General features: G+C 41.1%; 435 protein-coding genes across 435 annotated transcripts; 229 read left to right on the top strand and 206 right to left on the bottom strand. All coding sequences in view use genetic code 12, as the record gives it.

Moving 5' to 3' along the window:
- Positions 1-2,933: 2,933 nt before the first annotated feature.
- On the bottom strand, positions 2,934-3,410 carry PICST_32085 (predicted protein; the record flags this gene model as incomplete). The annotated part of the gene is made up of 1 exon (XM_001385093.1): positions 2,934-3,410. One exon carries the CDS (start codon positions 3,408-3,410, stop codon positions 2,934-2,936), a length of 477 nt encoding a protein of 158 aa, XP_001385130.2.
- A 1,776-nt stretch (positions 3,411-5,186) lies between these two features.
- PICST_32086 (predicted protein) lies at positions 5,187-9,252 on the top strand (the record flags this gene model as incomplete). Its single annotated transcript, XM_001384756.1, has 2 exons — positions 5,187-9,150; positions 9,230-9,252. The coding sequence occupies 2 exons, from the start codon at positions 5,187-5,189 to the stop codon at positions 9,250-9,252; spliced, it is 3,987 nt and encodes a 1,328-aa protein (XP_001384793.2).
- Positions 9,253-26,516: 17,264 nt separating this feature from the next.
- Positions 26,517-27,062, bottom strand: PICST_46124 (predicted protein; the record flags this gene model as incomplete). The annotated part of the gene is made up of 1 exon (XM_001385094.1): positions 26,517-27,062. The coding sequence occupies one exon, from the start codon at positions 27,060-27,062 to the stop codon at positions 26,517-26,519; it is 546 nt and encodes a 181-aa protein (XP_001385131.1).
- Positions 27,063-27,189: 127 nt separating this feature from the next.
- PICST_59958 (predicted protein) lies at positions 27,190-28,596 on the bottom strand (the record flags this gene model as incomplete). Its single annotated transcript, XM_001385095.1, has 1 exon — positions 27,190-28,596. A coding segment is annotated over one exon (1,407 nt), but the record flags the coding sequence as incomplete, so codon positions are not given.
- Positions 28,597-29,387: 791 nt separating this feature from the next.
- On the top strand, positions 29,388-31,388 carry PICST_36268 (predicted protein; the record flags this gene model as incomplete). Its single annotated transcript, XM_001384757.1, has 2 exons — positions 29,388-31,059; positions 31,159-31,388. 2 exons carry the CDS (start codon positions 29,388-29,390, stop codon positions 31,386-31,388), a joined length of 1,902 nt encoding a protein of 633 aa, XP_001384794.2.
- A 37-nt stretch (positions 31,389-31,425) lies between these two features.
- Positions 31,426-33,114, bottom strand: PICST_83918 (eIF2 is a heterotrimeric GTP-binding protein SUI2 encodes the alpha subunit SUI3 encodes the beta subunit; the record flags this gene model as incomplete). The annotated part of the gene is made up of 2 exons (XM_001385096.1): positions 31,426-32,978; positions 33,015-33,114. The coding sequence occupies 2 exons, from the start codon at positions 33,112-33,114 to the stop codon at positions 31,510-31,512; spliced, it is 1,569 nt and encodes a 522-aa protein (XP_001385133.1).
- A 701-nt stretch (positions 33,115-33,815) lies between these two features.
- On the bottom strand, positions 33,816-36,236 carry PICST_60934 (predicted protein; the record flags this gene model as incomplete). Its single annotated transcript, XM_001385097.1, has 4 exons — positions 33,816-33,979; positions 34,124-35,615; positions 35,675-35,724; positions 35,855-36,236. Coding segments are annotated over 4 exons (2,088 nt in total), but the record flags the coding sequence as incomplete, so codon positions are not given.
- Positions 36,237-36,482: 246 nt separating this feature from the next.
- PICST_36271 (predicted protein) lies at positions 36,483-38,087 on the bottom strand (the record flags this gene model as incomplete). Its single annotated transcript, XM_001385098.1, has 1 exon — positions 36,483-38,087. The coding sequence occupies one exon, from the start codon at positions 38,085-38,087 to the stop codon at positions 36,483-36,485; it is 1,605 nt and encodes a 534-aa protein (XP_001385135.2).
- A 910-nt stretch (positions 38,088-38,997) lies between these two features.
- On the top strand, positions 38,998-40,766 carry GAP1.5 (general amino acid permease). The gene is made up of 2 exons (XM_001384758.1): positions 38,998-39,133; positions 39,183-40,766. Exons 1-2 carry the CDS (start codon positions 39,094-39,096, stop codon positions 40,721-40,723), a joined length of 1,581 nt encoding a protein of 526 aa, XP_001384795.1. The 5' UTR covers positions 38,998-39,093; the 3' UTR covers positions 40,724-40,766.
- Positions 40,767-41,844: 1,078 nt separating this feature from the next.
- PICST_46289 (predicted protein) lies at positions 41,845-43,164 on the top strand (the record flags this gene model as incomplete). Its single annotated transcript, XM_001384759.1, has 1 exon — positions 41,845-43,164. The coding sequence occupies one exon, from the start codon at positions 41,845-41,847 to the stop codon at positions 43,162-43,164; it is 1,320 nt and encodes a 439-aa protein (XP_001384796.2).
- A 232-nt stretch (positions 43,165-43,396) lies between these two features.
- Positions 43,397-44,014, bottom strand: PICST_67827 (predicted protein; the record flags this gene model as incomplete). The annotated part of the gene is made up of 2 exons (XM_001385099.1): positions 43,397-43,641; positions 43,764-44,014. The coding sequence occupies 2 exons, from the start codon at positions 44,012-44,014 to the stop codon at positions 43,557-43,559; spliced, it is 336 nt and encodes a 111-aa protein (XP_001385136.1).
- Positions 44,015-44,805: 791 nt separating this feature from the next.
- TNA12 (transporter of Nicotinic Acid) lies at positions 44,806-46,329 on the bottom strand (the record flags this gene model as incomplete). The annotated part of the gene is made up of 1 exon (XM_001385100.1): positions 44,806-46,329. One exon carries the CDS (start codon positions 46,327-46,329, stop codon positions 44,806-44,808), a length of 1,524 nt encoding a protein of 507 aa, XP_001385137.1.
- Positions 46,330-48,089: 1,760 nt separating this feature from the next.
- PICST_78426 (40S ribosomal protein S5) lies at positions 48,090-48,932 on the top strand. Its single transcript, XM_001384760.1, has one exon. It carries the CDS (start codon positions 48,124-48,126, stop codon positions 48,808-48,810), a length of 687 nt encoding a protein of 228 aa, XP_001384797.1. The 5' UTR covers positions 48,090-48,123; the 3' UTR covers positions 48,811-48,932.
- A 146-nt stretch (positions 48,933-49,078) lies between these two features.
- MCH2.2 (Monocarboxylate transporter) lies at positions 49,079-50,899 on the bottom strand (the record flags this gene model as incomplete). Its single annotated transcript, XM_001385101.1, has 1 exon — positions 49,079-50,899. One exon carries the CDS (start codon positions 50,897-50,899, stop codon positions 49,079-49,081), a length of 1,821 nt encoding a protein of 606 aa, XP_001385138.2.
- Positions 50,900-52,595: 1,696 nt separating this feature from the next.
- On the top strand, positions 52,596-53,897 carry PICST_60303 (predicted protein; the record flags this gene model as incomplete). The annotated part of the gene is made up of 1 exon (XM_001384761.1): positions 52,596-53,897. The coding sequence occupies one exon, from the start codon at positions 52,596-52,598 to the stop codon at positions 53,895-53,897; it is 1,302 nt and encodes a 433-aa protein (XP_001384798.2).
- Positions 53,898-54,014: 117 nt separating this feature from the next.
- Positions 54,015-54,983, bottom strand: PICST_47120 (predicted protein; the record flags this gene model as incomplete). The annotated part of the gene is made up of 1 exon (XM_001385102.1): positions 54,015-54,983. One exon carries the CDS (start codon positions 54,981-54,983, stop codon positions 54,015-54,017), a length of 969 nt encoding a protein of 322 aa, XP_001385139.2.
- Positions 54,984-55,535: 552 nt separating this feature from the next.
- PICST_46368 (predicted protein) lies at positions 55,536-55,769 on the bottom strand (the record flags this gene model as incomplete). The annotated part of the gene is made up of 1 exon (XM_001385103.1): positions 55,536-55,769. A coding segment is annotated over one exon (234 nt), but the record flags the coding sequence as incomplete, so codon positions are not given.
- A 500-nt stretch (positions 55,770-56,269) lies between these two features.
- On the top strand, positions 56,270-57,559 carry PICST_46480 (predicted protein; the record flags this gene model as incomplete). The annotated part of the gene is made up of 1 exon (XM_001384762.1): positions 56,270-57,559. One exon carries the CDS (start codon positions 56,270-56,272, stop codon positions 57,557-57,559), a length of 1,290 nt encoding a protein of 429 aa, XP_001384799.2.
- A 400-nt stretch (positions 57,560-57,959) lies between these two features.
- UQC2 (Ubiquinol-cytochrome-c reductase complex core protein 2, mitochondrial precursor) lies at positions 57,960-59,368 on the top strand. Its single transcript, XM_001384763.1, has one exon. The coding sequence runs from the start codon at positions 57,981-57,983 to the stop codon at positions 59,094-59,096; it is 1,116 nt and encodes a 371-aa protein (XP_001384800.2). The 5' UTR covers positions 57,960-57,980; the 3' UTR covers positions 59,097-59,368.
- A 166-nt stretch (positions 59,369-59,534) lies between these two features.
- Positions 59,535-60,008, top strand: RPO26 (subunit common to RNA polymerases I, II, and III; the record flags this gene model as incomplete). The annotated part of the gene is made up of 1 exon (XM_001384764.1): positions 59,535-60,008. The coding sequence occupies one exon, from the start codon at positions 59,535-59,537 to the stop codon at positions 60,006-60,008; it is 474 nt and encodes a 157-aa protein (XP_001384801.1).
- A 208-nt stretch (positions 60,009-60,216) lies between these two features.
- Positions 60,217-60,744, bottom strand: MLC2 (Mlc2p; the record flags this gene model as incomplete). Its single annotated transcript, XM_001385104.1, has 1 exon — positions 60,217-60,744. The coding sequence occupies one exon, from the start codon at positions 60,742-60,744 to the stop codon at positions 60,217-60,219; it is 528 nt and encodes a 175-aa protein (XP_001385141.2).
- Positions 60,745-61,011: 267 nt separating this feature from the next.
- ARP1 (centractin- actin-related protein of the dynactin complex) lies at positions 61,012-62,307 on the top strand (the record flags this gene model as incomplete). The annotated part of the gene is made up of 2 exons (XM_001384765.1): positions 61,012-61,191; positions 61,252-62,307. 2 exons carry the CDS (start codon positions 61,012-61,014, stop codon positions 62,305-62,307), a joined length of 1,236 nt encoding a protein of 411 aa, XP_001384802.2.
- Positions 62,308-62,396: 89 nt separating this feature from the next.
- On the bottom strand, positions 62,397-63,053 carry FUR1 (uracil phosphoribosyltransferase; the record flags this gene model as incomplete). The annotated part of the gene is made up of 1 exon (XM_001385105.1): positions 62,397-63,053. The coding sequence occupies one exon, from the start codon at positions 63,051-63,053 to the stop codon at positions 62,397-62,399; it is 657 nt and encodes a 218-aa protein (XP_001385142.1).
- Positions 63,054-63,569: 516 nt separating this feature from the next.
- PICST_46810 (predicted protein) lies at positions 63,570-64,132 on the bottom strand (the record flags this gene model as incomplete). The annotated part of the gene is made up of 2 exons (XM_001385106.1): positions 63,570-63,703; positions 63,937-64,132. Coding segments are annotated over 2 exons (330 nt in total), but the record flags the coding sequence as incomplete, so codon positions are not given.
- Positions 64,133-64,601: 469 nt separating this feature from the next.
- PICST_32112 (predicted protein) lies at positions 64,602-65,135 on the bottom strand (the record flags this gene model as incomplete). The annotated part of the gene is made up of 1 exon (XM_001385107.1): positions 64,602-65,135. One exon carries the CDS (start codon positions 65,133-65,135, stop codon positions 64,602-64,604), a length of 534 nt encoding a protein of 177 aa, XP_001385144.1.
- Positions 65,136-65,978: 843 nt separating this feature from the next.
- Positions 65,979-67,151, bottom strand: PICST_32113 (9 times in the genome; the record flags this gene model as incomplete). The annotated part of the gene is made up of 1 exon (XM_001385108.1): positions 65,979-67,151. The coding sequence occupies one exon, from the start codon at positions 67,149-67,151 to the stop codon at positions 65,979-65,981; it is 1,173 nt and encodes a 390-aa protein (XP_001385145.2).
- Positions 67,152-67,719: 568 nt separating this feature from the next.
- Positions 67,720-68,325, top strand: PICST_32114 (predicted protein; the record flags this gene model as incomplete). Its single annotated transcript, XM_001384766.1, has 1 exon — positions 67,720-68,325. The coding sequence occupies one exon, from the start codon at positions 67,720-67,722 to the stop codon at positions 68,323-68,325; it is 606 nt and encodes a 201-aa protein (XP_001384803.1).
- A 1,855-nt stretch (positions 68,326-70,180) lies between these two features.
- PICST_32115 (predicted protein) lies at positions 70,181-71,827 on the top strand (the record flags this gene model as incomplete). The annotated part of the gene is made up of 1 exon (XM_001384767.1): positions 70,181-71,827. The coding sequence occupies one exon, from the start codon at positions 70,181-70,183 to the stop codon at positions 71,825-71,827; it is 1,647 nt and encodes a 548-aa protein (XP_001384804.2).
- Positions 71,828-73,963: 2,136 nt separating this feature from the next.
- PICST_59991 (predicted protein) lies at positions 73,964-75,208 on the bottom strand (the record flags this gene model as incomplete). Its single annotated transcript, XM_001385109.1, has 2 exons — positions 73,964-74,915; positions 75,105-75,208. 2 exons carry the CDS (start codon positions 75,206-75,208, stop codon positions 73,964-73,966), a joined length of 1,056 nt encoding a protein of 351 aa, XP_001385146.2.
- A 455-nt stretch (positions 75,209-75,663) lies between these two features.
- PICST_89600 (predicted protein) lies at positions 75,664-77,456 on the bottom strand. The gene has a single exon (XM_001385110.1). The coding sequence runs from the start codon at positions 77,422-77,424 to the stop codon at positions 75,814-75,816; it is 1,611 nt and encodes a 536-aa protein (XP_001385147.1). The 5' UTR covers positions 77,425-77,456; the 3' UTR covers positions 75,664-75,813.
- An 837-nt stretch (positions 77,457-78,293) lies between these two features.
- On the bottom strand, positions 78,294-80,263 carry DUR8 (urea transport protein; the record flags this gene model as incomplete). The annotated part of the gene is made up of 2 exons (XM_001385111.1): positions 78,294-79,687; positions 80,095-80,263. The coding sequence occupies 2 exons, from the start codon at positions 80,261-80,263 to the stop codon at positions 78,294-78,296; spliced, it is 1,563 nt and encodes a 520-aa protein (XP_001385148.1).
- A 1,028-nt stretch (positions 80,264-81,291) lies between these two features.
- PICST_60142 (Myo-inositol oxygenase) lies at positions 81,292-82,332 on the top strand (the record flags this gene model as incomplete). Its single annotated transcript, XM_001384768.1, has 1 exon — positions 81,292-82,332. The coding sequence occupies one exon, from the start codon at positions 81,292-81,294 to the stop codon at positions 82,330-82,332; it is 1,041 nt and encodes a 346-aa protein (XP_001384805.2).
- A 240-nt stretch (positions 82,333-82,572) lies between these two features.
- On the bottom strand, positions 82,573-84,108 carry SCW11 (family 17 glucosidase SCW11 precursor (Soluble cell wall protein 11); the record flags this gene model as incomplete). Its single annotated transcript, XM_001385112.1, has 2 exons — positions 82,573-83,520; positions 83,698-84,108. The coding sequence occupies 2 exons, from the start codon at positions 84,106-84,108 to the stop codon at positions 82,573-82,575; spliced, it is 1,359 nt and encodes a 452-aa protein (XP_001385149.2).
- A 1,021-nt stretch (positions 84,109-85,129) lies between these two features.
- Positions 85,130-87,034, bottom strand: PICST_78259 (CDP-diacylglycerol synthase). The gene has a single exon (XM_001385113.1). The coding sequence runs from the start codon at positions 86,742-86,744 to the stop codon at positions 85,431-85,433; it is 1,314 nt and encodes a 437-aa protein (XP_001385150.1). The 5' UTR covers positions 86,745-87,034; the 3' UTR covers positions 85,130-85,430.
- A 976-nt stretch (positions 87,035-88,010) lies between these two features.
- PICST_32122 (predicted protein) lies at positions 88,011-88,628 on the bottom strand (the record flags this gene model as incomplete). Its single annotated transcript, XM_001385114.1, has 1 exon — positions 88,011-88,628. The coding sequence occupies one exon, from the start codon at positions 88,626-88,628 to the stop codon at positions 88,011-88,013; it is 618 nt and encodes a 205-aa protein (XP_001385151.2).
- Positions 88,629-90,157: 1,529 nt separating this feature from the next.
- Positions 90,158-91,084, top strand: PICST_84157 (predicted protein). Its single transcript, XM_001384769.1, has 2 exons — positions 90,158-90,224; positions 90,595-91,084. Exons 1-2 carry the CDS (start codon positions 90,194-90,196, stop codon positions 90,891-90,893), a joined length of 330 nt encoding a protein of 109 aa, XP_001384806.1. The 5' UTR covers positions 90,158-90,193; the 3' UTR covers positions 90,894-91,084.
- On the top strand, positions 91,052-92,325 carry PICST_32124 (predicted protein; the record flags this gene model as incomplete). The annotated part of the gene is made up of 3 exons (XM_001384770.1): positions 91,052-91,055; positions 91,152-91,189; positions 91,429-92,325. 3 exons carry the CDS (start codon positions 91,052-91,054, stop codon positions 92,323-92,325), a joined length of 939 nt encoding a protein of 312 aa, XP_001384807.2.
- A 40-nt stretch (positions 92,326-92,365) lies between these two features.
- SKB1 (methyltransferase family protein) lies at positions 92,366-93,310 on the bottom strand (the record flags this gene model as incomplete). The annotated part of the gene is made up of 1 exon (XM_001385115.1): positions 92,366-93,310. A coding segment is annotated over one exon (945 nt), but the record flags the coding sequence as incomplete, so codon positions are not given.
- Positions 93,311-94,799: 1,489 nt separating this feature from the next.
- Positions 94,800-95,672, top strand: CKS1 (Cyclin-dependent kinases regulatory subunit (Cell division control protein CKS1)). Its single transcript, XM_001384771.1, has one exon. It carries the CDS (start codon positions 95,048-95,050, stop codon positions 95,354-95,356), a length of 309 nt encoding a protein of 102 aa, XP_001384808.1. The 5' UTR covers positions 94,800-95,047; the 3' UTR covers positions 95,357-95,672.
- A 369-nt stretch (positions 95,673-96,041) lies between these two features.
- Positions 96,042-103,136, top strand: MEC1 (cell cycle checkpoint protein; the record flags this gene model as incomplete). Its single annotated transcript, XM_001384772.1, has 2 exons — positions 96,042-96,313; positions 96,353-103,136. The coding sequence occupies 2 exons, from the start codon at positions 96,042-96,044 to the stop codon at positions 103,134-103,136; spliced, it is 7,056 nt and encodes a 2,351-aa protein (XP_001384809.2).
- Positions 103,137-105,996: 2,860 nt separating this feature from the next.
- PICST_83810 (conserved hypothetical protein) lies at positions 105,997-108,105 on the bottom strand (the record flags this gene model as incomplete). The annotated part of the gene is made up of 3 exons (XM_001385116.1): positions 105,997-107,565; positions 107,689-107,959; positions 107,984-108,105. Coding segments are annotated over 3 exons (1,962 nt in total), but the record flags the coding sequence as incomplete, so codon positions are not given.
- Positions 108,106-110,432: 2,327 nt separating this feature from the next.
- Positions 110,433-111,398, bottom strand: PICST_59908 (predicted protein; the record flags this gene model as incomplete). The annotated part of the gene is made up of 6 exons (XM_001385117.1): positions 110,433-110,531; positions 110,601-110,868; positions 110,906-110,922; positions 110,952-111,138; positions 111,169-111,307; positions 111,341-111,398. 6 exons carry the CDS (start codon positions 111,396-111,398, stop codon positions 110,433-110,435), a joined length of 768 nt encoding a protein of 255 aa, XP_001385154.2.
- A 5,668-nt stretch (positions 111,399-117,066) lies between these two features.
- RCF3 (DNA replication factor C) lies at positions 117,067-118,035 on the bottom strand (the record flags this gene model as incomplete). Its single annotated transcript, XM_001385118.1, has 1 exon — positions 117,067-118,035. A coding segment is annotated over one exon (969 nt), but the record flags the coding sequence as incomplete, so codon positions are not given.
- A 261-nt stretch (positions 118,036-118,296) lies between these two features.
- On the bottom strand, positions 118,297-119,934 carry MID1 (integral plasma membrane protein; the record flags this gene model as incomplete). Its single annotated transcript, XM_001385119.1, has 2 exons — positions 118,297-119,714; positions 119,754-119,934. 2 exons carry the CDS (start codon positions 119,932-119,934, stop codon positions 118,297-118,299), a joined length of 1,599 nt encoding a protein of 532 aa, XP_001385156.2.
- Positions 119,935-120,600: 666 nt separating this feature from the next.
- Positions 120,601-123,380, bottom strand: PICST_67835 (hypothetical protein; the record flags this gene model as incomplete). The annotated part of the gene is made up of 1 exon (XM_001385120.1): positions 120,601-123,380. One exon carries the CDS (start codon positions 122,791-122,793, stop codon positions 120,601-120,603), a length of 2,193 nt encoding a protein of 730 aa, XP_001385157.2.
- Positions 123,381-125,695: 2,315 nt separating this feature from the next.
- PICST_26508 (predicted protein) lies at positions 125,696-126,922 on the top strand (the record flags this gene model as incomplete). Its single annotated transcript, XM_001384773.1, has 3 exons — positions 125,696-126,073; positions 126,179-126,353; positions 126,621-126,922. Coding segments are annotated over 3 exons (855 nt in total), but the record flags the coding sequence as incomplete, so codon positions are not given.
- Positions 126,923-127,783: 861 nt separating this feature from the next.
- Positions 127,784-129,511, top strand: PICST_32134 (predicted protein; the record flags this gene model as incomplete). Its single annotated transcript, XM_001384774.1, has 1 exon — positions 127,784-129,511. One exon carries the CDS (start codon positions 127,784-127,786, stop codon positions 129,509-129,511), a length of 1,728 nt encoding a protein of 575 aa, XP_001384811.2.
- A 6,431-nt stretch (positions 129,512-135,942) lies between these two features.
- CST20 (serine/threonine kinase) lies at positions 135,943-137,150 on the top strand (the record flags this gene model as incomplete). The annotated part of the gene is made up of 1 exon (XM_001384775.1): positions 135,943-137,150. The coding sequence occupies one exon, from the start codon at positions 135,943-135,945 to the stop codon at positions 137,002-137,004; it is 1,062 nt and encodes a 353-aa protein (XP_001384812.1). The 3' UTR covers positions 137,005-137,150.
- Positions 137,151-137,182: 32 nt separating this feature from the next.
- ACD1 (hypothetical membrane protein) lies at positions 137,183-138,418 on the bottom strand (the record flags this gene model as incomplete). Its single annotated transcript, XM_001385121.1, has 1 exon — positions 137,183-138,418. The coding sequence occupies one exon, from the start codon at positions 138,416-138,418 to the stop codon at positions 137,183-137,185; it is 1,236 nt and encodes a 411-aa protein (XP_001385158.2).
- Positions 138,419-140,826: 2,408 nt separating this feature from the next.
- On the top strand, positions 140,827-142,971 carry PPS2 (phosphatidyl synthase). Its single transcript, XM_001384776.1, has one exon. It carries the CDS (start codon positions 141,169-141,171, stop codon positions 142,888-142,890), a length of 1,722 nt encoding a protein of 573 aa, XP_001384813.2. The 5' UTR covers positions 140,827-141,168; the 3' UTR covers positions 142,891-142,971.
- Positions 142,972-143,070: 99 nt separating this feature from the next.
- Positions 143,071-145,620, bottom strand: BGL7 (beta-glucosidase; the record flags this gene model as incomplete). The annotated part of the gene is made up of 1 exon (XM_001385122.1): positions 143,071-145,620. One exon carries the CDS (start codon positions 145,618-145,620, stop codon positions 143,101-143,103), a length of 2,520 nt encoding a protein of 839 aa, XP_001385159.1.
- A 1,283-nt stretch (positions 145,621-146,903) lies between these two features.
- Positions 146,904-147,791, bottom strand: PICST_36298 (predicted protein; the record flags this gene model as incomplete). The annotated part of the gene is made up of 1 exon (XM_001385123.1): positions 146,904-147,791. The coding sequence occupies one exon, from the start codon at positions 147,789-147,791 to the stop codon at positions 146,904-146,906; it is 888 nt and encodes a 295-aa protein (XP_001385160.2).
- A 448-nt stretch (positions 147,792-148,239) lies between these two features.
- On the top strand, positions 148,240-149,283 carry BTS1 (geranylgeranyl diphosphate synthase; the record flags this gene model as incomplete). Its single annotated transcript, XM_001384777.1, has 1 exon — positions 148,240-149,283. One exon carries the CDS (start codon positions 148,240-148,242, stop codon positions 149,281-149,283), a length of 1,044 nt encoding a protein of 347 aa, XP_001384814.2.
- Positions 149,284-149,557: 274 nt separating this feature from the next.
- On the bottom strand, positions 149,558-150,307 carry PICST_32142 (predicted protein; the record flags this gene model as incomplete). The annotated part of the gene is made up of 1 exon (XM_001385124.1): positions 149,558-150,307. One exon carries the CDS (start codon positions 150,305-150,307, stop codon positions 149,558-149,560), a length of 750 nt encoding a protein of 249 aa, XP_001385161.1.
- A 231-nt stretch (positions 150,308-150,538) lies between these two features.
- On the top strand, positions 150,539-151,510 carry DPH5 (diphthamide biosynthesis methyltransferase; the record flags this gene model as incomplete). Its single annotated transcript, XM_001384778.1, has 1 exon — positions 150,539-151,510. The coding sequence occupies one exon, from the start codon at positions 150,539-150,541 to the stop codon at positions 151,442-151,444; it is 906 nt and encodes a 301-aa protein (XP_001384815.2). The 3' UTR covers positions 151,445-151,510.
- A 100-nt stretch (positions 151,511-151,610) lies between these two features.
- On the bottom strand, positions 151,611-152,795 carry PICST_46428 (protein processing in the ER; the record flags this gene model as incomplete). The annotated part of the gene is made up of 1 exon (XM_001385125.1): positions 151,611-152,795. One exon carries the CDS (start codon positions 152,793-152,795, stop codon positions 151,611-151,613), a length of 1,185 nt encoding a protein of 394 aa, XP_001385162.2.
- A 714-nt stretch (positions 152,796-153,509) lies between these two features.
- YIN0 (zinc finger transcription factor of the Zn(2)-Cys(6) binuclear cluster domain type) lies at positions 153,510-155,912 on the bottom strand (the record flags this gene model as incomplete). The annotated part of the gene is made up of 1 exon (XM_001385126.1): positions 153,510-155,912. One exon carries the CDS (start codon positions 155,910-155,912, stop codon positions 153,510-153,512), a length of 2,403 nt encoding a protein of 800 aa, XP_001385163.2.
- Positions 155,913-159,521: 3,609 nt separating this feature from the next.
- Positions 159,522-160,418, top strand: ALD1 (aldolase; the record flags this gene model as incomplete). Its single annotated transcript, XM_001384779.1, has 1 exon — positions 159,522-160,418. The coding sequence occupies one exon, from the start codon at positions 159,522-159,524 to the stop codon at positions 160,416-160,418; it is 897 nt and encodes a 298-aa protein (XP_001384816.2).
- A 143-nt stretch (positions 160,419-160,561) lies between these two features.
- PICST_83955 (predicted protein) lies at positions 160,562-161,435 on the bottom strand (the record flags this gene model as incomplete). Its single annotated transcript, XM_001385127.1, has 1 exon — positions 160,562-161,435. One exon carries the CDS (start codon positions 161,396-161,398, stop codon positions 160,562-160,564), a length of 837 nt encoding a protein of 278 aa, XP_001385164.1.
- Positions 161,436-162,490: 1,055 nt separating this feature from the next.
- PICST_47506 (phytanoyl-CoA dioxygenase) lies at positions 162,491-163,372 on the top strand (the record flags this gene model as incomplete). The annotated part of the gene is made up of 1 exon (XM_001384780.1): positions 162,491-163,372. One exon carries the CDS (start codon positions 162,491-162,493, stop codon positions 163,370-163,372), a length of 882 nt encoding a protein of 293 aa, XP_001384817.2.
- Positions 163,373-163,539: 167 nt separating this feature from the next.
- On the bottom strand, positions 163,540-164,265 carry PICST_59902 (member of the syntaxin family of t-snares; the record flags this gene model as incomplete). The annotated part of the gene is made up of 1 exon (XM_001385128.1): positions 163,540-164,265. The coding sequence occupies one exon, from the start codon at positions 164,263-164,265 to the stop codon at positions 163,540-163,542; it is 726 nt and encodes a 241-aa protein (XP_001385165.2).
- Positions 164,266-164,667: 402 nt separating this feature from the next.
- SDC1 (Set1C component SDC1 (Suppressor of CDC25 protein 1)) lies at positions 164,668-165,159 on the top strand (the record flags this gene model as incomplete). The annotated part of the gene is made up of 1 exon (XM_001384781.1): positions 164,668-165,159. The coding sequence occupies one exon, from the start codon at positions 164,668-164,670 to the stop codon at positions 165,157-165,159; it is 492 nt and encodes a 163-aa protein (XP_001384818.1).
- A 487-nt stretch (positions 165,160-165,646) lies between these two features.
- PICST_89789 (predicted protein) lies at positions 165,647-167,320 on the top strand. The gene has a single exon (XM_001384782.1). It carries the CDS (start codon positions 165,669-165,671, stop codon positions 167,259-167,261), a length of 1,593 nt encoding a protein of 530 aa, XP_001384819.2. The 5' UTR covers positions 165,647-165,668; the 3' UTR covers positions 167,262-167,320.
- A 786-nt stretch (positions 167,321-168,106) lies between these two features.
- On the top strand, positions 168,107-169,630 carry PICST_36305 (predicted protein; the record flags this gene model as incomplete). Its single annotated transcript, XM_001384783.1, has 1 exon — positions 168,107-169,630. The coding sequence occupies one exon, from the start codon at positions 168,107-168,109 to the stop codon at positions 169,628-169,630; it is 1,524 nt and encodes a 507-aa protein (XP_001384820.1).
- Positions 169,631-171,432: 1,802 nt separating this feature from the next.
- Positions 171,433-173,502, top strand: PICST_83723 (hydrolase activity). Its single transcript, XM_001384784.1, has one exon. It carries the CDS (start codon positions 171,782-171,784, stop codon positions 173,453-173,455), a length of 1,674 nt encoding a protein of 557 aa, XP_001384821.2. The 5' UTR covers positions 171,433-171,781; the 3' UTR covers positions 173,456-173,502.
- An 843-nt stretch (positions 173,503-174,345) lies between these two features.
- PICST_60429 (predicted protein) lies at positions 174,346-174,915 on the top strand (the record flags this gene model as incomplete). The annotated part of the gene is made up of 1 exon (XM_001384785.1): positions 174,346-174,915. The coding sequence occupies one exon, from the start codon at positions 174,346-174,348 to the stop codon at positions 174,913-174,915; it is 570 nt and encodes a 189-aa protein (XP_001384822.2).
- Positions 174,916-175,071: 156 nt separating this feature from the next.
- PICST_32155 (predicted protein) lies at positions 175,072-175,707 on the top strand (the record flags this gene model as incomplete). Its single annotated transcript, XM_001384786.1, has 1 exon — positions 175,072-175,707. The coding sequence occupies one exon, from the start codon at positions 175,072-175,074 to the stop codon at positions 175,705-175,707; it is 636 nt and encodes a 211-aa protein (XP_001384823.2).
- Positions 175,708-176,283: 576 nt separating this feature from the next.
- Positions 176,284-176,766, top strand: PICST_32156 (predicted protein; the record flags this gene model as incomplete). The annotated part of the gene is made up of 1 exon (XM_001384787.1): positions 176,284-176,766. The coding sequence occupies one exon, from the start codon at positions 176,284-176,286 to the stop codon at positions 176,764-176,766; it is 483 nt and encodes a 160-aa protein (XP_001384824.2).
- A 2,163-nt stretch (positions 176,767-178,929) lies between these two features.
- Positions 178,930-179,562, top strand: PICST_61217 (predicted protein; the record flags this gene model as incomplete). The annotated part of the gene is made up of 1 exon (XM_001384788.1): positions 178,930-179,562. One exon carries the CDS (start codon positions 178,930-178,932, stop codon positions 179,560-179,562), a length of 633 nt encoding a protein of 210 aa, XP_001384825.2.
- A 322-nt stretch (positions 179,563-179,884) lies between these two features.
- On the bottom strand, positions 179,885-180,564 carry HAM1 (inosine triphosphate pyrophosphatase, putative / HAM1 family protein). The gene has a single exon (XM_001385129.1). It carries the CDS (start codon positions 180,550-180,552, stop codon positions 179,968-179,970), a length of 585 nt encoding a protein of 194 aa, XP_001385166.1. The 5' UTR covers positions 180,553-180,564; the 3' UTR covers positions 179,885-179,967.
- Positions 180,565-181,766: 1,202 nt separating this feature from the next.
- Positions 181,767-182,768, bottom strand: THI80 (Thiamine pyrophosphokinase (TPK) (Thiamine kinase); the record flags this gene model as incomplete). The annotated part of the gene is made up of 1 exon (XM_001385130.1): positions 181,767-182,768. One exon carries the CDS (start codon positions 182,766-182,768, stop codon positions 181,767-181,769), a length of 1,002 nt encoding a protein of 333 aa, XP_001385167.2.
- Positions 182,769-183,021: 253 nt separating this feature from the next.
- Positions 183,022-184,209, top strand: PICST_78571 (TFIID and SAGA subunit). Its single transcript, XM_001384789.1, has 2 exons — positions 183,022-183,375; positions 183,441-184,209. The coding sequence occupies exons 1-2, from the start codon at positions 183,192-183,194 to the stop codon at positions 183,776-183,778; spliced, it is 522 nt and encodes a 173-aa protein (XP_001384826.2). The 5' UTR covers positions 183,022-183,191; the 3' UTR covers positions 183,779-184,209.
- Positions 184,210-184,362: 153 nt separating this feature from the next.
- Positions 184,363-186,432, top strand: PICST_46600 (predicted protein; the record flags this gene model as incomplete). The annotated part of the gene is made up of 2 exons (XM_001384790.1): positions 184,363-185,750; positions 185,910-186,432. Coding segments are annotated over 2 exons (1,911 nt in total), but the record flags the coding sequence as incomplete, so codon positions are not given.
- Positions 186,433-186,928: 496 nt separating this feature from the next.
- PICST_32162 (predicted protein) lies at positions 186,929-187,807 on the top strand (the record flags this gene model as incomplete). The annotated part of the gene is made up of 1 exon (XM_001384791.1): positions 186,929-187,807. The coding sequence occupies one exon, from the start codon at positions 186,929-186,931 to the stop codon at positions 187,805-187,807; it is 879 nt and encodes a 292-aa protein (XP_001384828.2).
- A 1,289-nt stretch (positions 187,808-189,096) lies between these two features.
- Positions 189,097-189,492, bottom strand: PICST_36309 (predicted protein; the record flags this gene model as incomplete). The annotated part of the gene is made up of 1 exon (XM_001385131.1): positions 189,097-189,492. One exon carries the CDS (start codon positions 189,490-189,492, stop codon positions 189,097-189,099), a length of 396 nt encoding a protein of 131 aa, XP_001385168.1.
- A 954-nt stretch (positions 189,493-190,446) lies between these two features.
- Positions 190,447-191,309, bottom strand: GUK1 (guanylate kinase (GUK1)). The gene has a single exon (XM_001385132.1). The coding sequence runs from the start codon at positions 191,147-191,149 to the stop codon at positions 190,568-190,570; it is 582 nt and encodes a 193-aa protein (XP_001385169.1). The 5' UTR covers positions 191,150-191,309; the 3' UTR covers positions 190,447-190,567.
- Positions 191,310-192,644: 1,335 nt separating this feature from the next.
- Positions 192,645-195,735, top strand: PICST_65774 (predicted protein). The gene has a single exon (XM_001384792.1). The coding sequence runs from the start codon at positions 192,738-192,740 to the stop codon at positions 195,621-195,623; it is 2,886 nt and encodes a 961-aa protein (XP_001384829.2). The 5' UTR covers positions 192,645-192,737; the 3' UTR covers positions 195,624-195,735.
- Positions 195,736-198,631: 2,896 nt separating this feature from the next.
- PICST_46903 (predicted protein) lies at positions 198,632-198,967 on the bottom strand (the record flags this gene model as incomplete). Its single annotated transcript, XM_001385133.1, has 1 exon — positions 198,632-198,967. A coding segment is annotated over one exon (336 nt), but the record flags the coding sequence as incomplete, so codon positions are not given.
- A 909-nt stretch (positions 198,968-199,876) lies between these two features.
- On the bottom strand, positions 199,877-203,590 carry CCC2.2 (copper-transporting ATPase (Cu(2+)-ATPase); the record flags this gene model as incomplete). The annotated part of the gene is made up of 2 exons (XM_001385134.1): positions 199,877-203,347; positions 203,390-203,590. 2 exons carry the CDS (start codon positions 203,588-203,590, stop codon positions 199,958-199,960), a joined length of 3,591 nt encoding a protein of 1,196 aa, XP_001385171.2.
- An 891-nt stretch (positions 203,591-204,481) lies between these two features.
- On the bottom strand, positions 204,482-206,473 carry PICST_36313 (predicted protein; the record flags this gene model as incomplete). The annotated part of the gene is made up of 2 exons (XM_001385135.1): positions 204,482-206,307; positions 206,374-206,473. The coding sequence occupies 2 exons, from the start codon at positions 206,471-206,473 to the stop codon at positions 204,482-204,484; spliced, it is 1,926 nt and encodes a 641-aa protein (XP_001385172.2).
- A 420-nt stretch (positions 206,474-206,893) lies between these two features.
- PICST_32169 (predicted protein) lies at positions 206,894-210,055 on the top strand (the record flags this gene model as incomplete). The annotated part of the gene is made up of 1 exon (XM_001384793.1): positions 206,894-210,055. The coding sequence occupies one exon, from the start codon at positions 206,894-206,896 to the stop codon at positions 210,053-210,055; it is 3,162 nt and encodes a 1,053-aa protein (XP_001384830.2).
- A 227-nt stretch (positions 210,056-210,282) lies between these two features.
- PICST_47215 (predicted protein) lies at positions 210,283-210,840 on the bottom strand (the record flags this gene model as incomplete). Its single annotated transcript, XM_001385136.1, has 1 exon — positions 210,283-210,840. One exon carries the CDS (start codon positions 210,838-210,840, stop codon positions 210,283-210,285), a length of 558 nt encoding a protein of 185 aa, XP_001385173.1.
- Positions 210,841-213,426: 2,586 nt separating this feature from the next.
- TRR1 (Thioredoxin reductase) lies at positions 213,427-214,386 on the top strand (the record flags this gene model as incomplete). Its single annotated transcript, XM_001384794.1, has 1 exon — positions 213,427-214,386. The coding sequence occupies one exon, from the start codon at positions 213,427-213,429 to the stop codon at positions 214,384-214,386; it is 960 nt and encodes a 319-aa protein (XP_001384831.1).
- Positions 214,387-214,702: 316 nt separating this feature from the next.
- On the top strand, positions 214,703-215,542 carry PICST_36316 (predicted protein; the record flags this gene model as incomplete). The annotated part of the gene is made up of 1 exon (XM_001384795.1): positions 214,703-215,542. One exon carries the CDS (start codon positions 214,703-214,705, stop codon positions 215,540-215,542), a length of 840 nt encoding a protein of 279 aa, XP_001384832.1.
- A 134-nt stretch (positions 215,543-215,676) lies between these two features.
- PICST_60492 (predicted protein) lies at positions 215,677-216,831 on the bottom strand (the record flags this gene model as incomplete). The annotated part of the gene is made up of 3 exons (XM_001385137.1): positions 215,677-215,993; positions 216,027-216,486; positions 216,523-216,831. 3 exons carry the CDS (start codon positions 216,829-216,831, stop codon positions 215,677-215,679), a joined length of 1,086 nt encoding a protein of 361 aa, XP_001385174.2.
- A 652-nt stretch (positions 216,832-217,483) lies between these two features.
- On the top strand, positions 217,484-218,283 carry CYC2 (protein possibly processed from cytochrome c import factor; the record flags this gene model as incomplete). Its single annotated transcript, XM_001384796.1, has 1 exon — positions 217,484-218,283. A coding segment is annotated over exon 1 (798 nt), but the record flags the coding sequence as incomplete, so codon positions are not given.
- A 97-nt stretch (positions 218,284-218,380) lies between these two features.
- On the bottom strand, positions 218,381-222,500 carry HIR2 (Histone transcription regulator HIRA, WD repeat superfamily; the record flags this gene model as incomplete). Its single annotated transcript, XM_001385138.1, has 3 exons — positions 218,381-221,986; positions 222,222-222,231; positions 222,324-222,500. 3 exons carry the CDS (start codon positions 222,498-222,500, stop codon positions 219,192-219,194), a joined length of 2,982 nt encoding a protein of 993 aa, XP_001385175.2.
- Positions 222,501-223,102: 602 nt separating this feature from the next.
- PICST_83851 (predicted protein) lies at positions 223,103-224,157 on the top strand. The gene has a single exon (XM_001384797.1). The coding sequence runs from the start codon at positions 223,344-223,346 to the stop codon at positions 224,103-224,105; it is 762 nt and encodes a 253-aa protein (XP_001384834.2). The 5' UTR covers positions 223,103-223,343; the 3' UTR covers positions 224,106-224,157.
- A 409-nt stretch (positions 224,158-224,566) lies between these two features.
- Positions 224,567-225,706, top strand: MSW1 (mitochondrial tryptophanyl-tRNA synthetase; the record flags this gene model as incomplete). The annotated part of the gene is made up of 1 exon (XM_001384798.1): positions 224,567-225,706. The coding sequence occupies one exon, from the start codon at positions 224,567-224,569 to the stop codon at positions 225,704-225,706; it is 1,140 nt and encodes a 379-aa protein (XP_001384835.2).
- A 5,425-nt stretch (positions 225,707-231,131) lies between these two features.
- On the top strand, positions 231,132-231,990 carry PICST_32179 (predicted protein; the record flags this gene model as incomplete). The annotated part of the gene is made up of 2 exons (XM_001384799.1): positions 231,132-231,719; positions 231,928-231,990. 2 exons carry the CDS (start codon positions 231,132-231,134, stop codon positions 231,988-231,990), a joined length of 651 nt encoding a protein of 216 aa, XP_001384836.2.
- Positions 231,991-232,097: 107 nt separating this feature from the next.
- GAP1.1 (general amino acid permease) lies at positions 232,098-233,762 on the bottom strand (the record flags this gene model as incomplete). The annotated part of the gene is made up of 1 exon (XM_001385139.1): positions 232,098-233,762. One exon carries the CDS (start codon positions 233,760-233,762, stop codon positions 232,098-232,100), a length of 1,665 nt encoding a protein of 554 aa, XP_001385176.1.
- A 514-nt stretch (positions 233,763-234,276) lies between these two features.
- Positions 234,277-235,104, bottom strand: PICST_32181 (predicted protein; the record flags this gene model as incomplete). Its single annotated transcript, XM_001385140.1, has 1 exon — positions 234,277-235,104. One exon carries the CDS (start codon positions 235,102-235,104, stop codon positions 234,277-234,279), a length of 828 nt encoding a protein of 275 aa, XP_001385177.2.
- An 893-nt stretch (positions 235,105-235,997) lies between these two features.
- MTN2 (conserved hypothetical protein) lies at positions 235,998-237,053 on the bottom strand. Its single transcript, XM_001385141.1, has one exon. The coding sequence runs from the start codon at positions 236,856-236,858 to the stop codon at positions 236,061-236,063; it is 798 nt and encodes a 265-aa protein (XP_001385178.2). The 5' UTR covers positions 236,859-237,053; the 3' UTR covers positions 235,998-236,060.
- A 243-nt stretch (positions 237,054-237,296) lies between these two features.
- Positions 237,297-238,207, top strand: FTI1 (Vacuolar protein sorting protein 46 (Charged multivesicular body protein 1) (DOA4-independent degradation protein 2) (Fifty two inhibitor 1)). The gene has a single exon (XM_001384800.1). The coding sequence runs from the start codon at positions 237,331-237,333 to the stop codon at positions 237,931-237,933; it is 603 nt and encodes a 200-aa protein (XP_001384837.2). The 5' UTR covers positions 237,297-237,330; the 3' UTR covers positions 237,934-238,207.
- Positions 238,208-238,235: 28 nt separating this feature from the next.
- Positions 238,236-243,121, bottom strand: PICST_67855 (serine/threonine-protein kinase HSL1). The gene has a single exon (XM_001385142.1). It carries the CDS (start codon positions 242,683-242,685, stop codon positions 238,288-238,290), a length of 4,398 nt encoding a protein of 1,465 aa, XP_001385179.2. The 5' UTR covers positions 242,686-243,121; the 3' UTR covers positions 238,236-238,287.
- Positions 243,122-244,994: 1,873 nt separating this feature from the next.
- PICST_32185 (predicted protein) lies at positions 244,995-245,792 on the top strand (the record flags this gene model as incomplete). Its single annotated transcript, XM_001384801.1, has 1 exon — positions 244,995-245,792. One exon carries the CDS (start codon positions 244,995-244,997, stop codon positions 245,790-245,792), a length of 798 nt encoding a protein of 265 aa, XP_001384838.2.
- Positions 245,793-246,064: 272 nt separating this feature from the next.
- YNK1 (nucleoside diphosphate kinase) lies at positions 246,065-246,644 on the top strand. The gene has a single exon (XM_001384802.1). The coding sequence runs from the start codon at positions 246,076-246,078 to the stop codon at positions 246,532-246,534; it is 459 nt and encodes a 152-aa protein (XP_001384839.1). The 5' UTR covers positions 246,065-246,075; the 3' UTR covers positions 246,535-246,644.
- A 992-nt stretch (positions 246,645-247,636) lies between these two features.
- SPT8 (transcription factor, probable member of histone acetyltransferase SAGA complex) lies at positions 247,637-249,703 on the top strand (the record flags this gene model as incomplete). The annotated part of the gene is made up of 2 exons (XM_001384803.1): positions 247,637-247,967; positions 248,046-249,703. The coding sequence occupies 2 exons, from the start codon at positions 247,637-247,639 to the stop codon at positions 249,701-249,703; spliced, it is 1,989 nt and encodes a 662-aa protein (XP_001384840.2).
- Positions 249,704-249,881: 178 nt separating this feature from the next.
- On the bottom strand, positions 249,882-252,101 carry PICST_46346 (predicted protein; the record flags this gene model as incomplete). The annotated part of the gene is made up of 2 exons (XM_001385143.1): positions 249,882-251,796; positions 251,947-252,101. 2 exons carry the CDS (start codon positions 252,099-252,101, stop codon positions 249,882-249,884), a joined length of 2,070 nt encoding a protein of 689 aa, XP_001385180.2.
- Positions 252,102-253,360: 1,259 nt separating this feature from the next.
- Positions 253,361-254,563, top strand: TML1 (Trimethyllysine dioxygenase (Epsilon-trimethyllysine 2-oxoglutarate dioxygenase) (TML-alpha-ketoglutarate dioxygenase) (TML hydroxylase) (TML dioxygenase) (TMLD); the record flags this gene model as incomplete). The annotated part of the gene is made up of 1 exon (XM_001384804.1): positions 253,361-254,563. One exon carries the CDS (start codon positions 253,361-253,363, stop codon positions 254,561-254,563), a length of 1,203 nt encoding a protein of 400 aa, XP_001384841.1.
- Positions 254,564-255,058: 495 nt separating this feature from the next.
- On the bottom strand, positions 255,059-256,084 carry XYL1 (NAD(P)H-dependent D-xylose reductase (XR)). Its single transcript, XM_001385144.1, has one exon. The coding sequence runs from the start codon at positions 256,067-256,069 to the stop codon at positions 255,113-255,115; it is 957 nt and encodes a 318-aa protein (XP_001385181.1). The 5' UTR covers positions 256,070-256,084; the 3' UTR covers positions 255,059-255,112.
- A 2,045-nt stretch (positions 256,085-258,129) lies between these two features.
- Positions 258,130-260,264, bottom strand: MIG1 (transcription factor involved in glucose repression). The gene has a single exon (XM_001385145.1). The coding sequence runs from the start codon at positions 259,961-259,963 to the stop codon at positions 258,224-258,226; it is 1,740 nt and encodes a 579-aa protein (XP_001385182.2). The 5' UTR covers positions 259,964-260,264; the 3' UTR covers positions 258,130-258,223.
- A 3,881-nt stretch (positions 260,265-264,145) lies between these two features.
- STB4 (STB4; binds Sin3p in two-hybrid assay) lies at positions 264,146-266,431 on the bottom strand (the record flags this gene model as incomplete). The annotated part of the gene is given in 3 exon segments (XM_001385146.1): positions 264,146-264,225; positions 264,244-266,242; positions 266,282-266,431. The coding sequence occupies 3 exon segments, from the start codon at positions 266,429-266,431 to the stop codon at positions 264,146-264,148; spliced, it is 2,229 nt and encodes a 742-aa protein (XP_001385183.2).
- A 904-nt stretch (positions 266,432-267,335) lies between these two features.
- Positions 267,336-268,448, bottom strand: SOR4 (sorbitol dehydrogenase; the record flags this gene model as incomplete). The annotated part of the gene is made up of 1 exon (XM_001385147.1): positions 267,336-268,448. One exon carries the CDS (start codon positions 268,446-268,448, stop codon positions 267,336-267,338), a length of 1,113 nt encoding a protein of 370 aa, XP_001385184.2.
- Positions 268,449-268,802: 354 nt separating this feature from the next.
- On the bottom strand, positions 268,803-270,875 carry PICST_32194 (predicted protein; the record flags this gene model as incomplete). The annotated part of the gene is made up of 2 exons (XM_001385148.1): positions 268,803-270,234; positions 270,286-270,875. 2 exons carry the CDS (start codon positions 270,873-270,875, stop codon positions 268,803-268,805), a joined length of 2,022 nt encoding a protein of 673 aa, XP_001385185.2.
- Positions 270,876-271,170: 295 nt separating this feature from the next.
- PICST_60868 (predicted protein) lies at positions 271,171-272,049 on the bottom strand (the record flags this gene model as incomplete). Its single annotated transcript, XM_001385149.1, has 2 exons — positions 271,171-271,530; positions 271,558-272,049. Coding segments are annotated over 2 exons (852 nt in total), but the record flags the coding sequence as incomplete, so codon positions are not given.
- An 858-nt stretch (positions 272,050-272,907) lies between these two features.
- PICST_72792 (predicted protein) lies at positions 272,908-273,965 on the top strand. Its single transcript, XM_001384805.1, has one exon. It carries the CDS (start codon positions 272,921-272,923, stop codon positions 273,887-273,889), a length of 969 nt encoding a protein of 322 aa, XP_001384842.2. The 5' UTR covers positions 272,908-272,920; the 3' UTR covers positions 273,890-273,965.
- Positions 273,966-275,650: 1,685 nt separating this feature from the next.
- PICST_67862 (hypothetical protein) lies at positions 275,651-278,442 on the top strand (the record flags this gene model as incomplete). The annotated part of the gene is made up of 1 exon (XM_001384806.1): positions 275,651-278,442. One exon carries the CDS (start codon positions 275,651-275,653, stop codon positions 278,363-278,365), a length of 2,715 nt encoding a protein of 904 aa, XP_001384843.2. The 3' UTR covers positions 278,366-278,442.
- A 727-nt stretch (positions 278,443-279,169) lies between these two features.
- On the top strand, positions 279,170-281,065 carry PICST_47023 (predicted protein; the record flags this gene model as incomplete). Its single annotated transcript, XM_001384807.1, has 2 exons — positions 279,170-279,504; positions 279,655-281,065. 2 exons carry the CDS (start codon positions 279,170-279,172, stop codon positions 281,063-281,065), a joined length of 1,746 nt encoding a protein of 581 aa, XP_001384844.2.
- An 832-nt stretch (positions 281,066-281,897) lies between these two features.
- Positions 281,898-285,218, top strand: PICST_32199 (predicted protein; the record flags this gene model as incomplete). The annotated part of the gene is made up of 1 exon (XM_001384808.1): positions 281,898-285,218. One exon carries the CDS (start codon positions 281,898-281,900, stop codon positions 285,216-285,218), a length of 3,321 nt encoding a protein of 1,106 aa, XP_001384845.2.
- Positions 285,217-286,868, bottom strand: PUT1 (proline oxidase; the record flags this gene model as incomplete). Its single annotated transcript, XM_001385150.1, has 2 exons — positions 285,217-286,607; positions 286,746-286,868. The coding sequence occupies 2 exons, from the start codon at positions 286,866-286,868 to the stop codon at positions 285,348-285,350; spliced, it is 1,383 nt and encodes a 460-aa protein (XP_001385187.2).
- A 1,026-nt stretch (positions 286,869-287,894) lies between these two features.
- On the top strand, positions 287,895-290,144 carry PICST_32201 (predicted protein; the record flags this gene model as incomplete). The annotated part of the gene is made up of 1 exon (XM_001384809.1): positions 287,895-290,144. One exon carries the CDS (start codon positions 287,895-287,897, stop codon positions 290,142-290,144), a length of 2,250 nt encoding a protein of 749 aa, XP_001384846.2.
- Positions 290,145-291,591: 1,447 nt separating this feature from the next.
- On the top strand, positions 291,592-293,259 carry PICST_32202 (predicted protein; the record flags this gene model as incomplete). Its single annotated transcript, XM_001384810.1, has 1 exon — positions 291,592-293,259. The coding sequence occupies one exon, from the start codon at positions 291,592-291,594 to the stop codon at positions 293,257-293,259; it is 1,668 nt and encodes a 555-aa protein (XP_001384847.2).
- A 490-nt stretch (positions 293,260-293,749) lies between these two features.
- Positions 293,750-296,142, top strand: PICST_83827 (predicted protein; the record flags this gene model as incomplete). Its single annotated transcript, XM_001384811.1, has 1 exon — positions 293,750-296,142. Exon 1 carries the CDS (start codon positions 293,773-293,775, stop codon positions 296,140-296,142), a length of 2,370 nt encoding a protein of 789 aa, XP_001384848.2. The 5' UTR covers positions 293,750-293,772.
- Positions 296,143-296,394: 252 nt separating this feature from the next.
- PICST_47429 (predicted protein) lies at positions 296,395-297,412 on the top strand (the record flags this gene model as incomplete). The annotated part of the gene is made up of 3 exons (XM_001384812.1): positions 296,395-296,596; positions 296,658-296,871; positions 296,929-297,412. Coding segments are annotated over 3 exons (900 nt in total), but the record flags the coding sequence as incomplete, so codon positions are not given.
- A 372-nt stretch (positions 297,413-297,784) lies between these two features.
- Positions 297,785-298,657, top strand: PICST_32205 (hypothetical protein; the record flags this gene model as incomplete). The annotated part of the gene is made up of 1 exon (XM_001384813.1): positions 297,785-298,657. The coding sequence occupies one exon, from the start codon at positions 297,785-297,787 to the stop codon at positions 298,655-298,657; it is 873 nt and encodes a 290-aa protein (XP_001384850.2).
- A 115-nt stretch (positions 298,658-298,772) lies between these two features.
- Positions 298,773-300,233, bottom strand: UAP1 (UDP-N-acetylglucosamine pyrophosphorylase; the record flags this gene model as incomplete). The annotated part of the gene is made up of 1 exon (XM_001385151.1): positions 298,773-300,233. The coding sequence occupies one exon, from the start codon at positions 300,231-300,233 to the stop codon at positions 298,773-298,775; it is 1,461 nt and encodes a 486-aa protein (XP_001385188.2).
- Positions 300,234-301,526: 1,293 nt separating this feature from the next.
- Positions 301,527-302,831, bottom strand: PST1 (hypothetical protoplast-secreted beta-1,6-N-acetylglucosaminyltransferase, contains WSC domain (ECM33); the record flags this gene model as incomplete). Its single annotated transcript, XM_001385152.1, has 1 exon — positions 301,527-302,831. The coding sequence occupies one exon, from the start codon at positions 302,829-302,831 to the stop codon at positions 301,578-301,580; it is 1,254 nt and encodes a 417-aa protein (XP_001385189.1).
- A 2,663-nt stretch (positions 302,832-305,494) lies between these two features.
- Positions 305,495-306,460, top strand: SFC1 (mitochondrial succinate-fumarate transporter; the record flags this gene model as incomplete). Its single annotated transcript, XM_001384814.1, has 1 exon — positions 305,495-306,460. One exon carries the CDS (start codon positions 305,495-305,497, stop codon positions 306,458-306,460), a length of 966 nt encoding a protein of 321 aa, XP_001384851.1.
- A 581-nt stretch (positions 306,461-307,041) lies between these two features.
- AZF2 (asparagine-rich zinc finger protein) lies at positions 307,042-308,470 on the bottom strand (the record flags this gene model as incomplete). The annotated part of the gene is made up of 1 exon (XM_001385153.1): positions 307,042-308,470. The coding sequence occupies one exon, from the start codon at positions 308,468-308,470 to the stop codon at positions 307,073-307,075; it is 1,398 nt and encodes a 465-aa protein (XP_001385190.1).
- A 592-nt stretch (positions 308,471-309,062) lies between these two features.
- Positions 309,063-310,118, top strand: PLS1 (phospholipid scramblase 1; the record flags this gene model as incomplete). Its single annotated transcript, XM_001384815.1, has 1 exon — positions 309,063-310,118. One exon carries the CDS (start codon positions 309,063-309,065, stop codon positions 310,116-310,118), a length of 1,056 nt encoding a protein of 351 aa, XP_001384852.2.
- A 153-nt stretch (positions 310,119-310,271) lies between these two features.
- Positions 310,272-311,576, bottom strand: PICST_65784 (predicted protein; the record flags this gene model as incomplete). Its single annotated transcript, XM_001385154.1, has 2 exons — positions 310,272-311,192; positions 311,538-311,576. The coding sequence occupies 2 exons, from the start codon at positions 311,574-311,576 to the stop codon at positions 310,272-310,274; spliced, it is 960 nt and encodes a 319-aa protein (XP_001385191.2).
- A 327-nt stretch (positions 311,577-311,903) lies between these two features.
- Positions 311,904-312,623, top strand: PICST_32212 (dienelactone hydrolase; the record flags this gene model as incomplete). The annotated part of the gene is made up of 1 exon (XM_001384816.1): positions 311,904-312,623. The coding sequence occupies one exon, from the start codon at positions 311,904-311,906 to the stop codon at positions 312,621-312,623; it is 720 nt and encodes a 239-aa protein (XP_001384853.1).
- A 1,553-nt stretch (positions 312,624-314,176) lies between these two features.
- PICST_32213 (predicted protein) lies at positions 314,177-315,109 on the top strand (the record flags this gene model as incomplete). The annotated part of the gene is made up of 1 exon (XM_001384817.1): positions 314,177-315,109. One exon carries the CDS (start codon positions 314,177-314,179, stop codon positions 315,107-315,109), a length of 933 nt encoding a protein of 310 aa, XP_001384854.2.
- Positions 315,110-315,293: 184 nt separating this feature from the next.
- Positions 315,294-316,130, bottom strand: FSH3 (dihydrofolate reductase; the record flags this gene model as incomplete). The annotated part of the gene is made up of 1 exon (XM_001385155.1): positions 315,294-316,130. The coding sequence occupies one exon, from the start codon at positions 316,128-316,130 to the stop codon at positions 315,294-315,296; it is 837 nt and encodes a 278-aa protein (XP_001385192.2).
- Positions 316,131-316,504: 374 nt separating this feature from the next.
- Positions 316,505-317,672, bottom strand: SDT1 (suppressor of deletion of TFIIS). The gene has a single exon (XM_001385156.1). The coding sequence runs from the start codon at positions 317,394-317,396 to the stop codon at positions 316,533-316,535; it is 864 nt and encodes a 287-aa protein (XP_001385193.2). The 5' UTR covers positions 317,397-317,672; the 3' UTR covers positions 316,505-316,532.
- A 185-nt stretch (positions 317,673-317,857) lies between these two features.
- Positions 317,858-319,615, bottom strand: PICST_32216 (predicted protein; the record flags this gene model as incomplete). Its single annotated transcript, XM_001385157.1, has 1 exon — positions 317,858-319,615. The coding sequence occupies one exon, from the start codon at positions 319,613-319,615 to the stop codon at positions 317,858-317,860; it is 1,758 nt and encodes a 585-aa protein (XP_001385194.2).
- A 388-nt stretch (positions 319,616-320,003) lies between these two features.
- Positions 320,004-320,894, bottom strand: PICST_60162 (predicted protein; the record flags this gene model as incomplete). The annotated part of the gene is made up of 1 exon (XM_001385158.1): positions 320,004-320,894. One exon carries the CDS (start codon positions 320,892-320,894, stop codon positions 320,004-320,006), a length of 891 nt encoding a protein of 296 aa, XP_001385195.2.
- A 1,707-nt stretch (positions 320,895-322,601) lies between these two features.
- On the bottom strand, positions 322,602-323,090 carry PICST_32218 (predicted protein; the record flags this gene model as incomplete). Its single annotated transcript, XM_001385159.1, has 1 exon — positions 322,602-323,090. One exon carries the CDS (start codon positions 323,088-323,090, stop codon positions 322,602-322,604), a length of 489 nt encoding a protein of 162 aa, XP_001385196.2.
- A 643-nt stretch (positions 323,091-323,733) lies between these two features.
- CAR1 (arginase) lies at positions 323,734-326,013 on the bottom strand. The gene is made up of 2 exons (XM_001385160.1): positions 325,085-326,013; positions 323,734-324,811 (listed from the first exon to the last, which is right to left on the bottom strand). The coding sequence occupies exons 1-2, from the start codon at positions 325,092-325,094 to the stop codon at positions 323,868-323,870; spliced, it is 954 nt and encodes a 317-aa protein (XP_001385197.1). The 5' UTR covers positions 325,095-326,013; the 3' UTR covers positions 323,734-323,867.
- Positions 326,014-327,046: 1,033 nt separating this feature from the next.
- Positions 327,047-331,129, top strand: PICST_84114 (hypothetical protein). The gene is made up of 3 exons (XM_001384818.1): positions 327,047-328,022; positions 328,101-330,310; positions 330,362-331,129. The coding sequence occupies exons 1-3, from the start codon at positions 327,303-327,305 to the stop codon at positions 331,071-331,073; spliced, it is 3,642 nt and encodes a 1,213-aa protein (XP_001384855.2). The 5' UTR covers positions 327,047-327,302; the 3' UTR covers positions 331,074-331,129.
- Positions 331,130-331,502: 373 nt separating this feature from the next.
- PICST_60807 (sporulation deficiency) lies at positions 331,503-332,921 on the top strand (the record flags this gene model as incomplete). The annotated part of the gene is made up of 3 exons (XM_001384819.1): positions 331,503-331,603; positions 331,670-331,789; positions 331,922-332,921. The coding sequence occupies 3 exons, from the start codon at positions 331,503-331,505 to the stop codon at positions 332,919-332,921; spliced, it is 1,221 nt and encodes a 406-aa protein (XP_001384856.2).
- A 279-nt stretch (positions 332,922-333,200) lies between these two features.
- Positions 333,201-333,986, top strand: SOD4.1 (mitochondrial 37S ribosomal protein RSM26; the record flags this gene model as incomplete). Its single annotated transcript, XM_001384820.1, has 1 exon — positions 333,201-333,986. One exon carries the CDS (start codon positions 333,201-333,203, stop codon positions 333,984-333,986), a length of 786 nt encoding a protein of 261 aa, XP_001384857.1.
- Positions 333,987-334,231: 245 nt separating this feature from the next.
- PICST_32223 (predicted protein) lies at positions 334,232-335,236 on the bottom strand (the record flags this gene model as incomplete). Its single annotated transcript, XM_001385161.1, has 1 exon — positions 334,232-335,236. The coding sequence occupies one exon, from the start codon at positions 335,234-335,236 to the stop codon at positions 334,232-334,234; it is 1,005 nt and encodes a 334-aa protein (XP_001385198.2).
- A 274-nt stretch (positions 335,237-335,510) lies between these two features.
- Positions 335,511-336,422, top strand: PICST_32224 (predicted protein; the record flags this gene model as incomplete). The annotated part of the gene is made up of 1 exon (XM_001384821.1): positions 335,511-336,422. The coding sequence occupies one exon, from the start codon at positions 335,511-335,513 to the stop codon at positions 336,420-336,422; it is 912 nt and encodes a 303-aa protein (XP_001384858.2).
- A 2,208-nt stretch (positions 336,423-338,630) lies between these two features.
- On the bottom strand, positions 338,631-340,696 carry URA7 (CTP synthase). Its single transcript, XM_001385162.1, has one exon. It carries the CDS (start codon positions 340,490-340,492, stop codon positions 338,771-338,773), a length of 1,722 nt encoding a protein of 573 aa, XP_001385199.1. The 5' UTR covers positions 340,493-340,696; the 3' UTR covers positions 338,631-338,770.
- A 1,086-nt stretch (positions 340,697-341,782) lies between these two features.
- PICST_60984 (vacuolar protein sorting) lies at positions 341,783-342,373 on the bottom strand (the record flags this gene model as incomplete). Its single annotated transcript, XM_001385163.1, has 1 exon — positions 341,783-342,373. One exon carries the CDS (start codon positions 342,371-342,373, stop codon positions 341,783-341,785), a length of 591 nt encoding a protein of 196 aa, XP_001385200.1.
- Positions 342,374-342,654: 281 nt separating this feature from the next.
- PICST_60156 (60S ribosomal protein L43) lies at positions 342,655-342,930 on the bottom strand (the record flags this gene model as incomplete). Its single annotated transcript, XM_001385164.1, has 1 exon — positions 342,655-342,930. A coding segment is annotated over one exon (276 nt), but the record flags the coding sequence as incomplete, so codon positions are not given.
- A 1,357-nt stretch (positions 342,931-344,287) lies between these two features.
- On the bottom strand, positions 344,288-347,337 carry GRR1 (protein required for glucose repression and for glucose and cation transport). The gene is made up of 2 exons (XM_001385165.1): positions 344,707-347,337; positions 344,288-344,667 (listed from the first exon to the last, which is right to left on the bottom strand). Exons 1-2 carry the CDS (start codon positions 346,726-346,728, stop codon positions 344,512-344,514), a joined length of 2,178 nt encoding a protein of 725 aa, XP_001385202.2. The 5' UTR covers positions 346,729-347,337; the 3' UTR covers positions 344,288-344,511.
- Positions 347,338-348,010: 673 nt separating this feature from the next.
- On the top strand, positions 348,011-349,348 carry PICST_61010 (predicted protein; the record flags this gene model as incomplete). Its single annotated transcript, XM_001384822.1, has 1 exon — positions 348,011-349,348. One exon carries the CDS (start codon positions 348,011-348,013, stop codon positions 349,346-349,348), a length of 1,338 nt encoding a protein of 445 aa, XP_001384859.2.
- Positions 349,349-350,778: 1,430 nt separating this feature from the next.
- On the top strand, positions 350,779-355,068 carry PICST_77995 (RNA-binding protein). Its single transcript, XM_001384823.1, is given in 4 exon segments — positions 350,779-351,367; positions 351,476-351,843; positions 351,859-354,432; positions 354,490-355,068. The coding sequence occupies 4 exon segments, from the start codon at positions 351,145-351,147 to the stop codon at positions 354,706-354,708; spliced, it is 3,384 nt and encodes a 1,127-aa protein (XP_001384860.2). The 5' UTR covers positions 350,779-351,144; the 3' UTR covers positions 354,709-355,068.
- Positions 355,069-355,596: 528 nt separating this feature from the next.
- Positions 355,597-356,953, top strand: PICST_32230 (predicted protein; the record flags this gene model as incomplete). Its single annotated transcript, XM_001384824.1, has 2 exons — positions 355,597-356,763; positions 356,819-356,953. 2 exons carry the CDS (start codon positions 355,597-355,599, stop codon positions 356,951-356,953), a joined length of 1,302 nt encoding a protein of 433 aa, XP_001384861.2.
- Positions 356,954-357,448: 495 nt separating this feature from the next.
- On the top strand, positions 357,449-358,745 carry PICST_72556 (predicted protein). Its single transcript, XM_001384825.1, has one exon. It carries the CDS (start codon positions 357,501-357,503, stop codon positions 358,704-358,706), a length of 1,206 nt encoding a protein of 401 aa, XP_001384862.1. The 5' UTR covers positions 357,449-357,500; the 3' UTR covers positions 358,707-358,745.
- Positions 358,746-358,965: 220 nt separating this feature from the next.
- On the bottom strand, positions 358,966-359,817 carry FIP1 (component of a pre-mRNA polyadenylation factor; the record flags this gene model as incomplete). Its single annotated transcript, XM_001385166.1, has 1 exon — positions 358,966-359,817. One exon carries the CDS (start codon positions 359,815-359,817, stop codon positions 358,966-358,968), a length of 852 nt encoding a protein of 283 aa, XP_001385203.2.
- Positions 359,818-360,036: 219 nt separating this feature from the next.
- On the bottom strand, positions 360,037-364,959 carry INT1 (Integrin alpha chain-like protein (Alpha-INT1); the record flags this gene model as incomplete). Its single annotated transcript, XM_001385167.1, has 1 exon — positions 360,037-364,959. A coding segment is annotated over one exon (4,923 nt), but the record flags the coding sequence as incomplete, so codon positions are not given.
- A 1,963-nt stretch (positions 364,960-366,922) lies between these two features.
- Positions 366,923-368,480, top strand: CPGL (Glutamate carboxypeptidase-like protein). The gene has a single exon (XM_001384826.1). It carries the CDS (start codon positions 366,997-366,999, stop codon positions 368,440-368,442), a length of 1,446 nt encoding a protein of 481 aa, XP_001384863.1. The 5' UTR covers positions 366,923-366,996; the 3' UTR covers positions 368,443-368,480.
- Positions 368,481-368,964: 484 nt separating this feature from the next.
- CDC33 (Translation initiation factor 4F, cap-binding subunit (eIF-4E) and related cap-binding proteins) lies at positions 368,965-370,888 on the top strand. The gene has a single exon (XM_001384827.1). It carries the CDS (start codon positions 369,490-369,492, stop codon positions 370,846-370,848), a length of 1,359 nt encoding a protein of 452 aa, XP_001384864.2. The 5' UTR covers positions 368,965-369,489; the 3' UTR covers positions 370,849-370,888.
- Positions 370,889-372,664: 1,776 nt separating this feature from the next.
- Positions 372,665-374,827, top strand: FAA22 (long-chain-fatty-acid CoA ligase; the record flags this gene model as incomplete). The annotated part of the gene is made up of 1 exon (XM_001384828.1): positions 372,665-374,827. One exon carries the CDS (start codon positions 372,665-372,667, stop codon positions 374,825-374,827), a length of 2,163 nt encoding a protein of 720 aa, XP_001384865.1.
- Positions 374,828-374,968: 141 nt separating this feature from the next.
- Positions 374,969-376,582, bottom strand: DLD2 (mitochondrial D-lactate dehydrogenase; the record flags this gene model as incomplete). The annotated part of the gene is made up of 1 exon (XM_001385168.1): positions 374,969-376,582. One exon carries the CDS (start codon positions 376,580-376,582, stop codon positions 375,011-375,013), a length of 1,572 nt encoding a protein of 523 aa, XP_001385205.2.
- Positions 376,583-378,172: 1,590 nt separating this feature from the next.
- PICST_32238 (predicted protein) lies at positions 378,173-379,681 on the top strand (the record flags this gene model as incomplete). The annotated part of the gene is made up of 1 exon (XM_001384829.1): positions 378,173-379,681. The coding sequence occupies one exon, from the start codon at positions 378,173-378,175 to the stop codon at positions 379,679-379,681; it is 1,509 nt and encodes a 502-aa protein (XP_001384866.2).
- A 422-nt stretch (positions 379,682-380,103) lies between these two features.
- On the top strand, positions 380,104-380,517 carry PICST_60559 (predicted protein; the record flags this gene model as incomplete). The annotated part of the gene is made up of 1 exon (XM_001384830.1): positions 380,104-380,517. One exon carries the CDS (start codon positions 380,104-380,106, stop codon positions 380,515-380,517), a length of 414 nt encoding a protein of 137 aa, XP_001384867.1.
- Positions 380,518-380,693: 176 nt separating this feature from the next.
- On the bottom strand, positions 380,694-382,172 carry PICST_32240 (predicted protein; the record flags this gene model as incomplete). The annotated part of the gene is made up of 1 exon (XM_001385169.1): positions 380,694-382,172. One exon carries the CDS (start codon positions 382,170-382,172, stop codon positions 380,694-380,696), a length of 1,479 nt encoding a protein of 492 aa, XP_001385206.1.
- Positions 382,173-384,422: 2,250 nt separating this feature from the next.
- On the top strand, positions 384,423-385,643 carry PICST_32241 (predicted protein; the record flags this gene model as incomplete). The annotated part of the gene is made up of 1 exon (XM_001384831.1): positions 384,423-385,643. One exon carries the CDS (start codon positions 384,423-384,425, stop codon positions 385,641-385,643), a length of 1,221 nt encoding a protein of 406 aa, XP_001384868.2.
- A 307-nt stretch (positions 385,644-385,950) lies between these two features.
- PICST_32242 (predicted protein) lies at positions 385,951-386,640 on the top strand (the record flags this gene model as incomplete). The annotated part of the gene is made up of 1 exon (XM_001384832.1): positions 385,951-386,640. One exon carries the CDS (start codon positions 385,951-385,953, stop codon positions 386,638-386,640), a length of 690 nt encoding a protein of 229 aa, XP_001384869.2.
- Positions 386,641-387,054: 414 nt separating this feature from the next.
- PICST_47260 (predicted protein) lies at positions 387,055-387,435 on the top strand (the record flags this gene model as incomplete). The annotated part of the gene is made up of 1 exon (XM_001384833.1): positions 387,055-387,435. One exon carries the CDS (start codon positions 387,055-387,057, stop codon positions 387,433-387,435), a length of 381 nt encoding a protein of 126 aa, XP_001384870.2.
- A 1,157-nt stretch (positions 387,436-388,592) lies between these two features.
- NUO21.3 (NADH-ubiquinone oxidoreductase subunit) lies at positions 388,593-389,469 on the bottom strand. The gene has a single exon (XM_001385170.1). The coding sequence runs from the start codon at positions 389,449-389,451 to the stop codon at positions 388,876-388,878; it is 576 nt and encodes a 191-aa protein (XP_001385207.1). The 5' UTR covers positions 389,452-389,469; the 3' UTR covers positions 388,593-388,875.
- A 1,104-nt stretch (positions 389,470-390,573) lies between these two features.
- On the top strand, positions 390,574-391,590 carry PICST_47518 (predicted protein; the record flags this gene model as incomplete). The annotated part of the gene is made up of 1 exon (XM_001384834.1): positions 390,574-391,590. The coding sequence occupies one exon, from the start codon at positions 390,574-390,576 to the stop codon at positions 391,588-391,590; it is 1,017 nt and encodes a 338-aa protein (XP_001384871.2).
- Positions 391,591-391,663: 73 nt separating this feature from the next.
- Positions 391,664-392,977, bottom strand: BAT2 (branched-chain amino acid transaminase). The gene has a single exon (XM_001385171.1). The coding sequence runs from the start codon at positions 392,960-392,962 to the stop codon at positions 391,850-391,852; it is 1,113 nt and encodes a 370-aa protein (XP_001385208.1). The 5' UTR covers positions 392,963-392,977; the 3' UTR covers positions 391,664-391,849.
- A 1,312-nt stretch (positions 392,978-394,289) lies between these two features.
- PICST_72662 (predicted protein) lies at positions 394,290-396,029 on the top strand. The gene is made up of 2 exons (XM_001384835.1): positions 394,290-394,364; positions 394,886-396,029. The coding sequence occupies exons 1-2, from the start codon at positions 394,356-394,358 to the stop codon at positions 395,624-395,626; spliced, it is 750 nt and encodes a 249-aa protein (XP_001384872.2). The 5' UTR covers positions 394,290-394,355; the 3' UTR covers positions 395,627-396,029.
- Positions 396,030-396,044: 15 nt separating this feature from the next.
- Positions 396,045-397,295, bottom strand: PICST_60945 (predicted protein; the record flags this gene model as incomplete). The annotated part of the gene is made up of 2 exons (XM_001385172.1): positions 396,045-396,790; positions 396,842-397,295. 2 exons carry the CDS (start codon positions 397,293-397,295, stop codon positions 396,045-396,047), a joined length of 1,200 nt encoding a protein of 399 aa, XP_001385209.2.
- Positions 397,296-398,867: 1,572 nt separating this feature from the next.
- On the bottom strand, positions 398,868-401,072 carry PICST_47348 (predicted protein; the record flags this gene model as incomplete). Its single annotated transcript, XM_001385173.1, has 2 exons — positions 398,868-400,576; positions 400,862-401,072. Coding segments are annotated over 2 exons (1,920 nt in total), but the record flags the coding sequence as incomplete, so codon positions are not given.
- Positions 401,073-402,311: 1,239 nt separating this feature from the next.
- UGA1.2 (4-aminobutyrate aminotransferase (GABA transaminase)) lies at positions 402,312-403,724 on the top strand (the record flags this gene model as incomplete). The annotated part of the gene is made up of 1 exon (XM_001384836.1): positions 402,312-403,724. One exon carries the CDS (start codon positions 402,312-402,314, stop codon positions 403,722-403,724), a length of 1,413 nt encoding a protein of 470 aa, XP_001384873.1.
- Positions 403,725-403,968: 244 nt separating this feature from the next.
- Positions 403,969-405,357, top strand: PICST_32251 (predicted protein; the record flags this gene model as incomplete). The annotated part of the gene is made up of 1 exon (XM_001384837.1): positions 403,969-405,357. One exon carries the CDS (start codon positions 403,969-403,971, stop codon positions 405,355-405,357), a length of 1,389 nt encoding a protein of 462 aa, XP_001384874.2.
- A 130-nt stretch (positions 405,358-405,487) lies between these two features.
- PICST_46484 (predicted protein) lies at positions 405,488-407,149 on the bottom strand (the record flags this gene model as incomplete). Its single annotated transcript, XM_001385174.1, has 1 exon — positions 405,488-407,149. The coding sequence occupies one exon, from the start codon at positions 407,147-407,149 to the stop codon at positions 405,488-405,490; it is 1,662 nt and encodes a 553-aa protein (XP_001385211.2).
- Positions 407,150-408,206: 1,057 nt separating this feature from the next.
- On the bottom strand, positions 408,207-408,683 carry PICST_46510 (60S ribosomal protein L21; the record flags this gene model as incomplete). The annotated part of the gene is made up of 1 exon (XM_001385175.1): positions 408,207-408,683. A coding segment is annotated over one exon (477 nt), but the record flags the coding sequence as incomplete, so codon positions are not given.
- A 959-nt stretch (positions 408,684-409,642) lies between these two features.
- PICST_32254 (predicted protein) lies at positions 409,643-411,139 on the top strand (the record flags this gene model as incomplete). The annotated part of the gene is made up of 1 exon (XM_001384838.1): positions 409,643-411,139. One exon carries the CDS (start codon positions 409,643-409,645, stop codon positions 411,137-411,139), a length of 1,497 nt encoding a protein of 498 aa, XP_001384875.2.
- Positions 411,140-412,124: 985 nt separating this feature from the next.
- Positions 412,125-413,171, top strand: URH1 (uridine nucleosidase (uridine ribohydrolase); the record flags this gene model as incomplete). The annotated part of the gene is made up of 1 exon (XM_001384839.1): positions 412,125-413,171. The coding sequence occupies one exon, from the start codon at positions 412,125-412,127 to the stop codon at positions 413,169-413,171; it is 1,047 nt and encodes a 348-aa protein (XP_001384876.2).
- A 134-nt stretch (positions 413,172-413,305) lies between these two features.
- On the bottom strand, positions 413,306-414,345 carry GPM2 (phosphoglycerate mutase). Its single transcript, XM_001385176.1, has one exon. The coding sequence runs from the start codon at positions 414,293-414,295 to the stop codon at positions 413,561-413,563; it is 735 nt and encodes a 244-aa protein (XP_001385213.1). The 5' UTR covers positions 414,296-414,345; the 3' UTR covers positions 413,306-413,560.
- Positions 414,346-414,631: 286 nt separating this feature from the next.
- Positions 414,632-414,970, top strand: PICST_32257 (predicted protein; the record flags this gene model as incomplete). Its single annotated transcript, XM_001384840.1, has 1 exon — positions 414,632-414,970. The coding sequence occupies one exon, from the start codon at positions 414,632-414,634 to the stop codon at positions 414,968-414,970; it is 339 nt and encodes a 112-aa protein (XP_001384877.2).
- Positions 414,971-415,897: 927 nt separating this feature from the next.
- PICST_32258 (predicted protein) lies at positions 415,898-417,172 on the top strand (the record flags this gene model as incomplete). The annotated part of the gene is made up of 1 exon (XM_001384841.1): positions 415,898-417,172. One exon carries the CDS (start codon positions 415,898-415,900, stop codon positions 417,170-417,172), a length of 1,275 nt encoding a protein of 424 aa, XP_001384878.2.
- Positions 417,173-417,204: 32 nt separating this feature from the next.
- On the bottom strand, positions 417,205-418,394 carry PICST_84291 (predicted protein; the record flags this gene model as incomplete). The annotated part of the gene is made up of 2 exons (XM_001385177.1): positions 417,205-417,644; positions 417,669-418,394. 2 exons carry the CDS (start codon positions 418,392-418,394, stop codon positions 417,330-417,332), a joined length of 1,041 nt encoding a protein of 346 aa, XP_001385214.2.
- A 1,302-nt stretch (positions 418,395-419,696) lies between these two features.
- Positions 419,697-421,220, top strand: FMO2 (flavin-containing monooxygenase; the record flags this gene model as incomplete). The annotated part of the gene is made up of 1 exon (XM_001384842.1): positions 419,697-421,220. One exon carries the CDS (start codon positions 419,697-419,699, stop codon positions 421,218-421,220), a length of 1,524 nt encoding a protein of 507 aa, XP_001384879.2.
- A 555-nt stretch (positions 421,221-421,775) lies between these two features.
- PICST_60620 (predicted protein) lies at positions 421,776-423,719 on the top strand (the record flags this gene model as incomplete). The annotated part of the gene is made up of 1 exon (XM_001384843.1): positions 421,776-423,719. The coding sequence occupies one exon, from the start codon at positions 421,776-421,778 to the stop codon at positions 423,717-423,719; it is 1,944 nt and encodes a 647-aa protein (XP_001384880.2).
- A 389-nt stretch (positions 423,720-424,108) lies between these two features.
- Positions 424,109-425,542, top strand: PICST_60950 (predicted protein; the record flags this gene model as incomplete). The annotated part of the gene is made up of 2 exons (XM_001384844.1): positions 424,109-424,408; positions 424,445-425,542. 2 exons carry the CDS (start codon positions 424,109-424,111, stop codon positions 425,540-425,542), a joined length of 1,398 nt encoding a protein of 465 aa, XP_001384881.2.
- Positions 425,543-425,869: 327 nt separating this feature from the next.
- Positions 425,870-427,268, top strand: PRS5 (phosphoribosylpyrophosphate synthetase; the record flags this gene model as incomplete). The annotated part of the gene is made up of 1 exon (XM_001384845.1): positions 425,870-427,268. One exon carries the CDS (start codon positions 425,870-425,872, stop codon positions 427,223-427,225), a length of 1,356 nt encoding a protein of 451 aa, XP_001384882.2. The 3' UTR covers positions 427,226-427,268.
- A 1,527-nt stretch (positions 427,269-428,795) lies between these two features.
- On the top strand, positions 428,796-429,662 carry PICST_32264 (predicted protein; the record flags this gene model as incomplete). The annotated part of the gene is made up of 1 exon (XM_001384846.1): positions 428,796-429,662. One exon carries the CDS (start codon positions 428,796-428,798, stop codon positions 429,660-429,662), a length of 867 nt encoding a protein of 288 aa, XP_001384883.2.
- Positions 429,663-430,799: 1,137 nt separating this feature from the next.
- PICST_32265 (predicted protein) lies at positions 430,800-431,899 on the bottom strand (the record flags this gene model as incomplete). Its single annotated transcript, XM_001385178.1, has 4 exons — positions 430,800-430,964; positions 431,009-431,338; positions 431,739-431,746; positions 431,770-431,899. The coding sequence occupies 4 exons, from the start codon at positions 431,897-431,899 to the stop codon at positions 430,800-430,802; spliced, it is 633 nt and encodes a 210-aa protein (XP_001385215.2).
- A 232-nt stretch (positions 431,900-432,131) lies between these two features.
- PICST_32266 (predicted protein) lies at positions 432,132-434,300 on the top strand (the record flags this gene model as incomplete). The annotated part of the gene is made up of 1 exon (XM_001384847.1): positions 432,132-434,300. One exon carries the CDS (start codon positions 432,132-432,134, stop codon positions 434,298-434,300), a length of 2,169 nt encoding a protein of 722 aa, XP_001384884.2.
- Positions 434,301-436,835: 2,535 nt separating this feature from the next.
- GDH2 (NAD-specific glutamate dehydrogenase) lies at positions 436,836-440,385 on the top strand. Its single transcript, XM_001384848.1, has one exon. It carries the CDS (start codon positions 437,067-437,069, stop codon positions 440,232-440,234), a length of 3,168 nt encoding a protein of 1,055 aa, XP_001384885.1. The 5' UTR covers positions 436,836-437,066; the 3' UTR covers positions 440,235-440,385.
- Positions 440,386-440,881: 496 nt separating this feature from the next.
- PICST_60505 (predicted protein) lies at positions 440,882-441,958 on the top strand (the record flags this gene model as incomplete). Its single annotated transcript, XM_001384849.1, has 2 exons — positions 440,882-441,033; positions 441,064-441,958. The coding sequence occupies 2 exons, from the start codon at positions 440,882-440,884 to the stop codon at positions 441,956-441,958; spliced, it is 1,047 nt and encodes a 348-aa protein (XP_001384886.2).
- A 109-nt stretch (positions 441,959-442,067) lies between these two features.
- PICST_67887 (predicted protein) lies at positions 442,068-444,528 on the bottom strand (the record flags this gene model as incomplete). The annotated part of the gene is made up of 1 exon (XM_001385179.1): positions 442,068-444,528. One exon carries the CDS (start codon positions 444,526-444,528, stop codon positions 442,141-442,143), a length of 2,388 nt encoding a protein of 795 aa, XP_001385216.2.
- A 444-nt stretch (positions 444,529-444,972) lies between these two features.
- ALG7 (tunicamycin resistance protein) lies at positions 444,973-446,460 on the bottom strand (the record flags this gene model as incomplete). Its single annotated transcript, XM_001385180.1, has 1 exon — positions 444,973-446,460. One exon carries the CDS (start codon positions 446,458-446,460, stop codon positions 444,973-444,975), a length of 1,488 nt encoding a protein of 495 aa, XP_001385217.2.
- A 919-nt stretch (positions 446,461-447,379) lies between these two features.
- Positions 447,380-448,450, top strand: PICST_60243 (predicted protein; the record flags this gene model as incomplete). The annotated part of the gene is made up of 1 exon (XM_001384850.1): positions 447,380-448,450. One exon carries the CDS (start codon positions 447,380-447,382, stop codon positions 448,448-448,450), a length of 1,071 nt encoding a protein of 356 aa, XP_001384887.2.
- A 112-nt stretch (positions 448,451-448,562) lies between these two features.
- On the bottom strand, positions 448,563-449,855 carry PICST_36366 (predicted protein; the record flags this gene model as incomplete). The annotated part of the gene is made up of 1 exon (XM_001385181.1): positions 448,563-449,855. The coding sequence occupies one exon, from the start codon at positions 449,853-449,855 to the stop codon at positions 448,563-448,565; it is 1,293 nt and encodes a 430-aa protein (XP_001385218.2).
- A 3,260-nt stretch (positions 449,856-453,115) lies between these two features.
- TPC1 (mitochondrial thiamine pyrophosphate transporter) lies at positions 453,116-454,229 on the bottom strand (the record flags this gene model as incomplete). Its single annotated transcript, XM_001385182.1, has 2 exons — positions 453,116-453,935; positions 454,132-454,229. The coding sequence occupies 2 exons, from the start codon at positions 454,227-454,229 to the stop codon at positions 453,116-453,118; spliced, it is 918 nt and encodes a 305-aa protein (XP_001385219.2).
- A 639-nt stretch (positions 454,230-454,868) lies between these two features.
- On the top strand, positions 454,869-455,927 carry PICST_32275 (predicted protein; the record flags this gene model as incomplete). The annotated part of the gene is made up of 1 exon (XM_001384851.1): positions 454,869-455,927. The coding sequence occupies one exon, from the start codon at positions 454,869-454,871 to the stop codon at positions 455,925-455,927; it is 1,059 nt and encodes a 352-aa protein (XP_001384888.2).
- A 146-nt stretch (positions 455,928-456,073) lies between these two features.
- On the bottom strand, positions 456,074-459,715 carry SPF1 (P-type ATPase; the record flags this gene model as incomplete). The annotated part of the gene is given in 2 exon segments (XM_001385183.1): positions 456,074-457,513; positions 457,526-459,715. 2 exon segments carry the CDS (start codon positions 459,713-459,715, stop codon positions 456,074-456,076), a joined length of 3,630 nt encoding a protein of 1,209 aa, XP_001385220.2.
- A 1,057-nt stretch (positions 459,716-460,772) lies between these two features.
- FAB7 (short chain dehydrogenase) lies at positions 460,773-461,543 on the bottom strand (the record flags this gene model as incomplete). The annotated part of the gene is made up of 1 exon (XM_001385184.1): positions 460,773-461,543. The coding sequence occupies one exon, from the start codon at positions 461,541-461,543 to the stop codon at positions 460,773-460,775; it is 771 nt and encodes a 256-aa protein (XP_001385221.2).
- Positions 461,544-465,180: 3,637 nt separating this feature from the next.
- Positions 465,181-465,948, bottom strand: YKH1.1 (putative short chain dehydrogenase; the record flags this gene model as incomplete). Its single annotated transcript, XM_001385185.1, has 1 exon — positions 465,181-465,948. The coding sequence occupies one exon, from the start codon at positions 465,946-465,948 to the stop codon at positions 465,181-465,183; it is 768 nt and encodes a 255-aa protein (XP_001385222.2).
- Positions 465,949-467,204: 1,256 nt separating this feature from the next.
- On the bottom strand, positions 467,205-468,734 carry PICST_47021 (predicted protein; the record flags this gene model as incomplete). Its single annotated transcript, XM_001385186.1, has 1 exon — positions 467,205-468,734. The coding sequence occupies one exon, from the start codon at positions 468,732-468,734 to the stop codon at positions 467,205-467,207; it is 1,530 nt and encodes a 509-aa protein (XP_001385223.2).
- A 2,342-nt stretch (positions 468,735-471,076) lies between these two features.
- Positions 471,077-472,198, top strand: NGD3 (Naringenin 3-dioxygenase; the record flags this gene model as incomplete). The annotated part of the gene is made up of 1 exon (XM_001384852.1): positions 471,077-472,198. The coding sequence occupies one exon, from the start codon at positions 471,077-471,079 to the stop codon at positions 472,196-472,198; it is 1,122 nt and encodes a 373-aa protein (XP_001384889.2).
- Positions 472,199-473,838: 1,640 nt separating this feature from the next.
- On the bottom strand, positions 473,839-477,118 carry VAS1 (valyl-tRNA synthetase). Its single transcript, XM_001385187.1, has one exon. The coding sequence runs from the start codon at positions 477,038-477,040 to the stop codon at positions 473,885-473,887; it is 3,156 nt and encodes a 1,051-aa protein (XP_001385224.1). The 5' UTR covers positions 477,041-477,118; the 3' UTR covers positions 473,839-473,884.
- A 465-nt stretch (positions 477,119-477,583) lies between these two features.
- Positions 477,584-479,281, bottom strand: PRP31 (splicing factor; the record flags this gene model as incomplete). The annotated part of the gene is made up of 2 exons (XM_001385188.1): positions 477,584-479,111; positions 479,175-479,281. The coding sequence occupies 2 exons, from the start codon at positions 479,279-479,281 to the stop codon at positions 477,584-477,586; spliced, it is 1,635 nt and encodes a 544-aa protein (XP_001385225.2).
- Positions 479,282-479,493: 212 nt separating this feature from the next.
- On the top strand, positions 479,494-480,174 carry RRP46 (Exosome complex exonuclease RRP46 (Ribosomal RNA processing protein 46); the record flags this gene model as incomplete). The annotated part of the gene is made up of 1 exon (XM_001384853.1): positions 479,494-480,174. One exon carries the CDS (start codon positions 479,494-479,496, stop codon positions 480,172-480,174), a length of 681 nt encoding a protein of 226 aa, XP_001384890.1.
- Positions 480,175-480,254: 80 nt separating this feature from the next.
- DBF2 (protein kinase) lies at positions 480,255-482,320 on the bottom strand (the record flags this gene model as incomplete). The annotated part of the gene is made up of 1 exon (XM_001385189.1): positions 480,255-482,320. One exon carries the CDS (start codon positions 482,318-482,320, stop codon positions 480,464-480,466), a length of 1,857 nt encoding a protein of 618 aa, XP_001385226.2.
- Positions 482,321-483,782: 1,462 nt separating this feature from the next.
- Positions 483,783-484,922, bottom strand: PICST_32285 (hypothetical protein; the record flags this gene model as incomplete). Its single annotated transcript, XM_001385190.1, has 3 exons — positions 483,783-483,881; positions 484,323-484,446; positions 484,771-484,922. 3 exons carry the CDS (start codon positions 484,920-484,922, stop codon positions 483,783-483,785), a joined length of 375 nt encoding a protein of 124 aa, XP_001385227.2.
- Positions 484,923-485,577: 655 nt separating this feature from the next.
- ADY2 (Accumulation of DYads) lies at positions 485,578-486,700 on the top strand. The gene has a single exon (XM_001384854.1). The coding sequence runs from the start codon at positions 485,705-485,707 to the stop codon at positions 486,527-486,529; it is 825 nt and encodes a 274-aa protein (XP_001384891.1). The 5' UTR covers positions 485,578-485,704; the 3' UTR covers positions 486,530-486,700.
- Positions 486,701-488,180: 1,480 nt separating this feature from the next.
- PICST_32287 (predicted protein) lies at positions 488,181-489,104 on the bottom strand (the record flags this gene model as incomplete). The annotated part of the gene is made up of 2 exons (XM_001385191.1): positions 488,181-488,240; positions 488,559-489,104. The coding sequence occupies 2 exons, from the start codon at positions 489,102-489,104 to the stop codon at positions 488,181-488,183; spliced, it is 606 nt and encodes a 201-aa protein (XP_001385228.2).
- A 2,107-nt stretch (positions 489,105-491,211) lies between these two features.
- Positions 491,212-493,310, top strand: AMO2 (copper-containing amine oxidase). Its single transcript, XM_001384855.1, has one exon. The coding sequence runs from the start codon at positions 491,251-491,253 to the stop codon at positions 493,240-493,242; it is 1,992 nt and encodes a 663-aa protein (XP_001384892.1). The 5' UTR covers positions 491,212-491,250; the 3' UTR covers positions 493,243-493,310.
- Positions 493,311-493,434: 124 nt separating this feature from the next.
- On the bottom strand, positions 493,435-497,669 carry LTE1 (GDP/GTP exchange factor). Its single transcript, XM_001385192.1, has 7 exons — positions 497,191-497,669; positions 497,013-497,118; positions 496,616-496,979; positions 495,858-496,594; positions 494,901-495,782; positions 493,904-494,864; positions 493,435-493,861 (listed from the first exon to the last, which is right to left on the bottom strand). The coding sequence occupies exons 1-7, from the start codon at positions 497,598-497,600 to the stop codon at positions 493,614-493,616; spliced, it is 3,708 nt and encodes a 1,235-aa protein (XP_001385229.2). The 5' UTR covers positions 497,601-497,669; the 3' UTR covers positions 493,435-493,613.
- Positions 497,670-500,002: 2,333 nt separating this feature from the next.
- Positions 500,003-500,647, bottom strand: PICST_32290 (predicted protein; the record flags this gene model as incomplete). The annotated part of the gene is made up of 2 exons (XM_001385193.1): positions 500,003-500,584; positions 500,645-500,647. The coding sequence occupies 2 exons, from the start codon at positions 500,645-500,647 to the stop codon at positions 500,003-500,005; spliced, it is 585 nt and encodes a 194-aa protein (XP_001385230.2).
- Positions 500,648-501,395: 748 nt separating this feature from the next.
- On the top strand, positions 501,396-505,577 carry FHL1 (transcriptional regulator of the forkhead/HNF3 family). The gene has a single exon (XM_001384856.1). It carries the CDS (start codon positions 501,695-501,697, stop codon positions 505,487-505,489), a length of 3,795 nt encoding a protein of 1,264 aa, XP_001384893.2. The 5' UTR covers positions 501,396-501,694; the 3' UTR covers positions 505,490-505,577.
- Positions 505,578-506,146: 569 nt separating this feature from the next.
- Positions 506,147-506,995, top strand: PICST_36375 (predicted protein; the record flags this gene model as incomplete). Its single annotated transcript, XM_001384857.1, has 1 exon — positions 506,147-506,995. The coding sequence occupies one exon, from the start codon at positions 506,147-506,149 to the stop codon at positions 506,993-506,995; it is 849 nt and encodes a 282-aa protein (XP_001384894.1).
- Positions 506,996-507,607: 612 nt separating this feature from the next.
- PICST_72706 (60S ribosomal protein L11) lies at positions 507,608-508,696 on the top strand. Its single transcript, XM_001384858.1, has 2 exons — positions 507,608-507,631; positions 508,124-508,696. Exons 1-2 carry the CDS (start codon positions 507,629-507,631, stop codon positions 508,643-508,645), a joined length of 525 nt encoding a protein of 174 aa, XP_001384895.1. The 5' UTR covers positions 507,608-507,628; the 3' UTR covers positions 508,646-508,696.
- A 2,408-nt stretch (positions 508,697-511,104) lies between these two features.
- PICST_32294 (predicted protein) lies at positions 511,105-511,884 on the top strand (the record flags this gene model as incomplete). The annotated part of the gene is made up of 1 exon (XM_001384859.1): positions 511,105-511,884. One exon carries the CDS (start codon positions 511,105-511,107, stop codon positions 511,882-511,884), a length of 780 nt encoding a protein of 259 aa, XP_001384896.1.
- A 358-nt stretch (positions 511,885-512,242) lies between these two features.
- Positions 512,243-512,605, bottom strand: PICST_32295 (predicted protein; the record flags this gene model as incomplete). Its single annotated transcript, XM_001385194.1, has 1 exon — positions 512,243-512,605. The coding sequence occupies one exon, from the start codon at positions 512,603-512,605 to the stop codon at positions 512,243-512,245; it is 363 nt and encodes a 120-aa protein (XP_001385231.2).
- A 632-nt stretch (positions 512,606-513,237) lies between these two features.
- PICST_60919 (predicted protein) lies at positions 513,238-514,974 on the top strand (the record flags this gene model as incomplete). The annotated part of the gene is made up of 3 exons (XM_001384860.1): positions 513,238-513,558; positions 513,589-514,474; positions 514,517-514,974. The coding sequence occupies 3 exons, from the start codon at positions 513,238-513,240 to the stop codon at positions 514,972-514,974; spliced, it is 1,665 nt and encodes a 554-aa protein (XP_001384897.2).
- Position 514,975: 1 nt separating this feature from the next.
- TWF1 (Twinfilin A) lies at positions 514,976-516,373 on the bottom strand. The gene has a single exon (XM_001385195.1). It carries the CDS (start codon positions 516,197-516,199, stop codon positions 515,084-515,086), a length of 1,116 nt encoding a protein of 371 aa, XP_001385232.2. The 5' UTR covers positions 516,200-516,373; the 3' UTR covers positions 514,976-515,083.
- Positions 516,374-516,731: 358 nt separating this feature from the next.
- PICST_60357 (predicted protein) lies at positions 516,732-518,009 on the top strand (the record flags this gene model as incomplete). The annotated part of the gene is made up of 2 exons (XM_001384861.1): positions 516,732-517,604; positions 517,638-518,009. The coding sequence occupies 2 exons, from the start codon at positions 516,732-516,734 to the stop codon at positions 518,007-518,009; spliced, it is 1,245 nt and encodes a 414-aa protein (XP_001384898.1).
- A 193-nt stretch (positions 518,010-518,202) lies between these two features.
- On the top strand, positions 518,203-519,028 carry PICST_72817 (predicted protein). Its single transcript, XM_001384862.1, has one exon. It carries the CDS (start codon positions 518,223-518,225, stop codon positions 518,877-518,879), a length of 657 nt encoding a protein of 218 aa, XP_001384899.1. The 5' UTR covers positions 518,203-518,222; the 3' UTR covers positions 518,880-519,028.
- A 122-nt stretch (positions 519,029-519,150) lies between these two features.
- Positions 519,151-521,337, bottom strand: PICST_32299 (predicted protein; the record flags this gene model as incomplete). The annotated part of the gene is made up of 1 exon (XM_001385196.1): positions 519,151-521,337. One exon carries the CDS (start codon positions 521,335-521,337, stop codon positions 519,151-519,153), a length of 2,187 nt encoding a protein of 728 aa, XP_001385233.2.
- A 1,732-nt stretch (positions 521,338-523,069) lies between these two features.
- On the bottom strand, positions 523,070-524,378 carry PICST_84089 (predicted protein). The gene has a single exon (XM_001385197.1). It carries the CDS (start codon positions 524,211-524,213, stop codon positions 523,284-523,286), a length of 930 nt encoding a protein of 309 aa, XP_001385234.1. The 5' UTR covers positions 524,214-524,378; the 3' UTR covers positions 523,070-523,283.
- Positions 524,379-526,315: 1,937 nt separating this feature from the next.
- PICST_72814 (predicted protein) lies at positions 526,316-527,228 on the top strand. Its single transcript, XM_001384863.1, has one exon. The coding sequence runs from the start codon at positions 526,368-526,370 to the stop codon at positions 527,100-527,102; it is 735 nt and encodes a 244-aa protein (XP_001384900.1). The 5' UTR covers positions 526,316-526,367; the 3' UTR covers positions 527,103-527,228.
- Positions 527,229-527,492: 264 nt separating this feature from the next.
- Positions 527,493-528,089, top strand: PICST_47064 (predicted protein; the record flags this gene model as incomplete). Its single annotated transcript, XM_001384864.1, has 1 exon — positions 527,493-528,089. One exon carries the CDS (start codon positions 527,493-527,495, stop codon positions 528,087-528,089), a length of 597 nt encoding a protein of 198 aa, XP_001384901.2.
- A 1,277-nt stretch (positions 528,090-529,366) lies between these two features.
- Positions 529,367-532,067, top strand: PICST_84038 (predicted protein). Its single transcript, XM_001384865.1, has one exon. The coding sequence runs from the start codon at positions 529,481-529,483 to the stop codon at positions 531,896-531,898; it is 2,418 nt and encodes an 805-aa protein (XP_001384902.2). The 5' UTR covers positions 529,367-529,480; the 3' UTR covers positions 531,899-532,067.
- Positions 532,068-533,707: 1,640 nt separating this feature from the next.
- PICST_65804 (predicted protein) lies at positions 533,708-535,663 on the top strand. Its single transcript, XM_001384866.1, has 2 exons — positions 533,708-534,227; positions 534,441-535,663. Exons 1-2 carry the CDS (start codon positions 533,768-533,770, stop codon positions 535,553-535,555), a joined length of 1,575 nt encoding a protein of 524 aa, XP_001384903.1. The 5' UTR covers positions 533,708-533,767; the 3' UTR covers positions 535,556-535,663.
- A 272-nt stretch (positions 535,664-535,935) lies between these two features.
- On the top strand, positions 535,936-536,526 carry PICST_61112 (predicted protein; the record flags this gene model as incomplete). The annotated part of the gene is made up of 2 exons (XM_001384867.1): positions 535,936-536,131; positions 536,153-536,526. 2 exons carry the CDS (start codon positions 535,936-535,938, stop codon positions 536,524-536,526), a joined length of 570 nt encoding a protein of 189 aa, XP_001384904.2.
- A 417-nt stretch (positions 536,527-536,943) lies between these two features.
- PICST_6806 (66S preribosome component MAK16) lies at positions 536,944-537,852 on the top strand (the record flags this gene model as incomplete). The annotated part of the gene is made up of 1 exon (XM_001384868.1): positions 536,944-537,852. A coding segment is annotated over one exon (909 nt), but the record flags the coding sequence as incomplete, so codon positions are not given.
- Positions 537,853-540,365: 2,513 nt separating this feature from the next.
- RTA1 (putative transporter or flippase) lies at positions 540,366-542,232 on the top strand. Its single transcript, XM_001384869.1, has one exon. It carries the CDS (start codon positions 540,533-540,535, stop codon positions 542,054-542,056), a length of 1,524 nt encoding a protein of 507 aa, XP_001384906.2. The 5' UTR covers positions 540,366-540,532; the 3' UTR covers positions 542,057-542,232.
- Positions 542,233-543,002: 770 nt separating this feature from the next.
- On the top strand, positions 543,003-544,361 carry RTA3 (putative transporter or flippase transmembrane protein; the record flags this gene model as incomplete). The annotated part of the gene is made up of 1 exon (XM_001384870.1): positions 543,003-544,361. The coding sequence occupies one exon, from the start codon at positions 543,003-543,005 to the stop codon at positions 544,359-544,361; it is 1,359 nt and encodes a 452-aa protein (XP_001384907.2).
- Positions 544,362-544,746: 385 nt separating this feature from the next.
- On the top strand, positions 544,747-546,339 carry HPD1 (4-hydroxyphenylpyruvate dioxygenase (4HPPD) (HPD) (HPPDase); the record flags this gene model as incomplete). The annotated part of the gene is made up of 1 exon (XM_001384871.1): positions 544,747-546,339. A coding segment is annotated over one exon (1,593 nt), but the record flags the coding sequence as incomplete, so codon positions are not given.
- Positions 546,340-546,518: 179 nt separating this feature from the next.
- On the bottom strand, positions 546,519-547,676 carry EFH1 (basic helix-loop-helix transcription factor; the record flags this gene model as incomplete). The annotated part of the gene is made up of 1 exon (XM_001385198.1): positions 546,519-547,676. The coding sequence occupies one exon, from the start codon at positions 547,674-547,676 to the stop codon at positions 546,519-546,521; it is 1,158 nt and encodes a 385-aa protein (XP_001385235.2).
- Positions 547,677-550,258: 2,582 nt separating this feature from the next.
- Positions 550,259-551,893, top strand: PICST_60861 (predicted protein; the record flags this gene model as incomplete). Its single annotated transcript, XM_001384872.1, has 1 exon — positions 550,259-551,893. One exon carries the CDS (start codon positions 550,259-550,261, stop codon positions 551,891-551,893), a length of 1,635 nt encoding a protein of 544 aa, XP_001384909.2.
- A 264-nt stretch (positions 551,894-552,157) lies between these two features.
- PICST_67901 (predicted protein) lies at positions 552,158-556,704 on the bottom strand. Its single transcript, XM_001385199.1, has one exon. It carries the CDS (start codon positions 556,057-556,059, stop codon positions 552,286-552,288), a length of 3,774 nt encoding a protein of 1,257 aa, XP_001385236.2. The 5' UTR covers positions 556,060-556,704; the 3' UTR covers positions 552,158-552,285.
- Positions 556,705-560,794: 4,090 nt separating this feature from the next.
- PICST_84260 (predicted protein) lies at positions 560,795-561,637 on the top strand. The gene has a single exon (XM_001384873.1). The coding sequence runs from the start codon at positions 560,849-560,851 to the stop codon at positions 561,491-561,493; it is 645 nt and encodes a 214-aa protein (XP_001384910.1). The 5' UTR covers positions 560,795-560,848; the 3' UTR covers positions 561,494-561,637.
- A 215-nt stretch (positions 561,638-561,852) lies between these two features.
- Positions 561,853-562,287, bottom strand: PICST_32313 (predicted protein; the record flags this gene model as incomplete). The annotated part of the gene is made up of 1 exon (XM_001385200.1): positions 561,853-562,287. One exon carries the CDS (start codon positions 562,285-562,287, stop codon positions 561,853-561,855), a length of 435 nt encoding a protein of 144 aa, XP_001385237.1.
- Positions 562,288-562,710: 423 nt separating this feature from the next.
- On the top strand, positions 562,711-563,497 carry ATP14 (F1F0-ATPase complex, subunit h; the record flags this gene model as incomplete). Its single annotated transcript, XM_001384874.1, has 2 exons — positions 562,711-562,728; positions 563,192-563,497. 2 exons carry the CDS (start codon positions 562,711-562,713, stop codon positions 563,495-563,497), a joined length of 324 nt encoding a protein of 107 aa, XP_001384911.1.
- Positions 563,498-563,934: 437 nt separating this feature from the next.
- PICST_32315 (predicted protein) lies at positions 563,935-565,182 on the top strand (the record flags this gene model as incomplete). The annotated part of the gene is made up of 1 exon (XM_001384875.1): positions 563,935-565,182. The coding sequence occupies one exon, from the start codon at positions 563,935-563,937 to the stop codon at positions 565,180-565,182; it is 1,248 nt and encodes a 415-aa protein (XP_001384912.2).
- A 104-nt stretch (positions 565,183-565,286) lies between these two features.
- PICST_32316 (predicted protein) lies at positions 565,287-566,450 on the bottom strand (the record flags this gene model as incomplete). Its single annotated transcript, XM_001385201.1, has 1 exon — positions 565,287-566,450. A coding segment is annotated over one exon (1,164 nt), but the record flags the coding sequence as incomplete, so codon positions are not given.
- Positions 566,451-566,757: 307 nt separating this feature from the next.
- PICST_60261 (predicted protein) lies at positions 566,758-567,228 on the bottom strand (the record flags this gene model as incomplete). Its single annotated transcript, XM_001385202.1, has 1 exon — positions 566,758-567,228. A coding segment is annotated over one exon (471 nt), but the record flags the coding sequence as incomplete, so codon positions are not given.
- Positions 567,229-568,082: 854 nt separating this feature from the next.
- Positions 568,083-570,272, top strand: MCM5 (DNA replication licensing factor, MCM5 component; the record flags this gene model as incomplete). The annotated part of the gene is made up of 1 exon (XM_001384876.1): positions 568,083-570,272. One exon carries the CDS (start codon positions 568,083-568,085, stop codon positions 570,270-570,272), a length of 2,190 nt encoding a protein of 729 aa, XP_001384913.2.
- A 205-nt stretch (positions 570,273-570,477) lies between these two features.
- PICST_60825 (predicted protein) lies at positions 570,478-570,816 on the bottom strand (the record flags this gene model as incomplete). The annotated part of the gene is made up of 1 exon (XM_001385203.1): positions 570,478-570,816. A coding segment is annotated over one exon (339 nt), but the record flags the coding sequence as incomplete, so codon positions are not given.
- Positions 570,817-571,168: 352 nt separating this feature from the next.
- On the bottom strand, positions 571,169-573,577 carry PICST_89936 (predicted protein; the record flags this gene model as incomplete). Its single annotated transcript, XM_001385204.1, has 1 exon — positions 571,169-573,577. One exon carries the CDS (start codon positions 573,548-573,550, stop codon positions 571,169-571,171), a length of 2,382 nt encoding a protein of 793 aa, XP_001385241.2.
- Positions 573,578-574,479: 902 nt separating this feature from the next.
- On the top strand, positions 574,480-575,457 carry PICST_32319 (predicted protein; the record flags this gene model as incomplete). Its single annotated transcript, XM_001384877.1, has 1 exon — positions 574,480-575,457. The coding sequence occupies one exon, from the start codon at positions 574,480-574,482 to the stop codon at positions 575,455-575,457; it is 978 nt and encodes a 325-aa protein (XP_001384914.2).
- Positions 575,458-576,163: 706 nt separating this feature from the next.
- SER1 (3-phosphoserine transaminase) lies at positions 576,164-577,342 on the top strand (the record flags this gene model as incomplete). The annotated part of the gene is made up of 1 exon (XM_001384878.1): positions 576,164-577,342. One exon carries the CDS (start codon positions 576,164-576,166, stop codon positions 577,340-577,342), a length of 1,179 nt encoding a protein of 392 aa, XP_001384915.1.
- Positions 577,343-577,681: 339 nt separating this feature from the next.
- PICST_61171 (predicted protein) lies at positions 577,682-579,583 on the top strand (the record flags this gene model as incomplete). Its single annotated transcript, XM_001384879.1, has 1 exon — positions 577,682-579,583. A coding segment is annotated over one exon (1,902 nt), but the record flags the coding sequence as incomplete, so codon positions are not given.
- Positions 579,584-579,604: 21 nt separating this feature from the next.
- ILV1 (threonine deaminase) lies at positions 579,605-581,496 on the bottom strand. The gene is made up of 2 exons (XM_001385205.1): positions 581,451-581,496; positions 579,605-581,247 (listed from the first exon to the last, which is right to left on the bottom strand). Exons 1-2 carry the CDS (start codon positions 581,488-581,490, stop codon positions 579,668-579,670), a joined length of 1,620 nt encoding a protein of 539 aa, XP_001385242.2. The 5' UTR covers positions 581,491-581,496; the 3' UTR covers positions 579,605-579,667.
- A 789-nt stretch (positions 581,497-582,285) lies between these two features.
- Positions 582,286-583,287, top strand: PICST_32323 (predicted protein; the record flags this gene model as incomplete). The annotated part of the gene is made up of 1 exon (XM_001384880.1): positions 582,286-583,287. One exon carries the CDS (start codon positions 582,286-582,288, stop codon positions 583,285-583,287), a length of 1,002 nt encoding a protein of 333 aa, XP_001384917.2.
- A 595-nt stretch (positions 583,288-583,882) lies between these two features.
- On the top strand, positions 583,883-585,438 carry ECM17.2 (Sulfite reductase [NADPH] beta subunit (Extracellular matrix protein 17); the record flags this gene model as incomplete). Its single annotated transcript, XM_001384881.1, has 2 exons — positions 583,883-583,920; positions 584,104-585,438. Coding segments are annotated over exons 1-2 (1,359 nt in total), but the record flags the coding sequence as incomplete, so codon positions are not given.
- A 128-nt stretch (positions 585,439-585,566) lies between these two features.
- On the top strand, positions 585,567-588,466 carry ECM17.1 (Sulfite reductase [NADPH] beta subunit (Extracellular matrix protein 17); the record flags this gene model as incomplete). Its single annotated transcript, XM_001384882.1, has 1 exon — positions 585,567-588,466. One exon carries the CDS (start codon positions 585,567-585,569, stop codon positions 588,369-588,371), a length of 2,805 nt encoding a protein of 934 aa, XP_001384919.1. The 3' UTR covers positions 588,372-588,466.
- Positions 588,467-589,155: 689 nt separating this feature from the next.
- On the top strand, positions 589,156-590,196 carry PICST_78401 (predicted protein). The gene has a single exon (XM_001384883.1). The coding sequence runs from the start codon at positions 589,326-589,328 to the stop codon at positions 590,169-590,171; it is 846 nt and encodes a 281-aa protein (XP_001384920.1). The 5' UTR covers positions 589,156-589,325; the 3' UTR covers positions 590,172-590,196.
- Positions 590,197-590,281: 85 nt separating this feature from the next.
- PICST_32327 (predicted protein) lies at positions 590,282-591,993 on the top strand (the record flags this gene model as incomplete). The annotated part of the gene is made up of 4 exons (XM_001384884.1): positions 590,282-590,285; positions 590,469-590,656; positions 590,708-591,901; positions 591,976-591,993. 4 exons carry the CDS (start codon positions 590,282-590,284, stop codon positions 591,991-591,993), a joined length of 1,404 nt encoding a protein of 467 aa, XP_001384921.2.
- An 83-nt stretch (positions 591,994-592,076) lies between these two features.
- On the bottom strand, positions 592,077-593,135 carry PICST_32328 (predicted protein; the record flags this gene model as incomplete). Its single annotated transcript, XM_001385206.1, has 1 exon — positions 592,077-593,135. One exon carries the CDS (start codon positions 593,133-593,135, stop codon positions 592,077-592,079), a length of 1,059 nt encoding a protein of 352 aa, XP_001385243.2.
- Positions 593,136-594,528: 1,393 nt separating this feature from the next.
- PPX1 (exopolyphosphatase (ExopolyPase) (Metaphosphatase)) lies at positions 594,529-595,807 on the bottom strand (the record flags this gene model as incomplete). Its single annotated transcript, XM_001385207.1, has 1 exon — positions 594,529-595,807. The coding sequence occupies one exon, from the start codon at positions 595,805-595,807 to the stop codon at positions 594,569-594,571; it is 1,239 nt and encodes a 412-aa protein (XP_001385244.1).
- A 284-nt stretch (positions 595,808-596,091) lies between these two features.
- On the bottom strand, positions 596,092-598,679 carry PICST_72313 (predicted protein). The gene has a single exon (XM_001385208.1). The coding sequence runs from the start codon at positions 598,491-598,493 to the stop codon at positions 596,217-596,219; it is 2,277 nt and encodes a 758-aa protein (XP_001385245.2). The 5' UTR covers positions 598,494-598,679; the 3' UTR covers positions 596,092-596,216.
- Positions 598,680-599,155: 476 nt separating this feature from the next.
- Positions 599,156-602,762, bottom strand: PICST_89961 (predicted protein; the record flags this gene model as incomplete). The annotated part of the gene is made up of 2 exons (XM_001385209.1): positions 599,156-599,545; positions 599,597-602,762. The coding sequence occupies 2 exons, from the start codon at positions 602,760-602,762 to the stop codon at positions 599,283-599,285; spliced, it is 3,429 nt and encodes a 1,142-aa protein (XP_001385246.2).
- Positions 602,763-603,388: 626 nt separating this feature from the next.
- On the top strand, positions 603,389-604,339 carry TNR3 (thiamine pyrophosphokinase; the record flags this gene model as incomplete). The annotated part of the gene is made up of 1 exon (XM_001384885.1): positions 603,389-604,339. The coding sequence occupies one exon, from the start codon at positions 603,389-603,391 to the stop codon at positions 604,337-604,339; it is 951 nt and encodes a 316-aa protein (XP_001384922.2).
- A 232-nt stretch (positions 604,340-604,571) lies between these two features.
- PICST_67911 (predicted protein) lies at positions 604,572-606,900 on the top strand (the record flags this gene model as incomplete). Its single annotated transcript, XM_001384886.1, has 2 exons — positions 604,572-604,616; positions 604,680-606,900. 2 exons carry the CDS (start codon positions 604,572-604,574, stop codon positions 606,564-606,566), a joined length of 1,932 nt encoding a protein of 643 aa, XP_001384923.2. The 3' UTR covers positions 606,567-606,900.
- A 750-nt stretch (positions 606,901-607,650) lies between these two features.
- PICST_83712 (predicted protein) lies at positions 607,651-608,666 on the top strand. The gene has a single exon (XM_001384887.1). It carries the CDS (start codon positions 607,654-607,656, stop codon positions 608,641-608,643), a length of 990 nt encoding a protein of 329 aa, XP_001384924.2. The 5' UTR covers positions 607,651-607,653; the 3' UTR covers positions 608,644-608,666.
- Positions 608,667-609,575: 909 nt separating this feature from the next.
- PICST_32335 (predicted protein) lies at positions 609,576-610,025 on the top strand (the record flags this gene model as incomplete). The annotated part of the gene is made up of 1 exon (XM_001384888.1): positions 609,576-610,025. One exon carries the CDS (start codon positions 609,576-609,578, stop codon positions 610,023-610,025), a length of 450 nt encoding a protein of 149 aa, XP_001384925.2.
- A 586-nt stretch (positions 610,026-610,611) lies between these two features.
- Positions 610,612-611,834, top strand: ATP4 (ATP synthase F0 sector subunit 4). The gene is made up of 2 exons (XM_001384889.1): positions 610,612-610,701; positions 611,100-611,834. Exons 1-2 carry the CDS (start codon positions 610,628-610,630, stop codon positions 611,731-611,733), a joined length of 708 nt encoding a protein of 235 aa, XP_001384926.1. The 5' UTR covers positions 610,612-610,627; the 3' UTR covers positions 611,734-611,834.
- Positions 611,835-611,870: 36 nt separating this feature from the next.
- On the bottom strand, positions 611,871-613,160 carry MSI1 (chromatin assembly complex, subunit 3; the record flags this gene model as incomplete). The annotated part of the gene is made up of 1 exon (XM_001385210.1): positions 611,871-613,160. The coding sequence occupies one exon, from the start codon at positions 613,158-613,160 to the stop codon at positions 611,871-611,873; it is 1,290 nt and encodes a 429-aa protein (XP_001385247.2).
- Positions 613,161-613,676: 516 nt separating this feature from the next.
- PICST_32338 (predicted protein) lies at positions 613,677-614,548 on the top strand (the record flags this gene model as incomplete). The annotated part of the gene is made up of 2 exons (XM_001384890.1): positions 613,677-613,732; positions 613,834-614,548. 2 exons carry the CDS (start codon positions 613,677-613,679, stop codon positions 614,546-614,548), a joined length of 771 nt encoding a protein of 256 aa, XP_001384927.1.
- A 171-nt stretch (positions 614,549-614,719) lies between these two features.
- PICST_60985 (predicted protein) lies at positions 614,720-615,319 on the bottom strand (the record flags this gene model as incomplete). The annotated part of the gene is made up of 1 exon (XM_001385211.1): positions 614,720-615,319. A coding segment is annotated over one exon (600 nt), but the record flags the coding sequence as incomplete, so codon positions are not given.
- Positions 615,320-616,418: 1,099 nt separating this feature from the next.
- On the bottom strand, positions 616,419-617,445 carry PICST_32340 (predicted protein; the record flags this gene model as incomplete). The annotated part of the gene is made up of 2 exons (XM_001385212.1): positions 616,419-617,360; positions 617,443-617,445. The coding sequence occupies 2 exons, from the start codon at positions 617,443-617,445 to the stop codon at positions 616,419-616,421; spliced, it is 945 nt and encodes a 314-aa protein (XP_001385249.2).
- Positions 617,446-617,786: 341 nt separating this feature from the next.
- On the top strand, positions 617,787-618,251 carry PICST_59858 (predicted protein; the record flags this gene model as incomplete). Its single annotated transcript, XM_001384891.1, has 1 exon — positions 617,787-618,251. The coding sequence occupies one exon, from the start codon at positions 617,787-617,789 to the stop codon at positions 618,249-618,251; it is 465 nt and encodes a 154-aa protein (XP_001384928.1).
- A 1,485-nt stretch (positions 618,252-619,736) lies between these two features.
- On the top strand, positions 619,737-623,884 carry PICST_67916 (predicted protein). The gene has a single exon (XM_001384892.1). The coding sequence runs from the start codon at positions 619,903-619,905 to the stop codon at positions 623,809-623,811; it is 3,909 nt and encodes a 1,302-aa protein (XP_001384929.2). The 5' UTR covers positions 619,737-619,902; the 3' UTR covers positions 623,812-623,884.
- Positions 623,885-624,722: 838 nt separating this feature from the next.
- On the top strand, positions 624,723-625,784 carry AAD5 (aryl-alcohol dehydrogenase; the record flags this gene model as incomplete). The annotated part of the gene is made up of 1 exon (XM_001384893.1): positions 624,723-625,784. One exon carries the CDS (start codon positions 624,723-624,725, stop codon positions 625,782-625,784), a length of 1,062 nt encoding a protein of 353 aa, XP_001384930.1.
- Positions 625,785-625,896: 112 nt separating this feature from the next.
- On the bottom strand, positions 625,897-626,802 carry GLN2 (Predicted glutamine synthetase glutamine amidotransferase; the record flags this gene model as incomplete). Its single annotated transcript, XM_001385213.1, has 1 exon — positions 625,897-626,802. One exon carries the CDS (start codon positions 626,800-626,802, stop codon positions 625,897-625,899), a length of 906 nt encoding a protein of 301 aa, XP_001385250.1.
- Positions 626,803-628,715: 1,913 nt separating this feature from the next.
- On the top strand, positions 628,716-629,651 carry URE2 (glutathione S- transferase, nitrogen catabolite repression regulator; the record flags this gene model as incomplete). The annotated part of the gene is made up of 1 exon (XM_001384894.1): positions 628,716-629,651. One exon carries the CDS (start codon positions 628,716-628,718, stop codon positions 629,649-629,651), a length of 936 nt encoding a protein of 311 aa, XP_001384931.2.
- Positions 629,652-630,053: 402 nt separating this feature from the next.
- PICST_36402 (predicted protein) lies at positions 630,054-630,917 on the top strand (the record flags this gene model as incomplete). Its single annotated transcript, XM_001384895.1, has 1 exon — positions 630,054-630,917. The coding sequence occupies one exon, from the start codon at positions 630,054-630,056 to the stop codon at positions 630,915-630,917; it is 864 nt and encodes a 287-aa protein (XP_001384932.1).
- Positions 630,918-631,489: 572 nt separating this feature from the next.
- PICST_16647 (predicted protein) lies at positions 631,490-633,205 on the top strand (the record flags this gene model as incomplete). The annotated part of the gene is made up of 2 exons (XM_001384896.1): positions 631,490-633,026; positions 633,132-633,205. Coding segments are annotated over 2 exons (1,611 nt in total), but the record flags the coding sequence as incomplete, so codon positions are not given.
- Positions 633,206-633,762: 557 nt separating this feature from the next.
- On the bottom strand, positions 633,763-634,350 carry PICST_60759 (predicted protein; the record flags this gene model as incomplete). Its single annotated transcript, XM_001385214.1, has 1 exon — positions 633,763-634,350. A coding segment is annotated over one exon (588 nt), but the record flags the coding sequence as incomplete, so codon positions are not given.
- A 513-nt stretch (positions 634,351-634,863) lies between these two features.
- On the top strand, positions 634,864-635,631 carry TIM17 (mitochondrial inner membrane import translocase subunit). The gene has a single exon (XM_001384897.1). The coding sequence runs from the start codon at positions 634,894-634,896 to the stop codon at positions 635,356-635,358; it is 465 nt and encodes a 154-aa protein (XP_001384934.1). The 5' UTR covers positions 634,864-634,893; the 3' UTR covers positions 635,359-635,631.
- A 1,114-nt stretch (positions 635,632-636,745) lies between these two features.
- On the top strand, positions 636,746-639,028 carry YAK2 (serine-threonine protein kinase, PKA suppressor; the record flags this gene model as incomplete). Its single annotated transcript, XM_001384898.1, has 3 exons — positions 636,746-636,863; positions 636,903-637,348; positions 637,415-639,028. Coding segments are annotated over 3 exons (2,178 nt in total), but the record flags the coding sequence as incomplete, so codon positions are not given.
- Positions 639,029-640,122: 1,094 nt separating this feature from the next.
- On the top strand, positions 640,123-640,761 carry OCA1 (protein tyrosine/serine phosphatase; the record flags this gene model as incomplete). Its single annotated transcript, XM_001384899.1, has 1 exon — positions 640,123-640,761. One exon carries the CDS (start codon positions 640,123-640,125, stop codon positions 640,759-640,761), a length of 639 nt encoding a protein of 212 aa, XP_001384936.1.
- A 751-nt stretch (positions 640,762-641,512) lies between these two features.
- On the top strand, positions 641,513-643,204 carry CDH2 (Chromodomain-helicase DNA-binding protein). Its single transcript, XM_001384900.1, has one exon. It carries the CDS (start codon positions 641,783-641,785, stop codon positions 642,545-642,547), a length of 765 nt encoding a protein of 254 aa, XP_001384937.1. The 5' UTR covers positions 641,513-641,782; the 3' UTR covers positions 642,548-643,204.
- Positions 643,205-643,545: 341 nt separating this feature from the next.
- RAP1 (DNA-binding protein) lies at positions 643,546-645,992 on the top strand. Its single transcript, XM_001384901.1, has one exon. It carries the CDS (start codon positions 643,936-643,938, stop codon positions 645,919-645,921), a length of 1,986 nt encoding a protein of 661 aa, XP_001384938.2. The 5' UTR covers positions 643,546-643,935; the 3' UTR covers positions 645,922-645,992.
- Positions 645,993-647,015: 1,023 nt separating this feature from the next.
- Positions 647,016-648,531, bottom strand: SCW4.1 (Soluble Cell Wall protein). The gene has a single exon (XM_001385215.1). The coding sequence runs from the start codon at positions 648,464-648,466 to the stop codon at positions 647,357-647,359; it is 1,110 nt and encodes a 369-aa protein (XP_001385252.1). The 5' UTR covers positions 648,467-648,531; the 3' UTR covers positions 647,016-647,356.
- A 3,314-nt stretch (positions 648,532-651,845) lies between these two features.
- On the top strand, positions 651,846-656,352 carry UBP15 (Ubiquitin carboxyl-terminal hydrolase). Its single transcript, XM_001384902.1, has one exon. The coding sequence runs from the start codon at positions 652,254-652,256 to the stop codon at positions 656,220-656,222; it is 3,969 nt and encodes a 1,322-aa protein (XP_001384939.2). The 5' UTR covers positions 651,846-652,253; the 3' UTR covers positions 656,223-656,352.
- A 15-nt stretch (positions 656,353-656,367) lies between these two features.
- Positions 656,368-656,847, bottom strand: PICST_46142 (predicted protein; the record flags this gene model as incomplete). Its single annotated transcript, XM_001385216.1, has 1 exon — positions 656,368-656,847. A coding segment is annotated over one exon (480 nt), but the record flags the coding sequence as incomplete, so codon positions are not given.
- Positions 656,848-657,172: 325 nt separating this feature from the next.
- Positions 657,173-660,291, bottom strand: PICST_72260 (predicted protein). The gene has a single exon (XM_001385217.1). It carries the CDS (start codon positions 660,205-660,207, stop codon positions 657,475-657,477), a length of 2,733 nt encoding a protein of 910 aa, XP_001385254.2. The 5' UTR covers positions 660,208-660,291; the 3' UTR covers positions 657,173-657,474.
- A 445-nt stretch (positions 660,292-660,736) lies between these two features.
- Positions 660,737-662,644, top strand: PICST_47344 (cell cycle control protein; the record flags this gene model as incomplete). Its single annotated transcript, XM_001384903.1, has 2 exons — positions 660,737-662,406; positions 662,530-662,644. Coding segments are annotated over 2 exons (1,785 nt in total), but the record flags the coding sequence as incomplete, so codon positions are not given.
- A 562-nt stretch (positions 662,645-663,206) lies between these two features.
- CYC1 (cytochrome c) lies at positions 663,207-664,000 on the top strand. Its single transcript, XM_001384904.1, has one exon. The coding sequence runs from the start codon at positions 663,420-663,422 to the stop codon at positions 663,750-663,752; it is 333 nt and encodes a 110-aa protein (XP_001384941.1). The 5' UTR covers positions 663,207-663,419; the 3' UTR covers positions 663,753-664,000.
- Positions 664,001-664,396: 396 nt separating this feature from the next.
- Positions 664,397-666,490, bottom strand: FAO2 (long chain fatty acid oxidase; the record flags this gene model as incomplete). The annotated part of the gene is made up of 1 exon (XM_001385218.1): positions 664,397-666,490. The coding sequence occupies one exon, from the start codon at positions 666,488-666,490 to the stop codon at positions 664,397-664,399; it is 2,094 nt and encodes a 697-aa protein (XP_001385255.2).
- A 1,705-nt stretch (positions 666,491-668,195) lies between these two features.
- Positions 668,196-668,960, top strand: PICST_60430 (predicted protein; the record flags this gene model as incomplete). Its single annotated transcript, XM_001384905.1, has 1 exon — positions 668,196-668,960. The coding sequence occupies one exon, from the start codon at positions 668,196-668,198 to the stop codon at positions 668,958-668,960; it is 765 nt and encodes a 254-aa protein (XP_001384942.1).
- A 718-nt stretch (positions 668,961-669,678) lies between these two features.
- On the top strand, positions 669,679-671,376 carry PICST_32361 (predicted protein; the record flags this gene model as incomplete). The annotated part of the gene is made up of 1 exon (XM_001384906.1): positions 669,679-671,376. One exon carries the CDS (start codon positions 669,679-669,681, stop codon positions 671,374-671,376), a length of 1,698 nt encoding a protein of 565 aa, XP_001384943.2.
- Positions 671,377-672,795: 1,419 nt separating this feature from the next.
- Positions 672,796-673,620, top strand: PICST_59845 (predicted protein; the record flags this gene model as incomplete). The annotated part of the gene is made up of 1 exon (XM_001384907.1): positions 672,796-673,620. A coding segment is annotated over one exon (825 nt), but the record flags the coding sequence as incomplete, so codon positions are not given.
- Positions 673,621-674,336: 716 nt separating this feature from the next.
- On the bottom strand, positions 674,337-678,581 carry PICST_60398 (predicted protein; the record flags this gene model as incomplete). Its single annotated transcript, XM_001385219.1, has 3 exons — positions 674,337-677,029; positions 677,111-677,229; positions 677,290-678,581. Coding segments are annotated over 3 exons (4,104 nt in total), but the record flags the coding sequence as incomplete, so codon positions are not given.
- Positions 678,582-680,850: 2,269 nt separating this feature from the next.
- Positions 680,851-681,813, bottom strand: PICST_32365 (predicted protein; the record flags this gene model as incomplete). Its single annotated transcript, XM_001385220.1, has 1 exon — positions 680,851-681,813. One exon carries the CDS (start codon positions 681,811-681,813, stop codon positions 680,851-680,853), a length of 963 nt encoding a protein of 320 aa, XP_001385257.2.
- A 2,377-nt stretch (positions 681,814-684,190) lies between these two features.
- Positions 684,191-685,204, top strand: SOL1 (Glucose-6-phosphate 1-dehydrogenase; the record flags this gene model as incomplete). The annotated part of the gene is made up of 2 exons (XM_001384908.1): positions 684,191-684,412; positions 684,473-685,204. The coding sequence occupies 2 exons, from the start codon at positions 684,191-684,193 to the stop codon at positions 685,202-685,204; spliced, it is 954 nt and encodes a 317-aa protein (XP_001384945.1).
- A 311-nt stretch (positions 685,205-685,515) lies between these two features.
- On the bottom strand, positions 685,516-686,475 carry THT5 (thiosulfate sulfurtransferase; the record flags this gene model as incomplete). The annotated part of the gene is made up of 2 exons (XM_001385221.1): positions 685,516-685,998; positions 686,026-686,475. 2 exons carry the CDS (start codon positions 686,473-686,475, stop codon positions 685,516-685,518), a joined length of 933 nt encoding a protein of 310 aa, XP_001385258.2.
- A 516-nt stretch (positions 686,476-686,991) lies between these two features.
- PICST_46601 (predicted protein) lies at positions 686,992-689,034 on the bottom strand (the record flags this gene model as incomplete). Its single annotated transcript, XM_001385222.1, has 1 exon — positions 686,992-689,034. The coding sequence occupies one exon, from the start codon at positions 689,032-689,034 to the stop codon at positions 686,992-686,994; it is 2,043 nt and encodes a 680-aa protein (XP_001385259.2).
- Positions 689,035-689,459: 425 nt separating this feature from the next.
- On the bottom strand, positions 689,460-691,394 carry PICST_46342 (predicted protein; the record flags this gene model as incomplete). The annotated part of the gene is made up of 1 exon (XM_001385223.1): positions 689,460-691,394. A coding segment is annotated over one exon (1,935 nt), but the record flags the coding sequence as incomplete, so codon positions are not given.
- An 809-nt stretch (positions 691,395-692,203) lies between these two features.
- Positions 692,204-692,923, bottom strand: PICST_47218 (predicted protein; the record flags this gene model as incomplete). The annotated part of the gene is made up of 1 exon (XM_001385224.1): positions 692,204-692,923. A coding segment is annotated over one exon (720 nt), but the record flags the coding sequence as incomplete, so codon positions are not given.
- Positions 692,924-694,615: 1,692 nt separating this feature from the next.
- PICST_25248 (predicted protein) lies at positions 694,616-696,322 on the top strand (the record flags this gene model as incomplete). Its single annotated transcript, XM_001384909.1, has 3 exons — positions 694,616-694,832; positions 694,932-694,955; positions 695,085-696,322. Coding segments are annotated over 3 exons (1,479 nt in total), but the record flags the coding sequence as incomplete, so codon positions are not given.
- A 143-nt stretch (positions 696,323-696,465) lies between these two features.
- On the bottom strand, positions 696,466-698,237 carry PICST_67925 (nucleolar shuttling protein with an RNA recognition motif; the record flags this gene model as incomplete). The annotated part of the gene is made up of 2 exons (XM_001385225.1): positions 696,466-697,483; positions 698,161-698,237. 2 exons carry the CDS (start codon positions 698,235-698,237, stop codon positions 696,748-696,750), a joined length of 813 nt encoding a protein of 270 aa, XP_001385262.1.
- Positions 698,238-700,073: 1,836 nt separating this feature from the next.
- Positions 700,074-704,686, top strand: SPT23 (SPT3 Dosage dependent suppressor of Ty-induced promoter mutations-like protein). Its single transcript, XM_001384910.1, has 3 exons — positions 700,074-700,923; positions 701,044-701,257; positions 701,393-704,686. The coding sequence occupies exons 1-3, from the start codon at positions 700,746-700,748 to the stop codon at positions 704,496-704,498; spliced, it is 3,498 nt and encodes a 1,165-aa protein (XP_001384947.2). The 5' UTR covers positions 700,074-700,745; the 3' UTR covers positions 704,499-704,686.
- A 377-nt stretch (positions 704,687-705,063) lies between these two features.
- HEM4 (Uroporphyrinogen-III synthase (UROS) (Uroporphyrinogen-III cosynthetase) (Hydroxymethylbilane hydrolyase [cyclizing]) (UROIIIS)) lies at positions 705,064-705,843 on the top strand (the record flags this gene model as incomplete). The annotated part of the gene is made up of 1 exon (XM_001384911.1): positions 705,064-705,843. One exon carries the CDS (start codon positions 705,064-705,066, stop codon positions 705,841-705,843), a length of 780 nt encoding a protein of 259 aa, XP_001384948.2.
- A 137-nt stretch (positions 705,844-705,980) lies between these two features.
- Positions 705,981-708,163, bottom strand: ACS1 (acetate--CoA ligase). The gene has a single exon (XM_001385226.1). The coding sequence runs from the start codon at positions 708,116-708,118 to the stop codon at positions 706,091-706,093; it is 2,028 nt and encodes a 675-aa protein (XP_001385263.1). The 5' UTR covers positions 708,119-708,163; the 3' UTR covers positions 705,981-706,090.
- Positions 708,164-710,534: 2,371 nt separating this feature from the next.
- PICST_47071 (predicted protein) lies at positions 710,535-711,653 on the bottom strand (the record flags this gene model as incomplete). The annotated part of the gene is made up of 1 exon (XM_001385227.1): positions 710,535-711,653. The coding sequence occupies one exon, from the start codon at positions 711,651-711,653 to the stop codon at positions 710,535-710,537; it is 1,119 nt and encodes a 372-aa protein (XP_001385264.2).
- A 1,444-nt stretch (positions 711,654-713,097) lies between these two features.
- PICST_60029 (predicted protein) lies at positions 713,098-714,966 on the bottom strand (the record flags this gene model as incomplete). The annotated part of the gene is made up of 2 exons (XM_001385228.1): positions 713,098-713,272; positions 713,312-714,966. Coding segments are annotated over 2 exons (1,830 nt in total), but the record flags the coding sequence as incomplete, so codon positions are not given.
- A 611-nt stretch (positions 714,967-715,577) lies between these two features.
- On the bottom strand, positions 715,578-717,272 carry PICST_60166 (DNA repair protein; the record flags this gene model as incomplete). Its single annotated transcript, XM_001385229.1, has 1 exon — positions 715,578-717,272. The coding sequence occupies one exon, from the start codon at positions 717,270-717,272 to the stop codon at positions 715,578-715,580; it is 1,695 nt and encodes a 564-aa protein (XP_001385266.2).
- PICST_19389 (predicted protein) lies at positions 717,273-718,436 on the bottom strand (the record flags this gene model as incomplete). The annotated part of the gene is made up of 1 exon (XM_001385230.1): positions 717,273-718,436. A coding segment is annotated over one exon (1,164 nt), but the record flags the coding sequence as incomplete, so codon positions are not given.
- Positions 718,437-719,207: 771 nt separating this feature from the next.
- On the top strand, positions 719,208-719,762 carry PICST_46211 (predicted protein; the record flags this gene model as incomplete). Its single annotated transcript, XM_001384912.1, has 1 exon — positions 719,208-719,762. The coding sequence occupies one exon, from the start codon at positions 719,208-719,210 to the stop codon at positions 719,760-719,762; it is 555 nt and encodes a 184-aa protein (XP_001384949.2).
- A 113-nt stretch (positions 719,763-719,875) lies between these two features.
- PICST_83803 (predicted protein) lies at positions 719,876-721,991 on the bottom strand. The gene is made up of 2 exons (XM_001385231.1): positions 720,995-721,991; positions 719,876-720,964 (listed from the first exon to the last, which is right to left on the bottom strand). Exons 1-2 carry the CDS (start codon positions 721,985-721,987, stop codon positions 720,050-720,052), a joined length of 1,908 nt encoding a protein of 635 aa, XP_001385268.2. The 5' UTR covers positions 721,988-721,991; the 3' UTR covers positions 719,876-720,049.
- A 542-nt stretch (positions 721,992-722,533) lies between these two features.
- On the bottom strand, positions 722,534-723,343 carry PICST_46861 (predicted protein; the record flags this gene model as incomplete). Its single annotated transcript, XM_001385232.1, has 1 exon — positions 722,534-723,343. One exon carries the CDS (start codon positions 723,341-723,343, stop codon positions 722,534-722,536), a length of 810 nt encoding a protein of 269 aa, XP_001385269.2.
- Positions 723,344-725,211: 1,868 nt separating this feature from the next.
- Positions 725,212-726,547, top strand: MDH2 (malate dehydrogenase). The gene has a single exon (XM_001384913.1). The coding sequence runs from the start codon at positions 725,430-725,432 to the stop codon at positions 726,468-726,470; it is 1,041 nt and encodes a 346-aa protein (XP_001384950.2). The 5' UTR covers positions 725,212-725,429; the 3' UTR covers positions 726,471-726,547.
- Positions 726,548-730,860: 4,313 nt separating this feature from the next.
- Positions 730,861-733,593, bottom strand: PICST_32384 (Pichia stiptis repeat protein 2; the record flags this gene model as incomplete). The annotated part of the gene is made up of 1 exon (XM_001385233.1): positions 730,861-733,593. One exon carries the CDS (start codon positions 733,591-733,593, stop codon positions 730,861-730,863), a length of 2,733 nt encoding a protein of 910 aa, XP_001385270.2.
- A 481-nt stretch (positions 733,594-734,074) lies between these two features.
- On the bottom strand, positions 734,075-736,960 carry PICST_46351 (peptidase M28; the record flags this gene model as incomplete). Its single annotated transcript, XM_001385234.1, has 2 exons — positions 734,075-735,161; positions 735,234-736,960. Coding segments are annotated over 2 exons (2,814 nt in total), but the record flags the coding sequence as incomplete, so codon positions are not given.
- Positions 736,961-737,762: 802 nt separating this feature from the next.
- HEM12 (uroporphyrinogen decarboxylase) lies at positions 737,763-739,031 on the top strand (the record flags this gene model as incomplete). Its single annotated transcript, XM_001384914.1, has 2 exons — positions 737,763-737,849; positions 738,030-739,031. 2 exons carry the CDS (start codon positions 737,763-737,765, stop codon positions 739,029-739,031), a joined length of 1,089 nt encoding a protein of 362 aa, XP_001384951.1.
- A 473-nt stretch (positions 739,032-739,504) lies between these two features.
- Positions 739,505-741,319, top strand: PICST_60913 (hypothetical conserved protein; the record flags this gene model as incomplete). Its single annotated transcript, XM_001384915.1, has 1 exon — positions 739,505-741,319. One exon carries the CDS (start codon positions 739,505-739,507, stop codon positions 741,317-741,319), a length of 1,815 nt encoding a protein of 604 aa, XP_001384952.2.
- A 138-nt stretch (positions 741,320-741,457) lies between these two features.
- RDH54 (helicase) lies at positions 741,458-743,884 on the bottom strand (the record flags this gene model as incomplete). The annotated part of the gene is made up of 1 exon (XM_001385235.1): positions 741,458-743,884. A coding segment is annotated over one exon (2,427 nt), but the record flags the coding sequence as incomplete, so codon positions are not given.
- A 2,023-nt stretch (positions 743,885-745,907) lies between these two features.
- PICST_32389 (predicted protein) lies at positions 745,908-750,218 on the top strand (the record flags this gene model as incomplete). Its single annotated transcript, XM_001384916.1, has 1 exon — positions 745,908-750,218. The coding sequence occupies one exon, from the start codon at positions 745,908-745,910 to the stop codon at positions 750,216-750,218; it is 4,311 nt and encodes a 1,436-aa protein (XP_001384953.2).
- Positions 750,219-751,168: 950 nt separating this feature from the next.
- Positions 751,169-752,176, top strand: PICST_46506 (predicted protein; the record flags this gene model as incomplete). The annotated part of the gene is made up of 1 exon (XM_001384917.1): positions 751,169-752,176. A coding segment is annotated over one exon (1,008 nt), but the record flags the coding sequence as incomplete, so codon positions are not given.
- Positions 752,177-752,457: 281 nt separating this feature from the next.
- On the top strand, positions 752,458-753,156 carry PICST_32391 (predicted protein; the record flags this gene model as incomplete). Its single annotated transcript, XM_001384918.1, has 1 exon — positions 752,458-753,156. One exon carries the CDS (start codon positions 752,458-752,460, stop codon positions 753,154-753,156), a length of 699 nt encoding a protein of 232 aa, XP_001384955.2.
- A 222-nt stretch (positions 753,157-753,378) lies between these two features.
- On the top strand, positions 753,379-754,656 carry PICST_17702 (predicted protein; the record flags this gene model as incomplete). Its single annotated transcript, XM_001384919.1, has 2 exons — positions 753,379-754,081; positions 754,127-754,656. Coding segments are annotated over 2 exons (1,233 nt in total), but the record flags the coding sequence as incomplete, so codon positions are not given.
- Positions 754,657-755,645: 989 nt separating this feature from the next.
- On the bottom strand, positions 755,646-755,981 carry RPC11 (RNA polymerase III C11 subunit; the record flags this gene model as incomplete). Its single annotated transcript, XM_001385236.1, has 1 exon — positions 755,646-755,981. One exon carries the CDS (start codon positions 755,979-755,981, stop codon positions 755,646-755,648), a length of 336 nt encoding a protein of 111 aa, XP_001385273.2.
- Positions 755,982-756,638: 657 nt separating this feature from the next.
- Positions 756,639-758,798, top strand: ORC2 (Origin recognition complex subunit 2 (Origin recognition complex protein 71 kDa subunit); the record flags this gene model as incomplete). The annotated part of the gene is made up of 4 exons (XM_001384920.1): positions 756,639-756,843; positions 756,877-757,061; positions 757,089-757,144; positions 757,223-758,798. Coding segments are annotated over 4 exons (2,022 nt in total), but the record flags the coding sequence as incomplete, so codon positions are not given.
- A 392-nt stretch (positions 758,799-759,190) lies between these two features.
- Positions 759,191-762,382, top strand: AKL1 (Ark-family serine/threonine protein kinase; the record flags this gene model as incomplete). Its single annotated transcript, XM_001384921.1, has 4 exons — positions 759,191-760,435; positions 760,547-760,717; positions 761,312-761,704; positions 761,921-762,382. 4 exons carry the CDS (start codon positions 759,191-759,193, stop codon positions 762,380-762,382), a joined length of 2,271 nt encoding a protein of 756 aa, XP_001384958.2.
- A 298-nt stretch (positions 762,383-762,680) lies between these two features.
- On the top strand, positions 762,681-765,509 carry PICST_32396 (conserved hypothetical protein; the record flags this gene model as incomplete). Its single annotated transcript, XM_001384922.1, has 1 exon — positions 762,681-765,509. One exon carries the CDS (start codon positions 762,681-762,683, stop codon positions 765,507-765,509), a length of 2,829 nt encoding a protein of 942 aa, XP_001384959.2.
- Positions 765,510-767,212: 1,703 nt separating this feature from the next.
- Positions 767,213-768,703, top strand: PICST_89939 (conserved hypothetical protein). Its single transcript, XM_001384923.1, has one exon. The coding sequence runs from the start codon at positions 767,461-767,463 to the stop codon at positions 768,565-768,567; it is 1,107 nt and encodes a 368-aa protein (XP_001384960.2). The 5' UTR covers positions 767,213-767,460; the 3' UTR covers positions 768,568-768,703.
- A 233-nt stretch (positions 768,704-768,936) lies between these two features.
- On the bottom strand, positions 768,937-769,374 carry TIF11 (translation initiation factor eIF1A; the record flags this gene model as incomplete). The annotated part of the gene is made up of 1 exon (XM_001385237.2): positions 768,937-769,374. A coding segment is annotated over one exon (438 nt), but the record flags the coding sequence as incomplete, so codon positions are not given.
- Positions 769,375-769,590: 216 nt separating this feature from the next.
- Positions 769,591-770,490, top strand: CTK3 (CTD kinase-I gamma subunit; the record flags this gene model as incomplete). Its single annotated transcript, XM_001384924.1, has 1 exon — positions 769,591-770,490. One exon carries the CDS (start codon positions 769,591-769,593, stop codon positions 770,488-770,490), a length of 900 nt encoding a protein of 299 aa, XP_001384961.2.
- A 226-nt stretch (positions 770,491-770,716) lies between these two features.
- Positions 770,717-774,195, bottom strand: TPS3 (alpha,alpha-trehalose-phosphate synthase, regulatory subunit; the record flags this gene model as incomplete). The annotated part of the gene is made up of 2 exons (XM_001385238.1): positions 770,717-774,020; positions 774,173-774,195. 2 exons carry the CDS (start codon positions 774,193-774,195, stop codon positions 770,717-770,719), a joined length of 3,327 nt encoding a protein of 1,108 aa, XP_001385275.2.
- Positions 774,196-778,097: 3,902 nt separating this feature from the next.
- BPT1 (ATP-dependent transporter) lies at positions 778,098-782,819 on the bottom strand (the record flags this gene model as incomplete). Its single annotated transcript, XM_001385239.1, has 1 exon — positions 778,098-782,819. One exon carries the CDS (start codon positions 782,817-782,819, stop codon positions 778,098-778,100), a length of 4,722 nt encoding a protein of 1,573 aa, XP_001385276.2.
- Positions 782,820-784,251: 1,432 nt separating this feature from the next.
- Positions 784,252-784,455, bottom strand: PICST_59713 (40S ribosomal protein S28; the record flags this gene model as incomplete). Its single annotated transcript, XM_001385240.1, has 1 exon — positions 784,252-784,455. A coding segment is annotated over one exon (204 nt), but the record flags the coding sequence as incomplete, so codon positions are not given.
- A 2,249-nt stretch (positions 784,456-786,704) lies between these two features.
- Positions 786,705-788,108, top strand: PICST_47288 (conserved hypothetical protein; the record flags this gene model as incomplete). Its single annotated transcript, XM_001384925.1, has 1 exon — positions 786,705-788,108. The coding sequence occupies one exon, from the start codon at positions 786,705-786,707 to the stop codon at positions 788,106-788,108; it is 1,404 nt and encodes a 467-aa protein (XP_001384962.1).
- Positions 788,109-788,648: 540 nt separating this feature from the next.
- GLN4 (glutaminyl-tRNA synthetase) lies at positions 788,649-791,119 on the top strand. The gene has a single exon (XM_001384926.1). It carries the CDS (start codon positions 788,658-788,660, stop codon positions 791,055-791,057), a length of 2,400 nt encoding a protein of 799 aa, XP_001384963.2. The 5' UTR covers positions 788,649-788,657; the 3' UTR covers positions 791,058-791,119.
- A 3,445-nt stretch (positions 791,120-794,564) lies between these two features.
- Positions 794,565-796,710, top strand: GAC1 (regulatory subunit for phosphoprotein phosphatase type 1 (PP-1)). Its single transcript, XM_001384927.1, has one exon. It carries the CDS (start codon positions 794,986-794,988, stop codon positions 796,573-796,575), a length of 1,590 nt encoding a protein of 529 aa, XP_001384964.2. The 5' UTR covers positions 794,565-794,985; the 3' UTR covers positions 796,576-796,710.
- A 1,482-nt stretch (positions 796,711-798,192) lies between these two features.
- PICST_60761 (predicted protein) lies at positions 798,193-798,999 on the bottom strand (the record flags this gene model as incomplete). The annotated part of the gene is made up of 1 exon (XM_001385241.1): positions 798,193-798,999. The coding sequence occupies one exon, from the start codon at positions 798,997-798,999 to the stop codon at positions 798,193-798,195; it is 807 nt and encodes a 268-aa protein (XP_001385278.2).
- A 770-nt stretch (positions 799,000-799,769) lies between these two features.
- On the top strand, positions 799,770-803,377 carry RPA135 (DNA-directed RNA polymerase I). The gene has a single exon (XM_001384928.1). The coding sequence runs from the start codon at positions 799,813-799,815 to the stop codon at positions 803,314-803,316; it is 3,504 nt and encodes a 1,167-aa protein (XP_001384965.2). The 5' UTR covers positions 799,770-799,812; the 3' UTR covers positions 803,317-803,377.
- Positions 803,378-803,644: 267 nt separating this feature from the next.
- On the bottom strand, positions 803,645-804,367 carry YFH7.1 (pantothenate kinase-like protein; the record flags this gene model as incomplete). The annotated part of the gene is made up of 1 exon (XM_001385242.1): positions 803,645-804,367. The coding sequence occupies one exon, from the start codon at positions 804,365-804,367 to the stop codon at positions 803,645-803,647; it is 723 nt and encodes a 240-aa protein (XP_001385279.1).
- A 1,350-nt stretch (positions 804,368-805,717) lies between these two features.
- PICST_46820 (predicted protein) lies at positions 805,718-806,401 on the top strand (the record flags this gene model as incomplete). The annotated part of the gene is made up of 1 exon (XM_001384929.1): positions 805,718-806,401. A coding segment is annotated over one exon (684 nt), but the record flags the coding sequence as incomplete, so codon positions are not given.
- A 617-nt stretch (positions 806,402-807,018) lies between these two features.
- PICST_47138 (conserved hypothetical protein) lies at positions 807,019-808,494 on the bottom strand (the record flags this gene model as incomplete). The annotated part of the gene is made up of 2 exons (XM_001385243.1): positions 807,019-807,472; positions 807,545-808,494. The coding sequence occupies 2 exons, from the start codon at positions 808,492-808,494 to the stop codon at positions 807,019-807,021; spliced, it is 1,404 nt and encodes a 467-aa protein (XP_001385280.2).
- A 139-nt stretch (positions 808,495-808,633) lies between these two features.
- On the bottom strand, positions 808,634-810,903 carry RMD8 (nuclear division protein). The gene is made up of 3 exons (XM_001385244.1): positions 810,703-810,903; positions 809,678-810,540; positions 808,634-809,587 (listed from the first exon to the last, which is right to left on the bottom strand). The coding sequence occupies exons 1-3, from the start codon at positions 810,870-810,872 to the stop codon at positions 808,785-808,787; spliced, it is 1,836 nt and encodes a 611-aa protein (XP_001385281.2). The 5' UTR covers positions 810,873-810,903; the 3' UTR covers positions 808,634-808,784.
- A 387-nt stretch (positions 810,904-811,290) lies between these two features.
- Positions 811,291-813,489, top strand: SYE1 (glutamine-tRNA ligase; the record flags this gene model as incomplete). Its single annotated transcript, XM_001384930.1, has 1 exon — positions 811,291-813,489. The coding sequence occupies one exon, from the start codon at positions 811,291-811,293 to the stop codon at positions 813,451-813,453; it is 2,163 nt and encodes a 720-aa protein (XP_001384967.1). The 3' UTR covers positions 813,454-813,489.
- A 1,170-nt stretch (positions 813,490-814,659) lies between these two features.
- PAK3 (ser/thr protein kinase) lies at positions 814,660-815,850 on the top strand (the record flags this gene model as incomplete). The annotated part of the gene is made up of 1 exon (XM_001384931.1): positions 814,660-815,850. One exon carries the CDS (start codon positions 814,660-814,662, stop codon positions 815,848-815,850), a length of 1,191 nt encoding a protein of 396 aa, XP_001384968.2.
- A 429-nt stretch (positions 815,851-816,279) lies between these two features.
- On the bottom strand, positions 816,280-816,705 carry PICST_32413 (predicted protein; the record flags this gene model as incomplete). Its single annotated transcript, XM_001385245.1, has 1 exon — positions 816,280-816,705. The coding sequence occupies one exon, from the start codon at positions 816,703-816,705 to the stop codon at positions 816,280-816,282; it is 426 nt and encodes a 141-aa protein (XP_001385282.2).
- Positions 816,706-817,326: 621 nt separating this feature from the next.
- Positions 817,327-820,856, bottom strand: WHI3 (Protein involved in regulation of cell size putative RNA binding protein). Its single transcript, XM_001385246.1, has one exon. The coding sequence runs from the start codon at positions 820,080-820,082 to the stop codon at positions 817,884-817,886; it is 2,199 nt and encodes a 732-aa protein (XP_001385283.2). The 5' UTR covers positions 820,083-820,856; the 3' UTR covers positions 817,327-817,883.
- Positions 820,857-822,679: 1,823 nt separating this feature from the next.
- TRS33 (Transport protein particle 33 kDa subunit (TRAPP 33 kDa subunit)) lies at positions 822,680-823,693 on the top strand. Its single transcript, XM_001384932.1, has one exon. The coding sequence runs from the start codon at positions 822,682-822,684 to the stop codon at positions 823,333-823,335; it is 654 nt and encodes a 217-aa protein (XP_001384969.2). The 5' UTR covers positions 822,680-822,681; the 3' UTR covers positions 823,336-823,693.
- A 192-nt stretch (positions 823,694-823,885) lies between these two features.
- Positions 823,886-824,989, top strand: PICST_32416 (conserved hypothetical protein; the record flags this gene model as incomplete). The annotated part of the gene is made up of 2 exons (XM_001384933.1): positions 823,886-824,759; positions 824,799-824,989. 2 exons carry the CDS (start codon positions 823,886-823,888, stop codon positions 824,987-824,989), a joined length of 1,065 nt encoding a protein of 354 aa, XP_001384970.2.
- Positions 824,990-825,080: 91 nt separating this feature from the next.
- RPO32 (mitohcondrial RNA polymerase) lies at positions 825,081-828,773 on the bottom strand (the record flags this gene model as incomplete). The annotated part of the gene is given in 4 exon segments (XM_001385247.1): positions 825,081-827,921; positions 827,940-828,199; positions 828,230-828,498; positions 828,535-828,773. Coding segments are annotated over 4 exon segments (3,609 nt in total), but the record flags the coding sequence as incomplete, so codon positions are not given.
- Positions 828,774-829,267: 494 nt separating this feature from the next.
- Positions 829,268-830,593, top strand: ECM40 (ornithine acetyltransferase (ARGJ); the record flags this gene model as incomplete). The annotated part of the gene is made up of 1 exon (XM_001384934.1): positions 829,268-830,593. The coding sequence occupies one exon, from the start codon at positions 829,268-829,270 to the stop codon at positions 830,591-830,593; it is 1,326 nt and encodes a 441-aa protein (XP_001384971.2).
- Positions 830,594-831,095: 502 nt separating this feature from the next.
- PICST_32419 (predicted protein) lies at positions 831,096-832,673 on the top strand (the record flags this gene model as incomplete). Its single annotated transcript, XM_001384935.1, has 1 exon — positions 831,096-832,673. One exon carries the CDS (start codon positions 831,096-831,098, stop codon positions 832,671-832,673), a length of 1,578 nt encoding a protein of 525 aa, XP_001384972.2.
- Positions 832,674-834,300: 1,627 nt separating this feature from the next.
- PICST_32420 (predicted protein) lies at positions 834,301-835,302 on the bottom strand (the record flags this gene model as incomplete). Its single annotated transcript, XM_001385248.1, has 1 exon — positions 834,301-835,302. The coding sequence occupies one exon, from the start codon at positions 835,300-835,302 to the stop codon at positions 834,301-834,303; it is 1,002 nt and encodes a 333-aa protein (XP_001385285.2).
- A 425-nt stretch (positions 835,303-835,727) lies between these two features.
- On the top strand, positions 835,728-836,201 carry PICST_32421 (predicted protein; the record flags this gene model as incomplete). Its single annotated transcript, XM_001384936.1, has 1 exon — positions 835,728-836,201. One exon carries the CDS (start codon positions 835,728-835,730, stop codon positions 836,199-836,201), a length of 474 nt encoding a protein of 157 aa, XP_001384973.2.
- A 223-nt stretch (positions 836,202-836,424) lies between these two features.
- PICST_59773 (conserved hypothetical protein) lies at positions 836,425-838,479 on the bottom strand (the record flags this gene model as incomplete). The annotated part of the gene is made up of 4 exons (XM_001385249.1): positions 836,425-836,557; positions 836,606-836,772; positions 836,800-838,346; positions 838,371-838,479. 4 exons carry the CDS (start codon positions 838,477-838,479, stop codon positions 836,425-836,427), a joined length of 1,956 nt encoding a protein of 651 aa, XP_001385286.2.
- A 612-nt stretch (positions 838,480-839,091) lies between these two features.
- Positions 839,092-840,511, bottom strand: CDB4 (Curved DNA-binding protein (42 kDa protein); the record flags this gene model as incomplete). The annotated part of the gene is made up of 2 exons (XM_001385250.1): positions 839,092-840,348; positions 840,496-840,511. The coding sequence occupies 2 exons, from the start codon at positions 840,509-840,511 to the stop codon at positions 839,213-839,215; spliced, it is 1,152 nt and encodes a 383-aa protein (XP_001385287.1).
- A 367-nt stretch (positions 840,512-840,878) lies between these two features.
- On the top strand, positions 840,879-841,667 carry LST7 (protein required for amino acid permease transport from the Golgi to the cell surface; the record flags this gene model as incomplete). Its single annotated transcript, XM_001384937.1, has 2 exons — positions 840,879-841,055; positions 841,137-841,667. 2 exons carry the CDS (start codon positions 840,879-840,881, stop codon positions 841,665-841,667), a joined length of 708 nt encoding a protein of 235 aa, XP_001384974.1.
- A 120-nt stretch (positions 841,668-841,787) lies between these two features.
- On the bottom strand, positions 841,788-843,656 carry MNN4.1 (regulator of cell wall mannosyl phosphorylation; the record flags this gene model as incomplete). Its single annotated transcript, XM_001385251.1, has 1 exon — positions 841,788-843,656. A coding segment is annotated over one exon (1,869 nt), but the record flags the coding sequence as incomplete, so codon positions are not given.
- Positions 843,657-844,468: 812 nt separating this feature from the next.
- TTR1 (Glutaredoxin) lies at positions 844,469-844,729 on the bottom strand (the record flags this gene model as incomplete). Its single annotated transcript, XM_001385252.1, has 1 exon — positions 844,469-844,729. A coding segment is annotated over one exon (261 nt), but the record flags the coding sequence as incomplete, so codon positions are not given.
- A 418-nt stretch (positions 844,730-845,147) lies between these two features.
- ALT2 (putative allantoate permease) lies at positions 845,148-846,779 on the bottom strand (the record flags this gene model as incomplete). Its single annotated transcript, XM_001385253.1, has 1 exon — positions 845,148-846,779. The coding sequence occupies one exon, from the start codon at positions 846,777-846,779 to the stop codon at positions 845,148-845,150; it is 1,632 nt and encodes a 543-aa protein (XP_001385290.1).
- Positions 846,780-847,257: 478 nt separating this feature from the next.
- Positions 847,258-849,015, bottom strand: ALT1 (putative allantoate permease; the record flags this gene model as incomplete). The annotated part of the gene is made up of 1 exon (XM_001385254.1): positions 847,258-849,015. The coding sequence occupies one exon, from the start codon at positions 849,013-849,015 to the stop codon at positions 847,381-847,383; it is 1,635 nt and encodes a 544-aa protein (XP_001385291.1).
- Positions 849,016-849,609: 594 nt separating this feature from the next.
- PICST_89535 (predicted protein) lies at positions 849,610-852,024 on the bottom strand (the record flags this gene model as incomplete). The annotated part of the gene is made up of 1 exon (XM_001385255.1): positions 849,610-852,024. The coding sequence occupies one exon, from the start codon at positions 852,022-852,024 to the stop codon at positions 849,610-849,612; it is 2,415 nt and encodes an 804-aa protein (XP_001385292.2).
- Positions 852,025-852,721: 697 nt separating this feature from the next.
- On the top strand, positions 852,722-854,563 carry PICST_46701 (predicted protein; the record flags this gene model as incomplete). Its single annotated transcript, XM_001384938.1, has 1 exon — positions 852,722-854,563. The coding sequence occupies one exon, from the start codon at positions 852,722-852,724 to the stop codon at positions 854,561-854,563; it is 1,842 nt and encodes a 613-aa protein (XP_001384975.2).
- Positions 854,564-856,684: 2,121 nt separating this feature from the next.
- PICST_32431 (predicted protein) lies at positions 856,685-857,557 on the top strand (the record flags this gene model as incomplete). The annotated part of the gene is made up of 1 exon (XM_001384939.1): positions 856,685-857,557. One exon carries the CDS (start codon positions 856,685-856,687, stop codon positions 857,555-857,557), a length of 873 nt encoding a protein of 290 aa, XP_001384976.2.
- Positions 857,558-861,225: 3,668 nt separating this feature from the next.
- Positions 861,226-862,494, top strand: PICST_36443 (predicted protein; the record flags this gene model as incomplete). Its single annotated transcript, XM_001384940.1, has 1 exon — positions 861,226-862,494. One exon carries the CDS (start codon positions 861,226-861,228, stop codon positions 862,492-862,494), a length of 1,269 nt encoding a protein of 422 aa, XP_001384977.2.
- A 1,530-nt stretch (positions 862,495-864,024) lies between these two features.
- On the top strand, positions 864,025-865,491 carry PICST_32433 (inorganic phosphate transporter; the record flags this gene model as incomplete). Its single annotated transcript, XM_001384941.1, has 1 exon — positions 864,025-865,491. The coding sequence occupies one exon, from the start codon at positions 864,025-864,027 to the stop codon at positions 865,489-865,491; it is 1,467 nt and encodes a 488-aa protein (XP_001384978.2).
- Positions 865,492-867,378: 1,887 nt separating this feature from the next.
- On the top strand, positions 867,379-868,803 carry PICST_36445 (inorganic phosphate transporter; the record flags this gene model as incomplete). Its single annotated transcript, XM_001384942.1, has 1 exon — positions 867,379-868,803. One exon carries the CDS (start codon positions 867,379-867,381, stop codon positions 868,801-868,803), a length of 1,425 nt encoding a protein of 474 aa, XP_001384979.2.
- Positions 868,804-869,028: 225 nt separating this feature from the next.
- PICST_83711 (predicted protein) lies at positions 869,029-869,826 on the bottom strand. Its single transcript, XM_001385256.1, has one exon. It carries the CDS (start codon positions 869,818-869,820, stop codon positions 869,071-869,073), a length of 750 nt encoding a protein of 249 aa, XP_001385293.1. The 5' UTR covers positions 869,821-869,826; the 3' UTR covers positions 869,029-869,070.
- A 978-nt stretch (positions 869,827-870,804) lies between these two features.
- PICST_67944 (predicted protein) lies at positions 870,805-872,862 on the top strand. The gene has a single exon (XM_001384943.1). It carries the CDS (start codon positions 871,337-871,339, stop codon positions 872,792-872,794), a length of 1,458 nt encoding a protein of 485 aa, XP_001384980.2. The 5' UTR covers positions 870,805-871,336; the 3' UTR covers positions 872,795-872,862.
- Positions 872,863-873,090: 228 nt separating this feature from the next.
- Positions 873,091-877,302, top strand: CTR9 (protein required for normal CLN1 and CLN2 G1 cyclin expression). Its single transcript, XM_001384944.1, has one exon. It carries the CDS (start codon positions 873,107-873,109, stop codon positions 876,467-876,469), a length of 3,363 nt encoding a protein of 1,120 aa, XP_001384981.2. The 5' UTR covers positions 873,091-873,106; the 3' UTR covers positions 876,470-877,302.
- Positions 877,303-878,559: 1,257 nt separating this feature from the next.
- PICST_46427 (predicted protein) lies at positions 878,560-881,010 on the top strand (the record flags this gene model as incomplete). Its single annotated transcript, XM_001384945.1, has 1 exon — positions 878,560-881,010. A coding segment is annotated over one exon (2,451 nt), but the record flags the coding sequence as incomplete, so codon positions are not given.
- A 719-nt stretch (positions 881,011-881,729) lies between these two features.
- PICST_67948 (predicted protein) lies at positions 881,730-882,932 on the top strand. The gene has a single exon (XM_001384946.1). It carries the CDS (start codon positions 881,910-881,912, stop codon positions 882,630-882,632), a length of 723 nt encoding a protein of 240 aa, XP_001384983.1. The 5' UTR covers positions 881,730-881,909; the 3' UTR covers positions 882,633-882,932.
- A 1,753-nt stretch (positions 882,933-884,685) lies between these two features.
- GAH1 (guanine deaminase (Guanase) (Guanine aminase) (Guanine aminohydrolase) (GAH)) lies at positions 884,686-886,311 on the top strand (the record flags this gene model as incomplete). The annotated part of the gene is made up of 2 exons (XM_001384947.1): positions 884,686-884,891; positions 885,012-886,311. 2 exons carry the CDS (start codon positions 884,686-884,688, stop codon positions 886,309-886,311), a joined length of 1,506 nt encoding a protein of 501 aa, XP_001384984.2.
- Positions 886,312-887,172: 861 nt separating this feature from the next.
- On the top strand, positions 887,173-888,063 carry PICST_32442 (2'-hydroxyisoflavone reductase; the record flags this gene model as incomplete). Its single annotated transcript, XM_001384948.1, has 1 exon — positions 887,173-888,063. The coding sequence occupies one exon, from the start codon at positions 887,173-887,175 to the stop codon at positions 888,061-888,063; it is 891 nt and encodes a 296-aa protein (XP_001384985.2).
- Positions 888,064-888,959: 896 nt separating this feature from the next.
- Positions 888,960-889,850, top strand: PICST_32443 (2'-hydroxyisoflavone reductase; the record flags this gene model as incomplete). Its single annotated transcript, XM_001384949.1, has 1 exon — positions 888,960-889,850. One exon carries the CDS (start codon positions 888,960-888,962, stop codon positions 889,848-889,850), a length of 891 nt encoding a protein of 296 aa, XP_001384986.2.
- A 997-nt stretch (positions 889,851-890,847) lies between these two features.
- On the top strand, positions 890,848-891,738 carry PICST_60459 (2'-hydroxyisoflavone reductase; the record flags this gene model as incomplete). Its single annotated transcript, XM_001384950.1, has 1 exon — positions 890,848-891,738. The coding sequence occupies one exon, from the start codon at positions 890,848-890,850 to the stop codon at positions 891,736-891,738; it is 891 nt and encodes a 296-aa protein (XP_001384987.2).
- A 914-nt stretch (positions 891,739-892,652) lies between these two features.
- PICST_32445 (putative 2'-hydroxyisoflavone reductase) lies at positions 892,653-893,543 on the top strand (the record flags this gene model as incomplete). Its single annotated transcript, XM_001384951.1, has 1 exon — positions 892,653-893,543. One exon carries the CDS (start codon positions 892,653-892,655, stop codon positions 893,541-893,543), a length of 891 nt encoding a protein of 296 aa, XP_001384988.2.
- Positions 893,544-894,584: 1,041 nt separating this feature from the next.
- On the top strand, positions 894,585-895,475 carry PICST_60535 (predicted protein; the record flags this gene model as incomplete). Its single annotated transcript, XM_001384952.1, has 1 exon — positions 894,585-895,475. One exon carries the CDS (start codon positions 894,585-894,587, stop codon positions 895,473-895,475), a length of 891 nt encoding a protein of 296 aa, XP_001384989.2.
- Positions 895,476-895,674: 199 nt separating this feature from the next.
- PICST_67949 (putative RNA pol II specific subunit) lies at positions 895,675-898,924 on the bottom strand. Its single transcript, XM_001385257.1, has one exon. The coding sequence runs from the start codon at positions 898,214-898,216 to the stop codon at positions 895,943-895,945; it is 2,274 nt and encodes a 757-aa protein (XP_001385294.2). The 5' UTR covers positions 898,217-898,924; the 3' UTR covers positions 895,675-895,942.
- Positions 898,925-901,358: 2,434 nt separating this feature from the next.
- PICST_32448 (predicted protein) lies at positions 901,359-901,889 on the top strand (the record flags this gene model as incomplete). Its single annotated transcript, XM_001384953.1, has 1 exon — positions 901,359-901,889. The coding sequence occupies one exon, from the start codon at positions 901,359-901,361 to the stop codon at positions 901,887-901,889; it is 531 nt and encodes a 176-aa protein (XP_001384990.2).
- A 183-nt stretch (positions 901,890-902,072) lies between these two features.
- Positions 902,073-903,616, bottom strand: MCM1 (transcription factor of the MADS box family). The gene is made up of 2 exons (XM_001385258.1): positions 903,580-903,616; positions 902,073-903,056 (listed from the first exon to the last, which is right to left on the bottom strand). Exon 2 carries the CDS (start codon positions 903,053-903,055, stop codon positions 902,324-902,326), a length of 732 nt encoding a protein of 243 aa, XP_001385295.1. The 5' UTR covers position 903,056; positions 903,580-903,616; the 3' UTR covers positions 902,073-902,323.
- Positions 903,617-904,325: 709 nt separating this feature from the next.
- Positions 904,326-905,612, bottom strand: IOC4 (Transcription coactivator; the record flags this gene model as incomplete). The annotated part of the gene is made up of 1 exon (XM_001385259.1): positions 904,326-905,612. The coding sequence occupies one exon, from the start codon at positions 905,610-905,612 to the stop codon at positions 904,326-904,328; it is 1,287 nt and encodes a 428-aa protein (XP_001385296.2).
- A 355-nt stretch (positions 905,613-905,967) lies between these two features.
- Positions 905,968-907,032, bottom strand: PICST_60416 (predicted protein; the record flags this gene model as incomplete). Its single annotated transcript, XM_001385260.1, has 3 exons — positions 905,968-906,651; positions 906,712-906,850; positions 906,872-907,032. 3 exons carry the CDS (start codon positions 907,030-907,032, stop codon positions 905,968-905,970), a joined length of 984 nt encoding a protein of 327 aa, XP_001385297.2.
- A 1,816-nt stretch (positions 907,033-908,848) lies between these two features.
- GPH1 (Releases glucose-1-phosphate from glycogen) lies at positions 908,849-911,699 on the top strand. Its single transcript, XM_001384954.1, has one exon. It carries the CDS (start codon positions 908,900-908,902, stop codon positions 911,588-911,590), a length of 2,691 nt encoding a protein of 896 aa, XP_001384991.2. The 5' UTR covers positions 908,849-908,899; the 3' UTR covers positions 911,591-911,699.
- A 756-nt stretch (positions 911,700-912,455) lies between these two features.
- Positions 912,456-914,926, top strand: KEX1 (carboxypeptidase B-like processing protease; the record flags this gene model as incomplete). Its single annotated transcript, XM_001384955.1, has 2 exons — positions 912,456-914,263; positions 914,321-914,926. Coding segments are annotated over exons 1-2 (2,079 nt in total), but the record flags the coding sequence as incomplete, so codon positions are not given.
- A 585-nt stretch (positions 914,927-915,511) lies between these two features.
- PICST_32454 (mitochondrial 54S ribosomal protein YmL6) lies at positions 915,512-916,249 on the top strand (the record flags this gene model as incomplete). Its single annotated transcript, XM_001384956.1, has 1 exon — positions 915,512-916,249. One exon carries the CDS (start codon positions 915,512-915,514, stop codon positions 916,247-916,249), a length of 738 nt encoding a protein of 245 aa, XP_001384993.1.
- Positions 916,250-917,049: 800 nt separating this feature from the next.
- On the top strand, positions 917,050-918,154 carry RPS188 (40S ribosomal protein S18). Its single transcript, XM_001384957.1, has 2 exons — positions 917,050-917,121; positions 917,622-918,154. The coding sequence occupies exons 1-2, from the start codon at positions 917,075-917,077 to the stop codon at positions 918,010-918,012; spliced, it is 438 nt and encodes a 145-aa protein (XP_001384994.1). The 5' UTR covers positions 917,050-917,074; the 3' UTR covers positions 918,013-918,154.
- A 1,138-nt stretch (positions 918,155-919,292) lies between these two features.
- Positions 919,293-920,798, bottom strand: YOX1 (homeobox- domain containing protein; the record flags this gene model as incomplete). Its single annotated transcript, XM_001385261.1, has 3 exons — positions 919,293-919,767; positions 919,825-920,460; positions 920,587-920,798. The coding sequence occupies 3 exons, from the start codon at positions 920,796-920,798 to the stop codon at positions 919,293-919,295; spliced, it is 1,323 nt and encodes a 440-aa protein (XP_001385298.2).
- A 2,940-nt stretch (positions 920,799-923,738) lies between these two features.
- PPN1 (Phosphate metabolism transcription is regulated by PHO system) lies at positions 923,739-925,706 on the top strand (the record flags this gene model as incomplete). The annotated part of the gene is made up of 1 exon (XM_001384958.1): positions 923,739-925,706. The coding sequence occupies one exon, from the start codon at positions 923,739-923,741 to the stop codon at positions 925,704-925,706; it is 1,968 nt and encodes a 655-aa protein (XP_001384995.1).
- A 434-nt stretch (positions 925,707-926,140) lies between these two features.
- Positions 926,141-927,178, top strand: RPP0 (60S acidic ribosomal protein P0). The gene has a single exon (XM_001384959.1). It carries the CDS (start codon positions 926,181-926,183, stop codon positions 927,117-927,119), a length of 939 nt encoding a protein of 312 aa, XP_001384996.1. The 5' UTR covers positions 926,141-926,180; the 3' UTR covers positions 927,120-927,178.
- Positions 927,179-927,507: 329 nt separating this feature from the next.
- On the top strand, positions 927,508-928,764 carry PICST_32459 (hypothetical protein; the record flags this gene model as incomplete). Its single annotated transcript, XM_001384960.1, has 1 exon — positions 927,508-928,764. The coding sequence occupies one exon, from the start codon at positions 927,508-927,510 to the stop codon at positions 928,762-928,764; it is 1,257 nt and encodes a 418-aa protein (XP_001384997.2).
- Positions 928,765-928,970: 206 nt separating this feature from the next.
- On the bottom strand, positions 928,971-929,366 carry PICST_60011 (mitochondrial 37S ribosomal protein MRPS16; the record flags this gene model as incomplete). Its single annotated transcript, XM_001385262.1, has 1 exon — positions 928,971-929,366. The coding sequence occupies one exon, from the start codon at positions 929,364-929,366 to the stop codon at positions 928,971-928,973; it is 396 nt and encodes a 131-aa protein (XP_001385299.1).
- Positions 929,367-929,717: 351 nt separating this feature from the next.
- RRP12 (pre-rRNA processing protein) lies at positions 929,718-933,492 on the bottom strand. Its single transcript, XM_001385263.1, has one exon. It carries the CDS (start codon positions 933,466-933,468, stop codon positions 929,845-929,847), a length of 3,624 nt encoding a protein of 1,207 aa, XP_001385300.1. The 5' UTR covers positions 933,469-933,492; the 3' UTR covers positions 929,718-929,844.
- A 389-nt stretch (positions 933,493-933,881) lies between these two features.
- PICST_78111 (conserved membrane protein with BTB/POZ domain) lies at positions 933,882-935,800 on the bottom strand. Its single transcript, XM_001385264.1, has one exon. It carries the CDS (start codon positions 935,754-935,756, stop codon positions 933,909-933,911), a length of 1,848 nt encoding a protein of 615 aa, XP_001385301.2. The 5' UTR covers positions 935,757-935,800; the 3' UTR covers positions 933,882-933,908.
- Positions 935,801-937,222: 1,422 nt separating this feature from the next.
- Positions 937,223-938,227, top strand: GRP3.1 (protein induced by osmotic stress; the record flags this gene model as incomplete). Its single annotated transcript, XM_001384961.1, has 1 exon — positions 937,223-938,227. One exon carries the CDS (start codon positions 937,223-937,225, stop codon positions 938,225-938,227), a length of 1,005 nt encoding a protein of 334 aa, XP_001384998.1.
- A 246-nt stretch (positions 938,228-938,473) lies between these two features.
- Positions 938,474-942,256, bottom strand: PICST_32464 (hypothetical protein; the record flags this gene model as incomplete). The annotated part of the gene is made up of 2 exons (XM_001385265.1): positions 938,474-942,085; positions 942,254-942,256. The coding sequence occupies 2 exons, from the start codon at positions 942,254-942,256 to the stop codon at positions 938,474-938,476; spliced, it is 3,615 nt and encodes a 1,204-aa protein (XP_001385302.2).
- A 2,158-nt stretch (positions 942,257-944,414) lies between these two features.
- Positions 944,415-945,317, top strand: PICST_46564 (predicted protein; the record flags this gene model as incomplete). The annotated part of the gene is made up of 1 exon (XM_001384962.1): positions 944,415-945,317. The coding sequence occupies one exon, from the start codon at positions 944,415-944,417 to the stop codon at positions 945,315-945,317; it is 903 nt and encodes a 300-aa protein (XP_001384999.1).
- Positions 945,318-945,516: 199 nt separating this feature from the next.
- On the bottom strand, positions 945,517-946,091 carry NUO10 (NADH dehydrogenase (ubiquinone) 1 alpha; the record flags this gene model as incomplete). Its single annotated transcript, XM_001385266.1, has 1 exon — positions 945,517-946,091. One exon carries the CDS (start codon positions 946,089-946,091, stop codon positions 945,813-945,815), a length of 279 nt encoding a protein of 92 aa, XP_001385303.1.
- A 482-nt stretch (positions 946,092-946,573) lies between these two features.
- PICST_32467 (predicted protein) lies at positions 946,574-947,029 on the bottom strand (the record flags this gene model as incomplete). Its single annotated transcript, XM_001385267.1, has 1 exon — positions 946,574-947,029. One exon carries the CDS (start codon positions 947,027-947,029, stop codon positions 946,574-946,576), a length of 456 nt encoding a protein of 151 aa, XP_001385304.1.
- A 1,310-nt stretch (positions 947,030-948,339) lies between these two features.
- On the top strand, positions 948,340-950,244 carry PICST_32468 (predicted protein; the record flags this gene model as incomplete). Its single annotated transcript, XM_001384963.1, has 1 exon — positions 948,340-950,244. The coding sequence occupies one exon, from the start codon at positions 948,340-948,342 to the stop codon at positions 950,242-950,244; it is 1,905 nt and encodes a 634-aa protein (XP_001385000.2).
- A 135-nt stretch (positions 950,245-950,379) lies between these two features.
- PICST_78306 (oxidoreductase) lies at positions 950,380-951,882 on the bottom strand. The gene has a single exon (XM_001385268.1). It carries the CDS (start codon positions 951,706-951,708, stop codon positions 950,536-950,538), a length of 1,173 nt encoding a protein of 390 aa, XP_001385305.2. The 5' UTR covers positions 951,709-951,882; the 3' UTR covers positions 950,380-950,535.
- Positions 951,883-952,881: 999 nt separating this feature from the next.
- Positions 952,882-954,042, top strand: PICST_21178 (mitochondrial morphology and distribution; the record flags this gene model as incomplete). Its single annotated transcript, XM_001384964.1, has 3 exons — positions 952,882-953,236; positions 953,522-953,772; positions 953,866-954,042. Coding segments are annotated over 3 exons (783 nt in total), but the record flags the coding sequence as incomplete, so codon positions are not given.
- A 372-nt stretch (positions 954,043-954,414) lies between these two features.
- On the top strand, positions 954,415-955,338 carry PICST_46357 (trehalase-associated protein; the record flags this gene model as incomplete). Its single annotated transcript, XM_001384965.1, has 1 exon — positions 954,415-955,338. The coding sequence occupies one exon, from the start codon at positions 954,415-954,417 to the stop codon at positions 955,336-955,338; it is 924 nt and encodes a 307-aa protein (XP_001385002.1).
- Positions 955,339-955,398: 60 nt separating this feature from the next.
- On the bottom strand, positions 955,399-957,747 carry DPB7 (ATP-dependent RNA helicase DBP7 (DEAD-box protein 7); the record flags this gene model as incomplete). The annotated part of the gene is made up of 4 exons (XM_001385269.1): positions 955,399-956,189; positions 956,244-956,537; positions 956,574-957,510; positions 957,568-957,747. 4 exons carry the CDS (start codon positions 957,745-957,747, stop codon positions 955,399-955,401), a joined length of 2,202 nt encoding a protein of 733 aa, XP_001385306.2.
- A 280-nt stretch (positions 957,748-958,027) lies between these two features.
- On the bottom strand, positions 958,028-958,858 carry PICST_32473 (RNA polymerase III subunit; the record flags this gene model as incomplete). Its single annotated transcript, XM_001385270.1, has 1 exon — positions 958,028-958,858. One exon carries the CDS (start codon positions 958,856-958,858, stop codon positions 958,028-958,030), a length of 831 nt encoding a protein of 276 aa, XP_001385307.1.
- Positions 958,859-959,164: 306 nt separating this feature from the next.
- GCN3 (translation initiation factor eIF-2B alpha subunit (GCN3)) lies at positions 959,165-960,100 on the top strand (the record flags this gene model as incomplete). Its single annotated transcript, XM_001384966.1, has 1 exon — positions 959,165-960,100. The coding sequence occupies one exon, from the start codon at positions 959,165-959,167 to the stop codon at positions 960,098-960,100; it is 936 nt and encodes a 311-aa protein (XP_001385003.2).
- A 147-nt stretch (positions 960,101-960,247) lies between these two features.
- Positions 960,248-961,714, bottom strand: YNB1 (conserved hypothetical protein; the record flags this gene model as incomplete). Its single annotated transcript, XM_001385271.1, has 1 exon — positions 960,248-961,714. The coding sequence occupies one exon, from the start codon at positions 961,712-961,714 to the stop codon at positions 960,248-960,250; it is 1,467 nt and encodes a 488-aa protein (XP_001385308.2).
- Positions 961,715-962,353: 639 nt separating this feature from the next.
- Positions 962,354-963,511, top strand: ASC1 (WD repeat protein; the record flags this gene model as incomplete). The annotated part of the gene is made up of 2 exons (XM_001384967.1): positions 962,354-962,881; positions 963,086-963,511. The coding sequence occupies 2 exons, from the start codon at positions 962,354-962,356 to the stop codon at positions 963,509-963,511; spliced, it is 954 nt and encodes a 317-aa protein (XP_001385004.1).
- Positions 963,512-963,560: 49 nt separating this feature from the next.
- PRW1 (conerved hypothetical protein with WD repeats) lies at positions 963,561-965,403 on the bottom strand (the record flags this gene model as incomplete). The annotated part of the gene is made up of 3 exons (XM_001385272.1): positions 963,561-963,959; positions 964,053-965,045; positions 965,151-965,403. 3 exons carry the CDS (start codon positions 965,401-965,403, stop codon positions 963,661-963,663), a joined length of 1,545 nt encoding a protein of 514 aa, XP_001385309.2.
- Positions 965,404-965,708: 305 nt separating this feature from the next.
- On the bottom strand, positions 965,709-967,025 carry FOL3 (folylpolyglutamate synthase; the record flags this gene model as incomplete). The annotated part of the gene is made up of 1 exon (XM_001385273.1): positions 965,709-967,025. One exon carries the CDS (start codon positions 967,023-967,025, stop codon positions 965,709-965,711), a length of 1,317 nt encoding a protein of 438 aa, XP_001385310.2.
- Positions 967,026-967,506: 481 nt separating this feature from the next.
- On the top strand, positions 967,507-968,217 carry PICST_32479 (mediator subunit of RNA polymerase II; the record flags this gene model as incomplete). The annotated part of the gene is made up of 1 exon (XM_001384968.1): positions 967,507-968,217. The coding sequence occupies one exon, from the start codon at positions 967,507-967,509 to the stop codon at positions 968,215-968,217; it is 711 nt and encodes a 236-aa protein (XP_001385005.2).
- Positions 968,218-968,391: 174 nt separating this feature from the next.
- Positions 968,392-969,066, bottom strand: PICST_47082 (DNA replication complex GINS protein PSF1; the record flags this gene model as incomplete). The annotated part of the gene is made up of 2 exons (XM_001385274.1): positions 968,392-968,660; positions 968,739-969,066. 2 exons carry the CDS (start codon positions 969,064-969,066, stop codon positions 968,392-968,394), a joined length of 597 nt encoding a protein of 198 aa, XP_001385311.2.
- A 1,310-nt stretch (positions 969,067-970,376) lies between these two features.
- EKI1 (ethanolamine kinase) lies at positions 970,377-972,008 on the top strand (the record flags this gene model as incomplete). Its single annotated transcript, XM_001384969.1, has 2 exons — positions 970,377-970,717; positions 970,772-972,008. Coding segments are annotated over 2 exons (1,578 nt in total), but the record flags the coding sequence as incomplete, so codon positions are not given.
- Positions 972,009-972,344: 336 nt separating this feature from the next.
- PICST_60715 (eIF2-alpha Serine/threonine-protein kinase) lies at positions 972,345-977,513 on the bottom strand (the record flags this gene model as incomplete). Its single annotated transcript, XM_001385275.1, is given in 4 exon segments — positions 972,345-972,936; positions 972,955-975,685; positions 975,746-976,251; positions 976,327-977,513. 4 exon segments carry the CDS (start codon positions 977,511-977,513, stop codon positions 972,345-972,347), a joined length of 5,016 nt encoding a protein of 1,671 aa, XP_001385312.2.
- A 932-nt stretch (positions 977,514-978,445) lies between these two features.
- On the top strand, positions 978,446-980,413 carry PICST_32483 (double-strand break repair protein MRE11; the record flags this gene model as incomplete). Its single annotated transcript, XM_001384970.1, has 1 exon — positions 978,446-980,413. One exon carries the CDS (start codon positions 978,446-978,448, stop codon positions 980,411-980,413), a length of 1,968 nt encoding a protein of 655 aa, XP_001385007.2.
- A 104-nt stretch (positions 980,414-980,517) lies between these two features.
- Positions 980,518-981,318, bottom strand: PICST_47115 (F1F0-ATPase complex assembly protein; the record flags this gene model as incomplete). Its single annotated transcript, XM_001385276.1, has 1 exon — positions 980,518-981,318. A coding segment is annotated over one exon (801 nt), but the record flags the coding sequence as incomplete, so codon positions are not given.
- Positions 981,319-981,773: 455 nt separating this feature from the next.
- PICST_59964 (DNL zinc finger protein) lies at positions 981,774-982,154 on the bottom strand (the record flags this gene model as incomplete). Its single annotated transcript, XM_001385277.1, has 1 exon — positions 981,774-982,154. A coding segment is annotated over one exon (381 nt), but the record flags the coding sequence as incomplete, so codon positions are not given.
- An 807-nt stretch (positions 982,155-982,961) lies between these two features.
- PICST_46059 (predicted protein) lies at positions 982,962-984,284 on the top strand (the record flags this gene model as incomplete). The annotated part of the gene is made up of 1 exon (XM_001384971.1): positions 982,962-984,284. One exon carries the CDS (start codon positions 982,962-982,964, stop codon positions 984,282-984,284), a length of 1,323 nt encoding a protein of 440 aa, XP_001385008.2.
- An 879-nt stretch (positions 984,285-985,163) lies between these two features.
- Positions 985,164-986,975, top strand: PICST_32486 (predicted protein; the record flags this gene model as incomplete). The annotated part of the gene is made up of 1 exon (XM_001384972.1): positions 985,164-986,975. One exon carries the CDS (start codon positions 985,164-985,166, stop codon positions 986,973-986,975), a length of 1,812 nt encoding a protein of 603 aa, XP_001385009.2.
- Positions 986,976-987,160: 185 nt separating this feature from the next.
- PICST_61200 (predicted protein) lies at positions 987,161-988,297 on the bottom strand (the record flags this gene model as incomplete). The annotated part of the gene is made up of 1 exon (XM_001385278.1): positions 987,161-988,297. The coding sequence occupies one exon, from the start codon at positions 988,295-988,297 to the stop codon at positions 987,161-987,163; it is 1,137 nt and encodes a 378-aa protein (XP_001385315.2).
- A 351-nt stretch (positions 988,298-988,648) lies between these two features.
- Positions 988,649-989,077, bottom strand: YKU7 (conserved hypothetical transmembrane protein; the record flags this gene model as incomplete). The annotated part of the gene is made up of 1 exon (XM_001385279.1): positions 988,649-989,077. One exon carries the CDS (start codon positions 989,075-989,077, stop codon positions 988,649-988,651), a length of 429 nt encoding a protein of 142 aa, XP_001385316.2.
- Positions 989,078-990,112: 1,035 nt separating this feature from the next.
- On the top strand, positions 990,113-990,613 carry COX20 (COX: cytochrome oxidase, 20; the record flags this gene model as incomplete). The annotated part of the gene is made up of 1 exon (XM_001384973.1): positions 990,113-990,613. One exon carries the CDS (start codon positions 990,113-990,115, stop codon positions 990,611-990,613), a length of 501 nt encoding a protein of 166 aa, XP_001385010.2.
- A 623-nt stretch (positions 990,614-991,236) lies between these two features.
- Positions 991,237-994,430, top strand: PEX1 (AAA ATPase, peroxisomal biogenesis; the record flags this gene model as incomplete). Its single annotated transcript, XM_001384974.1, has 1 exon — positions 991,237-994,430. The coding sequence occupies exon 1, from the start codon at positions 991,269-991,271 to the stop codon at positions 994,428-994,430; it is 3,162 nt and encodes a 1,053-aa protein (XP_001385011.2). The 5' UTR covers positions 991,237-991,268.
- Positions 994,431-994,538: 108 nt separating this feature from the next.
- Positions 994,539-995,818, bottom strand: DPP1 (diacylglycerol pyrophosphate phosphatase). Its single transcript, XM_001385280.1, has one exon. The coding sequence runs from the start codon at positions 995,531-995,533 to the stop codon at positions 994,586-994,588; it is 948 nt and encodes a 315-aa protein (XP_001385317.1). The 5' UTR covers positions 995,534-995,818; the 3' UTR covers positions 994,539-994,585.
- A 5,683-nt stretch (positions 995,819-1,001,501) lies between these two features.
- On the top strand, positions 1,001,502-1,004,354 carry PPS1 (Protein Phosphatase S phase; the record flags this gene model as incomplete). Its single annotated transcript, XM_001384975.1, has 2 exons — positions 1,001,502-1,002,056; positions 1,002,111-1,004,354. Coding segments are annotated over 2 exons (2,799 nt in total), but the record flags the coding sequence as incomplete, so codon positions are not given.
- Positions 1,004,355-1,006,588: 2,234 nt separating this feature from the next.
- On the bottom strand, positions 1,006,589-1,008,600 carry RCF2 (Replication factor C, subunit RFC4). The gene has a single exon (XM_001385281.1). It carries the CDS (start codon positions 1,008,483-1,008,485, stop codon positions 1,007,376-1,007,378), a length of 1,110 nt encoding a protein of 369 aa, XP_001385318.2. The 5' UTR covers positions 1,008,486-1,008,600; the 3' UTR covers positions 1,006,589-1,007,375.
- A 234-nt stretch (positions 1,008,601-1,008,834) lies between these two features.
- PICST_32495 (predicted protein) lies at positions 1,008,835-1,009,908 on the bottom strand (the record flags this gene model as incomplete). Its single annotated transcript, XM_001385282.1, has 1 exon — positions 1,008,835-1,009,908. One exon carries the CDS (start codon positions 1,009,906-1,009,908, stop codon positions 1,008,835-1,008,837), a length of 1,074 nt encoding a protein of 357 aa, XP_001385319.2.
- Positions 1,009,909-1,010,980: 1,072 nt separating this feature from the next.
- Positions 1,010,981-1,011,412, top strand: PICST_32496 (predicted protein; the record flags this gene model as incomplete). The annotated part of the gene is made up of 1 exon (XM_001384976.1): positions 1,010,981-1,011,412. The coding sequence occupies one exon, from the start codon at positions 1,010,981-1,010,983 to the stop codon at positions 1,011,410-1,011,412; it is 432 nt and encodes a 143-aa protein (XP_001385013.2).
- Positions 1,011,413-1,011,571: 159 nt separating this feature from the next.
- Positions 1,011,572-1,012,318, bottom strand: PICST_60431 (predicted protein; the record flags this gene model as incomplete). Its single annotated transcript, XM_001385283.1, has 1 exon — positions 1,011,572-1,012,318. A coding segment is annotated over one exon (747 nt), but the record flags the coding sequence as incomplete, so codon positions are not given.
- A 3,877-nt stretch (positions 1,012,319-1,016,195) lies between these two features.
- Positions 1,016,196-1,018,367, bottom strand: PICST_45999 (predicted protein; the record flags this gene model as incomplete). The annotated part of the gene is made up of 2 exons (XM_001385284.1): positions 1,016,196-1,016,542; positions 1,016,579-1,018,367. 2 exons carry the CDS (start codon positions 1,018,365-1,018,367, stop codon positions 1,016,196-1,016,198), a joined length of 2,136 nt encoding a protein of 711 aa, XP_001385321.2.
- A 2,644-nt stretch (positions 1,018,368-1,021,011) lies between these two features.
- On the top strand, positions 1,021,012-1,022,184 carry PICST_47316 (predicted protein; the record flags this gene model as incomplete). The annotated part of the gene is made up of 1 exon (XM_001384977.1): positions 1,021,012-1,022,184. A coding segment is annotated over one exon (1,173 nt), but the record flags the coding sequence as incomplete, so codon positions are not given.
- A 634-nt stretch (positions 1,022,185-1,022,818) lies between these two features.
- Positions 1,022,819-1,023,156, bottom strand: PICST_32500 (predicted protein; the record flags this gene model as incomplete). Its single annotated transcript, XM_001385285.1, has 2 exons — positions 1,022,819-1,023,071; positions 1,023,137-1,023,156. 2 exons carry the CDS (start codon positions 1,023,154-1,023,156, stop codon positions 1,022,819-1,022,821), a joined length of 273 nt encoding a protein of 90 aa, XP_001385322.1.
- A 339-nt stretch (positions 1,023,157-1,023,495) lies between these two features.
- On the bottom strand, positions 1,023,496-1,025,232 carry UTP13 (U3 snoRNA associated protein; the record flags this gene model as incomplete). Its single annotated transcript, XM_001385286.1, has 2 exons — positions 1,023,496-1,023,912; positions 1,023,958-1,025,232. The coding sequence occupies 2 exons, from the start codon at positions 1,025,230-1,025,232 to the stop codon at positions 1,023,496-1,023,498; spliced, it is 1,692 nt and encodes a 563-aa protein (XP_001385323.1).
- Positions 1,025,233-1,025,667: 435 nt separating this feature from the next.
- On the bottom strand, positions 1,025,668-1,029,465 carry PICST_89506 (predicted protein; the record flags this gene model as incomplete). Its single annotated transcript, XM_001385287.1, has 1 exon — positions 1,025,668-1,029,465. The coding sequence occupies one exon, from the start codon at positions 1,029,463-1,029,465 to the stop codon at positions 1,026,487-1,026,489; it is 2,979 nt and encodes a 992-aa protein (XP_001385324.2).
- Positions 1,029,466-1,030,596: 1,131 nt separating this feature from the next.
- On the bottom strand, positions 1,030,597-1,031,700 carry CYK1 (cysteine synthase (CYSK1); the record flags this gene model as incomplete). The annotated part of the gene is made up of 1 exon (XM_001385288.1): positions 1,030,597-1,031,700. One exon carries the CDS (start codon positions 1,031,698-1,031,700, stop codon positions 1,030,597-1,030,599), a length of 1,104 nt encoding a protein of 367 aa, XP_001385325.2.
- A 6,459-nt stretch (positions 1,031,701-1,038,159) lies between these two features.
- NRG1 (transcriptional repressor) lies at positions 1,038,160-1,038,936 on the top strand (the record flags this gene model as incomplete). The annotated part of the gene is made up of 1 exon (XM_001384978.1): positions 1,038,160-1,038,936. One exon carries the CDS (start codon positions 1,038,160-1,038,162, stop codon positions 1,038,934-1,038,936), a length of 777 nt encoding a protein of 258 aa, XP_001385015.2.
- A 5,110-nt stretch (positions 1,038,937-1,044,046) lies between these two features.
- Positions 1,044,047-1,045,918, bottom strand: PICST_32505 (predicted protein; the record flags this gene model as incomplete). Its single annotated transcript, XM_001385289.1, has 2 exons — positions 1,044,047-1,045,323; positions 1,045,348-1,045,918. The coding sequence occupies 2 exons, from the start codon at positions 1,045,916-1,045,918 to the stop codon at positions 1,044,047-1,044,049; spliced, it is 1,848 nt and encodes a 615-aa protein (XP_001385326.2).
- A 3,849-nt stretch (positions 1,045,919-1,049,767) lies between these two features.
- On the bottom strand, positions 1,049,768-1,051,663 carry PICST_60976 (predicted protein; the record flags this gene model as incomplete). Its single annotated transcript, XM_001385290.1, is given in 3 exon segments — positions 1,049,768-1,050,038; positions 1,050,086-1,050,125; positions 1,050,139-1,051,663. The coding sequence occupies 3 exon segments, from the start codon at positions 1,051,661-1,051,663 to the stop codon at positions 1,049,768-1,049,770; spliced, it is 1,836 nt and encodes a 611-aa protein (XP_001385327.2).
- Positions 1,051,664-1,051,747: 84 nt separating this feature from the next.
- Positions 1,051,748-1,054,251, bottom strand: THS1 (threonyl-tRNA synthetase). Its single transcript, XM_001385291.1, has one exon. It carries the CDS (start codon positions 1,054,227-1,054,229, stop codon positions 1,052,037-1,052,039), a length of 2,193 nt encoding a protein of 730 aa, XP_001385328.2. The 5' UTR covers positions 1,054,230-1,054,251; the 3' UTR covers positions 1,051,748-1,052,036.
- A 1,046-nt stretch (positions 1,054,252-1,055,297) lies between these two features.
- PICST_89472 (mitochondrial 54S ribosomal protein YmL38/YmL34) lies at positions 1,055,298-1,055,776 on the bottom strand. Its single transcript, XM_001385292.1, has one exon. It carries the CDS (start codon positions 1,055,769-1,055,771, stop codon positions 1,055,373-1,055,375), a length of 399 nt encoding a protein of 132 aa, XP_001385329.1. The 5' UTR covers positions 1,055,772-1,055,776; the 3' UTR covers positions 1,055,298-1,055,372.
- Positions 1,055,777-1,056,300: 524 nt separating this feature from the next.
- PICST_60871 (predicted protein) lies at positions 1,056,301-1,056,789 on the top strand (the record flags this gene model as incomplete). Its single annotated transcript, XM_001384979.1, has 2 exons — positions 1,056,301-1,056,494; positions 1,056,528-1,056,789. Coding segments are annotated over 2 exons (456 nt in total), but the record flags the coding sequence as incomplete, so codon positions are not given.
- An 874-nt stretch (positions 1,056,790-1,057,663) lies between these two features.
- Positions 1,057,664-1,058,419, bottom strand: CHM1 (conserved hypothetical membrane protein; the record flags this gene model as incomplete). Its single annotated transcript, XM_001385293.1, has 1 exon — positions 1,057,664-1,058,419. One exon carries the CDS (start codon positions 1,058,417-1,058,419, stop codon positions 1,057,664-1,057,666), a length of 756 nt encoding a protein of 251 aa, XP_001385330.2.
- Positions 1,058,420-1,059,156: 737 nt separating this feature from the next.
- Positions 1,059,157-1,060,311, bottom strand: PICST_60443 (predicted protein; the record flags this gene model as incomplete). Its single annotated transcript, XM_001385294.1, has 3 exons — positions 1,059,157-1,059,277; positions 1,059,314-1,060,010; positions 1,060,077-1,060,311. Coding segments are annotated over 3 exons (1,053 nt in total), but the record flags the coding sequence as incomplete, so codon positions are not given.
- An 812-nt stretch (positions 1,060,312-1,061,123) lies between these two features.
- On the bottom strand, positions 1,061,124-1,062,701 carry MDR6 (multidrug-resistance transporter; the record flags this gene model as incomplete). Its single annotated transcript, XM_001385295.1, has 1 exon — positions 1,061,124-1,062,701. A coding segment is annotated over one exon (1,578 nt), but the record flags the coding sequence as incomplete, so codon positions are not given.
- Positions 1,062,702-1,063,052: 351 nt separating this feature from the next.
- Positions 1,063,053-1,064,006, bottom strand: PICST_89517 (predicted protein). Its single transcript, XM_001385296.1, has one exon. It carries the CDS (start codon positions 1,063,988-1,063,990, stop codon positions 1,063,199-1,063,201), a length of 792 nt encoding a protein of 263 aa, XP_001385333.2. The 5' UTR covers positions 1,063,991-1,064,006; the 3' UTR covers positions 1,063,053-1,063,198.
- Positions 1,064,007-1,064,195: 189 nt separating this feature from the next.
- On the top strand, positions 1,064,196-1,066,265 carry SRP1 (Importin alpha subunit (Karyopherin alpha subunit) (Serine-rich RNA polymerase I suppressor protein)). Its single transcript, XM_001384980.1, has one exon. It carries the CDS (start codon positions 1,064,296-1,064,298, stop codon positions 1,065,928-1,065,930), a length of 1,635 nt encoding a protein of 544 aa, XP_001385017.2. The 5' UTR covers positions 1,064,196-1,064,295; the 3' UTR covers positions 1,065,931-1,066,265.
- A 1,058-nt stretch (positions 1,066,266-1,067,323) lies between these two features.
- PICST_67975 (predicted protein) lies at positions 1,067,324-1,068,004 on the top strand. The gene has a single exon (XM_001384981.1). It carries the CDS (start codon positions 1,067,346-1,067,348, stop codon positions 1,067,976-1,067,978), a length of 633 nt encoding a protein of 210 aa, XP_001385018.1. The 5' UTR covers positions 1,067,324-1,067,345; the 3' UTR covers positions 1,067,979-1,068,004.
- Positions 1,068,005-1,068,483: 479 nt separating this feature from the next.
- SPB2 (agmatine ureohydrolase (agmatinase)) lies at positions 1,068,484-1,069,806 on the bottom strand (the record flags this gene model as incomplete). The annotated part of the gene is made up of 1 exon (XM_001385297.1): positions 1,068,484-1,069,806. The coding sequence occupies one exon, from the start codon at positions 1,069,804-1,069,806 to the stop codon at positions 1,068,484-1,068,486; it is 1,323 nt and encodes a 440-aa protein (XP_001385334.1).
- A 700-nt stretch (positions 1,069,807-1,070,506) lies between these two features.
- ACF2 (endo-1,3-beta- glucanase) lies at positions 1,070,507-1,072,774 on the top strand (the record flags this gene model as incomplete). The annotated part of the gene is made up of 1 exon (XM_001384982.1): positions 1,070,507-1,072,774. The coding sequence occupies one exon, from the start codon at positions 1,070,507-1,070,509 to the stop codon at positions 1,072,772-1,072,774; it is 2,268 nt and encodes a 755-aa protein (XP_001385019.2).
- A 1,915-nt stretch (positions 1,072,775-1,074,689) lies between these two features.
- Positions 1,074,690-1,076,543, bottom strand: PICST_32517 (predicted protein; the record flags this gene model as incomplete). Its single annotated transcript, XM_001385298.1, has 1 exon — positions 1,074,690-1,076,543. The coding sequence occupies one exon, from the start codon at positions 1,076,541-1,076,543 to the stop codon at positions 1,074,690-1,074,692; it is 1,854 nt and encodes a 617-aa protein (XP_001385335.2).
- Positions 1,076,544-1,076,959: 416 nt separating this feature from the next.
- On the top strand, positions 1,076,960-1,078,537 carry AZR3 (Azole resistance protein 1; the record flags this gene model as incomplete). Its single annotated transcript, XM_001384983.1, has 1 exon — positions 1,076,960-1,078,537. A coding segment is annotated over one exon (1,578 nt), but the record flags the coding sequence as incomplete, so codon positions are not given.
- A 1,690-nt stretch (positions 1,078,538-1,080,227) lies between these two features.
- On the top strand, positions 1,080,228-1,080,686 carry PICST_27661 (predicted protein; the record flags this gene model as incomplete). Its single annotated transcript, XM_001384984.1, has 1 exon — positions 1,080,228-1,080,686. A coding segment is annotated over one exon (459 nt), but the record flags the coding sequence as incomplete, so codon positions are not given.
- Positions 1,080,687-1,082,548: the final 1,862 nt, after the last annotated feature.

Raw genomic sequence — 1,082,548 nt, forward strand, 5'->3', positions numbered from 1 at the left:
GAAATTGGAAATTTGGAGTAATCCAGCAATATTGTACTTTATGAAACGTAGAGTCCGAGGAATAATATCGGAGATAGGATAACGATGTTCAGTAACGCACAAGACAGCTGGGCTGCTGTGTAGGCGGCACCGTAGGTTCCTGTTGGTATCAAAAGAAAATCTGTGGTACTTAAAGTTTGAATAAGTTTACTAGGCACATTTATAATTGGTTATGATTCATTGAAAATACTGTACGATTTTTTGCCCTCTTAAGCATCGCATTGGCTGAACAGTCATATAAAGACTTGAAGAACAACAATCTAACCCAACTCGTATATTAAACCTTGCAACAGTTCCGCATATTTGTCAAGATTATCTATATTCATAGTTAAGATATTGGGTTGAGTATTTAAGGATAGTTTTCTTCCATACAGATATAAATGGAAGTAAGCCAAATCCTACCATAGGTTGATGTAATGTTAAATAGAAGTAAACCGAGCTGAGCTGATTTTCCGACAATTGCTTCTCTCTCGAGGACAATTTCCAATTCTCTAAAATATTTCAAAATCACAAATAAATTACTGCAAATTCTGTGCTTATAAGTGAAGCATTGGAATAACAATAAAATACATTAACAGTTCAACAGTTTGACATTAACATTTCAACAGTTTGGCCTTGCACCATGCCAGAGTTCAAACGGGGAGCGATTTTGGAAAACGGTGACCTGTTTTTTAGGAGAAATGCAGCATGATGGAGAGCATGCCGGAAAAGAGACCAAGGAAGGGAGGATGTAGTTATTATGGTAGACGCTTTATCAAGATTTGAATCAATTGCTCTTTCATAGCGTCCATTTCGGTGTGAGTTACTAGGCACAGTAAGCCGAGCCTGGACACCCTCGGCCGCAAAGACGGAGGTGAGAGTCAGGTTGACGAAAGGGTGAACAATGTCATCATGAGAGATAACAATTTTGTCACCCGTAGTAGTATCAGCCAGGATGGAAAGAAGATTCTGAGTACAGTCAGGAACGTGAAGAACATTGAAGACACGGATCTTCTGGCCATGGAGTACAAACACAAGAGTACCACGACCGGCAATCGAGACAGGCTCGTGACCGGCGTTCATGACAGAACCAGAGTGAGGAACGATGTCATGGAAGAGACTTCTATCTTTACAAATGTGGGTAGAAGCACCCGAATCAAAAATAAAGCTGGCAGAGGAAGACGAAGCGAAAAGAGCATATTGATGGCGAGATGGGCATAGTAGGCGCCTGGATGTTCAAAGTCAGAGAGAGACCAACACCATCAACATCAGCTAGAGCATAATGAGATGCTTGGACGGAAGTGTTGAAATTCGAAGAATTGATTCTATGCTTGTAACCTAATCGGAACATATAATTATATGTAGTGTAGGATTAAAACATACAAATACGTTCCACTAGTCGTACCTTTGATTATGGAAGCATCCCTTACAGCCCGCCTCTATGCTTACCCGTAATGAAATTAGAGGCAGACTGAAGATAAGAATAGGGGAGATATAAGAATAAAAATAAGTTGGAGATAAGGGGCTGATAACAATAACATGCTAGGATTTTCTCTAAAATCAAAAGAATGGTTAGGTCATGAAATTGAATATCATCATCAAGAGTTAACTTTATCTTTTACGAACATATCCTTTTTCAACAAGGAACTATGCTTCTTCCGTTGTCTTCCCAGACGGCCAGGACCAAAGCGATTAGCCACACGATGGAGTTCACTTTCACGATAAAGACCGGGGCACTTCTCAACCATTTGGCCACACCCATAGCAGTTGCAGTATTCAAGCTGCCAAATCGGGCCAGTACTCCTTACCTTGATAATGTTCCTGGTAACTGGACCAGAGGGAGAAGACAAAAGTAAGGGCATCATCCGACAAAGTGGACAAGAAGAGGTCAAAGAAAATGACAGGACAGTCTAACAAAGATTTCTTATCATGAAATCTAAAGAACCGCAGAACAGTGTCAAAAGATCGTCCATCAGCCGATATTCATTAATGAAAAGGTGTCTGAAAGATAGAACAACAATGCCTTACAAGTCAGTGGCTCGGCATAGTACTGATGAAACGAATCAAGCTTCTCGACAGCCATAAGAGCTTTTCATGAGTAGCAGCAGGATTGTTGAACTGTTTGCTTTGGAAGCTCAGTAGATTGAATCGGATTATTCATAATGTAGGACAGTATATTGATTAACTTATTTAAGATAGATAATTTCCATATAGAAGAAGAAAAGTTATAGACAGTTAGAAAGGAGAAGGGGGGGTCTTAAAGACCCCCTTAAATAGATTCCAATCCTACTATAGGCTGACGCCACATTAGGATGAAATGAGGCAAGATTAGCAATTTTAGATTAATTAAACATAATCGTTTCTTATTGGTAGATGATATCTTATCATCTTTATGTGTGGCACAATTATGTCTAAATGGCTGCAAATCCTGCACTTGTAAAGTTCACGCATTGGATTAAAAATAGAATATAGAATATGCTTTTAGATTTGATATCAGCATGTTCAACAAGGATCACGAATACAGGACTGCAAGTATTCGAAGTATTCATCAGCATCTCTGGGACAGGTGATCGCAAATTTTTCTTGAACAGCTTTCCTAGCTACAACACGAGAGTGTGCTCCGTGTGTTGAACTGTTCTCTTTGGATGTTGAACAGTTTGCTTCGGAAGCTCAGCAGTTGCATAGGATTGTCTAAACTCGTAGTTAAGATAACGTATTAGAAACTTATTTAGTATAGTAATTTTCCATATATAAGAAGAAAAGTTGTAGAAGATTAGGAAAGAGAAGGGGAGAAGACCTCCTTAAATAGATCCCAAATACAGTCACAGTCTGACAATGAGCGATATGAGCAATTTCAATTTGATTGATCATAAATGTATCTTATTGGAAGATGTTAATGTGAGGCACAATTATGTCTAAATGGCTGCAAATCCTGCATTCATAAACTTTACGCATTGGATTATAATTAGAATATAGAATATGCCTTTAGTTTTAATAGCAGCACATTCCACATATTCAACAGAATCATCAGCCAGGGCACCATCATCAGCCAGCTTACTAGCAACAGGCAGGACAACGTCATCAATTACCGTACCGTTATCAACAATGGTATCGTCATCAGCCATGGCAGCGTCATTGGCCATGGCCACATCATCAGACAGAAGATCAGAAACAGGCAGCAACATAGAACGAACACGAATAGGTGGGGCAGACACACCCCCAGGAAAGGACACAGAGATAGACAGGATAGGCATAGACACGGTAGACAGGATAGGCATAGACACGGTAGACAGGATAGGCATAGACACGGTAGACAGGATAGGCATAGACACGGTAGACAAGGTAGACACGGTAGACAGGATAGGCATAGACACGGTAGACAGGATAGGCATAGACACGGTAGACAAGGTAGACACGGTAGAGAAGCAAAGGGGAACAACAGTTCGTTGAACGTTACAGCATTAGAACAAACAACTTTGCGAGAGTGCATTTCATAGATGAGATAAGCACGGCGAGATCCATCGTAACCTAACATCACCCCAGTGATGGCCCTTTCAGAAAACTTCAGTGGACGGTGAGATTCAGGGATATGGGCATAAGCAGCACATCCATAAGGACGGAGGTGCGCAATAACGGGGCGGATCTGGAACCAACGCTCATACGGAGACACGAACGGTGCTTGTAGCAGGGGTTGACGATTAATAAGATAGGCAGCACATGTTGAAGTTCAGAAGCATTCATAGTGTCTTACGTGTAATAATTGTTAACAGTAAAGGTAGAACTTGTAAGTTGTTCTTGTTATCGTTATTAAAACATTTAGAAAGTCTATCTAACTCTAAGGGGATACCACCCTTATTTATGTTGTTGTCTCACACTCACATGCTCCATGTGATTCTTGTTCAATATCTCATGGATCCTATTCTCTGCATCACGTTCATCTCATAGCTGTGGGGTTGAGACCTTTCTCCACATCTGTTTCCATATGTCCGTGTGGGGTTCTCCTATCATCTCTGTGTACCTGCCATTGTGTTTTCTATTACCACCATATCCTTATTATGATATATGATTTGCTCTCACAAGAGTTGCAGCCAAATCTATTAGATTATCAATATCCGGTATCTACGATATTTTCTAGATCAGGCATATTCATGCATTATCAAACTTTATCTAATACCGGATTTCAACAGCACAGACGACAGCATACGGCAAGAACACAGCAGGCACCGAACCATGAGTCAGAAGGGTGCGGGCTTTATCAAGAATGGTACGAATAGCACGTTCAGCGGTGCCATTCTGATGAGAATTATAAGGCACCGTTCTCTGATGAGAAATCCCTTCGTCCTGAAGGAATTTGGTCAACGTGGAGTTGACATACTCACCCCCATTATCAGTACGAATACCACCGACACGATATCCACCACGAGTGGAGAAGAAACAATGAAAGAGCTTGATGTGTCGAATCAATTGAGCGGAGACTTCGGACTTCTGTGCAATGGGGATTACCCATTTGAACTTGGTGAAGTCATCAACAATGATAAGAAAGTACTTCTCAGGAGGGTAGGAGGATTTCGGGAAGTGAGGACCTGAAACATCAGAGTGAAGTAACTGTAAGGGAGCGGTGGTGACCGTAGCGATGGAAGACTTAGGAACATGACGAGTGCGCTTTGCGACACTGCAACTTTCACATGCTGCAGGCAGATAAGAAGCTAGATCATATTGAGAGATGATCGTCTTTTCCAATGCGGCATGAGGGTGACCTAGGCGATCATGAAGTACAGATAAAGCATGAACAGGAGCAGGAGGACGAACAAGTGAATGTTGAATATGTTGAATATGCTGATATCAAACCTAAAAGCATATTCTATATTCTATTTTTAATCCAATGCGTAAACTTTATGAATGCAGGATTTGCAGCCATTCAGACATAATTGTGCACAGTAATGTGATAAGATAACATCTACCAATGAGAATCAATTATGTCCGACTAACCTGAAATTCTGGTCATGTCGTTTCATTTCCTCCTGATGAGGGGTCAGCCTGTGATTGTATTTGGCATCTATATAAGGGGGTCTTACTCCCCCTTCTCCTTTCTAACTTTCTATAACTTTTCTTCTTCTATATGGAAATTATCTATCTTAAATAAGTTAATCAATATACTGTCCTACATTATGAATAATCCGATTCAATCTACTGAGCTTCCAAAGCAAACAGTTCAACAGGTTATGAGCCAATTAAATTCTGGCCTCATGGTCATTGATACTCTTCTTCTCAGAGGCCGTGAGAACTTTCTGGAATGGAAAGACTGGATGACTGGTATGTTCAGTAGCTGTGTCTTGGCTACAGAGATTGCTGCTTATCTTTCAGAGAAAGAACTTTCCATCACCTTTACGGACCAGCAGGCGTTGAGCCACAAGCTCCGTGAGCTTATTCTCAAGTGTATGAAGCCTGACGTTCAGTCATTGTTCACGCACTACTCTCTGGGAGTCGAAACTTGGAAAGCTGTCGAAACCAAGTATGCGATCGCCAGCTCTAGGGATGCGGTCGGTTATCTCAAGTACTTATTTGGTGGCCTTGCTGATCCGACCATTACGACTGAAGCTGGGTTCTTGATTGCTGAAAAGTTGACTGCGTTTATGACTAAGTACGATAACGACTCCATGAAAGCGCTCCTCTTCCTTTATGGTACGGGGAACTCCAAGGTTAGAGATCTATTCTTTTCTCAAGTTCGCCTGACTCCCACCGTGACTGCGGACGAAGTTCTCAATTTCTTTGCTTATCATGATGAGCTTACTCCACCTGCCACGTCCTCCGCCTTGCTTGTCCTGTCCTCGTCTCAATCTGCTTATGCCCTTACGTCCTTGTCTTCTCCTTCTGGTCCTGTCACCAGGAACTTGATCAAGGCTAAAGGTACGGATCTGATTTGGCAGCTTGATTGCTACAACTGCTATGGGTGTGGTCACATGGCCAAGAACTGCCCTGCTCCTTATCGTGAGGGTGAAGTTCCTCGTATGGCTTCTCGCTTCGGTCCTGGCGGTCCAGGAAAGCACCGCAGGAGGCACGGCTCTCGTCCAAAGCCTGCTGCTCATTATGCTCTCGCTGATGATGCTCTGACTTTTGGTTTTGACCAGCCCGGTGCTTATTATGCTCATCTCGCTCACTACACCCACTATGCCCTCTTGGCTTCTTCTTCCTCTGCCAGCTTTATTTTTGATTCAGGTGCTTCTACCCACATTTGTAACGATAGAAGTCTCTTCCATGACATCGTTCCTCACTCTGGTTCTGTCATGAACGCCGGTCACGAGCCTCTCTCGATTGCCGGTCGTGGTACTCTTGTGTTTGATCTCCATGGTCAGAAGATTCGGGTGTTCAATGTTCTTTACGTTCCTGACTGTACTCAGAATCTTCTTTCCATCCTGGCTGTTACTACTACGGGCGACAAGCTTGTTATCTCTCATGATGATATTGTTCACCCTAAATATGGCCAACTTGCTACCAGAGACCTGAGAAATCTTTACTTGCTGTGTCTCGAAATTGTCCGCCCCTCGACTGTCTCGCGGGTTAACCACTCTGCCTACTCGGCCCCCGCTCCTGTTACGGTCGCTGCTCCTGCTGCGGACGCTGGTGTGGCACCTATTTCTGCCTCTGCTCTTGTCCATGCTCGCCTTGGCCACCCTTCCCCGACTGTCGTTCGTCTGGCCTTGAAATATCCGAACATGCCTCGCACGGCTGTTCACGACTCGATTTCATGTGAAGCATGTCTTAGCTCCAAGAGCACTCGGGTTATTCCCAAAACGACCACCGGCCCAGTCACATCTGCTCCCTTGCAACTTCTTCACTGTGATTTGTCCGGTCCTCATGCCGGTGGTCCCTCCTCGTTGTTTTATTTTTGTATTCTTCTTGACGACTTTACTCGCTTCAAGGCTGTTGGGCCTCTTCTCAAGAAATCGGATGCTGCGGACTTCATTATCAAAGTTATTAAGGCATGGACAAACCACTTCTCCAGTCGTGGTGGCTACCGTGTCTGTAACTTTCGTTCTGACAATGGAGGTGAGTTTGTTAATCTGACGCTTACTTCATTCTTTGCGGCAGAAGGGATCCAGACCCAGCTCACTGTGCCTGGTAACTCACACCAAAATGGACGTGCTGAAAGAGCGATTCGCTCCGTTCTTGACAAAACGCGTACCATGATCACTGCGAGCTCTCTTCCTTCGCCCCTCTTCCCGCATGCACTCCAACATGCTGCATTTCTCCTAAACAGGCTACCAACACCTGTTCTCCAAAATCGCTCGCCATTTGAACTCTGGCATGGCGCGAGGCCTATCTTATCTCAACTTAAAGTGTTTGGGTGTGCTGCCTTTGTGAATGTTCCACCCAATCACCGTCAACTGAAGTTGGTCGCTCGTGCAATCAAGGGTGTTTATCTTGGATCTGATCCGTTTCGGAAAGCTCATCTTGTTTATGATCTCGCTACCAGACAAGTGATTACCTCTTCTCATGTTCGGTTCCAGGAAAATGTCTTTCCTTTTGCAAGACCTCTGACGTCTACTGTCGTGTCGGCTACCTCCATTGGTGGTGGTGGTAGTGGTGGTGGCAGTTTTCCTTCTATTCTGGCACCTGCTCCAGGCCTCACTCAGGGTCCTCGTGTGTCTCTGGCCCCATCTCCCTCGCCTCCATCCACGCCATCTGGCAGTACTGTTTCTCAATCGCCAGGTTCATCTGCAGCTCTGTCGTCTGCTTCGGCACCGGTCTCTCCTGCTGCATCTACTACTCCTCTGTCGCAGCCTCCGTCGACTCCTACTCCGGCGCCTGCTTCTACTCCGGTACCTTCTTCTGCTCCGGTACCTTCTTCTGCTCCGGTACCTTCTTCTGCTCCGGTACCTTCTGCTACTCTGGTACCTTCTGATACTCTGGTACCTTCTACTTCTGCGGCCCTAACTGCACCATCCCGTGCCGTTGTTCTGGCTCAGAGGTCCGATCTGCCTCCCTCTGACTCCTACGAGCTGTCTGACGACTCCTATACAGCTCCTGCTTCTCGTGAGGTACCAACTCTTACTGCTCCTCGTACGGTACCATCCCTTCCTGCTCCTCGTAAGGTACCCTCCCTTCCTTCAACTCGTAAGGTGCCATCTCTTCCTTCTACTCGTACGGTACCTTCACTTCCAGCACCTCGTACAGTACCCTCCCTTCTTCCTGTTCCTCGCAATAGACCATCTGCTCCTACTGCTCCTCTCGGTCTTCCTCATCCTGCGGTTGAGGCTCCATCCCCTATCCCTGGATCTTCATCAGCCATACCCATGGAAATAGACTCTACGGATACTGAGCCTGAACCTATGTCTGAAGATGGCTATGACATGGAAGTGGTCTCTGATCAGGAATTCTTCGATGCTCCTGAGCAATACGGTACTCATCCCCGTTCGTCACCTTTGATCTCCACGCGCTCCTCTATGGATGTTCTGCTGGATCAGGAAGAATATCCAGATCCGTCCACCTATATGGACATCGTGGTGATGGATTCGGATGACCTTTCTTCTTATCATGACTCGGAAATGGAGGATGCCTCCGACATGGATCCCCTTCCGCTTATTCGTCCTACTTCTAATATGGAAATGGAGGACACCTCCGTCACTTATCCTCTGCCGCTCACTCGTCATACTCCTACTACGCAGACTGTGGTGTCCTCCACTCCTCCACCTCCTCCTCAACCACTGCCTCGGGTCGTTCAATCCGACTCTCCACAATCCTCTCCTATTATTGAGGTTCCTGATTCTCCCCCACTTCAATCTCGTCCTCAGCAATTCCTCCTCCCTCCGGGTCTTTCTCCTACTCGTCTCATTGAGTTGCCTGCTTCAGGGGGGATGGAACTCATCCTATCGCTGACTGACCGTGCCTTGGTCCCTCTGAATTCTGAGGCCAACAACAAACTAACTCATCTTGTTGTATCGCGTCCTCCTCCGGTGAATGGGGTTAAGCATAAACTCACCCCGGTTCCGTCGCGTGATGGAACACATCCACAAACACTCAAGCGGGCACACAGACCAATACTTGTTCCAACACGGTCACAGAGACAACAGGACAATCAAAATTTGATCAACTATCCACAGAGACAACAAATTGAGTACATCACCACCGATAGTGAATCGTTTTCAGAAGCAGACAATCCCAACGATCTCGACTATACTGAAACACATGGCCAACCTCTCATTATGGGTAGCAGTGCATTTATGGTCACCATAATGACTCCACAAGTGCCACGCACCTATGAGGAAGCCACTAACAGTCCTCAACGAGAACGATGGATTGAAGCTATGAACAAGGAATTTGGTGCTCAAATGGAAAACTCCACGTGGACTCTTGCTGAGCTTCCTAAGGGAAAACGAGCCCTAGGAATGAAGTGGGTATATACCATCAAAGATGATGGAACTTACAAAGCCAGACTAGTTGCTCTAGGTTTTAGACAAAAACATGGAATTGACTATGAAGAAACCTTTGCGCCTGTGATCAGGAGTGAAAGTATCAAACTTCTACTAGCCATAGCGGCTGTACATAAGATGAAGATTCATCAGATGGACGTCTCGACGGCCTTCCTAAATGGGAAGATTGACACAGAACTCTACATTAAGCAGCCTAAAGGTTTCATGGATGAACAATATCCACATATGGTTTGTAAGTTGAACAAATCACTCTACGGTCTAAAACAAGCTCCATTGATCTGGAACTCGACTATTAATAAATTCTTGGAGAATAACGGCTTTATTCGATCAAAATCCGAGTTCGGGATCTACAGAAGAAATAATGTGATTCTTGGCCTTTACGTTGATGACCTACTTATTGCGAGTCCTCGAGAAAATGAAATCTACGAGGCCAAGAAACTTCTCCTGAACAAGTTCAAGATGAAGGATCTTGGATTGGCACGCAAATTCCTAGGAATCAACATAGAACAGGGCCCTGAAGGGATCACAGCAAATCTTTCTGACTACATCAAGAAAACGTTGGAGGAACTAAATCTTGAAGAGCTCAACAGCGTGAAAAGTCCTATTATTCAGGGACAGCATCTAAACCAGAAATCCAAACCCTGCGATGCAACAATTTACAGAAGCATAGTAGGAAAGCTTCTTTATGCTAGCAATACCATACGAGGTGATATTGCTTATATTGTTGGAATGTTAAGTCGGTACTTCAACGAACCAACAGAGGTAACTCTAACTGCCGCCAAACATGTTCTCCGCTATCTAAAAGGAACACAGAAACTCGGTCAGCACTACACAAACATAAACGATCTACAAGTGTTTGTTGACTCAGACTGGGGAAGTGATAGCAGTGACAGGAAATCAATCAGTGGGTATGCCATCAAGTATGGGGGAAGCCTAATCTCTTGGAAATCCAAGAAACAAACCACCACAGCATTGTCAACCACTGAAGCTGAGTACATGGCCCTCGCAACCGTTATAAAAGAAGTTATCTGGCTAATAACATTCTTCAGAGAACTTCGAATCCCAATATCACTACCAATAATGATTTGGGAAGATAACACCTCGTGTATCAAACTCAGCGAACATCCTGTACACCACGAACGTACGAAACACATAGATATTCGCTATCACTTTATCCGTGACAAAATCATAGACAATATTGTCAAACTTCGCCAAATCAAATCTGCCGACAACGTTGCAGATATGTTTACAAAAGGACTAACTCCAGGAACCTTCCAACACTTAATCCAACTATCAGGAATGCAACTAACCCAATAAAATGACCATTGGATTAAGGGGGGATGTTGAATATGTTGAATATGCTGATATCAAACCTAAAAGCATATTCTATATTCTATTTTTAATCCAATGCGTAAACTTTATGAATGCAGGATTTGCAGCCATTCAGACATAATTGTGCACAGTAATGTGATAAGATAACATCTACCAATGAGAATCAATTATGTCCGACTAACCTGAAATTCTGGTCATGTCGTTTCATTTCCTCCTGATGAGGGGTCAGCCTGTGATTGTATTTGGCATCTATATAAGGGGGTCTTACTCCCCCTTCTCCTTTCTAACTTTCTATAACTTTTCTTCTTCTATATGGAAATTATCTATCTTAAATAAGTTAATCAATATACTGTCCTACATTATGAATAATCCGATTCAATCTACTGAGCTTCCAAAGCAAACAGTTCAACAGTGAAAGCGTAAACTTGTAAAGGTTGGAGTCAGGAAGAACAGAGCCAACAAGTCCTAACACAGGATGAGAGACGGCAGTTGGCAGAAAGTTGAAATTAGATTTGCTACGAGCAGCAGCAACAGCAAGGGAAACGAGGTTCCTGGCACATCCAGGGACGTAGTAGACATCATGAAGTTCAACAGGAGTTTTACCGGCAAGAAACTTGACAGTACCAGAACCACAAACAGGGAGAGGGGCGCCATTAGCGCCAAAAATAGAACCAGCTTTCGACGAAACAGTGGGCTTGAAGTCCCAAAACAAGGTAGGATCATTACAGATATGATACGAAGCACCAGAATCAATAAGGAAATCAGTGGAGGCCAATAACATAGAAGGGGATACATTGAGGGAATACGCCTGGGTGGATGGGGTGGATGCAAAGGCATCACCAGCGGCAGTAGAAAAAGAATGAACACGAGGAGACAGAGAGGTACGGGACGACAGGAAATGTCCAGTACGAACAGGAGAAGGACAGCTAGTGGCCTTGTGGCCATTACCAAGACAATTGGTACACTTGAGAACAGGGGAAGTACATGTTGAAGTTCAGAAGCATTCATAGTGTCTTACGTGTAATAATTGTTAACAGTAAAGGTAGAACTTGTAAGTTGTTCTCGTTATCGTTATTAAAACATTAAGAAAGTCTATCTAACTCTGAGAGGATACCACCCTTATTTATGTTGAATATGCTGATATCAAACCTAAAAGCATATTCTATATTCTATTTTTAATCCAATGCGTAAACTTTATGAATGCAGGATTTGCAGCCATTCAGACATAATTGTGCACAGTAATGTGATAAGATAACATCTACCAATGAGAATCAATTATGTCCGACTAACCTGAAATTCTGGTCATGTCGTTTCATTTCATCCTGATGAGGGGTCAGCCTGTGATTGTATTTGGCATCTATATAAGGGGGTCTTACTCCCCCTTCTCCTTTCTAACTTTCTATAACTTTTCTTCTTCTATATGGAAATTATCTATCTTAAATAAGTTAATCAATATACTGTCCTACATTATGAACAATCCGATTCAATCTACTGAGCTTCCAAAGCAAACAGTTCAACAGGTTATGAGCCAATTAAATTCCGGCCTCATGGTCATTGATACTCTTCTTCTCAGAGGCCGTGAGAACTTTCTGGAATGGAAAGACTGGATGACTGGTATGTTCAGTAGCTGTGTCTTGGCTACAGAGATTGCTGCTTATCTTTCAGAGAAAGAACTTTCCATCACCTTTACGGACCAGCAGGCGTTGAGCCACAAGCTCCGTGAGCTTATTCTCAAGTGTATGAAGCCTGACGTTCAGTCATTGTTCACGCACTACTCTCTGGGTGTCGAAACTTGGAAAGCTGTCGAAACTGTTGAAATTCAGAGAATTGAAACTATAATTGTAATCTAACAATCAGATAACTATGTGCAGTACTGGCTGCAAATTTACAAATAAGGAAATTCCACTGGTCCTATCTCTGAGAATAGGAGTAACCCCTTATCAGACCCGCCTCAACGGAATAGAACTTATCCGTAATGAAATTGGAGGCGGGCTAGAGATTGTTGATTCTCTTCTTGCCGAGAATCTTTCTGGTCAGGGCTCATAACCTGTTGAAAATTAGACATTGTATATTAATAAAGATATAGTTAACTCTTGATAATGAAGTTCAATTTCAAGTTCTGATTATTCTTCTGATATTGGAGAATATCCTACCATATTTATATTGTTCAGAACCCCTTATCTTCCCCCTTATTCATATTCTTATCTCCCCCTATCGGAGCTTGCTTTAGACCATAGAGTGACTTGTTGAGTTTGCATACTTTCCCAAGTTCATTTGTATGCTTGAATCCATCTGGTTGATTCATGAATATTGGTAAATCGATTTTTCCATTTAGGAATGCTGTCGTTACATCCATCTGATGAACTTTCATCCCATACACAGCAGATACGGAGAGTAGCACCTTTACACTCTCACTTCTGATTACTGGAGCAAAGGTTTCTCCGTAATCAACACCATATCTCTGTTGAAAACCTCTTGCGACTAATCTTGCTTTGTATCGACCATCATCCTTGATGGTATACACCCATCTCACACCTAACACTTTGTTTTATTATTTGGCTTGTCTGCAAGAACCCACGTCTGGTTCATTTCATGTGCAGACATTTCATCATCCGCCTCAGGAGAAATATCCGAGTCATAAGAATAGCACAGACGACAGCATACGGCAAGAACACAGCAGGCACCGAACCATGAGTCAGAAGAGTTCGGGCTTTATCAAGAATGGTACGAATACTACCGACACGGTATCCACCACGAGTGGAGAAGAAAGAATGAAAGAGCTCGGCATTGCACAGAAATTCCTTGGAATAAACATACAGCAATCAGAAAAAGGTATTAGAGCCCATTTGGGAGACTACATTGACAAAATCTTGGAGGAATTCTCAATGCAAGATTGCAACCCAGTTGGAACTGCAGCAATTCCAAATGCTCAGTTAGATAAAGATGAAACCAAGATTCTTGCCAATCCTACAATTTACAGATCCATTGTTGGCAAGTTATGTTGAGATTGGAAATCTAGAGTAATCCAATAGATTGAAGTTTAGTTATATAACAAGAAACTGAGCGTGCAAGAAACTACGAATGCAAGAAATAATATTTCAGATTAGAAGCATTATTCAGAAACGCACAGGTTGCAAATTAAGCCGCACTGATGTGCAGGCAACTCTGAGGTATAAAAGAAAGCTGAAATCCTCAAAGTCTTGAAAAAGTTTATACGTTTATAATTAATCAATTTACGATTCATTTGATGGAGGTTATTCTAGAGATGCAGAGAATAACATATTGAACGACTGTAGGATACGCTGTATCCATATAGACAAGTTGCGCGCCTTGTTTAAACAGTTGTATCAAGATAAAGAAGAAGACAGACAAATTACAACATGGATAGGCAATCAAGAGGTCTACATAAACTAGAGTCCATCATATCAACAATTCACATTTCAAAATGCTCAGCAAAGTAGGTAGAAAGCAGCTTGGCAGCCGATAACTGAACAGTAGTACTGACCGACGTGTCACTAATCTTAGCGACCAAACCAGTAACGTACTCGACCTTCTCAGAGTACGTCATAACCGAATAATTGACGTGGATAGCCTCCCAAAGAGCCTGACCAGAAAGATTCTCGGCAAGAAGAGAATCAACAATCTCTTTAGACACCGTCTTGTCAATAAGCTGTTGAAGTTCAGAAGCATTCATAGTGTCTTACGTGTAATAATTGTTAACAGTAAAGGTAGAACTTGTAAGTTGTTCTCGTTATCGTTATTAAAACATTTAGAAAGTCTATCTAACTCTAAGGGGATACCACCCTTATTTATGTTGTTGTCTCACACTCACATGCTCCATGTGATTCTTGTTCAATATCTCATGGATCCTATTCTCTGCATCACGTTCATCTCATAGCTGTGGGGTTGAGACCTTTCTCCACATCTGTTTCCATATGTCCGTGTGGGGTTCTCCTATCATCTCTGTATACCTGCCATTGTGTTTTCTATTACCACCATATCCTCATTATGATATATGATTGGCTCTCACAAGAGTTGCAGCCAAATCTATTAGATTATCAATATCCGGTATCTACGATATTTTCTAGATCATGCATATTCATGCATTATCAAACTTTATCTAATACCGGATTTCAACAGCCTCCCTTAATCTAATAGTCTCTTCACGAAATCCCTGCTAACGCTCTTAATTTTATGTGTTGCGGTTTTGCTAGCGCCTTTGTGAATATGTCGGCTATATTGAATTCAGATTTGACAGGTATTAATTTTATGGTCTCCTCTTTTATCCTTTCACGGATGAAATGGTATCTTATGTCGATATGCTTAGTCCTCAGATGAACGGTTGGATGTTCACTTAGTTTTATACAGGATACATTATCCTCATGAATTCCTATAGGTAATGTTAGTGGTATCTGTAGTTCACCAAATAGGGTTCTCAACCAAAGCACTTCTTTCACGGCTTCTGCTAGTGCGATATATTCGGCTTCAGTGGTAGAAGTTGCGACTATAGCTTGCTTCTTCGATTTCCAAGAAATCAATCCTCCTCCGAACTTCACTGCATAGCCCGTGATGGATTTCCTATTGTCTGTTGAAGATCCCCAATCTGCGTCTACAAATACTTCAAGTTGTCCAGTCTTTGAGTAACGTTGCCCAAGAGACCTGGTTCCCTTGAGATATCGAAGAACATGCTTCGCTGCTGTAAGATGTGCCTCTCTTGGCTCTTTAAAGTATCTACTGAGAACTCCTGTAATAAAACTTATGTCTCCTCTTACCGTGTTGCTAGCATATAGCAACTTTCCAACTATTGATCGGTATAAGGTAGGATTCTCCAATAACGCAGTCTCGTTATTTTCAAGTTTCAATCCAGGCAAACCTGGTGTTGATACTGGGTTACAGTTCTCCATTCCGAACTCTTCTAGGATCTTATCAATATAATCCCCTAAGTCTGCTTTTATTCCATCACTCCCTTGAGTGATATTAATGCCTAGGAACTTCCTAGCTATTCCAAGATCTTTCATCTTGAACTGGGCACTCAACTGTCCCTTGATTTCTTTTATCTCATTCTGATTGTCTCCAGCAATCAATAAATCATCGACATAAAGTCCAATGATCACACTTCTTCTCGTGTATAGTCCATACTCTGACAAAGACCTTTTAAAACCGATCTTCTCAAGGAAACTATTCATTGTTTCATTCCATATCAATGGAGCCTGTTTCAATCCGTACAAGGACTTATTAAGCTGACACACCTTCTCAAAGGCACTACAATCCTGGTACCCAGATGGTTGCTTCATGTAGATCTTAAGATCAATCTTACCATTCAAAAATGCTGTCGACACATCCATCTGGTGTACCTTCTTTCCATACATGGCCGCAAGTGCAAGTAACAACTTGACACTCTCACTTCTAATTACTGGAGCAAACGTCTCTTTGTAATCAACTCCATATCTTTGTTGGAATCCTCGTACCACAAGCCTAGCTTTGTATTTTCCTCCATCCTTGATGGTGTACACCCATCTTACTCCAAGGACTTTCGTTTTCTTGTCCGGAAGATCTACTAATGTCCATGTGTCATTTTCAGAATGAGCAGCCATTTCGGTATTCATGGCTTCAATCCATTTCTCAGAATCTGGAGAATTAATGGCTTCTTCGTATGTGTTTGGTACTTTCTTGCTCTCTGTAGATTCAACCGACATTTGATAAGCATGACCTTGGATGCAAATATTAGCTTCATCATATGTATCATCATTCGGATCATCGCTATTCGATTCTAAAGTCTCGTTCCAAAACTCATTGTCATCTTCAATGTATTCATATCTCACTTTCTTTGTCATCTTCGTTGATGGCACTTTCTTTCTCTTGTTTCCAGTCCTCTGATTTTGGTCAGGACTTATCACTGGTGTCAATGAGTGTTTGGTGAGAACCTCACCCCCCGTAGAATCGGATGCGAGGAGATTAGATGGCATGCGTGCAAGTTCAGAGTCCGTGGAATCATAGGACAGAAGAGACGCAGCAGGGGACGAATGTAATGGTTGCAAATTGTGCGAAATAGATACAGGGGTAGCAGGAGAATCTTCCCTGTGCATATCAGGTGATTGTGCGCGTGAGGGATCGCTCGAGGAAGTTTCATGTTCATCACTCGAGATGTGTTCAGCTCGTGAAGTGGTGGCAACGTCGGATGAAAAACGAGGGACACCGGACACGCCCATAGGAATAGTCGAAGCAGACGTAGTTGGCGCATGATCAGGTGAGTTTTCAAATGGGTAGATCGATTCATCAAACGAAACTTGATTGGAACTAACTACTTTATGAGAATGTAATTCATATATCAAGTATGATGAGCGGTTGCTATCATAGCCCAACATCACACCTTTAACGGCCCGAGGTGAGAATTTCAGGGGACGAAGAGGTTCAGGAATATAAGCAAATGCAGCACACCCAAACGTGCGGAGATGATCAATCGACGGTGGTTCGAGGTGCAATAGTTCGAACAGCGTCTTGTCAGCAATAGTCCTGGAGGGAAGCCTATTCAATAAATATGCGGCACATTTAACAGCGTAGGGCCAGAATGCTTGAGGAACAGAAGCATGTCCAAGTAGCGTCCTGGCCTTATCGATTACCGAGCGGATCGAACGCTCTGCGGTTCCATTCTGATAAGAATTGTGAGCAACCGTACGCTGATGTGCTATACCTTCCTGTTCAAGGAAGCTCCTGAGACTATGGTTGACAAATTCACCCCCATTATCTGTACGAAGAGCACCAACACGATATCCACCACGAGTAGAGAAAAATGAGTGTAATAGCCGAATATGGATAATAATCTGGTGGGCCACATCCGACTTCCTAACGATTGGGAACACCCACTTAAACTTGCTATAATCATCCACAAGCACACAGAAATAACTTTCAGAAGAGATTCCTGGCGTATTATGAGGGCCGGAGACATCCGAGTGAAGAATTTGTAAAGGAGTTGTTGTATCCGATTTATGGGAAACCTTCGGGATACTACGTGTCTTCTTATATTCCAGACAGCTGGCACAACTCTTCGTTACATCACCAATTTTCTCAATATCAGCAAGCGAGTAATTGTCACGAAGAACTTGCTGTTCAATAGCCTGATGCGGATGACCAAGACGGTTATGAAGAACAGATAAGGCGGAGACTAAAGGTGGTACAGGTGTCATATCAAGGACGGAAAGTCCAAGATCGTCCCTATAGACACCAAAACGACCAATCCGTGGATGATAGATTCCGTCTACTTTGGTGGTAAGGGGCGAACCAGAGACACGAACAGCAGCATGCACGGAGATAAGATTTTTAGTGCATTCTGGAACATAGCATACTTCCTGAAGGACTATAGTCTCATCAGCAGACCTAAACTTGATAGACCCTCTACCTAAGACAGGAAGACGAACTCCGCCAGCACAAGAAACAAAACTACCGGACTCCGGTTTAAAAGTCCAAAACAAGGACCGATCATGACAAATGTGAATCGAAGCACCAGAGTCAAAGATGAACTCCGGTGAATGAGATGTCGTGGAGCCGGTGGTTGTAGTGAGCACGAAGGCACTTTCGTTAACAGCAACATTTGCAGTAGCACCTGACTTGTATTGCTTCTTGCGCTCATTGTCACTAAAGGAGCGCTTCTTGGACGTATTGGTCAGCCATCCAGTATACTTACCAACACGAATAGGCGAGCAACACACATCACGTCTGTGACCACGACCACCACAGTTGTAACACTTAGTGTTCCAAAGCGGATCATTGGCATCAACAGAAGGACGTCTGGTGTCAGTGGAAAAGGTAGCAGCAAGAACTGATGGAGCAGTAGGAGTTTCGGTAGAATTCTCTGCTTTTGCTAGAAATTTGAAAACATCATCATACTTCAACGATTCGTTGCCCAGGTGGAAGTAATTTTGCATGAGATTAGGGGAACTTCGAGTAACTAGAAGGTGAAGACCCTTAATTTCATCAAAGGTATAGGATTCGTTCAAGGAATAAAGAGAGTCAAAAACCGGCTTAACAACGTCAGTTGTCAAAGATGGAGTGTGAATCACTGTCAATAACGACTTGACATATTGGGCAACATCGTGGTGATCCATGGTACCATAAAGATCAAGAACCCGTAACCAACGTGCTCTGCCAGTGACTGGCTCACGACTGAGAGTACTACGAACTTTCTCAGACAAGGTTTTGGAAAGAACAAAGTCAATATAGGAGTTGAATGCGGATCTGTCCTCAGAAGTGTATCCATCGTCAACATTTGTCAGAGGCAAAAGATATGCCACAAATTCTTTTCCAATTGGTTCGAAAAGTTGATCCATTCTGGTTTTCCATAATGAAAAGTCGTTGATGGAAGTCAACATTTGTTCTGAAGGAAACGAGATTGAGTAGTTGAACTTCAGGTGACGGCTCATAACCTGTTGAAGTTCAGAAGCATTCATAGTGTCTTACGTGTAATAATTGTTAACAGTAAAGGTAGAACTTGTAAGTTGTTCTAGTTATCGTTATTAAAACATTTAGAAAGTCTATCTAACTCTAAGGGGATACCACCCTTATTTATGTTGTTGTCTCACACTCACATGCTCCATGTGATTCTTGTTCAATATCTCATGGATCCTATTCTCTGCATCACGTTCATCTCATAGCTGTGGGGTTGAGACCTTTCTCCACATCTGTTTCCATATGTCCGTGTGGGGTTCTCCTATCATCTCTGTATACCTGCCATTGTGTTTTCTATTACCACCATATCCTCATTATGATATATGATTGGCTCTCACAAGAGTTGCAGCCAAATCTATTAGATTATCAATATCCGGTATCTACGATATTTTCTAGATCATGCATATTCATGCATTATCAAACTTTATCTAATACCGGATTTCAACAGTTCTCAATTTCTTTGCTTATCATGATGAACTTTCTCCTCCTGCCACGTCCTCCGCCTTGCTGGTCCTGTCCTCGTCTCAATCTGCTTATGCCCTTACCTCCTTGTCTTCACCTTCGGGTCCTGTCACCAGGAACTTGATCAAGGCTAAAGGTACGGATCTGATTTGGCAGCTTGACTGCTACAACTGCTATGGGTGTGGTCATATGGCCAAGAACTGCCCTGCTCCCTATCGTGAGGGTGAAGTTCCTCGTATGGCTTCTCGTTTCGGTCCTGGCGGTCCAGGAAAGCACCGCAGGAAGCACGGTTCTCGTCCAAAGCCTGCTGCTCATTATGCTCTCGCTGATGATGCTCTGACTTTTGGTTTTGACCAGCCCGGTGCTTATTATGCTCATCTCGCTCACTACACCCACTATGCCCTCTTGGCTTCTTCTTCCTCTGCCAGCTTTATTTTTGATTCAGGTGCTTCTACCCACATTTGTAACGATAGAAGTCTCTTCCATGACATCGTTCCTCACTCTGGTTCTGTCATGAACGCCGGTCACGAGCCTCTCTCGATTGCCGGTCGTGGTACTCTTGTGTTTGATCTCCATGGTCAGAAGATTCGGGTGTTCAATGTTCTTTACGTTCCTGACTGTACTCAGAATCTTCTTTCCATCCTGGCTGTTACTACTACGGGCGACAAACTTGTTATCTCTCATGATGATATTGTTCACCCCAAGTATGGCCAACTTGCTACCAGAGACCTGAGAAATCTTTACTTGCTGTGTCTTGAAATTGTCCGCCCCTCGACTGTCTCGCGGGCTGACCACTCTGCCTACTCGGCCCCCGCTCCTGTTACGGTCGCTGCTCCTGCTGCGGACCCTGGTGTGGCACCTATTTCTGCCTCTGCTCTTGTCCATGCTCGCCTTGGCCACCCTTCTCCGACTGTCGTTCGTCTGGCCTTGAAATATCCGAACATGCCTCGCACGGCTGTTCACGACTCGATTTCATGTGAAGCATGTCTTCGCTCCAAGAGCACTCGGGTTATTCCCAAAACGACCACCGGTCCAGTCACATCTGCTCCCTTGCAACTTCTTCACTGTGACTTATCCGGTCCTCATGCCGGTGGTCCCTCCTCGTTGTTTTATTTTTGTATTCTTCTTGACGACTTTACTCGCTTCAAGGCTGTTGGGCCTATTCTCAAGAAATCGGATGCTGCGGACTTCATTATCAAAGTTATTAAGGCATGGACAAACCACTTCTCCAGTCGTGGTGGCTACCGTGTCTGTAACTTTCGTTCTGACAATGGAGGTGAGTTTGTCAATCTGACGCTTACTTCATTCTTTGCGGCAGAAGGTATCCAGACCCAGCTCACTGTGCCTGGTAACTCACACCAAAATGGACGTGCTGAAAGAGCGATTCGCTCCGTTCTTGACAAAACGCGTACCATGATCACTGCGTGTTCTCTTCCTTCACCGCTCTTCCCGCATGCACTCCAACATGCTGCATTTCTCCTAAACCGGCTACCAACACCTGTTCTCCAAAATCGCTCGCCATTTGAACTCTGGCATGGCGCGAGGCCTATCTTATCTCAACTTAAAGTGTTTGGGTGTGCTGCCTTTGTGAATGTTCCACCCAATCACCGTCAACTGAAGTTGGTCGCTCGTGCAATCAAGGGTGTTTATCTTGGATCTGATCCGTTTCGGAAAGATCATCTTGTTTATGATCTCGCTACCAGACAAGTGATTACCTCTTCTCATGTTCGGTTCCAGGAAAATGTCTTTCCTTTTGCAAGACCTCTGACGTCTACTGTCGTGTCAGCTACCTCCATTGGTGGTGGTGGTAGTGGTGGTGGCAGTTTTCCTTCTATTCTGGCACCTGCTCCAGGCCTCACTCAGGGTCCTCGTGTGTCTCTGCCCCCATCTCCCTCGCCTCCATCCACGCCATTTGGCAGTACTGTTGCTCAATCGCCAGGTTCATCTGCCGCTCTGTCGTCTGCTTCGGCACCGGTCTCTCCTGCTGCATCTACTACTTCTCTGTCGCAGCCTCCGTCGACTCCTACACCGGTGCCTTCTCCTATTCTGGTACCTTCTCCTACTCCGGCGCCTGCTTCTACTCCGGTACCTTCTTCTGCTCTGGTACCTTCTTCTGCTCCGGTACCTTCTGATACTCTGGTACCTTCTACTTCTGCGGCCCTAACTGCACCATCCCGTGCCGTTGTTCTGGCTCAGAGGTCCGATCTGCCTCCCTCTGATTCCTACGAGCTGTCCGACGACTCCTATACAGCTCCTGCTCCTCGTGAGGCCCCAAATCTTACTGCTCCTCGTGAGGTACCATCCCTTCCTGCTCCTCGTAAGGTACCCTCCCTTCCTTCAACTCGTAAGGTGCCATCTCTTCCAGCACCTCGTACAGTACCCTCCCTTCTTCCTGTTCCTCGCAATAGACCATCTGCTCCTACTGCTCCTCTCGGTCTTCCTCATCCTGCGGTTGAGGCTCCACTCACTATCCCTGGATCTTCATCAGCCATACCCATGGAAATAGACTCTACGGATACCGAGCCTGAGCCTATGTTTGAAGATGGCTATGACATGGAAGTGGTCTCTGATCAGGAATTCTTCGATGCTCCTGACCAATACGGTACTTATCCACGTTCGTCACCTCTGATCTCCACACGCTCCTCTATGGATGTTCTGCTGGATCAGGAAGAATATCCAGATCCGTCAACCTATATGGACATCGTGGTGATGGATTCGGATGACCTTTCTTCTTATCACGACTCGGAAATGGAGGATGCCTCCGACATGGATCCCCTTCCGCTTATTCGTCCTACTTCTAATATGGAAATGGAGGACACCTCCGCCACTTATTCTCTGCCGCCTACTCGTCCTACTCCTACTACGCAGACTGTGGTGTCCTCTACACCTCCACCTCCTCCTCAACCACTGCCTCGGGTCGTTCAATCCGACTCTCCTCAATCCTCTCCTATTATTGAGGTTCCTGATTCTCCCCCACTTCAATCTCGTCCTCAGCAATTCCTCCTCCCTCCGGGTCTTTCTCCTACTCGTCTCATTGAGTTGCCTGCTTCAGGGGGGAAGGAACTCATCCTATCGCTGTCCGACCGTGCCTTGGTCCCTCTGAATTCTGAGGCCAACAACAAACTAACTCATCTTGTTGTATCGCGTCCTCCTCCGGTGAATGGGGTTAAGCATAAACTCACCCCGGTTCCGTCGCGTGATGGAACACATCCACAAACACTCAAGAGGGCACACAGACCAATACTTGTTCCAACACGGTCACAGAGACAACAGGACAATCAAAATTTGATCAGCTATCCGCAGAGACAACAAATTGAGTACATCACCACCGATAGTGAATCGTTTTCAGAAGCAGACAATCCCAACGATCCCGACTATACTGAAACACATGGCCAACCTCTCATTATGGGTAGCAGTGCATTTATGGTCACCATAATGACTCCACAAGTGCCACGCACCTATGAGGAAGCCATTTTTGAGCTTCCTAAAGGAAAACGAGCCCTAGGAATGAAGTGGGTATACACCATCAAAGATGATGGAACTTACAAAGCCAGACTAGTCGCTCTTGGGTTTAGACAAAAACATGGAATTGACTATGAAGAAACCTTTGCGCCTGTGATCAGGAATGAAAGTATTTCTACTAGCCATTGCGGCTGTCCATAAGATGAAGATTCATCAGATGGACGTCTCGACGGCCTTCTTAAATGGGAAGATTGACACAGAACTCTACATTAAACAGCCTAAAGGTTTCATAGATGAACAATTCCCTCATATGGCTTGCAAGTTGAGCAAATCACTCTATGGTCTAAAACAGGCTCCGTTAATCTGGAACTCTACTATCAATAAATTCTTGGAGTCTAACGGTTATTCGATCGAAAACCTAATTCGGGATATACAGAAGAAAGGTTGTGATTTCGGTCTTTATGAAAAAATAACACCTCGTATATCAAACTCAGTGAGCATTCTGCACACTACAATGGAACTAAACACATATAGATATTTCTATAATTTCATTCGTGACAAAATCATTGACAATATTCTCAAACTTAGCCAAATTTGCTGATAACGTTGCTGTTATGTTTACAAAAGGACTACAACGGGTAGCCTTCCAAGACTTAATCCAATAATCAAGGAATGGGATTAACATTATAAAATGACCATTGGATTAAGGGGATGTTGAAGATGGTAAAATTGAATATCTTCAAAATATTCCGGTGCTAATCCAGTGCTTAATTTTGCAAGTGCAGGATTTGCAGCCATTTTAACGAGATTTTGGCATAAATTGGGAAAACATTCTCCGATCAGAAGCAATGGTATTTTAGGAAACCGGAAAATCAGAACAGCCCGGTCCATTTCTTTTCATGTTACATGATGGGATTTCTAAGTATTTAAAGGGGTCGTACTCCATTCTAATTTTCTATAACTTTTGTTCTTATATATGGAAAAATAGCTATCCTTAAATATATTATCTTAAATGAGAGTTTGGACAATCTGATTCAATATACGAAGCTTCCAAAGCAAAAAGTATTAATTACTGATAGCCTATCTTGACTGATTCCTTCTGGTCACAAGCAACCACTGATTGACAATCCACTGGCTGATTCTAGTTATCCTGGGTTAATATTTGCCATTTTTAGTACCATATGACTTTGCTATTAGTATTGAAGGACTATTTAATGCAAAATCATAATGGTTACATACTGTCAGTCTGTTATGACTACTTACTATTAGGCCTTTGAAGACTAGCATCAATGACTAGTCGCAGTCTTCTATAACTACATCTGTTATGGGAGACCCAGAGTGTTTTCCTGTTACTTACTGTTCACCCTGCCATGGATTCCTATATGACTACAACTCCTGTTGTCAGAAAAACTAGAGTGTCTCCTTTTTTTGTTCTAAAAGTGACAACATGTCATTCTAATGCACTTCACAATTAGTTACTACAGTCTTCTGTTACTGTATTATCTTTTTACTGAGAGAAACACGAGTGTGTTCTCGAATACCTAGAATGACTAGCAGTCATGCTATGGTTACGGGTTATCTGGAACCTCATGTCGTTCCAAATTGACTTTCAATATGGTGCTCCAAAAGTCCCATACGATTTCGCATCAGTCTGTTAGTCCATACAGCATACATTTATCATCTGAATTACTTTCTACTACAGGTTTACGGAGTGTCAGCTTAAGATAGTAGTCTTATTCTCGAATATAGAATAGTATTGCTATAAAAGCTGCACATGTGGTGCAGTGCCCACCACTTCTGATTTTACAAATATGACCTCCTTTTCTGCCTATATGGCATCGTTTTGGTTCTATTTGTATGGCTAATGGTGTTCCCCTTCTTATTTGTGGTTACTGTACCTTTCCAAATTCGAGGAATACAATTTATAGTTGTAATCTAGCTGTTTACGTGCAGATTACTGCAAATGTATAAAAACTTACCTTAATAAGATTACATTAGTTGAAAATGGTGAAATATAACTTAATATGGAAAGGATATATTCAACTAAACTTCTAAGAAAGACAATATATAAGGTGGATGTACTACAAAGTTTTGTAGAATATTTAGAATATGTAATTGAACTTCATTACCAAGATTTGAGATATATCAAATACATGATGTCTAATTCTCAGCACCGTCATGTTTCATGTTGGTGTATCCTCGTTCAACTTCCCCATGTCCGCTACGTCCATGTATGTTTCAGGACTCTTATATCTGTTGCTCTCTCTATAGAGTGTAGCAACATTGCTTTCACTTCTGCTGCTTTCATCATCTTAAGTTAAGTTTCATTGGATGTATTAAACCTGATCGATACCTTTTAGATTGCAAATCCCCTGATGCCGTGCATGCTTTATCTCTTCTTCCCGATCAATTGCTTTCTATATCAGTCTTCGAAATTGTAGTTGTTCAACAGTTGGATGATTATGAGCAAAAGTGGATACATATATACAATACGGAATCTTCTCCAAGCTTGAGTAATACCGAGACACCTGAAGCTTCTCTCAGTAGGAAGCGCTAGTGGTAAACACTAATCGGACAATATTAAAAAGGGTTGGATATGGCTGATCATTTCAAAGTGCAAAAAGAATGTTTGTAATATGCAATTGAATTGTATAGCGAAGACTGAGTTATATTTAATTTGGCTAAGTTTAACAGTAGATAGTTATCCTCATATAGAATATTCTTGCTTAGGAGGCTATTCGTTTTTTTGTTGATCTGGATATTGGAATCTGTTTATTTATGATATCTATTCCAAAACACAGACTGGGAAATACTATAGTTTATATTCATTGTGATTCAATAAGGATATTCAACGTAAGAGTCTCTTAACTTTCTGTTCGATAATAAGGTGAATCCTCAATTTTCAACACATGTGTCCTCTAACCTTACCAATTCCCAAGAATTATGCGTTCTGCAAAATGTGACTTTCTTGTTCCAGATGGCTTCTAATCAATTATGTAGGGATTACGTCAGGTGTGTAATATATTAACTAAACCAGAGATGTAGAATGTACAAGTTAGATACTAAGTTCTGCTGGACAGTAATAATCTCAGAGTGAAAATTGTAATAGTCCTACACTGAACTCTATGCTTTATTCGTTTCAAGCCTATGCTGATTATTTAGTTTATGTCGAATAGTTTTATCGATTCTCCAGACTTTCCATGCTACCCGTCAAAAACAATTTGGGAGTGTTCTGGCTCATTAAGTTGACAAGATATACCAACTACATCTAAAGGGTCCAATGTGATTCGATAAATCCAATTGGGAGAATCACAAGTCCTTTTGCGAAACCTACTTGCATGACACATGCAGATATTCATTTTGATAACATTAATATTCCACAACATTGTTGTCTGTGTCAGTCACCTTGCAACCATGAATCTGAACAAGTATTAGAGCATTGTCATCATCTTCGATATAGTTTTTTGCTTGCACTTGGTCAATTTTTGAATTATTCAAGTGCAAAGATTTGTAGAATAGGTAGTCATCTTTTTCTGTGTCATGTGTGAGTATTTCAGCACGTCCACTAATGGTTACAGAAACTCGTCCAATTTCATTCTTGTTGAAGTTCGCCAATAATTCATACAAGGAGTTTCTTCTGTTGGAAGCTGGAGAGTCATTTGCTTCGCTGTTTGTCTTTGCTGAAATCCAATCATGAATCAAGATCGAAACATTTGGATTATGAACCATGTTGTCATACTTCGTTGTGCCTTTTGGAGTAGAAATAATAATGTAATCACTCTCATTTTTGTGATAGTAAGTATAATTCATCAACGAAACATGGGGAATATCCTCGTAAGAAGTTGCCAAATGGATGAATCTAGTTGACTTCAACAATGTAGTCACTGATTCAGGAAGTTTTTCGGGCTGTGGCATGTCTACTCTCAAATATCGACAATGAAAAAGGAAGGCAATAGTTAACGATTGTGAGATAAGTGAAGTTTATGAAATGCGGAAAATCAACGCTTACGTAAGCTTTTCATTTACATTACTATAAAATATCCTATAACACTGTTAGTCTTTTGTAAGCACTCTGATCATCAATTAGAGAACCTATCTCATCTAAAGTAATATCTAGTTGAACCATTTTATTTTCTTCAATAATCAAATTTTTGTTCAAGTTGATATTGGTGATTATATGACCTTCATTGTTTGTACTAATACCTGCTGAATCTAAAAGAATTCCTAATTTGTAGAGCGTCTCCCAACTAGTTCTTAATATTTGGGCAGGAAATACCTTTTGTGTGATCTTTATATTTGAAGTAATTTTAGATTCCAAGCCAGACGATACACTAGAGACAGCAAGATTATAAGCCAGCATCATATCCTTATATTCAGCATATGCGAGATTGAAATTAATAGCTTGTAATTCATATTTCTCGATCCATCTAGCTGCCGCGATTGTTAAGAGCATTTCAGTTGAGGATAAGCTCATGAAGATTCCTCTAATCTCATTGGATAGTTGCAATCTCCCATACTTCGAAAAATCTGAGTCGATAGGAAAAGGTGATTTGTAGCTAATTCTAGCTATACCATGAATGCAATTATTGAAGAAGTCACTGTAGTTCCTAATTGTGTAGAAATTATGAATTAGTAACCTTTGGAAGTTTTTGAACTCAGAATTATTCATAGAACATATCACTTCATTCCATCTGTTTCCATATAGGGGGTTGCTCAAAGTATCAATGAAACTTTCTTCAAGAACAAGCCCTAACTTTGCATTGTCCCAAAATTCTTGTATTGTGGTAGGTTTAGACGTTGTGATCACTCTCTGTGAGAACCTACTACTGACTCTTTTCTCTAATAGCTCTCTGCCAGTAATTTTAGTTGAAATTCCAACGACGCAAACAGCAGTCATGCTGTTTTGGGCTAAATCGAAAAGGTTATATAGAAGTGTTTGCTTGTTGGTGTTTGCAAATCTTTCAAATTCCTCTATAATAAATATTATGGACACATTGCTATTACTAACATCTTCATTTGAATTTAAGTTCCTCTCCAATGTTGAGAGGAATGTAGCGAAGGTATCATTAATAGAGCGTTTCTCAAAACTGCCATCATCCAATTCTTGTTCAACATCAATTCCCAATACATTTAAACATTCATCTAACTGTCTTGCAATTTCTCTTAGTGCAGCTCTGTCATCTGAATGAATCAGCGCGTCAATTCTAACAGTTAAGAATTGATCAGGATACAAAGTGTTCAATTTTTCCAACGCGGCTTTTATCAAGCCCGTCTTTCCTGTGGACCTGGGACCTATCAATAACGCAGAATGTCCTTCCTTATCTTTAACTGTATGTTCAAATAACTGATATACCTCAGAAAATTTAGGTTGCAAAGATCCTGAAGTGATGGTGGTGTTTCGATTTTGCAATTGCCTCAATATTTGATTTTTTACTCTTGTGATATCACTTGGAGATATTTCTTCCGATGCTGATTTGCCTTCGCATGAGCTAGTTTGAAGACACTCGCGTTCCGAGGCACCTTTATAATCGATATCAGCCGTACTTGACTTAGAATGATCAAGAGTAGATTTGAATTCCAAGTCATAAAGTTCACTCCTTGACTCTATTACCTTTAAACCTTGAAATTTGGCATACTTGGAAGCTTTTTTCTTTAGAGGTTCATTGCTCAATTTGACAATTTCTTCATTGGATTTGGGCTGTAAAACGTCCGACACTTCCACTACATGAGGATCTTCCTTATTTTGATTGACTTGCTTCGCAAGTTTTAATCTCTTCATCATTGGATCGCTTCCAGCAGCTTGCAGAGGTAAAGTACGAACTGATTTGAATTCACCTGCGAAATCTTCACCAAAAACGTCATATTGATTCGACATTGGTTGTTTTCTTCAATTTAATACGCGTATTGTTTAGGTGTATTCTGGTAGCTCGATGTTGTATTGAATTCAATAAATGATTTGAATCCACTATTTGACTTTATCTAAGAAAATATTCGAAGATCAAGTTCGTTATTGTTGTGAAGTCGGTTTTCTCCTGTAGATAAATATATTTCTTATAAAGGACGCCTTCCTATCTGGGCTACCTGAAACATTTTTGCAGTATTATGTGAATACTATACCAGAAGCTCTGATAACACACAGCGAACCTGAGACAAACTGAAACATCAAACAAAGATATAATAAGGTAAATATTTCCCATCTCACCGCTCTTAAATAACTAAACTTGATATCATCGTTTTTTAATGTCAACACAGATTGTGCCAGAGACCTCCGCAGAGGTCACTAATAAGAGTAATCGTACGCTCCATGAACGAGTTCAAACTGGATTTCTGAGGACTCCTAGCGGAAAAATTTACGAAAGAGACATTAAGGATATCTTTTCTTTATTGATGATATGTTTGAAACTAGATGAGTGTTCGAATTTTTCAAAGGTGAAGTTGAACCCACTACACAAATTGTATCCATTTACTTTCTACCTTGATAAGGCTCTAGAGACAATGCAGAATTTAAAAGTATGCGTAGAGCAGTCTTCAACGACAACATCAATCTCATATTCAATTAATAGAGACTTAAGTTTGGCACTAGTGAAAAAGTTTTATGAAGCAAAATTGATACACTCGGCAGCTCAAAGAACAAGAGCAGAGCCTAAGCATAATGTTCCTTTACAACCAACACCTAAAGGGGTCGCATTGCTTCACTCTTATTGCAAAAGAATTGGTATGAAGAATGCTGATTTTCCTCCTATTCTAAAGAGCAACTTCAATTCCATGAATCTTGTTCAATTTGACAGAGACCCAGTTACGGATAGGATTTTATATTCTGAGCATTTAATCCAATTGCTATTCAAAAAAATGATCGGAATGGAGCCTAACATTTGGGGAGTGAAAAATGAACCCGATCAAATTATAACTATCGACACAATGAACGAAGAAGAAGCATTTGAATTCTTTGATGTGGCTATGGGTTCTGGCACGCTTCATAGTTTTGAAGGGAATAATGACTGGAAAATTGCTGAACACGTCAATTCCAGGACAAGTGAAATAGGAAATAAAACTCCTGGTGCAATCATCAGTCCCTTTTATCATCGATATTTCAGCAATCCAGAATCTGATTCTCATGTTCAATATTACGTTTCGAGTGTAGGGGTCAGACATTTTGCATTTAATGTATTCAAAACAAAAGGAACCGAAGTTGTGTTGAATAACTGTCTATCGGGGAAGGCCATTAGCCAATGGTTAACTGACTGCTCCGATATATTGAATCCATATCATGCAAAAGAACTAGGCAACTTGCTCTTGAGGTATAATCTTATTGAACCAATTCTATTTCCACCCTCAAAATCTTGCGCAGTAAGATTCATCGCCGATAGAGACTGCTTTTACTCAATTAGCCAGCTTGGAGAAAAAGTTGGTGATTGGAGCAAATTTCTTAGAGGTGAAGATATTTCAACGCAGGGAGTAAAAAATATAGTAGAAGTCAACTTATTGGGAAGTTGCTTGCATAAGTTGAATTCAACCGATGAAGATTTTTTTGCAGCCAGCACCAATGCCAACCTTTCCAAAATATTGTTGAAGGAAATAATTAAAGATCCTGGGACCAAATTCCTTTTCAAGAGCCACTTAGAGAAAGAATATTGTTCAGAAAATCTTGATGCTTATCTTCAGTTAAGGCAATTTGAAGTTAAAGTTACTACATTAGGAAAGCTTTTACAATACAATTCTGTTACTTCAGATCCCAATAATGACAATATCCACTTCCAAATAGAAAAACTTTCGAATGCTTGCTTGTCGCAAGCGTATCACATCTACTTCACATATCTTAGTTTGGACTCTCCCTTTGTTTTAAATATTGACTACAAGTTGAGAGCGAAGATTTCTTCAATCATGGTAACCTATGCTTCGACTGTGCAAGAGAGTATTGACAACGGAGAGAAGATAGAAGAAATTCAAGAAGTTGTTTCACCAGAAGCAAATTCTTCACAGGACCCATTCTTTTTGGCTCGAAACAAGTCAGTATCTACTGGCTCATATGAAAAAAGCGAATTATTGGAAACTAGATTGGAGCTGGCACAATCGGACAAGAACAAAGTGGGAAGAGTTTTAATTTGTTTGTCGGAGATCAGGATTGTATTCAGCGAAATCTCAAGAGATATATATCACTTGATGGAAGTCGACTCATATCCAAAATTCTTGAGTAGTTCCACTTATAAAGAAATCCTTTCAACAGTTAAGTTTAGTGAATGAATTAGTTTTAACATGAAATAATATCATAAATAAAGTACAGAAATAAAACATATATGCAACGACTATACGCTTATTATAAATGAGGATATACGTAAATTCTTCATCTTTGTGATCTATGGATTTATGCAATTGGTTCCAAGGTGGTACCCTTCTTGATAGTAGCCCATCCAATTAAACGCCAATGCTTTTCGATACGTCTTGACAAGGCAATCTTCTCGTTAACTTCAGTACAAACTGGGGAAGTTAATTGCAAACGTGCCATATCGGCCTTAACAGCGACAACTCTGGCACCTGTTGCAGTTGAACCAATGTTGACCATTAAAACTTCACCAACTTCTAACTTTCTAACTTTAGCACCTTGCTTTTGCCCTTCAGTCTTAACACCTAACAATCTTCTTAACAAGAAATAGTTAATTTCAATATCAGTGTAGATAGAAGGTAAGTCACCCTTAGCTCCAACAACTTGTCCAACTAGTCTGTCTGCTCTACATAAGGTTGGATCAACTTTGGTACCAACACCAATTAATCCACCTGGAACAGCAAATTTCAAATCGTTGTGTTCGGCAAATAAGGACACAATATTAGAAAAGATAGGTTTACATTGAATCTTACCACTATCGTCCTTCGTCACAATACCAGGTCTTATTTCAATTTCATCGCCAATCTTGAAAACACCGCTCAAGATCGATCCACCGGCAACACCACCTTTCAAGTCATCAATTTCAGCACCCGGTTTATTGACGTCAAAGGATCTAATGACTATCAATCTTGGAGAAGCGGAGAAGTCTCTTGGGGGAACAGGAATGGAATTCACAATAAATTGATTAACAGCATCTATGTTATACTTTAATTGGGCAGAAATTGGAACAATAGGAGCGCCATCTGCAATAGTTCCTCTAATAAATGTCAAGATAGATTTTTGGTGTTCCAAAGCTGATTCTTCTCTCATCAAATCAACCTTGTTTTGCAAAATGATGACATGCTTTAACTTCATTATTTCAATAGCAGCCAAATGCTCCGAAGTTTGAGGTTGAGGACAACTTTCATTGCCTGCAATCAATAATAGAGCAGCATCCATAACAGCTGCTCCTGACAACATAGTACTCATCAAAATATCATGACCTGGGCAATCAACGAATGACACATGTCTAAGCAACTTGTAACGCCCATTACAGCCAGGGCGAGAACATTTCGGTCTAATTTCCTTGTCAGACTTGAAGGATTTGTAGCAGCCTGGTTCGGGACAAGACTCATCGTCACATTTGTAGATCTTAGCATTTGCATAACCTAATTTAATTGTGATATTTCTTTCCAACTCATCCTTGAAACGCACAGTTTGAACACCCGAAATGGCTCTCACAACTGTCGATTTTCCATGAGCGACATGTCCAATAGTACCAATATTGATTGTAGCTTGTCTGTTGATAATTACGTCGGATAATGGGGTCAACTCGTTAAAATCGACATCATCCGGCTGTTCTGGCAATCCACCACCTTCTTCAAACTCTTTCTTGGCAGCTTCTTCATCGAATTCATCATCTAAACCAGCAAATGCAACTGATTTCTTCACTTTTGCGGATTCCTCTTCTTCTTGTTGAACTTGGCCATCCTGTTGTTCGTTGTCACTTTCAATATCGTGCTCATATTGAAGGTCTTCTTCAGGATCTTCAATAGTGCCCCCGATAACAATATCAGGCGTAGCGTTTTCAATATCGTCGTAGGACATATTTCTACTTTAGCCTATGTAGATCAACTTGATTTCGATATATAATTAAGTTTTGATCAAGTAGTAAATTTTTTTCAATTTTTACTCATTTGAAAATTGTTATCACACTACCTAAGAAAAGTATTTCGTGCGCTCACCATTTGCAGCTTTACCAAAGAGACTTACATCTTCATTATACATATTATAATACATACAAATACACTTTATTAATGAGTGTGAAAACCAAAATCGTTCATGACGCTATCAACATCCTTCCACAATAAATCGCTGTTCATGTCAAAATTATCCATTTCAAGATTCTCTAAACCCATTTGAATGGGCGATTCATTGAAAATTGCTTCTAAATGTTGCGTTCCTGCACCTATCAGATTATCAACTCTTTGGATGCTGGTGCTGGGTTGATTCGTCGAGTATTTATCCGAATCAAGACCACTCCTTGACAAAGCCAGAACCTGCTGGGGAAGACTTGAAGCAATACCTCGTTCTGGTGCTCTTTGGTCGGCAATGACTTTATGCGTCCTAGGGGAAGCAGGATTTTTGAAGCCCACAGTGTGCGTCCCTGATCTTTCAATCTCTGTTCCGGCTTTACTGTGGTTAACGGACGAAAGAGAAATAGGGGAACTTTTCTCAGACTTAATGTATGGAGAAGAATCGTTTGATGTGTTCACAACTTTGAAAATTGAGCTGCGCTTACCACTAACTGAAATAGGTTGTGGATCCAATGGAATCGTTCTGATAATCTTCCGTGCTTTTGATTCCGCGTTAACTGTGTTAGACAACGATCTCTGTTTTCTAGTGCGCGAGGACGTACTACTTCCAGGCGTAGACTTTTGGCTGCCACCATTACCTACTTTCTGACTCTCATCTAGTGGTCTAGATTCTTCGTCCGATACCAAAGCTTCTTCATTGCTTCCAGTATAACCGTACTCTTCTTCCTCGTCTTCTTCTTCACTAGCACCATCATCATTTTCGTCAATTCCATCTACCAAACCCTTCAGATCAGTTCTACTACTTAACTTTGTCATTCCAACTTGGTCTCTCAAAAGATACAAACAGTCAAAGAAAACAGATGCAGACATTCTGGTTCTAATGTTAATGCTGAGAGAGCTCATCTTTTTGTCATCCAACTGGCGGAAAACTTGCCACATGTTTCTCATAATTCCGCTGGACCTATGAGCCATGTCATGTTTCAATATCGACGCTTTTGCAGCCAAAGATATAGCAGCTAAGTAGCTTTGCTTTCCCGAACCAGTATCAACAATTTTTTTCAATGGCGAATGGATCAATTTTCCTATTATGCAAGCCGATTGCCAAATGTTTAGCACGTAGACACCTGGTAAGTACTTAACGAATTTTCTATCCTTCTCTTGAAAAAGCTGAGCCAAATTGATCAAAGACATTGCTGCATTATACAAATTGACCAAACCTCTTTGGAGTTCAAAGTCTGCAATACGCGAAGAATCCATAAAATAGTATGTCAAGAGATGAACTCTGGCAGATAAAAGTTGAAACCTGCGAAAGCCGTCATCCAGAGGCAAATCATGGGACATTCGAATTTCAATTTCATCCAATCTACGCTGTAAGAGCTTCAACAAAGGAAGTCTTTCAGTTGGATCAACCAAAGCATATGGATCAAGTGTGTTTGAATTCAAGGTCTTAGCAACTTGATCTCCAAAATGCGCAATCTCCATCATTAGTTGAATAGATCTCGGAATACTGATGTTACTACCAGGTCTAATTGAATTCCAAATAGAAGAATCGAACTGAACAAATGCAGGAAATCCAAACGATGTTGCAATAGTTTGCGAAACTATGTTGCAAATTATCCAAGTTTTAGCCAGTTCATGAGCCATAAAAAGCTGTTGAGGAGTCTTCTGTTGCCCGTCAGATATAGAAGCAGGAGTATGTAAACCAATTCTTATGGCTTGAAAAAGAGCTGTACCAACTGTCGTGTATGAGGAATCAGCACTTAAAGAGGAGGTAACTGGCGGCCAGAAAGAATACAAAAGAAATGCTTGCACTGAAAAAACGGAACTTGCATTCAAAATGGGTTCATCCTCTTCAGTTGGATTATACCGAGTGATAGGCAGAATCATGATTTCAGCCAATATGCCTTTAACAATTGGAGAAAGTTCCAATAGCAACTTGTGATGGGAGTCCTCGCTAAATCTGCGTAATGAAACAAACATAATTACCCAAAACAAAGCAGGACATAATTTATAAAGACGTTCAGGACCTTTCAGTACATCAACAACTGGAAGAATTGGATGAAAATGTTCAACGTATTCGATGTACAATGCGCGAATAGTCTCTGAAGATAATGTGATTACATCAATAGATTTTTGTTCGCAATGCAAAACATACTCTGGTAGGATAGTTTTTTCAGCAGTACTAGCATAATGATAATTCTGACTCAAAGGTTGATCTATTTGCCTATAAATTGACGGTGTATTTGGAATCGAATTGTTTGTTTCAGATGAGTTTAATGAGAATCTATTGTCCTGAGCATATGGAGATGCAGAAACGGGAGGCATCCACGCCTCCAGATTCGGAAGTAGACGGCTCCTTTCATATTGCTGATGTGGAAGTGGCTGGTGAACTCCTGGCAGACTCAGAGATAGTGTGGGATTGGGCAAGTTCTTTCCTTCAAATAGTTGGGTACGTCGTATCGGCTGAGGGAGAGGAGGCTGCGGAATATTAGTAGGAGTTGGTTGTGACGATGACAAGCCCAATAAAGTACGATGTTGAGCCAAGGAAGGAATTTTGCTGATAAGATCAGCCGCTTGCGAAGAGGATAAGCTTTTCTTCAACTCTGTGAATTCTTTTTCTATTTCAGCTATCCTGGCTCGTTTGTAAGTTCTTTTGTAATCAGACTTCAAGTCACATTTGAGACCCTTCTTGATACACCTCGTGCATGGTCCTGGATGTTTTTCATGAGCATCACATCTAGACTTTTGTTGTCGACACTCCACACATGCTATGCGTTTGGGCTTACCAGACTTCAATACCGGAGGCGGAGTACTCGAGGTGGACTGCGGAGCCGTATGTTCTTCCATGCTAGGAGGAGGTGAGACGCTTTGTGTTTTTATTTGTTGGTTGAGTAAATGAAGTTCGTGAGACATATTTGCAATCTGAACTAGGCTATCCAAGGAACTAGGCCCGGAACCATTACTCATCTTTTTCAGCCTTTTTCAGTTGGTGTTCAGTGATCTCTCTCTGCTTGTATATGTAATGAATTTTTTTGGAGCTCATTTCTCCTTATTTTTACAGTTCAGCTTTATATACCTGTATATAAACCAAGTTGCAAACAGAGAAAAATGAGAACAAATCTATTACAAGAACTACTTTTGACAAACTAAAATGTGGTTCTAACCCCAGGACCACATGCCGCTAGCAATCCAATCCAAATCGAATTCAGGTGTTTTCTTGCCAAAGATTTTCAACATTGGCAAAACTCCTAACAGTTGAGATCCACCAGGAACAAGTGATGTTCTTTCTTCTTCCAGAGACTGTTCTTTTCGGGAAGCATCAGATGCTGAACCTAAATAACTATTAAGGTAATCATATAATAATTCCGTGGGTATGTTTGTTGGCAAATCGTTGATAGACACATAAATACCGGTAGGGTCTGCTAATTCTCTTTTTTGCCCAACATAGTTGGCTATGGAGAGCAATATGTCTAAGTCTTGAAAGTTATAGCCACCAAGTTCGTTTAATCCAGTGAAAGAAGACCTCCGACGACGACCTGGAAGAATTCCAGCACTCGAATATGGTTCAAATTTTAATTCACCCACACTTAGAACATACAAGCGTCCAATTGTTAGTGAATTCCATATAATATAATAGGACTTTTGCTGTAATTCATTTGTAAGTATAGCGCCTTGTATATCCGTAAACGCAAGTGCCGTGTCTTGGTTGGTAGCTTTAGAGGCTGCAGCTGTTTCTGATGCAACATTTCTTTGGAGAATTCTATAATCTGGTTTGACAGCAATCTTAGGAGTTGAAAAATGATGTACTGAAGATCGCCTTCTTGTTCCACTTTTCTCTGACACTTTACTGCCTACTTCAGTGATAGAGTGCAACACATTTTCTGAATCTGCTTTTGTCATATGCAAAAGACTCGACATGCTAGTCAACGAAGAAGAAGATTTCTGATTTCCCTGCAATTCCAGATGAAAAATCGACTTGTTGAGCTCAGTTACAATCTCTAACTCCTTGCTTTGAAGAATGAACTTGATCAACTCTTGATCTTGAACATTGCTTCCTCTGAGCCATTTTAAGCTCTTTCCTGATTGATTCATTGGAGAAGAGTCTACCAATTGTTCAATTAGTTCCACTCGAGAAACTGTGAGTGAACTGGATGGAACCTTGTAGAAGTCTAATGGAAATGCCTTAAATCCAAACTTTTCGTAGAAGAGGCCTGCCCCAGAATACAAATACCAAAAGTACTCCTTGCTTAGGTAGTAATTGGCCAATTCCTCATCAATTTCACCGTCAGTAACTACCATATTCTTGAAGCTACCTTTTTCGTCGTTACTTTCATTAATTTTCTCTTTAATGATCTGACTTTCAGTGTGACAAATTGCTTGAGAAACTACACTTTGGGCCAAACCCCTTTTCCTGTAGTCTCTATGGGTGAAAACATACGCTATCAACAATAAACTTATATTCTTCACACCTATTAATGTTGGATCCGGAATAGAAGAGATAGCATTTGATTTATCAACTGCCTTATAAAATCCCTTCATTCTCTTGACAACTGTCGTGGCAACTACATTCCCATTCGAAGAGTCTTCCAAATAGAAACCTTGAATTTCGCCTCCACTATTTAAGAAATCCAAATGTGATTTAGACTCCACTTCACCAAATTCTTCTGGGGTCAACTTGCCGCTCCATTCAGATCCACACATGGAATACATAGCAAGTAATTTGTCATAGTCATTGGTAACATGAAATTCGAAATGGTCCAGCATTTTGCACGAAATTTCCAAAGCTTTTGAGAGACGCCAATGAAGCTTAGTCCAAACTCCTCGGAACCAATTGATACTATTGTTCAGTATCCGTGAAGATGACGAGAAAGCAATGATATTAAATGATAGTTAGTGATACCATTTCATTATCCCTGAATAAATTCTGCTTTCCAATTTTTCTAGATTCTCTCACGTGACCACACACATGATTTGCTATAATTTGGCTCTCTTATCTGTTCATGGATTCTATAACTCTTGTCTCTGTTCTTGTCTCATTCGTATGGATACCTTCAACTTATTGTAGTTTAGATTTGTCACACAGCAATTAGTTCTAGTTTAACTGGTGGAATTGGCAAGAGTAAAGTAATCACAACTCTTTGTGTCATCGAAATGCAGGAACTTTTGGTTTTATTGAAATGCACAGACTGTGTAAGCCACGTCGATTATTCTGTCATAGATTTTTAGGATAATTAAAATTGACATGCCAGTTCAAAATAGACACTTCAATAAGGTAAGTCTTCTGCAAGGTAATATACAGTTTGTCGAGAAAAGTGAAAATGGAACTGCGCTCTGTATCATACATACCAATGAATTCATGAGCCAGCTTTTCTACCTTCACACCTTTCACAAGTTTAACGATTCACCTAGATTTTCCATGTTGCATATATTCGACTTCACAAGAAAAAAAAGTCTGAACACAAAGAAGGATAATGCACCATGCAGTACATCTAGCATATTGCCGCATAGTTCATTGCTGCCAAATTCATTTGCCGCAAAAAAGGGCCTGTAACGGCCATCAGTGGATGTTCCTTCCTTTTTAACGGTCGTACGGAGATGATTGACTCATTAATTAATGGAAGTATTTATGTATGTTGTATTCTTTTCCTTTTCTTTCTACGAACGTAATATAAGCCGATATAACCAATATGAATTACACAGATAGCAAAGCAGACATAAATTCAAAAGCGACTACGATTTCGCCTGAAGTGTCGGTTGTAGAAGTAAGCAAATGGCAAAATTTCAAGGATTCTTTCAAAAGGGCAGAATTTGTTCATAATAAAGTTGAGTCTAGCTCTTTGGAACTGCAAGAGGCTATAGACCCCAGCCATCTCAAAAAGGGATTAAAAAAAAGACAACTTCAAATGATTGCCCTAGGTGGATGCGTGGGAAGTGGCCTACTTGTGGCATCAGGATTGGCATTGAAGAATGGACCAGGTAGTTTGCTAATAGCATGGGCCATAGTTTCTTCATTTTTATATTGTACAATGCAATCATTAGCCGAATTGTCGTCTGTATACCCCGTTTCCGGCTCCTTTGCAACCTATGCAACCCGTTTTATTGACGCATCTTGGGGGTTCGCCATGGGATGGAACTACGCTCTATTTTGGGTTATTGTTTTACCTCTTGAATTAGTGGCATCTTCGATGACTATTAATTTTTGGCATTCATCCATCAACTCAGTTGTGTGGGTGGCAGTGTTCTACGTAGTGATAGTTGTTCTTAACTTATGTGGAAACAGAGGATTCGGTGAGACAGAATTCGTTGCTTCTGTGATAAAACTCTTGGGGATTGTGGGCTTTAATATTCTTGCAGTGGTCTTGATTTGCGGTGGTGGAGATGAAGGATACATTGGAGGAAAGTACTGGCACAGTCCTGGAGCATTCACTACGGGGTTTAAAGGGGTTATTTCAGTATTAATTACGGCAACTTACTCCTTGGCAGGTACTGAATTGATTGGATTGACTTCAGCAGAATCAGAAGGAAATCCAAGAGTTGTACTTCCCAAAGCCATTAAGCAAGTGTTTTGGAGAATTATTATCTTTTACATGTTGACATTAACTTTGATTGGTTTTCTTGTGCCTGCAAATTCAGACCAATTGATTGGATCTTCATCAGGTGCCTCAAATTCCCCATTTGTGATTGCAATTAGAAATGGCGGAATAAAAGTTTTACCTTCTATTTTCAATGTTGTTGTTCTTGTAGCATTGTTATCCATTGGTAATTCTGCAATTTACGGATTTTCTAGAACTGTTCTAGCACTATCAGAACAAGGTTTGGCTCCAAAATTCCTTGGGTATGTTGACAGAAACGGAAGACCGCTTATGGGAATACTTGTAGCTGCAATTATTGGGTTATTAGCATTTGTCTCAGCCTCGCCAGTTCAATCAGAAGTCTTCGCGTGGTTAGTTTCTTTATCTGGTCTTTCAACTTTGTTCACCTGGGGAAGTATAAATGCGTGTCATATAAGATTCAGGGCAGCAATGTCTGCACAAGGAAGAAGTCTTGATGAATTACCATATGTGTCCAATACAGGTCTTTGGGGATCATACTACGGGTTATTCATGAACGTTCTTGTTTTGGGATTTCAATTCTGGCTCTCATTGTTTCCTCTCGGAGGAAGACCAAACGCGAAGGATTTCTTTGAGAGCTATTTGGGTTCAATTTGTGTTCTCGCTTTCTACGTGTGCCACAAGATATATTCTAGAAATTTGAAGTTTTTGGTGAAGGTAGACGATATTGAAATTGATACTGGAAGAAGGAATGTGGATGTGGAAATGTTGAAACAAGAAATCATGGAAGAAAAGGAACAAACTGAAAAACAACCACTATACTATAGAATATACAGCTTTTGGTGTTAATTGAATTTATAGAGTTTTAATGATTAACGGTTCATTCAGAAGCAATTGATGGAATATATGAGACTGCGTGTTTCGAATAATTTGGGAAAAGATATGCTCCAATATTTTATGCAAGTACTATATTGACTAGCACAATTTATTAAAATTCGTTACAGTGTGTAATCAAAATGTCTTGATTAAATACACTTATGCCGAATTTTGAAGGTGAAACCCCTAATTAATTATTATAGCCACATATAAATTAAGGTTGAAGAACGTCATTTTCAAATTAAAGCCTAAATTAACAGCAAAAATTCCTACACAAGGAAGTAGAGAGTATTCAAGGAAATATTCGATATTGGGAAATACATTTATGGACGATTAATAATAGTGTGAGGCACCTCAAATATTTGATGGCAATTTCGCAAGGCAGACACATGTATTCTCACAAAGACATAATTTAACGAAGCGTAAAGTAGCAGAATACCCATTCCTCTAGTGCTGGTTTGTTCATGGGCTGGCACACAGCCAGAGAGGTACATCGTCGAGATAGCGTAGAGAAAGAACATTGTAAATATGCTCCTTGATCTTGTACGCAGAAGAGCGGCCAATCAGAGGAATGAATGTTTTTTTTACGAACTGGCATCTATTACGACTTAAGTCAAAACTATCTACTACAGCGTCCTCTAATCCATACCGAAGGGTGGAAGAATTCCAGGATAAAAACCTCTGGGTGATATTACCTAAAAACTAATTGATATCCTTATAAAACTGTAGAAAACTTAACGGTATAAGCTACCGGACTTGTGAAACGTTTAAATAAGACGTCTAGACTGCAAAATTTTTAACCTGCAAAATAGATACCCAAGTTGGATGAATACTGCATATATGCAAGAGATCCATACCGCAACACGTGATATTGAAACGTAGTTAAAATTCAGTGAATTAATACAAATATTTGATGCCTGCGTAGCGTAATGGTTAACGCGTTTGACTTCTAATCAAAAGATTGCGGGTTCGACTCCCGCCGTGGGTTTTTTTTGCATTGATGTGCTTGTGTTCAAATGAAGTGATGCCTCTTTTTTGGAACGGGTCTATGGTGATCTTCCTGAATTCACAAGAAAGATTGCATTATCGATACAATGCATCCCGTACGGTCCTTCTTTCAAGCAACGAGAGATATAAGAATATTATGGGGTTCAGTCTTTTTTAGAATGGCAGGTTATGGACTTACCAACCAAGTTTTGACATTGCATTTGGAAGCTCTTGGTATATCTGAGTCAAATATTGGTCTATTTATGTCGCTTACATTAGTGGGAGATACCATGATATCATATTTTTTGACCTGGAATGCTGATAGAATAGGAAGGAAGCGTGTTATGATGTTTGGTACGCTTTTGATGTTTACATCTGGATTCACATTTGCATTCAGTTCCAACTTTTTGGTATTGTTAACAGCAGCAATCTTGGGTGTCATTTCTCCTTCTGGTGATGAGACTGGTCCGTTTAAATCTGTCGAAGAGGCTTCAATTGCCCATTTGACTCCAGAGAACCATAGACCCGAAGTGTATGCATTTTATGGAGTATTTGCAACTGCCGGGGCTGCTTTTGGATCCCTAATTTGCGGATTCTTGGTAGATTACATGAATGCTTCTGTGGGGTTCCCGATTGAAAAATGCTACAGAATTATCTTTTTGGTATACACTGGGATTTCAATTATCAAATTCATCTTGGTGTGCTTTCTCTCTCCAAAATGTGAAATACATAACCACGACATGGACAACATAGCAAGTGAAGAAAATTCTTTATTAGAGGCAGTCGAACAAGATACTACAAAGCTGAATTTCGTCAGCTTATCAGACAGAACATTTTACTTACTACCAAGATTGCTCGCCATTTTCATGTTGGATTCTTTGGGGTACGGATTTATGACATCTACGTGGATCGTGTATTACTTGAAGAAGACATTTGAAGCTACTGCTACCGGGCTTGGGTTGTTATTCTTTTTAACTAATACTGTTAATTCCATTTCTTCATTGCCCTCGGCTTATTTAGCCAAATTATTGGGCCCTGTGAGGGCTATCTTGTTCACCCAAGCTCCTTCGGGGGCATTCTTCATTGTTGTTGCGTTCCTTTCTAACTTTTATTCAGCTTCATTCTTTTTGCTCTTATACTACATTACCACTAGTATGGATGTCGTTCCTCGACAGATTTTGCTAACTTCTCTTATGCCAAGGGAAGAGTTAACTAAGGTCATGGGAATTGTGAACATCGGTAAGACATTCGCTAGATGCATTGGGCCAATATTTACAGGTAAGTTCGCTGCACATGGCGTTCTACACTATGGATTTATAATCAACGGTGGTTGTGTACTTTTGGCAGACTTAATATTGGCTACAAACTTTTTGCATGTTGATGCTGAAATATTACATAAACAAAGCATTGATGCTGGGTTTGATTGAGCACACAAAGCCATCGGATTATAGATACATACCAGAAGCGTATTATATTGAAAGTAGCTTATCCTAATTGAATCTGAAAGTTACGGCATGGATGCTCGGCTTGATTCGGCTTGATCCAATTTCATCAGACTCAAAATTTGCCTGGAGTACAGCTGAGAATCAAAACATAAAAGGAACTACATTGGATTGTATCAGCTTCTAATTGTAATCATTTTCACAAAACTAGGAGATTGCCAGATTGTATATATTAAGTCTACTAATAGATATTGATTAGCATTGGTTATGCAGCTTGATAATTTTGATAGGTGCAATCCTGGCTCTCATGTCTGCTCACACCTAATGAAGTGTCAGGATTTTGATCTTCCCGCAGAGCTGAGCATGGCTCTCACCTTCTAAATATTAAAATGCTCGTGAGCAATCGGATCGTCATGGCAAAACAAAACGAAGTAAAGGTCCGAGTGGTAGATGATGAAGAGACTAAAAGCATCGATGTGCTGACACACTAAAAGAGCATATCCAAAGTACAACAGACACACAATGCTGCCAAACAGGCCATTAAGCAACCTTCGTTGTTGCTAGTCTTTTGCTGCTGTACATACATTGGTTGTTGTTGCTGCTGGTAGTAGCCTTGTTGTGGAGGAGGAGCACCATATCCTTGTTGGTAGCCACCGTATCCTTGTTGAGGAGGAGGAGCACCGTATCCTTGTTGTTGGTATCCTTGTTGGTGGTAGCCTCTGTCCTGCTGTTGGTTGTTGTACGAGGGCTGAGCCTGAGGAACATAGCCCTGGTTATTGTTGGACCAATTAGGAGGAGCTCCTGTTGGTGGGGCATAGTCTTCCTTGCCTGACATTGACTGTGTATTTCTATGATGTGGTGGTGACGGCTTCTATAGGATACAAAAGAAAAACTGAACGTTTGCAAAAAAATTCCAGATGAGAGTCTCAAATCAATTGCCAATCTTGTTAGGAACGTTGCCCCTTTTAATACTTTGCTAATTGACAGTGCCTACTTGTGTATGAGGGAGGATACCAAGAAATCCGAAGAATGACTTTTGTGTGGCTGTGTGCAGGCTTCTACGAGCACTTCGGTTGCAACTAAATGTCACATTTGTGACTGAACTAAGGCTGTACGGTCTGGGATGGGGCCATGCTGGAAGTTATGGATGGTACTGTTGAGCGGCTGGGCGACTTGAATGGGGGTTCAGGTTGGAGCTGCTGTGTTGTGCACTACTTGAAATGCAGACTTTGGTCAGCCTTGCATGGGCACTGGCAACACTTTTATTATGCTTACCTTATCGTAGTGAGTAAAGTACATCTTTCCAGAAGCCATTGTTGTCCTTTTTATATGTGATGTTCCTTTTATCTTTTTCGCAATAATTTAGACTCTGGTGATGCCGCGCGACTCGTAGTCTTACTGCCGAATAGTTGTTCGCTGATGTACTGTATCACCTTTCTGTACATCTACAATGACGTACATCAACTGCTACTACTTTTCGAATAAATAAACTTTTATTAATTGTGAGAGTTCGTCGTATCGTAAAATATTAATGTACCAAATCAGAGGGTTGTATCAAACAAACCATCAAATCGTATTTGTTCGTATTTTATATGAACCAGCTTCCAAGCTCCCGGCTAACTATTTTTAATACAAGTAGACAAATCTTGGGTTTCTGTCACCAAGGATGACTTGTTCTCTTTCAGGCAATTGCTCGAACTTAGTTTGGTATGATTCGGTCTGCTTAACATGGTTCAATCTTCTCACAGCGAAGAAGTAAGCAAAGGTACAGAGCATTGAGAAGCAAACAGCTGCAATGCATGTACTCAAACCAGGCTTGTACACTGGAGCGTCCTTGGCCAAAAAGATGAAGGTAGCAATGATACCACCGATGTTACCGAAACCAATTTGCCAAGCAGTGCCTACAGACTTTCTGATATGGGAACCGTTGTTCAAAGCAGCCCAACAGACAACCATTGGCATGGCCGTGTACAAACCAGAGGCTGCTAAGAAACAACCACCATATCTAACTCTGGCGTTCTCGGTAGCGCCTAAAACCATGGCCAATCCGACAATAGCCAAAAGGGAGGCTCCAATAGCAAAAGGTAATCTTCTCTTAAATCTATCGGAGACAAATGCAGTAATATTTATTAATCCAAAAGCACACAACCATGGGTAGACGGAGTGTTGGTTGGCTGACACGGCAGTGTAACCCATCTGATTAATGATAGTTGCAGCAAAGAAAGCGTAACCGTAAGAAGGAATAATCAAGCCGAAGTAAGAAAGAGCTGGCAACCAGATCAAAATGTCCTTGAAACATTTTGCGACATCAGCGAAAGTGTTCTTAATTTCGTAAGCAGATGAAGTACCACTTAATATTTCCAACTTTCTCTTCAAGAACTTTCGTTCATTTTCCTTGAGGAATCTTGATTCTTCTGGGAAATCAGCAATGGTAAAGAATAGGACCAAGGCACAACCACAGGTGGCAATGCCCTCAATAACAAAGATCCATTGCCAAGATGCCAAACCCTTTACACCGTCAATGTCGTGGATTTTGAATGCAATAGCGCCAGATGCTGCACCAGCGAGGGCAGTGCACGAGAAGAAAGCAGAGAAACGTCTCTGAGATTCGTGCTTAGAGTAGTATGTAGAAAGTAAGTAGAAGATCGATGGGAAAGTCGAAGCTTCAGTGATACCAATCAAGAAACGACAGGCAACAAGACCGCCAAAGTTTGTCACAAAACCCATGCCAATAGAGATAGCACCGAAAGACAAAATCAAGACACTCAACCAGATGTGTGGCTTAACGAACTTGATACAGTAGTTGGCGAGAACTTCAAAGACAACGTAAGGAACAAAGAAGACAGTCAAGGCAATGTTGTATTGGTTACCAGTCAAGTTAAGGTCCTCCGCAAGACCGTAAAGCTTAGCATTTGAAATGTTGACTCTATCCAAGAACGAAAGGAAGTATAGAAGACAGAAGGGAGGAACAACACATAGATCAATTTTTCTCATCAATTTGGAATGATTAACACCCAAGCTTTCGGCAAGTTTTTCGACTTCAGATTCTGGATCTTCGAAGCTTTCGGTTGAGTTCTTGAATAATGAGGCGTCAGAGGCATTCTCCGGGTCACTAACAAGGTAGGTGGGAGACCCTTTTTCAATAGACATATTTGTTGAATGCTTAATAAGGAACAAGTAAGTTGAAGCAGCTGAAAGAATATGCAAATTCAGTTGCAAAGATCACTTTCTAAATCAATGTAAGCTGAAATCTTTGATAAAAGCGCAAATATCAAGATTGGCAAATGTTCAAACAATGCAAGAATCTCTGCATGAGATTTGTCCATCTACTTATAGTTTCTACAGAATACCACTTCTAAGTTTCGGTGGTCATGATTGCCAAAAAGGCATATTCATTCATTATGAAATTTTGTTCGATGCAGGATTTAGTGGAGGATTTTACTATAATAAGCGCCGGTATAGGCAGCTGTGAGTCCGAAAACATGGGGGAAGTTCCTATCAGTTCCCCAAAAGCGTAACGCCACGAAAATAGCGGCCCGACAATTGTCACAAAACAACAATAACAATACAGCTGATAGCGCTTTCGGCGCCTGAGCTATACATTTTAAGAGGTTTCCGCCTGCCTAGGTATCACTTGCTTTAGCCTTGTGTAATTAATTGGATGAAATACATTGAGTCATAAACATTCAAGTGATATTCATCTGTATCCTTGCCAGAGATCAGATGGCTTAGCCTCTGCGGAATTCTATTCGGATCTTGTTGGGTGCTTCGTATAAATTCAATTTTGATAGTTTGGCTAGTTGGTTTTCTCTCTACGGTGTCTACATGATGCTATCTAGAAATAAGCACACAATAGAGAAGATCATATCCATATTCAATTTGGTACACGGCTCTTGTACTTTAGGGAGAGTATAGCCGATTGCCGAGTTATTTACTACCTTTTTCAACCATCAACTTGTGGCATCCCCCACAAAATAGTATTGTCCATTATTATTCATGTACTTTTTCCACCCCTCTCAAGTAGAAATATTTTATAAGAAGCGGAATATCTGACACTACGCTTGACAACATCGGTATGATTCATTAGCTGGACACGACTATCATGCTCTTCAGAGGGAGCTCTTAAAAAATATGAAGAAGGTCACGTTACCAAAAACTTGATACTGCGTACATCCGTGCCGCTAGTTTCTTTGTTACACACCCGGTATAGAATTTACATTGCCTAATTGGGTGGATGAAGTAAATCTGTAGATTAAAATTTTCACTTTTAATGTGCAGGAGTGTTGGACAGTATTTTGGGGCCATTGGCCCTGGCCATCAAAAGGTTATCACATCAAGCAAGTCAATTGAATAAAAGCTTCGGATAGTATATGATGACATGAGATTCTTTTATAGCAAATGCTCTACCTCTGTGAGAAAAATTAGAAAAAATAATGCTGAATTATGTCTTGTAGACTTCCTCAAAATACATCAATTCCCAAACGCCATGCTCTGAAGTGAGTAGATGGGCTTCACAACACTAATACAGTTATTTTTAATGATAGATTCAAGTACTGTAGGCTCACAATTGAATTTCCTCTATTATCTATCATTTTCCTATGATTATCTTTTGATTTTGCTACTCTAGGTCATTATTTGGAAAATGCCCCATATAATCTTGAACCTCAATAACTAGTCACCTGATATGGATTAGGGCTGAAGACCTAGATTTTTCGCACCAGATAGGAAGGTGTGCCTAGAAGTCCACTACAAAAATGGATTTTGAGAAATTTCTGTCATGAAAAATCCGGGTAATGTACACGAAAAATTTGATCGCACTTACGATTGCAGCACTGCTGCGCAAGGTGTACCAATAATTTTCAACTTCTTTTCATCGCTTATATTAAACTTCTACTTGAAGGTTTGTTTGAATACTCCATATATCATAGTCGATCACTAGTAAACATGTCTGACGTTGAAGAACAATACGTTGAAGAACAACAAGAAGAACAACCAGTCGTTCAAGAAGAATTCCAGTTAGTTGAATTGGCTACCCCAATCCCAGCTGAGGTCCAAGTTGCTCACAGAGAAGTCAAGTTGTTCAACAAGTGGTCCTTCGACGATGTTGAAGTCAAGGATGTCTCTTTAGTTGACTACATTCAAATCAGATCTCCAGTCTTTGTTTCCCACACTGCTGGTAGATACGCTTCTAAGAGATTCAGAAAGGCTCAATGTCCAATCGTTGAAAGATTGACCAATTCATTGATGATGAACGGTAGAAACAACGGTAAGAAGTTGAAGGCTGTTAGAATCGTCAAGCACTCATTAGAAATCATCAACGTTTTGACTGAACAAAACCCTCTCCAAGTCTTGGTTGACGCTATCGTCAACTCTGGTGCCAGAGAAGACTCTACCAGAATCGGTTCTTCCGGTACCGTCAGAAGACAAGCTGTTGATGTCTCTCCATTGAGAAGAGTTAACCAAGCTATTGCTTTGTTGACCATCGGTGCCAGAGAAGCTTCCTTCAGAAACATCAAGACCATCGCTGAATGTTTGGCCGAAGAATTGATCAACGCCGCCAAGGGTTCTTCTACCTCTTACGCTATCAAGAAGAAGGATGAATTGGAAAGAGTTGCTAAGTCTAACCGTTAAGCAAATCATCTTGTGTATTTTATCTTTTCATATTTGTTTTGCAAATAGGGTCATAATTTCTTGTTAATGTATAAAAGAAGCATATTTAATAAGGATTTAGTTAATTATAAACTTCTATTAGGACTGTTACTGTAGGCAAATGTGCCATACCGTCGGAGGCAACTTGCATCCGTGAGCATTGTACATATTAGATTGTTTTGTATTAAACTGTTTGCAATTACACGTTGTAATACATGCCTTACCGGAATAAATAATGTATAGAATTAAGTTAAACTCTGATAGGATATACTGTCCTTATCAAGAATGCAAAAAGAGATCTGCGTAAAAGATTGTTGTATCTCTCAACTCTCTCTTCCAAAATCTCAAACTGTCCTGGATCCTCCGTCTGATCGTTTTCAAGAATACCTACCTTCAAGTATCCACTTTGCAGCTTCTCCAATTTTCTTATCTTCATTTCTGTGACTACCAATCTTCTCTTTAATGCTCTGCGGATGAACCATTCTCTGAATATTAACAGGATAATGAAGCACGCAAAGAAGCAACACCCAGCGAATATCTGGGTATACAAATATGGTCTTGAACCGCCAGTAACCAATGATAAAGCGATAACTTCTGCAACCAAGCAGAAGAAGGAAACAAAGATATTCATTCCTGTCCAAGCTGCCGGAAGTTTTGCAATATTCTCGTCCATCATATCAGCTACAATTGGTTGTGCCATTGTACTACCGATACCAACAATCAAACCGATGATAACACTGAAAGCAATTAAGGTGGCATATGTAGTTGCGTTGATCCAGAAAGCAAAAAGAAGAATTGAGATGATAAGACAAACTGATGCTGTCAAATTTGCTCTTCCAATTCTATCAGCAGTGTAACCCATTAGAGGACGACCTACTATCTGAGCCGCATTCAAAATGGAAGTCAAATTCGAACCTTGTGTATGAGAGAGTCCTATACTAGTCGCGTACGAAGCAAGAGTGAACAACATCATGGTATAACCCAATAAAGCAATCGCAAACCACAACGAAGATAAAACCACAGCATAGTTTTTGAATACACTGAAGTCTACAATAAGCCTGATGTTTTCCACGATAAACTCCTTCTTCAACGATTGAGACAATGGGATGGGCTTGTAGTTTCTTGGTTTCATAACTACACAAGCGATGGCAGCAGCAGCAAGAGTAACAAACCCAACCATCCTCAAAGCCCATCTTTGGTCTCCTGTTTGTTCAATGACCCTGTTGACACTAAGAGAGAAGATAAGCCCGCCTAAACCAGCACCAGAAATGGTGATACCCATAGCAGTAGCCTTACGCTTGTCAAACCAAGTAGGGATGATTAACGTAGCTGGCATAAATACGAGCACAAATGATACTCCAATTAGAACACCCTGAGTCAAGTACAATTGCCAGGTCTTGGTGGCGAAAGAAGCAAGCATGTAGCCCGCTGTCTGGATGATGATGCCTGCGATACAAACTATTCTGAATCCAAATATCTTATAGAGTACAGCACTGATAGGAGCCAAAAATTGGGCTAAAAACACAACTATGCCTCCAATCAATGCAAAATCGTACTCTGTAGCACCTGGGAAAGTGTTAGAATTCAAATAGAAGTTCAAGAATACACCGTACCCAGCATTAGAACCCCAGGTAGCCAAAGTAGCCAAACATGCACATAGGGCAATCACCCATCCAAAACCGCCATCTGGTGGAGGGTCGTCCTGTATCACAGCACCATTCTCGTCAATATGTTCTTCCTTTTCTGTGAATGCTCCTTCTGCCTCCAAGTTGGAAGTTATGTCTTGTCTGGTTGCGTTTCTCAGTACCAACTCAAGCTGGCTGGCCAAGACTTCTTCTGTCTGGATAACAGCTTTGTACCGCTGCGATTCTTCAAAATCCTGTTGTCTATCATCTCGTATACCACTTAAGATCCTTGATAATTCTGACTGATTTGTTCGGATTCTTCGTAGCGAACTAACGTCTGAAAGAATCGATCGTCTACTAGTTGTATGATCTATGGCATATGGTGTCACGGCTGTAAGCTCGTCGGACGTTGGTGAGTCCAGATCCGTCGTGCCTGTGCGGTACATGGAAGTGTCATGGCCGTGGTTGTCACCCTTGTAGCTGGTTGGGGAATTCAGTTGGACAGACATTGTGGAACTCTCTTTATGGAATTCTTGCCAGATGAAAAATTAATGCAAGGCTGAAATAATTCGAACAAGACTTGGATCATTAAATTATAGATACGGACAAATTTCCCGAAGATCATAAATAACTGACAGCTACCGTGCTTTATATGCGCCAGCCGTTCTTCCACACTGGAACTAAAATCGTTGATGACTAATTGGGAAAGCTTCTGCTTCAGCCTTAACGGAACGGTTGTCTGGTGTATAATAAATTTGGGTGCAGCTCAGGGAAAAAATTAGCTTCTCGTTATCGGAAAAGCGTTTGACATCCCCAGGCAGAAAAAGCCGTGGGGTAAAGCGCAAATTGACATCAGTAGCTTTACCCAAACTCCATTATCATAGTATATGTTTATGTTCTCATGACTGATCCATACCGCTCTTTTACTTCGTAAGTGCCACACTAGCCACACATGAGTGAGTTAGTTTTACTAAAAGGGGTGCAGACGAAACTGATCTCAATTTTTGGCGTTGTTCGGAAGCGCGTACCCGGTTCATGTGGAACTATTTACCGTCCAAGTAGAAAAGAGTCACATTACGATATACTCATCACTGCAATAATAGTGCACCGGATGGCATATATTCAGCATGAAAAACGTCATGATCAGCCCCGAGAAAAGGATTTCGAAGAATGTGACATGTTTGACAGTCTGTTCATCTTAATATCCACGAACAATTACGACTACTATCATCCGAAGTCCCAGGACCGATTCTGGACTTGTGGATGGCTCGAAAGTTAAACGTACGGTGACAGCCTGTGAACTTAGGCAAAGAAAGCTATCTTGTGGTGTAAGTGTGCTGTTTTCTCTTCAGATGTTGTACAATTGGAGTCTATCCATAGATTCTGAACTTATAATGTGCTATGGTAATAGTTCCAGAAGGTATAGTCTTTTTGTCATGCCCTGCGCTAATGTCTCTAATTGCGTCTATTATTTTTGACAGCTGCAAATTGAAGTTACGCATTGCCCTACTATGCTCATTATGCATAAACTTTTCGCAACCATTTTGCAGAAATTGTATGTATAGTGCAGCATAGATATCTCTTTAACTATTGTGGGATAAATTCAAATATAGATACACTTTCTGATGAAAATAGAGCTCAAAAAAATCTTCTTTGCATTTCCAAGGAAACTTGTTTCTGTAATTGTTCAACAAATTCTAGGAAAAAGACATTGCTTTCATACATACTGCACTCTTTAAACAAATCATAAAGTACATCAGATATGTGCACAAAACTGGTCGAAGTCTTTAAATAATTATTCAGAAGCTAGACTCTTCAAAACTTCTATATTTTACTATTTCTTTCATGACTTCTCTATCTACATCTCACACCTTCTTAACCATACCAGATCTATTTGAGTCTACAGCCACACTCCCCACGACTTTCGCACCCTCCTAATCTTGTGCCGAACACGCCTATCCTGCGATATCTGATTAACCATCTTGCTACCACTAGACAAATAGACTGCCCCTAATCCAATCATTATCTTCATTTGGATCCAGACTCTAATAGCACAGCTATCGTATAGATATTGCTAGGTACTGCATTTGCTGGCAACTTCATATCTGGCCAGTTATAGAACATTCTACATATTAGATAGACATGAGTGGCTCTGCCGATTTCTTATCGAAGGGAATAGACTTAGTCCAGAAGGCTATCGATGCCGACACTGCCACCCGCTATGAGGAAGCTTACAAACTCTACTACAACGGCTTGGAGTACTTGATGTTGGCTATCAAATACGAGAAGAATCAGAAGTCCAAGGAACTCGTCAAGTCCAAGTTCACTGAGTACTTGACTAGAGCTGAACAGTTGAAAGATCACTTGGAAAAGCAACTGAACAAGTCAAACTCTGCCGAAAGCTCATCAACGAACGGATCTACAAAGGCAAAGAAGAGTGGCGACGGTGACGATGACGATGCCGATACTAAGAAGTTGAGAGGAGCTTTAGCTGGTGCCATTTTGTCAGAGAAGCCCAATGTCAAATGGGAGGATATTGCTGGATTGGACGCAGCCAAGGAGGCGTTGAAGGAAGCCGTGATTTTACCGGTCAAGTTCCCCCAATTATTCGTCGGGAACAGAAAGCCTACGTCCGGTATCTTGTTGTTTGGGCCTCCAGGTACGGGTAAGTCATATTTGGCCAAGGCTGTGGCCACCGAAGCCAACTCTACTTTCTTCTCAGTTTCATCGTCTGATTTGGTATCCAAATGGATGGGTGAATCCGAAAGATTAGTCAAGCAGTTGTTTACAATGGCCAGAGAAAACAAGCCGGCCATTATCTTCATCGATGAAGTTGATGCTTTGTGTGGTCCCAGGGGAGAAGGAGAAAGTGAAGCGCTGAGGAGAATAAAGACAGAACTATTGGTTCAGATGAACGGGGTTGGAAACGATTCTAGTGGTGTGTTAGTCTTGGGAGCAACCAATATTCCATGGCAATTGGACGCCGCCATCAGAAGAAGATTCGAAAGAAGAATCTATATTGCTTTGCCAGAAGTAGAGGCCAGGACTAGGATGTTTGAAATCAATATCGGTGGTGTTCCTTGTGAATGTACTCCTCAGGACTACAAGGCCTTGGCCGAGATGACTGATGGATACTCTGGACACGATGTGGCCGTTGTAGTAAGAGACGCATTAATGCAGCCTATTAGAAAAATCCAGCAAGCAACCCACTTCAAGCTGGTATTAGATGACGACGGGAATGAAAAGTTGACTCCTTGTTCTCCAGGAGATGATGGCGCAAGAGAAATGAACTGGATGGATATTGGAACAGACGAATTAAAGGAACCTCCATTGACAATTAAAGACTTCATCAAATCCATAAAGAGTAATAGACCTACTGTCAATGAAGCCGATATTCAAAACCACATTAAATTCACCGAAGATTTTGGTCAAGAAGGAAACTGAACTACCGTATGATACAAGCTAACGACAAAAATTTGATATATCTTAATCTTTTTAAATGTTACAATTATAGGCTTTATAACTAGGGCAAGAAATTGCTAATACATAATACATTCACATTTATCGGTCTCTGTAGTTGTACTCTCCATCGTCCATTCTATCAGGCGATCTGGATCTGTCTCTGTTTCTCAATCTGTCGGAAAAGAGATCTTCGTCATCGTCGTTGACAGCATTTCGTGATTTCAATCTATCAGCAAACAAGTCTTCTTCTTCTTCTTCTGGCTGGCTATCGTTTCTAGATCTGGATCTACGTCCTCCACGGCTATGACCGCCTTGCCTTTGGTTATTTCTATGTTTTGTATAGGGACGTCTCTCAGGCTCGCCATGTAGTAAGTAGTAACGCGAATAGATCTTTGCATTCTTAACCTTTCTGTCCAGTTTGAACGATTGTCTAATGTATAGCACTACAGATGATTCGTCTTCATCCATTTCGTTATTTTCGACCATAATTGATTCGCTGTTTTCATCTGGAATCACACTGGAGCCAATATCTAACCTCTTGGACAAATCACGCAGGTTCTTGAATGGAATGGTTGGGTTGTATGGCTTCGTTTCTCTTTCTTGTACAATATCACTCAAGTAGAGAGGATTGTCCAACTGCGGCTGTAAGGCCTCGGAGTTGTCAGCAATAGATGGGTTGGAGCCTATTATGGAGAGTTTTGAGAGTGCAATGAATGCATCCTCATGAGTAGCAAAGGCTATATTGATCGCAGTATCGTTAATCCACTCGATCTTGAAAGTGAGTTGCTCATTTACCGGATGAGGAACAAACTCAGTCTTCTTATCACCGTCTTCCAGTTCGTGTTCTTCAGCAGTGTAATTTAAGTAGTAATCTACAAACGCCTTGATATCGTCAGTAGAAAGACTGTCCACACCACGAACTCTTAAGGCTTCAGGTCTGATGGTTTCCATCTCACCGTTTACTTTTACTTCCACGGATTGTGATTCCAATTTGGCTTCCCTCTCCTTCTCATCCTCCAATGTCTTCGTCATTAAACCCCCATATGGGAGTATTGCCGGTTCTGTCATGCCTGGTTCAAAAACAGTTTAGGAAAATGTGCGATCTTTTCTAAAAAGAATATTATTGAAAACGAAGGAAAGTTCATTGCTGGTTCAGAGTCTACGATCTTAGCGAGCACTCATATTTCACAAGTTTAAAATACGCTACCTTAGTGTGAAGTAAAAGTAGATGCTTTACAATATTAAGACAACCAGAAGAGGTTCATATATTTCCATTGGTGCTGAATTTGATATTTTAAATAGTTACATAAATTACTATATTTGATTTGAAAAATCAATAATTATAACTATGACTATGACTATGACTATAGCCTTTCCTTCTCTGTTTGCCTCGGTTATATACTACATGCACTGGTTGCTGATTCTATTATAGTGTTAGATATATTACAAACGACAACACTCCATACCACAGAGATAACCGATGTCCTTTCTCTTGAATTGTGGATATCTTCACGGTATGGAATGGTCTGGAATTCTAGCTATTATACAATTATGCTGGTGGTGGTAATGCTATTCTGTTTCTTCTTTGACATCCATGTTGGTGTCCTCGGGTCCGGACTTGTCTTCGCGGATAAAGAGCACATTGTTGCATCTGATGAAGATCTCGCCTATCAACTCTTGCTTCTTGCTCTCGCCGTCGTATATCACTTCGTACGTGTTGTCGAGTTGGAAATTCATGTAGTTGTCGATGGAGATCAACGTTCCTTTGTATTCTGTCTTATTCCACTTGAGCCTGACAATGACCTGCTTGTTGATCAACGTCTTCAAGAAAGGCTTGGGATTTATGGGCTGGAACTAGAGGATGTTAGTATGTTTGCTGTTATTTCATGTACATATTGCTTGATGCTAAAGGCGATTCAAGAAGTCTTTACACATAAACATAAGTGAAAAATTGGAAAAGAGCTCTAAACTGGACAATACATTCCACTTTAATAAAAGAAGCAGTACATACAGATGACATATTAAAGCTGTTGAACTTTGTATATATTAAGAATATTGATAACGATCTCTTTCCGTTAACCAGTCTTCTCTTCAATCACAGTGAAGAGCACTCGTTCCATTACATGCAGTGCACACTAACCCAAGTCTCTAGTTTTGTCTCAGTCTTATTTTCTCGGACACGCAATATAAATAACTGCAGAATACTGGTGAAACTAATAAGCATACTGTGTCTCAGATCAAACAGGCATACATATATTGCATTTTTATACATTTATTTCAACATACTACTATACATATATTGTCCAAAAACAAAAACCAAACAAAAACCAAACATATATTTCGTATCCACAGTCATGAGTGGATTGAATCAGGTTCTTGTGCTAGGAGCACTCGTGAGGTTTGTGGTTCCTTCAGTATTGCCCCAAGTCACAGATGTCTTGTCGTCAATCGTGGAGATCTCCACTCCTGTCAATTCGTTCAAGTCGCTTTTAGAGGCATTCTACTATTTGCACCACAACATAAACTTGTATGACGGAGGTGTCAACCACCATCCTCCCTTGCTAGTCGTGTTGTTGTCGTTGTTGGACGAATACATTCCAGCACCATTTTCCGGCATCGTGTTCAACGTGATCTACACCGCTATCGATGTCTACATAGCTATAGTGTTAGTAAAACTCAACAGATGGTATCAGAACTACAACTCAACTAGATTGGGTCGACCTGTGCACGGCTTTTCCGACGACTTGATCGCAATCTTTTACCTTTTCAACCCTCTCATCATCTTGACCAACTTGTCTCATTCAACTTTGGTGTTCACTTTCCTCTTCATAATTGAGTCACTTAACCAATTGTTGATCTCTGACAATGTCCCCAGATCCATGATTGCCTTGTCAATCGCCTCCTATCTCTCGTTGAACTCCTTATTTTTAGTGATCCCTATATTGGCATTGGCCAAGGCTGCATTGAAGAACAAGACTGAGAAGCAAGTCTACTTTGAAGGTGGTGCAATATTCTTGACAACAAGTGGATTACTCTTCTTGTGTTCGTTTGCTGTGACTGCGTCGTTTGATTTCCTAAGCCTGGTCTACGGAACCGTCATAATGTTCGATAAGATCTCACCCAATGTAGGTTTGTGGTGGTACCTTTTCACAGAAATGTTCCAGTTCTTCACACCACTATACGTAGGAATCTTCAACATTTTCTCAGGAGTGTTTATACTTCCGCTTACATTGAGATTATTCGAATTCAAAGATATTGCTCCAGCTGGGGACTCGTTCTTGGCGGTGGTCTTGTCTATAGTGTGGATCTCCTTCACCAAGTCATATCCCACCGTTGGTGATTTAGCATTTGGATTGTCGTTGCTTCCAATATTCAAAAGTACTATCTATCCTTACAGCAAGTACACCTTCGTGTACGGTATGACATTGTTGATCTCGTTGTTGTTGTCGCCTATTTTCTACTACTGTTGGATCGTATTGGGCAACGGTAACTCCAACTTTTTCTACAGTATCAATTTGATCTGGGGTGCTGTTCACATTTTCATCATTCTGGACTTGCTCTGGGGCAAACTTGTAGCCGACTACTTGGAACAGAACAAGGTGCCAGAGGCAGAAAGGTCCAAGATCAGATTGAGTCAGATATAGACTTTCACATATATATATACAGAAGTACAAGAAGTGCAAGAATTACAGGAAAGTACAAAAAAGAGTAGACAAAGAAAATTCTGTATACTAGTATATAGCAACTTAATTATTTCCGATGCTAACTATTTATCCTGTAGTGAAAGTGGTACAATAGAACTTTAAGGAAAAGTGTTTTCTATTTTGCAATCGTTTCATAGAATCTTCTGTACAATATTCGCACCCATAATAAACTCGAAAAACAAAACCATATAACTCGATGAAAAGTACGTTACGTGATGTAAATCACGTGATATATACTTGCGCCAATCAACAGGCGAGAATTTTTAATAAGAGAGAGTGAAAAATGAGAATGAGATTTGCGTACCATTACAGTGGAGTTTCTTTCGATCTCAGCGATATCCCCCTTTATTCTGATAGTACAATGTTGTCCCGCGTTCCAGCTCGTTCGTTAAGCACCGCTACACAAGCAATTAAAATTGCAGCCAGAGATGCCCCAGGCAGCTTGACTTCTCTTTCTGTCGTTGTGAACAACGCTGGTTCCAAGACAGGTAAATCTGGTGTCTCGCACTTATTGTCGAAGTTCAACTTCTTGAACACCGGCTCCAAGTCGGCCTTGAGATTTACCAGAGAATCCGAGTTGTTGGGTGGTGTTTTCTCCACTTCCGTCACCAGAGATGCCATTGTGTTGAACACACAATTTTTGAAGCAGGACTTGCCATACTACGTTGAAGCCTTAGGATCAGTTTTGACTAACACCTCCTTCAGACCCCACGAGTTCGTTGAAGTCGTGTTGCCAGCTGCTAAGGCCGAATACGAAGCTGCTCATGCTTCTAACGCCTTCACTGCTTTGGAAGCCTTGCACGAGTTGTCCTTCAGAAAGGGTTTGGGTAACCCCTTGTACTACGACGGAACCACCAAGGTCACTGTAGAAGACGTCGAGCAGTATGCTGCCGAAGTATACAAGCAGGCCAATGTCGCCATCTACGCCTCGGGCGCAAACTCTGAAGACTTGAATAAGTTTGTGGGCGAATCCTCTTTCGCATACTTGGCATCTGGCTCAACTCCAGCTGCCTCCGTAGAACTCTTTAAGGGTAAGGAATCGAGATTCAGAGCCGCTGGCCATTCAGGTGCCTTCATCGGTGTCCCAGTCAAGGCTGCTGAATTTGGCAAGTACGAGACCTTGTCTGCTGCCGTTGGTTCATCTCTCTTGCCAGGTGCTGCATCTCCATTGGCTAATATTCCAGGAGCAAGCTCCTTCTTATACAAATACCAAGACGCTGGTTTGTTCGTTGTTTCTGTCACGGGTGCTGCTGCCGACGTTGCCCTGGGCATCAAGCAGGCTAAGAAGGCCCTCGACTCTGTCTCTGCTACCGACTTGTCCAACGCTACCAAGGCTGCCGAATTAACCGTTGCATTACAATCGACTTTCGAAGCTCCTTTGGACTTCAAGGTCAGCGCTGCGGATGCCAAGGTAGGTGAATTCAACTACGTTGCTATCGGTGATGTCGACGTCTTACCATACGCAAGTGACTTGTAAGTCTCCGAAGCTCCACACCCAGCTTCAATCTAATGATACTTCTTCATCATGTGCATATCTTTCTTACCTATTCTTCCATATTGATATCATTCTAGAGGAAAAGAACAATCACACTCAAATTAAAAAGAAAGAATCAGATATCGTACACTGGGACGCTTTTAGCCCAAGAGGTACAGTACCAGAATATACTAATTACGTTATAATTTTCTCTTCTTTTTATCTTTATCTTATATATATTTATACATATATCTCTTTGATAAATTTATCTTGTTAATCTAGTTGCAAAATAAGATATAAAATAGGAAGTGAAAAGTCGTGCACTCACCCAATCTGATTTTTTTAGTTGAGTTTTTCAGATGGGACTGTTAAAGGTTTAGATATAGAAAGGTTCTCACAGTCAGTTTTCTTCTACATATACTTGCAAACTACCAATACGCTATGTCCGACTTTGAAGAGAATGCATTCAACGATGGCGCCGAAAACTTTGACGACTTCGACCAGCCGGACCACTTCTCCGAAGATGACTTCCAGGAACCAGAAGGAGAAGCCAATGGTGATGCTACCATGAAGACAGCTGACGGCAAGACGATTATAAATGGGGGCTTCGGCCCTGATGATGCATCAGCAAACCAACCAAGACAAAAGACAGCTAAGGAATTGGCTATTCCAAAAGAAAAGAGAACCACAACCCCATATATGACCAAATATGAGAGAGCTAGAGTGTTAGGTACAAGAGCTTTACAAATCTCACTTAATGCTCCAGTATTGGTGGACATCGAAGGTGAAACTGACCCATTACAAATTGCCATGAAGGAGTTGGCCCAAAGAAAGATACCCTTGGTCATTAGAAGATACTTACCCGACGGTTCATACGAGGACTGGGGCTGTGATGAGTTGATTGTTGACCATTGAACAGAAGACTGCAACAAGTTTGCATGCTGTTGTATTCTGTTGTTTTAATCTATGGACAGTTGCAAACGTAAACTGAGCTCATGGTCCATAAGTATCCCTTGCATATATAAAAAGACGCCTTTTTGGTCATTTCATTTTTCAGCTAGTCTTGATTTCATTTATAAAGTATTAATAAAGTTATGTATATTTAGATTGAAACCTCGATGACTTAGTCAATGTAAGCTTCTATCCATTTGGAAGCCTGGAAGATCTGCCTTCCGTCCATTTGTCCCTTGACAAATCCAGCGACCATCTCGTCGAATTTAGAACGTGACAATCTGTGGTCTCCGGATCCGATCTCGCCTAGTTGCACAGTACAACAGGCGTCTTTAATCTTCTCGAGCTCGATCTCAATATCATCGTAGCGATTGTCTCCCACTGCCTTTTCATTCTCAAATACCTTCAATGCTTTATATATGGTTGTTCTATCTTCCAACTTCAGAAGCTCCTTGGCCATTATGTTCAGAAACTGGGTGAAATTCAACCCAGGCTCTTTTCCTTGTTCTGAATTGTCACTAGCAAGCGATAGCATAGAAGCTAACTCCTCATCTGTGGGAATCTTGAGTCCCAAAGTCGTATACAACTTGACTAGATCCAACTTGGTGATGAGAGAGTCGCGCGATTCGCCGTCTATGAGAGTGAAAGCGTTCCGCAACTGAGCTTTCTGCCCACCAGTAAGAGTGTTCAACGCCAGCATTATGTGAAATGATATAAATGAATATATATAGCTATTAGAAAAGTAGCAAGATATTCTTGTAAACAATATTGCTGAGAAGAGGAAACGAATAATGAATACACGGTAAAGTGCGCTGGTGAATTTTCTACGCGAATCTATACATGAAATGGTAAACAAAAGATTAGATCAAATCTTGATACCGAATTAGCTATGGATACTTTTCTATTTTCCAATTAAACTAATTTCCTCTTTCAAACTTTCTTTTTTATTCTTTTTACTACAGTATCAATGGAGTCAACACTCTATAACCAGCCTGTAGTCATTGACAATGGATCGGGGAACTTAAAGTCAGGCTTTGCTGGAGAAGATAAACCCAAAGCGTATGCCTCAGCAATAGTGGGGAGACCAAAGTACCAGAAGATCATGGCAGGTTCTCTTCTTTCCAATATAGGATCCGAAGATACGAAGGTAGGAACATCTGCAGTGGCCGTAGGAGGTTCATCAAACGTAACTCCCATTCACAATAAGGAAGAAACATATATAGGTAATCTAGCCCAGCAGAACCGTGGCTTGCTTAAGCTATCATATCCTATAGAACATGGAATTGTGAACGACTGGGACGATATGGAAAAGTTATGGTACCACACATATTCTCAGGACTTGAAGACGAATGCTGAAGACCATCCTTTGCTTATCACAGAAGCGCCACTCAATCCGCGCAGAAACAGAGATAGAATGTGCCAGATCCTCTTTGAACTGTTCAATGTGCCGTGTGTTTATGTTTCTATTCAAGCAGTTCTTTCACTATATGCTTCGGGCCGTACTACGGGTGTAGTGATAGATAGTGGCGATGGAGTGAGTCACATAGTGCCGGTGTACGAAGGGTTCTCCTTGCCTACATCTATCAAGAGAATGGATATAGCAGGTAGAGATATCACCGAGCAATTAGTGTTCAACATTCGGAGAATGACTGGTGTTGCCTTACTGAGCAGTTCCGAATTTGAAATCGCACGATTGATCAAAGAAAAAGCCTGTTTTGTATCGAAGAATCCAACTAAAGACGAGAAACTCTACTCTACTAACTACCATTTGAAGTCCAACCCAGAACTATCTTGTACATATAAATTACCGGATGGGCACGAAATCCAATTGGGAGTAGAAAGATTCAGATCGACAGAGATTCTTTTCAACCCACAGCTCATCGGAGACGAATCTCCTGGCATTCACGAGCTTGCATCGTTGGCTATATCCAAAACGGATTTGGATCTCAGACCAACTCTTTACCAAAATATTATCCTCTCTGGCGGAAACACTTTGCTCAAAAATTTTGGCGATAGACTCATATCCGAATTGAAATCTATGCAGCAGTTGTCTGGCGACAAAAACAGTTTATGGAACAAGAATACTACCACTACGAGTTACGATACCAAGATGAAAATCAAGATATATGCTCCACCAGAGAGGAAGTATTCGACCTGGATCGGGGGATCAATTTTGGCTGGTCTTTCTACATTCAGGAAGATGTGGGTGACGTCTGAGGAATACAAGGAGAATCCCGAGATTGTTCACATTAAATGTTTATAAATGCATACAAATGAATGGCAGAATCTTATAGAATATACAGCAGCATTAGTTCATGAAATCATAGACTGATCAAAGAATACAAGATAATTCTAGATACAATAGTATCTGTCTCCAAAGTCACCCAAGCCCGGAACTATGTACTTATTCTCGTCCAACTTTTCGTCGATACCACCCGTGATGATCTTGACATCAGGGTACTTATCTTGGAAAGCCTTGATGCCTTCTGGGGCTGCCAACAAGTTCAAGAAAAAGATTCTATCCATCTTGACCCCTCTGGACAATAACACTTCCACAGCCATCATGGCACTACCACCAGTAGCCAACATAGGGTCCAATAAGAAGACGTAACGTTCGCTGATGTCTTCGGGTAATTTTTCGTAGAATAACTTGGGCAAAGCGGTTTCTTCATCTCTTTGGATCAAAATCTTGCCGATTCTCACAGATCTACAACAGTCTCTCAATCCCATTTCCATAGACTCGCCAGCTCTGACAATGGATACACCACAGATCTTACCCAAGAACTTTGCACCCTTGTACTGGTTACCACCGTGACACTCAATGGTAGCTTCTTCCACTGGCAATTGATTCAAACCCTCTTCCACTAAGAGACGGATGATTCTGTCGGAATAAAAGACGAAATCTCCTCTCTTGGTCTTCTGGTCACGGATTATAGAGTATAACCCAATCAATTGGTTTGTCTGAGGAAGAAGAATGACGTTCTTGTTGATTTCTTGAGAAGTAGCCATAACGAACTAATAGAAGTAATAAGGGACGGTAAACGAAAGAATGTGGACGCTATAGGAAGAAATAAGAAGAAATAAGTATTTAAATAACGCTGTAAAGGGACTTGCAAAGGATCCAGGAAATTTTTCAATGTTCAATTGAGATGTTCCAAATTTTTTTCTTATCTTTTTTGAGAATCTTGTAGCGCATTTAGTTGCTAGTTCTGTGCGGCTACGAACTAACTATATCAATCAAGCTAGCAAGACTATAAGAAATATGATGAAAAGTATGAGATATTCCAGCTTCGAATATACAAGCCAATAATGTCAATTGCAATGATGAGAAGACTAGACAGAGCAAAAGAACATTTCCTCAACTCATTCATGAATATTCCTCAATTAAAAAATGGATTTTGATGAATATTTGGTCCGTAGTAGCATTACCTACGTAAACAGAAAATATATCTAAAATATGACTTTTGCTTGTATATTGTGCATTTACTATATTACAGAACCGCTCAGAACCGCTGGTATCTTTATCTACTCTTCGGCAGTTACAAAAGGGTTGTCGATCTCTTCAGTTCCATCTGCTGGAGAAATGGTCAACAAAGAAGTACATCTCACGACAACAAAACCCAATTGTCTAGTTTCTTTGGTCAAGATGCTGTCGTCATCTGAGTCTAAATGTGATGTTAGTAATAATTCAACAAATGTCAATAAAAGGTCGACGATTATGAATAGTCAATGTGAGCTTATAAAAAATGACATTTCTCCAATTTCCCTTTTATGTCTTATGTGATTTATCATTTTACCTTCCAATTGTCCAATTGTCCAGTTTCGTGATTTTCAATCTTTTCATGTAGCTTCCCTTAAATCTTTTCAGTAGCACTTAGCTCTTTGTACGTACCTCTTAAAGTCTCCGTCACATCGTCCAAGACCAAGTTCATCAACTGGTCGAAGCCCCTCAACACACCAGTGACATGTCTTCCACCAATGAACTTCACACGGATCACCTGATCCTTGTACTTGTTCAAGTCCAAGATAGCATCTCTCTTGGGACCCTCTTGTTTGGTGCTTGTATTATTGTTCTGTCTTCTTCTATGAGAATGTCTCTGTTGTTGTTGCTGTTTTTCTTGTTAGTACACTGTGTAAACGCTATATTATCTGAAAGGTACTACTTACAACTTCAGACATCTTTCGGTATATCTTATTATATGACTAATAGAATCCCCCGATCTCTAACTTTAGTTCAAGTCCAAATTGCTCAAAACTTTTCGATGGTATTTCTGGTCTGCACAAAAGCCTTCAATAGTTAAACTTCTTCAGTTGACTGAATCAAGGAACATACCCCAGACAATAGAATATACACCTGTGAAAGATGAATGGCTGAATACAAATTTCTACTGCTGAATCAAGTATATTTCTACCTTACTTTTAATTCCATGTTTGCCTACTTCTTTTCTATATTTATGCCTTATTCAAATGTGAATTCGCTGTCAAGAAAAGACTCCCACAGACAACAATTATATACAAGGGTAAATGAATTTATATATATACGTCATGACAATGCAACTAGAACTCGTTCCTCAACCACATCTCCACTCTCTTCTTCTTTTCAGTGGCTTTCTTGACCTGTCTTTCGTTCAATCCGTCCAAATTGTTGTTTTTGAGCTTCTTATCCAAAATACCAGTGAGCACATTGACCTTTTGCAAATCGATGTCGAATTCTTTACTCAACTTGGCTACAGTCCACGTCTGTGGGTCTTGTTTTCTCAAATCGTAAATCTTCTTGGCTACTTCGGCTGTAATGCTATAGTCTCTTTCCCCTTGCGCCTTATATGCTGTGATTATGGGATAGTGTTGTAACTGTTCCTTGGTGTACTCTGCTTCATTATTCAATTGTCTTCTTGGGTCGTTGGTCGGCAAGAATGCCCTAGGAGTCTTTATAGATGGCTTGTGAATAGCAGAAGCAGGGTTGTATACCAAACCTTGTGTCTTCTTAGGCTTGAAGTTGAACTGTGACCTGACTTGATTGTATTTGTTAATTGGAACAGGCTCGAAAGGTATCGAACTTGACGAACTTCTACGGATGAAATTTCTAAACATTATTATTAAGAAGTTTCTCTAGAATAAACACACACTTTTAAACTACTACCCGAGGACTTATTGAACAACTTAAGACATTCACTGACACAGTTTCGTATGCTCGATATAGCTGAAAAACTTTTCAATTATACTGGACTGCATATGTTGCTTGATCACGCGACAATCTTTGAAAGTAGCAGGAACCTCCAACCATCGACGAATAGTTGACATAAGATAAACTTAACATTGATCTATCCATTTTGTTGATGCCTTGGTTAAAAAATGCATCCGAAAAGTCGCTATATTCTTGTATCTTTTAATCACAAGAATTTCTTTTGAATACATTTTTACGAGATGGCAAAAAAAAACGACTATAATCTGACCTATTTACTACCTAGTATTTAAATATGCTTCTAATCCATACCGAATGTTGAAGAATCTCAAAAGTTAAAATCTCCTGTTGATATTTTCTACATACGGATATCCTTTGCAAAACTGTGAAAGTCAAAATAACTGAGTAAGGGTAGTGTTTAAAGACTTCTAGACTACATGATAGATCTCCAAAAAGAGAGCAAGGACAAGAAGAATATTGCCCCGTCTTCACTATTCCGCCATGAAGAATAAGTACAAAGCAACGAATGATCGATGTAGACAGAGATATGCAGACGCGGTGAGCTGGAGCTTACCAATGTTGTGGTTGAAATTTAAGTTATACCTTGGGTACTAACAAAGTCCAGAAAGTTGGGCTCACTTCACAATCTAGGTAAGATTGCTGAAAGTAATTCTATCGTTCAAAGTTGTTAAAACACATATCGCATCCTTCAGGATCCTGTGGATTGCTCTGGAAATGCCTTCTACCAAGGTCTATTCAGTTCCTTTGTAACTTTGGTGTGGATAAGGTGATCGATATGAAGAGATGATGTCAATTTGGACGCCCTTTAGGAGACCATTTCTCCGTCTTATAATCCTGTCAGACTCAGTTTCAATTAAATAGAAAACAGACTTAGTAAGGGAGTTGTGTTGTTTACCCCCATAGTATCTTTTTTCGACTAGGTGTTTGGCCAATACTTTGTAATAGATAGGCTCTCCGACTTGACGTTGTGAATACCCGTCTTGAGGTGCTTGAGGAATGTCAAGCTTGTTTGGGTTGAACATTACATGGACTAGAGAGTCCATGTCTGTATGACCATTGGGAGCCGTGACACACACAAGAAAGACATTGGGGGCCCTAGAGATCGGTATAAGTTTTAGTTTAAACCTGTAGTTGCCTTCTACGCCGGCGTAGTAGGGGTCGAATATTTCTTCAAATTTGGTTTGCAGCCACTTCCTTGGACCTTGAGATTTGAAGCGTGGAGCTCTAGAATTACTTTCGGTAATGGAGAAGTCAAAGTCTAAGTACAGATTGTCCCGCATATGTATGTGAAAATACTCCTTTATATCATAAATCCTTTGAGTAATTTGAAGTGTTTTCTCCAATTCTTTAATTCGAAGGTTGGTATTGTTGATGTGCCGATTTAATTCATGCTCCAGAGAGTCTTCTGGGGATATCTGGTCTTGGTAAAGTTGAATTTTTTTTTGGAGACTGGCAATACTCAGCTCGGTGTGTTCTTCTAACTCATCTAGCGTATCAGGAATGGTTTCCTTGAAGTGAGTAAGTATGATCCGAGCTTTATCCTCGATGAACATTTGGGGTTTAGACAGGCTCAGTTTGATTTCAAAGGACTCGATGCGAATTCTAACTGTCCTCGTGTCACAGATGACTCTGCCGATGGCGCTGAGAGTAGATATACGAAGTTCTTCAGGCGTATTCCAGTCGTCGAATCTTTTCCGTTGGCGCTTGTATTTGGCATCAGAAAGCGTATTTAAACAATTTACAACTAGCATACTGGTATCGAGCTGGTCGTATTCTTCATCGCTGAGTTGACCTTCCGTATCCCATTTTGCACGGAGGGCCTCCCCTCTCTGACTGTATGTCTGGCATAACTCGTCAGATTCCTTAACGGGAGATCTCTGTAGAGTTTCTGCCCATTCAGTCATTCAAACTTGGAATAGGTCATGAGATAGCTACCTTGTTTGGGTTATTTTTTTGAAATGTTATGAATTACAATTGATGTCTAACCAATTGCATACGTTTTTGGTTTTTTTTTTTAACGTAGTGGCATGCATTGAACATACTAACCCATATAAACAGCTATAAACTAGAGATAATTTTTGGCAAGGGTTTTTTAAAAAACTCGATCACGTGACTAAAAACGTGATATACGTGCAACACAAAAAATCGAACCTACCAAAACCTCAACAAACATCCGATATAGTGTAACGGCTAGCACGGTTCGCTTTCACCGAGCAGACCCGGGTTCGACTCCCGGTATCGGAATGTATCTTTTTTGTCATTATTGTTGTGTCATGAGTTCAGTAATCAGCTCAGTATTTCCCATAAACTGTAGAAGTGGACAACATGTGCTGCAAACATCCGCATAAAATTTTTGCAGCGAGCGATACACTTTTGTGCCGGCATTAAGATGATATAAAAAGGCTGCTGCAATCAAATCCGGAAATAACGGACAATTGCAACACTTTCTTTCTAAAACTAGTAATCTTAGAGATGTCGTATTACATTGGCCGTTTCCTTGGACAGTTGTTAAAGAACTTCAGAGCTGGCGATGCCAAGCTTCTCATTAACCGGTTAGAATTGAAGGATCAAGAGCAGGAGATCTCTGTGACTAGCTCGTTGTTCGCTGATGATGGTTACATGCCCCTTGAAACAGCAGGGTTAGGTGTAGGCGATAACAAGTCTCCGCCATTGAAGATTGCTTTGTCAACTCATCTTGACGAAATAAAATCGCTTGTCCTTATCTGTCAGGACATCGACGTACCAATTCCTTTCCCAATCACTCATTTCCTTGCCTATGGAATCGCTCCTGGCGAAGTGGTGGAATTCGGTCTTGATGATCTTTCCGAGACAAACAATGGCAGCGAAAAGTGTAGTCTTGGTACGTGCTCTCTTGGGAAAGTGGGATGGATTGGCCCACGACCAGTTCCTGGCCATGGAGACCATCGCTATGTTTTCCAAGTGTTCGGCTTGAACGAAGCAGCTTCTCAAGCGATCAGCGACTCTACCACACGTTTGAATACTGATCAGATCGTTGAAATCATTCAAGGAAATGTAGTGGCTTTTGGCGCACTTACGGGGAAATACCGGAGAGACTAGCGGACTTAACCATTGAGACCACCGGACTTGTTTTTGTGTTTGAAAGACCGCGACTCTTTTGCAACTGTTTTATATTGCCCATAGATACTGTTTAATTGTCCCAAATATAAATTCTTTCAGATGAGCTGAGAACAAAGCTTCATTCGTACAAACTACTAGAGCCGGAATAGAGATTTTCCGAAGTGACACATGGCTCATTAGTAAGATTACAAATAAAGGTCAAGAAAGTTACATTCTCTCTGGTTCACTTGTACTATCATGGTACAGTACATTTAGTCTACGCTACTTTTCGTCGACGAGGAATGTTCAACTTAGCGAGATTATGCAGACGTGGAAGCCTCTGTAATCTGTGTCCTTGTTTGCGTCAAGAATGTATGGCAGTATCAGATACAATAAGAATTCCGTTCCAAGACGAGACTCTTTTCTTAACTGTACCTGAAACATTCTTTGCAAAGGGCTCTTTTTTCGAGCAAGTGTGCCCAACTGTGCGTCAATATCTATGACAGTTTCTTTGATTGAATCGTCCAAATACGATATCTAGAGTGGGGTCTCTATATGGTCGTGTATATGCATTGTTTCCTTTGGTTGTTTCTTCAGATAACAATACACACATTTTAAAGAACGTCTCCAAGTAGTGCCAATTTAATTACCTATTATTATTACCCCTTTTTCGAAATTTCAGATGGGAACCAAATCACTTGGTTGGACTCTTTAGAGGGTTCGGGCTTGTGTTTATCCTTGGATACCATTATCAAGCTTTTTTGAATGCACTAAAATGCACCATAACACCTCAACTTGATGGAAACGCAATTGAGAGCGGTTTCCCGTCAGACATCAATGGCGATTGAGAATGTAGACATTTTGAGAATTTCCATTCTCACTGCTGAACGCTGAACATTAAAATCTTATTTTGTAATATCCATCATAATTATGCTCGAGGGATTACCATGTGATATTTTGCCGGCCGCTCGTAATTGGCTTAGAGCAAGTAGCTGTGGTAGCGAATAGTGAATTTTTAGACATCGTTAGGAAATCGTCTAATTAGACGCGTTTCAAACTGTTGAAAAATTTTCTGAGCCGCAATCTGCCACTGTCAATTAATGTTGATCTTTCCTAAATCAGGAAAACTAGTTTTCGGTGAAGCGTTGCCCAGGAGCTGGTTTGTATAATTAAGGTTGAATTTTTGTAGGCTCTAGGAGAAGTCGACAACGAAGATTATAGTGATCTGCTTCAAAGCTACTCTCCGCCGTACGGCAACATGTTGCCCATAAAGGGACGGCATTCCAAACAATTAGATGGAGTAGGGCAGCAGCGATATATTGTAAAGATACAATGCAACGCTCCGAGCTAAGATTGGTGCAGTCAATTCTATTGTCACTGAGGAAAAATTTTCATTATCAAGTAATTACGCAAGTCAGTCAATATCTAATCTAGCCGATTAGAAAGGAGGAGTAATTCCCACAGAGGAAGCTCGGTGCCGTTCCTGAATCGGCTCCACTGCTAAGACAACTGAGGCTGCTGTTGTCCCATTGTTACCTGCTGCAACACCTTCGTATGTGCCTGACCCACCCATTGAGAATGTACATATTGCTATCTAACACAAATACCCAGTTCAATTAAGGTTATTCTAATTGCAACTCCCACAATACAATGTAAGACTTTGAAATGAACATTCACATCTGTGGGAAGACGCGTACATGTTTCGGTATTGTAGTCCCCGGCAAAAGTATATATATATATGTGGAGGGTCGTTTATTATGGTACATAATATGTGTGGGGATTCTTCTTGGTTCCAAATCAATTCATATTTTCAATCGTATTCGTCAAGTTAGTGAAAATCTAAGATCTGCCTGGGATGTCTGCATTTCTTCTTCTAGCTGCCACTTCCGAGCTGAGGATATTGGACGAACAAAGAAAAAAACACAGGAGAAGAGATCGAAAGGAAGGGACGAACTCGTCTGGACATCATAAGTCAAAGGACCCATCATACGCCAGAAATCGCCGAAGAAGCGATGCCTCCTCAAATACGTCCACTTCCACTTCCACGTCTAGGAAGGTCTTTGACATCAATACCAGTTCGTATGTGGATAGAAAAACTGTGCAGTCACCCTTGGAAGAGAAGAAGAGAGAATGGGTCACTAAATTAGACAACCTCAAGAAGGAGTGTCGTTTTCACAAGGAAAACGAGGCAATGTCATCATATGAAGTGAATGGGTCCAAGCTATTCACTAAGAGGAATTTGCGTATTTTGAGATATACTTATCTTGAAGAATTTACTGCAGACTACGATTTGATTGACTATAGAATGAAATCAAAGAGGAAGAGTATCAAGTTTATGATGAAATTAAGCGCTATAAATAGGAAACACAAACAAGGTTTACCAACGTTCGACGAGGGCCAGAACATTGGACCACAAGGATTTCATGATAATGATAGTGAAGTAGAAAGTGATAACGAGGAAGAATTTTCAAATCAATTCGGGATTAATGAAGAAGAACTTGTGGAATTGGCTAGAAATGTAAGAATCGGTGACGCTCAATCCATGACCTCATTGGACAACTCATTGGACAAGTCTTTGGAAGGTCTCTATCAAGAGTATGCTACTTTCCAGAAATCATATGGCGGAAAGAAATCTACAATAAAAAAGATATTTAAGTCAAATCAATTTTGGAACAACGTCTATCAAGATCTCAAGTTTGAGTCTAGACAAAACTCTTCAGTTGATTTGTTTGAATTGATGCCGTCTGCAGACCAAATTGCCAGTTTCTTTGATGAATTTATCAGCTACTTCCTTTTGAACCTTCAACTACTCACAATAGTTGGTGAAGGGGACGACTACAATTTCTTTTACTTTCATGATTTCAACCATGGGTACTTCAAAATATTGAACGACATACATAACCTGATGTACGTGCAACAATCTACCTGGAGCAATACGTTTCACAATAACGATTTCAGAAACCAAGTTCCACTGATAATGCACCAGGGGAATAATCGAGCCAAGATTCGTCGTCAATTGATTGCAGAATTAATAGATGCCATTATGGAAAACTTGCGAATATCAACCAATGCTATTGACAATAGAATCTCCGAGAAACAGCACGAGAAACTATTCGACTTGTGGCGTAAATTTTTGGACTACCTATTCTTGGCATTCATTAACCAAGATGAGCTGCCACTGCTGATTCAAGAAAGTACACAAAATACGTCCGGCGGCGTGAAGAAACCTCATGATACAGAGGGTTGCAGATCCGAAAATGTTAGCCGCAAGAGTCTGCAAAGTCTGAATGGAGAAGTTTCTCTCATGTCAATGTCTGGAGAAGGGAAGCGGTCAGATTCGGTCGTAACCATGGGAAGCAACGAGCTTCTTACCCCCAAGTCGAACTACAAGCTGTCGGTCAGCTCCTTGGGAGCTCCTTCGTTCCCTTTGCAGAAGGTGCACACGTATATTCCTTCTCCCAAGAAGAGTAGCAAGATACGGCTGTTGTTCACAAAACACTAGACTATGTAATACTATGACAAGGCAAGACGAGCCAGGTAGGTTTTAAATATGGGTTAATAAAGGACTATATAAGAGATTGCAAAAGATGTACAGTAGCAGGACTTAGATAGAATAAGGCTCACGTGACGCAGTTCCACTATTGAAGATTTTTCTTTGAAGGGGTTTTTGTGGAAGAATTAAACATGAAGATTTTCCGGTGTATTGTTCGGTTAGGCTTAGCGGCGTGCAGGACTTTATACTGTGGACCACATCACGACCAGCACTTAATGGTATGTCCATGACATCATCGGGGGCAAGTAATAGAGAGTATGTCTCCAGATCTGGAGATCCGAGCACAGCAGGGAGGACGCAAACGAGGCCGGATAGCGAACAGATACGAGACGTTGTCAACTGGCGGTGGAATTGGGGAAATGAAATGCTTCTGTGTGAGTCTTCTCTTTTGGTCAACGATTTCATTTGGCTTTGTGGGGTTCGGTTAAACTAGTGCGGCGAGATCTGCGAGCGATTAGGTTGCTATTCTGGGAAACATTTGGCAAGAGGTAAACAACAAGTGCAGATGAACATGGAATGTGTGGCACATCGGGAAAGGACAATACCAGACCAGCTGGCTACGGTTATTAATGGATGGTAAAATGTGAAGCCCGTGAGTCGCAATATTATTATTATTATTTCCTGAAGGTTGGCGTATGTAAAATGATACAAGTCTTGATAATATTAATAAAGTGATTACATGTAGTAATAATTAATATAATATTATCTGCAACGGCGGCTGAGCTCATTTCTTGATTTCTGCTTCGTAGCCAATTTGTCTGCGATGACGGGGTCTTCTCTTCTGAGGCACGGGTTCATCGTTTGCAGAGATATTGCTGTATCTGTGCTTAATTGTCGCAGTTGTTGATGCAATCGAGCAGACGTTCTGGTCGTATATTTTTTGTTTGTGCTACATTTTCTCGCTGGAGAGCCAATTTCTATATATAACTCTAAGACATGTGGGCTACTGGATCAGATGCTATTGTTGTTGTTTAGCTCTGGTTGGCAATCAGAGCCTATCCCCTTGGCAGCGTACGTAAAGTGCACTACTGCTCTGTTAGGCACGAATACGGCTACAGTATTAGCTTTGCGTCTGCAGCATTTTCTTTGTAGAATTTCATGTCAGGTCTTACTATATAACTACCTTTATGCCCACCTTCAGCACTTTTAAAAAGTAGCAGAAGAAAACCAGGACAGTCGTCGTAGACCCGACTATTATTTTCACATCTAGTTTTAAGCACAGTTGCGCCTAGCGTCGCTTACCGTTTGGTCCCTACCAAGAGTTTTCATCACCCAAAGAATATCTGCACCTCGCTTCGCCCTACCAATGATCCCATTACCAACGCAAGACAACCAGTTGTTACGCGAACATGCCTTCTATGAAACCGGCAACCTCAAATATGTCTTGCCATTCATGAAGAACTATGGCCTCACCCCCAACAACATGAAGCCAGAACCCGACTTCAAGTTGATGGTCTTCTTCCGCTCTAACAAGCACAAATTTGTCATACTCGCATTAGTGCTAATCTCAGCCTTGCTTTTAAATCTCTTTATCTACTTCACCCACAAAGTCCTCAACTATCGCCAACACAACAGAAACCAGCAGCTTCACGAAAAGCAGATGGTTTAGATCCATTCGTTTGAGATCAGCTACTAAAACCAATCCTGATGATAGATATCGACTATCGTCTATCTCTCTTGCATTATCTGAAACGAGCTATCAGTATTAGCTAGTTTCCACTTATATTCACCCAAACGCATTTCATGATCGCCGTCTAATTGTCATGAATATACATCGCTTGGATGTCGTCATCACCATTTTTGCACTCCATGTGTTCGCTATCAAGCTTATAATTCACAGGTTCTTTTCTCCATCGCTTCCTTTTGGCAGGTATGGCCATACCTTTCTTCGTTTCTTCTCCGTCATCCTAATTCAGCAGGTACATATCTACCCACATTTGCATTCGTCACATCATACAACTAATATTACATGACATCTGGATTATATAATTCTTCTATAGATAAATGTATTGTAACTGTCACGATCTCCTAGAAAGTATTTATATATGCTATTTCTAGAATGTCTCTACATGCACTTTGACACCTCTACAGCAATCTCTGGGCTTTGTCGGTGATCTTCATCATCTCAATATCCCATATGTTCCAGTCATACCAGAAAATAGTTGGCCAGATGGTAAAGAAGTGCCACAAGCAATGGGCATCTACCAAGCGTAGCCAAGGAACCCAGTCGAAGAACTCAAACGAGATCCCCAACAACAACCACAAGTTGAAGAAGATTGGCAACAAAGGCACCCATCTGGCTTGTCCCAAACCAATGTGATTCAACTTGGTCAACAATTTTGTCTCAAATGGTAATAACTGGATCAGATTGTTGAACATTATGTAATTCTGTTTATAGAGCTGTCTTGTCTTCAAAGCAAGAATACACCACATAGTCATTGCAGCCAAACCCAAGACCAAGTTGACGTTCGTGTTGTATTGATAGTCCCATTTGTAGGTCAACTTAGTACAATGGAAGATGTACGCTATCACCATGATGGATTGCCAAGCAAAGACTACAGAATTTGACTTTTTGAAGATCTTGAAAGTTCTCATGGTGATGGCATTGAAGTTAGACATAATAATGGCCAGCGCACCAAAGTAATCCATCGTTTCAGTGATGGAATTATCTCTCAAATGGAAAATGGAACTAAAGATCCATCCGAATAGTGAGACTATAATCAATACTATGTATTGGGCAACCATTACTGAGTAACGCTGCTGTTGTGAGTCCAATTTGCTGTTCTTGTGGTATTGTTGTATCAATCGGGAGAGATTTATATAATTAACATAGAAATTACCCAAGGAAAAGATGGTAGAAAAGAACTCTTGGATACCCCATACTCTTACGAAGGGCCATTTGCCGTAGAATTGCACCACATTCAAGCCAGTCTTTTCTCGCTTGTCGGTGATGATCTGCTGGCATTTATAGTTGCAATCAGCTTCACAATCCCAGAGTGATTTGAATGGTGACAAGGGCAGAATATCGTATAGTCCACTACTGAATTCTTCTTTCAGATGTTCAGGGGTTTCACCTGTACTCACAAGGACAGCTCTTTTTTGTAGTAAGGGTGGCGCCTCTTCCTGTTCTTCATGTGATACTTCTTCTGGAGATTGGTCCTGGAGTATGTCTTTGCTTTCACTTTCAAATTCAATTTGTTCAGCCAAACTAAGCTGAGGACACGACATGAAAGTATAACATTGTTCCAAACAGTTTTGGAATTCGGGAAGCTGATCTCCCACAGATGCCAATACAGCCACGGCCAAATTTAAAAGGACCACCGGCTTCATTATGTTGACCTGTTGCGAAACAAGAATGAATCTCCACTTCCTCAACTAATTTAAAAAAGGAGAATTCCAGATCGTTATTTGGCTCACAATCTGGAAAATCGTGTTTTTCATCTCAATCAATAATAGTGGACGCGTTTTTGTATGCAAGGAAAGATGCGATTCTATGTAAGGGAAGAAACCAGAGCCAGATTCTTGAATATAGCGAATAATGATTTAGAATTTGCAATGGAGAATTTACTTCATAATTCAAATCTGTGATAGCGTTGTATTGACAGTTCCAAAAGTTGCAATTTATGTCAAGAAAGTAGTTGGTTAAGCGAGAGTCGTATTTTGAACTAAAATAGAAGAATATAGTTGCAACATTTAAATAAAAAATTTATTTCGTCAATAACCACCACCTCTCCTCAAATAATCCAAGATTTTTACTTTAACTGCTATTATTATTGAATTGATATATTAATTACTGCTATTTATTGTCGTCTTTTTTTAGAGAAGTTGCCAATCAGGGATCGCATAATTAGACACATTTTAAGTAGCTTTTATGGTCTAAATCATGGTTACCGGAAGTGGTTCTTCGGAAGCTTTATGATATTTATAGTGTTAAATTAAGCACTAGCAGCGGCTGCGGTAGCGATCTTACGCTTCTTCTCGCTGTAGACTCTAGCCTGAATGTCTACGTAGATGATGGTGGCCGCACCAATGACAATGGTACTCGCTATCAAAATAAGGTTGATAGGAAGAGGGTTCATCTTGAAGGTAGTGTGAGTCCACTTGTCCAACAAACTCTGGCCAAAGTTGATGACACCAGAAATACAGATGATGGCACCGTAAACTGTACCAAAGGTTTCGAAGCCAAACACTTTTGCACAGAAGTCAGACACCGTAGTGTAGAACAAGGGACGATAAGCTACAAAGATCAAGACGCCAATTACACCTAAAGTAAAGTTGCCAAACAATTGCAACACACCAATCACTAACGAAATACTCAATAAGCCGGTGAGAACCGTCACAGTGTGGTAATTGTCCAAGAAGATACCGATGAAAGGTACAGAGATGATACCTCCCAAGGGCAAAGCGATATCGAAAATCTTGTTTAACTTGGTAGCAAGTGGAACCGAATGGAAGATATAGGCGTACTGGGTTCCGATTGTAGCGACAAAGTAGTTGATACGTAACATCTGGATAGTAGCAAACAAACACATAAGACTGAACCAAGGAGTCTTGATTTGGTGTTGTGCTGAGTAGCCATGTAAAATACCAAACACACCACCAGAATGTTCAACCAAGAACTCTTCGCCTTCGTCAGCATAAGGCTGCTTCAATGCATCACCGATCGAATCACGCCTTCTGGATGGTGGAACTTCCAATTGACTATCCAACAATGGGGTGTTTTCAGTGTGGGAATGTCCGCTATTGGATGGTGATAAGTGGTGGTCAATTTCGTCGTCTACACATAACTCGGTGTCTGGAGAAGTCTTGTACGAATCAGCAGGCATCACCACGAATTCCACAACAGTTATAAATAAAGGAACAAGCAAGTAGAGCTTGAAGAAGCTTCCCAAGCCAAAAGAACCTCCAGAGCTGTTGTAGGCGATTCTGTAGAACAAGAATACAGCAGAGGAAGCATCAAAGGCTCCAGTGACCAAAGCAAGAATGGTACCGGAATTCTTAGGAAACGAGTTCGACAACTGAAACGACGAGATGTAGGCAAAAGGTCCACCCAATGCCATTGAGGCATAGCCAAACAAGTATGGGTCGATAAAGGTTTCAGACAAGGCCTTAGCGAAGATAAAGACTACACAGGCTAGAAACAAGAAGAAGGCACCAACTAAGCCACAGACTCTGGGGCCGTATAAATCGAGAACTCTACCAATGGCCAATGCCGATACGTTGGTTAAAACTGCACCAACGGTGAACATCATGTTCAACTTCAAATCCTGGGCAGTGCATTTAGCTACAACTTCCTTTTCCTTCAAAGTAGTGAAGACAGAAGACAATACGGTATTTGAAATGGAAGCAGGAGCTTCCATAATCCACATGGACGACGAGGATGAGTTAATTGTGGCGTTACAGACAGACTCGTAGACATGTTCCTTGATCAATACCGGCTTCAAGGCAGCGAAGCCGAAGATGGGACCTCCAGATAAGAGACACCAGAAGATGGCACATGCACATTGGAGCAAACGCTTGTTACGGGGAACGTCAGAAGAGTACATTATGGCAGCATGGGATTATTAGCAGTAACAGACACTTCAATTGCTGGAGTGGAAAAAACGGGAGGTGATTTTGGTGAGGATTCGCTGAAAAAACGTTGTCCCAGCGATAGTGAAAAGTACGATGAGGAAGACGCCGACAGTGTTGCAGAACTAAGTACGGATATCAAAAATAGGCGAGGGAGAAAATGAAGAGGAAAAGAGCAATTGAATTGTATCAATTTCTTGAGAACAGAAAATCACTAAACTGACGAACTCGGTTCTGTCCGTAATGCAGCACTTTCCCGATTGTCTAAGTACGAATAGAATCAGGGAAAACCTTACTTCTTTTCACTGGCTAGTTGTGGTAGGCAGATGAGGAAGAGCCAGCGGATTTTTTATTTTTCGCTGGATATTTCCAGAGTTAATTGTGCGGCTGCTGATAAGAAACAGCACCTCAATTGGGCCCGCGGACTAGAATATTTTACACGGATCCTGAAGTTACTATCACCAGACCATAATGTCAGCGGATAAGGCGGTATGTAATTGAAAGATCAGAAGCTGATGAGAGCTAATGATGAAACGGAGTATACAAAAAAGTACCGTCTACAGCTTTTACCTGGAGCTTAGTCGTTTGGGATGTGCTGCGAAATTCAGCCAATCTCGCTCAGCTCCGAGCCTTCTGATCACAATAACAACACGGCCGTTTCTATTCATTCTAGGAAGTCATAAGACAGATTTCCATTATAAGTTGCCTGTCCATAGGAGTAATTTACTTGAATCTTCAATTGAACTGAATTAGATTACACTGGATGAATGTTATATTAATTATATTATATTACTTAGCACAGTAGTACATTAGATTAGATTTTGATGCATGTAAAGACCGTATCTTAAACGCTATTCTTCTTAGAGTCATCAGTAGACCCGTATTGAGATTCGACTTCCGTAGAAACGACTTCAACAATCTCCGGCTTATCCAAAGCAGAGAATGTGTTCCCGCTAACCTTAGCATAGACATAAGCGGCTCCAATTCTCAAAGCAGCGGCTGCAAAAGTAATAACCAAACCTCCAAATGGAGCAATGACAAAAGCTCCAAAGGCACCCCAGTCTTCTGGATCGTAGATACCATTCCAGATCAACAAAAGTTTAGCACCTTCTCTAGCAGTACCGTAGTAGACGGTTCCAAAAATAAAGACACCAATCAATGCACCCAAACCACCACACATAACGTCAAATCCGCGAATGTACCAGAAACAAGTATCACTTAAACCTAGGAACACAGCTGGAATGATAGCTGCGGAAACCAAGTCAGCAATCAAGTAGATCTGCAAGATATTGTCTGCAACTTTTACAGCCAACACGACAATTGGAACCATTACGAGAACGACTAATCCTCTGGTGTAGTTAATGTGTAACTTGTTTCTGAAAACATCGTTAGAGATTGTAGAAACCATACCCGATTGCAACGAGTCAAAAGTACAAGTAGACAAACAAATACAGAAGATCAACACAAAGGCAACAATCCAACGGGGCATCTTGGCCAACAAGATGAAGAAGGCATTGTAACCGTTGTCATCAGAAACTTCCAAGTCTCCGGACCAAACAGCCAAGAACCCAGTGGTTCCTACTAAGGTACAGATGGCAAAGGTAGCAAATGCTGCTATAGAAGTACCAATCCACAAGTCCTTATCGGTACGAGAGGCAAAAGTTCTCAACCAGAAACCAGACAAGAAACAATCGTTGGTAACAATTGCAACGAATAATATGTACACCAATTGCCAGCCCAACTTGTTAGCCTTCAATAATCCACTTGGGCCAACCTTAGAGGTGTCGATATCGATATAGGAACCCATACCTGCACCACATATAATGATAAGAATAATAACAAGAGCACCTTGGAAGTTGTCTGTGATGAAACTGATTTTGAAACCACCGATAGAGGTATAGATAGTGGTGACAATACATTCTACAATAACTGCTCCAAGAGCATCCAAACCAGTCAAAGTTTCAATCGCACCTCTGATGGCAGACAATTCACCAACCATGAACAAGAACATGGTCAAACAAGTAAAGAAAGATAGGTATAAGGCAGTGACAATTCCAAATCTGGCACGAACCCATTCGGTAAGAATAAACCCATCAGGACACTTCTTTCTGATGAGAGGACCCACTAAGGCAAAGCCTACAATTGGGATAGCACCACAGAGAGTATACACCAAGAGGCCGTGCAACCCCGAGATGTTTGCGATTTGTGAGTAGGTAGTAAGAATACCAACACCCATAGCTGAAATAAAGAACGTTAATATCCCGTCATAGGGCAAACGAACGAGACCTCATTATGGAGTGCTATGTCATAGTTCATGGTTCATCTTCTTTCGTTCAGATAGTCTGAATAAGTAGAAAATTTCAGCACAAACTGACACAGACTCCACAACCTGGGGACGTCCATGGATTTATCTTTCGATTTACTGAACAATAAAACTTCCTCACGCAAGTGTTAGCTTGATCGAGTTCAAACGGTATGTTCTCAGTCCACCTATTTCAAATAAGAAATGGGGGGACACCCGCAAGTTTCAATTGTTAAACTAGAAGAGCGACTAGAACTACAAGTCGCAGTTATTCAATGATATTCCATCGGAAAAGGTTGAATTGTCAAAAAAAGTCAAGATAAACGAGTAAATCATAACATACCAGAAGCAATGAAGTTCAAGGCCAACGGAAGACCACGCTGCGTTCCATTGGAAGAGAGGAAAGACTTAGCTGAGGAGAATTTCCAGGCCAAAGCCAAACCCGTAAAGAGCAAGAAGGCATACGTCAAGTATATGATGGCGTTGTTACCCTGAGAAGATAACTGTGCCATTTTCTATAGTGTATGGTAGCTCTAAAGAAGATCAACTACTATGTCATCAAGTTAAAACGGAGTCTCTTCTGAAAAATTATTATCTCTTGTATTTATACTCAGATTACCACAAGAGAAAGAGCAAGTAATAAATTAAATTTTCAGCCATACATGCGCTTACAAGAAAAATGGAATATGCGGCTACATTTCCCAGAATGTTATCTCATCACTGATGCCCCAAAGCAGAAATGTAGCGTCTGAACACCGAAATAAAAGCTGATATAAGCACCCGCCGACATGGTAGACAAGTCACGACATACATGAAGATGGGACTACACTATCTATACGCAAACAGTAGATTTGGGTAAGTTTCCATGTAAAAATGTCAAAACTCTGGCCCTCTAAAATGGAACCATCATTTTGAAATTTAGTTAGAGTTGCCTCGAAAAGATAACTATGCGTACGGCGTACAGTGGGCCATGAAAACTTTACGCCTGAAGTCACTTGACAGGACTTGCCTAAGCTCATGTTTTTGCATGAGGTGACGAATATGTAACATTACATTCTTCTATGATCCTATGAAGTGCAAAAAAAGGAAATGCTCCACGGCAGGTTCGAACTGTCGACCTTCAGATGACACAACTTGAATGCTATGAGACTGACGCTCTGCCAACTGAGCTAGTGAAGCCACTTCCTGTGCGCCAAATGTGCTCCAGTATGTGCGCAATGCTGAAAATCACGCGACAAAAGTCATGTGAATTCATGATTATTAAGTTTTCTTAAGATATCAACTAGTTTTGGGTAATATGATTAGATAAGTTTTATCTTGGGACTTTCCTTTGTCCCCTTCCGTATGTTTTAGTAAAGAATTTATATCACAGGCACTAAATAGCTCCAGTTTTAGTCGTAATACAAGCCATTTGGTAAAAAATTCACGTGACCCGTCAACATCTTTTTGGTTCAGACACAGGAATTGTGTAATTCTTTTGTAAAACTAAATATTATTATCAGCTTCAATTTATCAGACTCAACATATTTTTCTTATATTCATGCTGATAACAGATACTACGCATAGAGTGTCCAAGCCGGAGCTGGTAGTTTCTAAGCCCGGTGCAACCTCAGCAGATAAAGCTCGAAATGGAAAGATTCTAGAGAAATTGGAAGACGACGTCATGGCTGTGAATCAGCTTAGAGGCAATATAAAGCGTACTTTATCTAGTTGCAGTTTAGAAGATGAACTTGCCAAGGCAAATGAAGGCGATGAAAAAGAGAAGGACTGGTATGAAGAATCCGAGCAATACAAGGATATCGATCCCAAATCATTTCGACAGTATGAATTAGCGTGTGATAGAGTGAAGCAGTTTTATGAAGAACAACACGAGAAACAGACAGTAGCGTATAATATCCAAGCTAGAATTAATTTTAAGACGAAGACAAGGGCACGAATGTCAATTTGGGAGGGTCTAGAAAGATTGAACAAATTACTTGACGACTCTGATCCAGACACCGAGCTTTCTCAGATAGAGCATGCATTACAAACAGCTGAAGCCATACGAAAGGATAAGAAACCAAGATGGTTTCAATTAGTGGGACTTATTCATGATTTGGGAAAATTACTTTATTTCTTTGACTCCAAGGGACAATGGGACGTTGTAGGAGATACGTTCCCGGTGGGCTGTAAATTTCTGAAGAAAATCATTTTTCCGGAGAGCTTTAAGACGAATCCAGACTTTCTAAACCCCTTGTACAACACCAAATACGGTATTTACTCCAAATACTGTGGATTGGACAAGGTGATGTTGAGCTGGGGCCATGACGAGTACATGTACCATATTGCAAAAGGAAGTTCAACGTTACCGCCAGAAGCTTTAGCAATGATCAGATACCATTCCTTTTATCCATGGCACCAGGAATATGCATACAGTTATTTGATGAACGAACACGACAAAGAGATGTTGAAGGCAGTGAAGACTTTCAATACTTACGATTTGTATTCTAAATCGGACCAACATTACAATGTAGAGGAACTTAAGCCCTACTACTTGGAGCTTATAGACGAGTTCTTTCCAGACAAGATCATAGACTTTTGATACCTTTTTTTCATTATGTATTTGGGTTGGGTTTATTTTCCGTGGCTGTCAATATTATCAATTATGTATTATAAGAGGAAGAGTTGCCCGCAGGCTTTTTATTTTAACTGAATTTCTAATGTACAATAGCTATATATAAGGAAGCCATAGCAAGGCTGTATTGTAATGCAGGGTTTTCACTGCGTTTCCATTTTGAACGCAATGAAGTGAAGCTTAAGCTAATAATTTAGAAAGAATATTCTAAGCGAATAAATCGATAGAACCGAAATATTGCTCAATTCCATAAGATCCTGAAGGTTTCCAGAAATCGTCGAATGTAGTCAAGATCGTGCAATCACCACCAGTTTCTTCGATGATGGATTGGACGGCAATCTTCTGATTGTCAGGACTTGGAACATTCAAACCATTGACACTACCCTTAGAAGGGTAACCAGTTTCAGTGATCAAAACTTCCTTAGAGCCACAGGCGGCTTCAACCAATTTCTTTTGAGCCATAATAAAGCTTCCAGCCTGGGAAGCAGTAATAGCGCCATTGAAATAAGAATGAGGGTTGATACCTACCAAGTCAATATCAGAAGCAGTACACAAGCTTGGATTGTTGATGAAAGACACTGGTGGTTCAGATGTGGTGACTCTACCATTGTAACCGGCAGCCTGCAATTGGGACTTAACACTGCTGATCTTTGAGATCAATTCAGAGACTGTAAGGTAATTGTCGTTAATGGCTTCATTTCCAATGGTGATGAAATCAAAAACACCCCAACCGTTTTCACTAGCGTAGTCAATCAAATCACTGACAGATCCGTCAATCGAGTCGGCACCTGCATTAGAGAACCAGAATCCTTGATTGACTTTGAAACCCAATTCAGCTGCTTTTGGTAAAACGGCAGAGAGAGTTGCACAGTCAGTACCGTAAACTCTAATTTTCTTAATTCCCTTGCTGTTGATCAATTCCAAATCAGAGTTGATGGTATCAGCTAGCTTACATCCTCCATCGTTAGTGTAAGGTGAGTAGACAATATATTGTGGAGCAGGAATGTTCGAAATATCAGAACCTGGATTGTAGGGAGTTTCTTCAGAGTTAGAATTGGATTGCAGAGTAGAAGATGTTTGGATAGTTGAACTAGTTTGGGCGGTCAGCTCAAATTCGGAAGTTGCTTCTGGTGAAGATTGATCTTCGGTAGTTTGCTGAGTAGTCTTCTGAGTAGTAGTCTGCTGAGTGGTAGTCTGCTGAGTGGTAGTTTGCTGAGTAGAAGTTTGCTGAGTAGTTTGCTGAGTAGTTTGTTGAGTAGTCTGCTGAGTAGTCTGCTGAGTAGTTGCTACTGGAGAAGATTGCTCTTCAATAGATTGCTGAGTAGTAGGAACCTGAGTTGGAATATCAGTCGTGGAGAGAGTGTTTGGAGTAATAGCAGTAGTTGTTGGGATGGCTAATGGAGTTGACACACTAGCAGGATCGACAGCTTTTACCACTGGTACAGAAGTAGTAGGAACTGGTGCTGGGGCTTCAGTTTCTTGAGTAACAGGATCACTGTAGATAGAAGTAGTAGTTAATGGAGTAGTTTGCCATTGTTCAGCAGTTAAAGTGTTGGTGAAGGTGACACCGTTGGAGATTAAGATTTGAACAGGAGGCAAGTATACGGTGGTGACAGCAGTAGTGTAAGTTTGAGTAGTTGTAACTGCAGGGGCTGTGTGCCATCTTGTAACTAGTAATGGCAAAGGAATGGCAAGAATAACTTGAGATAAGAAAAGGAATGTTAAAAGTTGATGGAAAATCATTGTGAAATTTTATTGAAGGCGCTTGAGTAGTATTGTTGATTGTGTTATAAGGAATGGACTGATTTTGTTCAAAAACGAAAGTAGTGAAGTTGGATTTAAGGTTGATCAAGCAACTGATGTAACGAATGTAGTGGGTTGGATAGTAATAAGGATGGCCTTCCAAAGCTAGACAAAATAATTAAACGTCGAGGGGTCCATGCAACTTATATAGTATAGAGTCGAGATAGTGTTGTCGAATTATTCGGCTGGACAAGAGTCTGTGCTGGCTCCAGAGGGGGCTTCTCTGTCATTGTTTTTTGAGAAGTACCTTCATTTGTCCAGCTTCTACATCACTAAGACAATAGAGAATCATGCAAGATGTCTCTAGAGAATGTCAAAAAGTGCGGTGACAGACAAAAGTCGACACTCCAGCCAGCTTCAGGTTATATTTTTCGCAGCTTGCGTGCGTCGGCTAACGATCTGGCTGGCAGCAGCATCTTCCGCATTCGGACAAATCGCAACCCACTTCGCCCAATTGGGGTGGCCAGCCGGGTCTATATACAGGATTTGAACTTATGAGGATGTAACCAGCTTGATTTAGCATGGTAATTATTGCTATAATTTGAGTTGAGGATTGATTAGGTTTCTTTCGGCATGTACATATTATTACCAACATGACTTGATTAGGTTGAGATTCAGGTACCAAATTTGTGCTATTGTTTTGCTTGCTTAGATGTTTGACAACTCTATGATGGCTGCAACATCTTCTGGATTGGCATTGGCTGAGGTTTCAAGACTAAATTGTTCACCAGTGCTGGTTAACAATGAATTAATGATGTAGTACATTCCACTTCTTCTGATTACGACTACTGGGGACTACTGAAAAACAATAAGATAGCCAGAGACAAGAAATGTTCTACAAGGCTCATTCCAGAGGCGCCAAATCCATAGCTGATTCTTCTAGTTAGAAGTGAGAATCAATTATTAATATCTTTATTAGCTTTATAATTGTTAACAATTTACTGACAAGGTTGAATTTAATGTCAATCTCGGACTTAGTGAGAATATATTATTATAAAAACTATGATCTTGAAAATTTGAAATATGATAACTATGATATATGAAAAATTATGAAGGACACAAATGCTTGTTGTGGAAATTTTGAAGGGTGTTGGTTTGAATTGATCAGAACGACTCTCACCAAAGGAAACCAAATTCAAATATGTACATATAAATACTGTATGACGATTGCAAGCGTTCTTGAGTATAATCATCTATGATTGTTTAAATTTTATGGGAAAAGCGCCGCCCAATGTAGAGCTTATCACTTTCATGGTGCTGTTTTAATCTAACAAATCAAAAATGACTCTCAATTTATCGTCATCCACAGCATTTAGGCTGTTTAAGTATTTGAGCAAACTCTTAACCAACTGGAACAACTGTGGAGTGGACAAGTTGATGATAGCGAGCTGCAAGATCTTACCAATGTTGACATTATGAGGAGAAATGAATGTCTGGTAGTACAAGTAACTGAAGGATCCCATCAAGAACTGACAGTCCATTCTGTCAGTGACACCACCGTGGCCCGGAATAGTGTCACCAAAGTCTTTAATGCCGAAAGCTCTCTTTAAACCACTGGCAAAGAAGCCTCCAAATGGAGCAATGAGTGAGGCGAAAGTGGCCAACACACATGCGTGAAAGTACATTGGCTTGATGGACAAGATTTCGTATCTTCCACCGATCAAGTCAATGATGTTCTGTGGGATCTGGTAGATCTGAGGAATAAACACGGGGTTTGGCTCGCAGTGAGGAAAGTTATACAAGTGAGTTGACAAGTTGACAGCAGGACAAACCAAATAATCGGACTGTGTCAAGATGTAGCTGAAAATTACGGCAGCTATCGTGGTGCAGACCCAGGCGCCTACAAAACCCTCTACTGTCTTTTTGGGTGAGATTTCTATCAACTGGGTCTTGCCGAATGTGATACCACACAAGTAGGCAAAGATGTCATTTACAATAACAACACCACATGGCAAAAAGAACCAAAAGATTCCGTTCAAGATGTTGTCGATGATCAAGTGCGACTGGAATACAACGAGGACAAGCGTCATATGAGTAATACACAACTGAGCAAACTGGAACTTGTAGTACCCCTTCTTCAATGTCCACACAAAGAAAATGAAGCCAGCAATGAACAACGAGTACGAGATGAACCTATGGTTAAGAACCAACACTGTGAGGTACTTGTTGGAATAGACTGAGTCCTGGAAGAAGTTGAAGAAGCTCTGGCTATCTAAGTAGTAGACGGTGCAGAGAAGGAAGTACCAGTTGAGAGATTTGTTGTAAGGAATCTTTTTGTCGCGAGCCGGTTCCGATGTCAAGGCAATGATTTCCTTGAAAGTCAAGATCTGGAAGAGCAACACGAGCGCAATGAGGGCCAAATGGCCAGAGGCAAGCACAAAGAAGAAAAACACAATCATAATCAACGTCCAGATGGTTCTGGTTACAAATGCCTGCTTCTTCTTTTCTCTTTCGTTGTAGACGCCTTTGGGCTTTTCAGCGTTGGAGGACACAACGGAGAGACCCTCCGTGGGCGAAGCGGTGGTGGAAACCGTAGGCGTTTCTGGCTGGAGGAGCTTGGATGTTTTCTCAGCCATTGTGACAGAAATGGAGATGATGTATCACAGGGGGGCTACAGGGTGATGTGTAATGTGGAAGTTTGGCACGTATAGACCGTTGTATTGGTTACTAGCGAGGTCTGAGTTTTTCGAGTAGATTCTGGTGTGAAAAAAACAGTTTTTTGTGTTATCTGATGGCTGATAGTGTATCAGAAGATTTTCAGGTGAGGGGCGAGTGGAGAAAATCAGGTAGAATCCAGATGGGGCAGTGGCAAGCTTGCACTGGACAATTGGCTGAAGGCTGGGAGAGACTACGATGTAGATGGATGTCCGTAGGGGTCCAGGAAAAGAGTCGTGGCGAAAAGTTTGCAAGCTCCGGTTGTTTTGTTTTGCTTATTTAAGCAGAGCAGATAAATTTAATGTATTTTTTACTACTGTGTTGATTTGTATGGTGAATTTTTCGTGAGCCTACGGGTTGATCTGGTGCATAGTTAAGAATTCAACAATTGAAAAAATCACATGCACGTGCAAGACCCAACGCCAGTGGTGCAGTACTGAGCCAGGAGAGTAGAAATAGTAGCAAGATTAAGTAAGAGTTGGTAGAAAGAAAGTGGTAGAAGTAGAGATGGAAATAGTAAAAGGAGCGGGAGCAACAGCAGCTGTATCGCTGACAGTGGCAGCGGCACTAATATGTGGAGATGACAGCAGGTGGTAGTTTTGACCACAGATAATTGCGAAGAAAAAGCACTTTTTACCGGGTCCTGGTTACTGTGTAATTTAGTCTGACACAATGACAGATGGATTCACTAACGGTGAGGTCGACGCCGCGATAACGTTGAGATTGTCCAATACAGAAGGCGCAATCTCTAATTGCATTCTAGCGCATCGAATTCTATGAAAAGCGAGTTGTGCAGCCGGAGTTGCACATTTGCCATACAAGAATACCATAAAAGACAATAGAAGTAATAAAGGCATTGCTAACCAATTCTACTTAGCAGAAGATTAAATAGAAGCGAATGCTTGTTCCTGTAAGTTCTATTAGCATGAAAGAAGCATACTTGAACTGGCCCTATGCCAGCATAATATAAAAATGTCCAAGCAGAGTAATTATGGTTATTCAACAAAGCCGACGGCATCCAACTTTGGTTTCTCGAAGCAACTAGGATAAGGTTTAGGATTCACGTATATTCTAAATTGCTTGATTATTTCACAGTCTAAAAATTATATCTACCGAAACTCTCCCTTTGAATTCTCTTTGTTTGCATGTAGCGTAACATTTGGAGGAATAAGTGCCAGATTCGTTCCTCATCCTATTTCAGAAAGTGGAATCTGAAATACCGATTTATTCAATAATAATACATGCTGCTGTTCGCTTAGAGCTCTCATTATACTACCAGCGAAAAGATAGTCTGCAAAAATCACCCATTGAATAAAGTCTTCAATTGCTTCCTGTCGAGTTGTTGGAGTCCCTGATATCTCTGAAATAGTGGCACTTGATGAAACTGTAACACCATCGGAAATAAGGGTAAGTTTGCCATCATTTAGCGAGAATCTGCCTTGTGACCTGATTCGTATTGGTGAGTTATCTGGTACTGAATTTTTAACTATGTCAGGCGTAATACCGAGATATTTAGCAAACTCTGATGAGAGTTCGGCTACATCACCAATATCTTCTACGTATAGAACTAACGTGTCGTTTCTTGCCTGGATCGACCCTGTTCTTTCATAGAAAATCAAGTCGCCATAATTCATTTCAATACCAGAATTATATTTAACTAGATTAGAGACATAGCTTCGATCAGCATAGAATGGGAATTGGAGTTGTTCTTCAAATGTTGGGGTGAGATACTCATACAATGGAAAGTTTAACCAACCAGAGAATTTCATGGTAAGAATCAGAATGAAGAGGTAAAACTTCACCATTTTGGACACTAATGAATTGATACTACTTTTTGTAAGAATTGAGATTATTCTCTCTATTTATTCTAAAACATGGAATGCGACATGCTTAGTCTATTTCAGCTAACCCGGCAATACAGGAGGTAGAGACCAGCTCCACGTTGTGGCACATGTACTTCTAGCAGCAGAGAAGAAGAGAACACGTATACTTTACTGTTGCACAATACAGTGCAACTTTCAATGAATGCCATACCCTTTATAGCCTAATGCGTCTCAGTATAATTTAATTATGAAATTAGTGACTACTATATGAATATGCACGATGTAAGCGCTAATCAAGCAAACGGTGGCAGCTGTATCGCCACGTATACCTTTACTGTTCAATTTGAACTTCTGGTTTCAGCATTAAAAGCGAATAGCAAACTTAGGAAGACGTTTACTTAGACCCACGCAGCCAGGCAACTCTTGAAACGGTCGCTTAACTTTTAACTACGGAAGAAGTCATAAAAGTAGCCATGTGATGATATTCAAAATCACCCTCACAATTATTTACCATTTGGCATATTATTAATGCGAGTATGCAACTTCAAATCAAAGGTGTAAGGCGCTCATGAGCCACCTTTGATAGCACAAAAAACTTCTGTCAGGTTAACATAAAAAGCTACTCCTCACCACACTGATGTGGGAAACATTCTCCCTTGACTTTCAGTTTCGATGATGTGACACTTCATGACAGCGAAACCTAGAGGACAGGAAGTTGCCAACCTGTTCTATTCTTTGTGCAGTCATGATGTTTTATCTAAACTTTCTTTGCCAAAGACTCCGGTATTTCTAGGAACGTTTCTAGGTAATTTTACTTTCTAGGGATATCAACTTGTAAGGATATCAACCAAGCTTTAGGTTGTATCAATTGGGAGGGAAGTGGTTAACCATCAGGTTTCCTCCAAACTTTCGGCATGGGTTAGAAGAATTTTTACACTGTGGTGCTTGGTTTGATTTTAATACATACCAATTCGAGAAAAGAAGCTGAGTCTAAAGATTACTCAAGAAAGGATGTACAGGATGAAATTCACAGAATCCCGATAATTGCTAACTCTCGTAGTGGGAATTTAGCATACTAGAGACTGTCTGCTAGGTCCTCCGGTATTCGCAGCCACGGCTTCCCAAGATAAGAACCTCGTACACTCGCCGCGTTCTACACTTAACATTTCTTGCTTTCTGCACTTAGCACTTTACAGTCTGCTTTCACAGTCTGATCTCTACAGTATTCTCTCACTTTTCGCTCAACTCTCTACCCTCAACTCTCTACTCTCTACTGTCCGCTCTGTTCTCTGCCAATTCTCTACAATGCTTCTTCTATCCTACAACGACTGCACCTGCTCAAAACCAATACTGAGCTTCCCACTACCTTACTCAACAGCTGTTTTCTAACTACAGTCGTGTGCCCACCGCAAAGGCAGTCCACATCCCTGATCCATCCTACAGCATTTTTTCTATGGCAATGACTATTTTAAGAAGGCAAACTTCCTACTTTCCGTCTAATCCAGTTTCTGTGAACTTAGAAAAGCTTTTGAGATTTCCCATATTATATGTCAACTATCCAAAACTTAAACGCATTTGGTATGTACCAAGATGGGCCATAGTCGTGGCACGAATGGTAATGAACGTCGGCCCTTTAATACTTCTCTGAACACTTCGTTCAAATAGAACGAACCCTTTGCAAATTCCAGACAACACATTTACCTGGAAACAAAACTACGTATATCATCGGATGGTTTCATGGACGTGTAGTACCGTCATTTTTCCATGTTGAATACTCCACAAGTGTTCCAGCTTCAGTATTTGACAAAGATGAGATAATTTTTTTCGCATTATCATCAACGAGACATATCAAGAATCAAGAGAGTTACAATTCTATTGCAAAATTTACACATCACACTCAACATGCCACTCTTACCGTATGCCTAATATTCATGTACTAACATTCTAGATCCTTTCGCCGACACTGGTGATTCAGAAGCTCAGCCAACTAACTACATCCATATCCGTATCCAACAGCGTAACGGTAGAAAGACTTTAACTACTGTTCAAGGTGTTCCAAATGAATATGATTTAAAGAAGATTTTGAAGGTTTTGAAGAAGGACTTTGCCTGTAACGGTAATATTGTCAAGGACGAAGAGTTGGGTGAGGTTATCCAGTTGCAGGGTGACCAGAGAGTCAAGGTTTCAGAATTCTTGACCACCCAATTGCAGTTGCCAAAGAAGAACATCAAGATCCACGGTTTCTAAGCTTATCACTTGGAATTCTTTGGAGTCTTGTCTTCGGCTAGTATTGCTATATATGGCCCACTTGAGCTTGTTGGTTTAACAATCATTTGTTCTTGAAGTGTAAGGGCCCTTGAAGCAAGCTGTAAGTATCGTAGTTCTTGCTCTATTGTTTGCGCAAGATGAGTATGTATCGATAAATAAATGTGTAACAGAATCAGTTGTAGTAGTTATCAGTTGTGTAGTTGTATTTGTAGGTAATCTGTTGTCTACTACGTGTAGTTCTTAATATTGATATGGTTATTCTGTTCCAGTTTTTGGTGTGTGTTATTGTAATTCTTGAACTTTACCTTTGTTTCACTTCATGTAGCTCTTTTTATTGTTGTATCTTTCTTCGCCTGGTATTGCTTCTCTTCATATTCTATCACAATCATTCTTGGCTAGTTGCACCCATTTATTATCGCTTATCGCATCTCCAGAAAAAAATATTATCGTACAGAATTCACTGAAAAATCGTTTTAGTTTCATTTGCATTTCTCTTTTAAATTAATAACTACAGGATATGGCTGGGGATCTCAACTTGAAGAAGTCATGGAACCCGGCGTTGGTTAAGAACCAGAAGAAAGTATGGGAAGAAGAACAAAATAAACTTAAAGAATTGAAACGAATAAAGGAACTCAACCAAGAGTTCCAGAAAGAACAAGAATACAGAAACTTGTTGAAGCTTCAATACGGAGAAGATTTCAACGAAGGGGATTTGAAGAAAAATGAAAAGTTGAAGCTCTCCAAATTAAACTGGATGTATGATGACATGCCCAAGACTGATGAACCTACAGAGAACCTGAGTGGTTTTACCGAGAGCAACGAAGAATTCTTGGAAGGCAAAACGAAGGTGGAAAATCTCCTAAATGGAAATAAGGCCTTCAACAGAAACAAGCCAAGTGACAATATCAACAGAATCATCAATGTTGGAAAAACTGTTTCTTCGGATAACAAAGTTGCACAAGAAGATCCATTGCTTAGTATTAGATCTCAGCAACAGAGAATCATCAGAAACCAACAGGAGAAGATGATTCACAGCCACCGTTCACGTGAAAGCTCCAGAAATGATGGGGATAGAAGAGAAAGAGAGAGATCAGATAAAGAAAGAAAAGAGTATAGATCAGAAAGGTCAAACAGAGAAAGATCAAGCAGAGAAAGATCAGACAGAGAAAGATCAGACAGAGAAAGATCAGACAGAGAAAGATCAGACAGAGAAAGATCAGACAGAGAAAGATCAGACAGAGAAAGATCAAATAGAGATAAAGACAGATCCCATAGATCAAGTCACCATCGCCATCATCATCATAGAAGCAGAGATCGAAGTCCTAGCTCTAGACATGATTCAGATAGAAGAGACCATTCACCTCTAAGAAGTAATAGGTCCATAGATGAAGCCAGGGTTGAGTCTAAATAATGTGCCAACGATAAATATATGTATTTCTATGTAAAATGGATCACAAATCAATGACGTAGGTATTTCCGTTCTTGTTGTATGTTTTATCCTTGAAATTCCATTCGTACCAGAGTTGGTCAGAGTTTGAATATCTAGCTATTTCAAAGTTGAACACTTCATCTCTAGCCAAGTCTGTCTTGCTGACTGGAAAGAAGATAGGGTACCAGCTATTGCAAAAATTGTATCTGCTCTTGCTCTCTATTTGAATCTGGATATGTCCGTACAAAGTGGCTGAAAAATGGCCATAAAAACCGGAAATACATTTGGCAATATTGGTATTTCGGAATTTTAGATTAGTCGACCTTTGTGCTGATGATGAGTCAGACGGATGTTCAAAAGTCCAGACCTCTTGTGGTTCATCAATTGGGTAGAACTTGGTTAAATGAACCAAATAAGGACGCTGTAAACTAGGAGGATCCAAAGAAGTAAAAACAGGTTGTAAATAGCTAGTATAACTTTCCGGAATCATTATTTTTGGACGGTTTTCTGGAATATTAAAAAATGACAATATTTCCGGGCAAGCTTCGTTATCACCAAAGGAGCCCAATAGTTCAGATATCACTAGATCTTGCCTTTCGAGGTTAGACGTTCTGATATCTTCTATTTTGATATCTACAAGGTTATCCCACAAGCTTCTATTCTTGTCCTTCAATATTTGAGTGCATTTGGGATTCTTTTCGTATGCTGTGATCTTTACCTTCAATGACATTATTTTCAAGATATCTATGAGTTTATCTACGATTCCGCCTTCTCCAGGACCCACTATAAGAATATTCAAGATATCAGCAGTCCCGTCTAGATCTGTAAGTGCCAACTCGATAGCCCGTTTGTATTGCTCATATTTGACGAAATCCTTGTGGAATTGTGAGTATACAATGCTATCTAGATTGTCACGTAGAGGCTGTATAGGCTCAATCATGAGATTATACGTTGGATTGGGCTTCAAAAGCTTCAACTCACATCTATTAGAAGTGTCAGACAGAATAATAGAAACGTCATAGTTCAATTTGGAAGCAAATCTTGCCAATTGAGGAGATGTACTGTTCGTATCAATTATCAACTTGACATTTTCAGTAGACCATAGCTGAAGTATAGATTCAGACATGAACTCCAGGTTTAATGACAAGGCAATTGACCCTCGCCAATTTCGAAAAGACATATGCCATGTCTGCCATTGAAGGAGATTATTCGCCAAAGTTACCACTAAAAGTATATCCAGTGGAAAATCATCCAGCACTAATTGACAGTGAGAAGGAATGGAGAACAACAAACGGTTGCAAAGATTTCCGTATTCGGCATAGAGATCTTTGACAATGCTGGGGCTCACTTGTGAATTGTCCAAATGAAACCAAAGTAGAACATTCAGGCGGATCCTGGGGTCCAATTCAAGTAGATATGGTTTCAATAGGATATTCTGAGATTCGGAAGAAATGAGGAAAAATTGATATTCAGCTACAAGGCCCAGGAGAACAGCCAGGGTAGTGCCGATTTCGACAGGAATACCAAAATGCATAGATGGGCTATCGAGTCACGGCATTGAGCAGTAGATTCTGAAACAAATGAGGCAAGTTGGATCAACAATTACGAAATTTAGGTGAGAATTGAATTGCAAAAACCGATTACTACATTTTCAGAGATAATGTGAAGGAAACGAAATTAAGGCAATCTGGGAATGTGGACTTGGACCGAAGGTGAATTTGACGATATAGCATATTTTTCAAACTGCCCGCTCCAACACTGGCGAACAAACAGATATCTGGGATTTGTGGCTGTGGATAGGAGAATCCCAGGCGTCAAAGTGCTTTCGGCATGGCTTGATAAAAATCTTTGCAACTGGCATCCCAGAAAGAGCCTGTGACTAAATGCGTCTAGTCGCACCTAGAGGTACCTTGCAGTTCAGCATGAGATCGTGAGTCAATGCCATATTTCATTATGTAGGTACCAAGGAGCAGAAGACATGGTACGTTCGGAAAAGGCTGAAACAGAATACGAACAGAAACACGTATCTGGAGATGTCTTCAGTTCTCCGATTAATTCAGAATTCTGAATGTGAAGCAAGTTCTCGCTAAGCTTTGCTCGTCTGGTAGATTTCCATATTTCCACCGACTATAAATGCTGTAGTTTGCTAATTGTAATTGCCGTTTCGATTTTGTTTACTTTCTGACTTCCTTTCAGATTCTACGTCTGCTTCTATTTTCTACAGATATCCGTTGCATGCTTCTCTTCACATGAAGTATCGTACGAAACTGAAAAGCGGGCAGTGATTTGCTAATTTAGATTGGTCGTCTGTTTCCGGCTAACGCGTTTTTTCCTCCAATCTGATTATTAGCGGAGGGAACAGTCGCCTTTTTTCAGACGTCAATCGATAATTTCCGTATATATATTTCTTTGTATTTGTATTTGTACTTTTTCGTATTTACGCTTTTTTGTATCGGTACTTGCTTCTGGAAACTTGCCGGTAGACAGATACCAGAGACCATAAGTTTTGTGCTTGTACTTCGCTACCATAGTTGTTTGTTCTAGTTATCAGTTGAGCGACAACTTCAATTTCCACCGTCTAAAGTACGAACTCATATACAAAGCAGATACAGGCTCCTGGTGTTGAATTATCGGTATAGATTCTACTGATATTGAATCTGCATCCTTATATTGACATTGCTTTCATCTTTCATACTATATTGCCATGACTAAACCAAGACACTTGACAGACAGCGAACGAGCCAAAGTGCTCGAGTTCCAGGACATGATCCATTACAGTCCCAGATACAGCGACGACACCCATGAATACAGACACGTGATGTTGCCTAAGAACATGTTGAAGGTTATCCCCCAAGACTACTTTAACCCTGAGACGGGGACGTTGAGGATACTATTGGAAGAAGAATGGAGAGGCTTGGGCATTACCCAGTCGTTGGGTTGGTCCCATTATGAGACACATGCGCCAGAGCCACACATTTTGTTGTTCAAGAGACCCATTAACTACGGCCAGTAGTTAGTCCGAGAAGACAGCAAATTCTTGAATGCTGAACGTCAATTGAGATAATCACTCTTCACCTAATTTTGAACTTGTCATCAAATGAAATTTACAGGGACCTTGATTCAATCGGGTACCATTATCTTCATTTCTGATAGTAGTGCCTTCTCAGAGCCAACCTTCCAGGGAATCTTTGCTAAGTAAAGCTCCCGCCCATTGTCATTGGAAGCTATGCTTCCTGCCCCAGCTGTTGCTCCGGCGATATCTGGTATATGCATATATATTCCATTCTCTTGCTTGATTAAAGATAAGTTTAGTCAATAAGGATACATTGAAATACCCGTCTATTAGTGAAGTGTAGCCAATGTAGCCCACACAGCTTTTATGTTGTGTTTCAGATCCAGTTGAGCGCAAAGATTCAATATGTAATCGTTCATTGGTAAAATTGTAACTAAGATTTCGTCTTCAATCGAGATACTACTGGCATCTTTCTTTCTCTTTCTCGCAAGCAGTACTCAATATTTTCCAATCTCTGTCTCACTCGAAGTACTCATTACCATTTTGCAATTGGGTTAACTTTCGCGATACTGAAAAATTCAAAACGCGCCTATAAACTTGAAGCCTATAAGCAATTCATACAATTCGCCAAATATACATAACTATACAATTTTTTTCATAAACTTCACAATATTCACAGGATGATATGTCGTCTAATCAGCATATAACATCGGCCGAATTACGGTTGTTTCTAGACGACGTCGACCGGAACATCGAATCGGATGAAGGGCCACACTTTCGAAGACTCATCTTATACCTTTTCAGTTTCACCAACGACAAGCTATTTCAGCTCAGCCAATCGGAGTTACGCGACCAAGATGAAGAGAAACTTCTTCAACGTTTGATCTCCACCATCGAGCTTGTTTTAACCAAAAAACTCCATCTTTTGAATCTCGAATTGAACCACAATGATTACAAGTTGATCCATATTCCAGCTTCAGATGGTGACAATCTCAGTAAGTTTCTTGCCAATGAACCTTCACATCTACTCTATGATTGGGCGATTTCCTTTGCCCTACATCATATAGCCAAATACCACAATAAGATCTCTATTCTCAACTATCTCAAGTCGTTTGTTATCCAGATCATCAGCCTCGTCGCTACCAAATTGCATAGTTTCAAATACACCAAACAGATTAGAACATCGTTGATGTCTCTTATGGAAACCAATCTTCAATTCCTTATTCATAACTTGCTGTCGTTGCCAAATACTGAAATTTACCAGTCCAAACTTATCATTACTGTACATTTGTTCTCACTATTGAACGATTACGATGTTGCTAACAGACTACTCTTAAACCTTCTGAGCTACCAGTTGACTTTCGATAGCTATGCCAGGAAAATCTGGTTTGTTCTTTCTGAAGTGAACTCACAGTCAAAACAAGACTCACAATTGGTTGGAAATCTCAAGTCCATAACCATCCTAAACCTCACAGACAATCTCGTGTTGAATGATTGTATAACTTGGAACCAGATCTCTCTTGTTTTGGAGTGGGTAATAGGTTATATTCGTTCAGAACTACTGAAAGGAGATTCTACCACTAAATTCAACAACTTCAACTTGAACAAAACAATTAGCTATAGTTTGTTAAAAGTGCTTCGACTTTGCATTGAAAAAGATATAGCACACAATTTCATGTATTGCTTGAACTTCAACAAGCTCATAATAAAAATCACAACCAGCATCGAAGACCTTCATGTTCCAGCCCTAATAGTGAAGTCTTTTCATATTCTCAACTACTACTGTAATCTCGCTATCAACAATACTTCCATAGTGGCGTCGTATCAAACTTCTGCTAACAACAGACACATAATAACTCCTTTCAACGATAAGGAATTGGAATCACTCCGAGTTCAGCTTGTGGATAGAACGTCTCAAGATACACACAGCATAGTTTCACAATTACTTCTGTACCTTGAAAATGACGAAATGAACGAGGCACAAGAAGCTGAATTTTCTAACAGATACGTTAGTCCAAACTTCAACTACTTGGAATGGATCCAGAAAGTTAGAGCTATTACTGTAAAATCGGGTTCAACGGATGCTTTCAGTGAACTTTACTCTCAGTACATGTTGATTACAGCACTTGGCCATTTTCCCTGTTTGGTTAGTAATGATTTTAACTTTAAAGTAAAAGAATGTACCAAATGTGGCTCCGGTCCCATGAATAAAAATTACTACGATGTGATTGATTTGAATAGAAAACCGATTCCGGATTCCACAGAAATTTCTATTTACTATAAGGAGATCTTATGCAAGTACTATCTAGGAACTAAAGCCCAATTTTTGCATGATAACCCATTATTATGTTGCAATTTCTTACTTTCTGTCTACAAATTATTCGCTAGCTATGGAACTCCAAGAGGTTTAATCTCAAAGGAACCAGTGTTCAAGTTCACAATGCAACTATTGGCTACCAATACTAATCGTGACGTTAGAATCCTCGCTACTAGAATCCTTCCATTATACTTGCTTCAACCAAAGGATAAAGTTACAGTTCAAAATTTCAAGATCATATTTCAAGGTATATCAGCTATTGAGTTTAGTCCGAAAAGTAAAAGGTATCTTGGAGAGTCGACCATCAAGGCATTTGTAGAGCTTGCTATTGTTTCAGAAGGCGAATGGCTCTGTGTTCTATTTATCAAGTTAATAGACTTGCTAGGAGAGAAGAATGAGCAACATGCTAATTATGTATACAACGGATTCATTACTATTGCATCTGCTAAATCGCTAGCCCCATGGAGATTGTTGTATCCATTTTTGCCCAGTATAGCAGAGATAATTATCAAGAAACCTAGATTGTTTAGCAAGATGACAGACTTGCTTGGAATTGCAAGAAAATATTTTCTCAATAGAACCAGGGAATACACCACACCTCGCTTGCTTGAGTACTACAAGGTTGATTTTATACAAGAAATTGCCGACTCTTGTAGCATGTCAAAGTTGGATCTTGTCTACAAGAATTTGCCCCGAATAATTGCTTTGTATCTTGTTAAAGATGCTACCATCAACGAAAGGTACATCATGAGCGTCTTGCGGAATATTTCTCCTACTTTCAAATCAGTAGAACTTAGTAATCTTATTACCAATATCGGTGAAACGACATGGTACATTCTCTTGCAAATACAGGTAGACGACTCCAATGAAAAAATCACCAACGAAGGCAGAATCGTGGACGCCTTGACTTATGTCGCAAAGGTCTCGCTAGACCAAAAGAGAAAGGAACTTCCAAGACAAATGGATTATGTTGAGTATCTTTTGGGAGACAATGTGTTGGAATTGGTCCAGATGTTCAGTGAGAATGTTCATCACATAAAAGGATCCAAGCCATACTTGGAAAAGGTGAGTTCTCTTCGCTCTATTGAATACATAATCAACAAAAACATTCAAGTTGTGACAGCTGCATTGGGACAAATTTCATCGTGTTTGCAAGCTACATTAGAAATTCCCGACTTCCAGTACTACGCCTTACGATGCTGGAATGTGTTAGTTCATAAGCTTCCTCCAAGCCATTTGATTTCGTTGATTGATATTATTATTTCCTTGATTTTTCAGAAATTCCAGAACCTTGATGGCTCTTCGAAGGATTTGTCTATTGAAATATTAAAAAGGATCTACGAGGAAATTAAGGACAAGTACAATTCGTATACGTTATACTATCTTTCTATTCCATTCTTAGATCATATCCAGGAGTACAAGCCTATCAGTGGATTCCGAAATGTCAAGCAAATGTCTCGAATTACTATCTTTCTGGAGTTCACCAGAAGAATTCAAACAAACAACGAATATGTGGTTCAGCAAGCATTGTATGACCTTTTGAATTACTGTGAAAAGTACCAGGCTAATTGTCAGTTAGAGTATTTCAGAGAGCCAACTTTGGAACCCTATATTACTGAACTAGTTAGAACAATTCTTGATACATCATCCCTTTTCAAGAATAAAAATGATCACATCTCGACGAGCTGTGCCAAAGTCCTCTCAGTGATTGGTTCATTGGATTCAAACAAGTTTAATTTCAAGTCTGTCAAGCACCAGATAATTGTAATTCAAGATTTCAAGGATTACAGAGAGAACAGCGAATTCTTGATTGATTTTATTGAAACAAAAGTATTGAAAATCTTTTGGGCTTCGAATGATCCTATGAAACAATTGTTTTCAGCTTATGCAATGCAAAATTTTCTTCAAGTATTGAGATTAGACCCAAAGGTATTGACCCCCTCGAGTCAAGACCACCTATTGGCAGTTTGGAATAAGTTTAGTGATGTTGCACAGTCCACATTAACACCGCTATTAGCTTCTAAGTATTACACGCCACCTTCGAAGTACTCCCCATTGTCTTTTCCGTACTTCAAGATTAGCATGAAATATGAAACTTGGCTCATGGAAATCACTTCAGATCTTTTGAAACGACCTTCAAAGAATATTGATGGTGATGCAAATGAAGCCAAGCAAACGATCTTTCAGACATGCTCTAAATTGATCAGGGATCAGGACCTCTCACTCTGTCAGCATTTATTAAAGTATGTTTCCCTCAGCCATATTGTTAATGGAAATAAGGGAGCTACGACAAACATCAAGGAAGAATTCTTGAATATATTGCATTTTGACGCCACGTCTTCGTCTCCAGATAGAATTGAACAGCTCAAATCTTGTCTCCAATCTGTGCTTGAGGTACTCGATTACTTTAATGAATGGGTGTCAACTGCAACTCAATACTTGAACAATTATTCACTTGATAATTCGGAAGCCAGCAGGATAAAGAAGAATATCCGATATGTTAACGACTTTCTTGGATTCATTCCTATGGATTTGATTGCTATTAAGTCAGCAGAATGTGACTCGTATGAAAGAACCATTTTGTATTTGGAAAGATGTTATCGTGAAGGTAAAGTGGATGATTCATTCATGCTAGCCAATTTGAACATAGGTACAACTCTTCAATCAATGTATTCCAGTATCAATGATTATGATGCATTGAACGGTGTTTTGAAGAAATTTTCAACGAGTAATTTGTCAGAAAAGCTTACAACTTTTCAATACAATGAAAGTTGGTCATTGGCCCAAGAATCGTTTCAAGTTCTTGGTTCAGTGGGAGACGAAGAATCTCGCATTGGAAGTAATACAAAGCTTTTAATGTCATTGAACGATAACGGTCTATACGAAGAGGTTTTGTCAACATTGTCAGCAAAAACTTCTATTAGCGATATTTCATCAATTCCGCTTGATTGGTCTCTTGTAGGGTTACAGTCTTCAATCTATTCAGGGGACATGTACCAAATGAAAAAATGGTTGCATATAGTGAACTCATTGGGGAAGCCACACGACGTTGAAACGTTGGTTAACTATGAATTAGCTAAAGGAATAGTTTTCTTGTCAGAAGGTAATAGATCCGATTTCGAGAAGGCCATTCAGAATCTCTATGGGATAATTGGCACATCATTGGTACCTTCTATTTCATCCAGTTTTTCAAGAAATACCAACCTAATGAACCAATTGCATTCCATATATGATTTGACTATGATATCACAATCCAACAATGAGTTGCTAACCGGAGAAAATGAGAAAATTTTAGAGGCCAGATTGGGAAATGTGGACCAAGGATTTGACGCTCAATGGAAGATTCTTAAGCTCCATGGCGTCACTAACAAAATAGTAAAACGAGAATGGAAGATATCTGAGATTTTGCTTAAGTATTCGGCTTTGGCAAGAAAAAGTAATAGACTCGATATTTCAACACGTTCCATTGTCCAAGCTATGGCATTAAACGATGAAAGAGCAAACATTGAATATGCCAAACTACTTTGGGCACAAGGAAAGCAGACGGAAGCTATCAAGTCATTGGCTGATATCTTGGAAGAGAACCGGTTCGATAACCAGGAGAGGAAGGCAGATGTCCAATTGAAGTATGCACAATGGTTGGATGAATCCAACCATTTGTCCTCGCTGGCAATTATCAAGGAGTACAATAAAAGTGTCGAGTTAAATCCGAGCTGGGAAAAACCATATTATGATTTGGGCAAATATTACAACAAGATTATGGAATCAACTAACGATCAGACAGGTTATTATGAACACCAAACTGTCAGGCATTTCTTGAAAGCATTGGCAGTTGGGCATTCTTTCATCTTTGAAGCTTTGCCAAAGTCTATTACCATTTGGCTAGATTTCGCGCAACGCAAGACAAGGTCGCGAGAAGCAGAACGGAAGCTTAATCAAATCGTTGAAGATATCAAGACTTGTCTCAATACCATTCCCCTCTATGTATGGTACACGGCCATTACGCAGCTTCTTTCAAGAATTGTTCATGAACATCAACCTTCTTTTGAGAAGCTATCGTTAATTATTTTCAACATCATTCGTGAATATCCACGCCACAGTTTATGGTACGTCTTGTCTCATGCCAATTCCAACGATCCGACAAGACGCGAGAGAATCAACAGTGTCTTGAGAAAAGTTACAAATGAAAACAGAGAGTATGGATCGATAGTTGTCAACGCCAAAGAGCTCTTCTCTAGTCTCATCAAAATTGCAAGCTTCAAGATTCCGAAATCTCCCAGAGCAAAAAGATTGTCTCTCCGACAAGATTTCAAGGTCGATAATTTGAACAATCCATATACTTCCTTGGTCATTCCAGTGAGATCAAATCTTGAGATAAGATTGCCTGCGACAAATACTGTAAAGTTCAATGCATTTCCTAAGAGCTCCTCAATTACTTTTGATGGTTTTGACGATTATGTCAACATATTCTTTTCATTGCAAATGCCACGGCAAGTGACTATTCGTGGCTCAGATAACAAGCCTTACAGGTTGATGGTCAAAAGAGACGATACGAGAAAGGATGCAAAAGTAGTTGAATTCACCACTATGATTAACCGATTATTGCTTTCTAGTAATGAGGCACGTAAAAGAGGATTGCAGATTTCAAATTACTCAGTTATTCCACTAGCAGAGAATATGGGTGTTATCGAATTTGTTACTGATGTGCAAACTATGAAGGGGATTGCGGGCGAACAGAGAAAGAGAATGGGAAGACTGTTAAACGAACGTAAGATATTTATGAAGTTGGACGATTTGCAGAAGCAGGTGAAAGGAGCCAAAGCCTCAGATCCGGAGCCATTGAATAAACTAGTTGATGTTTTCAAGAAGATTTTGGAAGACAATCCACCTGTTTTGCATAGTTGGTTTATCGATCAATTCTCTGATCCTACAGCATGGTACTTGGCAAGAAACCAATTTACTCGTTCTTCAGCAGTAATGTCCATGGTTGGTTATATTATTGGATTGGGAGATAGACATTGTGAAAACATTCTTTTCTTTAAGAAAACTGGGTCTGTGTTACATATTGATTTCGACTGTTTGTTTGATAAGGGAGAAACATTGCCAACTCCCGAGATAGTACCTTTCAGATTGACACTGAACATGATTGATGCGATGGGTATCTGTGGAATTGAGGGAAGCTTCAGAATTACTTGCGAGGTTACAGGCTCTTTACTTCGAGAAAATGAAGCACCCTTGATGAATATTTTAGAAACGTTATTGTACGATCCTTTGCTTGATTGGAAGAGTGTTCAGAAGCCAGAGGCTCATTTGTCTAAGGTCAGGAGAAAAATTAGAGGTTTAGTTAACGAAAAGGAAGGATTACCTATGAATATTCATGGGCAGGTGGATGTCTTGATACAAGAGGCATCATCCATAGAAAGGCTTTCGCAGATGTATGGAGGATGGTCTGCTTACATCTAGTCCTTTTTATACATGTATATATTCAACGACATATAATGATAGACAGATTGTAGGCAACCAAAGTTTGTATCATGGTGTGCTGTTGTGCAACCGACACTTGATCGACAATAATGGTTTGATGTAAAAATAGAGTACTGTTTACTATTGTCACCTTTGATACAATAGAAGACTACTACAGTCGTATGGCATCATCAGATAAATACTTCCGCATCCGTTACTCACTTCACTGTGGTTTGCATTGTATCATCAATTTTTGCAGCCAACACCTTCATTTTCAACCTCTCAGGGCCAAATATTTCTCCTTTAAATATGTAATAGAAACATTATGTAGTCGCCAACCAGCATATACATAGATTTTATTGAGACTTCGGCTATAATGGCGCTACCCTGTCACCGAACTTCATGTTTTGTTAGGCAAGGAGATTTGAAAACACCGATTTTGGTTGAGCCGTGCTTCGCCGTAATTCTGGATGGGCAGAAATCAGCAAATAGGCTGACCGTAGGGACCCACCAAATTCACTCTGCCCTGTTAGTAGGATCTCCCTTTTATTCTCCCGCAGTGGAGAGAATTATGGTCCATCCTAATCAGGAGAGAGCCCCAAAAACTGCTATGTACCCTACAATACTATAATCTTCATGGGAACCTACACGGCCACGACACTTTTTGAGTTATCATCTTTCAGACCTAGATGAGAAATAGAAGCAAAAGACCCCTAAAATAGACTCCTCAACTTCCGATACATATAGACCAAATTGCAAAAATCAAGTAGACACCTTAGTACACTAGCGTGAAGTGAATGTTCTAAGAAACAAACTTGAGACAAATCCTAGCCACTACTCATTTCCAACATGGATCCTCATCCAAGGCTAACAATTCCTCATGAACATCCGAAGAATAGGCATGCCTTACCTATTCGAGTACTCCTCCTCTGTGAGTATCCAGCTACCTCCAAGTGTTATTAGTGGCCCAGTTTCATCCGAAGCTTACAGAACTATGAAAGACACAATGTTATCCACACAACCAGTCTAGAATCAGAATAGCAGCAAGTTACTTCTGATTTTACTCTGGAAGATAGATTTACTTCGTGAATTAGTTAATCTGTGGGCACTGCTTCCAAGAGTGACTGTCCACTAGTTATAACCATCAGTGACACCAAACGCTATTTGTGGAACGATTCTTTGTCCACAAAGCCTTAGTTTTCAGATGAATTTAGGAGACTCTGCCGGCAAATGCTGCTGTTTGGGGATAGGCTTGACAATGAATGGATGTACTTGGGGGCTCTGAGGGTATTAATTTAGGATGTCTTCAAGTCTTACCTAGGTCGGTCTCGGGTCTATTCGGCAATTTTTGGAATACTTTCTCTTCTGAAGGAAAAACTACCTTAGGATATTGGAAAATAGTAGAAATGGTGCAAAGTCGTGGTAGTCTGATGCTTCTGTAGACACTAAATATGGAATATGGACACTATGAACGAATGGATATTGGTAATTCTGAATCAATAAGAAAACAATCGAAAAGCTAGCAAATACGATAAGCGCCAATAGCTAGTGCGATGGCTGCGAAAACTGGTCCACAAACAGTTGGATTTGCCGCGCAAAAATTCTATTGAAGCGCAATTTGACTATGCGAGTAGATGCAACTAGATTAGAATTCTAGTTTGAATCTGGCCTTGAGTCTAGACTGCAATTCAGACAGATATATACTAATATAAACTTTTACAACGAGACTTAATATATATTCAAATCTCTATTCATATTGGAACGTATAAAAGATTGTCTCGAACCCTAGTATTACTAACCCACATTGCGATTTGACAACTTCAACCATAAAGTATACAAACGTAACAGATATTTGAATAAAAACGTCCAAAAAAGCTCTCTGCTTTTATTTTATTGAATGTCAAAGAAGCTAAATACGATTCTATTATACAAAAATGAGTATTCCACAACAAGGAAGTTCGCCTAATGCCAAAAAGCTTGCCCAGAATCTTTTCGTTGAAACATTACAATAGGAACGAGACAGTATGATCCAATATGTGTATTAACCTTACTGTCGGCACTAATAATCCTGATCTAATTCCTCAAGTACCAGAAGCTTGAAAGCCACTTTTGCTGAAAATGATTCTCTTTGGGCTCTATCAATATTAAGAATGACCGACTAAAATTGTTTCTTCTTACTCAAGGTACAAACTTTAGAACAAATCTTCGATCTAATAGCAACTACTAATGTATGCAAATATTGGTGCTCCAAATACTTATGCTCTACAAACATATTATAATTTGAATTTTCATTGTTTCTAATAAATACTAAAATACAGTCTATGGATATAAAAATAATGTTTTTAAATTTCTATCAAGTGCTTGTCTCACCTCCATCAGAATAAGAGCGCTGTACATTGGGAGCTTTTATGCTTTCGGGAATGTCTCTTTCAGGCAATTTTGGTGGTGATCCTGTTGGAGCTTTTCTATGGAGCTTGTGATGTGTTTCAGTACTCGGAACACTTGCCAATGTTGTTGCGACAGTGGCGCTACGAGTGGAAGTGGGGATTGGCGAACTTGGAATTGGTGCCGAAAAAGAATGTCCTGATCTAGTAGACCAGGTATCTTCATCTCTTGTAGCAGCACTAGCAGCACTAGCAGGCGTTGAAATATCTAAACGATTGACAGCAGAGTCTTCTACAATAGGAATCGCTATTGGCGAGCGTGGGGCATTGTGAGCTCCGTTCAATGAAGTCAGACTAGGTTTGCTCGATACAGGTTTATTTGGCGCCTCAAATAGAGATAAATTATCATTAGGCTTGCCAAAAGCATAAGACGGTTGAGTATTGGAAAGATTTGGAGATGGTAGCTTTCCTAAATCAGCATTAGAAGTCTTTCGAGGAATTCTCCGATTCAGAATCATTTCCGGAGGGGTATATTTCTCCTCGCTGACCGCCTTATCGTCCTTAAAATACCATTTACCAATTTTCTTGAGCGTATTCATGGCAGCCAGATTCTTATTGGGTGATGAAGGCACTTCTTGAGTATTTGACAGATTGTTGAAATTGCTGGAGTTGGTCGGAGAGATGTGAGACGTCTTCTTCTTGATCCTATAGGACAAATCTGTCAATGTGTTTGTAAGCTTATTCTTGTTCGGGCTCCTATATGTCAATTCCGATTTGGAATCTAAGTCAATATCAACTTCGTTTGAAGAGGCAGCTGAATTAATCGTTTCAACTTCTCCTTCTGTACCGCCACTGGATTCTCTTGCTGATGGATCCCAGATCCCACCACGGTATATTTCGTCCAGAGTATCGTAGAAGACTATATCATCCCAATGAGGAAGTACAAGACTATCTTTGACAGCTTCCTTGAACTTTTTCTCAATGGAGTTGGTAATAATGTTGTATGACATTTGACGAGAACTGATGATGGGTTCGATCTTCAAGTTCATTATCGGTTCCGTTTCAAAAGTATACCAAAGTCTTTCCGACGGAGGAGGCTTGATTTTGATAAGTACGGGCCCTTCCAATTTGCTCAAAGTCACACTCAAAAGCATGTCGACTTCCCGTGGCTTGAAACGTACACCAAAGTTAATGTTTGCCTTTGTCGAGATTTGTAGCGACATGTTTCCATGATAACTAACATACATTGAGACAATTACGGTTCCATCTGGAGAAATCTCCTTAAGACTAGGATAGGTCAAGAAAGGAGCAGAGTCCCCTGCAGAGATGGATTTGATCTGAAACTTATCGAGAAAGCCTGGCTTCTTGATTTTGTTTAGTTTCTTAGATAATTTCGTACGCAAATAATTTTCGAGGACATGCGTATGCTGAAAAGAGAGAAATAGTCTACCAATTAAGGCATTGAACCATTTAGTCTGAAGCTGGCCTTCGGAGCTATAGAGGGTCTGGATCAAGTCGATCATGTGCTTCGTCTGGAAATGTAGGGTCTTTGCGTATATCTGAGGGTCTATTGTGTCGTGAAGCTCGCTGTTTGCGGAGAGCTTCGTTGCCCTAATAAGCGCAAAGTACCAGTCTTCTTTATCGATATTTACATCTGTATAAAGAAAGAACGACCCTTTAGGTGTGGTTTCTTCCTCCGTATACGAGTTCAAAGAAGCTAGCTTGGAAGACTTAATAATGGCAATAGACGAGCTCTTAGTGAAAAGAGTTCCATCTGACAACTGCCGGGGCCAGATGGATATGAAGTAGTTGGATAAAACGATCACATGTCGCACATCCTTCAAGAACTCATCCTTGTAGAGAAATAAGTTGCCGTGTTTAAGAATTGCATAATAGCGGTGCTTCTTCTGAGAGTTACGGAGTTTTTCAGTATTGGTACTATTCGCAGAATTGAGCTGTGGGGGTTGCACATTATTGGCCATTGAAGTCGTAGAAGATAACACGTCAGGCTCTATGTTGAAGTTATCTATCACATTAGTGTTAGCCTCTGTGTTATTGTAGTTAGTAGCTGATGTATAATGAGGATTTCCAATAGTGTTAATGCTATTTCCATTAGCAGAGTTTGTAGATTCTATAGAATCAGATATCGTTTCGGTAATGGACCCGACAGTAGCCGTGGTATCAAAGGAGTCAGACCGGGCTCGAATCGTTTGCTTTTCTCCATTCTTCTCATTATCCTTTTGCACCAACTTGAAAAGAGAGGAGTAGGCTGACTTGTTATCATTGGATTCAGTGATAGCTTGAGTCGTCAGATTGATATCGTCAGGAGAATCTAGATATTCTTGAGTAACGTATATCCAGCCGGCCTTATACGCGTCTAGTCCCGATTGGTTATCCTCTTCTATTTCGCCAGCTTTCAAGTACTCGCTTGAGTCTGCGCTAGTAGCATTGCCTGTTTGCGACGAATCAAAATCAGACACTTCAGATCGGATTACAGGATGAAGATAGACAAAGAGAAAGATAACCAACGGCAAAAACGTGATTCCACCCACGAGATAAGCCGATACTAATGCTACAAGACTCATGCCCCAAGATGTGAAGTGTAATATGAGGGATCCGCAAAGTTGTGGTGAGAATTCAATCTGAGATTAAGACGGGTATATCTGCAACTCTAATGTGGAGCTTTGGTCTGGGGTTGTGGAGCTGTGGGGGTGTAAATGTCGGAGTCTATGCGCTGCTTTATGTGGATTCAGACACTCAATTGCAAATACAGCAGTCTTGAAAAGCTTATAGTAGTTTGTATTTACATATAGATGGCAATGAGTTTCAGTGGAGCAGTTAACGAACTGATTTTGTAGTACCCTTTTTGCCAACACCTGTGTGTAGTACATTCCACCGATCGGTAAAGCTGTAGAGAAGCATGCAGTATGGCACGTGAGCAAAATCCATACTGATGGTTGGATTATATACCGTCCTCGGATTAGATCATATCGCTGATTCTCCAGGGAATTTGTCTATTCTTACTTCAGGAATACTTCAAGTATACAGAGAAGTTGATATGTAATGCTATCGAGAACTATTAACCTCAGTAGAAAACATAGTTGAGCCCCTGTTCTGAAAATTAATATAATGATTCAAAAACGATCAATTCAACATATCTTAATGTAATTGCTTCTACGACTCCTTTCGTCAAAATAGTTCTGCCAATAGCGGAGAGTGTTAATGAATTCAACTCTGTTGCTTCTTCTCTGTCACCTAGTTGATACAGACAAGGACAGGGTGTCTTTCTAAACCATGATGGCTTCCTTCCTTAAATCAATTGAAGGCATGTCGTAATCACACCTTCAACAACTGTTTGACAACTCATATGTATGCAACTGGCCATCCTCATGTTCTTTGCAAATTAATGATTGTTTAAGGCCAAAACATTGCCAATAAGAGCTCCTTAGACTACTCACAAAGCTGTGGCATGACTTATATACTTGACTCTGGTTTTCCCCCAAATTGACTTTTCGTTAGACCTGAGCTTGGAATATCATAATGGGCCAGTATTGCCGACCCTATGGCCCATATCGTTGAAAGTATAAATAAAGCAATTTGTAATTCACCGTCTGTTGACACAGTCGTAGCCATAAAGAATAATGTAGTAGTAGATAGAACGACTGTTCTACCACTTATTGATATTGTCCCAGAGCGATTTCTGACGGACAAACAGTTAATGCCAGAAGCTAACAAAGAACACACATATTTACATTTATTTCTTATTTGTTTAACAATATCGGTTGTTTTAGGCGGCTTCTCTGTACTTGCTATGGGCTAATGGCAGGTTCCATGTCAACGGGTAATAGCACAATTATAGACAAACAGATTTATGAAGCAGAAGGTATATATTTATCTAATCACATGACTTGACACGTGCATTAATTAAATTGACGCCCGCCGCGGTTTTTGCCGCAGCTACCGTTGCCTACCGAAATAATAATTACACCAGATAACCGCATAATGGCAACAATAATGTCTTATTCGGCCCCGAATCGATAGAAGTTTCGGACACTTTGTTTGCCTCAAGCGGCAATTTTTGTCCGTTATGCCTCGAAATTGGTTATTAGCTAAAAGCTGTATCTGCGGTCACTGGCGTCTAATTTCTGAAGTGGCTGTTTAGCTGGCAAATTGTCTGATTTTTGGTATGTCTGCTTTGTTACGTCACTCAAGTTTTGTCACTTTATTATGCTGGGGTTGTAACATCTGTCAGAGGATTGTACGATGTGCCGTTTGGGTGACTGGCCCACCCGATCGGAACAATTTGGTGCGATCTCCATTTTTTATTTCACTTGGTGAATAATCGCCATTACGAGCTACTAATTTTAAAAAATAGAAGAGAACTCTCTAGTAGTATGTTGCCTCCCATGCCAACCGCAGGGAATAATTCTTGTTCCAGACGGTTGGCGCCGTAATAGGCAAGTCCGCGGGGTGTTGCATTAGATTTTTAATTGATTTGCGGCTTAACAAAAAAAATTTCACTCCTCTATACAAGACAAGAAGTTTGTAATAAACAGCTTTCTACTGGTTCCACCGGTTAATTCAGTTCACAAATTAAATTATACATTCGTAAGAAAATATAAACTATATAGGGGAGGCTAGACGACAGAAGTAGCCAGCCTCGATGCAGACAAGTATGCCTCAACATACTTGGAGGAGGATTCAAAACAGCAGCAAACAGCAGAGTCCGAATTAATGCAAAAAAATGTAAAAGTCGATAAAGTAAATTAAATAGACCGAGTCTCGGAACCATCCGAGTTCGGTGGGGAATTAAACAAGTAAAGGCACCAGTTCGCATATGAACAAATGTTTCAAGAATTGTAGAATGAAATTGTAGAAGTCTCTAGGTCTTGCATCGGAATTGCAAAGTAGCTTACAAGAAAAAATCGTTGATCAAAAACTTCCCTGTGCCAACCATCTCGCTGGCCTTGCCAGACAACACAGACCTCTTGTTTAAGTATTTGAAGATGTCCTGGTTGTCAGAGCCACCGTAGTTCAAGTTGGGCAAGTCCACAGTGGATCCGGGCGACAATGGAGAAACGGCACCCGAGTCAAATCCATCAGACAAATTCAAGTTGCTGTGGTTGTGTCTGTAGTGGAAGCTCATCTTGTTATTGAAGGAGTCTGGAAAGTATACCGAAGACGTGGATGTAGCTGGCGACACTTCCTTGACTCCAGGCTTGTCTGTAGGAGACAACGACTCTTCAGTGTCGTTATCTGTGAGTTCGTCGTAAGAAAAGTAGTCATCAATTGTGTAATCGCTTCTGGAAGAGCCTGAGAAATTCACATTCCTGAAGAATGGAACATTGCTAGTAGGTGTTTGCGGAGACAGTGGAGTAGTCAGACTAGCAGTGGCAGCGTTGCTGTTACTTCTAGATGAGAAATTGCTGACATCGGGTTCTTCCTTCTTGTTAAGGAATGCAAACGACGAGTTGTCATTGTAGATTTCAATGGGAGACTTGCGGAAATTAGAATAGTACGATCTGATGTTGTCATGCAAAATCTTAGTGAAGTTGGGAGGCACCAATTCGTTTCTGGTTTCATCTTCATCTTCTTCTTCGTCTTCTTCGTCTTCATCCCTTTCAGACGCTTCTTCGGCAAGATCCAACAAGATGTCATTGTTCAAGTTGGGTAAGCTCAATAACTTCTCGACTGGGTCAATCTTGTCAGAATTATCTTCCTCATCCACTATCCTTCTCCTTTTAATGGGCAGATCCTCGGACCTAGACCTCTTAGATCTAGCACTGTCTATGGCTTGCTTGTTAGTCGAGTCACTAAGACATGTTCTCATCTTGGGAGTGAGAGTACGAACACGAGTAGACTTACGAATAGAAGACATAATAAATATCTTATGACGTTAATGTAAATTTGAAAAGCTAGTTGGTACAAAAAAATTTATACCACTGAATTGAAATATAATGCAAAAATAAACTGGAGACTTATAAAACTGGACTGTGAACTAAAGCGTTGTCAATGGAAGAGGCAAACTATGAAGATAGTCGGTAGTGCTCTTGAATTAACTTGGATGGTAAATGCTTACTATGAAGAGAATTGGGGATTTCTGGTTGAATATATATGATTTGAAAAAGTTTTGAGAGTTGTTTTCTTATATATATGGGCCAAATCCCCCTCCTTCATATAAAAATTTTTTTCAAGCCGCACAGATAGAAAATTTTCTTTTCCCTAAGCAAATGAAAAAATAAGAAATCAAATCGTTTAGGGGGAAGCAGCAGAAAAAATACCCACCATACCGTCATTCTTTTGACGGTGAGTTTTCGAAGATTCATTATGATATAACCTTTCGTACATGTTGGTGGTGTCACTTTGACAGATCTATGTACTGAGTCGAGTAACATCACAGCCTCTTAGGGAGATAGAAAATTGACATCATTGGGGACCGAGACCTCGATCTGCGCATAAATGCCCGTTCCAGATAAGACGATTCCCGGACAGGGAGATATGAATCTGGTCAACACCCCTCTAATTTCATTTGGGTTTATCAGAACTCTGGAACTATGTCGCCGACAAATGTGAATGACAATTTCCAAAGCTTGTCCTCTATCCAAAGTTCTCCTTCGAAATTCCCCCTTAGAAGTAAATAAGTTTTTTATTGTAAATGTAAGTTACACCGAAAATATATTATTTCAGAATGGGAGTATTTTTATACATGCATGCAGCTAGAAACCGTAATTTGAAATAGGTATATCTCTATGCAGGCGACTTTTCCACTAGCATATCTAGAGGCACACTAAAACTATTCTTTGACAGGAATGCTCCTTTGTAGCGAAATCCATTGAGAGCTTGAAATACATCCAAATCTGGTCACAGAAAATTGTGCCAATTGCAAGGCCCTAGAATTATACGAAACTTCCCCACCAGACCTTTAGCAGCTATTGTCTCCACAAACTATTGCACGACGAGAATGTAGTTGCCAAAGCGGGAATTCCATGTATATCCAGAGGCGCATAATCCGCAACCTCAGAAGTCAGACTTTTAGGGCACGTCACCATGATTCAGACGAAGTTGAAATTCCCAGAGTAGATCTGCCAGGTTCAGATTGAGACTATGGGTGGATGGATGGATAAACAAAATCTCGGGTTCATGTTATATGCAATCGCAAGAATTACATCTTGTAGTCGATAATAATTAGATAAAACAATTATTTTTGATCCTCCAAAATTAGACTGTTCCAGTTGGGGGTTGTGGGAGTTCTCTCTACAACAAATTGAGTTCTAGTCACCCTTGGTGGTCATGATCAGCACCAGTCTGTTGATTTCAATAAAATCACCAAATTAGCAATGCTCTTCTAGGCACATGCTTTGATAACGAGTTCTCCTTATCTAGAATTGCCAGCTAGACTATTGTTTATTTGTCGGTGACACACACAGTACATTTCACGTATTGTCAAGTTTGCATTCACTTCCCGAATATGAAATTCTAGTTGTTGATCACATACATATCCGCGCTAGTTGATATCCACTCTTATCGCTTTTCAGAGTTATTCGAACCAAACATGGATACACGTGTAGGGCATACAATTGAGTCTATGCGATTTTAAGTTTTGTTCATATACATTGTTCGATATCGGAAGTAGCTCTGCATATGTTCGATGATCGACAATTATCCCAGAGCCCGTATGGCATTACCATTTCTTGACATTAAAAAAGTGTAATCGAGATACGCCACGGTGTAATTGAGTTAAACAGGAAAGAGTTCCCGTAGTTGGGCCATTGTTCTTCGTAAGCTGTCGTCCATTCGACTCCGTGGAAATGTGACAGCACGCCCATTTCCTGGATGTAGCAGATATATATTCGATATACAGTCTGAACTATGCAAAGTTGAGATAAAATAAGCTATTGCAGGCTCGATTAAGGTTTGGTGCAATATTATTAAATATTCGATCCCTTAAGCGTCTATTATTGTCTTTTGTAATTCCATAAGAAAGAAACCTAGTTTTAACAAGGAAATATATCATGATGTTAGCTAATTATCGTGGGCCCACAAAATATCAATTATCCTTTTGTTCTTAACACTTTTGACTACATGCATTTGGTAATAAGACAAACTAGCTCATGCACATTTCCTGAACAATGCCAAAGCCAAGATTTGGTTCGCTGACTGGGTTCTGGAAAAGTAGTTCTTCTCATGTTCATGGCTGGTCGGTTTCGACATGCTTTGGTCGAAAACCCCACAAATCGGACAAATTTGATTCCTTCACCCTGAGGAGTGGTCTAGTCTTCTTTCTAGAGTTCCATTGTTGTCCGAAAAATACTTCTGATTGGGATTTAACCCACTCGATCAAGATTCTCCTCACATATCATCACTTATGAAATGTTGTTGGTCTCGAGAGCCTAGCTTTCTGATCGTAAAGTTCTCCTCTTGGCTATACCCCTTTCGATGACACCGAGTTTAGTCAAGTAATCACACAAGTAGTAGCGTTGGCGACGGAAGAGAGGACACACAAGATGTGGCAGAGATCGTTCTATGTAGTCTCGTTTTTTCAGCATAAATGATTCAACAAACCATGGAGTCCATTTCAAAGGTGCTGGCTGCTTATGGGGTTTGAGCATTTCAGTTTTAGACCTTGCTTGGGAATTTTCAATACCCTTTGTTTGGCTCCCTATGAGGGGAGACGAGAGTATGCAGCGAAAGATTATGCGCATTGCCGCATATGGAACTGCGAGATCCCTTCTAAATATTTTCAGCATTAAAAGCTGCACATGCACTACGCAGAAAAAGAAATTCTTCGTGCCCGTGATAGCAGGCAGCTGACACTGCAGATATAATCGGCGGAAGTCGATTTCCTACATACGCTATTAGCCCATTAAGGAATCAGATTAACCCACTTGATATTCTCTACCGTAGTAGACAGAAATATACGAAACTCCGCTTTTGAGGAGAAAGATTAGAATTTCGGGGGAAAACCACCATATACGTCTTCCTCGAAGCGTCCATACCTCGACTCGTCGACCCTGAGTCAGCTGGTAACTTTTGCCAACACTCTATCTCTACTATTATTGTTAGAATATCTAGTGGTGACTACCCGAAGTAGTGCAAAATGCAATTCCACTTCGTTTTCGATTGAACCTTCCCTTGATAGCTGCTGTGAGATTTTGTGGACATTTATCCGTGATTCCCCCTTACACTTTTCCAGACTTATGCTGCTTGAAATGAACTTGTGGGCATTTCAGTTTCATGAAGTGTCATCTGCTTGACCAACCCGAAATTGCGATTCATGCTAAGAGCCCGAGCCTATCTGAGCGAACACAAGTCCTTGACTATAATGACAAAGAGAAAGGAGCACTGGAAGACTTCCTCTGTAAGAAAATTGAAATATCACCATAGGAGCATATAGGTTATGCCACAAGCGGCCGTAGTTGAATCTGACTAAGACTTCTTTTTGCAAGGGTTTCGCTCTGCTTGATTTCACATTGGCGAACCTTTGCGGTGCGAGTACAGTCTAACACGCTGTGCCCTTTCGCTACTGCTGGAATTTTCAACAATACAACACTTCTCTCATGCAGCCGCGATCCTTAGATACTGGAAACTTTGATGTATTGAAATCCTGGCCGTAACCGATATCTATTTCATGTCAAATGACAATGCTCTCAAATTAGATGCAGCCGTCTCGTAACGTACATACAGAAACGAAATATCAGCTCGGATTAAAATGTACGTTTCCGAATGTACGATGATGTCTCGAAATTCAGGTTCGATAGACAAGAAATAGTTCAACCATTGCTCAAAGCAATTCCACGCGATCGTCCGGATAACATGGAACAGTAAAGATAACACACCTCTGGCTTATGATCGTGGTCTTCAACTCTCTGGAATTTGAATTCCTACGCAGATGGAAAAGAAATTTGCTGTAGCCACTTAAGCCAGACTGAAGTGAATCTGATATCTTTCGATATCCTTTAAAGTGAAAGAAATAGTCAACTTTGGTGCTATTCGCTATTCTTTAACCATGATTTTGATTTATGATTCATTTGGTATGAAGTAAAATGTTTTTCAAAGTGCAATATGCTTGGAACCCTTCCAGAACAAATTGCTACACAAGAAAGAATACTTTGCCAGGAGAATCAAGGAGATGTCCTAAGTTGCTCCATTATCATAGATTTCATAGCCTTTAGATATGCCGACGAATGTCACAATTAATTAAGATATAGATTGTAGAAAACTTGCCAAATTTGAGAGTATGTCTTTTAATACCAGGGAGTACTAATGATTTTCACTTAATAAAGTATTAAGGCAAACTTGCCATTAGATTAAATAGTTGTAATGGCAGTCTCATTACTTACTGACTTCTAATGGTTGCAAAATCTGGAAACGTAACGATGTTGATCCTGTTACTATGGTACCCGCCAAAGCCTGTTTGTGCTTGGTTGGGACGGTTGGATCCTGCAGCCAGATGCAGTTGCAAAATCGTTTACTCTTGCATTTTTTGATTTTAAATTGATAATTTTTATTCAACGCTGGCTACCATTTAGAGCTTCAAGTACTCTGCACAGAAAGCCTTGGCTATATTCATGGAAAGGATACATGACGACAAGATATCTCAATCGGAATATTTTGGCACGATCTTAAAGTGTGCAGTGTCTGATGCTTTCCTATTGGCAACACCATAGTTTTATACTTTGAAAAGAAGTAAAATAAGCAAATCAAGCAAATTTTACTTTACCACTAATAATTGTTGCATAAATCCTATTGTCCATTGAATGATTATTTGTCTATTGAATGATTTATAATGTGTTTCTTCGTAATTTATTAAGGTTGGATTTAGACTATTTGTATTGTTTTAAACTTCTGATCACCTGAGTTACCATGTATTAATTTCACAAGACGTTTTTGTCGTAAAACAAAAGTGGAAACAATGTGTTCTTTCGCTTGTTATTCAAGCTTTGCAGGACGCACTCGAATAATCTAATTTGAACGCCTGAGGCACAAAGTAATTTTGCCAACCGTCTTCAAGTTACACTGGTAACCGTTTTAACAGTTAAATTGGCTCTGAATATTGTGTGCCTGCACCGAAATTTTTCAGTGAAAAATTTTCCTAATTTTGATATTTTAAGTAGCTGAAAATTGTTAGACTTTCACTCTTTCTTGTTTTCTAGATATTTCAATTTCTCTTGTATCTTCTACATTAGAATTCATATAATTGTATGTACTATTCACAGCCGAAAAGATACAGCTTAACATGATTATAACGAGCCCTGGAGGCTCCATCATATATAAACCCAGCTCTTCGATAATTTTTGTTTCATGAGAAGATTTGTTAAGATAGATGATTTAGCAGTATCTGCTATAGATATTATGACCGAATAGTTTACTAACATTACGTTTAGATGTCTTGATATGATAAAAAGTACTATTGGCATGTGACTGCTACTAGTAAGAATGAATTCATAAGAGAAGTAGAAAGCATATCGTAATAACTGTAGTGAGTAATCACTTGAAGTACAAGATGTAATAATGAGGATTGTAATAGTATTAATTTACACCAGTAACTAAGCTACTGCTTCGTATTCCAACGCATCCTTTATCACTCCGATGATAGCACTGCTCTGGATCTTATCGTTTCCTCCTCTGGATATTCCGTACTCTATCTCGCTTAGACCCTTGAAAATTTCGATTCTTGTCTTGCCCTGCAACTTGTATTGATTCAAGATTTCGATGAAGCCTGAAATCAAGTCTATGAGTGCCAAACCTTTAGTGGTTTTGTACTTGTTAATGGTTATGTAAGCCGTAGTCCAGTCGTCCTTCAAAATGGAGTCTAGAACTACTTCTATATCTTTCGGATGTGGTGCGCCTACGCATTCATAGATCATATCTTCAGTAATCTCTTCATCGGCAGAGTCCACGGCTGACTTGCACGCTTGTAAAACATTCAATGCTCTCCTCATGTCTCCCTTCGAAAGCTTAAGCAATGCGGCCTCAGCCGGAGGATCGATTTTCAAACTTTCTTTGATGATGACGTTCTGGATTCTATCTTTAATGGCATCCTCAGAGATGGGATGGAAGCGGAAACGCGTACATCTAGAAAGCAATGCCGGATTGAGTTTGTGAGCATAATTGGCAAGAATGCAGAAACGGGTGTTTTTGGTATACTTCTCGATGATTCTTCTCAACGAGTTTTGGGCCACAGCTGTCATGGCATCGGCTTCATCCAAGATAATCAACTTGAAACCTCTGGAAAAAATCTGCATGGTGGAGGCAAAGTTCTTGATCTGGTTTCTAACTACGTCAATACCTCTGTCGTCCGATGCATTGAGCTCAAGAACCATGTTCTTGTAGTTGGTGCCGTAGATCTCGCGCGCCAACGCTATGATAGTAGAAGTTTTCCCAGTACCAGGAGGTCCATAGAATAGCAAATGGGGCAATCTGTTTTCATGGGCAAATTTCTTAACTGTCTGGACAATCTCTTCTTGGCCGTACACCTCGTCTAAGGTAGATGGACGGTACTTTTCAACCCTGTAGAAGTTAGTACCAAATACTATACTTGAATGAGAATTATGAAACGAAAGTTTCAAAACAGTTCACAAAAGAATTACAAATAAAACTTACCATGGCAAATTGTCCAGTTCCTTTGTTTCAGCCATCGTGATATGATATGATAATGCAAATGTATAAAGTATCCGTAGAGTAAAGATTCCATTGAATAATTGTACGAATCTCAAAAATCGCACAACGCGTTCAATCTCGATCTTCACAATATTCCTACATACACCAAAAGACCCCTACACCAATACTGTTAAAGCTACCAGGAGAACCAACATAAACCAATTAACCATGGATGCCCTGAAGGCAGCATTAGTCACGACGGTCAACTTGCCGACATAGTTACAAGTAGGCCATTGTCCCCCGTTATCCCAGTAGTACGATTGTCGTATAGTTTCGTTGGTGGTGGGACACATGAATCCAAACTGAGCCGGACAGTCTCTCACTATAGCTTCACAGATATTGACACAGGGCATAACTTCGTAGTAAGACAAGTTGGGCATAACAATGTCATTGATAAAACTATTACGAGATTCACCTGGCTTTCTTTCGGTGTATCCGGTTATGTTTCTGGTTGAACATCGAGGAATGGTGATAGCACAGAGCCAGTCCTTATATGAAGATATACAATCACTGCAGGTTTTAATAGGAGAGAATTGGGCCGTATCCTCAGTATCACACAGAATTTGCTGGATAGCCTTACTGAAGTTGGTGAAGAGGTTTCTTGCTTGATTATCGTAGAGAGATCGAACTTCTTCCTTAGAACCACCTGGTGTAGCCGGTACCGAATAGGCAATCTGGTTGCAAAATTCTAAGTTATAGATTAGTTCACAGGCTTCAGTGTCCAACGTTTCAAACTCAAAGGGACGATACACCGCTCCTCCAAAGTCGCTTCCGTGGAAGTCGGAGATCAAGTACGCTATGTATTTCGTCGATTTGTTAAGTCCCGTGAGATGGAATTGCTGGTGAAGCGAGCCCTGTCTGCTGGTATAGCTACTTTCTATAGTAGCAGGATTCATAAGAGCTGGGCCGTTTCTAACTGCACACCAACTGCTGTTGAGGGTATCGAAATAGTGTCTATAGTCATTTGAATAGACATACAACGAAAACTGCGATCTTGTTGCATTCAACTCCGTGATGTTAAGTCCCTGAACATTGGTCAAATTACCGGTAACTACAAGAGCCGAATCATCGTCTGAATCTATGAATTGTGCCCAGGTCTGATCATCCCACTGGAATACTAAATCGTTCTGGGAAACTCCGATCTGATATGTCCATGTAGCCGTTTTGTTGACGTTTTCAGGCGCCCGCACTACAATATATAGCACCGACTCGTTATTGTTAGAGTTCACAGCCACATCGGCCAATGACTGGACATAGCCATTTTCAAATAACACCATAGTTGAGTATTCTATATTAGTGAATATAGACGAATTAAATGAATAATACACAGCTAAACTGGTCTGGTTGGCTCCTACGTTTGATGGCTGCGTACAAATATTACCCGTGATAAAGATCAACAATTCGTAGAACTCTCCTAACCCAGAGGTGGTGTTCACACTGAAAGAGTAGTACTTTGTATCACTCTGGACAATAGTATCGCTAATAGGTGTAAACTCATGAAGTCCGTGGGAATTGACGTTGGACACCTTAACGGCTCCTATGTCAAATCGTTTACTGACATTGCCATCTATACTTGGCTTTTTGTTGAGGCTGCTTCCGAATTCTATTTGGTTCATTTCATATTCTTGTGCAATTTCTTCGTATGGATTCTCAACAGGGAGTGCAAGTCCAGCGTCGATATCGAATTCGAAGTTTATGGCCACCGCGCCAGTGGCGAGAAAGAACAGCACGAATGCCACCACAAGATTATTCATGGGACTAGTGGGGAAAGTTTGTAATGAAATGAAGACAACAAAGAAGAATAGTTTTGGTTTGATATGCCACTTGATGAAGATCTAGGCTGTGGTAACGAGAGATGCTGCGACTCTCGGTAGAATTGAGAAAATAAAGAAGAAATAGCGAGAGATAGGGAAAAAAGATTTAGATAATAGGGAAACGTATTGCTAGAATTAGCGAGAAATAGCGAGGATGGCCCAAAACGAACTAGTTAGCAATTTGGCACACTATCGGAATATACGGCTATTCTTCAGGAAACTCTCCTATAGTCTTATCCAACTTTATTTCAGTACAGATATATGATCTTAACATTAAGAAGTAGGAAACACCTATACAAATAGAGACAGCAAGTCTCTGCCATCGGTCTGTCCAGCTTGTTCACGCCCGCTATCACCCATGCCAATTCTCTTCTCATTTCTGTTTTACAGAGAGAAACTGCCTACTACACAAACCACGGCAACTTCAAGAACAGAAGATGGAAGGAACCTACGAAGAAGTGCCTGCTCATGTAGAGCTCTTATCAACTTCATATGTTGAAGGCAACTTCTAGAGTTACTTTGTAGTTCTCTTTCTTATTCCCATATATTGCATTCTTTCGCGGGATTTTATGCTATCTAGTAATACATTTATACAATTTGACTGAACTAGAAGAACTTCCAAAACTTCTTCTTGCTCTTCTTTCTCTTACCATCGGGCAATAATTCGTTACTGCCATTTGCTAATGTCTTCAAGTCAGGATGTGACTTTAATGGTTCCAACTTGGGTCGGTTGGAGCTATCGTTTATATCGTGGGATAAGGATTTCTGCAACAACTTATTGCCGATCTTCTTCAGATTAGGCGGCTGCAAGTTAACAAACGTAAGAGCCGATTTCTTAGGCACAATCGTGGAATCTGGCGATTCTTCGTCGTGGTCACCAACTATAATTGCTGGGGTCTCTTGAATCGAAAGTGGAGACGTAGGCTTGCTCTCAGAGCTTCTCTTCTGCAAATTTTTCTTTAATTCACTGTATGACATACTGTGAGTCTTAACTACTGGATCCAATAAAGACTTGGTCTTGTAAGGAACTACACCAAACGAGTTAGAGCCTGTAATTGCACGAGCCAACTTGGACCCGTTGCCTCTGAAATCAGGGTCTACGCCACGGATGTCTTCGCATAACGTTGCAGATTTCTCAGAAACCAAACGCAACTGGTTGGCGAAGTACATTTCATCAATAGGCTGTTTCTTCAACTTCTGAAGTCCGGCTGATAACTCGTTCTTGTAGTTATAGTAGAGATTTGAAATCTCTTGGTAAGAAGAGTAGGAGCCTTCTGAGGAAACACTAGACTCTGACGAAATCGAAGATGCATAACCTTCATCTGAAGTACTGGGATGGAACTCGGAATTGGAGTCTGTGCTATGGTTGCTCAAATTCATCGAATTAGCACCTCCAGATTGCGAAGTCGATTGAGACGACTCAGACGATGTGAATTCCATATTTGAAGTAGAAGTTTTGGCATGGAACTGATTGATCTGGTCCTGGATGTCGTACTCAAATTTGCACATGTTCACGGCCGGAACAACAATAACTGGCAATGGAAAGTTCTTAACTAATCTATCAGTTAACTTGGAAGAAAGCCATGACCTTAAGGGGGCTCCAATCTTGGAGTTGGGCTTCGTTCCCGTGCTGACAAGATTGGGCTCATACAATTTATACATTTCTTTCAAGACGTCCTTAGTCTTTCCTACTGCAATTTCCACTGTGATTTTGGCAATGACATTGGGGTTGATAACCTCCATTATGTATGACATGACGTTGCGTGCAATAAAGTTGATATACTCCGGCTTGTTGCGCATCTTGAATCTGCCTAGAGCCGACTTAGGTGGTGCAAAAGAATGCGGAGAATAGTAAGAATTACGTCTCTTGGGATTCAACAAGTCTGGCGAATTCACAGCAGAAACGACTATAACAGTGTCCCCATGCTCTATAAAGTTACGGAGAATCCAGTCAAGAGCTACCCAGGTATGTTTACGTCCTGAGATATACACCAAGATGGTTCTCAGTGCAAGCACTGGCTTCAAGAATCCATGCTCTTTATTGTTAAGCTTGTTCAAGTATAAGTTCTCATAGTCCTTGTGCAACTTTGAATATGTACAACCACGATGGGTGATAATTGGCCTAGTGGGGTAGATCACGTTGGAAGCAGCAGACAGGAGAGCAAAGATGGACTCATCGAGTCTGGAAGCATCGAGTCTGTTAATATCAATATCAAGAGGAGACAAGTCGTAGTTGCTGAGATCCAATCCTTTCGTTTTGAGACTATTCGAATACGAATAACCTCGAAGAGGTGAGAGTTCGCCAGGACTACCTGCTGGAGATCTTCTAGGAGAAACGGCTCTGTTTCTACCTCGAGAATCCTTTGCCTTCATGTTTCCCGCAATGCTGTCGTACAACTCCCAGCCGAATGTGTCATCCCATAGATCGTTTATGTCGTCGTCGTACAGGATGTCTATGGTGTCAAACGACACACGCTTCTGGTAGTACTGTTTTATGAGAAGCTTTTTCTCTTGTGGGATAGAAAGTTTTATGTTTCTGTATCCATCAGACAGCTTGTTGTTGAAAAGTTGAAGGAGATCGTTGGAGTCATCTTCCTCAGCGGTATTCTCTGTATCCTCAGTCGCTGATCGGTGAAGTTGGCCAGTAAAGGGTCTGATTTGCGGGATGTCTGTGTCGCTGTGGAGTCTGCCGATGATGGAATCAGTTTTAAGGTGTCTCATAACAGGAGCCACAAGTGGTGGAGAGGGCGTGGTAGTTAAGATTTCCGGGACATTGGCCTTCAATGTGGCTTCAGACATGTTGAGTTGATGAAGGATAATAAATAATAAGGTATTCTACCAAGATGAACTTGAAAAATATTAGGTTGAATGAATTTGAAGACGACGATTTATCGCTTGTCAGTTCTATTTTGATATCTGTGAAGACCTGACGATATAGATGATTTCGTCAACACTTCTTTAAAGTTAGGTGATAGATATACTGTAGAACAAGAATGTTTGTGGTGCAGACTTTTACAATAGTCTCTGTGTTATGAAAATAACTTCAAGTCTCGTAATAAATATATGTGTGATGAGCAGAGAAGTGAAGCAGATGATGGTTTAGAAGTCGGACTTGGCAATCTTTGACTTTGCTGTACGTATGATTCAGTAATGCTGTGCTGAAGTTACTTTGTTGCTGGTATAGTCTGCTCTAGAGCTAAAAACTGATGAGATATGCTGGAGACTAAAGAACTCGCTTGTGGTACGCTTATGTTGAGATAAAGCTGGATCAGAGCGAGGCTATCGAAATGTACGGAAATGGTAAAGAATTGGGATCTGACAATGAAACTTCCTGGCGAAGACTCAAAATTGTACTCGACCAGGGCGTGTGCAGGGGAAGATAAGAATGGATTTGTGCGATATGCTGATCTGGCGGCTAGCAGACGAGAACGTTGAGACCAGGGGTGTGTAACTACTAGGAAATATACAAGAATAAATAGGGAAGAGACCGAAGAACAGAAAGAGCAAGTGGTGGGAAACAAGAGCAGATTTCGTGTTAATGATAAACACAAGACATGAGCAAATGGGATGGGCTGAAAAACTAAATTAATTTGTGACGACACCTAGCCAGATATTATTATATGACGCTCGCTGATTAGGCGGTACATAGCGTGTGAAAATATAATAAGGATGGAAATTCGAGAATGCTCGGGATCAGAAGCAAGCTGCTTAAGGTTTGGGAACAAGAGAACGGCAGGGAGTCACTGGCCAGCTTTGTTTGTGTGATCTGGCTAGGGTAGTGTGACTTAACCATGTAGATTCTCTTGGAACTAAGGAAGCTTAATTTTTACGTTTTGCGCCTGGGGTCAGATGCTCCATATTCTACTTATTCAATTTTTGCGAATTGTATCTAAGCAATAGTGACAAAACTCTCGTTTTGGTCACAATGCCGCACATGGCCGCACTGTTGCCGCTGGCATGGTATTCCAATACTGTTTCTTTCTACTCTGTTCACATTGAAAAATCTTCTATGCATAAATCTGGCTAAATATGTATCGAGATTTTAGGTATCGCGATTTCAGTCCAGACTTTCCGAGCCGAGCCAGCAACAAATGACTAATGAATACTCAAACGAAAATTCAAACGAAAATCGGCCAATATTGCCTCCATGCTTTGTGCTATATTGATCGCTTCAGATCCTCTTCCCGTAGCCAGATGTGAAATTTTTTCTGTAGCCTACATTGAAATATTAATTACGTAGAAATGCTTGGCAGGATTCAGCGGTCACCTGGAAAGCATCACGATTAGGACGGCTAACCGCTGAGCCCCTGAACCTATAGAAAGCCTGCAAAATGTAAAGTAGGCAATCGGAGCTTGGAAGACGATGCTGAAATAGTGAAACTGGACTGGATAGAGTTGGGAGATCGACCAGAAGTCGGGAGAAGCTGCGACCAGAACTTGGGATGAGCCCTGGCCACCACAAAGAGTCCCGTGGTGAGACTTCTAGAAGACCTGTTTGTGTCACCATTTCTGGTAGCTCTGCGCTATTAATAGACTTCCCTCCCTGTAGAATCTTGGACTACCTCCGTATAACACTGCAACCGCAACCAAACCCTGCTAAATCGCTGCCGCTAGCCAAAGCTGGCTCTGCGCAACTCTCATTATTACTTTCTTTGTCTTTGGAACACAAAACTTCCTTGCAGCCGCCAAAGGCGGTGCCGACTGTATGAACTGCAGCGAGGCGTTGTTGAGCAGATCGTCCGATTTGGAACAGGCAAAAAAGCCTTTTGAGAAACCACTTTATCCAGCAGAGACGCTCACCCCAGACTTTCCCTCCAGTTAGGAACGACGGCCCAAGAGCCTGTCTAAGAAAACTGTAGCCTTCGTATAGATATTGGCGAGCCTCGTATAGCTTTCGAGACGTCGTACAGTACAGAAGAAGATTGTTGCACATAGAGCATACGCACTATGCGATTACTGAGTCTCTGGTTGTTAAGGGCTTCAGCAGAAGTTGAAATATCTAGATATTCCAGAATTTAGTGCCGTATGCCACTCAATGAAACTCACATTGAACTAATTCTTTCTCTGGCTCTCATTGTCCATACTTGGCTGTCCTACTTCTCTACATTCGCAACGTGTGTCCGCCTGACCTGCTTAATCTTCTTACATACCTCCCTGTACATTGAGCTCTGTTTGCTAATAATCGCAGTAAAAATTACCTCCCAACTGATTGCAATTCAAACGAAAATCATTCTGTTGGCTAGGCTTTCTATTTTTATCATTCTTTCAGCAGTTACGGTTCTGCCAATTTAAGTTCATTGTATATATCTGTATTACTGCTGTTTCACTCTCAGAACTGCTCTTTACCCCAACTCCACTTTCTGAACTTCTCCAAACATCAATCTAACTAAGCTTCAACACCAGAAGTTTGAACATTTAAACAACAAACATTGAAATCTCCGACTATTTCAACTCACTTGTCGGTATCTTTAATCCAGATACCATATCAGTTAATGATTGCAATTGGTCAAAGCAAAACAGAACTTTTAGTATCCATTTCACATCTAGTTTCAACAGAAGATTACCAAATTCTCTCTCCAATAGTAGTTGATGAAAGCACTGCCCCACCATGTCAACAATAGTACCGAGAAACCCGCCAGTTCAGCCAGGAGTACATAAAGCTAGTGCACACCATCTTGAAATCCAGAAGAATGTTGTTACTGATCACATCGACAGCAACAAAGTGATAGTGTCATCGTATTTGTCGAAAAGATCGAGCAAAACCCATCAGTGGAAGAAGAGATGGGTGGTCCTACGCAATTGCCAGCTAAGCTACTACAAGGACTCGTCAGAACACAAGGCCAACAAGGTCATCAACAGAGCCAATCTTCAGTCGTTTTCTCGTATTCCAGACAATCAAAAATACCACTTTGCCATTTACACCAATAACAAGGTCTTGCACTTCAAGACATTAGAAAAGGCTGTATACAAAAACTGGATCTTGGCCCTCGAAGAATTCTTTAAAGAAAATGCAGAGGAAGACGAAATTGAAGACAAAGAAGGCAAATCAAGTGACAAGATAAAGACTAAAGAAAATGAAGTACAAGAAACCAAAACAGAAATTCCAAAGAAGCCAGAATTCAAACGTCAACTAACGAGTCAATCGTATGCAGATAATGAACGAGAAGAAGACGATGAAGATGAGGATGAGGAAGAGGATGGAGACGAAGAAGATGGAGACCAGAACTCCAGCCAAAAGTCTCAAAATCTTGTTTCTCTATCTTCCAATTCACTTTCGCAACTTCATCCAAGCCAAGGAACCCGACAGTCCCTTGTGATGTCAGTAAAGAGAACAAATTCATATGCAGACGAATATTCTGGTCCCGAGGATCCTTATTTGTCTTCTGGAGTTTCTGATTCACAACTTCAGGATTCTCCTACATTTGCTACTGCCCCTTTCACCCTTCAGCATTCAATCAAGGTAGCCGAAGAAGATGAAGAGCAAGAACAGGGCACTGATGTCATGACTAAAGAGTTGCCAAAGCAAATGGAAAACTTGATTGTAGAAAAAGTAGAAATAGACAAAGCAAAAAAATCGGAACCAGAATCACAGAAATTAACCAAAAAGGAATCTCCAGTTTCAGAAGAAGAAGATGAGTACCTCATCGAAATGGGTCATCTCTTGCGTTTGCGAAAGCGATACAATCAATGGAAAAGATTCTACATCGTATTGACAAACAAGAAACTCTACTTCTACAAAAGTGAGTCCATCTCCAAAGTGTACAAGGTCATTGATGTCAGGAACATCATAGACGTGATTGAATTGGATCCAATGTCAAGATCCAAGCAATGGTGTTTACTAATCATCACACCATTGAAGAGGATCCGATTCTGTGCCTCGAGTGAAGAGGAAATGATCAAATGGTTATCGTCCTTAAAGGCAATTATCATGAGAAACAAGAACAGGAAAATAACGAGAAAAGAAAAGACATAGCCTTGAATAAAAAATCAAGCAAAAACCGATAACTGATGATAATATAATGACTGTATACTTCTCTAACTATTAATGTACAAATATCCTTGAAAATTTCGAAATATCAGTGAATGTGGTCTTCTGAAAGGAAACCCAATGTATTCAAAATACTCTCTTGTTCTTGAAATTCTGAGTTTGTAGTTTCTCGTGGTTTTGAAGCTAATACTACAAATATTGTATTGATTGTGTACTTTTCCATGTTCTACTAAGAATTCAGAAGCAAACAAAGAGATCAATTCTGCAATCTGAATATCATTTCTTTCATTGTTTTACAAAAGAATACTCTATTCCTGATAGATACAAAAAGGTAATAGCAGACAATATTCAACTCCTTACTGTACACAAAAATAATAAGTGCATATATTCTCAATGGAAACTCTAGTTGCGAAATGTATAGAATCAATTTATTTAACTGATTGATTAAATAAATTCTTCAAATATCAGCAACTATCTGGTTTTTGATTGAATCATGGTTGATGTGCTCATCGTTCATATTAATTCACCCTGACTTCCTTATTGACCCATATAAAGCCACAAGATCAGAAGTTCATATTCACTTCTTATCTCCTTCTTTTCTGAATACTAGGTTTAAATTTCAGCTGAAGAAAATTACACACGACAATTCATCAGACGTGTCCTAGAAAGAGTCGCAATATCGGGTCTTTCTCTTCATCCATTAACACTGATCAAGTTATAGAGTTTCCTTCAGGATCCCGTTAAGTCTTAGTGTGCTCATATTTATCTGTTTGAACTTTCACTTTTTATCAAAGCTTAAAAATGGCCGCTTTTATGCCAATGGATCTGCTTGCCAGGGCCAGGGACGAAATAGCCAGCGATGAACCTATACATGTTAGTAAAGAAGGTAAAGAAAAACCAGAAAGTTCGTCTTCCAACGCTGAAAATATCAATGACTCAGACTACGCCAAATATGTTTATGATGAGCTTGACGAAGATGCAACTTTCCAGTCTTTGTTCGACATGCTCGTGGAAATGTTCCCTATGATACCACGAAATGAGGTAAAGATGATAATGAGACTTTCTAATAGTTTCGCAGAACTTATCGATATCTTGCTACCTGAAGCGGACCTCTACACTTTCCTAAATCACATTGAAGAAGATGTTGCAAACAAAGCAGAAGCAGTAAAGGAAAATGCAAAGAGAAAGCGAACTAAAAAGATAGGAAATCAAAAGAAAGCTCTCCACGAAACGAAGGAAGAAGTTGAAAGAGAAAAAATAGCATTGAGAGAAAGAATCAAAAAGGAACAGGCAGAATTGAGAGAACAGATCGAGAAGGAACAGGCAGAAAAGAAAAAACAAATTGAAAGGGAACAGGCAGAATTAAGAGAACAACTTGCAAGAGAACAGGCCACCTTGAAAGATGTCAAGCAGTACCATAGAGACGTCTACGAATTGAAGCACATATTCCCAGATCACGACTTTGAAGTTTTGAACCAACAGTTGCAACTTAGCAATGGTGATATTGAAGTGGCTATCCACAAGCTTCTTGAAGGAGTGCCTGAAAAATATGTTCCACCTCCAACAGCTGAAATCCCAAATGCAACTATTAAAAAGAATGGTGACAGAATACAGGCACTTATCGATATACCCCTAGGCGAAATTTTCAATTGCTTACGTGCAAACAATGGCCAGATTGGCCAGACATTGGTTGCATTAATCAAGAAGGGAGTTCAAAGTAGAAAACGAAGTAATTCGCATGATATTCAGGGCGGTAGGGTACAAAGGGGCAAAACTAGGAATGTTTCTGCTGTTAGTGTCAAAATTATTAATAAGAAATCTCCAAATCCAACTATAGAAAAGAAGGTATTAGAGTATCTGAACTCGCCCGAAGCCAAAGAATTATACTTGTTGTATCACAGTAATCCTTCTTTCCACGGTATTAGTGAGCAGTTCTTGTATATGATTTTGAATACTGTTAATGGAGATGTATTCAAGTCCATCGAGATATGCCGTTTGATCATCGAATATCATTGTGAGCACCTTACTATCGGAACTGGGAAGGTAGAAAGGAGGGCAGAAGAACCCGAAGAGATGACTTATGTTGATGCCATTAAAAACAAAAAACCCAAACAACAAACCTACGGTGATGACGCCATGGATATGATGAGTATCAAATTTGAGAGCTTCAAGTCGAGAAGAGAAGAGATCACCCATTCTCACAAGACGGAGTATAACGCGAGAAAGGGAGGTTTCCTAGAAACTATAGATTTGCATAACCTCAGATTGGCTACTGCTATGGAACACACAAAGCGAGCCTTGCGTGCTTGGTGGGATCACGAAATGGAATTAAGGACTGTCGACGGCAGAATGGACAAATTTGGAAGCCGTGCTGCATGTGTAGCACCATTTGTTGTGATCACGGGAAGAGGCATTCATTCAGCTGGAGGAGTTGCTGTGATTAGAAGAGGCGTCAAGAACTTTTTGGATTCAGCCGGTTATCTCTATGATGAGCATACCGGTAGGTTTGAAGTAACCGGCAAAATCTGATTTAGCTACCCGAAACTTTACTTGTTAGTTCAATATACTATTAATGGTCATAGTGGTCATAATATATAAAGCAACCTCTTACAATTCTTAAATGGACAAGAAAATGCGTTTAAGCGAGGCAGGTTACTGCTTGGCAATCAAGTTACCACAGGTTGATTAGGAAAGATTCAAGGGTACTTGTACGATTACTGGATAGCAGCTCCCATAGACTTCACTAAAAGCGATTGGAACACACCAGCGGAATTAGATAAGACAAAGTTTTTTAACTTTTCAGAATGGCAAGAGCACTATTTAGGGTTATTTTATATAGAAGAGATTAGAAGTACAGGGCAATGGACAGCAATTGAGCAATTTCAACAACTGCAAAGGATAGACTAACAGCACCACTTCCTTGTCACTTTAGGTTTAGTGGGAAACGATGACAGGTATAGCAGATAATAAGTCATAATTGACATGAGCAAGTGTGAAAAGTGAAGAATCTAATCAAATTCAAAAAATATTCCAAAAAATATTCCCAATAAACATATTAGGTCAGAAAATTTCTGAAAATATAATGGAAAATATCAAACGCTATCAAAACTACACGTGCAATCGTAATTGGATAACTACAATTACCCAGAAGGGCTTAATGAAGACGGCTGTCACATTTAGATCGTGAAAATGCCATTGCAACGAAACTGAACCGCTGGTTGTGGTCCCAGATTGGCAATTACCAGAATGCGGCGTCAATAGTACATGCTCATATAGCACAAAGTGTACCAAAGAACCAGCACAGCTAGGTGGTAGCCTGAAAGTATTGGAAGAATGGATCGATTGCATGGGCGGTGGGCCAGAATGTAGGTGAAATGGCAGAAACGAAGGCGAGAAAGGATTCTCAAGAGAAACAGGACAAGAATGATTGGACGTGAGGAAAGAGTTCATTACGAGCGATAACGAATGTAGAATCAGCAGATCTGAAAAATAAAGAATATTACCTGAGAATTAATAAATATACAGACGCCAATTAATAGCAATAGCAATAATTCAATTGCTGTAATTTAGAGGTAAAATTTCCGAGAGAAAGCGCAAAAGCGAACAGTACAACCAGCTGCGATCTACCTTCACAAGTGTGTTTACAGTAATCAAACCCGATCGTCGATGGAAGATAAACTGGCACTGGCATTGACAGCCGTGTTTAACGATCCTATGCAAACCTTGTTTGTGATTTCCCAATCTAGCCAGGTTTACTGTATGTACATGTAGAGCAGCTCAAAATGGAGCCGACGCCTGGCGGCTAAATTGGGCGTCCAGGGCTTACAGGGGCTAGATTATTATAGTCTGTTGACTGGAGGCAAACAATATTGCCTCGGATGAAATTCGCCAGTGCCTAACAAAGCAGGGCCAAGTAGAAATTCCATAGGGGTACCAACAATATACAGATTTGAATTGCGACACTATTAGGTAAATAAAGGAGGTCTACATACAACATACTCTAAAAACGCAACAATGACGGAACACAATAGAATCCCCGAGACAGAACCAAACACTCGGTATGGCATAATAGATCAATATTACATCTTATTATGGTCTGAACGAACCACTTCTGTTTACGATCCAACTGGTGATTGTACATTGAATCAAAGTAGGAAGCCGGCGCTGAACAGAAAGAAAACAGTAGACTTCGGCTCCTGCAGTCCCTACATGCCAGCACATCACGAGCAAAAAAATAATGTATTTCATAGTTAATTCCAGTACAAATTAGTAGCGCTTTTCGGGCTAATATTTAATATACGTATATTATGTATGTGAGTATGAATATTATGGAAGTCGTGCATATACCGCAGCGACAGTCTAGTTTACAATGTGCTGGTTTTCCGGGACGTGCACGACTGCTCCAGATTCCATGAAGGAGATTTTGAACTGGGATTGATTTCTTATGTGTTCAGAAGCAGTGAATTTCGGAAACAATTGAGAAATCATATAGTATTGTTTATCCAGATTCAAGACTTGACGGTTGTTTTATCAGCTTAGCTCTGCCACTAGTCTTGTGTTACCAGACTGCTACTACGTGTCACCGTGCTGATTCCCCCTCAAGTGACTGTGATCAAGATCAGAAAATAACAAACAAATCTGTGAGATTATACGACTCACCTTGTCTACGTTGCTTTCGTATCGACCATTGAGACTAGAAATAGAAACATAGTATAAGGCTATATGGATACTATAGCGGCCTCATTCTTATTATCATTTTATTAATTTGACATTGATATTGATTTGTTATTTAATTCCATTTTGATTAATTTTTGATTCGTCATTGATTTACTAGCGATATTTCAACGGAACATCTTCAACTTTAAACTAAGTTCCAAAAAGATAAAAATAAACTAGTTAAAAGAATTAGTCAATAATCACATTCCTTCTAACGTTTTCATACATTATATGCTACAATGAATCCTCCTACACAAGCTCCTCCACCGCAGCCCAAACCATCTAGTTCCAAACGAACTCATCGTCCACCTCCACCGCCTCCTACCTCTGTATCGGCAGAATTGGAGGCTTTACAAATCCAACAGAAGCTTCACAACATGGTCTTGGGCTCTCCTATACTGACTCTGACGAAAATCTCCAAATTCCTACCCAACGATCCCAACAGCGACATCCCCCCACGGCACGACTTGAAACATATCTCTCCTCGCTCGTTTGAGTCGAAAGAATCGTCTACAGCCACTTCGTCACCTTTACAGCGCGACGTATCTGGGTTGCCACGAATGCCAGGCTCTTTTAACGTCAACGGGCTCCATAACGAGAACAGGGAGTACTCGCAGTTGACGGAGTCGTTAAACAAGAACAACGAGACACAGGATTCGTTTATTCCTCCTGCTAGTATCAGAGATGACGATCTGGTGGTTCTGGAAAAGCTGATAAAACTGCTGGAGCTGACGAAACTGTCAGAAATACCCGTTCGAAAAGATTTGGGCGGTGACGGTTCTATCCCGCCTCGAGCTCGAGCAAGTATACAACTTTCGCCTGCGCAGCCGCTGAAAAATGATCTAGAACAGGTTGTTCACCTTTCTCAACCCCTCAGAATAGCACATCCTCACCAAACTAGAGAAGTTCACACCGCGGGTCCTCCCAGACAAGATACAGAGAATCAATCTGAAGAAGGGATATCAGAATCTGGCAATGGGGAGCGGCTAAAGGAAGTGAATCCAGAACAAAATTTACAACCTGTAAGACCAGAAAGAAGAGCCGCTCCGCATCCACCCGCTGTTAGAGAGGAAAGAAGGGCTGCACCAGAACCCCCAGTAGCTAAAGAAGTAAGAAGGGAAGCTCCTCAACCTGTGGCTAGAGAAGAAGAAACAAGAAAAGCTTCTCAACCTGTATCCAGAGAAGATGAAAGAAGAGAAGCACCCCAACCTGTGGCTAGAGAACAAGAAAGAAGTCAAGCTTCGCAACCAGTAGCTATAGAAGAAGAGAGAAGGCAGGAGTCAGAACGTGACACCAGAGAAGAAAGAAGAGCCGCTCCTAAACCTAATGTGGATGAAGAGGAAAGGGACGCTCTTGATTCTCCAATTTTCAGAGAATATGGAGGAGTTGACTTAGAAGATCCAGTGGAAGAAAGAAGAGCTCCACCTCAAGCTCCGCATGTAGAACTTGTAGAAAGAAGGTCAGTACCGCAATCTCCAAAGAAAGTGCCAAAGTCGCCTTTAGCTAGAGAAGAAAGAAAACTTAAAGGAAAACATGTTCCACAATCTCCTCAGCACGAAAGAAGGGAAGCTCCTAAACCTCATACTCCTAAAGACGAACGGAGACAGCCCCCACAACCTCCTGCCGTAGAACATGAAATTGGAGGTCGTCTTTCTCCTTCTCTTAGAGAGGAATTCAAACTGGCACCTATTACACCTTCTGCTTTTGAGGAGAACAAACAGGCTCAATCTCCTACTCTCAGAGAAGTAGTTCCTGCTGTTCCTCAAACCCCTAAAGAAGAGCCCAGGAAAGCTCCTTTAACCCCTTCTCTTAGAGAGGAGCACAGACAAGCTCCTTTAACCCCTTCTCTTAGAGAGGAACACAGACATGCTCCTTTAACTCCATCTCTTAGAGACGAGATTGAACATGCTCCTTTGACTCCTTCTCTTAGAGATGAGATTAGACAAGATCCAGCAACTCTTTCTCGCGGAGACATAATTGGAAGTACGGCTCTATCACCTTCTGCCAACAAGATAATCGAGGGTGTTAAAACTGAAAAACATAACAAGGAAAGTCAATCTTATCAACCGAAGCCTGAAGACGAAGACGAAGACGACAACATTGAGGAAATCGAAGAGTTTGATGACGATGATTTCGAAGAGGAAGTCCAGCATGCACAGAGGGTACCAGCAAGTCCTCAAGTCGGTACTCAGACGACTATATATCAAGAAATGCAGCCTAGGGAACATCTTGGTGCAAGCTTTGTAGACAATGGAGAATTTCCATCGCCAGATTTGGGAGAAGAAACTCCTAAGTTCCTGTCTAATGAAACAGAAACTAGCAACATAAATGTGGATGAACATGAAGTTAGTGGATCGTATGAAAATGAGGATAATGGTGACTATAAGGAGGATAGCCACGAGTTTGAGACTCCTTCTCATAATAATTCTTCTCACAATAACGATTCAGTAGACACTTTGTCCCATGACAGAGAGAACTCAGAAGAAACGATAGACAACCATAATCCTTATGAGCCTCCTACCTCGTTTGACAATGCTTCGTCATTATTGTCTTCCAACAAAAATTCTTTGATTCTGACTTCCGAGTCGTCGCATTTCATTGCTACTCCAGACTTAAACAGCTACACTTCCAAACTTGACCCCGGAAAACCTCAAAGCGAAGTGGATATCGAGAACGTTCTTCAGAACAACTACGAATCGCTCGATGATGATAAGAGTTCTGCGAATATCACACCTAAAATGTTAAGAAGCGATGTGTTGGAGAAAATTCCCACTACTGATGATGAGAATATTGACGAAAGTCCACAAACTTATGGTCGACAGTTACCTTCTGATTACAATGGACCTCAACAGCAGCTTCAGCAGCAATTGGACCAGCTGCGACAGAAAACTAGAGACGTCTCTACATCTTCATCTGTTATCAGGAGTCCGCCACCCCCTCCACCACAAGCGCCTGTTGCTCCTTCTCAACATGCCCATAACCAGACTGCTGCTATAACTCCTGTTTTGCAACAGCCTTTGCAGTTCTCGTCTACTCCCAAATCTGTAACATCAACTCCTAGTAGCGTAGCCTCTCCCAGAGAGCATTTGGGAATGGGAATCAACACCCGTCACTCTCCAAGGACAACACCTAACGGAAAAACGAAGAAGAGTAGAGGTATGAAGGGTGTGATTTCGCTGATGTTTGGCAAGAAAGAGGGCCATGCTGTAGAATCGACTTTGAACATGAAGATCAGTACTCCATTCAATGCTAAACATGTAGCCCATGTAGGAGTTGATGACAATGGTTCGTACACTGGATTGCCTATAGAATGGGAGAGATTGTTGTCTGCTAGTGGTATTTCTAAGAAGGAACAACAACAGCACCCTCAGGCTGTCATGGATATCGTCGCTTTTTATCAAGATTCCAACGAAAATCCCGACGACGCAGCTTTCAGGAAGTTCCATTATGAAAACAGTTCAAATGCTTCCAATTGGTCATTGAATAACCAAAATGGCATTGTAAGTGGAAATGCTCCATCTACTCCACGGATTTCTCATCCTAGCGGAGGAGACATCCTGAGTCCTCAGAGAACAATAACATCTTCTTCCAGCAACAGTGCATCGACGCCACAGCAGCTGTTGGCCAATAGCAACGAGGACAAGATTGACGATCGAACCCTTTCAGGTTCTTCAGCTCCGAAGACACCTACAGCTCATTACGAGAATCAGTATATTCCTTCGAGACCAGCACCAAAACCTCCTTCGAAGCCGCTGACACCTCTGCAGTCGTCGGCTTCACCTGGAAGCAATATCTCTCCTTCAAAGAAGCTGATGATTCCTAGATCGTTTTCGTCGAAGTCTATCAAGAGTAACAAAGAGAGAGTTATTTCAGAAAAACAGCAGAGTCCTTCTGGGGCTCCTCCTTTGCCCAAAACGGCTATTGCAGGTATCCCTAAGTCTAAGTCTCATAGTTACTCCTTGGCCAACCAGGCTCAGCCGCCACAGAAGAATGGTTCCACTACGGCTCCTATTCCACCTTCATCTAAATTTAATGATGTTCGCCATGATATTCCGCTTCACTATCAGAAGCAAAGAAACAAAGAAGATTTCATTACACACAGAGCCCCTCCACCACCTCCTCTGCAGAAGCTGCAGGCTGCTCCTCTTCCGATTTTAAGTGGTCCACAACAGGCATTGGCGGATATCACCTCAGCAGGAAGCAAGGAACAGTACAATAAACAACAGGCTCACAGAGAGCAGAAAATGAAGGAGCAGCAGCAACAGCAACAACAGGCTCCTAAGGCACCCGCAGCTTCTCCAGAAGCGCAGAGAAAGAAGCCTAACCAACAGCCTGTAAGAGACGCTAAGCAAGCAGCTATTCTAGCTCAAAAGAAGCGTGAAGAGAAGAAACGCAAGAACCAGCAGATTATCGCCAAATTGCAGTCCATTTGTAGTGAAGGTGATCCAAATGAAAAGTATAAGGATTTGACGAAGATTGGACAAGGTGCTTCTGGAGGCGTTTTCATTGCTCATGAAATTGGAAGCAATTCCAAGACTGTTGCTATAAAGCAGATGAATTTGGAGCAGCAACCCAAAAAAGAATTGATCATCAACGAAATCTTGGTCATGAAGGGTAGCAAACATCCCAACATTGTGAACTTCATAGACTCATATCTCTTAAAGGGAGACTTATGGGTCGTTATGGAGTACATGGAAGGGGGTTCTTTGACAGAGATTGTCACACATAGTGTCATGACCGAAGGCCAGATTGGTGCTGTATGTCGTGAAACGTTGAAGGGGTTGAAATTTTTACACTCCAAGGGTGTTATTCACCGTGATATTAAGTCTGATAATATTTTGTTAAATATCGATGGTAATATCAAAATGACTGACTTCGGTTTCTGTGCTCAAATCAACGAGCTTAATCTCAAGAGAACTACAATGGTGGGAACTCCCTACTGGATGGCTCCAGAAGTTGTTTCCAGAAAGGAGTACGGACCAAAGGTTGATATTTGGTCTTTGGGTATCATGGTGATTGAGATGATTGAAGGTGAACCTCCATACTTGAACGAGACACCTTTGAGAGCTCTCTATTTAATTGCAACTAACGGTACGCCTAAGTTGAAGGAGCCTGAGGCTTTGAGTTACGATATAAGAAAGTTCTTGTCGTGGTGTTTGCAAGTTGATTTTAACAAGCGTGCCAATGCAGATGAATTATTGAACGACAAGTTCATCCTAGAAAGTGACGACGTCTCATCTTTGAGTCCTTTGGTCAAGATAGCCAGGATGAAAAAAGCCAACGAAAGCGATGATATGAGTGCTTGACTTGTTGTCCAATTGATTGAGTTTATAGTCACGATTGCATTTAAAGAGACTTATATGCTCTATATTTTTGTAAACATATCAACTCTAATTCTATCCTAATTGTATAAATAAAAACTTGGAGCAACAACGTTAAATTATAATAACTTAATATAATAAAATTAGAACATATGTGACTAAACTATAAAGCGTCGTTTAAGAATTCTACAATTCTGGTTATACCGAAGTATCTGTCTCTGTTGATATCCTTAAGCGTCCAGCTTGGGTTCTTTTCAAGCTTACCGAGTAAGTCATTTTCGAAGAAGAAGACAGAATCGTGAACACCCCAAGGTTCAACAAAGACTTGAACTCCAGCACTCTTATCATTCCCTTTTCTGATGTACAGGTGTTTTTTAGCGTCGAACACATTATTAGAGTCTCCATACTTCTGCTTTCCTAATGGTACATCCAACGCTTCGGTGGTCCAGTTCAAGACATCATCTCTGAATACTTCATCCTCACCGACAATAACAAATACATTTGAACTCGAATTCCTTAATGTGGAAATTCCATCCCAGTCCAGAGGCTTGCTGGCAATGCAATTCCCCGGAGAAACTTCAAGAGCGTTCGGGTCGGTTTTTCCTAAGATGGGATTCTCAGGATACTCTCTACTAAAGATGTAGTAATTGATCATATCACGGCCATCGTTGTCATAATATGATTGCCCAGGTTGGTACTGAGAACTGTCGGGAACAATTTTTACCCATGGAGAAATAAGGATAATATTCTTAGGGAAAATGGTTTCTGGATCCTTCAAGCCCTTCAACAATTGCAAGTATATGACTGCCAAGTTTCCACCAGCAGAATCACCAATGAAATTGATGTTCGTATTGTGTTCAGACTTCGTCAATTTCTGATAAGTGGAATGCAATTGGTGTCTTTGGTAAGGGAATTGATAACCAGAACTACAAAGCTTGTAGTCTAAGAGTAAAATGGACAATTTTTCACGCTTCTTAGGGTCAACAAGCTTTTGAATAGCCAAAACTGATTGAACTTGAGAAGGCATTGTTTCCAAGAAGTAGCCACCTCCATGCAAATATACAAGGATTGGATCAGAAGGTTTTCTGTCAGGCTGCTTAACTAACCAGAAGGATTGCTCATCATATCTTTCTCCATATCCTGGAAGCGTCTTGACCGTCTTTTTATGGAGGTAATTAATCAAAACACGAATCAAGAACTTGTTAGAAAAGACGTTAAGATATTTACCATCAGGAATAGGCATAGAGATTCCTCCAATAAAGATAACCAATTTGACCGAATTAATGAAGTCCTTACTGAACTTCCGGCCAATACCTCCGACAAAGGGGTAAAGCACGATTAGCACCAAGGTCTTCAAAGGAATACTTAAGAGGGCTGCTAATCCATGTGCCGAAATCATTGTGAAGCCGAAAAATATGTCAAACCGTGGGGAAAAAATATCGTAATAGTGGAGAAAGAGTCGAGTTGTTTTTACCTGGATTGTATGCTACCAGGTTCTTCTGTAAACACCTTTAGCATTGTCTAACTGTAAAAAGAAGGTGGAAATGTTTCGATATATATTCATCTCGGAAATGCTTGTCGTGGAAATGCAGCAGTAAAAAATCACACCGTTATGTACCTTGCTCTAGTATTTTCCATGTGCAATTCAGAGCACTAATGAGGGGCTATCTAGCGTGGACAAGTAAAAGACCTCCGAGAGTTTCTTTGTGGGGATACTAAAGTGGAGAGCAACTACCTCTAGTTCCTCTTGGGGCCTCAAGAATTACCCCCTCCAATAATGCAGCGATTTTCCGTGGAAGAACAAAGTAGTGTTGATTGTTGAAAAGTCTATTTTCTGTTCATCGGCAACTTGTTCTTGTTCGACAAGCTACAAAATTCATGTTTCAATTTCGACAGTTAATAACATTTAACTGAAAGTTACCCTTTCATTTTGCCTCTTGAATCTGAAACTAAGATTTACTTCACTCAGGTTAATCAATATCTACTTATGTAGTTGAATTTGTGCTATGTATCGAGGTTTACTAATTGCGAAATGATAATTTATTATTTTTCATATGATGGAGAAACCTACCAAACAAACGAGTTTAACGAATTACCCCAGCCAATGTCATCTGTATATCCGAACAGATAATTAATCAATGGGTACGGTTGTACCAGTGGATGACAGTGGGTATTATTGTATTTCCGGAGCTGAGCTTCTTCTACAAGTCTATTTCCAAATGGGGAAACAGAGAAGGTTTAAAACGTTGGCTCTTTCTCCACTAATGGAATTAGTCAGTTTAGGCAAGCCAGTAGTGTATAGTCGATTTTCTAACTGTTGAGACTATGCATTTCCGACCAGGTTTGTATTGATTGAACTACAATTGAACTAAGAAGCTACTACGAATCTCAATACTACATAAGGTTGAATAATACAGAGTTTAAGAGAAGAAGACCGAAGAGAATAAATAGAATATTAAAAGATATACGACTGGGATACAAACGACCTGAAAATAAACACTATTAACAAAATCGCTTAGCACAATTTATACGCAAGGAAGACTACAAACTGAACGAGTGACTCTAAGCATCTTTTTAAAGGGAATATCAAGGTGCCACAATTTCAGTTGTTCTCAGCCGGAGTTTGGACATGTTCCAGTAGCGTTAGCTGACGCGTCTACTTTTGACGAGGTTGGACATGTGATCAGTCGGCTGATTCGCCCGGCGGTTACATCATGCTACATATGTACGCTACTAGAGTTCATTGTCAAAGGTTTATCGCCATTTTTAAATTTCCTTAGGGCTTACGTAGGTTTAAATTATGGCTTAATTTAAGAGAGTTTGCAGATTTTGGTGAAACAAGAATAATACCTCACACTGATTTTTAGCCAAATTTCAGAGATTCTCTGTCTGCTTAGAATGGAATGGAAAATGATACCATAATGATTCTTAAAGGGCTGGAATATAATGCTACGTGGCCTTTAGGAGTTCAGCTTTCATTTTGTCGAGCTTTTTTTGTGTCCAGATGGGTCGGTTGTTCCTTCCAAAAAGAAATCATGTATTATTATTATGGCAATGTGTAATTACACTTGCACTTTAGCTGCTGCATGACGGAATGCACACAGTGGAAAAATCCAAACCTGCCCATACAATTAAACTACTACTATGAGCTTCAAGCAAAAGCATTAATTTGTGTAAAAAGATAAGGGCTCAGAATAGATACGCTGGCCTCCGTTTACTTAGGAACAGTCTCAAACTAACCAGTAAATCGTATCCAGAGGTTCTACGACATCAATCTATTTCATCTGTCCAACTCCTCCGACTGACATGTTAACCCCTGAAACTTGCCTTTTAAGGCTCAGCCGCTCGGAGAAGCGTTTTCCCACTTCTTTTTCCTTGCCAGATCTTGTCCAGTCGTCTCGCCTACATTCCCTATTGATTCAATTCTGGCTTCTGTCCAGACTTCTGATTTCTACGGGTTCCACCGCAGTAGGTTGCATCAGATCCGGGTTGGAAGACTCTGCGTCAGAGAGCGCCGCAACCCACGATTTGTTCCGAAACCTACAATATCTGCCTCCGGAACATGCAAAAGAGTCCGCAACCTGTAATACACCTACTATTTGCACATCGTGCGCTATTTACTGCGAACCTGCAAGACTCACTGAATCGGGGCGCAATCTGCAAATTTCAATGATGTCATACAGTATTGTAACATTTTTGTGCAGGTCGCGATACCCTCTTCTCCATCTACCGATGGCCATATATAAATAGTCATTTTACTTGCCAGGACTTGTGTCGGAGGATTTTAGGAGTCATCAAGATTGGATTATTTGAAAAGAAACAAAACTGATTTGTTAAATAATCAGGCAATCCCATCGAACCTTCAACGCTTCTAACTACTATTCCTTATCGCTAACGCTAGTATCATTATTATATTATCTGCTTATCGCTGCAAGCTGCACAACATCGACGTTGCAAACTCGGCTTTTGAAGTAAAATCATATCGCAAGTCTTGATATAATTGGATAGACCTGTGTTTTGCTACCTTGAAATATAGAATTCAATCGTATAATTGGCTGATTCCAAAGTCCAGCTAACTCTACCGCTCATTAAGAAGTGATTTCTAGTTCAAATCATTTTTCACACATTTCTCAGTTCCACACTTTCTCCATGACAAACCTGACTTCTCCAGCAGTCCAAGCGGTACAATCTCCGCAATTCCAGTCGTACTTGAATAACGACGGTATCGATGAATTGACGCCTATCTCCAGAAAGCACAGGGTTTCGAATCTCTCCTTGTCGGACTTGAACCAGTGGCAGAATGGCTTGACCAAGTTGTCTTCTTCCACTTCTTTGTCCAACAAGAGCTCGCTGAGCAACTTGAAGAAGGTGGATTCGTTAGCAAAGTTGCTGAGAAATTCGTCCATTATCAGGAGAAAGAAGAAAACTGTCATTGACCATCCTAGAGTTGCATCGTATGCCTTTTGTTTCGATATAGATGGTGTCATCTTGAGAGGACCAGATACGATTCCCGAAGCTTCTAAAGCTTTAAAGATGTTGGGTGGCGAAAACAAGTACAACATTACTGTTCCTTCCATTTTCGTCACCAACGGAGGTGGTAAGCCAGAATCGGCCCGTGCCACGGATTTGTCCAAGAGATTGGGTGTCAACATTACTCCAGAGCAAATCATCCAAGGACACACCCCTATGAAGGATTTGGTGAATGTCTATAGTTCGGTGCTTGTTGTGGGAGGTGTAGGAAATGTCTGTAGAAACGTGGCCGAATCTTACGGTTTCAAGAATGTCTACACTCCGTTGGATATCTTGAAATGGAACCCTGCTGTGACTCCGTACCATGACTTGACCGAGGAAGAAAAGGTAGCTGCTAGAGCAGTTGATTTCTCAAAGATTTCCATTGAAGCTATTCTCGTTTTTGCAGACTCCAGAAACTGGGCTGCTGACCAACAAATCATATTAGAATTGCTCTTGAGTAAGAACGGTGTGATGGGCACAGAATGTACCACATACGATGAAGGTCCATCCATTTACTTTGCTCATTCAGATTTTATCTGGGCCACCAACTACAAGTTGTCCAGATACGGTATGGGTGCACTTCAGGTGTCCATTGCTGCGTTGTACAGAGAACACACAGGCCACGAGTTGAAGGTGAACAGATTTGGTAAGCCTCAAAAAGGAACCTTTAAATTCGCCAACAAGGTATTGGCCCACTGGCGTCAGGGTGTATTGGATGACCACTTGAAGAAGTTGTCTATTGATGATCCAAACTCGCACGAAGCTGATATCTTGATCAACGAACAGGGCGAAGAAATTATTAACCAGGCGAAGTTGGAATCGTACAACTACGATTCAGACGAAGATAGTTCCGAAGGCGAATTCAAAGAGCCTTTAGCTGTAGTTGGAAAGGAAGACAAGATCACTTTAGAATTGCCTCCGGCATCAACGGTGTATTTCGTTGGTGACACTCCTGAGTCTGATATCAGATTTGCCAACTCGCACGATTCGTCGTGGCACTCTATCCTTGTTAAGACCGGTGTCTACAAGGATGGAACCGTACCCAAGTATACCCCAAAATATCTCTGTGAGAACGTTTTGGAAGCAGTGAAATATGCTATTGAGAGAGAACACGAGAAGGAGTTATTAGAATGGAATGAAACTGCTGTAGAAGACGATGACGACAAGAGCATCAGAATCAACTTCTCTGATTTAATGATGACTCCTTCTTCTACAGTAGAAAAGGAAAAGACTCCAGTACCAGCAATTGTCAAAAGACCTCACCCTGTCGTTGTTGCTCAAGATCTCGAAGAACTCGAAGTTCCACTGTTGTTAAGTCAAGAAATCGAGAAGGTCAAGGACGTCAAAGTTACCAAGTAGTCTTCTCTTTTCTTCATTAGCGAGTTAACATAATTATTATTCCAAGTGAACAATATATATTCTTTAATTTAAATCTCTCATAATATTACGTAGTTTCTTAAACTGTATACCTAGGGATTAACCCAGCTTATTTCATTTCTCATAGGGCTAAACTAATATAGATTAATCGCACTAACGATTACGATATAAGTTTTTATTCTATCAAAACCTCTAACGGCCAATCCAGAGGAAGTCCCGTTCAATGACAAAGGTGCCAATGGCGTTGGCATTGTCACTACTGTTGCCTACATACACTTGGTATTCACCAGCAAGCACTGACCACTTTTCTTGATATTCGTCAAAGAAAGATACTGACTCCTTCAATGACAAAGTTGAGATAACAGTTTCTTGAGTGCCTGCCTTCAAGAATACTTTTTCGAAACCCTTCAACTCCTTCACAGGTCTGATGACATCAGAATCTTCCTTACCGATGTAGATTTGAACCACCTCAGCACCGTCTACCTTACCAGTGTTGCTTACTGTGACAGAAACCTCCAAGTTGTCGTCCAATTCTTCAACTACTACGTTTACATCTGCAAACTCGAAGTTGGTGTACGACAATCCGAAGCCAAAGGGGAAGGCTACGTCACGGCCCATCTTTTCGTAGAATCTGTAGCCTACAAAGATGTCTTCGTTGTAGAGAACTCTTCCTCTTTCAGTCTTGAAGTTCAAATAGGTAGGATTATCGATGGTTTTGAAGGGGAACGTCAACGACAATTTACCGCTGGGGTTAACGTCACCAAAGAGTACATCTGCGATACCATTGCCGGATTCATTACCTCCATACCAAGCCTGGAGTACAGCCTTAGCCTTGGGCAACCACGGCATTTCTACAGGAGTTCCAGACTGGTTAACAATTACAGTGTTCGGGTTAGCAGCCAAGACAGCGTCGATCAACTTGTTTTGGTAGCCAACCAACTCCATATCTGGTCTGTCAAAACCTTCAGCCTCCCATTCCTGATTTAAGCCAATGTTCAACACAACTTTGTCAGCTTCTTTTGCCAATTTGGCAGCCTTGTGGATCTCAATTTCAGGATCAATCACCTTGGCCATACCCAAGTTAATACCACCACCTCCAGCTACCACTGTAGAACCTTCCTGTCTACACGTGAAGGTTGGACCAGACCCGAACTCGATTCGCACCTTGTAGGTCTTGCCCTTTTCCAAGAGAAGAGTGCCTTTTTCTTCAGCAGAACCAGAGTTGAAGAACGAGTTTCCTCTTCTCTGCTTGGTCTTGTTGTCAACTACTAACTTGTTATCTACGTAAATCAAGGCTGTTCCCTGAACTGAAGCACCGAATTCGTATTCTGCAGTTTCGTCTGGAGTGAACTCACCTTCGAAATCTACAAAGAAGACCGAGTCTGGAGCCAAGTCGTTATAATAGTCCACAAGCAAGATATAGGATATGTCGAGATTGTATTCGTCGATCAAAGTTCTTTCCGGAGAGCCCACGGTTTCACGGTAGAATTTACAGTTGTAACCTGGCTTTCCTGTGATGGGATTCACTAAGTTTGCAGCCAAGCCGGGAAGCAATCTATGACCATAGGCTCCCACAGTGTAATCTATAGGAGTAGATGTCTTAGCCGCAATTGAATCGTAAGGAGTCGTAGTGTAGTAGGCTCTGAGCGAAGCAGAGCCACCTCCACAGTACGCAGCATATTTGGCATTTGGACCAATGACAACGATCTTCTCGTCTTTGCTGAGAGGCAAGAGATTGTCTTCGTTTTTAAGCAATACCACAGAGTCATGTGCAAGTTTACGCAAGAGTTTTCTGGTTTCTGGCGTATTATTTAATGTGTCTTCTGGGGCATTCTCTGGAATACCAGACTGAAGAGCATATTTGATGAGTTTGAGAACTCCTCTGACTCTCTCATCTATGTGCTTAATATGCAATTCCTTGGTAACAACCATAGATCTGATTTCGGTCAACTTTCTGAAGTTGGGAGGTCCAGGCATTTCGAGATCCAACCCGTTTTCAATTGCGTTGTTGGCAGTGTAGACTCCGTACCAATCAGACATGATACAGCCGTCCCATTTCCATTCTTGTCTGAGAACTTCTTCAAGAAGCCTCTTTGACTGTGAAACATGCTCACCATTGACCTTATTGTATGAAGTCATGACACAGATGGGGTTAGCATATTTGATAGCGAGTCTGAAAGGCTCCAAGTAGATTTCGCGCAAAGCTCTTTCTGTTAAGATAGAGTTACTAGAATTTCTTTGATCTTCCAAATCGTTGCATACAAAGTGTTTGACCGTGGCAGCGATTCCTTTATCTTGGATCCCACGGATAATCGACGAAGCAGCTTGACCGGTCAAATGTGGATCTTCACTGAAGGATTCAAACCCTCTACCTCCAAGAGGACCTCTTTGCATATTCATGGTAGGGCCCAATATCACGTGGGCACCTTTGTGTTTGGCTTCTTCTCCCATGAGTTGACCAGCTTCGAAGAGCAATTCCTTGTCGAAAGTAGCAGCCAATCCAGTTCCACAAGGGAAACAGGCTGATGGAACTGAATCGAAAAACTTGGTCCCTCTCAAACCATTGGGTCCATCACTGAAACGAAGACTTGGAATTCCCACTCTTGGAACACTCACAGTATGCCAGAAGTCAAGACCAGCCAATAAACTGATTCTTTCTTCCAAGGTGAGCTCAGCAAGAACTTCCTCTATGTCAAACCTTCTAGACGTCATAGTAGACCTGGAAAGTGAATTATTGCCAGCGAAAAAAATTTGGGTCAAAATTCCAAAAAAAAGCTCGATGGAATTTGATGAAAACAAAAAATATCCAAAGAATACAACCAGTCGGAATCCATTATCATAACAATTGCATAGTTTCGGCTGGACTTGTGGTACTTAAATAGATTTTTCAGTTCCCCCACGCTCAAACGGTGCTAGAGGATGCACTTCCCGATGTGGCAGTGGTTCCTGCGACAGCCCAGTAAAAAAAATCGTGGAGAGACTTCCCAGAAAGGAGAGGTAAAAGTACTTAAGACCTACGAAAGTAGGAGCAGTTAAACTTGGGCAGAGTAGATTTCTAGAGAATAGTCTGGAGAGACATGTAGATGAAATGCCCAGACCGCATAGAAGAGTATTGGAAAAGAGAATGTAGAATTTCTACAACAAGTATTGAGTAGCTAGAACAAGTATAGAGTCTCTACGATGAGTGAGGTTAAAATGAACATATTTCTTCAATTTTTGGAGAAAGACATGTCATGACAGCATGGAGCACCAGACGAAGCAGACCATTGCGAAATAGTCAACCTAAACTTGAATACCTTAATTTTGCCATATATTAGTATAGTGTAACCAAAGGAACAGGAAGAAATGTCGGTACGATATCTGCACCACTGGCTCTAACATGCGCTGGCCGAAAGTTTCGCCAGAGCGCATATTGACGTCTCTACCGGAAGGTCCAACAATAATGCAGATCATAAATGTGGAGATGAAGTTCGCCTGTAGACAAGCGGGGGAAAGTGGGCTTGAGACTCGTGAGAGAATCTGAGTATCTGGAGCAACAGAATGGCTATGTGAAGCTGGGTTGAGAATAGAAAAGCTGAAGCCTAACAATTTGTAGCGGAACAGCAGTGAACTATAGTACTGAATTACATAGAGAATAGTGACATGAATGCTATTATTAGCTACAACGTAGGGTTAATAATGTCGCAGAATTCTTGTAAGTCGAGGATCAAGAGAAGCTCCACCCTGGCAAGTCCGATTCAAGGGAATCAGGGGTCCATACTGGTGGTGCAATATTAGGCATTCGACCATACAGCGACACATTCGATACCAAATGATTTATACATGTGTAGCACTAAACCAGATCAAACACTTAGTGCAACAATGAGATACGTTAAACCATTGAGATAGAACCAGCCGTTTTCTAATATCATAATAGTGTCTATCTTAGTGAAATATTGTCATTTTTTATATTGGAAGCTCCTATTCTATAATTCCTATACTTTTCATAACTTTTACTAGTGCACATTGTTCTTGATCTTAGGAATAATCACCCAATACCAGGGTGGTAAGAAGACCACAATCAACAACTTTTGCACAACATTATATTTCTTGATTCCGTGAGCAGCCAAAGTAGCGTCTCTGGCATTAGTTTTCTTCTCGTCATTTTCGTAATACACTGCGGAAAGCAACGTCTCTCTGGAAAACCAAAAGATGTGGCTAATAGATAACGTCAAAGCTGATTCCCACCAAAATAATGTTTGTATTGGTGACAATTTGCCTTCAAGAATCTCAAATATTCTATCCAAAGGCTTTCCCAAAATCAACCATCCGACCAAAATGTTCACGAAAGGAATGTACACTGAACGAACATTGAAGAAAACAAGGAAGTTCATCTGTGCGTGTGGTCTGCTTCTGCAAGAGTAGTAGAGCAAGATCTCCGAGAGGAGATTGCCCATAAAAGGCGCGGTCTTTAAATCGTACCAGTAGTAGCAAAGAGTAACACCAGCCACTAGAGTAAAACAGATCTGAAGGAAAAAGTACAAGTAGTCAAGCGATTTGTTTCGATCTATAAATGTCTGTAAGGTAGCAGTTTGGCGAGGAGTGAAGCTGCGAACTACGTCTGGCAAAAGCGATCTCTTTGTCTCAAACATTTCCTCAAGTCGTCTGCATTGAAACGAAATCATGATTATTCGCACAAGCAAATTGAGCAGCCATTCGTCAAAGAAGCAGAACCCAGTGACGAGTCTCCACCATTGATTGGTAAACGCTCTCTCAGCATGGAAAAGTAGAACCACCTTCGACACCCATTTGAATGTAGTCAATGTCGCACAGCCCATTATGGCAAAACACCAGCTTCGTGTCACTGGAGGATACCCCCGTACAACATCAATTAAACGTTCCATGAGAAATGGAATACATGAAAAATGCAAATGAATGGAAATAACACAATTTTAAAGTAATGAAATGCAATTGAATGAAGCCGAAAACTGTCAGTAGATCACGGGTATATGAGATGTTGTTCTTGTCGATAAGATAATTGTCGTTTATATCAAAACGTATAATTCAATTAACAAAGAGGATTACAGAGCAAAATCCAGTAGTAACGAAAATGTCGCACTTCTCACTCCACACTATTTTCCAGATGCTTTCGTGTTGCTTCAATGTCGCACCTACTACAACAAGTCGCAGCCAAATGTCGCACGAGTCCAGTCACGTATCGCTTACTTTTCGAATGGCCGCAAACCTGATCTCTTTTCTTATCGGGTGGCCACTCCGACTGAACCATTTCTAAATAAACACATTTCAGGTTCGTTTATTCTTAATTATCGTACATTTCCGGACATGCCTGTTATGGAAGACCCGCAGATCGACATAGATGTGCTCATCAGGCCCGTAAACGGCTACGATCGGCCAGAAAACGAACCCATTCTGGAACCATACCGGTACTTGGCCGAGATTCCAGGCAATAATAGCAACGTTAGAGGCAAGTTCCTCGAGGCCTTCAACCGTCTTTACTTCCATATTGAACAGAAACCACTATTGGATGCCATAGGCGACATTATTCTGATTTTCCACAACGCTTCTCTTCTCATAGACGACATTGAAGACTCATCTGAGTACAGAAGAGGATTTCCAGCAGCCCACACGAAGTACGGAATCCCACTAACTATCAACTGTGGAAACCTAATGTACTTTGTTGCACTCCAGAAAGCACAGATCACCCTTCCACGTCTTTATAGCGATCTTAACTCCGATTTAGAAATCGACATAGACAAACTCAAGTTCGAAACTTCACAGATCTTGATAGACGAAATGTTGAATCTTCATCACGGACAAGGACTAGACATCTACTGGAGAGACTACTTGCCAGAAACACAGGAAAGTTTGCCACTGGTTCAAGACTACTTGCTGATGGTAAAGGACAAAACTGGTGGCTTATTCCGGCTCTCAATAAAGTTGCTTGCTCTCTTCTCTAAACGTGAAACAACTGATCTCATACCTATAGCCAATCTCTTGGGCATAATATACCAGGTCAGAGACGATTATTTGAACTTGACATCGTCCAAATACTCCCATATGAAAGGAGTCGTAGGTGAGGACTTGGTAGAAGGAAAACTTTCATTGCCCATCTTGCACTGTTTGCAACTTTCAGACAATTCGCCAGTTCACGAACTTTTGTATAATACACTGTCCAGCGAGGAGCGAAGAGAAAAACCCCAACTCATAGCACAGTGTATTGACTACATGACAAAAGATTCGGAATCTCTACAATTTACGTACGACTTGCTCCAGAAATACCACGATAAGGTAAAACTGATGATCGAGGATACAGAAGTAGATAATGCTCTGGATTCGATGCTTTTTCAGATAATTGATCAGTTGGGCCAAGTATGACGATATTATTGTAAAGTCTGCAACGACATCTCTTGAAAATTGTGTGATATGGCTTTCAGATTCATATTATGGCATCAAGACTACAATAATAAATTTTGCTATCATTAGCATAAACACATAATAATACTACTACATGTCTAGCTTGGTGACAATATCGTATTATGATATTGTTAATTAGCATGAAGTATAATCGACTATTTATAATCCACTGTATATCACTTAATTTAACGAATCGCTTCTATTTACATCTAACTCTATTAATATGTCTATATATTTACACTAATGGAATTTCTCTCTTAAGCTTGTCACGAATCAACTCACGTTGGCTCTCGAATCCACTCAAAGCTTCAAAGAACGAGTCAATATCACTACTGTTGAAGAAGCTCGTCACATTCAAAGCATTTTTGTGATAGAAATCGCTGTAACAATCAGGTTTCAACTCTAATTTCTCTTTCTCAGCTACCAAATTCTTCGAAATCAACCGGTGGTGCAATGCTATATCGATGGTACTTTTTCTAGGATCCCGATCCAAATTGTCATTTACAAGCTTTATCATGCCAGCATAGCTGTTGTCGAAACTGACTTTATCTTCCAATTTCGCGAATTTTGTTATATTCTCAAGTGGAATTGGAACAGTAAGATTTTTGTTTTTATTCTGAACCTTCTGACTTTCTGCTATGTTTTTCTGATTTTCTTTATTACCTTTCTTATGACTCTTGTTTCCTATGCTCTTAAATAGTGGTCTCGTGATTTGTCGTGGTTCTGTTTCCACTGGTTTCGACACTCTGGGCATTGGCGGATTCTCTGCCATTCTTCGAGTTACTGATCTCGTCTGTCGGAACGCAATTACTGCCTTTGGCTCTGGCTCCTCTCTCTTTATTTCAACTTCAGGCTCATACTCAACTTTGACTCTACACCTTTTGGGAGGTATATCTGTTCCAATATCACGTTTGAGAAGCTCCTTGTACCGTCGTATATCCTCATCTACGTCTTTGTGTGTTCTTTTCGGCTTTCTAACCACCATTGCTTGTTTTGCTATTCTCCCTAGAGAAACTTCTCCATAATTTACGCTATTCTGAAGTTATAATGGCTGCGATGCGATGACAGTACACGTGACTTTATAAGCTATCATCACCACCAAAATATTTTTGAGAGTTCGAGATGCCTCACGTGACTTTCGTGAATTTTTAGGATTTTTCAGAATATCTTTGGAGAAGATAATAGCAGAAGGACTATTCCCCATAATTCGCAGAAAATGTTGTATTTAATTGGATTGGGTCTCTCATACGAGTCGGACATCACAGTTCGTGGTTTGGAGGTCGTAAAAAAATGTAAACGTGTGTATTTAGAAGCTTACACGTCCATTCTCATGGCAGCTGATCAACTGTCTTTGGAGCAATTCTATGGCCGTGAGGTAATTCTTGCTGACAGAGAGTTGGTGGAGACTGGTTCTGACCAGATTTTGGCAGGAGCACAAGAAGACGACATAGCATTTTTGGTTGTTGGTGATCCTTTTGGAGCTACAACTCATACTGATTTGATCATCAGAGCCCGTGAATTGGGTATCAAGGTGGAGGCCATTCACAATGCCTCAGTGATGAATGCTGTGGGAGCTTGTGGATTGCAATTGTATCAATTTGGACAGACGGTTTCGCTTGTGTTTTTCACAGACTCCTGGAGACCAGACTCGTTTTACAACAAGGTTATGGAAAACAGAAAGATTGGTTTACATACTTTGTTGTTGCTTGATATCAAGGTTAAGGAACAAAGTATAGAAAACATGGCCCGTGGAAGACTTATCTATGAGCCACCCAGATACATGGACATTGCTACTGCAGCATCGCAATTGCTTGAAATTGAGGAACTCAGAGGTGAAAAGGCATACACTCCAGACACTCCATGTGTTGCCATCTCTAGATTGGGATCTCCATCGCAGACTTTTAAAGCTGCATCGTTGAAAGAGTTGGCAGAGTTCGACTCAGGTGAACCATTGCATTCGTTGGTGATGTTAGGTCGCCAAGTGCATGATTTGGAGTTGGAGTACTTGTACCAGTATGTGGATAACAAGGATGAGTTCAAGAAGTTGGTAGAGGCTGATCAGGAGTACTTCAAGCCTCCTCCATATGTTGCTCCGGTTGAGAATGATGATGAAGACCTTTAATTAATTAGGCAAGTATTACTTAGGTATTTATATGATTTATTAATGCATAAGCATAAGATCCATTACATAGGCAATTGATATATAAACAGTAGAGTGTAAATATATAGTAGGCATTATGTTTATTATAAATAAGACATCTCTTCTCAAGACATATATATACATGTATCTATTCCTTTTTCTTCTTCTCTACCTCGACGATATGGCCATAGACATTTTCTGTGATATCCCAGATCATCCAGTCGTACCATCCCAACCACGCTGGAAAGATTGTTACCAAGTGCCAGAGACTGTGGGCATCTATCAAATCGTAGAAGAATGGTGGAAAATCAAAAATCTCCAAGCTCATGCCTACAGTGACGATAAATGTAAGCAAGAGAGGATACAATGAGTACAACTTAGCCAGACGAGAGAAGAAGCTGGGCAAGATAAGATGGCGGAATTTGACGTATTGCAAATGGGATAGGTTGATGGTCTTTCCCTTATTATCATCCGGTGAAGTCTCCTCTTCATAGTACTTGGAGTAGAGATTGTAACACACTCCGATAAGGAAGCAGTTCTGAACAAGCCCTACGGTGATGTTGGCTCTCATATTGTAGGTATACGACCAGTCGGTAACGAGACGGTACACATGTGCCGTATAGGCTGCTATACAGACCACAGTGAAGAGTGTTCTCCAGAACCAATACTTGTCTCTGTATAAGTTGAAGAGCCTAGCACCCAAAGTGTGAAACGACGAAAGGACCGTTAAACCCGCAAAGTAGTAGTCCAAATGTTCAGTAACTTGAAAATCTCGAATGTGGAATATTGAGGAGAATATCCACGCAAAAATCGTGATAATCGTCATGGCTATGACGTTGTTGAACTGTGTCTTATGCTTAGGATCTGAAGCCATCTTGCGAGCTTTCCACAACTTCAACAAACCCAAGTAGTTGACATATAGATTGCATAGCGAGAAAACCACGCTGACAAACTCTTGGATTCCGAAAATCCGCAAAAATGGCCATTTTCCATGGAACTGATAAATCTCCTGGTTTCTCTTTTTGCGTTCAAAAGTGATTACTCTTTGACATTGGTAATCGCAATTAGATTGGCAATTCCAGAGCAAAAGGCGGAGATTCCATGCAAGGGGCATTCGAGCAAAATGCCAGTCTCCGTTGTAGTATTTCCACTCGTATCTAGATTCGGGTTTCTGGAACTCTTCCCTGAACTCTTCCTGGATTACATTGTATGGATTTCCGTAACATGTGGTTTGTTCACACTGGTAGATACAATCCTGGAAGGCAATGAGCGAGTCGCCCGGAGAGGCCCCTACAATTGGCAATACCAACAACAAGGGTATCCACAGAAGCATTGGCACAAACATGGCGAAAATGCTTGAGAAGAGGGATATAAAAAATGGTGGATTGATTCTGAATCTGTTATTGTAAAGTGATGAGCTTACCGACGCGTCGTAGTGAGCAGTTAGTGCGAGATTTTGTGAGTTAGTGAGAGCTAGCGAGATTTTGTGGTGAGATTAGGGAGATTAGTGAGAACAGTGAGAACCTCTAGGAATACAGCTCCGAGGTTTAGGGAGAGATGATTACACTACATTCTAGAGGCAATTAGAGAAAATGATATTGTACGAATCTATTCTTGTATGGCAACGTACGAGATCGTGAGATTCAGGCAAGCATGGACTTTCTGGAAGCGAATCAGAAAGGTATCCATGTTTATACTCTCACCCATTTAGCGAGAATGCACGTTGCTTCAAAAACCAGAATAATGAGAATAATGAGAATAACGAGAATAACGAGACGCTAAATTTACTTCGCCAGAGCATATCTAGACGAGTTCTTATCCGAAACATCCACTCAACAAGCTGCCCTCCACTTTTCTCCAAAGCTTATCACCTCTCTAAAAAGCTTGCTATCGATTTGGCACACTAAAAAGCTTACTTTCAATTTAATTATTCACTTTGCTAAGCTCTCTCTCAACAAATATCCATTAAACAATATATATTAAATATATACGAAAAAATCCATCCCAAGTATGCAACCCATATGAGCTACTTTTATTCCAATCTTACCTAATACTTGTCGCCAAAAAAGAGCTCATAGTTACCGTAGTCGTGTGGCATAGTGGTGAAAGTGAAATCGCCATTAACCGAGGTTATACCGGTTGTAGGAGCAGTTTCCTGAGGAACAAATAGCCTCTGGAATTCAATCAATGACTGCAAGTTGTTGTTCGGATCGTCGATGAAGTTGTAGTCATTCAAGATACGGAAATCCATTGTGTCCATGTGCGTTTCTAACATCTTTTCGACCTGTTCCTTGGCTTCTTCAGCCTTTTCCGAAGCTCTGGTGGACTTGGCCAAGTTCAAAGCATCGATCATCTCGCCAACTACCACAGCATATCTGTCGGCACCAGGGTTGGTTGGGCCGAAGTGGTTCAACACACTGATGGCCATCTTGGCATAGTTAAACAAATCGGCCTCCGTATAGTCCTGATCCTGGTAGTCGCCATTGACAATACCAACTCCAATAAGGATGGAAGCGTAGAAAGAACAAGTTATAACTACATAACACTCCTTACGCATGCATTCCTTGTAGGCAGTGTTCATGTAGTAATGCATCAACTTGATTGCCAAGATAGAAGCCTTCATAGCTGCTTGGTAGAAATGACGAGACAACGACTTGTTTTTCATAGGGACTTTTCCTAACTCTGGTGACAACTTACGAACAGCTTCGTACATGAAGAATGGACGACTCAAGAGCATGATGGCATAGAGCTGCAATAAGTGTATCAACAACAAGATATGAGTATTTTCGTGGTGCTCGTTGTTAGGAATCTCCATTGGCTTCATGATATTTTCTATGGCCAATTGCTGATCTAAGTTGATGGACCACAATTTCAAGTCTACAGCCAATTTCTTGGTACGACCGATATCAATAATGCGGTCGCGGTAGAAGTTTCCCACGATCTTACCAATTAAACAGGTAATCCGTGACAATTCGATCTGGGCCTTAGTGTTAAAATCTAAAGCTCCATATCCTGCTTCTACACGCGAGGGATCGTCCCAGTCGTAGTCGTTGATAGTTAACGGCCGTCCAATGAAAATGGATGCGATTCTGTCAGAAATGTAGAGTGATCTGAACAACTTCTTTCTGTACTGTATTTCTTCTGGATTATATGGATACTGCTCGTTAACAAAATTACGGTGCAAGCCTAAAGACTGGGCGTATTTGATGGCCAAGTTGAGGTGGATCCATCCCGTGGATTTCCTTATCGTGGCCTGGTAGTAGAAGAAGATAAGATAATGAACCTGCACTACCCAGAGCTCCGAGTCTTGGACCGTGTCCTTCAACAAGTTCAAGCCAGTCTTCAAGAACGCTTCACTTTCAGGCAGAGCATATGCATCCGCATTGTAATCGTGATATAGCGCACCTAAGGCAAGCACAAAGTACACGATCATGGTGCTAACAATATTGTCCTCGTCTACATTGCCCTCTGCTGCATAAACTGCATCAACAAAGTCGTGGTGGAACGAGTCCATCTCTAGGACGAAGTATGAGTCGTTGATATTACGCTTGAAGATCTCCACGTACATATCGGCTTCGTGACGAGGGGGCAACTTCGAGTTGACGTAATCACGTGGAACGAAATACGGTTTGTCCACAACAGGGCACTTTTGCAAGTTGGTGGTAAATGGGGTACGCCCCACGTATTGGATGAAGACGTTTCTTGTTTCATACAATAGCGAAAGAGGTGAAGTTTCGCCCATGTATCTGAATGTTCCTGTTGCGTCGTTCAAGAGAATTACACACTTCCCGTTTTGGTTGGAGATTCCGTTCCTCGCAGAAGCACCAGATTCATTCTGATCCTTATCGTCATTCAAGGGAAACGACAAGAGGGGCTGAAGTGATTTGGGGATATATGTATTTCCATTGGTCGACAATGGAGAGTTTACGGACATGGGTGAGTGCTCTTCTTTGATAACCGAGGCAGACTCGCCAGAGGGAGGCGAGTCTTCCTTCATGCCCGACGTAAGGGAGCCGTGAGAATGGAGCGAAATCGAACTAGCAGCAGACGATGGAGGTGTAGAGGAAACGGAATCTGGCGAAGAAGTGCTCATAGAATGAACTGAACTACCAACAGACGTCGCTTGACTACGTCCTGTAGAACTAGAAGTTGAAGTTGTGTAGTTAGATTCCGAGTCGGGATTCTCTTGTTGTTTACGAAGCTTGGCCATTCTTTCGGACTTGAGCGACCTTTTATCAATGATCGTATAAGTGCACAGGACACCCTTTTTGACACAGACGGAGCAAGGTTTTTCACCAGTGCACTTGAACTTCCTCTTCTTGCAAGAGTCACAAGCAGTGGACACTTTTTGTCTCTTTTCTGGAGGAAGTTTCCTGATTCTCTTCTTGGCAACAGGCTTGGAAAAGGCGTGTGCAGCTTCATGAACTACGCCGTTCTGTTGAACGGCCATAGCGGGCACTGTGCCCAAGGGCTGGTATTGTTGCTGTTGATCGATGGCATACGGATTGGCGTGAAGATGTGGAACTTGGGCATACTGTTGGTTGTTGACCATCTGCGTCTGTGGTTGGGGTATCTGCTGCTGCTGTTGCTGCTGTTGTTGTTGTGGTTGTTGCTGATCCATCAGCATGGGGAATGGGGCAAACATTATGATATAATTAGGACTTGGTACTAAAAGTGACTTTAGTAGAAGATGTCAGATTTTAAGTATAAGAATTTTCGGGCTCGTACAACACTTGCAATAGGCTTATAGTTGCTATAGCTTCGACGGCTGTTGTGTTTAGACTCCTTAGGCTTTTAGCTTGAATGCTATTTTCTCAGACTGATTCAGCAATTTGAAAAGTTTCTTTCGGGGCTACGAATGGTCTGGATCCTGATCCAATAGACCAACACAGTTGACAGTTTCCACACAAATAAAACTGAGATAATCGGATCTCAAAACTACGATAATATCACCCAGAATTAGCTCTCAATTATAACCAAATTCAAATTATTAGTGCAACCTATAAAGGATATATATATCCATCCCATACAAAGTGTGTGTTCACTGACCTCCCTTTTCTGTTAGAGCCTGCTGTGCGCAGGCCAGACAAAAATAAAAAAGCAATTCCAGACACACAAAGCAACGTACAGAATTTGCTTCAGTCTACTAGTAATATTATCTGGCAATATTATCTGGCAATCGTGCACTCACCGCACTCTAGCTTTTAAGGTTAAGGTTTTACGCATGTCACCAATAATATCGTAGCGCTCAGTCTATAGCAGATCCTTTCTCTGATCTATGAAAAACCAAAGTGATGGTTTCACCATTTCCCCATGCATCTGACTAACGGAGCTTATTATCGACACTTCCATTGTTTGTTATCGATCCTGTCACTCTAAAACATCTAAAACACATCCCCTGAGCGGCTTGTTATCTTCCATAACCCTCGCCAATCTTCGGTAGAAGGTGCTAATCTCTTCCAGACGTTGCCAATCGTCCTTTCTGACCGTAGCCATTCCACGGCTCCAGAATCCAGCCCTTGACGCCGCCGAGTCTGGCACGTACCTAAGAATGCCAGTGTGCCTCGTGAAAAATTGAGGTGCATCATATCTCTACTGCAGACTCGGTCTAATTAGATCCTTTGTTCCCTCTGGACATGCAGAATGACCGTGCAAATTATCTACTTCCTATCAGGTAGCCGTCTTCATTAGTCAGTATCGCCGAACCCACACTTTTGTACCATGGCGTCTAATTTTCTCCGTCTGCCAGACTTTTTGACAACTCGATTGCATTACATAAGGCGTCGAATTTTCGTCCGCTACTTTCTACAAAATCCTTTCCCCCGAGTGGGAACAGACGCTAGACGAAAGTATTTGTAAACAAAATCTCGGTAGACGAGAGCCTATGTGGTTCTACCTCCTGGCCACACCAGCCAGACCTGCCAGTAACACCTCTGATCCTCTAGAGCTCCAGATGTTCCGTACATTTTGGAATTAGCCGCCGTCTCCCCTCTGCCAGTTCATTCTCGGATTCGTTGGAACCCCCTCCCAGATCCTCTAAAATGTCATGGATATATTTTCGCCAAACCCTAACTTTAATTTCCCTCTATCGCTATTGTTATCATAGGGGAATGGTGGTTTCCTGTTTGAAACCTTATGGTCACTTTCTCTTTGTACAAGATATTATTAAGTGCAAATTTCCCCTCTACTCCCACTCTAGTGATAAACATAGGGGCTCCAGATAATTACTCTAATAATTATAATTTCGCCCATAAAATCCATCTCTCTATCTGAAACAGTCAAGTTTAACCGAACACTCAACAGCAATTCAATTGAGCTTTTCATTAATTGTTGCAGCTAACCTACATGGCATAAAGCATGTCGCCCAGTTGTCCACAGCTGTACCTTGCTGCGCAGTAGGTGGATTACCGAACGAATGTGAGACTCGAATTAACGCAAGATGCAACACTCTGGAGTCTATGCACTATCTACATGTATGGCAACTGTCTCCAAATGAATTCTACCTTATTTGGAGAAAATGTATCTCAAGAATCTGAAATTCGCCTTGGTGGTGAATTTCAATCGAAATCCATTTCGTACTGCCTAGGCTTAGATGCGGAACACCTGGGACTTCTGCTTGGCTAATCTACGACGTCGAAAGAATACGTGGCTGCGCTGCGTCGTCAAGTCAAGACGTACTTACATGCAAATAGTCTTTGACGAGATTACGACGCTTACTTTTCAAACATCTGGTTGCCCCGGTGAATTAAATAGGTCCAGCAATGTTCTATTTTGACAGTCTTTCCTTCTATTTCACAGAAGCTGTCTAAAAGAGGGATCTAGAGAACGGCTGATTGCTGTCGAAGTACAACAGTAATAGTCACTTTTGAAATGCTGCAGCGAGCACCGTCTTCTTCATTTGAAGAAGAATACACCCTCCAGTTTATATGGTTTGGTAGCTCCATCAGTACTGGAAAATTTGAAGCTTTTGTTCCTTTTGCATATTACACAAAGACACATTTCCGAAGGCATCGAAGAATTTCATATTTTCGTTTTGAGTTGCAAACAGAAACGAAAGTCTATCTGATACCGATACGGGGGACATTTTACGCAAGGGCCATAACTACTTAGTTCTGGCGAAAAGTGATATTATTAATTAGACTTGTGTGGACTTTTGATTGCAGATTTTAGGTACGAATTATCATTCAGAAATGGAAGATCGATCGAACTAGACGCACATATGGCAACGACACAATCTCACAATCAGCAGCCAGATACAAAGCTTGCAGCGACAAGGGTCTGTCCCGGAAATGTGCCTCCAGCTTGCCTAAAGTATGTACTAGGCGTAGTCTAATTAGCCAAGTTGAACTTCGTCTACGCATGCTTGTATCATGTGACCCTCGTTCCAACTGGTCTAGATACCTGATTTTCAGTGCTTCGGTAAGGGCAAGATGTAAAGAAAAAGCTGACGATGGATATGACCTGGGATCAACTGATAAGCGACAGAGAAGCATCCACATAGCAAGAAAACCGCCGTAATTTAACATCTTAATTCAACCATTTTCTGAACCTGCCCATGTTATGTCATGGGGTATATGTCACATGAGTCTTATCATCTGCTACAAATCACCTGCCTGTTAGGTGATTTTGGCACTATCGCATCGACTCTTTGGGATCGCATATGGAACTCATTACCTATTTCGTTAGCCGCTCGTTTTGTGTATATAAAACGGCCGATGTCAGGTCTGGTATTCCGTGCTTTCTGTAGAATCTATACTGTTGCAAGTCTTGTTCATATTGGTATTGATATCGACTTGCAAAAGAGAGTTTACATATACGTTGAAGTTTCATTTTGCTCTCCATACATTGAATACGTCTGGGAACCTTGCAGTTTTTTGAGTTGATTTTAGCTTTTTAAACGTACAGAAATTTTGCAAACTGAGTTGAATAGACTTTCAAAATATTGTTACAGATTTATTGCATATCAAAGTTATTTTGAATCTCCTGATTATTAACAATCAAAACTGATCACTTTCTAATTATTCACGATCACTCTTTCATTATTTGCCATTCCGCCACAATGATCCCATCTACAGAAACTACTACAGCCTCCTCGACTGCCTCGGCTACTTTGCAAGTCCAATCTGAGACGAACAAGGGATACAAAGTTTCAGAAAGAGGATCACACAACATCGCCAAAGGTGCCGCTCATCCTTACCAGTTGCCCAAGTTCACGGATAAGGTGGCAGAGAGAAAATGGGCACTTCAACATATGGCAGGCGCCTTCAGAGTGTTTGCTAGAAAAGGGTATACCGAAGGCACAGCTGGTCACATCTCCATTAGAGACCCTATTGATCCTGATACATTTTGGATCAACCCATTGGCCAAGCATTTTGGCTTGCTCAAAGCCAGCGATATGGTCCATGTAGATGAAGAGGGCAATATTTTGCCAGATGGTGCCCAGACAGCGATTAATGCTGCTGGATTTGCTATCCATTCAGCTTTACACATTGCTAGACCAGACGTAAATGCTGCATGTCATACTCATTCTGTATACGGAAAGGCATGGTCGGCCTTTGGCAAGCCTTTAGACATGTTGAACCAAGATGTTTGCACTTTCTACAAGACGCATAGTGTATACGAAGACTTTGGTGGAGTTGCTCTTGAAGCTGAAGAAGGAAGACAGATCGCAAAAGCTATTGGAAACGGGAAGGCTGCTATTCTACAGAGCCACGGGTTGTTGACTGTAGGACAGACCGTAGACGAAGCTGCTTATCTTTTCACGCTTATGGAAAGGTCCTGCGAAGTTCAATTGCTTGCAAAAGCAGCCTTACGTCCGGGTGAAGAGTTGAAGATCATCCCTGACGCAGAAGCGGCCTATACCGAGCACCAGGCAGGTGATCTGGAAACGTTGTACACTGAGTTTCAGCCTGATTACGAGATGGAAGTCTACTTAAATGATGACTTTCTTAATTAGGTTCTCCGGCCAATATAAACATAATGTTATTGTCAATGCTAGTATATATGGAATGCGTTTAAAATACACATGCACATAAGAAATGAATACAAGTAAATAAAGATAGCAAAAAACATTGGTCATATTCAACTTCTATAAATTTATTATAAGCTGCTATTAAAAAGCTTATTAAAGACGGCCTTCCCATCTTTATCAATGACATTGCCGTGGCACATAACAATTCTGTCGAAATCAAGGTCACCAATGGTCTTAAGTGCCAACTTGGATTCTTCTGTCTTGATTTGGACAAGATCCTTCATGATATATTTACCAACTCTGCTTTCAGGTTGTAAGTAACGAGTTAAGAAGGACCAACCTGAATGAGGAAAGAACTTGCCGGGAACACCAGCTTCTTCCGAGAATTGCTCCAACTTTACTTCTCCCGTTGTTGTACCTGGGATTCCCAAGTTGAACAAGGTGTCACCCACGAACAAAGTCTTAGAGGTGGTATCGTGTAAGATCAACTCTCTGTTCTTGTGCTTGTCCATGTAAACTAATTGAAAGTTATCTGTAAAAGAAGAGCTAGTGATACCAATCTCGGTTAATTCTTGCTTTCCGAGCAACTTTCCAGCACCCCACTTGTAGGTGACTTTGACATCAACTTCGACACCTTCAGCCAACTTGGTAGCCTGGGATGCGATGATCTTTGCATCGGGGAATACTTTCTTGTATTCGCCAGCAGCCATACAATGCTTAACGTTTACAACTACGATGTTGGTTATGTTGACCTTCTCATCGCCGGCAAGTAATTGAAGGGCTTGCTGGAAAACGGCTTCGCTGTATTTCAAAGGAGACCAGATTGTAATGTCCTTTCCATGTTTGATAAGAGCCATTCTGGCTCCAACGTGAACGGACTCGAAAATTGAAAAAGGGCATGAAGCAATGACAACGTTGTCTGCTATTTTTCTGATGCTGGCCTTCAAAGGAGATGGATAAACCATTGTAATTGAGTTGCAAAATGTGTTTTTGAGTAGAAAGAACTATTCTCAGTCTGGAAAAGAATGGTTTACAAAATAGCCGTGCGAAATTGGGAGAAAGATTATCTCTATATATATACTTTTCGTCGATCTTTAGGTTCGCAAACAATTTGAAGACGCTCTGCTGAGATGTGGTCTTCCGCTATGTGGATTAGTTCAGTAAGCGTAATTGAGACGATCTGGGCCCCGGATAGGAAGTCTATTGTTAGTCAACACCCTGGACTTGGTTTTGTCCGATGACTTAACGAGGCTTTGTCTTCAGAAAAGTTCAGTTCAGAAGAGCGCATTTGCGATGCATTTTGCGGGGGCAGCTTTGGCCATGCGCCCCGTCTGAGTAGTACAATTCAGCCCAAGAACTTTCTCGTCTAAGTTCTGTCACCACAGCGAGCTTGTGGTCAGAAGCACGACGTCATAGAGCCAATATTGCTTTGCTTTGTTCAAAGAAAGAATTGCTTTTTTCGGATTTAGAAAAAAATGTAGAGAATATCAAAACTTTATCGTTATTATTTTGCGGCAACTCTTCTCTTTTGGGAATACTTTAACACCGTGGACCAGATTCAGCCCGAAGCCAACAGCCATATCCTGCTCTTCACGTTCGGACTGTTTTCTACATTCTCTAGATTCTCTAGTTTATCTCCATGCCATACATTTATTTTGTACGAATGTGATCACTCGGATGGAAGTCGTACAGCCGCATTATCTACTCTTTGGCAAAGTCAAAAATACTTCCAGTATTCTAAGCTGAATACTCGCCAAGAGCAATTTGACATGGTTTCTGACACACATTCAGCGGCTGTCGCCAAGTGCTTCATTTCCAGTATTTGTTCAATTCCACTGCCGAAAGGCTGGCTTCTGATTATTCGCCTACCCGTTCGGTTGCCTTTTTGTGGGGATAATCGAAATGGGCGCAAAATTAATGTTGCAGAAAAGAGTTTCCATGTTGCATCAAGCAAAAAGATAAAGACGAATTTTCTGGTTCATATAAAATCACGATTCCACATTATGAGAGCAAAGAAGAATAAAAGAAAGTAGAGCAAATAAAGACTTACCAACACTATGCCTAGCGCTTTGCCCCACAAATACCACGACGAAATCGAAGCCCAAGGCTTCACAGTGATCCGAGAATTCCTTACCCCGGACGAGATTGCCAAATATAGAGCTGCGGCTGAAGTTGTAATCCAATATGCCCGTGAAGGCAACTATCCCTATGTTAGAACAAGAGGCAAACAGTTTCCGCCATGGCCAAAGAATTTCAGTCCCGACATCTGGGGAGTCAGTGGTCTCTTGCACCCAGACTTGGGTGAAAAATCTACTCCCTTTCACGAATGCTATGCCAGTGAAAAGATGTTGGCTGTCGTTGGTGACATTTTGCAAGTTGGCAAAGAGGGTTTGTCTATGGAGTTATTCAACATGTTGATCAACCCCTTAACAGACTTCGGGTTGGACTGGCACAGAGACACGATCAAACCGGAAGCCTCTGAACAGGAAGAAGCTCAGCAGTTGCTAGAGGAACCTTATGCTGGAACGCAGTTCAATTTGGCTCTCACTGACGATAAGTGTCTTATCGTTATTCCAGGATCTCACAAGCGAGTCAGAACTTCGGAAGAAAGAGAAAAGACTCTGAATGATAACAAAAAGGAATTCATAACCAATCAATTGATTGTAGAATTGAACCCGGGTGATCTTGTATTCTACAATAACAATATTCTTCACCGAGCCGAATATTCTTGCAAGAGTACCAGAGTGACTTTGCACGGATCATATGGCCATGTTGACCATGGCAGATCTAGGGCAAAGGGGATCTTGCAACATGGTGTTGCTGAATGGTTGCCTCGCTTCGAACCCAAAGAAGGAAACATGGCGATGTTAAAAGAAAAGTTGGTTAAACTTGCAAAGGAGTTTGAATCTGTTGATCTCGGATATGCTCTTGAAGGGTAGCGATAACATTTATAGTGAAGTATTTATATCTACAGTTTCCATTATTTCGTCACTCATTCTAGATTATTAATAACTTCTAGGGTATTCCTCAGGAATTCTCCCCTTCAGTAGTAAGAGTAGATAATGCTGGTTCTAAGTATCTAATGTATAAATCATGTCCAAAACTTCTAGATCGCTATGACCAAGATCAAGAGAATAAACAATACTACAGCCAAAATCCCTATACACCAATCGCTTCCTCTTTCTCTGTTTTTCTCAATAAACAAATTGACTCTGTTGAGTCCTCGCCTCAACTTGTTATCTACATTGTCTAGGTCGTTGTCTAACTCGTCCAACATAAAACCCTGCTCTTCCAACTCCGAGCCCATTAGCTGTGCTTGCATGTTGAGGTTTTTCATTGTTTCATGAATGCTGTCTAATTGAACATCTTGTTCTTGAATCAACTCCTGCTGCTGGAACTGGTTGAATTGGTCATTAAAGGGATTCTCGGGATTCGAACTACTTTCATCATCTTGGCTGATTCTATTTGACATGGTCGTAACTTCTCGTTGCTTTCTCGATCCAGCTGGAGGCGTACTGGATCCATTCCGGGATATTATCGAATCCCATTGGGACTTAATGTCTGCTATATTGTTCTGTAGATCACCGAGAACAGCCTTTCTAGCCGCTATATCGGCGCTACTCAATTGGTACTTTTCCGGCAGACTCTCACTAATAGCAATGGCCTGTTTCAAGTCGTCGTAGATCTCCTGAAGCTCTTGGTAGTTATTGTTGAAATCGAGAATAGTGTCTGGAGGCGGTGGACCACCGACAGCCGCCGACAGGCGCAACAAGCTCTCAAGTGACGCGACTGTGTTCCAAGCGTCTTCTTTTACTTCGTTGAACGGGTCCATGCTGATATAAATGTGTAGTTGACCTTGGCTCGCCTTGCCTTCGGAAGGAGTTATGGCGTAGACTAGAAGAGAATCACAGAAATCCATAGCAACTTGAGAAAGTCACGCGTGAGACGATCACGTGACGTGAATTCTTCTCCCAGTGATATCTATATGGGGTTTAGAAATTGTTGATCTAGAGGATTGAAGGATGTTTTAAGTCGCCTGTCTAATCATACATACTTGGAATCGTATATACTGAATTGTCTGTCTCATACGAAAATGCTTTCGTATTAAATTGTAAACTCTTCCGCATAGTTTTGATAAATGGAAATTGTACAGGATAAGTGTACGAATAAATAGCAATAGCAATCTCCATTTTTTTCAGATTATTCACTACAATTCTGAAGTAAACAAAACAATATGGGTGACGAGACCCCGGTAACAGCAATAGCTGCCGAGGTGGAACAGACAAACACATTAGGCTCGGTTGCTATTGCCAATGGAGATAGCACAGATAAATTATCCATTCAAGCTCTAACTAGTACCACTGAACCAGAAGTTAAGTCAGAAACAGAACCCGAAGCAATTTCAAATTCCACAATACCAGCCATAGCTTCAATAGCAACAGCTGTACCTGACAACAAGGCCAGCTCACCTACGCCGACAGCCAAAAGACCCAAACTCCAGTCTCGCGAAGCATCAGTAGATCTTGAGGCACTCAGAAACGACGGACCTCCAGTGCATGAAATAGTTGGTGGTTCTTCCGTGAGACGTTATTTGAACGAACATGTGACCCGCCACTTACTTGAGGGGTTGAAGGAGGTGGGAAGCAGTAAACCTGAGGATCCCTTACAATATTTGGGGGAGTTTCTCTTACAGAGAGCAGCAGAAGAGAGAAGTAGAAAGAAGTAGAAGGCTATGAAAATTGACGAGAAGTAGAAAGAGACGAAAAGACAGAGTACAAAAAGAGAAGAAGAACAACATCAGCAAAACGTTTGGACCAATATTGGAATAGGAAGATAGACAATCCATGAAGTCTGGACTTGATTCATGTATATACATATATATCTATTCAGATCTACAATGTAGAACAGCACTCAATATTAGACGAAATGATACGAATTTTTTTCCAGTCTCGACACATACAAATGTAAACATCTGAACATCTTGAGTTGGGACGGACTTCTCACAGTATCTACCAGCCTCACTGTGATTTGTAGCTGCTCGCAAGCTCTTTGCTTCTTAAATATTCACGGTGAAGTGCAATTCTTAACTATTCGCATTCCCAAAATTTATACACACTATCAACTTCTTAACTATGGCATCATCTCTGACCATATCCACTCCATTATTAAACGGCAATGTAGCGCCATCTCTCTTTCCAAACAGAAAACCAGAAACCGTTGCTAGTCTCACACACAATGGCTGCAGACCACACTTTGCGGCCGTACTACGACCATGACACGTTTAACGCTGGCTACTCAGTGATATTCAGACCGGGCCTAGGCCTTTATGACACAGAAACAAATAAACCATTAACCCAGAGCCTTTCCTCCAACGCCATTGAACAGAACATCAACACTGGCACTTCAGGTCTTCGCAAGGCCTTCAGTCCCGGTTCGGGTATAGGCATCAATGGCGACAAGCGCATGGGGATGGCTATTGGTCCCCTGGGTATCAATGCCACGGCAGATAAGAACTATGTCTACGATTTAGAATTCCAAGAGTACTTTGATCTAAACAATTTGCTGGAGCTCTTTAAAAATTTAGTATGGAACTTCGTAAAAAACTACTGCAAGATCGTGGTCAGCCAGCCTTTGGAAATTGTCAGATTGGTCTTGCAAGTAGGAGAGTTTAATTTCGCTTCTAATGTCAAAAAGTCAAAGCCTCTAGAAACATCAAGAAGACTTTTGTCCGATTCCACGGACTTGCTGGAAACAGAAGAGTCGTCTGATTACGAAATCGACTATTTCCAATCAACTGTAGAGTCTTCGCAGTCAACTTTACGAACAAGACCTTCAACAAAGGCGAAAAAACCAAAGAATAGAACCAAGAAGAAAACCAAGATCCAGCCCATTTCCATTCATACAATGGATATTATGTCTGCAATCGCTTCTAAGGATGGTCCTTTTGCGCTTTTCAGAGGGATCAACGCCTCCTTCATCCACCAAACATTGTCACATACGATTGAGGCTTGGATCACCGGTTTTATATCTCCGTTCTTGGGGATCCCAGATCCTTTCTTCTTGGATCTAACTCATTCTAACGATCCGCTCAGATCACTCTGGCTTTCAGTATCTGCATGTGTATTAACTGGCTTGATATTGATGCCTTTAGACCTCATCAAGGTGCGCTTAATGATTACACAATTCAACAGACCAGCACTAGAACCGGTTCCAAGTGACGGGTTGACCTCGACTGAGTCTCTGATCCACAATCTAGAAGGCTCTATTAAACCTATAGTGAATACGAGATCAATCCGTGAATCGCTACGCAATTATCCCGTTCAATACTTGTTAGCTCCTCCTCCTTCTATTGCGTTCTTGACTGTTTTGCACCAGTTTTCCATCAGCATTTTCCGGAAAACGGCACCATACGTGTTGTTCATCAAGTTCAACATTGACTCGTATTCGTCGCCTAATGTCTACACCGTAGTCAACTTGCTTCTGTTGATCTTGGAGTTCTTCATCAAATTACCAGTAGAAAACTTATTGAGAAAAGAGCAAGTACGTTTCTTGTTGAAGCCCAAGAGCCTCCAGGAAGACAAGATGAGAGTAGTGACCATCGACAACCCTGAAGAAAACTTGATTGTAGATTTCAACAGCAGCTGGACTGACTCGAAGGTCGGTGATGACGAAGAGGCGCAAGAAGCAGAATCTGTGACATTCCTACAGAAGTTCCACCGTCTAGGCTTGATGAACGGTTGGAGGGTTGGTGTGCTTAATGTGATTGGATTCTGGGGCTACAATATCCTCAAGAGCAACGGCGCCGAGCTTAGAGAAGAGAGATTGTGAACATGGCAGTGTTTTTAATTTTTAATTTGTACATATCATAGGAATGCAAGACTGTAATTAACCATCCAGCCACATTGGTTTATTAGAACCATATTATAGCAATCGTCAAGAATTATTTGCAATCGAATGCCAATCATTAGACAACTTCCAAGCTAGTAGAATATACGATTCCAAAATAGCGATTTGCCATTGTTCAAAGTTCTGCACTGCAGCAAAGCATTCCTCATACTTCTTGCGTTTAATCTTGCAATCGTGTTAGTTGCTATAGTTGATATTCAACATCCAATTCAATCTTGCAAATCTGCAACCACTTGTGCCTCATTTCTTGCCGCAAAATATGCATGTGAATCATCAGAAGACGCTTCAAATGAGCCATCGTCCCATGTCATCGTACGATTGACCACTGAAGCATTGTCCAGTGTAGACTACGGTGTGGGTCGGCTCGCTCGTAGCAACCTTTGCCAGATAGATAGAATGGAAGCGAGAGTATTGCTGGTCGGTTCGGTTCGGATACCGCAGGCGAGGTTCGGCGTATTATCTTTTTTATGCCCGTGAGCCACAGTTGATGCGTGTAAAAATGTTAGTGTGAAAAAAAATATACCAAAAACTGTGGATCTGTTGCGTCTTACGGTTGTTGGGATACCCCATATTTCAACATGGTCTTGATAGTGGCAGATAGATGGAATAGCACGAACAGGTTAGTTCACGTGCCATTGGCCATTTTGTAATATATTTATATTAAATATTGACAAACCCTCCAACTATATATATGCACTGATTTGTGGGAGTTGCAAGATTTTCTAGGATCTGCAGCTTATCAATTTTCGCAACCAAATCTCACTACCATGACTGCTGCCTCAAAGAGAAAACCTATTATCATCAATGCCTTCGACATGGGCTGTTCGGGCTTACAGGCTCCTGGCTTGTGGAAGCATCCTAAGGATAAATCCAGAAACTACAATACCATCGAGTACTGGACCTATTTAGCCAAATTGTTGGAGAAGGGTAAGTTCAATGCCCTCTTCATTGCTGATGTCTTGGGAGGCTACGACGTTTACAATGGTCCACGTAATATCAGAGCTGCTGCTATTGCCGGAGCTCAATGGCCTGTCAATGAACCAAGTGCTGTTGTTTCTGCCATGGCTGCCGTAACCAAGAAATTGGCTTTTGGCGTCACTTTCAGTACCATCAGTGAAGCTCCATACCACTTCACGAGAAGATTGGCTACCTTGGATCACTTGACAAAGGGTAGAGTTGGCTGGAATGTTGTTTCCTCATACTTGGACAGCGCAGCCAGAAACTTGTTGAACGGAGAAGACTTGCCACCTCACGATGAAAGATACGAACGTGCTGAAGAGTACATCAGGGTTGTTTACGACTTGTTGCTTTCTTCTTGGGCTGATGATGCTGTTGAGCTCAAGGATGGTGTCTTTACCAACCCTGACAAGATTAGAGAAATCAACTTCGAAGGGAACTATTTCAAAGTTCCTGGTCCTAACATCACAGAGCCAAGTCCCCAGAGATTGCCAGTTATCCTACAAGCTGGAACTTCGAAACAGGGTAAAGAGTTTGCTGCAAAGAACGCCGAAGTCGTTTTCATTACTACTTTCAGCCCTGAAGCCTTAGGAAAGCAGATCCAGGACATCAAGAGACTCGCTCTCGAAAACTACGGAAGACCAGAAGGGTCTATCAAGTTCTTGCAATTGATCACTACTGTTATTGCTGATACCGAAGAAGAAGCTGCTGAAAAATACAAGGACTTGAAGAGCTATGGTGATATTCAAGGTGCCCAGGCATTGTTTAGTGGCTGGACTGGTATTGACATTGGTCAATTTGCCGAAGGTGAAGAGTTGAGAGATGTTGGTTCCAACGCCGTCAGAGGCTTTGTAGATCTCTGGACCAAGACGTCTCCTGGTGAACCAGAGGATGTCAAAAAGACTAGAGAATACGTAGCTAGACAAATTACTGTAGGAGGATTAGGTCCGGTATTCTTTGGAACAGCCAAGACGGTAGCAGACGAAATCGAAAGATGGGTGAATGTCAGTGGAGTTGACGGGTTCAACATCACTTACGCTGTTACCCCAGGTTCTTTCGAAGATGTGGTAGAATACTTGATTCCAGAATTGCAAGAGAGAGGCTTGGTATGGGATGACTACCCAGAAACAGAATCCTTGACTTTCAGAGAACAATTGTTTGGTTCTGACCGTAAGGAACCAGAATACTTGCTTGAGTCGCATCCTGCTCACGACTTGAGATGGAGAGCTGGCGTTTCCAAAGAAGAGTTCGAGAAGCAGGTAGCCGAAGTAAAGAAGAGAATTGCCCAAGTAGACAAGGAGAACAAAGCGAAGGCACAGACTGCTCAGAAGTAAGAATAAAATTAAATAGTGAAATAATGAACGAGATTGAGTTAAAAACTTTTATGTAACTGAAAATTGGTGCATTCATTATCTGGGTGTGTCCGAAGGATTAACGGATAGCCGAAAATCAAGTTGGCGCAAGGAGAATTCCGAAAAAACATTCCCCAGTTTTCAGCAATGGTAATGCATCGTATTGTCAGCAAGCGAACAATTAACAATGTGTGAACCGCAAAGGTACAAGAGGTTGTAACAATCACAACGGTCGAACAAAAGGAAAGAGAAACTTTAATGCAGAGCCGAATCAAGAGAGTCAAGAACAGCCAGACCGATGCCATTCTCCAATGTCCAAGAACAGAATTTTGAAATTAGGGGTGATCCCGTTTCAGTATATAGTCGGCTGAAGATGTTAACTTTCTAGGGCGACTTGAGGGATTACAGATAGTGCCATGACAGTAAGGGGAGAGTTCTTTACGAATCCTTTAAATTGGAGGTGGGGTGCCGGGCGCACAATGTGTACAATTGCAAATTAACTTGTTTCAGAATCCGCCTGAAGTAAGCAATTGATTACAGAGACGAACGTCCTTTTGTGAGAATTTGACATACAACTATTGGCCGAGTTGTTTGAATGAGTTGTATGAATTGGAATTGCTGTCGAGGATAGATTTAGCCTACTAATATGCCAGTCGACGCCGTGATTTTGCCCGTTTGGGCAAGGATTTGTTTGAGTTTGAGCCTCAATTCAAGCTTAGAATTTAGCAACTGGTTACATCTTGCAAATCGTAGTTGATCTTAGACTTGTATTATATGAAGTGTGTGTGTTGCTGATTCGGCAGAAAAGAATTGCAATGAAATATAGTGGGGTGGACCACATGAATCTATTTGTTTGAATCGCGGTTTTGGTATCTGAAATAAAGACCCTGACGCCAAACAACGAGCAAGGCGCTTCTCTGCATTCGTAGAAAATGATTGTAGACGAGCTTGTATTCACGAACCGTTCTATTGTTCTAGACGGGCCTCGTAGAGAATGTGGAATTACGTCCCAAAGAGAATTGCACGTCAATGAGTCGTACTTCAAATGGGTAAAAGGGTATGCAAGATTTGGATCTAGCCAAAGTCAAGTTGATGCTGTAGCCCAGCACCTTCTGTCAATTGAGCCGGAAAAGGCGGCTCTCAGTCTACCAGTTACAGTATTAACAGTAAGAAGTCGTACATACAGTAGGATATCATGCCAATTGATTACGTCTAGTACTCGACAATTGTTGCAGCCAACCCTTATCTGTCTTCTTTTAAACTAGGCATGCTACAGAATTTGGTAATTGGTACAGCGAGCATTTGAAGAAGTACATAATGCTGGATTCCTCGACCGCACACTGCAGAATGCATCGTACAAAAGTGAAAACCTTAAACTTACGGTATTTTCTAAGATGTAATTGTCGCGGGTGGAAGGTAATTGAGCACCTGCTGTAACACCTCACCGCTTCCCTGGTGTATGAGAGAATGGTGACAGAGGTGACAGAGGTGGGCTTCTAGTAAGCATTGCTTTGGAGGATGTCACCAAGCCTTCGAAAACAAGCCTGGGATTATACCCAATACAGAATTCCATCAGGCAGGCGTGCGTTTGATGTGGCCACAAAAAAAAAATATTTATTATTATTTTGCAGTGCTATTAATATACCAAATTCTAGATTTATAGACGAAAATGGTGCTTTTAAGAAATGCTTGAGCGGAATACGGAACCTTGTATAAATACTAGCAAGGATCCTGAAGCCGTTCCGTTAGAGAGATCTGCTGTAGTTGGCATTATAATTGGAGCTAGACCCTATAAATTGCCATTGGAAATATTTGTCTAGTCTAATATTTGTATATTTAGGTGATTTCAACCTCTTTAAGCCGCCTTAGTACAGCCTATTTTCACAAATAGTAGCACTGAAGATTTATTAAACTACGAAGTATTCACTTTCTGTTTTCACTACGATTTTCATTCGGCAATACTTAATCCGCATATTCCTACGAAGTTTGCCAATTTAACCAAGCACCTTCATTCTAATTGTGGAGACTACTTCAGTTGCTAGTCTTATCTAAGGAACGACTATAGACTACTGTGAAATTTCTATATATTCAACCCAGGGCAAACCCACTAGACCAAACACGCATAATGAAGTCATGTCGTACATAGTAAAGAAAATATTCATTCCCAAATCGTACCGTAAGGTGCTCGTCACCATATTCCTGGCCCTTACTATGGTATTGATATATAGCTACCTAAGAGCATCGACCGCGGTGTATCCAGATGTCAAGCTATTACAGAACAATTTCGACCAGCCACATACCAAACTAGGAACGGTGATCACCGATATCAAGATCATCAAATGCTACTACCGGAATTGCAAAGCGCCCGTGGGCTATTCCAAGATCCAGCCTCCCATGAATTACTACGAAACAACTGTAGACTCTTCTGCTACCACCAAATTGACATCTCCCTTGTATTATATCGTCATTAAGGAGCAGCCCGTAGACACTGCCACCAACATCCTTTTAGATCTCACGTTTGACAAGCCTAAGGATGACGCTGGGTTCGAACTCATCAAAAGCGACAACTACCAGTTGTACAAGAAGTTTTTCAGCACGAACATCAAGAACCCCATTCCAAGTGATTTGCCTTTGGTGCATTCACTTGATTTGCTCTTTGGTTCAAACGACCTCATCGACTCGCGTGTGAACCATTTCTCTGTTCACTCCTCAATGACGGAAGAAAAGATTCATCCCATCATCTCGATGTTCAAATTGCCTCAATCGAAACAAGACATCTGGACGCAAGATACTTCGCAATTTGTGATGATGCAAGAGACAAGCATTCTTCGTATTGATGAATCCGTGACCAAGTTCAAAGTGATTCAGATGAGTGACTTGCACTTTGGACAAAGTCTTGGTAGAAAATGCGGTAAGGATCAGGAGTTGTGTACTTCAGACTTGAAAACCTTGAAATTCATGGAGGACAGTATACACAAAGAGAACCCAGATTTGGTGGTAATCACAGGTGACTTGATAGACGTAGACCGTAGTGTCGACTATAAGTCGATAATTCTCAAGTCGTTACAGCCTATACTACAGACAAATACCAAGTTCATATTCACTTTTGGTGATGAGTTTGACGGCCAGGAAAACCTCAGAGAGATCAAATTGTCCTTGATTAAGTTTTTGCAAACGTTGCCCAATTGCTACAACACTATAGAAGGAATTGACGATAGTTTGCATGGAGTTACTAACTACAACTTGAAAGTGATAAGAGGCGAAAAGGAAGTAGCTCATGTTACTGTTTTTGACTCCGAAGATAAATATCTTGATGAAACACAGACCAATTTCTTGTACCGTATCCATGCCGAGGACCCTGAGAAATTGTTTAAGTTGTTATTCTTCCATTTTCCCATTCCTCAGTTCCGTCCCACTGGAAAGTTCAAGATAATTGGAAGTTACAATGAGAAGCATCCTCTCAATTCCAAGACGAAGCCGCAGGTGCTTGATGATATCCGCAACTGCGGTTATCAAGTAGTCAGTGTAGGACACGAACATGAGAATGATGCCTGTCTCCTAAACGAAAAATCTAGTGCTTCAGGAGAACAGTCTATCTGGCTCTGCTACAGTAGCGTTGCTGGAGATTCTGGAGTCACTGCTCTTGATGCCAACTACGATCGTAAGCTCAGAGTGTATGAAATCGACTTTGAGAAGAGTATATTGTTGAGTTGGAAGAGAAGTGAAATGAAAAAGAAGGGATTTGACTACCAGCTGGTCTACAAGTTCCCATCCTTACCTGAGGCACCAAAGGAACCCAAACCATAGACATAAGTCGTTGAATCATATAGGCATATGCAATCTAATTATTATTTAATGATAGCTTTATCGTAGGTACTACGAGTCATTTCCAAAAAATGGATTGCAACACGGATAATATCCTTACAGTTCTTACATGTGAAAGTACTTTATTTATTAAAGAATCACTTCACAACTAATTCTGTGTGTCGAAAGTCTTCATTAGCATTGGTATTAGAGATTCATAGAGAGACATTTTGTGACACCACTACCAATAGAAATTTTGGGAGGTGGATGTTCCCGAACTCAGTTTGCTTCAGGTGGTAATGCGGATACAAAACTCTTATGAGTTTCTGCTACTGTGGCATGTTGTATAGAATACGAATACTAGAAGACATTGTGCTATTTGTTAGACTTAGAGACAAAAGCATTCAACAGAAGGTTGAAGGACAGACGAAAAAGAATATATAAAAGTATTAGAATAGGCTAAATGATAATTGACAGTTAGTAATCGTTCCTTCTTGAGTATTTCGTGGGTGTGGAGTATGTATTTGCAACTGGGATAAGTGTAGTAGAATATATAATAATTACTGCGAAAATGGTTGCAACACCATTTGCAGACAGAACAACAAAGAATGACAATTTCACGATGTAAATTGTTTATACAGCATGATAATTTAAGAAAATACAACCATGGTGAAAGATTCCAAAACCCACTATAACAACTATCTTGCCTCTACTTTGTCCATATGGAGATTCCAGTATTCGTATTTCATCAGTATTGTAATTTATTTTGCACCTATTCTTGTGTGCACCTGCAGGAGTTTGATTATCACCAAATTTTTCTGGAGCATCTCATCGCAATACTATTCTTACCTCTTCTGAAACATCTGTACTCCACACTAAATCCACACAACAAGATGGGAAAGGCTAAGAAGACAAGGAAGTTCGCCTTGGTGAAACGGACGTTAAACTCCAAGGATCCACGTATAGTGAAAAACCAAAAAAAGGACACCAAAAAAGTAGAAGACTCTGAGTTGACTAGATCGGTACCTCAAGTCTCATCAGCTTTATTTTTCAAATTCAATCTGGCTATTAGGCCACCTTACCAAGTGCTTATCGATACCAATTTCATTAACTTTTCTATCCAGAAGAAGGTTGATATCGTCAAAGGGTTGATGGACTGTCTTATGGCCAAAGCTATTCCTATAGTGACAGACTGTGTCATGGCAGAATTAGAGAAATTGGGTCCCAAGTATCGTATTGCATTAAAATTGGCCAAAGACCATCGTATACAAAGACTCAGTTGCACTCACGGTGGCACGTATGCCGATGACTGTATTGTCAACCGTGTGATGCAACACAAGTGTTACATTGTGGCCACCAACGATGCTGACTTAAAGAGAAGAGTAAGAAAAGTGCCTGGTGTTCCTTTAATGAGTGTTGGTGGACATGCTTACGTCATAGAGAGATTGCCAGATGTATTCTAGGACAGCTGCCTAGCATAGAATAGTAGTAAAAAGTGCCGATTGGATATCGGTGTGTACCATAGAGAAATAATAAAACGGTTTAAGTTGCGAATTTGTCTCCAGCGGGTAGCTGAGAATTTTGTAGAAACAAAGTAATCTTTATTACAGAGTCGAACAATGAATGCAGAATCCAAGCTCATTCGTCTATTCGAAGATTTAGATTTTGCTGCTGAACCAGATATGTTCGAAAGCAACAAGGAAAATGAAATAGTCCAGGATCATTATGGTTCACCCATCAAGAGAAAGCCTCTCATAGAAAAGTACAAGACTATGGGAGATGTGCCAAAAGTCAAGAAATGGAACCTACGCAGTCTGGATGTGGAGCCGCTGTCCAGCGCAACTACAGAAAAGAAGAATGAAGAGGATGATAAACATACGGACTCTTCTGTTATTGACCATACCATCAGAGAGCTTCATGAAGTGTACCAAGCTACAGAGTCCGCTACTTCTCCCATCGAGACGATAGCACAATTGGAGAAGCTCAGGCAGTATTGCTCCATGACCACAATGGCCATACCCAGTGTCAGACTCGAGTCCACAGATAGGATAGAAGTCAACTACTGTAAACTCTTGTTGGCATACAGCAAGCTAGCCAGAGTTCTCACCAATAAGAACCACGAAGTCATTCTTGCCAACTTCAAGCAGAACTTGCTTATCAACACTCTAATCGGCTCGTTGCAGCTGCTGATTGAAAGCGAAGCTGCTGAAGCTAATCATTTCGAAGATACTACATTTGAGTCAGAGAGTTTTTGAGAGCTTCTGTTGCACCCAACGCGGGAAGTCCAAAGAGGCACCGACCAGTTGAGAAGAGAAAGAGTGTTCACACCGCCCATCAGATGGTTAGGATCAACTTTGAAATGAATACACTTGCTGGCGCCGGCCTGAGTCCAAAGTAGTATCTGCTACAAGATACCGACATCTTAGACTGCGAAAAGCGATCCAAATTATTTTTCGAAATGACACTTTTCTAGGCAGGCTATCAATTCATTTCTCCAAAAGAAGATCCAATTATAAATAGTCCCGATACAAGCTATTTTTGACATATTACCCCTATTCAGTCAGCACAATACAAACTGGCTTTAGTAAGAGGAAGACAATGCATGCCGTATATTTCCAGCACAATGGGCCCCGTGATGATTAGGCAGGTTGTGCATCTAGTACGGGGTTTATAAGAAGTGGAATGTTTCTGCTTGAAAACTGGAGATTCTTTTGCCTTTCTACTCAATTGCTTTTTCGTCTAGTTGATTTATATAGAATTGCATTCGAGATCGATTCTTTGTCTCCCTTTTCTTCAATTGAGTCAAATACAATTTGCTAACTGCTCTTGCAATGCCTACTATTACAGCGGAGATTATCATCAATGGCAAACCTGAGAAAGTGCGGGAGCATTTCCTCAAACTCGAGAACCACAGCAACTGGAACCCGTTTTTCACCAAAGTTTCGATGTATAAGAAGAAGGATGCTACTGCAACTGAGGTACAACCCGGAGATCGGCTCGAAATAGAAATGAAGCCAGAGGGTTGGTCCTCGCTGACTATGATGTACCCCCGTGTTTTAGCCAATACAGTAACGGAGTTTGTATGGAAGGGCGATTTGATCTTTTCCTGGATCTTCAGCGGTACACACAGTTTTGTGTTCATGCCCCAGGCCAACGACGAAGGCAAGATAGCGTACACCAGATTGGTTCAGTCAGAGACTTTTTCCGGAGTGTTGGTGCCACTTTTAACGTGGATGGGACTATTCAGTCTGACTGAGAAGAGCTTTCATGCTCTCAACGAAGCATTGAAGGAGCAGGTGGAACAGCTCGAATAAAGCTAAATGTCACAGGGTCGACTTTATACTACTTACCAGATACGATGACTTAATATGTATGAATACGTCTGCAGACTTCTGAAGATGGAGATGTAGAATAGCTAAAGCACAAATACCGTGCACTGTTGTAGATGTAGATATCGAAGACTTATTTGGTTGATGAAGCCTATAGTACAGCTGAAAAGGACGGAAACTGACTACGCTAACTACGTGATCTAACTACGTGATCTAACTACGACGTCTATGAAGTCTACTAAGTTCAAAATGTGTTCTCTAGTACAGGATAATGAATTGACATTTGTATATATTCAGATAGTCAACTTGCTAGTATCAATTCATTGGTATCTACTTGCCAGCAGTCTAGGAGTATTCAAGTATTTACAACTGGCTACGAAATTTACAATTCAGTCTGTCGACTGGAATAACCATATCTTCACATCTACGTTACCTGTACTATTGTCCATACACCGGCAACTAACCCGTATGCTAAACAGAAGATAATACTAGTAATATCAGCCTCCCAGTCCTTATCCCCTTTTCGGTATGCCTCGTTTTGTCCACTGAAAAAAAATGCACCTCACATTTTGCAGCCTAATTACTTATCTTTTTATCTCCCTACCAACCCAATCATTTCTTTCACCATACCCAAAATTCCTAAACCTTTCTCCAAATGTACTACTTAACTACAAGACTGCAACACTACAAAGACTTCTTGAACAGCAAGCCTTGGTCTTTCAATGTGAAATGGATGAAGAATCGCAAACCCCAAAGTTATAAGTCACTTTTCGGTAAAAGTTTGCAAAAAAGTGATTTTCTTACAAGTCTCGAGGTTCAAGAAGACAACGAGACTGTCCATACTCTCACCGACTTTTCTGATATCTCCTTTGTCTCCTCGCCCTCTTCTCTCCGTTCATCAACGTCAATACCTCCAACACCACCACCCAAGTTGGTTGTGGAAATGGATAAGTCACATCACGTGACGCAACATACCAGAGTCCATCTGAAGCTCCATCACTCCACGTCGCTTGGGTTTGCAGAGTTTCTACAATCCATCTATCCTACAGATAAGACAGTGGCCGAAAATGTTTCCCTTGACAATTGGCACGAGCTCCGGCGTCTAGGACTTGTCGAGGGAGAATTGACGAGAACCGTATCGATGTCTCTGCTAATACTGAAATTGCAAACGACCACAAAACGAGTCCATAGTAGAGTTCAGAAGAAAGTCCACGAGGGGCTAGCCAAGCTCCAGTAGTCTCAACTGGAGATCTAGCCAGACATTTGAAATGCGAACCGCGCTTTATCTACCTACCGACTGATAAGTGGTTTGTGTTCAGTGAAAAATTCTTAGCGTACAATGAATTCATAATTATTACGAAGAAGAATATTATGGTGGGGACCTGAAACGGAACCTTTTTGTGCAGAAAATATCGAGAGGCTGATAAGTTCAAAGCCAACATTGGTATATTTGCAAGACTACAAGACAAAGATAGATATGCCTTTCTTGGTATTGGTATATTGGTGTGAAAAAACAAGGAGCAGAGAGAATTGCTATAGTGAGACAGAGAGAGAAGTGATAATTTGATTTGAGAGAAAAGCAGGCTGTTAATTGAGGATACTTGAGAGCTTGGCAGAGCCTCACAGAAATTATACTTACACAGCAATTGATTAGAGAGACTAGAGGAAAGATAGAGATTAATAGAAAGATCAATTCCATTTCTCGAATCAGAAGCAAGAAGCCAGCAGGCGCAATTTGGCACGAGAAGCATCGCCGAAATATCACTATTACGAAGAGCGATAAGAAAATCAGTTAATATATTACCTGAAGTCTTATCAACTTGTTGTTGGCCCATATAGCGGAACCAGGGCGATTTTCATGTGGTCAGTGTCACGAGATTATATTAGTTTCTCCAAGAAAATTGGTGAGTGATTAATTTCTTTTTGGGTCACTTTGCAGGGGAAAATAGAAATTGTGGAGCTACGGATGGTGAGAATTCAATATAACTAGCAGAATATCTGGTAGCGATTCTATTGAATTGTTTTACTTTGATTTGATTTAGTTTTGGTTCTTTGACGATCTAGACCATTTTCAAATATTGTTAGTGCTTGTGTTTTCCATTTTCATCATCTTTAAGTCATTTCATTTCTATATCTATATCCCTAACTATGGCTTATTCTACTGGAAGAGGAGGTGCTGGTAACATACATACCTCGTCTACCATCACATCCAACAATAACCACGTCTCACCAACTTTGACGGCAACCGTCTCCAACGGTTTGACACCAGCTTCCAGATCTACTCTTCCAGCACTTCAGGTTTCTCCTTCCCGTACGGATGATAGCGGATCGAATACTCCTACTGGCAAAGAACCTAACAAGAAGGTATACTACTCCACTGGAAGAGGCGGTGCAGGTAACATCAAGTCGTCCAACGAGATTCCTTCGCCCAAGTTAGTTCCCATAGGCTCCAACACGCCACAGCTTACTACTCTGAAGGTCTCTACAGGTAGAGGAGGCTACGGTAACATGGTTAGTAATGACAACCCAGAACTTACTCGTAAGTTGCAAGACGTCGATGGACCCACTCACAAACAGGACTTGTACGCCGTGACTTCTAACAAATCATTTTCGGTGGGCAGAGGTGGATTCGGCAATGTAGTTTCCAACAAGTCCCACAGCAGCGGAGGCTCGGAAGAAGTACCCAACTTGTATGCTGTATCCAGCCACGGCGAGAACTTGAAGAGACAACAACAAAAGAAGAAGGGCTTATTTGGCAAGATCAAAGAAATCTTCAACTAACCAAATATTCTCCAGCATCCTGTCATATGATAGAGTTCATTAATATCTTATTAATGTCATTATATTACTATTATAACCGTTTAGATTTGTCTTCGCATCTTGAATTTCCACTTAAAGACCCAACATTAATTGCTGCTTTGACTAGAACAGACTAGTCATACTATCACGATCGGCTTTCGCCGACGCTTACGAAATGAATCTCTTGCTTTTTATTTCTCTATTCTTGTTTTCCAATATTCATTGCATCGTCTATTTATTAGCTACATAAATAAATCATCACACTGAAATCTTTAATTTATTACTTCATTGTTACAGTCATTGATTGATACTGCCACCAGAGGCCTACTGCTATTTTGTATTACTGTATCTTACTTTATCCTTTATAAGTTCTATTTTCTTTATTATCTATTGGCTCACAAGAAAGTCTCTCAACTTATCCAAGGCTCTGAATCTATGCGAGATACTATTCTTGATTTCTTTATCAAGCTCAGCATACGTCTTGTCAAACCCATCAGGCTGAAAGATCGAATCCCAGCCAAAGTTGGTAGGGCCTCTGCTTTCTACAATGGATCCTTTGGTGATTCCTTGGAACAATTGAACTGGCTTTCCTGGCCCTTCACAGTATCCAAATGTACAAATTGCTTTAGCACTCTTGTCTTCAAACTTGTAGAGCATATCAACCAAACCCTGTAAACCAACCGATTTCACAAACCACTTAATGTATGGGCCTGGAAGGTCGTTAAAGGCAGTGAAACCCAAACAGGTATCCTCCACCAACACTGGGCCACCAAGAATTTCAGCAGCACTCTTGGCCTTGTGGATTGTGACTTCTTCTATACTGCCTTGGAGCTCATCAAGGTCCAACGACTTATTAACAATAGTGAAATTTCCAACTTTCGATTCTCCGCCTTCAGACTGAGAGCCTGAAAGAATAGCAATCACTTCCTTGAGCTTGTTGGCATTGCCAGTGACAAAGGTAACGGTACTCATTGTTCTAATTGGTATGATAATTGCAATAGAATGAAAAAGATAAATGTCAGAAATATTCATTTCTCGAACTACGTTTATATACAGTGAGTATACGATGACTCTTATCCGACTGCTATAAGTGAATAAAGCAGGGTAAGCAAGTAGAGACCCTCGAACAGATACGGCTCCATTGGAATGTTATACTATTTCAATTCAATATCCTACAATGTCCATGTACAAATAACAACGAGGAAATATATACGATATGTTGTATTAAGTATGTACAGAATGTATACCAAAATAGCTTAATGGTATGGATGTATATGTGTATACGAGTTTGTGATATAGACTGAATACTTGCAATGTCTCTCTATTAGATAATAACAACAAGCAACTACTGTAATTCAACCATTCAGTCTACAATGAAAATTAAGATAATGAAGTGAAGATGGTCACAATAGAGGTCCTATTTGTGAATATATGGTTTGAAATTCACATGGTATCGTTTGCTCTGATTTGTGTTTTAGCTTTGAACAAGAACTCATTCTCTCGTGATTACAACTTGCCCAATCTCTTCTTCAATGATCTCTGTTCTCTTCTTCTCTTTCTCAACTTGTGCTTCTTCATCTTCAATCTTCTTTTTCTCAACACAGAGTCCATGTACACAGTGTTGTCTTCCAGTTCTGCAGCAGATGGCTCTACAATTTCCATTTGTGCCTTGAAAGGAGATATGCTAGGAAAGGAGTTGTTGAAGATATTTGTGGATGCTAATAATGAATTTCTGGTAGTTGTGAATGCAATAGTATTGGAGAAAGTTGGTCTCGATATCGACGACAATAATCTGGTAGCGCTCATTCTTGGGATTGAGGCGAATCCCCTAAACACCAACGAACTTCTGAACATGGTCAAGCTGGTGAAATGTTCTGGTTTTAATAGAGGAGTCTAGGCTGAAGTTGAGTTTTGTCGATCAAGTTTTTTTCATTCTATAACTGAAAAATCTCAAGACTGAAAAATCTCAAGGCTCTGTGCATTCTAGACAAGTAACGTGAGTGATCACGTGATACAATACATACCAATGCAACTTGACTTAAAAGGTCCTTCTAAGTCCTTTCAAGCCCAAGTTTGTATTGAAGCGATATGAATGAGGCTTATTCTAACACAGAGTCTGCATTATGTTTATTCACCAGACTAATATTTCTATAAATTCCCATATTGTCTCTTTCATTCTCTCTTTTCTATAATTTCAGATCTTCTACACCATGCTCTATTTCGATGTTCATGACAAGTGGGCCAGATACTTCAACAACAACACCATCGACACCGCTGATCCCATTACTGGAGCTGACATTTCCAAGCATTTCGCTTTCCCAGTTGCGGACATCATACTTCAATCCGTGACTGGATATCATGACTTTCGAGTTGCCCAAAGGTAACAAGCCACAGGTAGGAACCTGGGCCAGATGGAATGTCGTTTTACTGGGATATGCTACGTAATTAACGCCTTTCTTAAGAAGGAAAATGAGATCACTGGTTGTGATGAAGAAATGCTGAAGAAATGGGTGGGACTGGTTGAGTATGTAGAGCTGTGATATCGAATGGATGGTCTGGTCAAAACGACCTCCGATTCCGCTTAAGATATAGATTCGGACAGTTTGCTCTTGCTTGCTACCGGCTTCGTATTTTTCGATTATCTCTGCGAGTCCGTTGTTGGTGTCTATAGAATCATTGACCAACACCTGTCTCAGTGCTTCAGAATAGTAGTACAATCTTACTGTAGCTATAGCTTTGGAAAAGTCTGTAGAATATTGGGTATACTGTGGAATTATACGTGCACCTTTTCTCTCGTAGTAGTCACGAACGTCGTCACGTAGCGAGTCTAGGTCTCCTACAATAAACTGTGGAATATACTGCTGACGAATGAGATCGCTAGCTTGTTCACTAGTTTGTTCAGTGGCTAGGTGAGAATGTGATTTTGTATCTGCTTCGAAATAATCGTACAATTGATTGGCGCCTCCATCCGCACAAACATGCAATTCTGTATTGGACCATAGTCGCGGCACATCTATACCTGTTAGCAGTTGGTTTAGAATGACTAATGCGTTGCGGTGGCAATTGTCTCTGGAGTTGACAAGGAACTCGAAGGGTCGTATGAGAGTATGCGCAAGATCCGGAGCTGGAATCTGTATGTCGTCCGGGGATTCCACCACTTCCGACTCGAGCTTCTTAGCCTTCAGCATTGATACGATTGTGTCTACTTGAGGTACCACTTGGCTAAGAAAGAGATTTTTGTATCTGATAACAATTTTGAGTTTATCAATATTTATGTAAGTGAAATTTATGTATGCATTTAGATAGATATGTGCTTATAGGGAAGTGAGATATTAGTGCGAGAACCGGAAACAAAAATGAATAGACATTCAGAAGTCAGTATGTATACTGGTTTGACAAGAAACAGAGGGTACAGCCAGAACCGGGTCTAGTTGAGTATTAATCGTGAAAGAAGCTTATATCTTCTTGTAAAAATCAGTTGCGTAGATTAATATACTAAAACCTTTGAAATACTGCGCAATTTGGACTTATAACTAATAGCAAAACATATAGAATTGCTACAGAACTCCAATCTATCATAATCCGACGACTAATACACACAACACCATCCAATGAGCGCTACAGCCCAGTCCAATGGCACAGCTACCGGGGGTGCCGCAGAGGCTTCCAATTCTGGCCAACTGCTGGCCTCAGTTGTTCCCAGAGACGTCAGATTGTTACATTTGATATTTGCAACTCAGGGAATCCAGAACTACGAAGACCATGTACCTTTACAGCTCATGGACTTTGCTCACAGTAAGTTACCGTGAAAAGATAGAATCTTTCGATGAGAGTCACACATAGGATACTAACATTTTCAGGATACACCAAGTCTGTGTTGAAGGATGCACTCGTATATAACGATCATGCCAAACCAGCCACATCCAACTATAGTTCCACAGCCAACAGCACTGTTAACACTGACGACATACGGTTGGCCATAGCTGCCAGAACCAACTACCAATTCAAGCCCACTCCACCCAAGGAGTTGCTTTTGGAGTTGGCCGAAGAGAGAAACTCCAAGAGTCTTCCTCCAGTGATTCCAAAATGGGGGTTGAACTTACCTCCTGAAAAGTACTGCTTGACGGCCCGAGACTGGGACACCATCGACGACGAACCTACGGAGGACGAACAAGAGAAAAAGAAGCAACGACTGTAGTCCCCATGTATATCATGTAACAATAGAGTATCAACGAATAGAAATAGCACAAACCCATTTCATTAAATAAAAGTACTATCATATATATCAAAAGGAAGAAGCCATCATATACTTTCACATATATACAATTTGCATATCTTGATTTCCTTGTCTTCTTCCTCTATTCTAGGATATACTCTAGTGTATGCATCTTGTATGTATATTCCACAGTAGAGAATCTGCTGTTGCATACATTAACCAACATAGACCAGCCAAAACCCCAGCCAAAATTCACCAGTCCTTATCTAATTTCTTCCATGACGAACACCAAAATTTTTCTTTCAAAATTTTAATAAATTATATATCACTTATCTTACTTATCTTTATATATAACCAACATATACCTATTTATAGCAGAATATCTCTGTGGAATTCATTTATTTGCTATATATATTTATATCATACCTTTTTACACACAGCCCATCACGTGATGCTCCGTCCAAGATCAACACGAGTACATCTAGTCGAACACCGACTCTATCTTCATTGTTTTCCCACATCCCAATTCCCACTAACAAATCAATTCCATCATGCTTCCTCCCACAATGGCTTCCATTCCGGAAGCCAAAGAGGAGTACCTTGGTTCGTCGGTTATTGAGCGAACGGGCCGTTTGCATTCGTTTGTAGATTTAGGTCCAGCCGACTTGTGTAACATTTACAAACATCTGGTCACTTCGAAGAAGGGACTGGAGATCGGGACATTTCTCTACTTCACCGGAATCGACACTTCCAATTCGGCGTCCATAGCCGCGCAATTGCAGGGGTTGGCTACGTTAATGTCGTCGAAGTCTCACTATTGGTTCGGTGAGAAGAAGCACTGGAAAGTTCCCCAGATGACGTATTGCACTTACAATGCCTTTTCTAAACTTGATATGCGTGTTACCGTACACATGCCAGGTAAGTTTGAGTCTTCGGTAGTGAATAACGACGGCAAGTTGATCCATGACAAGATCCTGAACGACGAGTTGGATCGGTTGTGGCTAGAAACTTTCGTAAGTTCTATAGTTAGATCGTTGCTCGATTCCGACGATGATGAAAACAACAAAGTTGGCGGCCTTGTAGAAATTCGAAAGGTCAATCCGTTCAACGACGGTAGCAAGCAAGTGTTGGCAACTTTTTTGGCTGGATTTGAGAAGTTGTTCTACGAAGGCCCCAAGCTAGGCTGTGGCGTAGACATTCCACTGCCGACCTTGATCTCCAATTACTTGGTAGACGGATTCTTGAAATGTGTACAGTTGACACAGTCGTATGATTCTGCTTTGGAGATTCTCCAGAGACTCGAGCAGAATGAACCCAGTGTGATCTCGTTAATTGCCCAAGTGTTATTGCTCAAGGATGAAGAAATCCAGGCAGTCACGACTATGAGCGAAGGTATAGCCAGAGATAGACGTGACGCAGACTTGTTGTTGTTGCAAGCTGAATTCTGTATGAACAAGAAGCGAAACGATTTGGCTTTGGATTTAGCTAAGCAGGCAGTGAAATCAGCTCCTTCTGATTTCAAGTCCTGGTCAATGTTAGTAAAGGTGTATACCAAGTTAGGCGATTTTGAGAATGCGTTGTTGACGTTGAACTCGTGTCCTATGAACTCGCACAAGGAGAAGTACACCTTGAGAAGAGTAGTACCTTTAAGAGGTGGCAACGAAGACTTGCACTTGCCATCTCCTGTGGATGTAACATTGGAAGACGTATCGTATTTGCTGAGCCAAGATGTTGCCAATGAGCAGAGAAACTTGGATCCTCAGCTTGCGAACTTGCCTGCTGCTAACTTGAAGTCGACATTTGCTAAAGCATACGACTTGTTGACTGACATCGTAGTGAAAACAGGCTGGCAGACGTTGTTGAAGTACCGTGCGAAGGTATTTGTCATGGAAGAAGAGTATCGTAAAGATAGAAACAACTCCAGCAATGGCAACGTCAGAAAAAGCTCTACAGTGTCTACACTCAATGGTGAATCGTCGTTGAATCCGGAGGCAGCTTCTCCTGACAACGATGCTTCTTCTACCACAGCTATCAAGTCACCCAAAAAGGAAGAAGAAAGCGATACCATCTTAGGAGAAGAAGAGGAAGAGTCATTAGAAGACGAGTTCAAGAGGAAGAGATTATGTGAAAGATGGTTGGACAACTTATTCATGTTGTTGTATGAGGACTTACGTGCCTATACAATGTGGCAGGCAGAGTCACTTCACTTCCAGGCTCAGCAAATGGAGTATAAAAAGACTACCTTGGAATGGGAGATCTTGGGTTCAATCGCATACAGATTAAAGCATTTCAAAGAAGGATCTGTAGCCTTTGCCAACGCCTTAAGTGGCCGATTCTCAGCCAAATCTCAAAGAGAAATGTTGAAGTACTACCAGATGGAAAGATCGCGAATCATTACCAATTCTGGTAATTCCGATCAAAACAACTCATACCAGCCAAATTACACGAAGAAGCTCAACCAGTTGAACGAAAGAATATTGGAAAGTACAATTAAGTTGCTTGTCTGGAATCACAGATGGTACTCTGATTTCTCGCCTAAGTTAATAAATTCTTTAGGAGACTTGATAGCTAAAGAAGGATTGATCAAGATTCAGTCTTTAGTCCAAGCGTTATATTCGACAAACGTAACTAGTATATCGTCGTCTGCTACCACTGAAACATCTGGTAACCACGGTATTATTGAGTTGTTGGACGACTACTATGCCTTCTTCAAAGAGTACAATATTAACGGTACAGAGAATTGAACACAAAAAAGGTTTACGTTACGATAAAGAAAGGAGCATTACTTAACTCTATTGCCACCATTTTTAATTCGTTTTATACTGTTTATTATCGCAACTTGTTATACTAAATAGAATGTATCCTTAAGTAAGTATCTACTTTTATAACATTATATTCTCAATTAGGTTCAAGAAAATCACGTGCCATGATGAATTATCTAGAAGTAGGATCTCTATTAGAAAGAACTAAAATGCCATCCTTCCACTGCCAACGAGACTGTGGTGGGTCGTGGTTTCCAGTCTAAGAAGTATATATAATCCGGATCAGTTCGAGGTTTTGCAAGGATAATTTAATTTTGGGGTGGATAGATATTTCAGTTTCAGTCCAAAAGTTGCAGCCATACTGTCTATAATGTCTGATTCAGCTCCACTAGCACGATTGGCTATGTTCCATTCACATTTGAAGAATAGAGACGTTTCGCAGTTGAATCCGGAGTTTCCGTATTTACCGAAACACGAAAGGAAACAGTATGAGAAATTCCATCTCTTTACTTGTAGATTGAAGCCAGCGGAGACAAATGTGAACACCATTAGTGTTCCCAAAGAGAAACATGATGAAAGTAGAACAACAAGCAACATAGAAAAGAAGAGATATAAGCTGTTTGTTCCAGGAGGTTTTGAGTCCGTGCAATTAGCCATTCCCCAAGAAGACGCAAAAATTCACAGTAAAGTCGTGACATTGGTGAGACAGCTTATCCATAAAACCGATGAAGGTGGCCAGGAGTTGATAACCACAGAATCTGGTTGGCTAGTATTAAATCAACTATTGCAACTAGATGATTCAGAAGATTCAGAAGAATACAAAAGCATTTTATACGTTAGTGACAAAGAAGAAGAACTTTTTGCGGATGGAATAGAGAATAAGATTCACAAAATAAAAAGTTCTCAGGTGGCAGAACATGATGTGCACGAGAGAAAGTACAGGGCTGTCGTTATAGACGAAGATTTAGACGACGTGGAGCAATTAATATCAAAAATTAAGACACACAACAAAGACTCAATGTTGGTTCTAAAGTGTGATCTCGACAGTGAGAGTTCTATTGAGTTCGACAAATGGCATATTGATTATTTATTTGCATCGTGTGGAGAGGCAAGCATTCTTGTTCTCTCAGAACGATTCACAGACAGTGTTGAGTGGACAGACCCCTTGAACGAGGAACTTCAAGATCAAGAATTGGATATTTCAGATGTATATGACAAGCTAACAGCCGCGAAAGAGGTATTACTTTGAGATTATCATATTGAAGGAAACAGAACGACAAGAATATGTGAAGAATCAACTTTAATATTTAGCTAAGATCGTAAGATCTTTGTTACTAGGGTTTCTGACGAATTCTTCCAAATCTCAATAATGTACCATTCATTTTGCATTTATATGAGGGTCTATAATTCTTAATAAATCTCACGGAGATTGCTTTGAAGCGCTCATTAGGGATCGAATAATTGCTGAAGAAGAAAGTTTTATTTTTGATTATTTGTCTACTTATGTTGAAATCATAACGAGCGCTGGAACTGAGATATATATTACCAGTAAGTCACAGTTAGTAATTCAGTGGTGCCATACGCTTTGACTTGTGAGATTGGGAGATTCTTATAAAGCAGAATGACACAAAAGACACAACTGATATAAACCCAGATAGGAGCTTTCGAACACAACAAGGACACCAGTGAATTTTGCTGGATATTATAAGCAAGAAGGAATAATAGAACAAAAGAATACTATTATACAAGTTGGCTTGTTAAACAAATCTAACCTTATAATAATCATTTTTGCACCCAGAAATATACTTTTAACATATGTCTTTGTAAGTGTAGTAGAATGTAACTTATGAACTATTTGGACTTAATTACACACTCAGGGCATTGATATACAACTGGAAGTTATAATACAGAACACAGATGATAGCGCATTCAGGTCTAGGATAAAATTGTTTCCAATTTTTAAGTGAGATTCGCAGCCATTTTTGGTTGCAACATGAGAAATGAATTTCTAACGAAAATATTATATTCCGTGTAAAGTTCAATATCAAGAAGAGACAGCTTAAGCGTATGAATCTTGGTGGCAAAACTTGACCTCTACCGACTTGAGTAGAAAAGTCCGGTTGACCAGGTATTCTTACATGGTTATTTTATCTTCGGCTGTCAACGGTATTACTTGATTCTAAACTCATGGTTGGTACGACTCCACGGACGGCTCTTTAAATCTTTGACTTTTCTTCAGGAATCCTGAAACTATACACGAGTTCTTTTTGTGAAGCCTGCATTTGTAGACTTCTGTGTCGTCAACTTCTACATGTTAACTTCTTATTACCGCCAAGAAGTCCGACAAATTCAGGAGCCTATACGAACTTTGTAAGTTATCATGACGAGTTACTTCCACGGAGCAGAAGATACAATGAGGTCGAAAGAAATTTGATATGACTGTCAATTAAGATATGCTATACAATGGAGGTGGTAATATCGTTATGGCAATGGTAAAACTATGTACATGATGTGTGAGTGTTTTATTAGTTTCCGGATTCATTTTCCTTTGCTATTGTCGTTTTCTTGCTTGAAACCTTCTTCGGCCATTTTCTTCAATTCAGCTCTAGATTCTTCTAATCTACGTTTTCTTTCCTGAATCAACGCATCTCTTCTTTCCAACTCTTCAATCCACAATTTTTCTCTTTGCTTGGCCTTTTCTCTCAACTTGTCTTCACGGGTCTTTTTCTGTTCCGCGGATTCCTGCTGCATCATTACACCACCAGCAACCAAAGCAACCAACGTGATCAATTGGAAAACAACTCTGTAACGGAAATATACCTGTGTTCTAAGTTTTTCGCCTCTTTTCATTGATCTTGCCGCCAAAATAATGGCACCGGTGGTGGCCAATGCACCTAAGGGCACTACTGGCTGTTCCTTAGACCTGATTACCATCTTCTGGACGATGTTCAATTCACTATTTATGTTAGTAAGAATTATACTTATGAGATACCAGAGTAGATGCAAAGAATTCAATCGATAGAATATTTAATTCGAACAATGATCAAATATGAGAACATTATCGCTGCCATTTTGAGGACTATTCTAATCCGTAGTAAAGGATAAGCACGATTATTAACATTGATGGCATTTGAACAGAAAACTGAATACATCCTTTAGGGATATGCTTCCAACCGTTCATAGGCTCAATCGTTCGCCAATCTTCTCATGTACCATTCACGAAAGGATTCCAGTCTTGATATTCTATTGTCACGAGAATCACTCAATTACGGTCGTACTAGCACAATAAGTCTGAATCACACAAATTGGGAGAGTTCTTGATTCGGACTTTATATGATTTTCAAGAAGTCTGTATGGTCGATTATTCACTCATCGCTTCTCTAACGTCCAATTCATACATACGCTTCGCCCTCGCCATTATCGTCAAAGGAGGATGGAAGTTTACGACTGCTCATTATGAATGTGAAATACTTATTATCCAAATGAAGGAGCCCTAAAGACTTTCTCGTTAAGTGATAGAAGTGTACAATGTCAATTGAATTATAAGGACCACTCGATTCTGGAAGCCGGAGTTTGGTCACGTGCCTGAAATCTGAAAAACAGTATAGCCTTGTTCGACTGAACTTTGAATGGAGTCGGTTGGTTGGAAGGGGGAATAGTCACTTCTTTGCTGGTCTAGAATTACAGTAGAGTTTGAGGGTTGATATGCTATGAACTATTTAATCTGCAAACGGCTGAACAGGAGACAGAAGATATGAATTAATAAAGCAACTAGAATTTAGAAGACACATGATGAGATGCTTAGCTAATATACAATGGTCCGTCAATGTTAGAACTTAAACAGCCAATTAATGTAATAGACGGAATGAAATTTACACAGAAACTCCAAATATATCTAATATTGTGATTATATGATGTAAACGATATCTTAGCAATACCCTAGTGATCAAATGGCAATCACGATGGAATTGCTAAGCAAGAGTAGAAAATTTTAAAGACTTATCTGTAACTACAAATCAGAATCGGCCAAGATGAATTCCTTGAATTCTTGATATGCCTTGTCCAAGTCGTCGTTGACAATGATTTTATCGTGGGCACCAGTTTTGGCGTATTCCAATTCGGCTGAGGCAGCTGAAATTCTCTTTTCGAGCGAGTCGTCGGTTTCGGTACCTCTTCCAACCAATCTTTCTCTCAAGGATTCGATAGAAGGAGGACTGAGGAACAAATAGCGGGCATTCAAGTCGGTTTTCTTGACAGACTTGACACCCTGCATGTCGATGTCCAAAAGACAGATCTTGCCTGTGTCAGCGACGTCCTTAACAGCCTTGATGGAGGTACCGTAGTAGTTACCGGAAAATTGGGCCCATTCAATGAACTTTTCATCGCTGATATCCTTCTTGAAGTTTTCAACAGTGGTGAAATGGTAGTCGACTCCGTCCTTTTCACCTTCTCTAGGGTTTCTGGTGGTGTTGGAAACGGAAAAGCCGAACTTGTCTGGGAACTCAGCAAAGAGCTTCTTCAAAAGAGTGGACTTACCGGTTCCAGAAGGTCCGGAAATCACAATGGGTCTTGTCAACTTAGTGGTGGTCATTATGAGCGATCTGAAAGTGTGGAAGAAAGGAACACTACGAATTGTGAATATGAACTGTGGAATGAGCTGTTTTTCTCAGTAAAAACAGCAACTGTATAGCAAAACAAGGTAAGCTTTGGCTTCAAGAATAGAAGATAAGGATCAACTAAATCAACAAGGTTGAACAATGGAGATGAAAAACAGCTTGTGTATCTCAGAGCACGAGAAAAGTTTCAATCAATAATTATTATATCTGAAGAGAAAACATCTTCACGCTGCGCACCAAAAGAAAAAATATAGATATTTTTGTCGCTGCACCTGCACAAAGACATACCAAACAAAGAAAGTCACGAGAACGGCGTGTTGGGTTATAGACTAGCTCGCACGAAGGGCAATTGCTATAGAGAGAAGTGCTGGTATATGTGGGTGTAAACTGTATAGCCTTTGTAAGGGTTCGAACAGTGGATCTTGTCGCGTCCTTGGAGAAGCACATGGTTTCGGAATGCCTCGTTATCGCCTTGTTCACAGACACGATTATGAACCTTATTTAGACACTGTACGTGTATGTACTGCATATACACAAAATTGTGTGGATGCAGCCTGCGCTCAGGCACAACACCTGCATGTGGGCGAAAGTGGTTTGTACTGGACTTGTCTGGATTTTGCAACTAAAATAGTAGACAATTTTATGGGAGGCTCAAAATCGAATAATGGTTAGACGTGTTCCGACTATTACACGAGTTCAGACCACTCAAGCTCCAAATTGCTGTAGGGGGGTTTCTCAAGATGGCCATCTACTGCCAATATGAAGAAGAACACCAATCAAGAAGTGACTTTACGAATTCTCCGATATTGATACACTTATAGTGGTTGTTCCATAAGAAATGTAATAATCTCCATATGGAAGCAATACAATCGATGCTCGTATTTCATACATGCTATACTCAAGTTTCGGTGAAAGTTGATGATACAGAACCAGCTTAGAAAACGACAACTTGACATCCACGAGTCGATATACCAACATATAAATTATTTAATTACTCAGAAATAATCCAATTGCGCCATCAACTCAGTCGACATTACTTGTCTATTCCTTCTCCATATCACAGATTTCCTTCTAATATCGTAGATTTCCTTCTACTATCGTAGATTTCCCCGTACTGAACCATTAACAAGCAATTGTATCCTGTATATCAACAAATCAATTGGATCTCATCCATAAATTACTGTAGCCCCAATTAAAGAGATAGCCACATGGAACACAGCTACCAACAAAATAAAGTATTACTAAAAATTCATAGGCAAATCACCTCTTAATGTAACTTCCTTCGATCATGACTTCCATCCATTTCCAATTTTTTGCAGTCTCCTTTCCACTCTTCTACTAATACCCCATCGCTAATACTTCAGTCAAAAAGTCGTGTGGTTACCGTTAGACAATTTTTCAATCTTATACAGAGAGAAACAAGATCAACATTTCACAGCCATTAGGTATCCTTCTTTAACCAGGTTTACATTTCTGAGCTAGCAAAGCTTCCAGAAGACACAGACACGTCACTGTCGTACCCCACCAACCATCTCCTAAAAGCTCATAGTCGCAAGCATTGCCATGGTCGCTGGAGATAACTTACAACAGCTAAAGCTGGCATTGGAGACTATGTACTCCAATGCTAACCAAAACGATAAAATCAACGCTACCCATTTTCTCGAGACATTCCAAAAATCCCAAGATGCTTGGGAAATCGTCCATACCATTCTCAACGACGCGCATTTAGATATCCATATTCAGCTCTTTGCCGCCCAGACGTTGCGTTCAAAAGTGACATACGATTTGTCTCAATTGCCAGAGCAGAACTTTGCAACCTTGAAAAATTCCATTATTCAATTACTAACGGTGTTTACCGCCAACAACCAACGTCTTGTGCGTACGCAGCTCTGTGTTGCGTTAGCACAGCTTGCATTGCAATATTTGACGTGGCAGGATGCTGTGTCGGAAATTGTTACTAAGTTATCGCTGACGGCAACGTACTTGCCCTGTTTGTTGGACTTCTTGAAGATCTTGCCCGAAGAGTTGTCTGACGTCAAAAAGACATCTTTGTCCGACGATGAGTTCAACACGAGAACTAGAGAATTGATAGAGAACAACGTAGAACAGGTGTTACTCTTGTTGAAGAACTTGACCGACACTAACTCCAGTAACTCGTCACAAGACTCAATGGTTCTCGACTGTTTGAACTCGTGGATCAAGGAATGTCCCATAGAAAGCATTCTCCGTATTGATTCTTTAACTTCACTTATCTTCCGTAGTTTAGCCAGCGAAGAAACCTTTGATAAGTCTATTGAATGTCTCTGTACGATTATTAGAGAAACAAGAGACATCGACAACCATGAGCTCATCGAAGCCTTATACAAACAGATCATCGAGTTGAACTCGTTTATGCATGCTAACCCTGATAGACTTGAAGATCCCGAAACATTTGACGGTTTGTCACGTTTGTATGTGGAAGCCGGCGAGTCGTGGCATGTTCTTATCGCCAAGAACCCGAAGCACTTCAAGCCGTTGGTGTTAATCCTTTTGGAAATCTGTAAATACCAAGACGACTTGGACATCGTCAAGTACACATTCTATTTCTGGCACTTGTTGAAGCAGTTGCTCACCATTTCCAAGTTCCAGGAATCAAAGGAAGAGTTGGCAGATATCTTTGCCAATTTAATCACCATCATAATAAAGCATTTAACCTACCCCATAACTGGAAATGACCACGACCTTTTCAATGGTGATAGAGAACAGGAAGACAAGTTCAAAGAGTTCCGTTACGAAATGGGGGACGTTCTCAAAGACTGCTGTGCAGTAGTAGGACCCTCGAAGGCTTTGAGCATTCCCTTCCACCAGATCCAGACCATTTTATCCTCAAACATGCCTTCGACCAACTGGCAGCACTTAGAGGCACCTTTGTTTTCCATGAGAGCCATGGCTAAGGAAGTTTCTACCAAAGAGAAAGTCATGTTGCCTACTATCATGTCATTTCTTGTGCAGTTGCCGGAACATCCAAAGGTCAGGTATGCAGCTACATTAGTATTGGGACGGTATACCGAATGGACAGCCAAGAATCCGGGATTTTTGGAACCACAATTGAACTACATTATCAAGGGCTTTGAGATTGTCAGCTCCAACAGCGCAGACGAACAGGGAAAACACGACATTATCATTGCTGCTTCTCGAGCCTTGATGTATTTTTGTCAGGATTGTTCCGAATTGTTGGTCAGTTATTTGGAACAGTTGTACATGTTGTATGGGCAAGTTCGTGACCAACTTGACTTGGAATCAACGTACGAACTAGTTGATGGTTTGGCCCATGTAATTTTGAAGTTACCAACGGAAAACTTGTACACCACTACAGAAATGTTCATTTCGCCAACTTTGCAGACTTTAAATCAATTGCTCGTAGCTGGTGAAAATGAAGCGAACTCCAAGTCTGTTGCTGATCAAATTGAGGTTTTGACAAAGTTCATATATGTCTTGAAGGCTAACAATTTCAGTAAGCCTGATAGCCCTATTGCACGTTTATTCATAGAAAAGATATGGCCAGCTATTTCTCAATTGTTGGCTGCATATGGTAAGTCGGTCATTGCAAGTGAGAGAATTTTGAAGTTAGTCAAGTCAGGAATTCAATCCCAGAGCACATATTTGAACAGTCTTTTGCCCGAAATGGCTACCTTGTTGATTCAGGGCTTCCAGCAGTCACACTATGGGTGCTATCTTTGGGTATCTGGGGTTTTGATCAGAGAATACGGTGATGAGTATACCTCGGAAGATATCAAGGATGCTGTCTACAGATTTGGTATGGAACAATGCTCGTATTTCTTTAACCTATTGTTCAATACCAATGAAGAGGGAGTTCGTGCCATGTCGGACGTTGTAGAGGATTACTTCCGTATGATGAACGACTTGCTTATGTTTTACCCGTTTAAGGTGATAGCCAACCAGGACTTATTAAAGTCTACTCTCAAGGCATCGTTATTGACTTTGAATCTGATCAACGAGTTCAACCCAATCATTTCATGTATACACTTCCTTGTAGACTTGGTATCATGGGGATTGCCTAGCCCTCCAATTTCGTTCTTTGATGAGAGCGACTTGACTATTCCCAGACACGGCATGCAACAGTTTCTCGTTAGCGAGAATAACGGAGGAGAGTTGTTGAGAGTGGTGTTGAATGGCTTGATTTTTAAGTTCAACAACGATATTCAGCAGGACACCAACGACTTGATTCTCAAGATCTTGGTAGCTGTTCCAGATAAAAATATTTCTATAGGCTGGTTGCATGAAGTGGTGAAGGCTTTACCCAACGTCAACCAGAAAGAGATCAGTAAGCTTATGGATACAGTTTCAGTGGCATTGCCAAACAAGGACAATAGAAGAGTGAGGTCTGCGCTTCGTGACTTTGTCAACTGGTACAGCCGTAAGAACGTGACACCCAGAAGTGAATTCTAGGTGGAAATCTACAGACTAAAAGGGAATCATACGTCAAAAGTTATAGTTAATGGATACTAGATAGAGAAGATGTAGAGGAGAGAGAGGTTGTGAATAGAATGAGCCACCACGGAGACAAGGGTCATTATAGATTAGAGGAAGACAGCTAAAGAAGGACTTGGAGATGCAGCTGGTTCGGTGGTATTCAGAGCTCCACTAGCTGCGAATCCAAAAGGTCTTAAAACAGTAATTCCAATTCGAGAGAGAAATGGTAGCAATGACGTTGACGAGCATATTTGCATACAAGATAGCATAGACTACACAGTCGAAGACTCCAGTGATGAACAAAGCGTGTTTGTGGAATGTGGATATTTGCAAGAAAGAGGAAATGACATCCTGGAGAGAACGGTACAGACAGAAAATATAGGGAGAAAGGATGGAGACAGAATAGAGACAGAATAGAGCACAATAGAGACAATATAGACTGGTAGAGACGGAAAATAAACAAAGACAATATAAACAGGTAGAGCAATAGAGACAGATGGGTTTGCGGAATGATAATAAGATCATATTTGCTCGGTTTGTAAGAGTAGAATTCGTAAAGGGAAAATGAAACAGAATACGACAATAGCTTATAGAATGTATTTGTGATACAGTTAAAGTAGAGTAGACAAGATATTATCAAATATTCTACCCCAATTCAGCCTGGCAATTTTCCAATAAGCTACATGCTAAATTGAACACCATACTACTCCAATTGCCACACGACCATAGCAATTTCTACGACTCACTACCAAAATTCACAACAATGGCACAATCAACTGGCTGACCTCGTGCTGGGAGTCCTTCCCGTCAATCGTACCACAATCCCCACCGTGTGTTTGTTATGAAACACGATCTCGCGGTGATGCAATACCCGATAATTACAAGCAGGAACCACAGACAACCAGATAAAGCTTTTGGATAACGTGCCGTGGCAATTAGTTGAGAATTGAATCTAGAAAAGAGAGTCTCTACGGGTTGCGGATCTAATGTTGACGTCTGTCAGAAGCCTGAAGTCCTGGTAAATTATGAGACGAGGTTATGAGCTTATGGACTCTGTAGAAATGTTAGAGTCCACCTGAAGTTGTGTCTTGCAACGGTTGGTTTTGTTACTATTTTGTATGCGATGCGGTTCCATAATCTTTTTTTGCATTTCCATATTCATGCCGCAGCGGTGTCTGCAGGCTCCTCCAGTTCAGACAGAAAACCCAGTAAGTCACAGATCCGCAATTGCATCACACGATGTTTGCTCATTAGACCCTACGGCATCTCACATACCCCTCCAGCGACCTGCCTTGGCCTGTCACTGTCTAAACACCTCTAAACCAGGTTATTCCAGGTTATCCCAACGACCAGTACAGACATGCCTCGTAATCCTTCAGCAGACAGTAGTTAATTTTCTACATATGCAGTGCAGACACTTATCACAACCTGGCAATGACTGCGTCTTTGCTTATCTCATGAAATTCGATGCCACTTCCAAGCGTGCCACCATACATAGCTTAGGTGGTACCATTGTATCAGCCTTCTGCCATTTCCAGTCTCAAGTAAACGGTGCCGCCCCAGAGGTTCCCTTTGTTTGCCCATTCTGCTTCCAGTAGCCGGCATTCCTAATTCAGGTTGACTGTCCGGCATGTCCCTTATATGTAGTCCCGCCTGTCCCAAATAGGCAGGTGGCTGCCTCGAGAAAAGCGTGTCTGTTTTGATTTTGGCTGCGATAATAATCACAATCTGCTGCCACTTTTGCAATCTTGACGAAATGAGAAATTTTTCACAGTATCATTTCTCGTCTCCTCTGCCTGAGATTCAGCTTTCAGTGGTATATATTGGAGCCCGGGTCCCTCGTGAAACTAATAAAAATCTTGTTTTCTTTCTTCAGCACAACTCCAACTACTTGTCTTTCGTTAATAATGCAATTCTCTACTGTCGCCCTCATCGCTGCCATTGCTGCTACCGTCTCCGCTGGTAACTCCACCGAGATCGCTACCGCCACTGTCTACTCCCTGACTGTGGTCACCATCACTGACTGCCCACCAGAAGTCACCTCTTGTCCTGCCAGAGTTGTCACCACTTCTGTTCCAGTCAACTCCACCGCCGCTCCATCCAACGTCACCACCTTCGAAGGTGCTGCCGCTAGACAATACGCTGCTGGTGCCGCTGTCTTGGCTGCCGGTGCTTTGTTGGCTTTGTAAGCTGATTAAATGACCTTATAAAACTTCCATTTAATTCTTGTTTACAGATGTTGATACCCGTTGATATAAACTTTTTAAACTGTTCGCTTTTTTAATTTATGGTGTATTATTTAAATTTCCTAGTTCTGTAGAGCATTTATATTCGCACGGTATAAATAGGTATTTATTGAAACATAATAAAGGAAGAAAGTGAATTTATATTAGAAACCAAGCTTAATGATTGTAATAAGTGGGAGATGTCAACCATGTAGAAATAGTATTAATGGGATCTCACAGCAATGAACGAAAGGTTGTATTTTTTTGAACTTTAATTTGGTTTTAGAGGCATGGATTTTTGTGTTTATGTTCGCCTGTTTAGGACAATCTGTTATCACGAAAACAAATCAACGGATGAAACAGAGTATCATGTCGCTGTCTGTATTTCGAAATTTAGTAAAAGGCTGCAGAAAAGCTGCATGAAATGACAAATTCTGAAATCAATTCTAAGGAAATGGAAAACAAGGACGCAAGATTTCTCTATGATCAGGAAAGAACAAAATCACAAGTCATAAAATCGAAATAGCTTTAGTGGGAAGTAGAGAGAGCAGCAGCAGCGGCATTTTTGGCAACCGAAGACAAGACTTACTTCTAGTAGAAGCAAACGAAATAAACCTAGGAGTAGAATATTCAGAGCCTTATCCATAACTCGCTCTTCACAGCTTGCGGCAATCGTACAAGACCATCCCTTGCCTCCTATTTCTCCATTAACTGATACAGGTATGTTTTGGTATTCGCATCACGCCTGTAGACTTTTGGTGGGGTTGCGATGAGATCCTTAGGGTTGATCGATCCATCAGCAATTAAATGAGGAAGCAATTCCCTGATTAAGGCAACAACGCCTCCTCTGGTCTCTTCATCAGTAAGTGAAAACTTGATAACATCAACAGCAAGACCTGAGTCCTTCAAGGCTACGAAAATGTCTTCAAATGGAATGACATCCCTTTCCAACAAGTCGGCAGCAATGTCGACTACTCCTTCTCTAACTTCATCGTCTGTGAGGGACATCTTGATAATGGAGTTTATCAACCCAGACCTCTTTAAAGAAACGAACACTTTAACCAACAAATCTTCAACGAGGTCTCTTTTGACTAGAGAAGACCCCTTTCCAAACCAGCCTTTGAGTTTATTGACCAAACCCTTCTTCGTTTCTCCTTTTCCTTCTTCGTCGTCGTCTTCCTCTTCATTGTCTTCCTCTTCATTGTCTTCTCCATCGTCGTCACCATTTTCTTCTTCTTTGTCCAAGTCATCTTTAGTCGGTTCTTTTTCCTTCTCATTCTTCTTGTTCTCGCCTTTCTTAATTTCTTCGACTCTTTTAATGTTTGCCAAAACTTCCTTCAATATCTTCACAAAATTGATTGTCTTCGTCTTACCATTCTTTACCCACCCCAACAAACCTGCCATATGCACTTCTGAGTCCAAGTCATTACTAGAGACACCAACTTCTCCGAGGAGCGTAGTAGGAAGTAATTCCAGTGTGCTGTCTGCAATAGAATTATTCATGCCAATTGGCAGAATAGCAGCTGCGTTTGCCAATTCATTAACGGCGAAGGTAGCTAATAAAATGCAGTGCAATCTCATCTTTTTCTCAAATTTTGCTTAATTTGTGCAGACAGTTAAGAATGACTACTGTAAAGAAACAAATTAAGTGGGCCAAAGACAAAAGGAATAAGTAGATGTTATATATGCAATTGGTTCTATAACTATATTCACCAGCCGCAAATGTTTTGTTATCATAGGCAGAATAGAAATTTGTACTTAGCGAAACACATTTGGATGCAAAAAAGAAAGCGCAGCACCTACAGGTAAAATGGGTGCAAAATTTTTGTACGATGACACAAAACTGCAATAGATGATGAAGTACGTCATCGTATCTTTAAAAGAAGTACACTTCAAAAGGATAATGTCTATTACAATAAGTTCCCTAGCGTAGCAAATAACAGAAATTTGCCCAAACTTTCCCCTTATACTTGTGCTGCAAACAGATGCACTACAAGTTTCTCAAAAAAATTCTATATTCAAACATTTCTATATTCATAAGTTCATAACGTAATTAGGGTTTCTCTATTCCAAATTTACAAATTCCTAATGAGATGCATTAGGAACTAATTCGTACGTGGTACTGGAATGAGAATACCTTCCAATATTAAATGTAGTCAAAAATTTGCCAACTCTATACTTGGACTTTCCATTTCTCTTGACAGCATTAAAATCTTCTAATGTTCCTGTTTTCAAGCTGAATTCTTCAGATTTAGCGTCATTTTCGAGGTCGACTTTCCAAGAAACATGTTTGAAGGAAGTATTTGGTGCTTTCCATCTCTTTAAGAGCAACGAACTCAAAACGACACTGACAGAACTTAACATCATGGCACCAGCAGCGGCAATTGGAGGAAGCATGACATTAAATGGGAGGAAACAGCCCATTGCAAACGGTAACATAATCATGTTGTAGACTGCCGCCCAAACAAAGTTGATTTTGATTCTTCTGAATGTAGCATTAGAAATATTCAATGCATTTAACACTCCACTCAAGTCAACGTGACCTTGATTACCACCAATCAAAACGATATCAGCTGACTCAATGGCAATATCAGTGCCTGAGCTTATAGCCATACCAATGTCGGCTTGAGCAAGTGCTGGTGCGTCATTAATACCATCTCCTACAAATGCAATACCTACATTCTTGTCACCACCAAGACGTTCCTTAATATCAACAATGATAGCGTCTTTGTGAACAGGAGAAACCTCGCTGAAAATATTAGACTCTGGAATTCCAACTTCCAAACCAATTCTGCGGGCTGCAGAGTTGCTGTCACCAGTCACCATACCAACTTGATATCCTTCAACTGTTTTCAAATAATGAATCACTTCCTTAGCATTAGGTTTCAAGCTATCTGTAAATTCCAAGTATCCAGCGTATTGACCGTTTATAATGACAAACGACAAGGTATTGACTGAGTTCAGAATGGAATCCGTGCTACTTGAAAAATGCTCATGAATGACTTGCAGCAAATCAGGAAACATTTCATCCACCATTCTATGATTTCCTACGTGGACATCGTACTTTGCAGCATTTGGCAATTGCACATTTGCTTTGATACCCAAACCCATCAACACTTTGAATTCGCTGATAGATGAATCAAAAATATCTTCATCAAAATTAAGACTAAGCTTTCCTTTTGCAGATTTGCAAATAGCTCTGCCAACAGGATGTTCGGAATTGCTTTCTACGGAGCCTACCAAAGTCCACCAGTCATTTTCGCTAAGGTTAGAAGTGGAGATTTGTTTGTACTTTACCAATGTCATGTCACCGGTAGTTAAGGTACCTGTCTTATCAAAGAGAATCACATTGATGGAGTTGGCCCTCTCCAAGATATCAGCTCCTTTGATGAGCACTCCATGAGAGGCGCCAATTCCAGTACCTACCATGACAGCAGTTGGAGCAGCCAATCCAAGAGCACAAGGACAGGCAACTACAATGACCGAGATTGCGATTTTCAAACAAACAAAGAACTTACCGTTCTCATCCTTGGTGAAAGCCATAGGCAACTTGTCCTGGTTGTAGCAAAGAACAACCCAAAACGCAAAGGTGATAGCAGCAAGCAACAAAACTACAGGCACAAATCTAGCCGCTATGTAATCGGAGAATCTCTGAACCGGAGCCTTATTGACTTGCGACTCTTTTACCAAGTTAATAATTTGTTGCAAGCGAGACTTCTTTCCGGCTCTGACGACCTTCATGTGGATCAAACCAGAACCATTAATTGAGCCTCCAATTACCTGCTCATTCTTCAGTTTATATACTGGCAATGATTCTCCAGTGATAATTGACTCGTCGATTTCAGAAGCACCATACACTACAATACCATCGGCAGGCACTTTTGCTCCTGGTAAAACTACAGCAATGTCGTTAGACTGGAGCAAGTCTATGCTGACATTTTTAGTTGGGAAATCCAACATGGAACTGGCTACATCGCTTTTTGTTTCAAACTCTTGCTGTTTGAGGAACGATTCATAACTTGCAGTATCACTTACAATGGTACAGTTGGTTGGTGTCAAAGAAAGTAACTTGGACAAGGCTGTGGAGGTGGCACCCTTAGCCTTATTCTCCAACCATTTACCAAACGATATGAACAAGATAAGCATGCAAGCAGTGTCAAACAACAATTTTGGAGGTCCCATTTCCTGACCTGACCATACACTCAATACGAGCGATATGGCCGAAAAGATGAAGGAAACCAGAGAAGAAATACAAACTAATACGTCCATAGTAGCGTTTTTCCCACCGTTCTTGACAAAATAAAGAAACTTCTTGTTAAATACAGCTCCCAACTTGAATTGCACTGGAACAGCTAGCACAAACTGAAGGAGAGATACAACATACAACCCAGGGAATATCATCATGTGCTTCCAGAAAGGAATCTTCTGCGTATTGGATAGCACGATAACCGGAATCCCCAAGAACAATGCCTGAAAGAAATTGTTTCTCCAGTACTGAATATCTTTAACACGAGATAGTAATCTGAGCTGAGAAACAGACGATTGGTCAACAGAGTTGATGATGATGAAGTGGATGTCTGTCGCTATATCGTTGAGACCGTCAACCAAGAATCTTATTCCAATGAGCAGAGGATCGTACGTTATTTGAAGTTCGTCGATGAGATTCTCTTCGTTTTCAGGAATTTCTTGCGGAGATACCACCGATCTTACAGTGGAGGAATTGACATACGTGGAAGAGGGAATATTAGCTCTTTCCGGCGAATATTTGAATGCTAGGTTGAAGTCTATAATCCCAGGTACACTGTTGAGGTACGCTTCGATATTGAACTGAAGACTTGTGGTGTCAGTCAGCTCAGAGATTCCGTAGATTTGCAAACTGATTTCGTCTGGCTCATTGACATCCTCGTACGAAATCACGTTCTTGTGAACAGTTTTGGTTACTTCAGCACCAAATCCACAGTCCTCTATCAAAGACTTGATTTCATCCGGCAGTATTGCTTCAGAATGACACACCCGGGCTTCTTCGGTTAATAACGAAACCGAAACCAGCGAAATTGCAGGGTTTTGCTCTAAAGCTTCAGACACAGAAGCAGTGCAGGCAGCGCAAGTCATGCCAGAAATAGCAAGAGTAGTTTCGTCTACAGCGCCAGAGACGTCATTATTAGACACAGAAGACGAAGGAGAGGAAGTAGAGGATACCATCTTAGACTTCTCTATGGTGACATCGAAACCACAGTCTTCTATAGCCAGTCGTATGGTTTCCTTGGAAATTTCACTAGTATGTTTGATGAGCCCAGATTCTGTCACAAGCGAAACAGAAACCAGTTCAACTCCCGGAAGCTTCTCTACAGCTTCGGTGATGGAAGCGGAACATGCTCCGCAAGTCATTCCGTCTATGTGAACTGTTGTGTTGTAGGCTATGGAGGCTGAATTAGCTGAGCCTGAAATTTCATATTGAGGCGGAGCGTGAGTTTTCTTCATTGAGCTTTTAATAGGTTTCTTCGAGCTTTTGATGACTTGAGCATCGAAACCGCAGTCTTCGATAGCCAGCTTAATCTGTTCAGGGGAAATCACTTTTTCGTCGTAGACGATTTTTGCTTCGTCAGTGAGAAGCGAGACCGATACTGAGGTTACACCCGAGAGAGCTGAGACGGCATCGGTGATAGAGGCCGAGCACGCTCCACAGGTCATACCCCCTATGGCAAACAGCACCAGCATTAGCAAAGTAGAGTGAGGTGAAGAGACAAATTGACGAAGAAAGAAAAGAGTAGGAAATTTATTCAATGTCAGAAATGTGACTAGACACTAGCGAGAATTAATCATCGGAATGTTTTCTTTGGGGATGTCAAATTTATCTTTTTCATCTCCCCGGCCTCGGCAACAGAGTGCATAGAACGGTGATTGGGTAATAGGGAGCTGTAATATGCCGTACTGCTAAATTTAAATGGAAATTTTACGGCTCCACAATTTATGACGTATGTGAATAATATGGAAATATTGGCTGTCTGGCTCTATTATTATGGGTTGTCTGATGGTGGGTATATGCTAAGTAGTTTCTGAAGTTCAAACTGTTGCTGGATTTTGCAAATGTGTAGAATTTTCTCTTTCGGTGTCTGAAAAGCTGCTAGAGCCGACTAATGCTGAACTTTTTTTTGTGCGAATTTTCACAGGTGGATTTAGTGAGTTACGTCAAGCGTCACAAAGCCTCCGATGGTTTAGATAATTTTGCACAATTACGTTATTGGATTCCATTGGAAAATCCAGCCAATAGCGGCCAAGCAGAGAAATGTCATCTGATTTAAGAGCTTTGTGAGAAATTTACGTATTTGTTTGTACAGAATCACGGAAAGTATGACATAGTTAGTACGACTTTTTGTAAATACATGGTCTGGCATTCATTTGCTTTTCAACATTTCGTTACTTTCCTTCTTCATCTGTTATTTTGTGTAGATATTGTGTCATTTTACCGTCCACAATTTTTAGCTATTCAAAATCCTTTCCCTGTTTGGTTCGGTATTGATTAATTCTCTATCATTGGGTTTTATACTCTATCATTTAGTTCTCTTGGTTATAATCGTTACTTCGTATTGCTCTATAATTCTATTCAATCTACACTATCCGAGCTTCTGTAGTATGTTCTTTCTCCTCCAAATGCTTCTTCTTCCGTTTCTCTTCTTTGCCTATACTTGGACCAACACCATGGAATTGATGCGACAAGTACTTAAACGCTTCCTTTGTGTTGAGTTCGTCTCCGTTATTGTCCCTGTACGAAAGCTTTACCTTTGGATTGTACCCAGCCAACTTGCCCTCATCCTTGCCAATATGGCCTCTGTACTTTCTTCCTCTAGCACCGCCTCTAGTAGCTGGTACATCCTGTACTATGTTCTTCTCCTTCAAACGTTGGTCAAGTGCTCTATCAAAGATTTCACTTCGCTCTGTCTTGGGAAGATTCATATACTCTCTGCTGCTCTCGAGCTCCTCCTTGAGTAGACGCTCTTCGATCGAGATCTTAATCTTGAGCAATTCTGACTCTCGAGCGGCCTCTCTACGCTTCCTTTCCTGATCATGCTCTCCAGCACTGGACTTGTGCAAAATATTTCGTGATTGCAAAAAATTGAGAGTCTCAGCTAAACCACCGTTAAACTTAGGGCCAGAATCCGACTCCGCAACTTCCGCAATCTCGTTGTCATCGTCTTCTTTCTTAACAGTGACGCTAGTTGCTGAGTAACTGACATTTTCTTTTTTAATAGCAAATCCCTTCTCTTCCATTTTCGGGGGCTCTGACAGAATTTCGGGTTCTGCCTGGCTCTCGGGGTCTGGTTTCAAATTGACTCCATTTACATCAATTGAACTCAAGAATTCAGTCGTATCATTGAATACGATCGCTTCCCCTCCCAATGCAGCTCCAGCGATATTTTCTTCTGCTACTGCTTCCAAATCCCATCTCTTGTTTCTAGCTATTTCACTCGCAATTTGATCCGGGGTTAAACTGGAGCGTTCCGTTTTCTGTTTCAAACGCCGACGTGTAGTCAATTTACTCTGCAAATCGTCTTCTTCATCTACAAGATCTTCTGCAAAAGTTTCCAACTCCACAGCTTTAACTGTAGGGATATCGTCATCTCTAACTCTGGAGTTGCTACTAGTCAGTAGTTTACTCTTTTTCATTTTCTTCATTTTAACAGGCTTCTTGGGCTTTGAAAAGTCGTTCGACTCAAAGATCCCTTCATCTTCCGACTCGTCAAAAAGATTACTAATCGTGACTCTGTTATCTTTCTTTACAGATTCCTTTTTCGAAATGTTATCAAGCTTAATTACACTGCCTGTAGTAATCATCACACCTTGGACTTCTTTTTCGTCCTCACTGTCATCCTCATCATATCTTCCCTGGTAGTGCCGTCCATTAAATTTTATATTCTCTTCTTCAGCTTGCTGTTTCAAGTCTTTCTTCAACTTGGAACTGTCTACAAGTTTTTGGTTAGTTAAGACATCGACCTCGTCATCGTTTTCATCGAGAATATCGGCGTCTTCCAAAGTGAGGATATCGTTGTTATGTAAGTTCTTCAACTCCTTTTCAGAATGTGCTATTTTCACTTGTGATGAGTCTTGCTGAGTTGTCTTGGCCACAGAAGTTTTTGCTTTCTTAGTCTTGGGCTTGCCTAAATTGGCTAACCAATTGTCTGTGTCCACTGGTTCTTCGTTGCGCAGTTGTTCACTAACTTGAATTAACCTCTTGTTGTTTCTGTTCTCCTGTCTTTTGTCTGAAATTCTATTCTTTAGTTTTTCATCATTGTGCTGTCGTCTTTTTTGTTCTTGATGATTGTTGAAATTCTGGACTTCAACAGCTTGCTCCAGCCCCTTGCTTATTTCAGAATCCAAAGGCTTCAAGCCCAACAGAAGTCGTAGTTTATTGGTCTCTTCGATGGATAACTCGTAAACTGCAGTAGAGTTGCTAGTTTTCTTGACATTGGTAGATTGTGAAGTTGTAGTAGAAGTAGTTGAACTTGGAGAAGAATCTTCCTGCTGAAGCGATATGGGCTTCAATCCAAGCTGGAGTCGGAGTTTGTTTGTGTCCTCTACTGAAAGCGATATCTCCTCGGTCATAAAGTGTGTTGTGCAATAAGGAATAGTGAATAATAGAGAGATTGTCAAATGAACATACAAAAGACCAGATATGCTAGCCATCTATAGACTGCAGATAGACGCATACTTTACTCTACGAAGCTACTATTTCTTTCGTTGTTTTATTCCTTTTCTAAAAGCTTTGAGAAATAACTCACTCTCAGCTGACGTCAATATTTGCCATTATTGTCTTCTTATCTTTCCGGTAATTATCCTTTTCCCTTCACTTCTTTATGGCCCCGTATATTTCTTCAAATTCGCAACCTCAGCACTTTCTCAGATGAAAAAATCTCCTGCGGATAACGCGTCTTTGTTTACATAAACAGGTTGCTAAATCATTCAATTGAATCTATAGATTCTTAAAGTCTTCTTCTTACCTACAAGTGTATATAGTCAGCAGAAATGCCACCGTCAGGAGATTCCAATAGTAATGGAGTTGTCTCTGGTGGTTTAGCTTTATCGCTGGGTGGACAGAATTCGCTACAATTTCTGATTTCGCACATCCTCGGCACATCGGCTCGAGCACCTCATCATCTCTCAGTGCAAGACAACTATGTAGCCTATGCTGCCAGTGGAGGTGTTGTCGTCCGTCAGTTGGACTTGGAAAATAATAACGCCGTTATCTCGGAGCGGTTCTTTTGCGCCAACTCCAGTTCAGGCAATGAAAACACTGCAAACAGCATCCTGCCATCTGGTCCAGATGCATATCTCAACATGGCACTTGAAATGGAAAGTAGTCACAATTTGCATCAAAATCTCCATCAGAGTTCCAAGGATGTTCAGCCTGTAAGAGATAGATATGGCTATTCTATCGCAACTGAACCTATCGTTGTTGGAGGTAGCAACAATATCGGAAATATTGCAGAATTAACCCAAAGTGTTCACGACATCGACTTATCTTCGCCATCCAAGTTGAAAGACAGAGTCAGGTCCATAAACTGTATGTGCATATCACCTAACAAACGTTTGCTAGCCATCGGTGAAACGGGTTATCAGCCACGGATACTTCTCTTCTCATTGGCACCAGACCTGAGCTCAAATCCTGTTGCACTTATATATGAACACTCTTTTGGTATTAAATCGCTCTGTTTTCTGGCAGATCTGCGCTATCTTTGCTCTCTTGGTCTTGTGAATGATGGCTGTATAAATGTCTGGAGGATTTCTAACTCTGATGTGCAGTTAGCAGCTAACAATAGGTGCTCTTCTGTGGTGAACAGATTGTTCTGGCATGAGGACTACATCATCACCTTGGGATTACGTTTCATAAAAGTTTGGAGGTTTTCGAGTAAAGAAGACAACGACAGAATCCTGGACAAACCTCTAGCACTAAAAGGTAAAAGTGTCCTTTTGGGATCGCTAATAAGCTCGAATTTCACAGACATATCTGCCTTGAACAACGACGAATTGCTCATAATAACAAACAACAACCAATTGCTCTTGCTCAAGTTAAATAGTGAACTCAAACTCATTTCATTAGAAACGCCCCCGTTTGATTTCGATACCTTATTGGTAGATTATGAGCTTGAAAAGATATGGTTTGGATCCAATTCCAAGCTAGAATCGTATTCTATAAACGATTTGAAACCTAGCTCTGTTTCAACTCCTCTGACGCCTTCTTCCAGAGTAAATTCTGTATTTGGAGCACAAACTAACGAAAACGTGCGGACAGTTCCTATTCTTAGACTCTTCAATCTCAGTTCCAACTACATCATATACCTTTCACATCGTGAAGAAATTGTATTGTACAATAAGTTCAAGTGTGACATCGAAAGTAGAGTAGCCAGCTCCTTGATGAGCGAGCTAGCAGGTTTCAAGAACTGCCATCTGGGAGACCTATTGGTGTATTCGCATTCTGGTATGATTAAGAGGGTTACAAAGGACTATGAATTAGAGACCATTTTGAAGTTTAACTTGCCGTCAAACGAACTCATATCAAATTCGCTTATGGCCGTAGACTCCAACAATGATTCACTTTTGTTGGGAGACAAGTATGGAACATTGTATGTTGTCAAGATAACAGAAGAAAAAGCATCTGAAATTGTATATCAAATCAAAGCACATTCATCTTCAATTAACGACATAGTATACTACGAATTTGGAGACTTTCAGTTGATAACAAGCATAGCAAGAGATCGTATGATACAATTCTTCTACAAAAAACCAGGTACCAACTGGGACATCTTGCAAACTATACCTATCCACAATGGCAATTTATTGAAAATTCAGTATCACAACAGCAGGATATATGTCTGCTCATCTGATAGAACTATCTCTATTCACAAACTTGAAGTTGTTGAGAGTGAATTGAGGGTTTTCCAAGAGAAGATATTATCTATGAAATGTAGTCCGATCACTTTGAAAATTGTAGACGACGATTTGATCGTGTCTACAAACGACAAAACTTTGTCAATATATCTGGTATCTCAGGGATTTGAGCTATCACGGACTTTAAAGCTTGTTAACGGTAAAAATAACGAGAGCTTACTTGTGGAGAACATCATTGTATTTAAGAATTTGCTCATAACTTCCTCGACAGACAAGTCTCTCAGAGTATTCAATTATCATACTGGCAGACCAATGAGTGTAGCCTGGGGTCACCTGGATGTGATATTAAGCTTGGAATTAAGTTCCAATGAAGACTTGATTTCCATTGGGAAGGACGGTTGCTTGTTCACTTGGAAGATTAATGAATCGACAGCAACAAAGAATAACACATATAAGGAAGATACAACATATAAGGAGGAAAGTAATGTGATTCCTATGTATGCCAATGTAACCAGAAAGATTCTTCCTATTTCTCCCATAAAGATCAATGCACCCAAGATCGAAACATGCACAAAAGAGGCGCCATCTCCACGTAATTCTATATCTCCCAGACTTACAAACGCAACTTTGAAGAGAATCGAAGCCCGTAGAGCTAGTTCTCAGAGTCCCACTAGAGATTCGGGTAGATCAAAATCGGTTTCTACTGCGAAGCCATCCTTGTCTATCAAACCTTTAGAAAAGGCACACACTATAAGCACACTTTCCTCTACCGCGGGACCAGGACTTACTTCTCCAAGAAGACCATTGTCTCCCATTAGACGCAGTCCATCCAGAAATCTGTTAGATCATTCACCAGTAAGGAGTCTGTTGGATCATTCACCCATGAAGCTTTCAAAGCCACATATCTTATTTAGTCATGATGAAAAAAGAACCGCAGACCAACCTTTCGTGGATACAGCTCTAGCCCAATTGCAGTTTATTGATTCTAAACTTCAAAGAGAAGTTATAAGCAACAACGATAAGGCCAAATTGTTAACCAAACTCGACTCTATTTTTAGACAATTAGGTGGAGATAAGGAGCTGACTAAAAGTAACGTTCGAGACAAAAGGACTGAAATTAGCCAGAATAGAGAAGCAGATGAAAGAGAATTGTTGGAGTCATACAGCGATAAGCTTCTTCAACTTATGGAATCTAAACTTGAGTCGAAGTATTCCAAGCAAGTTCCTCCACTTTTCATTGGAGAAAACCACTCTTCGATTTCAACAACTTCCCAAGACTCGCTGGAGGACATAGATTAAATAAGACGTGGTATTCACAATGTCATTAGATACTATATACAATGAATTAATCTAGGGCTACTTTATGCAAATTGAATGGAGTAATCCTTATGATTGTCAGTATGAGCCTATGGTACAGTTACCTGATCGTTTGTAGGAACTTTTAAAGTTCAAGATTACTGTGATTGTTGGAGTGCATTTGGTGTATGATTTATCTAATCCTTGACCTTTTTGACCGTTTTTCTATATTAGCGCGGCTTTATAGTGGTTGTTTGAATAGGATTTGAATCCTTAGCCTCATCGGCTTGTTTCCATGGATCTTCACTAACTACGGGAGGATCATGGCTAGGTGCTGGTGTTTGGTTCGTTTGTTTAAACTCTTCCGCCTCTTTCTGGGCTCTATTCAATTCTGTATTCAACTTGTACTGGTGTTCATGTTCAAGTCTTAATTTCTCATTTGCCCATTTGGAATCAGCCTGCTGGGCTAAAATCTTCATTTTCTTTTGTCTTACTTGGTCATTGATTAGTTCTTCTAAAGTAGGAGGATGGTTTCTTGTTCTTCTCAACCATTGGAGCCATTGTGGAGGAACACTGCTGAAATAATCTGCTTTAAACAACTGCTGTTGATATGGTTCCATTTTGCGTCGCAAACGTTGCATGTTGCCATCGATAGTGAACTCCCAGTAAGTATTTCCATAGAGATCGTAACCTATGAAGAACCTCTTCCTGAAAGGTATATCTCTGCGAGCCTGGAACTTGTGGACTAGACGCTTCCAAGGCGTATATTTATGCGCTAACGGGTCCATAGTGATTGAATGAAACTTATGCCAAACTTCCAAGAGGATTATATGTGAGAGTTTTAGCAGAAGGGAAAAGTTTGGTTAATCTATGGGTCTATTGGAGTATTCATGATTAGAGTGAAAAATCATGTATATACCCTTCCTGTATACACCACAACATTTATTTAGGATAGGAATAGAAATCCAATACAGAGGTTAAGCTGGATGGCTCTATCCATTGAAACTGGGAGGGAACAACAATAATATATAAGGCTACCGGAGGTCCATCTGTTTCATATATATATTGACTTATATATATTGACTTCTCTTTTATTTAGAACAAAGTCTATACCCAATTAAATTGCTTCATGACATATTCAAATTGGAACTGCATATATCCGTTTTCACCAACTTTGACAAGTCATGTGACCCATCTAGTTGAGCTCATTTGTATGACAGGATTAGGGGATATAGCCGGGTTGGAGACATTCATTCCTCGAGGTGAAATACACCAGAACAACAGATTGCAAGTACAGATTAGTTTCTCGTATACTGTGGGGCAAATATATTGGAATCCGGCTTAAATTCTCTTTCGAAATTCCACATTACCAACATAATAGTCATTCACACTAATATTTAAAGCACAACCAATTTTCATTAATATCAAATATCTACAATGAGCAGACCACATGCAAACTCGGTTTCTCGACTCAACAAGATCCTTCCAGTGCCGATAGAGCTACTTAACGAAGACGACGATATAGAGGAGTCTCAAACTTCCGCTAGTACAACTAATCGTTTATCGCATATCACAAATGTTCTTGTAGGTGAGCATCATGTGGTTGAAGGAGAAGTAGGTAAGTCTTATATTGTGTGGCTGATTAAGATTGTGCTAGACGACTCTGAGTATTCATCCATAGTCATTTATAAGAGGTACAACGAGATAGCTCAGTTTCATCAGGACCTCGTGAGCCGATACCAGAACAACAGCACTGCCATAATTCCATCACTTCCACCCAAAGACAGTTTCAGCATCGACCGGTTATTTCTTCTGAATAACTGGCTCGAGGATCGACGTCGGGGACTCCAATGGTTTATGAGCAATGTACTTTTGAATCCAAAGCTTCAGAACAGTGAGATAGTGAAAGACTTTATCTTGGGAAAGTAGTATAGGCGTACACGAGAGAAGAAGATGCAAAAGAATTCTTGGGGAACATAAGAATCTTGAAGAAAATATGAACGCTATTGACATGATAATAATAGATATAATAGAAACGATATAATTAGTTAGTAATACTAACGTCTGTAATAGTATGGTTAGACTACGTAAAGAATGCTACGTAAAGAATGCTACGTAAAGAATACTACCCCACGACAGAACTTAATCTATATTAGTATTCAGTTGTACAGATCTCTTTGGTAGACCACCTTGGCTGACTACCTTAGTAGTAGCAACTACAGATAGGCGAGATCGGAATACGTCAGAGTACGGTATTGACCAGGAAGCCATAGGGTCGGATTCGAGGTTTTCACGTGACGCTCCAACGTCTATCAAGAGCAAGTAAAGGGAAGAGCAGAGGTCACAGAGTTCGGGGAATGTCAGCATTGAGAGACAGAAACCCAAGCGAGAGTGGTCACAAAAGCAAATATGTCAGTTGCTGATGAAATCGATAATTGTAATTACTGATGTCTAGAACGGCTGGCTTAGTAAGAAATTCTCAAAATCCAGGCACATATGATTAGTGAGAGAAAGTGGTGAGATTTAGTGATATTGTCAGAAAAAAGATTAGTGAGAAGTGGCGGGAGCCAGAGCCTCAGCAAGCAGAAAATAGCGACAAAAAATAGAGAGTAGCGAAACTGAGACTCTAGAAGCTCAAAATGGCAAGGGTTATGAGACGGTCCGACTGTGCCAAATAAGTTTGTCATCGCTGAGATGGCGACCGACTTTCTGTGGAGATTTGTAATGAAATATTCAGTAAAATTCAGACAGAGTTCGTTAATTGCTTTACGAATCGTTAGTAAAGCGGTGGCACGATTTTACCGTTGGAACCGAACTAGGGCCAGTCTCTCACCAATTCACTCTGATTTCTCTCCCGAGACAGTTGGCCGTCGGTTTACTTTCTCCCTAATCAAGTCTCTCGGTATTCATTCTCCCACAGTCCTGCCTGTTTCTGGTGTCTCACTAATCAACGGCTTGGTAGAGCTGGTCGAGTTTCCTGCAATCCGCCTCGCTTCTCTCGCTATTCGAATTTGTCTATCGATCTTTACCGAGGTCGCACCTGTGGCAGATTCAGAACTTCTAGATCGTTTTTATTATTAATGCTGTGTGCCGAAAAAGAAAACTGGCTCGGTGCCAAACGAAAAAAGAAATCCAATCTCGCCATATAAAAGCGATAATCCCCATTCATTTTTTCAACCTCCATTTTGCTTCTGATCCATTGCATGTTCTCAGGCCCCCGCCAAACATTCTTACAAACCCTTAATTGCACGCGTCTGTTTTCCCAAAGCATCGTCCGTCTTAATCTGAAGAATTCCAAATCAGCTTCACTTTCAATCTCAGATTTGCTCAATTTCAATCTGAATTCTGCATCAACTACAACAACGAATAACAAAATGGTCCACCACAGAGTCACTATTATCGGATCCGGTCCAGCTGCCCACACTGCTGCCATCTACTTGGCCAGAGCCGAAATCAAGCCTACCATGTACGAAGGTATGTTAGCTAACGGTATCGCCGCTGGTGGTCAGTTGACTACAACCACTGATATCGAAAACTTCCCAGGTTTCCCTAATGGAATCAACGGTACCACTTTGATGGAACAAATGAAGGAACAATCTGAAAGATTCGGAACTGAAATCATCACCGAAACCATCTCTAAAGTCGATTTCTCTGCCAGACCCTTCAAGTTGTGGACTGAATGGAACGAAGACTCGGAACCAGTCACTACTGACGCTGTCATTATCGCTACCGGCGCTTCTGCTAAGAGAATGCACATCCCTGGTGAAGAAACCTACTGGCAACAGGGTATCTCTGCTTGTGCAGTTTGTGACGGTGCCGTTCCTATCTTCAGAAACAAGCCTTTGGCTGTCATTGGTGGAGGAGACTCTGCATGTGAAGAAGCCTTGTTCTTAACAAAGTACGCCTCCAAGGTATATCTCTTGGTCAGAAGAGATGTTTTGAGAGCCTCTACCATCATGCAAAGAAGAGTGGAAAACAACGAAAAGTTGGAAATCTTATGGAACACCGAAGCCAAGGAAGCTAAGGGTGACGGAAAGTTGTTGCAATCGCTCAGCATCTTCAACAACAAGACCAACGTCACCTCCGATTTACCAGTCAACGGTTTGTTCTACGCTATCGGCCATACCCCAGCTACACAAGTGTTTGCCAACCAACTTAAAACCGACAGTGAAGGCTACATTGTTACCACTCCAGGTACAGCTGAAACTTCTATTGAGGGTGTTTATGCTGCTGGTGATGTCCAGGACAAGAAATACAGACAGGCTATCACTTCTGCCGGTACCGGCTGTATGGCTGCTTTGGACTGTGAGAAGTTCTTGAGCGAACAAGAGTAGATGATTATAGAATTATGAGCCTGTCATTATATTTAAATTATAGAATGTTACAATTGAATTATGATAATATGAAAAATACGTAGCCATCTTTTGTATATAGTATTGTGCAATGGAATCCTCTGCTTTTGAACCATGTACAACTTTTTTGTAGAGTATTTGAATATTTAAATGTATTTGTAGACATAATGTTGATAGAGCTTTCGAGATTTTCACGTGACCAATTTCAAGATTAATTTAGATATGGCATTGCCTCAATATAGGAACCACATTTATCATCCATTCACTAATTCTTTCCATTACCATATCTTCCCCCATCATGTCATTCAACAACGCCTTCGAAGCAGATATCGAGCGAACCGCTTCGAATCGATCCCACCAGTACAAAGATTACCCGGAGTTCGAGTCTCTTTCCACAGCCATAGACAACAGATTGCATCAGATAAATGGTACGCAGTTGCCTTCTATCAAAAAGCTAATTGGCGACTATGAGACCAATGCAGCAGACACTGTAGGAGAAAGTGTTGGTAAAAATTTGAACCAAGTAACTGAGAATTTCAAAAAGTTGAATGAATCTATAAAACAGCTTAACTCTATTATTCAGCAGATTGCATCCAATCACGAAGACATAGAAGTGCTAAATTATCTCAAACAGAAGGAAAGCATCCAAATAAAGTTGGTCAGAGACAGTTTGAACACTTTCAAAAACTACCAGAAGCGATTTGAGGCCGCTCAATATAAACATTTGCCTGAAGGGAGCAGCACAAAGCAAGAAATGTTAAGAGAAGTTGAAGAACAGTCACAACTACAAGGGCAGCAACAAGTACAAATTACTTATGAACCCGTTAATGCTGAAGAATTGGAACAGCAGACGATTTTGGTGGAAGAAAGAGAACGCGAGATACACAGAATCCAACAAGATACCGTAGAAATCAACGAGATTTTCCAAAATTTGTCTTCTATAGTAAATGAGCAACAGTTCCAGATTGATAATATTGAAAGTAACTTGTTTAATTACAGCCAAGATGTTCGTGGAGCTTCTAATGAGCTTAGAACAGCAGAAAGATACCAGAGACGTTCTGGAGGCAGGATGTTGTGTTGTTTGATGGTGTTGATCGCTGTAGCTGGTTTTATATTGGTAGTTGGAGTTTTGTTTTAGGTTAGCTAATGTTGTATATATATGAGAGAAGTAATGCCAATGGTTTTGTAGATTTTATTGTTGTACATTCGTTGCATTTATCTATGCTACTATTCTCTATATTATCTCAATATATACAGCTCTATATTACAAGCCTATGGCTTCCATATGTTCACACAACCATCGTCTCCAGCAGTCACAAGAACCTCCAGTTGATCATCCAACAAAGCCCAGATAATGCTGTTGATTTCATGAACCCCATGAGCAGACTCCTTTACAGAGTCTATGGACCAACTGTTGTCATCACCTTCTATGTATATGACTATCTTCCCATCGGAGCCTACGGTAGCAATCTTGCCGGATTGTGCCGACCAGGCCACAGAATAGATGGGATATTGGTGCACTGGAGGGAGGATTGATTCCTGTTCCCAGACCATCTCTGACTTGTGTTTGATGGAACTGGGGATGTACTCTTCGTTTCTTTCTGGCTCATCTACATCCCCACTGGACCAGATTCGTGCGGTCATGTCGTCACTAACCGACACCAACCGTATCTTCGATCTATTCGATGATTCATTAGATTCTTGATGTCTATGATTATCCTCAAACTGAGAACACCACACTGTTCCTTCGTGGCCGTTGAGTACACCAACGCAAGACCAATCATCGTCGTCCAAATCTTGTTTGTACAATCTAATAGTATCATCATACGAACTCAGTGCAAGCAAATTTTGATGCGGATGCCACACAACATGTTTTATATCGTGCTGGTGGTCATTTAGCACAGAAATACATTCGAACTCTTCCAAAGTCTCGGGGTCGGTTTCCCAAATCCAGACAGTCTTGTCTCTAGAACAAGAAGCAAGAAGACTTCCATTGTGGTTCCAGCCCACAGCCTTGATTTCGTTCTCGTGCCCTTCAATGATGGCCATCAAGTTCCATTCGTTTCTGGGGCTCAGAAGAATCTCAGCTGCATTCTCAAGGATTTCTTCGTCGTCTACTTCTGTTTCGGGTTCATCGATACCCCAAATGGAAATCGTGCTATCAAATGAACCCAGAGCTAAAGCTGGCAAGTCCAAAAAGTTTGACTCAACTCCGGGTAAAGGCGGCTTGAATGAAACCGCTCTCACGGATCGTTTGTGTGTATCTTCCAATTGAGCTACTTGAGGAAAGTTCTGTTTCACTGAGAGCTTGTAGATCTTAGATGTTTTATCAGTGGAAGCAGTTGCCAAAAGTGGAACGGTTTTATGTGCAGAAACCGACCACGCCTTGTCGCTATGAGCTTTGATCGACTTTATAAGCGAAACCATTCTGATGAATACTACGAAACTACGAAAGAAGTAAAATCAATGAATTTCTTGTTGGATGGTTAGAATTGCAGTTGAAGTCGCTGAAAAATCCTATTGAAGTTAACTATGGAGCTGACAAAATGCGACTTTGATCCCGGAATTGAAATTCGTTATTTTCAGGTGACCATTTGAATTCCGACTACAGAGTTAGGAATTTGAAGACTGGTAACTTCAAAGCAAATTGAACATCTAACGAATTGTATGTGTATGTCTGCTTCACCATGATAGCCCACAATATCTTTACTGAACTTCTTCTACAGATATGATAAGAAATTTTAGGATATACCACCTTTTGAGTAATTATTGAAAGGTGACTTAATGTATGTGTCACGTGCTCTATCATAATGAAGATGGCGATTAAGTTAAAGCCAGAAGAGGACTGATTTACAGTTAGGTTTGGGTTCCACAGCTTCTAGACCAATGTAAACTTATATCATTTACGTTAGGCATTCTCTGCCGTTTCTAATACATTGTATTATTTCTTCAATTCGTGAAGCATTCGTGCTGAGAAGCATCACTCAGGAACTTCCTGTGTGTGGGAATATGAAAAATAGTCGTCTTCATAGTTAACAAACCAAATAATCTATACAACTTCAACCACTCTATGAATCACCATGCTTGTATTCAGAGCGACTACTAAAAGAGTTCGGTTGACTTCTGTTCTATCAGGAAATGGTTTGGTGAATTTCCAGAGATTGAAATCTTCTGAATCTGGCAAGGGCGGTGATTTTTCAGATGAGAAAAAGACCCAGAATCAGAATGAAAAAGCCAACGAGAACAACGACTTAATTTCTCAAGACAATAGAGATGTTTCTCAGTTTAAAATCAGATCTGCTTCGTCTCGCTCGGCTCCAGCACCCATAGATGCTCAAGATACCGGTTTGGACCGTCTTGTGAAAAGAAACAACAAACCATATATACCTAAGTTGAAACATGACAGAGTCAGTTTTGAGTATCCTGGCTTACCCAACGAAGACGATTTCGCAAAGGCTCAACAGCCGAAGACAACCACCAGATGGTCTCGTTATGTGCCGAAGATTTTGACCGCTTTGGCTGTCGTCTGGGGTGCATATACCGTGAAGGTGTGGATCTATGCTCCTGAAAATGGTGCTGACAGTAAAGAGTTGCTTGATCCTCTGGAATTCCATAAATTCATAGTCACTCACAAGGAAGAAATCGATGATGATCACTACTTGATTGAGCTTTTACCCAAGCATTCCAAGTGGCAATACAGTTACAATCTTAACTATGAGCTGAAGTCCATCTGGAATGGGGACAGAATATGGTCTGTAGATGTCAAGCAACCAGACATCATGGTTGTCAGAGCATATACACCGTTACCGTTGTACTTTTTAAAGTCTGAATACACCAGATCAGGTGAAAGGAAACCACTTTTGAAGGTTATCAACAACGACGGAGAGGATTACGATAAAGGAGGTGTCATGTGTTTGTATGTCAAAAAGTACAATGATGGTGAAATATCTAGATATATCACAAGCAGGAATATTGGAGAAGAAATCGAATTGAGAGGTCCTAATGTGGAGTACAGATTTCCTTACCATCCCCTTAAAAATTACCATACTAGACCAATATTTCGTGATCTTCCTTCTAAAATTGAACCTGAACACTTGCTTCAAAAGACTATAAAGGCCAACGACTTACCAGCTTTCGATAATTTAAACTTTTTTGCTGCGGGAACTGGTATAGCTCCTATTCTTCAAGTCTTGCTTTCTCGTAATCCGTACAGGGGATTTGTCAACATTCACTACTCAGCCCAAAAACCTGGGGAATTGGAGCCATTAGAGAGATTCCTTTTCTTTTTGGAAAAGTTAGACAGAATTAAATTGATTCGCCATTACGATTCCGAGAATAAGACTATCCTAACAGCTAAGGACGTTTCAAAGCCATCTAAAAGTGCGTATACTAGCCCTCTAAAATTAGAACAGAAGGAAGCTGACCTTACGCCCGAAGAAGCTTTGAAGTTGAGAATGTCGATTTTGGAGGGAGAGGAACCAACAATTCAAAGTAAGGTACAATTGAACGAAGAAAGAGCTCCAAGATATGTAAATGCTATACAACAAGCTATAGCCACCAGTAAGGAACAAAAAACATCGCCAAGTTTATCGTTAGTATGTGGACCAGAAGGGTACGTAAGCTATGTTGCTGGTCCTAAAGACTTGATTAACAATCAACAAGGTCAAGTGGGCGGTTTGCTAGGTGACAAAGAGTGGGATGAATCAAACACCTATAAATTATAGAGTCCAAATTGTATATAATTGGAGTAATAATACATTGTAAATAGTTAAATGTTATCGTACATATTACAAAACGTCATTAACCACGCCGATCTTCTTACCAAAATGAATAAGAATACGTTGCGCATCTCTATGTTTGGCACATAGTAGAATGACTTCCTTAAGTAACTCATGCTTGTCTACTCCACAGATGCTAGAAGACCATCCTGAAGCCGACCTGGAATTGACATCTGTTTCTTGTTGGCTGTCTGGCCCTAAAAGCTCGTCACAAACCTCAAATAGTTTCGTTTTGTAGCCTAATTCACATATTCTTTGAACGTATGTCAAGAAGAATCTTCTGAAATCCTTAAACTCACCTAGCAATTCACAGCATAATATCCTATTTTCCAAGTGGCTAATTGAAATGGTGTTTTCAAGATTTTCAAATCCTTCCTTCATTATCATGTTTTTTGAGATCTTGTTGAAGTACTTGCCTCGTCCAGTTCTCGTTTTTCTAATAATTTCTTCGTTGGTTTTATGTTCCAATAGTTCAATAATGGAAGCTTCTTCACCAAACAAGTTCGATGTTTGAGGCTTTTTGCTGTTCTCGTCATTGCTTTCCCAATAGTGAGAACCAAACGACCACCACGACTCTGTAATTGTCTGCCAAATGCATAAATTTTTGTTGAAGAGATACCCTGAGCAATTCGATAGCGTCACTAATGGAATTCCAGCAGATGTGACAGCGCATAGGGTGATGTTATCTGACTTGGACAAACCATCTTCATGATATTTGCTACTGAGTTCCAATAATGGAGTCAACGAAGTAGACAACTCGATCTTTTTCTTTTCTAAATCCCAAACAAACAATTCGCCCAAAGATGTTACGGCCATAAGGTACTTACTGTGACTTTCAAGGAAAGACACAGGCGATCCAAGAACTAGTGGAGGTAACAATCTTTTACCTGATGTATGGGAATAAGTCAAAATTTGACCATCGGAAGTACTCAATGCCCAAAAATTGGACCCCTCGACAGCCAATTGGATGTATCTCGGAATAAAATCGCACCAAAGCTGCTTGTCTTTTTTGAAGTATGTGATTCTGGAAGGTTTAGTCTCGTTTCCAGTTCCATTCTTGATATCCATTATGAAGACTTCACCATCAAATTTGCTCAGAATCTGAAAGTTTAATCTTACTTTGGGAACTGAAAGTCTCACCTTTGAAAAAGTAGTATTAGGATTTGTGATAACTGATCCAATAAATTTAACTGGTTCGAGTTCACGTTTAATTTTCTTATTGGAGCCAGCTTCTTCTTGTGCTTTCAACCTCTTGTTCTGTTTATAGAAGTCTTCTTCAACTGAATAAGAAGGCTTGTCAAATTCCATTAGAGATTTTGAAGACGACTGGACCGTTGAATTGTTACCCAAACTTGATTCAGATGAAGCTATGGCAGGTTTCGTGGTTCCGTTGTTCGAAATAAGCATAGGCTGAATTCTACGTTTCCCGTTTTTCGTGGTTACTTCCTGCTTCTGGGCGCTTTTCGAATCTGAAGGTGGCACGGTAATTGAAGATGCCGATGCTATGGAGGTAGTCTTTGCTGTCTTGGTCGTTTTACTAGTGGTAGATTTTGATTGCCTGCTGCTCATGGCAGAATGTAAGATATCCGTCGCTGAAGTGTCTGGTTCTGTCATGTTTGGTGGAGGTATGACTGATGGTTCTATGGGTCCATTACTTATAGCCTCAGGCTGACTATTAGTTGGACTGGAGTTTGCTTCTTTCTCACTCAGTTCATCCTTGTTTTGGTCTTTTTCTTCATTCTGTTCGCTATGTATCGTGCTCTTAGCGTCTTTCTGATCCAATAACTCGATCTGGTGTTTTTCACCTCTTCTTGTCGTCAGTTGATCGTGTTCATATTTATGGTTTATAGGCTTTATGTATTCTTGGTCGAATTTCTTTAGCTCTTCCAACATGTCTTGCGATATCTCGTGACCCAATTCGTTGTTTTCGATCGAAGCTATTCCTAAATGTCCATCTAACGTAGCAACAATCAAAGAAGTACCTGTTTTATCCCATACAAGATCAAGTATTGGCTTGTCGACGACGTCTTGTAAGACGACTACGGGTGTATCTTTAGAAGTGTTCCATATGGCCAAGGTCTTGTCTGAGCCTCCGGTAGCAATCACATTATAGAAAGCGGTATCATCAGTCCCTTCTCGCAAGAATTTGGGATGAAATCGTACTACTTCACATGCAAGCCCATGTCCTACCAAGCTGATTCTGTTTTGCCAGTTTTTAGAACGAGAAATCAACGAGATTAACGAAGTCTGATTTTTTGAGGCTGTTGGAACTGAAAGAAGTTCACCTTCTGGAGACCACGAGATCCGCTTGTAGTTTACGTTTATGGGATTTTTGTTGATGAGACGGGAGATCTTGTTGATCAAGCGAAACTGGTAGTTGTCCAAGGCAGTATCATACGTGTACTGGTACAAGTAAACCAATGTATCGTCACCCAAAGTGATCAAATAGTTGTTAGTAGGATCAAAGGCAATGCTTCTTTGAACGGTAAGTTTTTCCAAATGGGTCAATTCCGTCAATTCCTGAAACGTATTCTTTGTAACGTCTATGACATTCACTTTACCTTCAATGGTGCTCCAGGCTACAAGACGAGAATCCATCGACCAGCTTAAGTCAACTACAGAGGCTTTCTGTTCCTCATTGAAAGGATAGAGAAGGGTTTGGCTGTTCTTTTCAAGGTTGTGCAAGTAGATATTTCCCTTCGTGTCTGCCGAGACAAGCTCTTTACTGTTTTTAGGAGAAAACTTGATCGTGGAAACTACAGCTTTGTGGGTTTTCAAGGTGTATACGGGTGAAATGCTATTGACTTTCGAAGTCAATGAATCTTGGGAAGTTTGTATGTTATCAGAAGAAACAGAATGCCGCTGATGATCATTCTCAATTTTAGTAGGCTCGTTATTGAGATTATCGCTCTTGGTGTCAACAGTATTAACTTTTAATTCTTTGATTTCAACTCTGTCACTCAATGTGCCTTCGTCAATTTTGAATCCATCTTTCGATTCATCTTTTTTGTCATCCTCGTCGAGATCAATTATTTCGACAGGTCTGATGCTGGCCTCAGTGATCTGAGGATTTTCAGGAATTCCAATTCTGGCCTCAGCATTGTTCTCATTGATAGCAAAGCCGTTTTCTTTTTGAATTACATTATCTTCGTTCTTTTCTAATGGCAGTATTCTGGCTAAGTTGACGAGATCAGAAAGTTTCCAGATGTTGATGATATGGTCCAAGCCTCCCGTAGCAAGCCATTCGTTGGTGGGGTCGATATCAACGGTGTGGACTTCGCCTCCGTGGAGAAGCGGCGGGAAGCGGAAGTATTTCATAGTATTCACAAATATCCGTCAGGATGGGAATGGCGGATTGCTGGAATGGTTGAATGGTTAAATGGAGTCGAATGAAAAAGCTTGTACGTTAGCTACCGAGGAATAGTTAGCGAGCTGTTTAGTGAGACATATAGCGAGAATAGTACAGAGAGAATACTGGAAAGAAAATGGAATGAAATAGCGAGAAATAGTGAGAAATAACAAGACAGTGGGACGGTGTCGCACTACTGAGTTGTGTTAAGAAAGATGGAGAGAGACCACGAAACAGAATCTACCGAGAGTGCGAAAATCACTTTGTGGATCCAGTAGCGACGGCTCTGCCAATGGCAGAATGTCAGAGTGTCAGACAATTGAGACAATGGTAGTATAATACCTTATGCAAGTAAGAAACGAAGCTTTACATAGTTTCCCTTGACAATTTTTGTAGTCTTCCAAGGAAAATACGAAGTTATTACAGATGCTTTCACTTGTTCTCTCGCTATTTCTCGCCAGCCGTTCTCACTATTTTCTCATTACTAAAATCGAATCTCAAACGGAGCCATCTACGAAAAAAAAGTCGATAAAGCATCAATACCACCCTTTTCTCCACATACTCTGTCCACACACAGTGCTACACTGGAACTTGTAGAAGAAGTGGTGTATTCGCAACTGCCTATATCAATAACGTGGCATCGTTATACTGTTCAATATTGTTTGATTTTGTTGACTTGTTCAGAAACAACTTATATCTACAACTGAAACCTATATTTGAAAATCCTTGCAAGATTATCATAATTGGACTTTATTATCAGAGTTCATTCACCAACTTCCCTAATCTTTCCTAAATATCACAAGAGTCCTTCCATGGCTACCGAAGAATACGTCACCGACTCTAGTTCGGATTTTACTGAGTATTGGATTGACTTGTTTTTGGGAATCAAAGGCAACGAGTACTTCTGCGATGTCGATGACGAATACATAAGAGACCGTTTCAACCTCACAGGGTTGAATCAGGAGGTGAGCAAATTGCCTACATTGATAGACATAATAACTGATCTCGTAGATATCGAGCTGCAGCCGGAAGAACACCGTGATACCTTGGAACATAACGCTAGAATCCTATACGGCTTAATTCATGCCAGATACATCTTGACGTCACGCGGGTTGAATAAGATGTTTGAAAAGTATAGGAATGGAGACTTCGGCTACTGTCCCCGAGTTCACTGTCAGTTGCATCCATTATTACCTATTGGCTTGAACGACCAGCCTAGGTTAAACTCAGTAAAATTGTACTGTGCCAAATGTGAGGATCTTTTCAATCCCAAGTCGGCAAGACACTCAGTTATTGACGGGGCCTATTTCGGCACGTCATTCCCAGCCATGTTCTTCCAAAACTTTCCTCAAGTGATACCTATTCATTCCAAGGAAACCTACGTTCCCAAGGTATTTGGATTCAAGTTGCATGAGTACTCCAAGCTCAACAGATGGAGAGAGTTGCAGAGAATCAAGTTGGAAAAAAGGTTGGTCAAGAACGGCGTCCAGATCTCGAATGTTGTAGGTGGGTTCGTCACCGACCCTGTCGAAGATCATCCCCAAGAGCTCGAGCAATCGGCTTCTCGTCAATAGCATGAACTGTGTAATATAGTATACGTTTATAGAAATAGACCTAGAACGTAAGAGATCAAAATTAGAGTCGGAAATAACGCAGAAGAAGAAGAAGAAGAAGAGGGAGTAGAAGTACCTGTAAGAGTGTTATGCAACTCTAGGGTAGAATATCGTAGACAAGTTGTTGATGTGAAAGACAACTCCTGTTAAATTGGTCCAATGCTTGAGAGGACTCAGAACTACATCCATATATAGATATTAATGTCATGTTAGATGCTTCATTAGTGAACTTCTCATTTATTACAAACTTTGTACTCTTCGTAGAGTCTCATAGAGTCTCATATATTCTGTTCTATCACTTCTGTATGCCACTCTCAACTATTTCTATTCCTCCAAAGTTCTGGATTTTGGTCGCACTTAATTAAATCTTGCCAGAATTTTTCACTTTCCATTACTGTGCATCTTTCACAATATCAGCCATAATGAAGATCCAATCCAAAGTCGTACTACTACATAGGTTTGCCAGATCATATGCAACTACAGGTGGATCAACTGTTCAACATGTGGCAAAGTTCGAAGGGGTTCCTCCGCAATCCACGATTTTCTCGCTCATTCAGCCTACGGGAAATATCCACTTAGGTAACTACTTAGGAGCCATTCGGAGCTGGAAGGAACTTTCTGAGTCAGACTCTCCGGGTTCCAAGTTTATCTTTGGTATTGCTGACTTACACGCCATCACTTTGCCTAAAGATCCCCAGACCCTAAAAAGGTTCAGACATGAAGCCATCGCCAGTTTATTGGCTTCTGGATTGAGTCCTGAGAAATGTACAATTTTTCACCAGTCTGCTGTTCCAGAACACACCGAATTGTCATGGTACTTCACCTGTATCACAAGTATGGGAAATCTAAACAGAATGACACAATGGAAACTGAAAGCTCAACAAGTTCAAAACAGTTCCATATATGACGATAGGGTAATGGAGGCTACTAAGGCAGGAGTGCTCTGCTATCCCATTTTGCAAGCAGCAGATATCTTGATATATCGTGCCACTCATGTTCCAGTAGGTGACGACCAAAGTCAGCACTTAGAATTGACTAGAGGCATAGCCAATACCTTCAACCATACCTATAAAACGAAGTTCTTTCCTATTGTAAAAACGTTGTTAACTCCTTCAAAGAAGATCCTTTCTCTCAGAAATCCTTCAAAGAAAATGTCCAAGTCAGATCCAGATCAAAACTCATGCATCTATGTAACTGATTCACCTGAAATTGTAGCTAAGAAGATCAGAAAGGCTACCACTGACTCTATTCAGGGCCCTATCTACTATGCTCCAGAGGAAAGACCTGGTGTATCCAACTTGATCAATGTAATTTCTGGGTTGACCGGTAAATCCATAGATGAAGTCGTGGCAGACTTGCATTGGGTCAAAGATCACAAGCAGTTCAAGGACCATGTCACAGAGTTGATTGTAGAGGAGTTCCGAGAAAACAGAGAAATGTACCAGAGATTAACGGCTGACATCAGCTATCTTGACGAGGTGTGTGCTAGGGGAAGAGACAATGCTAGAGAAATCGCCCTGGCCAACATCGCTCAAGTGAGAAAATTGATTGGAATGGATTAAACGTATAGAATCTTGTAAATAGTAATGACTTGTATAGAAATGAATATTAGACAAAACTTTTGGGTGCAAAAAAGTGATTAAATGAAATGCGATTTGCACCCGCTGATTAATTTTTATGAAACTCACCTACTTCTACTTTGAGCACTTCCTACTTCACTACATGGTAGACACTTCATAATCCTCCAACAGCATTGCCCTGAGTGATATTCGTCTTGGTGGTGTTCTTCTAGTAAAGTATGCGAGAGAAGAGATTGGGGTTCACCTTTGAAGTAAATGCTTAACCACACTATAATTGAATCACATTATCCATCTCTAATTGATTGAAATATAGCATTAGATCCTCTCCAGCTCCGTATTTGCTTCTCTAATTTCATACTCTATACTAATGATGCTACCATTCTGCTATGCTTATTGGTGCCTACCCCATATAATTTTATGTCTCTACAATTGAACTAATTCAGAGAACATTCTAATTACTTACCGTAGTCAGATCAATCTCGTCAATGCCTATTTCCTTACTTTATTCTCTTTATTGTCGTACCATTCCGTTCTCGTAACTTTGTTCTCGTACCTTAATTCATATCCAAGTCTTGCTATTTTTTCTCGGGTAGACGATAACCAAACCTGTCACGACACAATTTGACAACCCTTGAACACTATCAACACCAATCTCGCTCGTACCAATTTCATCTCAGATACAACCGAACTCAAACACGTCTTTCTGCGCGTATACTACACGTCTCAGAACACGTCTGTTCAATCCCTCTAACAACTCCCCTTACCATTGTTGCCCGAGTAAAACGCACTGAATTAAAGCAGCGCTACCACTTCACCGCACTCAGTTTCGCGTCTCGCGTTGTTTTGATTTCAGGCTGACGCCAAAACGCATCTCCAGCTCAGTTTTGTTTCACCAGATCCACAGTAGCATGGCATGCAGTTTGTAGCGGCATATTATGGATAGGTATTATCGCTAGTTAGCTAAGTGTAGTCCGTATTTTGTGACCACTCAATTCGTCTCACGCTTTTTGTTTTTGGAGGCCTTCTCTTCGCAGCACATTTTGTAGACTTGTTTACTTTTCAAGATCTTTTCCAATACCACTTTTCTCTTCTTCACCACAACCAACAGAGCTGGGAACGTAGCTGCTGGAAGTTGAACATCCTGACTCATCGTTTACTGCCGGTCACGCATTTCCCGTCGTCTCGCCAAAGTCAAAGCTGCGTTATTGTAGTATATATACCATTCTGATATCACATCTACCAGAACATATTCACAGCTGCTATTCATAAGATTACACCGTTATTTGTATATTTCGACAGTCAGTTGTTTCCTATTTGATATTTGTCGTTGCTTGTTATATTTGTTATATTTGTTGTTCCACTTGTAATACTACTTAGTGTTTGCTTTACCTGTCACCGTTATTGACAACTATTATCATTAATTCACATCACAATGAACGAAGAACAGTCATACAAACGAATGCAGATCAAGGTGTTGTACTCGTTCAACAGCAACCCTACTGTGTTCCTTCTGAGATCGAAAAACCAGTACTCAGTGAAAACCGCTCAGATACCGATGACGACTTCAGCCGAAGACGAAATGATCACCTTGGGTGCGTTCGACTTGAAGAGCTGTGTTCAGCAAATCATCAAAAGCTCACCGGAAAACTTCAGACTTCATGCTGAAGATTATGCCGTGTACTATAAAGACATAACGGAACAACCGGAAGAGCCGTTTGTAGCAAATGGTGTTTTGTCGTCGTTAGTCAACTCTTCTAAATCGCATCTTATTCCTGGAAGAGTGTGTCAGAATTTGTCAGCAAGTTTTCTTTTTGGAGATAAATCGAATGTCTCACCTTTGACTCTTGAAATAAGATTGAAATTGCATACCATAGAGGGCCAGCCTCAGCTGGCACCAATTCCGAAAGCTCACCAACAGGCACAGCAGTCTAGAGTTATGGAACAGCCGCAAAAGAGAGTGACAGACTCACCTATGAGCTATCCAAAGAAGAAACCTACACCTCAACCATATCCAATGGCGCCCCCTTCAAACGCAAACTCTTCTGGAGGGGCTGTCAAGGCTACCAGAACCAAATCGCTACCCATTTTCAGTAATATACCTAATCAAACCATGTTCAACATCATGCATGCTGACAAGATGAAAAGCACTTCCCGCTACGACAGCAAAAGCGTACAAGATAGATTCAAGCTGGCTCCTTTCTTACTGGATAAGATCATTGATAAGCCGGTGAGAAAACACAGAAGATACCCTGAAGCACCACAGCGAGCTATGCGCACTAGATCCATGGTTAACCATACCCCAGTCATGGTATCGTCGCCCATTAATGAAGAACCCATGTCTGATAGTACCGATGACACTGAGTATAGGGAAAATAACGACCTTCCAGAAGATGAGGAAGAAGATGAAGCTGATTTCGATGAGCTTTCTCCTTACACACCACAACAGCCTCCATATGGAAATCTGGAGTCGTCTTCCAACAACGTAGTTGCTACCAGTAATCAAAGTAATACTCTTAGCACGAGTGGGAAAAATAATGAGCAGTTCCAATCTTTGCCAGACTTGGAAGATTTGGACAGTAAACGTACGCACACCATTCCTCATACCAAGTTGCCCAAGAACCATGGTTTGGTCTGTGTTAATAGTAACTGTGCCACTGTGTCTTCCATAACCTGGAGATATTTTGAAACAGAATTCAGATCAAACTACTTTGCCATACATCGTGCCAAAGAGTTCGACAAGAAACACTACGATGGAATGTTCGGTCCGTTGTGTAATGCCTGCTACTTGTTTTTGAGAAACAAGGGTTTCATGAGGCCAGAAAATGTAGTAAAGAAGTACTTGCAACAGCAAAGATACAAGAGAGAACTTAAGAACAGAGAAGAGTATACCGAAATGTTCAACAGTTCAGGAGTGGCCAGTAATTCAGGACAAGCTAAGGAAAATGATACTTCAAAGGATAGATCCAATAGTTTAAGTGCCATTGCTATTCGCAAATCTTCGCAGTATGCTTCGTCGCCTATAATACCGCAATCAAACAAGTTCCCAACTCCATCTCATACACCTTCAGCTATTAACCAAGTCATCAAAAGTAATAACCAGAAGAGTCACCAACCTCAAGCTGATGCTGGAACAAACAAACATACTCCTCACTATGGGGACTTTAATGAACTCATGAACCAGCTCAACAGCTTTGGTGGACCCCTCACAGACATAGATCCACTCCCACAAGATCAACAGGGCATTACCCCTCCAATGATAGCTACTAAATCAAATACCAGAGTCATAGACGTCTATGCCGATGGCGACAATAAAGAAAATTGCCCACCATCTGATGGCCACAGCATTTCCATAGATGGAAATATCGACAATTTCGAATCTATGATAGCTAAATCTTTCACTAATGGCTCTGGTAAATCGAGTCCAGCTCAAAATGAATGGATCAATACTCTCTTCACAGAGCCCACTCCCAGAGACCAAGTCACTCCATTGAACTCAAAGACTCCTCTTGACCAGGATAAGGAGGATACTAACTCTATGCATCCCAATATGCCACAGCTTAAAACGTTCTCCACTAATGCTAAATTGAACAATAAAAATGCTACAGTGCTCAACATGCCCTCTTCTCCATTATTGACGTCTCATCAAAATTCGGATGACATGCAAGGTTTCTTTGGCTCGGACATAACGTCAAAGCAGGGCAGATATGGTGACTTAGACAAAGAGCTTGACGACTTGGTCAGTGAAAATCGACATGTCTTTGAACAGACAACGTCATCCCCCAAAAGAGCTACTAGGGCTGACACCACCAATCTGATCATGTCGTGGAATAACAAGAGTGCTACTAGAAGCCACTCCATCTCTGGCTACGCTATTGAACAAGGATCTACACCTACAACGGATTTCTTTTCTAACGATGACGTGGTTGAATCGCAAGTAAAGGGTAATACTAATACCGTCGATTTACCCCCAGTTTTTAACCAAGACCATAACTAACATGCCTGTCTTGTTGTTTATATTTATAGACCATTTGCATATTGTATCTCTTCTGTAATTGCTTATAATGAATTCATACTGTATTATTAAGAATGAAATAGTAACTTTTGGGAAGAAAACGTAAAATAATGAAGATTTTGAAAGTGCTCATGGAAAAATGTTATTGAACACAAAACATTGAATGGATATCATAATGATGTATACCTTATATATTAATTAACACATATCTCCTATCAGCATTACTGTTCTATCTTCCATATACTGGTTTTATATCATTATACTTTTCTGTGATTTACATAAATCTTTTAGCAGCCAATGCAGGCTGCAACCTTTTTTTTACAGAAAATGTCGCGCATGTCTCTTTGTGTCGAAAAGTAAAAACTCTACAAAGCAAGCTCTCTTCAATATATTTTGAGCTTCTAACCATATGTGCTGACTTTCTCATACTTTAGAATACATATTTACAATTACATCCATCAAAACTGAAGAAAAGGGACCGTTTTCGAAGAAAATGTTTTTTTTGACGAAATGATAAAATGTCGTAAAAACGTGATATAGAAACCTCCTAAATCACTGGAAAATGAACATTTCAAGCTGAAGCCTGGTTAGCTCAATCGGTAGAGCGTTTGACTCTTAAGTTAGACATCAAAAGGTTGCGGGTTCGACCCCCGCATCGGGCTTACAGATTTTCTTTTTTTGAACTCTCTCTTCATAATCAGTAGCTCTAGAATCCTTGTAATAACTTCTTGCTTGTGTCTCGAGACCTATACATAGACTTCAGACGATTTCCATATTTTTCTTGTGAGTTGCTGGTAATTTCGCAATCAAATTGGTGGTAGAATTATTCTTCGAACAACAGCAGTTTTCCGCGAAATTTCAGCGTATAAGAGCAAATTGCTGATTCCTCGTGGTCTCGTTCTAATAAGCCCTAATATCATAGTTTCATCAATTCAATAACACTTGCTGACAATTTCTCTTTCTTCTCTCTGCACAATTCTTCAAGAGTCTCGCTAATTTCAATACACGTCTGCTGGCAGTCGCGGTGCACAAAAAGCGAGCCAGCCATTTATAAAAACCACAAAACCAACCGTGTCTTTCCCTGGATCATCTGTTCCTGTAGAAATATCTTGACTATCTACTTGTTCTTAAATTACCAGCATCTCATTGCATGGATCAGATCAGAGGGCAAATCCATCTTATCATACTTTGAATATCATCTCATTCTGGATATTCGTATTTCTCACTTCTTGGTTTTGAGAAAGTCATCAATCCATGCATTGACTGAAAAATTCAATTTATAGATTACAGATCTGGATTCATCAGGAAAACTTCACTACAGCTTCCTATAATTTCATTCAACTTCTATCATAACTATCTAAGTACTGTCTATCATCTTCATACAAGAGTTTCATCATGTCCAACGTTCCCCAGACGCCTCCCCGTTTGGCTCGCAATCAAGCCTCTATACGATCCCCCAATTTGCACACACCTGCCAGAACTCCAGTGAGAGAAGTGAAGGGACTCTTCACACCTTCAACAACCAGTAAACAAAAATCAAATCTACTCGCCCCACCAACTTCAAACCTCTTCAAGACTCCTTCTTCTATCAAGAAGAAACCAACCACGAACGCTAAGAATGTGTCCCTGCTATTGCCTATCACTCCAGAATTCACTCCTCAGAGGTCGCCCAGCAGAGGGCCGAGAAAGAGAAAGTTTGCCTCCAACGAACTTTTCAAACATACATCAGATACACAGAGTGGTCACAAAGATTTGGAACCACTCTCCTTTGGCTTGTTGTTGCCAGCTCCTTCTACCGTGGGCTCGGGCAGAGCATCTAGCAGTCAGACTCCAGGAAGCAGAGCTAAACCAGATGGGTTGAAGCTCGACACTTTGGCACGTCTCAACAGCAATTTACAATTCGAGGAGGATGACGAGGACATCGCTGAGCTGGATTCAAAGATGCCTCTCACTCCTAAGAAACAAATGATAGACGAACAGATGGTAGATCAATGGCATGGCAAATCGTACCATAACATGAATTACTCTTCAGAGGACGAGTTGTCGGATTCGGATTTGAGTGACACTAAACTTAAGATGGCCAATCCGTTCTTGGAGTCAAACTCTCCTATAAGGAGACCTAGACCCACTTCTATTGACTCTATCAATAGCTCCAATCCTTTCACAGAGCATCCACAGAATAAAAACGTAGACTACAACACTCACATGGAATTGGTCAATCACAGAACAGGCCAAAGACGAGTTGTCAAGTTGACAAATAAACAGATGCAAGTCAAACCAAAGAAGTTGGACTTTTCCAACGTATAGCTACACAGTTTAAATTTAATTAATTATATGTATTGTTATATATATGATATTCATTCAACACCAGAACTTATACCACCGCACGTAGAAAGGTTTTTCAGAAAGCTGTGATTTTTCTTCAGCGATAGTCTGTTGCAAGACATCCAAGTCTATGTTGGCTCTGCCAGTATCTACATCGATATCTTTGGCACGGATAAAGAGGGTCCAATCCTTCTTCCATACCTTGTAGAAGAGCCAGGAAGCCAAAAGAACTGGAAATCCTAAGTAGGACAAGAAGAAGTCACTAGCATTGGGCTTTCCTCCAAGTGGAAAAATAGCTATCCAAAATTGAGCAACTAAAACTAGTGAATTCAATATGGCACCGTAGTAAGAACCCCAGACTCCACATTGAGAAACGTAGGCAAGTTCTCCCAAAGATCTGTTTTTAGCTCTCATGGCAGCTCTAAATCTGATATGACTGACATTAATGGCTAACCAAGTGAAGATAGAACTGAGTCCAGATAAAGCAAGCAACCAGTTGAACACATCTACTTGTTTGTTGCTAGCTGCAATCAAAGCAAAAAGTCCGAAAGCATCGGTTATCAAAATAGCCACCAAAGGTCTTCCTGCTCTATCGACATATCCGGTCCATTTTGGAGCCATTCCTTGTTCAGCAAGCGAGTTCAAGGATCTGGATGTAGCATATACAGAAGCGTTTCCAACTGATAAAACGGCAATCAAAATTACAGCGTTCAAGACGCTTGGTAAACCCTTTATACCTCCATTGACAATGGCAATCACAAATGGAGAAGCAGTTGCATCTACAGAAGATGACCCGATCAATCTGTTGTCTGTGTAATTGACCAAAGTTGCAACCATGGTCAAGGAGCCTAAGTAAAACAAACAGATTCTCCAGAAAACTTGCTTGATAGCTCTTGGAAGAGTCTTGCGAGGGTTTTCAGTCTCAGCAGCTGTAAGACCAATCATCTCAGTGCCTCCATAACTGAAAGCTGCAGTAACAAGTGTTGAAACTACTCCTTTGAAACCATTGGCAAACGGCCCAGGTGTTCGCCAGTTGACACCTCCAACAAACTCGTGAGTAGGACCGCCTCCACAAACCAACACAATGCTCATTATAATGAATCCAATAACTGCTAATACCTTGATAAGCGAGAAATAGAATTCTGCTTCTCCATATGCCTTGACACCCAACAAAGTGAGGAACACTATAAATAACCAAAAGATGATGACAAACACATCTGAGTTGATATCATCATTCCAGTACTTGATTGTTATCGAAGCAGCAACAAGCTCTAAGGGGAGCAATACGAAAAATTGCATGAAGTAATTCCAGCCAATAGCAAACCCTACCGCAGGCTCTATGAAACGACTTGCGAACAAATTGAAACCACCACTGACAGGGAAAGTTACTGACAATTCACCTAATCCTTGCATTGTAGCAAATACCCCAGTAGCTGTAACTAGCCAACCAATGATGAGACCAGCTGGACCACCAGTTCTCAATGCACCTCCACAACCTACAAATAAACCAGTCCCTATAGAAGAGCCAATGGCAATCATTTCTAAATGTCTAGACTTCAATTTTCTTTTAAGTGTAGAATTGGCTGCGTTTATGTTTATCCTTTCTATATTGGTCAACTCTTTCTCTTCATCATAGTCTGCAGCAGTCAAAGTTTCAGTCTGTTCAGCCCGCTTGAACGAATCTTTGAAAGAAACCCACATTCCTACAGGCTGTTCATTTGAGGACGACGACCTCTCAGTCTCAAAGTCGATATAGGAGCTCTTATCTACGGTTGAAGACATTATTACAGCAATACCTATATCGTAGAAAGAAAGGAAGAGAAAAATTGTTAGCTCATCTTAAATATTACAGAATGGTTCCACTACTTGGAACGATGGTGCAAAACATTTCAGTGCCTTGAAAGAATAGCAATGAAAATCAAAGGGACATTTTGCAGCATTTAAAAGGCACAGTTGTCAAATGAGTCACAGCCAGGAAAGAAGCAACTTAGACGATTGAGAAACTGAGGACGAAAGCTTCCAAAAGGAAACTGAAGGCGTGAATTCTGTGTAGGTTCCATTTGGAAAAAGCCGTAACTTTTTTTTTGCATCCTCAGCTGAGGGTTTCCATTTTCGTCAGGTTCCAATTTTTTTTCGCTGCGTCAAGTCGCTTTTCTGGAGACTCTTGCTGTTTTGGGCAAAGGCTCATCTCATAAACTGAATCGATTTGGCACCTTTAAGAGATCCTGTCGTTTTGAGAAATGTGTGTCACATTGGAGCTGGCACTTTCTGCTGGCTGTGGCTGTGACTCAACTCTGGAAACAAACTGAGCTAGTTGGTCTTCTAATTTCTGAATCTTCATCTGCATTAATGAAATCTGCTCTTTAAGCTCAATTGTATTAATGTGACTATTAATAATACTTGCACCATTTGTGCCTGTACCTGTTGGACTCCCTTCGGAATACGCCAATACTGTGCCTGTCTTGGAGTAGCCTGGATAAAGGGAACTTTTCGAAAGTGGTTCTCTCTTTTCCATATTGACAGTGTTTTCAATAATTTGCAATCTTTTTTCCAAATCTATAAAGTTGACGTTTTCTGTAGCCTTCGTAGTAATAGTACCGTCATTATTGCCCTCATAATTTCTATAGTCTAAGCCATGATTCGGATGCTCAAGCAACCACTGTACCATTTTCTCCACTTTTTCCAAAGCTCTTCTTGTACTTTCTTCGTCGTTGTGAATGCCCTTAATATTGCTCGCAAGAATCAGGATGCGCAGCTGGACTGAACGGAAGTTATGAGTCGACTTCTCCAATAGAGTATTCAATGAAGGTACCACGACATTGTCCAAAGTTTCCTTGAGAGTGGCAGATTCCAACAGTATAAGTTTGGCCCAACTCTTCACATCATTAGGACTTTCCGGCGAGGCTTCTTTGGCAAAGCTCTCCATGGTGGTGTTCTCGGCTGCACTTGGGGGTGGTATAGGGATAGTAGAGTTGAGATAGAAGGGTGTATTCCCACCATCATCACTTGAATAGTCGGTATCAGGATGAGCTCGTTTTGACATTGGAAATCTTTTAGAGCAGTAAAATCATAAACAGGTAGTAAAAAGGAAAAGTCAAAAGTAGAAGTTTGTCTGAAAGTGAAAATTACTGATATTTCATAGTGATAAAGTCAGCGAGGTTATTCGCAATTTTGCAACCTCCATTCCTGCAGACACCACCTCATTTGTTTTCTACTTAACTATGAAGCCATCATGGATGATTCTAAGATTATCTCTTTAACTACATCAATAGTTCGCTACCGGTCACATTCACAGAAGAATAAAAGCAACAATGTCGGAATTGAAGTCGTTTCTTGAGAGTATGTACTGTTTTCCGGGTAAAAGGTATTGAATCCGTTCATTATCTACCAATTTTCACTCTTTTCAATAGTTATACTAACTTCATTTAGAGAAGGTAAGAGTTATCACAACTGACGCTCGATTGTTCGAAGGCACACTTCTGGGATTCGACAAGTCTACGAATATCATACTAAACAACTGTGTGGAAAGGATAATCTATAGCGAAAGTGAAAACGAAGAAAACGAAGAACTACCACTTGGTCTCTATCTTTTAAGAGGAGGTACCATCGTGTGCATAGGTGAAATAGACGAAGAGAGTCTAGTTGATTGGCTGACAGTGAAAGGCGATAGACTCAAGGGTACAAAGAACCCCTTGTAAGGATTCATAATAGAGACACACAGATGAGTAACGAAAAGTTCATAAATAGAGATATCTTGCATGATATTCTCAAGCAATTCCATTAACGAGGAGAATTCGGATCGACTGAAACAGATTTTCAGAAACAGGACATCAGCAAAAGAGTAAAAACGATAGAATACGAAAGTATTCAACTTGAAAATATTCAGTGTGAGATTGTTTCAATACTACACTCTCTACATAGCATCAGAAGATTCCTCTTCATTGTACAATAGACAAAATTCTATAAACTAATATCTACAGTAAACTTTATACAACTTCTCTACTGTTTCACCGTTGGAATACCAGACTGCTGCATCTTAACAGCCAACTCCAAGAGATAGTCGATTGCTTCGTTATACACCTTGGCCTTCCATACGGTCTCACCCCATACATAGATCCCGTGTCTTCTCACCAAGACTGCAGATGTTCCTGGGTAGTTTTTGATTGCTTCCTGGAGGGAGTCGGTCAAGTCCTCTTCATGAGGAGTGTTTTCAATGATGGGTATCACCAACTTATCGTAGTATTCCATGGAGCCGATTTTTTCAATTTTTCCAGTATTTTCGTTAAGAGCCAACTTGGGTAAAGCTTTGATCTGTTCGATGTGGCTGATTTCAAACTCCTTCTTTCCTTCCAAGAACAAAGTCACCATCACAGCATGTTGAGAGTGAGTGTGGATACAAGCACCAGCATCTCTCATAGTGTAACAGCTCATGAATAATGGCGTACAGGCTGAAGGCTTGTATTTGTAGGATTTGGTTAATTCCTTTGGGATATCATTTGGTGTTCTCAAAATCTTTTCCTCGGGCAATTCGACCAAGAACATTTCCCAGGGCTGAATTCTTTCCTTTTGAACTCCCGAAGGTGCGATGTACACCAAGTTGGGATTAGCTCCATCAACGTCTCTGATGGAAATCCCTCCACCTGTTCCCGTGACCCAATTGTTATCGTAGAAGAGACGGCACAACTCACAGATCAAGTTGGCCGGATGGTTGGGGTCTGAGAATTGTTCTTGTAGCTCTGGGGATAAGACCAGCAACGGAGTTTCTTCAGAATGTTTGCAGAAGCACGAAGAGGACATTGTAATGACTAGAAATTGTAGTGAATTGTAACAATTGAAATACTAAGTATTGAGTATGATAATGTGAATATTGAAGTCCAGACTGAAAAGTTGTAGACTCAATAATTGTGGACTGAAAAAAAAGAGACCAGAATTGAAATATCACAAGCAACGAGATAATTTCAAAGAGGTTTGATTCTGAATGTTGATCTCGAGAGCACAACACTTCTTGTAGTCCTTTCTACAACGAATTGATACAACAGTTATGGTACCCACGTTGAAGACAAGACTATGGATCTGAGTTTGACAATATCACGTGTAGAGTCATGTGAACTGCACCGCACGCCTGTAGATGCGATAAGATCCTGTGGTGAATTACCTACCTGGTATGCGAATAGGAGAGTAGAATAATTGAATTTTTCACTATTCACTTTTCATTCCTATTCATAAAGAGCATCTCACCTTCTCTGATTCGTATTCGTATACTTTTAAAATGGCTGGATTAGAGCAATCGTTGTTTCAGTTGAAGTTCACTGCAAAACAATTGAATAGACAAGCTTCCAAGGCAGCAAAGGAGGAACTTCAAGAGAAGGCAAAGATCAAGAAAGCTTTGACCCAGGGTAATAACGATATCGCACAATTGTATGCGCAGAACGCCATTCGTAAATCTAATGAAAGAGTCAACTTGTTGAGGTTGGCTTCTAGAATCGATGCTGTGGCCCTGAGAGTCCAGACCGCAGTGACCATGAAGAGTGTCACGGGAAACATGACTCAAGTCATTCGAGGCATGGACAAGGCATTGCAGACAATGAATTTGGAAAGGATATCGTTGGTGATGGATAAGTTTGAGAACCAGTTCGAAGACTTAGATGCGTCTACCAACTACTACGAGACAGCTACCAATAATGTCAACGCCTTGACCACCCCTCAGGAACAGGTTGACGAGTTGATGAGTCAAGTAGCAGACGAGGCTGGCATTGAAATGAAGCAAGGCTTGAACGAGACGAAAGTTGATATCGCAACTCCTCCAGTGTCTAATATGACAGAAGAAAAGGAGGATAAATTGGCTGAAAGATTGAGAGCATTGAGAAGTTGATGAATAGAAGATGAAGCAATGAACCAATGTCAAGTGATAATGTAATAGTACGAAGTACAGAGACAGAATAGTATAGCCGTCATGCAATGATGATATACAACTAGACAACTGCGATGTTGTAACGCAATCTTATAACGATAATAATATGTAATTATTTGGCCGATAACGATTAGAATTCCAAGTATAAATACAATCATATATTCATGAATATTCTATCGCACAATGCAGACAATTATATAGACTATTATAGAAAAAGCAGAAAGCAGCGATGTGTATCCTCTTTCTTGCCAAGTTTAATGAAGCTTATTCAAATATTCTTTATTAATCAGTTTATATATCTATTGTAAAAATCCACTATGGTTGCTGGAAACCGGAAAACTTGTATGCCTTGGAACGTCTGCTACCTGTAGCCTCTTCTTCGTTCTTGACTATGAAACTCACGATGTTGACCAAGTTTTTAAACCCCTTGTCGTTACCCTTTACCTTCATCAAATGCAAGGACGAGGTGTTGATGAGGTCGATGATTTCGATATTGAACTTCAACTTTCTGCCATGGGCATATCTGGCAGGAATCACACCGTTGATGAGACCAAATTCTTGGTCTATATGAACCTTTTCAATCGTCCCTTCGATCTTCTTCAACTCCAACTGCATTCTGATGATTCTGAACAAAGACAGCGATGTCAAGCTACAGTCCATTATAAACATGTTCTTGGAGCTAACAGCAGCAGTATCTTCCTGGCTTCCAATCTTGGGTGTAGTGATAGACTGAAAGAACTTCTTGAACCAGTTACTCTTACTAGCCTGAACAGGACTGCCAGTCTTCTGGTTGTCGTTATTCTGATTCAAGACATTTGGGAAAATCTTGGAGAGTCTCTTTGGTCTCTTTACCTCTTCCTCCAACATCCCTGGAGCCTTCGGAGCAGGTCTTCTGGGTTGCATACTGAATCTTCTCAACACATCCTGCTTGCCAGATTTGTTGGTTATGATTTGGCCATCATCATCAAGAGTATCATAACCTAGACTTAGAGATGGAATGAAGTCAACTTTGTGATTTACTGAGGTAGTGTTTGTGTTAGCTTTAACTTCTGGTGTTTGAACTCTCACGTTGTTCATGTTCATGGTGCTGAAGATCTCAGTGTCAACTCTGGTTCTCTTTAAGGAGGTGTTTTCATCTTCTACTATCTTCAGGTTATGTTTTGATTCGTCGAAATCAAAAGTGTTATTGTCGTCAATGCTGGTATTGGCAATCAGAGCCTGGTCCAAAATGTCAGAACGGTTATCCCCAATTGCAAATGATTCGTTGTCAGACTCTTCCTCGACTGGAATATGTGAAGTCTTTACAGATCCATGAGCCAAGTTAGGCTTGTCGATGTCAGAAAGTCTGGTTGGCTTTTCAGTTTCAATAGACTTAGTAACTGAGGTGGCACTGTCTTCATCGTCAACTTCATTATGGGTCAATAACGTATCATTGGAGGTTTCCAGATTTTCAATCATATTGGGTCTCGAAGTGTTGAGCTTACCGATATCAGCAGTTCTCGAACTGATGAGTTCAAAATTGGAAAGATCAGCTTCCAATAGATTCAAAGTATTATTTCGGTGACGAGTGGAAGGCTCTTGACTTCGAGTAAACGTCGAAGCACGAGTGAAATCAATTTCGTCCAACATTGTAGCATCAGATTCATTCTCGAAGTCGGCATCAGAATCATAATCGCTGACGGCATTCTTTTGCAAACTATTAGAATTGTTGGTGTCTTCATCTACAGATTCCGATACGTTTACAGAAATGAAGGCGGCTGCAGCAGGTCCACTCAATCTAGAAGAAGCAGTTGATACAACTCTCTTTTTAGAATCGCTTCGAAGTCTGCCTTCATCTTCTTTGATAGATTCTTTCATTTTGATACCCAAGCCTAACAAATTGGTAGTAGAAGACTTCTTCAACTGCCCCAAACTCTTGGTAGTTTCTTGAGTATCAGATTTCTTGTTCTTTCTTACAACTGTTCCAGCTGAGGTATGGATACTGTTCAAGATAGTGGCGTCGGCTTCAGGGGCATAACTCTCACTGAGAATAGCACCAAACGAGAATCTTGAGAATCTAGGATTGGGCAATTGTGCTTTAGATATCGAAGACTTAACTAGGAATTCTTCTTCTGGGAGTACCAGAGGCTTGATCTCTTTGATAGGCTTCGTTTCATCTATGTCAGTAAGAAGAGACTTATAGTAAGAACTCTGGACACTGTTTCTCTTAGGACTAACATTGAAGCTGTTGGCACTAGTAGTTGGTTTCAAGATATTTCTTTGCTCCTTTTCCTGTTTGCTAAACTGATCCAAACTTATATCCTTTTTGTTATCATTATTGTCCTGGAAAATTTCATGCCCGGTTTTTGGAGATTCTACGTTATTAGCAGATGTTAATAGATAACCTGCTAAGTTTTTAGAAGATGAAGTTTTTAAACCATTGTTCAACTTTCTGGGTGAGGGTATGACTTCAATACCTAACTTGTTCAATACCTTATTGGTATTGTTGTTGAAACCATTGAGCGTATTTCTAGATCCATAGTTAGGTCTAGGAGTGGCCAAAGATTTAGCTCTCAATAAAGTGTTTACTCTTGGATCCAAAGAAGATCTAACTGGCTCAGTAAAATGACGTGAACCAGTAACCAAGTTGGAGAAGTCGTTATTACTCTGATGTTTCCTCAATTTCTCCAAGGCTGCCTTTTGTTTTTCTTGCAAGAGCAACAGCTGGCGTCTACGTTCTACTTCTTTTGCTGCATTCTCCTGAAGTGCCTTTTCCTCCTGGTCCAATACTATCAGCGATTTATCACTAGCAATAGAATGTCTTGGATTCTCGTTAGGTTCAGGGGCTCTTCTTTGACTAGGATTACGTTTACGTCCCACTTCTTCGGGAATGACAGTGTCTTGCAACGTTGTTGGTTTCGAGTCGCTGAACATATCATCACATATCTGTTTGAAATTGATCAAAGTCTTTGTGTCAAAAGATTTGGAGTGCTTGATTGAATTCAGGTGTAGATCTATGTTTTCTTTGTCCTCTGAAGGATCAGTGGCAGCTTTAGGCTGGCCTTCTCCTTCAAAATCATTCAAGTCCAACAACCCAGTGAGCTTCCGCTTTAACTTAGGAGGCTCTTGATACGGAGGTTTAGATGAGGGCCTATGTAGGTTGTTAGAAGAGTTGGGAGGTGTACGTCTGACTTTTGAAGTCATGGTATTGAGACTCGTACGTGAAATCACCTGTTTGTTCATGATGGTCTTCTTCTTGTTGAACGATGTCGAAGCCTTGAAGTTCTTGGCCGAACCAGTTTGGTTAGTGATGTTTGACAATACCTTGTTATTCCTCAGCGTTGATCTATTCGAATGGACCGAGGTTGAGTTTGGAATTCTCTTGACTGAGACGTGTTTTTCACCTGTCTGAGGATCAACTGTTGTAGTGCAAACTATAGAGGTAGATCTGGGGATCTGCCGGGAATCCGTCAACTCAGCGTCGTCATCATTTGATGAACTAGACACTGAAGAGGTGTGATCATTACGGTACTTCATCAACAAGTAGTAGAACATCTTCTCAGGACATTTGTTCGGCGACAAAAGCTTGGAAATAATGGTATGTTCTTCACAGTTATGAAACAAGACGATCAAATTCTTGAGAATTTCTTTATCGATCTTTTCTACAGATTCTATTGGTCCTACGTTCTGGATAGCGTTAACAGATGAGGGAACGTCTCCAATAGAAGGCTCAGGGTACTTGGTCAAGAGCGGATGAGTCAAGATATTATCGATAGTAATTCTTTCCGAAGGATCTACCCTCAACATTTTTGAGATTAAGTCTTTAGCTTCCCAGCTCAAGTCGTGAGGCATGATGAACTTACCGTTCTGGACTTTCAATAACAACTTTCTGATGTTCTCGTCATCAAAAGGCAAATGCCCAGTAAGTAATGCGAAGAGAATAATCCCACAAGACCAAATATCAGATGGTGCCCCGTGGTAGTTTTTGCCTGCTACAATCTCAGGGCTGGCATAATGAGGCGAACCGCAAGACGTTTCCAAAAGCTTTTCTCTGACTTCCAAGGCAGCCATACCGAAATCAGCGATCTTGATGTTCTTGTTGAAATCTAAAAGCAAGTTTTCTGGCTTCAAGTCTCGATGACAGATGTTAAACTGATGCAAGTAGCCAATACCATGGATGATCTGCTTGAAGTAGTTGATGGCCTCAAATTCCTGGAGCTTACCCCTTTTGATCAAGTAGTCAAAGAGCTCGCCTCCTTCGATGTACTCGAGAATCAAGTACAAGTCGTTTTTGTTCTCCCACACATCATACAAGCCCATGATGTTGGGATGCGAGATGAGCTTCATGATAATAATCTCACGTTCGATTCCGTACGGCAAACGCTCTTTACTTCCTACAGACTCCGAACGCTTGTATTTCGGATTCTCCAACTTCTTGAAGTTAGACTTGGGCACGATTTTGACAGCAGCCAATTTGCCCGTGTTGATGTTTTTGGCCAACCTCACTCTTCCAGTGGAGCCTCGACCCAAAGTTCGGCCGAGCTTCCAAGGTCCGATCTTGTTCTGGGACTTGCGCTTCTTGTTCGAATTGTTAGTGTTTGTGGAAATCTGCGACAACCTCTTGGTGGCATTTGTCACAGACTGGACCACTTTGTCGACGTTTACGGACGACGAGTAGGATGCCGAATGTGACTCGTACGAGTGATGCGATTGTTGATGGACGAGGGTTGTCATATTGTATAATGAGTGAATGGGGTGGGTATGTTAACGAAAGTACAGGTTAGCTTATTACTTGGTATGAGTTAGAAGTCAGTAATGGATAGCAGTAGATGGTCTTGTTCAGTAGATAAGAATTAAAGAAAGTATCACTCGAAAGTGTGAGTCAGCAGATGAGCAGTGCTGCGATGTGTAGAGCTTTCCACTTCAGAAATGAAACGATGATTAACGGAACCTACAACTCAGGACGCCTATATGACTTTGTCGAGTCGAAGATAGATGATTGTCGGATTTGGTAGCAATGACTCTGAATTGAAAATTGCTCACTGTGTATCAGGATTCTGACAAATCCTATTCACTTCGCCAAAGAGTGGGTGAATAATGTGAAGAATCTGAATCTGAATCTGAATATCCAGCAACTCAACAAGTCAAAAAGAAGCAAGCAACTCTTTGGTAAACGACTTTGATGGAAAGAAATGGTATAGAAAAAGATCCAGTCTCGATAAAAAACATTCCTTGGGTCCTACACACTTAGTATGGATCCTCTGGACAGTGAATAGTTCACGTTTTGTTCCTTTGTGATGTAAACAACTGGCTTTGTGTAATTGTAAACAGAACCACGCTCAACCGCAGTTTACGTGTTGGACTGTGAGCAGAATGCGAGTTGCTCTGAAAAATTTCGCTGGGGAGTTTGCAGGTTGTGTTTGCGTTAAGTCTAACATACGGACAAAGAGACATAGCACGAGAAAACATTCAATTCTGACGTTGAGCTTGTCTCTCGAGGAGTACCGCCTCTACGGGTCCCTACAATTGTACAGCCTTCCAAGCACTACCGGTTCAATAGCAGGGCTCCCTCATGGCTGTGCTGTCGCTGCGGTTCCCAGAGTTAAACTCTCCCAGCTCTGCAGGTTAGCTGCGCGCTTCAGCAAGTTGCCAGGTACCGATCGCGGGTTGCATCGCCAAACACGCATCACGTGACTGAGTATTGTTCGCAGCATCCGCACGCGTTTATTATCTGGTGGCTCTTTTAGAGCTTCTATTTTCTAGCCCTTTTTGCAATAATTAAACACGCTATTTCATTTTGCAAATTGTCTCTCTAACGTAGATTTCCGCTTCCGTCACTTTTCACACTTTTCAGCATTGTCTTTCTGGCGCAGTTGTCGTGCCAGATGCTGCAAGATCGACTTCGACTGCCAGCTGTGGCAGTGATGGCGCGCAAAAGTACTTCCTAAAATAAAATTCAGAAATATCAAGAAAATGAGAGCTCCAGGAACCGAATCTGATTGTATATTCCTATCTTCGGCTGGACTGTTTCTTTGTCCTGCTGATTGGCAAATTCAACAGGAATTGGCGAAAGATAAGACGTGAAAAAGTCGTATTTGAAACAGCCGAATAAACTCGTAAGTGTAAAGTTTCTTGTCGTAGAATCCTGAGAGCAGTGGGCAGTGTGATTCTCCAAGTTTTCTATTGGAAGGCTTGTAGATCTTTTACTTTTACGAGAGAGGGGCTGTAGAAATTTTTACTTACGCAAACACGGTATCTGGCAAAATGTCTAAATTTGGGTTGGTTATGGCAGTTGTTCTTGAGTCTCTAAGCAATTCTCTACTTCTGCCGGTAAAATGGCACAATGCAATAATGTGAAAAGATGCTGGAGTTTTATGAATATGGCTTTTTAGAATTAATATGGTTTATTAGAATCAGTATGATATTATTGGATTTAATGTGGATTGGATTTAGTATATTGCTCTTAGTTCACCAGGAGTTCTTTGGGTGTGTTCTTTCTTTTCTACAATTTTTTAAAGCTTTTCAGGATTCAAATTGAACTATTTCCACTCTTTACAAACATTCAAAGTTATCGGGGAGATATGTCTTTGATCCAGGTCCAAATTGTAGACGACTAATTCACCGTCTTCCACATACTCCTGGTAGGAAAATTTTACGTACAGGAGGGTTGCAGAACTCGGAACATGCGTTATGGCTCCAAAGCTTCAAAGATAGGAAACTACCAAGGAGACAATACTGCTGGACTGGAAGATCCAGTTCGGTTACTTGTTGTCGTTTGCACAAGTATTTGACAGATAAATGCATAGACTATTGGTTCGGAGTTGCTTATAGTTTACTATTTGGGCAAGTATTATTTGGAATGCGAGCAACTTTGATATGTCCAAATGGCTGCAACTTGAGCATACAAAAGTCTTTCACAAAAAGAAGTATATATAAGGTCAAGATTTTATCCTGTTTAGTTCTATGTATATTATTCTCTGGAAATTAGTAAAATCTTTTAACTCCTTACTCTGATTCATTGGTTTCATTTTTATCTCCATCCAATGAACAACTCTATCAAAAGCTCCCTTACGGAAATCATTATAGCTACCGACGAAATGCACAGGCTCAGAGAAGAAAACCCAGAAGAAATGGATGAAAACTGTTCAACAATATCTACCTTAACTGATGCTACAATCATAGGTGACGAATACGAACCTTTTCTGGAACTATATGAGATGGCAACGACAAGAGCAGAGCGAGGCTCAGACTCCGACTCCTATATGGCAGATCATGAAAGTATAGAACTCATTGAGCTAGTACCTCGAGATATTGAACCTGGAGAACTTGAGCTCATTCTTGAAAATATGGATAATTCCCTAGAAGAAGATAGGTTTCTTCTAGCTGGCTTGACCCTTGAGGATATTTCAAACCTTCGTTCGGTAGACAGAAACAGAAACAGAAATGCAGTAGACGGCCCTGACGAATACGATGCTGAAGATGAGATAGATCCATTGGATACAACCACAGGCCCACATAGAATCTTCAACCCACTTTGGAACATTAGAGATATTCCCAGAAGAATGGGGAATGACATTCTTCAGGATCTAGATTCAATCAACAGAATCTACTCCGCTATCAGTCGGCGAGCAAGGGATTTTAGGTTTTCTTTTCCTCAATTGGATGACATCACACAGTATTACTTCGAGTACAATAACACTGGTCTATCTGAAGAAGAGTTGACTGAAGTCTTGACTCTCTTTCTCGCCAGGGCAAGGTATAACGTCACCACCTTAGAACAGGATAAAGAAAACCGTCCTCCTCCAATAAACAGAGATAGTGATCGTGACAGGTGGCAATAACATAACTGAAATATAAGCAACAAATATAAAATATGCAATTGTAACCGAAAGAAAAGATACAGTAACAGAGACAGAACCGGTATGGTTGGCTCAACTGATACATTTCAGATCCTTGGTAATCATTATACCCATCCATTTTTTGCACCCAGTCGTGCGCTACCACGATTTCGTCCAATGAGTGGTCTCCGTGCGGCGCACGCCTCGCCAGTATAAATATGCCACCAACCCCACGAGTGAAAAATTTTAATCTGTCAGACTTAAACATCCATAGATTAATTTAGCCATGTCCAACAACGAAAGAACCTTCATTGCCATCAAGCCAGATGGTGTCCAAAGAGGATTGATTTCCTCCATTATCGGCAGATTTGAAAACAGAGGTTTCAAGTTGGTTGGTATCAAGTTGGTCCAACCAACCGAATCTTTGTTGAGAGAACACTACGATGACTTGCAATCCAAGCCATTCTTCCCATCCTTGTTGTCCTACATGTTGTCTGGTCCAGTCTTGGCCACCGTCTGGGAAGGTAAGGACGTTGTCAAGCAAGGTAGAGCCATTCTTGGTGCTACCAACCCATTGCAATCCGCTCCAGGTACCATCAGAGGTGACTTTGCCATCGACATGGGTAGAAACGTCTGCCACGGTTCCGACTCTGTTGAATCTGCCAACAAGGAAATCGGTTTGTGGTTCAAGAAGGAAGAATTGGTTGAATACAAGCCAGCTTTGTTCTCCTGGATCTACGAGTAAGCGTGCTGGTAAATTTCTTTGCTACCTACGTTTATCAATTTCTAAATAGCTTGGCCGACTTTAACTAGTTCGCGCCATGTCACTTGATTGTAATACACATCAATTGCTATAACTTGCTTTTAATTGTAGAATCGTAGTCGGGTGGTGGTCGTTGAAATGAAAAATTTCACGTCTGCATATAACCTCTGTGATCTGTCCTGATGAGATGGGTGCAAAATAAGAAATAGATAGGAACAGAAGAGATATTGTGATGCAGAGACGAGTAATTGCTTTTGGATCTATTCTGAAAGGATGATAGCATGTCGGGCAATATGAAATAGAACACATAAAATCAAATAGATGGAAATTGGTGCTACCAAATCACAGCAACATCGTAAATCCAACATAATGTGGAAAGACTATAAAAAGTACGATTTCTGTGTTAATGGTCTGCCATTTCTTCGCTTCATTTGTCACCTATTATAGCTTCAATATTTATATATCTGAGTCCAAAGTGTTAAAGAAAATTGTTCTTTCAACAAATTTGCAATCATTTATATTAGCTATCTTGGCTCTGGCTCTTTCCAGTGAGGACACAAGAGTGCAGAATTGGAACCCAGCTGGTCAACTGAAATTATTAGCACCATTTTTAGAGATTGAGGTTTTGGTTTCCTCAGAATCCACCAAGTCTTAAAGTACAGTTTACTTCCACTATCTAGCATTATATTCTCTGATCCTCTTTGGCATTTCGTTATGCCTGAGCCCAAATCGTCATGCGCACGACCCGCAGTATCAACATCCAGTATTCTACTGCAACTGAATATTCAACTTTACTCCAAAGAGACAGCTTCTGCTCGTATACCATAGAGAAGTGGAGAGGTCAATTGGTCGGCTCGGTTGTAATATATCATAGAATTAGCTAAAAGCACAATTTTTCTCTGGGATTGAATTTTCACTTAAAATACCAAAATCAGGTTTTCAGAATATTTCACCATATTGTACATATAGAGCAGTCTGAGATCCACAAGAAACCCCAAAAATGGCATCGATAGAACAGGAAGACCTTTTTTCCGTACCTGACAATGATGAGGATATGATGGACGAGAACGACGATGGTGAAGACATGAATTCTGGAAATTATGGGGTAGATGACGATGATTTAGAGAACAATACCAACGAGAATGAAGAAGATGACGAGGAAGGAGATGGCGAAGATGACGAACCAGATGGAGACGGCGAGGACGAAGATGGCGAAGAAGGCGAAGATGCAGATGAAGATGAAGATGAAGATAATGAAGACAACGAGGAAAATGAAGATGAAGAAAACGACAATGACAATGAGGACGAAGAAGACGATGATGAAGAAGAAGATGAAGATGAAGAAATGAATGCCGAGGAAGACGATGAAGAAGACGAGGATGCAAAGTTTATGGATGCACGTGAGACCAATGATGGTAATGACGACTCACAGCCTTCCAGCGTAATGCCTGTTTCGGAGCCTGTGGTGGATGGATTAAAAGAAGACGACGGAGACGTTCTAATGGCTCAAGATGATGCAGAGAAAGAGGCTGATATAACAAGAAAAGAAGCAGGTGACAAAGCCGATGGTGACGACTCCAAAACTGAGAATGAAGAAACTCAAAAAGAGAAAAGTGAAGAATCTGAAAGTAATGAAAATGAAGAAATAGATAATCAGACATTTAGAGAAAGAGTCATTTCCAAGGCTAAAATTGCTACCCAGTTCGATATCACACCATCGGTGGCCATACCTTATACTTCACAGTGTCATTCTATGGCATTTACTGAGGGGCCCAAGTGGATATTGACTGGTGGAGAAGACGGGTTTATCAGAAAATACGATTTCATAGCGTCGATTCAGGGGAAGTCACCCTTAACTATGGCACAAAAACACAATCTCGTCGATTCACTCACTAAGGCTGGAGTTATATGTTCTTATTGGGAGAACGAGCAGCCATGGACTCGGAAAGAACTCATGAAATCCAACCCCAAGTTGAAAGTCAGCGATTTCAGTACTGGCTCTGTGAGTTACGAACCCAAACCAAACCCCGTATATTCTTTAGATGTAGAAAGAAACGGTTACTGGTGCTTGTCTGGGTTGTTGTCTGGAGGAATATCGTTATATACCATGCGTTACAGTGAAGGAAACATACACCACTACTTTAAACATGGAACAAGAAAAGATAATAGTAAGGGACATAGCGATGCTGTGTCTGTTCTTCGTCTCAATACTGATCAAGACAAGTTCTTGTCTGGTTCTTGGGATAAAACTATACGAGAATGGGATCTCAACAGTGGCAAATGTACAGCCAAATTTACTGGAAGCTCTGGACAGATTTCCAATGTTCAATATCGACCATTAGGCTTAACAGATTTATCCCTAGACATTGTGGAAGAGGAAACAAATGACAATAATAACGAAAATGGTAATAAAGTAAAAGCCGAAGAAGAAGATGACGTCGATTCTTTGTTTGGTGATAGTGACGAAGAGCCTGGTAAGGAAGGTGAACGTAAACAGGAAGAAAGTAAAGATTCCCTGAATTCCAAACCAACCTTCAACACAACCAAATCTACCAATAAGACATATAAAAACGACGATATCTTTATGAGTTCCAGTATTGATGGAACCGTCAACATCTGGGATGCCAGAGTATCTGCTCCAGTGTTGCGCTTAGGTGTTTCTGAAGGTGTTCCTCCGTATTGCATGTCTTCCACATGGTCCAACTGTGGAGAATACATTTATGCTGGAAGAAGAAATAGCTCAGTAGAAGAATTTTCGATCCGAATGCCTCACAAAAGAGCCAAAACTGGCCACAATAAAGATACCATGATTCCTAATGTCCTGAAGCTCTTACAGTTCCCCAAGATATCTGGACCTGTCAGTGCCATTTCCACCATGCCCAATAGCAACTTCCTTTTGTGTGGATCTTATGACAACATCAGATTGTACGACTTGACGTTGTATGATGAACTCTCAAACGCTTCTATAAACAAGAACAAGCAGGCCACGCCGTTCTTGATTGTACCAGGCCATCACGGAGGAATCCTTAGTTGTCTCCACGTAGACGACACTGGCAGGTTTATGATCAGTGCCAGTGGAAATAGGGGATGGGGCCATTCGTCGTATACTGACACAGTGTTGATCTACGAGATAGACTTCGAAGGTATATGAATGCAGGCTTGATCTTTGATACTTCGAGGTACATTAAGAATAAATAGTATATTAGAAGTGAATGGTAATCGGAAATAGTAAGAGTACAATAAATACATCGTAGATGCAACGCCAGAATCGCGCAACTAATAAGTAAAGAATAAATAGTGGCCGACGTCAAATAAAGTAATAAATAGAACTAAGAAATGAAACCAAAGATTGTATTCCGTAGACTCCCTAGTCCCACTTGACCGATGTTGATACTGGAAGTGACAATATCCGACTCCTTAACGAAGTAGCATACCTTTCCAAACGCTTCACCTACATCGTTGATCAACTCGGAGCTTATATGTGTGATTTCAGTAGCTATCATGCTGATAGGCTCGTTCTGGATAATAGTGGAGCCTATATTGTTGATTGGTGAAGGTAGAGAGAACAACTTCATATACCCGTTCGTATATGAATGGTTGCGCATCAATAGGAAGTGGATCATGAACCCTACAAAGCCTATAGTGAAGCTGATCTTGTAGATGTTGTTGAACCAGATGTGGTGGTCCTTGTTTCTATTGATCAACTTCTTGTTCTCTTTCACTTCGTCGTCATGAGACTCGCTTCTGAATATCTTCTTAAAGAGCATCGAAGAAGTATGAACGATCTTGGTGTTGATAGAAGAAGCCGAGGACCCTAAGGTTAAGGAAGATGACAACAGGTGAGGGTTGCTCGATTCAATATCTGTAACAGAAGCACACATTGAGTTGGCTAGTTCTTCCTGCTGGTCTGTGATCTTCTGTCGTACAGCCAAGTCGTGAATCGTCTGATTGGACATCTCTTCATCTTGAAGTTGCATGAGGTCATTGAGCGAGTTGTTCGTTTTGTCAACAGTTTCTAAAGGCTTCTCGTTAACTAATAAGTACAGGTAGTGGTTGTGTTTGTATACAGAATTGAAGTCGAAGGCAGAAGTGTTCATCAACACCGAGTTCTTGTTGTAGTGTTTGAACCAAACATCAAACGTCGTAGTAGCATTCGTCAAGCTGTGGAACGAATAGTCATCCACCAACTTCTTGGTTATATTCAATATCTTGATAAGGTCGTTATCTGTTAACCCCTCTAATAAGTTGGCTGGAGAAAGTAACGTGTGTACCACATCTTGGTCAACAGCCGAAAAGTCCTTCTCTTCGTCAACTGCGATGTTCAACTTGGCAAAGATATCCTCTTTGAAGAAAATCAATGCTGCCACATATATATATACATTTATCAACACTGAGTTGTAGCTCAAGCTGAAGTCCCAGAGAGTAAGTATTTGCTGGATGTTGGACAAGTCGTGCGAGTAGAACGTCAAAAGCGATGACAATGCCTGGTAGAAGCTGTAGTCATAGTACAAGCCATCAGACTGGATGTAAGAGTTACTAGTCTGCTTGATCAACTCAAAAATGGAGCTATCAGCACACTCTAAAAGAGCAGGTATGAGCCGGAGATGATTTACAGAAAGGTTGATGTCAGTAGTCATGTAATCACGTAAATGGAACACAGTTAAAGTTTCCAAGATTTTGAATGCTGCTTCCTCATTAATTGAGTAGTTGAAGTGAGAGTCCAGATCCGCATTGAGATTCGCAGACTGGGGTTCGTTGCAGACTAGAAGAACTATGCTGGCAATATCGTGGTAGCCCTGGTAGTAGTTTAGACATGGATATTTGCGTAAAATCTTGATGATCAAGTTCAACAACCGCTTCTTGAGCTCGTCGATATCCGCTTTTGAGAATATGGTGGTATACGAATCGGCAGACTGGTGCAGCATGGCTTGGATATGGTTCAAAATAGTAAACGAACGCTGAATATCGAGCTTGACCTGATCCTCGTCTTTGTGAGGTGGCAAATCATTACATTGCAATTCGTCTAGAAATAATGAGACTGCCGTAGTATTTAGTTTGGTTGAACTTCTCGTTAATGACGATTGAGAAGAACTGATACTTGACGAGCTGAGATCGATTTCTGGATTTTGATCTGAATCCAAGTCGATTCCAAGCAATAAAGGCCATATCTTGACTCTAAGGTCATTAGAGATGAGGCCGTCCGTGGATCTCAGAAACTCGAGAAATACGTCGAGCAGGGATTTACTGTCCGGAACTTTCTGAGGCCGATTATTTTCAGACACTTTTGGTTCCTCACGTATTTCTTTGTTGTCTTGATGTACTTGCTGATTTTCGGTTTCATTTTTTTCTGATAGCTTTTCACCGCTACTCGGGTTGTCGTTTTTGTATCTGGACAATGCTTCTTTCACTGCTTTGGCCTTTAGACTGCGGATATGGTCGCTTAACGGATGGTCCTCTGAGTTGTATAAAGAGCGCCCCAATTTGTCGATATCCATCGATACCCAGTCGGGGTGGTGAACAATTATGTTTTCAGACACAAGCAATGACATTATAGTACGAGACAGACACAGACGTGTTTACAGAACCCAGAGATATGGCTGGTGCAGACAAAACGTAGAGAAAGTGGGTGATAAAGACAGAAATGTTATGAGTGTGGTAACAGTAAGTGTCTCACGGTGATAGAAGTCGCAAAAGACTTGTTTCTGACGAGAAATATCGAACACTGCGATGGAGCCAGACTCTAGGGTTGTCTTGTCTGTCAACAAATACTATGTCCAAGACAGTTTGGTCAGAGAGTCGGTCAGACACTCTATGCGCAGACACGGAAAGACAGTCGGTCCTGGTGGCGCGGGTGTGGCTACGGGTAGCAGGGATGTTGAAGCAAAGGTGTTTATTCTCTGTTTCCAAGTAATTGCCGTTTGCTGTGGATTTGGAGATAAAGAAAACCCATACAAGACAATCACAGATTATAAAGGCATTCCAAGGAGAGGTAGGGGCGGGACTGCGTATAGTACTTACTGGTATGCAGGCATTTGATAAGATGGATGAGCAGAGCAGATGGTGTAGAATTGGGTAGAGAAGCAGGGAAAACAAGCGGATAGTGAGGAAGTAGCGGTATGAGTGCTGTGAAGTGGCTGGCGTCGTGACTAGGTTTGGTTTCCACGTGTTTGATACGAGTCTGTGTGGATAGAGCTGTGTCTGAGCTGAAGTTTGGAGTAGATGATCTGATTGAGTGGTATGCAGTCTATCTCTGCCATAAAGTCACAAGCCTCTACATTCTGTGTGGGAATCTGTATGAGAGTCAAGAGAAGAAGCAGACTTCATGAAGTTCTGAGGAGGTAGAATAAGTGGAAGCAATTGGGGCTTTTTGTGTTAATTGTGTGGACTTGGCCATCAGATAACCGTTTCTTGTGTAATCTGGGGTAAAAATGTAAGTTTTTCAGTAGTCTTTTGAGCGAGCCTCAATGATGAAGAAAAGAGTGATTTACTTGCTTGAAATCTAGTTCAGAGTGTCAGGTCTCTACTTTTCTCTTCTGGTGTGTCTCCGTTTGCTTTTCCTTTCCTGTTGTCTCTCTTTCCTTTAAATCAGTTGGTCCCAGACGAACTTTCCTTTTTCTCGTCGATTGCAAAGCGTCTCCTTTTTGGTGCGAAATTGAGAATGCCCCACATTTGCGCATATCTTCGGCACCGGCATGAAGTTTCAATTTACGATACGAATTTTTCACTTTTCGGTGTGCTTTTCATTTCACATACCCTTAAAATCGTCTAACTTTTGCACTTTCTTCTTGACCATCTCAATTGTAACGTGATGACCTCTCCCTCAATCACTTCAGCTACTGCCATCTCGCCAGACTCTGTCGAGATCAAATGGTCCAACGACCAATCCTCCGTCTTCCACAATATTTGGTTGAGAGACAATTGTCACTGTGAAAAGTGCTACTACCCTGCAACCAAACAGAGATTGTTGAACTCTGCTACAATTAACGCCGATATAGGAGCACGTCATATCGAAGTCAAGTTCCCCGTTCTTGAAATTGTGTGGAACCAGGAAGACCACAAGTCGTCGTATTCCTTTTCTTGGCTCTACCTTCACTCGTACCAGCCTAGGTTGGTACCCGTCGACGAAAAGCTCGCAGGAGAAAAGACTATTTTAGCCCAAAAGTTGTGGAAGGTTGCTGATATCAAGGATTCGTTGCCAGCTGTCGATTTCAACAAGATCATCGACTCAGACGAAGGCTCCGACAACGAAGATGCTATTCGCGATTGGACGCTAAAAATCTGGAAGCACGGTTTCTGTTTCATCGACAACGTTCCAGTAACTCCAGAGGACACAGAGAAGCTCTGTGAGAAGCTCTGTTACATCAGACCAACACATTACGGTGGTTTCTGGGACTTCACGAGTGATCTCTCAAAAGCAGACACTGCATATACAAACATCGACATTTCATCTCATACAGATGGAACCTATTGGTCCGACACCCCAGGATTGCAATTGTTCCACTTATTGTACCACGATGGAACAGGAGGAACGACTTCGCTTGTAGATGCATTTCAATGTGCAAAGGTCTTGAAGAAGAACCATCCGGAAAGTTTTGAACTATTAACTAGAATTCCCATTCCAGCTCATTCCGCGGGCGAGGAAAAAGTCTGTATCCAGCCTGATATTCCTCAGCCTATCTTTAAGTTGGACAATGAGGGCGAGTTGATCCAGGTTCGTTGGAACCAGAGCGACCGCTCGACCATGGACAATTGGACTAACCCAGCTGACATACCCAAATTCTATGCTGCTATCAGACATTGGGTGCAAATCATTACTGATCCCGAAAACGAAATCTTCTACCAGTTGAAGCCTGGTCAGTGTTTGATATTTGACAACTGGAGATGTTTCCACTCCAGAACAGAGTTCACGGGCAAGAGAAGAATGTGTGGTGCCTACATCAACAGAGACGACTTTGTCTCTAAATTAAAGTTGCTCAACTTGGGCAGACCAGCTGTATTGGAGTCTATTTGAACGTAGATACCATATTGTACGGTGTTCACTATATGACTGACTGTACAACTGGAGGGGTTTGATCTTACGTTGCATCGATCTGCATCTCGTTAAGGCAGACTAAAAAAATAGAAGTTTCTTACCGGTATTGTTACTGAATATGGCACTATGATTTAGATATGATGCAGAAGTAGTTTTGTATGCTATCGGAGGCTTTTATGATATGCAATGAATTGATGAGGTGAAAGATAAGATAGAGTTGTTTCAGACAATGACGTTTTTTATTTTTGGATTCAAGTTTGGCTGCGAAAAAAATCTCATTTGATTCCTTGGCAGACATGGTTTGAATTGAAAAGTTTATAGTTTTCTACAATTTAAGATATGTTTAATGATCTGTAGACTTGATGTCTACTGTACTGCTATCTTCAACGTGTATGTACATAGAGATCATTCGTACGGATAGAATCACCTTCCCATTTTAAATTTCCGAATCTGCTAGCTACAATATTCAATTTTAAATGTACAATCAATGTATATTAGGTTTTATTTCCTCTCTATAAAGCAACCTTCTTAGACGAAGATAGGAATCTTGTCCCAGTCCCATGGGTCGTTGAATCTCAAGTTGATGTCCAACTTGGCAATGTCAGCGAAATCTTGTTCGTCCAAGTCGAAGCTGTTGACGTCCTTGTTTTCCAACAATCTTGGGACAGTGTTGGACTTTGGAATGATGGCAATGCCTCTTTGGGAAGACCATCTCAACAAGACTTGAGCTGGAGACTTACCGTGCTTAGCAGCGATAGCCTTGATAGTTTCGTTCTCGAACAATGGAGAAGTGTTCAAAGCTCTACCTTGGTTCAATTCAACGAAAGATTGAGGACCGAACGAAGAGTAAGCGGTGACAGCAATACCACGGGATTGAGCGAATTCGATCAATCTTGGTTGTTGCAAGTATGGGTGGTGTTCAACTTGCAAGACAGATGGCTTGATGGTAGCACCTCTCAACAAGTCCAAGAGCAAAGCACCTGGGAAGTTAGAAACACCGATAGATCTGATCTTACCGGCCTTGACCAACTTTTCAAGAGCCTTCCAGGTCTCTAAAATTGGAACATCTTCGTAGTCGAAGTTGTCACCCTTACCACAGTAGAATCCTGGTGGGTACTTTTCTTCTAATGGAACGAACTTGAAGGTGACTGGGAAGTGGATCAAGAACAAGTCAACGTAGTCAACTTGCAAGTCAGAAAGGGTTCTGTTCAAGGCCTTTTCGACGTTGTCTGGGTGGTGGTAGTTGTTCCACAACTTGGAGGTAAGGAACAAGTCTTCACGCTTGACGATACCTTCGTCAATGGCCTTCTTGACACCGGCACCAACTAACTTTTCGTTGGCGTAATCTTCGGCACCGTCGAACAATCTGTAACCGGTCTTGATAGCACGGTAGATCTGTTCAGAACAGGTGTCGACGTCGACTTTCCAACAGCCGAAACCGACGGCTGGCATGTCGTAACCAGAGTTCAACTTAATAGAAGGCATTGTAGTATAGTTGTATAGAAAAGAATACTGGAGAAATGAAAAGAAAACTGAAAAATTCTCCGGAGAATCGCCATATTTATATACCCCAATTTTCAGACATTAATTGGCACCCCATCGGTCACCTCACCTGTTGTCGGCGGTATTGGAGCTGCCAGGTTTATTAGTCGTGTCTGGGTTTGCACATTTCGGTCACCGACACCGATATTTGTTCCAGGTTCTCGTATGTATGTGTGTCTGCAGTGTGCACCTTCTGGGGTTGAGCAAGAAGGTGCTGGAGGAACGCAGACAGAAACCGCCAACGCTGGGGTTTGTGTCTGAACACGAATAATGTAGAACCAATTAGTGTCTGTGGATCCAATTGCTTTTGGTACCATCTACGAGTTCTGGTTTGGCCAACTTTCCATTGCCTACCAGAGCCAGTTAGGCTACTATTCTGCCATCTTGCCACTTTCGCGTTTATTACTATAGTTGCTGCTAATACGAACAACTTTTATTATTCTTCTGTCACTACTACTTTAACAGTTAATTATTTTGCTACTTTGTCTGTCGCTGTAACTTCGGTAGATCTTCTGTGTCAGCACTCTATACTGGTGTCTGTCTGTAATCGACCTTCACACCCAGACACTGCTTCTCTTGTACCTTTCACTCCAGACTATTCTGTTATGTGTCCGCGTCGACCTACCACAAAAAAGTGAGGAACCATTTCCCGATTCGGCAGGCACGCTATGACTTTGGCCTGTAGGGCGGACGCTAATCACGAGATGAGGATCTACCTGTCTGGCTCGGTTCAAATATAAGCAACTGGTGTCTGGGTCTATGCTAGTGGAACTGTCTGGATATAACTGTCGATGGCATTCTGTGTCTGGTCCATGCCTCTCTATGTAGCTGACACTATATTGATCCGTAAACCATCTCATTTCCTCGTTCTACTCTGTCATTAATTTCTCCGCATTGTGGGCCACCTGCAGAAGAGCGAAGAATTTCTTGCCTCCACAGAACTGTCTGTCTGAGGAATTGATCCATCTAGCTAAGTACGAGCACAGATAAGTGTGCCTAAGTATGTAAGTAGGTGGTGGATTTATGGGTGTCGATAATGACAGCATATTCAAGGATCTGTAGAAGCAGAGAAAAGTGTCTGAAAAGTCTGGGTATTCGAGTTTGACGTCAGTTCAGCGCCGTCATTTTTCATTTTCCTTTCAAATTTGTTTCGTCATTGTCTAACAATCCGTGCAGTTCTCTCAACGTTTGTGCTGCTTGCTTTTTCTCTTTCTCGTCATTACACTCAACTCGCTTCGCCGTGTGTACGTCCAATATAATAACTTTACCCCAGAGAAGGTCAATCCTCCAGTTTTTCACCACTACGATATTTTCTCCGGGTAAACCCCCCACAGGCTTAGATATTTTCCGATGCCCGCCCCTCTTTTCTTTTTTCGGCGCATTCAGCCCAGATCACTATGCAGCCGTGACAAAAATATGGTAACGTTACATGGAGCAGGTGGGGTACGTCCACCCAATTTTCGATTGCCCCACCAAATAGTCGATCGACATCAGCTGCCTGCCTAAATTTGGTCCTGGTACCCCAGTATTATCCGCTGGATAGAGGTCCAGAGTGGGGGTAAGCCTCATTATGCGGAGTAGGATCAAACCCTGCGGCAGTCGTAGCTTCGACTATTGGTTCCAGTTTCAGCTCAGTGTCTTTACCGGTACACATTCCCAATTGAGATCTGCATTACCACATCGTTGAGATAATCCGAGAATTCAACGCTGAAATCCTCAACATCGACGCCAGTGAACACTGACGAAATACGACGGATAATTGAGATTCTCCGAGCTCCAAAGGTCGCTCGTAGTCAATTGAGGCTATTCAATCGCTCTTCAGAGACTCTCGAGGTTTCTATCAGCTGTAGTTCCATTTTGCGATACTCTCTATCCATTTCTCTGCAATATCCTATCACTTTTTGTAATTCTATTTTTAATGTTGGTGTCCATCTCTAGTCCCGTCTTGTAGCTACATAACAGTACTGCTACAATAGTCTCTACCTTCATGGATGTTTCTATCTCTCTATAAATCGCGTATTATTATGAACTATTATACTAATTACCGTATCGTGCCATTATCGTCAAGTCATCTACATATCAGCCAGCTTGGCAAACTTAGCTTAGCAAGTCGGCGATTCTGGACTTCTTTCCATCTTCATCTGCTGGTGTGATAAGAGCACTAGAGCTTCCAGTTAATGGTGGAGGAAAGCTGCTCAAGTTAGTGAAGCTTAAAACAGATCTGATGGGTGGAAGTTGCGTCCCAGTCGTCGCAATACTCCTGTCTTTCTCTTCGTTCTGAATGTTTCGAGCAGCAGCAGAAATCAAGTTCATACCATTCTTTTCGGCGTCATGGTTGAAAGCTTGAGGTTGCAAGTGTGGCGATTGAGAAGGTGTCTGGAGTGGAGTATCATTTGGAGAAATGAGGAACTGGCCTTGTCCACCTTTTCTGATTGAAGAAGAGTTGTTGCTGGACATGGAACATGACGTCATAAGCAACAGAGAAGGAGTCAGTGATGGAGTCAGGGATGGAGAATTTGGTCTAGATTTCTTGTTAGAAGGACCAGAAGAATGGCCATTCTGCGAATTGAAGAATTCCAAATTCAAAGACGTAGAAGATGAAGGCTTGGGGATATGTAAATTGCTACCGCTTACGGTTCGGATATTGCTCGTTGAAGCTGTACTGCTAAGTGCTGGCTTCAATGGGGTCATTCTCTGGAAAGATGACAATGTGGTCAAATTCGTAGCAGACGAAGAAGATTTAATCTTACCACTCAAAGAACTAAGTGAAGTCAGCAGGGCATTGAACAAACGAGCGCTGTTGTTATACTTCTGTTGGTTCTGCTGGAAATACTCGTTCAAGTTGCTGAATGATGGTGCAGTGTGGTGAGCTGGTGGATGCATCGAGAACGCACTGTTGGAAGAGGTGTCTGGCGAAGTTCCCAATGATTCAGCAGCAGAGTTGGCTGTAGACATCAGACCCGAATGGCTGAAAAGTTGTCCAGAAGAAATTGAAGAAGTAGATTCCAGTTTGCTGATAGCTGGAATACGGTTAGAAGAAGAAGGAGACGTGTTCTGAGAATTGCTTATAGTGGGAAGCCTTATTGCGTCAGACAGCACTGTTCTATCTAAAATCACCGGCCTTGCAGTTCTGTTACCGTGAGAGATGTTGGTAGGAGATGAAGGTAACGAGAATACAGCAGATCCTTCTTGTTTGTAATGATGCTGAGGCTGAGGATGTTGTTGAATCTGTTGCTGTTGAGAATGAATTTGTTGGTTTTGAAGTTGCTGAGAAATCTGTTGATTTTGAGCTTGTTGTACTTGTTGGTTCTGAATAGAGCTATATGTTGAATTCATATTCGGTAACGATCCTGTCAGAACACTACTTTGCACTTGTGGAGGCATCTGCTGTGGAATAAAGTACACAGGATATGGCTGATGGTAGACAGCATTGCCGTTTCTATCTATGGAAAATGGGATAGCTGCTGAAACTTGTTGGAAAACAGGCTGTACCTGAAGAGGAATACCGTCACCAGTGATCTGACCGTTGCTATTGATCACGTTTGTGGGACTGGCGAGGTTTCCATTACTGACGATCGGCCCATTTTTGTTCTTTCTCTTTCTGGAAGAAGGGTTGTTGTGGATTCTTAAGTGTCTCGTCAACTCATCGCTTCTGGAAAATCTCTTGGTACAGCCGGGAAATGTGCAGCCGTGTGGCTTTTCGCCGGTGTGAGTTCTGATGTGTCTGGTCTGATGTTCAAGACGATGGAACGCTTTGTCACAGAAAGTGCATTTGTATGGTCTGTCTTCTTTTGACTTCTTTTCCTTGTGGATGGTTTCAACTGCTGGTTCACTCATATTGATAGTATGAAGGTGTGGGTTGCGAAGCTTAGGTTGAAAAATCGAAAAATTAAAGATATGAGCGTGAAAAGACTCGAATTTATATGGAGAAGATGATGTATTAGTTGATTATATTGAACTAGTTGTATAGGTTGAAAATCTGCTGTGTTTATTCTTGGTAGAATCTGTTTCTTACTAGTCTGATATGCTATCGGTTTCGCGGTTTTGGCGTATGTTAACTTCAATTAGTGTATGTTATACGCTGAAACTCTTTTATCGTCAAAGTGGTCTAAACTAGCTCTTTATTTCACCAAATTTACTGTGGCGGGAGGAAAGTAGAAATCCAAAAAAAACGTATTTTACCATTAATGCCTACTTTATCCAAGAATATATATGAAGCCCCCGGCAGTTACGACATTTTCAATTATTTTTCTGTTTCATAGAAAATGTCGCGCTGCAAAATATTATTTTCTCGTACATCTCGCACCGTCGGTGCAACATCCATCGCCAACCCCGTGGAAAAAGAAAAGCAGGTAAACAGCAAACGCACCTCATGCATCAATGCAGGCCAGGTCACACTCCATCCTGCGAAAAGTTTTTCCGGTTTCCTCAGCTATAGCGATGAAATAATCCGACACTCCCACTATACCCGCATTCCATCGCGCTTTGGCCCCATCTTACCTGGCAATTTAATATTGTGACCATTGTTGAACACGAGACTTTTCACGACTTTGTTGGCAGAACTACCTACTGTGCCTCAGTTTCCGATGATCTGATAATTCTCTGCTCTAATATGAAACCTAGTCTCGTGATATCATGTTGCTTGCTTTCTCCTATTCTCTTCTACATTTCAGTTCTGCGGCTTCAAGTGAAGACATGGCGGAGAGAGACATGGCGGAGAAGAAGAAAATATACCGCAGTTGATGAGGCTCGTCGACTTATTCAAGTGGGGAGACATGGTTTAGCAAGACTAAAATGTAGTTGCGTTTGCGATTGCAAGAACTTGCAAGTCCGAAAAAGTGTTCCATTTTCTGTTCATTCTTACCTATACGCAGTTCGGCCAATGTTACCTCATCGTACACTTTGTGATCCTGTTGCTTAGTTATTCTACTTGGTTCAGACGGTTTCTGAATTCCAAGCCTGGCTGGTAGCCACTGGTCGGTGGTCGCTTTCGTCAATTACGGTCGGTGTTAACTATTATTCGTTAACAAAGGGTTGAGGTCACTTCGCTCCTTCCCCGCGACCGTTTATTTTGACCCAATCTTGAGGTGCTCCCCCAGTTTTATGGAACCTCTGTTGGTTTAGTGTTACAACTGTGTCTCCTCCAATCTGTAAAATTTTTACTGTGCATATATGCGCTGGTCTGATTCGATTTCCTTCTGTGCCAGACCGAATCTTCAGAACCAGTCGTTCCGTTCAGGCATACCTGCAAGGGAGAAGATCCCAGTGCTGCCGAGAGAGCCCGAATAGGACGGTGAGCTTGGATAACTAGCAAAGTGGTGTGCACACCAGATCCAACTGGGCTCCACGGGAAGTCTATCCTGGTTTCTGGGCTCATGCTGAGACGTTACGGTCCGGGGTTATGCCGATGGGGACAAATCTGGAAAGACGCAAGACCAAGAGAAAGCAGTTTCAGAGCTACAGACCGGTTGTATTCGGGTAGGTGGCGCCCATGGGGTAGCCAGATTCAATTAAAGTCAGATTCATTTAGTTGGTGTCTAGATTTGGACAAAACTATCATGTGCAAATACACAATTTACTGATAAAAGAGCTAAGATAGCAAAATGTCTCCTCGGGCGATAGGAACTTGGTCCCTTCACCGAGGTGATCTTCAACATGGTTCCAATAAGTCATCAATGGACACCCAGGCCTCTCGCACCCTAACCACATGTGGTAATTTAGTTTGTTCACCTTCCTGAGAAATACGAGAAATTGATAGTCCCATCCATTGCTGAAGAAACGGCGACATTAATCGTACCGTACAACGAAAATGGCTCCAACAAGGCTCATATTCGCCCAGGGCGGACGATCTCCTTTTCGCGGTTGCAGCTTCTTTCCTTCTAGGAGCATATTGCCGGAGACATGATAACGCATAGAGATAAAGCCATTAATACTTCCATCCAGCAGTTCCGCCCCGCCCCCACACCTGAATAATTTTGCCCCACTGCTAAACGTGCTGGAAAAATTTGAATTTGCTCTAGTGGCCAAACACGACCAGGTCGTTTGGTGTTTGTCAAGTCCAGGCCCGGACCCCGCCGTCTGCTTCCGAACGGTAATGTCTTTCTTGGGGTGCATCTTGCCTATTGAAAAAAAAATTACTGTGGAGTTATTATTGCGAAAATCGTTCCAAATGGGAATAATGTCCCGAGATGACTAGCTCGGCTCATTGATTTCTGGCGCTGCCTGGACTTTCTTCCTCCTACAATGTCGTTGGAGAATTCCCCAGAGTAGCCTTGCTTCACCTTCCACCAAGCTATCGGTTGAATACCTTAAGCTATTTTCTGGTGAAACATTTTTTCGTATAATTTTTTTTGAATGTACCAGCCCTGCTCGACGTTTTTGTCTTTTAGGAAAATTTGAAGAATCTCGAAACTTCCCCTGCCAACTACAAATAAATATATTTTGAAGAAGTTCAGATCTCCAGAACAGGAATGTTTCCCTACTTCTGTTAATCGGATAGTTGCGGCGATGACAGCTGTAGATTGTTCTACCGAAATAAATCCCCTTTTCCATGCCAGCATCTCTGACCCTTTTGCTTATTTCGGAAATGCAACCACGAGCCTACATAGATAAGCTGTGTAGCATTCCCAGAATAGGAGAGAAGCCCGGGAAAAACCAACCCCCATCTTTCCCCCAACTGGTCTAAAGCTGGCAGCATGGACCCCAACTCGCTGGAATTGGAAAGCCTTGCGACATTCTCTCCACATCTGTGCCAAACGTAAACCAAGGTGGACCCGTCCGGGGTAACTGGTGTTACATTGTTTGTTTTCAGTTCGCTGTAATTGCCCCGAATCTGCCAGATTTAGACGTTTATCGACGGTTATGTCTTCCATTCCATCCCCTCTGGATTGTTCTCCACCACGGTTTGCATAATGTATTGTGGCATTCCAGGTTACGCACTTTTGTACACCGTTCGGAAAAACTCCATGCAACTGCACTCACCACTAAGGACAACTTTACAGGTTGGATGTGTCCAGATGTATAAGCACGGCCAGATGTTCTCTGTAAGCGGTGAACCTTATTTCAACTCAAGCGGTGGTGATATTTTCGAATTGTGCTGGTGAGGAATATTCTTGAACTGAAGTAGAAATGTGGAGCAATGGAATGGAGACATTTTCTCCGTACAGTTGGATGGGTTTCCTATTGCAAATAGGGGAATGTCCCAACATTTCCGGCTCGTTACTTCGCTTACTTCATTTTCTACGATTTCTACGATTCTACGATTCTACGATTTTTACGTTTTCTTGAATTTCTTCCACAGTACATGAACATTTGTAGATATTGGTAGACAACTGCGAGTCTCACGTCTCCATTGTAGCGACGTATGTAAAGAGATGTACGTAGTCGTGTTCCCCCACGTCCTCCACAGATGGTGTTTCATTTATAGCATCATTTATAGCTACAAACTCCTTCTGTGCCATGGCTTTCTGTACCCCATCCTCTGACCCCAGTAAATGAACCATGCTTCTGCAACCCATACAGAAGCAATAAATATTTTCTAGGGTTCTACGGTTATTCTCCATAATTTTTGAATCTGCCTTGCACCTTCCTGTCATCCTGGAGCATGCTCCGATTAGGAAGTGGGCCCTTGAAGGAAAGTCCGAATTGTCACCACTTTGATTATGTCGACTGACGATTCCGAATCCAGAAAGTCTTCCGCAGTAGAGAACAATGTCGTGGAATACGGTAGGTATTTTTTTACCTATCCCCTATCTCTTGTTTGGGTGCAAATTAGTATGAATTATTCAGCAGGCGGAACGAGTTCCTGTTTCGTGCAAGTCTCCCACTTGCAAAGCCAGTTTGTTAGAGCCCTCCCCCTCGGTACGGCTTCACCTGCAACGAAACCAGCATGAAGGCTGTTGCTTTAAGGGCTGCATTGCATTTATTGTTAAAACGGCACATGCAATTCGGAGTTATTGGGATTATTACCTTTTTGCTACCGTAACTGTTCCGTTATTATTAAGATAATTATTTACTCTATTAGAGATCGTAGTTGAAGTCCAACCACTGATCGAACCATTGCAAGTTGCTCAAGAGGTTGTCGACTTCGCCAGGCTCAACTTTAGGAACGGGTCCACCGGAATAGGTAGGATCGCCACGACTAAAGTCCATGGAAGCAGTCGAGCTTGGAGTGATGCTATCTCCCGCCATTGGCGCTGGATTCGCAGCCATTTCTTGAGGCTCGTCAGCTCTATGAAGTTGTTTTTCCAAGAGTTCATTGAACTCGTCCTTGCTTTTTTCTGGTAGAGATTGTCCTTCTCCTTGTTCGTTACTCATTCCCAATTGCAGGAACATTTGCTTGTTGACATCTGAGGAACCATGGTCTGTTCCAATTGTGTTCAAGGCTCTAATGTCTTCTTCTAAACGTAAAGTCAATATCCTGTTGGCCATCTTGAGAGCCCATACACACTCTTTGACCATCTTGAATCGCTCCTTCATGACAAGCTTGCCATGTTCATTGCGCACAGAAGCCTTCTTCAAAATGGTAAGCAATTTGATAGTATCTTTCAAAATTGTTCGGCACTGTTCGACAAAAATACCACTGTTGATCAACGCGATGGAGTTGACACCAACATTGAACAAAAGCAATAGAACCAAGTACCAGGGCGTATACAAGAGGCCCGCCTTATTGGTTTTGTCGAGGACTTCAATTATTCCACGCGATGCATCGATCACCATCTCGAGCTTCAAACCATTGCTGGTAATTCTTCTACCTATATAATTGAATAGCACCTTTCCGTGAATACATAATACAAGATCGTAGTAATGCAACTTGACCTGAGCCTTGACCATGGAACTGATAGCTCTGGTTGAGTTACCATCTTCGTCTGCTGCATCTAGGGCCGCTCCCTTGTTGAATAGCAAGTCGTTGCGGAATCCTACCGAGTTGAACCAGTCGTGGAGAATAACCAACTCCTTATTTATCTGTTGATACTTGATAAGGGAAGGATGGTCGTTTACACAGGTGTGCACGAAGTTTGATATTCTTGCAATCTGGAGTAAAGCGAACGCAGGAATGGTGATCCAGTCATCCCGCTGGGTTTCCTTTTCGAAGTCGAAATCAGGAAACTCGCGAGCTACATCCTCATCTCTGAGAGCACAGTATCTACCTGTTTGCAAGCCAAACAACCGGTCAAATGTATAGACACACCAGAAAATTCTTTTGGCCTTCAATCGTTCATAGGGTGTAGAAACTGCTAGTTTAGGATTGTCTTGCCCCAATCCCATAGCTCTGGTCATAGTGATAGCCTGACCAAGCGCATGGTGAGCTGAAGTCTGACGGTGTGTAATTCTTAAGTACAACGTGATCAACAACCAACTCTGGATCAACTCAAAAGATTCCCATTCGAAAGCTAAGATTGACACAACTTTATATGCGTACTTGAAGAGTTGCTCTTCGATCTTGAGCATTTCCAAGGAGGGACCTTTCGGTTTCTGAACTTCAAGAAACCGAATAGATAAAGCATACACCAAGAACAACTTGGCACTGAATAAACGTGTCTGGTTGGTTTTGGAGTCTCTGTCGTTTACGTTTTTGTTCAATGTCAACTGTTCACGAAGCAACTTGTCGTATGCAATGACTTGTTCTCTGAACACTGTCTCGTGCAAAATCGCAAACAACGGGTTGATTTCCTGGAAGAAGAAGTCGATATACTTTTCAGAATCTACGCTGATGTCCGGCAACTTGGGCAACTCCTCAGAGCTGACATAATGGCACCCCGACATGTTCCAGCCAAAGTACTGGGTTCTGGGTAACGTGACCAACTGCTTCAGTTCTTCGGATAGGTTGGAGTACATCGATTTACAGAGTTCGATTAGAAGAAGGTTCTGGTGACGTCTCAGCCATCTCCATTTACTACTTGGAGCGATGAGCACCAGTTCAAGTTCAACATTTTCGGGCTCTTCAATCTGTGGATCCTTGAATGTCTTCATGGTGTTGTTGGAAAGCAAGTTCTCTAAGTACTGTACTCTGTTTTCTAAGTGCGAGATGTAGTCTCTGTCGTTGGCACGGTTCACTACTGGCAAACCAAACGGTTCTACCATCAACTTTTGTTTCTTGTACTGTGGAAAGAGAAGCTGTTCACGGGGATTGGACAGAGTAGTCAGGCCGCCGACGCCACCCCCCGTTGAGAAGTTTGTCAGATAGGTACATTCCTTCTTGTGTTTGACACACGTTCCGCATGGATGGGTTCCTGAACACTTGATCTTTTGAGTTCTACATCGATCGCATGCCTTGGACACTCTCATACGTCCTTTGGAACCCATGCTTAGATGGCTCTGGTAGTCCGGCTGTATTGGAGAATTCATCATGGGATGTTGAAGATTGAAGATTCCAACTTGAGGGGGATACTCTCCATGTTGACCAGCACCACCGTCTCTGTGAATAGATGAGGACCGAATTGCGGGCTGCACTGCAAAAGAGCCAAATCCACCATTTGGATTGGAAGGAGAATTAATATTACCCATCGGACTATTTATTATGCCTGTACCAACATTTCCAGTATTTCCAGTGTTAGCAATGTTACTAGTACCTATGGGTGCATTTCCTTCTCTTTGAATCCCGTGTGAGCTGGGTGAAATTGAGCCTGTTCCACTGCCTCCAAGACTGCTTGAGTTGCTGATGCTATTCTGTGCATTTATTGGAGGAAGATTTAGTGACGAAGACGGCGAGTTGCGGACATTTGATTCTGTCGAATTAGCCAGAAGAAAACTACCTCCTTCCGATTTGACCGTCTTCAGACGCAACGTGAACGAATTCATGCCTCTGGGTTTCTTTCCCATATTTACTGGTGGAGATGAGTTTGATCTATTGGGCTTATCCGATGCGGTCCGACATCTGTATCTCTTTTGTATGGCAGGTTTGCATACAGAAATGAGCTAATATGGAGAGCCGGGGAATGGAAAGATAGAATGCCGGCGACAGAGACGACAGTTCAGAGATGCTAGAACTGGAAGAGATGGCTACGTTTCTATGAGTATACACTATATTTATATATAACGAATCCTGATAGTGTAGAGCTAATTATTCTTACAGTACAATTTTTGTAATGTCAATTTTTTTTTGAGTCGCACGAGCTGCAACGGCTGCAACTTTTTGGTTCTGAACTTTCGAAGTTTATATCCTTTCTGCTGGTAGGTTGAATTCGGTAATTTCATTCGCTATCACCTACTACTTCGTCAAGTCAAACACGACCTTGTTCACCTTATGCTTGTCAAACAACTCAAATGCCTCTTTAGCCCCATCGAGTCCAGTTGTGTAGTCTATAAAACTAGCAAAGTCTGCCTTCATAGATTCGAACACTTCTAAGGCTTCAGGGAACAAAGACCAGCAGTGACATCTTCCAAAGGAGATATTGATGTTCTTTAAGTAGCAATCGAGGCCGTTGAACGGAAGAGGCTCGTGACCCATTCCCAACGAGGAAATGAACCCGTTACGACGAACAGAGTCGTAGGCTGTCTTCACAGCTGAAGATGCTCCCACTACTTCCAATACTGCATCAAATCCCACATTACCAGTCTCGTTTCTGATAAATTCTTCAAGCAGAGTCTTGTCAGTCTCGAAATTGATCGCCTTGTATGCTCCTAGCCTCTTTGCCTCTTCCAATCTCGAAGGAACACTGTCCACGCACACCACTTTCGTAAATCCGAAGTGCTTCAACACTCTCAAAGCACACAATCCAACGGGACCTACCCCCAATTGCAAGATGGTCACGTCCTTAAACTCCTGCGCTTCAATACCCACTGCTGGCTTTGTGCTCAAGAAATCGCGGATCTTTTTAACACCGTAATACCCAGTGATAAAGATATCAGCCATGAGTACATACACAGAATCATCAATGCCGTCGTTGTTCTGTGGCTTTTTTACCAATGTAGATTTGGCAAACGGAACCCTTACATACTCAGATTGTCCACCATTTAATCCAACCTTACCAAATGTATTGGTTACATCGCATTGACCGGAGTATCCATGCTTACAATACCAGCATTGTCCACATTGAATCGTGAATGTGCTAAGAACATCTTCGCCAATAGTAAAGACCGAATCGGATATGTCTGCTCCACGAGCTACAACTTCTCCTACAAACTCATGGCCAATAATAGTTCCAATTGGACCCTTGATATGGCCTCTGTAGCTGTGCAAATCAGTACCGCATAATCCAGAGAACTTCACCTTTAAGATCACATCCGATGGCTCTTCGATAACTGGAGTTGGCCTGGTCTCTGTGCGGATGTCCCCTGGCCCATGGAACACAATTGCCTTCATTGTTTCTGGAATACTCATTGCCAATTGAATGTTTTTGAGGATGTTTTGTAAGTTAATTTGGATTTTTCATTTTATCAAGATCTCCAGATTTTCCACTTTTATATGGGGTAAAGCGGATATTCATTCCATCACGTGAGGCAGACCCTAGCGGGTTTCCGGAAATGGCTGCGAAAATGGAGTTACTATAAATGGTCTGTTAAATGGTCTGTGTTAGTGGTTTCAATATGGCTCAATTTAGAATATCCTGATCGAGAAGTGTTTGGTTTCTAACTAATTTGTGATCTGTAGGAGTTTTCTACTTGATACGAATTGTGAAAATTTTGTGAATATTTGTAAAAACTTTTTTAAAAACTATTTAAAACTTTTAATCTCCTAAACAACTAAATCAGAGATAATTCCGGGAATGGTATGATGATGTTCCCGATAAGCAGTACACCAGAGATGAATCAACTCCTGACTGGCATCTATACGTTCCTTGTATATAGATGTCTCTTTCGTTCTTTTGAAGCATGACTTGATCTTTGGTTTAATCTGATATTTGGACATATAGACAAATGAATTGACATCTAGTCTGTCGTCATATTGTTCGTTCATAAGAACAAGGCTCTTCAGAGTCACATAGATTTGAGGGATTAAGTAGAGATTGCCATGGTCGACATTCCAGATGTCATCGCTTTCGAATCCTTCGATATCTGAACAGAGATCCTTGCATTTGTCAACTATCTCCCATCCGTTGACGAAGAAATCAAGGATCCGATTAATCTCAAATTGAAGGTATCTATGTCCCTTTGATAATTGAAAACACCCAAAATCGAACTCAAGATAGAAATAGTTTTTCAACACAATGAAGAACCAAAGGGTTCTGAGATGAATACCTCCATGAACAAGAATCCCCCATATTATCCTATCATAAACTTCAAGTACTGAGGGGTCATCATCTAGGCCGTTTGCTGTGGCGAGGATGTATTTCCTGAGCATATCCATAATGTGACTCTGTTTCAACCTGAAAGCACTTGTCCCAGTTCCATTCTTCCAAATCATAATACTTTGGGCTTCGTTGTAGGCTAGTTTTTCATAAGCGTATCCAAGGAAAGTGAAGTACTTACAACTACGGCCGTATGTTGAGTCGGGAGGGCTCTCGAGTGTGGCCATCTGGGTAATGACATGCGGGAGCTTCGAGTTCGAATATGCTGGATCCAAGCAATAACAATTGCACAAGTAAAGTAAGACCACTTGCTTGGTTTCCAAACTTAGACAACCAACTGGGGTTTGGATAATGGGCACTGTTCTCTCAAGACGTTTCATCACCTTGAAGACCCAAGTAAAGTGAATTATAGCAGCAGAGTAGTTCTTCTTGTAGTACTCGATATGTGCCATTACTACTTTATGCTTTACTATTATACAGCACAAACTACGAATGCCAGTCTTGTTAGATATACCCCAAGTTCTGAGTTTCCTGGCAAACTTAATCGGGTCCATACCGTAATCAATTTCAGGGAATCGGCACATCTCCCAATTCATAAATGTCTCCAACAACGGTAGAATCTGGTAAACCTCATCGAACAAGCTTAGTGGAGCAAGATACTTCACGGCATCAAATATCCAGTTCAAGATATCACTTGCAGGTCGTTTGTCTACTTCGTCATTCCATTCTTCCAAAGCTTTATTAGCTTTTCCCAATAAGTCCAGTACTGCCATACAATCAGTAACCATGGACATTTTTGGAATCATTCCATTAGCTGAAAGGTACCGTTTTGCTTGTTCTACCAAGCTGAGATTTGAACAATCTTCAACAACCATAACTCTAAAATGTTGTTAGTAACCTTCTTATAAACTCAATTAACGTATTTCATACACTTCTTCTTCATCATCTCCTCTTAACAAGGCTTCCAATTCTTCTTGGTATCTTCTGAGCTTTAGACTCATCTGCTGCCCATGTTCACCGTCATTTTTTTTTAGAGCCTCAGCTTTGGCCATATGGATGATCTCTCCAAAACAAGACACAGCTTCTTCCTTCATGCCAATTTTGTTGAAGAATTGACTGAGTGTCTTGATATATTTCTCTCTTTTGTAATAGATAGGTTCCAACTCAATAGCCAAGGACATCTCCCTTAATCCACCCGTGATTCTTCCGAGCCTAAAAAGAGTACAGGCAAGCATTAAATGGATCTCCAGTGGTAACAGACTGTTGGTATTGATATTTGGAATGGAAGCAAGAAGCTCATAAAATTTCCTCTGCTCGTAGAGAAATGCAATATGACTGTAGAGAACAATGTTAGGGTCAATACGGGGACTAGTGGCGCTGGAATTGGGCTCAGTAAGTTCGTCGCTCCAGGATTCTTTGTCGCCCAGCTCATTTTCAGGTGTACCTTCTACTGAATTTGACATCACTACAAGACTCTTGAAGTCGACTTCTAACTCCTCTAGACTTGGTAAGGGGACCATTTTGCTTGTCGAGGAAGAATAATCTGAATTGTTACTTTGAAAAATGGGTGCAAAATTTTTGTTGCCGCTACAGGGTTGCAAAATGAATGCGACTTCGTAATTTTTACTTACTATATCACGAACTATTATACATATATATATTACAGAACACATAGGCAGCAACAATTATACTTGAGATGCTGTACGTGTTTATTGTTAGTTTTGAATTATACTTCTCCCTTCTCTCGTTTCACGATTCTTCGATTTCCAAATTTTCATTTTTGTCGGCCCTATTTTTCAGTTTTCCTTTCCTTTCTTATTCCGTTTCGTCTTCCAGTTCGCCGGCAATTGTTGCAAATGTCTGTTTGTCTACAGTGTGCAACCGTTTGACAAGCTGTTTATTGCTGTGGCACTGTGGATCCTTTTCGCTGAACTTCAACAACTTCAATATGTACAGGTAGCATTCGTAGCACATGGAAGAGTCTACTCTAAGATGAATTCTGAGATAGTACTTGGGGAGTGAAAGTTTGGGCTCCTTGAACTTAGTGGCCGCTTCCTTCGTAACTATAAGAAGAGCTGTTCCAAAAACGGTTTCCATGTCAAATGCCACAAGTATAGGCAAGGACGAAAGCATTTCGATGAGTGATACCGTATTCTTGATTATGTCCGATTTTCTCTGGGAAAACAAGCTGCCTTCTTCTACCGTGTCTGGCTCCTCTGTATTATCGTTATCAAGTAGCTCATCTCGAATGCTATACGGAAGATCGACGTTCAAGTCAAAGTTCAAAGTCTTGAGAATGAGCTCTTCACGGAACAAAAGCTGATCTCGCCAACGCCAGAACATATCACTCTGTTCGTCTACAGGCCGTGAAGGATGCGGATTTTTAATATTACAAGCATGCAAGGCGATTTTATCTGGCTGACGATATGTGTCGTTCAATTTACACGAGATAGCTATGGCTGCTGAGGCCACATAGTACTTGGATGAAGTTATAGGCATGCGCATATAGTAACGATTCACATAGATGGTAGCAGCCAAAATGGTTCTGGCATCCAATTTGAGAGCCTGTCCCAACCGAATAAGAAAGTCATGCACCAGCTCTCGAGTCTTAAGCTCTTGCGATACCAGCATTTTGTACTGGACCCTGCTGGGCAGTTGGGCTAGAAATGATTCTTCCAGAAATAACCAGGTGTTGCTGAGAGCGTTGGAACCAGAGGAACCAGAGGAGCTGGGATGTCGCCAACTAGATGAAGAAGAGCGTGGTTGTGACATAGTATTCGGTGGCAGTCTCTCACTGCCATTGGACGAAGTGGAAGCCATCATAAGTGAGGATTAAAGATGCCAAATAGATTGAATCAAGATTGAAAATAATCATACTGATATTGGCAGGTCGTGTGTAAACCAATGTAGAACGATAGGCAGAATTGGTGAAGTTTTGGCAGTTTGAAGTGCTGGAGGTGGGCTGAGTTGCTGATACAGATTGTCAAGTATTGAGCTGGGATGAGTGTGGTGGGAATATGAGTACTTTTGGAATTTTTAGTCTTATTGCAAAATTCTTCAAGTATACGTTTAGTTCATATAATCTTCAAAAAATGTCGAGTATCTCTAAGGATACAGATTGTAGAACACTTCAATAGCCATCAAGGTTCTTTACTTTTCAGTACTGTATTACTGTTCATTTAAATTTCCAGCTATAATCAGAGAAACCGACTTTCATGGAAACCGATATGGGTATACTAAATAGAGCAGCCAGTTCACAAAGAATATCACAAAAACACTCACAAATAGTAACAATAATAACAAATAAATGGAAGTGATTCCTCCATTTCCAATCTCTAATCCAATTACTCAACCACACCATTCACTACTGCTCCTGTTGCACAACTATCAATTTCAGTAGATTAGAAAGTTTTCGCAGCCATACTCAGACTCAGTATCTTGATTTTTGCCTGCACATAGTCCGTGAAAAGTTTTCCACCATTCTCTTCTTTATAACATCAAAATATTTCAGCGCATAATATCTACCACCCTACAAGGTCCATATCTGTCCATAGAAAACAACCAAATGCCAGAGCAGAGATCTTATATGCACTTGGTCAGACCCAACGTGGCTGCCCCAGGTGCTCCTGCCGCCAACGGCCCACTGACCGTCAAGATCCAGGCTCCAGCCCTTTTCCAAATCTTGGAAATAGTTTCCAAGCAAGTTCTCTACACAGACAAGCGTATTATCGGTACTCTTTTAGGATCCCGTTCAGACGACTTATCTGAGTTCGAAATCAAGCATGCCTTCATGGTGCCCTGCAATGAGACAGGAGATTCCGTCACCATCGAAGATCACACACACAAGACATTATACCAGTTATACAAGAAGGCTCATCCCAAGGATGCCGTGTTGGGTTGGTTCGGCTCTTCCAGCACGATTGACAACACCACTGGCTTGATCCACGACTTTTACTCCAAGGGATCCGATAGAGCATATCCTTACCCAGCCATATACTTGAATGTCGACTACTTGAAAGACAACCGTATTTCCGAACCAAAGTTGTCCACCTATATTGGTGCTGCTGTAGGAAAGCCAGTCAGTGGAGTCCAGTTGGGCTGGAAGGCAAACATCAACAACTACATCTTCACGCCTATTCCCAATGAAGTGATAAGCAGCTCCGTCACCGAAAAGATAGCGTTGAACAATTTAAGGGAAAAGTCCGTCAACACCGCTTCTTTCGTGTTGGACTCAGCCGAGGACGCATCTTTCTTGTCGGCTCAGTTGGAAGCTGTGACCTCCAACATTGACAAATTGCTTGCTGAGATTCTGAACGTAGACAATTCTGATGCCAACCTCGACTTGTTGAGATTGTTGAGCAACAACTTGTTGAACAAGCCACAACTTTTGACCAACTTGCCTGAGTTGGAAAGACTCTTCAGTGCCCACAACCAGGACGTGACTTTGATCGAGTACTTGACCAAGGTCATCAAGGAACAGATCGAGTTGAGTGCCAGATTGACAGCCACTGCCGAGGCCGAAAAGAAGTACTAGTAGCATAGTAATGTACAGTAATAACACAGAGCTAGGAGACGGAATGATACGTTTTTAGTTTTCCGTATAGTCTATGAATAGATTAAGTATTGACAGAAGTCAGTAGTATGTGATCCGTACGTAGAAGAATAGTAGTGTTGTATATCAATTAACGCCATATTGATTTAACTGCTGAATTTCTGAAATAAATGCGTCTGCCTTCTAGAAACTTGATAGATGTAAACTGATACAATTTGTACTTTTAGAGAAACCATCTCAGTCACTTTGAGAGAAATGTCACTACAGAACAGATCATTTAATGGAAGAAGCCAATGTCTAATGCATAACCTTTGGAGGAAAACGATATAAACACTACAGAGCTCTAGAGAATCATACTTTTAAAGAGATAAAATGAACTGTCGTAGACAAAAACCCAATCCTATACAAGGAATCCAAAAGAAGTTGTAGCAAGTAATAAGGAAGAATTTTACTATACAAAACCCTGTCAAGAAAACAGACTCAACATGAAAGTCTAGCATTTAATGTCAAGAGAAGCCCCGTAAAAGATCTAGAAATACAGCATTATTCTTCAAGTCGAAGTTAGTACTACATCACGTTATGGATCTTGGAAATGTCACCGTAGCCATATAAGCCACAGTTACACTACAAACGTGAGACATACTTCCTCCAGCCACACAGCAATAACCTGATTCTCTTCCATGTTGACTCCATTGACTGGATTCTGGATTTTTAATACGGGGAAATAGTAAAGAGCAGCAGAAAAAGAGTAGCAGGTAAAAAGTAGCAGATAAAGTTGTAGATAAAGTAGCAGACAAAACCCATAGAATTGTAGAAGATAAATGCAGAATTTCGCTGCAGCAAGACTGCGCTACCGGATTTTACGAAGAGCCACTTCTAGCCGACCGTATAAATTACAACCACCATTAGACAACATACTGCCATGACAATACAAACGAATACGAACTTATCCCTACACTCCATCGTAGAACTGTAGCAATTTTCTCAAAACGACATACTCAGAATTGGTCCCGTAATCCTATCAGCAAACTGTTTCATTTTGCAGTCGCAGCATCCCTTATCCTTTATCTTGTGATCCGCATCTCACCAGAAAAATTTTTTTTAGAGATGAGTGGAGTACAATAACAAACAGTATCTTCTATAAACAGCACGAACTCCGTACCGCTTTCGCCAGAATTATACTAGACCAGTGATACATACCTCGTCTACCGTTGTTATTGGTTCGCTTCGAAAAAATTCACGTCCTGCTACTATCGCCGCTTCTATCGCTACTGTTTTTGAATCTGCCAAACGGGATTACATCTCCTGAAACAGCACATCTCATCTCGCAGCCGATTTATAACCCTTTGCCTTCCAGTGAGTTCCAATTCGTACCACTATAGAAACCAGAAACGGCTTCGACTCCAGATTCGAATATCTACCTTGTATTTCAAATTTGAATCACCTCAATATCTGGAAAATTTCAATATTTGAATTTTGAAGAATACGAAACATCAAAATCTGAAAAGTCTGAAAAATCTTAAAAACCTATTTTACACCAAAAGTTGCACAGTTTTCACAGTGTACCTCTAGATTCTCTCCGCTCGTACCTCTTAGTCACCCGGATTATGAATACCAGAACCATACACCATATCTATAACTCCAACTATCCAGACTTTATAAATAGCACCGTCAAGAATAGCACCTTTATCTGAGGAACAACCAGAACAAAAAACAGAAAAAGCATCGTCAAACCACAACTAGATGGCAAAAAGTCCCAGAAAGTCCAGCAGCAACTCGAAGCTGTTGGCTGCGCCCAAGCAGAGATCTAAGCCCAAGCCCTCTGTAGGTGGAAAGAACTACAACGCATACCGAAATAACAACAATCACAAGTCCCATAATCACAAGCAGCAGTACCAACGTAGATTCAGCATAGCCGATTCGACCACGTCGTCATCCGATTCTGAAAAAACCATCCATAATCTCAACACGTATGTGATAAACTCTGGCTCGGATTCTGAATCGTCTCTCACAGCCGTTTCAGAAAACGAGTCTCACAATCTTCGTAAAGAATTTGCTGGCGGATTCTCTAAACGTGGCGGTAAGAAAGCTGTTTCGAAGAAATATTCAGCTGCCCGCAAAAGAACCCCTAAGAAAACAGTAGAATTCGCTTATCACGATGTAGAAGACTTAGAAGAAGAAGACGAAGATCCTTCCTCAGACGAAGAAGACCAGGCTGGCCTCGGTGTTTTATATTCGATGATGAGCGACACTCGGGAGTCTTCCAGCGATTCTGATGACTCTGACGATGAAGTATACTCTACTTCTGAAGACGACTCTGACGTAGACTTCGTCAAACTCCAGGCCGAACGTAAAGCTAAGTCGATGAAGGCTGTTCGTGCCATGAAGGGAGTGAGAAAACAGAAAGAAAACACAAGAGAAACTTTTGACGAAGCATATGAATCAGGAACAGAAGTAGATTTCTCAGATCTTGTTGCATTAACCAAACCAAAAGAGAAGCACAGTTCCAAACACAAAAAACGTAATTCGGTATCTAAACCCAAATTTGGCAGAAGAAAGTCAGATGCTGTACTTCCCGAGGATATTAACTTCACCTTTGAATTCGACGACTTTGGAAAGGTTGACGACAGTTCTGCTATTGAAGAAGAGGACGAGCCCGAAGACGAAGAAGACTCTAGGATGATGCAAGACGATTCGGTGGACCAAGATGAAGAGGAAGATATAGGTGAAGAGATTATTCTCCCGGAAAATGTAGACAACGGCATCAAGCCTGATGGTAATTCCGTAAATAATAACTTCAACTTTGATTTCAACTTTGATTCACTGATGATCCAGGTTCCCAAATTGGAAGATGATGAGATCAACTCCGACGAAGATTACGAAATCGACGACAACGAATTGTTGGCAACTTTACAAGCTGACAATGATATGGAAGATTTCGCCAGTTTTGAGAATAAAGCTGCCAGCACTGTCATTAAAAGAAGCACGTCGATTGGCTCGTTGGGCGACGACGAAGAGAATGCATTTTTACGAGAAGAGGAAAAGTATTTGGTCAACGAGTTTGAAAATAATGGCTTTGATGACGAGGAAATTGACATCGAAGACTACAATTTGAGCGATTCTTCAAACAGGAATGCACTTCTCAATTCATTCAGAGCCATCAACAACGATGAGTCCAAGAATGTCATACAGTACGAAAGCAGTATAGACAGCGGTTCAGAGTCTGATGAGGAAGATGAAGCAGACTACGACGATTTCGTCGACTTTGGCATTCCCTTGTTTTCCAGCAACGACGAAGACCAGAGCAATTTAGACGAGGACAACAAGTCTGTCAAGATTGCCAGTGTGAGCCACAAGAAGAAGTTGGAAAAGGAAGATAAAAGCAAACATAAGCATCACAAGCGGAAGAAGAGCAACGGCTTTAACAGTGATGAAGACGACGATTCGTACTTGTGGAACTACTTCTTCAGCTCAGACAACGGTTCCGAATCCAGCGATGACAATAACATGGATGTAGATGTTGACGAAACGGTGGAGGACATGTTCAGAAATATGGAGAATCAGTCCTTGAAGAAGAGTGACCTTCGTCGGATGACATTGACGGGTAACAACAGAAAAAAGCTGATTGCTCCTGTTCACCACAGCGATTCCATGATGGAAGAAGACTACGACAGTGGAGAATCCACCGACGTAGACTTGAACATTCCTACTTCTACCAACAAGTCGAAGTTGGGCTCGAAACTGGCCAAAGAGGTCTTATCGTCCAAGACTGCTGACTACCGGCCTCCAGTACTTGGAACATGGGTAGCAATTGACAGTAAACCGTTTGGCATTATCGATGGGTTGTCCACCAGAAGTCTCAATATCGGGCAGAACAACAAGAGTTCCGAGCCTCGCAAAGGTAGAAAGAGCATAATTCCATCGATGGTAGCTTCAGACGATCTGGCTCTTGGACTTGACGAGTTGTTGAATGTGTCTGAGCTTGACAACGACGACGAGAACGATGTAAGGATCTGGCGTGATTTCAACAGCCAGAAGAAGCAGGTGCCTCTTGGAGCATTCAGAAACAAGTCGGTGTTGCAGAATGCGATTATCCATCCGGAAAACGTCACGTCGCACTACAATCATACCAGCAAGTCCAACAACGATGTCAACCAAAGAAGATACTCACTCAGTGGACTCCAGGCATCCGCTTCCAGAAGAGAGTCTGTCAGTTCTGGAGCCAGTGGCAGCATCCAGAAGGCACTGACTGCTAGAAGAAACTCTGTTGGAAATTCCAAGATAGCTCCACCAGGTATCTCGTCCAAGCTGGTGAGGAGAAAAGCTTCGATTGTGGAAGCTGTTTCTGAAGGATTCAGACCTACGAAGTCTGGACTTTTCAGTGAACATGCTTTGGCTGACGTTGAAGAAGTGTTGGGAGACGACAACGACATCATGGCGTTGATCAAAGGATTATAAAGGGATTGATTTTGGGTTGTTTGTTTTATCATATTTTATAGGACCAGGTACATCCGTATGAATGGAAGAAAAGTGAGAAAGTAGGGAAATTTGTAGAGTAGAAGTAGAGACATATGTAGAATGTAAGGAGTCTAGAGAACAGATATAGTAGATAGAGAACTACAGGCTTCAATGGAGTAGTAGCATATATATATATATATCGTGTGGTTTCTTAAAAACACTATTCAGTCACGAATACACCATACGAACATATTTACCAGTTTTAGGAAACCAAATTTTACATTTTAGGTCCATCTATATGTGCTTCTTTAACAATAGGAATATCTCTCTGAACACAATATTGTTCCACATTTCACACCCATATTGGATCACCAGATAACTTAGTAATGTAGTGCGCAGCTCATCAATTTTTTTATCAAAGGTAGTACGATAGAATAATGAAATTTATCCACTCTCCAGCACTCCGAACAACGGTAAGAAATCCAGAAGCTGTAGACTCTACTAAGAGACTCTGAACGTGAACATAAAGCAAGCCAATCTGTGCTGATACAAGTACAAGTGCTCTCTACGAAAAAAAGGATTAACGATAATCTTATACTGAGGACACAATACCCGAACAAGAAAACGTATTCAGCAAGTAGAAGCCATACGGAACATATAAGACATCTTCTAATTCCTAGAAAGCAGAAAGAAGAAAACTTCGTTTCAGGAATTCCTTCTATATTTTATCTTTTCTAACCATTTGAAGCATTTTATACATTTTTTAGTTAACCTTTCCTCACTCACCGTATAACGATATCAGTCATGCCAGGAGAAAGAAGGTCCGGCAGAACGAACAAGGGCCAACATACCAAGAGATATCTCGACGAGTTCGAGGACAATGCTGTTAGCATAGATGGAACTAGAACCAAAAAGTCCAGACTTTCTAACGAATATGAGAACGACAGTCACAACGAAGAAGGCGTGGTTAGGTGTAATCCTTGTGGCACTAATCAGGATAACTATGACGAGGAACATGACAAAGGCGGAACCTTCATCCAATGCGACGAGTGCAATACATGGCAGCATGCTAAGTGCATGGGGTTCAAGAAGGCTAACATTCCTGACCTCTACAATTGTGATGTTTGTGATCCTTCCCTGTTTAAGAAGAGAATCGAAGATGCCGAAATTGAAAAGAAGAACAAGAAAAAGTCGAAGGAAGAACCAGATGCAGAAGTGCGTCAAAAGAAAAAGGAAAACGAATATGTTGAACTGACTCCTACCGTTACTACTTCTACCGATAGCCCCAGCCAAGAGCCAGAACCAGTAAGTAAACCTAAACCTGTAGAAGAACTTAGTATGAAGGATGTGTTGAAGGATGACCACCGAGTCAGTATTGGCAAGGCATTCTATAACTACTTCAGAAAAAGTTTCCCGGCTGACTATAACATCACCGAGGAAGAAAAAGACAAGAAGGCTACTCGTTGGGCGCTAGAAATCGAAGACATAATTTTCCGTACCTACTCTGGTAAGCAGTATATATCAGAAGGTAGACGTATCTTATTCTTGCTAAAAAAGTACTTCATGAAAGATATCATAGCTGGAACCATAACGTTGAGTGATGTTGTTAACAAAACCCCCAAGGAAATCAACCAGGATATCGAAAGAATAGAAGCTGAAAACAGAGGCAATATCAAAAACATCATTTTGACTGAAAATGACCACTCTGATATCATTAGAAGAACCCATAAGGGAGACATTGTTCGAGAGAATGAGAACGATGAACCTAGCTATTTAGAAGAGAGCATTGCTACAAGAAAAGTAGACCACAGAATCTTTTCTGCTGACGATGCACCTAAACCTAGAATTATCTCTGATGAAAACAAATTTCATTCTTACCAGAATTTGAACCCAAGATTTTTTGATGATAATGACGAAGATGAAGATGAAGTCGAACCCGTAGAAGAAGAAGCCAATGAAACCTCGAATCAGCAACGACGGACTTCTACAGAAAGAAATTCGTCATCTGAGTCAAGTGATTTGGAACATGTAACAGAACCGATCGAGGACGAGTTATTGCCTATTCTTGGAGTGGAGAGCAAAAGTCCAAAAGTGGGTCCTTCGGTATGGTCTGGTTCGATTGAGTTTCCGGACTTTGCCAGTTTCAAAGCTTCTGCTAACTTTTACTCTAGTAGCAATGAAGAAAGCAGGGACACGTCGATTAACGCTTGCTATGATTTGATGACCCAGAATACGTACTCCATTTTGGGACGTTTAGACAGAGTCACAGCCGATAAGTACTTGAACAAGATCATTAGTTCACGGGATCTCTACTTAGTTGAAATAAAGAGTACCAGTGACACCGAAACTGAGTTTCAGAAGTTGTACCAGTATTTACTTATAGAGAACAAGGTGGGTGTTCTTTCTGGTAGACCTGAATTCGTAAAGGACTCCTACATTATGCCCATCGACTTTCGTGACAGCAGATTGCCTTTCTATTTGGAAGAACATAAACGAGACATGAGAATCGGCTTGTTTGTGTTGTTTGTAGTCAAGAGAGGCTATACCCCAGTAAGCGATGCTGCAATTGCCCCAACCCACACACATAGCCATAATGTAAGCAGAAACAACAGCATTAGCAGACCTGAAGAATCTGCCCTGACGAAGTTGGGAGCAATTATGTCGCAACTTGGCGGTGGTTCTAGCTACCAGTATGTATAATAGTTGAGATTGTATAGTATGTATTTTAATAGGTTATGAACCAAAATTCTATAAATAAGTTATGAGAAGAGTTAGTAATCGGAGCACCCCAATAAAGTGATATTACGACAGGGCTGACGACAACCACAAGAATGCGCTTGTACAAGAGAAAACGAAAAATTAGAAGTGTCAATTTAAACGATAGCTCCTGCTATCTGTAGAGCAAGAAGAAGTAGTTAGAAGACTTTGATTGTCGGTTTCTTGATCTACAATCGTCTCTCGAAGATATTTCAATATATGCCTTTTCAGTACTATGCAAGTGGTTGCGAAAAACCGCAGTTTAGAGTGTGTCAAAGTGATATGCAATTCCTATTTAAGAAGTGATAATTTAAGTGCAACGTCAACTGAGCTCATCAGTAGACAGAGGTGACCGTGATGGGGGGTATAATATGCGTTTGAATAGCTTTCCACATTGGCAACTAAAACTTTACCTGATTCCTAACCTTTCGTTCATATTATAAGAGAGGTTGCGAAATCTGCGGCAGCAATTATCTCTTCATAATGTAACAACCGTAATGACTTTGGATTCCTGAAATTTGCAATTTCTTGCAGGTCTAGCCCCAGAATCATTTCAAAATGCAGAAGATTAAAAAGACTCATAGTTGAATCCATGGGTGGCCGTCAAAGGGTATCAAGTAGAAGATTTGAAGATATTCACGTGACCTTAATATCAACTTCACATTTTTCAGCCGTAGCAATAGTAGCTTACCAAATTTGTTCTTTATCAACCAGGACATTCTGTTGGCATTGAATGGTTTACCCATAACACAAGGTTGGACGTTCAGGAGTGGAGATGGATCACGAGCGAATACAGTCGCGTGTGGCTGAGAGTAGTCCATTGAACCACAAAGTTTCCAGTTATGACCCTGATGATTCAGTTAACAGTCTCGTGTTTGGCAACGACATTGAGGCCAATGACGTGTCCGAAACCCAAGAAGATGTACCGGGGGATCTAGAAACACAGAAGATTGCTGAGATATCAATTTCGAAAGAAAATATAGTAGAAAACGTATATCAAGGTATCACAATAACGAAGTCTCAAGATATCGACAATCCAGAAATGCCGACACAGGCAGACCAAACAAATGGGACACCCACTCAGAAAATTGGATTTACAGATGAAACAACGAATTATGATATTCTTAGCAAGAAGAATGGCAAAAACGTGAAATCTCCATCACCGCAAAACTTCACGAATCAGACATATGGGGTTCTACAAGACGATATACTGGATACGCCATTTTTAAACAAATTGAAGGACCCATTTAACGATACATATGGTAGTAATGATACAAGGGACATGACTCCACAAGATAATGAAATTAAAAATGGAGTTGGTGATCCGTTTGTTGTGCCTAACAAAAGAAAACCTGGAACGACAATATTCTCGAAAATACGACAGGAAGCAGATGAATCGCCATTAAAGTACGAAAGTCAGCCACAGACAATTGATGATACTCAGCAATTGGAGGGTAGTATTAAAAACGATAAAAGCATGCTTCTTCTGCCTCCGTTTGATACACAACAAGTAATTCGGTTTTCACAAAGCAATGCTAAAGACACTCAGGTGGTAAGTACACTTTCACCTCCACATATAAACGGTAACAGTAAGAATATAGAGGATAATAACAGCGTAGGAAACAACGTTGATAACAGCAACAACTACAACAATAATAGCACCAACAATAATAACACCAACGACAGCACACAAATAGACAATAAGCTGCTCGCGTATTCTCTAAATGATACCCAAAAAACGTCTCACACAAATGATGTGACGATGTTGACTTTCAGTACTGCTGATGCACTTGTACAAATTCCTGAGACCAGTGAAAACGAAACTGAATCTCACAGACAAGTTATTAGCACACAAGAGATGCTTGAAATGTCGATGAATATTGACCACAACGAATTAGAGACTCAAATGATCCAAGAGGTCGACAAGTTAGAAGTCATATCTGACGAAGAGCTTTACGATAACGTAAATGTGGACGTGGAAGACTCTTCAGACGGAAGGATAGCCTTAGACAACCAAGTAGAGGACAGCTTGATAACCCATAGACTCAAGCGCAAGTATGCCAGCAGTGTAAGCGGAAGTCCTCAGAAGAGAAGACAGCTGGCTGAATCTGAATCTGCCAATAGACGTATTCAGTCTGCTGGAGGTTCTTTAGAAGTAAGAAAATCACCATTGGCCTTGTTAAAATACAATGAACCTACGCTAGACACTTCTAGCGGTATAGCCGATTCTTCTCCAGTAGTAAGACGATCGGATATTTTGAAGTTGAATGTAAATCAATCTTCACCGTCCAAGGAAGCAAACCAGTCAATTAGATCAGACCATGTTATTGATTCTGATCTCACAAACGACGAATTCCCCAATCTTTCGTCTCCAAGATTTGCAGAAGGGCCAGCAAAAGCAGAACAGGAAGAAGAAATGGAAGAATCGGAAATGGAAGATGTAGACATGGATTCTCAGGCTATTGTCATAGATGCACAGAGGCAGTCTACAGTCATTAACACTAGAAGAAGAAGAAACCATGTGATAGACACCCAGTCGCAAGAGAATGTAGAAGTAGCTAATGATACTTCTGGCGATCTGAGTGGCACTAGTTACAGAAAAGACTCTGCTGACAGAAACGATGGAATACTCAGACATGAGGCACTGGATGTACTCACTGAGTCTGACATTCTTTTCAGAGATAGTGTTTGGGCATCCTACAATTTGAAGATGTACTCCGGCGTCGTTGTTGAAAGACAATTTGATGTTCTGAAAGTTGAATTTGTAGAAGGCTTGTATGAAATCAAAAACTCTGATCTTTACTTGCTCGATATCAGGATTGGTGATATGGTGAAGACAAAGTATTCAAATGTAAAGTACGTGGTTACGGGGTTGACCAATACCAGTTCACTGACAGCCATTAAATGCGTTAGGGGCTACAACTATCTCCTCTTGCAAAAGAGAAGTGTCACGAAGAAACCGCAGGATGAAATTGGTGTATCTCTTTCTGAATGTTATATTGAAGTAGAAGACTGGTTTCAACGACAACAGAAGTACTCTCTAGTATTGGACGAAAAGAAGATACCGAATGGAAATGATGTTCTTCGAACACCTTCCAAACCACGACTTGCTGCAATGCCTGGCGACTCAAAGTACAAAGCTGGACCATTCAGTAGTCCCATAAGAGACGGTTCCAGATTGTCTCCACAAAAGAGTATATCTATATTTGAACCAAACAAGATATTTTCGGGTATGTTGTTTTGTATTACTAGTATTGAAGGAGCTAGTAATACTAACATTACCAAATTAATTGAAGATAATGGAGGAACTTTGATTCAAAAAGGCTTTAAAGATATGCTCGAGTACCAAGTAGACGTTGAAGGACTTTCTTTGAAACCCAAATCGAAGTCTTTAGAAAAGCTCATTTTTGCAGCAGTGATATCCAATAACCATTGTCGTAGTGCTAAGTATCTAGAGGCGTTGGCGTTAGGATGGCCTATACTTTCAGATGCTTTTATTCTAGATTGTGTCGAGGACGAGTCTAGACTTTCAAAATGGCCATCGTACTTACTCCCAGCTGGGCATTCGATTCAGATGAATTCAGTGAAGAGTATTGATGTTTTTGAGTTTCGGTATAACTACGAAATGAAGAAACTGTTGAAAGAACAAATACACATCCATAGTGAATTACTCAGAGATTTCAACATAGTGGTCCACAACTACAAAATCAATCCCACTACCTTGCGTACCTGTCAGTTCATTTTCTATGCGTTTGGAGCTCACAAGTTAGAGTATTGCACTAGAGAACCAGAGGTTATGAAGACACTCAAGAAAATGGCTGGCGATACTAATGAAGTCATGATATACGACGATGGTCCTTCTACGAAGACAAAACTACAGTCTCTCGAAAAAAAGAGAGCTGAACCCGTAGAACCTACTCGTTCTACGCGAACTCGTAGTCTGAGAATCAAGAGCCAGTCTCTCAAAGCTACAAAAGCAGGATCTCAGTCAAAGACAGTCCATGTCAAAGTGAGTGTGATAAACTGGGAATGGGTCGTTCAGTGTGTGATCAGCGGGATTATTTGGGATACAGAAACATTTAATATCGATATTTAGATTTCATCTTTTATATTCATAAGTCATTATTAAACTAACATAGAAATACAGGGTACCATCGTTAGTATTGATGGTGATGCATGTAATTTTGTAGATACTAGTAGTGGCCATAAACCATCGATGGTGAGTTTATGCAAGGCGGAAGACTCTCTTGAACATCTCCCCAACTGCTGCCTTCACCAATGGGAAACCGTTATCGTTCTTTACGGCATCACCGTTTTCTTCTAATCTTCTCAACAAGTATTCCTTGGTTTCCAATGGGGGACCCCATGGAACGTACTTGATGACGTTGTCGATCTTGTATGTTTTGATCAAGTCGTAAGTGATAGCATCTGCCATACCGAGCAATTGGCCCAAGACAACATTATGCTGATTGTTGTTAGCACCAGCCGTTTCGTTGAAAACTTTGGTGGTTGCCAACTTCAAGGAGTCAGCATTGTGAGAAGCTACAACCAAGTGACCAATTGTAGATTCGTTGCCCCTGCGTTCCAAGATGGATTCGATACAGTACGAGATACCTTGGTTGTAGTTCTTGTCGGTGTCTTCTTTGGTACTGTGGATGATTGATTTTCTTTCAGCTTCGGTGTGAATGTAGGCACCTCTGACTAACTTCAAGCCCAATCTGTAGTTGTTTTCCATGGCCAACTTTTCTTCCAAGGCAAGCAAATCAGCAGATTGAGACAAGTACATTTGTAAAGTTCCCACGATGGAAACAGGCATGTTGGGTTTGTTGAATTTGGCATACAATCTTCTCTGCAATTCATAAACACCTTCCTGAAGTTCATGCTTTTCAGCATCGACAACAGCAACAACAAAGGGGGTACTTCTACTAGGAAATTGCTTGGCCAAGTTGATATTAGCATCGTAAACAGTTTGGCACACTTTGGCGGCTCTTTCAACCAACTCTTCGAACTCAGCAGCATATTGAGGCTCGTTAAAGTGTTTCAATACAATGGCAGAGTTTTTGGAGAATCCAGTAGGCTTCAAAGCTACGTAACCAGGCGAAATAGCGTTGATTTCTTTACCCGATTCTTCGATAACTTTAACAGTGTGAGGAACCAAAATGTCAGAGACAGACTTCACAGTTTCGTTGACAATATACTCTGGATCAATGTTATCGTTACCGTTGCATGCTTCAATAGTTAAAGAAATCATCATGTTGTTGATGCCTCTGCTAACCAAGCGATCACCAGTCTTCTTCACTTCGTCAATAGTCTCACCCCCACAGTAGATCTTGTAGACAACAGCTCTGATAAGTGGCATAGGCGTGTAGGGAAAGAGCTTGATGCAGAGATTAAGAATGGGTTTGTTCAAAGTGCACAAGCCCATAACAAAGTAAGAGAAGACCTCAGAGAACTTCATCAGTTTCAAGTAAGCAGTGGAATCAGTCTTTTTCACCATCGAAGATTCGGGACCAGACGTGCCAACAGTGATCGAACCCGAGTCGGCTACAGTGTCCACGATAGTTGTAGAAGAAGCAGGAGAGGGAACAGCAGACGAAGCAGCAGAAACTGCAGAAGCAGCGACTGAAGAAACCTTGGAGGCAACAGTGGAAGCGGGCGTGCTTGCCTTGGCTAAAGATGAAGCAACGTCATCGACAGTGGTGGCCTGCTTATTAGGCGAGCCCAGAAAGTATCTAGAAGTCACCATAGGACCTCTTTGGCAAATGTTGATGTAGCCGATCTTACCGCAGAAGACTTGAGCATCTCTCAAGGGAGCAGAACGAAGAGCTCTGGAGGTGATAAAGAGAGACATTCAGCTAAGGCAAAAAAGGGAAAGGTGGAAGCTCTGAATAGGTCTATATGGGTAATTGAAGAATAGAATAATGGAAACAAAAGCACAGTATTTGATGCCTATGTTAATTGCCAATGGTTGCGAAAAACCTGGGAGAAGGTAGATATCCGGGGATGGTATAGAAATCTAATGCAATATAAGATGAATATTTCTGATTCAAATCTGACCCAGTCTGATATCTGAAATGTGAAATGTGGAGAAGCTGAAGAACCAGAGAAAACGAAATGCCAGGGAAAAAGGCCGGCTATATAAATGGCAAGTTTCTCCAGCTAATGAGCTGTGCATGTCGCCTGACGATATGGCTCCGAGATACTCACATTTTTGGCAAACGTTGGCGACCGATAGCTGCAGATGGATATGGAATCTATCGGGGTGAGCATAAGCGAGACTAACAATTTTGCAGCTAACGGCAATTGAAACCGAAGGCAACACCTGAGAAAAAATGCGGCTGTCGGAAATGGCAAGAGTAGAAGAAAAATGGCAGAGAAAGCGAGCACTCAAATCAGCCGAGGAAAGTCACGTTACACCAGATTTTCGCCTCCAACAAAACTTGCAGAGGTATTGGAAGCGAGGCAAATTGGAATGAAAAAAGAGACCACAGTGAAGTGAGCTTATTATAATTCTTGGTCGTATGACTCTGAAGAGATAACTCTAATCATCCAATACGACTAACCTAGTCATAATCGAATCATCCTACCCGTTTGAAAATACCAAATTAATCATATCATTTCGACATTTTCAAAATGTTGACGTCACCTGACTGTACGCACCGGACATTGAGCACATGACCCTATACACATGACACGATGATCACAAAAATTTAACAACCATCTTCCACTATTCTTCAATCTGTTCTCCAAACCACTCAAACACCAGATTGTAATGCTTTTGCGAGGCAGAAGTCGTCTTGTACGACATTTGGATCCACAAAAGTCGCAGCATGTATTTTTCAGTGTGTTTCCAGCACTTTCCAGTCTGAAAAATGTGATTCCTACCATTCCAGTGCCTGAACTCCAGGATTCTTCCACGATTAGAACTTTTCAGCCGCAGAGCTCTAGACCCCCAAGCAGTAGGAAGCAAATCTTCCTTGAGCCTCGAGAAACCTTTAATCGAAATTTCAACTCGAGGATCGAAGACATCAAAAGTTCGGGACTAGAGAACCCCATCGAATCCAAGTCTATGACTTTTATTGAATCTGAAGTCGATATTGACGAAGCATCTCCAGAAAGATTAATTGGAATAATAGACAAGTTCAAGCCAGCTGTAGCGGAGGTTAACCGAATGAGATTTCGTAGCATTCAACAGGAATTAGAAAAAGCCTTTTCTCAGCAGCAATTGGCTTCTTATTTAGAACAGAACTATTCCAAAGTTGAATTTGCAAATAGTAGGAGATCCACCAGACGAGTTTCAAAGAAGAAGCTTGCGCAGCGTATTATCAATGACATTTGGGGTATAAAAGTGAACTCGAAATTGACGGAAACGAGTGATTTGATAACAAAAAAGACTGTACCCCTTTCAGATCTTGATATCTTTTTGATCAGACTGAATCGAAGACTTTTGCATTGGCTCTCTTCCAATGGATGTAGAATTAAACTTGTGAAGGACAAGAAGGAGTTGGAGATTTCTGGGACAACCTCCCAAGTCAGTAATGTAGAAGTCAATTTGATTGAGTTCTTGAGACAATCTGAAAAACAGGAACTCAACTTGACCGACATAAAGCATTTGTTTCAAGAAAAATACGGCCGATTTTCCCTTGAAAAAGTCGCTGGATATACCGATGTTTTTTTCAAAGATGTAGGAAATGATATTTACGAGGTTCATTCACAGACTCCACACCAAGTAGAGCGCTTGAAAAGGTTGCTTCTTTGGTCCTTAAACTACAATAAGCATTCTAACGAAGTAATTACACTTCCAGAAGAGCCAGAAAAGAAGCAGCTCTTTCCATTTAAGGACGAATTGTCATTGTCGTGGAACAACAGGCGTCAGCCACTCTTCACGTTGAAAGATTGTGGTTCTTCCAGATCAGAAACGAACCATCGTTTACTTTCTGATTTGCAAAGATACGACGATGCCAATATGAACATAGATGCAGAGATACCTAATAAAGAAAATGATAGTGAAGTTGATACCATCATAAAAGATGAAGACGCCCCTATACTTTCTCAGAATAAGATCAACGACATCTACGATCAGTTATACGACTTCGACTACAGAAAGAATTTGATCAGTTTAGAAACTACGCTGTCTCCTGTCTTTACTATATCGCTTGGCAATATTCTTTTCGAAGGAGAACAGCAAGAAACAAAGAGTGCAATGAGCAAACTTTTCCCTACACCACCAGAACTTTCTGAAACAACCAAGTTTAAGTTCAACTCTAACGTTCAGTTGGTAGCTGACAAAGCACTTTCTCTTCCTATCCACAGTACCAGTCTGACATCAGGTTCAGATGTATTGGATGACATTTTCAGAGATGAACGTTACAAGAATTCAGTCCAAATCACGTTCTTGCCTTCTTTATTTGTAGAAGACAACAAGGATATCAAGATGGAAGACTTAACCAAGTTTCAACCTGTGGAGTTGTGGGTTGATCTTAAGCACAACATGACTCCAGACATGGACACTTTACAACTTGTAACAGTAGAAGGCGAGAATACCAATTACGTTTCGCTACCATCTTTTAAGTCAGACTTGAAGGTGAGCTGCCAATTATCAGGAAATCTTCTACAAGAGAAAGGCGAATTGGCTCAAGACTTTGAGCTCAGTATTGACGATATCTTGAACTCACAAGCCGACAGGTATACACGGTTCAAGTCTCAACCTGGACTTGGTGGCTTTCTCCTGAGATCGAAGCTTGATTTCCAGGAAGAGACTTCAATTTCGCCATACATAGACTTGAACATCAATGGCGATATTGTCAGGTATAGATTCATTAGTATGGAATTCCGCAAGAAGTTGAGTTTTGATTTCAACGGTCGCGAAGTCCAGTACAACATGGTAGAGGGAGGTAATCTTGGAGGACGTAAGGTCGAGGTACTTTTTGTAGGAGACATGGCATTGGATGCGTCTGGTGAAGAGAGGAAGAGGTTCGGACAATTGATGAACGATGCTGTTCTGTTTGTGAGCGAGCTCTAAACGAGATAGAAATTACTTGAGAGGAAACTTTAGAAGGATGAACATAAAGACAACCAAAATCAAGACTATGATGATCTTCAAAACATCATTGTCTTTCATAACTGATCAAAGGTCAAAAAACTAAGCATACATTGTACATAGACTACGGTTCATTAAACATACTACATAGACTTCAATTGTATATATATATTAGGATAAACACCCACATGGTAGCTAAAAGCGGTATATTACAGATAAATAGGAAGAATGCCACTATTTGCCGGCCTCCAAGGATTTAACATGCTTTTCCAAGTTTGAGACGGAGTTCTGCAAGGCTACAACATCTGCAACGACAACGGTGTTGGCCAACCTGTATTGGTCTAACAAGTAGTAGTAGGATCCGGCACCGGTGACAGTGACTCCAAGCAAGAAACCAACGAAACCACCTCTGAAAGCACCCACCTTTCTAGGAGCAGCAGCGGCAGCAGTGGAGTATGAACGAGCGGAATAGGTAATAGCCTGACGAGCGAATAACATTTTGGAAGGAATATGAAACTAATATGAAACCAAGATAAGGATTGAAACTGAGGGAACCAGCAGAATATGACACTATCAACGATACGGCAACAAGACAACGATGTCGGAGATTATCAATGGTGAAGCTATCGAAGAGAAATGGTAGTTACAGCTAGAAATCCGATGAAAAGTGTAGATTTTCCATTTGAATTTTTGGGTGCGCGGATTGGGTAGTATGATTGCGAAAAAATGGGGCCAAAAGGTACCACGGAAAGAGAGCAGACTTATGAGAGAAAGGCGAGTTAAGTACTGGAAGAGGGATACGGCGGAGAAACTGAAATGAAGATGGTGGAACGAAATTGGCAATTGCAGAGAAATCGGTGAACAGAGGCAACAGAGACGCTTGGTGGCCCATTATTAGAGATTAGAGTACGGAAGCTATTTCCAGAAGAAAGCTACCAGTAGTGGGCAATTGAAATAAGTGGCCAGCTCATTTGCCCACAGAAGAACTCTAGATACTTGTAGCATACTTATTCTCGAGGAATTGTGTCTCGATGACATCCAGACCCCAATGGAAATTGTATGGGATCTCTAAATCCTCTTTTACCTTCGATTTCACTCCATTGTCTTTTATGTCACTCTATGCGACTTCTCGGGAATTCAGATCCAATCCACAACTCTCCCCACTATCTGAAATAATTCATCTTTCAAGATCTTTCTGCTACCACTACATTCGGTTGCTTTATACTGCTCATCATCTTATACTGTTCCTTCCGAGTCATATCCATATCCATAAATCACCCATATCCCAGCCATTTCCTAGCAATTGTCTTACTCCGCTGTTCCCGCATTAGCATTAATCATCAATCCCGTACATTCAATTCACGAGCCACCAATATCTGGATATACACACGATTCTTTCTTTTCTCCAGTAGTATACATCGTTCGTCCAATGTTGAGTCAGTTTCGAACACTAGCAACTCGACTTCGTGTTCCAGCCAGAAACTTTTCTTCTAATGCCTTCAAATCCAAAGCAGTCCCAAATCGCTCATTCGCAGCTTCTAAATCATATAGATTGGTCATAAGACCCACGGCTATCCTTGTGGGTGTTGGTGGTTCTGTCTACATCTTCGACCAGTACGCTTATCTGTCATTGATCACCCGTTCGGTCAGAGCCTTGTATGTTTTGCTCTGGATTGCCTATGAGTATGGAATGAACTTGGATGCGTACCAAGATCTCAATGTCCTCCACGAAAAGGCATCAGAAAGCCTCTTAAACTTGCTTAGAGTAAACAAGGGACTCTACATCAAGCTTGGACAAGCCATTGCCAACCAAGGCAACGTATTTCCTGTAGCATACCAGAAGCGGTTTTCGCAGCTTTACGATGATGCTCCGTTGGACTCCTGGGATCGTATAGATGCACAATTGAAGAGAAACTTTGGTCCAGATTACGAATCAAAGCTTTTTGAAGTCATCGATCACGAACCGGTGGCCTCTGCTTCAATAGCGCAGGTGCATAGAGCAGTGTTGAAGGAGTCTGGTAAAACCGTAGCTCTAAAGGTGCAACACGACTACATTGAAAAACAGGTTGTAGTCGATCTCTGGGTATATAAGTTCATGTCTAAAGTGTACGAGAGGGTTTTTGACATTCCGTGCAGTTCTTTCACGTCCTATGTTGCTGACCAGATTGTCAAGGAAACAGACTTTGTTCATGAAATGGGCAACGGTGATAAATTGAAGCAAATCATCCAGAGCGATCCGCAGCTCAGACACGTAAATGTATATGTTCCCCATAATTACCCTGAGTTCACCACCAACCAAGTTTTGGTCACAGAATGGATAGAGGGTATTTCGCTAATAGACAAAGACAAGCTCCTAGATAAAGGATTCGATTTGTCGCTTATCATGGGGCAGTATCTCAATTTCTTTGGCAAACAGATCTTCAAATATGGCTTTGTTCATTCTGATCCTCATCCGGGAAACTTGTTAGCTCGTTTTGATGAACATGGTACACAGCAACTTGTACTCCTTGACCATGGCTTGTATATCAGTCTTCCAACCAAGTTCAGGTTGGAGTACTGCAATCTATGGAGGTACTTGTTTCTGTTCAAGAAACAAGGCATAGAAGAAATTGCCAGAAGCTGGGGAGTTAATTCTGTAGAATTTTTCTCGACATTGGTTCAATTGAGGCCCATTGCTTTGGATCCGCAGGATGCAAAACTCATTAAGGACGAACGAGATGTAAATAGCTTATTCCGAGACTTCTTAAGTGATGAGACAAAGTTTCCTCTTGAATTTCTCTTTCTCACGAGAACCATGCGGATGATCCAGAATTTAAACCAAAGCTTCGGAAGTCCTGTGAACAGAATCAATCTATTGACACAGGAGCTGATCAATGCTTTGATGCTAGAGAAAAAGGTCCAATTGCGGGAATACTTTGAGTTGTTGCAGATCAGAGTTACTTTGTTTTTCAGCAATATGGTCTTCCTTTTCATAAGATTTAGGCAAATTCTCCTTGGAGATCGTTACGGTGGTAAAGGTATAGGATTGGAGGATTACATTGAGGTGTACATGCAAAATACAGCCCGGTCCTTAGGGTTCGACTATGTAGAAGTGTGATAGAGTGCCTTATAGATAGAGGGATGACTTGTAAATAATGAGAGTTTTTATAGAGTAGAAGCCATGTTTGTATATAGAAGCTTCAGAAATCTAGTTATACATTGGAATCATATATAAATGATATAGTAATCTTGACTTCGTATATTAACTAGGGCCATAAGCGTTAGGAGGATTGGTGGGAGTTCTTAACTATGGAACGTACTTGACTTTTCTTGACTATACAAGTGAATAAGAGACAAAACTTAAATATGATCTTCCTATTACCAAGTTTTTAAAATGAACTACTAAGCATACGATCATAATTCTCTAATGCTTTTCTATATTTGGTAGCTCATAACAGCTTGTAGAAATACTGTGGTGGGTGTTTCCGAGATCAAACCGACTCTCACTTCCATATAAGTCACATGATCAGTTCCCGGATCTAGTGCGATGCTCTTCGTGAAAAATTCAAGAATATTTCTACATTAACATCACTGAGTGTTAACTACCACAGACCTTTGCCCTTCCTCAAGCATGGATACCTTGAAAACTACCTATAGCCACCGGGATATAGAACCTATTTATGTGGGTGGAACCTCGGCTACCATTTCTGCTGACGGGCTGATCTTGGCCACGCCTTTGAACGAGGACGTAGTTATCACCAGTTTAGATACTAACGAGATCCTCCACAAGATCGAGGGAGATGGTGAAACCATTACAAATCTCGTTATTACACCCGATGGATCCAAGTTGGCAATTTTGTCGCAGTCCCAGCAATTGCGTATATTTGACTTGGACAAGCTGGAAATCACTAAAACCTTTAAAATGCCATCTCCAGTATATATCTCTTCAGTCGATTCCACATCTTCCCTATTTGCTTTCGGAGGTTCGGATGGTGTTATCACTGTTTGGGATATCGATGGTGGATATGTGACGCATTCTCTCAAAGGACACGGAACCACCATCTGTTCGTTAATATTCCACGGCCAGTTGAACTCTACCGAATGGAGATTGGCTTCTGGTGATACTATGGGTACAGTTAAAGTATGGGACTTGGTAAAAAGAAAATGTCTCACAACAGTTAATGAACATAATACAGCAGTCAGAGGCGTTGGCTTCGACAGTTTGGGCCAACATTTCATCACTGGTGGAAGAGACAATGTAGCAATCATCTATAACACGAAAAACTATAAGCCAGTGAACACCTTTCCAATCAACGAACAGATCGAATGTGCTGGTTTCATCACCATTTATGACAGGGAATTCTTCTACACCGCTGGTTCTGAAAATATCTTGCGACTCTGGAGCATTGCTACTGGTACATTGGTGGCCAGCTCAAAAGCTTCGTTAAAGACAAATGAAGAATTGATCATAATAGATGTCTTAAAGTTGGAAAACAATGACTTGGTCTTAGTAGTAAGTGACCAGACGTTGATTCATTTGGATTTACAAGAGCTTGATTTCGACAATGGTGAAACTGTAGAAATTCCTGTAGCCAAAAGAATTGCAGGAAATCATGGTATCATTGCCGATATCAGATACGTGGGAGAAAAGTTCAACTTGATAGCATTATCCACCAATTCGCCAGCATTGAGAATAGTGGACCCATTAAAGCCATTGGAATTGAGATTATACGAGGGCCATACCGATTTGCTCAATGCTATGGATGTCTCTACTGATGGAAAGTGGATAGCTACTGCTTCTAAGGATAACGAAGCCAGATTATGGAAATGGGATGAAGAACAAGATGACTTTGTTCCTTTTGCAAAATTTCAAGGTCATGCTGGATCAGTCACAGCTGTGGCATTATCCAAAGCAGAAAACACACCCAAGTTCTTGATTACTGGATCCAGTGATCTTACTATCAAAAAATGGAAGATCCCAGCTACTGCCGGATCTACTGTCAAGACATCCGAATATACCAGAAGAGCTCACGATAAGGATATCAACTCTATAGACGTAGCGCCAAACGATGAGTACTTTGCATCTGCATCATATGATAAGTTCGGTAAAGTATGGAACACTGCTAGCGGAGAAACTATAGGTGTTTTGAAAGGTCACAAGAGAGGATTGTGGGATATTAACTTCTACAAATTCGACAAGCTCATTGTCACTGCAAGTGGTGACAAGACTCTCAAGGTATGGTCCTTGAATGACTTCACCTGCGTCAAAACTTTTGAAGGCCATACCAACTCCGTGCAGAGAGCCAAATTTTTCAATAGATTCAGCCCACAGTTGCTTTCAACTGGTGCAGATGGTTTAGTTAAGGTTTGGGACTACAAGAGCGGAGAAATCATAAAAACGCTCGATAACCACGAAAATAGAATTTGGTCTATCGATATTAAAGAAGATGGTAATACTTTTGTCACTGCTGATGCTGATGGTAAATTGAGTGAGTGGGACGACAATACGGCAGAAGAAATCAGACTTAGGGAACAACAAGACAAGTTCAAGGTTGAACAAGAACAAAACTTGTCCAATTATATCAGTAATAGAGACTGGCCAAATGCTTTTTTGTTGGCATTGACGTTGGACCACTCTATGAGATTGTACAATGTCGTCAAGTCTTGTATTGAAGCCAACGAAGATCCTAATTCAGCTATTGGCTCAGAGCCATTGGAAGAAACTATCATTCAGTTATCTGACGAGCAATTGTTGAAGTTATTCAAGAAAGTCAGAGATTGGAACACCAACTTCAAGTTCTTTGAAATTAGTCAAAAATTGATTTCTGTTCTCATGTCCAACATCGAAACTGAAAGATTGATAGAAATACCAGGCTTGATGAAAATCATCGAGGCACTCATTCCATACAACGAACGTCATTACAATAGAATCGACGACTTAATAGAGCAAAGTTACATCTTGGATTACGCTGTGGAGGAGATGAACAAATTGATAGCATAGAAGTACATAGTGTAAATTAGATAAAAAATCACTTTTGCATACAGAAATGAGAATTTCGCAGCCAGAAGATTGTAGCTCTTTCATTATCTATTCTTTATTCATTAATTCTTTAACAGCAGCAGAAGAGATCACTGTTTCCTCCTCAAATATGCAAACGACAGCTGCTAACACGGCGGTAAGTCATTCCACCTCTTGGTCTCTAATTTCGTGGTTCATTCTACTAACTTTACTATATAGTTTACCGCTGAAGAGATTAGACAGCGGAAGATCACCAAGAAAGGGCTCTCTCTAAACATTCTCTTGATTGGAGAAAACGGAATTGGAAAGAGAACCTTTGCCAATACCTTATCAAACACAGTCTTTTTTCCAGAAGAGATATACCTTGAAGAAGATGTAGTCAAAAGAATTGAAGTTGATACAATGGAAGATCTCAAAATAGAAACTCATATAATTGGTAAGTGCTACAATACAAAATTTCAACCAAATAACAGATATTAACAATTTAGATGTCGTAGAACAAAACTCAACACCCATTAAGTTGAACATTGGTTTGACCAAGAATTTTGGACATAACATCGACAATTCTGGAAGTTACAGGGTGATTCTTGACCACATTTTAGAAGAATATGAAACTTTTCTTTCGGAAGAAAGCAAGATTAACCGTAACCCATATCTAACAGACAAGAGAATCCACGTTGGGTTGTACTTTTTAAGAGCAACAAGCAGAGAGTATGTACCACGAAGACTGAATTTGACGAAGGATTATTCACTAACATCATCGTCTAGGCTCAATGAATTTGACATACAGAATATGAAACAAATCGGCGACAGAATTAACCTAATTCCAGTAATTAGCAAAGCTGACACATTGACACAAGAAGAATTAGAGTACAATAAGTACCTCATCAGGAAGTCTATTGCCGATCATAATATCCCAGTTTTCAATTTCTTGAAAGACGTTAACGAGCAATTAGCTTCAGAAGAATTAGAAGACTACCAATATATAAAGGAAGTCGATAAGGCGGTTCCCTTTGGAATTATCAGTAGCAACATCGTCATCGAAGGTCAAAGAGTTAGAGTTACTACTTGGGGAAGAGTCAATATTGAAGACGAAAACAATTGTGATTGTAAGCTTCTTCGTAATGTACTTCTAGGGTCACATCTTCAAGACTTCAAAGATGCCACAATCAGCACAAAGTATGAAGCGTATAGAGTCGAGCAATTGATGAAACAATTCCAAGACAGCCAAAACAACTTTCCCCGTAAATGAAACTCGTCAATCCTGCTATTTAAACTTTTTTAGTTAATATTATCTATCTATTGGCTATTTGTGGTTGCAGTTGAAATATACATAATGTTCTGATTGTGAAATCCATTTTAGGCAATTTCTATGTTGCACCCAAATTTTGGTTAGGCTGCGAAAACCAGATTTTATCATAAGCACCTGTCACGGTTCACAAACCATATAAAAAGAACCAGGGAAGAAAGAATATGAATCACATTTTAAGAATCAACTTCTATGATTCACCATTATACCGCCCAAAGTCTAGTTATGCTCTTTATCAGAATACTCGCGTGCCTCGCGTTATTATATCATTACGAATTATCCACCGCTGTAGTCTTGCACCAGAAGATATACCAGATGGAGAATGGGGATTATTTGATCAAGAAGGAGGAAATGGTCAAGAAGGAAGACATTATCCACCACGACATCCCCAAGAAGATAATCAAGAAAAGAGATGATAAAGATGTTTGTATTCCTCGTCCTCGCTCTTCTCAATCATCTTCTTCCCAAATATCCTCATCAACTCTGAGTGTAGAGTCAAGTGTTCCAACTGCATCAAGTAGTTCTTCAATTAATTCACATACTTGTCCTGGAGGTGAAAACTGTCCAGAGTCGCTTTCGACTAGCCCTTCGGAAATACATTCTTCGAGTGTCCAAGATACTAGCATCACTCTGGAAACATCTTCAGCCGTTTCTTCGCTGAGTTCATTTGCCGCTTCGTCGACTATTTCCACAAGCTCCCTGATTGTTGCTTCGAGTTCTTCTTCTGAATTATCGAGTACTGAAGATTCTCTGACATCATCGTTAGTTGTTGAAACAAGCACTTCTTCATCTGCTATTGAAACAAGCAGCTCGACCTCGGAACTTGAAACTAGCAGTTCTAAGTCCAGCAGTGTATCGTCTAGTGTCAACTCCCCTTCCACTTTTGTCCCGTCGACCTTAACCACAGTTACGACTTCCTCAGCTGAAGTGGAACCTAGCAGCCCAAGCACAAGTCCTACTTCCCATCATGGTACTACACTAACTAGAACAGAGTCAACGTCGACCATTATCACCGACACTGTCTCTTGCAAGATTTGTGAAGGAGGAAAGAGTTCCAGTCTTGAAGGAACCAGTATAGTGCCATCATCAAGTTCAACAGAACCTTGTCCGAGTGATGACGGTGGTGATGATGACGATTTGTTCGGCGATACCAGCACGTACTCATTTCACTTGAATACCATTACTTAAATGTTACAGATAGATGTTAGATAATATGATTTAATTAAATAATAAGTGAGAATAAAAACCGTCACACTCTATTTATGCACTTTTTGATTTGAATTTAGTAGCTTACCACTGATACTTAGATTTGTTCCCCGTTCTTGAAATGCTTACCCTTGACGAACTCCAATCCTTCACCACCGTAACTGGTCAATGAGCTGACCTCGACATAACCGTCGTCTTCAATTATACCGCCATTTTCTTTTACCCATCTTGTACCCAAGGCAAGGAAATGACTTCTACATGTGGTTGGTGTATCGTTTTTGGCACCCACGGCGTTCTTCAATGGAGAAAATTCGTCTGATCTTTCTACTTCCAAAAGACCAAACTTGTTTAAATCAACCGAGGGAAAAACGTCGAAAATGAACTGCTCCAATTTGATACCGTTAGGTTCAGTTGGCTTGTAGAATTCACCAGTCTTCGGATTTATAGATGCAATCTTCTTTTTTGCAATGTGGAAGGGCAAGAATTTCTGAGAAGAAGTCCAATTAGGCACTTCCCTTCTCAACAAATCTACAGAATAGTAGTGGTTAACAATGTTAGCAGCTCTGAGGAATAACTTGGACGAGTCGTTTTGCTCGGTTTTGTTGGCTAATTCTTGGGTGATTTCACTGTATTCAATAACACATGGCTTTTTGATGTCGTCATCTAATACAATCAAACCAACAGATTCACTAGCATCTCTCTTTCTCACGGCTTTGGTAGCTAAATCGAATTTCTTGTCGATAGCAAAACCCAAAAATACTGGATCAGCAACTTTAACCAACACGTTATCTACACAGTACATGTGAATATGTTCAATGCCCTTAGCCACAAAGTCGTCAATTATACCATTAGTCTGAATGGCCTTGTACAAACCTCCGTTCCCATCTGGGGATTCGCAGTATTTGTTTTGCGATTCCAAGAGAATCTGCGATCCGTCCAAGTTGAAACACGGTAAAGTACCTTGGTCAAAGAAGGCGATTTGGTCTGGCTGCAAGCCAAAGTAGTGATTCTTTTGGAAAAAGGACTCCGTTGGCAGTCTTGTAGGACCACTGGTCATTATGTACCAATAGATCTTTGGTTGTTGAGCCAAGTTGAGCTTTTGAGCGGTTAACTGTTGGATCTTCAAGATCTTTTCAGCCTGGACTTGGAACAACGATTTAGAAGAAGGCAATTCGATATCGAAACAACCCTTTGGGTCACTCGATCCTAATCTGGTCCCCTGACCTCCAGCCATCAAAATTACACCAACTTGACCTTTTGAAATGGCTTCTAAACCGAGTCTGGTCCATTTTTCAGACAATTCTGGATCCAAGTCTAACGTGGAAGCTGTCTGTTCTGAAGGCAACTGGGTGAAGTTTCGAGAACTAGCATTGTTAGAGGAAAACTTCAAGGCTTCTTGAACAGTGTTGACTAATTTGATAGGGTCTTCGATTTTGGCCAACTGCTCAATGAACTCATTTTGCTGGTCCTTAGAGAGAGAATCAAAGAACTGGAAAAGTGCGCTTTGACCGGCCTTGGAAAACGCCTCAATAATGGAAGAAGCAGACGTTGTAGTCATAACGAGTCGTGCTAAGATGAAGGTTTGTGATATTAGAAGAATGAAAAAGCGATGTACACTTTATACTTTCTTGATCTGGAAATTATTGTATCAAGCGAAAGTGTGAGCGAAAATCACGTATCAGGAAATGATTTGAGATCGAATACTAATTTTTAGTCTGAAACACGAATCTCTTTTTCACAGAATAAATACTGATGAGCACGAACCAAAGTTAAAGTGGTGAGGAATAAAGAACCAAACTGTTTATGAGTTTGTCCAAATTTCCATTTCTTCTTTGCTGGATTCTGCTTCTATATAAGCGTGAAGAATGGATGCAAGCCAAATTGCCCACATCGAGACGCTGCAGGACTCAAACAGAATTTTTTAGGCGTCTCCTGCATGTACAACCTTCTTAGCCAGCACAAATCAAATCATGAACTCTAAATCGATTCAACTATAATTAGAATACAATAAGCGCCAGGCGAATTCAGCCTGGTCACGTTATTATCACGAAAACCACTAATTCATTGGCGGGTATTTTTACTTGGTTTTATTTACGAGAGCCAAAGCCATCAGTGGATATCAATATTTCTTTTGTGTGGCTATAAATCCCCTCACAATCACGGCTTTTCGTAGTTTTGGTGTTTTCAGCTTGCTATTATTATTCTTGCCATTTGCCAATCTTGTGAATACTCACCTCCTTGCAGATGAGGATCAAATTACGGTCTTTGGCCTGCAGAGACAAATTCACCTCCCAAACGTGGATCACTTGTTCTGGATCAGGTGCCCGGATCAGGTGTCTGTTTCTGAACGCGTGCCATTATACTTCCTGATCTGGGCAATTTGTCAACACACAAAATTCACCATTTCCTTTTGGTGGAAGTTCCAGACTTGCTAGCAAGAACGCAGCCTCAGTTCCAAGATCTGGTTCTGCTGGCCACTGGGTTGAAATTTCTTCTGGAATACTTCTGAAATACTTCTGAAGGTCTTGTTTCATTTGGTCTTTGTGTCCCCCAATGCATGGTATTTTTTTGATATCGATCTAGTCTTTCGTTTGCTCAGTTCTTCTTAGATATGTTGGTTTCTGAATCTCTCTTTCTCAAGTGAAATCATGCGCATGCCACTCCTGTAGAGATTCGCTTCAGCATGTTAGAACATAGCAATAATTCATCGCCGTAGCCTCACTCGTACTCTGTGTTAGCAGTCAGAGGTTTCGCGGCCAGCTGCTAGTACATTGAGCTGAATTACTAGAAGCAGCCACATATAGCCTAGTACACTAAATATTCTGACTATATTTCATTATCTCTACTGTTTCCCTTGTAGTTATACATTATTGTTTTGTAGTTATGTAACATGCGAAAGTATCTAAAGAATGAAGGCTAAGAACGAGCCGATGATGGTGGTCAAGGCCATCGAAGCTGGAACCAAGATATAACCGTCAGACTTCTTGGACGTGGTAGAAGAAGAGCCAGAATCATCGCTGGTTGAGTCGGAAGAACTTTCCGAAGTACTGGTGGACTTGGACTTAGCGGTAGAGGACGATGACTTCTTTGGAGCAGTACATTCGTAGTTGTGACCTTCAATGTCCTTGTTGTCACGCAATTTATTGAAGAAGTCACAGCTGAAGTCTTCGTTAGTAGAGTTGAAGCTGAAGTCACCGTTAACCCTTGCCAACTTTGGAGTAGAGAAGTTTGCGAAACCACCGTCAATGTTTACAGCACCCTTGATTCTGTTCAAGTTGGGGAATGAATCAGTGACGTTTTCCAAGTTGGTGTTGTTGCTAAGACTAAGTTCACCACCAATGGTTTCCAAGTCGTGGAACGAGAATTCAGTCAATTCGTCGTTGGCGAAGATTTCGATGGAACCGCCGATGGTCTTCAACGAGTCAAGGTTGAACGAGTCAAAGGTGTTGTAGGCAAGAACAAGAGAACCGTTGATAGCGGTGATGTTAGAAATTTCGATGTCACCGACATCTTGAATGGTAATATTGGAAGCCCAAGCCAAAGTGTCCAACTTGACATCACAGTCGTCACCGTTGAAACGCAAGATCAAGTTTTCAGTGACAGTGTTCAAGTTGGTTAAGTCGATGGAAGTGATGTTCTTGTTCGAGTTCAATTCCAAGTGACGCACGGTGTTAAGGAAACTGACGAAACGACTCAACGAGTTAATGGCGGTGTCGGAAATTTCAATGTGGCCAGCGTGAACGACACCAAAACCCATTACAAGGTTTCCGAGAGATGGCAACGAAGTCAAGAGAACTTGGTCGACATTGGTCAATGAAGTGAAGTCAATGGAAGCAAGAGTGGTCAATGACACAACAGAAAGAGAACCACCTTCGGTGATGTTCTGTAACTGGTTCAAGTTAAGAGAGACGATGGAAGTGGAGTTGAAGAACTTGAGGTCACCCTTGATTTCTCTGACACCACTCAAGTCGGCGTTGATGATTTCTTGACCAGTGATGGTGATGGAACCGTCCAAGGTAGAACAGGCATTCAAGGTTTCAAGTTCACCCACGGCCGTAATGGTGGTTGATAACGAACATGGATCTTTAGAAGTGGAGGTGGCAGCGTGGGCTACGGCACCAGCAGCTAAGACTGTGAAGAGGCTCTTCAATTGCATTGTAACGAATGAAAAATGGAATGGTTGGGAAAAGAAAAAACTAAGAAAACCTGAGATTCGTCCGTTTAATCCTTCGATCTGGAAATATTGCAAGTCTCCCACTATAAGTACTGGGGCACGAAAAATCGTGGATAGAGTTGTATTTACTTTGTAAGTCTGTCCCTATGCATGTCAAGGCATCGGAAATATTTTCACGATTAGCGTAGATGTTTTCTCCTGCAAGGGCAGTGGGATTTCAGCTTGTCTCGTGTGGCTAGCCGGCCACTACTTGCCGATATGCCCACCTTTCGTGGATCTGCTTTGTCTCTGACACACAGCCACGGATAACTACTGTGCAACTGAACGTTTTGTGAAAACCGCTTGTATTGTTATTTACGTTTCGGTATGCACGGCAGCGTGTTTTGCTGCCGAGCGCGTTTTTCTTTTGGCGTTTTTTTTTCTGTTCCTGTTTTACTTCTACATTTCACGCTCAATTTTTGAGTCCTTACGCTGCGTTCCAACTCTGCTGGAGCAACCGTAACCGTATCAATACCAACTTGATGCAACCATTTAGCGTTCACTAAAGGGAGTACAAAGCAGAGCGTGAAGACTCGTACTCAGTCAGATCCTGGTTGGAATCTTTTGGGCCTGGAAATATCAGCGTCTGTTGAAATTGACCCACTTCTCGAATGGATTGCGCTATATCAGGATATATACTTTTGGCATTCACACTTCTTACTAGTTGTTAGCATGCAATTGCTCGTTTCGTCTATAATTCAGATTCTAAACAACTTGAGTTTCACATAGCCCGTTTGATGTAGAGGTGTTTCAGGACTCCACACTTCGACCTCATGGCCAAACGTGGATTTTGCCTCTAGACACAACTTCTGCTAATCACAACAGGCACCTCTGTCTTTGGTCTAAGAATTGTTCGCAACGAGTTGTTCCAGGCGAGTTCTTCCAGGCGAGATTTTGCCAATTGACGTCGTTATAGTTTAGAGATGCAGCTGCACAAAAAATAAATCGGCACAGAAGAGACTCGAGATGGCCGTTAGGTTCTGGTTTAGTGTAGCATGAAATAGTAGTGAAACGACCACGAGAAACACTTGTGGTATACTGTAGCCTTATCGTAGGAATAGGGTATGACTCCATCTTTGCTCTGGATGGAGAATTTTTCCAGACAGAGAAGATAACGTTGGATGTCTACGTAGTTTCATGGTCTCCAATCAGTATCTGAGCATAGAGCTTCGTAATTGCTTCTTTCAGTGGCATATAATCAATGCAATGTCTCTGATTTGTCTTTGTAAATACATTTGTTAAGATATCAAGAATATTTAGAGAAGTTTCAAATAAATTTCGCAGCATAATTCGCAACACTTCGACCACAAGAATTTCGATTATGTCAAAACGAATGATAATTAGTTATCTCTTTAGATCTAGCTGAACCACTAAGCTCCGTAGTTACCACTGACATGGATACTCTCTCCAAATTGAAGCTTGACCCACACCGACATCGGCCGGGTCGTCTACAATAAAACCGTGAACATTACACAAATGCAAAAAGGTGCAAACCTAATCTCGAGAATCAATTCTGTGATCTCACCAGCCTGTAGAAAATATTACTCCCAACTGAATCGCTGGCACACAAAGTGCAGCACATGACTCAAGCCAGCTCCTTACCTCCAGCAGATTTGACGATTATAAAATGGAACAATACGTCCGAACTCTAAAAGTACAATACGAGTGATATCACCGTGTAGAGATAATTGTCATGATTAATCACGAGCAGTTACTTAATTCATGAAATTGGTACAGAGCGAAAGAGCCCGACAGACGAAGGATTCAATTCCTCGCTGGTTCGAAATTGCAGTAGACTTTCACCTATCTACATTGGGCCGTTCGTCCTCGGAGCGAGAAAACTCCGAAGGTTGGGTAGCCCAAAAAACGAGCCGGCCAATCAGCTTCGCCGTCCGGCTATGGATGAATTGGGTTATTCTACAGATATGGGCTCATTCACCGGTGTGTATACAATATGCACCCCGGACTTTGGTCAATGCCCACAAGGTCACAACCCGAGCCTATCAGCACGGAGGAATCAAGACCAGGAGAGCCAGACAGAAAGTGAACGAAATCAACCACAATTAAATCCTCCTAAACTTGAACATCAGGGCAAACTGCCAGTTGTTCGGAGTCCGAAACTACGGAACAGCTGTTCCTTCTGTCCATTTCAGGTGGGCGATCAGCTGATCACATCTCCTGCACACTGTGCCACGGTTCCAACGTCATATGCAATCTTTCTGACCACGGCTATGGGCTGCCATACTTAGGCACCCCGGAGAAATGGAAGCATCATTTTCCTGCTATTTCTTGATTCCCCCACAATGTATGGAGGGAAGGTTTTTCAGTCCCGGTTAGGCAGGGTGTCTCTAGATGGTATACCCCGGATTGTGCCATGGTATAAAAAGAAGTAGGAATCCGGAGCTATTCCAGTTTTCCAAGTTGTGCTTTTTCTTCCTATTCTCCCCTTTACCACTCTTTTGGTTATTTGTCGAGCCTAGTATTACCATTATTGCATCTCTGACCAACGACTCAGAGTCATCTATTCACACGGAAAAATTTTGAGCTTATTCTGAACTTTTCACCCTTTCACTTTTTGTCTATTTCTTACATTTGCATATTATAGAATGTCTGCTGCTGCTGCTCCAACACAACCTAAGCCCAAGCCCAAGAAGGGCAGAGGCCTTACCGACTTGGTCGCTGGTGGTACTGCTGGTCTTTTCGAAGCTCTCTGCTGCCACCCTTTGGACACCATCAAGGTAAGAATGCAATTGTATAGAAAGTCAGGTAAGAAACCTCCTGGATTTGTTTCCACCGGTATCAACATTGCCAGAAAAGAGGGCTTTTTCTCACTCTACAAGGGTTTGGGAGCCGTTGTCATTGGTATTGTGCCTAAAATGGGTATCAGATTCCAGTCTTACGAGTTCTACAGAAGTTTGTTGTACGCTCCAGATGGCTCAATCACTACCGCTCAGACTTTCGTTGCCGGTGTTGGTGCTGGTATCACTGAAGCTGTGATGGTTGTCAATCCTATGGAAGTGGTTAAGATCAGATTACAAGCTCAGCACCATTCTATGGCTGATCCTTTGGATGTGCCAAAGTACAGAAACGCTCCTCATGCTGCTTACCTCATCTGTAAGGAGGAAGGCTTCAGCACCCTCTACAGAGGTGTTTCGTTAACTGCTGCTAGACAGGCTACCAACCAAGGTGTTAATTTTACTGTTTACTCCAAGTTGAAGGAATATTTGCAAGAGTACCACGGAAAGGAAGTTTTACCTTCCTGGGAAACCTCGTTGATCGGTTTGGTTTCCGGTGCTCTTGGTCCTTTGTCGAATGCTCCTTTGGACACTATCAAGACCAGATTACAGAAGACCACATTTGCCTCTAATGAGTCTGGTTTGGTCAGAATTGTGAAGATTGGTAGACAATTGGTTAAGGAAGAAGGTACTGCTGCTTTGTACAAGGGTATTACTCCTAGAATCATGAGAGTGGCTCCAGGTCAAGCTGTGACCTTCACCGTCTACGAGTTCATGAAGAGAGTATTGAACGGAGAAGCCTCTATTGGCTTCAGCAGCAACAAGAAGTTAGAGTAATCTCTGTATATACCTATTTATTAAAAAGTACTTTACATGAATCATTTAGTATTTGAAATGTGAAGTATTATTGTACTACATCAACTAGTAAAATTTAGACATTAAGCTATTAAAAGTTAATCTTTATTTACAAATATACTTCATACATCTGATCTTACGTTACACTATATTACTGTCAAATTGCAAATTAAAATAGTTGCAATACATTGAAAAATTCTGAAAATTGACTGTTCCCCAGATTCGCACCCGTTTTCCGTTGTACCGAGGCTGGACAGAAGGTTCATATGACTTTGAGTCAAGCCGACGCTTTTGTGGTTTTGTGACATATGAAATTGTTGCTAAGTCCAGACCAATAGGAGGCACTTAAGTCAGTTTCGGAGCCGACTATTGAGGATCTTATGTTGTATCTTAACTCCCAGGTGGAATGGCTGCAACTTCCGCTCATTCATCGGATTTCTGGAGCCAATTCATTAATAAAACCGGAAAAAGGATACTCCTTTTCAAATAATTCACAGCAGTACAACAGTAATTCAACGAGCAATTCGAGAGTCAACTAATCGTGATTGACATAGTTTTATTTTACCCGTAGTTCTCAATTCATCTTATATATCTCTAAAAAGCTGAGCCTTTGGCTCTATGTATAGCAAAGATATGAGATTGCACAGCATCACCTCGAGCAAATGTCTTTCCACAGTACTTGCAGGAGAACGGCTTTTCGCCAGTATGTGAACGTAAATGTGTGGTCAAGCGGTACTTCTGGTTGAAAGTAGCTCCGCAATGAGTACACTCAAACGGCCTTTCGCCTGAATGAACTCGTGAGTGTCTGGTCAAATCAGAAAACTTTGCGAACACCTTGTTACAGCCGTCAAACGTACACGCATGTTTTTTTGTAGCCTTCGAAACACGATATGGTCGCTTAACATTAACTCCACTATGGTCATTTTCTTTATGTGCCAATAGAGCCTGGTATGTCAAATATGTAAAAGTGCAATCAACTTCGTCACAATGGAAAACTCGCACATTCTGAAGATCCACAAGTGGTACACTGGCCGCCACTGCGGAACTAGCTACAGCAGCTAAGTTTGCAACAGTAGGGTTGCTAGAACCAGTTGCCGCATTTACACTAGTAGTATCAATTCCATTGACTACTCTCAAGTCTTTGTGGACGATCGTTCGGTGGTAACTCAAGTTCGGAATCTGACTAAACGTCTTGTCACACAATCCACACTTATAAACCTTGGGCTTGGGATGAGTGCGACGATGGTTCCTACAATCTACTGCCGAGTCAAACTCCTGCTTACAATAGGGACAAACTTTCTCGTCCTCCCGAACAGCAGTAGTCTGTCTGCGCTTGACCTTTCCTTCATGTGACATGGTAGCGCCTATATCACCTGCTACAGCGGAGGCTACAGCTGAAGCCACGGCATCTACAGCAACAGCAGCTTCGCTGGATGGATTTACAGATCCTGCCAATCGACCAGCAGTCCCTGGCAAGGTAATATCCAAATTTCTCTTTTTGGAAGTAGACTCAGGCATGAGATCAGGGTCTATAGTGTGAACTTGCCCATCTACTGCCCGACTGAATTCTTCAACCTGACGCATCTGTTGAGCACTTAATTCGTGCTGAACATCTCGTTCATGTTGCCCACCGTGGACTCTGTCGCCTGACCCATTGACTTCAGGGATGAAATCGTCATCACCAGCATCAGAGTATATTTCTAGTTCGGAACCACTTCTGTCTCCCTCTTCGTCTGTGTGCACCCCTAGCAACTGTTGTTCAATCTGCTCACGCTTGATTTTGTTCTTTAGATCTTCCTCTGCACCTTCCTCGGCTAGCTGAGACAAGCTGGCACCTTCATCAAGATCTAATTCATCATTTTTGCCGTGGTTTTCAGAATTGGAAACTTCTCCTTCTTCCAAGCTGTCGGCAGGCTTTATACTGGATCGGATCTCTGCACGGATCTCGGCCCGTTTCTTGAGGTTGTTAATCATATTCAATTTACTGGCCATATTTGCAATCTGATAATAATAAAGACGGTGCTACCATTTGAATGTGTACCATATCAAAACATTTGATAATGGTGCATAATTGGGGGATGGAGTGCAGGTAGATAGTCACATGAGTTTTCCAAATTAGCGTATTCCGATAAAGCTTCAAGTCTACTGTTTCAGATGGCTCAAAAAGAGAAGGAGTCTATTACAAGAGATATTAGAAACTTCATTGACTACATCAAATGGGTTTGCCTAAGGTTTGATCATCTATCAACTACCCCAGTGTTGCAAATGTTGCAGTACGGCATATAGCATACTCACGTGAATATCTCCAATCCAATCAGAAATATCACGATTGTCACTATTAGTTGGCCAACACTACTTCTGGATAGTTGGTTTTGTCATTACTTCCATATATAGATTGATATTCCAATGTTATCATTGTCAGTGTCTACTTATTCATAATATACCTAGAACTGTTGAGGTCATATACTGCATATAATCAAACACCTATCTAGTATACCTACGAGAAGGCGGTGGCCATTTTGCAATTCTATATTCTTATTCTTCCATACAATTCTTGTTCAATTGACACAAGTCAAACATTAAGATGCTGCTATTACGTACTACTTTGCGAGGTGTCCATTTGAGGTCACCAGCGGCTTTTTCTTCTTCCATTTTTATAAGAAGTTTCGGGACGTCTTCACTTTTGAAATTTCCTAGAAAGACTAGAATCACGCAGGAGATCTCAGCAGAAGAAGTCAAACGATATGAAGAACAGCAACATCAACAAGGAAATAATGCTAAGGACTTTTACTACCGAACGAACCCTCTGCTGGATGCTGGAGAGTACAGAAATGAACCTTCACTGTTCCATACTATATTCAATATTCCACCCAATGAGAATGGGTTGATTACCCCTGAAGATGGCATTTATGATATCTTGAAAGAGCCTACTTTGGTTATTGAGAGACAGATCGAGATAGCGAATGTCATTTTAGGCTTTGAACAGGCCAACCGGTACAAGATCATGAACTCCACGGGAGAACAAATAGGGTATATGCAAGAGAAAGATTTGGGAATATTGAAAGTAATAGGTAGACAGTTCTTCAGGTTGCATCGGCCATTTGATATTGACGTCTTTAATAACTATGGTGACTTGTTATTGACGATTAAAAGACCTTTTTCGTTCATCAATTCTCACATCAAGTGTTTTCTTCCAGGATACGATACTGATAACAGTCTCATTTTCGAGAAAATCGGTGAGTCTATCCAGTCGTGGCACTTATGGAGAAGAAGATACAACTTGTTTAAGTTAGAAGACGAAGTAACGGATGATTTCAACCAGTTCGGGGCTATTGACGCACCTTTCCTCTCGTTTGATTTCCCTGTGAAAAACCAAAACGGTGATGTCATAGCCTCTGTAGATCGTAACTGGGTAGGGTTAGGCAGAGAACTATTCACTGATACTGGTGTTTATATCGTGCGAATGGATCCTGCTTCCTTTGCAGGAATGGGTGAGTTGTATCCTACTGTAGCTGGACCCTTGACCCTTGACCAAAGAGCTATATTGCTAGGAAATGCTGTCAGTATAGATTTCGACTACTTTTCAAGACACAGCCGTGGACCAGGAGGAGGTTTCTTATCATTTGGAGGAGGAGAATAATCGACATTGTTATAGTTCTACTTTACTTTATGAGTTTTTATAATGCTAATGATATTATAAATCTACATAGTTTAATAGATACTTAAAAGATAAATTTAGAGATGTAGATACTTTCATATGACAAAAGACGACTTCGACTTTCTTATAAATTTCTTACTTCTTTCCATACAGCTGTTCTGCAATCCTTTGTGCCAATCTCTTACTACTCTTTGTTTTGGCTTTCTCTAATAATTTTTTCCACTCTTCATCGTTCTTTTCCTTGCTAATATTTGTCAAAAGTGCCACCAAGAATCCCATGTAGTCGTGTCTTCTCAACTCGTTCTCGTTCGTCCAGGTTTCTCTCTTCATCAACTGAGAATGGATGGCTTCGCTATCATTGTCTCTTGTGGCTTGCTCCAATTTGTTATTGGTGACGGCGAGTAAAGAAAAACGTAATTCATCTCCATACAAGGAGATTCGCTTGAATACTACTTCTGGTAATTTTTCATAGAACTCTTGTTGAGAAGAACATTCTACATGTCTGATCGGATAGCTTTTAAGTCCATCCAATTCGTAAATATATCCACCTGAACGAATGTATCCTATGAAGTGGAACAATCCATCATCCCTCCCATCGTAGTCTGGAGGTGGTTCAGGCTTATCTTCATCCATGAGTGATGGAGACGAAAACGAGTTATGAACTTTACGAATCACTTCGCTATTGGAGATGGTTTCTCCAATAATTTCGCTGTCAAAACCAGTTACGAATGATTTGAAGTTGCTCAACTCGTCGCCAAGCTGAACGACATCGTCTTTGTTTAGCAAAATATTCAATACTGCTTGAGTAGCACAGGCATTCTGAATCGTCTGGTTAGCGAAAAAGATTCCTTTGTTCTCATAATCGACATCGTAGTCACCGTCCAACGGGCGGTTGCCGTTGCTGGCGTATTCTCTATCAATTTTTCCATATTTGAATAAAAATACGACACCGTAGACCGGATCTAATTGTGATAATGAATCAGAGTCAATTGAGTAAAGCTCGTTGATTTCAACATCTTTCACACCTAGTTTTTCAACTAGTTCCGAGAAAACCCCCTGAAGTTGTTAGTAGATGCAATATATGTGGGATGTTGCTGGTATTGTATTCAAGGATTACTGACTAAATCATTAGCTTATGCTAGGAACGAATATCAAGATCACAATTACATGAGCCAAACTTCTTTCTGTACTCAGCCTTCACATGTATGAATCAATTTTCATCAACTGTGCAAAAATATCCTTGTCCTGATTCAATTTTGATTCATTAAATGACAATTCTTCAATTTTCAATATTTCAAACTTCAGTATTGGATTTTATTCCAATCTTCAGAAACCTACGGATCTCCGTGGAAATCCTGATTTTTAACCTCCGCCACATGTCCGTCCAATTTATATACTTACAGCGTCAGAGTCGATTGTGTTCCAGCCACTTTCGGACATAATTTGCTATTCAACAAAGAACTCTACGTATATCGGATCTAATTTATCGATGTTAATATTTAAACTGTAGTTCCGAACAAAGGTTTAGCGCCGAGCTAACACCGAGACAAGTCTCTTCGACCATCTGGACCTTAATAAACTGAGATGAACACAACACTAAGCCACTTCGTACGATTCCCATATAACAGTACAAATATTCCCTTCGTCAACGAAATGATCCAAGAAATCTGTAAACTTTCCTTTCCAACTGTGAACTTTGGTGTGCAACATTTTGAATTTTGCAATTTGAACTCCTGAATTTCTACTGTACTCATTTCTATTCCAACAATGTCGCTTTCTGATTGCTGCTTCAAGGGTGTATACCACGAAGGTGAAGCCAAGGGTTCGTATGCCAAAGTAGGAGGCTTGGACTCCTATGTAACTGGTACTGAATATGGAAATGACAGCATTATTGTCATTCTCACCGACATCTTCGGCTACAAATTCATTAACAACCTTTTGATTGCAGACCAATTGGCCCAATTAGCCAAAATTCAGGTCGTTGTTCCAGATCTTTTCTTCGGAGACGCTGTTGTTGATTTCGGTGCCATGGACAGAAACAAGTGGTTCACAGCACATGGACCACACGTCACAACTCCATTGGTAACTGAGTTCTTGTCTAAGTTGAAGGCTGAAAGAAGCCCAAGCAAGCTTTTCGGTGTTGGCCATTGTTTCGGTGCCAAATTTGCAATTGACGAATTGGCTGAAGGTGGCTCGTTCACAGCTGTTGCAGTGGCTCACCCTTCGTTGCTTACCCCAGAAACTATCGAAAAAGTCTCGAAACCTCTTTTGATTGCTACTGGTGAAAACGACGCTTCATTCAATGCAGAGTTAAGAGATGCTACAGTAAAGATTTTGTCCGAAAAGAAGGATTTGCACTGGCAATTGGATATCTACGGTGGCGCTGACCATGGTTATGCTGTCAGAGGAGACCTCACAAATCCTAGAATCAAGTACGCTAAGGAAAAGACCCTTCTTGACCAAGCTTACTTCTTCGCTCACTTGTAAATTAATAGTTAGACACAAATTAGATATGTGCGGAGATTTTGAAATTTTGAAATCAACTCATCAATATACAATTGCTTTACATTTATATATATCATAGTACTCCATATTTCCTTATTACCAGACAGTCTTCTTGGAAAGCATGCTTGGTGTATCGGAATTCAGATATATATTCCGATCACGTGATCTCAGAACTGGTCAAGTCGTCCAGTAGTTAACAGATATATGTCTAGCTCATATTATTCTTATGAATTACTAGCAACCCAAAATGAGCCACGGTGAATCATATTCTGAATACACGCGTATATATAGCCTCGAGTCTAGTCCTGTTGAGGCTAGTGCCGTGACGCGCTCTTCCGCTTTGTTGACGTTGTTGTTGCTCGTTATTGGTAAGTGAAGAATGATTGAAGGATCGAATGAGATTCAGATTTAAAGTCTTGAATTACGGGAGAATAACATGGGGGACATGAGAAGAGAGTTTCGGATAGTAGAAGAATCAAACTTGATACATTGTGGTCATTGACTTTCGTATCGAGGTCTTTATCCAATATTGAATTGGTATTGAATACCAACTATTTGAGATTTAAGATATGTATTGAAATGCTTTGCAATTTGATGTAACTGGTATTTCTCCAGAATTGTTCAGAGATCAGACTTGTCGAGTTGCTGCGGTTTTCATTGCCAATTGTTGATGCGTTTTATTTGTTACCAATATGGTGAAAGCACCGTCATCGATGTTGAATTTGATAATGTTACTCGTGAATCGTAGTCGTCTATCTCGTTGAACTACTGCACTATCTGAAACTACTCTAATTGTCTGTGTGTTCACTACGAGACTAAGCATTCTAAAAATCCATTCCATTCCATACTCCAATTCTTTATACTAACATTCTAGCGTTCTTCTCGTTATCGTTGGCATTGATTGGCGACAGAAAGAAGAAGTCTCCTTTGGCCTACATAGTTTATGCTGCTGTTGCGTCTCTCTCGATTGGTTATGGAAGCGTCTGTGTTTCCAACTTTGTTGGTGTCTATATCTAGATATGTAAATTAGTATACGTTTGATCATGTTTGAAGTATTGATTGTAGGTTATGTAATAGCAAACATAGTGTCTGCATGTTTAGGTGTTTCGGAATTCTTCATATGATTAATTGAGTAGATTTGTATCTATTTTATTCTATTTTATTCTCTTTAAACTATATGTTCATGTCGTTCCAGACAACTTTAGCCTGCGGAGATTGAACATTCGATGCTCTATTTATTGTATACTCAGTTAATTTAAAACGTATCTGGTCTGTATATTTAATTCGATTTTACTCTTTATGTCTACGTGTATGATCCTACTTATTCTACTTATTCTACCAATATATGCTTCTATGGCGTATCTAATTTATTCAAATTTCATTATTATACTTTTTTCTCGTATTCTCATTCTAATCTATTTGATCTACTGCGACTCGGTTGTGAAAATTTCCAGGTCTTAATATCTTCGCAACACTTCTTTCTCCGGAGCAACTCCATTCAGATTCTGTTCCCTCTTAATTCATTTTGAAACAAGATGTTGTTCAAACGTGTCATCCTATTCTTGCTGATAGCTCTTTCGGTATCAGCTCGGGCTGAAGGAGACGAATATGCCTCAGACCCAAATATTTACGAATTGACACCTTCCAATTTTGACAAAGTAATCCAGAAGACAAACTACACCTCCATAGTCAAGTTCTACGCACCATGGTGTGGCTACTGTCAGCAATTAAAGCCGGCTTACAAGAAGTTGGGCAAGTACTTGCACCAAGATAGCCAGTATGCCGTGAATGTTGCTGCTGTTAACTGTGACAAAGACTACAATAAACCTCTTTGTGCCCAATACAAAATCTCAGGCTTCCCTACTGTGATGGTCTTCAGACCTCCCAAGCATGTAGACGGGAAGGAGTATCGTAAGAACGAAAAACATGCTAGTGAAGTCTACAATGGCGAAAGATCATTAAAAGCTATGGTTCAATTTCTCAATTCGAGACTAAAGAACTATGTGAAGAAAATTCCTGGTTTCGCTAGTGAAACTTTCAACCTGTGGACAACAGCCGACGACTCCTTTTCCAAAGTAATTTTACTTACCAAGTCACAACAGGTGAGTCCCTTGTTGAAATCGCTTGCTATTGATTTCCTCAATAGTGTCAAATTTGGAATGATATCTTCCAAGTCTTTGAAAGGTGATGAAGTAATTGTGGATGGAAAAGAGTTCGCCTTGCCAAAAAATGAGGATGGTTCTATTGCTCTTCCTGCTTTGTTTTATTATGATAAAGAAAAGGGTGAGCTTGTTCATTACAAGAATGACGGAAAGTTGAACGATAAGAAAAAGATCTCTCAATGGGTAGTTTCTGTCAGTGGAGCAACTCCAGCTGAAGGACCTTTGTCGAAGAAGGAACAAAAGTATTACTACAAGTACAGAACAGGTAAGAAGGCAAAGAAGAATGTCGAGCACGACGAGTTGTGAAATCGTAAGATATACATAAAGTCTGTATCTGTAAACACCGGTGAATAGAGTTATTGTTAGTGGATATCAAAAGTTCTGTCTTTATTGATTATATTGACATATTGTACATATATACATTTCTAGAGTGTCTTTCTATCAAGAGAATTACAATAAATAAAATAGAGACTAACAATGTACATAAAATTTATGCCTTTCCAATGCTATCCATCATGTCCAATAGAGAGTCTATATCATCTTCATCTTTTACCTCTGGCTCCTTTCCCTGCTCCTCCTCTTTTTCGGCTATTTGAATCCAATTGGTAACCTGTTCTACAAAGAGTTTGGAGTTGGGAACGAAATGTCCACCTGGGTGTTTTAAGAGATCTGACTTCGTCTTGGTAACTTCATACAAAGACAATGCTCTAGTTTCGTCAACCACGGTGTCCAATTCTCCATAGACATGCAAAAACTTGAAGCTGATCGACTCTTCCAGATCTGGATAGTGCAGCTGATAACGGCTATTTCCAGATTTCTTTGAAGTATCAAGCTTAAATCCAGAATACAAGATGAAGAATTTGGGAGAGGGTGCATCAAAAAGCTCCTTAAATTTATGGGCTATTATTCCGCCCAACGCTGCTCCTTGTGAGAATCCAACTATACCAACTACTGGTAATTTAGCTTCTTCCTCGGTTTCTTCGGGTTGTTCTTTCATATCTTCATCAGGGATGATTTCACCTTTCTTGATATAATTTCTAATCGAGTCAAAAGCTTCTTCCAACAGAATACCGTCGTTTCCTTTGTGAGGTTTTACCCACCAAGCTCTGTAGTTTGTTTCCTCTTCACTAGAGACTACAGTGGAAAATTTGGAGAGTTCATCTGAAGATGGCAAGTCAGCTGGAGTCAACTTGAGTGGGCCATTGAGATAGACACATTTGTAGTTAAGTTTAGTGAGCTTCTTTCTTAACGCCGAGGTTTTCGCATAGAAAATGGACGAAGTCTGGGTGTATCCGTGGAGAAACAAGATCTTACCTTTGAAAGACATTGTGAAGTATACAAAAAGTATGAAACCGATAAGAATAGAATAGAGAAAAGTGTGAAAAGTTTCGATTATCAAACGGAAAACTGAAAAATAAACCGATAACGAATTTATCAGTGGGTGCGAAAAGCGCATCTTCGAATCTAATAGCCTTGGATCAACAATTCTTACAGTTCCAAGAGTTTCTTCGTAATGCCAGAAGATCGAAGCTAAGTTGCTTCCTCTAAATTCAAAATCAATTGAAACCATGTTCAGCTCGTTACGGACGTTTTCCAAGACGCTTTCTACAATACTGGGCCCGCAATGAATCATAAAAGGCTAAAATGCAGAATCCTAGAAGGAAACAAGAAAGACAAACAAGAGACATACTACGACTTATTCTATATTGTGTTTATTATTCTATATGATCTACAAGACAGAAGGCAATTCAAGTATGTGGCGGAGTATTCTGATTTTGGACTTGTCGCTATTATCGCCAGCTCCATAATATTCTTCAAAATCGGGCTTTGCTTTGATTCTATCGTAGTCCAGGTCAATTTCCACATAATGGATCACATTTCCAAAGCCCAACTTGTGAGCAGCCTTTGCGTTAAGCTCGCTGTCGTCGATAAAGTACTGTTTCTTCATGACCTCGGCGTCATTATAGTCCACATTGGTAACGTTAAGTGTACCATGAAAGAACTTGGCCATAGGTTTACAGATGATAGGGAACTTAGAGTAATCACAAAAGGTCAAGCCTTCAAACAAGTCACCCAATCCTAAGAACGATACCACTCTCAAGGCGTGGTTCTTGTACGCGTTCGTCACCAACCAGAAATAGTCGAACTGATGACTTGCCTTAATAGCAATCAACATTTTACGCAATTCAGCATTGTACGACAAAACAGATTTCAAGTCTAAAGAATCATCAACTTGGGCATTGTAGTCCAAAGCATCCACCTGGTGGTTTCTTACCAAACCTTCAATAGCCAACCCGTAGGTCTTGTAGTAGTTCATGTGCAACTTGTGGGCGTCTTCGTCGTTGAGCTGTAGGTTGTCTTTGAAATAGTTGTGGATTTTGACTTGCATCAATTCGTGGATCAGCGTTGAACGATGGTACAAACAGTTATCGATGTCAAAGTAGAAGATCTTCTTGTTGGTCAAGCTTTCTGGCATGGGCCCGTAGCCAAAGGGCAAGTGGACAATAGTTCCTGGAAGTTGTTCCTGTTCCGTGAGCTCTGGGTTGGTGTAGTGAACGGGATTCGTCTGGACTTCGAGTTTTGAAATAGTCATCGTGTGTAGATCTGCTGTGTGAGGGCTGAGAGGTTAGAAGATTCTGAGTTTTCAGAATGATTTCATGTATAAATTTGTATTTGAAAAAGATGAAATTTAGTATTTGTTGTGATGAAATCGAATTATAGATTTATATTATGGTTCAGATGACTAAGGAGTGAAAAATATCTGGAAATGGATGCTGAAATCGAAAAATAGAAACAAAAATTGAAAAGTTCTAGAAAGGTTCAACAAGTTCTTTCTATCTAATAAACTCTTAATATCTTTCTTCGACGACAGGCGAACTCTTCAATTCCCACCTGATTTGTCTATTTCATCCCACGACTCCATCTTATAGGGTACACGTTGAGCGTATCGGGACGGCTTCCAAGGATAGACTGCATCTGTCAAAATGGAACTATACAGGAGAGGCCGAAATTGCAGGTGCAAAATCTCTACTTTACCATATCAATATACGAGATTTACGGAGTCGGAGTATGGTAGAAAATATCGTCCTGGATGAGCCGTAATAAGTGGTCAAACTTGGAATGCAAATAGTTGAGAACAAGATAGTCTTCGGTGATGAACTGGACGATTTCCTCTCTATCAAAATGAACATCTTCCATGGATCCAAGATGTCGTATGGCAGTGTATGCTCTGGCTCGGAGAGTGTTTATGGAAGAGACGATAACATTGAAATTATCGACATTTTGTCTTCTGATCTTTTCAAATGTATTCTTATCCACAACCTGTTGGGCATTGTTTTCGTTATCTTCATAAGAGGAGACAAGCACAAAACGAAGCAACTGAATTCTATAATGGTTTAAGTAGATCAAGTTAATTACAGCCAAATTGCCACTTTTCAAGTCCAGATCGTTATTGTTGATACTTAAACCTTGAAGAAGTCTTTTTGTGTCGTTTGCATCAGGGCAGAATCGCCTAGTTTCCACAAATTTCGTATACCACCTCTCGCTTAACTCAGTCATAGACATCGAACCTTTTTGAAATTGCAAGAAACAGCAATTCAATGTTGCTACAATTCTCAAGACACTTTTATCTTCTGACCCAGAAAAAGCAAGATTTAACAATCTAAGATGATTGAATTGGAGTTCATAGTCTCTTTTTCTAGTTCTCTTTTCGAGCCCATCTTTTTCATGGTGGATATAAGTAGTAAATCCAGTGAGAGTTTCGAGATAAATCACAAGAAACTGTACTAATCTACTCTCTGTGTATTGTCTGGTAATTCTCGGGAATAGAGACCGAATAAATTCAAGCAATGTACTGTAAGCATGTTCATTTGCATTGAAGTCAGAAGTAGCCAAGATGAAAGTATCGAGAATTTGTCTCAGAACTTCCAAATTCAGCACAGTAATGTGCAAATTGAGCACTATACTTAAACGAATCAAGTTCATTTCGATATGGTTACTGACGTGGTCCAACTTGACAGGAATCGACATGCTACTGTTGCTAACGTCTTCAACATTTCCACCGATTAAATCAATATAAGTTGTTAGTTTAGGCGCGTTTGTGGTTTCAGGTTTTATTCCTTTCTCAAGCTGCTTGTTTAGCAACTTCAATTCGTGGATATTAGTGCTAGTGAGTAAGCAGTGATTAACAAGCTGGATAGAATAGTTTCTGAGAAACAGTTCTGAAGACCGAGCTCCATTCCTCAGTTGCAAACTCTGGAAAAAGAATGGGCTCGTTCTCACTGGCAATTTTGTATCCAAGCTATTGTCATGGATTAGAAATACGTTTGAAAAGAAGTAGTAATGCCGCAGTGACAATCCTCCATCGACAACTTTGAGACTATTCTTGTAGATCTTATCTATGAGCTCTTCATCTTTTTCTAGGCTGAAAGTCTTGAGACCGTTTGTCCCGTTATCATTCAATTCAGTGACAATGTTCTGCTTCCCAGCTCTTATCTTTTCGACTTGTTTCATCATCTCTTGCTTTTCTTCCATGGCCTGTTTCTCTAGCTCTTTGGCTTGCTGTATGATATGATCATTTTTTCTGGCATCAGTAGTGAAAATACTGGGAAGTTCTATTTCGAACTCGTCTTTCAAATCTCTTTCTTCCTGTGTTTGGCTCCGCAAAGTCCTATTACCTGCCATGGGTGTTGATGATCTACTCTTTGGTTTAGAATCAGAGTTTTGAGAGGCTCCTTTCTGTCCAGATATCAAAGCAAGGAGATCATCTTCCTCTTCAGAAGACGACGAACTCAGATCAGAATCCAATTCCATGACTTCCTCTTCTTCAGTTACACATCAGATGCTCTTCTAGTGAAGTTGTCCAGCGAGTCAATGGTAAACTCAGCAAGAACACAACAAAAATATGGAGATTATATCGAGATAGTGTGCAGGAATACATTCGTCCTCGATACTGGAAATCTTCAAGAGAGTGAAGCTTCAGAATAGTACAAATTGTTGACTAACAGAGAGTTACTGCTATCATTGAGTGTATTGGTTTGCTTGTCAAGCGCTGTCCTGAACTTTTCAACTTGTTTTTTTCTGTTTTCTGTCTACAATGGCTGTGAAATTTACATTATATGTTTGAAGATTCTCTATTTATTTGTTACACATATAAATACGGCTGAAAAAACAGAAGCAGATTCGGATGTATTATAAAAGATCACTCTTTTCTTGGAGGAAGAACGGGAGCATCTTCTGCAGCAGCGGCAGCACTAGTGGCATCAGCGGCACTAGTAGGGGTAGAAGCAGCAGCAGCAGCCTGTTGTTCCTTCTGCAAGGCATTCAATCTTTTGGCTTCAGTGTGGACATCCTGGACATTTTGGGCGACTCCCTTGTAGAAATCATGCACCTTGACTCCGTAAGGATGGCTGGCAGCCTTATCAAAGTAGTGACTGAATTTGGAAGTGTACTTCGACTTGTAGAGCTGACTTTGTAAATCAGCCAACTTCGATTGGGCAACTGCGACATTCTTGTTGAAATCAGACTCTGGGTTACTCGATTGGATGTATTTCAGGTCCAAATCGCTCAAGAAGCTCTTGAACTTGGAAGTATAACCCTTCTGGTTGTCGACCTCAATGGCTCTCAGAATAATATTGTCGCTTAAAGTGTAGCCGCTGGCCAATAACTGAGCCATGATGGCATACTTAGGCTTTTCTACCTGGTTGATATCGTCATAGTGACTATCCCCAGTCTTGGTGACATCAGTCTGTATTTTGTTGTCGCCAGAAGGTGGTTCACCTTTTTCAAGTGGAGCAACCTTAGATGGAACAGCCGAGTAGCTGGGTGGCTTCTCAGCGTCTTCGCTCTTAGTAGAAGAAGAGCTTCCAGAGCCAGCCTCGATTTTGATCTGAACTCCTTCCAATTCTGCCTCGTTCAAAAGTAAAGCGGTGTCAATTGCCTTGGGAGATTCAAAGTTGACCTCGTAAGTCAGGAACTTTTCGATCTTCTCGAGAAGATTGATAGACTTGATGTCTCCACAGAACGAGAAGAACTTTTGCAACTTGTCCGTGGAGATGGAACTGGGCACGTGAGAAGCAATGACAGTAGACATGGTATCAATTGAGGCGATAAAGAGGTTTATCGAGTGGGTTCGTCTTGAAGAGAATTGTACAATTAGCAAGGAAAAGGAACTACAATCGCAAAAATAGAATGGAATTTCAATTCCAGAAAACTCCCCAAACTTATACTGCTACAAGGTCACAAAGGCAAACGTCACAGCAACTGACCACAGGGAGAGTATCCTCTATATGAACTCCGAATAGTCAACTGAAATTGTCTACGGGCTAGCAATCCAAGCCTTTGTATGGGGGAAACAAGGGGCTGATACAGTATCTACCGGAATGTCCTGTTATGCAGGATCATACAAAATGGGGAGACGTCCAAAGCCTCTTCTCTGTCTCAACTTTTCTTTACCTTAACTTCTCTTATACTGAAAGTAAGAGGAATTTGGTCAAAGGAAAAGTCGTTGCATTATCTTGTGCAAATAGAACACTACTAGGACTGTATATTTACCCTTTTGCCATCAAATTTGAAGTCAAAGATGTTTGCACAATTGTCCCACTGGAACGTCTCCTTTATCTTGATATCGGTTATTGCTTTAGCAGCACAGTCTGCATTGGCTCAAAAGTAAAGGGAAGTTTATGATCTTGAGAATATCAACACTATTGTCTGGGGAGTACCGGATTATGTCTATGACAATATTGCCAAAACTAATCCGTCTATAAATTTAGAGACACTGAAATCTGAAGATATTGTAGTTAACCTCGCAGCTCTTGAGGCAATGTACAACAAGAGCATAGAGTCTGGACATGAAATGACATACACGTCCATTCTGGGAGAAGTACGGAATGTTACATCTTTTGCAGAGTATAAGGATCAATACGTACGCGAATTATTACATGGCAACAACTTTAATGATGATAACAAAGACGAGGAAAAGAGTGACGGAATGTGTGCTGGTAAAGTATTTTCGAAGGTATCAAGATGGATATTTGGGCTTGTAGGCTTTTGAACATTTCAACATCAATTGGAAGTGTCCTTGAAACAGCTTGAAACAGCTTCCAATAGAGCTGTCCAATCTGTCTTATACTTTTGGGGCCATCAAGTAAGCTATTGTAGTTCATTTTCATGTCACGTGACTCATGATTGCAAAATACGCCTTCAACAGCTGCGGCTGGAGATGACCATAGTTAAGGATGTCTGGCAGCTTTGCAAGGCTAAAAGGGGTAGCATGTGATTTCCGATCAATTTTGGAGTCCAGTGTTTTCTGCAGTGGCCAGACGTGGTGTGGTGCAAGATAATTATTATCAAGGATATTCTGTCATGAATTTGATAGCCCTGTATATGTGCAAATTATCCAGCACAGACTTTTTTCATTCTACACATTTTGGCATTTTCTTATTTAATTAATTTGTCTATTTGTTGATTATTATGGCATCAATGAACTAGTTAGTTAATAATGTCTGTATTGCAAGATAATTCCGTGTTTTTCTTGAATTTTCAGCTGCATTTTTCGTATTTTTCAGCTAAATAATTGCTATTAAATCTGTCCACAATTCACCCTGTTTCAATATTGATTCAGGGTTGAATCTACACAATTCGAAGCTGAAATCTTTATATTATATACATTATACATACTTTGAACGAATGACCTCTTTTATATCTTTTATCCCATTGCCAATGTTAATTACTGTCGTCACGCCATTCTTCAATTCTCCTACACCTCTCAAACCAGCACACTTTTATGCTCTATTTCGTACTAGTATGCGCCAAAAATGGCTCTAGAGACCAGTCTCCAGATCTGCCCGGTCCATTTTCCGTAGCGATTGATACTGTGGTACAAGATCTTATAGTTTTCGATCGTTGTAGTCTCCAACACTTCGTCTAGCCGGTTCCCCGGAAAGTACGAGACATCGCCCTCCATAAGGTCTATGACATACAGCTTGACGTCTTCACGCTTGTAGTCGAATGAAGTCGTGAGGTAGCCACCGTATTTGAAGCTGACGTAGTCGCCCAAGAAGTCGCCCCAGAGCTCCTTCTCGCTCGAAACCGCAGCATGGTCTGCTAGAGCCACTAGCTCGTCGTAGTTATCAAAAGTATATCCTACCGTAGTCACTACAGAAGGAAACCTCTGTTTGAGATAGGGATGAGTCACATTCAACCAAACGGCTCTGACCTCAGTGTCCACTCCACGTATAACCATGGCCATGGCCGTCTGGAGCACGAGAAACAAGGCTGCAAACAACATTGTTACACTAGAATGAGGTTTACGTAGTCGCAATTCGTTAGAACTTGCTTATCGGTAATTCTGTCTATGCTCTTTTTGCACCCATTTGCACCCACAGCCTGTGCGAATTTCTGAGACCACCACTTGTATTTATACCACTCCCCTGATCCCGGTAATTACCACATCTTCCACAGCTATTTATTATCCCCCTGCACCCAGTGTAGGGGGTTCACGTTGGCTTATCTCTAAATTTGGCTTGGGTGCAAAAACCAATTTGTTCCCACACACTCCCGGCCCCTGGAAGTTGAGTGATTCCAGCTTCTTTTGCCGATGGGGAGCTTCTGTTACGGTTGCTTCTACTGGAATCTGCCAACTTCCGTTAGGCTGACATTGTTCTTCCCCACATCTTATCTTGCTTTTATCTTGCTTTATTCTATTATCTAATTAATTAGGTACAGATCATAAATACGTTGTTAGTACTACAGCACTGGTGTGTTCGTACTTTAAATTCACTTCCTTCTGGTATCCATATTTCTCTAGTAATTACGTAATAACGACTAATGAAATACGCCTGGCACTAATAAAGCCGCCCTGGATTGAAATGTTCACATTAGAACAATTTCTAAACTTCTTTTGATCCCATCTGAAACTACATTTTTTTGTTAGTTAATAATATTTGAATTAATACTATCACGCATGCATAGTTTTCGCTTTTGACCTTTGCAATCCCCGATATCAATTGATATCTTAAAGCAATCGTAATCTATTTACCTGTAATTTTAAACCAATGCCTTTGATCTACAAAAGAGTTTGACCCAAGGCACATCTACCGATGGCACAAGCTGCACTCACTGTGTCCAAGACGTGTTCTTCAGTCTCAGCCAATAACGGGTTAGTCTCCACGATATCGATAGAAGCCAACAAACCGGTTTGGGCTACATCTTCAGCAATGAACAAACCTTCTCTCAACGACAACCCACCTTCGACTCTGGTTCCTGTGGCAGGAACAAACGAAGGGTCGATGGCATCTACGTCGTACGACAAGTGAATTGGGTTCTTTCTGTCAGGGTTGACGGCATCAAGAGCCATGTCTACTACTTTTCCAATTCCGTACTTGTCGACGTGGTACATGGAGAATGCTGGGATGTTGTATTTCTTCAAGATAGCCTTTTCTCCTTCGTCGACGTCTCTTAATCCAATGTAAGCAATTTTGTTAGGCTTCAAGTTTTCAGGAACCCAGCTGAATTCGGGAGGAAACGACTCTCTGTCGATACCCATTACAAATGAGATTGGACAGCCGTGCAAGTTTCCGGAATCAGTTGTCTTTGGAGTGTTGATGTCAGCATGGGCGTCAATCCAAAGCACACATGCGTCAGGGTTGTGTTCAAGAGCAGCCGAGACAGTGGCCATACCGATGGAATGGTCTCCTCCGACTGTGATAGGCAAGCTGTCGGAATCCAAAGCGGATTTCACAGCAGTGTGAATCTTTTCGCAGCATTGCGACACAATGCTGGTGTTCTTGATTCCATACGAGTCCTTGTCGTCGGTCTTCTTCGATTCGTAGTCGGTGTTTGCCAAGGGATGGACCACAGCAGTCTCCCATCCGAGGGCTTGGGCTTGTTTCTCAAATCCGGCGTTCAAGATGTATTCTGGGCCTAACTCGACTCCTCCCTTGGGTTGGCCCCCGGAAAATGGAGCCGTGATGATGGTGGCCTTCTTGTTAGGGTGGAACTTGTATTGGACTAAAAACGTTAGTAAGTCTGCTGAAGATAAAGATCAAAAGAGTTCTACAATAGTTTGAGTTCCGGAGTTCAATCGTCGGATTTACGAATCCTGAGGTTCAATAACCGACCTCCGGTGCACAGCAATCCAACAACCAACTCCTCTCAACCTAGTTGTGTTCCATTTGGATTACGGTCACCATGACCTGGTATCCATAATGCTTAGGAAGCCAGGAGAAACTCTCTTCAGATTTGCAGTCGGCCAAAATGGGCTTCTGAGACGGATGTACTTACTTTCAGTCATTTTGTATGAATATGTAGTAATTTTAAGTGGTAAAGTAGCTTTCTTTGCTCTACTTGTGGAACGTGTATATTTCAGTTGATCTCTGTCAGAAGTCAGAATCACCAAATGGGTGTGAAGTGGGATTTGAGCTGCTTATATAGTGTTCTCTCTTGATGACGGATGGAATCTGATAACCGTGGGTGGCGGCCAGATTCAGCAGCTGACCGCGAGATCGCGTTTGCTTGAACTTAGCAGCACAGAATCCGACCTAAGCCAATAATCCGGAAGGAGAACGCGAGACTGGGGGTACTGCATACATTGCATCCATATACTCCAGTTTCACCTTAACTATGGCAACTACAGCCCTGGGACCGTTGGCCGTGAATGGACGCTAAAGTCAAGAGAAAGAGAGCAGAGGTAGCTCTGGCGCAGGAGGCTGTACCGGACTGACTTTGCGGTACGGATCCTTTACGTGTCCCCCGCTTTTAGTGCCTTACAGTGCGATTCTGAGCTCGTGGTGTAGTTCTCTTGCCATAGAATCGCTTCCAGAATGGTACGGACTCTGTTCTGGCACTGGTGGAAATATCGGAATCCGAAGCGGAATTGTCAGCTCGAAGTTTGGCCAAAGCATGACTTGGTAAGAATGAAAGCTCAGAAAGAAGATGATCTTGTGGTTTTGGTTTAATCGGTTGGTTTGTTCGTTTGTTCGTTTGCTGAGATGAGCTGTGTTTCCGTCTATAGCCGAGCTACATACTGAAATATTCGTGATCTCACTAGCAGATCTTGAAAACATAAATAGTTACAAAAGTGGTAACATTCGTGGGGTACTCTGGTAGAGTCCGTTTCTACAGTAGTTGTACTTTGTGAAACGATGACCAGAGTTCAGAAAAATGACGGAACCGGAATGACCATATTGGTTTGTTCAATGGCATCGCAAATACGATTCTGGGGTTCATACCGGCAAAAATAGAAGTAGCAGAGGTTTTGGAAGCGTACAATATCTTCAAGTTGGTTTCTACACGCTGCCACAGCCAATGCAAGCATTTCCGGAGAGAAATTGAAGAGCATGGCGTAGTTCTATGTCTTAACTGTGTGGAGCGGTCCCGGTGCTTTCCAGGGTTTTTCGAGCAGGCACAAACCTGAGCACTGATAAAGAAGAGAAGGTTCTCCGCTCGTGTGACATCTTACTCGGTCCGGTGGCTTTGATCTCCTTCTCGAGTCAATGAGTGGTTGTTTTATCCGTTTTTGTCGGCTAGAGACAACTTCCGCTACATAATTCAATTATTTGGCCAGGAAAGATTTTCGCAGTCGAAGTAGTTTCAGGCGGGTCAATTTTTGAAGAGATTGTAGCAAAAAATGTCCGAGTAACTGACATGAAGACCTAGCCTAGTAGGCCTGTAGCAGATATTTAGGAAATGTCAGAAAGCGGAAGCAATATGGTAGTTTGACTGGAGAGACTTTAGCAGAGTGAAGTTGAATACGCCAAATTCCTAAAAATATGTTAGCAGAATGAAACAATACAGATTAGATTCCGCAGAAGACTGTAATCTGCAAAAAATGCGATGACAGTGCCAGAATGCGAATTGTAAAATATTTTTGAGTCAACCGTTGCATACTTAAAGTTTAAACACCAGTCACCAGCGCCGGAGGTTTGACATCATTTGTTTGACATGGCTTTTTCCAATTTGACTTCAAACAGCAATTGATCAAAAGATATAGGCTATTGGCCTATAGTTCTCATATTGAACGGCTAGTTACAACTTATACTCTTTGTTGTGCAAGTTACTTCAATTGGGAATTCCCGTTTGTGTCTGTCTCGTTTTAGTTAAAACTCCCGCATGCCACACGTGCAGCGGTAACAATTGCAAAATATAAAATATTTCCCCAGACAGACATCGTCCATCGCAGACAGTTATAATTTAAATAGAGCCGACAGAAGCCAGTTGTTCTATTCTGGCTACGTTACAGCGACAAAAAGTCTCGTTCGACCCAACCTACTGATTTGGCTATCGGACGGACAGTCGTGGTGAACATACTGTTGAGAGCACCTTGACAGACAGCTTACATAGATTAAAGCATCCGACAGACACATTTCCGGTCCGTTGGTTAGCATTTAATTATTGATCAATTTTTGATTCCGAGTCAGAGGGGCTGCAGTTGCAGTTGCGCTGTCTGAATATCACCTAGATCTTATCAATTGACAGACAGAAACTTAAACAAACTGAAAAAATGAAGTTTGGGAAGACTTTTGTCTCCCACCAGATTCCAGAATGGTCCATCTACTACATGAACTACAAGCACTTGAAGAAAATCGTCAAGGACATCGACAGTGTGGTGGAACAGCTTGAAACTCCTGCTGCAGACACTGCTGACACGGCAGAAATCATTGGGCAGGTGTTGTCCCAGTTCTTCTTTGAACTAGACAGAGACATCGAAAGAGTGTCCGACTTCTACGACACCAAGTTCAATGAATACCAGAGACGGTTGGTGAAAATTGTCCAAGTGTTGGGTTACCAAGATGGTTCGGTTCTGGGCCAATTGGAGTCAAATGATGAGTTGGAAGAAATCTACTCTATCTTGCTTGAATTGAGGCTGATTTTCCGCAGCTTGAAATGGTACGGAGAACTCAATCATCGTGGATTTGTCAAGATCTTGAAGAAACTCGATAAAAAGTTGACTACTTTGTTAGAAGATACGAAGACCGACAATTTGAGCACTGACAAACGTGCCTTTGATATTTCCAACCATAACAGAGAAACATACTTGTCTACAAGAGTCAATGCATTGCCATTCGCCAACGAGTTAGAGTTGCATCTGTGTTTAGACACCATTTCCAGCATTCTCCAGTTGTTAGGAGAAGCTCAAGATAGAGTTGAAGTCGTTGATGAAGAGAAACAGCTCAAGGAGCCCAACGAAACTCTTTCGAAGGACTTTGATTTCCTCAAAATAGTGCCTCAGAGAAGAACCTCCTTCGACCAAGTCTTTTTAGAGAACTACTACGAACTCATCCATAAAGATGATGCTAAGCTGTTGAACCAGAAACTCGCTTCGAGTACCCTTACGCTCAAGTTCTTGATTTCGTTGTTGAACAAAGCAGCAGGAGCCAATTCTACTGCTTGTATCGACGAGATCTTCAACTATCTTGATAATTACGTGGAAAAACACCCAGAGTCACCCAACTTACTCTTTGACCAGCTGGATATCTCAGGTAGAAACTTCTTTCACCAACACATTATTCTGTTGGGTAAGAAGCAGGCTCTGAAAGAACAGAAGCTCACGCCTGGTGAATCCTCGGACATTTCTAGATTCGTACTGTTGGGAAATGAAGACAACGACAATGACGCTGAAGATGTCTCGGGCTTGTGCTACATTCTCAAGCGTTTAGACGCTACTAACGCTACCCCCATCAAGCCTCTTTTGATCTCAAAGGATAACTACAACCGTACTCCGCTCCATTACTCAGCACAGTACGGGCTCAAGACGGCTACAAATGTGCTTTTGGGGTATTTAGCCAACTGGGGCTTGATCGATATTACCGTATCTATAGATGATGTCAGCTTTTGGGGAGATCAGGAAGGATTGACTCCTCTTCATTTGTCTATCATGGGCAAGCATCCCAAGACTACTGAGAACTTGATCATTTACAACTCTGCTAACAGATTGGCCTGCCCGGATTTGATTCTTCTCGCTGTGCGTTTAAACTCGTCACAGATCTTGTCTCTGTTGATCAGCCAGGGAAAAATCGATATCAACTATACAGATGTAGAACACCACAACGAGACTGCACTTTATATGGCTGCCAAGTTAAATCTTGTTAGTTTGGTCAAATACTTGCTTGAAAATGGTGCCGATACTGAGTTGGGAGAGTCTGTATATGGCTGGACACCGATCTTCATTGCTGCTTGTGACGGCTTTACAGAAGTTGTTCAAGCGCTTCTAGACCACAATTGCCAGTACGACATCGTCGATGACTCAGGTTGGCTTCCAATGGAACACGCTTGTCTCAGAGGGCATTTGCCAGTTGCTGATATGCTCAAACCGGCCGAGGACAAGTTGTTGTTGTACGATATGTACCATCCGGAAAATAACATGGCCAGAACAGCATCATTGGCAGCTTCTCCGGTGATTAAAAGTGCCAGTGCTAGTTCAGATATCGTCTCCACTCTGTCCATAGACAGATTACCCGAGACTTCTGGTTCTAAGATCGTCATGACTGAAGTGTATAAGCTGTTGAGAAACAAGTCGAATTCGTCTATTGGTGGAGGAACGGGCCGTTCTAAGTCACCTTCCAAACGGTTCAAGAAAGTCAAGGCAATCAAGTCATTCGGGCACAAATTCTTGGATTCCGACGAGCTGGTTATCCTCATTACTCTTGGTACCACAGACTTGAGAGACAATTCTCCACCTGTAGAACTCAGCCAAATTCCACTTGCAAAGAGCTTCTCCACTGAGTTGGACACGGCCTTATCATTGCAGATCACCTGCAAAAATAGATTGACCAACAAACCTGTTGAACCACCTGTCATTGTAGACCTTCCTTTAGAAGACCATCATGGGTCTGCTACGGATCCAATCCTGTTCACATTGACTGGAGGTTTGACTCCTGATACTGTGCTTGTTCTGTTTGATTTGATTCCAACGTACCAGGTCACTGATTCGCGCAAGGGCACAACCTTAGGTAGAGGTGTAGCCTTATTGAAGGACGCTTACACCAAGGTAGGACCCAATTTGCGTTCTCTCAATAACAGTATCAACGTCCCTATTCTTGAGCTGAGCACTCTTGATGTGTTGGGACACGTAAGATTCGAATATCTCTGTGTCAAATCGTTTTCCCACAAGCATATGTCGATTGGTCGTTCCGATACGTACTGGAAGCAGCTTGTTTCCACTAGAGTCATTGGCCACAGAGGTTTGGGTAAAAATGAGTCTGGAAGAAAGTCGTTGCAGTTGGGTGAAAACACTGTGGAGTCGTTTGTTGCTGCTGCTTCTTTAGGTGCAGCTTATGTCGAGTTTGATGTGCAATTGACCAAGGACTACGTGCCTGTTGTCTACCACGACTTCTTGGTAGCTGAATCTGGTGTAGACATTCCCATGCATTCTCTTACAGCAGAACAATTCTTGGGACTTAGTGAATACCATCAGCATGATGAACAGAAGAGTGTGAAGAAGGACTTCTCAATGGACGACGCAGCTATCTCAAAATCAGCTAGACCCAGAGCCAAGTCTTCCCACCAATTGTCTAACTTAGGATTTCAGATTACTCCTACAACTCCATTGGTTCCAGACAGCGAAAGAGCTAAGGATGACATCAAAGACAACGATGGCAGCGACCATCTCCACCGTAGAATGAAGTTGACTAAGACTTGGAAAGACAAGGGATTCAAAGGTAATGCCCGAGGTTTGTCAGTTGCATCTAATTTCGTTACTTTGAAGGAGCTATTCAAGAAGGTTCCTAAGAGCGCTGGATTCAATATAGAGTTGAAGTACCCAATGTTGGACGAAGCTGAACAGGAGCTGATGGGCGAAATCGCGTTGGATATGAACCACTACTGTGACTCGATCTTGAAGGTGATTTACGACGAGAATTTGAACGGCAGAGATATCTTGTTTTCGTCGTTCCACCCGGACATCTGTGTTTTCATGTCGTTGAAGCAACCCACTATTCCAATTTTGTTCTTGACAGAAGCTGGAACAGCTCCAATGGCTGACATCAGAGCTTCTTCTCTCCAAAATGCCATTAGATTCTCTAAGAAGTGGAACCTTTTGGGTATCGTTTCCGCTGCTGGAGCGTTGGTCAAAACCCCCAGATTGACCCAAGTGGTCAAGTCAAGTGGTTTGGTGTGTGTAACCTACGGAACACAGAACAACGATCCAAAGTTGGCCAAGATACAAATGAAGGCAGGTGTCGACGCCGTGATCGTTGATAGCGTGTTGGCTGTAAGAGAAGGGTTGCGTCAGGACGTAAAAGACTTGGACGACTCTGGATCGAGCCTGAACTAGGAAAGTGACGATAGATAGATATTAGAATAAAATTAATAAAAGAATCAATGAATTGCATAGCATTTTAAGGTGAAGATAATGGCTGCGAAAAGTAGAAACCCAATTTTCTTAACATATGAAAAAGAGAAGAAAACTGAAATGCTCTGCATAATACATAAATGTGTGAGAATTCTATAGTAGTGTGTCTCTTTCTTCTGACTGTCACCATCCTTTTCAATCTTGTTCTACTTTTGGTACCGTGATCAAAAGGCACTGTAATCAGATATGGGCCAATTCCCACGACATTAAACACAATCAATACAAATGTCGCAAGATCATAATAAATGTCGTGCAGTTTTCATATTAAGCGTACTACTTTCCTTCTCCATTATTCGGAGACTACTCTACAACTCCTTCATCTTTGAGTAGCGACACTTTTCACGGCTTACAATGTCCCATCCGACACAGAATACCACCAACGACATCCTGCTGCTGTCTGACTCGTCCAGTACGTCCGATACTGCGTCCAATGCGTTGTCTGCTTCTTCTGCGTCTTCGTCAGTGTCTAATTCTACATCTGCGGTCTTCGCGAAACCAGTTAATGTCAGACTGGCCAGACACGGACTTCAGGCCGTTCATGTCAATGCCGCCAGAGAAATGGTCAGTCTCCATACCAGGGGTCGATTGCCTCCTGGGATTCAGCATCCGATAGCTGCCGGGCTGTCTTCTTCAGTTTCGTCAAAGTCGTCGTTAATGTCAAAATCGTCAGAATTGTCAAAATCGTCCATTTCCTCGAATTCAGTGTCATGCTCCACAATATCAAAAAATACCAATGCAGAAACATCAGGACTTGCGTCTGCACCTATGAGCAGCTCATTTGTCGGGTCTGCGTCTTCTGTATCAGCTTCCTTTGCTGCAAAAGTGTCGGTTCCAGCAAATTCACACCAGGGCCAGTGCAACAACCCACAATGTGAACATTGTGGCCAGGTGATAATACCGTCACCAGCGGCATCGTATCCACTTGAAGATAGGCCGTCTATAACCATAAACAATTGGAGCATCTTTACGCAAAAAAGACCAATTTTAAACTCGGCAGAATTGGACTATTTGAGTGAAAATCGCTTCGACTTCCCACTACCGGAAATGATCTTTGGCAATAATGTTGTGAAGATTGTAAATGACACCACAGGAGAAGCAATTGAGTTTAATGCTCTTGATGCTCTTGACTCGTTGGAAGACGACTGTAAGTTGAAAGTGAGCTATCACCAAGAATGGCTCAACTCGCGACGTTCAAAACAATCTCTGCTGTCTGAAAAATCGGAAAAAGCTCTTAAGGAAAACTCAACGAGAGATCTCAAGACGTTCACAGACAACTTGGATACGCTAAAACCGTACGACTGGACATATTCGCCCAACTACAAGGGCACAGAAACCAACTTGACATTGTACGAAACCACAGAAGAGATTCCTGTGAAAAAGCTACTTCAGCCAGATCCCATTCTTTTCTTCGACGAGTCGATACTTTTTGAGGACGAACTTGGTGATAACGGCATTCTGATGCTTCTGACCAAAATTCGGGTGATGCCTGGATGCCTTTTGTTGTTGTGTCGGTTCTTCCTTCGAATCGACAATGTAATTTTCAGAGTAAGAGACACGAGAGTGTTCATAGACTTTGAGACGAATCTTCTTTTACGAGAGCACAAGGAACAAGAATATCCTTACGACGATCTTTTCAAGAAGATCACTACTTCTAAAAACGCCAACACTAACGACCCCAAAAAGCTCTTGCGGGACACCAATTGGGTGTCGCAGAATATTCCTGTAGTCAGAACAATTCGAGAAACGAACCAAAAGCCGGAATCTGTCTAAAGAATTTTAGAAAAATATGCTGCTGGTTGCAGTGTATACAAGGGAGAGGTATGGAAGACTAGTATAGAGTATTGATATGGAAATAGCAATTAACATTTACATCTGCAAATTGAGTGAAGATCACATTGTTACGACATTCTCTAGATTGATAGCAAGAAGTAACCCGAGAAGTATTTATATGCAGGCGTTTTGTGGATGTCGCAGTATGAAAAGTTTCATAAAAATTAATGAAAAATTACATGAACCAAGGATTTCTCGTCACATAACCATATTATGTCGATGTTTTGCAAGGGAACACGCCATACAATTGGACAGACGGCGTTTGGCATTGTGCGCCGTGGTCTTCACCAAGTTCCCGTTTTAAAAAATCAAACAAAATTTGCCCAATCTGGAATTGAAGGACTCTACTCAGCCAAAGGCTTCAACAGTATCTGGACAGAATACCAGAAGTACTTGACGTTGAACTTGACGTTGCACACAAATGGCACAGAGAATGAGCTCAAGACTCCATACCAGATTTTGCTCCACACAGCCAAACAGACAACTGAACAACATATTTTCCACTACGCTTCCCAGGCTCACAATAATCACTTCTTTGTAGAACAGCTTACAGACAAAGAGGAAGCTGCCAAGACCAGACCGTCACGTTTATTGATGGAAAAGCTTGCTTATGAAGACATTTCCGACGTAGAGACTTTCCGAGACAGAATGCTCCTTTTAGCGGACTCCTCGTTTGGCCAGGGCTGGGTGTTCCTTGTAGAAAGACCAGATAAGTCGTTGAAGGTTGTGAGATGCAACAACGATGGTACACCTTACTACTACGGCAAAAACCAGTCGTTGGACTTGAATGGTGGAGTTGATGAGGGCAGTTTCGAGTACTTGAACAAGTTGAACGAAAGAGCTGCAGAGGGTGAAAGAGACTACTCTCTTCCAATCTTGGCAATCAACTGCTGGGAACATGCCTACATCACTGATTACGGGGTTTCGGGAAAAGCTGACTACTTGACCAATATGTGGGAATGCATCAACTGGGACGTAGTGAACAAGAGACTTTTCCAGATCTAAGAAATCATTACTTGTAAATAGACACGCAATATAGTAGTACACTACATAATAGTACGATCAGACAGAAAAGTGTAATTTTTGAACTTCGTGAAGTTCAAAATTAGGTAGTCATTTCATTCGTTGGTATTATATTTTATGCTATAATTGATGCCAGTTATCATTCTTTAACCAGAATGATATTATGTTTCATTATCGTTTCGTTTTCTTTCATATGTTCGCATATGTGTTCTGTTATTCTCATGAATTTATAGCTCATCAAACTCTAACAATATCAAGTCGCGATCACTGTAACTGCCGATGTTCTCAACATTCACCAACAGCTGGTATTTCTCCAACTTCTCGGCCAACTTCTCACAGTCCTTTATAATGTCAAACAAACTACTATCACTATACCAATTCACAGGCAAACTGGCAACAAAGGACGGCAAGAAATCACACATTTTCAGAAGGTAGTTCCATTTCTTCACTACGCCTACATACGCTTCTCTCACTTGTGATAATTCCCTAGTTGTCACGCTGCTATCATTTTCAAGCAGGTCCTCTTTTGTCTTTGTCAAAGCGTTGCTTTTATCTAACAATTTTCCATTTGCCACTTTCAATTGAAGTAGTTTCGGTTTCAACTCGTCTATGAGAAGTTTATTAAAATCATTTTCCAACTTGGCACATTCTGCATCAGCATCTACATTCTTTTGGAACTCGTCCATCACAGTGAAAACCAACCCCTGCCTGCCCTTTTTGCCTTCCCGCACCAGAAACAAGTCGTCCAAGTTGTCTAGCATGGCTAGCTCCGAGAGTGTCATGTCTTCATTGGCCAGATGAATCACGTGGAGAATCGGAAGCCAGCTCTGGAGATAACTATTTAGTACTGAATTGGTTTTAAATGAAGAATTCTGATCTCGCAAGAACTCTTCAAGTGTATCTGGCCTTATTGTGGCCATTTCGGAGACAATCTCGTTGTATTTGCGATTGATTTCCAGCTCTGAAGCCTTCTGCAATTCTGCGAGTTTCGAAAGATATAGTAAATGATTGGTTTTGGTAGAAAGTTCGCTGTAAAGAGTTACATATTCCGCTTCTGTGTCATGAACATTTTGAGTATTCTGGTTTCGACTATTGCCTTTGCTATTGTGACTATTATTGACAATTTTCTGGTGTTTGTTATTTGTAGTTACGGATGGAATCCCATACTGATGCGACAAGATCATCGTGGATGCAAGAAGCTGATCACCTGCTCTTGACAATTCCTCCGACATATCGTCTTTTAAGTTCTGCTAAATCTTGAGTGTTAGAGTCACAATTGATATTTCTAGACAAACAAAAGAAGAAGAATGTAGTGGAATTAAAGAATAAACTAGCCAAAATCACTATTTACTTTTCATATAGATCACGTGAATTTCTCAAATTATCACCAGAGTCGTGTGTGATCCAATATCACCAACATATTTTTGCCATAGTTAAGAAAGAAGGATCTAAAACATCTGGTAGTTGTTCTTTTCTACACTTTTCCACCTATATCTGTCCGTTGTTATGTCTGACGTGTTATTGGCCAAGAACAGGCTTCTTGTGATTTCGTCTTCGGGCGCTTTTGCCAACTTCAACCCATTGCAATTGCAAGGTGTCTACGATGAATTAGATACTTTCCTCACTGGTCACGGCGACAGCTTGGACTCCATTGAATTGTTTACTTTGTACGAATTGCAGTTCTACTTGCTGGTTATGACTAATCACGACATCAAAGCCAAATCTATCCTCGATCGCTTGTTGGATCAGTTTGGTTCTAACAAAAAGTCCCAGAGAATCAAACTCCTACAGAGTATATATCTAGAGGCAGTTGGCGAAAAGGCAGCTGCCACAAAGCTCTTGGAGCAGAATATGGACGAGACATTGTTACTGCGTCGTTTGGTGACTTTTACTAGGAATAATGAAAACGAAGCTGACAACGAAGAGTATATTTCTACATTGAACTTCTACCTAAATCTACTGCCCTCGGATTTGGTTGCATGGGCAGAGTTGGCCCACGAGTACACGAGATCAGGCCACTACGACAAAGCTGTTTTCTGCTATAAGGAAATCTTGCTCCAAGAACCACACGCTTATCCCATCTTCTATCAGGTAGGTTTGAACTACTATTACCAATTCTTGCAAGAAGAACGTAACTTGAAAACTGACAAAAAGGATAAAATTGTAGAAATGACCCAACTTTTGTCGTATTCCAGAGATAACTTCTTGCGGAGTATCGAGATATGCGATGTTTACTCCTTGTCGTGGGTTGGATTGTATGCTCTTACGGGATTGAAGTTCAATGACAAGTTGGCAAAGGTCAAAGAAGTCTCTGGTTATTTGGCTAAAAATGACAAATTGAGAGAACTCAGTGAAAAGAAAATCAAGCAGTTGTTGCCAGAGCAAGACTTGGCCGAAGTTTTGTTGCAATTGAAGTAATGAATAGATGAGAATTGATGTTAATGAGATTTGTAAAATGAGCAATTTGCTACTGAAATTCACTTTCAATTTCACTTGGTTCTCAAATTCATTTACAATCAACTGTTCTATTCAATTCAAATAAAACGTGTCACAAGAAAAGATGTTAAGGCAATAGAAATATCAATAAAGTCTCATTTCTCGAATTAATTGAATTCGATTGATTCAATTGATCAATTGATCAATTGATTTCGAAGCTACAATCATCCACATCTAACAATTTTAGCAATACTGTGTATTAGCATATATAAGTAGTCCAGACTATGCTGGCTACAATATCAAGTCATAACTTAACAACAATCCACTTCTGGATTGTCTCTCTCTTCTCTGCTATCATCTTATAGATCATCATGTAGATGGCCCTTACTTCTTAGTGCCGCATGTGCAGGTAGAAGAAGAAGAGCACTTGCAGTCGGCACCGCAGTCGCAGCCCTTAGTTTCACTGGAGTTAACTGGGAAGAACATTGTAGTAATAGAAGTCAATTGGTGTGTATCGATTAAACTTATCTGTAATCTGATAAGGAAAGAAGTGAGAAAAGAGTTGAAATCAGGGGGGAACGAGTTCTTTATATATGCATGCGGACCATATCCGAGGGCGTGGGACTTACTAAAACCGGTCATGCGTTGCGTAGGCGCCGACAGCGAAAATCTCGTATCAGATGGTTTTCCATGCATGTTATTGGCTGCAAGCCAAAAAGTGTCTGCGGAGTTTTTGCTGCCAGTTGTGTAGAGCAGACACTCAAATGGCAACGAAGCCCTGTTTTGGTCAGTTGCGGTAATTTCGCCAGACTCAGTGGGCAGACCGTCTGCACCATTTCTTCACTTACAGACGGGCTTTGCCGACGTACGTTATTTTCGCTGCAGTTCCGAATTCGGCAATGGCAAAGAAGTTGCAACTCCTGGTGATTGGAAATTTTGGATACTTGAATTCAGATAAAGAAGCCAGACAACTTTCTATTTTTTGCAGAACATTCTGGAAGAGGCCGTGAGACTCTGTCGATTTCTTTTTTGGTAATTTTGCGGCAATTTTGCTGTCAATGGCGCAGAATTTCTCCTATTCAACATTGCGCAACTATCAGCCAAGTAACCATCCGGTAGAAGACACAAATAGTAAAGTCTGCTCATGGTGATCTACAAAATCTTCAGATGACAACCCTCCTCTCTCAAATCAAGGGTTCTTCTCCTCCCGCGTAATCTTGTCCTTTTTGCATCTGATAGGCTAATATTTCCGTAATAGTGTCCAGGGCTCCAGATAAAGAATTTTGCAGCCGTGGTGTTCCACGGAGCCTAAGCACATGGCCCTAGTTGTCACAGACGCGTAGTACAGATACTGTCACTACCGTCTGAAGCGTTTCAGTTGCATTTGTCAGCTGATTCGATCTACTAATCTTGTTAGGAAAGCCATATATTTCATAAATAGATAGATATAGAAACAAACACAAAGTGTGTCATTTGAACACACGAACTCCTCCAAACACCGTATACAACACCATCTCAAAAACGCCTCTCATACAACACAAACGAAATACCAAAACCATAAAGAAGTCTTCCGGGGCCAGCAGTTCACTTCTTGGTGCAACAACCAGTTTTATTTGCACAGCATTCGCAATCACAATTTGCCAAACGAGTGCACAGCTTGCATTCGCAAGTCAGGACTTCGCTGTAATTAATCAAGTTATAAGACATATTGATGTAAGAAAAGAGTTTGTAAATTGTACTGCAGTAGACAATCGATATATAGGAAGAAGATGGAAAAATTGCAAACAAAAAGTAGGGAAATTCGTCTCGTATTTATAGTTTTCGTAAGCGACATGCAACCTGTTCTCAAGGCGATAAGGAATTTTTCGCAGCCGTGGAACACCACGGTGTAGCGGGGTAAGCCAGTGAACTTGATTTAAACAATTGAAGAAACCTCTCAACATTGAGAAAACGTTAATATACTGAAAGAGCATGACATCACAAAGGGGCCCAAATTATCAGAGCAAGAAGAGTTGTCAAAATCATCAAAAAATGCTACTTCAATTTGGAAAAATTGGGTAATAAATGTAAGAATCCACAAAACTCTACAACAAAAAAACGGCATAGTGCAAATTACAACAGCACTATATAGATATCTCTTGAGCCCGTAAGGTAGAGCAGCTTGGTCTACTGTGTGCGGAGGGGTTCTGTGTTTCAGGATTTGTGTATTAGTTAATTATGTACGAGATTATGCAATGGACATCCTGCTTTCCTAAATAAAGAAGAATGTATGAGTAAGTAAGAAACAACAAGAATAATGACAAAAAGATGACAAAAAGATAAGAAGTCTACTAGAACTCACCTTTGTAGTTCAAGTCGTCTCTGGCTAAGACGTCTTCCAAGATACCAGCAGAGGCGGCAACCAAACCAAGGAAAGGTCTCGATGGATCCAAAACCTTTGACAAGTATTCGGGGTGGTATTGGGTACCACAGAAGAACTTGTGGCCCTTCAATTCAATCATTTCCATTCTGGTTTCAGTCTCGTCCTTACCGATGAACTTCAAGCCAGCAGCTTCGATCTGGTCGATCAATTTGGGGTTGACTTCGTATCTGTGTCTGTGTCTTTCGTACACAGCATCAGCACCACCATACAACTGTCTCAACTTCGACCATTCGGTGTCCTTGACAAACTTGGTCGAGTGGATACCCAATCTCATGGTACCACCCAACTTGACCTGGTCTACATCTGGCATGTATACTACAGCAGCAGTGGCCTCATCTAAGTTAGGGTCAAACTCCATAGAAGATGTTCCCTCAATGCCCAAGACGTTTCTGGCCTGTTCAATGACAGCAATCTGCAAACCCAAACATACACCCAAGTATGGTACATCGTTTTCACGTGCGTACTTGGCAGCGGCAATCATACCTTCAATACCACGCGAGCCAAAACCTCCTGGAACCAAGATCCCATCAGCCTGACAGACAAAGTGCCATGCCTTGTGGTATTGGGACAAGTTAGCGACCTTGGTTTCCTCTTCCAAGTCGGATGATTCAACCCATTCGATCTTCAACCTTCTGTGACATCTCATTGAAGAGTGTTCCAACGACTTGATCACAGACAAGTATGAGTCCTTCAAGTGTGTGTACTTGCCCACAAGTGCAATGGTTACGGTCTCGAACGATCTGTCGTGGCTACTGGTCAAAAGTCTCCATTTGGTCAATAACTTTTCACCCTTGTCCAAAGAGTCCTGAGGAATTTCACCAATAGTCAACTTCTTGGTTAAATACTTCATCATTCTCTGCTCCTTCAAGAGCAATGGAACGTGATAGGTAGAGTTGACATCATGAACGGCAATAACTTGCTCAGGACCTACGTGGCAAAACATTCCGATTTTCTCAATCGTTGCTACTTCCAACTCTTCTTGACATCTACAGGCAATCATGTCAGGAGTCAAACCCAACGATCTCAAGTCTTTGATGGCAGCTTGGGTTGGTTTAGTTTTTTGCTCTCCGTGAATGACGGGAACCAACGAAACATGGATCAAGGCAAAGTTGTCTACACCTACACGGAATTGAAACTGTCTTAAAGCTTCAACAAAAGGAGCACTCTCAATGTCTCCTACAGTACCACCCAATTCGATAATACAGATTTCAGGCTCCAACCCTGTGTCGTCTACAGGAATCTTCGCTACGCGTTCAATCCAGTCCTGGATCGCGTTGGTGATGTGTGGAACTACCTGAACCGTCTTTCCCAAGTAATCACCATTTCTTTCCTTCTCGATCACGTGTGAGTAGATCTTACCAGTAGTAATGTTATGGTTTCTGGTCAAAGTGATGTTCAAGTATCTTTCGTAGTTACCCAAATCCAAATCGACTTCACCTCCGTCGTTCAAAACAAAACATTCGCCGTGTTCCAAAGGCGACATCGTACCAGCGTCAATGTTCATGTAGGGATCGATCTTGATGGAAGTAACTCTCAAGCCCAAAGTCTTGAACAACAAACCGGTGGAAGAAGCTAAAACACCCTTACCGATCCCGGAAATGACACCACCAGACACAACAACGTACTTCATTGTAATTTTTGGTCAAAAAGGATTAAGAGGAAAACGCAGAAAAAAGGTAGGAAGATGTTAAGGGTATAGAATTGAGACACGTAATGTGGATTTCAAAGCTATACGATTTTTTTTAGCACTATGGATTCAGTGTAGTCAGGAAACTTGTTTTTTCCTATACCTATACGTTTATAGACGGTTCTATAGATATGCCCTCTTAAATGCTATATTTAAGCGGGAAGAAGAGAAGGGAAATGTTTTGAAATTTTTTTGAAATATTTCTCTGTTTAAATGGGATGAGCACCGCGTCGTGGACTGCCCGAATCGGCAGGATGTGCAACGGCGCTCCGTATAAGTAGCGAGGACTTTGCTGCAAGATCCATACCGCAAATTGGGTGCAAAATTTGAATGAAATATACTTTCAGTCCAACTAGGGTTGTCATCTTGCCTCTATCTGTTCTCTCTTAGAGAAGGAAAAGCAAAGTAAGTAGATTTCAATTGAATAGAGAAATAACGAAAGAGAATTTTGTGTACTGCACTATAATCCCTGCTGATTTAGCTCTCTAGCATTTTCCTTTGTTGGATTCACTCCGTGCTACCACTTACTTTCAATTTCCACCCTAGGTATGCCGTTAAAGTCAATATTTACTTTTAAGATCGTGAGCTCAAGTTATCAGCACTTAAATAATTCATAATCCAAAGAAAAATATGAGCAATGCAACTTTTAATGTAATCTATGACGAGCATTATGAATATGAATTTTACTTTCTTGCCGTCGACGAAGTAGCCTACTTCTAGAGGTATCACTGCTTGAATGAAATCGATTTCCATCAACTGGTGAATAACCTTCATAGGCAGTTGTCCCATAATTGAAAGAGAGAGAGAGAGAGCAGATTACGAAGAAGAAGAAGAAGAACTCCACCATTATGGAAGATGATTACAACAGCAACAGTACATGATTCTCAAGTAAAATCATGGTATATCTATACATATCTACTATGCAATTGCATTCTACACCATGTCCGCTAGACTATACGCCTCGTATGAAACCGTATCCATCGAAGTACCATGTCTAGCCTTCATTCTCTGCCCTCCCCTAACAGCGACGAAAGAGGTACTAGCACCTTGTTCTAGAGGAGCAGACGACTAGTAGTTGGCAGTGATACAAAGTATCTTGAATTAATCTTTGAAAATATTAGTCTTTATCTCATATTATCCTTTATTACTTTGTTAGTGTTTCTATCTTATTGAAATGATTCAATTATCAACTCTATTCTTTCACCAACAACACCAAATGTCTATCACTGTAACCTATACGATCTTTACCCCTCCTATTCCGCCTTCATCGTCCATTAATAACTGCGCTCTTCCTTGTTTTATCAATACGTCCTTCAAGACTTTCACCAAAAGCTCTTCATCAAGATTTCTGAGGCTTTCAGGTAGACCACTATCTTCAGCCTTTGTCAATTCATACAAAGTCAAAACTGTTCCCAATTGCCCGGTTTTGTCTACAAAGTCGTACAACAACTGTGCCCATTCAGTAATCGACCTCCAATAGACATATATGCCGAGTTCGGGATTTTTCGGATTGATATATTCAGCTTTCTTTACCTTGTGAATGAGATGACTAAAGATGGCACTCTGAAAATCAGCACTAACACTTCGATTGATAGCATTATTCACAAACAAAGGCGGCAATGAATCACTTTTTCCTACATCCACAAGCTGTGAGCTCTTGACTGTGCCATTCAAGGTCATTGATGTGATCCTGAAATATTCACAGTACTGAAGTATGATCTGACTCCAGGAATCTAATTGAGTAGAAAGAATCGTAGCATTGGGCTGTTTTGTGTAAAGAGGAGGAAACGAGTGGATTTTGGGAAACGTAAACTCTGAAGTCATTCCGCCAGCGGTTCTGTAGCTTTCGATGGCAAACAAGGTAGTAATGAAGTTATCATTATTTGAATTTAAAACTGGTTATTCAATAAAGTCACGTGACCTCGATATTGAACAATTCTAGTATTCTACTGTCAGTCTATTCTTATTCTCTATGCTACTCGAACACACCTTCGTCATCAGCTCTGATTTGTATTGCTAATCTACATGTTCAATCAATATTTTCTGTGTTGATTATGAACAATTAATTCTTATAAACTTTATTATGTGATAGTTACAAAAACCAATTAAGCTTCAGCCATGTCTCTCAAACGTCTGATGGTAGATCTGACGGTGGCAGCAGCAGCAGTGGAGACGGTGTAAGCACCACCAGCAACGGTCTTTCTGCAAGACTTACAGCTCCAGATACCAGCAGCACCTCTTTGCACGGTTCTCTTACCACAGAAAGAACAGTCGTATTTAGCGTGTTGTTGGACTTCCAACTTCTTGGTTTGTCTTCTCAAGGAAGAACCGTATCTGACACCGAACTTACCGGTGATACCAACCTTCTTAGTTCTCTTAGTCCTGTAAATTGTTAGTAAAAGTTCTGAATTTAACTTAAGATGCGATGACAAAATTCAAGAATGACACCCTTCAAGTAGTAAATTTTGTAAATGACACTGACTGGTTTGTTTCGTGGAAGTGGTTCCGATGATTTTTCTAATTTGGTGCTTTTCAATTCAAATCATTAGCTTATTGCAAGTCGTTGCAAGCAAAGTGAAAAATTATAGAAAATTCATAGTACTGAAAAATTACTATGCCATCTCAATATAATCAGACGGCATTTGGGGACTCGTCAACTCTATTGAAAGCAAATCAGCATGGTTACTCTTGATAATGCTGTGACATAGCTGGTGGTCGTTGCCTTTTTTAACTGTCCTAGTTGTTCTGTATTGTTTTGTCATGAATGTTGAAATTTTTCACATTTTTCATTTATTCGATAATTCTTGTTCTATCTGTTCTCGACAAGTGCTGGATGGATTGTTGTCGTTGTTTCGCTAACTTGTTCGTCATTCTCGTGTCATGTCATGTCATCTCTTATCTCTTCTGATATTACATACATTTTACTGTAGTTATTCTATGGTAGTTAAAGCTCGAAAAGGAAGAACTGGACTGGTAAAAAAATCCTTTTCTTCATCCCTACAGACTGAGCAATGTGCGAACGTTAACTATGGAGCCACCTGAATATGCAGGATGTGCCAGCTCTCATACTTAAGCAGCTTAACTATGGCGACTGCCAAACAGCGCGAGTCGAAAATTTTTCCACTGTTATGGGAAGATAGGCACTAATGTACAGGATGGTTTTCATACAAGATTAACTTGAAGTTATCACGTGGATTATGAACTCTCTAGGGTTCTGCCCTAATTTGCAACCCAAATTTTGACATGCATTTGCATACATACCAACTTGCAGCCATTTGCTTTATAATCCTTCCAGAGAGCTCCTAGAAATCTCCGGAGCTTCAAGTATTCTTTGGTTTCATAAATATGACAACTCTTGTTTTGGGAACCTGGATCTTTCTACAGTTTTGAAGCTATGAAGCAAGTTTTGTATCGTAGACATTACTGAAGTATAAAAAGGGTGCAAAAAGCATACACCACTCCGCAAGAACTTTTTACAAAACATTTCTCTAACCAGCAACAGTGACATTGTTCTCCTGAATGGAGGTAGTCTGTTCTAGCGAACCAATGAAGTTAACATTTTTTACTATCACTTACTATTTTTAAGGTGGATTTGAACAATAATTTGAAAATATATGCATTGAGACAATTGATTTATAATACTTTAACGAACTTGAAACTTCCAGACAATCATAATAACGTGATATGCATAAGATACTACGATATCCTATTATCAATTCTACTACTAACATATGAGCAAACTTTGATTCTGTGATACTACTATAATGCCAAGATGATAGCTAACTATAAACTCTAACACCATAAGACTAACACCATAATACTATCACACTATTAACAATACACTACATCATATGAGACATAGAATACCATCTATTATTTTAGCGTAATAAATTAGGAAGCATGTACCTAGTGGGTCAAGCAAATTCTGCCTCCGCACCACCGCTATCACCAACTTGAACCAGTTAAGCTGGTGGATTCCGCGGGAAAAGCGGTTCCATGTCTACATCGTCTTCGTCGTCAGCAAGAGATGGAATATTCTGGTCGTCGCTGGGAAATACCGGTGGCTGCGTGATCTGTGGGGCATTCTGCGGATTCCGTGGAGGACGTATAGGTTGTACCTGTTGCGGCATTTGACCCTGTTGCTGAAGCTGCTGTACCTGTTGTTCTATTCTTTGTTGTTGATGTTCGAAGATTCGTGTGTGGTGACGGTTCCGGATCAATCTCATGAAATAGTCTCGCATTTCTTCCGGAGTCATGTTGCCTTCATTGAGCTCGCGAAAGATTTCTCTATTAATTTCCACCATTTCCGGATTCTGCGGCTCGGTAGCATCTTGCTGGAGCAAGCCAAGACCCCTACGGACCCATATGTTCATTTCCTCGTCATCCATGTCTACGTCGGCATTGATCTGCCTTCTTCTTCGTTCCATAAAGAGTGCCTGAATCTCGCCCTGGTCAATCAGATATGCTCTTTCTTCCATTACTTGGTTAAGGTAGTTGCGCAACTGGTTGACTCCATTACCAGAAAATACGCAGAACTGGGCTTTCTGCATCTCTGTAAAGTCCGGAGGAGGGTCACGACAGTATTGTGTGATTTCTCTACGCAAAAACGATGATATTCCCGTTAACAGCAAATGAGTCAACTTTGGACAACTCTTTAGAAGCAAGTAAATGGGACCAATCGTCAAGTTTGTACAGTACGACAAATGGACTCGTTCCAAACAGTCCTGTTCTCCACGACGTCTGACTAACTCCAAAATGCCGCTGTCTGTGATAAGACTGCACTTCACCAAGCCTATTCTACGAAGCTTGGGCAAATTGGCCAACTCTACCAACGTCCAGTCAGTAAGCTGTGAACAACACGCCAAATCTATATACTGTATTCTGTGACAGGCACGCACCAATGAAGCTACGCCAAAGTCGGTGATAAGCCCGCAATGGCCTAGATGGATGTAATGCAAACTTCTTCCCAACTGGCTTAACGCCCGCAAAGAAGCATCAGAGATCTGGATACATTTCGATAGCACAACGTTTCTTAGTCTTGGTGCACACAAAACCAATTTCTCCACCAACTTGTCAGTAATGGCATTGCAGCCGGAGATGTCTATTATTCTTAATTTTTCAAGGTAGAAGCCCTCCGGCAACAACTCAAACAACTTGTCTGTGATTCCGGGAGCGTTACTGATTCTAAACTCTCTGAGTTGTGATAAGTCCAAGAAGATTTTCTTCAAGTACTTGTCGGTGACCTTGGGACAGTTGTGCAAGTCGATTTCTACTAAAGATTTACAGTTGTCGTACATCTTGAGAATGCTTTCGTCAGAGATGTTGTTGGAGTTGTTGAACTTGACTCGTTTCAACATGGGACACGATTCAAGCAAGTTCAAAATGGCTTCCTCGGAGACGTTCCCACAGCCAGGAGCATACAAGCCTTGCAAACGAACACAGTTCCGAGCTAAAGCATTAATGATGTCGTCGTGGATGTCTGTCACTCCTGTTAAATCTATGGATTGCAATTTCTCACAGTTATGAAGCACCTGAGTTATGGGATTTCTTGTCAATTTTGTGCAGTTGACCAAAGTGAGCCGTTCCAATTTGGGACAGCCGATGAAGAGCAGAAGTAATTCGTCATCTACGAGCTTAGTCATAAACGAGAGGTTCAATCTCTTGATGAACTGACGATAATCCCAATGAGTTTTACTTGAAGGAAGCTGCATTATATCCTTGATTTTCTTGAATGAAGAATCATTTTGCATGTTGGGTCTGAACCAAAGAATCTCGATAATGAGATCAGCAAATTCCTGACATACGGTCAAGAGATTGAAGAGGTCTTTGCGATCAAGATGGTGAAACACCTGAAGAAGAACTTCGGTAGGTAAACGTAACAACGACGTCTTGTCAATAATAGTTTCGATCAGGTGGCTATGGGCAGCTTCCAGAAGTCTGCGGTTGGTGATAATGGCGTCGCGCACTTCACGGAAGTCAGTGTATTCGTTATCCATGAGAAACTCCGAGTCATGGTGTCGGCGATAAGGATGGGAGTAGGTAGAGTTATCGTTTTTGGCGTTGTTTTTCGAGATGGGATCGCTTCTCGAGTCATCTCTGGATTTTGAAGGCAGAGCCGGTCTGATGGAGTTGGAAGCAGAGCCATTAGAGTCGTCTTCTATGCTGTTCGGGGAGCTCATTTTGAATATAGGTTAATGGATTAAGACAATGTAAATGAGATCAGGCTATTGATGTTATATGATATCGATATTAATAATGATCTTAATGATAATGATAGTTGAACTTATGATTGTATAGATTAATGATAATGAAGATCAATAGTAATGCGATGATAACAATGTTTTCGAAATTGACACTAAGTTGATGCAGTCAGAACTGTAGGATAGGATTGATTATGGATTTGCTTGTTGTTTTGATGTGCTGGTTATGTTTGTTCACAACGATACTATACGGCACTTTTGGATATACAGAATCTGTCCTCTGATAATGAGAGTATGTCACAGATAACACAACGATGAAATGCTAACAACGATAACAATACCAATGGCGATATCAATGATAGCGTTCCGGGTCTGGAAATATGATCTGTGGAAATTCCAGAAGTTTTGTTTTATTGCTGAGGTTCAGTGTGTTGACGCTTGGAACTGGCGTTAGTGATGATACTTATCCACCCTGGATAGTGAGAATCCACAAACAATTAGAGAACCACAGGAAAGAAGTCCGGGAATGAGAAACGTCCTAGAGGCAGGGATTGGACAGTGTGGACGAGCTGCGGAAGGCGGGAAATGCTGGATGGTGGCAGTGAAGAGAAGAACGAGGTTGGTGAGGTTGATTTCTGTTGACTGATTTCATCATCAGTAGCACAAAGGCAACGAAAAGTGGAGTCTAGGGAGGCTGTAGTGCGAACAGGGAGACAATGGCGTGGCGATAGGGAGAGATTACCAGAGCTTGCGACTTTTAGGGAGAAATAACGAGAGAATGTTCAGGTGAAATAGCGACAGATTGGGTAATATACCGGAGGTTTGGGGTTCTGTTGACGCGTTCTCGCTAATAATGTCGCTGTAAACGAATGGCGGTGTTTCTTTATTGGCAGCAGAACCACCGAAATAGAACTCAATATTCTGGCCGTAACAGTTTGGTCTCTTCAACCAGCATCTTTCAAAGAGATTTCCTACTCTTGAGACTCGCTCTTGCTGGCAATTCTTGTCTCTGGCTCTCGCTTTATATCTTCTCTTACAATTCTACGATTCTGATATACAGTACCGGCTGCAAACCTCGATCCATCAAATTCTCACCCTCATCAGAATACACAATATACATCTGTCACCAGCAACACCAGTGCCATACACCGAGTGCTTATCGTTATATACTACAAATACACTACAAGCGACAGAAATACGTCACCACACTAAATCCAGTTGGCTCAAAAACTCCTACAAATTTCCGAATAGTTACATGGCGATGCTAACATTATCTGGGTATATAAAGAAAATAGTGAAAGCTCTCAAACATGAAGACGCTGACCAATTGCGAGATTGTCTCACGATAAATCCGGCCAACAACGCTGGAGAAGCACGGGCTGATTTTGCTGAGCCGAACGACTTCGATTTGTATCCCGTTCCAGAGAAATTTCGGCCCGTAGTGAAATGCCATTTGAAAGTCATGACTTCTATCTATAAGTACAAGAGCATAGACACAGCTTTTACAGAACTAAACGAGATGAATAGCAATCTCATCCGTGCAGCCGAATCCCAGACTAATTGGATCAACCTGCCGTTGATGAGTTCCCTCAGTGAACTCATTGCTGTCTACAAAGTCAGACAACAGAAATATCCAGAAGATGTATCTAGTTACCAATTTCAAGATATGGAAATTGACTCTTTTGAGGGTGGCTCTGGTAACGGTCCGAAGACATCGGCTCTTGAGCAGTTGTCCATCACAGTCAACAAGGGATTCAAATTATCTCTCAACGACAAAAACTTGGTGTTATCGCAGAGTAAAAGAAACGATATCTACTTTTTTCTTTCGAATCTCATCAAGATCTACTTCAAGATGAATAAACTCGAATTGGCTAAATCTGTCGAAAAGGCTGTAAAAGGAACGCGATTCGAATTGCCACCTATGAACGCCAAACTGGCCAATAAGAAGCACTTAGTAGTTTACTTATACTATAGCTCTCTACTTTCTTTGGATGACGGTGACTTCACAGCTGCAGAGTCAAAATTGGACAAGGCCATGGATCTCATGCGATACTATTCTCAAAAATGTGCCAGGCAGACAAATCAGATTCTCTTGATCTTGCTTCCTCTCAAGCTCCACAATAAAAATCAGGTTATAAACAGCCCTGAATTCTGGAAAGAACATCCCGAGTTGCAATTAGTTTATAGAGACAACTTGTTGTACAGTGTGATACATGGTGATATCGCCAAGTTCGAGGATTGTATCAAGAAGTACGAGGTTGTTTTCTTGAAGAACCATCTTTACTTGCTTGTACTCTCATTGAAACAGCAATGCTATCTACGCTTAGTAAAGAAAACTGCCACCATCTACCGAGAATTGTGTACGGATCCTCTGCAAGCTCATATAGTTCCATTCAGTGCATTCCAGGTGGCTTTTGAGTTTTCCAAATACGGCACTAGTGAAAAAGAGCAAGATGTTGACGATAGAGTGTTTGGGTATGCTCAGGAGGAGATCGAGTGTATTCTTGCTGGACTCATAGCCAAGGGCAAGATTAAAGGGTATCTCAGCAACATCAATTGTTGTGCTGTCTTGTCGAAGACTGTGGCATTTCCTAAGTAATCCAAACGACTATACTATAAGAAGAAGAGAAGAAGAGAAGAAGAGAAGAAGAGAAGAAGAGAATAAGAGAATAAGAGAAGAAGAGAAGTAGGAGAAGATACGAAGACACGAAGACAAGAGATGAAGACAAGAGATGAAGACAAGAGATGGAGACAAGAGATGAAGATATACCGAAGACAGACGAATATAGGTCTATAGATGGAGCAATTGATATGAGAGCTGAATAGACATATTTCTACATCTAGTAATCTAGCACAGTAGCATTAGCTGGTATTTGTTAGACAGAGAGTGGGGCTTAGTCGCAAGACGCGACACTGCGCACTACGCGAAGGGTCCGCTGAAGGGATGGCTTGGCCGTTTGGTTTGTGCCGAGTCCTCGCTGCCGTTTCTTGTGGTGAGACATTTTTTGGTGCGAGAATTAGATCAGGCCAGAAGAGATCAAGGGAGATGTTACAGATATGAATAGAGATATAGTTCAATTTGTATCAAGACAAATTTGGGCAAGTGTCTGCCACACATTGTCCTCGAATGTGCGATTAGTTAGTGGAGACAGTAGCGAGAAATTGACGAGAAAATAGTGAGAGAATTTGGGTGCGATTTAGTGAGATTTAGCAAGCGACGTGAGAGTGAAAAATGGAGCCTGAACTTTTGGACCTACAGTGTTCACCAGTAAAGACTTCTGTATAAGGTGACTACACATGGTTACTCGTAGCACGGTTGCTTTTGTAACTTTGTAACCTCTATTGTCGTGACTGTTGTCATGACGGCTTGACTTTGGCCGTGAGTTAGCCGTTTTTCCACCGTGACTGGGGTCTCGTGCCGTTGAAAATAGGGGCTGCCGAACAGTTCCGTGCAATAGTGAGAGAATGACGGGACCAGACGAGATGGTTTGAAGACAATGGTGGTACGGGTAGAATTGCAGCAGTGAAAAATAATAGAATTGATATTCACAAAAAGACAACGAAGGCAGAATAAGCCGGACCAGTAGACTTTGGAACGTAGGCCGTCCCGGGTGTGTCTCTAACTCTCGTAGTGGGAACACCGCTGATATCCCGGTCTGGACTCACGACTACGCGCAGTAGCTCTGACTTTTGTAGGCTGCGAAGCAGCGAGACTCCAATATGGGAGATCTAATAGGGTAGAATTCTTCTTTATAGATACACAATTCCACAGAATAAGATACGATTCTCTGATTCACACTCCTCATATTGACTCGTACGTTATCACACTATTATCCAATATTTAGTTTTCTTTTTCCATTCGTTCTGGTGCATTCCAACATACCAGAATTTCCCCTATAATTCTCGTTGCACTATTTTCACCACGACTTTCCTCGCTGTCCTGTCGCTAATCTCACCTCCACGAAATTCCATCACCAACATTTCAATTAGTTGATTCTGCTAGACTCTTTTCAGAGAAATCAACGTCACCAGTGAGTTCTCAATTGCAACACGAGGCACACCGTATCAGACACATAGATAGCACTACTGTTCGAGGACCGTTTTATTCTTCTGACCATCATTCTTACCATATTTTGAATTGTAGTGCAGTGATCTTCATCGACGATATCAGGAACGAAGACTGCAAGATTCTACTACCACTACAAGACCAGCAGTATTACAACAGCTAGCACTCCTCCGTGATATTAGCACTAGAAACAGCTCCAGCAGTAACGTCGTTACCATAATTTGCAGCAGATCCATCCATTTCATCACATCTGCTTCTAAATCATCGACTACTCCACTATATATCCCCATACCCATCACACCACCGTAGCCCATGGACACCCTCACACCATGAACCCCACCGCGCCCGTCAACACCAACCCGTCGTCGCCTGCGATCTCCATCACGCCCTCCAACTCCAACGGCGCCAATGTCAATGTCTTCAAGTCTCGTAGTCGCGCAGGTACCCTTCCTTCGCTGTTCTTGAACACACCCTCGCTACTTCTCAACAACAATAATAACCTAAACAACAGCAACAACTTAAACAATAACTACAATAATCTCAACAATAATAGTAACATCAATAATAACAACAATAATAATTTCTCATTTCCCAACTCAAATGGCTCCTTGTCTACTTCTGCTTCTCCTTTAGTCAACGACATTCACCACGATACGTTAGGCTTGCCCACCATGGACTCCATCTCGTTGGCCGTGTCTGGCTCGTCTCCTTCGCCATCGTCCAACGCCATCGACATACCTACCTCATCTTCAACTGCTACCCACGCAGGAGTTCCTACTTCTTCGCGAAGAATGCGTCTGGGCTCCCTTTTCTCCACTAATTCTATCTGGAACGACGACAACGTTTCCGTGCACTCATCTTCACAGCACTCCAATGGACTTCTCGATAACACAAGTTTACACTCCTTCGATGGCACTACTAATTCCAACATCAACAACATCAACAATAACAACAACAATAACATCGTAAACAGTAATAGCAATAATAGCAGCAATGGATCCGGAAATACTTCGTCATTCATATCGCCTGTTTTGGCAGCCCAGAACTCGTCTCTAACTTCTTCTGGAGCTCATGGAACTACTTCTGCGCTCAATGCGAATACCAGAAATAGATCATACACAACAACAGCAGCCATTTCCAACATCAACATACTCCCTATGACTAGCTCCAGTGGGTTTCTGATGGCGGATTCTCATAATTCTTCCAGAATGTCTACTTCTCCCTTTGTAAACGTCTCTAACAAGACGAATGACATGAACTATCTCTTAGATAACCTCATGCTCAACATGAACAACGGCCCTGCTAACGCCAATCTCTCGAATATCGTCTCTAACTCCAGACACAGAGCCCAGACATATTCGGGAACGACTCCCACTATTCCGGAATCTACTTTAAACCATCCACAAGGTGCCCAGGTTTTACAACAACAGCAACAACAGCAGCAGCAACAATACCCTCAAATTCAACTCCAGTTTCCACACCAACTTGCTGAAAATGTAGCTTCAGAGCAGCCGGTTTTATTGAATGACTACGATTTCTCGCAGTTGGTTATCACCACCAACTTTGAAAATCCCAGTCTTGGACCTACGAGAGTTCTTCTATTTGACAACTTGCCTCAATTCGTAGATGCATTCAAGTTGTACAATATCTTGAGCAATTCTCTAGGCAACCAACGAACTTTGGGAGGAGTCAGAGCTATCAGAATAACTTCCACAGCTTCTTCGAAGCTTGCTCTCGTAGAAAGCAGCTCAGTAGACATAGCAATGTCACTCAAGGCCAATTTCAACCATTTGGAGTTGGTACCTGGCGTGATTTTATATGTTGCTTTCGCAAAGATAGTCGAGCCTCAGTCTACTATAACTCAGCATCAAGCGGCTCCCGTCGTTCAAGCGACTGCTGAGACTGCTGCACCCATTTCTTCTTCCAATGGAACTAATGGAAATAGCAAGGCTACTTCAACTAACGGAGTTTCAGCTTCAAAGCCTAATGGTTCCAATGAATCCAAGAATACTGACTTAATTGTTATACAAAAGAGCTTGATTCACACCATCAGTAAGTTGAGTACGAAAGCTAACCACGCTGATTTGAACAAGGTGGTCTCGATTATCAACAAGTCGATTGCTTATCCAAATGACCACTACCAAGACAACTTTGGTCCCTTACCTGATCCAATACCTTTGCGTCAATTTGATTCTCCTAAGTTGAGAGAGTTGCGTAAGATCTTGGAGAATAACGAAAATGCCTTGAATAATGAACCGCTCACGAATTCGTCACCCGTATCTAGTGGTGATGGAGAAGAAGGTGACGTTGGCAACAAAGTCATGACTCAGTTGGAATTAGAAGAATTGTGTTTGGCTATGCTTGACGAGTTGCCAGAGTTGTGTTACGACTACTTGGGTAACACTATCGTACAGAAGCTTTTCAATTTGGTTGAGTCGCCCTTAATCAAGTTGATGATGGTGAAAGAAATCACTCCCTTCTTGACCCAATTGAGTATCCACAAAAACGGTACCTGGGCCATCCAGAAGATCATAAATCTCTGTGGAAATGACTTCCAGCAGAAGTACTTGATTGGAGCTAGTTTGAAGCCTTATGCAGCCAAGTTGTTCAACGACCAGTTTGGTAACTATGTTTTACAGGGCTGTATCAAGTTTGGTTCGCCTTTCAATGATTTCGTTTTTGAAGCAATGTTGGATAACTTCATCGAGATCAGTTTCGGAAGATTTGGGGCTAGATGTATCAGAACGATTCTCGAAACTGCCAACGAATCCAATGCCATATCCAACGAACAAGTAGTGCTTGTGGCAGGACTTATTGTAGAGTTTGCTAACGAATTAGTTGTGAACAACAATGGTTCGTTGTTGATTACTTGGTTCTTAGATACATTTAACGACAAGGGTGCCGCTGTAGATGACAGATTTGAGTTGTTAACCAATAAGTTTTTGCCACATTTGGCAAAGTTGTGTACCCACAAGCTTGCCAATTTGACAATCCTCAAGATCTTGAACAACAGATCAGACTTGAAACGGAAACAGTTGATCATGGACACCATATTTGGAAGAATGGAGGACTATGAGGGTTATTCTGATGAAATTGACGACTCATCTAGACCTACATCCAAATTACTAGAGTTAATTTTGAGCGAATATCCAGAAAATGCTGCAGGACCCTTATTCATTTACAAGATCTTGACTAACCCCTTGCTTTTGAACTTGAATGACGTCAAGACTGGAAACAACGAAATGGATCCTAGAAGAAACTCAAGATACCAGCAATTTATTGTGGGTCAAATCAGACGAATCTTGTTAGAATTGAACATCACCAACTTCCAGCCATACAAAAAATTGATGGATGAAGCTGGTCTTTCGAGTAACAGATTGAACAGAGCAACTTCTATGACAGGAAACGGAAAACGTAACAAGAGAGGAGGCAATTCTCGGTCTGGCATTAGCAGCCATGGTGTGTCATCTAAGATTTCACCAGAGTCGGGTGGCATACCTGGGCAGCCTGTGATGGCAACTATGTCGTATGGGGCTCCTCCTCAGTACTATATTCCTGCTCAACAGTACCAGCAACAAAAACCACTTCCACAAGGATCTCCCAAGGGCTACAATGCAGTTCCTCAGATGATGAGAGGTCAAGGAATGCCACCACAGGGAGTTGTACAGCAACAGTACCAAAACATGCCTCCAATGATGAACCAGCAACAATACCCTATTAGTCAACAACCGCTCTACTACCAACCAGAACAACAGATGCATGAATTGCAACAGCAACAAGATATCTTAGCCATGCAACAGTTGGAGCAATTGTCTTTGAGTTCTGCCGCTTTGGGCTACAATTCAAACCCGGGAACGCCTGGAGGCAACAACCAAAGAAGTCTGTTCTTCTAGCCAGCAGTAACCACTGTATATAAAGGTATGCAAAAAGACCTGAACTCAAACTATTTATCATGTTCATTTATGAAACAGAAAAAATTACAACTTTATACATTTTTTTATCTACTCTGAATTTATCTCGACTTTTTCTTTCATTTCACTTACTAAAGCTACGAGGGATGCTATACAAAAAAATAATAAGAAAACTACTGGTTAATGGTTTCTTTTCTGAAAATTGTTTGACTTTACTAGGGCCACCATATTGGTGTTACTTCCTTTTTTTCACTTGTTTCCATCTTGTTTCTGGTCACCCAGACCTGTTATCTAAAAATAGCAACGTATTTATAATGTTTAATAAATAATCAACCTATCTAATTGTCTTCTTGGAAAAGTAGTTCTTCTATGAAATAACCCAGACCAAGTCGTGGAAGTGATCGTGGTATAAAATTGCGCAGCAAATTGCGCACTGAATATTTTTAAGGTACTTCAATTGCTGCGAAAAAAAACGATGAAGCACTTCGCAATTAAATAAGGTACAATTTTACTGGAGTTTCCTAACTTGAACATTCGAATAACTTTAGGAAAGTAGTAGATGATTTGATTCCATTTTTGGTACAAAATGAGATAGCCACGCCGTTATTGTTGGAAAATAGAAGGAAAATATGCACCGTACATGCACATTTCTGCAGTATTCAACGGTTAGGAAATTGCAGCCTTTCATATTTATACAATCTCATGAGTGACCAGGACAATTGCAATCATTCAATTTCTTCTATTACTCTTTGTGAATACGTCGCAAATGAGAAGTGGAAAAACCATTTGCTTAGGGGTATATAAGGAATTCGAAAATCCAAAAAGTTTTGAAATGCTTATAAGATCTTTCTTCACGCCAAACAAACACTAATGTCTATTCACTTGCTTTCAAGACTCCCAGGGGAGTTACCCGTTTCAAGAAACCTGCTTAATGCCATGGGGAGCCTTTTATCCCCAGAATTTGAGTATCTTAACGAGTTTTTGCCATCTCATCTAGATTCGAAATCAAATTCTTTGGATCTAGATGTTGGACTGATTTCTTCTAAAGTTGAATCAAACCTTCCAGTTAGTGATGAATTCGATAGCTTGTTCAGGTATCTTCTAACCCCAACACTTGTTGGACCATCTCCAAATTCATTTTACTACGATTATGTTGCCTGCGCCGACAACAATGAGTTCTTGGGTATATCTGAACCAATAGCTAGTCAACCTAGAGAATTCAGTCTTTCTGTGGACGGAATCAAAGTAACAACCTCTGAAGACGATACTTTCTTCCAAAATCTCCTGTCTCCCAATAGGTCTGATGCTGTGAGTACTCGTGAACCAGGTGAAACAGTTGTGCAACACCAACTGGAATTAGCAACAAGGCTGCAGAGTCATCGGGAGGTTGTAGCACACCAAAAAGCTAGAACTACGACTGGATCTAAGCCCAGCTCCACATACAAGGTAGTGAAGCATAGGCCAAAGGGATCTAAACAAGCTTGTGTTCCAATTAAAATTTCATACGAGAAACTTAAATTGACAACAAAGCTTGGAGCTGAACTCTCGGATTCGTTTGTCGAAACTGTTGAATCCAGTATGTCAGCGTCGGTCCGTGCAATGTTAGCCGAAAGAAAATTACCAGAGGAGCTTGAAAATGGTGCCTCAAGGTGTAAGATTGATAGACAAGTCTATGAAAGACCTCTATTGATTGAAGAAATGGAAAAGTTCTGTGGCCATCCAAAGGTGAGATATATTCGAAACTCAAACTTTGGACGGACTCCCTACGAAGCAGAGTACTACCTGTACCAGGTGGACAATAAGGGTCAACTGATCAACCATACAAGACATGGTTTGTGTCCATATTGTCCAGAAGTCCTGTTCTTCAAGTTGAAGAATTCTGCCTACGGGAACCATTTAGGCAACATTCACGGCATCCGCACGAACGGGTCCCTTTTTCCAGATCCAATTCTCCCAGGAATCTACTTGATGGCCAAGAGTGAATTTGTAGAAACTGAAAGAAAAACTCTAGCCAAAGAGAGAGCTACAGCTGGGGTGGTATGTCAAGCATGTTATACAATTCAAGAGATGCAGTGCACCCTGAGAAGCACAGATTTGGGACACTATCTTCGACATTACCGAGACAACCATGTCAAATGCAAAAGCAGAAGCAAAGGTTGTCGCTCTGGTCGGAGTAATTTGGAATATAATTAGAAAGACTTTGGTGTTTTTGGTTATCGTCAACTAGTTGTATATGTGTTTAATGTCAATAAATACCTTCTTCAAAAACATGGAAGCAGATTTTGCACCCATTTACCAGAAGTGAGACCTGGGTGAAGGAGCAAATAAATGCAAAACTTCTTTGAATAGTTGATCAGAATATTCAGGGATGTTCAATTGAGCATTCAAGACTCATAGAAGTAAATATTCAGTAGAATAGTAGAATAGTAGAATAGTGATGGAAAACAGAGTATAAAGTGGTTGTCTGCGCTTCAGTAGCTATCGCTAACTTCACAGATTACTAATACCGCACTATTTTATCTCTCATGGTTTCTCACTAATCTCACTAATTCTCGCTAATCTATTCATTCTTGTCCCACTATTCTCGCTAAATTATTCTCTCTATTCTCACTACTTTTGCCTCAGTCGCATTCTGAAATTTTTCACTCTTCGACCAAACCTGAAAAAAATTTCACGATTCAACATCCATATATTCACATATACAAAGACACTACTTAGTACCCTTACGACGCTAGTCAAACTTTCTATAACCTCATACGAAACAGAGATCCAACATGTCGTTCATAAATATCTGTCGTGATAACACCGATCCATTCTACCGTTACAAGATGCCTCCCATCCAGTCCAAGACTGAAGGTAGAGGTAACGGTATTAAGACAGCCATTGTCAACTTAGCTGAAGTGGCCAGAGCTTTAGGCAGACCTCCCGCTTATGTAGTAAAGTACTTTGGTTCTGAATTGGGAGCCCAGTCCAATATTGACGAAGCCAACGACCGTTATTTGGTCAATGGTGTCCATGACTCGAACGAGTTACAAGACACTTTGGATGGATTCATCAACAAGTTTGTTCTCTGTGGCTCATGCAAGAACCCCGAAACTGAGATTGTCATCAAGGGCAGGGATGATGTCGAGAGAGACTGTAAAGCATGTGGTAAAATTACTCCTGTGGACCCTAAGCTCAAGTTGTATACTTATATTGTCAAGAATCCTCCTACTGGTTCCAAGAAGGGTAAGAAGTCTGCCACAGCTACTGCAAATGTTGTGGGAGGTGGTAAGTCTATCTCCGACATCGCTTCCGGTCAAACCAAAAAGGAAGACGATGGCGAAGTTGCTGAAGATGATGCTGATGACGACATCTTGGCAAAGAAGATCAACGCTGAAGCTGCTCAATTGCAGACTGTAGAAGTAAACGATGAAGACTGGTCCGTAGACATGTCTCAAGAGGCTATTGCTGCAAGAGCTCGTGAATTGGAAGGTTTGACCTTAAGCGAGGCTGTTTCCAAGTTCAACGAATTGGGTGAATGGATTCTTGCTGAGGCTGGAGATGAAGACGACAAGGAAAACTTGCCTTCGGACGTAGAAATCTACAAGAAAATTGTCGAGATGGATATCGCCGATAAGACAGAAACTGTCCAGGTGTTGGCCCAAGTCCTTTTCGATGAGAACATTGTGGAACAAGTGGAGCCTCATACTGGTTTGTTGGCTAAATTGGTCAACGGTGAAGAAGACTTCGAAATCGCGTTGTTGGGAGGCTTGGAAAGATTCATTGGTGTTCAAAAGCCGGAATTGATTTCAAAGGTTCCAGCTATCTTACTCGCTTTTTACAACCAAGAATTGCTTGGTGAGGAAGTATTAATCTCCTGGGGTAGTAAAGTGTCGAAGAAGTATGTGCCCAAAGATGTTTCCAAGAAAGTACGTAAGGCCGCTAAGCCATTCGTCAAATGGTTGCAAGAGGCTGAAGAAGAGTCTGATGAAGAGTAGTTCAGTAGCATTTATTATAGTATAAACGTTGATGTATATAAGTGTTGTCACACGCTAATGTAGATACGGATTTAGTAGTAACCACAAAGAGTTTTGATGTACAATAATCAAATGCAGTGATCAAAAAATTGTTACATTGATTTATCAAATATTACATTGTATTCTACGATTTCTTCTTTCCAACGATATCATTCATATCATTTCCTATTGATGTCTTCGATATTATCTCGTAGATCATTTCACATCCTTTGCTATTCATTCATTGCCTGTTCGGAATGAAATTCTGATATTGCCTATTACCATTATTACTATTATTATTATTGGCATTATTCATGAAATTGGGCATGTTGGGCATATTAGGCATGTTGGGCATGTTGGGCATGTTAGGCATGCCTGGCATTCCAGGCATTCCAGGCATACCCATTCCAGGTGGCATATTGGGCATGCCTGGAGGCATCATACCCATAGGAGGCATTCCCGGTGGCATCATTCCCATAGGAGGCATACCTGGAGGACCACCAGGACCAGCTCCAGCAGGTGGCATGGGTGGAGCAGATCCTCCCATCAATTTAGCCATGACAGCTTGAGGATTAAATTCGCCTCTCGTCTTGTCTTGCTTGTGGCAATATGCTATCCACGTGAATTCATCAAAACCATAATTGAAGTAATCGGAAATATCAGCTCCAGGAGCTCTCCATGGCTTATCTTTAAGTGTTTCCAAGTCTAATTGCGTTAGTGGCTTTCCCTCGTATTCTGCCATGGTATTCACGTCCACCGTTGTGCCAGGCTCCCCCAGCTGACTGGCTACTATTGTTGTAGTAGATGACTTTTCTTCGGATGCTGTAGTTTCTGTCTGAGCAGAAGTAACGACTGTGGCCGTTTTAGGTGGTGAATCACCTATTATGATATCTATATCGTCGTCAGAATCTTCTTCTTCTTCTTCCTCGTCATCATCATCTTCTTCTTCAACTTCTTCTACTTCTTTCTCACTTCTGGCATTTGGTAAAGATACACTCTTCGTGTTGGATTCATTTTTTCCTACAGATTTTACACCGGCCTCGTCGTCGGATCCATAGAGATAGGCATCCTCGTCATCTGAATGGTCTGCCATGATGTTATTGTTGAAGTAAAGAACAAAGAATAGTAGGTATGTCATTTATCGAATTCTTAATTCACTGAAACATTTCAGATATCGCGACCTGTATGTAACATTCAGTACTTTGAACGATTGCAAAATCAAGACTGTATCACTTTTTACTATCATCGTTGCTACTTTTCACTCCTACACTACTAATGAAATTAAAAACGTTTATATAGTAATTACATAACCTTAACGAACAAGCGACACGGGACGGGATTGCTGACTATTCTCAGCGACCATCAACTTCACCCATTGCTGTCTTCTGAATTTGTTTCTGTAGATGATCTTTTCCAAAAGTGAAATCCATTCAAGCTTCTCTTCCCTGTTGGGAGCACCAAAGTCGATCAACTCGCCATTAGCGAATCTGATCTTAAACGCATGCTCTACTAACAAAACATCACTGAAGTTTCGGTAGTTGCCATTGGATCTGTTGATGTTCTCTTTATCCACATAAATCACTTCTACAACTTTAGCCAAGTTGATTTTGGCTCTGGTCTTGAGCGAGAACTCGCTGTGCGCGATCAACGACGTTCCATCTAACTTGAAAAACCTCTTTTTCCAGACTTCACAGTCTCCACCTTCCTGGTGCATGTACCCTTCCTTCTTGAAACCAAGTTCCTTCTTCAACTCGTTGATGCTCTGATATGCTGATCTGATACTGGTAGGCAAGACTTCGTGAGCATCAGCGCGTGGAATGAACAACATCTTGACCTCAAGTTGTCCAATTCTATATGGTTGGCATCTGACAGGTTCCTTGCCACCATCGCTAGTAGTTTCCCATTCATTGAAACAAGTGATGTCAAAACTTTGAGCTCTACCAGTAATCTTGTCTTCGTACTGATCCAAGTCAACATAGCATCTGGCAAAAGATCCGTCTTGGGCAAATTTATTCTGCCACGAATCCTTCGCGTCAACTGTTACAAACTTTGTCGTGGTGATGATTTCCTTCTGACCAAACATTCTACTCAATCTATTCTTGGGCTTGACCACCTTAGTTTCCTTGACTTCCATTATCTTGCCTCTTGGCTTCTCATAAGTAGCTTTCATGGTCAAGATGAACTCCAAAGAATCGCCTACGGTCAATTCGAACTCCTTGCCAATCAAGATGTTGCGCTTATCCAAGTCGTAGCTAGGAGTTCTGATGCAATGGACACCATTATCTAGCGTCAACGAGAACTTGGCATCATGGTTTTTGAGGTCAGGCAATTCGATATTTTTGAAACCTACAACTCTCAAAAATAACCTACCTCTTTCCTGTAATGGTACAGGACCATGCTCCATATCCTTGCTGGATCCTACCTGGGTGTCAAACTCAAGTCCAGGGTTAAGACGGAGGATAGTTGATACGTCTGTCGTGCCATTGGCGTATACCGAAGGATCAGAAGTTGAAACAGCATTAAGTTCTTGTTCTACCGCACCAAACAGTTTGAGATTATCATTTGGAAGAGAATCTCTCAATTTGCCGTTCAAAAGCTCGTCGCCGTTGAACGAAGGACGTGAGCTATGAGTCTTTTTGATTGACTCAACTTCAATTCCAGTCACAGACTGTCCATCTCTAAGCAACTTTACTGGAGAACCAATCTTGATAGGCGGATGTTTCTTAGTTGGAGAAACTGGCTCTTGATACTTCTCGGGAGACATTGGAATCGGCTCCAACACAGAAGAATCAGGAAGATTGGGAACAACCATGGTGGTACTCTGTGGAGTATGAATGATCTCAAAATCATGATCAAATAATTTAAATTCATCAGGAGGAGAGTGGTGGACAACTGAGCCAGCACGAGAAGATTCAATTGAAATTCTCTTAGCCTTATTCTCGAAATCACTAGCTCCACTGTCTTTGAAGAATTGGTCTCTTGACAATAATGCCGTTGGAGCCTTCATCAACTCGTCAGCCAAGTGGGGCAAGATGCTGTCTCTTTCGGAATTGGTCTTTTGCATAGGACTAGAGTCTGCTGTAACATTGCAGATAGATGCTTGTTGTTGTAACTCATCGTACTTCGCATCCGGCTCATTGACAATAGAGTTCTTCTGGGGATTTCTACCTACATACTTAACCGTGGTATACTCTTCCTGAGTAATGACTCTCTTGGTGCTTAATATTTTCTTCACATCGTCTCTGTCCATACTTGGTAACGTTTTCATCCCATTAGCCTTAATGGTCGGAGGTTGTTTTATCACATCGTCAAAGATATCGTTGTATGTATCTCTTGGAGAAAGAACTGAAGACGATCTCTTTATCTCAAAAGATGGAACTTTGAATTGTGATTTTGCTTTAGTTGCCTTAACTGGTTTAACCTTCTGTGGAACCAAATTGATGTGGTTTGAAGTGGTAATTCCTCTACGGTCAATCGAGACCACAGGTTTTGGAGGTTCCAACACCCTTGGATCTGAATCAATGTTATTCAAAACATTCTCAGTACTCAAAGGTGTAAAGTTCTTACTAGCATGACGAGAAGTGTTACCAGTGTTGTTCAAAAATCTGAAATGTTCTTCAAAACCAGAATCTTGTGATAATTCTGGCAAAAAGCCAGAAATGTGAAGATCTTCCATGTCTGGACTAACCACCCTTCTGGACATCACATTGACTTCCTTAAACTTCTTGGGTTGTAATGAAGCTGGAATCTTGCCTCTTTCAAGAGTGTCAGCTTGTGGAACCCTTTGAACCAACGTCTCTGTGTTTAAAGTCGACAGATAGTCAGGCGATTTATGCTCTCTTTTTTGCATCAGTTGGGAATGCCAGATAGATATGAAGTCGTTGGGTTTAGGATCAGCTTCATGTTCAGCGGAAAGCAGCTCTTCGAACGAATCCTCGTCCATTCTCTTGGTGATTTCGTCAAAAGAAGAGTAATTGTTGGTTTCTACAACTGGGAGTGTTATTTCGCCTGGTGGAGCGATATTGGAAGAATTCGCCAAAACATTGTCTTTGTCATCATTTTCATCACTGTTTTCTTCTGGTTTTGTTTCTTCGACTTCTTTCGCTTCTTCTGGTTTCTTCGTTTCTTCTCTTGGAGGTGCCAAAGTTCTCATCTGTAATTCTTCGGAAGCATCGATAAAGTTTTCATTGTCTGATTCATTGGGTGATAAATTCACAGAAAGTCTCTTTTCAGTCATGAGACGTTCAAAATCAATAGACTTCTTTCCGACTGCTATGCTTGGAGCTGTCAAGTCGTTATTGGTATAGTCTTCATTATCCTCTCTGTCGCCATCATGACTGTCTTCCAATTTCCAATCACTGTCGTAATTGAAACGTAAAGACATCTTGGATTCATTTCCTGTTTCTGGCAAGAATGATTCATCTTCAACTTTGTCAGGGTTCTTCTTCTGTTCCTCAACAGCTGAAATTTCTTGTTTGGCAACAATATTGTCTTCATCTTGGACTGGAGATTCGGTTTTCACCAATCGAACAGGTGAAGCTCTTAAAATTTCAGAGACAGATTCCAACTTTGAATCAGATAGCTCGTTAGTAAATTCATCGCCTTCTTTCTTGACAAAGTCCTTGTTTTCACTTTTGATTGAGACCAAATCTTGTACGTCATCTTGTTCTTTCTTGACGCTAATTTCCTTTGGAATTGCTTGGTTTTCTTGTTTGACAGACACATCCTCAACTGAAACAGTCTTTGGACCCCCATTGGAAACAACCTCTTTTCCAATAGTTTCTTGATTGCCGACTTGGTTAGACTCTTCCACTGCCTTTGACAAATGGTCTGAAGAAGCGCTGATCAACAAGTTCATGATCGACTTCTCAGTGTTATTATTATAAGAGCTATCAAAAGAAGGTTCTTCTTGCCTTTGGTTGATCTCTCGATTGCTTGAAGTAGACGTCAGTTTCATTGTCAATGCATCATTTTCGGCCTCTACTTTTCTGTCTTCATTTTCCGGAATCAAAGACTCTACCAAATCGTCTGAAAGACCCTTGATACCATCATTGACTTCCAAACTCTTGCCACCTACTTGGTTGTTGATAGAATCTAATGTCCTGTTGTAGTCTCTCAACGAAGGTAATGAGGATTGGGAAGAACCAGATGATCTCAATTGAACATCTGAAGATTTGACTAAGGAGTCCAAAGGATTGTCGTAGTCGTTAAGTTTAGGAATCTGGATAGACTCGGATAAGTCGTGGATATTGGAAGCTGCTTTGTACTGAGCGGCGTTGTGGAGGTTGTTCAAATGTTCATCAAGGTCGTTATATGGTTTTGAGCCATTGAATGGGTCGTTGTTCTTCTCAGAGAGGAAAAGGTCCAACTTCTCGTTTAAGGAGAGGTTGCTGTATCCGTCGTGTTTCAACTTGTAGTCCTTCAAAGTTTGGGAATCGATAGCTTCATCTTCGTTGTTTGCTGCATTATTCTTTAACAACACTTCAAAAGACTTGGAACTATGAGGAGGAGGAGCTGGAGCTATTGATCCATCTTCCTCGTCTGAAGAAATCGATTTTCCGTTGCTGTTGTTATTCAACTCGCTCCATTCGTGAGGAATAGACGTCACAATTACAGATTTACTATGAGCTTCTTCGTTGGAGGAAGACACGCTTTCAGTACTTTCTAGACCTTCAGGATAGTGATGTATTTCCGGGTTGGAGTTTGAGAAGACAACTGATTTCCTAGGCGAATTTGCAGGTGTTTTCTTCATTATTGATCTAGAAGGTGAAGTGTTGATATAGGTAGAAGAGTTCGGTACTGTCTGATTTATAGCATGAGGATTATTCAAATCTATGGTTGAAGTCATGGGAGTAGCAAATGAAAACTCGTCAGCTTCGTGGCTGGGGTGAGCTATTGTGTTTGCGGCATCTTCTGAGTCGTCCAAGTCGAAATTTCTCATGAAAGAGTTATCGCTTGGTTTGGCTGTGGGCTCAGGCTCAACTTGAGCGACGATTTCTTCGACATTTGAAATCTGGACATCGCTCTCGCTGGCACACGTATCGGAGCTGGAGTTGAACTCCTTCTCTCTGGTCATTCCTAATGGTTTCAGCAGCGAACGAGGGAAGTTAAGTGGTTTGGTGGGTGAATCTACCGCGGAAAATGACTCTTGTGCTGGAATGTAATCGTCAGAAATGGGAATCGAATCGGGATCGACGTTCATTTCTTTAAGGAGTAGGTCTACAGATGCTAGAAGAGTTAGTAATGAACAAACGAATGAAGATGGAAGCTCTTTGAAAACTCATATGATAGAAATGACAATCTGACATGGAATGCCCTTTAGACTTCGTTCTGCTAGTTTCATTGTGAAATTCTCAGGTCCGGGTATGTTGAGGAATTTCATTGATAACATCTTGAAGTAGTAAAATGTAATATTGATTACTGAATGGCATAGAGGTATCTCGATCTGTAACACACCATAGAAGGTCGGTCTCTACATCATTGATGTATCCAGCTATCTTGCTGAAAAATTTACAATTGTTTTAATATCTTTCGGGTGTATTCCTGCTGTACTCATATGTAGTAGAACTTCCCGCTTTCACGCTACTTACCATTCTCGTGTCTGAAGATATCATGGCTGCTAGACGAGGTGTCTGCGATGAGCTGAGCGGGCTCGGCGGACATCTTCAATAATGTGGTGGTGTTTTAATTATAATTATGTCAGATAGTGTGCTACTGAACAATACTGAATGTTGCTAGACGTGTCTGGGAATTGTAGACTTAAGAATAGTTGAAGCTTGGAGGTTTATTACGTCTTGCTGGTGATTCAGCGCTTTAGACTTGTCTCTGCTATTAAGTATTATCCAGCAGAACTGTGCCTTTGCTCTAAAGACACTATGTTTTGAAAACGGGTGTTTTGGTACGTCTTATGTGAACAACTTTTATTTATGTTTATGTTTCCTGGTCGCCTCGAATGGCCCAATGGGGGAATTGTGCTGCGTGCAGGCTGGTTTATTAGACTTGGCCATTGGGAGACATGTTTGCACTTTACCGAGAAGGGCTGGCTAATTGAGGTTGAAACGTATGATGTATGGATGCATGTATGGATCACTGCGGAAGCCATAATGTCATTGTGAATGTAGAGTGAATTTTGTATTGATATTGTTCGTTTAATGGTGTGGTGAAGATTATTTGAAGCGCAAGATGGCTGCGAAATATGGTGGAAATTTTAGAGAGAAAAAGAGAGTCCGGCAAACGGTACAACGGTTCCACAACGTAAGCACCCGTTAAACGTCCCACTCCAGATGGCTGAACTTTCAAAGTGTTTGCTTCATCGATCTTTCTGTCTATTTTGTTTAGTGCTGGTTTCGACCATTTCATAAATTTCATAAATTTCTAGATCTCAGGTGGAATTCGTGCAAAATGTCCCAATTAGTGAGACAGAGCATTTCAAAATTACCCTACGAAGTAATACAATGGACTACCGACTCTTATCGTGCTGTCATTTATCAATTGGCAATTCGTACTCATTCAGAACCCGACAAATGCGCTGGACAGCCTGAATCACTGATTTGCCTCATTTTGGCACTCCTGATTAGCCAAAGTGGTTCCTGCTTCAGGATGCTTTAATTATAAAATAGACAACATGGGGCGAGTGTATCAGGCTTAACTACTAAAAAATGTAAATGAAATTCATACATGACACTCTTCCACCAACACAGCAACTTCTGTATGCTGTTTTCTACCGTGATAAACCGATATAGGACCATATATAGTTGTATTCTGACTACCAGTAGCTATATGATTATATAATCACAGAAGTTTTTCAACTGTACCGTATACAGTATATGGAATTCAGCACCATAAGCTCAGAATATTTCCGCATCTCAACTCCCTTATCTATGCCATACCACACCCACACTACCTGACCAATCCCTCCTCTGTGAGTAGCTACTCTCTTGGTAGCTCTGCCGTTCCTGGGATGCCTTCTATAGCCGAAGTGACAACTCCAGCTCATCCCTCTTACTAAACTCTTCACTGTAGCAACTCCATGCACACTCTCGGCTCTGTAGAGCCACTATGAGGCATTCATGTATTCACCGCAACAGCCATCTCATATACGGCCACGACTCCTGCAGAAAGCTTCTCCTTCAAGTGGGAAGCGTAGGATCTGGCTTTTAAAGCTAGCAATTAATTGTAATTCTACAGCTTCGGTATATATTCTCCAGATATACGTATCCGTAGAGCACCCAGTATTGTACGATTGTAAGTCTACAAGTCTACCAAATTCACAATGTCCTACGAAAAGTTGCCCTTAGAGGAGTTTTACAAGACCATCGATGAGTTGAAGCCCAAGTTCATCGAAAGATTGCAGAAGGCCATCGCCATCCCCTCTGTCTCCTCCGACGAGACTCTCAGACCTAAGGTAGTGGAAATGGCCCATTTCTTGGTCGACGAATTGACCACCTTGGGCTTTCAGGATATCCAGTTGAAGGACTTGGGTATCCAGCCTCCTCCAGTAGCCGACGCCAACTTGAAGTTGCCTCCAATTGTGTTGGCCAGATTCGGCCAGGACCCCAAGAAGAAGAATGTCTTGGTCTATGGCCATTACGACGTCCAACCAGCCTTGAAGGAAGACGGCTGGGCTACCGAGCCTTTCACCATGTTCCACGACAAGGAAAACGACATTCTCTTTGGTAGAGGATCCACTGACGACAAGGGCCCCGTTATGGGCTGGTTGAACGTTGTCGAAGCCCACAACAAGTTGGGCTGGGAGTTGCCTGTGAACTTAGTCTGCTGCTTTGAAGGTATGGAAGAAAGCGGTTCGTTGGGTTTGGACGAGTTGGTGGCCAAGGAAGCTCAACAGTACTTCAAGGGTGTAGACCAAGTCACCATCTCCGACAACTACTGGTTGGGTACCACCAAGCCAGTTTTGACCTACGGTTTGAGAGGATGTAACTACTACCAGATTATCGTTGAAGGTCCAGGTGCAGATTTGCACTCGGGTATCTTTGGTGGGATCATTGCCGAGCCCATGACCGACTTGGTGAAGCTCATGTCTACTTTGGTAGACAACAAGGGTAAAATCTTGATCGATGGTGTCAGCGACATGGTGGCTCCTTTGACCGAGAAGGAAGACCAGTTATATGATGCCATCGATTTCTCTGTAGAGGAATTGAATGCTGCTGCTGGTTCCAAGACTTCGTTGCACGACAACAAGAAGGACATCTTGAAGCACAGATGGAGATTCCCATCGTTATCGTTGCACGGAATCGAAGGTGCCTTCTCCGGTGCCGGTGCCAAGACTGTTATCCCAGCAAAGGTCGTTGGTAAGTTCTCCATCAGAACTGTGCCCAACATCGTTTCCAACACTTTGGACAAGTTGGTCATTGACCATGTGACCAAGGAGTTCGCAAAACTCGATTCTGTTAACAAGTTCAAGGTCGAGTTGATTCACGACGGTGCCTACTGGGTTTCTGATCCTTTCAACGAATCGTTTACTGCTGCTTCCAAGGCTACCCAGGACGTGTGGAATGTCGTTCCAGACTTCACCAGAGAAGGTGGCTCCATTCCTATCACCTTAACTTTTGAGAAGGAGTTGGGAGTCGATGTCTTGTTATTGCCTATGGGTAGAGGTGACGATGGTGCCCACTCAATCAACGAGAAGTTGGATGTTCCTAACTACATCAACGGTTGCAAGACCTTGGGTGGTTACTTGCACTACTACGCCAAGGCTTAGATATGTATTGACGAATATTTTATACCGTATACCATTACCTTTGAATCCAATTGTAGGTTTTCGCAGCCAGTAAGAGGGCATTCTTGTAGATGTTCGATAATGTATGAATTGAAACTTCTAATATATAAATGATATAAATCAATGACTACATACAGATATACACGTCAATATAAATGAAGTCGAATTCTGAGTGCCTCATGTGTGGTTTCACGTTGTTGCTCCAGATATGGGTCCACCAGAAATCTCTCAAGTACTCAAAATTTTCTATTTTTACAAGAAGGGTCTAACCTGAGATAAAGCTTTCAATTGTAAGTTACAGAACGAACTACCGAACCCACCCATAGATTGCTTCAAATTGATAATCCCAATGCAATGGCTGCAACAGCGACATTTTCTCGACATGTCGAATGTCGCACCATGAAAAATTTTAAGTCAACCCTCTCAACTTCAGAAGGGAGAAATGGAGAAAAAGTTGGAGGATCCAATTTTTCGATTTAGACCCATTACGTAGAAACACCAGAACTCCAGAAAAGATTCTTCTGTGTTTATCATATTAATATCCTATAGCTCCTAGCATCTTTGTAACAGTCTGTTTGCAGTGTCTTTCAAGTTTTGCCCTTTTATTTCCACTCACGCAGCTCATTAACGATTCCATCTTCGTATTCGTTTTCAACAGTTAATTGAATTTTTCACTTTCAAAATCATAATTAACAACTCGTTTATTTGAATTCACCACCTAGTGAGACGTCAGTACATCCATCCTGTTGAATATCATATATCAACTCATAAAATCATAAAGTCATAAAACACAATAAAAAATCCTATAAATAGTTCGCTTCAACTGCTAAAGCTCATCGATATCGTCTTTTATTCGGTATTCATAATTCACTAATTGTTGTACTCATTTGATATTGCTATTCCATAATTGCATTTGAACCAGCTGTTATTAGTTACTATTGTTATTCATTACTACAATTATCATTGCTGTCATTATTGTGAACATCTAACATCTTGTCTATACTATTCTAGGATCCTGTATTTATCGTCATGTCTGAAAACTTAAAGAGAGCCGAGTCGTTGTTCAACAGAATCATGAACCAGTCTGGTTCCTCGTCATCGCACACGTCGTCTTCTTCACAAAACCATGTCGACGCTGCTGTGGGTGCCAAGACCAACTCTTATCAGCCCCACCATAAGTCGTACTCCAACTCGAACTCCAACTCTCACAGTAATACCAGTAGAGACAGAGACAGGGAAAGCAAGTACAAGCTGAACGGTGTTGGTTCCAGTGCCAATGTCAATGCACTTGTAACTGCCAATGCTGCTTTGTTGCCGAAACGTGACCCCATAAAGCTGTCGCAAGAGACATTGAGCCGAATCCCTCCAGAGCACCATATTTTGCCTTACTGTTGGACGGTGTGGCATCATTCGAGATCGAGATTAAAGCAGAAGGAGACATCATCGCCTTCCGAAGATGAAAACCTGACAAATGCTGCTCCTGCTGCAGCTGCTGTAGACTCGTATTTGCAAACCACGAACGAAATCGAGTTTCTCAGCATTTCCGGCGAAGACTCTGTCTCCACGACCAAGTCCATTGGATCCTTGGAGCAGTTATGGATGAGCTTATCGTCCATCAAGAAGACATACGAGTTGCCTATTGGTACCGAGTTGTTGATATTCAAGTCGGGAATCAATCCTGTCTGGGAAGATCCAATAAACACCAAGGGAGGCAGATGGGTGTTTAGATTCAACCGTAGAAGCAACGGGTCATCTGATGACCACGACTCGATCGCCAAGATCAGAAAGAGAACCAGTTTGATCTGGGAACGGTTGGTGATCAAAACCATAACGGGATCCATCATTCCTGAAGCCAACAACCCTGTCGAGTACCAGGATTTGTTGTTGAATGATATCTCTGGCTTGGTGTTGAGTGTTCGTAAAGATGAGGACATCATCAGCATCTGGAACTCCAACTTGAACTTTGGTGGCAAGGGCAAGAAGGACGACGACAAGAGTACCAACAAGAAGTTGACGTCGTTTCAGGCTCGCAGAGTCATCTGTGATGCCATTTTGCGAGTTATTCGTGAATGTGATTTGATTGCGCAGGGCTCAGATTGTGTGGACACCGTAGACACCGGTTCCAATGAAAGGGTATATGGTGTGTCTTTTGAGTACAGATTGCATGCTGACAATGCCAATCCAGATGGTAACAACGGCTCCAACATGCTGTCGTCGAAGTACGGCAGTGGCCACCACCATCATCACCACAACAGTCATAACTCGCACCACCACCACCACAGCAGTCACCACAACCGTCGTTACAATAATAACAATAGCGGCAGTAGCAAGAACTCGTACAACACTGTTGCCGTGGGTGGTCTGTCTGGTGAAACAGTCAGCAACTAGCCATACGTTTATAGACTATAGCATAATAGTATGAACGAAGAAGGACACAGTAGACTGACATGTAAAGGAAGATCTAACGTAAGAATACTTCTACTAGAGGAGAATATTACTAAATTTTTTATGATAAAATGGGTGCAAGCCTAATCGGGAAATATATGGAACCTAATAAATTGGGAAATAATGCTTTGTGTCAAACAACGCTACAATGGGGGCTTTCCCAGCTGATGTCTATATACTTAGTTATACGCAAAAGAGAGTGGGATTAAGAGTAGCACAGTGAAAGCCATCAGTGAGAAGACAGCCAGAGTAGTTCAAAGTACTGTGGGTGCAGCAGGGTACATGCCCACAGCAGAATAATAGTAGAAGTAGATTACTACAATAGAAGCAAATGGTGAAGTAGAAGTGCCCAATCGTACCACAGACACCTCCAGAACAGCATTGTCATTGTGAAAGTAGATTCCACAACTAATTACCTCCTCCTGAAGAACTCCCTAGCACGGGTCAAGCATGAGAAAGTACCGTATTAGTTGTACAGTAATCTTGCTAAAGTATGCTGGTGTGTCGCAGCAAGTATGGCGACAGGTTTTCACGTCAAACTGAACTCTCTGCCATTTGATGGGGCCATGTTCCGAAATTCCTAGGAGCGGGGGGCTTCTTTGTCTTCTTCTGATATTCAACCTGGTCAACCCCTCCATTGACTTCGGCACTGCAGATAGCATGGGGAATATCCGACTATAATAGAACCGGTTACTATAGAGATAACCAAGAGATGCGAGATAGAGATGGGGTGTAGGTTCAATTTTCCTTTTGTTAGCGAAATCTTCACCAAAGCTCCACAAGTGGTACGGAGACTCGAGAAAGATTGAGTTGTCCCGAAAAAGATGTGTCTGTTTGGAGATGTCTGAAATGAACAGCCGCAGATTGGAAGGATTTCATCCTTTAGTCCCAGCTCCCGTCGGCTGAAAAATTTAAGTTCTACGCTCTACCGGCCCAGCGACTCTTATATTTCCGTCTCACCGCTAGCGCCGAGTAACTCCCAGAGTGCGGGTTGGAGTCCCAGGGAGACTGCAGGTCCCGTGGAGAGCGATCTACCACAAAATGTCAAGCAGAGATAACCAGAAGAGCCATCGACGGTTAAATTCCGGAGACTGGAGCTAGTAGTTTCCAGAAGTAGAATCTGGAATAGTAGCAGACGCCAGTACGGTTGAAGTTGTAGCTGAGTATGATTTTTTGACCAGTTTCTTCACCAATTCGTCGGCCCGTTGGTTCGGTCTCTCTGAGCCGCGTTTTCTCCTAATTTTTCACTTTCGCTGTCTCATTTCCGAGTTTTCCTACTAGGTCTACAGCTTCCATACAGCTTCATTACCCTGCCAAAGCCGTCGAACAGCTTCGTAGAGCCAACATGGCCAAAGAACAAAACTTCTGCTTTCTCCGTACAAAATACACCCTCCATCCCCACCTCCACATTTGACCAGTCGGCATGGGCCATGTCCAAATCAGGCTTTTTTTAGCAATCTTCTCCGCCACAAAGTCCCGACGTATGTACCTCGGTCCGTGGCACTTTCAAGTATAAATACGTAGCAAATCCACTAGACTGTGATAGGTGTATAATTTCAGAAGCAGTGATCATTGTTACTTGCGAGTCGTCTCATTTAATAAGGCTGAATCTGGAACCGTCTCTCTGTCAACCGTCATTTGTCGTTGATCTTAGTTTATTGATCCGGATATTTTTTCCCTATACCCCAGACATTTTTTCCCCGGATTTTGATTTTTCACTTTCCTACCTTCTAGCTTCGCCCGAAAAAAACCTCCTACCATGTCTTTGTTTCAGGAGGACCCCAAGAATATCCACAATTTCATTCGGGCTAGTCTCCCTTTGGATCCCAAGAAGCTCTGCGAGTCCGTGCCTCTTCCCTACTCCGAAAAACCAGGCTACTCCGCAGTCTACAGAAACAAATACTCCGTAGATGGCTTGATAACCAGACCTCACCCATCATTGGCAACCTTGTTCGACTTGCACGAAGTGGCCGCCCGTTCCCAGCCAGATTCTCCATGTTTTGGTGTCAGACACAAGCAAGCAGACGGTACATATGGTCCTTACCAATGGATCAACTACCAGGAAGTCTACGATAGAAAGGTCCACTTCGGTTCTGGTGTCTTCTTCATCTTACAGAACAACCCTTACAGAACCAACTCACCAGTCCACCAGAAGATCCACTACGATCCACAGGCCACTGAGTCTCCTTTCGTGTTGTCGATTTTTTCGGCCAACAGAGCCGAGTGGGTTACTACAGATATGGCTTGTTCTGCTTACTCCTTGACATCTACTGCTTTGTATGACAGTTTGGGTGCCCAGACATCTAAGTACATTTTGTCCTCGACAGAAAGTCCTATTGTTGTCAGTTCCAAAGATAAGTTGAAGAGCTTGATTAAGTTGAAGGCCGAAGATCCAGAGACCTTGTCTAACTTGATTACATTGGTTTCGATGGATCCCCTTGATCCAAAGACTGATGAAGCTCTTGTAAAGTATGCCAACGATAATAGAATCACGTTGTTCGATTTTGACCAGGTGCTCAAGTTGGGTGAAATAAACAAGTTGCCCCAGATTCCTCCTAAACCAGAGACTATCTACACCATTTCGTTTACCTCTGGTACTACGGGTGCCAACCCCAAGGGAGTTCTTTTGACCCATGCGAATGCTGTGTGTGCTGTCACTTTCTGTTACTCCAACATTACCTTACCAGAATCTCCTACCGTGTACTGTTTCCTTCCCTTGGCCCATATTTACGAGAGAATGAGTATCTCATTTGCTTTATCGATGTGTGCAGCTATCGGTTTCCCACAGTCGCCTTCCCCACTTACTTTGATGGACGATATTAAGCATTTGAGACCTCACTTCTTGAATCTTGTTCCTAGAGTATACACCAAGTTGGAGGCTGCGTTGAAAGCACAGACTTTCAACAGTGACAAGCCAATTATCAAGTCCCTTTTCTCTGCTGCCATCAACAAAAAGATGGAATTGCAAGCTGTTGAGGATGGAGCACAAGGAAAGCACATTGTATACGACCAAGTTGTACAACTTTTGCGTAAGAAGATTGGTTTCGATAGACTTATTGCAGTGACAACTGGTTCGGCACCAATTTCTCCAGAAACGCTTAAGTTCATCAAGGCTAGTTTGAACACTGGTATGTCGCAGGGTTACGGGTTAACCGAGTCGTTTGCTGGTGTTTGTACTTCGCTTAAGTACGAGGCCAATCCTGGTTCCTGTGGTGCCATCTCTATCACTACTGAGATGAGATTGCGTGAAGTTCCAGAAATGAACTACCACGCTCATGACAAGGGTGGTCCAAGAGGTGAGTTGATGCTTAGAGGTCCTCAGATCTTCCGAGAATACTTTAAGAATCCCGAAGAAACCGCCAAAGCCATAGACTCCGAAGGCTGGTTTGCTACTGGTGACATTGCCAGAATCGATGCCACTAACGGTAACAGAATCTACATCATCGACCGTGTGAAGAACTTTTTCAAGTTGGCCCAGGGAGAGTACATAACCCCAGAAAAGATCGAGAACACGTACTTGTCGCAGTTCCCTTTCATCCAACAGTTATACGTACACGGTGATCCTTTGAAGACCCACTTGGTGGCTATTGTTGGTTTGGACCCTGCCACCGTCGATTCGTATATCAAAAGAAAATTCAACGACATCTTAAGCAATCAGGATGATATTGTTGATTTCTTCAGAAATCCAAAGCACAGGTTGGCTCTTTTGGAGGACATGAACAGCTCAGTTGGAGGCTTGTTACAGGGTTACGAGAGGATCCACAACATCAAGGTCGACTTTAATCCTTTGACAATCGAAGACAACGTCATCACTCCTACGTTGAAAATCAAGAGACCCATCGCTGTCAAGTTCTTCAAGGAAGATTTCGATGCCTTGTACGAAGAGGGTTCATTGATTAAGCCGGATGCTCATAAATTGTAATCTAGACTAGAGATAAAATTTACAATTTATTGAAGAAAGTTCTTTTCTACGTGTATGATACAGTAGTCATAGAAATGTAGTGTAGAAAAGTAATAGGATAAAGCACCACCTTGAGTTATAATAAATACTACGATATTGTTATATGCGTTCTATGATTATTTACTATGATAATGTCTATATGCTCTACACATACTTATAAGGGTTCATGATACCATTTGGATCGTAGTGGTTCTTGATTTCCTTAATCATCTTGATTTCGATATCACTCTTGGAGTAGCCGATGTAGTTCTTCTTTTGGAAACCCAAGCCATGTTCAGCGGAAATTGATCCCTTCTTGCTTTGGATCCATTCGTAGACAAAAGGCTCCAAGACTGCTTCAATTTCCTTGGAGTATTCTCTGACACAAACGTTCAAGTGCAAATTGCCATCCCCAACGTGACCGTAACCAATGGCATCAACAACTGGCTTGGACTCGTCGTCAAGGCCAACAATACCAGCTTTAGCTAATTTCACATTAGCCTCTTCCACCAAGCCATACAAGTCTGCCAAAGGTAAAGAGACATCGTACTTGTAAACACCTCCACCGATAGTGGAAGCTTCAGGAATAGACTCTCTCCAAGACCACAACGACTTGACTTGGGTATCGTCTTGGGCAATGATACCGTCGTCAACCAAGCCTTCTTCCATGGCATTTCCCAAGAAGGTCTCCAACTTTTCGTCGTCGTGTTCCTTGTTTGAGCCAGAGGTTTCAATCAAGATATAAAAAGGATACTCTCCACTTTCGATGGGGTGATCCAACTTCAAGTGACGGGCAGTCAAGACTTGAGACTTTCCGTCCATGAACTCAAAGGCCGACAAGATCTCTGACAACTCTCTACGTGCTCCTACAAACACCTTTTGCACGGCTTCGTATGAAGACACGGCTAAAAAGGCTACGTTGAAAGCGACAGGTCTGGAAGGACACAAAATAGACACTCCGGTGATGATCCCGATCGTACCTTCTGAGCCTATGAACAACTGCTTCAAGTCATAACCAGTGTTGTCTTTTCTCAAAGAGTCCAAAGAGTTGTAGATAGTTCCATCAGGAAGAACTGCTTCCAAGCCTAGCACAGAACCGTGCAAGGAACCGTATCTCAACAATCTCAAACCACCGGCATTGGTAGCAACGGTACCACCTACATGGCAGGAGCCTTTGGCACCCAAGTCAAGTGGGAAGATGTAACCGTTTTCAGCCAAAAACTGGTCTGCTGTTTCCAAAATGACACCAGAGTCGCATTTCAAGATCCCACTCACTGGGTCAAACGATCTGATCTTGTTCAACGACGATAACGAGATGACGATCTCATCAAAAACAGGATTAGAGCCTCCAACCAAACCGGTGTTACCACCCTGGGGCACTACAGCGAGTTTCTTTTCATTACAGTAGGCCAAAATCTTCGAAATCTGCTCCGTGGTCTTGGGCTTCAATACCAAGGAAGACTGGCCCCTGTATTTTCTCATCCAGTCTTCGTTGTAGAAGAGCAAATCGTCAGCATCGGTGATAACGCCATGGTCGTCTTGCAAGACGCCACGGAAGAAAGCAACGTCATCTTCTTCCAACTTCTTGAAGCTTTCATTACGTTGCACTCTCAGAGCATAGGTCTCGGCCGTGAGAGGTACAGACTTGCTCGAATACAGTCTGACTCCTACAGCTCTGACTCGGGCCGACGATCTGGCTACAGCAGAAACTCTGGTAGAGAAAGCCAAAGAGGCCATGGAAACAGAGCGCACTCTCTGAGCATAGGCCAGTGATCTCTTGATAGCCAACATGGTATGGGTTACTGTGGAAAAGTGTAGGGTAGGAAAAAGTATCGACTTGAGTCATACTGAAAAATTGAAAATTATTACCCCATACTGGAAATTGCATCAAATCACATCACGTGCCGCACAGAGATAATCTAGAATATGGCAAAGTGGAAAGTTGATTAGGTGCTGATTTCTGCACCAGAGGAAATTACAATACCATGCCACTGTGGCGATATATGTATTCATGATTGTAACACTATTTGCTTCTATTGAATCTCATGTGTCTTTCAAATCTCATTCTCCTCTCTAAACTAAGGTCGCATTTTGGTGCTTGACATTTTTGCACCCAAACAAAAGCAATACATACTCAGTGTGTTGACAGATCTTGACGTAAATTTGAATTGCTTTCTTCTTTAACTAGCTATCCTCTGAGATCAACGAGTTTATCTAGCCCTACATCAAGATATCTCGGGGCAAGACCTTAGCTACCCCATCAAACCTGATAGAAAACTGGGTACAGTCGTAGATTCTAAATCGCTTACTGTAGCTATTTTCGCTTTGTGATTATCTGTTGGTCCGAAGTTAATACGTACTAAAACTCCACTCATATCTGCCGAAAGGACCAACTGCTTCAGTGTAACTTATGTTGGAATGATCACTATCACTTCCCACAATGCCAACGGAATCGCATACTATTCGATAATTATTACTACTTTGTTTAATACACCGCTCAAGTTCAATGTCTGCAACCTCAAACTCGATTGGATTTGAGTCAACCCTTTCAATGTAAATTGTAAAACTGCTCATTAAAGATAAACTGTATTCGGTCCTTAACCCTCCCAAGCATTTAAGCATGTCCTCTTTTACTGTAATATAATCTGCTAATACGGCAGTAGCACAGAAGCTTGCTAAGTAGTATAAGACTAACACTTTATGAACAAACATTTTGATATATTTCTAAAGTTCAAATTGAAGAGTTTCGCTGGTAACTCTGGAAGTGCTGGCAATGGCAGAATTACCGGTATTTATCCAACTTACCGGCTGACTCGTTTTCCTAAGAAGTTAGTCATTCTCCTAAGGAAGATGGTTATCTTTATGGATTTGGATACATGCAGTCCTAGAATTTGGATCTAAATTTATAACGATTTCCCTTGATAAATCGTACATTAAACAGAAATGAGTCAAATAAACTACATGCTTAGAGAATTCATCTCTGGATTCTACTTGCATCATTCCTAGCTCCCAGTTTCAGCTTACTACGCAAAATTCGTCCGACTCATTCTGTTTTTATGAGTGGTGAAGTAAACTTATCTAAGCAAGGACATGATCCTGCATATCTTGTGTCAGACCGTTTTGTCACATGACCTCATACTCATTAGTACAAACTGAAATGAGGAGACAGAACGAAGACAAAAAAATGAAAGCTTAATTAGCCTGAAATCCTTGACCCATTTTCCGTTCTTGTCTGACGACTACTTTATTGAATTTCCACCATTCGCCTTTAACATAAAATATTTTGCTTCTTCATTTCTATATAACTTTGTTTTGTTTCGTTACAAAATGTTGTCGAAAAACTGGCTCTTGTCCATTTCGCTAGCTACCCTCGCTATGGGTTTCCAGATGCAGATGCCCTTTGACACCTCCAGATTCCAAGACTGGCTCCCGCTGAATGGCAACTCGTACCGTCACTATCTGACTGTGCCTCTTGACCAGTTACCTATAGACGTCCATCAGTACAAAAACGATATGGTGATAAGGATCAACTATGCTGAGAATAAAGAGTTGAAAAAATTATTGTTTTCTCTGCAGCCTGAGAACAAACCTGAAGATTCAAACAACCATAAGGACACCAAAATCCACTACAGCAGATGGGCCCACAACAATGTCAAGTCGACAGTGGACTTACAGATAGACGAAGACAACTTGGTTGGGCTCATTGGCCGTTTTCCTCTGTTGGACTATACTGTGATCATCCAAGACTTGGCTCAGAAAGTATACGAGACATATCCGCAAGACTTTGAAAGACCAGGCAAAAGCAAGATATATGCGCAGAAAGACGATTACGTTTACAAATCAACGGCTGAAGTCCTTGATTCAATGAAAGTCGATGTCATGTCCGAGCTATTTTTCCGCGAATACAGACCGCTCGAAACTATCGATGCCTGGTTGGATATCATTCAGCAGACATATCCTGACATCATTACACTTGAAGAAATTGGCCATAGTTTTGAAAACAGAGCCTACAAAGTTGTCCATTTCTCTGTACCCGACGGCAATGTGGACCACAGCCAAAAGAAGACAATTGTGGTCAACGGAGGAGTGCACTCACGTGAATGGATTTCTGTCTCTTCTGTGTTGTATACGGTCTACCAGCTTATACAGCTTTATAACGAGAATCCTACTTCTAAGATCTTCTCTCACTTAGATTTCTTGTTTATTCCTATTTCCAACCCTGATGGTTACGAATACACCTGGAGATCTGATCGGTTGTGGCGTAAGAACAGACAGCTGACCCTTTATCCTGGCTGCTTTGGCATAGATATTGACCATTCCTACGATTACCACTGGATCAAGTCTTCTGACTGGGCCTGTGGAGAAGAGTACAGTGGAGAGCAGCCTTTTGAAGCCTACGAATCTCAGATCTGGGAAGATTACTTGAACGCTACTAACAACGACCACAAGATCTGGGGCTATATCGACTTGCATTCGTATGCCCAAGAGATCTTGTACCCATATGCATATTCTTGTAGTGAGCAGCCTAGAGACGAAGAGAACTTGATTGAGTTGGCCTATGGTATCTCCAAGGCTATTAGAGTGCAATCGGGAAAGACCTATGATGTCTTGCCAGCTTGTATTGATAAGGATGCTGATCTTCTTCCTGATTTAGGTTCCGGTAGTGCTTTGGACTTTATGTATCACAACAGAGCATATTGGGCTTACCAGTTGAAGTTGCGAGACAGTGGTAGTCATGGGTTCTTGCTTCCTAGTAAGTACATCGAGCCTGTGGGTGAAGAGATATTTGCCGGAATCAAGTATTTCTGTTTGTTCATCTTGAGCGACGATCGTTAGGTGTATAGTAATGTACTAATAGTATACGATATGTAAAAGGATTAGCGAATTAGTAAACTAGTGGAAAATGTGAAAAAACTGAGAAGGAGTATCGAAATACGCATAAATACTTCGTTTGCTCAGTTATAGATATCATTTGAATAGAAGTCTGTAGTGCCATGTTGGCTACTCCAAAGAGTAAGTGCTCGCAAGACAGTTGTATCGCACAAAAATTAGTTGACTCACAGCTGGAAAATTCACCTACATATTCTCTACTTCAACGTCTTATTCTACCCCACAAATAAAATGAGAGTAGTAATCCAGAAAGTGAAGCTGGCTTCCGTCACGGTGGATGAGAAGGTTATCTCCTCGTATGTATGAAACTCATCTCCTTAAGATATGAATATTTGGGTACTAATTGTCTCAGAATAGAGAAAGGGTTGATGCTTCTTGTAGGTATCTCCACCAAAGACAGCGAAGAAGATGTGAGTAAAATGTCCAAAAAACTCCTCAGTCTCAGAGTGTTTGAGGATATGACCCAGCCTCCAGAGACCAAGACGAAATGGTATGGAAAGCCATGGTCAAAGTCTATTGTAGATGTAGAGGGTGAAATTCTTGCTGTGAGTCAGTTCACGCTTTACGGAACCATCAAGAAGGGAACCAAGCCGGACTTCCACAAGGCCGCCAAGGGCGAACATGCCCATGAGTTGTACCATATGTTCTTGGACCAATTGAAGGTAGGCTTGGGTGACGATTCTAAGGTTAAAGATGGCGAATTTGGGGCCATGATGGACGTAGCCTTGGTTAACGATGGACCAGTGACGATTGTTTGGGATACCAATGATCCCACATTGTAATTATACGAATAATCGTATGCTATAGAGTTAGAGAATAGATAGAAATGAAGACGATAGATTTAACAGAATATAGTAGAATAAATCTTAGAAGTAGCATATGGAAAATGTAGTGAATGTCAAGCTATTATGCGAACTTGAAAAGTGTGTTATTAATATATACTGTATATTTCTTTATACTACAACCCGTTGCTGGCACAACTAAACGGATGCCCATATAAGCTATCCTCATAAGACCACACAATACTCTGAATGGTAGCATAAAGACCTGGACCCAAGATGTAGAAACCAATGACGACTAGAATCAAGTTCAAAATAATTTCCAACTTGGTCAACAACGACGATCTTGAGAAAATCTGAACGAGATTAAGACTTTCACCTTCAGTCTTCTGGTAGTACAACTTCTTCAACTTGAAGTATGCTCTTGCCCAGAAGAAAAATCCAAAGGAACAATCAAATAAAGACGACATCAAAGACAAAAGGTCTGAGAAGAATGGAATGACTTCAGCGATTACAAAGGCAATGACCCAGAGAATAGCATTCAATCCACCCCATACGAGCCACCCTCTAACTGTGTGACTGTTTCTGTGAACCGAGCTCTTGTCAAAAATCTCCTGGAATAAGAACTGCGACGAAACATTACTGTATAACGAACCGAGGAAGATGATGGTAGGAAGAGCGAAACTGAAAGCAATCTTCTTAAAGTTGCCACTCAATGACCCAAAAGCTGGTGCAGTGATGTAGTTGTTGCCGACATACACATAAACAATTGAACCTGCCAATGCAAATGTGATAAGTTCACAAATTGTAACGACATAAAGAGCCTTCTTGAATTCCTTTGGTTGCTTCATTTGTGAAATGAACGAAGGGTACGTGATTTGTCCAACAAAAGTGTACACGATGTTCAATACGGCTGACATAATGGAAACATACGAGGTTCCTTTTTCCGGCCAAGCTGTCCAATGGATAGGCAAAGCAGTAGCTTCTTCCCATCCGCCGGGGTGATCTTGGATACCAGCAAAGATCATCGAAAGAACAACCGCGATGAACATGGTGATAGCAGAGAAGTAACCGACTCCAGACATATGGGCAAATGTTCTTGGTAGAGACAACAAGAAGCAGATAATAGCCGTGACTACACCAAATACGACGGAACAGATAGTGGTATTGTCACTGATTGTATTGAAGTACTTCGAACCCACCAATACGTGCAACGACTGGATCAAGGTGTTGTTCAACAAGAAACACAATGCTGTTAAGTACCAGACCCATCTCTTACCCCAGAAAAGATGCTGGCCAATATCACATACGTTGGTCAAATGCGGATATGCAGCACAATAGTCCGAGATGATGAGCCCAGTATAGAGTACTAGCAACGATACGATAACGGTGACTATGAGCCCCAACCCCAAACCTAGTACCGAGTAACTCCATGGGAAAGACATGATAGCAAGACATATGTACTCCGAAAAGAGGAGCCCCGCGGTTTTTTGCCAGGAACAGTTTCTATAGTTGATAGAGTGGCCAGCTTCTTGTTCAAGCTCGTTCTTAAGAAAAAGGTCGGCATCGGTGTCCGAATACGAAGTGAACGAAGCCCTTTCAAGATCGCTAGGGGCCTTGACATCGTCACGATAGGCTTGTTCGGTTAGATCAGACATATCAGACAGAATTGATTAAATGACAGGAAGAAAGAAACAAAAATTCTACATTCAACCAACAAGAAAACCCTCCCGTAATATATCAATGCAAGTGAAGATTGTATAAAGTCTAGTACATGAAATTAAGGTTGCAAACTGGTTATTTTCTGCATCTGCAAGAAGTGTGGACATCCGTATGACGCAATCAAAGGTTGCAGGTGTTTCTATTTTTCTGTATCTTCCAAAATTAGTAGGATCTCTATCTCATCTGATTATTGGACAAATTGACCTTTATCGGGGCTTGCAAAGTAGGGGAAATTGCCCAGCTCCCTTTGATAGTGAAGTTAATAAGGGCACGCATTGCAGTACGGCATTTAACGATGCCACAATTGCGATTGTACCAATGTCGTTGGATATGGTGAATCTTGTGTGTTTTCACCTGAAACTGATGCATATACGATTGCAATCAGTTTCTCGTAAACCTATACTTATTGGTCAACGGATATGTGAATCGCTGTGAAAAACTGTCGACACCGCCAATCATCGAGAAGCCCTCAAAAGAAACCTCGTCCACTTGAAATTGTTGTCGTAGCATCTCACTAGGTGATCCTCTATATACGCTCCGTCCCATTGTATGGTATATAGAGAGAATGGTGTATATAGAGGGGTTCTGGTGGAGTCCATGATGGTACACGGTTAGGGTGTCTACAAGGCTAAGACCAATGCCACGGTCAACGCAAAGACTCCAGTGACTATCCATCCATACTTGATGGTCTCGTTGACGTCGAACCGATCGGCTGGATTGAATTCGAAATTAGTGAATATTCTGGTAGATGGCTCTATATTGTCTTTACGAATCCACCATAGTGAATTCTTGAAGTAGTTAACAAGTCCATACTTCTGGAGAACTAGCAATGTGACAGCTACAGCCACTACTGCTACCAACGGACTATTCCATATGTATCTTGTCATCTCTAGCAAGGATGTTTTGGATTGAGTCTTCCCTCGATTCTGAGCAATGAATAGTTTGGTGACTGAGTCTTACTGTGACTAACTGAAGGAACACTATGACTCAAAACAAGTATGTGATAAGATTGTAGACAAGTTTTAGAAGACACAGCTTAGCATGCAATACTTTTAGGAAGCGTGGTTAGTTTCAGTAGTTTTTCAGTAGCTATTCCAGTAGGTGTGAGTAACACCACTTTTGTTAACTAGCAAACGAGATTTTTCACTTACATCGCGCTCTTTTTAGTGCAGGCTAATTGCTCTCACAGTAGAGTAGCCTTCAAAAAGGCATGAGTCAGGCTGGTAGATCTCTATATAAAACTACCATAGTCCACAGCTCTCGAGATTCTGGAAATACATCAAAACAAACTTCCATCGTCTGGTAAAAGTCACATTCACCCAGAAGAGAAAGAACAACGAAAGGCCCAAAGTAGCACCAACCATCATCCCTGCCACAAGAAGCCTTAGAGCAGAGTAGGCAATATCGAGCACTGCTAGAACGTATCCGAACAACATCACAAGGCAGTTGGCTAGCACAGTGTTGGAATCGTATTTTGAGGTAATCATATCGACACTGGAAACGTTAAAGAACTCGTTGAACCCATTCGTGAACGGTGGTTCAAAGGTTTCTGGATACAAGAACAACATCACAGGCAACTTTTCCGAAAGATTGAGATTGGCCACCACATCGTCTCTGACGTTACACGCTATTATCGTAACTAGACTCCACCAACTCATATTGCCAGTCTCTTCTGCTTTCTCCAAGCTTCGTATGATCTGATTCAACATTCAGTATTAGAGACTAACACTATCCTACTAACAAACACAAAACTACTCCAATCTGTGCACACCACCACTTCAGTTTATACAGGTGGGCCCTGAGTTGTGTCTATCAAGTAAATAACAATACTTGGAGTAACCAAGAAAGTCTGTATTTCAACACAATGTAAAGAAAGCACGATAAGAAGATTTCTTTAAATAATATATTTGGGTGCGAAAAACTTCATCAGAGCTTTTAACTTGGTCTGTGGATATCTCGTCTTCCACAAATTCTACCCTGTCTCAAGAGTCGCTACGATCCTCGCTTCCGGAATTACTCATCTGGCACACTAGTATTATTTTGCTGTTGTCACAAATTGTAACTGAGTTTGACATTCTTGTTTTAGAATCTTCTTCTTCACATATACAAGTATCATTTCAAGATCTGAATCTGTCTATCATTTATTTCCATAGCAGCCTTTTACCAGGGCAAACTGTGTTTCTTGCATGAAAAGACCATTTGTTCAGGAGGGTGTCCCGATCAAACACAGAAGGGTTGGAGCCCCTGCTGGTTTCGACTTCCTTGCTCTTCCCTTCGATACACAGAATCTCATCTTTCGTCATCTAGAACCTCGTGATATCATCAGTCTTTCTTGTATGGACTCCATGCATAGAAAGTACTTGTCTCCGTTTATTTTCCAGAATATCAAAGCTACGTGGCAGAAGCTTCTCTTTGAGAACGATAAGCCGATCCAAGAGAGGTTCTTCACCAAACATTCCCATTACATTGAACAAATTCGAATTATAGACTGCTACTCATTTGGGGAGTTTCATGTAGACATCTTCACTAAAATCTTCAACCAGCATTTGTTACCCCGACTCGAGCACTTACTTGTTAACTCAAGCAACTCGTCCAACTGGTTGAAATATAGACAAAACGACAGCATCCGCAAAATCACGCTCTACTTCGAAAAGGACCATTTCGAGACCCAGAACGAGTTCTTATCATCGAATCCTAAGAATATTCGCCAGATAGTGAAAAGCACAAGCAACAATACAAGCCCCAGAATCTTCCATTTGAACCATGTACACTTGTTCACGAGCTTAACAAAGTTGGTGTTAAACAATTACCACTTCAACTGGGGTTTAGACGAAGAGATCTCGACCCAGCATTTGCAAGAGTTACGACTCCACAATTGCACATGGGAATATCCATTCCAGTTGTCGCAGTTCAACATCAACCACCAGTTGAAGGTGTTGTCATTGAACTACTCTCGTAACAACCCTTTTGTACTCTCTGAAAGATTCAACGTCTTCTTACTTACTGATGATACCGGAGGTTTGGCTAGTTTAGACCAGTTGGAAATCAATATTGCTACCGAGAACTTGATAACTCAGACGTCTGTTCCTTCTACAGCGGTATCTTCATTCGGAAGAGTCTGGTCGTCTAGGTTATTCTGCAAGTTCATCAACAGAATGTCTTTTCCCAGCTTGCGCATATTGATCTGCCATGGATGGCTGATCAACCTCCACAACTTCAGATCGCTTCTTGCTACGTTGAATAGAGAAGATAACAACTTGGTAAAGTTAGACCTTTTGCTAGTGGACCCTTCAGACAACTACGACTTGAAGCTTATAGAACAGATAAAGAAGGAATCGCAGATCCTCTTCCCCTGGATGAAATTGAACTTGAAGTTGACAGACGACAAGATCATAGAAAGCGTATAAAATGATAAATGATAAATGATAATGTTCACGATAATGATATTTAATTTCTGCCAAAGAGCCCAATTCCGGTTTTTCACATTCCACAATTGTTGCTGGGTTTCTATATAGAGTCACACTTATGTGTTTTAATAAATAATTGACTAGGTAATCACATCAGGATTTCTACTAGATTAGAGTATGGAGACATATATGGTACGCGCTACCATGTTGAAATATGTATGCAGGATCTCTCTATTTTTCTCTATTTCCATACATTTCGTCAGGATCTTTGTATTCATTTTCATCAACCACAGCATTTTCATGAGCTATGAAGAATACCCTCGGCTTGTTGATCCAGTTTCTACTATTAGTGCGATTCGTTGTCGGCAACACGGAATCGTTTCTTCTCTCTGTTCCTTACTATTTCGACATCAACAGCCATCCTCAGTTACTAAGTGAGGACGATGCCTTGAATAGACACATTGCAACACTCAACGCGTCTCACAGCTTGCTTGAGAATTATCCGATTGAGCTGATAGAGACGCGTCACAACGGCCTCAATGTTTCCAACATCATCGCTATCAGAGACTACGATTCGTTCTCCAAACCTAAGAAACAGCTCTTGGTCAAACTAAACAACTACGGAGACACGAGCTTTGCGTCACGTGATCTTCTCTATGTCAAGCTCTGTTGGCCTGCGACTTTTGCCTTTGATTTTAGAGTGAGCCATCGTTTTATTGCGGCACGTGATTTTCTTGAATTGGGCCAGGCTGGAGATGAGGATGTGCTTGATATGTATGTAGTGGTAGAGTACGAGTTCATAGGAGAGACCAGTGATGCTTCACGGTACTTGAGCGAGAATGACGAGGTTGTTTTCCAGCTCTATGTGACAAAATTGCCTGCCAGATGGTTGCCTATTCCAATAGAGCTCTATGGGTTTGTGGTTTATTTTGTGGATGTCACTATCCTATTGGTGAGTTTGGTTGTGCCGTGGATGTATGGATATATTTTCAGTTAAGGTTACAGAATATCAGCCAATGAATAATAGTCACGTTCGGCTATAGAATCGGTTACAGGAATTCTGTCACCTTTTTCTTTCTGTGTTCCCAGACGTCATTTGTAGTGGCATGCTGTATGGGAGTCTTGGCACATGACGCGATTCACATGATCCCATCCATGCTCAGTCTTTTTTGATTTTTGAATCCCCTGGAACGTTCTAAATAATAGAATGATTCTTCTGTCATTAACCAATAGGATTGTACAATCACAGATAAAGCTACTTTTAACAGTGTAGGTATACAGTCGACGATAAACGTATACTTTTGACATTTAGTGTCTATATAAAGCATTTCCAGCAACAATTGACCATCCAGTTCAATTTTCAATTCGAGTCACATCTTTAATCCCGTTCATCTCCATACCCGTGTCCACGATGTCTTTGCAAGATGAAGACCCATTGGGCCCTCCCACCAACACCCAGAACATAGACTTGTCCAAGTTGTCGCCCCAGGAGTTGCGTATCTACCGAATGTATGGCAAGTTGCCTACGACCCAGCAGATATTGCTGTCGAAATTTCAGGACAAAAAGTATTTTGACAGTGGCGACTACGCTATGCAAAAACAGCTAGGGGGAGGATTCAGATCCGGACTCCCTGGTGGAATACCCATGAAACACCCCAACGCCGAAAAGGTCAAGGAAATATATAACCGGAACTCGATCAGTGGTTCCAATTCGGGGATCTTGTTCAATGGGAAATCAGGCTTGTTGAACGAGTCCACCCCTGGTGAAGAAGAAGAATCTGAGTCGAAGTAACAACTTTAGAAAGACTGCCAAAACACGATCTTTATGACCAGTAAGATTAATTAAGTTCACTAATATTAATTTAGATTAACTATCAAGTAAGCTATCGAGCTATAGTCAGTTAATCTATCCCAATACAGCAGCATGTGTTGGAAGCTGGTATCGCATCTGTGCCACGTTCGTTCTGATACCGGTACACGATTATTCTAAAAACCAAAAAAATCTGTAACTTTCCCAGGATTGCAAGTGTCGTCCAACTCCATGGCTTGAGCAATGGCTCAGAGAGCTGAGCTCGTTACACCGCTTCTGACACTCTGGGATATTTCTTTATTTAGGTAATGGAAGACTTAGATTTTTGTGCTCTCTGTACGAGAAAATACACGAACATGATGAATTAGATGTACGAAAAAGGTTCGAAAGTATGTAGATGTAATTGTTGTAGCATTTATGAAATTTAGTAGTCTCAAATTCAATGCTCATGATTGAGATCAACTCGTTAAATTTCAAGATTGCTCTGTTGCTCTGTTTTTTTTACATTTCTTTATAAAATACAATACATATGAATAAACGTCTATGTCGAATACATATATAGATGTTCTGTTTGACTAATGACCTCTTCAATCGCCATATAGCCCAATTCCACGATTTGCTTGTGAAACATCTCCAATTTGTTGGAAATGAGCATTTCGCAATCAAGATAACCAACAATTTCCAGAGAACATTCCCACCTAACCAAAGCAAGACTTTGTCATACATCAGTCTTTCTGTCGTAGATCTCAAAGACATTATTGTGGTCAATATCACGTTTACTGTTTCTTTCAGTGATATCTACGAAGTTCCAGTGGTACATTTCAGGGTTAGCGATGAGACTGGATCTCTCACGTTTGACTTAGATAAACTAGACAGCTATATTAAATTGATAGGGAAGGATTACACCAAAGATAAGGTGGATTTGCTCTTGGTAAATCATCCGTTGTTAAACGAAACTTGGTGGAGTATCCATCCTTGCTACGGTCAAGAAGTAGTTGCACAGTTTCTTGAAAATACAGTAGAGCCACTGGATTCAGAGGGCGCAAAGAGTATCAAGTACATGAGTACATGGTTTGGTGTCTACGGGATAGGTGCCGTGTTTGACAGCTTGAGTTTTAGATTAGTCACAGTAACTATATGACAGTGTATTTATGTTTATTGAAATGAAGATTGTCTGGACAATAAGAAGTGGAGTGTAATGTATATATGAATGAATGCTGTTCCAGGGTTACTGGGGAGAGATAAATATGTCTAGCGAATCTGACTGAACAGTACTATAAGAATGGAAGATTCGGGACAATACTATAACAATACTGGAATAGTATTGAACATGTACGATATTCTAGTTCGAGTAACTACTCTAGAAAGCTAGATATCAAGACCATCGTTTGTTTTGATATAGTTTTTGATTATGTCTACTCTCTAGGCTGTGGCCTTCTTTTCGGTGAAAATACGACATGGATATTCTTCGGTGAACATACCATGTTCTGGCTCTTGCAAAATAGTCCATTGGAACTTGTTCAAGGATGGAGCAACAATAGGTTCACCAGACTTGCCCAACAATTGACCCTTCACAACGTCAGCTGGAACGGACGACAAGGTTGTAGCCAAGGAGACGTCACTAGCACTATCAATGAAAACGGACAACTCTTCAGTGCCTTTGTTACCAATGGAGATTCTGGGCTTCTGTACAGATCCCAACTGTAACAAGCCAGAGACCTTTGTTTGGTTAAAGCTGTGCACTTGAGGATAGTTTCTTCTGTAATCTCTCTTGTAGTAGGCATTTCCCTTGATATCACCAGCTGGCAAGGTTACTGGTTCCACGTATTTTTTGGCATCATCAATTCTAGCTCCTGGTGGAACGACTCTGAAGTATGCTACCAAGGGATTACCCGAGGATCTGTTGGGAACAAGGGAAAGAATTTGTCTGACTTTCTCCCAAATCCCCGTGGATTGCGTTGTGTATTTCTTCCATACTGGGACTGGACCTCCGGACATTCTGGCTCTTTTAGTGCTACGGAGGAAAGTTGGAGAATATGATTTGCGCTCAACCTGTTTTCACATTTCAATATTGGTAAAATTCTGCTGATTATTGGTTAGAAGTATATGTCACAAAACCAAAAGTCGTGCGAAGCTGTATCACGTGAGCCAAGTAGTATGGGTGCAAAAGGCAGAAATGGGAGAAGGAGTAAAGGATCTCTTTGCTGGGACTGGGCCACCTGATGATCATTGAAGCTCTAATAGACAGAGCCATGGATGCAATTGTAAGAAAAATTCTAACATCTTAAATGAGGATTCCATTTGAATTTGAAATTTATCTTTTCTTGAAGTGGTTATTATACAATGGCCGTTGAAGAACTGACATGGTTAGAGCTCGTATAGACTCAGAAGAACAGTTTATAATGACTCAAAATCATGCCAGAAACTCGAATAACATTGATTCAAGTAGTCTGTGTCCTTATCCTAAAAGTGGCTTGACTTCAGTCCAGTTCTCGTGTCCCTCATAATTGTGTTGGCGCTACCATGTTCTCCTATTCCAGTCTATTTTGTTGATATCAGCAGACTTTTGCCCAATTATGGGAGAGTCTCCTCTGAAAGTACAAAGAATTACAGCCTTGTCTCCAATATTTAATTCAAAACATTGTAGCATTTGGTTGCACGCAAAAACGTCTTGGTGATTTCTCAATTTCGCAGTTCCCCATTTTTAAGAATTAACCGACTAAGAATTCCAGTTCATCTTTTTTCTACGGCTAACCACAGATTCAACTTTAATTTCAATTTACTAACCACAACTGAAATCGGAAAACCACATCCGACAATTGCCTCAGGTTCAAGATTTTTCATCGTACTGGATTAGACGTATTGAAGTATTCAAACGTTTGAGAATTCATGAATCCTTCAAGTTTCTTCAAGATCAATATTCAAATTCAGTAAATTCAATTTTCAGTAGATATTTCAGCCTTATTCAGATCAAATCACTGGACTCAATTATATTGAATTGTACTCAATTATATCCAATTATATTCAAATACATTCAAATATACCAACTATATTCTGTTGGGTTTCAATTCCGATCATTTCATCAATATTTCATCAATTTCTTTATACTTAACATCATAGATGGCGTTCCTTTTCAAGCGAAACCCAAAGACTCCACAGGACATCGTGAGAGCGTTAAACGACCTGGTTCTTAAGCTTGACGTCAACAGCGACAACAACAAAAAGTATCAGGATGAGTGTGCACGTCTATTGGCACAAGTGAAGGTGGTTCTACATGGAGACGATGAGAACGATCCTCAGCCAGATCAGATTTCACACTTGGCTCAGGAAGTGTATGCCACTGATTGTCTCTATACACTTATAGCCAATTTGAAGAAGCTCAGTTTTGATCTGAGAAAAGATGTCTTGATTCTTTTCCTGACCCTTTTGCGACGGCAAATAGCTGGGAAGTCGCCTACTGTAGACTATCTCATAACCCAGCGACCGGAGATCATCGCCATGTTGATCAAAGGACCAGAATCTCAAGAAACGGGCCTTATATGCGGCCAAATTCTTCGTGACTGTATTAAATTCGAAGTAATCAACAAGTATGTGATTTCGAGCCCGTTGTTCTGGAATTTCTTCAAATACGTTCATTTGCCCGTATTTGAGATTGCTACTGATTCATTCACGACTTTGCACGATCTGTTGACAATCCACAAAAAGTTGGTGCTGGAGTTTTTGGCCAACAACTACGACGTGTTTACGACCCAGATCAACAAGTTAATCCAGTCAAATAACTACGTCACCAAACGTCAGAGCGTAAGGTTGTTGTCAGAGCTAGTTCTTCAGCGCCAGAACCAAGCATTTCTCAACAAGTACTTTGATGATTCTACGAACTTGAAGATCATTATGTTTCTTCTCAGTGACAAGCTGAAAAACTTGCAACTTGAAGGATTCCATATCTTCAAGTTTTTTGTAGCCAAACCAAAAAAGTCACAGAAGGTGTTGGATATTCTTGCGAAGAACAAGGAAAACTTTATTGAGTTCTTTAACGCTTTTGATATTCATAGCTTTAATGATGTCAACTTGGCAGATGAACGCGACTATATTCTCATGGAGATCCAGAAGTTACCTGAGATAGAGAGAATATCATAAATCTTAAACGTAGAACCTATAGGAAGTACCGTTCTATGAATAACAGCTTGTAAGGAATCTTACAGAGCATATTGTAAGCATTGTGTCTTATAGTATCATCTTAAGGATATCCCATTTTATGGTCTCCCTTCTTGTGATTCTCAACTCAAGTCTGTAATCGTATCACTCTCGCTACTGGTACCTACATAAATTTGCATATCTTCAATACACATACATCGTACACAGCTATTGTCTCTAAATAGTTGTAATGTCAAAAAATCTATTGAGCAACTCTGGACCAGTTTTTGTACTGTTCTTCACCGTATTGGATCTTTCTGATCCACTCAGCAACTTGAGCGGTCAATTCGCCGGAATCGCCAGCAGCCAAAGGAACTTCGATTTCCTTGCCCTTCCAGCCAATAGACTTGATAGGAGAAACAACAGCAGCAGTACCAGCACCAAATGCTTCGATCAACTCACCCTTGGCAGCTCTTTCTTCAACTTCACCAATGGTGAACTTACGTTCGGACACTACCCATTCGTTCTTTGGCAATCTTTCTCTGGTGAGTTCCAAGATCGAGTCTCTGGTGACACCTTCCAAGATGGTACCATCCAAAGGAGCAGTGGCCAACTCCTTGGTGCCGTCAGCGTTCTTGAATACAAAGAAAGCGTTCATGGTACCGACTTCGGTAATGTAGCCTTCCTCTCCGAATAACCACAAGTTTTGTTGGTAACCTCTCTTAGCAGCCTCTAACTGAGGTCTGACACAAGGAGCATAGTTGGCACCCAACTTTCTGTTACCTACACCACCTGGCCAGGCTCTAACAGCATAGTCAGTGGCTTCTAAGGAAACAGGCTTGAAGCCAGTACCATAGTAAGGGCCAACGGGAGATGCAATAACATACAAGAGTGCCTTATCTGGCGTACCTACACCCAATGACTCGGTGGTTCCGATCATAGTTGGTCTTAAATAAAGGGAGTAGCCAGCACCTTGTGGAACAAAGCTTTCGTCTACGAGCAAGAACTGATCAATGAGCTTCATCAACTCTTCACCATCAAAGGTTGGTAAGGCGATTCTGTCAGCGGACTTGTTCATTCTGTCCATGTTCTTGTCACCTCTGAAGGTTCTGATGTTGTTATCAGTGTCTCTGTAAGCTTTCATACCTTCAAATAACTCAAAAGCGTAGTGCAATACGACAGTAGAAGGATCCAAAGACAACTTGTGGTAGGGAGAAATGGTAGGAGTGCCCCAGCCGGCTTGAGCAGTCCATTCGATTTCCAACATGTGGTCGGTGAAGGTCTTGCCGAAGACCAACTTATCGTTGGGCAACTTTTCCTTGGGGGTGGTGGTCTTGTGGATCACAAGCTTGGAGGCATCTAATGGAGCAGACATGGATGAGTATCTGACGGAGTTAGTAAAATTGATCGAAGGGACCCTTGGGGATGTCACGATTCTTCTGAGGTAATTCATGTTCTGGACATATAGTTTACAGTGCACAGTTATGATAGGTCAGGTGTATGGTGGTTATAGTATTGTAGTCTATAGTGTGAAGACTTCAATGCTGGGTGAAAAAGTCTAGGGTATGATCGTTATGGTATATGAAAGAAGTCTATAATAGCCTGTAGGATGGAAATTTATAGTATGGAATTCTAAAGTACGGAAGTTTATCGTGTATAGTCTATAGTATACGTTATGCTGAATGGTTTGTGTTTATAGCAGCCTATAGCAAAAATGGAGTCAATAGTCCTCTCTATGATCTATTTCTGGTGGAATTGAGTATGATAGTAGTATATGGTTTCTGTCTATTAGGAAAGCTCGACCTGCTTCTTCTATGTGCTACGACCTCTCCAGAATTACGCTGTCCCCTTCAAATCTATACGTACTGGTTTGGTGACGGTGGTGAACTAAAATGAACCAGCCAGGAATCGTGAAAATCTTTTTCATGGATCTAGGGGACTGTATAGTGTCTATGAGTCAGGAAACGGTTGGAAGGTTCCGAATGGTAGCCGAGGGTATCAGCCGGTGCCGACTGAGGCTGCTGTCACTCATTGAGGTGTTGAAAGATACAATGGGAATTGGCGATTGTTCGCCATATTATCTGGCAAAGTTTGGTGGTTATCCGGTTGCAGTTGCTCGACTTCACCTAGTCTGTCTGGGGCAAGATAAGAATTAGGATTGGAAGCAGAGAGCACAGAGAGTGCAAGGTTAGGAACGCTGGTAGGTAGCCAATTGCTATATAAGGAGAAGTTCATGCTTCTACCAATACTGTAAGCATCTTCTCGTTTAGCTTTCTTATCTTGTTAGTCTTGTAGATGATTTTTTAACTATGGCATTCTTAACTATGGCACTCCCAACCGATTGCAAATCGCGAAAAGTTAGGCACCAAAATCGTAGGTTTACCAACGAACCCATTCGAACAATAAATGCAATAAAAACTATAAAAAAGTTCAAAATCCCAGATACGTTAGGCGTACCTACTCTTCTCTTCTCCTCAGTTCTCTCGTTTTAGTTGTTCTTCTCTCTTCTCTTTCTCTTTCTCTTATTCTTACTCTCCCTTCTCTATCTTCATCCAGTCCAGTTCAGTCTCCTCAGTACCTCACGTGACGGAAAATTTGCGCAAAAATCTGGCAAGCCATGAATGTTGAACCTGGTCACTATAAACAAACCTTACAAATAAGCCAATTCTGTATCAACAAACCCGCCATCAATCGCACTGTAGTAACGTTGAATGGCTCATTGATCAAGTTCAACCAGCCACAATTTCACAGACAAAAACAAATCCGCAATGTCTGAAGTAAGTATCGAATTCGCAGAAGTTATATGTTAGTCGTATACAAGAGGAGCAAAGAGATATAGTCCGATTATTGCTCTAAATATATCCATATGGCTTGCGTTTGCACAGATGAAACTGATTGAGGCCATATCCGTATGATTTACTATTGAATTGCTATCATTTGTGTGAATAGCTATTCTGTGTCTAATTACATTTTCCATGATTCTTCGAATGTCACTATTCCATGCATTTTTCTATTCATCTTGATATACTCGATGTCTTTTTGTTTATTTGCCGTTATCTGGCATCAATCCATATCTAATTGTTATCGTTGCGTGTATTCTAATCACGTCGTCTCAATCAAGTTGAAATATCTACATGATATATGATCCCCTACCTTTCCATCGGTATCCGTATGATATATTACATTTGCATTCCTAAAACACCCTATTGATGTATAGCACATCCCATATTATCTCATTACGATTATCTATTAATTCCTGATATCTCTTCTTTATTTATCACGCATACTAACCCCACAGGTAAAAAGAACCATAAGAATAACCACAGAACAACATATCCTAAAGGATGTGCCTCCAGTGGAAAATTACCCTATGAGAAAATGGAATATCCAGATCTCCATGTTGGACCAAAGCGGTCAGGAAATAGCCGCAAATATATTAGACAAGGTTACCTACACGTTGCACCCTACTTTCACTAACCCTATAAGAACAACCAAACAACTGCCCTTTCTAGTGGAAGAACAAGGTTGGGGTGAATTTGACATCCCCATCTCGATTCACATTCTCGGTTTGAATGGAAAGACTGGTGAAAGAAAGTTCAACCATGATCTCAACTTCTTACAAGAGAAATACGTCAACGATCATGTAGTCACCATCCCCGTGAGCAGCACAAAGAATCAAGTGTTAAACAAGTTGTTGTTGGAAAGTGGCCCATTGCCCTTTGACGACAATGTCAACAAACGTAAATTGGAGACCGGTAATGGCGCTGCTGATGCCAACAAGTTCAAGAAGCTGAAGGGCACTAACGGTGCTGCTGTTAAGGGTAGCATTGATTTGGAAAAGTTGGCCAATGGTTTAACTAAGTTAAGTGAGGATGATTTGATTGTCATAGTGCAGATGGTTACAGACAACAGAACCAGTGAGATGAATATCAAAAACGACGTCGACAACGGCGAGTTCACTATGGATTTGTACACGTTGCCCGAATCGTTGTTGAAGAGTTTGTGGGATTACGTCAAGAAGCACACTGGTGAGGCGTAAACATAAAAACTATGAACCTGTTAAACATCACCCTCCATCCAGAACCAGTTCAATGCCCTTTCTCACATCTCATTTCATTCTTTCTATTGTAACATATTATTGTGGTGTAGTCTGCCTATAGTCTACTAGTATAAGAGGTCCAGTTTAGTGTAGCTGTTCCATTAGGAGTTTAGTCTAGTAACGGCTTTACTTAACTAATCTTATTAATTGTGCTATTCTTGATACCTAGTCTGATCTTGTGGTTATAACTCTTCTGGTTATACTATCTTGATATATACTAGCTTTGGATAGTTATAGCTATAGTCTATCTTGTACTATAGCAGACTCTGGTACTGGTTGAGGTGTCTACGTTTATCTCTATATATCTGTATAACAAAATTCTTGCAATGTATCGATATAATTTACCTAGCTACACAAATCACACGGACCAGATTTTGATCGTGGAGTCCCATGACGACGTGGCAACGGCCGTTCCGTCAGGAGATACGCTTATATGGTTGATCTTGTTGACATGATCGTTTCCTACGGAGCCTACGATCTCATTCTTCAAGACATCCCATACTAAGCAGCCAAATTCTGAGTAGCATGCGTAGAGTAGTCTTCCACTATTGCTGAAATCAAGGGAAAAAACTCCCGGATTATCTATGCTAGAGTAGATGCTGATGGACCCTGTGCTCACCTGGTCAGTGGTGCTGTGTCTCCTACTAGGGATCTTGGCTTTGGGGATCTTGTGGTTTTGTTTCTGGAACTGAGATAAGAGAGAATAGTTGCTCAATTCGCAATCTGCTCTAATATCAAAGAGTCGAATTAGTCCATCATCTGAACCTGTTGCAAACGAGTTTCCATTAGGAAAGATCAGAACAGTGTTGATGTCGCTATTGGAGACAAAAAAACTCAGAGCAGGCGTAGGACTTCGTAAATCCCAAATCTTTGCACTACCGTCAGAAGAACCAGAAACAAAGAGGTTGTCATTGAGCTTATTGGAGGGAAAGATACTCATACAGAGAACGTCGCCCAAGTGTTCTACAAAATCTCGCGACTTGACTCCTTTGGTTATATCCCATAGCGAACAAGTCATGTCACCACTGGCTGTAATTATAGTGGTGTTGGTGATGAACCCGCAGTCTGATACATACGCTGTGTGGCCCTTGAACACAGACTGAACTGGCAAAATGTCAAGGTCATTTCCAGTAGCAGACCCTTTTCTGGCTTCACCTCTGGTGCCCCCAAAGCGGAAATCGCCATCCTGTTTTACCTTGTAGATAGTACAGGCATTGTCGAGTCCTGCGGACGCTGCTAGCTTTCCGTCTGACGAGTAGCTACATGTGAGAACCCATTGGTTCTCAAGATTGATAGCCTGTTTCTTGAAACCAGTAACGGCATCCCAGAGAATCATATAGCCGTCCTGACTAGCTGAAAGGAGCTTGCTTGAGTCGGAGCTCCATTGCGTTTTGGCGATCTTGTTATTATGGCCCCGAAGCGTATTGTAGAGCTTCAAATTGTTGAAGTTCTTGGGAATGCCTGGGATGGAATACGATATCTCGTCCAACGTAGAGTCGTGGAGCCTATTTTTCACTTTCTCCAACTCGTTGTACAACGCTTGGGCTTCGCTACGTGCTGCAATGATTTTGGTTTCGATGCCGTTAGGGTTTGCGTGGGGAGAAGTCATCATGATTTATAATTGTTGACGTAGCTTTATGACACTTTAATGATACCTGTTACAATGTATGAATTGAGTGATATGAGCCTAGCTGCCGAAGTAGTGCTAGTGCTAGTATTAGTCGTGCTGCTGGTGTTTCAGATGCTAGTAGTTGCTACTACTAGAGCTAATACTACACTAGTGCTAAAGCTACGACGAACTAGATCTAGCTCATTGCAAAGGAAATTGAAAAACTGTGTATGTCGCTGTTTCAGCCTTAGGGGGTCCACATTGGCGTCATGTCTGCTATTAGGCTCAATTCCAGCTACCACTACTATTTCTGGAATCACTGGCCCATTCCAACTAGTTGCCTGAAAATGATTATTTTTTGGGGCCATTCTCACAATTTTTCACCTGCGCTAATACTGTAGTTAAGCCTTAATCCAAACCTTAATCTACGCCTAAAACTGGAACTAATTGAAATCCCTACACGAAACTTCACGATAAACCTCTACAGTGGCGACCCTGTTCCATTGATCGCAGAAAAATGGGGTGTTGATACGGCAAATGTGTGTGCCAGATCTGAGCCTTATTTCCACCACTATTCTACAATACAAAACCACATTTGTCCAGGATATTATTTCGCTGAACAACCACGAGCCTGCTGATCCAGCTGGTAATAGTCAAAAACAGCTGATATTATCACTGAGTTCTGACTAAAAGCTCGCTGGTGATAATCTTCGTAGCACTGGAAAAAAGTGATGAAGTGTCCGATATTGATCCTCATTCGTAGTGTGTGGCTAGTCTCACTACTATTATTATCCAGCGCAATTAACACATTTTTATAGATCAAGGGACTACGAAACGGATTTCTAAGCGAATGCAGAACGCGATCCTGTTGGGAGATACTAGTCTAGTAGTTAATTCGATTTAAACTTGCAAGCCAGAAAACCCTGCAGTTGCATGGTGGAGAGGAAATTAAAGTGGATAGGGGTGTTTTCACATGTGGTTTGGGGCAGGGGGTCCTGTGGGGATTGTCCAGTGCTAAGCTATCTTGTGAGTGAAAGGTCATCCATGAAAAGGTTGATGCTACCAGACTTGGGACCTAGTACGATGTAATTCTATTTTTGTATTAACTACGGTCTTTGTATTTTCGTATAGAATCTCGTTTCAGACTTGATTTAGATTTGAATCTCATTTGATACATTTTGATGCTTTTGATTTTGTGTCTCGCAGATAGCTGCAATCGTATATTATCCAAATGTGTTATCTCTTACGCTGGAAGGCTTTCTTTTTGCAGTGCCTTCGTCATACAATTCCAATGGGAATACCTTCCCTATCCCTTTAGTTGTAATTTTTAAGCATCGTGAAAATGATATTTTTACTTCAAATTAGCCTTGCATGAAAATATCAAGAATATTATGCGCTCTGTAGTCGTTGATTTCTTTCATGTGACACACCCTCCTCCAGTTCCAATTGTTTATCTAGTTGCTGATGCTGCAGTTGTAACTGTGACTGTTCTTGTTGAATTTGATTAGATCCTTGCTCTACTTTATCTGCTTGTTCTACTTGATTTCCGCTTTTATCTTCTTGGGCTTGAATCTGTTCTGGTTTTCTCTGGTGTTTCAGGACATCTGGAATGGGAGCAGCTGCCGTTTTCCTGCTACGTGAGCCTCGCTTAGTGACTTTGTTCCTATCTTCTCTCTCAAGATCTCCTGTGACACGTTGGAGATAGCTCGGTACAGGCAAGCCGCTTTTCAAGAAAAACATCTTCCAGTTTCTGGCCTTATCTTTCAACTGTACTTGCGTACGGCCTTTCAACGATTCCGAAATCTTACCTCCATTACCAAACAATTCAAGAATCGTGGACCACTGTGGACCTTTCAATTCTAACGCGTGTCTTAATGCTTTTTCTTCTTCTTTCGTCCATGGTCTTCTCAGAGTATTTCTAACTGCAGATTGGGGGTTGATCCGTAAATGTATTTGTTGCTCCTGTATCTCTGACGGCAATAAGGCACTGGTAATTTGGCTTATCTCCTGCGACTTGAGCTTATTATTCTCGATATTTTCTGCGTCGGATATAGCTTGTGATGATGGACGACCGATTGCATCTGTCAGAGAATGTAATATAGCCTCCGATGTCTGCGAACTTAACAAATCTTCACTATGAGGAGTCTTGCTATCCTTCTTGGATCTAGGAGTTCTTCCCTTCTTGCCCCAGATAAGAAGTCCCATGTTCTTAGATACGTATTCAAAAAGATCTCTCAAGAAATTGAACCATTCGTATTCTTCACTGAGACTCTTTTCTCCGGTATGATTTAACAAAGTCTTTTTCCTGGCTTTACAGCGTTCGATGAAATCCATTTCTGTAGGAGACAAATTTTTCACCCCTCGTCTAGCAAGTATGATATCCCCTAAATTATGGGGCAAAATATCCTCCAAAATTTCCTCTCTAGATCTTTCTCCTGCTTCAATGGCAGAAATATACGCCTGTGTCTTCAAATCCAAATATAAAACGGCCTGTGGCTTTAAGAGCTTGCTTATCGTATCGCCTATAGTAGTGTTCACACCACTTTGCAAGCTCATGCTGTTTCTACCCATATTAGATAACGAATTTTCTGGATCCAAGTTATTATATGGACAAAACACGTCCAAAAACGACTCGTTTAAGTAGAAGAACCCCACTTCTATCGTACCCAAAGTTGCAGCCAAAAACGTCGCCAAGTTGACTTTTCTTAATGTAGATTCTATGCTCTGCTCTCTACTTCTAAACATGCTGGGGGTCTTTTCTCCTTCTTTCCACATACCTGGAGCTATATGTTCTACACTGAGGAATGGGTCCTCTTCTGAATAGAGACGCTTGGTGAACTCAAACAACGATGTCAAATCTCTATAGGTAGCTCCAGCTGGAGTGTCAGGGTTTGAAGCCAAGTCAATGATTTTCTGGTACGGCCCGATGGCTACCACTCGTAAAAGCTGTGTGGCCAAGTTGTCTAATGTAGGTAATGTATTTACTAACAACTGGATTCGTGGTGGAAGATAATCTGGTGCTACAATGGGCAATGGAAGAGCTGCCAAATGGGCGTTAGCTAATATGGCTAGAGGAGGCAACTGACTTGATAAAGCATTGTAGGCAGCAAGAGCAGAACTCGTATTGAACAACTCTGAATTGGCTGGAATCGAGATTCCTTCGTGAATTACTGTTTTCTTTCCCTCTTGAGATTCGGCTTCCTTTTTCTTCGTCGCTTGTGTAGCCTCATCGAGCTGGTTGGCAATCATAGCCAAACTCTCATTTTCATCAACAATGATATCTTCTTGGTTGCTACCATTATTACTTTCGATATTATTAGTATTATTTTGTTTTTCGTTGCTGGAATCGCTCGCAGCTTCTGATACTTCATCTCGATTAGAAGCTTCTGGAGCGGGTTCTTCTCTGGATAAGTCTGAACCTCTAGTTGGATGTTCAGTGTATGACTCTACGAATAAATTATCATCTTGTTTGTGAGCTTCTTGAACTTCCTGTTGTTTGTGGATTTCTTGTTGTTTATGAATATTTTGACTTTCATCATCATGCTTTTCGTGATTATCACTATGACTTTCTCGATCCTGTTGATTGTCTTGTTGGTTCTGATGTTCCGGAGGATTGCTCATTTCACGATGGTGCTGTTCTATGGCTCTGTCAAATTGCAACTCCAAATCGATTTCATGAGTCTGAGGATCTCTGGTCTTTTGCTTTTTGTTTTCGTCCTCTTCCTGGTTTTGATCAATTTCTTCATTGGTTCTCTTTCTAGAATTATCTTCCTCGTTTGTCACTGAAGCAATAGGAGGCTCTAAATTCTGTTGCTGACGTGAAATTTCGTCGCCTGCCGTTTCCACTGTGTTACTATTGTTTCCATCATTGCTGGAATTGTCAGTTTCGCCGAGAAGCTGCTCAATTTGCAACATATTTAGAACTTCTTGCTTGACTTGCGGATGTGAAGTTTCGTCTTTCTCGTGCGAGTTTTGTGCTGAAGCCTGTGATTCCGCGTTGGTTGCTATTTCTGGATGGGCTACAGATACGCCTGCCGTATCTTGTGACTCTGACATCGAACTGCCACTGAACTCTTTCTGGCTCTTGCTGAGTTGCAAAGAATTGAAATAATATTTGAATTGTATTGTTTATGTTTGTATAATTTTCTTATAGAAGAGCTGAGGTGTGCATGTAGGGCTGTTGTGTGCAAGATAACGAATTTTGCAATTGGAATAGAGAGAAAGATACAGAGAGTCAGAATACGGATAAAGAACTCTGGAAGAGCTCTGGAAAATCTCTGGAAAATCTCTAGAAAGTCTCTGAGACTGGGCAAACTTGAAGTTTGTAGGCAAATAGCAGAAGAACCTTGTTCTACTAGATAACAATATATGAGAGAACTACAACTGGGAACGAACTGTATCAAATCCACTTCATATCAGATGAACTCAGCTGTGAACCCTCTAACATTTCGGAAAAAAAGACAGCGAAAACTTTCTAGTCATTGGTTTGAGTCTTTGCTACTGCCAATGGCTTCCTACGCTTGGTTCATCTCCTCCTGCGTCGTCTCCATCACCACTTGTTCATTGGTCCATGGCTACTCTATCAGAGATAAGTGATTTTTATCTGCAGACTCCTTCTTCAACCATAATCTCCAGAAAAGTCTAGCTGCCACAGCTTTTAGATCGGCTTTCAACTTGCGGCTGAACCCTGTCAACAATTCTGCAGAAATATAAGCGAGTTGTTTCAGATCCATCTCGTTTCTGGCGGAATGCCCGTTCCTTAGAAAGCCCGGATAGACTCACTGGCTCTGGCTAGTGTATGCGCACCAATTCCTATTTTGTTAAGCGACTCGCGCGTTTCCCGTTTGGGCCGTGCCGCTACGAGCTAATATGGCCAGGAATTTTTCAGTGGAGATGATTCCCCAGACGTATATAAGGAACGAGAATCATCCAATTTTCCGCGTTTGATTCTGCTCAACTCCTTCTGGTATATTTGAGACGTCCCAATCCAGCAGCCGAATATCTCTGTTTTTTCCCATGTCCATCTCGTCGCTCTACTTCCCTACTGAGCCAGCTGCACCACAAGTAGTGTCCAGTTCTCCTGGCCCCAAGTCTCAGGCAGCCATCACTGCACTTGGTAATGTGTTCGATTCCAGAGCTGCCTATTTCGTTTCTGACTATGAAAAGTCTGTTGGTAACTACCTCGTGGACGTAGACGGCAACACTTACTTGGACGTCTACGCCCAAATCGCTTCCATTCCGTTGGGCTACAACAACCCAGCCTTGATCGAGGCTGCGAAGTCGGACAAGATGATCCGTGCCATAGTCGATAGACCAGCTTTGGGTAACTTTCCAGGCAAGGACTCGGAAGAAATCATTGCCGAGATCTTGAAGGTTGCTCCAAAGGGCCAGGACAAGCTCTGGTCCGGTTTGTCCGGTGCAGATGCCAACGAATTGGCATTCAAGGCTGTGTTCTTCTGGTACCAGTCCAAGAAGAGAGGCTACACTACCCAATTCACAGCTGAAGAAAACGAATCCGTCATGAAAAACCAGGCTCCAGGTTCGCCTGACTTGGCAATCTTGTCGTTTGAACGTGCTTTCCATGGAAGATTGTTTGCTTCGGGTTCTACAACCTGTTCCAAGCCAATCCACAAGTTGGACTTGCCTTCTTTCAACTGGCCAAAAGCTGAATTTCCATCTTACAAGTATCCATTGGACCAAAACGAAACAGAAAACGCTGCAGAAGATGCCAGATGTTTGTCTATTGTCGAAAATCTCTTCAACACCTGGAAAGTTCCAATTGCCGGTTTATTGGTTGAACCAATCCAGTCGGAAGGTGGAGACAATCACGCATCCAAGGCATTCCTCCAGGGCTTGAGAGACATTACCTTGAAGCACGGAGCTCTTATGATCGTAGATGAAGTCCAAACTGGTGTTGGTGCTACTGGTAAGTTGTGGGCTCACGAACATTTTGACATTTCTCCAGTTCCAGATCTTGTAACTTTCTCGAAGAAGTTCCAATCTGCTGGTTACTTCTTCCACGACCCAGAACTCGTTCCAAATTTCGCCTACCGTCAATTTAACACCTGGTGTGGTGATCCAGCTAGAATGATCTTGGCTGGAGCTATTGGCCATGAAGTCGTCAAGCATGACTTGCCAGCTGTAGCCAAGAGAGTAGGTGACTATTTGTACAAAAAATTGGAAGCTTTACAAACCAAGTATCCTAAATACATCAGAGACTTGAGAGGCAAGGACAGAGCCACCTTCATTGCTTGGTCATTGGCTGATGTAACTGCTAGAAACAAGTTCTTAGCCGACATGAAAACTGTGGGTGTCAATATTGGAGGCTGTGCCGAAGACTCTGTCAGATTGAGACCAACCTTGGTCTTCGAAGAAAAGCATGCTGATATCTTAGTGGACGCCATCGACAAGATTTTGTCTGGATACTAAGTCTACTCAATGTATTTAAAAATGTATATGTAATGAATGGCCCCATATAGATCTATTAAAGTTGCTGCCACGAGATGCGAAAAAAAAAAATTCTGCTTGTTTTTTGCACCCAATTTGCACCCAAAAAAATGTAGAAGTATAACCGCTGCAACTATTTTTTCTGTTTTTCATTTAGAATCTTATTCTTAAATCATTCAGGATCTTTGTTCCACTTAAATATCAGATATAAACTTTTTACATCATAATGCAAACGTTTGGACACAGGGATTTGGTTCTCTATTTTCTTCTTACCACGATAATCATCACCTACGATGGGCAGTTCTTCCAGTTTTTGTTTTTTCTTGTTCAAAACTCGCCATTTCTTATTGTCAAATTCCCCTACATTTATCTTACTAGAAGAATTGTATGTGCATTTCCTTTCCAATCAAACTTCTCCCAGCGAGCCACTAATAGCGAATACTTGGTGGTTCAGATGCTAAGATATCTTTACAAGATCCTCCCAATGAGCAGCACTGCGCGGATATTCTTGGACCAACGTGTTTTTGAGATTCTTCACAGAATAAGGAGAATCAGGGAGTTCAACGACGGTTTGGGTGACATTTTGTTTAGCAGGTATCTGAACGTTGGAGAAGGTCAACAGGATACGGAGGGCTTGTGGATTTACTCCAAAAGCAGAGCTGACACCAAGCCCCATGATATATTGGTTCTTTATGTTCATGGCGGTGCTGGTTTTGGAAGAGGAACAAGTCATATGTATACTGAATACTTGTCTATTTTCACATTGAATTTGTTGGAGCAGGGATTCTCCAACCCAGGAATCTACGTGCCTACTTTTCCTGACGACAAGTTTGACAAGTATCCCCATCAACTTGGCACTGTTTTGAAAGCGTACGAATATTTGACTTCTATTTCCAATGAAAATTGCCATTTGGCTGTTATGGGTGACTCCAGTGGTGCTACATTGTGCTTGTCATTATTATTGACGTTGGCCGAACCATCCCCCATGCTTGTTCGAACTCTACTAGCATCTCAGAAGGAGAAACTCAAAATTGAAACTACTGAACAACTAGCGGAATATTACCAGAACTTGAAAAAGCCGGCAGTGGCATTGCTTGTCTCACCAATTACAAATTTGTTTACCGACGATACTGGGAGCCTCAAAAGTACAACTTCTAAAGATGACTACTTGAGCGTTCAAGTAGTGAGAGGTTGGGCACAAGAATACCTCCAGGATTCTCTTTATTATGAAGAATACAAGGATAGTGAGCTAGCTTACTTCGATCCTGGACAAGTGCAAGATAAGACCTGGTGGAAGAGAGCCATGCCCAAGTATGGAATGCTTATCAGTTATGGTAGCGAAGAATTACTCGCTCCTGAAATTGAGACTTTTATCCTGAAACTACTGGACGAAGAGATTGGATCCAAAATCAGAGTTGACAAACAGGATGCACAGGTTCACAATTGGGGTTTACTCGCCTTCTACACTGAGAGGTTAATCGACCACCGTGAAGTCAGTCTCCAGATTTTCTCTTCTGTCATTTCAAGAATGTTGCTCTGGAATACGGTCAGCTACTTTGACTCTGGTGCAAAGCATCCTACCAATATTGTAACGATTGATGAAGACTATGTTTGATGGTGAATTATGAAAACTTAGTAATCTTGTTGAGGTAGTATTTAATTGATCAATATAGATAAACTGATCAATATATGGTTCTTATTCTCTGTATTTAGTGTTTATTTCTATATGCTATCCCCTAATTACTCTACAATGACCATCCTTCGGCATAAACTTTCTTGTCGTCGTCGGCTGCGAAAAGATGATCAAATTCTTCATATTCCAAAGCAGCTGCAGTTTTGTACTTTCTGGTCTTTTCACTGTCCAACAAAGTGAGGTAACTCCAGTCCAAGAAATCTTCCATGTTGTAACTGTGCTTTCTGAATGGCTCACCGAAAACCTTCGCCAAAGTAGCGATATTAGGATGGTAGTGGGACATCAAGGTTTCCAATTCCCACAAAGAAGAACGAACTGCATTCGTCTTAAGAGGATCCTTTTCGTTGTAGTCGTATGGGTCACTGTAGTCTTCAGCCTTGGAGCCTTCGATGTTGTGCAACATGATCATACAAGTAGGATGCCTTTTTAACAAATTATAGATGAAAGGAATCACTATGACTACACCTGAGGCACTTGCTCCAAGAGATAATCTAGCCAATTTCTTAATAAACGAGGCTACCAAATTAGATGACAAGTGCGTAGATGTGAGGAAAAGATCACACAATCTGAAGAATCTGGATCTGTAACGGATATACAACAACTCTGGGGTCAATAACGAGTACAATTTGGTGTAGAAATCAGGGTATTCGAGGTTGTACTTTCTCATCAATTCATAGAGAGAGTTTAATGCAAGAATAGGGATTGCTGGGTCATCAGAAATATCGTAGCAATCAGTCAAGAAATCCATGATGCTCTGTGGTTGTGCCATGTTAGGGATGATTCTCTTATGCAATATAAGCAATATGGACTTATATTGCGAAAGTTGCAATGGATATGACAATACCTGAAGAAAAGCTTTCTGGTATTGGGTCTTGAATGTAGACTGTTTGTATGCAATAGAAGGTAACTTTCTTTGGATCCAAGTCGATTGGTTTTCTAATTCTTCGGCGTCTTGTGTGAAGAGCAATTCGTTTCTGGTCAAGGTTAAGAAGTTAGCAAAGATGGCTCTTAACTGAGAATCTGTCTTGGTATTCTTCCAGTCCTCCAACACTTCACCGAAGTTGTTGAAGAAGTAGAATTGCAAGTCCCAATGTTTCTTAAATTTGTCTACGAATTCCAACACTATGAAGTTATCAGATGATCCGTCTGAAAGAATGTCACCGTTCTCACTTAAAAGAAGCGATTCTACAATCTTTCTATATGTGGTGTTGGGGAAAAAAAGATCGTTGGATCCAGACTTGAAATGCTGACTTTCAATTTTGATGAGGTTGAGGAGGATCTCAAGCATGTCCAATTGCAAGGAAGTTTCCTCTGCAAACTTGGAAACAATGAAATCACATGATGTATCCACAAACGTGTTGTACTTGTTAACTAACCATTTAACTAAAAGCTTCCTATTGTCATCGTCTGATTTCTTTGCGACCAACTTACCTTCCTTAATGAGATTCAGGAAACATTTGAAAAGAGAAAATGTCAACTGACGTGCCGAGATCTCTGTTTTCTCATCATTCAGTAGCACAAGAGTGGCCTTGATAATCCTATATTGGTTCAAAAGTTCTACAAGATTGTTGAACTTGGAAGACTTGTGAACCTCATCTATTAAACTGTGGATTTGTTCAGTTGTCAAAAGATCTGGTTTGACCACTTTGGGATCGTTCTTTCTCGCCTTTGCTTTACTCGACTTGGAGTTCTCTAATTTCCGCTTAGGCGCCATTTTGAAAGCAATGATATAGTTGAGTCCTCTGTATTTAACTATCTCGGAAGTTCAATTCTATGCTTGTATTTGGGGTTCTAAAGTGAAAAATCCACTAGATGAGGTCTGCATACAGTCCAAACTTTTCGAAGCGTTACCCGGACTTTCCAAATTTTTCAATATAACGAACTGGAGATCCACTATAATGAGTATCATTATATATTCTTCTGTTCTTTGTATGACCTTCCAAGTTTTATACTCATATGATGAAATCTCGCGTTTCTATCCATGACAGATCCCTCTGGAGTTGAGTTGAAGTTCTGCTTCGATTCCTCCGGAAACGGCCTCTTGTACGAGAGACCTGGGTTCTACTGGTGAGAGCGTTTGGCGCAACCATTCTTGTTACATAAAGAAAAGACGCTGAAAGAACTTCTGACCCCTAAAGCATGGAAGGATTTATATTCAATTTATTTATTTGTGAGTTTCAATCTCAATTCTTTTGTAAATTATTTACCACTTTTTTCTTTCTTCTTGTAGCTCTTCTGTATTTGTAGGTCACAATAGGAGATAGATGTGAACTTCTATTTCTTGATGATCTTCATTGGTCATTGAGATGCCAGGTGTTCTTACTGGTAATTTCCTACTCTTTTTTGATCATAATTACTATGATACTTGCATTGGACTATTAATTTTAGTTCATATTCTCTTGAATAGAATGTAACTATTGCAATTGTTATCATTGCTTCAGTTTAATTATGTTATTTGATGAAGCGTAACTCATTGTTAACCATTGTCATCTGAATATCAAGTTCACCACGGATCATTCTGTTCTAGTACTCACTAATAACATACCTTTGTTCTTGCCTATCTACTAATAGGCGACAAACAAACAGTCTATGTCATTATAAATGGTATAATCTTTAAAATTCTTACTGTCTTCCAATAATCGCGTAGTCTACGTTCCGCTTGTGTGTACATGCATTGAATGCCTAGTTACTAATTATACAATATAAACTAATGAAAGAACAGAAACCGACCCTAACAAATCACTATCGTGACAACGATATACAAACATCGCTTAAATGAAAGTTTCGTATGGAACTGGGGCCAAGGTTTGAGGAATGTTACCTTCAGTGGTAATGATTCTGGAACCTCTTGGCTTGGCTGGTTGTCTCTTCAATTGAACTTGTTGACCGTTGGCCTTGGCTTCCTTCTTAGCAGCAGCGTTGGACTTGACTCTGTTCAAGAATTCTTGACGACAAGCAGAGTGCTTGATGTGTTCAACTCTCAAGTTGACTCTCTTTTCAAGATATCTGTGACCGACAACCTTGTTGATGATGACACCGACAGAAGACTTGGTGACGTTGTAGACAATACCAGTCTTACCGTGGTAGTACTTGTGTGGCATACCCTTTTGGACAGCACCGTTGGCCTTGATGTCAACAATGTCACCAACCTTGTAAACCTTCAAGTAGGTGGACAAAGCAATGGTACCATGCTTCTTGAAGTCACGTTGGAAAGCGTAACGAGTACCGGATCTGTAACCACGACTATAATGATGTTAGTATAAGTCTCTGGATGTGCTGCAGTCAGCATTTTCAATGTACACGTATGGTTCCATATATGTGTTCTTTTGCACTCTTATTTGGCACTTATAGTGGCCTCGATAAGTGAAAAATCACATCTCCTTCAAGAGGTCTCTCATATCACACTTGAAGCTACGCTAGAAACCTTGCAAAAACTGTAAACAAAAATCACCCTATTATTAAGGTGCTTGTTTCGATCGGCTACATACGATTTACCCATTTTGCAATAATTTGTATAGTCTGAAAGAGCTTTGTACGTATCGTAGACTCTGTTTATGCTAACTGAAAAATTTTGATGAACTGTGAGATTTGAAGATGTGTCACGTGCACAATGGTCATGTGAATTTTCAATTGGGCGAGGGCTGCAGCCCTCGCCTCAGATATACCGAATTATACCGAGGACTGTGTTATCAATTACTGCGAAAACATCGATAACATGGGGTCGGAACTACCGGCAACACAATTCAAGAAGTTATATCAGTCAGCATAGGTATCTGAAATCTAAGCGTAATAAAATTGAGCTCCTTTTTCACTAACTTTTGTGCGTTCCGAGCAGAAATGGTCCCAAATACCGAAGTTTCTCAACCAAAAAAAGCTACTAAAAGCGACAAGGGGCCAACCAGTGATTTATATGGTAAGCAGATCACTCGCTTTACACTTTCATATTAGTTCCATCATCCTTTGTCTACTCTAATACATCCATTTCTTCTACGCTAATCTGCTTTCCGTAGTTTTAGTCACGTGAAAATCGCCAAAAATCCCCCGCATGTTTACTTCGGGAAATTGCAAACAAATAAATATTGAAACAGTGAAATATATATAAATACCCATTGGATCCGCCCTGTTTGAATTCTACGACTTTTGGTCCAGACTTTGTCCTTTAGAATCAGCGGAAGTGTACTCGGTTGTTTTTTCGCGGACGTAAACCATGTTCGAAGAATTAACCCCGACGGAAAAGGTAGCCCGACATGGAGCTGTTAGTAAATACTTGATATTGCTCGTAGCCTGGCTTGGTTCTGGACTATTCGCAACTGTATTATGCATAGGAGCCGTCTTTTACCATCTTTGGCACAAGATCACGGGAGAAGAGAAGTTCAATGTTCCTGGAGAAGAAGAGTATAAAGCCAACGGTTATGTCCCACGGAAAGCATTTGCTAATTTGGAAAATATGAAGCCATCCAAGGACTTGCGTTACTATGCTCTTGAATTGGGTTTGGACTTGGAAGAATATTCTATTACTACAGAAGACGGGTACGTCCTTACATTGCACCATTTAATTGACCCAAAAGAGACGGTTTTGTCCCGTCAGACTAAGAAGCCTATATTGCTTCAGCATGGCTTGCTTTCTTGCTCTGGTGCCTATTTGACTACGGGACGCAATTCGTTGGCTTATTATTTACAGGAGGAAGGCTACGATGTGTGGATGGGTAATAATCGGTCGTGGTTCGAACCCAAGCATACGTATTTAGAAGGTAACTTACTACATAATGAGGAATACTGGGATTGGGATATTCGTGAATTGGCTTACTACGATTTGCCAGCTATAATTGAAAACGTCTTGTCGCATAAACCTCACCACGAAAAGTTGGTTTTAGTAGGACATCTGCAGGGCTGTTGCCAGTCGTTCTTGCTATTAAAGAACGGCAATTTGCTGGCATTTCACGACAAAATCGAGTACTTCTTCCCGTTGGCTCCTGCTGTTTTTCCAGGAGTGTCGTTCCACGATCGGGGGTTTATCCGGTTTATACATAACAGGGGTCCGTTAGCATATAAGTTGTGGTTTGGGTGTTGTTCGTTTATGCGTACATTGAGTCAAGTTCGTTTTTATCTTGCGACTACTAGATTCTACGGGTTTATGACGTATGTAATGTTCAAATTCTTGTTCGGGTGGACTGCAAAAAAATGGGGCAAAAACAAGAAGGTATGGCACTTTTGCTTTATCTTCAACGTAACTTATGTATCAGCTAAATTGATGAACTGGTGGTTGAGTTTCTATATCGAAGATGGATTTTCGAACCAGGTCAGACCCAGAAAAGATTACAAGACTGGAGCAAATTACAAGTTTGTTGAAAACACCCAGGAAACAGAAAAGGAAAAGGCTTCCAAAACATTTTTCCCCTTTAAGCAGTCGTGGTTTGACTATTCTGAAACTACGGTGCCAATGGTGATATTTGTGGGAGACGAAGACTACCTCGTAGATGGAAAGAGGCTCGTAACCCACATGAGACACTATGAGCCCAAGTATGAAGAGGGTCGTAATTTGGATATTGTAGAAATTGAAGGCTACAACCATGTGGATGTGGTTTGGGCGGAGGATTTGATCGGAATCATAGGAATGGTTATCACCAAGAAATTGAAGTCATTGGGTGAGATAACGGAAACCAGTCCTGATGCCGAAAAGACCGTACGCTCTGAAAGTAATTAGGGCATGTAATAGACTATAGACATTTAATTAACGTAACAGTAATATAGAAATACATTATGAACTAAAATTAGATAGAGGTTCAAAGCGAAGTACAAAGAGAAAACTGAGAAAGGGCATAGATTCCTAATTGATAAGATGGGAATACTGAGGCAGAAAGTGAAATCATGGACCTGTAAATGCGAGAGATAGTTAATGAATATTTTAGGCTCAGTACAAAGCCAGGTTTTCGAAGGAAATCTTTGGAAAAGACAAAGTCACAGGAACAGAGAGACGAAGGATGAATAGTGGGCTCAACAAAGGATGTAATAAGCGAAAAAGTACAAGAGCAGAATCTCGGGAAGAAACCATCAATCGAATAAGAAAATCGGAATAAATGGGACACACCACAAGACTTCATACAAAGAAATTTTATAACCAGACTGCTCCAAGATCAACAAGCTACAACCGTGCCCGAGTGGGGCATTCCCCGATTTGGGCGAGAATTTAAGCGAAGGTCAGCTCTTGAGTTCGTGGAAGATTCACCTTCCACATCTTCCAGATGGCAAAGTGAGTGTATGTTCAGTACAGTAAATAGAGTGTTTTGTCCAGAATTACGTTTGGTGAATCAGTGAGAATTTGGCCACCAATACAGTTTATGATTTCGATCTCTCGATGGTGCCATCCAAGAGATCTGGCTCGAAATCTGGGTGCAATTTAGCTTCAAAGTTCCGGAATTCACGATTTTTGCGAGGTCATCATGGCCCAAAACGGCACTAAATGTGGAGCATACGGCATTGCGCATTTTGCGGCATGGATGTGCGGCCGCCAGCTGAAAAATTCGTCTCGGTCACCCCAATTAGGCACTTTCGGTCGGACTCATGGTCTATATAAAGAGGGCCGCTTGCTGGATCACTGAAACGATTTGAAACTGATTATAAACCAGAGTCCAAGTCTGTTTTCTCCTGCTATCACATAATCTGACTGTTTTCGTCTCTTTTCAGGCAAAATGACCGTCGGCGAGAAGATTCCCATCTGGCTCGACTGCGATCCAGGAAACGACGATGCATTTGCGATCTTATTAGCACTTTTTGACCCTCGGTTTGAACTCTTGGGAATATCTACTGTCCACGGGAACGCTCCTTTGTCGTATACAACTCACAACGCCTTGTCGTTATTGGACAGCTTGGGGGTCGAACCCGGAACAGTTAAGGTCTACGCCGGTTCCGAGACTCCTCTTGTCAATGCTCCTCAATCAGCTCCAGAAATCCACGGCACTACGGGTATTGGTGGGGTGGAATTTCCAGAAGTCACGAAAAACAAAGTTGCTACCGATGTCGGCTACTTGGAGGCGATGAAGCAAGCTATCTTGTCCCACGAGAACGAGCTCTGCTTGGTATGCACAGGCACTTTAACCAACGTCTCGAAACTCATCACGGAATGTCCTGCCATTATTCCGAAAATTCGCTACGTATCTATTATGGGTGGTGCCTTCAATTTGGGAAATGTCACTCCATATGCCGAGTTCAACTTCTATGCTGACCCACATGCTGCTAAGCATGTGCTTGCTGAGCTTGGCCCTAAAATCATCTTGTCGCCGCTCAATATCACCCATAAGGCTACAGCTACAGAATCAATTCGCAACCAAATGTACGACAGTGAAGACCCACATCGCAACTCTGACATCCGCAATATGTTCTACAGTATCCTCATGTTCTTCTCCCATTCGTATATAAAGAAATACGGCATAACTGAAGGTCCCCCAGTCCATGACCCTCTCGCATTGTACTGCCTTTTGCCATTCCTTCAGCAGGACAAAGATTACAAGTACAAATATTTGAGACGTAAAGTCTCTGTTATCACGGAAGGAGAGCACTCGGGAGAAAGCATTCTATTAAACGGTAACTCGGATCTGTCTGTAGAAGAAGAAGATGGCGTCTACATCGGTCAGGATATCGACGTAGACCAGTTTTGGCGTACTGTCCTCAGAGCGGTGAATGTGGCAGATGTAACCATAAAACAGGAAATAAATGGTGCTCAAAAAGTGATGGTTTAATTCACTTTACGGTAAAGAAACAGGATCAAAATCTAATCAGAACTATATTCAATAGGGTTTCAAGAAGAAGCTCGATGCATTATACATATGGCATTTTACGAACTAATTAATAATGGGTAATTTTGCTACCATTAGCGAGGGTATTATGTAAATTAGTGGCTAGACAAAGGTACTTAAAAGTCAATAGACGAATATAATAATTGAAGAACGTAAATTTCGCAGCCATTCTCTTCATTTCATGGCAATCGAGGATCCATCCAGATAGTTGTAATATCATTACGGACTGCAAGTAGCACATTCTACCAAGATGGCCCTGATTCATTGAATATATAGAGAAAGCCGTTTTAAAATAGAAACTAGTCTGATGTGATGTGATTTGGCTCCAGATCCTACAAGTCGGCACCTTCTTCTTCAACTGGACAGACAAAGGCACCAGCCAAAAAGAGAGCTGGTTCATTCACATTGTGGTGTTGGTAACTCAACACACCTACTCCACCAGCATCAAGCATGAAGGATGGATCTATGTTGATTTCTCTCTCTACCCATCTGGCTGCAAAACACCTCAAGATGTGGCCGTGGGCTACAACAATGATGTCAGACTTGGAATTGGTTCTCAAGGCCTCGGCGTGTATTTCCTTGATTTTACTGATGAATCTGTCCAAACGGGATTTGACTTCAACATGGGTTTCTCCGTTTTCGCAGCCATCTCTCCAGATAATCCATCTATCTACATCCTGGTCAAGACCCTTCTTCTTACGGAGATCGATAATCTGTTTGGTGAGCAAGCCTTCATAATCTCCATATTCCCATTCACGAATGTCTTCATCAACAATAATGGGGATTCTAGCCTTTTGAATGTCGTCCACATCTTCGGTCAATAGTTCAGCAGTATGTCTGGCTCTCGTTCTAGGTGAAACAAAGATATGTGAAATATCCTCGGGCTTAATCATCTGGAAAGGAGAAGATCCAATCAAGTGCTTTCCGGTGTTTCTCATCTGTTTTACACCGAAGTCTGTTAAGGGTAAATCGGTCACAGAAGTGTGCTGCCCCGATTTGGACCATTCAGTCTGGCCATGACGGACAAAAATGATTCTGGGAGTATGAGTTTTGGCGGCTGGAGACATTGTTGAAGCTGAAAACACTACCAGAGATATAAAGTTGTTGGACTATTGCGATATCAGACAATTGGCTTGAAAGAAGAGGAAATGGAGGAGAATGGGTAAGGGCTATAAACGTGGAAAATATAGGGTTTCATCGGAGCACTGTCGATGTCAATGTATTTTGATTCACGTGACTGCTCATGTGACTTTTTGATATTAACCTGCAAAAAATCTACTGAACGGGGTCTATTGGACATCGAGTATGGAAATCTTCGTTCCTTTCCTGGACTACATCCAACCGACACTAACCATCGGCAACAACAGGAGAGCTGGAGTAAAGAGCGCATAGAGCATTGCATCATGTCGACAAAAAACGAGATTGCGCAGAAAATCGTCGCTTTATTGAAGACTTTGCCAAAAGACAGAATTAAGCATTATGCTCTGTTCAAAGATGTTCAACTTGAACGTTTCCAGAATAAGGATTTGGTAGCTGGAATCAGTGAAAAAGACTTAAAGTTGCAGTATGCTTCGCTTCGTGATTTGGTCAACGACAAGTACAAGAACTACTACAAGTTGGACGATAAATTGTTGGTGCCAAAGGGTAACCCTAATTACTATACCAGAATAATGGCAGAGATCAGAGGGGAAAAGAAGACGTCTTTCTTGGATGCCATGAAGATTGTTACCTTTGGAAAGTAGGGAAAAGAAGAAATACTTATCATAATGAAAATAATGAAAGAATATCGGGAAATCCTATATGAGATACAGAGAAAGAAAGAAGAATTACGAACAATGAACGGAAAAGGCGTTGTGATGAAAATTATGACAGAGTAAGTCTTTTAGAGCATCTCATCGAAGCTCTTTATGTTTGCTATTACAGAAGAGAATTGGAGGAGAATACAGCAATGAAGAGCTGAAATGAATAGATAAATAAGGAAGAAGAAGGTGAACACTTGTACATAAAAACTTTCAAATGTATAATAGAACTAGATAGATATGGAAAGCCATACGTATGACGATCGTAGTTATCCAAACCGACTATGAAACGGTCCCTTTTCACCTCAAAAGATACAATTTGAGGTATAAGATCACCTCAGATCAGAAATAGTTCCTCGAAAATGTTCTAGGCCGAAGATAGTTCACTTTATAAGTCTTTTTATCGGTCGCTTGGTGTCAGATAAATGCCTTGGTATCGAAAACTTGCTAGCAAAGATCAACCAATCCTCTAACAACTGAAACTACGAACTTGCGACCCATGTGCATATTTTCTCGTATAATGTGCATTGTTCGAAAATCGGTCACAGCAGACAGCTTCAACTCCAACTAGATGAGCCCACAAATCTCTGCTTGTTTCAGTCTTGTAATCTTCTTATAAAGTTGGAGTCATCACAAATATTCTACTTTGCTATCAGCTTTTCCATGTATTAAGCTATTATTATCAGCTGCAATTGGCACATAGAGCGTAAGCATCACGCAGACAGTAATTTAATCGGTGCGAAACGTTGTCGTGGCTCCAAAAAATTTAGTTTACTCCAGAGTCGGCACCTGCCTTTTCTTGATTGATTTTGCAATTTTTCATTACTTATCTTCTTCCATCTTTTTGAGAAAACCACTTTCCTTGTAGCCATGGGCTTCTTTGCTGCTGTACGAAGATCTCGTCCGCTTCAGCTCTTCTGCTTGCTAGTGGTTCTTCTTGTCACCTACTGGCTACTTCCTTCCCCGGCTTCTGATTCGTACACTCCAGAACAGTTGAACTCAATTCTCCAGAACAAGGATGAAAGTGTGGTATCCCTTAAGAAAACAGAGCTCAAGGCTCAGAGTTTGATTCGCCCCTTTCTTGACGACTCTACATTCAGACTTAAAAACTGGGACACCGCTGGTAACACTTTGGTGAAGAGCAAGGACTATATTAGATTGACGTCAGAGAGACCTCGTCAAGTCGGAAACATGTTCGCTAAGATGCCCATTCAGGCCGATTCTTTCGAAATGGAATTGACCTTCCATATACATGCAAAGAATCTGCATGGCCTCATTGGCGATGGGCTTGCTGTTTGGTTCATTGACAGAAAGTCGGAAATCGGAGACGTCTTTGGTGCGAAAAACTTCTTCAACGGTTTGAGTATAATGATCGATACCTACAAGAACGGAAAGAGGGGAAACTTTCCCTATGTCAACTTGATGTTGGGGGACGGTCAGAAAAAGTATAATAAGGGAACCGACGGTTATGATACTAGACTTGCCGGTTGTAATGCTGCCAAAAACATCGTCAATCCCGACTCAAAGGAAACCAAGATGAGAATTGTATATGTCAAGAATGGCTACTTGTCCATCGATTTCAACTACAATGGTCGTCATGAAGAATGGGTCAATTGTGTTACTCTCACCGATGTCAAGTTGCCTCCGGTGAAGTACTTGGGCCTTACAGCTGAAACTGGGCAATTGTCCGAAAATGTCGATATCATTGAGAACAGGATCTTTGCCTTATACAAACCAGATGGAACCTTTGTGGAATCGATTGACGAGTTGCAGAAGTTGATTGAAGACCAGAGCGAACTCGAGGAGGAAGTCAAAGAAGTCGAACAGGAAGTTGACGAACGTAAGACGAAGAACCGTCAAAGATCTCGTTTATTCAAGAAGAGAACCCCTGAGCAAAAGCGTAAATCTTTGAAACGTTTAGAAAATGCGGCAAAAAGAATCAAGGAAAGGGAAAGAAAACTTCGATTGGAAAAGTACGGCGATGAAGACGCTACTTTCCCTAGAAGAGTGCTTGGTTATACTATCACTGCCATCAAGTTCCTCATTTACATTATAATCGCCATTTTATTGGTGTGGTTTGCTTTTATTGTTTACAGAGTGCACAAGCAGAGAAGAAGATCAAAAGTTACTGGATTATTAGACTGATATTCCAAACCATTTGCATTGCTACAGCGCTAGAAGATTCCTGTTTATAGACCAGTAGGATGTATGTAGCATTAGAACTAAGTTGATAATTTATTAACGACATTAAAATTAAACGATTATTTTTGTATATTTACACTTTTGGATACCCTGGATAAGTCTATGACTTTCTCTTTCTGACTCCCTTTGGAGTACTGACTTCAGTAGCTGATGATGTAATGCTCTCGTGACGAAGGAAACTGGATTCCTTGACAGCTTTTTCAAGTAGAGCAGCATCTTCATTAGTAGTGATGATATCAAGTTCAAGGGTTCTTCTAGAAACGCCAAAGAAACTATGGATAAGCTTTTGGATCTTGGTGGAAACTTCCTTGTATGGATTGAGCTCGAGAGATTCGTCCACAATAACAAAGTTCTTAGCAAGTAATGTAGATTCAAATTTCTTGTCGAATGAGTACAGATCGACCACAATCTTGAGCTTGTTGTCATCGACCTTCTTGACATTCTTCAGTTTCACATAGTCCTGATAGATTTCTCTGGCCCTGAAGATACTCCAATCGATCAACAAGTCATCAAAGTCAACTTTGGCGAAAACCTTTCTAATGTGCAATCCAGAGATCTTAACAATGAAGTTCTCAACTGTTGAGTTAACTAAATCCGGGGTAACAGTACAGATAGCAATTGGAGAGTCACGGTAGAGAATGATCTGAGTGTTGACTCCATTTTCATACAATTTGACGTCTTGAGTAGTAGTTGGTTCAGAAGGCAATTCAGAGAAGGTCTTAATGTTGAAGCCGAAGATTTCCCCAGCAAAGCCTTCTTGGATCATTTTGTCAGAGATATATCTCAATTCCTCGCTAACCCAGAAACAAGTGATACCGACGAATCCCATGACAGCTGCCAAAAGGGGAAGGGAAGCTAAAATTTGGAAACGGAAGTCATTGGATTTGATCAAGAACAGCAACAACTCGACAGGAGAATCAGAAATGGAAATGTAGTCCCAAAGTTTGTAAGTGAGAACAGTAGGAATGGCAATACTAAATACAATAATGAAGACTGGATGCCAGAATAAGAATCTATTCAATCTGGATTGCAACTGACGGTAACGATCACCGTGAAGGGCAAGAGCGGCCTGTGCTAATTCCGGCTTGAGGCTGGATTTCTCCAAGGTAGCCTTTGCGTCTGCGTCAAGCGGCTTATTTAAGTCTACTACCTTTTGAATAGCCATTGAAGATGCCAGTATGTGGTGGTCTTTTGTATCCTTTAAAAAAGATTTGAAACTTCCAATTTTTCAGAACGAATCAAGTAAAATTATATTAAAGTCAATTTCTAGCCTATTGAGATGATCATCTGGAGTACGATAAAAAGTTCTTAGAAATTTGCGTGCACGTGGGTGATTACCGTTTCCACTCTCCAAATAATATATTGCGGCAGCCTTAGCAACCAACGCCTCTGATGGACAAATAAACGGGTTTTTTACTATATGAAACTAATAGAATATTCTAGTCGATTGGATAATGGCTGCGAAATCATTTTATGACAGATCAGACATTTTTTTAGCTTAGCCTACAACAGGCACGTATTGTCTGTCTGTCTATCTATCTGCCACTGTAATAATTTTCTTAGCGATGTGCATGGTTTTTTGGTTCCATTGTGCATAGTGCAGATTAGAGAATATGTATATGAAGCAGATGAAACGCAGAAAGTAAATCAGTTTGTTCGTTAATTGGTTGATCAACAAGAGAATCACTCTACTGGTGAACGTTCGAATGGATAATCCTTGCTACAGGAGATGTAGGCAATAGATATGTAGTGTATGTAGTGTAGTGGAATGTAATAAGTAGCCGAAAATTGATTGCATATCAGGCTAAGCTAAAATTTAAAAGTACTAAAGGACTTTCTCAATTCACAATGGCTGCGAAATAATGAATATTCAATCGAGATACTACCATAAACTAGTCCGACTTAGTGGCTCGTTTAGGATTATCCACAATCATGACGGTAATTGTATGTTGATTGCATAGCTCGTTTGGAACAAACCTGTGAGATCAAACAGCGATCCACACAATGACAATAGTGGCTCCTGTAATTGCCTGATTGCAGTTACCCAGCCCACTGTGATGGCGGAACTCACTGCCAATTGTGGAAAATTCGGGTGAATAATCTGAGCGACTTACCTGGACATACTAAAAGACAGGATTGCTTACTAGACTTACCCAGTGTATATAAGATTTGTGTATTAACTGTGGCTGGGAACCCTATCTGATTTATAAAGATTGCGAAAAAAGTACCCCAAAAAAGGTGTGGAGTTCTTGATAGTAATGGGCCGTCACCAATCACCAAATAATCAGCATGGATTCACATTTGATCCACCACTATTTGACTAATCGTATTTATAGATCAAGCACAATATTTAACCAGATAGTTTGGCATATTTTGCTGTCACATTGATTATTTCCTTTGCAACTTTTCTGAGTTTGGTTATTGACTATCCATAGCCAAGTAGTAATAGATAAGAAACCCGTTCAATATGCCATCAGTGTCTGATTACCAAATTGATTTAGATGTACCCGTTCAGCTCGAACCGCTGCAGGTGAAAACTATCGCCATTATTGGGGGAGGTGCCTCCGGTGCAATCATTGCTGATTCTCTTCTCAAGGAGGCACCCAGTTCCTTCTCCAAGATCACCCTTTTCGAAAGGAGATCGAAGTTAGGAGGAGTTTGGGCACTTGATGAAGAAACAAAAAAGACGCCCAACAATATCATCAAATCTGGATACACTAATATCAAAACTGATCCTCAGTTGAAGAACCCTTTTCATGACAGAAGCAATAGCAATAGATTCGAAAAGTTTATCATTACACCCAAGAGCACCCAGGAAAGATTTGTAGAAACCCCAAGTTATCAGGGAATCACCACTAACATCATTGAAAAGATGATGACCTATAGTGATGTCAATCAGTGGAATTTACCTGAGAAGACTCCTGAGGAAAGAACTTATGTCAATGGATTAGTTGTCCGTGACTATATCGATGCCTATATCTCGAAAAATCTCGAAAATGAAAGGTTCGAATTGATCCAAAACTCCACGGTTGAAGATGTTGAAAGAATTCCCAAACTGGTGCTGGACGCCAACGAGATTCCCTACAAGTTCAGATTGACTATTAGACAGCCCGCGAATGAGGAAAATGATGTCTGGTACCAAGAAGAATTTGATTCCGTAGTCGTAGCCACTGGCCATTACCATGTTCCGTTCATTCCGTATGTAAAGGGACTCGAGGAGCTTCAAAACAAGTATGACGACGTGATCCAACATGCAAAGTTCTATCGTGATCCAGAGGTTTATAAGGATAAGACTGTAGTTGTAGTTGGCTCGAGAGCATCTGGGGCTGATTTGACGAAATACATTGCTGACAGCGCAGTTTCTGTCATTCAGTCTATCAGAAACATTGACAATACCAAAAGGTTTTCCAAGAAGCCTAACATTGTCTACAAACCAACTATAGTAGAATATCAGCTTTTAGAAGAAGGTGGATTCAATATCATCTTTGAGGACGGGACCGAGGTTAAGAATCCAGACCATGTCATCTATGCTACTGGGTACCAGTTCTCATTTTCATATTTGAACAGATTGCTTGGTGAAGAAGTCACGAAGGATGGAGTTGTCATCTCTGATCTCTACCAACATACCTTTCATATTAACGAACCCTTAATCACATTCATAGGAGTTCCGATTGATGGTGTTTCGTTCAGAGTATTTGAATACCAAGCTATTTTAGCTTCAAGATATTTGGCTGGTAAAATCAGCTTGCCAAACAGAAGAGAGCAGCGAGAGTGGGCAGACAAGAGATTGTCTGAAAAGGGATTCACCAGAGCTTACCACACAATTGGTGTTGTTGATTCCCTGAACTACTTGAATGGACTTATCAAATTGGGAGAAATTACCAATACTAAGATAAATGCTGGTAGGCAGTTCCCAGAGTTGAAGGAGGAAGATCTCGCATTGTACAGAGCTGCTGGCCAAAGATTAAGGGAATTCTGGGACGAACGTTAGACTAGCTATGAATAGATATAGATTTATTGAGGTGTCATATCGTAGGCACAAACTTAAAGGAATTTAAACTAAATATATTATGATATGGAATTATGTTGTATATGTTTTTGGGCTTCTTCACTGGGTCTCGAAAACATTTGTGTAAATTTTGCACCCAATTGCATTTGCAGAAATAATTGCAAAATTCTCATCAAAATATTGTTCAAACTTTGCAAATCATATTTAAAGTAAAACAAACAAGAATGATTGTTAAATTCTTTTACATAACAGTTTCACATCACCACCACCGTTAAATATGTTGTTTATTCAAGAAAAATGAAGTCAAAAAAAGAAAGCTAGCGCCGCCCGGTTTCGATCCGGGGACATCAGGGTTATGAGCCCTGCGCGCTTCCACTGCGCCACGGCGCTTTCTTGTAGGCAAATCTGTGTCTTGATTTGACAAGAGTACTCTTGATCACGGTTTTGGTCACGTGACCCATTTTTTAAGACTCATAAGGCCCAAATTTTGCAATACCCATCTGTAGCAATTTCTACATTTCTTTCCACAATTGAAAAATGTCTGAAGAGGACGACTCGGTATATATACCGATTCCACACTATCCCCCATTTAAGCTCCGGTCTTCACTTATAGACAAAGATCCCGTGATCTGGGTTCATCTTCTAGAGGCATATATTCTACTTTTCAATTTACTCTTGGATTCCAATGCAGTGAAACTCAATGTGAAATCACAACAGCAGCTTCAGCTATTTCTCAAAGTTTTCCTATACGAAACTTCAGAGGAAAAGACCAAGATATTCTCTCTCGGAGCTATAAATCCTGACATTCGTGCCAACACGGCTACGCTCCGATCGTATGTCTTTCAATTGATCAAGAGCTACAGTTTAGTACGGTTTTCTTTGCCTGGTGAGAGTGTATGGCACTTTGTTTCCATATACGTAGAACACAATGCCACAGTGGTTCGGGGCCTTATTGATGGCTCGTTTAAATCAAAACTCAACGATAACAAGAAGTCTGGCAACATCAGTTCGATTGGACCCCTTCAGAGACATCTAGAGAGTTTGATCAGCAATGGAAAATTCACAGACACAGACTTGAACAATCTCTCGCTAATTTTGGGGCAACATACGAGCAATGTAGTTAGTACGACGACATTTTCACTTTCGGGTGGATCGAGAACGAAGAACGTTAGTAAAAAACAGTCCAGTTCACTACAGTTTGCCGAGAACTTTGTCAACCAGGAATGGGTGGAGTTGCTAGAAAAACTTTATGTGAATGGCCGCAGTGTTCATGCCAGTGTAGTAAAACAAGTTATGATCGTTTCGTTGATCTCACTTTCAACTGCAAAGCTCCTGAAAGTGGCTATGGATCTTGGAGTCACGGGAATCAAGACGTTGAAGTTGTATCCCTTGTTTAGTACAATCATAATTTCTGATGCTTACAAACATTTTGTCCCTAATTTGGAGGAGAGACTCCCATTTTTGCGAACTATTAGGTTTGAGAACGACGATCATGCAGACGACTTGTCAGCTGTGGACCTTAGTTCAGTCAACGAAGAGAATATCTTCATGCTTATAGATCTTTTTCCGGAGTTAACTCAAGAAAAGGCTCGATTAATTCTCCACAACAACGACGACAATGTAGAAAGGGTCACCCACATGCTCTTGGAAGACCCCAGCATTATCCACTCAACAAATTTGAAGAAGCCAAACAAGCCAAAGAAGAAACCCATCACCAAAATTAATCTCCCCAAGTCTAAAAAACCATCTGTAGTTGCCAAACGTTCTGTTTATGACGACGACGAAATATCTCGTGGAGACTTCTCAAAATCTTCTGTTATTTTCGGCAAAAAGTCTTCTCAGGCGGTAGGTGACCTGTCTGAAGAGCTAAAGAAAAAGACATTATCAGCAGCATTAAGACTCATGTACGAAAGCGACGAAGACGAACCTGACGATACCTATGACGACCAGGAGAAGACTGTTGGCTCTGCACTCGAAGATAGTTCTAATAAGAAAAAGGCCGGCAGAGGCAATTTAGCTGTGTATGAAGATGGCAGAGAGTCTTCTCCAGCACCTTCTAATGGTGCTGTGGATCCAAAAGAATTGCACTTATTCTCGATTTTCAAGACTAAGGGAGAGGAAGCTTTTGGTAAGGCTGCTAGAAAGTCATCTGACCGACAGAGTTTGAAGAAGGAAACGTCCTGGTCAGACGAACAAATCGAGGGCTGGCTCCGCATGTTGATGAAATCGCCCAGACGATTCAAGATCTTGGAAGAAAGCTTTTTCTTCGGAGGATCTCCCAATAGACCACAGAAAAAGATTGAAGAAGAAAGCAGAGAATCAACTCCGGTCGCAGAATCGTCTCGCCCAGAGTCCAAGACTCCTCAACAAAATAAGCGTTCTCAGGCTCGCAATGAAAAGAACAAGGCTTCAAGAGCCAACCATAATCGTAAGTCACAGCAGAGTAAGAAAGCCCGAGCCGAACTAGCAGGAATGCAATGAGTCTAATGGAAGAAAAAGTGGACTGCGCAAAAGCACTTCAGTGTTGCGGACTATTTTATACATTATATACTTTGGAAGAAAGATTATGGTTCTTCGCAGCCATTTAAACAGAACCTGTAGAATGTCACTTTTTTAAGAGCAGACTGCCACCTCAGATAAATAATTAGAGTAAGCAATAGACATACAAACAAAGCAAGAATGCTACAGATAACTCCAATACACCCGTTTTCTATTATTCTGTATTATTCCACCCATGTCCACTTCGTTACTGCTAGTATATAGCAATCATGTCCTGTACATAGCAACAGTATGAACTGATAAAGTTTCAATTAGAAGTATTTACATTTTCATGTCTACCATTCCTTCACAGCAACGCCAATTGAATTGCAATGATTACTGCTCTCTTCATCTACGACTCCAAGGGCGATGTGCTCATGTCGAAGTTGTACAAGGACGGAATTAAGCGGAATATATCGGATGTGTTTCGGATCCAGATCATAAGCACTACCAACAAAGGTGCTTCCAGCAGCAGCCGAGATGTCAGATCACCTGTTTTGACCCTTGGATCGACGTCGTTTGTGTATATCAAGTCGTCGCTGATATGGTTCTGTGCTGTTACTCGTTCAAACCAGGACTGTTCAGCGATCTTGGAATTTCTCTACAACTTGGAATCACTTCTTAAGGTAGTAGTGAATGGAGGTGATGGAAGCAGCGGACTTCGGAAGCAGCTTACAAGTGAACTGATAACCAATAACTTTTCATTAGTTTACGAATTGCTAGAGGAGATTGTCGAATTTGGCTACCCCACGAATTTGGAGCTTAGCTATTTGAAGAACTACTTGACAACAGTTCCTACCAATGACAATATCTTCAAGATGTCGTCATCAGCGTGGAAATCATCTAAAAACGCAGGTGCCAGTAATACAGTCAACGCATCTAGTAGTAGCCGTGCACATCCTGACCGTAACATCACCTGGCGGAGTCCCGGAATCAAGTATCGTCGAAATGAGATTTTTCTCAACGTGGAAGAAAAGATCACAGTAGTCATGAATGACGACGCGGACGTTCTCCGTTCGCATGTTGACGGGTGTATTCGGATGAAGACGCACTTGTCAGGAATGCCTGAATGCCGTTTTGGCCTCGGCGACAATAGCATCTTGTTGAATTCGTTCAATAAAAACGTAGACACCAGTGGTGGAAACGTAATTCTAGAAGACAGCAAGTTCCACCAATGCGTAGAATTGAACAAGTTTGATTCCGATCGACTTATCCAATTTGTTCCACCAGATGGAGAGTTCCAGTTGATGGCGTACCACTGTCGGCTGAACATTAACTTGCCGTTTAAGGTATATGCCGATGTGTATGAAATAGGCAGACTGAAGTTACTGTACAAAATTAGAGTCAAGTCGTGTTTTCCAGCAAAAATTCCAGCAACCAATGTCCAGATAAAGGTGCCTACACCAAAGGGCGTTTTGGACTCGTACTCATCTAACTCGGCTGGTAAGTCCAAGTTTCATCCCGAGGATAATGTGATTCTCTGGAAATTCAACAAATTCTTCGGGGAACAGGAACATGTCCTAACAGCTGAAGTGGAGCTAGCCGACAATAGCCACGATACCAGTCAGCAAATGGCTCAGACTAACACAACTAACTCCATACTCAACTGGTCCAGACCCCCTATAAAGTTGGACTTTGTCATCGAAATGTTTTCCAGTTCTGGCTTGGCCGTGAAGTTCTTGAAAGTCCAGGAAAAGTCGAACTACAAGACGGTAAAATGGGTCAAGTACTCGACACAGTCGGGCTCATACGAGATACGGTACTAGACATCTTTATATATCTATATCTACTATGGTCACAGACACTGAGACTTTGAACTTTCATACGATTTTTACGATTAACCAACTAACTGTTGTACACTATAAGATAAAGAACCATTACTATATACTATCTGCTTATTCTATAAATACAGTATCATGGTTATAGCATCTTATTCTACTTGCTATAGAAAGTATCCTGGGCTTACATAATAAATTAAAGATATTACATAATCATGACTCTGTCCTCATCACCTCCCATGAGTATCTCTACATTTATATAACTCTTTATCTCTCTTCTAGCTTATACCAATAAATCCAAAAGCAACATTGTAGATGAGAGACTTGGTCGTTCTAGGAGGCTCTTCTCATCCCAGTCTTACCCGGACGATCTGTCGTAATTTGACGATTGAACAAGGAGAAGTATCCTCTCGAAAATTTTCCAATGGAGAAACCTCATTAGAGATCCAGGACTCTGTGCGAGAGAAGGACGTTTTCATTGTCCAATCCGGCTGTGGCGATGTCAATGACAACTTTATCGAGTTGTTGATCATGATAGCAGCCTGTAAGACAGCCAGTGCTAAACGGGTAACTGCTGTGTTACCATTATTCCCATATTCAAGACAGCCAGATCTGCCCCACGCAGCTGGGTTGACTGGTGCCCCATCAATTTCGACTAAGAAAGAGCAGTACACCTACGAAAGTGTTCCTGGAACACCCGGACCTTTTGTATCAAAAAATAGCGACACATTTACGAGTGATAGCGACAGCCATACACCTCCACCAACGTTAAATTTAGGCGGAAAGTCGGTTTTCTCGGGCTTGAAGCCACAAGTAGAACGTACTCAATCGTATTCAAGCAAGTTCTTTACACCAAAGTCAATTGTCACCAATTCGGCATCAACAAACTTGCCTCCTGTAGATGCTTACGGCAAGACTGAGTCCGGCTACAAACAATGGATAGCCCAGAACGGTACTTTAATTGCCAATTTGCTTGTAACGGCTGGTGCTGACCGTTTGATCACTATGGATTTGCATGATCCCCAGTTCCAGGGATTTTTCAACATCCCCGTGGACAACTTGTATTCGCGTCCTTTGCTCAAACACTACATTCTTGACTATATTCCTAACTACCAAGAATGTGTGATTGTATCACCGGACTCTGGAGGTGCCAAAAGAGCCACTGCCGTAGCTGATGCAATAGGATGTTCGTTTGCGCTTATCCACAAGGAACGTAGAGCTAAAGTAGCCAAGAATCCGCCTTCCACAGCCGCTTCTTCTAGCTCGGTGCCTATGTCAGCCTCCAACACCATACTCTCTTCGTCCAACACCATGGTGGCCACGACAATGTTGGTGGGAGACGTAAGGGACAAGGTGTGTGTTCTTATCGACGATTTAGTCGACACCTCGTATACGATTACTCGTGCAGCCAAGCTCTTGAAGGACCAGGGGGCCAAGTACGTATATGCTTTGGTAACTCATGGTGTCTTTAGCGGAGATGCCATAAACCGGGTCAACAAGTCGGCCATCGATAAAGTGATCACCACCAACTCGGTACCGCAGCTGGAGCGCATGAAGGTGTTAGGCAGTGACAAGTTTGAGGTGTTGGATGTGTCGAGGATTCTTGCTGAGTCTATCCGTAGAATTCACAACGGTGAGTCTGTGTCGATGTTATTTGACCATGGCTGGTAGTATTTATATGTAGAGGTAACGAAAATAAAAGTGATTTATAAAGAACTCAATGGAGAATAGAAGAATAGAAGTCTTGAAGATTACACGGAAATTGAAGATACAAAACAACAAAAAGTACAGACTCTAGAGAGGTTAAAGAATTCAAAATACTAATATTGGTGATATTGAAGATGCTAGACACAGCACTACACAAGTCTCCAATGTACTGACAAGTAGGTATTCGTCCAATTATAGCGACATGAATATGCAATCATTGACAGACACAAAGCTTTGGACAACGATAGGCGTAGTTGTCGAATTGACTGCGACGATTTGAAACCAAACGGTCTACCAGCTGGAGTATGAAAAGGCAGGGACCACAAGTCTGTGATAGTCTACCAAATGCATACAGCCTCACGATATATACAGTCTAGATACTACTGATAAGGGAAGACTATTCGAGAGAAGTCCGAACTCTTTTCTACGGCATTGGGCTAAGGTTGCAGCTCCTCTGGTTCCTAATGAAAATCCATTTTCATCAACTTGAAGAACCAAGCACAATTGAGATTTCTGTTTCTACTCTTTTGTCGCAATCCTGCTGTTCAGTTAGGATATGTTTGGGACAAGTTCCGTGTCTCTGCTGCTGGACCTGAATGGTATTTCATGTGATTATCTAATCTCTATACTCTCCTGTTTCTGGAATATATAAAAAAACGATATTCTTGGCAAGAGCTTTATTCTTTGGTTCTCGACAATCCCACACGATGCCAACTATTGAATGGATGTCTCGTACTCCGTGAAGGCAATTCTAACTGTGTCATTAAGTTGCAATTGCAGCCACCGCAAGCATCAAGTAGTTTTCAGCTGGGATTAATTTCCTTTGGTATATATACAATCGCCATATTCTATAAGGAAAGGAACCCAACATTGGACATGGTGGATTTGAAGCAGGTGTGGCTGATAAAGACTGTATTCATCATGCACAATGACGAAGTTCAGAATTGATTGCAGACTATACAGCTTGGTCGTTGCCGAGTCCAGCTGCCGGCCGGCTTATCTCTATGGACGTGGTTTTTCATCAACTCGCCGATGGACTAGTGACTACCCAATTCGGCAACAAGAATGGAGCCGTTCATTGAATATCAAAAACAAGAAAGTCTTGGCTTCAGTCAAATGGCTGTGAAAGAAGACAGCGAAAACCCCAATGAATAATCATTCTCTGGACAAGTGTTTAACAGAATTGAAGATTACCGACCTGGCTACTTCAATGCTCATATGGAATGGATATAGTTCTAACTAACTCGAGTAAAACTTTGGCTGCAAAATACTCCAAGAACACAAACACACATTCAACATGAGCAAACACGAAGAGCATTGAAACGGCTGCTAGGCTGTTTCAGAGCCGACCGTCTTCAAGGTTCTATTTCAGGCTTATCTCTATCGACTTACCCCTACCCCACGTGTAAAAAATGTGTAAACGAGGAAAGCATGGATTTCGATGTTTGTCCGGCTTCAAAAGGATTATAAAAGGAGAGTAGCTAAGCCTTTCTTTTGATATATTTTTGGTAGAGACTCTATTGGGTAAGCGAAAATGGCTACTTCGGAAAATGAATATGTGATTCAGTGTGGTTCAGCTGCAACTGTAACTATCGTTGCAACTGGCATCCCCATGTGTTACAACGATACGGTGTATGTTGAAGCTCCCAAGAAGCTGGTTAGTACCAAGAGAAACATGTTTTGGCAGGCGATTTTCAGCATTTTGCTCATAGTTCAAGTTGTAATTGCTGATAGTATACCCAAGCACATTTCCTCCATTGACTGGCAATCAGCTCAAGATGGTGATTTACATTATGATAAAGATTCGGGATTGTTAGTAAAGGTTGTCAAAGATGTGTCAGAAATTGAAAGAAATTTGAAACGAGTTAGAGGAAACTTAACTATTGGCGACACACAAGCTAGAGGACCATGTCCTCACAATCCAATAACTAGAAACTGGGTGCAAACTCAACAAGCCGGTTCGGGAGAATGGTGGACAGCTTGGAGACAGGTACCCGATACGATTATGCAATGTGATAAGGGTTCTGGTTCAACCACACTAGAGAAATCATGGTCCCAAGGGTATTCCATTAGCAATGATATTGGCATCAGTATTGGCGAAGTGATTCAGTTGGCATTAGGAGCAGGTTTGTCACTTGAGGTATCCCACGGATACGCCATTCTGAAGACTTGTGATTGCGATCAGAGTCTTGGCGTGGCTTGTATTTGGGAGCAGCACAAAATGGGATGGACAGACACACAAAGGCAAGACTGTTACTCTTTTGAGAACTGTGAAGGAGCCATTCTAGAATGTTCCCCCTGGTCAGCTTATCAACACACTGATGCCCCGATTGGTCTGAATAATCAAGAAAACATCGTGGTAGATGGTTGCTCGCAAGGTTGGGATAGTTGTAACAAGTGAAGCCTACAGGCTAATATCTAGCCAATGAAAATGGATGTTCATTCTATGTAGATTGACACCAACCATTTTCACCATGTATTTGCAGATTTGGAGACAATAATTATTTGGGAAGCAATAACCAATATTAACAATTTGTCATGTTTCATTTTGCATGAATTCATAATTTTGGAAGACGGAAAGCTGAATATTAGAGAAGTAAATATGTTAAAGATCAAATTATTATAAACATTTAAATGAAAATGAGGATGTATTGACCAGAAGTTGGAGCTTATATTAAGGGTCTCACGAAATCAGAGTTTAGGCGTAAAGCTCTACTCGATGTCCCATTTATTTGCTCGTTCATGTGACAGTTGGCACTGTTTCCATCCCATAGGAGCATTGCTAGGATTTCAATTCTGATAGGCATTCTTTTCCCAGAGAACTACAAATTACCCTGAATATTCTCCTCGCGTCACCTTTTTGAGGCAATGCTAACTTTATTCTTTGATTTTCAGGAAACGGCTCCTAAATTGCCAAATAGTGTAGGGGGCGATGTGTATTGGTTTGCCAAAGAAGAAACATGTAAACATTCCACGTATCATGCGCAATGATGAAACTTGAGACTTGCTGATAGGATAATTTGATTGTTACCGAGTTCCACTCCCGCAATATCTTATGGCCGACTTACCTATATCACACCAAACCAGATTTCCCGATCCAGTAAAGCGTATGTTTCGATAGTGTAGTGCGGCTTCCAAGTAGCATATGATTAAGAATAGAAAAGTCCTTTTTTTATAATTAATCTCAAGCTTGAATGAATGGTTATGTGCTTGATTGTGGAACAGCAGTACCTCTTTACCATTCCGTCAAGCCACGGTGTCTGCATCGCAAGTAACAATACATCGTTCGCTGTCTAGCACTAACAAGTGCGTGATATAGAAGTCCGTCTTTTGTATATTACTCACGAATCAAGTTGCAGTTCTTTCATTATGAGAAAGGGGTTATTATAAAGGTTGTAAAGGACGTCAACATTTGAAGAAGCGAGGAAAATTAGCGGGTGGAGTTAGAGGACCTTATCCCCAAGACACTTTATCCAGGATTGGGTGCAAATATTAGTTCAGGACAGTTTGCATACAAGTATATGACGCACATGCAATATCATTTGGCTGCTGGCTGCACCGTCTTTGAGAGGCCGTGGTATCGAGGGTGCTTTCTACAATAACGTTTCAGCTTTAGCGAGGTCATCCAGTTGGCAAGAGGTAGGGATGTTGTTTGACCACCGTCTTTAATAACTGGATTGAACGATGATCGAATGTACTTCTCCTTGCTGGCAGTAGTCTTCTTCTCAGCACTATGGCTGTTCTTACAATAGAAGTGTCAATTTGCTTGTTTTGTCTTCTAAAAGTCAGGTTCGGCACCAGCGGATTCACCTCAGTGGAAAACGTCCGCAAAATTGGATTCAAACTTGATGTATGGATTGCTTTCTTTGGTAAACAATTATTTTCCACCTGCTTAGCCTTGTTTTGAGCAATGGCATGCTTGACGGCTTCCTTCGTAAGATGAGGTACCTTTGGCTCAGCAGTTTTGGGGATGAAGTCGTACTTGAATTCAGATTCGTTGATGGACGTTTTTGAAGGTAATCTCAATAATAGCAGCACAGAAAAAAGAAAAGCATCATCTGACCCACCCCAGTTAGGCTTGGATCACGGTAGTAGTTTTGTCAAAACCAGCATATTCGCTAGATGGAAGAGTATTATAAGGTAAGCAACTAGTACATGGAAGCCGCGACTCTAAACAAAATAGCTGTGAAACTACAAAGCCATTCGCTTGCCCATGCATAGAGAAAGTAGATCTCTACGAATATCTAATAACGCTTTGTAGTTCTGAATTTACTCTCTTTTATGGTGATGCTGCAGTCTTGTGGATGAATTTTAGCTAGATCCATTTAATCACCTGTAGTTGACAGCCGTTTCTATAGTTTCTCTAGATGCAGTCAGTACAGAACAAACGGGGCTCAAAAAAGTGGTACTGCGCCATTCCATATGAATTTGGAGTCTATACAAGGAATCGTTTAATGTATCTGAGGATCATACTTACCGACACTGCTGTAGTCAGACGATATACTCACTTCCGTAGAATTCAGAGGTGACCGAAAATAGAAGCAAAATGATTCCGGAATGCACGGGTAAAATTCCAAAGTTAAATGAAGAATATACAACGAATTGGTATAGAAATCTGTTGACACTATGTAAGTCCATATTGTGATGCATGGCTTAGAGAGGAGCCGTTCAATTCCGAGGCTTTTGCACATGAATTATTTTTATGCTGGATTTGCTTATCTATCGTATTTTTTTTCCATATTCGAACAAAGAAGCTTATTCGCATTTCTTCTCTCCCAAAGCTGTCAAAGTTGTGGAGTTATTTTTTTCGCTTACTTTTCTTCGTTCCTTTTGGAAGTTACTCACAGAACCTTTCATCAAGTTGGACCCAATGTTTCGACGCCAGGGCAGGTCTTTCGTCCTCGTTTTGGCGTTGCTAGCAATATTAGTGACTTTGCACTTATTTTTTTGGGATGATAAACTAGACATTAGAAGCAAGGTTTTCAAGCAGAAGAATTCTGGACAAGTTCCAACAAATAAAGCCGAAGTCCCCCCAAAGCCAGGTCTGAAATCACATCCAAAGGATCCAAAGGTTCCAAAGTCTTCGAAGTCTTCTGACGATCACAAGACAGTTCAACGAGGCGACGTCATCTCCAAATATGTTGGAAAAAGCAAGTTGATAGTGTTTCCTAAAGCATTCGAAGAGTCAGATCTGAAGAAGCTATACAAACTCTATACATCACAGTTCAAAGAACTGCCTCCGCGACGGAGCAAGATAATTAGATTTCTGGATCCCTCGCAAAAGACTGATCCTCTCAGTAACTCCATAAAGAATTTGAAGTATCACAAGCATCCCGTCCAGCTGTTTAATGCGTTTACTGATATAGAAGGAAATATGGAAAAATGTGGATTGCTCGAAGATAAGTACGAAATTGAAGTGCTGAAAAGCTTAATGAAAAGCAAGTCTTTGAAAAAGATTGTACAGAAGTGGGTCAATGAAAACTCCACATACTTCCAGGAAATAAATGAGTTCTTCCACACTCCTCTCCAGCAGCAACTCAAAGAAGGTAGTGTTGATCTGCATTGGTTTAGATTGGCGGGATCATCAGTATGGTTAGAACAATATGGAATCCATTTCATGGTCTCAAGAATTATATATGCCGAAAACAAAGATAGGGGAACGCCAAACTTATCTATGATCTACGCTCAAGCTTATGATGAAAACTGGAAAGAAGTAGAAAACTTAGAGTTGGTGGTTCCTACAAATAACCCAAACCTATACCTTGAATCCAATGATCCCCCTCAATTTAGATTGCAATTGCCTCAAATCTTACCTATACCAATTCACCTTGATAAAGAACGTCAATGGCCCGGATTTTATGGTGCTGAAGATCCTCGAATTATCGCTGTGAAAAACGCAAGAGGTTTCGAGGAACCTTTGGTTTTCTACAACTCCTACCATGGAAAAGTTGTGAACATTGAGGAAATCGATGAAGGTAAGTCAACTGCACACCTACTATTCTCCAGAAATATGTTCATGGCTTGGCCATTCCAGACTCAAAGAGGGAAATACAACGTTCAAGACTTGCCCTCGAAATACCACAACAACATATTCACAAGAGTGTTGGAAATAAAAGAAGCAAATAAAGAAAGAGAAGGAAAACAAAAGAACTGGACCCCATTCATTAGCAGCCAGGATAGGAAGAGTTTCGGATATGACAAGTACATCTATATGAGTATTAGGATTGAACATTTGCAAATTTTGCGGTGTCCAGTAGTAGGTGGGAGCGACCAATTCGTGACTGAATGTGAGGAGGTTTATCTATTAAACCCAGAGAAGTCCAACAACGACGGAATCGGCCCATTGAGGGGTGGATCACAATTTGTAAACATTAACAACATGCTTGAGTCATATTCCGAGCTTCCAGAAGCTAGGAAGCTTATAGATAGCATTCCAAAAGGAAGGGAACTTTGGTTTTCTTTCGCCAGAGCAAATCTAGAATATTGCGGCTGTGGTGTAAAGATGTATAGACCTAATTTGGTTGTGGTGGTTAAGGATGGCGATCAGTACAAGATTAGTTATGTCAGTTCCTTCGTTGATTTAGCGGTCGAGCAGCTTGGCTGGATTTTGAAGGAGTCTGATAACTATTGTCCAGAGAATGATGGTTCAGTTATGATTCCTAATGGTATTGCGTCTTGGACCCTTCGAGAAAATGGTGAAAAGACAAACATTGATGACTACATGACGTTGAGTTATTCACTTGCAGATGCTACAGTTGAAATTATTCACATCAGAGGGGTTCTTAAAGCACTTCTTGGTCTTGACTCCAAAAATCAAAACTACAAGCTCTTCGAGAAGTCAAGTGCGCTCGATGCTAAGACTGTGGGTTACAACAATGACAATATAGATTGTGCTTTAGAGAATTCTAAGCAGTACTGTCAGGCATTTGGAGAAAAGGAAAAGAAGAAGATGGAGCTGAGAGTGAAGCCTCAAGATAAAGAAGAAAACAAACAAAGACAAGATGGAAAGGAATCCGAAACACAGGAACCGAAAGAGTGAGAGAAGAGAACAACCACAGCATCAAAAGATCAAGAAAGCGGAATAGTAACCAAATTGCAAAAAAAAATCCCAACCGGAATAACACTCAAAATCGGAACTGGGAGCAAAGAGCTGAAGATGGTATAAACTCGAAATATACTGTCATAGAAGCATTAGAACACACATATACATTTATAAATAGCGATTTTAATTAGCAACATAGCCATACAATATTGAGTGATTGAGAAACAATGTGTGACTGAAGATGTACGACATCTCAGACGACTCTCTTTATTTCAATAAATACTTACAATGCTCATAATTCCGGATTTTGCACCCATTCCTTCTTGGAACAGTTCCTTCTACTGGGCCCCTAGTACATTCTTGTAGTACAGACAGAGTCAGTGACCAACTTCGATCTTTGATCTGCTTTCTTCAGTGCAAGGACTAAGCGTCATCCACTTGAACAGTTGCAAGATTTGAAGGTGGTCGAGGAAGAGTATGAACTAAAAACACATGTTTAGATTTCCTTGTGAACTATGTATGTATCTGGATATTTGCTATATATTTCATGTAGATGTGCAAGTCTGGTAGGATCCTATGAACTTTGAGCTAATGATAATGTTTGAGATATATTAGTTGAGCAATTTATGCTTGTTTAAAGCATATACCAGTATATGAAATATTTGAGCATACATTGACACAACTAAAAAGTTTGTTTATCAGAAGAATCAGTTAAACAGATAACTATGACTACTTAATAGCTTGTACATTCATTAATCTAAGAGATAGGTGTTGTCATCCAGACTTCCATATGGTTCGCCTCTATCCATCAATTCTGTGCAAATCTTGGTGACTTCGTCCTGGCCAATCTCAACTATCCGAAAAACCAATTTTTGAGGCACCTTTCACCATCAGCGGACTGAGGTCCCTAACCGCCATCATTGTAAGTTTTTTGAAAGAGGTGCAGTCGTCGCCGCCTCGGAAACTAGCAACAGTTAGACGGCATTGGTGGAACCGCCAGAATGTGAAATCTGGGGTAATCCAAAATTTTTCACTAAAGCGGGGGTCAGCGAAAAGACTGGTTTAGGCAGGTGTTGCAACCAAAAGCACAAAGTGAGTAATGGCCGTACAACGCTAGCGGCAATGGCCAGAATCTCGGTACGAGTGTATTGTTGAGAGTTTATTCTTCCTTTTACAATCCAATTCTACTAGAGCTCATTAAGTCACAGCTTGTTCTAAGCGTAATTGTTGAAGACTGTTTCTGGCTAGAGATCTACGTGGAGGCTACTTTTCCGGTCGCCAACATTCCTGCGTAACTCAGGGATGACCATCGCAGCCCTGGGACTACCGGACATGTACGCATACTACGTTGGTGGTGGGGCAGGTTGCGGTGTTTATTTCTTCTCCAGTTAGGGAAGCGTCTGGTCACACTCCAGAGACCAGAATGACATAGGTAGCTGTAGTAATCTTCAGGCTGAGACTTCTCCCAGGAACAACATTGGGTAGAGAAGAGAGAACAGAGCAGGGTTGAGAGTTGAAAAGATTTGAAAAGAGAATTGAAGAGATCCGGAGACCACAGAGGTGAAGAATTGAACAGAGGTAACGAGATGGAGTAATGAAATTGTAGGGTAGATTCAGAACAATGTGTCTGAAAAATTTTGAGATGAGCTTCCGAAACCTGGAGAAGAACACCTGTGTGACCGGGACGGTGTTGTTTCGGCAAGTCCCCACCTTTTTTCTTGGGATTGCGGCTATCGGAGGAATGGGACCCTCGGAGAGCGTCGCTAGATGTTGCAGCTAGGGGAATCATCACGTGAATACTTATTGTAGATGGTCGGAATGTACTTAGGAAACACTTCCCGTATTTCGCGCACCGAGCACTGTACGGCAAACACACCCTTCTTAGTCGTAGAGTCCAACAAGCAGCCACCGTAACTCTGACCTCAGCGCAAACCTCACGGCAGCAGGGCTCAGCGTGAAGTCGAATGACGAAACTGTAGCGAGAGCAAAAATAAATGCACTGGAGCGAACGCGACCGCGCTAAATTATTGGCACTCTATTCTCGCTAACTTGCCAGACTCTCACTAACTCCAGTTCAATTTATCACTAAAATCTCACTTTCTCGCCAAAATGAACCGTGGGTCCAAAGTGTGCTTACGATCACTGGCAGTCCCAATTTACAAATGCTACGGTATCCTCCATTGCTACTAATTTGAAAATACCATAATAAGCCCTTTTCCAGCACACTCGAGCTGCCCCAGGCGGCACTATGGCTTCGTGGAATTGTCACTGCCGTCATTCCGCCGTTTAGTGACAGCAGCTCTACAGTCATGTACGGACTTCTTACCGTACCGTACGGTGGTGGTAAATGTGGGACTGTATCGTGCCGCGACCCAACGGCCTTCTATGGCCGCACCCCTCCTAACGCCAACTATACCCTTCTCCAGGTTTCAGATTCTGGTCCCGCCTGCAATCTTCCTTTGTATATAAGAAGGAGCTTTTGCTCCATTCTCGGAGAGCTTTTGAAATTGCCAATTGATATTGTTGTGACTGGTCACATTGATTACTGATTCTCATAGCTTTATTGTTTATTCGTTGTTTGTATAAATTGTTGCTACTTTTCATTCTAACATTCATACAATACGACAATAGACCATATTGATAGTCGGACTCATCACATAGCTTATCTTGATAACTCATCCATTTCGTAAGTTAGCAAAAGATAACTTGACAACCCATTCATAACTGCTATTGCTCACAATTGCAGCATCCACCGAATTAAAGATGTCTATCCAAGAACCAGACATCCAGCGTTTGACGTTGGAAAGAACGGCTTCCAACTCGTCGTCAGTTCTCTCCTTGAAACATGGCTACATCGACTCTCCCTTCTCCGGAAAGAAGGACCAATATGAACAGGTTTTAGACATCTTGGACTCCACAGGTTTCATTCCTGAGTCGTTGATCGAATCTGAAGCCAGATGGTTCTACGAGTCGTTGGGAATCGACGACGTGTTTTTCGCCAGAGAATCTCCAGAGGGAATTGCGGGCCACATCCACTCGTTGTACTCGTGTAAGGTCCAGGCCTACTCAGGCGACGGTGCTGATTTCCCCTTGATTCAATACAAGCGTGAAGCTGACGACCATGGTGTTTTCTTTGACTCGTCCGATGTCTCCACGTCGATGTACAAGAACCAGTTCGAAGAGAGAATCGACGATAAATACATCGATCCTTCTTCGTCCGATTCCATCTCCTACAGAGTGGAATACTTCTCGGCCCCATTGAACTACAAGACTGATCCAATCTTGTCTGGTGTTTTCCAGAACAACAAGACTTTGCGCGACCAGTTGATGAGATGTTACTTCGTCTACAAGAACCAATACGACCATTTGGATGTTTCTGCTGACGAGACCGACATCAACAAGATCGGGGACTCAACCTTCTTGAAAATCGCCTCGGCCAACACTAAACAATTGTACGCAGACATCGTCAAGAACGTCGTCACTACCACTGGTCCCGTTATCAGACACTTCCCCATCGAAGACTCTGAAGAATACAGAGTGGTTATTGGTTACAGACAAAAGACTTCCGCCAGATACAACTCGGCCTTGAGCGACTTGGCCAACTACTACAAGTTGCAAACGACGAGAAAGTACGTTGAGCAGTTTGCCAACGGGGTCACCATCATCTCGATGTATGTCACTTCCAAACAGAAGAAGTTACCAGTGGATCTTTCGATCTACCAGGTCATCAAGGAAGCTTCGTTGTTGTACTGTATTCCTCACAACTTCTTCCATGACAGATTCACCAAGGGTGAGTTGTCCTTGCAGGAAAGTATCTATGCTCAATCCGGTGTGATCTTCGTCACCCACTTTTTGAACAGATTGGGGCCAGAATACACCAAGTTGGCTACTTTGTTGGACGCTTCAAAGTCTCTTCAGAATGCCGAAGTGTTGAATAGCTTGAAGAAGAGATTGAGAGCTGAAACCTACACACAAAACTTCATTCAAGAGGTTTTTGACCAGAGACGTGACATTGTCAGAAAGTTGTACCGTCAATTCGCCGACGTTCACTACATCCGTTCTTCCATGGAAAAGACATTGTCTTACCAGAGATTGTCTCAGATCACTCCTGTCGGCACAGAAGAAGAGTTTGAGCAATTATTGAGTCGTGAATGTTCCCAGAACGAACACCATGCCGTAGTTTTGAGAGCATTGTTCGTTTTCAATAAATCGATTTTGAAGACCAACTTCTACACTTCCACTAAAGTTGCCCTTTCTTTCAGATTAGACCCATCCTTCTTGCCCTCTTCCGAGTATCCTGAGAAGCCATATGGTATGTTCTTTGTGGTTGGTAGTGACTTCAGAGGTTTCCATATCAGATTCAGAGACATCGCTAGAGGTGGTATCAGAATTGTCAGATCGAGAAATCTTGATGCCTACAATGTCAATCTCAGGAATTTGTTTGATGAAAACTACAACTTGGCCAATACTCAACAGAGAAAGAACAAGGATATTCCAGAAGGTGGATCAAAAGGTGTTATCTTGTTAGATGCTGGAGCTGCTCAAGAAAGACCAAAGGCTTGCTTCGAGAAGTATGTAGATGCCTTGATTGACTTGTTATTGAAACAGCACATTCCAGGTGTCAAGGACTCCTATGTTGACTTGTACAACAAGCCCGAGATTTTGTTCTTGGGTCCAGATGAAGGCACAGCTGGCTACACAGACTGGGCAACTTTGCACGCAAGATCGAGAGGAGCTCCATGGTGGAAGTCTTTCTTGACTGGTAAGAGTCCACAGATCGGTGGTATTCCTCACGATGAGTATGGTATGACTACCTTGTCAGTGAGAGCTTACGTGAACAAGATCTACGAAAAATTGAACATTGACAATTCCAAGATTAGAAAGTTTCAGACTGGTGGTCCAGATGGAGACTTGGGTAGTAATGAAATTAAATTATCTAGAGACGAACAGTACGTTGGTATTGTTGATGGCTCTGGTGTTATTGCTGATCCAAACGGTCTTGACAAGCAGGAATTGCTCAGATTGGCCCACGAGAGAAAGATGATTGACCACTTTGACAAGTCCAAATTGTCGAAGGACGGTTACATAGTGTTGGTAGACGATGTGGATGTCACTTTACCAAACGGTCATGTAGTAACAAGTGGTGTTGCTTTTAGAAACACTTTCCATTTGAAGTTGAAGGAACAATACCCAGACGGTGTTGACTTGTTTGTGCCTTGTGGTGGTAGACCAGCTGCTATTGACACCAATAACGTGCAAGAATTGATTAACGAAAAGACTGGCAAGAGCATTGTTCCATACTTTGTTGAAGGTGCCAACTTGTTTATCACTCAAGCTGCTAAACTAGTATTGGAGCAGGCCGGAATTGTTATTTTCAAGGATGCTTCTACCAACAAGGGTGGTGTTACGTCATCTTCATTGGAAGTTTTGGCATCTTTAGCCTTTGACGACGAAGGATTTTTGGCTAACATGTGTGTAGACTCTAAGACCCACCAAAAGCCGCTCTTCTACCAAGAGTACGTGAAGAATGTGCAAAAGATTGTTGTTGCCAATGCTGAAAACGAGTTCGAAGCCTTGTGGAAATTAAAGGAAGAAACCGGTATTTCTTTCACCGAATTGTCTGATAAGTTATCCGTTGCCATTAACAAATTGGGAGACGAATTGGCCAACTCCAAGGAATTGTGGAACGATGACGTTGACTTTAGAAACGCAGTCTTACTTGACTCCTTGCCTCCATTGTTGTTAGAAGTTGTTGGAATCGACAGCGTATTGACCAGAGTTCCAGAAGCCTACTTGAGAGCAATCTTTGCTACACACTTGGCTTCTCGTTTCGTCTACACCAGAGGTATCGATTCCAACCCAGCAAAATTCTTGGAATTCATTTCTTCCACCAGAAAGGAATACGTCAAGAAAGGCTTACTCAAACACTAATCTTCTTTTACTCATTGTTGCTTTTGCCAAGCTGCTGTTTATTTATTTACATACTCCTGCTTTCATGTTTGCTTTACTAATTCCAAACTCTTCATTTCTATTAGATGTAATGATAATTATAGACTTTAATATAAAGCCAGAATCTATGTACATGTATCAATATCTAATCAAAGACCAAGGTGACCATAGTTCCACATTGTTTCTAGATCATAATAGTTCCTGTGGTTTGAAGAGTTTGTAGTTATGATGAGATAATAGATATATCCGGGATTAGTCAATAATAAGAAAAAACTTCCTGAATACCAATTTATTACTTAGTCTCTTCTGTTTGTTCTTGTACCTTCTCAAGAACCTGCTTTCTGGCCACAACTTCATCGTTGACTCTTCCAGTGACGTAATCACCAATAAGAGCAAACGCAAACGTCGAGACTCCGATATAGTAACGGGCCTTGACAGGCAAGGCGTTCCATCTGGCTAAGAGTCCCATTTTGTTATTCTAGAAGAAAATAAGTTCTGAAAAATTGTAGAATCCAACTTGCATTTAAATCGTAGTTTTTATGGTAGCGCCGTAGAATAAGAAGGGCATCGATTTCTCCAGGTTTTCTACCAGATTCGGCAATTTTCATTTCTGAAGCAGAAGTTGCAAAATGCATGAAATCAAGCAGAGATTGGCCGTAACAAAGACGGAGTTACCTCCGTGCTGTTTGCGGATCCATCCTGCTGACAATTCAGTGGTTATCCTCGGAACTTACAAGCTTGAGGATGGAGGAACCAGAAATGGTTCTTTGGATATTTACAAGTACGATAAAGATAGTGCTAAAGACGAGAGTGAAAAGTTGAGGTTATTGAAAAGGTATGCTACCGGGAGTGCTATTCTAGACTTGAAGTTCAGTCCTTTTGACGACACCATACTTGTTTCAGCACATTCTACTGGGAACATCCAAATCTGGAAATTTTCAGCTGAAGACACCAGTCTTAGAATGGAGAAGAGTTTCCAAGTTCTGGAAGATTCGGAGGTGCTTATCACGTCTGTTTTCTTCTCCCCTATCGAGAGGCATAGAATTCTAGCTACTACTACATCAGGGGATCTGGCTATTGTGAATTTACAAGATTTTTCAATACAATGGCTAGACACGGCTCATGACTTGGAGTGCTGGACTGGCTCCTTTGGAGAGCTTGGAGAGCTTCAGAATGTAGTTTTCACAGGAGGAGATGACTCAAAGCTTATTGCACACGACTTAAGAACACAAGAAGCTATCTGGCAAACAGGACACCGTCATCACGAAGCTGGAGTCGTTTCCATTTTGTCGCCTGGTCAAAACTGGAACATGGACAATTCTCACCAGCTATGGACCGGATCCTATGATGACCATTTGAGGATTCTAGATCTTCGAGTCATGGACAGGGCCAATCCCTCATTGATTCCAGGGTACATACCGAAGGTCCTCCAGCTGGAAAACTTGGGTGGAGGAGTATGGAGACTCATTCCCAGTCCGTTGAGTGATGACAATAGACTTCTTACCTGTTGTATGTACGATGGAGCCAGAATTGTATCAACTGAAGAAATGAACTCGGGAGAATTTGTTGTTAGAAAGTATTTCAAAAGGGATCATGAGAGTATGTGCTACGGTGGAGACTGGGCTTCTTCTGGCGAGTTTGTGGTGACTTGTTCGTTTTATGACAACGTCGTTCAGGTATGGTCACCAGATTCTGTTGATGGGTAGACTTGATGTAGTTAGTTACTAAAGAGAAAATGAAAAAGGCATGCGAGCTTAAAACTCCACTAGTATCAAACAGAACTTACATATATCACATCTACAACTAAGCAAGACAGTAAAAACTTTTCATGACGTGTATTACCATAACTAAGCAAATACGATCCGTATTAATCGTATACAATTTTCTTTCATACAAATGCATTCAAGTTCAATGGAACAGAAGAGCCTCTTCCACTAGGATACAACTTCTCTGCCTTGCCGTGTTCTCCATACCTACGAGGGTTTGGAAGCGAGTTTGCATTCACAAACTTGAACCGCTTGTCCTCTATAACAATCTTGGTAGCTCCATTGGAATCTCCGTTTCGTTGCAGTGAAGGGTTTATCGTATAAGCCAGCGCTGAGATTTTACGTAACGACAGACCTGCTTGTTGTTGAGAGTCCAACGTACCTCTATAAGCTGATTGCGCAGCAGCAGTAGCAGGAGATTGACCAGGAGGTGGTGGTGGAGGAGCAGCCTTCTTGTACGCTGATTTTGGGGGTGGAGTTGGTTCTGAAGGTGGAGGAGGTGGAGGTGCAGAGTTTGGAATATGTGGAGGTAAACCCACGGGAATTTGTGGAGGTAAACCTACAGGAATATGCGGAGGTGAAGAGAAAGATGGAGCTGTAGGACTTTCAGGTGACTCCGGAATCGAGAGGTCCCCAGAAGATGCAAAGGAAGAAGGAGAAGTGGGCTCTTGTGTAGTTGGTTGTGAAACTGAAAGAGGAGGTGGAATTTGAATAGAAGAAGGAATAGGAGGAGCAGCTACAGGAATAGATGGAATACGCACTGGTGGAACAGAAGAAGAAGGAATCGGTGGAGCTTTAGGAGGTAATGAAGGAATTGACGAAGGTATTGGTGGTGCTGATGGAATTGATGGAGGTGGTGGTGGGATATTACGTACAGGAGGTGGAATTGAAGGTATTCTTTGTTCTGAAGGTAAAGGTATAGATGATGTCGGTTTTGGAACTGGTGGTACAAAAGAAGGTCTAGGAGCAGCTGTTCCTATAGAAGAAGGAGGTGTACTTGAAGCAGGGACAGCATCTGCCGTAGAGTAGCCACTGGAGCCGTCAACTACGAAAGCATCGTTACGTTTTGCATTTATTTGGGCCAAAAATGGCAATCCTCCCCCTGCTATTGGAGCAGCCGGAGCTTTGGTGGCAGATTTGGAGGGAGAACCGGAGGAAAAGGCCGATAAAGATGGTGCTGGAGGAGCATTTGGAGGTGGAGGTGGAGGAGGTGGTGGTCCTGAATTAATAGGAGGTGGTGGTGGCGCTGGTGGAGCTGGAGGAGGTGGTGGAGCTGTGTTTCTTGCTGGTAGCGATGAAGGAATGGATGGAGGAAGTGAGGATGGGATTGGAGGAGGTGGTGGAGGAGCATCTGTAGGTAAAGCTGGAGCTCTTTGAGATAAAGAAGGAGCCTTATGCGAAGAGGTGCCTGTAGAAGGTACTGACTCTACGACGTGACTCTCATTTCTTTTGGCATTAATTTGAGCCAAAAAAGGAAGTCCTCCAGCAGGCAAACCTGAGATCTTAGGTGTTGAACCAGCTGATAACGACGGCGCAGGCCCTGGAGGTGGAGGTGGACCCGGAGGTGGAGGTGGACCTGGAGGTGGAGGTGGACCTGGAGGTGGAGGAGGTGCCAGGTGTCCAGGAATGGGAGGAGCTCCAGAAGGAAGAGGAGGTGGAATTGGCGAAGTTCTTCTTTCCTCAAACGAGCCAATTGATGAGATACTCTCCGACTTCAAGTGCTGCGACTTCTTGGGTCTACTGGGTGGAAGTTTTGGCATTTTTCCAGATACTGGAGGTGGTGGAGCACCTGTTGGAACCGGAGGAGCACCAGATGGAAGCGGAGGAGCACCAGCTGGAAGTGGAGGAGCGCTAGGAGGAATCGAGGGCACCCCAGAAGGAGGTATAGAAGAAGAAGAAGTTTTACGATGAGAAGGACGAGAAGAAGGCATGGATGGAATTGGTGGCACTCCAGTTGGCACTGGTGGTACCGCTGAAGGAACTGGTGGTACCCCTGAAGGAACTGGAGGTGCTTCGGTGATGGAATTCTTCTTATGAGGTCTAGAAGAAGGAGCGTGAGGTCCCGAAGTTGAACCAGATGGTATTTTCGTTTGAGAATTGCCGAATCCAGGAATTGGAATCTTGGGAGCTGAGGCTGGAATGATACCCTGCCTGTTATCTTTATTCACGTGTTTAAGTTTGGGAACTCCTCCTCCAGCAAAAATATCACCTAATTGAGGAGCCCCAGAAGGAACTGGAGGGACCGCAGAATGCGACGATGCACCAACAGGATGCGAGGAAGGGGCTGAAGACATTCCTGACCCTGGAGCTGACACACCTACAGACATCTTGCTGTCGATTAAAGGCTTCAGCTTATCGACGGTGACAGTCTTGTTGAGCTTCATACCTTTCCGGATATCGCCCAAAAGCGCATCTCTGCCAGGAGTCACACGTGGAGGAGGCGCTGATGCGCTCCCGCCTAGCAGTGGAGGAGGTGGAGGAGGTGGTGGGGGAGGTGGTGGACCAGCCATTGGATGAGATTGGTCGGTTTATGTGTAAATAGAGAGAAGGACAATTAGTGAAAAGTCGAAGGTTGGAATTGAAGGTTGATTTATGTGGGGCTGTGTGCAGGGATCACGTGACAGGTTGCAAAACATATATGGACAAATATGTTATGTACTTGGTATAAGGTTTCCTATACAGTGATGAATATGTTCAATATGTATTGTGAATCGGGCAGTGTGATTGAGTTCACTACTTGTTTAAGCTCTTTTTTTGACTTTTTTATGACTCTTTTTGCTTGAGTACATGTGCTTCTGTATAAGTGCAATAAAGTATAGCTGCGAAAAACATAGCCACGCCAATTTCAATTTTTTACTATCTCTTATTCTATCTTTGATGTTTTCTGTATTATCATGATTTATTGTTTCTATCCACTTTATATATTTTCTATAGCTCCTTTTCTATAACTTTACCTACTTTACTCCCCAGCTCAAATTATCATAGCCAAACATCCATGGTCCCACAGTGTGTCTTACAAAGATCATGGCAATGCCGATAGTCAATTGCACCATCAAGATCACGACACAAAGGGTGTCTTCACGTAACGGACCGAACCACACAAGGAACAAGTTGATCAAGGTCATGTTGGAGAACTCCTTGATCTCATTAGTTTCCGCATCTCTCTTGAGGTGGATCAACCGGAACTTCTCCAACACCGTAAGCATGGCTACTCCTACAAAAGCCTTGTGTTTCAATTCGCCGTAGCTCGGGGTCATAAGTCCGGAGTCCTTATTGAACTTGGGCAATCTGTGTCTTGGGCACGGTACGATGCCAAACAACTGCGGCACAGAGTAGACAAAGTTGAGAATCTGGGGCAAGAGGAACAACAACAACGTCTTGGAGAAATGGCCTAAGATTGCAACAATTGCAAACACCATGCCACTGAAGTAGCAATAAGTATCACCTACAAACACCTTGGAAGGGTACCAGTTGAACGAGAGAAGCCCCAACGATACACCCATAAAGGGTACGATGAATATCACCGAAAATAAGTGGAAGTCGTACGCTTCCCCTGAGATGTTGTCGGAGAGCAAGTAGCAAGCGTCGTTGACGAGGACAATCAAGCCAAGAACAATTGATTGGCCCACTTCTAAACCGTTAATCCCAGCCAAGATGTTAATGGAATTTGGTGAGAAAATAGAAACAGCAGACATGTAGCCGTAGTAGAACACTCCCAAATCGATCAACTTAGGAGTTGCTTTAGGTACCTCATAATCTGCTGCCAAGGTACTGAACGACAAGCCCGTGACCTTCGTAACAAAATGATTGCCTATGCGGATGACACTGTTAAGGACGTAGATCAACAAGTCTCCACCAGGCAAGTCGGTGACAAAAGTAGGCACCACGATCGACGTCACCGAGAAATCGACGTAGTAGACGATTAGCAACGGCAACGATGCTACGGCAGGAAGGAAGAATTTGTGTCTCCACCTGATATCAAAGAGGTCGTCGAGGAACCCTAGAAGCGTCGTACTCTGCAAACACAAAATGGCACTCAAGTACTCAGCCAACTTGTTGTGCGGAAACAACCGCACGTTGGATATCGACTGGTACTGGGCTTTGTAATTATCAGAGATACTTGAATCGTTGGAAAGAGACGTGAAGAGAACTAAGTACTTGAAGAATACAAACGGAATAAGCCCAAACATCAAGAACAAGTAGGTCACCGCCGAAACGATACCCATGGACTCAGCGATATAGTCAACAGGAGGCGGTTTCAGAAGATCACGCCCTTTGAGTCCAATACGGATAAAACTTGGTGCAACTCGTGGAATCAAACTAACTGTCACTACATACCCAATCCCAGCAAAGGCTACCAGAGCCTGGAGTGGATTGTTGGGGGTTATGAGCGCAACAGAAGCCACGAGCACCGAGAGCCGAAAAAGTCTCAGACGAAACATTGTAGGATTATATTTCACCTTTGAATAGATACTTTCACGGTTTTCTATTTCAAAGAAACAAAGTCGAAATATAGCTGATTATAAAGAAGTGAAAAATATTGAATTTGTTAATCTCGATTAAAAATATAGCCACGTCAAAACATCAGGAGTGCATACAGGACAATATGGTACACTTTTCAAGTCTTTGAATATTAACAAAGAAGGAAGTTGTTCGGAAAAGAAAGTGTATTCCCATAATTCTAACAATTCTGAAACATTCTGCTTCAAGTTCCAGCCATTTCCAGTTAAGTTTTGTAGAAATGATGGAGGCTCTAAACTGTTGATATTAATGTACTGCATATAAACGTAAACTATGTCAAAAGCTGTAAGATAACGAAGCTCGTAAAACAAGGAGAAGTTCTTTTGGTGCTCTAATAGGTGCTCTAAGATGGACACTGTAGCCTCTGTGAGAATGTTTGTTAGTTCTAGCTTTGTCTGTTTCGACACTTTCGTTTTGACTTCATGATAACTTCGATAAATTTCAATTCCTGTATATGAACATTTCTCCATACTATTAGGCATACTTCTTAACTATGAGTCCGCCTTAAGTAGAAATTGAGATTGTGGTTCTTTATCACTCCAATTGTTTCTATTTCTACTTTTTGAATTTGTCCGAAGAAGAAGATACAATTAGCTACCAGAATTCGTTGGTGTTGTAGAATTAGCAAATTGCGTGCGGTCATTAGAAATCCAAACTGAGCCAGGTTCATCATATCAAGAACTCATCACAAGATACTAGAAAACGGTCCAGAGTCTTGAAGAGTATTCAGAATATTCTGATTATAGAAATAAATTGCATAAGACGAGTCTCATAAGATAGAAATTTATTTGAAATTGAAATTGAAGGGTAACCATCAGAGATTAACAGTTATTGCCCGTTATGAAACCATTCATCACTGGCCATGAGGATCTCATCCACGATATCAAGTACGACTTCTATGGAAAACACATCGCCACAGCTCTGTCAGACCAACATGTCAAAGTATTTGATCTTGATTCGTCTACCTCTTCATGGGTTTTGAACGATCTGTGGAAGGCACATGACTCACTGGTTGTAAAGGTTTCCTGGGCACATCCTGAGTTTCTGAGCTCCAAGATTCTAGCACTGTGTTCGTATGACAGGACGGTAAAAGTGTGGCAGGAACAGCCAGACGAATTACATGGATCGGGACGTAGGTGGATAAAGCTTGCTACCTTGGCAATCGAATCTTATGGGCCCATATACGATGTTGTCTTTGCTCCTAACCATTTAGGTCTAAAATTGGGATGTGTAGGTTCAGATGGGATCTTCCGTATATATGAGCTGCTTGAGCCTAGTGATTTGCTGAACTGGGCCTTGACAACTGAAATCCCTATCCTCTCTCTGCTGTTGCCTGCTAAAAGCTTACAGAGTAGCTTTGCTATCGAATGGTGTCCGGCCAAGTTTGCCAGCACTGAAATGTTTATTGTTGTAGCTCTAGACCAAGGTTTTATCTATGGAACAGCCCCAGAAGATTCTCCGGAAAGAGGTACCTTCAGCTACGCGGAGGCTGAGCTGGAATCCAAAGCAAAGTCACTGAATAGCAAGTATATAAAGTTGTGCAATCTTCCTGAACACAATGGGTTGATTCGCTCAGTGAACTGGGCTCCTTGTATGGGCCGAAACTTTCATTTGATAGCGACAGGGTGTAAGGACGGGTATGTGCGGATATTCAAGGCTACCGAGACGGCAGGGGAGTTGAAGATAGAGACGCTAGCCAAGTTGAACGATCACAAGCTGGAAGTCTGGCGGGTCAACTGGAATAAGACAGGTACTATCCTCTCGTCTGCTGGTGATGATGGTAAGATCCGGTTGTGGAAGTGCAACTACGTCAATGAGTGGAAATGTATGAGTGTCATCAACACCAGCAACAGAGGTGTAAATCGTATGATTGAAGAAGAAAGCGTTCCACCGCCTACTAAATCCAAGTAGACTCGACTTAGGCCAATGTGTCTTACTGTATCATATCTAAACTTTTCGTATTTATACTTCTATAGAACTAAATGTAAAATATCTAATGCTTTTATTGTGCTTTTTGAAGACGCTACGACTTCTTGCGTTTGATGTCCTTCTCTTCAAGTTGATTCCACAAGTCTTCTTCATCACTTTCTTCCCTTTCCACCACTGGAAGAGTTCTCTTTCTCTTTTCCAGTTTTTTGAGCAACTCGACGTCACCAACAATTTCCTCCTGCAGTTCCTCTTCTTCGTAATCAAGAACCACCACAGACGATACCTCTACTCCAACATACACCTTGGCAACAATTTCTCTCGAAGCTAGATCAAACACCCTGAGATATCTATCTAATCCCCCTGTGACAAGTAGCCCTTCACCGACTTCTACGCCATAGGTAGCTCCAAACTGGTCTACAAACCTGCCGAGCAACTTGGCCACTGGCTTGATAATGTCGCCAGCTGATGCGGAATGAGTCTTGGATGCCTTGTCGTCCACTTGGATCAACGAATGTTTGGCTATCAAGTTATGCAGATCGGATATTATGACTTCACTCTCTTCCTCATTGGCAAAAGTCAAGGTGAGAATCGGCTTTTGACAAACAGTGAAGTCTCTCACTGGTCTTCGGCCATGGTTTGTGTCATATACTCGAATTTGGCCATAGTGAGTTGCTGTGATGAACTTGTAGCCCTTTTCTGGCTGTTCTGTGAAAAATCGGATCTTAGTAATCCAAACAGGCACCCTCAAATCAAGATGGTCGTTCTTGACGTTCTTGGCTGTGAACACCACCTCAGACTTGAAATTATTTTCGACATTCTCAGTGTCAAAAATTTCTGAAGTGATATCACTCTCATATAATTTGACAATTCTGACGTCGTTCTCTTCTCCACCATATCCAAAAATGCCTTCCACACTGGGGTTCTTGCTGAACTCGGCAATCTCTTTACCACCAGGCAATTGCACCAAAACTGGCTCTTTATCAAACTTATCGTCGTTGAAGTTGACAAAAAACACTTTACCAGATGAAAATGCCACAGCTACAGCCTCGAGGATGTCCACAGTGAATAACGATATAGGCTTGTCACTGGAAGACACTTCCAATTTATAGTTATGCAAAAGGTTGTATTTGTATTCGTCCTCAATTTCGTATTCATCATCTGCGATCTCATAAACAGAGAGTTCTCCGCCAATTCTGATGGCCACAAGGTACTTTTCCTGGTAGTTTATCATGTGGATTATCCTATTCTTTCTACTACAGTTAGGCTCCGTACAGAAGTTCTTCACAGAAATAGGCTGGGTAGCATCTTGCTTTGACGTGTCTGTTCCTCGGTTACAAATAACTTCTTTCACGACTCCAGTATCGTCAGAAGAGACTAGAAACTTCATCTCTGACTTCTTGTAGCTTTGGCTTTCAAGAAGAGAACTTTCTCCAGAGCTCGAATATAGAATTAGAGATGAGGTTATACTGAAAAATTCAGTATTCCTGTATACAGCAAATTCTTTTTGATAATGGTTGCAACTCTTGTACGAGTTTGAAGTCCGAGTAAAATTTGGTTATGCTTAGATGTGATAGTGAAACGTAAGAGAAGAGTGTTATATAAAGATGTGAAATATCTGATTTGAGAGAGTGGCCTAAAAGTTCAGTGGAGCCCATTCCACACTGAATCCTGTCAACCTCAAATTAGCTGAACTCAAGACTAACAGGAACAAGAGGTGACAAAGCATAATGGAGAACACTGTCTCTGGTACCTCTTCTGTCTAAACTTTCTACTTCCATCACCTTTCTAAGAGATCAGCCGAGAACCAGAAATGTCAATTGAAGAGTTTCGAGAGAAACCAAAATGTTTGCCGTTTTGTAGAGAGAAACAAATTAGTGTCGTTGTATCTTTTTTATATCCAAGGGAAACTCAACAATTGATAACAAAATGATCTTCAAAAGCAAAGCATAACTACCTTAGCCAATAAGTTCAAAATGAAGGAAATAATTGGCTTCAAAGTAGCATTCATAAAACTAATGCATAGAATAGCAAATATATATCACGTGATCCAAATCCCGTGCCGAAAACCCGTGATCAAAACAGCAATTGTTTTAACAAAGAAAAGTTCTCAGCAAGAAAAGGTCCCTTGGCCCAGTTGGTTAAGGCGTGGTGCTAATAACGCCAAGATCAGCAGTTCGATCCTGCTAGGGACCATTTCTCCTCTGAATTCACAGGGCGTGTGGCGTAGTTGGTAGCGCGTTCGCTTAGCATGCGAAAGGTCTCCGGTTCGACTCCGGACTCGTCCATTTCTTTTTGATTCTGGTAGCTTGTATTTGTAAAAAGATGCTGCTACTCTGTGGTTTTCTTTTTGTTGGTGCAAAATGGATTACTTTTCGTTTCGCAACCAAAGTGCGCATAGGCGCATTCCACCAACTGGCAAAAGAGAAGTGAATGCGAAATCGCCTGAGTTTTCTAGATTCAGAGAAGAGAGTAAGAGCTGTGAGTTGATCTTCCTAACAGTATGAACTTATCATTTTTCTCACTCAATCTTAAATCAAATCTTGTCACCACCCACTTCCTAATCTTGTTAGCTTTGTCTTTACTGGCAACAGACAGTTTGTGTATCCTGCACAGTGAACGTACCGATAAGGGCATATTTACTTATCACGTTCAGGAGCCACTACAATTCTTCTACTCCAATTCCACGTTTCAAACTGATGTCCATAGCTGAGCCTGTGTGGGGCCATAATGAGTTAGTGCCTATGGAAGAGGTGAGTAGACATATTTCGGGATATTCGAGCGGTGTTAAGGCGTAAAATTTGGAGTACTGGACAGTTCCCCTGGAGCAAAGAACCAACAAGATATATCCATAACTAAGATCAACCAATTGGTGCACATTGTGAATGCGATTGGCTATGTGTGACAAGATAACAGATGCAGCATACTATATGATCTATATTGTGGGCTGTCTTACACTCTATATTATCCCCTATGCTTTGAGAGCATGCTATTAGCTGTTCAGATTCCATTTGTTCAAGCTAGATATATTCTTCAAACTCATACTAACTATCAGATGGAGTGGAATGACCACAAACAGCAGCTTCTCACACGTTACGTGGAAGACTATGCGGATTCGCTTCTGGACCCGCTGTTGTTTTTTCAGAGAATCGACTGGCAGCATTTGCTCAAGACTTTAGATGTCCATAATCTTGAGTTGCTCCAGCTAAAAGTAGATGAGCTTTATGATAGCCGGTTCAGTGGGTTCGAAGCCGGCGAAAACGTGAATATAGCCGAGATAGTAGACCATTGGAAGAAGAAACGGAACCCATTGTTTCGGGAAGTAGCACGAATGATTGAGTCCTTAGGTCTAGAATCGTTTGAGACAGAATCTCCAAGATCAGAAAACGTCCCCAATATCAGCACAAGTAGTGTAGCTAATGTCAGAAGAACTTCTGGATCTGGAACTCGTCCGAGTCTTTCTAGAAATCCGAATAGTTTCCACATTCCACGCCAGGAAATGCCCAAAATGACAAAAACCCAACGTAGAATGTCGCTAGACTTGATGCATCTGCAATCAGCAGTGTCAGATATCATGCTGGGAGGTCATCGTAGAAACAGTAGTCTTACAAAACCAGCAGAAAGCAGTACAACAAATGTTAATGTAATCACGAAAGCAGAAGTAATATCTACTCCCAGAGCGCCTCCACTTAACCAAACACTGTCGTTGACCAAAAACAGACTAAAAGGAGTGCAGAAGAAGTTTCGTTTTGTTCTTGGATCAAAGTCGAAGTTAGACTTGCCCAAAACCAGAAACCCCAATTCCTCCATTCTGAATGATACATCAAAACCTGTAGAAGAAGGAGACAAGAAGTCAAGAAGACTTTCGCTTGTAGGCGAGAATCTTCCGCTATACATTAGAAAACAACTTGAGATATCTCCCAGATCCACACTGGTGATTCTAGAACCATCTGTAGATACGGATGAACACATCGAGGACCCTCATATAGAAAGCAATGTAATAGCTACATCGAACGAGACTACCAGTGTCAGAAAAACAGAATCAAAGAATCAAAAACAGGTGGTCAAGAAGAAATCTCGATTGCAGAATCTTTTGGCCAACTCGCAGTCTCTCTATTCTCATTCAAAGGATGTCAATTCTGCCAGATCCAGTTTAGCTTCCAGTAATATTTCCAGCAGCAACAAGACAAGCAACACTTCAGCAGGAGGAACTCCTCACTACGACTCAGATGAAGAAGACGACAACAAGGAGTACATTCTGCCCGATCTGCTTACTCGATATTATGGAATGCAAGCAGACGATAATGGTGACCATGAGGAGATTCTAAAGGAAATTGACGAGAACGAGGACGACATTGATTTTGTGAACGTCAACGAAAGCTACGATGTGCTTGTCCGAAGAGTAGCAGATGATGACAGAGAAAATACACACCATGATTATGACGATGATGATTATTTATTTAAAATATGAGTCCCTTGACTCTCTATACCACGAAGAAGTTCTATACAATTAATGATGCCCTGATGTCTATGAAGTCTATAAGAAAGATGTTGTAGATGAAGATGTAGAAAAAATGCAAATGTGCAGATGTCGATTATGTCAACATCATGTAATGATGGAGCTGATGATACAGATGTAGATGTGTTCAACTAGTCTAGAGTTTTACGATTGATTCTTTGAATAGCAGCTAATGAATACTCGTAGACAAATAGTGAAACAGCACTAGTGGGCGATGTCTTCAACACGCTGATACCAAACCCTTTGTAGAGGCCAAGAACTCCTTCGTTGGCAACAATATCTGCGAGTAACCTGAAGGCTCCTACTCTCTTCGCAGAATTGTATAAAATCTTGTACATCTGAGTTCTCTTTCTGATGGTATCCAAAGGGAATGTGATACCTTTGGAAGTTGCACCGGCTATGAAGCCACATATGCCCTCTTTAAAGGGAATGTCTCTGTCTCCCAAAGTTTCTCTAACCAACTCATACGACCAGAACATGAGTCCAGTGGTCGTAGAGATGGAAAGCATTGCCGGTTTGATACCTGCAAAGAGTCCTGTGAAGCCCTCAGACAGTATAATCTCACGTGCTGTACCACTCATGGACAAGAGCTTCTTTTCACTGTTTGCAGCGAGTCTGGTTCTGAGCAAATCGAAAGGGTACGTTACCAAAGTACTCACGACTCCAGCACCTGTTCCAGACACCAAAGAATGGGCCGAGGAAGGCAAGTTGAAACCGCTTGTATCTGACAAATGCGAGAGCCATCTGCTGATGGAAGAGTATGTTGTGAATTGTGCTGCTCCATAGAGAACATACAAGATCTCAGCAGGAACGTTCCCCTTCCAGAGAGCAATGGCACCTTCATTTTTCAAGAGGTCCTTTACTACAGTGGTCACAGACACTCTCGAACGAAAGGCGCTTCTTTGTAGTTGAAGTCTGATTTTGATAGTATCCAATGGAGCAGTTACAGCACTAGCAAAGTTAGTATTGAAGATGACAACTACGAATGATTGATTTCCTGAACGACACTAACACATGATAATCACTATGGAATAAGCGAGAGCTCAGCTATTTCTCTTTCGTCAACTTTATTTCCAGCTTATTCCAGCCAAATTATCATATCTTGAAGAGTCTCTGGGATGGATACTGTTTCGATTTTAGTACTTACCGAGCAACAGCTCCCGATATAGAGCCGGCAAGAAGAGACTCGTAGGGAGAGACTTCCGAGCCCTTCCGCAAATGATCTTCACGCTTTCGAGACTCCATCCATTCACTAGGCTTTGCAGAGAAAAGTTGAAAATAGGGAAGCATATCTCTGCTCCAAAAAAGCTTTGGGATCTGTATAGATTCATGCAGTATGCGATCAAATGAACCGAGACAAAGAAGAGATTAGGAGGAGAGAACAGCATAAATGGACATTTAGGGATACTCCATATTTAGTTGGAGACTCAAAGCAAAGAGAGGCAAGTTTCAGAAAAAGCCATGGGTTAGAGTGGAAATCTATTTCCTCTTCATGTCTTTTAAGGGTACTGAGTCAGTCTATAGAGTAGTCAGTAGAAATGGGTGCGAAATTCTTGCTTCTATGAATGTAAACAGGAATTCTACCTTTTCAGCCACTTGAGCTAACTAACTCTAATCAATATCTCAACATCTTCATTTTCTGCTTAAATTTCCCAACTTCACAAATCCATTTTTTCACTTTTTGACGCTATTTTCACAAATCCTAGTCTTTATATTATTAGCATTTATTTTCAGTATGAGACGCGATTTTTCAGTCGCGCCTTTAGATTTTGTCTATTCGAAATATTTATTCTAATTTCCAGATACAGATTCTTTATGAATTCCAATTGATGCTTTTCTTTTCTCTTTAGTTATCTTTATCAGTTCATAGCGACCATTCAGGCGATGGACATAAACCCTCACCCGCATATTCCCAAACACATTTTTGAGGATTTGATAAAGAAATTCCACTACATTGATACCACCCTATCTCTTCACTATGCAGCGCACACAACCGATCCATTGGTAACCAATCTCCTAGATACCGCTGCCGAAATGGGCCAGAAAAGGATTAAAGTCAGCGACTTGGAATGCATCATATGTGTAGATTCCTCCACTTACTTTTTGTACAAAAAAGGAGATAATTACTATGATTATTCCCAGATTTACCTCAAGATTCCAGGCATTTTCAGCCCAAAATCATTATCCCAAAGGAAGTCCGCCTTCACCCAGCAAGTAAACAAATGGATAGCAGAGAACCAAGGGAGAGCTTCCTTGCATTGTCAGCCTGTAGAAGAGATATTGAAACAGAATGAACAAATATCAACTATCACTTCTGATTCCTTACCCTTAGTAACTTCAGCATTATCGATATCGTCAGCATCTTCTACATCCACACTGTCGAAATCACTGCCGACAAAAATAGTCAAACCTCGCTCCGGCTCTTCTTCTCCGACGAAACGTAAAGGTGGAATTCTCCTTTCAGATTTGAAGAACGATTCCTCCAAATTTAAGTTTCAGCTGCGGGACGAAGAAGTCGAGAAACAGAAAAGCAACGGTCTTTCTCTTCTCGACAGAATACGTCTCAAGGAAAAGCTCCAGAAAGAAAAAGACAGAGAAGACGAGATCAATAACAGTCCACAGAAGAAGTATGAACGATATTTGCTAGACAAGAGCATTCCAATTTATGACATGATCTACCAGATGACAAAAGAAAACCAGCTTGGAAGCACAGACCAAGCAAAGGAACAACCTACAACTCTTTCGGTGACGAAATTGACAGCAATTATCACCGACAGCATGTCGTACCCCATTGAAAAAGACGAGATAGTAGATGCCTTAAACCTCATGGAGAAGAAATTGAAAGACTTATGTCTCTTCAATATAATCAGAAGAAATGATATAGTCGTTCTCAAAGTAGGTCAGCTTCTGAGAGATAGGGACTTACAAATGCTCAGGAAGTAGCAACAATTGCATTATTAATTAAATTATATTACAACAAAAGTAATAATCATGGCCCTCTGATTTATTGACTCGGTAGAATTGTAATATATATGTACATATCTATAAAAATTAATGATAAAAAGATCCATATGATTGTGACAACTTGACTAATCATCTCTAATAGCAATGTCAGCCGGACCGGAATTCATGAAGTAGTGCTTCAATACCACTTCTATGGCCCAGGTGAAGGACAAATCAATCAAAATTGACCCTGTCAACTTGATTTTGAAGTCTGTGCTCATCTTGACAAACTTCATGGCTTCGTTCAACTCTGGCATTAATTCAGTGGATCCAGCAAGAGTCAAGAATGAAACACCCAACAAACCATAGTACATACCCTTGTTGTCTTTAATGCTTTCCCTGAATGGCAAGCCAATGTAGTTGACAGCAAAGGTGGACACCTGTTGAGCCAACTGCAACAAGAACATACCGGTGTTCAACAATGATGGAGAGAATTCCTTTTCCAAGTCAATCTGGGGTTCTCTTGGTTCATTAATATAGATTTCTCTGGTAATGTAGATCAACGTGACAATGTGAATTGCGAATTGACCCAAGATAGAACCCATGATGTACTTGTTAAAGATACCGTCCTGTGGTCTTTCTTTTGACAACTTCTCAATTGGCCTACCACGGGAAATCGACAAGAAGCAAATAGACAATAAAATACCAGAGATGGTGGATTGAGCATCACCAAACTTGATTCCAGCCAAGTACAACACGGAAAGAGAGTAGGCAGAAATCAAACAGTTCAAGGCTAAGATCTTGTACATTTGAATGGTGGAAACCAAGGCACAACGACCTTGACGAATAATGTTTGTAACAGTAGACACATTAGCCAACTTGGAAGTGAAAGGCGCAGCAACAGAAGCATCTCCCAACTTCAAGACTGGAGCTTCGTCTTCACCTTCTGGATCATTAAGTGAAGCCATCAAAGAGTCAGCAATACTAGAGGCACTTTGCTTTCCTTCCTTAGCTTTGATCTTGGGAAGACCACCCCTGTTAGCAATGGCCACAGCACGTCTCATTTCATCTGTAATTTCCACACCTCTCTTTTGCAAGGCTTCCAAATATTTTGGATTGTTTGGTCCAGGTGGATAGACATGGGCAAGTTGAGGTGGAACTGGAGGTGGGTTCTTACCCCAGTTGGTGAAAATCTCCACTTGCTTTTCATAGACTCTAGTCATGGCTTCGATCTTTCTGTTTTCAGCAATCTTCTTCAAGCCGTCTTCAGTACCGTTCAACAAAGCGACACCAATGTGGGCTTGTTTTAAAGCACCCACATCATTGGTTCCGTCACCACACATCAAGGTGTTGTAGCCAGCTTCCTTCAACGATGTCAAGATGAACTCCTTCTGGTTTGGTGAAACTCTAGCATAAACCCAAGTGTGCTTCAACAAGTCCAAAATTTGCTCGTGGTCAGCCAAGTAGCCCAACGCATAACCAGTGATACAGACATCGTACTTCTTGAACAACTCGGTGTTGATTTCATCGGAAGACTTGAAAGGAATAACAATAGATTCAGTGACGTTTCTCCAGACCAAATTCTGCTCATCAGTAACATCATGGTGCTCCTCCGGAGCATCCAAGATCAACACGTCCTTAGTGGTGATAGCCACCTGCTTAGCAACGTGACAAGCAGTCAAAGGATTGTCACCAGTGATCATAACAGAACGGTGAGAGGATTCGTTTAACATCTTGATTGTTTCCACAGCATCGTCTTTCAAAGGACAGTGGAAAACAATAAACCCAGCAAAGTGCAACTTGGACTCGATTTCTTCTCTGGCAACCTTATTCACATTGACGTTAGCATCAAGGTACTTATAAGCCAAAGCTAGCACACGAGAACCAGATCTGGTGAACGACTTGTAGATATCTTCATAGTTCTCTGGAGCATCAATAATCATATTGCGGATTGTCTCTGGAGCACCCTTAGCGGCTACAAAGTTCTTACCAGGGACGGTATTAATGGAGGAGATAGCCGAGGATCTTTTCAAGGCGGATGAGAATTGGAAACGACGCAAGATCTTGATCTTTTCCGACTTGCCTTTTCCAATGTCTCTTTCTACAGTATCGTTATTTCCGACGTTCCAATGGGCGGCCTTCAAGGTGGCTTGTTCCATTGGATCACCTACAATGTCACCATCATCAAGTCTAACTAAAGCATGAGCCGAACCCAAGACAAGAGAAGTCGTTTCAGGGGCGTCTTCGCACTTGAACAAGTGGTGGATGTCGTTGAGGTTGAAACCAGCTAAACCTTCAAACACAAGATCTTCTGCAGTCAAGGTTCCGGTCTTGTCGAAACAACAGACATCGATTCTACCGGCCAAAGGAATTCTGAAAGGTTCAGTACAGTAAACATAGTACTTTTGTAAAGCAGCCAAAGACGAGTTCACAGCCATAGTCAATTCCATAGGCAACTCAGGAGGAACTACGGACGTAATAATAATGATACAGTCTAAGATTAACTTGGCTTGGGTTCTACCCATCCTCGTTCCTTCGACCCAAACGTACCACGAGGCAGCTATAGCGAATTGCAACAAGAACAAGATGAAGAGTAATGCCTCTTTGTTGCCCACAGAAACTCTTTCACTGGAGAAGATCATCATACGAACCAAAGAACCTTGCGAAGTTTCAAATCCTGTCTTGGTCACATACGCAAGAGCTCCGTTATCGGGAGCAATAGGAACGATGGGGTTTTCCGGCTTGGTCACTTGCAAAGCCGATGTACCACCATGCAAAATCGAGTTCTTGTCAAAGCCATCTGGCTGCAACTTTTCACCGCTAGGTCTCAACTTAATCGACTCCTTCAACAAAGGTGTAGACTCACCAGACAACATGGCTTCGTTAACAATTGCACTACCGTCAGTCAAGAGTAAATCACAGGGAAGTGCAGAGTCATCGCTAGTTCTGGTGACAGAAACCAAATCGCCAGGAAGCAATTCGGTGGTCTTCAATTGTTTCCACTTTTCACTTCTGTAAGTGTAGATAGTGTAAGGCTTGATACCCATACTCTGGAACTCAGCCATGGTCGTTCTTCTCTGGAAGACGGTAGTCATCTCGAACGAAACAAGCATAAAGAGCGAGAATAACGAGTAGTACCACTGCTCATCCATACACCAAAGAGCTACACAGAATATCTGGAACACAAAGAAAGGAGCAACGGCATGTTCCTTGAACAACTCCAAGAACGTAGGGACAGGAATATCGAACTTGTTTTCACCGTAGTTTCTCAAAAGCTTCTCCAAGTCTCCCAGTAACCCTGTGGAGTTCTGGAACTTGGCCAATTCAGGCTCTTCGTCGAAGAGGAAAGCAGGAGGCGAAAACTTCTGGGTTTCGGTATGGAACAAGTGGCGACGTTTCTGGTACAAAAACGACACCTGCTTTTCACCATCATGGAATGTTTCTCTAGAAATTGAACAGATTTCGCCAACTCCCAGGTTTGGGGCAGGGGTGATTTTGATATGACTGGCTTCAGCAATCGTCTTCACAGGAGAGTAGTTGAAACGAGAGTCAATGTTGATGTTCCAATGGGGCATCAACCAGAAGAGCATGTTAACAGAAATGATCGTGATCAAATACACAAACGTCCATTCGGCCCCTACAACATACTTGTCGTAGTGGTTAAAGTAGATCTCAAGGAAAACTGGATACACTATGGTGAATGGCCACACATAGGGACGGAATAAAAACAGCTTGGGAACCAACAACTCAGCCCCAGCTATAGCGGAGTTGTCAACAATGCTGGACATGGTGATGTGACAGCAAAATATAACAACAGACAGAAATTCGCTTTCCGAAAGGTTCAGAAAAAGAAGCTACTTCGATTTAATTCTCTATAAGGATGTCGTAGAAGTTCGAAGAAGCTGAAAAATTAGTGGATGTTATCGGACTGCAGACAGCTGGCTCAAAAAAGATTCTGCCAGAGCCACGAGATTCTGTGGATGCAAATTATACGAGAGTACTTGTCCAGATCCTATATGGGTGTTAGAAATTGCAAGTTTAGAGAAGTTAATCAAAAAAGGGATTTGGTAGACTTTTAGGGGTTACAGTTATACTATAAGTTGTATAAGATCGTTATTGGAGTGATTAGATCAAATTGGTTGGTAGCGCCGCAATATAATAGTTCCAATATTTTGCAATACTGATTGATGCCATTTCAACAAGTGTAATACAAATTAATTTTAAGTGTTGAGTGATGTTTTATTATATATGTTTGATGCACTGTGTTCTATTTTATGGTCCTAAATGGTCTCTCAAGCAGACTTTTTGTTGACAAAAGTTTGATTGCGTGAACTCTTCAATCAAATTGGACAAAGTTCTCTGATGGAGTGTAGATCACGTTGTGAAGGAAGCCAGGGTGAATGGAACTCCATTTAACCGGTGCTCTTATATTTCAGTTTCTCAACCATAAGGGGAGCCACAATAAAGTCATCTAAACAGACAATTGGAATCAATGCCTATAGGCTGTTTAAAACTGGAATCTGACCAACAATTAAATGAACAATACTCGAATCATTAAATTGTTTTTGCCCAAGTTTCTCCTATGATGTTACGGTCGGATGTATTTTTCACAGACATATGAAGTTGTAGCAGCTGCAAGAGAACTGCTTCTGAATTTTCACTGTTTAGACTGAGAATTAAGTTCCAAAAGTCATGATTTATACAATTATAACTAGATGGAAGAATCAACATTACAACTCAGATACGCCCCAAACTCAACTACATAGTGGCAATTGAAATTCTGTGATTTTATTTGAGCTTACGTTACACATTCTATATATGTTCTACATAATGTATGAACTATACTCAATATGGGAGAGTTTTTCCGTCATAATTGAGGAAAGACCCGTTCTTCTCTTCATTCAACTCATCAATTAACTTGGACAAAAAGGAAGCACTCTCTTCTGGAGTAATCATCAACAGATCGAGGAAGGCAGCAACTTCATCGTTTGTATCTGCCTTTATTTCATCGAAGGTCTTTGTTCCTCGTTCGGTCAGGACGACACCTGGATGAACTGCAATGACGATGAAGCCTTCCAGAGCAAGTTCGGCCCCAGCTGCTTTGGCGATAAAGTTAAGTCCCGTCTTCGAAAGACCATATGAATCCGTTGGGAACGCTGGATTAAAGCTGGCAACAGATCCTGCTACCGAAGATATAAAGACCACTTTCTTGGTAACTCTTTTAGTTAAGTAAGGGTACAATGCCTGGAAAAGAAGAATTGGACCCACAGTATTAACCTTCAAGTGCTTATCCCATTTTTCGGCTGGGGTACTAAGGACCGTTCCACGGGATTCCAGAAAGATACCTGCATTCGAAACAAAAACATCGACACCATCCGTGATATCCTTCAATTGCGAGTCAATGCTTGCAATAGAAGCTTCATCAGAGACATCCAACTTGAGAATATGAAGATTGGAATTCTTCACAGCCAATTCATTCAAAGCCGTAGCAGAAGCTGGAAATCTTGCAGTGGCTAAAACGATATTGTCTGGATTGGCTTCGAGGTAATGTTTGGCCAATTCAAAGCCAATTCCTCGGTTTGCACCTGAGATAAAGTAAGTCTTTCCTGTAGTCATTTTTGGTTAGATTGCTTTCAAAAATTGTTTATGAAATTGGTAAAAAGTACACCTATTTATACTGGGTAATTCAAAAGCTGCTTCATGATGACAAATCGCAAACAGAAAAACCTGGGTTTGAATGCAATCTGGTTACAAGCATTTTGCAACTGAAATTTAACAAATCACGATTGCACATAAAGCTCCCGTGGACTCGGTCAATTGAGTTCGGCATTAATAGTTGCCTCATATTCGGGTTTAGCACAAGTGGAAATAATTCTTGCATTTTGACATTTCCAAGAAGGAATTGCCAACAGCTTTGTGCTTCCTCTAAGAAATGAATCCTAGTTTTTTTTGTCAAATAATTAAAATTGCTCTGTCACCGAATACGTCCACATCAAGTCAATTCTTTATGACTTGACTATTTGCTATCTATAACGATTTGAATTAATTTATCATGAGTAAGTTGAAAAGTCGTAATTCTCGTTTCCACCAAATATAAAAATAGTCAAGCATTAAGTTTTAGGATACCTTCCAGAATTACATACAAAATACGGAAACAGTAAGAAGGTCTTCCATCAATACTTTTTGATGATACTCGGGCAATTACCATCCACTACACTGCGGACGTTACAGAATAGTACGACCGCGATTGAATGCGATTACTAACTGGGTGCAAATATTGGACAATATACAGAAGATACTACATCAGAGCCTATTCGTGGTTTAAATTCACGAAGCATGGAGAAATAGCATAGCCCCCGGATGCAGCTGCCACACCAAGCTATGCTAAACTAATTCGGGATATCATCTTGTATTATCAATTCTAGTGCTACACTCGCACCCTACAAGTGGCTGACTCAAGGAGTCACAGGCAATTTCCGAGGCTCCAGGTCAATTTAGAAATTAGTAGATTGAAGAGATTGAAGAGATTGAAGACAGAGCCACGAAAAGACAAGAATAAGAAGATATTGACTTCCGCAAATTTTTCAGAGTTTGACATCATTGAGCCGAGAGTGTGGCCCACTACATTGTTGAAAGACGTTTACTGGTTCACTGTGAATGGCTTCGCAATTGCGTACACCTCTTTATGAAAAGTAAGAATAATTGTAAAGGTACTAATTGTATTGATTGCAAATCCTAACTTAAATTCACGTATAGCAAGTTTGTTCTCTGTTATAAATTCAAAAACTGTATGACAACATAAACAATTCAAGCTAGTATTTCATCCCACGGTTTAGTACTTTCTCTATCTCCTACTTCACAATGACAGCGGAATTTAAGAATGTCATTAGCGACCAAATTGAGAGAAGCCACCAAGACAATTCTCCATAACCTTGCGCATCGAACTTCGAAATTAATAACCCTCCAATAATTTGGGCAGCACACAGAGCCAAGGTGGAAACAGTCATCGCATAACTTTCAATTAACTCTCTTGACGTATTAGAAGATACCTTAGTAAACAAAATTCTCATATGACCAGAACTAATCCTGTTGACGAAGGAAATTGTTGTACAACTAACACCAAGCAATACGAACGTGACTATCGGGTTTCTCTCATTGGATTTGAGCTGTGTGAAATTATATAAAGGCAATAGGAAGTTAATGAATACGAGAAAGTCAATTCTTATCACACGCCTAGTACTGATGCTGTTAAATAAAAGAATGATTTGAGCCATATATAAGCCAGCGGTTACAATATAGGGAAAAATGAATCCCCTGCAATAGAACCTTCCTCTAACAAGAAGTGGAGACTTTAGTTCATCGACTGTAAGTATACTGGCAACCAAAATAGGTAAAAACTCAAAGTAGATACAGTAGATACATTGCTGGAAGGAAATTATAAATACGCCAGCTATGCAATTTCTTAATGACATTGGTGACAAAAGTTCCCGTTCTTCCTCTGTTTCAGAATCTTCTTGGGAGAGGTCTTCTACTCCTGGGAGATACACCTTAGGGGTGTCGCTTTTGGTAGCACAGTTGTCCATTTCTGGAGACTCCATCTTGTTGTCCAATAGTAGTTGGCCCACCATAATTTCTTGACCATCAAGCTTGTGGGGCCTCTTCGCTGCTTCGAAGCCCAGCAGACGTTTGCTAAAATCTCCTACTTCTATACCTATATCACGTTCATACCTTCTCTGTTCATGCTTCTCTACAAGGAGCCAACCAAGAATGACTAGCACCACGATACTGGAGGAAATGCAGAGGTTGGAAGGAAGAAATGAATACCTTGAAAATAACAGGCCGCCATCCTTTGTAAGATTCATTGCAACACATGAATTAAGTAATGCGAACCAATAGCCATTCATTCGCCCACCTCTACAGGCCAGGAAGAAGTTGACGAAGGTACGACGTCGATAAATGTAACCATTGGAGAACCCCATCAACAGCCGTGCCAAAAGAGCCATGTATAAGTTTGTGCTCAAGCCATAAAGAACCATGGAGAATGCTGTACCAGTGCTTGCGTACAATCGAGCTGATTTTTTACCAAACCTGCTGGACGCCTTGATCCAGAACAGTGTGCTTATGAACTGGGTGAGTGCGAAGGCAGCTCCCAAGTATCCACTGTAGACAAAGACATTTGCATCGTCGTTTATTATATTAAAATTCTTGATCACGAAATAGATATAGGGGTACATGGACGTAAAAGCTATAACCTCGCATACTCCTATACTAACGGAAATGAATTTCTGAAAAAAAGAGCCCTTAATGAGGGATAATTCGTCAATGGAAAATTCCATCCTTAAACTAGAGATTCGAAGACCGAAGTGGAAGCTGTGCAACGATTGCATAAGATACCAGAAAGCTATGTAACTGATATGAGCTGAATCCCAATGATAGATTATTGAGAAGAGAAAACTTAATACTAACGAATATTCAACACGAGTTTTCCATCTTGTCTAATTGATATTCCGGTATCACCCCCTAAATTTCAATTAAAGAGCAGCAAATAAAGTTTGGTACGGCTTCCAGAAAACGTGCAGATAATTGGTGCACTGTATTCCATACATTTCTTATAATAAAATATTTGACAGCTCCAAGCCAAGAGAGATTAAGACGCCAAGCATTAAATGAGATTGAATTTTGCTAACTCTATTTCATGGTCCTATATGGGCTCTCAAGCAGAATTTTTGTTAACAAATGCTTGATTGCGTGAACTCTTCAATCAAATTGGACAAAGTTCTCTGATAGAGTGTAGATCACGTTGTGAAGGAAGCCAGAGTGAATGGAACTCCATTTAACCGGTGCTCTTATATTTCAGTTTTTCAACCTAATGGAGAGCTACAATAAAGACTTCTATTCATGAGACAATAGTAACCGATGCCTACAGGTTGATAAAAACTGGAATCTGACCAACAACTGAACTCAGTACTCGAATCATTTAATTTCAAAAATTTTGCCGAAGTTTCTGATACGATGATAAGGTTGGTTGTGTATAATTTTAATTCTTATCAGACAGCTGAATTTTCACCGTTTAGACTGATAATTAAGTTCCAAAAGTCATGATTTATATTTTAACTAGATGGAAGAATCAACATTACAACTCAGATACGCCCCAAACTCAACTATAGAGTTGCAATTGCAACTTTGTAATTTTATTTGAATTTAGCTTACGTTACACATTCTATATATGTTCTACATAATGTATGAACTATACTTAATATGGGAGAGTTTTTCCGTCATAATTAAGGAAAGACCCGTTCTTCTCTTCATTCAACTCCTCAATTAACTTGGACAAAAAGGAAGCACTCTCTTCTGGAGTAATCATCAACAGATCGAGGAAGGCAGCAACTTCATCGTTTGATGCCTTCATTTCATCCATGGACTTTGATGCTCGTTCGGTCAGGACGACACCTGGATGAACTGCAATGACGATGAAGCCTTCCAGAGCAAGTTCGGCCCCAGCTGCTTTGGCGATAAAGCTAAGTCCTGTCTTTGAAAGACCATATGAATCCATTGGGAACGCTGGATTAAAACTGGCAATAGATCCTGCCAACGAAGATATAAAGACCACTTTCTTGGTAACTCTTTTAGTTAAGTAAGGGTACAATGCCTGGAAAAGAAGAATTGGACCCACAGTATTAACCTTCAAGTGCTTATCCCATTTTTCGGCTGGGGTACTAAGGACCGTTCCACGGGATTCCAGAAAGATACCTGCATTCGAAACAAAAACATCCACACCATCCGTGATATCCTTTAATTGCGAGTCAATGCTTGCAATAGAAGCTTCATCAGAGACATCCAACTTGAGAATGTGAAGATTGGAATTCTTCACAGCCAATTCATTCAAAGCCGTAGCAGAAGCTGGAAATCTTGCAGTGGCTAAAACGATATTGTCTGGATTGGCTTCGAGGTAATGTTTGGCCAATTCAAAGCCAATTCCTCGGTTTGCACCTGAGATAAAGTAAGTCTTTCCTGTAGTCATTTTTGGTTAGATTGCTTTCAAAAATTGTTTACGAAATTGGTAAAAAGTACACCTATTTATACTGGGTAATTCAAAAGCTGCTTCATGATGATAAATCGCAAACAGGAAAACCTGGGTTTGAATGCAATCTGGTTACAAGCATTTTGCAACTGAAATTTTACAAATCACGATTGCACATAGTGCTGCCAAGGACTCGATCAATTGAGTTCGGCATTAATAGTTGCCTCATACTCGGGTTTAGAAAATCAGCACATGTACAGAGAGCGGAAATAATGCTTGCATTCTGACATTTTTAGGTTGCTTAGCAATTATTCAGTATGCTTTTATGCATTAGTGCAAGATATTGTCAACAGCTTTGTGCTCCATTTAAGAAACGAATTCAAGTTTTTTCTTGTCAAATAATTACAATTGCTATATCGCCGAATATGTCTCCGTCAAGTCAGTTCTTTAATTATCTATAACGATTTGAATTAATGTATCATGAGTAAGTTAAAAAAATCATAATTTTCGTTACCACCAAATATAAGAAATAGGCCAGCAGTAAATTTTAGGAAAAATGCTTAAACAAATTACATACAAAAGACAGAGTTGTGGGATCTTCTATCAGTACTTCCGATGATACGTGGGTAGTTGAAACCATCCACTACACTGCGGACGTTAAGAATGGGTACGACCGCGAATGAATGTGATTACTAACTGGGTGCAAATTTTGGACAATAGCTTTTGTGACACTTTGGTATACAGAAGACTATTCGTGGTTTAAATTCACGAAGCATGGAGAAGTAGCATAGCCCCCGGACACGGCCGCCACACTAAGCTATGCTATTTATCCGATTCCGAATATCATATACTCTCAATCCTAGTACCACACTCGTGCCCAAAATTGGCTGGCTCTATTCAAGAATTCAGAGACCATTTCCGTGGCTCCAGGATTTTAGAAATTCGTAGATTGAAGATAGAGCCATGAAATGACAAGAATAAGAAGATATTGACTTCCGCAAATTTTTCAGAGTTTGACATCATTGAGCCGCGAATGTGGACTACATTCGTTTACTGGTTCACTGTGAATGGTTTCGCAATTGCGTACACCTCTTTATAAAAGGAAAGAATAATGGTAAATAGTATTGATTGCAAATCCTAACTTAAATTCATGTATAGCAAGTTTTTTCGTTTCTCTTATAAATTCAAAAACTGTATGACAACATACAAAGGTCAAGGTAGTATTTCATCCCACGATTTAGTACTTTCTCTATCTCCTACTTCACAATGAGAACGGAATGTAAGAATGTCATTAGCGACCAAATTGAGAGAAGCCACCAAGACAATTCTCCATAACCTTGCTCATCGAACTTCGAAATTAATAACCCTCCAATAATTTGGGCAGCACACAGAGCCAAGGTGGAAACAGTCATTGCATAACTTTCAATTAACTCTCTTGACGTATTAGAAGATACCTTTGTGAATAAAATTTTAATATGGTCACAACAAATCCTGTCAATGAAGGAGACTATTGTACCAGTCACACCAAGCAACACGAACGTGAGAATCGGATTTCCCTCATTGTACTGGCGCCGTGTGAAAACAAATAAGGGCAATAAGAAGTAGATAATAGGGTATGCGAGCAAGCCAGCTTTTAGCACACGCTTAGTGCTGATATATTTGTTAATTAGAGGAAGGAGAACAGTCATTAACATGCCAAAGGTCACAGTAACAGATAAAAGATTCCCGATTCCTTCATCTTTGAAACCGAACCCACCTCTTACATGAAGCGGAAACTTTAGTTCTTCCACTCTAAGTGTACTGGCAAGCAAAACAGGCAAAAACTCAAAGTAGATACATTGCTGGAAGGAAATCATAAATACGCCTGTTATGCAATCTTTTAATGACATTGGTGACAAAAGTTCCTGTTCGTCCTTTGATTCAGATTCTTTTTGAGTAAGGTCATCTTCAGCACCTGGGAAGTCCACCTGAGAGGTGTCGTTTTTTGTGAGGTTGTTGTTCATTTCGGAAGACTCCATCTTGTCTAGTAATTGGCTTGCCTTGATGTCTTCTCTTAGCTTCCAGGGTCTTTCTGGCACTTTGAAGCCCAACAGACGTTTGATAAAATCACCAACTTCTACACCTATGTCACGCTCATACTTTCTCTGTTCATGCGTTTCGTCCAAAAAGAGCCAGCCTATAATGAGGTGCACCACAGTAAAGGCAGATATCAAGAGGTTAGAAGGAAGAAATCGATACTTTGAAGGCAATAAGCCATCATAATATAAAGAAAAACCTGTGTTTAATGCTCCATAGATATAGCCAAGACTTTGTCCATTTCTCCACATCAGCATGAAGCTTCCAGAGAGACGACGTCGACACGTTTTATCATGGGCCACAGCTCCAACAGCGGTCGATCTCAGAATAAATATGTATCCATGGAAGAACCCCAACATCAGTCGTGCCAAAAGAGCCATATAGAAGTTTGTGCTCAAACCATAAAGAACGATGGAGAATGCCGTACCAGTACTTGAAAACAATCGAGCTGTTTTATTGCCAAACCTGTTTGATGACTTTATCCAAAACAGTGTACTTATGAACTGGCTGAGTGTAAAAACTGCACCCAAATATCCACTATAGATAAAGATATTTGCATCGTCGTCTCCAATATCAAAATTCTTGATATAAAAGTAGACATAAGGGTACATCGATGTCAAGGATGCGGCATCGCATAGTACGAGACTTCCAAAAATGAAATCTTGAAAAGAGCCCACCAGGGGAAGCAACTCGTCAATAGTGAATTCCATTCTTTGTTAGGGATTTGAATGAACTGTGAACGATTGCAAAAGATACTTGAACACTACTGCAACTGATAAGAGCCAAATTCCGATGAAAGAATTAAGAAGGGAAAATTTAACATGAACGAATATTCAACACGAATTATAATCTGGTCTAATTGATATTCCGGTATCACCCCCTAAATTTCAATTAAAGAGCAGCAAATAAAGTTTGGTACGGCTTCCAGAAAACGTGCAGATAATTGGTGCACTGTATTCCATACATTTCTTATAATAAAATATTTGACAGCTCCAAGCCAAGAGAGATTAAGCCGCTAAGCATTATATGAGATTGAATTTTGCTAGACAGCGACAAACTAAATTACGTTTTACGAATGCTTTTCTTGCTTCTAAATTGTACAATATGAACTGTCCTAACACTTGCTAACTGACGGAAACAGTCTAGCAAATATTCCAGAAATAAACGCATATATATTGAAATTCGACTGCATATGAACACTAACTGCTGATGAATGATGCCCCAAATATACCTTAATATTAATATCCTGCTCATGTAGAGATAGAGGAAATAGAGGTTGTACCCTTAACACATTTTGAATTGACTTACTTTTATTATCACCCTTTTTTGCAACTGAACAAGTGATTGTTAGAGTATTTTTAAAATTATTTAAAGGAGGCTTTGTGTCAAAAAACCGGTACACTTTTTTCTTGTCAAATAATTCAATTATTTCGGTCTTGTCTGTTAAATCCTATCAATCCTTTGATGTGTACAATTTTCCATCTCTTTTGGCATGGATACCGTGAGTGGGACCTCTTTGTATAGACACGGCTAAGTTGCAACCTGAATTGAAAAAGAGAAGTTAGATAAATTGCGATTTAATATTTTTCAATTTTTAAGCAGGATTGCAAAATGATTGTCAGATAAAATATCTACTTGCTATTTCTGCTTTTTGCACTATACACTATCAAAGAATCACATCTTCATTGTAGCTCAGAAAAGCCTCGTTGTCTATTTGCTCTTCTTTTAAAAAACTTCGACATGAGTTCTTCAGTGATTGTCATCTGATAAGGATATCTAATCAATTCTAAATGTTTCTTTCTTTCGATTGTTCTCAAACTAATAAAAAAATTCCGTCAAATGTAGTCCTGGTGAATTGTGACAATACGACTTCATAAACAATTGTAATAGTTTTGCCACAAGTTGAGTTCCCTCTTTGAAAGAGATTCAATCTTTTCATAGGTAACCCAAAAAGTTTGCCATTGAAGGGACAAAGCCATTTTGTTGGTACTATATCTTTTTCAACTAAATGTTCAATGTGACTCACTCAGTATCTCCCAAATTTATGCTCTTACCATGAAGATAGCAGAAGAAATATCAGCAGTTTGTTTAATAATGAAGCTGGAATACATGTTATCGTTAAGTCTTTACTTTGCACTTTGTTCTACATCAATTAAAAACTCTGTGGATGCAAAAGATGCATCCTGCTATAGATACCTTTTCTTTATTACGGGATCAAGCTCCGAAGAGACGAGAGAACACAACTTCGCTGAGAAGTCCAAGGATTTCTTACAAAAGGTGATGTCACCAATGTTCGAAAGGCAATTACTCTCCAAGAGCGGATACCCTTACCATACTTTTTATAAAAGTAGTTAATATTTTATCTAGTATGAGCTGAATGCCGCGAATCCACAGTTAGTGCAAACATATCCGCTACTAACCTTGATTTTCCGAACTGTAGTGGAAAAATTTATTCCGCCAACGACTGCAAAAATCTCGTACGGCGGCCTTGGCAGCAGAAACCGGTAGACAAATGTGTGAAGTTTAGCCTATACTGGTTTGAAGTGAGGTGAAAATCAGTCAATTCAAACCAGCCTAGAGAGAGCGTATGTTGCAATCGAAAAAATTGCAGTTAAGTGCAAAAGAGATAAGATCTGCTTTAGTTCAACTAGCGGCTACCTTGCATAAGCTCCATGGTTGCAACCTAGAGCCTTCTATTTCGGAACCATACAACGTCTTGTCTTCGATTTCTGATATATTTGTAGGTCGCGCTACCAGACCTGAAAATTTTCATATTCTGCTTTCATGCCGTCCTGATCACGAACTGTGGCTCATCCGCTGGGGCTGCCACAAGCGGAGAATTAATAGGGCAAGCAGAGTTGACTATGGATGCTGAGTAATTTGACCAGGTCTCGGATCTGCTGATGTTTAGAGTCGTGCCATAAATACTTCTAATTTTGAAATTTTTAGCGCCTATTTGTTCCGATTCTTTGAATAGGTTGAAATATAAATAGAGCCATTGTTCCCCGGATTTTCTTTCATTTTCTGATCCCTGCTCTTTAGTGTTAAAAGTATGTCTTTTCAGGAGATCCCTATTATCGATTTGAAGCTTGGACTTGATCCTGCGACCAAACCCCAGTTTTTGCAAGATCTCCGTCATGCACTTATTAACGTTGGGTTTCTTCTTTTGAAGAACTACGAAGTTTTTGGTCCTAACGATAATGATCTTGCCAAAATCAAACAACAGGCATTCGACTTCTTTGATCTTCCGGACGATGTCAAACTTGGCTGCGAAATGATCAACAGCCCACATTTTTTGGGCTACACCCGTTTAGCCAACGAAATCACTGCTTCTCATACTGACTGGAGAGAACAGATTGACTTGGGCACAGAATTGCCAGCTCCTGGAGCTGACGAGCCGATTTACAGAAATATCGAGGGGCCCAATTTGTGGCCAGACGCCAGTGCCATTCCTGGATTTCGCCCTACCATCACCGACTACATAGCAAAGATGACCAATTTAAGTAGTCATTTCCGCGACTTGGTTCTTGAAGCCATTGGATTAGAACCCTCTGCCTTAGACTCTTATTTCAAGCCCAACCAACAGTGTAAGATGAAGTTGGTAGCATACCCAGACTCGAGTCAATTGACGCAAACCAAGTCCGTAGCATTGGACGATACGCCTCTGACACAACAAGGTGTGGGTCCTCACAGGGACTCTGATTTGCTCACGTACATTTTCCAGGCCACAGAACATACTGATTCTTTACAAGTGCAAAACTTTCAGGGCCAATGGATCACAGTGCCTAATATTCCACGCACTTTGGTAGTGAATGCAGGTCAGACTCTCGAGGCCATTTCCCAGGGGGTTTGTAAGGCTACGATACATCGTGTATTGATCCCCAAGCCAGGCTCTGGAACTAGAATTTCGATTCCTTTTTTCCAGACTATAGATTTGGACAGTTACAAGTCGGTGGTGGAAGGCATTCCAGCAGACGTGCTCCAGCTGCGTGACGAAAGGGACAAGAAGATCAAGGACTGGGGCGTGGACGTTGGGTTTCAGTTCAAACCAGACGTCAGCAAGCATCCCGTTGGATACGCTGTGTTCCGTAACCGTATCAAATCGCACCAGGACGTTGCTGCCAGGTGGTATCCTTCTGTGTTGAAAGAGGTATTACAGGAGTACAAATTCTAATAGATGCAAATTCAACCTAAGGCATATGGAGTGTAAAAGTACATAGTGATAGTGATAATAGAGTACATAGTAATCATCGAAGAGAATAGGTAATTGAATTTTGAAAGGAAGTAGATATTGAAGAGTAGGAGAAAAGGAATTCAGTGAACAATCATGTTAAGTAGGACCAGAAACAGTTACAGATATTTAGTCTTTTTATAGCGTATTTAGTCTCAGTCAATGAAACGATTGCAAAAAAACTGCAACCTTATCGCGAAACTTCGCATTTCTGAATTGAGACCAAAATACGCGAAGACGTCCACCCCTTTTTTGATCACGGAATGATTTCTTATCTGATTCGAGGGTGACAAATCGACAATTGAGCACAGACAAAGAAACCTCCCTTTCAGAGAAAACAGCAAAAACACCTTCAAGTGTCGATAAATGCCAGTAAGCATCAATAAATGCAAATCATGCAAATTATGCAAACTTATAGCAATAAAAGAATCCAATTGCGGACAATTGGCACTACTACGTGAAAAATACAGCCTACATCTCGAAAGAATCAGAACTTCATCTCTAATATATTTAACGTAATACTATCTAAGCGAAACGTTTATTGCTTCTTGTCGTCGTCCTTTGGAGCTTCACCGCCCTTGTGGTTAGCTTGGATGTCAGAGAAAGCAGCCTTGGCACCAGCAGCGAAGGAACCACCCTTGGACAAGTCAGCGTAAGCGTCCTTAGCGTCTTCGGAGACCTTACTGTAGTCAACCTTACCGTCCTTACCGGCGTAGAATTCTTCTCCCTTCTTGAGCAAACCGTCCATTTTGTATTGTTAGTGATAAATTATTGATAAATCAAAAATGTGGAAAACTGAAAAAATTCAGATGATCGAACGTCGGATTCTGCTCTATTTATACGCTTCCGCCACCAGGCTCAGTCACAGTCCAGTTTGTTCACTATCCCAATGGGGCATTATTTTGTCCTACAAGTACAGGCCATATGAAATTGGTCGTGTACAGATAGTGGGTGGAATTCGTGTTTGTATACATACAAGTTTGCTTATTGTTGGCCACGGTATGCGTTCCTGGAATTTCTGACGTGTTCGGCTCGAGAGGCTTGGATACGAAATCAGATGGGCTCCTTGAAAAATCAGCAATATATGAATTCTGGCCCCACCGTGCTGGCCATTATACGTATTGGTTGGGCCTTCCCCAGTCTCCTAATATTATATAGAATCTTGTTCCTGATTCTCTAACTATGGGGAATCCATCTCTGCCCCTCATCGAACTTTTCCGTCTGCATATACTAAGCGGAAATGTGTCAAATTAAAGCATAAAACCAATAGAATAAATCACACGACATTTGGACATTGCCGCAGTAGTCCCGGTTGCTGCCCCTACAAAAACAATAGGACTATCTTGACGACATGGAAACCCCAAAAACGTGTTAGGATACGAGATGGTATGTCCGTCGTACCTATGCTCTACATATCTGGGGAAATGCTCTCTGGTCACATGACCCATGCCGACTTATGGACTTCTGGCAAGCCTTAAAGTCTATAGCACAAGTCTATTAGGTACCGGTAGCTATTTAAACTTGCAGTAATCTGTGATTGCAGTTCTTCGAGACTCTTTGGCCTGTTTTTCTCTACGATTTGCTTTTCCCATTCTTGTATTTCATTTCTGTATTTACATTCTACTCTATCTAGAGCTTCAACTTCTCCAAAATGGCAATGGTCTGTTGGTATCCTTCGATTTCAGCAGTGACCTTCTCCAATCTCTTGAAAGCAGCCTCCTTGGCAGCAGGCTGGGTCTTTTCCGTGAACTTCTCGATGGCCTCCTTGGTCTTCTTGTCGAATTCTGTAGCAGCGTCCAACTTCTTTTCCACCTTGGCAATTTCAGCATCCAAGTCAATTTGGCCCTTCACCAACACATGGACAGTACAGTCTGGGCCAATGGCTTGCAAGGCACAACCAGAAGGTACATCTTCCACCTTAGAAACAACGGTGATCTTGTCAACACCCTTGATCAACGAGACGATGGAGTCGTGCTGTTCCGAGGCAATGTCGAAGATGTCCTTCTTGGCAGTTTCAACATACACTTGGCCGTGCTTGAGGATGTTGTATTGCGACAACAACGATCTGGCACCCTTGGTGATTTCCAAGACCAACTCATAGGCTTCGTGGGCTTCTTTGTCATCGAACTCCTTAATGTATTCAGGGTATGCGGCTACGACAATCGATTTGGTAGAGTCACCAGCACGACGAGGCAATCTCTGCCACATTTCTTCCGTTACAAATGGCATGAAAGGGTGAATCAATCTCAAGGATGAGTCGATACAAGTGTACAAGGTGTCTTGAGCAGACTTCTTCTGTTCAGCAGTACCGTCCTGGATCAAAGCCTTGGAGTTTTCAATATAGACATCACACAAGTCATACCAGAAATTATATATGTGGTTGGTGGCATCACCGAAGTCTCTGTTTTCAATGGCCTTGTTGGTTTTAGCAGTAGCTTGAGTCAACTTGTAAAGAATCCACTTCTCTACCAAAGACTCATTGCCAGTTTTAGCTGGGGTTTCGGCTGGCTTGAAGTCTTCACCCAATCTTCCCAATACAAACTTGGTGGCTTGGTAGATCTTGTTACAGAATTTACGGTAGCCTTCAACTCTCAAGATGTCCAAGTTGATATCTCTGCCACCGGTGGAGTAGGCACAGAGAGCGAATCTCAAGGCGTCCGTACCACACTCAGGAATTCCGTTAGGGTACGAGAGCTTTTGGCCATCTGTGGCCTTTTGTAATTCCCTAGGATCCAAGTTACCAACCTTCAACTTGTCGTGCAATCCTTGCAAGGGGATACCAGCAATGACATCCAAGGGGTCGATAACGTTACCCAACGACTTGGACATCTTTCTGCCCTGAGCATCACGAACCAACGAGTGGCAGAATACTTCCTTGAAAGGTACCTTTCCAGTCAACTTCAACGACAACAAGATCATACGAGACACCCAGAAAAACAAAATATCCCAACCGGTCTCTAACATTGACATAGGATTGAACAACTCCATGTCTCTAGTGGCATTAGGCCACCCCAAGGTGGAAATAGGCCACAAACCAGAAGAGAACCAGGTGTCCAAAACGTCTTCGTCTTGCTCCAAAGTAAACTTTACACCAGCAAACTTCTTCTGAGCCTTTTCCAAAGCTTCTTCGTGAGATCTGGCAGCAATCCAATAGTTATTGTCGAGTCTGTCACCTTCTTCGCCTTCTACAACCACAAAGTAAACAGGACATCTGTGGCCCCACCACAATTGACGGGAGATACACCAGTCCTGGATGTTTTCCATCCAGTAGAAGTACTCGGATTCTGATGTCTTAGGAGTTATGGTGAGATCACCGTTCTTGACAGCAGCAATGGCGTCCTTGGCCATTTCTTGCTGGTTGACCCACCATTGGGGCTTCAACAAGGGTTCAATGACGTCACCCGATCTAGAACAGAGAGGAATCGTCATCTCATTGTCCTTTTGTTCAACAAACAAGCCCTTTTCCTTCAACTGTTCAATCACAACGGTTCTTGCATCGAATCTCTTCAAGCCCTTGTACTCTCCACAGTTCTCGTTCAAGAACCCATCATCAGTAAAGATGTTGATAAACTCTAAGTTTTGTCTCTTACCTGTCTGGTAATCGTTCTGGTCATGGGCGGGAGTGATCTTGACGGCACCAGTACCGAATTCCATGTCAACAGCTTCAGAGTCAGTAACAATAGGCAACAAACGGTCCAAGAATGGATGCTTCACAAACTTGCCATGCAAATGCGTGTATCTAGGATCCTTGGGGTGAACAGCTACACCAGTATCACCAAAGATGGTTTCTGGTCTAGTAGTGGCTACAGTAAGCTTTTCATCAGATCCATCTACTTCGTATGAAAACGAAGTCAATACACCAAACTCAACCTTGTCATCATAGCCAGGAACAGCCAATAGAGTCTTACCAGGAATGTTCTTGTTGTCGACTTCCAAGTTCGAGATAGCAGTGTTCAACTTGGTGGACCAGTTGACCAATCTGGTAGCTCTGTAGATAGTACCGTCATCGTGCATTCTGACAAAGGCTTCAGTGACAGCAGCCGACAAGTCAGGATTCAAGGTAAAGGCTTCTCTAGTCCAGTCATAAGAAGCTCCCAACTTTTTGAATTGGTTCTTGATTCTGGAATGGTACTCTTCCTTCCATTCCCAGACCTTTTCAACGAACTTCTCTCTTCCATAGTCATGTCTTGTCTTCTTCTCTTTAGCCCAGATCTGCTTCTCCACAACAGATTGGGTAGCGATACCGGCGTGGTCGAAACCTGGAAGGAAAAGTGTAGTTTTTCCCTTCATTCTGTAGTATCTGATCAACGCATCTTGGATAGAAACAGTCAAGGCATGTCCAATGTGCAAGGCACCGGTGACATTGGGTGGAGGTGCTGGAATAGTAAAGGCACCTTGAGGCTTAATGTTACCATCGGCAGTCAATTCAGGCTGGAAAAGTCCTTCCTTGTCCCACCAGCTGTACCAGGATGACTCAACATTCTTGGGGTTGTAAGCTTTGAAGGCAGCGTCCTCAAGAGAGACAAGAATCTTCTTTTCTCCTGGCTTGGTTTCATCTACAAATTCTGGAACAGGTTCGGCAACCTTCTTTTCCTTCTTGGGCTTCTTTGGCTCAGCCGACTTCGATTGGGCAGCAGCTGCTTGCTTGGCCTTCTTGGCTTCGAATTTTGCGAGCTTCTCGGCCTTCTTACGTTCGTTTTCCAACTGTTTGGCGGTCTTTACTGGTGCTCCTTCAGCTGGGGCAGGAGCCGAAGTAGCAGTAGAATTGTCTTTCTGGTCACTCATGGTGGCTAAATGTCTTCTGCAAATCGGAAGTGTATTCTTAAGAGGCAGACTGATGACTATTCCACGTATGAGACTCTTCGTAAAAAGCATACACTAAAAGAGAGTATTTCACAGGGACAGTTGGTACTTATATAAGTGAAAATTTCCTGGAGATGGAAACTTTTTTCACGGTGTCGCATGTCGCCAGTGAGGATAGACAAATGTCGTGCGCCGGATGAGTCTTCTTTATCTGTTGAAATTATGACTACGGCTGCGAATTGTGACTAATTCCTTTTTTCTTATCTTAACATGTTTATATTCTCTTTTGTAGACTCATGATTAGTCATTTGAATCCAAATCTTTTCTACTGAAGACTGTTATTGAATCACTTGATTCTACCCCTATTCAAACAGTGAATCAAGAAGTGAAATTGTGGATATCGGGGAACCAACAAGTTCATTCTCATATACTTAAGCACGTCTAGAAAGTCTACAAAAAGTCGCCCCACCTTTATCAAAAGTTTTATTAACCTCTCGTATCTTCCTTGCTCTATCTTACAATATACTATAATACACTATTCTGTTGTCTCTTCTTGTCGTTGCCACCATCGTCCTCATTTTTCCTCTTGCTCATTCCTGTAAACCACTTGCTTCCAATTGTCAGACTACTTGAACCATTGAGCTTGTTCTCGCTGCTTTTTTTACTACTAGGGTTTACCAAAAGAATGCTGTCAAAGTCTTGGTCAAATATACCCTTGTCAATTCTCTGAATTTTGGCACTCTGTTCATGTTTCTGTAATCTGTGAACCATGCCCTTTGACATTCTGGCTCCAGTATTAGTATTCACTCTAATCTCTCCAATTCTTCCACTGCCTCCATTCGTTCTGCTCATACCCAATCCAATTTCTTCACCAAAACTGTCTGTCACAGAATCTTCTTCCTTGCCGAATTCCATCTTGTTCTGGGCTCGGCGTAAATCAGACATCTGGAACCTTTCCTTCATCTTCCTGAATCGTCTACCTCCTCTCTTTTTTGATTTCACATCTACTGGAGCAGGCAATGCCTTGTCGGGTTGGTGTTCAGGAGGAGTCAAGAGCTTGTCGATCTTCTTCCTAATCTCTTCCAAATACGTATGACCAATGGAACCATCAGGACAAGAGCCTGCCAAATCTACACGAGCGGCCAAAATCACTTTTCCGCTTACTATACGCATTGTCGAACGAACTATATCCTCAGGAAGATACTTTACAACTTCAGAATGATATAAATAGCCTGTTTGCCGTACGGTTCTAGATTTGGATTTCGTCTTTGATGAAAGGTCTCTGATTCCTAAGGACGCCAAGTTGCACGAAGGAGTCATGGCCAACAGTTTTAAAGAACCTGTTGCTATTAACAATTGCGAAGTTGTAATAGAACCGACAATAGCACTCACATTAGGTGCAAACTTAGTGAGCTTTTGAGTTATGAAGTTCGATAGAAGCTGTAATATTTCATATAATTCAAGCAAAATGACACAGCAATCAATTATGCTGTTCATATCTTTATCATTGAGTACAAATTGTTGGCCTAGCTGCTGAAGAGCCGCCATTATAATGACAAGAATCTTTTCATTGGACACTATCGCCTTCATTTGTTCGTCATATGAACGGATATTCTTCAAGTCCTGTTTGATTATCGCTATAATACGAGCATAATCTATGGGGTTAAGCACCAACGTTTCAAGCTCTGGAAACACTACTTTATACTGAGTCTTGAGAAGCTGATGGTAGGCTATAATTTCCTGATTAATGATACCCAGAAGCTCGTTTACCAAAAGAATGAACTTGTACTCTTCCGATTGGTCTTCACTATCATCAATAGAAGATAGGAGTTCCAAAAAATCAGTTGTCTCCTCGTTGGAATACAACTCTATATGCTTCTTCAATTGAGGAATAAGTGGGTATACCTTCGAGAAGACAGTGATATCTTCAATGCTGCTTATGTCTGGCTCACTTAGAATCGCCGAAAGTGAACCTGCTACGGTATTGGAGGCAATCAACTCGCTTAGTTGTGTAAAAAATGTTTTTTCGTGGTTGTTGGTTGAATTTTCACCGCTATTGAATCCATTCTGTTGGTGAATAAAGTCATTTTCCTGGAGCCCATTGAGGTTTTCAAACGATTTTGCCTCGTTTTCGGTCGAATTTTCAACCAAGGGTTCCTCTTCCAAGCTTACGTCGCTGTCACTGTCGAAGTCAGCTAGCAATTCTTTCTCATAGTCTTGCATTGCTGAAAGTACAAGAAGAAATCTGGAGTAAAGAATCTTGTGAGATGAGGTGAGCTATTGAGTGCGCATAGTAAATTTATATACAATCTTAACTATGGTAAATTATTCCATAAAGAATAAAACTGATTATTCATTATATTCACTTCATAACTTCCAGCCATAAGGTAGAAGAGATAGTCTTCTTGGATTTTAATAATACTGTCTATATTCAAATGACATCCGTGAATACTTCACTTTTGCAAAAGTCGGATGGTTCTGCGGAACTTCTTCTCGGATCTACGAAGGTCATCGCTTCTGTCACTGGACCCATAGAGCCCAAGGCCAGACAAGAATTGCCTAACCAGGCCAGTTTAGAGATTCTCATCAGGCCAGCAGTGGGGTTAGCGACTACAAGAGAAAAACTTCTCGAAGACAAACTCAGATCTTTACTCCAGAGTATCATAGTCAGATTCAAATATCCTAGACAGCTCATTCAAGTAGTGGTTCAGTTTTTGATTTCCGACTCCAAGAGAACAGAAACAGATTTGGTCGACTATACTAGTAATGACTTAAATGCCGCTATCAACTGCTGCTACTATGCGTTGATAGATGCGGGCATAGCGTTGAAGGCTTCGTTTGTCTCGCTTTCCATAGCTGTGAAGAATGGAAATCTTACAGTGAACCCAACTGTATACGAATTGGCCCAAAGTGATTCTCACCATGTAATTTGCTTCAACATCGAAAAAGGCAAGGCCAACAAAATCCTCTTGCTTGAAAGTCAGGGTGACATAAAGGAAGACGAGTTGTTTGCCATGATTTCGAAGGCAGTAGAGGAGGCGGAGAAGGTGCACCATGAGCAGCAGAGAAAGTTTGTTAAGGAGAAGGTGGAGAATGATTATGTGTGGAAGCAGTGATGTACAATAGAATAAAAGTAATATAATAGAATCAACTGTAATAGTATAGACTGGAAAAGTCAATCAGATAGTATAGAGAACTGGTTCAAATGAGGTCGAATAGACAAATAGTATATTCATTTATATAGAAATACTCTTTATATTTATAACTTTCTGTAATAGCTAAATATATCTTACAGCTATATGAATAACCAACAGCAATGTTCTAAGAAATAATTATGATAAATGATAAAATAATGAAAGAAGACCCAACAAACCATCGCAATAAACTACACAGACCAAATCCCCACTAGTACAAAGTGGCCAAAGGATCCAATCTATTTCCTCTGGCATTGCTGTTCGACGAAAAGTTCAAAAGGTTGATCTCGCCATTAGCAAACTTGTTGTTGGGGTTGGACTTATGCTTGAAAGTGAAACCGATGAAGTTGTTCTGACCCAAGACCTTTCTTCCTTGGCCAGACGATTTCTCTAATAAAGACTCGTTCTGCTCTTGCCTGGCAAAGACATCTTTGTACTTCATCATCATTTCAGCGTCTTCAAAGTCGTCAAAATAACCAGCATCTTCTTCATTATCAAGTTGTGGTGTGAATGGAGGAGTTCTGTCTCTCAACTTGTCCCAGTCCTTAATATCGCCGAAGTAGCTCTGTTGTTGGATCTGTTTGAAGGTTCTGAGACGTTGTGTAGGCGAATTGATCAATTTTGTAATCAAGTTCCATGTTCTATCACTGAACACGTATCTACCGTCTTTGGTTTGAGGTCTTCTCAAGGCCGTTTTCCAATGCTTCAAGTTATAGTAGGTCTCGTCCTGTTTAGATCCAGAGAATGGAGGATATCCGCACAAAGCTTCAAACAACATACATCCCAATGACCAGTAATCGATGGTGTAGTCATAGTTCTTACCTTCCAACACCTCAAGAGCCATATAGTCGGGCGATCCTACAATGGAGTTGGCAAGATTATGGTGTCCCTGACTTTGTTTGAAAAGCTTCTGTCTTTCGTACATCAAATGCGACGGTAACTGGTAGTTGTCCAAGTCTTGTAAGTTCCTCAACTTGAGGCGCATACTCTCAATTCTGTCGTTGGAAACAGTTCCAGCAGCCAATCCAAAGTCGGTCAATTTTATATGACCCTTAGAGTCAATCAAGAAGTTTTCTGGTTTCAAGTCACGATGAGTGAAACCAAGCTCGTGCAAAGAGTTGACTGCAGCAAACATCTCGCTCATGTAGAAACGAGCGTGTGGCGGAATCAAGTAGCCGGTATTGTTCAACAAGGTTCTGAAATCCCCACCAGGTACAAACTCCATTGCCAAAAACACCTTCTCCGGATCCTGAAAAGCATATAATAACTTGACAAGCCATTCACTACGGGTGTTGGTCAAGATGTCTCTTTCTGTTAAAACGTGTCTAGTTTCATCTAACTTGACCAACAACTTCTTGTTCAACACTTTGAGTGCACATATCTCTCTGGTGTCTTTCTTTCTGGCTAAAAACACTTGGCCATATCCACCCTGGCCCACCTGCGTGATCATCTCAAAGTCCTTGTGTTTGGGCTTCAATCTTCTTTTACGCAAAAGAGCTCGCTCTCTGCCTACGTAGTTTTTCCACTCAAGTTGTTGTCTCTGAGGGTTGCTACTAAAGCTGGGATCGTTGAGTAACTTCTGTTCAACCAACTTAGTTCGCTCTCTTCTGCTGATGACATAGTCAAACATGTCACAGTAGTAGTCAAGAAAGTACAACTGGGCTACAGAAGCTAAACGTTTTGTCTTGGGACTGTTGGCCTTCTTATGGAACTCCTCTTGCGAGAGCTTGTATCTTTGACTAAGGGGTGGCTGGAGCTGGTTGATGTTCTGTTGAATATTGACAGCTTGATCTTGAGGAGAAGGTGAGTATGGAAAACGAGACAGACCTTTGTGATGAAGTTGTGGAGAGTTGTGCAAAATCGACTTGCTTGGGGAATTCAATGGTGTAATATTCTCCTTGTTGAGCTGGTTACGAGTCAGGTTGAGTTGGAAAGAGTTGTCCACGTCCATCATGTTTGACAGAATCAGAACGTTTTCCATCGTCTGTGAAATATCTGCGATGTCCATCTCTTGAATGTGACTATGTTTGGGCAGTCTGTGGAAGAAGTTAGCCACTTTGGAAGACATTTGAAAAGAATATCAGTGCTGGACAAATGGGCAAAGCCAAAGGGAATTTCCGATATTTGAAAGTAAGGCGATTGTCGACTCTATGATCTAAATTTAGGTATTGGGAAAATCAAAAAAAAGGAATTCGATGAAAAGATCCTAGTTATTCAGATTCAAACAATTCTGTCAATTCTGTCAAGTATACTATGAGATCACTGGTGGTGCTCTGCCATGAAAGATTCTTTGGTTCGTTCTGAATTCACCAAGAAGAAATAGAGTTTAAATTCTATTTGTATAAAACTTCGCAGTTGACACTCTCTAGCAAGACGCAGATCACAAGTGGCTGGGGTGTCAGCTGTAGAGAAGTTTCTGTGTTTGCAAAAACGATCAATGTGGAAGTAGAAAAGCTGATATTTCAGGTTAATGAAGTATGTTTACAAATCGGCTGTATAGGGCATTTACATCACGTGAAAACATCGAAATCGGTGTATGCAGGCGCTGGATGGAATTGTACCATTGTCAGTATGGCACCAATATGGATAGCCAGATTTGCTGGATTGTCTTGGGTGAATTGCGCTGGTTGCTTGGTCTATTGTTCGAATGAACGTCTGCAAGCTGCACCAAGTGCTTGTGGCCCCCAGTCTTTTGTATTGCGGCAGTTGACCATTATTCTTTGTTAACTATGCAAGGTGAGAATTGTATGAGAGAAAATTGCGCCATGACTGATTTAGGGTTTATGATATGATTCTCAATTTACGATTCCTGGTATACGATTGGTCATTTGTGCTTACTCTACTTTATAATACTTTTGTCTGTGGCTGCTAGCAAATGTCTTACGTTTACTAATTATTGCGCTGAATAGGGAACTGAAAAGTCTGAAACTAAAACTAGACGTGCGGAAATAGATTACAATATCCAAGATCTTGGACGGTGGGGGAAACCGAATCAGACATACAACAGTCCAACAAAAGTGCCCTCTTCTACTGTGTATAACAGAATCCTACGGTGGGAAGCCCGGGGGTGCAAATAATTAGTTATCGCACTTGGAGCTCCAGAGAAGGCTGTACGGAGATTTGAAGTGGAACTCGAAATGACCAATGAAACTGACGGGATCACTATTTGCTGTGAAGTCAATGACTCCGAAAATTCGTATATCTTTCCACATGGACGGAAAGACTTCCTACACCGTTCTTAATCGTTAACCCCACCAAAGTTACTGAAAGGGGTGATTCCGAGTCTCAGAAATAGGGAGATCCCCACAAACAGTCTATTTCCGGAGTTTGTGAGATGTGGAACCTACGGAGATACTGCGTAGAGATAGAGGATAAGAGATTTCAAAGAGTGGAGACGGAGGATTGTAGGTGAAAGAATCGGGTGGCAGGAGATACGAATGGTGAACAGAGGGTGGGCGATATGGAGATGCTAGAAGAGACAATTCTAATTCTCGTAAGCTCGTAGAATGAAAGGATCAGCCTTTATTTTACTAAGTTCGTAGTAATGCTTTGGCTTCCGGGATTTCAGGGTAAAAGTTTATCCGCAAGTCAGCAGCGTTCAATCCACCATTCTCCAATCCACCGTTCTCCTTGGTGAGAGTAGGCGTAGTCAAAAGTAGATTAGAACATTAGCTGCGAAAGATTTAATTGCAAATTGCGTTTATGTCCCCGACAAATTTCAGAGCCAGACGGGATATCCCCAGATTTTGGACACACATTTTTGTGCCAACTCTGACAAATTGTCCTTGACAAGATGAATACTGCCTACATTATTTTCTTGTCTGACCCTGCCTTTCCTGTCGTGTCTTTGGGTGTAACTTCTACAATTGAGAGAAGGTAGAGTAGATATTGTGGGGATACGATCTCTTGGAGGGACGCAATGGAAAAAGACAGACACAGAAAAAAGGTGGAAATAGAGAGATGCAGTGTCTGGGCAAAAAGTTGTCCCTTTTGTGATGCTGCTGCGAAATTTTCTGTCTGCGCGGGGCCCGACAGTGGGCCAACCCCACAACAGCTGTTCAGACACTAACCGTGCCAGTGGGATCATTACCACGATTATCAACCCATTCTTGAGAAGGTTCCTTTGGACCAGAACGGTCATGGCAGTCAAACAATCCAGCTGGCTGGCGGCTCGCTGGCGTGAGCTCCCTGGGCCTAAACTGTAACGATCAAGACAATGTAACCCCCTAATCTGCAAATTGCAATCCACAATCTCTGCCTGAAGACATTTGGCACTCAGTCACGTCTACAATGTCTGGCCTGAGATTCGGTCGAGGAACCGTCCAGCTGGCTCGACCCCATTATTATGGAAGGTATTTTCTCAGTGTATCAGCTTATGTCAGCAGCATGGAATGATCGTGTCTCGGCCTCGGACTTTTCCTGTAACACACAGACACGGGAAAGTCGCTAGTATTCCATCCCGGGCTTTTGGGCAGGCCGAGCAGAGTGGAATTTGTCCAAGACGCCGACTCTACATACCGTGTCTGTCTGAGATCTACTGAGTGACGCTGGGACGCCAGGGGCTCATGGCAGATAGGATCAGATTCAGACAGAGCATCAGCATCAAACTCAGACTGAGACTCACAACCAGACACGGTCGCAGACTCAGACTCAGACTCAGACTCGGACATTGTCTGTACCAAGGCTGAAATCGTTCTGGTTCGGAGCAGCGTTTTTAGGGATCATTTACCCCACGAAAAGAGCTCGGACTTGGCGGTCCACTCGTGGTGGCAACAAATGGGAAGCCCACTGTGACGCTGCCAGACCAAAGTGCCAGATATCATATCTGCTATGACATAATTGAAGAGGGCAGACCGGTGAAACAAAAATGTCTGTACCAACCAGGAAATGTTTAACACCATACAGGGCTGGTTCTGGCGATATTGGTGCGATATTTTCTGATCATGGGTTATTAGCGACGTTCCCAGCGCTGCATATGTGCCCGGTCACGTGATATCTAAACTCCCAGCAGCCGACAAAAATAAACCGAACAAAAAAAGTGTCGGCAGCAGATGGAAGCCCCGCTGGCACGCAGGATTGCCCTAGCAAAGTCCGGAGCAGCAGACATTTTCCGTCGCATCAATTTTTTTTCTGCGTTTTTTGTAATTTTCGCAGACACAAATGAGCTCACTCAACATTTCGAGATGTACTCATGCCACCACAAAGGTAAATTCCACGACAGGATTTAACCGTACAGTAAACGAGAGCTGTGTCTGACTCTACTATATATAGCTGGGGCAGAATCTCCAGGTCAGAAAAAACTGAACAATTTTTCCATAGTTGAGACTTTTCACTTTCCACGTTTCTAGTCAAACTGTCTATTGGCCTTGTGATATCATCGATATACATTAATTTATCACTAATAACCTCCCCTTCACTACAAAACCAATCTACAGTCACTTACTGAATAAAAATGTCTGCCGACTTAGAAAACCAAATTCCGCAAGAGCACAAGTTGGTTGTTGAAGACTCCAACACCCCAGTGGGTCTTTCTGGCAACGACGAGGGCCACAACATCACCAAGGTTGTCACTGAGGGTGACTACATCACCTTCGGTAACGAAAGATACTTGAGATCCGAGTTGGTCCAAGCCTTTGGTGGTTCTCTTAACCCCGGTTTGTCTCCTCCACCCAAGCATGACTTTGCCAACCCAGCTCCTTTGGGTTTGTCTGGTTTCGCTTTGACCACCTTCGTGTTGTCGTTGATCAACTGTGAAGCTAGAGGCGTCACCATCCCCAACATTGTCGTTGGTTTGGCCTTCTTTTACGGAGGTGCTGCCCAGCTTATTGCTGGTATGTTCGAGATCGCTGTTGGAAACACCTTTGGTGGTGTCGCTTTGTCTTCGTATGGTGGTTTCTGGGGTTCCTGGGCTGCTATCCAGGTCGACAGCTTCGGTATCGTAGAAGCTTATGGTACTGACACCACCCAGTTGAGATATGCCGTTGGTATCTTCTTGGTTGGTTGGTTTATCTTCACCTTCTTTATGATGTTGATGACCTTGAAATCTACTGTCGCCTTCTTCTCCATATTCTTCTTCCTTTCGATTACATTCTTACTTTTGGCAATTGCTGAATTCAAAGACTCCACTTCTGTCAAGAAGGCTGCTGGTGTCTTTGGTGTCATCACTGCCTTTGCTGCCTGGTACAACGCCTACGCCGGTATTGCCAATGAACAGAACTCGTACATTGTCATCAAGGCTATCCCACTCCCAGACTTGCAAGACCGTAAGAGAAAGTAAGCTATAATGCTTGCAAAAGAATCCCCCCCTCCATAAACTATCCTGATATTTGCGGTGGATCCGTATTTATCGTGTAACGTTCCCTTTTTTTTATTGATGATGTCCCCCCCCCTCCCCCTAATGTTTTTTTTACAGTTCCCCCTATATTTATTTAATTAAAATAGTAATGACAATCTAAGTGTAGACGGTAGAGTATAATTGGAAGAGAGTAGAGAATATTACAAAATTGAAGCTTCAGAAGGGCAGCTTCACAAGGGCTTGAGAAATTGAAGATTGAATGACAAGAGATAAGATTTTCAGGAAAAAGATGAACGTTTTCGTAATTTTGAAATAAGTATCTGTTCAGGGTCACCTGAGTCATTTTTAGGTATAACAAATAGCTTAAAGCTTGTATCTTGTTTACATTCTCTGTCTTTTCATCTTGTCACCTTCCTTTTCAACAAAACGATTTTTCAGTTTAATACTAGACATTTTCTACCAGACAGTTTCCATCTTAATTGTGAACACATGCAACGAAATGGATCTTCTTACTATAAGAGTGTTGTCCACCGCCTTGACTATTGAAATTAGCTATTGCAACTACTCAATTCTACACTTTTCACAAATTAGCATGGTCCACAGTCTCAAATTTCAAATCCACACTCTAAACTTTAACTAAACATCTATTTACACTTCACCCGTCTAAATTGAACAGACATTACTGGAATAGTGGGAAATTGTCTGCTGGAGCGAGCCGATCGTTCCTGATAGTTTATAGTCTTGAACTCGTCATACATCGGTGTTTACCATTCCTAGTGGTCTGCCCATATATTCACAGGAAAATGACCTCACTTTTGGCTCTGCTGATTTTTTCAGGCACCAAAAAGGACTTCTAGGCGAGTAAACAAACAAGAAAATCGAGAACAAGCTCGCCAGATGTCTGAGACGATGACTTTGTAGTCCCGTGTCTGACAGGTAAGGGCTCAAATTTTGCTGAAAGCCAATGACGTGGTTAAGGATAAACAGCTTGGTGGGTGAGTCCACTGCAGAATTTGCACCCATTCAGGCGCATTTCATGTTTTTGGCTTATAGCACGCAGCAACTCAAAACTGACCGCTCATGCGGACATTTCGCTGAAAGTGACAGCTTGGAGAGTCTGTGTCTGGCAAGCGGTTTGTTTCTATGTCTGTCTGTCCGTGTGTCATCTGGGACACTCCGGACCGACTGGCTGATGTAGCCACACTAACAATGCAACATAACCGATGTGCGAATATCGGCGAATAGTTCAGACACGGACGAGTGTCGGCAGCACACCTGTCAGCTCTGACAGGCAAGAATCCGACACCAGCGTACAGCTGCAACTGGGAATTGTCTGCTGTTCGTTACAGACATTTGTAGGGAATCTTCCGGAGCTATAGAGCCTTGAGCAATAGGTGCCAAAATCACCATCAGAAAACTTAGTTAACCAGTTAGAAAACGCAAAACCAATGTCCACTCACAGAAGACTTGCAATTGTACTTTTCAGTCCAATTTGCAATTATCAATTTTGCCTAGCTTCCAATTCCCATTGCAGTTACTTTTAAATAGCATTTTATTTCCTATTAAATATATACTGTAAGAGAGACAGACAATTCTAAGTTTGTCATTTACAAGAGCCATCTTTCGATGCCTACTAAATGTTGGATCTCTCACCTTGACTATCCAAAGTTTGCTGTTCAATTGGAGTGGTGAACTTTGAAAATGTCATATGAATTATGTAGAATTATGCAGATCTTCAGCTTCATCTGCCAACTGAGATCTTTAGATCTTCATCAACTTAACCAGCTTCCCTTTTAATATTCCATTTTCTTCATTTTCAATTTTATAACCTCTTATCATTTCTTCGTTTCATGTCATATTTTTCTCGTTGTCTCTTGGTTTCGCCAACCTCAATTCTCAAACAATTCCAGTACTATTGACTCTGAATTCGTATCATTTTACAATCATCTAGGAAACCTGTTCCGTATTGTCCTATGCCTACCAAACATGTCTAGTTAAATATGGGACGCACCTTCAGGTAGATGTCCTCGCTGTTCTGATCCATGTTTACAATGGTCTTGATAAAATTGTTCAAGTCCTTGGACAAGTTCATGAAAGACAATCCCAAATCATCGGAACAAATCAACAACATGTCCGGCTTCAAATTCTTCAACACCTGGACATAGCCCTGGATGTTCAGACACTTGAGCAACTTGAAGTTGGGCATAATTCCCGACTTCAGAGGATCAAGATTATACGTCACGTCGTCCTCCAGCAAATTGGGAGGTAAGATAAAAATCATATTTTCGTTGTTGATGAGAATCTCGTTGAGTGGAAGCTTCAGATTGAGAATCGAATGTGATAACGTCAACGCTATCGATTTGTTGCCGTACTTTTTGGCTACACTCCCCTCGATGGCCTCGCTCACTTTGCCACTTCTCTCGCGAATTCGTTCATCCTCCTGGCTATACAACTGGTATATTTGGTACCCTATAGTAACTACAGAAGTGGCCACTACGGCTGCTAACCACAACTTGGGGTTGGATCTGGATCCACCAGCCGGCAATTTTGGAGCCATAATAAACACACAATTGTCAGTTTCAGAAGTTGCTCTATCACAACACTCTTACACAAATTCTATATGTTTTGATGAAAATTGATCTCTAGATATCTCTCCATATAAATAAATTTTGGAAAATTGGTTGGGTTACAACTACCGAGGATTAGTGTCACGTGATCTGTTACATAGTCGGTTGGCCCATTCTCGGTACCCCCGAATCACTCAGCCCAACATTTTCACCTTCTCCACACTCTACTCCTAGAAGATAAGGGATCGTTATCAGTTGGCGTATGGGTTGCAAAGTTACTGGTAACAATCTGAGACTCTGTAAAGCTGCTCTGGAAGACTCGGTCTCCGCCGCTTCGCTGTACGTTTTGGTTTCTCCGTCGTTCTCGTCCCACATAAAGCCGAGGAACACGAGAAGATTATTACCAGATTTCAAGAAACGGTCACGTGACTGATTATACGACCACTATTCTCGAGTTGAATTGGGATGTTAGATGTTCACTTGCCCACTGGAGGATGTGGAACGATTTGGCTTCCCGTGGCTGACGTGACTTGGCATATGATATTTCTATTTGTTTGAAAATATGGGGTATAATATGTCAATTGAAGAAAGTCACGTGCGTAATCTGTTCAAGTGGAGTGGAGTAGCATAGAATGGAGTAGCATAAAAGAATGGCAGTAGAGGTTAGCACAAAAGTGAGCGAGAGTAGAGGGTCGGTAGAAGAAGCTGACTATGGAATTCAGCTACTGGTGAAAAATGGCTTCAGCACGGGAGGAAAGCTCGGTCTCATGTAGCTTCCTAATTGGGACGAGAGACGAGAGACAAAGATCGAGCTTTTGTCTGGATTTCAGAGAATAGAGGCGTTTTACCAAGCAGTATGAGCTGAGTTTGGTGGGTCTGTATTTGTACTTGGTTTTGCACCTCTTTTACACATTTCGTGTACACATAGAGCCAAGTATAGAAATGTATTGGGCCATCTTTGTCGGCTTGAAAAAAGCGCATTTAGATGCGCGTTGTCGTTTTGGAGCTGAGAGATGCTATGGAGAGAAAGTACGAAAAGTACTCCTCAATTGTCTTTTGACTACTTCTATTGGGTGGCACAAAGTCAGCTTGTCCGAGTAAGAGTCAATGAGTAAGGGTGAATGAGAAGAATAACGACATTAATGTTCTTAGTCGGAATCGGCGTGGCTATACTTTCTCTATGAACGTTTCCTTAGTAGCCTAACTATTACCTAACTATTACGTTTGTTTCATGCTGTTTTTGCATTCTGAGACCGCAGCAGAAGGCATTCGAGTCCGCAGTCCTTCATGCCGTCTCCCCAGACTTTATGCCGTGCAGTTCAGCAAGAAATGTGCCATTATTGGCCTGCTAGACATTTAAAAGTCGCCAGAGCGCAAGCGCAACTTCCTAATGGAGCCGGAAATTCGACAGCGCGGGAAGTTAGGCTGTCCCAGCAGCAGCTTCAGCTACAAGCCAGTCCATAGAGAAATAGCAAGGGCCAGTGGCCAAAGGACAAGAGAACGGCAGTTGTGAGGCACTTGGTAATTTCCCCTCAAGGCAGAACAGGCAGTGGATCCAGCTACCCACGTAGATCCGGCCAATAGAATTGCGCTCCCACCTCATCTCATCTCAGCTATCTGGCTTAATCTCTTTATCACTCTGAGCAACAATATTTTTCCAGCCAATAATGCGAGTCCAGCCAAATTACAAAATGACAAACCAAACCCACGATAATTAGCGAAGCCAGTTCAGGTCAATAATTCCACTTATCTAGCCTCTATCGGTAAAGTAAGCAGCAATCACCACGCAATAAGAATACTATCAGCCGTTAGCACGTTATTGGGCCAGGATTCGCTTTCCCACCGAAACCACATTCCTGTTTGGGAAGGCCTTAGCGCAGCAATGCCGAATCGAGTAACTCGAACAGACCGATAAAGCTATCGGTTCCCCCAACTACCATTCCTTCACATTTAGTTGTCTTATCCAGAATTAGGTGTATTATTGTAGTACAACCAGATCTATCGATCGCAGATTGCGCCCGGAAAATACTATATAAGTTGGCGTTACTCCCGACTGTTTACTCGAACAACTTTTTTTCACCATTCTCTCTCATCTACCTCACTCCGGAAATTTTTCACTTTAGATCCGAACACAGAATGGCTCCAACTCCACACCCATTCGACTCTGCCAGAGACTACGAAGTCAGATTGGCCTCCAAATTGGTCAAGGACGCCTACCCAGCCGAAGCTAATGTCCACTTTGTCCAGATCGACAGACTCGATCCTCCCAAGAAGGACATGATCAAGTACTTGGAAGCTGAGAAGCACGGCTTGCCATTGCCAGCCATCCCCAGAGTGTTCTACGCCTACTACTGGACCAACACCTTGGAATTCAACAAGGCTTTGGTCAACGTCACTGTGGGCCATGTCATCACCAGAACCAAGTTGCCCAAGGGTGTCTGTGGTCCATTGTTGCCTGACGACATGATGGAATGGGAAGAGTACTGTACCAACCACCCTGTTGTCCAGGCCGAAATTGCCAAGTTGAAGTTGCCAGCTGGCTACACCGTTAGAAACGACCCTTGGATCTATGCCACCGACGATCCCAATGAAAGAAGACCTTTGGTCCAGTTCTTCATGTATGTCCTTGCTGGTAACGGCCATACTGAGTCTAACCACTACTCCTTGCCATTGAAGTTCTCGCCTGTCTTTGAGTGTTTCTCCAAGAAGTTCATCAGAATGGACTACTTGCCAGGAGGCTTCGACGAGACTACCACTCCTACCGGGCCATGGCAACAGGTTCCTTGTGTGGAATACCATCCAGACTTGAACGGAGAATCCATTCCTAGAGAAGTCAAGCCTTTGCTCATCACTCAGCCAGACGGTCCTTCTTTCACTGTCGAAGGTGGAAAGGTCAAATGGCAAGGATGGGAATTCAGAGTATCCTCCTCATCCAGAGAAGGTTTTGCTGTCTACGATGTCAGCTTCAAGGGCAGACAAGTTTTCTACCGTATCTCTTTGTCTGAAATGACAGTTCCATACGGTGACCCTAGAGCTCCTTACCACAGAAAGCAAGCCTTCGACTTGGGTGACTGTGGTTTCGGTACCAACGGTAACCACTTGAACTTGGGTTGTGATTGTTTGGGAACCATCAAGTACATGGACGGTTACGGAATCCATGCCAATGGTGAACCTTATGTCATTCCAAACACCATCTGTATGCACGAACAAGACAACGGTATCTTGTACAAGCACGTCAACTACAGAACCAACAACGCTGTCGTTGCCAGAAAGAGAGAGTTTGTCGTTCAAACCATTGCTACTGTTGCCAACTACGAGTACGTCATCAACTTGAAGTTTGTCAACGACGGTTCCATCGACATCGAAACCAGAGCCACTGGTATCTTGTCCACCATGCCTATTGATGAAAACGTCAAGGTTCCATGGGGTACTATTGTTGGACCAAACGTTATGGCTGCCTACCATCAACATATCTTGTCTTTCAGAATCGACCCAGCAGTTGATGGTCACAAAAACACTGTTGTCTTCGATGATACTCTCAAGTTGCCCAGATCCAAGTTGAACCCATACGGTATCGGTTTCGTTTCTGACAGAAAGTACGTTGAAAAGGCTGGCTACGTCGAGCAGTCTCCTTTCACCAACAGAACCTACAAGATCATTAATGAAAATGTCATTAACCCAATCTCGAAGACTCCAGTTGGTTATAAGATTGCCATGCCTGCTAGACAGATGATCTTGGCCGATGATGACTCGTTCAACGTCAAGAGAGCCAAGTTCGCTACCCAACAGGTCTGGGTCACTAAGTACAGAGACCATGAGTTGTTTGCTGCTGGTGAATTCACCAACCAGTCCCAAAATGATACTGGTCTTGGTGAATGGGCTAACGGTACTGATGATGTCAGAAACGAAGACATCGTTGTCTGGGCTACCTTGGGTTTCACGCATATTCCAAGAGTTGAAGACTTCCCAGTCATGCCTGTTGAAACCCACAACATCCACTTGGTTCCTTTCAACTTCTTCGACAAGAACCCAGCCTTGGATATCCCTCAATCCAACCAAGCCTTCAACAAGTCTACTTTGTACACTGGTGGCAAGGAAGAGCCAGCTTGTTGCAAGACCAAGATATAAAGACTTTAGATAAGTTTAGATTTGGGTTTTATGGTGTATATATATAGAATAATTGAAGTCATATGAAGACATTTCAAATTATAAGTAAGAGTTCATTGAAGTACGAGAGGTAGCTGTTCGAGAATGTCCTGGCAATGTCTCAATAGAAGAACTATGTCCGCCTAATAAGGATAGCTAGCTGAGTTGATTATTGTATTAATGTATATTGGCTACTTTTGGCTGCGAAAAACGGTGCGGCTATTAGTGTACATAGTTTTACACATGTTCAAAATGGCGATAAGGATTAATTAATTAAACGTGACGAAATGAAAGTGAAAGAGAAACCAGCAATCGCACTTTAGGGATCTCGTTAAGAATACAAAATAAAAATACTAATAATCGTCAATGTTCTCCAAACAGTAGTTCATTTCCTCTTCGTCCAAGGATTTGATGTAAAGACATCTGGACAATAAATCTGGGTCGATTTCCATCTCGTAGTTAGAGGACCACTCAATACACTGAGACAACGACTTGACAATATGAACCGAAGTTCTGAACTTTGAAAAGTTGACTAACTTTTCAGACTCGTTTCGACTATTAATGGTAGAAGCAGTGTCATCTAGATCTGGAAAGCTTGGAGCTGCCAAAGAAATTGGAGTTCCGAAGTCTCTCTGGACAATACCCCTTTTTATGAACGTTGGTCTTTCGGCATTGAACACCAAATCAGAAAGATAAAGACCAACAAATGGTATGCAACCCTTCGAGGGCTTCATGTGGTTAATACACAATCTGATGTTCAAGAAATTCTTCAATGGAGAAGACAATTCTTCCAAGTTTTTGAGCATCAAAATGTCGCCAGGAGCCAAATTCTTCCAAGTATATCTTAATTGTTGAACCTTTTCGGATGTGAGTGCTAAGATGACTTGCATCAAAGTTGAGAAATTCTGCAAAGTGTAACATTTCTGAGCAATGTGAATAAATCTGGAAATGATACTGATTCTTTCCTTTTGGTTTTTAGTTAAGATGATTTCTGAAATAATCCAATTGACCATCAAATTGAATCTGGCAATAACTAAATTTACACCCTTATTGGCATTGTAGTACTTGTCGTTGACGATGATTTCCAACCAACTATTCACTGGATTCAATTCCTTGTTCCATTTCAACTCAATCAATTCCTTCCAGTCCACTTCCTGTAACATGTCCTTCTCAATCATGGTGAAATGGTTGGCTAGTGATGTCGAGTCGTTGCTTAACACAAATGATATATGTGTCTCGTTATCCATTACATTCTCAACTGAAAGATAGACATTATGTAATGAATAGTTGTCCAAGATTATCTTTGGAGTCTGGAATACAGGACTAGAAGAACGGGTGTTCATAGCCGATTGGTTGAGGTAGATAATACTATCGTTGTTTGGAGTGGAAGTGATTGGGTTCTTTGCTGGATTGCTCTTCTTTTTGATTGGTGTCAATGGAGGTTCTTGAGTCATATCGTAATCTGTAAATTCAATGGCATCCTCCGTATTGGCATTGTTGATTGCGTGGAGTATTTCCTCTGTATTGTTCAGCTGCTTGAGTTCATGAATTTCTTCGGCATTCGTAGGTTCTTCGCTCTTGGCGCTATTACGATTTTTGATTGACTGACCACTAACTGGCCTGGATTGCAGTTTCAGCACGGTGCTTTCGGACCTTCTACCCTCCAATTTGTTCAAAGCAAATTCTACAGGATCTCTAGATTGATATGATTCATCTGGAATAGCAGCCAATTCCTTCAAGACATTGTTGCTGATTCCAGGAATTGCTACTGAATGGTCTGATCCAGCATTACTAGAACGACCTTCTCCACCATTTGTTCTGACAGAATTCTTGTTGCTCTTCATAGTGACAGAAAAGATCGAGCTGTCTTCCATTTCTTCTGACATTGTTGATCTCTGAACTAGAGAGGCCTTTCTGCTGGATTGGTACACTTTCTCGTCACTAGCATTGAATGGTAATTCCGTTAAGGCGTACAACGTGCTAAATCTAATACTCTTCCTTGTAGATGAAGATCTGGAAACGTATGAATTCATAGACGTAGTCTTGACGTTGGCAGCAAGCTCAAGTGACTTTCTATCCTCAGCAGTCAAAGAATCACCATTGCTTCCAGCCAAAACTCGTAAGTCGTTGTAACCAGTTTTCTTTCTCAAACCAGTGTCATGATCAAAGATCTGGTCTGAGCCATGTGAACCGTTGGAAACGGAGAATGCAGAATCATAACTGAGGTAGGACTTAACTGAATCTCTTCTCAAAATAGAGCCAGAAGATCTTGACATGGTAGAAGTGCGTCTTGCTTGGAAAGAAGTGTTTTCACTGAAGCTTATCCTCTTGATCTGTGGATACTGTGTTGTTTGTTTCATCAGCTGAGGACTCAAAGCGATTCCCAAGTCAGCGATTTCGGCATCATATTGAGTGATGTTGCTTGGTGTAGAGATAGATGTATCGTTGGAGTTATTGGCATGATTGAATGGAGAAAACAGATGGATGTCTTCACCAACATTGTATTGAGCACCATTGAGCAACTTCTTTTTCTCAAGTGGCATCAGAGGTTCAGGCAATTCGTCATTATCGTAATCTTCTACTTCATCTTCTTTTACGACCCCTGTAGATTCTACTAGTACGGCTCCCTGTTCATCTTCTTCCTCTTCTTCATCATCATCGATGTCTCCAGATGCCTCATTAACGTTGGAATTCTCAAGATCCAAATTCCCTTCGTCGTTCCAGTTGATGCTGGTTGGTCTTTGGAACGATGACTCTTGGGAAGCAGAAGCTTCGAGCAAGTTAAGGGTATTTGGCTTTTTGTCATCGTTCTGGTTATTTTCCATGTCATCTTCAGTATTGATCAAATTGTCTATCTTGACGATGTTCAACTCCGACAAGTCATTAATGTCCATGTCGCTGGCATCTTCGTCATCTAACACTCCATCTATCTCACCTACCATAGCTGCGTTGGGCGAAGCTATCGATATTCTTGGTTTCTTAGCTGGAGAGCCCATGATATCGATAGACTTGGTGTCACACTCGTCGTTGCCCTCTTCCATATTTGGTTCTACATCTACAAACTCGTCATCAGTGCCCTTGAGCTGGAAGTCCAGCTGCTGGGCATCATCTTCAAGAATCGTATCGTGTCCTACGTCGTTACCAACATCGTTACCAACGTAGTATCTGATCAAGTACTCCAACTCGTCAATGATTCTGGCAGTCAAGATATCAACTCTGCCCGCTTCTTCTTCTTCCTCCTCGTCGTCAGAAGCAACGCTGATGGCATTGTTAATGAGTCTATGCAATTCTTCGTTTTTATTCTCTGTATTGGTGTAACAAGTTGTGGCCGAGTCTGTGTCAGAAATCACTACACTTCTGATTGACCTAGGATGGCCCAACGTCTTCCTCCAACCGTCTACAAGTCTCTTGATTGAGTTTCTTCTACCCAATTCTACAGGTCCATCTCTGAAAGTAGGTGGTCGTTGGAAAGAAGGTCTTTTGGGAGGAGCTAGTATAGGTGTTGCAGGTGCCTCTTGGTCTGATTTGAGGACGCAGTCCATCTTTTTCACGGGGGTAGGTGGAAGTACCGATCCTACTTTTGAGAACGGCAATTTAATGTTACCGTTGGTAGAGAATCCTGTATTCTGTGGCGGTGATTGAAAGTTGTTAGACGTGATATTGGGCTGGAAAACAGTGGTATTTCCTATAGTAACATCTTGTTCTGGATCTTCGGGTTCCTCAGTGGCATTGTACTTTGTAGCAGAGCTCACTGCCTCTGGATTGTTCTCATTCTTCGAGTACTTCTTAAGTGCTAATGAGGAGTCTTTTATGTTCATATGGTTATGTCTTCCAGACTGTTTCAAGTTTTTCCTGGCTCTAGAAGATGATTCTTGCTTCGTTGTAGATGGTTTGAATAATGCATGGTTGGTGTTGGTAGATATAGGAGACCGTTTGTGTTGTTGTTGATGATGCTCTTGTAATTCACGAATCTTGGTGTTAATTGACATTCGCGACGACTGGTGCAGTAAGAGAAGATTATTGATGGAGAACTGTGGGTTTTCCTCATTGTTAGCGTTGTGTGACCCGTCAAATATGAGCATCTTGTGGTGAGCATTTGAATCGTACAATGAAAGCATGGCTGAACGTCGATACGAGGGATTTGTATGGATAGAGGTCTCAGTATTCGACTTGGAAAGCTTCTTGATGTTGGGAATATCAGCTGCTAAAGGCAAATTATAAGTGAATATAGTGCCATTTTCGACCAAGGAATCTATCTCAACGCCGATTTGCCAGAACTCATTAATGAGATTCAACCAGTGGATCTTCAAGTCGGTGAAAATCTTCTTTTCAAAGAACATGTTATCCTCCCCTAGATCACTGGATATCAAGTTCGACTGGGAGATAATGCTGTTGATTGTAGAGGCAAAGATGTCACAGAGCTTGTCGTTTGAATCGAAGTCGTCGATAAAGTAGTTGATGATCCAGTGTCTTAACACAACAAACGTTCTCAACAACACCAATTTGCCTATCTTACAATTGGACTCATCGTCAGCATTGATGTACTGTAGTGCCCATATCAATCTAGTCAAAAGCAAGCTCATAACCTGCTCCGAGTTGACAAAGATACGGTAAGTGAGGAAGAAGTCACAGATGAGGTTGTAGTCGATTACTTCTGGCGATGTCAACTGCACTATAAGAGCCTTGAGGGTGGCATGGTTTATGAGCTCTGGATTATTGAGATCGAACTTAACGAGGTCGTCGTTCCCGTCGCCATTGGGACGCAAGCCTGGAAAGAGTCTGTCGTCGTCAAAGAGAAACTCGTTGTGCTTGTTATAGAGGAAGTCTGGATGTATGCTACGATTCTGGAGCGAAATGGGCTGTTGCTCTTCACTCGGAAAGTCTACTGACTCTTGGAACATGGCATGGACATTGTCGGTCAGATAGTCCCGGATAGTGGGAGCTGGCAATGCCGAATCCATAGTAAATGTTGCCTTCTATGGGGTAATTGGAGAATCGATTGAATTAAAGTCCAATGGTAGATAGTGATAGTGACACCCGTAATGATGTGATGATGATGATTTGAAGTTAATGTATGATTACGGCGAAAGAGACTATTGATAGTTGACAAGTCTTTTAATCTCCAATCCTTTATTTTATCTAGCTAGTCGAGATGCTGGCCAGAGAATCGTCCGAGATTTTTCACCTAGACCAGATGAGATGACCTACTCTGGTATAAGTAGCTGAGGTGTAGCTTGGACCAGCTGCTGTTTCCGTTGCTAAAGAACTTGGGCTGGAAGCGTGAAGAACTACAGCTTGCTGTTGATGTTTCCACTCCAAGAATAGAGGGTTCAACACAATGACCAGCTGCCTTATTATGGCATGAAGGGCTCCTGCAGACTGGCTTTTGAATTAAATTGTTGTTTGTTTTTGTTTGGTGTTTGTTGACAAACGCGAGAAGTGCAGATGAGGTCATGTGACAAGGACGGAACTCGGGAAACGGGAGACGAGCGACAGCCAGCAGAGGCCAGAGTATTGGGTGTTTGAGCCCATAGACTGAGCCGAAAATAGGACTGTGTCCTTACAGTGTAGCAATTAATATCGTACTTGAATATTGGGTGAGTTGGACCAAAACTGACGTAGTTGAATGAACCCTATGGAGCCCATCCATCTGCACTGAGTCTCACTAGTGGCAGCACATCCGGTCAAATGGTGCATAGTTAGGGCTCGCACTTCCGACTGCAGCGCACTTCCGGACGTGGTAACGACGTAGTCGGGTGGGTTGCGGAGACCATAAACAAGCCATTCACCACTATACGCCTTCTATAATATGCTTACAGCTGCACGGACAAGTCGCTTAGAGAGCCAGTTGCCTCATTTGGGTGGTTGCTGAGACAATGGCTTCGGGCAATAAAGCGTCCATGGTGAAGCATTTAATCTACAAGTACGGAGGTGAAACAGGACAATGGTAGCCTAGCGACGGGTTGCCGTATCAGTACAAAATGTTTACACTTACATTTCTACAATGGAAGACACAATACTTTTGAATCTCAGTGAAATTCGTATACAATAATGACAGATTGTTGGAGAGATGAAGTGGAATCTTTTGGTGTCAGTTTCAGTGAAACGTAGCCTTAAGGAATGACAGATGGCTTAAATCCACAGAACACCAGGACTGAGTATGAGACCGGAGAACATCCCGCAATTCCAGTTCAGGCGATCAGACTACGCTAAGTGGCTCCAGGACTTGGACACAATGCTGGCCCCTCTGATTCACACCACAGAACGTCTATCACCCACCTACCAGGATGGGACGTCTGAAGAGACCTCGCGTAATGTTTCTTACATTTCGCGAAATCCAGGTTTGGTCGTCCGATTCCGGCAAGAGGCGTCTTCGTGAGTTGTTTAAATTGGCATTAGTACGCGAATCGTGTAGATGGTGTTGTTTGAGATTTATGGCGAATGACAATATTGCGACTAGATGTTATTTGCCTTCAGTGTATGGCTTTTTGACCTAGAGTTGGAATAGGTTCGAATCACATGGTTCCATGGCAATAGCGACATATGCTACAATGGTGCTGATGAATTGTCGTACTATCGTATACCAGAAAGCAGGTCCTCTATTATTGGACGTCTCTGCTGTCGTGTGAAACCACGCATTTTCTATATCATCTTTCTAACGGCCTATCTTCTATATAGTCTTCTTTCTCGTCTTATGTCTTCATTCGACTCAGGTTGGTCCTTGCTCTCGCTCACTCTTTGTTCATCCCTGTAAGTTCTCTTTGATGGCATTCTTCAACGCGCTGAATGGCGACTGTCTGAACTCAGGGTTCTTCAACACGTTTGTGAAGTTCTTATTCTCCTGCTTGAGAATCTGCTTATGGCCCGTAGCCTTATTGGCATTCGGCAAGTTCAAATTAGCCTTCGTAGACTTGACGTAACCTGAAGTAGCCTCCCCAGTCTTGGTAGCTCTCCTTATTGTTGTGGTGCTAGCAGCAGTGGGGGCAAACATGTCGTCTGGCAAAGATGTCAACAACTCGTCCATCTTGGGCTTCAATTGTTCCTTTTCTTTTCTCTTCCGCCTTCTCACAGCAGATTTACTGATATTACTGGAGGTGTTGAATGTGACTTTGTGCAACAACTTCTGATTGAAGGTATCTGTTTTCTGTTGCTGCTTCTCTTTCTTGCTGATTTTCAGCAATTTCAAGAGCGGGTTTTCATGGAAGTGTTCGTCTTGGCCGTTTTCTATGGTGGATTGCTGTTTGAATTCAGAAATCTTGCTGGCTAAACCAGACTTTCTGGAGCTCTTGTCTCTCAAAGAGGTCTTTTTCCTGATTCCACCCGCCTAGAATATGAGTTAGTATTTTGGTTATTGGCTCTCGTTTGCTCTAGAATCGCTACATACCATTTTGTTGCTCTATGGTTTAGGTTGAATAGTGGATCACCTAGTTTCCACAGCTGAAAAATTCTGAGATGAGTTTATCGGATTTTCTTTGTGCAGGACCGAATATGGCTGCAACAGTGTTGGGGTGAACAGTAAAGAGCCATCACTGAGTAGTAGAAGACGTAAATGGAGGGACTGGTGCTGCTGAGAACCGTTTTAGTGGGGTTCTCTTGTTTAACTTTTATTAAAGAATTGGATACTAAGATTTTGCTAGATTTAGTATAAAAAGTAATATTATGAAGAATCTCCAAATAATTGGAATATATACATATAGAAAAAGACCAAAAAACCGAAAAACGACAGCAGTTACAGCTAGTTCCAGAAGTTGAAACATAATCAAGTTTGCATGTCCATGTCCACTCAAGCTCTGGCCACATCCTCTCGATGACTAGCATAAAATCTCTACGATTGGTATAGAAAATCATAACATCACTAAATCACGCTGCTTTCACGCTTTCACTCAATTTCAACAAGAATTTTGCTCTTAATGTATCCCCCATATACCCCCCATCATTATTCTATACTTATCCTTTTTCTTCTTCGTCTGCTGCTCTCTTACCTCCGCTACTCTCAGGATGGGTTGCAGCAGCAGAGTCAAAGTTGCAGCCGACTGTGTGCACACCGCGATAATGAAAATTTGAAGCAGTCTTCGCATTTCATAACAAAACGTTTCCCTCTAGCAAATCACCAGCATCAATTCTCCACTATTCCAACTTTTCCAGCGCCTTTCCGCTGTGTCCCAACGCCAGAAGCAGATCATAACGGGTTACGCAAGAAGCTGTGTCCTCAATTCTCCTGAGACCACAAGAAGATTTGCATCCAGAAGTCAGCAATTTCTTAAGATCGAACATCCGTGCCGCTATACAAAACATCTCAATCTCATCTGAAAAGTAGATTAAATCACAGCAACAGCATCGAATCACTGGCACTATTTCCACACACTTCACGCCATTCCAGAACACCATTGCCATAGACTCCACAAGCAGAGCACTATCATCTTAAATCTGGAAAATGATTAGTGATCCCAGGGCGTCCAAGAGCCCAGGTGCCGATCCTGGCCAGGTGAATGAGCTTCTATCTGACCATCTCATGGACGACATCTCCACAATACTAGATAATAACCACAATAGCCATAATAACCACACAGATCATAACAACGACCAGAGCAATAGCCAGAGCAATATCAGTAACGTCCAAGATAATAAAACAAAGAATCCTGATTTCAAACACATTGAAAACGAATTGGGACCACTAGACAAAAGCCACCCGGTAACCAAAATAGTTGTAGAAAACTACGATGAAGAAGTAAATGCAAACAGAACTGTCAGCAATTCTCACCTGCCTGTTCCGGAAGTCGACAACGAGCGCAAGAAGCCATTACTGCTTTCGCAACAAGAACTCAGACGTAACTCTGCTCTCGTTCCTATTACTGGAGACGGTGCAGTTGCCAGCTCATCTGTAGGTCATGAATCATCGAAAATCTCAGCGTATGCACGTTTGGATTTTGACAACTTCACTTTTTTCGTCCAGACATTGCAAGTAGTTCTTGGTAGAAAGAGCAACGACCAGCTACTTCAAGGAAGTCACCATGCTGTGGATGTGCATTTGTCTTCTAAAAAGGCAATTTCACGTAGACACGCAAAGATTTTCTACAATTTCGGAACTCAGAGATTCGAGATCCTGATTTTGGGACGAAACGGAGCGTTTGTAGATGACACTTTTGTAGAAAAAGGCATAACAGTCCCGTTACAGGATGGAACAAAATTGCAGATAGGCGACATTCCGTTTCTGTTTGTTTTGCCATCTATAGAACCTAATGAGGAAGATGAGGCAAATTCTACAAGGAACAAACAGTTCAACCCAACTGATGCCATCAATTTGAGATCCAACATTTACAACTCTTCCAAGTCTCCTACCCCTAAGAAATCACCAAAGAAGGATAAGATACGACAGGACATCGATGAAAAGATTCTAGAACCACCACCAGCTCCAAAATTGCCTGTTAAGTCAGAGGCTGCCGAAAAGACAAAAACACAGAGAGCAATGTCGATTGTTGAAGATCCCCATGGCGAAAAACACCAGTCTACAAGCAGAAGAAACTCTCTCTTGAAAATACGAAGATTGTCCAATGCTCGTAGGAAGTCTTTGGCAAGTTCCGCAAATGACGAAATCAACGATATCTTGAAAGAGTTGGGAGTAGCATCTATAGATGCGATCAACGAAGAAGAGTTAGATTCACAATTACAGGATCTTCTTGAAGAACATGAGAGAGACGATATAGGGATCGATAATAGAAGTATGCTCAAGTTTTCCCAATACTCTGAATCGGCAATAGAAGACGAGGAAGACGAAATCGACAAGTTGGTAAAGCAACACAACTTGGAGCAAGGCGTAGTCTTAGATGATGATTCTCAGAACGAAGAAAACAGTACCCATGATATCGACATGGACCTCTCCGTTCTAGACCAGGAAATCGCTTCGTTAGCACCTTTGATAGATGCACACAATCAAGAATTGATGAAGCAAAAGGAAGAGAAACGCAAAAAGCTTGAACAGGAAAAAAAGAAGAAGCTTCAGAAGATCGACCTCCAGAGAACTTCTCCACTTATGGGAAAGCCAACTGCTCCCAGAATGGGCAAACCTGCCTCAATACAACCTCCAGCTTCTAGAATATATGTCAATGGTGTAGGAAAGCTTCAGGATAGTTCTATACCAGCAAATACTCTTGCATCAGATCTTTCCACTCCTTTCGCTACAGCACTAGTGGGTCCACCGAGACCTCCACCTCCAGTATTGGAGGCCCCAATCGGTATTATAACCGCCGAACCAGCTACTATCAGATCCCGTCCACCTCTTCGTGCTATCACAGTCAAACCAACAGCCAACTTAGCCAACTTCAGAGTTCCCAAAACAAATGACGAGCCTTCCAAATTCCCTAAACAAAAGAGAAGAAGAGATGTCAGTAGGAAACCACCTAAAAAAGTATATACTATGGATGAAATTCCAGACCAGTTCAGATCCAAACCAAATGTCTCTTATCCATTGATGATCATGACGGTTTTGAAGTCCGAGATTGCTAAGAACGGAATGACCATCAACGAAATAAACGAAGCAATCAAGGAATTCTATCCCTACTACAAGTACTGTCCTGACGGCTGGCAGTTTTCGATTTCTCACAACGTCAAATTGACCAAGACTTTCAGACGTTCGGTGAAAAAGGGATCTGAATGGGTATACACTGTGGATGAATTGTATATCAACGAAAGAGAAAAGGTAAGAAAGAAGCAACAAGAGTTAGCTGCTGCTAAGGCGAAGGCTGCTGCCATTAGAGCAGAGGAAATCAAAGAAAAACAACGTCTTGAGGCCCAAATGACAACACAAGCAGTGCCTACCAGACCTTACACTTCACCCTACGGAGTACCTATGGGTACTACACTTCATAGTGGTTCGTCATATTCTGCTCAACTTCCCTATAAGGCTGTAGGAGGAGTATCTGGTACCGCTAATGGCGACCAAAAACCAAAGACAATAGCGGAGCTTGCTAGTGAGATTAGAAGAGATGGAAACACTTCTAAAACTCCATTGTACTTCAAACCTCAGGCTGCAAGTCCGCTGGATGGATTCAAGCGTACTGATGCCACTAGTTTCCCACCCAATACTACAATAAAAGAACAGTTAGCGGCCAACAGGTCTCCCTCCAACTCTCAAACATCTTCAGCTAATGCCACTGCCAGTCCAGCTCCAGCTCCAGCATCGCAGACCGGAGTACAGCAGAAACCTGGTATCGCTGGCATGAACCAGGAAACAAAGAAGTCGTTGGCTTACTTACAGAAGGAGTTGGTCAATTTGTACAAAGCTAGAAAGCTTTCGTACAATACAGCCACCACCACTGAGATTATAACCAAGGCTCTAGCTACTACAATTGCTCAGGTTAATGTCATTGGTGCAAAAGCTGGTTATGGTGACAATGCCTTGAGTTTCTTGGTTGACAAAGCTCCGCAGCAAGTAAGTAAAATTTTGGATATTGCCTTGACCAAGTCCATAAAGGAAAAGCAAGGCATTCTCTCTTCTCGTCCATCAAGCAGAGCAGGCACCCCCGGCCCTTCAGCTATGCCTTCGCCTAGTAGAATAGAAAAGCCAGCCGTTCCAAGCACTCAGCCTGTTCAACAGCCACAACCAATTGCACATCCAACAGCTGTTAAAGTTGTCGTGCCACCTACGGTAGTGGATGCTACTAGAGATGTAAAGCCTACTGCTGCTATACCAATTGCAGAACCCAGACCACAGCCACCACAGGCTGTTCCTGTAGCCACACCACCACCAATGGCAGTGACACCAACAGTACCAGTCACTACTACGGGACCAATAGCGGTAACAACACCACCAGTATCAGCAACATCTAAGATTGTAGAGGCGGCATCTGCTTCGAAACCTACAGCTGCTACCCCACAAGCATCCCCTATTGTTTCAGCTGCATTGCCAGGAGTGTCTCCATCTCCTGGACCAACTACAAGTCCATACAAACCCACAGCTCTAGGATCGGGCCTTGCCAGGCCACCCAGCTACAAAACTGACTCACTTGGACGGCCTCCTAGTGCTTTATCGAGACCACAGAGCTTTGGAAAGCCAGGAAGTGGACTCTCGAGACCTCCTACTTTCTTGTCTAACAAGCCTGGATTGAGATCTACCTTTGGGTCTGAATCCAACTCTGGACCCCAGCATCTTGGAAATGGCAATAATAGCAAGAGAGAACACCCAGAAGACAAAGAGGACGAGAACGCGAAAAAGATTGCAAGAACCGAATGAAGCTAAACATGTACTATAGAAAGAGTGACTGTGGTATGTACCACTAACATATAGAATCTCTGTATAATTAATGTAAATTATTGTTAATACATCGACGAACTATACTATGCTACAATATTATGTTCTATAGAACCCAATGGGTGGGAGCGCCATTATTTGCTATTCTCGTTATGGATCAGCTTGTACAATCGGACGACCATATCCCCATGTGCCAGTTTATTTCTTCTAGTGTTTTTATCACTTAGTGGAGAGTATATATTTTGCAATTCGGTTCGCGCACTATTGTTTCGCACACGCCAACGCAACTTGGAGTATCGGTAGATTAATGGTGGCGATCAAGTTATAAGATTACTTGTTCTATTGATATAGGCAAAACAGTACGAAATTGTCAAATTGATCCCCCAATTGCAGTGTATAACACGTTGAGAAGTTTCACTAGACGATTGCAAGAAAAAAAACACAGAATAAAAAGCTCTCCAAAGTAAAAAATATAATCTTTACAAATAGATACATAGAAGCTCTTCCTAAAGAATTCAGAATCTACAAAGTCTATTGAATTGCATACTATCCAATTTTGATATCAACGATATAACAATATCAATTTCACATCAGAGCCAGACTGATTTATCATCACCATATCAATAACATTATATCACAATGAACAGTATTGCCCAGAGATTCTCCCATTCCAGCACTAGCAATGTTTTGAACGAAATCAACCAGGCACAGACTGAATTCGCCGGAACTCCTCAGTTGGAATTGGCTCCTACAATCCAATTGCCACCTATCTCACAACCGACGGATTTCTTGAGAGCTCACACTGATGATGCATCGAATCCTGACTGTAAAATCAAGATTGCTCACGGTACCACAACTTTGGCCTTCAGATTCCAAGGTGGAATTATTGTAGCAGTAGACTCCAGAGCCACTCAGGGTAACTGGATTGCTTCGCAAACCGTCAACAAGGTTATCAGAATAAACCCATTCTTGTTGGGAACGATGGCTGGTGGTGCAGCCGACTGTCAGTACTGGGAAACCTGGTTGGGTACCCAATGTAGATTGCACGAGCTTCGAGAGAAGGAAAGAATCTCTGTAGCAGCTGCCTCGAAGATCTTGGGTAACTTGGTCTACGAATACAAGGGAATGGGTCTTTCTATGGGAACTATGGTTTGTGGTTATACCAAGAAGGAAGGTCCCACCATCTACTATGTAGACTCTGACGGTAGCAGATTGAAGGGCGATTTGTTCTGTGTAGGTTCGGGTCAGACCTTTGCCTATGGTGTGTTGGACTCCGAGTACAAGTGGGACTTGACTGTAGAAGAGGCGTTGTATTTGGGCAAGAGAAGTATCTTGGCTGCCACGCATAGAGATGCCTACTCTGGTGGTTCGGTCAATTTGTACCATGTGACTGAAAACGGGTGGATCTACCACGGAAACCACAATGTTGGTGACATTTTCTGGGACATCAAAGCCCAAGAAGGGTCGTTCAACAATGTAGAAGGTTAGTGTATAATATTAGAATAAGAATAAAGATTGAATACAGAAACAGAGAGCTCAATGTAAGAGATGCCAAAGCAGGATAGACAGAATTGTTGAACACTTTCGGAGTAAACAGGAAGTATGGTTTTCGTTAAGAGCTGTGAGAGATGAAAGCCGCTGAAAGCTTAGTATGTACTTTCATAGTAAAGTGGCATTTGCACTGTTCAATCTTTCATATTCCGAAGTGAATATTTCCAGTGGTTAAGTCAGAGTGTAGACTCTCATAATTAAGAATATCATAGTTGAGAATGCCGAAGATTACCACAGTTGACTTTTTGAATTCTTCATAGTTTTGGAAACCTCCAGCAGTCCACAGTTGTTACTCTCAGCTTTGATATTCATGGTTCGGTCCATAGTTAAGAGTGCTATAGTTAAGAGTCTAACTGCTAACACTTGGTCGCACTAGGGCTGCAACCCTAGATATGAGAATCACACGTGATGAATTTCTCACGTTTTGTGCACGACACAACAGCCCCATAGTTAGCGTCTTCGCTATGCGCACTGTAACTGAAAAATTTTTAGAACCACTATGATAAAATTGATTCTTGAATTTTTTTAGAAGAGCTTCTCCTTTAGTACATTAAGAAACAAACAGCCAAAATGGTATGTTCAGGCGAAACAGATGATATGGAACCGGATAAGACTAATGGGGGATGAATAGAAGAGAGTTCAAAAGAACGAATGACTTTCCAGATGTAGAATATTGTCAAACGAAAAACCACAATCATCGGAAGACATTTAAAATTTGACAAGTTAATCAATAGCAAGATGAAAAAGATGACCAACATGTAAATTCGGTGTACTCACCAGGCTGATCCAGAGCCAAGGACAAGTTTTGAGATGTCCACAGCGTTGAAATTAAAAGTTTACGTTCGTTTGTTCAAAGACCATCGATTTTTACGTATTCTTCTTACGTTTGATTATTGAAAGAATCAAGTTATCAAACAAACCGTTGACAGCTGCAGTCCGAATCGGCCATATAGGAATGAACTGAGGAATTACTTCAAAGGTGGAAGTTCATCTCTTCGTATCTCATCGGGTCTAATCATATCATATATCAATCTATTTGAAACAACTCAGTACTAACTATTCTAGTCCGCTAAGTCTCAAAATGTTATGCGTGATTTGCATATCGAAAAGTTGGTCTTGAACATCTGTGTCGGTGAATCCGGTGACAGATTGACCAGAGCTTCCAAGGTCTTGGAACAATTGTCTGGTCAAACCCCAGTTCAATCCAAGGCTAGATACACCGTCAGAACCTTCGGTATCAGAAGAAACGAAAAGATCGCTGTCCACGTTACCATCAGAGGCCCAAAGGCTGAAGAAATCTTGGAAAGAGGTTTGAAGGTCAAGGAATACCAATTGAGAGCCAAGAACTTCTCTGCCACTGGTAACTTCGGTTTCGGTATTGACGAACACATTGACTTGGGTATCAAGTACGACCCAGGTATCGGTATCTACGGTATGGACTTCTACGTTGTCATGAACAGAGCTGGTGCCAGAATCGCCAGAAGAAAGAGAGCTAGAGGTGTTGTTGGTAACTCGCACAGAACCAACAAGGAAGACACCATCCAATGGTTCAAGCAAAGATACGATGCTGACGTTTTGGACAAGTAAGCTATTGTTGTAGATTAAAACCATAATACTTTTTAATATATCAACTGTAATAAATCGGTGTAGAAAGTAGAAGTATAGACCAGTGTTGGAAAGGCAGTTGCAAAACTGATGCCATGGTGAAGATAGTGAGCCGGTAGTTAAAGTCAAGCAGCGAGAAGAATAGCCAGATAGATGTGCATATATACTTCGAGAGGTAAAAAGAATAGAGAGACAATAGCGAGACTAGATTTGGCTACTATGGAATTTAGCTACTAAATAGAGTTTTTAAGAGGACCTGCGAGCATTTAGCTACTTTAATATCAGGAATAACTTTGAACAATAGTAAACAATATCAAGAAAAGTAACAGAGCCGTGCAATAAAAGGAACGAGGCACAGCAAGGATATACTCTACAATTCTAAGGGATGAAACAAAGAAGATGGAAGAAACAAAGAGGATGGTCTGATGGTGTAGGTATTGTAGAAGCGGAAACAGAACGGAATGTCTATTTCTATATATGCAAAAGCAAGGAAGGTATATGGCATCTGGATCATACTTGCGATTGTCTCAGTCCAATAGAAGCAACCAGATAACGCAAGGCACTGGCTTCGGAATACTAGAGAGAATAGCCGTCGAGTTTTGAAAGGATCTGGAAATAGATCTAATTACGATACCACAGAGGCGACGATTCAGCAGCACGAAATAGAGCCACATGAAACAGGGCCGTAGAGTCTGGGGATCGGCAGGAGAAATTTAGTTCAGCGTGGGATTAGGAGAGAGTGAAATTGTAGGAGAGAGTGAAATTAGGGGAAGGGCCACGTAGTGAATGCCATAGCAAGCCTGTGATGTGCTGAGTGCTACAGAGAGATTGCTAGAAATGTAGTTAGAGGGAGAGATGGGAAGCATGAGCCAGAAAGATAAGATCAGTGAAAGACACAGGGACTGGAGTGGATAGAATGGTACAAGAGCACGGTGCAAAATCTGGTGCTAGCGAGAGATCTACTGAGGAAGCGCCCTAGAGAGTCGGCAACTTCAGCAGAGCAAGTGCCGAAGCTTCAGTAAATGCCGTTACCTACCACATGCTCCGTTCGAGCCAGTGGTTCGCCATGGTGCCGCACGGAACATCTGGGGGCAGAATCGAAACAACCACAAACTCCTACCACCGATTGACAGGTACATGGTAGGGTTTGGGCCGGTAACGGCTGCCGGAGGGAGCCTCAGATTCAAATGTAGAGGAGTATGCATAGGGAGCTGGAACCACACACACAATCCTGGTGGCATGGGGACGAAGCTGTGAATCTGAAACTGTCGACCCATGGCGGTGATGGTGGAAGAATGAATGCCAGGCTACAGTGAGAAAATACTTCAACTGGAAAAAGATGGAGCCGAACACCCACACGGAACAATTTGTCTGGGACAAGGCATTATGAGCAGCCAGTATGCAGTGTACGATAACAAAGAGAAGGGCAAGGCACCACCAGTATAATGGGATTCTTTTATTCTATTATTACCGCGATCCTATTGTTAGGCTGAACTGTCATTCTGCAATAATCTTGTGGTTACAATCTAGTTTTATTTTGCAATGGAGCATATGACTGGCTTCATTCTTGTATCTGGTGGAAGTGCCTTTCTGTATATAGCGGTAACTTTATACCATATTCTCCCTGGACTAAGCTGTGTACAATAGCCAGGGAACAATAAACCGTACGGTACAGTAATCCAGTATACAATCCGTAGACAACATGCTCTATCTCCATAATCTCTACTGATCTGGCCGTTCGTCGTCGCTGGTGTCTCGCTCTCTGCTCTCTGCTCTCTGCTCGCTGAAGAGCTTCCCTCACAGGCTGCCTTGTGCCCCCACAATCATTTACGAGCTTCCTATGGCTCCTGCAGCCGCACGGCAGTAATCGTCGCAATGTGATTTTGGTAGCGAAATTACTGACAACTCTAAGGGCAAAAAACTCGTATCTCAGTGTGCGCGTACCGTTTCTCCAAATGCCTATTCCGGCCAATAATAATTGTACTAGCTTTTTATTTCTGTTTTACTGAGACTAAGTACTAAGAATTATAATATTTATTATTTCTGTATTTCTGTATTTCTTATATTTCTTATATAAGGGCTCTTTATTGTCAGACTCATCCCGGTGGCATATGGAGCCAGTATTTGTTGCTCCTCTGTAAATATCTTACAGTTTTCCCCCAATAGTTTTCTTTCCTCAAGGCAGATTCTTGCAATATTGACAGTTCCGCATCTCAGGATCTGCCCTACCGTTGTCAGCAGTATCTACCACAGTCCTGTGAATCGCAGGGCCCAATTATTGCGTTTAGTGATAAGGAATTTACGTCTTCGGCAGCATTGAAATAGAGCAACCAATCAAGAACAACAACAGCATAGCATTGCATCATTAGCAGCGTCCACATCATTGCCTTCGGTAGCTTCTTTTAACAGCATTAGTCCCTGTCACACGACAGTCATTCCACATGGTCACCATAAACTACGAACCCTTGGAGCACTTGCCCTACCTTGACGAAAGCATTTCTCCGGAAGAAAGATCGCATGTAGAGCAGCTCATCCGCGTGGAGTTGACCAACCAGTTCAGCAACCAGAACTTGAACAATATCAACTTCCATCCCAATCCTGCCAATGCGGAGTCTAACATAAACAACATCAATACACATAACTCTAATGCCAGCCGCCAGAATCCGTTGCATCCTATGGTTGACCAGATCCTTCCGCTTCCACAGCCGTCTGCGCTTCGATTGTCTCCCAGTCCCTTGTTGAACCAAGAGATTGAACGTTACGAACAGGAGCAGCTCGAAGAGTTCGATGATGACGACGAAACCGCTCTCCCGGCCAACGTAATACATGGTGGAATAGACATGAACAGATACGCAGACTTCATCAAAGAAGGCTCCTCTTCTTCAGGGGGGTCTGAGGTCGACCGGAACAACTTGTACACTACGCTATCGTACGCTGGACTTCAGGAAAGAAACCTTGCGTTGTTGTTGAACAACAACCACGAGTTAATGCGTTTGCACCAGCAGCATTTGCAAGAGTTGGGAAACGTCAAGGAAGACTATACAGTCAATCTCAACTCTAAGAGACAGATGGTAGATGAAGTAAATGTTATCAGGAAGAAACGGCAGGTGGTCAACTTCAAGCCTGTCAATGACTACTTGAACGAAAAATGGAAGGAAGGGATAAAATCGGTCGTTGACTTGGGCATTGAGGCTACAAGAATGGACATGGATATGAACTGAAGTAGACGATAAGAAGAATTGATGAAAAAGAAGGAAGGTAAAGAAAAGTAAAGAAGAAAGAAGTAAAGAAAGGCAAAAGAGAAAGAAAATTAACAGCACAATCATCTATTCATTATTCACTTTTCACTGTTTTTGTATTGTACGTTTGGTTTCTATTCCTTTTGGTATTATCATCGGGTTATTTTTGTTAACATATATGTATAGAGAGCTATATTTATATCTGCGGTTTGCTCGGGTTGGGTTTTCTTCTTCTATATAGATTATGCTTAGTTACGAATGTTTATGTCGTATAATGAATTGTTTGTTACATACTTAATAATTTGCCGTATGAATTCCGGTGAGGCTGTTCCATTCTAGACTATTTTAGAAGTGCTGGAGTTGAAGCTTGCTCCTTTTTCTTCCGTATCATCATGTCTGACTTCAAGCTACCTACGTTGACGATACGAGGACATCCTTCTCTGTCCTTTTCCAATCGCACGCATTCCAAACAGTAGTAGGCTGGTGTTCCCAACTCCTTGTCGTCACCAAGGTAGTTGGCACAGAGGATACACTTGTTATTCAAATGACCCATAGAGCATTCATGACATATTCTGACTTTGGTAGTAGGCTTCACGTAGGAATCACATAGTGGACACCGTCCTTCACACGCCAGACAAACTAGTCCTATGGATTTGCCAGGTTGTTTCATACACTGGATGAGATCGTATTGGTGGCGAGACATTCCGGGTATTATGTGATGAGTGCAATGAAATCTAGGAACGAAATAGTTCTATATGAATATGATGGAAAATGTGTGAAGTATAAATACTATGAAAGATGAAATACAACGAAATATGAAATATGATACAGCAAATAATTCAGATATAGTACATGTACAGCAATATAGACAAAGTGGAAGTTATCTTCAGGTGTAGATGAGAAGATGGATTGCAAAATGAAATATTTGAATATTAGTATTTGCGCGAGCTCGCTTCAGAAATCTCACTGGCTCAAAGACAATTCTCGCCAGAGAACACTATATACTACCAGTAGCACATGGCACTAAGTACGCAAGGTTTCTCTTTTTCTTCATAATCCATAGCGCAGGATTTCTAAATTCAAGGAATTGGATTGACCGAATGTCTACCGACTCTTAACTGGTGTCTCATCATTGCCATATCCCGAATCTATCCTCAGGTGTAAGAATTCGCACCCATTATCATTTTTTCCCTTCTCCCTCTACCATTACTTTCCCAATCTTCCATAACCAGACCATTTTCTCCAGGCGTTTCTGCTAAAACAATTCAAAATTACTCCAAAACCCACGATACACTCAACAGGACCGATATTTACCAAACTCCAAACTCGAGCCAAATGTCGCTGCTGCCTGATCCGAACGATACCGAAGAGTGTACAATCTGTCTTGAGCCTATTCTCCCCACAGACGATATAGGCACCATCGTCTCATGCTGTACAACGACCACCAACAAATACTATCACGACAAATGCATTCTACAATGGGCTAACAACTCCAACAGTTGTCCAACTTGTCGTCGCCGTTTCTACAAAATCAACATTGCTTCAGGAGCCCTGCCCCACAAAGTGAAAAGAGTGGTCTCGGTGAAGGATAAACTACTACCAAACGATGCCATCAACAGCATTCCTCGGGCCTACGTGATACCGGCTACCCGTCCGGTGCCATCTTTGCAGTCGACATCGCCAGAGCCCACTCCTGATGAGGATGTGGACTTTGACTGCGTGCGACATTCACAATCTATCACTACTGGCTTCTGTACTATATGCTCTAGTTCTGATTATAGATCATCAATCCGCAATATGGTATGTTGCGGATTTTGCGGTTCGAATTTCCATCTTCGTTGTTTAGGAATCTCTTCTTCGGCCCATGCTAGCCATATGGTTGGCTGGTGTTGTCCCATCTGCGATAGTGATCAGGATTTGGTGGTTCTGGGTTCAACAAATGCCACCATGTCTCTGGTTCGAAATCCTTTGACTTCCTCCAGATTAGCTTCGGGAGTGTCTAGGTCAACCAGATTGGCTACTAGCATAACTGACTCATTCTACAGAAACCCTAATATGGCGAGTATAACCAATATGGATATATCTGATATGTCCTTGCATAATATGCCTAGTGCATCTAATTCGAGGCTTGTGATCCACAATAACAATAATGAACTCGACGACGACTTTCTCTACCATAACAACGATAACGACAGTAATATCGTGGACAACTCTCTTAAACCTGAGATCCACTCAACTGTGATCAACGGTGGCGTGAGGTTACGAAAAGAACAACGTGCGATCCAGAACTTGAGCCCAGAAGAGCTCCAATCATGGGAGCTTTTCGATGAAGCAAGAAACTCTAATGAGTCGACAAACGACACAAAAGTTTCAACTGCCATATCTTCGTCTGTCTCAGAAAGCAAGACGAGACGTAAGCGTAAAAAGGTAACACCTGTAGCTGCTGTCGAGAATGCAACTATCCATCCAGAATCCAGAATGGCAATTGGTTCAAGCTCCAGTCGTATTTCAAGTTTAATAAATCAGTTGAAGACTACTCCAGCTATGATTCAACAGAAAAAGGTGAAATCTGGTCTTTTGTTACCTCAATTAGCTCCTCCAATAATACCACAAGCTACTTCTTCTACTGCAGAGTCAACTGTATCGATATCTCCATCGAGTAATAGTCCGATGGAGAATTTATCGAACGATAGTGATACACAGTATGACAGCGATTCGAAGGTACGGAAGAAGCCACGGTCAGCCGAACTTACTTTGGACCAAAAGATTGAGATCCAGAAGTATATTCGAATCAACCTAAGACCGCTCTATAAGCCTAGTAAAGATTCAGAATCGTCTTCATCTCCATCGCCTGTCATTAGAACAGAGGAAAACTATATCAATATTAATAAGGTAATCTCGCGAAGGATATACGGGCATATCCTTTCCGAAACGGTAGATAATGGAGAGCTTTGTCCTAACTTGATAGACGAGTACTTCAACGACGACGATCCTACAAAGCTCAAGGATGTTATAGACAAGTATGTCGAAGAAGAGTTGGCAAATCTTCAGGGGAGCACAGTAAGAGAATAGTACAAATTCACATGGGTAATTGGACAACATATATAGGGACTTAGGTACATTTTTAGGAAGACAAAGAAGACATAAACATGACATGAAATTAGGTACTTTTCCTTGTAAACTATCTACGACGAGGACCCTTTGGCTTGGAAAACTTCAAACCTTGTCTTCCAACTCCAGATCCAGCACCAGCAGAAGAAGCTGAAGAAACGGAAGAAGGTGTAGCAGCTTCCGTTTCTACGGTTAATTCGGACAACTCTATTTCGTCTAAGTCTCCTACCTCGATAGATTTGTCGATGGTCAAGCTGTCTTCCAGAAGCAACGTCTTCAAGTAATGGATGAGACTGACCTTAGAAGCAGCATAGAGCATTCTGTCTTTGACCTTCGAGTTCGAAGGACACGAGTAGATGAAGGCATATTTGCCTCTGTAGAAATTATAGATACTGTACTGAGGACGAGCGACTGGATTAGCTTTGGCAAGAGAGTCAAGCAACGAGTCTAAAGCGATTCCATTCTCCGAAGTTGTTAATTTGATCACCTCGCTAGCACTATCTATGTTGAAAGTGATCAATTTGTTTGTATCTGCGTTTTTTGACAACGATTGGAATTCCTCTTGTAATGAAGAATCAAACTTGTACAAGATATTATCATTACCTGGACCATGAATACTAGGAGAAGGCAGAGGTGAGTGCATGGAAGCCAATTCTCTCTTGAATGAAGAGGTTGATCCCGCTAAGGATAATGTCTGGAGAGTATTCAACTCGTTTAACATCTTTTCGTCCTTGGATAAGACGTCGTCGTTGTTGGTTGCTGAGATCACCTTTTGGTAGTATTCATAAGTCAATTCCTCTAGCTCGGTCCATGCAAACGAGTTTGACTTGGAAAATTTGTTCGAACCCAAGGAAGTCAACAAGGTGTTTTTGGTAGAAGCATAGAGCATCTTGGATCTAATAGGGGCAGAATCAGGAATGAAACTGATGAACACATAGTCGTCAGCTGTGGGATCAACTGGAATGACAACATACGCAGGCAGTGGAAACGACTCTTTGAGGTGGGCATTGACAGATTCAAATGCTGAAGAAAGGTGTTCTTTTCCAGAAGAAACGGCCCCTAACTTGGAATCCGTAACTAATTCCGTATTGTCGTCTGAGATCTTGATGATTAGGGGTTCAGAGCTAAGGCTCTTAAATGAATCAAGAAGCTCCTTCGAAGCAGTGATACCAGATTGTGTAGACATGATAGCGAGATTATTGGTACAAATATATGGCAAGAATTTGAATAAGAAATCAATCTTGGTATTCAGTACTTAATGCAAGATGTTGATGAAAATGTTCTACTTTCAGGAAACTCTGCCCAATAAGTAATTAAATCAATCAATTGGATAACTTCGCTTCGTATGATCAATTTCAAGAATTGTCAACAGTCTATCTTAATTCTCTTTAGAAATGAAAACGAATCCATTTGATTCAACTCAAATACTTAAGAGATAATGAACTGAGGATGTGTTCACGTGACACAGTCGACTCCAGCCAATTCCTTAAATACAATTCACTTCCATTTTTCGCAGCTTGATAAAGTTTAAGAAAACCACGTGACCAAATAACCCAATTAGGCATGTTAACTTCGGTTGTTTACCTTACATTTCTATCACATTTAAATTGTGAAGAGTAAGGCAAAAATAGAGAATTATCTACTGAAACTCCAACAGAGACTATCGAGACTCTCTAAAACGCAACAGAAGCTATCCCATATATATACTTGAACTTTTAATGTCAATTTTAAATCTCTTTTCCTCGGGATCTCGTGCTACCATACCGCGGTTCCACCAGGACGAAAACCACGATTCCATAGATCTCCAGATCAAGTCCCTTCTCTACCTTTTCAAGAGATGTCAGATCGCCAAGTTGGCCCATTTCCTCAATTCAGACGGAAGTTTCAGATATAATGAAAGTGGATCTGGTTCTGTCAATTTTGGCCAGGAAGAGTCTACCTATTACCAGAAGCTTGACCAAGTCTACAACATAGAAGGGTTCAAACATAGTCTTATTAAGGACGAGTATCGTGTGATGGTTGATTTCTGCAAAAACAAGTTCAGATCGTTTTGTATCGTTTCAGATTTGCCCAGTGCTAATTTGTCTAGACCCAATTCTCCGGTGAAAGGAGCTGGTATCAATGAAGAAAGTGGAGACTTTCCCAGCTTTAGAGACAGCAAAGATAGAAAAGTCAGGCACTTTAGATTTGTACTATTGCCATTAGAAGGTCTCACTGTAGAGTTTGTAGCGAATACGTTGTCAGGTTCTGACATCTATCACGAGCATTTTAGCTATATGGATTTTTCTTCCAGACACCAGAATGCCATTGACAGCATCAAGAAGGTTATTCGGGATGACAGAATCGACATGAAATCACCAGCAAAAGAATTTTCTATTTCTGAAAATGAAAAGGCTGCCATCATTAGAGAATACCTTATCGCTGTAGCATTTAACGTCCAAGTCATGAGAATATATGAGGAGTATATTAAACACCATCCACTTGTGAAAACACCAGTTTCGACTCCAACAAGAATGAAAACTACGACAACGTCTTTAAGTTCCTCTCCTATTAAGAGTTCTTCTTCCTACAAGTCGTTGAATGCCCCATTGGTTAGTCTTTCACTCAATACACTGCCTACAAAGGCACACCTCTCCAGCTCTCCACCTAAGAAATTATCTCCCAGAAAATCAATAGCAGATCTAAGATCGCCTACAAGAACGGACCAGCCTACTACACCTCTCAGAAGTAAACCTTCCATTGCAAAGTTGAGATTGGAAGAGCTCTATAATCCTGTTGCAGCGCCTCAAGGTTCTTTCGGTTTAGACAACCCATTTGTGGAGTCCAGCAAATCAGAAACCAGCTCGTCCACACTATCAGAAACATCCTCGATTGGCAACGAAAAGGCTCAGAGTCCTTCCAGAACTAACTTTGAGTTACGTATGGACGTCTACGAGAAATGTAAGACAGCTGTAGTGGACAAGCTCAAGAAGGAAAAGAATATTATATCCGACTGAATTCCATTCCTATTTGCATCTAGTAGCATTCAATATACATCTTAATAGCTATGTGGTAAAGGAGTTAAAGTAGATTTCTTAATAGTTATTGCACCCAAATTGCATGGTAGCGCTGTTTTGATTTCAAAGTTCAATGTAATTTTACAAACTGATTTCAGTACTTTTTCTATATAAATTTCATAGCGCTGACCTATTCAAAATTAAGTTTATATAATGTCAATGGCGTATAATAGAAGTATCGGAAGTATATTATATCAGACTTCCAAGGAAAGTATAAGGATTGGCAGTAATTATCGAAGGTGCTTTTCTGTCTCCATTTCCAGACACAACTTATTTGGAGGAACGAAGTCAATAGGCAATAAGGGCCAACTCCTTACACCACCTTCGGGGAAGGGAGAAACGTCTTCGAATCCAGCCGATTTGTTCAAGAAAAACGATATTTTGATGTACTCAGACAAGCCACTAAACTACATAGAGTCTGTGAAAGAAAATGGATTCCATTTGGCTAACAACTTGCTCATCACATCTCCAAACAAACAGGGAGAGATAATTGGAGCGTTGATGCTACAGAGTGAAACGTTCGAAGTCAATTTAAGCAACGAAGGGTATAAGATTATAAACAAATTTATTGTAGAATTCAATGAGGATGTTCTACAAGTGTTCAAGAAAGTACATCCCAAGCCAGAAATAGTAGTGATAGGCTTGGGTGAAAAGTCAAGAATGTTGAGTGAGTCCAACAAGAGGTACTTTTCCAGCTTGGGTATGCAGTTGGAAGTGGGGGACTCTAACAATGCTGCCCAGATCTTTGATCTTTTAGCAACAGAAAGACCAAATGTGATTGGAGCACTCTTGCTTCCTCCAAACGTATAGATATTACTGTATGCTACGCAGGCTATCAATACTCTATAAGCTCTGTAGGCAGTGAATTATCAGTTCTGTACTTTCTATTGTTGATAGTCGAGCTTTACTATATAGCTCTACAGGTCTCTAGACTACTGTAAATAGTGAACAATAACTTAATTATTTATTAAATCCTTCCATGTATAAATACAGTGTGTAAGAAGAAGTGAAAAAGAATAGTAGAAACACAATGATCAACGTAATGAAGCTACTGGAATTCATGCAATGGCCCAGGCCCGACCTAATCATTCTTGAGTAGCGATGTGTCCTCATCTGACTGCATCATTCCTGTAAATGGCCGGGACTTCGTGTTCATCATCACTGGCATCATCACTGATTGCCCGTTCAAATTGATTATGGAGTAGTTCTGGGGAGTTGAATTCAAGTCTTTGGAGAAAGGTTGGTAATTCTGGTATGGGTAGCCCATTTGAGTGCTATCGTTGTTGGAACTGCTATCGGCACTGGGAGACATGTCATTGCCATAGAGTTGGGGTGAATAGTTAACAACATTATGATGTTGTGGTGTAGACATCATCATCATCATCATTGGCTGTTGCTGTTGTTGCTGCTGATGTTGTTGGGGATGCAATTGTTGCTGGGGATGAATCATTTGTATATGTTGCGGATGCTGTTGTTTATTTGGAGGAGGCATTGCACCTTGGTGCGTCATGAAGTTGTTACCAACTTGGTTCAACAAATGCTGTGTTTGCGGTGACTGTTTCTCAAAAACTTTGTCTAGGAAGTACTTTCCATTGGGTGTAGATGATAGGCCTGCCAACTCAAACGAGGAATGGTCTGTATTAGTTGTCATGTTCAAATTGCTGGTATTGCTTCCGCCAGAAATCATACTGAGCTCTTTGCTTGTGTTTATAGAAAGATTATGGTCCTGACTGGAAGCATTGGATGACGCATGGTTAAGTCCTGGAACCCCATATGACATTTGTTGCGGCACCAAGTGGTTCTGAAAAGGAACAACAGGTGCGGTTGACGAACGAATCAAATTTTTGGAGTCGTCGGAGGTCGGAACTTTGCTCTCGTTTGCCGATTGGGTTCTTTTCAATTTTTGATTTTGGGTCAAGTTGGAATTAGAGGGCTTCTTCTTGTTTTTACTGTTCATTAGTGTATGTACATCAGTGAAAATGATCTGGAACTTGTTCATTCCCGCTTGCATCTTGGACCGATTGTTGACAGTTCCATCCGGTTTTATGTTAGACTTGCTACCACTACGAGTGTGTGAACTGGACTTGTTTTTGTTCTTTGACTTGGGCACAGGTAGCGTCTTCTTTTCTGAAAACACACCCATAGCCGGCTTAAGATCGTCAATATTGTCTACAGTTTTCAACACGCTTACCTTAGACTCTTTATTAGGAGTAGGGCTAGGTGGTTGGATAACTTCTTTGCCATCGTCTTCTTCGTCAGTTTCATCGTCATTAATAGGTGTTTGTGAGGTTTTGGAATTTGTTACTATCACCGTAGAAGGCGATGATGCTGGAATAGGCTTTGCAGGAGTCTGGAAGTTCTTAGGATCCTTAGATACGCCATTGGTAGGGGTCTTTGCGAAGTTGGTTAAATCGCTCAAGACATTTTTAGAAGGTGTTTGCAAGTAGTACTTGTTCAGTTTGGCATCTCTCTCTGGAGACTGGTTTTCTTTGTCTTCGTCATCATCTTCTTCATCATCTTCTTCTTTGTCTTCTGTGTCTGTGGAATCGTCATTGTTCTGTACAGAAGGCTTTGTAGAAATGGACAACTTGTGAGGCTGTCTGGGAGGAGTGTCTACTTGAGTGATTGACCTCTTTTGCGCGCTTTTAAGGTCTTGGAAGATGGGAGATTTTATGCTGGAAGTTTTGATGGTGTGTTCGATCTTGAACTTGGAAGGCGTGATAGTGTCCAAGTCCTTGCCAGGTGTCTGTCTGATAGGCGAGTCCATGAAAAAGTCTGCTAGATGCAATGTCTTGTCGTGAAAAGGTGTGATGTTACTGAGTTGGTGGTTGAGCGAAGACGTTGAAACCATGTTAAGATTATGTGACAAGAACGGGGTTAACGTCAAGCCCTGACCATAATCAATGAATTCCACATCCTTGGAGCCTGAGTTGGACAAGTTAGGAGGCAAAGTGTACTTGTTCGGAGTGGTGGTAAATGGAAGAATCAGGTCGTTATAGTAAGTCTTCGATATCAATGGAGTCCACCCGGAGAGGTTAGTGGAACTGCCGTTCACTCTGGAGGCTGAAGGAGGTATGGATGGGATGGTGTGGTTGGGATTGGCCAGTTGGTGTTGGGGAGAATTCAGATTCAGATCTTTTGTGGACGAAGACGACTTTCTTGACTCCTTGTTGTTATGAGATTTGTCTTCGCCGTCCGGATAACCGGTGTACATCAACAGATCGGCAAGGTTCACAGAAGGTGACGATTGAAGGAAGTCGTTGGGCATGGTGGAAATGTGTCAGCCTACTAGTATCCTTGGTTAGAAGGTCAATATGAGTTAGGGATTAAGATGAAGAATGAAGAATGAACTATGAGTATGTCGATGTTGTGACCCTAAGATATTTGATATTTGATTTTAAATGATATTTATGATGGACTTATAGTGTTGATGATGTTTATGTTGATATTTTGATTTAATGACTAATCTTGCTAATGATTGTATGATAATTCTCGCTTGAGTGTGTGTCTGGGACGTTCGGGAAGATGAACGATGTGTTACGAACGGCTCCGTGCAATGTCAATTATCAAGACTACAAAGAAGACAAAAGTCGAAATAACTACAAGATGTATTCAGATCGGTTGTCACGGACACTGCTGCCTTATTATTAATAAATTATAAGTATTATTATTGTTATTCTCGAGATTTTGAGTGTTGTTTTTGTATGGAGAAATTTGTATGGCAGAGGTCGTGCGCCTGTGCCGGAAATACAGCCAGCAGGTAAACATTGGTGCTGCACCCAGCTCACCAGAGAATATTCATTTCAGGTACAACCGCGTCTTTGTGCACCGATTAAATGCAGGAAATGTTCTGTCCAGCTTCTATTCTTGGAATGGTTAGCGGTGAAAAGCAGAAGCTAGCAGAGAATAGAGATATTGATGCCAGGGGAGAGATCTAGTCTTGTGCTGCGGCCATATAGTGAGATACAACAATTGAACAGCTTTCCCCAATACTTAGCCTTTTTCCCGCACTTGTATGGTGTTTCACTGTGCTAGTGCTGTGGAACATAATAGCGAGCGATCTCATAAATTCATCACGTGCACGGCTGCCCTGTTCCTCCTCCGACACACTAATCCAGCTTAGACAACGCCCTTATTGTTCTGGTGGAGACGGAATACATTGACGTCGTTCTACGTCGGCCAGAAGTGAAATTCCGGTTCCGTTTCGAGTAGTTCGAGTGCTATTTTGGGTTTTCATGGCAGGGTCTGTGTAAGATGATGATTGTCGTTAAGTATTCGACAATACTTAGCGAAGCAGTGTAGATAGATTTGGTCACGATACGGCAAAAGCATGCTTGAGGTGAGGTATTGCTATCTAGATAAGATTCTTGATTTAGATTGTTTTGTATAGTAATGAAAGTAATGGTGATGATAGTATTGATAGTAATGAATATTCATTTTGAAGATAGACAAGTCTGATGCCGAATTGCTTGTTCGAGATGGTGGGTATAAGATTGAACAGCTGTTATGCTCATCGGTATTCTCTTTAGCAAAATTCTTTGTAAAAGCTTGTAATTTCTGTAATTTTGGATATCATCAGTGGGCATTTTTCTACATTTTCGCAGCCATTCCAGCTAATACTACAATACTGTTAAATCTGATGCATTCTATTGCGAACAAACGACCAGTTCAAAACATGATCGTTTTAAAACTATAAGCAATTAAAACAGTATAAGCAAAGGATCTTAGAGAAATTTTTCTAATTTAATACACCCAGCATGCTAATATTCGAAGTCAAGATAGCTGCGAAAAAATGTGCTAATCTGACGAAAAAGGCCAGAATTCCGTTACCAACATTAGAGCAACCACGGGAAATCGAGTCATGCCATAATAAGGAAGAATTTCGTACCAGAAAAGTGAACCCACCGACTCTGGTTCCGACTCCTGTGCCCCTCCAATAGATACCTACATCACATACTTACATAAATACACATACGTACATTCAGAAAATTAGCACATTGCAAAACACAAGACGTATAATTTATTAATTATAACTATATAAAGACAAACGATGTGTGATAGTACAAGAATTAAAGGGATGAAACTAAACTAAAAGTAAACGACAGACTTTCGCCAATTCAACAGTAAGGGGACAACTTTTCAGTGAGCACAACAACCTTAAGTAGTTGCACTGACATCGTCAAAAAGGAACGAATGTACGTTCCGTCAGTAGATTTAGGCTTCAACCTTGTGTTCGTTGTCCCATTCTTGTTCGGTGACTTGCAAGTTTTCAGCTTCCTCAGCCAAGTCTTGGACATCGTATTCTTCGTCTTCGTGAGCAGCCAAAGAAAGGGTAGGTCTGACAACGGCAGAGTCGAAAGTCCAGGAAGCCAAAGCATTCTCAGCGTCAATGATGATTTGCTTGGAAGCTTCGTAACCATCGTAGGCTGGTCTGGTCTCACCTGGAGTGACTGGCGATTCATCCAACAATTCCAACAAAGCCTTACCGTAACCAGCAATCAAGGCAATCTTTTCGGAATGTTCTCTGATAGAGTCGAATTGGTAGTTGAAGGCGGTCTTCAACTTTTCTCTGGTGATGTTGGACAATTGAGCTTCAGCAACCAAGGATTCAGCTTCGGCTCTAACCAACTCTTGTTCCAAGACATTGATCTTTGGCGATTGAGGATCCTTGTACTTGAGGTAAGCGATCTGGTCGGTGATCTTTTGCTTTCTCTCTCTGGATGGTTGGACAGAGCCTTCAATGTCTCTGATGGACTTCAAGGTGATTCTGTACTGGTCGTATCTGTCAATGAATTGGTCTTCCAATTCACCGACTTCGTAGATGAGGACACCCAACTTGTCGGTAATGTCAGAGATGTCGTCGTCGTTGCCTTCACCCCACAAGGACAATTGCTTGGCAACGTCCTTACGTTCGCCGGCGGTGATTTCGACGGATCTCATCAAGTTCTTTTCCATCTTGATCAACTGGGCCAACTTTCTCGACAATTCCGGACCGAGGGCACCGGCAGCCGACTTACGGAAGGTGTGGGAGATCGAGCCCTTGCCAAAGAACTTGGACTTGGTGGACGATGGAGGAGGTGGTGGCGATTGCAATTGAGCAGCGGTAGGAGCTCTTTGAGATCTCAACGAGTAGGTTCTGTGCATTTTTGAGTTCAATCAATCGGAATTCAGATTTTAGGGAGGTGAAAAAGGGGGTTAGTGTGGAGTCAATGAGACGATGAGGTCAGGTGACGTATTTATCAAGAAGAGTAAATAGGTGAACGGCAAGAACCAATTGAGACACTTGATGACCGGGTTGAAAGTCTAGGATTCGTATTCAACTATAAAGCTGGAAAAACAGAAGAATATGAATAGAAAATGGGCGAAAAGGGGGAACCGGGAAATGGGCACAATTTATTTGAAATTTGCCCGTAAGCCCAGTGCAGGAGCCAGGAGGAGGTGATAATAATATTGGTGCTGTGGTGGGACTTCGACGAGCAGACTGGGAGTTACGCATAGACTGTGGGGAGGGCCAGGGTAGTTGCGCGAGGATAGTGCCATTCAGCACATTTCGCAGTGCGGACGTATGAGATTGCTTCCCAGTTGCGTGCGACTTCTGAGGCAGATAGATTCCGTGCTGAAAGTTACCGAGAATGGTTCTAGTGCGATAAGACGAATGGCACGGCAGCGGTGACAGACGCGCGATAGCCTCGTTAGCCACAGACGGGAATGTGAGAAGGCTGGCCAAAGAACAAGAATAATAACGAAGCCCACGATAGAAGATAACAGAATTGTGTCTCTACAATGCTATGAAGCTACATTGAACAGTATAACACTGTTAATATCTACACATATATCTGCTACAAACAGAGCTGCCAGTCGATTAGTTTGAGTGCCATACGGTTCCAGAGCAAGTTGCCCTAAATTCCTTCCCATTCCTTCCCATTCTCTCCCTACGGCTGCGCTCATCTCGCCATTCTCCCTGGAATTCCTTCCTTTCTCGTCGCTCCGCACCACCACGCATTTCTCGGTAATGGCCTGTCGCTACAACCATTTCACTCTGTCATACGTTTCCATCGCCAAATGGGAATTTCACCCTTACAATTTATCCAAATTAGGAAAATGAAATTCTGTAAATAATCTGAACAATGCCTTTCATGCATCGCAAATGAACCAGCCAGCCATCTCGAGGCTGTGTGCAGGCACGGTCTAACTCCTATTTGCTATCTCTCGAGAGAAACCATGCCCATCTCTCAAGACGGCTGAACATCCTCGGAGTACAAGATCTGCTTCAGCAATCTCTGCATTTCCCAAAAATGCCCTGGCAAAAAAACCCGAACCTCGTCTAATCCACCCGGATTCTCTTTTTATCCACCATTCTGCTGCTCGTTTCCAACTCTCAATCTCGAAAGTTATCTCTATCTCCCGACATAAAACCTTCATACAGCAGAGCCTAATCACCCCACCGCCTGTGGCCGTCCCTACTCTGGATTATGTCTTAGCAAAATAGCTCCTACGCACGTGACCTTTTGTGGAGCTATGGAAAAATGCCATTTCCTATCTCAGGCTCGCTATCTGCCCCTACAGCCATGAACCACAGTAGTAGAAGAGTACGTAGACTAAGTAGAACTTGAATCTCGAGGTCAGTTTTACGTCTGTCGTATCTCCTCATACATCTGATATAATCACCTCATTGTCTGTTCAACTTTCCCCATTCTTGAACTGGGCTTCGCACTGGGAATTTGTTCCGTTTAGTGCGAAAGTTCGCCAGAAATGGTTGCAACCCAATTAATACTTTGTGCATACCCTTATCAGAGCCTTTTTTATCTGTTTCTGTCGAGATGTCTAGTCCGTTTCATTTCTAGCTTATTTCCACTTTTTGCACTTGCTTGCATTGTGCATGTTCGGCAGAATTGTTTTAGAGGCAAGTCCAATGCCGTGGGCAGAACAAAAGGTGCAGATGAACGAATACAGCGACCAAGTGCAACTGTAGAAATTTGAAAGATCCTTACCGTAAGAGCCCTACAATATAATCTCTCTCTATCACTTACGTCTCTTCATTTGTGTTCATTCGTTCCTTGCTCGTGATCTAAGACTTTGATCTGAGAGATCTACTTGATCTAACCTCACCCATATATGCCTTCCATTTCTCCGGCATAGTCTGCTACCAAACAGGAATCCACTAACCTCACGCAACCGTTCTCGGACCTACGCAAAATGAAAGAGAAAAATATGAAAAAGTGAAAAATTCAAATATCCAGCCACCACTTCAAATAAACTAGTGTCGCTGTGTATGGGCGGCAACCTCATACTGCTACCATGCCTTCACTATTCCACAAATACAATAATCTTCTTAAGAAGTACCCCTTCAGAACCAATATGGTTACTACGGGGGCATTCTTTGGTATCGGAGACGCTTGTGCCCAGTACCTTTTCCCACACAAGGATATTTACACTGTACTAAACGACAAAGGAGAAGAAGTAGATGAAATACGCTATCATCCCTATAACTTTCCCCGAACTGCCCGAGCCATGATCTACGGATCATTCTTCTTTGCACCCATTAGTGTGATGTGGCATGGAAAGACGTTACCCCGATTTAAGAATCCCTTCGTGTCTGCCACTCGTCGTAACGCCATGAAAAACGATCCCAAATTATACCCCAGATTGCATTTTTATGACACGTTTTTCCGGTTGTCTATCGATCAACTCTTAATTCCTGGGTTTGTGTGGATCCCGCTATACAACACAGTGATGGTGACACTAGCCATGCATGAACATCCGTTTGATTTGGTTTACGACAAGTTGCACAAGAACTGGTGGAACGTTTTGAAGGCTAGTTGGACTGTCTGGCCCATGTTCCAGATGGTGAACTTGTACTTTGTACCCGTACATTTGAGAATCGTTACAGCTAATGTATGGTCCATAGGCTGGAACGGGTTCTTGTCATTTGTTCACAATACACAAGGGCATGGCAAGGGTAGCGGAAAGTTATTGGAAGAAATGGTGGATATAGAAGACGACGACGAAGAGGTTACAATGGTGTATGATTGAGGAATAGAATTTATTAGACATCGAGAATGAACCCCAATAGAAAGCAGCATGTTCATTCAGAAAATTGCATATTCAGAATATCATATTTAGTGTAATTATAGTCAGTATATTCCCCTGGGAGATACGAAAACATATTAGTGATAATTTTGCCGTTGTAGCCATATTCTCTACGTTAATTTCATTTTGCAATCATTACTTATCTAGGTCCTATATGGTAGCGATGCTGAAAAACTGATAAGATCTGGTGCGTCAAGCTGCCAGCTCGAGGAAATACCCCCACCAACTTCGAACAGAGTTAAAACCACTGAACATCACAAGATCCATTCCCAAATATATACAACAACCAACACGGTCATACGACGCACAACAATACAGTAATTGTCAATTGAAATGTCATCCATATTGCGTTGGTACAACCAGTTGCTTCTTCGCAGGCCCCTTCTCACCAATATGATTTCCACAGGGTTTCTCTTTGGCAGTGGAGACTTTTTGGCACAGAGATTGTTTCCGCCTCAAGATGGTGAAATACCTCCTTACGACTACTTGCGGACATTGCGAGCAGTGACGTATGGGTCTATAGTGTTTGCCCCAATTGGGGATCGCTGGTATAAGCTCCTAAACAGAATCAAGATGCCTGTGAGGATCAGAAAAGCCAAAGTTAACAACATGGGAGATACGCTTTTGAGAGTGGGAGCCGACCAGTTGATATTTGCACCCTTCATAGGGATTCCGCTCTATTACCTGGTGATGACAGTATTTGAAGGACATCCTGAGATCATCCAAACGATTCGCTACAAGCTTGATACCAACTGGTGGAATACATTATGGTCTAACTGGTTGGTGTGGCCACTTTTCCAATTGTTCAACTTTTACTTGTTGCCCACGCACTTCCGACTCTTAGCAGTCAATGTGTTCAGTATAGGCTGGAACTGCTACTTGAGCTACTTGTTGAACTGGAGAGATGTGAAAATAGGGCTGAACGAATGACAGGGTAGAGAGCCAAAAACGACTGAGTACTGAGTAATGAGAGGCAGGGAAAAGCAAAGAAACGGAAAGACGACCGCAAAGAAAAAGACTGTGAAAATGACAGTAAAGAAGATTGTTAATAGTTACAAGTAATGGTGGCAGAATAAAGGAATTTTGATAGAACTAGTTTATTTGGGACTCAAGGTAGTCGCATAGTACTTTAATGATAGTCTCCCTGGCAAAGAATAAAAGCAGAGTCTGTCTACCAAGTGAAGCTATTATATGTAGACCATACATGTAGAACTACCATATATGGACATACACCCATCCTTGAAGTGTCTAATATGGCTCGCTAATAGTACGCTGTTATCGTCTCACCACTTTCGCTCCAATGCCTACCGTCTGTCTACAGTACGGGATAGTCACCTGAAACGACAGCAACAGGATGCCTCTAAAGATTAACGGTCACGACACCAATACCGTTGGGACCATCCGATTGTACAACTATAACTTAGAATAAACCATACATCCATTCCCTACGAGATATTGTTTTACTCTCTAGTGGGATTTAGTATTGATATTCTCACAATTATCGTTTAGTCGTACTGTTTCTCTCCGCAATTCTCTCACAATTTCTCGCTAGTTCCTCCTCTCTGCCTGGACCCTCGCACTGACCGCCAGTCCCTTCCAGAATCACACTCTAGCGTGGAAACGACACAAAAGCCAATGTTTCAGCGGAAATAAAGACACCAACCACGAAAACTGCGCTGAGAAATTTACCACCGGTCTAGTTTTTAGATTTTTGTTGTGCTTTTTACTTTGAATAATTTCGAGTAATCTTATCGAATATATTTTTGCTCCACTTCTTGCGCTCTTTGGTTTCACTTAGCCAATTGTCCTCGACTTCTGCAATACCTCCCCCTGCCAAAGTTGGAGTCTGTGTACCGAGTTAGCCTATCAGCTCTCTCCACTAATCTGACCCCCACAAAATCGTCCACGAACCATTTCTTGAAGTGTAGACCAGATATATTGATACTATTGATTCACTAGATAGCTGCTACTGCTACTTACTGCGACATCCATACTACTATAGACTCGTACTACTAATCTATAAGCAATTGGAACTGACATTGTCCATATATAATTGTTCCCAGAGCCTTCTGCTTTCTTTCGCTATTCTCACTATTTGTCCCACTAAAAGTCTCTCACTAAATCCTCACTATTTTGGCTGAAATTGTGATCGACTCAGAAAAGCGAAAAGCCAACATACCAGAAAAAATCAACCACCAAATTATCAACAACCATCCACCAATTCCTTTTCTCTACACCCATAGAACGTCTCCTATTTACGGCAACACCACCGTATCACTTCCGTCCCGTCTATATCGTCCAGTTCTGTGTGTGTCTCCAAGATGATGAAAGGTTTCAAAAACAGACTAACGCGAAACAAGAACCAGACTACAAGCAAGAAATCCGACAAGAAGGTGGGAGACAAGGAGAAAGAAAAAGATCCTAAGAACGACAAAAAGTCACTGTCACCTTCCGCGTCGTCGTCGAATTCAAAGACGCTAACCACTTCTTCATCGTCTTCGTCGTTGAAATCCAACTCGCCATCTCCTTCCCGAAACAACAGCGGAGGCTCGGTCAAGTCTGGAAGCTCCAACACTTCCAATACGCCATCGTCGCAACCCGTAGGAAACTCTTCTTCACCTCAACCGCTGCCTATCAAACCGTCGATGACTCTGATGTCTCTGACTACTCAGTCTATGACTCTGATGAATCTGGTTACGCTGGCCGATTCTCCCAAAATAGTCATCAGCAATTCTGACTATGATGCTCCCATTGGTACTGGTACCATAACATCACCTCCCACCATCATAACTCCCAACGCGACAGTCCCCGTAACTCCCACTCCCACGTCGCCCATTACTTCGCATGCCCACAATATTGCATCCATATCGTCGCCTACTTCCCCCTTTGAAGGTAAAGTTCAACACAGCCAACTGGCCCAGATCCATCCTTACCAATTGAACCCAAACATCCCTTCGCCAACCAAAGAGGCTATTGATATAGATCTAATAGTCACGCCTAAGAGACATTCGTCGTCCAGATTCGAGCCCCTGACCTCAGACAAATACCAGGAAATCGTCAAACTTCCTAACTTTGACGAGGTCTTGCCTGAAGACCAGATCCAGCTCTTCGTCCAGAAGATCGACCAATGCAACATTATGTTCGACTTTGGTGATCCCACATACGATTTGCGAGGAAAGGAGATCAAACGCATCACATTGCAAGAGTTGATTTCTTTTATTTCCAATAACAGATTCACCTATACGGATGAAATGTACAAACATGTAGTGTCCATGTTCAAGAAGAACTTGTTCAGACCCATACCTCCACCGGTTAACCCCATTGGAGACCTTTATGATCCCGATGAAGATGAGCCTGTGAGCGAATTGGCCTGGCCACATATGCAAGCAATCTACGAATTTTTCTTGCGTTTCATCGAGCTGCCTGATTTCCAGCACCAGATCGCTAAGCAGTACATTGACCATGAGTTTATCTTGCGAATCTTGGAATTGTTTGACAGCGAAGACCCCAGAGAAAGAGATTGTTTGAAAACGACCTTGCATCGTATCTACGGGAAGTTCTTGAGCTTAAGAAGCTTTATCAGGAAGTCCATCAACAATGTTTTCTTGCAGTTTGTCTACGAGACAGAGAGATTTAATGGAATTGGTGAACTTTTGGAGATCTTGGGATCAATTATAAATGGGTTTGCCTTACCATTGAAGGAAGAACATAAGATATTTTTAGTCAGGGTCTTGCTTCCGTTGCATAAGGTCAAGAGTTTGTCCTTGTACCATCCACAATTGGCGTATTGTATAGTTCAATTCTTAGAGAAGGACCCTACTTTGACTGAAGATGTGATCATGGGTTTGTTGAGATACTGGCCCAAGATCAATAGTCCTAAAGAAGTTATGTTCTTAAATGAGATCGAAGACATTTTTGAAGTCATGGAACCTAACGAATTCTTGAAGATTCAGATTCCATTGTTTGCCCAATTATCAAAGTGTATTTCTTCTCCCCATTTCCAGGTTAGCGAAAAGGTATTGTGCTACTGGTCTAATGAATACTTCTTAACGTTGATTACTGAGAATGCCGAAGTGGTTTTACCAATCATTTTTGCTTCGCTCTATGAGTTAACCAATGCGACCCAACCAGGTATAGAAAATGGAATCATGCAACAGAAGTTGTTGGAGCACCCAGAAGCGACAACCGACGCCAACGGTAACTTAATCGACAACGGTTTAGTACTCCAGGACTTGAGCCAAGGAATTATCCCAAGTTCCAATGACCCAAACCATCCACATTACAATCTACTTCAAATTCACGGCGCCGTAGATCCACAGCATCACAACCATCAAGACGTGAATGGAAACGTGATATCTGAAGAAGAATACTACGATTCATTCTCGTCTATGCAAGCAGGCAGTGGACACAACCCCTTGGGAGAAGACTACGGTGGATATGAAGATGGTGGAAACATGCTTCAGCACAACTCTGCTACGTCCAACTGGAACAGAAGCATTCATTCATTAGCATTTGGTGCATTAAAAGTATTCATGGATCACAACCCTATCTTGTACGACCACTGTACAATGTTATACCACCAGTCGTTAGAAGAACAGAAACAGAGAGAAGTCGCCAGAAAAGAAGGGTGGAAGAGAATAGAGGAATACGTCAAGTCCGTCAAAGAAAAGCAAGGATTGGACCAACTGTCCACAGCCCACAGTAACAGAAGCACAGGAAACGAAATGAGCATATCTTGACCTTTCTCCTCTCTAGACACTTTTGACAAATCTTTGTTGATAATTTACAGTTATATTTATGTTTTGTTTCCACCTATAGTTTGCATTTTAGGTTTTCCATTTGCGCTAAGTAAATTACTTATATTGCCGAGAGTCATTCCTTATATAGTTCTAATGTATGGCCGCAAAGAGTAGAAAAAGTAAATTGTTGGTTTGGCTGTCTGAACCATCCAGCACTGATCAACATCTGTTGCCGTTCCTTCTACAATGGATTTCTACAGCCCTAGTTAAATTGCAAGTCACGTGAGTGTAACAGAAATCTATAGACAGATCTGAAAAGTTTTTCATTACTTTTATTTTTGTTGATTATTCTTTTCTTAACAAAAAGTAATAATGTCATAGAGTAGCAAAAACTCTACATTCTACTCGTATGTATAAGACTATCCATTCATTCTTCTTTCGATCAGTTAATTATTCCTTCATGATTTTCCACATATTAGATGATGATTCTACCAAATCGAACATTTATGAACAAAGTTTTATATCTGTTGTGAGAGTAAATCCTATAGAACCGCTACTCTGACTTTTTATGGAGAACAGAAGAATGAAACAACAGTTTAATTTGAAAGCTAGTACTAACATCAATTCGGCTACGTAATTTCGTCCACTCTTTTATATCAGTTCAAGGTCTAACTGGTTTGGATCTCACTCAACTCTATTTGGCATGATTCAAAAGTGTAGTATTTTTCAAGTGCTAAACTAGTAGACTTTTCTCTATTATTATAGATTGTTACTAATTCTTTATCTCATTGACTTCAAGTTGACCTCTCACCAGGCAATGGGATATCAGGTGAGTTCGACTTGATTAACTAGACCGTCTTGAAGTTTTACAAAATCGCCTCCACCTCTTTTACGTGGGGCATTGTTTCTATAATTATTATTTACTCTGAGATATTTCGAACTTCTCCGCTTCATAATGTCACTTGACAATTTTGCAACCTGTTGTATTCGGGAACAAGCAATGACAGAACCCCTATTTGTGTAAATAGACATCACTCTCATATTTTCTAGCTATAGCGGAGTAGACTATTTTATGGAAATGTACTATCGCAGTAGCCATTCTAGTATGCTTATACACTGAGGAAAGATAAATGGAAACCCGAAAGGGAACAACTTGGTTCCGCGGTTGTCATTGCACGGTAGCTCCAAACTTGAGCAGAATCTAATGTTATTTCGAGAACGTTTCTTACGTTTCGCTTCTTAAGCTGGTGATTCTCTGGAGATCATGGCGTCCGCGGAGGTGCCGAACATGTAGTGAAAAATTCCGTACAGTGCACAAACACACCATAGAATCAATAGAGTCAATCTTAAGATAACAGGTGTAGCTACCCAAAAGACTACTACAACGATAGGGATACCACACGTACTGTTACTAGGAGTGATAAATAAAATATGTATCAGAAATGTGAAAACAACAAAGTGTAGTGTGAATTACTCTATGATCAAGGTGCAAAACTAAGAAATAGCATTATTTTGTGAACTAACTAACAATGTAAGGTATCTCCTTATCAAAACAAGACCAACAATGATAATAGCAAGTGTCGTGCAATCTTTACACGTTTCAGCTATCAGGAACAGCCCAGCCGCCCCAGATGCCTTAACTATGGCTATAGCGTTAGTAAAATCTGAAAAATTTTGCATCTCATCAGAACGAGTCAAAAATTTTTTTGCGATTTTTTTTTGCGAGATGTTTACTAATATAAAAGCTTATAAATTCCTGTCAATTTTTCACTTTTAACGTTTTCTTTTTTGGCAAAGTTTGCCCCTTTGGACATATACCATATTCTTGTAGGAACCAACTTTTACAGTATAATCAATCTCAAATCCACAATGTCTGCTCAAATCTTGGATGCCACCAAAGCCACTTCCTACTTGAAAGAGTACCCAAAGAAGGACGGTTTGACCATCAAGCAATTGATTGACTCAGCCAACTTCGGTGGTTTGACCTACAACGATTTCTTGATCTTGCCAGGTTTGATCAACTTCCCATCTTCTGCTGTCTCCTTGGAAACTAAGTTGACTAAGAAGATTTCCATCAAGTCTCCATTTGTGTCTTCTCCTATGGACACTGTCACTGAAGAAAGCATGGCCATCCACATGGCCCTTTTGGGTGGTATTGGTATTATCCACCACAACTGTACACCTGAGGAACAGGCTGAGATGGTCAGAAAGGTCAAGAAATACGAAAACGGTTTCATTAACGATCCTGTCGTTATTAAGCCAGACGTCACTGTTGGTGAAGTCAGAGCCATGAAGGAACGTTTGGGTTTCACTTCCTTCCCAGTTACTGGTATGTTTACTTAAGATTTATTCACTATTCATGTGAAGTGCTGTCTCCAGTTTTCTCTTCTTTTTCTGATGATTTTCTTAAATCTAATAACTTTCGTTCTACCGAATTACATCAAACGATGTTGAGGAGACTTATTTTTCTGATATTTATTGCATCGTAAGACTTGGAGATTGGCAATTTTAACTTCTGTTCAAATTACTAACATTAACATAGAAAACGGTAAAGTTGGTGGAAAATTGCTCGGTATTGTCACTTCTCGTGATGTTCAATTCCACGAAGACAGTTCGAGTCCAGTTTCTGAAGTTATGACCAAAGACTTGACTGTTGGTAAGCAAGGCATTGAATTGGTTGAAGGTAACGAATTGTTGAGAGCCTCTAAGAAGGGTAAGTTGCCAATTGTTGACTCCGATGGCAACTTGGTTTCTTTGATTTCCAGAACCGATTTGCAAAAGAACCAAAACTATCCAGATGCTTCTAAGTCCTTCCACTCTAAGCAGTTGTTGTGTGGTGCTGCTATCGGTACCATTGAAGCTGACAGAGAAAGATTGGACAAGTTGGTTGAAGCTGGCTTGGATGTTGTCGTCTTGGACTCTTCTAATGGTACCTCTGTTTTCCAAATTGACATGCTCAAGTGGATCAAGAACAAGTACCCAGACTTGCAAGTCATTGCCGGTAACGTTGTCACCAGAGAACAAGCTGCCATCTTAATTGAGGCTGGTGCCGATGCCTTAAGAATTGGTATGGGTTCTGGTTCTATCTGTATCACCCAAGAAGTCATGGCATGTGGTAGACCACAAGGTACTGCTGTTTACAACGTCACCGAGTTTGCAAACAAGTTCGGTGTTCCATGTATTGCTGACGGTGGTATTGGTAATATTGGTCACATCACCAAGGCTTTGGCTTTAGGTGCTTCCACTGTCATGATGGGTGGTTTGTTGGCTGGTACTGCCGAGACTCCAGGTGACTACTACTACAGAGATGGTAAGAGATTGAAGACTTACAGAGGTATGGGTTCTATTGATGCTATGCAACAGACCAACACCAACGCCAATGCTTCTACCTCGAGATACTTCTCTGAATCCGACAAGGTCTTGGTTGCTCAGGGTGTTTCTGGTGCTGTTGTCGACAAGGGTTCTGTGACCAAGTTTGTTCCATACTTGTTCAACGGTTTGCAACACTCTTTGCAAGACATTGGTGTCCAATCCTTGGGTGAAATGAGAACCAAGGTCGACAACTACGAAATCGCATTTGAGTTCAGAACTGCTTCTGCTCAATTCGAAGGTGGTGTCCACGGCTTGCACTCCTATGAAAAGAGATTACACAACTAAGTTATGTAGGCTTATTAGGTAGTTTTCTCTTTTATTTTGTCATATGTGCTATAGAAAAATTAGTACCCATTGTACTTTAGTTAATAATCAGATGATTTCATGTTATAGAATGTACTGCTGTAGGAATGTGGAGATATACTATTCTACAAAGATTCAGTCAACAAAAAAAGTTACTTGGTCTTTCAATCTCTACTGTCTTACGGATTCCTAGTGGAAAATGGGGCTATCAGACAACTAGGAGTCTAATTAGTTATGTAGTTCTTTACTATGTACAATCTTAACTATGTGATTTGGGGAGTGCACATCTCTGACCATAAAAAGATATCTATTCTTACATTTCAGAAATACACTTGCTATCCTCTCTTACCAAACAGCAAAACATGAGCAGCTACTTGAATTATAACAGATACCAACAACCAACCAAACAGGACCAGAATGCCAACACCAACCTCGACCAGGATTTGTCCAATTCTCGATCTTCGAAATATCAGACTAATCAGTTGGAAGTGAAAAAGTACCTTAAGGCTACGTTAAGTCCACATCACCCGCAGCTTTTTCAGTCAAAGTTTAGCAACGGTGCCGATACAAACTACATAGATAATGTTGATCTTATGGATATCCTTCATGACGGCGAAGTTTTGTGCAAATTGGGAGCATTACTACCTTCAAGCAAAGTCCCTAACAATCCCTGTGCTTCCAAATTCAAGAATTCCAAGATGCCGTTCATCCAGATGGAAAATATTCTGTTTTTCCTCAAGATATGTGAAGCTATAGGATTGCCTCATGACGAAATTTTCCAGACCATTGATTTGTATGAAGCTAAAGACCCTTACCAGGTGATTATCACACTTATGTCATTTTCCAGACTTGCCAATAGCATCGATTCAAACGTTTTTTCAACAGTTATTGGCCCAAAGCCAGTCAAAGTAAAACCAACAGTACCGGTGAAACCATTCAAGTTGAGATCCTGAAACTTCAACTCGAGGAGCCAATGACTATCATGTCGTTGGTCATAGTGTAAAATTAACTATGGTATAGCATATAAGACACAATATAGAGGAGGGGCACCCTGTGCAGGCCTCGAATTTTTTTTGTTCTTCCTCATCTCTGTAACTGAAAAATTTCTAGAGTGTAAGATTTCTATTTTGCTGTAGTTCAAGGTCACCAACTTATTAGTGCTTCAGTGGGAGAGAACGCGTTTATAATACGATACAGAACAACCCACTACCTGACTATTCTATCATCGATCTTTATAATTATTAGAGAACATCAACTCTACCAAAGATCACCTTTTGCATACCACACTTTCATTCAATTTTTCGTACTTCAAATCTATCTTCTAGATTTCGAAAATCCTTTCTTAGCATAAATTTTATACAAACAGCATAATGTCTGACGAAGTCATCTGGCAGGTTATAAATCAGCAGTTCTGCGCCTTCAAGTTGAAGACCGACAAGGGTCAAAATTTCTGCAGAAACGAATACAACGTCAGTGGTTTGTGTTCGAGACAGTCATGCCCTTTGGCCAATGCCAGATATGCAACCGTCAAGAACATCGGAGGTAAGCTCTATCTTTACATGAAGACTGCCGAGAGAGCACACATGCCATCGAGAATGTGGGAAAGAATAAGATTGTCCAAGAACTACAACAAGGCATTATCTCAAATAGATAGCCATTTGCAATACTGGCAGAAGTTCTTGGTCCACAAGTGCAAGCAGAGATTAACCAGATTGACTCAAGTTGCTATAACAGAAAGAAGGTTGGCATTGCAAGATGAAGAAAGACACTACGTTGGTGTCAAGCATAAGGTCAAGAGAAGAGAAGAAAACAGAGAAAGGAAGGCACTTGCCGCTGCCAGAATCGAGAAGGCTATTGAAAAGGAATTATTGGACAGATTAAAGAGCGGTGCTTATGGCGACAAGCCACTTAACGTAGACGAAGGCTTGTGGAAGAAGGTATTGGGTAAGGTCGATGAAGTTGAACAAGAAGAAGAATTCGACGTTGAAGACGACTTTGAATTAGAAAGTGGAGACGAAGACGAAAGCGATGTTGGCGAAGTTGAATACGTCGAGGACGATGGAGACGACGAATTGGTTGACTTGGAAGACTTGGAAAGATGGTTGGACGACTCTTCAGCCAGCGAAGACGAAGAAGAATCTGACGACGAATCTGATGACGATGATAAGTCTGGTAAGCGTAAGAGTGACTCAGACAGTAAGGCCAAGGCTAAGAAGAGAAGAAGAGCTAGAGTTGAAATTGAATACGAACAAGAGACAGACAACCTTCAGACCAACATTGTCTCCTAGAGAAATTTCCCGCATCACGAATAGATATATCGAAACTAGCATGTACAATACAGTATTACAATAGTGAAATTGTAGAAAAGTTGGCTTTTTGTGCGAATATATTCTGTAGGTTGTGTTAGCCAAGAAGGTGAGCTGATCAAACAGATGGAATAGATAACGTCTGCAGTAGAGAATATTCGAGAATTAGAAAATAAGACAAAAGCACAAGTTAGCAATGTCATTTTAAGGGGTGATGCTAAAGCTAAATACTTCATTGTTGTCCAGTGAATGTGGTGCGAATGCCTCTTCTCTCACAATTATGAGAATTTTGATGAAGTTTGTGAAAAATGTCATAGATTAGATTAGATTAGATTAGAAAGGCACTTTTTTTCAGCAAAGAGTCCATTTCAAAAGCATTGGGAACGGCCCTTTTGATGATGCTGATAAACACCGAGTTGAATTGAGACTGAGTAGAATTGAAAATAAGGAAAATCCATCCAACCCCAAAAATCAATTACCCATAGCCTTGCCATAGGAAGATTGAATGTCCGAGAGCGGCAGAACCAAAACATCAACATCATTCAAATCAACACCAACAGCAATCCAGTTTCTTACAGTTACATCTAAAGATAAAGATAGCAGTATGAACACTGCCACTCGACTTGCATTTGCACCCAAGTCTATTTTTGTGTGCGTTGATAACCGCTCCAAGCCGGTCCAAACAAACACATGAAACAGAGGCCGCATTTGAGTGGGCCCGAAACTGCAGAAGATGCATTTCTCGACTTGTACAGATTCACTCAGCCTCACAGCGTAGCTTCTTTGCTTGCATCTTCTAGTAAGCCGAATATCTCCTCCGCGCAGTCCAAGCGAGTTTGCTGGTGAAATCATTGCGGCAGGACAAGCCAAATTGTCCGTTAACTCCACCATCCCTTCTATTTTAAGAATACGAATATCGTCTACGAGTTCCCACGCGTGGTCTGGACTCCTACGGCGGTGTTGATAATTATGGGACCATTCGGAGCGTGACGCCAACTGCTCTGTTGCCGTGGCTTGCAATATGGGGAAATTTGATTAAGCTTTTTAAATCTATTTTCCTGGAGCATATTTGAAAAGGTTTGAACAATGGCACCAAAGCCGAACTTCTCCCAAGGGATAATGACGATATGGTGTGGTTTGCTTTGGGATCAGCCGGAACAATTCCAGGTGTAAATTTCTCGTGTTGAGTCTCTCTCATTAGTATCGGAAGTGTAGCCGGAGCTCCGACTGTCGGGGTTGGATTTAAGAACGAGCGCTCAGCCTAATTTCTGAGATTTCGATTGCGCCGAATTAGAACGGGTTTACGATTAGTGGCCGTGGTTGCGCCTCTCATGTCCCTCAAAATGCGGATTTATAGAGTAAACTCCTGCATTCTGTACTTTATTTGAGTGCAGATTTGACATTGTGGGTGCAAATCTTTAAAATGGAAGAAAATAATAATTGAATTACATCACGGTAGAAGATGGCTTCGGAAAGATTGTACCATATATCTGATCCGGTGAATGAAGAGAGAATCTCAGAAATCGAAAGCATCCTTTCCAAATACGTTGAAGTTAAGAGTTTTCTGTCAAATTCTAGTACAAGTTGGTGGTGCTTTCGAGCTATAGTGTACAAGTTTTACTGACTTTTCTGATCTACAGTTGATAAATAGAGCTATGGAATAACGAACATAATTAGAAGTGGTCTCTTGTAGGTCGTCAGAATTGTACCTGTTGCTTCTCATCGATATCTCATTATTATATATTTGATCTTGAATAGCGCAATTGGGAATGCAGCGAACATTTGGATAGTGTATGGAGAAAAATTATCAGCCATTTGCAATCTTGCCTTCCACTCCAAAATAGAAAAGCTATGCTTTTCGTGTACTTATCTAGATATACGTAGAAGCAGTGACGGAACGAGTGCAAGGACCGCAGTTGCCCGTTACAATTATATGACACAGGTGGCTTTTTATACCAATTATTATACCAACCAGACGGTTTATACAAAAAACTTCAAAGAAGCGATACACTGCCAGCTCCAAAACCAGTAATGGTGGCTGAGCTGGACGGTTCAAGCGCTTAGTAATTGAGTTTTGTGACAACTTGCTAATTATACAGAGTCCCATTCAGGAGCCGTTTACGACTACATTTACACATCCGGAGTTTTAAATAAGTCTGCTCTTCCGTTCCGACAGCTTCTATGCAAGGCTGAGCTAGATACTGGTTCAATTACGTCGGTGCATTGTGAAAAGAGGGCTATCGCCCTTGAAACCTGTCTCTCTAAAACTGGCAATATTTTCTTTGCAGGACTTAGCAGGAGATAACAGTTTCTCCGGCTCTTGTCGTGTATGCAAAAGAGGCTTCGCACATTCCGCATTATTTTTAAATCAAGAGTTGGATGCGATTTCTGCAAATCTTTTTATATATAATGAGGTCGATGCCGTCGAGATCCACAAGTTTCAATTATGGAGTTTGCCTAACCAGAACGAATTCCTTGGTACTATTACCCTATCTTGCAACAACACCTGTATCCAACTAGATAACTAGAGGCTACTGAAGACACCATCCTTATTTTGTCATTTAGCATATTCTCAGATCGACTCGATTTTCAATACTGCTAATACTTTTTCACTTCGAATTTCTTCCCATAGATTTATCCTACACACCTCGGAATGTCACAATTCTTCCCCGATGGACTTCTCACGAGTCTTCCAACGAAGACGACGCTTCTATCCGTAAACCCGACCAAAAGCGCAGCCTTATTGAGCAAACTCACATCAGCTACTGCAGCCATTGCTACCAAGCACGGAAAGGGAGGCGTGCAAGCCACCCGTGCACTTATAGGAGCTCAAGCTTCTTTGGCTATCATCAGTGCTGAAGGAGTTATTGCTACAGCTACCGACCTGTCTGTATTGGCAGAAGCTACTGATGCTATTTTCAGAGCTACAGTTAACTTACAAGAACTTGCATGGGACATGAATGTCTACGATATCAGGCGGTTGGATCGTGGAGGTAACATTTTTTACTTGGTGATCTTTGCTTTGACAGCTTTTTTTACCTGTTTCATGTGCATTAAGTCAAGATACCATTGGTACAATGTTGCTTTCTCCGGAGGGTTGTTATTGGAATTTATTGGGTTCCTCGGTAGAGTCTTGTCGTTTACTGATATGACAGACAGCAACTTTTTCATCATGCAATTGGTCTGTTTAACAATTGCTCCAGCATTTCTTATGGGTGGAATTTACTTTTTGTTTGCTCAATTGGTAGCTATCCACGGCCGTAAATTTTCACTTCTTAAGCCCATGTGGTATTCTTATTTGTTTATTGGCTGTGATATTTTGTCGTTAGTAATCCAGTCAGCGGGCGGTGCCCAAGCTTCCTATGCTAGTAACAATGGTACCGATGCAACACCAGGTACCAGAGTTATGATTGCCGGTATCGGATTTCAAGTAGCTGCCATGTCCGTGTTCATGGTATTCTGGGGTTTCTTCCTTGTTAGATTGTATTTCAAGAGAGACCATCGTCACAACGATGTCGAAGAGGTCGATGAAAAGACTGCCGAAGTTGAGCCTGTGCTCCACAAGAAGTCGTTCAAGAACTTTTTAATTTTGCATTTGAATGGCAAGAAAGCTCAACAATTCAAGAGTTCTTACTTGGAGCAATTTTATAACCCCAGATACGCTGAAATCAGACAAAGAAAACTCTACAATTGGTTCCCCTTGGTTATATCCGCGTCTGTTATCGTGATCTACATCAGATGTGTTTACAGAGTGGTTGAGTTGGCCCAAGGGTTCAGTGGATACTTGATTACTCACGAAGTCTACCTCTTTGTCCTTGACGCCATGATGATTTCTATCGTCGCTTTGTTGTTCATGGTGTTCCACCCATACTTTGTATTGGGACCTGAAGTTACAGTGACCGTCAAGTCGATCAAGAATAACGAGGATGAAGAGCCACATCAGGACTCATCTGAAGTCGAAGAAGAAGGAGTAGGAGTAGGAGAAGGAGAAGGAGAAGTCACCGAGCCTAAAATTCAAGACCAGGAGGGGACCGTGACCGTAACGGTAAGCAACGAAGCCCTCAACGATAAACAAGGGACACGAGAAGAAACTGCAACACGAGAAGATACCCAAGAAGGTAGCTACTCAGAACAGTCCTTAGAGAATCCATTTCAGAAACCCACAGAAAACTGGTAAATAGAAGGGCGCTTTAGTAGTTGTGTCATTGACATTTGACGGTATCTACTGTTTTCCTATAACTATTCGCTAGAAGGTATTTACTGACTACTATGGTGTGCTATGGAACATCCTAAACCACCTACTCTTTGTTTTTTACTAGTACTTTCAAATTAAATATACACTACAAATCCGAATCAAAGAGACTAAATTGTATAGTGGTACAGATTTCCTTTCACTGACTTCATTATCTTCATCATCGTGGTCGGTTCGTATCTAATCCTTCCTTTCCTACACAATAATTCGCTTACGAAATCGCATTGTCGTAGTGAATTTTAGTGTTCGGATGCGGAACTGCTTGCAGCATCGTGTGGCTCCCGAAACCCGTCATGGCGAGGCTCCAAGACTTTCTTGCAATGGACGGGGACTCTACCCTTTCTGAACATACACACCTCCTTTGATTTATGGAGAATTACCTCCCGATTGATAGACCGCTCTGTTTGTTTCTCTCCAAACTAAGCTACCACTCAAGCTCTATCTATTTTGATAAGCTTGTGAGACTCCATACTTTCTGACTTTGTGAAAGACAAAAGTTTTCCGTAGCGAATTAATAAGGCGGAGTTGTGCTTATTATTGCGTTCAACTGAGGAATAGAATTTCCATTGCACAAAGAGCCAGGCTATATAAGAAAGTCATCATCCACATTATTGTACAAACTAAACAACATCGCCGCAGCAACAACATAGCTATCTATACATTCTCTGCTCTTCGGAATAGTTGATTTTTAGCCTTGTATCGAGTGAATTCGCATCTCGTATTTAGAAGGCTTTTTTCACCTAGAATTTCATAAATATATCGACTCGATCTTGTGATTTACAGTTGTCCATCCCATAACCATCCACTAATATCCCACTATTGGTTAAACCATAGCTCTTGATCTCATAACTTGTCACACTACGTTCTTGCCATGTCGCTTCTCGAGCTAGCACTATCGTCATGGACTCCGTCGGATATTCCTACTCGGACAACTCTTCTGAGCATTGACCCAACTCATTCTTCCAGCTTGATCTCTTTATACACTTCTGCCATAGCCAGGGCCATGACGGAAAAGGACTATGTCGAGCTCAGAGAACTTTCGCAAACTATCCGTGGAGCTCAGGCTTCGCTTACAATCATCGCAGCTGAGGAAGTTTTAGCTACAGCAACAAATGAGGCTGTACAAGCAAAGGCTACCGAAGCTATCTTTGACGCTACTTTGAACTTGAAAGCTCTTGAATGGGACAATAACTTGTACGCTTTGACGTTAAACAGACCAGCAAACATCATCTACTTGGTTGTTTTCGCTATCTGCTTCTTTTATACTATAGCCATGCTCTGGAAGTCGCGCTATCACTGGTACAACATCACTTTCTTTGCTGGTTTAGGTTTAGAATTTGCCGGTTTCTTAGGTAGGGTTCTTTCGTTTTCCGACGATACAAACATGAACTTTTACTTGTTGCAATACGTTTCTTTGACAATAGCCCCAGCGTTCCTAATGGGAGGGATATACTTCTTGTTTGCCCAAGTTGTGGTAATCCATGGTCGAGAGTACTCTATTTTGAAACCTATGTGGTATTCGTACTTGTTCATTGCCTGTGATGTCTTGTCTTTGCTTATTCAAGCTGGTGGTGGTGGTTCTGCTTCTATAGCATCCAAGAACCACCAGGATACAAGACCAGGTACCAATACCATGATTGCTGGTATTGCTTTCCAGGTCGTGGCCATGTCCATCTTCTTGGGCTTTTGGTTTGAATTCCTTCAAAGGGTCTACTTTAAAAATGCTAAACTAGAACCCACAGAATATCCATTGGCTAAAAGATCGGTAAAGAACTTCTTGAAGTTGTTGTTCAACGTGAAATCCGTAAGACAATATAGACAGGAGCATTTGGATCCACACTACAACCCCAAGTACAAGTCTATTCGTGAAAAGCAATTTTTCCAGTTCTTTCCCTTAGCCATGACCTTAGCTGTTGTTGCCATTTACATCAGATGTGTTTATAGAGTTGTTGAGTTGGCCCAGGGTTTCCGTGGTTACTTGATTCTTCACGAAGTGTATTTGATGGTTTTGGATGCCTTAATGATCGCAATCACAGGAATCATTTTCATACCTTTCCACCCTGTTTGGGCCATAGGTTCGAAGAATGTTGTGAGATTGGCTCACATCAAGAAGAATGTCGACGAGAAAGGTTCTGATTTGGAAGAACAGACCGATCCAGATTCGTATGTAGAAGAGGAAGATTTCAGTGCGGGTAACACGAACTTCCCTTCAACGGATGAAACGAAATAGTTGTTTCGTTTATTTTTATCTATAAGAATGTATTTACTAGGCTCATATAGACATTAACCACATATGCAATGCTAATTAATTTGGAGATTTGGATGAATACAGAATTGACCCATTGTTCAAAAAAATACGGTTGCAAAACCAATAAACAATTCCGAGCATTTTGTGGAACCACAAAAACAATGGGACAACAGTTGCAAAATTGATTTTCTTTTTTACGCTAATTGCTTTCACGGAAATCATAACTTGATTCAGCTTTGCTAGTAGAAGTACAATGCCTTCTGTTGAGTTTCCTTTTGGACTATCTCGCAAATTGCTGTATTCTTCAGAATCGGCCTCCAGTCCTACTAATTCTGAATCTAGTGATCTTAGCGCTGAGGAAGACGAACTACTTAAAGAACTTCCATTTTTGCCAACTTCTCTGGACCCCATAACTGAACCCGATATTGATGAATTACTTCTGGATGGTCATGTGAATTCTAAATATCCAACTGATGGGTTTATCAAGTTTTTCTCGCTTAAGATCTGCAGTTCCAACGCAAAACAGATGTCCAAATATCTACAACTTGCAATGGATTTCAAGGAGATCGCCTACAAAGGTTTAGAGAATGATTCTCGTTTGGTGGGAGCCCACGTCATTAGAAACGGGGATGTCACTCTTGAAATTGTCAATACTTTGGAAACTGTGGAAGATGACAATGTTTTAAAATTCCCCTATTTTGAAAAGGACTTGAAGCAATTTCCCCAGCTTAATGAACTGAAATATTTGAGAGATTTCAAAATCACCACCAACGACCTAGTATTTGATTTTGTCAATAGCAGAATTGAAAGTTTTTCTGTTAGTCCAAATGCTCATTACTTCAGAAGAAAGCTTTACAATAAAATTGTCTCTTCTCGTGCTTTTAGGAATAATATGTTTGACTACAACAACCTTATCCTCAATGTCATCAACAATTCGGAGGTAATTTACAATGACATAATGGAATGTACATTGATTCAGAAGTTCCTTAAAACTCATGGTGAAGGAGTCATGGATATTAGTTTTCTTGTTGAAGATGTCATAACCATTTTCGATAAGGCAGTTGCCGCTGGAGCTGGTATTATTCGGTTGCCAAAGATCATTAGCGATTGTAACGGTTCCGTTAGGTTGGGAACAATCAGTATTCCCAAGACTGATATTCAGCACACCTTGATAGAGAATATCGATTATACGGGACCATTCTTACCTAATTACTCTGAGTCAGTGACCCAATACAACTCCAAATACTATGATCAGATGCAAAATATTCCAACAGTTAGTTTCCAATGCATCGATCACTGTGTAGAGAACTATTCTTGGAACCAAATGATGGCACAAGCAAAACTCTATGCATCTCTATTTGGATTTCACAAGTATTGGTCTGCTGATGATCATGATATAGCTACTGACAACACTGCTCTCAGATCAATCGTCATGGCATCCGGAAACGGGAAGATAAAGATGCCTATCAATGAGCCCGTGAAGTCAAAAATGAGAGGTCAAATTGAAGAATTCCATGATTTCAATGGCGGCCCAGGTGTTCAACATATTGCATTGAGAACCAATGATATAATTGATACCGTGTGTGCCTTATTGGCTAGAGGAATTGAATTTAATACTGCTTCGGACAAATATTACACGAATTTGGAACGCCTTCTTAGAGAAGATGACGTTGCATTATTTGAGGATTTTGATACTCTCAGAAAGTTGAATATCTTGGTTGATTATGACATTTCTACCAGAAATAAAAAGACAGGGATTTGTAACTACCTACTACAGATCTTTACAAAACCATTACACGATCGGCCAACGCTTTTCATTGAAATTATTCAGAGACATCATCACAATGGATTTGGAAAGGGAACTTTTAAGGGTCTTTTCGAAACTATCGAAGAGCAACAGCGAATCAGAGGAACTCTTGTACAAGTAGACGAAGATGATGATTCGCAACAAAGTACATAGCTATAGTGACTACAATTAAAATAAACTATAATTTAATATTAAACCTATGAATACAGCAAATAAGAAAAGAATTAGACCTATAACAAATAAAATCGTTTTATAATACACTACTTCTTCGGTCTGGAATCATAACCAGCCAGTGGTATTTCGGGGTGGTCATTTGGCTCCCCAACTTCACCTCAAGATTCATAGCAGTCAGTGCGAAAGGAATTTTGATTCTTCAAAGCGTCTGACGAGTTGAATACCATGGGTGTGGTGGTTCTAATTGGTCCCTTTTCATCAATGGTGCCAGGACTTGTGGATTGTATGGGACTGCCAACCGGGGTTTTGACGATCTGATTACCCTCTGTTGAAATCTTCAATTTGTAACCTTTAGTCTTGTAAAAGGTCTTAATGTCCTTGACAAAGAGTGGGTGCAATGCTTCATCAACTCCTTCGTTTCTAGCAATTTCGAATGCTCTGTCGAAAGGAATCCAGACCCCTTTGAGGTTCATGGATCCTACCTTGACAACGTTGCGGGTCTTTTCCGTCTTGAGAATACCATCCCTTTTACCTCGAGTCATCCCTATTACATTCAACAATTTTGTACCATTGACAAAGTTAGTATCTTCTCTTCTAGAAACTAAGACACCTCTTGCTCTCACCTGGTAGCATATAGTCTTTTCGTCCTCCCAGAAGACAGTAGCAATTTTCGGCTTTGCAACGTCTGGATATTCTTGGACAGTACTAGAAGAGGATGAATTTCTTGAGTGTGAGATTTTCAGTGAAGAGTTGGTTGTAGTTGAAGTATTTGAGTTAGAGTGGTTATGGAGCGGTTTGGGATATGTTGAAGGGGCCATCATATGGGTATGTTGGGCTTGGTAGGGATTTTGCAATCCAAGCGGCTGTTGCTGCTGTTGATAAAATTGTTGTTGTTGCTGTTGGAATACAGAAGGATAAACATGCAGATGCTGATCATGTTGTGATTGAATTATACTTTGTTGCTGAATAGGCACAGATAGCTGTTCAGCTGACCCCTGTTGTCCGCCAGAGGAAGTACCTTGAGTAAGGTTGGTTAGCGGAAGAGATGGACTAATAGTGTTCAAGTTATTTCCATAGTCGTTGTTAGTGTAGTATTCATTTTGTTGGACTGCTTGATAATTCGGCGGTAATGGAATATAAGGTTCGTTTAGCATGTAAGACTTTGGTCGGGAATGTTGTATTTGGTGAGGAAGTTGTTGAAGAATATGGATTTCCGAGTGGGTATTGTTTTGTGACTGAGGTAATAAATTCTGTTCTGAAGCAGTTGTGCCAGTGAACTCTTGATTGTACAAGTTTGCCTGACTAGGTGTTGACATAATTTCATTCATTTAATAAAAGAGAAGTAAATATTTAGATGGCGGGAAAGGGTAAAATTCAGTAAGGGAATACAGTAGTTGAAAATTTTCAAAGTTCGATTTGACCGCCCACTAGGAAATTAGGACAATATATACTTAATTTTTTGAGTTGCTAACACATAGATATGACAATCTTCAAGCCTAGGGTTCAATGAATAGAAGGCGTTTAGCCATGAAACTTTCAGATTCTGGAAAAATAAATAAAGTTCATTAACCAAGGGCAATTCCGCTTAGCCATCTAATGCCAGCTAGATACCAATATAGTAGAAGGAATTCCCTTTCTTGGATTCTAGGGAGCCGGAGTCTGGAATTCGTATTTTTCTGCAATACAAGACTTAATGAATTTTCCACGTTAAGAAATAATTAATCGCTTATTAGGATATTAAATTAGATGATGCTGAAGGTTATGGCGGATAGCACAACCGACTTACTAGTAGGGTGAATGTGAAAATTGGTCAACCCTGAATTCTAGTACTTGCCTTGGTTGCATAGAACAGAACAGGAAGACAATGGGACTCTATAGCGTCGAAGACATCATAAATCCACTTGTTGCCTAAAACAATTGTTGATCCAGAAAATAATGCTAAAAATCAAAAATATGGCCGGTTCGCAAGTATGTTCATGCAAGATCATGTCAAAGGACCATAGCAGCAACATGAGATAAAAAGGCACGAAAAAAAGAATTTCAGCTTGGCTATCACCAGTAAATCAGTACAACTAACTGATCCTCTTGTCGTATTGTCTACATTAGATGGTTTCTAATAGAAACCTGTCAGAATAATGTTGTTCCGTCGACCTTAGAGGATGTTTATTTTTGCTTTCTTTTAGTTGCAAAATTGTTCGCGTTACTAATTTATATAACAATATTTCAAAACTTACCCTTGGAAAAATTTAGAGGAAGTATTTTTCAATCTTAAAGAGCTCGCATCACGTTATTGCAATGGGCTAGTCTTTCTCATATAGAAAATAGTAATATTATCCAAAGAGGCGTGGTTGTAGCTCGTTGCTGGATCAAAATTACTTTGTTCGCACTAGACCCAAACAAGGAATATTTGCAGCAACTCGCGTTGACATGCTTCATTTTGCAGGACAGGAATTGCAGCCATTCTGTAGCTTGCAACGAGCTTGAAAACAGGAAAGAATACCTCTATAGTTGGACACAGTCAAACAGAAACAATAGTGCCATAATTTGTGGGGCCCGAGTCAATTTGTGTGAGTATGTGGAAATACGAGACCTGCTTCTGGAAAGACCCTTATTATGCAATAGGCTGAAGTGACTGTATCCACACATAGAGAGAAGAACCTTATTAATCCAAAGAGCGTAGATGAAATGTGTTATCTTAACCAGAGAAGACAAAATGGAACTAAGAAATAGCGGGGAATGACAGAATCATGCCTTGGACAATAAAGATAAAAACAATTCAATAATTTCTAGACCTTTAGAAGCTCACCATCTCGAATGAGGGCAGACTTCAGCATCTGAGATCGGGTTTACCCGTTCCTTCCCGAAGATCAGAGCATGCTGAAATAGTCGATTTAACCCCATTTTGGTAATTTCTTCACAGATACTACTTTCGATGGATAAGCAGATGGGAGTAAGGGGTTTAGATTCATCCTCGGTGTGAGGTGCAGAAAAGAAACGAGAATTGTACTGAAATTCACTGCAAAGCACAGGTTCAAATTTTTACGGTGGAATTTAAAGTCCCTAAATATCAATGACTGAACCTATTAAGGATTCAGTAAATTTAGATGGTTGTCCACACATCTTGTGTGTGTGTCTCCTCTATTAAATTCACCACTCCGCCTTATCTATAAACAGTTGGATTAGATTAAACATATTGTATTTCACATGAAGGGTCATCACCTACATCGCTATTTCTTTCTGGAAAACCTAAAAAATAACTAAGAACACAGCCATAAATTTCGCTTCCACTTTTCCGTGGTCCCTATGATGGAACTGTTAGAAATATTTCCTGTTCTTGTCGTCAGCCAATAAGCCGGATAAATTACGGACAGGAAGAGACGCATTAGAAGAAAAATTCAATGCTCGCCAATGTCCAAATTGGTTTAGCGTTCTCGTGATCTAATGGATGGATTAAAACAATGTAGCCCAACGTGTGCAGACGGATTTGTGACTTCATCAACTGGTCCACTTCTTCACCAGTTAAAAATGACCATTATATCTACTGTTCTGCCACACTGTCACTCAACACAATGACGAAATTTCGCTTAAGTACTGCCACAACACATTGGGTGATAATTTGCTATTACCTACCTGCATATCTGGTTCTGCCTCGTAAATGAATTCATGCGCAGAAGGTTTTTTATCAGATGAGGTGGATTCTCATGACTTTTGAGTGTGACTAATTCAAAGAAACAATATAGGTTTTGGAGAATTGCATCTAGAATAGTTCAAATCTGGATACACGCTACTTGCGAAACTTACCCGACTCCAGATTTTGATCCTTGTTGAATTGCATTTAGCAATCTTTGAGTTCATTTACTAGGAGTAATATACTCCACAACGTCCATCCATACCGACCATGTCGAGCAGCACAGACGTGTCGGCAGGTTCTGCTACTCCCAAGGAGAGAAGAAAGTCATTTCTTGACTTTGGTGGACCCAATTCCCTCGCCAACTTTGCCTCTTCTTATTCCAGGGCGCAGGCATATGTAGGTTCTTCACTTTTGGAACAGACAGCTTCAGAGGTCAGGATTAACGATGAAATGTCACCTAATACTTCACCTTTCTTGAGACCGCTGGGAGACATAGAAGAAGGCGCTATCCTAGAAGACGACGAGGAAATTACTGGTTTTCCTGCTCCTAATGGTTATGACCATATAACGACTTTCCAATTCCCTACGACTCCTACGGAAGAAACGCCTTTATTTCATAGTGAACCATCTGTGAGAAAGATGTCAGTGAATTCAGTCAGCTCATTTGCACTCATCACTGGAAGCTCTACAGCACCTCAGACGGTTTTCAACTCCATCAATACCCTTTTGGGAATAGCCATGTTAACCCTTCCATTTGGAATGAAACTCACAGGTTGGGTGTTAGGAACAGCCATGTTAGCTGTGAGTTCCGTCTTGACTGCAACAACAGCCAAATTCTTGGGAAGAATTCTAAGAAAACACCGTGGATTGCGTACTTATGGAGACATTTCTCATTTATATGGTGGACCCACTTTTCTGTTCTTTGTGACTGGCTTGTTCTCGTTAGATTTGTTAATGGCGTCTCTCTCATTAATTTTGCTTTTCACAGATTCCTTTTTGCTTTTGCTTCCAGGAGTTAAGCCAGCCGTGTTTAAAGCTGCAATCGTAGCTGCTGGTTTTCTCTTGTCCTTGTTCCCGCTTACCATTCTTTCTATTTTGAGTTTGATTGGTATTCTTTGTACTGTTTGCATTATTATCGTCATTGTATTCTGTGGATTTCTTGTAGAGACACCACCTGGATCACTTTTGGTTCCAGCCGCAACGAACTTGTGGCCATCGGATATTAAACATGTATTCCTTTCTTTGGGTATTTTCATGGCACCATGGGGTGGTCATCCTGTCTTTCCTGAGTTGTACAATGATATGAGACATCCACTGAAGTTTTCAAATTGCTGTAACGTCTCGTTTGCTATTACATTCAGTTTTGACTACTTTATTGCTGTCATTGGTTTTGTAATGTACGGATTGACGTGTGAAGACTCCATCATTAAGAATCTCATGTCGAACCCTAACTACCCAGCATGGGTTAATCCTTTGATCTGTTTCTTCATGGGACTTATTCCGGTTTCGAAATTACCATTAATTACCAAACCTATTGTCACCGTCTATGAATCTATCTTGGGCTTGCATACTCACCAGCTTCAACATCAAAAGAAGTCAGGAGTTGTGGAAAAGCCACATGATCCTCACTTCTATACAAGAATCCTTTGTAGATTTATCTACTGTCTGTTTCTTCTTGCAGTTTCCTTGACCATTAATTCGTTTGGTAAGTTGGTCTCGTTTGTGGGTGCGGCTATTTGCTTCACACTTTGTCTTGTCTTACCATTCCTATTCTACTTGCATTTTTTCAAGGAAGAATTACTGAAGATTCAACAATACTTCTTGGTGATGGGTATTGTCATCGGTATTGCGGGCTCGATACTTGGTACTTATGCCTCCATTACTATGGATGTGAACATATAGTACCGTTTGCATAGCTATATCAACCACTTTAATAGAAAGTTTTGTTCAATTTGTATATATATCAAATCTCTGCTTTCGTGTACATTATACATATATAATTGGTCTACTGTTTGAGATAAAAATTATATAAATATAAAAGTAGATCAATAATACCAAAAAGATAAAGAAATTACTTTTTGTTTTTGATGGTCTAAACTGTCTGGAGAATAATGACCTTTTTTGATTAGCAAGTCGAGCCTTGCCCGAGTCTTCATGGATTTGACAAAAGTAGTAATCATAATAACAATAAAAGAATAATAATACCCTCTATAAAACTCAAATACCTTTTGATATGGATACATTTGTAACTAAAACTTCTTTTGAAAATCACAGTCCCTAAAAAAATAGTGTGTTCATCTCTTCGACTTGTTGGAGCTGACACTAGCGTGTCTGCTGGAGTAAACATACTGGTCGTACTCGGAGTCCTCATCCACATCAACCTCATTGGCAAGAATGTTGGCCGCGTAGATTAAATTGTCATGCTGAGATTTGGCCAAATACTGAGCCATCACTTGCGAGCCTGAAGTTGAATACATCCCTCCCTTGTGCACTGGTGGAGCAACTGACGATGCCGGATTATAACGCTGTTGAGGTGCTGGTTGATAGAATTGCTGTGGAGGTGCTGGAATAGCCTGGCCTGGATAGAAATTTCCATTGTAGCTTGGTGCATACACTGGAGCTGGTCTAACTGCCGACACGCTGCCATTTCTACCTGATTGAGGGTAGTAATACACCTGTTGCTGCATATATGGAGATGAAGCAAACTTGAAACCCTGGTGGTGTTGGACCGAAGGAGGATGCGAGTACTTGCCGTAGTTAGAATTCAAAGACACGTTGGACGAGTTTCTAGACGACTTTTTCATATGAATAGACAAATCAGAATTGTTATACCTGTTGTGGTAAACTCTTTGTTGGAAACGACCGTTGCTCTGTTGATGGTTTCCGTTAGCTGAATTGCTACGCTTCTTGTATTCCTTATTGCTATTGTGAGCAGTAGTGGAAGTAGTTTCATCTGAACCAATAATGATGGAAACATCATCCTCGTCTTCTTCATCTTCGTCAAGTTCTTCATCCCCATTATCTTCGGGCTCAGTTGCTTCACTGATTCCCAAAATGTTATCAACTGCTGGATTTTTGCCGTCCTTTGATTCCTCAACTGCAGGGAAAATTTCAGCTTCTGCAGAATCTCCATTTTTTTCAAGATCTTCAGCAACTTCAGCCTTTTCTTCTTCATTCTCTTGCTTTTCCGAATTGCTGATGATTCCAAAGACCATTGCAGCTTCTTCACTGATTGTTTCAGCCATGAACGCATCAGTTTCATTCATTCTGGTTTCTTCGTCATAGTCTTCGTCATCGTAAACCTCATCACCAAACTTGTCCTTCTTATTCTTAGGGATCAGTTTGTTCCTATTCTGTTGGTATTGTTTGTAAGTAGAACCTGTTCCACTCATCTTCTTCTTGAAGCTAAATTTAGGTTGGTTTCCACATCTGTCCTTAGCGAAACTGATTTTGAATGGCTTGTACTTGTTGTAGAAGATATCAACATCTTCAGTCTTCTCGTGCCTGAGCAACTTACGAAGTTTGCTAATGGCAATCTTAGCATCATTCTCAAATATTTCCACTAACTTGATAGCATCGATTATGTGAAGGAAGTTCAAGAAACCGCAGTCTTTGTTATGGTAAAAGTTGATTTGTTCCAATTCCCCAAACTTGGAGAAGTCTTCACGCAATTCATCTTCAGCTGGTAATCTAGGTTTTACTGGAGTAGAGCCATCAGGATTAGGCTCTCTGATCAACTTGATGCCAATGTACACATTTCTGGAGGCACCAGCAGTAACAGCAAGAGAGACTTCTCTGCTCACAGGTCCACTGTGTTGCTTAGCCCAGCCAACAGTAATATCATAACCATGGATAATCAACTGGTGCAACACCTGATGATTCAAGTAGAACTTGAGAGCAATCCCTGGATCCACGAAAGTGATGAAGCAAACCTTCTTCTCCTGATGGTAATTGATTGATTCAACTAGACCACCTGCTCTGACGTTGTTGGCGATTTCTTCAATAGTAGTGTTGGGATGCAAGTTACCCAAATAAATAGTTCTATTACCAACGTTGAACGGATCTGGGTTCATTTGGTAATTAGATCCCGTAGCAGAACCAGATGAGGGACCGACAGGATTGGACATACCGGGATGGCTGGTGGTAGGCATGATAGGCATCATGGCAGGGAAATATGTTTGAAGAGCCTGATATCTGGGGTAAGGAGAGTATCCACTATTTTGACTCATGACCGAAGTAGAGTAGTTAGAACTGTTCAACACGTCGTGGTCAAGCAGATCGTCATCATCAGCTACATCCACTTCGTCTCGATGACCTACAACTGGCTGCTTGCTCATAGGAATCGGAGACTCGCCAGAACTGATGGATAACGAAGGATCGTCTACAAGAGAAGACGTAGGACTTAAAGAATCCATCAAGTTCTGGTGTGCTGGTGCTGTACAATCTGATTTGGAAGCAGATCCGCTTCCTGCTAAGATGTCGCTGGCAGTGTCAAGAGGGTCTACATCTTCCTCAGGAATGTTGGTGAACTGTTGAATATGCAGTTTGGTCACACCTGCTCCACCCACAGAAGGCTTGGACTTCTTCTTTTGAAGATTGCTTGCAGGTTCTACTGGAGTTCTGTCACATCTATCTTGGTGAAACGAGACGTTGCTGAACTTGATGTCGTATCTGAGGTTGACTTCATTGACATCACGAGAAGTTCTCTTCTTCGTAGTGCCTTCTTTGTTGTTGATCAACCTTTGAATATCATGCTGGATACGGCGCAAGTAACTTTCGTATGTCTTGATGGCAGCATCTATCGATGTGAAATGAACTATTACAGACCCTGGAAAACGCACATCAGATTCAGATGGTGTCGCTTGATTTGTTGAATCCTTCTCATCTTCAATTTGTTCTTCAGATTCTTTGAGTTCCTTAGAGTCTGGATCTTCCTCTTCCTTGGCTGCTTCTTCAGTTTCAGAAGTCCTCAAAGGCGGTGCGGCCAAAGCAGAGTCATCAGAATCCACCGTGACTTCAGATTTCTTATCCAGCTGCGAATTTTGCTCTATCTGAGTATTTAAGTCGATTATAAAGTCCTCCACATCGCCAAACTTCAAACACTGGTTATTTATAAACAACTTGATGTGTTCGATACGCAGATTCTCAGGCACATCCGCAATCTCAGGTTTTATCTTAATGGTGAACTTTATGAGCAAACAACGCGTAGCGTTAAACTCCAAGATGTAGTTCAAAGTCTTCAACTTGATGAAGTCCTGGTTGTTTGTCGTAGGTACCAATGTGTTGGTTGCCGAGCCGATCGGACTCACTGAGGCCGTATCGTTGAGCTGAATACGCAAATGCTTCGAGTCATTTAACTTGGCCTTAAGAGCCGACATCTGTGACGCATTCTTCAAATACCTGAGGTGGAACAAGATTGAGATCTTGGAGTTGATGAACGATATGTAACAGACTTTGACCTCCTTGGGATAACTGGGGTCACGCGCAAGTATCGACTTCGAAGTAGCCTTCGTGAACATCTTACAATACTCGATGGGCCCATATTCGACTTCGTTCAAGAGATCATTAAGAGTCAAGTTTGGATCAAGATTCTTGAGGATGACTGTTCTCAGAAGATTCAACTGGTCCAAGTTGTGATTTAATAACGAGTTGGACGAATTGGAAGACGTTGTGTTGTTGAGATGGGTCAAGTATGGTGAGCCGTGTTGACTATGGTGGTTATGGTTATGGCTATTGCTGTGATGGCTACTGTGACTAAAGGTACGGTGGTTCTGTCTTGGTGAAGCCATCACTGGCAGTGGAGGAACCATCTGATACACTGCATGTTGTTGTGCCTGTGGTGGGAAATGCATAGAAGCTGGCAGGGCAAAGTAGGGTGAACCCATCAACAAATTAGAGGGAAGCATAGACTGGGAGTAGGTGAGATCAAGAGGTGTCAATGGAGGCTGCGACGGCTGCTGCTGTTGGTTCAAAACCTGATGGGGGTGGAGTTGAACGTGCGGATAGTGTTTGTTCTGGTACTGGACCAGGTCCATTGGTCGTGAGTAGTATACTGTCTGAGGGAACATTGCGACTAGATCTGATAATAAATACTAAAATCTAACAAATTAGAAGTTGCTCTTTTGTTGGATACTAATTTAATAGTAAAGCGTTACTGTAATCTATTAGTATTGTTTGTGGAACTAATAGTGTCAGTACTATTGAAAATATTCTGCACTGTTTACTATTGTGGTAGCTGTAGTAGTGGGAACAAGTGTCACTGCTGAAAAGTGTCACTAGTGGGTAAATCGTGTCAGCAGATAGTGGAGTGAACGGATATTATGTGTTGTCGGTTCAGAAAACAGACGTAGTACTTGTAGAGAAGTAAGTTGAGAAGCTATCAGGCTCCTAAGGGTGAGTCTTTCAGTGTTGATAGTTTTGGACCTCGTGCTATTAATAGCGAGGGTATACTGTGAAGTGCGTAGCGAGACACCACGTATAGTTTATTGGTAACGGTACTTTAGCAGTTATGAGGCTAACGAAAACGAAAGAGGTCGTAGTAGCCTGGCTAAGTCCAAGGGTGAAACGTATAAGGGCCAACGGAAAAGTTCGTGGGTGAACTCGTGGTGAAGGTGATGAAAAACGAAAAAAAAAACGACACGAACCTAACGAGACAGTATTCTAGCTAGGGTGGGCGCGGCGCAGGGGTAAAACGAAAAGGAGAATGTAGCGAAGATGGCCGCTGGGGAGAGGAGACTCAACAGAAAGACAAAGACAACGAACGAAACGGAGGCCAAAGTTGGAGTGATTAAACAAGAAAGAAAAAGATGTTATGACCAGGCGACGTGAAATGACAATCCGAAACTGGGCTACTCTAAAAACAACCAGGCTAGTCTGTGAATTTTCTCTGTGTAGGACGACGGGCTCGACGAATATTAGCGAGAAACAAAAGGAATCCCACTCCGTGAAGATTGGCGATTTGACGTTGTGCAGTAAAAGCCTCGTTAGTGTGAGCGTGGAGGGGAAACCAGGATGGGGCGCCTGGACTTAGAAATTTAGGACGGGCAGCTAGGGAGAAAAGATACGAAGTCGTAAGGGTAGCTGGTAGAGCAGGAAAAGAAGAGAAGTGCAAAGAGGATTCGGAACTTTGCAAAGACGAGGAAACAAAACTACAGTCTAATCGGCCCTGGTCCTTCGAGGTCTAGCCATTCGTCCAAAGTGGCATACGTGGAGATCTATTACGAACACCTCGGAACAATATTAAGTATGTTAATACCGGGTGGTTAAAAATTTTTGGTCGTTCTACAAGGACCCCTGTACTTCCGCTACGCTATGCTACGAATAATTCTTGCTGCAACCGCGAGAACGACACCATTTCTGTCACTAGACGCTCCGGTCGTGGGTTGGTGGAAGCGTTTCCAGCACGATAATATCAGGTGTATTATTTTAGCGGTGTTTCTTTCAGGAAATTTTTTCAATTTTTTTTTGTTTGCCAGCTAAATTGGCTTTTCCTGCTTGGCCATTCTGTTTCAGACGTCGTCTCCATATATCCAGCACGCTTCCACCTTGCTGCCATTCCGTATGTCGCAAGCTCTGCTATTTAACCGCATGATTTTATGTGGTGAGAACCCCAATTGCGCGTGCGACTTAGGTGTCGGCAGCACCATCTCTTGTGGAAAAAAAAAAAAAAGAAAGTACAACCTGGAAAAAACCCTGAAAAATAATCAAAAATACCCAGGTAAAATACCATGAAACATCTTAGATCAACACCGCAGGAAAATATCGGCCTTAGTGGTGGGAAATGGGCCAAATCCGCCAGTCCTGAGATTTCAGCTTCCATTCTCATCTAACAAAATCATCTAGAAACAGTCCGCAAATCCACCTGCGCTGAACCACTCCCGTGTCACACCAGGTTCATTCGCCCACACGGCCCCGTCTATATCTGGTCTCTCTATACATTCACCACTGCATGTTCTCCTTCACGGGGTGCGATTTCTACAGTTTACCTCAATTCCCCGTCCAGATCTCTCCTCTCCACTGGCGACTTTTCGGCGCCAGGGTTATTTTGTTCTCTAAAAAGACTAATATCTGTGGCCAAAGCGCATGCAGGCAGCGGTACATGGATTGCAGGTTTGGTTTCCTTACACCATCTAATTTTAATTTTCACGCGTTCCATGAAGAAGATAACCAGAAGAAGGAAGACGAATCAATCGCAACGCATCTACCCCTGAAACAGCCATCTTCGTGACACAAAGGTCTCCGGACCAACGCCATCCTGGTTGATGGTGCAACGGGCCTGTCTTCGTCAGGCTTCCTTGCTTCTGGACATCTCTCCATACGTCCAGCGAATTTGGCTGGCTGTCTTCTATGGCTCTCTGGCGCTCAGGTACTGCTGTGGGAAGTCTCCCCAAATGCGTGCGGCTTACCGAAAAACGTACAATTACACACAAATACGATCTCCAGGCTCGCGCCAGTCGTAAGGCTCGCGACTGCTTAGCGAATCGTATGAGGACACTATTGCAAACGGTTTAATACGAAACGTCTGTCTGGCTGCTAGCCCGAGTTCTCTCCGTGTGGCCAGGAGTTATTTGCGGTGGTTTTAAGATAGCTCCACATAATATTCGCGGAATCGGTTGCACACATGGTGCGGTGTCCTGATTCTCATCAATATTTTGCAATTCTAATTTCTACACTTAAAGGGCCAAACGGCGTGTGCAACCGGCCAAGGAAAAATTGACCCACACCATACAACAACTATCTGACGGTTATTCTAAACACGGTTAGTCTACGTGCCGTAGGTTCTAACCTGTAAATCGTCCGTATTTTCTTCCTCCTATTCCTCTTTCGGTGGACCCTGAGCTTCTAAGAAACCTCGTCCTGCATTGCAATTTCTTTACCCATTTCAGTAATACTGTGGAACTAGAATTTTACCGTTTGGGCCATGACAATTCCAATCTTGTACCTTGGGCCCAGTCGAAGAATTCTGTCATCTACATCCAGAGTCTGGAACACCGATCCAGTCACACCTCAATTTTCATCTCTAGTCCAAGCTCAAATACGAGTAAATTTTGCTCGACTTACCCTGCAAAGCTGAAAAGCTCAAAAGCTCAAAAGCTCAAAAGCTCGAATATAGACATCTTCCCAGATCGAGGCTTACGCCCCATGAAATGCTTTCCTTAGATATAATGCAATCCACCGAACACAGTCAGTAGAACTGCAAGAGAATGGCCGTTGCAGAAAATATCCAGCCATGCCGGTGTTTTGCTTCTTCCACCTCTCGAGTCCATCTATTTGTGCCTACTCCCCTGCATTTCTATGAGCGTGAAATGTGAATTATTTTAACATGACGTCTATGTCTTTCCACTATAAATCCTACATCCAAATGTGCCTCTAGATCTTGCTCCTAGTTCTGGTATTTAGTTACAATTCAAAACATTCACTGGCTCAGCTTTGAAATTATGTAAAATCAGACAGCATGGAGTTCTGCGTCCAGTCATTGTTTCTCTTACGAAGATCATTTTACGACCGCTGGAAATTTCACGTTTGTATGCCATTGTTTGATCTGCACCGTAGAGCAACAAGATGAAATTTGTTTTGAGATCTGCTTTTGCTCCACCGCGGGTGGAGAATCCAATCCACTACTGCTAATTGTTTTCACGATCTCAGTGCAATCGAAGTAGTCGGTCTTTGAGTCGGAACATTTTCGAAAACATATGTGTATTTACTTTTACGAAATACATAAAAGGCTCACAGTTTAGAATAAGCTCTGAAGTGGTGTATATGTTTCTTGTATATATGACATAAATATCTAATTTTCTGTTCAGACAATAACCATTGGCAGTACATTCAGAATCAAGAAATTCCCATGGTTTGATGGAACATCATTCTCTGGACGCTAGGTAAAGTGTTACGCATTCCGAGTACTACCCACAGAATTTCAATGGCTATTGTACTGCCGCAAGAGGAGTCGGAATGGACGTTTTGTATGTTGACTTTGAATACAACGTGAAGTATTATCAGAGAGTTGAAACATTATTCACGGTATCTCGGATTAAATTTACGATACAAATTCGAATGAATATAGTCTAAAATCAACGAGGAATTGCTGGCCAAGTTGACAGAATTCAAAGCCCAACGATCGAGGTACATTTTGGGATTCCGAAAGAAATTCCGAGCACACAGCAACAATACCTGTGTTTGTATATTTGAACCAAACAATGTTTAGGTCACTACTGTTTTAGAGCACCATGTGGTTTATCTCTCTACATAAGAAGGCTGGTAACAGTGGTGTTTGCTTCGCCATCATATATCTATATTAAAGGAATTGGGAAACAAAAAGAATTCTCAGACAGATATAAGGTTACTAATAGAGGGAGAAGTGGTTTATCAATTGGATGTATTTTGGATAGCTTTCGTAAGTATTTGTCGTAATATTGACATCTATAATGTTTAGATTGCAAAATCAAAAAGTAACAATATTTTTACTGACAAATGAGATGCTTACTGGAAATATTAGCGTACAGAAATAATCACTACAGTAGTAAAACTATGGGTTACATTTTCCACATTTCCGACTCTCCAGAAACCACCACTTGTATTAATTAGTCTGCAAAAAAGGATGCAGCAGCCACAAAGACTGAAGAAACTCAGAAAATCCAGAAGTGAGTAAGCAAAAGCTCCCATCACATGACTAATACTGTATGATTGTTCACGTGACCCTCATCTTTCCAAAAAATTTTGATTGGAAAAATCAGATCTGGAAAAAAACAAAAGGAGACTTACCAAACATCCATCAGTTGTTGATTTTTACCCATTGCTAGAACACGATTGTACGGTCGTAATTCATCAGTGAAAACTCAGCGCATTACATAATCCATCATGGCTCAAGAAGTTCCTACTTTCAAATTAGTATTGGTTGGAGACGGTGGTACCGGTAAGACCACCTTCGTCAAGAGACACTTGACAGGTGAGTTTGAAAAGAAATACATTGCCACCTTGGGTGTCGAAGTCCACCCTTTGGGCTTCCACACCAACTTCGGTGAATTGAAGTTTGATGTTTGGGACACTGCCGGACAAGAAAAGTTTGGTGGTTTGAGAGACGGTTACTACATCAATGGTCAGTGTGGTATCATCATGTTCGACGTCACCTCGAGAATCACCTACAAGAACGTTCCTAACTGGCACAGAGACTTGGTCAGAGTGTGTGAAAACATCCCAATCGTGTTGTGTGGTAACAAGGTCGACGTCAAAGAACGTAAGGTCAAGGCCAAGACCATCACCTTCCACAGAAAGAAGAACTTGCAATACTACGATATCTCTGCCAAGTCCAACTACAACTTCGAAAAGCCATTCTTGTGGTTGGCTAGAAAGTTGGTCGGTAACCCTCAGTTGGAATTCGTTGCCTCCCCAGCCTTGGCTCCTCCAGAAGTTCAAGTCGATGCCGACTTGATGCAAAAATACCAGCAGGAAATGGAACAGGCCACTGCCTTGCCATTGCCTGATGAAGACGACGCCGACTTGTAAGCAGTGTTATCGACTACTGTTTGTGTTAGAGGCTTTGTTTAGTCATCTTGTCCAATAGACAGATGCACAGCTCATCGTTCTAGACGATTGACTATCTGCTTTTGGACAGTCAAGTATCTATGACGAGAAATTTGGTATATAATCATATAGTATTTTATAGTGTTTTCTAAAATATAGAACTTGTCATTTATGTGAACGGCTGTCGTTTATTTAATTGGCTAGTAATACAGACTGAAGTAAAATGCTAGGTATCTATAAGAAGAAAGGATATCTATGGGTTAATGATAGCAATACAGGCTCTGGAAATTAATAATCCATATATTGGTTGTGATGAACATTATTAGCTTTCATATCATAATTCATGATTGCTCTTTGTACTTGGCAATTGCTTTCTTATACTCTTCTGTGTAATGAAATATAGAAGGTGGCGGATTTGGGAACCCTGTCAAGTTTGGAGGAGGAGGCAATTTCAATGCTGATTCCTCTCTATATTTAGCGTCTATTTCCGAGTCCTTACCATCGGTTTCTTCAGTCTTGTACGAAACATCCACATGATCGTGATCGTAATGCTTTCTTCGTATAGGTGCACTTCCAGGAGCAGCACGGTTAAGGGTCTCAAACGTGACTTCATACACCAAATCGTCAGGATTCCATATTCCCGTTTCCTTGGCCTTTGTTTCGTAGTATGTACAATAGTATTTGATGTGGTTTCTACCGATTAAATGAGACTTTCTCACGCTCATGGTATCGTGAGTCAAGTACGAATTACAGTAATCACAGTAGTACTTGGGCATTTTGATATGAAAAAAGTTAGACAGAACGAAAAGGATAATATACCTTAGTATGTTTAAAGTAGTGCCAGGATATTGAAATAGGCTGACACTTTAGAATATGAGAGTAGAGCTTTGATTGATTTCTTCAAACTGGAGTTAGGCTGAACTTTTCAAGTATACTCTTCACTTGAAGGAAGCACATATGATTAATATCAGATGATCTACATCACATGATTAAAATTTTCATCCGTCTGAGTCGCAGTTCCATTAGCCAATTAGATTTCCTAGTCTTTGCATAGTTAACAAAAGTTGCCGCCATACACGACCCCGATAATCGGTGAGAAAAATTTGGAAAACACTGAATCTTTAACAAAGTATTCAACTGGTTTAATAGCAAGACGAAAGACGGTATTCAATCCAGCATCATCCTCATACGCAGCAGCCATGTTTAGACCAGTTATTGTAAGTATAACACAAGAAAGAACCGGGTTTCCATGTGATCTGGAATCTTTTTTCAGTAGACCATAAGAAGTGAAGTTGTGAATATTCAATTGAGATTTAGGAGACACTGTTGTCCACGATTTGAGAGAAACAGACAACAGCCATAGAAAAAAATGGGACAAGCAAGATATATGAAATGTGGGAATGATAATTGGCTGATTTACTCAAAGAAACGTTCCAGAGGCATAGCCATAGCATTTCCAATATGTAATTGTTAAAATTCTACCAAAATTTTCGACAATGATTGCAACGTTAGCTGGAATGATACCATTTCAAGGCTTCTCAGAACAGACAACAAATCAAATTCAACCAAGAAGAGCCTGAAACCTATTCTTGAAAAACGAACCGCGAATTGATTAATTTAAATTCTCTTTTTCAACCTACTGGATAATCAATACATTTCTATCGATACTAACTATTCTAGCGTTTGTCATCTAAGAGATTGTTCTCTGTTACTCCAAGAAGAAGCAGCGCCATTGCTGATTTATACATTCAACAAATCAAAGCCTTCAAGCCTGTTGCTCTCTCTGCCAAGGACCTCGAAGGTGCCGTGCAAGCTTTCCAATTGCCAGCTAAGCCTGCTGTGCCATCTTCTGAAATCAGTGCTGAAGCCTTGAATGCATACGAAACTTCCGAAGTGGAAACTGCCGCTGTGCCATCCTCTTCTGGTGCTGCTCCTGTTGAAGAAGACTGGTTCGTTTTCGAAGAAGAGACCGAAGAACACCACTAAGCTCTAGGAATACTGTATCCCTAGATATTCATTTGAAAGAGTAGATGAACGTTATAAAAGTACATTTCTCAGAACATGGGGCCAGCTGTGAGGCTAGTCCTTCTAACCCATAGGTAAGAAGAATCTATATTTCTCTCTATTTATATTTTTTTCAGCACAAGCACAATAAAATATTGAAAAATTATTACTTTTAGCAGATACAGTAGGATATTTACATGAAAAGCATAGACTGGGTATAAATGTATGGTGATTACAAATTGTTCAGATATTCATTCAATCGCTACAATGAACTTTTCAGGTTCTGACATACATGGTTGACATGTCGCAGATGTCTCGCGACATTTTTTGTTTTTGTTTTGATCTTCTAGAAATTAGCAACTATTTGTACTTTCTATCAGAACCAGCTCTTTCACTTATTTACATATCCCACCTTTAGCATGTCCTTAGGAGCAGCCTACTTAGACACGGAACCGATCCGCCATGCTTCTGATCTCATCAATTCTATGTTGTTGTCACGTGCATACACTGATCAGAAGATCCAGTTCACAACTATAGACTGGGATGATCTTATACGAGATCAAGTATTGGACAACGAAGAAGTTCCCAAAATTAATGAGCTCAAAGTCACAGAGAAGTTGTATGAAAACGACAGAGCAACTATCAACATTATTCATTCTTTACTCGTAGCATTAGACAGAAATCGTGGGCAGCAGAAATTGTCCAACCAGACTATTCATCAGAAAGATGCCACTATAGAGAGTTTAAAAAGTCGAATACTGTTGCTTGAAACACAATTGGCGCAGTCAGAGAATAAGGTGGACAAATTGGTTCATTTTGACCAAAACGAGTTGAACAAACGTATCACAGACTTGAGTCGACACAATAAGATCCAGGCACAAGACCTAAATAAGCTCAGGAATTGGGCTGGAGATATAAAGACGAAGTATAGAGTCGAATTAAAAAAGAAGACGCTTGAGATCAGCGAATTGAAAAACAAACTTTTGGAAAAGAGAAATCTTTCATCGACTCTAGTTTACGGAATACCGTCTTCTTCCAATGGACATGTTGGTGCAAACAATGATGATTCAGCCACTATCAATGCCAATATAATATACAACAATAATCCCATAATAGATAACACGAACACATCCACTAATATTGTGAATTCGCCTATAACTCAACAGATTCTAAATCTGGAACATGTTGAATTGTCTTCAAATTTCACTTCTGTGATAGACAGCCTTGCTTCTGAAAATTACAAGTTTTCACGATTAATTGATTCCATCAATGAATACTACTACGAGTTTAACAATCAGCTCTCTGACGTTAAGTTGCGAGACATATCTGCGGTTGTTATACCGAATCCATCAGATATAATCGATCTCCAGTCTATTTCTAAAGTAGAACCTGGGGTAATCCAGAGATACCTAGACGAACTAGAATCTTTCGATGTTCTCTCCAAGCCTATATTGAACAACATATACAAATTATATCATAACTTGACGAATCTAGTCTTCGTCTTGGGAAATTCTTCTACGACATTTTCGCCAGACAGAGATAACACCAGAAGTAAACAACTAGAAAAGGACTTAGATATTATGACAAGAAACTGGAAGGATGCATTGAAAACAGCCGAAAATTGGCGAAACATACATCAAAAACATATTGAACAGGAGAATAAATAGGTAATCTAGGACAATCTAGCAACTTTATCTTTTAATCAGATGGTTTCATTGGTAGGTGGGGCATTGTGCATGCTTCGGAGTACGGTTGTTTCCAAAGTGACTACATTCAAGGGGAAATCCTTAAGAAGATCATAATCGGAAGTAGTTCGAGAAGTAATCTTTTTGACTCTTAGTGACAAATCACTAGTCTCACTGTTGTATTCCAAAAAAGTGTTGAGGATTATTCCCGTACAATAAATCTTGCCATAGTTGGGATCAGATTTATCAACAAAGATTTCCTCATCGTGTAGTTTATATCCATCAAGAGTCACTTCTCCCGAGACAGAATCCTTATTTGAATTGATAAGTTCTTCGTGACTGATGTTGTTGTCGTTTTCTCTCTTCATCATACTCAAGGATTTTACAGAAACCTGATCGGAGTCTTGTCTTACGTAAAACTTTACGATCCGTAACAAATCTCCGGGCTGTAAGTACTTGAATTCGTACTCTTCTCTGCCTTGAAACGGTTTGACTACGACGACAATTCCTCCTACTGAAACAAGATGGTGCAGAAATGGATCGCGCACTTCTTTAATGGCTCTTTCGTCGTTGTTCACCGAGTCCTGGATCAAACTCTGAAGCATCAACGTTCTGGAAAACGAGTCGTATTGGTCAGAAATATAATTCTGTTTCTTTTCGGATGGACGCGCAAGAACAGTTTGGATGTTGTTGGAACCATCTCTCTTGTAATGAATGAACGACATACGTCTTGCAATAGTTTCCAGATGAGCCCTTCTTAGATTTGGGTTCTGTTTGAGATCGTCAAACAACCCCTCAGTCATGTTGTCAAACTTTTCAACTGCACTTTCGTATTCCAGCGTATTACAGTGCTGAATGTTGTCTTTGGAAGTGTTGGTGTTGTGATTGGAATGACTTTTGTTCTGGTTGGCATTGGAAATGGGAAAGCTATTAAGGACAATCTGCGAAGACAAGGGAGAAATACGTGTATTATTGGGAGCGTTGTAGCTTTTGACTTGATGGAGCTGATTTTCAAGATCTACTGGACCAGAAATGACCTGATTGGCATGGATGCCGCCGAATCTAGAAGGTGCTGTTCTTAAAGGAGACATTAGTCCAAATTTCAATCTTCCTGGAGTGTTTTTATCATTTTCCTCGACGTAGGCATAGCAGCAACAAGTGATAGTGGCAAAGAGGGTCACACTGAGAAGAATCATTAATCCAAAGATGGTAATGAATACGCCAATAACTGCTGTATTGCTTATAGACATTATGGATACAGTGTTTGTGTCAAAGTGAAGCAGAAAACAATTTTGACGTGTAATATAAGCATGGAAGGAAAAATAGATGTTGCAAAAGTGGCTGCGAAAAATTGATCGATTTAATAAATGCTGAAAAAAAGAAGAGTAGATTTTGAGAAACTCACCCACCCAAAGTGGAGGATAAATGCAAAACCAATACAATTTAAGCAATTGAAACAATTGAAGCCACTACAATATATATTTGAATGGTCATGATCTATTATATACAAAGTCGTAATTTCATATGCATTAGTGATCCAGAGCATCTCCGAAATCATTATGTCTTTTTTTCCTCTATTTCTATAGTAGCATTCTTCAAAAAGCTTTCAAACTCTTCTTCTACGTCTACCACCGCCGCTAGCTCTTCTTCCTCTTGCCGTTTGATTTCTTCCCTTTCCGCATCGAGTTTCGTATATTTTCTGTTTGCTTTCTTGGACTTGCTTTGCTTAACCTTTGTCTTTCTGTCGTTCACTACAGCATTCCTACTGGTTTCAGGATTGTTCAAATCGTCTAGTTTAAGAGCCAATATTTCTCGAGCTCGTTTTCTGTTCAGTTCCTGTGATCTGGAATACTGACATGTTACAACTATGCCCGTGGGTAAGTGTGTTAATTGCACCTTGCTATTACTTTTGTTGATTTTCTGACCTCCAGGACCCCTTCCTCCTTTCAAGAACTTCTCGTCTAGCTCTTCTTCCTTTATGAGCCATTTGGGTCGAGGAGGTAATTTATTTCTCTTCGGTATAGCCCAAAGTCTTGTGAAAGAGGAAAACTGAAAAATCTGAAACTTGGAGCAGACAAGTCTGTTTATGTATAAACAGTTGATTCTGGATAGATTCCCAGCTCTTAGAGAAAACATCCCATTAGTGATGACTACGGAGAGGAGAGGAATGGTGACTACTACGTTTGAGAAGTTCGAGAAGCCATTGTAGTAATACCAACTTTCTGAAAAGAATGTCGCTGCGATCAATAAGATGCAATGCGACATTTAAAACAAGTTGAAAGATTCGAAGTGTGAAACCACCATAGAGTGATTAAATCAGGAAGCATCGTAGACTGACTTGAGAACTTAGGTCTGTATCCAATTCTGAATTCTGAATTCTAATTCACATTTCACATTTTCATATTGGCACTCGTTATTAGAAATTTGAATTAAACTTAGACTGCTTTGACCACAATTCACACAGTTCCGCCCTCGACAATCAATTTTACTTTCTTGAATTGTGAATTTCCATAATTATCAATAAATCTCGCCAAATACAACACTGTATTAGTTATCTTATAGTCTTTGACTATGTTATAATCAGTGGTAAATGAACATGTCGTGGAACTGTAGATGCTTTTACAGGTTCGACGCGTTCAATTATCCAACATGCAATTTAACCCAATCGGGTATATTAATTGAATTTTTCACTACAGCTTTCATTTTTGTGACGGGTAACGATTTGATTTCGTCTTTCTTATCCATAGTTGTATTTCCTGTTCTCTTTCCATTACTGACTTTTCTACTAAATAAGTTTCGTCTAGATTTGCATTCTAGTGTTCAATCTCCAAAACCTTGCGAATCATCACCCACTTTCACACTTTAGTTTCGCAACAGTAGCCATGTCTTTTGAAAGAGGTGAAGTCTATGGTACACAAGTCCTTCCAGGCGAACAGCCTCAGGACAACTCCTTCAATGAGGTTACCAAAGCGTTCCGTTCGTTCATTCTTGAATTCCGCCTTGACTCCCATTTTGTCTACAGAGACCAATTGCGTGAAAACTTGCTCATCAAGAACTACTTCCTTAAAGTCAACTCTGAACATCTCATCAACTTCAACGAAGTGTTGAATAAGAAGTTGACAGATGACCCTGCGGAAATGATTCCGCTCTTTGAAAGCGCCATCACCGATATCGCTAAGAGAATCACCTACTTGTCCAATGAAGAAGTCCCTGTCGATTTCCCCAACTGTCAGTTGATTTTGTATTCGAATGCTAGTAAAACATCCATCAGAAACTTGGACTCAGAACACATCTCTAAGATCGTTAGAGTCAGCGGAATTGTCATATCTGCCTCTGTGTTGTCCTCGCGTGCCCTTCAAGTTCAACTTATTTGTAGAGCTTGTAAGCATACGATGAAGATCAAGGTCAAATCTGGCTTTGGACAGCTCAACTTACCACCTAAATGCCAAGGGGCTCACAATTTCGACGAGAGTGGTTCACAGGAAAAATGTCCACCAGATCCTTATGTCATTGTTCACGACAAATCGAGCTTCATCGACCAGCAGGTGTTGAAGTTGCAAGAGTCACCTGATATGGTACCTGTGGGTGAAATGCCCAGACACATTCTTCTTCAGGCTGATAGATACATGGCTAATCAAGTTGTACCAGGTACTAGAGTCACTATTGTCGGTATCTACTCGATCTTCCAAGCCAAACAAAGGTCTCAAGGAAGCGTAAACAACGTGGCTATCCGTAATCCATATTTAAAAGTCCTTGGAATCCAGACTGATGTCGATAGCGGAGTCAATGGGCAGGGAATTACGTTCAGCGAAGAAGAAGAAGAAGAATTCATTAAGTTATCGAGGTTGCCCAACTTGTACGACGTTTTCTCTAAGTCTATCGCTCCATCTATTTATGGTAACGAAGACATTAAGAAGGCTATCACCTGTTTACTTATGGGTGGTTCCAAGAAGATCTTGCCAGACGGAATGAGATTAAGAGGAGACATCAATCTCTTACTTCTTGGTGATCCAGGTACAGCCAAGTCGCAATTGTTGAAGTTTGTAGAAAAGATCTCGCCTATTTCTGTCTACACTTCGGGTAAGGGTTCTTCTGCAGCTGGTTTGACTGCTTCCGTTCAAAGGGACCCCCAGACCAGAGATTTCTATTTGGAAGGTGGTGCTATGGTTTTAGCCGATGGAGGTGTTGTGTGTATTGATGAGTTCGACAAGATGAGAGATGAAGACAGAGTAGCTATCCACGAAGCTATGGAACAACAAACCATCTCTATCGCCAAAGCTGGTATTACTACAATCTTAAACTCGAGAACCTCTGTACTTGCAGCTGCTAATCCAGTCTTTGGTAGATACGATGAATTCAAGAGTCCTGGCGAAAACATCGACTTCCAAACTACCATCTTGTCGAGATTTGATATGATTTTCATCATCAAAGATGATCACAACGAGCTGAGAGATATGTCCATCGCCAAGCACGTTATGAATGTCCACACCGGTGGAAAGATACAAGAACAGAACCAAGAAGGTGAAATTCCTATCGAAACTATGAAGAGATATATCCAGTATGCCAAGTTGAGATGTGCACCACGATTGAGTCCTGATGCTTCGGAAAGATTGTCGTCTCATTTTGTGTCCATTAGAAGAAGATTACAAATCAACGAAGCCGATATGAACGAAAGATCGTCTATTCCTATCACTGTCAGACAATTGGAAGCTATTATCCGTATCACTGAATCTTTGGCCAAGTTGACTTTGTCTCCAGTAGCCACCGAAGAACATGTAGAAGAAGCAATTAGACTATTCACAGCATCTACCATGGATGCCGTAGATCAAGGTATCGCTAGTGGTGGCTCTGGTGATGCTACCCTAAACGCAGAGATTAAGAAGGTAGAACACGAGTTGAGAAGAAGATTACCCATTGGTTGGTCCACAGCTTACAACACCTTAAGAAAAGAATTTGTGGATTCAGGTAGGGCAACTCCTGCTGCATTAGACAAGGCACTCTACATCTTGGAGAGACACGAGGTCATCAGATTGAGACACCAGGGGAAGAACATCTTGCGTGTTGGTGTATAATAGTATTCATTTCTGCTTCTGTAGTTTATATATAATAAAGGCTTGATAAGACTGAACAGTACATTGTAGATTTGTTTGACATACAAATTATGGCATATGGATAAGTTGTAAATAGTGTTTATATGTATTAGTTACAGAACGGTATTATACATAGCCAAAGGCTTTTTAATATACAATGATGACTTTTATGACATGTGTGATCGCCTCATGCCTTCAATATGATCACAATAGAATCTCCTCTTAAAAACAATTTGGAAATGAATCTTTCTCTCGAGATTGACTTAGTAGCCTTGCCCTTGTTGTTCTTGGATGTCTCCGTCCAAAGCTCTTTGACATTTTCTAAAATGAGATTACAGTGTCTGTCGAAAGCACGCACTTTGCCTATCAACTTGTGGTTATTACGACATGAAATCACTATGGGTGTGTTGTTATTAACAGCATTCTGGATAAGTGACATGGGTCCATGGGCAAATTCGAACTCTTCTAACTTTTGAAGTTCGAGTTCTGTCAACTCAGAACGAGGACGATCAATAAGTTCACTAAATATTTGTTAGTAAAAGCTGAAAATACGTAGGTAAGATTGAAAATCATTATATATATAATCGTGGCTCAACATACCTCATTGTTGTTAATTGTATTTAAAATATATTGGAACAATAATTTACTCTTCATTCTAGACCTTCTCCTGGTTGCTTGAAGAAATACTTGAAAATCGAGTTTGTTGCACGTGACTGAGCTGATACAGCACTAGAATAAAATGGGTGCAAAATTCGCAAGTTCTACTAGTTACTACATGACCTCCCCTGTCATTTTTCCTATTATATCCAAAATAGCTATGAAGGATGTAAAGGATATAATATATGATACATTGCGGTAATTCTATCTATATATAAACATCATATTTTATACACTTCTTGGTATTGACTCAATGGAGCTGCGAGGCCACAACCTCTCTTGATGATATTTTCTATACGGTCTCTCAACACTCTTGACCCACAATCGACAGTCAAATCGAGATAGTTTATCTTGGCTTCGTTTTTACCGATTGTGATAACAGCCTTGTTGTCTTCTAAATTGTTCAACGAGTCACCAAACTGGGCTTTTAACAATGATGAAATACGGTGAATTCTACTGGATATTTCGGAGTTTGCGTGAGCACTCTTCTTCGTTGGTGGAGTAGACTCCTTTTCAATATTGTCGTGGTTATGATTATGTGAACGAGAGGACAACTTGACAGATGCTGGAGAGGAATCAATGGAATACAAGATTGCAATGACACTGTCTGCCATCGAATCGGACATCAAATTGTCGTTAATCCATTCCAAAGTAATGTACAAACTATCCGTCTTGGATCTGTCCACCAAGAGATCTATCATATCCATAATTATACATTCCCATTCATCTTCATCATCATTGACAATATTGATAAACCCAAACATCTGTTCCAAGTGCCATTTCATCAATGTGATGTCGGCGTTGATCTTTAATGACATCTTCGACTTGACTATAGACGTAGATAATTGAGTGTATTCGTGTAAATCCTGTAGCTGTAAAAGATCCAAGTCGAAATCCATAGATACCAATACACCAGACATCAATTGTCCTGTCTTGAACGCATCGGGATCCTCATTTTCCGTCTTCGTATCTTCACCTTCTTTGACCTTGCTGTCATCTTCTTTGCCTTCTTCCTTAGGCTGTCCTATTTCCATTTTTTCATTTTCTTCGTCATCAAGTTCTTCTATCTTCAAATTGCTTTCTGCTACTTTGTTTTCGATTTCGGCCTTCAACAAGTGTAATTGCTCTTCTGCAAGCGTACCTAGCACCCGAGCTGCAACCCTAAGTCCCTTAATGGGGATCTTGAGCGGCTCACAGTTCTTAGGATTAAATACTTTAACTTCTTGCTCAGTTCCCTTTCTAGCAGAATACTTACTCAACAATGCAGACTTCAATCTACCCATAGGAACAGAGTCGCCGTGAACCAAGATGATCTTCAGAGGAGCAACTTTTTCTATGAATTCTGAATTCTGCTGGAAATCGACGTGAGCAGCGAATGAAATCTCGCTGACGTTTATTCTTCTTGGAATTGTGATATCAGGGTTTACTGCCGACTTGATGGTATGTGGTTCATTCAACAAATCTTTGGCCATGGTACCTTCTACAGAATAACCAGTCATTACAACCAAGTTTTTGGGATCGGGAGCCCATTTCTCTAACAATTGCCTGGAAACACCTGCTTGCAACATCCCTGGAGATGCTACGACAACAGACGGACCCATGTCCAGAAACTTCCCTAAATCCTTGATTGACTTAATATATTTGAAATCAAAGGGACTAGACTTCTGCCCAATTCTCGACGAGAGTCTGATATTGTCGTTCATGATACTGGTATATGTTTGATAGACAGCCATACACTTCCTTGCTAATTTAGAGGCAAAGAATACGCTTATGTTCTGAAGGTCTTCGTTTTTTTCCCAGTACTCGTCCAAGATCAATAGTAACTCTTGAGCATTACCAAGCGAGAATACAGGCATCAAGACTCGTCCACCCTTGGTGAGTGTGGCATGTATATTCTGGACCAATCTCTTCTCCAAATCGGCCTTTGGTTCTAATGTACCAGTTCCAAAAGTTGATTCCGTTATAAGGATATCGGGTCTGGTAGGAGGCACTTCAGCAGCATGTAAATGTCTGTTTTCTTCACGGGAGTAGTCACCTGTGAATAGAACTTTGAGACCACCAATTTCAACAAAATACATACACGCACCCAAAACATGTCCAGCATGGTACGCTGTGAATCTTATACCGTCTATTTCCATAGTGGAATGGTAGTCTATAGTTTCGATTCTGTCGAATGACGAAATGATATCATCGTCCGTATACAAATTGGTTGACGTCTCGTCTGATCCTTCAGCACGTGAACCCGCTCCGATAGACGTCACTCTAACGAAATCCTGAAGAAGCCATCTGTAGATAGCCTTGGTTGCGTGGGTCATGAATACTCTACCTTTAAAAGTAGTATGTTGCATCACATAAGGCAATGAAGCAGCATGGTCCAAGTGAAAATGACTAATGAGCAAAATGTCTACCTTTGATAAATCGTATTCGTCATAAAATGGAAAAGAGGAATGTCCTGTGAGTGCTGGATGGACCCCAGCATCTAGCATAATCACTTTATTCTTGTACTCAATTATGTGACACGAACGACCCACTTCATTACATCCACCAAGCCCAAAGAACTTGAAGCTCTCGGATTCATCTTGATCCTGATTCTCTGTATTCATTGCAGCGAAAAGATGATTAAGAGGGTCTTGTGTTTCGTATTAGAGAACTTAGAAATAGAACAAATAGAATGATACAGTAGGAGTTTTTCATGTCGCATTGAAGAAATAATGTCGTCTAATGTGAGAGTTTGATTTAGTTAGATGGGTTGCAATGCGACATTTTGCATCATTTTCTTTGCGTTCACTCTTGTGATCTGAATTTTAAAGGTAAGTACTTCTCAGGTGAAAGAATAAGTAATTCCATAAATTATTCACCATCTTCGATAATTTCACTACTTCCGGTTCTCAGGCTCATTGTGTCCCAATGTAGCCCTGTCACTTAGCCCTAGCTGTTTCTAGCCGTCGCCCTAGAAATAGCCCCAATCGTCGCCAGCACACGACAAGTTCTCACTCATGAGAAAAATTCCGAGTCTCCTACCGCGACAGTTGCACCACCACCATTACAGTACTCAAGCTGTTAGTGTGGGGATTTTGCAGTCAATACCCTTTGGCTGTGAAATACTACCAAGACTGACGATATACGTTTACTGGGAATATATTCAACACCAAAGAACGGTGGTACCAAGAATCCTGAGCCCATATCTCACGTACTTTATATTGAAGATCTCGCACGAAATTTAGCGAGAATCTCATTACGCGTGCAAGCTAATATCACTAACCACTCGTAAGTCTAATAAGAGTAATCGCTGGTCTTAATTGAATCTTTCTTCTCATTCGAAATCCTTCTGTTTCTCATTCGTTCAATAACGTCAAACTGGTAATACATAAGTCCTAGGATCATACCTCCTTCATGATTGTTGAATGTTCACATCACAACGCCTGCCATCTTATACATACCATAGACGTATATCCATTGCATCTGTAACAACACTTCCGATTTCACATTTATTTCTTCCAAACATTCAATTGCATTTATCACTTAATACACAATGAAACTCAAGCTACGAACACAGAATACAGAAACACTCAAATCAACACTTTCTCTCGTCAACCCACTTCGAAAGTTTATTGTTCTTCGTTTCTGTCCTGAAAAGTTATATATAATACTGGTCAATGGCCAATCAGTAACCCAAGAACCTCAAGTATGGTGTAATCTCAAAATCAGTAGCATCTTTGACCAGATAGAAATTCTGAGTCTTCGCGATGACACTATTCTGTTGGAAATCAACTTGGAATTGCTTCTTCAAACTCTTAGAAATTTCGACAGAGCCAATAGTGATGGATTGAATATCAGACTTCAAAGAAAGGATTCTTCAGGTGGCCTGGGCACTAACACGGGTAACGGTAGAACGGCATCGTTGGCATTGTTCTATGCTAATGTCAACGCCAACTCAAATACTATCAACCATACTTTTCGGATCCCGGTAAAAATCTTGAAGAATACCCACGATATGATGCTATTAAAAGAGCCAGAACTTAATGATGTGCAACTCATTATGAAACTACCAAATGAGTTCGTGTCTATTTATAAGAGAATGGACAAATTCAAGAAAACAACAAACAACGAAATTATCACCATAAAGGCAAGTAGACGGCAAAGTGGGTTTCTCGGGTTTGTACTAGAGGAAGAAGGAAAGTATCGAGTAACAATCAGCTGGAACGACAAGCTTAATGTACAAAGACCTAATCTAGCAAGTATGGATGGAGAATCCTTAAGAATGTCAGTGCTTAGAAATACCACTAACTCAGATGTCGTAGACGACAATGATGAATCCGAAGACAAGGAAATCACTGTCCGGTTGAAAGACTGGCAGATGGCATCCAAGATCGTAGCACTGTGCAAAACAGTAGTTCTTGTGATTACATCTAGAGATTGTATTTTGCATTGTTTACTTGATGATTCTGACGACGTTGAGATCATATACTACATCAGTGGAATCCGTATACGAAACCCAATTGACTACTAAACTAAATAGAGTTTACTTAATTGCATAATGAATTTAGCATAATCTAGTGCTTGTGGAGAATTACATTATCGTTGGACGATCTAGTAGCTCCCCAATGTCAGTAAAGCTTCGTAAGACTACAGTATATAGAATTGTACATTTTCACGTGACCGGTTGCAAAAAAAGACGATTATTGTGATGCAACGTATTCTTAATTCAACCTGGAAAGTCTGATAAAGTTGTGAGTTGCTATAGGAATGGTAAGTTTCTCTATTGATGAATGAAAGTGTTAACTTACTGAAGTCAGTTCGTGCAAACCGAAATATGTATACATTTATCCTATTAATTGAGCTAAATTGGATAGAAAACATAGTTGAACAGGTAATGTGACCAAACAACAAATTTTCATTTCAATACTTTATACATCGCCTACAAAGTTCACACTTTAACAATCTTTTTAACTATTGTAGTCAATATATCTAATAAGTGTCCTCTTACTTATTGTTTACCCCAGACTCGAATCAATGCATTTTTGACTTCGCGCAGCGATTAGAATTGGCCGAAAAAATTAGTAGGTGAGTAAGAGTCATCGCGGACTGAATAGAGATTCACTGATGAGCAATTTCCAGAACCACTTTACTTAGTCAACAGACATCACTACAATTGCCAACTTCCTGAATTCTTATAGATTTGTAGTACTCCATTCCTTAATATCAATCCTTCTTAAATGGCCCAAAAATCTCTTGAACGTTCCGAGCCCAACTACTTTGGCGCCGGTCCAGCTGTGCTCCCCACAGATGTTCTCCAGCAAGCAGCCTACGATCTTCTCAGCTACGAAGGCGATTCCGTTGGAATTGGTGAAATATCCCACCGCTCCAAACCTGCTATTAAAGTGATCGATGATACAAAAGCCAACTTGACCCAATTGTTGAACATTCCTGACACCCACGAAGTATTCTTCATGCAAGGCGGAGGAACCACTGGGTTCTCGTCTATTGTCTACAACTTGATAGCTAGCAATGTTAAGAAAACAGGAAAACCGGGAAGAGCTGCTTACGCCGTTACTGGTTCATGGTCCAAGAAGTCGGCCGAAGAGGCTGTCAGATTGGGCTTTGACGTTGATATTGTAGTCAATACAAAGGACAAGAAGTTCGGCGACATTCCTCCTTACAACGAATGGAAGCCTCTAGCTGCCGACACCGCCTACTTGTATGTCTGTGACAACGAGACAGTTAACGGTACTGAATTTAAAAGCACCCCCCCAGCAGATTACTTGCATGAAGGTGTGGAGTTGGTAGCAGACATGTCTTCTAACATCTTGTCAAAGAAAGTCGATGTTAGCAAATATGGGCTCATCATGGCTGGTGCTCAGAAAAACATTGGTTTGGCTGGCTTGACCATCTACATCATCAAGAAGTCGCTTTTGGAACAAGCTAACGATGAAGAATTGAAGGCTGCAAACGTTCCTTTGGTTCCTATAGCTTTCCACTACCCTACTGTGGTCAAGAACAACTCAGCCTACAATACCATTCCAATCTTCACGTGTCACATCTTACAATTGGTAACAAAGAGATTAATCGACAACGGTGGAATCGACGCTATTCAGAAGCTCAACGAGAAGAAGGCTGAAATCTTGTACGGTGCATTAACTAGTTATCCAGGCTTTTACACTTTGCCAGTACACAACCCAGCCGTTCGTTCTAATATGAATGTAGTCTTTACACTTCCAAACGAGGAATTGGAGGCTAAGTTCGTCAAAGAAGCAGCTTCCAAGGGGTTGTCAGCTTTGAAGGGCCACAGATCCGTCGGTGGTATGAGAGCTTCCATTTACAACGCTGTTAGCTTGCATAGTGTAGAGTTGTTGGTCGATTTCGTCAACGAATTTGCCAAACAAAACGCCTCTTAAACAAGCTTATATACTCTCAACTCCTAATGAACTGTGTATCGAGTACACATCTATATACATATAAAAAGTATGAAACATTAAACTTAGTTTTACCTGATAGTTGATATGACATATATAGGTTTTAGTTTTGAAAATTTTATGCGCTACCAAACGAAAAATTGAAAAAGTTGCTAAATGGTTTAAGAATTATTCCTAGTTTGAATTCAAAATTTCTCAGCCATTCTACATTGCGAACTGTAGATGCTTGTACGATCGCAGAGGTGCTTATACCACCGATCTCCCTTATTAGTACAGTTTCTCCGGTCTTTTTCCCATTCTTTTGTGAATAATGCACCTCCTACTACTAAAAAAGTACTTAGTACTGAAGAGAAGAAGATCTTATTGAATAAAGAAGCGCATAGAAAAGCTGTTCAAGAAAGGATAGCAGACATTCCGATACGAAATTATAGAAATTTCAGTATCGTCGCCCATGTTGACCATGGAAAATCGACTCTCTCTGACCGGTTGTTGGAACTAACAGGTGTTATCCAACCTGGTTCTAATAAGCAGGTGCTAGACAAATTGGACGTGGAAAGAGAAAGGGGCATTACTGTGAAGGCACAGACAGTGTCCATGTTCTACAATGATCCTGAGACTGGGGAAGACTATTTGTTGCATCTAGTGGATACTCCTGGTCATGTGGATTTCAGAGCTGAGGTATCTAGATCGTATGCTTCATGCGGAGGAGCACTTCTCTTAGTAGATGCTTCTCAAGGTGTGCAAGCCCAGACTGTGGCCAATTTCTACTTGGCGTATAGTATGGGACTTAAACTTATACCGATTATCAACAAGATCGATTTAGATCAGGCAGACATTCCTCGTGCCATGGACCAAGTAGAAGAGACGTTTGAATTACCCAGAGAAGATTGCATTCCTGTTAGTGCAAAGACCGGACTCAATGTCGAGAATATTATTCCTCTGATTATCAAGAACATTCCTGCTCCTAATGGAGACGACAGCAAGCCACTTAAGGCACTTTTAGTAGACTCATGGCATGATCCCTATTTGGGGGTGGTCATGTTAGTTCATGTTGTGGATGGTAAAATGAAGAAGGGTATGAAGTTATTATCTGCACACTCAGACAAAGTCTACGAAGTAAAAGAAGTGGGGATCATGTACCCCGATAAAATGCAAATGGACCAGATCAAGGCTGGACAAGTTGCCTATGTAGTCCCGGGAATGAAGAACCCCAGAGAAGCTCTTGTTGGTGATACTTTCTTCCAGTATGGTAAACATGAAGGATTGGAAGCTTTACCGGGGTTCGAGGAACCAAAACCGATGGTATTTCTTGGAGCTTTTCCAGCAGATGGCACTGAATTCAATGTTATGGATGATCAAATGCAGAATTTGGTTTTGAATGACAGATCTGTCAGCCTTGAAAAGGAAACTTCCAATGCCTTAGGTTTGGGCTGGAGGCTTGGATTTCTCGGGTCATTACATGCTTCAGTGTTTAAAGAAAGATTGGAGAATGAATATGGAGCCAAGATTATTTTGACAGCTCCTACTGTACCATACAAAATTGTATATAGAGATGGCAGAGAAGAAATCATCACCAATCCAGATGGTTTTCCTGATGCCAAGAACCAAGTTAATGTCGATACCTATATGGAGCCATATGTGAACGCAATCATGTCTGTTCCAAACGAATATGTTGGCACAGTGATGACATTGTGTTTGAGCAACAGAGGAGTACAGAAAGAGATAGAATATTTAAATACTGGTCAAGTTCTTTTGAAATACGAAATCCCTATGGCTCAATTAGTTGAAGACTTCTTTGGCCAATTGAAGGGTTGTACTAAGGGTTATGCTTCTTTGGACTACGAAGATGCTGGCTATAGAAAGTCTGATATTGTAAAAATGGAATTATGTGTCAATTCCGAGCCTCAAGATGCATTGACCACCATTTTGCATAAATCTCAAGCTCAATCTCGCGGTAAAGAATACGTAACTCGATTCAAAAAATTTCTCAGATTCCAATTGTTTGAAGTTGTTATTCAGGCCAAGGTGAACAGTAAGATCGTCGCCCGAGAGACAATCAAGGCAAAGAGAAAAGACGTCACTCAAAAATTGCATGCCGCTGATATTTCCAGATATAAGAAGTTATTGGAAAGACAGAAGGAAGGAAAGAAACAGATGAAGGCTGCTGGACGTGTCCATATTGGCAACGATGCATACCAAGCTTTCTTACGTCGTAATGATTAGTTACACTTGTACATAGAATTTAAACTGAAATGTATATTACCACCAACTTTTTTGATTTTCTTTTTCAATTAATGCAGAGATTAATCAGCTTCTCAAGAACTTCTTATAGACAACGTTGTCATTTTCAACATTGAACTTGTATCCAAGTTCATTCAAGAAGGACTGGAAATCTGCGTCATCTGTTCCTTCAGGAAGCGTAAAACCACACAAAACCTTGCCGATGTCGTGCCCGTGATTTCTGTAATGAAACAAAGTAATGTTCCAATCAGCCTTCAAAGCTTGTAAGAAGTTGAATAAGGCTCCAGGCTTTTCTGGAAATTCGAAACTGTATAATCTTTCATTGGCAACTTCTTCAGAGGACTTACCGCCGACCAAATAACGACCATGGGTCTTGGCTAATTCATTGTCAGAGATATCAACTACTTCGTATCCATGTTCATTGTTGTTCATGTCTTCAATAATTGGGGTTAATTCCTTCTTTTTGTCAATAACATTGAAGGAAACAAAGATGTTGGCATCAGCACCATTACACCTGTACGAGAATTCTGTAATGGCTCTAGGATTGATGATACTTTGCAACTTGGCGAATTCACCAGGCTTTTCAGGAATAGTAACCACCAACGAAACTTCTTTACCTTCACCGAGAACAGCTCTCTCGCTGACGAATCTCAATCTGTCGAAGTTCATATTGGCACCACTCAAGATGGGCACATAGAACTTGTTTCTGTGGTCAATGTCTGGATTTTGTTCAATGTACTTCTTCAAGCCGGCTACAGACAAGGCTCCGGATGGTTCAGTAATCAGTCTTGTGTCTTCAAAGATATCCTTGATTGCTGCACACAACTCATCAGTAGAAACCTTAACGACTTCGTCTACTAAGTTTTCACAGAGTCTCCAGGTTTCTTTACCTAAGACCTTGACAGCAGTTCCGTCAGCAAACATACCAACTTGGTCAAGTACCACCAGCTTTTTAGCCTTGAGCGACTGGTACAAGGCATCAGCATCGTTTGTTTCTACACCAATGATCTTCACATGGGGAGCAATCTTCTTCAAGTAGACAGCGACACCAGCAATAAGACCACCACCACCAACAGGGACAAACAATGCGTTCAACTTATCCAAGCGCAACTGTCTCGTGATCTCCAATGCTATGGTACCCTGGCCAGCGATGACATAGGGATGGTCGAAAGGAGGCACATCCGTCAAGTTGTTCAATGAACTCAAACGGGCACATTCTTGCTTGGCCGAGTCAAAGTCGTCACCATACAAAACAACTTGCGATCCAAGTCTCGAAACATTGGTATACTTGATAGAAGGTGTAGCCGTAGGCATAACTATAGTGGAAGGAATTTTCAATCTGTTGGCAGAGTAAGCTACACCTTGAGCATGGTTACCAGCAGAACAAGCTATTACACCCGAAAGTGGCATCTTTGAGTTAGAATGCAAATGTGAAATCATATTATATGCTCCACGCAATTTGAAAGAGAATACAGGAAGCAAATCCTCTCTCTTCAAGTAGATGTTTGAATTGCACTTATGGGACAAATTGATGGCATGTGTGAGAGGGGTTCCTGCCCTTTCCACAACATCATACACTCGTGAAGTCAAGATCAATTTGATGTAGTCTGGATCACCATCTTCGTTGAAATCGGCGTCGAGAAGGTCTGGCCACTTTTCTCTGGCCGTGAGCTGGGACTCTTTTCTATCAGTACGTGATGAAGATGAGGCGAATCTCAAGTCATATTTGGCTATATGATTGCCCTCAAATTTGACACGCCAAAGCCAATTGGCCATTCTTGCCGAATTTCTGACCAACATGTCTGAAGCAATTGTTGGTTGTGTGTTTCAAATTGCCAGAACCACCAACTTGGAAATTTTTCAACTTCTCCAGATCTACTGAAAAACATCGATGATTCATATCTGATCACGTGACATAATAGCTCTGCGTCCGTTACAGGACGCTTCAGTTATCAGAATTTGGGCCGATGCAAATACGACAACTAAAAATTTGGTTGCGAAAAAGTTATCTTATCTACAGGAAAGTCTGGCAGCGCGGCTAAACTCGAATCCTTTGTTGGTGACTGTGGCCATTCTGGCCGTGGAACAGAACAAACTAGACCATATATCTTATCCTAGAATGATAAAACCAGTTAAGCGAAAAATGATTCGATCAAAACATTAATCCTCAAGTTTGAATTTTGCTCGGCGTGCTCAGCTCTCAGCCACCTAGCTTCTCGAAACGCTGAGTTCTTTACTATTCTTTCCTCAACTACCATGCAGATTAAATCTTCGAGCAAGCCATTTTAATCTGTGTTAGCATCATCTGTTCGTCAACTGGCACACTTACAATTGCATGTACGTACATATTAACAGCACCTAAAGTAGTCCTAGATTTCTTCCATACGCGAACTGCGTGCCTGTCCGTAGATTTTATTACATTGCTTCCTATACTTTCTTTATTCGGAAGCAATTATCCCTCAATCTGCTGATTATCAGTTGTACTAAACATATTTTGGTCCTCTTAGTTTCTTACTAGTAAGCTGCACTCTTGAGCACATTCTGAGTTGTCACTAAATTGTTAATGGGTGCAAAATAAACTAAAAAAATATTTTTGTTTGCGTACTTTAAAATTAGCGGGACATTATATTTGCACTCTGCTTCTCTACAAAGCTATAAACTCAATACTGTAGAGTTTTTGAAAGATGATAAAAGGAGAGTCCTTTGCCATAGAAGTTTTAGCTAAAAAGTTATATCAACGTACCATGGACTATAACAATTACATTGCTCAAGTTGGTTCTCAGCAGTTGTGCGAAGCCTTGTCAACCAATGGTTCCTCAACAGCAATACCTCCGTTATCCGTGGACAGCAAGACTATCCCGCAGGTGAAGATCACGAATCTCTTTGAAGGCAACCAACACAATAATTTGATTCCACCCCCAGTGATAGGTGATCACCACTATGATTTTGCTTTCAACTACGACCCAGACATATTTACCAACTTGAACCAGTACGGGAACACTCTTCCTCCTATATCTGGAATTGTTGATGATGTTGGACTAGATCTAACAGGCTTTCCTAGCCAGTCCTTGGGCTTTGAACAGCCTGTGAATGTATCATATACGCACGAGACTTTCCAAACAGCTAATTCTAGCTTAGAAGAGAGCAGCAGCAAGAGCAACCTGGAGTACCCAACCGCACTGCCAACTGCTCCCCCGTCTCCTGAACTTTACGTCGAAGCACGAATATTCGAATGGCCCTACGACGAAACTACCTACAAAAGCGATAACAGAATTAGAATACCTTGGAAAGTGCTCGATGCTGAAAAGACCAGCAGAGCCGTCCGAGCAACTGTAAGAAAAGAGTTTGATATGCAAGACAAGTTCTTCGATGGACTGCTTGACAAGGATAAGTTTCGTATCGTTTCAGAGAAGCGGAAACGGAGCCACTCCTCTGCTCAGGAGCACGTTTGGCAGCCAAGATCCGTTTTCAAATCATTCACCAATATAAGTTTGAATCTCGACAGTACAGACTATCATAATTACATCCCCATGGAATCCTGTTTCGGAAAGGTGAACATGAGGGTCCTAAATGCTTGGCCACGGTCCACGAAGAAAGAAAAGACCCAGCCGATAAAGAAAGAGAAGGTCCTTTCGACAAAGATAGAGAAACCCCGTTCGAACAAGAGAGGAAAAAAAAGTTGGTGATTTTCCTCTTCCAAGCGTAATAGCCTATGTATATTCAAAATCCTACAGTATCATCAGCCTAATAATTAATACCTAAATAATACCATAATGATATGATACCTTCCACTTACGAAAACTAATATTGTTAGAACAGTAAAATGTAAGGGCCCAGAGTTAACTGGTATGTGTCTTAATTCCCAGAGACGGTTTATCTCTCACCCCACGATAATCTCCCCACCTTGAATCCCTCTCCTCTAGTCCGCAAACCCAGGCAGTACAGAGGTTGCAAAATGCCTGTAGAGTTCAAACCCCGACTTGCAACTTATGGGCTTTGCCGGGTTTACCTTTTCAAACACATGAAAGAGTTGCCCATTATTGACAGTGTCCACGTGATTGAGAATAGTTCTGCTAAGTTAGCTGGGCTAGTTTGCACCAATAAACCGCTGGATGTATTACCATTATCAAATGTCACGTGCAATGATCTGATAGTGCGAATGTTGCGTCCTGCAGGCTGCAACCCGATATGGATAGTACAAATTTTTCAGCCTAATGAATCATATGGAGTATAAGAAATTGCAATTCTGCTGGTGAAATACTCTTTGTGAATCTGTTCCATAGACATCGGTACTATGAGTGTTAGTCAGACTGAAGCTAGTAAGTACAGTTTTTGTAGGTCTACTACGGATTCAATGTTTTCACGGTCTACTCCAGGTTTTCCAGAGTCTGAGATCTGAAAAGTCTGGAGTCTGGAGTCTGAAAACAGAGAAAACGTTGAAAGCAATCTTCGAAATTTCACGGTTTCGATTTTTATCATTATGAGAATACTAACAAGTCCAGTCGCTCATATCGCGAATAGTGTCGGCGGCGCTGTGTTTGTGACCCAACCAGCTAAGGCTGTTGAGTCTTCTTTCACTAGCTACTTCCCAGATGCCTACACTTTGATCGAGTCCAACGATCCTTATGCCCACATTGACAACTACTTGCAGTCACAGGAGGAAGTAGACTTTGTTACTGTCACATCCAGTGGCTTCACTGTTTTGAGAAACTTGCCATTCTTGTCAGCTGCTACCTTCAAGGCCAACAGAGTCGTTTCTCACGTGCAACTCGATAATTTCGACTTCTCCATTGTTTCTAGCTTGAGGGACTTGGGTTACCCAGTGTTGATTTCGCAGTCCCCTAAAGAATCTGCTCAATACGCCAAAGTCGCATATAACTTGGCTACTAGATTAAACACCTCAGTCTTCCACTTCTTTGTTCCATCAAACTTCAAGAGCAATGATGCCGCTAACATCAAGGGTAAGACTCTTCTCAATGATATCCAAGATTTGGAAATTGGTGCCATCCTTGAAGAATTCGATGTCCAACCATTTGAAGCTGCTAACTCTGTATCAAAGCCAAATGACTCTATCTTGTTCTTGGGTCAATTAAGTGAAGAGCTCGTCAAGGCTGCTACCAAGGAAAACACCTTGTTGATCTCTGTCAAGGTATACCAACCTTTCCAGTTACAGAAGTTGTTGAGCATTATTCCAGCATCTGTACAGACTATCACTTTGGTTGAACAAAGCACTTCGTCGACTTCTTTCTCTCCTTTGCTCTTGGATTTCTTCCAAGAATACACCAAGTTCCAGACTTTGAAGAATTTCACCAAGATAGTTGCTGCTACCTTTGGCTTCATCAAGGCTGACAAGTTCTCTCAAACCGTCACCAACTTGTTGTCCAACGTCAGATCCGAACAACCAATTCAAAACCTTTCTTTTGGTAAGGTGAATACAGAGTTGACTACCAAGTCTTCCATTCAAAGAAATGTAGAACATGCCAAGGCCGTCGAAAAGGCTTACACTTTAGAACAAGCTTACTTGAAGGTCTTGCAGCAGATCAACTCCGGAAATTTGAACGTTTTGAACGAGTACGAGTCTGATAATGTTGGTCTTGAAACCAACCCTGAGTTTGGTTTTGGTTCGTTTTTGTTTGATGAACAGCAACAGCAACGTTTAGTTAATTTGGTTTACAAGTCTGTTCAAGAAAACCCATTCCACACTATTGACAACGGAAACTTAATTGAATACTTGTCTAAGTGGCTAGTTCAAATTAAGGAAACTGGTGCTGTTGAAAACAAGTTAGTCGAAGAAATTATCTCATTATTACAGACTGACGAGACCACCGCTATTGCCCGTGAATTGCTTTCCTTAGCTGAATACTTCAAGGTTAACAGAAACTGGTTGGTAGGATCGGATGCTTGGTCTTATGACTTGGGTTCTTCTGGTGTTCACAACTTGATCACTTCAGGAAAGAATATTAACATGTTGATCATTGATTCTGAACCATACCAGGACAAAGCTGCCGGTAGGTCCTCCAACGGTTACCGTAAGAAGGATGTTGGTCTCTACGCCATAAACTACGGTAATGTCTACGTTGCCTCTGTAGCCATCTACTCTTCTTACACCCAGGTATTGCAAGCTTTCATTGAAGCCGAAAAGTTCAACGGTCCATCGATTGTGTTAGCCTACTTGCCATACAACAAGGAAACCGACAACACCTTGTCCATCTTGCAAGAAACGAAGAAGGCTGTGGACAGCGGTTACTGGCCATTGTACAGATATAATCCTAGCATAGAGAGCGAGGCTGACTCCTTCAAGTTGGACTCTTCCAATTTGAGAAAGCAGTTGAAAGAATTCTTGGACCGTGAAAATAAGTTGACTTTGTTGGCCGCCAAGAACCCTGTTTTGTCTAGAAACTTAACTGCTACTGCTACTTCTGAAGTCAAAAAGCAACAGAAGAAGGTAGCTGCCGATTCCTATGCCAAGTTACTTCAAGGTCTTTCTGGTCCACCATTGACTGTCGCCTTTGCTTCAGATGGCGGCAATGCTGAAGCTGTTGCCAAAAAAGTAAACAGACAAGCCTTGGGTAGAGGGTTGAAATCGGTAGTGTTGGCTATGGATGACTTGTCAATTGAAGATTTGCCTACTGAAACCAACATTGTCTTCATTACCTCTACTTCTGGTCAAGGTGAGTTCCCAACAAACGGTAAGCAGTTCTGGGACGGTTTGAAGAACACCACCGACTTGGAGTTGTCTACTGTTAAATATTCTGTTTTCGGCTTGGGTGACTCTCAGTACTGGCCCAGAAAGGAAGACAAGCATTACTACAATAAGCCAGCTAAAGACTTAGAATCCAAGTTGAAACTCTACGGTGGTATTGAATTGGCTGAGATTGGTTTGGGTGACGACCAGGATGCTGATGGATTCAACACTGGTTTCAACGAGTGGATTCCAAAGATTTGGAAGGCGCTTGGAGTTGACAATGTTGAGGGAGTCGAAGAACCAAAACCAATCACCAACGAAGACATGAAAATCAACTCTGATTTCTTGCGAGGCACCATTGTAGAAGGATTGAACGATCAGTCTACTGGTTCTATTAGTGCTGTTGATCAACAGTTGACCAAGTTCCACGGTATCTACATGCAAGATGATCGTGATATTAGAGACGAACGTAAGAGTCAAGGGTTGGAGCCAGCTTACGCTTTTATGGTTCGTGTTAGATTGCCTGGAGGACAAGCCTCTCCAGCCCAGTACTTGAAGATGAACGAATTGTCCGACTTCAGAGGTAACGGGACCTTGAAGATCACCACCAGAGCCACCTTCCAGTTGCACGGTGTTGTCAAGCACAATTTGAAACCAGCTATCAGAGGTATGAATGCTTCCTTGATGGATACTTTAGCTGCCTGTGGTGATGTTAACAGAAACGTCATGGTTTCTGCCTTACCCCACAATGCTAAGGTACATGCTCAAATTTCCAGTATTGGTGCTAAGATCTCAGAACATTTGTTACCAAATACTACTGCTTATCACGAAATCTGGTTACAGGGCGAAGATGAAAGTGACAAGCCAGGTGACAGAGACAACTGGGAAACTCGTAAGAATGGTCCAACCAAGACCAAGACGTTGGTTGCTGGTAACGCTTTAGCTGATCTTGAGCCTCTTTATGGTAGTACTTATTTACCAAGAAAATTCAAGATCGTTATCACCGTACCTCCATTCAATGATGTCGATGTTTATGCTCATGACATTGGTTTGATTGCCATTGTGATCAACAACGAAGTCATTGGTTTCAACATGTTAGTGGGTGGTGGTATGGGTTCGACCCATAACAACAAGAAGACATACCCTAGAACCGGTTCCATGTTTGGTTTCGTTCCTGTTGACAAGATCCACTTGGCTTGTGAGAAGGTGATGCTTGTACAGAGGGACTTTGGTGATAGAACCAACAGAAAGCACGCCAGATTGAAGTACACAATTGACGACATGGGAGTTGATATTTTCAAGGGTAAGGTCGAAGACTTGTTGGGCTTCAAATTCGAGGAACCAAAAGAATTCAAGATCGAGTCCAACATCGACTACTTCGGTTGGTGCAAGGATGAATTGGGTTACAACCACTTCACATGCTTCATCGAAAACGGTAGAATAGAAGACACTGCTGAACTTCCTCAAAAAACTGGTTTGAAGAATATTGCCGAATACTTAAACGGTGGCAGATCTGGTGAGTTCCGTTTAACTGGTAATCAGCACTTAGTCATTTCCAACATCGAGGACGCAGACTTGACCCATGTCAAGTCTTTATTGGCTGAGTATAAGTTGGACAACACTGATTTTTCCGCCTTGAGATTGTCTTCATCGTCTTGTGTTGCTTTCCCTACCTGTGGTTTGGCTATGGCTGAATCTGAACGTTACTTGCCAGAGTTGATCACCAAGTTGGAAACCTCTTTGGAAGAGTTCGGCTTGAGACATGACTCTGTGGTGATGAGAATGACAGGTTGTCCAAACGGTTGTGCTAGACCATGGCTTGCTGAAGTTGCCTTGGTTGGTAAAGCTTATGGAGCCTACAATTTGATGTTAGGTGGTGGACACCATGGTGAGAGATTAAACAAGATCTATAGATATTCTATCAAGGAAGATGAAATATTAGACATCTTGTTGCCATTGTTCAAGAGATGGAGTTTGGAAAGAGAAGAAGGCGAACCATTTGGTGACTTCGTTATTAGAATCGGAATCATCAAGCCTACTACCGAAGGTAAATACTTCCACGATGATATTCCCGAAGATGCTTAATGTTTCATTTCGACACATATACAATAGATTCATGAACATATCCCTATAATTCTGCATTATCTTTTATACTATTTAATAAAAATGTTACTATATTATGATAATAATTATCTTTTGGATATTCTTCCAGAGTTATCTTTCAAGATAGAACTTTGAGATGCGCTTGCACTTACGCTTCTACTACCAGCAGAACTTGATATTCGCAGAGCATTCACACTCTCCTGCTGCTTTATCCTGGTTATATCTGCTAGTAAATTCTTGACTGTTGTCTTTCGTTTTCTTTCTACCAGTAGAGAGTCTTTGATTTTGACATTCCAAAGTGTCACACTGACCGAATTAAGTCTGCGGAGGACTTTTTGCTCTGCAACTGTTGCTCTTTTAGATGCTTGCTCTCGCAATTGTTGTTCCACCTTTTGACATTCGTCCTGGAGATGTCGTATTATTCTTTCTTTCTCGGACTTTGTTAATGCCATATTGTATGTGACGTATATGTGGATGGATGTAGAACGACCAGCTCAAAGAGTGTAAGTGTGGTTTTGTGTATATAAAGACAAGATGAATAAAATAGCTTAACTATTCTTTAATCAATTATGGTATTCTAGAGTCAAATGAGTTAATATCGTCAAAGTATGTAAACAATATCACTCTAGAGAAGTTCAGCAGGATCAAAGTGTAAACCAATAATGAATTAAATTCCTGCACATTATCTCAACTAGATTCGATTCTCAGCGAACCAACGGTGGCAAGGAATAACAGCAATATCTTTCTCCGGAAACATTACACAGCTAAAACAAACAAGGCAGAGCACAATTGTCAATTCTGAGAGTGTATTCACTGGTGTATTGCTTCTATATCATCCATAAGTTATATAACTCTTAAGTTTATCTCAGTTTATATTGTTGAATAGGTCTTTGATCGTTTACATCCTATTAGATTTTCCCTATACATTCATTCAAAATGGTTCTCGAAGCAACCATGATAGCGATCGACAACTCCGAGTACATGAGAAACGGGGACTACTTGACGACCAGATACGATGCACAATTGACAGCCACAGAATTCATTTTCCAAAACAAGGTCAACTCGAACCCAGAAAACACAGTGGGTTTACTAGCATATGGAGGCTCTGGACCGCAAGTATTGTCGACATTGACAACAGACTTTGGAAAAATCTTGTCAGGTGTCCACGACACCAAGATTGCAGGCGAGAACCACTTTTCCAGCGGAATCCAGGTGGCTGCGTTGGCATTGAAGCATCGTCAGAATAAGGTACAGCAACAGAGAATCATAGTCTTTGTCGGTTCACCTGTAAACGAATCGGAAAAGGAATTAGAGAAGTTGGCCAAAAAGATGAAGAAAAACAACGTAGCCATAGACATCATTAACTTTGGTGAAGAATCGGTCAACACGTCCAAGTTGGAGAAATTCAACTCAGTGATAAATAACCACGACAACTCGCATCTTGTCACTATTCCTCCAGGACCAAGATTGTTGTACGAGGTGATTGCCTCGTCTCCTATTTTGGTTGAAGGAGGTTTCGAAGTCGACGGTGTCGACATGGATGGCTTTGGAGCTGGCGGCTTTGGCAACGACCTCCTTGACCCCAACATGGATCCAGATTTGGCATTGGCATTGAGACTTTCTTTGGAGGAAGAAAGAACCAGACAGGAAAGAGAAGCTGCCGATAGAGCAAAGAAGGACGCGGCTGTTTCCAGCGAGTTGGAGAAGATCGACGAAGGCAAGGAGGGGGACGACAAGAAGGATGAAGACTCCAAGGATGTTGACATGGAAGGAGCACAGTAGATGTAAAACAATATACAAAGTAATGAAACGTGAAGCGTAGTGCGAATAGAGTAGAACCAATGAGATTGTACCCAGTAATGCCTGTTATCGTACAAGTATCTGCCACCGTAATGAGTAAGCGACACACCAACATATTATGGCATAAATTGCATACAGCGAAGACTTTCGCTTATTCAAGACTGCACTGCGATTCTCTATTCTTTTTCACTAAGCTATTGCCGCAAAAATAGCTGCGAAAAATAGCTGCGAATATATCTCTCAACCTTTCTAGCCATTACTCTTCTTTAAGTTCAACAGCCGCTTTTAATACCTTGATGAACCATTCAAGCAAGGACCCAGGAACTTCTTCCCTGAAGGCAAGGAAGCCCAAGACCGTCAACAGCAGCGTCAAGCCGGATCTGATAATCAGAATTGGTATTAATAACGGTACTGAATTTAGAAATATCCCGCTCACTACATCCCAGTTTCTAGACGCATATTCAAAAGTAAGTTAGATTACATTGTACAATAACTAGATTAAATATTAACATAAAAAGGGTAAGTGGAACTTGTCCAATGTGCCCTGTCCACCTTGTATGGAGCCGGTTGGATTTTTGAAGGCTCCCGAATGCTATAGAGAATCACTCCGCAGAGAGCCAGTTCTCAAGTATTCCAAACTTGACCATTGGAATGACAAGAGCATATTCAAGAAAATTATTGTTAGACTTAGAAAGACTTTCAATGTTAGTGGCGTTTCCATTTCAATTATAGACAACACAAAAACTATGATCAAAATCGAAACGCTGTTGAATGTGAGCGAGATTCCCAGAGGCGTCTCTATAGATTGTCATGCTATTCTATCACAGGGATACTTTCTTATTTTGGATACTACAAAGGATTGGAGAACATCCCAGAATCCGTTTGTTACTGGACTACCATTTATTAAGTTCTACTGCGGTGTGCCATTGTTAACCCAGACAGGCGAAGCCATTGGCGTATTAGCTATTTTTGATTCGTTCGCGAAGCCAACGTTTTCAGAAGAGAATTGTCATAAGCTTCAGGACATCAGCAAAGAGGTCGTGGAGATGTTGGATACACCAAGCGAAACCTTCACAAAAGCAAAGAAGTCAAATGAGAGCAACCTTCAATTGGACAATGAATTAAATGAGTTGAACCAACGGCTTGGAAGAGCTACCAGCACGAAGTCCTTACTCAAGACTGTTTTTGAAAAAGATGGTTCAGGTGGTCCGTACTCCCAAAACCACAATTTTAGATTTAACAGGATACTAAAAGGCGAAGATAATAAAATGCAACACAAGATAATCTGGGATAAGCTATTCCGTATTGGTTCGTTGAAAAATGCGGCATCATCTTTGGCTAACAGTATCTCAATTATCTATAAAATTGAATTGGTCTATTTCATTGAAATAAGAATTGCTGAACCGTACCAGACAGCACCAGAATACTTCCCTGCTAATGAGGTGAAAATCGAAGCTGAAAATTACCGTCATGCCAATAAATTGATCAAAAAAGAAAACCAGGAAAGTGAGTACATGAGTAGAATCATTGGAGGTAACTCTAGTGCAACTTTTTGCCTCGACAATTCGATTTTGTACAAAGCCTTCACATCAGAATTCGGAGTTGAGTACATCAACAAGGTGACAAAATACAAGTACAATAAGGGAATCATAATGCCGTTCTACAGAAACAACTCCAAGCTTGTTCGCAAATCACAAGCATCTGACAAAAAGGTACTTGATGTATTCTTACGAAGTGGGGGGTACCTAATAGCATGTTTTAATGAGTCTGCAGAGTTTGATTTCAGCCCCGAAGTTGTATCTGAGATTTACACTCTCACTCGAATGTTGAGGAAGATATATCTCACTTCATGATTTGATAGCGTTTGATAATTAATTAGTATGAAATTCATAGCCCCATTTCTTTCATTACTTCCTCTTCGGCATCGTAGTCGGACTCTTGAGGTGGTCGTTCTTGATGAACGAATGTTTCATTAAGCAGAGCATAGAAATCATCGTCATCAGAGAAAGCGTCATGGTCAGATTCATTGTTGGTAGTATTTGTAAGATCAGATACTTGAGTTAACACTGGTATTGCTATAGGTTGAATGTTAACTTCAGATTTGTCAACTATGGTGGTATCAGTATCCGAAACACCAGTGATATCAGCCAAGTCTGGTTTAGAAACCACAATAGACAGTACTGCTATATTTGGGGAAACTGTTTCTGGAGGAGGAGGGGTGTGATACAAGTCATCGTCATCATTATCGCCAACAAATAAACCATTTGTTTCACCTGACGTTTCAGTGGATACAACGTTATTAATGTTTGATGCTTCAATAATATCTTCTGTTTCTTGATTCTCAGCATCAACAATTATATTCCCTGCTTGAAGTGTATTTTCTCGTTCTTCTTGTTCAACAATTATGCCACTAGCCTCCTTCAACTTAATGATCTCCTGTTCTATCAATTCTCTTCTGTATAGTCTTAATCTGGGGGACTTAGCTCCCAACAATCGCAACAAATGCACACAGTCTTTGAAGTTGGCTTTAGGAAACATGCCGTGGCACCACAATTGGTAGAACTGCAATACAGAGGACAAGTTATCGTATTCATGTTGAAATTTCTGTGCTCTGTGAACGCGACCGTTCTTGGATTTCTCCTCAAACTGCTTGTCATTTCTTTGTATCGTTTTCAGAAGTTTATGGTGATTCTTCAAAAGGTACCCTAACCCTTTTTGACTGAATATTCTGTTGTTATCTACACGAGCAGTTGGTTTTCTCTTAGTCAACTTAATTTGGGTATCAAGACCAAGGAGATCATCCTGTTCGGCATCCGCAACATTGGAATCTCCATCTACAGGGTCATGTTCACCGCTGGTTATATGTTGATGTACATCTTGGTCGTCGGCACGAAACGACTCAAATTGTTCCAAGGATTCCGAATAATCGTCGAGAAAGCCACTCATAATTAAGGATGTGAATTGAAGACTAGTGAAGTACGATTTTGGAGTGAAAAGAATTTCTGAAATGTAAATATAAATAAATATTCGCAGATTACGCGTTCGTGCACCGCGATCTTTAACTATGTAGACAGCTAGTAAATGTTAACTACGTAGATAATTGAGTAATGGCATGATAATACCGTCTTGGGACATACTCGGGTAGAAGTAGAGCTTCTTAAACGACTTACATGGCTTTGGTTTGAGATCCAGCTTTATGACGTTATCCGTTTATTCTTCTGTTTTAGCTCTTCTCCAATAGTTAACATTCGGCTGCGAACTGAAAATTAATTAGATAAATGATGCCTCTCAAATTATTAAATCAAATTCCTCTTATCTTTATCAACAATTTCATACAATGCAATATGCTGAGCTCTTGTCTCGTTTGAATACCATTTCAGTAGTCATTGATTTCAAGGAAGAAACGATCAAAGACATATCCAATATTCGTTTACTGGCGCCTGACAAGTTGATTTTATCAACCAAAAGGAACACTCATGAAATACTCCTTCCAAGTCGCCTAATTTCACAACCAAAACTTTCGAATTTCAAGCTTGACAACGGAGGATGTCTAAGCTTTACCCTTTCTATCGAGGCAGATACTAATAACAATTCTACAGGTATGGCAAAGTCGTTCATGTCTCAGTACAACACCAAATGGTCCTGCAAAGATCTTCAAAGGAAAACCCCTGTAATATCTGGGAACAGCAACAAATTTACCTTCAACTGCTTACAATGCAGACAAATTATAATAGACTCTCTGGACTACAAGTTCCAGGACATGCCATCAGAGTTCTGGTACGAACTCATGGATTTCTGGCATTGCCACAAACCTCACGACGACAAGCCTCACGACAAATCATACGAAGGACAACTAACACCTGCTAATGATAGACATATCATCATAGGAAACCATTATCTTCTTGTAAATAGATGTGTGAATGTAGTTGCACAAGGTGAAGACATCAAATGTAGTAGTTGTGGTGGATATTTGGGAGCAAAATTCCTGAATACCATGAGGTTGCTAAAATGGAGATTGTCACTTCAATACCAATGTGATGAGAAAGTAGAAATAGAGACGTTTCCTTCTTATTTATTCATCTACAATACGATTATAGACCGCATCAACTCATTGGCAACAAGAAAGTTCATGTTTCAGAATAAAGGCCACAAATGGTTCTTCTGGGTAATGAACGTCTCGTTGGACATTGCTATTAATGACGGTTTCTTGAAAAATACCTTAAAAGTACTCTACTGCAAAGATAATGAGGATTCAAATTCATCTGATGAATACGAGTCATTAGACATCCCATATCCTGAGCTCTTCGAAGAGTTTATTGCCCAATTAGACGGAATAAATCAGTCTTTACCGCTTTCTATGAGGAATCTATATATCAATTCTACAAAGTATGATCTAAGCTATATTTCTCAAGAGCTTCCTTGACGATAGGGACTACCTGTTTTCTGGATGCCTTGATATTCACCTGGTTATAGATCTTGAATATACCCTTGGAATCAGTATTGACTTTAGTTAACTTGGTTCCAACCTTGTCAGCACCGTAGACTGAGTCGTTCAATTGAAGTGGCTCCTTAACCAACGAGTCTAATTCGTTGAATCTGGCATTGGCCTTGTCCTCGTAGTAGTAGCAGAACTCTCTTGTATAAATGTTCGTTTCCTTCTGGGTGTAAGATGAAGTAATCACCAAGGCATCCACATTGAAGTCGACAAGAGCTTTGGATAAGGTTTCGCGTATTTCTTCGATGGTGTAGTTGGATAAGACCCATTTCAACGACTTTCCAATTGAACTGAAACCGACATTATCGCCGCTCAAAAAGCTGAATTGCTTGTAATCCTTACGCAAAACATCGACAAATCTGAATCCACTCAAGTCCTTCTTGGCAGTTTTCAACTTCTTGTAGAAGCCAGCAACGATATCATCACCAGCATCAGGGCCAACAAATTGTTTGATGATAGGAGCGTTGCCAGCGCCAAGATCTAAGATCTGCTTATATTTGCTGAAGGCAGAAACATCTCCTTCTTCCACCTTTTGGGTCATGTTGGAGGTGTCTATAAGTAAAGGACCCAATAAAAGTTCTATTATATCTGAATTTTGCTTAAGCAATGCATCGTTTCTGCCGAGCTGATCGTACCAGTAGTTGAATACCAAACATGAGTTAGAACCGTTGGAGTGGATGATTCTAGGATGAGAATCCAAGAAAACTCCCTCATCTGCATGATGGTCAATTATGCTTACAACCTTCAACTTGCCTTCGTTCATGCGCTGGTGCAAGAGGTCGCCCTGGATATTACAATGATCTACAAGAATCAACTCGTTGGTAGCTCCACCAGATAAGATTTCAAAGTCTTCTAAGAAGTACAACAAGTCTTCTGTAATAGAATGCGATTGCAACAAAGATTCGATGTCTCTTCTCAACTTGAGGTCTTCCTTCGGAATGTTAACCAATGGAATCACATAGCTGTTGTTATCTTTGAGATTTTCAAAGTACGAATATGAGACAGCACTGATAACCGAGTCCATATCTGCCGATTGGTTACCAGTGACAAACTTGTATGGAAGAGGCAATGCATTTGCATTGATTTTGCTTCGCAAGTTGACAAGAAATGTTTTCACTGACATCTTCGTGTTTTAGAATAAGTAACAGAAAAGACGCTTGTTATGTTTGGTTGAGAAATTCTTTCGGGTTCATTAATTCGTATTTGTTCGCGCTTCTGCAGCAGCAGAATAAAGTTGACAATGCACATCAGCCGTGCTGCAATAGTTTAATTGAAGTCCATAATTCCAGTACAACGTATTTTGCCATACTTTTATATGTGCTTTGTTCGTAGTATAGTGTGGTAGGCAACAAACAATTCTAAGTTAATATATACTGAAACTACGAATCCAAACCGGTTAACTTGCATGAAGTGCCAATGTACAAGTTCAATTCTGTACTACATACTCTACTAAGTCTGTAATTCATCATCCACCAGAAATGTGTAATTAGTGGTCCATATCAATATATATAATGCCTCCAAAGAAAGCTCTTCTACTTGGCGTAGTGCAACTTGATGTCCAACCATTGTCTAGCCTTGACCTCCTCAACAGACAAGGTGGTATCACCGTAGGTGATTGGTCTGAAGTAGAAGAAGAACCACACAATGCCGATGGAACATCCGGTCACAATGACTGTGCTCTTGATCTTGTTGTACACCGTAGGGCGACCGTTAGAATCACGAATATTGTTGCTCGAGATAAAATCGACCAAACCACCAGAAAACAATGCAGCCAACAAATGGGCTGGCAAGTAATGGTGCAAGAACTTTTGACGATTCATTAAGAAGAAGGGGAAGAAATGAGCACCCCATCCGGCAAAGAGGAATCCCAATGTGTTGTACAATTTGGATCTTGCTCTGTCACTCAAAATGTATACATGACGACGACGAGTGACTTGATCAGCCAACAACAACCCCAAATAGATTGAGAGGAAACAAACTTCCAACCAGAATCCAATAATATTACCGGTGAAGAATATCTGTCTACGGTTGTCGTTATCGTTGTAGAAAGATACACCGGACAAAGCCAATGGCCAGGTTTCGGGCTGTGATGCAAAAGGGTGTTCAGAAGACAACTGATTGTTGTGCTTGAACATCAATCCTTGCAATTCCCACCATTTCTTAAAGAATGACAACGTCTTGACTTGCTTGGGTACATACTTGGATCTTGGATCTATAGGGTCCATGTCTACAATGTCGTCGATAGTCCAGACGTTGTCAGAGTCTTGCGTCTTTTTGTTACCAGAGACTTCCTGATGGCCAAAACCCCATTCTGGCAAGACTTCATCGTCGTGTGTCCACATGGCCACTACGGTGTCTACATGGATAATACGCAATGGTGTACCTTTAGTCTTGATGACTCTCCTTTTGTTTTTGTTTTTGGTAGAACCGGATCCACCGAATCTCAATCTGAAGAGAGTCTCGTTGAACTTGGTCACAGCAGCGTCTTCGCCGTAAGCAATGGTGAACTCTTCATGTGTAGCTTTTAATGGGGAAGCAACATCATGGGCAAGCAAATACCCACCAGTTCCTACATGCCTGAACCTGACAACATCGTTGGTGTACACATCAGTACCTCTTGCGACGTCTTTGGAGCTAGGAACAATTTCCCAGTGGTTGTTGACGTCTTCGGCTTCTTTGCTGTCTGGGTCAAAAACACAAGTAACCTGCTGAGTATTGGACGAGACTCTTCCATCCTCATAACGCAATGGATATGAGTGTAAATGCGAGTGCAAGAAAGCGTCAGTATCTTTATGTTTTATGGTGATAAGATCGTTATAGTGAACGTTCTTGGACAATTTAGCCATAGGGGATTCGAGCAAAGTTTCCTGGAACTCAGCTGACATGAAATTGTCACCAGGGCCAGATTTGGTCAAAATGGCAAAATGCACGTAAAACCAGAACAAGTAGATAATGAAGGGCATGATGATCAATGACCACAATCTGGCTGCAAAATGCTTCGAAAACTCAGGAATTGTCAATCCCTTCTGATAATCCAACAAAATCCACAACTCGTGGATTACAGCAATGCCGATCGTCACATAAGTGAACACACCTACATATTTTGTAGAAATAACCAAAGATAAACTCACTCCAGTAGCTGTCAACCATGTCCACCACTTCTGGGAGAAGGGCTGCTTTCTGTATGTCAGGAACTTGGAGTACGCATAAATAGTCAAGGCAACAGCGAAGATCAAAGTGGCATCCAAGAGAATTAATCTAGAATCAGCTACATGGGCATTGTCGAAACAGACTATGAGAGCTGCGAAAAGACAGCCAGCAACAGAAAATCCCAACGTCTTCATTGTCAAAAACATCACAGGTACTGTAAGCGTACCCTGAATAGCCAGAAGTGCTCTCAAGGGAATGTAGGGCACTTTGTTGGTGATGTAGGAGTCGCCAATGTTCTCGAACTTAAAGGCACCATCGTAACGAATCAACCAACCAGCAAAGGCTATAAGCAACTTGGCAAAAGGAGGGTGCAAATCAAAGAAGTACGTTCTTTCCAAGTAATACGAGGCAAACTTACCGAAATGGACTTCGTCAAACACAACTTTGTCGGGTATGCTAATGTGATAGAAACGAGTGTATGCGGCCAATATGGTGATGGCTGCAAGAGCTACTTGGTACTTGTACTCTGGCTCTTTGAATCCACGAGCTTCTTCTTCCAACTCGCGGAGCTTCTTTAAGTCGTCATCTTCTTGGGCAGCAGAATTGCCAACGGCGTTCTGGCCCTTTTTTGGCCCTCTTTTCCTTAAAGTCAGCGACATCTACAGAATCTACTAATTGTTCTAGTTCTGGAAATGTTGACTGTTGAAGTGAAAATATCTGTTTCCGATGAAAAATCGTTATATGCTACCGAATTGAAGTCTGAAAAGACACACAGTATGGTATACACACAATTAGATTTGCACTGGACTTTACAAACAATTCCGATCCAGACTTAGCTGTTGTTTATGAATACGTAGAAGAAGTTCCAGGTTCTATACTTTTCATTTTTCAATTACGACACGTCAGACCCATTTGTGTGTCAACAAATGTATGCAGGATGGATGCGAAATGAAGACCAAGATTGAAGAGGCTTTGGGATATCATTGGCAAGTAGGAAAGCCTACAATGAAAATGAAAAAGATTGATATCACTTGGAGGCATGAATACGGGAGGCTTTCCCTACAATTTCAAAACTTCTACTAATTTCTACTGGGGTTTAATGAAGGAGAAATATCCGCTACTAGTAGCCTTCGAGAGTCTTTGGTGACTGCGACATTTCAGGGTAGCGCGTCTTTTTTGTGGGCAGATTACAATTATTTAATTTTGTACGTGGAGGGAACGTTGGTAATGCAATAGTTGTGAAAAAGAAAGATCACACAACTAGTAGAACTCTGAGAATATGTCTACATACTATACAATGCTTCTTTATTTCATGTCTTCTATCTTCGTATCCCAATTACAGATTCATTAATTCGTGTCTATAAATATATACAGGTGTTGCAAAAATGTCTCCTTTGAGCAACACAAAAGTAACGTCAGAGGTGAGGGCCCTATATTTTATGAACCAGTTACATGTGTTTTTTGGATCTCTTTTGATATCCACCTCTTCCTCTAATAATAGGCTGTTGCAGCGAAGTACCGACAGTCGGAACGAGATTGGCAGAAAACCGTGGTATGGCGGCAGGAGGTTGAGGAGGAGCATGAGCACCAACTTGGTTGAGATGTGGATACGTAAATTGCAGCTGTTGCAGTGGATGTTGTTGTACTCCAATAGGAACACGCGACGGAGGAGGAGTTCCCAGTTCCAAAGACGAATTGGATCTTCCCTTTTCTCCATGCATGTCGTTGATATCTCCAGGAGTAGATGGAATTCTCGTAGTACTTTTCGAACTTCTGTTGTATATAGTATTAACACCACTAGATGCGGCTCCTGGTATGGAGATTGGCTTCGATGATGACAATTGCATGATCTTGGAGTTCTTTTCTTCAAGCAATGCTTCATACCTTAAAATAGTAGTCGACAACTCTTGGATTTTCTTTTCAAAATGAGCCGTGAAAGAATTGACATTTTCATTCAAGTCAAATTTAGATGATGACAACTTGTTCTCATAGGTTCTGACAATAGACTCGTACATGTCCTGGGCCTTGGCCAACTCTGCCGCTAACTTTTGGTTCTTGTCGCTTACCAATAGGAGCTCCTCTTTCAAACTATAGATCTTCTTCTCTTGAATAGAAAGATCATGATTCTTATCTACAATATCTCTCTTTGCACTATTCTCGCCTTCGAAGTGCTCTATTTGCTTTTTGAACTCAACATTGTTCAACTCCAATTCCTGCAATCTCATTTTCAAGTTTTCAATCTCGAAATCCTTTTCTGGAACAACCTCATTCACAATCGTGTTGAAACCACTATTTATCGACCTGTTTTCACCAGAAAGGTCATCCAATCTTAATCTTAGTTCGCTATTTTCTTCTTGGAGCTCAATTATTTTCTCGGAGAGATCGAATATCTTAGATTTATGTCCTGACTTAAGGTCCTCCATTTCCAGATTTATGGACTTCAAAGAATCTTTTAACGTATCACATTCTTCTTTAAGGCTCTTTATTAACAGAATGTTATTTTTGTGCTCGATAGACTGGAAGTGAAGATTGGCTTCCCTCTGCAATTTGTTCATTTTGAGCTTGAGACGAATGTATTGGAATTTATTCAAATGCTTCATATATGACGAAAATTCCAATTCATTCTTCATTAACAACAATTCTCTCTGGTAGAAATCTAAGGCAGTTCCGTTGTGTGTACTACCATTATTCTGCAACGTTTGAGTGGAGATCATAGTAAATCCACTAGAACTAACAACCGATCCCTTGTGAACAGCAGTAGTTTCCAAAGACGTAGTTGGTGATGAGATGGGTCTCTGTATTCTCAATTCACTCTTCAATTTTTCATTAAGCAAATTAGAGGATGACTTCTTTCCCGGATCATCCATGAAAGCAGGACCTAGATTAAGGTTGGACAAGGAGAGTGCGCTTGCCTTATTGTTTGATCCGTAAAGTTTCTCGTGGGTAATAAATAATTCTGGTAAAGGTTCAGATTTGCCCAACTCTGGCACCATTTCAGAAGACGAAACCTGGCTCAAGCCATCTTCGTATCCATGATCCAATTTTTCTTCAATTCCATTTTCATTGACCGAAGTGCCATTCAAACTAGTGCTCATATTATTAACACTGCTGCTGTTGCTGTTATTCTTGTCGCTTCCTCCGTTAAATTTTACATCTTTAAACTTTATTTCAGAATGAAGAGGTGTCGTTGGGGCAAGTGTTTTTTGGTTATCAATCACAAGATTAGTTGGAACAACAGACATCTTTCTATTGTAATTCTGTAATGATTTTTGAACCATAAGCTTTGTGGAAGGGCCATCTTTAATATTAAAGTACACTGGACTTCCCACAGAAGAAGCACGGGACACATGTTGCGAGTTGGGCGCTGTGCTGAAATTGTTTCTATTGTTGAACATAATGTTGCTTCCCAAGGGGCTTCCTCCACTTATCTGATTATCTCTAAGCTTGTGGTCTTCAGAAACAACAAGCGAATCACTGATGCTTATCATGATATCTGGGTTCAAACTCAAGCAACTAACAGATATTTCACTAGGTCCAATAGACTCACCGTTATACAAATCCAATATCCATTGGATAGGGTTTTTTATTTCTTCTGAAAGCAAATTAGACCTGTCGAAATCAATAAAATTAGGGTGAATGATGAATCTTTGATATACTTTTTTGGTTTTGTCTATAACTCTCTTCTCTAACATGTGCTTTGTTGGATCATCAGGATCTTGAATCATCATATTGGTATCTAACAATTGCAAGAATTTCAACTCTATGAGCCTGGGAGGATACTTATTCAAGTAAGTAAGTGGGCTCTGACAGAACTTACTGAAATTGAACGGGAAAAGTCCATAGATCAAGGTCGCCAAATGCAGAACATCGAAGTCTAATTTGCTGTTCAATGGAACGAAAGTCATAAGTTCGTTAAAGAAATCGAAATTGGAGATCGACCAGTTTTCACCTTTATCGTGAAGGAACTTTACTAATAATTCGTATCGGTTAGGAATATATCTATCAAACTCTTCCCAATTCGTAATACGGATATAGATAATAAGCAAATCCAGTAGGTAGTTCGATATTCGATTCCCAATCTGCGGAATAAGCATAACGAGTACCGATAATGATACATAAACTAGGCTCTCTGAAAAATCATACAGTATGCACTTGAGCAAATTTGGAAAAAGAATGGTATTAGTGATTTGGAAGACTTGTGAAGTTTGAGTAGAAACCAAGGATGATAACAACGTTAAGGCACCAAATCTTTCTGAAGGTTTCTCGAAATGATTGTTCAACAAGGTGAAGTATTTCATTGTCTGTTTGAGTCCATAGTCTTGGAGAATAGTTGTGCAGTTGTGTTTAATGAAACGAAGACGTTCCTGAAAGTGTTGGCTGTCTTTGTCCTCTTCGCTAATCTTCAAATTAATATAGTCATATGATTTGTCATCAACACCGATGTATACTTGGATAACGATGTCCATCACTAAGTAGGCTATTTCCTCACGTTCTTTTCGGAGGTCTATATCATCCGTTGGCATTATATCTATGGCTACCTTAGCGATGAACTCTCTAGACTTTTGTACAAAGTTGAAGTCAAACCCCGCTGAGTCTATTGCTGGCTTTAAATAAGTTTTCACCCATAACATGACATCATCTCTTCTTAGAACAGGCAGCAATTGTCGAAGAATGTTCAAAAACATATATTCTTTCTGTAGGTTGGACAGTGGTTCGATGTAGGAGTTGTATATTCGGAATAATTCATCGTTTATGCTGGTAGACTGTCTGATGATAGAAAAAGTATTGTGTCTTTCTAAAAACTGCGAGATCACTGTGAAACATTCGGTAGCTTCTGGCGAAGCGACCCAGTGTGCTCCCGCTGAGTCGTCCCAGCTCTCGAAGACTTCATTAAGAGCCTTAATAAGGGATCGAGAAGAACCGGACATCTCTCCACTTGATTAAATGATATTGGAACAGATACAACTTGATTATTAAATATTATTAATGACTTCTAACACCCTCTACTCAGGTGATATTTAAAAACTGCTATTTGAAAACCAACTAGCGAAATGTAAAAATTAGTTCGATGCTTTCTGTCTTGATAGGCGAAAAAATGGTATTGGAAAAATCTTTTCAGATTTCTATTTTCAAAGATGAAATCACCACTATGTTCCGTATAGCTCTCCGAATTACCTTCTGCTCCTAACGAAATAATTCTAGAATGCCTTGAATAGAGCTAAAAATGTCACATCAGCTCTTAGTGTGAGACAAAAATCTGGAACAATATGAATAGTAGAGCCATTAGCGCATAGTCCTGCAGGTCGTATTTTCAGATCTTCAGTGTCATAATCCTGGAGTAGAGACCAGCTGTGGGCGTAGCTTTACTTTGGACTAGATTGTGTTTTTCTAGGTGGAGACATCAATTGAGTACATCAAGGTAGACGTTGTCAGATATTTTCGAAAGAGCACAAACGTTTGCTTTTGTTTTCGTATATTTTGGTTGGATCATCGTAGACCACGAAGAGCCTCATAAGTTTGCAGACTACATTCAATAAACCACTACAATTTCAGTATGGCTGCCCTCGATATTGTGGACGACGTGGATCTGTTTCCTTATGAATCCAATTCTGTCTCAACAGGAGAGGCTGCTGTGAAATTAGAAGACTTCTATACCCTCGTAGCCCACGAAGGTACACCTATAGGACTTGTTAGCAGTGCAATTACTAAGTATTTCAGTAAGGAGACTTCTTTTACCACGAACAATTCTGCGAAGACAATAACACTTAAACCGGAGTACAATACTTTACAACTCAGAAACGACCTTTTCGCTGAAATCAGCTCTCGCTGGAGGAATCTTCCAGAGTTCGAGGAGCTTCTTGATAAAGGCTGGAGAAACGAACTCTATACCGTATTCAATCCCTCGCATACTCCATATGTGCAAATAGAACGAGCATTTTCTGTATTGACGGGTGTTGTAACTTATGGAGCTCATTTGACAGGATATGTGCCACCAGAGAAGTCTGAGAACGGAAAGTTGAAGTTATGGATTCCTCGTCGATCCTCGACAAAACCTACATATCCTGGCATGTTAGACAATACCGTTGCTGGAGGATTGGGATATCCCCATGGAATATGGGAGACTGTAGTCAAAGAAGCCTACGAGGAGGCCGGACTTGATGAAGACTTTGTAGTTTCTCATACCAAAGGTGCTGGTGTACTTCTGTACATGTATGTGACGAGCGACGGAAGAGTCCAACCAGAAGTAGAGTACATATACGATCTCGCATTTGACAACGAGACTGAAGTAGTGCCCCTGCCTGTTGATGGCGAAGCTGAATACTTCAGTCTCATGGATGTGGATGAAGTGCTTGAGAGAGTAAAGAACAAGGAGTTCAAGCCTAACTGTGGCATAGTGATCTTTGACTTCTTAATCAGACACGGGTACATCACTCCCGAGAATGAACCAAATTACCATGAAATCGTCAGCAGATGTCATAGAAGAATGCCTTTCCCAATCAGATAGCGAAACAAAAGGATCAAGATAGAAAAAATACGATGTTACACAAGTTAGTGTAGTATTTGTATTAATGTAAAAAGGAAGCAGAAGATATAGCCCACACTAAGACACCTCTACTTTCGACTTCATATAAAAATGGGTAGAACCAGATAGATAATATTTACATCTAATAGACTATGTACACTTATACCACTATTTATCTATTGAATATTGAAGAACAAAATGAATACTAGTTATAATGGATTTTTCGCAATCGTACTACTATTTCGGTAATTTAGAAAAGGTATGTAGCTCTTATGCATTACGAGCAATAAACTCATTTTCATCTCTACGCATATTCTATAAGAGAGCAACATCCTGGAGGTCAATGTCTTCGTCTATAACACATGTCACCAGTGACCTTAAGGCGGGTGATTCGCTGGACATATTGATCGAAGCTATCCACAGATTCCATCTCCAAATCCAGCCCAGTATCGCACTTGATCCCAAAGATATCTCCAAGCCAGGAGAACTCATAGCCAAGCTCGACATTCTCCATGAATACTACCTGGAAATTAAATCTTCGCTTCAAGTCTTTCTGTCTCGCGAACATAGCCATCTCTGGCTCTCGTTTATGTGTGGGATGGTCGCAGCCCTACGTCGTTTCAATCAGTACTACTGTGTCAAATACTTGAATGCTACATACTTTGAAGCTGAGTCATACTTGACTTTGGCACCCCAGATTTCTACCAGAGTGACTCAGTACACATTTGAATATGCAGCTTACTTGAAAACGATGTTGGCTGATGATGGGGTGTCAATTGCTACCATCATAAATTGTGCTTCTTCCAGAAGTATTCGTCACTTCTTCGACATTTTGATCGATTCGCTCGATTTCATCTCTATGGATAAAGTTGAAGATGACGAAGACTTACAAAGTGCGGAAGTCATATTAGAAGCCGTTCAACATGGCTTGTTGAGATACTACGAAACTATCGACACATGCAGTTCCCAGATACGAGATAACCTTTATAACAGGGCATTCTCTACTCTTACCAATTTCTTACAAGTTGCATATACAATAGGTAAGTCTGAATTGGTCATACCGTTCTTTTCCTCGACAAGGAATGGAAGTGTTCCAATAATCAACCCTGAATCTGCAATCAATATCGTCAGAACTGATACGGTGAGCCTTGTAGACCTCATCAACTACTACAAATTCACGGCATTTAACTTGACAACTCTATCAATATCTGAAGAAAGCTGTGCAACGAAATACAACGAGCAGGCTGATTTGTACTTCAGAATTTTGCTTAGTTTCCCTAACCTTTCACGCTCTATTTTCATGAAGTTGCAATTCGGAGTAGAGGATGATCATATAAAAGATCCATTTGGACCGTCCCAACAGCTTATGCACTTAGAATTTACTCCTGGTTCTAAACAACAAGAGTCTTTGGTCAGTTTAGTTGATCGTCAAGAGATTTCGTTTATATATATCATCAACTTCTTATTGAAACTGAAGTCGTTGAGGCTGGTATTAGATGCTACTTCTCATTACAAATCCGAAATGATCTTTTTTGTTCGTTCATTGTCCTGCTCAAATGCCAAGGAGTTGGACAAATCTGCCTCAAGACCTGGAAGCGCTCATTCTAGTGTCGTTTCATTTCCAAAGTTAAACCAATTGGAACAGGAAAGAAACGATGAATTTAGAATGCAGAAAGTTCTCAATAAGCTCAAACTTAGATCTCTCAGTGCTGTGATAGTGCATGGGTCATATAAGGAGAAGCTCACGTTAATTGTCAAATTTTGTAAATTGTTAGAAACTGGATCTTTTAACTTGTCTGTCCTTTCTGCTCACTACGGGGGAAACATCAATGACCCTAACCATTTTCTCAATACTATCGGAACTCCTTCTCCTGGTAAACGTTTGCATATCATAGCCATTGATCGTATAGTAAAACTTTTGATAGTATTGGGGCTCTTCCATTTAATGGATACTATGGGTATCAATGAGGTGAGAGAAAGCTATGTGGTCGAACTCTTTTCATTGAGGGTACCAATTGAAGACTGTCTACAAATATGGCCCAAGCATAATTTCAAAATTGCTACTCTCCCAAGTGGAGATAGACTTGTTAGTTATGCAGCTCAAGTTACAAGTACTGAGGAAAGATCTTTGAGCGCTAGGTTTGCGAAGATGCAAGAGATTTCCGATACCACCAAGGAATTGCAAAAAACGGCGAAAGTATTGAACTAGGCACCAACTACGCGATTTTATATCTGTAGAAGACGACAGAATCCAGCTCATAGTATACTATTAGATATCAATTTTAGATGGACTATTCAGGTAGTAAACCTCATTTATACGAGGATGTGAGGAGCATATTTACTATAAATTTGGACAATAAGAAATATGATTTTAAAAACTTGCTACATGGTACTAACGGCCGTTGCAGCCATTTTTGATGGATGTTGTTTCACGAAGAAATAGTTTGAATAAGGGAATTCTAAGAGTTACTAAAGCTACCAATGGAGAATTTGCATATATTAGTAAGGTCGGCTCTCTAATACATAGATAAAAAATCTTCTGCGAACACATAACGAAAGTTTGTAGGAAACCAAAAGGTATCCCCAGTCTTCTTTTTATCCAGTTGATAAGCACAAAATAAATGTGTTTTTTTTTTATTTTTAACGCAGTGGCATACATTGAACATACTAACCCATATAAACAGCTATAAACTAGAGATAATCGGACTGCATTTTTTTTTACGAAATGGCATGTATTACGACTAAAGTCCAATCTATCACCTACAAAGTATATAATTCGTCCTCTAATCCATACCGAAGGATGGAGGAAATCCTAAGATAAAAACCTCCGGGTGAAATTACCTAATAACTATGATATCCTGCATATTGTCGCCACGTGCCTAAAAATCGTGATTTTGCGTTCTCTGAAAGAACTGCATTTCGATTTTTTACTATAAGGTGCTTCACTAGCTCAGTTGGCAGAGCGTCAGTCTCATAGTTTGTAAAAGTTGTGTCATCTGAAGGTCGACAGTTCGAACCTGCCGTGGAGCACTTTTTTTTTCTACAAATTGAGTGAATGAAACAGCAGTATAGATATACTATAGCAAATTGACTACCAGTAGCTCGTGCAGACACATCCCGATGCATCTGAAGAATTTTTTGGTTATTGTTGAGGTGTAGGTATATCTCAGTTGAATCTGGTTTGGACTGAGTGTGGCACATGCGCGCCTCCAGACATGAACTGAGATAAGAAAACCGTTTGATTATTCAAATATACATTTCTCTAGTTCTTTTTGAGAAACACTCCTCACCAACAAATGCAGTTGTCTACGCTTCTTAACGTACAGTATATACTTGGCTGGTTTGCCGACCAAGCTGAGCGACCAGCAGAAGGGTTGAGACGTCTTGGCCAAGAATTGGAACTTTTCCCTGAGGTAGAAGATTATAGTCAATGGCCCCCAAGTACACCTATACCCAAACCCGTTGTTTTATGGCATGGTTTGGGAGACAATTTCAATTCTTCAGGAATGCACAAGGTGGCCACCATATTTGAGCTGCTTCATCCTGATATATATGTCCATTCCGTGCAATTGGCTGAAGATCCAGCTTCAGACGAACAAAAGTCATTTGTAGGTGATGCGAACGAACAGTTGGACATTGTATGTAAGCAGCTTCTGAAAGTACCTCAATTGCGCCAGGGCTTTGATATCGTTGGGTTTTCTCAGGGTGGAGTGTTCGCCAGAGCATTAGTTGAAAGGTGTTCTCTGATTTCAGTAAGCAATTTGATTACATTTGGTGCTCCCCACAATGGAGTTCTGGAACTTCCCATGTGTAAGGATGCCAATGACTGGCTCTGTAAGAACAGAAATGAAGTTCTCAAGAAGCTGGTCTGGTTCGATAATGTACAGAAATATATCATCCCAGCACAATACTTTCGTACTCCAAAGGACTACTCGAGTTATTTGAAGTATTCCAATTTTTTAGCTGATATCAACAATGAACGGACAGAAGTCAACATTACCTACAAGAGAAACTTAAGTAAGTTGTCTAAGTTTGTAATGGTTACATTTGATGATGATACCACTTTGATTCCCAAGGACAGCGCTGGGTTCCAGGATATTGACGCTGAAACGGATGCTATTATACCTTTTGAGCAAACAATCATATACACAAGGGATTTGTTGGGACTTCAGAGCTTGCACTCTTTAGGTAAGATAGACTTCTATAGTATTGAAGGTGATCATATGCAGATTCCAGAGTCTTTCTTGGTTATGATTGGGGTTAAGTATATAGGTTCATATTGGTAGTTATGAAATAATTGGTTTAAGTGAAGAATGCCACCATTAGTAGAGCTTATTATTAACCAGCATATTTGGCACCTATTCAGTGGCATCATTTTAAGCATTAGAATAAAGTGCATCCGGTTAACCTAGTATGAAGTCGTTGTACTAACTCAAGAAAATCCCTCCTATTACTAAATGTTGTCTTTTGGAAGCTTTGGAATTGTTGCTGCTTGTAAAATTGCATGATTTACTCCCTACGGAAAGCTTGAAACTTTTATACATTTTCTCCAGCTATCAGTGTACAGAAAAAATATGTCAAATTGTCTCACACAAAAAGATCCAAGCTACTTTCCTATATTCCTCATGCTGCAATCATGACTTTTAGTGGCAACAAATCGGTTATATCATCTATTCGAAAGTAATTACCTATTCATGCTCACGTTGCCATATTTATCTCAAGTATTGCTTCGTGAAAGATAATTGTGCTCGAAAGGCTTACACAAAAGTTTTTCGGTCTGTTATACGCTTGAAAGTTCTGACTTCCCCAGTTTTCACAAATTGAAACACGCTAAGATTTGAAACAGTTAGTAAGTTTTTGTGTGATTCATTCGCATAGCCTCCAGTCCTATCGTGCTGTGCTACTCAGTCATCTATCGAATTGTGTCCGATCTCATTTATTGTTTCTGTAATAGTTGGAAATGGCTGCGAAATTTATGAAAAATAGAACCACGAGTTCTGCAAATACATTTCTCAAAATCCAATTCAACGCCCTACAGTCACTTTAGTTATAGTATTCGATTTCGGAAGAATTAAACTGCTGTTCTTCGAAAAATATCAATATCCATAGGCTTCATGTCAATGGTAAAGGTCGTGCAGGACCCTAGCATCATTGTGATAATCAAAGAGATTAAATTCTCAATTTACGTTTGCACTCTTTTTCCTTTAGGATCAAATTAATGTCAGAACAGGATAGAAAAGCAAGATTGGCTGCTTTGAGGAAGAAGCGACATTCCAAAGACAATGAAATTTCTTCTGCTTCACAAGACGCAAAGAGACATAAACCAGAACAACATGAAGAATCTAGCCATATAGAAGAACCTAGTATCAAACTAGAGCAAGAAGAGAAGTCTGCGGAGACAGCACTGACAGCTCCTACCTTAATATTACCTAATACAGATATAGTAGAAGCAGTTGCTCCGGATATTCAAGACGGAGTATTACGGAAAGCAGAAACAGCTGCCAGTGAAGGCTTACTTACCAGCGCAGTAAACACCAGACAAAAGCACATATACACAGCCGACTTGTTAGAAGAATTGGCTCCTTATCTTCGTAGGGCAAAAACAAAGACAGATAGAGCTATCTTTGGGATAGTGCAGAAGAAGTACGAAGAGTCTAAATTAATATGAATGGAATTGTTAATTACTCTCTATAGATTCTGAGACCATAAGGTCATACAATGATGATGAGTAACGAATATACACTAAAAATCGAGAAAAAGCACCGTAAGACCAACCCCAACGAGAACTTGAATTAAGACAACCTGGCCACTAGCAATTGATTTGAAAAGTATAGTAATTGCTAATTAATTCATAGTTTAGTAAAATTGAAGATTTTCACGTGATATACACTAGCTTCGTTGAATTTTATAGCTTAAAATGCTATTTCAAAAAGAACACTTATTCTCTGAAAGTCAGTTCGGAGAATGTAGGTCATTTTGTAGATTACTTCTTGTAACATAGTCCCATATTGCGTTCCATGTAGCTCGACTATCATTCACTTTCACTCGTATCAAAATGTACAAGCATTTGTGAACCTGCACTTAACTCCAAATCATTACCGCGATCGCACATTTTGTCCGGCTCCTGCCCAATTCGGCAATCTACCACATCCAATCAAATCGATTTTTCATTCGGAATATGGACGCACTCAACTCAGAACAAAAAAGTTGTCTACAATAGAAAAACCTTTACCAATCCTTTAGTACCAGCACAGTCACCAGGAATCAACCATGTCCATGATTAATAGAATTGCATTCAGGGCAGCCGCTCGTCCAGCTGTTGGCATGGCCATGCGTCCAGCTCCGTAAGTAGATTTGGCTTTCCAAACGTTTAAGACAGACTTTTTTTTGCCAATTGTTGAGTCGAAGAAGTAGATTGAAAAAAGAGACTTATGCATAGAAATGAAGCAATGAAATCAGAGAAGCTTCGGAATTGTCTTGCAGTTCTAGCACTGCTTGGTAGACGAATATAGCAATCATAAGTAAAAGAGTTAGGTCCTTCATTTCTTTGTCGATTTAACCACTACAAGTTTTTTACTGGACTAGTGGATGTACTAATTTTTCAATTTAAATCGAAAATTACAATTCGCCAACAATGCGTATTAGCAGTCAAGATGTATCCAGAAAACCAATTAAAACCAATCAGAGTCGACAATTTCGCAATTGGGTCTGTATTTTATGATCATTTTACTAACATTTCTAGAATCGGTTTGCGTTACCTCTCCACTCAGCAGCCAGAACCAAAGGCTAAGGCCAACTCCATCATCGATGCCCTCCCTGGTAACTCGTACTTGTCCAAGACAGGTCTTTTGGCTACCACCGCTGCCGCTGCCGTGTACGGTATCTCCAACGAGTTGATCATCATCCACGATGAAACCATCTTGGTTGCTACCTTTGCTGCATTCACCGCCTTGGCTGCTAAGTTCATTGCTCCATTGTACACCGAATGGGCCGACGGAGAAATCAAGAAAGTCAACGATTTGTTGAACCAATCCAGAACCAAACACGTAACAGCAGTCAAGGACAGAATTGAATCTGTTTCTCAATTGAAGGATGTTGTTTCCACCACTGAAGCATTGTTTGCCATCTCTAAGGAAACCGCTCAATTAGAAGCTGAGACCTTTGAATTGAAGCAAAAGATTGCCGTTGCCCACGAAGCCAAGGCAACCTTAGACGCCTGGGTCAGATTCGAACAACATCAAAGACAACAAGAACAGGAACAATTGGTCAAGTCTGTCTTGGAAAAGGTTAACAAAGAACTTGAAAACCCTAAGTTTCAAGAAAAGGTTTTGGCCGAATCCGTTGCTGAAGTCGAAAAGTTGTTCGCTAAGAACTAAACTCATTTTTTAAAAATTCAGTTTATTTATACACGTTAGTTACGATTAGAATTAAGATTATTCTAAAGAAGATGTAGATTGTTAAGTGAAGATACTTGTTGAGCGAAGTGTCAATTTAGTTTGTATTATGTACTAATTTATCTACTGTTATACTTTCTTGTGATCGTGTGCGATGGTTTCCATACATGCAAGGAGTTATCATCAGAAACACTGGCTACCATCCAGTCATCATGGTGAGACCAGTCAAAGTCGTTTACTCCTAACATATGGCCAGCATGTGCAAACAAAAGAGAACTAGAGTTTTCCAAATCAAACAATTTTACCAGATGATCTGTGGAAGACGAACCCAACACATTATGGTACCGTGGATGCCATTTAAGCTGTGTGATAGATTCAGTTTGTTCTTGAATCGAGTAGATAGGGTTCATTTCGCTTCCAATACCTCTTATATCGTAGACGTGGATCAGACCGTTGCTATCACCAGTAGCTATGCAATGAGAAATTCCAGGGTTGACACTGATACTGTTAACTCCAACTTCAGACAGTCTGTAACGGTGAACTAGTTTGCTTTCTTCTCTCGTGTCAAACAAAGAAATGAAACCGGCATCATCTACAGCACTAAATAGGGAGTCATGTTGAGGGAGCCATTCGATATCGTTGACACCTGTACTGCTCTCATTGTGGTAGTACCAGGATTCATTAACAACAGACTTATCCTTTACAAAATTGCTTCGAATGTCATATAGATTTATCTCGCCGTTCATACTGGCTGATACAATAGTACCTTCCTTTTGTTTGTTCCAATCGATAGCAAAGATATCGGTACCTTCTACGTCTGCGGAGTTACTGTTCTTGAGATATACCTGGACCTTATTTAGGTCGGTATCGTCTATGAGCGAGTTCTTGAAGCTTTTGTGTTTTGTTCTTTCGTATATCGCCAAGTCGCCCATATTGTTGGCGCTGGCGATGATGTTTGGTTTCTGGGGCATATACCTCACCTTGTTAACATCTCCCATATGGTTTATCTTTTGAAGCACCTTGAATTTATTGTTGACAGAAGTAGCTAATTCGAATTCCTGCTTTTCCAGATTGAAATCAAGTCGGTCAATACGGAGATTGCGATTCAAGTCAGCAAAAACAGGAACCTGGAGAATCTGGATACTATCCACTGACAGGCCCAAACTAAATGTACCATGAAGTAGTCTTTGGAAATATATATTATCAGAATCTTCAGATGAAGTTTTAGAAGTTCCGCTTTCTATTTGTCCATCAGTCCGATCAGGAAAGAACTGAACTGTTAGCGACGGCCACAAGAGTGAATTTGTCAGAAGGTAGTCGTAGAGAAAAGGTGTGTTCTTCTTCCATATTCTGTAATTTCTCTGGGTAAAATCGTCAATATAAGTCTGTTCGCTATCTTCTGGAGACATGCCCAATGCTGAGTCGTCAGGAACATCCAGACCTATGAGTTCCACATCTGTCATATTGAGTTTAAGAGCCCCTTTATGAATTTGGTGTGGTTCTGGAGATACTAGTTAAAAATGGTTGTGAAAATTAGAAAGATCAATACAGAATTGTACATTATACGCGTCCGACTATGTACAGGAATTACAAAACAGAATATATACCATATAAATAGGTGCAAATTTGTTTAGCGTATGAATCTGATTTATGATTTCCATTGAATCCGTATCTCCTACTCTACAACGCAGAACTGGTTCACTCCTCTACGATTTATATCTAATTTTGATATAACCTTTCTCTCAAATTTTTGCTATTGCTCTATCTTCATTTCTCACACAGATGTAGGTTTGAAGAATTTGTATGCGCACTAGATAAATCTTAACTACATGCACTTAAATATGGACAAAGTCTACCAGCTATGAGAGGCATACTACTCTGTGGAAATTACCTCCCCATCATAATATTGACATAAACACACAGCCATGTCAGCTGCTGATGACATTCAACTCAACGACTCAGAGTTATCGAGTCTCGCGTAGTACGTATTTCTGCAATGTATTTCCCAATTGGAATGAATTTTTCACTTCCCCAGACCTCATCTCATCGATTCGTAAATTATCGAACTAACACCAAAACCAGTTGGGACAACTTCTATGCCCGAGAAAAAAAGGAGATGATGGACAACGACGATTTTGTGGGAGAAATATGGTTTGATGAAAATGGAGCTGAAGAAAAGATGGTAGACTTTTTGGTTGAAGAGCTCAATGAAGAGCAATTATTCAACGAGAAAGAGCAAATAAAGGTGCTTGATATCGGAACCGGGAACTGTCATTTGCTAGTAAGCTTGGCAGACGCTCTCCACGAAGAATATGAAGGTACGGCCAAATTTCTCCACACAGGTATTGATTACTCTCCAAACTCCATTGAGTTCGCTCAGGCAATAGTTGATAGACAGTTTGATCCTTCCAGTCCACTCAGAGAGAACCATCAGTTTGAGTTTGAAAGAGTGGACTTATTGCAGAAGCAAAGTGCTTATTTGACCAAGAATGCAAGTAGATTCGACGTACTTCTTGACAAGGGTACTCTTGATGCCATAGCGTTGAGCCAACAACCCTTGGAAGACTTCGATGGAAAGAAACCTATGAACGTCTATGCTGGCCAGGTGGTTCAGCTCATGCACAAGGATTCACTTTTGGTGATCACCTCTTGCAACTTTACAGAAGCCGAGCTAATTACGCTTATCACCTCCGAGAAGTCGTTGTCAGTACACAAAATCTTGAAGTATCCCAAGTTTCAATTCGGGGGTACTGAGGGTACAACCATCACTACGGTGGCTTTCAAGAAAACCAAGTAGCTACTAGATTTGTATAAATTATATGTATAAAAGTACAATTAGAGAAACTAATAACTAATCATGATATTCTCATAATTCAAAGAGCACTAGTAGTCACCTGGTACTGTAAGCACACTTTGAATGTGATTACAAGGGATAGTAACTAGACACTGTTATGTTAAGCTATTGTGACTAAGTGTCTATTTCCTTCTTGAGGGCATCTACTTTTTCCACCAAATCATTTCTAAGAGCCTCCGATCCAAACTTCAACAAGTATTGGACTGGAGTGCCGTCTGCCCTGACAGAATTAAGACGAACGAACTTTCCTGGTGTCAAACTGGCTTCCAATCCTTTAAGTAGTTCAGTTTTCGAGTTAACCTTGTAGTTCAAGACTACTTTCAATAACCCTTGTGATCTCATTAATAAACGTACAGATTTGTCAGCTTTAGACTGATTCAAATGTAACGGTCCAGTGCCTCTTTCCTTCCAGCCATCTGATATGTTGGTTAAATCAAGTTCGAAAAGCTTTGCTGTAGCTGAAAAATGCGAGATTTCGTTTTCTTCACCAGTCTGGATTTTAGTTATCTGCTCAAGTTCTACTTGTTTATACTGTTGTACGGCTGGAGTCTTTTTTTCTTCCGTGTGTTCCGAGTCTTTCTTGTTTTCTCTGGCATTGCTATTACCGGAATCATCATCTAAAAATGACTTCTTGTGTAACAGCTCTTTGAATGCGTTGCCAAACTTGGAATTAGCACCAAAAGTCGACGTCACCAATGGTTTGGTTGTAGAAGTTATAGATATTTGTGGAGAAGAAGTTTCTGCAGCAGCAGCTACAGGCTCGGAGTCAAAGATACTGGGTCTATTCTTGATGGCAGTAGCAGCCTTTCCAAAAGAGGAAGTGGCTCCAAACGTCGCCTTGGGAGTATTGGGAGCTGTTGGGGTTTCCTCTTTAGGAACAACCGTAGTGAAAGAGTTCATGGGAGTGGCGATTTCTGGCTTCAATGAAAACAGACTGGTGCCAAACGTCGCTTTCGAGACAATAGGTTTAGATTGTGGCTCATTTGGATGGTTTGGGAGATGTTCTGGTTTTTCAGGCTGTGGTTCTTGATCAGCTGCAGAAACAGTGTCTTTCAGCTTTGGCTCATCATGAGCAGTAATCGATACTGTTGATGAAAGAGAGGTGGTTCCATTAAATTGATGTTTCAATTCTTTGACTTCCGACTCAAGATGGCTGATTCGGGCTTCGAAAAGAGCTTTGACTTCTTTTGTGATGGAACTCTTGAGATAGTTCAAGTCATCAAGGATGCCATTGGATTCGGAATCGGAGTCCTGTTTCGCCTTCTTGGCTGAACTGGTATCGTCGGAAGAGAGTTCAAGACTCCTTTTGTTTGTGCTTCCGTCCAGCATTGTTTGATGCGTGGCAGTAATGGAAAGGAGGAGGACAGATTTATTTACTAGACACCAAAACTATTCAGTGATGAATATTGACAGGCGTGTGTACAGGAGGAATTAATATGGCTTTTATGGATTTTAACTATTGGCACAGTTACCTTGTTAAGTATGTAACAATTAGTGCGACCGTTAACTCAGAATTGTCGGATTATCACCAATGAACCGTTTGGCTTGTGAGTACTAAGTATGAAACAGGCTAAAATATGAAACATAACTTTCATCTTGTAAGTTCAATTGTTACTCTCTAGAAACTACGAAGTGTCTATTGATGCAAATGCTATGTGATATTACTTTATGCTGAAACTTGCCCATACAAAACCACCATTCAAGATTCTATAGACATGTGATCGGGTCAATATGAACCGGCAGCACTAAGTTGCACTCCGAGGTTTTCTTTCTGTTCATACACCTTATCATTCGTACAAATTCTATTAGAATTTTACCCCTGCCTTATACTTCTGATTGACCGGGTCTCTCCCACAGAACGGTAACCACCAGACGACTCCAGAACAGCAGCATACTTGGCATACTTGTCCTTGACAGACTTTTCCGGTTTCTTTTCGGTTTCTTTAGGATAGCTCTTGAACGTACTCTGTGTTGGAGGATAATATGACGGCTGCTGGCGATGGCCACTATGACCAGACGGTATATGTGGGTTGTTAGCAATATTAATACTTCTACCACTGGCTGCAGCTGAAGCTGTACTATTGAAACGGGGATCGGGTCTCGTATAGTGTCTACCTCCTAGACCTCCTCCTAATCTGCGCGGACGCCAGTTCAGCACTATACGGCCCCTCTCTATATCTACCAAAATAGTTCTCTTTGCTTGTGGAAGTCTTACACCTGTTCTCGCCACTTCACTGATACAGCTCTGGGCATCCCACTCTCGTTCAAACACTATGAAGCCGTATCCTCGAGATTTACCGGTTACAGAGTCACGTATAATACGCACAGACTCAATCACGCCATACTTGCTGAAATGCTTAGAAATATCAAGCTCGGTTAAGCTGAAGTCTAAACGAGAGACAAAGATGGTTCTATATGGATCTTTCATGAATTCTTTCTCATTTTGATGCAATATTTCGGGATCATTCCATTCGCGCAATTGTCGTTTGAACGATTCTCGCTTGAGAAGCTGTTTTTCACGAGCAGCTTCTTCTTGTAATTGGTGTTTTGTTGGTTGTTTCTTTATGCTGGAAGAATCCTGCTCCTTCAACTGAACGGTGTATTTGTCAATTTCAGATCTCCAGGCTGAAACGGGTGTTATGGATGCTGTGGCTCTCTGTCCAGCTGCAAAATCTGAAGACAGCAAATACAAGAGCGGCGGTTTGGGTGCAAAAAGCTTCTGGATATCCGGAGGATACTTCTCAGTATTATCAGTCTAAATTATGTTAGTAGATGTTGATCGAAAAAAGATGAAAAATCCGAACGCTATTCACCAAATAAGGCCATGTTGAACGCACCATTATGACTAGTTCCAATAGAGGGAAAATGCAATTTCCCTATTGATATCCTTTCAATAGATAAAGATATAGCATTTGAATAGTGTCTACTCTTCTCTCTCTCTCCAGATCTAAAACCAGATGTTTAATCAGGTGTGTTTGGTCACATGTATACTGTCGCGAATCGATTTTCTATTCGGTTCGGCAAGAATGGTAGTTCTCTCATTTACACCGTCAGCCCTGTATTTACTACGAACAGTTAGATCCACTGTGATTCGAATCTCTTTGTCAGAGCCATAGTTTACCACCACGCTCTTTTCCCATAGAGCTGTTCTACACCATTGAGCAAGGTAAACATGTCTTCTATGGGCCAAACAGATTCCCAGGCTTCCGGCCAGGTGGCTCCACCTACTGAATTCGAGCTTTTCAACGACAAGGTCGATATAGAGGCACTCCCGATTTTCACGAGATCGCAGTTGGCTGAATATAATGGAACAGACAAACCAGAGATATATGTCGCTATTCGAGGCTATATTTACGATGTGAGCAACAATTCCAAGAGCTATGGTCCCGGCAAGAGCTACCACAAACTTGTAGGGAAGGATGTTACACGATTGCTCGCTTTTAATCGTTTGGTGATGAAACCAGGTGCCAATTCTAATGAGGAATCTAGCGGAAAGGGAGGTTTGGAAGATACGACGTGGTACAGTGAAGACTTGAATGACAAGCAGAACGAGGTGGTGGACAAGTGGATCTTGTTTTTCCGCAAGCGGTACCCCATAGTTGGAGTAGTTGTGGACCACGAGTTGGGCACTGACATAGGTCAATAAAAGTGAAATGCGGAGCGTGGATTGTGGAGTAACTGAGTGTATATTGAGTTAGAGAAAATAGTGAGAAATTAGTGAGAAAATACCACGATTACTAGTGAAAAATATGTGCGCTGTAGCGAGATTAATGAGAGAGAGTACAGTCAGGCTGGAGAGACTGACTACAGAGCCGATTGAATGACTGGATCCACTGGCAGTTTGCCCACAATGGACAGTTACTTGTTCCAGGCCGGAGCACCCTTCTTTGCTCCTATTGTTTATTGTCTGTCTATGTCGGAAGAGATCTATCTTCGGTGAACCACATTCTTGGGCGAGGTGAACAATAGACAGGTAGTTCAAGTTTTAGCGAGAGATCGGTGTAATCACCACCGTTGGGGCCAGAAGGCACATGGACAATAAGTACGATTACAAGTGTACCATTACAAAGAACAAAATGACAACTCTGTCCAGAGACTCTACAATTCACGTGTATTAGTAGGTTTATGTGGGTTTCGATAGAATACCTCTATGGTTTGATAAGCTCTTCGTCTAGCTTGAGTGGTTTTCTGCCCCTGGCCAAAGTGACACTAAGTCGGCCGTTGAGAACTGGGCTGCGGAGTGTGGCCAGCGAAGGCCCATCAAAGCCTTGTTCCTGGATCGATTAGCTGTCACAACAGAAAGACGAGATTGCCGAAGATGACCAGAGCATCCAGAGAGATGAAACGGGCTGGTTGGGTTGGATTGCTTGCGAACCGAACACTTCAGAGATCGGTCTGTATGCGTGTTGCTAATAATAGTTCGCTTAGTAGCAGACTGAAATTGCTATCGCGGTCGCAGAGGCTAGCGGGCTGTGGTGGGCTTGGAAACTTTACAAGACGTGGAACGGTCAGCTCAAGGTATCTCGGTGAATAAATACGACCAAGAGCTTGCAAAGAGGCTTACTTGTATGAACCGAAAAGCTGTAACGGCAGTCTTGAATGGCTGATTGTACCTAGAGCAATTCTCTCTTAACATGTCTTCCCATTCTCCCTAATTGTGCCCTCGCGTTTTCACCTTCTTTTGCATATTCAGGCTGGCTATTATTGTCTTTATTCTCATTCGCACCCATTACTTCCACCCATTCCAATCTCAATCTCATCCCTTACTGCTGATGAGATCCACGAACACAGATCCAAAGCAGAATGGTCGGGCTGGGTATCGTTCGTCCACCGTCGTATTCTTGTCGTATTCTTCTATTCCTTTCTAGCCGTAGTCGTAGTGATCCACGTCCTCTGCTTCTCAGTACTGCTCGCACCGCACCCGTTAGCTCCGTTCCGTCGCATCTGCACATTCCACAAAATTTCCAGACCGTGGTGTTTATAGCTTTGGTAGTTTTATACATTTTGTTTTTCGCTCGTTTCTAGTTTCATTCTCATCGGTTGTCTTTTCACTTTTTTTTTATTCAACACAATAGAGATTGCAATCTCATACAACATCAGCAAAACATATACTGCCAAAGTATACATCACGCCACATATATAACATTTCAGACAAATCGCAGCATTTCGTGTACTACCACAAGCGTGTCCAAAGAAGTCTTGACACTAAAACTTTTGAATCGCATTATAGTATAGACATTATCGTATAGCTACGTACTATACCACACTCTACAGACATTACATAACTTCACATCATCATGGACGCCGGAACCGCCATGCACAGGGCAAGGCTCAGACAGCATTTGCTCAACGGCGAACAGGACATTGATGCCTTGTCCCTGCCCATGTATTCGCAACAGACCCAGCCGAATCAGCAGGCTTCATACTCCAACCACGATATAATGACTCCGCTTCCAGCTCCCAATTCCGGACCGCGTAAGGGTTCGCTTACTTCACAGTCGGGTATGAATCGTTTCTTCCGTCGTGGACGCGAGCCGGGCAACTTCAACGAGGATTTGGGAGCAGACATCCAAGAACTCACAAACGGTGCCAACGTGCTGTTTGAAGACATCTCCCATATTCGAAATCGCGGTCCCTACGGAATGACCGGTTCTCATACCTTAGACACCACTCCGATTATCCCTACGCTTGGGCCGGCAGGTTCCAACGGGAAGACACCCGTCAACAACATCCAGTATCGTAAACAGATGAACCAACAGAAGAAAATGGCACTTGCTTCAGGCGCCAGAGCCATGTCGCTCGCATCGGGCAACCCCATGAACCAACAGCAGTTCCAGGGCCAGAACCAGCTTCAAAATTCCAACGTCAACTTCCAGGGCTATCCCCAGGTGCAATACGATCCCAGATCCATGTCATTAGGAGGAGCACCTCCAGCAAACTATAACAGAGCCATGTCGTTGAACTCGAACCCCAACTTCCAACAAGGACCCCGAGCCATGTCTCTCAATACTCGGCAGCCAATGAACAATAACATGAACAATAACATGAACAATAACATGAATATGAATAAGAATTTGAACCTTCCTAATACTAATGGACCCAGATCGATGTCCATGCGTTCGGGCCCCTACAACATTCCTGGTGCATTTCCTCAACCAGGTCCCAACGGAAGATCGATGTCTTTAACTGGTCAGCAGCAGCCGCAGCAGCCTGGTTACAATCCATATACACAACAGCAGCAACAACAATTCCAACAGCAGCAGTTCTTACAACAGCAACAACAGAATTTCAATCAGCAACAGTATCAACAGGCATACCCACGTTCAAAGTCTTTGAACAGTAATGCCATGCTTCAACAACAGAATTTCCAGCAACAAAACAACTCTCTTAACAATCGTAGCAATCCTCTCAGTAACCAGGTACTCCCTCCTGTTCCTATTCAGAACAACTTCCAGCAATCAAACTCCAACGATTCGCTTATGAATGTAGTAGAGGAAGAAGAAGACAATGACGAGCCTCCAGCTCCAAAGCAGCATCCCAGAAGAGTACCTCCTCCAATTCTGCCCACTTCTGATTTTCCTCCTCAAGCCAGTATAGATCAAGATTTACAACATAGTCTTGATCCAAGTTTAGAACACAGTCAACATAGTCTTGATCCTGGATTAGACAACAAAATCAAAATTGAAGAATCAGAGCCCCAGCCGTTGTCTTCATCTTCTCCATTGCGTGAAAACTCAGAGCACGAAGACGAAGATGCCATTTACAAGTTTGACGAAGAAGACAATGATAACCGTTCCATTTCCAGAATGTCCACTATCAAAAAGTCGAACTCCATGAGATTACGAAAACTTAATTTGTTCAGTAATGAAAAAGCAGCGCATGATCAATTTGAGACCAAATTGACTACAGAACGAGAAGTGGAAGAGGAGGATGACATCGATCTTAATGAAGACGATGAACCTGTAAACCTATCTAATACTCACAATCATTCTCCTTCTTTCAACATAAGGAATGATACCCGCGAGTCAATGCTTTTTGACGAAAATGAATATGATGCTAGACGTGAGAATAGAGAAAAGTTTAAGTCTATTGGAGCCACAGCTTCCAACACGTCTACCTCTACAACCAAAGATGTATTTTTGACTGCTTCAGATATCACTCCTATGAAAGAAGGTTTATCTACACACACCACTCCATTCAAACCATTGGTCACTCCTGGAAAGGCATTACCCTCTCCTAATCTTCGATTAGATGAAGAAAGTGATATTGAGAATGAACAACTGAATACGACATTCACGGCTGAGAATCCGTCTGATCGCGACCTCAAGGAAAGAGGATCGCCAGACTTCACAAAACCCAGAATCCCTAAGAACAACTTCATTGGACCAAACAGAAGTGCCAGCACTCTGAGCCAGAACAGTCCTGCTCCATCCATCAAGTCTATCAGAGCCAATACAGCATTTAACAATTTCAGAACGTCTCCACATGATGGACACTCCCATTCTCACAATGATGACCTTTCATTTGATTCTTCTGAAAAGTCACTTTCCCATATCAACGATCTCACCCCAAAGCTTTCTGGTGAACAAATCAGCGGATTGAACAGCTCAAACACAGTCGATAAGTTCTCTGATCGTATTCAAGATGATGGATCTCACTATTCAGGCAACAGTATTGATAATGGCGGACATGGAGAACTTGTTTCCCACCAAACAACGAACAAGAGTGCCGATATTTACGATCAGTCTACCCCTCCAACCCCTCGTACTACCTACAGTAATGGTAATAATTACAGTCCAACATATGCCTCACAGGCGCCACCTCCACCTCCAATGCATAACATTAATACGAATGTTCCAGTAGATGGGTTCATGAGATCAAATAACACCAATGACCTCATCAACTCGCCTCTTGAGTTCACCAAGAATGTGCCTCTAGAAACGAAGACGAAAGAAAAGAGGTCATCTAGAAATTTCTCCTTGACAAACAAGTCTATGAATATTTTCAAGAGACTTTCCAAGTCTAGTAAGAGAGCGAGTGGTAATTACGATGAGGAATCTGTATCTCTGAAACTGAACAGAACGTCGATCAGTGGGTCTTCGCAAGTTCCTACTGGAGCGGCTCAACAGCGTCGTGCTTCTGGTTCGGTGCCTATTCAGCTTTCACCAGTAGTTCCGCAGCACGATAAGTACCAAGCTCCTCCACAACTGCCATCTAAAGGTCCATTAACTTTTACAAAGCAGGAGTTGCATATTATGAACTGCAATAACGATTTGCTTTTAGAATTGGAACTTGTCACTACTGAATTGGCTTCCTCTATCAAAAGGGAATTAGCACTTGAAAACAAATTGAAGAACAGTTCTAGTTCGCCTAACCCTGATCAAGATGCTTTTGCAGAAGTGACTGAGAAACTGAGACAGATTTCTGATTTACAAGAAAAGTTGAATAAGGAGAGAAGATTGCGTTTCATTAGTGAAGAACACGCCTTGTTGCTGGAACATGGACAAACACCTTCACCACTCAAGTTGAACTACGAGAAAACCGAACTCTACAAGCAACTTCTTATCAAAAACGACTTGGTGAACCAATTGGAGGACAAGCTTCAGGAATATGAAGGGGATCGTAAGAATCAAGATCAGAAGTTGTTGGACAAATACAACGAGCTTTTGAATGAGAATTCCGAATTGAAATTCAATGTAATTCCTGATTTGGAAAGAAGACTTGGCGAACAGCAACCGCACGGTGAGCACTACAAGGGGAGCGGCTCCAGACAATTCACACTTTTAGGTAATGAATACGAACAATACGATGAGTCGCAGGAAGAGATTCTGACATTGAAGCATCAGAGAGATGAATTGAGGGAGGTGGTTAGTCAGCTTAGGAACAACCACAGGAACGAGTTGAAGTTAGCCAACGACAAAGTTGGAGCCCTTGAAAAGAGATTGCAAGACATGAAAGCCATTAACGATAAGTTGAGTGGAAGGCCACAACCTGCTTCCAACACTTCGACGGATGGAGAAGAAACCCCAACTTTTGGCCATGACAATTCAATGAGTTCTGGAGGTGCCACTAGATCGGCTTTTCATGTGACACCTCCACACTCTGCAAAGCAGAACTTCACCCAGAACTCTTTCCACACCAATGGTAAAAGTGGAAAATTGCTGGGATTTACAATTGTATCACCTACGAAGAAGTTCTTTGATTAATTCAAATTTAATGTATTATAAGGTTAGCATTTATCATGTATAGTATTCATATATATATTCAATTATTGGGAAATTTAAAGAGCGTACAAACTTAGTCGAAGAATTTTTCAGAAGTAATGGAAATTGCTTACTACTTAATAAATTCAAACGCGACAACCTGTCAGTAGTATTTAGTGTGCGGAAAGCGGATAAATTCTATCCTTTCCAATTTTCTACAATAAGTGAAAAAAATAAGCGAACATGACAACCCATCAAGGCAACACCGAAGTTCAGCCTCTCCAAATTTTTCGGATATGTTCAAAATGTTCTTTGCACATACTCTGTTTCTTGCTCTCTGTGAAATTTGCGTCCCGTTTTGGTACCTGACCACATTTCCGCTTAAAAATATCTCACTAGCGCAATCGGAAATTTAGGAACTTAAGATTTTCTTCCCTTCCCGTTATGGAGCACTTTCATTATTGGACGAACATAAAGCCTCCATTTCAAAGATTAAGAGAAGGGGTAATTGCGGAGAATAAAGAATACTACCTCGTATCTAGTATTGAACAGTTGGTAATCATGTTTGTACTGCTTCATACTTGTTCGCTCTCTTTAGGCTACTCACATACGGCTGCGAAAACTATATAGCTACAAACATGCTCGTCGTAAAGGAAGAAATATAATTACAAGTACAAGCAGCCAAGAATTCTGTAAACTACATAACCGAAAGCACGTTTGAATTCTGCCAGCAAAACTCGGTTTTAACAAAAATTGTGCTTCCATTGTTTTCTATTTTTACAGGCTACAGGCATAAAGTTAATTTCAGACAAGTGTATAAAAGGAGGTCTACCCCCCAGGTTAAAATCAGATTCGAAAGTGCTTATCACATATAAATAGTATCACTCCATACTAGATCATAAAGTAACTTAAAAATGTCAGCCTCTCCTGTTCAAAACACAAAACTCGGTGCTTCTGGATTGTCCATTTCTCCGCTTATTGTTGGTTGCATGACATTTGGTAAAAAGAAATGGGCCGACTGGGTTATTGAAGATGAAGAAAAGGTCTTCAGCATTTTGAAGAAGTGCTATGATTCTGGTCTCAGAACATTTGATACTGCTGATGTCTACTCCAACGGTCATTCTGAGATCCTCTTGGGGAAGTTCTTGAAGAAGTACAACATCCCCAGAGAAAAGGTTGTTATCATGACCAAGGTGTTTGGTACCATTGATACCAGCTATGAAGACTTTACTTTCTTCACTGAAATGGAGAAGCCAGCTTTCGAATTTGCCAACAACAAGGGATTGTCTAGAAAACACGTTTTGGATGCTGTCAAGGGCTCAGTTGAGAGATTAGGAACATTCATCGATGTTTTGCAAATCCACAGATTGGACAAGGAAACCCCCAAGGCTGAAATTATGAAGTCTTTGAATGACGTTGTTGTTTCTGGAGATGTCAGATATATTGGTGCATCTTCCATGAAAGCCAGTGAGTTCTGTGAGTTACAGTACATTGCTGACAAAAATGGATGGACCAAATTCATTAGTATGCAAAACTTCTACAACTTGCTTTACCGTGAAGAGGAGCGTGAAATGATTCCATTCTGTAAAAACAACGATTTGGCTGAAGTTGGAATAATCCCATGGTCCCCTATTGCTACTGGAATTTTGGCCAGACCTCTTGGTGCCAAATCTGCAAAGAGTACTAGAGCCGATACCGATTGGGCCAAACAATTCACTGGTTTGGACAAGTTAACTGAAGCTGACGAGACCATTGTTAACAGAGTAGAAGAAATCGCCAAAAAGCATGATACCAGCATGGCATCTGTTGCTTCTGCCTGGGTTTTGAGTAAGGGAGCTCATCCTATTCTTGGAATCAACTCTGTTGAGAGAGTTGATGATGCCTTGAAGTCGCTCACCTTCAAGTTAACTGCTGAAGAAACTGCCTACTTGGAAGAACCATACAAGCCAAAGAAAGTCTACGGTTTGTTTGATTAGTTGTATGACTTTGATTTTAGCTAAATAGCGTAAACCAAATATGTTTTATGTCAAATTTGAAGTGTTGCTACTGTATCGGCGTAGACTACTTCTTAAAGTGTGTAATTATGAATTATGGTTTGTGAGTGTTGTGAATGGAAATGAATTCATCAATAACCTTTCCAATGACAGGGCCTTGGTTGTTCAAGCTTTGAGTGTTATAAGTGAATTTCTCTGCTTCGTTATCATTCAATAAACCCTTGGAATGATCGTATTTCAAAAGATCGAGAGCAATTGGCGTAGTGAATTCTGGATGACCCTGGAATGTGAGCACCTTCAATGGGCCTTCTTCAGTCAATAAGCCCTGGATCGAGCACTTGCTCGTAGAACCAATAGATAAGAACTTAGTTGCCGTACCTGTATTTGGAGGAGGTAATCCGTAGACAATGTCCTGGTGGAATTCCACCAAGTTGATGTGTTCAAGAAATTTATCGTCTTCTGTCTTCAAAACGTTTACAAATGGAGAATCTCTGACCGACAAGATATCCTTGTTCAAGTTGATGGTGGTAGTTCCACACTCCCACCCTACTTCAGGTAAGTTTCTGCCAACTTTGGCACCAAGGTTCAAACCCAAGATTTGATGTCCAAAGCAGATGCCAACAATAGGAAAGTTTTCCAAGTTGAAAAGGACTTGTTGAATGAACTGGTTCAAACGAGAGATCCAGGCAATGTCTCTTACAAACGAATCGCAGCGCGATCCAGTCAAAATCACACCTTTAACGATTCCTGATTCAATATCCTCTTTCAATTTAATGTAAACTTGCTCTAATTCAGAGACATATTTTGGTTCGTTGCCTTCTTCGCCATCTTCTGGAAACGCAACTTGGTACTTGACGAGAGGATATGGGCTTCTGTTTTTGTTAGCGGCCTCATCGAGTAGATCTCTGGTATTATCACCAAAGTCTCCATACTTTTCTGTAACGGTAGGGATACTCCAGTCGCAAACGAGGATAGCAATGTGGTTTTCGGTGATTGTCATGATGAAAACGAAAGAAGTGAGACCAGGCGCCTTCTTAGGGAAAGGAAATGATAAAAGATGGGTAATTAGGTGGATCTGGAGCAATTGTAGTTTTCGAGATGAAGATAACATAGACGGTATCTCTAAATGTCGCGCGACATTCAATCTTGCAAGGAATGAGTTACTGAAATAGGCATCTTGAAGAGCGTGGAGACTATGATGGATGGGCACTCCAGCAAGAGATCCTAATATGTGAACAAGTAATAGTCTATTTTGGTGGTTTGTAGCAAATTGGTCGAATTTTGGGATACCTAAATATGTATCTATTGTATATACATTTGGTAATTGATAGATATACAATTGCATTGTGTATGAAAATAGAGACGCAAGAAAAGTAAATACTACTGAAAGACAATCTTCTAAAATTGCAATTACGATTCTATTTTGCTTTCGTTAGGTTCCTCTCATATAACCCTCCTTGTGAGTTCGGTCAAGTTAACTGATATGGAGTAAGCTATTGTGTGCTTGTAAAATATGCATGTCTCGGAATCTCGCTTAATTCTCCGGAGAGACATATCGAGCAGAATGGATAAAGTGCTTACAAGAGCCTGTTACGAGACTCCATCAGGTGTTAATTGTCGTTTGGTTTTCTATAATCCAGCATAAAAATGATATAGGTTTTGGAATCTTTTCATTACACCTTTCCAAAGACACAACTATAATACATCTTTACCAGATAATAATAATGCCACTTATAATTATGCATTTGACATGCATCAGGAATGTTTTAGAACACAGATGATTCGTAGAGTAGCTAAGAAAGATTGGTAATGATTACCGATGGAGTTATGAAGGACAAGAACTACATTTCGCAAAATATTTGCTAAACGAGGTCTTTTTCAGCTAGCAAATCAGCAATGTGACAATCATGTTCATTCACTCAATCATTTATAATCAAGAGCTACTTTTGTTGATACAAGACGTTTGAAGCTACCACATTCTTACAAAAGCTTTCCACATCTTCAAATCTGTACTCTGTAAGAGCTCCTATACCGGCTTACCCCAGGTCTTTGTGTGCAGAAACGGTTCCAATCAACCCACTTAGGGCCGATACCAAGGCATTTCAGGATGGTGCCGCGAGCTTAAGAGAGCTGGTAGTAGTGGCCAAGAAAGCGGAGTTCGATAGCCATCGGTACTAATTATCATCTTGCGATTTTTGCACTGGACGATCTATAGAGAACGATTGTAGCTCGCTTTTTTTCCTGCCTTTTGCCATCATACTTCTTCCGAGGCTACATTAATTAGAGTAAGTGAAGTCTCTACTTAACTAATTTATACCCTAATTTTCAGCGTCGACAATTCAGTAATCTCCAATCTTGGAAACTTCCTTGATAACAATTCAGAATATCTCTCCTATGTATCGTGACATGTTCGAACTAGTAGTCAACTCGTAAACGAGAGCCACTGTGCTCTTCTACGATCCAACTCGTAGTAATTAAGGCTCCACGTGAAAAGCCTTCCACTGTCCGTTATTACTATGGCTGGAAACACCCGCGCCGCAGTATTCAATCCTCAGAAAAAGCGCACAGAAAACGGACGGTTGAAATGAGAAAACAAAACTTCCAGAACTGCTCAACTTTTTTTTGCCATACTACTATTTTGTCAATTCCCATTCTACAGCCATTAGCAGGACTTTTGCGACATCGCCGACGTTTCTATATAGCACATATCTGTTGAGTGGTGATATATTTGATATACATCTGCTCTTTTTCAATCCGTAAAGCTCAACCTGTAGTGCAATAGATCTGCTACTAATTCGAATTCATCACCACTAATCCTTGTTCCTGAAGTTTCAACCGAGAAATACCTACAAATAATCTATATAGATACTTTCAGCTTAGGTCATCATTCAAACTTCAAACTCAAACTATACAATGTCTAATACTACACCCCCTAATCCCAATAATCCTAATAACACCCATACAATCTCCAACTTGTCTGCTGGGTTGAAGTCTGTATCGCTCACAGACCAACAGCAAAATGAGGTGAATCTCAATCTCTTACAGCAGCAATTACACAACGAAGCAACCACGCTGCAGCAATCCAGAATCACCCACTTCTTCCAAAACCAACCCACCGAAGGCTACACATTGTTTTCACACAGATCTGCTCCTAACGGTTTCAAGGTAGCTATCATATTGTCGGAGTTGAACTTGCCGTTCAATACGATCTTTTTGGACTTCAACAACGGCGAGCAAAGAGCTCCTGAGTTTGTAACTATAAATCCTAATGCCAGAGTACCTGCTCTCATCGATCATTTCAATGAAAACACATCCATATGGGAATCCGGTGCAATAATCTTGTACTTGGTCTCAAAGTTCTTGAAAGAAAACGGAGAATGTCCCTTGTGGTCCGACAACTTGATTGAACAGTCTCAGATCTCGTCGTGGTTATTCTTTCAGACTTCCGGACATGCTCCTATGATTGGCCAAGCTTTGCATTTCAGATACTTTCACTCGTGTCCCGTGCCTAGTGCTGTTGAAAGATACACCGACGAAGTGCGTAGAGTTTATGGGGTGATTGAGATGGCTCTTGCTGAAAGGAGAGAGGCATTGATCATGGATTTAGACGTAGAAAACGCTGCTGCCTACAGCGCTGGTACCACACCATTATCGCAGTCAAGGTACTTTGACTATCCCGTGTGGCTTGTGGGAGACCGTGCCACTGTGGCAGACTTGTCGTTTGTGCCATGGAATAATGTGGTGGATAGAATTGGTATCAACTTGAAGGTGGAGTTCCCTGAAGTCTACAAGTGGACGAAGTACATGATGAGAAGACCAGCCGTTATCCGGGCCTTACGCGGAGACTAAAGCGGTAGGCGCAGTGTAGCCAAGGCCGACATATACACTATTTATGCATTGTAAACAGAGCTGTTGTATTCAGTTCTATGATTTCATGATTGTATAAAGAATATAATAAGTCATGAAAATGACTAAGTAATTGTAGTTTGTGACGAAATTGCTACGCTAGTATGGTCGTGTAGATATATTACATGACTTTTATGTTAATTATGTTCTAGTTAGCATTCTGAGATATCATTTCCAATCGATCGGTGCAATATAATATATATAGTGTAGTACAGCATGGTAATTTTTCAGTAGTGGAATTTTTTTGGGTGCGAAGATCATCTCTAATTTTTCAAGCTACGACCATAACCAATTTCACTATTTAATTTCTTCTCTTCAAATAACAGTCTAGCAGCCCTCAATATCATGTCTAATACTTTCTCGCTTGGACCCGATGCGTACAAGGTGGCTTTGAAGTCTCTCAAAGCTTTGAAAAGTCAGGTAAATGTCGAAAATGGTCAAGGTGACATTGGCATGCCGGTCTACTTGATCATAAATATCAAAATTCCCATTGTCAGGGCCAAGGACTACACTCCTAGAATTATACCCATAGCACACAAGTTAGATAAGTTAGAAAATAAGTCGATTTTGTTGGTCACCAAAGATCCATCCACACCATATAGAACGGCGTTGACTGAAAAAGATTCACCTACTGAAGACGTCTTCAATCAGATATACACATTGACTAAGCTAAAATCCATAGCAAAAGACCCGAAAAAGGTATACAAACTCTTCAAAGAGTTTGATATAGTTGTAGCTGACAACAGAGTGCATAAATTTCTTCCAAATATCTTGGGGGCCCAGTTTTACCTCAAGAACAAGAAGATTCCGTACATGGTGCAGATGGCCAGACCGGACCCCAACGCCGAATTGACCCGTGCAAAGAAGTCAAACAAGCTCAAGGACGACAGATGTGATCCTAAGTATGTTAAGAGCCAGATGAAGTCGATTGTAGGAAATACCTCCTACCTCCCCAACAGCAATGGGAACTGTTTGTCCGTGAAGGTAGGTATGCACAACTGGGAAGTCAAGCAAATCTTGAAGAACATCGATGATGTGATTCAGTACTTGACTGAGGATAGATTCAGACCCGTGGGTGGTGTTTTGAAGAGTGTAGAGAATCTTGGAACCATACATGTAAAGACAAGTGAAAGTATAAGTTTACCGGTATTCACACCAGCTGACCCAGAGCCGGAAGACGACAATGATGATAGTGACTTTGACTTCTAGAAAATCACAGACATTAGACGAATGTAATAATATATTATAACCAAAAATGAAATTCATATTTGGCACTTTTCAATGTCATCTTATTGTAGACTAAATTGTACTTTTAATAGTAAGAAATTATTTTTATACATTGTTTGGTAGAGACCAGCAGCGGTGTCTAGCATTTTTACCGAAGAAAGACTAAGTCAGATCAAATTAACAATTCACCATCTCCATACTTGTATGAACCGTCAGCCAACTTTCATCAACTTCCAAATACTCCAAACGTGGTTGCTCTGATTATCTCATTTCTTACATGCCGCGTCTAGCTGGCGACCAGCTGCGAAAAATCGGAAATTAACGAGGCTAATTTTGATCAGAAAAGTTTTGAGGAGCCTCCGTCAACTGAATACTTTTTTCTCAGCACACCTTTTATTCTCCTTGTATTTATAGCAATTCCTGTAGTGGAGTCTCATAACATGGTCGAAACCGACCCAGATCCTGTTCTGGAAAACCATGTTGATCCAGCTACTTCCGGTCACACTCCTCCGCCCCCTTCATATTCGGCTCATTTGATCAATGACATAGGCTCCCTGGCCCCTGTTCGATTATTGAGCTCATTGCTTCACAATGACGACGACGAAGTGGAACAAGTTGAACATTTCAAGTATAAACAGGAGTTGGAGAGAAAATTAACGGTCACTTCCATTATCGGATTGGGTTTCTCACTTATGGGGGTACCTTTCGGACTTTCATCTACTCTCCACATTTCACTTACAGACGGTGGTAACGTGACTATCTTGTATGGCTGGTTGGTTGTAGCATTCTTTTCTATCTGTGTTGTCCTTAGTTTGAGTGAAATTATTTCGAAGTACCCTACAGCTGGTGGAGTCTACCACTTCAGTGCACTTCTCAGTAACGAGAAGTATTCTTCTATCAGTTCCTGGATTACAGGCTGGTTCTTATTGATTGGAAACTGGACTTACGCGGTCAGCATCATGTTTGCGGGCTCTGAGTTCATTCTTTCTATCTTTGGCTTAAAGGACGTTTACTACAAGGAAGACAGTTTTCTTGTATTGGTCGTATACTCTATCATTTTGCTTCTCTGTGGGTTTATCAACTTCAAATTCTCCAAATACTTGGAAAAAATCAATAAGCTCTGTATTGTATGGACAATTTACACTGTGTTGGCTATTGATTTTCTTTTGATTTTCTTTGCAAAGCGGACCAACTCGATTAAGGAAATCTTAACCAACTTCGATAATACACGGTCAGGATGGCCAGACGCATTAGCCTTCATGATAGGACTCCAGAGCTCTTCGTTCACTTTGACTGGATACGGAATGTTATTCTCGATGACTGACGAAGTAAAAAATCCGGAAAGAAATATGCCTAAAGGTGCTCTCAGTGCAATTCTGATGTCTACTATTACTGGTCTTATATTCATTTTACCTATATTAACAATTTTACCAGAATTGAGCATATTATTAGATGAGACTCCAGAAATCATGCCAATTGACTTGATATTCAAGTTTTCTACGGAATCTTATATTGTTTCTTTCTTATTGGTCATACTTTTAATAGGTACGGTATTGTTCCAAGCTCTCGGTGCATTAACCACAGCATCTAGAACGACTTACGCGTTTGCCCGTGATGGCGGACTTCCTTTCAAGAACTACTGGGTAGAGGTTGATTCTGTAGAAGAATCGACAATTCCTAAGAATGCTTTGTTCTTATCCATGACTGTTTGTATTGTTCTTTCATTGTTGTCATTATTGTCAACCTCTGCATTTAACGCCTTCATGGGAGCTTCTGTGATATCGTTAGCTTTGGCCAATGGTATACCAATTTTGTGTTTGATGCTCAACAAGAGAAGAAAGGTCAAAGGTGCAGCCTTTCGGTTGAGGAAATTTGGTTGGTTGGTCAACTTCTTGTCTGTTTTCTGGGTTGTCTTTTCGTTCATTATATTGTGTCTCCCCCCTGTAATAAAACATTTGACATGGCAATCGATGAATTACGCGTCTGTTGTCCTTGTTGGTTTTGTTTTCTTTGCATCCCTCGGCTACAAGGTATGGGGTGTAACGAGTTTCGAAGGACCCAAGATTGATACAGAATACTTCGAGCTTCACCGTCTTGAATCTGCGGGAAGGGCAATGATGGAAAATGCCAATGCCTTTGAAATTGGTGAAGATTTGGATGACGAAGAATTCGATACCGATGCTGTACCAATTGAAGAAGTTGGAAAAAAGGACACTAAGAATGGCTACGCTCAGCTTGCTGGGGTTGGTGACGAAGATGGTGATGAAGACGATGATGGCGAATTTGAGGAAGGGCAATCAAATACAAGACAGATATCGCGAGAGATTGAACTCGAAACTGATGCAGCACAATTTGACCTTGGAAGTAGTAAAAAGAAATACGCTCTGTCCACTGACAGCAATGAGCTTTCAACTGAGAGTGAGACCGAAGTTCTTTTCGATGCTGACAACTTCAACGACAGTAAAGAGCTTCTTAACGACAATAACGACATTGGAGGTAATGCCAAATAGCTTCTTGTGGTAATTGATAGATATTTGGAGATAATGTACATATAATTTATATATTCATATATTTATGACGGTTTAGCATGAGTATGAGATTCCTTCAAGACAGGTGAACTGATTCGTTCACTTGCATCATATGCTGTAGTTGGATCCAGCGCATAGGGTGCTGTATTTGGGAGCGTTTGCAAAGTGTATGTAGCCGGTTGTGTTATGGTATACTCGACGAATGGCTTCTGTTGCTCCCCTTTGAAATAACCACCTATCTTGGTGTATATTGGCATTTTCGTCTGTGTTGTAAGAGGTGTAGCATTCCATCTATTTTTGACAGATTTAGAAGGTAACGGCTGCATTGGCGCATACTTGACTGAACCAGTTTGTTCCAGATAGGGTACAAAATATGATTTGGTATCAATTGTAGATGTTTCTTTCAGTTGGCTATAGAAATTGGTTACGGGGGGTGGCGGACGGGCATAGAGGAGGTCTTGGTCTGGGTATACTTCTTCGCTCAGAAGATAGAAGATATTGGTGTAGTGAATTGTGTTGAACTCTTTGCCTGAAGCAACAATCTGAATGTAGTAGTAGTCATCTTCTAATGCTTTTGTATTGGATAACTTAGCTTCAAAGGAATTGTGAGTAGTATTGGATAGTTTACTTGCTCTTATGTTTGTTCCTAGCTTCACTACTGACTCGATATCGTCTCTAGGTCCTCTACAAAGTGCAAACGTATAGTTGACGATTTGCGGAAGCAAAGGTTGTAATCCCGACTCGAGCCAGACGACTGGTATTTCAAGGGTTTTGTTGTTGGTGACAAAAGTTGATCCTCTTTCTGGAAGATTGGGGGCCACATCTGCACGAGCGAGCTGCAAAAAGAGTGCGGTTGCAACCAATCCGCTCAAAATGGAAACGTACATACTACTGAAAAATTGACAGAATTATTGGCAGATGACGACACCGCTGAGTTTTCAAAACAGACCGATAGATACAGAGGTATATATATATGTGTGTGTAATGAGTTTGCTTTCCCAGGTATTAGGTAATTCCAGCTAGCCTGCTTGCTTCAGCTATAGCAAGTATTCTTCTGCAATTGAATGCTCGAATAAAGTACTGCGAAAAGAAAAGTGCTGATGCAACAAAATAATGATCGAAGATTTTCCATTGAGTCTTGACACTCTCAGAGCTACAACAGAGTTCAGAAGCTACATAATGTTTGCATGTGTGTCTATAAATGTGTATACTACAATATTTATTTATTCAGATATATCAAAATGCTATAATAGGCACTTGAAGAACCTCATTCTCATATTCTCTTGCAGCTGAACAGACCGAACTCGGTGTGCTCACGTGTACTCGTGTGCGTACATTTGTGTCTGAAAAATTTGATTTTGTTAAAAAAGTTTTGGCATATACTTCATTTGCCTTTAAGACTCCTTTCAACATTCAGAAATTACACCAAAATGTCCGCCGACCATACCAGAGATCCCTGCCCCATTGTGATATTGAATGACTTTGGTGGTGCCTTCGCCATGGGTGTTATTGGTGGCTGTGTGTGGCACGGTATCAAAGGGTTCAGAAACTCTCCCTATGGTGAAAGAGGTTACGGAGCCATCTCGGCCATCAAGGCCAGAGCTCCGGTTGTCGGAGGTAATTTCGGTGTGTGGGGTGGTTTGTTCTCTACTTTTGACTGTAGTGTCAAGGCTGTTAGAAAGAGAGAAGACGCCTGGAATGCCGTCATTGCTGGTTTCTTCACTGGTGGTGCTTTGGCCATCAGAGGTGGCTGGAGGCACACCAGAAACTCGGCCATCACTTGTGCCTGTTTGTTAGGTGTGTTTGAAGGGGTTGGTATGATGATGTCGAGAGTGATGGCCCAGCCGCAGATCGCTCCTATGTATCCTGAGGAATCCCCAAAGATGGCAGCTTAAAGAATGAAGACGTACAATGAAAAGAAAGAATTTGATAATGAAGGATTTTAAGACGAAGAAATTTCAATGATGAAGAAGAATTTCATGATGATGAAGAGTTTGAAGAAGAGTTAAATATGAAGAAACGAGATCAGTAGATATCATAGAGGTCTCAGGATTTCGACAGATGCCACCATGGGACATCATGATCGACATGCAGATAGTAAGGCTATCCTCTTGTATATAGAGTTATGTTATTGCCAGAAGGCACTTCAGCAATGTATATTAATAAGGAAATATTGTAGTTATCGCACAGAAGAGAGTTGATACGGCAAAAAGCAAAGAATAGTTGTCGGTTTTCCTCAGTTGAACTCCATACAGAGTGCTGTGGTTCCAGAACTGAGTAGTAGGCTGTACTATGTGTATGACGCTCTATTCTTCCTCTATATATCTAATTGCATGGCTGTAGAAATCTAGTCTAGACAACTTTCGATGCCAGCAATATTGTGGTTTCTTCCATGTGTCGCAGCCATAACATCCACTTGTAATGTGGAGCTTATCTGTATGTACCGGTTTATTAGTCACATCCAAAAGTGAGTGCGAAGAGCCTGGAGAGAATGTAGAGCAAATGTTCCTACATTCGTTAAGAAACACAAAAAGTGACTTCGAGAGGTCAATATCAGTAGGATGGAATTGTTATCTGATGGACCTGAAGGTGTCTTTTTTTGCTAACTTGTTTGTGGTTAATTGCCAGGTCAACGGACTCTTATCCAGACCGGGGTTAGGTGCGGTCGGAACTTGGTTGCATTAGATTCAGGAGATCGGACGATAATAGTAGGGCTCAGGTAACAAAGGCACAGTCAAGTGACGACTTTGAGCACACTTTAACTCTGGTAAAAGAGTCAAAAGTGGAAAAAATGATGACATAATCCCTATAATAGCAATTCTGTAGACAGTTTTCCTGATGACTTTATAACAATCTCCAAGTTCATTGCCAAAGAGTCCATAATCAGAATATATCAATCCCAGACGCCCCGACGACTTCCGCCGTGTGCACGTGACACATTGCTCCTCCGGGCCAGACTGTTCCCCCCGGATGTCGCACTGAGGAGAAACCCATTCAACACTCATTTGGATTATTCATTTTCAACACCTACATACTCTGAGATTTGCGTCCTACTGTCTCTTTCTTCTAGGACAATTCTGGACAGAATCTGCGTGTCCACGTCCTTATATAAACCTCAATTTCCAACTCCGTAGTGCTGGGTCCGGCACATGCGAGCCACATCAACATCTCTCACTATCGCAGTCTTTTCAGACTCCCCAATTCCATCCCCAACTTTCCACACCCAGAATGTCGTCACAGTCCTCTCAGTATAACCAGTCCAGTTCACAGTCGTCGCAGTCGGCGTACAACAACTTCAACAGACACAACTCCATTGGCGGCAACTGGCATCTTCCTCCACCGCCGCATGGCTATAACAGCATGAACATGAACAACTTCAACAACCCCATCAATAGTAACAGTCCCTCTTCTTCACACCACGAGCTGGTCCACCAGGAAGACCAAAACCAACAAAGAAAACAACAAACTCAACAAAATCAACTTTCAAATCAGCACATGTCTGGGTTTCGTAATCCGTGGTACTCACCTTCGCAACCGTCATCTGGGGCGGGATTGGTGCTTTCACAGCTGCCTACCAAGCCGTCGTTATCTGGTGCCGTGTCTGCAATTCCATTGCTTCAACAGCAGCAAAATAAGAGAGCTCTGTTTGCTAACCAATTACCGACCACATACGAATATGACGACCAGAGACGTCAACTGAACGCTATACCCTTCATTGATCCGCCAACCAGGGCTGACAACCCCTTCAACCAATACTTCACCAACCAGGAAGTCGTGCTCGGAGCTGACCGTAGAATGCTGGCTGCTGTAGATGGAACATACTATGGCTACGGATCGTATAACGGAACCAATGGATCTAATTCCAACTCCAACATAATCCCAAATGTAGCTACGGCTAATATAAATGCGACGGCGACGATGGGAAGTGGTGCGGCAGTCAACTCTGGCCAGTATCAGTCTCAGTATCTTCAAAAGAATCCTACCATGCCTGGAGCTATGGGTATGATGAATAACAGACGTCTGCTGGTTGCTGGAATCGGTTCTGGCTACAAGCATCCACCGGGACCAGAACGGGGAGCATCGTACTACTTACCCCAAGCTCGTGTAGGGCGGTCGCCTCTGATAGTACAGTATCAACAATACCAACAGTCTCTTCCAACACAGAGACTTAGACGTAGACCAGCTCCTAAAGCCTTCAAGGTGTATAACAAGTTCGATCTCAATCCCAAGATTCACCACCAGCCCAAGTACAGACGGTGTTCAGTCAACTCGATTCACATTTCTCCAGTGAATGCTCTTTCTGTCTATTTGACAGAATCGTATAGTATCTGTCAGCCACGTAAGTTCCAGTACTCGAAGTCGACAAACCCTAAACGTGTTCTCACAAAGCCGCTGGACCCCAAGTTCAACAACGGCTTTGATAATGAAGATAGCGACTACATCTTGTATGTGAACGACATCTTGGGAACTGAGGAAGGGCGGAAGTACATGGTCCTAGATCTTCTAGGTTCTGGAACGTTTGGTCAAGTTGTTAAGTGTCAAAACTTGGCCAACCAGTCGGTTTGTGCCGTAAAGGTGATCAAGTCCAAGCCAGCCTATATGAACCAATCGTTGACAGAAGTACGACTTTTAGAGTATCTTAATGCCAACAGTGATGGTAAGAACTTTATACGGTTGCTTGATACGTTTATGCACAAAGAACATTTGTGTTTGGTGTTTGAGTTGTTGGCCTCTAATTTGTATGAGCTCATTAAGCAGAATCAGTTTCAGGGACTCAACATGAAACTCGTAAAGTTGCTCACAAGACAGCTACTTGAAGCTATGGCCCAGTTGAGGGGTTTCCAAATGATTCATTGTGATCTAAAGCCAGAAAATATCTTGCTATGTCAGCCTGACAAGCCAGATATCAAGGTTATCGACTTTGGATCAGCCTGTTTCGCCCGTCAGACCATCTACACATACATACAGTCACGATTCTATCGATCCCCAGAGGTCATCTTGGGTTTGCCCTATACCGAGTCTATCGACATGTGGTCTCTAGGATGTATTGTAGGAGAACTCTTCTTGGGTTTGCCTATGTTTCCAGGTACTTCTGAGTATAATCAGATATGGAAGATCGTGGATATGTTAGGTATACCTCCCAGACACATGTTGGAAGTGGGTCGTAACTCGATGAACTTCTTCAAGAAAATCCCCGCTGGACCTGGCGAGACTCGGTCAACGTATCTGGTAAAAACTTACGACGAATACTTGCATTTTCTAGAGACCAGCAAGTCTAAAGAAGACCACCCCAAGAAAGAACAGCCTAATAAGAACTACTTCAAGCACCGTATCTTGAAGGATATCATCTTGAACTACAAGTTACCGTCTAAGAAGATGACTAATTCAATGATTGAGAAGGAATGCCTGGAACGGCTTCTCTTGATCGACTTCTTGTCCAAGGTTCTCAACTTAAATCCTCTTGAGAGGCTCACACCACAGGAGGCATTGAAGCATCCATTTGTAGTTGATGTTCGCACGGTTGACTCTACCAGCTCGCTGACTCTGAGCGGAAGCAGTGACCGAAGAGCTGATCTCATCAAAGACGATAACAAGGTGTGAAAATAGTAAACAGTATAGGTAGTTCTCACAGTAACGAACGATTAGCAAGAACAGAGTAGATAGGCTAGTACATGTCATGATCTCGCAGACTAATGTAGTCAGTTAGATATATCAGGTAAATGTATGTACAAATGCAATTTACTTACCGTATGTACAGATAATTCAAGTATAAATTTGGGATACGTTTTAGTGTGTAGAGAGGGCTATAAGTAGATTGAATATTTTATATAACGAAGGTAAATACTTTAAAGAAAAGTGCAATATAAGTCAAAGTTGCATAATGCAGATATAATAATGTAGTATTTGGTTGTAATTTAGCCATAATTGAATAAAATTAATTGAATAAAATATATAGTATAATTTGAAAATGTGAAAATCATTAGGCATAAGTAGAATATTTCTCGCTAGCGACATCCTATCACTATAGCTGCAAAATTAGTCGTGTCGTCCATAAACCGTTTTGTGTGAGGTCCCGTAAATGTGAACCAACAATTGAATTAACATCCGGAGCAACGGGAAGGGATGGCTTGTTCTGTTGTATCATAAGAGTCACGGTCCATAGACGTCACCATCAAGGTATCTCGTACACTCACTATAATATTTTGAATCCGCAAGCTGTTTTGTCTGCTTTTTCATTGAACAAATTCACTTTTGAAGCATCAAGAGGTTTATATGAGAATAGTTTAAGAGCATCTACATCATTGACTTTATTGAATATCTCAAATTGTGAAATAGTGACGGTCTGAAAGGTAGTCGTAATCTTCAGAGTCTGAACAAGAATTTCCACAGTAATCTAAGCTGAGGATTCAAAGCATCATCTTTCTCAACTTCACACGCATATTGTAGAATTTCACCTGAACTACAAACATCATTACTAGTCATTCACGTCTATATATCCATTAGAATCAGTACAATCTGATAACCACAACTGCAGCTAAAACTCGTCAGTAGCAATTTAGTTATACTGCAACTTCTATTACATCCTAATCTTTACATTCATATTCATAATCAGAATGGAAATACAGTCGCCTTCAAAGGATACACCAATTCTTTACGAAATGAGTAATAAAGATACTTCTATATTGAAGGGCAATGTTGATCACGAAGAAGCCGACTCGAACCCAAAGCTTCGTAAAATCGGCAGACCCCCTGCTCTCAGAATCATACCTCCTTTGAACTTCTGTCCTGTGGAAAGGCAGCTCTATCGTTCGGGCCAACCTTCGGCTATAAACCAGTCCTTTTTGGAACAGTTGAATCTCAAGACAATTCTCTGGCTTGCAAGCGAAGAGCCCCAGGACGACTTTCTTGAGTTCTCTAACGACCACAACATAAACATCGAGTTCGTGGGGATAATAAATGAGTTTAGCAATTATCAAAACTACAACACAAACCAAACCTTGACAGTGAATCCATGGGACGCATTGAATGAACAGACTATCAAACGCGCCTTGGAGCTCATAGTTAACCGCGAGAACTACCCATTGTTGGTATGCTGTGGTATGGGACGACACAGAACGGGGACAGTGATAGGCTGCCTCAGACGATTACAGGGGTGGAATCTAGCTAGTGTGTCTGAAGAGTATAGGCGATTCACCGGTGCCAGAGGCGGTCGTATCTTGGTAGAGTTGCTTATTGAGAGTTTTGACATTGGCTCGGTGGAGATAGATCCGTCGAAGGTGCCAGACTGGTTGACATAGCAATAAGCAAGTGACATCAACATATAGAAAGACAGGGTAGACAATAGAGGTAAAATCTTTGAATTATCGATGTAGATATCACAGAGACAACACAGTGTATCTGTTACAACTACAGACATCGGATGTTTAGTGGAGAATTAGCCATGTACTTCTATTGGTTACAAATACTCTTAACTATACACTACTGTTAATGCTTCTGTTAAATGTGCTAACTATGTGCCACCTTTGTACATGTGTCAATTAGCAACTATTGAATGTTTTAAGTAACTTTCACTAACTCAATCTATTCTAATAGGAGTTACAAGTGAGAATATAGACAGTTATAATTTATAGCTTTACTTCCGACTTGTTACCCTTCCTTGTTCTCTGGCAATGACCGATCTGGGGAAATCTTATCTTACTAGTATATGTCACGTGATTCACCATCCCCTAATCCCCACACCAGCGCCAGCAAGCAACCACTTTTCTCAAGATTTGGAGCCTTCTGGAATAAGCTTGCTCCTCCAGTGTGAAGACTCGTCCTGTCCCTCCCCCGCCATTGCCAATCCAGTTATTCCAGAACCCTCAAAATTGTGATCTTCTCCGTTGTCTCTCCGTAGTAACTCCATATAAATCTAGTCATTTCTTACAAACAGGAATAAGAAAAAAAGTGCCTGGGATTGTAAGGGCCAAAAAAAAAGCCAATCAAGACACTTCTTCTTCTCTTCACATCGCCCCAGTCTTTTCCAGCATAACGACATTGACCCTGTCATTGCCATCACATTGCTACTGTTAGTCATACAAATCTTGTTGTCTTGCGACGCGGTTTTCCTCTCCTGAATCGCCAGTCTCAAGCTTTCTCAGTCTTTTGTTTGCCATCCTCTCCATAGTTAAGAAATTTAGTGAGGAATATAATTCAGGAATTAGAAAACAACCACACTCACAAAAAGCCTCCCCCTTCTCGATTCCATAGTTGTTGTTTGCCACTTCATCACATCCTCTATCTTTGTACCGTATATCAAACACTGCCTTTCCACCCACAATGGCCGGAAGTTGTATCGCCACCGTGAAGATCATCGGTGTTTCTTCTTTGGGATTGCTAGCCGGATCCTTGACCTACCAGTCGCTTGATGCTATCCCCTTGCTTCTCAACGGCTTGTCCAAGTCACTCTATTCCTCGGCTTCATCCTCCAAAGTTCACAACTATGTTGCGGCTGTCAAATCTTTAGTCGCCAATGCCCGGATCTCGTCTACTGTCCTCAGTTCTGTGGCCTCGATTCTCTTTGCCTTGTCCTTCCACTACTCACCACCTAGTGGCCAGCATCCATACCTCATCTACGCGGCTATTGGCGGCCCCTTGACCGTAGCCGGCCTCGTGTATCAAGCCTATGCAGCAGAATCGAAGTTGCTTGCTGCTGACGATTCAAAATTAGTCACTTCTTTCAATTCGACTTCTTCAAGCAACTCTGCAGCAGAAAAAATCGTAGCTAAAGAAGAAGACGAAGAGGACAACTTGGGCAAGTCGTATATCCATGTGTCTGACGAGTCATCAACCTCGTCAACTTCGTCTACTCCTGCGACTTCGGCTCCAAACTCGCCCAACGTAGCTGTTCATCGCGATGAACAACCTGTAGAAGATGTAGAGGCGTTGTCTGTCGAAGAGGAAGTAGAGTCGGCATTGGCCAAAAAGGACTTCATCAACAACTTAGAAAAAGTCAGATCCTCCTACGTCATAGGTTCCGCCATTTCTAGCGTCAGCTTTTTTATTGCTGTCGTGGGCTTGATTGGTGACTATTACTTGTTGTAATGTTGCAGCAAGAAAACCTAGTAGCTATTACTGCTTCGGCTGGTTGCTGTTGGTAGCTACGTCTGGCCATTGCTTGTACCCCTTGCAAGGTATTGCCAGCAGCTATTGCTAGAGTTACTAGCTTCTTCTGCTATCACTTCTAAGTATCTATAGTTTGAATGTGCTCAAACCCATTGCCCACTCAGAATGTCTCGCCAGAGACATGATATTGCAATATTTATTAATAGTAAGGATTTAGGATAATTTGGTGAGCAGTCTGTTTCTTTTGGTGGTTTTTGTTTTATGATGTCTACTTTGAAATGATTATTTTTGTCTTTTTTGACCCGTCAGATGGAGGCTTGGTATTAACATCTGCGGGCTGTCTGATATATGGCTGAGGATGTAACAAGTCAGAGCTGCTATAAGTTATCTTAAGATACAATGGATGGCACGATCGGAATGTGTTATGGTCAGTGCAATTCAAGGTTGCTTGACTAATACAACTTCTTTTGCTTTGTTCCGATTACTGCGTATACATCTTCTTCTACTGTGTATAACTTATGAATCCTTGGCTTCTCTACTGTGTTATGAATATATATCGTTGAAATCTCTATACGTGAATCTTTTGCACCCGCTTTTCTGCGGCGTGGAATGCACAGGAACATGAAACGGGATCTGAAGATAATGTAGATGCATGGAATTAGTAGTCAGTTTTGGGTAATAAAAAAAGACTTCGAAAGTACACCAGAATTTTGGAATTTTCTGAGATCTTCTACAAGTCCTTTGCATTTTCCTGTTGTAAGTCCATTTTTACGAAATGGTATAGCAGAAATTGGACTCTATGTGTCAACCTATTTAGTCTTTGTGTCATATATTGCGTAGGCAATTTGCAATCAGCCCGTTTGATTCTCAGACGACCTGGTCATTTTCGCCTATACACGACTTGCTGGATTTCAAAACATCACAACATCATTCAAAACATCCAACCATCCCTTATCCCTAAGCACATTTGTCCTGTACTAACTTTGTACGCCAGAACCAGTTGCAACCAGGAATTTGCAAAATTGCTGTGCTCATCAACGCTGTTTACTGTTTGTGTTATTGCCGTGAAACCGCCACTGTGCAGCGTCTTCAAATTCACCGTTGCTAGTGTATAGTTTTGTGTTTGTGATTGTTTATAAAGTTGATTACAGTTAGATCTCAATATTGGAGTATCGCGTTGTAGCACTTTTAGGAATTACGTTCTTTCAACAAAAAGAACTACATTTGTCTGCTGTCAACAACGTGGGTAACAATTAACCATTAGAATCATTTGACAACTAGCAATTGCCCATCACCAATAGTTATTGCCAACTACTATCAACTTTTCAGTTCACTTTTCTGATTTGATATCACTAAACTTGTGAAATATGACGTTCTCCACGCTCCATTTCGAGGGAGAAAACACTCCTCGTCGTACCGACCGCAACTTGCCATTGCTGATGAACTCGCCACAGAGATCGCCCTACAATTCGCGTTTAGGCTTGGAAAAAAGTACGCTCTTCACCAATAGAGAAGGACGCTCTATTCGGTTCTATATGGAGTACCTGGAACCACGGCGTCTCCATTACAAAGCACTCATCGAGACCCATGGTGGGGTTCTTCTCGATCATCTGGTCACCGATTGCTTTTGGTTATCGACGAATCCACTCACTGGTCGTCGTAGCTACCGTGTGCAATACATTGATGACTGTGTTCGTTTAGTCACGTTGCAAGACATTCGTATATATAGTCATCCTGACTTCAATATCGATACCAATCTCTTGCACCGTGGTGCTGGTGATACGACTTCAGGGATGGAAATGGATCCGACATCTGTAGCTGCTGCTGTCGTCTATGGTGATGCTCAGCCGAACCCAAATCTTTCTTCTGCTGCAGACTTGCCCTCCGACTTTGCTCTAGCAACTGCAAGCACTTCCCTCAGTCCAGGTACTGCTCCAAAGGTCAGAACACATAACCGGTTCACACCTCAAAAGGATGCGTTCATCTTGGAGGAAGTAAGAAAGCATCCGCGAGCAAGACACAGCCATGAGTTTTTCCGTAACTTGGCCAAGAATGAAATTCTCAAGGGCCACACAGGTAACTCTGTAAGAAGTAGATTCCGCAAACACTTGGAAGCTGATTTGCAATATGTCTACCAACAAGAATCAGATGGAAATCCTCTGAAGGATGCACATGGCAATTATATTCCCACTAAAGAATTACCCCAGACATTAAAAAACAAGTACACTGCTGAGGATGACTACTATCTATGCACCGAAGCCAAGAAGTATATTTTGGCAAAAGAAAGTGCCAAAGATGGCGGCGAGGGTAGAGGTAGTGGCAAACTCCCTGAATTGAAGGTGTTATTGCCCTATTCGTTCTTCAGTAATTTATGTCGTCCCGACAGAGGGGGTCAAGACGAAGTGGCAGATTCTGAAAATAATCCTGACAAGAGGAACAAGAAACACATTGGCCAAAGGCACACTTTGCACTCGTGGAGAGACAGATATAGAAAGTTCGTAGGAGATGGAACAATTGAGAAATACATCAAACTGTACGAGGCTAGTGAAAATCCCAAGCCTTTGGAAAGGCGGGGAGTAATCAATTCCTCATCCTTAAATAATATGACAGGTGAATTGAGAGAAATTGTGGGTTCCAATGCACGGAACCGCGAGGAAAGAGCTTTGGATGAAGAAATTGGACAGACCAAAAGTTCATTAATAGGAGTTCCCGACTTAAATATGTCAGCTGGTGATGTTTTGGAATCATTGGAACCGATTGAAAGACCTACAATGAGAGAAATTGAGGAGGATGAAGAAATCATAGAAGACATCGAAGTTGATGACATAGAGGATATTGAAGACTTTCAAGATGCTTCAACTCAACTAAGCAGTATACAGGCCAACTTTGAAGATGCTGTGAATCCTGGCTCTCAGGATTCACAGAGTGTGATGAAGTATATTGGGAAAGGTGTCAAATTTGAAGATTTGTTTACGGATCCATCTGTGTTAAACTACGATTTGGTCAGCAAACTCAACACTGCCCTCCGTAGCATTTCAGACGACGTTCAGGAGTTGGCTGAATGCCTAGAGGAACTTGGATTCAAGCAAGCATTAGTAGAGCATCTCCTCTACTCCACCTGTTGTGATAAAACGCGGTTGTTTTTTCTTTTCAGACATATCTATAACAACTTACAAGATAATCTTGTGCTGGATGGTCACATTCCCGTCTATGAACTTTTGCAACCTCCTGACGAAGGAGGCTTTTGGACGAAGGAACAGGACGACTTATTGCAAGCTGGCAGGGATGACGCTTTGGAAGTGCAGAACAAGAGACAGATCCGGACACGTAGGGAATTCCTCAATAAGTTGTGATAATTGAAAACTTCGCATTTGTATATTACTAACTAAACTATTTGTATATTAGTCTACTATTTAACTTGTAAGTTTAGCGACGTAGATTGTATCAAAGCAGATAAAAGTATATTAGACAAGAAATGAGAATCGGAGTGTGGAGAAATGAAAATTGGCAATAGACTACGACAGATTTTCTTGCGGAAGATCTGAGAGTAACAGCTTAGAGTAAATAGATCCCGTTTTCAAATATTGCTGGGTTGGGACCTCATCGTTCTCAGGCAAACAGTAATTGCATGCAACTGCCGCCATATCCACCATTGCCTGTTTCGGCAACTGAAGTCAATAATCGCCAGATGCGATTCAAAATTCGCAATCGGTGCATACACATCTGTTTACAAAATGCACAGATCAGACAAAAATGAGATATTCTTTATCTTCTCCTGAACGAAGTGCAGGACATGGAATGTTGTACATTAACTATGCTGATCCACGGTGTGGGATCCTAAAGGGAGGCTGGGGCGAAACGGTCAGGCGCTGAGGAGAGTCGGGGACCAACACCATGTTAGGAATTAGGCAGTAGACTGTGAGAGATACTCAGTGAATTTGGCGGGTTATGAAAGTGTGTGAGATTTGTTTCAAATCTTAGTACCATGTTTGGTTGGATGGTGCTACTGGAACTGGAGCGAAAATTTTGCGACTAAAACCAGAATGAAATAGTTTAAAACAACTCAAAATGCACTAACAAAAAGTTTATTTGGAATTGCGAAAAGTAGGTTTTGCGGGTCTTGGTATTTGCAAACATCCAGTAGATCACATCAGTTGGACAAGTGGAGAGGAGAAGAATCGTACCATTGGTGAGTAAATTGTCGATCTGGGTGTGTTGTAAAGATCCAGATGAAATTGTGTAGCCATCTGCCCATCTATCTTGGCGAATGTTGTATTGCAGTATTTCGCTCTAAAATTTAGATGATATTTATGTTTCAGGTGAAAGTTACTTAAACTAGAAAAGTATGAGGATGCGGCTTTTGGGATGAGATGGTCTAGGTCTGTCTTCAATTTCTCTACAGTCTACATTTTGGCTATCTGTACATCGACATTTACGGCTTGTTATTCAGCAATGTAGTATACATTCAAATTATACTACATTATATAGGTATCAAAAAAAAAACTTGAGCCGAAGCCCAAGAAGACAACAAGCGTTGACCTGAAGTCGACTTTTTTTTCAAATGGTAAACAATAGTTAAACAGCTGTCCTTGTAGTCAGTAAATGAATGTAGTTGATCATATGATGGTGGAATAATATAAAAACGAAGGACATTGGAGATGATAATACGTATGAAAGATGAAAATACGAAGTGAAAGAAAGGGTAAAGACTAAGAGAGAGCAACGATCCCAACTTTTTATATGCTTTTTAACCAATAGAAACCAATGAATGAAAACCAGTTAGGGCATTTAGTTAGACAAGATACCCCAGTACTTTTCAGCATTGAAAGCACCGTCAGCCTTCCACAAGTCGTTGAAGGCAGTGAAAAGAATGGAGGAATCACCACACTTAGACTTGATGGAGCTGATGGCAGCTTCTTGGTTTGGCTTTGAAGGGACGGCAACACCGTTGGTGTCACCCTTGGATGGCCAGCCGGTTTCGGTGACGAAAACATTCTGCTTACCACCACAGGCGCTCCACACTCTTTGGATCTGCAAAAGAACCCAGTCACCAGCTTGGTCAGCGGTGTAGTAACCGTCAAAGAAGGCGTGGGCGTTGACAGCCATGTAGTCGGAGTATTGACACAATTCTGGGTTGTTGATGACGGCAATGAAGGTGTCGACAGAAACAACAGGACCGGAGTAACCGGCAGCAGACAACAAGCTCTTACCTTGAGAGACGTATCCCTTGATTTGAGCAGGAGAGGCTTGGCCAGAGTTGACCAATTCGTTACCAATAGAGACGGTGTGGACATTGTCCCAGCCACCGTTAGCGTTGACGGCAGAAACCAAGGTTTGAATACCACTAGCGATGTTGGAAACGTCATAGATACCAGCAAAGATCTTTTGGCTTGGGGCCTTAGCACTTAAGACAGCGTTGACCTGGTCACAGTCGACACCGTACAATCTAATGACGGAGTAACCAGATAATTGAGCAACTTCAGAGGCAATCTGAGAGGCAGGCTTACAACCACCGTCATTAGAGTAAGGAGTGTAAGTGATACCCTTGGCACCAGCACCAAAGTCACCGCCAGTGGAGGCAGTGCTGGTGGAAGCTGGGGAAGTCGAGGCTGGAGTGGCGGATTCAAAGGATTCAGGGTTAGAGAACGAGGCTGGGTGTTCTTGAGGAATTGGAGTGTAGTCAGTGTTGACAGAGACACCAGTGGCAGGGTTGATGGTAACTTGAGGCAAGGTAGTGGTCAAGTCACCGGCACCCAAGGTGACGACAACAACGGAAGTCTGGGTGACGACCTTGACTTCTCTCTTCTCTTGCTTGTGTTGGTGATGCTTGTGCTCTTGCAAAGGAGCAGCAATGGCCGAGGCTACGAGGGCAGCTTGAACGATGGACTTGAACAACATGGTCTAAGGAGTGTAAGTATACGGACGGCTGGTATTAACTAGGGATGTAAAGGAGTGACTATAGGAAATACCTGGAGCTATATGACTAGAGAAGAGAAGAAGAAACAGTAGTAACTACTCTCAAACACTCTGGAAATAAACAGTATATATAAAAGACGGCCCAACCCAAAATGGGCCACTTGACTATTTTTGCACAACTATGTTGGAATTTTTCGCATCTGCTCCAAAAGGGGTGGTATTTTCCTTTGTTGTTTCGTGTTGTGTGTTTATTTTCCGGTGGGTGCAGGAGGGCGTCCTGCAGCCCTGCACCCACTCGTATTATTCCTGTCGATTTTGGAAAGTGCAGCTGTATTTCGCGTAGTTTGAATTTCACTTGTGGCGACGATCTAGAATGTCACGTGGCGCTGAGCTAGTAATTGGCCCTACCGTCTAGTTGTAGGGCCGGCATTGTGACACCGCCAGATTGCCATTGTAAGAGCAGTGTGGGTAATGAGCAGAGAATGCTGTTCACTTCCCAGAGCCCAAAGAGTCGTCTCGTTTTGCGCCGTCTCGTCCATATTATGGGGTGCGATCCACGACGGCCAAGATCTCTATTGCAAGTTTAGTATGAATTTCACTATACATTTACTGACTATTTCTCTTCTACCTTATTATCTCACTTTATTGGCTCATCGGCTCCACTAACGACCAATAGGTGATTAATTTTCTGCCTCATTGCCAACTACTGTGCACGGAGACTCTGCTACATTCTCAATTTTATACACTCTTTCAGCTCTAAGGCTTGGCTCTGGCCTCTCTAGTGGTCGGTCCTTTTGCTTAGCTTTACTTAGCTTTGCTTAGCGGAAGTTAAGCAAACCTTACTCTTTGTCCCACATATTGTTGACCCACCCACGATCCCCCTTAGCAGCCGATCCCTCCTTTCTCTGATCGTCAGCAGCAATTTGCTGCATGGAGTTCTCTCGAGTTTTCGCGAATCTGTTGGTTAAGCCTATCATGTGCTGCCAGTCACGGTCACCACGTAGTAACGGCATGTCAATAGAAGGCTTATCCACGTCAGATTGGTATGATAGAGCTCGTAACACTGGATACCACTAGGCTATGACGTAACCTTCGCGACTTTCCACAATTACATACATCCCACATTAACTCCAGTACATAATACTCAAACCTTGCTCTGCGGCCATGGCACTCCCACAGATCTTATGGTCGTCGCTGAATAAAATTCCTCAATCTAGCAGGGCACCATCCAATAGCCGCAGGGTTCCTCCCGCTGGAGGAACTAAACTCTCTTTCTGCGGTCTGTTTTCTCTCACTTCTTTGCCCATTTGGTACACCGTATGCAGTGTCAGATGGAATTTGGCTGTGGTCTAGACTTCAGTCCTGCTCCTAACTTGTTATCAATGGAAACGGTTGCTTCAGTAATCGCGGCATATGCACCTCCTTAACCATCGGCTTTTGTACCAGAGCCAAATTTTCACCAGACGATGAACACATCTAAGAACTCAGTTTGATCTCAGTATGTTCTCAGCTTTTACTATAATCGGCTAACAGCCAATCTCTGCGCTGGCGACAGCATAGAGTCTCCTTGGTTTGTATGCCTCATGGTTGCTTGCTGGCTCTCCACCCCATCAGCTGCCGCGAACTGCCCAAATTTAGACCCTGTGGAAACAGATTCTCAGCAAATTTCTCAATTTTTCACTGCTGTGTCATAACCAAAAATCTAAATTGGTTGCATATTGTCTTTATGCCTCCTATCTACCCTATATGGAAAGCTCATTACAATCGAGGATGTGTGCCAGGATATTTTCCTCCTGTAATTTCGCTCAATAATATCCCTAGAAAATGTGTCCATTGAAAATGATTCCTGGCCGAATTAGTGAGGCTCACGGCTTGTGAATCGTAGTCAACTGAACCTAGAGATCATGCCGCAGTGGGCTAATCTCGTTTATTTCTCAACGGTGGATCCTTCTCTGAATACGAGATTTTACTCAAACACTGCCAGACAACCATCAGTGTTTACGCTCTTTGGTGAAATTGCTGGGTCTTGGCTGCTACACTTACGAACTCTGGTCTCTGCTCTAGATTGCTTCTCTAAATTGGCTATTCCATTTCTTAATTTCATCTCGAATAATGCCGTAATCTTGGATCTAATTCTACAATACTATACATTTTGGAACAATGCCAGGTACAATAAGGTATAGCAGTGCTCTGTGATGCAAGGCTATAACAGTAAATGTGTTCAGTTCACATTGTTGTACCTTTATGTACCTCAACTAGTTTCTACTTTATACGACCCATCTCTTACAGAGTGATTTGGCAGATCTCGGTAATTACTTTATCACGGTAAATACCAGAGTTTGTTGAACATGTCTCCGATCTCGTTGGTATCCGCTTGCAGCGCATCTGTACGTCAGTTTGCATCCACTCACAATTCTTTTTGGTTTCAAAACAGGACAGTGACTATTCTTTAGACACCAGATTAGAGATCTAGTGCACGGCTACTCTGTTGAGAAAAACGATCGTACCTATATAATAATTTGAATTAGACATAAAGTAGATTTCTTCACATGGTATAATTCAATTTGGTACTCCCTGCATGTGTATGTTCTCTTTCCTGTGCGCTACCACCTGAAAGTAGGTAGAATTATATCAATTATGATTGCAAAACTTAGATATGGAACAGCGCAAATCTGATAAGACCACTCAATGTAGAAACGCTAGTGGAGTCGCTAGTATAAGATAATGTATTATGATCAACTATATGATCAACTATGTTTTTTCTGTACAAATTTGAATCTGATGTAGTTTTTATGCAATTCGACAAAATATTGATAGAACTAAGAGTAGTTGATTATTTCACTTTCAGAAAAATTGAAAAAAATTCAATCCAAACATTCGGCACTATTCTTATTAAAACAAACAAATCCCCTTATGACATTTCAACTTCAATATATAAATTTCAGAGCAAAGCACAAGAATATCCTAGCAGCAAGATATCTCCCCTATCTTGCTGCGCTACCATAAAGTCATCCGCTGCGCAATGATGAAATCGCTTCCTGCAGTACGTAGTACGTCACATTAGGAACCATAGTTAATAAAGACTACTGTCCAATTCAGCCGCTCCCGGAAACAACGGCTTCTGCTAATCGATTTTCAGCCTTCAGGTTTGCCAAAATGATCCACCAAACACTGTCAAACTCCACTAGCCAATCCAGACCAGTTGTCAAACTATTCCTTAGTCAGTCACGAGTTTGTTCTTTGACAATATCACGTGATAAAAACAATATGCACTCCATTACCATAGTAAACGGATCGGGTACATTTCACTTTTGTTATTAATCAATTTGTATTTCAACTCTCTTTCCGCAAATCACCATCGTCAAGCAGACATCAAACGCATTGGACTTTCTGGACTTGATTCTGTACACGTGATACGTCTTCGAGTAACCAGCTGTTTAATTTTGCGGCCATCTGTGACAGAATCAACATTTGAATCAGTCTGATCGGATCGCGCCCCCCACGCATTTCAACTAGTGAGATTGAGCGTATAGATAGTAGCAAACATAGCTGCTAGTTGATCAATTGGCATACGCCTCTCTACATTATTGAGGCAGATAGCATTGGTATCAATATCAAACTTGGTAATCACAATTGATAGCAAGATTCAATTGTAATTATTGCTACTGGCATTCTTAGATTTTAATTTTGTTGATCCTGAATCTTGACGCTATATTTGGACCTTTCCCATTTATCACACCATCATCCATAGTTTCGACCAAACGCTGCCATGGATGCCAATGCCGGTAACGGTGTTACACCCCAGAAGCGGGCCGCCAATAATGATATCATCGACTTGGATAGTGACTACGAGGCTATTGACGATGGACAGGCCAACGGACGTAGGAAGGAAAACGACATTGTCGAAATTTCCAACGATGAGGATGATGATTTAGATGGCGACATCGACTACGACGTAGATGAGGACGATGATGAAAACGACCACATCGACAGTATCGCACACAAAGATAGTGCTGCGAAGAAGAGCATCAATGGCATTCCACCTGCTGACGATTTTGCAGCCAATGCTGCTCGCTTAATGAAGCCTATTGTCGATTATCCGGTCAAAGACGAAGCTCATTACGTGTGGGAGATCAAGGACTGGCACGGGTTAAAGGAAGAGAAGGTGAGGTCTCCTCGATTCAAATGTGGAGACTTTGAGTGGAACATCTTGTTGTTTCCCAGAGGCAACGGCAGAGACAACGCCATATCCATTTATATGGAACCACACCCTATTCCTGACGAAAATGGTGCTATCAGTGATGACTGGTATGTATGTGCCCAGTTTGGACTCGACATCTGGAACCCAGTCTATCCTCATAGTCACATTCCCAGTGGTTCTAGTCATAGATTCAACAAGAACGAGACAGATTGGGGTTTTTCGTCATTGATAGACGGGAAACAGTTGACTTCAGCAAACAATAGCAGAATCGGCAACCAGCCCCATGCCATTTTGGAAAACAACCAATTGAATATCACCGGATACGTGAAAATCATTGATGATTCGTCAACGGGAGTGTTGTGGCACTCTTTTATAGATTACGACTCGAAGAAATCGTCAGGTTTTGTAGGTTTGAACAACCAGGGAGCTACGTGCTATTTGAATTCGTTGTTGCAGAGTTACTTCACAACTCTCAACTTCAGGAAACTCGTGTACCAGATCCCCACAAATACCGCCTCGAACTCCAAGCAGTCCGTGGCACTATCATTGCAGAGGATTTTCTATTTGCTACTGTCTTCAAAGGAGCCCGTAGGTACCTTGGAATTGACTAAGTCGTTTGGATGGGACTCTTCTGATGCTTTTACCCAGCATGATGTTCAGGAGTTGAATCGTATTTTGATGGACAAGTTAGAGACAGCCATGAAGGGTTCCAAGATTGAAAACTCGTTGAATGACATCTTTGTCGGCAAGATGAAATCGTATATTAAATGTGTCCATGTTCCATACGAGTCCTCAAGAGTCGAGGACTTTTGGGATATCCAGTTGAATGTCAAGGGATTTGCCAACTTACAACAATCATTCAAGAACTATATTGAAATTGAAATGCTAGAGGGCGAGAACAAGTATCAAGCAGGCGATGAATATGGTTATCAGGATGCAAAGAAGGGAGTCGTTTTCGAATCCTTCCCTCCAGTTTTGCATTTGCAATTGAAAAGATTCGAATATGATTTCATGGTGGATGACTTGGTGAAGATTGACGATTTTTATGAATTTCCGGACAAGATAGACTTAAAACCTTACTTGGATGAAGACTTACCTGAAGAGGTCAGAAACCAGAACTGGAACTATAAATTGCATGGTGTTTTAGTGCATCAAGGAAGTATTTCCAATGGTCATTATTATGCTATGATCAAGCCTCATGCAAAGGGAGAGACTTGGTTACGATTCGACGACGACAAGGTATGGAAAGTTACACATAGCCAAGTATTCAAGGAGAACTTTGGTGCGAATGAAGTCACTTCAGAAGAGTTTTCAAAAATGTCTCGTCTTGAGCAACAGGAAAATTTGGTAAGAAGAGTAACTTCGGCTTATATGTTGGTTTATTACCGTGAATCGGAGTTGGATAGTGTACTTCCGAGCGACGAAGAAAACCTCAACGCTGTAATTCCTGAACATATTCCACGCCAAATCAAGCATGAATCCGAAGAACGTGAAAGGTTGGAGAGATTGAAGCAAGAAGCTCTATATTATACCAACGTTAAATTCATAACCACATCCACCATTAACGAGTACACAGGTTTCGATCTAGCATTGGATCCAAGAGTTCCAAAATTCTATGACGAGAACCTCCTTGGAACTCCAGCAGAACCATTGGTCTTCAAGGTGAAGAAGGATGACCGTTTCCTATCATTAAATCAGTTGGTTGGGAAGCACTTGAAGTACTTTGAGGAGGATGACGATGATGAAGTTCTTGACGATAAGCAGTTGTTCTTCAGATTGATAGCGACATGCCACAGAAAGAATAATACTAATAGGACTGACACCGAAGTTGCCGATGAACTCAAGGATGCCACGATCAATTCCGTTTATTTTAAGGCTTTCAACAGAAAACATGATGAAATGGTCTTTTACGTAGAAGAGTTGAATAAAGATATAAGGAATATTGTGCAATCGGTACCATCTACTGGTCCTATTGATCCATCTGAGTTCCAATTTAGTACTGTGTTCAATAAGTTGAAAGAAGTGGGAACGAAGCAGCTCGACTCTTTCAAATTCCATAACATATTCGACTACTCGAACCATATTTTGATTTTCGTGAAATATTTTGATCCTATTTCTCAGGAGCTTAGAGGATTGAGTCACATCGTTGTTTCTAAGGTTGAGCCAATTAGTTCGATAATCAAGCCTATAAACGAATTATTGGATTTTGATCCCAATTATCAATTAGACATGTTTGAAGAGTTATCACCAAGCAAGATTGATAAACTTGATAGAAGTTTGACATTTGAGAAGCAGGAGTTGAGCAACGGTGATATTATTACAGTTCAGCCTCATAACTCAAGCGAACTTGCTAGTGGCAAGAAATTTGAAGATGTTAGAGATTACTATAAATTTATTCTCACAAGGATGCACATTGTTGTTAAACCATTCAAGGCCGACATCGATGAAGAAGATAGTGACTTCGTAGCCGACGAAAACGAAGAGTTAAAAATTTCAGGAGAAGCAGAGGACATCACCAAAAATTCTGATGACGAAATCACGACAAAGGAAATAGAGGCTGCTAAGCAAATTAGCAAATCTTTCGAATTGTGGATTTCTACAAGTTATTCTTACCAGGACCTTGCTGAGGAAATTGCTAGAAAATTAGAAGCAGATGTCGACCCGCAGTATTTAAGGATTTTTGTTCTTAACAATCAAATGCAGAGATACCCATTAAAGTCAATCCATCAGTTATCCCTGTTCTTTCCGAAGACAGTTCCTATTAACCAAGTTGTTACATTTGAATATGAAATTTTAAATATTAAGTTGAAGGACTACGAGAACTTGAAATCAGTTAAAATTCATTGGTTGAGCAGCCTTTTGCAATATCAGGTCTTTGAATTGTTAGTACCTAGAAACGGCTTAGTCTTGGACTTGATCAATAAGTTATTGCACAAGGTAAATGTTCCTAAGAAAGATTTAAAGCACATATTGCTTTGGGCTGGAAGTAACCACAGCTATCAGGCATTGATCAGATTTGACAATCCAATTGAGCAACTACAGGATGGAATTGACTTGTATGCTGGTATTTTCCCTGCAGAAGTCGAGATCTTGACTAACCACGATATGTTTAAACGATTCGTGAACGATCCTGTTGACTTGAACGAGTTTGATAACGAGTTCCTTAAGGAAGAGTATCAACTTTCCAAGGAGTTAAGCAAAGATATGAACATGATTCCTGCGTTCCACTTCTACAAGAGCATTGGTTATCATCATGGTATTCCGTTCATCTTAGCTATCTATCCAAAAGAGAAATTCTCCCAGACAAAGGAGAGATTAAGGAGGAAATTGGGTTTAGGAATCCAAGCTTTTGAAAAGATAAGATTTTCTTTGTCTGATAGCCACGACAAAGGAGCTTATATTGACAACGAGGATGATGACTTTATTTTATTTGACGAGATTGGAAAGGCACACACTTCTATCTCATTTGGATTGGACCACCCCGATCGGTCACCACGTCGTCAAGGTCAATCCGACAAAGGGATTTCAATTAACTGAGAAATCCACAATTGCACACAAGGCTATTCATGGCGTTCAGCGTCGTTGTTCTACATTTGCTATATAGCTAGAGCTTTATCATTCTTTCATTGTTTGTCTTTTTCAATAGCAATATATGTTATAGTACATGAAGTGCCATCCGGGACTATAGTAATTTTGACTCCTTCTCTCTGATATCAGTTGAACTTAGCTTTCCAGCCCAGTTATTGTCGCTAGAGACTTCGTCTTCTCCAATCACTTTGATGACACTAACGTCAAGTGTCAGGAATCCCCTTTCTTTCCTATAGTTATTTACAAACTCGCCTCCTTTGATTGACTCATAGCTTACTACCAAGGCGTCGATATCGCGGACAAATCCAGTAGGACCACAGATATCATTGATCTCGTATATCTCATACAGAACGGAGTCGTCGATAGATACAAGCGTGAGGAAGCTGACTACACTTTGCTGTCTTACAGAATAACTTTCAAGAACTTCAGCAAACTTCTTCTTTACAAGCATGGCAGCCCCAGTTACTCCAACAATGAGTTTCTTACCAGCTAAGAAAAGTGCTACAGACAAAAGAATCTTGTGGCCATCGTGAATGTGATCAAATGTTCCTCCTACGGCTGCAACGTTGAATTGCTGTATTTTTCTTGAATTGTTGTTTGAGTGTTTTGTATCAATTGCAATTTTAGGTCCCTTAATATTGACTACGAAGGGGTGACCTGGTATCGATTGTAGTGTTTCTTCTTCTAGCTTGAAGATAGTACCCCAGTTTCTGAAAATGGTTCGAGAATTTATTTTTTGGTTATCAAACTTGTTGAATATGATATTGATTTCAAGGGAGTAGTCGTAACCCACTGAAGTGGCCGCTTTACGAGCGACATAATAGTATTTAGAAAGAATACTATTCAAGTCTTCACTATTCTCAATGTTCTTAACTATGACGAGATCTATTCTTGAAAGTCCAAAAGAGACCTTTGTTGAAAACACTTCGTTTACAAAAGTACTATAGTCATATTTATGAGGATCTGATATTACTATAACCGGGTATGCCATTCTATATTAGGGTTGATATGATACACTGGAGAAGAAATCTAAACGACTTCGAATTATGTACAGAAAAGTTCTAGTCTGATTGTGGAGGGGCAATTACGTATGTACAGGAATTTGCAACAAGGCTAATCAAGCCTAGGGCAATTTTGCATCCACAATATTAGAATATGCAGATAGAAGCTGATGGAAGATAAACAATGAAAATCAGGTAGATCAAGCTGGTAATTTGCTTTCATTTTCCTCTTCTGCAACTGCTTTTGAAATGATAGTTACTTTGTTCTTTTGTTTCGTATCAATTTGCAAGGCTCTTTGAATCTTCTTTGCTAGATTATTGTACTTGTCGATTCCGGCTTGACCCTCGATATCTAACTGGAATATTCTCTTCAAGTTCGTCATCACGATGACATCTTCAGTAGATAGTCCTTGTTTATCCTTCAAGTTATTGTATACAATTTCCATTGATTTGATGATTGGGGTTGCAAACTGAAGGTTCTCTCTAGGATCGATCAAGCTTTGAGGACGGAAGAGCAAAATTCCAGATCTAACAATCTGCTTGTGATGATTTAATGTTTGTTCCTCAGAAGTATCGATCCATGTGCTTCTATAAATTCTATCAATGATCTTGTTGTATGAGTCTAAGTAGACATTAGGAAGCAAATATTTGGAAGGAGAATGCGGGTGCAAACGCCCTTCCGCTGTTATCAAAGATTCTAAGAACCTATTCAAGTCTTCCAAGAAGAACTCCAACTGACCATTTGTGATAGATTTACGAGGTGTATTGTTTGGAATGTTCTTTTCTTTCTTTTCTAGTACCAGTATATTGTAGTTGTAGTCATTGTAATAATGTAAATCTTTGATCAAAGTAGAAAAGATAACATCTGCTGTTTTAATTCTTGGTTTCAACGAGAAAAAAGAGTTTGTGCTGTAGTTAGCCAAAGATGAAAAAATGTCAACGATTACATGGCTTGCAGTCTGTCCCTTAGTCTTGAACTGCTCACTAAGTTTGAAAATCAAATTTTCGACCGACATGATGTCAACAATATCCTCTTTGTGCTTCTGTTCAGTTTCGCATTGCTTTAGAGAGTCAATATGTGCTACGTTAGGTTCTCTCAATAGACCTCTCCGAAGTCCTTCCGTCTTGATTCTCAAAATATCTTCAGCTTGAAATTCAATTCCACCCCACTTGGACAAGATAAACCATATTGACAAATAAAATTCTTCTTTTCTTCCAAGTTTAAGTAAGCCATCCAACACATTGGAAATCAAGAACTTATTGACTCCTGCTCTCTCCCTTCTAAGTATCAGCAACTGATCATGAGAAAGCTTTCTACCAAACTTTCCTCTTGAAGTTTCATAGGCTCTATGCAATTCTAGGAGTTTTATGTCTTCAATTGGAACACGAGTAAAGTCAACCAATGGCTTTTTCTTATCGCTGAAGATAGCTCTTGTCTTATTTTTAGAAGATGGTGGAGGAGGGAAGACGACCTCTGGATTTATGATAGACTTTTGCAAGGGCTGAACAGAGGTTATGTTTTCTGGAAGTACATCAGTTGCAGATGCTTCATCTATGAGAACATTTGAGCTTTCTAAGGCAAGTTTATCAATGGCACTCTTCAATCTAAGATCTGTGTGGTATTTGAGTGATTTCAGTGGTGTAATAGGCTTAGATTCTGTGTCAATTTTAGAAACAAAATTGCACAAGTTGTCAATCTCTGGACACCATAATCGTAAATATTCCATACCCTTTTGGACGTACATGTAATGTGAACCCAGCTTAATGTCATGGCCTGTTCCGAAATGGCTGCTAATGAAACAGGAAACGAACACAGAGACAAAAGATGGATCGATATTTATCAATCTCCGTCTAGACTTTGCTCTATAGTCATCTAATATTTGTGTGTTACTTTCAACTTCTTCTCTTGTTGGTGGAACGGGAGGCGTGGCTTCCTTCAACACTTTGTCCAAAATTGCTTCAGCTGTAGATACTAATTTCCCCTGTATTTCCAAGAGTCTGAGAGTCTTTTCATTAACTGGCATTTGTTTGTTGTTTTTGATTTCTTCACTTTTATCAATTGAAAATCGTTTAACTCCATCTAAGAGGATCGTGAAGGTCTGGATATCTGCAACCAACACTGGCAATTTTGACTTGGGGTCAGGGATAATCTTGTCGAAGAAAGTCCATGCCTTTTCCTGATCTTGTTTAAAGTTCTTCACAAGAAGACTCAAGCAGGCATTGAAGTGTTGTATCGAACATCTCTTTGCAATGAATTCTTTCCTTGCCGCATGGTTATTTATCAGAGTCTCGTCTTTAGTGTATTGGCTTCTATAGCGATCAAAGATGTCCACCACCTTGTCGCAAAGTTGGTCAGAGACATCTCCCCACATGTGAGATTTGGCCAACCCATCAAAGAGGATCACATAAGTCTGTGAATTGACCGGGATGTTCCATTTCTTACGATCATTGTAGTTTTTAAAAGCTCCTTGAACATCACCTCTTTCCAACAACCACTGGAGAATAGCATTCATGCCTACAACTGCATCTTTTGGATCTACAAGCTTAGCAAGATAGACGGCACGATCAATGTTGTTGTCTCTTTCCAACAATTTTAAGATATCTGACGTGACAAGGAAAGGGTCTTTGAACTGTTGGTCGTTAGTGCCTAGCAAAGTGTACAATAGACGCTTATCTGGTGATATTTTGGCTAAAGTCTTCATATTGATCAAATTTTTGAATATGATCAATGCCTTTTCGGAGTCCGGTTTCAAGTCCAGAGGCTTGAGTTTGTGGATATCCAATATTGAGCCATCTGGTTTCTGGAATGCCTTGGAGTCATACTTCAGCTTGAGGATCAAGAGTGCCTTCTGCAAAGAATAGTTATGTCCCATTTTCAAAGAAGCTCGTGTTCGTGATAAACTCTTCTTTCTATCAAATTGCAGAGGAGACATTTTAAGAATTTGACCCGTTTCGATGAAGTAGTTCAACTTTGTCTGTAGATGAGACTTGGAAGTTGTGGAAGGTTGTTGTCTATTTGGTTGCAACGCCACGCGGTTATTTTGCAGGGCATAGTTTCGAACCAACAACCTCTGAGAGGCTCTAGTCGAGTCCAAGATGCCCGAGGCTCGTAGCATGGCAAGTTTCCGAGTTTGTAGGGAAGGTACTAATAGGTGCAAAATTAATTTTCAATACTTGAATATTTTAGATGCCCCAGAAATTCGATGAGAAGGTTGCGATTTTTCAAAATGATTTTTCGGAGACTTCGCAAAATGTAAAGTTCCAAAATGATACACTCATCTAACCCAGAAAGACTAATACAAGAGATATATTTTGACCTGAGATTAAGTTAGACTGCTCATATTAGATATGGAAATAGCGGAAGGCGGGAATTCTTCTGGCTCAACAATGGATACAAACAGAGCTCTGAAAGACAAAGTAGTTCCACCTCCAGATTCTCACTCCAAAGAAACCAATGTAGAATTTCAGAGAGAGCAATGGAAGATTCTTAAATCCACAATCCACAGCCAAATTTTCCGAGCAGATAGAAACAATATCAAAGAAGTTATCAAGGAGTTGTTCCAGGTGAATCTTATCCGAGGACAAGGCATTGTTGTAAGAGAAGTGATGAAGGCTGTTGATGATCGATATGTAGCAGTATATTCGAGTATTATTGCAGTGCTAAACCTGAAGATACCCGAAATTGGCGAGCTTCTTGTCCAACGATTAGTGCTTCAATTCAGAAAATACTATAGGGCCAACAATAAGCAATATTCTCTTGGTTCGGCACTATTCATTTGCTATTTGATCAACCAACAGGTGGTTAGTGAAATCTTGATTCTCCAGATTGTGCAATTGCTCTTGGAGAGTCCTACCGACGACGACATAGACATAGCCATAAACTGCTTGATGGTAGTTGGAAAGTATTTAAGTATAAACTCAGCGGTGGCGAACAATATGATTTACTCTCGGTTGAGAGACATTTTACATGACAATAGGAACATTAACGAGAAGAGCCGTGAAGCGATCCAGGACCTTTTTCAAATACGCAAAACAAACTTCAAACAGTATCAGATTGTAGAAAAGAAGTTAGATTTGGTGGAAAATGAAGATAAGGAGACCCATATAATAGAGCTTGGAGAGGAGATACATTCGCGAAACGAACTTAATATCTTTACAGTAGATGAAGAGTACGATGACAACGAGAAAGAATACGATGAGATACGAAAAGAGATTCTTGATGACAAAAAAGAGGAAGAGGAACTGAAGGAAGAGGAAAAAGAATCAGAAGTCGTGAAATTAGACATTGAAGACATGACCCAATCTGAACTACTACAATACCAGAAAACAGTATATTTAACAGTGATGTCTTCGCTTTCTTCAGACGAAGCAGTGCATAAGCTCTTGAAGCTTTCGTTCTCAAAGTCGAACTCCGATAAGCTCAATACGAACGAAATTCTTGCTGACATGATTGTGAAGTGTTGTTCACAGGAAAAAACTTACTCCAAGTTCTTTGGGGTTATAGGAGAGAAACTCTGTTCTAGAAATAAAACCTGGCAGTCCATCTTTGTACAATTGTTCAAGAAATACTACGAGACGATAAATCTGTTTGAAACGAATGCCTTGAGAAATATAGGTAAGTTCTTTGGCCATTTGTTCGCTTCAGACAAGTTAGCTATAGATCAAGCATGGAATGATATTAAGCTTACTGAAGAATCCACCAATGCCGCTAGTAGAATCATGCTAAAGTTCATTTTTCAAGAAATGATCGAAGAGTTGGGTACCAATGAACTCAAGGAACGACTTATTAATGACGACTACATAAGAGACAAAATTACAGGCATCTTTCCTGTTGTGGACGTGACATGGAAAGATGCTGAACATCTCCGTTTTTCAATAAACTACTTTACAGCCATTGGACTAGGAGTGCTAACTGAAGATATGAGAGACATCTTAAAGGATCTTCCTCCTCCGCCGGCTGTTGAGGAAGAAAGAGGAAGATCCAAATCTAGGGCGATGAGATCACGTAGTGAATCACGCAGCTATTCAAGAAGCGGAAGCTACTCAAGAAGCTATTCAAGAAGCTACTCCAGAAGTAGAAGCAACTCTAGAAATTCCAGAAGCTCTAGAAGTAGAAGCTACTCGAGATCTCGGTCCAGATCTCGTTCACCATCTCGTTCTCGCAGCTATTCGCGGTCTCCGTCAAGGTCCCGTAGCTACTCTAGATCCCGCTCTCGCAGCGGCTCCAGAAGCATCTCATACTCCAGATCTCCCAGCCCCGATGCCAGAAATCACTCGCGGTCACGAACTCCATCCAAAAACCGTTATCAGACCAAAAGAGCCAACTCGAGGGAGCTGTCTCATGTCCCTTACAAACGGAACAAATACTGAACCTAATTCTCTCTATACATGATAGCAACTGTAACGAATAGACACGAAAGACAAAGGCCTGTCCATGGGATTTGTAGAAACTCATTGTAACTAATATGGTGAAGACGGGCTTTGGTGATTTGGAGATTTTCACGTGAGAGGCTCGGAAATATCGTGAAGACTCACTGCTAAAAGCCACAAAAATACAGAAATTGAATCATCAACTCATCGACCTCATTATCTTTTGCAGGTTAGGATGGAAGGAACAAAACGGGTCGATCCGGAACCAAAACCGCGCACTGAAATGTACGGCAAAATGCACGTGACACGTTCATTTAATTTCTGCGCTCATAGTTAGCATCAGAGAGAGTCAATATTCCATACTTAAATGTGAAATGAATAAAAATAGAGGCTAAACAAAAAGTGGTTTTTGCTCTGGAAAAACGACGGAAAAATTCTTGAACTATTGAAGAGACACATATGGACATTTCCATAGTTTTTCTTTGGCTTTACAGCGAAAATCGAGTCACTTTTCTCTGCTCCAAATTCCTCCCACTCCACGGCTTGCCTCTACAGCCTATTGTGCACCGGATTGATGTCATGACGGAGATTTTTGCAGGTTGTCTGCACCTGCACACACTCCATCCAATGAGAGCTCATTGGTTAGCAATTATGGCATTATTGGCTGAATTTTTCAGTCTGATATAAAAGGAAGAGGAGTTGCCGAATTTCTGGCAGAAGCTTGTTTTCTTTTCAGTTTTCCTCTGCTAGCCAATTAACTTCACTACACACAAAAATGCCAGCTCCATTCGAAAAGGGTTCCGAAAAGAAGGGTGCCACCTTGTTCAAGACCAGATGTTTGCAATGTCACACCGTTGAAGAAGGTGGTCCTCACAAGGTTGGTCCTAACTTGCACGGTATCATGGGCAGAAAGTCCGGTCAAGCCGTTGGTTACTCTTACACTGACGCCAACAAGAAGAAGGGTGTCGAATGGTCCGAACAGACCATGTCTGACTACTTGGAAAACCCAAAGAAGTACATCCCAGGTACCAAGATGGCTTTCGGTGGTTTGAAGAAGCCTAAGGACAGAAACGACTTGGTCACCTACTTGGCTTCCGCCACCAAGTAAGCGGCTTCCAGCATAGAGTGAACGAAAGTGCTCGCCCAATATCTCGGTAACGAAACCACTAGTCAAAATCATGCCTTTTCGTTCAATGCACCTGTTCTGCTATAGATTTATTTCTTGTAATGCCAATGAGCTTCAATCTGGTTGAGTCTGGAGACTCGGCGAAACAGTCGGCTTGTATTTCCTATGGTCATTTCTTACTGTCTGTACATACAACATCATTCAATACATTCATATTTATTATGTTTACTAGTAACTGCAATTGCGTAGAGTAAGATAGAATTTGATATAAACTAGGCATCATAAAGTTTGTAGAGATAGCCTAAGTATCATTTATTTCCCATTGACTTCAACTATGTCCTGATGTTGGCAGCCTACATGGATCACCAGGGCTATCATTCTTGCTGGAGTGTAAGTATGTGTGGAATTTTAAGAATTTTTCACTGCGCTTTGCAGAAAGATGCACTCCGTCAAACTCGGAGTTGCAACCGCAAGTCCGATATGTACATGCCTCTACGGTGACTCTCTTATTGCCAAATACCGTCGCTAAACGTCCAAATTCTTAACTACATAGAAAGCTTTATCATCCAAAAAGTTTCAGAAGGCTTTACCCAAATGAACTACATAAACTATAAATAATAACAGAACTAAAGCTTGGAGGTTTGTTTCAAGTCCTTCACAATGTCCAAAGCAATGTGTCTGGCAAAAGCCATCGTAGTCACCATGGGATTGACACCACTGGCTGTAGGCATAACGGAGGCATCTGCAACATAGACGTTCTTGCATTCGTAGAGACGACCATGCTGGTCTAAAGCTCCCTGACTAGGTCCCTTACCAGAAATACGACATGTACTCATCTGATGGGCACTACCGTAGGCTGTAGCATAGAAGTCGAATGGAATAGATTCGAACTTCTTTCTCCACGCGACATAGTCCTTGTCCTGAAGCGTCCTCTGCTCCTTTGGCTTATCAGACTTGAACCTTGGAGACTTGAACTGAGGACCAATAATTTCTTTGGCTCCTTCTATATATAACAAATCTGCCGCTATCAAAGAAGTCTGCAAGAGAGCATTACGATCAAAGACATTAACTTCGTAGTCGATAATGATAGATCCGGGTTTCTTCGGATCGGCTCTGACGGTACCGCTTGACTTATCACGGGTGATAATCAACATAGGAGCAATCAGTTGGTATCTCAACAAGTCTTGTCTAAGGCCATCACTGCCGTTCCAAGGGTAGAAAATAGACTCTATGTAAGGTGTAGCCAACAAAGTCTCTACTTTAGCGCCATGAGCTTTGCCATCCAAATCGTCACGCTCTGTACAGACAGAAGTCATGATGGGTTTGATGAAGGGGTCACTCTTGACATCCCTGCCAAAATCTCCAAGCATAGCTGTCACGGGATGCAACTTCAAGTTGGACCCGATGTGTTTGTTTTTGAATCCTGAGTTTTGCAAAATAACAGGAGTGTTTAAAGATCCACCACTGACTACATACTTCTTGGCTCCACTGATCTTGAACTTCTTGCCGGTAACCTTGTCTTCACACAAGACTCCCACGGCCTTGCCATTTCTATGCAATAACTTCAATACGACGACCTGATCCAAGAATTGCGTGCCTTTGTTAGCAGCATCACGGAACCAGCAGTTCGCAGATCCCTGTTTGATACCAGACTTACACCCCTTATAACAGAGTCCACAGTCATGTTTTTGGTTGCCGGTGTTTTGGTGGATAGTCTTATGTTTATAGCCACACTTCTCAGCACCATCAATAACAACCTGATTGGCCAATGAATGTTCAATGCCGTCTACAGAAGCTCCCATTTTGTCGAACACGTAGTCCATACAGTTGTCATAGTCTTCAGTTGCAATCCAGTCGATTCCGAACTCGTCGTACCATTCCTTTCTCACCTTGAATGTGGTCTTCAAACATGCAGACCAGTTGACTGTCGAACCACCTCCGAAAGTAGAGCCAGCCAACACCGTGATCTGCGTGTTGGAGGATACAACCGTACCTCCATTTTCATACAAGTTTTTGTATCCTTCGTCATCGTTGAAGGACAATTCGTCGTTAGAGTAATACTTACCCTTTTCGAGAACCAACGATTTGTAGCCTTCAGAAGCAAGAGTGTGGGCAACGACACCGGCTCCGCTACCAGAACCAATGATTACTACGTCGATATCTTCCAAGACCCAGTCCTGTACCAGTGGTCTGTCCAAGATGGAGTACTTGAAAGTATCGCCTACGAGCCCGTCGTTAAGAGACTCGCTTACTTCTCTTTCAGGGAAATCTACGGCCAAGTGGTGCAATTCGCTTGAAAATCGAACAAAACAAGAAATGGTCAATGCATGCACTGATCTGTATAACTTTCTCTTGGCCAAAATGAAAGAATCTCTCCACGATTTGATCAAAGCTTCCCTCTCTTCAAGAGTCATTTCTCTGATCAACTTGGTTGTTCCAGTCAACAAAGGTGATAAGATACGGGAGTCCAACACGTTGGTCAAGATAACAAACTGTTGGGCTGTGCTGGTGGGACTCCTATTAACGACATCTTTCAAACCTTGCTTGAAAGCAGGGTTCTCAGAAGGACGTCCATACCTCAAGTATTCGTCGAGCTTTTCTTCAGGGAAATCGGCACGCAAGAACGGCTTGATGACATCAGCTCTGGTCTCGTGAATAATAGCGTCACTCAACAAGACCATCACCTCGACATGGTAATCAGTTGCGACGTCTGGGATCATAGTGAAAAACTTAAAAGCTGAAAATTTTAGAAAGCTAGTTCAACAATGTACGATTGTAACTCAATTAACTATCAAATGGACAGAAATGACCAAAGAGTAGATAGAAGAAACGTCAGAAGTAACGATACAAATAGCAAGAGTCTACTGTCGTAACTTTGAACTGCAAATATGGTTGATGCCAACTTTGATATATAGACAAATGCACATGTATATATAGCCCCGCACAATTATTCACATGCCCAAAGAGGGGGAAGTATGGGGAAGCCCAACTCTACAATTCCCAGGAAACAAATTTCTGGAGCTAGGCTGGAGCTGGAGGTATGGGCTGGAGGTATGGGATGGAGCGAATAACTGTAGCTTATGTCTTTTATATTTCCGTCCTCACAGTCACTGTGTCTACAGATATATCCGGTGGCTTACAAGTTCAAATCTAAGTTGAGTGAAATAAACGTTTTCTACGTTGCTATGGGTATAATTCCTCAGATACTTCTTGGCTAGAAAGGGCAGCATATACGTTCTAGGGCCCTGTGGCTTCTTTGATTGGAGCTGAGCCGTTGATATCTGGTGATGGTTGACTGTTGGAGATTTACGAATAATCTGGGGAAACGTATTTTCAGCTGCGCATTGAATAATATTCGTATACTGAAATCTACTTACTTTGAGCATATGCCATTACAATTCGAAGTCGTGAGCTATCAAGTTGTATAAATATATCAACAATATAAGTAAAGTGACGACTATGCTCTGAATGACACCAACAGAAACCATGTCTATTTCTTGTTTCTACTGAAAAAGTTACTTCGAGGAAGTTGCATTCTTGCATTCTCCACAAATCGGAAATGCGAACAAAGAGAAAGGGGTACTGAACTAGGTGAAATGCACGACGTGCAATAAGATAAGATCGGGGAAGAAAGCGTATACATACAAGGGTTAGCAGATGTGGACATCCAATGATAATGTGACACAGCTGGATCATAACTGATAGCAAATGTGAATATTGTATTTTGCGTCTCAGAAGAATCTTCTATTGAATTGACTGACTCGCAATGTAGAAAGCTCTGGAAACGTAGGTAAATATGAAATCAACCAGACTATCCCTTGCTGGATCTGGATAAGATCATTGTTTTATTGTAAGTTTCTTTGTCAAGACAAATTGGCTGATATTTAGTTTGATTTCCTGGCTTGGAAACATGCAACAAGTTTCAAGAACAGGCATAAGGTGATTTCACACGATTCAGACAGGAGGTTAATTTACTACTTAGCTGCAATTGGCTTAGTATGAAGTTTGAACAGGGTACTGCTTTGTTTGTTTTTGACAGTTGAACTTCTCTATATTTTTGAAATATATGTTAAATTTCATATAATTATAGAAGAATATATTTTTTTGCACCCAGACAACTTCTAATAGCAAGAAGATAATAGCAAAAAGATTCTCTATCAGTGTTTTTCAAATGTGGATACACTACAGCCTAATCGAACAGCCATGTGTGTTCTCATTTCAGCTATGTACTACACATTATAGCACTCTTTAATGAAGCTGTTGTGAATGCAAAAAAAGGGCAAAACAAAGGGTTTAACAGCCATCTTTAACACGGTCACGTGCTTTTATTGAAAAATCAACTTCTTTCTTTGCCATTCTTCGATCATAAATCAATTCTGAAAAGTTCTGGAAATTCATTTGGGGCTACAACTTGCAATACCCAAGATGAATAACATGAAAGTTCAAGTAGAGGTGGATCCTACCGAGGACACCGAGTGGAACGATATTTTGAGAAGTCATGGAATAATACCGGAAAGACCTCCTTCTCCGACTGCAGAATTGGAGGCTGCGCTCGAAGAAGCTGTAAGAAAACAGCATGAAAACAGACTCGAATCCAAGGACTTGGATGAGCTCGATGGCCTCGAAGATGAAGAAGACGAGGAATTCTTGAATTTCTACAAAAATAAGAGAATGGCTGAGTTACAGAAGTTGGCAGAGAAAAAGAAGTTTGGCTCTGTATATCCTATCGCAAAGAACGAATACGAAGATGAAGTGACAAAAGCTTCCAATGATTCGTTCGTATTGGTGCATATGTCATTGCAATCGGCATTACAGAGCAGATTATTGTCGACTTTGTTAAGTACTGTTGCTCGTAAGTTTCCAGAGATCAAAATCTGTGATATTGAAGCTACCAGATGTATTGAGAATTATCCCGAATCCAACTGTCCTACATTTATTATATATCACAAGACCAATGTGATTAAACAGTATATCACGTTGACTCAATTGGGAGGCAACGACGCTAAGTTGAAGGACATTGAGCGTGTGTTGGTAGACGTAGATGCTGTAGATGTCAATGACAAGAGACTCGATATAAACCAGCAGGACGAAGACTTGGAAGACGAGAGACGGATGCGTTTCACGAAGAAGTCAATTAGGGGTCGACAAGAGTTTGACAATGACGACGACGACGATGATTTCTACGACTAAGTATGTATATATAGACAATATTATAGGAGACTTGGTTTTGGAAATTAGTGGCGGTTGCGGTGGATGTGTAGTTCAAGTAGTTTGCGACTTAGCGAGAGAATTAGTGGGGATGAAGTGAGAATTTCACATCTAGGGCGAGAGATCAATGACGTGCTCCAAAAACTGAAGTCCTCAAGTTTTAGGAAAAAATTGTTAAATTAGAGCTTCAACAAGAGGAAAGACTCCCCTATTATGAGTCCTGTTGGTGAATTCGTTTGTTTGTAGATCCATAAATCTTTTGGAAGCAGAAAAACTGACCCTTGAATTAGCATTTTCTCTCGTCCGCCAGCTCATCTTTTCTCTTCACCGCTCGCTACCGAACACTTTTTTGTCGCTATTTTTCTCTAGGCTCACACTACTTTAGACATGTCTCCGCTATTTCTCACTATTTCTCTAAGTTTGATCTCGCTGCGACTCCCACAACTCTCACATCTATAGTCATATCCAAATTTTTCACACCTGACCCTAACTTCATTCTTTTTGCAATCTATTTCCACCCCGTCGCCGTGTGCCCAGGTTGTCTCGGTGCCTCTTCATTGTATCTGTCTTCACCGGCCCCAGGGCTGTGTGCCATTCCATTCCCAATAGCGTTGCCTATTAGCAAGTTTTTGAGTCTTGCATTTTACTGTGATTCCTTCTGCTTCACAGGTCCTACCCTCTTGATCCTAAACTCTACCAGATGTCTACATCCAGAAAAACCGTTCCTGGAGGAAAGTCCGTGCCGAATGCCGCTGGAACCTCGAATGGAAGTGTTTCTTCCAACGGCCATGGTAAAAATGGTACTTCTGAATTAGACTATGAAAGGGAATCCCAGCATAGGTTGCGACCACAAGACAACTACTCCACCATCGCAGCCTGCTCCCACCTCAAGTCCGTGTTAGAATCATCAGCCCGAGAGACGGCCCTCATCACATACAGACAAGCTGTCAACATCTCTCGGCCAATCGATAATGACCTTATCTACACCGCGAAGAAGGATGGCTCTGTAGTGTCGCACCATCGTTTGTTAGTACGAAAATCCTCATCCTTGCGGTGCACAGACTGTTCGCTCAACAACTTCCACCACAATTTTACCTGTTTGCAGTGCCCGCATGTGGGCTGTTTCAATGACGTCCACAACCATGCTTACACCCACTATAAGCTCACCCAACATGTCTTCGCTATCGACAGCCACTCGGGCTTGCTTTACTGTTTTCCGTGCGGAACCTATGTCAACCATCCTGCTCTAGATAAAGTCAGACAGGAGGTGTTGTTGAGTGCTACAGACTACAGCGATCTAATTAAAAGCGAGGTAGATGAAGAATTTGATTATAGTGATGTAGATGCTCACTACTCAGACCCCAGCCGCTTGGGCGTAGACGGGTTGAAGGGCTTTGTCAACTTGGGTGCCACTTGTTTCATGAGTTCCATCCTCCAGACCTTCATCCACAACCCCATCATCAAAAACCATTTTTTTAACAACGACTTGCATTACTTCAACTGCGAAAAGAGCATGGCACAGGGTTCGACTCTCGACGAAAATAACGCATGCATAACATGTAGCATCGATAACATATTTCAGCTCTTCTACACCTCTAACAGCATTGAAGGCTTTGGAATGACGAACCTCTTGACCACAGCGTGGTACAAGAAAAAGTCGTTGGCCGGATTCCAAGAACAAGATGCCCACGAGTTCTGGCAGTTTATCTTGAACGAGTTCCACTCAGACTACGAAAGGATCAGATCCAACACTGGTTTAAGTCCAATGTCAACTTCAGACTGCAATTGCATTACACACTCTACATTCTCAGGAGAACTACAAAGCTCTATAAGATGCCTCTCGTGCGAATCTGTGACCAAGACTATCGACCCGATGGTAGACTTGTCGCTCGAAATCAATCACTTGAAGCTGAACCATCCTGGAAGCCAGATAGATTTGTACGACTGCCTCGACCTCTTCACCAGCGATGAGAAGTTAGATGTTATGTACACCTGTCAATCGTGTGGTGACAAGACCAAGGCTATCAAGTCGTTGAGTGTCAAGTCGCTTCCGCCTGTTCTATCCATCCAGTTGAAGCGATTCAAGCATAATTCGTTGAACGACACTTCGTCCAAAATCGAAACTCCTATAAAGATTCCTCTCTATTTAAACATGACTAGGTATTCTATAGGTCATGATCCCCACGATTCAGAGCAAATTGATGAAGACAAAATCTTCGAGCTCTTCGCCTTGGTGTGCCACATCGGCTCGGTGAATACGGGCCACTACATAGTACTCACCAAAGATGGCAATGGCCAGTGGTTCAAATTCGATGACAGCGTTGTCTCGATGGTTTCGCAAGAGGAGGTAACCAATACAAACGCATACTTGGTGTTCTACATCACCCACAAGATCTAGTTAGCATACAGTAAATATACAATTACATTATCCAAATGCATCTGCTACAGCATGGAATCAAACCCTGGCTTTCATACGAAAATATCAGAAACTTGCAGATACAAAGAAGTCCAGTCTAATTTCATGTGTGATCATCTAAATCCAGGGCCCTGTAAGATAAGCGTTGATCGTTCTACCTTGTACGGCCCCGATGTCAATTTCACAGATCGTGAAATAAGCTACGTTTTGTCAACTTGCTTTCTGGATTCTATCTACAAGCTACGTTCTACCTAAGGACCCTCATAGTGGTTTCGTACTTTCATAATACTTTCGTAAATAATGAAAAATACGGAGACAGAGCTACGAAAGACCGATTTGGCACACTCCCACGGGCACGAACGTCGCCATTAGCGAAGTTTAGTGGCTCTATCTGCAACGAAATTCTAGCCACAAATATTTCTGCAGTTTCATTAAGTGATGCAACCCTGAGGACCAGTTGGTTACAAGTACGTATTCAATATGCGGCGCTACCAAATTTGATGACCAGATCGCGAAAGATGCCCATGATTTGGAACACATTTTCCCTTTTCGAGCTAATTGATTTGATTTAAGGTTAAGTTTAATTCCCAGTTGCGAAAAAATAAATTTCACAATAACGAAATTTTCTGCCTTCCTGACTTCAGGACTATTATTTTCAACTCCTTCCTTGCATCTCCCTGCCAACTTAATACTTCATATCCACAACCTAAGTGGTCGCCAGTTGGTGGAAGTATGTTCATGCAAGTCCCGGTTACATTGTACAACGACTACCGAGAATGTTAGTTCCAAGCCAGTAATTTCCGCGATTTCACATTCGTGCTTTTCACAATACTCGTAAACGTTTACAATCATTTCCCAAACGAGCTCTGAACAGTCTAGCTTTCTGATTCATTAGCTCAGATTTCGTTACTATGGAAATTTACCTGTGTGTGAATTCCCGAGGCTCCTTTCCACCTTTCTTTGTCTTAGTTAAGGCACCCATGCTTCTTATTTCTAACTTGTCTTGCACACCCCATAGTAACATAATAACCACAGACATATGACAGCCAATCGGGTTCGAGTAGGTGAAACTTTCTTCTAATTTTTTCAGCATTTTCTTGGTAGCTCCTGGTTATGCAGCTCTCTGGTTCCATGATTTGCACAAGTCGTGGTTGGGGTTTCACTTTGATTCTGGAGTATGGGTACACGGTGTACCGAAAAGTATAAAAGAACATGGTATTCCTTAGACATTTTATTGTCGATTTGATAACTCACACCTCTACACCTCTCCTTAAGTCAATACTTTCCTTTAAAAGTCTCTCCTTTGCATAGAGATCGGTCAAAATGAGTGCGAGGCTCCTTTTTCTTTGCTTATGTTTGATCCAGATCTCAATTTCAGCACCCGTGGTAGTTGTCCAAGGGTTCAACGCCTACTCAGCATTTGAAGCTTCCACAGACGCCACTTGGAATCTCTTTTGGAACAGTGGCCAGCACAGTTTGTCTTTGAACGATGCCTCATGTCCAGGTTCAACTTTTGCATACCCACTGGTTTGGGATGTAGCTGTCGCTGGAACCGCTTTCACTAATAGTGGAAATACTGAAAGATTGAATGATGTGGCTCAAAACCTCTTACAATACAGAAGAGGCGACGGCTGGTTTTCCGCTTCAACTGCAAAGGATGACGACATCTATGTAGACGACAATGCCCAGATCTTGTGGGTCTTCGTCGATGCTTATAAAGCTACCAATAACGGTGACTACTTAAGTATCGCGCAAAGAACGATGGACTTAATCAGATCGCAGTGGAATCTGAATATCGGTGGGATACAATGGAACAAAGATGGTGATTATATCGCTTCAATTTCCACGTCAGAAGCTGCATTGGCTGCTGTGAAATTGTATGAGGTTGCCCCGGACTCCAATTTGCTTGACTTTGCTCAACATTGCTTAAACTGGTTGTACACTAACTTGCAAGACCCCAATGATCATTTGTTCTTTGATGGTATTTCCCTTCCTTCAGGTGACGTCAACCAAGGGAAATTGACTTATACAGTGGGATCAGTCTTATCTACACTTGCATATTTGAACAAATTTACTGGAGAGAGTAGCTTTTTGGATACTGCAGTTACATTAGGTAATGCAGCGGCCGGTGGGTCTGGTGCATTCTACGGTAGCAACGGTTACTGGAATAACCAAATGAAGTACTCTCACCTATTGTTTGCTGGTATTGCAGATATTCTTAAATTACCCAGCTCGGCAACTGCTCAGCAAGGTGGGGCTTTTGTTAGTTTCGCCCAAGAAGCTATCAGAAATGCTGCTTATATTTACTACTTCTTGCAGGATGGAAATACTGGTGGCTACGTAGATAGCCCATTTTCGTATAGTGAAGCCATTTTCAACAAATACTTCAACGTTTTTAAGGCTGGAACTTATGCTCCAGATGCTGAAAACTTCTGCAATAACGACATTGGAGCGGGTCAAGTTAAGAAGGTATTGATTGACAACGCTTCGGTCAGTCAAATCTTCTTTGAAGTCTCAAGAATGATTGCCCAATGAAGATAAAACTTCATTGCCGACGAAAACAAATACCCTCATTTCACTTCTAAAATAATCACAAAACTCGTAAAGTTCTTTTTAAACACATAATTAGATATAGTATTTATAAAAATAGACCTTGGGTCACACGATTGATCGGTAAGAGATTGGAATGACAATGTAGCCATTCTCTTCTTATACCTAAATGGGGAATTATGTAGATATGCACTCCGCAGAGGGTTGCAACATTTTGCAGCTATTTTTTAAATTTTGAAATAGTACAAAAACAATTTTCGATTTCACAAACTTAAAATTTGTGGGAGATAATTTAAAGGAACTAAGGTTAATTACAACAGAATATAGTAACTTATTATTGTACAATCATCGTTTATTTTTCGTTAATATACATTGTTAAACTTTGTTATACTTCAGAATTCTTCCGCAGTGATGTTTGCTTTGTCACACATTTGTCTAAAGATTCCGTTTTGGTTGTACAAAGCCCAAGGAGTTCCTTTTTCAGCAATGTTTCCTTGGTCCATGACAATAATTCTATCGTAGTGTAAAATTGTTTTCAATCTGTGGGCAATACACAAAATTGTACATTGTTTGAACTCATTTGAAATAGTGTCTTGAATCTTGGAATCAGTTTCAAAATCAACGGAGGAGGTGGCCTCGTCCAAAATCAAAATCTTGGAGTTACGAACCAAAGACCTGGCCAAAGCGATCAACTGTCTCTCACCTAAGGAGAAGTTTGAACCTTCATCTTCAACGACTTGATCAAGGTGAAATTTGTTCAAGTCATCATAGCCAACACCATTGGCACGATCATATTGCGTGCGTCTGCAGAATTTAATAGTTTGTTCATCTAACAATCCAGATCTTCTAAGAGAATCCCATAAGACATTATCAGAGTGTTCACCGAATGGGTCCAAGTTCTTTCTGATGGTACCCTGGAACAAGACAGGATCTTGAGGAATGATAGATAATCTGGATCTCAAGTCGTGAAGTCCTAAGTTAGAGATATCAACACCATCAATTGTAATAGATCCAGTTTCCAATTCAGTCAATCTGTACAAAGCAGTCATGATCGATGACTTACCGGCACCTGTTCTACCACAAATACCAACCTTTTCACCAGGATAGAAATTGAGATCCATTCCCTTCAAGACCAATGGTAGGTTTGGTCTGTATCTCAAGGAAACATCCTTGAATGATACATAACCTGATTGTGGCCATTCTGGTGCAGGCTTGAAATCTGTCTTCATGTATTCAGCTTCCTGTGGTAAGTTGAAAGAGTATTCATGCATTCTTTCAACTGAGTACATCTCGTTTTCTACTTGAGTCATGGATCTGACACTCAAAGCTAACAAACCGACAATTTGTATAACATAGTTCAACAACAAACCAGTGGATGATGCACTAATATTAAATTGTTCGGTGACACAAAGCAAACAGATAATTAATGCAAAGGCACTAGTAATCATATCTAAGTGAAGACATAACCATCTTTGAGTTGCTATCGACAAATAGTAAGCTTCGTTCATCTTATTGAGGAAATAATCGTTCTTTCTGATGAAGTCATCTTCAGCCTTGAAGGATCTGATAGTAGCCATACCAGTTAAGGTTTCGTTGAAATTGTTGTACACCAAGGATCTTTGAGTGGCTTCAAGTCTCTTGATTTCTCTTGAGGACCCCTGATAGAAGTTAGCAAGGAAAATAAAAGCCAATACCAAGAATGGAACGGCAAGCAAAAACCAAGGCAAGTAGCAGCAACACAAAATGACAATACCAATGATAGTAGCCAAAGGGAAAATGAACAATCTCATTTGTTCACCAATTTCGTTATCCAAAGAGTCAGTGTCCTTAGTAAATCTATTCAAAATTCTACCCAAAGGTGTAGTATCCATGAAACTCATTGGAGCATGCAATATATTTTGAACAGCTTTGGAATTCAAGGCTTGAGCGGATTTATTATTCATGTAAGCCAACATGGTGAACTCAATAGCAGTGAAAATGACTGTCAAGATGGCAAATGCAACGTAGAGAGCAACATAGAAGTTATCACTCTTACCCTTGAATTTCTTCTCGACCCAGAATGACAACCAAGTGTTAGTGAAAACTTGGAAAAATGTAGCCAATGCAATCAAGAAAAAAAAGACAGGAATACAAGCACGTCCGAAGATTCCAGACCCCAATTCGATGTACTTTTTGTAAACGTCCCAAGAAATGGCATTAGTAGCACTTTCTTCGTCTGTAGTAGTTCTCCCAGTAAGATCAGCTTGGTCTGGAACAATAGACCTTTGTCTAGACAAACTCAAGTTATTCAAGGCATCGGCTTCACCGTTAGCCACTGTATTGTTCAAATTGTAGTCGCTGTTGTTGTTTGATTCAGGTTCTTCATTTTCTTTGGTGAATTCAATCAATCTTTCGAAGTTGCGGTTTCTGCTAATTAATTCGGAAACTGTGCCACAGTCAACAGAACCATCACCATTTAAGAAGACAATTCTGTCAGCAGATTCAATTATACCCAATTGATGGGTGGCCAAGACGATTGTCTTATTCTTCAACAAACCCTTGAACAAGTTATTTACAATGTGTCTACCGACTCTAGCATCGACAGCAGAAATGACGTCATCAAACAATAAGATCTCAGCTTCAGCGTAACAAGCTCTAGCCAAGTTAATTCTTGCTTTTTGTCCACCTGACAAAGTAATACCTCTTTCACCTATTTCAGTTCTGTCCCCAGCTGGAAGAACAGTCAAGTCGTCTTCTAAAGCACATGCATAAAGAACCTGGTTATACTTGACAGGATCGTATTGTCTTCCAAACAAGATGTTTTCACGGACAGTAGCGTTTTGAATCCAGGGGGCAGAACATAACAATAAGTCGTCCTTAATCCTGATGGAGCCAGTAGAAGGATTGCTTAACTTCATGAAGCCGCTCATGGCATTTAAAAGAGAAGTCTTACCAGAACCGATAACTCCAGTGACAATAATGAACTCATTCTTCTTAATAGTGAGGTTGACATCAATTAAACCTGGAAATTGTGCTTGAGTAGAACCTAAAGACGAAACTGAGTCGACAACAGTAGTCTTTGAATATCCTGAAGAGTTGAATTGGTCTTCCTTTTCGTTGGTGACACTAATATGTTCCATTGTTTTTTTAGTCTTTGATTTCTTATCTTTCTTATCTTTCTTTACACCAACATCCCAAAGTTCAGCATCCAATTCGTCGTGGAAGGATTCCCAGATAAAATTTGCATGGCGAATTTCAATGAGAGTTTCGTTTGAGTTCTTGGAATTCATAGATGAAGCAGCAGAACTACGAGGAGTCTTGAATTCAGCTTCACCAATGTAGAATTTGTCATTAGAAGCGTTCAACTTTTCATCAAGCTCTTCGTTGTATTCTTCAGCACTCAAATAATCTCTGCAACGAGTGAAACCAATCAAGGCATCGGCTCCAGTAGACAAGGCAATTGGCAAAAGCATAATAGCCTGAGCTAAAATGGAATACAACGACAAAGATGAAAAGACTTGTCCAGGAGTCTTGTTGGTGCCTGTAGCCCACATAGTGACAAATGACACCATGGAAGTCAAGGTTGGTAAAGTGACAGCATAAGCGGTGATGAAGTTTCTCAACACTTTGATGGTGAAGAGATATTTCATTTCCTTTTCTCTCACCTTGGTGATGCTCATCTTGTAAGCCAATTCCCAAGCGTAGAACTTAATGACCTTCAAGTTGTTCAAGACTTCTCTCATCAACCCAATTCTTTCATCCGTGAATTTAACCCCGGTCTCTCTGGTAACGAATAGCTTCTTTGTCAACATGACACAGATGATTAATGAAACAATGAACAAACCAATACCAGACAAGGAAGCAACACCGATGTTAACCAAAAGCAAAACTACAGCAACGATAATAGGAATGGGAAAACAGAGAACCAATGGTTGGAAACCAATGGCCAAATCAATTCTTGCCAAATCAGTACTCATTAAAGAAGTAATTCTCCCAACTGAGAACATGTACCTGGACTTGGAGCTTAAGCCAAAAGATTTCATTAATAACGCCTTGGTTAGAATAGACTTGGACTGAGCACCAGTCATCATAGCTGTGTGGAAGAAATGGTTAAGCAATAAACCATTGATGAAGATTAAGGCCACCGAGGCAATAGTATACGCAATACCTTTAGTGTAAGTTTTTTCAATACCGAAGTAACGATATTCGACGAAGTCAATCAAACGTCTAGTGATCAATGGCGATAACGATTGACAACAGAATGACAATGCTAATAAGATGGTACTCATAGTATACTGGAGTTTGAAAGTCAAGTAGAGAGCATAAGGAACAGCCCACAATGGCCATTCGAAGTTAGACAAGTCGTCGTTTTTCTTTAAATGCTTTTTCTCAGCCTTTTCCAAAATCTTTTGCATGTTTTCTTCCCATCTCTTGTGCATGTCTTCTACAGTCATTTCAGTGGGCAAGATCCACAAATCATTTGGCTGCAAAGTTCTCTTGTAACCTTTAACTAAAATCGGCCATAACCACCAGAAAAGAAGTGTCTGAAGTGGGTTGGCATGCTTAGAAGCATACTCAATTCTTTCTTCAGGCAAAGGAACAGTAGGCACTTCTTTAGAAAATAACCATGAGAACCATCTCCTTTCATTAGATAATTGGCTCTCTAAGGCTGCAGGATTGGAATAGTCCTTCTGCGACAGTATGCTGTTAGAGGTAGTTCTTTCTACTTCATAAGCCTTCAATTCCAGCCTGTTATTAAATCTAGGGGAGTTGACAGCATCGTATGGGTTCACCAACGCTTCGGGATTGTACTCTACTATTCCGTTGGAAGAGAGTGACTTCGACTTTTTGTTCATCCTGCTCTTCTTCTTGTTTCTTCTAGGTGGGCTTTGAGGCTGCTGCACGTAAAAGTCAGAGCCATGGTCTACAATAGTGGTTGCGTCCGATTGGGAGCTAGCATCGTAGTTGTAAGGATTGTAGCGACTGGTATGGGTGTGATATGGTGGAGAGTGAGGCAATTCTTCTGAAGAGCTGTCGGAGTTGTGGTTATCTTCTCCGTGAGTCGTACGACCAGCGTAACTATTGTACACGTGATGGGACATATTAATAGGACCTGAAATATTTTGGAGAAAGAAAGTATAAATTAAAGCAGGAGGGGTATAACGATGTGAACGTGAAAAACAAAGGCAATCGGAGTGAACGGAATCAATGAATAATCACGAATAAATATTAGATATTAGATACTCTTACAATATTTCGGCTCGTCCCAGGGGAAGTGGAAATATCCAAGGTGATATTAAATGCAAACGGAATGGGTATCCTAAAGGGTATGGGAAAGGGTATTAGAGTCCTGGAGCAGGAAGAGATATCTAATCAAATAGAAGGTTTGTCAACTGAAAAGCTAAAAATTTACAAGTCATACAAAATTCTAAACTGAGGTGGATGCCACGTTGTATTTAAAGGCTCTCTTCCAGACATCCTCTATATCGTTTTCATCAATCTGCTAGAAACCCCAAGATCGAAATTTCTTTATCTGGAACATTTTTTGAAGTGAAAATGCCTATTATTCGTCAAGACGCAGCCTGCAAATAATTAATTGCAATTCGGCCCAAATGGGAAACCAATCTGCAGACAAGCTCCAATTTTTTATTTCAAGACAGTCTCAATTGCCGAAAGCCATCAATATCCTCCAGTCCTACAAAATATTGGGAATAATTATGTCCATGTTTTACTTACTGGGGTAATCCGCTAATTCCGATTATGTTATAAATTTATACAGAAATCGGAAGTAAAGCTGTATTCGTTGAGTTCGGAAGCTGTCAAATCCGAATTTCATATAATGTACCCACAGATAAGGTTTTCGCTCGCGATCCTGTGACTTCTTGGCTGGGCAGTGTGGGTTAGAGGTCTTCTGACTGTTGAGTATCAGGTGGTGTGATGTTTATTTGAACTGTGTGGGTTAAGTAGCTCTCTGTATTGACACCTGCTTTCTCAACATTTATCCTGTAAAGCGGCACTCTAGCAGATATTCTTTTTTGGTCGTCCAAGTTGCAGGTATTGTTTGCTAGGGCTTTGGACACAGTCAGGCTTTGCGTTGAAATTAGAATGATCAGACAACTAGAAGTTAGCCACTGGATGGAGACAGGCTTAGTCAAGGTATTGTTGGGGGCAGCATTTCTTACAACAGCGGTACCAGGTGAAAATTCCCGAACACAATACAAAGGGGCTTATCGTATAGTGGCATCAAATTTCAGTTCTCCACCCTTTTAATGAAGACCTAATCAGGAGATTACACAAAACCGATATATGCACCCAAATTTCCCTATTAGGAAATCTATATCCAGTTAGCCACCCAGCAGGTGTAAAACAATCGATTTATCTCGGGGATTCAGATGTTGACATCGAGAAATTAACAAATGGGGAACCAATTGAGTGGATACTCACAACAACAATGACATCGTCAGAGGCGAATGGTGGTTTGATTCGTCTCGAAAATTACGCTAACACAATTGCTCTATTCGGAACCAAACAATGCAATCTAATGGAGAAACTGACCTCGAGACCAGCCGTTTCTTTATTATATTTTGTTGGAATATCGAGCTGTTGTAAACTTGGCATGCCGTCTGAATTGAAAATAATAGAGAGAAAAGCCGAAACATACTACAGGAAGCTTAATTTTGAAGACTCCAATTGTAGCTCGTAGTCCATTCTTAGTCCATTCTTACTCTACTATATACTGTAAATGTACCACCAAATAGAATTTCAATTACTGTGACGGCAATCCCCCAGAATCTGGAATTGACGTCTACAAAAATTTCTCTGGTTACAATATCGTTTCTTACATACTATTCAGTAATTTAAATGCCTCCCAGTAACAGCGAGGTCTATCACATATGGTTATGTACTAATGCAAGCTATCAATACTAATTAAAATGAAAAGCCGCCGCCACCAGATCCCCCAAATCCTGGGAATCCAGTATTGCCACTGCCTCCGCTCCCAAAGCTGCCACCTCTCAAGTTTCCTGGTAAACCGCTTCCAAGGGAATCGAGATTGTCCTCACCATATGGATCATCGAATCTAGCCCCTGGAGGTACACCTAATCTCAGGGTGTTACCACCTTCGTGTCTGCCACCAAAGACGGGGTGATCTAGAGAAGGATACATACCCCCGTCATTTCCACCTTGAGCGAGTGGATCTACAAACGGTTTCATCTCAGGGTGTCTAGGCAATCCTGGAGGGTTCAAATCTCTGTCACCGATAGCTGGGAGCACAGAAGAAGAAGGTCCAAAGCCTGAAGCAGAGCCTCTGATTTCCAACTCGTCTTCGAAATCAGGCATGTCATTGGGACGGCGGTGCACTGGAGGATCTGAAATAAGAGAGGATTTGGGCAACTTGGAATCCAACAAGTCAGCCTCGTTTTCCAATGGGTTTGGAGAAGAGTGTGGAGGAGGCGAAATGGCTGAAAGTCTACGCAAACGTGATTGGTCAGCTGCAAAGAGCTCGTCTAAGTTGGCACAGATTGCTAACGATTTTACCTTTTTATTGAAGCCATTGATTATACTCTGTGGCAAATTAAGTTCGGACAAAGGAAATCTGATTTCAAGGGCAGCCAAGTCGCTGTCTGTCCAATCTACAAGTAAATTGTCAATAGTCTTGGTAGATTCGCCTTCAAAAATAAAATTGACAAGTACCGACGTTTCGGATAATTCTGAAATTGAGGTGACAAGCACAATGTTGTCGTTGTTGTCTTTGTCAACCAAGTTGTACTGGACTAGTTTGTCAGTGCTGGTAATTTGTTTCTGATCGTATTTCGATTTGGAAGGGTATAGTGAGCCCAAGAAGTTGTGAACAAGCACCGAAGTAAGCTTAAGATAATTGTCGATAGTCATCTTGATTCAAATATCTTTTGTTATCGTACGTGGAAAGTTTGGATTTTTGCTGAATTGTTGTTGTAGCTGAAAGTTAAGATTCCTTTACTGACAAATGAAAATGACCAGTTGCTGAAACCAATTGAAATATTTTGTAGTAGTTAGCTTCTTGATTCAGATGATATTTTCTGAATTCTGTATCTCTCGGTTATTGTATATATGTTTGGGACTGTTCAATTGTTTCAATAGTGTGTTTATGATATGGACGATGAAACTTGAAAGACCCGAGTCCTACGAATTCCGAGCCCATGCCACTTTTCCTGGAGTAGATGATCAGAGTGCATGATGTGTGTCGCATTTGTGTCGAAAACGACAGAAATGACAAAAGTGCGAGGTTGCCCTGATGATGCTACGAGACGATAATGACCAAAACTACGTTGGTGAAACGGACTACTGTCGGGTATGTCATAGAGTTAGGAGAGTCGGACTGTTTGGAAACAATTTGCTAGCTTGTGGTTCCAATTGTTGAAGCTTCAGAATTTACAATATTAAACTATACGAAACAATAGCCATTCCAAATGGCCGGTAACAGTTACCTTACTATCGAAACGGGCTCAAACTATACGAACACACTATTGAAATCATCATCACGGATCTAAACAACACAGAATTGTCTCAGTATCAGTTTCAGCGAGCTCCAAAATGAAAAACCCGGTCGCCCTCACCCTCGAGATCTCTCGCTAAAACTGAAACGGATTTTTCACCAACTAAAAGGGGCAAGCGACTCCCTAGAACATACAATGGAATTCTACAGACTTTTCGCCACAAACATCTCCGAGGCTGCCGCAGAAAGGGTGCAAATATTCTCAGTTCCGCAATTCCAGTCGGTGTTGTTCTGGGTAACGAAACGATCAGGTCACGACCGGCCACTGAGACTCGAAAATCATACATATCTTTCGGAAGCCCGGAACGACAAACACCAACGGTATTTAGAGCCATATAAGACTGATTAATATTCAACTCTACACCAAATCTCAGCTGATTGCAATAACTTCTTCATCCTGGCCATTCCCACAGAGTTATAGCCAGATATTCAAGTACAATTGGTTCCAGATTACGATTGCTAATCGCGTTCACGTGAGCAAATTGGCTTATCAGTGGGTAGATATCCCCATTCAGAAGTCACGGCAGCACGCCACAACCCACATCCACACGACGGTTGGAGAATAGCCTGTCTAAGCTGAGCCTATCTTGATATAATAACCAAGATAATATCGATCTTAATAGCACTGGCTATCTGGAGTAGTGATATAATCGGCTGATAATTTTGGCAGAGAAAACCAGCTCTTTCTTGAATCTTCGCGAGAAAAATTGCAATACCGACAGACCAGGGCGTCGCCGCAGGATCGTCGCTAATCGCTCTCAAATTACACAGAACCAGAAGACAATTCTCGCCAGGAAATAGGGGAGTAACGTCGCAGTAGGGACATTACTGAAATACAAAAAGACCAAACAAAAGGATAGCTCTAGAAGGCAGTTCCAAACACTACAGCACCTGAGGAATCTGACCCATCACCGGAGTCCGAACAGTTTCGCCAGCACTACTTCTATCGCAATACGGCAACTGCCTGATCAAGAATTTCAGTTCTGTTGGTTTGCTTTCCCAGTACTGACGCAGTGAACTCTCGGTACGTTTCCGTAGGCTCCCTAGCATTGTCTTGACACAGGAAATTGCCGCTGGCCTTCAGAATTTTTTCCGCCAGTTTCTCGCAACGCACCGAAAGTTCTCGATTTTCTTCGTTTTTCCACATTCACCCAGATTGAATTTTTCTTCAGCAGTATTCTCTTTATCTTCTTGCTTCAGCTAAGATAAATACCAATTCTCGCTATCAAGCATTAACTGTCAGTATTCGACAACGTTTCCTCATCTTGTTCCGCTAGTCTGCATTTTTGTCGCTTTTGCTGTAATTCCATATACGTTCATTATCTGTCGTGTGGCCACCACCAGTTGTAAATCAATCAACACTCAAGATCAAAAATCCCTAATCTAATTATCACCAGTCGATCCAACAGATAACACCAAATTGGAACAGCATCTACGGTGAATCTCCTATTTGCTTACATCGAATCTTTAGGAATTTAAACTACTATCAGTAACACTACCATCTTTTGACATTGTCGTGAAATTATCAACTGATATCCATATTTCGCAAACCAGCAGTCCACCTAACATATTAGTATCACCATAATTTTATTTATACCAATATCCGAATACCTATATCGATTTAACACCAATAGCGATATCACCTTCATTCTAAGAATATTATAATCTAGAATATCACCATTATCTTAAATTCATCTATTTCTTGATTGCCATTACTATATAAATTTCTCAATCATGACCACAACCGTTCCCTTGATATACTCGTTCCCAGAATTCTTCGGAGTAGCTGAGGCTGTAGCCGACCACATCATCTCGGCCCAGAACCAGACCTTATACAACACCTTGGATCCACAGCAGATCGAATTGATCAAACAAGACAGATTGAAGAGACCCAACTTGCTTTCCTCTTCTTCCACTGTTTCCATCAACAGAGACAACAGCCATAGTGCCATCAACGTCTCTCCCTCCAGCAGCCATATCAATAATACCTCACAATCCTCAAATGGAAACAACAAGATCAAGAAGGAGAAAAAGAAAAAAGCAGATGCTCGATTTAAGATCGCTATTTCTGGAGGTTCATTGATCAAGATTTTGCACCAGGGCTTATTGCCCCGAGAAGATGCCATTGAATGGGACAAATGGGACATCTACTTTGCTGACGAAAGATTGGTGCCGTTCGAGTCACCTGACTCAAACTACGGTCAGGCTAAGAGAGAAATCTTCGACTTGATCCAGTCAGAAACCAAACCTCGGATCTTCCACATAGACGAGTCATTGATCGATGACCCTCAAGAATGTGCCGATGACTATGAGAAAGTGTTGATTAACAACTTTGCTCGCAAGGACTCTGTTAAATTGCCTATGTTTGACTTGTTGTTGTTGGGATGTGCACCAGATGGCCACATTGCTTCTTTATTCCCTAATCATGGTGAGCAGTTGAGAGAGAAGTTAGCATGGTGTATGCCTGTATCGAAGGCTCCTTCTGGTCCTGAAAACAGAATCACACTTTCAATTCCTGTCATCTGTCATGCTGCAAGAGTCACTTTCGTAGTAGAAGGTTTAACCAAAGCTCCAATTATTCGTATCATTATGGAAAGACCAGAGAAGGGCTTACCAAGTTCGATCGTCAACGAAGGAGCAGCCGGTAGAGTGTCTTGGTTTGTAGATGACGATGCCTTGAATGACTTGTATGATATCACGAAAAAGAAGTACAAATATTTATCCATAGCAGATCCTTGCAACAGTTGATTGCAATAGTCTGAACCTTATGCTTTTTTCTATTGCTCTGCGCCGCTGTTGTAGTATACTTACTTACCGTTACACTATGGTTAATTTCCTGTCACTGTCATTGTCATCGTAATAATACACTTTTTGTAGCTTGTTCCATCATCTCATATATTTTCGCCTATAGTTCTCATCTTTTTATACTCCATATTCTATATATGTTGCTTGAATTAATAATATCTCTGAATGGTTGTAGCCTATGTGATTATGTGTAAGATTACAGATCCAGCAATTTCCTGAAGCTTTCCAGCCATCCGGTATTCTTAACTCCTTATCTAATGAGTCTTGACGATAAGTTCAGATGGAGCTCTTGAAGCCCATTCCGTCCAACTACCATCGTAGACTCTGATAGGAACATCCAAGCCAATAACAGACTGAATGGCAAACCTCAAGACGACTGCTGTGACACCTGAACCACACATAACAATAATGCCCTTCTTTCCTTTCAAGAAATCAGAGTTAGAAAGATCCAAATCAAAATCCCTTTTGAATATCTCAAGCAATTCCTCCTTAGACTTGTAGGTCTTATTGTCAGCATTGATAACCTTAGAGAAAGGCAAAGACAAAGACGATGGGACATGTCCTGAGCTCAAACCCGGTCTTGGTTCGGGCACCTTACCTGTGTATCTATCATGAGGACGAGCATCAAAAGCGTAGTAATCCTGAGCCAACTTGTTGGTTTGTACCAAATCAAGTAATTCTTCGTATTCAATGACTTGTTCGTCGTACTTGGTTTTGAATTCTGCTTCAGAAATTGGCTGGTATGGCTCGGAGCTTTCGGAAACTAGTGGAGTCAGAAGAGTATCTACCGGTTTGAGATCCAATTGGTACTCCGCTTGTTTGTAAGTGATATAGTTATCCAATAAGTAGACTCTAGGATGTCCAAATAAGGCAAACGTCCAAGCAGCACGAGGGCTGGAGAAGATTCCAGACTTATCGTAGACTACTAAGGTGTCGTTCTTACGAATACCCAACTCTTGAATTGCCTGGTTGAAAATCGAATATGTAGGAAGCATATGGGGATACTTGGAGCCTGGTAAGGAAATGGCATCTAGATCAAAGAAACCAGCATTGGGGATTCTCTCCTGTTCAAGAAACTCCTGTAAACCGTTTTTGCCACTATTGGGCATATACCAAGTTGCGTCGACTGGAACCACTCTGGATGCAGAAGTTGCGGTGCCCAACAAAGCTCTGAAGGCAGCAGGCGAAAGCGTAGATAAGATTGTTCTGGACATACTGGAAAACAGGGTGAATAACTGATAGTTCTGATGAAAGTTAATTTTGCAATTTTTCGCTTATGAAAGTATCAATTGGTTTTTGATTCACAACGTAGAGCTAATTGACGGCAACTACCCGAGTGTTTGAAAAGAATTGAGTTCTGGCCGATTGCTGAGAAAAGAATACCATCTAATCGAATCTGGAAACTTAGTCTATCTGAAAAATTGGTATGGCGCAACATGTGGGGCAGATTAGGAGTGCGACTCGGAATATCAGAATTGCGCTTTTGGGATGCAAAGAACTCCGAGAAGAAGTCTGAAATGTTTGCCATCTGTAAAGTAGTCTGTAGAAATTACTGATTAAGATAGAATTGTATAGAGGTACAACATTGGCATGTGGAATCACAAAATGTAAGTATAAATATAGTATTTGAAGCAAAAATTCTGGTAGTACCACGGCACAATTTACTAGTTGCTACGTCTATGACAAGCTACAGACATCGTTCTATTACCGTCTAGCACACTCCTGCTAATCTATTTCGTCTCCTCTTTTTTCATCATGTTTTCGCTCCATCTGGAAGTATCAGCCTTCATGAATTCTCTCATAGCCATAGTGGCATAAGAGCTTACTCCCAATTGCATAGTGAGAACCACAGCAGTCTTGGTAGCTTCATCACCTTCGACCTTGATGATTCTTTCGACATCCTTGCCTTCTTTCTTGAGTCTCAAGATCTCCAAATCTGTTCTTACCAAAGGAACGGAGTTGTCGCTGTATTTGACAATCTTGTAGGTCAAATTCTCTGGCCTGGTCATAAGGTTACGGTAAGATCCAGTTAACGAGAACTCTTTGATTCTTCTGCCCATCTTATATGGGTCCAAGCCGTCTTGTGCCATTGTTTGAACATAGACTTGCGCCAATTTCTCATTAGTGGGATACTGGACCTTGAATCCTGGAGTTGGCAAAACAACGTCGTAGATACTATATTTTCCAGATTCCACGTCTTCCTTAGTAATAGATTTAACCTTGACATCTCTGTTGACTTTGACATCTTCTTCAAAATCGTCATCTTGGTCAGATTTGACCTTGATTTCGTCGTCAATGACTAAATCTCCTTCTTGTAGCTCAAGACCAAACAATTCAATTCTCTTGGATGCAACCAAGTTCCACACGTACGATTGGTAGGCATGCGAGTACATCATTCGCAAGTTCTTAGGAATAGCCATGATACTCTTGAAATAGGAATTCTTTCCATACTCTTCGTTTTCGTCTAATTGTTCAGTGTCTAACACCTTCAAGATGGCTGTTTCTGCAGAAAAGTAGTGAGGTAACTTCTTAAGTGTCAATGATGGGTTCTTGGTTTCCGCCCAGATTCTTCTGGCTTCAATCGAGTCTGGTGCGACGATATCCTGTTCTGACAAGATAAGCTCGGCGGCATCTTTCCATTCTTCTTTCAAGAGATGAATACCAAGCATATGTGTAGAGATCGAAAAAGAACCAAACCTTTGCATTCCAAAGTAGTTAATAAATCCCTTTTCCTTGAGCGATGTGAAACTATTGTCGACAATTTCAGCAAGGTTCTCTCCGCCCAATGGTTCAACATCTCTGATAGTGATTGTGAATTGGTTACCCTTCAAATCACCCAATCCCAAGGGAGAGTCTTCATAGGTGAATCCACCTAAAACGGTATTCTTCAAGGCCTTGTTCAACGAGTTGACTCTAACAACCTTTCCTTTATGAATACTGAATCTCTGACAAGTGGCTCCTCTTCTGTCTTTGGTACCAGCATAGTTAATTGCTTTGTGAGGTATTCTCAAGAACTTGGAAATGGTGGAGGCTACCTCCATAGTTTCTCTATTTTCCTTGAAAACAGTGAAATGCAAGTAAGGCTTGAAAGCTCCCAATCCATAGTTCAAAATTCCGTTCTCATCAACATGGTGCATGCTCTCTTGAGGATGCTGTCTTCCTCTAGAAGTTTTCTTAGCTATGGCGATCTTGAATGTATTTTCTGGCGAAGTAATGGACTCCAACTTGCCCTGGAAGGCTGCTCTAAGCAATTGGTGCAATTTTCCACGCTGTTGCTTATCATCAAAGGAAGTCTTTGTTTCCATGTTGTTTCCTGTAGAGAACAACTCTTCTATCTGGGCCAATTCGTCATTGGTGATGTAAGTCAAAAGCTCTTGACGATGTTCATCTGATAAATCGTACTTGGACTTGTTTTCTTCTTCTTCTTTTTTCTGGGCTTTGATAGCTTCTATTTCTTCTTCAGTCTTGCCCTGTAACTCCTTTCTGTCTTCGGCCCTCTTTTCCATCTTTCTTTCCTTCTTGCTCTTTCCTACATCAATGCCTTCATCGACCAAATGGACGACATTACCCAGGACATCGATTTCGTTGACCTGGAAATCTGAATAGAGCAGCTTGATGAGACCAGTAAATCCGGTCTCGGTCTTGTTGATATAAGAAGTTATGCCTACTTCATGCTCCTGAATAGACTTCTTGGCAACTTCTGGTGTTTCCACCTTGAACTTCTTGGAAGAAGCAAGCACCTGCTCTGAATCAATACCTCTCTTCTGTGACATTATAATTGATTTTGGTATTTCTCGAAAATGGGCGAGAGATTGTCTTATCAAACGTGATGTATTCAAGTATAGTTATTTACGAAATGAAGGCATCTGACTCGGCTAACTTTAATTTGCAGACTGGTTAGGCTTTTTGATAAGTAGATAGTATTCAAAACTATCCTTTGGAATTTTTCAAGGCATCGCATTTCCATAGTAATTTTTTTAGGTGCAGATTCCCAGTGAGGAAATTTGGAACATATAAATTATGTGGACAAGACTACGAATATTGCAGCTATTCCAAATTATAAAGATATTAGATCTATAAGTATGTCGCTATAAAATTAGGGTTATGAAATGGAATAAATTGATGAATAACACATGGAAACGAAAGAGAATCTAATCATAGGTAAAGTTCATGATGGAGTAGAAGTTGCTATTCCTTTTTATATAACGAATTTGATACCAGCAGTTTCGGAAATGTCTATACTTTCCTTTGGTTTCTTAGGGCTGATATTAAAGTCTTTCAAATAAGGCTCATTTTCCTTGTTTCCTCTAGTGGGAGAACTTGGGTTGTCATTTCTGAAACCTGATACAATCGGTTTGCCAGATGGGTTGCTGTGTTGCATGGAATTGGCAGAATTGGACATTCCAAGTCTACGAACCTTAGAAGTCTTGGTAAGAGTCTGGATAATGTGATCCTTGTCTTTCAAGAGTTCTTTCAATTGTAGAATTTCATCTTCCTGGTCTTTCAATACAGCTTCAAGATCCGCATCAGTAGTAATTCCCTCCATAGCAGATGACGAACTTGGTTTGTTGTCAACAATATTCTGTTGATGTGCAAGACGTACCTGGTTTTCAAGATGGTATATATACGACTTGTATTCTTCCATTTCATAGTTGACTCTCTTGTGGAAATCTTCGAGGTTAGCCATCATTGTGTGCAGCGAACCTCCTCCAGCTAATATATCGTTAAGAGCATCGTTTTTCAAGATCACAGTTTCAGTCTTTTGCAAGTCTGTAAGTCGTGTGAGATGCTCTATCTTTTCCTTCAATACTCTGTTGTCTGCCTCTAGTTGTGCAACTTTCATTGACTCATTGCCAGAGATAGAGCCATGTCCCAGACCTGCGATATTACCATTGAGCTTTAAGATTGAAATCTCATTCTTTTGCGACTCTATCGTCTTTCTTAATTCCTCTATAAGAAGCATAGAGTCTGCTCCACTGAAGGAAGAAGTTGAGTTACGTTCAACATTCATGATGATGTCTTTGGCACGAGCAGCAAACCGCAACGTGTTGTAAGTCTCTGAGACACACAGAGTCTGGCTGACACCAGAGCCCAAATGAATTGTGCATAAAATCAGCACCAACGAAGATCCAGACAAAGCTGGCTGGAGCAATCTTGTTAACTTGGAATCACGATATGGAATATGGTCTGCACCAGTTGGTCCGTTGCCAGAAGATGCCGAAGATAACTTGTTGATTACGGTGGAAAGAGCCAATAACGACTTGTTGATGAAAGCACCTTCTTTTCTTCTTTCTACACTGGAAGTAGCTCTTTCTGAACCTGCTAAGTCACACAAAGACAAGGTGGAATGCTGTTCCGTTCTATTGTTGAGGTCAATAGTGGCCAATCTGATCTGAAGAATGGAGTGCGATCTTGAGGATCTTGCATTGAAATCTGTAGCACTTGTTTTTCTGTTGATATCTCCTTTCTTTATCAACAGCAATAACTGTTCTTTAGATGAAATGACAGGTGTGGTTATTCCTACTATTTTAGTTCCGTGAATAGGGTCGTCGCGGATCTTCAAATCCATAGTTGCTGTTGAACTTGCCAGCAATAGATCGATGATTTTCTCATTGTAGATTTCAAGATAGTTGATGCTGATAGTGTATTCTTTAGCAAGACTGTCCATGTCGATCTTTCGGTATATATCTTCTACGGCCAACTCTACAAAACCAGGGTCGCCAACCTCTCCCTTCATTGAAAATGTTTTCCCTGAACCTGTCATACCATAGGCAAATACTGTACCATTATAGCCCTGGTTCAAGAATTGGCTGACTATATTGGAACATGATCTCGTATATACTTCTCTGTTTGTGAGAGCAGTGTCTGGTGAGAACACGTTATCAAAAGTGAACGAGGTATAGTCTGAAGTATTAGTGATGGTGTTAGAAAAATGGTCCACCTCCCAGGCACTGGGTTGAGAGGAATTAACACTATGAGGATTTGGTCTGATAGACACAGATATGGTGCCCGTGTAAGGTTCCTGATTTTTTATAAACGATGGAGTTCCTGGTCTACTGCCCAAGGAAGAGCCTGATCTGGAGCCGGGAACTACTTGTGGAGAACTGGGTCTGAAGGATCTGGAAGGAGGTCTTCTCAAATCACTGATATTGACTCTTGGCTTGGTAGGCTGCTTCAGGGGTGTTGATACACCAGAGTTATATGTTCCTAACGACGACCTCGACCTCAACGGAGTACGTTGCGAAGACATGGCAAATGATAAATTGACTTGCTGAAGTATACTTGGAAAATTGTCGATTAGACTGAAGTTATGAAAGAACTTAAAATCCAAAGGTAAGTGTATTCAATAGCGACTCAATAGCAACAGTGATTAAATGTCAAAGTAGTTGTCAGCTTTGTTCTTTTGATTTTTTCTGACTTTTGAGTTGTGTAGAATCAATTGGCAATGCTTGAGGATACAGATATCTGAGATGAGATCTGAGTTTTAATCTCAAGGGAATAGTCGATAAAATCTATTATATGAGTTTCCTAAAGTTTTTAGAAAAGGCAATATTCAAGTCTATAAAAGAAATCCAATCCTTTTTCTCAATTCTACACCTTCTGTATTTCTGAATAATTGGAGAAGTGACGAAGGAATTAAAGAATCCCTGAACTTGAAATCAACTCTGTTTATAATTGTTCCTAATTAGGATAATTAATAGTGTATGGGTCATGTGACCGGTTGCGAAAAACTCGTCTGTGCTGCAGCAATAATGTATGCATTTTTGTGGAAGTTATAAAAAGACGACGGTGGGAAAGGCAGATATTGTAGAAGTTTCCTATAGAATCTATGGGTGATATGTCTCTATAAGATTGTTGTATGTGAATTACAGATTCTTTTGTAGTCATATATTTGTTAAATTTACTTTTTTTCTACAATTTTTCCCTATATTGGAGCATTTTTTAGATTACATAGCATGGTTTGTCAGTTGTATCCCTGCCGTACCAAATTATCCAAGAGCCATACTTTTGATGAATGGCAGAGCCTTCTAATTCACATTCCAGCTTGGCTAGAATAGCAGAACGAATATCTGTAAAGTGCAAACTGAAGCACAACTTTCTGGAAATTACAGGTCCTACTTCAATAATGGACCCGAATTTGGCAAAATCCTGTTTGATTTGTGCAATATTCAAATCAGTAGAGAAATGGATTTCGGGATCAGGATAGAACATCTTGGTTCCAGACTTGAGTTTCTTGTTCGGAATGAACTTGGCAAATATTAAAATCCTTCTGCTACCGTAGTACACGACGTCATTCATAAGCAGTTTGGGGATAGGCGAATGCAACCCCGTATAGTCTTCAGTATTGGATTTGTCTGCCCACTCAACTTTCAAAGGCTTGCCATTGACAATAAAGAGACCTGAACCATTGACATATTTGTAGAATTGGTTAGCCTGCTCTGGGAAGATGAAGAATAATTCCAAAGCACTGTTGTCTTTGTACACTAGTCTTTCTAAAGGACCCCCACAGACTTGGGCAAGAATACTGTTGACTTCGGTGTTGTGGGGAATTCCAGAAATCACTACTACTCTCTGAGAATTGTTCTCTTGACTTCTTCTAGAAATGTTCCTGGAATGTGGTTTTGAAAGCTTATCGTGTTTGGAGATGTTTTCAAGAGAAGGCTTGGTCTTTCTCAAGGTTTTGTTGAATTTCTTTCTCGAAATCGTCGTAGGAGTTTTTGAAGCCTCTGAATCAGGGTTGGGGATTTGTTCTTGAGGAATTTGAACAACCACTTCTTGGTTTGCATTTGATGTGACTTGGACTTGAAGTTCGCTGGCAAGATCAAGATTTTTCGTTTCTCCAAAGAGATTCAATGGTCTGGAACAAGCTCTAGCTATTCGTCTGAAGCCCAAAATCTCGCTTCTTCCACTGACGCTGGGATGGTCGACTATAAGACTTGAGAAAGATGGTAGCAAATCATCGTTAGGAGTGGCACTGGAGGGCTCGTGGTAGCATTCTAAAGCAAGTTTGGACAGAACAGGGTTCAACCTCCTGAACATAGCCAAGTAGGAAAGGAGATAGCCAGGGTATTAGTTCACAGCAATTTGAGCTAGATTTAGTGGTGCAAGATCAGCGCTTATACGAGCAATTGCAAAAAAAGATTGTAGACTTGATTTTGCGGCAATTGCTTAAGCGCAAAAATATTTGACAAGATAAGAACGTATTTTACGAGAAAAGTACAAGACCTTGAAATGGAGCCGTACAAGAGAGAGTCGACGATGTCGACGATGAGTGAATTAACATGACAGTTATCGTGAGTGCAGGGTTAAGAATTGTAAAGAAATTTGTCACTTCTTTCTGAACATGGAAGGGTCAGCAAACAGTTAGCGAACCATAATTAAGGTACTATAGAGTCTGTAGGGTCTGCGTTCACAGCTTCAAGGAGCCGTTTGCTCAACTGTGCCTCTACGAGCCTGCGAATGGGTCGATGAAATAGAAGAAAAGAGTAGAATATAGCGATCGGGTTAAGATATATGAAGGTACTTTCACATCTCTCCACAAATGAAACCCGTCCAAGAGCTGCTACCGGGGTAACCCAGAGTTTTACGAGAAATAAAAGACAATGTCATCTTACAATCATATCCATTGTTAAGCCCACGGGAATGTAGCGCAGATTTGCAAATCATCCCATACGAGATGACTCAGTTGCACTCAAACCTTGTATAAACTAAGAGCTACGAAAGCCCAGAAATATTCGTAGTCAAATGAGATGATTTTCTATCTGTTCAGGATTCTACAGCTGACTAAACATTGACCTCCTCGTGTCTAGACGAGTATCTCTAACATAAGGAACTCACCTAGATTATCACTATTCGCTCGCTTTGTCTGCGTTGAGAACGATTTATAGCTCTTTCTCCCGCTTCGATATTGGCTCGTACGGCTTGTACGGCTCGGACATTTCTCGGACCACCTTTGTGATTTTCCCCATACAATAGACCTCCCCGATAAACTTCACAGCCGCAGCCGTTAGATCAGTTCCGATTCCACTTTTGGGTTGAAGGGCTGTTGTGGCGTTACGGGAATCGTTTCTACCTAATAGTTATAGTGCATTGGGATACATTCGAAGAAATTTGTATAACGTGCCAAAATATTTTTGATTTTTGAATTTTTACATTTAACTTCTACAATTGATCTTCATAACTTTTTTTTTTCTCATCTTTCTTATCTACCCCACAGTACCAATGAAGAAGATATTCAGAAAAGCTCGTTCCAATTCACTGGGAGCTTCTTCTAGGACCGACGGCTTGTCTCCCAGAAGCGAATCGTCTTCCCTAACTCACGTACCCAGAAATAGCGGATTCGATCCGACTCCTAGACGATATACATTGCCAGACTCTGCCCACGAAGTGATTCTCTTTTCTGGTCAGAATGTAGATAACGAAGAGGCCATCGAAGATGAAAACAGCCTTTCACCAGCTTCGTCTGTAGCACTTTCGGAAACAGAGACTCTAAACTACGACAGAAAACAGCGATTCGAACTTCAGGAAAGTTACGACGAAAATTTTACCTTGTACTTGCCATACTTGCTCCGTCAGATGAGACTAGAATCAATCCGCCAGGCACATCAGGAACAGAACGAAAACATCACGGGCAGCTACAATACAGCAGAAGAAGTCAGGGATACAGTAGCTAGCTACCATAATAGACGGTTTGGTAGTTCTAGCCCTGCAGAACATAGCAACGGTGCTTTTAATGGTAATTCCTCTGACAATAGACCTATTGCTCTTTTTAATTCTAGGGAAGATACCAACTTTCAGAACCATACCACTCCTGTATTTGAAGCAGATGCACTCGATGACGATCTCTCCACCGTTTTGGATGAACCATATGCTAGTAATGATCATCCTAGTAGAAGACAGATCATGGGTAAACATACTTCTTTGTTCAATGTGAAACGGGAATATGTAATTGTGGGTGAATTGATGAAAAGTTCCAATTACGTGTTTCCCAGCCGTGAATCTTTTGAACTTTTCAAGCAGCTAAGGAACAACAGCAAGAAGATACGGAAAGGACTGGTTATCACTTACGATTCAGCTGGAACAATCAGAAAGATGTCGAATGTAACAAAAGAGGACATCAAAGAAGCCACATCCTCGCATGAAGTTGTCGACGAAAGAAATCACCTAGTGCCTCTAGAATACAAGCTCAAGGGTTTAGGTATGCCCTTGTTCAGAACATTTGTGCCGTATTTGTCTAGTTTCAAGAAAAATTCTCCTTTCATGGTATTTGCCAAGTATCGAGAGATTCCCTTGAAACCCGTGTTGGATGCAAATGGTAAAGATATCCTGATAGACAAGGACACCGACCCGGACAACTACGAGACTTACCCATTCTGCACGGTCAATTCAAAATTCTTCCAAAACGTTCGTAGATTTATCTTCCATTTCCACATGAACGGAGAGAAGCCTGACTTCAAAGTGATAATGTTCTGCAACAACATGAAACCGTATGCCGACTTCAACTACAAGGGGACGAGATTTAGAGTAATTGGACCTGCTACTACTACCATATACTTGATGTCATACAACCCCAACATGAGGCTTCTCGTCATAGATGATGACCAGCCCTCACTCTGCGATAATATCATCAACAAAAGACCCGGTTTCGAGTTGCTGAGTCTCTTAAAAAAGAAGAAGTTGCCCAATAAGGCAAATGGAACCACTCCAGATTCAGGAATTTCTGGACCAGTTAAATTTGACGAGAACAATCCAAACACTTTCGTAAACCCATACCCTAACCCAAAGAATCCGCTCATTAAGGAACTCTCCATGGCAGTTACTGTGAAAGGATACGTAAGCAATAATCTTCCACCTTTCGGAGCTTTCAAGGACTCCATGCTTTACGACAACCAGCATGGATTGCTTCCTAAGAAGTACAATGAATTGGCCAAAGTAGAGTTGTACCAAGATAGTGTTTCCAGGCAAATCGAAGACATGAACAGCACTTTATCCACAGATTTGGATACCCAGGTGTTATTCTGTGTGATGGCAGTTCTTCGTGAAGTATCGGTAAGAAACTCTTCCCGCGTGAATGCCAGTGGGGGAGTAATCAATAGAGTAAATGGCAGAGGAGGTATTCCTGGATTTCCACTGTTTGCCATGTCCGCTGTAGCAGGGGCATAGTATTTAAAACTACATGGAGCATGAGATAGCTAGGACAATGTCGATAATTAATAGATGAATATTATATATAATATATGAACAGATTGATAACATCAATTGTTAATCTTTTTTTATTGGTTTATATTGTAACAGCTTGAGTATATTATTGACATTTATTGCTACTTGTATTTGACAATAGCACAGTTTGACTACAGCTTTGGTGCACGGTGTATTCTTGCTCAATGTGTATTTGATAGTTACGATGAGTATCTCTATTTCTTTTGCTATTGTAGATTTGTTCTTCTCACTTCTTTTGCTTTCATTGAGCTTTATTGTTGCTACAATCAATAACGTTCAGGAGATCTAGATCTTTCTCTTCTTGGTGGAGATCTCGATGGTGACCTCGAATATTTACCTCTGCCACTGTTATAGTCTCCGCCTCTGTCTTCTCCGCCTTGTTCTTCACTACGTCCTTCACGTTCGTATCTATCTCCTCTGTTGTCGTAAGCTGGATCCCTTGGTGCTCCTCTTTCTCTCTCACCTCTTTCGCCTCTTTCACGATATTCTTTATCACCGTAATCTCCACGTCCACCACGTCCACCGTAGGATCCGTAACCTCCACGTCCTCCACCATAGGAGCCGTAGCCTCCACGTCCACCACGGTCGCCACGGTCGCCACGGTCACCACGGTCACCACGGTCCCCGCGGTAGTCTCTGTCGCCATAACCACCTCTGGGAGCACCATAGCCTCTCTCGTAACCTCTTTCATAACCTCCTCTGCCACCTCTAGGAGGGTATCCTCCATAACCCCCTCTTGGTGGGTACGCACCGTATCCTCCTCTTGGGGCTCCGTAGCCGTATCCTCCTCTTCCTCTGAAACCTCCTCTGGATCTGGTGGAATATGGATCAGATCTGGCAACTTGAACAACCAAACCATCCTTCAAGGAGTACGGTAAGGTCTTTCCGTCCAACTCTAAGGCCCTTTCACAGCTTTCAGCATCTTTGTATTCCACAAAAGCGTACTTTTCTCCATCATCTGTTCTGGGAGGAGGGATGTCTAATCTGACGAGTTCTCCGTATCTGGATGATGTTAGTTTTGATGATTCTTGTAAATATTGACGATTGTAATAAACTAGTGACTTGTTTTTGAATAAACTGATGACTTGTTCTTGACGAAATGAATGAAGTATTTCTTGAAATGATGTGTGAATGAATAAATAAACATTGAGTCTACAGGAGAGAATGATAAGAAGTAGGATGGAAGATAATGAATAATGATGAAGGATGAATGAAATAAATGAGATAAATAGTAAACATTGAAGATGAATATTGAGGAATGAAGGGAAGATGAATGAAGGAAAGGAGATGAGTAAATGAAGGAGTGGATGAGGAGTGCTGTGAGGATCTTTAACATTGATTCGGATGGAATGTGCATGCTAAGAAGAGCCCAGAGGAGGACGTCCAGAGAGAAGAGAGATGAGACTGAGTATGAACGATGAAGTTGTCCGTTTAGACGTGTTGATTTGACGTGTGAAATCAGTAGAGTTCACAAGAATTATCAATAATTGACCATCGAGTTTTATGGATACAAATTCCATACTCAAACTTGCTCAGCTTTGATCAATGATATAAGTATATCAACAGGATCGGTATTGATAAATCAAACCAACAATCACATTCTCACAGTCTTCAGAGGGAGAGAAATGACTCAAAACAGGTCTATTCAGAAAGTCGTTAGTGAATGAAGTTATACATACTTTTCGAAGTCTGGTGCCAAGTCGGCGGCCTTGGATTCACGGGTGAATCCTGTCACGTACAAAGTGTTCTTAGGCATTGTTGGTGATTCAGGGTGTAAAGTAGATAATAAAGCTGGAACCGAAAATTATGAAAATTGTCAAAGCATGGAAAGCAAGCTGGATGGTGCACGACACTGGCACGTGATTGAATTTGCAATCCATCACGAAACGACATTGATTCTATCTAGCAGTTTCAGGAGCGGTTTACGGTGTTGCTAGGCTAGCATGCAATGTATCTGCGATGGTTGACCCTACTTAACGTGGTCATAGGCTTGTATTCCAGTTAAGCTGATCCCATTGGGCAGTTGGAATCTCAATTCTTCATAATCTCGCAATGTGAGAACCCGTATATATTTAGCGACTGGCACCCTCTAAGGAATCTAGAAGCCTCTACAGAAACGTGCTAGACCAGAGTAGAATCTGGAGCAGAATCTGAACCCTCATAACAGCCATCGATATAAGGGAATTCATTGAGCCAGCTCAACCGTAGCCAGTCTTAATGCTTGAGCCCAAGTAGAAGTCACAATATACAGTATCGAAATATTAACAATGTTGGTATTTTCAGATATTTCGCAACCAATTGTATGGTCTCCAATTTGGCTTTATTGCACTGGTATTTCTTATAGTCTTGTCTCTGTACCGGGTATCATGGTGACGTGGATCTGTGACTTTCAATTGCGGATTTAATTATGAAAATTTAGACGAGTTGTGCTGAACACAAAAATGGTAGATTAGAACAGCAATGGTCCTAACTAAAAGGACAGCATCAGCAAACTATAGAACAGAGCAAGAACAGATGCCTACAGAACAGACTAAAGCATAGAGGAGTAGAGAACAGCGGACTCCGCTAGAACCAGAAGATTCTACACCGCACAGCATAGATACCGAGGTGATTGGGCTCGGTACATTATTCAATCTCCCGAACCCCATTGTCCAAATAAGAAGCAGCTTGACAGAAGACACGCTACCAAATAGGAGAGCTTTCTCCATGTGCTAGTTGTCTTCAGAATACAACAATAAATGACCAGCAATTGTTGGCGTCGCATGTGAGCAACAATTGTACAACAAGAGAAAAACGTGCAGCAGCTTCAAATCAATGACTCCTATCTGGCGGCGACTCCTATCTGGAAACGACATATCTGCTGCAACCGTTGGGCTTTGTTTTGATGGCCCAGGTCAGATTTTGCAATCAACAATATCCACACAGTAATGTTGGCTCCAGACTTTCGTGGAAGCAAGAAGAACTCGGGCTGCGTGCAGGCGAACGCTAGACGTGTTACGGCCGAACATTTTGGAAACAATAGCGTATAGCGAGAGATTCTCGTACTATAAAAGTTTCCGTGCAACATGGAGACTGCGAGAATACGACCAACACCATTGGTTGCACTTTGTATACGTGGAGTGGCGAGCTCTTGAGACGGCCTCGGGCAATTATTTAATTAGAGTTAGTTAATATGTCTTCTGCACCGAAGACGGCTGTAACCTGTGATAACACAAATGTAGTTTGTAGAGCGCAATAGGGCCTTTGGAAACGAATTATACGCTCTACAGAAATCCCACAGCAGATCACGGAAAATCTTGCGCCATGCACATAATGGCCCGTCCTGCATTCAGCATATGGTTTGCTTAAGCGCACCAGACGCCAACCGGCACACAGCCTTGCTCCCCACACACGCACGTGACTTGTACAACCCAACATTTTTTTATTCAACAAAAGCCTGTGGGAAAGGGGTCAGGCACCTGCACAAAGCGCCGAAATCCAAGAAAGTCGCACTTTGCGCAGAATGCCTGCGCCTAAAAAAATTCCTCACGCTTGCGACGACATCCCAAACCTTAACTATGGACCATAGTTAGTTGATGTCAAACTGAAGTGAAAAGACCAACACATTAAAACAACAGAATATATTAAGCAGCAGAGCCGTATTTATCTGTTGTCACATATAAAGATATAGTAGGGAGTCTAAGACCACGCCAAAAGGTCTAGAACCACATTCTTTGCCTGCTATATATACCGACTCCACAGCCAAAACCCTCGTCCTAAACCACCAATCGCTACTTGGGTGTTGACATATCCATATAGTGCCCGCTCTGTTCCAGAAAGCGTCCAGCCAGCTCAACGTGTCCAGCCGTTGAAGCCAGTCCAGAAACGACGAACCGTTTTCACATTCGGTCGATTCAACAAATTTTGTACGGTAGACCCAAATACTGTGTGTGTTAATCGGCTACACTTGCTCGAGACTACAAGGTGATTCTCCTAATCGTTGTATAACCCGTGTGGATCTCAGCTACGAGAGCTTTCCGTTTTCATTATCCTCATCATACCCATATCTCCAGGATAGATACCCATAGCATTCTTGTAGTCTTTGAATCGCGTGAAAGCAGCTCTTGAACAAGTTCTCAGCCATACCAAGCATATATCGTACAAGTCATATCGATATCCCGTGTCATACATCGTATTCAGACGAGTCGTAGTATCATTCCTTGTATCATATTACAACATATTTCACATTAGATAACTATCGTATCACAGATTTCATACGCTCAGCATGACCTCCTCCTTGACAGACGAAAACATTCTAGATCACAACTTCTTGGCCAATCTTCAGCACGACGACCAGGACATCCTTGACGAGTTCTTGGACCAGCGAGTATACGATTCCATAGGAACAAACACCCCCGTGTCTGGTGCCAACGTCAAATTGGAACAGACAGATTTGTTGGACAGTTTCTACCATCCAACCTCGATTCCAGTATCTACTGAAGTGTCTCAACATCCTTCCCGAAATGTCTCTGTGTCACAGCTCAACCACGGCTTTGATCCAAGTAGTAACCTCATGAAATCAGACTCTCTTCTCACGAATAACGCTAACGATATGAATAACATCAACAATATCAATAATGGCAATACTACTGTCAATAACATGAATAACAATAACAATCTCGAGAATTCCAACGAGGACTACTTATATATGGACCAAATCAACTATACTACTACCACCAACAACAGCATGTTCACCAATCAGGAAAACACAAACTCCTCTAAGAACGATCACAGCCCGTCTTCTGTGTCACATCAACACTTTACTTTACCGTTACCAGCTGGTGCTAACGATTATGATGCAAACAAAAGAGGTAGTGCAGCCAGTAATCATCTTAATGGTGAATTATTAAATGGTTCTAGTCAAATCAAGAGCACAACGCAGCTAGCCGAATATGAATTTCTTCGCGATGAAGTGTCCAAGTTGAAGTTTGGAAACCATTTCATGAACCCTTGCCCTCCTACTGTGGATGTTCCTGATGCTTCGTATCTTGATTTTTCACCAGAAGCCATGCTGAAGTTGCCATATACTCTTCAGCTTTTCAACTTGCCTCATTATTCACGTGTAGAAACCCAGATTAAGTTGAAGTTCTCTTTGAGTCCACCACCTCCTCATACTCTTTTGCATATTCCCCAAGACTTGCTTTCCAAGAACAAGTTCTGCCTCAACGAGTCGATCAACGATTTGAGTCCCAGAATCAAGGAAAGCTTGTTATATTTAGATGCATATGTGTTGACGTCAGACTTGAAGAGTTCGTGCAATATCTGCTCTAGATGTATCAAGAGGGAGCAGAAGAGGGCATCGCGTAGAAAGGCCGGTTTCAATCTGGACATGGGTGAAAACGTCGAAGTTTCTACCACGTACAACAGCCCTGTTTCGTTAACAACAGCTGCTGGAGTTGTGAAAAACAACCCCAACTCGTGGGCTGACGACAAGATGATGAAGAAGGCTGTCATTTTCAACTGTAAAGAGATAGTTTCGTTTCCACCTCCAACGGGTTTGATGAATGATTTGGACAAATCGTTGGAGCTTTCGGCCAGAATCATCTGTTACTGTAGACACCACAAGGAATCAGAAGGATTCAAGCTCTTGTTTGTAGTGAAGAACCAAGAGGGTGTTGTTGTTGCCAAGCATCTTTCTACTCCGATAATGATAATGGACAGAAAGAAAAACACGGCTTCCTCTCTGATCAGAAATGACGGCTCAGTTCCCAACTCTGTAGCTAACTCTTCGACAAACTTACAGGCTTTGAACGATTCTTATGAATCCAGACCTCAGTTCAAGAAGAAGAAGAGTCACTCAGACAGCGATGGAGAACAGAAGAGTTCAATAAATTCTCTTCATCCATTGTCACCTAACTCTATAGACGAGTCCGCCTCTGAGCCTCAGACTAATACCGATACTAATACGGAAGGTAGAGGGTTGAAGCGTAAGAAGTTATCTATAGACGATTCTTTCAACAGCTCCACAAATCCAATGTTCAACGGTAGTGTGAATGGATTCTCTCCTTTGAGCAACAGTGACACGAATACCTCTACAACGAATCATAACTTGATGGTGAAAACGCAGACTCCTTCAATTACTAATGGATTTGGTCTATCTCCTTTAACTCAAGCACAGAACCAGCTGCAGTCATCTCAACAGAATTTGCCTTCTATCCAGAGAATCATTCCTGCCCAGGGTCCTATTCGTGGAGGTATTGAAGTGACTTTATTAGGTTTCAATTTCCGCCCAGGTTTACAAGTGAAGTTTGGAGCCAACCAGGCTTTGGCTACACATTGCTGGTCCGAAACTACAATTGTTACTTATCTCCCTCCAGCAGCACAGCCTGGACAAGTCTTGGTCAGTTTTGAAGATCAGGAGAGTATGATGTTGGGAGGTCCTCAACATCAGCAGATATTTACGTACACCGACGACACTGACAGACAGTTGATTGAGTTGGCATTACAGATAGTTGGGTTGAAGATGAATGGTAAGTTGGAAGACGCCAAGAACATCGCTAAGAGAATTGTGGGAACCGACAACAACGCCAGTAACTACAGCACCAACGCTGCAAACTCACCTACTGGAACGACGCAAAACATGAACCGTGCTAACATTGAATGGTTTGACAGTGCCCATAAGGCTGTTCAGCAATTAACGAAGTCCGATTTGTCCACAGAGCAGATCTTAATCAGTTTCCTTTCTTTAGTAGATTTGCCCAACTGTCCTATTATTATTCCCAACTGGCAATTGAGCAATAAACAAGGACAGTCGTTGTTGCATTTGGCTACGTTGAAGAAGTACACCCATTTGATCAAGTTCTTGATTACGCATGGATGCAAGATTGACTTGCAAGACAACCAGGGTATTACACCTCTCTTCTTAGCCTCGATGTGTGGCCACAGAGACTTGATTAACATCTTTGTGGACTGTAAATCGAACTGGAACTTGAAGTTGTCCAACGACAAATTCTTGAAAGACTACTGTGACTTGAACGTATTGGATATCTTCAACAACTTGGAAGCTGAGCATAGCGACGAGTTTGACAATCTTGAAGAAGTCAAAGACGACGACAAATTAAACAAGTCTATCAGTTTGGATTCATTGAACTCTATGTTCACCATGAACTATGGGCGCCATGTTTCGAAAATGGTATTGCAGGATGAGCCTGAAGCTAGTTCAAGTATAGTTCGTGAAAACGATATCTACTCTGTTGGAAAGGAGTTGCTCTCTCCACCACATTCACCACCTATTGAAGATACTAATTCTGAGTTTGCAGATTCTGAATTTGAATCAAATGACGACGAAGACGATTACAACGATGTTGAATATGAAGATGATTACTACGACGATGAAGAGGAAGACGAAGAAGAGACTCGCTCTAATTACAGTTCTGACAACGACGGAGACATAGATGATAACGAGTCGTTGACATCTAACTCTACAATTGTTCCTGGGTCGAGCGATGATACTACAGTTACGTCTACTCCTCCCGGGTTGTGGCAGAAGGTCAAAAATGTCTTTAATAATGACGAAGAAGAAAACTTGCCATCATACGATGACTTATTCCCATTTGGCCCTTCATCTTTCAGCTCAAAGCCTAAGACTCAGATTGAAAGAAGTCTCAATGGTACAACTTCCAGTGCAGTAGGATCTTCTAGCAAGGTTAGTGGTGTAGATTCTGATCAGCAGGATGATGCTGGTATCTCTTCTGATTCTTCCGAAGATATTGTGATTTCGTATATCAATCATCCTCGTAAGACAGTTGAAAATGATAAGATGTTGTTATTCTTCTGGTTCCCCGTTTTGGTAGGCATTGTTGGGTTGTTCTTCATGATCAGCGTAATGGGCTACAGATTCGAAACCATCGAGAACATCAAGTTGATTATCAGAACAACTGTAGGCCAATGGATGGTAGGAAACGAAAGAATCGGCAGAGTTTTCAGAAACAATGGAGAAAGCGTAGTCCAAGCCACTGGGCGACTCCTCAATGTCTAATTAGAGAAACGAAGATGATGAATCTGTAGTGATTGGGATATTTGATTTTGTTATCTATTGCAATTTCTATGTTATTGGGATATAACCGGTTTTGTTTTTGATTGATAATTTTTGTTTATTTCTGAGTGCTTGCATTCGCCTAATTAATTATTTAGCTTTACATTTAGAATACTATAGTTCAATTTTGGAATCATTGTAGCTGCATTTCTCCGCAGGAAATAAGGATTTACTGCTGGAGATTAGAGTGATCATGACTTCCGCTTGGGTGCAAAAAAGGATGAGTGATTCACGGTGATAAGGAAACTCTGGAAATATGAGATAGAAGAGAAAACCGGACAATCCATGAGTGGAATTGATATGAAAGTAAGTGTAGATTCTATATGTTTAACATACTTTATTTCATTTGTGATTTGTATGGAAATGTTCTTGTTTATCTTGATTTAGTCTCTAATTTTGTCTCCAACAGATGCCCCACATTTTCTCAAGTGAAAAATTTAAAAATCTTCTGGTATGAGAAAATTGTTAACGTGAAAAACATCAATAATTCTTTTCTTATTCGCCAGCCATGCCAAAAGCGAAACCGGTACTACTTCTCAAGAATGCTAGTGTACCGACAGATCCGTACGAGGGTATATTTCTCGAGAACGGCTTTTGTCCTGAGTTTTTACCACTTTTGACTCATCGTCACTTCGACAGGGAACGGACTTTGGAATATCTAAGAAGCTCAGAATTTGTAGACGAGATCCCGGTTTTCATCATAACGTCACAGAGGGCTGTCGAAATGTTAGGCGACTGCCTTAGTCTGCTTGAACAAGAAGTAAAGAAGAAGATCTTATCGAAGATTGGCTATACTGTGGGACCAGCAACTTTTTCAGTGTTGAAGACGTTGGGATTCAGCCTGATCAGAGGCGGAGAGCGCGCTGGAAACGGACTGAAGTTGGCAGAGTTGATACATGAAGAAGTTGGAGATATTTCTACAAGAATGGTGTTCTTCACAGGAGTTGTCAGAAAGGATATAATCCCGAGAAAGCTCATGGAATGGAATCATAACTTACAGGAAACTGTGATCTACACAACAGAAGTGCGAGATGATGTAGTTAAAAACTTTACCAACTACATTGAACGAACTTCTGGTGGCTGGATCGTATTTTTCAGTCCTCAGGGAACAGAGCTGATAGTGGAGTATATACGAAACCAGCGACAAAGCCAGTTCAAACTCGCTTCTATTGGTCCTACCACGGAAGAGTATCTCTTGGAGAATAGTATAAAGCCAGATATTACTGCTTCTAAACCACACGCATCTTCATTGTATGAAGCAATAGTTAATTCAGAGAATACAGCATAAGCATAGAATACTTAAAAGCATACTTGAAAGTATAAATCCTCGTTAATAGAAGTATATAATGTACAATATTGAATTTATAGTAAGTTCTGAATACTCGTTGACCTCATAGTACTCTACAGAATAGACACTTTCCTTTTCATCTGTTTATACATTTGAAATCAAACAATAAATAGACAAATTAACTAACTAACGAGCAATTAATAAATAGGTTTTATAATTAAAAAAAAACATCATATTATTACTACCATTACTTCTTTGAGGAGTTGACAACATCGATGATCTGTTTGACAACACCGGGGTTCGACAAAGTTGAGATATCACCCAACTGATCAGCTTCACCAGCCAAAACCTTTCTCAAGATTCTTCTCATGATCTTACCAGATCTGGTCTTTGGTAAGTCATCAACCAACAAAATCAACTTAGGAGCAGCAAAAGGACCAATTTCCTTTCTGACAGTCAAGATCAATTCCTTCTTGACGGCTTCGATGTCGTCTTCGATGTTCTTGTCTTTCTTGAGGGAAACGTAGGCAGCCACAGCTTGACCAGTCAAGTCGTCAGCATAACCCACAACGGCCGATTCAGCCACTAAGTGGTGCTCAATAAGAGCAGCCTCAATTTCGGCAGTGGATAATCTATGACCAGATACATTAACCACATCATCAACTCTACCCAAGATCCAGTAGAAACCATCATTATCTCTGGCAGCACCATCTCCGGAAAAGTAGTGGTTAGGGTATGGTTTCAAGTAGGTGTCGATAAATCTGTTGTAGTCGTTGAAGATACCTCTGGTGATCGATGGCCAGGCAGATTTGATTGCCAAAACACCTTCGACGTCGTTCTCATTCAATTCGGCACCAGTGGTAGGATCCAAGATCTTGGGAACAATACCAAAGAATGGTAAAGAAGCAGAACCAGGCTTCGTAGGAGTCACACCGGCCAAAGGAGTTAACAAATGTGATCCCGACTCGGTTTGCCAGTAGGTATCGACAATGTGTGCCTTGCCTCTGCCGATGTTGTCGTTGTACCAATGCCAGACTTCAGCAGCAATAGGTTCACCGACGGATCCAAGAACTCTGAGCGAAGACAAGTCGTAGTTCTCAACAAACTTAGTGCCGGCTCTCTTCAACAATCTAAGGGCAGTAGGGGCGACATAGAACTGGTTAACTTTGTACTCGTCAACGATATCCCAGTATCTCGAGAAGTTAGGATAGGCTGGAGTTCCTTCAAAAACAACGGTGGTGGCACCATTCAAAAGAGGACCGTATACGACATACGTATGCCCGGTAATCCAGCCGATATCACCTGCAGTAAAGATAATATCATCTTCGTGGACATCAAAAGTATACTTGGTGGTCAAAAGAGCGCCCAACAAGTAACCAGCGGTGTTGTGCTGAACACCCTTTGGCTTTCCAGTAGAACCCGAGGTATATAACAAGAACAATGGGTCTTCAGAGTTGACTGGAACAGGTGGGAAGTATGGACCATATTTGTCCAATTCTTCGTGCCACCACAAATCTCTCTTAGGATTGAAAGGTACGTGAGCGTTACCAGTTCTCTTGAAGACAATGACGTTTCTGACATTTGGACAGTCCTTCAAGGCGTCGTCGACAATTTTCTTGGTTTCAATAGTCTTTCCACCTCTCTTAGACTCGTCAGCAGTGATGACGATTTGAGAGTCACCATCCAAGATTCTGTCCTTAAGTGATGTCGACGAGAAACCTGCGAAAACTACCGAGTGGATAGCTCCAATTCTCACGATAGCCAACAATGTAACGATGGCTTCAGGAATCATTGGTAAATAGACGGCAACAGAGTCTCCCTTCTTGACTCCCAACTTTGTCAAAGACTGTGCCAACTTCGATACCTGTTTCAATAATTCACCGTAAGAGATGATTCTGCCGGTGTTTGGTTCATCTCCTTCATAGATGATAGCAGGCTTGTTGGGGTTCTTGATGGCCCAACGGTCAACAGCATTGTAACAGGCATTCAACTGACCGTTGATGAACCAAGCTGGCAAGTCACCGTTTTTGAAGTCGTCCTTGGAATCGACAGGAAATCTTGCCAAGTCAAAAGGTTTGAACCAATCCAAGCTGTTCTTGGCTTGTTCACCGAAGAAGGTATTTGGATCGGTAACGGACTGGTCGTACATCTTCTTGTAGGTGTCAAAGTCTGGCAAGTTAGGCTTGGACTTGGACCTCTCGAAGAAACCCTGTGGAGGGTCCATCTTCTTCTCGTGGTCCAAGGTGAGGTGGGATTGTTGAGTAGATTCAGGCATTGGATCTGACTGACAATTAAGTTAAACCAACAAAAGACTACTTAGCAATTGTTGCTTATGAAGGTTGGAAAAGACAAGATGCTAAAAGTATAGTCTGGGGATTTTCTGATGTATTTATACTGCTCCAGGAATTTGTCACTAGGTCTGAGATTTTGTCTACCCCAAATTTCTGTGTCTGCAGGCCACACAGTTCTGGTATGCACCTAAAAAGTCGGACTTTAGTAAAAAATATCCAATTGTTGTGTTGAAGGACGAGAAAAAAAACCCATCCACACTCTGGCAGTGCTGCGGTGGGACAGTGATTCGGTGAAAATGTCCTGACACCCGACACATATTTACCTACAAATCAGACATAAATTTACACATTATTGTCGGTGTGAGTTTCGCATTTGCAATAGCAGCTATAAATATTTAGCGGTTTGTGGTGGGTAGATAGTACTCCCTTTGTGTCCAGTACCTGGGGCAAATGAGCCTCGTCGAGGTTCACCATGGTCAGTGTCGACGAATTGTCTGTCTGACCGTTGTGGCCAATATCGTCGCATTCGGAAGTAATTGGCGAACGGGTCAAATTGTCGGCACTGCCAGCAACCTTGTTTCCAAAAGTGTTGGTACAGACACTTTTCGCCTAAGTTACCCCACTCCGTGGTAGATCTGACTGACAAAACCCGTTTCGAGCACCAATGAGCTTAGTCAAATTACTATGGATGCTTTTGTGTGACCAAATTGTCGACTCCCAGTGGGCCGCAATAGGGGCGCCAGACACACTCCGACACCCGTCGGGGCTAGCAGACAGACATTGCGTACACCAAGATCCAAGTCGCAATCGCAGGAACCCAAGAGGGCCCAAACACAGTCAGACACAGATTCAGACTCCGACTCCGGTTCGATCTCGAATACGTTAATCAATCGCATAATATCCCTGTCGGAGTCGGAGGAATGAATTCAGCCGAGTTCGTTTGTGACCGAGTGTCAGGACAATTATCTTCTTGACTGACAAAAATACCTGAAAGCAAGATCAGCACTTGACCCCACAAATCGGTGGGTCCGGTACTAACACACGACCTGCTGTAAAATGTCTGGTGTGATCGCCCGGACTTTCATTCTCGGAGTTCAGGAATGTAGAGGCTGCCAACTCCGACAGCCCCACAAATTGTCGGGCTCCGACATTCTCCATCGTACGTTTTTCATCTGGTCAACTACGAATCACAGATTAGCGATTCACAGATTTACTAATTGCCTGAGCTTACACTTTACCTTTTCGTCACGTGAACTTCTCCAATCCTATAACCTCTTGATTCATCCGTCCGTCTTATCGGCCCCAGCCTTTGAATTTGATCAGCAAAACTCCGATGCCAACAAAACTCTCACGTTGTGAGGCAGACAGACATTTTATTGAAATCTATCTTTCCATACGTCAGAATTTGGTTTCTCTGCGATTCACCGGGCCTCTCGCACCTTCAGTCCGGCTCTTTTCTATCTACAACTCTCTACATCTCTCTACAACTCTCTACTAGCTCTGCTACACTCTTATATTCTTTTATATACCCTTGTATTGTTGACAGTCTCTGAATCTTGATTCAAAGCCCTTTTCCTGAAATTTACGAAGTTTTAGTAGACAATTTGGTTGGTACCATCGCTCCATCGCGTGTACTTGCTACTTTCCCCTACCTCCAGTCTCCCCAACCTTTAATGAGGTCTTTCAAATCTTGTCTTGGCTCGTTTCAGGGCACAGCAGTAGATTAACATAGTTAAGCAACCTCGTCTCACTCCTACCAACTCCGGTCCAAGTGGCTTCCAAGAAATCGGAATTATATAGTACTACCTCTTATCCGGGGTCTTCAGAAACAGAAAATCTGGGGAAATTTTGGGTTTGTCACGTGATGTATATTCACCTAAATTTTTCAAGATCCTAACTCCTTTGTACCATTGCCGATGATTGCTTTTGGAGAAACTATTATGTATCGCTATCGGCTAGCCGTCTGTCGCGACTAGTCTCGACCTCGAAGAACCCCGAAAACGCTTACTAAGCGATTACTCAGTTAGAACTGTGTAGACGGTAGTAGAATAATTGTAGAAGTAGTAGAAGATACCATTCTAGAACACAGTGTAAATAATCTTATGCCAAAACAGAATGATGGTAAGCAGGGTCAATTTACTCGAATTTCTTACCCGACTAGAACTTATCAATCTCATTACATCTAAACATGTCATTACAATTCCTGATAATTTTGAATAGATAGAGATAATATCCTATCCTCTTGATTAACCTATTAACAATGTTGATCTTTTAGCATTTTATCGTTATATATTATGTATAATAGTATGAAGTTGAAGGGCATGGCAGCACTGGAAGTCCAGCATATACAACAACAACTAGGGTCTGTTGTATGGAGTAATATTTACATGAGTGGGGCATTTAGTTAGCCGTAGAAACGACGGCCTCTATGGAGGTAGCTATGGATGGAGTGGGTGTGTTGATGGTGCTAGGAGCCTGGTTGATTCTATTGAAGTCGATCTTGTCCAAGATATCCTTTGCACCCTTAGCGATGAGTCTGTCGCCTAGTTGTATACCCAAGGCTTCGGCCTGTTGCAAGGTCTCGACTTGAGCTTCAAGTTCGTCTTCCACAAACTGAGTTCCGTCGGGACTGACTATGATAGCCTCAAACTTCAACACCTTCGAGTCTTCATCGTAGTTCGTGTGAACACCTATCGGCACGGAACACCCTCCTTCCAAGTATCTCATCAACGATCTCTCTGCGTAACAACAGAGGGATGTTGGGATGTGCAGTATCTTAGCCAAGATGTTCTTCATCTTGGTGTCGTTTTTTCTGATTTCTACACCCAAAGCTCCCTGGCCAACGGCGTAGTACATGTGTGGAGCGTTCAAATAGTCTGTAACTCTGTGGCCCAAACCAACTCTGATTAAGCCAGCCAGTGCCAAAATGATACACTCGAATGGTTGGGAGTCGTCGTCTAATTTGCTCAAACGAGTCTGAAGGTTACCACGAACAGAGTCGAACTTCAAGTGGGGATAGTTCTTCACGAGTTGCGATGATCTTCTGATGGAAGATGTTCCCACTACAGAGCCTGCTGGCAAATCGTCCAACGTCTTGTAAGGTGATCCGGCTCTCATAACTAAAGCGTCACGAGGGTCTTCTCTCTTCAAAATACAACCCAACTCAAACTCATCAGGCAAGTTCGTTGGCATGTCCTTCAAGGAATGCACTATCAAGTCAAGCTGGGGAAACTCGTCAATCAGGTCCAACAACAAGATCTCGAGTTCTTTTGTCCAGAGCGATTTTCCGCCGAATGAATAGAGAGGCTTGTTCTGGATCTTGTCTCCCAAAGTGGAAAGCGCCAAAATCGAGCAGTTAATGTGTGGAAATGCTTCTTCGATCTCCTTCTTGACTATTTCGGATTGCACCACTGCAAGCGTGGACTTTCTGCCTCCAATTTGGATGTGATTGGTGGCAGGGTTGTTCCTAGCATTACCGTTAATGATATTAGATTCGAAGGTCATGGTGTGGTGGGGCATTCCTGAAGATTTTAGAGTAGTTTTGGGAAAGTTCTTATGAGTTAGCGAACAAGCGGAATCTGATAGAACCAGAAAGTGAAAATATCAAAGTAAAATTTGTGAAAATTGAAAAGCAAGACAAGATTTCAACACGGTATCTCAACTGACCAACGGTTAAGTTAGAAAGAAAAACAGCAAAGTAGCGTTTTATATACGAAGGATCACCACCGGAAGCACAAGAAGCCAGAAATCAGCGAAGCGGCTCTTCTCCTCTGACAGGCTAAACAATGTCATCATCTAATCTCAACTTTCTGAGATTTTTCAGAGCCTCTATAATATTTTTTGCGTGCGAAATTTTCTTTTTCCGTGTGAGATTTTTCAGTTTGAGCCTGAACCGCTGGAGCTACGAGTTTCGGGAAAAGGAGCCGTTTCGTCGTGTAATTGAACCGGCAATTCTGAGAGCTTACTTAGTAGCTTCTTGCCCTCTGGTTGTCTCTTTTTCTCCATCCAAAACGCCCATCCTCCTCTTTTGCTAGCTCCGTCTACCCCTTTTGCCTGTGACTTTTGCTCTTCCTAAATCATGTGATGAGTTGTCCTGCAGAAGTCCTCGAGCCAATCAGCCTGTCTCAAAAACTAATATGCGACTCCTTACTCGATTAGGCAAAGAGTTCCCGCAGCATCCTGCTCACGATAACTGTCTGATTACTGATCTCGGCTGGTCTAGAAGGACATTGTGCATATTGACTAAGGAGTACGGCCGTGTTAAGGAACTGTAGATGAAAGAAACGACTTTAATCTTGGCTGGATCTCCAAAGACGGATTCTGGATTCGTTGAGCTTATTGCTCAATTGCTCTGCTCTTAGAAACATTTGGTTGAGGCCCTGCGCTCAAAAACACAATTTTATCGGCAGCTCAGCAAACGTCGCTCTCTATGTGTGTCCGTCTCCAGACTCGTACTCCTCTGGTCGGGAGGCTTATCCGTCTTCGCTCTCCCCAAAGCTCCTGGTTGTTCTCGATTCCCATAGGCTACGTTTGCAATCGCTCTGTGTGCAGTCGCAGGTTCCTTAAAAATTTTTGCAACTAAATCCTATTTATATAGTGCTATCTAGAACGTATCGTCCAGCTCGTACACAGCTTCGCTGAGTGTGTCCATGTCGTTGTCTGTGTTGTCGACAATGAGCTGGGGTTTGTGACTGTTTTCGTATTCTGCGTAGTCCAAGTCTGAGTTGATCAGATCAATGTCGTTTAGGGCAGCTTCTGCTATATCGTAAATTCCCATTTCGTTACCTTCGTCAGTGTTGCTTTCGTTATCGTCGTCCGTGAGCTCATCGTTCTGTTGGTCCTTCTGCTGCTTGAAGAGCATCTCCTCCAAGTTTATTAGCTTTGTCAAGATTTCCTTGCTTCGCGTTTTCATAGACTTGGGCTTGAAAAATGCCCGGTTGTTGGGAGTGCTCAAAAGTCTCATGTCGCTGTTGTTTGTCTTCACCTTCTCCAAAGGAATCGACTTCTTGCCGTATTTCTTATTCAAGATTTCATCGATGAAGTTGGAATCAGTCGATGCACTCCGGAAGTTTCCTCCCAACGTGCTTATGGACTGAACCTGATTCAAAGCAGGTGTAGCCTTGATTTGGCTATATCTCCTGCCATACGGTTGTTTCAACAAAGAGGTATTTCTCGACTTTTGCACCAATAAGCTTTCGCCATCTGCATCTTCGCTGAGCATATCAACAAGCTCCTGGTCGTAGTCATTCCTGGAGAGGAATGTGTAGAATTTGAGTTCGTTTGTAGTATCTTGAGTAGGTACAAAGAACCTACCGATCAGCATTTCATATGTCATTATCAAAACATTAGTTGGGAAGTTTGCAAGATTCAACAATTTCATGATGGCTGAGTTCTCACTGTTGATTTCAGCCATTTTGAAGTAAAGAATCAAGTTGGTAGCCTTGAAGTAATCAAATTCCTGTTGGTTTTGCTCGTTTACCTTTGCAAATACTCTACTCAACACGATAGCCATGACAGTGCCAATGAAGAACTGAATCAAGAATAAATACGCCATTTGAATTGTTTTTCCTAGCGGGTTGTAGTTGTCCCAGTTGTTCCACACAGACGGTGTGAATCCAAAGAATATCTTCACCATATCAAACATGATATCGTAATTAGACCGATCTTTGGATAAAGTGATAAATGCAAAGAAGAACCCACTGATCAAGGAGGTGAAGAAACAAAGGAGTCCCATCAAATTCCACATCATTCTGTTGAACGAGACAATTATCAAATTGAAAAACCGATAGTTGTTGAGAACAGATAGCATTCTTGGGAGTATGATAATTGAAATCAAACTAAACACATCTCTGTAGTAAGGCAGGTATGTAATTTTCAAAAGAAAGGATAAATCCACAAGACATATCAAGATGAAGTCTATATGGTTCCATATAATCATTCGGAAGAACCTCACTTCGATCTTGGAGATCTTCAAGAGAAATTCCAAATTCAACTGCATTCCAATTAACCAAAAGGCGGTTTCTATACCTGACAATGAATACTTGCTGAACTGGCTACCTCTCTTAGAAAGAATGAGCAAAAAGTACATCATCATAAAGGCTACAAGTCTCAAGTTTATAACCAACGACTGGTATTTTGGCACATATCTGCATCTGCTAACAATGTTCTTGAATGTTAACTTTGCAAGCTTATTGTGCTTAACGTTGTTGCCTATTAATGATCTTTCGTCATCGTCGTTCTCCATGTTGTACAACGAATCTCTGATCAACTCTCCATTATAGAATCTGTCCAAAATTCTAACAATAATGGGCTGGGTCAAGAATCTCTTTGAATTCGAAAGAACGGCCAACTCCAAGGTGTTGAAAGTTTGGGTCCGCAACGGATTAATGAAAAGTAGGTTTATTCGATTGTAGGACTTGTACTCCCTCAACATTCGGATAGCCAATAACTCACATAGGTTGGCTTTAGTTATAAGCAATTCATGAGAAATCAAGTTGTTTTCTGACTGAATGAGGTATTCGTACCGTAGAAGAAGAAGAATAAAGACAACCTTGTCGGACACAGTCTGTTCTTCCCCATACTTGTAAATATCGTAAGTCTTTAGCTTGTATAGAAGTGATTTTGCATCAGCCGTTTTGATAATTGTGTCAGTGATGGGCTTTATCAAAGTGGAGTGAATCTCCGGAGATTTCAACTGTTCATACTTGAGACTAAGGTTGACCTTCTTGTTAATGAGCTTCTGGATCTTGAAATAGAGATATTTAAACTCGAGGTTCTGCTTATGCTGAATGTAGAGATGGCTACCCCCACCGCCCACGGCTCCTGTTTTCATCGACATACAATAATGTGAGAGTCCACAGCTGTTTCCAACTATTCCAGATTTCTAGAACGTCCCTTCTTAAATAAGATATTTTCCATGATATCTTCAGTTTCAGCAGAGCTAGTCATCCCTCATATCCTGGAATTTGCGCCCTAATTAGAAGTGCTGCGGCAATTCCCTGTTTGAGCAAAATGTCAACAAAATATTTTGTTCCGCGCAACTTGCAACCAAATCAGTTAAATTAGCAGCTATAGAAAAGTAGAGCTGTCAATCCAGCTTTGTAGAGAATACCGTGGTAAAAATTACATGAAAGTGATATACTGAGAGTGTATGGATATACTGGATGCTCTGGTTACTTTTTGTAGAAAAAGTTTTTAATGAAATTTGACGATATAGTGACTATTCTCAAAATGTGCTATGAATACTTCTTCTAAATTTAAATATAGCCTGTTTCATGTTCAAAGAATGTTTTCCCATACTGGAACCACAGAGGAAACGATTCAGCCTTCTCGTGTATGCCTAGTAACTATCTAGTGCATTTGTACTGTTTCAGATATCAATGCCCTAGTATGAGAAAGAGCCTACCTATTTCTTAGTTCATGCTCTGCTTTCCGTTATACCACCTACTTAATTCTATGGTTGATAAAGTTATAAGCCTTCTTTCCGTTTTCTTTTCCAAGCAACTTCACAAACTGCTCCTTTGAGAGCTGAACCAACTCTTCTAAATTCCTGACATTTTGGATAATCTTATAGTAATTCATATCGTTTATGCCTGGGATGTTTTGTATGAAGTCGATCGGGTCGTCATTAAAGTTTGGTGGCCCTCCATCTTCAGTTATGACTTCTTTGCTGACACCTTTATTCAAAGCTGATTCTACATCTGGCTCCTCCTGATTGGCTTTCAACGACATGAATATCTGTGCTGTCTCATACGGAGAAGACGACCATATGATTTTCAACTTGGGATATGCAACCAACAACTCCATAATCTTAGACTGCAACAGTTGGTTGATGGGCGAATCGTTGGCTGTTTCTGCTCTTCCTTTTAAAAACCGGGAATCAGCGTACTGCTGCAAAGAAAATGACTTGTTCTCGTCGAATTCGATTAGCAACGTAGGTGTCTCATAATGCTTGAACATCTGAGAACACTGAGTAAATAATCTTCCAGATTTAAAACTAGAAACCAAATCTGGAATTGCCTTTCTCTCTACGCAAATCTTAGGAGAAATGACATAATCGCCAACTGTAAGCATACATGGAACAACTTTGATTCCAATTCTGTACAACAAATTTGGTAGCAGAGCACCAAATTCTCTTGAGTCCACGACGATTCTCATTTCATCGGTCGTTCTGAACGAAGCCCCTCCTGCTATCCTAGTGTTCATCGTTTGATTTCTCTGAATTTGGAATTTATAGTTATCTTCACTCGTCTCGAAATGTTTACTCAACGATGCCTTTTCTCTGATTAACTTAGTAAATGCATCTTTCTCCTTCTTCAATCGAAGCAAATACTTTTGTTCTTCTGTGGAGTTGCTGTAAAACATTACAAAGACCTTCGCAGGCTGGTCCCTGTTTATGGCTTGAAAGATTTCTGTACGCCGTATGAATGACAAGTTTGGTTCATACATTATTATGTATGAAGGCGAAATTTCCTGAAGTAAAGCATCGTTTCTGCCTTCGTCGTAGACTTGGATTATTACCTGATCACCCATATTGATATGACTTAACGAAGGCACGATGATGTCTTCAGTTTCGACAAATAAACCAGTAGGTCCTGTTTCCACGACATCGTCTTCCTCTGACTCTACGATTTCTTGGTCCATTTGACCTAATACATTTTCATCAATATCGACAGCCCCTCTGTTTTCCCCGGAGTATAGTTTGGCAACTCTTGCTGTGGAAGAAGCTCCACGAGTTCTTCGTCTTTTGCTAGCTGGTTGTCCATTTCTGGTAAATGATTTAGACGTAATAATCTGTTCTTCGGTCTGGTCTTCAGATTTCTCCAAATCTTCGTTAAGCTGTTTAGACAAGTTGTTGATCTCCTTCCATTGGAGATACTCATGCAACTTCAGAATCATAAATCTTCTGGAACTGAAGTATTTCTTACCGCTTACTTTAATCTCTTTCATTGATTCTATCACCTGGTACAACTGACGAGCTGTACGAGTATCCGAGCACATAATGAGTATAGGACCCAGATTCTCTGATGATAGTGACTTCTCGTGGAATATGTCATCCAACATGTTTCCAAGTTCGTGCCACTTAGGCAATTCTTCAAGAAGATACTCTTCAGAATCTGAGCCTACGCTGTGTTTCATGAGAGCTCGTTCTTTGGAGTATGCTATAATGGTACTAGCCTCCGTCAAGTTCAACCAAGGACTGATAGAAGACTCCATTCCAGAACTCAGTTTCCGAACGTTAAGATCTACAATACCTTGCACTTCCTGATAGAAACTGACAGAATCCATGGATAGCAACTTATTCAAAAGTCCCGTTAGTGTCTCCAAGTCAAAATACAACTGCTTCGAAGTCCGCGACAATCTGTGCCATTGTGGATTAAGCGAAATTCTGATTCGAATGACAAAATTGGGATCATGGATGTTTTCCTTGTCCCAGTACTCTGTAGCAAGTTCAGGATTATGGCGTCGCAACTCATGAAGACACGCTTCCATACATGTGATCAAGGCTGCTTGGATCTTATTCAGTCTGGAAGTGAGCTTGGTATTGATTTCTATGGCCTGCTGTCTTGTGTCAGCTTCTTTACGCTTTCCTTTAGGCTTTAATGATGCCGAAACCTCAACATGAAACCGAGGCCACAAGAACACGTTTGATAACCTTAGCACCTTAAGTTTGGTTGCAAGAGGTGTGAATCCACCAAATGACTCTGGCTCGTCTGAAATCGCCTTGATGAAACCCCACAGGTTCTCATCTCTAAACAAACTGACTACAAACGAAGTATCAGAGGTTTCCCGGAGTCTTTCTGCATGAAGTACGAACAAGCCCGTTATATCATCAGCAGAAATAGAGCCAGCTAACAAATCTACAACCAACAATCGCAGCTTGATGGAGATTATTCCTCCTTTCAAGTACAAGTTCTTTCTAGCAACCTGCGACTCGTTGGTTATCACTACAAAGGACGAGTTTTCGTCGTCGTCCAACCATTGCAAATCTGTGAGTTCTTCTTTCAATCGTACAATTTCATCATCCATGGCATTTAAGACAAAAACTAGTCCTCGCTTCTCTACAGTCTTGGCTGGTCCATGTCTCAAGGTAACAGAAGGCGAACTGAGAGCATGTAGCAAATTGGCAGAGATCAAGTCCCAGCCTAGACCTCTGCCGAGTATTAGCAATCCATCTTTAGTTAGCATGTCTTCTACAATTTCTTGTTGGTATTTCAACGGCAAAGTGCAATTCACTTCACGAGACGGATATATGGGTACAACATCGGGCTCCTCAAAATGAACAGGAATCAGACCTTGCTCTCTGTGTGTTGTTTCTGCTTGAATCTCATTGCGAATCGCGTTCAAAGGTATAGTTAAAGTCTCGTTTTCATTAGCATTTTCATTCACAAAATGTGTTTCGGTATCGTTTGCGATGTGATTCTGATTTTGAATCTCGGTATCATTCTCGTTTTCGTCTTCATTTACAAAAAGAGAAGACATGGCATTATCTCGTTAAGAAGAGGAATGTATGAGAAATCTGAACCTGATAGCAGACTTACGCTACTATTTGAAGACCTGCATGGTAGAATAGATCAGTCAATTGATTTTGCACCCATTCACAGAAACTTAACAGCAATGATGGTTGTTCAGCCGAAGACAAGGATAATATTGTCAATGAGAATAGTTTATTATTCGATGTTGAGTTTAGGTATCTCGGCTTATTTGGCTGTTTTGTTACTTGAACTGATATGGGTGTGAAACTAAGCAGCTGTTCCCTTGCTAATAAATGTTGGTAAAGACGAAGAAGACGAAGAACACGAAGTCAATTCTTCTTGCGGGTTACATTTCAAACCCAAAGACATCATACTAGTATGGGTTGACGCTGCAGCTTCTAGTAGAAAGTACTTCCTTCATTTCTTCTACAACCGTGACCAAAGGTGTGGTTGCTTGTACCGTGTCGCAAGATTACTGTGCGACATCTCAATATTTAAACCAAGGTCAACACGACATTTTTGCTACCATCGACTTTTTCCTGGTTAACAAGGTCGCCAGTAGCAAGTCATAAGTCATCTTTATACTTCGTTGGCTACAATGTCTGAAATCGCAATTGCTAGTAGTAATAGCTTCGATCTGGCCAAGTACGTGCTGGAATCGGCTTCTGTCACCAAGGAGCCTGTCCTCTTCCACATTTTGCATATCATAAACATCTCCAAATCACGTCTTAGCCAGAGGGACGACTGGCTCGAGTACAGCGATCCCAATAGCGCGTCTGTAGACAGATTGAACAAGCTGAAGAAAATGGTGCGAGAGGTTAATATCGACGACGATGGCCCTATAGTGAGTGCATTTGACGTGTACAAGTTGCTACTACAAGATTCACACAAGAACGTATGCTATGCATTCGAAAAAGAACCGCTAAGATTCTTGCGAGATCAACGGCAGTCGACAGGCACACCACTTCCAATCCGTCTTGGGGGAAAATTACTTGTGAAAAAAGATACGCCCGTCTGGAACGGGGTTCTTTTTCTTGAGAATAGGCAATGTACGTACCTAGGAGTGGATGCAAACGATCCGTTGAATGCTCAGCTCAACACTGGATTGGTAGAAAAGTATATAGCCATTTTAGACCAAGAGCTTAAGAGTTAAGTTACGAGACAATGACCAGCATATTAGATACCATTATTGAATAACAATATACTATGAGGTATACTTCTGAATCGAAGTCAACCGTGTTTCTATCATGCTGTGAAGCTTACACTACAAGGCATCATACTGTGTATTCTACTTATATGAATAGCTTCTAACTAATGATAATGATAATGATTATACTTATAATATACATGATACTCCTATAGACAATCAACACACTCGTGATGGAAGATACCGGAGCCTATTGTCCAGAGACACCGTCAGAGCTTCCATCTGGACGGGAGTCATTGCAACAAGAGCGTCCACAAGCCAGCTTCGTCAGTGAAGTCATGGTGGATCAAACTCACCAACACGTAGTTGGAGTAGATGGAATTGAGTAACTGGAATGTCTTGGTGTTCTTCTTGTAGCAACGAGCCCATTCGATCCATAAAAGGAACGCTTCTTCGTTCCAAGCCTTGAAAGATTCGTAATCAATAATGGTAGGCTGCAACACTTCCTTCAGGGGGAACACTCCCCATGTGATGGCATTCTTGCTGTTGTGGGCATCTGGGCCCACGAAGAGATTGGACTCGATGTTGCCTTCAGCATCACCAACATAGTAGGTAATGGTTTTTTCTTCAAAATGAGGCTTCAAACTGGACTTCAATTCTGATTCCCATTGCTCTTTGGGTACAAAGATCTCGACAAATGCTTTCTGGTAGACAATACCGTTCTTAGGACCCCAACCAAAAATCCTATCTGTAGATTTACAACCATTGACTGCTGGCTGTGAAGCCAACGAGAACCAACCTCTGTCGTTCAAGTCGAAAAGTTCCTCCTGGATCAAAGTCGTTTCAGCAGATAACGAGCTATCTGTCCACGGCAATATATCGATCTTACCAGATAAATATCCCATGAACACTTTGGCGATGTCACCGACGGATTCTGGGGAGCCCCATTTCGCAATTGCTTCTTCAGGTGAAGCTACTTTCAATGAGGGCCCATAACCATCGATTTCACCATACGCTGGCGAATTCGAGTCTCCGAATCTTCCATTGGGAAAATCATCCCAGATGGCTTCTTTACCCAAGGCACCCTTGCCAGTACTAATATCCACCAACACCTTCTTGTCTTTAAGCAATGCCTTTCCAACAAGACTACGTTGTGCTGAGAGAGCGAGGGACTTGTCTGAAAGACTGTTCTCGTTAATGATAGAAGACTTTCTACGTTTGCTTACTTTCGGAATAACTTTCCTTTTTCCCTCCTCCTCGTCCGAAGAAGCAATGGCGTCGTCGTTGATGCTTTCTTCGGTCGAGGAGGCTCGTTCCATGATGGTCTGCATTACAGTCAGGTTCTTTAAGATAGAAGCTACAGCTTTTTCCAAGTTCAATGTATAGAAATGGAATCCCTTTATAGATGTCTTAGACGTGATGGTGTTGATGATGTCAGAAACGATCTCTACACCAAGACTTTTGATGGCATCGTCATTTCCTACAGAAGCCTCAAGTTTACGAGAAATCGTCTTGGGAATCGAGGCATGTGAAAGCTTACTGGCTCTAGTGAAGACCTTGTATGTGGTGATGGGCATAAGACCAGGGATCAAGGTCACGTCCTTCAACTGAGCATATGACTTCAACAAGCTATCATAGGCGATAAATTTGTCTACATCGTAGAACAACTGGGTAATGATGAAATCTGCACCAGCTTCTACCTTCTCAATCAAATACGGAATGTCCTTCTGAGGATTCTGGTCTGCTCCATCAGATCCATCAACATGTCCCTCTGGATATCCTGCGACACCAATACAGAAATAGTCGCCGTAGTTCTCTTTGATATACCTCACTAAGTCGACAGCAGAGTTGAAGTCGCAGTTGGGAGTCCAGTACTCTTCTGCTCGAGGTGGGTCCCCTCTTAAAGCTAAAATATTCCTGATGCCAGACTCTTTGGCTCGCTTTAAAGCTTCATCAATGATCTCCTTATTTGTATTGGTACAGGTTAAATGTAAAATCGTCGTCAAACCCAAATCATTCTGGCACGTTGCAGCCAAGTCAAGCGACTTTTCACTGGTGGATCCCCCAGCTCCCCATGTCACCGTAATGAAAAGTGGGTTCAAAGCCAGCATACGATTCAATCTAGCAAGAAGATTGCGAAACCCAGAATCGGTTTTCGGCGGGAAAAACTCGAACGAAATAAACTTTTCGTCGGGGCCCAAGGCCGCGATCTTCTGCTTGATAGTAGCCATTGATATGGTCAACTAACAGTTATAGTTGAGAGAAGCGTTGCAGTTGAAAAGTTGATCGGAGTCATAATTGCTGAAAAATGTTGAAGTCATTGGGTCACGTGATATGGGGTATAGATGGAAAGAATTGCATAAGTAGTAGAAATCGAAATATATAATTTCGGTAGATTCTCGGTATATCATTTTACAGTACCATGTACAACCAACATAGTAGTACAATGTCGTAAGAGCTCCAACTTATGGCTTATAGCTTTATCTTATCGTCATAGTTAACTCTGATAAATCAATTAATCCTGTTATGTGCACTACACCACCTACGAGACTCAGGACTACACAATTCCACTAGAAGTAGCAACTACAACATCTCTGCCAGTATGTATTACAAAGACAACTTTAAGCCTGATCCGAGAATTCAGCAGACAACCCAGTCTGACAACTCGACTTCAAAATAAAAACAGTATATATGAAAACATGAATAAATGATATGGCTGAATGGAGGGATATATGGATAGTATAATACTGATTATGGTAGTATGTATGTACAGTCGGCTACACAGCACTATATTCGCCTCTGTTGCTGTTGCTGGTGAACTTCTCGATGATCTCTCTGCTGAAGGCAGGTATTCCCTTCAACAACTCTACAAAGTTGTCCAACACCTCTCTCAAGGCGCTGGAGAAGTCGATTGCATTGCCCTTGTTGTACTGGAACCAGGCTCCGCCGACGATGTAGATCGATAAGAACAACACCAAGAAGATGAATATCCACGTGAACCAGCCCCAGGACTCGCCATTGTCAGGTTTCTTTGGTGGCGGCTTCAATTTATCCTTATCACTGGTTATACAAGCAGCCTTTGAATACATAGAAGCTTTCAATTTCTTCCCGTCCCAGCTGTCTAATTTGAACTTGTCGAGTATATGTTCGTTATTCTTGGGCGGACAAACAAAGCGGAGTGCAGCATTTATGCTATTGTCTCCCCAAGTGGCGCCAGTATACGAAATTGCAATACCTGTAGAATCGATTTCAGAATCAGAAAAGGGTTCATATGTCTTCTGTAAGTTGGTGTTGAAGCTTACAATTTCCAGAATGACCCTGTTCTTGCTGTCACCTTTCAAAATGATTGAGGTGATTCCACATACGTCCAGATTCTGGGGACAGGCATCAAGACCTTCTTTAATCGGCTCACAAATGCCGAAATACCACGTCAAATTTGTCTGTGAAGGAGGCGTATCCTTGAGAGAAGTCACCAGATGAATCCCTTTCAAGAGCTCAAAGTTGTAATGCTCCAATTCTTTGGCAGAGCAGTCAAATGCAGCAGCCTGGGCTAGAAGCACCGATATCAAGCCTGCAATAGCCCACATGTTGTTCAAGTTGTAGAATAGCAGTTGTATTGTAGAGAAGAAGAGGTGGTTTTTTGGCTACATTAAGAGTTATAATTGATAAGTTGGAATTTTGGAAGTGCGATTAGTCATGTGACACGAGTCGTACGCCAAAATCCCAGTGGAGTATATACAGTTTTAGATGAAATATGGATACCGAAATTCCTTGAATAAATATAACTAGAGGCTAAAGAGAAGACAAAATTTACATATTGGAAATATTGAAATAGCAATATCTGGAAGTTGTTTTAATCCGTTTTTCCGAGTTCAGCTGGTGTTTAAAGAACTCCGCCTCATTCTGTTTCTATGGGTGAAGTCAAGTTTAAGGAATGATCCTGCACAATCCTGGTATAAATTGACTGAAATATCCATACTAAGATTTATTCCAGAAATACCAGCACATATCTACAGCTTGGAACTGCGATATGGACCTTATAATTATAAGCAAAGATGCGTACATATATATTACAATTGTTGCCATGATCGTATTGCACTATGGTTTTGTTGACAGCGCAATTTATTTTCTTGTAGCAGCAATATGTCTGAGATGCATATATGACAGAGAACAGTATTCATCAGGGATTAGGCAGGATTCTCAGATCGAAATTCTCCAACAGGAAGTTGCAGCTCTCAAGGCTAAACTAGAGAGTAGCACTTCAGAGATCAGCAGAGACTCTTCTGCCATTGATCAAGCTTCAAAAGACTAGCAGCAACTCCATCAACACTAGGATCTCTTAAAGCGGAAATTACAGCTGAGTAAACAGAACTTTGGTAATGATTATATTACGTTGATGAATGAAACTGGACTAGCATTGACTCGACACAGGGAGGTCCTTGTAGCGACATCGCTTCAACTGTATATTTTTGAATGTCTTCTTGATTAAACACTGCCTACGGCTTCAAACCTCAAGTCTATTATATAACGATTTCCTTGGATAATGTACATTCTTTCGTCTAAAAGAACATGCTAATATATAATATATGAAATAGATTACTGTTAACATTGCCCTTCTCAGGGCACTACGTAAATTCATTGATTCATTCTGATTAGGAGAAGTTAGCCTGTTTAACAGTGATAGAACGATCCTGCATCCTTTGGAACATGGAAAATAAAGAGTTGCAGCCATTTTCAACCTTCCTCCAATTGATTCTACTCAGAGTTAAACATCTAGAAAAGTTAGGTGAGCCTCATTCAAACTTGAATTACATTTCTAGTGTGAAGTTTTACTTTGTTTCCTCTAGATTTCCTAGGCTATATATCTCACTTTGTTGTGGTTTCTGGAGAATTTTTGCAATTTCTACCGAAATCTATTTGCTATCTTCTTTGCAAGTCTAGCAACATAAAAGAGGAAACCCCAAGACTGGACTTTCAATCAATCAATTCTATAGATTAAACTTGAAATATTTACTTGTAACTTTTTCCAGTAGAATTGCACATCATGAAGCTTTCTCCCATCTCCATTCACAAAGGTAATATCTCAAAGGCAATAACACAAATACATTGCAAGATTACCAATTCAAATTCTCCGATTCCGCTATCTATTCATTCCTATCAATCACCTCAATCCTAATAAATCTATTCCGGGTGCAAAAATCATTTTCTAAAAAGACTTGGCTTCAAACTTCTGACCTCTTTGTGTCATAGATAACACAATGCCGATGCCGCGGATATACATCACATGACTAGGCACACCTGACTCTGCCACAACATGGTGTCCCCACCTTTTTCTAACCGGCCGAGGATCTTCACAGGCTACTACTACCGACATGTGACCCTATATAATCCGTCTTTACCCCAGGAAAGGATGTGAAAAATTTCCACGTTTACATTTTCTTCTTCCGAATCATTCTGCTCACACTGCTACGAACACTATTGCTTCAGCGAATTCTATACTTGAGTAGCTGTATCTGAGTCTTTTCGTTCTCTCCCCAATCAACTGAAAATTCAGACAAACTAAAATCTCATACAATTTGAGATCTTATCGCACCAGTTTTTTCACTTTTTTCACAGCCATTGCAACCCTAGCTTTGCAATTCCCACACAACTAATTCTGATTTCGTCTTCAATATGGTCAAAGTCACAGTCTGTGGAGCTGCCGGTGGTATCGGCCAGCCCTTATCGTTGTTGTTGAAGTTGAACCCAGCCGTCAGTGAATTGGCTCTTTTTGACATTGTCAATGCCAAGGGTGTCGCAGCTGATTTGTCCCACATCAACACTCCGGCAGTGGTTACAGGACACCAACCAGCTAACAAAGAAGACAAGACAGCCATAGTTGACGCTCTTAAGGGTACTGACTTGGTAGTTATTCCTGCTGGTGTGCCCAGAAAGCCTGGTATGACCAGAGCTGACTTGTTTAACATCAATGCACTGATCATTAGAGACTTGGTAGCAAACATCGGCAGAACCGCTCCAAATGCCGCCATCTTGATTATCTCCAACCCAGTTAATGCCACGGTGCCAATTGCTGCCGAAGTGTTGAAGAAGTTGGGCGTTTTCAACCCAGGCAAGTTGTTTGGTGTCACCACCTTAGACTCTGTCAGGGCCGAAACCTTCTTGGGTGAATTGATAAACGTGAATCCTTCGCAATTGCAGGGAAGAATTTCCGTGGTCGGTGGTCATTCCGGTGACACCATTGTTCCTTTAATCAACGTAACTCCAGACGTTTCCGCCAAGGTAGCCAACATTTCCAAAGCTGATTACGACAAGTTTGTCAACAGAGTTCAATTTGGAGGTGACGAAGTTGTCAAGGCCAAAAACGGTGCTGGTTCCGCCACTTTGTCTATGGCTTACGCTGGCTACAGATTTGCAGCCGGTGTGTTGAACTCGTTGGGTGGTGCTTCCACTTCTTCTTCCGGTGTTCCAGACTCCTCCTACGTCTACTTGCCAGGCGTACCAGGTGGTAAGGAGTTCTCAGCCAAATACTTAAACGGAGTAGACTTCTTTTCCGTTCCTATTGTTTTGGAAAACGGTGTCATCAAGTCGTTCATTAACCCATTCGAACACATGAAGATCACGCAGAAGGAACAGGAGTTGGTGAAGGTAGCTTTGGGCGGTTTGGAGAAGTCAATCGAACAAGGAACTAACTTTGTTAAGGGCTCCAAATTGTGATGGATGCGGTTATAGAACGACATACATAGCTATTTATTGACTAACTTGAATCTACGGTTTGATACAGAACTACTAGGATACAGTCTACACAATGCAATACATGTAGTTGGAATTTGTACAACTTCACATCAATAACTTATTCTTGATTTGATGGGTGCAAAATTTAATTCAGAAATGGAAGTATATCTAGAGTAAAATTCTAACTGGAAACCTGTATATGGAGATCTTTTGGACTTGTATAAGCAAATGGATATAGATGCCTGAAAACTACACAAATTCTGTTTAAAGTACCAAATCGTAAGTGTATGCTCTTGTTATCCTTCTCATCCCTTTGATTTTCTTTGATTGTTTCAACAAATAGCATCCAACAAATGGTAACATTTCTATTAGATATTGATATAAAGTTCAATCCGAGTTACAAACCTCGGAAATCCTGTATATTGATCATCACCTATTTTTCGAAATGGCTAGTACGAAGCGATTTAAATCGAAAATATGTACCTTATAGTATATAAGTCCTCAACCAATACATACTGAGGGAGGAATGAAATCCTAAGTTAAGATTTCCTGGTGGTATTACTTAGAAATTAGGAAGATTTTTTTTTAACGTAGTGGCATACATTGAACATACTAACCCATATAAACAGCTATAAACTAGAGATAAAGGCCATTATCATCCAATGTAGCATGGGCCAACCAAGAGGAAACCCAAAGGATGAAAACCTCTGAAGAAGGCGCATAAAAACCGAAACCTAATTAAAGGTATAAGAGCCTAAGAATAGGCGAAGTAGAAATTAAAAGTCTAGAAATTGAAAAGTCTAGAAATTAAAAAGTAATGAAAGTGAACAGTAATAAAATTGAAAATACTTTAATAATGTCGAGCCTGAAAAACCGATACCCATGAACTGAGAAAGGACAGAGAATAACATACTCTATCCTCATTCGTTCGTCGAAGGCGCAAGGAATGCACCGCATGGAGGTATTGGTTAAAAGATAAATAGGCTGACTCTGGATGTTGGGAATTTCCCATGTAATTCTGGAGAAGAAAATCTTCGTCCTGGGGTCCAATCAAGGCCCTAACGATACGACTCACTTGACAATTTTGATAAGTATGGTGAAAGAATTGTGTGTTTGTAATTTGTTGTAGGCAAAGTTTGCATTCGACTGGTACTTCAGAAGTATCATGGTAGTCCCTATGGCCTAAATGAACGCGCCGAATCTCCTCAACTCCCTTGGGATGTTGTAATTGAATCTTGTAAATTACCTCCCAAAACTGTTGGTAGTCCTCTGTAGACAAGTTGAATTGCTTGGAAATACTGTCGGAGGTGCAAATTCCAACATTCTGTTGATGTTTCCGTGAACATTGTCGAAAGGTCGTCGAATCGACGTCATCCATCCGCTTTTCCCATAATTGAAGGTCCGGAGGATTGCGCACCATAAATTCAAAGGCAGCTTGATCAAAGCTCATTCTAAACTCAGACGTATAGTAACGCCGCCGACCATCGGTGTAGTGTTGTTTGGCTTTTGTGAGACGAAACCATGCCTTCAACCAGTCTTTTTCGGTATTTGAAAACCCCGCGTAAGCTTGGTACTTGGATAGCAAACGAGGCCCTTGTGTCTGGATCCCGATTTCTACGAGGAAGAGATACCAAGGCACCACCTCAGTTTCATTGGGATAAGGAGAGGAGGCGGGTGGAATAAATGCATTGACAAATGTTTGAATCTTATCGCGAAATGCAATAAGATTCCAATCACGAGTATTGGTTAGCGTTTCGTAAACAACCTTTGCCCTCCTGCCCTGAACTTGTTCTTCAAGGTTGATGAGCCCAAAACCTCCACGTTTTTTAAGTCCGTGTAAGTTTGAGGACCCAATTTGAGGAAGATGGGTTTTGATCATTTTTATTAGCAGTTTGAAATCCGAGTTTTTCATCGGGTGGTGGAGATCTCGTGGATAAATTTTGGAGTAAATATAGGTATTAAAGCCTGTACATCTAAGATGAACAGGAAGCTCTTTAACCGAATGAATCATGAGTTGAGTAGAGAGAGATTGAATATAGCTCTCCCAATTAAACCCATTGATCGGGACTCCTAAGTATTTGTGTTCCGTTACACTAAGATCCAAGCCTGGAAAACCAAGAATGTTCCGAATCTCTTCTGTCGGTGGTTCTCCCCAATAGCAGAGGCGGGATTTGGAAGCACTAACTAAAGAATTAGAAACTTGCTCAAACGAAGCAAGTTCCTCCTTCAACACTTCCTGATCTCGTCTACTGTTGACGAAGATGGTTAAGTCATCAGCAAATGCAGCGTATTTTGTACGAATTGGTGACAAGTTATCGAAATGGACCGGGATTCCTTCTAGCCTGTCCTTAAGACGGGTTAGGAGCGGCTCGAGGCACAAATTAAATAAAATGGGCAGTACGGGATTCCCTTGTCTGGTTCCCTGTCTCAACGGGAAAGGGTCCGACTGGGTATTATTAGTAAAAATGGCTGCAAATTGCTGTGTCGTTACCAGCATAAGAATCCTTTTGAATCGCGTGCCTAAACCAATTCGATCAAGCACCGCAGCTAAATAGTCGTGCGAAATTCGATCGAAGGCTTTGGTGAGGTCCACAAGAATTATATTTGCTTCCTTCAGGAGTTCAGAATCAACTTTCATCTTGTCGATCACTGTGCGGAACCGTTGGATCTGAAAGTCCATCTGGCGTTCCGCCATGAAACCACATTGGTCGTAACCGACTAGGGAGTCGACGACCGTTTGTAGTCTCATGTTGAGCACTTGTGAGATCACTCTCAACCCAGTGTCAATGAGTGAAATAGGACGGAAATTGTTGATAGTGGGGTTTTCAACAGTGTGCTTGGGGATGATTCGGATTAATACGAGCGCAAAGTTGTGCGGTAATAGTCCGGTCTCCATTATTTCGTTGGCAGTGATGACTAGAAGAGGACCCACTTGTTGCCACACTTTTTTAAGATAGCGATACGGGACGCCATCTTTTCCTGGTGTGGATTGGTTAGTGGTACGACTGAGAGCCGTAGTGAGTTCTTCGAGCGTTATAGATTCTTCTAGTTTTCGTTGGTCAATCAATGAGATTGTTTTGCGGAACTTTTGGACGTAGGCCCCGATAAGCCGTTTGGCTTCCTGAGGTTGTGAGTCCAGATAAAGATTCGCATAGAAGTCTCTTTGTATTTTGAGGATGCCTTCGGTGGTAGTTTCGGTGTGACTTCCATCTGCTGATGTAAGTCTTAAAGTCAAATTTGACTGCCGAGTTATCCCTTTAAATCTCTCAGAGAGGTCATTAAAGAGAGCTTTTTCGGGGGTGATAAGGCGTTGCGGAGCCTTGGCGCCGGGTTTTCTACCAATGTACGAGAGGACTTCTGGAATACGTTCAACGTACTCCGTGTAGTTTTGGTAACCATGTCTTTTCATGACCTCAAGGAATTTTTCACTGTCGATCCAATGGTCTCTTAATGTAAACCTTGGTTTACCAATCTTAAGAGTGGCCTCTGGTAAGATGATTATGGATGTATCGACGGTAGTATGGGTGCTTGTTATGAACTTATGTTTGTGTTGTCCGTATTGCCAGATCCTATCCTTTACTTCCCACGAGAAGTAAATTCGGTCAAGGCGGCGACAATTTTGGCGATTTTGGTTTGTGAAAAGTTTGATGGTAGGGTTTAAACATCTAAGGCAATCCTGTAAGTGAAAGGAATGATAGATGGAATTGAATGCTTGACGAGCTGGAATTTCGGCGGTAGGAGATGCCGAAGTATCTGAGTCAAGTATCGGGTTTTGGACCATATTGAAATCCCCCCCTACACAGAGGTGGAGGGTGGCATTGTGTTCAATGTAGTATTTTTCAATTTGCGCGTCTATCTGTTGCTGTAGGGCTTCAAACAAATCAGTCTGTTGACTGTATTGGCCACTTGGCCCATAGATGCAGATAAAGAGGAAGTATTCATTTGTTTCCTTGATTTGTAAAATGACATCCGCAACTTGGGGTGCCATCTCTGCATTCAAGGAAAGGTTATTCGACCGTATTTTTGAGAATTGCTGGTGTGTGTAGTTGAGAATGATGGCCGCACGAGTGTGCTGAGTGGAATAGATAAGTTCTTGGTCATGTCTTTCTAGTGTGTTTTCTAGAGAGGTAAGCCAATCGGTATGATTGGATCTATGTGAACGACAACTAATTGGTCGTTGAGATGGTTTTTTAAATTTGGTTTCTTGCATGAACACAATATCTGAATCTTTTGCAAGTTTCCAAAAATTGCCAATTGCAGTATTATTTTGAATGTTTTTTGTGCGTATCTTTAAAAGATTACTCCTATGATCTACCAACCTTCGGGGAAATTGACGGTTGGTGATATGGTGATCTATAAGGGACGACATTTTTTAATTTAATTGAGAAGGCGTGTCATTGGTGCTAGTGTCCTGTAACGTCGACCAGTCAGGAATCGTATCCTGTGATGGAAGGACTTCGGACCTCAACTGAATGGGGTTTGCTAGCTGTTGTTGTGATGCCTCCGTGATACTGAATGACGATCCGATTGGGGAGCTGATCATGGCAGGTGTAGTATTTGTGGATTTGAGAGGGTCTATGGATGATCCTATCTGGGAGAAAGAGAAATCTACCGATCCCGTTTTGGGAGGGTTGTCTCGTAGTCGCTGGGGGTATCTTTCCAGCCACAGTCTTGCGTCTGCAAGTTGTGCCGTGTTTTGGCGAGAGGGTGTTTTTCTTGCCCGTAACGGCTCCAATCGCTGGGTTGGGGAGGTCGCATCTTGACGCTTGTTGATGGGTCTTGAGTATGGAGTTCTTCTTGTTGAGGAAGCTCCCATAGAAGAGGGAGTGTCGGTAGTTTTATGTGTTTGGACGGTAAAAGGCGTGCTGGGGGGAGTTATGGTGTTTGCTTCTGTCTGGATCGACGTTGTGGTCTGGATCACGATGTCCTCGGAATCAAGATCTTGAGTTGTCTTCGTCTTTGTAGCCGGTGTTTGGCTTTGTGTCTGGCGTTGGCGAGGGGTTGTTGGTGTACTTGTTGGCTGACGCGAAAAGGCCGTGGTGCTGGTCGGGTCCGTAGTTGAGCTGGGCGGTTCTTCCATAGGCAAGTTCATGAATGAATTTGATCCATGGTTTACAATTGTTTGTTGGATTTTCTGGGGTTTTACGCCCTTGGTGACTTCGGTGAAGGCCCCTGTCCGTACTTTACGAAATTTACTGCCATTGTCTGTAGTACTTTCTCTGGCCAGAGTGTAAGTAGCTACCATTGGTGTACTAAGTGGATAGTACGTGGTGCGGTTTTTGTTCGTTTTGGTGCATTTAAAGGTTGGGTGATCACTTTCGTGACAATAACTGCAGAATTTAAAAGTCGAAATGATCTCGAGACTATAGTTCGGAAGATTTGCATTCTTTCGAGTAGGGACTTTGCCAGAGTCCGTTGCAATGAGGTAGAACAGTTTACTCTTTTCTTTGTCTTTGTCTAAATAGTATGTATTGCGAATGCGCTCTGAATGGGCAACGAGAATCTCATACTTGACTTTTTCTTCCACTGAGTAGACGTCTGATGGGAATTTTGAAAAATTGAGGTTATGGGACGATGTAATTTGCATGGAACCTCTATTGAATAATTCACTGATCGCCATCTCTGGGTTTTTGTGATCTGATGGGTGTTCAAGTCCGACAAGAAACATGTTTGCGAGAGGTTTAGAGGGAATCATGCTCAATTTGAAATAGTAATCGGAAGTTGATCCTTCATAACCTTGTCTTAACAATTTTTTAAGAGACATTAGAAGGCTGGGTCCCTGGGTTGAGGTTTTAGGTCCCTCAATGGGACTGAGGGACATATAGGCAGTGGAGTTGCTGAGTGGTCTGATCATCATCAAGGGAACAATAGCACGAAGGGTGTTTTCCTTTGTCAATTGGGCCATGAGATCTCTTTCTTGTATCTCGTTTTCATGTATGGCTCTGAGGTACAGTGGTCTCGCCTCCTTATCCTCACCTGTCGCCTTGGCAAGTAAGTCTAGGAAATTTGTTTTAGCTGCTCTTACTTGTTTCAATTTGGTTTCGAGCTGAAGAGCTGTTTCATAAAATTTCTCGGGGAGATGGGAAAAGTGGTCTTCAATAACCTCTAGCTTTTCTTTTAAAGACAACTCTTTGGACGGGTCTAATTGGGTATCCTTGTACTCAAACCGATCAATCCGCAATTCGATTGCCCTTTTTTGATATTCGTGTTCTCCAAGGAGTGACAATGAATCAATGAGAAATTCTTGCGGGATGTTCCATCTGTCAATTCTGCCCTGTTCGCCTGCCCATTCTTGTTGTGAGTGGGAAGTGACATAGTTTTTGGCAAACCCTAACCTCCTGATCTTCTTAAAGGTCAAATCGTCTGTGAATTTATCTTCTTCCCAATTCTTGTTTAAGCCAGATCCGAGTTTTTCAAGATCCTTTATTAACCTGTCTTTGGAGAGAAGTTTAATTGATGAATTGTTTTTGTGATGTTGGAGCGAGGCGTTCTGACCGTTCCAGATCAGATCAGTAAGAGGAGCTCCTGAGGTTTGTTTTTTTGATTTTCTGTTTTCCTGATTTTTTTTGATTTCTTCATTTTCTGAAAGGTTATTTTTTTGGGATTTTGGGTTTTTTTCTTTTATATAAACATTTGTAATTTCAACTGAGTCACTGGTGGATGTAGGCTTTGACAAATCGCTACTGGAAGTAGGACTTGGAGATATCATAACAGTATCTCCTTTTGCAGCCAAAAGTGGGTCGTGTTCTTCCTCGATCACGTGATGTGAAGAATTTTTCGAAACTGAGGTTTCAAAGCTGTCCATAATCGACATTTCTGGCCCTTCGTTCAAGGTGTTTAAAGCGTTTGAGGCTTCTTGGGTATCGTCAAAAGAGTCATCAGCCATAACTGATCCTGCTGTCACGAAAGATGGCTCCAATTCGCCGTTTTCTACGGCATCTGAGGACTCGCCATCAAGGTCCATCAGGTCATCGGGTGCGACGTCGGTTTTTCGTTTTCGGCCAATATCTGGCGGTTTCGGTTCGTTTAAAGCACTATTTGAAGCGTTGAAGTGGGAAGAATCTCCAGGAGGCCCTTCCAGTTGATTGATGGCGTCTATATCCATGTCCCTCAAAATTAAATCTGACAAAAACTAAAAACACGTGACTTTTTAGGCATGATAAAACTATGACCCAAATGGATGTCAAACCTTCCTAACAACAAATCGCCTGCGTAGCGTAATGGTTAACGCGTTTGACTTCTAATCAAAAGATTGCGGGTTCGACTCCCGCCGTGGGTTCTATTTGCGGTTTTAGCTCAGTTGGGAGAGCGTCAGACTGAAGAGATTCAGTCACAGTTAATCTGAAGGTCCTGTGTTCGATCCACAGAAATCGCATATGTTTTTATATCTTTGATACTAATAGGTAATCTTTTGGTTCTTTCTAGTGTTAAAGATGTGTTGCTTAAGTTTGCACACAATTTTTTGCACCCATTCCTTATTGAACTTTCCGAGAAATGAGGATAGCCGAGAAGTGAGAAATACACGAAGTACAAATGAGAATAGTTAAACGACAAAGACAAAGATTTCTATTATTATTAAAACATTATTATAATTCGACGGTTTTGGAGACCGACACCAACCCCTTGGCACTATTGGCCCAGCTAACATAGTTTGGACTATAATGCAACAACTCTTCATAGGCAGGGATAGTTGATTCTTCACCCTTGCCCAATTCAGCCCAGAAGCATTTGACGCTGACATTCAATTTGTTTGTAGCGGACTTTTTCATGTTGATATCAACATCTGAAAAGTTCGGCACCCATTGGAAACCTACATGGTAACTTTTATCCCAGTCAAGCTTGTTCAACTGAAGTTGATCTATGCCTACAAGATCCTTGTAGACGTAATTACCATCTTTGTCTTTGGAGAAACCTTCTGGTATACTTTCAGCTTCAACTTCTTTAGTAGTGGCCGACTTCTTACCCTTGTATACTATGACAGTTTTTACTGGAGAATCTTTAAATGGAGACACTATCTTTGTTGACTCACTTGGTTTGAAATCCAAAACACACTCTCTGTTCTTTGGAACTCTAATCCTGATCTCACCAGTTAAGAGTCCAAACGGATAATCGACATTTGATGAAGAATTCTTGAGAATATCAACTTTCAAATAGTCATCAAAGCTTTTAGCTCCTGGCACAAGTTTTGGATCAAGCAGACTCTTATATGAGCAATCTTGAAGTCCATCTCTAGTAGGAACACAGGCAACTGCTCCCTTTGAATCTTTCACAGAAGGAATATCGCTCAAGACGAACTGCAATGGTGAAGCTTCACGTCCGATAACAGAAACAAAACTATCTTGTGCGGACTTGTCGAGATCAATGTACTGGATGAATCTCAATTTCAATGGATTGGCAACATTGAATGAATCAGCCGTGGCGACGAACAAGACACCAATGGTCGAAATTAAAAAAAGAGCTAAGACAAACAATCTGTTAACCTTGAAGATGAATGGCAAAAGGGGTATGGACAACGAAATAGCAAAAGTTTGCAAGAGCTTGTAAATCAAATTCTGGGAAATAAGCGACTCTTGGATAGACTTATTGATTCCATCAACAACCAAGAAACCTGAGTTGTAAATCAAGTAAGTTGAAATTGGAACAATAGTCAAGAATTGAATTGACCAATCATAACTAAAGGTTTTGATGAAATCCTTCAACTTTCTTTCAGCACTATTTTCGCCAGTGAAATTAAGCGACAAAGACGAACCGTCAGAAACAAGTCTGTCATCTTCGACATCAGGAGAGCCATAATTGAAGTTGTCACTACTACCCAACAATGGCTCAGCTTCTTCTTGGGGCACTACGACATAATGTTCTTTTGGAACGGGTTTGAAACTCCAGCCAATCAAGCCAAAGATGGAGGCTACAGCTTGCAAAGCACAGAGGAAAATAATAGGGAATTCACCTGAGTGGTCGTCACCGATAACATTGTTAGCCAATTTAGCAGTCGAGTAGATCAAAACAACCCAATACAAGAAGGAAGTTTCAATGATGGAAATCAACTTTTCGTCATGGTTGACGATTTTGTATGAAACAAAAATCAAATTGATACCATTCAAGATCAAGTAGTTCAACAACAAGAAAGTTGCGAACAAAATGGCGACCAAGGCAAAGGGAGACGAGTTGGGCAAGAATTGATTGAATGGAACGATAAAACCGTTGGTAAAGAGATTCAAGAGTGCAGCAGAAATAGCTAGCGAGATGGGAAACTTGGTGACATTGACGAAGGACAATTCCCAGTTCTTTTTATACCCAAATATGATAATCAAGAACGGGATACTGATCCCAGGAATGAGTACCAAAAGCAAAATACTTGCTACAACCACTTGAGAAGTAGGGAAAGCAAAGAAGAAGTTCAAGAATGATGTGTACACAGCAGTGTCTGTATTGGATTTGCTCGATTCAGAGTCCAAGGAATCGGCATCCAAGTCAATCTTGCCCTTTGTGACTATGGCAGTGAAATCCAAAGCGTTGGAAAGCATGTGCCACAACGACTTGATATCGATGTTCTTGATGTTATCACCAGCAGTGTGGTAAAGGTCTCTTGGTTTGTAGAAAGCTACATCCAAACCTCTCAAGCCTCCCTTTTCCTTGTAAATCTTGTAGTCTGTTTCACTGTGAATTAAGTGGTTGTTGAATCCCTGCTGGAAAATAGACGTTCCATAAGGGTACCTGACTCCCTTAAAGTACTTGGTTATACCGTAGTCTGTTCCCCTAAACAAAATGGCTTTTCCACCAGCTCCAGTGCCTTCTAAGTTGAGGAAGTAATGCACACCTGTAGCCCATGGATGCGACAAGAAGGATGTGGCTCCATAGAGGCCGAATTCTTCGTCATTGTTGAAGTTCAAGACGATGGTTCTTCGAGGACGAGCTGTGGATTTACCGGTATAATAGTACAAAACTCCTAATAGACTAGCGATTCCCATTCCGTCATCTGTCACTCCGAACGAAGAGGGAACAGAGTCAAAGTGAGCACTCAAAAGCAACGCTGGTAGGGTCTCGTCGGTTCCGTTGATGCGAACAACCAAGTTGTTGCTCTCATAGTATGACACGGAGTTGAACAGGTTGCCACTTAATTCGGAACGGCTGCCAAACATGATGTTGTTGGTGTAGTTCAAATCGTTATCATACTCTACATACGATTTGTGTGCCACAGCACTAACGATTCGCGACTCAAGATAGTCGTGGACGTAGTCATTGCCACTGGAACCATAAGCGTGCTCGTATTTGGCAATGTGCTGGAGGTCTACCCAAGCCTGGTGGAGCAATTCTTGTTCCTTGTGAGATGTGGGTAAGTCTACAGAGTAGTATAGCGAATGGTCCAAGTAGGCAAGAAGCAAAACAGCAACATAGGTCAAAATCACAAATAAGGTTAACGAAGTCTTTCTGTAACCGAAAATGGATCTTATGAACTTGACAAAACCATTTGGAGGCGTTTCGGTGGTGTGGCTATTGCTAACAGTGCTGTTCTGCTTGGTATTCTTATTCAATGTAGGATTGGACACGAGAGAGGCTCCCGAGCCTTGGGCCCCGTGATTGTCGTCAGACATAGTGATTGAATACTAGGGTAGAAGCTCAATTGTTTTGAGCACCAGGAATTGACTCAACAGAAGATGTGGTAAAGATAAGGATAAGATGTTGTAAATAGCATAATTACAAATATATATTTATTTATTCTGAAAGGTGGAGTTGTGCATAGTGCGAATAGAAGTGATGGAGTAGAGCCGTTCGTCATGTGACCCTGACCCCGTTGAAGGTTAGCTTCAGTAGCAGCTGGTGGGTTTGAGCAGTTCAGAATGGTCTTCAATGTCTATATCACATATAGCACCGTTGAAGTTCCAAGATTGAAGGAACAAATTTCTCTTTGTAGCGAAATAAAATGTTCAGTTCTTTTGTGCTCTTCTTTCCGTTCAATTCTCACACTCTCAGTATTGCTATTCTTCAGACCTAGCAGTTATCTAAGGGCACCAACGGACCAAAAGAGAAGTCTCTTGAAGAATTCGGCTGCTTATTAGACTCAAACCAGCAATCTCTGGTTATCTTCTTATCACCAGCATATTTTATCTTTATGTACCACTCTTCTCGCCCTGCTCTCTCTCTCTCTCATTCTTCGCACTAATCTTCTCGGTAATTCTCACTCTTTTCGGCTTTCATATGCACAGTAATTTTTCAGCGATCTCCATAAACCAACATCTATCTTCTTCACTTCTTCTCAGCACAAGATCTATACCGATGCCTGAATTCGCACCCTTGAAGAACGACTTGATTCTCAGAGCTGCCAGAGGCGAGAAGGTCGAAAGACCACCTATTTGGATCATGGTAAGTCTGAAGTGGAATATTTGAGATTCGGAATTGAAGATAAAGTCACATACAAAGCAGAGCTTCAAATTAGAATGCAAATAACAATCGAATTCTGTTAGTTGTAATATCATTGTTATCGTACTTGTCTCGTATCTAAGATTCGTGGTCTTACGTATCACAATATACTAACCTTCGCAGAGACAAGCTGGAAGATATCTTCCTGAATACCACGAAGCCAAAGGTAACAGAGATTTCTTTGAAACTTGTAGAGATGCAGAGATAGCATCGGAAATCACTATTCAGCCCGTAAACCACTTTGATGGCTTAATAGATGCAGCCATCATCTTCAGTGATATCTTGGTGATTCCCCAGGCCATGGGATTCGAGATTGAGATGCTCGAAGGTAAAGGTCCAGTATTCGTAGCTCCTTTGAGATCTCCTGATGATTTGGCTAGAGTAAACTTCCAGCCTGATGTCTTGAAGAGTTTGGACTGGGCGTTCAAGTCCATCACTCTTACCAGAACCAAATTGAACGGCAGAGTGCCATTGTTGGGCTTTGTAGGAGCACCTTGGACTTTGTTGGTTTATATGACCGAAGGTCAGGGTTCCAAGATGTTCCGTTTTGTCAAGGAATGGATCTACAAATATACTGAAGAGTCACACAAATTGTTACAGGCCATCACAGATGCCTGTGTCGAATTCTTAGCTCAACAAGTTGTTGCTGGAGCTCAGATGTTGCAGGTTTTCGAGTCTTGGGCCGGTGAATTGGGACCTCGTGAGTTTGACGAGTTCTCGTTGCCATACTTGAGACAGATCGCTGAAAAATTACCAAAGAGACTTGTAGAACTCGGAGTGACGGAAAAGATCCCCCTAACTGTATTTGCCAAGGGTGCCTGGTATGCCTTGGACGATCTCTGTGAATCTGGCTACGACACTGTTTCCTTGGATTGGTTGTATAAGCCAGAAGACGCTGTCAAGGTGGTCAACAACAGAAGAATCACTTTGCAAGGGAACTTAGATCCAGGTATCATGTACGGTTCAGATGAAGTGATCTCTCAAAAGGTAGAAGAAATGATCAAGGGCTTTGGAGGTGGAAAACAAAACTACATCATCAACTTTGGTCATGGAACTCATCCATTCATGAAGCCCGAGAAGATCGAGCATTTCTTGAAGGAATGCCATAAGTATGGTTCCCAATAGACAGAATGATAATAAGCTACAGTTTAATCTACAACTACATGAATCCTTTAAGACTCAGTGAGGACTCCAAATTGTATTTCATCATTTTAATTGAAAGAAAAAGAATTAAAATTGAAATTTAAGAATTTGAAAATACAAAGAGAAGACCGGACAGTCCAATCAGTCACAGCTTTTAGAAAGGACTTACTTGTTAGTCATAGGACCAAGTCATATCTCAAAACTGAAATAGAAACGACCTTATATTAATTGTATATAGCGCGAAAAAAAGTTATCTAATCCTCAGCCCTTTTGTATGACTCAGATTACATAACACTATAGTATCAGACATTGGATTTTTCACTTATAAGAACCTCTGATTTGCCATCATTTTCTCTTCTCTCATCTTTTCTCGCTATTGTTACCTTTTGAGTAGGTTTACTTTCACTAATTACATATCCATTCCTTGCACACCACCGTCAAGTGCCTACAATACGATGTCTACACTCAACAAACTGGATAGATACATCTATAACCTAGAGCCCAGGACTTTAGAGTCATTGGAGTTGCTATACTTTGATTCAGCGACTTCTGAAATTTGCAAACCGGTCCACGACGAAAACGAGATCAGATCCTCGTTTAGAAGCCTCAGCATTTCATCTGAATCAACTACTTTCATTCCAAAACAGAACCAGGACACTTCGTACTACAAATCTGATTTATACAGATACAATTTGAAACGCTCGCTCAATAACCTCGAGCCTCTTTCCGAGGGCCAGTTCGAGGAGTTGTTGGAGAAGCAGTCGATTGAGAGTTTATCTGGCTCAGAGTCTGAATCAGATGAAGGCGAAGCAAATGAAGAGAGTAAAAAAGTAGAATCGTTAATGAAGAACTTAACTGTACAATCTCAGACCCAGTATCCGCAAGAAGAGGAACAAGAATCCACCGTGAGTTTCATGAATACCAAGAATCCATACATATTGTTTGGGTCTTCATTACTACCACAAGGGAAAGCCTTTGGAATCTATAAGTCTCTCTTTACAGAGTCACAGTTGGTCAATGGGCCACTTGAAGAACTTAAGAATCTTTCTAGTCTAGCCAACAAGACTTCTGCCTTGTTTATGATTGGAGGTGGCCATTTTGCAGGTGCCATTATTTCGCATACTCCCATGAATATAAAGGGGAATGCCAAAAACTTCCTGGAAAGCAGAGAAGAACAAGCTGTAAATGTCGTAGTTTCCAAGACCTTCCATAGATACACCACCAGAAGGAAGCAGGGTGGCTCGCAAAGTGCCAGTGACAATGCTAGAGGAAAAGCCAACTCTGCCGGTTCCAGTATCAGACGTTATAATGAGCAGGCTTTGATTAAAGAAGTTAGAGAGTTGCTCGTGGAATGGAAGTCCTATTTAGACAAATGTTCTACTATTTATATCAGAGCCAATGGGGCAAGTAACAGAAAAATTTTGGTAGGTTATGAAGGATGTGTTCTCAGAAATGAGGATTCTCGTTTGAGATCGTTTCCTTTCACTACAAAGAGAGCTACGACTTCCGAATTGAAAAGGGCTTGGGTTGAATTGACTTATTTAGCCGTTGCTGATCTTCCCAAAGTCCAGAAGAAAATTGCTAAGGAGAGATCTGCTACTCCTTCAAATATAGACGATGAAAAGGATGACCGAACTCCTGAACAAATTGAAGATGAAGATCGCACAAAAGAGTTGATAGTACTATTGAAGAAACAAAAGGCTCCCAAAATGATTAGTTACTTGAAACAGAACAAGATCGATGTGAATGCCTTTAAACTTTCACCAGAAATCAAATACGCCAATTATCCTACACTTTTGCACTACGCTTCAGCAAATGGATTGCTGCATATGGTCCTGGTCTTACTTGTTAGTTCACAAGCAGATCCAACTATTCGAAACAAATTCGACAAGACAGCAGCAGAAATAGCCAGCGATGAGAATACAAGAAGAGCTTTCCAAACAGCAAGACTAAAACTAGGCGAAGACCGCTGGGATTGGACTTCCAGTAAAGTTGCTGAAGCAAAATCAAAGGAAGACTTTGAAAAAGAAGACGAGCTAGAGGACGAAAGAATCAAGGCTGAAAAACAGAATTTGATCAAAGAACAGCTCGCACAGAAGACAGAGTTTGAATTGAAACAACCCAAATTCTCGTCAGGTGGAAGACTCGGTATTTCCACCAATATAGCAAGCGACTTATCTGGTCTCTCTGGCGAACAGAAGAACAGAATCTTGAGAGAGCAAAGGGCCAGAGCAGCAGAAGCCAGATTCAAAAAGTTACAGAGCAGCTAAACTAAATGCATTTTAGACCATCATAGATAGTAATATTAATCGCTCTATAAATAACTATCAAATTCATAATTATGCATTTCATGCAATCTCTTCAATTTCAGAGCTATCCGCAGAACTGACTTCAGAATTTCCCTTATCAGTAGTTCTGTCAGAAACCCTTGTCATGATGAAACTGATGGGAAATGTTTTCTTATTGTAACCCTTGTTGTTGATGATATTAACTAGTACCTTGTCGTTAATATGCTGACAGACTTTATCAGCATCTGTGGCTGGGTCGAAATGTCTATATTCGTTAAGAGCATCTTTGATTGACAATTTCTTCTTTTCATCCTTTTCAAGTTTGTCTCGCAAGTCCAGAGCTGACATCCACAGACTCTGCCTATGAGCACTGAGGAATCCTTCTGCGTCAGAATCGGATTCACTATCTGTAAGACTGACACTAATGTTGTGTCCATCGCCCGTACATTCACACTCTAGTAAATCGTGAGTGTTAGAGATTGTGTTCTCTTCAATTTCAAACAAGTTCTTCAAATCACGATAGTCAAAAACATCGGATGTTGATTGGGATTCGTTATCCAAAAATTTGGAACTCAATTTGCTCTTCATTAGCTGTCTCTGAAATATCTTTTCGTCAATGGTGCCAGTAGTGAGAATTCTGTAGATGAAGCAGGGACGAGTTTGTCCATCTCTATGGATTCTAGACATTGATTGCAAATCTACAGAAGGGTTCCAATCATTATCGAAGAGAATTAATCTGGATGCTCCAACAAGATTGAGACCCATACCTCCACTTTTGGAAGACAATAGGAATACATTGATATTAGACTTGTTGAATTGGTTTACCAACTTGTTCCGTAAGTTCTTAGCAGTAGATCCATCGAGTCTCAAAAAGGATAAATCCAACTTCTTTAACACTGCTTCTAGTAAGTCGAGAGTTTTGGTGTAGTTTGATACGAGAACAATTTTCTCGTTGAAAGACGTGATCTCTAGCAATAATGGAATCAAGATATTGATTTTTCCAGACGAGGTTGTCAATGTATTCTTGTTAAGCAACTCAATCTCTTCTTTCTCTCCTTTGATCAATTTTGAAAAGAAGTTGTCTTCGAGCAATAAGGACGGCGAATTACATAGCTTTTTGAATAGGTTTATCAAGGTAAATGCTTGTGTCGTAGTGGAAGCTGAATCATTCATCAACTCGTTGAATGACTTTAGATTGATTATGTAACTGAACAATCGTTTCTGGAGATCTGTTGGTGGAGCATACAATATAACATCAGTCTTTTCGGTCAAATAGTTAAGAAGTAGTGATTGTGTTCTTCTTAAGGTGAACTGCTTCGTTATGTCTATCAATTTGTTAGAAATCTCCAATCCTTGCTCTTTCACAACTGGATCAAAGCAAGTGACATCTCTAGACCTAGTAATTGGATTGATAAAAGATTTCTGAAATGACTTGAAATCGCCTAAAATGCCAGGATTGATGAAATTAATGATGGTATAATACTCCACTAAGTCATTCTGTATGGGTGTCCCAGTTAATAAGATCTTTCTGGGGATATTGAACAGAGTCAAATGGTTCATGACTTTATTGCTACTGCTCTTTAAACGATGACCTTCGTCACAAACTAATAGGTCAAACCTAATCTTGGAAAGTTCTTGGTGGTAAGTCGTAACCTTCTCGTAGTTCATGATTAAGACTTGATAAACATTGAGATTGCCAAATGAAACTAAATCTTGTCTATCGTTCGAAGAGACATTCCCACCTAACGTAAGTATTGATAACTTATTCATACCCAACCACTTTTTGAACTCATCTTTCCAGTTGTTGATAAGAGAAACTGGACAACATATCAATACTTTATGAATAGTCGACCTAGGCTGCTTGATAAAAGGGTTCTGTCTGCATAAGGTCCAGATGACGGTAATTGTCATAAGGGTTTTGCCTAGTCCCATTTCGTCAGCCAAAAGACATCCTTTTCCATTATTTCCTCTGAAGCCCATAAGACATTCATACACAAATTTGACTCCTTCCACCTGATGAGGTCTCAACTTGACAGATAAATGAGGGTCTATCAATACATCTACAAGTTCATTCTCATTCACACCAGGAGGTCGAGGCAAAGCTATAGCCCTTGAATCGTTATAGAGAGGAGCACGGGTATGTCTATTGGAAGTGGTGACCTCATAGTTCTTCGGTATCATTTTTCTGTATGCCATAGGTTTTGATGGTTTAGACGGTATTGTAGATTGGGAAAGGTTTGATGACAAAGACTCCGATCCTTCTTCTTCTTCTCCTGTCAATCTACGAAACTCAGCATCCGTATTGATCATGTAATCGACTTCGAGCTCGTTTTGCCCAATAGTGATCAAACCTCGAAGAATCTGATCTACATTCACATTTGTGAACTGTTTCCTTATAACATTTTTAGCCTCCAACTGTTTGAATGCAATAGTAAAAGACGAGTTAGAAGCGGCATCCCGGTATACCACTATGTATCCGTCGCCGTCCCAAGTCTTGTTCTTTTTGTTGGTTCTTTTCCTCCATTGAACAGCATATCTTTCTTTTGAAGTAGGTAGCTGTGAATCTGTCTTCAGCTCTATAGGTTTTACATGTCCCACTTGTATATTTATCACGCGTTTAAATTGAGTTGTTTTAGGAGTATTTGGTTGTTTTTGCAAATCCTTTTGAGTTTCGTTTTCTATTTCTGAATCTATTTCTGTTTTTGAAGTCTTTACTGGTCTCCTTGCTGGTTCTTGGTTTGTTGCCTCTAGCGATCGTTTCTTTGCAATTGGTTCTGTTATTGAATCATCGACCTTCCTCACCAAACGGGGTGCCTTGAAGGGAGCATTGGGCCTCGATCTGTACATATATTTAGAAGTTATGGTAAGATCTACTTGCGAATGTTCAATAGTGAGGTTAAGACTGGAAAATTAAGATCCAAATGTAAACAGAACGCGATTCGCGTTACTCCTAAATGAAATCCGAGAAGTTGAATTTTGCGAGAATTCGTGAGAGCAGTGGTTGTAGCTGTGAAAGTAAATAGGATAAGGTAGATGGCAATAGTATATGGAAAATGGACTATGGCAGGCAAATAGACAATTCTTGTAGATAGAAATATGCAAGGAAAGAGTTTTTACAAAAAAAAACCGGATAACATTTTGAATATCAAATACTGAAGACAGTAGATACGAACACATCATAAATGACATATAGCTAACTACGCGAAACGACACGATACAGAGGGACATGTTATCAAGCATTTGAACCATGGCATATCGTATATTCTACTTCTGACGATTCGAATTTTCATATTGCATTATCTATAGCAATTCCTAGCAGAAAGTAATTCAATACCTTCATCAACTCTACATCATATACACATTATTAATATTATTAGGAGCACGCCTACGAGTTGACATAAATAGGCTGGTTGCTCTGGTTTGTATGTATGCTGTTGTTTCAAGCGTCAGTGTCTTATGCAACGAAGAACATAAACATAGTGAAAACAGTTTGACCTCAAACGTTCTATTATACAATCTATCTGCTTAAACAGACAAGGGGTTGGAGGTCTCAAGACCAAAGATGTAGTAGTAAGCTCTCGACAACGAGAACATTATGCTGGCTGGAAGATAGTAGTAGATTCCATATCCAATGAATAAAGTAAACGAAAGCAAGAAGGTGTGTAGAAGCATACGTTCTGTCTTTGTCAACATCACAAACGGAAAATGATGGAAGTACATCGAGTAGAGTCTCAGAGCAGTCATGGCCATTTTGTAGAACGTGGGAGGAAAGAAGGGGGACGATGGAAGTAGATCTTAGAAGAAGACCGACTATAATGAATCTAACTCACAAATTGAGGTGGAAAGATAGGGGAACAAAAGTTATGAGACCTAGCGAGAAGCGAGAGAATTATTCCGATTAAATACTAGTATATCTCTGACAGGGTCCAGAACTTCCCGAACGACTTGTATATGTAGACTAGGAAATCAGGAGATCAAAGGAGCGATAATTAGTTGACGTGTAGATCTTCTGTATTTATTATATTGGAAATGTTTAAATCCAAGTCTCACCAAATGGAATTTTTCGCTTCGTGGTTCTGCACTACCGAGGCTAGAATGGATGGTTAGTATGGTTAGTATGAGAACCTCCAGCGGGGCCACAGTATATAGCATTACTGTGATATTAGACATAAATGGAAACATTCACCACATGTAGATAAAGCTGTGATGAATATCACTAGAATTCTTTATATAGTTCTCAAAATTGGTATCTTCTTTGTTAAGAATTGACTCCTGCCGAGATCTTAGACTTTTCGCAGCCTAACTCCCATCGGCCTGAGTATCTTATTACAATATACGTTTTAATTCACAAGACCAGTGGATTTGTATTTGGATTGTATATGTAAGTCTTGATTCCATCCAACTAAATCTTCTACATCATCACCATATCTTGTCTTCTTTTTTCCATTATCTCTTCTTGCTCTTTATCCAAGTCTATCTCTGCAACTTCTTAAATACAGGATCTCCATCTCTTCTAATTTTTCAGTGCTTGTTCAACTCCACCCATGTCTTCACTTTATTGAACCCACCAATGGCCGACTGGAATGCAGAGCCCGCAGTGGATAGGGACAGTTTGGTGCTGTTGAGATCCAAGTTGTTGAAGCTCGATTTGAGCTCAATTTCTGCAGAGGATCTCTCACAAAAATTTCTCCAATTATATTCCCAATTTGAGTATATCTACGAGAATGGAACCACAGACGACAAATTGGCAGTCTTGTTTACTGATGTCTTTGGGATATGTATTCAAAGAATGGTTCAGTTCCTCAAATCAGACAATTCCAATTTGAAGTTCTTTGAAAATGACGACTTTACAGATAAATACCAGTTGATCTTCAATTATATCTTGATCCGATTGAATCATTCCTACAATCCACTTGTCAATTCGCTAAACAATTTACTTAAGAAGTTGATCTCCTTCCTTAGAGAAAATTATTCCGATGAGTACGTTCAGCAAATCTTTAAATCATGGATAGACACAATTATGAAAACTAGCTTGACTTCCAAAAACTTGTACATAATCCTCGAGACGGTTGCAAAATGCATGTCTGATAAATTCTACATTCTTCAGAATTACCCCAAATTTCCCCAAGATTGTATCAAATTGCTCTCTTCAGATGTTTTAGCCAACTCCACCTGTAAATGCTTAGCTTCTATATACTCAGCCACGTATAGTCCAGAAAAGAACGAAGAATGGTATGATACTTGGTCCGAAATAGTAATAGAAGGCTTAGGGAGCCAGGACTCCAAGATTTGCAAAAGCATCCAGACGTATCTTTTACCTCCCTTATTTCAGGTTTCTCCCATGACACTTCAATATCTTATAAACTATTATAGCAACTCTACAGAAGATTCGCAAGTGGATACACTATTTGGGCTTTTGAAGATTGGTCAAAATCTTGCCTTGCTTAATCCTCTTGAATCTATATCACACGAACAATTGATTGGATTCCTAGTACATCAAAATGCTTCCTATAGAATCAACAGCTGGGAGTTGCTTTTAGGCGGAACGTATAAGAATATCAAATCACTCCCGATACCTCCCAAGACATACCTGATAATACGCGATCACAAGATCATCGAAATCTTTTTGAATGATTACGAAAATATAGAAGTCAGGAATAACTTCATATCCATTTTGAACCAGTTCATCGCAGTAAGATTGAAGGAATCGATGTATTCTCTCAAGAAGCAATTGAATACATTGAAGGCTACAAACACAAATCGAGAGAAACAAGAAGAATTGAATAATTACATCACACTGGGCGAAACATTTATCTACAACTTAGTGGATGATCTCATGGAATATTTAAAAGCTGGCTCCAGTTACTCACAATTAATATCGTCTCTCAAGATCTTGCAAATACTAATTGAGAAAATTCCCGAGATTTCCCATGTATATGAGCGAAAAGTATTCCTTGACTTGTTGGTGCAAAATTTGTTCAATAATTATGAGAATGTTCGTGATCTCAGTTTGACTTTGCTTGTTAAATGCTCACCTTCAATCCTAGTTGACTACATGTCAAATGAGGATATGGAGAATGAATTACTTAATCTGTCATGCGATATTCTACACAGTTTGAGAGGAAGAAAAAGTGATGGAGGAGCTAAATGTTTAGAATATATGTCAATCTTCTATCTCAAGACTCTTGCTAGCTCTTCGAAATTGGTAGAGCTCATGTCGTTGTTGTTGGCGAAATCGAATTCTGGAATAGAGCTTCAGGGTTCCAAATCAAATTCCATAAATGAACATGAATTTGTTCATGGCCATTTCAAGGCAATGACATCCATACTATACCAATGCAATGAAAGCTTTTTGGAAGAAAATTTAGATTTCATGAAGCATTTCTACAATCAGATCGTGAGGGAGTCGTACCTTATCTGGGAGTTTCAAAAATCGCTTCTTTCAAATGAGTACGACGATGAAATGGACGATGGTGGATCCGGAGAAGACAATTCCAAAGTAGCAATGAATCATGCTTGGAAAGTGGTTAAGGAATCAAATTCATTGCTAACATCATTGATGTGCAACCCTTATTTGGCAATGCTTTTGGGAGAAGACGAATATCTAGGTTGTTGTGAATTGGTTATGGAACAAATTTCGTCACTAAAGCACAGAGGAGCATTTTCTTCTATTTATCCTTCATTCATTTCTATTTGTAAAACTTGTTTCAATAATGAGAAATATGAAAAATATCCCGAAATATGGCTTGAAAAGAATATCCAGCTAATTGAGTCAAAGACCCAATTCATATCTAGAAGGTCTGGTGGTATGCCATTCCTCATTTCAGGTATCTTAATAGCAAACAGTTCTGTGGCCAAGTACCCTAATTTGATGAAACTTACATTCTCAAGTTTGTTAGCAATTGCAAGAAAACCAGTTCAACATGTTGCTGATGAGAAAATCGATATTCCACAAGTTCACGCTTTCAACATTATGAAGCAAATATTTCTTGAAAGTGACTTGGCTAATGCATGTTCTGAATTTGTAGAAGATTCATTGTCTCTAGCATTAGAAAACTTCAATTGTGATAATTGGTCAGTTCGTAACTGTGCTGTCATGTTATTTGGGGCTATCCAACAGAGAATTTTTGGAAATAGGACCATCCCAAGCAAGCTATTCTTTGGAAAGTACCCACTGATTGCCCAATTGTTAGTTAAGCAATTGAAAGAATCTTCGCTTTCGAGGAAGAGCCAAAACGGAGAAGTTGTTCTTCCAATCTTATTATTGTTGATGAAACTAGACACCAAAGGTTCGGCCAATGACAATTTGTCTAGTAGTATTAGGCAACAAATATTATTGATCTTGAATACTGAAAGTTGGAAAACTAGAGAAGTTGCGGCAAAGTGCTTTTCTTCTTTCTTTAGTACCGAGGAGATTTCCGAGTTTTCATTAAGTTTTCTTAGCGGAATTAGTTCAAAAAAGAATATGAACGAAATTCATGGCTCATTGTTGGCAATCTTTGAAGGTATTAAAAAGCTCTTAATGCAAAGTATTGATATTCAAAAGATCGCTAATTTGGTGTTAAATAATGTTTCAATTTTCCTCAAATTCAATTGTCACCCAATTTCGAAGGTACTTGTTGATATAATCTCCATACTTAATAGAGAGAGTGGAAATTTGGGAACTGTAATTAAAACATTGGGAAACTATTTCATTGCAGCTCTTACCCTGAGCAAAAAGGCTTTAGTGGGTGGTGAACAATTAACTCTCTTGAATATTAATAAGCTTCTCTTGGACTATTATTATAGGGACATGGATTTTGAGAATCTCTGTGATTTGTTGAGGCTAGGATTATGTGTCAATGATTTCTTCGAAGTTCAGATATCTTCATTGAAGTTTATTGAGGAGCATTTCAAGGAGCTTAAAAATGCTGACATCTTAGATTTGATAAGGGCAGATATCTGGGACACATTGAATAGCTCACAATGTTGGGTCTCTGTCAGATCTTTGGCACTAAGTGTTTATGCGGATATCGGCTATGCAGTAACTGAAACTGACTTAGAAGGAAAGGTTGGCCAACTTTTCGATTTCATTAACACAGAAACCAATGAAAACATAATTTTAAAATCTTTAGAATGTCTTGGTCTGTTTGTGGAAACCAGCGCCGACATCGACAGATTCTTTTTTTTAAGCAAGAAGTACTTGTCTGAAGAGTTGCCTGTTAAATATAGGTTATCAGCAACAGTTGCAGTTGCGTCTCTTGTTGATCGTCTCAAAGCCACTAGCTTGAGGTCTAGTTCATTCTTTGAAATGGCAGTTTTTATGTTGTTATCAAATGGCCTCAATGATGATGACCAAGTTGTTCGAGAGACAGCAGCAGAATGTTTGTCTTCACTCTTTAACTATAAATATCCGGTCAATCCAGTATACTTGACTCATCAATTCATTAATGTGGATGAATTGTCATTCCAGAACACGCATGAACATTATACTAATATTTTGCTTGACAACTGTTTGTCTAGCAGCGAAGAAGATCAATTGACTCCCAAACAAAATTCATCAGATTTGTTGTTTGATATGGAAAGGTTCAACCTATACTTGAACCGTACCGAGTTTGTTCTGCTAGTAGCGAGATTCTGGAGTCAACTTGCGATACCAGTTGATCCGACACTAGAAGCAAAAATCAAGAAGCATTTGCAGTTTATATTACAGTACTTAGAGGACTCTGGTTCGTCTAACTTCTTTTCCAAAGAGGAGGAATTTGCAATCATTTCCAGGGTTTGTGCGATTGCAAAAAGCATATCTGAAGCGAGCGCAAAAGAAGTGAGCTTTTTTCATGAATTGAAAGCAATAGAAAACTGCCTGCTTCTTCCTAGTACCAAGAGAATCCTCTTCAAGTAGTCCGAAGAAAGCAGTAGAAATATATATTATACAATAGAATGGAATAAATGAAGAACAGCAATTCCTGAGGTCTGTATATAGTGTGATTGCAAAATGCTGCAGTATACCTAGAAATGATAAGTGACGTGCGGGTAACTTTTAGAGAAATACTGGCTAGTCTTCTAGTGCGGATTTTTTAAGATGAAAAATTTTAAGAATAAGCAACTCTCTTTCTTTAGATATCATCAACAATATTTGAAGTTATTGTGGAAGTATGTTTTGACCTTGGAGAAGACTTGAAAGTGCTTGGAAAGTGGAAATGTCTGGCCTTGAATACTCTGATGAATAATTATAACAAAACAACGAATTTCTTCACCTGAATCACCATGTGGAATAAACATAATTTCAGAGCTTTTTAACACTGATTTGTATTCAAGCAGACATGCTTTGGCAACTTTCGCGGCATATAGGTTTACGTTCAATTACTAACAATTGCAGTTTGTTTTTAGCATATTTCAAGTAATAGATAATATTGGCGAGAAATGCATTTCATCAATGTAGCAAAATGTAGAGTTAAATGTATAAAGGAGATGGACTTCTGGATTGGTAACAGTAGAAGGTCCTCTTTTTGTTGCCTTCTTTGAAGCCTCACTTTTGAAGTCGACCGGATTGTGTACCTTCAGGTTACACGACTTGGTATACTTTCGATATATCCATACCGTTGTCTAATTCAGAGGTCAAGATCTCATGATTTCGTTTTGGCAGATTTGTAGTGCGAAAGTTAAGTATGAGAAATTTCGCATCTAAAGATGATAAATTTCGCATCAACTTCACTTTCTAATCTTTCCACATACTTTTTTAATTGAAAATTTCTCTTCTTTACATTTGAATTTGTATTATATAACACTATGTCATCCAAGTATGTCTCTTTGTCTACTCAGAATCTTTCTTATTCGTCTACTAACTTCTCCAGCGATGATTTTTCCATCTGCGATGATTGCTTAGGCCCAGATAAGCATCTCAAGATGATCAAGCAGAACATGGGAGAAGAGTGCAAATCGTGCACCAGACCGTTTACGGTACTCCGATGGAACAATTCGGTTTCAGTCAACAAGTCCAAGAAGACCATAATATGTTATACTTGCGCACGAGCTAAGAACTGCTGTCAATCGTGTATGCTCGATGTGAATTATAGAATACCCATTGATATACGAGATACGGCTTTGAAGATGGCTGGCTTGGAAAACCCAGCTCAGCTTCTAGGGGCCAGTAGTAGTACGACCAATAGAGAAGTCAAGGCGATAATAGCAGACAAACAGGATCAAATATTTAAACAAAAGGACGAACTCGATTCTGGAGATGTTGATAGAAGAAACGAAGCCAGAGAAATCCTCATGAAATTGTCACAACGACTCAACGACAATAGCAAACTAACAAAGACAAAATCCCTAAAGTCCGACAAGGCAGAAGAAGAAAAATTGAACAAGACGGATGTGAGTAAAATTGTGGCAAAGTTACCCTTTGGAGGGCTGTTGGACGTAGAAAAACATCCTGAAGTTGCTTCATTTTTTTTGTTTGGGATTAGTTCCGATTTGCCTCAGTATGCCATTAGCGAATTTTTCGGCAGTTTCGGTAAGATCAAGACCATTCAGATTGTCCATAGAGCCAAATGTGGGTACGTGGCATTAAGTAGCAGAAAGACTGCCGAAGAAGCAGCCAAGTCAATCGTCTCTAATGGACTCAACGAGAACAGAGCCACTGCTGGTCTAGTGATTCTACTTGAAAAATATCCCATGAGAGTCTGCTGGGGCAAGCCCAAGTCGCTAGGAGTGACTAATGATGAACACTACAAGATCAGTTTGGTGGTAAACAAGGTAATGCGACAGTTAGCCGAGAAAGACACTGCTTTTCTGACAAAGAATAATAAGACTATAAGTCTGGCTAAGACTGAAAAGAATACTACAGCCACCAATAAGAACAGGAAAATTAAAGAAAAAAAGACCAGAGGAGAGAAATCGGCACCTTCCCTGGCACCACAGAACACTTCCTACAAGAGTATGAGAGACGATTTTGAATTGTAGCCGATTTATGTATTATAAGGTACTTCTATTAGTTATAGAGATATAAAGAATACTTCTCCTGCATATACCTCGACTTTATCTACTGCCATAGTAATTACGAATTCCTATATAATTCAACTTTTCCCTTCCTTTTTATCTTAGAGATTAACCTCTTATATAACAATTGCTCTTATCAAAGCATGGATTACGAAACCAAACTTGTATTCCAAGTAGGGCTCCTCCTATTGCCTATTTTTGTGGTGGCCCTCAGAGTGTTAGCCATCTTACCCTCAGTAGGATTAGGTAGCCTGAACAAAGATCTCAAGAGTATTTCAGATATAACACTGGGAACAGGTCTGAGTATCATGGTTTTGCTTGGATCAGGTGGCCATACAGGTGAGATGATGAGGATATTGTCCAATGTCGATTTGAGTTCTGTCAGGCGAACCTGGGTGGTATCTAGTGGAGATTCATCTTCTCTCGTTAGAGCCAAAGAGTTCGAAGACAAGTATCAGCAAAATGGTAAAACCTGCAAGTCTTCGGAGTATTTGACTTTGTATAGAGCTAGAAAAGTAGGCGAGTCGTTGCTTCTGTCTTTGAACAGCACCGTGAGGTCATTTGTTGATACTGTGAACCAATTGCGTAAGTTGCCGGAACTTCCCTCTGTTCTCTTGCTTAATGGGCCAGGAACGTCTGTTCCTTTGGCTTATATCTTGTTTGGAATGAAGTTCTTCGGCCTTTGCAATACACGCATCATCTACATAGAAAGTCTTGCCCGGGTGAACAAGCTTAGTTTGAGTGGGTTGTTGCTTCTTCCCATCTCCGATAGGTTTATAGTGCAATGGGAGCAATTGTACCATAAGTACAAGAGAGCAGAGTACTACGGTATACTCATATAGTATTGTTCATATAATCAAATATACTCAAGATGTAAAGTAGTAAGTATACATATCAAGATCAGGGACTGTCGTTTTGTCGAGCGGTTTTGCGTATCACTTCTCAGATGCACGTAGAGAATAGGTGCAAACGCGATTGGTTATACTACTTCTTCTTTCTACAAGAAGACGCGATTATACACCTGAAACTACTTTAACAAGGTAGGTATGAAGGTTTCACAGTACATGGCATCTGGAAATACCTTCTGTGGAACTTTGGTGGAATTTCCTGGAATCGGAATTGACAAGTTCGGCTCCGAATGTCAAATCTACTTGTTAACCCACCATCATGCTGACCACACAGTGGGTTTGGCAAACAAGTCATTTTGTAGACGTGTTTATTGTAGTCAAATGACGAAAGATTTGATATCCCAAAGTCAGCAGTTTGAAGATAGTTTGCGATATCTAGTTCCTAAACAATATAATGAACCGTTTGTGTTAACGGTCAGCGATGAAGAGGTCACTATAACATTGATTCCTTCATATCATTGTCCCGGGTCTACCATGTTCTTAATAGAGAATAGAAGGGCTTCTGTACTATTTACTGGAGATATCAGGGCAGAGACATGGTGGGTCAACTCTTTGGCCAAGAGTCCCTTTCTCTTCCCCTATACCATTGGTGCGAAAGTACTAGATCAACTATATATAGACACTACATTTTCCTATAGGGGAGAACCGTATGTTGAGATACCAGAGAACAACGAGGGTATCAAAGTTATCATTGAAATGCTAAAGAATTTTCCCATCAACGACCCGGAAATCCAGTTCTGTTTCATGGATAGCACATCTGGATTTGAAGAGGCTTGGGTGCAAATTATCAGTTCCATTGAGGGCAGCTTATCATTGAGCGCCGATTTACGTAGAAGAATCGAACTCATTGCGTCAGAAGGTACTTACAACTATGGGAATGCTTGCAGAAAGCTTTTAGGAAAAGTTTGTAATGGTCCTATCTTTCATGTTTTGAGCAAACCGGACGACGCATATGAGGTGAAGAACTGCAAAATACTTGTGAAGATCTACCAGTGCATAAACTTTAACATAGTCGATTTCTTAGGAACAAGCATGCCCATACCATTGAGTTCTGTTGATAGGTCTCTTTTCAAAAGTATTGAAACTACAAAAATGGGAAATAAACTTTGCATGTACGGCAATAGAAAGTGGATACTACCAAAAGATGGCAAAGAGCTTCTTCCACTAGACCTCAGACTTATATTCTCACGACACTCCTCATACACTGAAACATTACAGTTTACATCATTATTCCGACCGAAGCTGGTGTTTCCATGTACTGAATCCAAACAAACATGGTTAGGAGGTTTCAGTTGCGAAAGGATCTTTGGACAGTTGTGTCAAAATCCTGAAGGTGAACATCCGTATGACATTCGAATGTTCAAGCGATATGGACGACCAGTTCTATCTGCTGAAGCTGGTGTTCCCACTATCAACAGATGGAATTTGAACGAATGCAATCAAGAATTCAGATTTGTAGAAAGATACTTGAATAATACTACTCTTCGGAAACCTAAGCCCGAATTCCCTTTCTTCGGGCAACATCAAAGAGACACTTTTATAGATAAGGGCACAGAAGCGAGAGATTTGTATGTTACCAAATGCAAAGATTTCAAATTGGAAAGTCTTATTGCAGGGCGCGGTGAAGCTAAATATAGGGAAATCATCAGTCGTCATCAAGACATGTATTTACAAAAGTATTTATACGATAATGGACCACCAGATAACTATGAGAGAGACGAAGACAGTCATACTACTGAATTTTCGCAAGAAGTACGATCTGAGATATCATTAACTGGGTCTGAAATTGGAAACAAGAAGAACAGTATAGCGATCTCACTGCAAGAGACAAGGACTGAACCATTCAAAAGGTCAGCCAGTTTCGCATCTCTACGAAGACTGTCTATTGTAATGGTAGAGAGCAAGACTCTCAGAAGGTTCCATAGCGACCTTTCAGAAAATGGCCGCAACTCTGCTATCGTTTCAATAGAGGTTCTGTTCTCTAAAGAGTTGGATTTCTTAGTCGACAGTCCAAAAAGACGTAAAACGAAGGCTCTGCCTATTTTCAACACCGAAAGGATTAATGATTTGTCTCAGAGGTTAGAACAAGACCGTTCTTTGTGGTTGGAGCTTGAACTCAGCTCAAGCCAGAATCCAACGTGTTGCCCGAGAATGAGTTGTGATACGTAAGATGTATATTAATACAGTGTATTTACAGATTATGGTACAGTTGTTTTGAGAAATGAAATGACGATCTCAAATGATGATTCTATGATGCTTGTTGTTTTTTTGAAACTCACAACTTTTGATTTGTATCTTGCTTCTATCCTTCTCTTGTAGTATTTCTATCTTCCCCTGGAAAAACCTTTTTTGGGCCTATGTTCGCTCTTTTCTTCAGCTATCCCTTGCTTTATTGTTCCTCTTATCTTTCTTTATTGGCTTCTCTAATTTTCCTTCCATTTGTGGCCACAATTCACACACTTATAGAAAGTAGTCATGGGCTCATCCGCAGATCTAATCTGCAACTGGAAGAAATATGCCTTGTTACCTCCACAAGAGTCAACAGGGCATTGAGCAGAGGTTTGGTCGACATTGTCCCAAGCTCCATCTCCTCCCAACACGTCATCAACTTCCTTTCTATAAAGCTTCTTTCGCTCAAACATCAGGAGCCCATTGATCTTGAATTCATAGGGACAGGTGGGACAGTAGAAACGGTTGCACCCGTCATCACCTGCGGATATAAGTAACATATTGGAACAGTTGGGACAGAACGAGAGCATTATGGCCAGTTGTCCTCCGATCTAAAACAGTCCCGACAGGCTTTCTGGAAAACAGAAGAGAAATGCCAGAGATGACATCTTAAAGTTTATAAGATCGATGTGGGACGTTGGTAGCGCTGCTGAAAAATTGAGGAGTTATATGCCGTACACTTACCTCAGATACAAGAGAAGAGACAGATAGTGTAGAATAGTGGCACTTGTGGCGCTTGTAGCCCAGACGATGAGAAATGTTCAGAGAACTGTTTCTATTGATGTAAATGTATGTGTTTGTTGTGGTATTCTTGTATCATACAAAATTCCATGTCTCTCTGGTGTCTCCATATCTCTGAATCTCTCACATTTTGGTTCTCCATGTCAGTCCTGCGTATACATTTTTCAGTTCCAAATGGCGTAACTGATTCTATGCTAAAACTATAATAATATTACGGATCACGAAACAGCATTTTGAACTACTTCTTTGTAGTTAATACTATTCTTTTCAGATTCCACATTCGTTAACTTTTCATTGTCCATTGGTATTTGTCTATGGCAAAATTTCAGAAGTGAACAAACACAATTAATATGTCTTCTCCGTTCAGATCAACTTCACCATTCACATCTAGATTCAAGTCACCATCCCGACGTGGAGTGATCAATTTGGAATATAGAGAACGGCTGCTTTCGCCCATTAAAACACCCAATGGACGTGCGGGACTTCGTTCGCCTCAAAAAAGATCGGCTGAAGACATTGAGAGCTCGGCCCGTAAGAGAGCGGTTCGGTCTCTCTACTTCCAGCTTATGGACGAAGGAGAAGATAGCAATGACGATTCTGTGCTAGATGACCAAGATAAGCGGATTGCCGAGTCAATTATTCGAGAATCGCGTCGAAATCAAAAGAAACAAAAGACTAGTATAGATGGTGACGAGTTTAGGGCATATGGCTCAGATGTGGAGCTTGAGGAAGACTTAACTGTGCGATCGCCTAGTATGGGTCGTGGCAAAAGAAGAGCAGCTACTAGAAAGAAATATACCGAGGATCTGGAAGAGGAAGATTTTGAAATTTCTCGAGTAGAAGAAGCATTTGACTCATCTGGGGATGAAGTCGCAGTCGAAGATATAGACGATGAGGAAGAAGAAAATGATGATGATTTATCCGAAGATTCAGACAAAGAATTCGTATCTCTGTCTCAAAAAGATACACCCAAAAAACGTGGAAGACCTCGGAAAGAGAAAAGTACACCTAATAAGAAATCTAGAGGAAGACCTCGTAAAGCACCTTCTACTTCTGATGGTGCATTTGAGTCTCCAGCGAATGATACGCAACAAAGAAAGAAAGTAGGTAGACCCAGAAAGTCAGATGGAGTTGTAGGAAAAGTAAAGAGTATATTCCATCAGGATGACGAGCTTCTTTTCAACGAAAACCGCAGTGTTGGTAACAGAAACGTAAGCACTAAACGTACCAGCAGCACCAGTGACTCATCTATGGCTTCTGATCTTTTGAACCGAACTACAGAAACAAGTACAACGCCTGTTATCTCTGGTATCAGAGATGTAGTGGAAACTGAAGTGGACAATCAGGTTATTTTTGAGCCTATGCCACTTCCAAAAGTAGATGGAGATGGTAACATTGTAGATACCGATTATTTGAAGAAATACTTTTCCAAGCTGGACATCAGTGACGTTCTCAAGGGCCGTTTTCTTGACGACAACTCTTTCTTTCTTGAAGGATCAGAAGGGTACTTTGAACAGCATAACGGTAGAGCCAGAATTGGGGGGTCTTCGCTAGCCCTGTTGGCACCTCTGGTTGATTATTCTGAATATATCCGTTTCATCAAAGTACTCGACCGGATTTGTGGACATGAAAAGTCTAGATTGGCCGATTTGCACAAATTCTTGTACCATCAGTGGTGTTTTGAGTTATCAGAAGGGTATAACTTGAACTTCTTTGGTGTTGGCTCGAAGTTGCTGATACTCAAGGACTTCGCTCTGAACTACTTTCCTAGTTGGTTCGAAGAAGTGTATCTCGGTAAGAAACTTCCTCAGATTATGGTAGTGAATGGATACAACCCTTCGTTGAAGTTCAAGAAAATTCTTCAGGACATCTTGTCAGTTTTTATACCTAAGACAACCAGAGAGAATATCAAGTTTCCCAAGCATGTTTCGGAAACGGTACCGTTTTTGATTCAATACGTAGAGAACCAAAGAAAGTCAAGCAGCAGTACTAGTGGGACACCGAGCCTCTTGTTACTCATCAACAATATCGATGGAGAGTGTTTCCGAAATGAGAAAATCCAAAGTTACTTGTCTGTGATAGCGTCATTGCCAGAAGTGTGGCTCGTGGCTTCTATGGACAACATCAATGCTCCGTTGTTGTGGGATCTGTTCAAGCTCAAGAAGTTCAACTTCTTGTGGCACGACTTGACGACGTATTCTACATATTCTACCGAGTTGTCGTTCAAGGATGTGTTGAACATGGGCAAATCGAAGAAGTTTGTAGGTAACGTCAGTGCCAAGTATGTATTGAGTTCATTGACCGATAACCACAAGAACTTGTATAAGGTGTTGTTGAAAATGCAACTCGATGCTATGGGCAAGTTGCCGCAGTCCTCGATTAACACTTCGAAGGGATCGTTGCGGCATGGAGTTGAGTTCAAGGCACTTTATGAAGCATGTGTCGAGCAGTTCATTTCGTCCAACGAGATTACATTCAGAACAATGTTGAGTGAATATGTGGAACACAAAATGTGCAAGCTTGTGACGGACGATGCGGGAGTAGAGGTGGTGTTTATCCAGTTCACGTATGACGAGATGAACAAGATATTGAATGAAGAGTTTTAGGGGTAGATAAATAGTTTTTGCACCCAAAATGATATATGCAGGCGAGAATAAGAGCAACGAAGGAGAAGAATGAATGGTGATAATAAAGTAAGAATTGATACGAAAGTTCCAACTGAATGAAAAGATAGTTGTGTTCTTAGTTGAAGTAGTTGAGGTTATCAATAGCTAGATGATAGATGTAAAGAGATATGGCTATTTTACTTATCTGTGCCCATCATAGATCACATGACCTAGCCGAACGTGGCTCTCTGCAGTACTGTCCCACCGCAGCGAGGGCTTAGATCAAATCATAGTAAACCATTAAAGAAGAGAACCATCACCATACTACCTCCGATAGGCGCTCCAGACCTTCTCAGTTCTCTGGACATCTCCAATTGCAACTTTGCATCAACATGGGCAACTTTCCCAAGCTTCCCGACGGAACCGAGCTTCCGGTGGGTTCCCACAAAGTAACCATAGTTAAGTACTTGCTGGAAGGAGGATTTGCCCATATCTACAAGGTGGAGATAGATCCTCCAGAAGAAGATTCCAATATTGCCTGTTTGAAGCGAGTGATTGTACCCGACAAGAATGGGCTCAATTTGCTTAGAAAAGAGGTTGATGTCATGAAGACGTTACGTCATGGTAGAAATATCGTCAAGTACTACGATTCGCATGCCGAAAGATTAGACAATGGAACTTACCAAGTTCTAGTTTTGATGGAATTGTGTCCCAACAAGTCATTGCTTGACTATATGAATGCTCATATCAAGACGAAATTGCTGGAAAGTCAGATTCTCACCATCATGAACGATATAGCTCTAGGTCTATATGAGATGCACAGACTCAAGCTCATCCACAGGGACATCAAAATCGAAAATGTGCTTATAGATCTGAAACATGCCTTCAAGCTTTGTGATTTCGGTCTGACCTCATCTCCAATAATGCCTCCGAAAGATCAGATCCAGTTTCAAGCGTTGAGCCATGACATCTTGTACCAGACAACACCGCAGTATCGTGCTCCAGAAATGTTAGACTTATATAGAGGCTTCCCCATCGACGAGAAGGCCGACATCTGGGCCCTCGGCTGCTTCTTGTATAAGTTGTGCTACTATACGACTCCGTTTGAAGCCAATGGAGACATTGCTATTTTGCATGCTTCGTTCCAGTTCCCCCTGCTTCCGGCATATTCCGGAGACTTGAAGAACTTGATAATCATCATGCTCCAGGAAAATCCATTATTCCGACCCAACGTAGTCCAGGTGCTCATGCTTGTTTCGAAAATGAAAGACACTGACTTTTCTCTGTTGAACATAGAAGACATCTACAATGCTGGAGGCTACAACTTCCATGCTCTTCATGACTATCAGCGCCATAAGCAGAACGAACTTCTTCAAAGACAGCAGTTGTACTACCAACAGCAGCTGTTAGCTGCTAGCGTCTCTCACAACGCTTCGATGGCAAGCTTGCCTACTGTCTCTGATCTGCTTAAGGTGCCTCAAGTGTCCAAAGTCATATCTAATCTGTCTTCTCATAGTGCTGGACCTGCTTCTGAGTCTGTAACCCCACAAAGATCACATCTGAGATCTGAAACTTCCAATATGAAGTCTGATGGTTCTTTGAGAGCTGAGGGCCCACTCATTAAGGTTGATAATTCAGTTCATAATGATGGTTCACAACTAGGAGAAGCTGTCTCGCTCGACTTAGACCCACAGATCCTTGACGTACCCGCAGATCTTCCTGATAACGTATCCTCTGACGACAACGAGTCTGTTGACTTGAGTAACATCGATAACTTGGACAATGCAGAAGAACGTTATCCAACACTAGACTCACTTCTTAACGAAACTGATACGGCTCCAACAGTAGAAGCAGTAAAGGAATTTGAACCTAATCCTGTTCCTTCGGCACATCTTCATGTACATCCACCACAGCAGCCAGTCATCTTCAGCAGTCTGAAACTCCAGCAGCTCACACCTGAACAGTTGCAGAAGTATAACTACCAGCTCCAGGTGTACCAATACCAACTTGGAGAGTATCAATTTCAACAAAGGAAGCTACAACAACAACAGCAACAACAGCAGCAACAGCAGCAACAGCAACAGCAACAGCAGCAACAGCAACAGCAACAACAGCAACAGCAACAACAGCAACAGCAACATCCACAACACCCACATCCTTATCAACAATATAGCTATCATACTCCTCCGCAGCAGCCTGCTAAGAAGATTGAGGTATCGCAACTGCTGAGCTCAGACCATTCTATCAAATCTCAACCACAGGCTCGAGCCCCATCCAGTGAGTATGAACGTAAAGAAGTATGGGAAAGACTCAGTTCCAACATGGACAAGAGTGCTGAGAAGCTTGTAGATGATATTTTCTCGAATGGACAGTCGTCTACCCCAGCATTGAATTACCATAAAAGTCGGAGCGTAGTTTCCGACACTTCTGGAAATGATAAGAGTGTTTCCAGAGAAGATTTCATTTCGAAGTCTGATGGATACAACTCTACATCGAATGAAAAAAACGAAGAGAAATTGAAGGCTGAAAGTGAGGAAGATGTTTCAATTCCTGAGCCTCCATTGGGCAAAAGAGCCAGCATTGAGAAACCGAACACCTTTGAAAATGACACAGATATTTATGTCTCTTCAGCCAAACCCATGGTGTCGTCGATTTCTCAATCGACAAATCCTTTCCCTACTGTGGAGAATCCGGTAGTGGAGATCAGTAAATCAGATATGGATATAGTTTCTTCCGGGGAGTCTAAAAAGGATTCCAATCCATGGGGAGAATTCCGGTCCAATGTACCAAGAAAGGAACCTTCAGAAAACTCTCATATGGATTATTCTGTTCCAGTAGCTATGAACAACGAGATGTCATTGCCATTACCAACAGAAGATATCAGCACCAGCTTGTTAAATCCAGCAGTAAAGCCTGCCATACAGCCAGCTTCTCAGAATTCTGTTGCTCAAAATTCTGTTGTTCAGAATCCTGTTGAACATCAGGCAGTGGACAGTAATCGTGGCGCTGCTGTAGCAGTGGCAGGCCAGTACAGCGCTGTTGTAGCGGGCAAAAGTGATTCTCTTTTGCAGCAACCACAAGAGCGTCTACAGTCTAGAGGCAATTCCAGTCTGGTGTTGAAGGAAGAGTTCGCAGAAGCAAACTTAATAGACCTAGATGTGGGCTTGGATTCGTCAAGTTCGTCTGTGGCTACGCCAATACTATTGCCCAAAACTAGAATCAATAACAATAATAAAGATATCTACAAGTTAGAAACGGAAATGTCACTCTTGGACCTTGAAATTGAGGAGGATACAGTGAACCTCCCCATTGCGCCTGGTGGCTCTAGCCATCAACCACCATTCAAAAAGAGGGTGTCATCGGGAGTTCCCAGCGGATCCAAATTCAATTTCCAGGAAGAAGTGATTGACTTTGCTTCTGACGACGAAAATCCAGAAAACGGATCCAAGATGAATAGAATTTCAATTCGTAAATCACTTAAGAAGCCCAAGTCGCGAAAGTCTGGAGAACACAAAAGAACAGATAGTTCTGCTAGCGAAGGAAAGAAGCGGTTGTCATTTTTCGGAGGATCTTTGAGTGGGTAGATCAAGACTTAGATACTTTAGTTAGACATCGTGTAGACAATTAAGAAACCATTTTGCAATTATTTATTGATGAATATTATCGATTTTTTTGTAATTGACCTGAATCAAAATTTTGCAATCATTCTGCAATCAGATCGATTAAAGTCACGTGATTGTTTTCCAAAATGCGAAGACTGCGAAAAAAAATTGTGCAGCATTACAAATAGAAAAATAATATAGTGCAAAAAATTTAGATTAATGAATTGAAAACTGGTCCATTTCTTCCTTCTGAGCATCACTAGAATTATATGGGAAGCAAATGTCGTCTACAAGCACCTTGAGACAGTATTTGTCTCAGCTTGTGTTGTCCTTTCCTGGAAATTTCTATGAAAATGTAGCTGAAGACAGTGAATATCAGGCTATTAGCTCTTCGATCCAACTTATCTTGAAGGGTCAGTCTTCTGATCTTATAAGCCACGCAGATTTACAGAAGCTTATCTTTTCATCCGAAGCTAAGACCATATTGAACAAGTTTCCTTCAACTTCTTTGCGTGAAGTTTTGCATGAATATGGTGACTTTTTGGTCAAAGTGTTCAATGGTGAATTTGCCAATCCACTTATAGGTAAGACTCAACTACAGATTGTAGCGATTGCTTTCTTGCAGCTGTATGTGCAGCTCAATTTTACTGGTCCAGCGATTGCTTTCAGTTCTCGTGATATGTTTTTCCCTGAAGTTGATGCTGATATCGTGAAATATGAAGCTCTCAAGCTTCTCAACAGTGAAGGACAGCAGGCATACGACTTGATGAACGACCCATTATTTCTCGTCATCTCTGAAGTATTGTTTGAAAAGTTGATGAATATCGACAAAAAGTATTCTTTGATTGGAAAAGATATTGCTTTGTCGTTAGAAGAGGTTGCAGAGGCCACAGCTGCCGCAATCAAGGGCTCGGAAGGTGATCCAGTACAAGCTTCTCTCCAGTGGTGGAGGAACAGAGCGTTGCAAGTTCATATTTCTATAGTTTCAGAACCTCCAAACTCATTGGCTACGATATCATCACTTTTACTTAATCCTACTGTTCCCAACAGTTTAATGCCATCTACTGAGAACAGCCCTGAAATTCAGAAGCTTGTACAGATTCTCTACTTTTTAGAAGCAGCTAGAGGAGGCATTCATGCCCAAACCGAAAGTTTGGCTACACCTTTCTTGGGCCATGCCAAGAAACTTTCTCAATTCAACTTCTTGTTGTCTGGAGCTAAAGCCAAGCGAACCAAATTTCAACAGTTCCACACTGCTGCCTTAATCATCTTGGCTAAGAGCAAATCAACCTCTGTGTATGACAAAGTAGAGGAAGAAGTAGAGAACCCGGAAAGTTTCCAACTTGGAGACGATTTGTTGTTGGAAAAACCACAATTCGAATCGTTGGATGATCTTCAATTTGATGAGGAACCTAATAGTAAGAGATTTAAACTTGACTTTGCGGGACTAGAAGAAGAGCAGAATGAAGAAAAGTTGTTGCCTATTGCATTCAGACAAGAGGATATTCCAGAAGACTTGCGAGAATTAAATCCAAACGAACAGCCAGCACTTAGTGCATTGGATAACTTGCAATTGTTGTTGCGCCTAGTCATAATAAGGCAGACTACTCCTTCTCATGATGCATTAGTTGAACAAGAGTTGATGGCTATAGTAAGTAGAATCATCTACTCTTCCACTAAAGGCTGTAACTGGACTATTTTTTCCAGAGCTCTTTGGGAAAGATCCTTGCTAGAAACTAGTAAAGCTAGAACTGTAGAAAGAGGTATCTTACAGATGACTTCTTTGGTGGAAGAAATCGGAATCAAAATCAAAACCAAGACCTTGCCTCTGGCCAGTGATGAGGAGTTGTCTCCTGCTTCTTCCAGACTTAGATTTATACACCAGCTCCCGTTGATGCCTCAATGGCAGATGGATGCCCAATTGGCCGAAAAGTACATGTCCTTGGGTGTAGTGAAGTCTGCTTTGGAAATCTACGAAAGATTGCAGCTTCATTGCGAAGCAGCCTTGTGTTATGCTGCAGTAGACAACGAGTTGCAAGCAGAGAAGATCTTGGTGGAAAGAATCAAGACTCACCCAGATGATGTTAGAGCAATTTCCATCTTGGGTGATATTAAACAAGATCCTCTGCTATGGATAAAAGCTTGGGAACTCGGAAGGTATGCTAAGGCTAAGTCTTCTTTATCTCATTACTACTACTCGCCTCCTAAGTCTTCTGGATTAACCAAGAACTTGGAATTGGCTCTTGAGCATATGCATGACTGTTTGACTGCAACCCCATTGAACAACGAAAATTGGTTCTTCTATGGTTGTTGTGGATTGGAGTCTGCTCAGTATGAATTGGCTTCTGAGGCTTTCACTAGATGTGTAGCTTTAGATGACACCAATTCGCCTGCCTGGTCCAACTTGGCCAGTTCCTTAATAAAGTTGGACAAGGATAGACCAGCTTACAACGCTTTGAAGAAGGCTATTAGAAGTGGTAAGGAAAACAAGAACTGGAGAATTTATGAAAATTATCTTACTGTTTCGGCCAAATTGAATGAATGGAATGATGTTTTGGTGGCTTCCAAAGAGCTCATTGAAATCAGAGCTAAGACTGAAGGTGAAAGTGCAATTGACATCAATGTTTACGAAAAATTGGCTGAAATCTTGGTCGCTACTGAATATCCCAGAGACAGTGAGACCAGAATGACCCACTACCAAAACTCGTGCGTTGACCTTATCTGTAACGTCTTACCTACTGTTTTGACTACCTCTGCTAGATGTTGGAGAATTATAGCACGTGTAGAGTTATGGAGAGGTAGACCATGGGCTGCACTTGAATGCCATGAAAGAGCTTACCGAGCATTGTCGCAAAGAGCAGAGTTAGAATATCAAGAAAGTGCTTGGAATGAAGCTGTAGATGCCTGCTCGGATTTGATTGGTGCCTACGAGTCGTTGGGAGAGAGGCCTGGGAAGCATGGAGCAGATGATCTTGTCTGCAAAGACTGGAAGTACAAATCTAGAACCACTGTGAGGTCTTTGATGTCAAAGGGAAAGGCTATGTGGGAAGACTCTGAAGGTTGGAATAGACTTCAGGATTTGAAGGAAGACTTGACCAACAACAGGTAATTGTAAATAGTGTTTTTATTTATAGACTAATATAAATATGTACTCATTCTAGATGTAAATCATTGACAACAGTATACCTATCAAAAGCAAAAGAAGCTACTCTTTCTTTCCTTTTTGACATGAAATGGCTAGAGGGAGGAATTGGAATCGTTGAAATTTGGAATTCTGTGGATAACAAAATCGTTTCAGATGTCTGCACGATATATGAAATCGATAACTTTTTATTGACCTTAACCAAAATCATGTCAATGGACCGAAGGATTGTGCAAAGTGCTTGTCTATTTTCAAATGAGGTTTGCATCTTTAGGATGCAGAGGATGGCATAAATTGGAATAATATAAGGGGAAGACTTCTGTAGAATTGACTCCTTCGCATATACCACTAAGATGAGATACTCAACGGTGGCCGCAGCTTGCAAGAGGTGGTTCTCAAACAGCAGAAGAAATTTAGACAAGGCGAAGAAGAAAGTGGAATCTGGAAACAAATCTAGTGACAAATATTCCACTATGTTCAACATTGAATATACTAAGAAGGGGATAGCCTTAACGAAATTCGTGGAGCTAGTTGCAGATACAATAGCCATTCCTAATAGATGGAAGTTCTCAGGTTTGAGAATAGACTGAATGGAAAGGGCCTGTTTGTTTCTTTGGCTGCTGTTTGAGTTGAAGGCGATTGAGAGACTATTGAAGATCACTATCAAGTAGGTAACGATAGTCGATGTACCACCAATGGTATACCAGACGTCTCTCTTATAGTTTGTGGAATCGTCGAAGTCTATCGTATATAAAAAAGTAGTTACTGCACTGAGAATGGACGTCATATGGGATACAAGCCATAAATACTGCAAAAGTTGAGTTCTAGAAGGAAGTCTGGCCACCACGGCAAAGAAAGCTTCTGCTATTTGTGTTAGCGCCCAGTTGATCAACAGATAACCCTGTTGGAGCTTCGGAATCCAGAAGAAATAAGCCACTTTCAAATAGTAGGAAATATAGGTTATAAAGGAGAAGATTATCTTCAATTCGGGGGTGTTTTCCACAAGTAGATATAGGGTATTGGATATATCCAAGGGTCTCACTACCGTCATTATCAAATCTGTGTTAGATATTTATTGAATTTGCACCCAAATGATGGAAACACAAGGACAGAAGGTGTAACACAAAATGGAAAAAAGAATCTTTTGGACTTATCCAATGGATGAGCAGGCCAGTTTGGTTTTCTCGTCTCTATTCCAATATCAATTATAGCAGTTTCGATCGTTTGCTTGCTGAACAGGTTGCTAGCTATAGTGAGAAGACGCCAGAGTCTTTCGCAGCCAATCTGTAACATTGCCATAAATAGAAAGCTTTTTTCGCTGCGGCAGGACCTGCATATCGAATATTGACAAATATCACGAAGCGGTCAGGTTTGGGATTTGGAGAGTGACTGAGTCGCGAAGATCGACATATTTACGCGATTTTCCCGATGAAACTTTGACAAATGGCGTATTTCACTTAGAAGAATCGAACATGAAAGAATGCCATTTAGTATGGCAAGATAGCTCTATTTTTTGCGCGTGTTCGTTACCTTCTTGCCAGCGCAAGTTACACTGAAATTGGCCAGATTTGGTGTACTTGTGCGGCGCACGACAGATTCGATAATAAAATTAACTAAAGAAATTTCAATATGAACAACTCACAGTAGTCTTTTTCAGTAAGGGTTTCATTCTTTTAGCCACATTCACCAAAGTTCGAGCAAGGGCCGCTATTCTGCCTGTGGCCCTCTTAGTTGATTTGTAGAGAAAACAAGCTTCCACTTTTGAATTCTACAGAATCCTCATTAATATAGAAAATACACATAGTCCTGAAACCTACTAGTTTCTGAAATTTGATTTTGATTGCGATTCAGTGAACTTCCTCGTTTCCACCAGTTTCTTTACTTTTCCACTTTTTTATCACATACCTTGATCTTCCATATGTCCGCACTCGACGAAAAGTATATTGGACTCGGTTTGGCGATGTCATCGTCGTTGGCGATCGGTACTTCTTTCATTATCACCAAGAAAGGGTTGATTGCAGCAGCAGCCAGGTCAGGTGCTTCGCAGGTCCAAGCTTCCGAATATCTACAGAACCCAGTGTGGTGGGCCGGTATGATTACTATGGCCATAGGAGAAATTGCCAACTTTGCTGCCTACACTTTTGCACCTGCCATCTTGGTGACTCCATTAGGTGCATTATCTGTGATTATCGGTGCTGTGTTAGCAGCGATCTTTTTGAAGGAGGAGTTGGGCACGCTTGGCAAAATGGGCTGTGCCATCTGTTTGATGGGATCGGTGATTATCATTCTCCATGCTCCTCCCGACAAGGAGATTCTGACTGTTGACGAGATCTTGGGCTATGCAACTAAGCCAGGATTTTTATTCTACTGCTTCTTGGTTAGTGTATATTCGCTCTTCATGATCTACAAAATTGTGCCTAAGTACGGGCACACCAACCCCATGATCTATCTCTCTATCTGCTCCTCTGTGGGCTCCATCTCGGTGATGTCCATCAAAGCATTTGGAATAGCTCTTAAGTTGACTTTGGGAGGAAATAACCAGTTCACCCATTTGTCCACTTACTTGTTTTTGTTTGTGGTCGCCTTGTGTATTTTGACGCAAATGAACTACTTCAACAAGGCTTTGGACCAATTCGATACCTCTATCGTGAATCCATTGTACTACGTGACTTTCACAACATTTACCCTCACGGCTTCGTTCATTTTGTTCAGAGGTTTCAATACCACGTCTGCAGTAAACATCATCTCGTTATTGATTGGATTCTTGATCATTTTTAGCGGAGTGTATTTGTTGAACATTTCAAGGAAGGACAACGAAGGTAGATCAAGAGAGTTGTTTGGTGTTCACAACGATAAGGACATGGCACCAATGGAAAACGGAGTTGCCAGTCTTTCCATGAGAAGATCGATGCAGATTAGCAGATCAGACTACAACGATGAAGAAACTGTGGGACTCAGAAGATTCGACAGCTTTGAACTCGGCAGCGATGATGAAGAAGACACCCGCAGCCACCAGAGACACTAGATAGCATCTTCTACTTTATGTTGTTAGATTTGACATGTACACTAGACGCAATATACGGGTAAAATAAATATAGGCTGCAATTGCCGTAACAAAGGAGCTATAGCACATGTAACTACTTTAATATACTGTAACAACTATAATAAGCAATATAGGTATACCTAATTTATAAACTTTGCTGTTAGGATAACAAGAATACCTATTGAACAATTCACCTAGAGTGCTACGTTATTACATCCACAAATACAGCCTACAACAATAGAATAATTAACTGTATAATTATGTATAAGGTACCACTACTGCTATATTCCAGCAAACAGCACAAGACTAAAATACACTTTCCAATAAATTGAAATAATAGATGCAGAGAGCTTAGATGTCGTCGATGTCCAAGTCGTCGTCTTCTTCCTCCGACTCGTCTTCGGCTCCGAACTCGAAGTTGACGTCTTCGTCGTCGTCGGCACCAAAAGTATCGGTTTCGTTGATTTTTGCGCTTTCTGGCAACTCACCAACATTCTTCAAAGTTCTAGCTTCGTCCGAGTTGTACTTGTGCACCACATCACACTGGTCGTCTTGGAAATCTCTCAAAGAGACGAGAATAATATCACCTTGACCCATCCATACCTTTTTTCTTAACTTTCCTCTGATATGGCCCATTCTCTTGATGCCGTCGAAGCACGATACTTCGATTCTACCATTACCCAACATCTTGGTGATCTGGGCGTATTCCTGGCCATCTTCCTTGTAGATCAATTCTCTCTTCTGGCCGGAATTGTCGTTCTTACCTCTTCTTCTGTTCTTACCACCTTTACCTTTACCTGTTTTACCCATGGCTACTGTTTATAGATAAGAGATAGTGACTAATTAAGCTTGTGCTTCTAACGAAAATTTTTTTTGTAGAAGTGGTGGAATTCCTGCAGGAGTCTGAAAAGTTTCAGACTGTTTTGATCACATGATGCGATATCTAAAGGTTATAAATCTATGTAAACCAGATGATTACATTCCTTATAGTTGACTCCACACACAATGGACCCGTTTGAAGCCGCCAACCAATTCGCCCAGATTCTCAAGGGAATAACGCCAGTGCTACAGAGTCTTGTAAGAGCTGCGCATTTCGCGTTGAAAAATGCGGAAAGTGAGGATTATCTTTTCCCTACAATAATGAACATTTTCAAAGATGAGACTGTAGAGCTCAACACCAAATCCACATTATTCCAATTTGTAGAAGTGTTATTTAATGAGTCATATTTCTTCTCGCAACAACCAAAGTACAATTATCCTTATGTTCAAAATATGAAGGAAGCCTTGCCTCAGATCTTGTTATCTGTGTTGCCTAGTTCTAACATATCCAACATTCACAGTGCCTATACTAGCTTAAAACACATCACGAAGCTCTTCAAGATCGACTGTCTGAATTATATAGACAAGTTTGATTCATTCTTACTCGATGCGGATGATATAGAAAATCTCAAGAAAGATGTTCCGTTTCCAGAAATCGATCTAGATGACGAGCCAGAGACTGTAGACCCTCTCATAACCACATGGAACTTGCTTATCAAGAAGAAGAAACAGAGTCAGTATGAACGAGTGCGATTGCTCACCAAAAGCGAAATCTTGGACGATGACGTGCCAGAGGACATTCTTTTCAATATCAAAGAAAAGACAGACAAAGATGTGGATAAGCTTACCAAGAAAAATATCATATCAAGAATGGAAGATGATAGAGAAGCGCACAAAAGATCCAAAGAAACTCTTTGGCTCGTCACCAGACCCCCCAAATCAAGCTATATAACAGAAGATGAGTTCCTCAACCACTACTGGAACAAATACCATGCTTTGGATGTAGAAGAAGACAATGCTTTTCTCGATTCCTTGGATGAGTTGAACCAGGTCGTTGCAGAAAGTTATAAGGATAAACAGTTTTGAAGATTAACATATCTATTTGTATATTATGCCAGTACATACCATATTATTACATGTGTATTCCACCAATACTTCAACGTATACTGCTTTATATGTATTACATCTCCAATACTTATACATTATACATTATACTATTACATCACTCACTATTCCCAAGACCTTTGAATATTATCAAACCAATATTATGTACTATATGTGTTAGCTTCTGTCAATACAAAATCCTTTCCACTTAACGCAACGTAGCCTTTGATAAAATGCCTAAAAGCTCGTTTTTACCTCTGGCAGCATGAGTAGCGGAGGTCTTGACATCCGAATCTGCCCCCAATACGACAACTGCCAAAGCATTGTCGAGTTCACCCACATCTTTCAAGAAGTTAATGTACTCGTAACTGGGCTCATCGATAGGTGTAGATCCTCCAGAAAAGAATATGGAAGTTACACCCTTCTGCGACCTTCCACTATTAGGGGAAAGTAGTGGAAGCAACTGTTCGTAACTTCTGTCTGGAGTGGTTGGCATTGCTGTCGGTGAGACCTGCTTGACTCTGTATTCTTTGATTAGTGTTTCTGGATCTACTCCTGACTTCATTTGATTGTAGTACGATATAATGAACTTGAGGGCCTTGAGCGATAATTGGTTTTTTTGCACAACAACAACATTCCTTATTAAAGTAGCATGTACATCATCCTGTTCTTGGAACAAGCTGTTGATATATTGGATGGTGTCTCCCACTGTGTCTATAGTTCTTTCCCTGTCTTCTATAAATGCACGACCAGTGTGAAATCTGATTGTACAATCTTCAACTTCACAGTAGGAACCCGGCAACCTTTCGACTTTCGAATCGATCAACTGTTTCACTTGTGACATCCAACTTTGAAGTTCCGACTCATCAACAGTAGAGATCCATTTGCTGGATCCTATAAGTTTTATGTAACCTCCATTTTCAGCAATTAAACCCAACTTGGGATATCTTCTGTAGAGACTATCCAAGTCTTTCTTCTTTAAGTAACTCATTAAATATACACCATTACGAGGGTCTTCCAAGATATCGCTCATGAAAGCATGAACAGTAGCTGGAACACTGAAAGAGTTCTTGCCTGCTGCTGCTACGGCAGCATGTGCGTTAGGATGAGAAGGATTGGCTGTTGCGACAGGAGTCTCGAGATTCAAGAAAAAGAGTCTTCTCCCTTTCTTGCCGTCCCTGTAGAATTTTTCAAACGCTTGTTTGGTAAATCTTTTTAAACTTGTAGAATTCTTCTTGTAGTCTCTTTCCCAGGCTTCATTTATACTCTGGAGACAACTCTGAACCCAATGTCTGGAATCTCTAGTCAAGACAACCTCAAAACAGTTTTGCCATCTCATGAGTTTTTCCTTCTTATCCATTGTTAACAGGCGTTTGAACGTTTCTGAGAACTTCTTAATGTCCCAGGGATTGATCAAAAGAGAACCCTTCCCATTACAATTGAGCAAAGAAGCAGAACCGGTGAATTCAGATAAGATCAATGGTGAGTTCTTCTCGCTCGTAGAGGTGATGAACTCGTGACAGGTTAAGTTCAAGCCTTCCCTCATTGACGACACCACAAAGACCTCTGCTTCACTCTGAAGAGCTACATACTGGTTGAATTCGATATCTTTTTGAAGCAATACAACAGGTCGAGACATTGAGATATTGTCAGGAAGACTGTTGATTCTAGCGACTATCTGGTTAATTTCAGACTCGTACTCAGAGTCATTAGCTGATCCATTACAGATCTGAATCAACACTGTGGTATCAATGTATTCTGGATTGTTTGTCAAGAACATCTCGTAGGCTAGCAATTTCTGTTTGATACCACGTAGCTTGTCTAGCTTGTCCCTGCTTACTATTAAGTTCTGGCCTCCCCAGCGATCTCGAATAAGCAGACGCCATTCTTTAACGTCTTCGCTTTCTACTACATCGCTTAGAGAAGCTGCATCTATACCCACTGGAATGGTATTTATCATAGTCAAGTTTCCGTCGTACGAGATACCGTATTCGTTTGTATCTGCTAATAGTAATCGGTTGCAGGTTTGCAAAAAGTGTCTCACATACTCTTCCGTCTGGAACGAGATACAGTTGGCTCCTAGCATTCCTCGAAGAATTTCAGTACGTTGGGCAAAGCATCTAAAAACCTCAGAAGAGGGAAAAGATATATGGAGAAACAAGCCTATCTTTGCATTTGGAAGCTTCTGTCGGATCATCAATGGAACCAACAACAAGTGGTAGTCGTGAATCCAGATGAGATTCTCTGGGTCTGCGGGATCAGCGTCTTCGCCGTTTTCTTTCTTATATACTTCTACGATTTTATCTGCTACGAGTTGATTGAGGAGTTTGTAATGGCTCCAAGAATGGTCTTCAAAAGCTTTGGACTTGGGATCATCAGGGATCTGATAGTGGAAAGTGGGCCACAAAATTTGTTTACAAAATGACTTGTAATGTCCCTGGAACGTAATATCGTTAGGGAATACTGCTTCAGAGTCGTAGTTGTTACTGAGAGATTCGGCTATGTCGTCAATTACGTGTTTGGGAATGGAATCACTAGGCATCGCTAGGGTTCCTACCCATTTGTTATTGTGGATTACACCATCCTCAACCGAGAGTTTCACTGCCTTTGTCAACGAAACGTTTCCCTTCTGAGCGAATACGACTTTCCACGGTGCACTCTCAAAGATGCTTTCCTGGTTGAAGAGCATTCCCTCTATATCTGGGTTGGAAAAGCCTCCAAACGGTGCCAACTTTGTTTCTCTTCTATTCAGAATGTAAAAGTCCTGGTCGAAGACATCCTCAATAGGAGCTTCATTGACTTCTTGTTTTTGTTCTTCTTGTTCCTCGGCTATAGCTAGAGAATTGGTGCTGCTATTGGAATGTAGTGTGAAGGTGGGAGGAGCTCTGTTCAACGACGACCTCGCGCGAAGTTTACCTGCTCCTACTGAAGACGCAGAGGCTCCTGTGGCGGCTTTACTAAGAGCCGAAAGAGAAGTAGCTGAGTTCAGATCAACTAAATTGGTCGTGGAGCGGTTGATTTTCAACCCTGTTCTGCCCATTTCTTCATCGTGCTGTTGCTGTTTCTTTATATCTACGACAACGGACGAGCTCGGGTAGTTTAGGTGCAGATAACGTGATCTTGGTTGGATGTAATGGGGCAGAAGCTTCTCCTTCAAGCTTTCTTCTAGCTGAACATGTGATTTGTGCCATTTCTGGCTGTTATAGAAGAAGTCTTCAAAGCCATTGACGTCGTTCTCGTTCAAACTGTATTTGGACGCATCTCCATGTCTCGGCAGCAGCAGAAGTGGTGTGTGCAGCGTCGAATTGGCTTTACTGAGAGAAGGTAGAATCAGACTGGTTTGCCCCGAAGTTAAGGATAAGGATATGGGAATTGGAGTCAGCACCGATTGAAATCGACTGGTGTCACGCATCTCAGCTGCGGACCCCGGTACTGGCGTAGCCTCCTTGAGGTCTACGCCGTTGTAGTCAAACTGGGGCCCAACCTCGAACTGAACGGTGTATGGAAGAAACCTGGAGAAAGTTAGTAATCTGGGGTAAAAATCTCTACCAGCGTGGGCAGTCTGTGTGCGATCCTCGTCGCCAATTGCACCGAAAAGTCTTCTCGTACAAAGACATCAGATCAGTCCCACGCCTGTAGGTGCAAAAATGCTGGAGATACTTACAAAGACCCGATAATCACGGTCATGGTTGCTGGTGAAATTGTAGAGTTCAAAGTGGAATCTGTGGGTACGTGGGTCCTTATATACTGAGCGGTATTGTGCAGGAAATGGTCAGAATATTCTGTATAAATCCAGGCTTTTCTCTTCGGCTTCTAGACTTCCTGGAATCAAGCGATGAGAGCGATGAGGAAGATGAGGAAGATAAGGAAGATGAGACCAAAGAGTGAAGACGTATAGATTAAGAGACTCAACAATATCAGGATAGTGTATATAATATATATAAGAGTCGGTACGAAATTCGTGAAACAGTCGTAGAGGTATCGAATGTAACCACTGTATAGCGTGATGGGGGCAGTGAATAATATACAAGTAAAAGAATATGGTAATGAGCTCTGGTACACATTTTCGCAGCTCTTTAATATCCTTCTCCAACCAGCCATATATGAATTTCAGGCCAGACTACCGAAGCAGTTCTTTGCCTGATCCTTCATTTCTAGGAAATCTGGCTTTTCAGGCTTTGAAAATTCACGTTCCTGTTCCGTGGAAGTTGCTCCAGCTGGCCAACCAAGTGTATATCCATATTATCTTCATCTCACCGAATCCTGTGTGGCAGAACGATTCATTTCTATCTGAATGTGTTAAATGGTGCAACAAATTCTCTTTCTGTAGCGGGGACTGCACCGTTTGCAATAACACATCTACAACCCGTTCGTGGTGGGAGATTCACTTTGGTGATAGGCAGTTCTTCGCGATTTTTCCATCTACAATTTTTCCTTCTGCCGCACCTCCTCTTTGTATTCTCGGAATTGAAACGTTTCATTCTTCCTGGCTTTAAGGAAGAACGCCTATCTACTTGTAGCTGTCGCCGTTTGTCTATGGTTGCGTAATGGGGCTCAGTGTATCTGCATGCCCGAACCCTCCGATACAGATCCTGGCTAAGCTCTTTATATGATCTTCTCATGCAGTCCCTTTCAAGGAGCTGCTGCTCTTTCAGGAATGGTAGAGCAGTCTGATTAAATTGCAGCACCACATTCTTGTTTCTCTTGTCCTAATCTGGCGTCCGATAGACTTCGAACTGCGAAAAGTAGATTTCAAACTGGTGTGCTTCAATTTTCGTTTTCCACACCGCAGCTATCCAAAGTAAAGCTGTTGAGAGAATGAATGCGAAATAATAAAGCAGGAACTTATCCAGTCCTTAATCCATCGATAACTTGATATGCTAGATTGTGAGTAGCACTGAGGTTAAGAGTCGGAAGTAAGTAAAATTCCAAAATTTCACAGAACAAAACCACAATAGTTTCGGCAATTTTACTCGTATATCACAGAGAGTGAATACGGATACTGACCAAGAGCACCAAAGTACCTTGTATCTAAACTATGAGTTGGAATATTGAGGTTATCTCAATGCCATCAAAGCATTTTCAAAATGCTCAAGTTTTGAGAATTTCTCAGGCCATTGTCGTCCACGATTATCTCAATTTTCTTAATTTTATCGATATATAGAGCAGTTCGAGAAAATGGCTAAAGAAGTTCTTGAAATGAAATCTCTATTTGGTTGAATACATTGTTCATGAGGGACCGAAACACAAATTTTACTTACCGCGTGAAAATGAGTTAGAGGTAACCTCTTCTAAGTCGAATAGATAAGCATTTGAATGCAAGTGAGATATAGCAGTATGAATGCTAGCGAAAGGTTCCTCCTTTTGAACTACAACTTACTCTCATCATTGGTCGAAATTTCTTTGTGAGGGAAGACCGATTAGTTTTACTAATTATTTAGAATGCTAAAAGTCCTGAAAGGGCTAATTCAGTTGGTACAGAGCTGTGCAATTACTTTGTGCAATAGGAGGCCGCCAAAAAAATCTACAATTATTGCAAGTGCCTGATTGTTATCACCACTTACGTATTTAAATGATGCTTATCTTGAGTCGGAGACTTTGATTTACATAGCTGTAGCAAATTCAGCTAGCCCTAAAAGGGCCATTTCTGTAGCTGTCTCTGTCTGGCTTATACAATTCTGCGGTTCTGGAAAACCTGCATTATCTGCTAATTATAGACAATATAATCTGTGGTTAATATTCAGGTTATGTTGCAAACTCAGTGTTCTATCTAAGTTAATCAGAATCAGTTCGATTTCAAGTTTGAAAGGCTATCGCTAGAAGGGTTCCATACATTTAGTAATATTTTTTACTCTTTCGGTAACAAATATTCCTGCGGCAACCATGGTACCTGCGGCAGAAGTTCCATAATGCGAGAAGAATGTCACAACTCATGAAACCATATCAACCATATTGACTGATTTTGTCGAAGGAATCCTGGTATCCTGAGTTTAGCTGAATGAACGTCAACATATCAGAAAATTAAAGAAACAAAAAGTACACTACTTTCTTGGTATTGCTTCTCCATTATGTTTGTCCTAATAAGAGCATGACAGCAATACTGCCAAATAAATCTACGGTAACTTCTCCTCCTGTTAGGAATTCCGTCCGAACACTTTGAGTATATCTTTTGGTGAATTTAAAAGTGCAAAGGACCTTAGATGATGTAAGATCGGTTCACTCTGAGCTCAAACAATTGTAGCCGAGAAACATTCTTGGCTTGTGTTAGCAGAAAGCAATTCCTAGAACAGGGTTAAATTCGATGTAGTTTGTCTTATCGAGAATTGATTACGAGTTGTCCCAATCTGTTTTTCTCTTCCTAATTAAAGTTTTGTATAATCGTTAAATGTGGTAACCTCGCTAGTCGAACGCTTAGGCATTCTAGTATCCTGAGCGCCAACTCGTTCACGGGGATTTCATCACAATTAAGCTCCTAATAAGAACTACACATTTGAAGAGCCTTATTATATTCAATGTTTCGATAAAAATTTGACACTTGGCAGAAGTTGTAACCACAGAGCTCCTTCAATCTTATAACTATGAGGAATGCCACACCGCAGAGGTTCCCGATTTCCGCTTTAAAGTTTTTTAAAGTCAAAAAGCGGGACCCAGCTTTTACAGAATTATTCAATTTCTTATTTTGTGCTTTTCAGAGAGCCTGATGACCGTTTTCTCGTATATAAAGAGAAATGGTATTTCACTATCATTTGCATCGTGATCATCGCTACACTTGCAGTTAGTCACACAATACTATTTCGGCCTTGTAGTGTAATTAATCTTTGCAAAAAAGTCCGGTTAGATAAGATAAGTTGGAGTATGTCTACTTTGACACCCCTACAAAGTATACTCACACGAATTACCTACTAGTGGTTATCAAGTTTGCACTTTCTTATTCAAATTTTGAAAAATTATGAAATTTCGAAAATGCAACTTCTTTTAAAAAGCTTCCTATTACGTATTTCTGCTGATACATATTCATTCTTGCACACTCTCCATGTAATTTGTTTGAGGTGGATTCGTCAATTAAACACTGTTCTCACTTGCCATTTGGTCATAACAGACTGTTCAAAATAATATCTCTGATTTTATAGTTACGCAGTCGAAAATATCGCCTAAACGGAAACGACTTTATTTTTTTTTTTTGCTTTGCGGATCTAGCAGTTTATGCTCTAAGCAACACCTCCTCGTAATTAACTCAATTGCAAAGGAAGAGTTGTGCTATTCATTATTGATCAAATGATATAAATTCTTGCAAGGTTTTGTTGGCCCTCTCAGAATACCAAGAAAGGCTAAATAATTCTACATCCTATGAAAAAGTATCTTATATAATGCTATTATGAGGTAGTCGAACATTGCAATTATAAGAAAGTAATAATATTCTTCTGGCTTCATTCTCTAATTTCATAACCTCTTGATTGCAAAATTGAGCACATGCAGCAAGTTTCTCCGACAAAAAGGTCGAAACATGAGTCAAGAGTTTAACTAATACACCTACTTGTGCACAATACAAATCAAAAATATATCTTATACATACATCAATTAGTGCATAATTAAATATAACCACCTTCTTTGCAGAGGGAGTAGAAGATACCATCTTTGTTCTCCTTCAACTTATCTGGTGCATCAAATTCCTTAACTTCACCCTTGTCCAAAACCAAAACTCTGTCACTGTCCATAATAGTATTCAATCTATGAGCGATAGTAACTATAGTCTTGTCTTTGAATTCTTTCCTGATGGTCTGCTGGATGATTTTGTCAGTCTGTACATCTACGGCGGCAGTTGCTTCGTCAAGGACCAAAATCTTGCTGGTGTCGTTGAGGAGAGCTCTGGCTAAAGATAACAATTGCTTCTGACCGGCTGAAAGATTAGAACCATTTTCGGCAATCTTGGCATCCAATCCTCTGTAAGTTCCTAACTCCTCTGCATTTTTACTTTCTTTCTTTTCCTGTTCCGTTGGTTCTGTTGTCATCTTTTCCACATGCTCTTTCAAGCGAGCAGCTTCCAAAACCTTCCATAATTGCTCATCTGAGTGTTCGCCAAACGGATCTAAATTTTCTCTTACAGAAGCTCTGAAAGTACTGGAATCTTGAGGAATAATTATAAGGTGATGTCTTAAATCAAACAATCCGATTTCATTGATATTAACTCCATCGATTGTAATATTACCGGAAGCAGCTTCAATGATTCTGAACAATGCCAAAGTGAGCGAAGACTTGCCAGCACCAGTTCTTCCCACAACTCCTATCTTTTCCTTAGCATTGATGCTAATGTTAATGTCTTTAAGGACAAGATCTAAGTTCTCTCTGTACCTAACAGAATAATTGTTGAAAGATATGGTTCCTTGTTCTGGCCAGCCTTCAGCTGGTTTCTTGTCTGCTATCTCCATTGGTGCCTCTGAAGGAAGCTCGCTGTACTCATTGAGTCTTTCTAATGAAACGATCACAGTTTCAGCTTCAGCCCAAGTTCTCACGATTGCATTCAACACCAGAACTGTATTCATGGCATACGACATGACAAAACCAAAGACTGAGGAGTTCATAGGAGTGCTGGTAGTCAACGTTGTCAAAGCTAATACAGTAGTAAGGAATAAAATTGTAGACGAAATGAACTGCAATCTGATCGAAATCCACCTCTGGATTCCCACGATAATCAAACCTACAGATATAGACTCATCAACCGCATCTCTTGTTATATGGGTGAATCTATCCTCTTGATTGAAAGCTTTGATGGTATCAACACCATTAAGCGACTCTTGTATCGTAGATATAATAGGACTATTCGAAGCACTTTCGATTCTTTTGAGGTCTCTTGAGGCAGGAATGTAAAGTTGGCGAATGTAATTGTAAATAAAAGACATAGGCACAAGGAAGAAGATGATAGTTGGAACTACGGAAATGATTACCCCAAATGTGACAAACGCACTAAGAAGCTGTAGAGCAAAACTAATCAAGACCATGGGAATCTGGATATCAAGACTTGCAATATCTTGTGTAAAACGGTTCAAGATTCTTCCCACCGGAGTTGTCTCGAAAAAAGACATTGGAGAAGCCAAGACTGATTTGGCTAGTCTGGCGTGGAAGAACGATGAAGCAGGAACAATACAGCATGTCCAAAGGACAACAGAACTAAGCAATACAAAACCCCCACCCAGTATTCCAACAATTCCATAGAGAGCTAAATAGAAGTGTGGATTAACTGTGCCTCCAGAAGCACTATTCTTCTCCGACCAACTTGTTAAAACAAGTTTATCTAGCATAGAACACAAGTAGGTACCAGTAGACAAAATCAAGTAGAGTATGATGTACTTGTAACCTGCTGCTTTTAGATAACCCAAAAGAGTATCTCTCTTAACTTGACCCTTCCCAAGCTTCTCCTCTGTATTGCCGGTTTTTCTAACTGGACTATCGTCTTCTTCATCTGTGTATTCGTGTCCAAATGAAACCAAACTTCCACGACGAAGGCCACGAGCGTCTATTTGATCGGGATCAATACTTTCAGATACATACTCAATTATTTCCTCTTCGACATCAAGGGTATCTATTTCTGGTTGTTTCGAGTTCACGGGGGCTTGTTTGGCCACCTCTTCAGGTTCAGTTTCGATTTCTTGGGAATTCTTCCCTTTTCCGAACTCTTCTAACAATTCAGCCAAATCAGACTGTCTTTCCACGACAGTATCATAGTCACCACTCTCACTAATGGTTCCGTTCTTCAACAAGTAAATGTTGTGAGCTTCGTGTAAAATGTGAACAGAGTTTGTAGCCAAAATGACCGTTTTTGAAGCGAGAACACCATTTCTGCCTAACACATTGTCAATGATTTTCTTTCCAACATGGGCATCTACAGCAGAAAGAACGTCATCTAAAAGATAGATGTCAGCCCCTGAGTAAACAGCACGAGCCAACGAAATTCTAGCTTTTTGTCCACCACTCAAAGAAATACCCTTTTCTCCAACAACAGTCTTGTCACCATCAGCTAAAGATTGGAAATCACTGACTAGCTCACAGGCTTCAATTGCCTTCTTGTAGTTGGCAGCATTATATCTGTAGCCAAACAAAATATTCTCTTTAACGGTACCATTCAAAATCCATGGAGTTTGGGGACAGTAGGCGATTGTACCATTTACCTCAACTCTAGGAGCATATTCTGAATCATCAGAGTAAGGTTGTGTATGAATAGGAATTTCACCCAAGATAGATCTGATAAGAGTGGTTTTCCCACTTCCAACTTTTCCTACAATACACGTTAAGTTTCCGGCTTCGGCAGTAATGTTAATGTCAGACAAAGCAACATTGCTATGAGTTTCTTCAACCTGAGACTCTTCATCGTGAAACTTTTTGTTTGCGCCTTCTTTTGTAGACCATAACAAAGTGACATTTTCAAGCTTAACTGGAATCGAGTTAGAAGTTGAGCTAAGTCTGTGGCTATACGATTTGCTATTATCCAAGTCAAGCTCATCAAGTAAGAGAAAATCACTGATTCTACCAAAAGAGACAGCAGCACTAGTATAATGAGAAATCAACATTGGTAATTCCAACAATGGTTCAGAGAGAAGATCAAAGAGAACCAATGATGGGAAAACAATGTCAGCAGTTAAAGGGATGTCGTAGAAAAGAGTGAAAGCAGTGTAAACAGAGCAACTGATCAAGAATGGAACACAACCCCAAATAAACTGAACAGCAGCCATAATAACTCCTATCTTTTTAAGCTCATTCAATTCTTTCAGATCTCTAATCTCTGTCAATCTTTTCAACATTGGTTTTTCCCACGAGTATAGCTTGATATTCTTGATGGACGTTAGAATGTCATTTGTTAAGTTAGCTCTCTCATCCATGAATTTCATTAAATTCTTTTGGCAGTTGGCAAAAACAATGAACAAAACAACTGAAAAAGGCAATACTGCCACGAAGCCAAGCATACCTGCCCATGTAGCATTGCCTAGTAGCCTACACAAGGACACCAAACAGAAAATCAACTTCAAGGGTGAGCTAACAAAGCCCAGCAAACTAGAGAAGAACCCATTAATGGCTCCAACATCAATTGAGATATGGTTTACTATGTCACCAGTAGGCTTTGCCTTCTTGGAATCAGGAGATAACCTTAACGACTTAGTATGAATAATCGCTACAAGTGACGAATGTACTGCATTCTGGAACTCATATTGGTACTTAAATGCTTGGTTGATTACAAAAAACCTTGTACAGTTAATGGCATATAACAAGATGGCGAGACCATAACCAATGATGATAGGAGGCTTGTCTTCTGCGCTGCTGTGTTCTTGTACGTAGATGATTAACTGGCGTAATACAATAGGTTGAGAAAAGGTCAAGGTTGTTTCCATAAGATCAAGACTAAGGTTAATTGCAAAGTAATACAAGAACGACTTAAAGATCGCTTTCACTAGCGAAGGGCCAAATCTGAACTTTTCAGGAATGAACCAGCTTTTTTCTGCAGTTGCTTTTACCTCTTGTTCCCAATTTTTAGATAAGGATTTGAGAGTAATTTCGCAAGCCAAGTGAGCCGAGGTATTTGGGACATCTTCTTTAGTAAGCTCGCCGGTGTAAGCCGTCGTGATAAGAGGCTGGACCCACTGGAAGGTCAAATAGTAGAGGATATTGTAGGTGTTGTAAGGGTCCGTTTCCAGTTCAATCAAGGTATGATAATGAGCATTATCTAGAAAGAACAAGACAATCGATGTTAAGGCAACGCATATTTCGCAACCATATGAGAATATCGAGGTCCGGTAGATTGTGATTGTCGAAAAAGTATCTTGAATGGTTGGAACTACGAACAAGACAATTGTCAGCAACCAGAAGAATAATACTACACCATAAGAAACTGGTGACTTTCTGGGTGCAATCAATTGCAAGGGAAGTACCAACAACAGCAATGTAGCAAAGTGGACGATGTTATTGAGATCATGAGACAGGACGTAGATGCCCAATGTGGCAAGAGCTTGCAAGCTTATTACTGCAAATTTAGTAGGAAAACCGATTTGCGTATACGTCTTTGTGATTTTCTTTGTGGGTGTAAGGAGTGCTGCCACGAGTTGCAAGATAAGTAAAGCGACGAAAACAAGCTTGACATACAAGGAAACTTTTTTGACGAAAAGTGGATTCAATGCGTTTCCACTGGGTGAGTACAATGGAGAAGTCCAACCTGGCAGTTCTATTTTGTACAACGATTCGAGGCCAACAATCAATTCATGGCCAACAATGTGAACAGAACCAAGAGGGTTTAGCTTCAGCAACCACAAATGTGTGATTGAGTCCATGCTATTAAACAATTGAGTGAAAATTCAGAACTTTGGTGTTGTATAGTGTGAAAAAAACTAGGACCGGGAAATCAAGGATAATTAACGGAATAACCAACAGAATGGGCACGATAGTCTCCTGAAAAAGGACAAACTGCTTCAGCTGAGAAAAACCAGTTCAACAGAAAAGAATGTGAAAACAAGCAGTGGCGGAAAGAGTCTAATATTTAACGAAAGTTATGAATTTCTATCAAGGAACGGTGTACCAGTTAGAATCACTTTTGTACTGCAATTCCAGGTCCATGTTCGATATGGCTTCAAAGACGCAGCCATCCTGTATGCCATTGGATTATTATTAGGTGTCCCCAGTTGATAAGGAACTATGCAGATATTATATTCAGTCCTACATAAGCTTCCATAGTGAAGGAAGTGCGTGGAAGCTTTTATGGCTGACACATGCAGCACCTTTAACCGAGAGTAAGGTAGCGCATGTCTGCATATGATTTGGTAAATAAGGTTAAACTTCAGAGCCTTACCTTCACTGGTTGTTTCAGGTGAGCCGTACCACGAAATGTTCAAGTTTTCATTTGAAGTTTCCAAATAGTGTGTTATCTTAACAAACTCCACACTTTTCTTGGGAAAACTTCATGCCACTGTCCGGTTTATTTCGGCTTGCGCGCTCGATTTCGGCTTGTGCGCTCGATTGCTTGTTCACTCTGGCAATCTGTTTGGTCCACAAAAATTGCATTCCTAGTCTCTTCAATAAAAAGTTAAGAATTTTGCATTGCTACTGAGTATAGTTGCAGTTGTAGATTGAGTACGAGGAAAGGTTGCCCATAATTGGTTGTGATTCTCCAGTTTTTTCGAAGATTCGTGGCAGTTCAATCGCGAGTAGGACAATGTGCGTATAGCGGTGCTCTTTGCATTTATTATTAACAAACAAAACCTTCGCTTTACAAGAATCTCCTTCACGTACGGAAAGAAGTCTAAAAGTGTCTTCTATGCTGCTAACTCCTAGGTCAATGCCAGCTTGTAGTATTTAGGTGTCTCTTCCAACTTGCTTAACTTCAGTCACCATATATCCTGCACGTGACAAGTTTCGTTCGCGCAAAATTAGGGTTAGGGCTGCAAGTTCTGTTTGCACGTGACGAGACTGCACTGTGAAAAATTGAATCTACATGCTACACTTACATTTCTGGTAAACCTATATGTATTAAAAGATTTTGGAATGGATGAATAGTAAGACAAGGAGTAAGATAAAAGACCATTGGTCACACAACATACTTATCCCTGCGCCAACCTTCAAAATTGAAAAGAACCCACAATCACTGTAAATTTGACTGAATCATTGGATTTATAAATACATGACGTTGTAGCATAAGCCAGCAATAGTTTCAAGTACTGATGATATTGTTGGAATATGTATTGTAATCTTTTCAGGAGTATGATAGACTTAACGCAATCTTCTGGCTTCACGTTCAGATTCCATCAAGCACAAGATGTCGTTTTCTCTGACTGGGCCCTTGACGTTTCTGACGATAGTTCTGGAAGAGTCTTCCAAGAATTCGACTCTGACCTGGGTGACACCACCTCTGGAACCGGTTCTACCCAAAACCTTGATAACCTTAGCTAAAGTAACTGGAGTCTTAGCGTCCTGAAAAATCGTTAGTATTGCTCATTCTTTAGCGGGAGATTTTGATAATTCATCCAACTGCAAGAACGTTACGTTCTTGCAAAGATCTGGCACTAGTTACTTACCATTTTTAATTGCTGATTTTTGTAGATCAAGAGAAGAAGACATTTACAAGAAGAAGAAGTTCCTATAGTTGAAAAAAATTTTCCTGGAGAGTGTGTGTATGGAAGACAAAATGAGTGTGCACATAGTTAATGAAAGATTATGGAGGCACATGACTAATCACGTGCTAGTAGCTACCCAGAGAGTGGATAGTTGCAACAAGAGGGACATTTTCATTTACAAATACTTGGTAATTATATATTTCTTGAAAGGATTTCTTATATAGGTTCTTGATGAAAGCAATAAGCTGCCAATTAAATGGAGATTCCCTGCCTTCGGGTTCGTAGACATTTTTGCAACTTGAATGGCGGGCAGTCAGTGAGCTGAAAGCAGAAGCTTCTAACTTCAATTCACCCTACTTAATTGTTCTTCTACTTATTTGATCTTCGTAATTGAGGAAGTAGAATTGAAGCAACTCCATTGATTTGGCATCTCTTGAGCCGATTGCCCAACTATTTGATAGTGGAATCAGCTGACTTTGGTGTTGTGACGCCTACCACCACTTCTCTGTCGAAGATGTGCTCATGGATCACCATTAGACTTGGGGGATGCAGTATTTCTGGTTTCAGGTGGTGTAAAAGAAGAACTTTTTCTTCAATTGCTGCAATCACGTCTACTAATCATCAGAGGTAATTTAAGTGTGCTAAGTATACAGTGCTGTACGCATCCTATAAATGCCATTAGGGTATATTTTGCTTCATTTAAGACCGCTCTCATCAATGCAGTTTTGATCATTGGAGAGAAATAGCAGTAGACCAAGCACTTATATAGATATCTAACAGTTTCTTTGGTTACTGACATAATGGGCAGAAACGATAGAGGTAGATTAAAGTGCCTATCGTATAGAAAGAAGAATACCATTAGCTACTGTGTGCTCTACAGGCAAACAGCAGCTAGTAGTGGTTCCCGACATGTCCTTTCAATAATTGGGGATCCATTGGAATATGTAAAGAGATTGAAGACGTCTCGGTATAGTATCAAATCACCTTTTCCAGATCCTACGACAGTCTTGTCTTGGAAACTAATGGGTGAGAAAAAAGAAACCAAAGAGACAGGCAAATATTTTCCTTCGTTCCAATCCCGATGAAATTTTCCTTGCCAGAAGTCAGTCTTAGCAACCTGATCTCGTTTGGCACCCTGCTACTAAAACTGCTGCCAGTACGCCAATCTAGATAGGGCTGATGCACAGCATGCAGGTGTTCATGTTTTGTGTCAAGAAAATACGCACTGCGAAAATAATATGTCAACTAACAATACACTTTTTGTTCCTTTTTAGTGAAACTTTGTCCCAAGGTGCGCTAATGCCAATTAGAAGGTCTCTTAAATCAGGAAACAATCCAATTGAGTCAAACGGGTTTAAAGAGTTGTCCACCACTTTCGGGCATGTCAAATCAAATCTAGGGAAGTCATACGGACAGTGTCTGGATGTTGTTGGGTTGGCAGCCCAGATTGGATTCTAACTGTTAGCTTCGACGCCAAAAAAAGAAATTCTGCTTGAAAACGCAACTGAAGAAGCGACAGCGGTTAAATTGTCATTATCTTGTGAGTTTGAAGTTGGCATTTTCAGCCGTTTCTTTTTGATTTAAAGGTGAAGCTATTGGAGTTACGGCGGTTATCTCCGCATGGCTGAGTCGGCCTTGACGGTTTGGGCACACCCGAGCTGTGTCTCGTGACCGCGAAGTGAAGCATTCGGGATTTATTTCAGCTTCCGCACAGCTTCCGAAGATCTTCTACATTAAATCCGAGCTCTTGCCGAGTTCCGTTATCAAAAAATGTTTGAAGCGGTTAACAAATTTCCAGTCTTCGCCACGGTTGAAAACTCACGTGCTGTCTACACCTAGACGAATATATAAGAGGCGAAATCTGCTGGGCTGAACCGAGTAGATAAACGGCACCAAACTACAATTCATACCAGTATCAAAATCAAAACCAACACCGAACAGACTCGTTTTCATAGTCAGTTGCTGAAATTCCACAGTCATATTGTCATATTCTTCTGATCTCCTTCCATACAGAAACTCATAAAGTCTACTTTTATTCGTTTTGTCTACTTTCATCCTTTTTCATCAGGCCCAGATCTACAAACACTTCAATATCATTGACACATAAAAATGGCTACTGAGACACGAGATGCTACTGAGCGCATGAACTCCAAGAAGAGCGAGTTCAACGACGGAAGAAAGCGTGCTCCTTATACTTGGACCGATTCGTTCAAGGACTGGATCAAACAGTCGTTCCAGAGTAGATACACCGATGAGAAGGTGGAAGCCAAGTTGCTCTCGGTGTTGCCATTCTTCCCGGAATCCGACGGAAAGAGAAGAGCCCAAATCATCAACACCGACATTGGCAATGGCAAGTACATCCACGAGTTGTATATCGAGAACACCGAGAAGCCAGAGCCATGGACGCCTTCCAAAAACGGAGATCTAGAGCCTTCTAGAGACGTCGTGTTGATCCACGGATATGCTGCTTCTTTGGGTTTGTTCATAGATAACTACGATTCGCTTTCAAAGATTCCCGGTATCAAAATCCACGCTATAGACTTGTTAGGATTTGGATTTTCCGCAAGACCCAACTTCCCTTCATTTCCTTCAAATACTAAACAAGACGTCTACGCTGTTGAGAACTGGTTCATAGACTCGATTGAAGAATGGAGAAAGAGAAGAAATATAAACCGCTTTGTCTTAATGGGCCATTCCTTTGGCGGCTACTTGAGTTGTGCTTATGCCTTGAAATACAATAAAAAGATACTAGACGAAAATACTGGCATCAAGACAAATTTGATAGATAAGTTGGTATTAATTTCTCCTGTTGGTTTGGAGAGAAACAAATTCTCGCTTTTGAAGAATAATTTAGAGCCATACGTCTCTCATGAACAACAGCAGATCGAAAACCTCAAGAGTCCTTCTCTTGCTATCCAACAAGAAGTGTTAGCAAATCAAGAAGAAATCGTCCATGGTGAAGCCGTTTCTGTTCCACAGGACTCTGAAGAAGTTGAGGAACCAAAAACGAGAAGAAGAAAGATAGTAGATTTCATGTGGGAAAAGAACTTTTCGCCTTTTTCTATTATTCGTAATGCTGGTCCCATGAAGTCCAAGTTCATTTCGGCTTGGACGACTCATAGATTTGCTCACACATACTATAAGAATCCAGAAAGCTTCCAAAACGTGCATGATTATATATATAGAGTTTTCAACGCTAAGGGATCTGGTGAGTATGCCATCACTAGAGTGTTGGCCATTGGGGCAGTGGCTAAGTTGCCATTGTTGGATAGATGTCCAGAAAAGTTTGTCAACATGGGTTTGCCTACTTTGTGGATGTACGGTGACAAGGACTGGATGAACGAAGAAGCTGGTTTGGAAATGACCAATGAGATCAACGACTTGTCCATGAAACAGCATTCTGCCAAGATGGCCTACTTCAAGATTTTGACCAACTCTGGACATCATCTTTACTTGGACAACCCCCCAGCTTTTGCAAGAGAAGTCTTCAAATTTTTGGGATTTAGACGTTAGTTTGTAAATAGTTTGCATAATTTATGATAAATTGTAACCCAAAATTAGTAGCGAAGTAGATTTTCGAGAAAATATGACAATTTTTAAAACACTTGAAATTAAAAACTCGATAAATTTGTATTGAATTGGTCAAATCATCTCCTCATCTATATACACCAATATCAATTCATCTTTTTAAGATAATCGAAGTAATTGAAGAAGATTCATACATTATATTTGGGTGCAAAATAGAGCAAGACGTCACGTGACCAGAAGATGTGACTAAAAGTTTTGAAACACCACAAGAATGCTTGAGCTCCATAAACCGATGATAATTTCCCAATCAAAAGCACTTAGTTATTGATTGAAATATTGTATTTCTCCTTGGAGAGTCGTAGTCCCCATAATATTTACCCTTCGTTATGACTAAATCTTGAAAGCAATACGGCTGCTGGTTCACGTGACTCATTGCCTGCAGTATACAGTCCAGAATTAAAAAATTCTAATCTAAAGACAATTCTTCATTCTTTCTCTAGTTTCCTTCTCATCTACCAATTTTGTAGCAAGACGATGTCTAGTGACGAAGAATTGGTTGCGCTTTTTGAGCGTGTCGGATTGTCCGACAAAAAGTCCGTTGAAATCATCAAGAACAAAAAAGTGTCTGCATCACTCTCTGCGATTCTTGATGAAGCGAAGATAGATTCCGCTGTGGAAGAGAAGAAGTTGTCACTTTTGCACCAATTAGCTGTAGAAACGAGCAAGTCCACTAGCACCAACAACCGAGTTTTGGTTTCGGCAGCTATTTTGGATGGCAGGATCAAGACGAACTTGCAAATTTCAGAGGCTGTCAAGTTCATCAGTGGTAAAGAAAATGGTTCAGTTTCAGTAGACGAGTTGAACGACGCTGCTGGAGTTGGCCAAGAGCTCTCGGCCGAAGATGTCAAGGCTGTTATTGCTGACTGGATGAATTCTAATAAGCAAGAAATAGAGTCAAAGCGTTACTCGGTGCTTCCAAGAGTTTTGGGTGAAGTCAAAAAGTTACCTTCCTTGAAATGGGCTGCTCCCAATTTGTTCAAGCCGATTATTGACGATTTGTTTTTGCAATTCTGCGGTCCCAAGGATGACAGAGACGTAGTAAAGAAAGAAAAAAAGAAGAAGGCACCTGCTGCTAGTGGTGATGCCAAGAGTAAAACTGTTGAGCCAGAAAGATCCATGTTTTCGGAGGGTTTCTTGGGAGACTTGCATAAACCTGGTGATCAGCCTCAGAAGTATCCTGAATTGATCAAGGAACATTTGGCTTTCTCCAAGGGTAAAGTTTTGACTAGATTCCCACCTGAACCCAACGGGTTCTTGCACATTGGGCATTCCAAGGCCATCATGGTGAATTTCGGATACGCAAAGTTCCATGACGGAAATTGTTATTTGCGTTTCGACGATACCAATCCTGAAGCAGAGGAGGAAGTGTACTTCAACTCGATCAAGGATATGGTCGAATGGTTGGGATTCGAGCCTTGGAAGATTACCTACTCGTCTGACTACTTTGACCAGTTGTATGATTTGGCCGAGAAGTTGATCAACTCTGGATACGCCTACGTTTGCCAATGTACCCCAGAAGAAGTCAAGGCTAATCGTGGTATGAAGCCAGATGGAACTTTGGGTGGAGAAAGAAGTGCATGTTCTCATCGTAGCAAGTCTGTCGAGCAGAACTTGGAAGAGTTCCGCAAGATGAAGAACGGAGGATATGCTGTAGGAGAAGCTACTCTCAGAATGAAACAGGACTTAGAATCGCCATCGCCACAGATGTGGGACTTGGTAGCCTACAGAGTCTTGAACACTCCTCATCATCGTACTGGCGATAAGTGGAAGATCTATCCTACGTACGACTTCACACACTGTTTGGTGGATTCCTTTGAAAACATCAGTCACTCTTTGTGTACGACTGAGTTCAGACTTTCTCGTGAGTCTTACGAATGGTTGTGTGATGTATTGCACGTCTACAGACCAGCCCAGAGAGAATACGGCCGTTTGAACATCACCGGTACCATCATGTCCAAGAGAAAGATCGCCAAGTTGGTCAACGAGGGTTACGTCAGAGGTTGGGACGATCCAAGATTGTACACCTTGGAAGCCATCAGACGTCGTGGTATTCCTCCTGGTGCCATCTTGTCTTTCATCAACACTTTGGGTGTCACCACTTCCACCACCAACATCCAGGCTGTCAGATTCGAAAGTGCCGTGAGAGGTTTCTTGGACCAAACTACTCCTCGTTTAATGATGGTATTGAACCCTATAGAAGTAGTCGTAGACAATGTTGACGAAGACTACGAAGAAACCATTGAGATTCCTTACAAGCCAGGTAAGGGCGGCGAATCTTTTGGTTCCAGAACCATCAAGTTCGGCAAGAGAGTCTACATCGATAGGGCCGACATCCGTGAAGAGGAAGCCGACAAGGATTACTTTAGATTGGCACCTGGCCAGCCTGTTGGTTTGATGAAGGTTCCTTTCAACATTCTGTTTAAATCTGTAGAGAAGGATGCCGACGGAAATATCACCAAGGTGCATGTCAACTACGACAACGACGGAGCCGTCAAGAAGCCCAAGACGTTCATCCACTGGGTGCCTAAGAAGGACGCTATTCCTGTGAAACAAGTGAGAATCTACAACCAGTTGTTTCACAGCGAAAACCCTCTGGCCCATCCAGATGGCTACTTGGCAGATATCAACCCAGATTCAGAAGAGGTTATTGTTGGTGCTGTCGTAGAACCTTCGTTCAGAGACGTCGTCAAGAAGTCTCCATTGAACGCTGAGGTCGCCGGCAGTCAGTTCAACATCAAGGAGAAGAAGGGCAACAACACCGTCAGATTCCAGGCTTTACGTGAAGGCTACTTCTGTGAAGACAAGGACTCTACAGCCGACGAGGTTGTGTTGAACAGAATTGTGACCTTGAAGGAAGACTCTGCTAAGAACTGATACGATTCGCAGCCATTGTACCTACAATAGACATAGTAAATATAAATACATATTAATATCCATAATGATCCTGCTGTAGTTGGTGACATCACCATCCGCACCGGTAGCTTTGCTTTTGACGTAATGACGTAACTGGAGGTGCCAAAGCTTCCGTTCACCACAGTGACCAATTCGCTTGATGATGCACGCTTGGTGACATCCCCGGAGGTGCACAAAGACTAGACCCTGTCATGTGAATGTCGTTTGGCGCTATCTTGCTCCGACTGGGCTTAGTCTTGATAATTGTTGCGATTACAGAATTGTACATACGTCAAAATGTCGGCAAGCTACTCCAGTTGGATATTTCTGTATCCTACTGAAAAATGGTTGCAGGCTATGATCCAATGCCTTCTGGAGTACCTGTGTGATTACGTGAGTAGCAGAGGGACTATCTTTATGATCCAGATTTGCACCATTCTACTGCTTCTCTCTACATTCCCGTTCCCCACTACTGCTCGCAAACCGGTGGAAGCTTCGTATTTTGAGCTGAACCTCAACCTTATCTGCCCAGCCATAATTGCTCTATAATTCTCGGGGTCACGGCAGTTTACACCTCGACTTTCCCCACCATTCTTTCCTTATTGGTCTGAATCCTTCAACTCCAGAGCAAGATGTGGTTTCTCCTTTCCAACTCTATCCCCAGCCTCCCCACAACCCCTGTTTCAGATTTTCGATATTTTATTCAATTCAGGAGCTGGCAGGATCCCTTTTGCAGCCTTATTGTTTCGTTTACCTTCGCTAACCGGACCAGTACGCTGGGGCATGTCCTGAAATGTGGATGTAAACCTCGTAAGTCTCGAACGTTCCGGTGAAACCCCTGAAAATAATGTGAGCTGAAAATAGCTGAAAATATTGCCATTTAAGATGGCTGCGTATGTGGTCCAAAACTTTAATGAGCAGTGGAGAACGACACTAAACATGTGGGGTCCATGGTGGGGAAGTGTGTGCGGCTCTGCCAGCGAAGTTCGCAAAGCATCTTATTTTTTCTGTCTAACAAAGATGGTGTGCATACAGCCGACAAAAATACTAGCTCTTGACTGCGCGCAAATATGATCAATCTGAATTAGACTAGCCCGAGATACGGATACGGGAATGACTAAGATTGCCCAGCGAAGGACGGCTTCTGGGCACACAGAATATTGCGACACAAAACGCTGGGTCGCCGAAGATGGATGCTCAAGAGTTGGAGTCTTTTGCTCAGCCAAAAATGGCCCTTACTTGCCACGACTTTCAATGAGGCCAATAGGTAGGAGCCTAAAATAGTCTCAATGTGGCTAAAGGAAGCTTCAAGTTGTATAATTAACTACTATTTACGCTTTTGTTGGGCAGAAATTATTTGGAATATTTTCTGGGCCCAGCTTGCTGGACAGTGTCTGCAGGAAATGTTCCACATCTGGCAATAGGTGTAAGTGCTGATAGGGCTGCGGGGCTTGGCGAGGGAAAAAATATTGCACTAGCAGGGATGAAATTAGAGTTTAATTAAAAAGAAATTGGAAAAAATCGGATGTGCCTGGATGAGTGTGGTTAAATTGTAGGCTACCCAAAAGTAATATGTGCATGACGACAATATTATCAATCTGAAACAATTGCGACAAAAGACAGCGATCAATCACGAGCGGCACAGACAGAAGAAAGTAGACGAGGTGGCCGCAGAAAAAAGACAGACAGCGACCACAACAGCAGGACCCAGACTCCATTTCTGCCAGACACAAAAGCTGGTTGCAACTCGACGACATTTTTTTGTTCCATGACATGACATGATGTGATAAGATCGTGACCCCAAAATCTGTCGATAGTCAGACAGACACCAGTGCTTGAACGACATTTACTCACATTTTGCTGTCATAAATTCGCCCTAGATAATATTTAAATTAGTAATTAGAGCACAAATTGGACAGTACGGGGCTCCAACAAACTCAGTACACAAGACGGAGTAGCAAACCGTAGCAGATCAATGTGATTTACACTCAATAGACTCCTTCCCTCTACATACTATTGTTAATCTGAAACCTGTAACCACACAAATGTCCCCAATGTGTGAATAATTTGCAATGGCTTTTCGATTTTTCAACATTGCGAATGCGGAAAAAATCTTTTCTGTAAATTAAGGTTGAGACAACGAAGTGTCTGTCTGTGTAGCTGGGGAATTTCCAACCTTCTATTCTGCCCACATCTCCACATTTCCCCAATTTCAGATGGTCTTCTCAGACGACCCCTATACCCAGCCCTAGCACAAGACTTGAAACCAGCCTGGCACTACGCGTTTGCCAGTTCTCCTCATCAATCGTTTCAACTCTTTCGAATTATTCCTATTCAGGCCTGCGCAGTTGGAAATGTGCTGCGCCAGACATTTAGGGCCGCAGAAGCTTCCGACAGGGCCTGAGCGCACAGACAGAGAATCTGCTGCGTAGCGAGACAAAAAGCGAATCCGACAGTACACAATCTAACAATGCCGCAACTGCGACATCGGTGGCACTCCCCTCGCCGCCTCTCTGGCTACTGCCTGCCCACAGTGGAGCCGGTTGCAAGTGGTGGATGTCGTCATGACCGAGATTCGATGAGATAATTCAAGATTAGTCGCGACATCGGCGGAAGCAAGAACAAGGGATGGGATTCGGTGTCTGCAGGAGCATGCGACATTTCTAGAATAGCTCCGATGCGAGTCTAAAGTTTGTGTAGGTAATTGAACAGCAGAGATGAGCTAGCCAAACTGACAAGGCTAGCATCATGGAAACCATCGACAAAGTACGGGCAAAACAGAGGCCCGGACGGCAGCGAAAACAGACACAGAGTTAAGAGAGGGCTCGGTGCCGACTGTCTGTCGGGGTTTGTGTGTAAGTTTCCATGGCTTTTGACATTTGCCAGCGGCACCACATAATTAAAGTTCAATTGCACACACACACATGTCTGGAAATGTGAGAAGTGCAAAAAGCAGACATCGAATGATCATCGCCAGACAAAAACACGTTTCCTTGGCCAGATCGATCGCGACCAAATCGTTTCCTGTCTGGGTCCCGTCTATCTGGCAGAGGCTAACGGCAGGAGATCAGACCAGACGTAGGCGAGGGCTGTTTATCGGTGCTGAGCTAGCAGCTGTTTGTATGGTGATAAGTTGGCAAATGAGCTGATCAAGAATATTTTTGGGGGTGCGCAGACAACCGTACCATAAAAAGCAATGCGACATTCGCAGGCAGGGCCGACATTGCCCAGAAAATAAAAAATACACCCAGAGAACAAATACAAGTACATGCACCAAAAAAAGCGCACCAAAAATACGCCCAAACCACCGAAAAATACCTAAAAAATATCCTCCCTATCTATCTCCCTAAACTTCCGCAGTTTCCTGGCATTCCCTTCCTAGCCTGCCTTATTAATTGAAAAGATTTTGTATATTTATATATAATAGACAATCCCAGCAAATTTTTTTTGTAGGACTTCGATTTGAATTTCTCTATCTTTTCATGAAGGCTGGATCTGCCTCTATTTGTTAATCGCTGGGGTTATAGGTGGAACGGCTCACCGCATCGCATCTATCATTTACGATTGTACTCATACCGCCACTGGCACAAAAAGGGAACCAAAAACGCATAATCTATCATCTTATCTATACTATCATATCCTCATATCTATCATATCCTCATCTTCTTGTCTCCTCATCTTCTTGTCTCATAACCTCATAACTCATCTCATCGTTGCATCTGCCACTATTATATTAGTCATCATATTCCTGTTCATGCCTCATACTTAGTCATCGCAAACGATCATCTCAATATCTCATATCGTCACGATTAATCATTCTACTGCCAGTAACATTACAGAAGAACCGCACAATAACACTACTACCATAGTATCTTCCACATATAACTGTTATCTATCACATCTCAGCATCATGTCGTACACGTCGAGCGCCTCTACCATAGCCGCACCTTCGCCAGGTCAGCCGCTCACGCTCAACAATTTGATGGCCAACAACTCGCTCTACCAAAGTGTGTCTGTTTCCTCTACCGACTCGTTGGACACGGTCACGTCTGTCTCGACGATCAAGTTGGCGTCGCCCTCGCCCAAGCCAACGTTTCCCAACTACTACCAGCCACTCACCAAGGAACAGATAGCCGCCATGAAGAACCTGACTCTGCTCAACAAAAACAACTCGTCACAGCTGCTGATATTTTCAGACAGAGAGAGACCACATAAGGCTCCCGCCTTGGTCCGCAAGAAGTCGGGCGAGCTCGTCAAGTCGTCGTTGAAGTTGCCTGGATTGCTTACCAAGTCACTCCTGACGTCACAATTGCACCAGCGGCTGAAGTCAGTCCGGTTCGCTTCGAGACTCGCCAATATCAAGATGTTTGATGGAACTGAAAGTCCTTCTACAGTTTCCACAAACGACAACACGCCCATTCATTCGCCACAGTCCAACGACTTTTTGGACGACGACGAACAATTTGCATACCTCCACAATCCACAGAAGAGGAACGACTACTTCCACTGGAACTGGAACGGCGATTTCCTGAATGGCGAGTTGACATCTGATACGTCTAGTGACGAAGACGATGAGTGGACGGCCCATCGTCCTACTGTGAGCAAACACCGTGAGTACCGTTTGGTGTCTCACAACATTCCAATGACCCAGCCGCTGCTGAAGAATGTCTATCTCAAGTCTGTGAACTTGTTGAAGGACGACAACGGCTATCTTTTCGGCTTGATCAACGTCAAGAACTTGGCGTTTGAAAAGAACTTGACGCTCAAACTAACCATGAACAAATGGGAAACTTCAGTGATGATGGGTAGCTCGGTTATTTCATACAACAGACCTTTACCCAACAACTACGACCAGTTTAAGTTCAGAATCCCCTTGACAGACTTGCTTAAGGGAAAGCCAGATCTGTTGGAGATCCAGTTGTGCATCAAATACGATGTGCACAACGACGTGTACTGGGACAACAATAATAACAACAACTACCAGATGACGTTGAAGGCTATTCTGGGAATCAAGACCTACAATTACAAGAAGGACGAAGAAGACTTTCCTCAGTTTAACGAACTTATCACCAAGTTGATCAAGTTCCAGTCCACGACTTCTGCAGACGCATCCAAGAAACATTCGATCCACTCTCGCTACAACAACTTGAACGACGAATTGGAGCAGGCCTCCAAACCTCGTTCAATTTCTGTGGCACCCGTGGCACCCAAGAATCGTCCTCCTCTCTTGAAGCATTCGTTTTCGTCTTCAGATATCAACGACAACACTCCTCCTCATAAATACTCCCAGTCATATAAGTCCAAGCATCAAGCAGCTGGCCAGAAGGCCGACTTCAGCTCTTTGAGCTACGCTGACCTCATCAACAACTACTGCTTCTCGAACGGTGCAGAATCGAATGCCTCCAAGAAGATCAGCAGTGTTAAACCCGATGTGCTCACTTCCTGCTCGCCTTCGGCAGCTTCGACCTTCCACGCTTTAAGCGACTCCATCCACATCTAAGCTTACAATTTACATTTCTATGCTATTTATTTCTGTCAGTTGCCTGTTCTATTTATTTCACACTACTGTCTTTAATTCATTATTTATTTGTCTTTGGGTAAAATTTTAATAGTACTAATATACATTTATACATTCTAAGTCTGAATCTACGGTGATTGAACTTGTAGTTGGTCTTGTATTTTAGTTGAGACATTTTCAGGGTAGAATTTCATCTGATGTTCTCATCGGGCAAGAAAATTAGGCTACCGCCCCTTAAAAAATATTCACAACATGAACTTTTTTCTGTAGCCCATTAAACTCACCCAACATTGCATGTGGAGGTATGTACCACGAAGCTGCAGACGTCAGACACCAGTAATAATCGTCTCAGCAGACACGTAAAATCTTTTCATTACCCCTCAGACCCAAAGAAAGCCCCTGTCGAAGGTTTCCCCCTCTTCTCTTCACTAGCCCACGCACACGATCCCAATGTCCTGCAGAAAACAGAGTCTAATTTTGAGGATATGAAACTTTGTAATTTTATTTACGCGCTCGTACCCCGCGACATTTCCGGCACATACAGAGCTAATTGCAGCCATTGCTGCCGACATTTCTGTCATTCCTGTCTGCCTGATGAGCCACCCTAGAGAGATACTCAGAAGCCGAAGATTGCCGCATCTGCAAAAATAAAGCCACAAAGAAGCAATCTGGCTACTACTAATTGCAAAAACTTTCCAAGATTGCAATTGCCATAGCCGTTACGGAGTCCACTACGAGACTTCTACATGTGATTCCTTGGTAAGCGGCAGCCACACTACGGCTGCGTATTAGCTGTAGGAAGGGCGCTCGTAAACAGCGCTAAAAAATTACTCCCTTCCCCACCTCGCAGCCACCGATTTATCACCACACATCTTATTATTTTTGTTTCAACACATATTTTGTTCGCGTGTCGTGATTTCTCGTAGTCTGCCCGGTGGCAGCTCCAGTAGCACAGAATGTGGTAACAAGCGGATTGAACACAATCCCTACGCCAGGAAAGTGTGTCAAAATTGTTTGTAACGCTGGTGGGGGTTGCGATTGTTCAGCTGCAAGACAAAACCCAAAATACAGCTGCATAAAAATACATCACCTCTGGGTTTGCGCAAAATCTCCAGCAACCACTGGCCATTATGGCAAGACTCGACCCCATCAAATACCCCTAAATACTGGGGACGGCAACAATATTTTGACTGCTTTTGCTCCGCAAATGTTGCCGACCAAGGAGAAGCACTCCTGTGCCGACAAAAGTGGCACAAGTAGCTTTGCACCTCGTACATACCAAGAGTCATTGTCCCGATACGACGACACACCTGCGATCTGGGATGACTCAACTCGTGGTTGTGGACCGTATTGATGTGTTTAATTCTCGGCAATGGAATAACCCGATACCGGCGTTGGCTATTATGGTTGCAAATCGTATTTTTGATATACGATTTGGATCACAGAACTCAATATTTACGGCGAGTCTTCGTAGTGATCCAGGATTTCCTCTTTCTCTTCAACATCGAGCAATTCTTTGTCTTCTCTCTCATTCTTATACAAGTCCATGGTGACCACGTAGCAGTCATTTCATTAATATACACTATATCCGACTATCATCTACAGAGAGAGCCATGGCCGCGAGGACCAGAATGTTTCGCTCGTGATCAAGTCTTCGTGCAAAAGCTTGATTTCTGCCTTCTTTCTCTTCTTGTCGATTCTCTGTTTCTGTCTGGCCGACAATTCCTTCTCGTCTCTCGAATCTTCCTCGTCCAATTCTCTCATGATAATCGTGCCCTTTTTGAAGATTTCCGGCTCGTTATTGTAATTTATGCCAAACTGCAGAAACAAGATCTCATTCTTGTCGCTAGCTACAGTGCCTATCAACCTGTTTTCAGCTTCCTGAGGAGTCATCCCTCCTTTTAAGACAAGAGCCCAGAACGTCGTATTGTACAAATTGTTAATGTGGCAATCTACTTGACGCCAGCTGAAGTAATCTTTAATCAATGCAAAGTTGGGATATAATACAGCCCGAGCGTCGAAGTTAGGTAATCTTGACTGCTTCAACTTTTTCTCCGGAAATTCTTCGTTCCAAAAGTAGAAGTAGTTAGTCAGAATCATCAGAGAAAACATTGTTATCAACTTCATCTCACGTCTCTCGTACAATTGGCAATTCTTTCTGAGCAAGAAGGAGTACTCGTCTGAATCGCCATACGCCATAAGTACGTCACTGTACAGTTCAACAACTGCCTGGGCAGCTCTATTCATGACATTTAAAGCCCGTATGTCATTCGGTTTGTCGAATTCGTACTCTTGGCTAAATTTGTGGAAACCTTTCCCATCTACCCGGATCACTATGTATGTATCTGGAAGAAGGTAGTTTTCGCGTTCAAACTGTTTGACATATTCAAAACGAGACTTGGCCATGACGAGATATGATACAAATAGGATGAAATGTAGTGGTGCGATAACAGTTTAAAAGTAGTATGCAAATGTACTGAATAGTTTTGGCTCTAGGATGTGATGTTGCAGCAAACCAGCAGGCTTAGGATTTGTGGTTATTTTATAATACAAGGATTATAGCTTTGATACTTCAGTAATGACTCAAATTTAACTTCAGAATGGTTCTGAACTATTCAATAGTGGATTTAGATTCTGGTTGGTATCCACTATAAATTCAGTAGTGGAATGAGTAAAAAGTAGTAAAAGAAATATGGACAAGAAAAGCAATTGGTGGTATTTACATCGAATATCAGTCAGTTTCGGAAATCAATCACAACAGACTTGTTTCTAGGCAATAGTTCTCAATTCCACGTATCTCGAGTAAAATATACAATCAGTTCAATTAGATCTACTGGATATTTAACGGACTGCATATAACAAAACATCAGCAACTATAAATCGTCTGGAAATCTAGTAAAAGTCCATAAACTAAATTTGAAAGGAAGAGAATTGTAGCAATCTGACTATTCTGGAGAGGAGAAAGTACAATTGACATAATGTAAATCAATATTTGCCTGCAATACACATGTATCGGCATAGTTTATCTGTGCTTATAAACTCATAAAAATGTCCATCGCATGACACGTGACATTTTACACGGGAACTCATCACCAAATTTTTCACTTCTAGTATAAGATCAAAGCCATCTGAAAAATCTCAAACTACCATACTTTCTTTTGAAATCAGCAAGCGCATCTTCCCATTGGAACGGAACTCTCGTCACACATTTCAGAAGCTATGAGGGCTGATTTCAGAACGCTTGAGCGTGAAAAGCGATTCCAGAACCCTCCCAAGGACGAAAGTGCCTACCCACTCTTGAAAGATGCTGTAGCACCACATGTAGGTTCGTTCAATGCCTTGACCGAGGGACCTGACGGCGGTCTTTTGAATCTTGCAGTAAAGGATATTGGTACAAAGACCATTTTCGACTCCAACGACTCGGAAAGACTAGGAAACAAGCTCCGGATCAGAGTGGAGTCTTTACAATTGGCCAAGCCTGCTGTGCCTAACAATGACAAGATCTCCATCAACAGAAGAACTTTCCCAGCTGAATGTAGAGAAAGAATGTCGACATATCGTTCAAGATTGATGTTGAAAGTAGCTTGGTCAGTCAACGATGGCGATGAGGTTTCTGAGATAAGAGAAGCCGGCCAGGTGCCCATCATGTTGAAGACTAACAGATGTCATTTGGAAAAGTTATCTCCACAAGAGTTGGTGGAGCAAAGAGAGGAGTCTGACGAGTTAGGAGGATATTTCATTGTCAACGGGATTGAGAAGTTAATTCGTATGTTGATTGTGCAACGTAGAAACCATCCTATGGCCATTATCCGTCCTTCTTTTGGTAACAGAGGTGCTGCCTACACCAAGTTTGGTATCCAGATCCGGTCCGTCAGACCAGATCAGACATCTCAGACCAACGTTTTACACTACTTGAACGACGGTAATGTGACATTCCGTTTTTCGTGGAGAAAGAACGAGTATTTGGTGCCCGTAATGATGATCTTGAAGGCTCTTATTGAGACCAATGACCGTGAGATTTTTGACGGGATCGTCGGTGCAGACTCCGCCAATTCGTTCTTGACGGATCGTTTGGAATTGTTATTGAGAACATACAAGCAATACAACTTGTATTCCAAGCAAGAAACACTTGCTTACTTAGGTGACAAGTTCAGAGTCGTTTTTGGTGCTACACCAGATGTCTCAGACATAGAAGTGGGTAAGGAAGTATTGAGAAGAATTGTCTTGGTCCATTTGCCCGACAACGCTGACAAGTTCCGCATGTTGTTGTTCATGATCAGAAAGTTGTACTCGTTGGTTGCTGGTGACTGCTCTCCAGACAACCCCGATGCCACTCAGCACCAGGAAGTGTTGCTTGGAGGATTCTTATATGGTATGATCATCAAGGAAAAGATCGAGGAATACTTGCAGAACATAAACCTCCAGATCCAGTCCGATATCAACCGTGGTGTAGCCATCAACTTCAATGACAGAAAGTACATGTCGAGAGTGTTCATGAGAATAAATGAGAACATTGGTCAGAAATTGCAGTACTTCTTGTCGACTGGTAACTTAGTGTCGCAGTCTGGTTTGGACTTGCAGCAAGTCTCTGGGTACACTGTTGTAGCCGAAAAGATTAACTTCTACAGATTCATTTCCCATTTCAGAATGGTGCACAGAGGGTCATTCTTTGCTGAATTGAAGACTACCACTGTCAGAAAGTTGTTACCAGAGTCTTGGGGTTTCTTATGTCCTGTCCATACACCCGATGGTTCGCCCTGTGGTTTGCTTAACCATTTGGCCCATAAATGTAGAATTGCTACTGAAGCATCAGATGTCTCACAAGTTCCCAAGACTTTAGCGCAGTTGGGTGTATCTCCAGCTCACACCTTTGCTGCCGGACCCAACTTGTGCTGTGTCCAGTTGGATGGTAAGATTGTAGGATGGACCACCCATGAACAGGGTAAAATTGTAGCCGACACTCTCAGATTCTGGAAGGTAGAAGGCGGCCATGGTCTTCCGCTCGACTTGGAAATCGGGTACGTACCTCCTTCCGCCAAGGGTCAATACCCTGGTTTGTATATCTTTGGAGGCCACTCCAGAATGATGAGACCTGCCAAGTACTTGCCCTTGGACAAGCCAGATGTGTTGGGTCCTTTCGAACAAGTGTACATGAACGTTGCTGTAACTCCAGCTGAAATCGAAGGCAATGTTCACACTCACGTAGAGTTCTCTCCTACCAACATTTTGTCGATCTTGGCTAACTTGACGCCTTTCTCGGACTTCAACCAGTCTCCAAGAAACATGTACCAGTGTCAGATGGGTAAGCAGACCATGGGTACTCCTGGTGTGGCGTTGATGCATAGATCCGACAATAAATTGTATAGATTACAGACTGGTCAAACTCCAATTGTCAAAGCTAATTTGTACGATGATTACGGCATGGACAACTTCCCCAACGGTATGAATGCTGTTGTGGCTGTCATTTCCTATACTGGTTATGATATGGATGATGCGATGATTATCAACAAATCTGCTGATGAAAGAGGCTTTGGGTATGGTACGGTCTACAAGGTGGAAAAGGTCGACTTATCGCAGTCCAGAAGAAGAGGCGATCCTATCACTCAGCATTTCGGCTTTGGTGACGACGAATGGCCCGAAACCTGGAGAGAGAAGTTGGATGCAGATGGTTTGCCATTGATCGGAGTCAAGGTAGAAGAAGGCGATCCTATCGTAGCTTTCTTTGACGAGACCCTGGGCAAGACAAAAGTTAAAACATACCACTCTTCAGAGCCAGCATACATTGAAGAAGTCAAGTTACTTGGTGATGATAGCGGTGACCAGGAAGGCCAACAGATCACCATCAAGTACAGAATCACCAGACAGCCTAATATTGGTGACAAGTTCTCATCCAGACATGGACAAAAGGGTGTTTGCTCGAGAAAGTGGCCCCAGATAGACATGCCCTTCTCGGAAACAGGTATTCAACCCGATGTCATCATCAACCCACACGCTTTCCCATCTCGTATGACTATTGGTATGTTTGTAGAGTCGTTAGCTGGTAAGGCAGGTGCTCTTCATGGTATCGCTCAAGACTCCACTCCCTGGAAGTTCAGCGAAGACGATACTCCTGCTGACTACTTTGGTGAGCAGTTGAGACTGGCTGGTTACAACTACCACGGTAACGAACCCATGTACTCTGGTGCTACTGGTGAAGAGTTAAGAGCAGACATCTACATTGGTTGTGTCTACTACCAGAGATTGAGACACATGGTGAATGACAAGTTCCAAGTCAGATCTACCGGTCCTGTCAACTCCTTAACCATGCAGCCCGTTAAGGGTAGAAAGAGATCTGGTGGTATCCGTGTGGGTGAAATGGAAAGAGATGCCCTCATTGGTCACGGTACTGCCTTCATGCTTCAAGACAGATTGTTGAACTGTTCTGACTACACCCAGACGTCTCTCTGTCGCTCATGTGGTTCCATTTTAACCACACAAACCACTGTACCTAGAATAGGCTCATTGGCTACCATCAGATGTCGCAGATGTTCCACCAAGTTGGACTCGTATGTACAAAAGTTTGGCTATGCCAACGACTCTGACATCTGGGAGGATGGCCAGGGCAAGAAATTCGTTGGTGGAGATGATACCACTACCGTTGCCATTCCATTTGTGTTGAAGTACTTGGACTCCGAGTTGTCTGCCATGGGTATCAAGATGCGTTACAACGTTTCTCCTCGTTGAGCCCCTATTTGCATATATTGTTAGTTTGTTTGTTAGTTGCATTGTAATTTACGTTTTAAAGAAAGTGGTGTAGATGTATATATGGAACCATATCATATCTTGCTAAAATACCATTTCTATAATTATACCCAAGCTACCTAATCCGTTAAGTAATTTTCTCGTCCGTATCTATGACCATTTCCAGGTCTTATCTATAACCATCTCTATACCTTCGTATTACCTTATCCATATAACAATATCTATGCTTCTCGTCTATGCGCCATCACTACGTCTACTTCTTCTATTACATTATATCTATAACTGATCTCTTACAAATCTACTCTAATGCTCATATGCTCTCGGTGATAATAACCACGTCGGTGGTCTTGGAATGGTTCAACACATAATGGGCGTTGACCAAGTCACTGCCATCTACTCTCTGGATCGCTTCCTCGTGACTTGCGGCGATTCCAGCATCAAGATGGCGTTTCACGATTCTGTCTCTGACTATTTCCATTGGAGTCTGGATAAACCATGTCTCATCAACATAGTCGCTGATCCGGTTCCAGTAGTCGTCGGTGAGAGAGACATAGTTGCCCTCGACAATGATGATACGAGTGTCTGGGCCAATGTGAATGTCGTTCTCCACTGGATCCTTCAACTTATGATCAAAAGACGGAGCCTGGATCGCTTCCACCAAGTACTGGGGATCGTTAAGCTTCGCTACTAATCCTACAAATGCATTCGCATTAAACGTGAACGGAGCTCCACGTCTTGTAACGGCTTCTTCGGCATTAGGAAGCTGTTGAAGCTCGGCACGATACAAATGGAATCCATCCTGTGGAAGTACTACAGCCTTTACATCTCCATCTAGACCATTGAGCTCTTTGGTCACCTTCTCAGCAAATGTCGACTTCCCAGATCCCGGAATACCTGCTAACGAGATCACATACCGATTCGACAAGTTATTCTTTATCTTGTTCTTATAGTTATTTAAAACTCGTAGTGCTACTTCGCCGACTTGGTCTGTAGAGTACTGCTGTGGAACACAGCATTGGGGAATAGAGTCCATATGAAATATATGGGATTATGAAAGCAGTATTAGACAGTATATGCTGATGTCTGAAATCCCTGATATGAAGATAAGACTCCTGAATGCCAAATAGTTGATAATTGATGATATCTTTTGCTGTTATCAATCTGCAACTATTTCAATCTATTCTAACTCTTCGGTAACGACTCTACAAGAAAAAAAACGAAGATTTTCGTCTCAGTAGCAGAAACAGAAATAAGCAATGAGGTTTCGTTTCAATTTCTTCGATCTTGGTGTTGGAGATGAAATAAGTGCTGTTCAAGTCTGAAAATTTCCAATGAAAATTCAGCCTATTTTTCACTTCTGTTCTCAACTAAATGTTACTGAAGAATCAAAATCCCTTGCGTTTACTCTTCCGAAACCGCCAACAATATATTTCAATTCACGTTATGCGAACGTCAAATCTCGTCTTCCTTTCTGTTCTGGCTATGACTTTCACAATCTCGAATATGGAGAAGCTCGGATCAACAACCTCCTCCATTTCTACCACAAAGTTGAATCCCTGCACCAAACTAATTTTGCTCTCTGTGGAAAGACCTAACTGAGCCTTATCTACACACTGTGCAATACCACGAATGTGCCACCAAGGAGGAAGAGGTTGCAGTAGAGACACCGGAGTTGATACTACTATGGAGAAGACACATATGAAGGTATTGTAAGGGGATATCCCATCTGTAATTCGGAATTTGTTTCAGAAATGCATTTAGAATTGGGAAGTTAGGCAAGAGTCTCACAGCTGATAACAATTCTTTTGTGAATTGTTAGACTGCTACATCTTTCTCGGATGGTTGAATTGCAGAACATGGTCAGCCATAGAGGGTAATAATTCTAGGTATAGAAGAGTATCAAAGATGGCTGTTGCTTCCATCCTTCTCATATTTTCTAATTTAATTTCCCGAAAATGGCTGCGAAAAGTTTGAAAACTGATAAATATTTAGAAACAATTTTTATAAATTTCTAGCCCATGTAACATACTGGCTTTATAACGCAACATTATTCTAGTTTGGACTACAATATTTCTGTCATTTGGTTTATGGCTTTGGAAATTCTACAAACAAAGATCCCATATTTAGTATAAGGTTGTTCTATACAATCCATTATTACGTGCATAGTTAAGAAAATAGCAGAATCGAGCAAAGCCAAGTAAAGAAGAACAGGAGATGCCACTTCTTTTCGACAACGGTAGCCAAATTCTTTCCATTCACGTTTGTTACAATCACCAGTAAATGCCTGTAGAGCCAGATATGAACTGTTGACATTCATCAGCTCATCTTTCATCTCTTCTCCACATTTCAGATTTTCGAGTTCATTCATAGTTTACTTACTCAAATGTCACAGCTACCTATAAGATGGCAACAACACCAACTCTCTGACAAAGAGTTCATATATGGTTTCCATTCTGATCCAGAAGACCTTCTGATTGGTTTCTACGTGACTGACTTTGCTACAGTCTGGATTCAACGACTAGAGGGTAGCCTGTTTTTGCAAGTAGCATCACTGTATGGTTTCGAAGACTTGAGTCCATCGAGAATACGAGTCTTATTCGAATTGATGGAACAGTCAATCTACGATACTGATACTGTAAAATTTCGGTTCGAGCCAGGTGACTCGATTTGCAGTGTCAGTATAGGGTCCAAAGATATCAACTGGGACTTTTCTCTTGTTGCCCAAGACCAAAGAGACTCTGTTCGTTTCCTTTCCAGTTTGAACTACCAGCAGTTTGCTAATCATAAATACTTGCTATATGCAATTGAAGACTTGAAAAAGACAATCGAGGTCAAAGACACGTATATTCGATTTTTGACGGAAAACTTCAAACAGTCGCATGGAACTGAACTTCTATCCAAGTACAAGAAGAATAACAGAAATGATACAAAGTATATTACAAAATTCAACGATGAAAAGTGGCAACAGTGCATAGATCTAGCATATAAGAAAAACCGAAATAGTAGTCCACCGGATCGGAGACTGAAACAAGACATTGAAGCCAGTATACGAGATATTCGTTCGTGGAAATCTACCGAACCTTTGTCCAAGAAATCTGAAGCAGAAGTACAAACTAACAATTCCCATTCTATAAAGGATCCCCACATCAAGTCTTCTGCTCCAAAAGGAATTAAAAAAATTGGAGCAATGAAGATTACTAAGAAACTAACTGCACCTACTGTAACGAAACTTGAACCGGAAGAAGACGAACAGATTTCCACGCAAGAATCTACACAAGAGACCACCATTTCTCCTACGAAGAGAGCCAAAAAATTCGGAATGATGTCACTGAAACGTAGGAAGACGTAGCCTTCTCTTACTGTATTTTATAATTGTGAGTTTAGTAGAATGTACTACTGAATAACCAGGTAGAAGACTACTTTCTAGAAGTTTCTTACTTTCAATGTAACGCAAGTCGACCGAAAGGTTGCAGCTATTGCGATAATTATACATTGAATCATGTTCATGTACTACGCTGCCATTATAATAATGAAGAGTGTCTCAAGTCTTATCAGACCGCAAATATAACCATTTATCCCTCATATTGGATCAAAAAATGGATGCAACCATGTAAAACTATAATATTGTCTACATAGGTAAACGTCTATTGTACAGCCGTAGCTGCATCTACTAGAATGTAATTGTTAGTAAAGGCTTGCCATGCTTTCCCATCGTTGGACGAGGATGTCCAATGCTTCATTTTTGGAGTCGTCCATTTCGGCAGCGTATATGGTAGACAAGGTCTTCGTCCAGAAGTGAACGAATTGCAACAATTCATAGGAATCTCTAGGTAAATCTACATATAGTGGAGTTTTATTCCTTCCTGATTCATCGAACGGAGTGAACTTGTTTGGGAGTTTTTTGAAATACGGTTGAAATACAGTGAACCAAAACCGAATCATAACGTTAGAACAATCGGTGAGGGTGATCACTTTTTCTTTTTCGTAGTCCTGAAGAAGATCTAGATCTTCGTTAAATACTGACTCCATGCATTGATGGATAGCAGATAGGGCTATCATCTGAATCTCGGTATATACTTTTTCTGCGATCTGATGAAAGCTGGAAAACTGGCGGACATTCTGCTCCACAAGCACATGGCTATTTTTACGAGAATGTGAAAGCAGATGTGATTGCGAATCAGACTGCGAAAGCGATTGGGATGGCAAATACTGCGGATTAGACTGCAAATTTGAATTAGAGTAAGACATTGACTGTATAGCAGGAGCCACTTCCACGATACGCTTTTCGATTTTCCCAAAACGACTAACATTCTCGGTATGCACCACATTCGCTATAAGTTCTGAAGTCATGTGTTTCTTATAGCTTACAGTAAGAACTCCGTTTGCAAGAGCTTTGGTGCACAAGTTCTTGTCGTTGGAAAAGAGCACGATTAATGAATTGGCATGGCATTCCTTCAAATACAAGGCACAATCGAGGATGGCATCGTCTTTCACAGCATCTTTATTGAGCCGTTCTCTCAATTTCTGGCCCTTGACTACACCGCTGTTCTTGGAAAGACACGAGTAGATCCAGTCAGTAGCCCATCGAGCCAAATGTCCTATAGACTTACCCGATATTCTGTCTTCGAGCTCACCGCTAGTGCTACTGCTCACGAGACTTGTTCTATTGGAGTTCTTGAGTCCATCCAATTCCTGAATCACAGTGATAGGCACTACTAGCTTGAGCTCATATTTGTCAGCGATGTTTTTAATCTCATCCAAGATGTTTAAATGGGACAAAAGAAAATTGGTATCTATTACAAGATATGAAATGTTACCTTCTGCAAGCTCAAAGCCACTAGTATTCTCTACAATATCTTCCATCGCGTCTGTCTCCAGCGTTCTGTTGCCAGATATTAACTTTGCATCTCGACAGAATTCTACAAACTCGGAGATCACCTCTACTTCCTTATAGTCGTCCATAGGAATCATTTCTATATCGCCATCTCCATAGTCTGAGTTATTGTAGGTGCGGTTCTCCACAGCATCTTTAATTCTGGCTTCGATAACACGAACCGTATAATTTATCGGCTTTTGAGGCCGTTTTCTGCCGGACGTTATTGGTCGATGTTGGTCATATCTACTGAGACCCTCCGGGGCATATTTCGACGGAAGAGACATCGTCTGGCAACATTTGCTGATCAAAATGGAAGTATGGTTTACTGTAGAGAATTGTTTTGCGGAGTTTGATACGAAGCGAGTCACATGACCAGAAAGCACATGAGCATACAAGTTCAGCTACTGCTACTTCAACTACTAAGTTAAACTCGAGTTATTTAAGGATATGCTAATGGGTGATGCTATATAGTACTTGAACAGTATGCGATGACGAAGATGAATTATGATTAATTTGTAGGTGAATTTCAAGGCATTCAAGATTTTTGGGATATTAGCAATTCTCAATGCTCAGTCTATATCACCTCTAGAAAGAACTCAAACACACTGACAGTTAAACTCAAAAAGATGATGACAATTATCATCCAAGTGATTCTGTTTGTGTTTTTCTCGTTCATACTATCGCTGACGATATCGACAAACTCCAAAAAGACCTTGCAACGATCGTTCAAGACCTGTACACGTTGATCGATCTCCAAGTATTCCCGTACAGCGTTGTACAATGGGTGTAGAGCTGGTTCGATGGACCAGAAGAAGTCCGGTGTGTCCAAGATTGAGCTCGAGAGATTGACGTCGACTCTTAACTTGAAGAGCTTACCTGACTTCTTCAAGAGTTGCGTACGTTTCAATCCTAAAGTTCCTGTCAAGGCTAATTTCTTAGGCATCTTGGAAATCAGCTGTAAGATATTAACCATCCGACTTTCGAAAAGACACAACTTTGTCAGCTGCGCGATGGCATGCGACATCGTGAGTTTAATGAGATGGTCCCCCGAACGCAAGGTGATCATGTCGTTGTATATACGGGGACGGTGGATCTGGGAGTCATATTCAAAGTGGAACTCTTCTGTCTCTATGTCCTGCTCATCTATGGGATGGATAAGTAAAGGTTGAGGTTCATCAGCAAACGCCAAATCAGCCAAGATGTTTTTCTCATGAATCTCGGAAAAGTTCCAGAATACGACAATGCCATAGGCAAACACAAACATTTCAGCATGGTGTTTAGAAACTTCAGCCTGACTATGGAGTGAGCTGTGTATAGAGTGCGAACGTTTGGAATCAGATGACGGTGACGTTTCCTTGGATTCACTGGTGTCCACGGCTCTGCTTTGACTAGCGCCTACTTCGCCCTCACCGCTAGCTAAAACATCGGTCCCTTCTAAACCCGCAGCTTCTACATCCGCAGGCTCACTGTTGGTTGTTTCACCATTGCTGGAGATGCTATTTACTCCATCCTCACTGATCCCGCTAGTCTCTAAGGGTGGCGCGAAGAATTGCGGCTCCAGGGGATCAAATGGCGAGCTGCTGTCAAAATTCTCAAGCTCAGGATCCATTGAATAGTTGTTGGCATCTTCAGGTGTCTCCACACCCGAATAGTACTCATACAAGTGGTCAGTCTGTTCACTCTTGTTTATCATCTTTTCCATGTACCTCTTGTTCGGTAGTAATTTGGCAGAGTTGTTTGATTTGACGCGAAAACCGTCTGCTCCAGGTAATAAAGGTAACGCATAAGGAACATAAAGAGCCTCATCGTACATCCTCGGCTTGACTTCGTGGTTTTCTCGCAAAAACTTGGAAACTCCTGCAAGATTAAACTGTTCACATATAAAGTACGCCGTCATCCGGCTGAACTCCTGCGCTCTTGCATCTTTGGACATCATCTCCGCACGTGAACGCTCTATCTGTGCCTGAAGTTCGACGTCTACAACAGCTCCAGCTGAAGCTTGACTCAGTGTAGATGTAGAATTAGGAGGAAGATTGGGTGGAGAGTTCGTATGGTAGCGCTGCAGCTCAGGAATCAACACCAATTTCTGGGATGTTTTGGATGTTCTCAGAGGTAATGACAGTGAGAGCTTGGGAATAGATCTGATATTACGTCTAAGCCCATTTGCACGGAGACTAGCTACGGGAGGAGACGGCGAACGTTGTGAGCCAAGCGGAGAAGATGCTCTACGGTTGGTGCTAGAGATAAGTGGAGGTAGTCTCAGTTGGCCGGAGGGAATGTCACTACTATTGCTGAGTAGTTTATCGACGGAGATATCAGTGTACTTGTTTCTGAAAGCTAGTCGTTTCTGTAGCGCTGATTGGTGTTGATCTTGCTGAAATCCATAGTTATGGATCAGACTCAGACTCTGGTTCAGGGTGTTCTGATGTAGATGCTGTTGTTGTGACTGCTGCAGCAGTTGTTGCTTTTGAAGCTGTTGTTGCTGGAGCAACTGTTGCTGCTGTTGCTGCTGTTGTTTCTTATAGTTGTGCCCAGCAAACGGAGCTCGTGTACCTTTGATGGTATGGGTTCTGGAATCTGTTACCAAAATGGACGGAGATCTTTTGGCTGTTGGCCGCTGTCCGGTTGGAGTCGCCGAACTCGACGCTCGTGAGCCACTCATTGCTTTGGGAGAGAATTGAGATATAAATGGACTGGCTATGATTGTAGGTTGTTAAAAGAAGATTGAATTAGTGGTAAGTTGAAGATGGTGATATTTATTTTAGGTCACGTGACACGAAAACGATGATGTGATACAGAGTCGTCGATGGAAATACATTTGCAGATGGGAATTCTACAGAAACTTGATGTCTATACGTGAACGAATAAGTTTAACATATCACATAATCTACTTGTATTTCACCTAAATATTTGTACCTATCTTCAGTTATTAATCTATGACTTCTTCTCTGTTCCCTTCTGTGTGAACAGTAATCACATGATTCGCATCACATGCATTGAAAAGTTTTTGGTCCTTCTTCATATAAGATATTTCTTCAACTCTGATTTACATCCATTACTTCCTTTCCTCCACCAAAGAGATGTCCTTGACCTTGTCAATTGCCGCCAAGGCTCCATTCGTAGCATACCCCGCGCTTATTGCTGCCAACTTTGTCAACACTAGCGATGTTGACTCGTCAATTCTCATTGAGTTCATTGATGAAAAATCCGTAGAGGGCTCTGATTCTTCGGTCAAGTTGGTTTCTGCCGGAAAGACCGTCACCGACCAAGTAGAGATCTTGAGTATTTTGGCTGAACAGTTCCCTTCTGTCTTGACTGCTGAATTGGGCAATGTATGGTCCAAATTTGCTGTGGATAAGTTATATGTTAAGAACTTCAAGGAGTTGGCTGTCGACTTGGAAAAGCTCGATGCCCATCTTAACTTCAAATCTTTCATTAGTGGTTACAGCTACACCACTGCTGATATTGCTGTGTGGGGTGTCTTGAGAGCCAACGCCTTGATGGGTTCTGTGATCAAGAACGGCGTGTACACCAATGTCTCCAGATGGTACTCGTTGTTAGCTGATGATTCCAGATTCGAGTCAGTTGTTGAGTTCATGATTAAGTCTGTCAACGACTTGAGAAAGTCTGCCAAGACAGCCAAGAACGGCGGAAAGAAGGAAACACACAAGGCCAACTTTGAAATCGACTTGCCTGGCGCCGAAATGGGCAAAGTTGTTACCCGTTTCCCTCCTGAACCTTCTGGATACTTGCACATTGGACATGCTAAGGCTGCCATCTTGAACGAGTATTTTGCCCACAATTACAAGGGTCAATTGGTGATCCGTTTCGACGACACCAACCCTACAAAGGAGAAGGAAGAGTTCCAGGACTCGATCATTGAAGACTTGGCCCTCTTGGGAGTCAAGGGTGAGAAGGTCACCTTTTCCTCGGACTACTTCGACACTATGTACGATTTAGCTATCAAGTTGATCAAGGACGGAAACGCCTACTGTGATGACACACCTTTAGAAAAGATGAGAGAAGAGAGAATGGTGGGTGAAGCTTCGGCCAGAAGAAACAGATCTGTCGAAGAAAACTTGCACATCTTCACTGAAGAAATGAAGAACGGAACTGAAGAAGGCTTAAAGAATTGTTTAAGAGCAAAGATCGACTACACTGCTCCAAACAAGGCCTTGAGAGACCCCGTAATGTACAGATGCAACTTGACTCCTCACCACAGAACTGGCACCCAGTGGAAGATGTACCCTATCTACGATTTCTGTGTCCCAGTTGTTGATTCTATCGAAGGAATCACCCATGCTTTGAGAACTAATGAGTACAGAGACCGTAATCCACAGTACCAATGGATCCAGAAGGCTTTGGGCTTGCGTCCCGTCGAAATCTGGGACTTCGGCAGAGTTAACTTTGTCAGAACGTTGTTGTCCAAGAGAAAGTTGCAGTGGTTCGTCGACAAGGGCCATGTCGCCAACTGGGATGACCCTAGATTCCCAACAATCAGAGGTGTCAGAAGAAGAGGTATGACTATCGAAGGTTTGAGAAACTTCATCATTTCCCAGGGCCCTTCCAAGAACATTATCAACATGGACTGGTCCACTATCTGGGCCATGAACAAGAAGGTAATCGACCCTGTTGCTCCTAGATTTACTGCTGTCTACGCCGAAAATGCTGTCCCTGTCAAATTGTTGAACGTGCCTGCTGAAGCATACACAGAAGAGAAGCCTAAGCACAAGAAGAACCCAGAAGTCGGCAATAAGCCAGTCGTCTACTTCAACGAGTTGTTGATCGACCAGGCTGACGCCGACTTGGTTGAAGGCGAGGAAATCACTTTCATGGACTGGGGTAATGTCATCGTTTCCAAGGTCAACAAAGAAGGCGATGTCGTCAAGTCTATCGAAGCCAACTTGCATTTGGAAGGTGACTTCCGTAAGACTTCCAAGAAGATCACGTGGTTGGCTAACACCAGCGACAAGGTGGACGTCGATTTGGTTGACTTTGATCACTTGATTACCAAGGATAAGTTGGAAGAAGAAGACAACTTCGAAGACTTCCTTACCCCTGAGACCGAGTTCCACACCAAGGCTTTCGCTGATTTGAACATTCGCAAGTTGAAGACTGGTGACATCATCCAATTCGAAAGAAAGGGTTACTACAGAGTTGACCAACCATACAAGGAAGGCAAGCCAGCGGTGTTGTTCACCATTCCCGACGGTAAGGCCGTTTCCAAGTATGGCAAGAAGTAGTATATAATGCCTCTCTAATGAACATATTATATAAGGGTTATTGTGGTAGTCAGAGACCATATGACAGAAACTAGTCCATAGCTTCTGTTAGTTTCTGTCATAGAAACCAGTCCATGGCTTCGAGCGTAGTAAATCTCTACTGTAGTCAAAGTAGCGGAGCACAGAGCTACTATAATACAAACCATAGCATCGCTGTAGCAGTATACTAACAGTAGGAACCTATAGTAGCATACTAACAGTAAGAACCTATAGTAGCATAACTAGAAATTTCGCAGACAACAAATTCGCAACCGGATCTGTGATTTCCACAGGATCTTCAAATGCCGTTACTACACAATGGCACTGCTGCACCAATCGGCAATCTAGATCGAATGGTGAACCAGGTGGTTCCAAATTTGTGAATAATCGCCAATTAATATCACAATTATTATCACCGATTCAAATAATATTGCCTGCCCCAATTATTTCAATCCCTTCTACTGATAAGATATCACAAATCCGGCTCTACAAGCCTGTTCCACATGCCTTCGGTGCACTGGAAACATGGATAAGACGCAGATGGAACGTGTTGTGCATGGTGGAAGCACTTTTCGGTAATTGGCTACACCCTGAAAAACGATCTAGGTGGCTTAAATTATGAATTGTGCCTGGAAACCACCAACTCCACGACACCTTACGACTCTCTAACTCAGGAAAGCCTCAAAGTTGGCGGAATCTCCAGACGCTTGGCGCAGAACAGACAGGTCCAAGAACACCCAAGCGGAGAAAAAGGCACGAAGAGTCTCTTTGACCTTGGCAAGGAATAGGAGAAAGTCGATCCCACAGCTCTAAACTTGTCCAACAGAACTGACCAGGTCTTGGATCCCCCACCTACGGTGTCCATGTTGGATTGTACAAGAATGTCGCCTAGCAGTTCGAAACTCACCAGATTTTGGGTGGTTAGGGGGGAAAGTGGGGTTGATCCAATTATAAGCTCATCGGCTTTATACACTCTTGGGGAAATCTTAATATTCCCAGCCGGAGCTTATCTATGGCCCAAATGAAGGACAGAAATAAGTATAAGACCATCGGAGTTTGTACACCAAAATTACTAAGAAGTAGTTGCTCTTTTTCTGGTAGTAATCTCTAAATCTGGACGTCTTGATTATGGTAGATCACCCTTCGTGAATCTCCCCGCCTACTGCCACACCGAAATATACTACAGCAATGCTCAAGTCTAGCACTATGACACCAGCTTCCAGTGGAAGAGTGATCACTAATGGTTACAGCACCAGTCCATTACTGAAGAGCCCCACTTCTCCAACTGGATCAAAACTATTATTGGAATCGCTTGCTTCCAACAGCCATACATATACGCTTGATTCGCCAGTGTCCTCCTACTCAGTTCTTGGGAAGGACTACTTTCAGTCAGGAAAGGAGCCGATCTACGAAGGTGCTAACGGGATTGTCCGAAAAGCTACGGATAGGACACGGACACTAACGTTGATCATAAAAAGGATCAAACAGAGAGACCAGTCTACTCAGCACTACAAGAAGTCTGTTATTATGGAATATGATACCATCAGAGCCTGTAACCACAAGAACATCGTCCAGATTTTGGACATCGCTGTTATTCCCGATTCATCTGATTTGTGCTTAGTGTACCCATACTACCCTAAGGGTGACCTTCTAGACTTGATGTGTCAGGTGAGAAGGTTTAAGATCGAAACGTCGGCAAGCTTGAAGGATTCTGTTTTCAAACAGATCTTGAAGGGAGTCAACTACTTGCATTCCAAGAACATCATCCATCGTGATTTGAAGACAGAAAACTGCTTGATAGATGCTGACGGGGTTATTAAAATTGCTGATTTCGGGTATGCTTTGAATCTTAACGATGACCGATTCAAGGGCTACTTGAAAGAGAACCCCGTTGAATTCTATTGTGGAACTGCAAGTTTCAAGGCCCCAGAGTTGTTCGTTATTGAAGATGAAATCAACAAGGAAGAGTTCTCGTTTGACCAATACTTGGAGAATATCGAGGTGATGAAGTATGTGGACTACTGGTCTCTAGGCATAATATACTTGAACATATACTTGATGAAGTCTCCCTGGAACAATGCAAATGCACTCGATCCGAAGAACATCGCATTTACAAAGTACCAAAAATACTATCCCGAGAATGATTCACAGCTTTCCCTTATAATCAAGGACTTGAACAGGAGCTCTTCGTCATTTAGCAACAACCCTGCCTTGGCCTTGTTCAAGAATTTGCATTACGATTCCAGAGAGTATATTCTTGGAATGTTGAATCCAACGCCGGATAGACGGTTGTCTCCCAAGGAAGTTCTCGATTCCAATTGGCTTAGCCAGGTTTATTCACCACCAAAAGACTTGGTTAACTTGATAAAATCAAAGTAGATTCAGATGTTTTCCCTTCATTCTGCTGCATTATTAGTGAAGATCATGTATTTTTAACGTTCACTAGGTTTGGGTTTTCTTATTTATGTTTTTATATTAATGATGATAATGGGTTTGATACTAGGAAAGTAGCAGTGGGTGTAAATATAGTAATAATTATAAGATGCGTTACGACTGATAGAAGCTACATTCTCCAATCTCCAATATGAACTTTGTAATCAGTTGGATTGTATTCATATGGCCAGATGGAGTAGACTACGAATTCAAAGTCAATGCAGCAACATAGTGTCAGAAAGGATCCTACTTATCTAAAATGAAACAGGCAACTTCAACAGGATGAAATCCTTCAAATCCATCCTCATAGCTACGAATCGTGGTGGAAACGAGAAGTTAAAAAAAGGGCTAGTCTACAAATTCGACTCAGCAGTGTCACAAATCCAACTTAAACGATTTTAGTGCTTGTATAAGTGAATCAACTCCTTCATTTTCTTGTACAATCTTCAAAATGACCTTGTTGTAGAATTCATCAAAGTTGTTCTCCATATCCAGCAGGTAGCTCAATTCATTGCCTTTTGCACTTTCAGAAACATCATTAGCAGATTTACCTCTCTTTGAAGTTTTCTTATTGAAGCCAGGTTTTTGTGAAGAGTCATTTGAAGACAATTCCGTTGTTGGACTAGCAGATGGAAGTCTAACCTGTTTCTTTGAATTGACATTGCTAGAATTTGCATTGTTAATTTTTGCAATCTTTAACTTTGAATTGATGATGGTCTGATTGGCGCCGATGATGCTTCGGTCCAAAGAGTCTTTGTCCTGTGATTCTTTTCTCTTATTGATAGAAGAAAATTGGGTCATACTGTTAAAATGTATGGAAGCAAAGAAAGAAGAAAGGAAGTTATAAATCATAATCTTTTTGCTGCAAATTACTGTGTAGAAATGCGACCACCAAAAGATTTAGCTGCAAAATATAAATGTTTTATGAAGAGTCGAGAATTGAGAATTGGGTGCAAAAGGACATACAAATATTGTATGGATTAAACACAAGTCGACCATATATGTCTTGAACAACAGTTTGTATCACTTCTGTCTGGTTCATGTATAGCAATGGTACTTTAAAAGATAGAACAGATCCATATTGAGTTCAGAAACGAAAACGAACGAATACAAGGTGAGCCGATAAGACAATCAAAGTAGAAATAATACCGAGTAACAATATGAAAAACGAAATTGCGAATTCGGTGTTGGCATGAGCAGTGAAAACTATTGATATGAATGATTTTATGAAAAAACAAGAAGCCATCAAGTCTATACGGATGGTTTACAGGACATACATATAAAGCCAGATTCGAGTCAATTGTCGTCAGTAATCGACGTTTGACTGTTTTTAGCCAGCTTCTGGTTTAATGGTGCAACACCTACAAAATATAGTAGTACCCGGACGACTTGTGAACATTAACACTACATGAACATTAATATAAACTCGAATATACGATTTAGCAATAATACAATTGGCGTGGTAGAATAAGCAAACCCCTATGGATCAAAACGGCAGACAGCTAGATTATTAGTTCCCGCAACATAGGCCGGAGGGTATACCTGTGATGAACAACGGAAGTTGGCATGGAATAGATGAAAAAAGAGAATTTAATCAACAATAACAATAAAAATAAAGAAGTAATTGGACATATAAAAAGATGGTTGATAACATGAGGATGGCGATGGTGATGAGATCACATGATGTTGTCAAAAGACATTAATAATAACAAGGAAGCAACAAGAACTATAATTTGATCTCCTTTTGATGAACTGCTCCACAAACATATCCTTAATAAAGACCTGTTTGACTCTGGTGGAAGTTGCCCATTCGAAGAACTCTAGCTAAGCTTTACTCCACAAAGCCCAACTAAAGAACTCCTTAGCATCAGAACACAACCAGGCAATAGAATTTAGATTTGAGTCCACAAAAATAGCATCTGTGGCTATGACTGTGACCTGGCAAGAACTAAAGTTACTGCTAAATTCTGGTTCTGTAACTATTTCTGGTGGTAGTTCAGATAGCCATAATTCCCAACAGCATTTCCGTTGCCACTAGAAACTTGTCCAGTAGCAGAGCTAGTAGCAGCACCTCCAATCTGATTTGTAGATGTTCTTCTGGGATTACCAGGACCTCTGACTCCCAACGGGTTTTTGGAGAAGGACAATCTGATTCCTCCTTTTCCGTTACCTCCATTGGGTCTTGGCAATGCACGACCATACAACTCAGCTAATGCTCTAGTGGCATGTGCTACGTCTTCAAACTCTACAAAGCACATAGGACCATGGTTGTGGCCAGAGGTTCCAGAACTGCCAGAAGTCCCAGACGATTGGTTCTTCGTACGGAATGACAACCGACGGAACCCTTTCTGGGGCAGGAACAAGGCACGGAGCTCAGCTTCCGTTGCATCTGGAGGTAAATTACCGACGTACAAAGTATTACAAGGAGGATTCTGATCAGCAGGATTGGCTGGAGGAGGTACTCTGGCCAATAAAGACAAATCTGGAACATCCTTAGAGCCAGCTACAGCGCTCAGTCGAGGAGTAGTAGCACCTGGCTGAGGCTGTTGAGACTGTTGAGATTGTTGCTGTGAAGCTGGAAGCTGTTGTGAAAGCTGTTGAGCTTGCGATGGCTGAGAAGTAACAGCCAATTTTGCAGCCTGTGACACCTGGCTGGTTGCAGAAGATGTAACAGAAGACCCAGATAATGATGCTACATTTTGCAGAGATTGCTGAGGTTGTTGCCCTTGTTGAGATTGCACTTGCAGTTGTGGAGTTTGAGATGCTAATAAACCTGCTGCTGTTGGACCCTGGGGAGCAGAAGCTGGAGTTTGATGTGTCAAAAGTGAAGCAGCAGTTTGAGGAGCCACAGAAGGCTGTTGACCTCCAATGAGAGAAGAACCCTGTGGTGCCTGGGAAGAAGTCAAGCTATGAATAGGTGCTGGGTTACTGGTACCGGAACTGGTGAAGAACGCAGAAGAAGTTCTTCTACGGTCAGCAGAAGCTGAAACAGATCCTGAAACAGAAGACCCCGAAGTAGCAGATATCGAACCATTCTGTGGATTGCTACCACTACTATTGCTGTTGCTGGTATTATTATTGTTGTTGTTGGATGATGCATTGGTTGGATTAGATGAAGAATTTGTCCATTCAAACGGAGCCGTCACATTTACTCCAGGAGTCTGAGGATTCGAGCCTAAAGGAACACCCGAAGAGGGGGCCTTGGCCGATGCAGAAGAATTGGATCCCCATGGATCTCTAACCAAGTTTTCGTACTCTCTGGCATCGTTGTGAGATTCCATCAACAAAATAGACTTACCAGACAAATCTGTCAAGTCTATGGTTCCAGAGCCAGAAGCTGGGGGAGGAACCAGAGCATTTGATGCAGGTCCAGAAACAGGTCCAGAAGCGGCAGCAGAAGAGAAAGGATCACTAAATACGAATCTCGATCTCTGGTTGCCTATAGACTGTCTCTTTTGGAAATTGTCAAAAGGCACAGAAGCTCCTGAAGCTCCAGTGCCAGAAGGACCACCAACTGCTTGCTGCTGGCCATTTACACCCACGGGACCGAGAGCTGGATTAGACGACTGGTGATGAAGCTGTGGGTGGTTTAAGTTTGGAGGAGATATGTTCGCATTTGATAATCTTAAAGAGTTGAATGCCGTAGAAGTATTGTGGATATTCTGGGGAGAACTCAAAACAGAAGAACTGCTATCGTATTCAACTTTCACAGGAGGATACTCGCTACCAAAGATGAACTTTCCATCTATCAATTTACCGGTCGTCAAACAAGTGTTTCCGTTCTTGAAATAGACGTAGATTTTGTAGTCTTTTACTTCGATTCCAAGTACTTCGTCAATCACCAACGAGAAGATAAGAGTCGCTTCTCTCTTGGACAAATCCGTGGGGATGTTGCCGAGAACCAACAAGTTGGAAGTAGATGTTCCAGGATTAGCTGAAGGATATGTGCTATTGATGGCAGAAAGAAGTGGGGGACCATGAGGTCCAGCTACCAGAGGTTGCGCTGAAGTCCCTGAGATGGAACCACCAAGAGGTTGTTGATGCTGAGGATGCTGTTGTTGATGCTGTTGCTGATGCTGTTGCTGATGCTGTTGTTGTTGATTTGTTGGCAAGAGCGAGCCGTTAGAGGGCAAAGGGTGGAACTGGTGTATATTGTTTGGTTCAGACATAGCGGACATGTGATGACAATGTGATGTTTAAAATAATGAAAATGATAAGTATGATAAGATTATGGCAGTGATAACTATTTGATTGAGTATGAAGTTATCAGTTCGAGTAATCAATAAAGAATATTATCAATAGTGATATGTTATGTTAATGATATATGAGTGATATGGTGTCAATGCTAGAGCGAGGATGAACGCTGACGTGCCCAGAGGGATGCGAGAGATGACTGTACAGAGTGGAATGACGTTGCTTGAGCTTTATGACTACGAATCTTCAGTATGATACTTGAAACAGATTCTGTAGAAATTACAATGAGTGCTGATTTGGGATTAAGAAGTGGTTTGAACTATTTCTTTAGATTTGAAAGATTTGTGATCTTATGCTATCTCTAAACTTCTGTAACTCTGCAAAGATATTTGTGACTCGTGGCTTGAATTCTTGATGAAAATATCAAAGGCAATATGAAGAATGGTGGATAGATGCTATCAATATTGAATACAACGCTAATTTTGAGATATTCGCTCTTTCAGTTCAGGATTTGTGGAGAGTTCCTTTATATATAATCCTTAGTATTCCTTATTGAATGATCTGGTGGTATGGGCGGGATTGATGGTTGTGGTTGGCTGGCCCAGACAATTGTGGGTTCTTTTGGATTTTCACCCGGATAGAATCGTGTTGATTTTTTTCTTTTGGCTACGAGACTCGGACGCGTGGTGGAGATGCGATTTGGAGCGCGTACGGCGAGCTGTGTACGATGGATGGACGCAGGCGATGAGATGGCTTTGGTTACGGAGAAAGAAAGAGTAATCGGGATTCAAGACGCTGATGATAGTTGATATAATTTTTTTTGTAACTTTTGGCTTTTGGCTAAAGGCAGGACAAAAAAACGGTCGGTATATACAGAAGTGCGGATGTGGCAGAACGTGTGGGAACTAGGGAGCGCTAGGGAGAGCTAGAGAGTTAGAGAGAGCAAAGGCCATAGCGAGAGCAGGAACTGTCCAGCTAGAGACACAGAACACGAGACTCTAACAAATAGAGGGTTATCTGATGGAACTATATGGCTCAGTTATGAGATATATTGGCGAGAAAACTGTGAAACAGCCCAAGGAGAATTAGGGGAACCAACGAGAAAAAAGACTAAATTTAGGGAGAGATTAGCGAGAGATTCCTAAGATTATCCAGAAGATGAGTCAGAATTACCGAGACGAAGAGATAAACAGAAGGGGGCTGTAAGAGCTTCAGATGGTTATCTTGTCAACTAAATGTGTTACCGATCGGCTAACACTGCCCGTATCTGTTCTTCTGGCATCTATAGCCACGAAACACCTGGTGGTTACGCCCAATAGCTTGCCTGTTAGAACTGGCTAGCGAGAGCTCCGACTCGCACAACGGGGCCAAGTTCTTCCCCTACGAGACGCCAGCCTGTTTGTTCAGTAGCATTTCTCACTAATATTTCTCAGTAACATTTTCGTTTCGGCTGTTCTCTCGCTACAACCGCCACTAAACGTTAAGCACTTCTCTCACACTACACTTACCCACACACTCTCTGCCCACACTACTCCATTAAACCATGCCACACTCGCTCACAAAGTTGCCATTCTACACTAATTCTGTCTCTATCCTACACTAAGACTATTCAAATAGACTATTATTCACTGGTACCAGACCTACGCGGCAGTCCCACACTTACACCGCTGCCGCCACCACAACCCAGCCATTTGCCACCAGCAAAATTCACAAAAGCAGGAAATCCGTTTGACCCCATTTTTTTCTCCGGCTAGACTCTTTTTTCTAAGGTCTCCCCATTGTAGACCAGAAAAGTGTTAGAGTGCTGCGGTATGCAGGACAACATTTTCAGACTCGGTGACGGCCAGCCAATCATATCGCAGAACGCTCGACGCGTGCTAAGCGAAACCAGGTAGTGCACAGGCAATAGTGCGTGCACTTACCACACGTATGAAATTTACACAATGTCCTGAGTATACGCTGGCCCGCCTTTGCCACCAGGTCACGCGAGCTGGGCACCAAGTCAGTCATGCGATGGTTTGCACATGATATCGAACGTGATAGACTGCACCTGATCAATTGCACATGTATCAGAGCATGGATCAAGATAATGTGACTCCAACCTGCCATTTGGTGGCAGTATTTAAATCTGAAGAGGATCAGTGAATTATTTGTTCTTTTTATCTTCTTTTCTTTACCAATTCTTCTACTCTTGATACACATCTCGCTCTCATACTTTCTGTACATATAATCAACATACTACACTCCTACAACTGCGTGTATTACGTTTGGCCATTTATGAGCAATGCCCAGTATCTCTTATTCGTAGACTCTCCCATATCGACTTTTCCACATTTCGCCAGACCTGATACCACGTCTGAGACAGAGCTTGAGATCTCCATTCAACTGGCTTGATATCCTTGTTTATCAGTTTCTTGTTGTATTCCCATTTTTTGCAGCTTTCACTGCTAAGTCAAATGACTGCATGCACTCCTTTATCAAATCTGTACCAACATTCAATTGAACAGTTATTCGATTTACAAAAAGTGTTCCTAGATTCACCTTTATAAAGCAATTGCGCTGATTCCAATACAGTAACTCACGATGACTGAAGATATTCTTGACACACAATCCTATGTCAACAACTCTTGTCTCCAGCTCCTTCTCCAAGAACTCGTGCCGACGTCGATTCGAGTGTCTCACAGACTCCACGATTCAACGTCTACCACAGGAGCTCTGTTAGCGAATCTGACAGAACCAACACAGGCCGACACACAGCTTTCATCGGTTCGAAATGATTTACCTGGAACGGTTAATGTTCTAGAGTCGTCTCTTCTCAACAACGACGAAGTCACATTAAGAATAGAAACCTATGGATACAGTTTGGGGCTCAAGTTGGCTGAAGTGCTTCTCTATAAAAACACTACCAGTGGAACTAAGCTAGTGGATATATTGGATATTATGAAGTTCGTGTGTAGAGACGTGTGGAAATGTCTCTACAATAAGCAGATGGACAATTTGCGGACAAACCATAGAGGCACATTTGTATTGGTCGATAACAACTACAAGTTGATTCAGAAATTGAACAGTCCCAAAGGAATACACGACACTTTGGCTAAGAGCAGGGTATATTTGTGGCTACCTTGTGGAATCATACGAGGGATATTACTGAGTTTCGGCATTGAGCTGAACGTGACAGCTGAAATCACACTGTTTCCAGCCGTTACATTTAATATCCACACGGGCATCAACAATTAACAGCATTGCATCGAGCCGATGGGATAAGTCTTACAAGAGTCAAAGATAGCTTGATTCCAATCGAAAACGGCAGAGTTTAAGAAATTGCAAGTAATTGTAGTATTTCAACTCATACAGAAAAACATAATAGTCAACAAGTCTACACTTTCTGACTATACCCTGATTTATCAATACGCGTGCTCTCCATACATAGAATAACAGCGACTGTTACCTATATAGTCTCTTAACAAGTTCTAGTCGGTGGACTAGTTTTGGAGCTTCTTCTCGTGTGACACCACAGCGATAAAAGATGCTTGTGAATATCTTCATATCCAAAGAAAGCTCTCGTCCAAATGATGAACTACATTAGAAACATCTCATTCAATATTTACATGTAATGTCTCCTGTAGATATAGAATCTAACACCAATCGCCGATTCCATTTATATGATCGTCTCCTACATTTTTGGTTTTGTGTAAGGGTTCATCGCTCGAAATTCAACCCCAGATCTCAGAATTGTTTGGATGGATGCTCTTGAAGACTTTCAATTACGATTTCATCACACTTTAGAATGTCGTATATTGCTCCCCCAACAGTTCTCCGTATCAAGCGAAAACGTTTTCAAGACCCACTTCAAGCCTTGGTTCTTGAAGATCGTCGGGCAGCGAAGAGACTGAAACCATCTACACCAATCTCTTCAGCAGTAAATTCTCCCGTAGCGACTCCTACCAAGGTTCAATCGTCAGAGAACTTGAACTATATCTTTAAGTTAGCCAGAACAGATACTTTGGAGAACACTGCCAACGATGCTACTATTTTACAGTCTGTTTTGCTGGAAGCTGGCTTCCGTGATGAATCGCAACTAGAGCTGGAGAGCGCCCTAAACAATAGCAATAGTAACAGAAAGAGAAAGTTCATCATTCCCATGAGGCAGACCGAAGAGGATGTGACGATTCCGAACGAGCTTTCAGACATGTTGAGTTCGTTCTTATCCGTGGGAAAAGAGAATGCGATTGCAAGCCCAGTAGCTAGAAAGAAGCGAACTCGAGGAATTGTTGATGTGAGCAATGAGATACACGAGTCTTCAGAGACCCCAGAGATACCAGCAGTCAATGAGGCTTCCGCAGAAGAAGAGCAATCGGAATATGTTTATGATGTATATCAATTGACTTCTACTGAGCCGTTGACTACAGCTAACCATCCACAATCTCAGATTGGGTATATTCGCTTCTTTGATGACGATGATGACTTCTACGAGTCTGACCAGGATGAAACCAATAAGCCTACAGTCTTCTCAGATGATGAGGATTCAAATGCAGAAGATTTCTACCAGAATGATTATCCTAGCGATGAAGATGCTGGGGCCTATAGCGAAACAAATTCATTTGAAGTCGAAGACGACGATGAAGACCAAGAAGATGAATATGGAATTATAGCAGAAGATGGTGTAAAATCAAACCACGACAATGATCTAGAATTGGCAGATGATGAAATCGAAGATTATGGTGAAATCGCCTATTTAGAAGAAGACAAGTACTATGTGGATACTACAACGTTGGAAGACGAAGATTTCAAACGGAACCGCTTCTTTGAAGACGATGAAGACAACGAGTTGGCCATACACAGAGACAGGATATTTGGGCGTCTTGAGAAAATGATAAATGAAAACGATTAGCCTCATAATCGAAGATATTTGACAATATGATTTGATATCGTACAGAATATATTTACAGATCTAATATACAAATATATACATATGGGCACGCTTAGGAGAAGAAATATCTGCTCTTCATTACTTCAGAGAGATCGAGTTCTCCTGTTGGTGGGCAATTCAAAATGGATACTGGAACTAGAACAGGGGTGAATTCTTTCCTGTTAAATGTTTTGGTAAGTTTCAGCTCCAAAGATGAATCGTACTGTTGAACGAGTTTGGGGTTATACCTTGATCTAAAATATAACGTAGGATTATGCTTGTCTAAGATTTTTTGGACACTTTGAGTTGATTCACGATTAAAAGGTTTGTCTCCAGTTGAATTGTCATTTGTCATTTGCCTGAGTTCATGATAAAGGATCTTATCTATCTTTGTTCCTCCACCATATGAAGAAATATCGTAAGTCTTTCTTAGTTCCTTTATTTCATCAACTAATTGTGCATTCTCTGCTCTATACACCCAGACCAACTGGAACGACTTAGACATTGTGTATAGCAAATCTTCACGTAGATTCTCTGCGATATTAGATGAATGGAGTCTTACGAATTCTTCTCTTAATAGTACGGAAAGCTCATCAACGTGGTTTGGATATGTCCAGAACGAATCATGCACTGAAACAAACGGGATATTGGCTTTCTTCGCCGCCACACACGTCATGAGCATATGAATGGAGTCAATTGAGTGTATGAAGTTTGGTGCAATGGCATTCATCTGCTTTTTCTTGTTGATTGGAGCGATTTCTTGTGGCTTGTTAATGGATATCAGTTGCAAAGACGTTGGAATCACATCCAGTTTGCTATGCTTGTATAATTGCACAATGGGAAATCCAGAGAGGGAGGTCCACATCATTGGCTTGAATGAAGTATGGCTCGAGAATGATGGTATATTATTGGTTGTACTCTTGTGTCGGATAAAGTCTACAGTTTCCAAATCAAATGAGTTGATAGCCCTGAAGCAATTGTCAACCAACCAATCTTGAATTATTCTGGCACCACTAAATAACTCAGAAATTGAATTCAAAACGTACTTCGATAGATACAAGGAAAGGGGCCGGCGGTATCTTCTTAATTTCTCAAGGAATTCCAAATCAATTTTTTCATCGTTGTGGAGCTTAATTTCGTGCTCCTGAATCAAGTCCTTGATTCGGAGGTAGATCTGTGAAGCTCCACCATATGTAGTTACACCATAAACAGTAGTCATCACAGTCTGCTTAATCAACTTTCTGTTGAGAATCTGCATAGCTATTGAAGATAGTTCAAAATTGCTATTGCTACTATCACTATTACCTTCTCCTGTGAGATCCTTTTGGACCTTTTCTATCACAATTTGAAGAACAGAACTATAGACGTCTCCTCTTTGCAGTAAGTTTTCTTTATTGGGAACAATATTGACTGCTTCACCACCTGCTGTATCTGCACCTAATGCAGCATAATGTTGTAGACCGTTACACGATCCATCCTGATGAACTGGCATCCGGCTCCTGAACTCTTCTATTTTATTACCTTGTTCAACGTAATTATATGCTCGATTCAACTCAATACAAAGTGCCAATGTCTGCCACGGTTTATCTGCTTCCTTCCACCACAGATTCTTGCTCAAGGGATTTTCAGCTGATTCTCTTATAGATTCCAAATTCTCATCCACAAACTGAATTCTATTTTCAAATGACAACTTGTCCTTTCCAAACACTCCAGCAAGTTGGTACTTTAGCCAATTAAGACCTGTAGAACCCAAAGGTTGACTATGCCAAAACATCATTATACCTCGCACGGCGTCTTCTTGATAATGAGTTAATAGAGAAGCCATAGGATAGGCGCGGCCCCGGAAGTCGACATTATGTGGCAAGAAGAGCATGTCTCCGTTTACATCGTAGCTATTAGCAACAACGTGAACCAAGTTGAACAATATCCGTTTAGTCTTGAGGTCATTATAGTCTTCTTGTTCTTCTGTTTTTAGTACCTTTAAAGTGGGCGGAATTTTAAGAAATCCTTCGTCTAGTTTCATAACTTCATTGAATACTTGGAGCACTTCTGAGTTGATTGCCCAGGCATTACTTCCTAGGTAATTGAGTGCTTCGTAGGTTGAATTTAATTGTCCCGAAGAGTTGGCCCTATCAATATATTTCATTGATGTCTTAATGTCCGAAGAAGTGATTATTGGCTTCAAATCAAGCAAGTATCCACCATTGGTAGGAGATACCCATGGCTTGGGAGGGTACAACATTGGAAAATATAAAGATTTATTGAATGCGAGAGAATCGTAAATCTTGAACTGTTGATACAAGTACAGGTGAATTCTTAATATCCCCACAGTTTTCTTTCCTTCTAAGGGAACTAATGTGGAATGAAACGAATCGAAATTATCATGGGAATCTTTCTTATAGTCACCTTCCACATATTGACGAAGAAGTTGCTGTGCTTGCACGAATTCCTCGAATTGCTGTGGAGGGATTTTGAACTTGCAATTGTGAATGAATATGTCGATCAAGGCTCCAATGAGTCTTGCAGCATCATTTTTGTCATTGAAAAATTCTAAAAGTGTCTTCTTTACATTCGTAAATGATTTGTCTTTCATTAGCAATCGAGTGAATAAAGATAACAAGGATTTTGTTAAGGTAACTACTTTGACTCCACCTTCTTTAGAAGAGATTGTCATTGAGAGCATATTGGAAAGAAATAATGTCACTAAAGCTCTCTCGGGAATAAGTTCGAGATACGTGAGGTATTTAGTAAGTATTTTTTCTTGTTCATTAAGGTTAGTAGTAACAGAAACGGTCTTGAGTTTGCTCTTTAGTCTTTGTAATTCCTTAACATTGGATTCAAACCACGAATAGATCATTTTGGAATGAATAAGCTTGAAGTGTCCAATACTCTGTAATTCTCTACTTTTAGAAAGCTTCCCTTTGTTTTGGACATGTATGGAATCAAAGTTTTCTACCAAATCAAGACAGTTTGATTCAAGTATCATTTCTCTGGTTTTGTTGAAATCCAAATAGTTGTCGATGAAATCGGCTCTCTCTTTCTCTGTCGAAAGAGAATCATAGATTTCAAACATTTTCAACTTGTGAGAGTCGTTACTGTCATAGTTGGCAAATCTTGTGTAACCAATATATCTACAGAGATTCTCTAGACTGACATATCCATTGTCATCTTTGAAATTGTCAATGGCACTTGCTGCAAAGTTACCGCTGTCCACTTCAGCACTAACTCTTTCTACCCAAGGCAATTCCTTGGGTGTTAAGGAGTTAATCGCACAAATTCTATTCAACTTATCTAGCGTCTCCTTCTTCGTGATTTCCTGGGCTAGCTGAGATGGTTTGATATGGAAATTCTTTATTAGAGCCCCAGCATACTTAGCAATAGATTGCTGATATATCCCGCCATACTTTACTCCATCATCAAGGCTATTTACAACACATAGAACTAGTTTGGAGCGTATCTCTGTGCGTAATTGGTTCATCTCATTAGTTGCTCTATTTGCTTTGAACAGGTTTTCTACAGATTCAAACTCGTCAACGAGTAACTTAATATTCTGGATATGGACCTTTCCTTGAGAAATGAGATTGGATAGTAAAAGCAGAAAGCAAGAGTAATAATTCACTCTATGTATTGATGCCATCTTGACATCTGGAGTATTTATCTTATTTCGTAACTTTTCAAGAAGCTTTCTTGACCGATTAAAGTCATTCTGCATCACTGACTGGAAAAAGCTATTGATAAGTATACTGGTATGAATATTCGGAGTTCGCTGTTCTTTTTCCTCGATAGAAATTTCTTTGGCTACATCAAAAGGTGAAATATCAAGAACTTCTCTCAGAAGTCGATTTGGAGATGGAACAAGTCCATTAGAGTAAGCTGAGGAGTTACTTTTCGGCACAGACACCCGGCTATTGTACCGCAAAAACGCTCGCCCAATTACAATGAGTCTCTTTGACTTTCCCACATGCATAGACTGGTCCCTTTTTGCTTATTTTGTAAGATTAAAATGAATATCTAAACCGGAATGAAAGTAATAGACTCTACGGATACAAAATTCCGGCATATGCATCTATAATAGACGCCTGCATTTAATAAAATAAATTGTCAATAATTAAAATGAGCAATCAAATTGTTGACCTGCATATATATAGGTAGGTGAAAGATAAGCATTCGGTCGAGTTAACCAATAATTTTTCATATTCTTTCAGCAGTCCATTGATCCGCTTTTATTGTAGATTTCTGAGGAGCTGGACGCCGCAGAAAATGAGAAGTGTTAGTATTACAAGAACCTCGGTTCGTTTTGTCTCGGATAAGGCATCTCGTTTTGTCCCTAAGTCTGGAGTGTATCCGCAAGGCTTTTCAGTGGGAGGAATCCACTGTGGAATCAAAAAAGATGGTAAATCACTCGATTTGGCCTTGTTGAGAAACGACTTTGGAAAAGATGCCTCTGCTGCTGCTGTTTTTACCACCAATAAGTTCAAGGCTGCTCCTGTTCAAGTTTCGTCTAAGTTGATTAAAGAGAAGAAGGGTGTTGGTATCAACTCGATCATTATCAACTCTGGTAACGCCAACGCTGTCACTGGTGCCCAGGGGATGAAGGATGCCGAGGATATGATCTTAGTGACAGACTCGGTACTTGAAAATCCAGTCAACTCCACCTTGGTCATGTCTACTGGTGTCATAGGTAACAACTTGCCTATCGACAACATCTTGTCTGGTATTCCCAAGTTGGCTCTCAACAATTTGGGTAGCACCCACGAGCACTGGCTCACTTGTGCAACTGCCATTTGTACTACAGATACCTTCCCCAAGTTGGTTTCCAAGCAGTTTGAATTGAATGGACACACCTACACTTTGGCTGGGTTGGCTAAAGGTGCTGGTATGATCTGCCCCAACATGGCTACCTTGTTAGGATTCTTTGTAACTGATGCTCCTGTCACGCCTTCGGCTTTAGGCCAAATCTTGAAGTACTCTGTGGAAAGATCGTTCAATAGTATTTCTGTGGATGGTGATACTTCCACCAACGACACTATTATAGCTATTGCGAATGGTGCTGCTGGAGGGCCAGTAATCGACAACAACTCTAGCACTGCCGAAAGTTTCGCCGTTGTTCAGAAGGAAATCACCGGCTTCGCTCAGCAATTAGCTCAGTTGGTAGTAAGAGATGGCGAGGGCGCAACCAAATTCATAAACATCCATGTTAAAGATGCATTGTCCTACAAGGATGCTAAGATCGTGGCATCTTCTGTTGCCAATTCATCTCTTTTCAAGACTGCCATGTTTGGTCAAGATGCCAACTGGGGTCGTATTTTGTGTGCTATTGGCTACTCAAAAGTTTCTACTGCTGACTCGATTGTTCCAACAAAAACCAGTGTTTCGTTTGTTCCAACCGATGGCTCTGAGGAATTGAAGTTGTTGATCAACGGTGAACCAGAAGTTGTGGACGAAGAACGTGCTTCAGAAATCTTGAAAAGTGAAGATTTGGACATCGTCATTGACTTGGGCACTGGAGGTGGACAACTGGCCAATTTCTGGACTTGTGACTTGACTCACGAGTATGTTACAATTAACGGTGACTACAGATCCTAAAAGTATAGATATATTCCTATAGTTCTTATATAGTTAATAAGCATAGTCAAACATAGTAGAGTAGTATTCAGCTTTATAGAAATCGTTTACTGCCCTGTTTTGAAGTGTTTTTCGTGTATTGTTTCTTGCATCTTTTGCAACCGCAAGGCTACATTTAACTTAAAAGCGTAATCACCAAGAAGTTAAGCGCGGTGTAGCAATTGAAAAATGAATTTCGCGAAAAAACGAGTCGCGAACGGTAAATACTGAAAAGTTAGCAATTCTCAAGTGAAATAGAAAGACTTACAAAAGCCATTGGAAGGTGTAAGCTCGATTGGTTCGATTGCCTATTTTGAATCACAGATCTGGATTTCGTATTCCACGACTCTTAATTTATGAACACCATTTCCGTTTTCTGACAGTTTTAAAGTCATATTAATATTTGCAATTGATAGAGTTTCTCGCTGTAGATCCAGAGACCCAACTCCATCTTAGTACACACTGTTTCTTATGTTGAAGAAGCATGGATTATCCATACGAAGAAACATGCACTGTTGCAGAGCTTCCCAATGCTCCAAACCAATATAGAACTGTCTATGGAATGGTGCTAAGAGTAGATAGAAATACGAAGACTAAGGATGATCCGCAGTTCATGGTCTTCACTGACTTCACCAGCAACAAACTAGTTGAAAAAGAAGAAGAGTATCCAATTACCTTTGACAATATCCAAGTTCAGGTCGACGAAATGTTCCTGATGGACGTGATGAAGTTTCGTATGCATAACATCGAATCAGATTACAGAAAGTACCACTCTAGTGAGAGGAAGGATATCATTCAATTCTATAACCTTCCTAGATTCGATCCCGCATCCCAAAAGTCGCTCCCTGTGGAGCACTACTTCATGGTAATAAAAGTGAGACTAAGAACAAAGAAGTACTACGCTAATATTCTAGAATGTGCTACGTTTGATATTTCTTTAGTAGACTACAATCTGGCTTCTGACAATGACAAGGTTTTTCTAAACGGCTTGTACAAACGGATGTTAGAACGCTTACCATTGAAATACTTCAGAAGGGTTGGTCTGGATGTATACAGAAAAGTATTTCCGCCGGAATACTTTAATATACTTGAGGATTCAATTCGTAGAGATGACCAGCAGGCACAGGTATCTCGAAAGTCGGTTCAGGAATCCAGAGTATTGCCACCGAACATGAATTCAATACAAACACACGCTCGTACCTATCCTCCAATACAAACCAATGTTCGGACAAATCCACCCATAAAGGATGAAATCATTTCTAGTGGATCTACAATCGTAGAAGATTTGCAATATCCGGGCGATTACCAAGTTTCTTCACCAGCTCCATCTGAACCAGCGTCTCCAGCTCCTGGAGCTAGAGGCAATACATTCAGCTTCAATAGCGTCAGCAATGATAGCAGTACCGATAACAGCCATAACAGAGCCCTTAGTAATCAAAATAATAACATCAATAACAGTCAAAATGATGGAATTTCAGTTTCTACGCATTCTGCTAGTATTGAAAAGAGCTTCTATAGCGATGCTCAGAAAGTGAGCAGAAGTTCGCAAGATTCTGGAAGTCCTTTCTTCAGCATTCAAGAACTCGCTGCTGTGCCTAACAGAGTAGACAATAAAGTATACAAAACCAAAGCGTACCTCATAGCTACCAACCCCAGTGATTGGCAGCATATTTGTTGCAAGACATATGACTACGATGTATCGCAGCAGGATTACGTATATACGGACCCTACTATAAGAAGTATGGAGTTGATATTTACAGACATTATGCCTTCTCAACGAAGAGGACAGTTGCTCACAAATGCTAACTCGATTACAGTTGGTTTACACGAAGATGAAGATATCCTCGAGTTCTTTGAAATACAAAGAGTGGAACAGCTCTACGTTAACCTCGCCGATATCGCCGAAAAATTTTATAATGGCTCTACCTTTACTAAGCTAGTGGAGCTAGAATTATATAAAAAAGAGATTCCTGTCAATCAAATCCATGAAGACAGAAGAGGGGATGCAAGTATATGTGTGTGGGCATCAAGGCATCTTCTGTTACTGAGTCTAGTTGGTTAGCCATGTTAGTCACAGATAGAATTTTTCTAAACAGGCACAGACTTCAGCGTAATTATCGTCGGTTTCAATAAATAATGCATGTCTTCCTGGAAGATGTACCAACACTTTATCGTCAACATCAATATTATTGTACAATTGTTCAGTAGCTTCACTATTAGTTATTCTGTCATTTTTTGGCTGCAAAATCATGACTCGGGTGGTTTTTCCGATGGAATAGTCCGACTTAAGGAGCGAAAGTCCCCTGTCAAGCATCTGTACAAGTTGTCGAAGTGTTCCCCCATCTCTACACATTAGTTCTGTGTTCAAGTATTGCTTCCATTCTTCAGAAGTCGTGACGTCTTCCACATCGTTTGAATCTTGTGTCGTTTCGTTTTGACTGTACTTCCAGTTCGGAAATAAATACGCCCCAAGGTATCCAATATAGAGTATCACGATACAGGGTGCTAGACACTTGTGAGGCTTGACTAGAGGACTATTAACTAGACAAGACGAAATGATGTTTCTATATTTTCCCTCTGAAAGATACGATAAGGCGATGCCGCCGCCCATAGAATGGCCAACAATACCCAACGGTAATGTTTCCTGGTCGGTCCCCGATTCTTTGGTAACACTTTGAAAGTGTTCGATCATTCTATCCAAATCTGTTAATGTCACTTCTTTAGTGGCTCCCACGATACCTCTTTCTGCGCCTAAGGAAGTTCGTCCTGAACCTCTTTGGTCGTATATAAAACAGCTATATCCCAAGGATGTCAAGCTCTCCATGAGCCGGTAGTACATTCCAGAATGTTCACTCCAACCATGGAGAAGAATCAACCTTCCTCGAATTGGAACCGATTCCAAAACGGGGAAATATACAGTAAAGAAATTCACACCGTCATGATGAACTATCTCTTCTACAATCCGGCGATTGGGATATTTGAGTTTATAAGGTGCCTCTATTCCAAATTGAACTTGATAACTAGAGGCCATACTACGTGGACTTCTGCACAAACGAACAAGGTATGTTCACCGTATTGACAAGCGCACAAAAAATGGCTTCCAAAACTTCAAAATCTCAATAGAAGAAAAATCTCTCTTTTGCGTAAATTTGCCGATCTCGTTTCTTTAATATCATGGCTTTTGTAGTAGCTCAGCCAGGTGTTTGCAAAATTCGGTTGGAACATGGATCTCATAAATTCACAAAGCCGGAGGAAAGCAATTTACCTTCCGCGTAATAATAATGTGCCGGCATGCATACCGAAATTCCGCGATAAAGACTAATTGCTTACGATGAGCAGATCTTGACGTAGGAATCCTGAAAGAGGAACCGAATCCGCTTTTCCGCTTTGGGAGAAATATAGTTGGGGGGGATACTTACCTTAATACTTTGGAGGATAAAATATGGGGTTGACAAGGTGGAGGATCCTTACCTCATATACTGATAAAGAGATTGAAAGAAAAAAAATCGATAAAGCTGAAGTGCCAGTATTGCGATTCCGCTTATGGGTCTACGAGAATTAAGCTTTAAGTTTACAAGCGGCAGCTCCCGCAGCAACCACAACCTTTTTTTATGTACGATGTACATTTTCAATTTGAAACTATTTAGCGGTGAATTGTGTTGCGTTGGCCACCGTAGAATTCTGGTATTCTAAGCCGTTACTATTTCACTGACCCCTTCGCTGACATCTACTTCTCCTAGTAAAGAGGCTTTCTCTGAGCTATTCTTGGATCCTGATTGTGATAATGTAGAGACAGTGCTGGCCACTTTTGTGAGTGTGTTTTTAAAGGAATTCATGCTGTGGTCGATGCCTGAAATTGCTCTCGCTACTTCAACAATGGGCCATGGAAATGCGCGGAACATCGGCAAGAAGTTTCCGTAGAGAGGAAGCTTGATTTCGCCTCTGCGACCAAGCTCTAGAGCTGAAAGAACACTAGAGGCGACATACTTGGGATCTAGCTCAGGGGCCAATAACGAGGACGGAGTATTTACACCCGAAAACATGGCGGTTTTTAACTGACCGGGACAGATTAGTAAAGTTTTCACCCCCGTAGGGTTCATCGATGGGGGTCCCAATTCGTAAGTAAGAGACTCGTGAAGAGCAATGAGCCCCGATTTTGATGCTCCGTATGCACTCAATCTAGCCGGGGACATGTATCCTAACACAGAGGCTATAGTAACAATGTACCCCCTGTGCAATCTGAGCATGGAAGGAAGAAATACCTTGATGGTGTAGAAACTGGACATTAAATTTATCTGTATAGTTTTCTCTATTTCATGGTAGCTGAGATCGACTAGGGGCTTGCCAGTAGTGATTCCAGCGTTGTTAATGAGCACTGTAATATTGCCGATCTCCTTTTTGATGGTTTTGTGGACTTGGAGAACTTGCTTTCTGTCGCTAACATCACACTTGTAGTAGTAAACATTTTCAGGCTGTTCTTCGTCAGTTGGTACGACAATATCTAGTACAACTACTTTGGCTCTAGTAGCGGCAAACGTGTTGACGAGCTCTTTCCCTAAACCGGAGCATCCCCCTGTAATGAGTACGGTGTCTTTTTCTGGCTCGAAGTAGTTACCGACTAGTCGGTTGGAGATATCACGAATCTTTTTGCTCAAGTGATAGAACAACAACAGAACAAATAAGGGACCCATACTGGCTTGAGTCGAGTTGCTTGTTCTAATGGGTGCAAAATAAACTGCAGTTGGGTGTACTTGTTAAGCGCTATTCGCAGCCAAATTGAACGTGGAAAAAATAAGATGAAGAGGAAATCTAAATCTTAGACTCAACGCTAATCTTGAAATTCTCGTAAAAGCATATTTAAAGCTCGATTTTTCAAAGCAAATTAGTAATTACAAACCACCTGAAAACCAGCAAGAAGTTATAGAAATGGAGTCAGATACGGCCTATACGAGAAGATATAACTTAACTTTATCCAACTGTGTGATACAATTCTACTTCACGTGACTATAGTCACCCGTTGAAAAATCGTGTCTGGACCAATATAACTATTCAAGAATTTTTCAACCAAACCATTTTAAAGGTGTATTGAAACACTGTCCTTTCAAAATCACCAATAATGGCTAAACTGGGTTCGTGTGCCATGTTCAAGGGGTTGCCTTCCTCTAGAATATTGAAGCAAATAACTAGATTGAACGCTATTGCAGGAACTTCTGAGTCAGCATACAAATTTGATGCTTCGAAATATACCAAGATTGAACTTTTCTTGCAACAGAAGAACATCCACGGTCCAGCCGTAGGCTTGAAAAAGTTCTGGAGACAAAACTTACCAACTTTGAAGTTCCACAACGATGATATTCAATTCTCATTGACGAGAATCCAAGCTGAAACAGCTGCTGAAGTAGCAGCATGTCCTTCTAAGATCGTTGTTCATTCTGTAGATCCAGCCTCTAAGATTGAAATTGATTGTAAGGGCAAACATTCGCTGGTTATTCTTAATGAACTTGTAGAAGCTACTAAAGCTACCAATGTTCCCATAGAAGAAATTCCAGTGCTCAGACCTCCACAGCAAAAGGAATCATGGGCTACCTAGACTTGTCATAATGATCTTCAATTCCTCATTTATACTTGTACATATATATTAACTATGGAGTGGTCTCCATAAAATGCATAATCGATACATCGATATCAACTAATGATTGTAAGCCTCGAGATGGGCTACTGCAGTAGTAGCTCAAACTAGTATTGACTATTGACATACAGTATCTACCGAACGGTGTTACTCGTGAATATATTACGATAGGTAACTAATGAGTTTATGACTGAAGAAACTTCATGAGAGCATCTTGACCCTTGAGCTCCATCAACTTTTTTATCTTTAAGAGTTCTTCCAAGGTGCTGTTATCTAAACCAACATCACCGTCAATATCGCTGTCAGAATTGGCGGTACTAGGTGTTTCTAGTTTGATGCTTTCTATGCTGCTCTCGTCAGCCAACGCCGCTTGCACCAACTCGTCGAAATTTAACTTTGGTTGCGATCTTGTGTTAGTATGAATCTTGATATCGTTCAAGCTCTCTACCACTATTCTGTCTTCAATATTTGTCTCTACTCTCTTTAGGTTATCGTAATCTGTTATGTTGTCGAGTATTTTCTTTTTGGATATCTTTGGCTGTGTCTGGTCGCCTTTAACTTTGGTGCAAAAGTCGAGAAGTATCAGTTTCTCTGGAACTCGGTATACAAATGAGCTCACTTGACTGTCATCATCTTCAGATGTGATGCTAATTACTCGCTTCAAGCCTGTGGAAGCTTTTGCTGAAACTCCGAAAGACGTCGATGTCGACTCGAAATAGTCTGGCAACTTGTAGTTGCTGTGGACCTCGTCAAAGTCGTCGATATCCATCGCACCGTTTCTGTCGTCAATATACTTCCTGTCCTTTTTCGAGAAATTCTCTAGTTGATACTGTAAGTACTCTTGTAAGGAAGGCGTCCTTTCTTGTTTAATATAGGGCTGATCATCGAACTTGATGACGATATCGCTCAACGAAGCCAACCGTAAAAAGTGGTTCCGAATTGAAGGTTCTATTACAACAGTGTCCTTCAGCCTTCTGGTCCTGATTAAGTCCCTGGGGATGAGTTCTTCTACGTGGTTGGGACATCTCCACTTCGTCCCAATCGTTTTGGGTCCAAACATCGGTTCATCCAAGCAATCAATATGCCACACTAATGGGCAGTAATCGCAGTGAGAGATGATGCGGTTCCTTAAGCCAGATTGTCCACACTTGTGACATAAGTAGGGATTTCCGTCTTTGTCGAAGAGACTGTCAATTTCTAAATCGATATTCTTGTTGTAGCCTGGAATCTGGGCTCCGTTGGCTCTGGTATAGGACAACTCCGGCTTCATCGTATCGTCAGCATAGTCTCCGTTTGGTGCTGTATAAACTCCTATATACGTACCGTCACGTAGATTCTTAGGAAGTTGGAATACCTTGGGGTTTCTTGACTCCAGCTGGTTCATCAACTGGGCGAAAATGCCGATATCGGTCCATTTCTGAAGCAAGGATGGATTCTTCTTGGCTATACACTCTCTACAGAACCAGTCATCTTCTGGAGCCTCTTCTAATGGAGGATCGCAGCACGTAAAGTGGAACGACTTGGGACACGTCTCACAACAAATGAACACACCTGGACCTCCACAGGCACTACAGAAGTCGTCATTGTCCTTCGTAGGGTCGTCGTCAACATTGCCCTCACCATGAGAATGTATTATGGGTGTAGGTGCTAAATTTGTCGATGCTGGTTTTTTCGGCGATATGACCTTTATCCGTTTTGAAGAACGAAGCGGAGAAGCCAAATCTGACCCTGTTCGTTTGAGTTGTTTGGGTGTCGTAGTTCTACTGGAGGGTTTCCGCAACGATCGTATCTTCAACGTCAAGGGTTTTCTTACTTCGCTCGCAGTTGTGATGGCTTCAGAAAGCTTGGTTTGGAGACTGGAGTTGTACGACTTTTCTACATCTGTGTCTACATCTGGTTCTTCTGGGGGGACAGCGGATCCTTCTCTGGAAGTACTGGACGAGCTTTTTCCGCTTCTTCTACTTCGAGATGACCATAGTGAATCTTTCTTTATTTTGGCTGTAGGACCAGCTTCCAACGGTAAGCCCGTATAAACAGGCACAGGTTCAGCCAATTGTGGTTCTACGAACAGCTGCCGTTTTTTACCCAATTGCAAGATGCCTCCATCTGTATCCTGTAGCAGCATTATACCCAGTTTCGTGGTCATAGATTCTCGTATTATGGGACTGGCTGAAAGTTGTGGAATGTCTGTGGAAGTCAAAAGAGGTGTGTTTGCTGCGCTTCTCGTCGCAAACCTCATCTGAAGTTTACCCTTTTCCTTCGAATTCGGCAGAGCTCTGTTCTTCTTCTTTGGCTCTGTTCCATTCGCCGTGATACTGGTGGAATTGCCTCGTATGCGTTGTATATTTTTTGCCCGACGACTGCGTGGAATTTGTGAGTCAGATGCTGAAACTGAGGTTGTTGAATCCGACTGGGACGAATTAGGCTTCATTTCAGATTCCTCTTCTTCACCCAGCATCAACAGCATCACCACTTCCGGATCGGTAGGAGCTGGGTTCGACAGTCGTCTGCGGCTTCGCCCTGTCTCTCCGTTGGTCCGCGTCATTATCGTGTTGGTCAGGCAATTGTCGTGGTTTTATGGAAGAAAGGTTATGAAAAATTTGGTTTTGATATTGCGCGCACTTTCTCTTGCTGAGTAGAGAATTGATGGAGACAGATGGTAGAGGCAGATGGCTGAGATATGCAATTGCTCCTCTTTAGAGATTACAATATAGCACAGTCTTCACAAATGATATAGCATAATAGTGCAGAGCAATTGTAGAGTAAATAGCATAAAAACAGATGTGTTCTACTGGTTCTACAATGATAACTAGACTATCTTGAATTGAGCATTCAAAGTAACAGACTAAGTCTGGCTAGATACGTATTTTGGATTCTGATATTTTGGATATATGAATGTTGGATACTGGAGATATCTTGGTATTCGATGTTTTGATACTATCATGTCATGTCAATTTTGGAAGGCTACAGAGCTACTTAGCTTCTTCCTTCTTAGACTGCTTCTTGATTCTCAAAGGCTCAGTCAACAATTGCACAATTTCCTCGTCCTCGACCTTCTTCTCGGTCTTGTAGAGCTCAGGGTCAAACTCTGGTTGGGTGTACTTGACAAGACCGTTCTTGGTGATAGCAACTGTCGTAAAGAACTGGGCAACATATTCGCCTTCCTTTTCGGTGACAATATCGTATGGCAAGATGACCTTGTGGTTTGAAGGTTCAGCCAAACCACCTCTAGACTTCTTAGGTTCGTCCAAGTTTCTGATGTTGAAAGGGAAAGGCTGGTTGTTGCACTTAGCTTTGAATTCGGCCAAAACCTTGTGCGACAACTTCATCTTGAGAGAGTAGTTGTTACCTGTCAACTTGTACAAGGAGGTTCTGTAGTCAGAAGGCTTGACTTTTCCATCCTTAGAAGTAGAGATTAAGATGTCCAAGCCATAGACTTCGTTTTCTTCAAACTTGAAGGTTTCCATCTGGCTCTTGTTCTGCTTGGTAGGGTTGATGATGATTTCTTTAGGACCGTACAACACGTTTCTTTCTTGGTTATGAGACAACATGCTTTCGACTGGGGTAGTGTCGAATTCCTTGGCGACCTTGGCTACAACGTTGGTGGTGTCCCAGTTCTTGTTCTTGGGTCTCAAAGTTCTGATAGCAGCCTCAGAAGCAGTCCAGGCAGCGTGGAGTAAGTCAGCCTTGTTACCTTCAGCAGGAGATTCCTTAGTAGCTCCAATGACAATAGTCTGAGCTACAATGGATGGAAACCCATCAAGCTGGACACCGAGCATCACGTTAACTACATCGCCGTTTTTCAAGGTAATGTTACCAGCATCATCTTCACTCACAGGAGCCAAGTGGGCTGGGATGTGGTTAGGATTCACACAGGTAGGGAATGCAATGCCCTTTGGAGTCTTGGAAGCCTTCTTGGAGTTGTAGATCTTAGACAATTCTTCGTTCAATAACTCATCACCCTTGGAAGAGACTTCGTAGGTGGTAGCGCCATCAACAAGCAAAGCAATGACTTGAGCCAACACACGGTTGGTGATTTCTCCGGCAGTCTTGTATTTGGATACAACGTCGGAGTTGGCAATGGTGTAGTCTGGGGTAGCAGCGGGAGCTGTGAATGTTAGTATCAATGAACAGTAATGAAAAGTTGGACATAATTTTCAGTATGTGAGGTATTGGACAAGTTTCACTATTTCTCTCCAATTTCACAACACTCTAAAATAGCCATTTCTCTCGGAATATTCCGTTCGCTACTTACCAGTCTTGGTGGACATGGTGAGGTCGAGTTTACGTTAAGTATTAACAGTCAATTGGAGAAAGAACCTGGACTAGTCTCCATATATAAGGGAAGTCTATTTGAAAAATTCTCATCTCATTTATATGCATTCTGCTTTCTACTCCTTCCCCAGCTTTGTGCGGGTTGTTGATTTGGTGAAAAATGGTGGTGATATTTAACGTCAGTCTGGCTAGACGGCTGACCTCGTCTACACAAGTTTCGAGGAGTAGCACATGAACATTACCAACTACATTTTCCTGTATTAGTTTCACCAGAATTGACTGAAACAGTCTTCAAAGTCTTTTAACTTATCTCTATAATAGACTTCTCCTATTATATTCCCAGCTTCTCCACCAAATGACTATATGACCAACTACATCGTCTGTTTAGCCCATTTCTGTGAACTCCACGGTCCTTCCACTATTGTGTGTACACAGGTGACCGATGTTGCCAATAAAAAGGACTTGATCCTACCGCAATCAGCCAAGTTCCAGACTTGCGCTTCATGTAACCTAATACTACCTGATGGATCTATCAACCTTGTTACTACAGATGAAGAGACTCCGGTATTGTCAAAATCCATTTCTACTACAAACTCATCAATATCACCTGTCTCGTCAGAGTCACGAACAAATGGACCTGGAAAGAATTCCGTCTACGTGTCTACGCATTATCCAACGTCGCAGAAGAGATTTGCTTCTCTCACCAAGTTGGTGATGAAGTCGTTATCGGTGGAAACAAACTCAGATGTACAAAAACCTATGTTCTATGGAGACGTCATCAACGGTTATTGTATCAACAAAGTGTTCAAGATCAAGGATATTAATGCCCGAGGCTCCGAACGTAAATACTCCCTCATGGTAGTTTCAGATTCAGAGTCGGACTTGTTGCTCAATTGGGATATCGTCAGTGTCTACTTCAATGAAATCATTGCCTTGATCCAGGAGGGAGTTGAGCGTACTTACGAGGAATCACTTATCAGAAAAGAAAATGACTCCAGGAACGGTGCTACTGGTACAATGCTAGATAACGAAAGATACCTTCGAAGATCTATGATCAAACCAAAATCTCTAGTAGAACTTACCAACGACGATCAGATATTCATCAAGTTCCATCTATGGGCTATGGAGCTACTTAAGGATATCTTAAAATAAGTATATGTCCTTGGCTTGTATAAAAGTTTTAGCATTAATTTAACGTCATCAATATCATTTCCACTCAATTTACATTTTTAATTATAGTCATTAGTCATTAGCTATACACAAGTAAATTAACTACAGAAGTTCGTACTTCATCTCCATCATTTTCTGTATATGTTGAGCCCGCCTAATTATCCATGGCTCAACTCTACATGGTTTTAATTCTTCTCCAACCTTATTAACCTTTTGATTTATCTGAAACATCTCCAGTCTATGGAAAGAAGTCATGGGCCTGGAATATTTAGCGTCTAGGCTTACGACTCTGTCAAAACATCGATTTCCAATCTCGTCTTTTTTACAGATATTCGAAGGCACCCACAAATCAAGAACCGGTCTGAACGTGTGGCCCTCGTATTGACGGTTGTATAGTCCTTTGGCGTATTCTCTTTTGAGGATCTTCTCGTAGTTTTTTGGGACGTTGGCAATGGCCCCTTCAAACAAAGTCCTTTTGAAAGGTATAAGATCATCAAGAGTGTAAAAGTGATTGTTCCGACAATTATAGATAGATTTCTTTTCAATTAGTGTCAGTCTTATCGACGATAGCTGTTCGATAAGATTATTCCGAACTATTGTTTCTGACTTTTCCTTTTCACAGAATTCAGGATCAAGAACTTGGTTGAATTCACGCGATTTCTTGCTGGACAAAGTAACCTCAGCAGCAGAATCAGTTAGCGCTAGAGCTGTAATGTCCACGTAAAATCCGCTGCTAGTATCAATAAACCTTGCGTCAATGGTGTTTTGTCCGTCACCTTTGTCTCGTGAGAAGAAATTAGGATTGATATCTACCAAGTATTTTCCGATTCCAAGACTGGGATCATTGTCAATATCACTAAGATCAACTACCAATGTGTTGTTGTAATTTCGGGCTAGTTTAATCATCGATTCCATCGTAATTTGTACATCTAGATCTTCGTCCCATGGCATATTGATGCCGTTCCAGTACCAGCCAAGTAGAGTCCCATGGGCTAGCCAAGTGGAAATGTTCAAAGAGTTGGCAAATCTCAACCATGCCCTTGAAAGTCTATGGAAGATTGCCTTCTTTTCGTAATCGGAGTAATCTAGTTTTTGGAAAAATCGCCAGTCATAATGGGCACCTTTCTTACTTCCTATGATACTGGCTTCATGAAAGTATTTAGTGAAATTAGGGTAGTTCAACATCTCATAGTTCATTGAAGACATTAAGGTTGTATCGAGGTCATTAATGCTGTTGCTCTGAGATGAGTTTACAATTCTTTGTTTTGTATCGTTATAGAATACATCAAAATCAAATATAAAATCATGTCTTTCTGGGTTATTCTGGTCTCGGAAATTGCTTACTCTTCGAAATATATCTGTATTGAGATCAGTGTCCCTGATAAAAGAAATCAGATTCGTATAGTTGTTTATTGTTTCATTCAATCGTATTAACTCGTTTTTGAGATTAATGGACCCAATGTGTTTTGTAGTGTTCTGATCGGATTGAAGCATGTAGTTGCGGACCAAGTCTGACCTATCCATTCTGCTCAACGCATGTGCATTGATCTCCTCTGTAGGAACAATAAGCGCCGAATGGTTTAATCCAAGAAATGCAATTCTTTTCGGTATAGGAGCATAGTGGAGTACGTATAGAGACCCAACTATCCTTCTGGCTTCTACAGGCATAGGAAAATCGATTGTAGAGTTGATCTTCATTTTGGGGTAGCTTGAAGGAGAATTGGCATAGTTGACACAGGACAGTGTAAAGTTGTCATACTCAAGTCTGAACAAATGGGCAAAATTATTGCAATTGAGTTCGTGAACGTCGAAGAGCAAACCTGGATTGACAAAGTTTTTCTTTAGATCAACCCAGCTAGCCCACAGAAATGGGATTGCTAGACTTGTGTCCCAAAAACCATTTTCCAAATGACTTCTTATACTACTTGTCCAAAGAGCAGGCATGAGCCTGGGATCAAATCCCTTGGCCAATTCGTTGGATATAGACGGTTTGCTCAGCGACACTGTGTCGTTCAAATCCAACACTTCAGCTTCACACTTTTCTAGTCGAAAATACGAATTGTCAAGACTCTCACCTAACATTGGCAGAGTAGTTTCAAACTCGGCCATATGTTCTACTGTTAACGACAGGTCCCTTTTTGCTAACCATGTGACATCAAACCTCAGCAAAACCATGAAAAGCACATTGCTCATGAGCACTATGATAATGGCTCGAGAAACATATGGAGAACAGGAAAGCTTGCTGACACCAGCAACCACGCCATTTTTTACCACCAGAACCAACCTGATTTTACTTCCTACTCGCGAAGCTGCTTTCCCCAGCAGCATGGAAGAATGAACTAAAAATGAAAAAAGAAGAGAAGGAAGAATAAGAAGAATTGAAAAAAAAGTTGTAGCGCTCGATCTGAAAATGTCAGAATTTCGCAGTCGTTCTAATCTCTGGCCTATACTGGCTTATCTATATCGGGTTATTCTTTAAATCTTTTCCTTCTTTTATCTACTTTTTCTTTGTTCATATATTTTTACTTGATCTTGTTGAATGGTCAACAATCGGCACTCTCGTTTTCTTTGTTTAAATTTATATTTCGAAAGACGATTCTTCTGATCCTTTTAGGGTATTGGATAATTTTGATATCCATCTGATTTTGATATTCATCGCTCTTGTTCTTTACAGTCTGTCTACTAAATGATCTTTCATAAAAACTATTCATATAATCTAATCTTCAATGGATGCCTAAATCTAATCTTTCAAGGGATTTGTCCCATCTATCGTATATACATTTCTAAGCAAGCAATCCCTTCAACTTGCCAGAACTGTTCAACGCTTGCAAGTCTGAGTTTCCGCCAATGTGCTTACCATTAATGAAAACATTAGGGACTGTTCTCTGGCCTGTTAACTCCTGCAAACCTCTCTGAATCTCTGACCCATTGCTGTTGATATCTAACTCCACAAGCTTGAACTCCTGGCCCAACCCTTGAAAAAGGTTCTTGGTGGATGTACAGTAGGGGCAGTAGGTCTTAGAATAAACCACAACTTTATCAGTGACAGTGTCCTTCTTCAAGTTCTCAAGGAACTCGGGACTGAGTGGAGGAGGTCCAGCAAACCACGACTTTATGTACGAAAACATGTTGGCAAATATTTATGTAAAATGTCCTACTAAGCAAAAAGATAACGTCAAATTATCACTTGGAAAATGATCCTTTTGTGTGCCTACCAGATTTTGTGTACTGGTTGGTCAGAGGTGTGGAGCTGCTACAGTATATAAAAAAATTTGAATACTCTTTCAACACGGAAATTGTACTAACATACTACAATTATAGTAGAATTTCCTAGTAGAGAGAAAGGCTCAATTCAGTCTGCTATTATTTATTTGGTTATTCTCTAATAGTATATATAAATAATTCAAAGTTGCGAAAAGTGTTCAAGTTTTATCTAAAATTGACAATTGAATTGCAAAATGATTAATGAACAAATCGGAAATCCAATCTTCTGTTACCTTCCTGGGTGCTGTTTTTCATGTAATCTTCTTTCTCTTCCACAGTCATTGCATTCCAGATTTTGTCTTTCTGTTTATTTCTGTAAGTGTAATATCCCTTCACCAAAAGTAGAAGTGGGAGCATCGCAATAGCCAAAGCGAACAATTGCTTATTACCTCTTCTGTACAAAGGCTTGTCGTCTTGTCTGTAGATATTGCTGGCATAGATCTGACCAATTTGAACACACATGTTGTAGACAGCACTGGCAACTGATCTGGTTCTAATGGAATAAGAGTTTCTAGAAACCCAAGCAACGACAATAGCATGAATGTATGGAGCCCCAAGGAAAAGCGTAGTAACAACCCAAGTACCCCAAACATTAGACATGGATCCCTTCCAAAAGGCAAGAATCCCAAGCAAAGGTATTTCATATAGTGGAACAATAAGACTAACGTAGGAACGATCATCCACCAATTCAGTGACCCAAGTGATTATCAACAAAAAGATGATGTGCAAAACACTAGAAGGAATGGTCAACAAGTTTGTATCGAAAGTAGAAAATCCCAATTGTCTCAAATTTAGTGTCAAATAAGCCTTGACTGTTGCAATTGGGGCATAGGCAAGGAGACCAATGGCATAAAGTGGATACAAATCATAGTCTCCCAAAGCCTTCAAAATTTGCTTCAAACTCAATGGCTGTCTGTTATGCATATCCCCTTTACTTGGATCATCTCTTAGAATTCTGTTGACAACAATCTTTGCTTCCCGATCGGTAAACCAACCCTTGGGATGCATCCAGTTTTTGGTTTGCACAGCTGAAGGAACCATGGCATAAAACGACCACAACCCAATAGACAATGTGAACGCTCCTTCAAGAAGGAACAACCATCTCCACCCTTCTTTTCCATGGAGCCCACGAAGTCTCAATATACCAAATGCAGCCAAGGACGTTCCTATTTCACAGAGAGACAATGTAGTCCAGAACCATGACAATCGAATTGGCAACTCGCTACCCTTATAGAAGTAACTTAACCATAGAACCAAGTCAGCAATAAATCCACCTTCTAACATACCAATCAAAGACCTCGTAACAAAGAAAGAAGCCTTGCCGGACAAGAAAAATTGACTCATTGCAACAATGCTCCAAGAGCAAATCTGAATGGGAATGAAAATGTCAGGACCCAAAGCTTTTGAGATAAGCTGGGAAGGAATTTCTGCTAAAAGGAAAGACACCAAGAAGATGGTGTTACCAGTATTAAAGTCATTTGTTGTCAAACCCAAGTCGTTCAACAAGTTATCCGAAACAGCTTGTGAAAGATTCCCTCTGTCAACTTGTAAACTTACGAACATAAGGCAAGCAGTGAGGGCTGCTCTGTAGTCGAGTTTTCTTATTACCTTTTTCTCTTCCTGAGGTTCCCATTCGAACTCGGGGTCAAAGGCAGCTCTACATTCGTACTGAGACTTCTCATATAATTCTCGATAGTGAGCAGCTACTAGCGGGTCAACGAATGGGTTCTTATCATTTGAGGAGCTGGCAATAGAGGTCTCTTCAATGATGAGATCTTTTTCTTCTTTGTCAAAGGAAACATTTAGCTCCGGTGTTCTTTTCGAAGACATATTTTGTGATATATGCTTGCTAATACTAGACTTCACAACCACTTTATCCTTAGGAGGTACCATCTTTAAATAAGAAAGCATGCACAATGGATGCAAAAAGCCTGCAACCTTGCCAAGGTCAATTTTGCAATCGTTCATCACGTGAATTTTGAAACAACTTGTAACTGTGGTGTCTGGATGAGCACATCGCTGCAAAAAGTTCTTGTCTACCCTGAAGATAAAGACTGTGGCAGTCAAGCTTTTTGCCAATTACAGTGCCAATGCTTGGATATTGCTTGATTTTCGTTTTCCTTAAACTTCGGCGAAAAGGCTTTAGGTTTTACTTTTGCATATTTTGTCGGCTCACGCAGGCGGAATTATGCGCGATTGGGTGCAAAAAAAGAAAAGCTGGAAGAAAGCGTATCATGATTAGCACTTCCCACGAAAAAAAATTACTTCATCTACAATTGCCAACAGACTAGGTTAGTTCCTCATTAATCGACCACGAGGTGTAGCCAGTAAATTAATAATAATTAAATCACCTATATATCTATATAGCAAATCACGCGCAGGAATTGAAAGTAGCAAGTTGATGCTCGACAAAGAAAACCACGAACTAATACTAGTGAGCAAATCTGAAGTCCAATCTCTTATTGCCTTCATCAGTACTGTTCTTCATATAGTCGTCTTTTTCTTCTGCTGTCATGGCATTCCAGATCGTATCCTTTTGCTTATTTCTGTATATGTAGTATGCCTTTACGAGAAGAAGCAATGGGAACAAAGCAATAGCCAAAATGAACAATTGCCTATTACCCCTTCTGTACAATGGTTTATCATCTTGTCTATAGATATTCTTAGCATAGATGTTACCCAATTGTACAGCCATGTTATAAGTCGCACTTGCCACAGACCGATTTCTAATAGCGTACGAGTTTCTTGAAACCCAGGCGACAACAATGGCATGGATGTAAGGAACACCCAAGAGCACGGTCAACACTGCCCAAGTACCCCAAGCATTCGACATAGACTCGCTCCAGAACGCAAGAATACCCATCAAAGGAACAGTATAAAGGGGGACAGCCAAAGAGACCAAAGCCCTTTGATTGACTCTTTCCGATAACCAAGTAATAGCCAACAAGAGGATAATATGAAGAACACTGGATGGGATAGTCAACAAATTAGTGTTGAATGTAGAGAAACCCAACTGTTTCAATGTAAGAGTCATATACGCACTCACGGTAGATGTTGGGGCATAAGCAAGTAAACCAATTGCATAAAGAGGGTATAAATCGTAATCGGACAAAGCCTTCCAGATCATCCTGGGCGATAAAGCCTGTCTGTTGTGCATATCACCCTTGGATGGATCGTCTCTCAAAACTCTGTTGACCACTATCTTTTCTTCGCGCTCATTGAACCAGCCCTTAGGGTGCATCCAGCTTTTTGTTTGCAACGCAGAAGGAACCATCAAGTAGAAGGACAACAAACCAATAGTCAAAGTAAAGGCACCTTCAATAATAAATAACCATCTCCAACCAGCAAGACCATGATGGCCACGAAGACGAAGCAAACCAAAGGCAGCCAAAGAGGTACCAATATCACACAAAGATAAAGTGGTCCAGAACCATGACAATCTAATAGGCAATTCATTACTCTTGTAGAAGTAACTCAACCACAAAACCAAGTCTGCAATAAACCCACCTTCAAGCATTCCAATCAAAGCTCTAGTTGCGTAGAAAGAAGCCTTGCCCTGCAAGGCACCTTGACTCATAGCAACAATACTCCAAGCACAAATTTGAAATGGGATGAAAATATCAGGACCCAATGCTTTGGAGATAAGCTGGGAAGGAATTTCAGCCAAGAGAAAGCACACTAAGAAAATAGTATTACCAGTGTTAAAGTCATTGGTTGTCAATTTCAAATCATCTAACAAGTTATCCGAAACAGCTTGGGAGAGATTTCCTCTATCAACTTGCAAACTGAGGAACATCAAACATGCCGTAAATGCAACACGAAAATCCAACTTTCTGATAAGCTTTTTTTCTTCCTGTGGTTCCCACTCAAATTCTGGGTCAAAAGCGCTACGACATTCGTACTGGGCTTTCTCGTAGACTTCTCTGTAATGTTCGGCAACAACAGGGTCCAAAAATGGATTTTTCTCGAACGAAGAACTAGTGGTGCTTTCCGAATCAGTGATAATGTCAATTTCCTTGCGGATATCGACCGTGACGTTAGCGTCCTTTTCCTTGGTGTCAGCCATAGTGATCTGCAACAATGCTTGTTGAAGAAAAAGAACCAAGAAGCCAAGAGTCTTCCAATTGCAAGATTTACCTAGCTATATAACCCAGTTCAGGATTGCAAAAGTTCCCAGACAGAGGCTGCTCTGCCAAGCAAAATAGACAATTTGCAATCGTGTCACGTGATATTGGTTATGCTGATCGACAAAAGTAAAATTGTGGTGGCTAGATTGCTTATCAACGTCAAGGGCACTATAGGCTTTGAAGGAATAGAGGCTTCACACCAAGCCTCTATCTTATCTGGCGAGTACCGAATCGAAGTGGGCTTTTTATTATGTGGACGAATTTTGCAAAAAATGACCATCCAATGATGAAATCGCGGATAAGTGTGGACCCGATTTTGCAATCGCAATCTGGGGTACAATTTTGTTAACTGGCTACACAATAATTGCCCAAGGCAAGCAAGTAATTTCAAGTGCTTTCGCATGGTCAGTAGTGGTTCGTGGCCTGTACTCATTGATAAATTTTACTAATAATGTAACATGCGGCAAATGACACTCCGTAGACATGAAACTTCCAACAATGAAAATTGCAAGTAAATTAAAAGGTGGTGCCGTTTAGTAGCGAGCAAATATGCCCGCCTTTTCTATTGTAACTGGCTCTGTAAAACTGACCACCCTGATGACTTCTCCATCTTCCAAGGTATATTCACCATCGGATAAATCGGTACTGCCACTATTATATTGTCCAAATAACCTTTCCAAAGTACTGTTAGATTCTCTAGGTTTGATTTCTGGTCTTAGTGTCCCCACAGTGATGTGCAAGAATTGGTTCATTGTAGCCAATTTCGGAATTTCTTCGTCCCAATTTTTGTAGTAATTTCCTACTTCAGCCAAAATGCATATTAATTTGTCGTGGTTAATGATGATCTTGGTCAAATTGACATCTGCAAAAAATTTTAATTTGCAGACCATTTTGTTCTCATACAGTGGCTGGAAAACTCTATTGAATTCCTTCCATGCCGGGGTCAAGCTCTTATTTTCCTTAAGGCTGAACAGGTGTCCCAAGGTTATGTGAAATGATTCCTGCACTCTCGCAGACGTCTTCAAAAGACGCCATTGTGGATCATCACCTAAACCTGAATCGATGGTGCTAATCAAGAAATCGGACGGGATAGAGATACCGTAGTAGGCAGGTTTCATGGTCTTGGCCATGTTCTTTACGAAGTCTGGCTTATAGCTTAACGATTCCTCAAATGCAATTTTAATTTCGTCATCCGACGGTACCTTAGGAACCAACTCTGGATAATTCTCTTGTAGATGTCTTATTACTATCTTCACATTTGCCAAGGAAGATTCGGTCTCAGTTAACTGTAGCTTGATAACGGAGTCAAACATTTTGTCTGGTGCAGTTTCTGGTGCCACCTCCTGGAACCGGCTAATGAACAGCCTCATGACTTTCTCTGCTAGTTGCGGATCCGTAGAACTCTTGATCGATTGATGATTGTCACCTCTATCTTTAATTCTGTTATAGGTAAGATTCCATAACGACTCTTCATCCAAGTTGTTGATGAAACTGACAGCTATGAATTTTATTTCCTGGTGTTGATCAAAGTAGATGGTCTTACGCTTGGCAAAGTCATCTAGAATTTGTTGACGCTCCCTGAAGGACGAGTTGTTTCTGTCAAACAAGACCACTGGCGAATGTACTAACCCAGACAAGCTGGAATCTATAATTTTGAACTTATTTCCCTTTTTAATATTGTCGTTTTGAAGATGGACCCATTCCGGAAACAACTTATTCAAAGTTAGGAATACAGTGGTTTTTCCGCACCCAATAGTTGCAATAGGAACTAATACATACTTGGTTTTGTTGTCAGGGTCCAATTTGGATACCTCTTCTGCCATCTTTTTGTCCAAGGTCAACAAGTTCATACCGTTTGCTTCGTTCAAATGTTCAAGGAACAATTGTCTGATTTTAATGATACCATAGCCGTTGGCGAAGTCCTGTAATAATTGAGGCTGTTTCTCAAACAAATCCCTCACAAAACCTATGTATTTGGCTGTGATCATTCTATGGGTCTTGATAAAGACTTCGCTTTCCTCCTTATTCTCGACGAAGATCTTTCTGGTAACCTCTCTAAATTGTCTATACAATAAATAGGGCTCCTCAAACTTGTACTTGAAAAAGAAATCGGAGTTGTCCTTTTTATGATGGCATCTGATTACAAACCCTTCAGCTTCCTTGCCGTTGTAAGTCCCAGTTTTGGCACATTCGTCAAGGAAAGTAAAGAGTTCATCTACGTCATTGTATCTGAGAGACTCAATTGTCTTGAAACCCCACTCTTTGGCAAACTCTGTCACTTGCTCTATAGGTACCGTGTTAAATTTGATAGTGTTATAGTTGAGCCCATGGAGGTAAAGACCTGATTTTTCCTTTGTATATGGCAAGACATGTTCTTCAAATGAATCATCACATAATTCAGTTACTGCAGTTAGATTGTTTTCATACAAAAACTTTGCCAATTCGGTGATGGACTTGTTTGCGAGCGTGGAAACCTGATTTTTGAGCTCGTTTTCTCCAGCCAAAGCATGGTTTCTGATCAGATCATCACGGTATCCTGTTGAATGCTTGGAACAAACTACAATTTCACCTGTTTCCAAGCCTCCAATTAAGATGATACAGCCATTTTCCTTGAGTGTAACATCATATGGTCCTACAGTTGAAGTGGGTAGATCCTTGAGTTTGGTGGCTGCTACTTCGTCTACGTTGAAAAACTTGTCGTAGCCTCTCGCTACGATCTTATTGTCGTTGACGGTGAACAAGCCTCTGGCGCGTATAGGCAACTCGATCTTGGAACGAGAGTAGTCGAATTCGGCGAATTTCCAAGAATCGATGGTCTGCTTAGAATTAAAGATAGTATTGGAAAACTTGATGCACTTGCCGTTTTTCTTCAATTGCGTGCTGTCGTGTAACTTCTGCACGAGATCTATGACCACATCCTGCTTGTCTCTGTGGACATCAAGTTTCATGGCCTGAAGTTGGTTAGCGAGGCTATGGGAGGTAGTTGAGTCTGGCATTGGTTTCAATTTGGAGTGAAAATTGCAGCTGCTCAATAAAAAAAAGACGGCAGATTAAAAAAATTGTAGCGAGAAGAGTTCGGTACAAAATTCAAAGTATGGAGATTTTGAGACAGTAGGGTCGCGGATAGAAGTCAGATTACAGTGCAATTACACAGCCAACTGAATCTGACACGTAATATGGAACGGACGAAAGCTTCAAGACCGAGTTCAGGTCTTGCGGAGACCCCAAAGGAATATATAAATTTCATTTGACTCACGGTTTAAGGATCTATGACTCTTAACTGAATAAGCTCTTTGGATATGATTACATAATTCAAAAAGTAGGTATAACGAATGTGACAATTGTAGACAAAGAAGCCTGGAGCTTTCTCAAGAGGAGAACATACCAGAACTTGGAATTGTAGTTTCAATCCAGGGAATTACGGCTCTATGAGAAAGTCTTAGAGGAGGAACCATAGTGTAGACTAGGGACACAATACCAACTGAGTGCGGTGTCTGTTACATAATCCAATCCATACCGAACTGTCAACTAAATCTATAACTACCATACCTGAATAAAGAAACAATCTGCTGGATAACGGCAAAACTTTCGTAATTTCAGATCTCAATTGACACCCAATCTGCGAGTAATAATCAGTAGATAAGTATGTCTCTCACGGTGGATGTCGACGAAGCAGACGTGGCAGTTCTTAGCCAGAACTTGGCCAAATCAAAAGAGTTGTTTCTGCAAATCTCCAAGTCTTTGACAAATGTTTCTCAAAAGTCTATCAATGCCTCCAAGAACATCAAGCCGATTTTGCGCGACGTCAACAGGTTGAACAATCACAAAGGACAGATCGAAAACGGTTTGAATCTTCTTCAAGACGTCAACGAAAGCGCGGTTCAAATCAACAACTTCGAAAACATCTTGAACAACCCTATAGAACTCATCGGCTTGAAGAAATACATCGACACATTGGACAAGAGTAGAGCACTCTTCAAGATCATAAAGCCCCGGTTCAAGAAATTTACAGGGATTTTGATCAACTTCGAGAACCTCATAGACAAATCAGACATGAAGCTTCAGACTCACATGCAAGGCTTAATCAAACAAGATGCTGGAGAGATTCTACAAGACGGCTCCACTGCTAAGATTAACGACATTAAAACTATTCTCCGCTACTTCGGCACCGACACAGCTCATGTCTACAAGATCTACAGCAGGTCCCGTGGAAATAACGTGTACGAGAAGTTGAAGCCCTTGGAAGCATCTACAGAACCCAAAGAGAGACCAGAAAATATCCCCTACGAAAAAGGCTCTAACGGCATCACCAGTTTCACTACTACATTTATGAATGTGATAGAAAACGAGTTGAGATTGCTCAAGGAGTTGAATCTTCCTCGTTCTGAGGTAGTAGGTCCTATCGTGGAACGGTCAGTAGGCGAAATCTACAATCACGGCATTATCAACAGATTCAGTCATTTCTTTAACAGTCTGAGTGCCATCATTCAAAACGATATTTTGCTCTTGGAGTTCATCGATAACTTGCTTCAGTTCCAGGAATTCTTGCGTAAGAACGGCGTTTCCAATAAGGAGTTCGACAACAGCATTGCCCTTTTCATCACCAAGAGCTCGGTTCTCTTCAAGGAGTACATCAAGTTGATCGAACTCAGATTTCAAAACACAGAAAAAATCACCGAAATTAATATTCCTCAGATTATTGTGGATCTCTTCTCCAGGATTCGTCGTATCAGTGAGTTCCCTCACGCGCTCTTGTCCTTGATCTCGACCTACAAGTTGGGAGACTGGTTAATAGTAAAGCCTCCTGTTAAATTCATCACTGTGTACACCTCAGTAATACCGAACACAGCTAACGACGAAAGTGCGGAATACCACTTGAGTTCATTTTTCTCGGATATAATTGACTCTATTACGATTAACATTGAGATAGGGTTGAAAAATAACGAAGCTAACTATAAAAAATCTACGCAAGGCTTCCACTTGATAAAAAATGTGGTAATGATTGAAACCATCTTGAACAGATCTGAAACGTTACACAAGAGCTTGGGTAATTTGGGAATGGAACGTTTGAACAAGTTAAAGAATCGATTCCTCAAATTATTCTTGGACGACTGGAACTACGCCTCCTACATAATCATCAGAGATATGACTACCATAGCAACCAGTCATGCACACGCAGCTGGGGGCCAGGGACCGAGTACCGGAGGTAGCAGTGGTCACCTCAGCAATAAAGAGAAAGAGCAGATTAAGGACTTGTTCAAGAACTTTAACGACTCGTTCGAGGACGCCATCCGCAACTACGAAAAGTACAATATCACTGATGTCAACTTGCGCAACTATTTGAGCAACGAAATCAAGAAGTTGATCATCAACGCCTATTTCAAGCTTTACGACAAGTACGGAAACAGCGACTTCACCAAGAACAAGTCAAAGTATGTCAAGTATGACAAGCAGCAGTTTGAGAGAATATTGAACGAAAAACTCTAGCGGTAATGTGGGAGCATTCTTTGTAGGATCCCATTGATCCCGGTGGGCATACTCCTACATGCGACCCTTACAAGGTTTGAGATATTTTTTGTACGTTTGAAGTTTTGTGTATGGTTGCATGCTCGTACCACACAATGTGACACTAGAAACTAGAACGTACCATTTATGGCACTACAATCGGTTCGGAATGTCAGAGACGAAGAGACGATTCCAGAATACATCGCTACAGAGTTTCACTAATTTAGGTGTGCCAAGCATGAGGGCTAAGCCAGGAAGTTAGACCAGGAAAGTATTAGAGACTGTGAAAATATCGAGATTCTCAAGTTGACGAGAATGCCACCAGAACCGCAACGCATGACATGTAGATCGCATGGCGTGGCAGCATTTTTTTGATGGCAAACCCGAAATGTCAACAGTTCCCCCACGAGAATGAAACAGTTTTAACACGACAGAAACTGGAAATGTAGTTATAAATAATTCCCATGGAAGAGGCTCATGACATGCTTAGCCGGAAAAAGCAATCACGTGCAGGCAATTTAAAGTGAATGAAAACGTAATAGTTTAAGTGAGCGAAAAGGAGTTCGCCGACTCTCCTTTTCCTTCCATTTTTGACATAAATAATTTTTAGAACAATAAATAAATAACATTTGATAGAAGGATCTGACGGTAGAGAAAAAAAAAATAGGTAACTAACAGCTGCGTGCAGGCTGCGAACGAATACATCAGCGAGTTACGAGAAATTTGTATGTGTATGTCAAAAACCGGGGCTGATTTCCAGATCCGGGGGTCTGAGACAAAAAATGTCAGCGCAGTCGGGCCCTGTGTATTCAGGAAATAGGGTGATACATGAATTAACATTGAAAGAAAACGTCTTGGCACCTCTACGAAATTTCGTCATTTTTCTTCTTGCCGCTTGTTCCACACTAGACACCAATTCGGAGACGTGACTGGATAGGGGGGAGTTGGCACATCTGCGGTCCGCTAAGGGAGCAGCCACGATTGTCTCTGACTCAGCCTGTGTTAGCGCAGCGCACATCCTCAAGATCCACCTAATTGTCAAATTCAGAAACATGCTGCTTTAGTCGAGGTTATTGGGAATTAGAGCTGTGCGCTTAATAATATTGTGCGAAATGAGAAAATATATTATTATCTCTGTTTGTGCAGTGGCATTTTCGTAAATGGCAAGATAGACTGTGATGCTCAGATGACACTGGCCAATATCAGGCCTGGCTAGGGGGACGAAATAGATGAGATTAGACTGGCGTTGTGGGGCTATTGTGGCCGAGAAAGCAAACAAACCTGCAGAATTGGTTTCGTAATCCTATCCCAAATTGAAGTGAAACGTTACAAAGAGCCGCATTTCAGACTTACGTAGCGCTAGGTTCGCGCGACTGGTAGCGCTGTCTCGTATTTAGGCCTCACTGTCAGCTGGGTTCTGGTCCAACCGCAACCATGTGTGTAGACGGAGGGAACGGTGGAAGTGCAAGCGGACCAATGGGTGCCTTCGGTTGGACGGTGTCAAAGTTGAAAATGAAACGAACTCCTATTTCGTGCAGAAAGTCAGTCGGACAGAAACAGACGACAGAATGTCTTGGTTTTTTCGAGTACGAGTTTCTACAGTGAGTCTCAGTAAGGCTCAGCCTGTAAGGTAAAGAGGCGCCGCTAGCAAATTGTCTGGAGTGTCTGTCTGGGATCCCGGTAGTGCGGGTGCGTGTGGGACACCTCGGAAGTGTGTAAGTAGGCACTTTGTGCAGTGTTCTCCGGTCGGTCGGTTAAGTCAAGAATTTGACATTTTCGAAACACATTGCTTGTCACCTACCGCAGGAGCCCTGTTCACGAAACATACCAAAACGCCAGAAAAAAATATTTCTGGAGCTGTCTTTTTTCTTGGTATTTGAAATGTGAATCTGTCCTTGATATTTTTTTTATTTTGCATGAATTGCATTAATTGTTTTTTTCGGAATTGCCAAATATCTTAATATATATTCAGCGTCTTTTCCTGTTGTATATTGTAGAGCTGTAGAAGAGCCTTGGACCTAATTTTTGTATTTGATTTCGATCTCACTTCCAGTCTCTTTTCGATTGCGATTTCTCCTCATATAACCAGAATCGTGCAATATTATGAACTTGAACAATCTCGTCAGTAGCGGAACTGCAACCACTGCAGCTCCTTCTGTCAAGGTTGATGCTACAGCTCCGGCTTCCGAAGCTTCGCAGAGAGTCAGCTTGCCTCCCATATCAGATATCTTGGTGAGCCGCTTGCCGCCAGTTCCTGGTGCGCCATCTTCGAGCTCGATCTTACCGCCACTTCCTCACCAATCTCTTCCATTTGCCGGAGGTCCTCCGCCAGTTCCGCAACAAGATAGCCGGAACCTCCCTCCAAACTACAAGTACTACGACTACTACTACGGTCTGAACGTTCCATCTCATCTGCTTGCCAACCATCTGATTTCACATCTGACTGCGTTGACGAGGTCGCCGTTGTCACACAACTCTCTGCCCGTATACGGAACAAACACCACACCTCCACCGGCACCTCCAACATTGAGACACAACTCGACCAACTCATACAACCTCAACGTCCAGTATCCCCCACATCAGCATCAACACATCCCTCACCCACATCAGCCTCCTCACTTGTACAAAACGCACAGCCTGCCTATCGGAGGCATTCCCACTATTTTGGGAGCACACATCCACCAGGGCGTGCAGCACCTTCACCAGCGTCAGCAGGCACATGAGTTGGACGACGAGAGACTGTTGTCGCCTGGCAACAAGCGTAAAACGAGAAACAACTTGCCCAAGGAGATCACATACATCTTGCTCAAGTGGTTGAACGACCACTTGAGCCACCCATACCCTAACTCGTTTGAAAAGAACCAGTTGATGATGATGACCGGATTGAACCAGCAGCAGTTGAGCAACTGGTTCATCAACGCCAGAAGAAGAAAAATCAAGCTGTTGAAGGAACAGAAGCGTTTGAACTTGGTGTAGGGACTGTACTAGAATGTAATAACAAGGACCAGCACTGGCTGCTGGCCCGTCTTGGATAAAAAGGTAATTAGCGGGTCTATAGGAATATAAGGTAAAAGGAAAAAAGTGTAGACAGAGAGATACGACTGAATGTTTTGAGCTACGAGGGCATTCAAGCTAGCTGGAAGATAGGACGGATATATGGGTTTAACTCTTCCGGCACTGGTTAATACTTCACCCCATGCGAATGGAGCCATAAGAATACAAAGTGTAATAGAAACTAGTTTTATGTCAACTTGAACGGTTTTATGAGACTTACTACGAACTGAAAGGGCATGAGAACAACGTACAAGCTGCTATTGGATAGCAATAGAAATGTGTAGATTCAGCAATAGAGGTTGCAATTTGTTGGCAAATCCCTCGGACGAATTAGGTATTAGTCTGGGTGGACCAGTACGAGAGTTCGGTACTCCTAGCCCCGTAATTGTCTACAGCTACAGCTACCCTGAATCCATATCTTTAGGCAAATAGAGCTTTATTATCCGAGCTCTTGCAATGGGTCCAGGCACTTTTCGTAGACTTTGGATCGAAAGCATAGCAGTCGCCAAGACAAGGTGTTTGCCAGATAATTACCTGTGAAAATATCATTTACGTTGCTCCAATTTAGACTGTGGATGGAACCATGTCAAAGAGCTAATAAATAACTCGTTGGTACGGCGTAAGGACGATCTTGGCCTGAAAGCCGAAGGAACCTGGGGATAAATCACGGCGGAGAAAACAGAAATACAAGAGAATAATAAGCTGATTAGAGATTATTTCAGATTATCACCTAATGAAATAGAAGCAGAGAAACACCGAACTAATAACAGGAGACGAATAAATTTTCAACCAAAATCCTAATGAAGATTCTGTCCCACGGTATCAAAAACACATACAATTGGGCTACCTTCTGTCCCCCTATATGGCCCCTGTTAAACTATGGAACTGCATTTCCACGCTTCTAATGAACATTTTCACTAGCCTACATACAAATTGCTCTGAATTAGTTCCATAAATTTGTCCGACAATTTCCCAGCCAGACACTCGCCAGTTATCATCGCTCGTCATTGTCTGCTGCTGATAATCCCACGGCCACCGAACAATATTCCCCCCATTCAGAAGAGCTGTTATGACTGACCACGCTTCGTAAATTATTCCATCGAAAATTTATCTATCGCACGCCTTGTGGGGCCAGATCCCAAGCGATTAGACACCTTTGATGACACGCCAATCAAAAGGAGGCGATCGCTCAACACGGCAGAAGCAGGGGGGATATCAGAACTGATGTTTATCTATCTCGAAGCAGCATTCCCAGTCCCTACTCCTCGTTAGAATAAGCTGCTGATCGCCTGGACCAGGGGAACCCTAGCAGAACCAAAGACTTGTGTCACGTGATGGGACTAAGCCCTTTTCTGCTACTCTGTCAAACCTCTCAATTTCTGTGGTGCATGTATGGGGCCGAAGCTTTTCCTGATTAGAAAATTACTGCACCGATTTTTCTTGGCATGTACGAGCCCCGGTGCAGAACCGAGACCGGTCGGATTTGATTCTAGTTCGTAATCATGACAGTATGTGTCAATCCTGGTTTGCACAGGTTTCTTATCTCTGCTGTCAGACAAAAAATTCTAATTAGTACTACATTAAAGTTTGATTACCAGTATTATTTGGCAGTCTGTATTGTGTATTATTTTTATTTGATGTTTTTTTTTTCGCTTTAATTCATTTGTGCTTATACTTTGGCTAATTCAATTCCACGTCCGCTAGAGATAATGTAGCTTTTGACAAACGCCGTTCCCCATATGTACGTGACTGGCTAATGAGGTTTAGCCAAGTTCTCTTGCCAACGTTTTGCACGTGATGGAACCTTTTGGGTAGCAATCCACAAGGAATACCCCCCTGTAGAGACTGCGGTTGTCTATTTTTATCGTCTTTGGTTGTCTTCAGTAAGGTTTTAAGGTTGGAAATGCTATTGTTGCATGAACATCAATAACTCGATTCAGTCAACGTTTCTTTCGTTAATTTCTTGTCCGCCATATGCCATTACCACCTGCAATATCGGAGCTGAAACTGACGGAGCGGGGTATCAAATCCTTCGTTTGTCACCTGTTAAGGCAGCGACAATGCTTTTGGACAATTGAAGTCGAATTGTAGGAGACCGTTAGTAGTCTTGTCGCCTACAAGCGGACGTGTGCGCCGCGAGTTGTTGACTTTAGTGCATAAACTCATTTCACCTTTCACAATGACAATTTGTGATATCTTTTTCTGGTGGCTACGTGGTTTAGATTTGTTCTATTTCAAGATGACGCAGTATACATCTTCTAGAAGATAATTTTGGCGCAGATTTCGCTTCCAATGACCTAGTTTCGCCGTATCTACTTTAGTTTTTTGTCTCCAACCAATATTATTTTCCTGATTCTGTGTTCGTGTGGTATGATTGGCGATTGTCGAACGGTGTAAAGCTTATTATCGGCCTGAACAATTGTGCTAGAGTGGTTGTGGTAGAGATTCAGCCGCATTGAGACGTTGGTGCAAGCGAGCGATGCCGTGTGATTTGAGTGGAGAAACTCAAAACCAGGTGCAAAGATGCTTCTGAAATTCTGTCTCATTCCCATTTAATCGATTTCTAGTCTATGCAAGGAAAAAAGGGGGACGATATTTACCTGTGAAATTATCACCTCAAGCACGCTTTGCCAAATTGTAGACAGACCCCAAAACAGGAAGCTGTAACAGAATAACAGAAATAGATCAACCGTTCCACAAGTGGAAGGGTCACATTCCGCTCTGCACAACTTCGTGTCATATTGTCTTGACTTTCTGGCTGTGCTGTGCCTATACGGTCTGGTGCCAATTTACTGGCACAATTGCTCCTGCTACTGACGTTACTGCAGGCACCAGAGACAATAATGCCCAGGAGCACAATTAGTCAACTTTCCCAAAATTCGACATGCAATTAGAATACTTCTGGGCGGAGTTGTGCTTACACTCTAGACGATTCGATTATCCTGATTATGCTGACTACTACAAGAGGAAACGGAGGAAACGGAGGAACCCTCCCTAAGTTTACCAAAGAGTCTGTTTGTTTTCTACCTACAATGGAATGGCATGGTTTCTCCCGTTCGTGCGCTTCTTGCAAACTGAACACACAAGAACTCTGTACTACGAGCCCAGTGGAAAAACTCATCCGCCATAGTGTAACATTGTAAATCTTTGTATAATTAGCCGAACACAGACTATCCCATTTGGAAATGAAACAATCTTGTGTCTCCATCGGAACTTTATCTAGAAAGTAGCGAAAGCACCAAACCAGACCACTTAAAATCTGAAAATCATATGCCCTCGCTATTGGGATCAGCACCGGTTCCAGTTCCGAGGGTTGCATCTCTGCAGTGGGAAATTGGTGCATAGCGAAGCTTCGCACCGAAGGCGTGCGTCTGTTCCCCGTGATCTGAGTCGTGTGATGTTGACGTCGGTCACTTGACTGGTCACGTTCTGTCAACGCCAAAAAGAGCATACGAGAATTAAAAAGTTTCTTCAGAAATGTAAACACGCCTGCAGACAGTCCAGGTGAATAATCTCCAGAGTTCCATAGTTAAGATCGGATTCTAAATGCTATTCTTTTTATCGCCTAACTTCAAACATTCGCTAGCAAAATGTCTTCTGTATCGTTGATGTCACCCTCAGATGCGCTTGTGTCGGTAGCGGATCACATTCTTGATTCGCTCACTGATTTGAACAAATTGGAGTACAACAAGAAAGGCAGAAAGTACAGATTTGTCAATAACAACTTCCAGCGTGTTCGTGAGGAAGATAAACATCTAGTCATATGTCCTGAAGACCCCCTGCTCAATTTGGCTGTAATCTCGGCTTTCTTTATTCTCTTCAATATTAACAACGGAGATATTCTCCAGAGGTATCCTGACTTCTGTCTCAGTATTATTGGAGTAGCCCAGAAACTTGAAAACGAAGGCTGGACTGAGGAAGAAAATTCCTCTGTGGTCCATTACAAAAATGCTCGGTTTGATCCCTTGCCGGCCAAGGATATCGCCTTGCAGTATTTAGAAGAATACCGTATAGAACAGAAACATATTGAAATGGGACTCAACTTGATGCTTTGCTCGAAGTTGAATTTTCTTCACACAGACCATCACATAGGCACCAAACTTGAAGGATATTATATGAAACACTATGTGAGCGATTACTTCGGTGCGGATGCTCTTGAATCGCCAGATGTATTAGTTGCACTCAAGAGTTTTGTACATTGGGGGAACATCAAAGGATTTTTGTACAAATTGGGAGTACCCAATGTCAGTGTAAGTCCTGAATTAGTAGAGAAATTCTCGACTTTCCCGGAACCCTCAGACGAGCTCAAGGCTAGTGTATACGATCGCTACCCCAGTGGAACATCAAAGTATTCGCTTATCCGAAAGTCGGTAGATATTTTGGGAGATTGGCGTTATTCCAAACTTATGCCATATCCCAGCTCTACGCAATTCGATTTGACCTGGCTTTACACATTGTGTCACGACATTGAAAACGATCCAATTAGATATCATTTGCGGTCAAAGGCTAAGGGATTGTGTGAGGATCCAGTCAACTTGGCTGAACTTTCGAGTCAGCACAGCAAACAAGTCAAGAGTCTTTTAGACTTTATTTCTCTTCTCATCAACGTGTTCCATGAAACAGGAGGTGAATTCTTGCTCCAGAACTCCAAGATTCCCAAGTTCACCAACGACTTGATTGAGAAAAACAAAGATTACTATCAGAAGTTGCTCAAAGTTTGTGACAGCATTGACAGCTACGAAGAGAAGAATTGGGACTCGGACGATATTGTTCTTCGGTTATTGGGTAATGTGGAAGGAGAGAGCCTTTACGATGTTGTGATGGGGATGAGGCAAAAGTTCATTGACGATTACGAGTGATTGTCTCAATGACATCCGCACACTACACTGGAGGACATTGTAGGAGCACAATTGGGACAACTAAAAATCGCATTATATATAGAACAGTTTAGGTGACCCGAATTTCATGTTAACAACTAGAAATAATGTGGATCTTGTTTACTATCCAGATTCCAGTGTAATTACAAGTGGTAAAATGCAACAATAAAATTTTGCACCCTTTTCTTCCACGCAGGCAGCCCCCTAAGTGCATTAGCCAATTGCTTCAGACCCCAGACCATTGGGCCCCTGCATGTTCGGGAGCAGTATCACATGCTTTTATTATCTTCTGAGCCTCAGGACACTAATATCTCTTCCCCAGATCTCGGCAAGTGAAAAATTGGGTCCGATGAGGGAAGACAAATTTGCAATTAGCTGGATCCAGAGAAAAGACTACGGAAGTAGTCTATGGCAAAACCAGACTGACACAATCTGGCTGAAGCAACTAAAAACTGTATAACAATAAAAAAAAGAAATAGAGGAAGAAACGGAAAGGAAGCGTAACTCAAGACTTGTAATTGCTGGGCTGTATTTCGAAGAAAAATTCTCACCAACAATTCCTGATTAATTTATCTAATTTTATTAACCACCTGATTTGTTGGTGAATAACCCAGGCCATAAATATGACTTCGTCTTAGTCGACAATATTCCCACTTTTACCGGACAGTAAGCTTTATCGGCCTATTTTCAGGGCCAATAGGATTCTCTATGGGACTTTCTGAGACAAGTTCCTGGTAAAGTCGTGGCTGTCTATCCGCATAGACTGCCGATAGTGTCGGAGCTTCGGGACTTCCTGCCTTATCGACATTTTTTCCTTCATTTTTGGAGCCATCGATTGTCAAAAAGACAAATTTTCAGCCTCATTTACCAATTTGCAATTTGGCTAATTCATGCCTTCATGCGTTTTCAGATATATCGTGTAATTTGTATTATGGAGCCCCACACCATGAAAGTATCGGATGGTGCATTCTGGTTACCCTTGCTATCCGAACTAGAACTCATTTGGATGCAACGTCATTATGCAGCCATTGTGACACAAAAGCTGTATGTATGGAGTGCTGAAAAATTGTCCTCGCTATATTTATAGACCACATATGGACAGATTTTTTAAGTGGTCTTGTAAATGAGATTTCTTTTTCACGAATATTCTTAAATTTTCATCTAATTTTGCAAGATTTTCTGGATTTTCCGTCGATTGTCTTTATAAAACTGTCTGGACCAGTTCCATCTTGAGTCTTCTTTTGTTAGCAGATTCTGTCATTCATTTGCACATTTAAATATTCCCTTATCCAGTGAAATTACATCAGCCTGGTGAATTTTCACTTAATTTCAGCATACTGGGAATTTCTTTAATTCGTTTTATCAACTTTTCAAAACCAATTTTTCAGATTTTACTTCATTAGCGTCGCCATGACATCAGAGAAAGACCGTTTGCCAGTCGAGGAGACGGAGTTTGAGAAGCCCGAAGATGGCTATGAAAAGGGTTTTGAGACGTCGTCCTCTGAAATAGATATGGTTGAGTTGGAGGCCCACGATGATGTCTTGACCAGAAAGATGAAGCTCATCAACGATGCCATAGACGAAATCGGTTTCACCTGGTACCATTTGAAGCTTTTCTTCCTTAATGGTATGGGGTATGCCACAGACACCCAATTAGTGTATATTGAGAGTTCGGTCAGAACCTTCATCAACTACCAGTTTGGATATACCTTCCCGGTTTCCAATGAATGCTATGCTATAGGTATGATTCTTGGAGGTCTTTTCTGGGGGTTTTCTGCTGATTTGATAGGTAGAAAGTTGGCATTCAATCTCTCGTTGTTTCTTTCCGCCATCTTCACAATCCTCACAGGTACCATGGGTACCATGGCTTCGTATTGTATTTTTATCATATTGATCTCATTTGCAGCAGGAGGAAATTTGGTACTTGATACTTGCGTCTTCCTCGAGTTCTTGCCTCACAAGCATCAATGGCTTTTGACATTTTTCGCCTTTTTCTGGGGTATTGGTCAAACCATTGCTGTTTTGCTTGCATATGCTTTCTTGCCTAACAACTCGTGTTCATCCGCTGATGATTGTCCTTCTCACAAGAACAAAGGTTGGAGATATGTGTTCTACACCAACGGTTGCATAGTATTGACTTTAGCTATTCTCAGATTGACAGTTGTCAGGTTGCATGAAACACCAAAGTTCTTGGTTTCCAATAACAGAGATGCCGAGGCTGTAGAAGTTTTGCAATCGATTGCTCTTAAATACAACCGTCAATGTTCCTTGACTCTTGACAAATTGGAGGACTGTGGAACCATTTCAATCAATGAAGATTACAGACATAAAATGAACTTCAAGGGCACTTTCAACTTGATGTTCCGTCATGTAAAGATCTTGTTTGCTACTAGAACGGCTATCAGATCTACAGTGTTGCTTTTCGTGTCGTGGTTCTTGCTTGGAATCGCCTATCCGCTTTACTCCTCGTTCTTGCCAGTGTACTTGGCTACTAGAGGTGCCAATATCTCGGCTGACACCGTTTCTGGGGTTTACCGTGACAACTTGATTTCCAACGCTGCTTCCATTGGAGGTCCTTTGATTGCTGGTGCATTGCTTTATCTTGTTCCCCGTCTTGGTCGAAGAGGGGTTTTATTCATCGGAGGTGTTCTGACCATGGCTCTTTTATTTGGCTACACTGCTATAAGAACCAGAGGTCAGAATGTTGGTTTATCTTCTGCTGTGTACTGTGCCTTGTATATTTATTACGGTGTGATCTACGCATATACTCCTGAGGTTATGCCTTCTGCTGCTCGTGCCACAGGAAACTGTCTCTGTTTGGTTTGCACCCGTATAGCGACCGCAATTGTACCCGTGATTGCCTGGTTCTCCAACACAAGCTCGCTGGTTCCTATCTGGATCTGTGGAGCTGCTGTTGGTATTATTGGTATCATTGCTTTGTTCTTGCCGTTTGAACCTAGTAAGCACAGAGTTGTTTGAGACTTCTGGAAAGTCCGTTATTTATTTCGTGTATTCATGCAATACAAAGCATCCAGACGAGAGTCTGATAAGAGAATCTTAAGAGTATACTCTAGACAATCGCCTTGGTATCTAGAGTTGACTTATATAGCATTAGATATAACTAGATAAAGAGTAGCTCGCTAATTAAAGTTCACTATTTCCAGCTATTATATTGTAGACTAATACTACAATAGACTAAATGAGCCAGATAAATTGTTGAAGCAAGATTAGGTACACTAGTTGTTCATTTCCCTGCCGAATACTTACCGAACAATAGATAAGACCCAGCTTTGGGCATTTCCCGAATTTTAAGGGTTCTTCTCCATTCCAGAGACTAGTACGGCCGTGCATAATGAGCCACGAACCAGACTCTAAATCTATCGGCCTAAGCCATTGCCAGAACAGAATTTTTTCTAACTGTACGATCCAGCCTGTTATAACAGCTCATTGTCTGTAAATCATGGGGATATCCTGAAAGTCCCCAGGATATTTTCCCCATGTATTATGAGTTGTTGCAATTTTTTAAATCTTGCATTCTTCAATTCCTTCTGTATAATATTTCCACCTGTCTAAGTCAGGAAATTTTCAACTAAAATGTTAAACTCTATTTTGCTAAAATTTCCTAGAATGGTTCCACTTGATCCATGATTGCAACTGAATTTTGGTCCTTACACTATACGCCTAGACTTTCTTACTTCTACCTGTCCACGACAGTCTATTCTAGCGATGACATCATCGCCCGTTCTCTGAAAAATGGCACAGAAAGCTGTCTGGTGATTGCGATACTGTCCAAAAACTCTGCTCCAAATGAACTAACCCCGTGCTTGCTTTCACCACGATGATAATTCAAGACGAGTACGTGCACAGGAGCTTCCAGCGGAATATCACATGCTCCAGTATATTAGCATAGATAAGACACACGAGTCACAAACGCTTTGGAGCCGCATGGTACTACATGAGAGCTGGAGATGTGACAAAGCTACCGAATGGTTTTGAGCTAGCGAGATTCGGGCCACTTGACACCATACTTAAACAGTCACATTGTCAGCCTTTTATTCGCCTGTATTCACTCGCTTTTAGTCCATTATTTGTGTGCCCTGGGAAGGAATACACCAGCAGTTTCATGGTGCAAAATCCATGGGCCCTTCGGCTTCCAAAGCTCCCTTCTGTAGAACTCCCAAAAGAGCTTATTGCAACTGCCTATTAGCAGGCTGTACACACTACACGCGATACAATGCAAAACGTGCCCAGCTACACCATATGGCTCTTTTGACAAATGCCTCTTTTGGGCATAATTGGCAAGACTATATAAGCTGGTGAAATGTTGGCCCGTATCAGTGGATTTTTGCTTTTTAGCTGACTTTTCCACATCGCTCCTTTGCTCCTTTTGGCACACTTCTCCTCATTGCAAGGGGTATATAAAAAGAGGACCAGACAGGTGTATTTTTCGGCTAGCTTAGACTTCGCTTGGACAGACTGAATATTTTCTCTGACTTGCTCCGATATCCAAATCAAATATATTCCCATTGATTCGCTGATTCGCCCAGACAAGCTACAATTTCTACCATAGGTTTTCTACTGGGTTTGCTACCAAGTCGTCCTTATATCATATCAATTTTTGGTCTTATCGTCCTCGAATTCGTGATTTGCGTTGTTAGTTCGTATTGATTTTGATCCGTGCTATTTTAATTTTTCAACCATTTCCTGAATCCAATTATCCACCAACAGACAATGGCTCTCAAAGATGAAGAAAAGGCTTCGCCTATAACCTCGGTCACAGATATCGACAAGCTCGAGGAGTCGTCCACGGGCTCCGATGAGGACATGTACGAGTTGTCTGGTAACGATGAGATTCTTGCTAGAAAAATGCATTTGGTCAACGATGCCATTGACGAAATTGGTTTCACTCCATATCATTTGAAACTCTTCTTCCTTAATGGTATGGGTTACTGGACCGATACTCAATTGACATACCTTGAAAGTTCAGTGAGAACCTTTGTCAATTACCAATTTGGCTACACCTATGCTGTGTCCAACGAGATGTTGGCTGCTGGTCTTTTGGTCGGTGCCATTTTCTGGGGGTTTTCTGCTGATTTGATCGGAAGAAAGATAGCTTTCAACCTTTCGTTGTTACTTTCGGCTGTCTTCACAATCATCACTGGTACCATGGGAACCATGGCTTCATACTGTATCTTTGTTTTCTTGCTGTGTTTCGCTGCTGGAGGTAACTTGGTACTTGACACTTGTGTTTTCCTTGAATACTTGCCTCACAAACACCAATGGCTTTTGACATTTTTCGCCTTTTTCTGGGGTATTGGTCAAACCATTGCTGTTTTGCTTGCATACGCTTTCTTGCCTAACAACTCATGTTCATCCGCTGACGACTGTCCTTCTCACAAGAACAGGGGCTGGAGATATGTCTACTATGTCAATGGAGCCATTGTGCTTGTCATGGCTATTTTGCGTATCACTGTCATCAGATTAAAGGAGACGCCTAAGTTCTTGGTTTCCAATAACAGAGATGCTGAAGCAGTAGAAGTTTTGCAATCGATTGCCCGTAAATACAACCGTCAATGTTCTTTAACTCTCGAACAATTGAATGCTATTGGAGAAGTCAAGTCCAGTGACGATTACAGAAAGCACTTAAACGTCAAGGGCACTTACACTTTGGTTAAGCACCATCTCACCATCTTGTTTGCCAACAGAAAGACTGCCAGACTGACGATCTTATTGTTTCTCTCTTGGTTCCTTCTTGGGTTTGCTTATCCCTTATACTCGTCTTTCTTGCCGGTATACTTGGCTACGAGAGGTAATAATATTTCTGCGCCAGATGTACATGGAGTTTACCGTGACAATTTGATTAGTAACGTGTCTTCCATGGGTGGTCCATTCATTGCTGGAGCTTTGTTGTATTTCTTTCCGGCCTTGGGAAGAAGAGGAGTCTTGTGTATAGGTGGTCTCGTCAGTATGGCCTTCCTCTTTGGCTACACCCAGATCAAGAACAGAGCCCAAAATGTGGCTCTTTCGTCGACTTCATTCCTTGCCATCTATATCTACTATGCTGTGTTGTACGCTTACACTCCGGAAGTGTTGCCCTCAGCAGCAAGAGGTACAGGTAATGCTCTCAGTATTGCTTGTACTCGTGTAGCCAGTTTGGTTGTGCCAGTCATTGCTTACTTCTCTGACACTAGTTCTGCAGTTCCGATCTGGATCTGTGGTGCGTTTGTTGGAGTGATTGGTTTGATGGCATTGTTGTTCCCATTCGAACCAAGTAAGCACAGAGTTGTATAATCAATTTCTGATTGAGTGGGAAAGATATCAATATCGGGAAACACTTGTAATTATTGCTTGGGGTGTACTATATGTCAATTAATATTCAATATTGGTAATACCGTTATTATTCATCCTCTATTACTACCTAATTACTAATTAACAATTTAATACTTGTGACTTACATGTAAAAAGAGCATAACTACTGGTACATTAAGAAATTCTACATTACCACCTCTATTCTTGAAATTTTATATTATATTACAATAACTTCTCTGCTCGTCGCAGCTACTGAGCAGCCTTTAAACAGTACATTCTAACAGGGTATAATTCCTTAGGCATACCTTTCTGTACGTCACTGGCTATTAACTTGAACCCGGCCTGGATGAACAAGTCCCTGAATTTAGGATCTGTTCTCGTGACAGAAGAGTCGGTCTCGTCAAAAATATCATCCTGAGGAGCAATATTCTCCTTGACTATCATAGTACCGTTGGGCATCAAAGCCTGTCTGCATCTAATCCAGAATTGCACTAGTTCGTGATCTGGCAATTGTCCTACGCACCATTGGCACCACACCAACCAATATTTGCCAGTCTTTTCGGGTGAGGGAGCCCAGTCTTGCATTCCAATGTCATAGATATCTCCCAACTTCCCCTTGTTCGCCACTGCAACCAATTCGTTTTGCATTTGTTGGACGAAGGGCTTAACTGGTTCCAAAAGGTCAACCTTGTCACTGACTTTCCACAACAAATCTCTGGTTATTCTGCCAATTCCAGCTCCCATATCGATGGTCAAGCGTTGCTCGCCTTCAGGTAAACCCATTCGCGTCTGGAGCTTTCTTAAAAATGTGCTGGAACCTATGATATCGGCCTTTGGAACTGGAGTCTGTTCTCCAAAGCCTCCTAGAACACCATTTACCGAGGCTGGAACCGATGACCAGTACTCAATAGCGTCGTTGTAGTTGATATTGGCGTCGGCATCGCCATCTGTCTCTATCTGGCCAATATCGTATGGGTTTGGAGCAGCTTTTACAGGCATTTTTGCGGTTTCTGGGGTGAACTATAGAAGTTGAAAAATCGTATGGACTTCTGATTCTGAAAATTTCAATGCTCATCTAGGTGTGTCGCAAAAATTATTCGACAAAGATGCGACAAAGGAAAGTGAAGCATCTAATTGGAGCGGCGGAGAGAAGTGACGTGACAAACAAGAAGGTAAGAAAAGGATGAAATCTGGCTTGGTGCTGTTGGTTTCAGATAGAGTTGTATGAGATACTTTGTGTTGGTGTTGGAAAGTGTGGGTGTGTCCGATAATGTACGGTGCTGTAATGGTTGCGAAAAGTGATAAAAGACCAGAGAAGGGGCCATACCGAAATATATAAGCAGTCTCCGGTGGCTTCCCACCTTTGACCAGTACGATTCTTATTATTCGAACTGGAACTTAGGATAATGTAGAGCTCTTCACCATTATCTGGCGTAAATTATTGAATGTACAATGTGTGGCTCGAGCTGAAGAGAATACACACTGTACCAGTTTGTGGGATTACTACTATAACTCAACTAGTCGACAGACGCTGCTAAGTCCTTATCTATCTGATCTGATCTGTTCCAAGTAGATCTGTATCGTTCTTGCCTTCTTATTCCAGATGGTGATTTTTATATGGTTAATCTTCCTTGCGTAATCTCATCTTTAGTTGCACCCATTTTCGTTTTGGCACTTTTTTCAGTGATTTTCAACTCGAGCATTTTTTTCTCATTTGTCTATTCTTATCTCTCAGCCCAAGACAATCTGACCAATTATCTCCTATCTCTCGGCTGGTACCGATCTGGTCCCTCCGTTTTGTATCTACATCCTTTGTGTGTCTTCATCTACTTCACATCTTCGCTGCGCACTTCTCAAAACAGACAGCTAAATTGCTCACACTAAGGGACCAAGCTTGTCGTGCACTCCACCAAACGGCTGGTTAGAGTTGTAGATTTGTTGGCTAACAACATCGCCAAGGTGTAGCAGGGAGCAGAGCTTAGGCTAGAGTTTTGTGGTGTGGTCTTTAGTACTGACTTGACGTTTTTTCAAGGGGAAATTTCTCATATTGCCATCTCTGCCGAATAAACAATTCTTCACTCAGCTTTGCTCATATCTTGGCCAGAAGAACAGGATTGATTGATACTAATAGTTTGGTTTTATTGGTTGATTCCATTTGCTCTGTATTCTGTGCTCATCCCGACTGCCACTTTCAGCTCTTCAATATTATATAATCAAGAACTACTGAAGAACTACAGAGACTACAGTCTAGGAAGCCTGACACCTCATTTTACATTGACTCATAGATTTTTCACTAGCTTGAAATAAGAACTAAAGATAATTTGAAGCTGGTTATCCTGTCCACTTATGGCTCCTCATCACCAACTTGCTTAAGTAAATCTTCAACTATACAATAGTCAACTACTCAGTCCTCGTAAGTTCTTGCTGTACCGATTTATGACTCCCACGCTCTAATCTACTGCAACATCTCGAGTCTATTCTAGCCGATAACTTATAAATTTCCTGAGTTTATGTCATGATCTTGATCGACGAAACAAAATACTCGTGCATGGAGTGCATCCGTGGCCATCGTTCATCGCTGTGTCGCCACCATACTCGACCTCTTCTTCAGGTGCGGTCCAAGGGACGGCCTAATGTTCATGCCAACGGGAATCCCAACCATCGGATCGCCGTTTTCGCGGAAGAAATATCTGATGACCAGAAGTTGAAGCTGCCTTCCCCGGTTACTGTGGAAAAGTGTAAAAAAAACCCTGTGATCATTCTTAAGGCTTCGCCCAAGCAAGTGATCGACTTGCAAAGTGGCCAAATCGTTGGACCTTACGTAGAAGATGGGCTGAAACTGGACATCTCCAGGCCCCCACCTCCCGTAATTAACAGTGATAGCTTCATCAACACCTCCACCTGTTGTGGCGGCAGTGGCATTTCAAAACCCAACAAGCAGTGTGGCTGTTGTTCAAATAAAAGCAAGCGTATAAACAAGTCTAAGATATTGAAAACATACATCTCGAAACAGTTGCTGAAACAAAAGTCCCAGATTCGAGCCGATTATGAAACTAAATCCACCAAAAAATTCGAATTCAACATAGTGAAGTCTGAACCTGTGTCGCTGACAAAGGTTTTGTCAAGTAATGACTCTGAGCAGATTTATGATGTAGTACCTGTGCCGTCGTGTTCCATCCCAGGCTCTTGCTGTTGTGATGATAGTTGTTCCTGTGAAGGCTGTGTAGTACATGGAAATACTTCAGCTAGTGAGATCAGCAAGTTGCTTCCGGCTGATTTCAGTTTGCACAGCTTGAACATCGACATGGTTAGTAATGTTAATACTGTCAGAAATAACCTCACTAACTTCAATAATGGCATCTCTGACGTCAATGATATCAACAATAATAAAAATAGCACTAATGGCAACCAAGATACGGGCGCTAACGATTCCCCCGATAACCTCATATTCAATTCCCTTCCTGACGACTTTTCTAATTACATCAATACGACTTTACCTACATTGGCCGCAAACCCGATACTTCATTCACAAACTCTACCATCAGTTCCTAATTTGTCAGGAAATGGCCAAAAATTCGACAGTCCCAACGAGGACGACTCACCCAGTACTGCTTCCTGCAGCTGTCCACCCAACGATTGTGACTGTTCCAACTGTGAAACTCATGGTATTATAAATGGTCACAAATTGGACGAACTCTTCGCTACAAATAATCCCATGGATCATAAAATGATCTCCTTCTTCACCGAATTGCTGAATCCCATAGACATGTCTGGCTTTGACAGTGTAGCGATTAAAACAGAAAATGAGCTTTCTTTTGATCAGTTCAAACAGATGTTTGGCATAGACCAAACACCGTTGGCTAATAATGGTGATACTATCAGTACTGGCTTTCTGAATTATACTAGTAGCAATGTACTGGAGCCTTCCACATTGTCCAGCAGCAGTAGCGGCGGATGTTGTTCGAAAAAGTAGTTCTTGTATATATAGGCAATACGATGCTGTGTATTATAGAGGAATATAATAGAATTTCTTGAAAGCCTAAAGTTAGAAGAATGTAGTGGTTTATTTATTCATTTCAACGAACAAAATAGACATGTTTATACTTATATTGTCTTTCATAATTCGTTAAATTCCATATAAGTATTCAAAATCTTTCGCAGCCATATATGTCACGTGCTAAGTCCTGCATTTAGTGCATGTTCATTTTTCAACATCAACTGGATTTTTCAGTATCAATTCTTTCTCCATTCTCTATCCACATCTCCAAACACCAAAATAGCGGCCATGGCAGAGACCGTTGACGTTTCCTATTATCTCGGGGCACAGGCGGCGGAGATTGGAGCCATTTTGGATGTTCCATTATCCAACGGGCAGATTGTCTCGATCAACTTAGTGGATGAGCTTCCAGACGACCCTGTAGAGTTGGAATCGTTTTTAGAAGGAGAGAACTGTTCGAAAAAGTACTGGATCAGCGTAGCTAGTGCCTATGCACAATTAGGAAAGCTAGAAGAAGCACTTCATATTATCCAAACGGCGTTGGACAAAAATCCTGCTCATTTTTCTGATGAAGACAACAAGCTGTTCCATTCTTTCTTGGTTTGGCTCTATTTTAAGTTCGTTTCTCATGGGATCGACAAGGAAAACTACTTGAAGAAAGCTGGCTCTGAAATCAACAGTCTTGCTCAACGTATCCGAGCTGATAACTCAACGTCCACAACCAATTCTACTTCGAATTTGTTGTCTCAAGCTGTATTGCTTTTGTTCAACGGCAGAGATGATGAAGCGTTGGATATCTTTGACAAGATTTTGCGCATTGATCAGAATAACTGTTTTGCACTTTTAGGTAAAGCTCGTGCCGTCTTAAACAAAACCAAGAACTATGCGGCTGCTTTGAAGTTGTACCAGCAGGTCCTCATCTTGAATCCTGTGATAAAGCCCGATCCCAGAATCGGCATTGGGTTATGTTTTTGGTTCTTGAAGGATGACAGAATGGCGGTTCAGGCCTGGAACAGAGCCTTAGAGATTGATCCGACCAATTTGAAAGCCAAGGTGTTGTTGAACTTGGCCAACTTCCAAAAGACGTTCATCAACTCTTTGAGTGACGATGAGTTCTTGGAAAACTACAAGTCGTGTTTATCACAGTTGGCTAGTAACCATAAAGAAAGCCCTTCAGAATCTTCCATTCTTTTAGCATTGGCATCGTACTACTTCTCCAAAGAGAGTTACGATGTAGTTAGCAGTATAGTAGCTAAAGTAGTCAAGAACATGACTGGGGACGAGAACTTGACTCGTTTCAATAGCTTCAGTAAGGTCTCGAAGTACCAGTCCAATATCTTGTCCGAGTGTGCTGCCTGGTTGGGTCGTATTGAATTCGTCAAAGCGAACTTTACGCCCGCCTCCAAGTACTTCCAGGAAGCTATCAAGTTGAACGACGCCAATTTGCTTGCCAAGATCGGGTTGGGTCAGTCTCAATACAATCGTGGCTCTATTGAAGAGGCTGTGATGACATACGAATCAATTTTGAGAAGTAACGTCAAGTGTTTAGAAGCTAACTACGCATTGGGCTTACTCTATGCAAAGCAGAAATCAAGAAAGAAGCAACAGGCAGCCATTCAGATATTGGAAAGGTACATTAGATTGTCCAACAACTTGGGCTTATCTGCCAGTCATAAAGATGAAGACGGTTCGGAGTTCTTGAACAAGGAACCAATTACATTGAATGCGTATTTGGTGTTAAGCAAGCTTTATGAGACAACCGATATCAACCAGTCCTTAAACTACTTGAATAGGGCAATAGAGTCAAGAAAGCAGATTGGCAAGGATGTTCCTTTGGAGGTATACAACAACATTGGGGTGTTCAATTTCATGAAACAGAACTACGACGATGCTGCCGCTCATTTCCAAACAGCTCTTGATATCGTCAAGAACACTGACCAGTTTGTCAGTGCTGACGGAGATGTCATGGTAGACTTGCCAACCGATTTGAAAATCTCGTTGACTTACAATTTGGCCAGATCCAAGGAGATATCGAATGAGTCTGAGGCTATAGACATCTATGAGCTGTTGTTGGCAGAGTGTCCTAACTACTTCTCGGCAAAGATCAGAATTCTTTTCTTGAACTGTGTCACTTCTCACAAGCTCAGCAAGGAAGATATTAAGGTCGAGATCGACCAGTTGTTGGCTGTGAACGCCTCAGACTTGGAGATTAGATCCTTCTATGGCTGGTTTGTCAAGAACTTTGGCAAGAAGTTGGGATTAGCACCAGATGCTGATACAAACCACCAAAAGGATACGTTAGTGGAATATGATTCGCATGACTGCTATGCTTTGATATCGCTAGCCAATATCTACTGTATCATGGCCAGGGATGTGAAATCAGGCCTGGAAGACAAGAAGAAGAAGTACTATGTAAGAGCCGTAGAGTTGTTTGCCAAAGTGCTATCTGTGGATCCAAAGAATGTCTATGCTGCACAGGGTTTGGCTATAGCATACATTGAGAACAAAGATTCCGTTAAAGGATTGGAGATCTTGAGAAAAATCAGAGATTCATTGAACGACATCTCCATTTATTTGAACTTGGGCCATGTATTGGTAGAGTCCAAACTGTATGGCAAAGGTATCGAGAATTATGAGCTTGCCTTGGGCAGATTCACAGACGGAAAGGATTCGCGTATTCTTTCCTTCTTGGGAAGAGCATGGTACTTGAGAGCCAGTGCTGAAAAGAACTTGAACTTCTTCAAGAAAGCCATAGAGTATACCGAGCTAGCCTTGGACTGTTCTACTGGGCCCGGTTCTTCTATTAGATTCAACTTGGCATATCTTCATTTCCAGATAGCTGAATTGATCACCAAACAGCCTGTGGGCCAAAGAAAGATAGATGAGATCGAGGCTGCTATTGCTGGTTTGGAATCAGGAGTAGCAATCTTGAACGAGTTGTCTTCTGAAGACGAAAAGCACCCACCTTATCCTAAGGCTGAGTTGAAAGCCAGAGCCAACTTGGGATCGACAACGTTGTTGAACAGATTGAACGGATGTCTTGAAGAAACGAAGAACAGCATTGCTGCGATAGAAGAGAAGATTGAAGTCGCCAAGAAGTTGAGAAAGGAAGAAGAAGAGGAAAAAGAGAGACTTGAAAACGAAAGACTTGCAGCCGTTAAGGCCAAGGAAGAAGAGCTTGCTAAGGAAAGAGCAATCTTGCAAGAACAGGCTCAGCAATGGGCCGAAGAAGCCAGAATGAATATTGTAGTAGAAGATGACGAAGACGAGAAACTCTTTGACGAAGAGTCCAACAAGGACAAGAAGGAGAAGAAGCCCAAGAAGGTCACAAAGGGTGCCAAAAAGAGAAGCAGAAAGAAGGCTGTTATTGACGACAGTGAAGAAGAAGAGGAAGAAGCCTCTGCTACTGACTCGGACGTTGAAGCCAGCTCTCCCAAGAAGAGGAAAACAGAAGAATCAAAACCTTCTTCGAAGAGAGGAGGAAAGAAGAGCTCTCTTTCTTCTGAATTCATTGCTGACAGCGACGAAGAGTTGGATGATGATTTGTTTAACGAGAATGGTGAGGAGGAAGAAGAGGCTGAAGCATCTGGTGCTGAGGAAGAAAACGGAGAAGTCAACGGCCAGGCTGCTGTCAAAGATGATGATGAATAGTTGTACATTACTGATCTATAAGTATTATAATCTAAGATACATGTGTTATATTAGTTACCAGACGATAATGATGTTGTAAATCAGTTAACCGAATGATGACCTGTTTAAATAGCCTAACGAAATCATGAATTTGTACTGAAGTGAACCAAGAAATGCCGTAGGTACGTTAATTAGTCACTTCATTGTATACAAGTTAACCATATCATGAATCGTTAGCAAGAGTCGGTAGTTGCATCTCATTAAAAGTCGTTGTGATTTCATTAAAGTAGACTCTATGGAGAGTTCTATTCTCTCCACCATCTTCTCATGTGTTTGTTGCTCTCCGATGTCATTTTGAGTAATTTCTTCTCAAACTCATCTAGTGTATATATGAACTCGTTGTTGATTTGTTTGTTGGCGTTTCCAGCAAAATTGCTGATCTCATAGGATCGTTCTTTCAACATTGCCATAGCCAAATCTACGAGTTCTTCATTATCGAACATGGAGCACCATTTTTCCACCATCTTATAGTAATTTGGAAGAAGTTTGTGCAAGTCAACAGCAGTAGGAGAAGTCTTAATGGCGTTTTTTACTTTTGTGGAAATGCAGTCGGGCTCTGAAAGATCAACAAAACTGTCGCCTGAACCTTTCAGAAGTTCACAAACTGCCAACACCTCTGCAAGCCATGTGGGAAGTTCTAGTTTCGTATCTTTCTGAATGGCTTTTCCCGGGTTTCCTTCGAGATATCCGAGGCCCGGAACCGTCATATTGAATCGACAGGGCACTTTTTCCGCATCCGCTAGAATTTCATCGAGGTCGTAGTAGTTGGACATATGAAGTTATTAGTGATGTTAGATGGTAGAAGTAACGATGTTAAAAAGTAAATGCAAGTGAAAAATAGTAAATATAAATGAATCTCATACTTAAGAATGTATGCAGAGCGCGACGCGATCGTTTAGCTTATATAAGCTGAAGGAGAAGTATTAGATATGGATGACGAGGGGATTGAAAAGCGAAGGAATCGATGGCGAAGCAAGACGAGAGTCCTTCGTGATCTTGGTGATACTTTCACGACGTTTCGCTTTCTGTTTTTGTCTGTATTTTGGGAATGTGTCTTTTGCTCTAGCTTGATTTCTGTTGATTCAATGGCTGCGAAATTAGAAAACGAGATAAGAACTGTTGGATCTACACCAGTTTAGACAAAATGGAAGATACCCTTAAAAGGCGAATTTACTCTATAAATCATTGGTGCTTTCTAGTAATCTCAGGCTCTTGAGTTTATACCATGATTTCGTAGGATTCTCTACCACAGATTTCTCGTAGTTGACACATCTAAGTCTTTTGGTACTCTTGCAGTTGGTAAAGGGGGCAGAGGATGGCTGGGATATAAACTCATATAAGCTTGGTGTTGCCTGCTTCCTTGTTTTCATCCACTTCACCGTTTTTATCATTCTTTCAGTTCTCATCTTACTTCATTTCTACCACCGTTTAATCAGTATACTGAAGCGTGTACCTTACCATTTTACCACTTATCTAAAATACGGGGTAATCCTTTAATTAGTGAAAATATTATATGGTCAGCTATTCGAAGAGAATTGTCAATATTTGCTTCTCGGATCTACAACCCACCAAAGTCCTTTTGTAAGAGTCTACTTCATTTGTTTGTCGTGTTTTCAGTTTCCATTGTGCAGCGGCTATCGGCGGGGTATCTCATCTCATCGCTTCATATTCATACAACTGAATAGAAATCGATTCCAATAAATAGACTATATCTGCAATCCACAATATCTACTATATCATTATACCATTATATACTACATTCCATATACTAGAATCATTCAGAAAGCTTTTTTACTTAGAAAAATTCAGTTTCCATCTTTCTGCTGATCACGATAATGACAGAAAAAGTCATAAAGACTCCAGCAAACGACTTAGAAAATCCTCAGCAGACGGGAGCAAATTCACAAATCGCAGTAGCTATCGAGTCTTCTCTGTCAGCTGAGGTTCTCCAGAGTCAGATTTCAGATGATGTGACACAACCAAATGAATATCTGCCTTTGTTAGGTACAAGTCATCTCAATAACGGCTCTATCCCAGATAGTAAGTCTACTCGAAACAGCGGTAGCTTTTTCAAGTCTGTAGTCAACTATTTGGATGTTAGGGATCCCAAACTTTTGCACTACATATTGCTATTGTTGGTTCTTCTTGTAGGGATAGTCTTCTATTCGTTGCGAAACATCCAGGAGATCATCTCGGACTCTGTGAACATAAACGTCCAGAGTGTGTCGTTGGTTTCGTTCAGTGATAACGGTTTAAACTCCCGGGTTATTGGAACGGTGTTTGTAGACTACGATAAAGTGTCAAATGTCTTCTCCAGGAACTTATTGAAGATCGCCTCCTTGTTTGTAGGCACAGTTACCATTACTGCTACAAAGGAAGTTCCTTTGTATGCAAAAACTGTAACTTCTGAGCGTCTTTTACATGCCGCAGATGCGTTACCACCGCCAGTCACTATCCACATTATGAACCATAGGCAAACCGAACTTGACATTGTAAGTGAAACCAACTTTGACAGCTATAATATGGCACAGTTGATGCGGGAAATCCAAAGTACAAGTGGTAAGACTGTGGATTTGGATGTAAATGGAGTGTTCACTGGTTATGTTGATGTACTTCTGTACAAGGTAGATGTAGATGGGATAAGCTTCTACCAGACCGTAAAGTTCACCAAGGAATGGTTCACACCAGCTATTGATGTTGAATCTGTAGATGTCAGTTCAAGCGAAAAAGGGATTGATTTATTTGCTCGAGCTGTGGTTGAAAACAAAATGGCATTCAACTTTGCTGTAGATCCTATTAACTGGGATATTTTAGTAGAGAACTGTCTTCGTGACTTTGTGGCTCTAGGGTCTTGGACCACTCTGGCGTTCGTTATTGAACCATTTTCGCCTATCAAAGTAGATATTCAGGGTTTGATCGCTTCAATTCCTAAACAGTTGCTAGAGGATTGTTCTGATAGACCCAGTGCTATCACGAGGATAATTCAGAACTACTTGGATGGTAAACCTATTGACATCTACTTGAGAGCTTCTCTGAAACAATCCCATTATCTCCCTGAGTGGATTCTTCGCTTGCTTCATAGTGCTCCTCATAAGATCAGCTTTATGATTCCTCGTGGAATGGTAGATTTACCTCGGGAAGTGAAAATTCAAAGTGCTGACATCTTCATTCCGGAATCAAAAGGAGATTCTGAACTGTTCGACATTTATTTGAGTTCAAATATCTCTGCTGTGGTTGATCTACCCTTTGATATCAAATTTGAGATTCCTAAGTTCAGGAACAAGTTTGCCTTGAAACTTGATGGGTCCAAGGAAGAACTCATTCAAGGCCATTCTGATGGCTACAATTACATGATTATCAAGAAACTAGAAAAAGTGCTCACTGTCAAAACAATTATGCTGAATTTGCATATCCAAGCATTAAGACCAGCTGAAGTCGGAACTTTTATCAATAATTTCTTTAACAAAGCTTCTGAGAGTAAGGATATTATTGGTGATGTAGAGGTTGACAATCTTTCATTGAATCTGCCCATTGGAGAATTCGAACTCTCCAAACTTAGAATTGATCATATTGTAGTTCCGACTAGAAGATGTGAAGTGCCCGAAGAAATGAAGCATGATGTGGCTGCTCATGAAGATAAGGAAGAAGAAGGATTTCTTGATCGTTTGTTGAAAGACATGAATGTTACAGTTGTTGACATCTATTACGTCGAGTCTTCTGTAGATGGTCTTAACATGGTGATGAATATTGAGTTGACTAATCCTACCAGCTACTCTCTTGAAATACCTAAGGAAGAAATCAAGGTGGGAGTTCTGTATAATGGTTCACTGATTGCTCATGCTATTGTTAGAGATGTATTCATTCCGGGTAATGAAAGGATAAACTTGACTGCTGAAGTCAACATTCTTGCTGAGTCTACGAAAAGCAAGTTGCTCTTAGAATACTTGGTGAGTTCCTACATTTCTGGACGAGAAAATCTCGCAGTAGATTTGCTTGATCATGAAGTAACAAACAACAAGGGGCTAGATGAGTTGATCAAGAAAATTTCGATTCGGAATTTCAAGATCCCCCAGGTTCATTTCGAGAGACACGACAATATGGGTGACTCCGAAATACTAGGAGAAAATGCTTCCAACAAATCGTCCCCTTTCTTACTTAGCGCAACGATCCATGTGTTGAGCTCTGAAATAGAGTTGACACTTTACAATCCAATAGCCAATGCCGAGATCAAGGTAGAGTTATTTCAGGCTGAAGCCAAACATGGCGAAGTTATTTTGGGCCACATATCTCATCAGGAATACATGATCGTTCCTCCTGGGATCTACAAGTCGCCGCGATTACCCATTAAGATCAGTCCTGGAGTCGGCATGGATGTGTTGCGGAAGGCTATCAACGGCGAACTCGATGTCCAGGTGATAGCTGTTTTCACGGTGAAGCTCGATGACTTCGAGGCCCAGTTGATGTATAATGGACATGGGATCCAAACTCTGATCAAACTTTAGGTACTGATAGAATGTGATTGAAGTTATTTTTAAAATGGCTGCGAAATGTATATAAATTAGAGAATAGATGCACTAAATGAAATCAGAAAAGGTAAAATGGAAAAGATTAAAAAAGCAATCTACGTAACTGGAGGAAACAAATCGAAGGAATAGATCATCATCTTGATAGGAATGTACTCAGCAGAAAATCATCTGTTCGCTATACTACTTTCTTGTAGAGACCACTAGGTAAAGAAAATGACGTTTAGCTCAGGTAGAAAATGAGCTTTCTTTTTTTTTTTCTTTCTTGTTTCTCGATGGCATCCAATAGCCCGTACTCTATCATGCTTGTCTATGAACTCGTAGTGTCAAACACCGTATTCTTGACGACATACCACACCCAGCAATATCTTCAGCTGGCTGAATAGTCCATTGAAGGTTTTCACGTGACCGTCAACAAACACCCAACCGCAGCAGTCGGACTGGGAAATGGTCTGGACCAGCAGTGCGCCCAATCGGGAAATAATGTCGGCACACTGTTTACCATTTCTATTTTTATCACAGATATTGCCTGATCGAGACACGACATTCTTCCCTGCGAAAATTTTCGATCTCCTGTTTCAGCGACATTCAATAAGCTCCACTATGTGGGAAGCTGTTTGTATTAGTTTTATCTCTTTCACTTGTTTTCTGTTCTTTTCTCTTCTTTTCTTCTTGTTCTTCACTATCCTTCGTTGTTCGTTATTACGTATCACTCCTTAGTCCAAGAACCCCGTCGATCGCTACCACTATCGTTAACTTCGAGTCTCCGCTTCCAGCAACCAGTCTCGATTATTCAAAAGTTATAGATCTACAAATCATTACTGCAAAACCCAGTATCCACCAGCTTTTCCAGCTTATTTCATACATCTGATCACACAATGACCGCCTTCTTCAAGATCTCCACCTTGGCTGCTATTGCCCTCTCGTTGCACTCTGCTGCTGCTGCCCCACCAGCCTGTTTGTTGGCCTGTGTCGCTCAGGTCGAAAAGGCTTCCTCCTGTGACGGCTTAAACGACTTGTCTTGTATCTGTTCCAAAGACGCTGCCAAGATCGAATCCTGTTTGAACGATATCTGTCCTAACGACAACGCCGACGCTGCCATCTCGGCCTTCGAAGACTCTTGTTCCGCTTCCGGCAACTCTGTTTCTTCAGTCTTCTCCTCTTCTGCCGAATCTTCGTCTACTGAATCTTCTTCTGCCGAATCCTCTTCTACCGAGGCTTCCTCCACTGAAGAATCTTCTTCGACTGAAGAGACTTCCTCCGCTGAACCATCTTCTTCTTCTGAAGAAGCTACTTCTACCGAAGAGTCCTCTACCGAAGAATCCTCCACCGAAGAGTCGTCTGCTGAAGCTACTTCTACTGAAGAGTCTTCTGCTGAACCTTCTTCCACTGAAGAAGCCACTTCTTCTACTGAATCGACCACTTCCGAAGCCACCTCTTCTGTAGTCTTGACCTCGGCCTCTGTCACTGAAGCTGCTACTTCCTCTGCTGCTCCAGAATCCACCACTTCTGTCTCCGTCTCTACTGCTAACGGTGCCGTTGAAAGACAATTGTCCTTCGGTGCTGCTGTCATCGGTTTGGTCGGTATTGCCTTGTTATAAGTGTGATGTACGGAATACACACTGAATTCATGAATATATAAGGATGCATGAAATATAAGGAATGTTGGGATAAAAGCTTCATACGTCTATTTTTTTCTGTTCTCCACTTCGAAGACTTCATTAAATTGAGTGATTTGAAGTTCATAGCAGGCAGGTTATGTACTGCTTTGTCTTGCTAAACATGTCGTTGTTTTAGACCTCATAGAAACAATTTGAAATGTTAAAACTCACTATTATAAAATTACAAAGGATACCACCATATGCTTTTGTTCCTTCAATTATTAATATACAAAATGCGATAAAATAGTAGTTGTAGAATCGTCATAGCCATGTATGCATTAGCATTGTCAACTAGAACAGCCATCCTTCTATTCATTGTATTCGTACCATCTTTTCAGGCTCCCAGAATCTAGAAAAGGTATTGGAAGTAGAGGAAGATGAAGAATATATATTTAGAATCGTTCAACTCACTTAGGAAACTGCTTTTCAGGGACTACAAAACTGAAGTATTACACCAAATTCATTTTAGGAAACTCCAATCTACTTCTTCTGCAGTCATTGGTTGAAATGACTCGGCTCTGTGACCATTCAGTCCACTAATCTCTCTAAAAAAAATCCAGTTACAATCAAATTACAAATTCTGGAGAGTTTAGAACAAGTCTCTAGAGTCCTTAACTCTTATGAACCAAGATTGACTACGTTCTACAGGAAATCTTACAATTTCAAAATTACACCAACTAAAATTTCTGAATGAAACAACGAGAATAGAAAGAATTCCCAAGGATATCTATTTGGCCAGACCAAGAGCTCCATTTCATGGCAATTTCATATTCACAATGAACATTTCGTCTTCATTACAGCTCAGAACTGAGACCTTTCGGAAAGCCGGTTTCCACCACCACAACTTTCCGGGAAGGGGCGTGCCCCAACTTGGAATCAGACACCCTTGTCGTTCCTCTCCTTCCTTGAACAACTTCCTTCGGAGATCCTCCGCAGGAACAACTCTAGCGTTGACACTTGAAGCTGATTTATTTCGCAGTCATTTTTGTGGCCCCTATAATTCGGCAATCATGAACCGATGACGTCGCCGTATCAGGATGGATAATAAAATATCTGATCCACCGTGCTGTTGGCAATTTAACGGGTCTCCGACAGTGCAAGCTTTGAGTTCGTGGGCCAGGAATCTGCTCCCAGGGAGCAGCAAGAAGTTTCAGTTATGCTCCCAAAGTTGTCTAGATCAACTACCGGTGTACCGGTCGTGAGACACAGTCTCCGCTTTCGGTTCTAGGTCCTGACGGGCAGCGTCCTGTTCTGACCGGTCTCTAATACCTTCCGCCAGATCATTCAATCGGATCTCCGATACAAATGTCTGCATTTCTATCCTTTGGAGCTTTCCAACCCTGTAGCCATCATGGAAGTCTTGGTGGTTTTGCAATTACTCTCGTCGCCGTATTAGGAAGGCGAAGCAGCAGACACCAACACACCGACTCGAGAATATTGCAGTCGTGCACTTGTCGATTCGTTGAGTTGTCAAGTTCTCCACTGTCTGCATTGTTCCTTAATGTTCGCGTGCAGAAATTTGCAGGTTGAGATAGTCGTTCTACAGGTTCAAGATAAGAGATTCCACCCACCGTCGATTTCACCTGGAGTCCACTATCAAATGCCCTGGTCCGCGGAGCATCCATGATTCCCCGATTTCAGCAAGTATCTGTCAAACCCGGACTATTAGCATGCGGTTTGCAACCTGCCCTAACAGAATGTGACAATTCCAGCAGGACCCCGTCCGATTATATAAATAGTTGACCAGATACGGAATTTTGAGACAATTCATTTTGCCTATTAGTTTTGTCTGATTAGCCGCTGCTTTTTCATAGCTAAATAAACACTGCAATTGTCAATTCTATTCTACAAAGACTACTTGAAGTATTCAGTATCGAATTCATATAGAGTCTGCTTCTATTCCCACAACTGAATCCTACTGCCAATACAAGCCCTACAGGTCGCACGTCTTTCTTTGCAGGTTCTCTTATCTTATATTCCTCCATTTGCACCCATGCCCTCCAACTCTCCACTCATCGAACCTAAAGCTTCGTCCAGCATTGGCTACACCTTGTACTATGGTACGTTTGTTCACACGCCTACGTTGGAAGAACTTGAAATCTGTTTCAACACATTGGTCGGAGTTACGCTGGACGGGGAAATCGACTACATCCACAAGAACTACAAGCCAGAGGAGCACGACTATATGACGGCTGTCCAGTTCTTCATCTCCACCACCAACAATAACGACAACAAGGATACCAGAAACAACAATAACAACCACAACAACTACAATGGAAATAATGGAAATGGTAACTACAATAATGGTCGTCGAAACAGCAGAAACAGAAACAGACACTTTGATTTCATCGACTATTCCCAGGATCCCACCAAGTTCTTTGTGCCAGGTTTCATTGACACCCACATACATGCTTCACAATTCCCCAACGTCGGCATTGGTTTAGACTGTCCTCTTTTGGATTGGTTGAACGACTACACTTTCCCGTTGGAGAACCAGTTCACTGACTCTAACGAGAAGAAGTTGCAATTCGCTAAAAACGTCTACTCCAAAGTAATCAACAAAACCCTTACTAGTGGCACTACTTGTGCCTCATACTTCACAACAATTGACCCGCAGACTACCAACTTATTTGCTGAGTTGTTATTGGAACATGGCCAAAGAGGTTTTGTAGGAAAAGTGTGTATGGACCACAACGACACTTACCACGACTACGAGGAAAGCTTTGAAGACTGTGTCCATTCGATGAACCTGATCATCAACCATTTGGACAAGTTGAACCCAAGTGACGACACCTTGGTTAAGCCGATTATCACCCCTCGTTTCGCACCCGTCTGTTCTCGTAAGATGTTGAATTGGTTAGGAAAATTGAGCAAGACGCACAGCTTGCCCATCCAGACTCACATCAGTGAAAACACCAAGGAAATTGAGTTGGTTCGTGATATGTTTCCTGATTGCGAAGATTATGCTACTGTATATGATAAACATAACTTGTTGAGTTCTTCCACAATCTTGGCTCATGCCATTCACTTGACTAAGAAGGAAAGAAAGATGATCAGCAAGAAGGAATGCTCCATCTCTCATTGTCCAACATCTAACACATTCATCTCCAGTGGTGAAGCTCCAGTCAAACAGTATCTTTACCAAGATAAGATCAACGTATCATTAGGTACAGATGTCTCTGGAGGCTTTGATCTGAGCATCTTGGCTGTCATCAAACATTCCATTTTGGTCAGTCACCACTTGGCAATGAAGACAGGAAGGCAAGGTGACAAGTTGTCAATCATAGATGCTCTCTACATGGCCACCCAAGGAGGAGCCAAAGCCATTGGTATGCCAGACGTGTTGGGATCTTTTGAAGTAGGAAAGAAGTTTGATGTCCAGTTGATTGATTTGAGTTCCAAGGATTCGATCGTGGACACCTTCGAATGGCAATTGCCTCTCGAAGAAGAAGCTAACCAACGCAAAAAGTCAAAACAAATGCAAGATTTGTTGGGCAAATGGATCTTCAGTGGTGACGACAGAAACTGTGTCAAGGTCTGGTGTAATGGTCGTTTGGTAGTAAACAAGATGCATTATCAACGTGATGACAGATGGGTCATGGTTGAAAAGGATTTCTAAATCTGTTGGTACCTGGTACGATTTGCCTTAAATTTTCAATTCTTGCTCTCATAGCTAATATCTCGCAATCTATAGATTAAATTGCACCTGCAAAATTAATATTTAAAATATATGGATTAAATTACTGTACTACACTTCATATAGTAGATTTTACTTTTGAAGAGGAAAGATTATCGCTACAAAAGTTCTGAATTATGGTATTGATGTCAAAGGGGAATTTTTGGGTGCAAATTGTGCGCCAAAAAATAAGGTCAACAGTAAGGGGTAACTAGAAAAGTAGAATACTAGAAGATACATTCAACCTATGCTACTAGGGGTCGAGTCGCTAAGAGGTTTGACTGCCTTATGAGGCCAACATAATATACTTCTAAACCGAGAAAACCCAATCTCACAATCTCACCAAAGTAGCATTGATATTCACACTTGTCTTCACCAAACGTACTTTTCTCAGTCAATTGAATACCTGAGAAGGGCAAAGTTGAACCATTTTCTGAAACATGAATATCGCTTTCCTTTCTCAGACCCATTTTTACTGTAGCAAATATTTTGATCAATGAAATTCGAATTGGTCAGCATTTGCTTACTCATCAACATCTTTTGAGAATTTATGAGAATATTGTGGGTTTGTACACCCCTGATCCCACTTTTTCGCAATCTTTAATTGTTAGAACAGAATATAGGGTATTCTCAGTGGTTTTTGTATTAGTAATAGTCAATTTGGTGCCTATCATGAACTAATTAAGCAACCCCGAAGAAGATAATAATGGGGTAGTTGTAGCTCAAGTCAACTATAAAATGAGATCGATTTTAAGTAAAAATATCAAATACGTGAGAGTAACTATTCATATTAACAAACTTACAATGCCTAAAGTCTCAGTCGCCTTTTTCGGAATTAGTGGATTCTTAGGCAATCCAATCATCCAAGCCTTCGAAACTGGAAAGTTTGATGACAAAATTGAACTTCCTATCAAGGTTGTAACCAGAAAGGAATTGCAATCCACAGATAGGATTCAATATATTGTTGGTAACTTGGAATATGGAATGGTCGATAGTTTTGCTCTGCAATTAGAAGGTGTTGATGTCATTGTCGAATTGCTTGCTGTAGACCCTGCTTTATTCACTACAGTTGAGAAAATAGTCCAAAAGGTTAAGCCAAAGTTATTCCTTCCTTCTGAATTTGGTGTTGACATTGATCAAGTGAACTCTTATATCCCTGGATTCTTGAATGTAAAGAAGACTCATGCTAATAATGTAAGAGAGTTTGGGATTAAGACTGTTAGCGTTGTCACTGCCGAGTTTGCAGTTCCAGGTAGTTTCTTATATGAGTGGGTTGCACAAGTTGGAATTGACGTAAAGGAAAAGACCATCACCCATTTTGGTGACCCAAACACAAAGATTACAATCTGTAAATTGGCAGACATTGCTAATTCTGTTCTCTCTTTGGTAACCTTGGATCCTCAAACCATTCCTGACACCGTTAGAATTCAGAGTGACGAAGTTACCTTCCAGGATGTTATTGACAGATATGTTCAAACCCATGATGTTGAATTGAAGGTAGTCAAGACAATTCCTAAGGAACAAGTGGCCAAAGACATTTTAACCAGATATGAAAGTGGCTTCAACAAGAATGATATTTTTCTCTATTTGCAAGCCATTGCATCTCAAGGAATCGACAAGGGTTTGCACTTCAGCGAGATTCACAACCAATTGGTCAACCCAGGAGAATCTCTCTGGAAGTGGGAGAAGTTTTAGTTACTATTTGTGTTGTTAAGTAAGATAATTGTCGTGAATGAAACATAACTATGAAATCAATAGCTTCGGAAAGAAAAGAAACGGGCAACAGATGGGACCTTTTTGCACATGTAATTTCAAAAGTGTTCTAAGACTGTTCTTCCAGAAAATTCTGCTATTTGACTTTCGAATGTTATCGAATCTAATGGAATTCAGAAGCGTCTGCTGCTAATTGAGAAGGTGAGGCTCTTTGGGTGCAAAATACGTGGCGGAAAAAATACAAAGCGCATTGTAAGGCCGTAACAAGTAAGTATTGTTTTAGGCAGCTAACCTGCGTTAACTCCGGAGCGGAGAAAACGATAAGAGGCTCGGCTGTCGTATTTGTCCGACATAATATACCCCTAAATCCAGAGAGGAGTCAAACTCACCCAGTATTGTAAATGCTTCAGACACGAACTGAAAGGGCCCTACTTCAAAATTCCGGGCAGTCTTCACTAAGTGTACTTTTCGGAGTTAATTGAATGTTTTGCAAGAACAAATTTGAACACTCTCTAACACGGTTTTCTCGTATTAGCTAGTATGGTAGAAGATTCTTTGAAAATCGAAATTTTTAGTTAGTCCACTCCTGGTGAAATTTACGTTTTGTGTCATCTAGTTATATCCGTGTGCCAGCGGATCTATGCCATCAAAACTCCATCAAATGATCAAGAAACGAAACTTCAGTATTACTTAAAGCTATACTGGCATTATTAATAAGCTCTTCGGCTGTAAAATGAGGCAATCCCGTATACAGATGGCGTAATTGTTTCTCAATTCGACTATAAAAGGGAATGAAATTTTCTTCGTAAAAGTTAGATTTGGGGAACCATTATCAAATACATTGATAGAAATCGTAACTACAAATCAATAAACTCATAATGTCTAAAGTCTCAGTCGCCATTTTTGGAATTGGTGGATCCTTGGGTAAACCAATTATCGATGCTTTTGAAACTGGTAAGTTCGACGACAAGATCGAACTTCCTATCAAGGTTGTAACCAGAAAGGAATTGCCATCCACCGACAGAATTCAATATATTGTTGGAAACTTGGACGATGAACTGGTTGATAGTTTGGCACAGAAATTGGATGGTACTGATGTCGTTGTTGAATTGCTTGCTCCAAACCCTGTTTTGTTCACAATCGTCGAGAAGATTGTTCAGAAGGTTAAGCCAAAGTTGTTCATTCCTTCCGAATTCGGTGTTGATATTGATCAGGTCAACACCTATATCCCTGGATTCTTGAATTCAAAAAAGACTCATGCCAATAATGTGAGAGGGTTTGGAATTAAAACTGTCAGTGTTGTCACTGCTATTTTTGCAGTTCCAGGCAGCATAACTTACGAGTTGGTTGCACAAGTTGGAATTGATGTAAAGGAAAAGACCATCACAAACTTTGGTGATCCAAACACCAAGTTTACTGTTTCTAAGTTGGCAGACATTGCTAATTCTGTTCTCTCTTTGACTACTTTGGATCCTCAAACTATTCCCGACACCGTTAGAATTCAGAGTGACGTAGTTTCCTTCCAGGATGTTATTGACAGATATGTTCAAACCCATGATGTTGAATTGAAGGTAGTCAAGACAATTCCTAAGGAAGAAGTTGCAAAGAATGTTGCAGCCAAATTTAGAAATGGATACGACAGAAGCGAAATCTTTTTCTATTTGCAAGCAATTGCATCTCAAGGAATCGACAAGGGTTTGCACTTCAGTGAGATCCACAACGAATTAGTCAACCCAGGAGAATCTCTCTGGAAGTGGGAGAAGTTTTAGTTACTATTCGTGTTTTTAGTTTTTAAGTAAGATGTTTATACTGAATTAATAATAGCCGTGAATTGGAGTAAGTATTGTATATGTACTGGAGATCAGGCAACCGTCATTACTTGGTTAAAAAGTGGAAGTTTTAGCGCATGGAGTCTCAGAAGTATACTGGCAATTGGCCTAAAGTATCAGTAGCTGTCGTCAACTTGTTGGCTTCTGAATTTGAAGAATTTTAAAGTCTACTACTATTGAAGGTGAGGCTCTTTGGGTGCAAAATACGCGGCTAAAAAATAATCTGGGCGCATTCTAAGGGCGGGTAAAAAAATATTCTAGAAACCGACCTGCGTTAACTCCGGAGCGAAGAAATCTGAATTTGATTTTCGTTTTGGGGTTAAACAGAGAGACTTGCCAATCTCTTACACAATTAAAGTTCAATTGCACTCAAGTTTTTCCGTGGTAATGCGAGATGTACAAAAGGTTGCGTTTTTGCTGAAGGCAGGGATTAAGAGGCTTTACTGAGAACTCGCAGAATCGTTGCAAAGTGTAAACTCTTTCGCAGCTAAATGTATAAGGACCAAATTGCACCATTGCATCATTTATTGGTCTGAAATACGAATATTGCATTCTATTCCCATATCGGACATTAGGATAAAAGGTAATTTGAATATAGAAACTTGAATTGGTAAGCATTTGCTTATACATCCACTTGTTTGCGGATTATTTAATGAGAATCTCCTTTTGTGTAATGTAGTTATATCCGTGAGCTAACGGATTCTTGCCATCAAATAATCAAGTCAAGGATAATCAGTAGTCCGATATCAGCTGTACTGGCATTACTAATAACCAGTTTGCGGTTATAACAGGGAAGCTCGGGAGGAGATAAAGATGGCGTAATTGTTTCTCATACCAACTATAAAAGGGAATGATTTTCTCTCCGTAGAAAGAAGATTTAAGGAACCATTATCAAATACATTGGTAGCAATCATAACTACAAATCAACAAACTCATAATGTCTAAAGTCTCAGTCGCCTTTTTCGGAATCACTGGATTCTTGGGAAACCCAATCATCGAAGCTTTTGAAACTGGTAAGTTCGACGACAAGATCGAACTTCCCATCAAGGTTGTAACCAGAAAGGAGTTGCCATCCACCGACAGAATTCAATATATTGTTGGAAACTTGGACGATGAACTGGTTGATAGTTTGGCACAGAAATTGGATGGTACTGATGTCATTGTCGAGTTGCTTGCTGTGAACCCTGCTTTATTCAAAATCGTCGAGAAGATTGTTCAGAAGGTTAGGCCAAAGTTGTTCATTCCTTCCGAATTCGGTGTTGATATTGATCAAGTCAACACATATGTCCCTGGATTCTGGAGTGTCAAGTCGGATCACGTTGAACATGTAAGAGAGTCTGGAATTAAGACTGTTAGCGTTGTCACTGCCGAGTTTGCAGTTCCAGGTAGTTTCTTATATGAGTGGGTTGCACAAGTTGGAATTGACGTAAAGGAAAAGACCATCACCCATTTTGGTGACCCAAACACAAAGATTACAATCTGTAAATTGGCAGACATTGCTAATTCTGTTCTCTCTTTGATTACTTTGGATCCTCAAACTATTCCCGACACCGTTAGAATTCAGAGTGACGAAGTTACCTTCCAGGATGTTATTGACAGATATGTTCAAACTCACAACGTTGAATTGAAGGTAGTCAAGACGATCCCTAAGGAACAAGTGGCCAAGGACATTTTAACCAGATTTGAAAGTGGTTTCAGTCCAGATGATATCTTTTTCTATTTGCAAGCAATTGCATCTCAGGGTACCGATAAAGGTATGCACTTTACTGAGATTCACAACGAATTGGTCAACCCAGGAGAATCTCTCTGGAAGTGGGAGAAGTTTTAGTTACTATTAGTGTTTTTATGTAAGATGTTTATACTGAATAAATCATCGCTGTGAATTCGAGTAAGTATTGTAGATGTATTCTTTAGAGATCAAGCAACCGCCAATGCTTGGTAAAGGATGCAATCTCCGAGTATACTGTCAATTGGGCTCTAGTATTAGTAGCTGTCATCAACTAGTTAGCTTCTGAATTTAAAGACTTTCAAAGTCTTCTACTAATTTAGTAGAGACTCTTTGGGTGCAAAATGCACGAAAGGCGCATTCTAAGGGTGAAAAAAAATTCTAGAAACCGACCTGCGATAGCTCCGGAGCGAAGAAATCAGATTTTGATTTTCGTTTTGGGTTAAACAGAGAGACTTGCCAATCTCTTACACAATTAAAGTTCAATTGCACCCAAATTGTTCCGTGGTATTGCGAGAAGTGCAAAAAGTTGCATTTTGCTGAAAGCAGGGATTAAGTGGTTTAACTGATAATCCGCAGTAGAGTATTTACATAGATAAAATTGCGCCATTGCATCATTTAATGGTCCTTAATACTGATATTGTCTCCCATTACGGTATCGGGCATTAGGATATAAGATAACCTGAATCAAAAATTGAATAGGTAAGCATTTACTTATACATCCACCTGTTTGCGGATTATTTAACGAGAATATAGTTTTGTGTCATGTAATTCTATTCGCGATCTAGCGAATTTTTGCCATAAAATAATTAAGACAAATCCAGTAGTCCGACATCTGCTGTACTGGCATTACTAATAACCAGTTTGCGGTTATAACAGGGTAGGAGAAAATATGGGGCTATTCTAGCTCATACTGACTATAAAAGGGAATGATTTCTGCTTCGTAGAAAGAAGATTTAAGGAACCATTATCGAATATATTGATAGCAGCCATAAGAACAAAACAAGAAACTCACAATGTCTAAAGTCTCAGTCGCCATTTTTGGAATTGGTGGATCTTTGGGTAAACCAATTATCGATGCCTTCGAAACTGGTAAGTTCGACGACAAGATCGAACTTCCCATCAAGGTTGTAACAAGGAAGGATTTGCCATCTACCGACAGAATTCAATATATTGTTGGTAACTTGGACGATGAACTGGTCGATAGTTTGGCACAGAAATTGGAGGGTACTGATGTCGTTGTCGAGTTACTTGCTGTAGAGCCTGTTTTATTGAAAATCGTCGAGGAGATACTTCAGAAGGTTAAGCCGAAGTTATTTCTTCCTTCTGAATTTAGTGTAGACATTGATCAGGTCAACACTTATATCCCTGGATTCTGGAGTGCCATGTCGGATCATGTTGAACATGTAAGAGAGTCTGGAATTAAGACTGTAAGCATTGTCACTGGCGAGTTTGCAGTTCCTGGCAGCTTCATGTATGAATTGGTCTCACAAGTCGGAATAGACGTAAAGGAAAAAACGATCACCCACTTTGGTGACCCAAATACGAAGATCACCATCTGTAAATTGGCAGACATTGCTAATTCTGTTCTCTCTTTGATTACTTTGTATCCTCAAACTATTCCAGACATTGTTCGAATCCAGAGTGATGAAGTTACCTTCCAGGAAGTTATCGATAGATACATTCAAACCCATAACGTTGAATTGAAGGTAGTCAAGACAATCCCTAAGGAACAAGTGGCCAAGGACATTTTAACCAGATTTGAAAGTGGTTTCAGCCTAGATGAAATTTTTCTCTATTTGCAAGCAATTGCATCTCAGGGTACCGATAAAGGTATGCACTTTAGTGAAATTCACAACGAATTGGTAAACCCAGGAGAATCTCTCTGGAAGTGGGAGAAGTTTTAGTTATCATTAGTGTTTTTATGTAAGATGTTTATACTGAATAAATCATCGCTGTGAATTCGAGTAAGTATTGTAGATGTGTTTGATTGATTGAACTGACTGGCAACAAGATCCATATTTCGGATATACTTTTGGAACAGAGATGAACTTTTAGTTAGCAGTGTGATCTCAAAGCATGCTGATATTTGTTTCTTAAGAGAATAAATATTTGCAGCCATTAGTTATCTTTTACTGTCATAAGAAAAGAGACGATCGTGAAACACTCGGTGTATCTCTCAACCGCAAATGAGTTTCAACATTTGACTGTTACACAACTCCACAGAAGGGAACCACAGGAACCTATCCGCCATGGTTTTGTTATTCTTCTTATGCTATTCTGCTAAAGCTGTAATTTGCAACTCCGTTTTAGGAAAGTGGCTGCAACTTCAATGCGCAAATACGAGAATCTTAATAATCCGATGGCATAAGCAGGAAAATGAATTAACCGGCGTCTGACAAATGGCTGCTCACGGTAAATGCTGTACTGGTATCGTCTCCTGCATTCAAGTATCCTTCACGTGACTCCATATTACTATATATTACTCTATATTACAGAACTAAATATTGTATGCACTACATTACTAATAATTATGTAAAAAATGGCGCGCTACCAATTGGCTAATGTCGAAACCATGTCGCAAGAATGTCACAAAATTCGATTTCTTATGTCATCACTGACTCAGCTTACCTAATTTCCACGAACAAAATGCAAGATTATTAATTTTTCAGAAGGCTACTGTGGAGCAATTTGCAGACATGGTAGCCTCCACAGTCTCGAGAGCTCGAGTATATATAGATGGGATGATTTCTGGCAAATATCCACAATTACGTATTCTCTTTATTCAAATATAAAACATCAATTGATATAAAAGTATCAATTACCGTTCAACTCAACATTCTTCTTAACTATTAAGAATTGCAAATAGCGAATTATCAAACAGTTCGAACCATTGCACACATTTAAGCTGATTACTTCACTTTCATAAAAACATTTCTATAATTACGATGTCTAAGGTCTCAATTGCTGTCATTGGTCTCAACGGTTTCTTAGGTAAGCCTGTTGTGGATGCCATTGAATCTGGAAAGTTCGACGACAAGATCCAGTTCCCAATCAAGGCTGTTACCAGAAAGGAAAAGCCTTCCACTTCCAAAATTGAGTACGTTGTTGCTCAGTTGGACGACGAACACATCGACGATGTCGCTGCCAAGTTGAAGGGCACTGATGTCATTATCGAGTTGGTCGCTCCAAACCCACAATTGTTCCTGACTCTCGAGAAGGTCGCAGCCAAGGTCCAGCCAAAGTTGTACATTCCTTCGCAATTTGGTGTTGACATTCTCCAAATCGATGCCTATGCTCGTGGATTCTTGGCCATCAAGACTGAACACTCGACCAAGCTCAGAGAAAGTGGTTTGAAGGTCGTTGATTTCGTCACCGGTTTCTTCGCTGAACCAGGTGCATTCCTCTACGAAATTGTCGGAGTTGCTGGTATCGATCCAGCTACCAAGACTATCACCCAGAGAGGCTCTCCAGACTCCAAGATCTCTATCACCAAGTTGCCTGATATCGGATACTCCTTGGTTTCTTTGCTGACCCAGGACCCAGCCACTCTTCCAGATACCGTTAGAATCTCATCTCAAGTCATCACCCTCCAAGATGTCATTGACAAGTACGAAGCCAATCACGACGTCAAGTTGTCTGTGGTTAAGACCATCTCCAAGGAAGACACCTTGAAGGACTTCCAGGACAGATTGGCTGCTGGCTTCAACTTTGCCGACTTCTTCTTCTACCTTCAAGCTGTGGCTACCCAAGGTCTTGACAAGGGTGTTTTGTTCTCGGAAGTCCACAACGAGTTGGTCAACCCAGGTGAATCTTTGTTCAAATGGGGTAAGTTCTAAGTATATACTGTTATCATGTGTAGTATAATGAACATTGTTTAATAATCTTTAGTAGTTTCAAGCAAGTAGCAGCCCTACTGTGGTTCTCCTTCCTACAACCACCATGTGCAGCATTGTTTGGCGCCCGTCATCCCATTGTGCGGCTGCATAGTCTTAAATATGAGATGGCTGCGAAATCAGTTCTACTTTTGCTATGTTTAAAAAAACGAACATGTATAAGCAATTGTATATAGACCGATATATAAATATCCCCAAGTTCGAGCCAGCGAAACTAGCGAATCAAAACAAACTATAAATAAAGCAATCTTATCAACTATATATCCCAAGGTTTTAGTGTACTGCGGTAGGTTCTGTAATAATTTGTAAACATTTTTATGGATCTTTTTTTGTGGTGGATTTCTATAATCGTCATAAGCTCTAGAAAAATTGTAGTAGTCGTGAATGTAGCTGACCTCGCATCTAGATATCTAATGGTTGATCGAATCAACGAGAGACTTCAAGACAAACGACTCACCAGAATTAGAGTTTGAGCCATTTGGGTCATTGCCACTGCCGTTGCGGTTCAACCGAGCGGAAAAGTCAATGTCTTCCTCTTCTTCGACCTCCTTGATATCTCCGCTATTCTGTCTGAAGTGCATGTACCCAGAACTTCCAACAGGGCCCGGGCCCGAACCAGGGTTTTGAAATGGAGGGTACATTCCAAACATTTGCTGTGACTGGAAAGGTCCCTGGTTCTGAAGAGGCTGCAACTGTTGTGGCATCTGATGAGGTGGCATCATTTGTTGCGGAAGACATTGTCCCTGGTACATGGGGTGATTTTGGGTCTGGTTCTGTTTCTGGTCCGAGAGGAACCTTCTGGGGACCTGGACCAAGTCGTTGTTCAATCCAAAGCCATTAGGAACTGACTGAGGGGCTGACCCTAAGTTTGAGATCATTGGGAACTGGCCAGTGGAAACAGGAGGAGGTTGGTACGAAAATCTTCTTTCGATATCGAAATAAGGTGGAGCACCCCCAGCTGCTGGGCCGCTGGCATTTGTATAATTGCCACCGTTGAAAGGATCGTTCAACTTTATTTGGTGTTGTTTTTGTTGCTGTTGTTGTTGCTGCTGTTGTTGCTGCTGCTGCTGCTGCTGCTGCTGTTGTTGCTGTTGCTGCTGTTGAAAAGCAGACCCAGGGTTGGTACCAGAACCAGAGTTAGTGCCAGAGCTAGAGTTCGAAGCTCCATTATTCATCAATGGGCTTGTGCTGGGCTGTTTGTGGACCGTGTATGGCAAGCCAATCACGGCACACATCCAGATTCTGGTCTTGTAGATTCTAAATAGTTCTCTAACAAGGTCTCTAAAATCGATACGCTTGGAGGTGGAGTAATAGAAGATCAACTTCTTTCTGTCAAACTGGTATTCGGCATCGATCAACTTCATCTGGAGAAGATCCTGAGCTGTAGAAGAAGTACTCGATGCTCCTGAAGTGTTGGACGAAGATTGAGTATTGCTGGAATTGGCAAGAACTCCAGTAGCATTGGCGATCTTGGCCAAACACAAACGACAAGCCTTTTCTTCATCCTGCTTTTTGTTCAAGATCTGGATTATCTCGTTCGGCTGTGCCAAAGACAAGATGGACTTGGGGAAGTGAAGGGTAGGAGGACTCACGGAGTTATTGGAAGTGTGTTCGCTCAAGTTTCTGACCGAAAGGGCTTCGTCGAGATTGTCGTTTTCGTTGAGCGCAGATTGCTGCTCTTGAAACTGTAACAACTTCATCAACCTAGCCTCGTCGATAGAGATATTCATCTTGAACACCTTTCCTAAGTCACGGCCCCTATCAGCTTCTACGATTACAAGGTCGCCTACTCTCAAGTTGGCCAACTCAGGCGTTGGGTTCAGTGGCAAGTAGAACACATCGATTCTGCCAGCCTTGAATCCCACAAGTACCAACTGGTAGTTCCGCAAATTGTTCTCTATCGGAAACTTGGGCAACTGGTAAGCGTCACCAAGGTACTTTTCCTCGTCAAAGAAGCGTTCGTTCAACAACTTAAGTGTAACCTTAACCCTTTCGTGAGGGTCGCATTCAAAGTACTCATTCACTAGCTGGAGTGTGCTCTTGTTGGCGAGCGACGTATCGTCAAAGCTAAACAGGGTGCGGAAACTCGAGCTTGCCCCCATTGCTGGCGCAGTCGCACTCGCATTAGACGAGTTGGTGCTGGCATTGGCATTGGCCTTAGCGTTTGAAGCAGCATTCGCATAGCTGTATACGTCCGAGTAGGAATGTCTTCTCAAGTTAAAATCGTAGTGGAAGTTGGGCTGTTGTGGTTGTGGTTGCTGCTGCTGCTGCGTTATGGTGTGGATATTGTGTGGAGCGTTTTGGGTTGGTGCGGGTTGGACTGTCTGGTGATTTTGTTGAAGATGGTGCATATCCTGGGGATCATAGACATTCTCGCGCTCCTCGGGAGACAACGATGCGGCAAACGAGCTGCGAGTAGACGAGGGCTGTTGCTGGAGCGGTCCGTTGGCCCAGATGCTGGAAGCCGGTGAGGTATTCAGCCAGATGTCGTAGTTGGAGGATCTGCGTGGGGGAACTGTAGGGGTAGCAGGCGCAGGCGCAGAGCCCCAGATATTTGTGTTTGAGGAAGGTCCTGAGAACGACAGCTGGCGTGGGTGGGCAGCCAGCGACATTGGCGTGGAAGCTGTGTTTGCAGCCTGCGGGTCGAATGTAGGAGAGTCTCCGTCAAACGACAACGTCATCATTTCTCTGGTGTGTTAGGTGGAAGAGTGAAAAATCAGTAAGGAAACTTCAGCGAAAATTTCGTGGTTGCAGTTAAAATTGAAGCTGAAAAAATGAAATGTGGATAGTGTACTAAAGTAGGCTCTGTGAAGCACACAAGGAGTCAAGTGAGCTGGCAAAATGCGTTAACAAGTCCTGCTGATGCGGTGAAAAATCGGAAAACGGCTGTGGATTGGAAGCGGTGGGGACAGTCAGATCACGGCGAGATGAGATATTCGTGGTGTGGTGGGGTGGATCTGGCGAGTGGATATAGCAATAATGTGGGCCGGTTATCGAAGCTTTTCGGAGGTTGGCTGAAAAAACGGAAGGAGCAGAACAGTCAGGATTTGTGAAATATATATTTGGAAAATGTGAAATATATATATATGAGAATGAAGTATGTATACCAAAATACAACTGGCCTGCGCTAATCCCTAATAATAACTAGCAATATAATAAATGTCCTCCAGTATGATCTCTCCAAATATGGGGATGGAAAAATCTAGACGTACCAATTCCCCAGTGTTAGACTATGTAGGATAGTGACAAGAAAACGGACAGGACTGAGCAGGAAAGTGAGTTGAGGAAAATGCAATTGTGTGACAGGTGATTTATACGTGGTAGCACGATTTCAGGCTAACGTCTCGTGATTAGTTCGTTGCAGACGTCAAGCCGTGGCTAATGGTAGATCTCGATTGGCAGAGGGAGAAAAGTAGAAGAGTAGTAGAGAGATTCTTATCGGGAGCTGAAAAAAAAGGAACCAGCTTAGACCCTTAAAAGCCCTGGTTACATGACCTCTGCGATCGTCTTATATAGTGGGCACAAATGCCACGGACAATGGCCACCTACCACTTCCCAGGTAACCGTGCATTTCGTCACAAAAGTTCATAACCAATCAAAACCACAGCCAAACCCAAAACCAGACAATAAATGACCTGTTTTCCAGTCCATATTATCCAGCCATAATTGGATCTCGTGAGCTGGGTTCCCCACAAAACGAGTCTGCCATCTGGTGGTTTTGCCTGGATTAATGTGGGATTCTCAATTTCAGGTAATCACACATCTACAGCGGGGCGCTTTTCTACGATTCTCCATCGCCGCATACAGGCTCTGATAGGGGATCTTGGTTAGAACGATCCCTGTCCATATTGCCGTAGTAACCCTCTCGCTAACAAAGACCTGGAGCCAGCGGATTTTCACATATTCAACCGACACCGAAGTCTAGACACAGTGCTGTCAGCTGCAGCGTTCCGCTTACGCTGGTCTAAGTAGACCGGTTGGCCATTCTGGTTGCAGGTACTAGCTGTTGGAGATTTGGGAATTTTTCACATTTTTCACATTTTTCACTAGCCAATCCTCACTTATTTTTAACCCTTTACTGGTGCCAACCTTTTCGACCTTTCAGCCTTCTATTTTCACCTGTTGAGAAGCTTATCCTCTTCGAATACGGGCAATTGACCTTCGTGTCCTTTTTGTGCAAAAAATTCACCAGACTCGTATCATTTTCTCTCCTATTATTTCCTATCGGTGTGTTTGTATACTCTGCAACCTCCACTGCTCCTTCGTTAAAACTAACTCTGTCTACATCATTGTTCGGAAAAGTTGGGGTAGCTTGCATCCACTCCTATTTGCTCCAAATATTGACCCGTCTTGGCCACATTTCGGCTTTTGAAGTAAATCTCTTTGTACAATATTATTTCGATTGATCGTCTACTTTCTTTTCGTGTTCTTCTCGTGCCATCTCCTGCACTATTTTGGGTTACGAGATTCTGATTATACTGGGATCCTCGAGACTCATTTCAGCATTCGGTATGCTTTTAGGCATTTCGGCATGCTCTGGCTGGTAGGTCCAACTGTTGCTGTTGAGTCACGTGCACAGGGTCCAATCCTAGATCTATTAATCTTGGCCGCTTCTCCATGATTCCATAAATGACATAAATGATATGTACAGAAATCACTATATCGATTGCTCTCAAGGCTTTTGTTATGACCTGCTCTACGTCCTAAGCTATGGAATGGTTTGTATAACTCTATAACCATGTCTTGTAGTGGTAGGTCACGTGATAGGGATGTCTTTTCTTTCGCTGAATATATTGAATATAACTGAATCTGGTGGTTCTTTCTTCTTAATCAGAAAAGTCAAGGAGTAACGAAATTGTTGAAAGTGCAAGTTGCAAGTTTGGTCTTCGGAGGTATGTGGAATAGTTTTTTCCGTCACACTTTTCATTGACACAGTAAGGCAAGCTTAAGGTCAAACAAAGGAATGGTGGAGAGAGTCTCTAAAATTTGGGTGTATTCCTGTCCTCACTATGATAGTACTAGTTAGGGTCAATTCAGCTGTCGGAGGAAAAGAGGTACCATGTTTCGGGTTGACTCTTTGCCCGTCGTGATTGTTCTTGCGGCAATCTGGCTATACTATTTTTCAACTCACGATGCCAACTGCCATTCTTATTCTTGTCCAATGGTAGATACTGCAAACAAGTCTGTCTGGGATCTTGCTGGAAAAGACCGAATTGGTTTAAAGAAGTTGGTGGCCGGCCAACGCTATTTTAGAGATACTTCACTGATCGTTTTTGAATTGCATACTTAATTGGATTTCAATAGAGAAAGCGAATGTTGTCAACATCACGGCTGGTTGGGCCATGGAAGGGATTCACATTTTTATAAGATCTACAAAAGAAAACGGTATGAACAACTTTTGTTTGATAAGTGAAAATTGCAAATGCAGCTCCGCTTAGTTTTCGCGTTTCGGGTTGCAATAACGAGGCTTCGTAGAAAATAATCTTTCCACGCCGATTCACCAATGATAAGGAGAATCTCCATTCACCCAATATGTTCTTTCTGTTTTCGCTAATTCAAGTTCAAATTCAAAATTGTTAAACTCAAATCTGCTTCTCCGGCTTCAGCAGTTCGGTTTCAATCTCCTTTTTGTGCCTTCTTCTGTTATCTATTGTATTACTGGGGTATGTTTCTGGGCGAGTCCACCTGCATGTTCTGATGCATCTGGAATTTGTGAACTATTGTGAATTAGCTCGTGACGTTTCCAGTTGATCTGAGGTATAAGAATATCAACAAAGTCGAAGTTCAGACACTTCCGTACAACTTGGAATTTATTTCTCGTGAAGAATGCTGCAGCCGCAACAAGCGCAGCCTCCAGCAGCAGTGGCTGCGAAAAACCCTACTCCTTCTTGGGTCCTCTTGTCGTTTCCATTTCACCAGTTGCTATGTTTGATTTTCTCCATGAGTCAGGTTGCTACTATCGAGGGCAAGATAGGCAAGGCTGTGTTTCTATGCACCAGCATCTACAACTCCAAAGTTATCTTGAACGTCTATCAGTGGGCTCATTTGCTGGACTGGTCGGATAGGGCCAAATACTACCATACCGTAGTTCTCTTTATGAAGGTTGCTGCCTGTTGGATTCTTTTCTTCTACGGAGTCTATGTCAGCTACATGGACCGTGAATCAGAAGACTGGAAGGAGTTCCTTTCGTATGTTCAACTGACAAAAGACCAGTTGATAGCATTTGCTATTATCGTCATCTATGCTCTCGTAGTCGGTATATTTCATGGATTCCAGCTACGCAGACAGAGAGAGCGTGATAGCCATGATCCTGAGCTACAACAGTTGCTAGTAACAGAAGTATCACGTCTTGATTGAGTCATACTTTGATATTGATGTTGACTACTTGACAGACAGATGTTGCTCGAGTTGGTCTTGTTCGTCCAATTCATATTGGTTTGCCTCATACTGAATGTTTATTGGCTTTCTTAGTATATTCATTATTACCTTAACTGATCTAGATTACCTTATCCGTCTACTTATCTCTGGCATACTTTATTTATCATGAATGGAAAGCACTGTTTTATAAAAAGAATAGAAGAACTAAATATTTACGTACTGTTAAATACGCTGGAAGAATACAATAACAATCACAATCAACTCTTCTCGTCGACACAACTCAGCACACTCACCTCAATCAACGTAACATAAACTGACACCTCAACAAGCAAAAATAATAATAGGTAGGAGAATAATAATAATACTGTACAATGGAATCCGGGTTCGTTCACTGTTTGTCTAATAAATAGTCATCATTGATATTGTTGCTGGTTGGGCATGTTGCTGTTTTGCATGTTGGAGAAGTACTGTTGGTAACTGTCTCCGTAGGCATTGGGTGGGATAGGAATGCCTGGCTGTTGTGGATGACCGGCGTTAGGATATGGAATTCCGTGGGGTATGTGTGCACCAGGAGGCAATTGCTGTTGTGGCTGTTGCTGATGGCGCACCTGTTGCTGGTGAGCAATGGCCTGTTGCTGTTGTACTTGCTGGTGTTGTGGGGGTTGTTGCTGAGGAGGAGCCGGGCTTTGATCTGGCGACTCGCCGGAGTTTCCATCTGACTGGTCACCTTGGTCGTCGCCCAAACCTTCTTCAGGAGCATTCAAGCATGCTTGAATCAAGTTTTTACCTTCAGACTTGGTCACCAATGGCTGCAACTTAGGGGTGGTAAAGGTGTAAACCAAACCGGTTTCAGACACAACCAACAATAATACTTGGGTTCCTGTCAACACCGACAACTCGTACGCTTTCTTCATGATTCCGGCCTTTCTCTTGGAAAAGGTGATGTGTCTTCTAGACTTGTCCTGGATGAATTTGATTTCGATCTTTCTTCTTTCCTTCTGGGCCTTTCCACCACCGCCGGCTTCGTCGTCGTCGTCATCGTCGCCAGCAACATCGGCACCGCCCTTGTTGGCAGCGCCGTTAGCACCGATGTTTTCGAATTGTTGGTCGGAGTTCTCCAACTTGGCTTCGGTTACTTCGGACATTCTGGTAATAATGTTAGTATTTACTTGTATATGATTGCAACAACAGCATTAGAATGATAACAGAAATGATAGATGACACGAATGAAAAATGATAGCAACGTTACGAAGCATGATGTAACGACATGATGATAGTCACTATGTTTTGCTATAGAAATATTGGTATGGACTCCAGAAATTGATCTGTATTTGTTTATCGTCGTTATCGGACCCTGAAATAGCAATTACTACAGCATCAATGTCGCTATCAATCCCATTCCAATATCAACGTGAGCTACGCCATCATCAGCTTCGTCTCAACCTTGCATCCGATAATACGATGTGATCCATCGCTACGCTCCAGTGCAAAGGGACAATTCGCTGAGAATGCAACATTCCAGGGCTTCGTGATAATAATATGGACAAACCTCCCGTAAACCCAGTGCTACCGGTCACACCGATTGTATCAATTCGACGGTTCTATGCTGTTAATGCTGCCGGCCACATCCGTGTGGCCACGAGCTCGCCATCAGCCACGGCATACTTACTAGTTACTTGTAATTGAGTCGCTGTGTTATATAAGCGATAAACGAAACTCAGCTAAGCTAAGGTAACGAAAAAGGGAAGGAGATTTTTTTGGGGAGTTGTTGTTTTTTTGGCGGGAGAGAAAAATGGCGAATTCGTCCGTTTTTCCTTTTTTCAGGTGGTTGGCTCAATTAAGCAGGTGACCACGCCCAATTCGACCAATGTGGGTTTGCCTCCCGAAAATGGCGATTAGTGGTGAATGCGGAAGGCGTGACCAGGGATACGGTGTACGTGCTGGTGGTTACTGAGGACACAATAGCATCCGTGCCGCAGCGCTTGCAACTGCTCCCCTAACCAGAGATTGCAAAATGGGTCGAAGCCAACGACTTCTACATTCCACAAACTTCCACCGCCGTCCAATCACATCCTTGCATCACCCGAAAAACTACCCTGTCTTCTTCGGGGCCCATACACCACCATGCTTCAGATCTTATCCTCCCCTAATCGCCTTACACACGTGAGAGGGGACTGTAGCGTCACGTGGACAATTGTCCTGTGAGATTCTCTTTCTACATCTCAACCCCTAAAGCCGCCTAAGGATAACGACGATTTCTCTCAGCAGCAATTTCTACAGTCCGAAAAACTCCTAGTCTTATATTAAGCTCTATCTCTATTCATCTGTGTGGCATGAAACGCTCCTAAATGCTCTGTCCTTAACTTCTTTTCTTCTTCTTCTTCAATAGTACTGTATCTTTATATGTCCATTTTCTCAAGCAGATCCGTTGGTCCCAACTGAGGGCTCGACGGAGGCCTGTTTGCTGGCTACAGTGCTGGGCTGTTCACTCTCAATATTAGCATCAATAATGTTTGTAGAAACTTCGATCTCTAAGAAGTCGTCCAACATGTCTGTAATGCGTGCTTTGATGTCCTCATTGGGAAACTGTTCAAGTGGCTTTCTGGCTGTGAGAATTAGCACTCGCAAGAGTCTGCTTTTCAATATGAGTGTCTTGGGCAACGACTGCTTCAACAACTGGAACAATTGATCCAACAACGGCGACACTTTGTTTTCTTCTACTTCATCGGAAAGCAAGTTATCTACCAATTGTTCACTGATCTTGTCGAATTTGTTCTGAACCTTGGTGAAATTTGCCTGTACTACAGCAGCAGAAGGTAATGTCTTCGTGAAATAGACTGTTTGTTCTTTTTCTGTGTCGAAAATGTAATTTCCCGTTTTAGCATCAAAAGTATTCAAATCCTCTAAGCCCCAGTCGTCGTCGTACTCTGCTGCCAACTTCCTTTCTTCTTCCTTTTTCTTTTCCAACAAAAGCTTTCGTTCGTCTATCTTGGCTTGTTTAGGATTTACTTTCTTCGCGACAGGCTTAGATTTGGCAGTAGCTTTAGCTGGAGCCTTGGCTGATATCTTGGTAGTTGCTTTTGATTTCGCAGCAGTTGAAGATTTCAGTGCTGGCTTCTTCTTTGGGGCTGTCGTCTTCCTTTTTTTCGAAGCTGGTTCTTCATTTTCCACTTCTTCATCCACATCTACAGATTCGCTGTCCTCTGTGGCTTCTATAACTTCTGGCTCTTCTGGAGGAGCCGCACGTGAACCATACAATACAAAGAGCTCCATGTCAGGTGGATCGTCGGCCAAATCATAAGCCTTCTCCAACAAGTTGTCTTTTCTCTTTTTGGAGCCCGAGCGATGTTTTTCAATGTCTGCTTTACTCAAAAGCTTTAAGTCGTGGCTGTTTATCCAGATGTAGGTATCATCGCTGAAGAATCTTATAGGTAAGATGCGTGCCGGAGGAAGCGACTTTCTCTTCTTGGGCGATGCACTGATAGCAGGCTTTGGTCTGTTGGACTTTGGTTTCATTTTTATGATGTTTTCCGGTAACAAGCTCTCTTCTAGCACCATGGCCGGCCAGGGTGGATATCCTTTGACTTTAGCCAATACCACTGTTGTGGGCGAATATTCGTCATGCTGTGGAATTGCTGCTGCAGCTGTGTTCTCCGGCTTGACTTCTGTGGCATTCTCGACTTTTTCTGTCAGCGTCGACATTTCTTGTTTTGTGAATAATAATCTGTTGATAATTTGTATATGTATCAAAACACTATGCTAGAGTGAAAAAATGCTTTTCTGAATCGTATTTAACACCTTTTTTACAATTATAACCCCTAACAGCTCTGAAATACCAATTACGTAAGTCTGCCTAATTTCTTACAAAATGTGGACAACTCTAGAAGATTTGATGTGAATCTAGGAATCAATTGTCGATTTTTCACCGTGTTCCGTTCTCATAGAAATAATCAAAGCTCGGTGTTAATATGCAGGATGTTCATATTCACTAGTATAGTAAGTTAATGCTGTTGATGTCAATAATGGTCAATTAGGATCTATCCTGACGTAGTATGGTCTACGAAAAGACATCGTCCCAGAGATGTATAATTCCGTTTCCGCTGGTCGACAAAATTCGGTTTTGTTCTTTTTGGTAATGAACAATATTGAGCAATAGAGCTTCTGGAGAATCTCCAATGCTAGAGTCTAGAGATGGTATAGTCAAACTACGGACGAGTCTCCCTTCATGTGTATAAGTATGTAATTGACCTGTTTCTGAACATGTAATCACATACTTGAATTGGGGAATAGTATCTGAATTGAGCTTGTAGTTTAACAGAGATCCTCTATTAAACGACCAAGCACGTTTGTTTTCACGATTATCGAAGCCAACAACACTTCCGTCACCTAAAGTGATTAAACTTCGAGTTTCGCCTTTCCGAGAGACAGCCATTATGCTTCCCAACTCCAGAAACGAGTCTGTGATCAACTGCTGGTTGCGGAAATCTACGGTGTACAAGTTTCCATTTGAACTTCCTACAGAGGCAGAATCGGTAGTGAAGTCGAACTCGTTTGTGCCCATAACACGATTGCAGTCCAAACTGTTCAAGTTGTCGTTACCCATGTTGATGGAGAAAATAGCCTTGTATGTGGATTGTCTCAAGTCAAATAAATTCAAATGGTGACTGACTCCACAAGAAGCCACCAAGTTATCATTGAGCAACTTGCAATCGAGAACTTCATCTCGAATTGACACCGGAGTCTTTGACGTACTGGAATAGAACAGTTCTTCTTCTGACGATTTTGCGGTCTGTTTGGGTACATTAGTCAATTGACATATTTTCTTCTGGGTTACCATGTCGATAGCGACAATTTTATGTTGAGACGCCGAAATGAAGAAATCCCCAGCCTGCGAACAATCCAAGGCATTGATCGAATTGGTATGATATGTAGGAAACACTCTCAACTCTCCGTTGGTGCACAATTGTGATTGCTGGTAATCCTGAACTTCTAGCTTGAATAACTTGATGCGGAAATCATTTCCTCCTCCAGTAAGAACAAGATCTGATGACGTTGTGCCTGGAACCACGCAGAAAGAATTTATGGACGAGTTTTCGTAGGCTCTGACATACCGATATTTCATCTTTCAAGCATCACTTGAGTATCTGTCTGACTGTCTGAATGAGGTTTAGAAGAGAAATTAGGGTAAGGCTAATTTTGATATCCTGCACATTGTGTTTTTCACTTCGTCTGCTACTATTAGCGATGGCTGAATTTTTGGGTGCAAAATGTCATGGATGTTTTTGGGAGATGTATTTGTATATGAAATGGGAAATGGGAAATGTGTGTAACGTAGCATACGGTCTCGTTGAAATTAGAAAGACGTACAGAATACCAGCGTCGTTTCGAATACGTGGTAGCTTCTTCAGATATACTACTAATCGGTGGAGTTTACATTTTCTATAGATACTAAATTGGGAGGCATTCGTTTGTTTTTCCCAGCGAGCATTTCATCTCGGGATAATACAGCATAGTAGTGGGATCTGATTCGGCGAAATTGCTCTGGAAACAGAGTGTCGCGATCTGCCACTTTCGGTGTAAATCTTTCCGTTTTGGATGTGCCAGAATCAAACTAGTGCCGACTTCGATTTTAGTTAAGTTGAATCAGCAATTCTTGGAAAGAGATTCCAGAAATAAGCCTAAAGACCCGAGCTTGTGGGAATTCCGGGATTACATCATAGGCTCCAGCGACGGTGATTAATTTCTAATTAGCTCGGAGTAGGACGTATGGAAGGAATGAGGTGATTTCTATATCTCCTGCAGAATGGATCGAATGGAACACATTGTGCCGACTGCCTTAGTTTCCAGCTTCTGGAAGGTCCGGATCAGAACTTGGAAGCTCTGGAAGGATGTGAATGAGCAAACAAGAGCAGGTATGAAAGAGAATAGAAGAGTGAACTAGCTGTGTTTGACTGGAGAGTCCACAACGGGGTACACTTCCAGTTTGGGACTACATGATGGCCCATCGCCAGTATCAAGCTGCAGGCTGAAGACAAATAATTGAAAAATGTCGAAGTAATAATTAGATATAATAATTAGATAACGTAGAGAATATTCCACGAATTAGAGGCAGAATCTGCTAGGGGCTAAAACGAGAAAGAATGGAAGAATAGGAGACACAATGAATGAACAGAAAAGGTACAGAATAATAATTGACGATGACACAGAATAGATGAATACGTAAGGTTTCCCAGCAGGTAAATAGATAATTCCGCTGAGCTACACCTCATCTGATGGCAGACACACATTTAATTGTCCCAACGCAAACCCACGGTGCATATAGTGGTGCAACCACCTTCATGGTGTCTTTGTTGGTGCTGAAAAATATCGCGCCATCAATTTCAGTATACGGACTGGGTGCTCCAGGCGGAGAGGGTTGAGCGATCGAGATGAGGTGGTGAATACAAAAGCGAAAAATAGCTTAGGGAGGAATTGAATTTCTGGGATTAGCTACACTGTAGTGGCGATGACGGTGGAATTTAGAGAAATTGAAATAGTGGTAGAAATAGAGAAATTGGTTAATTTTCAAGCGCATTCTCGGAGCCAGCAACCTTACAGATTTAACTCTAACTAATTGTACGCTCTATTGTGGACAATTGTGACTATATATGTCAAGGATTCTTCTGTACTGATATCCATATATGTCTGTACCACCAAGTCCATTTATACATCTGTGTCTCTATCTATATGTCTATATATGTTTCCACATAATCTCTCGCCCACATCCCTGAGCGCTCATAATATGCCGCCCTTCATATTTCCGATTGTGGTTTCGCAATCAACCCCCTCCAATGCCCTGGGCATAGAGTTTAAAAGCAGGGTTCTTTTTCATTTATAAACTCTTCCTTCTTCTCTTCTTTTTCCTTTTCTCCTTCTTTCTTCTCTTTCACTCAATTGACATCTAGTCTTCTTCTAGTCTCAATTGATATACCCCGCAACTAACATTCATCATGGGTGACTATTTGACTCCCTCGGAATTGCCTCAGCCCAAGTTGAAAAGAACCAACACTGGGTTCACGCCCAACCAGATTATCGCCCTCGATGCCTCCATCCCGGAACTGGCCAAACACATCTGGTACAAGTACTCGCAGTTGAAGGTGTTGGACTCCAAGAAGCAGACCGCTACCACCGAAGACGATGTCTTGACCAACAAGGATGCCTTTGAGGAGCTGTTTGTCAAACATGTGGAAACGACTTTGGCCAGAAACATGTACAACTGTGACAACTTGGCTGCCTACCAGGCCACTTCTAACACTATCAGAGACGCGTTATTGATTGACTGGGCCAACACTCAGCAGAAGCAGACCATCCAGGATGGAAAGAGAGTGTACTACTTATCTTTGGAATTCTTGATGGGAAGAGCCATGGACAACGCTTTGATCAACTTGAAGCTGAGAGATAACACCAAGAAGTCATTGACGGAATTGGGTTTCAATTTGGAAGACGTTTTGGAACAGGAGCCAGACGCTGCCTTAGGTAACGGTGGTTTGGGTAGATTGGCTGCCTGTTTCGTTGACTCTCTCTCATCGAAGAACTATTCCGGTTGGGGTTACGGTTTGAACTACCAGTACGGTATTTTCAAGCAGAAGATTGTTGATGGCTACCAGATCGAAACTCCAGACTACTGGCTCAAGTACTCAAATCCATGGGAAATCATGAGAAGTGAAATCCAGATTCCTGTAGACTTCTACGGCTATGTGTATGAAGATCATGACCCAAACACTGGCAAGGCTAAGAAGATTTGGGCTGGAGGTGAGAGAGTTCTTGCTGTGGCTGCCGATTTCCCAATTCCTGGTTTCAACACAGACAACACCAACAATTTGAGATTGTGGAATGCCAAGCCCACCGAAGAGTTTGATTTCACCAAGTTCAACGCCGGTGACTACCAGCAGTCTGTAGGCGCTCAACAAAGAGCCGAATCCATCACCTCTGTCTTGTACCCTAACGACAACTTTGAGAGTGGTAAGGAATTGAGATTGAAGCAACAGTACTTCTGGGTCGCTGCTTCATTGCACGATATTGTTCGTAGATTTAAGAAGAACCACAAGAACAACTGGAAGAAGTTCCCAGACCAAATCGCCATCCAATTGAATGATACTCATCCAACTCTTGCCATTGTCGAATTGCAAAGAATTTTGGTAGATTTGGAAGATTTGGAATGGAACGAAGCCTGGAACATCGTCACCAAGGTGTTTGCTTACACTAACCACACGGTTATGTCTGAGGCATTGGAAAAGTGGCCTGTAGACTTGCTTGGTAGATTGTTACCTCGTCATTTGGAAATCATCTACGATATCAACTTCTTCTTCTTGAAGGAAGTTGAACGCAAGTTCCCAGACGACAGAGACTTATTGGGTAAGGTTTCTGTAATTGAAGAAAACGCCCCCAAGTCTGTAAAGATGGCCTTCTTGGCTATTGTTGGTTCTCACAAGGTGAACGGTGTGGCTGAATTGCACTCAGAGTTGATCAAGACGACCATCTTCAAGGACTTTGTCAAGGTGTTCGGTGAAGACAAGTTCACCAACGTCACCAATGGTATTACTCCTAGACGTTGGTTGAGACAAGCCAACCCAGAGTTGGCAGCCTTGATTGCCGAGAAGTTGAACGATCCAAACTACGAATACTTGACCAACTTGGGCCGTTTGAAGAAGTTGGAAGAGTTTGTCAACGACGACGAATTCTTGAAGAGGTGGGATATCGTCAAATTCAACAATAAGGTGAGATTAGCTGCGTTGGTGAAAGAAACCACTGGTGTAGTATTGGACCCAACTGTGTTGTTTGATGTTCAGGTCAAGAGAATCCACGAGTACAAGAGACAGCAGTTGAACATCTTTGCCGTTATCTACCGTTACTTGAAGATCAAGGAATTGTTACTGCAAGGCGTTTCTGTTGATGAAATTAAGGAAAAGTACTACATCCCCAAGGCTTCCATCTTTGGTGGTAAGGCTGCTCCCGGTTACTACATGGCCAAGACGATTATCCACTTGATCAACAAGGTTGGAGACATCGTCAACAATGACCCAGAAATTGGTGACTTGTTGAAGGTTGTTTTCATTCCAGATTATAACGTGTCCAAGGCAGAAATCATTACTCCAGGTTCCGATTTGTCCAACCACATCTCGACTGCTGGTACTGAAGCTTCCGGTACTTCCAACATGAAGTTTGCCTTGAACGGTGGTTTGATTATTGGTACTGTTGATGGTGCCAATGTCGAAATTACCCGTGAAATCGGTGAAGAAAACATCTTCTTGTTTGGTAACTTGGCTGAGTCTGTTGAAGATTTGAGACACAAGCACATCTATGAAGGTGTGCACATTCCTCAGACTTTGGCCCAGGTATTCTCTGCAATTGAATCGGGTATCTTCGGCAATCCAGACGAGTACAAGGCATTGATCGATGGTATCAAGTACCACGGCGACTACTACTTGGTCAGCGACGACTTTGAGTTGTTCTTGGCTGCCCACGTGAAGTTGGAAAAGGTGTTTGGACACCATGGAGGAGACGCTAGCGACACCGACCATTTGCACAAGTGGGTCAAGAGTGCGGTGTTGAGTGTAGCCAACATGGGTTTCTTCAGTAGTGACAGATGTATCGATGAGTACGCCGAAGACATCTGGAACATCGAGCCTTTGAACCAATAGAGTGTCCGTAGCGTTTTTTCAATTCTCTATCTCTATACATTTTACAGCTTCGTCTTGTTTTGAGACGGTTATGATTGCTTTTAGTTTTTAGTTATACATGTGTTTGTTGAGAAAGTGTAGATTTCGCAGCCATTGCAGATTGGTTGCGAAAAAAAGAAAATAAAGGGAGAATAGTTTGATTAACTCAAGAGTGATGATTCCTGGTAGGAACAGAACAGTGGTGTTTAATATAGAACTTATTTAGTTATTCAATGTAACGTTAACAGACAACATATACTGGATAGCTGTTTCATAGCTTCAGAACATCGAATATGCACAGAGGCTCCATAACTTTGACTTGAAAAAGCCTTGTTGAAGACTCCATCTGTCTAAATATAGGGTCAATTTTCCTAATTTACTTATTTATAAGTATTTCTATATTTATTTACTGCTACCCAAACATTCCAAGCAATTCCAAGCATTCTTTACATTCTTTACATTCCATATATACTTGTTCTATATCCATCCTATTCGTCTAGATATCCGCCCACATATGAGGAGCGGATTCATACAGGATTGTACAGAAATCCATACCGAGAGATGAACACAGCGTACAAACAAATATGGGAAAGCTGGGATTTACTGGCGATATAAATAGCTCTGTTGAAATAGCCTCCGTATGACTTTTATAAGTTCTACATCAACTTCTACGAAAATAGGAATAGAAGGAAGTGTATAAATATAGATTTTAGACTGTATAGCCGATTTCATAGCCCATAATCACATGACCTTATGCACCCGGCCCATATTTTTATTTCCACCGCCTGTCATATGTATTAGGTTGTTCTGCCACCGATTCCTAGGAATAGTGAAACTTTTGTTTTCGTCGCTTTTGGCTCGCTGTTGTAGTTTCTGGTAGTATCCATCTCGTGGCGTCTTCAAGTCTACGTCTGAGCAATAAGCAGTGAAGAGTATATCGTATTTCCGAACATAAGAAAGCAAAGTATCTGAAACATTCATAGTGAATGATATCACAACGTGAAGACATAAATATATACCCAGCAACACTTTCATAACAGCACTACCATACTATCACATCAACGCCAAGGCTTTCATTGTCGTCAGGACTAACTTAAAGATCATAAAGTCACATCTATTACAATTCTATTATAACCTTACTATCCACTATACCCGTAAATCACTATCGAAGTCCACGTCAACATGTACTGCCTCCGCTTATTCCTTTTCTTTGCGGTTAGTTCGCTTGTCTCAGCACTTCCTCCAAAATTCGCTGGGTCGGACGTCCAAAAGCAGTATTTGGTTCTTGATCTTCCCGGACTCCATACCAACGTCCAGGAAGAAGATATACCCCTCATGTTCTCGGGCCAGTTGCAGTTGTATCCAGAGAACAACACCAACTACTTCTTCTGGTCGTATAAAGATCAACATCCTTTGCCGGAAAACACGAATAGAACAATGTTTTGGCTTAATGGAGGTCCTGGGTGTTCCTCTCTAGATGGAGCTCTCTTGGAAGCTGGCCCTTTCAGAGTCAACGAGGACCGCAAAATAGTCTACAATAAGGGTTCGTGGCACAAGGCCGCCAACATGGTATTTGTGGACCAGCCGGGTGGAACCGGTTTTAGTTACACCGATGTCTACGACTCCGAGCTCTATCAGGTGACGCAGGACTTTTTGGTATTCATGAGTAAATACTATGAGATCTTCCCGGAGGAAAGGGACAATGAGATCTACTTTGCTGGAGAAAGCTATGCTGGACAGTACATCCCGTATATTGCCGATGGAATCTTGAGACATAACAGGAATCTCACAGAAGGCGAAAAGCCGTATAACTTGAAAGGCTTGTTGATTGGCAATGGCTGGATCTCACCCAACGAACAGAGCTTGTCGTATTTGCCCTACGCGGTCCAGGCAGGAATCGTCAGCACCGAAAATGAAAGATGGGGTCAAATACTTAGCGATCACGAGCAATGCCAGAAGATAGTGAACAGGATCGATGCAAACTTCGATGGAGAGCTCCATGATTATGAGGTTTCTTCATCAACTTGTGAGAGAGTGTTGCAGACTTTATTGACCATTACGAGAGACAAAAGTTTACCCAAAGACGAGCAGTGCTTTAATATGTATGACTACACTAAGAAGGACAGCTTTCCATCTTGTGGAATGAACTGGCCCCATGAGTTAGTATTTGTAATGCCCTTCTTGCGTGAAGACGAAGTCAAAGGCGACTTGAATATCAAGAACAACCAGGTGTGGCGTGAATGTTCAGGAGCTGTAGGCTCTCATCTTCATGCTCGCAATTCAATACCCTCTGTGCATCTTCTTCCGTCCATTTTGGAAACCGTTCCTATAGTCTTATTCAACGGCAATCTAGACATCATCTGCAATTATATGGGCACTGAAAGTTTTATCAAGAAAATGACCTGGGGTGGCAGCAAAGGCTTTTCTTCTCAAGATACAACTGACTGGATCTACGACAGCAAGACAGCAGGCTATATCAAGTCCGAGAGAAACTTAACATTTGTCAATGTCTTTGGAGCTTCCCATATGGTACCCTATGACGTTCCGGAAATCTCACGTGCATTGATCGACCTTATCACTGGAAACTATGATGTTCAGGAGACTCAAACAAAGAGCGATAAAACTAAAAAGTCATATGTAACATATCCTATAGGTGTGAGGGCTGCTAAGCTTGAAGCTGATGCAAAGGCCAAGGCAGAAGCTGATGCAAAGGCCAAGGCAGAAGCTGATGCAAAGGCCAAGGCAGAAGCTGATGCAAAGGCCAAGGCAGATGCTGCTAAGCAAGGAGGGCAAGCCAGTCCTACTGAAGAAGAGAAAGTCGACGGTGACAAATCGAACTCAGATGCTTCAACGTCAGAATCAGCCATACCAGAAGATTACGATAAGTCTGCCACGGTAAGCAAGATAACGAGAGTGATCCAGTTGTTAGTGATAATAGTATTGATCTGGGGAATGTATGTTCTCTACACCTCGTGCAAATCTAGACCATCTTCTATCATCAAAACTGGACCTTCTACTGGCAAAAAGAAGAATGTTCAATGGGCGGACCAGTTGAGAAGATTTCAAGAAGACGACGAAGAAGCTCAGAGACAAAACCAAGGCTTCTTCTCCAAGACGTTTGGAAAATTTACAACAGGCGACAACCGTGGAAACTACACACCAGCTCCGGATAAGTACTACGAAGATATAGAGTTGGGCGATGGCATCACTGAGCACGATGAACAGAGCGGAGCTTCTTTGGGAAGTGCTAGTGTGGACAATTTTGTCATTGATAGTGAGGAAGAAGACGAACTTGAGGAGCAAGAACAGGTACACACTCCTCCTCCGGCTACGATACAAGAACACGAAGTCACGACTGATGCGATTGATAACGAAAGTCCGAAATAGACGACTATTGCATATACATTTCTGTTTACTAAGTACATTATTGACTAGAAAGTGTAGTACTGTAGTGCGATTTCGCATCCACTTATGAGATCAGGATCCGATATTTATTGTCAGATTTCAAAAATTGAACATAGTTATGAAAATGCAAATAGAAGTCAAGTGAGGTAGAAACGATAGTATAGACTTGACATTCTCTCTTCTACGGACCAATTCCTTGCTTTCACTAATCGTATATTTGGTATATATTGATGTCTCATTTGGTAGTGCACACACCGCACTTATTCAAGTGAAAAAAATCAGCTATTTGCAAAACCTTGAAACCTGCCACCTTTTGAAAGATTCCTCAGTTCAGACGATAATCCGAGACCGTGGACAGAAGTGAACAAAGTAAACGAGACCAAAACCATATTTTCAAGGATAATCTCGAAGCAAAGAAATAAAACGCGATAATTTTGGCATTTTCAGCACATTCATTACTTTCTCCAGCTCATTATGTTGAGACAGTTCACACGTAGAATGGCCACTGAGGCCTCAGCAGCTTCGCAGGGAGCCGCTTTCAACATTGCACAACCACCCAAATATACCTTGGCCAGTTTGAGAACGTTTCCATCGTTAGAGCCCCATACTTTTGTGCCCTTACCAGCTAGTTTTATGGATGCTCCTACCAGAAGGGACTTTTTGTGGAGCGCTGTAGTATATGAAGCCGACAAGGCCCGTGTTGGATCCGGATATGTACCCACCAAGGGCGATAAGTTGTTTTCTAACAAGAAATTGAGACCACAGAAGGGTTCTGGTAAAGCCAGAGTTGGTGATGCCAACTCTCCTACCAGAGATAATGGAATTAAGGCTCACGGGATCAAGGCTCCACACGACTGGTCTACTGGATTGAATAGCAAAGTCTACCACAAGGCATTCCAAGCAGCATTCTCGGAGCAATACAAGAACGGCAAGGTGTTTGTCATTGGCGGAGACCAAGTAGCTTCTGAATACGATACGACAGAGTTGGACTTTAAGTACGAACACCCTGAAGCTACCAGACAGTTTGTGCAGTCGCACAATTTACAGAAGTTGAACTTGCTCTTTATCACTGATGCGCAGAGAGACAACTTGATAAACTCCACCGAGTACATTGGCAAGAGAGCCAGTGTGTTGGTCAAGGAGGCTGTAGAGGTCAGAGACCTCTTGAAGGCCAATAGAATATACATAGAGTTGCCAGCATTGCAATGGTTCATTGGCAGATACTCGCTTGAGTAGAGTGATAACCAGCATGTACATAGAACAGAGTGTAAATAGACGATTCGCATGAAATGATTGTAGTAGGTAGGGCAATGTGTTACGGGGTGTAATTGCTATAGATGAGACAGGGACGGCAGGAGAGAATTGCCGGTATTATTAAGAGATTGTTACTAAGAGATGCGTATATATTCAAGAAGACGTTCTGTTGCAGCCACTGGCTACGGTACTTGAAGCACATTTTGAAGGATAGACAGCTGAAACATGCAATTTCATTGTGGTCTCGATTTGAAACTAGTGTGAATTACTTCAGCTATAATACATCTCTTCCAATTGTTGGTTGAGTGAATAGCAAGTGTATATTCAATCGGTTCTATTTGGAGATGCAATCTTGTCTCTCTACTACACCCTAGCTCCTTGGTTTGTGTATATTTTATTGAGAGAGTAGTTGGTACACGTTTACCACTGCTATGCCCTCAACTAATCTTCATATAACCAACTACATTGTTTATTGGATAATTCAAATGAACTTATCTCCAAAGTGAACGCATTTTGCAATCATTTCCAGTCTCCAGCATTGGGATGCTAAATATTTCATCACGTGTTGATGATTAGGGCTTTGCCCTAGACTATTCCTGTGCGCCAAACTACTCTTGCTCTTCCTCAGTCTGTCTGTATGCACGTCTTCCATCACTCTCATACTACTCTCCAGTATGGGACTGGGGAGTGCGAAAAATTGTGAGGAGGTGAGGCAGGAGAGTCTGAAAAAATTCACTAAAAATTTTTTATAAGCAACGAATCTTTCTAGTTTTGTTTCGTAGTATACCTAAAGGAAAACAAGTCAAAATGCCATTAGTTGTCCAAGAACAAGGTTCATTCCAACACATCTTACGGTATGTGCCACCCCTCTATCCAGCGAGAAGAAACGAGAAAGTTTGGACCAGTGTAGGCTGTTCGTTATCAACAATCTTATTGAAGAAATTTCATCCCAAAAATCTTGAAGTACAAGTCATACATATCCCAGACCCATAAACCATTAGCAGTCCAGACGTGACTATCATGTCCATGTAGAAGCCTCGAAGTTTGAGGCGAGAATTTCACTGAGAAAGGGTAGATATCTTCAAACAGTAGTTAAATGAAAACAAAGCATTCACCCATCAATTTTCAGCATTAATATTCAAGATTGACAAATAATGAAAACATCGACAGCTTGAAAGAGAATTATAGAATTCCAGACTGAACTTAGTCCAAATATTCCACCATTCGCATCACTTTGACACCAAAAATTTTCAACTTTTCATGATATTCAATGAGAGCCTACGCAAGAGTTTCTTCGTTTCTTCCAGCTATTACAAATAACTCCAGTGTGAACATTTTACTAACATATATCTAGTTTGTTGAACACCAACATCGATGGTAGAATCAAGATCATGTACGCCTTGACCAAGATCAGAGGTGTCGGTCGTAGATACGCCAACTTGGTCTGTAAGAAGGCTGATGTCGATTTGACCAAGAGAGCCGGTGAATTGACCCAAGAAGAATTAGAAAGAATCGTCACCATCATGCAAAACCCAACCAACTACAAGGTCCCAGCTTGGTTCTTGAACAGACAAAAAGACCACGTTGACGGTAAGGACTACCACGTCTTGGCCAACAACTTGGAATCTAAATTAAGAGATGACTTGGAAAGACTCAAGAAGATCAGATCCCACAGAGGTATCAGACACTTCTGGGGCTTGAAGGTCAGAGGTCAACACACCAAGACCACCTCCCGTGGTCGTTAAGTTATTTTAAGTTACTTGGGTTGAACATCATTAAAGTTATAATCATAATATAATGGCTTTTCAAGGTTTATTCGTATTTTTTGTTTATACACATATATTTCCATGTAATTTACTATAATATAAAAGCTTATCCGTTTAATAGCAATGATGATGTAGAGAGTTTTGAAATAGAAGGGAAGCGGAAATCATAAATACGGAAGCACACATATTTGTAGAAATTTGGCAAGTTTTATAGAAATTATTGACAATTGTCTCTGATTCTTGAATTTCACTAGAATTACTACTTTAAATTCATCAACAAATCACACAATAATAGATTCTCAGATCGATATTAGCATATGTCAGATATCAGTAGTCTATTAACTATATAATATTGTGGTGATGTACTTTGTGCTAAAATGAAGTCTTGCATTCACAGTGAAAGCTCATGTGACAAACTGACACTACGTCAGTACAAATTTACGACTGTAGCCGATGCCAATGTATCTGCTTGTAATTTTACCATAATCGTCCAATATGGATCGGTTTCTTGCATTTTTTCTTGCCTTTAGTAAATGCCAGCCATATATTCATCTATTCCTATAATGGACAAATTGCTCCCCCTTACGCTTCTTCAACGTGGTGTCATTTCAACCTCTACCATGCCCTTCGAGTTACATTTCGAAACCAGTATGCGTAATTTAGGCTGTACCTGTAGTAGCGAACCATTCCCCTTGAACCAATTATTCCTCTTGGGGCCAATACTATCATTTTCAGTAGAAATGTGAGCTCGCAACGCACCTTCGTTACCACCCCTGCTGGAGATCTAAATAACCTCATTGTGATGCCAGATATTGCTATTTAAGGAAATGCTACAAACCGTCTAAGAAACCTCCTACATGGTTCGCTAGGCAACGACAGACTATTCGTGTTTTTGCATTCCCTCCTGCCAGTCTCGTCTAAGTCTAAATTTTCGCGCTTGAATTTTACTCTTTACGGAATAGTTGCTGCAGCAAGGGACAGGAGGTGATAGCTGCGAAAAGTTCACATCAGATCTTCTATATCGCCGATCCTGGAAATCGCAACGGCGGCCGAGTAGAACCTCCCGAGACGACTTAGACATTTCAGCATTGTTCAGTATCAATCTTTTGATTGCTTGTTATGGAGCGATTATCGCTAGAGTGAGCCGTAGCTGGAAGCACACTTCTACATTCAATTCTATCGTTCATAAATTCATGCAATGATTCTAACATTTATAAATCTAACCGTTACTAATATACACTTAAAATACATGTTATGCTTTACTTCCAGAGGCCAGCCTTCAAGCTCAATAAATTTTCGGCAGCAGCGTCCTTTTTGTCATTTTTTATAATAGGCTTGCTGTTCAAATTGTTGCTGCTGATTTCGCCCAATGGCTTTCTAGTAGATGTAGATGTAGAGTTCAAAATGCTCTGAATGGAAGACTTCTTATCCTCATTTTGTACACTGGAGAGCTTCTGGTTGACCTTAGTGCTGCTTGGAATCAACTTGAAGGTCATGGTGCTGGAACTGCCAGAGTTGAGCTGCAAAGGTTGCTTTTTCCTGGTTTCATTAAGAACCAACTTTTGACGTTTATTAGAGTGTGCAATCATGGAGTCGTCCATGGAAGTGTTGGAATCGTCTTCGACATTTGTAGTTGTAGTCGAAGTAGCTGTAGTTTGAGCATTTATGATCTTGGATACAAAAGGTGTGCTGGATGCTTCAGGAATCTTTCCAAAGTTGGGAATCGAACTAGATCTTGGCTTGATTGGAGAAGATGTAGTTAAAGATGGAGAGCCAACGTAGGAATGAGACTTGATCAATGGTTTTGTTGGTGTAGATGAAATTAATGGAGGGTTGGATGTAAGTGGAGCTGGCAAATAAGATCCAGATGGATTTCTAGTAAGAGGTGGAAGTGTAGTATTTTGTGGAATAGAATGGGCATTTGGTACTGCAACAACCATTGCAGGCATTGGAGGATGAGGAACCATTGCCACAGGAGTAGGAGGCAACTCCGTGACTTCTTTCTCATGGTTCAGCTGCTTTCTCAAACTCTGTCTCTTATTCTGGAACCAAATCTGCACAGCCTTCTCTGTCATGTTGACCTTGGCCGCAATCTCAATTCTTCTCATCTTGTTAGGAGTGGAGCCGACAAGGAACTCCTTGTTCAAGATCGACAATTCGTTGGGCGATGTTCTTCTCCTCTTCCTTCTGGCCAATGGAGCATTGTCAATGGATGGCTCTTGCAGAGGGAAAGTGGCAGGAGAATGAGAAATGAATGCATATGACTTGGAGTCGTTCGAAGACGTAACAGGTTGTGGAGGTGGAGGAGGCAAAGAAGCAGATGCACTGACAGGTGTGACAGCCGCAGTAGCTGGGGCAGAATGTGCAGACGTGTTGATGCTCTTAAGAATGTGATGGGTGGAAGGAGGGGGAGCAAAAGAAGAAGTTCTTCTCAAGTCAGTGATGCTGATGTCGGCTTCGCTGGTGTCGACAGAGTAGTTTCCTGTTATCGAACCTCTTGAGGTTGGAGGTGTAGGAAAAGAGGCATAGGAACCAAATGGTCTTTGATTCGACTGGAAGTATCTCGAGGAAGTTGGCGTAGTGCTGAAGGAGTCGATGGAAGGCAACTTTGTTGGCATGTATGGAGTCGAAGTTATGGCAGGGTCCTTGCTGGAAGGAGTCGACGACAACAACGATGACAATGGAGGCAAGTTAGGCTTGTTGGCACCGTAAGAAGAGGGTGTAGGAGGGAAGGTGCTTGTCCTCTTTGGTGTCTGTAGATACATCATGTTTGTGAATTGAGCTCGCAGGGTATTAGTTAAGGAAGAACAAAAAGGAAATGTTGATTAAGTTGTGGAGAAAGGATACAAGAAGCAAGTCGAAATTTGTGCTGAACTGGTGTAACAGGAATTGTGCAGATATATATACAATTTCCGCCAAAGAGTGTACATATATGTAACTTTGCAATAATTAAGTACGCATATAATAACCAAGGAACGAAGGGTGCAAGATATTACCCAGGAGAGAGCCAAATCACGGTTTTGGCGATGTAGCTAAGACACCAGAATAGTAATAAACATAATAATAATAGGTTTGGTGCAGAAAATAATTCTTCTGAAATCAACTCACGCAAACCATACATATGAAATAAGAAATATTGACGCAGTCTAAAAAATAAATTTCGCCATAAAGACGCCAAAAAAATTGATGCGATCCACGCTGAAAAAACAATAGCGAGCCAATAAACCTGAGCCAATAAGCTGAATTGCTCGTTACCCGCAGAAGAAGAAACGTATGGCGACAGAGACATCATCTATTCTACAACGCGAGCTGCTGGTACATCAGAAGCAGACCGACCACCCTGCAGCTGAAGCCCAGTCCTACTGCGACATTCCGCACTGAAGCCTGGGCCAGTTGGTGAAACGAAATAGTAGGAAGACGCGGTTGTAATTTCTGACTGGTGGTGTTGTTTACGTTTAGAATTAATTGCATGCATCTCATTATCCTTACAACTGCACTACATTCACAAGCTATTTCCCAATCCTGTTAATTAGAGAAGGTTAGGTGATTGGATTGCCGTTTTGACCCGTAACACGGTGCGGTTTGTTTACCTTGACGCACGAATTTCGATAATTTCGCGTTTTGCTTTTTCGTGTTGCAACTGCTAATTACCTTGTTGGGCCAAGGCACCCTAATGAAATGAATTGCATAGACGTGGCAGAACAAACCTTTTCCACTCAGCCAACACTCCAGACGTCTGGGCTTGCCACGAAACGCCAATTGTCGCTTTAGACTTAGATTCGCTGCTATTTTCACAGTCTCAGCTTGTTTCTAATGCCCATCGAGGTGCCTTCTACACGTATCGAATTTCAATTTCCTGTACCAAGACCAGTTGCATTTCGACTATCGTTTGAAAATCCCCAAGTTGAAATAATTGCACTTTTCTTGCAACTGATTGTACGCAAATCCACGTTGGTTTCCTGTTTCGAAACAGGGTCCTGTCTATGCGCGCAGTAAGAACGTAAATCAATGCTTTGTAGGTATGATCTAATTTGATTTGGTTAAGCTATTACATCATATAGTTATTCTGGAACATAAGAAGTTTCAGCTCACAAGAACATAAACACAACTGCTGCGATTATCACCGCAACGCCTCATACTCAACGCGTAGTGGTAACTACGTACGCTTCCAACGTGACCCACCCTCCTCAAAGGATTAATCAGGTATCAACACCATATCACGTGCGCTACCATACATAATTTCGCAGCCATGTATGGCCATTGCACTGTTTGTGTTTGCTTGGAGAAGAGGTTAAAGGAACGAAAGTATTCCAGCAAGATAAATCGGTTCAATTTCGGGTAATTGTTATTAATTATAGTGAGTATAAAGATCGACAATATTCAATTTGGAAGTATCGTCTATACTAGATCGACGACTCTAAAATTATGTACGGATTTGTGATATTGCACTTTTGGAAAAGACAGACAAAGACAAAACCAGAGAGATAAGAGCATATGAGCACCACAGTACTAGCACAACAGAGAAGTATAATACAGTCTCATGGATTTAGAAGGAGAATCTTTAGCAGAGTTAAGACTCACATGGGACAGTTTCAAGTCTTCGGAGCAATGGGACGATTCTAAACACGAGTTTTGATTTTAGAGAAGAGGGTCTGGCTGGCTATTGCAGTTCCTAATGAAACAGCAACCATGCAGACCATAGATAGTATGACCTTATGTTCTTCCGCTGTTTACCTTAGAATTCTAGTCTTGGTTCTAACTTGTGTTGCTAGCTTTACAGTGGTCTAGAATGCTCTCATTAGAGACATTCCTGGGAATCTACCGACATTTAACAGATTCTCTAACTGTAGGACTGAAACAAGCAGAGGGAAGTGTTTTCTAATTCACACTGTACTGGAATGTATATTAAGTGAAAGTACTGTTTTTTATATGGAACACTTGAAAGTTGTATGGGTTATTATATCTATTACGTAAGCAGAAGGTATAAGAGCTAGAAAGGGCCAAAATTTATGAGAATGATAATTCACAAAGATGGAATACAAATTAGTTTGAAGTAATAGGAATCAGTTCAGCCTTCTGATGGAAGCCAAATGTGTTCTCTACCAATAAGAAGATATCCTCTCTTCCACTATTTGTATAGCTTCTCCACACTCACGAGACTATTCGCACGGTCTGCTACCTGCACGTGCCTTAAACGGTAGTGTGAACCCCAGCCAGCGCAATCATCTCTTCTATTATTCTGTATTTAATTAAAGATGAATATGTAAAAATTCATTTGGTTACTGTATCATTCTGGTAGAGGCATCTCTTCTTGTCTTTTTCTGTAGCAATACGAACCTGAAACTAAAGCGTGCCACTCCAGACGTATCCTTTAATGGACTCTCCACTCATTTCAACTCAACTTATTAGTAGCTAATTAAACCATTGTTCGGTATTCACAATTACATTACGACAATCATCCTAAATTTCACTTTCATTTCAGGTCAAAATCCACAGACTGCCACATAAGATTATTTACCATGCAAGAGAAACCTGCCCAACGTCGTTCGGGCAGAAGCATGTTGCTTTCTGTATTTGTGCTATTGGCTCTTTCTGGAACCTTGTGGATTACTCGCACCAATACTATTCGTCAGTACCAACAAGTGGTTAGTAGCCATATCTTCAACAAGAACAATAACGACAATAATACCCAAGTCAATGCGGCAATGTTTCCGGCCGATAACATAATCTCCGTAGAAAGTGTTCATTTGTCCGAAGACGAGAAGAAGGATCTCAAACGCTTGGGACTCACAATGAAGACTCCAGTGAAGGTCAAGTCTACGGAAAAAGGTGAACAGATTATCCATGGCAGATTTTTGCACATCACAGATATCCATCCAGATCCGTACTACAAGACCGGCTCGAAACAAGACGGGTTCTGTCATTCTGGAAAGGGTAATGCCGGTAAATACGGAGATGCCATATTGGGATGCGACAGTCCCATGGTGCTTATGGAAGACACAATTAAGTGGATCGAAGATAACTTGAAGGACAAGATAGACTTCATAGTGTGGACAGGAGATAATATCAGACACGACAACGATCGAAGATACCCCAGAACGGAGTTGAACATCTTTGAGATGAACCAACAGGTCAGTGACTTGATGTATGATACGTTCAAGAACAAAAAAGACCCCAACTTGAAAGTAGATTTGATTCCCTCATTAGGTAACAATGACGTATACCCCCATAATTTGTTCAGCCCTGGCCCTACTTTACAGACGAGAGAGTTGTTCAAGATCTGGAGAAACTTCATTCCCGCTTCTCAATTGCACGTTTTCAACAGAGGTGCTTATTTCTTTCAGGAAGTAATTCCCAACCAGTTGGCTATCTTGTCTATTAACACTCTCTACTTGTTCCAGTCAAATCCATTGGTGGACAACTGTGACAAAAAGAAGGAGCCTGGCTACAAGTTGTTTGAATGGTTGGGCTATGTGTTGAAGGAAATGAGAAGTAGAAACATGAAAGTATGGTTAACTGGTCATGTTCCTCCCAACGAAAAGAACTATGATATCTCGTGTTTGCGTAAATATATCGTGTGGTCGTATGAGTATCGTGACGTCATCATTGGAGGCTTGTATGGCCACATGAACATGGACCACTTCATTCCCTTGGATTCTGTGGCTGCCTACAAGTCGATTAGAAAGTCGCTTAAAGGAAAAGCCAGTTCCAAAGACGTAGAAGACGAGCTTGTTCAGAAATTCTTGGTAGATAATTTGGATTCCGATTCCGATTCTGACTCAGACGATGAAGATGACATCACCGAACCACTTGAAGACTCTAACATGTATCGTGTGTTTGACGAGAACCACGACGAAGACTTCGTGAGAGTCCAAGGTGGTATTCCAAGTGGGAAAGTCAAGTATATGGAGACGTTACGTGAGTCTCTCTATGCAACTATCAAGGGCAAGAGAAAGAGTGGTACTTCTAGTGAACGTTATTCTCTTGCTTTCGTATCTGCCAGTGTAGTTCCTACTTTCAATCCTGGATTGAGAGTGTGGGAATACAATATTACTGACTTGGGAGAAAAACTCACAAAGAAAACCCAATTCGAACCCTGGGACAGTTTCTTTACTGGATTAGAAACGATGATGCAATCGTTCGAGAAGTATGACATCGAGGATGAAGATGATACGTTCAAGATCAACGAAAACGATGATTTGGCTACGATCTTTAAAAAGAAGAGAGACAAGACTTTCCCTCTTCCCAAGCCCGAGAAGTTACCATTGGGTCCGGGGTATGTTCCGCAGACTTTTACTCCTGAGAGATATGTTCAATACTTTGCCGACTTGGAGGGCATCAATAGTGGAAAGAAGGACTTTTCGTACGAGTTCGAGTATTCTACTGATAACGAGATCTACGAGTTGGGAACATTGGTTGTGGACGAATGGATCAAGTTAGGTAGAAAGTTGGGTAAACCAATCAAGGATAAGAAGAAGGAAGAGGAAGACGATGAAGGTGGAAAGAAGAAGAAGAAGAAGAAAAAGAACAAAAAGAAGAAGGACGGTAAAAGCAAGAAGAGCAAGAACAAGTCTGCGTCTGATAATGCTGAGGATGTATTGCAGAAGATATGGAACACTTATTTGAAGCATACGTTTATTAGTTCGAATTACGAAAACAAAGGATTCGGTTAGGTACAAAGTAACATAGCATAAGCTTTTACATAATATAAAGTAACGTTATAACAAAGGTAGAATTATCGTAGATTGGATACAGTGTTAAAGTGACATACTACTATTACTATTACTCCTACTATTACTACTACTATTATTGCTTTTGATTATGTAGCATTATGATTATGGGGTTTTCAGACACTATTAGAAACACTGTGGCTGCGAAAGTCAAATTCTGGACTTTCCAATTGCAACTAATTGCCGGATTAAGAAGGTTTAGCATATATAGAAAATGTGCATTTTAACACGTGACTTAGGGCTCAGCCCTAATTTTAACTGTAGTGCGTGAAATGAAAAATTTCTCATCCCAACCAGTTCCAGTGCGACTAGGTTTAATTTTCAGAAGGGTGCTACTTTTTTCACTATAAGCTTAATAGAATCATCATACTTTGGGACCATTAAATATTCCTATCGTCAAATATAATACAAGTCGAAATGGGTGGTACTCGTGAAAAGAAAGTTCAATACTTCTCCAAGCTTAGAGAATTGTTGGAAGAATACAAGTCGATCTTCGTTGTCGGTGTCGACAATGTTTCTTCTCAACAAATGCACGAAATCAGAAAGGCCTTGAGAGGTGATGCCACCGTGTTGATGGGTAAGAACACCATGGTCAGAAGAGCCATCAGAGGTTTCTTGTCTGACTTGCCAGAGTTCGAAAAGTTGTTGCCTTACGTCAAGGGTAACGTTGGTTTCATTTTCACCAACGCTGACTTGAAGACCATCAGAGACGAAATTGTCTCCAACGTTGTTGCCGCTCCAGCCAGAGCTGGTGCCGTTGCTCCAAAGGATGTCTGGATTCCAGCCGGTAACACCGGTATGGAACCAGGTAAGACTTCCTTCTTCCAAGCTTTGGGTGTCCCAACCAAGATTGCCAGAGGTACCATTGAAATTGTCTCTGATGTCAAGGTTGTTGAAGCCGAAAACAAGGTCGGTCCATCTGAAGCCACTTTGTTGAACATGTTGAACATCTCGCCATTCACCTACGGTATGACTGTTGTTCAAGTGTACGACAACGGCCAGGTCTTCCCATCTTCCATCTTGGACATCTCTGACGATGAATTGGTTGGTCACTTTGTCTCTGCCATCAACGTCATTGCCTCCATCTCTTTGGCTGTTGGTTACCCAACCTTGCCATCTGTCGGTCACTCTGTCGTCAACCACTACAAGAACGTCTTGGCCTTGTCGATTGCTACTGACTACACCTTCGAAGGTTCTGAAGCCATCAAGGACAGATTGGCCAACCCAGAAGCTTACGCTGCTGCTGCTCCAGCTGCTGCTGCTTCCGGTGCCTCTGAAGAAGCTGCTGAAGAAGCCGCTGAAGAAGAAGCTGAAGAATCTGAAGACGACGACATGGGATTCGGTTTATTCGATTAAACTGATGATTGAATTAGCTAGTAATACTTTTTTCATTGTGCAATAAATCTTCGTTTTAATTTGATGTAGAACATGGTAATAAAAACTAAACTTGAAGAAGTTCTTCAAAATTGTAGATATGTGTCGTAGTTGTAGTCTTCATATTTTCTGACTGTTGTGTCGACGTTCTGCTTCACATCCTAGATTAGGATATCAATTAGTATGTTCCAATTTTTCTACAGTGCTGAATATTTTCTTAGTGCGCACATTTTGCAATTACAATCTTTTAGAGAAACCCATTTTGCACCCATTTATTATCACCTCACATTAAAGTACTACTACCTTCACAATCCTCCATATACCTTAAAATAGATATCGGAAACATTGCAAACATTGCAAACATTGCAAGATGGAAAATACGGCCTACAACACTGAAATCACTACATACTATCCTACCTTGGAACAGTTGGAGGAACAGCGCTTAACTCATTCAGACTTGGCTTTCAACATGGCACGACTAGACTTTATTATAGACGAAGGTCCCTACTTGAATGACGAAACCAAGTTGATTTCTATGTATGAAGAAGTCTTGCAAATAATCACCAACCTTGTTTCAATGAGCGAAAAGAATCCTACATTGCACCAATCCGTGTCTGACTTCTTTCAGAACAGGAGACTAGATAAAGTGGTAGCCATTCTATTGGGCTACTCATTTCTCATACCCTTGAGAGCAGACCTCAAATATGGAATACCTGTGAATCTTCCCAATTACAAGATTATAGAAAACATCAAATTGGTGGTAGAGTTAATCTACAGTATCAAACCATATCTGTTCAGAAAGAATCTCATTCAGGTAGCTTCTACTGTTGGGTTGTTGGTGATTTTGGAAGACATTCTTGAAAGGTTACTTCTGGAGAAAAGAGATATTCCGGATAGAATAATGAAGCACAAGGATAGCATACAAATAATAAAGGTGAAAAAACTCAAGAAGGAAATAGTCGATATATTTGGAGTCGTTGATGACGAAAGAGTAGAAGAATTGCTGGAGTCTTTTTTGAAAAGCGACCAGATAGTGCAAATCACCTTTCTTACCCAAATAGTGGAAGAAACTATTGACTGTATCTTGTCTACTTGTCGTCCGGAATTGTTCCTCATGAGGTATTTGAACAAGAAATCCAAGCTCCTAAAAACACAAACCGAATACACCAAGTTTGCTGCTGAGTTCACTGCCTTGGTTTCCAACTTTGGAAATGCCTTCGACAAACACGAAATTCTCGAAGAAGACTTGGAGATGTACAGACAAAACATTGAAAATACGATTCGAACTCTTCTTCAGAGGCCGGAGATGTTCACCCTCAATGCATTCACCGAAATCAATACTGTATTCAGCAGAGTCTTTGGTAAGGAAATCTTGGTTAATATCACAAATGCTTCAGTCACCGTAATCAAGAGAGGATCTCTCCACCCCAAAAAATTCAGCACGAACGACTATAGATCAAAACTTGCAAATCATAAAAGCAAGGAAGAAATAGAACCTTCAGATGAACCCTATTATCCAGATATTATTACTGCCGTTCCAGAAAAGAAGCACTTCTTTGGATCCAACCTTGGAAACAAAAAATCCAGCAAATGGAGATTCTTCAGCTGGAAGAAGCTGTCCAAATAGCCATGCCCATATACCATGTCTATATGCCACATCTATATGTCACTTATGTATGTCATGTATTTACATTAGTGGGTCTCGTCAGACTCAATCACTACTAAAAAAGTGTACATTGCTATATTTACAGGAGGATTATGAAATCATGATAGTTTCACCAATGATAGACGAAACCTAAATGAAGTATGCTATATTTGTGAGAATCCGCTTGCTCATCTCTTTCTGAAGAACTCTCTTGGTTCTTCATAAACAGTCTTGATGTCTTTCGTGGTGGCTCTTTCTACATGTTGAGTCAACTTGCTTGGAGCAGGCCAAGTCTCAGGTAACAAGCCAGCTTTCTTGAACAAATACGATACACGGTCGGAAACATCGGCACCAACACCAAGCCAGTACTTGGACCTATCAAAATCCAACTCTATGTGCTTGAAAGGTTTGGTACCACTGGCTTTTTCTTCTGGAGTCAAAGGAACTGGGTTGGGGTTGTAAGTACCCAAAACTTCGATAGGCAAGGCATCACGGGCTTTTCCTCTATTGGCCACGACAATGTTGTACAAAGGCTGATGCTTTCTGCCAAAGCGAGCCAATCTTATTCTGATAGGGCTGCTCATCTTGATTGTTTTCCGTTAGGAAGATTCTAGATTGAATATCTGTTTCTCAATACATAGTGAAAAAAGTGAAAAATTCGTAGGCATGATTATGTGAGAATGTGAAAATTATTACATAATCAAAAATGCAAGTATACTATTTGCCGAAGAACAGATCATTCCTTAGACAAAACCAAGACTACTATTCTATGACATTGGAGAGTAACTGAATTATGTAGAGCACCTGTCCTACATTAATATCAAAGCTTTGGAGTCGTTCCGTATGAGTCTTTCCGTATACTAGCATACATTTTTGTTGTATTCAAAAGTGTAGGTGCATGAAGATTTTGCACCCATTAAATTTGTACACTCACATTAAGACTATTAAGATATGCATTTTGAAATGTAATAATAATATACAAAAGGGAAGAGTAAAAGATGAAGTATATGCATATGACCATTCTAGAAATCTCTGTTCTTAGACTGGTTGCTCTTTGCTGGATTAGAGCTTCTTTCTGGACTTAAGTGGTTTTTTAGGCTTGGAGATCTTGTTCTTACCCAACACCCTGTCCCTCGAAGAAGCCTTAGAAGGCCTTTCAGGTTCTTCATCATCGGAGAAGTTGTCGTCGTTGCTCTTATTTTTCTTGAACTTCAACTTGTTTCTTTGGCCTCTAACTGGAGCCTGTTTCACAGCGTCCAAGTAGGCATCTACACCAGAGCCTTTCCCAGCTAATGGGTCCTCTTCCTCATCATTTTCATTGAAGACAAACTTGCCGTTCTTGGTCTTGAAGTCAGATTTGTTTACTGATGCTTTAGAGAACTTCTTTGGCTTAGAGGATGAGATGTGTGCTAACGACTGACGGTCCAACAAGTTCAATGGTTCGTCACCAGTCTTCAAGATATACTGGTTAGCCTTCTTCTTATTTCTAGAAGAATTGTCATCTACTTCGTCTTCTTCCATTTCATCGTCGGAAACATCGGAGTCATACAATGCTTCTTCGTAAGCAGAGACGAACTTCTTTTCAGGACCAGCGGCAGAAGTCTCAGCTTCTTCAGCATCTTGCTTTCTCTTTGCCCTGTTTCTGGTCTTCTTGATGTTGGCAACCAACTTCTTGTCGTCTTCAGGAATTGCTTCCTCTACTACTTCAACCCCAAACTTTCTGATCAATCTTTCTAAGATATGCTTGACCTTAGACTTGAAGTGCCCCTTGTGTTCGTGAGACCATCTCATCAACTTGGTCAACAACTCAGACAAATTGGCTCTTACCATCTCTTCCGGTAACGACAAGACTTCGACCTTGACAAAACCAATGGCAGACTTGGCAATTTCTCTCGAGTTGTGAGTCAAGAATAATTCCACAGTCGACGCGATTTCTAACAACATATCGATCGGCAACTTATCTTTGAACTCAAAAACCAAACAAGAAATTGCAGTGATAGTAGCAGAGATCATGTGTGGAGCCTGAGCAGCCAAACCAGCACTGACCATAGTGAAAAACTCAGTCAAACTAGCTTCAGAAGATGGAGTTTCAGCATCAAAGCCTGGAACTCTGCCATTTTCTACAACCCCACCTTCAGCCATCTTGTGACCCATCTTGATCAAAATCTGGTAAGATAACTCTCTGGTTCTTTCATTGACATCCTTGGTTGAAAGAATGATTTCTTGTACAATAGAAGGGATAAAGAAAAGATCCGACTGCGGCAACAACTCCAAAACCAACAAGATAGCATTCAACCTGGAAGCTCTGGCAGAACTGTGGGTAGTCTCTGTATTCTCGATGAGAACATTCTCGATTTCACCAATAAACTTCAAGAGAGACTGCTTTCCCTCGTCAGTTTCAGCTAACTTGGATATTATTCTGTAAGATCTCTTCTGCATCAAGGCATTGTTTTGCAAAGGAACCGTAGCAGAGAAGATAGAGAAAAGGGCATTGTGGGAAGATTCAGGTACGTATTTACTCATGGCCACAATCAAGTCTAACATTGTGATACTCAACTTTGGTGTTTCCGACTTCTTTCCTTGAGGTTGGGCAGCATGAGCTTCTTCATCCATAGCATTCTTCAACAAACCACAGACCTTGTTGAAGGTTTCTTCCAAGTCGCCCTTAGGAACAATCTGCAAGTATGTGTCAATAGTCTCCAAAACAAAACCTCTAGAGTCAGGCAAAGTAGAAGAGAAGACGTTGAACAAGACCGAGAGAATGTTGGAAGCTTTGGCAGCAAGATAGTCCAAGTTCTCGTTAGCCTGCTTGATTGGAAGCTCTTCCTGGATAAGCAAATCACTTTCCAAGGCTCCGTCGCGGCAGGCAACGTTGGATTCTACAAGCAATCTCAAAGCATGGCAGATGGGAGTTCTCAATTCTACTCGGGAGTACATTAAGTCAGACAACTGAGCAGCAAAGGCATCGTCAAAGGCAGAAGTCAAGTCCTTAGGAAGATCACAGAAGTGAGGCAACAACGACCAGATTTGGTCCACAATGGTCTGGAAGATTTTGATATGCATCGACTGCTTGTTCGAGGCTTCAGCAATTTTATTTTCGAAAAACTCTACAGCTGGAAAGATGGACGATTTAAAGAAATTCAATTCAGCAAATCTCACATTATCTCTCAAGAGAGGAAGCAACCATGCTCTACCTGGTTGATCACCACCTGTCAAATTCAAAGGAAGAACGCTCAAGACGACTTGAGGACCAATAGTGGAAATTGCAGCAGAAATTACATCTTCAGCTTCTTTGTTGAATGGAAATGAGTCCTTCTCGTTTGTACGCCATTCTCCTACAATACCGAGTATACCCAAGAAGTCGGGATTGACACGAGTTCTCAATTTCAAGATGATAGCTGTGATGAGTTCAAGGATTTCCTTGACAGCATGCTGATACTTCACAGATAACAACTCGTGCTCGATATGCTCACTTATGAAAGTAATCACATCATCTACCTTTTCGTAGATTTCACCAGTGATACCGTTCGTAGCAGAAGGTTGCAACAAGAAGTTGTCTGGGATAGTTTCGCTCACAATAGCAATGAGACACTGAGAGGAAGATTCATAAATATCCTTAGAGTCAGAGCTCAAAAAATGCGACACTACTGGAATTATACTGGGAAGCTTTTCCAAACATACTTCGGGAGACAAGGTAGCAAAACTTTCAAGAGCCTTGGCTACTACAGCCAACCACGAGGCAGCCAAGTGGGCATCGTTGATTGATGGTTTCAAGTCAAATATGATGTCTAAGATGTTGGTGAACTTCTCTACATCAATGATGTTATTCATAGATTTGAACAAACCTTCGAATGCTGAGAAGGCAGACGACACCAAGTACTGGTCTGAAGTCTTAGAGATTTCCAACAAAATATCACACAAACGTTCGATTTTGTTAGCTGGCCAGGCATTGGCAGACGTGATTGAAGTTATCAATTGCAAGCAGTGGATAATCTGCGAGTTGATCTCTTTGTTGGAGTTCTTCTGGTGCTTTTTACTTTCCTGGAGCAACGATGTAAGCTTATTTAATGAGACGTCACCAGCCACAGGTGCAGCAACGTGTGTAGGCGAAGGAGATGCTGGGGGATGCGTTAAGATGTTGTGCACGGCCTCCTGAGCTCTTCTTCTAACTTTAGGTCTGGGATCAAAGGACAATTCCAACAATCCAAGTAAAGCTCTCTTCGGAGAAATGTTTCCTGATGCGACCCACTGCTGATGGTCCTGAGCCAACAATAAGCTCTCCAAGGCGCCGATAGTTGATCTTACTAATGGAGCTTCAGCTTCTGGAAGGGTTAAAGGTGGTGCCAATTTGGCCAAAATGTCTCCGAATTTGGACTTCAACAATGCCTTGGGAGTGAATGGAAAAACGATATCCAAAAAGTAGGCAGTGGTAGCAGCCAACGTTCCGTCGACGATCTCGTCATCTCTGATACACTGATCCAACAAGGACAAGAATGAAACAAAGTAGGCTACAGGTGTTTTTTCATTGTTTTGCTCTTCAATGTTTTCCTCTACTGCTGATAAAATAATGGCTAAATGCTTTTGGTTTTCCAACTTGGAGTTGATCTGAGTTCTGATCTTGGCCAACTTGTCATCAAGAACAAACAAGTCGACAGCAACTCCACCGTCTGGATTATTATCTGTCATGCTTATAAGTACCGGAGGATAGCTGGTGGACTCTACACTATTCAATTTTTTCAGCTCTCACTATTGAAACTTTTCATTATTTTGTCACCTTGAATTTTGTTTGCAGCTCTTCCCTCTCCAGAATTTTTTTTGCGATGCGAAGAGATCACGTGAAAACATCGAAATCAACTAGTATTAGCCATAGACCTATATGGAAAATATATCGAAGATGAAGTATATCCACTCATATTAGACAAATTTTGGATAAAATAGTATCTGGTATAGTCAAGATATTGTTGTTTGTATTTTGCATCATTTTTTCCCATTTTTTTCGAAAACGTTATTGAACCATAGAAAAGTGAATTAGTGTTTTCAATTTATGGTGTCTATGGCATCAGAACCATGACACAAGTATACGACACTACATCTTTTATAGCATGAATATGTAAATTCATTTCTACTTAAGCATCCAACTGCAATCCGTCAAGTATATGGTCTATCATCTCTATGTCGCGATTGAAGTTGGCTACAGCATTCTTATAGATTCTAATATCGTCTCTCTCGTCCTGGTCACGGAATTGTAGCCCTGGATCAAGGTCATCGTATTCATCGCTGACAGCATACTTCTTCTGCAAGTAGTATCTTATGTCATCAATCAATTCAATTGTGTCGGTATCCTGTCTTTCCTGGATTCGCAGCGCACTCTCATTGACTAAGGTAGCAAGCAACTCCTTCTGTACATCGTTCTTGAAAATGTTCTCCAAGTTATAGGCAATCATTTTGGTGACATGCTGTTCAAGTTTATCGCTTCTTGCTTCCCATGACACCCTGACAAGATCGTAGGCATCATAGCCAACTAAGGGTTTCAATGAGTCGAAGTCACCAGGAGTGAACTTGTCGAAGGAAGATGCTATTCTTACAGAGCAGATAGTCTTGAGTCTATCTAAAAACAACTCATCTGATGCAAACAACAAATCCACTGCCAAAAGTAAAGGAATATTGGGGATATCATCGTGATATAGATAGCACAACACCATCTCTGCTACATCTTGGCTGGCACTACTGTTAGAAATCTGGATTACTGGAAGATGGTCTGGTTGGAACTGCGGCCTATTAATGACTTCAAGGTTCGAGGACTTTTCATACGACTTAAAGTAGGGCAACTCCTTGTGTTCATTGATAAAAATTTCCGACTTCAACATCGTATCAAAGTATTCCGACCGTGAGATGATAGACTTATGCACTGGATAGAAGACCACAGACTCAGTATCTGCATCTATGGCAGACAAAATGATATCTGGGAAAGATGCAGAGCCCATCAACTTCTTCTTTTGATCGCGAGTAATGATCTCAGCAACCTGTATATCTTCAAAGTCGATATCGTCCTCAAGAGTGAGCCGAGTTACTATCTTGTCTGAAATTATGTGTCTGTTTAAGAATCTGTCCAAATCACGTCTACCTTCCTCGGAAAACTTAAATGCCAAATCGTACTTGATTTTAGACCGTTCCCTCTCCTTGGTAGAATCCTGAATCCGCTTAACACCTTCGGCCAAGTCGTACAATGCAAATTGTTCGGCCAAGTCAATTAACTTGTCCTGAAGATCGATATCTTCAGTGGGTAGAGAATTGGCTTTGAAGTAGATGAAATCTACAACAATTCTGAAAGCAATAGGATCGATGCTGGAGGGCAATTCTACAGCCACGCTACTGGCCCATTCACCGGCAAGTTTTTCTTGGAAATAGATACTCCTAGCAGCTAAAAGAAAACGATGCAACCTGAAAGACTGGTATCCCCGTGACAAGACACCATGAACATGAGGAAAATAGAATACTATATCTCTCGTAGGAGCCCCAGTTCTCGCACTGATCAAATTAGAAATATCTGTGGCAAACGACTGTTTAGTATCCACAGCCTTCGAGATGTCGAAACTAATAAGCAAGTCTCTAATTTCATCAGTCAAAGCCCCATAAATACAACGGGCTCCCTCAAAAGTGTCTCTGTCGCAAATAGCACCTCTAGAAAGAAGCAACTCTACAACTGGCAAGTGGCCACACAAGGACAGCAATATCAATGGAGAGTAGTCAAACTCGTCTACCTGGTTGATATCCAAATTCGGCGTGGAAAGCAACGCATCTACAGCCTCTAAATCGCCCCTTCGACATGCCATACATAAATCGGAAAACACCTTTTTCAGCTGTAGATCTGGGGAGTCTCCGTTCTCTTCAAATCCACGCTCACGATCCTCAGGTCGGACACTGACGTCATGGCCAGGTATATCCGCAATTGCTCTTGGTGCTGCCACCGACATGGCGGATGTATATTTGAGAGATAAAAAGAAAGAAAAACGGAAAGTTGACCGAAAATATGAAAAAAGGTTAAAGCAAAATTCACATTCTCTTGGGTAGCTCTCCACAGTTGAGATGCTCTTATCGTCTTCGCACCAATAGAAGAAAAGCTCTGCAGGAAAGGTGTGAAACTGACAGAAACCGTTGGAGCACGTGACAGTGGGACGAATAGATGCAAGAAATTGAAGAGAAGGAAACAGCTTGTAGATGCTATATTGCTTAGTGTATGACTGTCTTGTTCTGACCTCTCTTTTGGTCTCCACAGTTCTGGAAAGTCTGTGGCCATTAAAAACGCAATGGACGTGATTGGAACATTGTGCGGCCAAATGATTTAGACGTAGACAGAAAGAATTTCTTTGAACCTCGTATGAACCTTGGTAGTAACTCTACAGACGGCAACCGAAGAGATACCTTGAAACGAGTTCATCGACTCTGAAAAACATTATTCTGAATTTGAACCTCAATGATCCGTCAGTACGCAATTTCAATTACAGTAGAATAATAGAGAAATAGAAATTCGCTTTATGTTAAACAAAAAACCTGACTTCACTTGACAAATCGATTCAATTCAGCAACGGAATTGAACTGAAAACGAATTAACTCCATGGATAGCTTACATATCCGGATGTGTCGCGCAAAGAACAAGTGTGGCAAATCGGAACAGGGCTTAGAATTCAATAGGAGTCCATTTCAGCTTCCAAGAGTGGTGCTTTGATTTGGGTTTAGCGAAGCATCGCTGTCCAACAGAAATGCGGCTTTATCACCATCCAACAGAAATGCGGTTCAAAAAAATGGGTGCAAACTTCTCACTTTTGGAAATCCCATTGAATCAACTGAGGGCCACACATTGTGATATGAATGCCGAACTCTACTAGCCATGGGCTTTTTCCAAGGGAGATGAAAACATGCTCACCATTTTGAATTGTTGAATTCTGCTCACAGGTTCATCAATTTCTCACCCAACTAATTTGCAGGCGGAAAAGCCCACCGCGGCCACAGATTTCAAAACTTATTTCAAAACCTCGTTGTGATTAGTAACGATTAAATCGCCACCAAGAAATTGATGAATTTGTAAGCTCATATCCATCAAAGAAACCAGAAACTTCTACCAGCGAAGAAACCAATTGCTTATGGGAAGCTGTTACGGGCGAAACGTCATTTTTGGCTTTGTGTCGCTAAATCATACAGCCGACATCGTCGATTCATCTGTGTGCAGGTTACGAGCCTGATAGGCTGCAATTTCTGAATGGATTTACTAATCAACAATATGTTGGAGCTTGCATTCCAAAATTTCAGACGAGAGAAGATGAAAATAGTATATATATGGATCCAATTGACTTCAATTGAGTAGAAATTTTTGTTTTGAACACATAGATTCACTCAATCTTCCCTCTTCAATTAATCCCCATTAATATCAAAAATTTTCACTATGACTACCTCAGTTTTCGTTTCAGGTGCAACCGGTTACCTTGCCCAACAAATTATTGCACTTGTTCTCTCCAAGGGCTACAAGGTCGTTGGTTCGGTCAGATCTGAAGAAAAGGGTGCAAACTTAAAAAAATTGTATGGTGACGATTTCTCCTATGAAGTTGTCAAGGTCTTGGAACAGAAGGGTGCTTTCGATGAAGCCTTGAAGAAGCACCCAGAAGTTACAATTTTCTTACACACTGCCTCTCCAGTTACCTTCGAAGTTGAAGATACCGAAAAGGAAATCTTGATTCCTGCCATTAATGGAACAAAGTACGTCTTGCAATCTATCAAGGACGTTGCTCCTCAAATCACCAGAGTTGTTTACACCAGTTCTGTCGTTGCTATGAGCGTCCCAGAGGAATTAGGTAGCCCAGATGTGGTCCTCTCTGAAGCTTCTTGGAGTAGTCTCTCTTACGAGCAATCCAAGACTCATGGAGTTTTGGCTTACTTCGGTTCGAAGCAATTTGCTGAAAGGGCTGCATGGGAGTTTGTTGAACAGGAAAAGCCAAACTTTGCTCTCTCGACCGTAAACCCTGTCTACATTTTTGGTCCTCAAGCTAAGGACGAGGAAGTTAAGGGTACCTTGAACCTTTCTGCCGAAATGGTTAATTCCGTATTGAAGTTGAATAAGGACGACGATGTTCCAGCAACTACTGGTACTTTCATTGATGTTAGAGATGTGGCTAAAGCTCACCTTGCAGCCTTCGAAAAGGACGAAGCAAAGGGTGAAAGACTTCTCCTCTCTAACACCAGATTCAATGGTCAAACTCTTTTGGACGTTGTTAGAAAGAACTTCCCACAACTTGCTGACAAGCTTCCAGTTGGAAAGCCACATTCTGACGATTTCTCTGCTTTTAAGGAATGGAACGACAAGAAGACCAAGAAGATTCTTGGATTTGAATACTTCGACTTTGAAACTTCTGTTGTTGACTCAATCAAGCAAGTTTTGAAGGTACAAGGTTAAGCCTATTTTATAGAATGTTCGACTTTCTCATAGATTCGTAACAAATTGTGTTCAATATAGAAAATTAGTTGAAAATACGTAGAAGGTAGAGAGTGGCTTGAGACAGGTAAATGTTACTATACTTGTGTGCTCCTCAATCACCTACTATTGCAATAAAATTATGGATTTAATACAACCAGATAGAAATGAAACTAAATATACACTATTAGGTAGAACGGTCTCGGTTATTATCATCACAACAAAAATCTACTTGTAATTATTAATGAAGTATTTGTAAAGCTTTTGCTTGAATTTGCTTTGCTTCTTCTTTTCGACTTTATTCACAACTAAGTCGTCACTTGTCCCAGTTGGATTGACAATTTCAGGAGCAATTACATTAGTATGGTTGTTCCCATTCTGGTTTTCAGTTGCAACAGTGGAATTGGTTGGTTGCTCAGATCCCTGTGATCCAATTGTTGGAATGGTAGATTTGTCATCGGGAGGAGTTTCATGGTTAGATTCTATTGTTGCTTGCTTTTCTTCTTCACGTCGAGGTAACGTCAAGTTATCCAAAGTTCCATTCGATTCAAGACCCTTAAATACTTCCTTATAGCTGCCACTGCCAATTGAAGATGTTCCTTGTTGCATTTGGCTCGGATATTCATGAAAAATTGCTGGATTCGAATACGAATGAGTTTCCTTTGCCACATTTTCGACATTGTTTGGAACAATTGTCTGAGAAATGTTGCTAGCTTCAGCAAGCTTTTGTTCGCTTTCTGTTACAGGCTGCGCCAAAAATTGCTTCAAATCTTCACCAGTGCTAGCTGGCTCTTCTGATGGCTCAATTGGAATTGGAGTGTTATGAGGAGTTGGAAATTCACTTCCTGTTCCTGTATTTGACTTTATTTCACTCACATTCAATCTTGCGGACTCAATCTCTTCGTCTGTAACATCATCTTCAATGTTGGTAGTTCCTATATCGCTGAGTTTGGGAACAGGAATTACACTAGAAGGTTTGATAGACTCGCTCGCAGAGATATTTGATTCAGGATTCACAGATTCTTGGGTCTCATAGGCAGAGACAATACCACTAATATCGTCTTGGTTGGAGCTACCTGTGACTATAGTTTGAAGTTCAGGTTTTCCAGGAGTCTGCCCATAGATTTCTCCCTCACTATGAATATTCATATCTCTTCTCAATTTGGCTTTGATATCGTCCAAGGTTTCAAGTTTGCCGACCAGTTCGTCTTTTATTACATTCTTGACTTCTGGAAGTTCTGGAGCTTTGTCAAATGGAACTGAAACAATCTCAGGACTAGTTTCTGTTGACACTGTAGGTTCTGGTAACTGAGTGTCTTCCAAAGGAGGCGATACCTCTTTAGAAACAGCTGTTGCTTGTATAGCTGAGGGAACAGAAATTTCCTTTATAGGAACTGATTCATTCTGAATAGGGTTCGAAATTTCCTTAGCTGAAGGAGACATATCCTCGATTGTAGCATTCTCAACAGAATTTGGCATACTCTCGAATGGAGCAGGTCTCTGAACAGGTGCTGAAGAGTTCACAGCAGGAACTGATACTTGATGAGCCGTAGATGAAGAAGATCTGACTGGGGTATTCTCAGTAGGAATTGGTTCACTTTCAAGTTTAGCTGGTCTCTGAACGGGAGTTGAAGTATTCTCAGTAGGAACCGACGTTTGATGAACTGGAACAGAAGCTGACGAAGAAGAGGCTTCGTACTCAGGAGGTCCATCGTTAGGTTCATTTCTGCTCTTCATTCTGGGCTTGGAAAGAGGAATAAATCGAAGTGGCTTCGATCCAGCAGATTCTTCAGCACGACCTACATCTACATCAGTGGTTTCCATATTTGATCCTACTTCCCTACCAGCAGCAACTGGAGTTTCAGCCGTATGAACCCCGACTGCTGATTCAAGAGCAACTGCAGCAGCAATTGGAGCACTGATCTCAATTGATGGCTTTCTCTTTCTTCCAAATATGCTAAACACAGATTTAGGACTCTTGCCAGATTTCACTTCTGCTTCAACGTGCTTGCTTTCCTTTCTTGATGATTTTTCTTGCTTTCTTGCAAGCTTCTCTTCGTTTTTAGCAGATTTCTCAGCTTCCTTTCTAGCGTTCTTCTCTGCTGCTTCCTTCTCTTTCTGCAATCTCTTCTCCTCTTTGGCTCTTTCTTTTCTAGACGATCCCTTGGGAATATCTTCTCTCATTGAATGCCCAGCAAATTCCTTATAATGATTTTCATATCTGTAGTTATCATCTAATCCTTCATCGTTCTTCTTTTCAAGTTTGGAGTTCTTTTCGATGAGTTTAGTCAATTCCTCTTTATCGTTTGCAATTGGTGGATCTGATAATTTTGCACTTGGATCATTTGTAGCGTTAGCATCAACTCTATCTCCATAGACTCTCTTATAAGCTGCTTCCATGGCTGCAGCATAGAAATCAACATTTGTAGTCAGTGCAGATTGTTTTTGCTGTGGAGAAGATTGAGTAGAATGAGAAGGACGAGTAGAAGCATGAGAATTTTGAGAAGCGTGTCTTACTGGTGCGTGTTTCTTATTATAAATAGGAATAGTTTCAACTTTATCGTCAAATTTGATTGAACTAGGTGGAGAGACGACTTTCGGCTTGGACAACTCATTGCTATAGTCGGTACTCTTGGGAGAATATTGCTTCTGAGCAGCTGCTACGGCAGGAGAAATGGCTATTTTCGGCGATGGTGGACTGATCTTAGGTGGTTGTGTTAGACTTCTTGGACTCGAGGTGAAATCTTTGTATGGATGAGCTGCCACTGGAGGTGATTGAGGTTGAGTAAAACCTGGTTCCTGGAGTTGCTCTGGAGGAATAATTTGTCCTTCTTCGTTGAGAATTGGTTTCTGTGAATTCTTCAAAATAGATCTCAAAGGCTTATTAGGTGAAGAACTGTTAGAAATAACAGGAGCAAGGGCGTTTCCGTTGATGGAGTTAGTTCGTATTTCCGGAACAGTGTGTTCACTGGTTGGGCTGTGGTTCTCCTGTATGAATGGAGAAGCCAATAACTTCTGGTTTTCCTTGTTTACAATGGCAGAATCGCCTACATTTAATTTCAAGTTCTTGTTAGCCTCTGGATGATCAAGATAGTTATATTCGAAATTCAGCAAGTCCTCCTCAATCTTAGTCAAATTGACTGGATTTGAGTTGGCCAATAAGGAGTTGTGTCTGTTTGCAGTAGCTGATGACAATGAATTGGTTCTGGAGTTACTTCTAGATATATTCTTAGTTGTGGTTTCGATGATGTTAGAACCGTCTGGAAGAGTTTTGATAGTCTGTGTTGTGATCGACTGGGTTCTACCCTGTGCATCTACTACGCGAGTTGTCTTTGTAGTAACAATGGTTTCTTCCTCTTCGACTTCATCCCCTCCTTCGTAAACCTGGTCAATGCTGGGTCTTCTATACGAGGTTGATACTGGACGAGCTAAATGTCCAGCAGCCTGCTTGGCTTGTAACTGTTGATATGAATTCAACTGCGTATTGGTGAGACTACTGTAGCGTCTTCCTACATTTGAAGGTTGATGAGCAGCTGGCCCCGTGACATAGGATGGCTTGGGATTATAGGTATAGCTTCGTAACGAATTGGATCTGTTGGCATTCGACAAAGAATTAGATCTACGAGGTGCTGTTCCTATTTTTTGTGGTGCTGCAAGAGGTGAAGAAGGCTGTTGTTGCTGTGAATGAATTCTTAGGGCCGCAAGAGCAGCTTGGCCAGCTCCATTGGATAACGATTCTGATCTGGTAATGCTGCTGTTCGGAAGTCCGGCTACCGTTTGTTGCAGGTACCGGTTGATATCATCTGTATATTTGGCGAAGCCCTGGTAGGAATCTCTTTTCTGGAGGCGTTAGTATTAGAGTATGAAAATCATAGATAGATTTGATTGGAATTTGATTGGACAATAGAGTATGTGAAATTTCATATTTGATAGCAGGTGGATATGATTTGAATTGATATTTGCGCAATTTAGCACTTTATTTTACCAATTCGTGCTTGCACAACACACCATGATGTGTTATTGTATTTGTTATATCAATTATATCACTTTGTGAATCATAAGTTCAATCTTCATTGCATTCAATTGAAGAATTTATTCGATTCTAGTTGCGATGATCAGCTCTGATTCGCCTTATCACTACCGCACTACTTTATCCCTTCCACCCTAGCTATCTTTCCATTCTGATTCGTTTGCCATCTCTTTTTCTCTATTCTTCTATTCCTTGTCATTCACTACTATATTAAACATGTCATCGTATCTATCTTCTCCGCAAATCTTACTTACCCTGCTCCGGGACGAAAACAAGCTAACCATGACAGACTAAGCAGACAACGTTCAAGTTCGTTTGTCGACGGTTTTTGACGTATAACAGAAATACGGGTGGTGCAAGTCGGCTTATATATATAGCCAGAATATGAGCAATTGAGTATATACACTATAATCAGCTTAGTTGGGATGGCTGTTCCTTGTTCCATAAAAGGATGACATATGAAAAGCGAGAAAAGGTAAACATGAAATTTTCTCTATCGTCTTTCCTGCAGAAAAAAGCATTCCCTAATTGTTCCATTTCAAGTTAATTTTTCACCTATTTGTCTACCAAATTCCAAGACCAGGGTTCGAAATGAGTCTGTTTCATCTGGGCCCCCGTTGTCGTGAACCTTCGTTTTTGTCCCAGATAGATAGCGTCCATTATGGCGCAGAGATTTGCATATTTAGTGGGAACTAGATTGTAACAGTTATCCGTCTAAGGGGCAAAGGGTTTTCTGTCGTTTGAACCTTAGATTAAGTAAGGGTGGCAGCCCGTTCAACCGGCTTTAACTGCCTGTTCTTATTTTACTAGTATAGCGTAATAATAGTGTATACGTAATAATAGTGGACCTTCCGGGTTCCAAACCTGATTCTGGTGCCATGCCGTATGGGGAGATGCGGCTGAAGAGATAACATCATGTGATACACAACACCTGATAATGCATTTCTGTGGAATTCCCGGGAAATGTCTTCTGTTAGCTATCAGACACTAGTGGGGTTCTGCCACCAAGGAGAATATCATCAGATCATAGACGGGTTACGTAGAGAGCTGGATAATGCTCTGAGTTTTTTCTGTTGCATATTTCTGGGCAATGAAGCTTAAGCGAGCTGAGATAGAATCGTCAAGGACTCGGAGAAAGCCAGTACTTAATTGATCTAGTGCTCAGTGTTTGGAATAATCTAAATATACTATTGAGTCCTCAAAGTACTAGACAGTAACAGTCAATTGTGTGGTTTGTGTGAAATCTCCATATTTCTTTATTTCTAATATGACCAGCGAGCAAGAGGAATAAAAAATTTCAACTACAACTACAAAGATGGTCTTACGGCTACAAATATAGCTAAACACTTCCATGATGAAGATTACTCTTCAGAACAGGCCAAGAGTCTTCTGGTGACCATCAACATTGTTCTTCTTCGTACTTTCAGACTCCATCGCAAGATGAAGAAACGCTACTGTTCATTTCCGCTACGCATATTTCCGCACAAAGATGCTCTGGCTTCTGGAATACTCTAAAACACAACGGAACGAAGAGAAGTCTCGAATTTCATAACAATTCTACTGAGCCTTACTGGGTATTAAACAGCCGCCCAATTTCCGTCATATTACATCATGCCATAACAAACCTTAGCTAACATTGACTAAGCTGCTTTAACTAATCCCAACTAAAAGGTTCCGCCATTTTGCAGCTGTGGCTCCTGCAGATTGCCTCTGGTCAGAGATTACTAAGATTACTCAGATTGGTTCCTTAACTGAGCTTTAACTATGTGCCCATCGGCCTGAGCCAAATTGCAAAATCGGCCAACGGCCCAAATAAATGAAAATATAAATATTGGCGATGTTGTCTTTGAATATTTTCAGTCTGTTCTCTGATTTATTTGAAAGTCTCTGTTAATGAAGGTTTTATCCATTGTGGTATTGATCTTCTCTCTCTTCTACTATTATTACTGTATAGTCACTAGAAAGACTATCAAGGCTGAAAATACAGTTTCAGAAATCACAGAAAACTCACCAAACTCAAGCTTTACTTCCGAAAAACCTCCACAAATTTCCTCAGATTCAAACATGTCTGTTGCACGCTTCACAAAAAACGCCAATCCCTATCCAACATATTTTTTCAGTCATGGAGGGCCAACTTTTATGTACGAAAACGATGATTTTGGCAATAAAGGTGCCTGGAACACTATTAGAAAGCTTGGAAAAACCATCAAGAACACATGGAAGCCCGACTATATTATCGTAGTCTCTGCTCATTGGCAGTCGGGAGCTTCCAACCTCGTAGAAGTTGCCATTCCCAAGAAAGATGATGCTGAAAACGACTTGATCTACGATTTCTATGGTTTCCCAAATCACATGTATAAGGAACAATTCCACAGTAAAAATTCTGTCTACGTTGCTGAACATATCAGACAGCATTTGGAGCAGAACGGATTCAACAGTGTATTGACTCAAAGAGGTATAGATCACGGAGTTTGGGTTCCATTCAAAGTAGCATTCAGTGACTATAACACTTTATCCAAGACTGAAGATATACCCGATTCACCAGGTTTGGATTTACCAGAGACAGCCGTGATCCAAGTGTCTTTAACTGCAAATGACAAAGATTTCAATTCCCACTTCAAATTGGGCGAAGTCTTGAGCCATTTCAGAGATAACTTACTCTGGGACGAAACTCAGAACAGATACTTAACTGGGTTGATAATTTGCTCTGGAATGTCTGTACATAACTTGAGAGATCTTGGGAGATCTTTCTCTCAGCCTGGAGGTATTATGCCTTACGTAAAGCCATTCAACCAGTTATTGACGAAGACCTTGACAAAGTCTACAGACTTATTGGCCGATTTGCTTGAGATTCAAAGTTCACAAAAGGCTTTGTTGTACAATGCTCATCCTACACTAGAGCACTTCGTGCCTGTGGTTGTAGCCAGTGGGATAGCTAACAAAAACAAGGAGCCAGTGAAAGAACTCTACAACGCTGAATTGGCTAGCTTGGGTTGGGGCATATACCAGTTCGGTCCATTACCCGTACTTCCCAAGGCTTGAAAATAATTACTGTTTATTCAATATAGATATTAATGAATGATATTAAGCATCAGTATTAATGAAAAAGTAGAAATTAGCATAAATAGCGAATGAAAAGATTGTTACTTTGTCCATATCAATAGTCAATGCACAATGCAATACAAGACACTGAAATTTTAATATATCAAAATGCTCTACAATCTACGTCGCTAACCCCATTATTCAATTAATGTATTGTGGCTATGAAACAAAATGCAGAAGTGGTGTTTATGAAAAGATCATGAATAGTTGAACGTTGTTATCGTGATGTACCTGGCTTGTCAAAGAACAAGCCAAGATGATGTTTCCGAAGAATAGTAAGAACTTTTGAGACAGTCAAGCATGAGAATGTCCATTTTGCTTTCCAGCTTCCAACCACTCCTTCAACCGGCGAAACTGGTTTACCTCATCGTCTTGGAATATAACTAATAGTCTAGATGGTCGTATGACTTGAATCTATCTCGTAATTTAACCAAGTTAGTTCTTCAACAAGTCCTGTAATGTCTTAGCAATGCCGTTCTCGTCTAAACCTTCGAGTGAACTCTTGACTTCCTTGCCTTTTTCGAATCTGGCGGTTAAACTTGGTGGGACCCCGTAGCTTTCTCTGATCAAAATAGGCAATTTGTAGTTGGATTGAACCTTCAAAGTTTCATAGTTCACCGACAAAAACTTTCTTAAAGGCACCGAAGCTTCTCCTGTTTGGGATAAGTGGAATCTCAATTCCTTCAACGCCTGAGGCAACACGAATTTGGACATTTCTATAGGGTTAGCAGTAACTTTTGCTGATACTAGATCGACCTTCTACTTCGCTCATTGCTTACTTCGAAGTGGGAAATTATTCAAATTCTACTGGTTGGATATGTACAGGAAAAGCTGGTGACTTATGGCACGTGATTTATTACTATATAGCTATGATAACAATATTGGTTATCTCTGTCCAAATAACCTGCTGAACGTAGCATTGATAATCGGAGTATTGGGGGTATTTCTCTTCTCAATATGTATTTGTGTTTGGAGTGCAAAAAATTTTGCAATCAGAAGCAATTTATTTCTGGTATGACATAACTCAATCAACTTTACCGACCTTGTACAGCAAGTTTCTTGCAACCGTCTCCCATATATCCTTACTTCATTAATGATAAGTTGATTAGAATGAGTTGCCAAAGAAAGTAGCATACGATTTCACTTCATAGAAAAAGACATGACTGTCTTCTCTATATCAGACTTGTAACTACCTTTTACTCAAGTAGTATATTAAATTTCTTATCCAAGTACCTGCGATACTTCTTCTTGTACTTCTCAATATCTCTGTTGGATATTTCCTTTGTCAAGTATCTTGAATTTGGAACCATATCTGTGTTTATGCCAGCTTCGATTGCTTTCATGCGGTAGTCTTCAATTACTTCTGCCAATCCAATTTCGCCAGCATAATGTTTGTTAAATACTAACTTGACATTCCCGTGAATATCCTTGATAATGTAGTCATCTCCTGATTTTGAATATATACCTGTCCTCTCAGTAATGATCATATCCAATCTAGTCTGAACTGTTCCGAAGTCGTACTTGATAACTGATTTTTCCTCATTAATGAAATGAATATAATATGGGAATCGAATTTCCTGCTCAATATCATATGGGTTTATTCCTGTTCGCCTTATATATTTCTCAAGTTTGGGTGATTTGGGTGCAGCCATATTGAACATTCAATTTGAATAAATCAGACTCTAGAAACATTGAAGAATGTAGCATTTACTAATTGATGTATCAGAATTTCGTACCGTTATTAAGATAAAATCTCGTAGCAATGGTTAAAGGCAAAATAGAATATATAAATAGAGCTTCTAGAAGAACGCGGAATAGAATGAGTTTTTCCGATAATAACATCCGAATTTCATACGGCTCCAAAAATTGTGGACCTCAATAGCTATCACTATCTACTCGGTAGTATACATCGGCTATAACAAATTCTAGTCTGATTTTGGAATAGAAGGGTGCCGTGGTGCTGCAGCTCGATAATGAACTTAGAAAGACTTTTGGTGTATCAAATTAAGCTTTTATTTTCCATCAGTTAAATGAAAAGATATCTATTTTGAAATAAATAGTGGACATTCTGTCTTTCATCCTTTTTCTAATAGTCATCCCGATTCCAAAATCTTTGGGTGGGCTCATTTGCAACTCTTAAGTCTCCGCCAGCATCTTATCCTTATATATCACGTGAGCTACTGATAAGATTTAGTAACATTGACAATGGATATACAACTATTTTATAGGCTTAACATGTGGGGTCCAGGTCCGTCAAACGCACACGTAAAATACTGAACATATTACAGCTAGACATATGTTGTTGGTACTGTTTACAATCAGGGCTGAAGGCCTAGTTGCTGTGCTCATTTCACGAATTCGCTCCGTCGGAAACGCTCTTCACAAAAAATAGTTCACATATAGAAAATTTGGAATTGGGAATTACGAACTAATCTTGTGGCGGCCCTTTCAGGTACTGCAAGTGCGAAGTTTAACATACTGTTCTAGATTCATGAGTGTAATTAAGACATGTTGGAAGGGAGAGTCGCATCCTCAATAAGATTTCACGTTCCAAAAATACAATAAGCTCAGTGGAAATTGCAGAATTACCCTTTGACAGTATATTTTCCTTTCACTTGACAAAATTATCTTGACTTTCTGCATTCACCGTCCGATAAGATTGCTCCGCGGAGAAGAGCGAATTTAGGGTAAATCAATTAAGATCCACTTAATTATATTATTTTGTTCGGACAAAATAATTGTTCTATTGCAGAAATTTGGTTGCGCATGTGGACCGGTGCCCCGTGAAAGATGCATTTTCGCATCCATTATTTTTGCCGGCATCCCGGTTGTTCTCCCTGAAATATTTCAGTTCTACTAGGTTAGAGTTTTCGTATAAATACCATGGGCTTGCCACTTCTGTGGCAATTGCAATTGTGTTCTATTAGTTAATTCATTAGTATTGTTTTGAATCATTTCCACAATGTCCAAGGAAAACACAACTTTCGATGGCTTAACTGCCAACGATGCTACCTTCTTTGAAGACTTTGAAAGAAACGAGAAGACGAGGGACTCGAAGCCTTCGGTCTGGAGAAGAATGATGGGTATCTTCACATTTGCTTCTGTGATGATCTTGTTGTATTTCAGCTACCAAGCTGATGTCAATTATGCCATCAATTCCACCGCCTCTGCTATCTCCAACAAGTTTTTGCAAACTGCTCCTGAAGAACCTGCTGTTCCTGCTCCTATTATCAAAGTGTTTGAAATTCAGCCTGAACTTAAAGCTGACAAAACTTCCAACACTTCTGTAGTCTATGAAAATCAGCAATTATCCAATGGCTTGTCTGCTTCTTTCTCTTCTCCAAAGCATGCAGAATATGATGGTGCCTTTTTGACTTTGAACTTCACAAACAGCGATAACGAAACCCAGAACGTCAACGTAGTGGAAGTTTATATCGACGGCCATCCAGTATGGAGAAGCTCTACTCCATTCGGTAAGCCAGGTTTCACAACTATCTCCAGCACCACCAAAGACATCTCCAAATACCTCACTCTTTTGGAAGAAAAGCACAGTAAGTTCAGTGTCAAGGTCTTGGAAGGTTCTGCTGACAACGTCAACTTTTCTCTTGCTGTTACTACAACTAGCAGTGGAAAGGCCAAGAGTGCTAAACACACTCCTATCACAGTAGACTCTCTCTTTACTCCAGCTGGTCAAGCTGACAAGCTCATTCCTTTAACGAAGTCTAAGAATGTGGCTTTTGAATTGTCAAAGGAAGGTAAGTTTCAGATAGAATTGCCAAGATTCAATGGAAAAACCTCTTCGGCCAAGTTAGAACTATTTGCTTCTACCAGCAAAGAAGAAGTCGACTACTTCAAGAAGGACGATGCTCCATTGCGTCTCTTGAACATCTTCATCAACGACCAATACATTTCTACCATATCTCCAAAGGCGACCTTGTACCATCCAGGTTCCATAGATGCCAGCGACAACTTTGTTCCTGTCGCTGACTTCGGTAACTTTGTAGGTTTCACTTATGAAGTTGACTTGGTTAATGCCTTACCATTATTATGGAGTGGAAGAACTACTTTGGAAGTCCAAGTTGTGTCTCCAGTTAACGATGTCGATACGGCTCCAGTCGGTAGTATTGACCCTCATCCTAAGCCAATCTTGAAGGATGAAAATCAGATCCCAGTCGATTCTTGGTTTGTCTCTGGTAACATTTTCTTGTGGGAACACAAGGCTATTGTCAGTTCCAAGGGTAAAATAATTGAAGCTGTAGCTGAAGAATCAGTCTCTGGTGTTTACTCTAAATCACCATCCTATTCACCATGGGCTCCTTCTCGTAAGAGTGAAGTAGTTAGTGACAAAATCTCCTCCAACCAATCTTCCATTATTAAGTTCTCGTTGAAGGACAATTCCACCTTGTCATTCATTATCAACCAAAACTTGACCATAAGCAACGTTTTGACCAAGCTGGAACGGTCTTCTAAGAAGACTGTTGGTAACCCATACGCCCCAGGTGGAATTGCTGAGACCACTAATCTTGAATTAGTACTTACAAATCACCAAAAGGTGAAATTTGAATTTCTTAACGCTACCTCTTCTGAAACTTTGTTGACAGTGGAAAGTAGTGTCTCTTTCCCATTGACATCTTCTGGCAAGAAGACTACTCAAGAAGGAAAGGACGACAAGACAACCTTAAATGCTAACATTGATACCAAGATAAAGAAAAAAGTCAATGGAAAGGCTGTTCATGAATTAACCGTCAGTGAAAGCTTGCTCAACAACCAATACGTTGGAACCATCTCTAATCTCAAGTATAAGACCGAAAAATTCAAGAAGTCCCTTCAAGTCATCAAAGGACATGTAATTGACGATACTTTGTGAGTATTCTAGTTATTTGGGACTTTTTTCTATTTCTAGCGTTCTAGTTTTTATGTGTTTATAAATAAATGGGTTAATGTGACGATTACTGCAAATGAAGGAGAGAAGTTAGTGTTAAGTATTACATTTGATTGGCTTAATCATGAAAAGCTATTTCTTGAAACGAACTAAAATCAATACCAACTAAAACTAAATCTTTAAAAGACTAAATGAATATAAATGCACAATAAACCAAACATTACGTTTTAAATATAAGATCAAAAATCAACTTTTTTCTTCTCACGAATTTAATCACTACTTCGCTCTTAAATCAGAATCTAAACCCAAAGCTTCATAATCTGGGATGATATTTTTAATATCCTCCACGTATTGAGGAATGCCAGTTTCCACAGATTTCATAACTGCATCAATACACATTAAGGCTGACATGCCATCGTCAGCTGAGCAAAGAGGTTCTGCTCTTCCTCTGATGACATCGACAAAGTGATCAAGTTGCAAATCGAATGGCATTTGGGAATGCAAAGTTTCCAACTTATTTTCCACGAGTTGTTCCTTTTCGATAGGATGTAACCACGAGTTTGTGTTGTCATCTACAGCTTCTGGCTGATGGAATAAATGCAAGTCCGGAACAGACAAGGTGCCCTTGGAACCGAAGACCCTATAGAAACCTTCAAGTTCATTCTGGAAAGGAACAGTAGGGTTCTCACCTGTTCCACTTTCAAAGTTGAAAGGAGAAGTGACATTATCGGAGCAAATAAATGTTCCTGTTATGCCATTTTTGAACTTAATGGTCAAAGCAGCACCTTCGTCTGCATCTGGGTAATGTGATCTTTGCTTTTTCAATAATTCTGCATAGATTCTTTCTATTGGACCAAACATGTACTGCAACAAGTCGATATCATGAACTAAGTTGATGAGAAGTACTCCTCCCCCAGTCTTGTTATCTGTTCTCCAAGGTGACATCTTGAAGTACGATTCGGGCTTTCTTAGAGCCCAAGTTCCCAGAATGGCAATAACATCGCCTACTTTATGCAAATTGCGCTTAGCCTCAACAATAAAAGGATTGAATCTTCTATGGTGACCTACTAAAACCTTGACATTCTTTTCTTTGGCAAAGTTTTTAAGAGCCTTAGCTTCTTCAGGTATCGAGCTGAGAGGTTTTTCCACAAGTAAGTTAATTCCGTAGTTGGCCAATTCAGCACTGACTCTAATATGAGTATGGTTGGGAGTGCAAATGATGGCACCATCTGGGTACAGCATTCCATTCTGGTTACAGTAGGCTATCATATTTTGGATAGAAGTGAAGTATCTGGTTTCCATAGAGGCAGCGATTTCCTTTGCTGTAGGTGAAGGATCAACTATAGCAAAAAGTTCAGCATGGGCATTGTTCACCACATGGGAAGCATGTCTGGGACCAATGAGACCCGCACCAATGACAGCAATTTGAATGAGATTGGGAGCTATCATAACTTTTGTATGAATATTATATGAATATTAATGAATTTTTGAATGAACTCTATGCACTAGTGGAATGAAGAAATATGAAAGTATGGATAAAGTGCTTTCGCTACAATTAGAGTAATAGTATGAGAAAGAATGAAATCGTCTTTTCTCTCAAAATTTTTTGGCGATGAAATGCAATATGACTTGACTGTGGTTTCAAAACTTGCACTGGTGAATTGATGATGATGAATAAGGCGAATTGGTCCGTGATATGCAAATTTGCAAGCTTTATGAGCCTAGACCATGAAAGCAGACTTCCAGGGTGCAATAACTAGAAGAGGCTGGTATTTCAAAATTCGAACACAAGCTCTTGATTTGGAAAGTTCAATTTTCAGTGAGTATGTCCTTTCTATATGACTCACGGTAATAGAACAGGAGACAATGAGAAAGAAATAGAAGAAGCGACAGACAAGAAGTTGGAAGACAGAAAAAAAGATCAAGAAAGAAATGAAATCAACTCCTAGAATCGGACCACACCGGTGAAAAATTTTGAGAAATGTCTAGGACAGGTTATTATTGTTTTTTGAAGGGTTAGTCATTTTGGCTTGCGCTAAGAGCAAAAGCAATTTGACAAAAATTTTCAGCCCACCGGCAGCGGAGCGGTCGGAAATTGAATTTCCGACTTGTGGAGACTGTTTGTTTGTGAGCGGAGGAGCGGAAGCGGCATAATCACGTGAATATGTCAAATTTTGGGTACAATTGAGGAGGTAGCCAGAAGTTGTACATATTTAACAGGAAAAGTGGAGATGGGTCTTGTTCTACATACGGAGAAGTCACTGCTTGTAGCTTTTGGTTTTTCTTCTGTGAACTACAATAAACACAAAATTTTCAAGAATTGTACGAGTTATTAAAAGTACAAGAGTGACAGTGGTGAGCTATAATGTGCAACAAGTCAAGACATAAAGTTTGTGGGGTGACAAGCCATTAGTTAGTGCTGTGGCTCTACCCTTGGTGTGACTATTCTTGTGGCTGAATCTTTAAGTGTAGCCGCTTTCTAGGTAGTCTAACATGAGACTATGAAGATCTGGTACAACCATGTCATCTGACTTGGCACGTGATTGAACTTTTGTATCTAGCATCTCTGTTTATGGAGGATGGTTCGATTTGAGTCTTTCTTCTTCAGTTTGGAGCCAAAGCATGTCGTTTGAGATCAATTGGGAGAACCTCACTTCTGACAGCTCGATTAACGAGTCGCTCAAAGAGTTTCTCGATCGCCAATTCCAGAATATTTCACTCCCTTCGTATATAGCTAATCTATCAGTGACCAACTTCTCAGTTGGCGATATTCCACCAGAGATCACCATACGACACATTGGAGACCCGTTTGACGAGTTTTATGAAGACGAAAACGACGAAGGGCTGAGCGGTCCAGAACGCGTCTCTTCCAATTCGAATATGAACACAAAAGAGACTAACTACATGTCTAGTGATGATGAAGACGACGATGAGGATAATGATCTTTCAACTATAGCAGAGGATTCACACCTCAACAGTTTTAGTCATAGCAGCACACTTTACCATTCACACGAGCAAAGTCCTCCTCCGGGACCAGCCCCAACTCCGCCCCTTCTTCTGCGTTCTAGAACATCACTGGATCCCATTTCATACATTATGGCCAACACTAGTCTCAACTACTTACACAACTATAATATCAACAATATTGGATTGGGACATGCTCCTAGCGGAACTGAGACACCGACAACTATTCTCAATCAAAATGCCTTGACCAACGCCAAAAATTCAAGAGTCATATCCAGTCTTCAAAAAACTACCAGAGGAGAAAATGACATACAAATCATAGCCGAAATAGAATATAGTGGCAATCTCCATGTAGACTTGATAGTGAATCTTTTGGTAAACTACCCTTCTCCTAACTTCATTTCGTTGCCTATCAAGTTGCACATTACTGATATTGTCATACATTCGATTGCTACTATTGCCTACTTGAAGAAGGCGGTGTACTTTTCATTTCTCTGTGACATCAACGAATCTACACCAGACTACTTTTCCACTTCTTCGTCCAGCTCTGTCTCGACTTCTACTGCAGCACCAGCTACACCAACGACATATAATTCTGGTGGGAATTTTGTCGATTATATTGCTGATCCCAACAACCGTGAGAGAATCGATATCGTAAAGAAGATCAAAATCGAGTCGGAGATAGGAGAACTCGAGAACAACGTCTTGAGGAATGTTGGTAAAGTAGAAAAGTTTCTTATTGAACAGCTAAGAAATATCATTCGTGAAGAATTGGCATGGCCTAGTTGGATTTGTATAGACATGAGTGAAGATGAAGACGAAGAAGAGCAGACTCCCAGTCCTGATTCCAGAGACAGTAATGTAAATAGCATCTAGAGTATTAGACCCTGTACTATAAACAATGTATACTAACAATTAAAGGAATATGTTTCTGAAAATAATTATAAGTAGAGAAGTAAATTCTAATCTCTAAAAGAAAGTGGATGACATGGGCGATTCTGCAATAATTTTCGCAGCCATTGACAAATTTAAGATAATTTTAAGAATTGGTCGTCAAGATGCTCAAATATTTCAATCGGTTACTTGAACTGTTTTCCTCCAAAAATTGTAACTACAAGTCATAATATTTAGATAGATTTGAATAGGAATCTGATTATTAGTCAGTGATTTGGAACCAGTTATACCTTCACCATGTCTGTCAATGAGCTCATTGCCAAATTTCATTTTTCCAAACTTCTCAATGGAAATCCCCAGACCAAATCGATTGTCCTTTTAGGATCCATCGACGATCAGAATGCTATTGTCACGATTGAGAAATCACACTTTTTAGTAGATCATGAAAAAGACTTCAGTCTTGCTAGCCTTGTTCAAGATTCAGAAATCATTAACCAGAATGATATATACTATTGGTCCAAAGTGTTGTTGGCTCAAAACTTGAATGATTCTCCTTCTGCAAAATTGAACTTGATATTTCCCGCTACAGAAACCCACATAAGAAAGTATGCTGGTCAGAATCATCATTATGTACGTGAAACCCCAGAAATGTACAACAAGTTTGTTGTGCCATACATCGAATCGCAGAAAGGAGACAGAATAAAATGGGTCTATAATATTCTCTTCGAAGGTAAGGAATCGGAAACGTTTGTGTATCACGACACAGATCCCGTTACTGGATTTGTGTTGTTGCCGGACATGAAATGGGACACTATCAATATGGAGTCGTTATACTTGTGTGCAATTGTCAATAGAATGGATATCTCATCAGTGAGAGACCTTAACTCATCTCATATTGAGTACTTGGTAAATATCCAGAAACTAATTAAGAAGGTAGCAACCGAAAAGTTCGCTGTTCAAAAGGATGAATTGAGAATATTTATACATTACCAACCTTCTTACTATCACTTTCATCTTCACATAGTCAATGTGAAGCATCCAGGACTTGGTGATGGGATAGCAGTGGGAAAGGCTATTCTTCTTGACGATGTCATTGAAAACATCAAGGTTACGGGAGACTACTATCAAAAGCGCACTATTGGATACTTACTAGGTGAGAACCATGGCCTATGGAATATAGATGGATACAGAGAAGCTCACCAGGACTCTATCGATAATTAATAGGTTAAAGGTTCTATTGTACACTAATTGCGATATGCTCTATAAATGTATAGTTTCGATCTATGAGTAGTTAAATTCATCACTGTTGGACTTGAGAGCCATCTTTGCCATTCTCAACATTTTCTTTCTGGGATCCTCCTTCTTGGTCTTCTTGGATGCTCCCTGGATGCCACTGTTGGATTCAACAGATTTACCCAACTTCTTTGGTGTTTCTCTTAAACCGAAACTTTTAGCCAAATGGCCCAAATGCAACAATTTGACATTGAAATAGTTTCTCTCTGACGACAAGTGGGTAGCATATGCTCTGATATGCGACGTGAAAGCTTGCACTGCCTTGTCGTGGGCGCCAGAATCCTCCAACAACCATCTTTCAATGTCAAGATGCCATGTGGTGGCATGAATATCCCACTTTCCTTCTCTGCTCTTAGGGTCCTTGGATTTCTTCTTGGTATCTTCGTTGTTAGACTTGGCAGAGAAGCCATCTTTCAAGTAGTTCTCGTAATTTACAATTCTCAAGTTACCTTCCTTAGGATGAACTACTTGCAATTTACCATCTACATATCCTTCTTCGTTGCCAGGCAACAAGAACAACGTAGCTGTACCCTCCTTACCAACTCTGGCCGATCTACCAATTCTATGCAAATGATCATCAATTGTAAATGGAGGATCGTATTCAATAACGGATGCAATATTTGGTAGATCCAATCCACGCGATGCTACATCAGTACAGAAAAGAATAGAATGATTCGACTTACTGTCCTTAATAAATGCCTGCAAGGTAGAAGTACGAGTCTGTTGCGATAATGAGCCATGAAGCTTATAGACGGCAGTGCCTTGTCCAATCAAAGGAGCTGTCACTGCACCTTTTTCTTCTTCTTCTTGCATATCTTTCTTATCGTCATCACTGTCATTTTCTACTTCTACAGTTTCTAATTTTCCAGACTCATCATTTTTGACCTTCTTGAAGGTATTTCCGCCTCTAGTGAACACATCGAAATGGAAATTGACAGAGTCAGAACACGAGAAAAAGACAATAGTTCTTGTGGAGTTGTTAGTTCCACTCATATCTGATGAAATCTTCTTGAGGATAGCACTTAAGGTAACGAGTCTTAGCTTTGGAGGTACCACGACTACGTTTTGGATCAACTGGTCTGGTGCAGTCACCTCTTCTGAGTGCTTTCCAGAAGAAGAGCCGTCACCTTCAAACTCAATGGTTCCTGGAATGTGATCTACACTGATCATTTCTGGGTTGTTCAAGATAATACTACCCAACTTTTCCACGTTATTCTGCATCGTCGCGGAACACAACAAGTTGATTCTTCTAACAGGCAATCCCTGCCATTTATGCATCGACTCCATGATCTGAGAGTTTCTTGTAATCAAGTTGGTGATCTTGGTTATAGTCTCTTCAAAGCCCAATTCAACCAACTTATCACCTTCATCTAGAATGAGCCACCTTAACTGGCTGATATCCAAAGATTCGGTATTTTCCATGTGGTCAGCCAATCTTCCAGGAGTTCCTACCAAGATATTAACTCCCTTTCTGATACGTGCCTTTTCGGACTTCTTCTTTTCACCTCCTATAACAATACCAGGAACGATGTGATGGTAGCATCTTGTGAGAGTTTCCAAAACTCCATAGATTTGAGTTGCCAACTCTCTAGTAGGGGTAAGAATCACAGCAAATAAACCAGAATCTCTGTTTATCTTATGCTTGTTTTCCATCATAAGCTTGTGGAAAATTGGCAAGAGGAAAGACAATGTTTTACCAGAACCAGTCTGAGCCTTGATGAAAAGATCTCTCTCTGTAGAAAGCATGGTTGGGATGACCGACTTTTGTACTTTGGTAGGATTTTTGAATCGTAAAGTTTCTGTCAAATGCTTAGAAAGTCTTTCGTTGATACCCAACCCTTCAAAAGTAGATGCATCTTCAACAGGAGCATTAGATGGTAAATATGTTTTTTCGTCTGATTCTTTCGTCACCTTTAACTGTGAACTGCTCTGATTGGATGTGAACAATGATGATACATACGAATTGTTCTTTCCACCAAATTCCCCCTTCGACTCAGAAAACTTGATCATCTTGGAAGTAGGGCCATGAATGGGCTCAATAGTAGGTCTCTTTTTAGAATCATTTGATTCATCATTTTCGTGTTTTTTTCCATCGTCTTTCTGATTATGGCTGTTATTGTTGTTATCAAGTCTTGAAGTAACAGAAACATTATTTACTCCGGTGGCAGATCTGTCTTTCTTTTGGTTTCTTCCTCTTCCTTGTAATGAGAGCTGAAGTTTACGACGATCTTTCCATTTTCCACCGGTAACTTTGGAAGTTGTTCTTTTGTTCGAGCCCAGTGACACCGAAACATCCGGAACTGCAAAATTTAACAACAAACCGTCGTCTTCGTCCATTTTGCTGTTGTAGTTGGTGAAGAGATCGTACCAGTTGCAAAATTCAAATTGCATATATTTTCATGTAGCTGATATTGACCGAGCCGCACGATGACTCACGTGACAAACCGGAACTAATATTATTCTAAGTCTACAAGTCTACAATTGTGTCCTTGTTTTTGTTGACTGTTATCAAGTTACAGGTGGATTGTGGTATTTGTCGTGTCTATTAATGTGGATATTGTACAAATCTGAAAGTGATTCTTCTATAGTACAGATTGTTTTTTTCGTGTTTCGCAGCCTAATCTTTAGTAAGCTCTACTATATAGTCGTCCATGGTAGTAACAGTGGACAACTCTATTCCGTCCGCAGAATTGGCCAATGTAGACCTCAAGTTTTGTGAAACGTCACTGGTTACAGTTTCCCATTTCAATGTAGACCATTGTTCCTCATCGAACTTCTTGACGTGTCTAAGTGATTCTCCTAAGGAACTCCCAAACCCCTCGGAACTGGTGATCTGAGAGCCGGATTTCGCAGCTGTCTGTAAGATCTGGATATTGGAAGATTTGGAGGAGTCGGAATTCTCTGCCTTTCTCTGTGCCTGAGTCGAAGCATCGAGATCATCGATATACTTGAAAGCAGTCCTAAGTTGAGCCGTGCTGTCCACTGGAGTAAGCACTATTTTCTTAGAGCCGTTCTCTTCGATTATCTGGCCAACATACATTCCACCTTCGGACTTGTTCAATACCCCCTGTAAACCCTGAACTGCAATGTCTTCTCCCCAGTCCTCGGTTTTGGACACATTGAAGAATTTAGATGTGTCAAGTGGCACTTTTACTTCTAAATATTTGGACTCTTGCTTGAAGCTGGCACGGTAGCTACCATCGGAAAGGGGACGAGATCCAGGTCTTCCGGGGTATTGGAGCACATGTAAAGACTGTGAAGATGATGGCAAGGTATTGAGTACAAGGGGTATCGAATCGATGATAGGATCGTCATCTTCTTCTGGTTCTTGTGGCTGTTCTGGATCGAATGGGCCGGTTATCTCTCCAGAAGTCTGGTTTAGTTCAGATTCAGACATATTGTGATCGTCCTCGTCCTGGACAAATAACGAGCTGGATGTGGCCGACATGGCGGTTCTAATTTCGATGATATGTTGTTTGTGTAAATGAGATACTGGAGTATGGAAAAGAATGGTTGTATCTAGTTCGAATCTGAAAATTTCCAAACTTGATGTACACGGCCGGAAATACGATGAGGTCACATGATGCTCTATAGTGAATTCAAAGTGCGCGCTGCCCCGGAACTAGTATGCTACTAAAAGTGAAAAATAGACAGTATGATTCACAACTTGATATTGATGTCTCTATTCTTTATCTTCATTTTTGATTCCTTCTCTCATTCTTCTCCAATTAGAAATATAAATAGACTTCGTATCATGAGCGACGCTTTTGATATCACAAAAACGTATCTCCAGTTTTTGGAAGATGATAGAGATTTGACAATGCCCATCGCAGCCATCGAGTCGCTAGTCACTATGCTCAGAGTTAAGCAGCCTTCCACATCGTCAGAATTGATCAACTTGGTCAAGTCTAACATCGACACGTTGAAGTCGTCTATTCCCAACGCCATTTCGCTTTCAGCTGGTTGTGATTTGTTCATGAGATTTGTATTAAGAAACACCAACTTGTATTCTGACTGGGAGTCTTGTAAGAAGAACTTAGTGGAAAATGGCCAGCTTTTCGTTCAAAGAGCCAAAGAATCGAGAAACAAACTGGCTGAATATGGTCTTCCTTTCATCAAGGATGATGATACCATCTTGGTGCACTCGTTTTCACGTGTAGTATATACGTTGTTGAAGAAGGCTAAGACCGAGCGATTAGTTCGTTTCAGAGTCATAGTCACGGAGTCCAGACCTACTGGTTTGGGATTCTACATGGCCAAAAAGTTGCGTGAAGCCGAGATACCAGTGGAAGTAATAGTAGACAACGCAGTAGGGTACATTATCCACAAAGTCGACAAGATATTGGTTGGTGCTGAGGGCGTAGCTGAAAGTGGAGGAATCATCAACCATATTGGTTCGTACCAGATCGGATGTTTGGCCAAAGTCAACAACAAGCCTTTCTATGTAGTCACTGAGTCACACAAATTCGTCAGATTGTTCCCATTGGCTCCAAACGATTTACCAACCAGTGTCAGAAACCTTTTGTCAGAAGCTGATGAAAAGGAAAAGAACCCAGACGACCAAAGCATATTGAACGAGCACAAGCTCGACTTTACTCTGCATGAATATATCACTGCATTGATCACTGACTTGGGAGTATTGACGCCGTCAGCTGTGTCTGAGGAGTTGATCAAGGTGTGGTACGATTAGTTGTACATCATTAGTCGTAATCATATACATTTGTAAATAAGACTAACATAATGGTGGTTATTGGTTATTCATATACGTTATACTTATATATATTGGTACATGATATATACATTTCATTATTCGTGTCTATCCATTCATATCTCATTATCATTCTTCGGTTATTTCTGTCAATTTTTCTTGAAGACTCTGCAAATCAAAATAATCCGTTCCAGCGACCTTTTTAACTTCCACGCATCGGATGTCCCTAGTATTCTCCAAATAGTCTTTGTCTACGGGGATGGATGGGTCCTCCATGTAGAGCAAGTGGGTAACGTATTTGTTCCATTCCATGAGTGCTGGCGGAATAGATTCGTCTCCATTGGAATGTAACGAGTATGTAGCCAGTTCGGCAATCTCCTTGATGAAATTTGTTGCCGTCATCCCAAAAGTTTCTCTGTCTAGACACCCATTAAGTAAAAGCACTCTCTTCTTGCGATCTGGAGCATCAGTCAAACTCGAGGCTATAGCTCTCCCTACACCCTTCAATATTACGATGGGAATGATACTTGTCATCAACGAGCCTATGGAGTACACAAGAAGGTCCGCATGGGCTATAGAAGAGGTCACTTTGCTAGGAGCAGTAGGACAGATCTCTTGGCCATAAGGAGACACATAGAATATTCGCTTGATTGGAGAAAGCAACGGCTCGATATTGTGAGACTTGTTGAAGTGCAACTGTGACTTCTTAAGCTCAGGATGTGTATACTGTGGAACATTCCCCAACTCCTCGTCATCTTCATCGTCTGAGAGCACTGAAATAATGCTCTGTCTCTTCGGAGTGTTGGCTAGAGCCACCTCGTTGATAGGAAAGTCATTGGTGAGCCCATCTAACGATGCAGTTCCGAAGTAACTTGTTCGCAACGTAGTCTCGGAAGGAGTTGCAGGACGAGTTGTATTGATAGGAGGCGGATAAATATCGATTTTGGCACTATGAGTCTCAGAAGGATGTGAAATCTGCGACTGACCAGTAATGATCAATCCATTTTCGAGCAATGCACTGATGTGATACGTGAAGTTGGTATTAATACAAGGTAAAACCTCCGTCAGCAGATCGATATCAGTAAGTTTGCAGAACAATTCAATGGCTGAGTCTAGAGACCCTATGAATAACCTCACTCCTGTCAAAAAAAGGTTGCCTACATTGGCCAACTCATACCGAAACTGTTTCTTGTTCGAGGCTACATGATGTTTCGACCTCTTGAGTAGCTCTACGTGTATATGAATGAAAAATGCTCGGAAAATCTCCTTTGTTGCTGAACTGATACCGTTCCATAACTCATGGGTTCCATCTACAATTTCATTCCATTGAACTTTTGCCTCGGCTGGGACCAGCAGCAACCGGAAACTTAAAAGCCGAAGCAACGGCTGCTGATGATCAGGAATCAACCTTGTCAATCTTGAGCGGACATCACCTATAGCTGGACCACCAATGACTCGAATTATCTCAGACGTTGATCCTCCATTGTCCAGAATAGGCAATATGTAACAGACATGGGGCAGAATATGTTTGAAAACCGAAACAAGCTCGTTGGTCGCAGTTCCACCGCTGATTACAACTATCTTGAGCTTGTCCATGGTCTTGCAAAATTATAAAATAATTAACGTAGCCAATGAAGGCACAGATTTTGAAGTGTTTGTTGAAAGTTGGTTGATTATGTGGGGCTGTGGGGGCTTTAACTATGTACAGTCACGTGATGAACCTGATAAGATATTGAAGCTATATTGTCAGATGTACTGGAGTAATAAGGAGTTTTTGGTGTTAGAATCGTCCTGGAGATGTAATAATACGATAAATGTACTAAAATGGCTTTACTTCATGAAGGATACAATTCGTATCCAGCATATTGCCTACACATTCTGTACCTTGCTAGGTGGTCTCTCCATTTTCAAGATTCTCACGTGATATACAATATAAAAAACGCGGTATGGATCTTCCAGTAAGCGGTGGGGGTGCTTATAATTGACACCTGCATGTATCTCGGCAAGAAAACAGTCCCACCAGATGTGTAATCCCGGGCACGGTGTCGTAGTTAACGTCATCACAGCATCCATCTCGCACTCTCACCAAATGAAGATTTGTGTCATGTGATCAATAGAACACGTGATTCATATAGTGAAAAATTTTTAGTTCATCCTGTAAGTATATTGAAAAATTCCATTTCCAGTTTGATTTGGTTCCTTCGTTTTTCTCCAACGCAATTGCAAACAATCACAATGGCTGACCAAGAAGTTTTAGTTTTGAGAGGTACCTTAGAAGGTCACAACGGATGGGTTACTTCCCTTTCCACCACCCCAGCTCACCCAGACTTGTTGTTGTCTGGTTCCAGAGACAAGACTTTGATCAGATGGAAGTTGACTGGAGGTGAAGACAACCAATACGGTGTCCCACAAAAGTCCTTCAAGGGTCACTCCCACATTGTCCAAGACGTTACCATCTCTGCTGACGGTGCTTACGCCTTGTCTGCTTCTTGGGATAAGACCTTGAGATTGTGGGACTTGGAATCTGGTGAATGTACCCAAAGATTCGTTGGCCACACTGGTGACGTTTTGTCCGTCTCCATCGCCAAGAACTTGAGACAAATTGTCTCTGCTTCCAGAGACAAGACCGTCAAGGTCTGGAACACCATCGGTGAATGTATGGCCACCTTGAACGGCCACTCCGACTGGGTCTCTGCCGTCAGAATCTCTCCATCCGACAACTCTTCCACTGTTATCTCTGCTTCTTGGGATAAGACTGTTAAGGTATGTTTTTTGAAATATTTTGATTTTTCTAGCTTTTCTGATTGACTCTAGATGATGTATTCTATATTTGCTACTTCAGACGGGCTCGCCAGCTTCGAATGAGACATTTTTAATCACCAAGATCTCTGATGTTATCGCAGTCAATCGGATTTAAGGAAGCTAGTATCTCCACTATCTTCGATTTTGTTACTAACTCAATTCTAGTCCTGGGACTTGTTGGACTACTCTGTCAACGCTGACTACATTGGACACACCGGTTACATTTCCTGCATCACCTTGTCCCCAGATGGATCTTTGTGCTCCTCTGCTGGTAAGGACGGTGTTATCATCTTGTGGGACTTGAACTCCAACAAGACTTTGTACACCTTGAACGCCAACTCTGAAGTCCATGCTTTGGCTTTCTCTCCAAACAGATACTGGTTGGCTGCTGCCACCTCTTCTGGTATCAAGATCTTCAAGTTGCAAGAAAGAGAATTGTTGGATGAATTGAAGCCAGAATTCGCTATTGGTGCCAAGGCCAAGGACCCAGAAGCCATCTCTTTGGCTTGGTCTGCTGACGGTCAAAACTTGTTCGCCGGTTACACTGATAACGTTATCAGAGTCTGGCAAGTCATGACCCCATCCGCTTAAGCTTCTCTCTAACTAGTTAGTGTTTAGATTCTAGGATTGGTAATAACTTCAAGTAAAAAACGTGTATATTAATTGTTTCTACTGTAGTTGCGAGATTGTGTAGACTTGTCAGTCTGGTTACCTTCATCTAACAAAGTTAACCTCAAAGGTCATTCAAATAGGTACACCTTTCCGCTAGCGCTTCCTCCTACAACCCAATTCTTTGTAGGATGAAATCCACAGACTGCTGGAACTGCTCCTACAGAGTCTGTTAAGTGGGCTATTATCTGACCCTTTTGATCATAGATATCTAAAGCTCGGTTCATATTGGCAATGACAAACTTCTGCACACCGTCTTCTGGAGCAACCTGCCATTTGGACTTAAGAATCGACACCCATCTACCAGTTTGACAGTTGTGTTTGATTTTGTTGAATGCTTTCAAATTGTCCGGAATAAGCGATTCTTCGTCTTCGTCGGTCTTTCTCTTTCGGGATTTCTTTGCTACATTAGGCTGAAAGTCTGACTCCCATTCTGTCACTGCGGGCAATTCTTCTGAACCACTTAAATCAAAGATGTTGATATAATCATCATAACCATTGCAGACGAGTCGATTTTCGCTATTCCAGTCCACACAAGACACCGAGAGCCTTGATGAGAATGAACCATATAAATGCGGTGAGATTTGGTTTTCAAATTCTGACCATTCGGCATTGGCTTTCGAGACGTTTCTCAAGTCCCATATACGTAAGGTTCTATCCAACGAAGCTGTGGCTATTTGATAGGTGTTGTTAGGATTGATAGAGAAAGAACCGATCTTCTTATCATGCAAACGAAGTATATCTTTGCTTTTGAGAGGTTTGAATGGCGTTCTAATGTCGTGCTTATGGAAACTTCCGGATAATGTTGTCATGTATAAGAGATTGGCATCTGAGGCACAGAAGTTGATATCGGAAACTCCCAAGGCATAATCGTCGTTTTCGTATGGATCATTAAGATACACCACTTCTGTCGACGCCAACTTGTTCAAATCCAACACTCTAACAGAACCGTCATATGAAGCCGAATATAGCTTATTTTGTTCAGCTACAGGAGTCAAGATACGAGATATAGCCTTACCATGAGGTCTTAAAATCGATATGGTAGGCTCGGAATCGTCCTCACCCGAGTCTACAGCCCAGATTCCCACATTACCATTAGTGTCTCCAGCAGCCACAACTCTATCAGTCGTTGAAGGGTGGAAATTGATAGCTGTGATCCTGGTGTGTGAGATCTTGATATCGAGAGGATTGTGTTTCTCGTAGATCTTCAACTTATCAAACTCGTCCCGAGTCGACTGTAATACTTTATCGTCGTACTGGATGGGATTCTTTTGAATTATATCAAAGAAATCTCCAGCAGAAAACTTGTCTCCAAGAGCTTGCAATCTATGGAGTACTTTATTATCGTTTTTGATGTCTTCGCTTAGTTCTTCTTTCTCTTCTTGCTTCACTTCTGGTTCAGTCGAATCGGATTTGATGACTTTATCTTCAAATTTCAAACTCCCCAGTTTTTTGTCTGTGACCAAATCAATAAGACTGAACTCTCCGAACAATCTAGTTCTCTTCAACTTTTCAAGTTCACGCTTCTTTCTCTCGGTTTCCTCTTCTTCTTCTCTTATACGGTTGTACTCTTCCGGGTTTTCCAATTCCGACTTGATTCCGGCAATCCGGCGTGATCTTCTTGACGGTTCGACATCCTCTTTTTTGACAGCTTTTGTTCTTGGAGTTGTTTTCCTTTTTTTGGTCTCGCTGGCTCTGGGAAGCTCTCTCTTAATCAGTTGAGAAAGAGAGTCCAAATTCAACAGCTTCAAGAGCTCCTTGTTCCGCTGGATATTTTCCTGTCTCTGCCTTTCAAACTCCGAAATCTTTGCCATAGTGAGCCCGATGGTACGACAATTGAATATTTATGCTGAAGAAATAACCAAAGATAAGGATAATGGTAGTCACAATTCGTCTGAAAAATTCGCGTATCGCGTCTGCAACCTCCACAGAATTTTTCGCAGCTATTCGTAGGAAGAAATGATTGCGAAATCTGAAGAGCACTATAGCATGGTGGATATACAAAATAGACACTCTTTATAAATATATACGTTAGCTATTCGCTATGAAAGTTGTTCAATTATGTATGTACGTTATTAAACGTGGTGTTCTATCAAAATCCAGTATATACAATATATCCTCAATTACTCTCACCACTCTCTACCAATCGAAGAACATCTCCACACAAGTACAACGAGCCACATACTACAACTTGTCTCTCATCACCCTGATCTCTGTACTTCTTGACATGTGCAAATACCTTGGAGATATCTTCTCCGACAAATTTATCCACATCTTCAACATACTGAGATGCCTCTTGCTGAAGTTGGTGTATTGGAAAGCTACTGATCCATGGCATATTCTCGGGAGGTGTGAAAGAAGTTCCAATTACGGTGTCTTTGGTTTTTTCCGCTATATGAGACAACAAACTTGCCAAAGACTTACCCTTAGTCATGCCGATAACAAATATAATCCCTTGGCCATTTCTCTGCTTCCGGAGATGTTTACCCAACTCAATGGCTGCACTCTCGTTATGAGCTCCATCCAAGAGAACACTAAAATCAAAATTCGGGATTTGGACACTTTGAAGACGGCCCGGCCATCGTGTTGCACCGATTCCTGAGCGTATAGTTTCGTTCGTTATCCTACAGTTGCCGGCGTCATCCAAAAAGTATGGACTGACAAGTTCTACTACCTTTAAGGACACACTTAAGTTCTGGAGTTGGTAGTCTCCCTTCAAGGGCGATAGTGTAAGTAAATCTTGCACTTCTTGCGATATAATTTGTGCCGGAGCAGGCTCTGCTTCTTCAATTCCATCCACCAAGGTCAATGGCACATCCAATTCATTGGCTCTGTTTTGGACTGTTTCTACTACAACTTTTACGTTAGTTCTATCTAGGACACAAGGGATCATTCTCTTGATAATCCCTGCTTTTTCGCCTGAAATTGCGGCTAGTGTGTTCCCCAACAAGTTCTCGTGATCAATACCGATCTTTGTGATGGCGGTGGCTATGACTCCACCCTTTGTAGTCTTATTGTAGGGTTCCAATGCATTGGTAGCATCTAAACGACCTCCAAGACCAACTTCGACTACAGCAATTTCAACATTTTCCAACTCAAAGATCTTGAATGCTGTTACTGTCAATAGCTCAAACTCGGTACAGCCCAACTTGTGCAATTGGTTCTGTTCTTGTACTAAATTGCTCACTTTTTGGAACTTAGACAAAGGGTAGACTTCGTCATTGATACAAATACAATCATTGTAGTACAACATATGGGGCGAAGTAAAGCGGCCGTTTCTGACTTTCGACTTTGTAAGAATTGACGAGAGGTATGCCACTGTCGAGCCTTTGCCATTCGTGCCAGCTACATGGATAGTCTTGTAAGCATTGATATGTGGATTATTCAATTGCTTCAAGAGCAGATAGACTCTCGAGAGGCCCAAATCTATAGGCATGATAATGAGTGAAAGTGTGAAGGTATTTAGATATGAACAAAGAAGAAGAATATGTGGAAATGTAATTGAAGAGGAGTCAATGCTTAAATGAATAGTGAAAATTCATAGTGCGACTTTGCGTGGTTAAGCTTATAGAATCAGCCTAGTAATGATGTTGACAATTAGCGAGAGCACTCGGGCAAGAGTAGAAAGTCAATATTTACAAGAGGCAAGATAACAATATTGTTGTTATCGGTGGAATAGAGACTTCACTTCAGTAGTAGTAATTATTGCTTTATAATGTTAGCCTTCTAATTGAAGTCTCACATTAATAGTCGCAACTTTCCACTAAAGTAATTTTTAAGTCTCATGGAAAATCTACTCCATATTCTTTCTCAAAAACTGCCACTATCATTCATCAATACCAATTCTGGACACATAGATACGTACACGGCTATATATACATTTCTCAAGAAGATCCTATCCTACATTTTCTTATTTCATGTCAGAAACGTTCATCCAGGAAAGACTCGATTCTCTCTACGAGATCGACTGCAAGATTGTCTCCTTGCTAGACAACATATCTACGCTCTTCCAGACCTATAGCAGCAGCGATGGCGATGTCAAGGAGTCGTTTGCGCTGCAGACAGAAGAAATCTACAGCATTTTGAGCAAAGTGGCAATTGATCTTCGTAAGGAAGTCAAGGTTATGGACGATAACATTGGAGTCTACGACAAGAACAAAGACGGAGTCATGATATTGCCCATTGGAGTAGACCAGAAGAACACCACACTTGGAAGGAAAAAGCTTAACGAGGAATTGAAGGAATTAGAAGGCTTATTGCCACCCGTCAGCAAGAGCAACGAAGAGGATATCAGTATGGCAGATGCTGAACAATCAGTAGAAATAGAAAAGAATGCTGAAGAAGATAAGACACAAGTAAAGAAAGAAGCTGTTCAAGAGTCGATAACAGAACCAGAAAAAAGCAATCAATCAACAAATGAAGAAACTAAAGAAACTCAACCCGACCAAATAGAATCAAAGGATGACATCAAACAAGAAACACCATTCAATGAAATCAACATTCCAAAGGAGTCGACTTCGGAACCAGAACTTGGCCTTGGCGCCGATATTGACATCGACATGGACAACAATGACAATAATAACGATGATAATAGCAATGTAGATGATCTTTTTGAAGATATACTATGAAGTGAGCAAGTATTTGAGAATGAGAGGCCTAAGGATACAATATGGTACACTCATGATAATCTAGTTTATCTATATTGTGATATCTATTTTATGATATGTTATGATAATGTTATGATATCTATGTTATTATACATATTATACAATTGTTATGCTATGATTTCAATGCTTATTTTCCTACAACTCTTCCAAATACCCCTGCTGGATCAAACGTTCAACGTCAGATTTCCGCACATAGAACTGAGAGTCTTTTATCAAGTTGAAGGAGCCGTACTCTGTCTGGACCTCTCCTCCGTTTCTGAGGACTCTCACATCTATAAAGATATTTGTAGGAGGCTCTAGTGTTCCCGAGAGATCGATATCTGCGTATTTGGATTTGTAGTCCATCAACAAGTCCTGGTAGTTTTTGTAGTATTCCTGTTCGGCGTGGCTCAAGTTGTCCAATGCTAGCTGTGTAGTATAGTTGGTGTAGATGGCGTTGTCGCTGATGGAATTCTTTACTCGTGAAGCCAGCGACTCTTTACTGGAGTCGGTGATGGGATCGAGATTCAACCAGCAGAATTCATCGATCTTGTTGGCACGGAGATTTTCGTAGGCAAGTAGACATCGCTTGTTTCTTGTCATCGATAACATGGTCACAAATAGCTGACACTGATTGATTTTGGACTGCTCCGCGTCGTCATCTTCGCCGTTAAGCTCCTGCTGTTCCATGAGATAGTCGGCATCGTTCTTGAGATCCTGTACTTCTTTCACGATGTCTTTGACCAAGTCTGCTTGGTAGAGAGGAATTTCCAGGAGATTGGCTGTTCTCTTGGCGTCGAGAATCAACTTGTTGGCGAGATCCCCGTACATCTTGTGGAAACGAAGAAGTAGCGAAAGAGAGGAAGAGTTGCAAGAGATGGAGTGTTGATAGAAATAGATAGTATTCCTCAACTGTGGGAGTGTATGGAGATGAGAAGTACAGAGTGAAAAAACGCGGTTAATTTTGGTGTTTCTTATGTCAGCAGAGATTGGACTGATAAAGCCTTACAATTTGCGGCAAGATTCTTTTATGAAGAATGGACGGTACTGAAAATGGGACGAGAGCAAAGTATTGTCGGTATTGTTTATATGAATGGTGTAGGATGAATTGAAGCTACAGTTCAGCAATTTTCTTGCTGTACAAAATCGTCTCGTACCAAAGCAATATTCATAGCTGTTCAATTATATCATTATATCACTATAATTATATTTCTGGCTATATCGTAGTAATTCTTTTACACATACAAAGAGTTCCGTATCATTCGTCTCATTGTGGTAATGTAGAGTAAGTTTTCTCTATTATCATTCGTCAGAAGAACCAACTGGCTTTGTCCTTCACAAGATTCAGAAGCTATTTTTTCAAATTTCTCGGCCAATTTTACAAAATATGGAGTTACCATCGCTAAACCACTGAAAAATACAAGAACCAGATGAACTACCAAACAATATATAACACACTTAAATACCACTATATCACACAAACGTCCAACAGTACAGGCCCAAAACGTAGCAAGAGATCTAATCGAAACTATCTTCCATTGTCTATGTGATCCTTATCCTAATTGACTCAGGGTCGCAAAAGTCGTGCGACACAGATCTCCACTGCCAACAGCATGTGGAATTCACCATACGGCTGGCGTATATAAATACCAAATACTCCTCCCCCGAGGCTACCCCAACTTCTACTCTTAGTCAGTACCAGCTACCAGCTACCAGCTACTATTTGCTATTATCTGCCATTTGCGGCGACTTATTTATACCTATTCACTTCTACTCAGCTATCCGTTGTGGAGTCTCACTTTGTCCTCTATCGCTCCTATTCTCCAGTTTGTCTACAGTCGTTAATGGTTTACAAAGACGACCTGAGCCGTTCCGCATAAACAGAGAAAAATTCCATCTACATATTTTTTTCTGATTATCGCAGGACCAAAAATCGTACACTATTCTTTCATCACACCACAGTTGGAAGAGCCAGCTACCAGCTCGTCCTCATCACTAAGCCGTAGACCTTACTCGCCACCAAATTGCGACCACTATACCACCACAGCTTATCTTATCTTATCTACTAGTATAGCATAGACTCCTGCATTCCTATTGACACATCTACTTTATCATCTACTCTTTCATTACCATACATCAAAATGGATTCCTCAGACCTCCAGCAGTCTTCCTCGGCCTACTGCTTCATAGCGAACAAAGACGTCCACTGCATCCCCATCAACTCGTTCAACAGCTACTCCGACTCTTTCCTAGCCTTGGACAATACCAAACACCAAAGGGACGATGCAGACTTCACACCCGACAAACTCTACTTGAAGAACAGAAACTTGCTCTACAGCCTCAACAACCCTTCACTTTCAGATGTCGAATTCGAACCAAACTCTCCAACTCCACTCCACTCCACACTTAACACTGCCAATAACAATACCCCTATCAATGGTAACCATAATGGTAACAATAGCCATTCGAATTCCACTAGCTTGTCCGTGCCGTCGACTTCTTCTTCTTTCCGTAAATCCATCAGTACCACCCCCAGTCCTCCGGCTTCCGACGTTGACCTCTCGGCTATCATCAATAATTACGCGACTCACGCCGTATACTTTCCCAAACTCATAGTCAACTTGTCCGAGAATTTGAACAACAACTTCCAGGACTTGAAGACCTTATTGGTGAAAATCTTTCCCACTTGGAGTAACAAAGATGAGATCACTTTGAAACAGCTTACTGGTGGTATCACCAACATGTTGCTTAGATGTTCCTACAAGCCGTTGCAGGAAACTGTACTCATCAGAGTATATGGCCACGGAACCAACTTAATTATCGACAGACACCGTGAGTTCATTCTGCACTTGATTCTCAACTCCATCGGCTTGGCTCCTCCCATCCATTCCAGATTCAAGAACGGATTGATCTACGGCTATCTCTCTGGCCGGTCATTGGAATCGTCCGAATTGTATAGCCCCAACTTGTATCCCTTAATCGCACAACAGCTCGGAAATTGGCACAACCAGTTAGACTACCGCTTGATCCAGAACGGTGTGGAAAAGATCAGAACCTTTTCCATGAGCTTGAAGTCGAAAACAAAAAGAGACAGCATAAGTAATGGTTCTACAAAGAAGAGATATAAGAAGAAATTCATCTCCAACATATGGGAATTAATAGAAGACTGGATCAATATTGTGCCTGTGAACCCGGACTTGATATCGTCGTTTAACTCCAATTTGAGCCATGAAGTCACCGCTGAAAACCTCAAGAGTATCATTACCGAGGAGTTTGAATGGTTGAAGGAAAACTTGATCAATTCAAATTCACCTGTAGTATCTTCACACTGCGATTTATTATCTGGAAATGTGATCATCCCAGACGACCTCGATATCAAGAAACCTTTACATTCCTTACCAACTATTGAAAAGAACCCTATCAAATTCATAGACTACGAGTATATGTTACCAGCACCTCGTGCTTTCGATATTGCCAACCATTTGGCAGAATGGCAGGGATTTGATTGTGACAGATCCGTCATCCCCACACCTCACATAAGCAACCCTGTTTTAGTGAAATGGGTGAAAGGATATCTTAACGACGAAAACGCGGATATGGATAAAGTCGGCAGCTTGATAGAAGAAATCGCTACCTTCTATGGTTTGCCAGGTTTCTACTGGGGTATCTGGGCCATGATCCAAAGCGAGTTGTCAAATATCGACTTTGATTACTCTAAGTACGGAAAGTTGAGACTAGAAGAGTATTGGGTCTGGAAAGGACATTTCTTGAAAAAGCAAAGAGCCACTACTTCTTCAAGCTCCAGCCCAATAAAGGTAGAAGTAAACTGTTAGAACTTGTTTGTATTTCATTTCGAAATAATCTTGTCTTGTTCATTTGCATATAAAATTACATTATGATAATTATTATTTATAGAAGTTTCAATATAGCGAGATAATTTTAACATGTATAATTGCAACCTAGAAACATCATTTACATATTTCTATATAAACATTATAATTATCTAATATTTGATCAAATTTGCTATTTCAAAAGTTTACAAATCTATAATCTTTCATTATTCATAACTATGCAATACTAAAGCAATCTTCTATAAAATGACTAGACAATCATCGTTGCAAATCAACGATGTTCGTCTTCTGTGTTTTGGGAGAGTATATTACGGCCCATCTGTGGCCCTTACTGGCCTCTTTTGATAACGAATTGTGGATGTTAATAGCATAACTACGAGGCAAATTGGAAAATATTACCTTTCTCAACCATTCTTCCTGTTGCAGAATCGAAGTGATAGCTATCATGTCAAGAACCTCATCTCTGGCATCTACCGTGATAACAGGTGAAGTCGCCAAATCCTTGAGTGCCTGGGCTGAAGCTATCTTCGAGTCATTTTCCAACTCCCACTTTTCTCTCTTGTTATTCTTTCTACCTCTGGGAGCTTCGTTGGGAACAACAATAGCTTTCTGTTCAATATCAACCGAAAACAAAGGGTTGAGCTCATGGTGAGAAGTGTCTGACTCCATATGATTATTGTTATCTTCAGGTGCCTTACCATGATCATTACTGTTGTCTCCGCATTCAACCTCAAATTCAGTGTTCCGTTCTTCGATCTCCGACTCAAGATAATCAACAAGCTCATCGTACCCCAAATCGACCTCTTTGTTAGGGTGCAAAGTCTTTACTCTCAAAGGTTTGAAATTTCTACTCCCTGCCTTTTTGGACTTACGCTTTTGGAGAGTATTTGGTTGTTTAGTTACAACTATCCAATTGGCTCCATCAGTCTGAACTTTATGAGAAAGCTCTTCTTGAGAAGAGAAAACAAATGTATCGCAGTTTATGTTGTGGGCCCACAACTCTTTTGCTATTTCATAGATAGACTGGTCCATGTATGCAGCGCTGGGAGACGTAATAATAACATCACATCTTACACCTCTCCACTTCTGATGATTGAACTCCTGGTTCTTGACCTTGCGATGTAAAAGTTTCTTCATTAGAACAAAAGTGAAAGTAGTAGTTAATGTGAAACCAACAGCAAAAGGAGTATTGGACTTTGCAATATCTTTATTCACAAATGATGCAATCAAGGAATCATATCTTCCACCTGTTACAATACGTGAATATCTTCTGTTCTTCTCGATCTTGAATATTCCCTGGAACAAAATGCCATGCGAATAGTATTTGCTGTTGTAATTGCTAAGAGGATTAAAGTAGACAGGACTTTTCACGCCAAACTTCTTGAGAACGGCAACAACATCAAGAAGATATTGGAGAGCCCTTTCAATCTTGCCCAATAATGGAGAGTCTTTCATGATCTTTTGAAACTTTTGGCGAGCCTTATCGACTTCCAAAGTAAAATCAAATCCATCTACCAAATCGTAAGTAACAGTATGTGGAACCTTAAGATCCTCACGGAGGTAACGCTTAATTTCATCCGCATCCTTATCTAATCCAAGCTGTGAAAGAATTCCAAATACCTCTAGTCTTTTCTTGTCGTCTATACGAACACTTCCAAAAGCAAACGTAGTCACAGCTTCCAAAATATCGTTGTGGTTCACGACAATGATGGCTGACGAGCTTTTTGCATGGAAACAAGGAAAAGCTTGAATGATCTCATCTACTACTTTTAGGCATTCCGCATCGTTAACAATTCTGCTTGAAGCGTCATGGGAAGTTATATCAAATTTGACCGCACTGTACTTGTCTGGGACTCCAGTACCTCTAACGTTGGGTCTGTAGACAAAATCGTGTCTATATGTTTTCGATATGGACATATCAGCCTTACTTAAAATTCTAGCTGTAGTAAGGGTTAGATCATATGGCAAGGTCAAAACTGATCCATTCTTATCCAAGACCTCATATACTAGATCTCGTGATTGGAAGGGTGCCTTGGGTGCTAAAACATTGGCATTGAAATCTTCTATTGCTCCGTGTCTTCTGAAGATTCGGTACATTTCCAAGATGATTCGGTTGAAGATCAAGTAATCGCTAGCAGAGCCTTCCAAGTTATGGAAATGAGAAACTTTGTTGGACGAATCAAACATCAAGTCTCTTGCTAACAGATAAGGTTGGTTGAATAAGGTCTCACGTACTTGTTGTTGCCAAGGGGAAGCAGGATCTGCCAACGATTTCAATGCCTCTTTGATAACTACATCCTGATGTTCAACTGGCAAAAGTCCACTCTGCAACAATTCAGCAGCTCCAATACGCAACTTAGGATCGTGATCAAGAAGCAACCGGATAATCTTCTTTTCAGTCTTGTATTTCAGATCGACAAAGTTAGAAGGAAATTCAACCGAAACCAATCTCAAGTCATTCAAAGTTCTGGCTCTTTCCATTCCCGTTGCCAAAGGATAGCACATCTCAAAGAAAATGATACCCAAAGAATACATATCCACCTTTTCATCATATGAACCAGTTGCGACTTCATTAGCAGTATAGAAAAGAGTACCAACCACAGTGGATAAATCTCCATTCTTGGAATTAGATGTGACCTGATTGTTTGTCAGTACAATAGATGAGAATTGAGAATTCTTTGCCAAACCGAAATCTCCGACCTTGACGTTATTAGATCTGTCAATAAAGATATTGGTAGGTTTCAAGTCTCTATGGATGAAACCTTCTCGGTGAATATACGATACTGCTTCAAGCAACTGACGGAAAAGCCTCCAGTACTCATTGGAATTACCGGGCAAACCTTGATCTATCAAGTTGAGCAATGTGTTGTTCTCACAGAACTCCATTTGAATATATAATATTGACTTCGTTTGCTCTGCCAACTTAGGAAGGACATCCACTTTGATCTTTATCTCATGTTTACTTAAATCTAGTGAATCTTCATCTTCACTTTCAGTTACTAAGGCATTGTCAGTCAGTTCCTCTGTGGAATTGGCAAACTCAATTCGATCATCCAAATCGTCTTCTTCATCACTTGAATACCCGAATTCAATACCAGGATCAAATGAATTTGACATATAATCTACTTGGAACGAATTATCTGCTAGCAAAAAGGAAGTAGATCTGGCGTTAAGTGGACTTTCAAAGTCATCTTCTGTTTCACTTTCTGAAGCCACATCATCACCGCTTTTCGTCCCATCATCGGTAACAACAGAAGAGGCATTGGTCGAATCAGGAAGTTCTTCAACCCAAGTCCCATAATATCTAACAATGTACTGGTGATTGAGTCTGGCAAGGGAGAGAACTTCACTCAATAATGAGTCCAATTTACTGGATTTGTGCTTAATTTTCTTAATGGCGTAAAATGTACCTTCCAATCTGTTTCTGGCCTTGACAACTTCACCAAACCCTCCCTTACCAAGCTTTCCAATTTCTTCAAAGTCCCTTTCATAGCGTCCAATGTTTCTTTGAGTTCCCGACTTCATAAAGGATCCCAGAAGCAGTTCACCATGAGTATTGGAAAATCTTCTTTTGGCATGACCGGGCATTCTTTTACTAACTTCCGTATTGCTGTCGTATCTAGAAACAGCATCCTTCACTACAATTGGTGAGCTTTTACTGGACTGGTTATTTGTCAGCAAATTGTACTTCATAGACGTGTTACCAATAAAGGGATGAGATATAGTTACTACAGGGCCATCTCTCAAAAACTTGACGGCATTTAATTCCAACGGAGTAGGTCTTTTTGACATTTTTGGCTGTATCATCTTGGAAAGCATATCATACACCAGTGAAGCGAACACTTCAGCACCAGGATAGTCGTCGTCTGAGAACTTGTCGTGGAATTCTTCTGGAGTGTGGAATGTTGTCTTCAATGCATTATAACTGATCATCACTCTGATGAAAAGTACTCCCAAATCCCAAACATCAGTTCTTTGATTGTGGACTCCAGAGTGCTTCAATTCTGGAGCTATCCAGTTTTCAGGAATTATGATCTGGTAGAAGTCCATAAGATTATTGGTAGGATCATTAGGGTGCGAATTCAACATCTTCAAAATCTTGTAGCCATAAGAAGGGTGACTGAGTTTGAGCACTTTGGCATGGCTGGAATCTGGTTGTTGAACACTATCAACATCTTGGTAGGAGTTGAGGTTCTCATTCACTGAATTTTGATAATAGTAGTCAACAGGCGATTGGAACACCAAAATAGTCAAAGGACACAACAGCTTGTGTATGAAGCCCAAGTTGTGCAAACTTTCCAACGCTGGAAGAATCTGAATGAGCCATGCTCTTGCAAGAGCCCAATTGATAAATTCAGCCGTTGGAAGGATATCGTGAAGAGATTCACTTGCAGAGGAGAACTCAGTTAACAATCTCAATTTCCAGCCTCCAGTGCACTTATCGAACTGAAACCCATACAATTTAATGATGTTATCGTTGCTGATGTCTCTGATCATTTGTAACTCGTGCTCGAGATCACGGATTTCATCTTTGCCTTGTTCTGAGTTCCAGTAGGGGTTTTCCAACTTTATTTCAGTTAACAAGTACGATAATTCCGTACCTTTAGCATCGATTTTCGTTTGAAGATCAGGCGTAAGATATGGCTTGACTATATACTGGTTTCCAGCTGTAGATAACAAGTCTCTTTTGCCGTATTTTATGAATCCCAGCACTGCTTTGAACTTGAACTTAAGTTTTGTTCTGGAGGCTGCCGGGAACTCGCCTACAATTGCATTTTCAAATATGAAATACTGGTCTTTATCGTTGGAAGGTATGAGGTCTTGTTCTTTCTGGTCTGTTGGCACCGTAATGGAGTTGGAGTCATAGTATTCACCCCTGATGAGTTTGATTTGCTGGTTGAGTTCTTCGTTTTGTTTCTTTCGGGCCAACTCCTGTTCAGCTTTACGTTTGGCTTCTTGTTTCTCGAGCTCGATTTTCTTATTTTTGAGCCTGAGCGCACTCTCTTCTTCGAGGGATAGTACCTTTTCCGCCGTCAGCTGGAATTCGTCGCAGAGAATAATCACTTCTGAGATAATCGTGAACAGAACTTCTTCCTCCGGATACTCTTTGATAAGCTCCTTGATTTTGCATTCTATAACCAGAAGTTTTTTGTTGAGGATATTCTTCGGATGCAAAATCTTGACAAGCGGCGGCGATAGCGGATATGTCTGAGTGAACTCTATGTCTAGTGTCATAGATAGCACTGGTCGATCTGGGTTTACATGTGACTCAATGTTGATTTGGAAATGGGGACACGGTTTCTTGTTCCACACCAAGCCCTTAGGCGTAATGTCGTGGAACATGTCTCCGTATATGGAGGCTATAGAATTGAGCTCATCGTTCTGGCGCTGTTCCAACTCCAGCGACACCAGGACGTTGTTCGGCATGAGTGCAATTATAGAATGAAAATTTATGAAATTATACTGAAAATCAAAACGGAAACAATGAACTTAAATATGAGGATACGAGAATATGACGTGCAATATGAAAATATGCTGTTGCAATTGTAGTTTATATGTGTGTAGCAATTGTAGCACCAATTGAATCAATAGTCTAACAATTATGAATAGTGATGACTTCGTGATGGCTACGCGCCGTGACTATGAATTGAAAATGTAATGTCTAAGGAAGGCCACCAGAAATGCTTAAGTATGTGTGCTTGTCTAATAGAAGAATAAGACAAAATGATAGAATATGGAAGAAGAAAGAAGAAGAGGAACCGAATCAACCAGACTGTTCTACAATGGAATCGTGATTTTGAGCATGCTCGTTTAGAGAGCTGCACAAGATAGCAGAGATGCCTGATGTATACAGGCAGTTGCAAAAAGAGATATGAGCTCCACAGAACAGATATGATATAACTATAGTAAAAATTTGGTAAGATTATGATATGAATAAGTATGAATATTCCATAGATTGGTGTTAAACAAGACTACTATTTTAAGGTTCTACAAGTGTAACTTTTCATGGTGCTGAACAGGGGTTTGAGTACTCTGATAATCCATCAATAGTGCAGCAGTTCACCCTCTGAACATGTGCCACGATTATGTTATAAATCAGAATAAAAGCTCAATTCCGTAAGAATGGAGCAATATATACTAATATTATATTCAATTAGTATTCTAAGTCATTTGAAGCTTTTTCTCTTGCGATCCTTTAACAGTACGACGACTTAACTTCCTGCTACTGTTTAAGCGAATTTTTCAGTCGCGCTCTCTCCACAATCTGAAATATTTCAGATCTACTGTCTGTAAATGAATACTTCCCAATTCTATCCTTTTCCTTTCTCTATATTGTAATTCTTATTCTTCTCGTCTAAATGCCTCCTGTTGACAAGATACCCGAGGGAGAGGACACTATACGAATCCTTCTCACCACAGACAACCATGTTGGCTACAACGAGACAGATCCAGTGCGAGGAGACGATGGCTGGAAGACCTTTCATGAGATCACCAGACTCGCAAAGCAATTAGATGTAGACATGATAGTCCAGGGTGGCGACTTGTTCCATATCAACAAACCGCTGAAAAAATCTCTTTTCCACGTCATGAAGTCCCTTCGTTTGAATTGTATGGGAGACCGTCCCTGTGAATTGGAGCTTCTCAGTGATCCTACACAAGCTTTGGATTCTGGCTTTGGCACCGTCAACTATGAAGATCCAAACTTGAACATCTCTATTCCCGTCTTTGCTATCAGTGGTAACCATGACGATGCTACGGGCGAAGGGTTGTTGCTGCCTCTTGACATTCTTCTGGTTTCTGGACTAGTGAACCATTTCGGTAAGATTCCAGATAGCGAGAACATCACCGTTTCGCCGTTGCTTTTCCAGAAGGGCCGAACAAAACTAGCTCTTTACGGTATGGCAAATGTTAGAGACGAAAGGCTCCATCGAGCTTTTCGTGATGGACATGTGAAATTCCAGAGACCCAACATCCAGACAGACCAATGGTTCAATTTGTTTTGTATTCACCAGAACCACGCCCAACATCTGATAACATCATCAATTCCCGAAATGTATTTGCCCAACTTCTTAGACTTTGTACTTTGGGGCCACGAGCACGAATGTATAGCTTACCCTGTTCATAATCCAGAGACTGGCTTTGATGTTCTTCAGGCTGGATCCTCGGTAGCGACTTCGTTATCCGAAGGCGAAGTAGCTGATAAACACACGTTTTTGTTGAGTATCCGCGACCAGAGATATTCTATAGAACCAATAAAGTTGAATACAGTGAGACCATTTGTGTTAAAGGAAATTGTCTTGCTGCAGACAGATCTCATACTGGGAGCTGCCTCGAAGTCAGACGTAATAGCACTTCTACTGCAAGAAGTGGAAAGCTCCATAGTGAAAGCCAATGAAAACTTCAAACAAAATAACGCCGAACTCTTCGATGAAGACGATACAGAAGAAGATGTAGCAAAAAAGATCCCCTTGCCTTTGATAAGAATCAGAGTAGAATATTCAGGAGGTTACGAAATTGAGAACACAAGAAGGTTTTCCAACCGGTTTGTAGGAAAAGTTGCTAATCCCAATGATATCATCCAATTCTACAAAAAGAGAACATCAGAAACAGGACCCAAAAAAACGAAGTTTCTGGATAAGGATCTTCTTGAAGAAGGGGAGTCCAACAAGAAGTCTACTGAGATACAACTACAAGATCTAATAGAGAAATTCATCAGTGTGGCAGATTTGTCACTCTTGCCGGAGGCTGGGATGAACTACGCTGTCAAGAGATATATCGATAATGAAGACAAGCATGTCCTACAAAATTATATTGAAAACGAAATCAAGAAAGAGACAGAGATGTTAATGAAGATAGACATCGAGGACACAAGCGTCTATGATAAGGATAACGACTATTCCAAAAAGATATTCAGACAGCTTTTGTCTCAAATCAAATTAGAGAATAAGAAGATTGACCACGAGTCCATGGACTTTGACATGGAGCCTAGCCTTTCGACAAAGAAAGCAGCACCGAAGAGGAACACAAAAAAGACAAAACGAAGCGAGGAAATCGTAGTTTCTGAAGATGAAGATGACGATTTTCAAGAAGAAATTGAAGAGAAACCTGCTGCACGAAAAAAAAGCGGAAGGAATACAAAAGCAAACAAGAAAGAAGAGATTATCAGCGACAACGACGACGATATAATAGATCTGGATTTAGATGAAGGGCAACAACAAACAACAAGAAGAGGTGGACTGGCGCCGCGTGCTAAGAGAGTATCTACCAGCAGTCGTGGCAGAGGAAGAAAGACATCTTCATTGAAAGACAGTGTGATGAATTTGTAGCTACCCACGATTATTCTATCATAAGTAAATACATAGACTGTTTAATATTATCAATAGTTCTATCATTTATACCTAACACTATTTACAAGTATTATAAAGTTTCTCTACTGGAAACTGGTTGCTTCAGCAATCAACTTGTCCATATCAAATTTCTCGCTACCAGAGGTGAAATCTCTGAGCAAAGCAAGTGCCAGTTCATGCTTTCCTAAGCCACCGTAAAACCTCTGAACATTAAGCACAAGAAGCTGAGCTTCATCCATAGACAACAGGCTTTCTGTTTCACAGTGACCATTCATCAACACTACACCTTTTTCTTGTGCCAAATCCTGATGGAACATTAATGTCGTGTGCGGCTTAGCATACTCCTTATGAAGCTTATACTCAGCTACAGTGGTCAACATGCAATGCGTAGTCTGGGGACCAACAAACGACCATTGTACAAAATGCATTTCGTAGCCATCGCTGTTCTTAGGCAATGGCAAGATGAAACTAGGATTCTTGAATGCATTCACATACATGGAAGCAAATTGGAGATCTTCCAATACAGCATGTAAAGTTCTTTCCTTCGAATGGAAGCGTGCTTTCCAGATGAACTCTAACTCCTTACGAGGCAACTCTTTAACCTTTTCTACATCAACATAGGCATTCAAGTCCTTGTAAGGCAACTTTGGTGTGTCTTTGGCAATAGGTGATCTAACCTTGATGGTTTTGGAGTTTGGATCTTTGGCGATTTCCTCGGCTTGTCTACGTTCATACTCTTCCAACTCAGCAAGTGGATCGATCTTGTTGAGCTCCTTCTTCTTAAGTTCTATTTCATCTTTTAATTTGTTGTGTAGTTCGTCTATGTTGTTGACTCCCAAATCTTGTGCCTTTTTCTCCAACTTCGTTTGATACTTGGCTATTAAGTCACTGCTGACGGCATAGGATCTTCTAGACAATAAAGTAAATACTTTATTGAGTCGTATAGGATTCTGCGATCTCAAGAGGTTTCTAGCAAGCATTTTGTCCTGATATGGAGGAATAAATGAAGCAATTGGGAAACTGTACAAAACCTGATAATCATTATGTTCCCAATTTTTCACTCTATCATCCAAGAAGACCTTTACCGCAATACTGGACCAGAACTATACTTTGTCTGTAAGATTCTTACCATAATACCCTTAAATTACACTTTCGAATTCAAACCAAGTTCCATTACAGTCAAATACTCACATCATTTCAATTCTCATTCTATCACCAAGGTTCATATCCTATTCCTATTCACAAGTATACTCTATACAAATTTGCTTTTTCAGTCCTCCGTTTATAGATCAGATCATAGAATGTTAACATACAACGATTCTTATCTGACGACCGCCAACTACACCTTTTTCTCTTCAGAGTTTGGCAACGACTTCACTTCTTCTAAGTCTTCTGGCCCCTGCTTATACTCCTCTGGGGCATCTTTGGCATAATGACCAAGAGTGCTTTTCAAGCTCTCTGGAATGTCTTCAAACACCAAATCGTTTACATCAGTAGCTACTGACTCTCCCTTGGCTCGGAGAACATCTTCCAATGAAAATTTATTGTCTTTGAAGATCTTTAAGTTGTCTGCTATCAAATGACGATTTTTGCACCCAGGACACTGAATGGCGACAGTACCTTTATAATAAGCTTGACGAGAGAAAGTATGCGAAGATCTCGTATCACATTTCTTACAAGTGAATGCTATCATAAGTTGAGGATCTTTGACCTTGAAACTTGTGGAATTAGTGTTGTTATTGTTGGTTGAGTTGAATCTTATGCTCTGACTAACAGGCAAGATTCTCGAGTTTAAGGCTGTACGGCCAGAAAAAGCTGCTCTTCTGGAAAAAGAAGCCACAGCCGAACTATAAAGCCTTGAAAATGGTCTGTACATCCTCTATATGGTTTATAATATGAAAATTCAGTGCTCTATAAGGGAATATTGATCATTTTGGGCCGTTCTTGAAGTTCAATTATTTCGAGAATTCGATGGATTTCTGGGGATGCGATCAGCTGAATTAAATCACGGGTTATACTCATCGTCTATATACAGTCCCACATATTAGGTCTATTTATGATTCCTGATCTTATTCACTTTAAGTATAGAAGAGAAGCTTACAAGAATATACAACAGTGCTTTTGCTCGATCTATTGTGATGTTGATATGTACAAGATTTCTTCATTCGTGATAAGGTAAACCATTTCAAGGAAAACTGGCTATTAGCAAAGAAATACATCCGCTGATGGTGTTGAAGTGAGACTCAATGAAATTCGCAGCCATGCTAAAATAAAGAAGGGCATCGTGAATAATCCAAAAAGTCTACAAGAGTATCGGAAATAATTCGAGTGTGTAGGATAGTAGATTATGTCACCGTTATAGCCGCCCTATTATTTTCCTAAATAAACTGGTCTTCTGACTTGTCTTCCAGTCTTTACTGTATAATTCTTGATTATGAAAAGTCTATCTGCACCCCCATCTATTTTCACACTTCGAGATTCCAGAACTTTTCGGACTACAACTTTTTTGTTTCCATGATATGTGGCCATGTCGCTAGAAACCCTGAAGAGATTGCCTTTGTATCTCCGGCAGCTACTTCGAATATACGAGAAAGGTACTACTCGGCTTTCTGTCAATAAAGATTCCAATGTAAAGGGTTTCCTCCGTAAGACGTCAGATGAGTATGGGAATTTCCAGGCATACAAGTTAATACGAGAAAATGAGTTCAACCACAGAGACTTTCCACCAGCGGTGGCTAAAAGTTTAGAACCCCTTTTCAACACCCGATTGCAACTTACAGACCTTGAGAAATTGAGCACCAGAGATCTTTTCAGAAAAGACGTTTTTTCTACAATTACAGATGAAGATGATTCTATTCATTCCAGTTATTCCAGAACGACAACATCCACCACCGATTTCCAAGCTAAGATCATAACGACTTTGGCAGCACAAGTTTCACCTTTTCTTTCCGTGCCGAAACAACTGTCCATCGAGAAGTCGTTCAAATGGTTTGTGAAACTTCTACAGTCTACGCCAGTGTTTCTCATATTAAAACAGAGAAGCAGACTTTTCTCTGAGGGATCGCTCAACCAGTACGATATGCCGTTCAATTCCTTAAAGACTAAGGTCACTGAGATTTCAAACAGAAAAGCAGAAGAAGTAGCAAGCAGAGAAGTGGAATCGCAGAATTCTTCAGAGATATATAGAAACTACCACCTCACGGATCTTCTGAGAATAGACTTGTTCAATCTTGCCATCAAGTCGCAAACAGATTTTGACAATCATCCCATCAGCCAGTTTGAAGACATCTTGAATGGACTTCGATGGAAGGAAGTTAACCAAAGAAAGGACAAACTATGCGATCTTTTAACTGAATCACAAAACGTTCAGCTCGTGGACAAGACGTTTTCTAATGTAGAGTTGCGGAATTTCAAACACTTCATAGAAACCAAAAATATCTGGAAAACACTCGCGACATCGAAAGAATCCGACGTAAGGAGCTTGTTACCGTTTGATTTAACTTACAACAACTACTACCTACTTTGTATTGAAAACCTGGTGTTGGATAGCGACCACAGCCAAGTGTTAGAAGCTGTTTCGAAGTCTGATTTTGAGGTAATAGCAGCAAGAATATCGCTCCAGAACTCTGACATAATTAACTTCTTCACTGATCTCATCCAGCAATCTAGTGACACACATTCGAGAAAATTGAACTACGAAGAGTTGTTGCAGATCGCACACGCCAACAGAGAGCCACATGTCTCTGGTATTAACGACCTTATGAAACATCTAGCAGAGATGAATCTTGTCACTGTTGAGGAAGGATGTGACAAGAATTGTATATACTTTCTTCCTGGGAATAGACCTTGATCTGATAGTTTGAGCATTCTTGATTTAAACTATCTACGTATATATAGATTCAAATAGCGCAAATAGACAGAGTCTACATACTGAATTTTACCAAACAATATGTAAGTTAGCCAATTTCATTCTCACCATCTTATAAACTATTCATGTGAGTTCACAGACGGCAGGAGACGTTCCTCACAAGTTCAGTTAGAGTTTAATACATTTCTCTCGACGTATTAAATTAATACCTTCCAATTATACAAGACTTCAGTGAAATACTTCAATAGTATTCCTATAAGTAATCCCATCTTCCATATAGTGACCAACTTAGGAGTTATACTGCCAGGGTTGAAGTCAAAATAAGAGTTCATAGGGAGTAAGAGTTTGTCATTAAAACTAACATAGCTCCTGTCTAATCTTTGTCCAAGAATGGATTCTTGGTCAATAGGACTCATGTATCTAAGTTTCGTTCGAACGGCATAACAAGAAATCTTCTTGATCTTCGTGTCAAATTGTCTCTTTGTTCAACTAGTGAACAGCATAAAAATTAATGAAATTTAGTATAGCAGAAAAGCACAATATTTTCAATATTTCGAAGAAGAAGCATTTTTGCAATCGTCGATTCTCGTATATCTTATCTCCTGTATGCAGCCTGATATGGTACCAAAGGAATTTCAGTAAAATCGTTATCCAGTATAACTTGTAGTGAGTTCAGCTTCAGGAATTCATATTATTCCCGAAGCCGTAAATTGCATATAGTCTGTATCAATTCGTCTTCGTGTCCAGACAGACAAAAATCATCTTGAGAGCCAATTTTGCTGTTGTCCTTTAAGACTGTGTCATTCGCATTTTCCACTCTAGAATTACTACTCAATAGCCAGGTTGCCGGTCCCCAGACAGATGCACGTTGCTGGAAGAAGAGTTCATCCCAGACGGTTTACTCTAGTAATATTACTAGTCGGGATACTCTTCTTTTTGTATTTATTCTTTTCACTGGATAGCGACTTAGCTGAAGACGATGAATATGAAAATGATGATATTATCAAGCTGGTTCACAACCGACACCGTTTTGCGGGTAAGGGTAAATGCCCCGATTACGTAGAATACTCACAGAAGCCACATCCTCCATTCACACAAGGAAAGTATAATTTCCCTTTCATGCGGCCATCGCTTGAGTGTCGAACTTTTACTTCGAAGGCTGTAGAATACTTGATTCTGGATTTGAAATCCAAAGTGAATTCTGTGGACTTGGGCCGTTTGATTGAAAACTGTTTGCCCAACACGTTGGATACCACCATCTTGTGGCACAAATCGTCATTGACCAATCTCAATGCTGCCAGAAGACAGGATTACCCGCAAACATTTGTAGTTACTGGTGATATCCACGCCGAATGGTTGAGGGATGCAGCCAGACAGTTGTCGACATACCAGCCTTTGATCAAATATGATCCAGAATTACGTGAGATGATTAAGGGAGCCATCAGCACCCAGGCTTTCTATGTCATCAACTCACCATATTGTAATGCTTTTCATCCTCCTCCAGGCTCTGGTGTAAAGCGAGGAAATACAGCTATGGACTACGTATTTCCACACCCGGACTGGAGGCAAGTATTTGAGTGTAAATACGAGTTGGACTCATTGGCATCGTTTTTGACATTGAGTAACGATTTCTATGAGAATTCAGATGGCGATATTTCTTTCGTTAACCACTACTGGTTGAGAGCGTTGGAAAAGTTGCTAATAGTATTCAAACGAGAATCCCAACCATCATTTGACGAAGAAACTGGTGCTGCCATCAGATTCTACTATGCCTTCAAGAGGCAAACAGACATTGGAACTGAAACGTTGCCCTTGGGAGGTGTAGGAAATCCTGTCAACTATGGCACTGGTCTCATACGAAGTGCTTTCAGACCCAGTGACGATGCATCGATTCTCCAGTTCTTTATTCCAGCGAACATACATGCGCTCACGGAGTTGCAAAGACTTCGTAAGAACTTCTTGAATGAAGATGTTATCACGGATAAAGATATTTCTGTCTTGATAGAGACGGTGGACCATTTCATTGACAGCTTGACAAAGGGAATTGAAAAGTATGGAATTGTAGAGCATCCAAAATTCGGAAAAGTGTACGCTTATGAAGTAGACGGATATGGTAGTGCTGTTTTCATGGACGACGCCAATATTCCTTCGTTGTTGTCGATTCCAGATATGGGCTTTAAACCAAGAGATGACCCAATCTACCAGAATACAAGAAAGATGATTCTTCTGAAATCTGGAAATCCTTACTACTTGAAGGGAAGATACTTTGAAGGTATTGGAGGTCCTCATATCGGTATTCACAATGCCTGGCCAATGTCACTTCTAATGAGAATTAGAACTTCAGACGATGACGAGGAGATCATGGAGAACCTCAAGGCTGTCATGGATACCACTGCTGGTTTAGGTTTGATTCACGAAAGTGTGAATGTCAATTCTGCCTACGGTAGAGAGTATACCAGGTCATGGTTTGCCTGGTGCAACTCTGAGTTCGGAAAGACCATCTTGCATTTGGCCAAGCACAAACCATACCTAATTTTCAAGGAAGAGTTCCAGTCTGAGGCATACAAGATCGATGAGGTATTGGCTCCTTTGTTATCAAATGTACCAAAAATTGATAAAGATCCATCCGACAACCAAAAACATGTCGAGGGTGAACCTCGAAATGATGAATAGTAAATTTCTTGATTTACAGAGATCATCCGTGAAGAATTTTTTATAGAATACAAGCATCACGAGAAGAAGAACTTCGGGATATGCTTGAAAGTTCATAAGATACTCGAAATCCTTACAAGACACACTTGATATACTACAACTTTAAGACTTTGTCTAGATATACATTAGTTTACATTTATATACATTCATCTTCTGATATAAGCTGCGATTTTTTCCGCAGTATCAGTAGAAGCAGACTTCGATGTCTGATCAAAAGCTGCTTGATAACGAGCCTGTAAGTCAGCATCAGTATGTTCGTTGACTTCAGAGTTTCTGTCTTCTGGAAAGGTGTATTCTCTTTCTGGTTCGTCTTCATCCCTGACTACTTCACCGTTGTTGTCATCTTCTTCGTCCTCGTAATCAGACAACACCTCAGTATCCTTATTCTGTTTGTCTTTCAAGTCCATATCTTTCATCAACTTGTTCAAGGACTTGGCCTGTCTCTTCTTTTCGTCTTCCTCTTTCTTCTTCAATATTCTGTCTCTTTCGGCCTTGTAGTATTCATTGTATTCATCTACCTTGTTGTCTACAGCAGACAAAAATTCGTCAAAGCCTTCCCCAGTATACGAACTTACACCTACTACATCTAACTGCGAGTAGAACTCTTCAAGCATAAGCGACATCGAGTTAACCAACGAGCTCATGTAGCCAGATGAAGTACCATCTTCTCCGTTCAATTCCTGGTCATTCTTTAAAGCACTCTGAAAAGCCTCAAAGTCCAGCATCCACTCCTTAGCGAAGTCAGCTTTCTTAACATCCGTCTTGTTGAAGACAATAATCATTGGCAATTTGGTTTTGTAGAGAATTGAACAAGCGTACAACATGTTGGAAATGAAAGTGGTAGGCGACGAGTTTCTTGGTGTATCTACAATATAAGCAACTACAGTTGGGAAGGTTGAAGCAAAGGCTTCAGTAATGATGGCCCCACTAGCAGACCATATGAAACACTCTATCTGTCCAGGAGTATCGATGATGACATTCTGAACCGACTCCAGTCTTTTTTCTACAAGCTTGATAACCTGGTCGATCTTAGTGGAAAACAAATTGAGCGAGGTTACAATTGCTCCATTGGGTCCCAAATTGTATTCTTCCATGACCTTCTTGTACTTGACCGAGTCTCTGATATCGATATTAGCTCCAAAAGGAACTTTTAGAACAGCTGGATCGAGATTGATTACATAAGGAGGCGTTTTTTTAGCGTGCAAGTGTGAGTTCAATCTCTGCATGAACGTCGTCTTTCCAGAACCGGCCATGCCGATACATATAACTGTTGAAGGAGCCATGCTGTGGGATGTTGTAGACAAGAAAAGAACATGGAATCAGATTGGATATTTGAATTATTCAGCTAGATATGTGCGATGATGAATGTGTGCAGGAAAGAGATGGGTGCAACTACCTTAGCCTTTGATTGATGGACAGACAATAAGAAAACACATGGGTGTTGATTGAGGAAGATGGCTATGAGATGTAGAGTTGACGTGAGTTAATGTTTGGAAAACGTTGAAATCAAGGGGGAGAGTGTAAACACAAGAGTACTGCCAGTTTCTACATTATTTTTCTTTAATTATTTATATTGCTGTAGTTGTGTAAAGTACATTATGCTTTTAGGCATTAGAATTAGCAAATGATCTTCACTAATTATACGATTCAATAACTCTATCAACGATTCCATCAAAAATAGACTCATGGGTCAAGATCTGGATATTCTCAGCCTCAGCCTTGAAGAGCTTATCGGCTTTAGGACCACCAGGGCCTCCGATATTAGGCATGGCCAGCTGCTGTGATTGTTGGTTCATAATCGCATCAACAGCACTAGAATCACCCATTAACAAAGAATAAACTGGTCTCAACCCGAATAAGTTGACGAAATACCATGAGATCGACGACACGTATCTGACATTCAAATCTGGCGTGGCGATCCCGTTCTGCAACATGCTCTTGAACCCATCTGTTAATGGAAAAGGAAGTTTCATGACCACAAAACCAGCAAAAAAGTAGTTGACCCATGCCATGATAATCGTCTGAGGAATGAAGTTCATCATGTTACCTTTTGCCATATTCATCAATGCTTCGTTGGCATCAGGGCTCGTCAACTGAGCCATAGGGTCCTGGGTGGCACCCTCATCTACAACAGCTAGAAAGTCAGGCGAATTCAACTTCTCAATAAAATAGTCTCTTCTCGTTTCAAACTCTTCAGTGGTTAAGATTCCGTTGTTAAGTCTGAAACAGGTGGCTCTCTTGAGAAATTGTCTATAATGTTAGTTTGGTTTAATAAATAATTCATAGAATAGAACTGGCAAATTGAAAACACAACGATCTCAAGAATACAACAGCGAACAATTCTCCCCATTTTGAAATTAACGGATACAATTGACTGATCAATTCAACTTTCAATTGGGATTCTGTAGTTTTTCAAATCCCGATTACTGGAAATATCAATTTTTAACATCAATATTATACATGAAATCCGTGACATCGACAGAATGTATTCAATTCATAAATACTATTCAATTCTCAAGCGCATTCATTCAATTCTATCCAAAATCACAATCTTCATACTTACTTCTCTTTGACCTGCTTGTAGCCTTCCAACTTTGGTGCAGACTGGAGCAAAAATGTGACGTTCGACCGGAGGAGTCCAATCAACACCATCACAAATGAGATGGGAAGTAACACCCAGTACTTCAATTGTGGGTCTAAAAGAAGATCAGGCGTATTCATTTTGGTTTACTAAAGAAAGACATATTTGTATAGTATGGCATTTTTGGATATTATAAGTTGAAAATTGGAAGTATATTATATGCACACCACCAAGACCATGGAATCTGGGAATTTATCATCTTGACATTAGAAGATAAGATAATGAAAACCGATAATAAGATGTCAACCGCTATGGAAGCTAAGCTACCTACTGTATCTGTCAAATAGCCTCGCTACGACTGTTATACTTTCAATTTTATATTGGAAGAAGATTCGATATTTTCACGTGATATAAGCGTGACAAATCTGATGGGACCATGAAGTTTTGAACTTTTCGATAATTTCCCCTACTTAGACCGCTCATTCAATACCTAAAAAAATTGGTTTACTTATATACAATGGGCTGGTTTGGTGGCAGCAGTACGCCTCTGAAGCTTTCCGTAGTTTCGGAAGTTCCATCAGAGCCTGCAACCCAACAGTATCTTGAGGATCTTCCTCCCAAATTTGAAGACAAAGAGCCTGTTTCCAGACGAGAGCCTACATTGATAGATGCAGCCAAGCAGATCAAGTTATCTGATTTCAGTGTTGAAAGATTCATAGGGATGCCATGTTTTCGTGAAGCCATGATCACGGGATTTCAGGCAATGGGAGTTTTAGGAACGGTGACGTTTTTGATTCATAAGAATGTCAGTCGTTCGTTGAACTGGTCTGTTTGTGGTTTCTTTTTGGGCAATGTTGTAGGTTGGGAACAGTGTCGTTCTATTAGGAGAAGGTCGTTCCAGATGATGGAAAAGGCAAAGCAAGCAAAGGAAGAAAGAAATGCAAAGAGCTGGGAGAAGCACGTCAAGGAAGAAGACGAACAATATCAAAAATTCCAAGAGTTCAATCTGAAGAAATAAGGGTTTGACATATTGAACAAAATGAAAAGCATCAGTGCACTGCATTGGTCAGTTGGCCATTCAAAGCCATTACACAATCAACTAATTCAATTACTTCGTTAACTGTGAAACCTACTATTCATTGCACACATTCATATAACACTCATGTACATAGAAAGAAGCTAATGCAGATTAGTAGCCTCAGTTAGTTGTAATCTTAGAGAATCAAGTCGTACGAATGTCAAAGTAATACGAAAAACCATGGTAGCATCTAGTATGAAAGACAAAGCATTCCACAGTAACTCTGCGAATACTACTTAGTCTTAGCAGCTCTACCGCGTGCACAACGTCTTCGGGAAATATTAATATACAAGTAGCGATATATAAATATCAAGAAATATCTAGAAATATTCACATATAGATAAATTTAAATTATGGATCCTCAAAGGTGTAATAGGTATAAAACTGGCAAGTGCTGGAAAGGGCCCTCATCGGCTGCAACCTTGCAGCTCCACACACTTCATCCGAGGCTGCCCCACTCTAGATCACGTGCACCAAAAAACCTGGAGAAATCATAGACACTTTCCAATTTTTCACTTTCCACTGGATACTTTTTCCGTCACTTTTCTTTGCAAAGGGCTCACATTTAGTGAATAACATCCACTACTGTTGCAATATGGAGGGCCATCGTGGAAGTATCAAGTTTAGGCCAATTAAGTCCAACTTGGTCAATCTTCCGGCCAATTTGTCCAATTTGCTCTACACTGCTAATATCCAAATTCAGGATGTCATCATAGAAATCGTATCCAATGCTACAAAGAAGAAGCTGTATGCTGGCTGGACTGGTATGCTGTCTGCTGTTGTCCAGACTGTTGAGATCGACCCTGTTTTTGCAGGAGCTCTTGGCTTGAAGGACGACGAGAAAATCACCCTCAACTTGAAGATCGGCAACTTTGAAGCAGGTAACATCAACTTGGAGCCGGTAACGAGTTCTGATTGGGAACTTGTAGAGCTTCATGCTCAGGCCATAGAAGACACATTATTGCTGCAAACTAGATGTGTTTCTGTGGGCCAGATTTTGGTCGTGTATCCTAATCAGACGACTTCAGCAAAGTTGGTAGTTGTCGATATCGGTTCTAAGGACCATGTATACGCTAAGATTTCGCCTTATTGTGAGATAGCGATTGCTCCAAAAGTAAGAGAAAAGAAAGAAACCGTAAAATCGCTGAAGAATTTGAGTAGCTCTAAGTCGAATGGAGCTGCATCTCGTGAAGACTACTCTTCTATGCCTGTAGCTCTCAAGAGGGGAATTTCTCTTCCTCATAACTTGTTTTCTGATACTCAAAATAGGGGCTACGAAGTGTATGCCAATCTCAGTGAATTTAACCCGACTGTTGTCAGCGACTATGTTGCTATCTCGGTTATTCCTGGTCCTAACGATAAGCTACTGAAAGCCGCTCCTCAGAGTACAGACGATTCTGATAACCGAGTAGCTTCTTTGAGAGAGAATAAGCGCGTCATAGCTCGCCTAGTTGACTTTCCATCCAGTCCCGCCAATAACGTGGGACTTTCAACCAAGTTGGCCATAGCCTTGAACATCGAGGGCCAGATTGGAAACATCATAGCCATAAAGCCTGCTGTAAAAAATCTTCCCAAAAGACCTACTACTTTCATTGTACATCCATATATTACACAAACGAAGAAATCAGGAGAAATAAGCATCAACACGACAGAGAAACTGGAGTTGCAAACTAGGGCAAAGCTGTTGTCAGAGTACTTGTATAACGAAGGAGCTATTTATAGTTCTTCTGCAACGAACTACACCAAGATCCCCATAATTCCCAAGCTATTACCCAATGGTGGGCTCTTAAAGTTCAGAAAAAATGACGACATCAATGCCTGGATCAAACCATATAACATCGAATCCAAGAAGCCTATCAAAATTGAACTTGGTGAAGAGTTGTTGCGTGCTGGTAGTTTTGTCCAACAAGACCAGAAGGAAGAAGAGCTAGAAGTAATTGGCTTAGATGGAGTCATAGACGAAATTATCGAGTCTTTTACCACATCTAAGAATACAGGAACCTTGGTTTATGGTAACTCTGGCAGTGGAAAATCACTTGTGCTCAAGTTGGCGAGCAGGAAGATTGCGGCCGAACATGGGTTCTATACGAAATACGTCTCTTGTGATTCGCTTATGAATGAGAGCTTCAATCTGTTATCCAAAAACCACATTTTCAAGTGGTTGCAACAATGCTCGTGGAATAAGCCTTCGTTGTTAATCTTGGACAATGTAGACAAGATTCTCAGTGTTGAAAGGGAACACTTGGACGCTTCCAAGTCTAATCAACTAACCGAATACTTGATTTCCAACTTAGAAAAGATTCACAATCAGCATAACAGTAATTTGTCGATATTACTTTCTGCTTCTTCAAAGGAAGCCATCAATAAATTATTGATGCAATGTCATCTTATAGAAAACTTCCACCACTTGAGCCCCCCCGACAAGGCACTCAGATTAGATATCCTAGACAACTACATTGTCAACAAGCTTGGATGTAAGATCGACTTTGATCTAATGGACTTGGTAACCGAAACCGAAGGCTACTTGCCCAACGATCTCAAGATCTTGAGTGACAGAATCTACCATGAAGTACTTTTTTCTTCTCAAGATCCTTCGGCAGAGTTGACGGTGACTAAACAGCACATTGAAAAGTCTATCCAAGGATATACTCCTTCCAATTTGCGTGGTGTCAAGTTACAGAAATCGACTATTAGCTGGTCTGATATTGGAGGCTTGAAAGAGGCTAAGAACATCTTGTTGGAGACTCTTGAATGGCCAACAAAGTATGCGCCAATCTTTGCTAACTGTCCGTTACGTTTACGTTCTGGTATCTTACTCTATGGCTATCCTGGTTGCGGTAAGACCTTACTTGCTAGTGCCATTGCTGGTCAGTGTGGGTTGAATTTCATTTCCATTAAAGGTCCAGAAATCTTGAATAAGTATATTGGTGCTTCAGAACAGTCTGTTCGTGAGCTCTTTGAACGAGCACAGGCTGCAAAGCCATGTATTTTGTTCTTTGACGAATTCGACTCTATTGCACCCAAGAGAGGCCACGATTCTACTGGTGTTACCGATAGAGTTGTTAACCAGATGTTGACTCAGATGGATGGTGCTGAAGGTCTCGATGGTGTTTACGTCTTGGCCGCGACTTCCAGACCGGACTTGATCGATTCTGCGTTGTTAAGACCTGGTAGATTGGACAAAAGTGTCATTTGTGACATGCCGGACTACGACGACAGATTGGATATCTTGAAGAGTATTACTGATAAAATGGACTTGGCTGACGATGTCAATTTGGAAGAAATCGCTGAGAAGACTTCAGGCTTTTCAGGTGCTGATATGCAAGGTTTGGGGTACAACGCCTACTTGAAGGGTGTCCACGTTAAGTTGGCCAAGTTGGAACAGGAAAACAGTGAACCTATCAAGTCTTCTGACAATCAGGACACAATAGAGTTTTTCCAAGTAAACTCTGAGAAGTTAAAGAATGCTAAGTTGAGACCAGCTGATCGAATCAAGCTCTTGAACCAGATACAGCAATTGTTCACAAAAGAAGAACAAAATGAAGCTGCTTCTTCAAAGAAGGCTCAGGACGATTCAAAAGTCTATATAACTCATGAGAATTTCAGAGAATCGTTAGTAGAAACAAAACCCTCGATTTCGTATTCTGAAAAGAGAAAGCTTGAACGAATCTATAGTCAGTTTGTCTCTGCTCGAGATGGCAATATGCCCGATGGCAGCGCCAGTAACGAAATCGGAGGACGAACCACTTTAATGTGAACATGATTCATGTTTTAAAATATTTAACTCAAATCGACATATAAGACCGCACTTCATGTTTTGTAGACTGTAGAGTTTTAGTATATATGAGGTTTAAGATTCAGGTTTATTATAGAATTGAGGTTTATTTGAGAGTAATGTAGTGTGACAGAAAGTCACACAGTATCGCTAATTACACTATATGAGACATCGCTGTGGGTTGGCTGGAGATGATTTGATCTTGATCTGTTTTCTTCCGTGAGTTCATCTTGCTGTTCTTTGAGGGTGAAAATAGGATAGTAACTCTTTCTGTTCTTTAACGAAGGGAACAACCGGTAGTAGGACCAGAATGCAGCCACTAATCCGATCAAACTACCGATAAAAACATCAACAAAATGATGTCTGTAGTCCTGTGTTCTACTCAATGCTATGAAAGCTGCACCTAAAGTAGGAATGAAACTAATTATTGTTCTCCAGCTTCCTACAGAATCATTCCCAGCCACCAACTGACCAGCCAACCAAAGGGAACTATACGAGAGCCCAGCAAAACTGAGTGACGAGTGGCCAGAAGGGGTTGTTCTGAATCCGTCGTATAAACGGCTCATGTTGTCGGTGGTGCAAACATCTTTTGCATACACTAAAACGTTCTTAGGCGTGCCGTCTTTAGGTACACATCTAGCTAAAAAATCTGGTCTGTGTCTACCAATTTGATTTTTGATGATATCCGTGAACACACTAGTTGTTGCTACCGAAAGCAAAAGACCAATCACAGACGTATACATCACGTACATCTTGTATTTGGGTCTGGTTATCACCAAGGAAACAGAAACCAACAATGTAAGCGGAAACCACAAGGCATACAAGAACAACTGGCTGCCTGACACTCTTTCCTTCTCGGCAAAGGGATGACTTATGGTGATGTCGTTGACATAAAACTGCCTTTCGAAAGGTTTGTCATTGTATGTCACTACATAAATAACTCCCAAAATTATTAATGTAAAGATATCTGTGATTCTCCATTTGAAGAAGAAAGACTTTGGATTCAAACTCCCAGTCAACCTGTTCAAAGTCTTATCCTTGTGGAAATAATTGACGATATCATACAATGTTTCTTGGATCGACATCTTGAATGAAATAATGTAAATGAAAGTAGTCCCTGAGTGGTGTAGGGTCTCGACTTAGAGTTGTCTAATACTCGAGAATTCTCACAATTAGAAGCTAAAGGGGTTAATTCAGTTATTTTGCAATAATTAAGCCCGGCAGCGCTAGGTACAGCAGAACACGAAGTAAGCACAGAAAAAGTGTAAATGAAGCAAGAAGCACAACAAAGTACGTTCTGCACGAATTAAGTACAGCACACAGCGACAGGAGCTAAACTCTAAACGTATGATGTGGAGTTGATCCAACTAACCGCCGACAGTTGCTTTCGATTCTGGCTGGATAGGCTATGTTTGTTGAGTCTGTGACGTCTTCTGAATTTCTGGAGGAATTGGGAACAATCCTGTGTGGGGAGCTGCAATCCGTGTGCTCTGCGTAATTCACTGCGTTTTTTAAGTATGGTATAGTGCAAGATCACGATTCGGGCCAAAATTGGTGGATATGACCTCGTTCATTGCAATCTGACCAAGTTTCACTACAAAATACTTATCGAGCTGTCCCAAGAGGGCCGAAAATGGTTGGAATGGTGATCTGAAACTCATATTCACACAATTGATGGAATGGCAAAAGAGTGTCTGTAACAAGTGAAATAGAGGTCTATATTTAACCTTCGTGGTCCTGTAGGGTCACACGCACAGTACAGGAACCAGAGTTCTCGGTATCATTTTCCTACAGGACATGCTATTATCTGGAGAAGAATGGAAGTAGCATATCCTACGTAGTAAGCTCAGGCACCGGTATTCGACGGCATATTGGGGTAATGCAAAGAAAGGAGAATTGAATTGCCGAACGAAGCGAACAAAGGGAGGTTAGTTGCCATTTTACGAATATTGTGAAGTGGGCTGGTAATTGAGACTTGTCGCAAGGTTCGGGGTTGGAAGGTGGGGGTTAGGTATCTGTCAGTGCACATCCAACTTCTGGTAGATTTCGGCCTAAACCGATCGCAAGTAAGAAAAAAGTCTTTTTAGACGAAGTATAAAAGATAATGACCTTCAAACATGAATCCGGTCGACTAGAGTGAAATTCGTCTGAAATGGTCTTGCTAGATGTTGGTGAATATGTAGGGGATAATAATAATCATGTACTAAATGTCCCTTGAATGTATTGAACGCTGTAATTAGCCTACAGAAGGCTATTCCCTCACTGAAACAACAATGTACTAATGTATAATCTGAAAATTTTATGTATAGCTGAAATTAGATGCGGAAGAAGTTAAACATTCTGCAATTACAAGCAAACACTCAGTACTCGGTAAATACCGTGACTAGGAACTTCACCCATACCTCACCCGTTATTAATTGCATCCTGTAGAATTTAACACCTGCATACAGGTTTGATTTGATTTCGAGTTGATTTCAATTTGGAAAATATTTTCTTCAATATGCACATAATTTGTTGTTTATAGTTATATGAAGTCTTTTTATTTTTTGTTTGTTTGTTTGCTTGAATCTTTTTTTATGATTTGGCCCACAAAGCGCTTCGAGACTTTAGTTCTGTAAAACAGGGCGAAAGGTACATGTCGAGAAGTTATCGGAGTGTAAGTGTAGTCTCAAATTTTGTATCAGTCCTCGACGGGCTCAAACGAAGAATCATACATGCAAGCAACAAAAGGAGGGACGGGAGTAGCGGCCAATGCATTAGTCGCTAAAGTACTGCTTAGAGCAAGAAATAAAACAAACACCGAGCAATCTATAGGACCTAGCGAACTATAATTGGTTGGTAGTAGACTCCCTGACCCGATCAAATACCCAACAAAAACGCCAATCGCTGATCACACAAGGGGTATAGTCTATGGCCAGGAAAATATTGTCATCTTATCAATATGATTTTTTTCGATGAGCAAAATCCCAATTTAAGGTTTAGAGATCGTTGGCTGTTCCATGAGCGATCGGCATAATTGGAAATTTGTGCATACTGCAGAATATGAAGGGCGATTAGGTTTGGAAACGCAGTCCCGACTAAGTTCAAGTAGCTGGTTGTGATGTTGACGCTGGAGCTTCCATTGTGACGACAAAAGTGTAAAGCTCGCCCCTCGTACATTAACCCCCTTATTAACAGCCCCTGGATGGTCAAATTTGGCTTCACCATTACCATAGCGGGAACATGTTAGACACATTTGGCGCACGAAAAAAAGGGTGGTTCTGTTGCATGAAACTTCGTCTAAGTCACGTGATCGAGGAAGTGCCAAAAGCTGGATGCAAATCGGGCCAGATTCAGGCGATGAGCTGGGATGACCGATGAATGACATCCGAGAAACAGCGGGGAGCAGCCAAGTGAGCTGCTTAGAATCGGAGGTGAATAAGCTTTTGAATCAAAACAAGGGCAGCGCAAAGAATTAGTGCGTTGGCGGCTCTGTGCCTGAAGATAAATTGTATGAATAAAGTGGGCGGCGACAGGAAGATAAATTCGAGTTTAGATCGAGACTAAAAAACTGTACTTGACGGACAGCAGATAGCGTTTTGGGGAGAGTGTATCGATGGTTTGGGGAATTGGAATAGAGAAAGCGGGATGGGTAAGTCGATTCGTGTGGTCGAGGATGTGGAATCGAATACGAGGTGAGGCTATGAATTAGAGCAGTCAAGTTTTGAAACAATTGCTGATATTGTACAGTGCCATGATTTGATGAATACGAGAATTAGGTCCTTGGGATGATTCTCGAGGAGGAGCGTGAAATCAGATTTGGAAAGCAATGGCCGGATCAGGATTCTTAATTGCACAGGTTTGGGCATCCCTTAATTACGTACATAAATTAAATGCATTGACGAGACAAAGTGTCCAGTACAGCTGTCGTGTAGCTAGCAATAGGGAGACTAGGCATTGAAAAGTGTAGCATATGAGATAGATTCTAGTGTGTGTATTTTTAAAATATCATAGTATAACTGAATATGAAAAAATGCAGATAGACTTTATTATGCTGTTTATCGATATCGGTACATGGGCCATATCAGTTTATTGGCTCTATCAGTAAATGGAGTTATTGTCGTAGCGTGATAGTGGCATGCTGTCATAATAGTGGCACAATGCTCGCCATCATGGCCACAAAGCGCGGGACTAGGTTAGCTATCCTCCAGCAGTACCCCAGTTTCCCTACTTTTGTGGTGCTAGAATTCCTCGAGAACTGCGATGGGCAAAACGGTTATCCTCGACGCGGATCAAGGCATCGATCCGTGTGCGGACGTTATGTGAAGTCCTGGGCTGGCTTTACACGCTGTGTGGGAGTTTGCTGGCTGCAACTTGGCGCCCTGAACTAATGTGCACGGAGAACGAGCCAAATACAACGCAACGTTTATAGCATCAGCAGACCAGGTCCTGTTTAGACCAGGCGAGAATAGCGGTCTAAGAACTAAAAAATAAGTCCTCCGTCTCGACAAGGCTAGACCGTTGTCATTTGTTAGACGATTGCCGCCATATGGTGTACATGGCGGCTTTGGCGGTATAATTAAGGCAGGACGCTAGAGGCTGAGACTTTTGGCACAGTATGGCGGCTAACGGCAGTTGATTCAGTGCGAACTTGAAATATTTTACCCGTTAAGTCAGGAACCTGCCCCAGGAGAAATCAACATAACTCCTTGAAACATTCGGAATCGTCAGTGTCAGAAACGGTTTGTGTCACAGCCTCTTACAGCACCGAGTAGTCTGTAGGGCGTCTTCCAGAAGATTAGATGTCATTATTATGGCCCAAGTCGATTGCTCCCACCTCCATTAGTCTTGCGTCTCGACGAAAAGGTCAATTTCGTAACCTTTCTGATCTTCTAATTATAGACGCCCGTAGCAACTTTTTGTTTTAGTCTCTGCCTTTTGTTTTGATTCTTATTTATCTGCCTCCATGTGAAAATTCGTGGCATTGCTTGATGATTCTTTGCTCATCTCTGCTCGTAAATCTGGATCATTGGATCCAGAGCTCCGATCTGAACTCTTCGAGTTTTAGACGAGCACCTCACAATTCACATTCTCAGACGAGAGCCAAATTTCGACTCTCGCCATTTATGAAGAGGCTGATCCTCTTCGAGCCCTGGCGCTCTGCTGCTGGGCTCGGCCAGTAGTCACTGCCACATGTTTCCGAGGAATTGCCAACACCAGTTCTATACCTTTTGGTACTGGTGTTTCGTGCGTACGCATTGTCTCACAGCCTTAGTCAGACTCGAACTACTATATGCCTCCCTGGACCGTTGAAAATTCTCTGCAGCCTCCATATTTCAGTCTCGAGATGACTTAGTCTGAAAATTCCACCACCAACAGTATATGTATGGAAATTCCATACGCATATGCCATGTACGTTCTATACATCTGGATGAGCCGCTGTCCATACGTCTGTGGTTAGAAGCACAACCTGTTCAGTTTTCTTCTGTTCTGTTCTGTACTCTCTGCTTGTTTCGCGCTGGCTCTAGCTATTCTCGCTACACTCATCAGTTCTCGCTATTCGCTTGTGACACTACAGTAACTAAGTAAAAAATCTCCTCGCTCCATCCTTTAGGATCCACACGTACTTCCTTAAAAAATTTGTTATCTTATCAGTATTGTAGTCATTCTTTATGAATGTGGAGTATTCTGTGTCTGCACTCGTAGGAGTTTTTCGTAATAGACATCTGATTCGCCTAAACTGTGGTGGTACGACGCCAGTGACCACGCCAAGTCCCCTTCTCCTATCCGTCGGTGAACCTGCCAATGTCTAATCTATAATATCTCACACAGTCATACCGATCATATACCAATACCACTATCTTTATAGTATTATACTTACATCTTTTACATATACCCGTACTCTTAACAAAGTCACAAAAACACATTCTGGCTTCAACAGCTCCGAAGTTTTATACAAACTTCTGTCATACAAAACTACACCATAGATACGCTACTCAACATCGTCATTCGATATCATTCCATTTTATATCGTCCAGAATACGCTGTTTAGACCACAAACACTGTCTACGTCATCGATACCATACAATATCTAACAGTGTACCTTCTTTTTCCTTTCAATTCCCACTCGGTCTAATACTCAACTGCTACAGGACCTTCTCGGTAAACCCTGTCTAGATCGAATTCCATTCCTGTGCCTTATCTGGTGACAATTCTCCAGCTTCGATTCTTATCTACTTGCAGAACTATTATAACATTGTAGCCACTGTTCTTCAAGGCTTATCTGTCGGCGCCTAGTTTACTCCCTCTACTTTATATTCCTTCCATTTTATCTACAACTCATCTGCTGGCAGCAACTCACCAGCCTTAATACGTGACACATTCTCGCTGCTGGTAACTACTTTTTCCCCCTCTTCGAATTTCATTTTCGTTTCCACACCATTTTCACCACAGCAATCTCCGGACTTTCTGAATGCTAAAATGGCCATTCAGAGCAGCTCTCTCCAGGGCCCCATCATGACTTCATCGTCCACAGAATCGCAGTCGTTGTTGCCGCGGTTGCTGCTGCTGACTTCCATACCTCTGAAGGCTTCTTCTGAAGTGGAAAGCCTTCGTTCTAGCTCAAGTGCCGACAAGCTATCCACGGCTCTTTCAATTGGAAACACCAATAGTAATAGCAGCAGCAGTATTAATATCAGTATAAGTAATAATGCCGATAAGAATACCAATGGAAAGAGCAATTCTAATACTAGTACCATTATCAAGAAGGACTTCGACGATGATTTTCAAGAAATAGATTCGGGCTCTGGATCTAGTTCTTCAGTCACTTTCCATTCTCCCCATTCCAGCATAAACACTAATATCAGTAATAGCTCTTCCAATGGATCGTCTACTTCCACATCTTCAACATTATTACTTAGTGTACCTCGGTCCAGTTTTGTAAATAATCCAACAGAGTCTGAATGCAATTCTCGCTCTGCTCCCATGAACATGACTCCGTCTATACGGTCTGCACTGCATTCATCTTGTTCCTCTGTGACATCTATAACTTCTAATCAAACTGTAAATGCAGCTCCACCTTCCATACGGTCTTCAAAACGATCGTCTTCGTCTTCAAACGATCTTTTGTATGAACGAGACCGTTTCAGAGCTCGATTACAGACATTTAACAACACGGTAGAGGGAACTGTATCAAGCTGTGATCCTCTTCTAGAAGATGATATCGATCTAGACTCACCGGCCTGTGATGTATGCGATGGAATCGGGTTCAAAACCGCGAAGTTGAACTTCAATCATCTGCCCAGCCTTGGCTACAGGGATTATACCAATTTTGAAGCTGAATCAGTTTCGCCATTGGACGCTTCTTCCAAATTCTACAGTAGATTGCAGGATTATGCCGTAGCACAGAACATAAGTTCAGCCATAATAAAATCTGTATCTATTCCCCATTTGAAGCACATATTCTTGTGGTACTTCAACAAACCTTTACCCAACACAAACGACATGTTCCCATGGTTGCACGGCTTAAACAAGGATAATTTTGCACAGAAGTCATTCTTCTTATACCAGCAGCAGCAGTTGCAGCAGAAGTTGGCAAAAAAGAGCTTGGCCAATATTCCCAATGCTCCGGTGCCAGCACCATCTCAACCTGACAACATATTTCATGATTACAATCTTGAAAAGCCGAAGAACATTCGTTTCTTGATGTGTATTAACTTTGGTGAGGAAGATAGTAACCACGAAGTGGTCTTGCGTAATACGGTGAAGCTCAATGAAATTCTCCAGAGAATAGAAGTATCTCGAATTGAAGTCCGCAATACTATTGGTGATATATTGAAGAAAATAGATATTGATACAAATGCGGAGGTATTAGTGCAAGATTGTATCAAGTTGAATTGTTTGCCGATATTTTTGGATCTTGACCCAGACCGCGGTATTTCGCTCAGAAACTTTCATATACAAGTTTCGAAGTTGTCGACATGTTCCGATTTCTTACTCTACGGGCAAAACGCAGACCATGATTTAGTTGAGAGTATGTCGAGAGTCTTGTGGTTGGCACAGAGATACGAAGCATTTTTGAGACATGACAATGTTACACACTACAATGTATTTGTTCTTGACGATGATATAGGGCAGCTTAGCAGTTCGATCTCATCGCCAGCCTCAATGACAAACTTGTCTAAGCTAGAATCGAAGTACTTATGGGACAAATACCAACAATTCCAACAACTGTTGCAACACCATGGTCCACCAAAGATTGTTACTCAAAAGACAGAGTATCCAGCATTAGTATGGGACAACGACTATCAAATCAAGGAAAAGATTGAAACTACACGCATGTCTTCCGCTACAAAATTGAACAATAATGTTTGGGTGGGAAATTACTGGGACTTCCAGATTATGATGACTTATTTACTAGAGAATGACTCCTCGTTTCTCGAATCTCGTTTCCAAAAGCAGTTCTCGCTGTTGCCCCTCAAGAACCTCTACTGCAATCCCGAGAACTCTATTGTAACCAACACCAATCTATCGAACAACTTGTTAGATTACCTTTCTTTGCCTAGAGCCAATTGGCGATTATTTATTTATTGTCATAACGATGCTACGTTCCCAGATCTATCTAACCTTTCGTCTCTATTGTTCAAGTACACGATTTCTTCGAGGCTCCCAGATGACTTTGAACAACCCGAGTACCATATCTTGGAGTTCCCTCCTTCTGGTGCGATCGGTATTGGCGATTGTAAGAAAGATAACCTCATGTCCATCATCAATACTTGTAAATTGATCTATTTATATTCGTCTTCAAGTTCTACTAATGCTTTGGCATCATTGATTTACTGTTCTGATGGCTACACTGAACTGTCGTTACTCGTACTTTGCTATCTCATGTATGCTGAGAATCTTTCACTAGACAATGCCATGCTTGAGTTGCATTTGAAGTATGGCCGTCCGTTCTATATCTTCAACAGCGATGTCCTAATCTTGAAGAAGCTTGAATCCTTGCTTCGTAAATTCAGCCCAGCCAATCCAGCTAATAACGACATTGCCTGGGCAACATTGGATAGTCTCACCAACTTAGAAATTAATGAGCTATTGCTTGGTTCGTCCCAAATGAAAAACAGCAAGACCTTGAAATTGGGGTATATTGAAAACGATGAAGATTCTTCATCATCTTCTTCTTCTGACGACGATGATGACTTTATTCCGACTCCAGTTGACTGGGTAAAGGAAGTGGAAGGCTCGATTCCTTCCAAGATCTTGCCGTATTTGTACCTTGGCTCTTTGAAACATGCTAATTGTTTGGCCTTGCTCAACAAGCTAGGAATCAAGAAGATCCTCTCTGTAGGCGAGCAGCTTGATTGGTTGAATGGGTACAAGTTTCAGGAACATAATGATATTATTGTTGATGAGATCAACGGTGGGAGTATTGAGATGTACACAATCTCGCCATCTACTCCTCCCCACAAGAACAAGCAGCATAGTGCTTACCATCATACGACTATCGATACGGTGATGAAGGTAAACAACTTGGAAGATGATGGTATTGATGAATTGACGCGAGCCTTACCTACGATTCTACAATTCATAGATGACGAGTACAAAAAATCAAACGGCAAAACCAAGATCTTGATCCATTGCCGAGTTGGAGTTAGTCGTTCTGCCACAGTGGTGATTGCTGAAGTGATGAGGCGGTTGAAAGTAAACTTGCCCAATGCATATTTGTATGTACGAGTGAGACGGTTGAACATCATTATCCAGCCTAACTTGCGGTTCATGTACGAGTTATTCAAATGGGAAGAGCTGCAGAAACTCTTGGCCAAAGAAAAGGGAGATGAAAATGAGAAGACGGAGTACTTGCGAGAAATCGACTGGTTCATCATGTGCCGTGAGATTATGAAGTTGAATATCCCGTACTTGAACAATTGAATGTGTATATTAGCTAGACCAATGATCTATGTGTATAAATAGCTGTGAATAAGCTCATTAAATATTATATTATATTGTATAAGTAACTACTTATTTTGTACAGTATATCAATATTTAGTATCACCATCTGCTTTGTCTCTTATATCTTATATCTAAAAAGTTGTTCTACAGTGGTCTATCTATGGCTTGCTAGTTTGTATGCTATATTCTATTTATGAACTATACTTGGATTCCATTGTATGCCTAATATTTGTCCCTTATTCATGTTCACTTTGTGTTAATCATATATCATATTAATACTTCTATCTGATACTCAAATGTTCATCCGTAGTAAAGATACCTCCTATAATGAACAGTCTTTGCCAAGTCCTCTTTTTCGCACCCAGTCCAAAGGACCCAGCAAAAGACCCGTACCGCAAGACGCACGGAAAAATTTATTGAACACAACAATTCTCACAGTTAACAGCGTTTCTGCGTTGGGCTGTTTCTTCTTTTGACTTCATTGCCCATTAGCATCCAAAGCAACTTTGATCGATCGCCAAAGCATTGCCAATCGTCTCAATATCTAGCTTTATCGTCCTGCTTTTTTGTCCGGGCTTTTTAACATTGAAACCTGTCAATGGCAATATTCGATACTGATTCCTAAGTTCCATAATTGTATTAGTCTTATCTTCGATTAAGTTCCATAAACCTCCACAATCTTGCGTTATCTTTTATATCATTGATAGCCATTCAATATTTGGCATTCTGATCTTAAAGAATCGTACAACAACTCGTATATCTCTTGACATTCTTAACAATCATGACAGAAAAATCGCTTCTTGAAGATCCTTCCATCGTCCAAATATCCACGCCCAACAGTAATAACGACACCAACTCGGGTGCTACATTCCATACAGCTTCAACATCCTCTATTCACAACTTAGAACCAGGCAATGCTTTATCAAAGCTCTTAGACTCGGCTATGGCCAAAGCAGCTAAGGAGTCTACGCCGGACTTGGTTCCAAGATCCAGGTCAGTCAGTCCGATTCCAGCCGTTACATCTAAACCAGGCATCCCTTACGTGTATAGCATTGAGTTCTTGCTCTCTTTGAAGCTGTCACCTGACATTCCTGACTACAAGGACTCGCCGGAGCTACCAGATAAAAGCTTTTGGCGCTCAAAACTGAAACCACCGGCTGCTTCATCCAATTCTGACTTCGCAAACGGTAAGTATCACAAGAAAACAAACTCGTACAATAATAGAAGACACCAGAATGAGACGTGGGAAAGAAAACCAGCCAGTACCGGCTTCTCTAGAAGTGACGAGCTTGACAACTTGTCGTCAGATAAGATCTCCCAGTTACTAGGAGAAAATAACGACGAGCTTGAGCCCGAATGGGACTCAACAGATCTTGTAGCTGGTGAGAATTCTGACTCATTACTCAACTTGGGCCAAACTGTAGAAGATTTTGAAAAATGGAAACACCAGATGAGAATGGAGGAACGTCGTAGAAAGGGTGAAACCATTGACGAAACAGTCGAATTTCAGGCTTCTGAGGCTGAAAAGGCGGGAAATGATGTCGATAATTTCTTTTCATTTGTCAAGAAGCCAAAAAACCCAGAACTTCCCGCTGCTGAATCCAAAGTCATTCATACGACTTCTTCTGTTGCTGACCACAAGAGCTCCAAGTTTTCTTCTTTCTTTGGCGGAGGCACCACAGCAAGCCCGGTTCCACAAAGTTCTTCTTTGCCACAACAATCTGCCGACCAAAACGAGCTCCAACAGCCACAAGAACGGTCACAAGAACGGCCACAGATTCAGCAGCAACGTCTGCAACAGGGACTTCCACGTGATACTTCTAGAGATCAAGCACCTCCTGGCTTTTCAAGGTTTTTCACAGGACAACCTCCAGTAGCTCCAGAACAAGGTGTTCCCAATTTTCCTCCAGCTATCCAACAACAACAAATGCCAATTCCTAGAAACGTGCCACAGGAATACACCCAAAGAGTATCTCAGCAACAGCTCCCTCCACCAGGATTCAATCCTAACTCAAATGAATCATTTTTCATGTCGTTAATGAGCAAAAAAGAGCCAGAACAATCTGGTGGAGGTGGTTTCGCTGATTTGTTGAATAGACAAGTCAACGACAAGTCGCAATCTCAATCAGGACAATCTGGAAACCAGCAACAACAGCAGCAACAACAACGTCAAGAACCAGTACAACAAAGTCCTGAACATTTGTACCAACTTCAGAACCAACCATCCCCAGAACAAATGAAGCAGATGGCTCTTCAGCACCAACAAATTCAACAGCAACAGCAGCAACAATCTAGAAGCCAGCAAGTTCTTCAACAATCTCCTCAGCAGCAGCAACAACAAGCACAACAATTGCCTCCTTGGATGAAACAATTCCAAGGAAGAGGTCCACCACCTCCACACTTGCAATTTCCACCTAACATGAGAGGGGGTCCTCCATTGGGTAACTCTGGCCCTGGTACTCCCAGTGGAGGCCCGCCACCACCAGGAATGTTTCCTCCAGGATTTGCACATCCACATGGTATGCCTCCGCCTTTCAACAATGGCAACCCCAATGGACCTCCTGGCTTTATCCCTCCTCCATATATGGGCTTCCCACCAGGTATGCCACCTCATTTACAACAACATCAACAGCAGCAGCAGCATCAACAGCAGCAGCAGCAGCAACAACAACAACAGCAACAGCAACATCAACAGTCAAATCAGCAGCAAAATCAGCAGCAACAACCAAGTCAACAGCAACTCAACCGTCGTTAATTTGCACTTCGCATAGTTGATGCCAATTATGATTAGCAATGTGTTTGGCTTCAGTTTTGTTGCTACACTACAGTTGAATTACAGTTGAATGAATTAGCATCATAACTTAGAATTAGCTATTAGCTCTGTATACTACGGTCGATGCCTCCAGGCATGCTCTCTTGCAAGTGTATATTTCCATATCGACAATGGCGTAGATAGATTAATTTTAATGAAATGAACTGGATGAGATTATTTTAAGAATATTACAAAGATTTGGCGATCTGTAGGCACAAGTCAAGTAGTTGAATATGTTCGTCTGTACCATTATTCAAACGTTTATCGATCAAGAATAGGGTCTTGGCGATCTTGTTCTTCGTAGCCGAGTCTAGGCTATCATCCAAGATGAACTTATCATGCAACTGGTCAAGCACCTGTTGAGCACTAAATCCCTGTGATATGATATCATTTACTTGGGTGATGATACTCTTCAGATTCTTAGATTTGATTGTGGAAACCACTTCTAAAATGACATTTTCTGGTATGACCCCAGCGATCTCTTGGATCGACTCAACAGTTATAGCTTCTCCTGGAATCTCATCCAACATTTGGATATCTCCATCTTCTTCTGTAGGAGCTGCTAATGACTTGTGCAACTTAGTAGCAGATTGCAAGAATGTGATGGCTTTTCTCAAATCTCCGCCAGATATACGCAAAACCTCTTGAAGTACCAACTGGTTACTGTCTAGACTGATATGCTCTTGTTCAGCGATATACTTCAATCTGTTCAAGGCATTCTCGTTGTTCAACAATCTAAATCTGAACTTGGAACAACGCGATGCAAGCGGATCAATGATTCTTGTGACATAATTACAGATCAAACAGAACCGTGTAATGTTCGAGTAGTTCTCTATTGTTCTTCTAAGGGCTGCCTGAGCATCGTTGGTCATAGAATCGGCCTCATCAAGAATAATGATTTTATATGGTGGGCAGGGATATTTCTCTAAATCTTCTTTGCTGGGATTAGACACAGTCAAACGGGCGAAATTCTTGATTTTTTGTCTAACTATCGAGATTCCTCTTTCGTCTGAAGCATTAAGTTCCAACACTCTACTTTTGTAGAGATTTGGTCCGTATAGTTGCTTGCTTAAGGCTAGAATTGTAGAAGTCTTGCCGGTTCCAGGTGGCCCATAGAAGAGCATATGAGGCAAATTGGCAGATTCCATCGTCTTCTTGAGAACTTTCACTGCATGGTCCTGTGAAGCGACATCGTCCAAGTTCCGTGGTCTGTATTTTTCAACCCACGGCGTATGTTCGAGCCTTTCTTGCTCGTATTGGTCGAGCTTCTGCGACTTTTGCATAAGAATTGAAGTCATATTTCGCGGTTCAAATGTTTACAGTCACTTTCAATAGCAGCAAAAACGATTCATATATATATTATATACTTGGAACGTTTAAGTCGCGTGAATTGGAAGTTTGTTGGGCTTTTAGCTGAAATAAACCTATTCAAATAATCATTATTGGGTTCTTGCAAATCATTTTGGATCTTGAATCTGGTTTTCGAAATGTACGCGACAGTCATGTGAGCTATATCATGTGCACAAAGACTATAACCTTGTATAGACTTTTTTATTCTATCTACCTACATCAATCTACTAGTCCATTTCAATGGCATTACGGTTCTACCCTATTTGTCTATGGTTTATATTAATTAACAACTTCTAATTACTGAACCCCGATCACACTTAACTCTAACGTCCACACTCTTCTGATGTGAATCTTCACATTCAACAGTTTGGTGTCTGGAGCGAACAAGTCAGGAACCTCCAAACTGACCTCTGCTGATTCATTGGACCACCAGCACTTTCTGGCCGGTTTCCTCCAGAATAAGAGCAACTTCGTCTGGTTGTTATCAACAGGCTTTCTTGACTTGGACAACGACCTAGAGGCTGCTCTGGTAGCGCTGTTGGCTAAGGATGCAATTCTCGACCTTGACCTAGATCTGGCTGAAGCATTCGATGTTACTGGTGACAAAGTGTTGGTGTTAGTGGGCAACAAAGATGGTGATTCTGGTGGTGTGGGTGGATGGGTCTTGAGACGAACCAACAGCAAAGACAGAATTACACACTTGGATGGCTCTAGAGATCTGCTTCCCCATAATCCACGGGAATCAAAGCCTGAGGAACATAGCATATCAAACAAATGCTGTTCGGCAGGTCCAAGTTTTTGGTCCTTCTCAGGCACTTCGTGCACATCATAGCCTAATCCCGAGAAAATATATTTGTTCTGGATGAGTTTGGTGGATACTTCCAATTTGAGATGTTTCATCTGTTCTGCGTTCAAACCAGCAATCGGAGGTATCACATAGTAATCCAAGTCTTCACGTAACACTATAATAGCTGGCTTACTCTGCAATACATTCTCTTGGTGTCTTGTGGCATGGAAACTTGTTTGCGGTGATACTGCTGGCATCTCAAGCAAATCCCTTTGAGCATCGCTGAATTGGTCGATAATGTATTGGAAACAAGACGGTTCAAAGTTGACGTAGACAATGTCGTCTTCAGTCAAATTTGTGATTACCTGGCCATTGACGTCCAAGAACACTCCGTTTGGGAAAAGGCACAACAAGATGCTTTCGGGCAAACTCATCAATTCGTCTCTTGTTATGGTAAACTCAGTTCCACGGATATTCAAGTGGATCTTGGAGTTATAATCGATAGAGTTGTTGGAATCGTCGTAGCCAACAGCTGCACTGCTGTACGAATCCGGTGTTACTTGAGTAATTATGTTTTCTGTCATAATGCAGTAGTGGTTATTGTTCAGGTTTCCAGCACCTGAATATGGATGTTACGATGTTAAGAATAACAATGATGAAAACAAAAAATGACGTTAACAGGAACGAAATTCTCACAATTACCAGTACTCTTGGTGTTAATAACTGAGATCTGATGATTCGTTTCGTGGTGGACTTTGGTGTTTGCTGTGCACAGACACTATCCCTATTATTTGTATAGATTTCTCGCGTTATTATCTAGATAAGAAATCGACAACAGCGTCAAGTGGCAAAAATCGCTTTTTTCCGACGCTTTCTTCACTCACTTCTATTTTAAGTAAGTGTTGAGCAATATATCAAGCTTTCTCACTTTTCTACTGGTTGAATGCTGGTATTGGACTCTGTTAAAGAGTGTGTTAACTATGGCGAGGGCTACCGTAGAAAACTTGAAATTAGCGGCAATCGGAGTACTTTTTTTACTCTGAAAACGGCAGTGTAGTGCTAGCAACACTAAGACAATGTGTAGCCAAGAAACGCTATGGTTATAAGGCTGAAAATGGTGGAGTTGTTAGACGCTCTGTAGAAATAACAAATTATTAATTTTGACATTTAGGAGAATATCAGATTTGCGATTTTTCCCTTTCTTGACTCAACGCGACATTTGAGACAGACAATGCTGAAGAGCGACATCGGCACGGCACAGACGGCTGGCTGTCGCGACATTCATTCTTCGGATTGGTAAAGCGCATTTCCGGAATATGTAACTAAAATACTTAAATTAAAATCGATTACATAATTGTAGTGCAATAGTTTTTATAGATGTTCTAACGAACTGCAAATTAAATTAAAAGGACCAACTATATATTCTTTGGGTAGAGCCAATCGACCTTTTATGTATGAAGTTTTACCTTTTTACAATCTTTGCAATTTTGAATTCAAACGTTAAGAAGCAAATATCTCATCACAGATCATTCTGAATCATTTAGTCACTTCTTCATCATTCCCACAGATCCTGAGTTACGGCTCGGAAAAGTATTTTGACAATACAGTAATCGTATCATTTCTTTGTTTCTGAGACCATTCATACAGAAGCTTAGCATGGGTTGCTCAAATTGCCAACCTGAAATAAAAACACTGTTGCATTCTAAAGACTCTAATGACTTTGAGGACGATGTATGGGGCGATGATGACGTGTATGTCGATGCCAATGCAGATGTAAAAAGGGCCCATCAGAAACAGGGATACCTTGATGGTCTTGCCAGTGCTCAGGAATCGTCTCTCCAATCTGGATTTGATAAAGCATTTTCTGACGGTGCAAGAATGGGAGCAGCAGTAGGTAAGATCTTGGGTGAACTCCGCGCTTTAGGCGAAAGCGAACTGTTTTACCAAGCTACTAAGGAGTTGAACATTGCCAAGATCATGGACAAGAAGTACTTCGATAGTGAATTGAAAATTCAGAAGAACCATGAAGTAATATATAAATGGCAGAAGATTGTAGCACAACATCTTGAAGACGCAACAAAGGCATAGACGAAGTAATAGACATGAAGGTTGTGTGGCATGCTGTCTATACTTTCTCTACACAACCTCTTCTTCCACCTATATCCTGTAATGACTACATGTATATTTATGATTAATAGTATTATTAAAATGCAAGTGTAGAGTAGAGTAGTAGAATAATCGTTCTCGTTATCTATTAAGTGGCATGTCATTGACAATCTCGTTACTCAAGTTTTCCAGTAAGCTAAACATCTCCTCCTGAAACTTTAATCTAGCTTTGGACCAGTCAATCCACAACTCACCAATCAAATATTGTGTTTCCTGGAACATGAGGAACTCTTCGAAACAGCAGTTTTTGATTAACCAGTCCCTATTGAGCTGCTGGAAGATCTCCTGCTTGTCATTGATAATGATTTGACGCAACTTGGCTAAGTCGGCACCCTTGACGTCAGCGTCTTCGGTGCTGAGCTTGTTATATCTTATTTCATTTTCTTTGATTCTCTTTTCCAATTGGTCAATATTGTTGATCGATTGTTTCTTGGTTCTTTCAAACAACTCTTGGAGGGAGTATAAGTAGTCAAGGAAGTTCTTGAACTTTTCCAAAATAATGGTGTTGACAGTGTAGCTGTCGTCGATCAAAGTTTGACTCGACTTATTGAAGAACTCCCCGATGTACCCGAGCGAATCATTCAATAAATTGATATCGTCCTTGTGTGAATTTTCGCTAAGTAATGTTTCATTTTCATTTGGATACAACTTGGTGTTTAACGTTTTGAAGCCATTGATCATTTCAACAAATTTACCATTGTCGTAGCTGATCTGCTGTTGTCTCTTTTCGTATCTTTCCACCAACATCACCGTCTTTGTCCATATCTCAATAAGCTTCGTTATGGACTGCTCCGCTTCCTTCCAGTTCTTGAGGAAATCTTCCCCAACCTTGGGCCATATCAAATTAATAAAGTTGGTCAGAATTTTCTCACCCTTAAACTCTATCGAATAGTCGATCTTTGCCTGCTTCCTCCACGTGGAAATGTCTGTGGGCACTGTTAGAAAAGTCACCACAACAGGTTCAGCCCTCAACACAGGATGCTTTATGAGTTGATTGAGAAATCTATTTAAGCCTCGACGACGTCTTTGGAGAAATTGGGAATCTGGTGATGAACCTACTATAAGTCTCATTAGTATATGTTAAAAAGTTAAAAATCGAAAATCAACGGTACGTACCAGAAAATTTCTTAGGGGGTAAACCGGGAATTACTCTGAAAGGATACTTTTGAAGTAAGAATTCCAAGAGCCTGAAAAAGGTTAGTAAGTGTACAAGATAATGGGAACAGAAAGTGGTAAACTCTAAAATAACTTACCATACAAAGTCAGAGTATCTTCTTATGACCTTCTTGGTGCCTGCTGGACCATTCATGCCCAAATTCAAGTCGTGGGTAATGATGTAGTTTATGTGCTTGAACAAGAGACCTTCTTTCTCGGGAACTTCTTTGATTTTGATTTGATCGTTGGCGTTAACAAGTGGTTTGAATTGATCCCTAATTTCGGCTACATGCTTGCTTATTTCGGAAATAGTTGCGTCCTGATGCTGGCTGGTATTTGAGATATTTCTGTCATTCTCATCTATGAGTCCTACAGACGAATGGTCAGTAAGAAGTGGATCCGTGAGCTTCGGCAGAGGATTATCGAGATCATCTTCTTGTAATGAGGACTGTGCGAAGCGGGCATTGAGCGGATCGATGAACTCTTGAGTTTTGTCCTGGTCCAAGACGGCCGAGACGAAGTTGCGCGGTAATTCTGGTAAGTTCTTCAATCGAAACTGGAGGGTGATGTAATCTCCGTTACCGGGAACATCGATTTCCAATGCAATAAGCCCCAACACTTGATACAAGTTGTTGGTGATAGTGAGCGGAAGTAAGTTGTGATCGTAGATGATGTCCAATATTTTCAACTTCTGGTAGTTGGACACGAGATCAAGACGGGCTAGTGGGGTAAAGATGAGCGATTCTAACTCGTTGACAGTGTTGAGCCTGTCTGCCACTGCGGCATGAATCTTCATGTACAGCTCGGGCACGTTCAGGACATTGATGGAATTCTCTTCTTCGTCAGTGTTGAGATTGGTCTCGGCTGTATGGTTCAATAGCTGAGAGCTAGTCATGTAGGTTGAGCCCATTCCATAGACGGGAAGGGGAGACGAAATGGGATGGGAAGTAGAGCTACTGGGCTGCTGAGTTTGATCCGAGGCCCAGCCGTTTTCCCAGGGGTCGCCAGACGACTGGAATATGCTGGAATTGTTCATGTAGAATGATTTTGGGGTTGCAAAATGAAGCTGACCAAGATGGGAAAAACAAACAGTTAGTTTATAAATGATTGTCATTTAGTGGCTATCGGTTGATATTTGTTCGCTCCTGCATGTTAAAAGGGCTGTATTTTGGTTGGGGCTACGAAAATTGAGATTATGCGACTCTACAGAATAGAGAGACTAAGAAGGCAGTTTTATAGCAGGGAGAGTCATAATAATGATCCTTCCATATGTGCTTTATACGTTTAAACGCTTCCAGCTAAAGAACATGGATTAATGGGCAAATTGGATTTTATGGATGTATTTTTCTGGGAAAAAAAATCTAAGAGTAGCTTGTTGACATTCTAATATTATTGTAATTGGTTTCGTAGGTTTATGGGACTTTGATAAATTACTGTAGCGAGTACTTAAATTAGAAGAAAGAAGCAGGGCCACCCAGGATAAGATAAGAGAGAATAACAGAGTATATCATGTCTTTGTCCCTGACTTGGGGTAATAGTTTAGCCTTGAATCGGAATGTTGAAAAAATCGAAGCTGTGCAAACCGTTCAGCGCTTGCCATTAGTAAGGCTTTGTAATAAACTCTGTATCTGTAAGGTTGTTGTCCAACCAAGCATTTCCATTTGGTGCTGTAATATATATCCATTGGAATGTGCTTTGCCAACAACAAATTATGTTCTAGGTTTGCTCATTCACTTTGTTATAAACTGTGAAACGCAAATCATAGAATACTACCAGCTTTGAAACGCAAATCTGCGAAGACTAATCTGCTCATACCCAAATGCCAATCGAGCCGACCAGAGACCCTAGAACACATTCTAGGGTCGACTCGCTATCTTCGTTTATTATTTTTTGCAACGGCCAAACCGGCGTAAACCCTTTTCAGAATCGAGTTCCATTCCTTTTGGGGATGGTCCTTACATGTTATAGACACCAAATGACATGGACCTACAGACTAGCGCCGATACAGTTTGATGGGCGAATAATATGTTATTTTTATCCTTCTCCAGGCTTCATCAGTCATATAAAGTAAGTTGCTGTAGTACTGCTCATCCCTGCGTTTCTCTGTTTCACTACTTCTTTTTGGATATACAATCCGTATACATCGTTGCCTTCTAGCTTATAAGCTCTCTCAAGAAAAAGAAGTGTGGAGTATGTTCACATAATGTATACCAATTGTAATAAACTCCTCTAGAACATTCCGCTTTTTCCGCTTTAGTGAACTCAAAATAGCAACATTCTACTACAAATTCCCCATCCGGCTTTACGATTAGCATTCCTTGGAGTAGTCCAGTCAGCTTTGTTGTCTACAAGGGTTCAGGGATTGTAATAAATATTAGGATGGGCAACTTTAGATTTCTGCATCATGTACAACATCGCTAAGTTGATATACTTCTTTATACATCATTGTAAAAATCCAGAGTTGCAACCTTCGATGCCGGCTTTTATGAAATTTAACAATTTCACGCTGATGTAGGGTGCTTCTTTAGTAGCAAGTTGCAAAAAAGAGCTCATTTCTTCAGTGTACAGTTCATGTAGTATTCTGTTCTGTTCTACGATTTTCCGGTGATTTTCCGAATGAAATTGTCCCCAGATTGCGTGGAATCCCTGACGTATTATGTATGTATTCTAAAATATTTTCCAATCGAATTTCTTGTATAAGTTGCTTCAGAAAATGGAACAACCAACGGATTGGGGCAAGGGAATACTCTACATGATTGCGCATTAACTATTTTCGGGAATTTTTATAACCTTCAGAAAACGCAGAAGGCGGCTCTACACAAGGAAGGCTCTGCGTTTACTGTGAAATAAACTATTACAACAACATGAAATCACTGGGCATACACCTTGAATTTCCCATTATTTCAAATTCCACAAGGAATTTGAAGGATGCAATAAAAATATTTACTAATTATATAATGTATTTGAAAAGCAATTACTATATACTCATCATATATTCCATGGCTAGTTTCAGAAAAATGATTTGCACCCACCAAAAGATTCACCAAAATTTAGACAGTCTAGAAGGATTTAACATTTTAACTTTTCATTGTCACATTTCTATTATTGGTAAGTTGGACATTCAGGATAGAATTCATGTCGCAGAAAATCTGTTCCTGGAAGGGAAAACACAATTGCTCATGTCTTCCATTTGAGAATGTTACCTCTTGTTCTAGTTTCTTATTGTTTCAAAGTCTTGGTGGAAATTCATTGAGTCCCCAGAATTCCTTCTCTAGGTCGAACGGCACAACTTGCCAAGGCAACTGTGATGACAAGCGCAATTCATACGAATTGTTCTACGGGGCTAATTCAAGCTATATCGTCTCCTATGTCGAAGAAGGAAAATTCCTATTGTTACATTTACCTTACTTTTCTTGTGGGGCACATGCTGTCAAAGGAATTGATGTCTTTAATGGTGACACAATTTCACGATTTGCATATGGCTGACAGCCGGCGATCTTGTTGTTACATATTTAGATGATTTAAAAAATGTTCACTCGCCTCTATACATCTATTTGTATTTGGCGTGCAATTTGGATGCTTCCTCTTTCAAATCTTCTTGGTCGCTATTGCTGAGCTCTTGTAGAATATTGATGCATGCTTGTTTCACCGGAGGGCGATACATTATAAGAAACTGCAAGGAAAGGAAACCAATTTTAGACCGTACAGGATCTAAGCACAAAGACTTTATTCTTCCAACCAAATCTTCGTTCAAGTAAGGCAAGTCACTCATTAAACGAATGAAGATTTTACGGTCATTTGGTTCCAAAAAAGGGATCATGGCATCAAGAACCTTACCGGCCCATTTGTTGTAAATAGGAGTCTCAATCTGGATATGTAGACCGTCTGAGCTCACAGCTTCACTGCCATTTCCATCTACGCTGGCATTAATACTCTTTTTGATTGCAATCTCTTCGTTGAATACCTTCTCGCTGTACCATTCTTCGTTTAACCACTCAATGATCAAGTCTATACGGCCGTGGATGTTATCCAAGAAGTAGTCAAAAATAGCGTTCCTAATCATGTCACTTATTTCACTGTTGGCTCTATCATCTGGAGACTTACCTTCGTCAGCACTTCTCATGCCTCTAGTTGCTAACCTAGTCAAAAGAATAATCCAACTATCCTTCTTCCATGACTTGATTGCAATTTTTGTCAACTCTTTGCTTACATTGATTTCGCCGTTTTGAGTCTTGCTGTCATCTTTGTCTTCCACACTGACTATATTTGCATTTTTAGCCAAGTTGAAAAAATTCTTTATGATAATGCTGATATGATCTTTCTTCTCCTGGAAAGAAAGTTCTGTTGGTGGGGGTAAAGTGTAGACCGAATCTGGATCATAACCTGTAGGTCCATCCTCATCATCCTCGTCATCAAAACCTTGACGTTCCTGTTTAATTTCTTTCTTTACTGTTGGTGCAGCAACTACATTGCTTTCCACTGCATCAGTATAACGTTCACCGATAATTTCCAATGCCTTGGATAACTTGGTTACTGATGCTTTGCCCAAAGCATTGATCACCATGCTAACCAATATATTCTGAGGTACCGTGGTCAAATCGAAATTATTCAATTCGTTGTCGACATCGTTTAAGCAATACAAATTCTTGTAGTCAATGGTTTTGATTTTCTTTGCTGAATTCAAGAATCCTTCAAACTTTCTCTTCTTAATATTTGGCTCTTCAATATTGAAAATGTTCTTCTTTCTGATGTCATTACCACGATCTATCAACATGGTTAGTTTTTTATTCAAAGAATTCTGGTAATTTGATGGAACCAAGTTATGTCTAAGTACATGCTGAATGAAGATTTTTAGGGCACGGTCCACGTACTTTTTTGACAACTTGAACAGTTCTACAGATTGGTAGTTGGATTGGAATTTTGTGTTCGTGTCGTAGTTTTCAATAATGTTTAAGATCTTATTTGCGTATTGAGGTTTTCTTTTCATGATAATAACGCAGTGGTTTAAAATGGCCGATAGTAAAGGAGGAATCAAGATATCGTAGGAGAATACTTTCAAGACTAAGTCAAGTAAGCTCTTAGATTCGTACTCCATATTACTGTACTTTATCAATGCATGGGTGGAGCTCACTTTGTTGAGCGAAAATGTATCTGGAGGTGGAGTGGAATCACCGTTAGCATTGACAACGTTGGTCTGCAGCTGGTAATCTATGACAATAATGATGAACTTGAGTAATTCTACCTTCGTGTGTATATTTCTTAACATATCGTGTTCGGCATTATCTGATGGCTCCAAGGGATAATTGGACTGGAACTTGTTGACCAACGAATTCTTTAACTCAGTAAGTTTACTCCATACTTGGTTGCAGCCGACATTTTCTGCTACATACTGAAACACAAGCTTGTATATCACACTGGAAATGTCTATCACAGATTCAAAGGTGTCAATGTCTTTGACATTCGACAAGAAAATCAATGAATCTAGGGTATCTAAAGCAAGATCTATTTTGTCATGTTGTTTGAGTTTGTCGTTTTTGACAAAAGATTCATGGAGAAACTTGACACACCACTTCTGAATTGATTTATCAGGGTTATGCACAAAGTTCAAGATTTGGCGCAACACCTGAGGATAGGTGTCAGGCATTGAAAAAGCCAACGTCCGGGCCTGGTCCAACTGCTCGATTATCTGCTCTGGCTTGAATTCCTTAGCCACTGTCGACATTCTGGATAAGATATAAGTAAACGCTTAAGAAAATGAAAATGCAATATAAGCAAACAATTTAAGCAAAGGGTATTATCAAAGTTTGTAACAATGTATATAGCTTTGTTAATTCCTTACTGAAACTTGGTATAGATATAGATGAGATTCTGGTATGCTTTTACTGGCAGCCGAGAGAAGCGGAAAGAGCACTGAATCAGTCGGGAAAAAGAAGCTATTATTACAGAATCTATTCTCTATAGAGACGATTAGTTAATAGAAAGGGCCAAAGATTCAAAGCTATTCTGTAGTAACAACAAAGAAAGAGAAGACAATATTTCGCTTATTCGTGCCTCGAAGTATTTGGCAAAAAGACTGCGGTTACCCGGCCGAATAATCTTAGCCTTGAAATATTGCAGCAGAGGTGCAATTGGGTGCGAAAAAATGAGATCACCAGAGCCCACATACAGAGTGTTTTAAGTGAATGATTTAGAATTGAAGATTGTGCAAACGTGAAAATAATGTACATGTGCTGTTACATTTGTTCAAATGATATGTATTTGAATTAAAAGATTTTCTAATTTCTAAAACTAAGGACTGTAATAGTCTTATTCGAGACATAAGGGTAGTACAAAAGAAAGAAAGTTATACATTGAACGAGCGTTTGAAAAAAGAATGGGTGATGCTTGCCAGTTTGAAAAGCTTCGGATCTACATTTGTCAGATGTGTCTAGCTCTACTCCATAAGAGACTTCGCACGTCACCTACTCCTTTTCTTGTCCAAGTGTGCTGACTTGCTATTGTTCGTATTTTCAACCTCCCTCAGACATTGCTCACCCTACTTTAAATCCATTTTAAAAATTATACAAATATACGACCAATCCGTAATAACCTACTTGTCCCTCTTAGGTTCAAAATAATCGATTGTATTGAAAATCAGTTACAAAAGGGTTTGCGAGTGTCCAGCGATAAAGGATATTCGGTAATTCATCGAGGCTCGAATTATCAAATAACCGGTTTATCGACGGTATTCGTAAGCCCACGCAGACATTTATCGCCCAATTGGTATGAAAGCCCTTTCTATCAGAATCAACAATATGATAGTCAATAAATTTATGTGCATAGAGAATAATTCCTTTCTTTAGGGTGCATCCTTCGGTTACAATTTGATTGTAAACCGATGCGAGTAATTTAGCTGATGGCTGGCTGCTACTTGTTACTATATGACGAGATAATTCAAGAAACACTCCAATGGATACTACAGAAGATGTCTAAAGTTAATTATTAGTTGGATAGAAGGATATAACTAAGCTAATGTTGAGCTTAGCTATTTACGAACAAATGTATAAATACAAAGAACAATCCAGCCGTACTCCCTAGACTTTTGATATTTTTCAACATTCCTTCTCTGCAAACGAATATAAGTAGGTTTGATAGTGCCTAATTCGTGTGTATATTCGAGTCCCACAAACACCGAGATTTAACACGGCTCTCTGTAGAGGGGAGCATCTTATCTAATACCATCCTATGGTATGCCTATTTGCCTGGTTGTGCTTTTGGTCACTGGCCAAGACTGAGGTAGATATTATGAAACTAGGTGAATAATAATTAGAGGTCTAGAATGAATTGAAGATGAGTTAGGCAAGGTTGGTGATGGAAAGGTTTAACATACTTGCAAATGTACGCTGACCGGTTTGGTGCAATTCTTCTAGTGTCCTCCTCTGTCACTATGAGAAATTCAGATCATAAACTACGTATATAGGATGGAATTGTGTAAAAGACTTGCAAAAAGGTGAATCATAAACTTATTCACAAAATCCGATTTGTGTTGCAAAGAACAACCAGCAAATGTACCTTTCCCGCTTTTCGTAAATTCTATCTCATCTCCTTATTTATTTATCTGATCCAATTTTAACTATGGATTAAGATCCATAGTTGTAGATCGGACAGTGCAGAGTTCCCCTTTCTATAAATATGCATTCCTAGAATACGCGCGCGCTAAAAGTTTGCGAACGTAAATACGCCAATTTTTTCGTATTTTCGTCTAAATAGCCCTTTCCTTTTATAGAGCTCTAGTGAACTTGCTGACTCCACAGAGCGTATATATATTTCAGGAGTGTTGCTAATTCAAAGTATTTCTAGTATACTGTGAAATAGCCTGCAAAAAAACGAAATCATTTCCTCAAGACAGCACTATATCAGTCGGATCCTGCTTTAATCGTATCATAATAGTAAGCATCTCATCGAGTTGCTAGCATATTTATAGAAGGCAAATCGTTTCTTCATAGCAGAATAATAACTTCCATTCACGTTTATTAGAATCTTCGACAATCATAAAAGATATTTGTGTGATTCTGCGTGTATCAGATTTGTTTCATATTTATGGTTCTTTGATCTATAACAACCTATGTTCAGTCTCAGAGATCTGGCTTTTCCATAATTTCCAAGTTTCCTTATCTGAGAGCTTGAAGTTCCAACATCATACGTGGCAATAATAGTATTGAAACAACCTAGCCCATTGGTCTACTTGAAGGTTCTCAATCATTATCAGACGCCCTCTTAGCCCATAAACTCGAAACTAAATCCTTGGTGTTTACCTATTTGATGTACTTATTGTAGTTACGATATCACATTCGATCATACCCGTCATGGCTAAACAAAAATCCAAAATGGGACTCGATGCGGAGGCCCAGATCATCCAGGATAAGTTGGACAAATCTACTTTCGATCTTATCGATGTTGACAAATTCTACAATACAAAATTTTCTACTCTCATGGCATATCTCTACATGTGGTACCTCATGGTGCTTTCATGGGTTTTGCTAGGAGCCGATATCTACACCTGTTTGTGTATTCTAGTGTATCACAGATGGTCTTCTGCAGAATATCAACCGTATGCCTATACTTATGCCAAATGGATTTTCACTGGGTGTATCATATTTGAAGTCTGTTTGCTATGTGTTAGATGTGTATGGGGCATCCGTATTTCTAGTACAAGGAACATTGCACTTGTGTATCTCAATCCTATAGCGAGACAGATGTATAGTGTTAAGTCCTACAACTACTTCTGTCTCTTCAACCAAATCAAGACCAACAGCTTCTTCAGATGGGCCTGTCTTTATTGTAATCAAGAATTGGATAACTCGTTGCAGATTTTGGTGGCGGATACCCCCAGACAAGTGATTAACATTTTAACACTTCGTTTCTACGCTACAGGAGGCAACTACAAGCATTCCAATATCTTAAGAAACATCAAGACCATCGCCACTACGAATTTGACACTTGCAGTGATTCTTTCGTTTATGTGTTTGTCATTGATTATCTTTGTGTTCTTCTTCTTCATGTATCTCTATGGAATGATATTGTTCTTGCCCGTTTACTTCAAGATGCACAGCAAGTCAGGGTACTGGTCGCTCAGAAGATACTGTTGTGAAATTGTCAACGACTCTGTGCGTCTTTTGGTAGTCAATAATCATAGATCAAAGCGTGAATTGTTAGATAGAGGTATCTTAGACCAAGCAGCTATCGATAGAAACCCATTGTTGAGAGGAGACACTGCAACCTTGTTTGCTAACAAGGAATTCTCAACTGATATAGACGAGGACTTTAAGTACTCAGCTCGTTCTTTGGATCGCCCTGGAGCAGTGCACAAGCCTTTGGCCTTCAACACCTACATTCCTACACCTCCTAAATCTGGCAGTATCGACAAAAAGTCTTCGTACGCAAAAGTGCAAACCAGGTCTTACGAAACATTGTCACTTGAGGATAGACCATCACATTCCTCGTCTAGTGTTGCTCATATGGCCAAACCATATTCGCAATCAAGGTACGTTCCAGAGAATCCATTTGATGATCCTGGATCATTTGAGTATGCTCCGCACAAAGAAAAGTTCTCTGGAGCCCTTCCTAATGTTCGTAGAGAGATGGGCTATGGAGGTTCGTCATTATCATATGAAGGCTACGTTCCGGACTATAAGGCGCAGTCTGATTCTGCTTCAAACTTAACAGGAGTTGCAGAGGTTAACCCATTTGAAGATAAGTGGCAAAATAAAGAAGGTAAATTGCCCATTAGTGATTCCAGGACAGCTTTAAACGAGGACACTGATTATGCACAGCAAGACTATGCAGAAAATCTTTTGTCCCAAACCTATCCTCAATCTGGATCAGCTGAATCGCTCGTCGGGATTGGAGCTCCTTATCCAGTTTCTGCAGCTTCGTCGCTGATTATTGATAACTACGACTATGAAAGAGACGTACGTGATAGATATGGAAAGTAAATAGAATAATAAGCTACGACATACAATAGAGGCATTACGATTTCATAATATTTCATTTCTTCTCTTTCCTACACCCTTACTCTCTATCCTATTTTACTCTATTGTCTTTACTTGCCTCTTACTTCTATTACATTCTCCTAAACCATGTATGTATATTTGCGTGTTTGCGATATTTATGTACAAGAAAATTCACCAGCAATCAGTTCTGGTTCTTGCTGGCTTCGTACTCCTTTTTCAACTTGGTGAGCTCAGTATCAGAGATTGGAGGAATAGGGATATCTCCAAATTCGTCCTTACTTAACATATGCAAAGTGTACATGTATACTCCCAAAGGTATAGCAGTGCAGATGGCCAATCCAATGGTGTTTTTCCAGAAGAAAGGAGCTCTTACTCTGTATAAAGCAGGAGTCATCTGATGTGTTTTGGGATCACGATAACGATCATGTCCTTTTCTACTTGGGTTAGTAAATTTGACATTAAAACATCATTGAATAAGCAATTCTAAGCGTATACTTACGGAGCTCCGATAACAGCCATTTTGTTTAAGTGTATAATTTCTGTAGAAGTTTGAAGAATAAATTGCTCTTAGATAGTCAAATCAGTTCATTCAAGAATTTCGTGCACATTTTTGATGTTTGGTCATGTGACTTGAAATAGATTCAATTTTATAGGCATATGTTTACGTAATCACGATTGCAAAAATCTGGCCAACGGCTGCAAACCCATAGAAAGCTTAATGTACTTATATGGTTAGAAAACTATAGTATTATGTGTCTCATATCAAGTATTCTTCTGTACTTGTTATTAACTCAAATTTTTATACTTTCTATATTTCAATTTCAATGCAAGTGTCTATTATTCGTATTTAATACATGCTTAGTAGTGGTTCAATCTCCAGAGCGTCACCTTTCCTGCTTCGTTACCCACAGCCAACATTTCATTATTGGGTGAAAATGCTACAGCAGTGACTTTTCCAAGTGGGGTACCGCTAGTGGGCCAGTTGGAGTATACGGAGCCCGATGGTAAATGTACCAATCTCATGGCATCCCTCTTTGCTCTGGATGCTATACACAAAATCTGTCCGTCTGGAGAGAATGCTAGCGATGAGATAGAGGTAACCAAGTTTTCTACCGTCTTGAAAGGTTTGCGTTTGGTACTTTCTGTAAATGTGTTACGGTCATAAATGTTCACGAAACCATTATTTGTTCCAATAGCCAACCACCTATTTTTAGGACCCCCCAATTTTATCTTCGTGATGCCAATTCCACCATCATCTTGCCATCTTCTTAACACCTTGTTGTACGTATTGGCTCTTTTGTTTTCCTTTGCTTCTTTTACAGCATCCTGAGCAGTCAATTCGTACTCCCATACTTCGCCAGCAGTGTTTATAATGACAATGAATGATTCGTCTTTAGAAAACTCGAAGTCCACAATAGTTCCTTCAATCTTGAAACCCTTGACCCATTGGCCGGTAGCTCCGTTCAAAATATTGCACCATCCGCTATTACCAGTTAAACCAATAAAGGTACCCTTTGGAGATATTTTGAAGTATTCAAAAGACTTCTGGTGTTGTTCGTGGCCATACATTCTTGAAATCTTTTCAACTTCCCCAGAGTTCAAGTCCCACTTGTTCATATAACGTCTTCTACCAGCAGCATACACCAAGTTCTTGTCTCCATCCTTAGTATTAGCACCAAGGGGAGAGAAATGACAGACGCTGATTGGAGAGTTTCGCAAATGCAACGACGTCACAAGACTGTTGATCTTGCCGTCGATGTGGTAGATACGAATAGTTCTGTCAAATCCTCCAGTCATTAACAACGGATGGCTGTGATGGAAAGACAACGATTGGATCGCTGATTTAGAGATCTTCTGATAGTTGGCATCCTTCAACCTCGTTATCGAGACCTTGTTGGGTGAAATCAATTTCAATTGTTTAGTTATGACAAATTGCTGTGTCGAAGACAATATTTTCAACACGGAATTGGTATCATTGTCTGCAACTCCAGAAGGCTCGTCATCTTCGCGGTCTATTTCTATATCTGAGTCATCCTCGTTTTCGTCTTGGTGGTCACTTTCTAATGCCTCAATCCATTCGGGACGTGGATATATCTTCTCAAACTGGTTTCTCAATCTAACTATGTATGATCTTCCAGAGATGCTTGTGTCATGGGTAGTCTTTCTCAACTTTTTTAATTTGTCCGAAGCAATTAAAGAGACGTTCAATTTCTCGTCGTCACTGTCTTCCCATGCATTTGCTTCTTCATCAGAAACGTCTTCCTCTTCTTCGTCGTATTGTACATCTACATCCATATCTTCGTCTTCGTCTTCATTTTCGCTCTGTTTCTGGCCGTCGTCAATGAAGAACAAATCATCATCCTGAACATTCTCCAAATCATCTTCGTCCTCCGAAGAATTACTGCTAGCATCATGGAAAAATTTGTCACTGCTTCCATCGTCTTCTTCATCAGAAGAGTAGTCAAAGAGATTGTCTGTTTTCTTTAAGTTCTTCTCAAATCCATCGGCATCGCCAAACACCAATTTCTCCAAGTACAATTCTTCATCGTCCTTGGGCGGCACTACCACATCCTCTCCATTACGGTTCTTGGGCATCTTGGCGTGTTTTTTGATTTTCTGATGAGATGCAAAAACTACTAATAGTGAAAGTCATCTCAAACATAAATTTTTCAGATCTTGATGAGGACCTGCAGACAAATATACTTCTAATGGAAGAAACTAAGTATATTGCGCTACCATGTCAAATAGAACCAATAGCTATTTCTGGGGGTAGATTGACAATGAAGAAGCAACTAGGGATCTGAGCTATACGTATGTTATTATATGGAAGGGTGTTATATAAGGTTATGATAACTTCAGTATTTCAAATCTCTGAGGAATATTCTGATGAAATTTTTTTTGCTTTGTTTTCTCTTGATTTATTACTATACTAAGGCAACTTTAGGTATATCTACATTCTTGAATTCTTAGGTTATTAATAGTACTATTCTCTGTTTTCAGCTCTAGTCTTTATATTGATATTTCGATAATAAATTCAAGTTTCTGCATTTTTGTGTTCTATTTACGTGTACTACATACCCTTTCTAGTTCTAGTATATGCTCTCTTAAACTTCTTTCATTTACTTGTCCTCTACCAAACATAGGACCCTGACTATGGCCAGTTAGATATTTTTCCGAGCTCAGCCCTGAAATACAAGTTTGTCGGCTAAGGTATAATCAAACAACTGTTTACTGGTAGTAACAACTCCGTGCTTTATTCTTTCTAGACACCAACATGCATACGCAGCGCACCATGTACAAAGATCGTAAGATAGGGACTTACATTCTCTGGATACTTCGGCATGTTCACGGTTGGAATGCAGCAACAATTAGTCCTTCCGAAATATGTACTTTGTGAACTATCCAGATGCATATGGAACACCGAAAAACACTGAATGATGCACGGACTAAGAGTAGACTTTGCAACAGAAAGAAACAAGGTCAGGCGAGCATTGTTCGATCTAAGTGTAGGCGAAGTCAACCTTTCCCAGTGAGATTGTACATGAGAACGAACGAAAAGGAAGTTGTAAACGAGGACAGAGAGACAAATTTACAATGGCTTAACAACAGATACAGTCAGTTTCAGGCAGAACCTTGAATGAAAGGGACCCAATAATTTCTATTTGATGGGTGTACTAAATAATATTATGCAATGCGGATATGATTATGGTTGTGGTTGTGATTTGTTTCGCAATATGATTGAGTGGAATTTCTCCCTGTTTAGAATATTTGCTGTTGTGCTATAATATGGTTTGTAAGGGTTTTCTTGTTATCTTAATTGACCCTACTAAAAGTGATATGCTGGTGCAACTATTTGTTACCCTTTAACTGGGTCACAAAAGTTATGAAGTATTTTTTGAAGTTTCGGGCATCCAATTTGACCAAATTGGAACCAAAATCATTCATAAGACTCTGCGACAACCCCATGTTGGTCAAGTAGTTCGACAAGTAACTCAAAAACTCATCGCCTCCCCTCTGTTGATACGACTTCAATAAAAGAGAGATTTCCTGACCAATCAATCTATACTGGGCATCCTTCAAGTCAAACTCTTGCTTCTGGAATGGCAATTCAAATGATAATTGAGTGACTCTGCTCATCAAGAATGCATCAATCCCTTCCACAGGTGGCAAGTTATTGGCATACTTATCTTCTGGGTCGTGGATCTTGCCTCCATTTCCGAAAAAATTCACCACATTGATCAACTGTGTGATGGCCAACTTCGATACAGAGGTTTCAGACAAGTCATAGGCATACTCCAAAAGACTAGTGACAACTTCAGCAAACTCTTGCTTGTTGGTTTCAGTAACAAATAAACTAGCAGAATGGTTCAAAAAGATGGCACTCAAAAATGTCATGTATGCCTTCTTTAATTGATACTTATCTCTAATTATGTCTGGAATCAATGCGTCCTCACCAGAGTTACTGGACAATTCAAAGATCTTCTTGATTAAAGGAGTCAACAAATTATTTAACAACTGGTAGATATTGTCATCGTCCTTATAGTTATGAACTATCTGACCCAAGAAACTCAAGAAATCAGTCAACTCGCTGATCTTTAAGTTGTTGGCTGCCAACACCAAAGTGACAAACTTGGCCAAATGAATGTTAATTTGGTTTTTCAAGATAGGAATGAATCTTGCAAATGAAAATCTGGCCGCGTCTCGGATCAATTCATTCTTTGGAAAATTCTCCAATGTAATTAAAACAACTTGAGCTGCATTATTAATCTTTCCTCTAATCTCTTCTGAGTATTTGTTTTGGAAGTCGTGGTCATAACCTCTGGCAAATGTACCGAGTGCCATCAAGCAGTGATGAGCTTGCATGGAAATTAAAGGCTGGTTCAATTTGACCTGTTCAGAACTACTGACACAGTTTTCTAAATCATTGAACAATGGTTGAAAAACCAAGTCGATAAACTTTATCTTATGATTCATCAAATCGGTCGACAACAACGAAATCAAGAGACCAATTGATTCATACAAGTACAATTGACTGCTAAAGTTTCCATTCTCAACGACATCGTCGTCTTCGTCCGTTGTTGGGAGTTCAGCCTTGATGACAAGTAAAGGCTGCAATTTGATCACAACATTTTCAACAAAGGCTGTGTTATTCAAGCTAGGCTTTGTTAATTTAACGAATCTAAAGAAGGAGTACCAACTTCTCAATCTGACTTTTTCATTTTCGTTGAAAAGTCCAAGAGGACTAGTAAAGATCTCCAAGATTCTAAGAATAAGCAGCTGTTGGCTGGACTGAGCATTTAAGAAATTGTAGTGCTTAACAACAATATCAAAGAACCCAATTTGAATTTTTGGGTGGTTGACGTTAATTATCAAGTCAGAGTTGATTAATTTCACTAAGAATTCTTGGAAGATTTGGAATGGTTTGCTGTTAGTAATTTCACTTTTTGGGAGGTTGATCAAATTATTTCTTAAACTCTCCGAGAAATTGTTTAATTCAAATAAACCCAATTCGATCTTTCTCCAGTTCTTATCTCCTCCAAAAAGAGATTCATTAATTACAATCGTAATGGCCTCTACGTATAGGTCGGGCTTCAAGACAGCGATGGTATCTTGAAAGTTTTTCAACTTGGATCTAATTTCACTGAATTGTTCTGTTTCATCGTCGTCATCGACACCATTTGCGTCGTCGTCAAATTTCATCTTTATAATGATTTTGTTCAACAAAGTCGACAATAAATCGAGCGAGCCCAACTCTGGACTCTTTTTACATAACAATAGGTACTGTTGAATAAATGGAAATACATGTTGCGAGACATCGTCGTATTCATGGCCCAAGGAGCTGAAAATTAGGGGCCACAACTTGGCCAACTGAGCGTTAATGCTCGAGAATAAAGTTGGCTCGTTTTCCAAGACAATCAATAGCTCTTGACCGACCTGATTGATAAGCTTTGCAATATTCTCTACAAACTCCAAGTCATCGTTTTCGCTCAAATCGATAGAGTTAATGATGTTTGTGATATCCAAAATTCCAACCAACTCGAGTTTGTTGGAGGGCTTCATTTTCTTAGAGATGATTTCTATCAACGTCATACAGGTTTCGTTCCTCTGGTGTTCTTTGTTCAAGTATTGGAATATGGAGCGCATGTAGTCGTTGGAGATGAATAAGCCGATTTCCATCCAGTTGATGTATTGGCCCACGATTTTAAGCTGATTGTTCAACACCTCACTTGAGTTGGATGGAACCTGTAAGATTTTGCCCCAGGATGAGACCAATGCATTCATATCGTTCAATCTGATGGCATCTTTCAACAAGTTGTTTCTGTCCTGGAGTTCTCTCGATCTGGCAATGAACTTGTCACCGATCTCGTAGTGGATTGCAATGACGATTCTGGTGTAGTAGTCTAACGCAATCTGCTTGTTTGAAGAAATCAATTCGAACAAGCTCTTGAAGAAATTAGGGTAAATGTTTAAGTAAACATAGCAAAATATCTTTGCAAATAACTGGGAGAATTTGTTACGTAAGTAGATCGGATCGGACACGTCGTTACTGATGTATGAGGAAAGTGTTTTGAAAAGTTGATCGTTTAACGAGTACAACTGTTCGCTGGATAGCTTCTCGATGTTTTCGTCTACTACCTGGAAAATGAAAAATTTCAAGCCTTCGTTAACTGGCTGTGCTCCTGATTTCACTAAAATGTCTACACACGATTTGTATCCATCTTCCGTTGACTTGATCTGGTTGATGAATGCAAATGCTTGGTTCTTTAAGTTGGGATCCGCTGTGCCGCTCATGGCGATCTCCACCGCCTGGTGGATTTGCTGTTCCATGCTATTTTAGTGAAGTATTCGATTTGATGATTTGAGGATTTATGATTTGATCCGATCTGATTTGATTTGATTCACTGCCTGATTTTGACTTTTGGGTTTTCAGAGATCGGTGAGGATAGCAGAAGCGGTGAATACGATGCTGGTGGGGCTACGTTACGTAGACTATGTAGGCGAAAAGCTTTGAAAATGAAATACTGGCAACTCCAGAAAAAAACTCAAACAGAACGACTTTTAGGGAAAAAAGAAAGGGAACGACGGGCAGGATGACTGGATATGGATTCAGACACTTCTATAGGGCTCGTGTGGTTATATATACATAGATAAGAGGCTGGAGACGAACCAGAGGATTACCGCTGCTGGCGTTTTCACCACTACACCAGTTATTTGATATTTCCTCTACCATAAAAATTTTTTTCGCCGCTCACACGACGGCATACAACGAGTGGGGATGTAGGCAGGTAGCGATGTTGAGTAAAGAAAATAGACATAAAGAAATACAGAAAGTAGAGGATAGAGAGAGTAGAGGACAGGGTAGAAGGCATGTATTAGTAGTCTGTTTGTGAGTAGTGTAGAAATTTAGATATAGTGAATTATGAAAATGGTAATCAGTGCAGAATTTTCATATACCTTGAATGAGTAATTATGGTTGTCTTCAATATTGAGGTTTTACAGTAGTTGAAGATAACTTCTGAACCATTCCAGTGAGTTCTTAATTGATAGAAGAAACAATTAGACAGAATTTTCCAACGAGATGTTAAAATATTGCTAATAAACTGATTTAAAGAAATCTGTCAATAGCTCACAAATGGCCGCAAAATTACTGGTCCGTCGTGTGAGCTTACTAAGAGAGACTAGATCGGAGGAAATAGAAAACAACACCAACACACAAATAAAATATTGGAAGTATGTCAATTTCGTGCTATAGTCTTCTAATGTATTGCATTATCCTCTTGGTGGCATTTTCTTGTTTTTCTTTCATTTTGCTAAGTCCAGATGCAATGAAATAATGCAATTATTTTATGTTTGTTGAATTGCTGCGAAAAAAAACAAAATTTCAAAATATCGACTTAGACACTAAATCTACAATTGTTCATTTTCGTACTATCACACTTGTATAAATATATACATTGTTTAATCCAAGGTAGCATACTTCTTCAAGTGTTCTGGAAGCACATTGTACAAGTTCTTCTCCTTCAACCACGTCTTGGAAAAGATACGGTCGCTGTACTTGTGGGCAGAATCTGCCAAGATGGTGACGACATTGCTGCCTTCAGGCAAAGTTTTGGCTACTTCAATGGCAGCCACGACATTCAACGCTCCAGTGCCACCAAGATACAATCCTTCTTCGTCTAGCAATCTATAGACCATGACTATAGAGTCTTCATCGGGAATCTTCACAGCATCGTCAATGATGTCCAAGTCTGGCTTCAAGTTGTCGGTGACTCTGCCTTGGCCAATACCCTCAGTGAATGAAGAGCCTCCTCTTTCCATGTTCTGGCCGTTGCTCTTAATGTAGGAGTACAATACCGATCCTGGAGGGTCTGCAAGAACAGCTTTGACCCTACCATTAGAGATAGACTTCAAGTATCTTGAAGTTCCTGCAAAAGTACCCCCAGTGCCGGTGGAACAGGTAAAGGCATCGACTTGGCCATCTAACTGGGCCCAGATTTCCGGACCCGTAGTTTCGATATGAGCCTGTCTATTGGCAGTGTTGTCGAACTGGTTGGTCCACACAGCGTTATCCAATGACTCGGCATGTCTTTTAGCCTGATGGTTGTAGTTCATAGGATCAGTAAAGGCCACGGCAGGAACAGGATAAACCTCAGCTCCCAATAAACGTAAGGTCTCAATTTTGCTTTTTGACTGGGTGTTGGGCATATAGATTACACAGTTATAGCCCTTGGCTCTACAGACGTGAGCTAAACCAATCCCAGTATTACCCGCGGTTCCTTCTACAATCGTTCCACCAGGCTTGATCAAACCCTTTTCCTCGGCATCTTTGATCACATACAAGGCAGCTCTGTCTTTAATTGATCCTCCAGGATTCATAAACTCTGCCTTAGCGTAGATATTACGACCAATAGAATCGGAGATACGTGGAAGTCTCAAAAGTGGAGTATTTCCAATAGCTCCTGGAAAACCGTTCTCCGATACAAGAGGCACAAATGGAAGCTTGACCAGCTGCTGGTTGAGCGAAATGGAGATAAACCTCTTGGTGGTATGGGCTCTAAACATTGCGAAAAAGTTGAACCTGGGGAAATATTTCGAAAAATTGAGTATCCACCAAATGAATCCCTACTTGTGAAATCTACCTGAAATAGATACAATATCGAGGCAAATGAGCAAGATATACAAATAAAACACTTCCAATCAACTCAAACGATACTTGGAATTAATTCAATACTCAGTTTTGCAAGTTCAATCTAGTAAGGTTATCAAACTGTGATGAAAGTCTTCCAAGAAAATCAACTACAAAATTTGGATCAATTGACTTAGAACAGAAATGTAACAAGTCAATGAATGATAAGTAAATGCAATAGAAATGTGAAGTACACCGTTCGACTTTTTGCTACTTCTTCTAAACCACCTTTGTAGTACTCTAGAACAAGACACCTATAGCCAAACTAGAATGTTAGAACTATTGGACATCTGCATTTGGATCATTTCACGTGACTCCTAGCCTTTCGGTGCAAATCTACAAAATTTGCTTCCATGCAGGGAAATCAGATCTATAAGTTTATTCAGTTGGCGTTTATATTTACCAGTCATATGCAAAAAGATTCAGAAAGAAAACAATAAACATCCAAGCTATGAAACACGTCCCTTAGAGATAAACAATTAGTTTTCGTATTGTTTTGAGAAGTCAACTTCAGCAGGGTAGAATGAGATTCTCGCGCGGAAATTAAGCGACAATCAAGAAGACGTGCATTTAGGTACATCAAAAGTATATATTGCAGCGAATGCCATTTAGGCGGTGGAATTGAAGTTTCGCCGCCCAATGTACCAATTTCAATGCATGCTGTACAAATGTGACTTTCCGATAGTAGTCGTTCTCATCTTCATCATCGTTAATATCATTCGCAGAATTTCGTGGTAGCGAAATGTATTTTACTAAATTGTTCATGCATACCTGCTGCCAAGGAATAGTTAATTATAAATGCAATGTACTCCAGGGACAATTTCTAAGCTATAGCAATACTATTTTGTTAGCTTAGTTTCCATTATAATGCAAATCTAAACCTAAACCGCGTGAAAAAAAAGTTTGATAATTGACAAACGGGCGTAGACGTTAATTACCCATGGTTTTCATGTCTCCATCTGGAGGTCAATACTTTTTCGTGCATAATCATACCAACCTCTGCTTTTCTAGAAAATGCAGACAGACATCATCATGAAACGCACAAAACATTCAACTCTAGAGGAAGTATTTTTGTAGAATAAAGTAGCAACTTTGTTTGTTGCTCACAGATTATTGTTACCGGGTAGCGTCTTAGTGACCCGAGTTTACAATCATATTATCATCCAGAGCTTCATCCAGAGCTTGATACTATCATGCGTAATCCCAATGTTTCTTTCTTACTCTACCAAGTGATGCAGACACACATAATCATGAAACGAAGAACAATCCATTATTCTACCTTTCTTTTAATTCAGATGAAGACAAATTTGAGAATAAAGGATCACTGGCAATGGGTAATGTAGAAACATTGGCTAAAAAAGTTCTTAGTGTTGATTCGAACGCTTGGAGATAGACTTTTAATTCTCTCCCATCATCATACGTTTCTCATGCATAGTCAAATTTAATTTTTATGTGAGTATTCCCGTTTTGAACCTGAAACCTCAGAACTCATATGAAGTGCTTTTCGAGAACAAATAATTCATTTTGTGTATTGGAATAGGATTTGGCTGGATGAAAGGATTGTCGGATTTAGACTCGGGCTGTGGCTATATAATTGCCTTTCTCATCACCTTTGCATTGGTACTTCTGCATATTTCCAATTAAATTTAGTAGCTTCATGTACCTCCTTCTAATTATTCCAGCAAATGCAGACACACATATTCTTGAAACGGCAAAAAAAAGCTAACAATAGTTAAATTGGTCTGTTGGCAACTGAAATAGCTTATGTCCCATCTTCTTTAGTTACACGCCCGTTCCTTATCCCTTTTGGGACCCACGCACGAATATGAAATCCACATTTCAACTCTTCTGCTTCATCAAATTATATTTTGAACAATTGGGGGGTGTAATTGCCATACCTGTTGCTGATAAGCAAAAACATCCACGACACAAATTATAGTTACGAGTGTAAAAATCTTGATGCTGAATTAACTTTATTAGTCGACAGCACCGCAACTGGGCTATCCAATGCCTAGATCAGAACCTTAATCTTAGTTGGAACCCCCATTGCAATTCCATGTTATCTCACCTCAATCTCTATTTAAGTTTGATTTATGAGCCATTCATTATCTGCCATCAACTTTGTTTTTGGGGGTTTATCCTGTAATTACACTTTGTTTATGTAATTAGAATTTGTACGTGGTACATTAAGAAAATTTTCGATCCTTCAATGCGTAATGGCTTTGTGAACTATTCTCATAGGGTACGAATCTGAATGCTAGAACCATACCGTGTGTCGTGTTTAGACCCTGTGATAATTCCATTTAGAACTACATCCATTGTCCAGTTCCATTAAACCACTTTCTTTCATCATTGCTACTTACTTTTTCATTGACGTTGATTTAGTAAGTCAAGTCTCTCACCATTGTTGGGAATTTTTGATCTCTCTAGATTTGAACAACATTCAAGCAGTGCCTTGAATATATTCTCTAATAAAAGACATTTCGAACGTAAATCACTCATCTTGACCAAACCATAACCACTGCTGTCGGCTGTTGATGCCTCGGTACAACTCTAGCCAGATATGAGGGGATTTGAATTGAGAATTGTAACAAACAAGGGTGCTTCCACTTATACCGACATTACATTTAAAGCAATGCGACTGTATGCCTCGTGTCTAACATCATGCTAGGCAGACTTAGACATTGTCCTGTAGCCTTATTGGTCTATTCAAAGTGTTGGGAACAAATCGGAAAGATTTTTCTTTCCTTAGTAACAGCAGTGACACCTTAGTAGCCACGGAAAGATTCGGAAGCAGACTCCATAAAACGATTAGAAAGACCAAATCGCTCCATTGAGGCTATCTGAAAACATATATTATAGGATTGGTGAAAATAAAATTCTTGCACCCCTTCGTTCCAAAAACGGAAAATTTCCCGCCAGCTCAACTTCCAAACACAAGAATAAAGTTTACTTGTTGTCCTGGGCGCAAATCCTCTTGCGTACATAAATGATACCTCGGTGTATGCTTCTCAGGGAGTGAATTGAGTATTTGGAATGTACATTCCTCGCATACTTGCAAACCTTATTTACGCGGAAAATATCATGGTTATTAATTATAATCAACATCCCGTTTCTGTGATAGGAACCTATGATATAGAAGCTCTATCATCTGCTTCCATGGTTCTCTTGCATTGTATGGTCTTGCTAAGAGTGATAAACAGATTGTAAATACCAATATATTTTTCAACCACAGTGCGCGCAAACTTATAGTTCAATAGGCATGTCAACATTCTTGAGGCGTCAGATAGCATACAAAATGTAATGGCCACAAAATGTAAAGATTAGTGATCTTCTCATCAGAAATTGGAAATTAGATAAGAAGACATTCCAAGGAAAAGGGTAGAAAGGTCAACCAGGACGGCTATAATTGGCAACCTGTAGAAATTCTCCAAACTCAGTTTTACCAAAATAGAATAGCTGCAAGTGGCAGGTGAACCAACTTGAATATACAAGGGTCAAGCCCAGAAATACAACAGTGAAATTGGTAAGATTCACACAACTAAAGGTGGCATAGCAATACGTTGTGCTACAAGCAAACTGCCATTTTCTCGTTCCTTCTTACCACGATTAACTTCGGCTAAGTTGATTGATGTTTCTCGGCCCGAACCAGGGGTTGAACTTACCAGAGTTTGGCTGTCGCAGGGATCTGCGCAACTTTTAGCCAGCGATCTGTTACCTAGACTCACAATCTCCGCGATCAGCCCATCTTGTGCAAGGGTATATTTTCATGTCGATATAGGGGGTTCTCTACGCGTAGCAAACTTCTCTGTAATACGAATTGCTGGACCTCTAGTCAAACTCCAACCGATTGTCAGTTTGTACCATACAGCAACAATAGGATTGTGTCCCGTATTAACAACTTTATGCAACAAAATTATGCAACAGCCTTATGTAATCAAGGAAGCTTTGTTCCAGTAGTTTGTTGTTTACCAAAGGGTGCGATCGGTATATCCAGCCGAAGATAAAATTTTAGTTTAGCTTATTATTGAAATTTAATCCAAGCTAGCGAAACGACGGGCTGGGCCCTCGAAACCCGCTCGCTTGGTTATTGCATTGTTTGGTTGCCGATCTCTACTACTTTATGGCAACATGCTAGGAATAGTATAGCTTCAATATTGCTTTATTAAGCAAAAATGCGCTTGTTAGTCTGGGCTCCGTAAATAATAACATATAAAATACAATCAAATTTATAATTGTGCCAACTCATAGTCAACAGTAGCCAGGCAGTATTTTGTGATCGCAATGGTCACCCGAATGTATGATTATTTAACGATTTGCTAGAAAGAAGCTGTCTTCTCGATTCGTGTAAGTGTTGTTACTTGGTCTTACCCACCATTTCTGTGAAGTGAAAATGCCTGTGAAATTATCATGCACATGACTATCGCCAACCTATTCGATGTTACTGTGCTTGTCTACACTACTTCCTGTGTGAAACACTTCACGAAGGCTCGAACAAAAGATTTGCCTGTTCATGGAAAGCTCTGCAACGTTACTTTGGTGTCTAAAGCGTCCTATCTCCTGCTTCAGCTGGACTCTGCACTGTTTAGCGACGAAACCAAGAAGTTACTGGAACAGAGTGAAATGCTTCACTGCAGAATGAAATGCCCCTGTAACTGGCAATACGTAAACGTTTCACAAAGTCGGCCGCAACCGCTTTTATTGCTCTGGATGTAACATATTTTTGAAAGACAGCTGGTTGATACGACGAGCTCATCATGCTGGAACTGGCTAACTGTACCCCCTGCAAATAGAATTATATAGAGGCCAAGAGTAGAGTGCGAATTATGGTTGGGTGGGCACTTTGTTACGAATACTGTATATGCTGCAACGAAAACGTCCTTCCGCGTTAACAGTAAGCTTCAGATGGAACATGTAGCTACGGCTGTGAAGAATCCCCAAGAGACAAATATAACAATGCAATAGATGAAATATGAAGCGTCATTTGCTTGCTTTTTAGCTGGACTTAGTGTCAATTTCGGGCGTTCGAAGAATTGAAACAATATTGAATGTTCACATTTAGCCAACTAGGTCCAGCCTTTGAATGAGCGCTTATCAAAAACCTTAATCCTCGAGCATGATCTGCTGATTTGCAACTCGAACCAAATGCACTACCGATATGGCCACTGTCTTCTGATACTCTCTTTCCTCCGAGACTAAGGTGTTATCCCATCAATCGAAGAATACGACAATTGACGAAAACGGATTTCGACTCCAATTGGTGTATCCCAACGCAAGGTTACATAATTCGAAGGAAGTCGAACATCGCCAGCAAGATTTTCTTGTGCAATTATCTCCTCGAGCCTATGATCTTTTCAAATTGAACATGAAATAGAATCAAGACACGGCAAATCTATACAGATGGGCCCAGAGTAACGGGTTCAACTCACCAAACAGTAGATAGAGAAAAACGCGGGAGGCGTTGGTCCCAGAAAGTGTCTTTGTTTCCCAAATCTGTAAATTTCTCCTGGAAATATAGGAATCATAACCATCATTCTTAATTTACTACCTCCGAATTGCTAGATTTCCCAATTCGGTGCTTAATTAGAAATATTGTTAGCTCTAAATCATTCTTAGAGAAACAATTGACGGAAGGTACATGCCTCACTTATGCTCTGTACATTCGGTAAACAAGTGACGCTTCTTGTATTAACATATATGTACAAATATGCACAATGCACAAATTGATATATACAGGTGCCTTTACAATTTCTGATTCTGACTAACGCACTAAGAGACATTCCACTGACTCGAAATTTGAGTTCAGGCACAGAAAATATACATGTGCAGTATATATATGTGCATAAATTATTATTTTTTCTTTTTTTGTTTTACCATCTTTTTTTTTTTTGTTCAGAAGCATTGAATTTGCATATTTTCAAAATCATATAATGGTTTTTTTTAGAAAATACTTTCTGACACTAAGGTGGTTTTTTTTTTTGAAATGTAAGGTTTTTTCTTATTTCATATCCTTTTCTATGTCAAAATGGCTTTTCGTCGTGAAGTCAATAGCATTTTCCAGCGAAATTGCTGCAACTGCATAGTTTGATGGATTTTTATAAATACAAATGATTCCCATCTTAGATTTGGATATTTACATTCGCCTAAATTTTATATCTTAAGAATACAAACATTTATCAGCTTTATATCTTCCTAGTTCAAACCTGGTTCACCTGACTTACTTGAATATAGGTACCACGCTATTTACGCAATCTACTCCATCTTATTGCAAACACACTACTTTCCACCAATTCTGAGTGCAAGCTCAAGAGTCACAAAACCGATACGACGTTACAATGCTTTGTTCTCAACCTCATACCAAATCAACTTTGTCCAAGGCAGTAGATGGGCAACCATTGCCATCTTTCACTGAGTTGCTCACTTCAATCCCATTACCTAGTGAGTTTAAGGGTAAAAGTTCTGGAAGTTCTGCTAGCTCTACCGCCTCTAGTTCTCCTTACACTTACTACTCGCCTGTGATGCAAAGAGCTGCGAGCCCTTTACAGGCAACCGTTGTGACGACACCACCAGAATACTACCCTATTTCGCAACAGCTGGTGATTATCCACCCCCACCCGGTGCTGGCCAACAACTACCAATACTTGCAGTACCAATATCAACCTTATGATGGCCGCTCTGTGATGACTCGCCCTTTACTTAGTCCTCCTATCATGGAAGGCACAACGATTCCTACACCTCCATCTAGTTCGAACTCTCACAGAACTATACGATCTTCCAGCCCCAATAGTACTGCCTCTTCACCTGGTGACGCTACTTCCCCTAGTGCTCACATGGCCCTCATCTCAGAGCCAATCGCTGTGTTGACTGCAGACCCAAAGCGTAGACACATCTGTAAGGTGTGCGCTCGTTCTTTCACTACATCTGGTCATTTGGCTAGACATAACAGAATTCATACCGGTGAAAGAAAGCATGTTTGTCCTTGGCCTACATGTGATGCTAGATTCGCTAGACAAGATAATTGTATGCAACACTACAAGACACACACCAACGGTAAAAACAAGAGGTCAAAGTTGAGCTTCAAGACCAAGTTGAATCCAAAGTCATTCACTTGAGATACTCATACTTGTAGTTTTGCCTGTTGTCAATTTGAGGGTGTTCAATTATTTTTACGGTTTGCTTTTTAACGTGTGGTGTCTGTTGAGTCACCGTTGCTTTTCACTTTTACTTCTACATGTGTATTATAGAAACACTTTATTTCGCGGTTTATTTTCGTGTCACTTCACTTCTTACTACATAGTCCTTTGTTGAGGGGATGCCCATTCTTCGTTTCGGGCAATGCTTCTACACATTATCAACATTCATACCAGGTTCTGGGTTATTCGAACCATTTGCATTTTTACTTCTAGGTATAGATTCTATTCAAAATATTACATTTCATTATCATTTCCACCCCTATTTAGAATGAAGTGGACAGCTTTCTTCGGACCCTGGCCCACTAGTACACTTGTGGATGGGTCTGACGACCGTTAGTTATCGACTGCACTATTCTCTCACAGCGAAGTTGCTATTTGATCCTCCCATTGCCGTAGAAACCACACAATTTTTCTTAGTAGCAATGATTTACAACGAAAAAAAGTTACGAATATTATTTCTTCGTACCCCCTTATACTTCGCAGTTTTACATAATAATGTGACTTGATAATTTTATTGCGTTCAGTTCAGCTGTAAATTCTACTAGAAAGAGCTTCTATAGTCATCGAGCTCGGCTCATCTCATCACTTTTCAAACTTGATGTTCGATGCGATAAATTGAGGTGGTTGGGGCGTCCCCGTACATAGTTTTTGATTCTGTTTCAGATCCTTCACAACTTGAGATTTCACTACATAATCTGAAATATCTAAATCGTGACTTGACCACAAAAAGAGCCGCAGTGAAAAATATTCCGATATGCCAGCATACAGTTACGTTAACTTTCATTAACGCACCAATGTATGAAGCCAGTCTCTTTCAACTGCCGGGAAATGAACTAGATTGTGTACAAATTCGTGCAAATGTAGGATTTATGCAGTTTTGATATTTATATATAGGACAATGACAAAAACCTGCTTATAGATAGTCACAAACCCTCTCGATGCGACAGCAATTAGCCAGGGTGCCGACGTTCCGGCGTAACTTGAATTAACTCCCAAGACAAACAATAGCAAACTGTCACGGAGAAGCCCCGTCGCACAAATGATGAAATTTAGTCGCCTTCATCGTTACCTGCAAAGGGTTTAGATCCAAGTATCTATTTGGAGACGTAAAGTCATCGAATCCCACTTAATGATCGTAAATTTCACCTTTCGTTGTTAACTGAAACTTATGGCAATTTGACATCTAAGCGATATGGGGGCAATATTATTCTTGGTGCAGGTTAATAGTTGACTTCTTGCCGTGGTGTTGGTTAAGTTTGGAGGATACCCAAATATTATCTATGTATGGCCCCATTCACGGAAGTATTGAAGAAGATAACATTAATTTTGCGCTGTGCGGCAATTCAAAAGCAACGAGTGGCAGCGCGTTACCAGTTCGGATAAGCTTTTCCACATTTATTCCCCGTGTTAAGTAGGTGTGGTAAAAAGCTCCAGAATGTGAAACACCAAAATAGGTCTTAGATTACAATCGCAAAGTTTATTTTACTTTGTAAGTGTCAGAACCTCGAAGCATATTTGGAATGCCGAATAATAAGTTCTGGATGCTGAATACAATGTTCTAGAGTCCGAAGCTAATAAACTTTAAGATTGATTTAGATTATACTTCGCTCGTCTCCAATAAAAGTTGTTAAACATAAAAGATCCCTTGTGTAGGCTCATGTTAGAAGCGGCTTACGGGCGGCGATTCAGACCGAAGCGAGACCCCTAAGCAGCAGAACAAGTTTGCTCAAGGGATCAAAAAAGGAGATAGCAACATCAAAATTGGAAGCTGTTTACGAGGACCATTAAAGGGGGTTTTCATCACAAAGGGCACAAAAGGGATAGTGCGGTGTCACGATGGAGGAGATCAACTTCTAGGTGAATCATAGTATTATTTGTGTACTTATGCTTGCTGTACCTGCTAGTTGTCACATAGAAAAATGTTGGCTTGGCCACAAAATTGTGGTATTCCTCAGAAGCCATTCCTAAGTAAGCACATCTGCATCTTCAAGCAGAATTTTGTCGGTGTTGGAATGCGACGGTCCGATAATATTCAACTCCATTTGGTTGCTTACAAAATAAGAAAATTATATATGTGTGCTTATTTAATAAAAAACCGTTGGACTAAAATTTCATCCGAGTTGTGTGTCCAGCTAGAAAATTATTTATTGTACCAGCATCAAAGCAAAATGTTTACGCTTTTGAAAAGGGAAAAAAAATCTGTTCCACAGGGTGCATCTAGTTGAATTCAGAAAAGTATCAGCTCACCTATACCAATTTTGACAGAGATATTTCCTGGACTCACTCGCCTTAAATGTTAACCTATGGGCTCAAGACAAGTGAAGAAGTCAATTTGATGCGGAATTCCGTATACGGTGTTGTGTGTGATTCACTTCCCTGTGCTCAACGAGGTTCAGCGCGACAATAGGAGGTGTATCAGAGCACACGATCAAAACTATCATCCTCGGCAAACCAACCTACCCACGCGTACAAAGAATCTACAATAAAATGGCGTTGCTGCAACAATAGAGATTCACTTAGATATTTCCTGAATGGTTTTCGTAATTGACTATTTTTAGTTAACCGTTTGGTCAATAATATTAAGCAACAAATTCTTATTTTTTGGAGCACACACGACAAAGACCCTATTAGAAATATATCCACAATTCGAGTTGTCGACATCATCAACCGACTTCATCCTACTAAGCAAAGAGGATACTGCTTGCACTATAAATATGACGCACCGTACACTGCTTTGCACCTCGATTCATAACGTAAACGATCATTCGTTCTTTGCTAAGTGAACTACATCGAACTAAAATTTTTGTTGCGAGACTTACGAAACCAATTCATCGCTTCGGAAAAAGTCACCAATTCAGATCTGAACTATTATGTGGTGGTAAAATACCTTGATTGGGACCATGTTACGGCAGAAAAGGGCACATACACGAAAGGAATTTTCAATAGGTGTGTAAAACAATGAGTGCATCTCACTGCACTGGGTCCTATGGTGCATGGATGTACTGCACGTAAACGATCCCTGTCTTTTGTCTAGTGCAGAAATGCACCGCACTCTGGGCTTACCAGATCCAATGGGAGATGGAATTTGTTGGAGCCGTTTAGTCCTAGTAGGCGTACTTGTGGTCGCCGTGGATTCCCTTTGGCAAGGAAAACTTTAATTTCCATTATTTCCAGATAAGAGTATTCCAAACAAAGTATTTCGGACAGCGGCCCGCACATAGCCGAAGTGTTTGTTAACTCACGATTTTACATGCACTTGGATGGAATTTGAGTACCAGGCTGATTAGATGAATTAAGCTAAGTGCCGGTCCTAAAAGTCACTAATTTGAATTACCTGCTTTTGGGGCGGGTGCTCATTAACTGTTTTGACTTACTGTCCCTTTCAAATGAAATTCAGAAAAGGGCCTTTTAAACAAGAAAATGCATTTACGAAATAGACAACTAAACTATTGACGTTCTAAGATGTAGTACTAAGATGTAGTACTGAGATTGTGGTGTAATGTGGCACTGCTCCACAAGTCACAGCTCCACGTTCCACGAAGATTTGGTGCCAAACATCTATGTAGATTTCCGGATTAATTATAATGATATGTCACGAAATTCTAGAGGCTATTTTTTTCTCGAGCACTTCAATTCGATGAATCTACTCATAATAGAAGAAGGTCTTAGAAAATTTTCATAGCTATAGTAAATTGCAGCAGATTGTTACCCGTACATGTGTGCAGGATCTTAGATGAAATTTTTATATTGTTAAGGTTAGTCAACGAGGTCATCATTTAGGTATAGAATATGAAATTCTCAATCTGATTACATAATAGATCTGTCGCTACCAAAGTTAAGTAAGGAAAACAATATCCACAAAAGAAAGTTAATATCTGCGGCCTGAAAAAATGAGAAATTAGAAGGCGTCCGAGAAACACTCGATCCGAGATTTTCAGCTGAGGCGTAGCCAAAAGACAAGTGGTAACGGCGTACACACATTAGAATGAAACATAACTAGGTGCCCACAAGAACTCGAAGGTCTACGTGAAGAGCATATCTTAGGAAATCTGTTCGGCATTGCAATGAACACACAATTGAGCCGAATAGATGCTTAACCGAGGTATTGCTGTATTCTTTGATTTCATTCGGGTTATCGGGTCTGGAAAAGAACCAATGCTTTGACAATATTATTCAGGGGCTGACTGCTTCCCTTTGAGGATCTTTTACCATTGTTTTCGCCACAGGGACAATATAGCATCTCAAATGGCTAAAAAATACACTTCAAAATAATATAGTGTCTAGGAAAAGATCACATTGTGCATAATACATCTAAAATCAGAAAATAGCGATTCCACAACCATACACTCCAAACTCTTTGTCCCTCTTCGTGGTGAAAAATATTAATTTGCACCGAAAAGCGCGAGCTCTAAGTAATGTAAGGACAGTGAAATGGAATTCTTCACTGTGAAAATTTTCTTCCATTTCACTTAAATTCTTGAGAGAGGCTGGGTATATATCAATCTTTGCTCTCTGCCTAAAAAAGTATATACTCTATCATCACTTGTATCTAACAACCGCACTACCACAAAATATCGATGTCAGAAAATTTATTGTACAGTATTGGTGTACGAATAGCATCGTTTACACTTTTATAGCCCCAGTTCAACTTTGCCTCAATGGTTTCTTTTTCTGTGATTGCAGCACATACTGCTCTCTGACAAAGGAGCCGCTTGTTAGACTATTTCTCTACTTGCTGCTTGACTTAGGCACTTTATTTTAACAGGGTGCCATTTGTAACAATGGACACTTCCCAAATATAGAATTTAGTTACGAAAGTCTTACTTTATTTTGGGACCCCCTCAATCGAATCTTCTCGGGTTTGTATTGCATACATTGTTCTTTTTGGCTTAGCTACTAAACATATTTGTGTACTGGGTCTAGAAACTTGATTTTAATGTAATCTTTTGTAAACTTTTGTGAACACTATCTATGTGTTTTAAAGTGGATTGTATTTGTCTACCCCGTAGTAATAACGTGGCACTTAATCTTAATAGTCGTATAGGTCTTCAAAAAAGTGGGTTCCGTTCAATTCCTTGTCGAGCGTAAACGAAATTCCATTTAACAGCAATTTGTTAATATTCAACTTAAGATCGTCACTATCACCTCCGTCGTTAAACTCGCCTCCTAAGTCGTCCGATTCAGCATTGCCTCGATTCAAATTAATCAATTTCAAAACCAAATCATCCAAATAATGGGATATGCATATTGGTATGTTCCTATTGTAGACTGCTGAATTATACGTACAATGCGAAATTTCGTCTTGCGCATCATGGAATACGTCCTCTTCTTCCTCTAGATCATCTTTTTCCCCGTCGTATTCTCCTTGGTCAACTATCTGTATATCGTAGCACCGGAAAGGTACTTTGATTGCATTGTCGTGAAAGTTCCACAAAACATTCCGAAGTGGAAAATGCAAGTAGCACAATCCTGTTAGCAATTCATTCTCTGGGAGCCTCTGAGACAAAAAGTGGCCGATTGTAAACATGATCAATGAAGAATTTAAGTCTCTGTATGATTTCAATCTGAAATTGTAATATTTGTGATACATCAAAAAGTGATCTAGCTTTCCTAGGTATTCTTCACAATGTTGGCACTTGCATCCGTTCCACAACATTGTGTTCATCGGCTGATCATAACAAGCGAATGACTGGAACAAGTTTGGAAGGAATAAATTTATTTTCAGCTGTTCTTCATCTCTGTGACTTACTAGAATTTTTGGAAGCACATGGCCAAACAACTTGTAGCGCCTCAAATAATTACCCTCGAAACCATCGTCGAAATTAGCAGTGCCTGGTAAGTTGTGCTTGATAGAAATGTACCTCAACTTGGACTTCGTTATCGACTGCGATTGGAATTGTACAAGGTTGTCTATGAAATTAATGATGTTCATATCAAATATTTCATTGCTTTTGTGAGTGGTATAGACTCCGTATTGGATAATTGAAAGCTTCTCCAAGTGAATACAATATTCAGTTGGAATTAAATTTAGCAAATCGATAACCAAATCCAGGTCTTCCTCTTCATTACCCAAAATGATTTCCAAGTTCTTTACGTGTGGCCAGTATAAACTTTTAACCAACTGGACGCAGACATCGATACCTTCAGTTAGCATCAATTTGAAGGTTGCAACCTTAAGATTGAAGTTATGAGCAATAATGATTTCTTTGGCAAAATTCCAGTAAGATCTTTCCTCTGAAGGTAAAATAAGGGACTCTAATTCAAGTTTCTTGAAGTTGTGAATGTTCAATTTCTCTACTGGTAAGTCTACAGCAATTAATACTTCTTTACAATCCATGCCTAGGGCATTGAACTGTTCTACGGTATCAACTACTACAGATTTTAGCTTGATCCCTGAGACATCTATCTTTTTTCTCAATTTGACGCTTCCAATAAAGAACTTGTCCAATTGGTAACCCTTCAACTGCACTACAAGCTTAGTTAGATTTTCCACAATTGCATGATCATGGCCAAATTTGTTAAAGTCGTCGAGGATATGAATTTCTCGAATAAACCCAAGCAACTCAGTATTGATACTGAGTGACAGGTTCAAAACGGACAATCGGGCGTTGATCATTTTGAGTTGAGCAGAATCGCTCCATACTTTTCCTTTGCTAGACTGGTGGCTCAAGCCATATATAACAGTATGGTTTCCATCCAGAAAGTCGTTTTTTCTTCCTGTTGGATCACTCTTCAAGATGGGATCCTTTTGTATGAGGATCTTTTCGTATAACCGCTGCATACAAGGTTTATAGAAAACATAGTTGGTAGACGCCAAGTTGATGAGCGCTTGTTGTGGAAGAAACTGAAGAACATTATTTCTGACAGCCGGCGGCAAGTCCATCAACAGCAGTAAAACCATTTTGCAGCCGATAAGTAGGAACGTATAATTCTACAAAGATGCCAGATTACCCAATCTAAACTAAACAAATATCTACCAATTACAATACCTACCCCATAATCCAACATTACTTTCAGAGTGCATAGACCAAAAAAAAGTAGTCTGATGGGTTTGCCCATTGCACGACCTAATCATTCCTGATTGGGATCAACACTAACAATACAGAAATGGACTGCGGTTGCTTTCAAGTATACCACAAGAATATCATAGTCAGAATTCTTTTAAGAACAGATCTAGAAGTAAAAAGTAAAGTACGAAAAAAATAGTATGGAAAAAGGAAAACTTTGAAGTGGATAAAGCTTATTGCTGTAACAAAGTAGGGAAGTTAATAAAATCTAACGCTAGAACCTTTCGTCTCCTTCAGAACAGCAAGAGAGAATCCAGAACTTCAAGAAATAAAAAATTTCTTATAGTTTGTACACCGTGAAAAATAAAAAACTATGGGTAGCATGTCTTGACGACGGTCTTGGAATGAAAGCAGATTTTGATTAGACATTGCAACAGATGCAAAGATTGCCCTATTAAGAATGTTCGAAAAAAAAATGCTGCTAGCCGTGAACCGTGAAATGTAAGTTTCGGAGTCGCTGGCAATTGGACTTCCAGCTGTTGCGATGGGGACATAGCTTCCAAGAGCCTAGCTACATGTACGAGGTCGTTAAACAGTTTAATTTGCTAAGAATCTGAATTATGGTAGACGGAGATAGACTGGATGTGTATGTGCATGTTACATAAATAATTGTATGCTATGTTACTATCGCTATAAATTGTTCTTAACAATGCCTTTAACAAGAAAGCGAAGACGCAGGAATCGGTGCTGCCTTTGTCTCGATTTAATGCATGTCGTCCCTGAATTTATATGTCATGAATTTCAATCCAGAGCAAAAAACATCGCCATGCACATCGACAAAAAAGAAACACCTTCCAGTTTAGGCAAGTGAAGCTTGATGTACTAAAGGCTTTCTTATTGTCAATGACAATCAAAGTCTCCAAACTGCTTGTTCATGAGTCTACTAACTCATACAATGCGAAAAAGGGTTTTCATATGAAAATCCTTCAGGGGCTCACTTCCTGTCTAAATTATTCTTTTTCGGTTATTTTTTCTTACGCACACTTCATTAACTCTAAATGCTAATCAACTTTCATACGGCATCGTGACTTTCGGGATCGTCAAAGACGCCTATTTCAGAATTACATTCTATCTCCAGACTGTGAAAATTGTAACTCCCCTTATATTGAGTCTGAAACGTCGGAGGAACAAAAATTTGTGATTTTCTGGACTTAGGTTAAGCTATTAGCCATGCTTATAATATTGAAACTAGAGCAGTCATTAGCGAAATGTAGATCAAGAAAGTTTGCAGACGATTGCTATGTACCCCTGAAAATGTTACTGTAGCCTCAACTTACATTCCTTGTTGGAACTTAGATTGGGGAGTATTCTGACGAGTCTTATCGTCAGCTTGATTCTGTCGAATTGTAGACGAACAATCATTTAACAGCAGGGCGTGTGTGAGCATGTCCGACAATCTTGTGAACAAAGGAACTGAGCCCATTAGGATGTTCGCTAGTGGACAATCCATTTAAGTGGGACCCCTGGTGTAAGAACAATGCATGGAATTTCGCAAATGGTATTCTTCTGCGCCCCTTGCAATTAAATGGCATGAAGGCGTTATTGGAAGTTCTTGAATTTCCCTAAAACGAGTTAGTGTTCCCAAAGTAGTCCATTGTGTAAGTTCTAGGTTTCAAGAATGGGGCAGGTACCTAAGTATAATATGTTGACAATTTCCTCCGTTTGTTATTCAAGTGGCTATTTTTCGCGTACCTTACATTGACAACGTTTTCAGGGTTCTGCGGAACAGAATTCCTTCCTCTCCTATAATAAATAAACTACCGACACTTTGGCATTCTCGCGTGTAAGGGACCTAACTTTACGCAAGATGCACAAATTTGCAACAAACCAAGTTTTGTCTAAGAATTAACTTACGGAATAAGTTTGTTATCACATTGACTTTCACAATTAACTAAGTTTACCCTTTCCCTTTGAAACAACTAGACTATACGATAATAGTTCGTTTTATGCGAACAATTTAACTTTCTAAATAGGGAAGTCCCTTAAATAGCAAGCCGTCTAACAAAGACTGCTTAACAAAGACAACAATTGGTTTGTTTTTAAACAACTGGAGTTTCAGGGGGCTGATATATCCTTCCGCGTTATGAGGCTATAATTTCTCATGATCTTTTAAAATTGCTTTCCTAGAACGGCAACTGCTATGAGTTTTCCGGAGTTAAATTGGAAGTAACAAGCCAACTATATGAAGAAAATGCATATCAAGTTATTTCTGGGTTTTATCAATAACAACAAGTAGAGTAATTAGTGGTAGTATAGAACGGAGGATGTTTTCTGTTTAGTTGTGACTACGACAACCCTTTCGGTCCGCAAAATGAGTGTCCGACAGATCGCAATTAATTGTGGAACTTATTAGATATATTAGTAGAAACTATAATCACTCCTTCTAGAGAAGAACAATTGTTGGATTATTGAACAATAACAAATTCGTAAAATAACTACTTTGTCAATTTGCTGCTATGTAGTAGCAGTCTCTTAGCTGACTTTCGTTAACCTCACATATTAACTACTTAAAAATATTATGAATCCCAAAGTTGCGAAGACAGTCCCTGTCAAATCGTGAATGGGCAGATATCACACCATCAGATTGAAATCGTTAGATGAGCGATGTTGACGAGTATGAACTAGAGAGATGGCAATAGTTGTTTAAGATCTTATGGATATATATATATAGTCTTTCGATTGCTATTCCATTGCACCACAAGAAAAGACTTCGAAAAGGATACAAAGAGGTAAATCCACGATACAGCATCATTGTTGTGGCACGAGAATATCTACTGCATTTCAAAAGAGAGTACGTTTAGAAGAGTGAAAAGAATTCTACAAATAGATTGAATGTGTATTTATTGTTCAATGCTGCTGTGGTCTTTCAAGGTATACCAATTATGAGAGTCTTGTTTAGAAAACACTAGCAGCACCATAAAATGTAGATGGTTGATACAGCAGAACTCTACATTCATTCAAGTTTGAGATTCACTTCTCTATTTGAGAATACAAAAATCATGACTATATCTGTGCGTAGTGAGAAAGCTTTTCCCGAGCCGATCCCTTGTCGAAGTCCGATATTCCACCGATCCCCTTTTTCTCCACAAGCAATTCTATGTGGCTACAACATTGTAGGGAGCATTGGTGAAGACAGCGTCAAGCTTCAACCCTTCGGGGTATGCTCCCCTCTTCGAGAACCACAAGCAACACTTGATTGTGAGGGGGAGTTGAGTGTTTTTTCGGTCGTCTTTGCCGATTAGATGGGTCAAAAGTGGACTATTTCCACGATTTCAAGGTTGAACAACAGTAAGCATATGGCTATAAAGCCCCTCTCTAATACAACCAACTTTGTATGGCAACAATTTTACCTGTCCTAATGAATATGTGTCCAAACGTCAATATCTAGGTTCCTGTTTTAATAGATAAGCTTCAGCGGCTGGTACCTGATACTGCCCCACAAAAAGTCTCGAGCCTCCTCGGCCAGAAAAATGACAAAATTGCCTCGGATCATGTCAATGCAGCTCAATCACCTGAGTAAACAATGTATAGAGATCGTACTGACAGAGAGTAGATGGGGTAAGGGCGGGAGGGGGTAATAGAAGTTACGTATTATGTTTAAAATATGTATATTAGTATGCTCTAGTACTTACATGACGCGAACTTTTAGTGTGCCATGGAGGGGCGGGCTTTGTTTGCAAGATCTATATGGATTTCTTTTCCTGATTGACAAAGCTCGTATAGTCGATTTCAAAGTTGCCGAAAACACAACTCAACGCAATGGTGAGCCAGGCGGGGAACCATCCGAGAATGACAACGTACCAAGTCCAACATTGGAGTTCATGTAATGACGTCAACAATCCTCTCATCAACAGGATTCCATTTTCTGGGTCCAAGTAGCTTCCAGCCAAAAAAACGACAAACCATGGACTCGAAACAAGCAAACACAAACTGACCTTCACCTGAGCCCTTTTGCTGTGAGCAGTAGATACGGCTTGTGAAATAGGGTCCTTTTTAGAAACCGATTGCTCACTACTTGCGGGGACTTCGTTAGATTTGATTCTCTCGTCAATACTTTGGCTGATGATGGGCTGAATGAAGGTCAATGGCAAACTCAAGAGCCCTACTGTCAATGCCAATGAGAAGTTGACAATTAAGAGGGTGGTTATCAACATCGAAATGTAGAATAACGACAAAGAAATCAATCCAAAGGTAATCGATTTGCTGAATTTGACTTTTTTCGTTTTGGTCATTATCAAAGGAGTAAAGGCAAGGCCAAATGTAAGCAACGAAAGAACAAACAAGATCTGCGCAACTGTAGTGTCCTGGTATTCAGCTGGAGAACCAAAAGTGATCCATGGAAGAGCTGCGGCCAAAACTCCACTGCTTAACTCTATGACAGTGAAAATGAAAAGTAACGAACCAGTGTTATTGAAGAAAGAAGAAGCTTCAACTCCACTATTGAGAAGACATCCGAGTGCACTAAATGCAAATGATACGGCAATGAAAACAGCAGCTGGCAAGTATGTTCCAATGGACACGAAATGCTTTGTCGACAACATCAAATAAAAGAAGAAAGATTGGTGAAACTTCTCCAACAAGTTGTTCACGGATCTGAATGAAGTATCGACTACTCTTCCAAACTGTGTTACATCATGAGGACCTTGCGTACCCTTGGCTCTGATGGTGACAGCCTGGATCTGCCAGCCAGAAAACGCTGCACAACCAGGAACATCTCTCTTCAAACCAGACAACGTCAAATTCAAGATTCCTCTGAGTAGAGTTCTCGTTCTAGAGTAGTAATCGTTTCTGACTAATTCTGTCGATGGAGTGTTCTGAATTACGCAGTGTATTCCCTCATGGTATGCCACGTTAGATATGGTATTAAGCAAATCCAAGTTGGGCAATTGTCCGTTTAATCCTTCGTAGTACATCTCAAAGTAGTCAAAGTAATCACCATTCTTGCCATACTCTAAAACGATAGCAGCATCGATTGAGCCAGCTGTCTGCTCCAAAGTCGTGTGATAAGCCTCTACCCATGAGCGCAACACGGCATGTGAGTCTTGGGGGAAAACAAAAATGATGTTCTTGGACCAAATGGACATTTTGCTGAAGTATCTGGCCAAACCAGCTGCTAAAGCCAAGCCTCCTTCGTTATATTCGCCTTCAGAAGTGACCCACGGAACAGTCAAAACCATAGCCTCTGTATCGTCACCTCGTGGAGCATGCATTATGGCATATAGGGTGTCATTGGCTGAGCCATTCTGGTGATACGCTGTCACCAAACCAATATCTGTAAGCCACTTCTCCACAAGACTGTTCTTTTCATTGAAAGAGCTATGCTCAATTAACTTGATTTCTTCTCTGTAACCTCGTACGAAGTTCCATTCGCTTTCCCGAAAATACGAGTTGACTTGTGACGGCATAAGCGCGTTCTCGGAGATGTAAGTATTACGGTAGTTGCCATCTAACGGAAGTGCTAGGAGCCAGACTACAGACCCTAATGCCAATGTGAAAGAGATTACAGGGAGGAGCCTGATGAACTTGGGAATGAGCCCAAGCTTGTGAACTTTTCGACTAATAGTCTCCGCAAGAGCCATATTAAGATATGTAGGTGTTCCACAGAGCTTCTGCTGGTTGGAATATTCGTAGGAAAATTAGTGTTGATCTACTTGCTTAACTATGAATATTGTTAGGTGTCTATATTAAGTGCAGGAGCATAAACATAAGCTCTAGATACGTTGTTTCGCACGACTCTGTTAAAAAGAACGAATCTATTCGGGATAATAGGATAATGAATTCACAGCCTCAAATAGCATACCATATTCTGAATAGTTTGTATAAGCACATTGTAGAAGATTGTAGAACTATTAAATTTTGAAGTAATTTCATAAGTATATAGGACCACTACACTCTCGTCTTTGTAGTGTATATTATTTCATGTACATTTATGCTGTCTAACAATACTATTGACTAAACCAACTTGTTGTCATCCCTCTTCTCATCTCTTAAAGAAACCAATTGCTTGACAACCTCGTCAAACTTAACCATGGCATTCTTACCTTGTTCTTCTGGAATATCTCTGTTTCTGACGTTGACAGATGCACTCTGCTCTTCTTCGTCACCGACAATGAAAATGAAGTTGTACTTGTAGAGTTGACCAGTTCTGATCTTCTTTGGCAAAGTGTTACCGGAGACATCGACATCGGCGTAGAAGCTGTACTTGTCGTTCAACTCCTTCTGAAGCTTCTGACCGTATTCATAGTACTTTGGACCAACTGGAACAATCAAGATCTGTCTTGGTGACAACCAGAATGGCCACTTACCCTTGTAGTGTTCAATCAAGATGGCAGTCATTCTTTCCACCGAACCCAAAATGGCTCTGTGGATCATCACAGGTCTGCTGGTGGACGAACCCTTGTCGTTAGTTTCAGCCTTATATTCCAACTCAAAACGGTTGGGCAACTGGAAATCCAATTGGATGGTGGCACATTGGAACCATCTATTTAATGCATCACTAATCATGATATCGATCTTTGGACCGTAGAAGGCACCATCACCGGGGTTCAATTCCCAACCACCTTCACCCTTGAACTCGTTCAAGGACTTTTCTAACATCTTTTCGGCGGAGTTCCACGTTTCGATCTCACCAACATATTTTTCCGGTCTGGTGGATAATTCCATCTTGAACTGGAAACCAAAAGTACCATACACCTTATTCAAGAAGTCAAAGGCACCTTTGATTTCGCTACCGATCTGGTCAGTAGTACAGAAGATATGAGCATCATCCTGTTGGAAACGACGGACTCTGGTTAATCCAGACAAGGCACCGGAAAATTCGTTTCTGTGGAGAACACCGAAATCAGCAACACGCCATGGCAACTCACGGTACGACCTTTCACGAGACTTGAAAATCACGCAGTGTCCAGGACAGTTCATTGGCTTCAAACCAAAGGTTTCCTTTTCAACATCAAAGGTGAACATGTTCTCCTTGTAGTTACCCCAGTGGCCCGAGGTTTCCCACAATTTGTGGTTAAACATGTTAGGAGTGATGACTTCATCAAAACCTCTAACCTGGTACTCATCTCTGATGAATTGAACTAATGCATTGTATATTCTGGTACCATGGGGCAACCAGAAGGCGGAGCCAGGCGACATTTCGTTGAAGAAGAACAATTCCTGTTCCTTACCAATCCTTCTGTGGTCTCTTTCAGCAGCTTCAGCCAAGAACTTCAAATGGTCGGTCATTAACTTCTTGTCAGGGAAAGAGATACCGTAGACTCTTTGCAACGAGTCGTTGGCAGAATCACCCAAGAAGTACGACGACGAATTCTTCAACACTTTGAAAGCCTTGATTCTGCCCGAGTGAGGAATATGAGGGCCGACACACAAGTCGATCAATGGTCCACATCTGTACACAGTGGTAGAAGTTCCGTCTGGGATTTTGTCGGAAATAAACTTGACCTTGTACTTGTTGTAGTGGAACATCTTCAACAAATCTTCCTTGGACATTTCTAATCTTTCAAACTTTTGCTTTTCCTTTATAGCCTTGGTAGCAACCTGTTCCAAGTTTGAAAAATCCGACTGCGATACCGAGGTCTCCCCTCCGTTGATGGACATGTCGTAAAAGAATCCATCTTCAGTAGGAGGACCGTGGGATAAGTGGGAACCGTAGTGGCATTCACAGGCTTCACCCAATATATGGGCAGAAGAGTGCCAGAAAACAGCCTTACCTTCAGGATGGTCAAAGTCCAAAAAATCGAGAGTGACATCATCTTCCAAAGGTCTTGGTAAATCCCACAATTGAGAGCCGTTGATTTTGGCAATTACCTGTCTTTCCAAAAAGGACTTTCCGATGGAGGTAGCAATGTCCAAAGGTGTAGTGTCGTAGGCTACACCTTCCTTAACAGTGCCGTCCTTCAACGTGATCTTGATAGGTTTACGCTCCTTGTTCTTGATCTCTTCATCGTACTTGGCCTTCAATTCGTCAAACAACTTAATACGCTCTTCAATGAATTCTGGCTGGGGGTCCAACAATAATGGATTCTTCGATGAGGTAGCCTGTTTCTTTTCCTTCTTAGGCTTCAGAACTTTTTCGGCCTTCTGGGCTTGATCATGAGCCACAGTCAAGTTCTGGACTCCTTCCTTGATGTCTTCAACGGCCATTTTTCAGGTGACTTAGTTGGTGTTGGGTGTCTTGCAAAAGATGAAAAATACATCTTCTGAACAAACACGCTGTTTGATAAGCTGACAGTAAACCATGTAGGAATTCGCAGAGCGAGACGAGCACCCAAAAAATTTTTGACTCACCGCGACAATTTCGGTTTTATTAGTGCTCCCAGTTACGCTACTGTGTCTCGTATTACGCACCAATATGTTTATTACTATAGATCATTCATAGCAGGATTTCCACTTGCTGTTAGACTTAGACAATAGCATAGAAAGGCAAATATATACATCATTTTTCGGAAGTGTAACTATACAATGGTGTCAGAAGCTCATGTGGACGACTCCAGACGGTATGGACCGATCTGGGCTCAGATATCTGAGCTCAAATGTCATTTTGCTGCTACTGAGACATTGATTGAGAGTAAAACTGAATCCTTGGCTAATATCTCGCTGCGGTACGCTGTTACAAGGCAAAATTACATAGACGACGACCTGAAGGATGTATTTGTGAAAATGAGAACCCAATTGGCTCAGTTGTTACAAGTGGCATCTGGGAATAGACATGTAACACGTTCCAATACAAATTCAAATTCAAATTCAAATATAGAACAGAAACTGACTTCGTTGAAAGATCCTAAAGAAACTCACAATGGAAGAAACAAGGACATTTTCGGAATATTAAAAAACAACTCGCAAGATTCACTAGCTTCAATTGCCAAACAGACAGATGTTTTACGGAACATCACCAATTTGGCACCACTGATCCAGACATGTGTCGATGAACTAGTTGACAGCATTAGCATTCTCAGTGAGATTGCTCCATACAATGAGACGAATAAGAACAATCTTAAAAATATGCTCTTGCTGGTAGAGGCAGTTGTTGATTCGTTTGGGCTAGAGCCCAGGATACGTCAATAGAAAGATACAGTAACGGAAGAAATACAGTAACTGAAGCTATATACTCGAAGATATACAGCCTCCTATGATGAGGACAAAATTAAACGACACAAGCCATACCGCAGAGACGTGAAAGAACCATACCTACAGAACACTATATCTAAATAATGACATTAATGTTTCATATATTAAAATGTATATACAAGAAATGAAGTTCGTAGTGGGGCTATCATATCCAAGTCTCTAAAACGTCTTTGGAGCCAACGACACGATCTTGTTGTACTGCAAGTCTCTTAACTCCTTGGCTACAACAGACGAGATTCTTGTTCCCAAAGGCTCACCACTCTTGTTGACCAAGACACATGCATTATCATCAAATCTGACTACAGAACCGTCGGGTCTTCTGAATGGAGCTTTGGTTCTTACCACTATGGCACGACAAATATCTCTTCTTTTCACTCTGTTGTTGGCTGATTGGCCGGTGATTTCTGCTTGTAAGGGTCTGGCCTTCTTGACTACTACTGTTATTTCATCTCCGACCTTGGCAAAATTCAATGGCCCGTGACGCAACACTTTAATACATTCCACAACTTGGGCTCCGGAGTTGTCGATGACGTTCAAAAGCGATTTCAAGTAGATCATTGTTGCTGGTGTCGAAACAAGATCATGTTCACGTTCACTTCAGAATCTGAAAATTTTGTTTTATATCATTGATTATTTTGGTAATGTGCAGGATATTCACTCCATACATAGAACTCGAACTTTATGTATGCATCTATATGCTTAAAGGGCTATAGTCACATTGACATATCTTTGATTTTGAGCCAACATGTTACTGACTCAGAACTATAGTGGAAAGATATTGAATTCATCCTGATTTTGTAGACACTTGGGTCTGTTCTAATTGGAAACTTTTTGCATCTACTGGTTTAGCTTTTGAGTTGCATTTAGAGGCAACCATACAGGATTGCAAGATTCTTATATAGATCTAAACTATCATCATTATACTTTCAATTCTCAAACAACTTATTCTATTACACCTCTATTCTACAATCAGGATATTACTACATGCATCTTGATCTTTACGATGTATATAGGGAAAGTGCTGCTATGGAATATTAATTTCTCAAAAAGGTTGAAATATCGTCGATCTCTAAGTACTATCAGAGAATGGAATGAGTCCGAAATTATCACTGATAGGAAGTCTCGTTTCCAAGCAAGACATGTACAGATAAACGATCCCAGTGAGGTGACACCAGCCCTTGACCAATTTGTATTCCAACATAAAAGTATAGTCAAAAACGCGAGCCATCCTCATATAATAGCTTGGAGAACTGGTATCCCAGAGTCTGAGCCAATACCCAAGTCTGAATATTCGATACAAGATAAAAATAGAAGTTCCTTTTGGAATAGGTCTACCAGCATGTGTTCTGGCACTACCAGGTTTACTAATGTACAGCAGGGTTATAAGGATAATGGAGAGAAAGGAGCCGGTTCAAGGCTCTTGGAGCAGGTTTTAGTTAATAACAATATCTACAATGTTCTTGTGATAGTAACTCGATGGTACGGTGGAAATCCCATTGGAAGTCTGCGGTTCCGCCACATCGTTAACAGCAGCTTGAACAGTCTTAGAAAGGGAAATAGACTTGAGAATCGATGAAATTGGCGGTATGAGTACATCGGCTCTGTAAGTTCTGTGTTATCGTAATCTTCTATTTATATATTGCGGTATGGCTGTTCTAAAACTTAACAATCGTACTTTTGAATTCATTGCAACTGAAAGCTGTGGATCCAATATTTCAGTCTTCAAGATAGTGAACGCTATAAAAATAGGTAGAGTGATAATGCCAAAAGCTGTCATCACTGCTGTGAAAGTAGCTGTCATAGCTGTTCTAGTCCTGGGAATATACGAGACGATGACTCTTCCTGTTCCCCCGCATTTGGAGCATGGAGGAAACTGGCAATTCTTGACAAACTTGAGTTTGATAGCCACGACAGTATATGTTGTATTGGATGTGATACAGTTTAATTCTACATTTTTAATATATTTCCATCATCTTTGTGGAAATCTCGAGTTTGTGGTTACCGTCACCTACTGGACCTTGATAATCTTGTTTCCCGAGATGTTAAATTCAGACTCCTTTGATGTTTCTCTTCTGCTTGATCTCAAGATCCACTTTTTGCCTTACTTGGTCCTATTGCTATTTTACAGGAAGCCGCTCATCTCCTTTGGCCAGTCATTTCTTCTTTCTGTTGTATCCATGCTAGGTTATTGGGCCTGGATTGAGTACCTTGTGCATACAGATCCTCAACTGAGGTACCCTTATCCGTTTTTGAATGGTCTCGGACTTGCGGATAGACTGGTATGGTTCGTATCTCTCATAGCTCGTAGTACCATCAACTACTTGTTGGAATGGGCCAAGAGCAGCATTCTTGATTAGAAATATTTCAACTGCACAATAAACCTCTATAGATATATAACTAGACGAAGCACAAAAATAATAAATCAAATCTATTTAAGACCACGCCACAACCTAGTCGATCTTCTTCGATTTCCTCTCGAACGAATCGAGTTCCATGTCGATCTTGTCGTCGAGCTTCTCATTGTAGACTACCACTACGTCGTATAATTTGCGCATTATCAAGAACTGCGCGAATGCTACAAGAGCCACCATGGCAAATACCACCATTCTCTTTTCATCCGAGTCGACATCCAAGAAGGCGTAGGGGTATCTTGCTCCCTTTGTGACGTCGATGAGGTTCTTGAGCAAGAACCAGTAGCCCAGAGTCAACGACAAAACAAGCCCGAGAGCTGTGGTAGTTTTGATGGTCCACCGAGGCATGAATACAAAGTAGTCGATGAGCAAAGACACCACGGGCATCAAATGAATCGACAAGTCTGTTGATAAGGGAAGTTTGAACTTTGAGGGCTCTCCTACTAGTAGGTGGAGGAAAAAGAGACGAAGGGGCCAGTAGATCATTGTGACGATGCTTTCGAGTGCAAGACCCATGGGATGAATATTGTTCTTGAAGTCGAACAACAATTCGGACTTGGTTAAGTGGGCTACAAACCCGATGAGAAACACGAAGAGCGAGTATACAAGCGAAAGGTTGGTGAGAAACTGCCAGTGGCCAGCTTCAGCCAAATGGTCTGGAAGCTCGATGGTCAAGATGTTGGTCTGCATGCCATAGAGCCCAATCACTAAGGACACCAAATCGATAGTTAAAATCACTTTGTTGCCAACAACACGTCTAGACGGAGTTGGAGATGGTGAAGGTGACGACGACATTACAAGAGAAGTTATGTTAAGAGTTACAACTAAAAAAAAGAAATATCAAAAGAACAGACTGTCTTTGGAATGAAAAAGTGAAAATCTCACGATCAATTCAACCCTGGAAAATACTTCAACTGGATCACCAGAGAACTGTACAAGCAAGCAGTAGCAGGAGAATATCAAAAGGATACAGCCCCTGAAAAAAATATATTAGATAAGAATGCCTGTATACTCCTTAGTGAGAAAGTGAGATTTTGTATGAGAATGATTGAGAGTAAGATGCAAAATCTACCCCTAAATACATTGGGTGTGAATGTTCTCTGGTGAATTTTAAGGCTCTATATGTCTAACTATGTGTGCCAACCAAAGCGTTACCATGTCATCCAAAGTATATGGGATGATTTGGAGTGTATAATAGTACAATTAGTGGCTATGAAGAATGAAATGGTAACCGCAGATGCGTCTAATCAGTGTTGCCCTTTTCTGGAGTTTAAATAATGATACTATGTATAAAGCGATTGAGTTTATTTCCATACCAGCTTAGTCTCAAAGTGTTTCATTTTATATCAATAAAATCTTTGTATAAGATTACTAGTGTTCCTTGCGGCTTTAATCTTTCAAAGTTTTCAAATCTTCTCTGGTCATTCAGTTCATCTGTATCGTATCTGTTCATTCTGTTATTCTTACCTATATATAAGGAATCTGTTCCAACCCTTCTATCAATTTCCATTTCTATTTCTCAGCTTCTACACCTAGTGGTGACTGAAAAACCCTCTAAAGCCTCTGGATTTGGAAGTTGACCTTGATCTCGATCGCTCAGAGTCTGACACAGATGGGGATGCAGAACCACTGTTTCTGCCTCTCTCTTCATCTCTTCTAAATGCCTGGTTAGTTGGGCCTCTGTTCAACCCAGCCAAGTTAGTGTAGGAACTGTTTCTAGAATTAGTGGGGCTTATGATGCTAGGCTTGGTTCTCTTTTTGGTATACGTTCCACTGATGTCGATGTCAGCAATCCACTTCTGGAAGTATTGAGGATTCAAAATAGGACTCTCTAATTCTTCGATATGGTGGTACGAAGGCTTGACAATAATGACAGGAACTAACGCACATTCTAAAAAATGTTTGGAAAACGACTGCTTCGACAAAAATGACCGATGATTTGTCTCCTTACCATCATAATGATGCGTTCCTATGCACATCATAGCAGGTCTATATTCGTCGATAGCCTTCTTCAAGAGCTTCTGTGGCTTCCCGATCACTACTTCGTACACAAGTGATACTTTCTTCAATCTGCTGTTGATGGCATCGATCTTGGCGAGTGCTCTGTTAGCCCGTTCCATGTCAACAGCATGGTGGGTTTTCTCATCTAAAACCTGGAGTACTACAATTGAATCACCATTAATTACCATTTCTTCGAAGAGCCACTCGATAGCCCTCAATGATTCAGTATCGTTGTTGAAACCAGTTAAGAATGTCTTGTTATTCCTCCTGAATCTGTACTGCGGATGTTTAAGTTTGAAGATGAGCGACTTTCGATGCTCATTCCTCGAAGTGTCGAACGAAACTCCACGTTCAAAAGACTGCAACCGGTTCAAATTGGGTCGCCCTGGTTTGGTGGGCGTAGAAGCTCTAGTATTTAATGAAGATTGTGAAGCAGTAGGTAATAATAAACTGGGAAGCGACTGGAAGTCCAATGGAATAGGGGCTATTACAGGCGATAACGTGGGTGTTACACTTCCAGAAACTAGTGGTGATTTGATGGAGTCTGAATCATAATCGTCATAATATAGTCTACCTAAAAGATCAGCAGAGTTGTTCTGCTGTTTATATAAATCAATCGTATCTTCGCTCTGATGATATAAGAGAGCATTCAACTTGGTATTATGTTCAGTTTCATCTTCAATTTCAATGAGAGGAACCGATTTGCGTCTCTCTTTGAGTTCGCCTTCGCTATCATTAACATTAAATTGATCGCTGTTGTTTTCATTTTCCGAGCTGTCTTCGTCTTTTCCTTTCGGTCCGTCTTTCAGGTTTTCTTTCAAATTTTCTTCTTCGTTATCGTTGTTCTTGGTTTCGTCCACTTTGACATTGACTCCATCATCTTTGACTTCGTGGCTACTTCTGCCTTGAGTGTATCTATTAGGAAGGGTAGGGTTATAATATCCCAAGGGTCCCTTGTGAACGCCAACCATCTCAACAGTGATAGCAAATAACAGTTGAAAAACAAAATAATGTTAAGTTGAAGACCTACGTGAAAACTAATAACTCCTATGGGCTTTATCTGTTACATTGTTCTGGAAGCTTGGCCAAAAAGCACGGGCTTCTTGCCTCAGCGGCTCCTAAGGAAAAGCCGTACAAGGTTGCATTCCCCGGGCCTGTATACAATCTTCATTTCTTTATCGCTGGAAGTACCAAGCGTTCTATATATGCAAATGTTATTATTTTGTTGGTGTCTATAAATGATGCAAATTACGCTGTTTTCGTTAGTGTCCACATGAATGGAATATTAATATGGTATCAGAGTCGACTCTGATAAAGAATCTCTTTTCTGGATTTTTGTTCTGGACCTCCTCATCTCACCCCCTTCATTTTATAATTTTTTCGAAGCAACTGTCTTGCGACGTTTCATTTCTTGAGTTCTGCTATTTTCCAGTTTTCAGGAGGATGTTTCTTTGTCCACTTTTATAGTTTCATCATTCTCAACTCCTTTACTCTTAGTAGGCAACCGGTGGTTAACCTGAAAGCATGAAGCTATCAAGCATAACCCTCCGAATCCAGCACTTACGTGGAAAACATTTCTGATTGCACCCATAATCTCGTTTTTGATGAAGTACTGCGCAGCCAGAGATAATTGATTGAGAATCGTGGTGTTAGACAAAATTTCCGACAACTCTATAGAACTGAGTTCCTGAGCCAAGGCAGGATCAGTGATATTACTTAGGGCATGTGTCAATTTACTTTTGAGCGATTCATTGTACGTAAGCGTAGCCAAATCAGCAGCGACAGCCCCACAAAGTGTCCTAAGGAAGTTGTAGTATGTAGTAGCCATAATTGTACTTCCAGCAGTCTTGGGAGCAGAAACTTGAACAAGCATAACTGTCGACTGGACTTGCATACCCGTAGATAAGCCAGGTAAAATAAGCAAACCAATAATCTTTGCTAAATTCGAGTCCACATCCAACAAATACAAGATGGAATTTCCCACGAGTCCACAAGCGGCTGCAAATATAGAAAATGGCTTGATAAATTTGGTCTTCTGGATAAGTAGTGATCCTCCGATTGAACTTATCACAGAGGAAATAATCAACGGCAAGAGATGAAGTCCAGATTCCCAAGCATTCCAGCCGTGTATAACCTGAAAGTAGACTGAAATATAAATCTGGTTAGAGAAAAAGTAGCCAAACATGGCACATCCTGTCAAAACCGAAGCTTCCACTTGCCATGATTTAGCCACATCAACCGGAATTAGTGGATATTTTGAGTAATTGAAGTTCCAAATCAAGAACGCAATAAGTAGGAGACCCCCTACGGTCAAGCAGACAATAACGGGAGCAGATTTCCAATCAAATTCTTGGTTGGACCCAAAACTGAGCCCAAGTAGAATCAATACTGCGGCACCGCAAACAAGTAATGTTCCTACGTAATCCAACAACTTCAACTTTTTCAATAACTTCCCTTTTGGCTTTGGCGGATTGAAGAAAAGTTGCAAGTATACAAAAGCTGCTCCTCCAATAGGGATATTGAAATAGAAGCACCATCTCCAACTAACTCTTGAAAGCGCCCCTCCTATCAAGGGACCAATAATTGAAGCTGTTGTACCTGTCATAGACATTAACATCATCCCGTAGGTACGATATTGGATAGGAAGTACTTCACTCAATACGACAAACACAGAAGCCTGGATTCCTCCAGCACCTACACCAGCCAATACCCTTCCACCAATCAACATATCCATGCTGTTGGATAAAGCACAAAGTAGAGTACCTGCTTCAAAAAATATCAACGATATGCTCAATGTCAACTTTCTACCAATAAGAATTGAGAGTTTGCCCCATGTTTGCGTTAGCACAGCTATTGCCAAAAGATATCCCGAAGTGATCCAGTTGATTTTGCCGACCCCGTCAAATTTGTTACCGACTTCGGTAAGAATTATGAGAATGATTGTCTGGCTTATAGACATAATGAACAAACTGAGCAAAAGTGCAACCACACATAGAGCTAGTCTGTATCCATGGAGATATTGGTCCTCTCGTCTTGTTCCATCTCCGGCATTACTTTCTTCAAATACTTCCTCCTTGCCATTTTCTACACTAACAGGGATACTTTTCTCTGAGTCTTCTAGTTTCGTCATCTTAGTACATCTTAGTCCGTTTTCTATTAATTGAAGATTTGGAGAGAATCGGCTTGATTTTATATGAATCGAGTAGACGGACATCTGTGTATGAAGTCCTGCTAAATCCTCGTAAACCCCCTAAACACCGAAAAACTTGACATATGTCAAAAAATGTATTCATTACAATGGAGAAATTGGAGAAGTAATTCATTCGAGATTTCAGCCCAACTATGGTTTCAGGGAATTATAAATGTGTTGTAGAAATTGACTTTCAGAGGAAATAAGAGGATATCATAAACGCGATGAAAAGTTTCTCTGAAAGAAGTATATATAATAATGTGCATATTAAATGCTACTAATGACTTCAGTAGATATTGTAGTAATACTACAAGAATATCTCTGTAGAATTTCTTTTGAGCAGAGATGCAAGAGTGATGGTCTATTTACAAGGTATGCACAGTTTACTTAGATTCATCTATGAAACGGCCGTTGTTGACACCCGAATTTTTTTCTATTATTCCCCATATTCTATCCATCTTCAAACCTCCGAGATTGTCCACGACGAAGTAGTGCCTTTTTTTATTGGATTCTGGGTCTATTTCTTCCCAGGTAGAGTACGGTGCCAAAAGAGGGAACCTCGCTTGTTTCAGCAACAGTAACAGCTTGTTGCCAGAAACATGCAAGAGCTCGTTGACGGTTCTGCTGCCGGTAAAATTCAACTTTTCACAAATCAATTTTTCATCACCTACTAAGTTTTCTAAGGTTTGGGGCTTTTCTTTGTCGTAGAGTCTAAAGATTCTCGTGACATAGTCTCTTGTCTTGTATTGGACAATAGCGGCAGGCATAAACGTACCAACCAAAGTCCCAAGTGCATAAATATCTTCGAACTGGGTCGATTCGTAGAACAATTTGGCGCCGTAAATTCCCAAAACAGCAAAACTCAAAGTCAAACGTTTGAGCATCCCTACGTGTTTTCCACCTGGAGCCTCATAAAGAGCCAGATAAGACAAGCGGTAGTTGTCCGGAAGTGCAGTGCTCCTTAAAGAATTGGGCTTGTGCACATATACGACGTCGTTGTAAAGTGTTGGCGACCAGGGATTGTTTTCGGAGATGATCTCGTCGGTTTCTATGGTGGAGTCTGACGACTTGAAGTTGGCTTTATGTTTAAGGTGAGCTGCGGAAGCCAGTGAGAAGGCAGCGGTACTTCGTACAGAAGCACAAACAGTAACGACTCTCCGTGAAACAGAAAACATTGGTGTGTAAGTAACTGAATTATAAGGTAGTTTACTAGATAGCTAATTTACATACATATAACCAGTTTAACATTACATAGTTAACAGTCTGGTATACAGCCGCAACAAGACGATGTGGCACAAAAACTTTTTTCTTGTGGTGAGAATATTGATCAAATTCCATTGCCATTATCAACAGAAGGCGTCATTGGCTCTTCATCACCAGGATTCCGCAGCTGAGACTTGCCCTTTCTCGTTATCATTATCCGTTAACTTCATCACCTTAATTGTAAACATTTCATACATCCAGCCAATCACAGTCAACCATGGACGCAGATGCCACTAACCGTTTTGTGCCCGAGTACCGTCGTACCAACTTCAAGAACAAGGGTCGTTTCCAGAGCGATGAGTTGAGAAGAAGAAGAGAAACGCATCAAGTGGACTTGAGAAAGCAGAAGAGAGAAGAAGTATTGCTGAAGAGAAGAAACTTCCATAATGAAAATGCTGCCGATGATTCTGAAGATGAAGACGAGTACAGTACCCAGGTTTCCAATGACGAGACCCAGTTCTACTCGAAGTTGCAACAGGACCTCCCCAAGATGATTGAAATGATCCAGGCTGCCGACTTCGATAATCAACTCGCTGCTACCGTCAAATTCCGCCAGATCTTATCGCGTGAACACAATCCACCTATCGATCTCGTGATCCAGTCCGGCGTGATCCCCACTTTGGTGGAGTTCATGAAGAACGAACATCCCGATATGTTGCAGTTGGAAGCGGCATGGGCTTTGACCAACATCGCTTCAGGTAATTCTGAGCAGACCCGTGTCGTTGTTGATGCCAACGCCGTTCCTCTATTCGTTCACTTGTTGTACTCGCAATCGCTTGAGGTCAAGGAACAGGCCATCTGGGCTTTAGGAAATGTTGCTGGTGACTCCACCGAAAACAGAGACTATGTCTTGGAATGCAACGCCATGGAGCCTGTTTTGTCGCTCTTCAACAGCACAAAGATGTCGTTGATCAGAACAGCTACGTGGACATTGTCTAACTTGTGTAGAGGCAAGAACCCCCAGCCAGACTGGAACATCGTTCAACTGGCCATTCCCACTTTGGCCAAATTGATCTACTCTGTAGACTCAGAGACTTTGGTTGATGCCTGCTGGGCTGTTTCTTACTTGTCTGATGGTACTTCCGAGGCTATACAGGCTGTTGTTGATGCCCGTATCCCTCATCGTCTTGTCGAGTTGTTGGGCCACGAATCGACTTTGGTCCAGACCCCAGCTTTGAGAGCTATTGGTAACATCGTCACCGGTACAGACTTCCAGACTCAGATCGTCATAAACGCTGGCGCATTGCGGGCATTGGCTCCGTTGTTGAACTCGCCTAAGGAAACCATTCGTAAGGAAGCCTGTTGGACCATCTCCAATATCACAGCAGGTAACACGGATCAAATTCAGGCGGTTATTGACGCTAACCTCATTCCACAAATCATCAGATTGTTACAGCACGGTGATTACAAGACCAAAAAGGAAGCCTGTTGGGCCATTTCCAACGCTTCTTCGGGTGGTTTGACCAAGCCAGACCAGATCCGCTACTTGGTTAACCAAGGCTGTATCAAGCCTTTGTGTGACTTGTTGAGCGTGGCTGACTCCAAAATAATTGAAGTCACGTTGGACTCTTTGGACAACATCCTTAAGATGGGTGAAATGGACAAGGAAGCCCTCAATACACAGGTCAATGAAAACGCTTTGTACATTGAAGAAGCTGGTGGTATGGAAAAAATCTTCGAGTGTCAGACCAACCAAAACGAAAAGATCTACCAAAAGGCTTACCATATCATCGAAAAGTACTTCTCTGACGAAGATGACCAAATAGATGACGAAGGCGTAGCCCCTCAGACCTACGGGGATTCATTTGGTTTCGGCGTTGATCCAAGCCAACAGCAAAACTTCCAATTCTAATCTGAAATATAGAAATTGAAATGAAGTCGAGATTTTGAATTGATGTAAATCTATATTTGTTCGAAAGAAGTCCAACAAACATTGATATACGATTCATATTCATAGATTACGAAACAAACCATAACTTACATAAGCCGGAGTCAGCTTCTGGCTCTTGCTTGTCTCATGATCTCTATCATCTCATCTTATATATACTGTCTCTAGCCCTCTTCCATATATAGCAAGTTTATCGTCTAATGCCTAATTCTCTAAGATTCGGTAAGAGGCTTCCACAGCCAAGGAGAACATAGTTTATGTATATCTCGCAAGTGAAACAACATATTCTCTATAATAAACCGTAGCATAAACAATCAACTTCTCAATTCTAGCAAATTGTGTACCCAATTCTGCTAAATGCTTTTGTTAAAATACTCTACTTCTATGATACTCTACAATACTTTTTTGCTGTTGTTTTGAGAGAGACTAATAAATTCTCAAGAGCGATTGGAATTGACATCAATACTTGACAAAGTTCAAAAGCAATTTCCAAAGGGGTGGCGTGATTGACTTTCAACTCAATCAAGTAAGTTACACATGCTACATCCCTAGCTTACATAGTAATGTTGAATAACTTATACATCGACTTTCGACATTTAGAATGCGACCAGTGACTAGGTCTCCCACATGTATGACATCACGATTTTCCTCCATTCTCACCCAATACTGAGCTTCTGACATAATCCAATTTTCTGCTAACCAGATGACACAGCAGGGATAAGCCTTCGGCCCAGTGTGCCTCTACCAAACGTAGACTAGCATTCCAGACAATTACACCGAGCCGTTTTGACACCGAATATCCCGTGGTGATAACATCCATACTGCAATATATTAATTTTGATATTGGGTGCGAGCCGGTAGTTTAGATTATGGCCGAGTTACCCGAACGGGCTATATTGCTAACAAAAGTAGTAATCGTGGTGTGCGACATTGCGCTGGCTATCTCAAATTGGATGCGACATCTTTGCCCATGGGGACTGGGAGCGACTGGCCAGCAAGTGATTGGGAAATGTTAAGAATAGATAATGGCAACATCGAAAGCCAACTACATCGCAAAGCTGTCATCATGTTCCTGTCTTCAAAGCATGAAGATGCTCAGATACAGCATCATAACCACGCTTCATCTACCAATAATATATCACTGGTTCATCGCTGATGCAAGCAGAAAAAAGCAAATCTACCTGCAGATAACCTTCATCGGGATAAAATCCCTCTCATGCTAATTTCCACAACTCTTGAAAAATCACTCATCAACAATAAACAGTGCGACATTAGCAGATACAAAAATTGAAGATTGTCTACTGTTCTTTTTCCTGGCTCTTTTTTTCTGTTCGTTTTACTACTTTTGTTTGTAGACATCCATCGTATAGTCATTCACTATGAAGGTTTCTAACGTTGTTATTGGATTGACTGCGGCTGCTGCCGCAGTCTCTGCTGCTGACGAAGATGCCAACAGAGAAGTTGTCACTGTGACTGTCACTGGTACTACCCAGACCCACCAGTGGGGTAGATTTAACCATACTCCTCGTCCAAAGACCACTCAAACGGGCACCCACAGATGGGGTAGATTCGACCACACTCCTCGTTCTCACACTACTCAAACTGGTACTCACAGATGGGGAAGATTCGACCACACTCCTCGTTCTCATACCACTCAAACTGGTACTCACAGATGGGGAAGATTCGACCACACTCCTCGTTCTCATACCACTCAAACCGGTACTCACAGATGGGGTAGATTCGACCACACTCAAAGAACTCACACCACTCAAACTGGTACTCATAGATGGGGAAGATTCGACCACACCAAGCCACCTTTGACCACCACTGTTTTCGTTCAACCTTCTGAAGAACCTGAAGTCATTGAGCTTTCCAATAGAGAAGTTGGCAATGCATCCACCAATGGTTCGAACACTACGAATGGTTCCAGCACTGAAAACGCTGGTTTCGTCAATTCGTACAATATCGGTGCTGCTGGTGCCCTTGCTGCTGGTTTGTTGTTGATTGTTTAAATATAGTTTCTCGAAATTTGGCAAAGAAAAAATTTAATTCTTTCTTCGTAAGCATTCCATCCATTCCATTTTTCAATTTCCTTGCTGAGTCTATCCTTGGTTTTACTTTCTTGACCAATAACAGGCATAGAAACGTTGGCAGGATATCCTCAATACCATCGTTCGTCTCAATTATTTTTATTGTACATGAACAAGCAGATACCATTCTTGTTCATTTCGCTTAATAGATCTCGTTATGAGTTGGACTGAGTGTTTGTTTGAGACACTAACTATTAGTATGTACATTTGTTTAATACATGTCATTTATATAAATTGGATTATATCCAGTAATCCCGAATTGAATAAGTGCAACTGCTCGCTTTGAGCTGTTGCGTTTCTCTTCCTCGGAGACTTCATAAGTTCTTCAAAACAGTGCAGAGCTACAGGGCAGCTCCTTACAATTTCATTGTGAATGAGATTTTCAATTCTTTAGAAATGTCTATTGCCATAGATATGTAGCAAGTGACTAAAATGGTATTTCTCTCAATTCTAGAAGCTGAGACGAAAGTTCCGACTTTAGTTCGTCTAACTCTTTTAACTTCTGTTCTATTGTTTTCTTAGCCTTTTCAAGGTCAATAAAATCTTTCTTTTCTTGTTCAAGTTCATTTACATGAGTGATCTTGACCAATTCCTTTTTGTTCTTCTTAACAATTGCAGGGTCAATAGGACCCTTCTTGACCATACTGGTGATTATTTCGAAGGCAATCTGGGCACCATTTGTAGATGTAATTTCGGCGGTATCGAAAGCAGGAGACACTTCAACAACATCACCTCCGACCACAGTCAACCCTTCTATGCTTCTGAGAACATGGAGGAGCTCTCTAGGCAACCATCCACCTGGTTCTTGGGTTCCCGTTCCACTGGTGAAACCAGGATCGAGAACATCAACGTCAACAGAAATGTAAGTAGGACTATCATCAGGCACGGTGTCCAAGATTTTCTGTACCACCCACTGTGGACCTTTTAACCAGATGTCGTCCGCATCTATTCTGATAAAATGTTGAGAATCATCGTCTTCGTAATCTTCCAAGCCAGACAACTTTGTTCTCAAGCCAGCATGCACATTGTGATGAGACGTCAACCCTTCGTGGTGAGCTTTCCAAAGCATAGAACCGTGATTTATTTCAGATTGGTCTGAGTGCCAGAAAGAAGGGTACTTGTCTGGAGCCCAAGTATCCAAATGGGCGTCGAAATGAATGACATTGATACGTCCATAAACTTCATGCAAAGCCCTCAAATGCGGAAGCAAAACTGAATGATCTCCCCCCAACGCAACGTATCTTGGGGGTAGCTCACTCGATGAGTTACTTGATCTTCTCAATAGTAACTCTTCAAATCCTTTTGTCATCTGGGTAAAAGCAATAGAGTTATCCATAGGGGTTATTGGAAGATCTCCACAGTCTACAATTTTAGCCCAAGAAGCATAGGGGTTGAAATTGGCTCTCTGGTTGTAGCCTCTCAACGATGTCTGTCTCTGAGAGGCTGCTCTGATAGCTCTGGGACCAAACCTAGCCCCTGGTCTATAGGAGACTGCAGTGTCAAAAGGTACTCCGATAAGAGCCACGTCGTAGGTATTTCCTGGTTCAAGCAAACATTTATGGTGATCAAGATGGGCAAATGTGTTGATACCTTGGAAAGGCCACAAATCATCCCACATTTCTTTCAAAGAAGGTGATGAGCCATCGATCGAGTCATTTATCAATTCATCTGATTTCCATGCAACAGGTTGCAACACAGCCGCAGCTACTGATAAGAAAATGGGCGCGCTGACGATATGTGAACACTTCATTTTAGTTTCTTGTTTGGCTGTAGTACTCAGTAAGGCAAAGAATTCTGGATCAAAACTAAGATTGTTTGATGTAGCAAGAATTCTAACTATGATTACGGCTTGACTTTATAAAGCTATTTGATACTGGAGGAGCGGAATTTTAGTTGCCTAATTGGGAAATGCCGCCAGGGTGCTGCGCAACTAATGGCTACAATAGAGAACGCCCTTTTCTCTGGCTCAATGGGCCTTTGCTAGTATCACAGTGAAAAAGGCAGCAATGTACCTGAAAGTTGTGCTTTGTGTGTGCAACTGCTTCTTGCTGGATACTTCAAGAGCTGGCGAATTGTGATATTTGTTAAAAACATGGTTGACAAAGAGGAACACCTGCGTATATTAGACTACTTGAAATCATATAGATAATTGTGTGAGAGACTTACTCTTGGGCATGACAAGGACATTAGTAGATGCTAAAAATATTGCAAGTTGTTGCAAGTAGTTTTGCAAGTTCTGGTCAAAAGCGATAAACAGAATTTACGTCTCATAAACAAAATTGGGAATTTGCGACACTTGCGAACACACTTGCGACACACTTGCGACAATGGCCTCAAATTCCAAGATGGATCTAGATTTGAAATTTGACTTCTTGACATCTTGAGCTTTGGTAAACCCTCTTATAAACAATTCGTAAAAAAGGGTAGTTACTCGATTGTTTGATTTCAAAATGGGGTTACTTGATTTGAAGAACGCCCTCAAGAAGATTGATGATTCTATCAAAAAAAAGGCTGATCCTCCACAAGTACCGCCCAAAAGAGCTGAACTCAAACAATCTCGTCAACAACAACCATTTTCCACTGGAAAGTCCAACGAAAGGAGCACCTCGTTTAACATCGATGATATCTTTGATGACTCCATTGCTGACGGAGAGCCTCCTGTTATTTTCAAAAGAACTAAGCACCGTGTTGTACCTCAAGGCTGCGCCTGTGGAGACGAAGACGATGCTATTCATACCAACAATTTCTACAACAACTTGACTTTAGAGGACCAGACATTCCCAGTTTGGACACTTCCTTATTCCTTGTGGTTCTCTAAGGATCTGGGTCAGGATGTGGGACTTGCTTTCAATCACACTGAAGCTTCTCAAAGGGTGTACGGACCAGAAGCAGACGCAGACCCAGCTCAATTCTATTTTAACCCACCCAAGATCAAGTCGCTTGTTATCTCTGGGGAAGGATTTAGAGACTATCGTACTTCTGTGACATTGGAGGGTCATAATAAGCTTTCGGTTGTCGCTAAAGTTGTGTGGGAAGAAGATAAGTACATCTCCGTCCCCTTGGCCCATGGAATGGGGTTTGTAACTGCCACCTATAACAACATAAAACCAGTGATAGCTTCTCAAGTGGGTATTCAAGAATTTAGCAGAGTCGAAAACGTTGGTAGTCTTTCCAAATACAAGATCAAGCTCTTCAACCAAGTTGTCTGGTCAGTATACATAGATGGAGATGTAATTTTGCAATTGGAAGATCCTAACCATATTAAAGGGGACAAAGTCACGAATGCCACAATTCAATTTGCTCGTGGTGAATCTCTTGCTTATGATGACACTGCTGGTACCTATCCAGTAGGTGTCAATTTACTCGGAAACGTGCACGGTGAAAAGGCACAGTACTCCTTTGAGTACAAAATGCAAGGTTGCTCGAGGTCGGGCTCAGGGCTCGTCTGGTGTTTGCCTCATCATCAGGAGGCATTAGTATCTACACTTCAAAACAAGTATTCACAGTTGGAATTGGACTCGCCTACCAAAGGAGTGATGAGAGCCTACGTCACCAATGTATTGACAATGGAAGAACAATTACCACTTGGTATAAACTGGGACCCATGGGCATCGTTTTCAACAGACACACCTTCATACTCCCCAATTGTAAAGGATTTGATTAAAGCGGCTGCCATAGAAGAAATAAAGCAAGATGTGGTGGGTATGGCAAATATTGATTCAATGTATACTTCGGGAAAAATCTTGGATAAATTTGCTTACATTGCATATGTTTGTAAATTTATATTGGAGGATGACGAATTAACTGCTAGAATCCTTCCTAGGGTTAAGGAAGCTGTCGAATTGTTTGCGAATAACAGGCAGAAGTACCCGTTGGTTTACGATACTACATGGAAGGGTTTGATTTCTTCTGCAGATCCGGCAGCAGATTTCGGCAACTCCAACTACAACGATCACCACTTCCATTACGGTTATCATATCCATGCAATAGCCCTTGTTGCAAAGATCGATAGTCAGTGGTTGACGTCAAATAATAATTTGGTTCTTAACTATGCTAACACTTTATTAAGAGATACCGCTAACCCCAAAAAGGATAAATATTTCCCCCAGTTTAGATCATTTGACTGGTTCCATGGACACTCTTTTGCCCATGGGATTTTTGCTTCAGGAGATGGTAAAGATGAAGAGTCTTCTTCTGAAGACTATCACTTTGTTTATGGGATGAAATTGTATGCCAAGGTGGTTGGTAACGACAAGATGGAAAGTAGGGCCAACCTCATGTTGGCAATCATGAGACGAGCTATGAATATGTACATGTTGTACTCTGATGATAATAAGATACAACCCAAAAACTTTATTAGAAACAAAGTTGCTGGTATCTCCTTTGAAAACAAAATTGATTTTGCTACATATTTTGGTAGAGGAACAATTGCAGATGAATGGATTCATGGAATTCACATGCTCCCTATTACTCCAATATCCTCTTATATACGACAAGAACAATTTGTTAGAGAAGAGTGGGATCAGAAATTGGCAAAAATCATTGACAGAATCCCTGACGGTTGGAAAGGTATTTTGATGCTTAACCTTGCCCTCTTCAATCCAAAGAAAGCTTGGAACTGGTTTGCCAGAAATGATTGGGACGATAGGCTAATTGATAATGGCATGTCAAGAACGTGGTCATTGGCGTATATAGCAGGTATTGGAGGTGCTGATTAGTTAAATATTGTTAGAAATAGAATAAGTATGAATTGAATGAATTTGTCAATTTTATTATATTTGCATAATATCATGCAAAATTAACGAAGAGAAACACAAATTGAATTGAAACCCAACTAACCCTCAGTTGATATTACATAGTTATGGGTTACATTCTTTCATTTCTAAGGATACTTAGAAGGGTTTTGAAATACCGAACTTTTGAAAAGAAATATAATAGAAATTGTGCAATCGGTATTAAATTCAAACCTATTTACCACAGAAAATAATTGCTTTTTTACCTATAGATGTGTTTTCATTCTTTCTTTTTACGAAATATGGCATGTATTAAGACTAAAGTCCAACCTATATACTACAAAGTATATAAACTATCCTCTAATCCATACCGAAGGATGTAGGAAACCCTAAGATAAAAGCCTCCGATTGATATTACCTGGAAAACTTTTTTTTTTAACGTAGTGGCATACATTGAACGTAGTAACCCATATAAACAGCTATAAACTAGAGATAAAGGCCATTATCACCCAATGTAGCATGAGCCAACCAAGAGGAAACCCAAAGGATGAAAACCTCTGAAGAAGCGGCATAAAAACCGAAACCTAATTAAAGGTATAAAAGCCTAAGAAGAAAATATGGAGATATTATATCAAATCACGTGACTATTGTCACGTGAATAAAACTATTTAACGAACTTTGGGTTAAGTTGTTTATTCAAGTTGGCTCTGTGGCCGAGTGGTTAAGGCGGTAGACTCAAGTTCTACTATCGTAAAGATGCACGCGTTCGAACCGCGTCGGAGTCATTATTTTTGATCATACATTTTTGATGTATTGACTATCTAGAAGTTATCAATATTGCAATGATGGGACAACTGTATATTGTTTTGTTGAGTTCTATTTACGCTAAAACTTTGAAGGATTTTGCATTATGTCGCAATTGGAAACAATAGTTTCACATCGATCTCTCAATGACCATCGCAGAAGTCTCGAAATTCAACTTCACCGCCTTGACAGCATCATAGTGGCAGATGCTTTATCTGAAGGCTTCAATACATCGGAGGGTACCAACGAAGTCAATCAAAAAACAGAAACATTTCATAAGAAAAGTGGATTTAGAGGGCTACTTGAACGTTGCTTCCATCGTAAGAAACAATCATATACTTTTCACGAAAGTGGCTAACTTGCAGACGAAACCAATGCTCACGTTTGGGGGTATACAAGAAGGAAACAAATGTGTTCCTTGAGCCAACGAATAGATATTTTGACTTTATTATATATAATAGTTGCAACATTGTGAAGAACAGTCTTGTATCAGAGTGAAACCAGACACATTTTCCTAAAGAGTTGGTTGCCTGTTCGCAATGACCCCCGTGAGTTTACGTTTGGCAGTGCCCCTACGATCATAAATATAGTAGGAAGCCACTAAGAATTCAAGTACCTTTGGAAAGGTTTAGCAAATATTTCTTGGTGAGGGCGAAGTGGATACAAATTTACTAGTTCAATCAGCACGTCCCGTTCACTGTATCACCAACTAGGATATAGTTCAAGCATCTTTAACTTGACACATATAACGTTATTCAAGATGTGGATATCGAATAAATGGCAGAAGTGGTATGCTCGTCCCACATCTAATGGTAAGAACAAAATTGATGAGCCAGTATAAAATGGTGTGTTCCACTATAGAACAATGTTAGCCAAGTTGAAATGAAAGTCCAATAGAGATGTAACTACTTTGATACTAACGAACCTTTAGGAAGTGCATTTGGTCAAACTCATTTAATACAGAGGACTTCTTGAGTGTGTTTGCTTATTCGTTAATGTGTATGATATACCACTGCAAAATATCGTTGGTTTGTCTTGTAACCTATGAAGTGTACGAGGTTAGTCATTATCTACACTGTTAGGGTCTCTTGTAGTACTATCCAAAGAAAGCCCACAATTCACCTTTTTCAAATTCAGAGAAATCTAATTCTGTTGGTGGCAAGACCTTATCTGCTTCCTCCAATGCAAACACGTCTGAAAATACCAAATTCACATTGGTCTTGTCGATAGATTCTAGCTCATGTGCAATATGATCCAATACGTGATTAATAAAAACCAATGTTGACTTTGCAGCAGAATTGACTGTACTGAGTTTGAGAAATGCTTCGCAACAATGATCTGTGATGATCTTAACAATCCAGTATACGTCGTTCAAATAGGAGTTGATCATTTCGGTGTCTTGCTCAAGGAATTCGTTCACCCCTTTAACCGTCAACAATTCATTCAAGTTATATTGTTTGCTTTGTTTCTTAATGGTTTCATAGTTGACTAATAAAATTAGAGCCTTATGCAAAAAGAAAACCGTACTTCTGAGTAATGCTTCTCTAATCTCGACAATGTACGGAACAAAACAATGAACCAGACCTGTTGGCAATTCATTGATCATACTGTTCGTAGCAACAAACAACAAGAGTGAGGACTTAAATAACTCTATTTTGTTGTTTTCCGTTTGAAATTTCAAGAAATGAATATAATGCAAACTATGTATGTAAGTTAGGTCAATTAGTCGAAGATATGCCTGTTCCAGTAAGCTATCCATTTCTTGTTGATTGTCCATTATTACGAGTGATTTTATTCGATCGATTGCATAGTTGAGGTTCACCATTTTGGCTGTTTGATACAGATTAACCATGTCATTCACAGCCCGAAGAGTCTTGATCCTTTGTTTATAGTTTCTGCGGTCATTTTCGAGTAGATTGTGTTGAACATAATCATCTCGAATCATTGGCTGAAAACCCATTCGGAAACTTCTTAAGGTGTCTTCAAACAAAATATACTTCCAAGCATTATTGAGACACTCGATGTAGTGTTCATTTCCATCATGAATTGCCTCGATGTCTCTTCCAAGTCCCAAACTTGTGGCGAAAGTGACAATCATAGACAACGATATCAGTTCTGTGGGCATTTCGCTGTCTGTATCAAAATCATATTCATATTTATTTAATTCGTGAAGTAACATCAATGCCCAGAGATTTGGCATGGAAAGTTTCAATTCTGTGCTTCGTGCGAGCCATTTTGCAATGATAATCAAATTAGAAGCTTCAAGTTTGCTCTCACTGTGAATGAAGGATGAGATGGTGAGTATGCTAAGCACGATGCTAAGTTTGATATCATTGCAATTCTTCACTACAGATACACTGCGAAAGTCAGCTCCCACTTCAAATACTTCCTTAAAGTATTCAAAAACATTGTCGCCATTGAAGCAGCTGAAGAATAGCTCAGGCAATTGGAGAAAATAGCTTAAAAGTTTCGAGCATTCTTTGTATGTTGGCAAAATTCGTGATAGCATCAAGCAACAGTCATCCTTATCTTTAGGGTATTGAGGGCAAGGTTGCTTCGTTTCCTTTCTTTCCATTTTCTTTATATCAGCGTGGGTCTTAATTGAAATTTCTAACATTATTGGATAGTCCTGCAATGACTGCTTTAAGATTGTTCTCCAGCTAGTCGGACCAAAATACCTATATGCGTCATACTTAGGTTTGAAGAAGACAAAATCTTCCAAGTTCATCGAATCGCCACTGGTATCTGAACTGAGAATCTCATCCAGATGTTGCCTTTCCCTTGTATGCTTCTCCTTTGCAGCAGACAAAGCATATTTAGAGTCTTGGTATATACACAAGTGAGATGGTATTCTATTCTTCTCGCAAGACGTACAAATTGGCTTTCTTCTGTCACATTTTACTTTCCGTTTCTTGCAGTTAGAGCAAGAATAGCTTATACGTGATCGCATAATGCTTAGCTATCTTGGATCAGTGTATACCAATGAAAGAAGGTAAATTGAATGCTAGAAAGGTTTCTCGGCTTTATAAGGAATTATCATATTATGTACAGGAATTTCGGTTTTCTGCGGATCAGCGCTAGTTCTGTTGTGCCATTTGGTACAAGCTCGGTTTTTTGCGGCGTTAAGTGTACATACTGTCAAATTTCGCAACCTTTGTTTTACTATATATTTCTAACGAAGAGTTCATTATCGAAAAACAGCTCAAATATTGCATAACCATGAATATGCTTAAGAAGGAGGCCAATAAAGCTGATCTCCATATGAGCGAAGATAATATAACACATAGAAGTGAAGCAACTGAAGTACATGTATCAGAGGAGGAGAAGTCTGAAGAAGAACCATCAGAAGAAAACAAATATCTAACTGGAATTCCTTTGATTTTGTGCACAATATCAATTATCTTATCCATATTTCTTACGGCAATTGATCAAACGGTTGTAATAACTGCCTTGGCAGGAATAGAGGAAGCTTTTGGTGGTGCTTCCCAAATTGGGTGGTCAACAGCAGGTTATGTACTTCCCATGGCAGTGTTGGCACTTTTCTGGGGCCGTTTCGGTTTAGTAATGGGAAGAAAGAGTTCTGTTTTAATATCCATATTCTTTTTCGAAGTTGGGTCTTTAATATGTGCCCTATCTAAGTCTATGGGCATGTTTATTGGTGGAAGAGTTATTACAGGCATTGGAGCCGGGGGTATACAAACAAATGTCTTCATGATAAGTTCAGAAATCACGCCTCTAAATCAAAGAGGTATCATAATAGCCTTTGTGACTATGTCCTTAATTCCTGCTGCTGTCATAGGACCGGTAATAGGAGGTCTTTTTACTAGCTCCAAGACCTTGACTTGGCGTTGGTGTTTCTACATAAACTTACCTTTTGGCGGGGTTGCTGCACTATTTCTACTGCTACTTTATAAACCTAAGAACGACAAGTCAAGGTTTATTTGGAACTGGAACAAGACAATATTCAAAAGATTGGTTAATACATTTGATCTTGTAGGAGTTCTTCTAGTCGGGATATCTTTAGTTTTATTTCTTGTTGGTTGTTCTTTAGGGGGTACTGGTTTAAATGGTTTCAATAAACCAGTTACGATATGTTTCACTATAATTGGAGGTGTACTTTTCCTTTGTTTCATATACTATGAATTCTATTGCTACAAAGTCAACCAGGAAATGCACTACTATCCAATGCTTCCTAAAGAATTAATTTTCAAGAGACAAGTCTTGGCTCCGGGACTCATAATGTTGTTGTCGAATATGGTATTTAATGGCTCGAGCATTTACATTTCAATCTATTTTGAAAATCTATTGGGTAACTCTCCTTCGAGAACTGGAGTTCATCTTTTGCCAATGATATTGCCTACCATATTAACTACTATGATTTCTGGGCTAATTTGTAGCAAAGTCGGTATTGTCAAACCTGTGTTAATTTTTGGATCTATTTGCGGAGTCATTAGCAGTGGATTGATTACTATGCTTAATTATCATTCTAGTGATGGGGAAAAGATAGGGTTTCTATTTCTTGTTGGATTTTCCTTTGGTTTCTTCAACCAAGCAAGTATGATTGCTGCTCAGCTATCTGTATCTGAAGATCAAACAGATTATACATTGATAATTACATCATTTACTGCTTTCATGAGATCTTTTGGAGCCTCATTGGGTGGTATAGTACTTACTTCAATTTATTCCAACACAGTCAATAAGGAACTACAGAAGTATCCCCAATTTAGAGAGGAGACCGTTGACCAAATCCTAAAAAATGGAAGCTTGCAAGGATTTGATCAGCATGAAGCCTCTATCCTTATCAATGCATTGTCGATTGGGCTCAAATGGGTTTTTCACTCAATTCTCATCTTATCCGTCTCTTGTCTCTTCATTTCCTTTACTACTTCCAACGCCAGGGTTCCTCAAAAGAAAAAGGAAGATACTGATATCGTAGAAGCGTAAAGTTGATGATGACCTTGGATCGCAATTTAATGACCATTAAACAGTCCGACCACAAAAAAATGTACGATCTATCGTAGTCTGTTAATAGTATTTAAGTAACAAATAGATTATCTGGCATTATTGGAGCTCTATAGTCGTTTTTTGAATGGGTGCGAAATGTCGCATTCAGAATCGAAGTATTGATTAAGATCCTAAAGATCCATATCGCAGGTATTGGCAGTTTAGATAGGTGTATGGGGAAAATGTCGCATATATGACACATTACTTCATAATGCTTGAAGTTTAGAAATGAGATTATAAGTTGATATGAATTTTTTTATGATTCACAAATCATGAATCCTAGCTTAATTGGTTGAAGGCAATGGAATGGTACTACTTTCAGACCAGGTGCGTTATTTGGAGCAAAAATTTTATTTTTCGCATTCTTTCCAGAAATACAAGCCGGACTTGCGGAGTTATTTGAAAGTATAATGTTAGGGAAAAGTTAAGATTGTAATAATATGGATATTTCATGATAGTATAGAATAGTAGAGAGTAGTATGATATATCACAAAGGATAACGTCGAGTAGGTAAGTGACTTGAAGAATTATAGTGGAGTTATGCAAATTGGGGAGTTGATGAGGTACACATTTGAGAGTACATGCCTACGGAAGAGACAAGTAATTATTATCATTACAGATATAGAATAGTGGGTAAGTGATATTGGTGTTGGAAGTAGTATTATAGAACGAATATTGAAATACAGCATCATGTGACCTAGACGTGGTGATACATGGATGACCATATTCGGTTGTTATGGGAGGAATATTATGTTGGAAAAATAATCCCAAAGTCGCATTATGTATGTATGACACTTCTAGGGAACCTGAAAGCCTCCTTAGAAACTGAGTAAATTCCGGTCAATATCTTACTCTAATCTAAGGTATTTCATTAAGCATATTTTCACTTCTTTGGTATACTAGCTATGCTCTGTGTCACTATATACAGTATATTCGAGAAACGAACATTTTCTCTGTTGGCGCAGTCATAGATGATAGATTGATCTGCTATGTACACTACTACATTAAAGCCGAGCATAAACCGGCTGGAAACGAGGAGAATCGAACAAGTTCAGATGCCGCGTTAGATTCTCTGAAATCCGGATTTGAACCAAATTTCATCGCAAGATAGCGTAAAAAAGAGTCGCTGTAAAATGATGTAATAAAAATCTTTAATACCAGGCATAGAACAAGGATCCATCTAATATTACTATTCGTGATACTTTCATTCTTTTGCAGGCTACAATGCAGTGTATGTGGTTACAATACATTTTTATTTGCACCAGATAACCTACACCATCTTAGGAGTGCACAGTTATATTCCTAAGCCTTGGCTTTGCACTGCCGCTAATTGTAAGTTTTGTGATCTTGATTTATTTCCAAGACTTTTCCACCTAAGGCAAATAGAGTACTTAAATCTAACCAACTGCCCGTTTCGACAAATTTGTTTGTATATTTAATAAACTTTATCTATAGTATCAGCTTATACAGCATCCATAATTTTGAAACTTTCGAACTGTGGGCTCACAAACAGACACTTAAACTATTTTGTACCGAACCACTCTACTACTATAATACTAGACGGCATTCAACAATTATGGCTTACATAAGGCAATATGATGTAATATTTGACAAGAGATCCACCTCGGGAGATTCTACATGGACTATTGGTGGAGCTAGATGGGCATTTTTCGCTATTCCCTTCGTTATTATTCTAGTAGGCATATTTGGAACCTTGCGAGCTAACAAGAAAAGATTTCAGCTGGGAGCCAAACCTATCTATGGGACAAGATGGATGACTCCTCCGTCATACAGACAGTCACAAACACAATATGACCAACCTGTAAATATTAGAGATGCAGATCTTCCTAGTACCTACGTCCCAGCCTACACGGCTGAGGCCAATGAATACGATATGGGACATTACGACCAAGCAGGCAAATTCCACTCTAATCCAAACGCGAGGGCCGCTCTAATGGCACCACCACCAAGTGCTCATCAAAGACAGAATTCGGCACATGGTGATGCAATTCCAATCAGTTCTACGGTGCCGGCTGCGGCATTAACAGATGAGGATGGCGATATTTCCAGACCAGAGGGTCCTCCTCCAGACATGGAAAGTGGCACTGGTGAGTCCAGCGAAAGTCTTGGTGATTTCTCTAGATCACCAGGTCACTCTCTGCTGGGACACTCCGGCACCATTCCTGGGTCATTAAATCCTTCTAGTCCTCCTTCTGGTCAATCTGAGGTACGGGAGGGCTCCTCCTCTTCCAGCACTATAGAGGCATTGACAAGTGTTTCAGATGGCATTAATTCAAAAGATTCTGATAAGAATTAAATAATCGTGACGGTCACTACAAATTTTGAGATAAAATATAGTCATAAATCTTTTTGTATTAGGGACCAAATACCGATATTTTCTTACAAGCATAGATATCATAATATACATCTATTTCATTTGAACGTGCCGACCACGCATTTATGTAGGTAGCAACACCCTAACTAGGCTTAGATACAGGAAGAAGTGTCGCAGATTATACATTCTTACCTTATGTCTAGTTCTGACTTGTGAGCAAGACTATGTGTCTATAATTTAAATAGCTATAACTATAGCATTAATATTTTTATGATTCAAAAATGATGAATTCTTACTTGATTTAATGAGGGCTTTCGAATAGTACTACTTTTAGGACAGGTGCAATTTTTTTGCAGCAATTAGTATTTTTGTAGTATTTTTCGCATTCTTTCCAGAAAGACAATCAGTTCATGTATACAAGAAAATTGAGAGAAGTAATAAAGGTAAGGGAAAAGTTAAGATTGTAAGAATATGGATATTTGGTGTTGGTTACTGTTGATAGGATGATGTATGATTTAGTGGGAATGTGATATTGTTGTATTATATTGAGTTGTTGTGAATTTGGAGGGAGGATTATCCATTTAGAATCACATGAGTAGAATTGATTGACAGGGAATTATGTGCAGTCAATATAGACGTGGATACAAATATAGGCGCATTTGATGTGCGTGTATCACCAAAATGAGATCTGAGAGGTATAAAAGAGAGGCGAGATCCCCAAAGTTTGAAAAAGTTATTAAAGTTTATAATTAAACAAAGTATGGTTCATTTGAAGGGGGATATTCTTGATTTTTAGGGAATAACATAATATAAGAAGATATAAGGAATGAACAATTCATAGTCCTCAATAGCTGGACATTCCTAGGGTCTATGTTATCTCATTTTCATAAGTATTGCGGTATTCTATGCGAGGAAGGAATGTGAGCTACGACATTCTTCGCAGCAGACCTGTACCGATTCGCGGAAAAAGCGTCATTCACGTGACCTGACAAGATTCGTATCTATTGTTGCAGCGGAGATATGGTTAGATCAGTTCGACCAGCAGTCCTGTATGGAACGAACCCAAATAGGACATTTGTAACGTGACCAAAGATATGTGATATTAGTTTGTTGCACAGACAGGACATAACGTGACGCAAGATATGTGATATTGGTTGAGGCACGGAAGTTAAGTGAGGCGACCCCAATAGGATATAGCGTGACCAAAGGGGTGTGAGTTAATAGTTGCGGCACGGATGCATCACAGCGGCACGGGCCTTGCGGTATGGATCTTTTCACGTCTTGCGGTATGGATCTTTTCACGTCTTGCGGTATGGATCTTTTCACGTCTTGCGGTATGGATCTTTTCACGTCTTGCGGTATGGATCTTTTCACGTCTTGCGGTATGGATCTTTTCACGTCTTGCGGTATGGATCTTTTCACGTCTTGCGGTATGGATCTTTTCACGTCTTGCGGTATGGATCTTTTCACGTCTTGCGGTATGGATCTTTTCACGTCTTGCGGTATGGATCTTTTCACGTCTTGCGGTATGGATCTTTTCACGTCTTGCGGTATGGATCTTTTCACGTCTTGCGGTATGGATCTTTTCACGTCTTGCGGTATGGATCTTTTCACGT

The sequence above is a fragment of the Scheffersomyces stipitis genome, chromosome 5, assembly GCF_000209165.1.
Source record: "Scheffersomyces stipitis CBS 6054 chromosome 5, complete sequence".
NCBI classification, from domain to species: domain Eukaryota; kingdom Fungi; phylum Ascomycota; class Pichiomycetes; order Serinales; family Debaryomycetaceae; genus Scheffersomyces; species Scheffersomyces stipitis.